Raw genomic sequence first — 1,153,433 nt, 5'->3', positions numbered from 1 at the left:
TTCCAGGCACAAAGAAGCTTCTGGTGACAAGAAAAGAAATCTCCAGGTCAGATGTATGAGTAAAGCTCAGGACTCTGATTTGGTCATTATGACTGGTTTAATTAATAAGTGCTATGGTTTATCAAGGCTGTGTCTTTTCATGGTTTTGTTACCCTTCACTTAACCTGATCCAAAGCTTATCTTTTTACTAGCTTTTCATGGACTCTGGGTAAAACTAAATTAACTAATCCAATTCAATCGATAAAGAACTTATCCCTCACTGGCATCATATACTTGCTTCCCTTGCTTTTCCCTTAGGAGATGCTCCTTTAAAGGCTTGATGAAGACACAACTTACAGTACATAACTTGTGGATATGCAGATTATCTATGTTTTCACAGCTTTCCCCCATATACATATTAAATGGTGCTTGCATGGTGTGGGCAGAGTTATGCTACTGACAACTTGTCTTTATAATGCTTCTATTTGGTGTAAGGAATCCAACCAATTTTATCAAAGCAAAAGCTGAAAAAAGCAGGCACTGGCTGCTAAACTAATCAACAGTAGTTTCCTTCCAACTTTCACTGACAAGTCATTTCCTGCCATGGTCATTATGTTGTTATTTGTACAGCAAAAGCTGCTTCACAGGAGAAGTAGAAGACACTGCTTCTTTTGCCCGGGTCAGTAGGTGATGGGAGGAGCCCACCTCAAACCCTTGGGGATGGACTCACATGAAGGGGCTTTGGGCAGGAATGTTTCCAGGGCTAGAAGAGAAATCAGGCTCTCATTTTCCAGCGATCCAAAATAGAAGAGTGATAAATAATACAGAGTAGACAAAAGAAATATTCCTTTGTAACAACATAATTGCACGATTCTCTAGTTTCACTGTGTGTTCAAATACATCCGTTCTTTCTCTACAGTAAAGCTGTGATTTAGCAGCCTTCCTGATTAGCCAATTGCTATACAGCAAGAGCTGTCTGATAATTACGTCAGTATTAGACTCCATCCTCTTCCTCTGCTAGCACTGAAGGCCACTGAAGTGGTTTTTCTCTCTGCTGCTACACCAGCTCTGTACCAGGGCACCCCAGGGCTCCTCTCCCAGCACTGCCTCCATGCATTTCTTCTTATTTATCAAAGAAAAGCTCCAGAGTCTTTCTGAACCTTACTTACATTAAAATAGTGTAGTAGGAATGATGTCAGTCTAATTTGTTCATTTACAATGACATTTACTGAATTGGGCCCTGTAGCTAATTTGGGAAATAGACAAAGTGTCACTTTAACCCCACTTGTCCTCTCCACTGCCCCAGAAATTCTTTCCTCCCTCAGCATGGAAGGGCAAGAAAACTCTGTCTTGGCTGCAGAACTGTAGAGTTTTGAAACTGAGCAAGAAAGAATCATACTGGGCAAAATGTGGGGCACTAGAGACTCCTGAGCTTCAGAAAAATACACTGTAAAGCGGGGAGTTGAAAACATTTGCAAACTGTCATGCACAGTACACGAAACCTATGGGGTAAGGTCACAGGCTTAAGCCCTGATTGCAAGATGCCAGCACCAAAGGTGTCATTGATGCAGCAGGATTGAGCCCCAGATTACTCCTGCGGAGTGCTTCCATTTGGGCCCTTGCTAAAACTCACCAGCTACTGCTCCCTCCCACGCAGAAGGTGACAAGAAGCCTTGGCTTTTTCATGCTCAGCCTTACTTGCCACACACCTACATCAACATGCTAGAGAAAGTTGCTACAGCAGCAATAGCTCACTACAAAATGAGACAAGTTTCCATGTACCTTTTTTTACCCCTAATGCTGTTTAAGCAGGACCCATTTCAGAACTCTTGGTCATTAATGCACCTGCATAGGTGACCTCATGATTTGAGACAGGTCCATGACAATTGGAGGTGAGCACAAAAAGGGGTCAAAAGGAGAAAGTTAACGGGTTCTTTGCTAGACATTGGACATTTTTTTTAAGTCTGCTAATGTATATCCATTAAATATTTTGTCTGCTTATTATTTTTGTGAGACTGAATAACCAATTCAGTTCTTGGGGTTTGTGATATTGTTCTCTTTGATTTCCTTTGTGCTACATACACACAGGCTTCTTGTACAAGTCTTCTATAGATTAGAAAACAATCCGTTGAAATGCCCATCAGGTAAAAATCATTAGAATTATCACTGGAAGGGGATAACCCCTGCTGCATATAGACATCAATTCCTTCCATTTTATTGCTATTTGATTTCAGTATATTCTCTGCTGATGTATCATCCCATACATATTTTCTTGCTAGTGGACAAAACACTGTGAGGAGAGAGGGTGAACTGGAGGTGTTCTGACAGTTACGTTAATGTCACTAAAACTGCAAATGTTAATATTGTTATTCAGCTCATTGAAAACAGTCTGGAATCTCACCAGTAATTATGATTTAGTGAAAAGAGGGTTTTAAAACAATACATTTTCTCTCTTTCTTTTCTCCATCTCCAGGGAAAACACTGTGTCTACGCCTGACTTTCCTGTCTATCTTTTTTTCATCATAGAAATTTGAGGGAGGACAACCCTATGTTGCTTTACTGTGTTTTTGGCTCAAGACAAATCTAGAAGAGGTACTAAAAATCTTGATCATTTCTTAACACAATGTGAGGATAAAACCTTCACAAAAGATTGTCACATTGGAGAAATGGAAACAGAGAAATAACTCTAAAAAATACAGTAGGAAAAAAATGTTGTAAGCAAAAGAAAACATACTCATAGCAAGTGGTTTTGCTGCATCATTTTCAGCATAAATCCATAAAGAATCTAAGGAAATTATGGATTTCTCTGCAGGCTCCAATGATAAAGAGCTCAAATCTCTCCACCACCTACACAGACTGCAAAAAAAGCTGACACAGAAAAAAACTAGAGCCAGAAAATGAGAAAAGTCACTCTTATTTTCTCAGATTCCCACCTGATAACCTTCCTGAAGGTCAGTCCATTCCCACATGAAGATCATTATTCAGCCTCTGCCACCAGACTTGTCCTTAAAAGCAGGATCATATTTATCACGAGTCTCTCATTAGTTTCTTGATTCGTAACTTAATGCTTTAAAATAAATGGTTGTGAGTATCATGTGTTAGCCAAAACGAGGCCTGGCAGACCAGTATCCAAAGAATGCTGCACCAATCAGCTGTGCTAACCGCTTCCACCAGCTTGCGGAAGTGCTTCAGCCGAACGCAATACGAAAAATACATTCTCTTTGCACTACTGCAAAAGGATTTCTAACAGCTCTTCCTGAACAGCTGAAGCTATTACTGTTCTTATGCCACCATCCCTTGATACAATGACAGAATGCTTCTCCATTTAGCAGCCACTTTTATTTGCTCTTCTCTGCTGTTTCCCCAACAAGTTATATCTTACTATAATTTTTTGATTTGTACCTTTCATTTTCCTTGTCCAGCCGTGCACCAAGAGGACTCCTCTATTCTAGTTTGAAAATTATAAATTTAAAAATTATAAATTTAAAATTATTAATTTTTCTAGTTGAAAATTATAATTCTTTCTTCTGCTGCTTGCCTTTCTACCATTTGATCCATTTTTTTTTGCTTTCTGAGTAAGCCATCTGACCCTTTCATACCTCCTCCATGCTTTTTTGCCTCATTCACCTCCTCCTCTTCTTTCTCAATTCCTTTCCTCTTACTTCATCTATGTGCTCTGGCTGCCCAGTTCCTCTGGGCAGCTGAAAATGTAAATTTTTTTTCCTAGAGACTGATAAAGCCCAGAAGCCAAAAACTTTGTTTAATCTTATTTTCAGTATGGATTCTATAAAATGGAGTTGGGCTTTCCACTTTACAGTGTACTGATGCAGTATTAGCAGCATTCCAGTTATGTGGTAAAGGACCAAAGGAATTAAAAGTCAAAGCAAAATTCAGATGCTTTAACTATTTTGCTAATTTAGATAATAGCTAAAATTATGTACAGATGTACACAGCACCTCCATTTACATTATGTATTGCTCTTTGCAACTCTCTGGTCTCTTTACATTAGCAATGCCAAAATAGACTGGTTAAAATTGACCAAAACAGGAGATGTTTATCCAAACTGGCAGGTTTTTGATGGTGGGCAGGGGTTTGACCAAGATGCACAATAAGAGAAAAGGAGTTGGGAATGTAACATTTGCCAGTGGCCTTTGTCACACAGCATGAACATGGGTCTTTTCTTTTTCCTGGAAACATCTGGACACATGCAGTAGTATGCTGCAGTCTCCTTCCTGATATAGAGGGATACAGATGTGGGGAGTGAGAAATCCACAGATGGCAGAAGAAAGGAGAGACTGAAGGGCAGGGAGAGGTTGCAAGTGTGAGGTAGATTCACAGAACTGGTGTGAATGTCATCTTTTACTCACAGCTTGTTCAATGAATCTCCTTCTTCCATGTCCCAGTGACCCTTCATTCTTTGATTCCAAACTTTCAAAGCCAAAAGCAAACATGTTTCCACACCAGCATGTCAGAGGCGCCATGCCTTTACCTGCTGTTGGCCTGTAGTTCCCATGGTGCCAATTTGACTTAAGAAAATGTGTATTTGATGAAGAGTTAAAAACATGGAGGCTTTTGATGGGATCAGTTGCTATTGCTGTAGCTGGCAACCCATCCCACAATACCTCTTCTTCCTCTTCTTCAGCAAGCATGGAAGTAGCTGCATGGTACATCCAAGGCTGGATAAATCAGTGTTCCTTCCCTGCTGCTGCAGCTTCTCTGCTGGATGCTGGCTGGGTCATGGAGAGAAGAGAGAGAAAACTGCCCTGGCTGCCTTCTGTTTCTGTTTGAAGCATGGAGTTTACAGGAGAACCAGAGTGGAGGAATGATTGATAGGATCCAAATGAACTGTGATGAACAGGCTTCTTCCTGCCACTCATGTAAGCCTAGGGGTCATGAAGTAAGAAAATCCAGCAACCAGGTCATAAATGTCCTTTTTCTTTTCCTGCCAAGTGTCAGAGCAGCAGGTGGCTGGAAAGGCTCAGAGGTCATTTAGGATGAGTGACAGCACACTTTGCTTCAGCCATGGCCACATGCCATTCCTGTGTCATCCCACCTGCACCAGAGAATTAGGGAATTAAAAATTTGCTGCCTGAAAGACATACCCTACTTAATTTTGCTGTCCTTGGATTGTCAGACTGGATGTGAAAAACCAAGATCAAACAAGGAACTTACAGTAAATAATTGATTTTGACCTCCCAGGCTTGATGAAAGATGTATCCTTGACATGAGAACACGAATATGTGAATTTCAAAACGTATTCAGCATTCAAACCCCTCCACCTGCCTAAGTACTGCACCCTGCTAAGGTCCAAGAACAGACAATATATGCATGGTTGGTGTGAAAGGCTATTGTTTCCCTTGGCTATGGATACAAATAGGGAAATTATAAATATTCATATCTCCCTCCCTACTTAAGGATATGATGATACAAAACCAGCAAGCTCCTCTTCATTGTCGTTCTCCCACATCTCTCACAGATTCCATTCTTTCCAAAAGACCAGATGCAAACACAGCCTGCTAGCTGACTGGGCTTTTGGCTTTTATTTTTGTGTTTGTCAAATAATCCTGGTGCTCCAACCCATGACGGACTGATCAGCCTCTCTTCTCTTCTCTTCTCTTCTCTCTCTTCTCTTCTCTTCTCTTCTCTTCTCTTCTCTTCTCTTCTCTTCTCTTCTCTTCTCTTCTCTTCTCTTCTCTTCTCTTCTCTTCTCTTCTCTTCTCTTCTCTTCTCTTCTCTTCTCTTCTCTTCTCTTCTCTTCTCTTCTCTTCTCTTCTCTTCTCTTCTCTTCTCTTCTCTTCTCTTCTCTTCTCTTCTCTTCTCTTCTCTCCTCTCCTCTCCTCTCCTCTCCTCTCCTCTCCTCTCCTCTTCTCTTCTCTTCTCTTCTCTTCTCTTCTCTTCTCTTCTCTTCTCTTCTCTTCTCTTCTCTTCTCTTCTCTTCTCTTCTCTTCTCTTCTCTTCTCTTCTCTTCTCTTCTCTTCTCTTCTCTTCTCTTCTCTTCTCTTCTCTTCTCTTCTCACCTTCTTATCAAAACATGGATTAAAGAAGGATGAACTACTAGGAGCAAACTGGGGGAGGAAGGAGTGCAGTCACATTTGTACATGCATAGTAACCTCCTGTGACTTGCTTCCATCAGTGGTGTCACCACTCAGCTCTCTCTGGATCCACTCATTAAGTTTAAGGATAAGATTATTATCTTTTGTTTTTATCATGAAATTGCCCAGGCTATGCTAAACCAAGAATTCTTCTCTCTTTTGATATTAACTAAATACTTTCCTATTAAACAAGGTCTATAAACTATTGTACATAGTAAGAAGTTATGGCAAAGAGTAATAGCATATAAATATGAATCACAACAAAAGTCACCTATTATTTAATCAAACCCCAATAAAATTTGTTTAATTTGTTAATTTGTTTAATGCTTTAATTCTCTCAAGGACTAAATATCTATATATGCAGTTTCTCCAACTGATTTCATTCATTCTGCACAAGCTTTACTTCTGCTGTTAGCAATCCACAGGAGAAATTTAATGTGCCCATGTTCTATTGCATTTGCACAAAATATCTTCAGAGGAGAAACAGAATTAAACATGACGGTTTTGTCATTATATTCTGACCTAGTACAACACACAAAATATGATTTAAAATTACCTGCCTGTTGAAGTTTAGATAGCAGTAAGTTTAAAAACAAATATGTATATCTAAATTAAAACAATTATGTGTATGAAGTCAGGTGAATATTATCAGAAGATTCTCAGATGGTTTCTGTGAATCCTGAAGGTGAGGAAGCCCAGAGATAGGTGTTCATTTCCCAGGTGCTATGGGGAGTCAATAGAAGAGATAAATGCAGTGTTCTGGTTTTCATTTATACCAAGCTCTTGTGCCCTTTTTTTAAAGCAGTGTTTTGCCAACCTGAAGAGCATGAAGTCCAATTGCTGCTGATGACAGTGTCTCTTGCAGATTGTTTACAAGTGTTAGAGACAATGTTCCCTGTGTCTTCTGTGCAGGGGGAAGAAGAAGCTGGTCTTCTACTTTTTTTTTTTTTTTTTTTTTTTTTTTTTTTTTTTTGGATGGAGGAATCTTGCTTTCTTTTGTATTCCTCCCACAGACTTTCCTACAAGGCAGCATGATCCAGCCCTCAGTAATTAAGATGCCCATCCTCTTCCCACAGTTTTTAAGTACAAAAGCCAGCCCTGACATCAACAAGAAAGAGAAAGTAATATTATTAGTGCTAATTGGTTAGTAACAAATCTCTCTGGGACATATGAAGCCTATTCACAACTTGAAACAGTTACACAGGGGAACACATAACTGAGCATAAGAACTTCATCAAGAATCCTCAGCAAGCCTGAACCAGCTCAGCACTGACTTCAGCTGGCTAACTCCAATATCCAGTTCACGCTTTGGTGAGCAACAATTTAGCAACACTATTTAGCTTTTTGCATCTGTGGAAGAAAAAGAACTGCTTGAAGGAAGAGTTTCACTTCCACAAGCAGCAGGCTAACTCCCTAGCATTTTCTGACCTTCAAAGATATTTCTAAATGCAATTTTAGACAAAAGCATCAGGAACAGAGAATGACTTTTTATGTAGAAATAAAATAACCATTTCTATTTCATTTGTAGACTAAAGTCACATAAACATACTGCCAACTTCTGCTGGAAGTTATTCAAGATTCACCTCCAGAAGTGTTTTTTTGGTTTTACTATTTTTGAGCTAACACTTTCCAAGTCCTATTTTGCCTATTAGTAATCCTATGGGAGATTATTATAACATCTTTTTTCCCCCCATTCATTTCACTCTTAATCACATTGAACAGTGAAAGTCAATTAATAAATTTCAAGACTGTGAATAGTTTTTTCAGTTTTATCCTCTGTGTGCAGAAACATAATCCAAACAATAAATCAAATCTATGTCTATCCCATGTCTCCTGAAGTGCCCACTAAGCTCACAACATGAGAGCATAGGTCACACTCCTCTCTGCAAGAGACCATGTGGGACAGGAAGCAAGACACCAGCACTGAACCTTGTAAAGGCAGGTCCACCATAACTCAAAAGCTGACAATTTTGGTGCAAGAAAAAGGCAAAAGAAATAGGAAATAAACTAGGGGAGATGATAACTACTAGACTCAGACTGGGGATTTGAGTTATGAGTGAAAGTGAGGAATCCAGTGGGAGACACTGAGCACAGAAACAACTTACTGCAAGTCAGGAAGCTTCTTTATGTATTCTGACACAGACACCAGGACCAAGGCCATCAGTTTCATCTCTGAGAGTGAAACTGAAAATGAAGCTGTGAATAAGTTATAAGCCCTGGAAATCAAATCAAAGAGAAGGAAAGGGAGCAAATCCAACATCTTGATAGAAGCCAAATAAGAAGGGGAAAAAAATACAATTTTTTATCAAAATTCAAGACAGTCTGTGGACATCAGATCATCCTCTGTATGACCAATATATTGGGTCACCTTAGCCTGATTCAACCCCAAGGAGCCCTGGTTTACCTGAGGCAAGGTATACAGAGCTCATAAGGCAGCCATGATATAACCATAACCACCATTGCAAAACATCAGAGATTAAAGACAATATTGGCAATTTAGGCTGTTGGACAAGGACAGAGAATGTAGCCTTAGAGAAGTTCTCATATATGGCTCCTTTATGTCTCACCATATGGAGAAGCACAGACACAACAGTTCAAACTTCCCTGGATCAAGCTGGGGTAATCCCTCAGAGGTAATCCACAATAACTTCTATTAGAAGAGGAAAAACTGTTTTCAAGTCTTTATATTTTCAGCCTTCTCTGCTGTGGGAGTCTCAAATTATGCTAACATATTCACTAGCAAGCAGAGTGAGACCACTGAATTAATTTCTCATAAGACAGAAAAGAGTCATAAGATATGAAAAGATCTCTAGTCACTTTCATTACCAGGCTGGGCAAAATAGTAGGCAGTGATTTTTACTTTTTAATTTTGTTTGTTTACATAAAAGAGATATGACACAGATCCTGAGAAATATTTTTTAATTATTTGCCCAAATATTTCAGGAAATATGATGAGCAGGATATCACTGAAGGATTTGCATGGCTGTTCCACAAGTGGGAGTAAAAATGATTGCTTGAGAGATTTAGCTGAGATACACTAAGATCAAAACCAGACTTTCCAGGTAAAGACTGTGATGGATCTGGATGAGAAAAATTGAAGCATAATTCCCATCCCATAAAACAGCTTAGGAGAACTGGGCTTAGAGGATAAATGCTTTTCTGTGACTAAGGTCTATTTTACTTCAATAATTGCTTTTCTCAGAGAAGATAATTAAGGTGAAGAAGATGATGATATCGATGACTTAATGCTCTTTGATTCTACTGAATAATTTAAGGTGAAGACAACACTTTGCCTTCAAGCCATTACTTGCATCCGTTGATGGAGTCCCAGTGCTAAGAAGACATATCTAACACATGATTATTTTCAGTCATTTCCTTATTGTTTCAAGGAGCATATAATGATACATTTTCAGGACTATTATGTGGTTTATACAGGAAATAATCACATGCCTACTATTAAATAAATATTACGTTCCCTAATAATTTCAAAAGTTTGAGGTTAAGGTCCAAAAGGAGTTAAAAAATATTTGGAGCTCTGATAAGCTCAGATTCAGAAAGCTCCCAGTGGCTAAACCAAGAATACAGGTCAGCTTCCTAGCTCAGGTAAATGTATTGATTAATAGGGACTTCTATGGATTTACATCAATTGTATAGGGCCCAGCTGAGACTCCATTTTAAATGGATGGTGGTATTTGGCCCAGGTCTTACGTAATTCCCTAAAAAGATAATCAAAGCTCATAATTTTCACAGGCAGAGAAGTCTGGTAGCTTTTTTTTTTCCCCAATACATCAGGGAATTTATCAAACCTACAAAAAAACAATTGAATAGTGTATATATATATATATGTATATGTGTATATATATATATATATATATATATATATATATATATATATGTAAATGTAAATTACATAACCAAGGCATGTTTATATATGTAAATTACATAACCAAGTGAGTCAGAATTCAGCAGTAATATACACAGCATAAAGAATAACTGGATTACTTAAGCTGTTGCTGAAAATTTTGAGGACTATCATGAAATTCAAGTTCAGCATTAGATGATAACACTCTGCTGTTGCAAAAAAGAAAAACATTGTACTAAGAAATATAAACAGGGGTAACATTTATAGACAGATGATGTAATCCTCCTGTTATTCTTAGCATTGGTAAGGTCTCAACTGAAGTGTTTTGTCCCATTTTGGGCATTATATTTCAAGAAAGATGCATGCCAGCTGAAGTTTTCAGACGAGAGTAACTAAAGATTTTGAAACACAACACATAGGCAGGATTGAGCAATTTCAGGATGTTTAGCACAGAAAATGGAGTAGCAACAATGACATAATAATTGCCTTCAAATCTTTAAAACACTACTGCAAAGAAGAAAGGGAAATTATGCTCTCCAAGTTCAGGAAGAATATAAAATAAAACAGTAGGTTTGAATCCATCCAGGAAGATTTAAGACAGGAGCAGGACAAACGTTTTCACAGTGAAGCATTGCAATAGATTGCTCAGGAGGATGGTAACTCTGAGTGCACAAGAGCCAACTGCTCCCTCAGTCGTAGGATGCCAGGAGCTGTGTCCAGTTCACAACTGGCAGGGCCCATCCCACTGCCCTGAGCAAGGAATCAGGGCAGGTCAGGAGAGGCAGCTCAAGGCAGCATTATCTAGAAAGTTCTGGTGGTGCAGCAGATCCAAGGCCAAGCCGAGAGCCAGCCAGCAGACTGGGATCAGGGAGGCACATGGCCAAGTAAGGTGTGGCTGTGGCTTGAGCCTGGTACCCTACGGCATTGCTGGGGCAGGGACTGACAGCCCTGGGCTGGGCTGAAATAAAAGTCTCTGGGCAAGGGCAGGCATGAGGGCTCTTCCAAGGATGGCTGGGCAGAACCATTAGGGCCACTGATGCCCTCAGGGCTGCAGGACACGGAATGCCACATGGAAAGGCTGGAGGTCTTCAAGATCAAGCTCCTGGCAGGATGGGCAGAGACATCTCTGATCCAGCCTTGGGGCAGAAGAAGAGACCAGGTGGCATCTAGGCTTGCCTTCTTTGCCTTCTTTGTTTTGACAGCTCAAGTGTGATGCCAGAGATCTGAAACTCTCTATTGCACAACTGCTGTGGCCCACAGTGATGTTCCCCAGACATCAAGAAGGATGCCTTGGACAGAATGAAAAGACATCACACCAGAGTTCTAAAGATCCTGAATCAAAAAGCAAGAGATATCTTCCTCACTTCTGGGGCAAATATGTTTAATTTATGATAACTTACATCCATAGGCTTCTTATTCTATTATTCCAGTAATAGTGTTAACACTGACTACATTTTTAGTTTGGATGATATGTCTGTAAATATTCTATATGTACAATATAAGTACAAGAGATGGTGAATACTGATCTATTAGCTGTTCCTATACAGTGGAAGGTAGATTATTTCTTCAGCTGTGCTTCCTCTGGTCCTGAAGATTTCTGGTTTTCATACTCAGATCACTTTCTCCCCCAAGTCATATCCCCAGTGCCAAAGAAAGAATATGTATGGCTAAATGTCCAGTAACAAATAAAAAATTATAGCCAGGCCACGCTTCTGTAAAATTAACATGCTTCCAGATGTTACAGAACTAGCCATTTTCTGCACTCACACTATTAATTTTATGCATTATAAAATTAACAGTGTATTTTTATGACTTATAATCATTTATGTGCTTCCACTTTATCTTCCCACTTTATTCATGGAGTATTTTTGCTATAATCTTTCTTAAATGTACCCAACAAATACATACTTTGGGCATCAAATTAGTCTCTGATGTCACTGATGCTCCCCACATATCACAGCACACCTTAAAAAGAAAAGCCTAGGTCAAGCCAAATTCAATTATTTTACGGAATAATATTGGATTACAGAAAATTTTTTCATCCTCTGAATTTTCCTGCGATGCCTTTCTAATTTGTGCTTATCCCCAGGTGGAAGGGAGAGATATATTGCCTGTAGCTGGACTGGCTCAAATGTAGGAGGCACTCAATCTGCCAGAAGACTTATCTGAGAGTGCAAGGAATATTGGACACTTTACTGAAAGAACTGAGTGGCTGAAGTGTTTAACCCTGGCATATAACCTGCTCAGAGTTGAAAGTTTATTCATACTTCCATGGAGTCCTGAGTGAATATACTTTATATTGTGATTTTGTGTTGATGTTTATGTTGAAAAAGGAGATCAAGGATTTAACCAGGTAACCACTAAAAGTCAGGAGGAAATCTTTTTTTAGGAATAAGGGAATTACTTTGACTATCTTCTTTCAAGAATCAATGAGGCAAGAATATTTGTAATAGCTTTTTTCTTTCCAGACGATTGACAACAAATTAGGCATTGGGGAAGACAGCTGGAGAGACAGGGACAAAGCTGCAGGCTTCATGTAACAGTTTGCTACAGCTGTTTCTGCAGGGCTGTGCCTTTGCTGTGAGTGTGATTACAAAAGATTTCCCTTGTTTCCAGCATCACTCAGCAGGCAGAACTGATTGCTGAACCAATATCCTGGTTCTGTCTTGCTATTCCTCACTCACTCTGATTTTGTATGACTAATGAAAAAGAGTGGAGCAAACTTCTTGTGTCAAAGGAAACATCAGCATCTTTCCACACTACCTCATATACAGGCAGTCTCTATCAAAGAAACCCAAGAACATGAGGGGAAGTCAGTACTACAACATGTGTTTTCAGTTACTAAGAAAACCAAAGGACAGGTAATGGGTTTGGATCTAATGGCAATTGATAGTCAATACATATGGAAAGCAAAATGCAGTCTTCTCACATATCCTCAAGAAACCAGAATTTAAAAGCTTATCACTTAATGCTGACAACACAGGAAATACAGTCATGGGTTTCACTAATGGATTCAGAAAAGTACCTACATCCTTCTCACAGCACTTAAATGTGTGATTTCTTCAATTCTTTCAACTATTCAATAGAGAGAGGAAAATTGATTTGTGAATTTCTGTTACCAGTGGAAAACAAGCAGGTTGCAGTGCTGATGTGACTAGTTAGAGGTATTGGTGTGATTGATTCACTGCTGATCTTAGGAAAGAATCTCTCACTCATCCAGTTTAGCACAGTTAGGTACACATTTACATATATTGTCCCATAGTTTCTATGTGGGAACATGAGGAGGATTAACAGAGCACTGGTTTTATATCAGTATAGCCAGCTTTTCTTCCAGCCAAAAACTTTAATTCAGATGAGGTTAGGCCTTGACATGGCAAGGCAAGAGATTACACTGAGCTAATCAAAAGTGGATGTGAAAAAAAAAAAAAAAAAAAGTAGAAGAAAAAGGTTTTTAATCAGAATCACAGAATCATTCAGCTTGGAAGGAGCCCCTGAGATCATCTGAATGGTCTGGTACAGCTCAAATGGAAGTTAAAGCTTCAAGCAGAAATTTGTGGTTAAAGCTCTGCTGGCTGTTTGTAACACAAATATATTATTTTTACGTCTCTTAGATATTGTAACTTTCTTATCTATGAATTTTCTCCTAAAACAATAAAAGTTACAGGATTTAACCTTGGTGGGACCAATTTCATTGACCTTTGACTTCAACACTCTTACTGCTAGTACTAGTTCCAAAACCTGCCTCATGGGAAATTTGAACAAATGCTCTAATCAGAGACAATTCTGTTCAGGTTTTTTATTTACTGTTCCTCTATTGCTTCATTTCTTTTCATAACTTAGAATGAATATCTGAGAAAATGAATATCTGAGATATTAATCTGCTGTTAGTTTGTTTTTCCCCTAAACTCATCCGATTCTAAATCTCCTCTTAAACTAGCATACTGTGAAAGTTGTCTATGTGGTTTTAAAGATCAGTTTGATGTCACAGTAGATTTTATATTTGGTAGAGCAATAAATAGTGCTTTAGGTAACAATTACTATTTTCACATTACTAATAAAACATTACTGTTGTCAGTGAGACTGACAAGATTGCCTGAAAAGACAAGTTATGGCAAAGATTTATGAAATACCAGTGGAATTCTCTTATTATTCCTTAACCCAAGATGTTCCTGGATTTATCGCATGGAAATTCCAATCTCTTTTAGGGCCAGCGCAGAGCGAATTTTCATGTGCCCGTGCCGCCATCTCGTGGAAGTCAAGCCTCTTGCACCAGTCCTGTGGCAGCACAGTGTCGCCTGCTGCCAGCGCCTGTCTGAGCACTCTGGGTGCGGCACCTTCATCAGCTCAGAAAGGCCATAACAGCTCGACTCTTACTGATGTCTCCTACAAGTCATAACAGCCTTCTGATCTCGTCCTGGTGACAGCTTCTCAGGATGAAGAGCAGTTAATGAGTTTTATATAAGATCCTTCACTTAAATGTGGGCAGACAGACCAAAGCCAAGTTATTTTCCCCCCCTCTATATTTATATAATATGAAGAAGAAATTCATCATTTATAGACACATTAATTCCAAAGAAAATAAAAATGTGGTGGCAGGCTTTGTGAACCACTGAGACCACAGGTCTCCCATGCATCACGTCCTTCTGTAGCTTTCACTATGCATAACTGAACTTGGAGTGAGACATTGAAAATCTAGTGTAGATAATTTTGAAGCCTCTTTTACAATTGCATCTCAGTTCTAGGGTCCATAATGTACCAAACTTAACCTCCTCGTTATATCTCTACCTATCCAACTGAAACATTCTCTATTAAACTTCTGCTTCCTCTAATCATATTTTACCATAGTCAAGACATCCCTTAAGCCTGACTTTGACAAAGAAAAAAGTCTGTTTTCTATGGGTTGCTTTCTTAGCTACATATTCATTGCTATTCACCTGCTCTTTTCTGTTGGCTCTATGTGGATTGAAGGATAGGTGGATAAACAAAAATCTGTTAATTTGCTTTCTGTTAGCCAAGTTGTAGCTTTATTCCCTAATTCTATACTTACAGGGACTTGGAGAACTACCAAAATAATCTCAAACAATAATGACTGGTATTATTCCCCTACTTGTCTTATAAAAAGTTCCTTATTTTGTGAAATGCTCCCTTGTTAAGACCACACAACTTTTTTGAAAGCTCAGAGAAAAGTTTAACATTAGTTTGTGCTGGTACTCAATCATGCTTAGGTTAGTATTTAATTACATCACTAGAACTTGTTAGTAGTGGTAGCAAGAGACTTTCAGACTTACACTGAGTGTGAACTTGCCTTGGTTTTCCTAGGTAGGTACTGGAAAAGACCCATTTTCTGATGAAACTTTGATTGATTGATTGATGGATGGATGGATGAGTGTCTTCTCTCACTTTTTTAGCTTCATTTTCTTCACTTTCTCTCCTTCCTGCAACAAAGGATCATTGTTTTACTTTATTTAAGAATTGCTCCCTCAAAGATCCCTGCTCCTCAAAAGCTTGTGTTCTGTGTGTATTTGTTCATCATTATTAAGCACATCAGTCTCGTACAGAGTTTTCTGTAAGACTCTGGTGTTTCAACTCACTCTGTAAATAATTTAGGGTAAGAACAAGCTTTTTCTTATTTTCAGTGATGCTTCATGCAGTATGGACAGCACCTCAAGCATTAAGATTGCAAATACAACCACATGTATGTTTTAATTATTCATCATTCAGGCAGTTCTTCCTTGGCTAATGAGTTGAGTCTTTTCTTCCACATATACTATGCTTTTATTTAGCTCACATTTGCCAGCTTTTTTTTCTTCTTTTCTGATTGAAATTAGCATATTATTTCTACACCAAATAGGGGTGAAACCTGGAAGATTGTCAGTTTTCTTTCACAAAGGCCTCAGCCATATCCAAAACCATATCCTAGAAGTGTTTGAGTAATGTTAGTTATCTGTCAAAGAGGAGGAAAAGATAAAAATGGTTTCATTAAATGGAATTAACTTTTCTCTCTGAAAGAGATCTTGATTACAAATATGACTAACAGTATAATATTACATATGAATGCAGCTCATGACTTTGAAGCATTTCAGTATGTTAGACAAAGAGGAATCTTTTTTTATTAATTCCATTTTACCATAACAGCCAGACAGATTCAGAGATATTCAGTGATTCCCCACACTGTTTCAGTAAAGAAAGCCAGTGTCAGAAAAAGCATCCATCTTCTGCTGGGTGAGTCTGTGCTCAGCATATTCACCCAAATCTGCTGCAAATCCTTGCAGTTCTACCATGAGTCTCATAACAGCTTGTCCTTGTCTTTAACAAGTGACAACCTGGAGCTCTGTGACCATGAGAATTTTAATTATTTATGCAATTTTTAATCCTTGTGGTTGCATTTGTCAAAATAATTTATAAGGCAATCTTGCCTGTAGTTTCAAAACAGTTCAGGTGGCAAGAATGGGCTCTGATTCTGTATTCATTTTCCTTCACATGAAAAAAATGAAGTGCTGGTTGATCTGTGTGTCTTCAAACCAAAGGATGGGATTGAGGGCGGATTGGGATTTTTACATTACCTGTTGCTAAACACCTTGGAATAATTCTTCCTTATTTAAATACTGCACCCAAGTCTATCAGTTGAGTAAGAATTAATCCATAAACTTCCAGAAACTACCTTAACAAGAAAGTATACCAATGGCTCTGGCTCTAATTTGGTAGTTGCCACACATCTTTTTGAGCTTTTTTCATCTTTCTCTTTTACCTTTCTAGTTTATATTCATTCCTTCAGCTGTTTTATTACAGCTTATAATGATCTTATAATTTTTAATCTTCCAATGAGAAGAATTGAAAAAGTCTCCAAATTCCTGCCAGAAAATCCTTCTCTTTTACTGTTTTGTTTGAGATTTTTCTTGACAGGATGATAAATATAGTCACAATATATTTTTAATTCAATTTTGTCACAGTTTCAGTGTAAATGTTAACATGGTAATAACAACGCAATTGACACATTGGGAGAGCAGAATATTGAATATTTATACACACTTCTGCTATAGTAGCCTTAATAGCATAGTAATGCAAACACATTTTCAGCCTGAGTAAATGTAATTGCTTCCAATTCAGTGTGTTCACAAGGTCTATTTCTTCAGCTAATAAAAGTAAGGAAATGCAGAATGCTGATATGCCAGTGATAAACATTGTGTGTGTTTGTGAGTGTGGAGCTTGAGGCACCACCCCTGATGATCCATGCACGCAGGTGTTCTCTGGGAATGCCACAGAAGGTTTAACAAGCTGGGAGCCAGCGTGCAGGACCAAGAACCAGAGGATACAGCCTGCACACCACGATCCAGCAGCTCCTTTCCCAGGTCAGCCTGCTTTACCTTTGTGCCCCTGTGGCACAGGCAGGCCCAAAAGGGCCAGGCAGGACAAGAGGACTGTTATGGATACATATTATAATATTGGCTTTTTGCAAATATTAAAATGGATTCTGTATGTGTGGTGTTAAAGCAACTTTGTTATAAAGATATAGTTTTTATTTCTGTTGTTGATTGAGCTTAGACATAGTAGTGAAATAGCTGATAAAAGTATGCTTGTGTTAAAATGCCTGCTTGAATGGATAATACCCAGTGAACACAGGGTGAGGGCACCAGCTACAAATAGGCCAACTATCAGCACTCACTGGCTGAAGACGGTGTTGGCTGGGGCCAAAACTGAAGGTGATGATAAAAAAGGACTAAAACCACAACCAAGGAATACACATATTCTAGAAAGGTGGATCCAAGGAGGAGATATGCTAAACAATTCTTGGAACATGTAAACTAGTCTGGGGGAAAGTTTACTATGCATAAAGACCTATGAATATGCAACAGGTTGATGTAAGGAAAAAGGTATTTAAGGGGCATCTCCGGAGATACCAGTGTGCTCTTGGCTGAGTGCCAAGACGCACCCAGCCATAATAATCTTTGCTTTATCGTTGTTTCCTATTGTCCTTTATTAAAACTTTTAAAATTTTCACAGGAGAGTGAACGTATTTTTCACAAGACAGAGCACAAGACAGAGCTGCGCCAGTGGTGATTCAGGTTGGACATGAGAAGGTATTTCTTCATTGAAAGGATGATTAGACATTGGAACGGGCTACCCAGGGATGTGGTAGAGCAGCGGACCCTGGAGGCGTTCAAGGAAAGGCTGGAGATGGCACTGAGTGCCAGGGTCTGGCTGACATGGTGGTGTTCGGTCACAGGCTGGACTCGATGAGCAGGGAGGTCTGTTCCAACCCGATTGATTCTGTGGCTCTGTGACGACTCACCTGCAGGACCCGGTTTTCCACTTATTTTTTGACTGCACGGAGCCCGCGTCCCGGCCGAACACCACGCTGACGAGCGCCGCGCTCTCCGCAGGGCCGCTCCCTCAGGGAGCGGCGGGGCGGGGCCGTCACGCACCGCCCCTCACGGCCCGCTTTAGCCCCGCCCTTTCCCCCTCTCGCCTCCCATTGGTCCGCTCCTTGCCCGCTCTCCGCCAATCCCCGGCCGCGCTGCCTGGCTCATCTCCTTCCCCTTCCCGCGCCTGCGGCCGCCGGCGCGCCGCGAGGCGGGGTCGTTAGCCCCGCCCCCGCGTTAGCCCCGCCCCCGCGCGGACGGACCGGGTGGTGATTGGCCGGTGCTGGCGGGGGCGGTGCAGGCGGGGGCGGGGCCGGGCCGGGCCATGGCCGCGCCGAGGACTGCGCGGCCCCGCAAGGTGCGTGAGGGCCGGGGGGAGCGGGCCGGGCGCGGTTCTCCTTCGGGGCCTCCTCGCAGAGCCCGAAGGTGCTCGGAGGGGGTGGGAGGGCGTCGGGGGATCCCCTCCGCCGTCCGCGTAACGACTCCTGCGCGAGGTCGGGCCTTCCGAGGCCGAGCCCGGCTTGCACTGCAGCCACCTGACGGTGGTCCTGAGGCGCTGCGTGCGGTGCTAGGCCAGTCTCTCTGCCCACGAGCTCCTAGAGTGGCTCCAGCCACAGAAGACAACGGCGATCAGTGGGGTCTGGAGCATCTCCCTGAAGAGGAAAGGCTGAAGGGGCTGTGTCTGTTCAGCCTCGAGAGGAGATGACTGGCAGCGGATATTACCAGTGTGTATGAATGGCTGAAGGGGGGTGTCGGAGGATGGAGCCCGGCTCTGCTCGGTGTGGCCGACCAATAGGACACGAAGCAGTGGGCAGAAACCAATACACAGGGAGTTCCACGTGAACACGAGGAAGAACAGGTTGTCCAGAGAGGATGTGGAGTCTCCCTCACTAGAGATGCTCAGGAGCAGGTCAGGATGCAGAGCTGTGCCATGAGCTCTGGGATGGCCCTGCTTGAGCCACTGTGTCCCTTCCAGCCTCACCCCTGCTGTGATTCTGTGACTGTGGTCCTGTGCTGTGTGCTCTGGCCATAGATGATTCTTAAAGTCCCCACAGTTCAGGTCTGTATTTCTCAAGCATGGTTTCCATTTGAAACACATTTGTACATCAGCTCTTGGAGGGTCCTTAAGTGAGTGGCTGTGTCTGTAGAATGCTGTGGAAATTAACAAAGAATCCTGCTGTCAAGGCATATTTTGTGAAATGAAACCCACAAGTCTCAGGCTCTACTGGTAGCAGTTGCACTCTTGGCTTGAGAGCTGTAACATCCCTTCAACTCTTCCACCTTGGCAAAAGTTCTTGGAATTGGTGGGCAATAGTAGTCTTCAAGTGTTGTGAAAATACTTTAAGAAAATCAAGGTGTATTTCTGTAATCAACAGGCTCTGTCTTCTGGAAGGCTGTCAGGAGCAACTAAACTAACAAATGGAAGAAATCAGTAAGTCCTTATTCATTAATACTGTTTTAAATTGAGTGTGTATGTGAGCATTTGGGAGCCTTATACTTGTCATACCTCATTTGAGCAAAAAGTCTTTATGTGTCTGTATAAAACATTTTGAACTGAAAGGTTGTAAGCAGCCTTGGACAGACAAGTACAAACTGAATAGAAATTTTGCATGTAAAAATACAGATTTCACTCTTCATGTTTTATTTATAAAAAGACTGAATTTATATAATTACTATCTGTAGAGAAGACTGTTGAGTGGAGACTGAATTCTACTTTTACATAAATTGTTATTATCTGCTTAACATGTTTGCTGCAGCCTTGCAAAGAAATAGAAAGTTATTTTGTTTCATGATGAAATTAATTTTCTTTTGCTTGCTATTATTGAATGAAAGTAAGTGTTTTTTTACTTTGTTTCCCATTAAGGAGGTGGTATAAACAGTGAATTTCCCTTTTTCAGGTTTGGCTTAAGGAAAGGATGTCATTCTGATGTAGAATTCTCTTCCACTGAATCTGCCAATCAGGTAATTAAATGGCTCTTTAACACAGCCATCCCTGTTATCTAAAGAGAAGGGAAATTGGAATACCTTGGGTAACAGAAGAAAGCCAGATTAATTTAGATCCTAATTAATTTGCATCTGAACCTGAAATTGCTCCTGCAAGGCAAGCAAGAGTGTCTGTACTGCATCTTGCAGATAGGAGCAAATGGGCTTTGTGTGCAGTGAGTTTGGCTCTGAGAGATCTCCTCAAGGCACAGGATACACTTTGCAAACACAAATAAGCTGCTTATGGACATGGGCTGGCTCTCACAAAAGAGCAGCTGCCCCTGTTAGGTTTTTGTGCTGGAAAGAAAGAGTAGCACTGTCAGTGCTGCAGTACTGGTTTTGTGTAGTCCTGAGCCAGTTTTCTTCAAAATACAAGTAGGCTGTATTGCTTAAATGTACATGGAAACAAGAATTAACCTAAAATGAAGCAAATGGACACGGGTGCAACAGCACAATTTATTTATTTTGCAGAATCTGTGTGTTTGCAAACTTCCATGTAATTGCAAAGTAGTACATGGGAAATTATATATTTTTTTGGTTATGAGTTGTTCTTTGTCAGGTGGCAGATCTCTCCTGTCACCTGAGTACACTCACCTCTAAAACATCATCTTGGTTTACTGAAAGAAAACAGTGCTACTCATTTACTCACTGCAGTGCTCTTTGTGCAGGTTGATACTATTCATAATGGACTTGACCATTGTGCAGCTTTACTGAAGAATATCTTACAAAAGGAAGCTACAGGTTGTATCTATTGAAAACACAATTTACATTTTTAGGTTTTGTAATACTCTCTTGATTTGTTTTGTTGACCACATTTTCTTTCAATTATTAGTAGGAAGAGAGACTGTCCATAAACAACCTGGGAAAACAACTACCTTTAAATTTACTTCCAAGCCTTTGCTTACCAAAGGAAATACTTCCAAGAAGAAAGGGTTAAAAAGAATCATTACTCCTGCCCCTGTCCAAAAAGAAATTGGTAAGTGGGCTTTCTTAGGCTTGATTTATTTTTTTTTTTTGTTCAAGCAACCTTGAAAGACTCCTCAACTTAGAGAGATTCAGCAAGGCTTCACATAATTGTTGCCATTTGTTACAGGTTGATCATGGGTTGGTTCCACAGAAGGATGTACCTTTTAGAAACCTTACTAAACAATTACTGAAATTCACAAGTGTTTAAACTTCAGGTACAAGGAAGAAAGTTGAGTGTGTTTACAAGTATCAACATCATCAGGTTTATCTGGTAGGAAGTGTGGAGGAGAATGATAGTACCCTTTCCCTATTTCTCTTGGACAGGGAGTATTGCAGTCCTTGGTCTCAGTTTAGGATCCACAGCTAGGAACTGGTCTGAAGTTCAGTGTCCAGCCATGCTTTTCTCAAAGAAGGATTTGTGGAAACAGGGAAGTGTGGCTAGAAATTACAAGACCTCAAATGGTTTAGTGGCTAAAGCACTGAATATAAAGGTAGATGGCATGCTGTCAGCTGACTTGCTCTCAGGGGAAATATTTAATTTATTATCATTTCTGCCTCTGTGCACCCTGTTTCTTCTGTGCAATTTCTAATCCAGTAGGTGAGTGGAGCCTATAGACAGGTGTGTAGCAGATTGCCCAATGGGAATTGTAGGAAGTGAGCATGTAGCTGATATCTTCCCAGCACTGTAAAATTACAGAATTTTAATTATACCTAAGCAGAGATTTCAAGAATTGTTTTAGAACTGGCCTTCTGTAGGATTAAGTCTCTGTGCTTCCTTCAAGGACAGCTGCCTGTCCAACGGGTTTACGTTGCTCTATCTGGAAGAAAAAATTGTTGGATTAATTTGCTGGTGAATCAAAATCTGACTGGTATCCTGGGCCATAGGATCTTTGTTTCTGTTTTCAAGGGAGCCTTCCAGAATCTGCCGGACAATACAGTGGGTTTGTGTAGATCAGGAAGACAGGCAACTTCAACTGGAGCTTTTTGTTCTTTCTTTTTCTACAGTGCCAATATCAAATAGAAAAGTTGCCTCATCTACCACACCTTCTACTGAGAAGGAACTTTCCAGTGCAGCACAGAATCAGATGGTTCAACCAATTCATATGCCTTGCAGTGAACACTCTCCAGGGTCATACCAGAAACTGTATGACCATGTGCAAACTCAGATGTCTCTGGTAACTGGCCAACCCCCACAGAAGAGTAATGAAATTCCTACTGTAACTCCTTCTCCTACCTCAAACCAGGGTCAGTGGACCTGTTAATGTAGAGTTGACTATTTAGCTGCATGAGTTTCGCCCACATTACCCTGATCTATAAGTGTTGTTTTCTTTTAGGATGTCAAAATGTTACAGCTTTGAATTATCAGTTACCTACCTCCACATCAGCACTATCCCTGCAGCATTCAGCTAACCCCTTATCCACTCAGTCAGTAAGTAAAAGTTTGTTTCTCACTATCAATAAACATTGAATTAGCACTGCCTACTTATTTATACATTTCCTTTTGTCAGTTTTCCTAATAATTTTCCTTTTAAAAAATTGTGTATTTCAAACAGTAGTGATGCACAGACAAAAAACTCCTATTCAAAACACATTTTATGTAGACACCAAAAAATTAAATTAAAGGCATTTCAGCTGGCTGCTTGCCTCTGCCTGGGGAATTCTGTAAAGGACAGCAAACGTCGAAAGTGCAGGAAATTATTGATTACTGTTAATTGCATTTTCAGTAATACACACTAGGATCATTAAGCAACTCCTGATAGAAGAACTCATATATCATATGGAGCTTTCCTTGCCAATGATCAAGGCAATTATTTCTTCAGACGTGCTGTATTATCTTAGAGCCACATGTTAAAATGCCTGTGTATTTCAGTATATAGTATATAGATAGAGGTGATGGAGAATACCAGCTGCCACCTCAGGAAATGTGGCAAAGGGCTTGAATCTACCTTGAATCTGTAAGACTGTAGATTTACCTGCCATCTGCAGGCAGTCCATGTGTAGCTAGTGGTGAACTTGGCTTTTAAAAAATTCAGCTACTTAAAATACTGAAAGGTAACAGTGTTGTCCTTTGTATTTCTTTTCTTCCCTGTTCTGCTTGGATTCAGGAAACTGCTGAGGGTTTTCATTACAGAACTGCTGTAAAAGATCTGTGCTTTAATGTTGCCAATAACATTAAAGGTAATCTAAATCTGATTTACATTTTAAGTGTTCCTTATTATACAGGAGTAGTTGTTATTATAATTAGCAAAGAATGAACAAGTCTACATTGAGTCAGACAAGGGTAGTCCTGTTTGGGGTTTTCCTCCTATAGATTTAAAAATCATGTTTATTTTTTATTTAATTAGAATATCTTTTATGCAGGGTGTTCCTGTAGATAGTGCCAATGAATGTGTGCCAAAGATGGGAGGACCTGTGGTTTGCCCAGTGGTTTCTGCTGCTCCTGCTCCTGCTGCACAAACACAGTCTGGAGCTGCTCTTCCTGGTGTGATCCCCTGTACAGCACCGGGAGCATCAACCCCTTCACTGCCTGCATTGGTCCCAACATCTTCTGCCAAAGAGATGGCCCCAGGCCAAGAGCAGCAGGTGAAAGAAGCAGATTTGATGCGGTGCTTACAAGCCCTGTTACAATCCCATGAAATGCTGAATGGCAGGACTGAACAGAGGTGCCATCATCACTGTCCAGCAAAACATGATGGCTCATGTGACACAGAGGAGGATACTCCTGAGGAGCACAGTGAGGACATGGTCAGTGAAGAAGATGAATTGAATGTACTAGACATGTCTCCAGTGAAAGATACAAGCTGTAAGGAAAGTTATGTGAAGAAAGCTCTAAAATCTAGAAAAGAAAGTCCAGAAGAAACAGCCCTTAAAGTTAGGACTGTAAAGTATCTTATGGGTGAGCTCAGAGCACTGGTAACAGATCAAGGTGAGGACATTTTCATTGTGCAGTAGAGTTATTGCATACAAATAACACAAGAGCTTGATTAAAGGAGTGAGCAACTTCAGTTTCTGGAAGTTGTAATTGTCAGATGATATGTGACATCTTACTGTGGTTTTTCACAACTGTAAAACCTTCAGGATTCACTCTGGATAAGTATTAAATTATTTTCATAATATTTTAATCTTATCATGACAGCAAGATAAAGATTGTTGCTATTCCATATACAGAGCTTTGCCCTGAGAAGGGTCCTGGTGTGGACAAATTGCAATAGCAGTCCCAACTAGGCTGGTTGGAAAGATGGTGGGTTGTGTTTTATTGAGGATGTAAAGCATAGCTTTCATATTCAAGCTGAACAATTGTAAATAAATATAGTTAAAGATAAAGTTTTCTTGGGGGAAAAAAACCCCAGATACTATTAAATCACTTTGCAGATTGCTTAATCACATGTAAAACTTTAGTTTTATTACAGATTTATAGATTTATGGAGTCTCTTTTTTCCCTCACTTCTTGCAGGTGACTCAGAAATGCTGAGGTTGATGAGTGAAGTAGAAGACTCCGTATCCTTGCTCCCAGCTGTGGTGGGAAGCAGGAATATCCAAGCTGAAATAGCTCTGGCTTTGCAGCCTCTGCGCAGTGAGAATGCCCAACTGCGCAGGTGGGGAGCTCCTCAGTGAGCCTGTGCTTACTGCAGGTGCACCTAAAGCATCTCTAACTGCTCTGGTTTAAATTGCCTTTGTTAAGGCTCTTCCCTTCTTGTCTGTGCAATATTTGTGAATTAGAAAGTGTGCTGGTAAGGCCATACACTTTAAAAAGCAATAATTAACACATAGCATGACTTTGGTATTTTGGTAGTATCAGTTACCTCATGATAGGACCTTTGATTGGGTAGGGTGAATGCATCACTCTGAAAACTGCCCTAACAAGATAGTTAGCCTGCTCATATTCTTTTTGTAGTTTATTCTCAAATGCAAAAGTGTCTCTCATTTCAGGAGGTTCTCACATAACTGGGTAGCATTTACGTCAGAAGAGGGTTACATACCAGGTATTTATCAGATACTTGGAAATATACCAGGTATTTATCAGATACTTGGAAAGGGTCTTCTGTGTTGAAGTACCAGAATGTAAGAAAAATATGTTATTAAGACTTCTTTGTATTTCTGAAATATTCCCTGACGTTTAATTCTCAAAAACAACTTCTCACCAAACTAATTTAAAGTGCAGTCCTTTTGATTGTATTCTATACTTCTGAATTTGTGCTTTTTCACAATTCATGTTTAGGAGACTAAGAATATTAAACCAGCAACTTAGGGAACAAGGAAGCAGTGAGAAAACATCTGGACAGAGCTGCAACTATGAATGTAAAGTACCAACAATGCTTGATAGGGGCATATTTGCTTGATGGGGGCATATTTGTTAAAGCTTTATTACCATAGATATTATTTTTTTTAATTTATATATCTGTTGTTTCATATGTCTGTATGTATTGTGGCCTTTAGCTGAACTAAGTGGGTCTAATGCTGGAACTGCATTTGCATGGACTATTGGGCCTTTTTAGACTCCACATACTAGGATTTGGCTCTTCAGCTGCCATGCAGGTTATTTTTTCTTATACACCTCTGAAAATGAAGATGACTGATTAAATAATTAAGAAGAAAGCTTGAGCTTTATCTTGTTGCAAAGAAAGCAACCCTTGTGTCTGTAACCAAAATTCATATTACCAAGATAATTTTAGAAGTTTGGTTTAGAAATTCAAGCTACCACACAAAACACTTTAACATGTTGTTTTACTTTTGGTAGTGGTTTCTTTGCAGTCCTTGAATATGATGCTCCAGAGTCAATTGAAAGAATCGCAGAAAGGCCTTGATTCACTGCAGGCTAAAAATGAAGAACTACTGAAAATAATAGAAAGTCAGAAAGAAGAAAATAAACACCTTGTAAAAGGTATTCAAGATAAAGAAGAAGAATTGCTAGAAAACAAACAGCATTATGATATTCATTCCACCAAGCTCAGGATTGGTGCGTGTTTTCAATTTGGTTATTCTTTGTTTAGCATTTTAAAAGTTAAAAAAAGTAATTATTTAAGTTCTTGTTGGCATTTCAGAAGTGGAAGAGGCATTAGGAACTGTGAAGAGCCTTCAGTTGAAGCTGGAAGCTTCAGAGAAAGAAAATAAGATTTTGGGCATAACATTACGTCAGCGTGATGCAGAAGTTAAGAGACTGAGGGAATTAACCAGGTACTATTGGCTAAGCCTTTTTTTGGCCTCCTGACATTATTTTTCTTTTTTAAAAATCTTTTTTAACCCTTGGGGTTTTTTCCATCCTGTGGATTATCGTAGTCTTAGTACCTTGGTGGTGGGAGGTCACATAAGCTAAACCTTCTTTTTGCAGTTAGTTTTATTACAATGCTGCTGTAATTTTGTTTTAAAACAGAGTTGTCATATTCTGTGACTTGAATTCTGTGATAAAGTAAAATACTATCTGCCATAACTTATGTGAAGTCTTAACTCCTAATAGCAGATCTACTAGACCTGTAAGGATCTATTAGCCAGTAAGAACTATTGCTGTGAATTTATTTTATCTTGCTCTTGTATGCTGAAAACAGTGGCAAGCTGGCAGATATAAATAGCCTTTTGCAGCTGCATAGTGGTGTGTATCTACAATTGCTTTGGATATGTTGTGCAGAGGAAACAAAACTGTTGTCTGTTATGTTTTTAGTTGGACTGACTGGAACAGTAGAATATTTTGAATAGACATTTCAAATTCTTCAGTGGAAGTTTAGATACTTCTATGCTGTGGTGACCACCAGGTGGTGGTAGAATGATGTCACATTACACGTGTGTGTGTGTGTGTGTGTATATGCTAAAGACAAAAGTATCGAAATGTTCATCTCTTTTGATGGACAGAGCAGTAAGTTAGAAGAATTATTTCTTTTATCACGTTTTTTTATTTAGATGTAATGGGAAGAATAATTCAGAAAACTTTTCTTAGTGATTTTGGTAACTGCTTCTATCTGCTTTGTAGCAGTTTCTTGGCATCAGTTTATTTCATCTTGTGCTGCTCAAAGCGGGTACACAAAGAGCAATCTGGAGAACTTCACTGGGTTGTGCTATTTTTGTTACTTTTTAGCCACAGTGAGCTGAAGAAGAATTCAAAAAACTTGGAATTGGTTCACATATAACAATATCTAGAAAGTGCATTGCAACTTTGCCACAGCTTGATAAATCTAAGTTTCTATAGAAAAAGTTTTTAGCTATTTATTTTTGGTGACTGATTTTGAATCTGTTTGGTTGATTTTACCCTAACAGAACCTTGCAGGGCAGCATGGCCAAGCTTCTGTCTGACCTCATGGGGAACAATGTTAGACCCAAACCTGAAAAAGCTCTCTCAAAGTCTCTTTTGGAAGACCATGAAAAGCAGATGCAATCTGAGCTGTTTCCTGGGAGTACTTCAGTAATAACTTACCTTAAGACATTAGAAATGGATCATGTTTTGATAGATACGGATCTTCAATTCTCAAACAAAGTTGGAGAAGTAGAAAAGCAAAATCTGTCCTATGAAAAGTTTGCTGCTGAAGGAAGTAAAATTAACAGTACATTCACAGAAGAACAAACATCAGCTCCCAGAGGACCACCAGCTCCATTGAAGCAAGATGCAGAAACAGGGAGTGATTCTGGAACTTTACTAGATGACCAAACCAAGCTGGATGAGACAATTTATATTCCACTGACTAGCAGTGCCTCTAAAAAACAGCAGCCAGTCTCTGGAAGAAATAGTGTTCTACCCCAGAGCAGAGGGGCTTGCCAGAGGCTGGATTACAACTGTGAGCTCCCAAGCTCTGTCCAGCAGTATGGATGTGAGGATCCAACTCTACTGGATAAATTAAATGCTGGGTACAATGTGAAAAGGACTGTGGAAAACATGCTTGACATTACAGGGGGTAAAGCGAAGACAGAAGGAGACAAAGTCCAAGTGAGACCAAGAGGCATTCCAAGTGGGGTTGCAAAAGATTTCATGGATAAACCAGACCAGCCTCAGCCTGGTCCATACCCCTGTGCATCGATGCCATTTCCAGCAGGGGTTTCTCAGAAATCAGGCAGTAAAGCAGCTGATTTTAGTTGCATTTCATTTGATGATTTCTCAGGGAGGTCTGACTGGAGCGCATCTTCTTTCTCAACATTTACTTCTCGAGATGAAGAGGACTTTAAAAATAGCTTAGCAGCCTTGGATGCCAACATAGCCAGATTACAAAGGACTCTGCAAAGTAACATTAGGAAACAATGAGTATGAGACAGCAAAATGGGCTACAGCTATTTGGATAAACTAAGTTTTTCTGAAGTATATTAAGTATGGTACTGATATGTATATTTGTATGTAACAGCTTGTTCCTAGCTGTCTCAATTATGGATAGAATTTGTTTCTCATTAGGCTGTGGTGCTGTTCCCCTTGATGTGTACAACTTGAAATAACTGGCTTTTTTATATAAAATAGAAATGGCTTTTTAAATTATTACTTATTTTATACTCATTACTTGCACAATTAAATGTACTCATTTACTTGTGGGTTTTTTCCTTCCCCAAAGAGCTGTTGTAAGGTTCTGCACATGAGCAAGAGTTCCACAGGTAGAGGCCAGAGAGGAGCACGTTAGAGAGCAGTTCTGCAGAAATGCTGAGAGTTACAGTTGCTAAGTCAGGATCATGCTATTCCAAAAATAAAGACAGCCATCAATATGGGATTTTTAGTGTATGATATATCCTGTGAAATACATGAAGCAATCCCTTTTCACTCACCACTGATAAAACTATTTTCTCTTTGGAGCATTGTACTTGAAGGAAAAAGTTGAAGAAGTGGAGAGTCCAGACAATGGCAAGAAAAGAATCATCCATTGCTTTCTACAGTTCTGTTATAGGGCTTTCTTTTACAAATATTTGCTTTTTATCTAAAGTAAAAGGGAATGTAGTACTAGTGGATAAACACAGAACAGAATGATGCTGAGGAACAGAAGCAGTAGAGCTGACACAAAGGAGACAAATGAGGCTTTAGCTGAAAAGCTGGCAAACCAGTACAGTTAGGAAAGCACCAGAATATACAGCCTGAGGAAGGCATGGAAATTCTGCAATTGTTGAGGTGTCAAACATCTCTTGGACGTTAATACAGAGAGTCTGACTGAATCACCCAAATTGGCTCTCACAGGAGTGGGAGTGAAGCAGGGAATGATTCCAGTCTGCTGTTCCCCCTGACAGGCTTTTCCACATCTCAGTCTCAAGAATAATGTAAGTTTAAGTTACAGGTAGAGGAAGGTACCATTGCTACCATTCTGTGCCTCTGTACCCTCAGCAGTGCTTCAGAGCTGTTTTTCAGGGAAAATACCTTTGCAAAAAGAACAGCAGTATAAAGACATGAGTTTAAGACTGCTTTTTCTGCAGAATTGCCTATTATTTTTTCCTAGAAAACACTGTTGCCAGTTCCTGGCACTCTTTTCTTGTATGTTTCCACGTAGGAGAAAAGTCCCTCATGGTTATCTGCTTGTGTGGACATATTTAAAGTTAGGATGCTGTCCATGCCTTGTGCTGGGGAGCAGCTCTGGTTATTTTAGTTACTGGTAACTGAGTCATACAAAGGTATGAAGAGAACACACACTACAGAAGATGCCAACTGGCACTCCTGCTTTGAAAAAGGAAAGTTAGACTAAATAGTGACTTCAGTAATTTAGAATGCTTTTAAGGCTTGGCCTGGATTTCTCACTATTCTCCACACTCATTGTGCTCAGACTCAAAATAAGGTTGATGGTATGAAAGTGAACAGGTTTTAATTATTTACAAGTAGTTTCAGTGTAGAAGCTAAGCAAGACTTAAACAATTATTATGGAGTGGGTTAAAGACAAGCTACAATAAATTCTAATCTTTAGAACTCACAAGAAACCTGAAAAAAGATGGGAAGAACATTCACTAGTAGACAACTCATTCAATTTTCTCCTTGCAGCCAAGACTTTCTCCATTTGAAGGAGGTTATTCCTCCTGGCCAAAGCTAATTGCAGCATGTTAAAGGCAGCTGTGGTGTCAGGATGCCCAAGCATGTTGCTCTTGTGTTGAGAGCATTTACATTCACTTTTACCTGTGGGGGAAGATGTTTCACCATCTTACTTGTTTTCTGTTTGCCTTTATGAAGTCAGTTTTATGAAAGCAGGAGATGACTACTGGAAAACACTCCCGGGCATGACATAGGAGCAGGTTGGAAATGTGTCCCCACTTCCAAGGAGGAGAAACTTAGAAGAAGAGACAGGAAGGAGGAGACTTTTTTTTTTAATAGTCCTTTGTTTTGTACTCCAATATGTCAATCAGAGCTATGGCAACTTAATGAAATATAAAATTTCCCATATATGGTTATTATGAACGTGCACTGTTATGTGTTCAGTAATAGCTGCTGTGAAACACCTCTTCTGTTGTATGGATTAACTTGAATAGCTCAAACTGCAACATCAGTGATCATGATTAGATATTATTTTTTAAATCTTCACTATGAGGCTGATGAGACACTGGAGGAGCTTTCCCCAAAAAGTTGTGGCTGCCCCATCCCTGGAATTGTTTGAGGCCAGGTTGAACAGGCTGTTCTAGGCTTTGAACAACCTGTGTAGGGGACCACATCCCTACACAGGTTGGTTGTTGAAGGGGGTTGAAACTAGAGGGTGTTTTCCCTCCCTTCCAGCCCAAAACATTCTATGATATGTAGCATCATCTAGGTTTTTCTTGTAAACACAGAAATTAGAAGAGTTTCATTTTAACAAATCATATTCTGTGAAGTTGACATCTGTGCCTTCCAGTGATGTGGAAAGAAAAGGAACTCTTAAAACATGTCATCAAGCTCTTTTCCCTTTATGAACCCTTTTTCTTGTGGAACATAGAAGAGATGGGGCAACACTCCAGAGTACCTGAGTTTAAGCCACATAAAATTCCCTGCTCTGCTTTCTTGAGCAATGAGTGCCTATAATGCAGTGTCCCATTCCAAGAACTGGGGAATGGTAATGGCTCCCTGCAAACACAAAGGATTGCTGTCTTACTACTGCATCCAATTCCATCAAAAACTTCATAAGGAGCAAAAGTTGCCTTATTTGCTGAAATAGAGCCAGTATTGCATCTGTGTTTGCTAAAAAGTTACCTGGGACACCAGTTGTGGCAACTGGCACCATCAAGTGGCAACATCATTCACTTACCTATGGAAGGGAGGTTTTAGACCTCAATATTTCACAAAATGTGTAACAAAAAAACCCAAACAAACCAGGGATTGCTGCTGTTACCTCAAGTACCTTTCTTAAGTCTCTGACTTAATGCAGGCATTCCTAACAAGGGTGATTTTTTCCTTAGAGGGGAAAGGAACATTTCCTTTGTTAGATCAGAGAAACAGACTAAGGCAAAAAAAAAAAAAAAAAAAAAAAAAAGAAAGTCATAGGTTTAGTCACATCAATCACATCAATGGTCCCCAAATAGTGTAGATGATTATTCAAGTTTGGTCAGCCAGGACAGGTCTGCACACCTGCCACAGCACCAGAGTTTATGAGATGAGAATATCAAGAAGATATGAAAATATCAAATCAGATTTCAGATATTAAAGTGGGTATGACAGATAATTCAGTCCAAATGCAGATTTACCTCTGAAGCATCCTAGGTAGATCAGACTACCCACACTAATTACCTGTTTCCAATTAAGCTCAGGCAGGCCATCTCAAGTGGATCTTCAAGATTAATGCAAATAGTGTTAGAGATAGTATCTGTCTTCCTGAAAATTCATGGAATTTCTTCTGTAATTTCCTTGCACAACAAAGTCCTACAGTCTGTTCTCCTTCAGCCAGCTGTAGGGATATTCTGGAGCGTTCAGTTACACGAGTCAGGGCTTTAGCCGGCAGAGCCTTAGGTACAGAGGTGTCAAGTAGGAGATGAGGTCTTATTGCTGAGCTCACTTTAACATCTGTTTTAAGGTGAAATTAAGAGTCATGGTCACTTTCATGACTATTCTTGCAATTTGAGCTGTAACCAGACAGGAGCCTGAAGAGAACAACTGTCCCCAGCCTTTGATTCCTATTGCAGTTGATCAGGTCTCTCTTCAGCATAAGCATAGGCTGAGGGTTTTTTTTCTGATAAATCTTTTTGGTAGAGAAGAAACTAGTTGCTTTAGTCTCCAGATTCTCTTAGTCTATGAAAATGGATTGTTTCTGTGTTCCTTAACAGTCTTGGGAAGTGTATTCACTATAGCTTTTTGCCTTTTACTGCAGTGAGGTAAGGGAAAGGTGATTCTCTGTAGGCAGTCCACACTGCTTTCCCTCTCAAGGCTTGCTGGAAATGCCACAGTTACATGGGGATCTTTTTCAGGAGTGAAGTTGTATGTGAGCAAGATGAATCAACCATGAAATTCAGATTTACACAGATCATGTGGTCTTACCTAAATGGATCATCAGTGAACAGTTTCACTATTTGAAGACCAAACACCAAGGTGAACTGAAAGCCCAATGCTTTCAGACTTCTTCTGTTTATCAGGGCACAGAATGGAGAGAATGTTATCAAAAGGTTCTCACTGTACTCCTGGCCCCACACAAGACTGGAGTCACAGTGCACAGGCATGGAACAATCCCCAGTCATGAAGTGACACCAGTAGTATTACAAGTTCAGAGGCAGGGACACATGCTGAAAATCTGCATTTTGCATTCACGGGAATATCCATTACTGAAGTTTTTACACTGTGTTCCAAAGACAGTGTAAAATCAGGGCTTCACTGACTGCAAACAGAGCAGCTTAAACTGCTCAACGTGTAGTGGCCATCTGTGTTACAGCTAACATCATGTGGTTTATAGGCTCTTTAGGCATTTGAATGTCTGAAGACCACTTAGAAGTATTATTTCTTTTAAAACTCCTGGTTTTGTCCAAGCCCATGATGAATTCTGGCTATTTCTCTGCTGCAATCATAAAGCCAAAACATATATTTTCTTACTGCCTCCTCCCAGATTCTATTCTGTATTTAGAAGCTAGCAGTGGTTTTGGACTTGCAATTATGATATTAAGCTAAGTGTAAAATATTTTTCTTGGCATAATCTAGAATATAAATAGCTTTATCATCAGTTTCTGGTTCTCTTTATTCCCGGGGGAATGCCAGTTCTCTTCCATAGTTAGTCTCAGTAGTAAGATCATTCCAATATCACCCTTGCTCCAGCACCCCCTTTCCAAGAAACACAAGCAAACCAGGGCCAAGTACTTAGCTCCACTCCTCAAGGCTTCAGACAGACAACACTGGGAAGATGTTCCTGTGTGTTCCCTGAACCTTCATCCCCCTTCCCTCCCAATCTGCAGAGATGCAGCAGTACACCATGACACTGAGCTCTCTCCAGCACAAGTCTTGTCTGCAACCAAAGTTTCATTTCCACTCAGAGAATTTTCAGTGTGGCATTTTATGTCCCACATAAGCCCCTGGGCAAGAACATGACATTCAAGGACTACTGATTTTCACCTTTCCTCTGTGACACCCAAACACTTGGGAATGTTGGCACCTTGCCCATCTTTTAAACCATGACCCTCAGTGTGAGAGAGCAGTGGAGCCACCCTGTAAGCACTGAAGCAAGAGTTTAAGTGACTCCTTTAATAGCAGTCATTGACTGAGGAACAACAGGCTCAGATCAGACTTTGAAGTGAGTTTTTTCAAAAGCACTCACTATTTTTATTTTAAAAACACTACCCATCATCAATCCAATTTGCTCAGGGTAAAATATACTGAGCAAATATAGGCATCTGCCTGTTCAAGCTTCCTACTTCTTCCCAGGAGCATTCCTGAGCAGGGTCCTGCAATCACTGCTGTGCTGTTGGGAAGCCTCTGAGAGTCACTAACAACTTTCCCTTTGCAAGTGGTAATCACACAAGTGGCAATCATGATGGCATCTGAGATAACAGTGACAGTGTGTGTACACACTGTGGAGTCACAACCCTTCCCATTCATACCCTGTGCTGGGTGAGCACTCATCAAACACTCCCTCACATGCCATCACTCTCTTTATTCCACTTTTGCTATCATAATCCAGCCCTAATCCTTACAAAAGGGTTAAGAGCATCCCCTGCTCCAAGAGCTGGGCTCAGAGCACAGTCACTGCAGCAGAGCTCTCTCTCCCAGCAGCTGGCTCTGGAAACAAGAGCAGGAATCATCTCCACAAAGCCACGGAGAAGACTCAGGCACCGTTCATTCCTGCAGGCTGCCTCAGTCTGTGCACGGCAGAGCTGCTGTTGTTGGTGCTGCTTAGGAAATATTCCAGGGAGTGTGTAATTGTTTATGCTCAGATTCTTTTATCAACGCTTAATTAACTGCAGTTACAACACATGTTCACCATTAATATTTTAGATTACTGAGATGTTTGCTAAATCTATTCCAATGGCCTTCTTGGAAACTTCCACCAAAGGTCCCAAAAGTGACAGGGTGTAGTCCTGTGCCTGCAGTACGTGGCCCCTTCTTGCTTTAGGGTCTTCAGGCATGATCGTGGGTGATATCTACATTTCATGCCCATGACACTATAAAAGGGGCCATTTCTAAAAGTTATCTGAAGCTGATTTTCCTCCTTTGTAAACAGCTCTGGGCATTTCTAAACCGCTGTTTTACTCGGCTACAACAAAAGCTGTTGTCATCCAGCCGTGCTGCAGAAAGTGGTTGCTTTGCATTTGGCCACATCTTCCAAATACACTATTTCATCAGTCATTTCATCCCACAGAAGCCACAATTAGAAACATTTTCCTCCTAAATTCCAGAAACAACTTCTAAAAGCCTAGAAATTTCCCCCCAGTTGGCTCCTTCAACTGGATCCCCTCTGCTGAAGTAACTGAGCAGCAACTTTTTCACCTTTTAAACAGGAACACACAAAATGCGCCCAAAGTCTGGTTTCCCTTTTACCGAGACCTGGGAGGACTGCAAATGAAAGTCATTTTAAAGTGCCTGGGTTTTACTCAAAGTCATTCAGGGCTCCAAAAATTAGAAAAGAACCCTTCTCCTTTTGAAGTTTACTTTACAGGCTTGAGACAAGATTCATTACTTGAGTCACAAGGCTTGTAATTGATCATTCTCAGCCCGTGCTCAGACAGCCTGGCGGTGTAGTATGCCAAGTCACCAGGGATTTCATGTTTGTGGGTTTGCAGGGTTTTAAAGAAGTTATTCTGGCAGTTTTAGGGGACATTAACTAGTTTTGTTGTTCCCATCCACCTCTTGTGAGTATTGACAATTGAGTCAAGGTTACAATTAATGTGTTCCTTCTGTGTGTTATTACACTGAATAACGCTGACAGACTGTGCTCTTTTCCTCTGGAGCAGTTTTGCATTTCTTGGTCTAATCTATGTGGTTTTATGCTTATATATTAAAGCCTTTCCCTTTCCTTCCTGCCATACTTCTTTCCTTGCAAATACCACGTTTTTTATGAGTCTGTTCCTATCTTCCTTCCAGTACAACCCTTACCAGCATAAGACTCTTCCTCAGTTATCCACTGGAGAAAACAAACTCTTACCATAATGGAGTCTGCATGTCTGTGGGTAGTTCATTATAAATCATAGCTCTAACTTCCAAGGACCCTCCAAGCCAAGTTCCCCAAAGAATGCTTGTAAAAGTCTATGTACTTGTAATCAGTCTAAGTACCTCAGCTCTGAGCCTGTGAAGGAAGCCTGCATCTCAGTTTTAGGATCAGGACCTATATTTGTTAGATTATTCAGTCTGATCACTATTTAACAGAGAAGCTAATAGCTGACAGAATGTGTTAGCTAAGCTTGTTAATTCTGGTCTTCCTACTCCATCCATAATTGATAATAAATTGCTATATTTTCATTTAAATTGCAATATTCTTTGCCCCCATTGTATTCCCATTTTCCCATTTTCTAATGAGGCTGGGCAAGAAATTGCTGTTGAACTTCTTGCTAAACTTCAGTTTTCAGCAGGATTTTTCATAAGCACTTTTCCCATATGTGATTATATTGTTTGCGTGGCAGTGGAATTCTGTCAGCAATCTCCTAGAAGAGCCTTGAATGTACCAGATACATTTGGAGGAAATCATGCTTTTGTCCTGTTCATTTTCCTTGCAAATAATTTCTATGTTTCAGTGAAAGCTTACAAGAAACCCTAGATATCTGAAGAAGGTGGAAGCAGTGACTGTGATAGCCCTGATCTCTCAGGAAATATTTCCATCAAATTCAGCTGAAGCTATCCTGGCTTTTCTCATTCACCACTGAGGTCTTTCTCTATTACCCCTGAGCTCTAATGCTGGACCTGCTGCTGGCATCATTACACTGGATGTGCAGTTCTCCTGAAGAGCTCAGACCACAGTGAAGTCTGTAAGTTTTGTGAGACACATGCAGCAAAAACTTGATTTGTTATATGACTTCTGGAGCTTTGTAGCTCTCCTGGTTAACTCTGATCATCTGGAGTCATTTAAGCATCAATGAGTGCTCTAAAGGTGCAAGGTAAAATACTGCTGGCCCGTCTTATTAGACAGACACATCTAGGAATAGCATTGCTTCCCTCATTTCTCAAGGAAAGGGCTTGGGCCCAGCTTATTACAGTGACAATGAATGGCAGTGAAGGTCAGACTGGGACTAAAACAGATGTGAGAGAGAAAGAAAGAGAGAAAGGGAGAGAGAGAGAGAGATGGAGAGAATCAAAGGAAATAGGGAGAAAAACTCTTTTGTAGATAAAAGAGGAAAAAACCTGTACAATGGACAGCAGCAGACACCAGGCTGGTGACACTGTCCATCTTTCCACTTCCAGGATGGTTGAGTCACTGGAACACCTGAAGGCCACCTTCACAGTTAGATGTCCTCACAATTTATATTCTATCACTTTCAGGCTTCTCCTCGCCACTTTTATTTCCAAAAATCAGTTGCTAGAATGCCTTTGTTTTCAGTTTAAGCATGCCTGGACCTACAAAGGATTCCAGTTAGCTCTAGCAGGCACAAGGTATGTTGTTTCTTTGGAAACATCAACTCTAATTAAAACAGCAGTGCAGACACAATGCCCTTGGGTGTCTCCAATCCAAGGCATATTTGGGATAATGGGAGATGGGATAATTTCTCATCAAAGTGTAAAGGTCATTCTGGGGACTAGTAGCATCACCTCCAGTTTGCTCAGCTGTAAATAAATTTCCTCAAAGTTTCAGTTGATATTCCATAGTTCAGTACTGACAGTCAAGCACTTGACATCCTTTGATACAATACACAATTTCACAGTCCTACTGTCCCTTCCTCATTACCCTCTCTCTAGACTGCACACATGCATAGACACATTAAAAGCAGGTGATTTTACATGCATTAAAATGCTAACATTTGCTAACATTCAGCTGTATTGAAGCCAAATTAATTCTGGACAAAACTGATACCTTGGACAAAGATTATGTGTACAGAGGAAAGGGGCTTTCCAACAGCCATTGTCCAGCCAAAAGCCTCAGGTAGAGGTGTGTCAGCAACAGTCAAGCTGTTTTCAAACTATAATGAAAGCATATCTTTTTTTTTTTGCTAAGGATTTGGTTTTAGATCATTTTGATTAATTGTTTTCAACTTATCCTTGCATTTGCCTTAATGAGATTATCTTATAGCCATAGTTCCATGAATAACTAGTTCATTCGTGTGCTCTGTTCTTTAGAAATAGCAAATTATTTGAAATGTTCTCAGAGAAAAAAGTCTTTCGCACTAGAAAAGCTGTTAGAGCTTTAATTACAAGTTTTATTGCAAATCATTTAGCACTCGAATGCCTGTACTGATGAATAGGAGTCTGATCTGAGTCCCAGACTCTAGCTCATTCTGTTAATTAATAATGGCCATTTTTTCTGTGCAATCAACATAATTATTTCTATTGTTATGAGGCTAAAAGGCTGCAAACTAGATTCTGTTTTAGAAGATGAGGGATATGTATAGAGAAAAAGTCCTGAAAGTCTAGTACAAATAGGCAAAGAATATGTAATATGTAATTAATTATTATTAGAATCTCTGTTTAAAAGCAGGGAGGTTGAGGTACAGAAAGCTGCCCAAATCAGATTACATTGTAAGACTGTGGTAAAGAAATTAAAATGTTTCTTGAGCACTGTTGCTGTACCTTTGATGTGACTAGGCTGCCTCTAATTTTCCATCTCCAGCTCACATGAGAGACACGGTTCTGTTCCTAATGAACCCACACTCTGGGATAAAAGCAATATGTGCAACATGCAAACATGTCAAACAGCTCCAGTCAAAAATTAAACTCTGGCAGGAAAACATATATAGGCTGAGGGGTTTTCTGTAGTTTATTCTGGGGGTGGATTTTTGAGTAATTTTTTGGTTGTTTGCAACCCCAGCCTCTTGGATGTTTAGGAAGTAATGAATGCAGTGTTCCAAGTGAAGTGAGCATGGTTTCCACCTTACATGTATGCAGAGAAAGACAGCTGGTAGGAAGCCTCTACTTTAAGGGGTAAAATTGCCACTGACTGCTTTTAATGTATATGAAAGCATTGGGAATTGGAATGTCTGGAGGCCAACACTTTCTATTCACATCTTCTCTTCTATACTTTTCACCCCTATCTGGAAAGTGTAGCTGATCAGCAAGGTTGTTCTTTCTGCTGAAACCCTCATCACTTCTGAGGTGGCCCATGAAGGTGCTAAATCAGCACCACCGGGGAGATAAGTCTGAGAAATAATCTGATTTAAGTAGACAAAATGTACCAGCAATAATTCGAGACTTTAAAAAACCTACAACCCACTCATAAAATTATCCAGGGATCTTTTGAAAGACACTTTTTGTGTAGGAGTTAATGAGTGTGGGAGGAGCATTGACTCTCATCTCTTGCAGCAAGCCTACTGATAAACAGACAGACATTACCATAATTCATCTGGATCTCACTTTTCAGGGCTTGGTTTTCTTCTTCTTTAATGTAGACATTTTGCAATACTCCAACAGAAACATCCATTCTGATGAAATGACACCAAAGATCTGGGGATGTAAGCAAGCTGTGGTTTGTACCTGTTTGAAAAGGGGGGGAAAGCTTGAAAACTTTGTTGGAAGAATCTGCTGGCTATATTTCTGTTCTACTTTGCTCCACATCTTTATTCTGGAGATCACCAAAAACATATCTGGCCTTTTAAGCTGTCACAGCTGTCAATCTTCAAATATTTCAAGCTCATTCAAAGGAACTGTTTTTGAAAATAATCAGAGTTGACATCTACATTGCAATGACATCATAGCCTGTTTTGGAGATCAGAGAGGCAAACTAGGCACCTTTTCCCAGATTAAGACTTGGAAAGATCTTAGTCCTCTGCATAATGACTAAATATTGCCTTCATGCTAAAGACAGTGACACACATATACCTGTGTATAGTTATACATGTTATAGTTTTACATATAGAGGCAAAAAAAACCTACAGCCACAACATAATTTTTAAAAGACTCTAATATTTTGTTAAACCTTATGGTGGAATAACAGAGCATTAGTCACAGTTTTCTATATCTAAAGCACTTCCAGGAACAAAATCCACCAAGTGCACACTTTCAGCAGAGTGGAGTCCTGGATCTCTCCACTGGATGTCTTAATGAATGCCAGCTACAAAACTCGGACCCAGAGCTGCCCTCCCTCCCAGCAAGCAGAGCTGGAGCAGCATCAAAGCTGGCTGCAGGCGTAGCAAATGTATGCACCTGCACTGAGTAATTACTGAGCCTAATGCCAGTATGGATTAGCTTCAGTGCTCTTGTGAGAAAAGTATGGATTAACTCACAGCACTCAGCTTATTACAGCTGTCTTACTGCACATCCAGTTTTTATGGGCACTTATAAAGCAATATCCATCCACATTCTCTTTTGATTTCTGATGATGGAGTCCTTCAGCTGTGACATTGGAGTGTACTTCAAAGCTACCCCTTTGTCTGCTTTTCTCCCTCTTTTTTTTTTTCCATTTCAAACTCAACATTAATTTTTAGGTTACTGCTCATGTCCTGCCACCACACATACACCTAATGTCTATTTCCAACTTTTATATGTAATTTCCTTTTTAGTGTCTTTGCACAAATTTCTTCCTCATCATCTGGAACTAGTGGGAAGACTGGATATCCATAAAAAAACAGTTTAGAGATTGCTTCTAAAAATCAAAATGGCTTTGACAACCAGTGCTGTCTGCAGTGGGTACCCATCTAATGAGAGCTCCATTTAGACACTCCTGACTTTTGATCAGTATTTTCCTCTTCTGGAATAAATCTGGAAACAGAAATGAACAGCTGCTACTTCTGTAGCCATTCTCTTGAGCTGTCCCTGAAACCACTTAAAATTATTCTTATTGTCAACTTGCAATTTCTTTTCTGTGAAAATGTAATAAAGATAAAAATAAATTTCAGCCCTAATGCCCTGTCTGTCCTGTGTATGCCTGTTTTGTCTAGACTGTGAGCAATGAGAACCAGACACCATCTGAAATGTTAATTTACTTTATTAAGGAAATGAGACTTATATGATCCTGGTATCTGTCTGTGTCCCTTTAATGGCTTTTGAACTCATTGCTTGATTTCAAGCTAATGTGACAGAAGCAGGGGGGGAATAAGATAATTGACCTGCTACAGGTTTCAAGAAAATTAGAAGTTGTATAGAAGAGAGCAAGCTGTAAATGCCCTGAAAGCCTGCAGGAATTCTCATGTAGGCTGAGATTATGCATACAGAAAAGATCTCTTACAAATTTTCCCTCTGCAGAGAAAAGAGATGCCAACTGTGATGTCTGCAGATTCTCTGCTGCAAGGAAGACAATCTATTTTTAAATTACACTTTTCCTAGCACAGGTGAAAGGAAAAGCATAACTGGTATTAAGAAACTGCCCTTGGAACTGTAATTCGTAGTGAGACTGCTAGAAGAGCTGCATTGTGAGTGAGTACAAGCAGATACAATGTATTTTACAATGAACATGTGGGATAAAACCAGGAAGTACAGAGAAAGATCCGAAGAGAATAAAAGGAGTTGGAGTTGCATTTCTTTTCAGTACTGTGTGTCTCTGGACTGGTACTCATTTTTGTGCTCTGTCATTTTAAACTGGAAAGTTCAGGGACATGCTGAAGTTATCCTGTGCTTAGCTCAAGGGTGAACATCAGACAGACTCAGCTACTTTCCATCTATTTTCCTTCTCCTTGGGGAGTCCTGTTCCTCCCTAGCAGAGAAGGGAGGCCTTGCTTTGGAGATAGAGGAGAAGGTCTAACTGTAGGAATGGAAATTTGGCTGTGTATAGGCTGATGGTATTGAGCCTCACTAGCAGCAGTTGCTGCTTTGGAAGTGGTCTAGAGAGGGAACGATTTTGTTTAGAGTATAGTTAATTCATTTTCTCTCCATAATGGAAACTGCTCACTTGAATGCTGCCCTACATCCTTTCTCCAAAGCACCCTGTGGATGCAACACCCCACTTGGAGCCAAGCACCTGGTCTGTAACCAGGTGCTTCATTCCATCAGGCACAAGAGGGCACTCTTAAATGGGGTCTCCTCTCTTCTACATGAGAAGTTGCCCGAAGGAATACGAGAGAATTTATCATATCTCCATGCCTGGGAGCTATGGCAAACAATTAAACTTGTTAAAGTCGTACTTTAGACCTGTCTCCTCTGGTGCTGTAAGATGCCAGCAGCACGGGGATGTATTCATTGTGTAAACTAATAAAGGACACAACCACTGTAATTTACCCATTACTTTGCAATCGCAAAAAAAGAACAAGAACTTGCCTCATTTCGTTCTCACTCTGCACCCAGATTCTAGGCATCTTTTAGCTTTCCTTGGTGAGGAGACGAAGGAGGGTATAGGGTATTTTTCTAAAAAACAAAATTTAACATTGCAGAAATTATTACTCTGTTTTTGGATGTTGTTTTGTTTTGCCTTTTTTTTTTTTTTCTTATAAGTGGTACCAGACAGGCAGTAGACAATACTGATTTAAAATATACTTTCTCAGCACAGGGCTAGATTATGGAACTCCCTGCCACAGGATACATTTGAGTCAGAGTCCTAGCATGACCTGAAAGAATCTGAATGTGCTCCTGGACACCAGCAAATGCTGAGTCTTCAAAAGGAACAGGCACCAGGATAGTGCTCCAGGCACAAGCTTTAACAGTGGAATATTTTAGGAAATAGGGTTCAGCCATGCTGCACTATGAAGAAAGAGCTGGGCAGCCTGACTGACAGAGTAACTTGGCACTGCTGAGGTGATGGCTGAGAGCCTAACAAATACTGATTTGGCATTCTCAGGCTTCTAAGGAATCAGATTTGTTCCCTACTTGGTAAAATTTCCCTTGTGCTGATGAAACTTCTTGTCTTGAAAGATCAAACAATTTCTGTATTTCAAGAAAAGAGAAGCCAGCAAAGTGAAGGACCAAAATATTATCTATTGTTTTTACATCTTATTATTACTATTCCACATTTTAAGCATCTGAAATGCTGTTTCTACCATGGCCCATGTGCCAAAGTTCTGAAATAGTTGCTCAGTTGTCCTGTGAGCAAATGGAGGCCTTCACACTTTGTTCTCCAAGTGCTTTCTCCTTCCTGGTTCCCAGTAGGTTAAGATGTGTATGAATAAAATACACAAATGTGTAACAAAAAAATGCTTTGGAGAAGGTTGTGTTTAGCAAAACAAATGGCCTGACTTGGCAGTTGGTCATTTGTACTGCAGGAGGCCTGTGGAGCCCCACTGGGTGAGGTATTTTCACAGGTCTATAAAAGAAAATACTTTGCTTTGGGGAACACCTTCTGCTCCCCTTGTGACACAGCCTAGAAGTGGAGTTGGACTGTGAATTGCCCCTTTTATCTGGAGTCAATGAGCTCAGCTAAGTGGCCTGATCTAACTTTGGTGTCCCAAAACCTTCCTGTAGATATTTTCTTACTTGATTTCTCCAAGAACTACATTGACACAAACAAGATTAACTCCTGGCTTCTGCTGGTTGTTGGTAGAGCTGAGAATTGCGTTTACTGCCTTTAGGAGTGCTATGATAGCCTCACTCTTCATGTGGATGATGCAGTTTACCATGTTTGAACAGGTAAATACCATTCACTATGTGAGGAAAGGTATGGTAAGAAGGCAGATCCTAGCTTAAAGTAAATAAACCTTCACCTTCCAGATAAAGAAAAGCTGGATCTTTTTCCAAGATTTTTTAAAGAAAAACTTGATCCTGCAACTGGAAGCTGGAGTTAAAAACAGAATATCAATGGGAATATCACAGGGGGAGGAGTCTGCAAGCTTCCAACCTACTCTCTGGGTTGGAGAACTGTGTGTCTATGGTAAGTGTTTGATCTACGTGCTTTTAAATGCCATGGTGGCAGAAGTGGATTTGAAGCATACGAAATGTTCTTGGTCTTCTGTAATTCTTGGTAGGTTGACAGAGCAGTTAATGAAAGGCTGTTTCAGCTGACCAGTTGGAATACAGATAGAGAATGTGCATGTGGTGAGGAGATCTGCATTCAATTACCCTCCTACCACAGACTGGCTGCAGACAAGACAGTTATTCTGTGCCTCAGTTCCCTAATTCTAAAACAATGAGCTTCCTTTGTCTGACTTGTCTACGTAGAGGGGATGCTTCTTGGGGCACTGATTGTCTCTTTAAATGTTTTTTTTTGCTTTACCAGTTAATACAAAGCAGCTCTGACTATCTGAGTACTACTGGAATTTTTCTGCTCCTAATCAGAAGTGATTGATTAGTAATTTTCTATCTCTGTGTTTAATTTTTGTTTTCTTTATCTAATATTGGCAAAAAATGGTTGGTTTTTTTTTTTCTTGAATAACAGTGTTATATTTGTTTTTTTGGAAAACTGTCTCACGTGATGTCTTTATTTCCCTTTTTCCCCACTCCATCACAATTTAAGAATGTCAGCAATGGTAGTCCAAACTGCCATACTAAGCCACACAGATAAATTTTTTTTAGACCAAGAAATTTTGTTCTAAACAAACACATAAAATTATCACTACAGAGCTGCTTCATTGCCAGTTATCCCCCTGTGCATAAAGCTAAATTGAAACTTTCAAAGCAGATTTGAGATGCCACTAGATCACTAGCCTAGGTGAATTATAATGCAGTCTCTTATGCATGTGTTTTATTCACGTTAAAAATATCACTTTGGCACAGAAGCCCCTTGGGCTGACTTAAAAATGTTTGACCAGATAACAAGGAGACGTAACAGTCATTGGAAGCATTTCCAACTTGGGATACTTAATTAGACCTTATGACTGAAAATTCTTGTGATCACTAGAAGATCAACATTCCAACATATTCCTGGTTATATTTATTAAGTATTTCCTTTTTTGGTCCTAAGTGTGAATGTTTGAAAAAATGTTAATACAACCCACTTGACTTCACTGGCACATTTTACAAAAGGAGGAGGAAAAAATGTGGAAGCCACTGAAAACTAAAGGGTTCTTGCTTTGGAGAAAAACAAAGTTCAAGCCAGTGCTACAGACTGGCTGGAACTCTTCCACAGTTTTAAAAGGAAAAGACCCTATTGAAGGCTCTTTTCACAAAACTCCTTTACTTCCTTTGAATAAAAGAGGAACCAAGCACACTTAGCAGTGTGTAAAACACATTTCTTTAAGAGAAGCCAGCTTTATCTTCAAGTCCCAGCTAGTTAATCTGCTCAAACTCATTTTTACCTTTAAGTCTGAGAAATCTGACACCACCACAGGGACTTAAAGCTTTTAGTCTGGTGGAATTTGCTGACAATACTTTCAGCTAGGGCACCAATAAAGACAGGTTGGTTTCTCTCATTAAATTTGGTAAAAATGAATGTTTTTCTCTTTCAGGGAAAAAAAAAATGAAGGGGACAAATATTCATTTTCTCTCTCCCTAGATCTGTAAACTCTCCCAGCTACATCATATCTTCAAGTACATGTGCCATAGATGAATGATGTGCAAATACACTTGTCTTGGAAGTGCCTGGGAAATCCTGCATTCCCCTCCTGGAGGGGAGCATTCTCCTCAATAAGTTGCATATTTTCACCTGCTCTGCAAGAGACTTCTGGCTATAAATCCAGAAGCCTGGGTATATCTGCAGCATAAATGGAGTTGGCTTCCAAAATATAGATAGTGAACTACTTGTGTGAAACTCCTGCTGTGGGAGGTTGGAAATTCCAAATGTGCACTGGAGCATGGTCAGGTATGTGCTGCATTCACAGGTAACTATAATATCTCTTGCATTTTTACTGTTTGTGTATGGGTTGATAACTGAACAGACTTTCCTGGCAAAAGATTTTAATTACAAATGCTACATTATTTTCCATAACTGTTGAAGTTACCTAATCTGAGTTTTGTCAAATAACAACAATTTTATTGTCATGAATTAGGCAAACTTCAAATATATCTCTCAATTTATCATGTTTACTTCTTGAAGGCAACAAATCTGTGTTACATAACACTTGCCAGACATTGTTTCTATCGCACTGTTCTTCACTTTCACTCCCAAGGGTTGGGGTATTTGCATTCTTTAGCTTTGCATTAAAAAGAGATAAAAAAAAAGAGAACAATAAAACAAGAATACCGTGCATCTCTGTAATTATGCTGTAGGCATGTAGCCATGACCAGTGCTTCTTTCTTTAGGCTAGAAATTGAGATTAGAGACTGAAGGTTGTAATAAAAGTAAATTATACTCTGTAGCTGGCTTGGCTGGTCTCTGTATGCATAGCAATGGGTACTAACTCCAGATGTAATAGAAGCTCTCCACTGTAGATTATTGAGAAAAATATAACTGTGCTTTGGTAGAAACAGTAATAGGTATATTTGCTAAATTTTCCCAGCCTCTGATTAATCTCAAACTCCCCCTGACAATTTGAACTTAGCTCTGCTGAAGTGAGAACTTTAGGACAAAAAGCTGTGTCTTCCCTGTTCACAGGCATGGCTCCCATTTCATGAAAAAGGACACAGTTAACTGCACAGTGCAGAGTGGGAAGATTTTCCTTCTGTTGATTGTCTTTACAGTAAACCATAAGAAGGTTTGTGTTGGATATTTGGAAAAGGTTTTTCACCCAGAGGGTGGCTGGGCACTGGAACAGGCTCCCTAAGGCAGTGGTCACAGCACCAGCCAAAGAAGTGTTTGGACAGTGCTCTCACTCATGGTGTGACTCTTGAGGTGTCCTGGGCAGGGCCAGGAGCTTTGAAGACCTGTAGGTCTCTTTCAGCTCAGGATGTTCTGTGGTTCTGTGATTGATTTGCAGGGTCAATCTGTTTCTCTGCGTCCATTTGCACATGAAAACCAATAACACCCTGCTGGCGGATTTCATTCAGCAACAGGCAGAAGTAGTTACTGGTTTTGATGCTGTAATCTATGAAAGTTGAAGTTCTCTGCCACCACTTGTGGCTTTAGAAAAATGAAGATGCAGAATATTTGTAGGCCAACCAAATATTTGGTCTGCTAGTCTGAACAGTCTGTTAGTTTGAAACACAAGTTGTGCAATTTAGTTGTGCTATTAAAATCAATCTAATTGCTAGATTTCCTTGTTTATTCACTAGCTTATCTTGTTCCAGCCTCTAAATACAAGAGGATAAAACAGCTGCTGAGTTTCCAAATCTGAAATTTCCCCAGCAGCCAAATGCTTACAGCCCTGTTGCCTCTTTCTATCAAACAAAGAAGTATAAAGGCTCAGATACCTGTAGAAGTCTCCAGAAAGGCATGAACTACCTGTGTGGTCTTTTGCTGGCACTTCTAATCCAGTTTTCTTTCTCCTGAACCAAGTAAACTGATTCTGGCCTAAATGTTGTATGTCAATATTAGTACTACTACTATTGTGTCTCTCTTGGCTTCCTCCGTCCTTACATACTCAATCTCTATTTGTAGCATGAAACTCACAGACTTTTAATGCTTTCTCTGTTCACAATCAGCAAAGACATAAGCAGGATGAGGATGATAATTTAGCCTGCCTGCAGATTTGGGAAGATATTATAGAGGCTCACTTTTTAGAAGATTATCTTCTAATCTCAAGAGGCTAGAAACTGCATTGCTTTTAAAATGAAAAAAAAACCAAAACAAGCTCTCGTGTCAGAAAGAAAAGAAAGAATGGGCTCTGGAAAATGGACAAATGTGCTCCTTCCCTATAAAGTTAATTCCTAAGTATCTTATTCTAGCAGTTTCCTTGCTTAATTAGGGGTCATATCAGGAACAAGCCCTAAACTTAAGCAATTTCTGGAACAAAAGTGTAAGTGAGAAGGCAGCACATATCAAAATACAATGGTGTTTAGGTACCTCCTGAACTTTATCCTGAAAAGAGCCTAAAGGATTTTACAGAAAGATTGCCACTGAAAGAATGAATGGGGAAGAAAGCACAAGGCAAAAGGAGAGGTTATCTTTACTCCCTCTATGCAGTGCTGCTCCTTGTTCTCCTAATCACCTGATAATCATCTGAACCCCGTAGTTCAGCTTCAGTAACTCACTTTTCCTAACACTTCAGCTGGGTAACTTCATCCTTCACTCATTTCCTGTGCCCTGCCCTACAGAAGCTATATAAGCTCTCTGAGGGTTTTTTCGATTACAGTCCACGGCTTGTAAGCTACAAAAATCTAAATGTAGGTCAAGATGAGTTGAAATCTTTTAAACACAGCCAGCCGCTGTTTCCTAAACAGTCCCTGGAGCAGCTGCATGGAGGATGTTTACAATTAAAAAACAACCCTCAAGCAGCCAGTTCAGAATGCACAGGATTACTGTAGCCAGCAACATTCATTAAATGTCATATCTGAACTTTCATTATCTTGAGCTTGATCAGATTTAAGGTCAGCATCTAAAGAAGTGGATCTGTTGACTTCCAGCATCCTAGAGGGCTCTTAGGACAAAGGCCCAACTAGAAGACAAATGGTCCCAAAAGGACTCTGGGGATGAACTGTGATTGGACTTTAAGTGTTATGTCATTCTGGTTTCTACTAGGATGGGAGATCCCTCACTTTATTTTTTCTTTTCCTTCTTGATGTGACTTGTGCAATTAAAAAACCCAACAAAAAACCCAGCAAAACAAAACAGGAAAAAAGATGAGCTCTGCTGAAAATGAGTCAATCCCTTGAAACCCAGCAGGGGCACCGTCTGCTCTCCTTATGGAGCTCAGTGGCTTTCATCACAATTCAAGTGTCTCCTACTCCTCCCTCTCAGCTGAAGGCAGATGTGGGTTCACTGGCAACACTGGGCCTTGTTCTTTGTGATTGTTTAAGGCCTGAGCAATCATTTTAAATTGAAAGCAGAGACGGCGATGCTATTACAAGATTGTCTAGAGCAGCAATTCCCAACTGGTAAGACATGAGAATATTTACAAGAAAAAGGTTTCATGAAGTCTAGACTAGAAATCAGCATAGAAAAGCATAGGCATCTTCTTAACAGTTAAAATATGTTGAGAAGAAAAGAAGGTGTTGGCAGTACAGTCTTCAGTCGGACCATGGAGAAGGTTGAAGCAAGCTTGTCCCTGGCTCTGTGTGGCTCTTTGGTTTTTGTGTATTTTCTGTAATCTAATGCCAAATAATCATTTATCTACAGAAAACAAGCGTTCATACAACAAGCATCTTGCTTTTAACAGCTCATGTGCTGATGGGTGTGTAGCTGTGGAACTCCGTGTGCATGCATTGCCATCTGAAATCCACTATAGACAGACAGTCATGCACGTCAGCAAAGATCAGGGATGGATTTAGGCTAAAGAGAAAAACATTTGGCAACCCAGAATTTGCCACAACCATGCAGTGAGAAGGAAAAAGGCAAGGAGTATCAGTTTGGCTGGATGTAACCAACAGGGAGAGAGGTTTAATGGAGCAAGTGAGGACTGAGGTACTCAGAACCTCTGACGATAAAATATGTTTTCTTTAGGATTCCCTTTTCAGTGATTCTGGTCAAATATATAAATAAGTCTCTATTAACCTATTTTCAAAGTCCCAGAGCCTTTAAAATAGCAAAAGCATCTTGTTCTCCTAAGAGTCAATCTAAAGAATTTAGGAAAAAGAAAACTAACACTGTCTCCTCCTGAAGAGTTAGCAGCAATTTCCCTCAGTGCACTCCCTTTGCACTGCACCCGAAAAAGTCAAAAGCGATGGCTATAACTTTTCATGGACTCATGCTAGTAACTGCTCTCATCCTTCACAGAAGCATCAGGAATGATGCACCAGGCAAAGGCAGCATCCTCACTGCCTCCATGTACAGCCTACTCGGGTTGCAGGACACATGCTCTATCAATGGCAGAAAAATTCACCTCAGAATCAAAATGGAAAACATTGAAGTCTCTGCAAATATAAAACTCTTGACATCACTGCAGCCAAGAACAGCTTTGTTGTGACTTGCTTATCTTGGCCCCATTTTTCTCAGTTAATGGCTGTTAACATGAAACAGTGAGGGGAGAGAAAGAATTGTAGCCTGGGCTGTGGTTTACTCCATCACCCTTAAAAGTATCTTAGTGCCTGGTGAGCAGACAGGTTTTCTACAGCTTGTATTTTTTCTGTAGCAGTTCAGAACCATGTATTAACACACCTAGCAGCAATCTGCAGCACAGAAGAACATTAGAGGACAGAAAAGAAAAGCTTAATCCATAGAACCTGGGCTTTTTGTATGTCTATCCCCATGTATATTTATGATCTGGCTGTAAATCCATTTCAAATAGGCAGTTGATTGGGTTTCTTAAATGTGCCAATGAAAAAAAAAAAAAAAGAGTAAAAAGGCTTTAAGTTCGCAATGTATGTGATTATACTATCTTTCTTCTTCAGGGTGTCCAGCCCCACATTATAAAACAGCAGTTCTAAGGTCTTATTGTTGAAGAGGATTCAATTTGTCCCCATCTCTCATTTGCTCATCCTTCTACACTACTTTAGCACTTAACACAATTAACTGTAAACGGTTTATTAAAATAAATCCCTTGCCCCAGATTTGGATGTCCCTAGGCAGATGTGCCAGAGCATGGGCCCTAGGCAGGCCCATGGGGGTGGGGGAGGCAGGGGCAGCCCTTAGGCCCTGAGAGAATGCCATGTACCTGGCATCGGGGCACTGTGTGGCAGGGCTGCAGCTCCATACACACCCCTACACTCCGCATACATACCCACATGCACCCCTAGGGCATCCTATCCCAGTGCCATGCAAACCTTCACATACATCCTCTGTGCTCTCCCCTATATGCAAGCCATTCAGTTCCTCCAGAACACACACACAGATCTCCCATATGTATTTCATTCCCATCCCATGCAAGCCCATAAGCACACTCCTCTACACTTCCCATACATGCAGCCCATACATACAAGGTCTATAACCCCCACATCCCCAGAGGCTCTGCAGCGCACAGCTCATATGGCACCCATGTGCATCCCTACACAATCCTCATACACCCGCACCCAGGTCTGGACACCCGCCAGCCGCAGCCGGCTCTGCTGGGCGAGCCGCGCTCCACAGCAGCTGGGCTGGACTGGGCTGGGCTGGGCTGGGCTGGGCTCGGGTCCTTTCACCGGCCCTGGCGCGCTCGGGGCTCCCCCTGGACCCCCGGCTGCTGCCGAGCGAGGCTACACCGGGAAGGAGCGAAGGGCAGCCGCGCCCACCGCAGGCGGTATCGCCGCTGGGCACCGCTTCCCCCGCGGGCTGCGCTTCTTCCCCCGCGGGCTCCGCTTCTTCCCCCGCGGGCTCCGCGCTTCCCCCGCTGCTGTTGTGCGCGGGGCAGCCGAGCCCAGCCCAGCCCAGCCCAGCCCGGCCGAGCCGAGCGGCAGGTGGGCTGCAGCCGGAGCCGCAGATCCAGGGCTGGGCAGCTCGGGGCGAGACGGCTCCGGCAGCGCTCCCCGGAGCCGTGGGGCTCTCCCTGCCGGCTGCGCCCCGGGACGCGGAGGGAAGCCCGTGGGCGGGCACGGGTGGGGGGTACCGCGGCATCCTCCGCAGGGGGAGGTGAAGTAGGCGGAGAAGGAGGAGGAGAAGGAGAAGAGGGAAACCTGCTTCTCCGGAGAGACGAGGTAGCGGCGCTGCAGTGAGCCAGCCCAGCGGCGCGGGCTGCGGGCACATGCCGGGCTTGGAGCACCGGAGTCGTGGGATTCCTGCGGGTGTCTCAGCCCAGCTCCCGTCCCTTCCCCGGCGAGAGCGTCAGCTGGGCTCCGGCAGGGAGGAGGGCTCACCTACGGCTCCCCTCCCGGAGTGCATCAATCCCAGAGCAAGCAAAACTGGTAGTAAGTACTTGTCATCTTTTATGTGTGATTTTTTGCAGTTTTATTGTTCTCTACCGGCAGGTAGCAAAGGATTTCTAAGATGAAGCATTTATAGGCTCGGCTGTAAGGATAATCTCTTTGGCTCTCTCTTGGCCTCCTGAGCCTTTCAAATATAGAGATGCATATGTGGGGGCACATATAGCAACATTCCTTCACTACATATCTACATCCTTAATGTTTCAGACAAAATGTATGTACTGGGACTTTTTTTTTTTTAACTTTGAGAACTTCTGCTGTTCTCAAAGTAATTTGTATCATGTTGCACAACATGCTTAGTCTCATAGAAGGATAAATCCTGGTGACACCACTTAAACATTCTGCATGAGGATGGGGGAAGGAGATGAATGTTTAAAATCATTAACTTGGCAGAGGCGGCAAAATCACTTCTCTGCAGGCCGCCTTCACGCTATAGAGCAATATGTTTTTGGGGATTCTTTGCCTTTTAATCCTCTTTCCTGTATGTGCACATCTGGACTCTGGCCTGGCACTGCTCCCTGCACTTAGGCTGGAAAGGAGTGGCATGACAGACTAGCAGGGGCTGGAGACAGGGGATCCTTCCCCCCTCTTACACTTTAAAGATACTTTTTGCTGTAGTCTTGTCTTCTGCAGAGTAAATCCACAGGAATACTCCTAGAGTCAGGAAGTGGAATCAAAAGTGTTTTGAAGGCTGCATTATTCTCCCTACAAAGCAAATGGCTGAGAGGATAAGTGCAAATACCTGATTCCACACCCTTCTTCTGAGGGGTTTCCAAGCCTTTGGAGGGGAGTGAGTGTGGAGTTACATGACATGCAGAAGGTGCGTTCCCCACTAAGACTCTACAAAATTATGCTACCTCTTTGTGGAGTGCTGGAAATGCCATTTCTGTCAGTGGAGCTGAAAGAGAAATAGTAATTTCTCTCTAATTTTAAATCCCTAAGAGAACTGCTATTTTTCTCCTGCTACTTCCTGCACACATCTTTATTTTATTTTATTCTGCTAATGACTTGCATTGTTATTTGCAGAATATGATATGTGTCTTCCTGTGCAACTCTGTGTTTGCTGGGATGTTTCTGGAGCTAGGTTCTAGGAGTGCATTTTAGGAGCCTTCTGGTTTTAAACCAAAATTATATTTACTAATAACTGAATAGTTCATTTTCATCTGGCACATATCCAGTATTTTCTGTTTCCTCAAGTGATACTATTCTTCTGTAGCTGGTCACCCTGTGCTCTGCAGTTCGTAACAAAGTGCTCCTGATAACACCTTTTCATAGTACACTAATGTTACACCCATCCTTAGCCTTTTACAAATGAATGCTACAGGACAAGTGTTTTAACTCCAAAAGTAACTGGAGTGATTTTGTTGTTTGTAGTAGGAGAATGTTTGCTACCAAGGACCAGCCACTAGAATGATAGGCAGGATTTCCTGTGCTGGTTTTGTGACCTATTACTGGCATTTAACCTTTCTAGATGGACAGAAGCAGAAAGGAAATGCCTGGTTTAATAAACATCACAACTAGAATTTTATATAAACGTGGGAGGCTCACACCAGTTAATGGCACTGACCCCATTTTTATTGGTATTGTAGGGAAGTCTGAAAAGGTCTGCTGCAAAGAAAGTTATAAATCAGATACTCTGCTGTTGCAAGCATGTGTCCATATCTTTAGTTGCCCTGCTACGTGGTGCAAAGGAGAATGAAGGAAATAATTCAGTCAAGTTCTGTTGGTTTGCTTGTATAATGCTGAAAGGGAATTTATAAAGTCTGAAATAAGCTGAGATTACATATTGCCATTGGCTTAGGTTAAATGTAAGAGACGCATCATTTTTCACCAGTTTTTGGTCTGTTTTGTGTTCTCTGTTCTCCCTGGCTCCTCCTTTAAGTTCATTAGGACTTCCTCTGGGCGATGATCCGATTTTTACAGTCAATCAAAATCCATACCAATATCCTTACGCAGGCCAAATACACTGTACTTAGAAACACTATAAACCAACAGCTACAAATCACTTTCAGAGCCCTCCTAAAACAAAATGCAGATGTAAATAGAGTTCAGAACTGCTCCAAATGCTGTGCCTTAAAGCTCTGGATGTCTAAATCCAGAAAATGTGCTCAGAAGCTCTATTTGAGAGCCGTGTAAGGAGATGGCTGAAGTTTCTGGTTAGACTCTGGAGAACTGCTAGCCACAGTCTGTGGTTGTTGGACTCTTCTGGGTAGTTTGAATTCAGGTCTGAGCATGGGCTGGAAGTGATCCTGGTTTTGCAGACAAACTCATCTCCTTTCATTCATAAACATGTAAAGTGCACAATAAAACATGCTGTGGTGGTTTGCTTTCACTGTGTTTAGAGCTGTACTCAATAGTTTTTCCAAACTTTATTCCACAGGTATGAGTTAGGAGTAAGGAAGGTAATTTTTTTCTTCCCTTTGCTGATTACACACTCTTCTCTCTTTGATGCTAAATTACTCTGGTTTTTTTATGACCTCCCATGGAAGGTTAGGTGAGCCTTTCTCTCATGGATCTAGAAACACCTTGCTGCACCTGTTGTAGTAGACTTTTTAAACTTTTCCTGGTGTAGTGGCATCCACTACACCAAACAGGATCTTAGCAAGCTTTGTACAGCTGCCTTCATCCCGCTGATGGGAATGCTTCCGTGATGTACATTAGGGCTATATATGTTGTTTGGATTTCAGCACTGGATTCAGAGAAGATATGATTAATCTATAATCATATAGAAAAGGATTCATCAGTGAAACCAGGTGGTTCCAGGTAGGATAGACTCTGGAGGGTTTTTTTAAAATTTAGCACAGCTTTAAATGTTATCCACGTTGTCTGTGTTTTACTTAAATCTGTGTCTTTTACAGTATGGGTTTTGCTGAAATCTGTGTCTTTTCTGAGCAATTGTACAGGGTCTGTGGAGTGTGCTAGAGCAAGGTCTGTCTCTAATAATGTTTTCATTAAGCCTCTCTACAGACAGAAGAGTAAACTAATTGCCAGACTAACATGTCATTTGGCTCTGTGAACAAGCTACTGAACACTAACTTATGAATGGAAATTTAAAAGGCTCATTAGCAACCTGCTACATGAAAGAAATGCCAAAGTGAAATGAAAATACATTATATTCCTGTTGTTGCTATTAAAGCTGATATAGAATTGCAGTTTAGTTTTTGTGGGAATCTTAACTAATTTAATAAACTATTTTTGCCTCTGAACTTTCAGCAGCTGCTCCTTCTATAAAAGCTAGGAATAACTGGTTCTGCTTTAGTAGGAATGAAAGGAGAATTGAGCTCTATAGAAATGAGGAGATTAGAGCTCCATGAGGCATATACCCATTTAATGCTGCTGGAAACCAAACCTGCTTGAATAATCTTAACTCTCACTTCTGGTGAGCAGAAATTCTAGGGGAAAAAGAAAAATTCCCTCAGTGACTTATTAACAAAGACTTTTCAGGTTTGCTGGGATTTATCATGTGAGCCTAATCTACCTTTTGTTCATCCAGTTGGCAGGCTTTAAGATTTAAAAGGGTCTGCAGAAACTCCTCCCCCAAACTCCTTATTTAATTAAAGAGGCTTGCTGCATTATTTACTTTAAAGTCTTCCATTTATGTGGGAACAATGAGATTGGGTTAACATATTGAAAAATATTTGTGAATGCTGCATTATAAGCAGGGAAAAGAAACAAACTTTGGCTACACCTTCGAATACACACTGACCTATATGGGCTCATGAGGATGACTGAAAGTGAGGCTAGACATATGTAAACGCTAAAGTATAAACACAGGTGTGTAGCTCTGCAACAAATTTGTCTGCCTCTGTAGGTGATTTAAAGGGCCTGGAGGAGAGTTGGTTTCATTTGCTTCTTTGAGAGTCATCGGATATGCAGATCAGGCTTTGCACATACCAGTAATTTTTATATTTTGCTTTGGTAGTTCATCAAAGACAGACTGGTAACTGTAGTTCTCTCACTAGCTCCCCCAGTTCCTTCTCCTCCCCCACTCCATTCATCCCTGTAGCTGTGAGCATCAAGTTGCAGATAAAACGACTTCTGAGAGAGCAATGGGATGCAGCTCTTGCCAGAGGCAATTAAGTGCTTAGGATTACAGTGTGCTTTACAAAGTGTGTTCTTGCTGAATCCCTTTCCTCTTCTGTTTGCTGGCACTAAGCAGTTTCTTGGCACTTACCTTTGTTATAACACGTCTGAGCATTGCTAAACTTCACTACAGCTGTCTAGCAAGCTGCAGTGTCTTCTGTTTTGAGGATAGTCTTTCTGGTGATTCTTTACTGGGAGTCAGCTTGACCTCATCACCTTTGCTGTAATTGGATTAAATTCACTCACTTGCCAAAAACACGACCAGCCGACAGCATATTAATTCTTCAGACTGAAGTGCTGTTTTGTATGCATAGGTTCCATGGTACCAAAGGCATTTTTAGGGCTTGTGATGCAGCCAGTGTCACAGGATGCAGAATTGTCACAGAGGGATGTTTTCAGTTATTTTCTTCATCAGAAAAGGGTTCAAACAGGCCACACATTCTGTGTGAAAGTAGAAGATCTAACCTGTGGGAGAAGAAATTATTTGCTCTGTTTGCCACTCCCGTGCATCTCTTGCACGGGTGCTTCTTGTGAAATGTGATAAACTGCTGAGAGTCCACAGACATCCTGGCTGAGGAAAGTGAGTGATGGTGTGTGCTGCTTTACACACTCACTGCAGTTTATTTCTAATTATTGCACAGCAGGTTAAGATCATTATTCTAAGTTGGTGTTTTACTGCTTTTTTTTCTGTTATTCTTCAGCAATCCTGTGATTGGAGGTATTTGCAGAGTGGCAGGATAATATCTGAAAAAAAGAAATTTACCCAAAAAGGATATTGGAACTGTGTAGTGAAGGATAATCTGATCACCAAGCCTTTCGTTTCACCCAGAGACCTTTTATATACTGTTTAAACCAGTGTAATCCAGCTTTCAGTGGGAACCACTGCTAAGCAGCAAAAATCACTATCCTGATTGTTAACCTCAGCAAAATGTTAAAGGATGAGTGAGTAATGGGGAGACCAAGGACCAAGTTGCAAATGCTCTTACAAAGAGGATTTGGAAGACACAGTGGTACCCAGTCTGGCACAGGCACTCTGAGATATTCCAAATAATGAAAGGATCCTAGTTTTAGCTTTTCTTATCTGCCTGGAAGTACTGCAAGTTTCCTGTTTGCTGCAGAGGCCTCTGAGCTGTGTTTTGCAGGCAGCATGGGCCAGAGGAACTAGAGCTCCCAGCCCTGTATTCCGAGCAGGGCATTGTTGCACTTGATTTCAAGGTGATGTTGCTTTCTCTAAATTCTATAAACTGATGAACATTTCCGGTGCAAAACAATAGGCAAACAAGGTGAGACAGGGCTGTGAGATTTTCCATATCTTATAAATGGCAGTCACAATTTAGTTTACTATGTGAATGTGCAGTGCAAATAGTAATCAGGATACCTGCTTTAATGCCCCATTATAAAATGCATGTAGTTGCTTCATATTTTTGGCAGTGTTGACTATTAAGAAGTTGCTTGTCTCCTAATGGAAGACACATATAATTCCATTAATTATTTATAATAGTGTAAGCAGTTTGTTAAATACTGAAGTAAAGGGTTTTTTCATTCACATGCCTTATGTAATTTAATTGGAAACAATGTAATTAAAAAAAAAAAATTAAAAAAACCTCAGTACCAAAATACTGACCATCTCTCCTGGACAAGGATTAAGTCTGATTTGGTGAAAAGAATAAAGTACGCAGGAATGTTCTGTAAGAAGCACTCACAAAGTCCAGGTCAGACTTTCTGTATGTTCTTACACTGTTGATTGTATGAAAAGGAAAGTTACAAACCAAAAGCAACAAGCAAGCTGTGTTTAAAATACACAGGAAAGATAAATTTGTCAAGAATGGCCTGCTTTATTTAGATTATTTACCTCAGACCTTTTAGGATCATAATCTTTCCTTTGGTGAAGAAGAAGATATTAAGTCAGTGCTTCATGTCTGAAAGCGTTACTGATTCATCACTAGTTCAAGCCCAGCCTGGTTTTGGAGGTGAGAAACCTCTTCTGTTCTGTGCAGTGTCAGTTTCCAGCAGAGCTGTTGTGGGTTAGGCTGGGGAGCCCTGCCTGCACAGGCTGCTGCTGCTGTTTCAGAGCTGACATTGTGGTCCTGGTGGCCTCGGGGGTGTAGCTTGGGCAGAGCCTGAGAGAGCATCGCAGAGGGAGCCCTGGCTTGGAAACAACAGCTGGTGTCTCACCCCCAACATCACAGCAGTGCAGTTCCTCTGACCTCAACAGAGTTGCAGCATTCATGGTTTTCAGTGACGTGGGAGCAAAACTGGCCCTATATTCTTTTAACTGGTCTATTTAGCAGCTCTTTTCCATATGCAGTCTCCATGCCAGTGACAGGAGCTTCCTGGAACTGACAGCAGACACAAAAGACCCTCTTCTCTAAACCACTGGACCTTAAGACTTTTGAAAGGATGTTACAACAAGCCCCATAATACACCATTGTCAGGCTCTCTCTGAAGAGGCCTGCAGTGGTATCATACCTCTAAGCTTTCCAGAGGGGGAGTGACGACCCCACATGGAAGAAAATACAAGAGTAATGGTTTGGGTGGCTATGAGGAATTTTATGGTACTACTTCCCCTGGCTGTAACTTGAAACCAGCTGGAGGCATTTAGTGCTAACTGAACTCTATATAAAGAGGCAGGCAAATATCTGAGCATGTATCCTGCAGGTTTTTTAAGAAAAGATCTTGGGTTGTGAGTCTGTGCATTCTGGCTGCCTCTTTCTCACAGACAGGGGAGTGGTGAAAGAAGGTTTGTTTTATTTTCTCCTACATTTCCCTTTCTTCTTCCTACTCATTTTCCTGTTCCTTTGCAGTACAGCAGTTTTTCATGTTGCTGTGAAAGTGTCTGTGCTTGTGAATAGAGTGAGCACATTTGAATGGAAGAGGCCATGGGTTTGGGAAGTTTTGAGCTGCAGCATTCCCAAGGGAGGGGCAGGATTTGCATTCCCTCCCTCAGCCCTGCTCAGGGATGTGCCTAAAGGTGTGTCTGTGGGATGGCAGTGGGTATCCAGGAGGGAATCCCCTCATGGTGAGGAGGCAGGAGCGGTGCTGTGCAGGCCTGACCTCCTGCCATGCCGGCTTCAAAGCACTTCCTGCCATTTTACCTCAGCCCCGGCCTGTGGGACCAAGGCTTTGCTGCAACCGATGGGGAATTTTGCTGAGGTTATATGCTGAAGTCAGCCTGAACATGGGCAGTACTTATTGATCAAATAATCCCATCTTGTGCAGAGTAAAAGTCAGTTTCATGTGTGTTTTCTTAAAATGCTTCTAAACTCAGTCAGCAGAAGCATTACTCCTTTGCTTTACCTGAAGCTGTGCCTTTATCAAGTTCACTTCAGATGACAATAAAGTGTTGAGTTCCCATTCAATCTATTTAGTTCTTCCCTGGTACAGAGCTCAGTTATATTCCTTTTCCAAGGTATTTCCAAGCTATAGCTGTGGATGTTGATGTGACCCTGCTTAGCCTGAGCAGAAGTGGGGGCTCACTTCCTGACTTGACCACAGTGACAGCCAGAAAATGAAGTTACAAAAGTTCAGGACTTGCAGACATCTCACCAGCAAGGACAGCTGGACGTGCTCAGATAGTTCTCCAGGTAAAATAGTGTGGGCCTTGTTCCATTCTCCATGTGTGCTATTGATCTTAAACTTTATGTAGGATCCTCTAACTGAAAATGCTTTACTACTTTTTGCTTTGTCTCAGAGGGCAAAAGTAAACATAAATGTGTAAATAAGTTTTAGCACTTGTTACATTGATTTTATATTATATTGTACTTTGCTGGACAACTGAGGTAACCTTTGAACTTGCTCATCAGTTCATAAGTGTTGCACATAAGCACTGCAGGATCCTGTGTTTGTTATATGCATATACACCTATAATACAGGTATTTTGTATTAGAAATGTGTGGCTATTGATATTGAAGTAGGGGACTGTAGTAACAAGCCTACTCACTAAATTGCAGAGAAGAAAAATGTGTGATGTTTCATGTCTGTTCATGCCTGTCATGATCTCTGTGCTGAGCTTTCCAGTGCTAGTTCCTTTCTAGCCGGTTTTCTTACAAGTGTAAGGTTTTGAGACAGATGGTGTCACAGACAGGAACAAGGGAACTAACCAACTTGGTTAGTTTATCTGTGTAGCATAGAAATTTTTCCCGAAGGGCCAAACAAAAATATTTTTTAAAACTGTATGAGTAACAAGATAATGAAATAAATTGAACATCAAAACAAAGGATTTGTTGTCTTGAAAACAAACTTGCTGTACTTGCATTTCTTGTGAGTTTTTTTTCTTTTGTCCAAGCTTATATTTCACTTACAAGACAGGAAATACAGCCTTGCTGATTGCATTTTTAGAGCTATAAATAACTTACTGTCTTCAAAGATGATATTAATTTAAAAAATGCTTCTAAAATGAAACCTTGATGAATTAAAAATTAAATTGGGTGGGTAAAATAACTACTTACTGTACTGTGTCTACAGATGTTAAAGGTGTTTTCAGGGGAAGGGTGTTATTAAGAGAAGTTCTGGTACCTGTAACTGGTCTAAATTATTTCATTTCATTTCCTTTGATGGTTGTATTCTGGTTGTCCCTGGTTGTCCCTGTCCCATTCTCACCCCTGTCATGAAGGGTAATGAATATGCTTGTTTCTATCACTTTGCTCTTTTGTTGGGAACATTGCTTATCCTCAGGAAGTAGTGTGATGTGTGCAACACTAAGTTGACCTAAAAAATGAATAACTTTAGAACTGCCTCAGTGTTCCAGTTAGCCCAGTATTGTGTCTGACAAGTTAACATGAGAACCTCCAACAGCTGTTTCTTGAGATCCATTTCTCTCCAACATCTCCAGTTTCCACAGTTCTTTTGTTAAGGATATTAGAGGATATGTACCTGTTTAGTCGTTTAAGTGTCTATTTATGGACCTGCTGACTAGAGTTTGTTTAATCCCTTTTTGAACCCACGAACATCCTTTGCCTTCAGAGTCTTGCGTGACAGCAAGTTCCAGAAGCTTGTAATCTGCTGGATAAAATGTCCTTTCTATTTAAATGAGTTGGTTGCAGCGAGTACTGCCTTGTTCTTGCAGGGTTGGGCAAACAATTGTGCATTTAGTAGCTCATGGGTTCTTTGTTATACCTGGTCATATCCACTACATATGCCTTCTTTCTGAACTGAGGACTCCCAGCCTTTTTAGTATCTCTGTTTCCATCTGGTTGCCCTTTTTGACAAGTTGGTAATGTCCTCCTTGGTATATGGAGAGCAGATCACAGTACTAAAGTTGTGGGAGCACTCAGGCTATGAGGAGTGGCAGAAATGACCTGCCTTCCTCTTTTTCTGAGGATTCCAATGATGTTGCTGTCTTTCTTTGACTGCTATTAAACACTGAACCAAGGCTTCAGAGAGCTGTCAGGGATGGCTCTGACTTCCAAGTAGGAATATTTAGAATTGATATTGCCTTGAGGAATTACTACACTAAAGCCTACTTGCCAATATTTTCCCTCAATCACTTAATTTTGTTATTGATAAAAATGCTGAGTAACACCAGTCCCAGCACTGATCCCAGGAACTGCATTGCTGATTCCTCTCCATCTTAAAAAGCCTGTGAAGCACTATTCTTTCTTATGTTCACTCTCCTACTTCAATGAATTCAGACTTGCCAGATTGTGGTTTCCAGGTTCCCTGCACAGCCCTTCCTGCAGCTGGAAGTTATGCAGGCAGAATCTGTGATTCTCAAGCACAGAGACTCTCTGTAGCTCTGGCTTACATACCTTGGCTAGTAGTCCTTAAATTAATATTTGAGTTTCTTCAGAACTTGTGTGAAAATTGTTTTGTCTCAGTGCTTTATTAACATCTAGCTTCTTTGTTCAGTCTGGTATTTCCTGATTTTACTTCAGATTGGTCTGGTTGCTCTACCAGATTTGCAACAGAGGGTGCATTGGATGTGGAAATCTCGCCAAAGATTTCATCAGTAAAGGCTGATGTAAAGAATTCACTGAGATTCTCTGCTACAACTGTATCATCCACATCTGTGCTTTATACACCTTTGTCATCCAGCAGCTGGACTGCTTTTCCTAGCTAGTTTCCTGTCCTTGATGTATTTCAAGAGCTGTTTACTAGCACAGTGATCTTTGTTTGCAGGCAATTTTTGGATTGTCTTTTAGCCTTTTTAATTTCCTGCTTACATTTTACTTGCCATGTTTTATGGGCTCCCCTGTCTTTACTTAAGCAATCCATTTTCTAAGAGCTAACCTATGCCCTGCAATACTCTCCTAACTCTCCCTGAGTCTTCCTGCTTTTTGAACTGCTCCTTTTGAATGTCCTTGTTTTTTTCTTTTTTCACATCCTTACATGATTCCCTTTCTTAAAATTAAATAACTGTACATAGGTTTTGTTTGGTGACCCTTACATCAGAGCTGTTCTTTGTCTTACTTAACAAGTAGCCTTTATAGCTTTCGCTGGTTTGGATGGTCCCTGTACTTAGAAGTTTCTTTTCCACTGGAGAACTGTATATGGATCTAGAAAAGTGATATTATATCATCCCTTTCTTTTGCACAGGGGCTAGTACTGAGTATTTCTAAACATCCTCATGGTGTACTAGCAGCTGTTAGTACTGCAATACTCTGTGGAAGCCATCTATCAAAACTGAAGGGCACAAACTGTATGAAACTGTCTGGTGCTAATGGAGCTGGATATGTTATTACCTTTTGCATGCATACAGTATGTGCAGTGGTGATGAAAACTTTGCACTCCTGAAATCCTGAACTAAATTGTATATAAAATTCAAAACCTATGCACTTGAAACATCCAACAGGAAGATAACCTTGCTTTTCCAGTTTTGCAGACATGAAAGAAAACCTGAAGGAGAACACTCTGTGGTTATATGAGAAGTCTCTGTGGATATGTTTACAAGAGCTCAAGTGTGTTTATATTCATTCCTGTGCAATTACTGGAGGATTTTCCTTATTCCATAAAGCATGAGTATGCATTTGAAGGAGCAGTACAGGTGTTTACTCTCTACAGTTGCACTTTGAAGGGCTGCTTGTACAGATGCAATCCAGCATTGAAACAGAATATGCAAACAAATTATTGCTGATTAATAGTGCTTGGCTAGTTGAAGCTAATATTAATGAATACCTAAGTAGGTGAATAAATGTAGGTACTGTCTTCTCTTTGCCCTGACCACAGGATTAAAGTGTTTGTGGTTTTTAATTTTTTTTTTCTTTTTACCACTAAGGCACACCCTGTCCCCTGCTAATTGCAGAATGCCTCGCGTTCTGTAAATGGAAACACCTAAATTTGCAGAGTTCATCTGTTTGAGCTTTTACTTAACCTGTGAGTGCTGGACCAATCTTGCTTCAAATATAGCTATGTGTCTATGCTTTGTTGAAACTTTTGGATTCAAGCCTACTACATTTCTCCCAGGACCAGAAAGCTGTTGGAAACGTCTATGCTGTCTCTGGGTGATGACTTTATTGATGAATTGCAGGAGTTCCCCATCCCATGATGAGCTAAATAATGAAGCAAAGTTCTATATTTCTATAGTTACTGCAAAAAAAGAAAAAAAAAGAAAGTGAAATTGTCCAGAGCAATTTCTTCATCAAAGCTGGCTGAAATAACATCTGTGGTGAAAACCTGTACCTCATCATTTCATTGTGACACATGCAAGGAAAATGAAACAGTTGCCTGTCATGGAGAGGAACTGATCTTCATGATACAGAAGACTTCTTACAGTCCTGTATCTGACTAACCCATTTTCTTGAGTGTTTTCTTATCAAGGGAAATTTCTATGGCTGTCAGGATCTTTTCTGGTCCTTGACTTCTGTTGAGGGCTATAGCTGTGGCATTGTTCTCACTGCTAGGCTTCAGAAGGATTTTCATTGTTATCTAGAGACCATCTTCTACTTTGCAGTTGGATTGATAGGTCTGCAGCCAGACTTCACTTGTCTGATATTTAAGTATCAATAATTTCAACAGGATAATAATTTTTTTCTCCCATACTTGAAATTTAATATTCGTTCTATTGGTTCATCTGGATTAATTAGCTAAAAAATATGTACTTAGTTAAGTGGCAAGCCAAAATAATAATTTCTTCCAAAATGAGATATTCAACTTCTGAAACTGACATTTACTCTGACTACTTATTATCCTTACCTGTTCTACTCTGTCTGCTGATCAAGAAGACTTTGAGGTGCTTATAAAGCAGACATGAAGCTACTACTAGCAACTTTTGGGAGTTTGTAGCCTGAAAAATTAACCCTTTTAACTTATTACATGTATTCCCTGCACCTTGCCCCTTCCAGATGACAGTTACTCACTTTCTTTCTTCTTCAAATGAGATCAACTGAATCAACTGTGGTTTGTAGGAAAACTGCCCTGCAAAGTTACAAATTTAATTGCAGGAGAAAGAGAAATACTTCTGGAAACAGAACAAAAACAAAAACAAACAAACAAAACAACAAAAAAAAAAGCTTACTAGATAAATGAAAAGTTTTGAACTGTCTCACAAATTTTGAATCTCAACTCGTGAAAACAAAACCTGAGTTTTGGTCTGGTATCAGAATTTGATACTGTTATTTTGAATAGTTCTGGTTAACTTGAACTCAGAACAAGGATTGACTGCTCTCTTTTGTATGCTGGAGTTACAAAGTGCAGCAATTAACTGGGAGTTATGTTATACCAGCTTGCTGTGCAAACACTGAGTGAGCCTTGTCACTGCCTCTAAAGAGTTTTGTCCAAGATGATGAACAGCTGCTTACTTCTAGTGCAGTGATATATCTACAGATCAGTAGATAGATAGATATGTATATAATTTTTCTAATGGGGAGCTGTACTGAACTGATAAAACTGAATATTTGTGATATATTTGTTACTTTAATCTCGGGATTTACTGTGCTTCTGCTTTTACTCTGCTGCATTTCAAAAGTGTGTGTCATTTCATTCATCTTGTACCATAATCAATGGTGTTGTTAAAACAGATATCTCAGAAAGTCATGTGGAGTGTTTTCTCATTTGGGAAAGATAGGAGACCAGAATCTCATGTAGCACCTCTTTTTTTGTATTACTATTTTTTCCTCCTGAGTTTTTTCCTTTCCTCATACTGTAGAAGAAAAGCATTTTCAACTTCAGATTTCTGCAGCTTCAGTTTCCAGCCCCTGGGTTTTGGTATGTCTCTGAGATAACTTTAGCATCTGGTACTGGTGGGTTTCCTCTGAAGGTACTGCTCTATGTGATAAGAAAGTTTGTAACCCTCTTAAACGGAACTTTGTATGGGTTTTGGCTATAATATGCATACATGTATATGTTTGTATTTTTTTAATCTATTTTTCCCAGTCTCCAAATCATTGTCATGCTCCACTTAATTTTCTCCAGACTTTTTCAATGTCCTTTTAAGGACAGGAGTGAGGTGGAAGACATTTTCCATTATGTGTTTGTGCGTCAAACTCAGAGGCCTTGCTCGAGCTTCGAAGTTCTCTAGAATGGTAAATTTAAACCAAACACTGGGGAACAAAATGCTAATGCTGTATGCTTTTTAAAGAAAAAAAAAAAAAAAAAAGAGGGGAAGATCTAACTAGGCCCTGGGGATCCATCTTCACTGTGCCTTATTACCACAGCTTTATCCTTTCCAGTTCCTAAAGATGCTGTCAGTATTGAACTCTAATGACCTGATTAATGCATTGGAGGGATGCCTATAGATTGTGGTATTGATATTATTTCCAGATGGCTTCCTGGCAGGCAGATTGGCAACAAGATGTCATCTTTGTGGTGATGAGGAGGAAGAGTGTGGATTTTTTACTTTTTGTTTTAATGGAGCTTGTCTCAGCAAATAAATACCAGTCATTGGGTCAGTTGGTCTGAAAAACAGTAGCCTTGTGGTAAGCTGAATTCTGTAGATTTATTGGAGTCTATAGAGTAATACAGGAAAAGGATATGATATCTATATTGCTTGCAGAGACTTAAGAGCCCTGTAATACCTGCTTCTCCTTCAGTCAGCAGGCAGATGTCTTTTGAAGCTGCATGTATCCTGTGCATGTGAAATCTCTGGGATAATCCCAGCCGTGTTTCTTGGGGAAAATACTGGATTTCACAGGATTAAATTCAGAGAATTGAGTTCAAGCAATGAAGCAGGCAGTCAGCAGCTGTTAAAAATTCCTGAAACACCACTGCTTAGAATTTTCTTCCTGTATTTTGTTCTTCAACCAGGCAGGACTGATCAGGCTCAATACAGATGAGAAAGGGTTAATTTAATTACTGACAATATCCAGTGGGTCAGACTGAATGAGCTGCTCCTTTGTGACAGCAGTGTAGTGTCCTACCCACTTTTCTGACCCACAAAGAAATTGCTTCTTTTTAGTGACAGTGTTTTGTGTGCATGATGGCCACATGTACAGCTGGTTCCATTTAACCCATGAGACTGACATGTGAAGTAGTTTCTTATTTTTATTGTTAAGGCAAAGATTAACCTCTAATCTCCTTTTTTTTTTTTTTTTTTTTACACGAGGATTTCTTCCATACATCAGTGTATATAAAGACTTGTTGGGTGAGGAATCAGCTGGGAGACTTGGAGTGTCACAGTGAATCTGCCTTTGGAGTCCTCTTAGTCCTAGAAAAATGTTTCACTTCCCTAAAGGGAAAAGAGATGGATTCAATAAACTGATAGTTTGCTTATTTTTTTGGTGTGATTTTCAAGCTGTGCTGTTTTACCATTTCTAACTCATTTTAAAACCAGTTCAACTGTCTGGAAGAGCTATTTTCTGTGCAAGCAGTATTGTTCATTTATTTTGTGCATCACAGCTTACGTAGAAATTTCTCTGAACTTTTTTCTTCCACCCTCATTGCATTCCTGTTTCACACTGTTTCCATATAAATGCCTGATACTACCTATGGACTTGCCAGGGCACAATTTTCTTCTTTCTTACCTGTTGATCTCTTTTAATGTTAGAGATTAAGGTGGAATGAGATGTGTTTTGATGACTTCGAGACCACACATGCCCCCAGTGGTTTGCACAGAAAGTGCTTTATGGAGGTGGACGCTGTAGCTCTAAATTGTTACTGCACTCACTTTGACATTCAGCTTAGGGAGAACGTTGTGCTGTTGAACTAGGGTTAGAAGAGAGGAAGATAATAAACTGCTACAGGAATAAAAGCCTTGGCCAGAGTTTCAGGCCTTAATAACAGTTTTTGGTGGGAGGAAGCTCTGAAATTGCAGTGATTCTGAGCCAGGCTGTGCTATAAATCTGAGATGCTGGAGACAACTTGCTCATAATGTTCTCTGAGATTTTTTTAGAGACAATGTGGTTCCTATTGCAATATGCATCCTCATTCTAAGAGGACTTGCAGCTGATTCTACTACTGCTGACATCAACAATGCTGCAAACCCTGTTTTTTTCTCTTAATCAGCAAATATTTTTTTCTCTTAGACCATGAAGTAGTGGGCTTCTGCACCCTACCTCTAGGCTGGTAGGGTGCAGGTAGCAAGGAGAGGCTCATGGTTTTAGCTAAGTTGCATTTCTCTACTTCATTTAAATTCCATTTGTACCTGTCCTTCATCAGCTTCACTCCCGAGTTCTACCTTGCTTCTTTTTACAGCCAGATCAGCAAAAACACCATAGGAGTTTGAAATGATGGATACAAGACACAACATGAGAAAGCCAACTCCCTCTGCCATAGCTCTAAACCAGCTAAATCCCTAACGTATGATTTGTGTCTTGTGTATATCTGGCCAAATGTTTCCATGCCATAATTAATGCCTGGTGATCAGTTTCTGGTGGAAGGATCAGTAAAGCTTTTGAGGAAAACCAATGTTCATTTTGCCACTTAAATTGTCTTTGAAAGATCCACAGCAGCCTGAAAAATACAGAAGCAACCCAACTCTTGCTCGAGTTTGGATTAAAAAATGGAATTAATGTGGACAGAAAATGCATATCAATGTCATTGGCTAGTTTCTTCTATAGGAGAATAAATTGGGTTCATTGCTATAGATGTTTGAAGGGGCAGGAAATGTCTTGGCTTGGTCCATCTAAACCAAGGAAATCTGAAATAGAGATTTATGTTCCAAGTGTAATTCTTCAAGTTGTGGGCAGGGAGGGAGAAAAGGAAGTGTATTCAGTGGTATGAGGCTAAAGGCAAATTGCCCAGATCTGCCCTCAGAAATGTAAGCACAACTCTCAGGAGTTTCAGAGAGAACTGCACGAAATGATGAGAGGATAATGTGGTACAAAGAAGTATCCAACTCCTGCATTATCCTTGTAATGAATGAGACCCAGGTGGGCCTGTCCAGCCTTATTTACAATGGCTATGCCTTACAACCTCTTTCATAGTCTGACAATTAGGTGAAATTAGGGTTCTTCATTTAGAGGGATTCTGCTCTGCCATATTGGAAGTGTTCTTCTGGTTTCTCACCTGGGTATGTTCACTGTTCATTTTGCACCTCTGACTGTTATGCCTCTGGTTATCCTATCCTCTCAGTATTCAGAATTATTTTAGTATTTTTCTGTTTGGTTTTGGTGGTTTGATATCAGTTAACAGCAGCTAGCAAGAGAGGGGCCCAAACTCAAAAGAGGGATGTTCATCATGAGAAACAGAATTAACCTGGAGGTTATGTACACATGGAAGTTAACCCAATTAGGTTGCAAAGATGCAGCTTTTGGTGTGGAACTGTTGCTCTCCAGAAGCACCTCTGACCTCTCACTGTGCTTCTTTGCTGTCTGTGCAGGAGGAGGTGGGAGCACTGATGATGTTATGCCCATGGTCCCTGGAAATGCCCTGGTTTTACCCAGTGAAAAGTTAGCTGTGCCAAAAAATTAAATTAGCACAATTCTTCCTAGTTCCTCATTTTATGTCTCAACTTTTAAGTTCCTGAAAATCAGCAGTGTGTTTAGTCCTCTCATTGGCTGTACCTCAAACTTGTTCCTCAGTAAACCAAAATTAGCTATACAAAATATTACTTAAAGTTAATTACTGTGATTTTTCATGTTTTACACCTCTCAAAAGCTTTTAGGTGGTATATTATGAAGATAGTAAAGAAAATAAATACTCATCTGCATATCAACACATGAAAGCAATTATAGTTTTCTATAAGGTTTCTAAAAGTTATTTCCATTTGAAAGATTAACTTGGCTCCAGTAGGTATGGCCTGTTAATTGTCCTGTCCTGCTTCCATCAGAGAGCTTGCTCAACAATTAAAGCCTAGAAATAATGCAGTTAAATTTATAAAGGGGAATGTTTGAGGCATGTCCTTTCTTCCAGTTTCACCTTTTAGTAAAGCATCATCACACACAGGTGCTTTGTCCGTCCCATGGAAGCCATAAGGAGGCTTTGAAGCTCATTTCCATAGTTAATGGCAATTGCCTCTATGTTTATACCAGTCCCTTTGGGAGCTGTGAGAGCCACAACATGTCTTAGGCTACTGTGTTGCTGTATCTTCTGCTTCCTCAGCTAGCCCAGATTACCTAAGGTAATAAAATAATAAAATAAAATTGGTTTATGACTCCCATGCATCTCTACACTGAAGTTTTGTGCAAACTAATAAAACTCCATCTCTCCTCACACTAGAAAGTATCAGAAAATTCCCTTAAAATGTCTCTTGGAGCATCACTTTAAATTACAGTTATGGGCCATATTAAAAACTCAAAAGGTAAATAATGCTTGTCTCCTGTCTACTTAGGTAGAGAACTATAGCATGAATTTCAGTTACTACTGCAGTGGCACTTGCAGGATTAACATTTGCTGGTTTGCAGAAGAATTGCTCTGGTTCTTGCCTGTGTGCCAGATTTGCATGCAGTGAGGTCAAACCCAGATTTGCCTTCTTTCATTTGCATAATGTAACATTGACGCTTCCCAGCTCCCCTCCTGTTCTCTGTTCCCCAAAAGTATTCTAATATTTGGAATTTGTAAACACAGGATTTTGGATTCTATATGCATCTGGAATTGATAAACTGTTGGTACTACAGAGATGTAACCCTTTATACCTCTAACCTAGGAATGCTCTAGAGAGAACTCACAGGCGCATCTGATGGCAGATTCTAAACAGCTAAAACCAAAATGAAAAAGTTGCTGTTGAATGAGAGGAATTTTCATTGAAAACTATGTACCCTGGGGGCAGGAGGGGGGAATAAAAACTGTAGAATCTGTTTGGCAATAAATGCAGCCATAATATTTTTGAGCCAGTAACTGAAGAGGTGTGAGTCAAATAAAGCCTGTCAGATGGCATTAGTGGGAGAGAGAACCTTTTGGAAGAGACACGATAGTGAAGGCAAAAAAAAAGCCACCAAGCAAAAACCTCACCCCTAACAGAATCTTGGATTAGTTGAGGTTCAGTGAATGGCTTTGTTAAAATCACAAGAAAAGAATTTAAATAGAGAAGGCTCGATAAGGTGCAGGGCATCAGAGATCTGTTTCCATAGTGACAATGTTCAAACAGAGGCCTAGAGGGACATGAATACCATTGCAGATGAGCTCCATAGAAGACACCCGTCTGCCAGTGGGGATACTCCTGTTGATTGTCTGAGGTTTTTCCCTATTAGTTAGATTTGGGGTAAAGGTGGTGAGGGGAAAACAAGGCTTAGACTAACTATTGACTTGACAGACTACTGCTTCCTCCCATCTCCTGACTGCTGCATTTTGCATGCCCTCTCCACATATTTTTACTTTTGTAAATTTACTGTCATAATTGTTAAAAATTGCATTCAAATGTTTAGAGAAAAGGACTGGACACCTCCAACCCTACTTGCCTACTGAAGCAAACACCACTTTACACCAGTGTGGGATTAAAGTATGCATGTTCCTTTATGTCTTTGCTTATTCTCCTTTGATAAATAGGTGCACTAATCTGAGCAAGCTCCTTGTGAGGGTAACATCGTGCATTTCGTGTTTTGTGTTGCCCACTGTCCTGATCATCCTGTATCCACTGGGAAATTTACCAAGCATCAGCATCACCTTGTTTTCCTAATTGATGTTTTTCCCTTTGAAAAGGAAGGTCAGGCTCTGGTTAGAAAAGAGCTGTTTCATGTAACCAATATTGTGCTGTTTGAGTTCTTCCTTCCATTTTTCTTTTCAAAATTGCTATTCTGTGTATTTTTTTTTAGTTAAGCATACTCTCCAAATAAGCACAAATGCCTTAAGCTATAGCTGTATAGAACAGATTTTAAGATTAAAAGCATACCAGTCATGTCTGTCTAAACCATGATACATTTTCTTGAAAAACCTATCTTTGACTAAAACTGCAGAAGTTCTTGGACTTGAACTTTTTTAGTAGGGGCTGAATCAACAGCGTAGCAAAAGGAATGTATGTAGAAAAATGGTAGGAAAAGCTTTTTGTTCATTGCTTAAAAGACTGAGGCAGTATGGAAGTGCTGATTTTTATGAGAATGGCCAGGTTAAGACAAATCTCACTCAGACATGAGCAGCTTGATACTTTGGATGGATCAGCTCATGCTTATCATAACCATGACTATTCTTAAAGTGTTTGAGACCATATGGAGTCACTGGAGTTGCATCTAGTCTGGATCTGGTCATTAACCTGTTTTCATCCAAGAACACAAATAGATTGAATTGGGAATGTTGTGCACTCTTGACCTTAAGAGTTAGGGAGAATTACCTAGGGAGGAGTTTTGGCTTTAGTGAGGTAAATGAATTAAATTTTTCCCCCAAATCAGTTAGTTGACCCAAAATTTTACCTTTAGTTGACCCAAAATTTTACCCTTTAAAGTAACTTGAATACGTATTGCAAAATACTAACTTTCTGTATGTTGATTCAATAGCTGCTTTATGAAGACACATCCCAAAGGTACTCAGAAGCAGAGGGAAGAAAAGCAAATAACAGTGAAAGTGCAGTGTCTTGGCATGAACACACTAACTTTACACATACTATTCTAGTTAGACTGTGTGTTTGTTTTGGTTAAGGAAACAGGCTAGTACAAATGTCCTGTAATGGCATATGGCAACGGATATATAACTTAGACTGTGATGATGACATTAAACTTGGAAAAGAATTCATTAAATTTGGATATTTTTGCAGGAAATAATTATGTTTTGTAATGAAATCCATTTTTACATATTCCATGGGGTGTTTTTTCTCTCAATCATAGCCTTTCTGAGCGCCAACAGAGCAGATAATACTCATTAAATTCTTCCCCTTTTCCACTCCTACATTAACTGGAGAAAAAAGTTTACATTGAAATTTCTTATTTTATTTCCTGGGAGGAATTGAGGGCTGTGAATCACAGCCACCAGGGCAAAAGTTATTTTTCTTCAAATAGCATGGAAGAAAATGTCAGTTTTAACTAAACTCTACTTTTAATGAAAGGTATTATTTTACTCTGTGCTATTGTATTTAATTTAAAATTCTGTAAATTAGTGGGAAACTGAAAATCTAACTCTTCAGTTTCACTATTTCCTTTTCAAAGAGATTTCATTGCTAAGGGTATCCTACTCAAGTGATGGATTTACAAAGGTTTCATATTTAGTCTTGCTACTGAGCTGTCAGTCAAATCACAGCCTACAATTACTTGAAGGAGAACTACAACTATGGAACACCCAAGCTTTTCCCAGTAGTGGCAGATGCAGAAATGAGGGGCAGTGTCCACAGGTTGCAGCTTGAGTGGTTCCTATTGAAACTTATGAGTGTAGTGCCCAGAAATGTTGTGGCACCTCTGTTGATGGTAGTTCTGCTTCAAGAAAGATTTTGGGTTAGAAATGTGTAGAGATCCTTTCCAGCTAACATTTACTGGGATTCAGCCATTATGTTAGCTGTTTATTGGTTTTTCTTCTTTCATCCTCATCCCTGAGTAAGGGAAAGACCTTTTACAGCATCTCACAAAAACTGGTGAACTCTGTTCTCTAGTTCATTGAGTCATAGAATGGTTTGAGTTAGAAGGTCCTTTAAAAGTCATCTCATTCCAAACCCCCTGCCAGGGCCAGGGACACCTTCAACAGGACCAGGTGGCTCAAAACTCCAGTTATCAGTTTATAAATGTGGACTGCTCATTTATTGGAAAGTTTCTGAAGCTGTCTCTACCATCTCAGTTCTGCACTATTCTGGATCTCAGCAAGTAATGGCATATTTTGATAATATTTTCATACATGTGGTTTTTTTTCTGATGTGACAATCTTTCTGTTCATGGAAATGATATTGTGCTACCTGTCTTATTCTCCTCAACAAAAAATTTCAGCAATTCAACCTAGAATATATTATTAAGACACCATGTAGAGAGAGACCTTTGAAAAGTTGCATCTTGGAATAAAGGAAGATATTAAAACTCCAGATTCTGGTCCTTTTGAATGTAATGTGATTTTATTTTCAGTCCTGATCCAGATCCCTCTGTGCTTGGGTGAATGCTAGAGTTATCAAAAAGGGAAGGGTGAGAATATGAGAACAGGGGGTAGGGAGACAGGAAGGAGGAGGTGAATGTTGTCATGGGTAACTGCTGGTACTTAAAGTGTGGATCCAAAATCCCTCAGGACTGAAGATCAGAAATGTGTTTGTGTTGCTTTTTAAGCACTAAGAAGAGACATAGCTCCTGGGATAAGGAGTTTGCACTTAGAAACACAAAGGTCCCATCCTTTTAGAAGTAAAAAAACGAGGAACTCTGTCCTGGAAAGATTAAGTACCTTAACAAAGGTCACTGTAGTTACCCCTTTTCACAGAAACTGATAGTGGCACAAGTCATGTATTCTGAGTCCAGGGCATTACTGCCAAGTCATGCTTTTCTTTCCCTAATGATTTCCAACAGTCTGGTCAACAAAACAGAGAGCTGGTTACCAGGGAGCCAGCAGAGCTCTTGCCTGTGCGATGGAGCGAGTGTGTGTGTGGATTTGCTGCTTAGGATAAAACCATAGTGCTACCCTCCAAGAGCCTCTAGAAGTATTTTTCTCTCACTTGCTGTCCAGGCAAGCAGCATTCCACCTGTGGATTTGGTACCTTAGAAGTTTCCTGAGCCAGTTGCTGTTTTGGAACCTGCTGTTGCATGTGCAGAACCTGGAAGCTCTCAGTGGGTGAGCAAAAAGCAATCTTTGCCAAGCACCCTTTGAAGTATATTTGGTTTTTAAGAGTGGATTAAAACTGGTCAATCTCTCTCAGTTAACACTGAATAACTAGGGAATTAGAAGCTTTCTTCTACTTCCAAAGGAATCTATATTAATTTTGCTTGTTCTGGTTATTCAAAATGAGAAAATTATTGGAAGTTCTATTGCAAGAGAGAAAAATCATAAAAGGCAGTGAATGATCTTGCAAAGCAAGTGTCCCACTGTAAAACCTGACAGCAGTGGGTTTTTTTTCCTTTGTGTGGGATTTATGTTCTCCCCTCCTGTCTGTAGTCTCCCCTTTAAGTAATATGGAAAATGTTGGTGCCAAAAAAAGCTAGATGAAATATTGATAAATGTGGGAATTGCTTAGAACAGAGGCAAATTAGAATACAGCTGGTTTTCATATTTTCTGTTAACTTGGGAGGTGTGTGTGTGAAGCATTGAGGCTACTGGTTTATATCCATATATCATGCTCTTGGAGAAGAGGGAAAAACAAGAGTGCTAAGGGTGAGAATCAAGCACACAGCTTTTCTTGAGGCTTCTCTTCATTATAGATCAACTTACAAGAAATGGAGGGAATGTTTTTGGCAGCTTTTTGTCCCTCTATATGTCAAATACCTTTGAGTTCTAGGGGATGATATGAGGCTAGTTCATGGTATGTTTTATTCCCAAACCAACTTTGAAAGACTTTATGGAAATGGAATGAATGTTTGCCTACATGTACAGCATTGCCGAGATGTGGTGCTGAGAATTGTGTCTGGGTTAATTCTAGACAGATTATCAGAAGGTATTGTAGTAATAAATACAACTAGGGATTTGATAACCTGCATGCAATATGTTAATGAAGCATGTAATTTAAATTCTTATATAGAGCAAGGGCGTTTGGCAATCCTATGGATAGCTCTTTCAAACTGTCAGTTCCAGGGATAGCCAAATAACAAAGTTCAGAATAAATCAGAAACCATTATTCTGGTATTTTCATAACATGTATCCGCAGCTCTGACTGTAACTCAGAAAGGCTTGATAGAACTGAGGATTCAGAGATGTGCAGAAGCCCCCTAGGTATGGAATGATAGCCATAGGACCAGAGGGTAAACTAGGACTCTCCAGTTTGAAAAAAAAAAAATCTCAGAGACCAAGGGTGTCATAAAACTAGAAATTATGTGGAGACGGTAAACAAGGAATAATCAGACATAGCTTCATTTGAATAAAGGGAGAAGTCAGTAAAACTCAGACAACAAGCTTAAAACAAATCGTCTTATATAAATATTTTAATTTTTTTTTTCTTTTAATAAAAGGCATGTGCAATCGATTGTGGAACTCACTACAATAAAATGTCAAGAAGGCCAAACTGGGTTCAGGAAGAAGTTAAATTAATAGAGGTTAAACCCAGGGACTATGAAACGTGATGGTGTGACTTCTTAAGTCCATAAACTGCTGACTGCCAAAGCCAGAAGGGTGTATTTGGGAAAGAATTGCTGTAAGCTTACTCTGGCTTTGTGTTCTTTCCCAAGGCAAGTGCTACTGATGGTCACTAGAGATATGATATGCATAAGAATGAGACATTGGGACATTTTTGTGGCTTGCTGTCCAACATCTCTGGCTGTCTGACTTCATTTACAGACATGATAGTTTGGTAACATTGCACTTAATGATCAAACTACATCCTATAATTTATTCTCTACTCCTTTCCTGTACATCAAGGCTCTCAGTAGCCCTGTCTGCCAGAACTTCATCCAGGAATTTCTCAGTTACCCATTCGGTGTGGCTCTATCTATTTAATCAGAACAATTTCTTCGTTAGATGCTGATCCCAATTCTGTTTTATCTCTTCTGTAGCATCTATACATTCACTTCTGTTTCACTTGCTGTTGCTTTAATCATCTTGGAAGCCTTTTCCATTTCTGTTTATTGAATTTATTTACTGTTGTTATCCAGGTACTTTAGCTGTTGCTTCCCTAACTGGGACCTATGCTTCTCTCCAGCTAACCTTTCTGATTGTCCACTTTGGGTTCTAAATACTCCTCCCCTGGAATAATGGGTGGGGGGAATTTCCTGCTTTTGTCATGGAAGGGATAGAAGTGTGGTGCTCTGGTTCATGTTTGTGAATTTGAAGGAAGTGATACTGTAAGCGGTTAGTTCTGTAAAGCTCCCTTGACTAGTGACAGACAATTGTATTTCACATGGGCAAAATGCCTTTGCGATGTGGCTGTTCTAGAGTTTGTTTGCTTAAATCTGTAACTGCCATGAGTGAATTCCAGATCAATGCCAGTGTTCCATTAGTGGTGTGTGAGCCAGTGTGGTAAAGCTGCAGGGCCATGCAGGTTTGTTAACCTCCGCAGTGCTGTGCTCAGAAAGTGTGTTTTTTTTGTTGCTGTCCCAGACTGGGAGTGGGAACTTGGAAGTTTCCCACTGCAGTCAATAGGAAACCAGCAAGTACTTAGGAATGAGAATTACTTTGCTTTCTGAGATCTGGCCCACTGCCTGTTTTTGTGGTTTGTGTCATAGTCCAGCTTTCACACTCCTCTGAGGGTGCAGAGGTGACAGCTTTCCTTGCTGGCCATGCACATTAAAATACAGCTCACATATGGTGTAAATGTATGCAACCCTAAGCAAGCCATTAGGGAGCAGAGAAAATTTTTGTGCCCTCCTAAGAAGGCTGTCTTGTAAAATGCTGTCCTGATGAAAACTGTAGGCAAACACAAGACTTTTAAACTAGTGAGACAGACTTTCCCTTCAAAAGAACTGGGTAAAATCTGGGGACTGGACAGATACCACAGTTATACTCTATTTTCTGTGAGTAAATGTCTAGCTTTGGGAGCTGTGGAGAGATGTTTGAAAGAGAGCAACAACTGCTACAGCCACCTGAGTTGGCAGGTAGCCTGAAACAAGAAGCCTTGAGGTGCTGAATTCCTCTCACCATTCAATGATAGGGCTTTAACAGTGAGCATTAACTGTTTTACTGTGCATCACAGCAGCTAGAAAAAGAGACGTGTGTAATGAGGATGAGAAGTATTCTGTTGGGCACTCTTAGGGTGAACTAAGCATTGGCTTCTGTGCAGCCCCAGTCTGCTCAATCAAACATTAGCTAGTGATGAGCAGCAGCAAACAGTGGGAAGTATGAAGTGAGTAAAAAATAGGAGAAACATAACATTTCATAACATTTAATTTTTGCCTGTGGAGGTCTCATGCTCACCAAATTATTTTCCATCCTTGGCAAGCACAAAGGTTTTGTCTACTTATTGGATTTGGGGTTGTTACCTGTCTGGTCTGCTGGAGAGAAGGCATACCCTTCCTACCTGGTAAAGAGAAGTTTGAGATAGGGTTGTGCCTGTGGTATTTTGTTACCAACAAAAGTAAAAAATAATTTCTATACTTCGTTTGGAGTAAAACTTTAATTTGAGAGGGACACTGCTGATGCTGTGTAACCTGACTCAGGAGTAATTGGCGTTCACATTAAAAATGGCTTTGTGCTCATCTGAGTTAGAAAACATGGAGGACATTTGCATTAAATTTATTAAAATAAACCATTAATGAAGTTAAGGAAATAATAAAATTATTTAAAAATTATTAATTAGTTAATAAAGTTTATTAAAATAAACTCTGAGAGGCTGAGATGCATCTAAAAATCTCCTTTCTCTTTCCCTGTGTCAAACATGGCTTAATTCCTCTAATTACAGATTGATATTGATATTTTTGAATTGCTGTTATGTTAAAGGATTTCAGTGTCCTAATTTGAGGAAGAGACTGATAGTCTCAAATTTCTTAAGTCTGGAGTGAGGTCAAGTGATATGAAAGTAGAAGAGGAAAGTAGTAAAGCTTTACAAGGCATTCAGCGTAGTTACTTTATCCATGAAGAAGAGCTCTCGGATTAACATGCAGGTCAGTTCTGCAGAAGCAAGGATAGACAGACATTGGAAACTGTCAACAATGTGGGAATGTTAATTCAAATATTTATGACTGGTTATAGCAAAATCCTCTTAGGCTGTGTCCTTCCTCCCTCCCTACTTTTACAAAAGCTTCTTGAAAGCAGATTCTCCTTGTCCAAATCTGTCAGGACATTAATGACATGGCAGATCTTTTCAAAGAGGCCTGAAAGCTCAAAAAGCAGATCTAGCCCAGAATACATCTGCTGGACAACATGAATTCTAGTCACTGGGCCTTCAATAGGACTCCAGTTATCCCAGGAAGTTTGAATCACTCCTGGGTTCATTATCCTGGGTGCTCACTGCCAAGCACTGGCCCTCTAGATAATTCTAGAGGTTTCTTCCAACCCAACAGGTCTGTTAACACAAATTCTACCTTTTGGTTACAAACTCAAACTCACAGTGAAACCAGGCAGTGCAGCTTTCCAGTGCACATGTAAAACTATGTGAAGATCACTTTAAAATCTGCCTGGTTTCACACTCTACCTTGAGTCATTCTTTTCCCCTGGGGTATCACATATACTTTCCAAATAAAGGGGCCAAATGCTGTGAAAATTTTGGAAACATTTACATTTTTTGACCTGTTCTATGTTCCACTTCTTCTTGTTTTTCTTAGGCTTTCTACAATTGATAATTCCCTTCAGTCTGTCCCATGTTCTTCTAATCAATTCCTGCCTAGATCTTTTTCCATTTGGCTGTTCTTGCAGACTTCTGATCTTGTTGCCACATTTTCATGACTTGTGTTATAAATTTTTTTAAAGGGTGGCCAATATTTCCCAAACTTTCCATATTCCAGTGTCTGAATCTGAGAGCTGAACCCCATAAGCTGATGCAGTGTCTGCTACTGCCCTAACAGATCCTGCTGATCTTGCAGAGCTAAATCTGTGCATCCCACCTCAGAGATGGCTGCACTCCAGGGCTGGGTGTAACAAGTCATATGTAAAACTACAATACCTGGAAAGCAGTTTGGGACAGAAAGGGCACATGAATGTGTCAGATATTAATGCTAGTGTTCCTGGAGGCCTCACTGTCCCCCTGTAAAACAGGTCCAGATATTGGCTTTGTTTCTCTGTGGCTGAATTCAGCCAAGAGCATTCCTATCCAACTTCTTAAGTGGCTTGAAAGCATTGAAATAAATTGCTTTAAACACTAATAAGTAATTTCTATTACTGAGAAGGGTGTATTCACTGCCAGCATGGTACTGGTGCTGAAAGTGGATTACATTAGCCTTTTGTTTGAAATCAATTGAGTTTACAACTCCACTTCAAAGCCTTTAGAGTTTTAAAATAGAGCCAGCAGAAACTGTTTAACAAGTCAATGCTGCCCTGTGATTTTCATTGTTCTAGCTTTAGTTGTGAGAGGGAAAGACTTCATTTTCCTCTACTTTCACTTCACCCAGGGAGTGTGGTGCACTACAATAAGCAGCCCATTCAGCTTTGCCTCACCGCTGTGTGCTAGGCTTTACCTAGGCACAGATGCCTCCCTTCACATGGCTCTGCAATTCCTCCTGCACAGTTTGAGTGTGTTCTCACTTTAAAGATTGATTTATTATTAGGTTGCACTGTCCTTATTGGATTGTTGCACTTTTCAAAACTTCACTTATGATGAAGAATCCCTTAAAAAGAGTTTATGGAAGAGGGGAGCCCTGTAGACTTCACACATTAACTTCTTATTTCTTTTGTATAAAGGACAGCACATTCTTTCAGTGATCTGGGGAAAACAAGAGCAAGCATTTAAAGCGTGTATGATACCCTAACATTCCAAATTCATAGACATTGTGTGTGTTCTTGTGAATCTAACAAACCAGGAAGCTATATTTAAACATCAAATACTTCTGAGGTGGGGAAACATTTTCTTTAAGACGGAGGCTTCTCTTTAACCTTCACACAATGAAGAGGCTTTTTTCAATAGAAGTAGACAGAAGGAGGAGCAGAGAGGGAGAGAGTGAGTACCATTGTTTCACCAAATGTTTGTCTTTGCTTTCTCATTTGTGACTTCAGCAGTGAGAGAGCTGAAGCAAGGTATATTTTACCCTAGTGAAAGGCTACATCAGTCTTGATCTGCTTTTTGAACCTTCCTTGATCTGTGTTGTTCCAGCTCAGGAGAAAACCTTCTGCATTTCTCAAGGCCCACTGATTTGGAAGAAGTTGAGATGAAACATAAAGTCTGTGGAAATAGAAATCATAGCTGATTCTGTAGGACTAATTATAATTTGTTTATATAGGACTGAGTATAATTTGTAGTTTGAGGAGAAAGTATAGGGACTGGGTTATGCAGTCTATCAAAAATGTGAAAGGTAATGAGGAGTAACATGAACTTTTGAAATTGAGCCTGAGGTATGTTGAGCATGGGGATTTTCCTTCTGTTCCACAGAAGAAACCCAGACAGTTCTGGATTCTCCCCATCTCTTTTCCCTTGAGCACAGGAGAAAGGGGAGACACAGACTCTTACTACTAAAAGACCTTTTAAATGCATTGAGATGCTTCCCATGCATGAAGTCACGTGAAGACTGAGGTACACAGGTGGCCTGCGTATGATTCCAGTAGAGTCTGAAGCAGAGTCTTCCACAGATTCTGGACACCTGTGTACTCCTGGATCCCCATTCCTTTGGGGTAAGTTAAGGCTGGTTTTGCACTTCCTTAGAAATTACCTCCTTCACATTATCCTGAATGAAATACTTTAGCTCTGACAGAGGTACTGTTTTCTAAAACAGTTTTACCAGAGAAGTTCTTACTCACTCCACCCCATTAACATCCTGTCTTCTTCAGAGGAAGGAAAAGAGACCTTGGTTGTCATGTTCTTACACGTGGTTTCTGTGGCATCTAACACAGACATGTAACAGCTCTGTTTGCTGCCAGGAAGATAAAAGAAAATAGAAGCAAAGTTAGAGTGGTCTGGCAGCACGAAGTGCTGAAGTTTTGAACAGCCCTGCGGCGTGGCATTTGCTGCTCAGGGCTTCCTTGTTCATATAGCAAATGGACAAAATACTGGTGATGGAGACAAACAGACCTCCATGTGTGTGGAAGTTGTAGATTATGGATAAAGCAGTGTCTCTCTTTGTAACTGTTGTTTTTATAAAGCTTGCGTACAAATCTGTTTCATCATTATTTCACAGTACTAGCGAAGTCAAGGGGCTTTAAATACCAAAAGTAAAGGTGGACTTGAAATTTTTACTCTGTTTTAGGGTGTGTAGAATTGATGATAAGACTGGAGATTGTGAGCAAAGGGTATTTATTTTTGCTTTTCCTGAAGAATTGTGCAAGGGAGCAAGGGGGGTGGGGTATGCGATAAACTCAGGCCTCGTGCTTAGATCTTAGAAAAACATGCTAATATCACAAAATGGCTTTGAATGAACAATAACTGATGTTTACAGATAGTTTCTTCTGTTGGAGTACAATTTGCATTCTAACACAAGCTCTTCATTATAATCACTGGCTTCCCTGTGCTGGTACAGAAAACACATCAGTGCCTTATGCTGCCAAGGACTGTGGTTTTTCAGAAGGAAGAAAAAGGCTTAATGCTATTTGTTCAACCCAGCCAGAGTTCTACTGTTTATAATCTGAAATATCATAAAATGTGTTTTCAATTACCTTGTGCATATTTTTAAAGAATTAAATTTCCATCAAAGGATTTTGTGAGCTGTTTGATCTCACTGTGTCTAAAGAGGCCAATCTGACTGGAGATAGTTTTGTCTGAGCACATACAGCACAATTGTAACAAATGTGCCCTTTGAGTGTCTGTGACTTTAAGAGAAATCAGGCAGTTTATTAGCGAGAGAAGAGGATGGTGGGGGTCTAATTTCCAGTGTTAGCTGTAAAATAAAGACTGGGTGTGCAAAGGGACTACGATTCTTTTTGTTATATGAATGACTTAAGCTTTTGTTTTCTTCTATGTTAATCTGGAATTCCATTTTCTTTAAGTGTTAGACACAGCCCTAACCTGCTACGAGAGAAAAAAAATGAAACAAAAATGTGGCATTTTTGTTGCACTGAAAAAAGACTGCTTGTGATGCCATTGTGCTTAGCTCTGTAAAAGCGCACAGATCCTTTTCACTGAATAAACTACAAATAAAAAGAAGAAAAAGTGAAAAATTATATAGATTCATATAGAAATAGTGTCAGCTATTCAATTCCCTACCAGCTGATTGTTCTGCCTGCTAAACCACGTTGTTTTTTCAGTGTCAGACTTTAAACAGGGTAATGATGGAATTCAGATTTCTGCTGCTCTTGCATGGAAACTGCATTCCCTGAACCAGAAAAGCAGGGTAGAATATTGGGAACCCACAGTTTTGCTTTCTGTGCTGATGCATCTTATGCAAAGAAACACCTGGAAAAATTAGCTTAGGTCTCAAGAGTGATAATTAGTCCAGTGGATTAGCATGTTCTTGTTGCTATTTTAGCTTTGAACTGGCCTGGATATGTCTGTAGAATACTGTACTGCCCTGATGAGACTTATGTGAGGTGTAAGAACACCTTTCCTGTGCTGGTAAAGTAGCTGGTATGTCTCTTTTATCAATGCAGCTATTTGGAAATAATTCACCCAGTCAAGCGTGTGTCACAGCTTTTGATCTCCTTTTCCACCATCCTTTATTTCTGGGAAAGCCTGACATGAAAGCAGAGTTTTTTCCTACACACCTTGATTCTCCCTGCCACTTACTGGACATCTTAAATCCAGGTCTTGTTTGGGCTGCACTGAAGACTGAGTAGCTCTTGATATTGCTCTTCTTATGTACCAATGTTTAATCCTCTTAGAAAGCTGTATCTGTCTGCATTTAAGTAATTAATGAAAACACTTACTACAGCAAGTTAAACTGAAATAAGATTGAGAACACTAAATTATATATGTGTGGTGGCTTTTTATCCACCTTGCTGGCATTGTAATTGTTCCTTAGGGAATACATGTGAAAACACAAATAGATGTCAGGTACAAAACAAGCAGTAGTAGGTAAAGCTTTGAAAAGACAAAGAGCCTTTCTTTGCAGGTGTCATCCATACTGAGGAGGAAAGAGAGAGCCAAACACTGTACAGCAGCAGCACAGTTGTATCTAAACAGAAAGGGTCCTGCTTTTCCAAGGTTTCCAGCTAGTGATAGATAGTAGAGGCAGTAATGAGATACAGCACTGCTTTCCATCTTACTCTGCCAATTCAGCTCCAACAGAGATGCCAAATAAGTTTCCATTTAGGAGTTTTGCAGTAGAAAACAGCTTTAGCAAAATCCCTTCTCCTTTTTCCCAGTGAAATAGTCTTTCCCATTTTATGATATTTGCTACCTGTCTGACTGTCAGCAGATGAAGCAATGGAAGATTTGTATGAATGATGTGTGGAAAATCCCTAACTCATTTACTTGCTTTTTCTTAGTATTTCTGGAAGAGAAAACAGTGACATCTCTAGGGATGGTTTTTCTATCAACTGTGCCTTCACTAATGGGATTAGCAGGCTAAAGGCTCCAAATAAATCCATCACTGGCATCAGTTGCATCAGAGGTGATGTTCATCTATTAATACATCAGTAAAAACCCAGCATTTGTTTCCAAGAGTCACTGGAAATTGATCAAATTCAATACTTATTTTTACTCATACTGTGTTTCAAATCAGCATTTCAATACAACACATACAAACCCATTACTGCCTCCTGACCTTTGTGTCTCCTGAAATCTTGTGGGAAATTCCCTCCTTTCAGAACCCTGACTGCAGCACACCATGTTCTGATTCTAGGTGAGTGCTGAATTCCAAGAACTTGTTGACAGAATATGTGCCTCACTGGGGCAGAGAATTGGTTTGTTTTGTTTTTTTTTTTTTCCTTCTTTCTTTGTTTTTATATTTGATTTTTAACCAATAATGTAAGGAGTGCTATGTGCTATGTGCTATTCTGGATCTTATTGCAAGACAGACTCATGTTTGGTAACAGTCACTTGTTAGATCATGTGTAGGGGAGTGGAATGTGGGTGACATAAAACAGGATGTTATATCTGAGAAAGCAGCTTTGGAAATGTGGGGAAATATTTTGGGGAAATGGTTTGATAAACAAGAAAATATGGTTTGGTTTTGTGATGCTGTAGGTAGGAGATCTGATTAAGCCCTAATGGACACGTAGAGAAGTGAAGGAAAAGTCGAGGAGAACAGAGGTGAGGATGTTAGTTTTGTAACACAGTGAAGATAATGATACACTTAGCATATCCACTTCTGGTAGCTACAATTCATGGAGGCTGGAATTGGAAATGATTCAGGAAAGAGAGAAAAGAATGATGCATTGTCTGGAATAATGCTGTGAAGACAGAGACTAAAGCTCAGTCCTTTTAATGTTTAAAAATGTTAAGAACATGACTCTGATTATAATTGCACCTACCTGGACAGACAGTTACTGATGGTAGAATTAGACCCAGAGGCAGGAAGCCAAAGGAGATTTTAATTTTAAGTAGAACTGAGATCCCAAAATGTTTAGCAACCTTAAAAAGCAATATGTCTTTAGAGACATGTTAGGATGACTAGAATGTATGACTAGGTATGTCATGGAAAAACTGGAGTAGCCAGCCAGCCTTAGGACAGAACAAGGACAAACCTTTGGAGCTTTAATCCCATTTCTGCAATTTTTGAGAATGTACTTTGGTCAAAAAAAAAAGTTATAAGTGAGGACAAGTGTGTGTGTCTGTTCAGGACATGCTCAAGTGCGAGATTGGTGTAGAAGCAGCAAGGAACACTTGGGGAAGTGTTAGTTTGCTGTGCAAAATAAAGAAACTTATGGAAAACTCAAGTTTAAAGAGTGATTCGGGTTATTTTGTCCACTGTAGTGGTGACCTTTAGAAACAATCATGGTAATTTGACTGAAGAGGGCCACAAAGAGCAGCTGGGTAGTATTACTGTAGGTGTGTCAAGCCACAGGAAGGACTGCTGTCTCCTGTCAGGGCTAGGGGAAAACTGGCAATCTTTTAAAATGCCTCACTTCTCAGCTCATACTCAAATTGAAACACAAAAGAGGAATAAACTGTCTATCCTCAGTCTGGCTGAGTCGTCAGCTACATAATCAAATGATAATGAAAACATGTATGGTGTGGAGAATGACTTGTTTTTTAGGAGTAATTTGAAATTGCTTAAAGTGAGTTGCCCCTATATCAGTTACAGGTAAAACTAAATAACATCTAATTATGAATGTGTAAATCTGAGTTTGACATAAAAAGCTGAAAAGCAATCAGGTTTTAGTAAGAAAATTATCAACAGTAACAGCCCAGTATTTCCACCACTGAGTGAAAAATTGTCCTGTGCTAGTGCTTTTCATGTCAATACATTCTTTTTTTTGAGAAATGTCAAAAGATTAATGAGACTGTTTATGCCAAAATCAACAAATCACCCTGGGTGAAAGCTGTAAACATTATCTTATTTGTTTTGGTTGGAAAAAGCCTTGGTTTCACTCAAACCCATAGAAATTGAGTAGTAGTGATTGGCACAGTGGAGAATCATTTAGTCTTATAGATTGCAGTGAGGAATATTTGTGGAAGAAGATGCATTGGAGTTCTTGGGTAGTCTAGGGAAGAGATCATCTTAAGAGAGGTGGCAAATTCTCTTCTATGGGTGCTCTGTTTGTTCTCCTCACTCTTCTTGTGGACTTCTTGTATGTCTCTTGGAAATATCCAGAGGCAAGGAGTAGTACAGCATGTTTTCAAAGTAGATTGTTTTTTTTTTTGCTAGATACCTCTCAGAGTAAAAGTATTTGTAGTTACTCAAAATCTCATGGGGACCAGAAAGGGTTCAGGTTTGTTTCTGTACTAGCAGTGTTATGTATTTTTGCCAGATTAATTAACATCTTTGATTAATTGAAATCCCAATTAAAGGGAACTTCATTATATTTTATGTGATTGTTCTTTCCTTCCCAGCCTGGTCTCCCTCCAAATACCCCTTCAGTGCAATAGAAAAAGAATGCAGACTCCCTTTAAGAGACTACATTGGGGGAGCTATAACTCTTCAAAAACTGGTGCAAGTCATTGTAATCCTTCCATTTCCCTCTCATGAATGTCTGTTTCTCAAGTGGATTTAGAAATCCCCAAAGAATTTCAGATAAACAGGATTATATTATGTATATGAGCACATACTCAATGAAAGGAGAAGCAATGAACAAGCATTAAACATGAAAAACATGAAAATTCTAGATTAAAAGATTTTTGGAAATTAGAGTAATCAGCTTTAAAACTACTGGAATGTCTGATGTTCTTTTCCTTCCTTTTATGATTAAAAATGAAATAAGACGTAGCTTTCTTCTGGTTAAAGATATGTCAGTGACTGCATTTTCACTTACTGTATTTTCCACTGTTCATGGGTGCCTGGACTTGTAAATAACATCTAGATAAAACTCTTGAAGACAGAAGATCCATTCCTGTAAATCATTAATTCTCTACATTTTGTATCTTGAATCCTTTAAAGGTCTATGAATTAAGCTTGTGATGAGTTTCCATTTTTGCTATTATTGGGTGATGGCATTGCAGGCATAAAAAAGAATATGAATAGAGATGGAGCAGCCAGAATTCACAAGAGCAGAAGAAGCCTAATTATTTTTTCTTTGGTTGGAGGTTCATTTCAGAGAAGTAAGTAAATTTTTTTCCAGAATTTAAAGTCATTAGGTTTTTATTTAGGGTTTCTTTTCCCCAAGTTTTGACACTAGTGAGAGGTCAGGAGGTGACAAAAACTGGTCATAGGCAGGTATTGCTTCCATTTTCTCTTCTTGCTCATGCTGTAATAATTTCATTGCAGAGCCAGTCTCTTGATCCACGTATGACAAAATGCAGATATTGTGATCCTCCATCAGCTGTAAAATCCTGGTTTCTTTGTAGTTTCATGTGTCTGGTTTGCATTGCAGTGATAAATATGCATTTTCAACAAGAAACAAAATAGCAATTGTACTGAGTAAAGGCAAGTCAAGATAGCTCCTGGAATTCAGAAGGAACTCAGTAGTTCAAGTTACATATCTCCTTTTCTGTCCCTACTGAGGAAAAACATAGGGTGTGCCAAGAACAGGCAATATCTGACCTGCAAAGGAGGTGCTTTGGTGCTGGGCTGTCAATAGTGGCTTAATTGTGTCCTTTTTTTGTGTATGTTTTTTTCCCCTCTTATTTTTATCTTTATTCCTGACATGTAGGTGTTTAGAGGAATACCGAAGTGTTTATAAGGTCCCTGTCTCATGTGCACGGTGCCTCATTAGGAGAGGAAGGTTAAAGGTGTAGTCTGGTGCTGATGGTGACACCTCCAGTTAACCACAGCAAGGTGCCAGCACTGCCTGTTGCCAAAAGACTTTGAGTCTTCAATAAAGAAAAGACACCAGTTTCCAGAATGTTGATTCAGTACCCTTATTAGAATAAAGTTCACCTGGCTGTTTTTAGGGTGCTGTTAGATGTTATTTTTTCTTTTGGTATCCTTTCCCAGTGGATGAGATTTTTCACTTTCTTACTCTGTAGCGGCTGATATGCAACCCTAACTAGGGTCTCTAAAGGAAGCAATCCAATTTAGAAAGCTGGCTTGAGCCTGGAATTTAAACCATTTGTTCAGATGGAAAATTAATATTATGAAGCTGATTTTAATTGTTTTCCTTTAAAACAGTGGAAGACATTCTTATGTGCTGGCTTTCCTTAATGATTTGTGCTAGTAAAGTGTGTAAAATAAATTATAATAGAGATATCTATCTCTCTATATCTATATCTATATCTATATCATCATCTATATCTATATATGTATTCCTGGCTTTCATACACATTAATTGAATGCTCTGCACTTGGCTCAGCTCAAGAGAAGCTCCACTGTGCCATGGATAATTCTCTTCTCAATGGGATCAGAATGAAAAAGCACACTACAGAGAACAAATGATAGTAGAAGTTACACTAGTGGGAAAACTGCTTGTCGTGAGAAACACGAACCTGCCCCTCGTTTTAAATTTCTTACTCAGTTTCCCTTAGAGAAAGGTTTGGGTTTTTAAGCAAATTATTCTCTGATACTACATGTGTAGTAGTATAAACAAGTTGTCTGTTTTCTTTATAGATGAGTAAGTTTGTCTCTAAAGTATTTTGAAAACACTAGAATCTTCTTCTGGTTAAATAATTTTTGATTGTTGAGTCTCTGGTGTAATGGTGAGCATATGGCCAAAATTATGATGTCCTTTGTTGCTAGAAAACATGTTTCCTTCTTAAACATAACTTATAAAGTGACCAGTGAGAGTAGAAAATGAAATGGAAAGAGACAAAAGGTAAACCCAAATAAAGGATTCTGTAAACAATTTGGGTTGGAGAGTTCAAGTTAACAGATGTCTTTCTGCAAGAGGCATTTTGAAGGGTGTATTTTTCCTAATGCTTTAACTAACAACAGATTTGCTTGATTATTTATTATATTTATTTGTAAACAATGCAAACCAGTGTCACCCTGTGGATGAACTGAGTAACTTGAAGCAGATGTCTCACTTAGCCATGTTTATGTGCCTGGATTTCAGTGGATGTCTGATCCTGAGCCCTAAACCTGTCAGCAATGCCCCACTCCGTGTTCCAATGACATTTCTCATGCCCTGTAGCTTTAGAACCAATCACTGCCATTGAAACATTTACTTTCCTCAATATTTGCTTAATTCAAATGAAAAGTACAGCACTTCTAGTCAGATGCCAATAATGTTACATCCAAGGACTTCACAGGACCATGCTTCTTCTGCCTGAAAGTTGTACTAAGATTTTTTTTATCCTTGTTCCATGATTATTGCTTCATTTCCATTTTGACCTAGATCTGCAAACTGTTATTACTTATGTAAGCAGACCCACTAAATTAATAAAAAGCCTTATGTAGATGCAAGGTTACAAATCTTGCAACAAAGTCCTTAAGGAAAGGAGCTGACATGAACTAGGACTAGGAATTAGGGACAAATGGCTGGTATTTTCAAACTGCTACATTCTATATGGTTTGCATCTATCTGTTTTGTGTACTTATCATTAACAGTACAAATCTCCCACTGATTCTTTTTTTCTTCCAAGATGTAAAATTATTTTTAAAAACTCTTCAGCAGTTTATAGCTAAAAGGCAGCTTAGCCATCTCCAAAGAATGGGGAAAGAAATAACTTTGCAACAGCACAGATAGCTTGAAAAGGCTAGAAAGCTGTAAGTAGACATTTATCTCTTTTTCATCGTTCACCTTTTTTTACCTGAAGCTACCTGTCTGTGAGGAGCTTGTTTTTAGTTTATTCTGAACACTGAAAGTACTACCTTTTTGGAACAGTAACAGACATCTATTAGTTATTTAAGTGATGTGTAAGTTTTTTTGCCTGTAACAAATCATTTAAGGCTCTTGTGATTTGGATGTTCCATGCAGAAGTCACAGCAGCTCTGCATAAGAGGGGTTAAAACATAGGCAACACTTCAGTCAAAAGAAAGTAGTAGTTAAAATACACATAGCATGGGGAAATCTGGCAAAAAGAAAGCCCACAAAAATCCTTTCCTACTCTCTGAGAGATTTATAAGGTACCACAGGATCTTCCCAAAGTAAATTTAAACTATTTTAAAAATGTAGCAAGATATCAGGAAAGTTATCATTAACAGTGTTTTAAACGTCTGGCAGGAAGATAAAGAACTTAAACATTTAAGAACAAAATCCAAATCCTCTGGTCCTGGAAAACAATTGCTATTTTAAAAACAAAACAAGCAGACTTGGGGAGGAGCATTTCATCAAATACTCTTCCAACAATGTCCAGTTCCTATGAGAATACTTTCCACTTTCCTGGATGGATGTGTTGCACAGAAGAATGAAATACTGTAACTGATAAAGTTTGCCAAAAAGCATGATCAATATTCTGTTAAATCAGGAGAACGTTCCCATTCATTTCAACAGCACTTGAATGGAAACTATCAACCTTACTTTAATTTGAGGCAGGTTGAATAGTAAAGCTAAGTATGAACTTGTTCATTACATGTCAAGTTTTGACCACTTGTTTTAAACTTGAAGCCCTTGTCAATATTGGGTCTGTTCTTTTACAGAGCTAAGGCCTGGCATATAATAAGAAAAATTCATATTTGTCTTGCTGCAAGAATGTAGAGAACAATTCAGGCCCTCATTATATGAGGACTTGCTTTCATGATTATTTTGATTCAAAAGTGCAACCATGTTAATCCTGGTGTTTTTTTCATTTTTAAACAGCTAATATTTCTAGATTAGTTCATTATTTCTTCTGGATAATGCAAAATACATGTGCTAGATCTGGGAAGGCTTTTTAAAATAGCTTAAACCAAGATTTTCTCTCCTATGGCAAGTGCTGTTGCTAAAATTAACACTTGCTTATTCCATAGGCCTGTCTCTGGTCTCATTAAAGACCTATCTGATAATTTACAGTAACTACAATTGTGTTTTGGTGCTTGTTTCCCATCTCTTCAAAGTCATCCTTTATCACACTAGCAATGCTTTATATAGAAAGTTTCTGTCATGGTTTAAGAGAAAATTAACTTTATCCCAGTCAAAACCAGGGCAGTACCTAAGCTTATAAAGCAAAAGAGTGGAGGTACATTTGGCACCTTTTCATAGCAGCATCTTGAAGATTGTTAGGGCATGACAATCCAGTGTGGCTTTAGTTCCTGTCCCCCTTCGATGTGAGAAGAGATAGCCCTGCTGCTCTCCCCGCATCTGTTTGGGTCCTGGCTGCCCCAAGGCAACAGAATATTGCTGAGTGTTGATACTTCCATTATTCCCTTCTTGCTTCCAAGTCTCTTTGATCATTGGATCCACATGGTTGATTGCAAGTGGAATTAATATCAATTTAAGCCTCCAGGCTCCTTCAATTCAGCATGTCTCGTCCTTCATATGTATTCAATATATTAAAGCCTCCTGTTGAACTGAAAACAAACACAGTGCATTTGTCTACTTAATTCATTTTACAAGCCTCTAAGATTCTCTGCTGCTGTGTCCCAGACAATGTACACCAAAAAAAAAAAAAATCTAGTAGAAGGCTAGCTTCAGTTGCATGCATGTGGCTTTGTGTGGCACAGCAGAAAAGCAGCCACTTGCTGAAATGGATCAGTAGGTTTTAAGCTGAAACTATTATTGTGACTGGAGCAGCAAGAATCTCTGCAGTTTTACCTATTCAGGCTCAGCATGGATCTGTTTTATCCTGTTTCTGCTTGATGTGGTTTTGCATTAAGCTTGGGTTTCAAATTCAGAGAAAGGCCAATATTGGAAGGAAAAACTTGTGATCAGGGATGGCAATGGTAACTGAAATGTTTGCCAGCTTCAGGAAACTGGCCTAAGTTTTAGACTTACTTCAGAAACTACTTCAGATTATGCAGTTGTGTTCTTTATTTGAGTTTTCTTCTAAGGATTTCCAATTGGGATATCAAAAAACCTGTAAAGGTTGGTTAACTTCTTATTTTCTTCTGGATGTCTCTTCATGCACAGCACAAATAAATCCAGACAGTGTCTGTCTTTTCTAGCACAAGAGCAACTACCTCCTTGTAATAAGTGGTTAATAATTGCTTTGGGTATCTCAAGACTTAGATAATTGTGCTGGGAAAAAATTGTTCTTGTCTGTTAAACCAACAAACCAATTCTTAATTGGAATTCTACTGCATCCTGTTATTTGTTCTTGCTGACATTCCCCATCAGAAACTTAGAAAATAGTGCAGTAGCAAGTCTTTTTGGTAGCTGTCCTGAGTGGAATTGTACTTTTTTTTTTTTTTTCCCCTCTGACTTCTCAAAAGAGAATTATTTTTCTCACGTGTTCATGAATTTCTGTGTGTTAAAAATACTGATGCTTTTCTGGACATACTTTGTAATATCTTTAGAATCCTAGGAAAGCTGTTCTCTTTGTCACCTGTGGGGTGAATCTTTCAGGTGTTTGCTGTAGAACCACACATAAGCAACAATGCTGGGAATCAAGTTCAGAAATCTGGAAGTTTGGATTCCCAATCCTTACTTCAAATTACTAGATTTTGTGTAGGATTTGCCAGGGTTACTCTGTTTAAAAGTTATCTATTAAAGCAATACAGGGATGCTTTTAAATCTCTCCACTATTTGAAAGCAGGACCATCTATTTGATCTAAAGTAGAAAACGCTCACCACCTGCCTCTGGTCTCAGATAACTGAGTCATTCCAAGTATGAGGCTGCTGCCTCAGGGGCAGAAATTGTCCATGGTCCTGTATACCTCACCAGGCAGATTCCTGGAGGCTGGTTTTTCCTGTCAGATAAGAAACAGAATAAATATTACAGAGTCATGGTGATTGCAGATCTTACAGAACTATAGTTCTTTAGTTCAAGATTAATGGGTTTACACTGAGCTGCCAAAACTTTTACAGAAAGATGTGCTACCAGACCCCTGGCTGGTGTAAGCTGGCTCACTTCTGTGGCCCTGTGAAAATAGACTGATTTAAACCAACTTAAATCCTAAGTCTATAACTTAAAACATTCTTTTCCCTTATGAAAACATAATAATAATCTTAAAAGCATTATTTTTGCTCAAAGGTTGGACCCCATGATCTTGGAAGTCTTTTCAAAACTTAATGATTCTATGTTGTTGGAGAAGGGATCCATGGCCACTGGAAAAAGGAGCCAAGTGGTTGTGCTTACAGGAAAAGTAGGAACAGTATTTGAGGAATAGGAGAAATCTTCCTGTGTTGTGATCTGTAATGTTACATAGCAGGAATTCCCCTGCAGACCTCTAACCTGCTATGCAAACAGGTCTCTGTGCTTTTCCTGCCACCTCAGCTTCCTGTGCTATGGATCTTAGAGGTACTTCCTGAGGGCTTGGAATTTGCTGATACTTGTCAAAACAGTGCTGTGGTGATTTGGAGTTGTTTAGTGATGCTATAACTAGTCTATATGTTCATACAGTCTTTTTAAAAATTATTTCTCTTTTATTTATTCCTCTGACTTCACAGTTAGATTACTCAGAACTTGATGTTTTAAAAAAAACTCATTTCACTCTGATGCCTTTAAATGTAGTTTAGTCCTCGTCTTTTTTTTTTTTTTTACATTGAAACAAATGAGTGTTTAAGTATTTTATTTCTCTTAATTAGTTTTTAAACAATAAGTTATTTTACATGTGGTTTTGGGGACACCTTTTAAATCTGAAGCCAATACATTCCATGATCAGCAGATTTGGATATGTATCATGAGGTGCAAATATTCCAGGAATTTCCTCAGCAAGATCAATGAACTTTTTGTTTGTGTTCCTTTGCAGTTTCAGTGAAATAATTTCTGTTCCCTATTTACAGGCTATGGATAGAAATCGTCTGTACAATTGTCTTTTCTTGGAAAAATACTGTTTTAATTATCTCCATGAGAGACCAAAATTTCCTTCTGTAACAGGCCAAACCACCTTTTTCTAGAATTGTGTCCATGCTGTGTCCGAAGGTGCACTGGGAAAAGCAGTTTTCTATCTTTCTCTCTTACCTGCTTATTACATTGTGATATTTTTTTGTCTAAAGGAGGATCTTAAGTGAATTCTGTAACAATTTCATAGGGTAAACTTCTGGTTGTTCCTGGTATAACATGATACAGGTTTTATTGATATTTTTTCAATCCTCCTCTCCAATATTTATAACATCCTTTGATATTTTTTGATCTCATCAATACTAATCAAGGATAATTTTCCCCATTTCCTTTTTTTCCAAATTAATTAAGGACCTCTTGTTCATGGACGCCTGGAACTGAGGTCTTCTGCTACATTTTAAACTGATAAATGAATCCCTGAGGCACATCTGGTTTGGAGCTTCTTTGCAGAGTTTAAAAGTGTACCCAGTTCTAAACTGGTTTTCAGAGCCTGTGGAGCTCTGTACAGAGCTCATAGAAGTCTCCTGGCAAGTGCTTGTACATGAAGAGCTTGCCTTGGACCTGGTTCCCTTTCCAGGCCTCACTGGAGGCATTGGCAGTCTTTCTACTGACTTCAGCAAAATTGAAGTGAGACAACATTGCTCTGCCTGTTGCTCACCTCTGCTGTACTGCTCACGGAATAAAACATATGGCCAAGGACAAAACACAGAATCCAGGTTCTGTCCTTTGTCCTCATGGCGGAAATTGGCTGTCAGAATAAATTCAACAGAGAGAGGTCAAATTTTAATCTCAAGGCTTTAATATGTTCATCTGCTAAGAAGTGTAAATATCTCAGTATTGAAGTGGGACCTAATTTAAGGGGAGTAAAGGGATGATCTTCTTAATCTGTCATTAAAGAAAAAAATCTCTGAAGGGAACTACATGCAAAGTGAACTGGAAAAAAAGGATGGCGACAACACAATCAATTTTTGTATAAGCATGAAGTGTACCACAGAGGTAATGGGATGTGAAGCACCAGCAGCATTTGAAAAAGTAGCTTTTTCCATATGTTCTTTTATTGAATCTTCTTTAATGCTGTATCTTAAAAAAAAAAAAAAAAGTGAAGAATGCATTTCTCTGTTTCTAATATCAACGTTGCACATTTTTATTCACATCTGTGTAAACACTTGGATAATTGGTGTCTTTCTGACCTGCTCACTTTCAGTATTGGCATGCAGAGCAGCTTTTGGGATCTCATATAAAGGAGAATTGCCCTAAACTGGCAAGTAGACAGATTGAGTGAGGCACTTGGGTAGGGAGAAATATAAAACACTTTGCAAACAACAAAGCCTAAAAAATGGGGAGGAGGGAGTTGTGGAGAATGACTCTTCAACAACCAACTTTGTGGATGAAATTGTCTAAAGGAGTTTGTATGAACCTCACTCATTCTTATTCTTGGATCATCTGTTTGTTCTTATGTGGGGAAGAGGAGGGGGAAAAAAAATGTCCTGAAGTTTCTTTAGTTAAAAATGTGGTATTAAAAAATTGAGCCATCATGACTCTGAGCCTACTGCCAGTGTATCTGAATATTGGTTGGTCTGCGGCAGCCTTCATCATATTTTTTTTCTTATTTTCTCTCTGCCTGTGTGACCATAATCCTGCCCCTCCCTGGCAACTTTTTGTGTCTTCCGAGTAGTCTCTCATCTCCTGTTGATTTTTTTTTTCCTTCTTAGTCTCTTCTTTTCTTTATTTTTAATCTCAATTATTACTTTTCTTCTCTGTTCCATAATTTCTAGGGATCATCTGTGCCTGGCAGTGTAATCACCTCCTACCTTTCCCTGCCTATGAGGGGAGCTGAGCCAGTTACTTGTTAGACAAGCTGATGTGACTTATGGGATCAAGTCTCTGTAAATCTTCACAAAAGCATCACAGTGCCACGTCTGGCTGAACTGCGGCCTTTTGGAAAGGGTTAGGAAAACATGGAGGACTTGATGGAAAGATTTCATTGTTCCTACCAATTTTTCCCTGCTAATAGAGTAAATATTGATATGCTCATTGAATAGATGCAGTGTGTAAAGATGGGGTAAGGACTGGATGGGGTCCAAATTTCATGAGAAGAGCCATCCTAATGAAGCTCCAAGCAGAAGGAGGAAAACAGGCTCTTTCTCCCAGCTGGAAGCAGGGCAGTCAGGACAGACCTGGATTTCAGACAGTCCAACCACATTCTTCTGTCCATACAAGCCTCATGGAAATGTGAAGAGACTTCAAACCACTCATTCACATTTTAATCTTCTTTTATTTGCACTTTTAAGTTGTTACCTTCAAGAACACCCATTGTGTGCTTTTGTAGAACATAGCTGAAGAAATGTGATGTGATCTAAGTAACTCACTGTAATTCTCCACTTTACAAATCCAGTAAAAAGTATGTAAAAGAACTTTTATATGCAGTGTGATGTTTGAATGTAACAGGGCAGTTTATGTTTGAAAGTGGAAACGTCATTAAAGGCATTAATATCTCTGCCTGCGTGTCCCACTGCAGTCTCAAATGAAAGCTGTTTCCACTTGTTATGAGAAATGGACATTTGGTTGAGATTTGAAAACTGATGCTTAAGTAAGATTAAACCAGATTCCTTCTGTCTCACTGCTTCTCCCTAAGCTCTGCAATGTTAATGATTTATAGATTGATATTGTTGACATTTTCATAGGCTGATTTTTTTTCACCTTATAGCAGTTGTTTTTTTCAGATTTATAGTGTTCTCTGCAGAGTAAGAGTTGTCTTACTGGCCCATATCCAGCATGTGAAAGTTCTATATTGTAGTTCAAATTTAACATCAACTGTTAGATGAATCACAGAGTCATGGGCTTGGAAGGGACTTGAGAAGGCCATCCAGTTTCTCCCATATCCAAGGCTTAATCAACTGTATGTGTCAGTCCTGACAGACATTTGTATGACTGCCAGCACTGAAGACTCCACAGACTCCTGGAGCAATCTCTTCCAGATCTTAAATTCTTAATTATTAAACTTTTTCCCATGTCTGAATTGTCCACGGTACAATTAAAAGCTTATGACTTCACACATATTTCCTATGAACATTGAGAATAAATTTGTCTTCATTTTCTTTGCAGCAAGCTTTTAATTGTTTGAAAATAATTACCACCTTAACTTCACCTAGCAGGGCCCTTATGGGGAATTATTCAGTTTAAGAATTTGTAAAAATGCTGACATTTTTGTTCAGTTTTTTCTGAAGTCTGAGATGGTTTAGACTTGAAATGTAGCAGGTAGCACTGGATGTGAAACCTTACTACCTGTGAGAAGAGAGACAGATGGCTTCAGTGTTAGGGGTTGCTCTTGTTTGGTTACATCATTGCTAAAATCTGGACAGTAGAGGTAAAATAGAAAAGAAATCCCCATCTTGAAGGATGCATGTAGGGGTTCACATTTCATCATCAGAAGAGGACTTAATCTTCTTGATCTCTGTTACTGCTCTCTTGGAATGACACTCTTAAAAGTTTCACTTCCGTTTGTCTATGAATACAAATGGGAAGAAGGTCACAGGAAGATGTTCTGTGTCAGGTGGGAAATGTGGGTGTTGTGGACCAGCCATTCTATCTGAGAGATACTGAATTATCCTGAAGTTTTCCCTGTCAAAAAATTTAGGAGCTGTCATTTTATAGCCCCATCTCACACCAAGGTTATAATTTTTGTGCAAGGTGATGTTTGTTTTACAGTGCCAAATACATTGTTCAGGATTGATGTATACCCAGTGATTGTTGGAGTAAGCTGGTTTGCATGCATGAAAAAAAACTTCTCTTTCCAGAAAAAATAAACTTGCAGGAGAGCTTAGGCTCTGGGTTTTCTGCTGACACTTAATGGGACTTCATAGAGTAGAAGGCAGCTCAGAATTTGGCCTTGTGCAGAGTATCTCAGCATGGAGGACCGGTGGCTCTTTCAAATGAAGAATTAATTCCTTTAGTATTAAGTATTTGCAATATAATTTGAAACTTAGTGGTGTTTATCCATGGCCCTGTCTATCTCTGGCTGAAGTCAACAGGTTTCTTTCCAATGTTACCCCAGGGTTCATACACCTCAGCCAGTAAAGTACACGTGTTCATTTTCCCAAATGGTTTAGAACTTGGCAGACTTGTGTCTGTCTTTGTTTTTTTGAGTTCTGGACATATTTGAAACTAAAGGATAAAGCAAAATTTAGAGGCTAAATATTCTGTGGTTTATGAACCACTAATCTTCCATTACTCACCTTTCATGCAGTTTTATGGCCTACTGGCTTGGAAATAGGCAAAGCAGTTGACCACCTGCAGCATCAGCATCAAGGAAAGTTAATGTGGTAATTCTTTGACATGTGGAACCTGAAAAAAAACCCAAACCAACAGAAAGTTCACTGTGATATGCTGATTTAGCATAACTTTCCACCATCTCTAAGACATTACAACAATAGGACTTTTACAGAAAAAAATGTTTATTGAAATCAAAGGGTAGGCAAACCTCTGAAAACTTGTCCCATGCTTATGTACACCAGAATAAAACTTGTTAGCTCTGCCAGAAGCTTTGCTGAAGCCTGCATTCAGCTAGAAGTACCATACCAAATAAACAGGAAATAAGACTTTACTTTCTTTTTAGAAGTCAAATTCTTTTTATCCTGCCCTTGGTTCTTTGAGATCTTGTTTTATATTTTATTTTACAGTCTCCCAGCTCTATTATCCTAGACTAAATTATTGAAGGACTGAATCATTCTTCTTCCTCAATACTTAGAGAATCAATATATAAAAAATTACATCTAAGGGGCTTGAATGGAAGGTGTTATTTAAATGCTAGCAAAGCAATATTGTTGGACTTCTGCATATTGAGTATGAAGAGCTGAATCCAGAGCTGTAGTTTTATCTTGCGTACTTGAAACTTTATGCTCCTATCAGCTTATATTGACAAGCTTCACATCCACTGACACTGAAAATTATTCTATACTTGCATGTTGCATTTTGAGATGGTTTCAAGAGGCCCTTTTCCAAATGTTTTATGCAAATCCTCTTAAATACATTTTCATCTGGGTTTCCCAGGTGTTTTGTGATGTTCAGTCACTGGTGACACACACAGAAATAGTGCAAATTCCATCTGCTGTGAGAAAGTGACCTGAAACAAGTACCTTCTAAGTGGTTTCCCTGCTGCTTGCATCAGTGTATGTCCTGAAAGGCAGCACGGTACTGGGAAAATTGTTTTCCTTCTGCAAAAACCAAGTTACTAGTCTATGTCCTGCTGCTCAATGATCAAGGTCATACCCCCACCCTGAAGTGTCCCTGAATTTTACGTGGTCTTTGTCACGTGCATGTTTCTATCATAAACATCAGCTTGTACCAGTTATTCTGTACTTGTCAAGCACAAGATACACAACACAAATTAAACGCAAAGGTTTATTGGTAAGATGAGGCCTGGTGCAATCTCTCTTCAGATATTCTAAGTGCATGCTCTGCATATCCTGAAAATCCTTCTTTAAGGACTGTGAAAGGTGTTACTAGAAGTTTGATTCTTTATGAGACCAGCTGTCAATGATTAAATTCAGATTGATATTTTTAGTCCAAACCTTCTCTAGACAAAGTGTTTGAGTTTCGGTATATATAGAGTACTGGAAATGATCCTTTAAAGGAAAACCAACAGAATTTTAGTGGCAGTGACCTGCTGCTTAGTACATTAAAAACATTTCTGGAGATCTTGCCTTTTTCTTTCTTTCCCCCCCCACCCCCCCTCCTTTTAAATGTTGCTTATAAACTAGAATTGTAGGAGGTTTTGAAGTGAGATTGAATTACTCTTCCCAGTGTTCTTCTATGGGAAGCCCCTTTGGAATCGGCAAGAACAAGCCCAGCTTGCATCCCATTTGCCATCTGGGTTTCCCTCTGGCTTCAATTTGCTGCTATAAAACAGTTCTTAGGTATGGATGCTGTACTGAACCTGCCCAGTACATGTCACATTTAGCTACTCATATTTCTTCCAAGATAATGACTGCAAAGAAGCTGTTTCTTGTGGTCTCTCTTGATTTACTGCTTCTTAATCTGATGTTTCAAATTAAGCCTGAGACTTCAAATGTCATTGCATTCTTTTAAGACATGTTCAGCTGCTTTATAATGGGTGTGCTCTTTCCTACAGTTTAATGCTCAGTGGTTATGGAATAATTGAATAATGTAGCATATCTGGTTTTAATCAGGATGATTCTATGTTATCAAAGGCACACATTTATTTCTCACTTTTCTTTGTATTTCTGCACCCTTCCTTGTACCTGAAATATCCTTTGCAGCTGCTTTATCAATACATCTTTACGGTGTAATTGTTCAAGGGCAAACATCAGGGCTCATGTTAGACATTCCATTGCAGCCACATGAACTACTGAGAGTAAGTTAGATATTTGTACAGATCCAGTGGTCCTGGTATCTTTATTTAGTACCCTAAATAGCACTGATAAATTGAGGAAAATTAGAGGACATTTACAACTGTTTGTAATTGGAAGAAAGTCATCATTGCTAGTGAATATCTCCTAGGCAGCACAGACTTGTATGGAGGGCATGATTTTTCTTTAAAAGAACATGGGTGATTTTTCATTTGTTTTATTATAGGATTTATAAAATGATGTTTGCTCCCATCCCTGTCCTTTAATAAACCTGGCTTTAAATAAATGTATGTCACTTAGCATCATCTTGATATATTCTTTTACATAAGATCAAGATGAAATTCCTCACCCTTCTATGTCATTGTACCATGGAAACCATTTCAGTTTAAAGTTCATGCTGCATTAGTTATGCAAATATAATAAAAGCAAAAAGTTTATTGATTAGACAGATCAGCTTCTTACATCACACTCCACTAAAAATAATTAAGTTCTCTGTCATGCAAGCTGTACAAAATATTTTAGTCTCTTTTAGATACTTATAATCTGAATATTGGTAATGAAGTTTGTTCTGAGTCATGCCAGATTAGCCACTTCTACATACAAGTTCTTCTACATAGCCACTGTTGTGATTTGCATATTCAACAAAAACTAATCAATAGAACATCACTTGGAAAAGTACATAAGAATAGTTGTACTTCTTGGATACACAAGACACAGAATAAAGGAAATCTGCCACAGAACACCTCTTATCTCTAGCACTGTAGGCCAAACTCCTAGAAGATATTGTACATTGCTACATTAAAAAAAAATGGCCTCACTTCATTTCAGAAAGCTCTTTCTATATTTCATAGCTCAAACCCTATCAGAATCTCACATGCAGCTACATGAGAGCTTGACAGTATTTCAGTATTTGAAGCATCCTGGAAAACTTTACTGTTTCAGAATGGAACATAGGGGCTGCAGTATTTTGTTAAAATGAGACCTGGAACTGTTTGAACCAGTTCTTTCCTTTTTCTGTGTATGGGCAAGATTTATACTAATGCAAAGCCTCATGGCTGAGGTGCTGAATGTGAAATTCAAGGCACTGAAATTATGGGATTTGAAGAATTTTCTTCTGGTAAAATCTGTGAAGTGATTGTCACAAATCAAATTGTGCCTTAGTTTGGAATATTTTTGCTGTCACTTTACTGAGTCTAAGCTTCAGCACAAATTGCCACTTGATCTGTAATTCCCATTTTGTGTGGGTCAGTTATGTAAAAGCATTGTGGGAACATACTCAAGGATTTTACACACATTTGCCAAAACTTTAGCTTGCAAAACTTTTGGATCATGGAGTTGTGCATGAAGATTTGGCATCTGATCCTGTTCCTACTGTGATGTCTAATAGTATCAAATTTTACTGGGAAAAGGATTGGACATTTAGGAGTCTGGGTTGAAAATTCCAAATTTTTTTTTTTTTTTTTTTTTTTGACCAAATCAGTTTTCTAGAAACCAGGTTTGTATAGAACAAGAAACATATATATGAGGTAACAGAGGAAGAAACCCTAGTCAAGTCAGTACTGATAGGAAATCTCGCTTACTCCTATAGTGTCAGGACACATTCAGGTTCTGCTTGACCACAGCATTTAGAAAGACCTACAAACAGCAAAGCACAGGCACAAGATCTGAACATCACAAAAAGAAGGATTTGTGGGCAGTATCCTATGATCCCCTCAAGAAAGAAAAAGACTAATTTCACTCGTATTAATATTGTTGCCAGTTCAAATTAGTCCTACTTGTAGCGTCATAATCTTGTTCCTATAGAGCCCAATTCCTGTTACAGTTCCTGTGTCTGAAGGAGAAGCTGCCCAGAACAGCATGGCCATGATTGGTGGCAATCCAAGTCCCCTACTTCTTATTCCAGCTTCCAGCCTCTTCCCCCCTGCTAAAACGTCACATGAATTCATCACCTTTGCTGATCTTCTATGGTTTATTGTTCTTTCTACATGCTGATTCTTGAGTATCAGTAGCTGACAGAAGACAGGATACTTCCTTGTGTGGTCTTGTAGGACAAGACTGAAAAGATGGGCACAGTCATGTGGCTGCAAAATTTCATGTCTGCAGTTCAGGGGAGAACGTGTTAAGTTATAGATTTGTGCAGAAATATGGTAACCACATGTCAGTCCTTGTGCATGTTAGACCTGTGGTAAAAAAAAAGAAGCTGTAAGAAAGGAAATAAACTGTATTGAGAAGGGGAAACACAAGCAGGTTTAGAATAGAAAAAAAACTTAATTTAAATGCTGAAGATTTTGAAGCATAATAGATAGCATTTACTCCCTGGCAGAAGTCTGAGTTCAGTGATCCGTGTAAGGGAATAAACTGTACCCAGTGTTTTAAAATACATGTTTTTTAAAAAAACACCCCCCCAACAGATTTTTTTTTTTTAAAAAGAAAGGTATAATGAGATCCAGCTTCCTGTAAGTTTATGGTAATTTTGTGCCTTTTGCTAGCTGTTCTATTTATGTGGTCCTTTACTGTAGCCTGGCTCCCACCCTCTAATATAGTTATCCTCACAGCACTTCTTTGTGTTAAGGAAGTACAATAATCCCCACTTTACAAATGGAGAGCCATGGCAAAAGAGAGGCTTAGTGACTCGCCTGAGGTCATGCAGGCAGCCCATTATGGAGCAGGGAATTCAACCTGCTCCCAAACAGCAGACAAATGCTCCAACCCCAGGGCTGTCTGTCCTTTAGCTCGTATTTTTAAAGCACTCAAAAGGTTGTATCCAGATTTCAGAGATGGTGCAGGGGTTATTGAATCCAGTCTGACTAAAAAAAACAGAATAGCTGGACCAAGTGAAAATGTGCTGCTTAGTGTAGAGTTGCAATATCAGTAAGTCAAATAAAGGTTTTTCCGCTGGCAGCTCTGGTTTCCTCTCACTTGCCTGAGCTTGCTCTCTCATACACACACACACAGGCACTCTCTGCAACTCATTTTTCTCCTGCCTCGGAAGAAGGACTTGGTGAAAGGAAATTGGTATAATTAAATGGTTATGTAGGAAGCTGATGGTAAGTATTTACTTTTCTAAAATAAGTGGAGGAGGAAAAAACCTATGAGATGGATTTCTTAGTGTTTGCTTTATTGGTTTTATTTTTGGGAGCAAAGTATTGAGTGACAGAGATTTGTTCCCAGCAGAAAATGCTTGAAACACATTAGTCTGCTTTGGTATTAGAAAGATTAGAGGGCACACTGTGAGAATTTGTAAGGATTTATGTGCTTTTTAGAGAGGATTAAGAATAAAAAAAAAAAAAAATCCAGATTAGAAATGCTGTCTAACCACATCACTACTCTACAGACCAACATTTGCATGGTGGTTTTCTTTTATGTTTTAATACCACAATGTTTGCATTGCTACTTCAGTTACAGTTGGTTTTGTTTAAAGACATAGTCAAGGTGTGCACAACATGTGAGATGAAATGTTAGGAGTTAATGTAGCATCCTTCAAAATCTTATTCAAGAGCAAGCTTGAAATACCTAAGAAAAATATTTTAAGGATATTCTTATTTTATAGAGTTGCTTAAATAAAAGAAGAAAAAATCAGGCACATTTCATAGCTTTTATGGGTGTGTTTTCTTCCTGTCTATCAAATTGTGAGCTTGAACAAAATTTGTTCTCTGGAATATTATTTTTTTTAAATATTTGGACATGGTAGTTCTGTAGTAACACCAGACTGTACAACATGGAATTAGTTATTTGTTTAGGAACAGAACTGTTAAACATCCTCTAAGCTGTAAACGGATACTTCCTAATTATTTACTAGAAGCATCCATAGTTAATTAAAGTCAGACTGCTAAATGTGGATAATTAGAGGCTTATGTTGCTAGAAAACTGCTTGTGCTGATTTGAGCTAGTATTTAATTTGTAAATACAATCCTTTTTAGACACTTTATTTAGAAAAAGCTTAAATCTTTGCAAGATGTTCTTATGAAAAAGACTAGCTATGTCTTTATTCTTTACAGTCTCACTATACTACACAACAATTTGTCCATAGTTTTTGGTACCCTACCAGCATGTAATAGAAGTGTAACTTGACCAGTAACAGTGGCTTTATTGTTCAGGGTTTCTTTTTTTTCTTTCTTTTTACTGCCTTTACACTGTTTCTTTCTTTCTTCTTTCTTTTTTTCTTTCATTTTATTTTGTGTAGAGCCTGGAGTTGGACTTTATCCACAGTATTTTTTGTCCAATGCATACCTGAGCCCAGTGATGCTTGGAGGATGAGTGGATGTTGAGTGTTGTGTGTTTTCCATCCAGCGGCTGTTTCAGGTACTTGGTGCCATATCCAGGTTTCTGTGGATTTCCATGTCACAGTCACCCTGTGACAGTAACAGCAGTGCATTGTACCTAAGTACAGACACTTGAGCATTTTGTCCCTACAGAAGTCCTGTGAGTACCTGTAATTTTCCCTCTATCTCTTTTCAGGCATTGCAATGGCACTGACCAAAGCAGAGTGCTCTTTGCATGGGTGAACATTGTTTGGGTTGGATTCTGGGGGTTGGCTGTTGGGTTTAGCTTTGTTTTCAATTTTACTTCCCTTACAACGTTATTTTTGAAACAACATTTAGGTGGCATATGCTTTCTCTGATGTTGTTTTGGTCATGTAAACACTCTGCAAAGTCAGTACAGATGTGTGGGGAAGGAGATGTTTTGTTACTGGCCTCTTATGGTTTGTATTGCAGCTTCACTGCAATTTAGATTGTGTGCCTCCTGACAAGAAGAGAATTTCATACCATCTACATTATACCTGGCACATTATTGACACTATTGCTGATCTGAAAATTTTATTGCAGGTTTTTAGTAGTGCACTGATTTGTTAATTAAGAGTTCAAAGTTAGGGAGACATTGCAAATGTTGGCATTTATAGGCTGTGGAAAAGTGCATATTAGGAGGAGAGAAGAACATGTGTGAAGAAGTACTGAAGATTGATTACTTAAAAAGTTTGGTCTTCATCTGTAAAGAAAAATAAATTTTAGAAATGTGCTGGCAGATATGGACTCAGTATGCAGCAGTTTACAGCTTTGTAGTTGATTGAAACTCCACTGGGGTAAATTGTGGTTTCAGCTGAGTGGAGAACTGGATTTGGAGCTTGTCCTTAATGAAAGAACAATTAGTTGAACAAATAATTCTTCCTCTTTTTCAGGGAAATGGTTGTTTATTGCAGTGACTATAGCTGTGAGAGACTTTCACTGTTTGTCCTTCAGGTACTAAGTACATTTGTTAGAAGAGAAGCAAGGCTTTGATTTCATGTTGTGTCTTTGGAAATGCAATCAGTTTCTTTCTTATTTAAATGATATTGTGATTTCATATCATTCTTTAAAGTACAAAGATTTTTTTTCTCTGTGTGTGTGTGTTTTAAAGAGGTGCTTATACTGGAAAGGGAGATTTATGCTGTGCTCTCAAGTAACTGTGTGTCAATACAGACATTCACTGCAAGTTTAACTTGTGGAAAGGAAGGCAGAATTTCTCAGTTTGAAGCTGTACATCATGGCTAAGGAAATCACCTTTATCCCATTTCTGTGTTGACCTCAGCTATTAAAATGCTAGAAACACTAGAGGATTTTCTGGGGGTTTTGATGTCAATATACAGAAATGCTAACAGAGCACTATGCCAGAAGAAATCTGATGTCCACGGCATCTGTGTTCTTATGAATGAGGAAGGAGATTCCAAGCACTATTTGAAAACCTGTGCATAATTTATCTGATACCTTGGAAGGATTTGCCTTCTAAACTGTAGTTCTTGACAAGTGCATGCAGTGAAACACAAAGCTCTGTGGCTCCCACACCTTAGACCAAAACACCTTCTGGAGGTGCCTCTTTCTCTCAGGTGGCTGTGAGGGAGGAAAAAACTCAGATGAAATATGTAACTTTTAGACTAGTATCTCCTGTGAGAAAAGCTGCCCTCTTAAACTGTTTTGGATAAACGTAGAGCAGGTGTTTCTGTTTGTTGATGAAACATGGCAGGTATGTTCTTTGGAAAACTAAATTCTCAGACTGGGTTTCCAGGTGCATATATGCGGCATTGGAGTGTAAATCCTGTTTGAAAGTGAATGAGTTTTCTGTTCCCCTACTCCCTAGATAACTGCAGGCTGTTCTAGAAAAAGTATGCTTCATACAGTCAAGAATTATGTGGCCTTAGTTTCATTGGTTTTTCTCTTGTTCAAATTGAAGTTTCACTGTTTAGTCAAGTATTGTTAATTGCAACTTTTACAGAATCAGATTAATAGATACACAGTCCCTCACAGATTGGTGTGTATGGCAGAGGATTAAGATCTGAAGTCTGGTATATTTCATTGGTTTAACATGACTTATTAGTGGCTTGAGTAATTTCTCAGGTTTTTTCTTTTTTAAACTTGTCTATTAAATAGGCATTTTACAGTGGGGCTTCTAATTTACATATAAAATTCAAGGAATTAGTACTAGGGTCACTTTTTTTCCCCTGAAAACCATGAAATTTTACTTTTTAAAGATACAATATTTTTTGTTTTTTCTTGGGAAATATGAACTGTTCAGCAGAAGAATTTCTTCTAAAGCAGAAAACTGTAAATAGTTCTCTAAAATGCCATTCTTGTAGCATTATGAAATTTGGTTTCCATGCTATTTTACTAGTTTATGTGCTGTAAGAAGGATTTGCAGTAAAGACTTTGAATTTCTGCAAAAGCATTTGTTCTGTACTAGCAGTACTTTGCAGGGAGATATCCAGATATTTCTTAAGATCTTGAAAGCTTGGTATGAAAAATCAGATTTTCCACATTCCCGCTTGCAACTTAAATCCAGTGCAAACAGAGGTCTCTTTATTTCATAAGTACTTGTTTAACACTGGCTCACTTTTGAGACTTACTGATTTTGTTGTATTCCAGGCCAGGAAAACCAAAGTCATACTATGAAAATATCCTCCTGAAATAAGTTATTTTAAAATACCTTTTAGTGCAGTTGTACAGGATGACTTCTTGGTTAAAGCTCTGGCCTGGGATTGAAAGTTCAAGCTGAGTTCACCTCAAGACTGTGACCCTGACCATAACTGTGGGCACAGGCACAATTCCTGGGTCACAGTTCTCTCCCAGAAAATAACAGCTGTCACCCTAGGCTGAAGATCTGGCTATGTACACAAGTACAGCACACGTACAGAACCTCTGCCCCTGGTCTGATTCCTAGTTGGTTCTGTCATAAAGGTAATTAAACATCATAATTTCTATACTACCACTTGTTTCTCTTTTGCAGTCCACATCATGGGGGATGTGAAACTGGTGACATCTACTCGAGTCTCCAAAACCTCCCTGACACTCAGCCCCCCTGTCCCTGCTGAAGCACCAGCATTTACTCTTCCTCCTCGGAACATCCGGGTGCAGCTGGGAGCCACCGCCAGGTTTGAGGGAAAGGTAAGAAACAGACAATGGAGAGCTTCTGCATTGGGTTTTGCCCTTTCCTGAAGCTGACCAGGGGGCTGCAAAGGTAGTGAAGTTGCCTCTGCAATATGGGACCTTTACTCAAGAAGAAGACACCAGTGTTTACCCTCCTGGGGAGGCAGGAACATTACAGGTCTGTTTCTGTGTAGAGGAGAGATTTGCAGAACCTGAGCATTGCAAAGTATAACCTCACTGAGCATGCAGGAAACTGAGTTATTATCAGTGAGAAACTGCTTCACAGGCTGTCTCTAGTCAGCATGTTCCCCTGCTGCAGTTCTGCATATTCTCCTACTTCACATTCACATCCCTGCACCCCAAATATCTGCCCATTCATGAAGCTTCACGTGTGACACAAATCTAACCCTGCTGCAGCATGTCCTTCCTAGCAGTCATGGTAGGAATCTGCAATGAGTGTTGTGATAGTTCTGTATCTGTTCTGCCTGCCATACACATTCTTAACTTGAAAGAAAAAAGAGCATTTTCAGAGGAAAGACTGATTGTTCAGGAAAACTTGTTAACTCAATGAGTTTAAAAGGCTGCATAGAAGGGTGTGTATCCCCCATTCCCCTCTTGTTTGGGATATTGAATTGTGCATCCTGGCACCCATATTTCTTAATGTGTCAATCCTGGTACATACTCATCCTTGTTCTAGCTGTCTTCCTTTCTCCTCCCTTAACCCAGCTCTTTTTCCTGGAGATGTGAGCTTTCCCTCCCAGTCCTTTCAGCTTCCTTTGGTTCGTGTCACGCTCCGATTGCACGCTGACAGCTGCACCATCAAACTGACCGCACTTTTAATCTTTGAAGTGGTGGGACTCATCTGACACAGGCAGGAAACTGCAACCCTACTGTAACAAAAGCAAGGGCTAGAAGGAATTTGGGAAATTCTTAACTTCTGAAACTCTAACTTAAACACAGGGCTGGTAGAGGGCATCTGATATTGATCTTATTTGTTTATCTAAGACCAGGCCAGGAACTGGGATTTTTCAACAGGAACTGTGTAGGAAAATAAGTTTTGGAGTATATTAATTTTGAAGTGCTGAAGCAAAACTCAGAAGTAGTTGTTAGATTTGACTTTTTGAAGAAGAGTTGGCATTTTTCATGCAAAGCAAATTTCAATAAAGTGCTTAAACCAAAGCAGTTTTTTACCAAACCTTCAAGATTTTTTTAAAAATTTGCTTACTTTTAGATGATTTAAGGCACCAGTCAGAAACACTTTGTGTGTATGACATTGGCAGTCCCCATGAGCACTTCTGTTCTTACTCTTTGTGTCTTATTTTCTTTTCTCCTCATTGTTTCACCTTGTTGCAAATGCAGTAGGAAAATGGCAGAGTGTTTCTACTTTCTCCATGTGACACCTGTGTACAATGCTGCTTTAATTCCAACTGGTTATTCCAGGCTACTCTGCAATAATAATTCAGTAAAATCAAAGTTGAAACATGTGCTAAGATTTGGTTTTACAGTTCTCATGTTTCCTAATTAAAAGCTCAAGTGGGATATTTCCAGGTTTTATTGCACTCTGCAGAATTTTTATTATTTAAGTAAAATGGAAACAATTGTAAAATATAATGACCTACAAGCTAGTGTGCCATCACTGCTTTGCATTTTTTTTATATCTGGTTTTAAAGTGTTAATTTTCCAGGGATACATATCCCCTTTTTAAGGCACTTTGAAGAGTGGAAGGGTAAAGTCTGAGGGTTTTTTTTAGTAGCTTGGAAAAAATACACAAATTCAATACTAATTAAACTGTCAAGTTTAATTTCCTTGAAGGCACAAAACTTTGATTGAAGTCCTGGCTTGGACTTACTTGATGAAAAATCTAAATATCTCTTCTGGCAGTTCAGTATATGAGCATGGCCAAAACCTTTAATTTTCCCTCTTTAAAATGGGGGTGACAGAATTAGTATTTTGTTTGTGCTCTTACTGTAGTAACAATGGCAAAGTGAGGGGGAACACAGCAGCCCCATTTGAAAGGTGCTGTGGCTGAACCGCTGCAGGAGCCTGCAGAGCTGTAAACATCTGGCTCCATCTTCAGCTGGGTAATACAGTATTGCTTCTTCTGCCACTTTAATATTTCAGAGGTTCAGAAGGACAGTTGACCTGTTCAGAAAAACTGGTTCAGAAGGACAATCTTAACAAAAACAATTTATTAAGATTTAGTAATTGAAGTTACTCAACATACTTAGGTTTTTCTATCCTGGAAAACCTATCTAGGCTACAGATGTTATGATATGTTGTTGCAGTATAAATATTAAACCAGACTCAGGCTAAAGAAAAAGAAGAAGTTTTTTAAATGGCTAGACAGGAGCTTTTCTTCAAAGAGTTTCTTTGCAGTGGAATTGATCTTATCAGAAAGAACAAATATTTTTAGAATCCAAGACAGGATATAAATCTGATATTGTGATGATCCTGTATTCTCATTAAGTGAACAAGGAAGAAAGGGCCCCAGAATTAAACTTTTTGGTTTTCTTTCCAGCGGCATTATTAGGTAAGTTGTGTGAAATGGCAATTCAAGATTAAAGAGAGTGCAGAAATTGAGAAATAGCCCATAAATGTAGGAAATTTGAGGTAGAAAGAAACTGGGGCTTCCTTTAATGGGATTTTTTTTTCCCCTGTTCCTTCAACTACTACCCTGATTTTCTTACTAAAATTTCAGGAAGTTTATTTATATCTGACTGCAGATCTCAGTTTTCCTGTGGCATCTCAGCACAGAAAGTTAAATCATCATCTTTCAAGAGTATGAGCATGGTTTTGGCTTGGAGCACAGAGTGGAAGCAGTAAGACAAAGTCAAGGTTACTTTCACCAGATACTCCCCAAAGATCTGCTGGATGGACATCTCAGTTGTTCATCAATAAATTGCTGAGGTGATTTTTAGGAAAACTACCCCAGGTAGTTGTGAAATTGTGTTGTATGTTCTCAGCCTTTTAGGACTGGATTGATAAGCTGTTCTTCAATGGCACATCATGTGTGAGGTGAGCAGCTCAAGGGCAGTGTGCCCTGTGTCAAGGCATTTTAGCTCATCTGTCAGAACCTCTAAGACACTCCTGGAAAAGAAGAGCAAGCCAAAATGTTACCAGGCTTTGTTTTAAGCTACTTGTTTCTCGATTGTATTGAACACTGATGTTAACTTGTGCATTTGATTGCAGCAAGCACTTCACCTGCCTTATTTACACATTTATAATTTTTGAGGATGGTATTGATGGTCATTAATTTTATAAGCCTAGAAAAATACTTGTGCTGTAACTCTGCATGAGAGGAACAGCCTAACATTCTACAGACCACAAACCCATTGCCTAAGGGTCAGGAAATAATTTTCCTCCTTGGACAAAGCATTGTACAGTTGGCAACAGAGCAGTATGGGTGGTTTTTCTGCTTCATGTGGGCCATCATATGTGGTCCATTGCCAAAAGCCAGATCTCAAACTACTAAATCTAGTCAGGTATTCTAAACCCAGGGAGCTAGACTTCATGTAGCTCATGGTTTGAGTAGATGTTGGGGTACTAAATTCAGGTTGGTGCCCATTGAGCAGTTACTGTTCCGCCCTTCCCCTTCCATCACCCTCCAGGTAAGGGAGCTGGATGGTAAATTTTAAGGCAAGCCAGGTCAAATCCTGCCCCTTTTAATGTGCTTTCTGGTTGTTCTCCTACCCACCCTGCTGTTGAATCTGTTTGAATCAGTTAAGTCCAATGACTTACAGTTGCTTTTGCTGCTGGTGGTTGCACAGGTACTGTTTAGAAAAACATGCCTGATGAAATGAATTGGGATCAGGCAGTAAAAAACAAGAGGCAATGGGAAGATCAGCAATGATTCTGCCATCTATTCTGGGATAGAGAGGAGACCCATTTCTCCAGTGTGTTAAGAGGTAAAGAGTAGGGAAACTCTACAAAAATGAAGACTGTGTTAAACACTCCCACCGCATTTATAAATTCTTTCAACTACCCGCTAACGTTAAAACTAATTTTAATCTTTTTTTTTTTTTTTTTTTACTGTGGCATGATTTATGTGCATAGCATGAGCTATGCATGGTAAAACCTCTGGTATCTTCCCTTAGATTCTTTCTCAAGGCAGCAGTGTGTGTGCCATTTCCAACCCTCAGTCAGCAGGCACTCCAGAAGAATGCCTTAATTACACCACATGCCTGGATTTCAGATGGCAGGATCTGAGAGGAGCCCATGTAATGACAGAGGATGATGACATGGCACAACATCCTTTGCTGTTGGCCTGAGATGTTTGCTGTTACAAAATGTACTGGGCAGCTCAATGCATGAAGCTGCCAGTGGCTTTGGATCTGCGCTTTCTGGAGGGATGCCTGTTCTGAGCCATATAAGGGAAGAAATTCAGGAGAGACCCATGTTTTCTTGGGAGACAGTTGTCTGATGGAAATGAGTGCTGTGAGAGGACTTATGCTGATCTGTGATACTCCCAGAAACCTTATATGAAACACTGAGGCGTGTTTTGAAGGGGAAAAAATTGAAAAAGTTCTCAACTTGACTGTGGATTTTAGTTGATCTTCCTTTCCACGTACCACTGGAGCATTCTTGGGAAAAAAGTGGTGCATTGAGAAGTTACTTAGACATTTTGTGTTAGGCAGACATTGAGGTATAGACAGCTGAAATAAAAGAAAAAAAACACAAACACAAAAATAAACACAAAGGGTGGCTGTGAGTAGCTTATTGCATGTTTTTTTCTATTTGGATCTTCTACTGCTGTGTCTTCTGTGGTGTAATCGACCTCCCATCATATTCACTTACCACATGCATGTTCTCATGAGTAATGCATGTATGGTTTTATTTGGGTTTATTTTACTCTAATACCCTTTATTGGCTTATGGAAACAGTGTCAGCTTTGCATGAGGCCAAAGTGAAAGTGGCTGCTCTGCTAGGAAGTGGTTAAGGTGGGATTCAGTCAAAAGCCCTTCCCCACACAGTGTCACCTACACCCAGAATTATTCAAACACACTTCTTCTCATCAACTGACACAAGCACCCATATGTTGACACCCATTTTCCTAGCCTTGCAAATGATACATCCTTTAGAAGAATTGTAGGTGTTCAAATTGCTGCTCAAGAAATTTCTAGGTTTTAGGCAGGAGTGGTGGCCCATGAGCCCCACTTCAGTCTCTCCACATCTGTCTCTCTGTCACCTGTGACCATCATAGCTATACTCAGGATTTAAGCATTCCTCGTGTAGTCTGTGTGCAGAGCATGTGATGATGCTCAATCCTGCTGGACTTGAAACACTGTCCCCTGCAACTGATCTATGTATGTACTGAGGCCACAGCCAATATTTCTGGATATTTGGCAGCAAAGTTTGGTCAGACCTTTTGCAGAGGTTTTTTTTTCAATCTGCCAGATGTTCAAAAATCCTAGACAATGCTGAATATTCTCAAACTCCACCCAGACAAAATTTCTACACAGGAAAGAGGCCATGACTGGGGAACACTGAACATACATATATATCTCTGTTCTGAGTTGTCTTTTCTCAGGGCTGGTTTTATTATTTTGTATAATTGAGCATGTGTTCAGTAACCCACCCACCTCCAAACTGTGGAAGAAATGTGCTGTTTGATCCTATCACATTTATTTTTCTATTTGCTTTCTGTCTCCTTTACCACTTTAATTGCTTATCTACCACCAGCTGGCGACAGGAGTTCTGCTCCATGCAGTACCAGAAAGATTGGCTCCCTATTTTTGATTGTTGTGGTAGGAACTGCTGTAATTAAAGGAATATAAAAAAATACAATAAGTATGATGATGATAATAATAGAAGTTTTTAAAAACTCTACAACTAATGTACATATGGAATTAAAGAGAATCTTGTATTATTTTCTGTAGTAACTACCCAAACCAGTGTTGTTTTAGCTGAAGCCAGACCACATATTTGTGCTGCTCTTGTTCTCCCTCCTTCCTTCCTTCCTTCCTTCCTTCCTTCCTTCCTTCCTTCCTTCCTTCCTTCCTTCCTTCCTTCCTTCCTTCCTTCCTTCCTTCCTTCCTTCCTTCCTTCCTTCCTTCCTTCCTTCCTTCCTTCCTTCCTTCCTTCCTTCCTTCCTTCCTTCCTTCCTTCCTTCCTTCCTTCCTTCCTTCCTTCCTTCCTTCCTTCCTTCCTTCCTTCCTTCCTTCCTTCCTTCCTTCCTTCCTTCCTTCCTTCCTTCCTTCCTTCCTTCCTTCCTTCCTTCCTTCCTTCCTTCCTTCCTTCCTTCCTTCCTTCCTTCCTTCCTTCCTTCCTTCCTTCCTTCCTTCCTTCCTTCCTTCCTTCCTTCCTTCCTTCCTTCCTTCCTTCCTTCCTTCCTTCCTTCCTTCCTTCCTTCCTTCCTTCCTTCCTTCCTTCCTTCCTTCCTTCCTTCCTTCCTTCCTTCCTTCCTTCCTTCCTTCCTTCCTTCCTTCCTTCCTTCCTTCCTTCCTTCCTTCCTTCCTTCCTTCCTTCCTTCCTTCCTTCCTTCCTTCCTTCCTTCCTTCCTTCCTTCCTTCCTTCCTTCCTTCCTTCCTTCCTTCCTTCCTTCCTTCCTTCCTTCCTTCCTTCCTTCCTTCCTTCCTTCCTTCCTTCCTTCCTTCCTTCCTTCCTTCCTTCCTTCCTTCCTTCCTTCCTTCCTTCCTTCCTTCCTCTCTTTCTTTTCATTTTCTTTAATGTATTTCTAAATATTTTGGATTTTTAGGTGGAAGCAATTAAAATCACATTACTGAATTAAAAGCTGAAGCAAAAGTCCGTGTGATTTCATTGCATCTACTTGCCCCCACTTTGCTTTGATGGAACCAGCAAACTGTTGACTGTGAGAAGTTTATTTTAGATATCTTTTCTTGTGACCACCCACTACTATATTGTTTGAAAGCATGGCTTTGTGTCAGCTAAAGAGGAAAAGAGTACCCATTTAAGAATTTATCCATAGGGATGTCCCTAGGGTTGATTTTGAGAAAATTTACTTAATTAGCAGGGATTTCTGGACTTGCTATTTTTCTATAGTAACTTAGTAGAAATTAAAAAAAAAATAAACCCAAATCCTAAATTATGTACTGACAAATTTGCTGAGGAAAAGGAGACATAAAATATTCATATGGTGGTGTAAAAGAGATTCAGTCTTTTTGAAAAATAAGGATGGACTAAATGCCATGACTAATCATAAAGTCCGCTCTTTAGGGTTGATAATATATTTGTATCTGAAAAAGAAGTAGCTCAAATCTAGCTATTTCCAAAGAGAAAAAACAGCTGATCAGCATATCCTAAATAGCTGAACACAGATATGCCCAGAGACCGAAACCATGTAGGTCAGAGTAGAACCAGTCATTATAATTCTTCTTGGGTTTTCTGTCCCATGATGGTTCATCATGAATCTCAGATTTCAACAATGTCTCATTAAGTTCTTCAGTTCTGCTTTTAATTTGAAAAATATCATCATCTTTTCCAGACAAGTCTCCCTTGCTCCTCTGGGTCAGTGCATAAGGCTTTGTTGTGGTTGATTCCACTGGCAATAAAACTCATCATGTAGCATTGTGTTTTCTTATTTAAATAAACGTTCTTAGTAGTACATGAAACATGACTGCAACGTAGCATTATGATGTTTTAAACTTGATTTTTTAGGGAATTGTGGCTTTGACTCTTATCACACTCATATTAGGTTTGAAAGTTAAAAAAGATCTAGTAACTGTAACAGAATTGAGAGTAGCTGACTTTCTTTTCCTTGTGCTGCAATAGCCTATAATGGTGTGAGAGGTATGAAAAGGGGGGCGAAATATTTTGGTTGATTTTTTTTTTTCTTCCAGAAATATGTCTTTAACTGGAAAGCTTTAAATTTTAGTTTTCTAGCTCACCCTAAAGGTAGGACAGAGTGTTTATCATCAGAGGTGCATTTGGCTAACTAGTAATATATTTGCTTTCTGCCATCATAAACGAGGTTTGAACTTCAGGCCCCTTGCATGCATCTGGCTGATGAAACCAGAAAGGTCAGGGAAGGGTTCAGTGCCATATGTAGCAATGAGAACCCCACATAAAATAGCAAAATATGCTTTTGACTGTCTGTAAGTGGGTCCTTGAGAATTTGCACCAAATGATTCCAGGTCACACTTTTTAATATAATTCTGATTTCTGTGGGAAAAGAGAGTAGTCATTAATAGACAGCAAACATTATGCATTCAGAATCTGCAGAAGGCCACATGTGGAGAAGGTTTATAATCAAAACACATCATTACTCATTGTGGTTTTGCTCAGTCCATGCTTACACTAGCACCTAGACTCCAAAGCTGAAAATTTCTGCTTTTGACATATTGTTTGGCTCTGTTCACTCATGGATATAGTATGAAGTTTGGAAACCTACTGGGCAAAACCAGACAAAATAATATTTTTCCATGTAAAATTTGGACTCCCCAATATCTAAATGCATGCTGAACAGAAAATTACATTGCTGTGAATTCAAGCCATTCATGAGGGGGAGAAACCTGTCTGTCTGACAGGGAGCAGCAAGGGCTGGCTGCTCCCCAAAGGAGTGTGAGCCAGGAGCCGAGGGGAGCCGTGCACGGGCTGTGCCATCACCAGCTGGCCACAGCCCTGCACTGGCCTGAGTCCTTCAGGCTCTGCTCCAGCAGGCACTGCCACGTGCTCTAACAGGGCTCTCGTGTGCCCAGACATGGCAAACTATGAAGCAGGGTCAGGATCCCAAAGGAGGAGACTGTCAGGAGCAAAAGTAGTCAAGGACAGGTTGTTCCTCTGTAGTTTCCAGTTCAGTTTTTAGCCTTCAGTCTGTAAGACATTATCTTGTCACTAGAGGATAATGGATCTCCAGCAGGGGTCTGAAATTGCATCCATTTTTCTACCTAAGCTTTCAGAGTTCATTGTTTAGTGTCTGGAGACAAACCTGCCTTGATCATGGTTCTTAAGCCAAAAGTCATCCCAGTTCATAATTCAGCATCCCATGTGAATGCACATCTCTAGGTTCTCCTCTTATGTTGGGGAAATAAGCTTTGGAATGGGAGTGATGTTGGGCTAGTGCTGAGGGAGCCACTGCTGCTCCTATTGCTGTCAGAGGTTACATGTCAAAGCTCTGCATTGGTTGGAGCCAGAAAATCAAGGCATTCCACTGACTGGTTGTCCCTGGGGTGACTAGTCCAGTATAAGGGCTTTGAATGACCTGCCTAAATATGTTGACTTTATTCTTCTAGGGAACCTAACAGGCAGGCTTTAAGTTAGGAGCTAAATCATATTTGACTTACAAGTTAGTAACTTGGCCTCTAGGCTAGCCATCCCACATTAAGGATATGTTGCAGTGAGATTCTAGAGACCTTACACCTTTCTCTTTTCAGAGGAGTTTTAGGAATAGACAGAGTGAAAACCTGGAAATTTTTCTTTTAAAAAAATAAATTTCTATGCTTTCTGATGGTGAAGATAGCTTTATTCTCTGTAAGTCAGTGCATTGTTGTAAATCTGTAGCCAGACAGAACAAAACAGTCTTTGTCTTCTGAAAATGCCGTGGCTAAAACTGGTACAGATTCAAAGTTAGCTTTGCAATTTTTTTATTGCTTAGATGGAAACCTTTGTAATTCATTTTAAGAATGAGGCAAAAATGGAAAAATAAGTTATCTTTTTCTGAGTTTTCCCTGCTTTTCTGCATATTTTTAGAAATACTATGGTAAATGTTACTCTATGGAGTATGCTATTTATTGTAAATACAACAGCTGAGCTTACTAAAACACTAATTAAAAGTCTTACTGTGTTCCAAGTGCAACTTTTCATTTAAAGATGACAATAATCTGCACATGGAGCCCAAAGAAAAGGGAGAGGCAAAGACTGACAAATTAAATAATTTTGCTCATGGTTATTTGCCTGTTGGCAGTGGCATATTGAACTTACTTCATCCAGCTCTGTGCTCTCTTAACTCACACTGAATGAGAATGGTAATTTTCCTCCAGCTGCATGGTAGAGTCAAATCATAACTGTGGCTTGAGAGTTTGCCATTCCTTCAGTATGTCCCATAACACACAAGCGAGCCTTTATTTATGGTTCATGTATTATTTAAATACTTTTTGCAAAGCTTAGAATATAAATGCAATGCACACTGTTTTGTAAAAGGTTTGTAAAAGCACCTGCACACACATGGCAGTATGAAATCTAACTTGCATCTCAAGCCTAATTCATTTACATCACACTCCCATACTGGCAAACAGTGAATAAAGAATTTTTCTATTCTGTGAACTTTTTGGAACAAGAGTTCAATATACTTAAGCTTGATTTTTTTTTTTTTTGTCTATATAAATTCGGTGTTCCTCTATAAAAGAATAACTCAGCAGTTTGTCTCTGCAGGGAGGCAAATATAAATATTTTGAAACAAAGTTATGCTAAAAGCCAAGGCACTGGAAGAAAAATTATTATAAAATCTTGGAAGTACATATTAAAGGACTATTGCAAATGGTATTGATTTCTGCTCATTTCATGGTACCACTTAAACAGCCTCATTCAACCGCAATCCTAGTGTTTGTCTGTAGTATTTAATACATACAAAGGCCAGAATAGAGCTGGATCCTTCTCTGATGGTCTTTCTAGCCAAAACAACAGAGGAAATAATCATTATTACCCCCTTGACATTTATGTGGGGTACCAAGGCATGGTGAGATTTATTGTCTTGTACAAGATGACTCAGAAACACAGACATACATGCCTGGATTCAGAGCTGAATGTCTGTCTTCCAGAGGTTCAATTCCCATCCAGTATCCTAGACATGAACCTATCCATTTGGGAGATTAACTTCTGATTTGGGAAGAGAAAATTAAGATGTACAATGGGTGCAAACATCACAGCTATCTAAGTGTCTCCTGCTGGATTCAGAGCATCACTTTCACAATGCCAGAGCTGGGTCTTCAGAGCCTTGACTAAAAGCTGGTTTGTTGGGATATGCAAATGAACAGAAGGTTTGTCTGCTTGGGAGACTATTGCATACCCATAGGTTTAATGGAAAACACAAGTTGGATTTGTTCAGACCTCTGAGTAGGAATGGAGCAACTACAGTTAAGTGGAGCTCTCTTGAAAGCATATGCAGAGTAAGCTTTTTTCCCACAACCTAAACAGCTACTTTTGAATGCATGTGTGTTTCTCTTACTATGATCACAGCAATTTTAGTTTTGAGAGAAAGCATTAGAAAGGAGAGGTGAGCCCACAAACTTTCTCTTAAACTCAGCATGTCTATAAATATTTATCCTGAATTGTTGAACTAGAAATTTATGGTCACAGCAATTTATACTTAGTATTTCAGTTAGTAGTTTGAGGTTTTTTTTTTCTTTTAAACTGTTGTTGCTCAGCCCTTGTTTTTTATATTTATTCTAAATGCACCCATTTGTGCATTGTACTATCTGAGTAACCTCTGCTAAGGTGTTATTAAAAGGGTATGTGTAAAGTTAGGAAAGCTTATCAATTTCACAGATTATTACAGGGTAAAAGAATCACTGACAGTTGCTAATGAGCAGTTGATGTTTTTCCATAGGGTTTTGTACAGAAGTCCTCATTATTTATGCCATAGCAGTAAGTTGCACATGGTGGAATAAATGGTACAATGGGAATTTCCAGTTGTTTAGGCTGTCTGATGTGTTCACATCTTCATGATCCAGCATTGCATTTTATATCTCTTCATAATCACATCACCTTTTAGGGAAGTTTGTAACAGATGACACTTCATGCCCAGTGCTTTCTCAGCCCTACCAAGAAGCACTAACAAAGCAGAACATGAAGCTGAGGAGAATTTTTATAGCTTCTCCAGAGCACAGTCTTTTCCAACAGTCTTTGTCACTATCAGCAGACAGTCATTAACTGTGCAGGCAACCCAGCAACAAAAAGTAGTTTCAGCATTTCCAATGGCCATGGCCAGACTCCTAAATTTTGGGAAATAAAATCTTGCTGCTTGGAAACTGATAAAGTTCATTTAAAGCATATAGTATTTGTTACCACCTTGCACTTCAGAAGTGGATTGCTGCCCTTAATTGCAAATTTCGTAGCTCTGAACATATTTTCCAGTGGCTGTGTTCTGGGCACAGAAAGAAAGCAATTTTTTCTCAATAAATTTCCATAGTAGGTCATGCCTGCAGTGTGCACTCATGTAAATTTGTAGAGATTCCTTATCTGTTGAGAGCATGCTAAGGACAGAATCCCCAAACTAGGAAAGTATGACGCTCCTTTGGTCAGTGGCATAGCTCCTACAGGAACATAGGGGCACTAGTATTCAGTGACATATGAGATAAATTCTTGCCCTATTAAGACAGAAACTTTGCACCAGTAGGTAAAAATGCAAACAAACAAACAAACAAAAAAAACCCTTTCAGTCTTCCAAAAAAAATATGCAACGGAGAAATTTTTTTTTGCAAGATTTATTGCAATAAATGGTGAACATTCTCTTGTGAAAGAAAAGAAACAGGGTGAATTGTCATCTTTAAAAAGTGACTGCCAATTCCAACCCCAGGTATTGCAGTTATGAAGGGATTGTTGTTATGAAAATAATTGATGGTGTTTAATTGTCCTGCTTTCCTGTGGTATCAGCAGTCTTTTGACCTGATGATATCCCAGTCTCAGGCTGTGGCTTAAAGCATCTGGATTCTGTGATGTGTTCTGTGAGATAAAACAGCTAAATGTTTACAGTTCTCCTTCTAAGTGGGGACACACACACATTTTGCTAATGACAGAGCAAAATGATGGTGTTCATTTCATCCTGTACTTGCTCAGGGAGCTTCCTCCTGCTTCTACTTTGTCTAAACAATAATTATCCACCTTTCTGAATTATTACTGAATAAAGGATGAATGAAGGATTGACAATTGAAAGTAAAAATCTTCAAGTCTTAAAAGCTCAGCTTTTTTTGATGAGAAGAGAGAAGAAAATTTCCCAACCTTTTATTTTTATTGTGTTAAACTGTTTTATGTTTCAGTCTTTCTTCTAGTGCTGCCACATAAAATTTATGAACAAAAGCAGTGGCAAACACCATAAATCAGGCTGTCCTGCTGAACTGGAAATTAATGAACCACTTCTGTTCTGACAGCTTTTCAAAACTCTGTTCTGATTCCTCAAAATCTTGTTTCCTGTAGCAAAGATTGCTGCTGCTCTGAAATGAATGCCAGTCCTATCAGGAAACTTCTGACATGCTCCTAAATTCACTGTTACTGACATAAAGCAGCTGCTTCATCTAGTAATGTTTGATAGACATCTTGACTCAGAATCACCAAAGAGGGAAACTAGGAGAGGGATAGGGAAAGAGACAAAACTTTAGGGACTTACTGGACTATGTGGAAAAATTAGCAAGAGCCTTATTTCCATTCCACAGCCACAGTTCTTTCCCTTTGAACTCCCTATATTTGTACTGCATAATAAATAAATGACCCTTTACCATAAATGACCCTTTACCATGCACATAGGTCAGCTATTTCTTAGCAATTTTTTAGCATTTTAAGCTATTCAGCACCTCATAAAATCTAACACTTTTTAAAAGTTGGACCATGGGGAGAAAGCTTTGTCTTTGCAGTTTGCCTTTTCTTTTCTAAGGAGAGACTTAGAAACAGGAAAAACTTTCATTAAAATTGATGAGAGTTTCACTCAAGAGAGGGCTGCAAAGTTTATCTTCACTGTTGTGTTGAGAGCTCTCGTACTTGCCCTTGCCTTTGGAATCTTTTTGGCCCATACTGTGTGGCAGTACTGAGATTATTGAGAGCTGACAGAGTAATTTCTTATCATGTTGCTCACATTTTCCTGTGGTGGTGGCTTTACTTCTCTTATTTGTAACTTTATTTTGTGTGGTTCTTATTTTATTGCCAAGGCTCTGGACTTATTCTGTCTGGATCCTCTTCACTGTTCACTCAACACTGTGCACTTTGGTATCTGAATGCAAGCACATTCAGTCATTGTTCATCTAAGAAGAGCAGTGGCCCCTCTGTGCTGCTTCTTTAGACTGCATTGATTCCTCCAATAGCAAATTTGTTGGCAAGGAAGAAGTATAGTCAGATTATTTCATCTAATGGCACAAACTATTGAAATCTAAGTTCCTTTAAGTGTGAGTTTGGCAAAGTCTGAGTGTCTCCATGTCTCAGATCCTCAGCTATGAAGTCAAAGTTACGCTTTCCCAAGTGACAGCTACCGCTACCTATTTTGGATGGGAATTATCTTCAGTTTCTACATAACTCAGTTTTCTGCACATTCCTACTTTGACAAAATGCCAGAATGTAACTACTTTATGGTCATCTTTGTGTGCCAGGATAGCATCTGGATGGCATTGGAGGAAATAGCCTAAGCTTTCTCCTAGACTTTATCCAAGGTTTGAATTGGCAGCCAGAGGAAGGCTTTTTAAAAATGGGAAAAATCAGACAATGACTAAATACAAATACAAACAGATTTAAAGATTAACAGATATTCAGTTATAATCCCACATTAAATTCAGAAAACTTGTACTTACAGAAAAAAAGGTCCAGGTGAACTCTATGGGTGGTTTGCATAAAACTCTCATCAAACACCTAATTGCTACAGGTCAGCTGGCTACAATGTGAGAAGAGTAAAATGACAGATGTTGCTGCTGGCAGAATGATTTATGAAAGCTGCATCAGAAAAGCTCTGCCAGTCTGAGACAGCAACAGCTGTGTGAAAATGCCCCCATTAATGTAGCAGAGGTTTACAGCCCCCAGTTCAGTTGCTGATTGATATCCCAGCTCCACAGATATGTTCCACTATACAGTGTGTTCCCTTATGTCCTCTTTACAGGAAAAGGTAGAATCCATCATGGCAGAGCTCTGTATTTCAGCTGACTGATGTTTCAGGTTATTTTGTGGTTGTATGAAGACTCCTGTAACAATATTACTTTAAAGCAATACAGTTAAATTTATTCTTTAAATTAAATAAAATCTGATTTAGGAAAAGCACCTGTACATGTGATTAATTCCAAAAGACATAAATAGGGCTTAAACTTCCTCTTAAGAGCTGCATAAATTGGGACTGATGTTTGAACTTGGATAAACTCAAGGCAGCTTGATACCCGGTGCTACTCTGAAATTCCACTTGAGTCTTTCAGAAAAAAATATAACAGAAATGGACTTGTTGAGGTGGTTATGGTACCTGTAGTGTAGTATAGCAGTGCTTTTTTCAAGCAGTTATACTCTAGTGACTGAGCACAAAACCAATACACTGTGCACCTCTGGGAGCTCTTGACACACTGAATTTTACAAAAAAAAAAAAAAAAAAAAAAAAGGGATCAAATGTAGAAGGCTAAGAAGACTAAAGAAGAAATTATGTGCAGCTGCTGTCTGCTTTTCAGTTAGCAGACCATGTCTTCCATGGATAGGTCATAAATTCTTCCCTGCTGAGCACCATAAAAACTGATTCCCCTAAAGACGTGTGGTAGTATGTGTAGTGTTCAGCACCTTTGCAATCTGTAAAAAGGGGCTGAATAGTGTGAAACTGAATGAACAGACTATGCACAACTATTTCAAGAGTCAAAACTAAAATTTTTGGGATGCCATCTGCAGAAGGATCTGGTGTTTGGTGCTTGGACTATAAAGTATCAAATGTCATTTGGCGCTGGTGAGTGCAAAGTAGAAAAATAAAACATGTCCTAGGTTTACAGAAAAACCATTGGTTTTTCTTGTATGTACAGTAGGTAATGTTTTGAAGTGAGCATGTTTGCTCCTACTCTGTATTCCATTTTTGCTTTAATGACACAACTGTGGATTCTAGACTGTTCTGCAGAAGAGGTAGGTTTTTCGCTTTGTTTGCAAAGTCATAGCTAAGTCTCCAAATATTTAACATTTTAATGTTTAACCTTGCCAGGCAAGTTCTCTGTTTTAGAAGCAAACTTTTAAAAGGGATAAACTATTCTTGAGATATGGTTTGTGTGTGTTTAAAGTCTCAGAAGGAGCTTAACAATGTATCATGTCCACTTGCCTTTATCAAGAACATCTGCTGTTCATTTGTTAAAGCAAACTGCAGCTTGAGCATAACACAAGTTTTGTTACAAGACTTAAAAAGAGGCACACTGGCCAGAACCATGTTTCCCACCTGCGCTAACAGTAAAAATTAAATCTAAATCAAAATATAGCACCTATTAGGTGGGCTGTAGTTTCAACATTCATGTTGTAGTCTCAACAGTTTTATAGTGCTTCTTTCCTAAGACTGAAATTAAGAGTTCACAGAAGTATGAAATATTAAAACAAGAAGCAGCTTTTTTCTCTAGTTTGAGAGAAACACATCTCTGTCTACATGGACAGAGTACATGTTATGGTGTAGCATCCTCTGCTAAGGTCCCTTCACAAGTCTTTTGTTCAAGGTCCAGGGTCAAAACCCATTGGTTCTTGATTGAAGTAAAATAGAGGGCTCTGGCCCTCTGGTGACTATGGGAAACACCTCTTTGTTTGTAGGACCTAGGATGAGCCACATCCACAGAACAGCTGCTAATGTTTGGATTGAATTTCTTGGGGCTGCATGAGAGTCTTCAATCATGTGACCTTCAGAAGAGTCCATCTAAAATGTAACTTGCAATAAAGGCAATAATATTCTATTTTTGCTGATACCTAGACAAGGAAGAACACTAGGAAGAAGAGGAACACTATCCAGTCGCTACCACATTTCAAGTGTGTTATTTTTTTCCTGTATCTTTACTTTTTTGATTATAATTACACTTGCAAAACGTCTCATGCTATTTAATGGCGTTTCTTCTGCTGCTTTCTTGATACAATCTGATGGCTTATTACTCTAAGTTCTGCAAAAAGTGCATGCAGTTTACTCCTCACTAGAAATGAGTATTTGCTCTGCCAAGTTTGCAGGGAGCAGAATAAAGATCAGATTTTGTCAGACATTCTGAGTAGTTTTCCACATCTCCCTTGACGTCTCCTTATGGTGACTTCTAAGCACCTGCCAAAAGCAGATGTTTGGAAGCTCTGCTAACATCTGACAACTCTAGCTGAGGCTATCCTCATTTTATTCCTTTGCAACTTCTGATCTCTATGGCCTTTTCTGAGATGTAGAACCCAGAAATTACTGTTTTCCTCCTGAAGGTAGGCATGGAACAGAGAATAGGCTACAAAGCCTTCTCAAGCTTTCCTCAATTTCTGGCATTCATTAATGTTAAGATAGGCAGGCAGCCACATAAGCAAAACACCTGCTGTTCCTTTAAAGGAGGTGACTGCTGACAGATATCATCTACCAGCCCACTGGCTAGTTTATTTTGAAAGTTTATTGCTTGCCCAGTCCACTGTGGATGTGGGAAATAATTTATTCTCTTCTGCATTACAGGTACCTATATGATTAGAAAACATTTTGCATTTCTCATTACTGCCATTTGTCATTTATGATTTGTTACCCAGGTCATCCACACTTTATTTTTGTGTCGTTTTACTGCTTCCAGACATTACAGTCTAACTATGAATGTGCTAACTACACTACCTGCATGTGAATAGATAACATTTCTGTCTTTCAAATGTATTCAAAATCTATTTTCTTTAGATGTATTGAATCACCCAAATAAAACTGACTCTTTCATTCAATGATTGAGAACTATAAACACATAGGTCTTAATTCTGGGCTTTGGGGAATTAAGGCAAAGGTAGTCTACAGAAATACCAGCACAACTGAACACTGTGTGCTGACAGAATCTGGATGTTTTAAAATTCTGATTTCATGGGAGCAAGATTGTCTCTTGAGAGGAATTTTAGTCATTAGTGAATTAATATTTCAGTATATGAAATCATCTCTATGAAGGGAGTTATTTTGAATAACAACTTCTTAAGAGTTGTAACATTGCCAGTCTTAGTACGATTTTTGATGTGCCTGTCTATATATGATGTAATCCAGAGAGATTTTGCAACCCAATAAATCCTTTTGATAGCTGTGCTCTTCCTAATCTCAATGCCTGTGTGACCTTAAACTGCAAAATGGGACATTTATCTAGTCCTTAATATCAAGCACTGAACACCTCAGCCAGTACAATGGATGTGGTGCTGGAATATGTCATGTAATGTTTGCCATAATTTCTAATAGTCTGTAGGTGTTACTGTCAAACTGAAAAATATTCAGTAACAGTACACACCCCCATCAATGTTTCACACTTACACTTCGGTTTATTGTAACTCATGACTGCTTCTTTTTGGGTGCTGTGTGTTTGTGCTCATTATTGACCTCACTGGAGCCAGAGGCCGTTATTAAAAAGCAGAATATAAATTTGAAGTTAAAAACATAAGCCAAAAGGGTTAAAAGCCATAAGCCCATTACCTTAAACTGATACTGCAACTATGTTTAAGTAGGCAAACCTATGTTTTTTGAAATTGATATATAAACAGCTCTTTTATGGAGCATAGGTAGAACCCAAGTTTTAGAAAATATTTCCTGTGCTTTTGAACAAGAAAAAGGATGACTAAATATATTTGGTGTTTGTGGTCACTGTCTGCCTTTCAGTTTGTGACAGTGGGGAATAGTTTGTAGGGGCACATTTTCTAATAATTCTGTCCTTTACTGTACACCTTCCATGGATTTTTTGTATTTTTTTATTTTCTTTGGGAAGCTAGCACCATCCCTTTTCAATAGCATTCTCTGAGACCCAGATGTGGAACAGCCTGAACTCTGGAGTTTCACACACCACAGGTTCTCTCTCAGCTCTTTCCCCTTGCTGTTGATGCACTGTTTTACCTTACCAGACTTTTCCAGGAAAGCTCTAAGCACTTGAATGGTCCAGACAAAAACTCAAAACTGGTGTTTGTGCTAATACAATGTTTATTTGCTGCTTGCAGTCAATTTTCCACTTGTTATTGTTGTAGAGCAGGTAAAGAGAAGCTGCAGCCTCGCTGGGACCGGCAATACTCACACAGGCCAAGTTGTAAATAAGGGTTATAGCATGCTGCTGCTGGGCATTAAATAAGCAGATAAATTTCTCTTTGCTGTGGATTTATTCAAGGCAGATGTTTTTAGTGAGCTCTGGAAAGGTTTGGAGGAATATAAAACCTGCTGCAGTTCTGGAATTGATCCATGAGGATCAAAATCTGGTAACCAGTGATTTGTTTAAGGGTCCCTGACACTTTTATGGCATGATCATGTTTTTCAGAGAGGGCTGGCTCAGTTTGAAACACATTCCAAACCCAAACCTGAAATAAATCCTTGCAACAGAACAATTCTGTAAACTTCTGCTTTCCCATTTTTTCATTTATGACAAAAAATTCAATAAAAAAAAAGAGTCATAGTTTGGGAAGGGAATGACTCAACCTTTTGAAAGGAAATGGAATGCTGATAGTCTGTGTTTGTAGCTTTTGGTGTGGCATTTCCTCAGGGTAGAGATGTGGATGAACACATTAATACAGACAGAGCAAGTACAAAACAAAGACAGAGAAGAAATGGAAAAATACTTAATGTAGCCTCAGCCATGTGATCCTGGAAGTACATACATAATGGTCTATCAGAGCTTGAAGGGTCAGCTAAAAATGGCCTTGTGTGGTCCAAGAGGGACTTAAGAATATTGTAAAACAAAATCGAAAAGGAAAACGGGTATTTCCCATTGTTTTGACCCCAATTGTTCCCTGTTACAAGTGATGGAAGGTTAATGCTTGAGGCCTTTGGAGCTGGGTTGAAGAATTCCATTAAATCACCAGAAGAAATTGTTATAAACTGGGAAAAAAAAAACCAGTAAATATATTAGGTGATGTGTAATTGATGACTTTCTTTTGCAGGCCAGAATCTCAGCAGCTGTAAACAGATGTGGCTAGATTGATGCTAGTAAAGAGGCTGTGATGTGAAGACAGAACCACTGAAAAGGTGCTTCTGTCTTCACATCAATTGAAGTGCTACTCTCCCATTTTACTGTACTGTAGGTACTTGATACATCAGTGTGAAAACAATTTTGCCTCAAATATTTTAAGTAAATCTTAATATCCAGTGAAGCAAAAATGAGAACAAGTAGCTCCGCTCTAATATACTCCCTGGCTTTGGGTAAATCACTTAATCTCTCTGTTGGTTTCTTAATCCAGAATGAAAACACAGGTATGAGGGCATTGACAAGTCAATAGTAAGAAAGAGTAATTTGGTGCGAGTCACTTTCTGTGGCAGTGAGCACATTATCAACTGGAGTTAGAGTATTGTAACAATCTCATATTGCTGTTACACAACTCCCTTTTTCTGAAAATGAAATGTGCTGAGAAAGATATTCCTTGGAGCCAGCACTCTGAGTAAGTACTAAATCAATATGCTGGAGTAGGGTGAGGGGTCTGGGATGAGAAGGAGCTGCTGTTGATCAGAAAATACTGGAAAAAGACATAAAGAGCTTTAGAAAAATGCTGTGTCATTTTTAAACAGAAGTCAGCCCCCCATTGTGCAGGATCCCACAATTTGTACTTCATGGAATATGGCTTTTGCTTAGTTAAAGATAGATTAAAAAAATTTTTGAGAAATTATACCAGAAGTGGAAAGTTTCTCCAGTTTATTCAGCATATTCAGCTTGTGGCAAATGTTAATGTCCTTAAATATTGAGTAAGTAGTGCCAGGGAGAAGAGGTCACCACATCACTGGCAAAATTAATTTGTCTGAACTGGTATCCCAATATTTAAAGGAAAGAGAAAAAATTCTGACAGCTGTAGGTTTAGCTGCAGCAGATGAGAAACCCAGCTGGAGTGAGGTGGAGCTGGATTAAAAATTAAAGGTTTTTAAAGAAGAAAGCCTAAAAATGGGTAAGGCTGGTTGGCTAAATATTGTCATTTGCAAAGTAAGTGCTGTGCAGTCAGAGAAAGAAGAGCTGAAATGAGAATTGGAAACTGAGAGGAGAATGCTGGGAGAAATTTGCCCAAACCACAACCAAGCCTTCTTCACTTCAAGACAGATCATCAATATTTTGCCCACCTGGAGGTTGAAGGGACTTCCTGCTCAGTTGCCAAATTTTGATATGTAGTTCAGAAGGCTACATTGCTTCTTTCCCAGTGAGCAAACACAGCCATGACTATTACTCATTCCAGCTCATCTTGATTCACTCAGTTTCTTCATGGCTTGTAGGCAAAGGATCAAAGAGTCAGGAGATGGAGAGCTGACATATCAGAGGGGGGATAGGAAAGGAGTACTGCAATCAGGAGTTGTTATGATGACTTGGCAAGCGAGCTAACAATTAACACATTCTAAAGTGACCCTCAAAGATGATGGCATTTCTCACAAAGCAGAGGAAGAACCTTTGCCTGAGTAGTTTTTTTTATTTGGTGGAAACTGGTGTATGTCTGCTTTCCCCATTTTTTTGCAAAAGAAAGTCACAGATCCTCATCAAGTTTCAAGAGCTCAATTGCAAATCGATAACTCAGTTCTCAGTTACACCAGCCGAGGATCTGCCTGTAAATCTGAAGGTATCATGAATGCCATAGGAGGCAGGGATATACCAGTGTGGTTGTTATTTAATGAGAAAAGGACTGGTTCATTTTGCTGAAATTTCTTCCTTTGGGTAGACCAGGAGTCTCTTTAAGTTGAGCTGAGTCACACACAAATGTGTGACTATATGTAGGTGCTTATAGTCCTCTCCTGCCATAACATGAGAATGACCCTTAATGATGCTTTCTCAAATTGCACCACCTTATCTTCTACTTCTAAAGATCAAGACAGAATTTGGTATGTGTCTGCATTTTTTGCCTGTATATTGTCAGGAGCTACTATGTCTCAGCACATTTGAAAACTAGATGGCTGAGTACAGATTTACATTATAAGCCAAATCCTTGGCAACCATGCTAAAAGTATTTGGTCCAACAGCCTTGCACTCTTGCACACTCAGAGGTGTAGTAGCATTACTGCCCTTTTTTTGAATTTTTGAGCAGTAGGGACCCAGGTCTCAGGATTTTTCATTGGCACTCTCACTATTTTTGCAGAGAAACCATTCTAGTAGGAAATTTTTCTGCATGAGTATCTATCTGCCTGACTTATGATTTTAAGTTTGGCTTATCCAAGAGTTTTTTGCATTTCATTATCTTCTGCCATTTGGCTTGCAAAGAGTATGTCTTTAACAGATATATTAAAGAATATGTGTCAAAAACTCTCCACTGCATTGCCAGATGTCCAACATTTCTTCCTGATATCATCATTTGTTAAGTTTACCTGCTTTCTCCACTCTCTCTCTCACATCTTACCAGGTCAGAGGCTACCCTGAGCCACAGATCACATGGTACAGAAATGGGCATCCCGTCCCAGAGGGAGACCATTACGTTGTGGACCGCAGCATCCGGGGCATGTTCAGCTTGGTCATCAAAGGTGTGCAGGAAGGTGATGGTGGCAAATACACCTGTGAGGCTGCAAATGATGGTGGGATTCGTCAAGTGACCGTGGAACTGACAGTGGAAGGTCAGAAGATTCTTAAACTGTTGTTTTGGTGATTATAGTTTAAGTAAAAGAGCAAGGTGTGCTAAACAGTCTGGTTAAAATCACAACACATCACTTTTCATTGATGCAAGAGTAAGGTTCATTTACTGCATTTCACAGGTTAAGACATTGTGCAGGGAGCTACATGTCTACAGTTAGATAAAGTGTGAGTTCTGTTTCAGGTGTGGGTGATGATGTGCAGGTAACAAAAGTCCTAGCTTTAAAGGCTTTGTTCTAAACTTTGTAATTTTCATGGAAAATTACCACTCAGGACAAAAACTGCGACGCTGCATGCCTGGTTGTAATTGCATGCTTAATGTCAGACAGGAAACAGCCAGGATCAAACCCAAGAATTTTTAAGAGCACATCTGCATATTAGATAGTTGCAAACTGCCAAATTTAAAATTTAAAGAGTGACACAAAGCCAGGGAAGGATTGAAATCAATTGTACTGCTTCTCCTCTTGCAATTTGGTCATATTAGAGACCTGTTGAATATCAAAACCTCTCAGGTCACAACTTTGTCTTGAATTCTTGAAGAAAAGAAAAAATCTGCAGCAGTCCTGAAACTGTCAGTATTTGGATTTATTCAGAGTCAAAAACTCTAATATACTCAGAGTACATACTGAAATATGCATAGATCTGACATGATTGCTACTGCCTTCTGTCACAAAAATTATGTGAATTATTCTTCCCCTTGTTTTAAGTTGTGACAGTCTTATGAGCGACAATTTACATGGAGGTGAAGGATTTTTTAGAAGTCATTTTCATATCAGTTTTTCTGACCTGGTTTTTGCTGCAGTTCAAAACAACTTTGGGGCAGTACCCAAAGACTTAATTTCTCTGACTGTAAGAATTATATGGTCTTTGTTCTAAAATCCCTTTATCCATCAAGATAGCAAAGCACAGGGGGTTTGGGGCTTTTTTTGTTTTCTGTTCTCCGCAAAGATAAGCACACATGGGGCTGCCTGCTGAAACGAGTCACCGAAACATGACCTAATCTCTCTATCTGCATGGCTGTCCTGTCTGACAGTGATGTGGACTCTCATAAGGCTCTAGAACAGGTGTTTTTCCCCGGCCCCACAGATGTGTGCTCGCTGCTGCTGCTGCTGCTGCGGGTGTCCCCGGCCGGGCTCTGTGTGCGGCAGATGGCGCTGGGCTCCTGCGGCATCTCCCTCCTGCCACGGCAGCGAGGGACCACTCCTGGGGCATCTGCAGCAAAGGTGCTTCGGGCTGGCACAGGACTGAAAACCCAGCCAAGTAAAAACCTATTCCGCAGTCTGAAAACCTCCTGCTATCTTAATTTGAAGTACTGGTGCACTGTAGAAATTAGACAGTGGTCATTCAAAAAAGTATTTTTTCATTAATAATCTTCAGCATTGTTACAACTGAGGCTGGGGATTAGACAGCAACTCTGCTAAAGCTTGGTTTTGAACTTGGAGAGCCTAACTTTGAACTACAGATGACATAACCTTATACTGCAGGTGTTGCATTCTGCCTTTTTATTTCTAACCTGGAGAAATGCAAATTTACATAGTCTTTGTTATCACTAATTCCCAAATTAGTGATAATTGACAAAACTTTGATAATTAGTGATAAAAATTGATAATTAGTGATAAAGTAATTGACAAAACTTTTGACTTCCTGTCTTTCTGTCTTATGCTTACAGGAAACTCCTTGATGAAATACAGCCTGCCATCCAGTGCCAAAACCTCTGGGTAAGCAGTCTGCTGGCTTGGATATTGTTTAACAGATACTTAAGTATATTTTGGTAGGAAAACAAGTAAAATTACTCTTTCTAAAAGTCTCCATTTACCCCAAGCAGAGTAGCTACTGTGAGAGCTGCTGGCTAAGCAGAGTGCTGAGGCAGTCAGGAAGATGCACAGCTACTGCTCCAGCACACTGACTGAGGAATTAATGTGGCTGAAAACAGAACATCCTGCTGATGCCTAAATATTGCACCCTCCTCTGCTGTAATTTTGCACCCTCTTCTCTGCTCTCTGATATTCAAGAATCCTTCTCCACAACTTCCATGAGCTGACAGTCTCTTTTTAAAGCCAGAGCAAATACTGCTTTAGGAGTCATCAGTAAGAAATAAAAACAAGTGAAATCAGCATTCTTGCACAAAGAATTTAAATATTTCCAAGCAACACAGTGGGTAAACTGTAGTCCAGAAGAAATAATTGTTCTGGTTTGAGTAACTTTACCAGGAACAGTTGATGGGGTGATGTAAGCTGGCACACAAAAGCCTACTTGTACTTTCTGCACTTCAGTAAGCATTTACAATTACGTGAATGTCACTGTCTTGAAAGCCTCAGGCCTAATTCTTCCAACAGTTGAATTAATTTCTTTATAAATAGTTTGAATTTAAGCAGAATTTTCTCTGACTTATATCTCTGGCACTGAGTCACTCTGGATGTAGGCAAAAATACATGTTCTGATTATGTTAGTGATTAAAATACAGACAGTTAAAACTGGAGTGTTTAATTTCATAATTGATATGAAAATTGTTTATTTTTTAATTTTAAAATTAACAGATTACAACACTGAAAATGGTAAGTAGAACTGAGTAATCAGGATACATGATTTTACATGATAAATTCTGTATTGCAAATTACCTACACACATACACACAGGATAAATAATCAAACAAGAAAGAACACTTCAGGTTGCTGTTAGGTTTTGTTGTATACTCAGACTTTAGAAAGCACTCTCCTAATCCATTGTATTGTATACAGCTAGAGTGATTGTCCTCACTTTTCATGCTCCTGTGTTTTCCTCCTATTGAATATTAATAATTCTATGGTAAGAGAAGGGAGAGGAATAAAAAAATTATACATTTTCATGTGTTCATATCTAGGAACCAGCCATAAAGCTCCAGGCCAGCTAGTAGTTGACTTTCTTTTAATTTGTTATGTGTACAGATATATAAATATAGACTCACCACCTAAAGATGGTTACTAAAAGACTTCTTTAGTACACATTTATTTTCTTCTTTAGTGGTAGTATGAGGGAGAAGATGTTAAAAGCTATCAGATATTTAATTATATGATAAAGTGCTTTTCATTTTAGCATGTTACAATCACCCTTCTCTCAATATTTTCTGGTCCTCTTACCCATGTAAATCCTTTCATTATGGTATCATCTCTTGCTTAGAAACCTGGAGCTGCCCATATGGCAACCACCATGTCTTGGCAGCACCTTGGACTGAGGCGATGGGGTCTCTGTTAGTATCTGACACCTGGTAGAAATGCTGAGGTACTGACACATCTTACTTGCATGTGGTAAAAGGCCATCTGGAAAAGAAGGCCTTAAAAATTGTTCCATTTGCTTGAAATTAAATGTTAAAAAAAAAAAAAGAGGAAAAGAAAAGAAATCACCATCTGCCATCTGCTAATGTGTCTTTGTTGTACCAAGGCTTCAGAGCAAAGAGTGAGTGTGTTCCCTTTGACATTAACAGACCTGAAGTTGCACCTTTTTGGTTTTTTTCATGCTATAATGCTGTTCGATGTTTTATGTTTTATGGTTGTGTAGCTGTTTACAGTTTTGGACTGCAGTCACTGATGCCAATTTAGTTTCATCCCACATGTCATTTCCCAGGTGTATCAGCCATGTAGGTAGAGCTGGGCATTTACACTTAACAGTAATTCACCTGGGACAGGCATACTTTGGTTTTCTGCCCTCTTCATATTTGCTTTAAAAACATTGTAGCAAATGAGGTTACAAATAAAAGTCTTCCCCAGACTAAAACTATTTACCAGGACATGTCAGAAATGTGCAAAACCAAGGTGCTGATTCATAAATCAGAAATTACTGTACCAATTGCACTCAAGAATGAAACAAATTACATTATAAAAACCTATGAACAGTAAACGAGTTTGCACAAATAAACTCCTAGGAGGCAACTGAAAACCAGAAAATGGGGAAAACTAAATGCATGCAGTGTTTCCTATCTTTTGGTTTTCCCAGCTCTGCTTATGAACAACTGAAATGGTCCCCAAGATCTGCTCTGTGTATGCCAGATGAGGGTGCATAACATAACACTGTTTAGTTGCATGTGGAATCAAGAGCAGTCATCACCAGCATTTCCATTTCTTCCATGGCCAAGAAAAATATCGTGCAACTACAGTCTAGTTTGCCGCCAGTGATATACCCTTGTTGGCAGACCACAGGTCTGAAATGCTTCCTGACATGTGCTCTAACCACAACAGCTTCCAGCTCTAACCACAACAGCTTCCAGCTCTTCTGTAAAACCAGAATGTCAATTGCCTTTGCAGGGCAAGACTTGCTGTTCCATCTGTGGAGCAGAGGCCAAGCATCTGGGGAGAAAGTCCACCCAAGTTTGCTACAAAACCCAGCAGAGTTGTTGTGCGTGAAGGCCAAACAGGCAAATTCTCATGTAAAATAACAGGACGACCTCAGCCTCAAGTAACTTGGTTTAAGGTATGATTTCCCCAAAAGCTTATGTTTTCCTTCTCTTTTGAAATTTTGTGACTTGAAAGGATGAAACGCACATTGAAGTCTTAGGTGTCTATGTCCCCTTTGGGCATACACAAGATTTCTAAACACATTTTCTTTCTTTGTAAGGAGAGAATTTTCAGGTGAAATTAGGTATTACACTGATTGGGCCATTTTTACTGAAACTGTCAGTATTTTAGAGAATTACAGTTACTTTCTTTGATTTGGAAGAGCAAATATTTGACTGCTCTGGTGGCATCCTGCTCCCCTCCACCCTTCTACAAGGTAATGCCTTATATAGCGAACAGAAAAAAACAGAACTCTTATCAATGCTTCTATTTTGTCTTGATATCTCCAGGTTGGGGCGGGGGGAAAGAAACAAAAAAAAAATCCTCAGAAAACTTCTCAGAGAACAAGGAAATGCTTCCAAGTCATTGTCTGCTTTATTCCAGACTATCCTTGTCTGTAATATAAGGATATCAGGCTACATCCCCAAACAGGCAGCCTCTTGCAGTAGAAGTGCTCCCTGACATCTCCTTCAGCTAGGGGCTCTATCTGGAGTCTGCCTCTCCTTCCAGGTCCATTCTGTGGGACCTGCTGGCTCTCTGGGACTCTGCAGTGCAGCTGCTCCACCACAGTCTGGTTCCTGTCCCACCAGGCTCACTCAGGTTTTCCAGCCATGCAGCTCCATGCAAAACAGGATTTGTCACTCAGTTCTCTTTGTTCAGGGCTGTATGCTAAATGGCAAGTAGGGAGTACCAATTCAGCAGTTTGCATCTACACTTTGGTACTTCTCCATACATTTTCTTTTGCAGTTTGCTGGAGGTTATATAAAATATTTTACTATTGATTGTTACCTTCTATATCATGGAAATTAACTTACATATCTGCTGGACCACATCTGGCTACTGTAGAACCAATAGATGACCACCTTCCTAACAGCATGGAAGCTTTATCAAGAAGTAAAATAGCACTTTTCAGAACTAATTATTAAACCTGTTTGTAAATATCTGACTCTGCTTATTATTGTCTGTATAATTTTCTTACTTGTTAAGTTGCAAGGAGCAGAAGCTTCTGTATCATTACCAACCCCTAGGTATGAACTAGCTTTTTAAAATTCCATTAGGACCTAAAGCACTCAGATAGCAATAAGTTGGTAGACTTCAAGAATGACAGTATCTGTAAATACTGTGATACTTCTCAAATGTTTACTGCCCAAGTAAAATAGTAGATTTGTAGGCTTTCCCTTCCTAAACTTACGATGGGAGAAGCTGTGGTATCTGATAGCAAGGCATTCATTCTTAATGGCTGATGCTGAGGCAAAAGCACTGATTTGCTCACAGATGAGGTATTGGTCAATTGCTTTGTAGAATTTAAAGGCAAGGATTGTCATTGTGATCATCTAGTTTGTGTAACAGAGCACAGAACTACACACATTTCTTCCTGCCTCAAAGCCATATCTTTGGATGTAACTTTGGAGGAATAGAGAACTACTCTCCAGATTGGAAGCTTTTGGTTAAAAGCATTTGACTTCCTGGAACAAACAGGAACATAAAACTGGTTTGAACCCACATACAATGAAAAGAATTTTTTCAAGGAATCTGGGTATAATAAACAGGGAAAGGCCAAAACCAAACTGAGATGAGTAGGTGGCAAAAGAGAGGAAGGAGGAAGCCTCCTGAAGATGTTAATTACAGAATTTTGGGCACAATTTATTCTTTTGTTTATACCATATGAGTATTATTCCTAGAAGGAATTTGGCTAAAGGATAGGAAAAAGGCAGTTTGACCTAATGTTTTACTAAAAAATTCTTGCTCCCCTTCTCTTGGCAATAGCTACTGTCTCATGGTGCCTTGTGATGTTTGCAGGGTGATATTCAGTTACAGCAAAATGAGCGGTTCAACATGTATGAGAGAACAGGCATCCAGTTCCTGGAGGTCCAAAATGTTCAGCTTGCTGATTCAGGAATCTACACGTGCACAGTGGTGAACAGCGCTGGGAAGGCGTCTGTGTCTGCAGAACTCACCGTTCAAGGTACAGCAAAGCGTTTGCAGGAGAGAGAAAAGGAGCCACAGATATTCTGTTAAAATGTCTCTGGTTGTGTTCTTGATGTTTACAAAAAACATTCGTTTCTTCTCATTTTCTTCTTCTTTCTTTCTCTCTCCCTCTGTTTGTTAAATGATGCTGTGATAGCTTGGAGCATGCTACGGCTGTAAAAATTGTGTTGGTTCAATGGAAAAAAAGGCAATCCAAGTGCTTTGTAACAGATTTCTTTAAAAATGCCTTTTCACTTCTACTGTGACTTTGACTTCTATGTTTTGAACATTAATTTGATTTTCAGCAAATGGAACCCAGCACTTGTCATTATAATCAGTAATTAATTTTGTATTTGTTGAGTACTAGCACCAGATGCACATTTATACCAACTCCCTTATGGGAGGCAAAATTCTATCCATATTTGTAGAACTAGGAAAGTAAAGTAAAAGAGCATAATTCTAAATTATGAGAGAGAAAAAAAACCTATCTTAATAAGATTAAAATTCAGTCTTCTCAATTCCCAACCCAACCTATTTCACTGCTTGTTAAGGCAACAAATATATTTGCCCAAGTAGAATGTTCTACTTCACACATGCATTATCATATACAGCTCATTTTGCAGTTTGATGCTTCTTAGGGTGCCTGTTGCATCAGCCTCAAAATCATACAGCCTTCAGCAAGCACACTAAAGAGGAAGTTCCTCAGTCAGTGGGTAAGCAGTCACTGGACCCAATTAAATAACTAAATCCACAGCTGCTGGCTTCAGCTGCAGTCATGAGCTCAATGGGTTACATATGCACCCAGCAGTGAGTTTTTGTTGCAAGACTTTTAGTTTCACATCAATGCTGTCATTCTGTAAGGTATCAAGAACATAAATAAGAAATGGATGTACTTTTGGGATGCTCAGAACCACAGCTGACCTTTCTACAAATTAAAGCTGTACTTTTTATCTGTAAGTTCCTATCTGATGAAGCCATTGTAGAAGCTTCTACAACAGTTTGCCTCTTCAACAGAGGTTGTACAAAAGGGCCTGTTTCTTTCAATAAGTCTTTTATCTAAACATAAAACTCCATTCCTAATTGCTCTCCCTGGAGTGGTGAGCTTTCTGTTCTGTAATGGCTACATCTGCCTTGAGAGATGATGCAGAACTGGGGTCACAAAGTCAGTTGTGGTATATGTTTGCTTCAGAGGCTGACCACATCTCTGAATAATCCATTCTTTCTTGGATTAGTGCAGGTCGGTAAAAAGGGCACTCTTTTGCAATGCTCTTGATTAATTGGATGATTCCATTTATCTAACCTCAATAAATAATACCTAATTCTTTCATTATCAATTAGATCAGGTTGCCAGAGTTGCTACAAGATGTTAGCAGACAATCAAGTGGCTCAGAAGTACTACATGTTCTTTCAAAGACATGTAATCTCATATATAGATATTTTCCTCCAATAGCTCTATGTTTTCCCTGAGTGGAAGGTGAAGAGGGAAGAAGAAATATTCTTTTAATAGACAGGGTTGCATGGAATTGTCTTGTCTGCAACCAGTAGTTACAAAGCTTCCTTTTCTGCATTTATCCAGTCTTTTCAGTTTTAATTTCTATATTTCTGTTACTGTTTGACAGGTTTATTGAAACAAGGTCAATGGGGTTTTTTCCCCTCTCTCATCTCAACTTTTGTTTGTGTGTAAATAGATTATTTTGGTCACTCTGAATGTCATAGCAAGTCCAAGCATTTAGATGTGAATTTTTGCTTACAAAACACAGTGGAGATGGGGATATTACCCATCACATGATTTTGTCTTTTCCCTGAGGCAGAGACTCTGAAAGCATTTTTATGAAGTGCTTGTTGATGACTTGAAAGATTTTTTATCTTGCAAATTAATTATTACATGTCATTCTACTGTAGTTTCTAGTCTCACAGCTGGCAACAGCATAGGTGCAGCTTTGATCTGACCAGGAGAAAACAAATTCCGTCCTGAAATCTTACTTAGGGGGTAATGGAGAGATGTGGTTCATATTTGACCTAGAATGGCATTTCTCGCCTCACAACTATTTATCTCGTGCTGCCCCCAAGAGAAACAAACATTGTCAAGGTTTTTGAGAACTCATGGAGGATTACAAATCAGGAGAGTGATTGTGGGTCAATATGTGCTCCGTTTTATTAATGCAGCTGATGAGTTTGCACCTTGGCAAATCAATATAACTCAGCCATGGTCCCAGATTTCCTGGTGGTGTTGCAAAGTGAAGAAATGTGATGCATTCGCTTTTGAGTTGTTCATGTTAATCATGATAATTCTTGCTACACAGCAAATGGGTTGTTAAACGTTTACAGGTGGGTCCAGGTTTTGGGAGGTTTTACTCCTGTTGACTTGGTTCTGTGTTTTAGCCAGATGACTGCTGCTGTTTCACTGTGAGCCTGCTCAGGTGTAGGACTGATCGATGGTTTGTCTTTCTCTGCCTCTAAAAACTCTACGGCATTACCATAAGATTTGATAAGCTGCTTCCCAATTGGAATCTCTTCCATACATCTCTCCCCCAACACAGAGCTTTTGAGGGTCCCTGAACCTTTAATTCTGCAGGGTTATGAGAATATGATGCAGCAATGTCTCAAAATGGACCAAGACCTCTTTGTGTTTCAGCTGAGCAGCTTCCTGTTGTCTGTATCAATTTCAGGTGTGGTGATAGTCAATCTTGACTTTAATGCATTGAAAATTTGAAGAGTGAAGGTTCTTAAGTATATTTTTTTCCTTAAAATCTTCCAAATTTTTGGAATTGTGCACAGTATTGTGTGTTTAATTTACCTCTTTCTTCTTTTATATTTCAGGTCCAGATAAGACCGATACATACACTCAGCCACCTTGGTATGTTTTTACTGGAGTATTTTCTCAATTTAATTGCAGTGCACTGATTTTGGCATTTACTGCATGTGCTTTCTTCACAAAGTGATACATTTTTGGGGGTTCAGTCTATATTTGAAAGTCAGAAAATGTTTACTTGGAATAAAATTCTCTCTTGCTGCCCGATTCAGCTGTCCTGGTAGACTCATAGGAAATAGTTGGTGGAACTGGTGGTAACATTATGAATTACAGAGTTCTGGTCTGGTTCAGAAAAGCAAAATTTAAAAAAAAACCAAGCTATGTGAGCAGAAATTGTATGCTGTACCAGAGGGTCTTCATTTTTGGAGTTAATGTTGAGTGCACCTTGTCAGTACTGAGCTGGTTGTTCTTACCACTAAACATGGTACGGCCATGGTCTTTGCTGCTGTCTGAAAACACATACAAAAGTATGGGGGTAAAGTAACAAGAAAGAAAAAAAATATTTAGGCCTTTATCAGGATTTTTAAAATTAAATCACAATCATATTTTTAATTATATTACAAAATTACTTTTCTTCATTAATGGAAAATGCAAGAATGAAAAGTTCAAGGCTGTCTGGGTAAGACACTTTCATGAAGGCCAGTTGCTTTTAGTCATTGGGATGTTTAAGCTGTTCTCACATGCCCTGGATGAGATTTCTGAATGGCATGCTCACACTGTCCTAACTGCAAAGTGGAATTGAAAATCCTGTGCTATTCTGTTTTTCAGATCTGTGTGATTTTTAGGAACATACTTGAAAGTAAGTTTAGTGTAAATGAAACTGTGCAGCACTGGAAGCAGAACTCCCCATGCATGTGGTTCTCCAGAGCAGTTCTGCATCCTCCATCATTTATTTACACACACACACACACAAAAATAGATGTTTTGTAAATTACAAAGTCTTACAGTTGTAACTGCAAATCTCAAACAGTACATCAAACTCTGGCTGAAGAAAAGTACCCCTGTAAATATCCCAAGTCTCCCCAAGAGAATAAATTAATGGCACCAAGTGTAGCAAAACAGGGCTGGGCTAGAAATTACTGCCCTTATTTCAGATGTGTTCCAATTCTGCCCTGGAGTAATTCTGTGTGAGTGTTAGATACAGACAATGCTCTACAGGTAACAGCTTAGGGATCAAGGCAGTCACCTTCAATGAAGGAGGCTTGGATTCAAGTCCCCATTTAGTCAGCTACTCTAGTGCTCCCAAAGTACTGAGCAGCAGATCAATCATAATTCTGAGAAACTCTTCCTAATAAATCCATAGCTGATATTGTTACATCCAGTCAAGTTTTTAAGGTGCCGACATCCCTTCTTCCTCCCCGAGACTTTGGTCTGGTTTCCTATCAGTCCTGTTTTCAAATTACCTGAATTACAAGACACCATACTTAGAATTAGTAAAATGACTTCACAATTTACATTTTCATTTCTATTTAGGGAACTATTTTATGTGACATTTTGAGCTATTTTATACATGACCTCAATTTATTAAAGCATCAAGTAGTATTACATCATGGTCATTCAGATCTCATGTAATTGCTTCCCATCTAAAGCAGTGCATGCAAGGTTAATGTCTGACTCACAAAACATGTTAGAACTTGAGCAGTGGACTTATATCCAGAAATTCCTGAGTTGCCATAGTGTCTGAGCCCTGATTTCATCTTCAAGTCTTTGACCCATCTTCTTGATCTGTGTGAAAGAATTTAAAGGTTAATCCATTCACCTTTTTGCTGAGGGCTTATATATTTATGTAATTACTGATAATTATAATAATGAATCTTTATACAGTGTCATGTATCTCCAAACTTCTCATTTTCCTTCAGCATGCCACCAAAACCAGCCACACTTGCTGTTAAAGCTGTTGACAATTCAGAATTCAAACAGGCAACAAGCAATGGGATTGCTAAAGAGCTGAAATCCAGCAGCACAGAACTCATGGCTGAAACCAAAGACAGGGTGCCAGCAAAGAAAGAGTCCTTTTACATCACCAGAGAAGCCAAAGAAAGTAAGCAAGGACAGGACCAAGAAACCAACACAGAACATAAAGAAGGAAAGAAGGGACCTCAGGTCTTGCAGAAAACTTCAAGCACCATCACACTACAATCTGTCAAACTGCAACCAGAACCAAAGGCAGAATCCCAGGCCCCTTCCATCAGACAGGGTGAAAACAGGAAAAGGGGTGTGCAGCTCCTGATGTCAGCTCAACAAACTCCACCTCCTACAGGGCACGGCATTCCCAGGACTAGAGAAGCAGAAAACAGGTCTGGAGCTCAGGGGGCTGTAATGGAGGAGAAGAGGGAGCCCCTGGGAATTCCCCCTCAGTTTGAGATCCATCCGCAGAGCCTGCAAGCATCAGAAGGCCAGGAGATTAAATTCAAGAGCAAAGGTAAAGGGATGAAAATTATTGGAGCCCCTGGGTTTAGTCAGAAAGGGTTTCCCTTTCTATGTGTAAAAGTGGAAAGCAATTCCTGCTTCTTTGAAGGTTGCTCTCCTCCTAAAGCCTTTTGGAAACAGATGCAGAATCCAGTGCTGTTTCCACAACACTTAGTGAAATGTTCAAACCAACCTATGCCATAGTGTCCATTTCCTCTGTCATCTGGGGTTTCCCCAGATGTAACCAATGCTGCTTCTTCTAGGAGGTAGCTTTAGACCCTCTTATATGAGGGTACAAGAGAGAAAATGGATGGCACACTTTTCCAGAACTGTAATTAGTGACACTGCCCTTGAGCCAAAAACAATCAGAGGAGAAAACACAATCAGTCACTTCATGTCCCTAGTGGCATCTATTTTTATGTCTCATATTTGGTCAGCATTATCTCAGTGCTTCCTAACAGCTGAAATGATAAAGTAAGAATTAGAAGGGAGGTTTAGGGTTTGCTCCACAGAATATGAATGGGTTTTAACCTCTTAGAAGAGTAATGAGAGTTGCATTTTGCTGAATCTGGGTAGTAGATTTGGAATACTTCTCTTTTTTTTTTTAATTGCAATTTGAAAAAATAATCTGGAAGCATTTTTCTGCTTTTTTTTAAATAACATTTACACTTCAAAGTGTTCACAGAAATGAGAAAGAAATTGTTTTTCTTTTCTTTTCAATTTCATTTCTTGATGAGCCTTGCCCCATGAGTACAGAATATAATTTCTATCACAAGTCCAGAGCGTTTGGAGTGGAGAAAAGATTCCAAAGATACTGGCACATTATGAACATTTTATTTTTCAGGTATATTACTAAGAACATGAATTGTTTTCTGTCAGAGTATTTCACACACTTTGAAACCTTTAACTAATTCATGACCCTGTTTGGTGGGGAAACACAGCCCCTATGACAGATAAACAGGGAAGCTTTCACTGAAGCCAGCGAATGCCTTTTTGTTTGGCTTTGGACCCAAAGCACAAACTCTTACATGGAAGGCAGGGTGTCTGCAGGGAAATCACAGTGGGACGTCCCTAATGCACTTTAGTAAGTAATCCAAGAAACTCTCCTGGGAATCCTCTCTGCAGATGGTGACCAGGGTTGCTTTCACTGGCCCTTCTCCCTGCTCATGCAGCCTCACCTCAGGCAGGCCCAGGACTGTATCAAGGTGACTTTTGAGTATCTCCAGGGCAGGGAAAGTCCACAACCTCTCTGGGCAACCTGTGCCAGTGCTGAGTAAAGAAGGGTTTGTGTTTGAACAGAACCTTCTCTGTTTCAGTTTCATATCCATTTTGTCTGTGATTTTTAGAACAACAGTTTTCAGCCAGAAACTTTTTTTCAGATATGGTTTTACATGTTACCAAGAATTTGTTATTTTAAGAGATGGACTGGCCAAGAAGTTTTAGAAGATCAGAAATATCAAACTTTCTGACAACAGTTTTGTCTATTGCCCATTAAGTTTTATAAAATTGTGTATGGGTAAAGTGTACCAAATTTATACTAAAATAAATAGTACTAAATAAATATATACTAAGTAATAATAATTATGAATACTTATTCATAAAAATCCAAATGTCTTATTGTCCAGTTTCAGGGAAGCCAAAACCAGATGTGGAGTGGTGCAAAGAAGGCCGACCTATTAAAGCTGGAGAAGATGTCCAAATATATGAGGAAGATGGAAATCATTGCCTATGGATAAAGAAAGCCTACTTGAGGGACAGTGGATCTTATAGCTGTACAGCAGTCAACCCCAAAGGCCAGACTTCCACCAGCTGGTTGTTAACTGTCAGAAGTAAGTTCTTGTGAGCCCATTTGCACTTTGGAAACTGTGGCTGGGCTTTTTTAAGATGGTGGTTAATACATAATTTTTATTTGACTTCTCAGTGCAGGTTAATTCTGATTCCTACCTCTGTGAATAAAGTGGTGTGTGAGAGCTGGCAAGCCACTTTCTGCATCAGTTTCCCTTCTGACATATTGTGGGTTTTGTTGTTTGTACAGCTAAAACCATCTCAATACATGGTTTGCACACAGGGAGGCCTATTCTCTACTCAGGTTTCCTGTTCATGCTTGTATTTAATACAGCCTGTCAGTGGGTTTATTGTTGTTCTGCATTTAGTTTTTCTGAAGTTGCTTAGCATTTCTGCACCCCAAATTTGAAATGTTTTTTGAGTACAAACCAATTCTGTGCAGTAGAGTGAATAAGAAGAAAGGGGAAGGAATGAGAATTATTATTTGCTAAATTCAAGAACATGTCCCAGTAACAAATTATTTTAAGCTTGCCAGCAGTGTCTTACTGATCTGATTGAAATTTTTGTTGGGTCTAGCAAATCCTGTCCTCAGTTTTCCTAATGTTTTCACCTGGTTTTAAGTTTTGTTCTGGATCCATGTTCATGCAATTTTTCTCTATTTACTGTGCCTGAAGTTAAACCAGGATACCCAAGATAATTTCTTTCTGTCTCATGAGAAACCTATAAACCGCATCCTTAAGCCACACTGTTTCTCACTGGGAGAGGGACTGGGAGAAGACAGACAAGAGGAGAGAATTGTCCATCCTCTTCTTTGTGCTGAGCTCTCTGCTAATATGCTAGTGATGGGCTGCAAATGATGGATTCTGGCGTAGGAAATCACCACCTAAAACAGAGCTTGAAGCCCAGCAATGCCTGCCTAGGAGATGAGAGAAGAATCCCTTCTTTATACCAGTCTGCTGCTCAAAATGGTTTCTATCCCCCAATAAAACATTTCACCATGGCTAGCCCAGCCATGTCATCTAAGCATACTTAGAAAAAGGCTCTAAGTGGTAAAGCTAATTTCATCAATTTCAGTTAAAGGAACTGTTTTCATTTTGCTTTTCAAGGGCCTAAAGTTGAAGAGGTTGCTCCTTGCTTTTCCAGTGTCTTGAAAGGATGCACTGTGAGCGAAGGGCAAGACTTTGTGCTGCAGTGCTCTGTGGGAGGGGTCCCTGTGCCCCACATCACATGGCTTCTCAATGGTAAGGAATCCCCTGCTCTGCAACACCTGCATGAACGCACTGACACCCCAAAGCGCGCTAAATCACCCAAATACAGCCCGCTGGAACACTTGAGGAAAACCCTTTACAGGAGCACCGAGCGCACGAAGGCGCTGCGAACAGGGGCTGTGCGGCCGCAGTTCTGCAAAGCGTCCAGCAGGGGGCGCTGGTGGCACGGCTGTGCCAGGTCAGTTACCTGGGCTGTGTCACACGGCTGTGCCAGGTCAGATACCTGGGCTGTGTCACACAGCTGTGCCAGGTCAGTTACCTGGGCTGTGTCACACGGCTGTGCCAGGTCAGATACCTGGGCTGTGTCACACGGCTGTGCCAGGTCAGATACCTGGGCTGTGTCACACGGCTGTGCCAGGTGAGTTACCTGGGCTGTGTCACACGGCTGTGCCAGGTCAGATACCTGGGCTGTGTCACACGGCTGTGCCAGGTCAGACACCTGGGCTGTGTCACACGGCTGTGCCAGGTGAGTTACCTGGGCTGTGTCACACGGCTGTGCCAGGTGAGTTACCTGGGCTGTGTCACACGGCTGTGCCAGGTCAGATACCTGGGCTGTGTCACACGGCTGTGCCAGGTCAGACACCTGGGCTGTGTCACACGGCTGTGCCAGGTGAGTTACCTGGGCTGTGTCACACGGCTGTGCCAGGTGAGTTACCTGGGCTGTGTCACACGGCTGTGCCAGGTCAGATACCTGGGCTGTGTCACACGGCTGTGCCAGGTCAGTTACCTGGGCTGTGTCACACAGCTGTGCCAGGTCAGTTACCTGGGCTGTGTCACACGGCTGTGCCAGGTCAGATACCTGGGCTGTGTCACATGGCTGTGCTGCTGCTGCTGGTGACATCCCTGTGCCAGGTCAGTTACCTGGGCTGTGCCACACAGCTGTGCCAGGTCAGATACCTGGGCTGTGCCACACGGCTGTGCCAGGTCAGATACCTGGGCTGTGTCACATGGCTGTGCTGCTGCTGCTGGTGACATCCCTGTGCCAGGTCAGTTACCTGGGCTGTGCCACACAGCTGTGCCAGGTCAGTTACCTGGGCTGTGCCACACAGCCCTTGCAGCGCTGTGACAAGTCTGTGCTGCTGCTGCTCTGTGCTGAATCCTGTGCTGCCCCCCTGCCTTTGGCAGGAGCTTCTGTTCCAAGCCTAACAGGTTGGCATCATGACCCTGCAGAGACAGTAAGCTCTAAGCAAAGTATCACCGAATAACAAAATATTCTGTGGTGGAAGTCCAACTCTTACATGAATGGCCCATGCCTGATTCCACCCTTCAATCAGCTGGGTAGGTCCTAATTAGTGTTAGCAGCTCTGTTCCTAGAGCTTGAAATCAAAGCTCTTCTGGTTTCTTCTCAACTAGAATATGTTCCTCAACATTCTAGCATTTGACTAAAGCTGACTAAAAAAAAAAAAAATATTTTTCACTTTTATCAGACTGTATAATCTCCTACCATGCACTGATTACACAGCTGAATAGTCAAGTTTCCTTAACTGCCTCCTAATATCAGTTAGACCCAAACATCCCTGTTTTGCTTCGATTCCAAATTATTTCAGTGTTCCAGGCACTACATGCTTTGGCTAAGAACTCTTTCCATTAAAAGCCAAATCTGTAAAACATTAGAAAGATTTATTAAGCCTTACTCTTGATCACCTCTTTTACTCCTGAAGTGCAATTGATTTTTTTTTTTTCAGACTCTCCAAGACTATCTATCTTTGTATGTGTGTGTGTGGTTATAAACAAAGAGTAGCATACTTTGTCATAAAGATGTTTGCTCCAGGATTATTTTAAAATTAATTATTTGCACATGATCTCTGTTTTCCTTTAGCTATTCAGAGTAAATGGATAACTGAAAAAGGTGGCAGGGCAAATGAATCACGACCTTGAGATTGGTATGTTCCCACAGCCTGGGCTGTTCCTCTTCCCAATAACTCCATGTCCAGAATAGAAAGGCCAGGGCTTTATTTACACCACAAAATATGTGAGTAAAGGTTCTGACACTCTCCCATTGGACATCATTTGTTTCTCTGTCTGAAGGCTATGCTGAAATTCCTTCTTTACAGATGTGAGTAGAATCTCTGTTTGGCTGGTCAAGAATTTTCCTGCAGCTCAGGAGCAACTCTGAGTCAGTCATTTCATGTTCATATTCCAAGGTACCCTTGCTCTTAGTGCTCCCTTAGACATTGACTGATGTAGTTACATTCAGTTATCTTCACATACAGAGCATCTTCCTGTCTCAGATGACTGACTTTGGGTTGATTTTCAAATGATTTACAGCTCATCAGGCACAGATATATGGTCTCCATTTATGTAGCTGTGTTCTACTCAGAACACTGTTGTCTCCTGAAAAACAAAGCCTAGAGATAAATAAGCCACATGTTTCTGTGATGCACTGTGCCCCCCTGCCTTTTTTCAGGTCGTTTATTTTATACTGACCTTTCTTCTCGCTGAATTCACGTCTGCTCCTGTTCGGGTGTAATCGTAATCATGTTCACATTGCATCCAAGCTTCTGACTGCAGTTGGCTCAATATCACAGTGTAGGTGGGGTTTTTTGTTTGTTAGCTGGATTTCAAACCATTAAGATTCTATGAGAGTCAGTGCATTTACGCTGCTCTTAAATCAAAAGACAGTGATGAGTCTGCGTAACAGAAGCACAAGAAACTCTCGTAATAATAAAAATTAGACCCATCATATATTACTCTGAAGACACAAGCACATGACTTTCATTCCAGGCTGCTGAAACATTTCACTGTAGTTTAATGCTTTTCTGTCTTGCGTAGGACTGTGAGATGTAGCTGTTTATATACCATTTTGATACAAACGTGAAAGGATTATAAACAGTTGTTTAATGTTGATAATTCCATGTACACTCCTAGGATTATTATTTTACTTAAGGATCAAACTGGCTGTTGTGATATCCACTTGAATGCAAACATTTCCTTCCTGTCTACCACCAAGCTAGATACTACAAACTCCTCATATTTATATCCCTGATCAAATAAAGGAGAAAGTTGTGAAATATTACTCCAAGCAGACATAACAGTGCTTTTGGCAAAATGACATGGTAGAGTCTTTCATCGTCTGGCCACATGAAGAAAACAGTATATTCACAGTATATAATTGGAGGCAGGCAGACCAATTCTGTTTTTAAAAAAAAGGTGTGTTAGCATCTGCTCTCCCTGTCTGCCATATAAAGCTTTTTATATTCACAACTGAACTCTACTGGGACAGAGAATAAAGCAATATGCTGTGAGCAATCCCACTACTGTTCAAAATACAGCACTTTTGCAGAACTCCACAGAAATAAAAATCACATGGAACAGGGTGTGTGAAGTTCACTAGAAAATACTGAATTCAAGTTGTCTTCTAACCAAACCAGAATTAATTTGAGCAGAATAGTGGGGAAAGAATGTACATCTTGGTGAAATAATGAATGCAAAGACCAAGTTATCAATCGTAAGAAACAGGAATAGAAGGCTGCTTTGAGAAACAAATAAGGAAAAAGAAAAGGAGAAAAAAAAAAAGAAAAAAAAAAAAAAGAAAAAAAAAAAAAAAAAAAAAGGAAGGCAACAACAGAACCTGCTCCCTTCCAGGCTGGCCATCCCTGGACACTGAACAGGCTGCATGGCGTCCAGTCTGCCTTCCCCAGTTTCCAAGGAATCCACACCACCTGAGAACTGAAATCCTTGCAACAGCTTGTACAATGTTACATCCAAGTACTACTTTAGATACCATGTACCAGCTGTGACTACATACCAATTCAAAATATTTTCCAAGCGTTAGACAGGTTGACCTCTCCTTCAGGTCAAGTGAGACAAAAAATAGATGATGTATACTCTGCATTGTCTGTAATTACTACTTACCATCTGTAAGGATGAGTAGTTTTTCCATATTCATAGAGAGTGCACAAATAAGAGCTACCTGACTGAACTATGAGTTTCATCCGAGCTCTTGCTCTTCTCTGCAAATCTACCATTAAAGCTTTTTTCCCAACTTTTTCAAGATGGTTCTTTTCTCCTTTTGTTCTCCCTCTACATTTTATTTGATTTTTTTTCTGAACTTTCCCTGAAAGTAAAATTCCTGTGTTTTAGTTCTGGCCTCACCAAAGCCTTACAAATAACTTTTTGGGTGTGTTCTCGGTGACAATACTTCAGTGTGTAACTCCAATTTACGTTATCTTTTTAAAATTCTTTCTAGTTAACTTCTTGTTCAATTGCAGGAATAAGGAGTGTATGATTGTTTTAACTTTTTATTCATATTGCTTTCTGTGTGGGTTTTCTTTCTTCTTAAGTTTAATTGAACCTCTTTCTGCTGAATTTAAGAACAATATGACCATGACTTTAGCATAACAATTCTCTGAGTAGTGTTTGGTTTTAGGATAGCTTTGTGATTTGTCCAGAAAGCTTTTAATAAATGGGCCAGGGGAAAATTTCCTTTCTTCAGGCATAACATGCCAAAAGAAAGGTATTTTTTGTTATTGTTCCTGCTGCCAAGCTGTCCTGAAGATTTGACTGTTCTGCCTCTGGAGAAGGGAACATTTCACTACTGGGAGAGTTGTTTTTATTACATCAAAATATAAAATAATGTGGACGTAACTTAGAATCTTGCTGCAGGTTATTCCTAAGTGCTTATGTGCTTGTGTTCTTTTCTGGAGTCTAATGAAAAGGCTGTTTTGTAAGTGAATTCACTATTTTTTGAATAATGCTAAAAAGTAGCCAGTTTTGTTGGGAGCTGAAGTGAAAAAGAGCCCTGGCTAAATTTGAGGATATGGTAAAGGAGTCCACATTTTGCTTTTCCATGCAGAACACTTACCCTGTTCGTCTGGTTACCTACAACAGAAATATAAAGGCTGCTTTTCATGGTGCAGCTTTTATCCTGGGTGTGTTTCTGATATGGCATCATAGCATCATTTGTCACCACTAACAGTTCCAATGTCAAAATGCCAGGCAAGGACCCTGTCAGGTGAGACATTCTGACTAGGAAAGCAGTCCAGTGCCCCTTGTCCTCTAACAGAAAGCTTTGTCTGCTTGGGCTTTAGCTCAGCCTGTACGTACTTGAATGTAGTGCTATTCCCACATGCAGAAACGCTGTGGTTTAGTGTAATAGTTCCAACAGTCTGTGTGTGACTGAGTGAAAATGAGCTCAGAGGAGCCAATAATAAGAATATGTGACCTGGGACAAAGGTTGGAGAGCTTTCATTCTAAAATTCTTCTGGGTAGTTGATTAAATATTCACCCCAACTTTTCATGCAATAGAAAATTTACTAACTTAACAGATGGCTTATAAGCAAAGGATGAAGATCATCTACCACATTTTATAATATATGCAAGTATTGGATGATGCTGATTTTGGCAGATGTTTGTATTTCAGAATGAAACTGTTTATGCATATAGATAGTGCACAGATAATAACTGCCTTCTGAGTTGGCTTCCTTTAAAAATCAGAGATGAGAGAAAAATCTGTCCCCTCATTTAATTTATCCTGCTCATAGTGCAGACCTGGTTCTTAAAAACCCCAGAGCTGTGTCCTTTAAAATTGTTTTGCAATGAAATAAATTTTGATCTTTTTTGACCCCAAACTCCTGAGCAACAGACATCTTCAGATCAGTCCTGCACAATTTCTCATCCTCTTCTCTTAGATGACCATGATTTCTATTTCCAGCATGATGTTTATGCACAGGTATAAGGCTGGCTTAAGTATTGCATACACTGGGAAAGCAACCAAAGATGAGTCAGTAGTGGAAACTATTTAATATTGGGAAAACAGATTGCAGAAGCATTTCAGAAAGTAAGGCTGAGACTCATGACAGTTCCTGAAACAATAGCAAGATAACTTTATGCCATCTATACTGATATTTAAGCATGTCAAACCAATTCAAGGAAGCAGTTTCTTAAAATGAACTTCTTTAGTAGTCACATCTCCATAAATGAGACTGCACCCTTCTGTTACTGGCCAGTAGTGTAGATTGACTGCTTCTGTAAGTCAGCTTCTTGGCTCCATTACAGATTTTACTGTCTCTCTTGGAATGTTTTCCACTACAAAAAAACCCTTGGAGGACTTTAAGTGCTTCTCCATGCCCAAGAGATTTTGCACATCTAGCTTTCTCTGCATTTTATCTAGTTTCTGCATTTTATCTAGTTTTCAAATTACAAGGTGGAGACCATGTCTAAAGCAAACACACAGTTCTGGTCTTATCCATCTCAAAGAGAATCCAAAATAACCTTTTATCCTTTTGCTGCTACTCAAGGCAGCATGCAGTGAATCTGGTGGTGAGCTTTGTCTGACAAACACTTTGTGCTTTGTGCTGGGGGTGCTGCTGGTTGTAGTCACTAGAGAGCAGTGGCTGTGCACAGAGTGGGATTTGGCTCTGTACTTTCATAGGCTGGCTGGTGTTAGGCATCCAGATTTCACTGAAAGCTGAAGTGCTTTGGAAATTTGTGGCTGATGTATTAAGTCAATTCTTTTCCTTTCTGTCTGCAGACCAGCCAATTCAATATGCCCATTCCAGTTTTGAAGACGGAGTTGCAAAACTGACTGTCCAAGATGCCCTACCAGAAGATGATGGAATCTATACTTGTCTGGCTGAAAACAACACAGGACAGGCATCTTGCAGTGCTCAGGTCACAGTCAAAGGTGAATATCTCAGACTATTGTAATTACTACAATCACACAATCTTTTTAAACAGAAATAACTTTGGATCCTTAACAGAGGTGATTGTAAGTGGATTCCATGTTTTTCCAAGCTTTTGTCAGCTGGGTACCTCTTCTTCCCATTACAGGTATGTGCAACTTAAGTGCTTAAGCACTGTGTAAACTAATAACCACGTTTCAGAAAAAGGAATTAGTGCTTTGACCTTCCCAAGGGCTTTGTGTACAGAGCAGTGAGGCTGTTCTGGAAAAGGTTTACCAGTGCAAGAAAGGACTGGGACAGCTGAAAGAGAAAAATACCTGCAGTACCACCAATATCAGCCCTCAGAGAATGTTACAGGGAGGAGGTAGATGCTACTCCTTTCTCCTGAAAGGCAGAGCAGAGACCAATGCCAGGGACTACAGTTTTGATAGCAAATGCCAATATTCTTGTTCTGTTACCAGGATTTATCAGATATAACTCTGAACAGGCATCTATCAGCTAACTTATAGATAACTCTAAATAAGTGGAATTTTGGTAGTGAAAGTACCAGAAGAACATTGTAGTAAGCAATTGAGGTGATCTGTTGTCTCAGAAATCTGGCAAAGAACTGATTTGACAGAATTGATTTGTTCATGAAAGCCATAATTCTGTACTAGAATGTCAACAAATACATTCTAAAAGACCAGAGTTCAAAATGAAGAGGTGACAGAATTCCATTGATAAATTCAACAGTGAGGTAGTATCCATCAATATCATGGTCTTTATTCTTTCAATCTCATCTGGCATCAGTCTATTCAGGTGTTTTGTTTCATGGCCTGGAGATTATCCCCTCCTGCCTCTCCCTCCCTCTACAAACAAGCCTGTATTTGGTATTTTTCACCTGCAAATGATTTTTCCCCAAAGTTATAAGAGTTTGTCACTGCCTGTCCAACAGACTGCTGAGTGACAGCTGCCAAGGGAACTATTCCTTTTGTTTATGACAAAATAATGCCTTCCCTAAATTTGTAAATTCAGTTTGGTGTAAAATGTACCCTGATCCCTGGGATTTCAAGATTTGTCTTTGTTCACCAGTGTTCTGGGGTATTTGTCTACAGCTCTTTAGTGCTATGCCTGCACCTATGCTGTATGACAAGGTTAAAATAAAAACAATAAATAAAAAAAGTCATCTGGTAAACCTATGAGTTAATTTCTTGATCACCAAATTGGAAATATAGTCATCCCCTCTCCACCCTCCCATCCTGAAAAATTACATGAAGTAAGAAAACATCAATTTAAAATAAACCTGAAATGAATCTTTTCTCAAAGTTATCATTTATGATTATCCTGATGCATTTCAACTGCATTAGCTAAAGGCCAGTGAAGAGTGGTCCACCTCAAGGAAGCTGTTTTTGACCTGAGGCTTTCTGTTCCTTGACTGGGACTCAGAAACCAAAGGGACGGTCCCCTCTTACAGAACATTTCTGAGTTATTTTAGGGCTGACAGGCAATGCTAACATGGGAGCTTTTCCTTGGGCTTGTGTGCTCTGCTGAGCTATTTCAGGCCATGGAGTCACTGTTGGATTCCTCTTGCACTTTACAGAGTCTGGGGCTGGAAGGCTGCATTGCCCCCATCATGGGGAGTTAGTTTCTCTCATCTGCATCCCGTTCTATTTTCTAGGAGTCATGGCGTAGGGAGGGGGAAGAATAAGAGCAGAATTAAGAACATACATGACAGGCTGTCAAACTACATGTTCAATATTTTTACAGTTTTAGCTATCCTGCCTTCTACCCTAAAACGTGTCCCTGTGGCCATGAGGATTACAGTAACTTTCCCCAAAACTCAGATCAATGTGGACTTTTCTGCCAAAAATAATACCAAATTTATAATCTAATTTCCAAATCTCTTATGTGTTTATGTATATTTTTCCATCAGAATCTCTACCAAAAGCTTCTTGCATTAGAGTTCTCTGAGTCTCTGAATGCTGCTACTAAGGTTTTTCTAATTGCTCAGCCTGTGCAAACAGATTACAACAGAAAATGGTTGTATGTGCAGAAAGGGAGAAAACTTAAAAAATCCTCTCCTGACCAAACACTGATTTTTGAAATAAAGTCTGTAAAATTATTCCTGAATTGTACCCCATCCTTACCTAGGTCCTTTTTGTCTCCAAGATGATTTAAGGATGTCAAGTTTGCTGCAGTGCTCAGTTTGTTCATTCATTATTAGAGAAATATTTTCCTTTTGTATGTGAGAAGTAAGCCATATTTAATCTAAGAACGAATGGATGTTCTTGGCATATAATCAGTATCAGACCAGTCTCAGAATCCAGCTTTTCCTTAACTTGCTTCTGTGGTCCTTGGACACATCTCTGTCGAGGTCTACATTTCACTTCATACTGCCATTTTTGGCTCTGCTATTCTACTGCAGCAAGGATCTCATGAAGGGATGTATGTATTCTGATCACTGGGGAAATTTTACCTGGAGTGAATGGCCTCTCTTAACAGTAAAATTCAATTTTATTTTTCTAAATGAAATTCAGCTCACACATAACTCAGAAAAGTTAGCAGCAAGGCTAGTGAATGTCAAACTGTTCAATTCACATCTGAATTGAATAGTACAAGATGATCCTTATCTACTAGTAGGTTACAGGTGTTATCTAACCACACACCATGTTTTCTAATCAACTTCTGTGCATTCTTTGCCTTTTTGATGGTCTATTACTTTGTTTTTGTGAAAGGAAGTTATTGTAGGAAACATTTTAAAGGTCCTTTGCCCAATAAAGGGTTACTGTTCTAAGTCCAGTTAAATACAAGAATGGGATTTTTTCCAGTAGTTTCAGCATGATTTGCATTGGGCCCTGGATAATTAGCTAAGCTAATTGTGGCATAACTTTCCTTCTAAGTCATCAGTCTCAGATTCATTTATGGTTGTCTTTTTCTTCCTTATTATTAAGCAGGATAAATTCTGTCTAGCACTGGGCAGCCTCAGTATTACTCCTTTTTTTTTGTATGGAAAACAGTGAAGGTACCTTAGTTGTTTGTAGGAGGCTTTTGGCACTGTATCAAAAAAAAAAGTCCCACATTTCATATGGATGCGATTTATATTGAAATGCAATGGTTTTAAAAAATTCAAATTCATCAGTCTTCTGCTTATTTAAAGTGAGAAATTACCATATTCAGATCACTTCAGATCTCTCTACTTAAGTAAGTGATCTGAAGGCTGAGAAAATTGGGGTAGATCCATTAGGTAGTGGAGAAACTAAGTTAATCAAGGTGAAGCTGATTTGGGCCTTGGAAAGGACTAAGCAGACAAGGTGAGCCCTGACAGCTGTCCTCCCTCTGTCAGCAATTTCTCAAAGCTGACACACAGGGTAGAGAGGAACTACAGAGACTGAGCAGAAAAAACAGCTTAACAAATGTCTTCACCATGAGAATTATTTCTAACTGAACCTCGCAGTGAGTGGGGTGCACTGGGTAAAAGTATGTAAGCCTGAGAGGTGAGAAACATGGTTCAGTGTTATTCAAACAATTATAGCTATTCCTGAACTGGTACCATTTGCTACTAAATGTAGGATGATTTTTTTATTATGCATTGTTTTCTACACAAAGGAAAATCAGAATTTGGGAGGCTTTGGAGCTGATGCACATTTTATTTTTAAAGTTTTTAAACAACATGTACATAACTGATTTGTTCCTGTTATTGTATGTCCAAGCTCTTGTATTTGGTGTTCATATTTTCACATTTCATATTACAATTTTCTTATTGTCCTATGATATGAAAATAGGTATACAAGCCATTTTGAAATACACCAGGCATCCTACTTAAAAAAAAAAGCAAACTAACCAGCTCAACACGAAAATCCAGGGTACATTTAGGTCACCTGAAATATATGGTGATTATACACTGAAGGGGATTGCAGATACTCAGGTTTATTTATGAATTTATTAATCAGGCTATGAATAAATTATAAAGTTATTTATTATGAATTTATTTATAATTTTTAATCAGGGTGATTGAATAGTTTAATCAGTTTTTGATGAATAGGAAACTGAGGTGAGGAAAAGTTAATTTACTCTGGATGTATATGTGTAGTGAGTTGGTGTTACTGTTTTGCTGAGGTTGTGACAATCAGAGTATAAAAGCAAGACGGATGGAGATGGTAACTGGTATGGTTGGAAGGCAAGGCCAGCTCCCAGGAATGGTGACAGTTCTCCAGGTCTGCCTCATTCCTGAGATAAGCCCTCTTATATGTGGTTGTCTGACAGTTAACTAATCACTGACAAGGAGTTATAGATCAGGTCCACCTGTACAAAAATGTGTCAAAGGGATATTTAATTACCTGACATTCACACCAGTGCCTGGGTGTGCTACACATGATTATGGACTGCAGGGAGAGTGGGAAGAGTGTGGGCTCTGTTGTGCCAAACCTCATCAATACTGCATGTGGGAAGCTTCTTTTATTTTGCAAACAGACTCTGCACATCAGAGGGGTAGGTGATTGCCTGGCCCAGTTTTCTCTAGGTATGGTATCAAGCTAGAGCACTTGCTGGGACTCCTAGGAGAATGTCCTCTGCCTTGCAGCTCTGCAGTAAATGACAAACAAAATACCTGACCCACTGCACACTCCTGGAGATGTCTGCAGCCTCCCTGCCCCAGGCAGCAGCACTGGCTCTTTCTAAGATGGAGCACATGAGGTGTGGGCAGCGAGAGCAGCAGGGCAGGCTGGCAGCCACGGTGTTTCTGTGGGCTCTAATGCCCTGCAGCCACACATTCCTGCTGATGCTTGTTTTCTGCACACTGCTGTTTTTTTGTTTGTTTGTTTCTTTTCTAATACAGGCCTAATACTAAGCAAACACTATTCAGCAGATAGTGCTGCTCCTGCTTATTAGCTCTTGACCTCATTTCTCTTTCCCTGCCAGCAGTGCATTTGCCTGGACTTACATCTGTTCCCCTTTCTCCCCCACCACTTTCTGTTCATGCTTTTTTTTCCCAGTGCAGCCTCCCCAGCATAAGTGTCTATGTTGGGAAGGCTGTAGCCCTTCCAAGCCGATTACTGTAGTCATTCATTGCTCACTGGACGAGCAGATTAAAGCCACCTGAAAGCCGGCCACAGTCCCTGCTGCAACCAGTTTATCAGAGCAGCAAAGGGAGATGCTGTCTGAAAAACCAGTTTGTTTTGTTCCTGTCACTCTCCCATCTGGTGTGAGTGGGACCATAAAATATAACCAGGTGGAAGAAAACCTCTCAGGTAGGAATCTTTTCCTTCAGTCATGAGAAATGCTCTCTTCAGGTCGTGGGTTGTTTTTCTTTCTGTCTCAGAATGACCCTTCTTAGACATTAATCGTTTAAAGAAGGTTATCACTGCAATAAGCAGCCTCTCTTTGGGAGGTCACAGCTCTGTTTCTCTGACATCCATATTTCTGATGAAGGTAAGCAAAGAACACGCTTACTTGCCAACACTCTGAAACGTTTGTGACAGCTTATCAAAGCCACTGCTTATTTGAAAGCATTTTGCTTTATTTCAAGCATAAGTGACTGGAGATGACTTTACAAAATATGCCAGTCTAGTCCTATTAAGTGTCCAAAAGCATTCCAGACCAGTAGCTGGGTGGAACCACTTGTCTGTGTAAGAATTGGTTTCAGAGCACTAAGTGAAAGGGAGAGGGGTTTTGTTACTGCATTGAAAAGTCAGAGGTAAACTGTCATAAGCGTCAAAAAAAAACCTCTGTTGCAAAACTTCCAAGAGTGCCCCAAAGATCTCAGTCCCGCACTCTGTATGGTTTATCAATAGATATAACCCTTCTAAGTTTGGGGTTATTTTTTTTTAAATTGCTTTCTTGCAGGATCTCAAGACCAAATGTGGAACAGAATGCCAGCTAGAAACCAAAACTGAAAGGCAAAAGGAAAATATGTGTGAAAGCTCTTAGTGATAGAAGATGTGCCATCAATGTAAAAAATACACTCTAAAGACAGTTTCTTATTATAAATAATTTCCATAAAAAGGGGAACCAAATTTGGATAAAAATGAGGGATGAGTGCATGCAGAATAAGAAAAATTTAAATGCCAGAAATTGCATTAGCATTTCTTATAAATGAAATTAAAAGGTGAGATGCTGACAGAAAAAAATAATTTAAAAGACAAGAAAGAAAATAAAAAACTTACCCTTAAATCAACTGTGACACATATTTAAATACTGTGAGCATTAAATTATTTTGTACTAGAATAACAGAAAACAGATGATTATTATAACAGTAGGGAACAGCCCTGCATTGGTCAAAGGGCAAACTGTCCCAGCTTGGATTGCCAAATTCTATATTGTTCTAAGTTTCAGCTGAAAACTGGAAGTCATCAAAATACATATAAAACCTGTTCACTGAATATATGCCTGCGTAATTTTGAAAGCAGGGGTGTGATGTTACCCCAAAGAATGTTTTCAAGAGCAGCTGCTGTGGATTAGCTAACGGGAACTCCAACAAGACTCTGGGTTTTTTTGGTTGGTTTTTTTTTTTTTTTTTTTTTTTTTCAGAGTAGTGTCTTGGTTCAAAATATTTTTAATATAAATTAATCAAGGAGAGAAAACTAACCACAAGCAATGCCATACTAGAGCTACCTTATCTTTTACGGACTTAAATGCCAAACAGGTTTTGATTTAGAATACCTTTCTAACACCAACTTATACCCAGAAATTCAATGTTGTTGTGTTTTTTTTCTTTTTTCCACTTTGTATTAGTCTAACATCAAATTTGGTTTCTTAGCTCTCAATCTGAGTCTTATTTGTCTTTGAGGGATTCCTTAACAGCATTCTTAGTACAGTGTCCTTTTGATTTCTCTCCCAAGAGAGGCGCTAAACTGTTTTAATATTACCACAGGATAACTAATTTTATTGCCAGTGTGGATTTGCCAGAGAAGGGAAAGACTGAAGGGGCTGTAATTCTTTAGATCAGTGGCATCTTCAGGGACACATGTGCTTTATGTGATTGCCTGTTCTTACTGTGCTTCCATTGCATTTCAGCTCATGCTGAAACTGCCCAGGTTTTTTCTAATGGAACTGGTATATCCATACATCACAACTCCCTGCTATTAAATTAAAATCTACCTGGGCAGTCACACAAGAATTGAGACTATACATGTGAATGTGAAATAGAACTGCCTCAGTAGAATGCATATTTTCACTGTGGAGCTGACCTGGCTTGATCTAGTGTATGTGAGGCACCTTTCCTGAAGTTCTCATTGTCAGACTGGTATCTAATGGTGGGGAATTTGTTAGCAGTGGACAGCAGAACTGCCTTATAAATGTATTTGGTAGGTATACAGGCTCTCAGGCCTTCCATGGAGATGCTGTCTGTGACAGTGACAAAAGAGCAATTACTTGATGTAAATAACTTGCAAACAGGGTAAGTCATTAATAAGGCAGACAGTTCTGAAGGCAAAAGCAAACACCACTTTGGCTGCAGAAGCTTCCAGTGAGACTGTCAGGGAGGAATTTGGTCTGCTAACTGCAAAGTGGTCTGCTATGAACCCAGACATCTATTTTGTATCTGACCCCTGCACTCTTCCTGGAGCTTTCTCCTGAGGAGGGGAAGCAGAGAGGGAGGTAGGGAGGTGCAGTTCTCTTCTCTCTGGAATCCAGCAATAGGACTCATGGGATGGTTGAAAGCTGTTGCAGAAGTTCTGGCTGGATATCAGGAATCATCTGTTGAGAGGGTGGTCAAACACTGGAATAGGCCTAGAGAGGTGATCAACGCCCCAAGCCTCTCAGGGTGTAAGGGGTATTTGGACAATGTCCCAGACAACAGGCTTTAGCTTTTGGTCTGCTCTGAACTGGTCAGGCAGCTGGACTAGATAATCCTTGTAGACCCCATTCACCTGAGACAGTCTATTCTATTCTGACTGTTCACCCACATCACGATTCTTCCTTGCACCAAAAGGTGCAGCCTTTTGATAGTGGGATTTCTGGGGTGCCATCTCAGTTGCACAGAATCATAGAATATGCTGAGTTGGAAGGGACCCATCAGGATCATCGAGCCCACTCCTGACCCTGCACAGGACACCCCAAGAATCCCACCATGTGCCTGAGAGCCTTGTCCAAATGAGGCTTTAACTCAGGCAGGCTTGGTGCTGTCACCAGCTCCCTGGGGAGCCTGTTCCACTGCTCCGCTGGAACAATTCAGTTTGTTGCAGAACAAACTGAGCTGGCAAAAGAGGTTAAAAGGCTGACCTGGTGGCATCCTCTACAGAGGAAAGACCCTGGAAAGAAGGAGCATACATGGAGCTGCAGGATAGGGCTGGAAGCCTAGCCAAGAGTAAAATAAAAATTTCCAGACAAGATAAAGTGGAACTTGGTCTCCTTTGTATATCCCCAACCACTCTGACTGGTACAGGCTTAGGGCATTGTCAGTCTTAGGTTAATAGTTTTTCTGTGTCATGCAAGGGCAGCATACAGACTTTAACTTGTCCCAGCTCTTAAATCTTATCTTCCATTTACAAAAAACAGACTATAACTGCAAAAAAAAAAAAAAAAAAAAAAAAAAAAAAGTGTAAATAACATTGCTAGGTCATTGAACATGTAGTTCTCATGACCTAAGTTTGCAAAATGCCATACTAACCTGAGATCTTTAATGAAGCAGAAATGTTCCTAGATGTCTCAGGAACATAAAGGCCTGATACATTTTTATGCCCTTATAAATCAAGTTTTGAATTTTCGAAAAACTCGCAGAAAATGTTGTGCCTCAGGCCTGAGGCAAAGACACTTTACAGAAAGACAAATGTGTGTCTTCATATAAATTTTCTGCCTCATAAAATCTCTTAACTTTATAGTTGTTAGCTTAAGATTTAGTAATGGCTGGATTTGTTTACACCAAAAACATTTGAGGATGTGAAACTCTCTTCAAGCTCGAGATCTGTGTGTGAACCCAAGTCTTGTTTTGAGAGGTTTTAGTGGAATCTGGTGCTTCTCTCTCTCTGAGCCTGCTCCCACAGAGCTTTTTGAGTTAAGCATTCTCCTCAGCTCAGTTGAGTTATTAGCCTGTGAGCCAGAATGGTCTTTAAACACCATAAATGGTAAATGTTGCCGAGGCAGCCCTTCCGCACGGCTCGGAGCAGGCATTAGTTGGCAGTCAACCTCACAATGCTGGCAAACAGATCCCTCCAGTATAATTAAAACTCTTGTAAGACTAAACATTGTGAGTTTTTGCAGTGTTCTGAACATAAGGCAGCAAACTCTCTATTCTTTGCATGTCCTTGACTTGTGACCAGTTGTAACCCTGGCCTTGGGCACTGAGCTGCTGCACTGGAGCTGTGTGTAAATGCAGTGCTATAGCTGACCCAGCTTGAGCTGGGGGCTAGAAAGGCCAGTCTCCAGAAGTTCCTTCCAAACTCAATTATTGTGTGATTCTGTGCAGTGCTCAGCAAGCTGAAGTCCTGATATTTCAACAGGAGATATCAGCATTCTGCAGCTCACATGAAAATGCCTTCAGTACATCAGGGTAGGCAAATGAACATGAAAATTTCCTAGGCTAGATGATGTCTCTGAGTACAGCCCAGGTAAAGCCCAGGTCTAGTCTTTGGAAACCTTCTTAAAGTTTGCATCCTCATATGGATATTCTTCTTCAATTTCAGCAGCAAATCTGGGAATGGCACAGTGCAATTATTGATTCTTTTTTTCCTTCTCTCAAGGATATAGATTTATCTGTGTCTTTTACCTGAGAATATAAATAGTTGGTTGCATAATTGCCATTAAACTGGTACAGGTGTATTGTGCAATTGACTTGTACTAGGTTAACTGTTCAGTGCAGCATGAATTTTCCCCTTTTCTATTAGATATGCACCTTCACCTCAATAACTCACCATTGCTTATCAATATAAATATGTTTACAAATATGCTCAAATTCTAAGTCCTGATCCAAGTCAAGGCTTTACAAAATTCAGGTTTATTTTGGTTTAGACCCGCAGCTAACATTAAAACTCCTCTTGCAATAACTTCCAGTCTGCAGATATGCAAGGACTGTTTAAAACCTGAATTGAGAAAATTGAAATAAAAGGAAAGCATTTTTTATCACCCTAAAATTCTAATAGTACAGGTTAATAAATACTCCAAATTTGTATATAGAGATTATCTTACTATTGATTACACAAATACTGGAACACAGATTAGTAGAAATAGTTTTACATCAAAGATAACATATCTTTTCCCATTGCCATCTGAATATGCCGAGAATCTGTAATTTTCCTAAGAAATTGAAAGAGTTTGAATTCTCCTTAATCTCTATGCATTTAATGCAGTAAGTGGCTTTTTTAAACATAGATTTAAGTGCTTATTAGAGTGCCTTTCTAATAAAAAATGAACCCTTGGAGGTAAGGGAATGTGATGGGAAAAGCCTATATTCCTTTTGCTTTGTAGAAAATATATATGGGTATAAAAAGTAACATTTACATGCTTTGCTTACTATTTCTGGTCTCTCGGGCTGTTTCCCACCGAGTTGTGCATCTTATTACTTACTGTAATATTAAAGCCTGAGGAAAGGCAAAAAACAGGAAACTTGTAAGTGGGATCATTGTGTTGGACTTTTAAATCTATCACCCTGTGTAACACCTTATCAAAAATCTGTTGAGATGACAGAGAGATCACTGTCCACCAGAAAGGCCCCAGCTGGGCTTACACATTGTGCCAAGCTCTGTGCAAAAGTTGTTCTCTGTCAGATGCCTGTCAGAAAATCTTACAATAGCTCTCTTCTGTATTATCTTACACGATTTGACCTGCATGAAACCAACAGCTGTGGTTGTAAAATGGTGGCAGCTTTTGTAAGCTGCAATAAAGTAAACTAGATGCGAGGTCTGAAAAGAAGTCATTGAAATGTATCTGTGTTTTATCAAGCCCATCTATGGGAGCAGTAGGTAGGGCTCTCTGATGTCCCCCATGAACTGCCTCGGCGTGATGCGGGGGGGAGGAAATTGAGTGCACCAGCAGAAGCTGATTGAGGAAAGGAAAGGGACAGAGAAAATTAACTGACAGAGAAATTTTTAGTTACTGTGTGTTGACTCTTACGTTCTTTGTTTTCATTACTAGAGATGAACCTACTCCTACATGAGAGCAGTAAGACTTAAGAGTGATGAGGGAGCTATTAAATGGCTATAGGTGATTAGAGAGCATTAACATAATAGACAGAGATCAGATCTCCTCTTTTTCCACATCCAGTTGAATAAGCTTGAGGATGCATAGATACATAATGAAGTCATGCCCTTATGCTAATGTCAAACAAAATTTCCCTTAGGTTCCAGATTTCCTTTCTGGTGCCAGATGTGCCGTATTTTTATTGTCCATAGTTTTGGCAGCAAAAATACCCTGCAGTGTTACGAAAGAGGATGTTGCAGCCAGAAGCAGAGTGACTTGCAGTATCTCAGATGGGAGCTTTGCCTCTGCCTTCTTCCTTTCCTCCTGTCCTTCTGCTTTGGGCTCTGAAGCCAGCACCCCCTGAGAGCATATGGATCTTGAACCCCAGCAGAGTTTATGTGCTCAAAGGGACTTTGTAGGAATGAGGGAAGGCAAGCACTAATCCTTGCCAGGACTTTCTGTGCAGTTTGTTACTTGTGTCCTGTTTTCAGTTCTGCTTCCCTACTATTTTCCTGATACAGGTCATGGATTTTGTTCCTGATGTATGAAACTAGCAAGCACCTAGCAGTGGCCAGGGAATGTGAACTTCTATGGTTGTTGTAAGGGGTTGCCACCCCTTTGCAAAGAGTTTCTAGTTTTTTGTGTATGGTTTTCCTTTCAATATTTTACTGTCAAAATAAAGCCAGGTGTTTTCAAAAGGAAGTAAAATCACACGGTATCTTTTCAACATAAATAGGAATAGGAGTTATTTGCTTAATCTCAAATGATCAGCATTCCATCTTTTCACTCCAAAATCAATTTTATTGCTGTTTTTCCAAACAAGACCTGTAAGGCTAAAATTGAAGTAACCCTTAGGAATATTATATGTAGATTACTGCTATTACTATGTAAAATTGCAAAATGTTAAAGCATTCATCAGACAAACACTGAGTCACTGCATAGTGCTATCATAAATAAACAACTAAAAGCATTTACAAGCTTTGGAAGAATTTAAAAATAGTTAACATTCAGGCTTTGTAATTTGGCCTCGGCATGATTGTATCAGTCCCTTCTGAGAAAATGCAACATTTTAGACTAAATAACAGAATTAAAATGGACTGTGTTGTCTTGTGTAAAACATCTGTGTGAAACTAAAGTTGTCCGTAGTAATTTCAATTTTTTCCAACTCTAGAAGTCCATAACATCAAATTCTAAGTAAAGGAAGATTATATTAAATGAGCCTCTATGGTTTCTTAATGAAATAGCATTTATGGGTTTGAACTAAAGTTTTTTTTAATTGTTTCTGCTACATCAAGAAATATTTGATGATTTTTGTGATATTCTGATTAAATTATTGGTACAAAATGCTACTGATTAACATATACACTTGTAAACAACTGTAGCATAAGATTTGCGATCCCCTTTAAAGCTATGTATTTTTAGAGTAGGGGGAAAGCTTTTGTTTTGAAGAAACTGTTCAAGTTGCCATGAAATCAGACTTATTAGCCATATATTTGCTGTATCCTTGATGACACACGTTTGGGTAAGAATACTGGTTGTTTTAGCCATGAGAGCTTCTAATTTTTGAGCTCTTATGTACAACAGATTTTTGTATCTGTTGGTAAAGAAATGTCTTCACTTGCCCTGTGCTCCAAAGAACAGCAGCAATACAAAGTGAGATGCTTTTACTCCTGCCTTACAACAGGAATTGAAAAATCAGGTTCTTCAGGGACTAAAGGACTAATCTTCAAGGACTAAATCAAAGTGTATATGCATTTTTATATGGTACATTTACAAGGATAGGAGTGTTTTCTGAAAGCTGCTTTTCTTTTCTGTCCCAGGACTAAGCCTTGAGTTTTCATTATTTCAGATGTAATGATCCATCTTAATGTTCTTCATGATTACACTCATTCCCTCCAATGAAATAGCTCTTCAGTCTCTCCAGTAACTTTTCTTGTACTCAAGCTCTATTCTTTAAAGTTTTTTACTACTCACATCCCACAGACTTCTATTTTTTTTATACTTTCCATCCTAAGTTTCTGTTTAAGCACAGAATTGGTCTTCACAGGAGGTCAGCAAAAACCTATGCAGTGCTTAAATTTAGTGTAAACACTATTATTTTTTTAAGATTTGTGCAGTGGTGAGGCCGGTTCTGACTCCCTTTATTTCAATTTGAAAGGTTCCCTTACAAAGAGTGAGCACTGGTCAGTAGCAATGGTGAGTTGATTTTCATCCTTTCAGTCCTACAGTTTGCTCTTTTTGGAGTAGATGCCTGCACCTGCAGTAAATCTTGATGTCCAATCTCATACCAGTGGGTCTCCTCACTACCATAGGATACATCTGCCTGAGATAACTTAAAAAATTGAGGCCTAAATTTTTTGGGTTTGTGATTCATATATGCAATTATTGTGAATTATTTGCTTGCTTCCATGTAATGTTTACACAGCTCTGTGCAAGAGGTGGTTTTATTCCAGTACATGAATCTTTTCTGTCTGCAGCATGCATTTTGGAGGAGTTAGCATTGCTGAAAAATTCCTTATGGGAAATGATTCTGCTCTGCTTATTCTGTCATTGCTCACACATTTCTTTTTAATAAGCTGAAGCTGTTATACTGTATTGTCTTCCTTGATTATAAAAATCCATTTAATAAGACAGCATGTAGAAGGCATGTGAGTCCAACAGAGCAAAGAGCCAGTTGTGAGAGATGTGGAGTGCTGCTAGGACTTAATTCTGTTTGTACCAGGGCTTTGGGAGAATTGCTGCTAGAACCACTATGAGCAAATTTGTTTCCTGGTCACTATCAAATTTCCTGGGAGTTGGTTCTGGATTTTTTTTTTACCTGTCCTCTGAAGACTTGAACTTTTCTCATCAGACAAAAGATCTGTTTCTTTGTTGGTCTAGAGCCACATCTCTGCTTTTATTTTTCTTTCCCTGCTTTCCTCTTCTTGTATATCTGCCTTCCAGATTTGCAGGGTTATCGGTTATTTCAAAAAATGATAACAAGAACATTTTTTTAAACATACTTTTCATTCATGTTTTTTTTTCCTATGCCTTTTCCTGTCTTACTATTTTATTGGTTTTTTTTTCCTTTTCTTCCTTTGTCTTCTTTTCTTTTTTTTTTTTTTTTTCATTATGTGGATTTCTTCTTTCCCCCACATTTTGTGAGACAAAGTTTCCCTTTGAGGGACTAAGGGATTTCCTGCAAGGCATTAGAGCAGTGAAGGTGCACGTGCGCAGCACTTGTTTGAAGCTGTTTCTCTGAGTGACCATTACAAACCAGAGGGCTATGGTGAACCACAGGAGTTTATTTCTCTAGATGAGTTTCCCCCAACGTCTTGGCTATTTTCTGTACAGCATTCGCCACTTCCAAGCAGGTGCTGTGGGATGCCCTAGGACTGATCAGTGTGGTCTGATGGTGAATCAGGCACTTCAGAGTTGTGCTTCCATAGCACCAATCCAAATGGGTCTCACTCAGGTCCCATATTTCCATTCTCACATGCATCAATGTCTCCCTGCTTAGTGCCAAGAAAAGTCCTGCAGCATGAGCCAGTGAGACAAGATTTTGGCTAGAAAAAGCTTTGCTAGAGAAGAGGAAAAGCTTCCCCTCCAGGCTGCCTCCGAATTTATGTTGAGTTCAAATTACCCCAGTACAAACTTGATTTTTAACCTCCAGGAGGTTCAGTGGGCTTTCTCAGTGAGTTGCTGTCTTTTTTTTCCTAATCGCTAATTTTATGAATTGTGGTTTTTCTCCAGCCTGGCACTTTCTGTCGCTGCAATACTATTTTGGATGTGCTTGATATTCCTTTGAAATTTTTGAAGGTAGGGATAGGCAAAATAAAAATATTTTCACATGTGGATAGAACGTAGGGGTTGCAGTTTTAAAGGCAAGACAAAAGAGGTCTGAACACAAGCTAAACCAAACAAAAAGTGTATCCAAGGGACTGCTAAACATTTATGACTTTTTACATTTGGTCATGATCACTGCTTGGGCTTCAGAAGTGCCTTTGCTCAGGTTTTTAGAGCAGGAGTAGACTTCCTGGTCTGCTGTACCACATAGATCACAGTCAAATGGTCTTGTTTCATAGCCTCTGAATGGCTGTGGCTACTGGAAGCAACATATCACAAATAGACTTAAGAGTAAATTATTTAATTCTAAATTCCCTCAGGATTTGATTGCACAGCCTCAAAAAAAATTTAAAAGCCTTAATCCAACAGTGTGTTTTGTGGTATATATTGATAACCTCAGGTTTCAGTCTTTCCCATCATCAATCAACTGCCAAATTCAAGTACAGGAGAGGAATGTGTTGAACGCAAACCTACTGGATATTGATCATCTAACAATCTAAATGGTAATTACTTACGGAGTTACAAATCCTGTACTGCAGTGAGCTTATATTTCTAACTCATCAATCACAGCAATGGCAACTTGTAACATCCCCTAGGGTTTTCAGATTAATTTAGCAGTGATTACAGGCACTGAATTTTTGATTACATGTTTTTCGGTTGCTTTGCTTTTTTTTTTCTGTTTTTTTTTTTTTTCACCTGAGCATGTGTACTTGGGGAAAAATGAGTGTAATTTCTCAGTGATACTCCCTGATATCTGTTAACAATGATTTAAGAGGATTCTCAGAAGGAGGACAGTTCCATTCCTATTTCTTGTCTTTCTGCTTGGAATAATGGCAAGGCAAAACAGCTATATTAGGTGGTTTCAGTTAATTTTGCCTTCTGAGAGCTGAAGCAAAACCACTGTCTCGACATCATGTTGAGCCTAAGGTCAGTTAAAGTTTGTAATGAAAATTCCAGTAAGGGACCCCTTTTGTTCTTTTTTTGACTTCACAGAAAAGAAGAGCAGCAAGAAGGCAGAGAGTGCACAGGCTGCAAAGTTAAACAAGACTTTTGCACCCATCTTCCTTCAAGGCCTGACTGATCTCAAAGTGATGGATGGAAGTCAAGTGATAATGACTGTGGAGGTATCAGGTGTGTAGCTGTAGAAAAGTATTACTTAAAAATTTTAAATCCTGCTGCAAAGTGTGTGTTTTTTTCCATATTTTTAGCAGATGTCTTTGCATTTGGAAACAATATTTCTAGGAACCAGTTTTTTAAAAGCTAGGTTGGTCTAATGTGATCTTGAGCATGGTTGAACATTGTCCATTGTTAACGTGTTCAGACCTGTAGAAGTGTTTCTTGACTGGAATGATAAAATGATATAAGTTTAATATGGCTCCTCTTGTTGAAGTGGACTTTTGTTGTGAACCAAAAAAGATTGAGTTCCTGTCAGCTGGGGTAAGATTAGTGCTGCAGAAAGAGTAGTCCTGGTATGAACTTTGGTATCACAAACTCTTAATAATTTGTGGTGTCTAGAACTCATTCTTCCTCTCTGTTGTATACACGCTTCCCTTATTCATTTGTGTTTTAATCATAATAAGACAGACTATTTCACATTACGCAGCATTGACAGAGTTAATAATAGAAATTGCTGAATATTTTGAAGATGAAATTGCAGAATAAGGTGGCAAAAAAGCCCAAACTTGTTCCTTTTCTTAATTTACATATGGTGGGGTTTGGTTATCTGGGGTCTCAGATTTTTGTTGCTTGCTTTTTTTTTAGCTAACCCATCTCCTGAAATTATCTGGCTGCATAATGGGAAAGAAATCCAGGAGACAGAAGATTTCCACTTTAAGAAGAAAGGCAATGAGTACAGTCTGTACATCCAGGAGGTGTTTCCTGAAGACACAGGCAAATACACCTGTGAAGCCTGGAATGAAGTAGGAGAAAGTCAAACACAGGCTACATTGACAGTTCAAGGTATAAAGTTCCTCTTCACCTTATAAAATGGTGAAAGAAAATTATTATTCTAATGTGCTGGAGGAATGTCTGTTTGAAATACATGAGTGTTTATAAGGTTTGTTGTGAAGGACACTTAAGCTCTCAGTCTCTGCATCTGAATTAAAAAGGATATTGAGCAGAAGCAGCTCTAAAAAAATCTTTTTACTCTGGAACATTATGTTACTATTTCAAAAATGCATTCCTGAGTCCTATTTCTAGGGACAGTGAAAAACTGCTAAATGCAGCTTTAGATTAGAACTATCAGGCTTACTTAACTATGGATTAAAGTAAACCTTTTAATATGTTTTTGTTTCTAATTGAAGTCCTTAGTATATGAAAAGGCTTTCTAGGAGCTAGGTATCCTGGCTTTAATGTTAGCATTGTAGTGGTAGAAGGTAAGGAGGACATGATTTCTGCAATCTGAGCTGCAAATAATTTGGCTTTAAATCTTCTCACATGATATTAACCCCACAGCAAAAACTCAAGTACCTACAAATTTCCTGTGACTGGGCACACAATACTTTTGTGACAGGGACTTCTTCTAGTATTACTGAATATTGACATTTCCTCATAGCCACTACTGAGAATTAGTGGAAATCACTGTGAGACTTTTATTATTTTTAATGTAGAATATCTTATCTGCAGTGTTTGAGAGAGCTGTTTTGTCTGTTGTGACTGTGTGCTTTGAATTCAGACTTTCCTCTCTCCTCCAGACCCCCCTGAGATCCAGCCTTGGGGTCAGTCTTCTATATTAAATGCAATTTTATGCAATTGTTAATGATGATTTATTGCATGAGCTCTCAACTGCACAGCAGTCATAGTACTGTTACTTACCCTTAAAGCTATTCCTACCCGTATTCTCTAAGGACAAATCTCCAGGATTCCTTTTAGGGCAGCTTTAAAGTCCCTTTGTTTTGCTCTTAATATAAGCTTGGATCGAGCCAGTAAAGTGCCAAGTAAATGATTAATTTTAGTATGAACACAAGTTACTTCCAAAATTAAAGTCTGACTTATTTTCAGATTAAAAACTTATACCATGCATGTTCAAAATAACTTTCCTTGCCTGTGATTGCTTTCCCTGAAATTAGTTAGCTCAGTGGTGACATTCAAGCTTGGCATTTTCTTCTGATTTGTAAACTGTGTTTGTAAACTACAGAACCTCAGGATGGTATTCAGCCCTGGTTCATTAGCAAACCAAGATCAGTGACAGCAGCTCCTGGGCAAAATGTCCTGATATCCTGTGCCATTGCTGGAGATCCTTTCCCCACTGTTCACTGGTTTAAAGATGGGAAGGAAATAATGCCAGGAGCAGCGTGTGAAATCCTGCAAAATGAAGACATCTTCACACTGGTCTTGAGGAATGTGCAGTCTCGTCATGCAGGGCAGTATGAAATTCAGCTCAGGTATGTTGGCTGTGAAAAAGAAGGTTGTTCCCTTTGACCAATTAGTTATATTCACCCTCAAGTTAAAATTCCCACTTGAAGAAGACAGGAATTCCATCCTATTCAAGTGGAACATTAGGGTACTAAAGGAACAGAATATTTCTGAGGGATAAAAAAGAACTAATAAAACTCCAAAAGAAGACAGAAAACACAAGTAGAGTCAGAAAAAAAAGGACAAAGCAGTATGGTTTCTTTTTGTGATCCTGTAAAACAAAGCTTTGTGGCAGCAATGTGGGAAGCAATTTCCAGCAAGGAAAACCACAATCAATGTCCTGAGTTTTGGAGCTATTGTTTATCATGTTTGGCATCTCTCTAGGTATTTGTAAGGATGCCTTTTTTCATGGGAACAAACTGCCTAGGGAGGGCAGTTACTCAAGATCCATACCTTTAAGGGGAAAAAGTGTTTCCTGGCCATGTTGAATCTTGTAAACAAGTTGTAGTCTCCTTTTGCTGACGTATCTTTGAAATGAGGCACCTTGATGCTTTGAACATCTTGTCATTCCTACAAAGTCTGGAAGAATTGTTTTGAATTTAATTTTATTTTATTCTGGTAGAATAACTGTGCTTTAAATGAAGAGTTAGATTTGCTGGCTCTTTACCTTGTAGAAAGTGCCATACCATTTTCCACCTGCAATGCTGAAGATTGCATATTTTATATGTGGTTGTAGAAAACATAGTGTAAAACCTTAAAGTGCTGTTATCATTCCATGATATTTACTGTGCACAGATTTACTTGGCTAGTGTTTGGGCCTTTCTTTATTAAAAATACTTCATCATCATGGACATTTGAGTCCATTACACTGGAAGAAAATTATTTGGTTTGCTCCACACACTCACTTTTTAGTCCAGGTGTACTAGTCTGAATTGTCCTTTGCCTAAATGCAAATAAATTACTCATATCTTCTTAATACAAGGAGGCAGGGAATTTCTTAATAAATTCAACCTGTTTAGCTTGTAAACAATAAGTTTAATTTTTTATAGTTATGTCTTTTTTTCCAACCAGTGTGGCTCAAATGATGGATATGTTAATGTCTCCTAGCTCGAAAGTATGTTTTCATGGACTATCATAGGTAGACACAAACTAACTTCAGTATATTTTAGTATTTAAAGTCAAATGAGGCATTCACTTTCTGATACACTCAGTATCTCTGGCAGGATTAGAAATGCCAGTTCAGGAGAGAGCAGAAACTGTGAGAGTTGCTACCGGCTGCTGGTACATTTCCACACTTCGGTGTGTGTGCCCTGGGCATGGGCATCTTCTCTTATGATATGCTGGTGGTTTCACTTGAACTGAAAGGAGAATGAGATATTTCAGCAAAACTTCAGGGATGGAAAAATGAAAGAGGACAAAGGAGAGCCAAGAGAGCTTTGTGGAGAGTTTTGTTGGGACTGATGTTGGAAGTCTACCGTATTGATCAGGTGTAGTTGGTGATCAATCAGGCCAAATTCACCACTACAGCCCTTTTTTCAAAGTGGAAGTCTGATATTACCATAACTCTAGAATGTACACTTAGAAAATAAATTATTTCAGACAATTAGTAGATGAGAGGAATTCTTTGGGGGAAGGAGAAAAAGTAAAGTTGTAGCTATAAAACCAGAAAGCAGATTACATGCTAGTTGCAGCTATTCCCTAGTCCTTTCACTGGAGAAATAACTGAGGATCCCACAAAGATCAGTGCATACATGCTGGCTTTTCCTAATCCATTATGAGTAATGCTGTGCTGCAGTTAGAACAAAGGGAATGCTGATACCTCATTTTACCCTGCTCTCATTTGTAAAATTCCAGTTCATGTTCAGAGAACAGGCAGTCATATGTTTTTAGGCACTGGTTGTGTACTGTGAGTAACAGAGAGGTAACAGCCTCAGGCATATCCAAGGAGCCAAAAGTCAACTGTGTAACTTCAAGTTTGTAATACAGTTGCAGTAATCTTCAGCACTAAGTAGTCTTGACTAAATAGCTGTTGAACTGGCTGCATTTGTCTTGAATACTTGATTAAGAATTGTTTATATATTCAGAAACTTTTTTAACAGTACCTGAGAGGAAGAGAGCTGTGTTTTGTGTATTTCTCTCAAAAACTCCGACAAAGTCCATTAAAAAATATGGAATAGCTGAGAAAACATAAGTCAATTCAGTAAAGAGTTTACCAAGTTGACAGTAGGCTATTTTTAAACATAATCATTTTAATTTCAAATAAAATGTGCAGCTCCTTTTCACATATTAATTTTAGAAGCAGGTTGCATAGCTGCTCTTAGGGAGGCACTCCTTCTCCAACTCTCTTAATTTAGTCCAGGCACAGTTTCCTACTAGTGTTAATTATTTTCCCATTTTCTTCTTCATTATTCTTAAGCTCTAAATTCTGTCCTAATACCTCCACAATTCTCCTTTTGTGTTGGCTGCTCACAAATTAAAACTCTGATCTTAAAAATGTGGGTTTAATAAAAGATCTGCTTGACTCTTGCTGGTTCTTTCTCCTTTAGTTCGAGTGAGCTGCCAAGAACGTGGAGCCCAGTGTGATCCTGGTGTGATCCATCCATGATTGCGTGTTGGCTTTCTGTCTTACCATCCCTCAGCATTATTTAGAATACATCTTTGCTTTGCCTTTTACTGTTTAACAGACTGCTAAGTCTGGCTTTTAGAAGAGTAGTCAATGTAGCCCCTCCTGGTCCTTTTTTTAAACCTACACAGGCCTATGATTCCTCTACAATTGTCCTAATAATGTTCCATTGAGGCTGTTATGTCTCAGGCTCAGAGGAATAGTTCTGCATAAATATTAAAAGAACAGATTTACCCACTTCTGCAGTTCATCTATTGAAATTTGGACATTTTACAGCCTGCAAAATGCTTAAAATGGAAAATAAAAATCCTTTTCCTTACTCATAAAAACAAAGATACCTATTTCCCCTCCTATCCTGTGCATCCTTCCAGTGATGCAGGCACTGTTATCCCAATATGACTTTTCTGTATTCCTTCAGTGTGTGCGTCATAAATGAAGAGGTAAACAAAAAAAAAATTGTGAGAACTGGACAGAGACTGTGCTTTTTGAGCAAAACCTTTATCTTTATAGCAATACAATCAACATGAGACACCTCAGAAATCGTGCTGCAGTTCCTTAAACAAATCATCTACTTTGTTATCCTTTGTCTTCTCAGACATTGTATTTTTCTTCTCCCACACTCCATCTTCCATAAAAGCTTGGTTAGTGTTGATTAGTATTGATTTAGATATTTTGATAATCTGCTTAAAATCAGGGGAAAAGATTCATTTTATAAATCAGTGATACTTTGAATACTCTGCAATTCAGGTTATATAAAAAGCACTCCTAAGATTACATATTACTAGACTAAACAGTAAATACAGCTCTGTCTTTCTGTAAAATTGAGTTTTCAAACCCTGTTTCCTCCTACTAATATATTGTCTATTTTTAGAGAAGAAAGTCTCTTTTTTGTTCCATCCTCCCACTTAGTGCTGTAAAATGCAAATAAAAATACTGTTCTTTCAGGTATAAAAAGCTTTTGGCAAAACCCTCAAGTGAGGTAAATCAATGCATCCTCTTTGAAGCCAGTAGAGCTGTTCTGCTTTATACCAGCTAGAGTTGTGATCCAGTGGATTAGTTGCTTTCTTTGGGGCTAAGGCTTCATGGAGTCTGGACTGTCTCCCCATTTAACTCACAGAAAAGTTGCAAAAACTCCTTCTGAGGATTTGCAGTTACCTGCACTGAAGCACCAGCTATAAGTAGGGATCAACTTCTTTGCCCCTTTCAGTTCATTCTTGAAAAAAAATGTCATTTACTCTGCAATATTTATTTTACACTTGGTAGGCTGGTAGGAAATTTCAGTATGTCCCCACAGTAAAATTACAACTGCTTTTTTTCCTGTTCCTCCAGGGAGTGCTTCCTAGGGACATGCAGACAATAAGTCTCATCTAAGGTTCAGTGAAAATATTTGAGTAGGTTCTGCCAAGAAACTAGTATTTCAAGATATTTTGAACATAAAAGCCATTCCAGGGAAAACTGATCCCACAATAGGACACAGAGCTATTTTTAAGATTGCCTCAGGCTTTGCAGCTGGGGTTTTATTTGTTTTTGGTGGGCTTTTTTATTAATATTCCTTGACATTTTAAAGATAAGTCCTGTGCATGAGCATTCTACAGAATAGTCCTGCAAAAGTCAACACTTCCAGGCAAAGCTACTAAGTGTAGGCTTTATCCATGTCTATCATTATTCCACAATAACAGAGCCACTAAGATCTGTCTGTGTCTAGGGTTTTGCTGACAAAATGCCAACACAGAGAATCTCAAGCTGCACAAGTAATGTTGTTATTGCCAAGATTCAAAACAGCAGAGATGTGAAAGACTTGAAGATGTGCCCATGTACTGCAAGGTTCTCTTTTTTCTAACTGCCCCTATCCATCTTTGCTTTGCCTAGATTCTGAAATTGCATAAATGTAAAAAATATTTACCGAGGTTCTGGAATTATTCTGGATTGAAATCGGTATCTAAATCACTCAATCCTTCTTCATTTTTCTTGGCTTGTTTCTCTTTTTCCATCCTGTGATCTCCAAGCTGGGTCGGTGTTTTTAACTTCACCTTTTTAGACTCTGTCACTGGATTCAGAAGACAAGAGTATGTTCTCCCTGCTCCTAAAATCATCAGTTTGATTTCACTGGGAGCAAACCTTACCCTGGGGAGACTACACTTTTGAACAGACACAGACTCAAGGTTTGTATCCAGTAGTCTGGTTTTCAGCCATTCACTTGAATCAGAAATCATAATTAAGATCAAAAAACTACCTTGCGAATAATTTTTCCATCTAGGTACTTGTATGTCCCACTGTTGCCATAATTTGTAAGTGCTTCCCAAGGTTTTAAAAATAGAAAGAACAAAATGCTCTCCTACTTTCTTACCCCCTCCTTTATTTTCCAAACCCTGTGAAAAATAGCTTACTTTAGAAGGATTTACTTTGCCTGCCTTATTTGCTTCTTCGCATATGCAAAGAATTTGCAGAGGGAAAGATGCCTTGCAGAAATGGGTCCTGCAGAAATGCTACCATTCTTCACAGTGGTCAGGACCACATGCAGTATCCCTGAATTCCTCTCCTGGGACACTGCTGTCTCTGTTACTTCAACCTCTCCCACTAGTGACACAATTCTTGTGGACAAATATTTTTGACAAACAGCCATGACAGAAGCTGAGCAGGGCTGCCTCAGCATTTAATGTACTCTGCAAATTGTCTATACTTCAGCATGCATGGCTTGTCCTTTGTCAGCTTTGGATTAGTTTTAATTCCTGAACAGGAAGGCTCTTCAGGTAAACCAACAGCCTGTAAAGCCCTGCAGCACTGGTGAATGAATGAGCAGTTCCAGAGTGTATCTGCTTTCCTTAAAAACTTGGGAGAAGCAGAGAAAAAAAAAAAAAACCTCGTGAGTTCCAATAGTGGCAAAAGGGGCCAGCTTGAAATGCATTATATGAAAACAACAGGTTTTCAGCAATGCTGCTACCCTACAATAATTTTATGCCAATCAGTATGTTGGGAGGAGGTGACGTGCTATACTTTTTATTTATCTTTCCATTTGTCGTAGCTTCTTTCTATTTCTCTTGCTTCCAAATGGAGGCCACACATATGAGTGAGTAAGAATGGCAGGTCTCCAGTGCAGGGCTGAGTTCAACACTCTCTGCATTGACTTGGATCCTCTCCCGCCCTTTGGACAGTTTCTGTTTGGTATTCAGATGTAATCTAGTTTTTTGTATTGAAGGAAACAAGGGTTGTGGCTTTCAGTGCTGTCCTCATGGATTGCCTTCAGTAGCAGTTTGTAGTGTACATATTCTGACTTACTGGATATCAAAGTGTTAAAAACATTCCTCTGGTTTCTTGTTGTTAATGGTCTTCAGATACGTTTCTATCAGCAGGGCCTTTACTTTACAATCCAGATACTTTGATCAAACCTACCAAATTCTTTATCATTTTAGTATTAGGCTGATCCACTGTTTCTTTTTCTGAAGAAATAGAAATCAAGGGAAATCTATCTGAGAAGGTGATGGCACTAATTGCTCTTATAAAGACAAAATTTTGTGCTGAATCTGTGATTCCGTTATCTATGTTAATTATCTTGCCTTCACTGCAAGTTAAAAATGGGTGAAATTATAGGGGTCTTTTCACCCAAACAGTACCATATCTAGGAAAGTTTTTCCATGTTCTTTTTCAAAACCAGGCCAGACAATATATTTATGGCAAGCTAACAGTCCTGAGTCCATGTTTTAAACTTCAGAGCTAAGTGGACTTGAAGGTGCTCTTATCTAGCAAGTTCAAAGCAGAACACAGCTGGGAAAACCTGCCTCTCTTGCTTTCCTCCCCTCCAACACATGTGTTTTGCTCATGTCCAGGAAATGTTTTTAGTAGCAAAAATTATTTTTGTTCAAAAAGGAGAAATAATCCAGGACTTTCGAGTCCATTTACAAGCTTCTACCTAAACTGGGAAGGACAGAAGTGTTTTCACTAATAAAAGGTATTTCTAGTCTTAATCAATTCAAGTCTGGTTTTTTAATAGCAGTCAGGGGAGTGGTGGCAATAGTTACACAACTGCTGCCCTGGGGGAGTTAAGTTTTGCTTTTGACATCTCCTGTGTTAAGCAGAGAAGAGATGTTTGGGGCTGGAAGAATGATATATGTCTGTGGGAGGGAGGGAGCTGCAGGGGAGCGGGGAGCACTTTAAATGAATTCTTTAATGGGAGCCCTTTCCAGAAGGCATCCATGGTATTCCTCTGCAAAAGGAAGAATAAGTACTCAGCACCATATATGGTGACACTTTTATGTTTTTTAATATAAACATGTACAGGCTGGAGCAATCTGTGTAGATGGGTTTTGCTGATTGGTTGAGCCAGAGGGGAGGGAAGGAAATGAGACCCTGTTTTTAATATCTTAACATTAGAAAACTTAAGAGCTTGGGTTTGAATAAATAAACAGTAGGCAGAGTTGGAAAGATTTTCAACTTTGTAAAATAGCCCTTTCCTCCGTCTTGATTTTCCAGCTTTTGTATTTATTTTCCTTTAGCTTGTTTGTTTGCAGCTGCTTCGTTCTGTAAATTGCTTTGATTTTTGTTCAGGGAGTATGTTGTTCCCAGTGCAGATAGCAACAGATCAGTAAAAGCTATTTGAGATAGCTTGTCTCCAAATATAAGGGGACCAAATCCACTCAGTCAATCCCCACAATGCTGGGCACAGAAAAGGGGAATGCCACACTGGGTGTGAGCTCCTTTAGTGCAACACACAATCACTTAGCTCAGGCAAGTTACAGAGGAAGAAACCCCTGTTTTTCTGATTTCATTTAAATATTTCAGGAACCGAGTTGGAGAATGCAGCTGCCAGGTGTCTCTGATGCTGCGGGAGAGTTCAGCTTCCACAGCAGAAATGCTCAGAGAGTGAGTATTTTTCCCAGGGACTTGCATGGGTGGGTTCTATTTTTTGCTCTGTTAATTCCCTGCCCTTACAGACCCAGGCTGGCTGCTGTTCAACCTAATCCCCAAATGTGACCTAACAAATTGTTTTCATCATACAAGCTAAGCATATTGTACCAAGCCAGAGTAGAAAAGATCTTTTTTGTTTGTGCCCTTATATGGCTCCTGAAGTCATCATTGATGCAATAAACTAATGGAGTATGCTCCTCTAATCAACCTCCCCTTCTATAAACACATTTTGTTCCTGCTCTGAGATTGTTCCCTGACATTTTTAAACCAGCCCCTTTCCTGGCTCTCTCTTTCTTTTCTTTTTCGGATCATAGTGGGAGGGAATCAGCCAGCTCTGGAGAGCAAAGAGATGGTGGAGATCATGGTAAACTAACATTTGGTAGAACAAGTGGCTTCAAAAAGAACTGCAGCGTAACCAGAGTAGCTGAGGAAGAGCAGGAGGACGTCCGAGGCGTGCTGAAGAGGCGAGTGGAAACTCGGGAGCACACAGAGGAGAGCCTGAGGCAGCAGGAAGCTGAACAACTTGATTTCCGTGATATTTTAGGCAAGAAAGTTAGCACCAAAAGTTTTTCTGAGGAGGAACTGAAAGAAATCCCAGCCGAGCAAATGGACTTCCGAGCAAACCTGCAGCGGCAGGTCAAACCCAAGACCTTGTCAGAGGAGGAGAGGAAAGTCCATGCTCCCCAGCAGGTGGACTTCCGCTCTGTGCTGGCCAAGAAGGGCACCCCAAAAACCCCATTGCCAGAGAAGGCACCACCTCCTAAACCTGCAGTTACAGATTTCAGGTCTGTGCTGGGCTCCAAGAAAAAGCCACCTGCGGAGAATGGCAGCGCTGGCACCCCCGCACCAAACGCTCGTGCCAACTCTGAAGCCCAGAATGCGACCCCCAATTCCCAAGCCCCTGTTGCCAAACCAGCAGTGAAAAAAGAGGAGAAGAATGACAGAAACTGTGAACGTGGGTGTGCAGTGGTGGATGGTGGAATAATTGGGAAAAAAGCTGAAAACAAAGCACCAGCAAGCAAACCACCAGCAAGCAAAGGAACAGCACCCTCCTTTATAGAGAAGCTTCAGGATGCTCAAGTAGCTGATGGTGAAAAATTGGTCTTACAATGTCGGATTTCCTCTGATCCCCCTGCAGCTGTCACCTGGACTCTAGACAGCAAAACCATCAAATCATCAAAGTCTATTGTCATCTCCCAAGAAGGTAAATTAATTGCATTACAAGCCAGCTGGATGGCACACTGTTATATCTGGCTCTTGATTAATAATATTTAGTTAATTAAAGGTAATGCAATATTTATTTAAGTCCTGTGCCAGTAACTGTTTCCAGATGCAGCTTTCTTGTTATTTCAGTGGAGTACATAAGTATTGTTTGACATTTCTTGCAGATTCCCCTTTAACAGCCTGCAGATGTAAATTTTATAAAGTTGAACTTCTTGCATTTTTAAATGCTGTTTACATTGCTAACGCTGTTTAAGGAGCTGGTACATGATGCTTATTTAAACTGAACTTTAAGGATTTAGAACACTGAAAACATAATAATAATATTGCTGGTTTACAAATTCTAATTAAATTCTTCTGTATGTTTAATATTTCAGGCTTTTTATTGCAATAAGAAACACAGAAGCAAAGAGGGGTTGTGTCATAGAAAGAAATTACTACAACTACAAGTTAAGATCAGAGTTGAGAACAGATTTCCAGTGTATTTAAAGCCCCACCACAGATGCTTCTGTTGCCATTACAAACACTGAAATATTTGAACTCCACTGGCTTGGTGACTTTTAACTAACTTCAAGACTGTATAGAATTTGGTGGAAGTCCTTAGAGGGAATACTTATTGTTTTAAAACTGAGTAATTCCCTTATATTTCACATTTTGGATGATAAAACCCACTAGACTGTTTTTTGCATGAAAGTTAATGTTGTATCTAGACAAAATATATTTTCCTTGGGACAAAAACAGGAAGGAAGTATAATTGATAGCGCCCACAACCTTCTTTACTTCATATGTGTTCCATAAAACACTGAGGGAATTATCTGAAGAATGGTACCCTCTAACACATTGTAGCAAAAAAGTTCATGTCCACAGTGAGAATTATAGCTTGACACAGGGGTCTGCACTCTTACTTTTGATTCTTCCTTCATTTAATTCAGTTTTTTTTAGTGTTACCAAATGAGAACCAAATTAATATGCAGAACAGTTCAGCACAACCAGTGAATCCTTGTGCAGTGCTCCAAGCAGAGTAACACAGGCATTCTCCTGAAGTGGGTGCAATCAGAAATTGCATTGTCTTCAGAGAGGATCTTGGATAACTTGAATATCTTGGGATATTCGAGTAGTGCTTCAAGGAGACAGCAAAGCCGATGGAGAAAGGCAAATGGTAGCAGGTGCATTGTGTCTGGCCTGTGTCTGAAGTAGCATCATGTGTTTTTTGAGGGGGGGTTGTGAGTACATGTTGATTTTTACCTAAGGGGACTGTATAGAATAAGTGTCATGTACATGAGAAAACACTGACTGGTAGAAATGCCATTCTTACCAGAAGGACTGACAGAATCAGTCAGTTTAGCTAGCCTTCTGCTGGAAACAAGATTTCAAGGCTTTTCCTGGAGTTGCTCAGAGTGGAAATGAAATTATGCATCCCAAAATTCCATGGCTCCTGTACATCAGACAGCACCTCTGTACCAAAGCTTCTGAGCTACGGTGGAGCCTCCTAAAGTCCCAAAGCTTTAGTGTTAGGTGCTGCACTGAAATAATTTGAGTAACTGACTATTGTAATCCCCCAACTCTTATTCACTCTCTAAAATGTTACTGTGGAACTGCAAATCGAGGGTAGCTGTTTACAGTGAAGTGATCCTGATGTCCAGAAGTGCTCAGCCACCTGTAAGAGCAGGGCAGGAGGCTTCTCCCATCCAGCTTGTCTGGGCTGGGTGACACCCCTGGTCACAACACTCCAGGGTGTCAGGCATTAACAGTGCTTTCCACTGAGGTCAGGATCAAAGCTCAGTCCTGCATAAGGAATCCACTGTTCCAGGTCAGCTTCTTGCAGGGGGTGAAGACACTGTCCTTATGTTCCACTTGTACCTGCACTGTTACATTGGAACCATGTTTAGTAGTCAAGGTTATCAGTATCTCAAAGTCAGGCTTTCTTCTGCACGTATTTGCAGAGGATCTTGGAAAGAAATGTTACACAGGGCTCAAAGTTTTGTCCTTTAATGGAAAGACAAGGAATGAGGATTAGAACTATTTTTTTAAACCTTATTACATACCCTCTGGTACACTGAGCGGGTGCATTGCATGATGGTCAGTTTTGTTTTTTTCCTGACAGTACCTGCTAGCTTTGGCTCTTGGAGAAGAATGTGTTGCTGTTCTCTCACTGTAAGATTCTTTCATGCCAACTGTTAAGTAATTAACTAGGTATGCATGATACTTTAAGTTCCAGATTTCATAGAGATTCAGTTTTCTCAGTTCCCCTAATTAGGAACACATACTTACTTGAGGGAACCAAGAGAGGAGAAGGAATAACAGACTAGAACTGAGAAATAGCAAATTAATTCAGTATCGGGAAATGTTGTTCAATAGGGAAACTCTATGGATTAGTCTCGCAGATAGTGTTTGGAGCAGCTTTAAACATAGAGAGCAACAATAGCACTGGATGCAGTACACAGCAGGCCAAAGGTGAAGTCCCAGTTTCCATCCTCTGCCCCAAAGACTGGAAATGCAACACTGTCACACCCACAGGTGTACTTCAGCAGCAGTGCCTTTGTCAAAGCTTGGAGCAGCATTTAATGGGCCCTGGAGGTAATGCCCTAGAGTCATCCTCACCTGAAAGAAGGTTGGTCTGTGGGGAAGAAGAGGAATTCAGAGCAAACAGACCTAGCTCACTTTAGTGGGTTTAGATCTTGCAAAGCCATTTTTTTATTTCTTTGCTATGACCTTGCTCCTCCTTGTGTTCAGCAACAAAATCCACTATGGAAGAGGATAGACTAGGTCTGTTCTTAGCCATTTCACTGCTTTTGTTCTGTTGTGATGTTTGCTGGTGACCATGGGGGTTTTTTCCAGATTCACCAGAGGTATTTCACAATAACTTACATGTTCTTAATGAGCTGGATACTGGAGAATTCCCTATCTAGAGTAAAGCATGTCCATCTGCTTCTCAGTACACTACGAGCCCACCTTAGTATGGAATACTGTCCCACAAACTGGTCAGTGTAAGTAATGCATGAACCCTCAGAATGCTATGTGTTTGTGTTTTGGAAAGTGAATTATTCCTCTCTGTCATTCCCAGAAGAGAGGGGGAAAAAAAGGCAAAAAGAGACAGAAGTTTGCTCATCTCCTGGTGCCAAATATATTGAGAAAATAAGAACATAAAATTCAGTTTCAGGAACATGTGATTAAACAGTGGCATATTTGGCCAGAAAGGTCAAACTTAGAAGTATACTTGTGTGTAAGATGTTCACAGGACAGGCAAACTATGTAAACACTATGTGTAGTCACTCACTGAAAATAACTTTCCTTGGCATATTTGTCCTAGCTGATATTGAGGCCCTTTACCAGTTAGAAACAATGCTGTTCACAGGTCTCCTCTGTGCTTGCAGAGTCTGACTGACACTAAATTGCCCACCCAGTGCAGTTTAGCCATTGGAGTGCAGGAGAAGGGAGAGTGTTATTCCTGCTTCTGTAGCATTGGAGAAGCCTGGGTACAAACACCAGCGTCAGAATAGTCTCTGACTGGTAAGGCCTTTGCCAAAAGAAAAGGTAAACCCTGTTCAAAAAATGGCCTTTATCTTCAGGCATATTTATGGAGCATTTGGACTGATTTCTGGTAGTTAATCTAGGGTTTGCAGTGTATTCCATTATTCCGGAGTTAAGTTATTTAGAAGTCAGAATCTGGGCAGCATTATTCTGAATGTCACAATCACACAATAGCTGATAGCATGTCATGTTCCTTCCATTTTACATTTCAACTATTTTCCATTTGAAATCATGAACATCAGTACACTTTTTCTTCCATTCCTTTTTTCACTTTCCCAAATAGTACTCTGTTAGTTGAATGGCATGATTCTTTGCTTAATGTATCATTTTTATGATGAAATGAGCTCTTGTGCTATTTTTCTGACATGGTGCAATTTTATTAATGGTTTGATTTGATATTTTTCTTCTTTTAAACCTGTCATAGTGCAATTATCTACATTCCTGAGATAGATATTAGTGTGCTTTTTGCCCATTAAAGATCAAAATAAGTGGTTGCTAACAATAAAAAAGAGGGTACTCATAAATTGGAGCATTATGCATTCATACGGTATGGGGTAGATGATGCATGGTTAAGAGGCACTTTAATGAGAGGCTTCTTTGCTTGAAGTTGTGGGGGGCTTTTTGTTTGGAAAAAAAGTTTTTAAGAAGGCTCTAGCAGACACTGCAGTGAAGTTAGACATATAAGGGTAATAATTTTCCTCACAGGGTGAACCCTTTAGAGCAGGACCCATTTTGTTTTACATGTGTATAGCACTGGCCTAGCAGTGCCCTGTGCTACTGTCCTGCTGTGTGACTCGCTCTTGGACAGAAAATCCACTGAGAAAGTTCTTGCATGGTTCCAAAAGTTGTTCTGTGAGATGGCAGTGAAAGGGTTTTGCACAGCATCCTTAGTAAACTGGCCAGCTGAGGTGTACGAGTGAATACGAGTCTAAACTCGCACATTTGCCATTTTTGAAGTCAGTTTGCTCAGCTTTTTTTGGATAGATTTAGTACTCTGTGACTATATAGATGAAAAAGGAACTTTCTAATACAGACTCAGGTGGCAGTGATGCTGTAGCTTAGGAAATGCCCTGAGTTTATATTGCTTTCTCTAAGCCAGCTTTTTTTTTCTTCCCAAATTTCTTGGCAGCATAGAGATTTGGTAATCTTATTAGCAATAATGCTTTAACAACTTTCTTGTGACTTAACTCCTAAATCTTCCTACCAGTCATGCAAGTCTACATCTGCCAGTCTAGCTAGGGTCTGCCGTGACTTTTTTGTTTTCTTTTTAATTAAATTTAAGCAAGAATTTGGTGTATAATTAACATGACTCTATGCACTGGTGAAAGTAGATGCATTTTGCACCCTACAAAAGCTTCTTCAGAAAATTTAAGATTGGGGAGATCATCTGAGCATCAGTTCTGACACAATACCATGTTTGTCACAGGCCACATTTCTCACTGTACTAGAGGATCTAAATCTACCCTCTTCCAGAAAATGCATGTAGTGTGGATTTAAATACAGCAAAAGAGAGATATTTCCTATAACCACTGACAATTTATTGCAATGTCTAACTATTCCAGTAAGAGTTTTGTTATTAAATCAAGAAACAAAACAATGCCTTATTTCTAATTTGACAGAAAGGCTTTGACTCTGTAACCAAGATAGCTTTCTCCCTTTTTTTTGAATCTTTACAAGTCAAGCCCTTACTAACTTGCTCTCCATTATGCACTTCATCCAGCCCTTGGAGGCTTGGGGTTGTTTTGGTTTGGTTCTCTTTCCAGTACCTCCTCTCCAATTGCTGTTTGTTAGTTCATCACCCTCTTTAGAAAAGAGGAAGCAGAATCATGTGTGGGTATCAGCATCAGTGAGGAGGAGATCACCTTCCTGTTGCTGCCCTTACTGGAGGTTATTGGTCCTCTTTCTGCCTCACAACGTTGGAACTCATGTCTGTCATTTCTCTATTAAGCCTTTAAACCTCCTGAATATACAGCATCCCTTGGTGCCATTGGTGCTTTTCTTTTCACTCTCTCAAGCTCCATTTTCTTTGAGTGAATGGGTCACAGCTTAATGAGTAAATGAGATTTTTTAGGAGGACTACCCTGCTATCTTTTCCCTTTCCAAGATTCTTTCTAGCATCTGTAAATTTATAAATGTTAATTTGCAAGTACTTACATGTCATAGATGAAAATATTTAATAACTTGGGTCCTAGACTGATCACAGAGGAAATCCACTAGAAACAGACTGAGTGATGATTTCCTATTGTCAGCTTCTTCAGGAGATCTTTATTTTGACAATACCTCCTCCTAAATCAATGTCATTAATATAGTTATGTAGCATTAATTACAAGCAGAATAATGTGATATATCACAAATATTTCAGTAAAGGTTAAAAAAATTACCTTTGCACAGATACATTTGCTGATTAAATGTCTAATGTTGTGAATCATGAAAGTAGGTTTCTTACATTAAAATTCTATCAATTATCAATAATTACATTTACATTTTTTCTTCTCTGAAATTCATGTGGTTTTTTTCACTGTTTTTTCTGTTGTCATTGTAACTGTAGTCAGTATTTTCCTGGTCAATCCACTTCTCATTTTTAAACATGACTGTGACACTAGCACACATTTGAACTCGCCCAGACAATTTGAGATTTATTAGAAAATTAGCTCTATAAGCCAGTGAATTACTTAAAAATTTATTATGTCTCTTAGGCACAATTTTTCACAGACCAGTGTTTATTAATATTGCCTAAATACTCCACAGTACTTTCTTATACCATGGGATACAAATGAGAAAGCCATAAACTTGAGTCTGCAGCATGGACAGGAATCAGGAGGTTGGCCAGCTAGATGCCAGTGTGGGGAAGGAGACTAAGGAGCTGTTTTTGAGGTTTGTGTATTTGTTTTATATCTGAGGTTGACTTTCTGTGGAGTTTCATGGAAAGAATGCAGAAGCCTAGAGATATTTTAAACTGTCTTGCACTATTTTTGAGTAAGTCAGAGAACCCTTTAATAGCTCAAAATTCAAGGGAAAGGCTCCGTGTATCTAAACCAGAGTCTCCAGTAAAGTGTCAGCCTCTGTGGCATTTAAGGTCTTTTCTAGATCTGCACCAGTCCCAAAGTCTAAGTTGTAGATTCCAGTATTCAGATTCCAGTATTCATGTCTATTCCAATCCTGCACTTTGTGACAATGTTTAAGGATCATCCATGGCCTGGTTCCTAAAAAAAATAGGCTTGGGGTGAAAAAATATATAGCAAGCGTTTTTAGCTGACTGGGATTTGTGAAGTGCCGGGATTCCAGAATACCCAACTGGAGTAACCAGTCTGGGCTTTCTAGCAGTTCTGAGAAAATAATCTTGTTTCAGGTCATGATGGGGTTTGCAGAGGAAATACCAAATACTTCATTGAAAGACATTTGGCCTTCTAGCCCCGGGAATTGACTGTAGCTCTAGATCACAGAGCATAGGAAAGGTTGGGAAGTTTCCTGTCGTTATGAAATCTCATCAAGTTTTGCCTGGGTTTCAGTGGTTTGGGTTTTTTTTTTCCTGGTTTTCTATGAAAATGAGGGTTTGACAGCCATGCTCCCTCTGCCTCCCCTTATACTCCTGATCCAACCTGGCCAAATCTTTCTGATCCATTGGCCAGTTTCATACCTAGTCCTAGTAGTCCACAGTTTCATGAATACTAGTGGCTGTATAAAGGAGAGTGACCCAAAGTATCTCATTTTCCCTTCACTCCTCCATTGAGGGCTACTACCATTGGATCTGGTGGTAGCAAGAAGCCCAGCAATCCCCATGTATTTTCCATGTGCTGTTCCTGGGGAGAAAGAAGAAGAGGAAAATAGGATGCAGGTCATTTCTTCCGGGAGGTGGGGGTTAGGAGGAAAAAGAATTTGGCACTTGAAAAAACCCAGATTTGCTTTGCCCTCTTTCTCACAAAATAACTTCATTAAATGAGTGTTGAGGAGTGACCCTGTGTCACATTAGTCTTCAGTGAGCAGAGGAAGGGCTTTTGAGCAGGCACAAAAGTCCTGCAGAAGCTAAAGTAAATTCTGCATTGTTCCAGTCCCTCAATGATTCAGTTACAGGCCAGACTTCTTTCCTGCAGTGAAGTGGCCAGTGGTCTCCTTCACATGTATGTGTCTTTCTTCCATAGTTTATAGGTTTTTGCAATAGCATCTTTAGGGTTCAATGTGCAATCTTTTCTAATCATGTTACATAGATTTATACAAATTCTTAGACTGGAAGTTATCTTTGGCTTGCTCTCCAAATGTCTCTTTAAACAGCAGAGACATGTGAATTTATATTTGCTAGATGCCAGCAAGAATACTTTTCTACTGTCTCTCCTCCATTTGGAATGGAACTGCAGCTCGTGACATTTTTGGCTTCAGCCTGACTCATGGAAAAGCGTTGCCTCAGGGAGGGCACGTGGATTTTCTTTTCACCCTGTGGTTGGCTGAGCACAGCCCATGTGAGTGAGGGGTCAGTGATCCTCTTCTGGGATAGTTTTCACATAATTTCTCAGGGGAAAATAGCCATTATTTAGAGCTGCTTGATTTTGTGGAGGATGAAAAAGAGGGGAAAAAAATAATTTTCTTCTAACGGATGTGTGTTTTTGGCAAACCAAATTTGCTGGAAACCATTTGAATGTTTTTTATAAGATTTTTCTTGAATAATGACATTCATGTTTAAAATGAGAGGAAGATCTGAATGCCAAGAGCATAATTGCCATGTCCAAACGGAGCTCATCTCCAAAGAGAACCAGTAAACTCACAAAGTTCCTCATATGGAGGGGAGTTCTTTTGCAGGTCCTTTTCATGGACCAGTATCACCTGTGCCTGTGCCATCTCCCACATCACAGGGGATACATTTAATGGGGAGCCTGGGGCTGAGCACTCTGGGAGGCTTCCAGTTAGCCCAGAGAGAAAGGTGCTGGGAAATTTCCTTACAGGGTAAACATCTGAAAAAAAATCATCTCCTCAATTCTTTAATTAGGAATGACTGTGAGAAAGGCAAATGGAGGAAAGGGGAAGGTTTTACTGCAGCTGAGGTAAGTGGAGGGTGGAGGTGTTCTGGACAGGCCAACAGCAATGGGCAGAAGTGCACAAGGCCTCAGGCTGTGTTTAGGAGACAGAGTCAGCTTTCCAATGAAGAAGGAGAAAGCAGTCTCACACTTCACCTTCACTTAATGAGGGATATTTGGAAGGGGAAAGTGTGGAGCATTTTAATTGGGGTTCACCCTGGGGAGGAAAGTACTTCATTGTTCCAGGCAATGCAAGTGAAAGTAAGGGACAAGGCTCTTCTTCCTCATCCCTCATCTACTGGGAAAAACTTCTAATTTGGTTCACAGAGTTTTAATTTTTAAGAGGAAATGTATTTCCCTTGGGTCATACCAAGCTTCTCTTGGTAGATAACAAGCTTATGTCGCATCCTGTGTCTGCAAACCCAATTAAGTCAAATTTTATGGTTTTGTTTGGAAAGAAATGAATTTGTTGGAGTGATAAATTTGATTGGACTTTCTAATGGATGTTTTACAGGCAGTTACTCATTAGGCAATTCAAGCAAGAAGAAAATGTCTTTCAGTTCCGTTTTTAAACTTAGGTACTAAGCTGAAGTTCTGCTCTTACACACGTGAATGCTAGAGACAAGGATGAATCAAAACTTTGACAATGGGCATTGGACAGTAACCCTCTTATTTACAGTCCTACACTATGAGCACTTTTGGAATAAAGTCACCCAAGTAAGGACTTCTGCTCTCTGCTGTAAGACAAAGAAGAGCAGCAGAGGTGCTGCTCTGGGTCTTCTCTACCTTTAGCAACCAGTTCAGGACTGCAGGACAACTTGGAGTATCCTAGGGAAAAGTAGCAAGATTCAATTTTTAATTTATTTAGCATTAATAAGGCTCCAATAAGGTTGAATTTTTAAGGACAGCTTTTTCTAGCAGAGAAGATCACCTGTAGTGAAGGACTGGCTCATTTGATGCCTTCTGCTCCTTACTAGCATCGAGGTTTTTGTGAGCTGCAGCCTAACTTGTGTTTGATTTCTCCCTCCTCTGTACAGGGACACTCTGCTCTCTGACCATTGAGAAGGCCATGCCTGAAGATGGGGGCGAGTACAAGTGCATAGCTGAGAACCCAGCAGGGAAAGCTGAATGTGCTTGCAAAGTGATGGTAGAAGGTGAGTACTGTGCTGGGTACAAGAAAACCCTTCCTTAGAACTTCCACCTTTCCAACTTATTTCCCAAGAATGACCTTTAGGAGCTACTTACACACACACACACACACACACAGAGAGAGAGAGAGAGAGAGAGAAAAGAACTCTACCCCCCTCCCTTCTGCACTTCTTGCTCAATAGGTAATTCAATATTTACCATAAAGGAGCATGAGCAGAGACACAGTACAGAACCAAAGGCTCTGGATGCTTTGTGGAATAATTTGTATTCTCCTGCTGCCCACTGTATTTCTAGAAGGTTTTTAGAGCAGTAAGCTGAACTTGTAAGATTTGTTTTTGAGCTGTGAGCATTCTTAGAGAGCCAGTGAGAATTCCCTGTGTGAGTCTGGGTGTCAGACTACCTCAGGACTGCGTGTGGCACATTTCTCACTCTACAACTCCCCAGTTCTTTGCATTCACAGATGTTTGGTCATTTGATTTTCTAGTGTAAGTGAGAAAAAATGAATTAGCAGCTCAACCACCCTTGTGTTCCATAGTCTTAGAACATGGACAATTTACAGACTGAGGTACTTGTTTTCAGCCATGGTTGTGCTGATGACACTCTACTCTTGTTAACTGGGCAAGGCCTTGGTGACATAGAGTTATAAAGCAGCTTTATAAGTAGCCAAATGTCCTCCTTATCAACTCACCTTCTGGTGAGCTTATTTTTGAATACTCTGATGCTTTCCATTGTGATCTAAAATGAGCACAAAACTAGACAACAAGCCTAATAACAGAACTTGGGTACTGAACCTTCACAGCTGTGTTGTGGTATTTGTGGCAGGAGGTCTAGAAAAGAATGCTATTATTTTTTTCCTAATGTTACATGACACAAGGTAAGAATGTGATTCTGTAACTCCTCACTAAAGTTCGGCCTTCATGTAACTGGAAAAGAAATTGATTAAATATTGATTGCAATTAAATATACCTGGACCTTCTGTGATACTATGGTCACAGTGTAATCTGTATTAGATATTTGATAAGGTATTTTTTATGGTTCTGTAATTTAAAGTAGTACACTTTATCAGTGCTGAAGTTCGAAGAACAGGCTTTAAGCAAAATCTAACTCCTCAAAACATCTTAACCACCACAGATCCAGAGTGTTGAAGGATCAGATCATCAAAAGCTTAGCATACAGTATTTCTCTAGAGCTGCCCTAGCAAATTTTAAATGTCTCAGTCACTTATGTGTTTTTCCTCTGTCTTCTGATCTCCTTCAAGTAGTTGCTTTTCTTCCTGACTCTCCCCTTAGCCTATTTCCCAGTTCAAGTTTCCTGATGGACAATGCATGCTCTAGGAGGCTGTGAGCTGCTGGCCTGGTGATGTGAATGACATTACCTCAGCTGTCTGGCTTTCTGTGGTGGTGGCAGCCACGGCTGTAGGAGCTCACTGCTCACATCATGCTGGGCACCAGGGTGACCACATTCCTTACGTCGATACCGGCTGCCTCCTCTGCCTTTTTCATCCTCCACTGGCATGCAGCTGAGAAGAGGTTTTTGATGAATGGCACCATAGCAAACTCCAGTTATTTAGGAAAGACGCCATTTGATATCCCATGTCTGAGACTGGCAGAGGGGATGACTGTTATTTTTAAATTAGAATTGTGATCTAAAACAAGAGTTCAGATTTCTCCCCTCTCCAGTCCCCTGTCAGATGCTGATTTTTAGACTGAGTAACCATAATCATTATATTTTGACATCAGGGACTCAAGATTGGAGGAATGTTTGACTTCAGTTGGCAAATCTGTAGAATCTGAGTGTCTGAACTCTCAGAACACAGCCTCCTGCTCTGAATTATTTACTAAGAGATTCTTGCTTCCTCTGTTAGGAAGGAAGCTTAGCTGAATTTTCACACACTGACACCTAGAAGGTGACTAAAGTAGCTGTTTCCATAACTTTTATGTCATCTTTTTCTCTGGTAGCTAACAGCTCTTTCCCTAACAAATACTCTGAAAGGTGAATATTTGAAAGCTGTAAAGTGATACAGCCATTGCTGAGATCATAATCTATAATCACACTCTTTCTTCCAAAGATAAAGGTCAGTATCAAACAATGTAGCAAGCACAGCTTGTTAGGATTGGCATTTTAGGTCACAGAATCCTAGAATAGTTTGTGTTGAAAGGGACCTTAAAGATCATTTTGTTCCAACCCCTACCATGGCCAGGGACTACTTCCCACAGATCAGGTTGCTCAAAGCCCCATCCAGCCTGGTCTTGAACACCCCCAGGGATGGGAAGTCCACAACCTCTTTGGGCAACCTGTGCCAGTGCCTCATGACTCTCACAGAAAAGAATTTCTTCCTAATATCTAATCTAAACTTTGCCTCCTTCAGCTTAAAGCCATTCCTGCTTGATGTGGCACTACAGATCCTTGTTGAGAAGTCCCTCCCCAGCTCTCTTGGAGCTGGTTTAGGTATTGGAAGGGGCTCTAAGGTCTCCCCAAAGCCCTCCTCTCTTCAGGCTGAACTGCCCCAGCTCTCTCAGCCTGTCTTCATAAGAGAGGTGCTCCAGCCCTGTGACCATGCTCAGCTTGGAATAACCTTAAAAAAAAGTTGGACCTTTTATTTATATCTCATGTGGGATACACATGGAAGACAGCTTTATTGACTCCTAGCTGTTGGTGTAGCCTGCAGTGATGAGCAGTTTCTGGATAAGAGCTGTGCAATTGTGAAAATAGTAGAATCCATCAAATTTCAGTCCTAACGTGTCCCTTTTGCTGTTTCTATTTAGGAATAAACAAACGGCCAAGAATATCTTCTTGGAAAGATTTAAACAGATGGAGGAAATGTTAGTCTTCAAAATGGGTTTATCTGAATTGATCACATAGACAATGGAGTAGAAGAATTACATGGCAAGAGATTCTTTTGAATGAAATGATGTTTTGATACAGCCTTGTGTCCCTTTTCTCTGCCTAACAGCTTTGTGCACATTGTATTTGGTCTGTTCAGCTAAAATACCTATCAGCTTAGATGGGACCTCTTGTCTAGCTGCTTATTTGGCTTGGGTTCTTAGTGCAGCTGCTTTTGTAGAGGGTTTTTCCCTCTCTGCTCCCTCTTCCTTTCAGAATGTGACAGCAGATCTCCAGCAAATCTTTGCAGAAAATTCTTCTTAAAAGCCTACAGGACAGCAATTTCCTCTAACTTTGCAGAAAGATCCAAAATAAACCTTTTATTAGACAGCTTTTTCATTTTTTGTTTTCAAATAGGATTTGTATTTTATTATTTGTTTTGATTGCAGATGCCTCAAAGACCTCAAAGCCTACTGAGAAGAAGACCAAGAAGCCTAAGACCACACTTCCCCCAGTGCTGCCAACAGAGAGTAAGTGACTGTGATTTGATTTGCTTTCTTTCCTGTGGAAACAAAAGAGTGCTTTGGGATTCTGTGGTCATTCCCTTCTGTTTGTAGACGTAGCATCAGAAGCCTGTGCTGTTTCTTTAGCCCTTGCACTTAAGTCATGTGAAATGAGTTTTTGCCATGTGGGGATTAGAAGTAAGAGCCCAAACTGTGATTTCAGACCTCACCCCTCTACTCTCTGTTTTTCATAATGATGCAATAAACTTGTGACACAGATTTATTTTTGGCTGCCTCTCAAAGAGCACAGAAATACTCAAATAGTTTGCTTCAATTTGTGCTGTGTCCTTTGTAGACAATATGAAGTTTTACTATTGGTAGGCAAAGCATCTTGACTGAAATGCCCTGTAGAATAATCTGTCCTTTTTTGGCATGACCATGGAAAATGGTTCTGTAAATTTTGCATTCTTTGTTTTAAGCCTAAATACTTAACTTGCTTCTAATGCTTTCTGAAATAATAAATTAGCTATAAATTCCCATGTTTGCTACTGAGCATACATGCATTTGGTTAAGAGGAAGCTTTAAATGCTGAAGACAGCACAATAATGTCACTTAAGGGATTCCTAACACCAGTAGTACTTATGAAAGTAAGGGGTATGACTATCTCTTAAATCAAAACTGGGTCTTGAAAATTGTTTATTTAAGATGTCCACCATCTTGAGTTCCTAAAAAGATGTAAATACATGGTTTGATGGAAACATGGAATATTTTACCCAGCTCTCCCAAAAAATAAAAAACAAATAAGCACTAATCTGGTCTTCCACTAAGAACATTTTCAGCAGCTTTCAGCAGGACTCAGAATAGTTTTATAGTGATTGATGATCACAGGTAATAATTGTGCTTCTGGAAATGTAACTTACATAAAACTATGCTCTGGGCTACAGCTATTTCTGAGTTGCTGGCTGAGCATTATAACTCTCTCTCCAGCTTCTCTTTGGGATGTGGGAAGAGTCACACTGACATGCTCCACCTCTGCACCAGACCTTCAAGTGTCATAAATAATAACAATTGAGAACAATGATTTTTTTTTATTGAACATAAATAGAAAAGAAAATTTTAAAGCCATTTAAATCTCCATGGGACAATGTTTTGAAATGTGTTTTCTATGCACACAGCACACACATTTCCTCTGATCCTCCCAGCAGTGTTATCAATTGCAGCTTTCCCAGGAGAAAGTGTGAGTTGGGAACTAAGTCTAAATATGGAGATATATGACCTGATCCACATCCTGCTTCTTTTGCTTCTGGTTTTAGTGGAAATTAAAATAGATAGGAAAACAAAAGTTACCAATTCTGGCTGCAGAAAGAAGGAAAAAGAAGGTTGAAATAATGGGGAATGCTTTTTCTACATGGCATATTATTTCAGTAGTTCACGTTCTTGAACTTCTCATAAGCTCTTTTTTTTTCCAAAATACCTTTAACATGTCTTTGCTGCTGCACAGTAAATATCAAGGTAACCAGAGAGAATGTTAGGAAACTGGGTTTTGAAAGAGTTTTTGGAAAAGCTTTGAAAAATACATATTTAATTTTTAAAGGATTTGGCTGCAGAGATTTCACAGGTGGTTTTTTAACATCTGAGTCTCTGAGGAGCGTGAGTGTTTGTTCTCAAATACGTTTTTATTTGTATGTTTGTCAGGGCAAAATATACAAAACAGATCCAATGGACTACACAGTTCCAATCTACACTGAAATTCTTATCAGATGTAGAGGCTGTAAAGCTCCTTACCTGAAAGAGAATAGACTTTACAAGTCAGATGTTTGTCTGTCTTTACTGTATATTTCTTGAAAAGAAGGGTAATAGAGAATAACTGTGAATTAAGGTGTCTCAGTCTAATAAGGAGGTATATTTTTACTCTGATCTTTTCTGGTCTTTTTTTGCCACATTGAGTTACCAACAGTCGTAAGGGCATGTAAAGTGTACAGATTGATACTGAAGAAAGAGAGAACAAAAATTCTTGATAATGTTATTAGAATTATTAATTAATAGATTCTGAATTTTGAGTAGTGAATTCAGTCACAGGAATATATACTGTATAGGATAGAGAGACTATATATTCTCTGTACTTATTAGAAATACTTTTCAGGGCAAAGATCCCCATTTTCTACATTCTGTAAAGTGCAAGTCAAATTTCATGGTTAGCAGCTATGTCATCCTTTTCTCCCTTCAGATAAATCACAAGCGATCCTTTTTTTTTTTTTGCTCTAGTAGAAACTTTCAGGAAAGTAATTAACTTAAGGTTTCTGAAAGCAAAGATCAATACATTTCTTTTTGTGGAAAAGAGTAAATTTTGTCAGTATATTAAACTGTAGAATTTGTCTCACTGTGAGCTGCTGACTAAGGTCATTTGGCTGCTCATTCTGACAATGTTATTTAATTACTGGGAGCTTGGGGTTTGTAAGCTACAGAAAACCAATAGTAAGCAGAATTTGGGGCATTGCTTCCTTTGATATGCAATACATACTGGATTCTGGTGTAGAATAAGAAGAACATCTAGAAGGAAGCTGTGTGTCACTCAGTGATTAACAGCATCTCTGAATGGATGCTTGCAGTGTTTACTGCAGAAAGATTGCTCCCATGCTGGCAAATTACAAAACTTACAATGTATTTCCTTTTGCTTAGAATTAATATTGTGTTACCAGAATTTAGTAATAATTATGCAACCCTCTAAGGATAAATAGAATAAATAATACTGTTTATGAGAATAAGAAACAGATTCACCTTTGAATCTGGGTGAAAAAAAAGGGAGAAGAGAGGAAGGGCATCTCTGGAACTGGTTCATTCTTTACTGACAGCACTGACTTGGGCTTTGTCACTTGGGTCTTTGCTCAGTGGATGTCAAATGTTACTGAGTTAGAATAATAGAGTGTTATGTTTCTTCTAAAAGAGGCAGTGGAAAATTGTACCCTTTCATTATTTATCATGCTGCAAACTGCATGCCATGCCAGAGCAATCAGTGGGTAATGTAAGGGTCCTCCTGGCTTGACACAGCCCTGTAGCAGAAGCACTAAGCCAAAAATTCTCACCACTTGAACATTTCTCTAGAAAGCTTTGAAACTGCCGTGAAGGGATTTAAGCATCCAGTTCCCTTTGAAATTAGAACTTATTTCAAATTAAGCTTAAAGGGAATTGCTTATTTCAATTACCAAAGCCACTTGCAAAATCTTCAGTGCCTATTAAATAAATTTTTTTGTCGCAACAGACTGTGGAAAAAATCAAAGTTCTGCTTGAGATTTTTAAGAGTAAATAAAGATTTGAAGTTTACAAATAAATATTCCTTTTTCAAAAAAAAATATTACTATTCCACACTTGCAAATATTTTGTTGTTCTTAAGCAGAGGACCAAAACAGAAGGAATTAGCCCAAGACAAGGTAGATTTGTTTGCAAGTCTAGAAACCCAGCTTTCTCAATCCTCAGTCTCAGGATTAGTTTGCATACAGCATTGGAAATACTATAGATTTTTTTTTAAGTGGCATCACAATAGTTTACATAAAACATGAGCTTTCCAAAAGGACTTTTTTCAAAGGCTTTTTTCAAGATCTGCTGATGAAAACGGAGTATTACAGCGGTTAGATTCTATTTTTTAAACTTCACTATGGCTGAGCCATGCAACATAACTTTGCTATAGTAGGAAGAAACGGTATCCCACTTATTGCTACTGAGAAAAAAAAAATACTTTAATGCTTTAGAAAATAATGCTCATAAATCTAAGCATTGGATTAAAGTGTTTGGAAAGAAATGCCCAATGTTTTTTGTAGGGCTGATTCACAGCACTATTTCCAGCAAATATTAAGAAATGGCAATTATCACCTGTCACAATCATTGTTATGAAAACCTGACAGGATATCCCAGATTCCCTTATCTGAGTAATACTTCTTAAATCCACTGTTCTCATATCCAGACCACATACCTTGAGGGGCTGACCCAGCATAGAGTTTGATTGCTGTATTCTCTTGCTGATGGTTATTAATAAATGTCACAACTGAAACAGTCCAGATCAAATCCTCCAGAAGGTTTCACTGTCAACTTCCCAGATCTGAATTTTTATCATTATTGGTTCTTGAATGGGAGGTTGAGCAGTGACATCTATGGAACAATGCACCATTAATGTAAATATGCTAAATGGGACCCTTATTATGTTAATATATTCTTTTCCATAGTAGGGAGATATTCTTGTCCATAGTAGGGAGAATTCTAAGTGTTAATCACCATGGAAAAATTATGAGTCAGTGGCCAAGTGATTGGCATGCAGTTCTATTATTTATTTTTCAATCTTGTCAGAGAATCCAAGTCTGCAAGCACCATTTTAAGAAAATGTTATTAAAGAATTAAGCTTCATGTGTCCAATTTAGTTAGTATATAATTAAATCAGTAAATGCTTCAAGTGTTTACTGATTTCATTATATATTCAAATTATTAATAATATTATTATATATTCAAAATCTGTTGATTTCTGTTCTATGAAAATAATATGAAATACGGCTTAGATGAATACAAAATGTTTCAAAACCTTCATTTCATGACAGATTGTTCTGTCCTAAGTGTAAAACTTGCCACTTTCTAAGGGAAGAACTCAATTACTAAGGAAGTTACTGTTCTGGTCAGAGATGTTCTTTTAATTGCAGAAGTGTGGGCACTGGGTAGCAGCTGTGATCTGTGGCTGCTGCTGACCTCTCTGGTGGCTGGGATGGTCTGAGATGCTCTTGAGGGTCAGTGAGGCTGTCCAAGCCAGTTCCCTCAGTCCCACTCATTTCCCAGAAGGCTCGTGCTGCTCTACTCCTGGCGGTTGTGAGATCCAAGACATTTTCTGCACAGTGAGTGCAAGTACTTAGTGTGTTGGAACGAGATGAATTACATTGTCACAGAAGCCTCTAACCAAACTTTTTATGGAAAAATTAATCTTTTTTTCCTAAGCTGAAAATTCTGCTCTTAGTACATGTAAATCAAATTGCCATTAGATATTTTTAAGACCTAAATAGGATTTCTCTGAAATGCTAAATTATGAAAGGTGTTGCCTTCATTCCTGGGGCTCAAGGGTCCAAGGGTGAGTAGCTGTACCACAAGGCCCGACAGCCAAGTTGGACTGAGGTAAAAAGGCAGTGCAAGATTTAACCTGGTGTCTCTGATGGTTGGTTGCTTCTATAGATGAAAAATAGATCTGTTACTGTACCTACAAACTGAGCAATGAAGAAACCCTAATTTGTTGTCCAAATCCCTTCTCCTGAGTGCCCAGTTCAGTACTGTTTCTCTAATGCTGGGCATGCATTTTGAATCTCTGCCAAGTTACTCTACAGTTCTCAGGTACTGACATTTTCTGGTTAATATTGGCACAGAACAGAGTTTTCCATGTGTATTTCATGGAGTCCATCCTACATATCTGTATGTTGACAGAAGAAGACAGAAATGTTTATTGACTATCTTACAGAGAGAAAAATTAATAGTTTTTGCAATGCGGCCTTGAACTGAAGAGGTGTCATGCTTCATTTATTTACATTTATTACTAGTCATTGGCTAGTAATTCCACATCTAAGGCATATAATAGAAGCATTAGGTTTCTTCTCTATAAAACAGGGACCTAAATCCAATGTCCAAAAGCATATAGCACCTAGCTTTTCCCACTGAAATCATTTGGAGCTCCTGAATGTCCAGATGACCTGGCAGTGTTTTCCTATGGAACAGACTGGGTATCAGGATAGTAACCTACCTTAGATTCCTGTCGCTACACACTTGGGCACAGCCTTTTAGTATCTAATTGTAAATGTTCTCCCAGCACATAAAAAAGGTGAAAATTAAACTTATACTTAAGAAACTAACCTTGCTGTCTTGCTCCCACCAGAGCTCTTAGAGCATTTTACATGGCCTGGGTTGTTTGTGAGCTCTGTTTGATACTGGATCTCTTCTGCACTGCTCAGATTTGCTTTAATTGTAGAATTTGCTCAAGAATGATGCTACTAAACTGCTATGGAATTGTTTATTCCTTCAGCTGAGTTGTTTTCAAACACTGAGTTATTTTCAGTGTACCCGATCATATTATTGAAGCTCTGAGTGCGCTGATATATCCTAGCTCTATCATGACTGCAAAAGTGAGTATTTCTTGGGTTTTATTTTTGTTTTCAGAAGGCAGAGAGTATATATTTCTCAATTAGAGGACAATCTCTGCATGATTTAGAAACTATATATGGGATGTTGCAACAAAATGACAGTTGTTTTTAATGAAAAAAATAAACTCTTTTAAAAACTGTTATGAAGCACGCAAACTCAAATAACCGACTTGCATGGAATTAAGTTTTCTAGTTTCTGCTTGTCATCAAATTTAACCCAGAGTTGCTTTCTGTTTTATTGTATTTAGATACTAAACAGTTATTTAGAAACATTATAAGAAATTTGCCCTCTGACATGCCATGAAGTGAAACTGTTTAAACTTTCAAACTTGATGCTTTCAAGCTTCTGAAAACTGTGTGTTCAGTGCATTGTGTTTGTAATTTTCTCTCTAGCAATTAGCACAGGTTCATGAATGTATGAATAAACTTTCTGCTACAATTGTAGCCATCATTTTTTTCCTGTTTCATCTTGTCTGTGCTAAAATCTGTAATGAGTTTTTGTACCATCAACTAGGTCTGTGACAGAAGCAAGGATAGAACAGAATAATTGACTACTTTGACCACAAGGCTGAATGTTTCATTTTTTTCCATACTTCTAGCTCTCTTTCATTTCATGCTTTCTGGCAATAGTGAAGGTTGACAGAGAACAGTCACTTTTGATTCAGACACAGATCTATCTACCCCCAGAAGGGTCTGAAGGAGGTCACACTGGGATTCATTTACATGGGGGAGAGAGACACCTCATGATCTCACATCCCACAAGCCCGAAGGATCCAAGTGAGATGGGGAAGAAGGAGCAGATACTTGAATCTGGACTTTCCATAAATTTTCCATAAATATTCTTCTTTCCATGCTGTCTGACACATTACAGACATGACTTCTTTTTTCAGTTTCTCTTGAACTCTGAAAATGCTGAAAAAACCCTAATTTAGTTCACGATGAAATCTTGACATGTTTTGCATGAGGGGAAAATGGTTTTCTATGTGCCTGTAGTATGAGCATATGTCATTAACACCACTTCTCTCCTGAGCTAAAATGAGGCTGTTCCACAAGCAGACAGAAGCAGGGATAGGTCTTGTTCTTTATGCTAATGGACTTAGGTATTAACTGTACTTGTTTACCAGGTGCTGAAATCCATCACTACAGAAGACATGCACATAATTTTAGGCATGTCCCTCGGGGAAGACAGTAGGAATTATGGATTGGTTGGAAATGCTATCTTAAGTACTGATGTTTTTTCAGATCCTAAGAGTTTTCCCTTCATGCTTTATGAAAGCGAGTTGTACAGAGAGCCATTTCAGGGGAGGGCTATTCCTATTTTTAGTAAAATTCCAAAAAAGGGAAGCAAAAAAGAAAGACAGAGGCTTCTGAGCATATCTGCTCTGACGACTGCACCATCAGGGAAAGGAAGAGCTCAACCAAAAGTCTGTCAGCCTGGATGGGTTTTTCCCCTTTTTGCTTTATGTCCCCCACTCAAAAACAAGCTCTGTAAGAGGCAAACCTGCCTTGTAATGCTTATGTTGTTTCTAGAAGGCAGATTATTTAATGGGGAAATATTGGCCCTTTCACTTCCAGGCTGATTTTCAGCATTGGGCTGTATCAATGTAAATTCCAAAAGAAAGAGAAAGCATCTTTAAGAAAAAAAAAATGCAGCAGAAGCAGACTTGAACTAACATTTCCAAAAGGCTCAAATATTTTAATGAAAACAATCATTTGACCTTGTCAACTTTGAGTAATCTTATTAGATTTTTTTTTACTAACTGTCTCCAGCAGCCTTTGAAAAAAAAAATAGTTACATTTCAAAGAGATGCATAAGATGAGCTGGTATTTTTATGGAAGATCTAAGAACAGTGGGATGTGCTCTATTAGGCAAAGAAGCCAGATACAGAGAGCCAGAGACCTGTCCTTGTACTCATCCCCTTCCACCCTGCCCCAGCCTTTCATTTCTGCTCAGGGATATTTGTGTCTGCAAAACAGGATATTCAGCCAGACCTTCCAGCAACCCTTGGCAATCTGCATGGTTTGATGAAGTCCAGTGACAGTCTGTATATCCTCAGTTAAGTGAATATAATGTCCTGGTGGATAAAAACTAAAATTTAAACCAAAAAAATTGTACCTACATATAAAAAGCAGTGCCCTAGCTGAATGTAGTGATGAGTTCATGTTCTCTGCTTTGCTGTATGGAAATCTTCACTGAGGTGAGAGTCTTTTAAACTGGCTTAAGCACAGTTCTTCCAGTCTGCATGCACCTTGCCTATTAACTAAGGTACTGCAGCTAATACACAATGTCAGTCAAGAGGTGATCTTTGAGTGAAAAGCATACTGGATTCAGGAATTTGCTTTTTTCTTTTTTTTTTTCTGAGAAATAGCAACAGTATCTGCAACCCAAGATGGCACTTGTCAAATGGTGCTTTTTCTTCATCCTGTTTGCTCTTTGTTCATATCAGGCTTAGTGGAGTGTGGAAGCAATCAAATTCCTGTCATTGTAGCTTGTATTAAAAGCCATTGCAGCCCTGAGAAGAGACCCAAGAGCTATTTCATTTCAGTTTAGAGAAAAGCAGGGAATCTGATGTCGAATAGAGCACGCGCACAAACAAAAATGTTTACATGTTTCTAAACCATGTAACTGAGTGAGTTTACATGGGGTTATGCATCTAATGAGTAAACGAATGGGTTATTTCCATTAATAGGGATGTTTAAGGGCAGATGAGAGGCCAGACTCTACTGTCTCTTCCAGCTGACACCTGATCATGTACATAGTTTCATCCTCATAATATGGCTCCAACCTGAAAGAAGAGTTTTAGCTCAGGGTGTGACCACATCAGGACAAAGAGGAAAGCTGCTCTGAAAACACCACTTGCTGCCTTTGCTTGCACAACTCGGGCAGGAAAGAGGATGAAGAAGTACATTTGCTGTCACCACAGCAGCCAGGGTACATGTCACTCTGTTGGTGGCCCAAAAAGTAATGTGTCCCTTTAATGAGTAGTTGTGCTCTTTGAAGGCCTCAGTTTAAAGAGAGTTAAGTCCTCCTGGAAGATGTGGCAGGACAGATACCTTGCTTACAGTCTGGTAGTCCATTAATACTGGGATAAACACCTCACAAGTACTCATCTAAACCTTTAACTAGTTCTGTTGGGCTGGCAGTTGTCAAAGAAAGACTTCTTTGGGAAATGTCCAACTATTCTTTTTTGTCTCAGCCATAAGTACTGTGAGAATGTTCTACTTCTCCATTTTTGTGTTTCTAGTTGCTACAAAATCGATCAATTCAGAGCATATAAAAGCCAAGCATACTTTTAGGGAAAATTACTAAAAAAATGGAAAGAAGGTGGAAAAAACTTTTCTGTATTAACTGCATAAAGTTCTTCAGAATGAACTGAATAAACACTCTTGTTGACAGCTAAGCCATTAGATATATTTAAAGTTTTTTGGTCTTTTCACATCCTATACACATCACCTGCTATCTCCCGTTACTCTAAAAATCAATCTGTCTGTTGTTTGAGCTATAGCATTAGACTCCCACAGTGGTTTTGCAACTCATGGCCCCTGAGTTTCATGGAGCATCACATGATGTGTTCCAGGGTATCATGCACAGCTTGTAGTTTGCTGCAACCAAAAGGCTTATAATCTAAAAACTGTTTTTATTGGTTTTGTGAAATCAGGGGGATATTTTGGTGCTCAGTGTCTTTCTAATTTGAAATAACTAAATGAAGAAAATAAAAGAATGGACAAAAAAATTCAAAACTTTTGCATTTGTTATGACTATCACTAGGCACCTCTGTATAGTCTGCCAGATACTCATAAGCACTTAGCACATGCTGCTTCTGTTGGAGGCAATAACATCTTAAAAGCCAGACTACTTCACTCATGCTGTCTAGATGAGCATAAGAAAATAAGAAATGTTTTTACACAGCAGAGGCCATTCTCTGACCAGGATGCTTAGAATAGCAGGCAAAAAGAGAGTGGTGTAAAAGGAATGAACTCCTTCACTTCTGGAATTCAGTGGTTTGAAGGCATCCAGACTGTTGCATTTAATAGCCACCATTACACATAACTCCTATGAATTTGTCCTTTTGAACCTGTTTGTGTTTCTGTATTGTAAAACATTGCATGTTTGTGAAGGTAGATTATGGGTGTTATATTTCACTTGGTGTTTCTCTTATGCCTGCTGTCTGGTAATTTAATTGGGTGGCCTCTAGTTCTTGTTTTGTGAAAAATAGTTAATAGTCATTTTCTATCTATGTCTTTTCTATTGTTCTTCTACTTACCCTGCACAATTTGTAGAACATTGTCTTCCAAAAATGTATGGATCCAGATTTCAAGTTCTAAGCCATATTTTTGTAGCTATGACATTTACTTTTGAGACTATAGCAAAAAGTTGTCCCTGCTTAAGGAAGAGGATGAGGCAGAGGGGTAGTGCTAATATTTTTGGTATATTGCTGTTTCTTTGCGAGCTCACAAGTGATATGAGATGCAACATGTGGTATTAACTACTCTACCTTTAACTGAGATCTTTCAGCATTGATTATGCTGGAAATCTGAGCAGAAATTCAGTGTGAGATGGGTCTTGGCCCCGTGTTTTCACCTGTTAAAGTGCTATAAACTGCAGTCTGTCACTGATGATGACAGATTGTGGGAGAAGTGTAGATTTCTTTGATTCTTTTAAAAGTTTCAGCTTCAACTGTGAATATTCTGAGGATCATCCAGGATAATAAAAGTGTTTTTTAAAGGTATTTTTAATTCTTTAGTTTAATATGCTAGAAGAACATTAAATTTTCAAGCTCCAATAAAGCGTTGCTATGGATGTTTGTGGTTAGTGTGGTACCTTGCAAAGCTCACCTTTGAATTCACGTGGTTTGTTGTTTGTTTTTAACTAGGTGAAGCAACAGTGAAGAAGAAACCAGCTCCAAAGACTCCTCCAAAAGCAGGTAATTTGTTGCATGTGTTACCCACATTTACCAGTGCAGCTGTTTGCCTACTAAGTTTGTTTGCGTATGTGATTAAATGGTAGGTAAGTCCAACTTGTTTACATTGTACTAAGAATTGAATTATGAGCATCCAAAGAAGTTACTCTCAGATGGACTGTAGCAAGATCCTACAAAGTGTCAGTAGTGTGTAACTTACGCCCTTTTGCATATCCACAACAAAACCTGGCTTTCTGTGAAAGAAATTTTTCTGTGTATCACAGAATCCTCTGAGTAGCTACCACAGAGAAGGTGATAAATTCTACTTTTCCTCATCACTGGCATTATGGTAACCTGTTTGTGTGTTTGCAATCTCTGAGGCAAAGCTATCTATATTTAAAGTTACAAGGAAATTTCCTCTGTAGGAGCCTCTTTTCAGAGTCTTAAAACTTCAACAGACTTTTAAACTGTTCAAGTTGCTTTCTATGCCAGATACCCACCTTAGCCTACTTTCCTTCAGATATTTTCAAAACAAAAACACTTCTAAAAGGTCAAGTCTAAAGCAGGGGGAACCCACTTTGTTTTCATTACTTTGAAAAGGAAAAGAAAGCACTTTTTTCATGCCCAGTAGCCCTGTGCTTTGTAAAGAATGTTACATTTGGCAGTGAGGTCATTGTAATATTAGAGAATGCCTCTTACCATTTCTGTCAGTATGTCCTCAAGTCTGCCCCCTTCAATACACACACACAAGAATAAATTTTTTATCATGCAGCTTTTATAAGCAACAGTATAGGTTTCAGCCTGGAGTTGTCCAGCCTATGATATTTCTGGCCTCTGTGCTTAGCAGCTATCAGGGGTCTGAGACTCAGCAGCACAGCTGAGAGCCAGGAAGGAGCACTGTTAGCAGGAGATGTTCTGCCATCTATTGATACTCAGGCAGTGAGAGGGAACAGAAGGAGGAATGCCTGATCCATGAACAGAGGGAAATGAATGGGACTGCAAGAAGCAGTCCCATTTAAAAGAAGCACTGTGATACACAAACAAAAAGATCCATCATTGCTCGTGGCAAAATTTATTGTGATGGAGAAACACATCAGTTTCCTTCCTTGTCTCTCATGATGTTTCTGTGCCACATAATGTTTATCTGGCTACTGAAGCCAGAATCCTCATAGGTAGATCTGGAGTCTTAAATTTTCTGGATTTTATTGATTACATCAGGGAGCAGGTTTGCAGACCCTCTCAGCACATCCAAATTGATAAGAAGGTAGCTGGAGCCATTCTTCAAAAATACAAAGTTCCAAAGAAAAAGAAGATTTTCTGAAAAACCCACAAAGTTTCATAAATTGTACATTTGGAATTGGTGGTACGTGCCAATGTTTTTGTCTTTTGGATGTCTCTACCTCCACCTTGCAAACTTTGATTGGGTAAATTGTTATTGCTTTACTCCCCTAGAATTAACAAATCCATGGAATATTTTTCATTGCAAGCCACAGGTAACTGCTAATCTGGATTTCAAATGCTGCTCTGAAACAGTTGAGCTGAGAAATGGATGTGTTTTGAATTTTAAGAAAACTTAGGGTCATTTAAAGGGTTATTTAATTTATGTTTTTTTTTCCCTTCAGCTGCTCCTCCTCAGATTACTCAGTTCCCAGAAGACAGAAAAGTCCGTGCAGGTGAATCAGTGGAATTACTTGCCAAGGTGGTAGGAACAGCACCCATAACTTGCACCTGGATGAAATTCCGTAAGCAGGTAACTTGTTTTCTGGTTTCTTTTAACAATCATTGAAAAAGCAGAGCTGAAAAGGAATACCAATTATCTCCCATTTTTCCATCTCCCTTCCTGAGGAACTGGCAAAGTCCATCTTGTTCCTGCAGATGTTTACCTCACCTCTACTGAAAACATTTCACTGATGAAGATTTCACAACCTCCATTAGCAAATTACTGCAGTGTTTATATAGCCATAGGGTTAGACTTTTTTTCCTAATGCCAAACCCAAATCTTCCTTGCTACAGTTCAGACCCTTTGTTGCCTGTCCCCTCCTGTAACAAATTATAATTTCTTTGTGAAAAGTCTTAGACCACAGATTAAAGGATAAGTGATGGGAAAGATACAGGTATCTGAAAAGTTGTTTGGTCTTTTCACATCCTATACACAGGGGCCATTTCTCTCCTTCGAAAATGACCTCTTCTTTGTTGATGCTGGGCCTAAAGTTATGTCAGAGGGACAAAATACCATATAAAAAAACTTGAGTGAATTGTCTTGCAACACAAATGTCACCATACAGGGCACAACAAAAATCCATGCCATCACTGCCCTCATTCCCTAGGTTTAAAGTTCCTTCTACTTGAATGAATATCTTTAAACTTTATCACATGTCCATAAAGGCAGTGTCTGAAGAGAGTTGCTTTAACAAAGCAATTTAAAATCACTTTAAATCAAATCACCCAATATGCAAATTCAGCCTGGAAGATGAAGTGTCACGTTAGGACAGAGCCAATATAAATATCTACTGTAGCTGCTGTTCTGTTTATTTCGTTCTGAACTTGTTATGCACTCTATAGAACACAAATAAAAACATCTTCTCCTAGAAAGAAGTTTAGACTCTAAATCCAGACATGTCAGCATTTAATTGAAAGAATTCAAAACAGTTTGTTAGTGCAAAGGGTATTCCAGAGTCCATCCTTGCTAACTCCAAATAACCTCTTACTTTAGGGGAGTTTTTTCCTGAATTCTTATATTTCCTTAAATTTCTTTAGCTTCAAGACTGGAGTTAACCACAGCTTTCCACAAAAAAATAGGTCTCAGGAGCTTCAGTGACATTCAGTGTTTGATTTTGCTAAGCTCTGTCTTAACATTTAGGTAAAATGTACCCCTCAACACTAAGTTTCTGGTTTGTGCAGAATTCTGAGTTCATTGTTGAATATAATAATCCTATTTACCTAGATTTTAAGGCCTTTTTTAGATGCACTATCTGTGTGATAACAGTAGCTAATATGTGATCATTAGCAGCTCCTAATGCCCATATCAGACCCATAACCTGTGATTCAAAATATTTTTCTCCTTTATAAAATGCTATTTTTACCATCTTTATACTTTCTTCTTTACTTATCCATTATGAGACAAAGTAAAGTATTGCAAAATCATAAATTAAAATGACAATTTTTTTTAAATTATTCATTCTGGTGAATAAGGTACAAAAGAAAAAAAAAAGTTCAAGAAGGTTACCAAACACTGTAGGAGGACAAGTGAGGGCAGCAGTCTCTCATTTATTACTTTAAAAGGGGAGCCACTTACGGTGTTCTGTGCTGCACCATAATTTTGCTTTATTTTTCACTTACACTTCACCACATATTGTTTTACACTTGGATTTCTTCCTTTTCTATAACTGTGGTTGATTTCAACTCTGTTCCATTCCTAGTCCTAAAAATGAAAACCAGCCAAGTGTTTTGACAATTTACTGGGAGTTATTTGTAGTTGTTATTTGAGCTGATCCAGTAAGTGGTGAGCTGTGATTTCAGCCCTGCTGCTGTTTGCTGCAGCTTCCTCTCTGTGTTTCTTCCTCACATTCCCTCAGGTGCAGGAGAGTCACAGTGGCCTCCCTCAGTGGCCTCTCTCAGTGGCCTCTCTATCTCTTTTGGTTATTCCAAAACAGTATCTTTTACTTGTAGAAAGGGAATGTCATGAATCTGTGACCCATACTGTTGTATGCCATGGCAGTGCAGTGGTGGGATTCTGGGACTTGCTGAGCAAAAGAGGGGAAAGCCTTGGAAAACCTCTTCATCAGCTGAATCCATCACTGAACACTGACAGCTGTTGAAGCTTCTTAACTACAACCAGAGGCTTTTTTTCAGGACCCCAGAGATCCAACCCATGTTCCCCACAACCAGTGCAGACCACTGAGCATCCTTTCAGGGCTGTCTCTCCATCCTTTCAGGGCTGTCTCTCCATCCTTTCAGGGCTGTCTCTGCATCCTTTCAAGGATTTCCCTGCATCCCTTCAGGGCTTTCTCTGTATTCTTTCTGGGCTTTCTCTGTATCCTTTCTGGGCTTTCTCTGAATAATGCAGATCTAGTTCTACTATCACCCCTTGACTAATTTTAATGAAGCAAAACATAAAAGACAGTTCAGAATCTCAGAAGTATGTTGGCAGGGTAGAACAACTTTCAGCAGAGTTTAACTCTACATAATCCCATTTGCTAACTTTCTATTTGAGTTATTGTAGGAAAATCTTTCTAAAGTTACTTTGGGGCAGATAGCAGTGCATGTGTTTTGTCTCAGTTGAGAAAAAGTCCTGTTCTTAAACTTTTGATTTCTTCTTCTCTGAATATATGGGACAAGATAAGGCAAACTAAATAGCCTTCATTTTTAATTAAATTCTGAGAATGGCTTGGAAGAGTCACTTATCTAAGAAGGAAGTGGTGGGAGGAAGAAGGGCATTGACATTATGTTGTTTGTTTCATAAGAACACAGTGTACAGCTTCTATAATTGCAGTATAGCATTATGAGGTTTTTAAAGAACTGCCATGTCTCAAGCTAATGCTGATTAAAATCTAAGTCACCTTGGCCATTTATGCTATGATAGCTCTGTTTCAATTAAAAACTAGTTTATAATATGCCTATAGTGTTCAGCAGAGATTTGGATTTTTGCTTCTCTAGAAAATTAAAATGCTATGGGAAAGCTCAATATGCTGCTCTTTGAATGTCTCTCTGTACAGCTGTAGTGTTGCATCTCCATTTTAACATTGTCTTCAATTGTTCAAACCCAAGAAACTGCTACCCTGGTTTGTGTGGAAGTACAGAATAAACTTGGTTAAAACAAGAGGGCAAAAGTCCCAGCTACAGATGGTCTGCACCTTGGGCCTCTGAGGGGAATGGCAAATGAACTAAGGCTAAACCCTTGTTCCACTGTGGTTTCTCTAAGATATGTGAGACCAAACTTTGTTCTTTTGACAGTTGCACAGTTTGCACTTACAGCCTGTCAAAAAGAAGTTAAAAAGTGACACTCCTGTTCCTTAGTGGGCTTCCCTGTGGCCTCTGCAGGACTGGAGCCATTATAATGTTCCACTGCTTTTCTAGATGATTTGTGTTGATTACACATTTACCAGCTGCATATACTCACTCCTGTAATAGAGTTATCTGCAGATAACACTCAATATAATAACATTGTATTGTGCTTTGAGCTCTTTCAGATACAAAGAGATCACATAATTTTTCTTTTAATTTGGCAGATTCAAGAAAATGAATATATTAAAATTGAGAATGCTGAAAACAGCAGCAAGCTAACAATATCATCAACAAAGCAGGAACACTGTGGATGTTACACCCTAGTTGTAGAGAACAAACTTGGCAGCAGACAAGCACAAGTCAACCTTACAGTTGTTGGTAAGTCCAAATTAATATTTTATGCTTAAAAAGAAATCCCCCCACAAGATAAAATCAGCTCATGTCTCCATTTTAAATTCCTACAATGGTCCATTGTTTCACAGGGACAGAAAGCAGTGAATAAAGACACTCTGTTTTGAATAGAAAACCCTTCATCTGTGGGCTTTTACACAGGTATCTTCAAGCTTCAAACAGCCTTGTCAGGTGACACTCCCAGGCCATCAGGTTTGTTGTAGCAGACTCTGGACAGCTGCACAGACATGCAGACAGTTGCAGTTTATTTGCAGATAAAACTGCAGCCTAGTGAGGATCAGCCAAAATCTAGATCTGTGACATCTGGCTCTGAAAGGGCTAATTGAACTCACCTTGGTGTGGATGCACAGCAAAGAGCTTCGGGGAAATCCAGGGAAGTTCTACAAGCCAAGACGTGATTTGGTAAAACGTCAGTCTGTGGGCTGGGTCTGCTTCTGGGCTCTTGTTACCTGTGGCCTGCAGAGGGGTTATCACATGAGGTGGTCCCCTGACAGCCACAAGGGTGTGAACAAGGCAAGAAATGTGGGTCTGAGGCCAAAGATGAATGTCTGACTCCAATGAAACCAATGGAAAAATACCTTTAACCCAAGCTGGACTGGAGATTCATTCCAGCAATCCTGAATAGCATACGAGGTTTAATGAGTACAATCACACTTTCAGGTACAATATCCACTGAAGCAGACTGAATGTGACTCAATTGCACGTTGCTCTACATATTGTCAGTAGAGGCTTCTTGATTATTTAAATTAATTCCTCTAATCGAGTCTGGATAACTGGATGAATGAGTATAAATATCAAGTGGATTCCAGCAACATGCCAGAGAATTCAAAAACAGAAGAAAATAGAATCAGTATTTTTCCCATGATGCATAGATAAATTGTACTACCCCTTCCAGCAGTGGGTTGTACAGGTCAGAAGTACAGCCAGGTTAAAAATGAACACCACTGGTCCTTGAATAAACATATACATTGGTGTGGGTATAGGTTTTGGCTGCAAAACCCCAACACAGCTGCTTAGCAGCTGGAGGAATGGCAGGAGATTAATTGCTCTTTATATTTCCCTCCTTTTCACTCTTTCCTAGGCAGCTGCTGCAGGCAGCTAATTGTAGCAGGTTATTGGGCAAGATGGACTTTTTTTAGCTGCACAAGGCTGACAATTCCTATTATCTTGTTACTGTGTGAGCCTTGACTCATTATTATATAAGTCACTGGTTTATATCCTTTGGAGTTAATTGGTTTGAAAGTCTTTGAATTCTATAACCTTATAAAGCTACATCTCAGCCTCCTGCTTTGCTCTTCCCTAAGAAATGTGCCAGAGAACCGTGGGATTCCCAGAGATGCTTTTGGGAGAGTTGGGTGAAGAATCCTTACAATGTGCAGGAGTTTGCCATGTGTTTTGGCTGATGACAAGCTCTCTGTTTCCAACTAAAAAGAATAAATTCCATCTTGTAACATTGCCAAGCTCTTCAGTGAGACATCTTGCTGATGTCAGCACTGCTGAAGGCATGACAAGGCCTCCTAGCTTGCTGCACATGCATTTTAAGGCCAGATTCTTCCATCTGGGCACTCAAAAATGTGGGAAAAGGGAGCAAAAATGCCTTCCTTCTAGCAAAGGGGTTATCTCATTCTGAGATAAAATCTTTCACACTGTTTGCACCTTTAAAGGTGTCAAATGTTCACTGAAGTTGGAAGGTACTTTTCTCTAAAGCCTGTCAGTTAAAATAGGGAAGCTTTGTTTCTCTGAATATGCAAAACCAGGGACTTCTGAGTCTGCCAAAGCTCATCCTTAGTCCTAAATTCCTGCCTGTCCATTCTCTCTGCTCCATCCCAAGTGCTGGGAAGAAACTTGCTCTCTCTGACCTGACCCCACTTTCATAACAAGCTCTGGTGGAGAAAGTCCTGATGCTAGAGATCAGCTCTGTTTGCCTCAGCCCTTTACAATAAGGCTCTAAATTCTGTGTGAGCAGCCTCCCTGTAAGGTTACTGAGAAAAGGCACATCCATGTGTGTGTGTTGTGTGCTCAAAACACTGCTGCCTGACCACACTGCACAACTGAGCCTTGAATGTGTTGAAACTACAAACACAGAACATTTGCTTTCTGGAAGAGTGTGTCTGAGCAGACCCAGAGCTGCGTTTCTTGATGGACTAGCTGACAGGCTTGGCTCTTCTGAATTTTAGCAGATCAAGGGCATTTGTTAAAATATCAAATGAAATATATATGGAAATAAAGATGTATTTATTTTATTATTATTACCTCTTTAATATTAACAATTATTACCTCTTTTAATTTATTATTACCTCTTATTACCATGTAGGTTTCAAAGTCTTCATGCTGATGGGCAAGTTTTTTATGTGAAAGACTCCAATAAACATTTCTCAAATTAAATTTGGACTGTAACACATGTCAAGGGGCAGGTTGCCCAGCAAAGTTGTGCAGTCTCCACTCCTGGAGGTATTCAAGTTCAGACTGGATAAGCATCTGAACAATCTGGTCTGATCTTATAGCTGATCCTGCTTTGAACAGAAGGTCTAAACACCTTCCTGAGGATTTTTAAGACCATCCTGGATCTTGGTTTTATACTTGCAGTTGAAAAGACCTTTCTTCAAAAAAAAAAAAAAATAACATTATTGACTTAATCTCTGATCAGAGAACAAAGGATTGAGCTTATCTGCCAGGATTCAAATCAGAAATGATCCTGCTATGATTTAAACTGAGTCCTCGATTGGAAACTTTGAGTACAGTTTGTAGAAATTATTTTTAATAATGAAATGACATTTAGGGAAACAAAGATACCCTGCAATCCTTTGAATTTAGCTCCCAAAGTCTTAAATTTAACTCTCAAACTCAGGCCTCAGCTACAGTCTTAATTAAACTGTGCAAGGGTTCTGACACCTAAAGCATTTAAATAATTTATGATTTGATGCAGTTTGGGCCATGGGAAAGGATGCTCTTGAAAGAAGCCCAACTTCGTTCTAAGGGGTTTTATTTCCTCTAATGAATATCGATGAACAAAATGTCCATCACATCCAGCCTCCAGTGTGAGCTGGGTGCAGTCCACACAGCAAATGCACTGATACATAAACAAGTCAGAGGAGCCTTTTTAAATAATGGTGTGGGGCTGAGCACACAGCACTCAGCCACAAGGACTGAGCCTTGTGATTCATTATGTAACCTTGTACCAGCACAATAATACTGGGAGACCTGCAAGTCTGTGAGACATCCAAGTTAAGCAGTATCTTCTTTTAAAGGGTTGACTGGTTTGACTGGTCCCAAAATGTCCATGTTGAGGCCTTCTCTATTGTTATGAGCAGCTCTCTTAAATAAGCAATTTCCTTAGCTGACTGATCTCTCTAGGGACATTTTGTAACATGTTTCTGTTCCAAAATCAAAACAGCCTGATGTGAGATTGAGCTAATGATTTATAGCAGACAGTGTGTCAGATTGGACTTGTGTTGCCAAAGCTGTTAAATGAGCCAATGATGAGCTTAGTGTAAAATATGACTTTTTAGGGAAGGTAGAGCCCTCAGTTTACAATGACAGCAAGGAATACTCATTCCTTTTGTACCATTTATTGGGTGTATTTGATATATTTATCAAAATTATGATTCTGAACATTTTAGCTGTGTGATAGCCCTGGGTCTTTAACCACCTTTGAGAAAGAAACTTGATTTTCCTACTGGCTAAAGCTGGGTATTATGACAGAGTCCAAAGAATAACACAGAATTCAACAAGGGTATCTGGCACTAGAGAAATGATCTATTCTGCAGCTATGTCAGAAACTTGCCACATGCTTTTGGACTTACTCCTTCATGTTTCCATGCCTACTATTCAGGGGCTTTTTGATGATCAATGTTTAGTGAATATTTGGATATTAGTGCTATCTTTTACTTTTTTAAAGACAGAAGTAGAAACACACATACTACCTAACTGGGGGCTGATTTTGACCAACCTTGTTTGTCTTTTATAAATCCTTTGGGATTTTTACTGTTCCTGATGTGGTATTTTGTGTATAGGTATCTGTATATACATACATATATCTATATATGTGTATGTATAGTACACACACACACACACATATCTAAGTATCATGGTGATTAGTAAGGTCTATGGTGGATACATGCAAAAGAATAAGAGTGATGTCATTAGACCTTGAGAGGCCTAAAGTTAAAAGCTGTGGTGTTTGTATTACTTTCAGCATTGGTGCATGAACTATGCTTTGCAGCCTTCTCTGCTGTTGGAAAGTGATAAACCAAGTACTCAAGGACACACACACATATTGCTCCATTCCATACTTGACTTGGGATGGAGAAGTTACTTTCTGTGAGGAAGGTGTTATTTCTCTGCCTTTAATACAATCTGTGTGAGCACAGTCTTTCCAAGCACAAATAAGAAAATACAAGTTTACTTGAGAACAAGGTCTGATCATCACTAACTCCAACAGTCATTGAATGTAATGGTAGGATCTTTAATTGCTGCTATGAAGGGCTTGGTTCTGGTTCCACAAGTCGCATATATGCAAGCTATATTAGCATTTGTTTTCTCCCCCAAAACTCTGTTACAAGGAAACGTGGTAGCAAACCCAGCAGTGCACAGTGACCCTTTCACCACTGTGAATGCATTGTGGGAGATCCTGAAAAGTCTGGCACAGTGCTCACCACTCAGACACAGAGGACCCAGTGGTCAGGGTTCTGTGCTCCCTCTCTGGAAAAGTTAAGTGCAGACATCTGGGAAGAAGACAGTGAAGCGAGACACCCATAGACATTTTGACATTGAATATTGCAGCTCAGAAGTGCAAATATGAATGATTCTGAAGTTCTTTTTTTGAAAATAATCAGATTATATCTTGCAGTATCCATGTGATTCCCTGTTTACAGTCAGGTCAAGAATGCAGTGAATTTCCTAAGAATATGTGGGTGGACTCGCTCTGTAACCTTCAACCTTTCAAATTCCTCTGGATTGCTGGAGTATTTTTGTCACTGGTTTTATGGTTAAAGGGCAACTACACTGGTGGTTAAGGAAGAGATGTCTTATGTTGCTGCTGTTGTAGTTCAAGAGTATAGTAACCTCCAGTGTCAGCTTCCCACTAATGCATAGTGGCTCTGCAGCCTGTACCAAAACTAAATTTTCACAGAAAGACAAAAATGTATAGAGGAAAAACCAGCTTACTCTGCTCTATGCATCAGTGCTGGCACACTAATCCAGGTTTATCCCTTGAATGGCCATGCAATTTCAATGACGTTTCTGTTAGGAGAAATTTCAGTAGAACTCCATGCATAGTTGCTTTTTCCTGATGCTTACCTTCAGCTTGTTTTTAAGGAAGAAAATAAATATCTTGACAATTGCAAAATGCCTATATTTTACCTAGTTACTCAAAAATTATTAATCACAACTCCTGCATACCAACACAGGGTTCCTAAGACCCAAACTCACTCCAGTGGAGACTAATCCACTGATAGTCCTACTGGGGAAACTCCTAAAATTTATTCTGCCTTTCAGTGGGCAGGTTTGGGAGCTCTAATTCAATCAGTTATCAAAGCAGATACCTAACGTGCAGCACATGAGTAATCCGAACAGCTTGTTGATTCAGGCTCAGGAGCAGATGGTTTAGAAAAAGGCTCCTGAGAATGCATTATATATTTGTTTGTTCCATTAGGCCTGTGGCAGAAGGAGATGTTCTTGTGCTGAGGGCATTTGCGTGGGAGTGGTGAGCTCTGGTTTCGTTCCCAGCTCCATTCTCCTGTGTGTCCTTGGGCAAGGTCATTTTACACTTCCATGTCTCAGTTACCCCAACAGCACAAAGCAATGCTCTGGGCCACCAGTATTTGTGAGCTACTTTATCCACAGGTCTCAAAAGGGCAGTTTTTAAATAACTTCATTTTCTGTCAGAGTTGTCAGGAGGAGCAATGTGGTGAGGGTATTGTGCAGTGCATTTTACAGGGGAGGTGTAAATTTCCAAATCTTTACCATGGGGTCCTTGCCTCTGCTGTTTTTTAGGAGAAAACTCGTGTTCATTTCAGTTTCTCTTGAGTTGTTTTGCAGGAAAATGCAGGCATTTTTAAATTTAACTTTATCCTAAACCTGTGGTACACTAACGTACAGGGTGCACATTAATTATAGGAGTTAAGGGGTAATATCTCTACTTGTAGCACTCCTCTCCCTTGGAAAAAGAGCTGCAGGGCATAGTTTTCCAAGCACAGCAGTGAGGTCTGCCATGACCCCGAGCCCTGTCAGCAATAGTGCCGAGTTCGGTTATGACCTTTTATGGTTTCGCTTTTCTCCTGCTGATGGATTTCAAATGAAAGCTTTGCCAGTGCTGTCGGCATGGACAGTGTTCAACTAGCTTTTGCAGCATATTAAATACCTTCCCTGGCTAAACAGCTTGTGGAATGGAATTAAATTGTTTCTTTCTGTTTGTTCTTTATCTGGCAGGCAAATATCACAATAGCTAATAATAGCATTATACAGTAATATGATAACTGGATTTAGAAAGAAAACAAACCAATTTTGAGAACAGATAAAGAAAACTACTTCAGAAACATTGCTTCAGTGCTGTCTCTGTTCATAAAAGAAAGGAAAAAAAGACTTTTCAGAGGCTGTGGTTATACTGTTCTCAGTTTTTAGAGGCTTTCTGCTGGAACAATATCTCTGCTTAAGAGCCAGGGCTGTGCAAGCTCTTAATGCACAGCAAACTCTATTGCCTTGCCTTGGCTCAGCCTGACCCTCATGGCAAGTAGCAGAACAATTTCCATTTCCCTGCACTCAGATAAGGAGATTGCTGCCTTTTTTGGTCTCTTGGAATGGTTCTTGTGTTCTGAGGGCTCTGTAAACTGAGCCATGTGGAGAAGGCAGTGAGGTCTAGATAGCACAGTCTCATGTCACGTGGGTGTCCTGGAGGAGCTGTGGGTTTGCCTCCACTACAGAGAGAAAGTCCCTTTGCTTATGGGAAGGAATTTTCACAGAAACACGGAATATTCTGAGTTGGAAGGGACCCACAAAGGATCATCGAGTCCAACCCTTAAGTGAATGTCCTGTACAAGGATTGAACCCACAACCGTGGTGTTATTAGCAACATGCTCTAGCCAATATACCACAGAAAGAAAAGGCAATCACATCAAGTCAAGTTTGTCTGATAAATAGCAATTATTTAAAGGCTGAGCATGCTTATGTTTTATGCTTCTCAGAGTGCACAAATACAAGTTAATTAAAGTTTACTTCAGGCTGTATATCAAAACCTGTTTACCAAAATATTTATCAGAATTTATCTGAGGAAGGAGTGCAGCTGAATTCAGTTTGAGAGTAAATAACAAGTGTGTGTTTCATTGCTGGTATGGTCTTAAAAGTGGCTTAAACATTACATGTGGGGCCAGCTCGTGACATTATCATTTGCCCTAAGGAATACATGCCACAAAGAATAAAATGGAATCTGACCTCATTGCTTTTGGGGTAGTGGTAATTTACACCTCCCTTTGTTGAGAAGCTGGGGGTTTTAATTTGTGCCTGGTTTGCTGGAGCACAAAGGGCTAAAAAGCAGTAGAGCCCTCCTTCACATCACCTCCAGTCTCCTCTTACTCCTCTCTGCTTGCCTTATGGCTCACAGCACACAGGAGTCGCTCCTGCTGCTTCCTCTGTGCTGCTGGTGTCAGCAACTCAATGCAGCCTCTGTGCTGCTCTGCAAACAGTCCCTGAGCCAGGTTTGAGGCCAAATTAGCTGCTCCTTTGCCTGCCACAAGGCCTTGGAAGCCAGCTTGGGGCAACCCTACTCATATTCCTAGAGAGATTCACGTGCAAAGGCATTGGCGTTTGTAGAATTCTGACCAGGTTCAACAGGACTGTGTGAATACAGCCATTCTGACCACAATCATCTAGAACATCATCAGTCTTGATTTAGGGGTTATGTACATGCTGTAAGGTAGCCAAGGCTGGAGTACCCCTAGTTTCATATGGTTAAGGTGGTGGCTTTCTTTTGTTGCATGTAACAGTGAAATTGAAGTTAGAGATCAATATTATGAATTAGTTCCTTCTCCTATAGAAATATGCACAAGTGCATTTTTGGATGTTCTGCCTTTGTTCTAGTTCACATATTGGATTGTAGCTATGGGTTGTTCCAGAAGAAGAACAACACACTTGTGATCCATTAAAGCCAATGTAAGGCCCTCATAATATAAGGCTAAGTATGAAAGATGATTGTGCATGTCAAAAACTGCACATGACATGCAGCAGAATATTGGAGACAGGCAGCTCAGGGACATGAATGGTATAGTAAACACTGAAACAGAAGGACAAAATAGAGAACTGTGCTTGTCTTCCACACCCCTCCTCAACTCATTGGATGTTTATATTGGAAGCACTTAATTGTGCTGATAGAGATTTCATATTCCAGAAGGGAATGTAGTTTGGCAAAATACTCTAGCTTTCAATAAGGACAGATGAATACAGAGTAACCTTTAAAATTCCCATAGAATAAACTATTGAGAAACAAAACAGACACATGGAGAGACCATCTGCAGATTCTCTGAATGTGCAGAGCTTTAGAATACCATCCAGTCTGATATTAAGTCATTTTTAAGCATGTTAAAATGGTACATATACATCTGTCATACTAAAAAAGAGCAAAGATTAAGCTTTCATTCCTGTTTAGGATCTCCCATAGCAGCTACTACAGTATTTATACACTGAACAGATCTGCAAGCAGCAGCACACGACAGACTTCAAACAGAGATGTGCATCTTTCTGGATCAGTAGAGTCCAGCCAAGGTTGCAGGTTTTCATCTCTGCCTATTGAGAAAAATGCCTTAGGAATCTAGAAATGTTCCCAAGGCTAGCAGATACTAGTCTAAAGCCATGTGGCATTTCCTTTGCCACTGCTATTCCCTTGGCCATGAATGTTTTCTCTGCAATGCTCACATACCTAAGCCTTGCTTCTGTAAACCATGCAGGCCAGAGGGACTCCAGTTGTCTAGGTGAGTCATGGAAAGAGAGCTTACTGAGGGAACTGAGGCCTAGGAAACTGATAAATCATGCCCAGAGTTTCATTTGGATACAGAAGTGTGTTGAAAGTCAGCAATGAGAGAGGGTATTTTCATGTCCTGCAGGGGAAGCAGGCTACCATGCTCTGCAAATACTGAAACATAGGCACACTTCCTCCGTATCAATTCAGTGCACAGCAGTAAAGCAACCTAACACTTTATTTTTAAAGCAACGTTCAGATTTCGCTGTGTGCATAGCAGATGTCAGAGAATCTGCACTGCTTTGACAAACTTCAGTAGATGCCACTGTAAGGTGGTGGACTACTGGCTTGGCTTTTTCTTCAAAGTATTTTCCTCCTGCTATCTGCAACTGCTCTGTTCTGTTTGGATTTAGAATAAATCAACTGTTACTTACTCAAGTTCTATCTGCATTTTGAGATGATGCAGTGATGGTTACATAGGAGGAAAACAAGACATAGGGCTGAATATTCCACTCCCGTAAAGATTTTGAGAAGGACAGAAAATCATTCCCAGCAAGGTCCGCATGGATTACAAGTTGTAGTGAAAAGAAGATGCTGTTGCTGCTGTCTGACTAAAATCACACAATCCATGTGTGCCATGCCAGCAGCTCTCTGATGGCTGCTATGGGTATGGTACAAACATGCTGATACTGCAAATGGTGTGGGCACTGAATCCTCACTTCTTGCAGCTCCAGTGAGGCTGGGACAGGACAAGTAGAGGGAAGAGGGGTGCTGCTGTTTGGGCACTAGGAGGTCAAGATTCAGTTCTCATCTTTGCTACAATCTCTCTTTCAAATCTTAGACAAATCATGTAAGTTCCCTGTGATTCAGTTCATTATATATCTACTCTATAAATTCATGATTGCTAATAGCCCCTTCCATTCTGCCAGAAAATGAGGTGAGTAAAATGTGACCACTAAGTAGGACAATAAGCTGCTCCAGAGGTTAAGGAGATCTGGTCTCTGACGTGTGTTCAACAAGAGATGTGCTGTATAATGATGACTCCTAGTGGAATGGTGGTTTTAGTGTTGCCAAAATGAACAAAGATAATTTTGATTCTGGCAGTCACTTTTTTTTCCACCTCGGGGTTCTCGTACTGAATGCAGTGGCATACTTGGTGTTCATCTCCCTTCCTCCCTCTCAGTCTTTTCCCTCATACTTGAACATTTCTATTTATATGTCTTCTAATATGTTTAAGTTGTGGAGAGAGATGTATTTTTCATCACAACTGAACTAAATTTTTTTTTCAGGGAAGTCATTAGACAATGAAACTTGCACTCTTCCAAATAGTGAACTGATACTTAACTATCTTGATCACATTAGACTGTCCTAATTTCCCTCCACAGGAGTCGGAGGAGAGGTTCCTCTGTCCAAGAACCAAAGGCATGTTTCTGACAAACTGTGGCTATTTCTGTCAGCTCAGTAATTTTCCTAGGAATGATAATTTGAGTATAGAGGGATATAGTCTGTCACAGTGAGGCTTTGATCAAAGTCTACAACAGCTTCCCCCAGCATTTGGATGTTTTTATTGCTGAGAAAGTGGCAGTATTTTTTGGCTGCTTTGTCAGCTCTGCCTTTCCTACAAAGAAAATAATAATATCCATTAGCAGCTTGAACAAGCAAAATGGGACAGGATTTTATCAGTCCTTGTTCAGTGGCATCTCACACTTTCTATCTTTTTTGTTTTCCTCTTCTCTCATTTATCCTATCCTTTGATTTCTCTTTCAACCTTTGGCCAGTAGTTCATCCACATCAACATCATCATTATTTTGTAGGTTTTGCTAGATTATTTCTGAGAGGATTATTTCCAGAGAAGCTATTTGTTCCCTTAAAAGTCTTTTGAAGTGCTTAAATTCCACAGTTATTTTCTAGCAATTTATTTTAAAAGTCATCATTTTTCTGTCTTAGAAGAACATAAATTTCAATAATTAATCATTAGACTAAATCTTGAAAAAGTCATATAACTGCAAGGCTGTTGCATTTTCTCAGGTGTTTGCATAGTTGGCTGCACATCTGCACACCAGGTTCTGGTGATACTGGTTCTACTCATCTAAATAAGGACTTCAGTAGCAATCTTCTAACTGAGGAAATACAGAAATTTCTATCTTCTGCTTCCTCAACAATTTCCAAAATGCATATAAGATTTAAAAAAAACCTCACTATTTAAATTATATATTCTAAATTGAACTTTGTCTTCCCACAAAGTGCACTAGACTTCCAAAACCTGCACATAGATGATGAATTTGTTCACTAAACTGTTGGCAGATAAACTTGTCACCCTTCAAGGCCTTGTTTCCATGCCAGCAAACTGGTTCTAGCATTTCTGCTACCCAGTTGTATTTGGATGAGTGGCACGTTCTGAGGCTGTGAAAGTGAGCAGTGGCCCTGAGGTGTGGAAGCAGATGAAGGGAGCTACGGAAGCACATCACAGCGATGGAACTGTTACAGGGGTGTTCCTCTGAGGAAGATCACCAGGGAGTGGTTTGCACCATTGTGGGAGATTGCAGGCAAAGCTGGGACTGGTTCTAGTCCCCGCAGTTTCTATAATGATAGCTGTGAAGCAGAGCGATGGAATGGAAAGAGAAGGGCCAGGAACACCCTGATGAAGTTGTGCCTCTGTTCCTCACGGTGTGCGTTGTGTGCGTTTCTGCAGATAAACCAGACCCACCTGCCGGGACTCCTTGTGCGTCAGACATACGGAGCTCCTCCCTCACGCTCTCGTGGTACGGCTCCTCCTACGACGGCGGCAGCGCCGTGCAGTCCTACACCGTGGAGATCTGGAACTCGGTGGACAACAAATGGACAGACCTCACCACCTGCCGCAGCACCTCCTTCAACGTGCAGGACCTGCAGGCTGACCGGGAGTACAAATTCCGCGTGCGAGCTGCTAACGTCTATGGCATCAGTGAGCCCAGCCAAGAGTCTGAGCTGGTAAAGGTTGGAGAGAAGGAAGAAGGTAAGTTCTTATGAGGAAAAAACCATCTCAATTCAGCTGAACTCTTTCTTAAGCATTCCTTAGCGAGGCCAGAGAGCTGCACATCTCCTTCCCACGTGTCTCTGTGGCTGTAACTGTGCTCAGGTCCTTCACAGACTTCATTTGGGGCTCTGAGCACATCAGTTTTGCATACTTGAAGTGTGGAAACTTGGCTTCAGGGATCCCAAATCCCTGCCTTGTGAAAGCAAGCACTAAATCTCATTCTGGCTTGCTGGTGAATGCTGGCTGATAGAATTCTGCAGTTCAGTGCACAGGTAATGGGAAATGAAACCTTTCACAGATGTTACACATTCAGTCCATGCCCAGTTGGAAAATGATGGTTGGTGCCTTACCTGAAATACGCCAGTGGATTCATTATACTTTATATTGGACACACCATGGAAAAACAAACCATAAACACTATCCCAGTTTTGCTTTTGGAAATAATGAATGTGCTTGCTGCTAGCCAAGCACAGAATATGCAACAGAAAATAAATTGGCACTCTGCAGCTAGCTGTATTTCCCATGCTTTCAATCCCAGCATGATAGTGTACCTCAGTCCTGTGTCCCCTAGTACACTCAGCCTGTGAATTCGAGGCTATCCTACTTAGCATGTTGGTTTTGCAACATTATGGATGCCCAAAATATTTTTTAGGGTTTTCAGTTAGAGTTGCATGTACTTTAAAAAATATTTTTCAATATTTTTTACATCTTAATTTTTGTTTAAGATCTTCTCAAAGGGCTAATAGGGAGAGTAGTAGAAATTATTCAGGAACTGTTACAAAACTTGAAACACACAAATATCAGCATTATTTTTCAAAACCAGAAAGTGAGCACATATTTTTGTACACACCTCCATCTAACTACTGTGCAAGGATGACTTTGATAGTCACCTTACCGAAAAGCCCAGACCAGGAATAACAAATGTTACCATTTTTCCTGTCTTTGAGGAGTGAACTGTGTGTTGTATCTCTCCTTCTTCGTTTATGTGTGCAAGGCTTTGGAGCTTGAAGTGTTCCACATAACCCTTGTGAAGTTATCTTTTATTGCTAAAGGAAGACAAAATGATAGCAAAGTGATTACAGCATCACACAACTGTGTAAGCCTCTCAAACAAAAGTAAATCGTACTTCTCTTCAAGTGCTAAATTGGATGCTGAGGAATTACTTCCCTCTATTTGCAAGATTTAAAACCAATCTAAATCAAGATGCACCTTCTCTTCAAAGTGGGGAAAATAACATTATGAGTAGCAATAAAATTGAAAGGAAGCTAGATGGTATTGGCTCTTCATAATAAAATTCCCTGTGTTTGAATTCCCCCTTTCTTTAGTTGCAGGACAAACACCTTCTAGGGTTGGAGACCTGACTCTTCTCTATGTTTTTCCTAGAGCAACCACTACCTATACTGGACCAAAGCAAACAAGTTATTTTTCCATTTAAGTCTGAGCATTTTCTTCCATAGATTTAGTACAAAACGCTAGAAATATGTGAGTCATTGTGATACACATAAAAAAAAAAATCAACAAAAAAGTTGTTCTGAGCAAAAAGAAAAGGTGTTCTGTTTGCAGGCAGGGGAGGTCGTCTTTGTGCTCTCCATTGTAGGGGTTATTGATTTCAATTCTTGGTATTGCAGATAGTGTGGAAAAAGAGCAACTTATCTAAAGTGTGATTTTTCAAGTGTGTGAATATAACTGGTGCTTTAATTAAAGGCAGTAGAAAATGCATGTGTTCAGCACCTGTCAAAGTCAGGACTTTAAGCTGCCATCTTTGTGAACACTTAGCTGAGTAACTTGGGATTTTCTAGGTTGCCAGGAACTCTGATTACTGATTTTCATACTGTGGTGGCCAGCCCATATTAGCAATGTCAGTATGATCTTAGTGAAGAAAGGCATGGCTAAATTTTCACAGTGCATTTAAAGAAAACTAAAATAAGGTTGTAAATCACAACAGATTAAAGCATGCATTGCCATGTTTGAGGAAAATTTGGTACTGTTGACTCACTTGCGAGAAGGTTTTAGCACAGCTGCTCAGCACTTACCAAGCTCAGATATGTATCACTTAGATAATTTAGGCTTCCACTGGTGGACCAAACTCTTTCTATTCTGTGGCTTCAATGCAGTGTCGCTGCAGAACTGGGCACTGACTTCTTGTCTGAGCAGTACTTGGCAGACATTGCCTACTGGCAGCCTGGCTGGGAGCAGCTCCCTTACACAGCCCTTAAAAGGGGAGGAAAATGTTATGTGCTCTGTGCAGGAGTGGTTTGTAGCTGAGGAAGGTCTGAGAAAAGCTACTCTGGGTGGGGAAGGCTCCCTTCCCTCCCTGCTCTTCCAGTAGATCTCTGCAAACCAGCTCATCTGTGCAGGAACATGCAAGAGTTGCAGCTCCAGAAAGAAGAGAGAGGAACGCTTTAGCAACAGACTTTATCCACTTGATTGGCTTTGCTACCACACACAGATACATCATTTTGTGTAGGATGTGAAAGGGTGATGCCTCAGACCAGATATCTGCTCCCCCTGCACCCTTTATTTCTGTTGTTTTCTTCTCATCCTCTGCATCTAACTCTGTGCTCTAAAGCACCTAACAGCACCCAGAGTGCTGCATTAATTTAATAACACAGATCTGCTGACACAGGGGGGATAAATCCCTTGGTTAGGCTTGCACTCCATGATGGCAAAGTGCAGCTTCAGCAGCTTCAGGAGAATTAACAGGTCACTATGTAACAAACAGCCTTTGCAGTTTCTCAAATCACTGGTCACAGCCACAGGTCTCAGGAGCAAGCCCAAGCAGTGCAAGTAAGGTATAACAACATGCCAGCTACAGCCCCTTTCCCCTCATACCCGCAGGGAAAAGCAGTGCTACAGGCAGTTCATGTACAGGAACATTAGAAATTAAAATCAGGACACTCAGGCCAGCTTTGACTTAGGTCACTGGGTTCACCTGTCTTTGAGTCTGCCTGCAGAACTGAGGCTCCCTTTGAACCTCAATGACTGCAGAATTCAGCCATGCTCAGGGGAATCACACTGTTCAGATTTTCTCAATCTTTTGAGTCTGAAAAGTTTGTCTGGATGCTTTGCAGGGAATCTTTTCATGTACATACTTGCCTAACTTTTGGCTTCACAATTCAAAAAAGGCACATCAAAGCAGAAAAAAAATTGTCATGGAACAAGAAGTGTTATTGATTTTAATATTTTTAATTTATTTTCTATTTCCCTGAGGCATTCTAAAGGTATTTCTGAGATTACTTTGAACTGTTGCAGTATGCTGATGTTTCTAGTAGGCAGGTATAATTGACAAGTACTGCAAACCACAGGAACATGATTTATTCAGAAATGCTGACTAGATTGTGACTGGATAGTCAATAGTGATGAAGAAGCAGTAAAGAGATTTCAATTATGAAGTTAATGCACAAACTCCCTGACGGCTTTTTGCTGCTTTGCCATAGGGTCTGTCAGTTGTCCATGTCACTGTGAATAATCTATGTCACTTTGAATATCTTATATAAGTGCAATATCCCATATAAAAAGTTATTCATGTATTTTTATTTCCATCACAGAACCTAAAGAGGATGAAGCGGAGCTATCTGACGATGGTAAGAAACGCATGTTTTAAACAGGAAAAAATGCAAGTCTGTGTTCTTCATTCACATTTTTTGGAGGTTTATAATCATGGTCCTTAATGCTTGTTTGTAGAGGGGAAAGAAACAGAGGTGGAATATCGGACGGTTACGATCAACACTGAACAGAAGGTGTCAGATGTCTATAACATCGAAGAAAGACTGGGATCGTAAGTACTGGGCTGTGTTTTTGAAGACACACAGTTTTCAATGCTACCAGCCAGTTATAAAGATCATGTGCATTTATTCTTTGACTGTCTTGCGCTTTCAACATCCCAGTTAGGCTCCTTTGTTGCAGTAAAAATAGTTTCCAATGTATTTTGGCTTCCACTCCATAAAGATCCTTTGCTCCTATTAGCTGATAATTTTAAGTAGGTACTACATGTATTTCTGGCAAATGGAGCCCACATATGAACAAAGCTAAAGGATTCATTCGTTTTTCAGTGTCCTAAAAGCTATCTGAAAAAAAAAAAAAAGGTACACATTGTGTACTTGCATTTCCATTATATCCATTAGTGGTAATAAGATTATCCTGCCCACGGCTGGAATCTCTGTTGACAGCGGCCATAATCCCAAGAGCATTAATACTATTGCTGAGAGAAGGTCAGTGATTAGCCTGGCTGTGTTTCTCAGGGCCCCAGCTCATGGTGGTGTGAACTGCAGGCCATGATAATCCTTCAGTGCTGAAGGCCAGGGGATCCTCTGTGCTGCCATGAACAAATCCTGAGAAGTGTAACACAGAGGTAGAATTGCACATTACAGCAAAGGGAAACAATAGTACTGAAGCCTTGAGCATTCAGATTCTGATTTCACCTAAATCCTGTACCTGAGATGTCCCATCTTCAGAGGTATATGACCTATAGAAAACTGTGTGCAGAAACACCTGAATTAAAGCCTGCTAGGAGTCCTAATTTTTGAACCCTCCTATATAAGAGTTGTTAACTGGAATGGCAGAATACCTCTAAACATGGTATTCATTCAAAAGTTCTTGCAGATCAGTATAGAATAATACTTGATACAAAGACATTTTAATTTCAGAATGGAATGGTTGTGCTGGAATATTTAGTAGATTGTTGTGCTGGTATATTTAGTAAATTGTTGCTATTTGTGGTGGCCCATATATTGCAAAAACATTTTATGGAAATAGTTCTATATTTTCAGGGGAAAATTTGGACAAGTCTTCAGGCTTGTTGAAAAGAAGAATGGAAAAGTTTGGGCAGGAAAATTTTTCAAAGCATATTCTGCTAAGGAAAAAGAAAACATAAGGGAAGAAATCAGCATCATGAACTGCCTACATCATCCAAAACTTGTCCAATGTGTAGATGCCTTTGAAGAAAAAGCCAACATCGTTATGGTTTTGGAAATGTAAGTATAAAGCACAGCACACTGACAAAGTTAATAATGTTGAAAATAGTTGTGTGTACAAAAGTAGCAACTTGCAGACACAGGACTGTCAAACCCTTCAGGATTTGCAAAGCCAGGATGGTTTTCAGATCTTGCAAGTTTTTCCAATTACTTATCCAACTTGTTTAAACTGTGTAAGTGAATCTGTGTTAATCTTTTAAAAATCAGTCAAAATCTGCTACAGTTGTTGTTGTCTAGTTTGCTTGTTTCTTAAAGTACATGTAGTGGGGTTTTGCAGCTTTACTCTTATTGCCCGCTTGGGAGAGGTGAGAACAAAGTTAACTGCATTTTGGACTTTCATTTAGAACCTAAAATGTGTTTAAGGAGGAGAACTTCTTTTACTTTGGGCAGTTCTAAACATGTGTTAACAGTTGTCACAAACAATAATGGCCAACATGAGCAATATTTGTATCATCCATAATGCACCTGCTTAGTGTGAATCCCATACTTGTGGCAGTACCAACTGGAAAGAAAATTAAATCCTGATCTCTGCTGATATTTTTCCTAAAAAGTTGCTTTAGTTACAGTTCTGCTGCCACATCAACTTCATGTGCTCTCTGATGAAAGGAGAAGCAGTTTTTTTGCTGGCTGAAAGTTCTAAGTAAGATATAGAATGTTTCAGGCAAAAGAGACTATATGTCTATTTTGCTTCCTTGGCACTTGCTTACATTATGTGCAAACTACTACTGCACTGGCATATTTCAGAGATGGGATTTTACAACCCTGGAACTTAAGTGCAGGAAGGTGTTTTTATTTTTAAATTGAGCAGTTGAGCAAACTGCCGATGGTAAGGGAAGGGAACCCTACTTAGCTTGGAGCTGAGAGCTGGCAGACCTAATGGAAAACAGGGAGATGTATAAAGAGTCTGGAATAGCATATGGCTTTACATTCCATTAGTTTCTCCCGACAGCAAAGGGGTTTTACTCTTTAAAAACGTAGAACACTGCAATCAAATTTGAAGTAGTTTTGTCACCCAGCCTCACTAGGATGTGGTTTTAGTTTGGGGTGAACACCTTTTCTGGTTTTTGAGCCTCCTGCCGATATTTCCATTGTGTTGAGCAGCAGAGAGCAGGTGTGGGCAGTGAGGTGCTCGTGTGGCACCTCATGTCAGGTGACCTGGTAGCCTCTCTACTCTCATGTTACCCAGCTGACACAATCCCAGCCCAGCAGCTGCACCTGTATTGATAAAAGAGCCTCCAAAGGATCATTTCTGTTGTAGCTATTAATATAATATTTCTTTGCATATCAAAGAAGCTGTGGGAAAGTTCTTACAATCCAAGCTGTTTCATTTCCATCAGGGTTTAAATGCATGGATTTCAAATAAATCAAGCTCACTTGCTATCAGTCTCCTTTAAATCAGATTTTAGCAGTGACTGGTACTTAGGAATTCCCCTTCTACTCAAACTGATGAGAAGTGCCCTTTGATTTTTCTTCCTATTATTTATTCTAAATTGTTCATTTTAATTTTATTCCCATACCTTTTCTGGAACCTTTTAAACTTCATACTCTCTGCTTTTAATATTTCTCATTACAGTATTTTATATGGTTTGATTTAATATTCAAAATAAAATCAGATTTTTTTATTATTACTTTTAAATTAAACACTATAATAATGTGCTCTTGCCTGGAAAGCTTTACATCTAGCATTTACTGGAAGTCAGAGGCAAATCTCAGGCATTTCCTTTTCAAATATTGGAACATATTGGTTCCACCATAAGAATCTCAGTGGAAAAAGTAAATCTGAAAATAGTAGCATGTTGTCACTTTAATTCAGCACTGGGGGCTAAGTGCCTCAAATTTTTATATACTTCAGATAGTCAGTTTATTTTGACATAGAACAGAAGGAGATTATTGTATTGCAAATTAAGATTATTGAGCAAAATGTCAGCACTAAGTTCTATCATTTGATGTGATTTAAGCTAGTACAAGTTAATTGGGTTTTTTCTTTTTTTCCTAAGGTAGATTTTTAAAAATGCAGTTGAGTATTTGCCTGGGCAAAGGTAGATTCTTCTCACTGTTCCTACTGGACCTTAGAGGAGTATTCTGTGATTCCACAGATAAGAATGTTTTCCTATATGACTCATGTAAAGAAGACTGAAAAGAGGAGAATCCAGAAAAAATAGAGATTTGGATTCTGAGCTAGTTGTGACTGAACAAAGCCAACTTCTCCTCTTGTGTATGTGTAGAACCTCATTCACATTGATTTTATTCAGCTTCTTAACCTGGCAAAAATTAATCTGAATTTGGCTCCTTATATGAATGCAAGAGTATTCATCCCATAAATTTATTGCAGTTTAATTTACCATTGCTACCAGACTGTAGAGAGCTCCCATAGTAAAAACAGCAGGCAGGTGTATTAACAGTGGTTTATTTACAAAAATATGCTAAAAAGTGGTGCTTGAGACAATGGTACAATTTCTGAAAAGTTTTCCCTTTAGGGATCCGAAAAGGGCGGCACTTTTATAGTACAAACAAGTCGTCACTATCTGCATTAAACAGTCAGAAACAACTGGTGCATTTTGGGATGAGGATGATTATCATTTGGATTTGCAGAGTACTCCACATAGAAACATTTTGCCTGCAGATGTTTTCATAAACACCCATACTGGTTAATGTCTTAGCAAAGCAACAACACACTAGATCCCCTGCATGTTTATTCAACAGGTCTGGCAATACTATTGCTTTATGTTACAAATGTGCTCTAATCCAACATAACCTCTCAGTTTGTCAAGCACATGCTCTTCTTACCATTTTCATATTCATAGGAAACCGCAATAGCATTTCTAATTACATATTTTCTGAAATTTTATAGCCAAAGCAAGAAATGCATCCAGAACTTCAGATGTTTTAAGTTCAGTTTGGTTCACGAGGGATATAATCATCTATCTGGCAACCTGCAAACGTGGCAAGGCCATCTTTCAGCTGCGTGTTTTCCTTCTGTAACTGCAATGTGCAATTGCATTTGGCAATAACCATGAATGCTGCAAAATATTAAACCATATAAAGACCATGGTGTGCTTAATTTCTAAAAGCAAAGCTCCTCTTCACTATGTGCTCCTTTCTTTATGGGTCATTCACCCGCAGTGTAAGAAAAACATATTTACCATCTTTGGATGCAAACAGATAAACCAGTTGAGTGATTCATCAAAATTTAAAAAAATAAATAAAATCAACAAAAAAAAATCCCAAAGAAACAAAACAAAACACAAACTCAAACAAAAACAGAATGAAAAAGCCTACCAAACCCAATAAGCCACAACTTAAATTATGCTTTATTAAATCTAGGTTAAAAATGTCCCACTTCAGTTGCACGAAGAGTTCAATCCAGGAGATGCTACCCTGGAAAGAACAATTATTTCACATCCTAAATTAGCATAAAAATGGAATTGACCTACAAGGAGTGTGATCAGGCCTCAGCTAAAAATACCAGCACAGAAAGTGTTGTGGGTTATATCCTTCTCCTGTCATAGCTGAGGAAGAAATTCCCTCTGAGCTCACTTGGGTCACTAATTTACCCTTTGAATTTTGCATTCCAGTTAACCATACCATCGTAATTCTTCTTCCTTCAGCCTTAGTCACCCTCAATCTCTCTTCTTCCTGAATTTTTGCTCATCTGCTTGCAGTTTTGTCATCTTTCCCTGGCACCCATATTTTTGTTTTATTTCTAAATTATGTTATATGCACTTGTGCACTGCTGGATCATAGGAGGGAAGGGAGAAGTGGAAGTGTTTGCTCAGAGTTGGGAGCAGTGTTACGAGCACGTGTCTGCAGGGTGGCAATCACAGAGCACACACTTCACTGTCAGCTGCAGGTGACACAATCCTAGAGACAGGATGTAAACCCCTCCTGCCTGGAATAGCAACATTGGGGTTTCACAGTCCTTATCTGCAACACAGATCCAGAACAGAAAACATCTATTGATTTATACCACACAAAGAGGGGGTTCTTCCCATGTGACCCTTGTGTCCATGGAAAATGCCATTTTAAAACACAGATTGCATCCTGAAGTGACTTCTGCAAGCTTGAATTCTCTGTATTGCTGTAAAAAGAAAGCCTGATTTTGCCCCAAATGAATATGTTACAGAAGTCTCTTATTCTGTCTTTCATAGGGTTTCTGGAGGAGAACTCTTTGAACGGATCATTGATGAAGACTTTGAACTGACAGAGAGAGAGTGCATTAAATACATGAAGCAGATTTCAGAAGGAGTTCAATACATTCATAAGCAGGGTATTGTCCACTTGGATTTGAAACCAGAAAATATTATGTGTGTCAACAAGACTGGTACCAGCATCAAACTCATTGACTTTGGTCTTGCAAGAAGATTAGGTAATGAATTCTCTGCCTGTTTCACCATCATGGGGGAAAGGGCAGGACAAGCAGTAATTCATGCTACCTATTATATAGAGAGTAAATGTTTCCTATAAATATTTCTGGTTTTAGGGAAAAATAAAAAAGGGGGAAAGAAGACATTCAAGAATGAGAGTAGGACACCTCATCTTCAAGAGGAGTTTACAGTGAGGTGTACAGAATCTACCTTTCTGTTTCCATAGCAGGGTATCCCTGTAGATTCCACCTAAAATACTAATGCTAAAAAATATTTACATTTGGTACCATAAAGCACTAGCTCTCTAACTAAATACTTCATGAATACTGCAAATCCTTGAAACTTTTTTAACAGCAGAAATTAAGGCTATGCTCTAGAAGCCTTTCAGATAATTACAGTAATTTTACATTTTTGTGTCACTTTTATCATTTCTTATCTTAAACAGCAGGATATTGTCATACATGTTAAACATAAGAGGAATTCTATAAAGAGCTGTGTAATAGCACTACTTTAAAATAATGCAACAAGGGGAAATTCCATTTGACAAGCCCTTCCTCTTCCTACACTGCTTTTTGGCTGCTTTCTATCATTCATTTTGGTCTAAGCTTCCAACATGATCTGCAGCTTGAAAGCCAAAGACCTTCAAAGGTTTCTGTCTTCATATTGTTCAGCTCTAAAAAGCAGCCCTTCAGTTGTATTTTCAGTGTTAAACAATACTAACATCCCACACTGATCTTTTTTTACCTTATATTTTCTTAAAGGAAATAAAAATCATTCTTGGAATTAGAAGCAAGAAAAATACTTTATGAACCTGTTACACTGGGAGAGCGGAGATTTGTGGCTCTCCTGATATTAATTCATTGGGGCAATTTATATGAATTCCTACTCTCTATATAACGGTGTCCACAGCTGGATTCTTACTTGAAATCTTTTGCCTTCCCTCTTTGAAAAAGTATTAATTTAAAAAAATTTAATATTTATTTAAAAGTAAATAATTATTTTTGAGAAAGTACAGGTGAAATACTACCCCCTACCTTTTGCTATCTGCCTAAATGCAGCTCATCCTACTTCTTTTGACACTTTAAATATCAGAGTACTGCATTATCAAGAATATAATTTAATAAAACAAACCAGGCATGGTCTGTTGGATGAATAAGGGAAAAGAAGTCTGCTTTGAAGAATTTTAGATGATGTTCTGCTCCAAAAATGTATTAAATGAATCTTGGTCACGTGGACACTAAGATGTTTATTTTATTTATTAAAAAAAGAGATCACTGCCATTTCTGTTCCTTCACCAATATAGAGCCAATAGTGTTCTGGGAACATGAATTGATTTAGTTCTTGTTCAGGAAACAGATGAACTGTTAACTAAGTTTCAGTGCTGGTATTTTTGTGTGAGAGGTGTGGGAAAGATTTCAGCCCATGATGTTCCAGCTGTCAGCCTGAAAACTGTACATTTACTGCTGCACTGAGTGGAATTCATCAATAAGAGATATAAAGTAAACACGGAATGGCCTTTTTACAGAAACTTCTTCAGCTACCTTTTTAACTTCAGACCACAGTTAAACCCACGTTTGGCAAACAGAAAATCCTATTTTCAGCAGCTTGTTCACATCCACCAGCTTTCCCACTTTTCTGTTAGTCTTGTGGCATCACAGTGCATGGCAAGGCTGACAGCAGCTTGTGAGCTGCTCCACTCATGCCATAGGTAGGAAATCTCTAAACTCCAGATAACTTCTTTCAGTGTAGAAGGATGAGAGCTGTGGGCACTAATGCTGATTCTGATTTTACATTCATCTGGCTTACTATGCTGCTAATTCTTGCCAGGTTCCATTGTAGGTATTTGCTATTCAGCAGCCTGCCATTCTGGGTAACTCCATCGTGGGTGGCACTCCCTAGGAAGAGAAAGGTCCCTTCCATTCCAAGCATAAGCACTGTTCTAATTGCAAAAAACAATTGTAACATTTCAGTTGAGATGATTTCCAAGACTAGAAAGCAACTTTTACTGTTTCATTTACTTACAAAAATAGCTAAAAACACTTCACTAATGCCAGTTGTCTATGTGGTGCACTGAGGGCACATTCCTCCTCCTTGTGTTCCTTCAAGCTTTGTGACTTTGAAATTGGCTGTCAAATTCACTTTGACATTGACAGATGTGGGATTGGAGCCCTCATCCTACAGAGCTGACCCTGACGGAGCAGAAACTGCTCAGCCAAGGGATTGCTGAAGGGAGCAGTGGCTGATTCTGCACTTCAGCTTCTGAGATTTAACTTTTTGTAACTAATACAAACTAGTGCCTCTAAATATTCAGTTTTTTGATCAGCTTTAAAGATATTAGGATCAGCTCCTTCTTCAGTCATCTTCTGCAGCTAATTAATTCCCTTACACTGTCAGGAAATACCAAAGCTGCAGTGGGATATTTTCCTGACCTTTTTTGGTGTGCTGAGGAACACATGTAGAAAATTGTTTAAGATAAACTTCTTGAGGAGAAAGAGAATGGTTTCTGAGAACTGTAAAGATATATTTTTTAATCAGTTGATTATATACAGTGTCAGCAACAGTTTCCAGCTAGTTTGTCAGCTTTCTGTCTGAACTAAGGGATATCCAAACACAGATCTTACTTGTGTACTAAGCTTGTAAACAACTGGGTAAAGACTTTGACATATTACTGCACAGAAAGGGTCTTTCTCTTTTCCTTTCTTTTTTCTTTTATACACAGAAAATGCTGTGTCCGTTGTTTCACACTGTATGCTTGCACTCAAATACCATGTTTTCAAAAAAAAACCCCACATTTCTCTGACCTGTGGGCAGCACAATTTATACACCAGCCTTTTGCATACACAGATGCTCATGATAGTTTACACTGTGCACAGAAAAGCCTCCAAACTTGGATGTGAAAATCTGGGCCTGAGATTTGGATGATCACGATGAAGCTTTTACAAAACAGGTTCATTGTGATAAATTTCAGGATTTTCTTTAAAGGATAGTTTGAAAAAAAATGTAAGTGTTGACTTTAAAATGAAGGCAGATGGGAAAATGGGATCTTAGGCTTCCTCTTGGCACTTCAAAAAGGAAGGTGATCTCTCACCTCTCATTGCCACTGTGGCGAACACATTGCCCTTCTTTTAGGCTAAGTTATTTTAGATGCCACGTTAGAAAAAATGTCATACATTTTGGAGTAAGAAAACTCTGGTTACGTGACTGTAGGGATATTATGGAATACTTTTTGAATGTGCTTTTTAAAGGACAGAGAGCAAGAGGGTCTTGATGTTGGTGAATTTGAATGGGAGGATCTGAGTAATTTCTTGCAGCTGCTGCCAGGCATCCTTCTCTCTGTTTCTGTCTCTAAAAATGGTGGGAGCAGGGAAAGCATGTGAAAATTAGGTTTCTGCAATTAATTTACTATAACCATACCTGAACAGAACAAAAAAGGGTGTCACAGCATTTAAAATGGGAAACTTGCACAACTGCAAGTGAGTTGTGGTGGTTGTGCTCAAAAGTTGCCTCAGGCATGGTGTTCAATCATTAGGCAGGTTATTAACCCCATAGATATTTCAGATTTCATTTGGTAAGTTGGGGATTTGGGTACCTCAAAAGAGCACTAGCTCAGGTGTTTTATTGCATTTCATGAAACGCCTTAAGAGCTTTCAATGGAGCTAAATTTGGGAGTGGAGTCTGTACTGGGATCAGTATTTATGTTGCAAAACTTGGTAAATTAAGTTCTGGTAAATAAAAATATTCTATTCAGATTCAGTGTTGTGGACAGGTTGCTTCTTTTGCAGACTCCTCAAAACTTTGATTTGCTGTTGTTTGAGGATTTTTTAGCTTTTCTCTTGATTGCAGAGCTGCAAGTCCCTGTATTCCTGGTAACCTTAACAGGAGCAGGACTGGAATGTGTTACATCTGTTTGCCTTCCCATCCATATCTGTTTTGTTTAGATGGTAATCTCTTTGGGAGAGCAGTGGCTCCTCACCAGGACATTCTACTGTGCCTAATCTGGCTGTTGCTCTTGCGAAAAAGATAGACCTAATGCAATGAATCTCTCTTAAGGCATAGACTGATGGTTCAGGCAGATGTGCAGACTGGACATGAGTTTCTCAATCTAAATCCAAGCCTGTTTCAAGTCAGACACAATTTATATTCTGACATTTTTATGTTTTTACAATACAATTCTATTATTGGGATGTGGGTTTTTTTTTCCCCCTGGTACCTAAAGTATTGCTTAGTTTTCTTTCTTCCTGACCTTGCTTTTTCTTTTCTTCTTCCCATCAAATTTAGAACAAGCACTGATAAAAATGAGCCCACTGAGATTTGCCTAAGAATTTCTAGCTTAATGACTCTGTGTTTCACACTATGCTAGAGGGTAGACATATCACTCACTTGCACACTGGCAGCATAATCTGGCAGCACTTGGTTATGAATAGGTTTTTTCTCTTACCTCCATCACTATATTTTCCAGCAGGGCAATACTGGTGGGTCAACACAAGAAGAATGTCAAGGTAGTTCACATGTCTCATGACTTCATTTTTTCAGTTCATATTGGAAGCCGTGGCTTCACTGTAGATCATTTTAAAAGCATCCACAGAGTGTTTAAGCAGAGCGAATCCAGAATACCTGTGCTACAGGCCAGCTGAATAGGAGTTTGGAGCAGCTGGCGACTGACAGCTGGTGATTTGTGCTTCCCCTTGACCACAGGTGTGCTTGTAGGCAGCCTGGTTTTGAGAGCATGCCCAAGTCCAGTTTTACCTATGAGGTAATGATCTGACTGGTGTACATCATCTGCTCCTTCTCTTTCACTGCTGGCCTCACGTCAAATTTAAGAGGCATTCAACCCACTATTGATTTTCTTTCCTGTTTACAGTAGAATAAAATGTGTTGGGTTGAAATAATTATTTACTGTTGCTATAATTTTAGCACTACTGGTTCTTTTTACCACAACATGCAGAGCCCCAAGCTTTGATAAATGTTCAATAATTTGTGAAAACTGTAGCTTCTTTCTGACACTGGAGTCCTGCAGTTCTCTTGTGCAACTGCTAAAGGGATGGAGGCTCAAATACATTTTACTTCAGGACATACAAATCTGAATTAAGTACTGATGGCTCTCCTTTTTTCATAGATTTGGTCTTGTGGAAGCTCCTTGCAATAGGAACCTTCTTATGTGCCTTATACAGTGCTGTGTGCTTGAGGGTGCTTAATAAATAATTCTTTATTGCTAGACATGTATCAGCTAAGGAGACAGCAATTCAGGCATTGTTTATTTCTTCTGATACAGATCTTTAACAAAATCACAAATATTAGGGCAGTAACTGGTTTTTTAAAATCTTCATGCAGCAGTTAATGGTTTTCTCTTTCATTCTTCACAGAAAATGCAGGCTCTCTGAAAGTTCTCTTTGGGACACCTGAGTTTGTGGCTCCAGAAGTTATAAACTATGAACCTATTGGATATGAAACAGATATGTGGAGTATAGGAGTTATCTGCTACATTTTGTGAGTACTTTTCTATTCTTAAATTCAGAAATCCTGACAGCTGCTGAACATACAAAATTTTCATCAACTTCTGACATTTTCAGGCCTTTTTTGTTGTAATTAGCAACTCCAGCATGTTTAATAAAACTTAGCTGTTCTCTGAAGGGTGCAATTGGTAAACTGCAGAACTGGCAGTTCCAGAAATTCAGCTATTTGGTTTTGTACCTCTTACATCATAAACCAGCAACGCTTCATCTCATTTAAAAAGACAATGTGACTGTTTTATTATTAACTTCAAACTATTTTTCCTTTCCTGATGTTAAAGAGAAATATTTGAGCATGCACTAATAACCATTCATTTCCATTATTTTATTCCATGAGAGAAAACTTTTGTGAAACTTTGGGGTCCCATGGGACACAATGAAGTATCCCAGCATTACCATATCTGTTCACAGTGCATTTTAATTTATTACCAAGCACAAGCCACTGTGTAAATACATTTTATAAGCAGCATGGATTAAGCCCGTGGAAACACTTTAAAAGATGGTTGGCTGCAGATCTTGGTTACATATTTGAGTATTAGATTTGATTTTTATATACTATTTGATACAGCATGCTTATAAACATCAGCGAATCTAGAGAAATGTATATGGAAATAGTATCTCCATGCCTAGACCAGCAAGTGGTTTTCTTCCAGCAGTGATTTTACACATTCAATGCCATATCAACAAGTGAAAAGAGAAGCTTAGTTTGGAGCATGGCTCCTTCTCCCTTGTTCCAGCTTCAGTAGTAAGTCAGTGGCAGACCTGCTTTGCATTGGTTCTTTTAAAGATTCCTCTCAATGCCTTTCTTCCTTTATTAAAGAGCAGCTCCCGCTCCTTGACCTGGCAATGCACAGTTGTTTGCCTCGCTTTTACTCAGTTTTTCTCTGCTCCTGCTTTTCTAATGAGCCTGCACTTGTTCATGCTCTTCTCATTCCTAAACCAAGCAACACTATTTCCTTACTTGGCCTATGCCAAAGCTACCACATCAACTCCCTCTTATTCCCAGCAAAGCCTCGGAATATTTCTGTTATCTTCAATTTCAGATGTGAAGTGTGCTCCACGCTTCAAGGTCACTTCGCTCTGACAGTTTATTTACAGGACTTCTATTTTCCATTCAGTCCCAAGCACTTCTTTCTAGATCTTGAAAGCTCCTTTGGAAGGTTCCGTAGCTGCAGTCAGGCAGCCCACCCAGGCAGCAGCGCGATGACAAATGCCCGCGGCTCCGGGGCTGGGAGCGGGCGGCGGTGCCGGCCCCGGGCATCCCTCGGTGCTGCAGCGCCGCCTGCAGCCCGCCCGGCCCCGCGGCCACCGCGCCGCACGTCTGGGGAGCTTCTCGTCCTTCGTTGTTATCAACGCCCCCGGCGAGTTTCCGTGTGCTCCCGGCCTGAGCAGCGAAGCACAAGTCGGGGCTGGCACCGAGCGTTCGGGAATGCAGCCAGGGCTGCCGCGCCGGGGCGGCGCTGCTGGGGAGCAGCGGCATCGGCTGAGACAAAGCGAAGAGAACAAGTGGGGAAAAAGGCGACCTGTCTTGCCAAAGACCAGTCTGCTTCTTTCCAGTTCCTCTGTGCCACGCAGGATATTTGGATGCTGCACCCTTCAGCTGATGGGTTTGGGTAGTGTTACACTCATTCAGCTGATCGGATATGCCTTGTGAAATATGTTATGAAATTACTTGTTTGCTAAGGTATATTTAAGATCATTTAACCCATCATGAGGGGAAATCTACATTACCCAAACACAATGAAAAATATTTCTTTTGATGCATTGCTATTGCCACAATTATAATTAGCAGTGATAATCAGTTTTTGCCTTTCTTGCTGTAAGAATAAAGTAATAGAAGTTAAGGAAGACCCATGAGTCATCACTTGGGCTTTACCTCTCCACCCCAGACTGCTCCCAATCTCTTAACTTTCTTACAGCCCAGCTATTTTCACAGACTCACAACTATGAGCCATTATCCAAAATGAACTATCACATCATCATTACAGAATGCAAATGAAAGTCAATAAGAACTGCATCTCTCTTCAGTTACAACTCTGCTTTCCCATTTTGATTGTAAGTTCAGAACTACCAAATCTTGAGCCTGAAGTGCTAGAAAGTGACTGCCATGGAAAGTGTTTCCATGATGTGTGCACAACAATGAATACAAACCGGCTTTAGCAGAGAGCTGCTAAAGTGATCTCTGTGAGTGAAGGGTCTTCCCTGCAGAGGAATAAATGGTTGGGATGCAATCTTTAGTAGAAAACAGGGTGACAGCACTCCTCCAAAACCCTGCAGCAAAACCTCTCCCCAGCCTTTTGCTGTGCAGATGTAAGAACAGATATTGCACTCCCTGCTGGGATACTGCATCTGTCTTCCTTATGGCAAGACTGACTTAATTCCATCCTACAGTTCATGGGTTCCCTTTCCACATTTCTAAACTACATATTAAATCCTTTTTATCTTCCTGGATAACTTATTCAGTCCTGTCTCTTCATCTCTCTCAGTTCTTCCTTAAATTTCCGTTTGTATTCTCCACCTCATGTTTTTTCTCTTCCACTTTTATCTTGTGCTCTGTCCTGTTCTGCATCACAGTACTGTTCTACATACTTAAGTTGATCTATTGCCTTTGAAATAACAGGCCACAAATATTATAACTTGTGTATATCATCTCCATTTATGCCTATTTCAGTGTTTCTTTCTGCATTTACAATAATCTTTATCTAATGAAGGTTAAACCTCCTGAATTCTTTCTACCTGTTTCTGTTCCATTTATTCTTCTGGGCATTGCTGAATTTGCGTGTTTTTTCTATTTCGAGTTCTTTTCTGATTATCAATTTGGATAGTCATTGTTTTACATATTTAGTAATCTGAAACAATTTCGAGTTTTTGTTTCAAACCAATTTTCAGTGTAAGGTTTCAGCACTGCATGGGTGTGCATTGAATGTGGGTTGCCCTTTTCCTTCTGGCACCAAAGAATCCAAGTAATTTCAGAGAGGAATTGTCTGTGGCTGATTCAAACCCCTGCTTGTGTTCCAATGGTTCTCCTTGCTTTATCAGTGCCAGGCTGTGTTTATCTTTTCAGCATAGTTGATCTCTGTCAATTAATTTTTTTAATATACTTTATCTTAGGTTGTGTTTTAATATCACATTTGATCTTGCTGTATACTCTCCTTTCAGCACCTTCCTAACAGCACACATCCTGATTCCTCAAACATTCCCTTTTATCCATTGTGTCGTTCATCTCTGCTGTTCCCCCTCCCTTGTTTGGCAGTTTGGGTTGCTTGAAAGATCTTTCAGCATCGTTCATCTTTTGGGTGTGCTGGCTTGGAACTTGGATAAAGCAAGGCTCCGCTAGCTTACACGATACACTGTGTCATGTTAAAAATGTATACCTCTTTATATTAAAGATGGGAGAGCACTCCTTGTTATTTTCTTAAACTAAGTTAGGAGGACTTTAATGTCAAACTGCACAACTCAAAAGAAAATGTTTTATTTGTTCAGTGGCACTGGCAAACTATGATTCCTCATTAATCCACTGCGCATGTGAAACGAGGAGAAGAACAGCAATAACACCCTTGCTTCAGCAATGAGCTCTTCTTCTACATAGGCTCAGTGGTGTGCTTCTTCCAGAGAGCACCAGTGCGAACTAAATGTCCCATGGATGTGTGTCCCTGACAAAGTATCCTCAGACTATTTATTTGCTGTAGTTCACTTGAAAAAGAATTAATTCTCTACATGATCTCAGGGTGCAGGTGTCATCATCACATGCTTGTTTGACATGCCCTGCACATGTTTATCAGAAGTGCCAGCAGTCCCAGGCAGTTGGAGCTGCAAGCACTGCTTGCAGAGGAACGTTCACAGTCTGACCCTTTGAGACAAGCAGCAAAGCCAACTTCCCTGGATTAGTGGCGGGCTTAATGCAAAGATTTCCAGTTGAAATGCTGTGATGTTTGCTACATAGGCAATGAATTTTGCATCCACATTAGACCCTTTTCATCGTAACATTTCTAAATCTGCACTCAGAGCTTTGTTAGAACAGACCAATAAATGTTAAGGAACTCCTAGAGGATAAAATATATTTCTTCTTTATTTAGAAGTGGAAACTGTGAAAGACTTTCTAAACAAATGGTTCTTAACGTGCCAGGAAGATGCCTGGTAAAGTAACTGGAAAAATGTTTTCAGTAAACAGCCTGCTGCTTGTCTAAGAGTAACTTCGCAGTGTAAGCTCAGAGTTAATTTTCTGGAGCAGTAGCTCATCTTTATCACTTCAGCATTCCAAAAAGAAATTGTTTCCATTATCTGTCAAAAGAGTTGCTGGACCATTATTACTTTAAATGGCTATTAAGAAACGAACAATCGAGACTTCAGTCAGTGAAATCTGTCCTAGAGATAAAAATTGCTGGCTATAATCTACACTAGTTGCTGGTTTTTGTTTTCTGACTATAGACAAGGATCTAGTTGTCCTTAGAAGTATTTCCACAACAAGGCAACTAATTCACAGTGTAAAACTGTAGGAGAGAGAGAAAATTATTTTAGCTTTGTAAATCTGCAACAGCACATTCAGAAATACGAAAATAGGTTCATTGAAATGTTTGAATGGGCACTGTTACACTGGTGTTCAGAAATGACAAAGTGAGTGGAGGCTTAACTGAGATCCACCTGGTTATTTACCAAATGCATGGGATCGAGCAATCCTACCATAGCATTTAAAATTTTATCAGATAATTCTGTTGTACAATTCTAAAATTAAAAAAAAAACCCAAAAACAAAAAACACACACACACAAAAACAAAAGCAACAACCAAATGTTTTTTTTTTTTTCTTCTCTAATCCTCTAATCTTTTAATTTATCCTCACCCTTCAAAAGCTATGTGGGACATGCAGCACAAGTGCTGCCTCTTACAGCACCATGAAGCAGTGGTGTTTCCACATGAAGCAACATCCCTGTACCTAAAGTAGGCTTTTTAGTATGCATATGATCTCTCACTACTGCAGCTTTAACCTCTGGAAAAAGGCCAAGATCTTGTCCAATGTAGTGCAAGAGCTGCACAGCACTATTTGTGGTAATACTGTGCAGAGGTCACCTCTGACATACTTCGATCAAGTATTGAAGGGAAATGGGATTGTTGTTGCTCCGGCTGCCCAAGTGTGGGCACGGAGCTTAAGTGGAAGCTTAACTGGATGAAGAGAAAATGTACATCCCCTCTTTTGACAATGAGCTAAAGGAATACTTCACAGACCTGTCATTGTATGAGCTGCTGCCTTGGCTGAGACTGTTGTTCTTACCACAAGGTAAAAACAAGACAAGCCAGCAGTCAGTATGTGGAACCCAAAATCAGAACTGTGGTCTGCACGAGATTTTTTCACTTGCTAAAACATAATGGAGAACACTGACATTGTCATAACTGAGCAAAAGTTCAGATGTTGGAGAGGAGGTGGGTTTAAGGCCCTGCAGGAATGCTTTGTGATTCCAGGACAGAGATTCCCATGCCTGCTGGATGGACCTGGCCATGAGGGCTGCAGGGTGTGCGGGCAGAGCCTCGCCTCGCGCTGCCCGCAGCTGTGCCAGCTCTGCAGTGCTGTCCTGTCAGGCACAAACCTTCTCTCCTCCAGTAAAGCAAGTGTCAAACACAGGGAACAGTCGTGCAAAAAAGGCTTCATGCGGGCATTTCTGGTACGTTCATCTTTCAGCTTTTGGTAACTTGTCCTGTTATATCTTCATAAATGGGTTTACGCCACCTTACCCATTTACAAAGTCAGGATTCACTGTTGCATTCGACTGCACTACATATAATGGAAAGTGAGACAGCAAATACATTCTGTTCTGATTTATCTTGTTCTGCCTGAGAATAAACAAACCTTTTATCTTCGGCTCATGTATTATTACTAAGAAGTTTCCGAAGTACACACATAAGATTCTAGAGTCTGCTGTACTGCACACAACTTCCAGAAATGGTAAAAGATTTAGTGTCTGCTCTGTGTGAGACTTCAAAGAGTGTGTTTCTGCTTTGCTTATAAAATAAAATGCTTAGGAACAAATCAGATTTTGAATGTAATAAGAGCCTAAAAAGAAGCAAAATAACTTTGAAGGAGATCATTCTAATATTATCAATCTAAAACTCACTTTATTTGACCCCAATCTTTTTTTAACCAGTCTGTTCAGTGATATTCACTGACACCATGATATTCATATAGTATTATTTCCATGTAGTATTTTCAGAACCCTAATAAGTTACAGTTATTTTTCTATATTTAAAAGAAAGGAGTAGTACTGGTTAACCCAATTGTACAGAGAAATCAAATAATGTCTGTAAAAATTCATGAAGAATAGGTTATTATGTAAATTGCATGCCAGGAGGACCTGGAAAAGTGAATAACTTGTAGTTCTAAGGAATAAGCAACCTTTCACCTCTAAGTTTTTACTGAAAGTGTGATATATACAGGTATACAGGCATCAAAAGTATCCAGATGCACAGTGTAATAAAGGATAATGCTCGACTGCAGAAAGAGACTGCAAAAATGACACCATGATGTTCTGTAATTGCCTTTCACTGGCAATTCATCAATTATATTGTATAAAAAGCCTTGGAAGCTCAACTTAGGTTATAGGAGAACATTATTTCCATTTCACGCATCATTGTGACAGATGGAGAACATAAAGACCAAATTACTTCTGCATGCATCTGCATAACTCCACAGCCTGCAGTGATGCAGCATTGCTTTATCTGTCTGTATAATTCAGGGTGGGTTTGTTTACAAAATAGCCTTGTGGATTTCATTATTTCATTATGCATCTTTCTTCTTGGGGTCTCTCTGAAGGAGTAATATGTACAAATGGAATAAAATGTACAACAACCCCCTTGGTTTGACAGTAAAGGCAACAAAATCACCCTGAAACTAGATGATCTCCGTAAGTCCCTTCCAACCCTAACAATTCTGTGATTCTGAGGAAATGTCACGGGGGAAAAAAGGATATTCCACTGAATTTGGTGCGAAAATCCAGTATTAGTTATGCAGAACTAAACAAGTCATTTAACAAACTACTTTGCTCCAATTTAATCTAATTCTAATTCTCCTCAAAAATGTCTTGGGAAAAGAAAAGGAAACTAGAAAAATGTGCCTTTCAGTTTTGCTGGCAAAATTCTAGTTTCCTTCCCATAGGACTCTCTGTAGTTTTGAGGCCTTTTTAATTTAATTTAGTTTTTAAAGCAATCTTTTATTTGTAAAGAACTGCAGAGCATGGGAGATGTCACACACGATTTTAACTTGCTCCTCTGGTAATTTGCAAATTGACATGGTTTGTTCTGTGTCTGTGTCTGTTCCGTCCCCAGGGTCAGCGGACTTTCTCCTTTCATGGGAGACAACGACAACGAAACCCTTGCCAATGTCACCTCAGCAACGTGGGACTTCGATGATGAGGCTTTCGATGAAATCTCTGACGATGCCAAGGACTTTATCAGCAATCTACTGAAGAAAGACATGAAGTAAAGCCTGGACTTGCTTGCTGCACTTTCTGTGTTTGCATTTAGCTGGAGTTGCTATTCGTGTTTCCCCCCGTGGATCTCCCCATGGCCGCAGCACCTCTGGCCATACTTTATAAGGAGCTGCGCGTGCCCGCCCGGCTCTGCGTGTGCAGCTCTTCATTTCACTCCCAGGGTGCAGGGGCTCAATGGAGCTTTTGCTTCAGTCGCCGGCTCTTTGTGCTCTTCCCCCCGCCTCGGGCGAGGTGCACCCGGGGCTTTTGTGTGGCCCCTCTGATCCCCACTCTTGCTGACACACATTCCTGCATGACACATTCTGTCCTGCTCTGAATGGGCTGCAGTTCTGCCTTGTGTCGCTTTTAAGTGCGTTACCTCTGAGTAGGCAGCTTCCCTATAAATGTAGAAATTGGGCAAGGAAAAAAAAAAATCAGTTGGAAACGCTGTTTGCAGAAGTGCCTGAACAAACCAAGGAAAGGAAACATTCTTCTTCCAATGAGCTTGCAAGTGGATGGATGGAGAACAGAGGCTTATTTAAATGAGCACCCTGAGCAAAGTGAAGAATAGGTGTGGCGAGAGATTTGCACATTTCTGTTCTGTTAGATGTTCAGGAGGCTATTAAGTGGTGGGATGGGGAAATCTCTGTAAGTGAAGGAAAGGACATCTGGGATAGGGTTCTGCCAGCATGAAGCAGCTGAATCACTCTGCTGTATGTGTTCCTTGCCTAAAGCATACAGCTTTTCCTGCTTTGTTTTATAATGTTTTATTAACACTTAAAATTGCACAGTTTTCTCTGAGAAAGATCTACAGAAATTGTGAAATTGAGTTTAAGAAGTTAGAATGGCTGGGAAAGCAAAACCATATGATCTTTGTTACTAAATTTAGGAAACAAAAATCAGCTCCCAGCAAAGAGAGCACAAAATAATGTTACAGCAGGTAGGTTCCTCTCTTGTTACTGGCAACACTGACTGGTCTTTTTGTACAAAAACAGGAGTCGCTTAAATTGTACTCAATGTCTTCAGCATCCCTGGCTGCAAAAAGACACCAAAAACATGGAAGCCAAAAAACTTTCCAAAGATAGGATGAAGAAATATATGGCCAGAAGAAAATGGCAGGTAATGAAGAGGATGTGGAATTGGGCTGGATATCCTAATGAGTCTCTTTATTTTTAATGTTTATGATTCTGGGGAACACATCACATCAGGGGGTTTCTGCTGCTGGTGAAAGCTTCGGCATGGCCAGGGTGGGAATGCAAGACAGCAGGTCTGGTTCCTGCAGCTGGGCAGTAGGAGGGTGCACAGCTACACATGGATTACACAGGATGATCCAGTTTCAGGCTACTGAAAGGCATGAGCTCACGTATAGTTTTTTCTACTCTTCTGGGGGTACGCTTCTTTCTCTTCCCTGCCCTCTCCATGCCACTGAGAACTGGAGGATTGTGTAATTCTTAACAAACCTGAACAGTTCATGTAAAACTTACCTGCCTGGCCTCCCTAAAGGTACCTAAATTTGTGACAGTTTCATTCCACTAAGCCAAGAGTTCTGTCTTGTTGGAACTTCCCCAGCTTCCCATTCATTCAGTCAGAGTTTTCTGTAACATATTCAGTCTCCCTATCTTCTTTTTTCCTAATGCTGAAACTGGAGTAGCAGGTCCATCTGTGCCACGCTGATAGCTACAGGAGTTGCTGTGTGAAAACCTGGGTCCTTTTGAGTAGCCTACAAAATACTACTTTGTGTAGGTCTACCTTATATTCCCTCTTACATTCTACTTGTTTCTTGAAAGCTCATGCAATACAAGTGTCTGTACTACAGCCTTCATAGTTTAAGCATATTTTAGTAGCCTGGTGGTTGATCCTGGGTCCTGTCAGAGGTCTGCTCCCATCATGCAGATGGTGCTTTCTCATTCATTGCATATCAGCTCGTTATCCATGTTGGATGAAATTCAGCCCAGCCCAGAAGGCTGTGGAGAAAGGCGTTCCCCACCAGAGTTCAGTTCCAGTTACACAGGACAGGGCTTCTCTGCTGGCCCTCCTCTCGCACAGTGCTTTTTATCCACAGCTAACAGAGACATTCATTTAGGTATGAGTTCATCAGGGGAAGTTTATATCTGCAACTAAATTTGGTAATTCAGTCCAGCCTGCTCTGTCTCTCCTCGAACAACTGAGCTATATATAAGCAGTTTGTCCACCAATTCCAGTGAGGTTTGCAGAGATCCCAGATAATTTGTCTGAAGCACGATTGTTGCAGAAAATCACATGCCTGTTGGATTGGATTGATCAGAAGCCTTTTCTGTTATGTCTTAGAAAACAGGCCATGCTGTCCGAGCAATAGGAAGACTGTCGTCCATGGCAATGATTTCTGGTATGAGTGGGAGGAAGGCCTCTGGGAGCTCACCTACAAGCCCTATAAATGCGGACAAAGCAGAGAATGAAGGTAAGGATTTTTTCTGACCCATATTTTCACCTGTCTCTGAATCAATCCTACTAAAACTTTTAGCAAATTGCTGAAGACTAATCAAGTTGGATATTACTGCGCCCTCTCTCTCTCTGTTTTTATCTTCCAATTTTTTAAAGAAATCTGTCAAAAATTCACTGTTCTTATATTGTTCTGCTTCTCAAAATGTCACAGTATAAGCACAGTAAACTCTTTTCTTTTTAAAGCCAAAGAATTAAGGCAGATTTGTCAGCTGCACTTTCTCTGAGTTTGGGAATGCATGTTTATACAAAGATGACAGTGATGTATTGCCTTCTTATGCAAGCAAGCAAGCAATAAAGTATTAACACTTGCTGTAACCATGGCACACACCCTGCATTAAACATGCTCCTCAGACAGGGCATTTAAGGAAATGTCTGCATTACTCCCATAGGTCCCCAGATGAAATGTGAATTAGTGGTGTGTAACAGAGGTGCAAATGTTTGACACTGCTGAAAATCAAGCCATTTTGACAAATCCACATAGACTGTGGGCCTGATACAAGTGGAACTCATTTATCCCTCGTTTGATTAGAAACAAGTTCAAGGGAAAAATACTGAGGATTTGTAGCATGGTGGCCTTGCACATCCATTTCTTTCTATTTATGGCCTGAATCCTTTTCCAGCTGCAAAAGACTGGCACTAAGCTAAGCAGCCAGTGTCCTCGCTGTCCCATTAGTCTGACAGAATTAAGTGAAATAAAAGGTGCTTTCATTACCATCTGGTAATTAAAAACTAAAATACATCTTTTGAGAACATGCCCTGTAAAATTGTTCACTACCTCTTTGCTCTCCTCCAGATGCTTTCCTTGAAGAAGTGGCTGAAGAAAAGCCCCACGTAAAGCCATATTTTACTAAAAAAATCCTTGACATGGAAGTTGTGGAAGGAAGTGCTGCTAGATTTGACTGCAAAATTGAAGGTACTTTGAATAAGTGTGTCTGTTTCTTTCTTTCCTTCCTCGTCAACTTTCTGCACTGGGTAATTGTTTTACTTTCTCAATTTTTATTTCTGTATTATTGTCGAGTTGGTGCCATTTTGCTTTACCAATATCTGCATGTCACAGCACAAATGTGTTGCAATAACAGAAATTATTTGGAGCTTGTTCTGTACTTGCCATAGAACAGAAGTCTCCAGGAGTCCACGTGTGAATCACTAATTTAGAATAGCAAGTGGGAACTGTCATTTGATTTTTGAGGGAACAGTAAGAGCAAGATGCAAAGTAGAAGCGTAAATTCCAATAGTATACTCTTAGAGAGTGCCAGCCAGACACCAAGAATTAGTAGGAGGTCAGTTGTCTGAAATGACAGACCAGTTTCATGTCACCTCAAGATAACTTTAAGCCATACATTTTATTAAAGGCAAACAAGTCCCTAACTGTATATGCATGAGAAGTAAAGATAATATTCTTGTGCTGGTCACATAAATCACATCTAGAAAATACTGTTCTGTTGTTTGGGGTTTTTTAACTCACGAGTTCAGGAAAGAAACCTCAGACTGGGATATGCAAAATACAAGTTTATGAGAAGACACGTAAGGAGCGTGGGCATGGTCAGCCCATGAGTCTAAAGGCCAAGACCACTGGCACTTCTCCTGCAATGAGATTGAACCTTGTGTATCTCAGCTGTGAATGGAAACTAGAAATTCAGAAAGAAGAACTGTGAAAACAAAATGGGTAGGGTCAGTACCATCCTGCATGTGTACAAGTAAATTTATAACCTTAAAATGAGGAAATTAAAGACTGCCTGATCAACCTTCTGCTTGTTTCTATGCTCCCAATCTTTCCCTGCCTGGATTTCCTATCTCACAGTGGAGATGTGAGGATGGATTATTATTGCTGATGGATGCTCAGCATGGGGGGTACATGCACAAGTACTGCACGGAATAAAACAGATGGATGTAGCATGGCTGATGTTCCAAACTTTGCAGTGTATTGCTGTAATGTTCACTGTGTATTAGGGATTCCTGCACTTTATTTCTGCTCAGTGGGGAGTTATCCTCCCCTCCCAGTCCAGAACTTGGCTGAGACCACAAACCTTCAATTTGTTACAGCAGCCAAGAGTACTGTATAAGGGATTGTTCTGCAGCAGGCATTGTACAGTGCTGCTCTGAGGCTTAGCAGAATCCTTTGCTTCACAAAAAGCTCTGAAACGCCTGTTGAGATGTACAATAAAAATGCTTTGCTTAGACTTCCTCACTTACCCTAACGAATACAGAAAAGGGGAGTGAAATGTACAGGAAAGGCTGACTTTTAAGGAGCAGATTAGGAGGAAGATTCAGAATAACCACAGCAAAGCAACCTGAGAAAGGTATTAAATTGTAAGCCCAAAACAGTTTACCCTTGAAAATCTCGGTGTTGGGAACTGTTGTCTCCGGAGAAGCTGCAATGTAACATGAGCCTCGGATGCACTGTCAGGAGTTCCCCGCTGGCTGATGGCTACAGCACGCAAAAAGCTCTCTGCAGGCACTGCCAAGGGACTGGAAGGAGGAATCCAGCCACTACCGCAGTGCTCACATGCAGTTTTTGCTATTCATAAAAAATAGTTACAGATAAATGTGAAGTAAAAAAGCCCCACATCATCTACTTTTATTTTCCATAGAAGTCAATGAAATATTTGTCAATCAACACATTGGCACATCCATACACAGGAATAAGAGCACAAGGTAATTAGTGCTGAGTTAATGCTTGTTTCTTGCAGTCACTGTTCTCTCTCCCCTCTTGCAGGCTATCCCGACCCTGAGGTGATGTGGTTCAAGGATGATCAGCCTGTCAAGGAGTCCCGTCACTTCCAGATAGATTATGACGAGGAAGGGAACTGTTCTTTGACTATTTCTGAAGTATGTGGGGACGATGATGCCAAATACACCTGCAAAGCTGTCAACAGCCTTGGGGAAGCCACGTGCACCGCAGAGCTCCTTGTGGAAACAATGGCAAAAGAAGGAGAGGGAGAGGGAGAAGAAGATGAAGAGGAGGAAGAATGAAACAAGGCTAAAAAAAAATATTTAAAGACTCTCCTTATAAGGCTCAGAAAACCAAGTTATCAAAAGCACCTTGTGTGAAATGTAGGTCTTTGGGGGGTTGTTATTTCAGCATGATCAGTTGATACCTGTCAGCTTTATGTATGGGCATTACTTCAAACCAGCAGGCTTTTTAAGTTGCTAGCATGATTGAATTGACTTTAAGCAAGCCATCAACTAAGTTGCCCAGACTACTTTTAAAATCAAATGTATGGAAACTAAGTTATATTCTGAACATCTTAAAGAAAAATAGTATATTTACTGAGCTCATGGCTCTTTACCATCACTTTTCTCAGCCAAAACCGCAGCTAAGTTGGCTCCCCGAGATCGACTTTAAAGGAATTGTTGGCCAGACATGCAGTGAATCTCTCCAGTCCTGAGGAACAGGCTGAGCTGTATCTTCTGTAAGGGAAGGTTTGACACAGCCAGCATTGGGATTTGTATGTTGGCATGGTTCATTTCTTGTTTGCTTTAAGCAGAATCTCACAGACCAAACTTCAAACATTTTCACTGCCTCTGACAGTGAGCCTTGTATTAGTGCCCTTGTATTTCTGGCAAGCATTAAACATCCAGGTGGTTTCCTGAGATACTCCTGATCTTGCTTTTAGCCAGCTGATCCCACTTTGTCATCTTTCCCTTATGGAGCCTGTCACTTAAGTGCAGTTACAGCTGCCTACTTAAGAAACAGACTGAAAACAAAGACTGAGAATATTTTCTGTGTTTCTGGTCAGTCTAATAAAGACTTATGATTCATATATATGCTGCTGTGAAAAAACAGGTTATTGCACAATCAGTGATTTCTCTGTCCATGTCTATGAATGGAATCCCAGGTTAGTTAAAATTTTACTTGCATTTATTTGGCAATTGCAAAACAGATTTCAACTGATGATAAGCTGGAAACTCCCACAGATTTTTTGAGTAGCCAAAAAGATAGTAGCCTGGATTACAAACTCCTCTCTTCTTAGCAATTTCCAAAGAATCTTAACCTATATAGGACCTGTTTCTACCTTATGAGCTTGACTGTCTTGTTTTTGTCTTGAACCTGTACCAGTAAGGCTGTTGCGTTTTTTAAAAACGCAGAAAAACAGAACAAAAAAATCCAAACCCCATTTTTTTCTCAGAAATGGTTAACACACTCGGACTTAGTAACTTTGCTTTCCTCTCACAGTATTGGCACTTTTTAATTTTTTTTGTTGTTGTTGTTCAGGGGTAATATCAGAGGCTGCAAGGTGATTATGCATAATCCAAAACCAGTGTGTCTTATATCTATGTATCATTCCAAAAGTGATTCTTTTTCTTTTCCACTTTTTGTGTGTAAAGTGCAACCATTTGCATTTCAAAAGTTACCTCTTTTAAAAAAAGACATTACCTTAAATCCTCACCATTAAGTAGTCAATGTACTTTAATACAGGTGTGTACATTATTAACAACCTTAGGTTGTTTGATATTACCTAGTTGTGTATGTGTTTCATATGATTTGCTCTTCTACATTCAAAGCTCAGCTAATGTGGGTGACACAACGGTTTGTAACTGCTTTACTCTTTGTTGCTAAGTTCAGATTGCCAGCATGTCTTTTCTTTTTGATTGATAAAAACCTCTTGTTATACTAAACACAGTATTGCCACAATTCCTTATACAGAAAGGTTTTGAATCTGATTTAGAGCATACAGAGCTTTCCTCACTTTTTTTTTTTTTTAATGTTTTAGGCAACAACGGGGTGTATTTTGTACCTTAATAAAAATATGCTAATGTTCTCCCTGTTTGTTAAACCATCAGAATTGCAAAGATGAGACCGCTACGGCTGTAGTTACTCACGGTTCCTAAATAAATACTACCACAAAGCACACTCCTCGTATGCTCTATTGCAGCGTCACCGCGTTCACCTTGGCCAAGCCTCTCCTCCTGCCCCTGAGAGCTGCTGGCCACATAAACCCCTGAGGTGGCAACAGTGGAGCCTCCCTGATGTCTGTGGTGCTGCTGCCCTTCTCCTGCCTGGCTGGTGCTGTGCAGAGGCTGCTCTGCCCCAGCACCACCAGCTACAGCCTGGGGCTGGCACTCGTGGCCTCGTGCTCTGCCACGTCTCCAGCGTCACCACAGGCCTCAGGGGGAACGTGCATGGGGCACCAGGGCGGCTCTGGGTTTGTTTCACCATTGGGAATTCCCATATGGCGGGGAAACATAGAGTTCTGAAAGACTGTGGGAGGAGGAGAGAAAAAAATCAGGGAAATCTCAATGGAGATATGGACTTACACCAATGTTTCTAGAAACTGTAAAGACAGAGATAAGGACAAATCTGCTTGCGCTGCCTTTATTCAGACTTCTGCTAACATGCAGCCCCCATCACCACAGGCCATGCAGGACCACACAGACTCTCCTTAAAGCAAACATTGTGCAAACACCCTGCTTGTAGCAACGTGCTTCTTGAGCAAATCCTCAGCCCTTTGAACAGCCATCTTTGCAAGGTGTGCCCCACTGTCTTGTGAATGTACCTGGCTGTGTTCAGTGACTGCTGGTTTCTTGCTGCAGGTGGGCACATGCCTGAAGCAGGAAAAGGTCTGGCTCTGCTGGGCTGCTCTGCGGGCACAGCAAGGACTGTATCAAAGCCCACTGACTCAGAATTGCTGCTCTTGCACAGATCTTCCCTTCCCTCTCCTCCTTCCCTTTTGTGTTCCCCAGGCTACAAACTGCCTATTTTTCTTTTGCCCCAAGGATACTCCAAGGAGTTTACCATCTCCCTCTAGCTTCCTATTAACATCCATTATAATCTGCAGGAAACAATGACCTCTACTTCCAAAATTATGTGACATGCATCTGATTCAGCTCTGAGCAATTGACTGCAAGCTGTATTTGACCTTGATTTTTTTTTGCTTTGTTTGAAGAATAGAATTCTATTTCCACTGAAGAAAGAAATTTTATGTACTTGAAACCCTGTCTCATTTTGCCAGCTGTGGTTTAATAAAAGGCATTACCTCTTTCTATAAACCTTGACTTGCTTGTATAATGTTTGCAGAAATCCACTCTTGTGGTGTCATAGGGCTGAAACCCCAATGGCAGAGGTTATGCAAGACACTGGTACTGCCCGAGGTGGACCACTTACTTATTGTATTTCTTTTGTATTACATTCAGTCTTCTCAAGAGAAGGGGCTGGCTGCTGTTTTTCACTAGTTGGGTTTCTGGATTTGCAGAAACTTAATTTACTTAATGACCGTCCTGTCCAACCTCCCAAGCATCCTGTGCACATTTCTTGTTGATGAGGAGACCTTTGCTAATTGCATGCATGGCATGCAGTCACTGGGTCCCTGCCTCCCTTTGCTGCAAGGAAAATAACACTGGATTGCACACCCCTGTCCTCTGCAGTGACTGGCAGACTTTGCAAACAGAGACCTTTTTTTTTACTTGGATACATGAATAATGAATGATTTGTTTATCTAAAATTTTTTTGTACGTTTATTGAAATATTTCACTAAAACATAGCTGTTTGGAAATGGAATTCTCATAAATCATCTTTGCCTTTTGAGCCCTATTGTCTGCAAGAGACATGCACATGAATTTCTAAGCCACGAAGATACTCACATGGAAGCAGAATTTTATGAGATGGGGAGTGAGGCTTATGCTGTTATTCTGCTCATAAAGGGACTGCACCACGACATGCATGGGAAATAAACCAAGAGATGTTTACTGGAGTGGAGAAGTAACTCCACGACGTGTTTACAATTTCTGTAGGGGAGAAAAAATAAAAATTCTTCTGTTGTGGCTGTTTAGAAAGGCAGTTCTGCCTGCCCTGATGAGAATGTTTGTTGCTGGGAAAGTAATGCTTTCCAGGCTTTTGCTCTTGTAGGGAGCTTCGGCAGGAAATGAGTTACAACTTCTCATTCATGCAGCATCACAGAACTGTTAGGGTGGGAAGAAACTCTGGAGATCATCCAGTCCAACCCCCTGTCAAGGCAGGGTCGCCTGAGCAGGTGACACAGGAACGTGTCTAGGTGGGTTTGAAATGTGTCCAGAGAGGGAGACTCCAGGACTTCGCTGGGCAGCCTGTTCAGTGCTCTGCCACCTCAGTGTAAAGAAGCTCTTCCTCACGTTGAGGTGAAACTTCTTGTGTTAGTTTATGGCCATTGCCCCCTGTCCTGTGGCTGGGACAAGCCACCGAAAAGTCTGGCACCATCCTCTTGACACCCGCCTTTAAGATATTTATGTGCATTAATGGAGACCACCCCTCAGTCTTCTCTCCTCTGAACTACATTATAACAGTGATGAAAACCTACGAGATATTCCATAAATATAGCGTAGAGACGCTAATAGCGTACCAACTAACGCTGTTAACGTCTCTAAGGACACGGCACACCTATTGCTCCCTGCAGAGGGAGATTTCTCCCTGCAGAGTGGCGTTTTGAACCAGCCCTAAGAGGCGAGCGATCAGGTCGCTGATCCCCAGCCGCGATGCCCCCGACCCCGGGACCGCCGCCGCGGGTGGGCCGAGGGGCGCGGGCGGTGCCGCGGCTGCGCGGAGCCGTCCCCGCCCGGCCCGCGGGAAGTCCCGCCCCGCGCCCGCCGAGCGCCGGCACCGGGCGGGGCGCGGGAGCCGCGAGATGGCGGCGGCCGGGAGCGGCGGGAGCCGGGCGGACAACGGCTACGGCGGGCAGCAGCCGCGGCGCAGGAAGGGCCCGGGCGCGCTGGCCACGGGCTACCTCGTTATCTACAACGTGGTGATGACGGCGGGGTAAGGACCGGGCGGGGCCGCTCGCGGGGCTCCCCGGCCGGGGCCGCCGCCGGGGCGCGGGGCTGCGCTCGGCCGGGCTGCGGCCGCGGGTGGGTCCGGCGGGGCAGCGAGGGCAGGGCCGGGCGGCTGCCCCGCGTTGCAGGGAGCGGGGCCGGGCCGAGAGCAGCGAGCGGCCTCTCCCGCCGCCGTGCCCGCGCTCTCGTCCGTCCCGAGACCATGCGGCTGCACCGCCCGGGTCCGGGTCCGGATGCGGGGCCGTGCCCCGTGCCCCCCGTGCTGTCGGTGGCCCTGCCTCTCTCGCACTTTGGATAACGCTAAAGCGCTCGGCCGAGCCCTCGCTCGCTGCTCCTCGTGCTGGAGAGGGGTTCCTGCGCGAACATGCTCAGCTGCCTTCCCGCTGTCCCGGCTCTCACCGTGCACTGTGGCCGCAATCCAGGCTGGGTGCCCGGGGGTCCCCCGAGCCTGTCCCTGGCGGATCCTGCCCAGCCTGTGCCAGGCCTCGGAGCTCCTGGCCCGGGTGACCCCTCAGCACTGCCCGGCCTGTCTGCCGTGCCCCTTCCAGAACGGGCTCTGCACAGCAGCACGAGTGCATGTTCGCTGGGAGCTGCCGTGCTTTAGCAGTGACACGTTAATTTGCGCTGCAGCGGTTCTCACATCCGAGTGGCTGTAGGTTACTTGCATCACCATGTCTGTGGTGTAGATTCCAGCAGATTTCACTAGAGAGGTGACCCTAAATACAGGGAATTTGTCCACAGCAGTAGTTCAAGGCAAAGATCTTGAGCCCTGGAAGATTTCTCCATAAACCCTTCAGCTGCTCTGTAATTTGAGGTTGGAAGCTGCTTTTGGGATAGGTGAGGTGCTGGACCAGCTTGGTGCTCTGCCCTTGCCCTGCGTGGCAGAATGCAGACTGGGGCCAAATGGTGCTTGCTCGGATGTGTTCTTAGGTGCAAAACTAAAAATAGTGACAACTGGGGATTCTCAAGAGAAAGGAGACATTTTTCTTTTTTTTTTTTTTTTTTTAATCAATTGTGGCTGTCGTATCTCATTAGCATCCAGATAAAAATAAAACCATCTTTTGAAAGACTGGGGATATTTGGGTGGGAGAAGAAAAGAGCCTTTAAAATGGATCCCAAATGAGCATATTTTCTGCTAGATAAACCATGGCAGGTGAGGAGTTGAGCAAACAGAGTAGTGTCATGTTTGGGGGGGAAGGTTATTGTAGAATTAATATAGATACAACTCACTTGAATAAGGCATGAAGATTCTTGTCTTTGCTGATGGCAGCTGATGCTATTTCAGCTTACAAGATATTTACACTTGTGTGGATCAGAGGTAGGGAAGCTGGGAGAGCTCAGTTCTTGTGAGGTGCTTGGTACACCCATTACCCAACAGTTGTGTTACTGTGAAATGTTACTGAGCTGCTTCATGGCTCCATAGGATATTTGCAGAGTATTTCACTCAGAGGGCAAGGATAATTACCCACCAGTTTGATTTAAGTAATCTGTTGTTTCAGAAATAATTAAATGAGTAATACAACGCATTGCAGGCAGTCAGGAGAGCTTTGCAGTTGTGTTGTGGTGTCCCTGCACAATGCTAACAAGTTCACCTCTGAACTCTTCTAAGAAATAAAAGCATTTCCCTGCTTATTTTGCTGCTCATATGCAATTCACTTGTGTTTATAAAAGATATAAAAAACCTGAGAGAGAAGCTGTGGTATAAATGGAAAGTTTTCTTTGTGGTCACGAACTTTTTGTCGTGGCATGCAAGCTCCTGAGCATGGGAAATTTCTATTGCTTCAGAAGAACAAATTAAAAAAAATTGAGCGCTGGAAACTCAGAAATAAATAGCATAAACCTCTCTTTAGCTTTCTGTTGTCATATAAATCTTGATCCCAGTGTTACCCATTTTCTTGATTTACACCAAACCTCTTAGAAAATTCCACTCTTGGGTGGGATATGACTTATGGTTCTTTAACATGAGCTGCTTTTTCTGGCCATGGTTGTGATTAGATGATCTGTGCAATTTGGGGAGTTACCATATGAGTTCTGTGATCATGGTCATATCTCTGTGTTGTCTCTCACTTCTCTTTTGGGGTAGGTCACCGAGGCCTCTCACTGATAATTCCTCTTCAAATGGCTGGGGAGTTGGCGCTTCCCCCGGACACTGCTGAAATTCCACAATGTACCAGGTTGAGCATGGAAAAAAGCTCAGTTTGTTTCTTATTATCGTGAAGCCTTTTAAAAAGGTATTTTTTCTGGAGTTGGTTGACAGAAGCTCAGTTGTTCAGATGAAAAGATCTAAAGATTGATACACAGCTGGTGGCACTGATTATTTACTGGCCCCATGTCAGTCAGAGTGCTCAGACTTAGTTTCTCCAACTCCACTGCCTTGGAAAGAGAATTGTGAAAAGAAAAAAATAAAAAATTCAAGGTGCCCAGGTGATGAAGTGATGCTCTAACAGCACATTCGGTTTTTTGGAAGTGGTTGGTTTGGTTTGGTTTACAAAAGGCTTATAAACTGAAGCACACAACATTGTTGTGCTGTAAATAGGTACTAAAGTAAATGTTCTAAAACCATCGTTGTCTTAACTATTAACTTTATTTAAAATAGATCAAGTAGCATAGCTACTGTATTTACTTTGCATTTATCTTGGCTTAGCTAAAGAAAACACAACTTACTCCAAAAATAATATATCTTATTTCTAGTTTTATGCTGTAGTGCATGTGGTGTATGGATTCCTACATAAAAAATCATACAATGTTTTTTACAAGAGCAAAACTGTACAAAAGGCTTGTGCACGTGTGGATCTCTGACTGGAGCTGCATACACTTACTATTTGGTTCATGTTTTGGGTGGGGTTTTTTTTTCTTAGAAACAGGACAACCATGGTACAAAAGGGGATAACCAGTACTGCAGTTGGTTCTCAGCTGTACTTGCTCGGGTTTTATTGCCTATGGTTCCAAGCATTAAGCTGCAGAAAGCTCTACATCTTGCTTCGTTTGTGTTCAGGCAGACTCTTTTCCCATCACAGTGTGAAGCTGTGTAGTCATGTTTGACCTGGCATGGGGAGCTCATTTCTGGAGGCAGAGATGCAGCATAGAAATTACTTTTTCTAAAAACTGTGCTTGACCAAAATCACTGAATAGTGCTGGGTGGGGAGATAGGGCATGCTGTGAGAGCTGAGTGTAAATGTTAGATAAACTGCTTTAAAAGGTGATTATGTTTCTTATTTTTAGTCAAGTGCTGTAACTGACTAGTACTTCTGGGTATAAGTAGCTGCTGGTGGTATAAACAATGAATTTTAAAAGGATTTCACTCAACAAGGTCGATGGTAATGTAATAGCTTTTGAATTTGCAAGGGTTTGTATTAATCAGTGTTGCTCAAAGAGTGTTCTGGGTTATGAGTTTCATTGTCCACGTCTTCAGTGAGTGGTTGTTGAGTGTCAAAGTACACTTCTCCCTTTCAGGTGCACTCACTGCATAGCTCTGCTGTATTCTCTTGCATAAATGTTACAGAACCGCAGTAAACTTTGCATAAGAAAATGCCTTTTTATGACCTGTGAGAGAGTCAAGGGAGTTAACCTAAGGACCTGAGCACAAAGCTTGTCTATCAAGTCTGACCAAATGAAAGTAAAAAACTCTGTGTGTGCAGTATTCATTTTTCTTTTTCTGGATTAATCAAAGAATGGTCATCGTCCAGTTTGGAGTTTACAGACAGGGTAGCAGTAATTTAATGAAGTGTAATTCCAGCTGGGCTATCAGGTGGAGTTCAGTGTGTAGGTCAGAGAAATGAGCTTTCATGAGACAGTGGTGCCTTTTGCTGCCCTTCTAAACTTCTTGCCAAGTTCCATTTTCAGCTGATATTCCTTGGTTTCACCTTCTCCTGTTCTATTTTGTCTAGTCCTAGAGGGTGAACAACTATTTAAGAATCATAGAAGCAGGATAGAGATACTAGAAGCTTCAGCACAAACTAGGTTCAGCTTTTAATTTTGTATGGATTCATGCTCTGATCTGTATCAAATGCTTTTTGAAGGATAGTAAATGGAATAGAAAGTACAGTCTTGTTGGAGTCTGTGATCTGGTACGAGGGTGGAGCTGAGCAAAAGGCTGGAGCTCCTCTGGGAGCTGTGATTTACCAGTCTCTGTTCAGGTGAGAATGGTTTGCAGGCACAGCCAAGAACTGGCATCTTGTGCAACTGGAGAAATTGCTCAATTCAGCAGTTTCTCAACAAACATGGAAGATCAGGAAAAACAGAGAAACTTGACAGATAAGAGTACAGTGTCAATCTGCTCTGATTTCCTATTCTAAAGAAGAAACAGTTGGTGTTACAAGGGGGAATCACTAATACTGTAGTGCTTACTGGTTTATTCTACACTGAAGTCCAAAGACAAAATGAATCTGATTTATTCTTTGTAAACAGCAATTACTTGGCAAATGTTTGTCCTTTGGTTTCACAAGATGGCTTTAACTGAAATAACTTGTCACTCTGAAAAAAGGGAGATCTTGTTTCTTTTTCCCATTTATCTTCCTCACTACCCCTGCTGTTCTTTGGTGCATGTCTTCCAGAAGTTAAGGCAGAAATTAATTAGCTTTCTTTCAATTCTGCTAGCAGATTTTGTTACAAACACAAACTTGGATGCCAGAGTTACTTATTGTTGAAAAATGTGAACTTCACTGTGTGTTCCAAACAATTATTACATTTGTATGTGCACATACTTTGCAATATCCAAGCTAATGTGATACTTGTAAGATTATAATATGATGTAAATAAAGGGAATTTCTTCATCATCCCTGTTACAAAACCACAGCTACACACCTTTTTTCCAAAGGATGAAAACTATTGCGTAGTCAGTGGGCTTGCTACATGTCTACACATTGAGATGAATTAGCAGAGACACTTGGTGATTTACACCAGGGATTTGGAGGAGGTAGAGGTAAAATTGGGTGGCATTCAGAGTAGTTGAGTGTAAGACAGCCAGGATGAGACTGTCAGTGAAAAGTTTGGGAGACCCTGTTAAGGATTCTTCTTGACCAACCAACCCCTTCTCCCCATGTTTGCCAAAAGCAATTGGAAACTAAAGTTAACTATAGATGCTATTTTCAAATGGAAAGTGTTTGACCAGGGTTGACCACTCACCTTGGGTTTGTGGCTTGGCATAGACTTGATTGAAGAATTTCTCATGCTGTGGGCAAGCACCAGCTCTGGACAACTGTGATAGTTAGTGAAAGCTTCATCATCCGGGATGAAAATTTTTTAGGTTTGTTTAAGTTACCTGAAGGAAAAATCAGCAGGGTTAACAGGTCATATTGTCCACATACAGTCACAGTTATATGGGCACTACTTACACAGGCTCAGATGTATTTATTAGTTAAAAAGGAAAACTGGGATGGGAATGGCCATGCTGCCTTCAAGGCTTTAGCAGGCTCAGTTTTGTTGAAGTTATTTATCTATAACAATTTCTCATATAATATATGCTACCAACTAAGCTGGATGACCTCTCATAATGTCTAGGGGTTTACTTGGAACTGAAATGTTAAAATCAATGCCTTCTGAATCTTGTTTATGTCATACTGCTCTAAGTTGGTAATAGGTCTCTGACTAGCTGTCAGGGGTTTTCTGCTTGAACTAAACAAAATGTGATGCCAATCTGCTATGAATACATTCCATAACTAATTAAACAGAGCTCACTTAAAAATAAATGGAGACATTAGAGATATTGGTACCATGTCAATGCTGAAAAACACTTTTTAAAAATGCATCATGTTTAACTTGGATGAATTTGTAGAAGATGCAAGTATTTAACATTTCCATTGTTGCAGAGTCAGCGTATTTCAGGACAGTTCTGCCTGTTGCTTTCTTGAGTATCGAAAGAGGGATTAAATGTTTCATTTTATTTATGTTTTGCTTAATGTCTCCTTTTTTGTCTCTTTCAGGTGGCTTGTTATTGCAGTTGGTCTAGTTCGGGCATATCTGGCTAAAGGCAGCTACCACAGCCTTTACTATTCAATAGAAAAGCCCCTGAAATTCTTCCAAACTGGAGCTTTGCTTGAGGTGGGTGTAGTCCTATTCCCTGGCCTTACTAATACTTGCATGAATGTGTTGTATTTCTTACATTTACTTTAATTCTACTTAACAGCTCACACAAAAGCTGAGTTTTCCTTTTAGCAAGAGGGAGTTTTACTGTCTGCTATTTAGCTTGGGCAGCAGAGCTAAATATTAATCTTAATCATTGAAATGCAAATACTGAATCTTAAGCGCTTGTAACAGAACTAAATGTGTGTCTGAATTGCTTAATTTGAAATGTTAATGATTTGAATTTTTCTTTTTGTTCTAGATTCTGCACTGTGCACTTGGTAAGCCTGCAAATTTTCTGTTTACTATTTTTATAGAAGACTGAACTTTTAGCAATATATTACCAAGAAAAATATTACAGTCTGTGAATTGCTGAATTTAATTCTTGCATAAATTACTATTTTTTGTTTGAAATACATTCCAGTTTTTTTACTCCCTAATTTGAGAAGTCACAAAACAGTAAAACAGTGCTTCAGCTCCTATCTGAATGTTCACTAGCCTCTTAAAGAGTAAGATGGTGTTGAGGTTCCTAAAGCTGCAACTACAAACTTGCTGTTTTTCATCATTGTCCAGACAGCCACATAATGGAGAGGTTATTGGATTGTAGGTTGATAGTGAGTTCTGTGGGATGTTTTAATAACCAAGTGAGGTGTTGGGAGAACCGGTGCTAGGAATGTGTCGGCAGAGGGCAGTCTGGTTCTGTCGTTGATGAAGTAGTTCTGACCCTCCTGAATCATCCAGCTGCTCTAAAAATGTCTTAAGAAGGCTGTTCGTAAACTGCACAGATCACCCCAGGAAATGAATGATCATATGCACCTCAAATTAATGTAAAGGCTTCTCAGAGTAAACTGTGTGTATCATCTATTTGCCTGTGCTGCCAAGGCAGTCCTTCCAATGCTATTTAATTTTACTAAATATCAATTACTATTTTTTACCAGAATAAACCATACTTTAAAAAAAAAAACTTGTCAAAAATTAATAGAAAAATGTGTCATTTTTAAGGTCTTACATAACAAGTGGCAAGAAGGCAAAGTTAAATCTTGGAACACTTGCAGATAAAATGCTGGTTTTACCATCCTAAATCCATAATGCTCTGCTATTTTCTTAACCTAAACTGGTGTGCAGACACCAGTGTTTACTGGTACTAAATCTAAGAATGTAAAAAATGCAATTGGTTTATCAGTTCCTCACACTTGGATGTCTATGTCCATCAAATCAGTGAGTAGCAGGAGAGATCCTGTGTTCCACCTTCCAGGCTGACGCAGAACAGCAAATAAGATGATTATGCAGCCTGCCTGTGTGTAAAATTAATCATTCTGGCTCAGTTGATTTGAGGTGTGGATCCATTTAGCCCATGTTATCCTTAGTAGCACAATTTAATATTAGAGAGAGCCATTAGGGGAAAGTGGCAACATTTTATGCTGTTTTTATTCTGCCTTTTTGCTTTCCCTAACAAAGCTCTTTTGCAAAAGATTGGTTTTGGTTTTTTATAACTGGCTGTGGATTAGATTTTTTCTGTTAATGGAAGTGTTTGTCAGCTAAATAAAGTGGGGGTTTTGCACAGCTGGGTGCACTGCTGCTGTCTGCTGCAGTCCTACTGACTGTAGCAAAAGTTTCTATGCAAGGAGAAACAGGAAATTTGCAGATTCCTTTGCCCCTGCTGAACTAATTGCTCTAACTAGAGCTGTAATTCTCTGTCAATAGAAGAGCTTTTGTGTGACAGATGGCTGTGTGTATCAGCATAACTTTTCTCTCCACATCTTTCCAGTAGAATCTGTAATGTTAGCATCTGTGAGGCAAGTCCTTCAAAATACAAAGACTGATAGGGGAGTGTCTCTGTGAAGCATGGTGGAGAACAGGACTTTTGACATACGGTAAAGTTTTTAAAAATGCAGAGCTCTACCTGGAAAGGAGATAACATATAGCCCAGAGATCAAGACAATGTGATAAAACTGAAGAGAACTATGTCTGTAGGATTTTCCTTTTTCCTCTCAAAGAAGCCAAAACATACCATTGAAAATAATTCAAGTGAAACTTGCTTTTGACTTTTCTTACTCTTTCTTCCCATTTAATTTTTCTCTTTGGCCTCTACATCTTTCAGAGGCTGTTGTGTTGCTTGTGGTTTGCATTAGCTTTACCAGCACTTTTCACTGTATCTTAGGAGCTACACCTGCTCTTTATCATTTAGATGTTTGAGGAAAATAAAACTTTGGGTTGCAAAGTTTAGAAATTTTATGTAATCTTGCAGTCTAAAACTATTCCTGTTCTGGCAGACCTGGCTGTGTAGGGTCCTTTTACTGACAGGTCAATTGGCACCTCAGAACTTGCTGGAAGAACCAGTGATATCTGCCTCCTTGAGAAAATCTTCAATGTGTTTCTGTACCTGCCAGTGCATCAGCTGTTCCCTGGGGTTTGTTTGTTGTGGGGTTAGATTTTTTGGCTGGTTGGCTGGTTTGGATTTTTTTCTGAGTTGCATTTCCAGGAAGATACTACAAACTTTCTCTCTATCAAAATATGGGCTAGATTGGTGTTTCTGAAAAATACTTTAGAATTTTTGATGGCTGTTTTTTTTTTTGGGATACACAGTGCAAAACATATTTATTATCTTTACATTTTAAATCACAGTAATGAAGAGTATCTTGGATATTTTAATCAAACAGGATTTATTTGAAAGACTGTATCCCAGAAGCTGTTTGATTGAAATTATCTGATTGAGCTGTTCTGTGTATTGAGGAATGTGCTGTAATTGCAACAAGATCAATTACATTTGTTTGCATTTTGATGCAGAAAGCCTTGTCAGGGGATTGCACTGCATTATGCAGTATAAACACACTGAAGGACTGACTTCATATTTTCAAATTAAAAAAAAAAAATGCTTTCCTTCCAGAAATTTCAAATAACTGGACTTTGGTATAGCTGTCTTTTATTTCCCCACCCCTACCTCCTGGTAGTCAGGAATATTTACTAATTGCAAAATATCTTCCAGGCATTGTTCCCTCTTCTGTTGTTCTGACTGCTTTCCAAGTAATGTCAAGGGTTTTCCTGACGTGGGCAGTAACACATAGTGTAAAAGAGGTAAGTCAGTCTACAAACTGATAGAAAAACTATTGACCCCTGCTGAAAAGCAAGTGTTGATTGCTGTCTTATTGTCCTTAAAATGTCTTCTGTTTGTATCCCAACATGTAGTTCATATGAATTTCTGTAGATCAAAAGAAATAAAAATAGATCTGATGTCATCTTTTGTTGACAGTCAAATGGAGCAAGGTTTGATTCTGTCCCTGTAAGACATCTACCTCCTGGACAGATTCTGCAGTCCTTACTGACAGTTAAACAGCTTCCAGTGTGTAATACAGAACACAGAATTTGGTATAGCCTTCTAGTGTTCATTTCACTAGTGCCATAATTAAAAGCAAAATCTTGTTGCCCTCCTGCATATGCAATTGACTTCCTGTGGCATCTGAAACTCCCCCTCAATTGTTTGTGCACAGAACTGCCTCTGTGCTCTCCATTGTCCCTCTCCAGGATAATCTTTCCTCTGTCCTTCATTCAATTTTCTTATATTCAAACATAGGTAATTTTTGGGGGCTGAATGTTTTTTCTCACTGCTCATCACACCAAATAGTGCTGTACTTGATGCAGATCTCTTTTGGAAGCCGTGTTTTTTGAAGATTATTCTTGACAGCTGTTTTAAAATCTAGACATGCTTTAATTGGTACAGGTGATTGACTTGTGTCATCTGAATCCTTGTAGTAGCCCAGATATGCTGCATCTCTGCTGTAACTTTAGCCAACTAATCTTACTGGCTTTCTTCTCATTAAAGAAAAGAATTAGTCTCAATACCAGTGTCAGCATGGGTGCCTGAAATAAGTGACAGTCATTTTATGCATAAGATTATTTGTGACTTGACATGGAGAATGTTTTAAGAAACTTGTCTTATTACAAAGTCTTGAGGGAAGCTGCTTTCTCTTCCTTCCTCCAAACCTGCTATCAGAGCATCCATGCACATGTAGAGTAACATAAGTCACTGTAGTTCCTAGCAATTAACAATTCTTTCTGGTATTGTGATGCTTGTTCATGTGAAGCTTTAGTTTCATGGTACTTAAAGTGGAGGAATGTTATTTTTCTCAATAAACATAAAACCTATTTTCTAATGGACTTCCGTGTTGGTGCAAATTAATGTACTCTGGTCTCTGTTAATTCACCAGAAAAAAGTACTAGGTTTTGAACAAAATAAAAAGCCATAATCTCAAGATGTTAGATTTTATATGTATAAAATACTTTAAAATAAATACTCTTGGAGTTGTGCTTGTTATCTATATGATACTGGGATATCTGGTGCTTCATAAAAAACAGTGATAATGTGTTTTTATGAATTGTCTCCTGGTTTTGAAGTAACCCAAATATTAAAGGTTAGAGTGGAAGGATTAGAATTATTTCATGTGTTGTCTGTTAGACATCAAAGAAAAACTTGTAATATGATTGTGGGTTAGGTTTTTTTGAAGCTTATGCCCACATTCTCACCAGAGAAAACCGACAAAATGGGAACAATGAGTATAGCCAAATATTTGCTATTTGACTTTTAACAAGGATTTTTTTCAACAATATTCCATGCAGATTTTTTTCCCCACACTTGTGTGTTCTTCTGGTTAAAATCTTGCAAGAGACTGTATTATGTGTTACTTTTTTAGTGTCTTAGAAAGTGGGTATACGAATGGCTTGGATGAGGAACCCTGTGATGAGTTTCTGACCTGTGACTTAGAGCAAATAAATCAAATAAGAGGCTGTATTCTGACCCCTCCCCTTGCCCCAACCAGGGATCCTGCAGGGTCACCTGGGGAGACGTATTGCAAGTGTCACAAGTGTTCTACTTTCTCTAAAGGGCTGTCTGCACAAGTGAGCTCCATGGTGAAGGCCAGGATTAAATTGTCACACAGCTTTATGGAACTTGTAAGCGATGCAGTTGCATGATGAGGTTCTTGTAAAATAAAATGCCGTTTTCCTCTTTAACTTTTTGAGTGAGACTTGTTCAGTATCTTGCTTTCCCAGACTGTTTTTGTATATAATACAGCTAAAAGAGGAAATGTATATTGCATCCCTTCTTCTGTCAGGATACACTTCTAGAAATGTGATGTGATTAGAAGCATGCTTCTTGCCACTAACACGTTTGTGCTTTTTGTGGACTTCAGTGCTGATGTGTTGTTAAACTCCATATGAAGTTATTCACAATAAGTGTTAAAGCATGGCAAATGTTAAAGCACTGCACACTGAGATTCTCCTCACCTGTCCTGTAGGAGCAGTTGTTGGTGTTGTGGAGGAGGGCCTGGCATGTCATCACTGCTGGCCATTACAACAGAAAGGAACCAGTTCAGTGAATTTTACTGTTTCCCTTGCAAAGGAGGGGAATGAGCAGCTTTGTGTGAAGGGCTGGGAGGATGTAGGCATAGAACAGAAAGTGCCCTTCAGCTCAAAAGATGTCTTCTTGAATTTGTGTGAGCAATGAGATCTTCTGGTGACATCATGGCAGGCCTTCATGGAGTTCCATTCTGATAGATAATTCTGCACCCAGTTTTGATGGGTAATTAAAAAATGGTGTCAGCAGGCAGTTATTGCTTATCCCATTGGGCTCAGTTACAGATGAATTGCAAATAAGTGTAATATATATTTAGAGGAACTTTCTAGAGCACACAGGCAAGAGATGCTGTGAAAACAACATTTACAGCACGTAGAGTTGTAATTGGGACTCTAGTATCTGCAGTTGGGAATTGATATCTTCAATCAGTAGTAAAGCATGCTTACTTAAAAGAGAGAAGAACATCTTAACTTACAATATTTAGGACTAAGCTGTAGGAAAAAGTCCATGCTGGAAGGGTCAGAACTCTGAATGGCTGACTCATCATTGCTTTACATCTATGTAAAATTAGAGCAATACCATACAACACAATAGTCTGTCAGGCTCTTTGTGCCTACTGTAATGTTTCCTTTTTTTTAATCCCTGAATTTTATGTTTTATTTTTTAATTACTGCACCAGAGAACCAGCTCTTTGGAGAGAGATGTGCTGTTCCAATATTTTCCATCATTACACTTGCATAGTACTGCTGGTTTTGCTCTTCTGCATTGGATTGCTTAATTATGTGTTTAGCTGAAATTTTCTGCAGATTTGTCAAACTGTTACTCTTAATGTAGAGAAATTTCCCTTTCCAATCTTAAGGAGAACATTAAAAACCTCGCAGGCTTTATTTTGTCAACTCCCATCTTTGCATCTTAAAAGATAGTGGTTTCTTTTATATTTTAGCCAACGTTGTCTGCTATTCACAGTATTTAAGAAAAGCTGAAATATATTCAGAAATATATTCATATATATATATAACCTCCTTGATGATATGTTGGCTTGAAACACATGACAAAAAATTATGCCTATTGTTTAATTGACCGCTATTAAGAGAGTTGAATAAATAAGGTGTAAATAAAGTTTTGACTTGTGTCTAAGACTTCCTTGAAAGACTGGCATGAAAAAAGTAGTGGAAGAAGAATTGAATTAGTGGTTTATTAAAGGTCTGCTGTGTATTTGCCCTATCTTCAGCCTGGAGGAGGAGTGATGCAGCATTAGCAGTGGCTAAAAGAGTAAGACTCAATAAATTATTTTTCCTTAGATAGGGGCACAAGTTATGAAGGCACAATCAGTGATTCTTTTAAGTGACCTAACAGGGTTGTGTGTTTCATAATGGTGTGAATTGTTTTAATAACTTCTAATACAAAGGAGAGGGGGGAGACCAGACCTTGAAGGCAGTGTTAGAGATGTCATGTGATAGAACTGGACTGTACCTGCTGTAATTTTCTACTTCCATGTATATGATTCACTGTTAGCGCCCCAGTTTCTTGTCCTTGCTCACATCCTTGGATGCTGCTTCAAGGTGCAAACTTTTGGGTTTTGACTTTACCATTTCCATAGCTAGGGAAAGAAGTGGGATTTAGAGCACCAGTTGAAGCCTGGGACTCACAGGTTTAGGTGAACTCATCACTAAGCTGCTACTCCCGATGTGGCCAGAAGATGCAGCTCTGGAGTGCTTGTCAAGCACATTCCTCCTTTGGAGCAGCAGCATCTGGGAAGTGTTGTTCACTTTTCTGTGTTGAGAACTAAGTCTTCCTTATAAAGCAGACCTCAAACAGGATTAGGAACCTGCAGCAATGTGTAAAAATAGATTTGGTCTCTTCTCTGAAAATCTTCAAGTAATTTTTGGATTTTGCTCTTTTATGATGATGTAAGGGAGATTAATCAGAATGTGGAAAAAAATAATAAGGTGCTTTTGCTGCAAAATACAGTGAAAGTGACCTGAAATGTTACATGCTGCAGAACATAGATTTACAGCACAATACAGATTAACAGCAGCTCTGCATTCCAGGATAGCTCAAAATTTCTGTATATTTTTTTTCTGGATTTTGCAGTCTGTAACAAAGCTTTTTCTGGGTAATTCCCTTGGGAAAAAAATTCTCTTTTTTTACCCAAAAGTATATGGTCATTCCCCTCCTATTAAGAAGTTTCTGATTGTCCACATATATATATATATATATTCTTGATCTTTTTTTTTTCCCTGTTGGTTTGTACTTTGTCCAAGATTAATAGAGTGCACCACCCACATCTCTGACCTCCTTTTCCCTTTATTCAAGAGTTGGAGGAAAAGAGAAAATGTGGGCTCAACCCTGTGGTTAAGGTCTTTTTGTTCCCACTGTCCACCTTGAATTTGGGCTCAAGGTGCTCATACAGCTGGGAATTCTGTTGAAGAGGGGAGGGAGGGAGAAGGCTGAATTAAAATCATGCCTGCTCCCTCAAGAGTTTGTCCTGTGGGTATGTGACTCCACATATACTTGAGATCCTTCAGGAACTTGAACCTCATAATGATGCTCCATAATCTAATAAATATAACTCTTCATTTAAAGTACATGCTTTTGAGGATTGACCTTATAAATATCACAGATAAAGGCAGTTTATTACAGAATGTTTTGAGCTTAAAAGGGACCTACAAGGATCCCTGAGTCCAGCTCCTAAATGATCCCATCCAGGGATCAAACCCACAACACTGGCATTATGAGCACCGTGCTCAGACCAGCTGAGCTGATCTCGGGGTTAAACTGTGGAGGAGTTACAGCTGCTTCACTCATGTGTGAGTGACATAAAAGCTCCAAGAGGTATAAAGCAGTGAAACATGATATTGCCTTGAATGTAACATTAGAGGAACCATGCTAGTTACAATAAGCAGAAAATGGAGCAAGGAACAGTGAATCAAGTCCATCAACCTTACCTGAGGTGAGACAATCTGAGCATGGTTCTTCTCCCAGCCTGAGATCTGGTATTAGCTGTTCTGCTGCTGCTCAAAAGTACGACCTAGTTTCTGACCAGAGAAAGGAAAACAGTGCTTCTGCTCAGAAGTATCATGAACTAGTATCAGAATATTAAGTCTTAACCAAGTATCAGGTGTTAGGCCATTCTTTCTGCAATAGGAGACAATTATAGGACAGAAATAGAAGCTGGTACTCTATAGGAATGGGAAGAGTTAAGAATTATACTCAGAATTTCAGGGGTTTCTTGTACCAGTTTACCTTGCACAGAATATGAGAGCTAAAGTTACCCAGTCATGAAGCAGAGCTATTCTTAAGCAACTAGAAAAATACAGAGCATGATAAGAAGGGTTTTTTACTGTTGTTACTAATGTTGCTTTTAAGCTCATTCTTGGAGTCTGTTCTCTAAAATGATGCAGTAAAGTAACCCACAGTAGTTGGATTTTTGAGAGGTTTCCTTGGGTCTGGTGAGTAACTGGTCATGCTGAAGCTCATACAAAGCCTTTTTTCCATTCTCACAGGTACAAAGTGAAGACAGTGTCCTCTTGTTTGTAGTGGCCTGGACAATCACCGAGATAATCCGTTACTCTTTTTACACGTTTAGCTTGTTAAACCATCTCCCTTATCTCATCAAATGGGCCAGGTCGGTAGCATCATAAAAATTACAGCCTTAAAGCACTGATCTGACAAGGATATTTATCTTGTAAAGTAGTTGCAGTGCAAAAAATTAGATTCTGCCTTCAGGTAATTGCCCCGTTTGCGAACATGACTGCCTAGCTTCTTTCCAGCAGATTTTTGTGTTACAAAAATCTATTGCATTGCAAGCTGAAAGAGTCATTTGTCTGAACTCCGTTCCATTTTCAAAATAATAGTTTGTCAGAAACTGGTATTTAACAGTAGGGGATGACAGTAAGTAAACTGACATTTAGCAGTAATTCTTGAATCCACTGATTGTCCTTGAAATAATATTTAAGTTCATTGATTAATATCAACTGTATTTGGCCCTGTTTTAAGTAGTAAAATGACTTCTACCAAAGAGTTCAGAACTCAAAATAATAAAGTGTATGTGTGGAGAATAGTTTTAAAGATAATTTGTAAATTCTCAGATAAAATGTTTAAATATTTCCAAACGATTGCTGATTTGAGTACTTACCTTGCAATAGTGTTCATACCTTGCCATGTTCCAATCAAATAAGATTAAGGAAAATAAATACTGAGTAGAGAATTCAAAATTTGAATATCTGTAATATCATTTAACAAATATTTTGTCAGAGTTTGTCATAACTTTTAATTCTTTCTGTGTTTTGTTCCAGGTACACTTTGTTTATAGTATTGTATCCAATGGGAGTCTCAGGTGAATTACTCACAATATATGCTGCATTACCCTTCGTCAGGCAGTCTGGCTTGTATTCCATTAGTTTACCTAACAAGTACAATTTTTCATTTGACTACTATACATTCCTGATCCTGGTCATGATCTCTTACATTCCAAGTAAGTATGAGTTTGTTAGGTTTCTTAGTATTAACAGCTGTACCTGGAAAAGCAAACAATTGTGGGATTAAAAACATAGAAGTAACCAATCTAGTCTCGTTTAATTTTTGCATGGTTCACAAAGGTTTCTCATGGAAATTTCAGCTTTTCCTGTTTGTATATGTATGTTTTCCACCCCCTCCTTTGTTGTTTTGCAAACATACTGTGTACCATAGTTTTAGAAATAAAAAGAGAAAAAGCTCTGGATAGAGAGAGATGAAAAAGGCACCGATGTGTATAAAATGCCTTAGAGTCTGAAAAAGTGACACTAGAATTACAAAAAAAAAAAAAAAATCAAACAAATCTGGAAATTTCTCTTGAAGGGCTTTTTCTGCCCTGCAGTCTGTTTTCTCTGTATTGTGTGCATGCAGTTATGGCAACTTTTGTCATCTGCTTCCATATTTAGAGTTAAATAAGGCATTTTGCATTTAATTAAAAATGTGATTGCTCTAGCAGAAAAATTAATAGTACCTGAAGCCTAAGAACAATATCAGTTCATCTCTTTAGAATGTAAAAGGCAATAGATAACTTAAGTAAAAGTGGATAAGCACATCCTCTAATAGAGATTTGACCATGTGACTGTGCATCTTGCAGGCCCCCCTTCACACTTTATTGACTCGAGTCTGTTTTCTCCTCAGTCTTCCCTCAGCTCTATTTCCACATGCTGCATCAGAGGCGAAAGGTACTCTCCCACACTGAAGAGCATAAGAAGTCGGAGTAATTCCAACTCTTTTTCAGAACTTTTCAAACATCAAAATGCTGCAGTTTTTCAATACCCAGCACATTTGTAAAGAGTATACCAAGATAAGTCAGAGGTAAAAGACCAATAATTTAGCAAGAATAACTAAAAATCTGATTTCAGTGAAATTCCAGGATGTCAAACATTGAAATAATTTTCAGCTTGCAGTGCTTCAGAAAACTTAAACTTTATATGGCTTGGCAGTTAACCTTTTCCTTAAATGATGTGCTAAATGGTTTTCATTTATTACTAAATGCCTGAAGGTTGCAGTATGAGTGATGAAGTTGTACCCACTAAATGCCTGAAATGGGATTATATTACTGATACCTCTTTTTTAAAGTGCTTGACTGCATGCCAGAAACTGTATGTATTGCTGTGAAAGCAAACAGTATGCTCTGGAATACTTCAGGATAATGTCAGAGACTTCAGTGGAGAATGTAATCTGGGCAAAGTATTTGAATTTAGAAAGGTAGGTTGTGTATTTAAAAGGTGATGGGAACAAGAATAAGAAACCAATTACGGAAAATGAGGGGAATGTGTTTTTTTAGGAATTTAAACAGTACAGTGTCTGACCAGAGTGTGCTCTCTGAAGATCTTGTTTAAGCTGATCACTCAAATGCTAATATTAATTCAGAGGCTGTAATTCTTATCTGAAACATCAAAACTGCGAAGTACTGCATCCCTGAATACTTTTTTACATATTAAAAAAAAATTAATACTAACTGTAATACTTTAGTGGTATCAGTAATGAATCTAAACAATATAAGAAGATAGTTCACCCAGAAATAGGAGCAGTTCTCCCTTTTTTACTATAAATTATCATCTCTAGTCATTGTCTGTGATACTCTTCTTTCAGTGCTGAGGACTACTTGGTCTACTGTGTTTGGGGGCCTTGTTCCTTAGCCTGACTTTTCTCAAGTGACTTAGGTCATCACCCTGGCACATCCAAGCAGGCAGTTCCAGGCACTCAACTTCTGAAGTGTTGCAAAGTCATAATCTGCTCCTTGCAGAGCAGATTCTCATGTGTTACATGCTGCTTTGCAGACTGGACAAGTCACCCTCATCTGTTCTTTGGAAAGAGTGGAAGACCACAAGAAGTTATATTCTCCTAGGTGCTTTCTCTGGGTTCTCAGGCTTAACCTTTCCTTGGGAAGGTAAAAGGAAAATGAAAGAGCTGAGAGAGCCTTGTGGTGAGATAGAAAGCACTAGTGCTGTGTGAGCTGTGCCCCAAGTCTAGAAGAAACTTCTGACTGGAGTAACAGGAATGAAAGGAACAGAAGGGAAATGAATGGATATCCAAGCAAAGACAAAAGGAAATGTAGGTTATGGCTTTGCTCTGTTAGGAATTGATGGCCAAATAGTCCTGTCTGCATCCAGTCAGAGTCACTAGACAAGACCATGTGGGCTTCTCTGGCTTCTCTTGTTACCTGATTTAGTGCACAGATGAGGTGTGACCACTCCCATGCTGCCTTGTGCTGTGCCTGCCAGCACCTCCCCTGGACATGGCCCAGTTATGTTTGACACATCCCAGCTCTTCCTAAACACAGCTGGGAAGTACTGAGGACACAGGCTCTCTGTTCTAGCAGTTGGGAAGCACTGGATTTACAGTTATTCAGATTTATACTTCTCAGAGTGATATTAAAAAAAATGCAACTTGGAATTTTCAGTAATTTTCTTTGGCTCTGTGAAAAGGACCGAATTTTCCTAACTCTCACTATATAGAGCCTTTCCTGTTCAACACAAACAGGATTATTATAAGCAGAGAAAGGGTAAGAGACAATAATATTCTTTGCTTCTATTTTCAACATTTTGGAGCCAATTATTGACCGAATTAAAAAACACAGGAGGTTGTAGCAAGTTGGGTGTTGGTCTTTTCTCACAGGTTACAAGCAATAGGACTAGAGGATACTGCCTCTTGTTGTGGCAAGGAAGGTCTAGATGGGATATTAGGAAAAATTTCTTTGTGGAAGGGATTGTCAAGCATTGGAACAAGCTGCCCAGGGAAGTGATAGAGTCACCATCCTTGAAGGTATTTAAAAGACCTGAAGATGTGGTGCTTAAGGACATGGTTTACTGGGATTTTGCAGTGTTAGGATAATGGTTGGACTCTATCTTAGGGGTCTTTTCCAACCCAAACAATTCTGTGATTCTATTACTATGGCTATATACAACCTCAAAATGGTTTTGGATTCAAAGATGCAACAATACAGTCCTTTCTGTATTAGGTTATGTGCTTTGTTGTAGTGATCTGAGAAATGTTACATTATTCTGAACTCATTGTTTGAACGTGTGAGCTTCCACCTCTGAACAAAACATGTCCTTTTGTTGTATTTGCTATTAAAGAAGTTAATGTCAATATTTCTGAAGGATGTCATCTAAAAGATCTGATTTCCTGATGTACTTAGGTTACTGGATATTGTCAATGCTCAGCTCCTGAACTTTTCTTAATTTGATTTCTGTGCCCAAGTAAAAGATTTGGCTTCAAATTTGTTGGTCCAATTTGGAGATAAAAAATGGCTGAGTAATACTCCTGCGTGAAACAAACTCCTGGCTCTGTTGATGAGAAAGATACAGTACAGATCTACAACAGATAGCACTGGCACCATGGAAAAGCAGAGCAAGCTGCCAGTAGGGAGAAAGCTTCTACAACTAACACCTTTGCTGAATAGGCTTCAATATGGAATATTTACTTTAATTGAAAGTATCAATTTCTGACAAAAATGCAAATAAACTATGGCATTTTAAAAGAAAATGGAGTTACTTTTCCTTTCAAAAAAAAAAGAAGCTGCTTTTACAGTAAGAATTCTTACCAGCAAAGCTGATTTATAAATTATATTCTGAAGTCTGAACATACAGTTACTATGTACAGAAATTCAGTGCTTCATGTTGCAGTGCTTTCTCAAGTTTATCTTCCATGGAAATCACTGGAAGGTGATCTTGAGAGAGAACCATAGTGTGATGCCCTAAAACTGTTTGGGTTGTTTCCTAATACTGATTTTGCTGACACACGTGAGGTTTCTTCTCCTCATAAAAGAGGTTTCCCCTCATCTGTCACTGAAATTGTCAAGTGGTTTCTGTGAACTCTGTAATAGAAGCTTTGATTGGTACTGTGTCACAAATGCAGAGGGGTTTATTTTCCCCACAGACTGTTTACTTGGCTTGCATGTTCTCCATCAGCCTTTCCAAACCAGCAGGCTCCCCCTGCTTTGGTGCTCTCTGTTGTGTGCACTGGTTCAGTTGACAGCACTTTTTGTTCTACCATGCCAGCTCTGAGTTAGTCACTACCCTCCAAAAGACCAAGGTTTTCACCAGTGGGTAGTTTACAACTGGAATTGTAGAAACATTCATATTTGTAAATTACAGTAAGAATGCAGGTTACAGTGCAGGTAAATTGTATTTTTTTCACAATGTGATGTTTTTATCAGAGGGTTTTTTTCTTTTCATTATGAAGGTTGGCATTTGTGTGGACCAATCTGCAGTGTCATTTTAAAACTTATCTTTCAGCTTAAAATTTTCATGAGTATACATCAAATCATATATTTTGATGTATATGTCAGTGAAACTTGGGTGAAAACTATATACAGTCATTTTTGTATTTTTTTCTATGTTGTGAAGAATAAAATTGTAATTTTATAAGTCTGATTCACTAAGATTATTATAAGTTAAATGTATTTTTTGTATATTTAGGAATCTGGTATTACCTGGAGCTCTGAAAGACTTAAGCATAGGTTTTTTATGCATGGTTGAAAGATATTTCAACTTGATAATGCAGTGAAATGGTTTGTATGCTAAAATACTAGTCCGTGTTGTTGCCTTGTGCAGTTGATTCTGTGCTCTGCCTGGATTTGGCCTACTGAACAGTGATACTAATTGCTATAATCCAAATAAAATAATTCTGAACAAAATACGTTGTATTGTTACTGTTTAAGAAACAAAAGCAGATACTTTACAAATGTGAGTTAGAGTTGTATTTTTATTCATTTGTATACAATTTTATTCATTTGTATACAATATCTTTGAATGTAGAAGTTCTTTTAGCATATGTAACTCTGGAGCTCAGACAAAAGAAATAAGAAATTTCATACTGTTACTAATGCTCTGCTTTTCACATTCAAAAGAAGTGCTCATAACAACACCTTAACTGGCTATGTCAACACTCAACTTCCTGAAGGATCCTCAATTGAGTGTGAGCTCTTTGTTCTCCTGCTGTTATCTGTACTCTGGATGCTGATGGTTTCCTTCAAAAACAAAATTGAGTATTATAAATATAGTGGAATGCTTAACTAATGCAACAGAATACTTCAGAGTTCATTTACTAAATATAATATGTCTGCTACCATGGCAACGTTTTTAGCATTTTTAACACTTCCTGAGAGAGATTTAAAAACTGTGTCTAGATGACATTAATGCTCATAAATAACAAGTTATAATCCTCTAATAGGAACTGAGTGGTAGCTGCAGAGTGAGTGCTATTATTCTAGGCATGTGCTTGTCATAAGATTGCACAAGTACAGTGATTTTTTGTTGACTGAGATGGGATAAAATGGTGTTGTCATGGCCAGCATCAGCACATGTCCTACGCATGATGGCTGTGACTTAGCACTGCTGTGTAATTAAAAACTCAGAAATGCGGTGCTGTGGAGAGGTGCTGAGCTCTGTTTGTGCCTTACAGGAATGATCACTGGCTATTTGTGTTTCCTCTCTGCATTTTGAAAACAGTGTGTGTGGAAACAATTTTAGTTCCCTAGGGTACAGTAAAAAGTCTGAAAAGCATAAGGATTCTGTGGTTGTCAGCAGGTTAATGTCACAATAATGTGTAAGGCTCATCTTAAAGCATTGGCAGTTCTTGATATAGGACTAGAGGAGAGATCTCTGCTGGGCTGCTGAATATAAAATAAAACGGTGTGAATATCTGTGTGATTCAGTTTCATGTGATGTGAACTGAGCATTTCTACAGTTGGGGGTGATTGATTCAAGCCACCCAACTGCCTGGAACTTCCATTCAGTATCAAGTAGCTTTTAAATTCTGCTTCCTGTCTCCTAAACAAATGCTCTTCCATACTTGTCAGAAGACTTACAGTAGTAAGATAATTAATAAAGCTTCTTAGGTGGTTTCTGAAGGCTGCCTTTGAAGTAGTTGCAATTGCAAATGTGGATTAAAAATTCGTAACTCTTAATAATCTTGATCACTAATTTCCAGAATAATATTTTCCTTTACAGATGTGCAAGATCCTAAAGCCCTTTTTATGGCTTTACAAGTTAGGCCATAAACACATAACAGATTATTGTTGTCAGAGGTTTGGTTTTTCTCTTTGATGTGCCACAGCTGCCTCTCTTTAGATTCAATTTATTCTGTGCAGTTTGGATATAGAAATTTTACATTACCTGGTACTACATGAGGATATTATTGGGAAATTCTATGGTGGAAGTTTTTGCAGAGGCTTATTCAGCTGAACTGTGAACAGTGAACTGCATTTTGTCCTGTGTTTTTGACTCCTGCTACAGACAGTCTGCACAGTCTTCTGTGAACTGTAACCACTTGCAGCAACTGTACATGAAAAACCTCAGTACTGACATTTTCTAGTTTGAACACCAGAACTTGCAGAATCGTAGCTCCTGTGTAATTACATTCAGCCTCTTGGGCAGGACAGTGGATGAGTCTCACTCTGCAGAGGTAATCTGAAAAATACATATAAAGGGATACAGGCGTTTCAGGTATCTTCTTTAATATCAGTTTTAAGTTGATGGCAATGTAAAGACCTGTACCTTGTTGTTTTCTGCACATAGCATGCCCACAAAAACCATCAGTTGTGGAGAGTAAATAGGAAGTGGAGGACCCTCTAATCAGCCTGGCAATAGATGGCTTTTATGAAATCAGTTTGCCATTTAAAGGTTTCTTTGGGTAAAATACATCCTCTTCATTTACTGGATAAGAAAAGATAATGAGTACTGGTCTCTACTTAATGACCATCAACAAAATGATGGGATGGAAGAGGAGAGGTACTGGAGGTTACAGAGCTCTCCTACTGTGTTTCCCAAAGAATATTTGGGCATTGACAAAACATGAAACTTTCTTCCTGTTCCCTTTGGAATCCAGTAGTAGTTGTTGTTCTTTGGGGCGAGGGTGGTGGTGTTTGGTTTTGGGAGGAATTTTTTGTTTGTTTATTAAGACAGAACAGCAGCACTTAATGGAGATGCTGCAATGTTTAGTCTAGTGTGCTGATGACATGAAGTTTGTTTTATTTTCCTCCAGGTGTTTATTACAAGACTATAAGGAACTGGATGCACTGAATTAGGTGTTTTGTTTTAGTCCATTCCTGTGTATAAACCTCTGCTGGGAAAGTTGCTGGTTTGAGAGTATCAAATGAGTTTCCTTACCCAGCTTTTTGGTGCAATTTAAATTAAGTAAGCCAAGCACTTTGTTAGCAAACTGGAACAGTGGAAAAAGCTGTCTTGCATCAGTGAGAAAATGGATGTAAAATTGAAATCAGCCATTGCTGGTTAGTTTACATAGTAAGACTGGATACTGTTACTTAATAACTAGTTACTAAGACATTTGATACTGTTACAGCCCTTTAGCGGAAGCAAACTCTGCAGTCTGAAAATTCTGAGTTATTCTTCAAAAGGTATTGTCAAGCCAGACTTGTGTGGAAACCTGCTCTGGGCTTACAGGTGTGTTCAGACAAGGGACAGGTGTCAGCATTCATGGGCTGCTGTGCTCCAGGTTCCTGCTGATGCATAACTGCAGATGAGGCCTCAGCATGCCAGATTTTGAAGAAATAAACTGCTGACAGAAAAGGTGTGAAGCTCCTACAGAAAGATGTAAAACTCCTACTGTTGTGCTCTGAGCTTTGTGCAGCCTCCAGGAGTCCACTCAGTACAGATATTTCAGTCCTGTTCACTGCTTTGCTGCTATCCAAAGGTGAGCAGGTAAATCTCTGCTACAGTTAACAAATGAGCTGCTCTGTTCACGTTCTGTGTCAAAAACTGGAATCCTTGGCTGGTTTTTTTTGTTGTTGTTGTTTGTTTGTTTTTTTTTTCTTAATGTCAGGATTATGTCAAATCCCTGGAATGACCACATGAATTACATGCATTGTGGTGAATTTCATGATGCAATCCTCCTGTATCGCACATGTGCACTTGGAGATCTGTAGCCCAGCTTTGCTTGGACTAAACAGCATGGGCATGCAGGATATTTTATTTCTACATTTGGGCTAAAATATGGGTGCTGCTGTGAAAAAAACTGATAAATGTGATTCAATAAGCACCTTGTCTTGCTAGGCTTCTTGTGTATCCCTAAAAAAACCCCAAAGTCAGTAATGAGTCAGATTGTTTTGGGTTGGGCTTTTTGTTTATTTTTAAAGTCACTGTGGTTTTGTGTTTTCACCATTTTCTCACTTTTGGTTCTATTCCTTTTGAATCATCAGATTATTGTGAGAGGGGTGGTGTGGAGCAAGAGAATTTGTAACAGCAGCTTGTTCAGTTTGAGTATTTAATGGCTCCAAGCTGGACTGTGTGATTATTTCTTGGTTTCAGAGGGCTGCTTTGGATAGTCTAACGTTCTGCATTTAATGCTTCCATGAATCTTGGAGTGCATGAAGACCTTGAAGAATGAAATGTGACACAGATGTTCTGAGGTCACTATCTAGTTGGTATTCCCCATTCAAAGTAAATAATGGAAATAAAGAATGCTAACGTTTGTCTACTGCACCTGTTGTAATAATAATAAAGTGAGAAATGTTTGTATACAAATTATGAGACTGCATGTGAAACCAGAATTTATGTGAACTTGTATGTTGAAGAAGTTTAGATCTGCCACAGTAGCTCTCTGCTGACTCCCTCATGCCTTCCTGAAGGTTCTTGAGGAGGTGAAATCATTTGAGTGATTTTGTGCAAGCAGTTTCTAAATCTTCCACATGTTTACTTCCATTTAGGTATTATTTTAACCAGATAAATACTTTTCCAAAAAGAGACATGGTTCGATTTTAATCCAAAATTTTATTAAGATATGATTGAAGGTACTGAATTAATTTTTGCCCAAATATCCCACCCACAAAAATTAAAATAAAATAAAATAAAATTAAACTAAATTAAATTAAATTAAATTAAATTTAAAAAAAGCTTTTATGATGGGGCAGGTAGAATTTGTGAAGGCTGGGCTAGACTGGAGGGTGCATCATTAGCCTTTCAGGATAAGGAAAAGGAAGTTTTCTCTGTTTTTCTACACAGTATTGGGATATTTGTTGATCTCTGAACAAAGTAAGTAAATATTCTCATTTTATATGGACTTCTATGCAAAGCACACTTACATTGATTAAGATCATAATTTGTACATAGCCATGTTGGGACTGAGATATAGAAGCTCCTCAATTTTACACTCATCCTTCAGAAAACGGCTGGCCTAAGTTGTGAAGGAAAAGGCAACTCCTATCTATCTCCTATCCTAAGTATGATTGCCTGATTTTTCTTGTAGTAAGTGCTAGGCATTTTTAAATTACTTCACGGCCATCCAGGGTATGCAGTTTTGCTTTCCTGCATAACTTTTTGGGTGAGATAAACATTGTATCTTGCTGCCATTTGTCATGAGGTTCCTGAATTCAAAGCGAGAGCTGGGGCTTGAAGAAGCTGCATGTTAGAAGGGCAGCTGTAGATAACCTGTCTGTATTATGGTCTCTATCCTTAATATTAAAATATCCTGCTTGTTGCCTTTGTTGTACTACTGTTCTATGTCATCCAGTAACATCATCAGCTGGAAGTGGGCATTAAAGATTTTTACTATCCATGTGGAATCTTATATCGTCTTTGTCATAGTCCTGTATGACCTCATTGTGTGAGGTACCCATTTAGTTGGTGCTACTCTTAGCTTCTGAGACACTTTTTAGCTTCTTAACACCCTTGTTGTTTTAACAAGTTACAGATTTTCTGCACAATCTCTTCCAAATGCTTCTTTACCCCCCTTTAAACTCAAACCTCATATTTATCTACCTGTTTCTAAAGTTACAAACTTCTGGTTGAAGACTTGTTTTCCTCTGTAGCAAGGACAAAACTTTTCCCCTCTGGCTGGTTTTTTTTTTTTTTTTTTTTTTTTTTTTAACACCCTCAAACTGATTAAGCATCAGTTCTTATGACATTACAGAAAAGCAAAACTGTATGTGATACAAAATGACATCGTGAAAAGAAACATGAACGATAGTTTAGAATTGAAAGAACCATTTCCCTGGTATCTCTGTATATAAACTTCCTGGAGAAGAGGCTGTAGCTTACTGTGACTGGAGTTCTGCCTAGGCTTCAGGCTTCCAGAGGCTTTCATGATGCAAAAGATAAGTAAGACTTCATTTAGTCCTAGTGGTGAAACATTAAAACCTTAAAATTACTTGGTCTGTTATCTGAGCATTGCTTTGTTGGTATCTAGAACAAAATGTAACAAGATGTGGATGTTGAATGTGCTTGGTTCTTATACATGCCTTCATAGTAATTTTCTGTGAAACAGACTTAATTTTAGGGTCACCAATTTTGTGGATCACCTTTCTCCTTTTACTTGCTTTTAGTGTGAAAAAGTGAGATCTTTTACTGCTGGCTTTGAGAGAAGAACTCCAAAACGGGACTTTGTGTACAAAACAAAGAGACCTGTCCCAGTTTACAGCTCACTGAAGAATTGTTTCACTGTCTTTATCCCTTGGGTTCAGGCACTGTTCAGCCAGAGTAACCAACCACACAATTCTTGAGTGTCGTTCTACTCAAGTAGAACAAAAGTAGTGTATGGATAGTGACAGTGTTGTATAATATCACAAGAAATGATAAATTCCATCTGAACGGCAGTGGTATTTATATATAAAAATGTCTCCTCGTGGGAAGCAAACTGTAAGTTCAGTTGTGATCAGCTGCAGGATGTAGCATCTATCAGGAAAGTGCCATGTAAGTGAGCCCCACTCTAATAGTTGTGTGTATTGTTTCAGGGAAAATCTTTGAATTCCTGGTAAGTAAAAGATGCTCTGTGGAGCATCTGAAAATTCAGCATATGGTTCTACAAACCACTGAAATGCACAAAGGCCTAAATTGCTGTAGTTTGTGGAGTTCCTTGCACGTGTAAAGGACACGTGAAGGGCTTCTGTTTGGAAGGTTATCCGCTTTGGCTTTTTTCCCCCAACTGTGTCCAGCAATATTACCTCTCTATAAACGTTGCTTATCTCTGTCCCTTGATAACCACAGCTTCAGCACTACTACTGCTAAGGACTGCTTGTGAGCAGGGATTTTCAATGTTTGATCAAACATCTAGACAATTACCAGTTTCAGCAACTTAAGCCAAGCAGTTATCTGATTTGACAGTTTGTTTTTAATAAAACATGATGCAGAACAACAAGCAATAATTATTCTTAGTACATATGATGCTTACCTTCAAAACACTGTAAATCATTAATTGGCTCACTTGCATTTGCAGAAAGAGTGAAAGGACATTGTGGAAGAGACTGGAGATTGAAACTTGTTGGGAACTGCTGTGGTGTCGTCATGCCTCACTCCCAGTTTAGGGAATATGCTATAAACGGTGTCACAGCGCTGTCGGTTGAAGGTGAGGGCTCTAGCTTAAATGCTTGAAAAAACAAGGTAAACCTACCTGCGTGTGTCTTTTACCCTTAATTTCTGCGGTAAGGTGGGTCCTTAACAGGTGCTGCTGTTGTCAGAGGGTTTTCTGGGGCTTGATTTTCCTCTGTCCGCCAGTTCGGGCACTGATGCTCTTGATGCTGCCGAGCGGGCGGCAGCTGGCCCGACTCGGGAGCCCGGAGGCAGCGCCGGGAGCCGGCAGCGCCGGGAGCCGGCCCCGCCTGCGCCGTGCCGTGCCGTGCCGTGCCGCCCGGGGAGCTCCGGGACGCGTCGCCGGGCGGCGCCGAAGGGGTTAAGGCGCCCCGCCCCGGGCGCGCGCATTGGCGGGGCGGCGGCGGCGGCGGCCAATGGCGGCGCGCGGCGGCGGGGCCGCGCCAATGGGGGCGGGCGGGGGCGGCGCGGCCGGCGCGCGGCTGAATGGGGAGCACAAAGCGCGGCCGGGACGCGCCGCCGCCGTCCCCGGGAGAGCCGCGCGCGGGGCCGCCGCTCCCGCCACCGCCGCAGCCCCGCTCCGGCACCGCCGCCCCGCCGGCAGCGCGGGGGAGGGGGCGCCGAGCCCCCGCCCCTGCTCCTTCTCGGGTTTTTTTGAATTTTTTTTTTCTTTCCCCTTACCACCCTTCCGATTTTTCAGATTCGCCGGTTTCTCCCCTCTCCCCCGGTGCCCGTGGGAGAAGCGCTGCGGCCGCCCGAAGGCGCCGCTACCGCGGCGTAGCGGGAGCGGTGGCCGGGTGTATGAGCGGCGCGGCTGCCGCCGGCCGTGCCTTACCGCCGGGGCTCCGCCGCTGGGAGGCGAGGCGAGCCGGGAGCGCCGCCGCAGCCCGGTCCGCCCCGGGCAGCCCTCCCGCCGCGCCCCTCGGGCAGGGGATGCTCCCGCCGCCGCCGGCTGCCGCATCCCTGCGAGCCTGAGCCTCCGCCCGCTCCGCGCCGACCGGCCCGCGGCGAAGCGCCCGCCCTGCGCCCGGCCCCGAGCGGCGGGGGCCGGGCCGGAGCGGTGCGGGCGCGCTGCGATGCGGCTCCCCCGCGGCGCCCCGAGCCCCTGCGGCCGCCGCGGCGCGGCTGAGGGCGAGCGGCCGTGAGCCGGGGGCATCCCGGTCCCCGCGGTGCTGAGCGCGCTCGGCAGTGTCGAAGTGCCGGGGCTAGCGATGGCACTGCCCTGAGCGTCCCGCCGGGGACACCCCGGCTTCTGGGGACGCCCGGCCGTTCCGGAGACTTTGGGGACGTTTGCGGGTTTTGCCTTTTTTCTTTCTCATATTTTTTTCTTTTTTTTTTTTTTCCCTATTTTTTTTTCTCCTTCTCCGCTGCCTTTTTGGGGTTTTCTCCCGGCGGCTCGTCCCCTGCGCCTGCCCGGCGGTCATCCCCTCGCCCGCGGCCCCGCTCCTCAGGGCATGTCCCGGTCCAACAGCGTCAGCCCCCCGGGCTTCGGCGGTCCCGCGCCCTGGGCAGGCACCGAGCAGCACCGCTCGGCCTGGGGCGAGGCGGAGGCCCGGGCCAATGGCTACTCCTACCCGCCGCCTCCCAACAGGTCCTCGGGCAAGAAGGCCTCCCGCATGTCGAGCAGGTGGAGGAGCGAGGAAGACTACGAGCCCCGGAACCGCGGGGAGAGCGGCTGCAGGATGATGAGCTTTAGGTCCAAATCCGCCTGGCAGGAGCACGGTGACGACAGCCGACGTCACCGGTCCCGCCACCCGCCCGGCAGTGATTCCCCCGCTGCCCCCAACAATGCCAGCCCCCGGCAGCTGGGGGAGCAGGGGGAGGTACGGCCCCGCTCTGTGGAGTTGGGGCTGGACGAGAAACGCATCAAGGCCAAGATTGAGGAGCTGGAGGAAGAGGACGGGGACGAGGGGGACTCCGAGGCGGCCTTCTCCATGGGCAGTTGTTGCAGTAGCCTGCTGCAAATCTTCAGGTCCAAGAAGTTCCAGTCTGAGAAACTGGAACGTCTCTATCAGCGCTACTTCTTTCGGCTAAACCAGAGCAGCCTCACCATGCTTATGGCCGTGCTGGTGCTGGTCTGTGTGGTCATGCTGATCTTCCATGCCGCGCACGGCCGCTATGAGGTATCCTATGTCGTGGTGCTCTCCCTGGCCATCGTGCTGATGGTGGTGCTGTGCATGGTGTGCAACCGCAACAACTTCCACCAGGACCACATGTGGCTGGCGTGCTACTCTGTCATCCTGGTGATCCTGGCAGTGCAAGTGGTAGGGGTTCTGCTGGTGTGGCCCAGGAGCGCCTCAGAGGGCATCTGGTGGACCGTCTTCTTTATCTACAGCATCTACACGCTGCTGCCGGTGCGGATGAGAGCTGCGGTCATCAGCGGGGTGGTGCTCTCCGCCATCCACCTGGCTGTCTCCCTCAAGATCAACGCGGAGGATAAGTTCCTCCTGAAGCAGGTAGGCAAGCCCTGAGTGATTTGGATGTGTGCTCAGCATTGAAGGGCAAGGGAAGTGGGTAGTCTGACTTCCATAGGCCTGCCTGATGCTGGAAGGTTGACAGGACTTTCAGCTGAACTCCTAGGTTACCTGCTGCTGGGTGGGATGGTGTGCAGTGTGGTGGCTAGCCTGTAATCTTGCTTTTTTTCGTTGCTGTGGTGTTCTCTCATCTCTGATCCATGTTAAGGCTCTAAACATACAAGAAGTGTGTCTTACTGGGTTCCCATGACGGCTGCTCCAGCACTGTCAGCCAGCCCTGCTAATGCCCTTCAGTTGTATTTAATGTAAACAGCCCTGTGCTAAGCACACCTGTGGAACGGTATCCAAGCATGCTGCTGTTTTACTGAGAAATGTGCAGAAAGTCTGGCTGGTTTTGTAAGGTAGAGGTTATCCTTGTGTGTCACTCCAGGTTCAGTGTTAGTGCAGAGCTTAGGCATCTTAGGAGAGAGCATGCTCCATAGGAATGTGGGGTAGGCTTTCAGTTTAGCAGGAAAGTGTTTTGCTCTGAGATGTGCTGGAAATCTCTATGGTGAAAAAGCCCAGAGTTCCTGTACAGGCAGGATAAAAAGTACAACAAAAAGTATAAATGCAGGTTGTTATTTAGCTGTGATATCATGTTTAACTGAAGCAGTTCAGTTCATGGGAACAATAAGACTATTATCAAATGCATTACAGTGCAATTTTTAATTACCATATCTGTATAAACAACAGCAGTACAAGGCGCCACTCTTCAAGTGAAGCAAGCAGCCTTGGGACTCGTGCTTTAAGCTTACCACACGTAAAGCATTGAAGCTATGAGGCAGTTGTCATCCCTCTGATGTGCAGGACTCTGAGCAAGGATGAGCCTGTCACAGAGTCAGCCCTGATACCTGTGTGTTACCAGGGATTGTTTATTAAAATCAGGTGTTTGGTTGTTTTACAGTCCTAATACATAATACAAAATAAAGCCTCGTGCTCCGTGCCTGCTTTGAGTCTTAGTTCTGGGTTGTTTTGAGTTCTGCCTATTGCAGTCGCAAGAAAAGTTGTAGGACTTAAAGAAAACCTCATCAGGGTGAGGCTGTCACTGTTTTGCTATACAAAATAGCCCATGAAATTACTCTCTTCTCCCTCCTGCCTGGTTAAGCCTACTTGGAGAGTTTCTGGCTTTGTTCTTAGTTTGTTACAGATACTTTTATAAACTGTACATGACATATTCTTCTTATGTTTGATATAAATGGCTTTTTGTGCATTTCCAGCAGACCATATACTGTGAGTGAGACAGTTGGTGTTTTTCTGCTTGACTTGAAAAAGTTTGCTAATGGCCTCAGCTCTTCTCCACTGGGGCTCTGGTCTTGCAAAGCCTCCTGTGTGCTTTTTGCTTTATAAACGGAGACTTGTCCTGTTGAAATCAGTGTGTTTGGAGACTGTATCCTTACATGGCAAGGCAAATCCCATCATGATTGCAGCTAGAAGATTTAGCACTCTGTTATGAGCAGAGTTCAGAGCGTACTAACAAATGAATAAAATATCCTGTTGGAAAATGTTGGTAACTGTATTTTTGTAGGAAGGAGCCTAAATTACAAAGGCCAAATGATTGACTCCCTCAGTAGAAAATTTGGAACAATTACAGCTCCCTCCTGTTCCAAATAGCAGGTTGTTTGTAAGAGGTTGGCTTGTGTATGAATGTCCACTTGTCAAAGGTAGAAGCATGGGCAGTAGGTGATGGTACAGTATGCACAGATCTGTGCATTGCACAGTTGCTTTTACTTTCATAGTAATGCTGGGGTTTTCATATGGTTTGGCAATAAATGTTCAGTTAATGAGGAATGTCCTAGGAGCACTTTTACTTTGTCTTCAAAGGCAGAGCATCTCTCCACATTGTTTATTTTTCCTACTAACACAGTCTCTATCTTGCTGTGGTCTACACTGGTGTAGCACGGGCTGAATTCAGTGGGGTTGTACAAGGCCAAGCATCAGATTCCTTACACGTTTGTGTATGAACACGAGCTGCTATCTCTGGCTGTCTGATAGAAAAATCTGTTCTGCTGAGCACATTGCCTTACAGCTTTTAACAGGCCTTCTGCACTGGGGCTGTATCTCGTTGCCGTGGAAATCAGTTGTGTTCAGCTCTGCCCCCCTAATGCACGCAAGCCCTATTTTCCTCCTTCAAACTACTAGAGGCAAAGGCGGGTGAAGACCAGATAAGTCAAGAAGAGTGAGTTAAAATGTTTTCTCTGACTTCACACTGGCAGTCACATCAGCCTGGGTTTTATGGAGCAGGAGTGGATGTGAGTGCCTTTGTGACCAGATGGTACTTTACATCCAGCAGTCACAGAAGAAAGGCTGGTTAGGATGTATATCACCTTTCCTCTCTTTTTCATGGCATTTTAAACTATAATACTTAAGCAAGTTTTACTTTGTTCGAGGTTTTTGCTTTTAATCCTCTCTGAATTGTTTCCAAACCAGGAGAAATCATACACTCTCGTTATGATCCACTGACATTTAAAGCAGGGTGACTCTTGTGTTGACTCCTGAGCACTTTTATAAGGCTCTGGAGCCTGTTAAAAACTCCTCTTTCTCGAGAGTGAAATTCTTGGTAGTAGGAAATTCTTTCCCTTTTGGGGGAAAGGCACTTATTGTATTCCCTAACTGAGGATGCATGAGTTTGTCTGAATTGTCTTCTCCTATCATTGCTGGATTTTTCTGTCCCCGAACCCTCTGGTCCAAGGCTATGCTAGTCAGACTTCACGGAAGGGTTAATGCAGTCTACTGTTTCTGAATCCATAACGCAACAGGAGTAAAAGTAATTGTCATTGTTGGGTCTTAACTGAGCTGCTTTTTAAAATAATTCTTCTGGAGTCATTGGATTTGGAAAGTAGGCTCTGACTTCTCTTTGCTACTTGGAGGAGTCTGTCTTTCAAAAGAGAAAACACCCCTGTCAAAAAGATGAGTATTGTTGGTACCTCTGTGAGTCTGATCAGCTAGAGGCAATTGACTTCTTGAATAGAGGTTTGATTAGAATAAAAAAGTGCTAATGATTGCATTATATTAAAAAGTTATCCACTGCTGAGGGAGGGGGGGAAAAAAGAAACCCTGTGTTTGGGAATTTACTTGTTTCCAAAGGCAGCATGCTGTTGGAAGCAGAACACAGTGAATAGGTGATGGTCCACCAGCTACAAATTCTTACTGCTCAAAAGAGGGTTTTTCATTTGTTCCTGTGATCAGCTAGCTCTAGAGGAACTGCTTTTGGATTTATTGGGGAGGGGATGACTGTATTTGTCTTCAGGTTTATGTTCTTGTGTTATCCTGGGACAGATTACAAATATGTTTCACTGCATGGAAGTGTGTAGTCTTCTCTCTGCGTGTAAGTGTATCTCTTTTCAGGCCAGCCTTTTCCGTGTGTTGGCTTTGATGCACTTTCAGGCTCTGAAAACACACTCGAACTCTAGAATTCACGTAAACATTACTTTCCATGTGAATGATGCTTTCTAATACTTAACTGAGAAAGAAGTGTACTTTTTATCAGTAATCTGCCTTGCATTCACAGCAGAGATAACAGTGAGATTGATTCTCAGTCCCATTGGAGTGAGCTGCCCAGCTGACCCACAGGCTTGTATGGGCACATGGGAAGAGGTTCAGCCTGTGGGTTGCAGATGCTTAACTGAAGTCATGTGAGGAGACCAGCTGCCCTCAGCGCAGATAGTCTTGAGTAAGCGCTGGCATTTTTGTAAGACTATGGGCTAAGGGACAGGGAATTTCACAAGTGAGTTTATTGGACTCTGAATCAGATTTAAAAAGGGATGGGAACTGTGTGTAGGAGTGAGTGGGGGACCAGGAGTAGGGGATAAGGATGCCGTATACAAACATCAAACAAGCCCGTGGACTGAGGTTAGATTTACTCCTGTTTTCCCATCCAAACCTGTTTTATTGTAACTTTCTGAGGTTCCTTGTTCAAGGATGCAGTTAAGTCTTTGTAGTTTATTAACTCAGTGTGAGTTGGGTGACTGTTAAGGTACCACGAAAAATAAATACCTTTTTCTTGGTGTTGTGTCAGTAACGTCATTGAAATAGAAACTGAAATGCACTCATCTCTTTTCTACCCAAATACTACTGCAAACCTCCTGCAAAGGATTTCTGATAGCAAAGTTCTGAACTACCTCAGCACATGTCTTTTGTTTGTCTCTCTGATTCAGGGCTCCTTCTTGCTCGACCCTTTTCCATGTCTCCATCATAACGTTACATTAGTACTGCTCATCCTTCACTTCTGAGAAGTGTGTATGTGTTGGCCTTGCTCTCTGTCAATGCATGTTAATGGTAAACGATTGATCTGTGCCTGCAGGGTGGTTCTCTTGAAAGTGTAGCATTTCAGTTTAACCATTTCTCAGAAGATGTTGGTATGAGAACCAGACTCTCTCCTCTTCATAAATAAACTCACTTCAGCAGGGCTAAAAACAATTTCTTACTGTAACAGTGAATTGACTTGAATCTTGTGGAGATCTCCCAGCACCTCATAAAGATGCTTTCCAGTTGGCAACTTGAATGGCATTCAACAAGAAGTTAGTCACACAGTAGGAGAAGCAGTACTGTAGGTTCCATCTCAGCCTCAGCATGCTTACTACATGTAAGTGATGACTGATTTAGAGACACATTCTCAGCAGTGTGTTAAGCAAGTCCTTGCATCGTGCTTTAATCATCCTCAAGCAGCATTTCTTTATTCATCAAGAAGGAGATATGAACTACTTGGAATGCAGATGGATCTGTGTGTCAGCTCTCCTATGGTTATGTGCTGCCTGTTTTACTTTTGTCCACCTGGAAAATAGATTTGAGTAATGTTTGTATAGGATGGGATTTTTAAGGTGCTCAGCCACATGGGACAGGTACTGGGTGCCTCAAACAGCGCTTAATGCCCTGCTCTGCATAAACATTGATATCAGTGGGGCTCTCATGCAGTAAGAAAAGCTCTAGTGCTGCTCACTACTGAAGAATCTGCCTGAGCAGAAGTTGCACTGAAGTTAGTGAAAATTGATTTCTGGTCTTCTGTTCAGAGGGAAAAATGGCAATTTGAAATATACAGTAACTGTTGCATTGCTAGTTGCCTCCCTAGGGTAATTCTGTAATAGAAGTAATTGAGTAAATCCCTGAGGTATTGTGTATCAATTTAGTCCTTTGTAAGAATATTGTCTTTATCTCTTGGGCATGCGTTGCTTGAGGTTTACAAAGGCGTATCTGTTTTTCTTATCTCCTAAATTACCCTATGATCCTGCCACCTCCTAATCTACCCCCTTGCTTTACCCGCCTTCCCCCCACCATGAATTAGTTTAATATTTCACTGTAATGTTCACCAGTATCAAAACCTGTTAGTGTGATAGAGTGCTGTGTGTCTAATTTCTCTGTGTTCCTGGATTCTTAATAGGTTTGTTGTCTTGATAAACTGATCCATTTGAATAATTTCTCTCAGCCTTGTGGTAGTAATCACACTTTTATAGCTGGCTTGGATCTTGGTGAATTCAAGACAAAACCTGATCAGGGTGATCGAGGCGCATAGCAAAAAGACTTGTCCTTCTAGGCACTTTTATGGCATGCTTGAAAAGGCAAGGGTGTGCTAGTTCTGGTTATTTCTGGAGAGGTGAAGATACTTCAGAGCAACATCGGGATTCATGAAGGTACTGGAGGCGGAGGGATAAATTTCCTTGCCCTAATGTTACAAAGAAGTCATTGACTTGTCCTTTGGTGTCCTGGGCATGATGGCTTAGTTTGATACCTGCTCTCTGTCAGAGACCAGTCCAAGGCAGGACATCTCATTTATGTGGTCTTTTGTGATTAACCTCATAGAGATGATTAATAATGGTGATTAATAAAATGCTGATTATCCTGGTGCTAAAGGCTCACTGGAACTGGTCGTGCCCTCCTGGAGCCTGAATGGCCCAGTGCTTCCTAAATGCCCTTTTGCTTTGAGTCCACTGTTGTGTGGGCAGTGCTGCCAAGGTCTGGGGTGGAAGAGGACTGGGACTCAGCCCAGCTGGAATGTGAACTTTGGGCACCAGGCTGTTCTCCAAATGCATTCAATTTGTGTCTGATTAGCTAATCTTTCAGTCATGTACCATGGCTCCCTCTCCGTCTTTTAAGAATAGTGGGACAATCGCTAACTTTTTAGCCATTGCAGTACTTGGAATAGTTACAGTCTTTTGGTAATTGCTGGTTTGGTCGTCATAGTTTAGTACTACTGGATATTTCTGTCATTTTCTAATAGAACTAAAAGAATTTTCCTTCTGTCCTGGTAGAAGATGCAATGAAAAATTCCCAGCAACACCTGAAGAACTGAGAGGTAAAACCCAAAATTATTTTGACGGCAGATTTTGTGCGTTTGGTGAAGTGATCCACCCTGTAGCCGGTAGTGGCTTCTGAGAACCCATGCTTTAAAAAGCTCCTGTCTTTTCTTCTTTTCCTTTCTGTCTCTCTCTTTTTTTTTTTCTTCTCTCACTTTACTTATTTTTAATTTTTTCTGTTATTTTTAAAAAATTTTCCATCTTCTCGGATTGTTTTTGGTTTCCTTTTATTTTTGTTTGTTTTGTTTTTTGTTTTGTTTGTTCATTATTTTTCCCTGTGCAGGTGGGTGTTTTGTTTGAGGAGGTAGAAGACAGAGCTCCTAGTTTTACTAGCCTTGGGCAAGGTTTGTTCTCCTATCTGCTCTATAGTATAGGGTTTACATGACACCTTGCACAGGTAATCTGTACCCAGAGGAGGTGGTGCTGAGGGAGCTGGAGTGCACCAGGGTCTCCCTCAAGCCCTCCCTCAAGCTGCTACATGATTTCATGATGTGCTACATGTTGGTTTTTTATGGCCCAGAGGGGTAGGACAGTGACAAAGTGTGTGCAAGGAATGTGAAGATTTACAGCTTCTGGGAAATGGGTGGAGTTCCTGTCTAACTGCTGTGACTTTTTCATCTCTTACAAGTCCTGTGTTTTGATGTGGGATATGCTTGGTGTTAGTTCCTTCCCTCCCTCTGAAGTCTAGTCTAGTGATCTGAACTTGTGATATCTTTCATCCATGGGATACTCTTTCTTCTTTTTGTTTTGACATTGGTGATACTTAAAAAAAAAAATATTTTTTTGTCTTTACCTGAGAGGTAGCCTGATGCTGCCAGAAACTTAATTTGATTCATTATTATGGAGTCCTTAGGCTAGGTAAAAACCCAAGGGGGAAATCTCATGTGAATGAAAAAACACAACCCCAAAGATATTAAAAAGGATAATCTAGTTATGTGAGGGGGTGTGGGAAACAGACAAGAATTTTAATATTTGTCTCCTGAACTCCTAAATCTTCTCACCTTATCGTAAGAAAGTTTGAAGTTTCTAGCAGTTAATAAGGTCACACATAAAATAGCTGTCAGGCCAAGACAAGACTCAAAATGTTTTTTAACACCTGCAACTGGACCACTCCCAGTGACACTCTCGGTGATGTTTTGTGATGGTGCTGACTCTTGTTGGTTTCATCACTGGCAGGTACAGGAATGGCAGCATTCAGCAGACCTGCAGTAGAATTTAGCATGAGATGGTCTCGTTCTGACACTCAGAGAAATGGACTGAACACATTTTAAAGCTCTGCCTTCTGCTTCCAGGCTTGCTCTTGAGCATTTGGGAAGCTCTGTCCCACCAGGAGCCTGGTGGGTAGACAAGCTTGTGAACTACTTCAGGCAGACACAGTTGGTTTTGCACCACAAAGATGATGTGTTTACACATGGTAGGACCCCACACAGTTGAAGAATTAATGGGCAGCATTGGCACTGCCAACAGTATTGCTTCTGGTGCCAGGCTGGCCTCACTAGTGCCTAGCAGGATTTTTGTTGCAGCACTCACTGTAGAATGTTTCATTGTTTTGTCAGGCTTTGTTCTGCAAATAAAATATCATTGTGTTCTTTTTTCTCCATATTTATATGTCACTAATGTAATTGCCATGTATCTTTATTCCCTTCCCCAGACATCAGGAACACAAATCATATTTGTGTATTTAAGATGTTATCAGGACTGTCTGTAGTTTGCATTGTATAGTCATCATTTGTGGCTTCTCCTACTTCATAGCAGGAGAAATAGCAGAAGAGAAGTATATTTCAAAGCATCCTCAATCCTGCCCTGATTTTGTTTATAATTCCTTTACCTAGACTGCTTCTTCTGCAGTTTGAGTGATGAGTTTCCAGATGAAATATTAAACTGCCTTTTCTTTTCATGAAAAGTTTTACACACCCATGTAATACCCTTCAAATTTTTTACTGTGAATTGGGTCTTTGTGGTATTGCCGTGTTTGGCTATCATCCTGTGTTTTCCTGGGAAACTTTGCTTTTGGGAGGTTGAGTTTTGGGAATTAAGGCTGCTCTTCAAATTCAGTATATACATTCCACTAGTATCAGAGCGCATCTTTGCAGACAGTAAACAAAGAACTGTGCTGATGCAACACAGAGAGAATAGAAATAAAAAAAGATTTGTGTTTTGTCTTTCTTTCCCCCCAGACATTAGAAATTGATCTCTCAAAGAGGCAACTTACGCAAACTGTTTATTCTTCAAATATGTTTGCAGCTTTTATAAGACATTCTGTCTCACTTCATAGTCAGAAGAAAAGGCTATGACATTGCTTGCAAGAATCTGTCATAAAATGTTGCTGATGCAAACAGTTCCCTGGCTGTATCTTCTCTTCCAGAAAAAGCCTTGCCTCCTTCCCTTAATTCCCTGCTCTAGACTAAATGCTTCAAGTACTGATCCCTCTGTCCCTCTCACTCTGCAAACTGAATTCTTAGAGCCAGTGATGTGGTAAGGGACTACTCAGATCAGTATTTCTAAAAACAGTAGTTTTCTGGTCAGCCCACAGATGACAGAGCTCCTCAGACATGCTTGCTGAGTGATAAACTCCTTCCATTTGCTGGGAGGTACCCAAAGGCAGCTTTCTCTCTGTATTCTTGCTTTTAACACGTGAGTATTTATACACACAAATGGGGGGACCAAAGGACATGTTATTAATGAAGAGGTTTCCATTTAAATGGGATTTCTCTTTTCTGGGCAGGTGGTTACTTGTAATCTCATAGGGAGAGGAAGAAATGCTCTGCAGTACTAAGGAAAGAGGAGGCTGTGCAGTGTGGTGGGATAATGTGTAATCACAGTGTCAGTCTCACTCATGCTGAAAGCTAAATGCAGTCTTGCAGGCCGTTGAACATGAAGTAGGTTACTAGTGTGGGAACTGCTGTTGAGTGGTGAACTCTCTGGATCTTAAGGCCAGGATGGACTTCTGAGTTCATTAACAGTACCCACTGAACAATTCTCCTACACTTTAAAATTTCTTCCATTCAATAAAAAAAAAAAAAGTTTAAGTGCTGAATTGCAAAGTATTTGTCAGTTGAAAAAATAATCTGCAGTGATTTCTGAACTGAAGGTGAACTGAACCAATTTTTTTCCTCTCTGCTTTTAGTAAGACAGGATTTTGATACCCTGTGATGGAAAGTATTGGGGATATTTCTCTGTTCAAGTTGATGGCATCTACTTAAATATAATACAGGTGGACATGTTAGTTGTGAAGGGGTTCTGACATCATGCCCAGTTTTTGTACTGGGTAATTACATTCCTGCCTTCTTAACTGATGTTGAGTATGGCATTTTTCTTTGCTCCATGTCTATTCTGGACTTTTTAGCAATACACCACCAAATAGATGCTGTGCATATGGGTTTACTATCATATCTGAGAAATTTGCAACGCTGTTGACAAGCCAAGAAAATGAGGGACTAGAGCTCAGGCTTATATCTTCTTAGTTGTGTTGGTGTGCTAGAACAAGTGCCATCCCCTTGATATGACAGATGTACTGATAACTTTTGAAAGGTACAAAACCAGAAATGATATGATTGAAGGATACTTCCAGAGCTCAGCTATGCCATCCTGCTGCACCAAGACAAGACCAAGTCAGCCTGAACCATTTGTGGCTGGTACTAGTCACAGACCCGTCTGGAAAAATCCCTCCTTTGTGTATGTTCTCTTGGGGGTCACAAAAGCACTGATGTGCTTTCTAGTGTGTTTGTTTTCGTGGTGTTTTCTTAAGCAAACCAGCAAGCACAGCCCAGGGTAGGAGCAGACAGTAAAGAAGAGCTGTCTGTGACTAGAGCTCTCTGGCTGCTCTCAGATGAAACTGGTGCTTAGTTTCCTTGTCTCACCTGGCTTTAGTTCCCACCCCACCCAGAGCCTACCGTTCTCTATTGTCACAAACAGTGCATTTGAACAACATCTGGCACAGCTGGGTCTCATTCCTGAGTGGGGCCCTTCTGAAAGCACTGCAGTACAAGCAGTAAGCTTGCAGGTTACACATTCTTTCTCAGGTGCATCTTTTGTGGTGCCTGGCCCCTCTCAGCTGTTAGGGTAGCTGTACTTAGGTACTGTACTCCTTAGAACCCCAGGGACTCTTAAAAGTGCATGCCTCTTGCACTGTGGTTGAAATGACTGTGAACACATACTTAAAGAAGTCTTTCCTGAAAATATTTTCATATCTCAAGAGAGAAAGTTAGGAAACTGCAATTTTGTTTTTGTTTGTTTTCCTTCTTCCCTAATGCAGGTATTGAGTATCTGGCTGTGTCAAGACACTGAAGGTTTGTCCAAGTAATGATGTCTAGGAAAGGTAACACTCTGTGGATTGATTAAACCACAATATAAAGCCCACTATACAGAAACTGTAGTCCACTGCTGAAACCACCTTACTTGTCTATTTTAGATGCAAATGGACCTAGTTAATTTAATTCACTTCCAGAGGGAATGCAAACTAAATGAAGTCATGCTTGTTAAAAGAAGTGTTCTCACAGGTTTAAATAATTTTCTTCAATTTATTTTGATGAACTTTTCTGAACAGACCAATCTTTACCATAATATCTTCAGGCTAAGACTGTAGCTTATGTAAGTGAGGAGTACTTTATACTATTAACTTAGTGCATTGCCCTTGTATATAATTTTCTTTTAGAGATAGTGTAACTCTGTGCTATGTGCCTTCCCCCTTGGCAAGGATTGGGGCTGGTTATGGTAGGGACAGAGTCAAGAGAGGAGATTATCTGTCATGTTTAGCCAGCTCTTGGCCCCATTTCCAAAGCTGCTTTTCAGGAGCCTGGTCATGAGTGTCCCCTCTATGGCTGTTTCTGTGCAAGGGGTGACTGCTCACAACTCATCCTTCCCAAAGAAATTATCTGCTTTCAGAGCATGACCTCTTGCTTGGGGCTGAGACCAAACCTCTTCATTGCCAATTCCTTAGCAGCTGTGACCAGGACAAAATACCGCATGTCTAAGATCCCAGGCTGCCACCTGGAATGCCACAGAAGTGACAGGTGATGCTCTTTAGAGTCTTTCCTGAGAGAAACCCCTTTGGTTTGCAGCAGCTCTCCTTCTGTTTAAGCCATTTGCAGTACTCCATACGCTATGAGGCAGTGCCTTGCTGCAACATGAGCATATCTTCTGCGTGTCAAACTTCATGGGGAGATGCTGTGACAGCTCCTTGCCTGCCAAACCTCCTGCTGAAGCTTATTGGAGAAATATTGTGCTCCCTTCAAATGGGTGGCATTGTAACATTGGCTTGCTCATTGAAACAGCATTTGGGTCTGGGCAGAGAAATGTAATGCTGATTTCCTTTAAGTAGAAGGGAAAAAAACTGAAGGGTGTCTTCTGCACAAGCAGTGGTCTTAGGCAGAGCTGCAATTTCCAGGACTGAGTCAACTCACTTTTGAATGTTAATGGCCACGATATTTACTTCTCCCTCTGCTATCCCCTGTCCCAATGAGATCTGAAAGGAATCTTACCTCTTTTTGAACCATACCCTAAATCGTTGTTGCCTTGTATAGTTTATATTTAACACAGCAAGAAATGAATTGGAATCTAAATGCCTCCTGCCTATCACCAAAAATACCTTTTTCCCTCTGACTGCTTGCAAAATGCCTTTAACTCCCCTCAGGGCTTTTCTGTATGAAGGGACAGCTGGTGTAGAACAATAGTGACTGATTTACACTGATCAATCCTCACATTACTGAGAGGCATCTCTCTTGTACTAGGCACCCTGCAGTGTATCACAGACTCGCTGGTGGAAGATGTGTCTGTAGTGTCTGTCTCTCTTCTGAGCCTGACTTCTCTGTAGGTCCTGGGAAAATAAAAAAACTGGGAAGAAATAACTTAAAAAAATTTAGTAGTGAGGGGCGCATTTCCTCTTCTTCACCATTGTGCCTGGTTTTCCAGGTTTTTTTAGTTGTGTGTGCTTCAGCAGCAATACCATTACTGCCAAACAGTCAAACTCAGTAACTGAAATGTTTTTTTGCAGCTCAACTCACCCAAAGCTAGTTTAGCCCATATATTTGGACCAAAACAGTCTGGGAGGTGCAAATGCACACCTGAGCAAGCAGTTTAGAGGGGTGGGTATCATCCAGTGAGAAAGGAGTGTTAATGAGCTAGGAGCAAATGCAGCTGAAGGATGTTAAGGACATCCTTCATGTTAACAAACTGATAGGGACATATGGTGCTTTCAGACTTTGCTGAAGGGAAGGACATAAACCCCTTTTTTGTAGAATCATGAAGTGGTTGCGTTGGAAGGGACTAAAGATCATCCATTTCCAACACCCCATGGACATCTACTAGACCAGGTTACTCAGACCCCCATCCATCCTGGCCTCAATACTCATAGGGATGGGGCATCCACAGCTTCTCTGGACAATCTGTTCCACTGTCTCACAGTTCTGTTTTTCCAGGAAACCCTTAACAAAACAGGAGAGAGGATGGCCAAGCATGATCTGTCCACCTGCTGCAGTCCTCCCTCCCTCTGCTTTTTCCTTGCTTTCACCTCCTCAGTGATGTAAACAGCCCCGGGAGAAGCCCCAGGCAATTTTCCTGCCACCAGTGTTTATTTTTCTGATGCACTTTACCTGTGCAGGTAAATAGGATGAGCCCTGACAGCCATCAGCTTTTACTGAGAGCAATCAAATAGTGTTGCTATTACTGACAAAAGAAAAGACAGTCACAGAAGGTGGCTGCAGGATGGATCTCCATTGCCCTGTCCTCCAGAGTGACAGCAGGGAATTACTTATTCCAGTGGCTCTTACTTTCTCTTACCTTGGTAAGAAGCCCCAACTTTGTTAATGTTTTGAATATCTCTGGTGGTCTGGTTAAAGTTTCCTTTTTTGGTCTCTACATAAGCTGCACTGGATAACTTTATGAAAAAACAAGACTGCACGGATTCCTTTTTTTTTTTTTTTTTTGGTACAAGTAGAATGTGTGGTGAGAGCATGATCCAACAAGTGTTACTTTGGAAGACTCACCTACTGCCTGGGATTCAAGTAGTGCCCAGTCCCTTGCACTTCATGTGAGGGCAATTAGTGCACGTGCATGGCAATTAGTGCTGCAAATGAAGTTGACACGGGTGTATTCTGCCTCTTTAATGGCTTGCTTTTCTCCTCTGCCAAAAGAGCAACCAAGCATTCTCAAAGGAACCTGCTGCCTCCTGATATTTAATTTGCTTCAGGCTTACATTGGCATCCTGCCTCTTTCTTCTGCTGCCGTGCCTGGCCCACCTGCCTGCTCTGCTACCAGTGCTGCAGAGGAAATGATCCCTATTTCTGGCAAAACAGGCCATGACTTGCCCATGTGCTGCAGTTGGGCCTCACACACATCCAGCACCATCTCTCCCTGATGTGCTTTGTCACTGCTGGTTTCTGACCTCCTTTCAGCAGAACATTGGACTGGTTTCTGATGGGCTGCTCTGAAAGTGGCAGCACCTGGCAAAGGAACCTGCTGGTGGGAAACTGCAGAGCAGTTCTTCTGTTATCCATCTTCTTGCACTAGATATCACAGTGATGAGGGCCTTCAAATATCTGTGATACCCAGTGTGTATTTGTGACCAGTGATGGCTCTGGAGTGTATGCTGGAGTATAGATGCACATGCACGTGCACATGTGTATAAGTCCCATATACATGAAGTGACATGATGTGATTCTTAACCAAAATTTAAATTGTTCCAGAATATTTTTTAAATGAAACTGAATAGGAAAAGTCTGGCAAAAATACTTGCAGTTGAATACTCAATGATTATAGGAAAAGTAAGGGATTAAAATACTGGAAGAGACCTACAAGTCACTGACAGCAGGAGGAGGGCATAGAAGTGCAGATGTAGCATGTTGAATCAATAATGAAGTTTTGGTGCAGGCCTTCCTGAATGGCTTTCCTCATTGCACCTTGTACCATCACACATCTAGGTTTGTTTTTGAATTCTTGAAAGGTCATATTTCTAGAGTGTCTCTTCATAGGAAGCTGGTAGTGGATTTATATTTTTGGGGTGGAATCTGGTTGTTTCCCCAGGAGCAGGACATGCATGCCCTGGATGGGAGTATGTAGTAACCAGCTTTGCTTAGAGTGGATGCTGTAGGCAAGGAAAAGTTCAGCATTAGTCTCTGTAAAACTGTCTTAGAGAACCCATCTACTGGAGATAACACACTGGGTTAATGGTGTTACTTTGGGAGCCTGTTTTATGCACCAGTGATTACTGAGACAGTTCAAATGTGGGTCAGTTTTTCTTTCTTTCTAAGTAGAATTTGCACAGAGTAACATACAAGCTGTTGCTTTCTAGAAAATGTGGGTCAAGTGCTGTTTTGCTGAGGAAATCAGGAGGTTTTTTACTTAGCTAGCATTAATACTCAAGTGCTTCCTTACTTCCTTGCACCAAGATCCTGGGCTGTTGTGCTGATGGATAACACACTTTCTGGAACAGAAGTGTGCATTGAGCCATGATTTTGTGTCACCAGGAGCACTGGCTCGTGTGATTCACAGAGGTGGATGGAGTTCATGAAGGATGTGTGAGCCCTGTCATCCCAGCTGCCTTCAAAGCAGCTGCAAAATCCATGAAAAGCAGCTGCCCCAGGAGTGCTGGTGACTTTTGGGAGGAGCAGAGGCAGACAGACAGAAACTGTGTGGGACAGGACTGCATGTGAAGTAATGAGCATGTGGAACAGACTGTGGTTGAGGAGGTTGTGGGGGGTGGAATATTAACCATGGTGAAAATAATCCTGGAGGAGCACATTTATCCATGCTGGTACTTTGCACATGTGTCATGATGGAATTTTCAAAGAAGGCCCTAAACAAAACAGCTTTATGGAAGAACAAAACAGCATTGTCAGAAATGGCCAAGGGAGCTCTTTCCATATCTGAACTGTGCTCTGAACTGGTTCATGTTCTGGGGCTGTTGCATACACAAATGTGTGTTAGCATCTGCCTTGAAGGTGCAGAGATGGGTGGCTGGGCTTTGTTTTCACTTAGCTGTGTTTTCTAAAAGTTACTTTTTTTTTTTTCTTTCTTTCTTTTTTTTTCTGTTTTCAGACCAGAACAGCTTGTCCTAAGGGAACAGTGTATGATATAGAAAGATAATATTTTCTTTTTTTTTTTTTTTTTGCACAGCTGTATTTGTGAGCATTCTCTTGCTTTGAGTCTGGGAGGCTGCATTATAGCCCTCTGCAGTGATCATGTGTCTAATCCAAGCTTTGGGGCTGGCTCAGCCCCTTGAGCCAGCAGAACCCCTCTCTGTGCTGGGGTGTCTGACGAGTGGGATGAAGACAATGGTCTGATCCTCCTGGATGAGTATGCACAGAGTTTGTCTGTCTTGATCATGGTGCCAGAAGAAAGTGGGTTGGGTTATGTTGTGCAGCATCTCATACTTGCCACAGTGAATTTATGGGACAGTTGGCTTGACCCATCTACCTTGCAGTACAAAAGGAATGGTTATGGCTTCCAGAGGTCCTTGGCATTCCTGCCTCAGTAATGAGGGAGCTTAGAAGAGCTCTGAGAAAGGAGTAAAACCTTCTTGTATCCTACAGGATTGGTTAAAATGTGAAATGAAGTTTTCAAAGCCATTCTTTCCAGTGGTGCCTTGGCTCTCAACATGGTATGCCTCAGGCATCTGAAAGTTCCCAAGTGGGTCTTGTAAATTTAGACATCTAAAATCTTCCTAAAGAACATTTTTCATTGACTAAACAGTGTGACTGCCTCCTCTTGCCTCTAGACATTTCTACAGAATAAATAATAAGCTTGTGGGCTTCTGTATTTCCTACTGTTCAGTCCAACTTTTGAATGTAGCTGCACTTGAACAGGCATGAGCTGCCTGACCACTCCTGCATACCACAGCATGCTGATTACTGATGTGATCTGCAGTGGAAATTGGTGTGGCAGAGCAGAGAGGGTTCTCACAGCACCTTTGACTAAACTCTGAACAGCAGACTTCTGCTAGGAATTAAAGAAAATACAGTAGACTTGGAGGCTTGGTGTCTTGTTTTGTTATTTGTGAGAATACAGCTTTAAATTTGAATGTGGGGGAGCAAAAGGGAAGAGGTTACTATTGACAATTGTGTGCTGGTCTGAGGAGGAAGGGCAGGGTCTGTGGTGTGCAGGTAAAGGGCAAGCACTGAGAGGTGCTAATGGCCTCCCTACAGCTGCCTTGCTGAGTTCTGTGCTTGCAGTCCTGCCTGCCTGTTTTCCTCTGTTCTCCACCCCTTCTGTGCCATCCATGGAAAGAGAAGGCAGTGGCAGCCCACTGTTGAGAAGTGAGATGTATTGGATAGTGGAGTTGGGTCTGTGGGACCCTGGGAAGGGTCAAATATCAAATGGAATGCAAAAGAGAGTGTGTATGTGTGAGGAGACAGTAAATACCTTGCTGAGATGGAGGAGGCTTGTGGGCCAGTATGGAAATGGCAAGGGCAACAGCCTGGGAGAGAAACCAGGAGGATTGGTAGGACAGTGCATGGAGCTGAGGAGAGACAGCTGTGAGATGTCATTTGGAGTTGTTATTTGCAGAGTAAACTTGTCTGTTCTTTTGAAAGCAATGATCAGTGGTATAATCTGGACTGGATCAAGCAATTTTAAAATTTTCTTCTCTCCCTTGAATAAAGGAAAACACTACAAAGAAGTTGCAATTAAAATGAATTGTGAAGTGTTATCTATTGCCTGCTGAGCAAAATCTTGTGAGCTAGCTGAATTAGCAGCCTGGTGGTGTTCTTGGTAGGATGCAGGGAAGTGCAGAGTCTTGGCTGTGGCACCAAAATGGGCCAAGTGTGGCCAAGACCTGCTGCTGTCTTGGAAGGAGGCTGTGAATTTATGGCAATAGGCTGAGTGGGTAAGATTGTTCAATACTGTATGAAGGAGGACTCAAAAAAGAGGGTGAAGGGAGGAGAGGACAAGGGGCTGAATGGAAGAAACACTCTGAAAATGAGACCCACAATGTCTTGTGACAGATCTTATATTGGGACTAACACAGAAATTTCCTGGCATGCATGTGCTTGTCCTTTTTTCACGTGTGACTTCTCCATAACAAACATCTCTCAGCTGGGACTGACAATGGAAAAATTGTAGGAAACTTTCACTAAACAACTTGGTGGTAGGGCTACCTCCTGTTTTGAGCTTTTCTGTTTTAAAGGAACCATCTGCTGTATAACTGTAAACACAGCAGACTGCTAGCAAGCTCAATCATCCAAGGGTCAGTATCCATCTAATGCACACTGCTGGCAGAGCCCGGTGCCCTGTCATTGTGCTGCTGCCACCACTCTTCTTCCAGGCTCCGAACCTGTGGAACTGGACAGAGTTAACTTTGCAGATCAAACCTTCCCACAGTGTGCTGGTGGTGTCCTCTTGCACATGCAGAATTACCAGGAGCAGGCAGACCCAGGAATGAGGGAAGCTGGAGTGTCACTTGAGCTGCAGTCACGCTGGATGTTACTGTGGCTCTGGGAGTGAGTCAGCCCAGCAGCTGAGCAGGTGTGCTGCGGTTTCTCTTTGCAGGGTGTTTCAGTGTCTAATCATGTCAGAAAACCTTCAGGAGGCAAAGCAGAGTACTCTGCAGAATACTTTCCCCTCTGCTTGCCCTTGCCCAGCAGCATAGATCTGTAGTTATGTGCAGAAGAGTTACTTGGAGGGCACTGAATCTTGTGTTAAAGCAAATCCCGACTGTGGGGTCTTGAGCTTTTGCATAGGGTAGGCTTCACACAGCTTTCTTCCCATGCTTTTATTGAAGTCATGTTTTACCTGTTGAGGCTTCTTGCAGAAGGAATAGGTGGAGGCTGCCAGGGCTAGATGGAGGGAAAGAGAGCTGCTGAGGATGAAGGAGTGACAACTTGGTTCACTAAGACAGGGAACTCTAGTGGAGTCTGTTGGAGGAAGTGCTGCTCAGGGATGTGCTTACCAGATGTGATTTTTCCTCAGCAGAAGAGAAATCTTCTGGCCTGGTTTAATGCACACCATGAACCTGGTGTGCATAGCCTGGTACAGCCACCAAAAGAAGCACTTGCTGTTGCAGAACAAATATTTTTGTGGCCTGTGGAGAACCAAATCTGGGAACTGACTGAATCTGAAATTACCTGAGGAAGGAGGAGAAGGGTAGTTTGAGATGATACAGGGGAAGACAGGATACATAACATGCTTGTTAGTGCTTGTGTGGGTGAAATTGTTTGAGTTCAGTGTGAGAGAAACTGGCCAGAACAGAGCTCTTGAAGTGGTAATATATGGTTTAATGCATCTAACTAATGGGATCTGACCTGGATTGCATCAGAGTAAAAGAGGAGAAAGCAGTTAACACTTCCTCTGTTAACAGGTAGGCCAGATCATAGGGCTTGAGGGGGTCCAAGTCATCACGCATGTCTTTCATTTAAGCCCTGCTCTCTAGCAACTAGTTTTAGTTTATCAATTTCATCTTTGTTAAACTGATGAGGAAATTAATGCATGTTTATAGAGTCCATGCCACAAGTGATATGAGGAGCAGCTGGTTAATGTTTAGTAAAGTCCTCCTGAAGATGAGGAGTGGTATACAAGTGTTGTTCTGACTGTACCATTACTCTTGAAAGAAAAATGCGATTTCAAAGAATGCTTGTGTCCCCTTCATACTTGTCCTTACAGTCACCTTAAATTATCTATACCTATATATTCACCCATTGCCTAGCTAATACAGAATTATCATGTAAAAAAATCATGTATCTCTACAACCTAAAGAGAGATGTATGTCAGGTGAATGAAGCCTGGAGAGAGCCAAGCTAAGAAGCATGCAGAGCAAAGTGACTCAGATGGCAGAATGCCCCAAAGGAAGCTTTCAACAAGGGTGATTCATTAGGAGTCAAAGAGTCCTTTTTCTTTTCCTGCTCTGCTATATTTACATTTTGAAATGTGTGCACATCTCATGGAAACAGCCTTCCTAGTTAAAGTGTTGTTCTAAATAGGAGAAGAGAAATTTTGTGCTTTATGTGTGATAGGCTGTGAGGCTTGGAATACAAGCAAAGCTTTCTTTTGGGGAGATACTTGCATGTAGTCTGTAAGGTGTTACTAAAATCTTGTGCTGTTAGCATTGCAGGGATTTGGGCTGTGATTTCAATCTGCCTAAAGAAGACACCCAAATCCCAGGCTTGGATTAGTGCAAAAAGGAGAGACCTTGAATTTGTCAGGTAATCCGCACTCATTCTGGCTTTCTCAGAGTGTGCTAAAGCATCATTATAGCTGTGAATCCGTTTGCATCAAGAAATCCCTCTGAAACCAGGGTAAATGTCTTTCCATGGGGATATGGATATATGTGTGAGCCACGTGAACTACTGACACCCCCTCTCTGGTCCTGAAGAAGAGTGTCTGTCCAGCAGCATCCAAGTGAGTGTGATTTCTGCGTGGCACTCCCAGCGGTGTGCTGTGTCATGATTGCAAGGCTCCTGCTGTTAATGTGTGAATTCGATGAGGTTTCCTGCATCGGTGTTGTGCTGGCAACAGCCGCCAGCTCCTGAATCAGTTAAAGCCAGGCACGGTGTGGGCAGACTGGTAGCTGTGATTTACAGGGCTCTGTTGGATTAGAAAGCCTGTTGTCTATCAACACATTGTCCAGGCAGCACAATAGGGCAAGGTAAGCCCTGGAAAAGCAAGGTCAAAGAGCTGACAATACCATATTGTGTTGTGTGACCCTGAGCAAGTGGTTTACATGCCTTGCTTCTGCTATTCTGAGTGAAACCAGAATAGTGCTTGCTTTTAGAAAAAATGCTTTATGTTCTGTGGGTGGAAAGCATTCATCTGAGTGTGAAGTATTTCTGTTATAGAAAGAGATAATCTCCCTTTCCGTAGTTCCCCCGTTCCCAGACCTGGTTTTCGGGGAGATCAGATGCACTGGTTCCTTTTGAAGATGAAAATCTCTTTGTAGGTGTTCTGTACTTCATTCATCATGATCCATCTGGAAATGCATTTTAGAACAATCCATTTTGTTTGTGGCTTTGGCTGGATTTGCATTCTCCAAATAGCAGAGTGTGGTTTGGGCTTAATATGGGATATATGGCCTCCTTGGCTTGGTTTCAGCACAGGTTGGGGAAAACTTCTCTTTAGATTTGTAAGGTACTAGAAAAATGCGAGGCATCTAGAAGCAGAAGCTGACATGGCTGCTCACTTACAAGCAGTCTATGTGGTATGATTTGGTGGTCTCAGGCAGCCAAAATAAAAAAAAAAAAAAAAAGGAGAGTGCCTTGTGGATGATCCCAGCAGATAAAAATGGTTTGTAGTGAAGGATCAGTTACTGATTCAGGTTGCTCCTTGAAGTGGTCTCCCATTCAATATTGGTACTGTGGACTGTCAGCCTTCACTGTTTTCTTGCTCCTGCTAGTTCATGACCTTTCTCCAAATTCATAAGCTGTGGCCCAGTCTGCCAGTCTATATGGAAATGGCTTATGTACCTGCCGGGTGTGCCAGCACCTTGTCTTTCTAGGCAACGTGGTGCCTAGAAGAATTGCAAGAATTTAAGCCTGTTAAGCCACAAACTCTCTTAGAAGGTTGGGGTTTTTTGCCCTTCACTAGACTGGACTAGATATTATTATTACCTCTCCACCTACCTCCCAGCTAGCTTTCCACTGAGTGTCTGCATTTTTAGATTCTGTCTGTCTGCGGTCCAGCCCCAAGACAGTTAATTTTAATAAATAAATAATGACAAAAATAGTCTCTGAGGACTTGGCAGGCAGCAGGCCAGGGAATCTGGGCAAGTTGCCAGCAGCTCTTCCACTTGAAATCTAATGTTAACTCAGACTGTGGTGCTCACATTGGTCTGTTCAGATTCTTTGGAAAGTGCCTTTGCCTTCCCCACCTCAGATGGAAACTGTGCCTGCTGCCCAGTGCCCAGGGCTTTGGTGGGAACATGGGACTCAGCCCAGCAGTGGGGGGGAACAGGCAGCTGGGGGCAAAATGCTACAGTGTCAGCACTCCCCTGAATGAAGGCTGGGGCATCAACTCGGGCAAAACTTTTCTAAGTGCCAAAACTGCAGAAAAGCCTCAGCTGGAGCATGTGGGTCGGCCACAAGATGCAAGGAAGGAGGAGGAAACCAGCCTCTGTGCATTCTGGCACTTGCAGTGCCAACTGCTCAGTCTGCTCTGATTTTTCAACCAATGCTGCAGTGGGCTCCATTTTAATCCCCAGGGTGACTTAATCATTGTGTGATGTCCCACACCAATCTACAAGTTATATCTTAGGATAGGAGCTGTGATAAAGCTCATGCCTTTATATTCCCATTTCCTATCATGTCATATATTCTCAGCATATGGTACCAGGACCTGAAAGAAACCCATCTGAATCCTGGGCAGACAGTTACCTCTATGAAGAATGTCTGGGAAAGTATGTATCCAAGAAAGTGCATGCCCTCTGGTGAGAATTAGCCTGCCAGCAGGTGGGAAGGTTAAGAGTAAAAGAGTTTAGTTTTCCCCCTTGAAGGAGAAGTGAAGGGGTTTGGAAGAGCAAAGCTGTTTGGACATACCAGAACACAGCAATCAGTACAGTTCTTGCACTATCATGCCTACAACAGAGAAGTCAAAAGTACAAATGCAAACTTGTGCCTTCTCAGCCAACCCTGCCAGAAACACTCCCCAAACCAGCCCTGCTTTTCTCAAGCTGGTTGAGAGCTATTTTAAACCCACCAAAACGTTCAGACTTGCTCCTCTGTAGGCATGTTCCTGAAAGAGTGTTCACAGTAGGAACGGGTGGCAACCAGGTTTAACTCTAGCTCCCACGGGCTTTAAAAATCCTCACTGTGGGATAATCAAACATCCCCAGATAAGCACACACCTGCTGCACTGGTGTGGGCATGGAAATTCCAGCAAAGGCTGGTTTGGAGCATGGTGTGTTTGTTTCACTGACAAGGCTGGGCACAGTATCTCTTTTTTCCCCCCTTAGCTTTATTTTCTGTGTTAATAATGTTTGGCCTAGAAAACTGGCAAGGTAGCAAAGATAAATGCACTTTCCAGATTTCCTATCGTGCAAGCCAGTCCCTGGGGATGTGTCTGTCAGTGGTCTCACCTGGAGCTGGGAGTGTAAAATAAAGCTGCTCGCAGCTGGGGGGTGGGTGGCCAGCAGACTGAAAAGGAGGAGAAGTATTCAAAGTGCTTCTGCCTCCAACACCAGGGACAGTCTCAGGTGATACTGGATAATGAGGGAGAGGGTATCCCTTTGAATATCTGAGATGTCTACTCCATTTTAGGTCATCTAGGGGTACACATTGTTTCTGAGGGAGGCAGCATGGTAAATTGGGAGCTACCATGACACCAACTCACTTGTCCAGGGCTCTGGCTGCAGGAATGAAGGATGAGGGCTTGCACAGCTATGATGGGTCAAAGGACCTGTAGAAGAGGGAGGGACACTGAGAACATCCATGGAAAACTGTGGTTCAGCACAGACTAGGATTACAGTTCTATTTATTTGTAGGTTTATTTTTTTCCCCTAACCATGCATTAGGAAACCCATCATGCCCACTTTCATTAATTCAGCCAGTTTTTATAAAAGCCTGCCAATCTATGGCAGTGAAGTCTGGGTGGACCTTCAGGGCTTGATCTTTCAAACGGAAATGAATCATCCTGAAGCAGGCTTTAGGATTCATCAATCTTAAGTAATGTGTGGGGAAAAGCTGGTAAGCAAAAGGCCTCTGGGGTGCCTGTACTGTCAGCTACCAGATTTAGGGAGGGAATTTGCTCTGGAAGTGCCATTCCTGTGAGGAGAAGATGCAGAGAGAAAATCAATGGCCTTAGCTGCATCCCTGGAGTCTTTCAATTTTTGGGAACTCCATGCCCCTTTGCAGGGTGATATAAAACAAGGGCTCTTTGTAAATGCTCTTCTAGAGGGAGAGTCCTCAGTTTCTATGACAAAACTGAAGTGACAGGACAGGGCTCTGTCTTTTCCCCTGGCACCAGATGTGCATACTACATCAGAGAAAAAGTGAGATGATCTTCAGGGTTTCAGCATAGTATCAATGGTATGAGAAAATTGCTAGCAGCAAGCCCAGACAGCTCAGAGCTCTGACTGTGTCTCATCTCAGGGAGTCCTTTTCCACAGTAAAACAGTCCTTCTTGCTCTGTACCATTATTGGGCTGATTTGTCTTATTTGTCATGGAAGTACATTAAGTTGAATAACTCTGGTCATGGCCTGTGACCCTGCATAACCTGGAAGGTAATGGATTTCCTTTGGTTTATCAGGCATCATAGAGGAAATAAGTAAATACCCATCCTCAGAAGACTGACGTACTTTTTGTAATTGTGTGCTGTAGCAGCTCACCTGGTATTAACGTGGACATAGGACAATCCTGCATTAAGATAGGCTGGTTCATCTCAGTTATTTAATACCTAAGTACTCAGATCCTGCTGTAGTGACTGCTAAACTTAATAGTTCATTGACTTTGGAGGGTCTGGGATAATGCTGATAATATCTACTTACAGCTTCTGTTCCCTGCATAGTTGGAATGAAATGCTTTGTGTAGGTGTGGGAAGAAGGGCTGGCTGAAATTTTATACCCAAATGTATAAGGCAGTTATGGAAGTGGGAATCATAGGAGTAGTTTTGCTGATTCTGTGAAGTCTATCTTATCTATAAGATACTCCTATTCTAGGAAAGGATGGAGAGAGCTCTGCCAGGTCAGCATAAGGGATGGTGACTCTGAGATCAGCAGACTGTCAAGTTGAAGACAAAGGAGGCAAAATAATTACATCTTGGCAAAAAAGTGTAATTAGGAAAGAAAAGCCATGGCTTAGATGGCTGAGCACCCCTCCCCCTGCCATGTATCCCAGCCCTTTTGGATGGTGCTCCTTGGCGATTTCCACAGAGCAGCCCCTACTTGAGTTATCTCTTTACAAGGAGACACTGTGAGAAGACAAAAAGTGAACAGCTTGTTCTGACTTAAGCTCCCCATGCTCAGGGAAGCACAGCTTGCAGCTCATGGCGGTGGTGAACAGCCAGTTAGTTCCTGGGATAACCCATCAAAACCAGTGCTGTGCTCTGGGGTCCTTTGCTGTTTCAGAAATGGTGGTGGTCAGCTACTTGTGCTGCTACCTTTACCAAGCCCCATTATTGCTGCCAAGAAACAAACTTCAAAGTCTTTGGCAAAGGCTTTTCAGCTGTGACCAACAGCAACTGTGCATTGCTACTGACAGATCCTGTGTTATTTTCTTGATGAAGTTGCAAACACTTTCTCTCTTGATTCAGATAGCTTTTTGTCCTACTTCTCTACTCTTTTTACCAACCTTCCATCCAAGAGATTGGTCAGTTCTTTCAGCCTCTGTCTCTTTGCCAAGTCATTGCTGCATACAGGGAGAAGGGATTGTGTTTGCTGTGTTCCATCACTATTTATTGTTGGTTTGTTTCTGACTGCATCCCTGTATCCGGATCTTTTTGGTTAGTGTTCACCCCCTCTGCTTTCATTGTCAATTTTCCCTGGTTGTGTCTTTCGTGTCCCAGTGTGTAATCCTGATACCTCTAGCCACCAACTTTTTGGATTCACCTCTCTTGACTCTCCCTCTCTCTCTCTCTCTCTCTCTCTCTCTATCTATCTATCTATCTAAACTATCTTCTAAATGTCCACAGGATTAGGGAAGACACTGGCGATTTCAGACAAATAGTTGTGGTTTGCAGGCCCAGAAGGAGAGCTGTGTCTTGCAGTGGACAGGAATATGGGATAAGACTCTGATTCCTGTGCTGGCTGTCACTAAACCTCTGATTTGCAGTGGATGCATCATTGCTGATGAATGTCTGATATGTAAAATGAGAAAAAATTGTAGAACACTTTTCCTACTAATAGTGAGTCCTACAGTATTTGGGAAAAGCATGTTTTATCTCATGGAATGTGGCAGCAGTGGTAATGGTCTTGTTAAGCTTAGAAAAGCAAGGACTTTGAAAAACATAAAATATTGGTGTCACGTAAAAGGCAGCTAGACTGCTGCAGCAGCTGAGCCTAGATCCTAGCACCAGATTCCTAAATTAATGATATTGTACTAGTGAAATAATCTCAGAGAGTTGCTGAGAATCTCTGAAGATGTGCTTGAATGTTGCAATTAAAGCTGTTTACCTTTCATTTACTTGTTTAAGTTGTGTGCAACATGAAAGAGCGTGTCTCTTACCTTTAGCTATGGGGTAATGTTTGAATGTTTTAAAATAAAATAGCTTTAAAAAATCATGTTGAGGTAAACAAAAGAAAGTTCCAGTAATCTATTGCTGGTTTCTCTCTGTGTCAAATTTGCTGTTGCTTTAAATTCAACTTGCCTCCCAAATTTTTGCATTTTTGGCTCTCTGTTAAATATTTCCATCTTCAGTTCATCTTTCCATTGTCAAATGAGTTGGGAAGTCCATGCTCCAAAGGAGTATGCTGCACAACATTTCCATCTTGTGCCAATGCTCATAATTGAATATTCGAGGTAGTGTTAGCTTTTCCAGAGAAATTAGATTAATTTTGGTAACCTAACCCTTGCATGGGAATTTCCTAAAAACACTTTTTTATAAGCATTGTCTGTGTTTGGTGAAGTTTAATGTACCTTCCCTCCAGCCTATTTGCTTTGCAAAGAACATGGAGGGAAATTGGATGAGGCTCTTCTGCCTATGGCCATAACATTGGCTGAGTACCTTCTCATTTTCCCTTTATTTTCCATTGTTCCACTTTATTTTCCAAATTTATTTTCCGTGTTTGTAATCAAGTAACAATATTGATGACTGAGGCACTGTTAATTTAAATTTAAATTACCCTTAAAGGGTAAATTAATTGAATAGTATTCTTAGATCCTCTGATAAGCAATGGAGTGGCAGGTTTCTGTAGAATGTGTGAAAGTCTTTTACCTTTAATTTCTTCACTGTTGGTGACTTACAGCTATTTCCCTTTCTGCTGTCAGGTGGTGTGGTTGGTGGTGATACATAAACATTGCATCGAAGGCTCAGGAGGCTACAGTCCTCCAAACCCATAATTGAGAACTAAATTTTAGCTGGCAGCACTTCATCTCTGTCAGTGGAAAGATAGGGAAGTACCTCTATTTCCTTCTGGTTTACAGGATGCCTTGTTCATTCTTAGCCATGCAGCAGAAAGTTAATAATAGACTACTTGATAGAGATTGTAGTATTCTGTGTAACTTTTACCTTCCATATCTCCTGTATTGGAAAAAAAAAAAAAAAAGAAAAGAAATTTGGAATTATATCTATCAGCATTGTTGTGTGACCTTTAATATAGCAATAGAAACATATACCAGGAAATAAATAAAGGCTAAGTTTGATCAGCCTAAAATAAATGGATGAGAGTCCCTGGTATCAGTATTGTTTCTGCAAATAAAAAGTATCAGACATCCAAAGAAACCTTTCCTATGTCTAATCTGGATATGTTTGTATAGGTTATAGGCAGATGTGAGGTTCCATCTGCAACTAATAAACTTGCAGAAAGCTTTACACAGACAAGACCTGTGCAGATGCTGTGCAACCTCTTCCACTCCCTTAAGCCAGTGCCTCTTGCACGGGCTGAAGAGCTGAACATCCATGGAGCTATTTCAGACTCACACAGCTGCATTATGCAAATGTGATCAAGTTCCCTCTTGAAACCATCAGGATCCTTTCCATTGCCTTTGTAGGAAGTTGGGTTACCCTGCAGAGCAGAATAGCTTCTGTTGACAGTTCCACCCTTCCCTGTTTTGGAGGTTCATCAGTTTTCCCAGAGGAGTGGTATGCTTAAATGGAGATGGAAATTTGGAACTCTGCTGAATACCGCAGGTGCCATTTCCCAATTTAGAGCTCCTGGGCTTGGCTCAGTCCCTAAATCATTGCACATGGATGGAAGTCCACCTCAACTGTCCATTCTATAATAATCTCCACCAAAGTAGGCTGACCTTTGGGACCTTCACCTAAAGCTAACTATTTGACAAGGTTTTTTTTCAGAAGAACAGCATTTATCAGTAATGAAGAACTGTGTACAGAAATGAATTTACAGGCTTTGGGTGTGACTAGTGTATTTTATTGCCTTTATGTTATAACTGAAAAATACTATTGTTGTGGATTGTGCCATTTTAACTACTAAGGTTAGCAATGGGAATATTTTAAATTATTAAAATAAATGAGAAAATTTGGGCTTAACAGAAGTATTCTTTATGGAAACCTCTCAATATCATATCAGAATCTGTCCTCAAAGCAAGGTATTCTAATACAGTTGCATTCTTTCAGGAAAAAGAGTGATGCAAAGGTGGAAGCTGGTTTTTGGCTCAAGATTAAATTGGATGAAAGTCTTGGGAACTCATGTGATTACACCCCAGAATGGAATCAGAAGCTCAAATGTAGGCAACACGGGCTCCTTCTACAAGGGAAGTTGCAGTACAATGCAGACAAGCAATAGCATGCTGAGAAGCAGTTTACAGAATTTTCTTATATTTAAATAAGTAATTAAGGGGATGCATTTAGGCCTTTGCCCCAGTGTGAATCCCTGTGAAGGGATTGGAAGCTACTGATAGTGGGCTTGTGTTTCCAAGCTCTTTTCTGTAGATTAAGTCAAGGCTGCTGAAGAGCCAAAGCAACATGAGGTTTCTTGGAATACTGACATTTCCTCTTCACTGACTTTTTGCAAGTGTTTCAGAATAGCTTCTTGTTTGTGTAAATGGTTTTGTACCAGGCACTTTTCCTCAAACTTTGCATGTTGATTATCTCTAATTACCAGGGAAACCAGCTAGGCTGCCATCATCCTAAGGTGTTCTAGATGAGCTCACGATAACTTGTGTACAAAACAGTATTTTCATCTTCTAATTCTGTTCCCTAGACAAACTCCCAAATGCATGCACAGAACTTCATGAACTCTTTGAGACAAATATTTTTAAACTTTCTCTGCTGAAGGAGAAGTAGTTCCTAAATATTATAGTTGGCAAATTGCTATTCTTCTGACAGCAAGATTAGGTGTGAATTTTCTGCAAGTACCTCATTGCAATCAGTTTGAGAAGTTTTATTTTTTTTCTTTAATAGATATGAAATTGGATGAATTGTATCTATCTATTTTGAATTGAAGTATTTAGAAAATTCTGGAAGTCTATGGTCGCATTAAAAGGGAAAGTTGCTTTTGGCTGTGATACATGTTAGGCTTGGCTTATACCTGGGATTTCTAGCAGCTGAGTATTTATTTTGAAGTATGATGATGGCTTATATCAACATGTCTCTTAGCTTGTATTCAGTTGTGTGACAGCATACAGTACTATTTACAAAGACTTGTGGTTTTATATGTAAATAAATGTTTTAAGTGTTCTCATGGCCATGCAGTTTCATCCATGCTAAGGAAGTTTCACTGTTTTCCATGAGTGGCTGAGCTAGATGTATACTATATCAGGATGTTAGCAAGGTTTTTGTTTCAGGCTGTTAGATTTTCAGAGTTTTTTGTTCAGGAGGAACTATGTGACTCTGTTACATTCAAACCTCTGGTGACCCTCTCATGTGATAAAAGAAGTGATTGATGAAACTGCCAGAAAATTGTTCGTCATGCCCTCAGGCTGACAACCTGTGCTCTGGGCATTGGAGCAGGGGTGCTTCTCTCAGTACTGGTAGGAGCCATTTTCTTAAAAGCCCTATTTTCTGTCAGGAGAAGGCCAGCTGGAACACTTAAAGAAGTGGCTGAAACCCCCTTCTTACTGTGTTAATTCTATTTGAGAGGTCATTGAGGTAACAGAATGATGGAAAGTATCAAACATAATGCCTGCCTTTTAAAAAAGGGGAGAGGGGAGTGGGAAGTACTGGGGAATTGTAGATCCATCAAGTTCCTGGAAAAATCTGAGAGAAATAATGGCAACGTGCAAGCAGCTGGGTCATAACACAGAGATGAGGAACAGCCAAAGTAGCTTTGCTGAGAACAAATGGCATCCAAACAGTCACATTTCCTTCTGCAAATGCAGTACAAAAAAATTATAATAATAGTGAAGTTCTGTGTCTTGTGAGTCAGCTTCTGATTCTATCTCATACAATATTCTTGGAAGTAAACAGTATCTAGGGTATATTTTCCCAGCTGGGGTCAAACAGAAGAGACAAAAATGATTGTCTATCCCAGCACAGTTGTAAAGGAGTCACTATTGAAGAATGCACTGGGTGAGATTCTGTAGGTATGGTTTTGGGGTTTTTGGGGTTTTTTTTATTTTTCTTTTTTTTTGTGTGTGTTTTTTGGTTTTTGGGTTTTGTTTTTTTTTTTTTTTGGGGGGGGGGGGGGCGGGGGGTTGTTTTTGGGTTTTTTTTTGGTTTTTTTTTGTTTTTCCTGGAACTGCTTCCACTCAGTGCTTAGCAGAAGAGATAGAGCTATCAAATGCATAGATGACCAAATCCCTGGAAGAACTGTAAGTCCATCAGTACTGGTGGTGAGACAGCAAACCTCTCCTTGAACCTGAGCTGTTTACTCTGGCCTCTATCTGTAAGGCTACAAATAAAATCCAAACTGGTTTTAGTCAGAGATGAATATCTGTTGATCTTGTCCCAGGAGTGGAGTGGAAATTTGAAGCTGAGGTTAGCCAGACCTGCTTTTTGATAAAAACTAAGGTGACCTGAAGGTTACAGAGCTTTTCAGTCACCCCATGGCTTCCCCATATCACCCCACCAGGCTGTAGTGTTTCTGTGACCCAGCAGACATCCCATGTCATGAAAAAAGGCACATTAAACAAGCCACCCCAACAGACACAGAAATAAAATTCAGGCACTGATTTGGTCCTTAAATTTTTTTGGTTTTTCTTTTGGTTGGGTTTTTTTGTGTATGTTTGTTTGTTTGTTTTTGCTTAGTTTTCTTTTAGTCTGCAGCTGGGCTGGACAAGCATGCCTTAGTTAAAGTGATATAAGCATCATTGCATGGGCTGTTGGAAGTAATTACCATTTACAGTCAGAGACAGTCACCCTTTCTGACAGTTTGATGCTTAAAGCCATAAATTCAGTAGGGACAGGAGAAACCAGTCAAATGCCATGTATTTCTTCACACCTTGTATGACAGGCTAGAAACAGCTCTTTGACATGCTGACTTTGTTAATTTCCTTCAGCATTTGGGGAAAGCTTGGAACAGCAAATATAGATGGGTAAATTAATTTTGTTCTAATTGCTTCCCCTCTAATTAGCATATTGGAAACAAGATGCTGAAAAAAATGCAAAACAACATGGATGTCTACATTCTTAAAGGATGTTCTTGGGATTGAGAGGACCAGCTTACCAATCAGGAGGTGGTATAAAGCATAAAATGTTAATCTGAATAGTTTTGTGATACTTTTGACTTGGCCTCCAAAGAAAATCACCCTCTTTCCTTTCTCTTCCCTTCTTCTTCATTGTAACTTTCCCTTCTTCTTCATTGTAACTTTCAATTAGCATATTGGAAACAAGATGCTGAAAAAAATGCAAAACAACATGGATGTCTACATTCTTAAAGGATGTTCTTGGGATTGAGAGGACCAGCTTACCAATCAGGAGGTGGTATAAAGCATAAAATGTTAATCTGAATAGTTTTGTGATACTTTTGACTTGGCCTCCAAAGAAAATCACCCTCTTTCCTTTCTCTTCCCTTCTTCTTCATTGTAACTTTCAAAGTGTTAGTAACTTCCATTATTTTGAACCAAATAGGACCCTGTTACAGTAGCAATTTCAGATAAAATATCATGTATTTAGGCAGGTGGAGGACAAGACACCTCATGCATTAGTGCCCATTCAGACAGACATTCACTGAAAGATTAACCTCTGCCATTTTGAATCCTCAGAGAAGAAAAAAGTTATAAATATCTCAACTGCAAAATAAAAGCTTTGTCAACAATTAAAGTAAATCTCAGCAAACCAGACAGTAAGTCCATGGGAAACTATATTTATTTCCCCTGTTGATGGGGAGATGGTGTGGGCTTAGGCTCTCCTTCCAGCATTTGCAGGGCTGGAACCTGAGAACCAGAACCTGGAACAGCTCTGCAACAACTCTGCAAGTACAGCCAGGCTCCCAGCAGGCAGTTTCCTGGCTCCTGAGGATTTGCAGAAAACCAGTGTCTGAAATGTGTTTATGACCTGGCTCTGCTCCTTTTCAGCCATATAGAAGGAAAAACAGCAGAAGTGGCAGACTCTCTGCAATGCTGATCAAATTCAGTTCTTTTTAACTGGACTTCCATGTGCTGCCTTCACTGCTGAATGCTTAAGCAGTAGTTGTATTTCTCAATGATTTAAATCGTGCTTTGGTTGTTTGTCTTGAATTTAGTGATGAAAATTGAGTAGGTCAGGGGCAGCTCAGCTCCTGTGTTAAAAATTAAATGTAAGCACTTTACTTTTTGTCTTGTACAATGCCCAGTACAGCAACTCCATCACCTGTGGGTAGGCCCCAGTCTTGCTGTTAGCATTGTCCCTAGAGACACTGTGTTAATAATATCTATGTTTTAGTGATAAAGTTACCTTTGAGGAAAACATTATGAAGATATTGGAGGGATTTTTACATGGATCACTTGTTTTCACAGTGTTTGTACTACCTGTTTAGTTGTTTGGTAGTTTTTTGTTTGTTTGTTTTCTGTCCAGACTATAAAAATTTGAGGGCAGGCTACTGCAGGTAATTTAAAGGTATTTCCCTGCACCCTTAATGTAGAATGCTCTACTGTTGTGTTAAAATTGTTCCCATTTCTGCTATGTATAAAAGGGGAAATCTTAGTGTGGTCTAGCCTAGGGATGTCCAGCAGTTGCTAACAAAGCTGAAAACTTTAGCTCTACTTTCCCTGTGGTCAAAGTCTGGCAGGTCACATCTTGGAGCACACATCTGTTAGGTATTCTGTGCTGAAGATCTTTGTCGCAAAACCCATGCATCTTTCCTGTTTGAGCTGAAAGATTTGGTTGGCCAAGTTTTACCTCTGGAATGGGCATTGCTAGATGGGGGCAGGACACAGTGGGTGTGCAACATCTTTTTTCCCTCCCTGCTGGCCAACCCAAGGACATTTTACAATTTATTTTGCCTTGGGCACCATAATCAAAAGCTCCCTTTCCTTCTCCCAGGGAAAGGCTGAGGTGAACTATGCAAAGGAGAAAAAGAACCAGCAGTAGAATGCCTTGCCTTTCTTTCCTTCATGCAGTTTTAGGTGATTGAATGTGTTGCTATTACCTAGAATGAAATAAGCTTTCAACTTTGCCATCTGTAGTTGTTCAGACTACATTTGCTGCAGCTGAAAGTTTCTTTTCCTCTGATGGCTGCTTGTGGGCTTAGACAACTTTTTAGCAGATAACAATTCACTGAAGACCAATGGCAATAAGGAAGCAAATTGTTTATGCTAAAGTCCAAAAAGCTGTGGACCATGACTTGTAGTGATAGAGGGAGAAAATAGAGCATTGGTGAAATGTGAGGGTGAACTTACTAGAGGGTGGTGACTGAACCAGAGGTGAGTTTAAAACTCCTGTTTACATATGAAGATGGTGACTGAGATAGAGAAGAAAGCAAATTTTATCCCTATTTCCTCAAAATCTTGCTAAATTGCTTCCCTAGCTATTCAAATTAAAATTTTGGGATATGTGTCATTGGAACAAAACCAGATACAGGGGAGGGGGCTGAAATACATAATTTTGTTGTTCTCCTGTATGTGGTGTCTTCATGTACCTGTTTGGTAATACAAACTGAGAGAATGAATATTGCAAAATTTAAGCTCTGCTTATGAAGTATGGAAAAACAGATCCCACTTTCTGGGGACAAGCAGAAGAAGAGCTAGCAGTGTTTCTATTAATCTACAAAGAGATCTTTCCTTTGTATTAAAGTGGCAAAAATGAGTAATTCATACTGATGCTGTCTTAACGATGCTGCCTTGGCACTCAGACCGTTTCATACTTCCAGTCAGTGGCAGAGCTGGAAACAGTCCATCATTTCTGGACTCGGTTGCATATTGCTGCTATTAGTGGCTGCTAGCTCCTCTTATTAAGGTTTCTAAATGTTGTGTTAGTGGAATCTTGATAAGTCATGCCTGAATTCCAGCCACACCAGTTATGCTGGAGCTTTCACATGTTTACTTAAAAATGTTTTCCTGAATGTCTCTTTCTTCACCTTGGATCACAAAGACTCACTTTTTTATTTCAGGAGGATTCAGACTACTCAGAGAGAGTGCAATGTGACTCTGCTAGTCAAGTAAAAGGTCTTTAATAGAGAATAAATCTGAGTTTCCCTCTGTTGTCACCATGGCATTCAGATCTTTCACATGTGGACAAAGTTTTCATCTCTTAAACTTTTTGCTTTGGAAAATAATTTAATTGACAAATGCTGCTTCTTTCAGGATGCTGAATTCCCACTTGTATTTAGGTCTTGTTTTTCTCTGGATAAGGAACCAGGAAATTCTCATAGGGAAGCTTTGAGCTTAAGCAGCTTTGATAGAAATAAGAATTGAGCCTTCATGTTTGAATGGTGATCATACAGATTCAGCTCTATGTAAAATCCTTCTGAAGCAGAAACTTTATTCCTTTAGCAGGAGTTTGTTTTCAAGCTGGAATGTAAATCCCACCTGGTAGAAAGGTGTATTTCTGGAGTGATAACTCATTGCCAACCTTGAATTTCTTTGGATGGGGTCCGCAAGCCTCCTGTCTCTAATGCACAGATGTGCTTTGTGTTTGAGGGCTCAGTTACCAGGAAATTCATTATTTCTCCCTATCTTGCATCCAGAGTTAAGTAATGTAAAGCAGGAAACAAAGTAGCTGAAAAAACCTCATTGAGGAGCTGTATTCTTTCACCTGCCAAAGCAACAAGAATTGGTAAATTGCATCTTGCTAAATAGTACTGATTTGGACTTAAGCTTATCCAAGGCATTTTGATGTGCAAAACAGAAATGGTTGAAGAATGCATATTAAGCAAGCTGGAAAAAAAGCAACCTTCCCCTTTGAAATAGATCTTATCATAAGATTAAAGTAGGGCAGGTAATTTCTTTCACCTTTTTCATTTCATGATTGACTTTTATGTCCTAATGAGCTCTCATTTTGTACGGGTGAGGAATCCAGTAACTGGAACCTCTGTGCTTCCCACATGGACAGACAGAAGCTCATCTGTGGTGCAGTGAGATAGGCACTCCTGTATGCACGGGTGCTTACACTTCCCTTTGAAATCCAGAAGAAACATCAGCTCTAGTCCTTGATTCAAGGTCAGTGAAAGTGTGATTAGTGTTTTATCCTTAAGTGCATCCATCTTTTCCATTAGTTTTTAGCTTTGATGGAAGCCTCAGCAAACTCTGCCTTTAAAATGACTCTTTTGTTCTATAAGCAAATGAAAGATATTTCTGGCTCTCATGTGGGGAATTAGTGGTGGTCTTAAGTTATAAAGTGTTCCACTATAATACGCTGTTGTTGCACATCAAACTGTCCATGTATTTTACACTTACTTCGTATAAAATTGTAGAATTGGATTTGTAATGCAGCACATCAGCTAAAGACCTTTCCTCACCCTTTGTGGGTCATCAGTTATTATGCTTTTTTTTAGGAATTCCTTGCTGTACTTTCAGAATGTTCTCTTGAACATTTCAAATGAGGACAGAACAATCTCCACCAGTCGGCTAAGCAGCGCTCTTTTTCCAAGGTCCCTTCTAATATCTTCCTGATAACAGCACTTTCTCTGCATTTGTGAGAAAAGGTCACAATGGTGGAAACTGTGTGTTTGTTCTCTTGTTTCTAAGCTGTGCTATTATTTCTTTCTTCTTGTTGCTGCTGACAAGATGGTTGCCAAGCCACTTTGTCATCACTCCTGCATCCTGACAGAACACAGGAGCTGTCCCAGATAACAGGAGAATATGTCCTTCCAGCAAAACCTGAGTGACTTTATCCTGTCCCAGATTTAAACAGACCTGACATATTCTGTCCCTATTTACAAACTGGATGCTTCAACAGGACTCTGTCACAGAAGTAGCTATGTTTCTCTAGCTAGAAAACAAATGTTTCATTTTGGAAAAAACAGAGCTTAATGCTGATGGCATATCAGTAATGAATCTTGGTAAGGAGCCCATGCTGTTTATTGCTATCTGTCTTAAACCTCTGATATTGCATTGTGCTGCATGTTGAAAGACAACAAACTAAACAGAAACTGTCTGCTGGGGCTGGTACACTGAATTCGAGCAATATAATTTTACATTAAACTGCATGCATAGTTGCTCTAATTGCGGGAGGAGAAGGAAGAACAAAGAGTGAATATAACAAACTACTGGCATCATTATCTTTTGTCTACATCCCTGTGCTACAGCCAGTTACATTAATGCAAATGGCAAGAGCCTCCTTTGATGCTCTTATCAGTCTGCCTGCAGTTCCTATGCCCTGATGACTCCCAGCAGTCCATCGAGAGGCATGCTCTGTGTGTAGCTTATCATTTGGTGAAGTCATGATATCCTTCACAGCCTCCTTCCTTCACGCATATACATTAGTAAAGTATATCTATTTTACTTACATGTGGATTCTGTGGATTTGCTGGTTTGGTGTTTATTTTTCACTTAATGCTCAGTGAAAAAGGCATTTCATAAACCTCCCTGTGTACCTCAATCAGGACGACACATCTGAGATGCTGCTTCCATGCTAAACAGCCATGCAGCATTACTGATGCTCTACCTGATGCTCTACCTGATGCTCCAGGTGATTTTATACTTTCTCAGTCTCTCAGAGATGCTGCCTCCTTATGTACAGTTTCCAATCTCAAAGTTATAATCTGCTTTTAATGACATGCTTGATCTTAGAGATTCATTTCTCTTGGAAACTATGGCAAGATGTGGTGTTTATCCTCAGTCATGAGGCTTACACTTATTTGCTTCTGCTACTACTAACAAGGGAGCAGCTGTCTCTGAGGGAAGACAGGCTTAAAAAGTCTGAAGAAAATCTAGGTTGGTTTTTTACAGAGAAATATCTAAGACTACCTTTTTGAATCACAAAGCATAACTCTTTTTCTCTAAAACTTGTCAAAATTCAACATCCAGTTGACTCAGGTTTCTAAAATAATTTCAGAATATTTTAGAGAGTATATAAAATAAGATTTTTACTGGCAAAATGATGAGATAAATATAAATTGAAGGAGAGGAGAGGGGAGAAAATAGTATTCAGTAATGCTTTTGCAGTGTTTTTTATCTTGCCATCTCTTCAAAGTAATGTAAAGATCCATAGCACTAGAAATGAGTGGAGAGAGCTGCCTTTAAAAGATGAAGACTCATCACATGCTAATTTATTGCCATCATTCATCAGAATTGCATTCTGCAGTCCTGATTTTTCAACAGCCTATGCTATTGCAATAACCACATCCGTAGGGAGGAGAGCTGGGTGAACCTAGATGCAGTTCCAGGCACTTCAGATGTTTAATGTTGCTTGGAATGATACCTCGCACTGAGCTCTCTCACATCCATGGAAGTGTTTTAACCATGGGGCTGTGATGTCATGTTTTCCTTCTGCTCCCATGGTGTTTGCTTTCTGACTGCATTTAGGGAGTGCCTTCATCTAGATCAGCCAGATAGTGCAGGAAGGTGGGTACCATAATTGTAAATGTTCTTTAACTCAGTAGGGCATCTTTCATTTTTCCTGGCTGAATAAACTGTTAATTAAAACTGAGCAGGGACAGCATGACCTCCTTCTTGCCTGACACATATGCCAAAGAAATCTTCAGAGTGAACCTCATGTTCAGTGCTCAGTTGGCATCTCTCACTCAGGGTCTCACATCCACCTCCATGAAGACATCCAATGCTCAGCCCTCATTCCAAGACCTGTATCCTAGGGAGAAATGGGGGTTTGGAGACATTCACTTACAAAACTAACAGTGGGACGTAGGTGACTCCCAGTTATGGCATGTGAGTCTGGAGCACCACTTTTGTGAAATATCCAGGTGTCCGTAAGTGACCGTGTTGGGAACCCAAACATTTGGTTCTGTACTTTAAATTGCCTGAGCTGGGCTAAGGGCTTATCAAATGTGCTGGTCCCCTCTAACATTAGAGAAGACAGATAAAGGAAACCCCTGCTAGTGATTACGTACTTGACTTGACTACTTTATGGTGTCAGTCCTGAGGGACTTGGAAATCATGTGAAATAACCTAATAATACTTAGCATTAGTTGGGGAGGATCAGAAGGGGCAGAAGCTGGCATGGCATTTCAGGAAGTTTGGGCTTCCAGGTATGAGTTTGCAGGTAACTCCAAGCATTCCACAGCAAACTGGCAGTGTGCAGCCTGAATATCAGTTCTCTCCCTCTGAATGTTTTAGCACCTTGGCTTGTTTGCATCCATGCCTGGGGGAAAACCTGCTCCATAGCAGAGCTGAGTCCTCTCTAGCAGTGGCGTGGGTGGTGTGAGCTAGTGAGTAAGTGACACCACAGAAAGATGACACCTTCCTGTACATGACATGGAAACTCTGGCTTCGTATTTCCGAACGGGCAGCAACAAGGGACCTGTTGTTTGTCTCAAAATCACCTGGAGAAAAGGAAGTTACTTTCATTATGATAAGTGTGCTTTAGAATCAACAATTGATTGTCTTCTACATTCAGATATTTTAAGTGGACTGTCCTGCTCCAGTCCTAAACTATCTTTATTTTGAGTTATCGAGTCTTGGTGGCTGCAATAAAGATATTACTTTTGGCTTACCTCTCTCTGTTACCAGTTGAGTTAGTGGATTGCTCTTAAAAACTGTGTTTTGCTGGGCAAAGAAATTCATTTTCTGCAGATATTAATTTGTCTGACTAAATGAAAACCTACTTAGTAAAAAAGCTACAGAGTTCCTTGGTAAAAGGTTAGGATAAATTAGGACTAGCCAAATGTCTGTGCATTTTGATAATATGGCTGTCTCCAAAAAGGCTTGATCTTTAGGGGCCGTTGTGTGAATATGTGATTTACTATTTCTACTACAAAATAAGGCCCTGTGTAATTAATTAATTGGCAGTGTTTGTGTATCAGAATGGTGTCCTTTAACTTTCCAAGGGGGATATTAAGACAAAGTCTTGGATAACGATTAATTGTGGGTAGGTCAAATACATCTTTTGGTAAGTACCGCATAGTGTCTGATGATAAGGAATCTGAAATTTAAAAAAGGGGACAACAAGGAGCGTTATTTCTGACCAACAACCAGAAGATGGATTGTTCTGTGTCTATGAAGTCTTTATTAAAGAGCCTGGAGTACTCCTGGAAATGTGATGGCAGACTTGGCTGTAGGGAAGCATCAGTGTTTTGCAGTGGAAAATGTTATGCTTGTATCTCAGTGGTACTGGGGTGAAGCTTGGAAGAAGGACGGGTGACGTGGCATTGCCCAGTAGCTGGCTGAGTGAAGGTCATGATTTCCCTCCGAGCAGTGCCAAAGAGCAGCTTTTCTTTTCATGTGCTGGGAACTGTGTGTCAAGGGCCAATGCTGCAAGTTCCTCTTCCAGAGGATTTTGCAACCCTCTGTTAGAGAACTGAAAGGCTGTTGTTCTTGGATAAGATTTCTTTTGTGACAAAGCAATTCCATGCAAGCTGAAGGTTGTTTTATCTGTCTAGTGGCAGATCCCAGAGTCTGCTGTCTGAAAGAAGCCACCAGCAAAGCTGCTTTGTTGGGCCTCAGGGAAACAAGCAGTAGACAGTGGTCTCTGTCTTCAGCAGATGAGCAGGTGAGTGGAAAAGGCACTTGCTAAGCCAGTAAGGAATTTGACTAGAATCAGACTGAGGGTCTTCTAAATACTTTGCTGTTGATTCACCTAAACAGGCTTTTCTTTTAGATAATGTACAAGGTGCTTGAGCCTTTGGTGTTTAGCTTGGTTATCTGCCTGGTGGAGTTAGTATCTTTCTGCATGTGGGTAATTTAGATGGCTCCTTGTGGGTGCTGAAGAACAGAAGTTACTCTGCAAAGCTGCCTCCCTAAAAGTAAGTTATATTTACTTGATGATTCAGAGCTTTACATGGCACTAAGAGCAAGTGACTTAGAATGGGCTTGGAAAATAATTCCCTTCTGCTGGATTGGAATGTGTCTGGCTAACTTAGAATGTTCATCTTGACATTAAAAGAGGAGTAACTCTACAGAGAAGAGAACGGATGCTTGGAAATGCAAAGGCGTTTTGAGCTTTTTCTGTTCTTTAGTAGGTCTGAGATCTGTATATACAGGCAAATGGCAACACTTGGCAAGCTTAAATGCACAGATCGCTGCATATTTTCTTTTTACCCTCCCTTTATGTGTACTATGCATTGTTTATATATGGCAACCACATCAGTGAGGAGCAAGCTCCATGAATTGTGTGCAGAAGATGTGATAATAAAGAGCCCAGACTGTCCATCAGACATCACTTATTTGGCTCTTTAACAGCCTTTCAGTGTTGGAGTATCTCTGTGCTAACCATGTGCTCAAAGTCTACTGATATCTGCTCCCTTTCCTTCCTTCCTTCCTTCCTTCCTTCCTTCCTTCCTTCCTTCCTTCCTTCCTTCCTTCCTTCCTTCCTTCCTTCCTTCCTTCCTTCCTTCCTTCCTTCCTTCCTTCCTTCCTTCCTTCCTTCCTTCCTTCCTTCCTTCCTTCCTTCCTTCCTTCCTTCCTTCCTTCCTTCCTTCCTTCCTTCCTTCCTTCCTTCCTTCCTTCCTTCCTTCCTTCCTTCCTTCCTTCCTTCCTTCCTTCCTTCCTTCCTTCCTTCCTTCCTTCCTTCCTTCCTTCCTTCCTTCCTTCCTTCCTTCCTTCCCCATTGCACTGCCATAATGTGATGCATCATGAAAAATGGATCACTGCAAATATTGCTGATACTCTTGCTTGAGACAGTGAAGGGCATATACTTTCTAGTGCTTGAGGTTTCTCTGTCATCTTATGCTCTGAAACAGAACTGGCACTAAATTGAGTGTTCATTTCATAATTTGTTGGGTTTAGCCTTGTTTCCATAGGAGACGAGCACGCAAGATGAAACTTCTGCATATATTTTCCTTCCTTCTTCTTTTCCGCTCCCTTTTTTAACCAATTGGCCAATCACAGCCAAATTTTACAGGCTGGTGGAAGTCTCAGGGATAACTGTGTTACTACAGATGAGCTTCTTCCTGTGAGCACTGAAAAATCTGCCCAGGGCAGAGCCTTTGCAACACGGTGCCAGCCATGGGAAGAGCTTTGCTGGAAGCTTGTGCTGTGAGGTATCACTGAGCTGGAGTTGCAGATTCTCAGGAAACCAGCTCCTTGATTTCAGGACTCAAGGAATTACATCTTCCATATCAACTGGCAGCAATACCTGTGTTTGTAGCTTGACTTATATTAGGATTGTGTTTATGTGCAGCGCTCTGTAGCGTGAGGACCTCCTGTTGGAGACTAAACTGGAAGCCAGTTAAGCCCAAGGCTGGGATCTCAGAAGGGCCTCCTGGGTATGTGTGTGCTGTCTCTGTCTCATTCAAACAAACAAATAAATCCTCCTTCAGTTGTTCTTACTGTTTAAAATCTCTAATTTTTGTTATGACATCTTTATTTTTTTTTTGCAAAATAGAAATACTGCTGAACAGTTTTTCAAAGCAGCAGCAATCCTACTTATACTCCTGGGCTTTACAGTCTCATCTCCATGATGCATAGCCTCCAAATGATTTTTTGTCCCATTTCTGCTCTTTGCCTGTCTTGATATTTTAAATAATTCCTCTGATCTTGAGGTTTTCAACCAGATATTTTCTCCTGATTTTTTTCTTTACTCTCTCTTTAATTACTTCAAGTACTTTGAGAGCTGTTTTCACTGCACTCTGCTTCAGGCCTAAAATGCTATGTAAAACTAAGACTTTGTGATGCAAAAGCTGGTTTCAGTGGCAGTGTCTGGAGGGATTTCTGTTTTAACAGTGTTGATAGTGCGCTGGGATGCTGGTGTGAGCAGCTCTAAGCCAGGGTTTAGTGTCTACCAAATACAGGATAGTTGGGTCTTTAATTAAAAATGCTGTTCATATTTACTAAGATCCAAGTTTATTTCTTTAGCCTTCCTTTCTTGTGTTTGTTTCACACTCACCACTGTGACACTGGGAAATCATAGAGACCTAAGCCCATCCTAGTGCATCACAGCCTCAATCCTCTCTTCTGCACTAGTAAGGAAAAAGCAGCATCTTCTTTCAGCTGATGAAATCCCAGTTCTTTTTTCAATCTCTGCTTCATCTTGGCTCACAGTGCACATTGATCAAATACATTTTAGTTTCTTTTTTTTTTCCATTCTGACTTCAGTTTCCTTATGTACTCTTCATGTGATCCACAGAACCATCTCAGGATGTCCTGGCTGCAATGGAATTAAACAGTTTCTGTAAAAATGAAAGCCTCAATAATAGGAAGGTGAATGATGACAGATGAAATTGAGATATCAGGATTGTCTTTTATTTGGGTCTTTGAAAAGCCTGGTCTGTATTAGGATTACTACTGTATTGAACACAGGCAAAGTTTCTCAATCTTGCTTTACTTTAAATGAGGTGAGATACCATTCTGCTACTCAGCTCAAGGTAAATCAAATTCCATGAACTTCACATTTTTAAGTTATCCCCACAGAGCAGTGAATGGGAGACCAGATTCTGAATAATCAAAACAGCCTTTCGTCTTCCTGCTTGGACACCACCAGCCTTGCACAGCCTTTTCCACAGCTTCCCCCGTTTTGTAAGGCTGTGCTGATCTCTGCTGATGGAGAATCAGAGTGTTTTGGACGAGTCATGTGGTCATGTTCTCCTCTTAGTCATAACAGGAGAACAGATGGGTTTCTTCCTTTGGGCCTCTCTGGCAAGCTCCCTTGCAAAGCTCAGTCTCACTTTCGCTCTGTCCCCCAGTTATATTCTTGTGTGTGCTCCACTGTAGCTCAGCAGAGATGTCCTGAAATCAGAGTGACAGAACTGGTGTTTCTGCCCAGGCATACAGAACTGTGCTTGAGTGTGCTTAACAAACTGTGGAAGTTGCTCAGCTTTGCATCACTGTACAAACATGAACCACTTCTGTCCCAGAAAAGAAAAAAAAATTCTTGAGATGCTTTTTCTCTGTCGTCCATTGGCAAGAAGCTGTGACTTGGGGAGGTTCTGTGATTCCTGTGTTTTTGTAGCAGAACAGCAGCAGGAGAAAGAAAAGCTAAGTCTTCTGGCTTGGAGTTTCTATCTTTGCTTAGCGGTGAGAGCTTGTCCTCACTTGAAGTTTTATCTTCGTGGTGCCTAGAGAACAGCCTTACATAAGGACCTATGTGCAATTTAGTCTTTGTCACACCTTGTTGGCTGCCTAGCTTCTTTTTCATGACTACTGTCTGCTCTTAGTTCACATGAAGGCATTTATTTCTCTGCTCTGCATCATTCTTCACCTCTTCTGAGCATACAGCTCAGCACAAGGTGCACAGTAAAGTGTTGTGTAGTGTATTTAAGCATAAGAAATTATCAAATGCAATGTTCTTAGGCTGAAAGAGCTGGATGTTTCTTCTCTACGTTTTTTTAATGACTATGTCTCTCGAAGTTTTAATGGGGAATTGGTTCCATATAACAATTACACTGACGTTTCAGAGGCATAAGGGCATGGTTTACTTAAAATGTCAACATCTAAAATACACTGATGTTCTGCTTTAGTTTTGGATGAGTATCACTGTGTTTCAGCTTTCAGGAATCATTTATTTTCATTTCACTGTCACTATGGCTGGCTTTCAGCCAGCTTTCACAATTTTGAAGGAATTATTAAGGACAACATTCTGAAGATAATAGCATTTATGAGATAAATTAATAATGATGTGGTATAAAGCTTGTATTGCAGATAGTTTAAGAGTAGTGCATTATTTGCTGGCAGAAAAATCACTTCAGTGTAGTGTATTCTGAATGACTGCTAATAAAAGGAATCTGCACCCCACTATGACATGTTTAGGCTTTAGAGGCTCTAAAGACTTCAAATTTTGGCTTTCTTTTCACGTAAAATTGGCTTTTGCTGCTTTGCATCCTGATGTAAATTTCAGATGTTGTTCTGACTGCAGGATGTTGATAGTGTAGAGGTTGTAGTCCTCACCTTCAGAAACATGAGAGCTGTCCATTTGACCTTCCACCAGCGGGTGTGACATGGGTGTGCTTAGTAAATGAGTGTAGAAAACAGGGGGGAAAATGGTTTTTATTCTGTAAAATGGGGATATTCTAGAAACCTCTATGACTTTGAATTGATAACATCAAACTGAGCATGTATGGGTTCCAGTGCAGGGAAAGAGAACCCTGTGTTGCCCTGGGCATGGCAGTGGAGGAGCCATAAGGACTCCATGTGAGAGGAGCTGTGCCTTCAGTCCCACCAGATCACCTCATTCCCTGTGTGTGCCAGTATCCAGCCTTGCTCAGGAGCCATCCCTTCCACAGTGAAGGGAATGTGCCTGTGGTTGATAACTTTTTGCATATCTGTACAAAAGGACATGGACTGAATTGCTGCAAACTCCCAGCTGGGAAAGCCCTGCAAAGAGTAAGTCATCATCCACCACACTTGTGTTCAGACTTACAGCTTTAACTCCTAAATAACACATTGTGTGAGCACCAGCTAATTTTTGCTTTAATCTGGGATGTTGTACTGATGAATTAGAGAATCTTCATGTGAAATAGTCAGTTTAGATTAAAGTGGGTCCTAAATGATAGTTAATTACCATTGTCCTCTCTAAGCCATCACAATAAGGGACTACCTGTGTGGTAAAAATGTGCCTTCTGTTTCCAGCTTGAATATCCTGTTTCTAAAATTCTGATGATTGGGATGCTTCAATGGAAAACATTCCAATCATATTCTGCCTTTAGCTGCATGACTCAAAGCTCTGTGGTATCAGTGCTCTTTTCTGCAGATGAATAATTGTCTCTCCATCTTGCTTTCATTGAGCTGTGGAAATGAGCTCCTTATGATCACTTCTCAAGATCAGATTATTCTCATAATTTTTCCTTGAAATCTTTTCAGACTTTGTCTTTTTTTTGTGCAGGCTGGACTTTAGAGTAGGAGGGGGCTTTGAGTAAAAGGTATGCCAGGACAGTCCTCCTACAGTCCAAGGCAACCAGGGGCCACTGGGCCAGATACAGGACCTAGACTTGCCCAAATTGTAGTTTATTGCATTGATGAACACAGGACTATTGTCAGTGTTGAGATCCTCAGCACAGAGAGGGGAATACTAAATTCCCAGGAAAGTTTGTATGATTTTTTGGTGGTTTTTGGTTTAGTTTTGGGTTTTTACTTGTTTGTTTTGGTGGGAAATTTGTTTGTTTGTTTGTATTTTTGTTTGATTTGGGTTTAGTTTAGTTGTTTTTTTTTTTCTTTTTAAAGAAATGTGGAATATGCCTTATTAGTTCAGCATACAAATGGGTGTAATGTTGTTTCTTCAGCTGACTGCAGGTTTCCAGACAGTACATGTTTCTCATGATGATAACAAGTTGATTGATTGAGATGTTGCAGCTTAGAGAACATGCTTGATTTCTAAGCAGCATTATCTCCACACCTTTTTCATGCAAAGTTCTGATTCACAGATCAAAACCTTGCTTGAGACAGGTCTTAAAAGGCATGGAACTGATCTTAGGGAATTTGTGGAACTGTTTTATATTAAGTTTATATGTAATTCTGAGCCCTATTTGAGAAGTAGAAAAAAAATGCTTATGAAAAAAATACTCTTCCATAGCTCTGTAGGTTTACTGAGGAATAAAATACAGTTTAATGTTAGTCTCTAGCATCTTGTCACAAATACACAGCTTGAAAAACCTCGTGTTAGGGTTTGGATTTTTTTCTATTTCTCTCCTCCTCCCTTCTCCTCTCTCTGCTGGCAGGTGGTCATTTGCCCTATGGTCTTTATCAAGTATGGAAATGTGTGGGTGATTTCATTTCCAAATGGATTCAGAAGAGAGCTTCCACCCACTCAGAAATGACAGTCACATGGTTTTATTAGCCTTCAATTTTCACAAACCTGCAACTCCTAGTGGCTTAGAGAATTGCTCTTTGAATCAGCAAGGCATTAGGATGCTTGGCTAACTAAGTGATTCGAGCAATTGAAGGTGTTTTTGTGCTTCTCCTTCCCCTCTCTGCTCTTTCCCTAAATAAAGGAGCAACTTATTCCACAACTGTATTCTAGGCTTTTAAAAATCTCTGTGGGGTAATAAGAGCCATTGCTGCCTTTTATGTGTGAAAATAACACAGCAAACAATTGATTCTAAATTAAAATTTGGAAAAATGAGTCAAATCCCTGTAGAAAAATAACATACGTCTGAAAATGCTTCTTTTGTAACAAGGTAATGTCAGATTTCAGAGTTCTGAGTCAACGAAATTGTCATTGAGTCAACAAAATGTGCCAGACAAATGTGTAGTTTTACTGCTTTTTGCCCTAATGTGATTTCAGATGCATTTTTTTAAATATCACCTCCTTCCCTCCTGCCTTTCATTCCAAGTGATCTGCCAGGCCTGCTAATTGAAATTAGTTTCCTAAAGTGCTGATATAATTTGTAAAGATGGTAATGTTCAGAAAGAGGAGACTCTGGCAACTCTTGCAACTCTGCTTCTTACTTTGACAGCTAGGAGAAAGGTGTTTTGTGTCAAGACTAGGTTAGTAGGATGTTGAACAGATGGTAAATGGCAGTGCATTTTTAGCAGTTCTGCAGATGAAGATCTAATACTGGTTTTACGGGTGAGGGGAGACAGAGACATGAACAAATGAAGCCCTGCAGCAACTCAAGGTTACAGTTGAGATTCCAGATCTGTCTTGTAGACTTTTGCTGACTGTATTTTTCAATACTTTTCCCCAAAGAAAATCTTTCTCTGAAGAGGGTAATCTTTTCCCTTCTGTCCATAGCAGCTTACTGTCTCCAGTTAAAAGAGTTGCTTAGAAATAAATTCATTACAACGGATAGTTTTCTGTGGTGGCAAAACACTGGGGAAAGCTCCTGGGCAGTTATGGAGATAAGCGTACCCCCAGACCATGGGGAACCACACAGCAGGGAGAGGTTAAGACTTTTTCAGTCCTGTGGAATTTCACTGGATCTCCAGGCTTCCTCTGTTTCACATTTCTGTATTCAGAAACTGCCACAATGAAAAATATGTTCCACAGGGAAGAAGAAAAATTAACTTTCTGGCAGTGAAATAGCATGCCTTTTGCTGCAGAATCTCACTGCTCTGAATTTAGAGATAGAAATACATGCCTTCATAATTGGCAAATACAAATCTGAACCCCTTCTTGTGGTATTTTTTAGATGTAGAAATAATCCTTTTATGGTCAAGCCTGTATTCATCTTCCAACAAAACATGGAAACCTTTCCAGATGTAAACACAGCCCTCTCAGCTTTGATGAGTACCCCACTTGCCATGGTTTTCTTGTAAGGCAGGGAGAGAGAAGACGGGCCACACAAGCCATGGGGAGTTGTGACTGCTCCCTTGGAGCCACAGTTAATACATAAGGATGTGAGGAGGCCAGGCAGCACCCACAGGTCAGCCAGTAGGAATGGAGAATTCAACTCAAATCCCTCCCAGGAGGGAGCTACTGGCCCTTGCTGGCAGGCCACTGCACTGTCCCTGGCTACGTTGCACGCCTGCTTAGAGCTCTTGGGACTGGCAAAGAGGGAAGTAGGTGCAGCTCTGCTGTCATGTGCTCCCGCAGACTCTCCTGAAGCCCCAGCATACGTAGTCTGCCGTTCCCTGCCTTCAGCTGGCACCTTGGGAGGTGCAGATGGGAGGTGTCATGATGGACAGGCTGCTCTCCTACCTGCTGCTGCTCCGTGGGTTCACGGCGCTTCTTTGCTCTCTTTTGCATTACTTGGATCTTCCAGCTGGTGTGAGAAGTTACAAAATCTGAGTTAAAGCTGATGAGGAATCGTTGCACTTCTTAATGAGTGGAGCCAGCCCCATTTGGGTGAAGAACTCTTTCTTGACCAGGGACACCTAGCAAGGCAGAGACTGGATAACCAAAGGAAAGCACCAAGTCAGCCTTGTGAGGCATTGAAGAGAAGCAATACCTTTCCTTTTTTAAAGCTTTTCTAAAGCAGTTTCTTCCAGGCTGGCTGTGTTCACCTCAGAGCGTGGCAAAGGATGCACAATGCTGTGTCTTGTTTCATACCTCAGTATTCTATGATATTGCACAAATCAATGCCAGTCCTTTCACCCTGACTGCACACAAAATAAAATAAGTCATGGTAGTATGCAGGTAGTTGCTGCATTGGTTGGTGCATTTCTTTCCCATCCATTATGCTGTTTCCTCAGGCAAAAAAGTGACACTCAAAAAGGGACCCATGACTTGAAGTACATACAGCTGTACAGGAGAAAGCTGGTTCAGGGCTGGACCTTAGCATGAGGCTTACAGAGGTCACTACAATGCCCTTGTGCCAGTTTATTAAAGTATTTGCTTCTCCAAAGTTCAGGCAGCTGAAATGAAAGCAAATGGTATGAAAGGAATAGGCTGTGTCCTGATGAAGAATAAAACTCCTCTTTCACCTCAGTTTTCTTTGAATGAAGAGTATCATTGCTTGCAGTTGCTAACCTGCAATGTTCTTCCAAATCACAATGGGAAGGGCAGCAATAAAGTTAAAATTATTAGCCATGTTTGTGCAATGTGTCACTGATGCTTCGTGACTATATTTTTGTGTGCATTTCTCTCAGATGATGGTAGGACTTCAATTATACAAATAACTGATATCCTAAAGCTATAAAACATGTGTTGCTGGTAATTCTGCTTATCAGCACAGGACAGTTATGCCTCGATTTATTACTTTAACTCAAGTTGTTTGGCAGCAATGCTGAACGATACTGTATGCACTTGCCAAGGTCTCCTAAATTATGAGTATCATAAAAAAAATCTTTTCAGTTATTGAGAAAAATAATTGGAAAATTAAAAGGTCAAAATTATGCTATGAAAAACCATGAACAAATTTTTTATCTGTTTCATGTGACAGGTCATCCTGATATTTGCTTATAAGCCATAAAACAGGACTGATCCTGTTTGGGGAATAATTCACTGTAGTCATTTTGGGAGAAGCTGGTGTCTCTCAGTCTTTTCATATGTTAAAGCTTTAAAGAAATCCAGTGGTGGTTATGGTACTGGGAACATATACTTCACCGTAATTCAGAATATAGAAAAGGGAGAATGATGGGTAGGAAGAAAAACTTCTGTTATCAAAGAATATGGAAGTATGTCTGTTTCTATAGGTTTTGTCGTAACATGTATAGATTGGTTAAAATCTCCTCTAAATTTTCTGCAGCACAGCCTTAAAAAGAATAGTTTGTAGAGAAAGACCCCTCTGAAGTACAGTTAGCTCCTATTGTTTCTTTTCAAAAGCTTAGGAATACAGTTCCTGCACGAATGCCTGGATGGTGCTGCGTTGGCTGTGATCGAAGGCTGTGGAATGGAATTTCTGGTGAACAGTGGAGGAGTTATTCCCACAGGAGAGTGGAGAAGTACTGCAGACTTCCCTGTGATGTTCAGCAGCATATTCTGCTGGAAGTTTTACTTCTCAGGAGAGAAGGTTGTAAGATCAAACCTGTAACTACTATGGCAGACAGGGAGTGCATTTGCCAGTTATGAAGACAATCTATTTCTACCTCTAAATTCAGTGTACAGGGAATGTACCTGAGTGTTCCTCTTAAAAATTATGTTGAAGTCATGAAGTTGAGTAGATTTGCTTAAAAGTGATGAAGATTTAGTTGCTATCATATAGACCATCAGTAGTGTTAAAATGACAACAATTCTGGGTACTGAGACAATGTTGAGGATAATATATCCATTTTGGGGGGTTGCTAAACTATAGCTGTGAACCTTTGGGAGTGTGTGTGCATGCAGCTGTACAGTGCTACAGTTAGAATATGTGGTACAGGGAACTCTCAAATACAATCTGCAATGATCTCTCCATGTTTTGTATGTTATTTGTCCACTGGTTTTCCTGTCTCCATCAGGTTTAGAGTTGTTGAAGTTTGTTTCTAGAGAGGTAAACCAAAACACACAACTTCTCATAATTTTTTTTCAATAAATGAACTGTCTTCCATGCTTGATCAGTCTTAGTCTAACTTCTTTTAGGTACCAAATCACCTGGTAGGATGGAAGTGACTGAAGTGATAATAGGTGAAGGGAGTAAGTTTTTATTGAATATGCTCTTTTAGCTGGAGAAGCAGAGAACTAAATCATTTGACAGTACTTCAGTGAAGTTTTATGTATTTGGTTTCCTATTAGTTTCTACTATGTTTAACTGAAAGCTAAAGATACTGATGAATCTGAAAGGACTGAATAAGTCCTGAGAACTTTCTTGGATCAGTTAGTCACTGTGTGTGTACACATGCCAATGTGTAAAGTTGTATTGGGCTATTTTTAACAAAATGAGTCAGGGAACCTGTTATCAGAGAAATGAGTACATTCAATGATTAAGCTTTGGTAGGTGAAAATACAGAGGAATATACTATTCCATAAGACTGCTTGTGCTGAGTGGGTTTTGTGTTGCTGTGATAGAGATAAGTGTCTTGTATCTGATTGATACAGATAGAAATACATATCTAAGTCTTATTTCATTTAAATATGTAAGATTCAGAAGGTGGAGAAGTTCAGCTTTCTCCTCTGGTGTTTCCTTTGATGTAAAATTCACATATAATAGAGAAATCTGACAATAATGTACTGATACAGAGAAAGCCTTATAATGGACACCTCTGTCTCACTTGGCAGTTTAGTCAATGCAGCAAGTCTTTTTTAGTTCCTATTTTTTGTTGGACTTTTTTGGTTGGTTGGTTGGTTTTGGTTTGCTTTTTGGGAATTGTTTTGCCAGTGTTCCACTGGGTCTGTATCTGTCATTTTCTACCTGGGGAAGTGTCTCAAAAGCTATTCCTAACATCGTGTTTACAAAGGCTCCCTTGGAGGCACAAGAGTGTTGGCAGCAGGAAAGCAAGCCAGAAACATGTCTGTTTCTGGAAACACAAAACCTGAGTGTCTGCCAGTGCACAAGCCCACTGGATTTATTGCTTAAGAAAGGAGGATCCTGAACAGGAACAAGCATCCAAGGAATGGCCTGGCACATTGTTACAAGGGAAGACACAAAGTCTCTTGGGTATAAATACAGTAGATTTATGTTCTTAACTGCAATACTGGACTTGGTGATTAAATTCTTTCCTCTTTTGCAAAGCTATTCTTTGAAGACTTTGGATGGAACAAAATTGTGTCCCTATATACTTCTTTTCTTGCTGCCATTTTTTTTTTTTTTTCATTAGGAGCCTCTCTTGTTTTCACCACCAAAGAAGTTAAGTGGGTTTGGTTTTTTTCTTGTTTACTTCCTTTTGTATTATCTGTGTCTGTAGTTTTGGGAATGAGGCTGAGCTAACTGAGCCTGTGTGGGTGAGGTGCAGCATTGAAGGATCCAATACAGAGCTGTCATTCTTATAAATAGTCCTGACTGCCCAAGCTTGATGGCTTTATAGCTTGATAGCTATAATGCTATGGCTTGATAGCTTATGGGGTGTGTCTGTGCAGACCAGTGTGGGTTCCCCAACATTTATCAGATTGATTTTCTGTCTTGCTGCCAAAACTCCTTTCTGGAAAGAGCTTTCCGAGTTTTTACCAGGAAAAAGTGTGAAGTTGTTGTTAACATTTTTATCGAAGCAGAGATATGCTGATGGAGGTGGAACACAGCAGGACTGAACATGGTTCTACAGCGCCGGAGAAATCTGTGGTGGTAGCTCTGCCACAGGCTCCTTCTGCCATTTTGGACAATTTGCACAAAAATCTTTACCTTTTCTGCTTATTTAGATAGTGAATCCTGCAGGCCATGAATATCTCATTGTAATGATATATTAGACAGGAAAAGTTCTTGATGTTGTATCTATGGAAAAATCTTTCAGAAACACTCATTTTTTACCCCATTCTGTTCCCACCAGAAGTCAATAAGGCCGTTGCCTCTTACCTATAAAAGGCTCAAGGGGAGTGAATTTTAAAACAAGATAGAAAGAGTCCTGATGGTTCACCTTGTGCCTGGAAGACAGCTCTGTGGTGATATACTGATGTGCTGGCATCCTTTTTATCCTCCCTTAATTTATCTGTTTTTACCCCACCCATCTAACTACAACTCGGACAGATATTCACTAGGTTACAAAAAATGTGGTTTTAAAGAAGTAATGCTGATTAGACAGTTCCCTAAATAGTACTTGCATTAGGAATAAAGTTTCTATAAAAGCTAACTGCTGTCATTTTAAAATGTTTTTCTTCCAGTGACAAACAACAGATTGCTTAAATTATTCCTAAATGCTTAAATTTATATCTAGTTATAACCTTTATTGATCTTCTGTGTTGCAAACTTATTATCTTATTTTCAGCAGGTGGGAGTACAAGTGCAGTGTGCAGCAGCATGTGCCTTGTGTGTAGTGGGTGTGCTACAGGAGCAAACAGAAAATCCTTGGTATTCATGAATGTGTATGTGTGTTTAAACATGGCAGAGATTAACAGGGAAAAGTATGTGTTTCTTTGGAAACTGCAATTTCTTCACACAATTTCTTCTTTAAAACAAAAATGAGGTGGAACAGGATGCTTTTTGGGGTGTGTGTGATAATCTAGTTTCTGATAGAGTTTTGACAGTGTTGCACAATTATCAGTTACAGCTATGCAAAGCTTTTTCCAGTTGGCAGCTGTGGTTGTAATTTATAATAATGACGACTTCTTAATGTTTGTGACTTGCATTGGACCAACCCCTCTGGCAAGTGAAGTTTAGCTCTATTTATGCAGCATGAGCAGCACAGGCAGGAGCAAAGAGGCCCATCTCCAGGTGTCTGCTCCTTGACCTGGAACAACGAGCCCTGCAGCTTCAGTTTCCACACCCACCCAGGTCTTGGCCAGCCATGCTAATAAGAATGGCAGTTATTTTTATGGACAAATTGCCAGGGAGAAATCTGTCACCAGACCAATGTCAGAGATTAGCTGTCTGAGCCGTGCTGCACAGAGGAATTGTACTGGGCGGTTCTGCTGCACGAGGCAGCCCTAAACCACTTGCTGGGCTTCGATATCCTTTTCCTATGTTGTGGGATCATTTTCTTTCAGAGGAAAATGTAGGGTAAACACACTTGAAGGAAAGTGCAAGACATTGTTTATTTTAAGAGTGTTGCCAGCAGTAATACAAGCCTATCCATTTCTCTTGACAAAATGCAGTCTCTCATGAGCTTAGTGGGTTTAAAGAACATATTGTGCTACACAAGGTATTAAAGGTTTCCATGGAAATATCAAAATGCAAAATACATTTGCTACCTTTTAAAAAGTTTTCTTGATGACCTTTGCCTATGAAACTTTTTGATTGGAAACATGGGGAGAAAAAGTTAAAAAGTAGGATTATTGGAGCTTCTGTAGCTCTCTGGGTTGTTAATTTGTAAGGGTGCAAATAACTGTTTGCTATATTGACCAAACTCTCATTTAATAGAACTCTGCGTATGCCTGTGGAGTTCAGCCAAACTCCTCCTTTGTATGTTTTTTCGTTAATCTGTGCTAAAAGCATCCTTTTCTGTGGATTGCACTGGGGCTGACAGCCAGTGTCCTGCTGTGCTATTTCATCTGCTGCTTGAATGATATCTTGATCCACAGAACAGTGTTTGTTATATGGTATAAGGGTCCTCAGCTCCTTCACTCAGCCACTGTTACATGAACTGGTTGCCCAGTGTTAAGATCACAGAAAGCTTAGGGATTGACTCAGAAGTGCTGATTCAAATCTTGCCGTGATACAAAAGGTACCCAGCTAATTTGGTAGGCTTGACTTCAAGTAAAGCTTTTAGATTTCCCTGATGAGCAGTGCACCACACAGTGAGGCTGGTCTCTGAAGAATTCATCCCTTGCTTCCCCACTTTCCTTTGCCTTTACTTTCCTGTAGCTGGTGAACAAATCTCTGTAACTTAATTTCTGTGTAGTGTAAGGATGATATGGGATGGTGACTGCAGGTGGGAAACAGCCAGATCCTGGGACCAGAATCCAAGGTGAGTGAGCTGTCTGCCACAAGAGTCTTCAAATGATACAGTGATTTGAAATTAAAACAAATTTAGTAAGTTTAAACTTTTGTTAGTACTGAAGCATCATGGCATTACTTTGATCCCTCTTGCCCACTAACCTCTGTTCTGTTAGTCATGTAGCCATAGATATTAAACTATAATTTACTTCAGTTAGACATGATTATTATTTTACAGTCCTGGAGTGTACAGTAAGATCCCGACCTGGGTAATGGCTTCTCTGCAAAACACTGATTCACATTTCACTTGTGAGTAGTGTTAAGGATCCTTGAAAATTAGGCCATATAACATCTAGCTAAATGTCTTATTTAGATATGGTCTTGCATATTATAAGACTTGTCTCTTACTCAGTCTATCTTGTGTCATGATGCTTTATCATCTAATTTTTGCAGAAGTGTTTCTAATCAAAAGTTTGCGTGGGCTGTGTGATGGGCAGGTCTCTGCTGACGGCAGGAGGGAGGGCGGGTGAGCGGGATTGCGCAGCAGCAGCAGCCGATAACACACCCGCTGTAAAACTGACCAGCTCTTTACATCAGCAGTGCCACAACCCCACCTCATGAAGATAGTGTGGGAACAAACAGTCCACTGCCCTGGAAAGCACTGGAGGGATGGGGAGTGATTACTGATGGCTTTAATCTGTGGGGAAGTCAAAATGAACACGGTGACAAAGCAGTTAATTTTGCCTGGGAAGCCACCAAAATAATGAACCCAGCAGGAGCAGCTCGGCCTTGCTGTACAGATGTTTCATACACCATGTGATAAAGAGACTGCTGGACTGCTCAAGGCAGGGGCCATACTTTGTCAGATGAAATGAATTGTCTGCTTCAAACTGGTGAGCTGTTGGAAGGTTCTTTAGCACAGACTCCTTTCTGAGACATGTTTAACTTCACAAGACAGAGCTAGCAGGAAATACATTAACAAGCAGGAAAAAATGCTGCTCAGGCCAACTCTTTACTATTTTTACCCAGTGATGAGTTCCAGAAAATGCTTAGGGAAAATGAACTTTGTCAAACTTAAGGAGCCCAGAGTAGAGTGGTTTGCCTCAAAGAATGATATGAGCTTGAAACAGCACTCTTCAAGGCTGCAGTTAAAGCAATACTCTCTGTTAACTGTGGTGATTGTGATTTTAAAGTATGGAAATGGAGGGCAAAGGTTAAGGGTGGATTCAAGCTCCATCATTATTATTCTATTCTTTCCAAGGGAAAGATAGTGGATTAAAATCCACTCCCAGAATTTCGCATTACCCCCTGTCCAAAACATCATCTGTTTACAAATGTATTGATATTGTGGTTTTCAGCTTCTGTGAGCTCCTGGGTTTTTAGCAGCTTTTCAGTCAGCTGTGCTTCTCATGGAAAGATCTTATGTACTGGTACTGCTGGCATAAGGAAATGAAAAAGTAAGAAGAAATGGTTATGAAGAAAGGGCAGACAAGTAAAAAAGGATATTTTAAGGTGGGGCAAGCAGAAACTAAACTTAGTCCAGAGAAATGGGGAAACTAGGGAAAAAGATGAGGAGGGGAGAGAGTTAGCTGAGGACCCAGTAAAAAGAAGTATCTTACTACTGGGTATAACTACCATAAATCTTGTAGTGTAATGTTCTGTATTCAAATTCACAAAATTGAGTAATGCCTTTTAAGCTTCTTTTAGTGTTCGTTCAAAGAAGTATTTCCTAAATAAATAACAGTGTAATTGACATATCTCCTTTAAAACCTCAAACTAGCAAGGAGGAATTTAACACTGCATTTCCCATTTTACTGAAAGATCCACCCTGCATTAAAATAAACAAAACAGTCAAGATTTCAGAGGTCTTCAGATTAATCTGTATTTCAGATTAATCTTCATTTTGATCTCTAATATCTTGAAGCACTTTTCTACCTTGGCAGAAACAATACTAATCCTACTATGGTGGCCTACAGAGTTGGTTGGAACTTCTAAATGTATAAAACCTTTAGAAGAGTGAATATTGTTTTTTGATATATGTTGCTTGCTATGTCAAGTTGCATTATTTATATTAGGAAGAACTACTTACAGTGATGTTCTGGGAATTAATTTCTTAGACACTAAAACAACTTGGAAGTCACAAATTCTAAAAACTCTGAAGTTTTTAAAAATAAATATTGTTCAGAAAAATTTATTAGAGCCTCACTCCATTTGGACCTTGGTCAGTTTTATATATCTTAAAGTAGATTGACTTAATGTATTCAGATATTAGGAATCTTGTAGCTGCTTGTCACTTTAAATGAACATGTAAAGTTAACCACCTTGGAAAAGTCCCACAGCTGAGACTTCTTATGGTTTCTCATGGGTCTGTGGTTTTAAAAGGAAACTTTAAAATGCTACCATTTTTTGACTGATCCATGCTGCTAAGGTCAGGCATCATCAATCAACTTTTGAACACTTGAAAAACCCCTCTATCTCCCTCAGTTTCTCTTTCCAGTTGTGTTTATGATCTTTGGAGATGAAAGCTGTGGTCTTAATATTGTTTAGAAATTGCTGTTTGACATCTTTGAGAAATTTGTTTGACTTTGAATAAGTTGCTGCTCTAGTGATATAATTAGCTACATCTATGCCCGAGTGGGCAAAGACCAATGATTATAAGTTGCATGTGTTTATCCTTCTCACTGGAGAACTGGAATGGTTTGATAGTCAGGGAAAATGTGTATTTGAAGTTTTAATAAATGACCATTTGTTTGAATAAAGGACATCTAAGAAAACGTTAGGGTTAGAAATCATTTATTGTATTTAGAAAAGATGCCACAGTATTTGAAGCAGACTCTGAGATCCATTTCTAATCCAAATTAAACCCTTAATACCAATCTTGTTAATTTCGAACCTTTCAGATGATCAAGATAGCAAAGATTCATAGACAGTCCATGACTCTAAAATAACTCAGGGATGGTAACAATTTTGGACAGGTAAACTTATTGAGCATATGTAAGCCCTGTTAAGGTCTCACTGGGATAGAAACTATCACTATTATGCTTCAAGGATGATTTCTAAACACCATGCTGTTGTCATTTGATTGCCTCAAGACCCTAACTGAAATCTAGGCTCTGAATCTTCACTGCCAACAACAAATTAAATTTAAATTTAGAGAGAAGGTGTGTGTGTGTGTGTATGTTCTGTCATTTTTACACTTGAAATAGAGGAGAGTGTGATCAGCAGTGGTAGCTGGAGTTGTAGGCAGAGCTGATATTCAGTAGTACATGCTCAGTGACCAGTCCAGTGCCTTATTTGTAGTGGGACTCTTTAATCCATTGGTGCTTGTGAAGTCCAGAGCCAGCTCAGTCCTGGTACACCTCTGAAGACCTTTTTCACAGTCTACTCCTCCTTTGTCAGAGCTGCTTCTTGTGGACACAGGAGAAGGTTTTGCTTGTATTTCTTTCCAGAAGGCAGATGCCAGCCACTGGTATGGTATAACAAAAACCTTGGTGACAGTGAAATGCATTCAGATGTGCCAGTTCTAGATGCCTGTCTAATGTATTTAGCTGTAACCTTTTTTGAATTTTTTCTTGTTCTGCTGAAGGTGCAACTTTCAAGTTCTGGTGATGACTAGTTTTGGTGCAGTACACTTGAAACCTGCTGATTTCAGGCTCTCCAAATTCTGTATTGACTCAGAATGAGAATTCAGCATCTGCTTGCCTCAGGAGACAAGATTTTTCTGGGACTGCTGTTATTTTTAACCACATTAACAAGTTTCTAGGCCAGAAAGGCTGTGGTTGTGTACATGCAGCTTACATACGTGTTGTCAGCTTTGCCTAGATAGGGATAGGTATGACTGTACTCCCTAATGCATAGTTACCAGCTTTTAACTGTAGCTTCATGTTGTTCTTTGAGTGGCAGACTGAATGAGCCTGAGTACTGCATGGTGTTTGTAAGTGCCATTTTGCTGCTCTTTTGGGTGAAATCCTTGCCCTTTGACACTCCTCCAATCTTAAACTGCTAGCAGGGACTGTAAATGCTCTAATTCCATGTGCAGCTGCAGCAGGATCCCTCCAGCATAAAAGCTTCAGAGGGCAGTGATTTTCTAGGCAGGGCTGATGTGATTAGACACATCTACAAGCCCTAATGCAGCACAGCCTCTGAGCAGTGCTGTGGCCCCAGGGGCATCCTCACACGATAACCATAACTCAGAAAGGCCCAAAGGTCAGAGCAGCCAAAAGAGCACAAGCGGGAGTGCCAACAGGTAACACAAAGTCTCTCTAGTTTGTCCTACCCTTAGGCTCTGAATTCTGAACTGCTCCTCTCTATGGATGCAGGATGAAATCTTGCCCTTATTTCACTCCCAGAATAATGCATAATGCTGCAAAATTACATCAATTTCTTTCTAAAGCTGTTGCAAAAACCTTATCAGTGGTAACAGATAGAAAGAACACCATTAAAAATTCATCCTGTGCACAGCAAAGCTGTGGTTCATCTTGTTTTAGCTGCTTAAAAGTAGCTTGTATGACTTATCACTGTTTCATTAACTTAGTGTTTAAGTACATGTGAGAATTTAAGATACTTTTCTCTGGCACAGGGTGGGGTTTTCCCCCTTTGAGAACTGGAATATTATTCATGTGATAAGCTGCAACAGATCTCTAATGAGAAAGATGAATACAGAACAGTTCATTAGTTTTCTTTAAGAGTATGATACTGTAGGTCTATGTTAATTTAGACTGGAACATGAGTTTTGAGGTCTGTGCAGAGGAGAATGTAACCAGTTTTGTACCTTTGTGTAGGGTATTCCTTTCAAAGGCAGCAGAGTGCAGGATCCAGCTATGCTGTAGCCGTATTTTTTGCTTCTCAGGTGTTAGTGGCATCCCCTGGAAAAGCTTCTCTAGTCACTGCATGTGTTGCTTCTTGGAAAGACCATTCCAGCTTTTGAGTAAAACAATCTTTTAATGTGCAAACAGTGATCAGATTTGGTATTAGGGACAGGTTCAAAGCCCTATAAAACACCCTATAAAACTTCAGATCTAAACAATGGGTTCAGAAGTGTCAGAAGTGTGTTTTTCCCCATGGGAGCCTATGACTGCCATTAAATAATAAAGGATAATGTTAGAGACCCACGGCTAATCTTGACAAAATGGGTTTTTTTCCTTCATGCTCTGTGAGCAATTTGAATGCCAATCCTTTCTCCTCTTTAAAAATTGTTTTCATTAGCATTTCCAAAATATACATTATGGGATAGCAATCTAGCTGTGATTTGATACAAAACTAAAATTACCACCGTCAGCAATAAACAGAGACACCATAAAAGGGAAACGAAGCAGCGCTGCATATTTGTGTAGGGGCAAGGTCAAACGTGAGAGACATCCCAGCCTCTCTGCTGAGGAGGAAGAGGTGATTGAAAGGGTGAGGGCCTGGGATTTCGTCAGGCTCCAGGGAATGTTTGGAGTGAAATAAAAAAGGCAAAATGTCAGCTTTGCATAAACGGGAGCATAACACAGGTGCGATGAATGGCCAGGGTGTTGTGTCAGAAAAACTAAATTGTTTGATTTCTAAAGGGGATAGCGTGACTTGTTGTACAGGGGAAAGGCCTGTGGGAAGCACAGAAACTTTGCCAGGGCTCATCTTTATTTTTTTCCATTCACTGACTCCCCGGGCAGGCCTTGTGATGCTGCTTTGCAGGGCGGGATGTGTGCAGTGTGCTCCGTGGATGGACAGTACCTTGGGCTGACACCCGATGGCACCACCTGAACCTGCAGTGCTGCAGCACTGGGAGGGGCTGGAGTTCATGGACAGCACTGGAAAGGGCTGGAGTTCATGGATAGCATTGCTCTGCCCATGCAGTTCTCCTCCCCTAGTCTCTCCTAGCCTTGAGACTAGGGCGTGCATCCTCAGGGAAGGCACAGCAGCAACCCCTGCAGCTCTCTAGTGCTACATTAGGGGCTGGACTGCACGTGCTGCTGCAGCATCCAAACACTTTAAAGGCAATATGCAGATTTTTTCCCAGCTGTGTGTTTGCCACCTTTGCCATGGAGGGTGTGGAAAGCATCTACGTGGACTCCATGTCCTGTTGTCCAAGGGAAGATGGGGTACCTGTTGCCCTACTGCTCCCAGATTTTCTCCTGTGATACCCAGAAAAAGCCTGGTGACAAGTAGCTGTGGATGGTGATGCTTCTCATTGCAACAAGCAGATTCTAAGAGCTGATATCTCTTCACAGCCAAAGTTTTGTGATACTTGACATTGAACTAATTTGAACTGGGGTTTAAAGAAATCTGTTCTGGCACAGGGAAGGGATGCTTTCCTTCATCTTGTTCTTTGCTGTACAACCACAGCAAGTTCTTCTGCAGGAAGCTGACCCAAGCAGTTATTGTACAATAAAGTACTTCGCAAGAGCAACATTTTATTTCATTTTCTGAAACTGGTGTTGCACTTTAAAACTTTGCCTCATTCCAGAATCAAGGTTTGCTGTAGATAAACCTTCTGAGGGAGAATAACCTTAGAAATACTGAAACTGGAATAACCAAAAAGACAAAAAGTCAAGCTGGGAACACAAATGAAACCGACTGGGAGAGTAGTGCCTGGCACTGGAAGCCTAGTGCTCGGTGGAGCATATTCCAGTTTCTGTGCATATTAGTTTGTACCAAGAAGTCTCTCAAGTGTTCTGTAACACAGTTACAGAGAGAGAGAGCAACAATAATTAATAGTGCAGTTCTGTCTCAGTCTGTGATAGGTTAAACTGATCGGTTAAACTCACCTTAAACTGCAATTTCATCTTTGTGTGAAGGTGTGTTTGCAGATCTTGCTCATTGGAGCCCTGTGGACACATTTCACAGAATCACAGCATGGGTAGGGTTGGAAGGGACCACACTGAGTCAAGCAGGGTCATTCCAGAACACATGGCACAGGATTGTGTCCAGACAGTTCTGGAATATCTCCAGTAAGGGAGACTCCACACCCTCTCTGGGCAATCTGTCCGGTGCTCTGTCAGCCACACAGTAAAGAAGTTCTATTCAGGTGGAACTTCCTGTGCACCAGTTTCTGCCCATTGCCTCTTGTCTTATTTCCACTTCTGTCTCTAGAATGTGTACTCACTGTTTATTTGCTCACTGGAAAGCTTGATGATCTTGGGACAGTGGATTTAAGGTCTTCCTTTTCAGAATAGGGAGTAAGAAAAATAATGAGAGAAGTGTAGATAAAATGGAATGCAAGAGATGTTTCCAGGTCATCTGTTTAAGGCTGATTGATTGTCAGTGCTCTTGAGAAATATGGCTACCTGAAGGCCTTTTTTTATTTATGGGCAACCTCATCACTGCATAGTTTGGAGCTTTACTATACTGCACCTGTCATCCACTCACCCACATCTCCTCCCACATGCAATTGCTGATACAAAATGGTTCTGTTACAGAGACCCAGATTGCATTGCAAACAAATAGGCTAAAATTACAATTCAGCGTGGTGCAGATGATTTGTAGGTACAGTGCAGTGGTCTGTCATTTCAAATGACTGAAACGTGTGTGTTGCCTGAGAGGATTTTAATCAGGGAGCCCCTAGGCACACCTTTACTGCCTGTAGGGACTGTGTGCACGCTGAGCTTTGTGACCCAAAAGGATGGGCCTGGGTTTCAGATGCCTGATCTGATTGCCCTTTTACCATCATAGGCAGAGTGTTGAGAAGAGGGCAGAATGGCACCCAAGCAGCTACACCTTTATCAGTGTAACTCACCTTTCACAGGAAGAACCCCATTGTCAGACTCTGCAAAGATTGTTTCTTATCCCCTAGGACATAGGCTGGAAAATGCATGGCAGCCAATCTGGCTTTGTCTGGCGTGCTCAGATGGTTTTGGGTGGGAGGATCTAACCCAAAGATGCATTACAGAGAGGTTAGAGACCGGGCTTTTCACTCACACACATGCTGCACGTTCCTGATGGGTTTCCAAGGTCAATAGATTAAGTTAACATATTTTTCAAAGACTAGAAGGAATTATGTATTGAAAATGTGTTCACTGTCAGTTGCAAACTCGAGATAGCCTAGGGGAGGCTTTAAAACTGCTCCTGCTTGTGATGGACTATGCAGGTTTATTTTGTAGACCTGTCAGTATCTTACATTAATTTGTTCTATCACAAATGATGCCAACAAAAGATAAAAAGTAGAACTTTGAGATTTTTGTTAAATGTGTCAATATTCAGGGGTCTGAAGAAGATAGTTATTGGTTCAGTTGTTTTCTTTCAATTGTTTTCTAGGTTAAATACATTTTTTTGTGCTCAACTAGTGTGCTATAGTAATAATTTATTAACTATACAGACAGTGAAGACAGGTGATTGATGCTGCCAGCTTCTGTTGGATGGCTTATAGACATCTGCACAAGATTTATGTTGTTAATGTCTTCCTAATGGGAATAGCTTTTCTTTAAACACTATAAAACTTTCTAATTAGGTTGTAAATAGGGCACTACATTTTGAATAATAGGAGTGTTAAACAAACCATAATATTTAAACCAGATTTTATTTCTGGCAATTACTCAGACTCTAAAGTTAAATTCCCCTTTATTAAATCACAGCAAGGGCCTATTGTTGCTAGTCTTTGTGTAAATATATACTTACCTGTAGTCAAGGAAAGATGGGCAGGAGAAACATGAAAAGAGTGAAATATTGTAGGGGCAGGGCTCATAGGGGACCCTTCTGAAAGAAATATTTCACTTCAGCAATAATAATCCTTGACGTTTGCACTGCTGCTTTGCACTGAATTGTCCTCATGTTATCAATTGTCCTTTTGTAGAATTAATTGCCCTTCTTCCCAGATGAAGGTGGCTTTACAAACAGAATAGCTTAATAACCCCAGTTCTTCCAGACCAGGTTTGGCAGCCTCAGTGTGTTGGCAACAGGTTTGCATCTGCTCCTGTCTTGGAGGAAGCTGGTGCACCACCAGTCCTTCTACCAGAGATCATAGTACCTCTGCTCCTTACATATCCTGTGGAACCTGCTCACATTGGAAATATGGAATGTTAGAAAGCAAAGATGGGACAGGGTGTAAAATGTACTGGTGGTTCCATAACACATTTGGAATACCTCCACTGTCTCTCTCTTAGAGGTCAGAAATACATTAATTGGGAGAAAGTCAAAGTGCACACTTCAGAGTCAATCTGCATTTCCTCCCCGCTCCTTAGGAAGGATGAAACGTCACAATTCATGGGATGTGGAATTTTTCCCAGTTGTGTCACGTACAAAGTATCAAGTGGGGTTAAGAAGGGAAAGCCTTTGTGCAATCATGTAATTCCACTTTTGCAGCTCTTCTTGGATCTCTGAGAAGCTGGTGTCCCTGATGTGCCCCTCCACACTCGTACAGAACCATGGAAGTGCACAAGTCTGTGGGTAGAAATGTGGGGAAGGGAACCTGACCCTTTCCAGGTTTATCTGATAGTAAATAGTGCCTTTGGAACACCTGTAGTTTCATCAGCTTTTTTCATCAGAAAAGGTTGTTCTTGAAAATAATTTCCAAACATATTTTTAAGACATCATATATCTGGAGGTAGGATTATCTACTTTAGGTAGAGTTAACTGATCTCAGCTTATTGTACATAAAAGTAGTCTAGCCCTTAAATAGAAATATATTTTTTAAAAAACAGGATAAAATATTGGAAAATTGAATAGGGCATCTTCAAGTAAAACATGTAGAAAATCTTCCTGTTTTAGAAAATAATGTTTTAGAATCTGGGTTGCCACAGGAGGAAAAAAAAGATAAACACTTCTTGGATTTTTTTTTTATTTGTTTGTTTATTTGGGGGGGGGTTGTTGGCTTGTTTGTTGTATCATGGAACTTTCACTGCAATCAACAAAAGTTTGCTTTAAAGTTGCCTTGTCAGAAATGCAGACTAGCTACGTCTCTTCAAACTATCTATAATTTTCTGTTATGTTTGTGGAAATACCAGCCAACTATTCCACCACGAGTTTTGCAACTCATTTAAATAAATACATACTTTGCTGTATCCTATGTGGGCTAAGCCAATGCTATTCTAACTGAGCAGTCCCTTTGCAAAATTTTGCACATTCACAACTCAGCACTTCTCGCTCCCGTAGGTAACACTGTCACAGACTTGCATGTCTAAACAGATGCTTGATTTTTCAGTGGAGTAAATACTTCATCTCTGTTTCAGACAGCTCTTACTTACTCTAATGCAGAATAATTTAGGGTTAATATTGCCTGTTTGGTTTGAGAATGAAGCAGTTGTTAAAATTAGGGCGAATAATTCATTTTTCAGAGTTCTAAAGGGTACATGTTAATATTGTGAAGCTGCAGCTGATGCTACTAAAGCCATTCATGTTAAGACAACAAATTGCCATTTGGCATGCTGAAAAATTAACCCAATTTACAGCATGGGTGAAGATGAACTCTCTCTGGTGAAAGCTATATTTAAACCACCAATGAGATAATTACATCTTGGCCTTGTAACACATCTTTTGTAGCACAGATGTGACTGCATTTTCTTTATAAGTGAATACATCTAACAACTTCTAAAAAAATGTGCTTGTTTTTCTAGATTTTGTGCATTTTTGCTGGGAAAGTCTGGAATATAAACAATGTAAAACATCCATGCATAATGTGTCAGCTAAGGATTAAGCTCCAAAATAGACAAAGCCAAGCCAGTGGATGCTGTTTGTACGTGACCAAAACTTTGTAAGAACTAGTGCAAGTCCTGTTTCAAAGAAGGATGAATATCTGTTGTGGATGCAGCATCTTATGAACACAGTTAATGACTGTACTAGTTAATCTAAAGGGAAGCTTTGTATTTTCATGTTTATTATTTTATAAATAATAAAAGTGACCCCATCACAGGGTCACTTCTCTTGTGATGATAAAAATAAGACCTATGATAGTTGAACGGGGGGGGGTTTAGCTTTATCTGTTTAAATCATCTGCAGGACCTTGCAGCAATTGCTACTCCTGTAATTGAGCTGAGCTTTCCTGAGCAAACAAATTGTCCACCAAAACAATGTCTTTGTGTTTCTAACAGAACTGGAACAAACACATCTCTTTTGTTCCCTTGTTTGTGCATGATTTGTGTAGAAGATGACAGTGCAGAGCAGGGGATGGCTTTCATCTGCTAAAATCTCTCCACTCACCAGGCTACAGGAAGATCCTGGAAGCCCCTACCACCCTGTACATCTTTTTGCCTCCCTGCTGCCCTGCCTTTCTCTAATTTGGGGGAAATTAGACAACCCAGGTGTGATGACTTGTGCCTTTTGAGAGTAGTGGGGAAGCATTTGGACCATGTGGCATGGTGTCACCAGGATAGGGTGAGCAGTCACTGGTGGTCACAGGATGAAAAAAAACTGAGAAGGGGTAGGACAGTTCCCCAAGGCAACTGAGGTTGTTTATTGTAATGAGTTTTTCTCTCACCTTTCTTTCCTCAAATCACTGGTCTCACAGCTGTTCTTCCCTGGGTGTTGATAAGCTTGATGGCTTCCACAAAGTCCTGAGCTTCTTCACCAAGAGGGGCTGTCACTGTGCTTGTAAAAAGGTTTTGTTCAAGCCTTGCCCCTTTCTGACACTTTCTTCTTTGGGTGAAACCAGCTGGTATTTACACCATCGATTTCTGTGTTTGTTGAGGAGAAGTTATAATTAACAGTCAGTTACAGAATTTAAGCAGGCTAAATAAACAGATCATCTTCCCATGCAAGTCCTGTTGGTTAAGCAACCTGAGCTGCAGTTGCAAGGAATAAAAGAAGGTGTTCTGTTCTTCTATAGTAGTATCCAGTCCTCCCTCCAATGTGCCAATCCAAGGTATTGGCACACTGCATACCTGCAAATGCAAAGGCACTATGCATACCTGCAAATGTGCCCCAGATCCTGTTGTTTAGTCAGTGCTTACAGGCAGTATTTGGGGAAGGGGGTTCGTGGCACGTCATGTATTTGCATTTACCAAATGTCAGCATCTAAGGCTTTCTGAGAGAGCTTGGGGTAGCTGTGATGCATTAAGATATTCTTAATCTCCACATGGTGCAACTACACAATAGTTCTTGTATCACACGTACCTAAGAAAAGATTGGATGTGGCACTCAGTGCCACGGTTTAGTTTAGTTGAGGTGTTAGGGCATGGGTTGGACTCAATGATCTTAAAGATCTCTTCCAAGTTAGTGGTCCTGTGATTCTGTAATGAAGTGCTGATTTGTTTTCCTTGTAAGTGACAGGTAAAATTAGACAAATTGTTACTTAGCTTCTTGAGCTCAAAAAGCAGAAATGAAAATGCTGGTTTTGAGATGGAGCTGATGAACTCATTCACTCAGGTTTGTCTAAGAAGAAAAACAGCTGAGAGGAGAGGTAAATTGCATTTTCTGTTTTGTTTTGAAGCTGTGTCTTTACCTTTAAATTGATCTGAATCTTAAAAAGAGATCTGGATATCTGAAGGTAATAATAATAATAATAATAATAATAATAATAATAATAATAAAGCAGTCAGTTTGTGAACTTCAACAAAAAAAACCCAACTGAGCAACCAAAAAAAATCCCCAAACAAGCAAAAAGAACATCTTAGGGTATGATTTTTGATTATTTGGTTACAGCTTTTTTCAAAAAAAGGAGACCTCTTTGATCCATGCAGCTCCATGCATATTGAGTAGCTGAATGTCCAGGGAGCTTATCTCCCAAACTTAAAATCAGAGGATACTGAATTTGGAAAAATAGTTGATTTCTCAGTTTTTTATTAAAGGAACAAACACAAGGGTGAAGTAACATGCCAAAAGTCACACCACAAGTTGGTGATGGAGCTGAGCACGTTACCCATTTGAGTGCTTTGATCACTGCTCCCTCTCAGCTCTGCAGGAGAGGAAAACACGTGCCTGTGGCTGATAGACTGAGCAGATCTCCTCCTTGTGCCTGTGCCACACTTTAGCAGAAGTGTGGTATTGAGGCTCGCTCCTCGTGCTGTGGTAACACCCCTGCTCCTCTCAGCCACAGTTCACTGACAATCATTTATGCAAAACTGAATTTTGCAGTGGTGTTGGCTCGTTATGGTCTCTCAGTTCTAGTCAGTGGTTGCAGGTTAGGGGGGGAATGAATGCCCTGTAGTATCTGTATGGCATTAGGAGTCTCCATGAAATACTGACTTCAGTTATGGGAAAAAGAAGACTTCTAAGGCTCCAAATGCTGGTTCTGAGACTTGCCATTCAGTGGGATGTTGGTGTAGCTTTACACTATGGGGAATGCTTTGCAGTTCCTGGCTGTCTACTTGTGGGAAATATGAGATCCGTGAACCTTCACTCAGATTGTCCACCCAAGCATGGGAACTGATCTAATAAATAGGGGTTAAATTATTACTAGTGGAGTGAGTTGCTGGATGGATTTGGTGGCTGGATACCGGAACTCTCCTTTGACCTCGTGGGTGCCACTTAACTGCTGTGTGCCCATAAAGTGGACATAATTGTTCTGTGCTCATAAAATGAGTGTCAGAGCTATCTCACAAGGCTAATTAATGTTGTTAAAGTGCTCTGAGGCCCAGAGATAAAAGGGGTCATAGACTATTGGTGTTAAATCCAACATCTATTTGTTGATAAAGTAACTTTCCTCAGTCATTGGATTCCTGCCCTATTGTCTAGGATCAGACTGATTCCTGCTTAATAATTTGAGTTTTGTAGGTCTGGAGACAGAGAGCTAATCAACTACATATCACTACAATTACTGATACGGAATCATCATTTTCTGTAAGGATTCCCCAAAATTGCTTCTTTTTAAGTTTGAATTGTCCATGCATTTCATTACCATTTGGCATGGAAAAGTTTTGGAAAAAGTTTCACTGTGATGAATAACTGGAAGCACAAGCACAAGCCATCTCTTGTATCTCACCACTTGACCTAATCACATGTGTGATGTACAGTCCTAAATGAACTGCATCCAGCATGCCATGGGTTACCTCTCCTCCCCACTTCCAACAGGCATTTCCAAGATTCCAGGTAAATCATGCTTGTTACAAATAGGGCTTGATGTGTGTTTAAAGCAGGAGGTTGTATGGATTTAAATACTTCACTGATTCTTGCTGTAATCTGTCACGGTCTCAGAGGAAGGTTGCTGCTCCCAAATGCCATAAATTTACCCTAGTTGTCTAGAGATTAAAAAAAATTATTCATATTCTTATGGTGATGGTCAGTTGAGAAAGTTTCAGGCTCTTTTGCAAGAACAAGCTTGGCATGTGTAAAAAAGCCCATCAAAGCTGCATTTCCTTAGCTAGCGTCCCTTGATTTCCTTTGGAGAAGCTGTGGTTGAGGTGGCCTTAGATTGACATCAGATGGTGAAAATATAGAACATTTCCCTTGAGCTTTTCCCTCACTTAGTGCATAGTTCTGGCCCTGTTGCACTTGTGCATCCCAGGCAGTACAGCACGGAGTCATTCTGTGCCTGTGTGTGCACGCATGCTTCTGTGCGCCTGTGCAAGAGGAGAGGGGGAACTGTTCAAAGCAGGGGTTGCTGTGGGGTGCTGGATTGCACTCATCATGGTAGATGGGAGATTATGGTACTGTGAGAAGATGTGTTCCCATGGTAACTGAGCTGTTTCACCCAGAGATGGAGTGGAAGCTGAAGCTGTGCCTTTCCTATGGTCCCTTACTACAAGTTTCTCATCCAGCGTTAAGGGCTCATTATGTTTGAATCACATTGGCCTGGATAAGAGATTTTTCAGCTCAAGGCAGAACCTGGTTTCTCTTAGCTGCAAAGATGCTGCAGGAAACCCCATTAAGCTTTGTAGGCATTGGGAATTTTAGCAATAGGACCATATTGACAGTGCAGCTGTGGGGTTCCAGTTCTCCCCTGCATGCACTCTGGGAAGTGCAGCCTCTGAGAATGAGCTCTACACCATTATCAGAGTGAGCATAGGGCATATATCTACCATCTAGAGAAAAGCTACAGCATTGTGTCAGAGTAGCATCTGCCTCTGGAGGTTGGGAGCTGATTGCCCCAACGCTCCCCTTTGCTCCTCTCAGAGAAGGGGAGTGTACAACCATCCCTTCATAGACCTTGCTCAGACCTTATACTCCAGGTAGAAGAACCAGAGAAGGTGGAGTAGGGGTTAAACTGTGCCTTTTATATCCAATTGCTCATTATTACAGCTTATTTTAGGGAGTTGCTTTAGAAGCCAACCACGTTAAGTCTTTTGAATGTGAATCTTGCATTTAAGAGCACCTTTAGAATTATATAATATTTTCCTTTGTTTAACATTTTTCTCTGTATGTACTTTTCCCCAAAATGTATTTTGTGGAAGGTATAAGAACAGGGCCCTCTCCAGCCGGAGTTTTGTGAGGAATGTCTAAAAGATAAGTGGAATGGACACTTTTCAAATATTGAAAACCCTTACAGAGTTGTAAAAGGTTTAGTGCAAATCGCTCTCGCTTCAAACCTGTCCACCTACCTGAATCTCATCTTCCCTGTTTTTTGAAAATGCAGAGGAGGAACAAATCTCACTTTGATAAAATTGCTTCACCTTGTTCCTTAAGCACCTGAATAACTCAGTATTCTAAAACTATGCTAGGGAAACATTAAAGCAGAAACAGACAGAGAACTCCAGAAGCTGACAGTGATTTGTATTGCTTCGTGCATGTGCATTTCTGCATAGCCCTGAATTATTGATTAGCTATTATTTCAGTAATTGATTTTTCTGCATATTTGCACTGCCCTTAGAGAAACCTGCAAGAAAACAATTGTCAATTTGTATTGTTGAGACAATCTAGCATGTCTTTAATGGCTTTTATGAGGTGATCCTGACCTTCTATGGCACTGCTGATCCATGGAAATTCATTGCACTGGATTTAGTTTATACTGATATATATGAGAGAAGATGGGGCCTTTCATTGCTTTGATACATTTCTCTTGCTCCAAGCAATAACTGTTGTGCATTTAGCAAGATGTTTTTCTGGTTTCAACACGGAAGCATTATTGTAGTGGCATAGAAACCTTTTGTCATGGACATGACATTTCATGCAGCAGTAGGTTTAGCTAAAGTGGCTTTTAAGTCATGTAGCAATGCCCAGATAAAAGAAAATCTAAAAGTATGAAGTATAGGTAATCACATTACTTCAAATAATTGGTCTTTGTAATATTTCTGTTAATTTGTGGTATAGGGAAGTAATTAAATTCGGATATTAATAAGCATCAGATTATCAAAGAAAAATTAGTCCATTTCAGAAGATCATTGAAACAGGTACACTGGCTCACAGAAAAGACCTTCTGTGCCTCAGACCAGAGCTCAGCCCTTCACTTTCTTTTCCCAAAGCGTCTGCTGCTGGCCAGTGTAGAGCAGTAGCAGCACCAGCATCAGCAGCAGTATTCTTTCCCAGCTTCTGGCAGCCAGCCATTTGGGTTCTGCTTCAGCCAGAGGTTGTATCTGCATCATTGTATTTAATAGCCCATGGTGGACCTTTCTTCCATGAATTTCTCTAATTGCTTTTCTTTTAATCCATTTATGCTTTTGGCTTTCAAAACATCCTGTGGCAGTAAGTTCCACAACTTAATTATGTAGTGTATAATAAAAAAAAAAATAAAATTGGCCCCTCTTGTTTTGAGCAAACTGTCCAACCATTTCATTTGGTGCCCCCTATTTCTTGCATCATGAGAACAGTTGTTCCTGCTCACTGTCTCTGTGCTATTCCTGATACTAGACCATAATCATGTTCTTCTCCACAGTGATTTCTCTTGCCGGCTGCAAAGTCCTCATTTGGGTAATCTCTTCTTGTAAAAAAGGCTGTTTTCTACTGTTTTCTGCTATTTATGTCTTCCTTCTCCCTGTCTTTTTCTAATTATCCCAAATCCATTTCAGAACAGCACCCGTTAATGAAGATGTGGGCAAAACTCAGTTTATATGCAGAGAGATGATGTTCTCTGTTTCTTCTGTAATCATCCCTGACACTGTTTTTCCTTTTTACCATCCCCAAGCATTCAATTTGGCACTTTTCAGAGAATTCCATGTTGTGGTTTCAAGATCTCTCTCCTGAGTATGAAAGGGTAACTTAGGTCACATAACTGTGTATGCAGAAACTCTCTGGGTTTTATTGATGTATAGCCCATTGCATTTAGTGACACTGTAATTCCCAGTATCCCACAGCAGCCTTCTTCCTTCCTGCTGTTTATAGTGCATATCTTTGCCTAATGGGTAGAACCGAGCAAATAATGTACGTGAAGATTTTTGCCTCGGTTGTTGCCTGCTTCAGTTGAATTGCAATTTCTTCAAATTCAGGTTTCTCCACTGCTTTACAAAGCAACACCAAGTGGTGAGGGGAAAATGAGCCATTTGCTCAAGCAAAAAACCACACTGATCTGTTTGTGCTTTTCCTGGGATCCAGGCTAACTCTGGAGTCTAACACAGCCCTGCACTGTGCAAGGTGTCTCTGCCTGCACAGAAACTGGCCCAAGAGGAAAGCTGTCTCTCAGTAGCACACTTCTCTCTGAGTGATAAAAATTGCAGTTAACAATACATTTCTAAAAATTAACATTTAAGGTTACGTGGTATATGTAGGGCCAGAGGATGACTGTGTAATTTCATTAATAAAGACATGAAAAGTGGTGAAGGCTTCTTCATGCTGTCCCTCGCAAAGACAAGGCAGGAAATGCCACCTGGGCAGGAAAAGAGGGGTGTGAGCAAAGGACAAAGGGTGCAGCAAGGGACCCTGCTTTCCTCCAGCTCCTTCCTTACCTCCTGGTGCACAGACATGACTCAGGTCAAGGCCTGCTTTGTTTCTGCAAAACCTTTCTCTCTCCTGTTTCTGTATGAGTGCTAAACCAATGCAAAACTAAACACAAAGGTAAAAATCCATTTTACTGGCATTTGACATGCTGAAAGGCACAGTATTTCTGGAAACAGAAAACTTGCGTGCTGTGACTGGCTGTTTGATGGAAAATGTAAAGCTGAATAGCTTGCTAAAAAATCCAAATAATCTATTTTCTCTGAAGCTCTGGCTTTCCAAGTAGCAAAGCAGTAACCAAATTTGGTTCCTCAGAGGCTTGCATGGTCATTAGGTATTTAGTATTGAGTAAATATTAACTTTCCTGGTCTGGTGGATTTGTGGTACTGTGTGTGATTACTGTGTTTCATTAAGAGGCATCTTTAAACATCTGTGTGATAAATAAGTGCAGCATTATGTCAACTTGTATCTATCATGTGAGTTCAGACACAACCAGAAAGGCAGTATTTCTTCTATAGCAAATGCACATTTTGAAGTTTTTTTCTTCCCCAGAGAAACAAGAAGACTTTTGTTCTCTGTAGCTCTGTGTTTATTGTCCTTCTGCTGCTTTACACTAGGGGATGAAAGTGGAGGCAGTGTTTTTAAAATTATTGTTGCTGTCTATTAATTCTTTTTTCACCTGCACCTATTATTATCCAGAAATAGAAGTTATCACTTCTTGGGTATGAGTAGAAGGTACAAGAGAGCCATTAAGTGCTATTGATATGAGGTGGCAGCAACTGCAGCTGGGCTTGCTCAGGAACCAAAATTAAAACTGCTGAATGCATAACTAGACCTGAGATAAGTCACAAAGGAAAGCAGGGAAAAAGTCAGTTAATAAATACAGTAGATGCAATATCTGGCAGAAAGCCTTCCCTTTTATATACCCACCCCCCATCATTCCCAGAGTATCCACTGAATATAAATTTAGAATCCCTGAACCTATTTATTGCCTGATTTTTGTGTGTGTAAGTTGATACTGAGAAAAGTGGGAATGCTTCCATTTCCAGGTTTCCAGGTTTTGGATTGCTGGAGGAGGAAGGGAGGGGCATGGTTAGGCATAACTGCACATGAGAACCAAAACAGTTTGCTGAACCCAAGAGTCTTTCAATAGCACATGAGCCAACTAATCCTTTGTGGTTATAGCTTGTATTGATCTCATTAATGGACCTCTAACAATGAAACTTCCCAGCTGCAGATGGTTTATAGACAAGTGGAGAATACACAAAAGAGATTTACCTTGTTGACTGGATTCTATTATATTCCAATGTACTACTATATATAAACACAGATGGATTTTTTTAAAATCCTGTAACCCTTGAACAACTAAACTGGACCTGACAAACTGGTAGAGGAATTTTTTTGTCTAGAAATGCTCTTGTTGGATTACTTCTGAATCATGAAAATTTCACAATAAAGCTGAGAAACTTTTAAAATCTACATTTATGAGGAATGGCACAGTTAACTTTTATTTCAGTCTCATAAATATTCTGCATAATGTTTCAATAACATAATAATGAGAAATGGAAAAGCATATGTTGAGAATAACTACAAGGAAAAAAAAAAGCAGCAACATTTTGTACTTCAATAAGTCTATATATAGAAAATGAGTCATTGCACCCACCTCTCAAAAGGAATGTGGCCACTTACTAGAATAGTGTTGCACCACTGTGTGATGGTGCAGGGCAGGTAACAATTTAAATGTGTCCCAGGCCACAGCTACAGTTTGGGGCAAAGAGATGACCTCCTGTCCTGTGCCTGCTCTGATAAGGAAAGTTTACCCTTTGTCAACAGAGCATGAGCTGCAAACTTCTGCAGAGGTTTCCTTTCCATTGCCCTGCAACATCAAAAGCTTCCCAATCTAAAGCTCAAAGTAGATATGCATTTCTTAAAACAAAAACCAGATGATGAAAGAAATTCTTCAGCTTTTGTTGACTGCTTTGTCTCTGATTGCTAGGCCAAGATTTAATTTTGCATGCTGCATTGACTGCCATGTATTTTCTCTGAGTTGAAGTAAATTAGAAAGTAGATAAAAATATTACCATTACAAACAGGTCAGATTTGCACCTCGTCATGCTGATGGAACTGTTGAGCACATTTTAATATCTGTGCTTTTCTAGTCTAGGGTAGATTTACAACTCTTAATCATTTTTCCAGATTAGGAAGAAAATAGAGTGATAGCATTAGAGTTAATGAGTGGACTCCTGAATTCAGTATGGGAGAAGGTCCTTCAGAAAGGCTATGGCAATCCTTCAGCTGTGAAGAAAGCTGTATTGGGCCCAAAGGTGATTAGCTGCTGCCCTGGGCCCTCCCACTTCCACAGGTTCCTGTGTATACTGTAACTCAACAAACACATGGAAAAGCATCTGTGGAGCATTGAAGGGAAAGTTAATGGGATGAAATGTGGCTGGGCTGTGGTGTGAGAGTGAGTGATGGTTGATTATTTCAATCCCAGTCATGGATTTGTAAGGAAGATTTCTGCCCAAATGAATTATGTGAAATTATTTGCAAAGCTGACATTTATTAGTAGCAGATCTAATTGGAACATCATGGGAGGACTGGAAATTTTTGCAGAAGAGGTTGAGTGGTTTTGTCAGTTGTATGTATGCCAGTGAAATTGCTGACACTTTAGGGATCCGAAACTAAATATGCTTAAACAATTGAAGCCCTGCTAGCGTGGCTGTATTTCTGTGAACAGTTTGTGAATGCCTGGAGCTTCACCCTGTTTTACTTGCGAGGTTTTTTCTAGTAAATGTGTGTACTACTAGAAACAAATCAGCATTAGTCCTGTCTGGAGTGCAGGTGCACACTGCCAGTGATTGGGGCTCACCTGGGTGCTGGGGATTTTCCTGTTACTTTTTAATGCCAAGAGTGGACATGCTTGAGGAGGAGGTGACCCTGCAGAGGGGGACTGTGGGGGGCTGAGGAAAGCAAAACTGGAAACCCCTCTGCCTTCTGAATTGCAGGGTACTAAAGGGCTTCGTTCTGAATTTCATATTTAAAAAGGCAAAGTCTGTTATTTATATTGGGGGAAAAAGCCCAACCCTGACTGGACAGAACACTGGGGGTTTTGGGTCTGAAGGAATGTGATTTTTGTACCTCAGGAAGGGCCTGGTTAACTTCCCTCACTGTGTCTGCTTGTTTTCTGTGTAAGGCTTGGTCTCCTGTGGGACATGAACCCCTCTGGTTCAGGGGGTTCCCTGCCCTCCCCTCTGGGCCAGGCCAGGGGGATGCAGTCCCCACAGTGCTGCTGAGGGGCACCTTCAGCCATACCCCTGCGTGTGGGCTGGGGGGAAGCAGGCCAGCTCCTGGAGCTCTTCCTCATAACCCGCACTCTCATTCCAGCAGATCTTAGAAACAACCTTTGACAGGCTTTTCTGTTTCTGTTTGTGATTTTCAGCCTGATTTTCCGAGCAAATCAGGCTGTGTGATCACACTGTCTGTGAATTCACCTCATTCCCTCAGCAGGACAGATTTAAACCAGCTTGCTGGTTCTCTACCATGTTTGACAATGCAGATGAGGTCTCAAAAGTGACTGAGGCTCCCAGAAACTGTGTAAAATAGCATCTGGGGAGAGGGAGGCAACCCACGTCCATGCCTGCTGAGGGTACAGGCAAGACTTGGGAGCAGAAGCAGCAGTTGGGTGCCCAGTGAGAAGGGGGTGGTGGCCCAGTGGCCACTGCTGTGAACCAGCCCTGGTCAGCCCTTCCTTGCCAGGGGGCAGGGCAATGGGTACTGCAATGAGAGCAGAAAGCGTGTAGGATGTGTTCAGTCCTTGTGTTCTGAATTTTGGCTGTGTCCCTTCCTTCTTCAGCTGACATGCTAAATGTCTGCACTCACTTGTGCTTTCCTTTTACACAGAGCTACTCAGGAGTTGAGTTTACTGAAAAAAACAGGGTTTGGCACTTAGGTCACCACGCGAGGCATGGCCTCAGAAGGGAAGGAAATGGTGGACAGTGGGATTTGGAATCCTGCTCAGCCACCTCAAGGCCTCTCCAGTTACAGTTTAATTCACATAATCAGAGCCTTTGAGGCAGGAAATGCATTGGAATGATGGAAAAGGCCACGATCCCAGCTAGCCTGTAACCAGCTTCTGTGTTCATGAGCTAAAAATCCTACTTGGTGCAGTGAGGTCCCTGTGTCACCTCACTGTCCCATTCCCTGCTGGCAGTAAGGGCATGGCCATAGCCCGAGGACACGAAGCCAACTTCTGCTGAGCATTGGAGAAACATGCCAGTGTTCTTGCTCTTAACCTGTTCCCATGACATCTGCTAGAAAATAAAGTGGTTTTCCCAGAGACATGAGACAGTCCTATAAAAGCCCCATTTGCAGCACAACTTCCAGTGGAGCCAGCATAAACCTCTCCTGCACATTCCTGGGAAACTGAAAGTGAAGTTGCCATTTGTAGTGTTGCCTGTGGCTCCCTTGGCACCGTGAGACTTTGTCCCTGTCAGTCTACATGTAGATGCATCCTCTGGGGGAGGGTGGATGTGTCCTGAAAATGCTGTGGAGACACAGAAGCAGGATACAATTATGAGGTGGGACCCCAGGTTTCTCAGCTTGCTCTGAGCACTGCAGAGCCACTTTGGCGCAGCTCTGTCTCCAGAATCACGCTGCCTTGTGCTGGGTAAGGGACATGGGACTTCTTGTGTCACTGTGGGGATGAGCCCTGACAGCCTGAGGGCGAGTGTCCTGACTTCAGAAGAGGGGGCAGGAGGGGGAAGCCAGTTTTGTAGGAGGTGCTTTCCAATTGTCAGTCTCAGAAACTTTTAGAAGCTGGTTTCCGCCGAATTCTCTCCAAATTGCAAAGACCTGGCAATTGTTTGTGACCAAAGGGATGGAAGGCCATCCATGAGCAGTGTTGCTAGCAAAACCCACTTTTCAAAGTTAAGAAAATACTCACTATGCAATGCTGTGTACTATGTGAGCCAGAGAGCAATATCTCTTCTTCAGCTAAATGTGGATTTTGGCAAAAATAAGCAATGTCTCATAAGTGAAGCGCATCACTGAAAATATATTAATCTAGGTTTTGTTCGTAGCTTCCCTTCTATTTTTGTTCCCTGATCTTAGGGAATATGCAGAAAAATTTCCGAAACAATAATTTATCTTTGAGACAAAAAGTAAAATAATTGTTAAAACAGAATTTTTACAACTAGTGAGCATATGCATCTCCCAGTTGTGTGGCTTGAAAGTTAAGTTCTGGCAGTCAAAAGCTGACAGACCTGGGGAAATGATGTTGTATTCTTCACTGGGGTATGCTTTTTTATACACAGTGTAAATATATTTACAGGATTTGTATTGAAACTAAACTGTTTAGGACTTCTCTGATATTAGACATGTGTAAACTGCTTGGAAGCCATTTGATGACAAAGCATTCATAAAAATTGTGTTATGAATTCAGCTTTTTCAGAGACACTGATTGATGGTAGAGTAAACCTGGTTTTAGGTCTTCTAATAATCTAGTATTGGGACCACCACAGTGCTGGTGATGTGATGCATATGCCATGTACTGCCTGTTTAAGGAAAGGTGACGTGGACTAATTTTGCCCTGGCAAGCTTTCTAGAGTAACTGCTGAGAGATGGCCCCAGTGGATCCCACAATGGCATTTATGGAGTCCAAGCCTAAGGTGCAAAAAATAATTTTCAGCTTCCTCTCCTGAGGGATTTTTATTACTGCAGATTTTAGTTTATGGAATGGCCTGAAACTGTTTATTGTAGGTATTCTTTGTTAGGGCTTCTTTCTTTAATGTTAATTTCCCTTCAGAGTATCTGCAGATGCGTTTGTTTATTGTGTGGGAATTGTGGGAATTTTGTAGTTCAAGGAACTATAGTGTGAGGGCACTTCTTCAAGATAATATTGTACTAGAGATAATGTAAAGGTATAGGTGGGTAGGAGCCACTGAACTGGGCTTCTTGTTGAGTTTTGTTTCTCTCCTTTGATAGGTGTTCCATTTACTGCTTGGATAAATTTAATTTTTTATTCTGCTGTTTTATAAGGTATATGCTTATAATTCCCATTTTTCTTTTTAACCAACCCACAAGCTGAAGAGCTTCCCCAGACAGCTTTGCTAAGCATTTGTGTTTCAGGACAACTATAGGAATATGCAGAGCTGCTGATGGCAATGGAAGTACACTTATGTTTGTAATAAGTATTATAACTGTAGATAAGGTAATAACTATTCTAACTGTAGAATAGTACAGTAAAAATCCAGGGATGTATCCAAAATAAGATACACATCTTAAGTCAGCCTGTAATTCAGAGTTTTTTCAGTTCATTGTGTTTCACAAGAATAGTCAGAAGAAAAGGAAAATAAAGCAGGTTTACTCAGAGCTTTAAGTTCTATCTGCATACAAACTAAACATGTTAAACTTTGCACACAGTCTGTATTCAGCAAGCTGGGTTGTAGCTGTGTGGCTTTATAGAAGAGTACTTACAATACATGGTTAGCATTAAACTTACCAAAGCCTCATTTATCTGGAATGTGTTCTTCTTTCCACACAAACAATCCTGAAGTTAAATTTCCCAAAATATTTTTGTTTGTATGCCTTACTAATGTCATGAGCAGCAAACTATTGGAGGGCTGCTTTTAAGTGCTTGCTTAAAAATACCTCTGTATCAGCCTCCCAATCTCACAGCAATTCTTACTGAGCCAGTTTCACTGTATCACTAGATCATGTTTCTCCAACATTTTAATGTGTATAACTACTATAAATGTTATGGCAGACAGCAACTTCCCCCCATACGGGAGGGGTTTTTTGAGCTATAATTAGAAACATTTACTAGTCCTGGGCAGAGGAAAGATGATCCCCGAGTCCTACAGGGCCTGCATGCAGGAGCTGGTGGTGTAAGCAGTATTGTTCTTTGCTCAGGTAGAAGAAGCCTCACCTGTGGAAGGTAATTTTATGGTAATAGTATAAAGCATAATGTCTGGCATAGATGTACTTCCTCCTGTTGTAGGAATCTGCCCCTGCAAAAAACACTTGTGATGTTTTTATTTTTAAAAAAAAGCAAGAGAGAAATTTGTTTTCAGTGGAGTAACATTTTTATCTTGGGAAGGGAAAGAAACTTTCATTTTTGAGTTCATTCACTGAAGACTGTGTCAGTAAATTTTTTTGTCCAGCAGATAATAATAAGCAGCACATCTCTGTCGAGAGAGCCTTTCTGCTTAGTTGTTCTAAACACCACCTCGATGGCACAGAAACTTTTGATTGCACTCATCATGCCAATTCTTTTCTTCACACCAGTGATGTCACTTCAGCAATGGTAAAGGAAATGTTTCCCCAGCTCCAGTAGTTGATTAAATGCAAGGGTCTGTGAGCTGCTGGCAACTTAGAGAAAGAGAATTTTGGTCCAGTCCATATCTAATATGGGTCACATATATTATCTCTCATTGCAAGCAGGATTTTGCTTGTTTTTCAAGTGAAGTAGTTAAGGTTCTAAGATGTGTCATTGTTGTCAAGAGCAGTGAATAGTGTTTGGGAGGGTTGGTTTAGCTGTGAAGGCTTTTTTCTCAGCCTTAAGAGCCAACTAGGAGGCTTTTCTGGGAGCAGTTCAGAGCACCCGTAGCACAGCTTCAGGCTTGAATCACTGTCCCAAAAAAAGCATATTCTTCTGAATCCTTTTGCAAAGTCAGTTCAGCTTTTCTAAAAGAACCAGAAGTTGTGAGACTAGCAGCTACCTGCAGGTGATGTCTGCTGCTTTGTTCTTTTATTCCCTTCCCCCCAGTATCAGCTCAGGTTTGTTCCTGAAGCCTTTGGGAATCAGAAATTTAATCTAACCCTGGAAGGGACTTCAAGAAACTTCACAGCTTCATTTTTCATGACTCACTCCCCTTTTTTGTGGCACAGCTGAATATCCCAAGATGTTCCAGAAAGCTGGTTTTTTTTATTCATAAGCATTTTTAGAGAACGCAGGGCAACAAGTATTCCTGGGACATGTTCCCATCCTCAACTGTCCATATTTAGGGAAAAATTCCCTAGAGTCTGACCGTAATAAACCTTCTCGTCTGCAAATAGAGCCAACTACTTGTCTGTTGCTCTGTAAATGTAATGAACGATTAATTGCTGTCTTTTTAAATAATGCTAAAATATATGAAGTTACTGTGGCCTCTCATTCCTTCTTCTTAAACTAATCCAGATCTTTCATCCTCTGCTTCTAATTATTCCCCAAAGCCTTCATTTTCTAGAGAGAATTGTAACATTTCACTTTCCCAATTTGCTGAGTGTTTAATGTTAATGGGAGATTCTTGAAGATGACTGGCAATGATTCACAGGTTTGTGTTTTTCTGATTAAATTCAGTATTGGATTTCACCAGAACTGCAGGCTTGACTGCACTTACCCTGTCTTACATTTTTTAGCTGCTTCCTTCTTTATTCTTGTTTGTGTTTTTGACTGATTTTTGGAATTGTGTGAAGTTTCTTGTGGCCATAGCTAAGCTCTTTTAGACATGGAAGCAATGAAAGCATGGATTATTTAATCTCTCTCAATCATTTATTCCTTCCTTCTGATATATTTATAGAATATTCCCTTTTCATCTTTCATGTGAATGCATGTACATGCATTGCTCTTGTGATGTGGGTTCTGATTTTGGGGCAATGGAGATTTCCTGTTATTTCACATTCATACTGAGCCACAAGAAGTTGTTTCTATGCTGGATTTTCAAAACTTGTGAATCTGAGCAGCTAATACCTTCTTGCCTACAGTCCTGCTTCTGTCCTTTCCCTCTGGCAGCTTTTCAGTGTTTTCTTTCTGAAGGTATTTCCCTGAATTTACTGAAGCCTTTCTAAGTCCCATTATCCTCATTTCATTGTTTTTATTCTTTGTCTGTACACTCAGAAAGTTTGTCACCTTTCCCTTCTGAACCCAGAGAAGTTTCTTCCCTGTAAACCAGAACTACATCAAATACACCTCTATTATAACTTCCTGCAGATTTGAAAAAGAGTTAATTCCATTATAAGTGAGTCTCCTTTAAATAAATTGTCATGTGTTTGAGATTCATATTATTTAAATGTAGATGTAGATCCCTAAAACCTTGGTGCAATCTTGGCAATATTTCTGGGTGATCTAGACAATGGTAAGTAACAGGTACCAGTAGGGCAGTTCATCTCATTAGAGGAAGAAATTTTGTTGGAGGTGGGATGGTCCAAGGGCAGGGACAGAAGAAGTGAAGAAAACAGTTTATGTGTCTCAAAGTTGCTTTTTCTGCTATGTCAGTTCAACAAAACATATTCCCTCAATTTACAAGCCTTGTTTTATCTTAGAGGATGGGCTTACTTCATCCCACCTCAGTAGAAGCCTGGTGTTTCTGGGTAGGTGGTTAAGGAGGCGGAAGATACGGATGTGCCCACTGATCCTGTGGTGTACCCCTGCAATACCTGAGAAGAAAATTCCTAGTGGACATCATGGCTGATTCCATTTGAGGAATTGCTTAAAGCAAAATAATTCATATAAACCACCAGAGTGAAAATATGGACAAAGCAACTTCTGCCACTGTCCAGACTAGGAAAATGGCCAATGTTTACCAACTGCTTTAGCTAAACTGTTTACCTAAAGTAGGAGCTAAGTGGTGTTTAAAACGTTAGCTAACACCTTTCCTGAACATGCCTCATCTGGTTTGTTTAGACAAGGCTCGCCAATATCTCCTTTCACTGGGAACGATTAGTCACAACCCAGAAAAACTGTTTGTCATGGATTTCTCAGGTTTGAGAGAGTGGAGACACAAACCTCAGCCCCACAAACTGGTGGATGGTGCTTGCAGTTACCCTCTTAGTCTTTCCATGCCAGTTGTGTGGGTTTTGCTTAAGTACAAATTGTGTTTTTTCATTGCTGGTTTGCAGCTGTTCTGAAGGGAAATCATGAAAGAGTGAAGTGCTCATAAAACTTACTTTAGAAAAGGCTCCATTAACAAGTAACTTATTTACAGTGATGGTTCTTTCAAGTCAGTGTCAGAAGTTGACTGAAATTTTCTCAAGTCAGTATCTACATGTAGTGAAGAACTCATCACCTTTTAGTCATCTCTTGCAGGACTTAAACTTTTAGTTGGCAACAGTACTGTAAATTTCGGTAGGAATGGGGAAAGTGGGAATGTTGTTTCCTAGGCCTCTACCTTCCCATCGTACAGGGATGCGGATGTGTTTGTGGATTGTTGATGACAATGTTTTAATGATTTGCTGAACATCCCAAGTCATGCCAAATCCAAATGCCTCTCCCTAAATTTTCCCTGCAGCTGCCTCAGTAGGATTATGCCTCCTTTTCATCCATCTTTCAGTAAGTGTATTGTGCAAGAGCATGTAAATATCTGTACTGAGAGGGCAGCTCAAACTGTGCACATGGTACTGTTTAGGCAACTCAGACAGATGGTGTGACTGTAGTTACAATGAAAACAATTCCTTCAACATGGGTGGAGGAAGGCTTCATGAATCTTTGGCTGTGTGGAAGCTCTAGCAGGATCTGAGCCCAGGTGCAGAGTAATTCCTCAGGGCTTTTGCTGGCAGAAAATTGCTTCATGACATTCCAAGTAGCTTGAGTCCTATAATAGTTCTCACTTCAGTAAAGGTGCAGGATGAAGGGGTAATGCTGGTTCAACTGCTTTTTGTTCTGATCCTTCCTATTGTTTGGCTTCCAAGAAGCATTTTTATTTACCCTTCTGCGAAAGAAAACATAAAACAATAGTGGGATTGGTTTTTCAGGGCTTCACATCCTCTGTTAGTCATTTACACTGCTGCAAAACACTTCCTGAGGTGCCAGACCCATCTTCTGCATTCTCATTCCCTCACGCACAGGTGGGGTGGTTGTAGAAAACAGAAAAGTAACCAAGGACCCCTTTTGGAAATAAGAACCAAAGCTCACCAAATCAGACTCTCCATATGCAGTGGACTGTGTGTGTTCCATCCATCCATCCATCCATTCATCCGTCCGTCCGTCCGTCCATCCCTCCCTTCCTGCCTCCCTCCCTCCCTGCCTGACTCATTCCCTTGCACTGGCTCATTATTCACCATTTGGCTGCATTCCTTTTAAAACAGCATCTTGGCAATGTGGGAAAAATACTGGGGTGAGAGGAAGCTGGGAGAAGGCACACACGGGGCGGGAAGGGCAGTAAATCTGTACTCAGCCTTTTACTTGAGAACTGTCCTTGCCATTTGTCTTCCTCTGGCAGGGTGCCTTTACTGCTCTCCCCACATCCTTCCAGCATGCAGAATCCTTCCTCCCCTTCCTGTCCTGGCCATGAAGGAGCACCATTCCCTGTCCCCTCAGCTGTTTTTTGCTGGAGCTCCAATGCAGGGACATGTGTGACAGACAGGACCTTGCTCAGGCGAGCAGCTGTTGCTAGGGATGGATGTGCCATGTAGTGCTGGTACAAAGGGTCAATTAGATAAGGGCCCTAAAGATAATTCCTGTAATATGGGATTTGGTGATTTGGAGTGGGGGAGACAGCAGTAAGAATTATGCAGCTGCTAGTCATCTGGCTTGTTTTGGGTTTTTTTAACCTTGCCCCAGAGAGATCACAGTTTCAAGCAGACAGGTGTTACCACCTTCAGGTATTAAAGACATGCTTAATCTCTATGGAGACATTTGCTTCACCTAATGAAATGTGCTGCAGAAATCAATTTTATTCTGCACCTATTGATCATGTCTGTTTTAGGGAGACAAATACAAGACAACCTTAATTAAGAGGATCTATCTCTTCTTTTAGCAGTGCTTTCCGGCAGGAAGCTTTCACATCTCATGTTGTACTTTCTGATAGAAAGTATCTCTACTATTTGTATCAAGATGAAATGGAAATCAAAAGCTTTCATTTCTATACCCTGGACTGATTTTATAAGAGCAAAGTAGTTTGTCTTTTTAAAGTGCCTAATTCAATTTATTCAGATTAACTGTACCACAGGAATTTGAAAATCAATAACTTTAGCTGCCAGGTGCGCTCTTTATTTATATATATCTTTTTTTTTAAGATTGTGAATGTGGATGACATCTGTCTTTTCTAAATTGAGCAGCTTCGTTATAAATAAATAAAAAGCATAGGACTGTTTTTTCTTTAGCATTTATGTTTGAGGATATTCTCCCTTAGATTCTTTCCTTCTCTTCCTGCCCATATTTCACACACAATGTATGCTGTTTGCAAACTAGTTTGCCTTTAGCAGAGTCCTCAAAGAGAGGAGCTCCAGGCAATCTAATGGGTATTGTGAGTGTTGTGGAGGGACATCTAACTCAACAGCTGCCCTATATATTAAATGAGATAGTGATGCCACTATGTAGAACATGCTCCTTTTGTGTCTGAGGTCTAAATGCCACTTAAAATACTGTGGTGAGGTTTCTGAGAGAGTTAGTTCTGGACACAGATTCTAGAAAGTGTTCACAGTCAAGTCTGTGAAGTGTTTGTGGCTGGTATCTGGCAGTGTTGTGTGGAGCTGGCTTGTTCAGCCAACACTGAGCAGTTTTTTGCAGGAAAGAGGGAAAAGATGGTAGTGTGATGGTTTTGTAGCAGGAATAGTGTTCTGCATCAAGTTTTCCCTGCCAAAGAAAAGCGCTTCTGAGTGGAGGAATGTTTTCTCACAAGGCTGCTGTGGAAAATGCACACAGGAATTATATTTAGGGAAATATTTGCTTTTGTGAGGGCAGTAGCATGAAAAGAGTTAAGCAGTGGCATTAGATAGCTCATGGTAACTCATCATGGTAGGGTGGCTCAGTATCAAGCAATGAACATACCAAACTCTTATCAGCAGGGAGCAGTCATAGTTCTCAGTCAGTATGTGCAGTATTTCTCACCATCCCAAAGCACACGTCATCCTCCTCAGGAGTGAGGCCTATTCCACTGCATAGCATGATAAATTTGGGCACAAACAAGTGTCCAAACGAAGTGTTGTGTGGCAAAACTGGCAAGACTACAAGAGGAACTTTGCTGTTCATTCCCTGAATCTCCAGGTGTAAAACAAGGAACACTGTGGTCTTGTCTGATAGCTCAGCATTAATAGGGTTTCCTGATTCCCTTGTTTCAAGCTTGTTTCCCTGGTTTAAGCTGGGTGCAGCATAGAAATCTCTGGCGCATGGTGCAGAATATCAGTAAGGTTAACTGGTCCTGACTGTGTTAGGGATGCTGAAGATGTAGCAGTCACTCTGTGCCTCGAAGTCTCTTAGATCCAATGAGTCTCTGTGTGGGTGGTGTTAATCCCAGAATGGTTTTGTAATAGCAGCGCATTCACCCAAGTTCTCTTAGTTGAAAACTCCTCTTTGTGCCTCAGCCCACCATGTCCCATCATGCAGAGAACATTAGGTCTCACAGTGAAATTTCTCCCTCCATTCTTTAAAAGTTTTGCTGCAGGTACTTCTCAGGTCAGGGTCAAAAGGACTTTTTTTACTTCTGAACTCAAGTTAGCTAAAGTAATTTCCTTTTATGGGAAAGCTATGTATGGCAGCTAGGGGAAAATGGGAGTTTAGCAAGTTGCTCTAAACAAAGGGAATAATTTAATTCTTCAGTCTTTTAATCCCCACCTTTTGTGAAGCTGATAACTCTGTTTTTAGAGAATAGTGCCTGAAATAATTACACATAAAAAGTGTCTACTCAAAGCAGTGTTTTTACTGAATCGACACTGAGAACTTCTTTGTGAACAATGATGGACTTACATAAGCTCATCTTTATTTACATGAAGTTCAATAAAATAAGCTATTTCAATCTATGGATATTTTCTTCCTCCTCCTTTCTAGGATATAAATTTGATTTCATTTGACTTTCTTAGACATTTTTTTGCCCCTATAAGGAAGTTCAGCATCTCACAGCAGTATGCTTTGCTTTGTTTTAGTTCTCTGCTGGGACTCTGAGTGAAATTTGGTGGTCTTTAGGTGCTACTCAAGAGTTCAACAATCTAGTTTGTTTATTTGTAGGAAAACAGTTGTTGCTGGACATCTGCTGCTTGTGGTACTTCATGCTAGAGTTAATACTGTTGCACTGCTCAGCCTGAATTAGTAATAAGTATAGTTTGACTTACATGACTTTGAGAGATGGGACTTATCCAGGGCCTTACTGAGAGTGGGATGAAACATTATGTGAAGATGGATTTCTGAGTCGTGCTATGATGGATATTGTGCAGCCAGCATGAAACCACTGCACTTCAGAGCTCTAGCCTTTCTTATTGTTGTTTTTCTACTCAGACACTTGCTTCTCACAAAAAACAAACTTTAATGATTCATTAATTTAATGATTCAGCCAGCCCCCGTTGGTTCAATTTAGCCTGCACAGATTAAAAATGGTTGTTCTGTTGGTCTCGGACAGACAGACTGCAGAGAAATGAGCTCTCCAGGATGATTAGCTCGAGAGAAGGGGACTCTCCAGGGCTTTTCTAATGAACTGAGAGCTCTTTTAGGGGCCTGCTGGTAAGATAGGAGTGCCTTCTGCTTTTCTGTCTCCTTCCTCCATCTTCCTGCTCATCACTGCATTACAAGTAAACCAAAAAAAAAGCCATGATTCATGCACAAAAGCTTTAGAACAATGTATTTTACAGCTGAAGACAGTGTTTGCTGTCCTTTGGGATACTGATACTTAGATTGTTTTCTGTCTGGCACTTTTCTGTTTTAAAGCTTGTCAGTCACACTAGTGTTTAATGACTTCTCAAAGGCCAGTTAACATCTACAGGATTTTGTGGGGTGTTTTTGTCCCAAGTATCTCTTTTCCAACCTTCACAGTGGATAGGATTTCTTTCTCTTTGAGGTCATTTAAATATGAGACCAATTTGTCCAACAACAGACTGAAAAATGGGACTTCTGGCACATGTTGAATATTCATTATTAAAATTGTATAATTGGAAATGTTAGATCTGTTTAAATACCAGGTTGTAGTCAATCTACCTGAATTTCCACTGGAATTTCCCTCAGAGATGGTGCTGTTCAATTCCTCCTCTCTGATGTCCTGTGAATGGTTGAGCTGCCTCAGCCTTTTCCAACAGGTTCATCCAATGGCACCAAGTTGAGTGTGTGTGACTGCATTTCAGAGAGCTGCAATTCCTGTACTGGTATCTCTGTAAAGCCTGGGGGATTAAGGCACTCTGCTGTTGTGAAATGTTTTCTTGGTTTTATTACTGCTGTGATAACATCTCACATTGCTTTTTCAGTGGCAGTATTGCACCCAAGAGGGCAACGGTTCGTGCATTAGGCTACTACAAATTAACACTACTTTTCCCTTTCTCTTTAAAGTGAGGAAGTAGCATCCCTTTTTAATAAACAGATGAATTTGAGGCAGAATTAAAATTCCTTCTGAAAGACAGTCAGAAAAGCTATTGCAGTGAGGTTTTAAGAACTCAACCTAGAAGGCAGTTTGTCATTGTGCATTCCACAGGATGGAAACCCTCTTTTTAAATTAATGAGGCTAGTTAAAATAATATTCACCCATACACAGCCTTAGGTATCAAGGGCTCGCTGTTAGTTCCAGCAAGGTAACGTTTGCTTACTACACGGAGGCTACAGGCTTAGCTTTCAAAGATCCTTTTCATTTCAAGGTGTGGGAATCTGCTGTGTGGTAGAAATTGAGGAGGAAAGGATTTTTCTCCTTATGTAGAATCTTTCTGTAGTTTGCTTGCGTTACACAGCACAAGTCAATTGGAAATTCATGGGACGAGTGTGTTTTGAATGCTGAGTATCCCATATTGAAAAAAGTGGTGAGGATTTAATAATTTTGATGTTGGCAGCCAAACATGTTATAACACCACTTAGTATGCAGTCACAAAGTAGAATTGCCTAAGTCATTTGACATTTGAACTCTGCTTACAGTGGAAATGTTATTACAAGTTCAGCTTCTTGAGTTCTTGTTTAATGGTTAAATAATATGAGCAGCATTTGATTGTTGTAATGTTGCATTGATTTTAAACCACAGGTTTACTCATATGGTAATGATTCAGTTGTCTTTTTAGGAAACTTAGCAGAAAGACTTTCTTCTTTGAGGGAAAACACCAGTTAGTGAGCATTTTCAGGGCATCTCCATGGCATTGTGTCTGAAAACAAAGCGTAGGAAGGAGCATATGGTATTACATCTGCAGAGTGTTTGACAGTAACCAGTCCTGGGTCTTTCAGAGGTCAATTTACAGAACTCAGAAGAAAGCAGTTACTCTGCCCAAGGAAGTTACTCTTCTGAAAGCCAATAGCTCTGAGGTTAACATAAACTCTAAAGTGTTATACATGTAACTCCATCACCACTTGCCATTTCTGAACTTCATTTCTGGACACCTCTATGATCAACTGTCCAGAGATGGGTCCAATTTTTCCTTGAACCTTGATCAGACTTTGGCTTCATTAGCATCGTTAGTATTTTTCAAGCTTTACTAAGGACCTGGGAAACTTTTGAATAACCCATTGGACTTTAGTTATGAAAGAGTAAAGGATTCTGATATCCATTCTGCTGGTATTTTGTGACAGCACATACTTCTGTCAGTCACTTTCTTACTTCAGGTGTGCAGTTCCAGTCTCCCATGTCATTTTGTGAGAACACATTTTCCTACCATGCCCTTAATCATTGTCATTTGTTTATAAATACTGGAAAGTTCTTTTTTCTTTTTTTAATGGAGGGAATACTTCAGCACACAGTCTTTAGATGAGAGTGAACCATTGGTTTAAACAAGTCTTTCCTACAACTTTATGGAAAGGGAACACTTGTCATTTGGAAGATGGACAGGTTTCCTTTTCCGTATCTCTGTTCTTAAGCCCTGCTGATATAAAATTCTCATTTTAGATATTCAGTGATTAAGTATGAAGGCCTCAGTGGAGTTCCATCAGAACCCAAATTGCAATCCTGCGATTGCTTTAAGCAGACAAATGATTTCTGTCCTATAAAGACTTCAGTGTCTGAAGTGATTAAATTGTAGCAGTGAACAAAGCCTGTATTAAAAATGATAAGATTAGGAAGATGAGCATTTTTTTCATTATATTTTGAAACTGGACATGAAACCAGCCTGAACATTTAAACTAATAGAGTCATTCTTACTTTGCATGTGTTTCATTGTTTCATATTTGTTATGTTTGTGTCATTGACTTTTGTAGTAACTCCATAATACGAGCACATTGTCACCAATGAAGCAGATGAAATGAAATTCCTTTTATATAATGTAATTAAGAAAATAAGCACATTGTAGGAAGAAGTTAGTATGTTGCTCTCTCTCTCATACAGCAGGAACTCGTCATCCATGCCAACCTCTTTTGGCAAAGCATGAGGGTGCTTTTTCTCTTCTTAAGCAAAAGACTGTTCTATTTGGTTTTTCTTTTGATTTTGTGTCAAAAAGTCTTATGTATATGATGATGTTCATAATTACTGCTATCTCACTGAAATGGGTAAGAGTTTTGGCCTCATTGGGAACACTGCTGAATCCCTTAGTTATACAAGCAGGAGTGCATTTTCCTCTTAATTAGAAAATAAGTGTTTCTCATAAATAAAATAATTTCAGTATTTATTCAATGTTTCATTCTCCTAGCATAAGCCAACTGAGATGTATAATCATGAGACATGTTAATTGACACACTGTATTTATTAAGAAACTGTGCCATTTAAAAAGTCATGCTCGTAAGATAGTAATTAAAAAAAGCAAGATGGAAGGCTTAAAGTGTCATTTTTGACCTGTCTCAATTATTATGTAGCATCTCTGGAGTTTGAGATTTCCCAGCTTCCCTAGCCAATCTGTTTCACTGCTTAATTATCTTCACATTTAGAAAGTTGTGTTTGTTCCTTAAAAAAAAAAGAAGAAAAGTAATGATGATAATCTACTTTTTTTTTTTTTTCTTTTTCCCACTATTAAGTTCTTGTCCTGGCTAACAGTGAAGAACAGAACAGATGATTTTCCTTGTTTTTGCAGTAGCCTTTCATATATTGAAATGTCAGTCTTTCAACTGCTCTACTTCTTACAGTATTACTTTAATCATCTGTGTTCTCCTGTTGGAGGAGAACGGCAGCATTGCTGTCTGTGTCATACAGACCAGAGTCCTACTTATATACCAGTACCAGAGTTTCTGTTGTTTTTTTTTAAATATTTGACTTCATTTCCTATCATGTGATGAAATATATGTCAACTGCATCAGGTAGCTTACAAAAAAGAGGTGAAGATGTTGGATTATGGTATATAAAGGGGGAATGAGTATTTTTGTAATTTAAATGCTGTTTTCCTAACATTACAGTTTTGCTGTAGTTCTTATAGGGAACACTGGTAAATATTTACCTTGTCTATTTCACAGAATCACAGACTGGGTAAGGTTTGAAGAGACAGCTGGAGGTCATCTAATCCAACCTCCCTGCTCAAGCAGGGTCCTCTGGAGCACGTTACTCTGGATGGTCTCCAGAAAGCTTTAGAGTATCTCCAGGGAAGGAGAGTCCTAATGATAGCTGCTTGTGGCCACTGAGATAAATCAAAGAAACCGCTCACCTCTTTGCAAACGGTTGATTTATCTTGTTTTCAGGAAAAATCCTTAATATTTTTTTTTAGTATTAATTCTGTATTACAACCAGAACTCGACTTAACAAGACTTAATAGGTCTTGTTCAAAGCAAATCAGATGAGGTTGAAATTAGAATGGGGACAATGGAGAAATAAAGAGTTGGAATAGAAGAAAGATAGTAGAAATTGTAGCAACTATGGTTTTTACCATTTATGTTGTATTTTATTGGTTTTGAATTGATTCACATTAATAATTACAAATTACTGTCTCACAGGGTCTTGTAGTATTGTGGTTTTCTTTATTTTTAATGTGGTTAAATGATTCTTTCAGCAATGATCTCTGGATTGTTTCCAGCATTAATCTGGATCTTGATTTTGTTGAGCATCAGAATATTTTTGCAATATCATTAGTATAATGGTATCTCAGAATTCCTCATGTTCTTGAGATGTGTTCAATTGGAATATGAAAATGCTGAAGGCACTACAGCCGGAGTTGATTGACTTGGAGAGAATGATAGAAACTTAAAGAGATCGACTGTAAAACTGCCTATCAGTGCTGCCACTGAAGACATGAGGAAACATAATTTTCATCTTTCCAACAACTTGTACCTTTGTCTCTATTGTCCTTGCAGCCTACAACTCTAAGGAATTCAGTGCAAAGACACCTGAGCTGACTGGCTGCAGTCAGGTTGAATGTCACTGACTAATGACCTCCTTAAATTAGCATTAGTGCAACCTAATAAACTCACCTTAAACTAGAGTTAATAAGACTTGGATGGCTTTGAACTATGCCATGCCAGACATGTTGCCTTGGGCCAGCAATAACTCATGTCTCTTTGCACTGCCTTGTTGTCATGTAAACTTGTCCACTGCCTCACAGATGTCCTAAAAAGTGAACAACTTAAGGTTTCTGTGTATGGCCATAAATTGAATATAACCCCCATAAATTTTTATTTGATGGCAAATCTAAAGGTGTGAAAAGAGAAGCTCTTGGGAGAGTTTGGCAGCATTGTTAAACTAATGCAATCTTGAACCTAGGGGACACAAGATGTATTCAGGTAAATCAACATTCCAGGCCCATGTGCAGGAACTCCATTTCTCCAAAGGGAATTTGCATGACTAGCACTCTGTTCTTTCACAGTTAATCATCTTCTTTTGTGACTCCCTAAGCATTTGCGCTCTGAAAGTGTCAAACCCACAATACTTCAGTTTCAGGTAGAAAAACTGCATAGAAAATTAGATTAGGAATAAAGTAGAGAAATAAATGAGAAAATTCAGACTAATGAAAGTTCTTGCTTATTGTTTTAATATTTGCAAACAGTGCTTCTGTATTAGACGTCACTAACCGTTTACCATAATGCAAATGTTCATCTTAATGCTAAAAAATATAAGAGGAGGAAAGCATAGTAGTTATAATAAATGCATAATTTTAAAAAATATGGTAGACTTCAAATTTCCAGTGAGGGTATTTCTTTACAACTTAATTTATTCCTTCTCCTATAAGAAATCTCTCAGAATAAAACTATTTCGGCATCTCTAATTTAATATTTGTTTCCTAGTGAAAAATTCTGCAAATTTGTGTTCAGATTGATAATCATGCAGATCTCATGATCTAAACTGAAAGCAACTGTAAAACGTTTTATCTTCAGTACATTTTGGACCACAGGTGACATGGAGAGGATTGAAATAGGACAAATGATATAGACATAATAGATTAAATATTAATTCTGTATTACAACCAGAACTCAAACAGAATTGGGCATGTGTTAAAGCTTCATAGAATTGCTTAGTTTCAGAGTTGTGGCCAAATGATGATCTGTACTATGTACTGGTGAATTAGTCAAAGAAATGGGTGTTTGGCTCATCTTTCATCTGAGACCAAATGTCTTACCAAGATCTGAACCTCTCAAGGAGCAGCTGCAGGACTGAGGATGCCTTGGTCTCTTGTGCAGCTCTGGGATGTGCGCAGAGCACACTGTGGTTAAGGACTAGGCTCAGAAGCTGAAGTAATGTGTCATGCAGTCACTTTGAAAGGGAAGGGCTTTTAGAACCCAGCAATCCAGGGCAATATGAAATGCATTGCCACTTAAACAGCAAAGCAAAAGCAGACAGAGACTCACTGTCCTTATTGTTGTACCCAGCTCAGAAATTAAAAGCTTCAGGGTATAACTGAAGATTTATTGGAGAAAATAATCCAAATCTACTAACATGCGTGAATTTAAAAGAGATGAGAGAAATAACCAGGCTGAAAAATGTGTGCCATCCTCAGAAGGAATAGCAGCTGTTGTTTGGATTACAATGAGAATTTTAAGGAGGTGTTTGCTTTTATCCCTGCTGCTATCTTTTGAAGTGGTGTGAGCCAGAGAAGTGACCAGCACAAACAGTGGTGGCCCACCCAAAGCCAACACTTGGGAATAAAGAAGATTAAAGGAGTTTTGTCAGGTTCTCACATTGTCTTGAAGTAGCATGTTGGAGAATGTGGTTTCCCTGGTATGGGAGAGAAGGGAAGACTGCTCTGTAACTTAGCCTAGCTTTTCGTTCCCAGGTCAGCCTAATGCCTGAGGTCACTGTCCAACAGAATTGTGGAACATTCAGCAGGATTTATTTTTCAGTGAAGAAATACTTCTCTGTATTTTAGCTCCTCACCAAATACTCATCCAGTTTAGCACCCCACTCATCCCCAGCTCCATCCATAGGATTCTTTTGCCAGGGAAGAGAGGAATTCAAAGGCCCATACTTTCTTTATGTTTTAGATATGTCCAGCTACTGGGAAGCTGAGTGAAGTTGTCATCACCCAGCTGGCCCTGATGCCAAAGGGCACAAAGTTTCCTTAAATGTTGGATTGCAAACATCATTGTTCTCTATTTTTCCGAAGCCAGTAATTGTATTACACGTGGGGAGTCCCCTAGGTCACAATATTCTGGTAAAATTACTCACTAACATTGTTATCCTCTTTGCTGAGTTCTGCAGCTTCTAATGGGTAGCATTAGTTTGAGCATCCTGCCAAGAAACAGCGAGTTTAGGAATACTTCTTTTTGTACAAAGTTCAGCATTTCATATTGTGGTGCATGGACTCTATGAATATAATTGGGAAAATGTAATGAAATATGGCAGGGAACTGTAGAGGTTAATGAAGACTGAAGAAGACTAGGGCAAAATGAGATGAATGGACATGGTGGTATAGGAAATGCATTTTTGTCACAGAACAAAGAGTAAAAAGACAGATTTGTGCACGTTGAGCAACTTTAAATTAACAGCCATTGTTCGTGGGTGGAAAAATATTTTTAGGAAAAAAATTATTTATTTCTGGAGCTTCCACTGTGGGAAGCTGAATGAGCATGTCAGCTCATTGTATTGTGGTGATCTAACAGAACATATGTCAGAAGAGGACAGCAAATAATATTTTCCATTACTATTAGTAGGCATTTTCTGTCACTAATTCCATTCTAGTAATGCTGCATCCTTGGTAGAAAAGTAATGAGGTCTGAACAAAATGATGCCTACCCAAGGTTTGGAACATATCCACCGGTAACTTCCCCCTTTTTTCTTTATAGAAAAGAACTCTGCTTCAGACCATGAATTATGGTGAGTGGTGGAGGTTAGGAAGAAGCTTCCTTCTGTGTGCAGTTTATAATCTAATTTTACTCTGAAGAGATTTCTGCTCTTCTACTTTATCTGTTACCATGCATGATCAATTACTGGATAATTACCACATCCATGATCAAACACTGCTCAGACTTGCACTGATTTTTGTATTGATTATATATGCTGATAATACAGGTTGTTTTATATCTGATACAACAAAAAAATCAAACTGCCTTTATTGGTGATCAGTTCTGTATAGGCTTTAGGTCCCAAATGGGATGAACTTGAATATTGAGGAGCAAACTAAACGGGGAAAAATTTAAAAATGGATGCTGCCATATTCTTGAAGCAAGAGTAAAAAACCCACAAATTTTGCATTCAATGCTGCAAACTTTTTGGCAATAAAGATATGTGTATGTCATTGTAGATACTGAAGATCCTAAGAATTTTAGAGAGAGAAACTGGGAAAGATATCAGAAGTCAATTAAAATAACTTGTTAAAGAAACGACACTGACTTGTAGTGGGAGTTTGTAGATAAATTGAAAAGGTAACAGAAGAGAATGGGCATAAGAATAACTGATATTGTGAAACAATTTTATCTCCACAAATTTGTTTGTTTGTTTATGTTGGGGGGACTGAGATGCCACTAACTGGTTCCTTACAGACCTTAATTTCTGTTCCACTGCAAGTGTGCAGTGAGGGATCAGGACTTTGCTGTAGTGAGCATTTTGCAAACTCCTAACAAGAGATTCCCATGTAGGCCATTCACTTAACATCTGGATTTGATGATCCTTGTGGGTCCCTTCTAACTGAGAATATTCTGTAACTTCTGTCAGAGAAGTTTTCTAGCCCATAGGAATGTAAGGGATGACTAGTAAGTAAATATTTGTTTTCTATCTGTGTTCTGAACCACTGAATTCATCTTAGTGTCACATTTTTCCAATTTCAGGATTTTATTGTAAACTCATAAAGCTGAGAGTTGTGCAGCAAAACTGAGAGTATGGATTATTTCCATTAAAACCTATGGAAATAAGAACTAGTTTATGAACCCTTCAAGTTCATTTTGTATCACACCATATTATACAGATGGGAACTTGGGCAAAGCAGAAAGAACTTTGAACTCTTTCATGTGTCAGCCCTTTTGTTTGTGCAGTGTTTAATTAAAGATATGGATTACCTGAAACTCCCCTGGACTGCAGGGTTCCAGCAGGAATGAAACTGCCCCAGATGACTTCACATGGAAAAATAAGATTAGGTACAAATAACATGGAGTTCCTTCCTGACATTTGTATGCAAACTTCACTTGCTAGCTGCCATTGAAATCCATCCAAGCTTGCATTGCATAGGACAGAGCAGAATCTTTCAGAAGAAGTACCACTAAATGATGTGGAAATCAGCCCTGGTTTTCCCCAGGTGTAATAGAAAATATGGTTCCTTGAGAAGACATGAAACATGGAGTAGCTTAATGAGCTTAGTCTGTTTTTAAAGATTCCTTGCAGCCCTTCAGCACAACATAGCCCCTTCCCACATGCATTTTTCCTTGAGGAGTGGCAGTGAAAAAGGCATGTCCAATTTCCACTTTTATAGAAATACAGCTCACCTTGTCATGATGCTTGGCCATCTAGTTATATTTTTTCATCCTCTGAAAGTAAGGCATGTTGCTTTCTTGCTTTTCTTGCCGCTTTTCTATGTAGGTAGAATTTTTCCTCTTCTTACACAGATTTGCACTGCACTTCTCTCTCCTGACTCTTAAGGGCCGTCTCAGTTCTGCCATCTTAGTATTGATGTCTTCCATAGATCACGAAAGTTTTAATTTCATGTGCTTTATGCTGGTTGTGAAGCTGCCCAATTTATCTGGGACAAGTGTCTCTCTTTTTGATGCTCATTTGTTGTTTTTTTTTTTTTTTAACTTTATCCATATATTGGCAGAGTTTGATTCAAATATTTGCTTCTACCTTTTTTCCAGCCTGCCTCAGTTCTAATCTTTCATTAAGTTTTTGCTTTAGTTCTGGGTGGGATGGATTTATGTGGAATAAATATTGACAATATTTTGACAGGTTGGCATATTACACTTCTTGTGTAAACATGATTATAATAATCTGTGGCCTGATTTAAACCAGTGTTTGAAGCTTAAGGATTGCAGATGAAAGTGAGTCATGGTGGTCTATTGTATGTAAACATAATAGAAGTTTGATTGATTTCCAAGATCAGTTAGGATTACTGGATTGGAAAGGGTTGCTATGGGGAAAGGAAGGTGATAACAAAAGCCAGCAGCTGGTTTCAGCCCAGGATGGCAGTGACATGTTCTCATCACACGAACAGTTCCATGCTCAGTGGGGTGTTTTTAAACCTTACCTTAGTCCTGCAATAGTGTAAACATTTGCTGGAGTTCTGCTTCAGCAGAGCAAGAAGCAATATTTGCTGGAGAAAAAAGGAGCATGGGGCAGGGGCACAGCAGCTATTCCTTGGCAAACCACAGCCGAGCTGGCTGGCTGGCTGATGTGCCTCCCAGCTTACCAGTCCACTCTTGTTTTTCCTTTCAGATGAATGATCTCTGGGGCAGCCAGGTTTCTGTGATCTCTCAGCAGGGGATATGTGGCTTTATGTGTGTGAGGTTTTATGCTTGCATTGGAAAATGCTGGCTTCACGTGCCTTCTCTCTCATTTTGGCCAAGTCCCTAGATTAGAAGTGTGTTCAGTAAATATTTAGTTCCAGATATCTTGCCAAAAGATTCCATGCTCTCTGACTGCTTCGGGGTTTGTTAGTGTGAATAAGTTTTTATTATTTCTTAGAGCTGACCTTGCAGAAGCAGAAAAAATTGATCTGAGCAATAATCAAAAACAAGAGGTGAACCACCAGCCAGTGAAGTTGTAACTGAATATAGCAAGTTGTAACTACAGTACAAGGATACAGGTGTACCCTATTATTTCCTGGGAACGAGCTGATGTTTGTGGAGGAGGTGTGAGCAATATCTCACCTGTCCCTGGTCAGTGGTTCTGCCTCTTGGTTCAGTTCTTGTTGGGTTACAGAACACGAGGTTCTGAAGTGTTACAAACTGGCTTTCTTCATCACACTGTGTCATTTAACTACCCACCTCATTGCAGTAATCCTGTTCTTTTTTTGCCTGCCTGAACATATTTACAAAGATAAAAATAGAGCAAGGGAAGAATAGCAGCTGCCAAGGCTGGGTTTGGGTTAAAGACCACCTAGGAATGGATTAAAGGTGAGTAACTGTTTTGCCTCAGGACAATACTGCTGAACAACAGGGGAGAGGGAGAGAAGAGGTGAAAGGAGCCTTGCTAAGGAAGATATATGGAGATGCAATGGTGTAATTGACATCTTTAAATACAAGCAAGTTTTAAGCATGCTGAAGTGGAGATAGGGAGAAAAATGAGTCAAGAATTTGTAAAAGGCAAATGATAGTACACTGAATTACAAGGAGTTTTAAGGAATGCTTTATTTTGGATTGCAAATACAGATGGATATCTGAGAAGAGAAATTCATCTGAGTGAACTTTTAGGATGGTCTTCTGGGTGATCTCTGTTGTGATGTTTATTGACAAAGAGAAACCTTGGCCTTAAACCCTGTTTTACAGATGCACACTTATTCTTACAGGTAGGGTCTTTGAGTTGATAGGTGTTACATCATCACATAGCTTTAATTTCAGCTCTGTGCTTAGCCCTCATCAATTGGAAATGACAGCAAAGGAGAAAGACCACAGTGCATGAGTCAGTCTGAGAATGACTAAGCTGCTGCTGGTGCAGCTGTGAAAGACAAGTACAACCCTGGGATGCATTTAGTGAAGTGCTCCCTATCCAAGGGGGGATCAGCAGTTCTGTTGCACACCGAATGAGACCCTGTGGAGTTAGGAATACAGCACACAGGTCTGGTTAGCCAGGCTTGAGAATTAATTTCCTGAAATTAGATGTATGGGACAAGGGGTTAGTAAAGGAATGGAGAGTTGCTCTCTCACACAGGGAAATTAAATAGCTTCTCCTTAATTACAAAAAAGTAACACTGAATATTTTAAAATATAGTTGTTTACCCTGTTTATTACCCCTGTATAAAAGAGATAACTAAGAGATAACCCCTGTATAAAGGAGATAACTAAGAGCAGGAGAAGACTGAGTTAAACCAGAGGAGAGTATTCAAACAAAAAATGTGTGGCTGCGAGTTAATTTGAGCTGAATATTGTGGTTTCTGTGCCTTCAAACAACATTATTTTAGAATAGCCCTTTCTCAAATATCTGCCCTTCAGCTAAAGTTCCTTGGTCCTTTAGTCACAAACAGAAATTTATACCAAAGTTGTCACAGTTGCACCCAGCTGGTCTGCAGCTGGAATCTGAAGAAAATTAGCAGAGATTAGATTCATATAGAGCACACATTACAATGCATTTCCAGCTGCTTCTTCCTTGTATGTATTCACTACACAAACAAATTCATCATCTGTCAGCATCATGACAGCTTGCTTGCTTGCACGTGTGCTCAGCGTGTTTAGGACTACTGCAGCTTTGGGGCAATCTTTTCAATTAGTGCATGCAACTACATTCAAATCTAACTTGGATTGTTTTAAGCCAGAGCCTTTGCTCTTGTTTGCCTTGCCGATAGGAGTGTTGCACCAGATAGAACAGGCACCCAACAGGAGTTCTTTCTGTCCTAGCTGGATGCATAGTGTTTATGATCAGTGAGAGATCGGCATAGTAGAGATAGAAAAAGTTAATTAGATTCAAAAGTCCCCTACATAAATCTGCAGGAGATTGCCTGCGACGCCATGGGCCCAGTTTCCAGTCATCTCTTTTGCATTCCCACAGTGCTGGAGTAGCAACATGGCTTAGCAGACCACTTTTAAAGGGAACACATGCTCTATGAAAACAGTACTATTGCCTTGACTGTTGGCAGCAATTCTCTTTCCTCCTACCCCTTTCCTTCAGTTATCTTCATTCTGATTTGGTACGTTGATGTTCTTTTAAAAATATGAGGAAAAAAAAAACCCAAACAAAACGAAAAAAAAAAAAAAAACCTAGAAAACATAGTCAATTCAAGTCTATTAGGTAATGTCGGAGTAACAGATTCCCCCTCCCCACCCCCCAGCTTTGTCTTTTTTAGTGCTGTTTTAGGTCAGGTTCTGTCATTTTACACCTGTCCAACCTTGTGAAAGGCCTCACTGGGGTTGTACAAGGACAAGCGTGGGTGGAACTCAGTGTTCAAAACCTTGTGTGGCTGTTGACAATGTGTGAGAAGGGAAGAGCCCTCTGCTTCCCAGACCCCAAATTAAGCCTGCAGGGCTGACAGCAAAGCAATTTTTGTAATGGTACATGGAGCTAATTTGTTATGAAATCAGAGAAGCAATAAATTTGGAAAAACCCCCATTCCAAGTTTAGAGTAGTCTGGAGGAAGATTACACTGTGAGCTCCACTGTGCTGCTGCTGACTTGCTGTTTTCTAGACTTGAGCAATGACAGAATATGATAGGTTCACCCCCTCTCATTTAGCCTTTCCTGAGCTGGGGAAATGCACTTTTCTCTACTACACCTTAAAACCAAGTGAATTCTTGTGGATATCTCCCCACCAGGTTCTCAGGTGTGCTGTTCATTCACAATACAGAGGTGCTTGTCAGTGCAAAATTGCTGTGACTTTTGAAGAAAGCAAGACTCAGCTGGCCAGACCCTGACATTCCTTGTTGCTGCTGCTCAGGGTGTCCTGCTCAGTGGAAAGGCTCTCCAGCCTCAACAGAGAGAAACAGGCTACATCTGCAAGATCTTTGCAGGCAGATGTCAGCCTGGCTGGGCCAGCTAGCATTTGTGTGTCTGTTTTCCAGGGTCCTGAGCTGCATTCAGGAGAGCCACTGCTGGCATTAGGGCACCCACACGGTTTTATTCCTGCCTGCATTATCTGTGGTACTCAGTAGTTCTGGCTGTGAATACACTGTAGGTGTACTCAACACACTCAGTACCCTTTGCAGATTAAAGGTAGTGAGGAAAAGTTGAGACTGGTGATAAGGCTGGCTTCAGGGCAGCAGTATAGGTTTTGTGTGTGTTCTGAATAGTAAGTACTTGAGTTTATAAGGCATCTCCCATGCCAAGCTTTTTCCATTAAGGCACCAGCCAGGAAGCCTTGGTCAAATGCAGGATTTCTGTGCTTTATTATTCATCAAGGCTCATGATTTTATTCAGCTCTATCATTGTTTCTGAATTCATGACCATAAAGAAACAGAAGTCCTGCAGATAGTGTAGGCTATGGGAAATTGCAGCACTGCTGAGATAACATAGTTGGTACCAGTACGTCCTGATCTCATGCTTTCCGAATTACTTATGTTAAAATAAACAAAACAAGAAAACTGTGCTGGCCTGGAAACCTTTAGGCATTCTTTCCTATTTTATGTTGGAAAGATTTAAAGAAAAAGGCATTGTCTGTTTCTTATTTTCACTGCTTCTTTTTTACAAATTGCTTTTAAATGGAACACAAGTAAAAAAGATTTTATTTGTTGGCATTTAACTATGTCATAGGAAAATACATCTCAGAGAGAGACAAGGATGGCCTGGAAGGAATAAATAATATTTCAGGTTGCTATTTGAAGATAGCCTTCATGGCTGCCTGTTGTGACTCAGCACATTGGTTGGGGCTTTGGGTGGCAGAGGGGATTCAACAGGTTGAGGTTTTAGAGGTAGGTGATAGGAAACAGCTGTTATTGATGCTGCTGCAAGTGCATTGATTTATTTTTTGTAGAAATTAAGAGATTACTCTGACCAGCTGAAGGCACTAAGATAGACTTTGTCCAAGGGACAGGACTGTGGGGTTAAATCATGAAGGGTAATTGCTCTGTGTATTCTGTGCCTTGCTGCAGCCTTTCCATGCTGCCACTGGCTGGCCACACTGTTTGTAATAAATGGTTATTAAGCTGCTCTCTGTAGGGCCAGGACTGGAGCTGCATTGTGCTAGAGGCTGTGGAGCTGCATAGTTACAATCTGTAAACTGTTCTCTGAGAGGCCTGGTTAAATATGAGAAGGGATATGAAACAAAAATAATCCACAACCAAGCTCTGGCACATAATGATATTAAGTGAGTAGCTGTGGGTTGTACAGTAGGTCTGCTGCAGAGGCGGAAGCTGGGCTGAAGTCTTCTATGCTGTCATTATGTGCTAAAAAAAAAAATAATTCTTTATTATTTTTGTTCTCACTTAACTACTCTAATTTATTCCATCAGGTCTTGTCCAGAGGATGGTGTAGATGCACGTGCAAGTGTGACTGGATTACAGCCTTTTCCCTCAACACTATTTGTTCTCAATCCTCTACCACCCCTATTACTGTAACTGAAAGATTGCAAGATTGCAAGATTCTTTTATATTACACTGGCACAAATTGGATGCATCCTCAAGCATGTTTAGTTTGAACTTAGGCTTTAGTGATTAGCATCTGCCTTTATGCAAGATACTTTTATATGAAGACTTGTATTCATTCTGGTTTGGGGTAAGGAATAGTTATGTGGTCGTTTTAAATGGACACTTTGAAGACATGAGTCAACACAGCTATTTGCTCCTCAGCTTTTGTTCTCTCCCTCATCTGTTTGATGGAGAATTGGAAATAAAAGAGGGGCTATTGTCTGAATTGATTCTTCTCTTCACAGACCCAGCAGTGGCCAAGGAGTTTTGGAGTAGCTGCATTATTTTTAAATATGCAGGGACAGGAAATTTTGAAGTGTAACTTTTATGTTTGTGCTTGTTGGGAACACCAAAATAAATTTAAAGCTTGGGCATGTTTTGTTCATGTGCAGTCTATACCAGAACATCAGCAGCATAAGCAAGGAACAAATCCTTCTTCAATGAACATGGTAGCCACAGGGCTTCCTCCCTTTCTTGTTATTTTTTTTCTTCCCTCCCTCTCCTCTCTATTAGATCTCTGTAGCTGAGCATGTGGACATGCCGGTAGAGCTTGGGCTGCAGTGCAGCAGTCCTGACAAGGCAGGCACTGGTGCTCAGGTTGGTTTTCAGAGGTGGAAGGACTGGCAGTGTCGACACAGCGCAGCGTGGCGGGTGCCTTGCCACCCTTTGCCTTTAGTTTTCTAAAGCTCCAGCTCACCTGGCCCCTGGCCTGTGGCTCCAGCTCAGGGGAGGGTTTAATGAGGCTAAATCAGGAACCAGGGCAAGCCATGCAAGCTGAATTCAGGGAGTCTCTGTGTGTGTGATGTGGATGGAGGAACTCTGTTTCTTTTGATGTGCTAAGCCATGGATTAAAGCTCTGCTGACTTAAACCCAGCGAGCTGTGATATCTGCACGCCAGAGAAGTCACTTTAAAAGGGGCTTTTTCAGGCTTGTTTTCTGCAAGTGCTCAACTTGATCAAGGCTGGTAGAACAAACTCTATTGAAGAGGGGACAGGGACATGAGAAATCCTTTGTAGAGAGCCATACGCAGTACTAGGGAGAGATGGTCCTCACTAGAGTGTATCAGAAGTATTTGTAAGGTTATGTCCTGCAACTGTGGGTTCTGTGCATTTACTTTACCTGCCCCCAGCTCTTGTCATACATGCAGGCAGCCATGCTGGAAACTGCCTCCCATTTTACTTTCATTGTTTCTTTCTTTTTTGTTGTTTTTTAAATTCATTTGAAGGTAAATAATCAAAACAGAATTCAGGGCCTCAAAAGCTGTAACTGCAGGAGTTGGCATTTAATGGCAGCTTTGCCTCTAGTCGTGGCATCAAGTTACTTTTGAAGCCTTTGAAGTCAACAGGGCTGGAGGGAGAAAGTGTTGTGTTGCTTCCTTAAAAAGAAACATGCTTCAGTTATATTTGCAGCTGGGATTTTAATGGCTGCGAATTAAAGCATGTTTTATTTGGCCTTTGTTTTTAGTGCACTTTTACCCCTTGGGGCACTTGAAGCCAAGGCACAGCTTGAGATGTAGCTGGCTGCAGCACATGAACAGAGCCATCATCAGCCTCCTCTTCTGCTTTTCTGCAGAGCTCGCTCTCAGGGTTTGTGTCCCCCACAAGAGCAGTGTCCCACGCCCCCCCAGTTTACTTGCCTGCCACCTCTTTGCAGGCACTGGGTCTCTGCTTACACAACAGCAAGGAGTTTGTGGCTGGCAGTGTGGCTTGGAGTGATCTGATGTAAACTTTTTGTATTGGCCCTGGAGACCTTAATTTCTAATCAGCTCCAATTAAATTACCATGAATCTGATAAAGGGAAAGAAGCGCAGTTCAAAATGGTGCAGAGAGGCACTTAATGTGATTTAATGTATGTCTACATAGTCTAACTGCTTATCTGCACTCCTGGCCTAAATACTTGTGCAAATCTGACCCATACCCTTTTTTTGACCATATTATCACTAAAAGGAGAGAAGGTAGATTATGTAGTTAATAGGTTACAGCTTGTTTCCCTGTCAATCCTTGGGGCATCAGCCATCCTGCTGGGTAGAAGGAAAGGTGCTTGGAGGATGGTGATGGGGGTGGCTGAGCAAAGAGCACTGCACTGATGGTTTAAGAGTCCTCTGACATGAGAACCTTTCCAGCTGTGCATTTGCTAGGCCCTGTGTGGTAGAATCTTTAGCAAACCACATCAAAATGGTGGCACAGGCACCAATAAATACTGAGCAGCACGGTTTTTTTGACCTTGCTTTATATTCTGCTCAATTATGAGTGTTGCTAGTTTTTGTGATTAGCAGGCCACATCAGCCGGCTCAGTCAACTCGAGCAACACAAAGATATGATAATTTTTTTTTAAATGTAATTGTGTGATAGAAAGTAGTGCTTTGCAGTGTTAGCTTTTTAAAGTATGGAAGCAGAGGACATAAGACACCTGTCCTAATAATAAAATAAAGAGGTTGTTGTATGTTTGACAGGTGACAAACAGCCCAGTTTAGACTGTCTTTCTAGAGGCTATATCAGCATTCCTTGATGAATTAATAGAATTATGCTGTTTTATCTGATGCATTGAAATTAAGCGATTATAATAATGATCATTCTGATCCATAACCCATGAATATTGAGGACAAAATACTTTGTGGTTTCAGTGAGGCCATGAAAAAGGGCTAGGGAGGTTCTTACATGTCCTCCACATACTTGCAGATGAAAAGCTGTCCCATGCAGAACAGAAATAATTCTTTGGTTCTTGTTATGAAGTTGTTGCTCTTTAGATCAGAGAGATTTTATTCCTCAGTATCTGAGATTTTTGCAGCTGTCAAGTGTTTCCAGCCCTTCATGAGTTACAAACTGGGGTCACTTTCCCTTCTCAGAACTCACATAGGATATGGCTATGGCAAATTCTGTAACATTTCTGACTTCAGGTGACACAACAAGAATGTTTTGCTTAGTCCTCCCTGTTTAGCTGTTGTCTCAGAGACTGAGACAAAGAATCTAGTGAATGCTTTTATTAAAGTATTGGGTAATCTGTTGCTTGAGAAATATGTATGCAAATCCTGGCTTTGCTGCTGCTTTTTGCTGTGACCTTGGACTAAATATTTGTTCTGTGTGTATGAGACACGAGGGTACTATCACTATCATTTTCAAGCATGGTATAAGAATAGACCTGTAAGTACTTGAGGGGTCATGGAGGCAGGAAATTTCATCAACCAAATGTTATCACCATGCTTGTACACCACTGTAAAGGAAAAAAAAAAAGTGAAGAGAGAAGATTTTTCTTGTGTCTCCTGCTATTCTTCTGCTATTCATCCTTCTATTTAATGCAGCACTGCCATGTGAGTCTACCCATCTGCTTGCATGGGGTACCTGAGTGGGAGGCTGCCCTATGGCTGGCTGTGTTTAGTTTTGGTTTTGCTGGGTTTTGTAGTTATCAGGACACAGGTGGGAAAACTTGGAGCATTAATTTTTTTCTGATTGTTACCATGCCTTCTGCCCATGCTTGGTCTCTGTAGTAGTTTTCCTTGTCAATTTTCTTTCTGAATAAGAGGAATAAGGAGTAGATCACTGTTTTATACGGCATTTCCCCTGCCTCCCCTTGCTTTCTGTGCCTAGGAGGTAGTGGCCTGCAGCAAATTCCCTGCAGCATCTGTGTTATTGCATACATATGCTTGTGACACTTTAATAGTAGCTGTCAGATAACATTAATGTATTGCTGCTACAAATAAATCAAGCAGGGCTACAAGCAAAGGAGTGAATGAGACAGGATGGTCTTGTCCATCACTATCAGACAAGGCCACCCTAAGACGGTCTGCTCACTTCACCAGTGAAATTGTTGCCTGTGTTAAGATGTGCTCAGTGGAGACACCCAGACCTTAGCCAGCAGCCCTCCTTTCTGTGAATACCCAAAGGGCTTGGTTTGTCATTTATTCAGAATAAAGAGAGGAAGCCTTCTGAAATGACCTGGAAGGCCCTCTTTTCTTGAGTCCTGAGGACAAACGTTTTTTTTGTGGGTCTGAACCTCACAGTTTCTGTCAGGTGACTCGGAGTGACTCCTGTGCTAAACTCGGTGGCAGCAGGGTGGTCAGGATGATCCTGGAGCCTGAAACCCCTGGCTGCCCTCCCAGCCCTCTTTCTAGGAAGGGTGTAGGTAGTGGAGCTGGTCACCAGAAGAAACAACTGAGTGAGGGAAAAGCAGTCACACTGAAATTCCTCCCACAAAATTATAGGTCTCATCTGTCAGTGTGCTACCACTTAAGGATCTCTGTTCTGTGGCTCTCTTTATACTTCATAGAAATTCATTAACTTAGTACTGCTTATAAAAGGCTCTTTATCTGATAGTGCAGATGTTTCCAAACTCAGGAGTGCAAACTGTGCCTGGAATACTGTCCTCCTCCTACTGTTTGTGGAGATCCTGGAATTATCTCTTGCATTTTAACGCTGTATTAGAAAATTGGCCAGCAGTAACTTGCTCACAGCTGAGATTGCAATATACTCACTGCACTGCCTCTGCAGACACACTGGGAGTACAGGTCTGGCATTTGAGAGCTGGCATAATGTGGATGGAAAACTACTGTGTTAGTTCTCCCACCTTAACTCTTGTTGATAGTTGTAATAGGTTGTGATAGACTACAAGGAAATATAAAATATACCAGACCACTGCCTAGTTCCTGAAAAGCATTAAAGTGTCACATTGAGTGACTCTGCGATTCAAATGTGTTCTTTGCAAGAAAGCTCAGAAAGTTTCAAGAAGATTTTTTTTAAAGAGAAAAACTTCTTGCAGAAGCATTTGCTTTTACTGTGTGAAGGTGGAAAATTATTCTTCAGGATCCAGCTGTAGAAAGGATCATCATTATTTTTTTAAAGTTATACATGATTGTCATGTTCCTAAAATTCTCTCCATGACAAGTCCTTTGTAGTTCCTTAAACTGGTGATGATTTTATTATGCTGAATTTGACAGGTTAATGATCAAGTAGGAAATTGTTTAACACTTGTTAGTGTTAGATATAGAAAGGATAGATTAACTCTATCCTTTCTATGTCTAAAATCAGAAACTAAATCTAGAGTTTGGTGGTAGGGCAGGGATTGCACCAGGTAAGCACCAAGAGGACTGGCTGAGATCAGTGCTCCCTCGTCCCCTTGCATACTTCATTTAGGATAGAAAAAGAAACATTAACCATGATGCTGAAGAGTCAATACCAAACTAATGAGCTCTTGGAGGAATATTGTGTGGGTTATTGTAGTGACACATTGGTCTAAAGTAGAATTTCTTGAAGTATCTTTCTCTGAAGTATTAGGATTGGAGTTTGGCTGTCTAGCAGAGGTAGCAGTACACGGTGGTTTGTGTGCTGGTTTGGAAACCTGAGCCTGTTTGAAGGGGACTGCTGTCCCTTTTTTATCCAGCCATTAGCTCCCTTGCTATGAAACCACTAAAAAACTTGAATGGAAACCTGTGTGGTATGGGCAGGCTCTGACAGTATGGTGAGGGAGGTAGCATGGACAGAAGTGCTGACATGTCACTAGTAATAATAAAAAGCAGTAAAGCAGTAAGAAGAGTAAAGGCATTTGGTCTAGGCTTTTGATTTGGAGAGCAAAAGTACCCACAGCTTGTTTTCAGTCCTCGTGCTCTGTGTATGTATTTTAATAACTTATGTTTTTCCTGTTTGAAGTGAGCAAGGCCCAGAGAACAAGCTGTTATTCTGGAATCCTTTAGTTCATTTATTCCCACTAGATTCCAGTGGGAAATAAAATCAACAGCCTCTCCTCTTCTGAACAGTGACCCTCACTGTGTTTGTTAATATCTTTCAGTGTCTGTCTCCAATGAAGCTCAGGATATAATTGCTCAACCAGAATATGCAGGGAAACAAGAACTAAGTTTTTTTTTGAGCATTTAAAAAAGTACATTAATTCCATTTGATATTGGGTGTCCAAAGTAAATCCTTTACTGTAGGGGCAGCTCATTTGTTTAAACTGCAATCCTGAGTTTTAGATCCTAAAAACACCTAATCAAAGCATCTTAATGAACTGGTGACAGCTATACACCTGAAAGATCTTTGAGTGTGTGGGCAGAAATGCCAAAAATTTATTTCCCTGTGGGACCAGGAGAAAAAGACAATTTTTAAAAATCTTCTGGTTGAATTTGCATGTGACTTTCCTATCACTTCATGCTGCTTAAATGGATTAGTGGCTGAGTACTGAAGCATAAGATCTAGAGAATATTTCTAATGTGCATACCTTGAATATGCCTAAGATCATTTTAAATCAGGTGTTGCAGAGTAATTAAAACTGGGTTCTGTAAGGTGTGTGAGAAAAGGAGCCAGTAGCCAAACAAAAGACAAGAAGGTCTGATCTACCAAAATAGACATGGAAAGGGATGTGGTATAATGATATCTGGTAAGTAAAAAGTCTCCTGGAAGTGCTAAAATTCTGTTTGAATCATAATCCTAGAGGTCTGGACTGTAAATCCACTTTCTGTATATTTTGCTAAATAGAGAAGGACTAGAATTATACTCAGGGGGACAGAAAACAGTGTAATTGAGGCCTAAAGATCAGAGCAGACTGTGGTGAAAGGGGGAATATATGACAAAGAGTTATTTTGAGAAATCTAGTAATTTCTTTAAAAGATAGCTCCCCCTGTGATAGTTGTAAAAAGTAGTGGGAATAGCTTCAGGGATTAAATAAATTCTCTGTGTCTGAATAAAATACCAGTGACAGCATCAATATTTTATGGGTCTTAGCACAAACTTCTTGACTACAGGAGGTGTAAGGTAACATGAAGAAATGTGTGTTTTCTGTTTAATGCAGCTGTTACAGACAGAGGAGGTAAAAAAGAGGGCTTGATGGAACTCCTGGTGAGTGAGATTGAAGTGTGTCTGGGCTGAAACAATTCTGTAGAGCTGGGGAAAGACTGAGATGCCATTGCATGGAGTTATTCACCTCCCCTGAGGGAATTGCACCTGCTGTTAATAAGATGATTTTCAATGTCAGGGATCTTCATCTGCTTCCAGACAGTTTAGGAATCAGTGAACTTGAGCACATTTTCCATCTGCATTCAGACCAAGGGCTGACTTTCTTCTCCCTGAAGTGGAAGCTGTTCCTGCCAGGTGTATCTTTTGTACCTTCAGTGTAGGGGCTGATGTTTGACACTCAAGCTGGCAGGAGCAGAGCTGAGGAGGCATGCTTGCAGACAGGCTCTTCATGATCCACTAAATTGTTTTACTGTTTAGTCAGTGTCAGCCACCTTGACTCCAATTCTGGAGTGGCTTTTATGACAATATGTAGGGCAGTGGACTTAGGACAATGAACAATTTTGGGTCTTTCTTTTCTCTACCTTTCCCCTCCTGCAAGAAATTGTGCTGCTCATGTTTCTTGAATTAAAGAAATACATGGGTAGTAAGCCAACTTATCTTCCTATTTCTGGTGTTTTCAATCTCTAATTCTCATTCTTCTTCTGTTAGGTAACTTCTAGCATTTTAATTCTTATTTGAAACTGATGTGTGCATAGTTGGATGATATCTGGCATCTGACCCATCCATAGCAGTAGGAAATGGTGGGGAAGGTAAATATTCTTCTTGGAGTCCAAGTCCTGGATATTGAGCTGTCTCATACATATATTGAAAGTCCAGTAAAATACAATGCCGATTTTCCAAGTAGTTTCTCTTTGAAAAGAACACAGCTTGTTCTGAAGTAATTAAACAGCCATTTTTAAGATAGTTCTTTGTGATCTGTGCAGTGCTGATAATCAGATATAGCAATATTGTAAAAGTGATATTTTAAGGACAAATGGAATCTCTGAAGTTGGGTACTCATGCTTGGAAATGTGACACACTGTCCACTGAGCTTTGCTTGAAACAGCTTGAAACTTGCCTGTGAGCTGATGAACATTATTCAGCATTTAGATATTTGCTGCTGCAGCCTCAATTCACTTCTGTGGTTCAAGGCAGTCTCAGGACAAAGACAGTGTTTAACACTTACATTCTCTGTGCAAGGGATGGCAACAGAGTCCATTTGGTCCTTTGCACACCTGCTGGTTGAAGGGACTATACATGTAGTTTATTATTCAGCAGAAGTTGGTTGTTTGGCAGTGGGAAAAAAATTAGTGGTTTGATTTCAGGTTCCATAGGAAGGAAATATGTAATCATTCCAAAAAGCTGTTTGAGCTTCTTTGTCCATAACTTACCACTCTTGGTCCTCTGTTCTGATCTCCATTTCTTTCTTCCATCCCATTTGGTGTGGGTTCTGCCCCTTCTGAGGTTTCACTACACTTTTCCTTCTCTCTGCCTTTTGTATGTGTGTGTGTTTTCCAGAACTGCACAGACTTTGTGAACTTTTCAGTTAAACATGAATGCAAGAAGAAAACTGGTAGATGATAACCACATGAGAAATTGTCAAGCAGGCTATGGTAATAACAAAAGCATCAGACAAACTTAGCAGTGGTCACTACTGCTTGTGGTGCCTGACGTCATGCCAACAGCTTAGCACCTGATTGCTGGACTAGCTGTGTTTATCAGTTGATTTCTGCTATAAATTTCCAAAATTGTTTCTTAAAAGGGAATAGTTTGCAGTTTTTTTGTTCATAGGCAGACAATGTTCTTCTGAGTCAGTTTATTTTGTGCTTGCTGTTCTCAAAGAGAAGTTGGCTTCTTTTAAAGACTGTCTTGTAGACCTCAGTGGATGCATCAAGTAGATGACAAAAATGACCCATTTAAGTCTTTTGGTTTAGTTTGTTATGTTTCTGTATTCTCGCACTTTCCATTGCATATCTGGATTTGTGATTTTTGCCATACTTTCACTTTTTCTTCTGTTTACTGTTATTTTACCAGCTCTGCAGGAGGATGCCAGTTATCACTGCTGTCAAGGACCACCTACTTCACATTTGAAGGGATAGCTCATATTTGCTTCACCAGAAAGTACAAAGAAGTGTGTGATGAAATAACATCGTAGAAATATAATTAATCATTTTCTCTACTTCTATCTGTCTTAAGTTGATACAGTTAAACTGATAAGAGTAAACAGCTGCTTCCAATATCTTTATCCTATCAAAATGGCTTAGGAGCTCCCTATTGGATTTAAACTGACTAATTCTATCACATTACAGTAGCATGGCAAAGAATTAGTTTAGGATTTCAAGCCACAGTCCTGGATCTGATCACACACTGAAACATTTCACACCACTTTTTTATTATTATCTCTTGCTTAATTCTTCATTTGTGTGGCTTTCATATCCTAGACATAAAGCCAAGAACTGTACCTGTTTTTCAGTAGACAGCAAAACCTCTCGGCTGTTTTTCCTCTTTAGGCAATTGTTTATCCAGTTATCTTCCATATTTGAAGTACTTTCCATAAACTCGTTTTGTTTTGAAGTGAACTAGTAAATCTGCACATGATACAAGGGCTGGTTTGTGAAAGGCTTACTAGACAAGGCCAAGTGCACAGGAGCTGTATTCTTGGGAATTAAAAATCTAATACCATGACTTAATATTTAAGCAGTGGTGCAAAAGATGATGATGACAGGGAAAGAAGATTGCGAGCTAATTTGTTTATTGTCAGTATTGTCCACTCCAGGAAAAATGTCTTTTTGGAATATATTAAGAGAAATATTGCATATAATATAAGAAAAGCAACTACTGCTATTCAGAGGACTTCAGGCTTCAATGGAATTGTGGTATCAATTTTTTTTTGTTATGACAATTTTTAAGAGGCAACTGGGAAATGAGCTCTATGGTCCAGGAGGTCTCTTAGGTCCTGTCTTGTTGTCATATTACAAAAAATTCTGAAAAATGTACTCCCTATTTTTTTCTATCTGTCTTCCTCATATTAGGTTGCTTTAAATAATTGTAATTTATTGTTTTTCAAAGTTCAATTCTGTGGTGTACAGTATCCTCTTGGGGAGGTTAGTATGATATTCAGTCTATTTTAGGTTCACCTCAGAAAACCTATTCAGCTGCATAATCTCTGGTAATGATCTTGGGGAGAATAAAAGTACATGCTCAATTACAGGCTCAAAATTTTCCACTAGCAGCAGAAATTTGGATTTAGTTTTTTTATATCCTACCCAATTCCCAGCCAACCCAACTTATTTCAATTGTCAGAATGCAAAGACTCTTCCAAACTGTACATCTCCAGGAAAGTGAGGTTAATTTGTTTACTTCTGTTAAACAGTGGAATTTTTACAGTATTGTAATGCCAGTATTTTCAGTATACTCATCTTACACATTTGACAGTAAGAAAAAGCAGGTTTAAGATCCTACCAAAATATCCTTTGCCTATAGCATATCTTGATACAAGAATCCAGCTTCCTGCCATTTCATAATGCTTACAGAAATGAATGGTGCAGTCATGTGGTATGGGGCTTGAATAATGTTTCCAATACATATGCCTTGAAAATTTAGCTTGAAATATTTTGCTTCAGATTCTGAAAGCAGTGTAAATTGTGACTTGCAGAGTATGCTGTGAAAAACTCACGTAGTAGTGAGTAACCAAATTGGTGATGCTATTGGAACAGAACGAGGTTCATCTTGGCTAATTTACAAGCAGTCATTTGGTTTGATCCTGGAATCGTGAGGCATTCGTGTGTGTGTCTGGGGACAGACAGAACTGGGGAGCTGAGGAGGAAGTGCAGGGTGAAAAAATAGGATTTGTTGTGTGAATGTGTGGCAGAATGAAAGACTCATGAAAAGTGCAGTAGTGCAGCTCCAAAGGCACAGATGAGAGGGGTTGTGTACAGTGAAATGGAGGCAGGCTAAATTATGTTATATTTTGTATTATAAACAGAGCCAGTCATAGCCAGTGTTGTTGGGTTGTCTTACACTTGTCTTCATAAGCAGTTCTGAAATGTCTTTTAGAGCTTCTCTAGAAAATCTTTATTATATTACTGTAGACCTTTGAAATTTGGTGTGACAAAGCTGAAGGCCAAGGAATGCGCCTTCAAGCTGATCATTGGGCTTGGTTAAAATTTGGTCAGAAATTTGCTTACTGAGTTTTTGTGTTGTTGAATCCAAATCTGTTTAGAGATCAGTATGCTCAGCTGCTGGAGCAGCCAGATATGATAACAAGTCTCAGATTTGTGTGCAGAAGTGAGCCCAGTTTACTGTAACAGCTGGCAAAACCGCACACAGCCTTCGAAGGAGAGGATGTGATCCAGCCAGGTCCCTCGCAGATTGACTTGGGTATTATATATCCAAGATACCCATTAGATATCCAAGATTAGATATTGTGGCTCTGCACAATCTTTGCAATCTGCTATGAACACTGCTCCTTCACCTCATCTCGTGCAAGCCACTGCTTCAGTTCAAGAGTTCAAACTTTGCTGGTGGTGCTTGGTAAGTTTTGTTTATTAAAAATATGTTGGGATAGGGTTGTTAATAGGAAGGAACAGAGATTGTGGGCAAGCTGCTCTGGCTTGATTTGAAATCCAGCAACAGAAGAAGAAAGGAGGTATTTTTTAAATCAAAACCAAAATACCCATCTGTATTCCATTCTTTCTCCAATTTTACATTTCTTCCCACACAAACAAACAAAACCAGTCTAACTCACCACCTCCCAAAACATGCATTCTAAATGCTTGGGAAATAGTATTTTTTATATCTTACAGACCATATTTAGGGCACTCATTTCTGCCTGCTGAGCAAGTGGAGAATGTTCCTTTTTCCCAGATAAATAAGACTTTCATGTAACTAGATAAATATTTTTGTTTTCCCAGTGACCTGGAGGTGACTCCTATGCTTAAATGACGATGGAAGATAAGGGATGTGATGCATTGCCTGTATCTGAGTCCAGGGCTCCCTGAAATATTCCCAGGAACACTAAGGACTAGGATTCACTGTGACAGGGGGAAGCAGAGTAGTGTTTGTCTTCATGATTTTGCCTATTTAGTTGTGTTTTTTTCTCCCAAAGCCACTGAATGCAACCACAGGCCTTGGGCACATGCTTCTCTGTGGAGTGTTTGCTGGCACTGTGTTGGGTGTTGGAAAGGCAGAGCTCCCCTGGACAGGAGGATGGGGAAGGGATGTGGTGGCAGCCATAGGGGTGACTGTGAAGAACTGGGATCCTGGGCTTCACAAGTCTCTTCTGCTGAGATCACATACTTGGTATGGCTGCCAGGCACAACCTATTCCAAAGGGGGGAAAAATGCAGAAAAGCAAAGTAAACATAATCTTGCTTCCACTATGGCTAAAAGCAGTTTATGTATTTGCTTGTTGAGTTAGTTGGTGTGTGTTAATGGACTTTCATGTGTGTTTCAGTGTAGCAGACTAATTTTAAGAGAGCCTGATAGAAAACATAGGCATTTGTCTTCTGTCCCTCACATCCCTTCCATCAGATAGAGAAGGAAATGGGATATAAATGATGAATAAAGCACATTTCTCGACTTTCCTCCTCGTTGATTGGAGCTCCCTTTAGCTTCAGAGACATTGTGCAGAATCTGGATAACCACACATCGTAATCCAGTTTCTATTCAATTACAATATTTTTCTATCAGCACCTATTGTATCTCCTTATCTTAACAGCTCCTTGTGTCTAGGGAGCATGGGGACAGGTGGGACTGGCATGAAAATAACTCAAATGTGGTTACAATCATTTGCAGAACAATTGATTTTGCTGGAATATCTGAGCTTTGCTTAATTTTCTTAGCTAAAATTATTGTCTAAATTGCCTAAGCTATCATGCATCTGGGAAATTTTTGTACAGTTGTCAAAATTATCTTGACATGTTTTTTATGGGAAGATGTTTATCCAATGACAGCTGTGAGTCATGCACAGAAAGTCTAGAAGCTTTCATCCACTTTCACATCCTCAAGGAGAAGTACCTAATATTTCAAGGCCCATTTCAAGGGCTTTTATTTTGGTAAGATTGTATTTGGTTGCTGGAGTCTTTGGCACCTCTGTGGATCAGAAATAAACATACATCCAGGGAGATGAATTCACTTGTGGTACAAATACATTTTTACTAGGGTCAGGTTAAGTGAGCTGGAGGGTTAAAATGTTAAAAACACTGCACAGTACTGCTCATGAGATGTGTTTCAATCCAGGACCTCCATTTCTATCATGTTGTTCCTTCTGGAGGCTGCCACAGCAGATTTGAAACAGGCCAAACTTGCAGCTTGTGCTCAGCAGGAGCATCTGGCTGGTGTTCCATCTCTTAAGATAAGAAGCCACTGGATTTCAAGGAGACAACCTGGTTGCAAAGACTTAGGTGGTAATTTAAATTAAAAAAAGCAGGGGCTGAATTGTCAGCAGGGGAAAGGAAAGGGGAAATGTCCCTGTTTTAGTGGAGGAAGCCTCCCCCTGAGTTGTTTCAGAGTGTCACTCTTGCATCCAAGGGCCACGGTGTTTCCCTGGAATGCCCATGCAGCTCTTGCCTGGCTTCATCTGAATCGCCATCGAGGATCCTTGCATGAAAACCAGTGCTGACTTGTAGCTTTTAAAGTATGTTAAGTGTGGGGATAAAGAAAAACTTTTTTTTGCCACAGAGATTTGTGCAGGACGGATGGCAGACCCAGGAATCTCCTTCCCTACTGTTTTATTGCTAGAGAAGGGCAGCATTCCCTCCCCCCAGGCTGTGCCACCATGCAAAGGATGCTTTTCTGGGATTGCGATAGAGTTCCAGGAAAACTTAGACACGCAAATATTTCTTTTAGCTGATGTTACACCAAGATTTGTTTAGGACAATATATTCTCTACTTTTTAATCTTATCAGTCAGTAATGAAAGAAAATGAAATCCCAGCAATATATTAATAAAACACTGTTAGGGAAGTAGAATTTATCCATAATCCATTTTATGTAAGAATTTTTCCTTTTGAGAAGCTTCATTTAAAAAAAAAAAAAAAAAAAAAACTGTATTGGTAATATTTTGTTCTTTAATAAAAGTAGGATTTAAAGGTATTAACGATAAAAAACCCCAAATCATAAATACTGTATTCTGCATGATGGTACAAATATTGTTGGGCAGGAATGCACAGAAGGTTTGCAGTTACAACAGTCAATGAATTTATATATAATAAGGTGTGAAGCATTACAATTAAGGATGCAACATCAAAGATTTTGATGCTGAAACAATTAAGGGAATTGAAAAATATAAATATCTTGATTTTTTGCTCTAGATTAGGGTTATAGTGTATTATGTCTCCACATGCAACTATGTATTTAAAAGGTAAATTAGATAATAATTCTTTTCATTCTAAAGGAAGAATGAACTTATGTGGGGCAAAATACTTGTTTGGCTTTCCTCTGCAAGAACAGCATCGCGTTTGAGAGATCCGTGTACATTGGGGCTGGAAAGGTGAGATGGTCACTGAAATGCCCAGAATGGATGGCATCAGATGAATGTTTTTATTGACTGCAGTTCTTGAACAGAGATATTCACAAGTGGCATGAGGGCTCTTTTAGTGTCTTCAGCCACAATACCACATGTCACTCTCAGCAAGTAACTTTATGCCAAATATAGAATCTAGTTGAAAGAGTGAAGTGGGCAGCTTTTGTTCCTTGTAGGCTCACCAAACAGAAGGAACATCAGAAGAGTTTCAGAAGTGTTTCTGCAGAGACATTTTTTGTTCTCACAATCATCTGAAGGGATTTAGTGCATATGTAGAACATCACTGTCTAATACTCTCTAAAGAGTTCTGCTACTTTGCAATAATTCAGCTGTGACTTAGGGAGGCATTTAAACTTGTGACACTGGCTTCAGCAGCACTGCTCTCGTGTCAGAGAAGCCTTTGGATGGTGGTGGCTGTAACTGGTTTTCTGTTCTGCTCAAGATCCAAGCAGTGGCTGCTGTACAGCAGCGGCAGAACAGAGGGAAGGCAGCACACAGCACCTTCAGAAAATTTGTTCTGAGGCTCTGGTGTATTGATGTAATCTTTGGATGTTGCAGTTATCTCTCAACACTCAGTAAAAGTACTTGCTATGTTTCAAATTGAAACCTCCTGATTTCTTTACTAGTACTCACACTGTTCTTTACTGGCCGAACACTGGGAGAAGACTGGGCGACTTTAACTGTTTCATTATCTTCCTAGCATAATGTACAAATTTTCACTATCTTGGTACTCTGCTGGCTGTAGCTCTGGGAAATGAAAGATGTTGTTGTATATACAACACAAATACATGAGTAATTTGATCTTGGAGCCAGCTGATGTTGTCTTTCATTTTAATTTTCATTATGCCTTTGGCTCTGTAGCTGCTCCAATTTTTTTATTAGACAGTAGTGTATGAAAAGGCAATAGAGGGTTAATTGCAGTTCAGGGAAAGTGTTTAAAAAACAGCACCAGCTATATCTTATAACAACAACACTTTCTCATAATGTTTGTGCTTTTTGTCTTTAGAATTTATCCATACTTCCAATTCATATTTTTGTTCTTGCATTGTTTACAGTAAGTATTTAAGATTTCATAATAATTTTTAAAGGTTAAAAAAGTAACTCTCAAAAGTAAAGATACTGTCTGTGTCTGACCCTGTAATTAATAATTAGACCACTTTGCCAATTCAGTATACAACCACTTTGAAATGCAGCTTAGAAAGTGAAGTGTTAGCTGCTTTTAATCTGGCTGGTACATAGATGAGCACTTCAACAAAAAATTTGCTACTGGCTGAGTATCATGAGAGTTAGAAAGCTGAGGCAGAGCAGTGTCACACTCTGGAAAGAAGGGGTACATAGTTTGGTGTTTGTTGTGGGTTGTTTTCTATGACTTTTAAATCTCCATATATGTGCTTTATTTCTCCATGTGACAGTTTTATTGCCTCACAGTAAAAGCTTCAAAAGTAATTGTTTTCAAAACAGAACCTTATGAAAATATCAAAACAATATTTTGATTTAAATGAAAAATAAATAGAAAAACAGAATACTGGTTAGTGATGTTGGAAACTAAAGGCAGTAGTCCAGTGCTGTGATCTTAGAACAGAAGCAACCCTGAGCCTATGCAACAGAAGGGGACCCAAGCAGAGTAATTTGGCAAAAAAAACAGAAGCTGTGACTTTTATAATAAGCAATGATATTGCAAGGAATATGGCCACCTTCTCATGTCAGTAGCCAGCCTTGTTTGCTCTGGCAGAGGTAGGGAACTAACTAAATTTATCTTGATGCTATTTCTCTTAAGCATGTTGTTGTCTCTTAATTACATATTGAATAGCATCTGGTGTTTGAAGAATTATCAAATAGAAACACAGCAGGGGGAAGTGTGGCAATATTGATGCAAGCTGATACTTTTTCTGCTGTGGTGGTCTGGAGGCTCTCTCCTGGCCACTGAGACATCCTGCTTCTTCCTCAGCCTGGCCTGAGGTGCCCAAAACATCAATTTTGTAACACTGGTGTCAGGCCAAATTTAGCTCTCGATTTTGATTTTGTAATACCAGGTTTTCATAACTCCTAGAACATGTGGAACTAAACAGTTTCCATCTCTTGTCTTTCTTCCCCTTCAGTCACCAGGGGAAAAAATTATTGAAAACAATTTCCTGCGGGAGATTCAACAAAGGCGTTGCAGTGCTCTGTTTGTGCGATGAAATCAAAGCGGGTGGAAACTGTTTTGTTGTCTGAGATTGAGGGATCTATTATTGCAATGGCACTAAGGAGCCACAGTGGTTTTTGAAAACCCCTCATAGTACATAGCTCTTCCTTAGGTACTGAATCACCTTTGAAGAGCTCTGCCTTGGTAACACCAGGAGAGCAGCATTTCTCTGCCTCACACAGGTCATGGAAGAGTAAACATGTTAGTTTATGAAATACTCACATGTGCCAATACTGCAGGCAGGTTTATTAGCTTACCTAGGAGTTACATGTAATTAAATGGTCTTTATAAACTATTGTATTCCAAAAGCAGAAAGGTAGGAATCTTCTTACTTTAAATCTCTAGTTAGGCAGGGGAAGGAAGTCAGCTACAAACCAGACAATTTTATCTTTCCATTGCCTTGAACAGCTCTTCAAGCACAAATTGTCTGAAATAGCTGCCATAATATGTTTTTGCTTTTCAGGCCATGGAGCTTAGGGAATCAGATTTTTAGTATCTACATCATCTCTTTCCTCCTGGGACTGAAGCTGGTTACCATAGCAAAATGGCAAGGAAGCTGATAAGCAAGTAGTACCATTTGGCAAACAGGATATAAATCTATTTTGTTAAGACAGAGGACTGTGAAAAAAAAGATTGCTCCTAGATTTTTTTTATTTTACTGTGTTTTAAAATGGTTGTGTAGAAAATTATTGTGAACAAATATTGAACAAAAATCTCTTGCTCACTAACAAGTGTGGCTGCAAATAAAAGGAGCTTCAGTTTTAAATCTCTGCAGATCTTTAATATTTTCACAGAAAAGTCACACAGTAACACAGATAATACAGAGTAATTTCACTCCTTATGTTTCAGGGTGTTGCAAGATGTCATACTGTGATTTAAATGAGCTCCTGCTAAACAGAATAAATACAGATACCTGTCCCCCCACTACTTAAAAATTACACTGCAATATAGTTTTTGTTCCAACTTGATGCAGCATGGTCATCTGAGTCTGTCTTGTAAATCAGTCTGTGAACTCCCTTGGGTTTGTGTAAAGTGATGTTAGTGAATGCTGAAAAGTTAAACTGCTTGGTGTTCCAAAAATGTTATCAGTAATGTCAGTTCTGATGGTGTTTTTTGTACTCCCTATCTCAGTGTCCAATATGAACCACGCACCCTGAGCAGCACAGCCTGGCTGTTTAAGGCATCATCACAGCAACTGTACCTTTGTGCGTGGACCCCACTGGGGAGACTTTTTATTGGCACAACACCAGTTTGTCCAGAAAGACATAAAAAGAACTTGTTTTCAGGACTGAGGTGTTCCTGTTTCTGCTGGATCTGTTCTTGATATGTTGCCTGGCATCTAAACCACCTGTTGTCTCCTGTTCTTGGTGCAAGACTTGAGTCCCTGTTTTGGGGAGATTTTCTGGGATTTGTGCTAGTGACTATAAGTGAAATGAAATCTCAGAGTCTTGGGATTAAAGCAGAAAACTGCTTATTTCCTTAAAACTTTCTTTGTTCTCAGTTTTATCCATTCAAAATATATCATACATGCTTATATAATTTTATATTCTCTGACAAATTTTCTAATCACTGCACAACTCCAATAGCGAGGATTTGGGAGTCTTGCTGTAATCTGGACATGCAAAAGATACTGCTTAGTTTTAACCCCTTTGAGCCCATATTAATCAGATTGAACTTGTAGAAGTTCTAGTCATTGGTAGAGAGTCTCAATCACCGCACCCATGGAGTCATAGTAAATCTAGGAAACCCCTATTTTGACACCCTTTTTATGGTGGGTTTTTTTGTTGTTTTTTTTTTTTTTTTTTTCAATAGAATAAGCACTGGCTGAAGGTTTTTTTATGCTAGGGGAGATTTTTCATCTTTAAAAATCATCATTATCACCAAAAAAAAAAATAGCATCAAATGTCCATTGGATGCAGCACTGGTTCGGGTTAACTGGGCAGGATTTGGGTGGGGGTTGACTGGTGTCTGATCAACTTGGGGGAGAGAGGTGGAGAACCTTGGATCTGGAAGGATCCAGCCAGGCTTAGAAAGAGCTGAGTGAGAATACAATTGTGAAGGGGATGTGTGAGTTTAGTATTGGGACTTATTTCATGTCCACGTGTGTAAGCTGCGAATTCATCACACCTCTGTGTGATCTGTGGGCTCTGCATGGAGGGACCCATCTGTAGGGGGTGAGAATAATTTCATCCTAGAAAACCTGTTGTCTGCAAATAGATCTAGATTGGTGACAGTCACCTGGGGGTGTCCATGACCTGCAGGTCCTTGTACTGTAGTGTGGCACACAAATGTGGGAACTCACTGCGGGGACATGGCCCAAAATGCAGCGCTGGATGCAGGAGTTTGGGAAGTTGGAGTGTTGCCATCTACTGGCAGCCAGCCACAGAGAGGAGTCCCTCCTCTGGCTGTAGTTGATGGTGTTGCCTTTTTTGAGCTGAAAGATGAGGTTTTTCTGCCTAAGTCCTGTTTCCAGTTGGAGTTGTCAATAAAAGAATTGTTGCTGTCCTTAGCATATGAACGTCATCAAACAGCTGGAGTAATACCAGTCAGATTTTTATGGAGAAGTTGTAACTCTTGGGATGTGAGTCCATGTTTGAGATGGGGGCAGCTCCTCTTTCCTTCACAGTGTCCAAGTTGGTTTGGGGAGTTCTGAGCATACCCTGTGAGCTCAGGGCTTGAGGGGTGTCCTGCAGCTCTCCTGCCATCCAGAGTGTCTCCATATTTTCAGGGAATGGGCTGGGCTGGAAACTGCTTTTTTTATTCTGCAAGTAAAAAATTAATAAAGGCAAAGGATATATTTGGGCTCATTAGGGAATAGAGGAAATATCTGTATTATTAAAAATCTTAGAGGTTTGACAGTCTTTTCCCCTGGAAAAGATGAGAGATGTTTCAAATAAGTCTGTCCTCAAAGGGTGGTCCAGTGCAGCTTGTGCAAGTCTCAAAAAGTCCTGTTGGGACTGGCCTCTCTTAAGGGAAATATTTACATTAAGACATCAGAACAGGCTTTGAGGATTTGCTTGAAACAAATACCAGCAGTGGGCATGAATATTTTTTTCCTTTTTATTAAAAAATAGTTGGGAAATAAAAGGTTGCAACACAAGCTTTCAGCAAAAGTTATGTGGCTGCTTCCTTACAAAACATAACACGCATGGGTAGAAGAGTGACATAGCTCTTCCTTCATGCTTGTCCAGCTGAAATACGCTTCAGAATTAGCAACTCATTTCTGTACTCATGCATAGAAATGTAAAAAACTTATGTTTTTATCTAGAAACATAAGATTTTGAGTTGGAACTAGATTATAAAAACTGCTCTGCATCCTTGAGAATACCAACACTTTACCTTCAGTATTTCAAGCACTATTTCAAAATAATGGTTAATGTACTTTTGAAATGCTTTTGAGCCAGATATGTAGGTACACAAACATGAAACTATCAGTGTTCCTCTGCCAGCTATCTCTGGGAGAGTTATAGGTGACTTCCAGTGATGGAGCAATGATGCACTTTTAGATTGATTTGTGTCTCAGTAGTTCCCAGATAATAGATAACCAAATGCAAGATTGCAGAATTATCAGTGGAATTGTACCTTTTAGTTGTGAAGTAGTACACAGTGGAAAGAACATATATTTGAGGTCATATATGGAAGTTTTATATCTCAAATACTAGAGGGGTAAAATACATTGAAATTAAGAGCCTGAGGTTTAAATATGTGTTGGTTTAAGGACTCATGGAAGGGGCTGGATTCTGGCTGGTGTTTTGTTACAGTTTTCCAAAGTGTAACCAAGTATTTCTCTCTCTCTCTCTTTTTTTTTTTTTTTTTTTTTTTTTTTTGCAGCTGGTCTCCAATGTTCTCATCTTCTCCTGTACAAACATTGTAGGCGTGTGTACCCACTACCCAGCAGAGGTGTCCCAAAGACAGGCTTTCCAAGAGACCAGGGAATGCATACAAGCCAGGCTGCATTCTCAAAGGGAAAACCAGCAGCAGGTAAGAGCAACAGTTGGAAATAAAACATGAAAACACTGAAACGGAATTAGCATGCAAATTGTTCCTGTAGGATGGCACTTGCAGGCTTCTTTCTTCATGAGTAATCCAGGCACAAATAGGTTGTTGTTAGAGGACAGGATTTTTAAAGATTTGAAAGAAAGCTCAGGGGTGTCGTTCTTGTCCAATACTCTGATGGACTTTTCCAGAGACAAGCAACATATCCAGTGGCATGTTCTCTGTGGATTAAAATTACACAGTTCACAAAGAGTCTGCAGAGTTTTTTTGCACCCGTCATTGCTGCCAAGTGTTAAATGCAGATGCAGCACACAGGCTTAGGACTGACCCTCTTTGTAAGGTCAAAGCCTGGCATGATTGTCAGCCAAGCCACTGCCAAAATGTAGCTGTAAGGCAGGCAAGAATTGGTCCACATAATGTAATGTTCCTTGATGCCTCCAAAGAAGGTCTTCTTCCCTCCTTTCCCGAAGGTTCCTACATGCTTACACATCTCTCTATATCTTATTGGCTTCAAATGAATTATGTTTGTTCAAAAAGTAAGATTCATCATCAACTTCATTGGTGTTTTGCTATAAAAAGCCCTCTTGCTGCCAACATACAGCTTAGTTGTCAGGGTGCTGAATGTATCTGCTCCCCTAATTCATTTGTGGGTTTTCTTGCAATGAATCTCTTGTGTCTCAGAATTAGACACAGAAGGTCTTTTGGGGCAGCTTAACTATTCCCTTGCTAACACACATCTCTGCCCTGCACTACATCTCAGAGTGGTCTGTTCAGTCCAATTTGAAATGAATCATGGAATGGGACTTCCATTTATCCCTTGGGAGATATCTCAGAGTCTGGTTGTGGGTTTGGGGAGAGGTCAGGGGAATTAATCAGCTGGGGAGTCTTTGCATCTCTGTGGCAACTCAGTTTCATTTTCCTTAACGTCTCAGCCCATCTGCATCTATGGATTTGTGTTTTGGCAGTGTTTCATGACGTACCCCTGGCTGACATAGCTGCTGTTCTATCCTTACTGTGAAATGACGTGTACACGTGCTTATTTGGTACTTTCTGTATGAAAACAAGATTCACACTCAAGACTCCTTTCTCCTTTGCAACGAATGTTGTCTCAGAAAGATGAAACGAGCAGCCACTCCTCCTTCTACACCTTGAAGTGGAGGAAAGGATTGAGCCAAGAGAATGTGCCATTTTACTCACTGATTACAGCTCTGTTCTCCCTGCTGAGAGGCTGCCTTAGCAGCATGGCTCAGATGCCAGTGCTGTGCTGGACTTGGGCACTTCTGTCTCAGAAGCAGCTCCCTGGAACAGTCCTGACAAACGCCCTATCTTGATGCTTTTTTCTTCTTCCCTTCCCCAGGAAGTACTATACAATACATAAGAAAGCCAGGACATCAGGAAAACGTGGGTCAAAGCCAGTCACTGCCAAGTGCTCTTCAGTCCCTGCAGCAGTAACTGCGGGTCCTGGCAGCTGGAGATTCCTAATGAGATTATTTGCTGCTGCAGCCTGCACTGACATTGATCTCCAGGTTCTGTTCAGATGACTCTATGCATAATGCATTGAGATAAGCACGAAGTGACAGCAGACACAAATAAGGGCAGCTCAGCCCACATGTCCAAACAGGGGTGGAGGAAAACACAACTGCACAGCCCAACACTGTTATTTATAGTTGCTTGTCTTTTTCTGGAGATCGATGACTCCTGTGTGCTGTTCTTGTTTAAAGGGAAGCAGATTTTCTCAGGCAAATGACCTTGTATTTTCCTTTATTAAGCATCTACCAGCACCCAAAATTAGCCTGAAAGTAAATAGAAAATCCAGAATATCCAATGCAGAAAAGAGATTACTTGCGATTTCATTACTTGAGATAACCGAGGGCAGAGCCATAACAGGAATCGCTGTTGTTTGCCCAGAACAAAATATTCTTGGATGAAAAATCAGGTGTTCTCCACATTGTGCAGGGAGAAAATAGCATTTCAGTAAGAGATGGGTTGTTGAGACTGAACTGTCTTAATTCTAGCATTGCATGTCTTCTGTCTTTGTAAAGTTGTTCTCTCCTTTTTTTCATCTCAGTGTCACTTTTGGTAAAATGTAAATGTTACTAAACCTGAGGAGAAATGGATAATCTTAAGATACTAAATATTCACAGGGATTTGAGGTCATCTTGGGAGAGGACTTCATAAATAGTTAAAAATTCTTTGCAGAGTCATTGTGGGAATGTGTGTGCCCATGCACAAATATATCCATGTGTACGTGTGTAAACACAGTAGATCTGTGTTGAACTCCTTCATCTATGTGCCTGTTTTAGAGACTAGTTCTCCTTGGGATGCAGTTGTTTAATGTATAATTCAGTGGAGCTGTACTTGCATGTTATTTTGAAGGGAGAATTATATATGGATTTGCTCTTGTATTTTTATCAGGTCAGAATGCTGCCTTGTTATACTTGTAATGCAGCAGTTCTGGTCATCTCACTGGTGCCTAATATGGGATTTTACAGCAAGGGCTGCAGCACTTTCTAGTTATTGTATCAAAATGAAAATTGGTCTCTAGTGGAGACCCTAATTTCTCTGCTCCATTTGAAATAAAACACAGGGATTTTGTTGTTCTGAAGGCCTTTTCATGTGGCTTACGCCTTACAAATGCACTTGTTATAGCCTTCTCCGGTTAGCTGCAGAGGTTATTTTCAGTGATTGTGATGACTCCAAGAAAACACAATAAAGATAATACTCAGCTCTGTAACACAGCTCAGCTTCCTAATTAGTAGCTGCATGAAGGGATGTTGTGCCACATGCATTTGTTTCACCTGATCAGCCTATCTTATTCCCTGATTATTAGTTCAGAGCAGCGTTAGTGCAGCTCCTGGAGATCTCAAGTGTCTTGAAAATATTGGTGACTTAATCTGGCAAGTGCCTGTGGTGTCAGGAAGCGTAGGGGTGGGGGCTCTCAAGTAAAAGCTACTCGGAAATGTAGGTGACAATCTCCTGGAATGCTCGTAACAGACACTCAGGCTCCTGTCTCTGTTTTGGAAGTGAGTAAACCCTCCGTGCTCATGCGCCCACAGGGAATGTTCCAAACCTGTGGGTGCCCCCGAACCTCCCGTAAAGCTTCCGAGTTATTTAGAGGATGTGTAAAATCACACATAAAATAGCAGCTTTCACACATTTGAGGATGCCTATTAGAATATGCAAATGACAACAGCGTATACAGCATTTACTCTGGAAAGCATACAAATGTGTTGTGCTTTTCCACTCAAGGAGTGCACCAATAGCTGATGGAAGCCTAAGGACATGTGCATGATTCATGAGCTGCTTTAAAAAAAAAAAGGATATGTAACTGTTAGCACCTGCGGTATGCTAGTGACGGTGACAGTACTTTAAAAAACAAGTGTCTTTTCATGGCTGCTGCAGTTTTAAGCAGAGATAGAAATCCCTCCAACACATCTTCTGTGGTATTACTATCCCTTCAAAGACTGAAGGCAGACTCAGTCTCTTTAAGGTGCACACTGATGGGGGAAAAAGAAATACTGGGCAGTGCTACAGACTGTAAAACGCCTCAGTGCATGCCGAGCACATTTTCAGTGAATTCATCTTCCTTTGGTTCCTCCAGGGTTCCTTTCTCTCCTTAGAGGAAGAAATAAATGGTGAACTTTCAGTTAGAACTAGGAATTAGAAACCAGAAATGTGCCTATAACTCATTATGGGCAAGTGGTTTGGTGACGTGAGTACTCGGGACAGGATTGCTGACCCCTCCGAGTCAGGCCTGTGTTTGAACCCTGCTGCTCCCTGTGTTGTTGAGAATTAATGAGCTGTTAGATAAGGCTGGAGACCTTCCTTTGCACCATCTTCTGTCTGTGTCATCAAGAAGGAAGGCCCTTTTCTTCCTCCTGCTCATTACAGGGAAAGAAAAATAAAGAAAAGAGTGGCACAAGCTTTTGGGATTCTTCAGCTATTCCAGAGCACTGCCTGCAGGTTGGACCAGACCACAGCAGAGCTGATCCCAAAGGAGATGCTCCCCACCTTCATGAGCCATAGCAAAAACCTTCTGAACTTCACAGGGTGTGACTGGGAATAGAATGAAGCTCTGGGCAGAATTCTCAGGTGTGATTCCTGATATACACAAATGCATCCCTGGGGCACAAATTACCTGCAGATTTAAATGCTATAATTTCTGTGTGAAATTGGCATCAAATTTAGAATAATAACAAGCACTTGTTTTTATGTGAGTTTTTAGGAAAATCACCAGAAAGTCATAATTTTATCAATTTTTGCATACTCTGTAGGAACAGCTTGCAAAATAATGTTACAAAAGTCACACAAAGCTATGATCAGTAAATGAAAGTGACAACTGAGGAGCAAGGAGAGCCACCAACTGTTGATGGTGTGTGGTTATTGAAAATACTCTTGTAGGTGAGTGGGTGGGTTTGCAGATCTTAATGCAATTGGGAACTAACAGCAGTTTAAAGTGAAGCAGAAGCACTTCTCATGCTGGTTTTATTGGGCATTTCTATGACATTTTAGCTGCTAAGAGCAGGTTTGTGCCTGCTGGGGGAATGTGCTTAGATAATTAGATAAGCAAGGAAAGAATTTTAAATAGTGCCCAAGGGTGTTGGGGTATCATTCCTCTGGTGTTAGGTGAAGGAAGACTTTGTGGTGGTGTGCAGAGACTGTGTGGGAGGCCAGACAATCTCATTTATCAGAGTCCTTCCAAGAACGGTGCATGGACATTCTTTGAGTTGCACAGTTCCTTCATTTGCGAGAATTAGCAACCACAAATTGTAAGCCCAGTGTCTGGAATGAAAAATAATACTTTTTCTTCTAAAACCATTGAATTCTTATTGTGGGGTTGGGAACAGAATTGCATATGACTGGTTAGGGGATCAGCTCCTGAGTTTATGGAGCCCATTTTGCTTGGTTGTGCTCATCTCTCACCAAACTGATGAGTCATTTCTCCCCAGTAAGGAACAAAGTGTGTTTGTTAACTGGGCAGCAGGTGTTTTAATTGGTTCATCTGTCTGACTCCACAGGAGCGTCTCCTGCTCTCTGTACTTCCTCGACATGTTGCCATGGAGATGAAAGCTGACATTAATGCCAAACAGGAAGACATGATGTTTCATAAGATCTACATCCAGAAGCATGACAATGTCAGGTAAGAACAGCAGCCTGTCTCCCAGCCATGGGGGTGGAGGGACCCTCCCAATGGCTGGCCCTGAACACCCAGGGATGAAGATGTCAGTGACACATAAGCCAAAATCAGTGTAAAGACTCTGAAGTGCTGCTAGCTGACTTTTGAAAGTTTGTTTATAAGATGGTCGGAGGATTGCCTCATCCTCCAAAATCAGTGTAAAGACTCTGAAGTGTCACTAGCTGACTTTTGAAAGTTTATTTATAAGATGGTAGGAGGATTGCCTCATTCAAACAATATCTTCCTTTGAGAAGTAACTTGAACTGATCTCTTTCCTTACATTTTCCTTTTCTTTTTCTTTATTTCTTTGCTGGAGTAAGTGTTGATGGTTTTGAGAAGGCGGTATATTGGGGGTCAGTTATTTCTGGACAATTACAAGCACCCCTCTGATAAGAGATGATGGAATGCAAGTTAAAAATTGGGAACACTTCCCACAGGGTGAATTGCAGAACCTGGCTAAGGTGTAGATTTTCTGGAGTGGTTTCTAGCAGTTTGGAATTACAAGCAGGGGGTCCATTAGTGACAGCCTTGACACCTGCTCAGTCATCCAGCAATGTGCTGCTCCTCAGTCTACCTGGATGAGGAAAAGACTTTGATATCTAGTCTCTGGCAAGTCATGCAAAATCAAACAACCTGTGCTGCTGGGGTAGTCCAGGCCCAGGAGCTTCTGAACATCTCCTGGCTCTCACTGTCCAGTTTCCCAGGGAAGAGACAATAAAGTAGTACTTCAGGGCTTGATAGCTTTATAGGCTGTGGTTGCAAAGTTTAACCTAATCTGAATGCATTTCACCTCTGCTGTTGTACCTGATCTCTTTGGAGATCACTTATGTCTCAGCTAAGCCAGGTCCTGGAACTGTGTAACAGCTCTGTCAGTCTATAAATGCTTCTTTTGAGACACAGGGACTGGGGACAGAGAGCTTCCCTTTTCCATCTCCCCTTACAAGAAGAGTTTTTTCCTGTGAACTTCTCATGTAGCCTTTCTCTCTCATGCAGCTTTAGTTACTGAATTATATTTTCTGATACTTTATGCTCAACAAATAAAAGTGAGTTTGTAACATACTGCACCCGCCAACAGCTGATGTGAAAAAATCCATATGAAATTATGATGCATTTGAAGACATTACCTTAGGATTGAGGGTAGATGGGAGAGGCAATGTACAAGCAGAAAATTGGGAGCTTGCTCAGTGTTGAATGTAGAGTCTTACATAAAACTCATTGAAATCAGGGAGAGTCTGTATGCTGGCTTGGATGGAATTCAGCCCTTCAGTTTTTTTGGTTGTGACTCAGTAAAGAGATAAAGATCCACTAGCAATACAATGGAGACAAAAACAGTATCAGAAATCAAAGCCAATAACAGTTCAGTGATGAAAAATAAAGGATATATGCATGGTGATGAAGGGGAGGGGAAGAGGCCATCCACAGTCCCCTCAGCAGGCTTTGTGCTACAGTAAATTTTGTGTCTTCACATTCATTTTTCCCTTAATGACACTGAGCTTGTTCAAGTAGGTGTGTAAATTTCTTGTGATAGATGCTGATTGTGAATTACTTTTTTCCATTACTCAAAGGTCAACATGACATTCAAACTAAGTGCAATTCACTAGCATACCATAAGACTATGGTATTTTAGTCTTCCACATCAATTTCCGTATGTCATTATTTTGCAGGTTTGGAAGTGGTTCAGTAGTCAAATCTTAGTAAAGTTGATTGTCTCTTCAGGATAATACTGATTTGAAATTTTAATTTCTGTGACTACATATACAAAAACTAAATAAACATTAATGAATGAAACTCAATGAACAATAATGAACTACATTTGCAAATGAAAAATTTTAAAGGGGGAATGGGAATCTGATGTAACATTTGTGACTGGAAAAAAATAGACCAAAGATAATAGCTTGTATGGAGACATGGAGAACTAAAAAGATGCCTGAAAAAGTGGCACATGGCTAAGAGTATAGAAAGAGAGAAGAGCTATGATTTTCAGCAATGGCTGTGAAGAAACATGAAAGGTGAAACACAAATACATAAATGGGTATGTGCACCAGTCAGTTCCTGATGGGTAGCTAACAGAACACTTACAAACATTTAATTTTCACTTCTTGCATATTTATTGAACAATACAGGCATTTATGTAATAATGTCACTTCTGCAGCTTAAGAGTCATTTTAACTTTATTCCTCTTGGTAATGAGTTTAGGAATCAGGCCCTTGCAGGTGCCAACCAGCTCCAGTGCAAAGGGACTCTAAGGTCTCAAAAGATCTTAAGAGCAAACAACTTAAATCATATCTTCCTCCAAGTGTGGGCTTTGTTGTCTGTGTCTATGAGGTCCTAAATCACAGCCCACTGAAATCGTGGAAAAGGCTGGGAAAGTGAGATAAGAAATACGAATAAAATAGTGTATATGCTGAGAGCAAATAGAAAATAACTCAGGAACATCTCATCTTCATGTACTTTAGGGAAATGAATAACTAAGTGCGAATATTGAAGAAAGGAAACATGATTTGGAACAAATGACTCATTTCACACCAGGAGTTCAGCACGGAGCCTTTGCTCTTGCCTGGGTGCACTGAAACCACCTCTAGTGGGAAGGGCTGTGGATGATTTTGAAGCATTTACATGCACACAGAAACACCGTGGAGGGGGGAGGTAGCATCTCAGGGATGCTGATTAATGAACTGGCTGAATAAAAGCAAGCAGGCTCTTTACTTTGTGCAGGGCAATGCTCAAGGGGAGGCTTTTGAGATGAGAACGCTCCAAGCAATTCTGTTTTGTGTTCGTCACTGCTCAAAAATGTCATAAGAGCTAAGTTTTTATGAAGTAAAGGTTATTGTGTCAAGGCAATTGAGAAGTATGTGAAGTCAGTGCAAGGGTGCTGTGCCCAGCCATTGAATCTGGCTTCCTGTTGATGATTTATCGGCAAGAGCATTTCCTCTGCAGTTCAGAGGAGTGGGAAGGTCTGTGTGTTTGCAAAGAGCTGTGGGTTTTCCTTCTCCATCAGCTCTATTCAGTGATTCTTTTCTCCCCCATTCTCCAAGATTGTGTATAAAGGCAGATTTTAAATGAAAGTATAATGGATGGGAATTTTTGTTAACTATTAATTTAAAAGTTTGATTGTCATCTTAAAGCTTGGAACCCGACATCTTGATTTTTACTGGATCTTCAGAGTGAGGTTGCTTTCCAAACCCACTGTCAACATGGAACTTACGAGGCTCTGGAGGTTTCCATCCAGATGTCTTTAACTTGGGTCCTTTGAACTCACGAGGCACCAGAGCACAGCCTTGTGCACTTAGCCTGGTTTGACATTTTGTGTGGGAGAAGTGGCTTACTAAATTCTCTTCCAGACAAGATTAAATATTTTAATTTTCAGGGATGATTGGGTCTGGGCTTTTGGGACCACCTCTAATTTTAATTAAAAACTAAACCCAAACCACTCTACCAGCAGAAAACATTAATCTAAAATTATGTGAAGTTAATGTGTGTAGGCTTTCTTTTCTAGTTTAAAAATGAAGTGTCCTTAACTTTACAGTTCTGCTTTTATATGATTAGTTTTAGATGCTAGGTTACATGGTTCAGGTTTTTTGGTGGGTTTTTTTTTGGTTTTTTTTTTTTTTTTTTTTTTTAAGAAATAGAGGTTACACACTTCTCTTTTTTTTCCTTTTCTGTTTGTTTAAGAAAAAAAGAAGTCAATTTAAACCTGTGTAGAAGAGATCATCCTCAAGTACCAGCAGAAAGTCTGTAAAGCATAGTCATGATCCTTCAATAAGGAGCAGTTCTGCTATGACATTGCTTACTGTGGTATGCTTCCCTTAGAGGGTGGGCTGTCTCTCCGTAAGGGAAAGATGATTTTTTTAAATGTAAATAACTGTGGTCCTTTTGACCTCAATGGGTAAGAGACAATCTTTTTTGAGCAAATCTTTTTATCTGGACTTCCTGCAAATGAGTTCATAATCTCCTGATTATTGTTATGGAAAGTAAAGTTCAGAGACTAATTTATCCACAATGAAAATATAATTTCCTGTAATTTTTGGCAGCAAAATTTGTTTCAGGATCATGTTCTTCTGAAAATTTTAGTGTGGTGACAAAACAAAGATGCAAATGTTTGAGGTTAATACACTCTTTTTCAATTCGCATGAACAGAACCTTTAAACAGAGAATGAAACATTTTCCTGTCCTGATTTATTGAATGAGAATTAACTTTGACAAATCCAGAACCTCAGAGCATGATTTGACCTTTCCCACATATGTGTGTGTGTTAAATATAAAGTCTATTGTCAAAAGCAATCAGGAAAGGAGTTCCCAAGACTATGCAAGTAATTTTGGGTAAACAACAAGGTGAATTATGTAACTAAATTTGTTCATGTTATCATGAATGAGATTATGTCTGATAGACAAGCCCTAAATTATGCATAGATAATTTTGTTTATCTATCATGCTTCCCAGACAGAATTTTAAGTGTTTTACATTACTGTTGCTATTTATAGTGTCTCACTGCAGTGATAATGGCTTTAATGTTATCTAGGTTTGGCCAAATATAGTAATCTCTGTGCTATAAAAGGAGGCTTGAAGTCCTCTGTGAATGGATAAAGGTTGGCTTTGTCATTGAAATTCCTTTAATGAACTGTTTCAAGAAGCTTATTTTAGGGCTGGCATCCAAATGCAGTAAAAGTGACAGTTTCCTCTCTTCACCCCTTCACATAATTCTTATGAATCATGTACTCAACAGCATTAACCTGCTTTCAGAGTTTCTTAAACTTCTTGTCAACTTGAACTAAACCATTTGCAGAAATGAAGCAGGACCATTTGCTTTCAGCTTTTTAAATGAAAAGCATTTGTAACTCGTCTTCTGATTTAATGACATTCTAACACCAAAAAGTTCTCCCCTTAAAAATTACCAAATGGTTGCACTTTGGCTGAGTGTCAGGGTATTCAGACCAGCTGTGTCAACTTAACCTCTTCACCTTTTAGGTGTGTGATGCCTAAGTAGTTGCTTATGATGTTTTTTAAATTTCCAAGTTGCAAAGTTCTATGGAATTGTGAACTATGATATTTGAGGAAAAATTCAACTAAGCAAACATCTTTTTCTTCCCTTCTCCCACTGTCCTCACACACAGGATTGGTGGTGAAGGACTTATGCTCCTTAATAAATAAAGTTACATTATGGCAGGTATAAATTTCAGACAGTTCTGGCAGGGATATTTTCAAATATTACACAGTCCCTCATCTCAGCCAAAGTTTGTGTAGCTTTAATTTCTGTGGAAGGCCTCATTGCCAGGAAAGGGCAGAAGCAGTAACTTTTTTTAATATTTACTGTATAATCCATCTTCCTCCTTGTCTTCTCTCCTTTCTGTGGGGTGGCAGAATGAAAATTGATGGTTTCTGTTTAAAAACAAGGAAGACAAGCATTAAGAAGGAGAAAGCCCAAGAGCCACTTTTACCCATGTTTTGCATCTTTGCTGCTGCTCTCTGTGCCAGTCCCTGAGCTCTGATTTCCTCCAAAGTGTGTTGATGGGTTGATTGGTTGTTTCTCAGAATCAAGGCTTGGCAAGACCTCTCCCTCCTTTTCTTTATTCGAAGCATGTGCCCACAAGCAGTAGAAAGTTATTTTTGCCTGTAGGTGGGGGGTAACTGTGGGTTTCATGTGAGTTTAGAGCATTTAATTGCTGTAACTTCTGGTTGAAGCTGTAGGATGAGAAAAGTGAGTAGGAGGGAAATGAGCCTGCCCACGTCTTTCCCCAAATTATAGCAGTGAATTTTACCTAAGCAGGAACTCTCTCTGTCAAGAGCCAGCTCTTGGGAGTTGCACCAATTCCTGGCAGATGTGAATCTTTGCTTTTTAATGTTGCAGATCTTTCCTTTTTCTTTCAAGTTAGCAATAAGTTTAGGAAGTGCAGAAGTAGGTTTCACCTGTGGATGAAGGTGAAATATTCTGCTCTTACCACCACTAATCACTTGTCTCTTCCTAATCAATCTGTTGTTTTTGAGAGGAGAAATCACTTGTCTTTTGGAGGTTGTCATTCATGCTAAAATTCACAAGTAAAGAAATTCACTTACTTTGCAGCCTTGATACGGCTGGAGTTGACCTCAAAGCTGTGCAATAAGTATGGGTGTTAATATTACAGGGGATGTTTCAACCCAGGATCACTGCCTCTCAATAATAAATGTATTGATGGTTCAGGCATGAAAACTTTAAAGCCAAAAAAGACAGCAGTTTTATATTTTTTAGAAAATCTACCTCTTTGTGCACTTCTTTGTGTGTGTGCACAGCAACGTTTAAGAACAAATACGTGCTAACTCATTTAAGTATTCATTTGCTCTGTGATCTTCCTCTTTGAACTGGGAATATATTGTGATCTTGGCCCCTGCTGGGAGCCTCTGGTGTCTTCAGGGCCGTGAGCAAGCCTTGTACCCTCTGCAGAACAAGGCAGATAAATAACTGGCTGCAAGGCACCCCGCTGCATGCACTCCCTGAACACGTGTGCTGGAATCAGGAGAACCTCCCAGCAGTGCAGCCTGCCAGGTGACTGCAGATCTGCAGCCAGCAGCAAGCCAGCAGCAATCAGGAAGGGCCTGTGATGTATAATTCACACCCTGCTATTCTGAGTGTACACAAGGGCCTGTGAAGTTCACAGGGTGATGGATTGAGGACTGTTAGATGTTTTAATGATGAAATACTGTGAAGAGTAATTTGGAGAGAATAATGAAGGTGCCTGTAGAAGTTTGCAGAGCAAAATTTTAACTCATCAAGGTTATTTGGATTCTCTTTTTTCTTCAGTAGTACTAAGAAGAAATTGATTTTTAAAAAAAATGTATGACTGCTGATTGGTCTGATAAAAACAAACATATCAAATTTATAGTTTAAAAAAAAGCATCAAATTGCACTTATTTAGCTGATTCTCTCCCAGTCCTCTGTATTCTGGAGTAACCTTGACAAGAAAAACAAAACTTTTTTGAAGTTTTTGTGAAGACCTGCTTTTACAGAGTTGCTTTTCTCCTGTAAAGTCTTCGTGAGATTTCAGTTGATGAACTGCTTTGTCATGTAGTTAACATGCAAAGTGGTTTTAAGAACACTGAGTTTATATAACATTTGAAGAGGTTTTTATTAAAATCATCATCCCACCTTTTTGCTTCCTCCCTAGATGATAATGACTGAAAAGCAAAAATTAGTTAAACTTTTTGTTCTGTAATGCAGGGAACTTTGCAAAACTATTTGAAGCTCTCTTACAGAAGCTATAAAACAGAGGCACAGTTCTGGATGGGGATGGATTAACTTCTCTTATACTATATTTATATCCCTCAACAATTGCTGCTAATTTGTGCATCTGTTCCTACTGGTGTATATATAATTTGGACAGTGGATAAATAATGAAGAAGAGACAAAAGCTGGAACCAATTAATGGAGAAGAGCTCTCGAGTGGTCTGGCATCCTGTGACTCAAGTTAGTACCACTGCTAACTTGAGTCTGTGTCCTCCAGTAAATGAAAGTCATAGTGTAGTTTCTAAACTTTCTCTTTTTTATTAACTTTATTTTATGCTAAGTGGTGAAAAAGTTGGGGAGAGGTTGTGCAGTCTGCAAAATTCTGTAAGTGGGGTTTTTGTAAGAAACCAAGTTAAGAACAGGTCACTTCAGAAACAGAACTGACAGAAATGAGGAGCACCAGAGGACTGCACAAAAGAGCAAAGGAGGCAAAACACCAAAGGTTTAATTAATTTCATCACACACATCCCATTAGCATGGCATTGCCCTTGTGGAATGATAGAAGTGCTCTTTTTTAGAAAACTGAGATTTTTCTGTGCCCATTTGTGTTTTTGTTACAAAGCCCAAGAAGGATGCACATACTTTTAAATTGTGGGAATAAGAATTTGTAAAACTGTGTAGATTCTGGGGACTTGGAAGTTTGCAGGTAGCTTTCAGAGATTGGAAAGTGTCTGTGTGATGCTGTTTAAAAAGCAACCAAAATATAGCACTATAGGTGTCATCTTCCTTGATACCATGACCAGCAGAGCTCTTTGTGGTTGCTGCCTGTGATTTTGGCAAATATTTGAGGCTCTCAAAGGCACTGAGAAAATCTAAGGACATTCTGGACCAGTAACCATGTCCGTTTTATGAATCAGCCTCTTAAACGGATGCCTTAAACATATAGGATTCAAAATCAACATTCAAAATCAACTTCCTCATCTGCAGTTCTATAGAATCGACCCCCAAGATGAAAAACCTGGCGTGCTATTTATAAATTTATTTATAAAACTGTTTATAAAACTTGGATCTGTGTGACCATCAGGAAAATATTCTCTCCTAGCCTCCTGTTGCACAGATCCCCCCAGTAAGTGGCATGCAGAAGGCTGGGTAACCAGGGCTTTGTTGAGTTGTAAGATCAGCTGTAAATACCTGTTTGTCCCAGCAGCAGCTGTGCAAAGCACCTGAAAGCACAACTTGCCCTCTCACATGAAGAGGAAGGTGCAGGTAGGAAGCAGTGGGGAATTTTCCCAGCAGAGTTACAGTAGTGTCAGACTGATCCACCAGTGTCAGCTCACTGTTTTGGGTTTTTTGATGGTGGTGTTTTGAGTAGGTTTTTTCATTTAAGCATGATCCTTTGCAGAGTGTGATCACACACTGGCTCCATTCCTGCTCACTGTGGGGAATGCTGCTAATAGAGGGTTACTAGGACAACCCTCCTTCTTCTCACAGCTACTTAATTTCTGTTATCTCCAAGGCCTGGCAGACCAGCAGTGCTGAATGAAGCAGCAATTCAGAAAAGTGCTTTGTAACTCCCTGGACCTTGAAGGAACTAAGAGAACTTGTGTCACAGAGCTGATGGGATATTAGTGGGGAGGAGAGGTAAGCAAAAAATACAGGGCAGACAGAAAAAAACTTGGAAAGAAAGGAGCAAATTTACCAATTTTTAGGATGTCTGGGGGGAAAAAAGAAAGGGCAATGGAAACCAAATGCAAGCAGGCGTAGATGTGGACAGTTATGTGCCATAGCAGTGCTGGTGGAGAGCCTCCATTCCCAGGAACATGCACACCAATGCACCACTGCTTTGTGCCTTGGCTGTTTCCAAAGAATGAGCTAATAAGAATCAATTTGTAGAACAAAACAAACAAAACTTTGGCTTCTGCTCAGGGGAACTTGAGCATTGCAGTTACAGATCAGGCTTCAACAAATGCCAAGAGCTGATCCATAAAAGTATAATTATTCTGTTTCATTTGGAACCTTTTGTTCTGGATTGCATTCAAAACTACTGTAAGCCCCTTTGTGAGATTAATTTTCTTTCCAAGCAAGAGAAAAAGAGGCCTTTTCATTTAGTAGTTCTACTTTGTTTCAATTAAAAATAAGAAAAACCCTCACATCCTTGCCTTTTTTCCCTACGATTCTTCCCTTCTGTAGAATAGTGGCCATCAGGTCACAGTTTAGGATGACAGGTCTCATGTAGAGACAAAGTTGTGTTACAGAGTGTAAATTCTAAGTGATATTCTGATCATACTATCCAGTATTCTTTATAATTTTCAGCTGCAAACTGAGTAAAATTTTGTTGTTGAAATTTGAAGTGATTACAAATTTCTTGCAAATCCCAGGGACATTGAAATTGCAGGTGTAGCTTACCTGCTGAACTGCTTTTCCTTGAAAGTATGCAGTGGGGGAAGAAGTAAACTGAAAATGGTATCTTGTCTGAAAAGCTAAAACCTGAGACAGGCAGTGAGTTCTTTAATTTGACTTGGTAGTGAGGTTTATCAGAGTTCAGAAATTCTTGGCTCCTATAGCAGAAATGTCCTGATGACCATGTCTTGAAAGGTCTGAGGAAGTGTGTCTAAGGAAGCAGCAGGGAGTGTGCACAACACACACACACACACACACACACACACAGAGTCTGTGCTGGGCATTCTCATGGGCACTGTCTGTACCTGCAGGGGAGCGAGCAGGGCATGGTTGGGCTGCTGGGCCAAAGGGGCATCTTTCTGTTCCTCACTAAAGTGGAAACTCAGAGAATTAATAATTCAGTTGGCATTCCATGTGGCAGAAAGTACAACTCAGAGGTAGTGAAGACCTGAAGAGGCACAGGTGATGAGGCACACCATGCTCATCGGGAGCCCACGTGCCAGGGTAGGTAATCTGAATTCAGTTTTCCCATGTACCAGAGGGCGTTTGAGGTCACGTCTCCTAGGAGAGGCCATAAATGAAGAAGGCATTCTCATTCTCTTTTGTTAATTCTGTTTCATTTTTCTATATAAAAGAATCAAACCCCAGAGCAGCAGCTTGAATCCCACTGTCCCATGTCACAGCGTGCACCACAATCAGCAGGGCAGAGTGGAGCACTCACTGTCTCTGCCTCTAATTATTCTGAGTATTTTATATGTAATGAGCAGCTGCAGAACAAGGTCCTGAGGGCACCCCTGTTCCCAATCCAAAATAGCCAGTTGTCCAGTTCAGGTTGGATTCAAGCAGAGGGAAAATTAGATCCATGTTTTCTCACATCTTGGGTGATGGGTCTCAGGAGATGGTTTTCTTGCTTTCAATTTTGCTCCATTTACTTATAAATAGCAAGGCATTTGCAAAATACTCTGGAATCGAGGATACAAATTTCTGTGTATGTTGCTGTACCTTAAAGATATGCCAGTTTTTTATGTCAGGCCAGTGGTGTTTTAGCTGGCAGGAATCTTGGCTCCCAGGTAAGATTTGGCTACAGTCATGTAGATGGCAGCATGCATGTGGGAGGGATTCTCTTTAATGCTGGACGCATACTGTTTCTTATTGTAGCTGCTGACTTAGTCTGAGCCCTGTCTGTGCCTCTTAATTCAAACAAACAAATAACAACCAAGTAAATAAATTAAACAACAGTCAAGTATTCCTGTAAGGTGCTATCACGACGCTCAGACTGAAGTGAAAAATTACTTGCCAGGGTTTCTAGCCCTGGTGGTCTTTGGTTAACCACAGCATGTCCTAGGTAGCCAGAAGGTGCAGAAGCCAAGAGGATCCTGGGGATGATTTGCATTTGGCTTTGGCTACTGTTAACTTATTTTCTGATTCTGTTTACAAGAATTCTGGTGACTGGATGTTGTTAGCAGGATTTTTTTCAGTTGCATAAGGATTGAGAAAAGAGTATCTGTCTGACTCTTCCACAGTGAATGGCTTTCAAGTTAAGCCATGGCTGCAGTTACTGTGCTCTAGCTGTGACACTATAAATAAAGTTATTAACAGCAATATGTAAATGGGTTTCTATTTTTGTTCCCTGTATTGTTTGCAAAATCTAGGGCAGTTATTCAGTAAGAATCATCTGCTATTTAGCACTGAGCCTACCAGCATTTAATGTTGTGTGGGCTGCTGCGCTTCCCCCCCTCTCCCCACTTGCTTTCTTTCTGTGCAGTGGCTATTAGAATCCAGCACTTTTGCAAGTTTGTTTATTGTGGTATTTCAGAAACAGAGGAGCTGTGCTAAGCATTTTCAGGCTTCCGGAGAGTGGCTTGGTGCCTAGGAATGGGGAATCATCTCCTGATATCTGAACTGCAGGAGCACTTAACCCAGCCATACAAGCACCAAATACCACAGCTGCACTTCGCCTTAGTGAGCATCTTTCAAGTTCCAGAGTGTTCAAAGACCTTTAGGGTTTGTGTTCCGTTTTCATGCTCCGTTTCCTTCCACTGCCCTCTGCACTGCTCCAGATCTGCCTGACAGCCCCTGGGCTCTGCTCACGCTGGGACCTTGTGCCACATCAGCTACAGCACAGAGCCCAGGGAGAACACAGATGTGTTGTTTGAGAAACATTTCACCACAGTCATGGCTACTCCTGTCTGGAGGAGCAAATCATTCTAATCCCTGTTAGAAACCTGAATGTGTCAGTGCTGGGGACAGGATCAGTGTGGCTGTTAACATGGATATTCTAAATGACATTTCACTTGAGGCAGTTTGTTCAAACTCCTTCCTTCTCTGTAAGTGAATTCAGCTCTGGATTCCCCAGATCCTCAGCAGGGAAAGTCCCAACCTGTCTGTCCTGTGACTCGTTAGCCACAATTTTATTGCCAGCTGTGTTAGATTTCACATGGGCATGTGTCCTCCCTGGCACTTAAATTCCATTCCATGCAGCTTTGTGAAAACCAAAACTGCTGCTACTGCGGTGGCATAGAAAGTAAACAGAAATTAGCTAGGCTGGTTTTGCATAGATGTAGAAAGCAACTTTCCTCTTATTTTTATGCTATGGGACACATTACCATATTATATGTTTTAAGTGGTCTCCAAGGTGGCTTTCTATGCTGTAGAAAAGGCCTCGTCAGATTCTACTGATTTTATTGATATTAGATCACTGGCAAACTAATAGCTGTTTGCAGGAGCTACATTTTGTAATAATATTTAGTGAATATTGAGAGTAGCAAGCAAATGGCTTAGTGAAATATCTTAATGCATTAACACAGAAATTAATTTTTCCAATGGAAAAGGCAAGAGAAAAGCCATTTCTTTATATGCAGATCTATTATGCTGTTGGTGGCAATTACAGTAATTCTCTTGAAATCAAGTTAAAATTATATGTCTGCTTCATTATGAGAAGAAACCACTGAGTGCAAAATCAGGGGATTTTAGGGGAAAGTTAGAGAGACTTACATATGCAGTGAGCAGACCTGTCTTCACCATGGCTCCTGCCCCAGCATGTCAGGAGCAGGGTTTGTGTGGATGTTTCCTGGGCTTAGGAGGCCAGGATTCATATTCCTGCTTTGCCAGGGTTTTCCCATGTCACCTTGAGCATCTTTCTGTGTTTTATGTATATACCATACTGCACTCTCTAGAAAATAGTGTGTTGTTGCTTTTCTAGCACCAGTGACATTTTAACAGTTGCTCTCTATGAAATCATGGAAATGTGCCAAGTATTGGAATATGAGATATGTTAGGGGCTGAAGAGGTGCATGGAATTTCATATTCCCTGTTCAAGGACCATCTTTGCATAGAAATCCTTATGCAGTAAGAACTGCCTTCTGAGGAGGAGTGGTTTTACTGCTGATACCAATTGTATAGAATGCCATTATATTTACCTTGTTTCTCCATGGAAGCTAGAGTTTTCTGTGTCACCAAAGGGAACCAAAGATAGTTATCAACCCAAGTGCCACTGGTCAATTCAGATGTGATGGTAGGTGACATCTTGAAAAGGGAAAAAACCCCTTAGTGTTAAATTATAGTTCTTATAAAGTTGGGAGACTATAGCTGTGAGTTGAGGGTATCTATTCATTACTGGTTCTTATCAGGTAAGGAAAACTAAAGCAGCATACAACAACCAGATAACAAGTTCAATTTCCTGCAGGATTTTTTCCTTTTCATTTGATTCTGACATTGCAGCCAATCTCCCTTGTCACTGAAAACATGAATGTGCTTTATTATTAAATTTATTATCAGGTTTGTTTATTAATCAAATAACATTGATTCCCTCAGTTAATGAACTGTACCATTTTCTTTGGGCAGCCATTTTAACTTTCAAAATACCTGACAAAGAATAATGTCTTCATTTTACAGTTCCTCTCCAATGATGTTCATTGGTGTTTCTCAGAAAAGTGACCATTATAAAGTGTGCACAGTTAAGTGTCTCTGAATACTCTGGGCCCATTTCTCTTTACAGTTTCATCAGTGTAATTTTAAAAACACAACTGCTCAACTACATTTTAAAGTATAGAAGTGAGGGGGCAGCAAGTCCACTCATGCTGAGTGTTCCAAAAAGGGCAGGAAGACTCATGTTCATGTTCTTCAGCACTGTTTTCCCACCAAATGGCCACTTTGTATTATTGATCTAATAAGCTACCCATGGAAATAGTGTACACAGAACACCACATCACTTGTTCCTTCTCAGCTGATCCGTTGGGAGTCTGTGTATTTTGCTACCTACCCACTTTGGGAGAGGCACAACTTCTCCTTAATGTTTTAAATTATGACATTTATATACTAATGTAATGTTTTCATTATGTAGTGACTTTCCAGAGGGAAAACCCTGACTTGCTGAAATGACAAAGTAAATAAATCCCAAAAGGAGAGGACACGGGGAAAGAGCAAAGAAGTAAGGTTGGATTGAAGTGATGGCTGCATGCAGAATCACTGCAGCTTTTTGGTCAGGGAGTACAAAAGCATCATTGTCAGCCTGAATATCCATGATACCAGAGAAGAACAGACTGAAGGCAGTTTTCACAGCTATGAAGAGCTCATTCTTTCTCCATCAAATACAAAGATCTGAGCAATATATAACAGAAAGCATCACAAACCTGATTAGAAGCAATTTCATCTCTATGCCATGTGCCTGAGCCAGGATATACTTGTGAAACTGTTAACTGTGACAAAATATATTACTCTCTTTGCCTTCTCTGACAACTGATGGATTGCTGGCACACAGTCTCTTTGCAACAGGTTTTCTTTTGCTTACATGCTTAAATTTTTAGTTGTTTCTCTTTCCTACTGTGCTGCTTCTATAGCTTCAGTCAATTTTGCAAGGTATTGTCTCAAAAAGAAGGCAGGAAGTAATAGTGCCTTCCTGCCCTGAACAGAATTACAACTGTGTTGGTCCCTTTTTTCAGAATTCTCTTAGCTCTGTTGCCCTACTTATTGGTTTACAGCAGGATTTTCATATCAGAGACTGTTCCAATCTCAGAAAACAAACTGCAGTAATGCTCAAAGGAAAAAGCACACCTGAAGTTTGAAAACCAGAATATGGCTTTTCCTTTCTGTTTTACATGCAGTTCTGGATTTCAGGCTGTCTTATGGAACAAAAGTGAATCTGGTATTTGGTGTGGGCTGGATTTAACTCCAGTTTGGACAGACCTACCAGCTCTTTTGCACTGGTCAGGCAGAGCTGGGTGGGTTTGGGCTTGCTCAGAGCCACAGCAAAGGCACATGGTTGGGGTCAGCACTGTGCATGGTTCCTTCCTGCAAAAGGCCCTATCATTCAGCTTTGCCCTCTTAAACTTCCTTGGAGATGGAATGGATTTGGCATCTTTTGCATTTACATGGATTTTTCCCCCTGACCAGAACAATTGGAAAAAAATTGGCATTCCCATCAGTCCCTTCTTAGATAAATGAAAAAAGTCTTAATAACACAAAGTCTTATTTAGAGTGGTTGGATCTCCTTTTTAGGTTTGACAGACAGAAGCATCTAATTCAGCTGGCAGTGATAGAGAATTAAAATTCCTTTCACTCATCTCAAAGCCATCTATAGTGTGTCACACCTATAGTTTGGCTGGTAGCTACTGCATATCTATTTTTATTTGGTTTTGCCTTCCTCAAGTAGCTTTTCTTCCCAAAAGACTATTTATTACTCCTGTTTCCAGTGAAAAATCAATCTGGTTAAATATAGTTTGCTGAAATAGGAAAATCTTGTAACTTAAAATGTTTAGAAGGAGAGGATAGCAAATTTCTAATACTTAAAATAAAAAAAGGAGTACTGATGTTGCCTAGCTATAGCTAAGTTCCAGTAACTGGGGATGCTACTCATGCTTGTAAACTACAAACCTAGGGAGGTCATGGAAAAACTTTTCTTTGCATGACTGGTGCATTTTCCCCTTCTGGTTAGTGATTTCAGGATCTAAATTTCTTCTCCTTTCCTGTGCTGTCAGTGAGGGACAGAGCACAGGCACTGAGGTGAGGAGCACTGACCATGATGGACAGTATGGTGCCATTTTTCTCAGCAGCTCCTGAGCATCAGCAGGGCCAGACCCTTTCCATAGGGCATTCCCAGCCCTGCTAATGCAGACAGACCTGCAGCCACAAATGTGGCATGTTTGTGCTGGAGATGTGCATCTCCCAGATCAGCCCCTCAGGCAGCTCTGACCTCCAGTAGCACTCACCTGAGAGCAAACATGGGAAAATCAAGTCAAAGCAGGGCTCTGCAGTTTGTGTCTTTGCAATGAGCCTGGCTGTCATCATGCAGTGGCTGTGGATGGCAGTCTGCACGTTGCCACCAGTGTCTCTCAGAGCCATCTGCACTCCTGCTTCTTTGTTGGTTTTTGCTGCCACCAGAGTCACTCAGTAGGGGTTTGCAGAGTGAAGTTTTCAAATATGTCATGTGAGTTTGGTTTACATTTTTGGTAACTTTGAAGAGGGACGGGAGGGAGGCTTTCTGCCTTTTGTTGTAAAGAAAAGGGTGAAAAGGCTCACAAAGAGTTCTGGTTTTGTAGGGGTTTTTTGTGTATTTCCTCCTACTTCATGTTTTTCTCTCTCTCACCAGTACTCCTTTGCTTATCACAACATTTGTGTACATTTGTGCCTTCTCACCCTCTTGAGCAAGTGGGAGCCAGCATGAATGACCTCAAGGTGGAACATGGTGCAAGACTGAGTCCTCCTTTCCAAGGGGGAGCTGTGCCAGCTCATGTGTCACAGCAGTCCTAGGGCTCATTTTAAACAATAGGTGATTTCCAATACTAAATGGATCTTCTGCAAAATGACCATATAAGTTTAGGATAGAACATGTATCTTTTTACTGTTTTGTTTGTTTTTTTCCCATGACTGTAGGAAAAGGAAAGATTTTAACCTCTGGTCTGTCTGATGTCCTGCTGTTCTGGAGAACATTTTTTGCATCGCTAAGGCTGTGTCTTTAGCCTGTCACACAGACATCCCAAGAGAGCAAGGCTGACATGCTGTTGAGACCTGAGATGGTCCATAAGCAGCTTGCTGGAGTGGTCCCTGAGCTGCCACTCAGCACAAGGATCTGTGTGGGCCCCTTCACCCTCCCTAGGTGGAATTTGCCCTTGTTCACATTAGCGCTGCTTTTCCCAGACATGCTGCCGCCTGGCCATGGTCGCTGTGGCACTGCTGTGAACTTGTCCTCAGCTTGTTTTGGTTTGTCCTTTTGTTGTTGCTGCTGTCAAATTCAGCAGGGAAAGAGCATGATGAGATGTTCTCAGTGTTTCTGGAAGCTGGAATCCTATTTTGTGCACAGGGTGAGTAGAAGACACAGAGGATCTCCATGCCATCCCATCCCCAAGTAGCTATAGCTAGGAAGGAGAGATTGGATATATCCTGATGTCTTGACTATTTCAGGAACTTCTAGATGAACTTAATACTATGTTTATGCCACTGGGGCTGGAAAATAATTCTGGGCCTACAGTGCATTTTAAACAGACATCCAAGTGCAAAAATTGACTCATTTACCAAAATGCTGAGGAGATGCTCCCTCCTTGGAGATATTCAAAAGACATCTGAACATGATCTTGGGTAACCATCTCTAGGTGGCCCTGCTTGAGCAGAGGGTTAGACAAGATGACCTCCAGAGGTCCCTTCCAACTTCACCGTTACTGTGGTTCTCTGAAAGCCTACTTTGGTGTAAAGAGCTTGACCCAGCCTTTTAAGTGAGAGTTTTGTTAGCTTCATCCTGGTCCATCCTTCTTCTTTGTTCTTCCTTTTTCACAGTATGACTCAATGACATGCAACACCAGTTGCAGTGGACGGTGTTGTAGCACCCTGAGACCCTGTCCTCACCCATTAGCTTAGTGAGACTGACAAGGGCAGACTGTGTCTAAAGTCAGTGGCATTCTTGTTACACCATTGCTCGTGAATGCTTGTTCCTAGTGGACAATGATTATTTTATCATGGCACATGAACTCTTTCTTCTCTTGTAGGTAGTGTTCATTGTGGTAAAATACCTTGGTTCAGATGCAGTCAAAAGCACTTTGCAGTTATTATAAGCCATTAAAGCTCACCGAGTCTGGGGTTTTGTTCTGTTTCCCATGCAGTGCCTGTGGCGTTTGGTTTCCAGCAACACATGGTGTTTATATTCATGACTGGCATTACCGTTGTGATGGTGATAGGGTTTGTGTTTCTTGCCTTGCTTGATTTATGTTGTGGCTGGCGTGCATGGCACGCACATGGCTTGAAATAGAACATGACTGGGTTTTTTTGTTTTTACATTACAAGCACTCATGATTTAATTTAGCATTTTGAATAATCCTGCATTCGCAGGGAAACTTGTGTCGTGTCCCTCCTTTAATAACTGTATTAGCTCCAGACGTTTAAGTCTGCATTGCAAAATCATTCCCTGTAGATGTGTGTGGTTTTTAAACGTCTTGTGGATTCCTGCTTCCCACCTTGTCCTTAGCTCTTCTTACTCCTTATGTTCTTTGCTTTCTGCCAAATCTCTCCCCTTCCTGCACACTTGCAAAGAAAGTGCTCCTTTGCCGTCTTTTGCCATCCCAAAGATCCTGTGATGCTTCTGCCTCAGGGTGCATCAGTAGTGCAAGGATCACCTGACTTACAGGAGATAGTTTTAAAGGACCTGCAGTGGTAGGACTCCAGGTGCAGTGGGATGGACCTGAGCTAGTCTCTGGGATGTTGCACTGAGGCTCCTGCTGGTTCCAGAGCTGCTTGTCCAGGTGTATGTTAACTGTTGTGTGAATGCATTACAGACCAAAAAAAATGGGAAAGCTGAACTTAGCAGGATGGGAATTTTCTCCTCTTGTCTCTGCATCCTGGCTGTGCCTCCCTCCATTTCAGCTCAGTCTGCCTTTGCAGTTCTGTGAAGCACTGTGCACAGAGCACCCAGACGTCCTGCTCATGGAGGCCTTGCAGTCCACTGTGTCCTGGTGGTTTTGGGAAGAGCCAAGCTCAGGCAGAGGCTGGCATTGCCATGGCAGCAGCAGCTGGAGCTGTGAGCCCAGCCTGCCCTGTGCTGCCCTTCAGACATGGTGGAATCCATAGGAGCCAGCAGCTATGGGTTGTTCAAGTCCCTGTATCTGCCTTTCCTGTTCCCCTGCCTGGGGCTTGGGTGAGACCAGGCAGGTGTCAGGCTGGTCCCTAAGCAGAGGGGAGGATGGCAGGATCCATCCATTAGGCTTTTTTCATCCTTTTTTCCTGTCAGTATCATGAGACACGTAGGGCAACAGGCACAAAACTGAGCTTGCCTTGTACAACTATGAAATCTTGAGCCAGTCCTTGCTGGAAATAGGAACTGAAATAGGAGCTTAGGAAAGTATTCACCTCTACCCTAAAACACAATTTGTGGTACTTTTCAACCAAAATAAAACAGAAAGAATTTAAAAATACATATAAAATTAATGATAACTCCTCTTTTCTTCCCTGTCTTTCCCAGAAATAAACCATTTTCTGTATTTTTTGAGGTCATACCCTAGTTACTGCTGGACAAAACCCAATCAGATGGTAAATCTGGAGACAGTGATGGAGTGGAAAATATATCAAGAACTCTGATACCATTACAACATTTTAATTACATGCTAAACTGGTTTTTCCACAAACCAATAGCCTCCCAGACGAAGGGACTGCAATTCAGGGCTGATAATAGCTGCTGATGTCCAGGCTGCAGATTGTGTGGTCAATCCCTTCTAATCTACTCCAGCTAACAGTACTGCTAAACCACTGCCTTACTTATCTCACAGTATTTTATAGCTATAATATTTATTTCCTTTAACCTTTTTTTGACCACTGTCATTTGCGCAGATTTTGGCACAAGGGAGGCCTGTTACTGGCATTGTCCTCCCACCAGCAAGGAAATGGCATGACCTCTGAAGACTGAGTTGGCATGAGTTGGGCCCCTCATCACAATCACCAACACCATGGTCCTTCAATAAAATCTTTTCATTGCTAAGGGTAGTCTGACATGTAAGACTGAAGTGTGGAGTAAGGAGTTAAAAGTAGTGGAATCTGTGTGTTTAATCTCTAAGGCTGCTAGTCTGGGTAAGATGCACTGGCAGGGTCTGGAGGTGCTTCAGACATCTCACTGTGTGTGTTGTCTGTGTAAGGACATAGATATAACAGGCTTCATTTTCAAATCACAGCTCTGACTAAACACAGGATGAGGATCATGTGCTGTTCTGTGATGGCTGCTGTAAGAGACATCTCTTTTTCTAGTAATTTCTGGGGTTTTGGGTATTTTACAGGGAGCAGGCTGAATTTAAGGGTTACAAGGGCTAATAACAGCAGGAACAGAAGTTCCTCAGTCCCCGTTCCTCCCTTGCAGGTCATTAGCAGGGCTGGGACTGAGAAACCTGGCTGGAGTCTGCTGCTGGAGTGTGTGGAGGGCACAGATTGGGCAGAGGAGTAAAATGTGATTTAGTGGCTTTCAGAGTACCCTGCTGAGAGCAGAGGACAGAGGCTTCAGGCTGGGTTCCAGTTGTCAAGGACTGTTTTCTCTGACTCTTGTGTCGTGTTCTTTCTCCAGTCAACTGGCATGAATGTGTGCCTGTCCTCTCCTCTTCAGTTCCCAGATACCTGCTCTGTCCTCTGCCATCTCACATGCAGTCCTTTCCATATCTTGATGAGGTTTTCCATTCCCTGCAGCCCATGTGTCCCAGAGAGTGTCTGCTAATAGCTCAGCAGCGTGGCTGTTTGGTGGCAGAGCAGGTCACACAGCTGGCTGGCTGTAATGCACTCAGGTGCTTGGTTAGCTAACACAAATCTGTGTGTAGAACAGCTCCATAGGGCTCTGCTGATCGCTTCATTTGTGTGCTTGAAATATTGCCACCATTTCACTTCTAGAAATGTCTGATCCATTTATCTAGCAGGATCGTAATGGGGAATGAAGGGAGCAACCTCAGTCATTTATCCACATTTATTAGGCATGAGGAGAAGGCTCAGGGCATCCCTGGGTAGTATTTTCAGATACACCCATTGATATCTGAATGTCAGAGCAGCAGCTGACATTGATTTCTCCTGTTCTAACACAAGGATATTGCAGAGTGTGAACATGTTCAAAAAGGAGCAATTTGCAATTTGCCCTGTATTGGAGGAGGAACGTGCTTTCAACAAGATATATTTTGTTACTGCCACTAGAACTGGAGACATTTCCCATTTGTACATTACATATTAGCACATACTTAAATTGCTTATGAGCAGTACAGACTTGTCTAAGCTTTCATTTGATTTCAAGTGTGTTTCTTCAGGAGGTTTACTTTTATTTGTAAATATGTGGAATCTTGATTTATTTTTGTGTGTTTTCTCAAGTGTTTAAAAATGGCAAAGTATATTTTGATTCAGACATCCCTGCATTTGTCTTGGTTTTTTCTTGTACATTTTAGCATCAGTGGGACTAACAAAGAAGTATTTAATGCAATATGTTTGGTTGGTGATTTATTGGAGTTGAAATGTAGAAGGAAAATATAAAAAGCATGCCAGAATTGAAATGTGTTTTGAGATTTTTGCAAAAAATGCTTGTGAAAATATTTTTGTTGGTTTTGCTTTGTGACTGAAGGCATTGCAGGGAATTCCAATTGAAAACATACCTCTGCAATTTGCCTAAAACATCTTGGAGTTTTATTTTACAAAGAAGAAACAATTCCAAAGTGGTTGTTATTTAGACTTTTAATTTCTTTTCCAAGTACATCTTGATGGCAATAATCAATTTCAAAGAACAAATCAACCACTGGATAAATGTTCCAATGTACAAGTAGAACTTAAGAATTTTCCATTTATATAAATGTGTGTGCATGTCTACATTTTATCTTGGATCTATATAGATAAAGTCTGCTGCTTGTTTTACTGAATAGTTTTAAATTTGCCATAATGGCTGGGTTTGATTGCAAGTCAGTATTTTCCATGTTGTAATTATCAATGAGACAGAATCTTTGTGCAATTTAACAAAAAACCACAACCCACTGTTGTCCTTGCAGCACAACATTAATATTGATTCACTGAAATCAGAGAGTCATTAATAATACTTGTGATTCAAATAATTGTGCTTTCAAAACAGTCCAGGCTGCTTTCACAGGGCTTTCCCAGTCCATCCTGGGTGGACCTGTGGTGTGATATCCTTATGTCACAGCTGGCCTCAGCTGGCAAGGTCTGCAATTGTCATTTGGCAGCACATTGGTCATTTTGGGCTTGCAGCCTTGCTGGGAGGAGCTCCTGGGTGCTGCAGGTGGGGTAGGGGCTGCATCATAGCATGCATTAGAGCTGCTCATCTCCTTGTTGCTGTAGGGCTGGGACACCCCACATTCCTTCCCATCCCAGATTTCTACTGTGGAATTTATACTTACACAAATATCAGCAACAAATTTTGTAACACTTTTTTTTTGTTTTTCCCTCTCTTTTCCCAAGCATCCTGTTTGCAGACATAGAGGGTTTCACCAGTCTGGCCTCCCAGTGCACTGCTCAGGAGCTGGTCATGACGCTGAACGAGCTCTTTGCCAGATTCGATAAACTTGCAGCTGTAAGTTTTCTATCATAAGTTTGTTTCCTCTTGTTTTTATTCTCTTGTTGCAAGAATGACATACTGTGCTGGTTCACTGAATTTCTTAAATATTCACTGCCCTAAAAGGCAAGCTATTGCAAGCATGAATATAAGCTGAATGCTTCTTTCTCCTTTATTATTCTTATTTTTTTTAAGGAGAACCACTGTTTACGGATCAAGATCCTGGGTGATTGCTATTACTGTGTGTCTGGGTTGCCAGAAGCAAGAGCTGACCATGCACACTGCTGTGTTGAAATGGGAATGGATATGATAGAGGCCATCTCGTAAGTACCATATTCGCCATAGAGAAGCTCAAAAAAAATGCAAGTAGCTTCTCTTTCCTGTTAGTTCTTCTTAACATTAGGAGCAAGGTAACCAAATCAGAGAACTCCGGCCAGCAAAAAGGGAAAACAGCTAGAACAAAAAACCAAAATGCCATTAAGGTTTGACAGCAGCAAAACAGACACTTGTGTCCATACAGTCATGTGGATATCAGAGCTCAGCCTCTTGGTGAGAAAGGCAAAGATTACTGTAATTAGTGGAAGTCTCATTCCCAAAGGAGGATTCCAGTGAATTGCAGAATTGTGAATTCAGAGGATTAATAATAACTTTATTAAATTTCAGGCATTATTCATTTATGTGTCTTTAAAACAGTTTTTTACTCACCTTAAAATTGCTCTGCTAAGGTCTGTCTTGTCTAGTTCAACAAATCCTCTTCTATGTGTCCCTATGCCAAAAGGGTCACATTCAAGGCTTTCTTACTTTAATTAAATTAATTATTGAAATAAAGCATGAAGTTGCTCTAGCACAGACTGGGACAGATTCGTGGTCTTTTTCCTTTATTTCCATTTACTTTCCCATCTCTATTTTTTTCTTTTAAAAGATGTGGCGAGTCTTTGCCTGCTCCTGAGGGCAGACTAGCAACCATATTAGTCCAGACCATTCCTGTCTTTAGAGAGTAACAAATTGGAGACCCATATCTAGTTTTATTATGTGGGGGATTACAGACAGTGTTGAATATTGTTTGCATTGTACATGTGCTTTCACAAGCCAGTCTTTCAGAATTTGGAGAAGGAAGAATTATTTGGCCATCCTGAGTGTATGCAAGTTTAAGTGAAAAGTTCAGTCAGTTTTGGATGGTAGCTGAGCTGACCTTGATATCTACATCATCCCTGCTGCACAGACTCTCCTGCTCTTTCCCTTCTCTTTTGTTTTTTATTTTCTGAAAGCATCTTCTGAAGGATTAGTGGTACCAACATAGAAGTAGAAGATTTCTCAGCAGTTCTCCACTTATTCCATGTAGTAAATTGATGGAGTTTCCTTTTCAGCTTGGTAAAATCTAGAGGTACCTCCTTGCTGAGCTTGGTACAGTACATCCTTAACCATTTGAATTTCTGCAAGGACATCAATACACCCCCAGAGTTTTCAACCTCATTTTCATAACACAAATACACACAGGGTGAAAAGCAGTGTTTTCACCCAGGAGACCCCATTCAAAGCACAACATGCAACAGCATTCCCTTGCTTTGTACACAGTGTACACTGTCAGGACTTTCTACCTTTTCTTTCCTGGTTTTAAACTCCATTGCCTTGCACCAGTCTCCTTTTGGGGTTTGCATGCAATGTGCAAAATAAGAGGAATTGCAAGTAACTAATTTCCAGTAGCCCTTGAAAGAATGCTATTTCTTCCACGTGAGATACAATTAAGTAGCAGGTGACAAAGGGTCTTGTCAAACACAAGAAGCAGCAACCCTTAGCCACCACCCCCACAGAATATTGTGTTCATTGCCCAGTTGTTGGTCTGATGAAATCCAGAGGTCTTCACGTGTTGCTGTGTAATTCCCCATAAGCTGAATAACACCAGGAAGTCTAGATTTCATTGATTAACTGCAACCCACCTTACTTGGAATAAACACAGAGCTGAGGTGCACTCAGTGTTTGTTTACAAATAGCTCTTCAGCAGCCTTTAAAAGTTGTTTCCCACTCACTGTATAATGAATGCATTTAACAGTCTTATCTCTTAATAAGTCTGGAAGGTGATTCTGTTCTCACTACCCCTGCTCTCCCTCTTCCTCCCTCCTCCCCTAAGCACCAAGATAAGAGGTTTCACAATTAAGGTAACCAATAGCTACTGAATATTTGATTGCAGGTAACAAATGACTACTGAACATTTGATTGCAGACTTCACCAACACTGGGCCCTGCCTGTAGGCTGATTTCATCTGTGTCTAATAACAGCAGGGAGTGTTGCCCCAAATAGGAAAGACTTCATGAAAATTGTATTCACTGTACCACTGGTATAAATGAGCTGAAAAAAAGGAAGGTAACAGAGGATATTTCATTTGTCTGTAAAGAATAACCAAACTTATTTGTTTTCTGCAAAGTCTGGACAAAGTCAGCTGGTTATCAATGACTCTACTGAGAAAAGTTCCTTGGTCTTTGTCAGTGACATGGCTTGGCAGGGGGTGCAGGAGGGGTTGTAGCACCCAGTGCAGGGAGGAACTGCAGCTTTGTTGTTTCTATCAGGTTTATGGGTGCAGCTATATTCTTATTATTCCAGCTCCTGTTCCTTTCTCGAGTGTTGTGGTTGGAGCTCTTTCAGTTCATAAGCCTGTAACACCTTACTCATATCAGCTTCCTGTCCTTGCTAGACAATCTCTGCTGCTTGTTAATAAAATAATGAATGCCACTTCAGTGAGTAGGTACTGAAGATAGGGATCATAAAGAGAAAGGAACTCAAAGAGGATAGGAGCTGTTTCAACAAAAAGTCATCTTGGACACTGTTAGGAATGAACTGGAGTCCAGAACTGGTCTATCTTTATTCATTCAATTTCATTAATAACTAAAGCATAAATATTAGGACTGTGTTGATGTTAGAGAGTTGGGAGGACTTAGCTATCCAGATGGTGTTACCTAGAAAGGAGTGGATGAACCTGAAAACTGAAGAGATTGAAATCTGATATAAAGTATAAAGGTATAAAGTATTTCCTTGCTGCAAGGAACTTACTACTCAAAGGAAGAGACAGTGGTATATGATGGAGGTGAATTTGCCTGTGAAGCATGGACATTCTGGGAATGATGTGATTGGCAATAATGAGAAGCAGAGTTGTTCTGAAGGCCTCATCAAGGCTTTTCCCTACCCACACTTCTAAATATATTTCTCATGTGAACAGCTCATGAAGTTAACTTTTGCCCTAAAGGGGAAAATCCACAAAGTATTCCAGCAGTCTTTTTGGGAGTAAGCAGAGCATCCAAAACCTCGTTACATTCAGAACTTGAGTATTTGTAGCTGCCTGTTTGGAGTGACTGCAATAGATTTGGTTCTCTGGTTTTACTGCTGTAAGGCCTGTTCAAGCTTTCCAGCTTCAGTGGGGTATTTCACACACATATCATATTTCATCTGTGGAAGAGTTGATGCTTGGTGCCATACAGACAAATTAAGATCTCTGAAATCATTTCCTTTTTCTCTTTGCAACATGCTATTATTCTTAATGAGGCCGAGTGCTGGCAGGTTATGTCCAGCTTTGGTATGGTAATCAGAGACCAGCACTTTAATCCTTTTACTGCCCCAGAGATAATTTTTTTATGAGTTCTCAACTTGATCCTGAGTTCAGTGTACATGGATTTACTCCAAGAGCTCCACGTTCTAATTGGGGCTCTTCTTGGCCAGCCTGGCCATCCAAGAGCAGTACAGCTCGTCCAGTTTTGTTCTGTTGTCCTGTTGATGTGGATGAGCTGTACCATGTGTATCTGTGAATAATTTATGGATCGTTACGGATTTTTGTGTGCTGCTGGCTGCAGCCATTCAGTTGTTAGTAATGGCCCTTCTCCCCCATGTCTCTTTTCAGGCTGGTCCGTGAGGTTACGGGCGTGAATGTCAACATGAGAGTCGGAATCCACAGTGGGAGAGTTCACTGCGGGGTCCTGGGCCTCAGGAAGTGGCAGTTTGATGTGTGGTCCAACGATGTCACATTAGCCAACCACATGGAAGCAGGGGGCAAAGCTGGGTAAGTTGCTTCATCCAAGTTGTTTTGTTTATCCATTAAACTCCCACACTGAATGTGTAAGAGTAGTGGCATGGCTAAATCAATTGGGGTTTTTGCTTGTTTGGTCCAGTACATGGAACCCATCCCTGACAGGACCTGGCTTTTTAGGTGAGCACTTTTCAGAGTCTACAAAACTTGCTTCTCTTTTGTCTCATCCAAGGCGCATCCACATAACAAAAGCAACCCTGAACTATCTCAATGGAGACTACGAGGTGGAGCTGGGCTTCGGAGGGGAGCGCAACGCTTATCTGAAAGAGCACAGCATTGAGACCTTCCTGATTGTGCGGTGCAGCCAGAAGAGGGTAAGACCAAACAAACTCTAATGCAGTCTTAGGTACCTTACATAACTTGATGTCTCTGACACACCGAAGTAGAGCCTTTATAGATGAGACACTGAGACATTCAGTGGCAAAAATTCCTGTTTCTCTCTCCTCTTCCTGAACTTTTATGTGCGTAGAAGGGAATAGCCACCATCTACAAAGGTGTCTGCATTGAGCTATTTCTAATTCTTTCAAAGAAATTGTCCTCGGTTGTTTTCAAAATCATGTTGAAAAATGTTGTTAATATAGATATGTATTTTGTAGAAGTACCTAAAGGCATAGATTAAAACCACAAAGATCTTTTCTCTGTTAGATTACAGAGGTGATTTTGTCTGCCTGCTCACCAGATGAATGAACATGAAGGTTAGAGCAGTTCCTATCATTGCTTTTCAGCCTCTCTTTCTGAAGATGAGAAAAACTGGTCCCCTGTAATGATCAATCATCATCGTGACAGTAAGATGAGATCATACCAACTATGACATGGGTCAGGCTGCACAAAATAAGGCTATGAGGGCATTACTGACTTGAACTTGAATCAAGTCAAACTCAAGTGGACATCAGCCAATAAATCTTCTTTTTGTGACACTGCCAATAGCAAATTATCACTAGTTTGTATTATTTTTAAAAATGGTAGACTGAAATACTAAGAAAATACCTTTTTTATCTAGTTGAGCATAGCCAATAATATTTCTGCTAGTAATTTTGCACTGTAGCCCCTATTTTGCTATTCACGGTGTGGGCAAGCATATACAGATTGGCCTCAATTGAGAATAATTTCATATGTTTCTGAATCTAAACCCAATTAAACCTTCCCACATCTATAAATGTGACTGCATGAGATTAAGTGAATTAGTGTTTGTGACATGTTGCAACAGCATGGTTGATTTGAATAACCAACACCTGTACAGAAAAACTTTGCTACCATTGCCTCATTTCCTGAGAGAATGAAAGCCTCAAATCTCCTTAATAGATATTGTGTAAAAAATTTCCAAGAAAATCCCTCATCATCTGCTAAAGAGAGAAGCTGATGTTTTGGTCTCTATCTGTTCATAAAATAAATCTCATTAACAATTGTCAATCTTCAAAAGAGGATTAGAACTTGCAGTGCAAGATTATTGTTCCTGAGCATCACTGCCTGTCAATGAGCCAGCTGATGTTTTAGGTATCTAAGTCACTTCCTCTTTGCTGGGCAGATTTAAGAATATAAGCCAAAATACCCTTGTGGTCAGATCCCATCTCCTGGAGTGGAGAGCCTATACTGTCTCTTAAATCATGCAGTGACCTGCCTGCATGTTCTTGTGGAGAAGCAAAAGTTTCTCTGGAGAGAAGATGAAGACATAAATCAGGATTCTGCTGCTTGCAAGTGTAGGCAAAAAACCTCAGAAACAGACACTTCAGAGTGCTTGGCACCTGACTTCATTTCTGAACACAGGATGTATTTTGAGTAGGAGATTGGACAGAGACTCATAAGAGATGTGGATTCCATTCCAGATTAAGTGGGAGGAACATCTATCTAATATTTTTGTTTCAGGAACTGAAAATAGCTTCTTCTTTGATTTTTTTTTTTATTTTTCCTTTTTAAAAATGCTATTAACTGGAATATAGTCAGTGCAGTTTTAGGAGTGGAAAAAGCTAAATTCTTCTCTCTCAGTCTTTAATAATATTGCTAGACCTGAAAATGTAGTCCATGTTTTCTGTCTGATATGCAGAAGAATTGCTTTCTATTAAAAGGGAACTAAATGCAAAGTTTTAAAATCCAGTCTTTTTGGATTTTTTCTCCTCATCTTTACCTCCAGATCTGCTTTCACCTTTCTGTTTGCCCTGTCCTGTGATTCTGTTGCCCTCATGGGTGAGCACTTGCCTGAGAAACATATAGAAAGATGAAATTAGCAGGTTCTGCCATAAAGGTCTGTTGAATCTTTTGCTGTGGTTTGTTTGCTCCCATTAGTGCTAACACTGGGCTGCTCTAAAAGCTGGGTTGCTCTGGTTGTCTGCTGCCTGCCAGCAATTGTATCCCCTCTCCCTCTCCTTTTTCTCCTGAGACAGACTCTTTTAATGTTTTCACACAACAAAGAAGAGACAAGCTCTCATATTTTCTTGCTCCTCAAAGGAAACCTTTACTTTTTGCAAAGTTGGATTATCTCAGTGTCTTCTGTTTATTCTGTGATGAACTAATGTGATTCCTGATACTGAAATGAAGTTTCTGTCTGTGATCTCTAAAGGAATGAGGCATTTTGTACACTTAAGTGTCTCAAGTTCCATTTCTACCATATTAGTCCTCAAATGTTGGGTGCTAATACTCCTTTTCTTTGTGTCTATCAAATACACCTCTGCTTCTCTTGTTAGCCAAATCCGTCATTGCTTACTTGCTGCCAGATGAGAAGAAAAAAATTCAACCAAATCTGCCCTGAGAGTAGTAACACAGTAACTCTGCTAGTAACTTTCATCCAGACTAATACTTCCGTATTCAACACTGTCTCTTGCATTAGAGACATTTGCACTAGAAACAAGCTCTTTTCCCAGCTTCATATTCCCCATCTGTTTTAGCCCTTACTCTCCAACACAGCACTCTGTCAAAGGCTCTATGGAAGAAGCAAAGCCAGTGAGAGCTACTGCATTTTTTTCTCTTTAGAAAAACTTGGATTCAAAGCTGTTAATCCAAACCTAGAATCTTCTGCTCTACAAGTTCTGTGTCGTGATAACTGACTAAATAGTTATTAAAAATATCTGTTACCAGAACTGACATGGAATTTGGCAGTTTTCCACAGATCTGGAATGGAGGTTGTCTTTCTGACTTCAGCACATCACACTTCAAGTTTTGCTTCCAGACATGGTTTTGTGGGACTTGGCAGTGCTGTATTTAATGATCTTAAATACATCCTAAATGATTCTATAATTCAATGTTTTCCATTTATAAACTTATGCTTATGAGCCTTCTTCCCTTTTGCCTCTACTGTAGCAGTAGTGATTACCTGGAAAAAAACAATCTGCTCTTTGTTCTACAGTAATGAAGAATTGTAAGTTTCTATTATCCTCACATAGTATAGGGTGATTTACACAGGGTAACTTCGATTCTTATCCAATTAATTTTCACAATCATTTGGATGTGTGTTTCTAATGGACTTAAAACATTAGCATGGTAGAAATACAGGAATTCTCCAAGGAGATCTTTGCCTTTCTTCCTTACTGGCTCCATTCTTTACCCAAAAGTCTGTATTTCCAGATAAACAGCAATTTATCAGCTAGAATTACTAAAACTGTTGCCCACATTTTAGTGATTCCCAAACTTAGCCCCTAGGCATTGCAATGGCCTGCAGAACAATGTATTTACCCTTCTACAGAGTGGTTTTGTTTTATCCATGTATTTTAGCTTACCCTGCAGACTGTAGCATTCCTATCACATATCTCTGGTCCTCCACCTTCACAACTTTTATATCTGCCCTTCTGAATCTTATTCAAAACATTTGTCCCAGTCATTATTGCTATCTCATCACTTCTCTGATATTCTTACAATACTCCATTTACTTATTCCCAGTTCTTGTGCTGCCCAAGTTTCTGTTGTCTGTACAGGAGCGTGTCACTCAGTGGTTGTTGCTCGCTTTCTGCTCTTCTCTGAGATCAGGTGCTGCACTAATTTGCAGAACCATCACAACTACTCTTCCCAGCACTTCAAAGCTTTAGTCTGAGAAGGGTGGAAAAGTGTGTGTTTGGAGGAGTGGGAAACAGACCTTAAGGGGAATAAGATTTTAACAGCACATAGTTTTACAGCTAGTTTTATCATCCTCAACATTGTCAGAAATCTAGGGGAATGCTTTGCTTTGGACACGAGTAGAAACAAAATGTGCCTGCAAACAGATGAGCAATACTGCTGACCAAACACACTGTGCTGAGTGCACAAAGTCTGCAAAGGGAAAAAATGTTTATTTTTTCTAATCTCTTTCAATGGATTACACTTGGGTGTTTCTTTTAACAATAGCAGGTACACACCAGTTTCAGAAAGGATTGTTGATGGTGGCCTTAAAACAGCTCAACAAAACTTTGGCTGTAACTCCTAGAAAAACAATTCTCATTCTTTTCTAAATAGCACCCTGGAATTCCGTCCAGCTGAAGAAACAAAATGGTCCTTTAAATGTTGAGCATGTGACTCTCCTAAAACACAATCAATCTAATGTGATGATTCCTCAATTTAACACATTTAATCAGACCTCAGCAGGGTTCCACTTATGTAGATTTATGAAGGCAGTGGTTTGGAGCATGCAACACTACCAGAAACATCATGCACATGTCAGAAGGACTTCAAGAAAATTTAAAGAATTATATGTAGCTAAATCTGATCGGGTTGATCCATAATCAGATTTCACTGTTGCACTGATAGTGATCAGTATGTTGGAAAATCCTACCAAACACACAATAAAGAAGTAACAGGCATTCTTGATTCAGTTGGTAAGTACAAGAAAACCCCAGCTCTTTCTGCAGTTCTGCTGTAGCATTACTGTAGCTCAGTGTGTGGGAACTGGTGGTGTGGTGAGAACACAATAAAACCCCTGGGAATCAGATTTACAGTCTGTTTGTGAGTCCAGATTTGAAAAGTTCCCACAACAGCTTTCTGGAGTTTAGCCACCTAAAATCTGAAAAACTCATTGCTGTCAGAAATTTTGCACCTTCTTCTCTTGTTGGTAGTGCCTGTAATGAGTAGGATTGAAAGGTATCACCATTTCTCTTTCTTTATTCTTCTTTTCCAGTTTTGTTATGCCTTAGTCAGCCTTGTGTGCAAGTTGTCCTTATGCTGTCACTTAGCCAGGAAGAAACAGAGAAGGCATCCTCAAATTTCCACAGAGGAGCCGTGACCCATCTAATGCTTCATTTTTAGAGTTTGTTATTTTCATCACCCACTGAACAAGTGATTTTGCAGAAAATAAATTATCTCAAGTTTTTAAAACAACAGGTTTTTATTTTTTCTTTAGTAAGTGTTGATTTTAGCAGCAAAGTCCTATTATTCAAGATGATATAGTAGCACATTATGTAATGTGGAAAAGCAGAAGTGCACTGTGCTTGTGTTTTAATCTGATTGGAAATATTGCTGAAACATCGTCCACAATCCAGTGGAAACTTCCTACAAGAGGTAGGGGGGAAATAATGCCAGAGTTCGTGAAGCCATGGAAAATTTATGGTGCCTGACCTCATGGTTAGAAACAATCTCAGAACTGCATGTTTACCCATTTTCCTGTTCTTACCTCAATCCAGATGTGCCATAAATATGTATGAGGTCATTAATTTCCTTCAAATTCATCAAGCAGTGCTTTAGACTCACTAGCACTTGCAGCAGGTGTGAGGATCACTCATGGGCTGAGAGGGGTAGTATGTCTTCATGGACTTTGGCATTAAAGCTTCTCTCAAATTCTAACCAAATTTACTAACTCATGGGGCAAAAACCTGCTGTATATCACTTTTATCATCTGTTGATGTAAAGGCATTTGTAAAGTAACCAAATAGATTTGTTTTTATGGGTCCTCAGCCTAGTTTCAACATCTGGGTTTTTTTATTCCATTTGGTTGAAAACCCTCCCCGTAGTTGGAATAAAATGTATTGACAGTGTCACTTCTGTTATTGAAAACAATATCTATTTGCTTGGAGATAATGAAACTGTCTTTTCTACCAGTTTTCTGGCATCACATCATAAAAGAAAGAAGCATAACTATGAAAAATATTGCATAACTGAAAAAAAGCCACAAAAAAGTATTACAAATGATGGCAAAGAGTATAAAGAGCAGCGAGTCTTAAAAAACAAAACCTCAAACCAATTCAAATCTGGACATCAAGATTTCATCACATTAATGTATTTTTAGAAACATTTAAAAGATGTCTCTCCTGGAGGTTATCCAGTGGCTCTGTCATGGTTGCTCATGTGAAACTCAGCTGGTGCCAAGTGCTGGAATTTTCAGGCTTTGCAGATGAACCAGTGGTGGGTTCAATGTGGGGAAGAGGCGATGTGGGAGGCACTTGCTATCCAGGGGGAGCACCTATGGCTCTCCCGACGGTCATCCTGCTCCCACAGGGCTTCCTCGTGAACCTGCACTTGGCATCCTGGCTGGGTGAAGGTCTTTGCTGGCACCCTGGAGCTGCAGGACCACTGCTGCTCGCTGTCACGGGGCCAGTTGGCAGTGGGGCACAGGGCTCCTGTCACAGGTGGCCCCATGTCCCCAGCCCGTGACCATGAAGCTGCAGCCCCACGTGCTCAGCAATGTTTGGTGCCCGTGTGGTGAGCTGTGGTCTCGAGGGAAATGTTGTCATTGTAGCTGTCTCTTCCTTGCAAGGAGAGAGGAGATGATTTCCCATGCTTGTCAATCAGGCAGCTTTCTCCAGCACTGAATTTCAGCAAGCCTTTTTAAATTTCTTTTTAAAAACCCTAATTTAAGGCAGCATAGCACTTGACATTTAACTCTGTGGTTACCATGGAGATAACACCAGGTATTTTGCAAACTCCTGAGAGGTACAAGTTACACTGAATAGTGGGGAATCAAAATAAATAGATATGGAATGCAGACTCCAGGCAAGAAAAGCAGCAGACCTACTTGTATTGTCAAATAACACTTGAACCAAAATTCTACAGTTGAAAGCAATGGAGGCTTTCTTTTTAAATCACTCATTTGTCTGGAAATCCAAAATTAACTGCTAAGTCTGTTTTCTTCTCTAATGTCATTGAAGCAGCAATTCTCTTTAAAAAGTTTAATCTCTCAAGTAATAAACAACAATCCATACTTTCTGCATTTTCAGTCTCTCCAGAGTTTTTGTTTTAAGCAAGTAGTTGCCACCGCTCTGCCTTCTGAGTCAGTACAGGTAAATCACACAATCCTCCCTGAGCCAGTCGGCAGTGCAGCCCTTGCTAGAGGGACTCCTGTCCACAGAACACATTCCATGTGGAAACCTGCCTGTCCTTTCGGCTAGGGACTATATTCAAAATAAGGAACTACTCTGCCTGTTGTTGAGCCTAGTTACATGTTGCACTTCTGTGCTCTTGAAACTGGCACTGAGCTGGAATGAAGCCTGTCTGACAGATCCTGTGCTAACCTCACAGTAAGCTCCCATTGCAGCCAAGAGGCAAAGCCTTGATAACAAAATCAAAGACTTTGTCCAAACTTCAGGAGAATTAGTGTCAATGTCAAATTGGAAGGTAGCATTAGAGTTGGGAAGACCATTTTATCACACTCTGCAATTGCATTACCCTTAATGTGAACACAGTTGTTTGCAAGAATTACGTGTTTTCCTTAGCACGTCTGGGAATATGCTTTTGCAAGTATGGAAAATTATTTGCTTGTGCCTATGGAGAAAGGTGTCCTGTATTCCCATAGCTTCAAGGAGCTTCAAGGCTCCTGTTCTTCAACCAAATCACTCTGTCTGTCCTTTCTCTTATGATGGAACCGTTCTTTTGCTTTTTGAGGACCCTCTGGGTAGTATCTCAGCTTGGAGCTGCAGTTTTCTATCTGAAATTATTCAGTTTGCTAATAAAGGAAATAGATGTCTCCATTTTTAAATGTTTCCCATGTTTACACAGGTTATGGTGTTTGCTCAGAACAAGTAAAGGATTAAAATTATGGGCACCACTTAAAGTGTTCTAAAAATAAGAGAAAGAGACTGGGACTGCTTCTGATCAGTGACTGCTTCATAGAGTTCAAGGTGCAAAGCCAGCTTTTGGAGTGAGAGATCAGAAGTGAGAGATGCTTGGAGAATGACTGCTGTGTCAATGTTTGAAAATTTATTATGCATTTCTCTCTGGTTTGTATTCCAGAAAGACGAGAAAGCCACGATAGCCAAGATGAACCGCCAGCGTGCCAATTCCATCAGCCATAACCCACCACACTGGGGCGTTGACCGGCCCTTCTACAACCACCTCGGAGGCCACCAGGTCTCCAAGGAGATGAAGAGAATGGTAATGCCTTGCTTTATGGACATTAATTTATTTTCTTCTTAATACGGTGTGATACATCCCTCCTGCTTTGTCTGAAGGTTTTTACAGCCCCCGAGGGCGTTTTCCAAATGGGGGTGGAAAATTTGACTTTGACTCCAGAAATAACAATAATCGGTACATCTGGAGGTGAGTGATTGTGAGATGAGGCACAAGGTTATTTGAGAGAGGAATGGAGGCTGAATGGCACAAAGAAAGCTCTTTTGTCTGACTTTTCCCACATTCTGAATACTCATCCAGGCTGTGTGAGAAGACGTGATTATGTGCAAAAACTGCTCCATAACCCATGCATTCAAGAGGCATCTGACACAAATTTCCATTAGCTCAGTACCTGCAGAGGTTTCTGGCTTGCATTGTCACAGGCAGGTGCTGTTCTCCTCTCTGTGTGCTCGTGGGGCCCCAGGGATGTCACTGCCATGTTTAATCCTGGAGAATACATCCTCGAGTACATGAATTAATTGGCCTAAGGTAGCAGGCATCTTCATTTCTTTTTTGTACCTTTCACAGTCTTTCTAAATTAAAATGAACAAGAGCTAATTACCAACTCAATTGCACTGAGGGGACTTTTATGGCTCATTTTACATAAAAGGTGTAGATGATATCTTTGTTTTCTGCAATAAAGATTAAGAAAATAGTTTATATTATAGTGGCTGTTTTTAATAATAATAGAAATATTTAGCACCTCTATAATTGCATGCATAATCAGATTGTTCTGTAACCTTATTTATGCTGTTTTGACCCTTCACGCACAGTCAAAAGTGTCTATTTGTTACTCGCTTTGTTGTCTATAGCCAAAGTTCTGCACCAGGTCACCAAAGCCTTTAAGTATTTAAAAAAATTTATGAACATGAGATTCAATCCCACAGTTTAAAAATTTGGGCATAGCTATAAGAAACTGCATACAGTATCTTTTAAAGGGGAATGCTGGCACATTTATTAATAGTTGGTGCTAATATTATTCAATCTTAATATTATTTTACAGTGCTAAACCAAATCTCTTAGTAATAGTAATGTTTCTTTCATTTCTCAGATCTCCAAATGAGGGCTTCTGACATGAGCATACAGATCAGTGGAACTATGCATTTTTTATGTGGGCTTTTCAATAGGGTGTGCTCAATAGGCATGACATTATTAGAAGAGACTAATCACACTAGCACATAATTATAATTATAAGTTTCTTTGAATAGCTTTTAAGGAGTTCTTGAAGCCTCTTGTTCAGAAACAAGGTGTATGCATGCCAAATGGTATTATGCTTCTTGGTGTTAATTACAGTTTGCCGTGTCTAGCTGGTTGTTCAGTTGGAAAAACATAATTATTTATTGAAATACCAAGCTGAGTCCTAAAAACTTCACTGCCCCTCACTTGTAGGAGGAAAGACTTACTTTTTTTTTCCTTATCTTGAGCCTTTCCCTGTAATGCTATTTACCTTCTTGAAAATTCAGCAGCTCAGAAAGTCTCTTTTACTCAATCTGCCTTTTGTATTAACTCTCTTTTGAGAAGCTGATGTTGTATGCATCAGGCTGTCTCTTGAAAACCCACTGAAACCTGATTCACAAGTATTATTTTCAGATAGACTTTTTGTTGTTCTTATGGGCTGTTTTTTTATAAAATCTGTTATTTACAGATTTACAGACCTGTTATGTTTGAGAGGCATTAGTGAAAATGCAAACATGCTCCCCATGGCCTCCCATTTTAATAGCTGCTGGATGGACATTTTAATGATTAAAACACAGGACCAATTTCTCCATCTCCTGTCTCAAGTCTGTGTTAACTTCTAATTTAAATATGCATTTTTTTTTGTACCACCCAGCTTTGCACAGTGCTTTGTAATCTGTAACACTGTCTTACATGTAGGCTGTGTGTGCTTTTAATGCATGCAGAGTGCGCACTGGCTGCAAAATGCCTGCTTGGAAATAGAAAATGCAGAGAGGCAGAAGGGGAGCAGAACTACAGAGGCTTTTATCAGTGCTCCTCTGGGATGACATATCATTGATCTTGGTAAGCAGCACCAGCTCTCAAATCTCCTGAAAATGTGCTCTTTGTTCCACATCACCCGCCTTTCCCCAGACCTTTTGAATGTTGTTGTACATAGTCTTTCTTCTTGGAAGCTGTGAACATGGGAGGTTGGATTAGTCAAAGTATTATGCCAAAGGTGGGCAATGCAACATTGCCTTTCTGTTCAAGACCTGGAGCTCCTTAGCTCTGTCATTGCAAGACAGGTATTTATAAGGGTAATTGTGAGATAGTCCTCAGGCAGGAGCCAGGTAATATTGCAGTGATGTGCAGTTCCATTATATTAATGTGTAGATATGAATACATTTGTGTGTAAGAAATAAAACAGAGGGTTATGAAGGGCCCTGGGTTTTGTCACAAATGTAAAACATTTTGCATTTTAAAGACAACCATATTTTCGGAAAAAAAAAAATAGACACAGTTTTTTTTGTGGCTCTACTTACAATTCCCTGAAAGAGAATATTGAAGTTCCCTGAATTGCATTTTTGGGAAGACACTGTTATATTTAATAGAAAACGGAATTATTTTGGCCATTTTTCTTTCCAGTGAATGCTGGCTCTGGTAGCTGTCTCTATTCTTAGGATATATTAGCAGTAGTCTGAGAGGAGATGCATTAGCATCAAATGTAGCCCTCCATTCCTTTTTTCCTCCTCCTCCTCCTCCTCTTTTGTCGCATCATTTCAATGTGCTGCCATGTCTGGGCACATCAGCAGTGCAGCTGGTGGAGTTTATATGGAATGGCAGCGTGGGCAGTGCATGGGGAGGCCTTTGGGCCCTGCTTCTCTCCATGTTGTGGCTTGGACCTTAACCTGCACCAGGTCCAGCAGATTTTCCACAGTTGAAGTTTTTCCCTTGTGCACACAGGAGTTTTTTCAAACACTTGCACATATGAATAAGATAAATTATCCTACATGTGTTCATGTGGTGGTAATCTAAAATGTCCTGGAAAAGAGGAGACACTTTCCAACTCCTACCCTGGCCAACTGGGGCCTGAATCAAGGGGTTGCAACTGTGTCAGCTCATCCCATCCAGCACTTTCCTTGTGCACTGGTCTTCTCTCCAGACCATCACAAATCCTTCTTTTTCCCTTCCCATTGCTTAGCAGTGGCCTTCCTTGGCCTGCAGAGCCTCCAGGGAGGCAGCAGCCCAGAGCCATCAATGTTGCACGCTGCTGATGCTGACCTCCATTAGCTGGTGAGGAGCCACAGCCCTGAACAGAGTGGTAAATGTGCAGAGGAAGGTCAGACCCAAATGCCCTGGGAGGGCCAAGAGCCCTGCCCTGAGCTGGCAGCCTCTGCTGGAGCCCTGCTCCTGGGAGCCCATGGTGCTGCAGGGGCCGGGGGCACAAGGCAGCTCGAGGGCTGCCCCACGGGCAGGGGAACCTGCACAGGATCAGCTTGTGGCTGTACACAGAGCAGGAACAGAGCCACAGTCTGGCAGAACAGCAGGGCTGCTTTCTGTTTTTATTGCTTTTTACAGCTTGTCTTCTCCTTTCCTAAACACAAGCAATCAGTCCAGCACCAGTGACTGTATCTCTCTGGAAATGGAGACTTTTGTGCTGCTCATTCGCCCAAGTCTCCATGCACCAGCCTTGTCCTCCCCACTGTCTCTCTAGTCCAGATTGTAATTACAAGAGGGTCAAAAATAAGTGGACTTAAAAGCATTTGAGATACAGGTATATTTATAGATATAACAATATTTATACACCACTGAGAAATACTTTGCTTTTCCCAGTATATATTTCAGAGTGCTTTTATAAATATTGATGAATTTTAGACTTCTGGAAATAATACTCATGTCTCAGTTTTCATCAGCAAAACAAAATTGCTATTAAAGAAAAACCAATTTGGGGATTGTAGTTGACTGTAAACTGAAAGAGGTTTGTTGTAAACAGCAATAAAAAGAGAAATGATGATACTTTCCAAAATTACAGGGCTGTTCTAGATGACAAATTATTTTCTTGCATCTTTTACTCTGCTCAACATTATTAAGTTTGTATCCAGAAAAGCACATCCAGTTTGGGATTACAATAATTTAGGAGATGTGGATGAATTAGAGATAATCTAGTGGACAAAATTACAAATTAGCACAATTTCAACAGTGTGTCCTCTGAAAGTGTAGAAATATTGTGTTTGCTCTAACCTATAAGGGAGAAGACTGATTAGAAATGAAAGTCTTCAAATACAGAAACGGTTTAAGGACAAAAAATAATGATAAATCATTCTCCATGACTGTAAAGAGCAGGTTTAAAAATAATAATACTAATTTGCTGAAAGGAAGGTCTAAGTTAAGAAAAAAAACCTAGATGCAAGGAACAGGCTGTATAAGAAGCTTGTGAAATCCCTGATTTTCCTGAAAAAATTCTAATTATTTTATTCAGGGCTTTTAAGTCTGGAGTGGCTTCACCAAATCCTTTGCAAATATTGAAAAAATAAGGTTAAAAAGAATCTATTAGGAGAATGTATAGGAAATAAATAATATATGAATAATATGAGACACATGTAAAGATTTTAGAAAGTTTCTGATCTAGGCTGCGTGGAGCTTCATGCCATCGATCTCACCCCTTTGTACAGGAGCCAGCTATGCTCCCAACATTGCTGACAGATACTTGTCTAGCCCTTGTTTAAAGACCTGAAAGGATGGAAAGTCTTGCTGGGCATTCTCTTCAACAGTTTTATGATTTTTCTTGATGTTTTACTTCACATGTCCTCACTTCAGTTTGAAACCGTGGTGCTGCATGAGCTATTCACAGTAGATAGAACAGATAGACAGTTTAATTTTCTCTCCTTTACAATTCTCTTCTCTGTGGTTGAAGGCGATTACCATGTCTCTGCACAGCCCTGATTCCCTCATCAAGTTTGTTCCCCAGTTGGTGCTTTCCAGCCTTGTGGTTGTTCTTGGCATTTCATTGGTGAGAGGGAGCGCCCTCGCTGAACCCAGCACTCATCCTGAGGTTTTATTAATCAGGGAATCACAGAATGGCCTGGGTTGAAAGGGACATAAAAAATCATCCCATTCCAACCCCCTGGTTGTAGAAAGGGACACCTTTCCCTAGACAACTTTCTCAGAGCTCCATCCAGATTGGCCTTAAACAATTCCAGGGAAGGGGCATCCAAAACTTTTCATGTTAGACATTAAATCACAAAATGTCCCTTCAATTCCCTGTACAACAGTACCATGTTGACATTCTCACATCAGGAGTGCTGCCCAGAATATGTTGGACTTTTTTGAGGTCTTATAACCAGACTTGACACAGCCGGATTCTGTCTGGCTTCCAAAAAAAAAAAAAAAAAGAAAGAAAAAAAGGCATTAATTGTGTCATGAGTTCTAATCATCTGTGGGAAGTCCTGCTGTTGGATCTTAAGGCTGCCACACAGCCATCCTCCTTGTTTTACATTGGCTGCTATGACAGCTTAGCTTGTTTCACTGGTGCATGCTTTGGGGAAGGTTTGCTTCAGAAGCAGGTACCTCTGAGTTACAATCAAATATGAGCAGAGTGGCTAATGGGATTACTGAGTGCCATGTAGATATCTGGCAGATTTCCTTTCATTTTGCAGCTGCTGAAAATGTTTAACATTAGGAAGTTTAGGAACAGAAAGAGGAAGCCCTGAAGATTGCAATGCTGGTTTCAGTCTGATCATGCTTCTGTCATGAGTCTGAGTACAGCTAATGAACCATTTAATTTGCAGTGAAATTGTGTATGAAGTTGATGTTAGTTACAAAGTAAAAATCAAGTAGAGATTATATATGTGTAGGAAATATTACTGCATGCAGATGTTAAAGATGTGAGACAAGATTATAAAAATGGATCCAGGATATGGCTGGCATGATAAAGAAAACAAGCTCTTTCAGGTAGGTGCTGCCTGATTCTTTGTGGTGCTGCTCAGAGCTCTGCACATCCTTCTACATGATATTTGATTGCTTGGTGTTTATTTTCTAATGAAACAACACTCATCTACCAGCAGGGTCATTCAATGATAAAATAATTCTTTGTCCTGTTCCCCCTGTTCTAAATCAAACAGTTCTTTACATTTTGCATTGTAAATATAGCTCATTTCCTCTCTTTATGTCTCCAAGTTGCCCTTACAATAGATCTTGGTACTTGGAAATCAAAACTGAGGTACAGGTGCCTCAGTGGAACAGATGCCATAGCTGGTTCTGTGCCAATTCTACCTCTTAAATATCAGAAACAATTAAAATTGAAAATAAAAGCTCCATAGGACAAATTTTCCTCAGTCAGCTCTGTCAAAGAGAATTGGATTTAAGAAGTCCATGAATTAGGCACTGAGGGTTCACCCTCCTTCGAAAGGTTTCATTTAACTGCAGGTCATCATTATCCTCTTTTCCAGCAATCATCTGCTAAATCTGGTAATTGCAACCCTGACGTCAGCAAAGCTGGACAGGGGCCCCCAGTGGAGCAGAATTTGACCCACTATTTTTTCACTGGTATTGTAGTAATCTAACTCGTAATCAAGCAGGGAGAAACTCTCAAAATCCTTTCTGCTGTAATCTCCACATATTGCTATAGATCTAGGAGGAAATTGTTAGTCTAGTCTGGGTTTTATAGAGCCAATTTGGTTTTGTTAGCTCTCAAACAGCAAGGGGAGGAATCCCATCCAGCAGTTATGCTGTGTAATTGCTTTGGTGCTCACCTGGAAAAAGGGTTTGCCTGATTCACGTGATCCATGGGATCTCATATAAATGAGTGGGAGGACAATGTACAGTGCCCAAATTGTCAGAGGCTTTACAGTGTTTTGTATCCTCATCTGCTAGCCTTCTATTCTAGTTGATCAGGAATTGCAATCATCCTTGATTACTTCTTTAAAAGAGGGATAAGAATCCCTCTTTTAAAGAACTAATCAATGCAACAGCAGATCTGCAGCTACTATTGAGAAATCTAGACAGAGTTTGATATTTGCTTGCAAGCCGTGCACTGATAATTTTTCCACCATTCAGTGCCCTTTTCTAGAATAAATTTTACTCATATGGGAAAGGTCATTTGATTGAGACAGTACTAAAATGTGTCAGACTGGTTTTGATTTGGACTAAATTTAGCCTGCAGAAATAAATATACAAGTCCCTTTTATTCACAGAAACACTTCCTCCAATGTTCATGGAAGCATTGCACAGGTGGATTTGTGGCACTTTCCAGAATGATTTCCAAAGCTTCCTCAAGCAGGCAATAAGGCAACGCTGACATTTGCCTTAATGTCAAAAGGCTGCAGGTCAGCAGGTTTGGCTCTGGGCTTCAGAGAGGGTGAGCAGCTCTGGCCAGCACCAGTGGGCAATTTCAATTAAGGCTGGTTAGGCTTGGATCCAGTCTGTCTGCATCTGATTAGAATGCTGACAGTAGTTTCTGGAGAAGTTTGTCGTGATTATCATTGTTTGGAGAGTAGACATGGAAGGGCAGAGATTATGGAGCCAGGAACTGATTCAGAGCATTTCTAGGACTGCTTATTTTTATGTCTGCTTTGCAAGTTTTAAAAACTGGTCACAAATGAGGCACAGAATCAGAAACCATTTCACTTGAAAATGTGACCTTTGGACTGGAGAAATTTGGATTCAGAGTTCACAGAAAACTGTGAGCAACCTGCACTTTGCAGAGGTGTGAGTTCAGAGCCAGAAGTTAATTAAAAGTGAGGTAAAGAAAGCCTATTTCAACCAAAGTAACCTCTTGTGATCCATAGATTTAAATCTGATGGCTCAGATTAATTCATGGCATTGGCCAGGTCTGGTCTGCTAGCTGAGGACTGTCTACAGAATCATTTTGAGTTGAAGAAAACAGAGGGTTTCATCATCTGTGACGAGTGCCATGGAATGAAAGTCTTTTTATCAAGTGAGGTGGGCTGCAGAAAAGGAGCACTTCAGCTTTCCTTTTCAGACCTCATTAGTCTGTGTTCCAGCTATAGCAGACACACTCATCATTTAATTTGTCTCATAAACTGGTTTTCTGCCAGTCTGTTGTTCTGCACTTTGATGCTTGTTAAATATCCTTCCTATCAGGCTTTATTCTTTCTGGACTCTGGAAACAGAAATTGTGTTATTTTTGGCTTGAGTGCTTTGAAGTCCTTCAGTTTTGTTTCTGCATTTACACCTGACAGCATCTATCTTCATAGCCTTGTCTTTTTGACCACAGGGACAAAGCAGAAGGGACAGCAGTGCTGAAAATAGATGTGAATAATTAGTTTTGTGGTAGAGCCAAAACAGGTTTGTTTTTAAGAACATCTACTCTCAGCCTGTCACTCTCCCTTTCTGTTTTCCATGGTCACTGTCTCTGGGAAGCACCTCTGCAAGTTTGCCTTAAGTCTTACAAAGCTCATTTTGTCCCTAAGTCCAAAGTTACTTCAATTTCTGCTTTAACATCATGTAAGTTCCATTTTGACTTTGTTCTTGGGATGAAAACAGGGCAAGAAAAATTAGGTTTTTTTGTCATTTTTGCTCTTAAGATTTTTGCTGGAATTGAGAATGAAGTTTTTAAGGGTAGAATTTATGCTTCCCACACAAATTGCCATTAAGAAGGTCATGAAGCTCATCAGCCCTTCTACTGCCTTATTTTTGGAGTTTAATGAAAAGTTAAAAGCATATGCAATCTATTCCACTTCTCTTTGCATATTTACGATATGTTAATAATTACAGACAATGTTCGTGAAGTTAGAATTATTATTTCTAATCGTTCTTGATTTGAAGTGTTATGGTGTAACAATCAGCTTGTCATGTCTTTGACAAACACTTTGTCATTCTATTTAAGGAATCAGTTTTAATCTTCAAAGAAAAGGGCTTAGTTAATTTAGAAGTCAAGCAGAGAGATGGCAGTCATATGAGCTTTTAGCACAATAGATATTCATAAAATATCCCCCATAAAGTAGTAAGCCTTGGGGCCAAAGGGACAGATGCAGTAATATAACAGTCCCTCTTTTCTTCCTCCTGCACATCTACTCCCACTGAGGATGTCAGTGTAGATTCTGAGTCACCTGACCTGCCATAAAACAATAAGGCTTTTCAAATAATCTCCTGTAGAAAAGACAAAAGAGCAGAGCCTTTAAAGGAGTTGATTCAGCTGAATTTGGGTTGTTCCTGAAGTCAAAGAGAGGACTGTCTTAGTCTCAGAGCAATTATTAAATGCTATTACCTTTGCTTTTGCAATCTGATGGCAGAGTAATACAGCTTCCCGAGGGAATGAGAAAAACACCAGTATCAGGGATATTTAAAATGAGACTGAATAAAATTTGCATGAGGTCCTATGTGCAGCAGTCCATTAGTACTGTGATAAGACCTATCTCATGCCTTATGATCCCTTCTAGAGAAAAGGAATTTTGGCCTGAACAAGGGCTACTTTATAATCAGGATTATGGAGCTATTCTTGAGCTCCTGCGAACTCCTATCTGCCCGATTCTTGTAGCCATCATCACTTTTGTCATTTTCATCCTGCTGACAATTCCCAACCTTTTCTTCATAGCTCCCTAGAAAACCACTGGTATTGTTTCAGCCTGCTGGGTACAAATCCATAAGCAGTCAAGAGGGGATTCATTTTCTTAACTCCAGGAATTGGTTGTTTCTCTTCCTATCCCTTTACACCCCCTCTCCTAAATGATAGGCTCCTCATAGGCACCTCATTTTTATCAGCTTTTTTTTTTTTTTCTGGGGAGCTCAGATTTCTGTATATGTTTGTGCAGAAATGCCAATTTTGATGTATCTCTGTGCAGCAGTACCCAAACAGGCTGAGCCCAGCCCCAGCCCAGCTGTCCAACCTCCAGTGGATGACATGAGGGGTGCTGGACAGTGCCTTTAGCCCCTTGTATTTCTCTTGAGTTTGGAAGTTTGGCTAGCAGATAATGAATAAGAATGAAGAAAAATCCATCTAGACCCTATTCCTGCAGGCTTGGTTGTGTGTTTATCCTGTGTGTAACACAGACCATTGCAACTGATGGGAGCAGCCTTACTCTGAGCCAAGGGCTTTAACTGGAGCAAAACATCGGACTCCTGGAAATACTAAACTATTTGCCAGCTGTGTAGAGGAAAAAAAAGACCAATGTCATTAGTGCTCAAGCCTTGTGCAAGGGGAAGGAAATAATTTGAAGTGCAGATTTTTCAATGAACTGAGCATGCTCACAAGAGTGGAGGAGGTGAGTGCACATCAACCAAAACCCAGGGGGAAATTTCCCTCCCAGCCCAAAGCAGGGTGGGCAGCATGACCCTGAGCACCTGATTGCCTCCTCTGCCTGAAAGGCTTCTTGGTGAGTGATTGGAACTTAGATGCTTTAGTGGAGAGGGAGGAAAATCTCTGGTCACAGATCCTAGAGGTGTGTTTGCTCTATATCCTGGCAGAGTCTTCCAGCGCAAATAAGAAAGATATCCTGTAATAAATGACCAAGTTTTAAGAAGCTGTGTTTAAGGATTTTTTTCCTAAAATAATCCCACAGACCTTTCTCTATAACAATTCCATCTTTGGCAATTTTGCTTGAAGAATCTCCAGTATGAAATGGGAGCGTTTGAAGTGAATCATTTAATTTGCTTAACTTAAACAGGTTCCTACAACATTTAATTTTCAACTGATTCTCTCTAATTAAAGTTCAAGTCACTCTTAAATATTTAGCCTTGTTAAATGAAGATCCAGGAAAGAAAATGTGATAGTCTTTTTCTTTTCTACTTTACTTGAAATATGTATTTTTTTGGTCTTTAGTTTTGAAGCACCAATTTAATTTGACTTACCAGCAAGAATAATTTCCAGAATTTCAAGCACAATTTAGTATTGTAAATTGAAAAGCTAGATCAATTAATTATCGTTTATTTTAGAAACTTTCCTTGTAACAGTTTTGTTGAGGGAGAGAAACAGGGCAGAATCAAACTCCATATGTATTAAGTGTTCACCCTTATAAATGGCCAGTTAAATATTATTCCACACTTGAAATATTGGGGAATTTTTTGGGGATGTGCTTGCTGAGGTGTTCTAGTAACTTGACCTGGTCAGCCTGTGTCCTCACACTTGTGCATCTCGAAGGCAGAAGTGTGAGTTCTGTGTTTAGTTTGAGGAATTCAGTGGGATGGATGGTTTCACAGGTGGTTGTGAAAATCAGACCATTTTAGGGGACTCTCCCACTGCAGTCAGTCATCCTGTTCCCAACTGGCTAAGCTTGAAAATGTGACCTTGATATCTATCTAATAAAGTACTGGCTGTTTTCTCATCCCTTCCCTCTGCTTATTTCTTGGCTGGTAGCTATTCATGCTCAGATGATTTTTTTTTTTTTTTCAGCCTAACTGACTATGACACCACACAAATTAGTGAGCAGTCTCCATGATTAATCAGTGAGCTTTCAGTTTTGGCACTGTGTTGTAGGATTACTTAGAGGATAAATAAATAAATCCGATATTTCTGACAACTGTAAAATAAGTAGGCAAAAGAAGAAGGAAAAACCACACAACACAAAGTTGAATGATCACTCTTTAACATGAAATCAGAAAGTACTTTTTTTTTGGCTTGGATAACTGGACATGCTAACTTTGAATCAACATTACTACTTCCTTCTTCCCAATGAATCTGCTGGTGGTTGTGACATGGGACTGAGAGAATTCCTTGATATGGATTTCTGATGGGTTAAGTTGAAGTGGCAGTTTTTGTTTAGGAGTGTGGTTTTAGTCTGAAACAGAGTATGTAAAAATGGGAATTGCTCTCTCAGTGAATCACAGTCCTGGCTGCTGACCTGAGTGACAGACCTCACTTTTTCCCTCTGGCAAAGCTGGTGTGTTGGCTTTTCTTCTGCCATGTGGCCACATTGCTAACTCACTTCAAGGGCAAAATCTGTTCTCATTTAGTATCTGGTCAATGTTGTTGTTTCTGATGGTTTTGGACAAGGCAGCTGTGGGAAGACTTTTGCACAAAGATGTTTGATTTTCCACAGTCAGGATGGATCTCAGTGTGCTGCCCCCAGAGCTGGTTGCTGCTGCAGGTCCAGCAGCTGGAATATCCTCACGTGCCCTGAGCAGTTTTGGCCTGAGGTCTCTGGGAGAAAAACAAAAGCAATTCTTCATATCTCCCAGCTACATTTGTTTTGTGTTTTGGAACACAGGGTACAAACTCTGTGCCTGAGTATTTGACCCTACTTGTCAAATATACAATTTTTCTTGACTACAGTTAAATTTAAGCCAAGATGTCAGAGGGCACATTTTGTTTCAGCCCATGCAAAATGGCAATTTTGATGTAATTTGGTCTGTTAGGTATGTTAATGCTAAACATAAGAACTTATGCCTCCATATAAAATTTTATCTAAGGCCTTCTAGCCATTAAAACTATGGATGAGTCATAAATACTTAATCAATTCAGGTGGTCCTGAAATAATTGTGACTATTTGGGCTATTGCAAATATTATAAGTAATTCCTGAAATCTTATTCAAGAAAGCATGTTCTGTGCGTGCATGTGATGAGGGGAGGAGCAGGGAGACCCCTGGGAGAGATGAAAACCAAAATGCATCCATTGCCCTTAGCTGAGCCTTGACATTAAGAGATGCAGCCTTGCTGAATACAGAGGTTGAGTTTTGTTTCAAGTAAAATACATCCGCAGCTATAGAATCAGTACATTTTCCATTGTATCATTTGTAATGGTGGCTGCTAAAAAGAAGACACCTGAAATAAAGTGTGCCAGCAGTCAGCTGAAACATTTCCTTTATCTGCACTTCCATGAATTTATATCTGAAGGAGTGTGTTTTTCCAAAGCTGCTCTGTCTGCCTGCTGGCAGGGCTGCACAAAATATTGTTGTGGGTGGGAAAAGCTGTCCATCCACACCTAACAAATGAGTGTCCTGAAAAGTCCCCTGTGAAATGCCGTTCCCGGGATGCTTTGTATTCTCAAGGTCAGCCTGTTTGCTCACCCTTGTGCCCTTTTCCTTTCTTTCAGGGTTTCGAGGACCCCAAGGACAAGTAAGCAAATTTACTTCTGTCATACATTGTTATGTTTACACATTTGGGATCTTTTTCTCATATTAAAAAAGGACAAAAATTGATGCCCGGAAGCCAAAAATAATGCTTGGACTCCCCAGAGGTTTGTCCTGGAGGGACAGCCGGTTGAAGGCACAGGATTGACTGATGTGCATTCAGAACAGCCACTGCCCTCAAAACATTTATTTGTTTGGTGGCTAACTTGCTTTTATAATTAAAATGCTTTCGCTGCACTTCCCCTTGCCCCAAATAATCTCCACTCTTTGAAAATAACCCAAGACAAAATCTTCCTCTAAAGTATATGTAAATGTTGGACATCTCCAATAGGAAAGGCTCATGTATGAATTGAAATGGCTGTATGGTTTCTGATTTTATTTTCATATATTTTATATTACTCATTATTGCATATTGCTTATTTCTACATATAAAAATCAACTCAGAAATGATAGCTTGTTTGAAAAACTAAATTCAAAGTTTCATGCTCTAAAATACAGCCGAATTTTAGCAGTGTTTTCATTTTTTTCCTGTAGAACTTTAGAGGAATGGTTAAAACAATTTAATGAGAGTGGTATTTTGAAATATTGTTGAAATATTGCCTTTGGAGGAAAAAACCCAAACACATTCACTTTTTAAATTCTACAACTGGATATAACAAAAGCATTTCCTGTATTGAAGGTGTTTAGAATAATTTCACATTCTGTCCAGCTGGATGGCATTAATTATAAGCTTGCTTAGAGCAAGTTAGGCAAGAGTAGAGGAGACTGATGCCTAAAATATGTTGCTGTTGCTCTTTGTCACGTTTCTCTTGCTGCTGGTCAAGGCTGAGTAGATTTCTGTGAGCTGGGACAGGTCAATGCTTCTGTGAGCTCTAGGCATCCAACTGTGGGAAAATTCACATTATGGTGATTGAGCACTGAGTGCAGATGCCTAAAAGGAAAAGGAAAGTGATAGGTTTGGACATAGCAATATTAAGAGTCATTCTCTCCTTCCCTTGCCCTTCCCTGCAAACTGGATTTTCATAACATTTAGCTCTGTGCACCCTGGGATGTTTCTCTGGGCCCACTGTTTCCTGTTGTATGGATGCTGGGAAATTCTGTTGGTGTTAGATATGCTTTGGGCAGAAAAGAGTTAACAGATTACAACAAAATAATTCATAGGAATACAGAAATTTTCAGTATCCCTCATGAAATAGTATTTTTTCTCATAGTTTCTGCAAGAAAACACAGAAATCAGCTGCCTCAATGCTGGTCCACAGCAGTCACCCAACAGCTGAGGAGCAGCATCTCCTCTGTTGCTCCAAGGACCATAATATCTGTTCTCCATCCTATAGTTTGAAAGGTTCCTTGGGCTGTTGCAGCCAATAGCTGAGCTCTCTTACTCAGTGTGGTTCCAGCTTATTATACAGATTTCAGGATTTTTGCATTTCTGTTCAGTACCAAAAGAAGTTACTACTTGCCCCTGATTCTCTTTATCCAGAAATCTGTTTAACTCAGGTACAAAGATTTGGCAAAAATAAATCTCTAGCAGAGTGTGTTCATGGTGAGAATGGTTAAAATTAGATACCTAAACCATGTCAAGTACTAAGGCAGTTCCTTCATGTGCAGAAATACTGAGGGTCAATATTTTCATCTGGCAGCAAAGGAAGACGTGGGCAGCACACATCCCTGAGAACAGGACCAAACCTTATGTGCATGAGTGCAGGTTTAGTTACTCAGCTTAAGCATGAAACATTTAAAATTATGGAATACATGTAGTTTTGGCAGTGGTCACACTCTGCATTGGCAGAAAGTAATTAAATCAGCAGCACATTTTTGGACCACTCTGAAGACAACATCCCTGGGTTAATTGGTAGTGTTCACATCTGCAAGCAGAGTGAAAAAGTTGCTACAAGCTCTTTTTGTGCTGTTCATGTCCCTTGACACAATTTTCTGTTGGCTACATTTGAAGAAATCTCAGCACTGCTTTTAGGATGTGTTTTTGGAAGTTTCACAGCAGCCTGAAATCCTCATTCCCTTCCCCCTCAACCATGCTATCAATATATCAAAAGGCATTTTGACATATGAATTTCATTAATCTATGGCAGTAACTCAGCTCTGACTTACAGGCACTGCCTCCAGGGCACTCCTTAGCACAGGGAACTTTTGTATGCCAATTTAAAATTACATTTATGCAAATGTACCCAAACTTGCTGTACTGTAATTTAGCTTGGGTACAATGGGCTGTGAAAGTCACCTGAACAGCTCAGGCTGTGCGAGGTGACTGAGCTTGCCTGCAGTCTGTGTGAGGGTGGCTGCCCACTGCCAATGTCCCAGCAAGGCAATTTAAAACCAGCAGGGGCATTTCTACACAGCCTGCAACCTTGGAGGTTACTTTAGTATTAGAAACACCCTGAGCAGTAAAAAAACCTATTACAAACTTGCAGGCAGCTGAGGCAGACACCAGGCAGCCAGGTTCTTCTCTTTGCATCCTCCTGAGTGGCGTTTTCAGACTGGAACTGGAAATTTGACTGCTCTTTGCCAAGATGCTGAGCTGCCTCCTCTGCTTCAGTTCCAGTGGAAAACGCATCGCGTCTCCATGTGTGGTATGGAATGGGGACGTGTGAGTGGCCCAGGTGTGTACATAACTCACAGGACCTTGGAAGACCTTCTGTAAATACAAAGCCTAATGATTTCCTTGCTCGTTTTTATGAGCCCAGAAGACGTTGCAAGGACTGAATGAAAAGAACAGCACCCCCTTGAATGCTCAAGCAGATGTACTTCCTCTGAGGAAGTAAATTGAATGTCCTGACCTTGTAGGGGAAAAAAACATTTTTATTTTCAAAGCTGATTATATGAATTTCTAGGAACTAAATAACTTCTAGAGCCCAAAAATAAAAAACTATTTCCTCTAACCCCTCTGAAATACTAAGGTTGGCTAAATTAGAGATTAGACCTTGTGACAAACTAGGCTTGTAACTGCTATATGGCCACTGGTGTGCTGTCATGACCCAGCTGAGGTGCAGGCACATTCAACTTGCTGGCTGGGTCAAGGAGTGGTAGAATGGAAAAGAGCAGATAGACCTAATTTAGTTTTCTCTTGCCAAGAGATGCATAGAAGAGTTGAGGTACAGAGGGCTTCTTAAAATCTGATCCAGTTTTGCAGAAAGCTTTGAAAGAGCCTTCCTTTTGGAAAGGGACCTTTAACTTTTAAAACAGAGTCACATTCTGGTTTGTGAGCTGCTTTCCAGCACAGCCTTACCTGTGGGAGCCTGCTGGCTGCAAGACAGAGTGCATTGTGTGCTCTGGTGCAGTACAAATGAAACCAGGGAAATAAAGCAGAGTAGCTTTTCATCGTGCATGTCAGACCCCAGGATTTTCCTCCGGAGTGCCCAAGCTGAGGGTCACACAGCAGAAGCCCAAAGTGCCACTGTGGGGTTTGCACACAGAAATAGTTATCTGCTGGAATATACCCCAGTGCAAGGGAGGGGCAATTTCAGTGGATAACTATTGGCAAACCCTGGGGATAACCTGGGCAATCATGCAAGCAAAGCAGAAAAACAGCGCCTCAGGATTGGCTTTTAATTTCTGCCTATAGCTCATCTGAGGGCAAGCCATTAAAGTGACAGCATCAAGTCATTAAAATACTGTTAGATTTTAAAAATAACTAGAATGTGGGAGGGTGTTTCAGGTTTCCTAATCCTCAGTGCAAAATGCCTCAGGACAATTAAGTTTAGAGTGTTATTTTTTTCTCAACAGTTTTTGAAAATCGGCTTCATTTTTCTGAAGCTATAGCAGAGATTCAGAAAAAAAGTGACACAAAAGATTATAATATTTTTCCACATATTTAGAAAGCAGAATCTAATTTGTATTTTTTTCTTCTGTTGCTTTTTTCTTTTGCAACCTTTCCTTAAGTAAAGGAAAATCTTGTAAACAGATCTTGTAAAAATCTTGTAAACAGATTTTTCTTTCTGTTTTGTGCTTTATACTCATAAGTAACTGTGTGAAGGGGAGTGAGTCAGGCCACTTTTTTTCCCCAAATGTTTGTTCTGTAAAGAATTTTTTTCTCAAGAAGGGAGACTTGTTGAAGTTTGTACATTTTCATAGTAATATTTACAGAAATTGTTATTAGAAAGCAAAAAATATGACTGGATGCATAAATCATTTTTTCAGTGCAGACACTAACAGCTACAACAGTACAGCAGTGCAGGGAAGAATAAGTCAGAGGACAAGGGGAAGGAGGCTACCAAGTGGTTTTAGATAATGAGAGGTGGAAATGAGACCTGAGTGCAAAGAAGCAGATGTAGTATAGAAAAAGGGCAAATAAATAGAAGCCTTGTAATAATAATGACTTGGGACTGGCAGTGAGCTCTAGAGCTGATACCACTCCCCTCTCTGCTCCCAGTCCCTTTCCCTGTTGAAGCTGTCATAGGCAAAATGCCATTAACCTCCAGCTCATTATACACTGCAATAACACACGGTGCAGAGGCAGAAATTATCTTGTGTCTTATGCTCCCTTTTCATGACATCCTCAGGAGCACCCAGGAGAGTATGAACCCAGAGGATGAAGTGGATGAGTTTCTGGGCCGGGCCATCGACGCCAGAAGCATCGATCGGTTACGCTCCGAGCACGTGCGCAAATTCCTCTTAACATTCAGGGAGCCTGACTTGGAGAAAAAGGTAACGCTGTCCAAAAACCAGTGCAGTGCATCAGGCAGGCTTGTTAGGAGTTTTAATTCTCCTGCAGAAGGTCAGGCTTTTATATCTAGGGTTTAAGCTGTGGTTTGGGTGCTGGAGGTCGGGTGGTGACCTTGAAAAATCCATGCTTCTTCATGGAAACCTTAATGTAACTTCTCCTAAAAAAACCACAGCCATCTGAAGGGAGCACTGTCCAGGAAAAAGAAGCCATTTCTATCAGACACATATGAATATGCAGTGATAAGCAGTAAAGGGAATCTAGAGTAAACCAGATTGTTTCTCTGACTTTGAGACTCCAAACCAAGATTGCAGTCACCCCTTATCTCCTTCAAATCACGGGAGAAGCCCACTTCAGCCTACCTAAGCTTTGAAACACCTCTGGAGGAACTTTTCCCTGCCCTATATCCCCACAAAGAGCCCCAGGTATTAATCAGGCTCATTGGGATGCAGTCTGTACTCTGGATATTTTTGGGAGCCCATTTTAAGCAAGAAATTGTTCTCTATCCCACAAATGTGAGAAAGGGGAATAACAGACCTAAAGCTCATGAGCAGTTGATTTCTTCCTGATTTGGTTTCAGATAGTGCTGTCAGGCAAAGATCATTTCCCTGACGATATAGTAGAGACTATCAGCTACCATCAGCTCTAGATGGCTGCAAAGTTAAATTTCCAAGTCTAAGTCTAGAGGTATCTGGATGACATTATTAAAGGTACCATAAGAAATGGTGGGTTTAATTGCACAAAGAAAGTAATCCTTTTTTTCTTTCTTTTTTTTTATTCAAGCACATAACCTTAGGATGCTTGAGTGGTCTTTGGGTTAAACTCATTATTCCATGGAAAACACTTCATAATAAGTTTGCACTAATTATTTTATAATTTTATTTAGAAACAGTCTTTCCTTGACAAGAATGACTACCTATTACAAAAGCAGAGCTTTTCAGGATTTACAGCTGTTCAATGAATCAGTGTGGGACTGGATAAAAGCTCGAGCATGTAATTTCCCCCCACTCCTCCTCTTCAATTTTATAGCTGAAAACTGCCAGGGAAATTAGCGGTTCACCTGTTCAGAGCACCTTTTATTTTGTGGTTCAAACACTGATACGGTCTGTGCTGAGAACTGAGCTTCAAGCTAAATAAAGCATCTTTGGGAATCGGGTGCAGCTCCCACGTGGCCGATACGTTGACAAGAAGTTGGAAGGAGTGACTGTGTGAAAACCACAGCAGCCTTGCACTGCCATTAGAACGAGTCAAGTCATCTGCATGAAATGCAAGGTGTTTTCATTAGCAGCGTTTGTCCCTCTTGGAGGAAACTTCCCATGCAAGAAGTTTAGGTCTGATGACAGTGACCTAGAATCTTGGTCCCAGTTAATCCATTTCTGTTCCTCTCGTGCAAGGGGCAGTTGGTGAATCCTCTCTTCACCCAGCTCTGTGGATTTCTTCCCTGGCCTTTGGGCCTGTTCAAGCCCTTGCAGATTGCCAGGGGAAAAGGGGAGTTGGGAATTTGTTTCCTACCAGCACTGCTTTCCAAGGACCTAGACAAAAAGCAAGTAAGAAGTTTTTGTGGACAGAAGGCAGCCAGCCAAACTTCCCACTAACATAATAACTGTGGTTTTTTGCAGTACTCCAAGCAGGTGGATGACAGGTTTGGAGCCTATGTGGCTTGTGCCTCCCTAGTCTTCCTCTTCATCTGCTTTGTTCAAATCATAATCGTGCCGCAGTGAGTACCCTTTCATCCCTTTGCTCCCATCTGCTCCCCTCCTCTATTCCAGCATACTTTTCTTTGTTTTTTCCTTGAAAATTCAGAACTCCAAGGGGAAGAGAAAAATCCTTGAATAATTCATGTTCAAGTGATGCACAGTGCTTATTGTTTTCACCCATTTCTAGTGCAGATTAAAACCTCCTCACTGGCATGTGAGGATTTCTGTTTTCCCAAAGTGATTTCTCTTATAATTTACCTCCATCTTAGGAAATTCAGTTCAGCACATTTATAAGCCTGTGGAAAACAAATATCACTGAGTAGGAAGGATTGCCTACCAAGGCATAGCACACACTCACAGCACAAGGCTGGACTGCCCTCTTATCTAAACACATTGGGACAGGGAGGTGAAAACTCATCACAGCCTCATTGCTCAGAGCACTGAGGTCTCAGGATCTGCTTAGCAAATGAGGATAATCTCTCATACATTTATTCTTCTGGGCTCAGAGCAGCTGGGCCAAGAGGAGAGGTAGAGAGGAGGTTGAGCTGGACATGTCTGAGCTTGAGGCTTGGTCCTGGTTTGAGGGTTGCAGTCATTTCTTTTCCTAGGCAAGAGTGGCATAAGCTCCTCAGGGCTGTGGGGCACAGTGCCCTTGGCCCACTGTATCTTTTCCAGCAGTGAGCTCTGCAGAAATGGGACTCCTCAAAGAGTTCTTTAAAAGTCACTTAAAATTACAGCATGTGGGTATTTCCTATGCTCTGGTTTAGTAGCAATAATACACCATTCACTGAGCAATGCTGTGTTGGAAATAAATTTGGAGTTAGTAATTTTTAAACTGAAGAACAAGATCACAGAAGCTCTGAAAATGCTCCAAATTTATCTTCCTTACAAGAAGACAAAAAATTGTCCCTAAAGAGAGCTCCAGCCCTATTTTATGCCATTACAACTGTTTTCTACATCTGTTCCCACCACAGATCTTTTTGGAGTAGAGATTGGTTTGTAGTGTTCAGATCAGATATTCAGAAGGTCACAGAAATAACACATAGTCTGATGTTTGTTGTTCACTCTCCCAGGCACAAGTGCTCACAGAAGGATTGAATCAGCAAAATAATATCAGGACAAATGCACTATGTAAACAGACAGGTCTGCTTTGGGAAACTGCAAGTGAAGCTGAAAGAGGTTCAAAATTGGAACTAGATAATTCCCAGCAATTCATGTAATGTTAATTACATCCAGAAATGTTCTCTGAGAGTAACTAATTTAACAGGGGCTTACACTTTGGACTTCTAAATACTGCTGTCATAACTTCACACCTGCAGAGGCCCTCTACCAGCCTTGTGTTTCTCATCAAACTCCCTAAGCAGCCACTATGCTGTCTCCATAAAACCCAGTTTAACATTTAAATGACAACTTGACAATTTCTCTTGTGTGTCAACCATATGGCTGCCTCCTTTGTATTATGCAGGAGCCAATCCCTTATGGCAGTGTGGTGTAAATGTTGTGCTGTTCAGACTCCTTCCATGCTGCCCATAAGAAGGGTGGTTGTTTATTTTTTTTTTTGTGTGTGTTTTTTTTTTGTGTGTGTGTGGTTTTTTTGTTTGTTTGGGGTTTTTTTGTTTTGGTTTGGTTTGGTTTGGTTTGTTTTTGTTTTTTTTCTGCAAGTTCTGAAGTGTCCTTAGTCAGCCTGGCCTGTCTGAAAGGTGATTTGGTTCAAGAATAAATAAAATCCTATATCTTAACTGTAGGTCAGATACACTTCCCTTCATTTTTGCTTTGTTTTTCCTTATATTTCAGTTGCATAGCTTTGGTCTTTTATTGAGCACCAGCTGAAACCACAGGTGTGGTGATGTGTCACCATCAGAACTTCATGAAAGACATACCATGGAATCCGAATTTGAAAACAGAGACAGAATGTCAGTGTCAATTTATTATGATAAAGAGGAATTACTCCTCTTTAGGAGTAATTCCTAAGGCTCAAAAAAGTGAAAAGGTTCAAACAGTGAATTAGCAAGTACAATTATCTTAGTAGTCATGAAAGAACACAGAGACCAGCTGGCTTTGGTGTTGTTGCCCTCAATGTCACATTGCAAGAATACTTCCTTTAGATTATGAACAAGGCTGACTCCTGGGAGGGGTCCCATCCTGTCACACTGAGACCAATCACTGGGAAATTGGTGTTGAATATCTTCGTGAGGAAAACAGATGAAAATTCACAGTACAAAGTTGGCCCTGGAATTCTCTTTGTACTGCAAAGTTGGGAGGAGCAGGAACCTCTCAACCTCTCAAGATGGCTGTTATCCCTGACTATCCTAATGCTGTGGTTGCTCACATCCCATGCACGACACAGAGCACAGAGAGTGGTGCTGCACAGACATTCCATGTGCAAGACAGGAAGTGATTCCCACTGAGATTATTCCCACCTAGCAGCACTCAGCCTGCCTTCCTTCCCAGGGGTGCCCTGCCCACAGCCAGCTGGGGGCTGACCTGCCACAACAAGTTGTTCTGTCACCTCCTCTAGTGCACGAAATGTTTTCCAGTCCCACCTCTGTCACCCCAGCAGGAAGGTGATTGCTGTAAAAGATGCAGCATTCTCTGTTCTGCAGCCTGTCTGAATAATTCTAAATAGGCCAGAGTATCTGTTGGTATTCAAGGCACCTTGTGTCTCCTACAGCTATCCTAATTGGAAAGCCTGTGCAGTGTGTCATAGCTTGTACAAATGTGCTCTGGAGAGCTGAGCCGTAGCTGTTCTATACAATGTGCTTTTAAAAACCAAAACAAAACCAACCAAACCTCTCCTTGATTTCAGCTCTACATTTATGCTGGGATTTTACCTGACCTGTTTCCTGATCCTGACCACAGTGGTGTTTGTTTCAGTCATTTACTCCTGTGTAAAGGTGAGTACTGTGGTTTCTTTGTAGTCCTCTGCCTAAGATAACCAGATCAGCAATCTGCTTCTTCAGCTAACAGAGGGTGTTTTGTTAGCCATCCTTTCCACACTGTGTGATAAGGGTTACAGAAAAAGCCTTTGATAAGGCAGAATGAATTGCAAACAGATGTTAGGGTTGGCATCTCTGTAGCTCAGCAAGAAGTAATCACTCTGTGGATCTGCATGTCTATTAACTCCCCTGCAGACACTCTCATATTGATATAAGAAGAGCACATTTTCCAATGTGGGACCAAACCCTGGCCATTCATTTCCTCCCTGTAAACTTCCTGCAGAGTCGCCTGTGTACTGGCCCTGCTGCATATGCGTGTTTGGGTAGGCAGATAATCAGAAGCAGAATATCATCAAGGAAAAATGTCCTGGTGGGAAGTAAAAGCCATAAACATATAGAATTTTATCAGCCTTTCTCACATGAGTGTGCAGAGCTTCCAACATTCACTGGGCTCTTTCTTGTAGCTAGCTTTGATCAGAAAAGAAATACTTTGTGTGAAGTCCAAAAACATATTAATTCTTCTTGTCAGCCTGTGGTAAATTGGCAGTGAGCACTGTGGGAAGGGTGCTGTGCTCATCCATTTCACTCAAAGGTGTTTCTTTTAAAAACATTGATGTGTTTCAGGTTTAGGGATCCTTCTAGTCTAGAAGTGTCTGAACATAGAACACGCTCAGATTGTGGTTCCTTAGCCCAAGCTCAGCTTTGTTCCTCAGTGCCTGGAATAAAATAGCTCAGTAGCATCATGTTTCCAGCAGAAGAAACAGTGGGATAATGGATAATGTCAAGCAGATGATTTGTCTCACTTTAATTATCTTCTCTGTGCCATTTTCAACAGTTGAATGTGGGTGCTCTTGACAGACTTGCACCTTACATGTCTTTTTGATTTTTTTAAAGTTAGATTTGGAAATTAAGCTTTGCCTTCTCATATAATAAGGGCTGCAGAGTGTTCCCGATGACAGAAGCTTCAACTTCTATTTGAAGTTAACTACTCACTCACAGGGTTTCCTTTGGCCTTATGACAATATTAAAGGGAGCCTAGTTTGTAAGTGCAGCATCCCATTGGTCTTGCTTGTTTACCAGCAATCAGAAGCAGAGTCAGAAATTACATTGCTGATAGGAAGGCTTGGGTGCCTTGAGCTGGGAAATGGTACCCATGGATGCCTGGTGGTACTTGGTGTGCCCATTGCACTTGAGGATGCTACTGAAAGTCATCCATTTGTAAACTGGTATCAGCAGTTAACGTGATTAGCAGTTAATTAACCACCAGTGTGACAAGATTTTGGTCATAGCCACAGTGAACTTGGGAATTTGGAGCCGAGCTGTGCTGCCTCCTCATGCTGCAGGTCTCTGGCAGCACCATCCCAGCACTCTGCCAGCCAAGCAAGGCCACTCCAAGTCACTGGTTCTGCCCCAGTGACTGCTGGGGCAGGCCTGGAGCTCTGGAGCACCCAAGCTGCCCGACTTGCCAGCAGCCAGATTCCAAGGCTCAGAGCTGTTTGTCACCCAGTGGCATTTACAGGCCACTTCCACATACTGACAGCAGCATACAATTCTTCTGTCATCATTCAAATCCTCTGGTTATGCTTTGGGCTTTTTGGTTAAAATTATTACTGATCTTAATTACTGGTTAATTTAAAAGGCACACAGGACTTTTCAGTCCCTGGGATGGTAGGAAGATTTCATTCTTGCTTTCTTTGTCTTGATCTTCCAAATTCCTGTAGAAAAGCTCTGTTCAGTGGTGCCTCCAACTGTTTCTAGGCTGGCTTTGTCTCGCTGCATAGGCTCTGGATGCACAAGACATCAGAGAGAATTCAGAATAACATCAGAATTTAATGGGATTTTCTGAAGCCTCTGACATTTCCAGCAGTGAGTTTTCATCCCCACAACATACTCATGTATAACATCCAGTGTGGCTTCTGTCCAGAGATTGCAAATACTGAAAATATTGGGCCTTCTAGCTCCAGTTCCTTTTTGATTACCCCTTCTTAGCGCTCCAAATTAGCCTCTGCTGACAACACCTGATTATGAGATGGCTTGTTTAGGGAACAGGTACTTCCAGCTCGTCAGCTCCATGTCTGATGGCAGCAGCTTCTAATAGCTGCAGCCCACTTCTGTCATCCAGAACAACATCTTGGTTTTTGAAGTCTTTGAGTTTTAAGCAATGAGTTTACCCAGCCCTTGGATAAGGGGTGTTATTATATTTCTGTATTCCATGTTGCTCCAGGAAACACTTTTACACACCTGCAGAACGAAGGCAGTTTTGCAGATCCTTCAGATGAAATCCCTGAAGACAGGGATGTCAGCATTGTTTGCTTTGATTCACACTCAGATGTGGGAGAGGAGAGCATGTGTTTTAAATACCAGTGGTTCATTCCACACAAAGTTGGAAAGCAGGTGTCCACCCCAGGACATCAGCATAAGCATAACTTTTGCCTGTTTGCTGTGCTGTTACATGATAAGTGTCTCTTTTTTCTTCCTCTTTCCAGCTTTCATGTGAGATCTCCCCTCCCTGTTTTGGCCTCTCCAGCTCTGGCTTTGACAGTGGCCAGCAGGCTCTTTCTGAACAGCTTGATCATGTTTTATTTTCTTTTGCTGTCATTATTATCTTCCACTATAAAATTCTCCATGGACTAGAAGTTGATGCTGGAACTGCCAGCACAGCCAGCTCGGCTTTCCAAGTTTCTTCAGCTGTAATAAACAAGAGAGTTCCAGTTCTTTGCTTTGATGCTCCATGAAGTCTTGGCCACTGTGAGGTGGTGTCCCTTCCCAGTAGAATCTAAGGTCATGGGAACCAGGGTCCCTTCTCAAATACTCTGCTGACAGACATCTGTTTTGCTACTAAGTTATCAAGTTTGTGGTTTTTTTTCTTAAAATCCTTTAACTTCTGGTATCTACACTGCTTTGTGGAATTCAACTTCTTGCATGGTTCTGGGAGAACACAGGAGAGAAAATTCAAGTTATCCTTTATGAGAAAATAAGCTCTTCTGTAGCTCTACATAGGTGTAGCTTGCCTATCACATTCTTTGCCTCCAAAATCTGGTCTAGATGCTCCTAAAGCATTTGGGGTTTTTGTCTCATTCAGGAAAATAAAACCCTCTTGAAACTGTACTTTTTAAATAACTAATAAATCACTGTGAAATAAGTTACAGAAATGGACTTGCAACATCAAGTTGCCTGGAGATGTTGTCTTTTACTGCAGAAGCATCTTAATGTACTTCAAAATGACTCAAAGGCTTTTATTACAAATTGAAAAATCAGACCTTAAAGACCTCATCTTACAACATAACAGCAATTATCTAAGCAGTTTTCCATACCCACACTAGATGTTAAGAAAACAAACAGAAGAAATATTTCTCTTCTGTCCTACATCAGCTGTTGTTCCAAAGAATTGACTTTATTTAGACTAATTGTGTCATGCAAATGACTGGAGGTTATGGATTATTTTCAGTGTGACATACTACTTGTTGGATCACTTTTTAAACTTGTACTTTCACCTGCACAGCAGTGCCTTTTCTTCACCTGCACTTACACATTTCAATTCAGATTAAACTGGAATCAACTGGACAATCCAATTTTCTTTTTTCCCATTGCGGTTATTTTTCTTTACATGGGGATTTCAAGAGTGCTAATGAGTGCCCTCACACTCGTGTGGCTCCCCAAACATGGATCTCAGCTGCCCAAATGGATCACATCCTTTCTCTCAGCCCCTTCTCAATACTGAAGATGCAGTCTGGGAGTTGCCATTTCATCAGATCCCTTTTCTTCACTCAGGCAAGATTTGAGTGTCACTTTGGACAGTACAAGCCAATGGGCCAACCAGCAGTGCTGCTTGGATTTTCACTGTATTGTAATTTCCTGATATTCTGCTTCTTTTACAAGGACAGAAGAGGTCTTATTTTTGTCTTTACAAAAATGGGAGGGAAAATAATCTTTTCTTTTTTTCTACTTTTGTGCTATACCCCGGCTTGTGGATGTTTTTATGGGAGAAGCACTGCATGAATAGAGCTGAATTGTCAGACCTGAGATAGGCTCTCCATGTCTATCATAGAAGTCCTTCAAGCTGCAGGTGTTCCTGGTCTCCACCTGCCTCTGTGGAATGGGGAGAGTGTGACTTATGTGACAGGGCCCCCACGAGTGCTCATGAGGCAGAGGTTCCTCAGATGCATGGCATGACTGTGTTGTTGCACTCTCAGCTGCAGCCCTGACCTCCTATGGGTTTTGGCATTTCTTTCTTCTTCAGGACTTTTTCCAGCTGTACTTGTTTACTGACCTAAAATTTTTCCTAGTTTGCAAAGTAATGAGAACCAAGATTAATACAAAGAAAACATGTTTTCATTAGAATTTAAGGGTCTTCCACTGATTGCTTTGCTTGATATCTCAGGCTTGGTTCAAAGTCAGGCTTTTTTGGGATTGTTGGCAGCAGGGGCTTGAGCCAAGATCCACAACAAAAAACTCGAAGTTTTATTTAGGTGCCTGATTTCCCAGAGATTACAGATGGAGGTTAGATCCCTGAATACCTTTGTGGAGCTTGGCCTTGAGGCCTAAACAAAGAGATGGCAGGAAAACCTGTTCTGCTCTAATCTAGTGAGAAAACTGTCTAAATACAGTACAGATTCTCCTTCTCCTTCCAAATCCTATAGGGGCCAGAGCAGAGGGAAGCCCCACTAGATTTTCCATAACCCTGTTCTAGTAGGGATCTGCTGGCTGACATCTGTGTGGAAGCAGCTGGACATGGTAGGGCAGATACATTTTGGTTTGTGGCTTATCAACAAAGCTAAGGATTTCTATGTCATCAGGGTTTATTTGTGAGAGAAAGTTGTTTTCCTTTGTTTTATAGTGGCTGCTACTGAGCCTGAAGGATTGCAGAAGCTTTCAGTGTATTTCAATCAATCCTCATTCAGTGCAAATAAGTTACAACCCCACTTTCCCCTTTTCTCCAGTCCCCCACAGAGCCTTGTCCTGTCCTTTCACCTGGAGCATATGCTGGTAGCAGGTGAAATCAACTCTTTCAAAACTCTTGCCACAGCCTCTCCCTGCCTCTGTAAAAAGTCCCCAGCTAATCAACGCCTTGGCCGCTCCAGCACTCGGTAATTACACTGCAGGGCTGCTGTGTGGGAAGCACAGCGCTGACAAAATGTTGCATATCTGAAGATGTAATAGTGAAGGATAAAAGGGAAAAGCAAGACTTTTAATAGAAACATTAGTCATAGTTAAATTGCAGTGCCATGGCGCTGTGCTGCTGTTTCTTTGTGTCTCTAAAAATACCCTCTAGTGGCTTGGTTATTCGTGCAGTGAGTAAGGGGAGGGAGAGCTGGGCTCTGGAAAAGGCTTTGGTAGTGCTGGGCAGAGCCCCTCTGTCCTGGCATGGTGGTGTGGAGGGGCAGGGCACTGTGGGAGGACAAACAGTGTACAGGAGTTTCCTGGCATTCCTGCTCCAGCCCTGAGCTCCCACTGGCACAGCGGTGGCACATGAAGGGACAGGGTAGCCTCGGCTGTCTCCTGGGCACTCTTGCAGCCAGCACAGTGCAGGGATGACCCAGGCTGGGAAGGGCAGGGTCAGCCTCTGCTCTGACACACAGACTGTTTCCCTCTGGAATGGATGCAGCACCTGCAGCGGGGCTCGCAGGGCTGCAGTCAGTAGCCATCAGCAGGGAGCTCCTGGCCCTGCCAGCAGGGATCACTGGGCCAGTCAGGCTCCCTACTGCCCTCAGCTGTGAGTATTTTTATCACTGTGAGTGCCAAAGCCCAGCTGGGCCAGCTGATCTCTGCAGAGGGTCTGACACATCACAGAGCTGGCCTGGGATGTTTGACAGTCTGTGTCTGAAATGGCACCGGAGCGTCCTACGATGGTGATCAAAGGGACATGACGTCTACTTTCATTTCTGTGTTTTTAGATTTTTGCTCCGGTAATTTCCAGGCTCAAGCTCCTGGCTATTTCAGTTACAGATGGCTTGTGGTTTGCTTCTCACGACAGGATGAACACAGCCCTGCAAGCCATGCTATCTGGGCTCGGGAGCCATCACTCCCATTAGGAAGGGCTAAGTAGATTTGCAGAGCCAGCTGGGCCTGCTGCCATGAGGCAGACACGTCTCTGCTTGCCCTTGTCCCAGAGCTGCCATCCCCCATCACCATCCTCCAGCCCCTGTGCAGCATCCACACAGACCCACACTGAAGGACGCAGGCAGCTCAAATGCAGGTTGTAATCTGTAAAACAAACAAGGATTTTATGTGTCTATTTGATTTTTTTTCTCTCATACAGCTTTTCCCAGTTCCTCTCCAGACTCTTTCTAAGAAGATTGTACAGTCTAGGACCAATAGTACCTTAGTTGGAGTCTTTGCCATTATCCTGGTTTTTCTGTCTGCCTTTGTCAACATGGTATGTCCATTATTTCCTTTTGATCCATTCAGTTCTGCACTGTTTTCTTACTGGTGCTCTGCAGCATTATGACCCTTAAAACCACTGAATTTAACATGATCCTGCCTAGGAGTGACAGCATTTGAGGTTGGTGCCCTTTGATTTTTGGGCACAGAAAAGAAATGGGAGAGCAGCAGCTCGATTCCTAGACCCCATTATATGCCTGGCACTGTTTTGTGCCTAGGTCCTTTTGTGATTCTTTAAATGCTTCTGCTCCAAGTACAGGAGCCCACCTGATGCGTATCCCTGTGGGAAGGGCTGGCACGAGGCTGATGTGTTATTTAACTCCCACCATACTGCGTGGGACATAAGTGTTCCTTGGGCTTGGTGCCAGCCCTGCACGGTGCTGCCTCCTGCTCCAAGTGCAGAGATCAGCTCATGGGCACGGTGATGACTCTGCTTTGAGTTGCACTTTTGGGACTGAGGTGGTCTGGCTGTGACTCCAAACACCACTGCTGAGTTTGGGCTCAGAGAGAGATGGGCTGTTCTCTGGGGTATGGATTTTGTTAATTAATATTTTAGGGGAGAAAAAGCATAGCTACTGCACGTGCAGTAAAACATAAGCTATGATTTCATGTTGTAAATTTTGCACATTGCTACAGCCATTTCCAAGGAGCTTTTAAACTGATATAAACTGTTCTGTTTTCTTCTCTTTGTCTATGCTGTGGAGCTTAATACCATCTTTGTTTTCCAGTTCATGTGCAGCACTGTGGATCTTGCCAGCTGCATGGCTGCTGAATACAACATCACTCCTGACCGGGTGGACATATGCCTTATCAGCAACCTGACTTCCAACTACAGCCTGGGCACCTGGCAGGGGTTCTGTGACAGTCCTTTGCCCAGCTGCAACTTTCCAGAGGTATTGCTTGAAAAAAATGGGTTTCAGAGGTCTGTCTGGAAAAAGGCTTTCAAACCTGTGTGATAAATCTCAGTGATTCTGAGGAAAGCAACGTTGTTCTTAACTGACATTACAGGACTGACACAAGCTACTACATGTAGACTTAAGTGTCTGAAGTTATTATCATGAATCCACTTTAATGTTTAAGTTCCTTCAGGGCTGAACAATTAGTAGGCTTTTCAAATACTTGGATCCTGCCCGTAGCAGGGGAAATGTCCCTCTCCATGAGGTCCTTAATGGCATGCAGAACTGCAAGTAATTTCAAAGGACTTTGTGAGTGTTCAGTTTTATCTAAAAATCAGTTCTCTGAAAATCAGTGTCTAGTTATAGATTTGATGCTTCCCTCTATTGTTTTATATCCTGATGAAAAACTTGCCTTATATATTCTTTCCCAAGGTATGGTAGGTCTGGCCTCATACAGGTCAGCAGTCCAGACAGTGGTCTGCTTCAATTTGCAATGCAACTCCTGTGTCTTCAGGATATCTCGTTTAGAAAAAATTAAAATGCTTCTAATGGGAAAAAGCCCAACCAAACCCACAACCCAAACCAGCCCAAATATGTTTTTCACATTGATAGCATACTGTACAAAAAAAAATCTCTTTTTGCGTAGTTATTCAACACCTTTCTCCAAGTTTTTAGGTCGTGGCTGTTACATGTGTTGTTTACTGGAAATTGAAAAGGAAAAACAACTCTGTCTAGGATGGAGGTAGAATTTATGTCAAGGTCATCTGGGTTTATGGGGACCTGACAGATTTATGGTGGATCTGTTACCATCCAGATGTCCAAGGTGCTACTGAAAGTCCTAGTATCCTACTGAACATATTTCCTTTCAACTTAACAGGAATATGGTCCCTATGTGATTCAGTGAGGTTTCTGAGACCACCATTACTGCACCTTTCAACCTTGCAGAGGCTTTAGTGTGCAGGGGCTTTCTGCAGAAAGACCCAGGAGCAGAATCTGGCACAGCGGAGATCTAGGAACAGTCTGTGCCCACCATGAATTTGTATGGGATGCTGGCCCAGGATAGAGAGGAATTTTAAGCAATGAGGAATAACCATTTTGCATACTAAAGTTGCTCTGGCAGCCTTTAGCCAGGTCCTTCTGTTCAGTGGGCTAAGAAGCAAGGAGTCCCTTGCCTGCACTCTGCAAGGCACACGTTGGATCTGCTACACCTGTTGCTACTGTTGTTCCCAGTGTCCACACAGGAGACAATGGAATGCTACTCCTCAGTCAAGACTGAGGAGTCACGTACAAGTTGTACAAGTTATTTTCTCTAATTTAATATATCAGACTATTAATAAATGAACTCAGAACATAAGCATATTTCTACTTCAACTAGGGCTTGCTTTTAACTGAAAGGATGGATTGCCTCAGGCACATGATATGGGTTTTTTGCCAGAAATAGGCCTGTCCAGACAGAGTGGAAGCAAATCTTCACAGATTTGATAGCAGGAAGGTGGTGAGCTGGATAACATGCCTCTCTTCATTTTGCATCCCTGCTGTCTTTCCCAGGAGCCATAAATGTCACCCGCAGTCTGCAGTCACACTGGGAAGCACTGGCATGCTGAACACTCAGCTCCCAGCAGGAGCTGCTGCTGCACCACCCAGGTGTGCCAGAGGTGCTGCACAGCCACACATGTGCACCTCTGCAGCTGCTGGCTGGGCAAATTATCATGGGGTGGGCATGGGACGTTTGTGCAGCCTGTACCTCGCTGATGGAACCAGTGTGTGACATTAGAGGGGACAATGCTTCCCCACTGGCCTCAGGTGGGCATCTGTCCAGGAGTGTGAATTGCCAATACCCTTGGTCCTGTGTGTTGTACAGATATGCAAATTTGAGCCTAGAATTTGACCTTTAAGCACGACTTAATCCAGCAGAACTGGTAATAACTGTGTCCAGGGAAAAGCTACATCACAACCCTGGGTGTCCAGCTGTGAGGCCTGTGCCTCTTGAGAGTGAAGCATATAATGCCTGGAGAAGAAGGCCACAGTTTTCCTCTTCATCCATTCAGTTCAAACTTCTGTAAAGTGGGAGGATTCCACAGGTAGCCCCAGGTTTATATGTTTGGTCAGCTCAACTACATAACTACCAATCCTTTTCTATCCCTGTGTTAATTTCCTTTGTTTTCAGTTTTGGTTTATCCAGCTGACATTCATCTCTCTTCTGGCTTTTTTCCCATTTTTGTCTTTATACAGTACTTTACCTACAGTGTCTTATTGAGTCTCCTGGCCTGCTCTGTGTTCCTTCAGATCAGCTGTATTGGAAAATTGATCCTTATGTTAATCATTGAATTTATATATGTTCTCATTGTGGAAGTGCCAGGAGTCAACCTTTTTGACAATGCAGATCTCCTGGTTACAGCCAACACCTAGTAAGTGCCTTTCACTTCTGAAATCTTCACCTGATTTCCTTCACACAGTGTTTCCAGTGTGGCATTAGGTGGATGGGAGTGCCAAGGCTGTGCTGCAAGCCAGGGAAGTGCATGCTGTGCTCTGCCTCTGAAGAGTAGGAGAATACAGTTCCCTTTAACATCTTTTTAATGTGGGACTTGACTAATGAACTATCTATTAATAACAAAATATAACTGGAACCAGAGTGGATCTGTATTTCCTTTTTTCCAGAAATGGGAAGTGTAGTTAGTCATTCTTAATTCTGGTATTACACTCTCAATATAGAAATGTCATTTCTCAAATAAGAAAAAAAAAAATCCTCCAACAAACTTGAGCTCACTCAGGGATGTGATATGAGCCACCACAATATATCAAACCCAGCTTGGGGTGGTGGAATGGTGGTGCTTGATGGTTGGCCAGTTGATTCCAGTTGCTTCCAGCACATATGTCATTGTTTGAAAAGCCAGTATCACAGCTGGCCTCAGCAGAATTCCCAGCACAAGGGTCTGGGCTCAGTGGGAATGGACAGTTGCCCTTTTACTTATGAAAGCTGGCTTGTCATCAGGTCACACATTAATTCTGGTGGCAGCTTCCTTCCCCTGCTGTGGTGGTTCCCCATCTCCTGCAGGGCCCCACACCAGGGAGAGAAGTTTGTCACATCCACAAGCCTGTCCTCCTCCATGAGTTTTGTTTCTTGTTGGGAATTGCTCTGTTGTGTTAACTCCTTGTTTTGATGCTTCCCCCTTGTAGGCAACAATTGTACTTAAATGTGAGTGAATCAAATTATGCCAGTTTAGGTGAACTATTTGTCAAGGCTGATAGCTGTGGTTGTTCCTGCCTTGGACAGGAGGGTGTTTGAGAAGATTCCCATGGCCCTTCCCAGTGTGTAATGAAATACCTCCTGTAGGTGCCCAGATTTCAGGATGGCCATTAACCATCAGCCCTTCAAGCCCGATGAATCTGGTTACTCCTCTCCTTCACATGACTATTCCATGATTTCAGCATTCCTATGTGCCCAGTAATAATTAGTGGATATACAGCTTTTGCTGGCATTGCCAGTTAATGGAAATGTAGCTTTTGCTACCATTGGCAATAATCACTTAAATTATTTTGTTAACTCAATTGAGTGAAATTAGGTAGGAAATCCTGTGGAGCTTTCTGTGGGGAGGTATAGGGAGAATGAGGTTTTCTTCCTTTTTTTTTTCAGATATTAGTTGTTCCATCAGCAGAAGCTATTTAGCATTTTCTAACACAATTAGTGAAATAGAAGCATTTTATATCTCAAATATAATTTCATTCTTGTAATTCAAGCACTAAGCGAAATTACAGCACTTGGAAGTGTAATTTACATCACTTCACAATCAGAATGTCAGTAATAAAGTCAGTAATAAAGTGGAGAAGGTTAGCATGTTTTCCCAGAAATAGCTTTCTGTGATGCTGTATTATCTCTCACTAAATGGGATTTGTGTGGTGGTTCAGCCCCAGCTGCAGCTCAGCCCCACACAGCCACTCACTCACTGCCCTGTGCTGGGATGGGGGAGAGAGTTGGAAGAGGAAAAGTGAGAAAACTCATGGGTTGAGATAAAGACAGTTTAAAGGGACAGAAAAGAGAGAAGCTAATAATAATAATAATAATAATTTAATTAGAGCAGACAAAACAAGTGATGCACAATACAGTTGCTCACCACTTGCCAACCAATGCCCAGCCAGTTCCTGAGCAGCAGCCCCAGGGCAAATTTCCCCCCAGTTCCCATACTGAGCATGATGCCATATGGTATGGAATATTCCTTTGGTCAGGTGGGGTCAGCTGTCATGGATGGATGTGTCCCCTCCCATCATCTTGTCTCCCTCCAGCCTGCTCACTGGGGTTGTTGAGGAGCTGAAAAGGCCTTGACTTAGTAAAAACACTGCTTAGCAACTAATACATCAGCATGTTATCAACATCATTCTCATACTTAATGCAAAACACACCACTGCACCAGCTAGGAAGAAATTTAACTCTATTCCAGTGGAATACAGGACAGTTTGTTTTGTCCAAAGAGCTCCATGGATGGCTATTTATTGCCCAGTGTCTGGAAGGCCATTTGTGTGAAATGGGAGCTCAGCATGTAGCACAGAGTTCAGAGCTGGACCTTATTGTCCAGCTGATACTAAAAAAAACAGAAAAGCCACCATGACCTCATACTACTTTAATTGGGTGCCCATTGTAGCTACATAATTAGTGTCTGCTCTGCAGCCACTATGGTACTCTGACTAATTAGAAGTGATGCAGATGTCACTTCACACTTCTGTGTACAAACCAGCCCAGCATGCAGGCAGCTGAAAGGCTGATTACAGCACGTTGGGAATTGCTAGACTTGGCTGCAGCCACACCAGCGTGTGACACATGGAGTGTGACTGGATGCACAGGGCTATCGTGTTACCTTTTTCCTCTGCAGAAGATAAAACTAATGCATTGCTTTAAAGATGTGATGGGCCAGTGTGATCTTCTAAACTGAGTTCCTGCACAGGGAAGCCCAGAGAGCTTTTCCCTGTGATTTGTTTATCAAAGCCATCATTTCTGTTCCAGCTGTCTGTCCTTGCAACTGTGGCTGGGAAAAGTGAGATGCTTTGGTCCTATGGGAGCTGTCTCTAAAATGAACTGCTTTTCCTGCTAAAAATGTGCACTTCACTTGAGCAGGAGTGTAGTTAGCAAGCTTCTCTCTGTGTTCCCTTCCAGTAATTAAAGAACCATCTGCTACTGGAAATGTCTGTTCCATGGGGGAACTACCTTCCAATGTGACACCCCTACTGCTTGCACTGGGCATCTTCGCTTACCCAGAGAGTTATTGTAAATACTGGGTTTGCTGCACTTCATGGTCTCTGATGAAGCTTTTAGAGCAAGAATAACCCACAGTGAGCTGCAGTCTCGGTACTAAGGGCTCAGGTCTGCCATGCTCCCATCATAAGAGAGAGTGATAAGGGAGGGCAGTCAGTCATCCTTGGCCAGGTGGTGATTTAGGGAAGCAGGGAAATCATACTCCATGTAGGAAGTGTCTCCAGCTAGATCCAGCCTTTCATGTGGGAGTCCCCAGGCTTTCCAAACCGTGTCTGTGTCCAAGCATACATGTTCAGTGCTGGAGCTAGCCAAGAGCCATGCAATAGATTGTGTGCAAGACAACAGTGGGCTGCAAAATCCATGTCAGAAGAAATTCCATGCTCAGAACTGCAGAAAATGTCTTGGAACAAACAAGGTTAGAGAGTCGCTATGGTTTTATTTTTTGATGTTATGCTCAGTTAGATTCCCTTGCCTATTTTGATTTTGATCATTTAGATGTCTGATTGTGTAGCAAGGTTCCCTCCAACCCCATAAAACTGTGGCCTGAAGCTCTCTAGAGAGCTGTCACATTCTCAGGCTAATATCACATTCGTAGCCTGCAAAGTTCTAATGGCATCAATGACACTACAGTAATTTAAACACTGATCTCTTTCCTTCCATTTAAATAGTGTTTTAAAAGATGCTTGTGCATGGTTCTCAGCCACCTAATACTCCACCCACACTGGAGAACAAAGCCAGCAGCATTAAGCAATCAATCAATCAGGAGCTCAGACAGCTCGGTTCTGTGCTTTCAGTGTCAAAAAGCACACCTTCCATCTCCCCCAGCAGCTCTGATAATACACGTGGGTACTTTGCAGAACTGTCAATAGTAATAGGAATGTGCTAAAGGGTTTTCTTCAGTGCCCTTGTGTGTGGTACCCAGAGCTGGGCACAAGCTGGCAGTGAGGAATGTGCAGAAGAAGGGAGCAGGATTGAGTTAAAGGAATTAAACGTATCTCCATGCCACAATAAAAGGAGAAGAAAAGAGCTATCTCTTACAAGATAAAAAAGCCCAAAGCTTTCTTTCTTAGGTCAAATTTTGTAGTCTGACCTAATGAAGTAGTGATCGATGCACAGGCATTTGCCAAGCATCCCACACTGACATTAAAATCCCAAATTATTCTCTCACTCTGAATACTTCTTTGATATTTTACCCACATTAGCTATGTCACACTATCACTCTGGAGTGTAGCTCAGAAGCCTTTTTTCTCCTCCCCCTCCCATCTTTTAGTAGTTTTCTGCTTCAAAAGAGCTGTAGCCCCACACAGTGTTAGAGGTGCCACACTGCAGAGGTGCTGTGCAATGATGTGCAGACGGGCGAGAGCTGCAGGGAGCCAAACACTCCACTGACCTTGTGTTTGTGCTTTTTTTTTCAGCGTGTCTGCAAATGATACATCCTCATGGTGAGTCACTTTGGCCTGAAATATATTATAGGTTTTTGTTGGCAGGTATTTTCTGTTCACAAGGTGCAATAGCAGCACATTGACTCAGCAGCAGTGTGTGGTGTTTGTGCATTGCTGTGAGCTGGTACAACAGAGTGCAGATGCCCTGAGTGGACTGAATGTTGCCCTTTTGTATGTATAGCTACTCTCAGAACATCTCTTTCCTGTGGGACTTATGTCAGCTCAGGGCTTATTTGTAATACAATTTAAAGGCTTTATCAAAGTATCTTCATACTGTATAACTCCGTAATTCATATTTAACAGTTTTTATTTGCCTGCTTGTCAGAGGAGGTGTGAATGTGCCTTAGTGCTATTTTCAGCTGACAGAGCACTACAAGACAAAGCCCATTAAGAAGTGACTAATTAGAGAAGCCATGAGTTAGAGCAGTTCCAGACTCAGGAGCCTGGGGAAGCTAGTGCAGACCACAGGATGAGAACAGTCTGAGGAGCTGTCAGCATTTCAGTGTTGTTACCCTTAGCATGTATGGCCATTCTCTGAAGAGTGCCCTTAATATCAATGACAACCCTTTCCAAGAAGCTGGATTACTTTTCCAAGTTCCAAGTCCTCCTTTAGAAGCTGGCACCCATGAGCCAGAGTCTCCAGCTTTTTGTAAAGGTTTGTCCCTTTACCAATGCAGGCTCTGAGGGGAAAGAAAATAAAAAAAGCCTGAGAGGCTGGTTAGCCTTGAAGTGGGAATTGTGGGGCATGGTGAGGCCGTGTTCTTCCAGTAACAGGGAAGTTGTGCTCTTTCCTTGGCTGCAGCCCCCCGGTGACGACACGAGTCGCGCTGAAGATTGTGACCCCTGTCATCATCACTGTCTTTGTCCTGGCACTGTACTTGCATGCCCAGCAAGTGGAATCCACTGCAAGGCTTGATTTCCTCTGGAAACTTCAGGTTAGTGGGTGTTGGCTGTGGGAGGATCACATGTGGTCTTTGGCATTAATATAAAATTACTGAGCTCTTCACCGTTGAGTTGAGAAGTGTGATAAAGTGCCTTTGAATTTAATCTGACTCTGGCTTATAACGGGGCATACTAATAATGCTCTGCTCTTCTTTGGTACTTTGCATACTCTGTGCATCTCATCCCAGTTATTCAGCCCCTTTTTTCCTTGTAAACGCACCTTGGATGCTCCCCATGGTAAAAGGTTACAGATCCAAAGGTTGAGATTAATGAATTTGGACAACTGAGCTGTTACTGCTGCAGGAACATGTAATACAATTTATAATTATAGGAAGCTCATATTCACTGCTGAATTGTTTCCGAGAGTTCAGTGAGCTTTAGTTTGCTGCGTTCAAGGGTGTGAAAGATTCACATTTGCATTTTCATTCAGTTTCCTGTTAAGCAGTGGGAACTGGCTCAATGTCCAGCCTTCATTAGCCCCCAGGCAGCAGTACTGGGTAACCAACACACTGTGGATAATGCCACGCTGTGCTCCTGTCCCTGGGTTCACTGTTCATGTTTTCACTACTTGTGCCCATGAGTGATGTTGGGGCCCTGTATGTGATTCCCAAGCAAGCAGGACAGGCCTGGGCTCTGGCCAACACTCATGGCAGGACTGCAGGTTTTATTTAGATTTTCTACCTTCTGGGTGGCAAGACATCATTCTAATTATAGGTCTCTGTGGTTTGAGTACAAGGCACTGAGGAAGCAGCAATTAATTAAAGCTCCTTGGGAAGCAGATAAACATTGTAATCCTCATTTATAAATGGTAAAACAATGGAAGGAGTGAGCTGAGTGGTTAACCAGTTCAGGGCTCAGAAATACAATGCTGGATTCTGGCATTATTCTCTGCCTGCTTTTCCATAGATGTGTGGATGAAGAGATGGAACATTTTCCACTGCAAAACACAAGTTTCAGCATCTCTCTGGCTGTGCTCTCCTTTGCGGTTTCCCCCGTTCTGTTTCTGCCCTCACTGAAAGTTAATTTTCAGCTTTTTTCCCCTCCCCAGAGCAGCTACCAAAAGAGTAAGTGCATCACTGTGTCTCCCCCTACACTAGGCCACCGAGGAGAAGGAGGAAATGGAGGAGCTGCAGGCCTACAACAGACGCCTCCTCCACAACATTCTGCCCAAGGACGTGGCAGCCCATTTCTTGGCGCAGGAGCGGCGCAACGATGAACTGTACTACCAGTCCTGCGAGTGCGTGGCTGTCATGTTCGCCTCCATAAGCAACTTCTCCGAGTTCTACGTGGAGCTGGAAGCCAACAATGAAGGGGTGGAGTGCCTGAGACTGCTCAATGAGATCATTGCTGATTTTGATGAAGTAAGTCACAGAAAATCTGGGTGAACAAAGTGAGCTGAATGCTTGAGTTTAGTTGGGCTTTGCCGAGCTCCTGAAGGAATCCATGGTTAATTTCTCCTTACTCTGGGAGTCTTCAGTTTTATTTTTTTCCCACACTGAAATCCCTTCTATTTCCTTGTCACTCCTTTGAATATCTAATCCCCTTTCTTCCTCTGTCTTCCTGGCTCTGCCCACTACTTCATAATGCTTGCAGCAAGGCGGGACACGTGGCATGGACATTACCAGCATCTGTGTGTTTGTCAAGGTTTATTTGCTTCTTTTGCTCTTGTGACACAGATAATAAGTGAAGACCAATTCCGGCAGCTGGAGAAGATCAAGACCATTGGCAGCACCTACATGGCTGCCTCAGGCCTCAACGACTCCACTTATGACAAGGAAGGGAAGACACACATCAAAGCTCTGGCGGATTTTGCCATGAGGTTAATGGACCAAATGAAATACATTAATGAGCATTCATTCAACAACTTCCAGATGAAGATAGGTAATGTCCTTATGCTCACAGGATTCCATGTAGGTAGTGGTCATTCTGAGGTGGGAATTTTATGGACAGTTAAAACCACAGATGTTACATTAGCTGTATAGTGATGTTGATTGTCTGGTGGCTGGTGACCACGTCGGCCTCTATGAAACATCACAGTAGTTTCTTTAGGTTATAGCAGCATCACTGAAGCTCCCAAGGGAATTGGAAGCAGTGTAAATCCTACCACAGCATGTTCTTACATGGTGGTTGACCTTGGGCTCGTTTTGCCCCTATGCTTCCAGCTCTGGCAGTCTTGGACATTAAATTGTCTTTCAAGTCAGGGAATAAAAAGTAACAGAAAAGAAAGAAGAAATTGGAATATGTCAGGTGTGGTGTTTGTTCTGGAAAGCTCTGGGCTGCTGCCTTGCAGACCCTCAGCATAGCAGCAGGTATATGCTGACTTCAAGTGAGCAGTTTGCTTGTTAGCCAGGTGACAAAGAAACTTTATGCCATTATCTGGCAATGGAAATAGCTCAGGATTGAGCAGATCCAGCCCGAGCTGCTAGTCAGTTGGGCATAATGGATCAAAGAAGCCAAATTTTAGTTTAACATTTCTCTCCCCACAGTTTGGCCATGTTGGGTATAGCACAGCTAGAACCAGTGAGCCTCAGGATGCATTTTTTACTGAAAAATAACCTGCCTCAAGCAAATGGATCTGAGCATATTTCTCCTCTTCTTCCAGGCCTCAATATTGGTCCTGTCGTAGCTGGGGTGATAGGAGCCCGCAAACCCCAGTATGACATCTGGGGCAACACAGTGAATGTAGCCAGCAGAATGGACAGCACAGGAGTGCCTGACAGGATTCAGGTAAGGCAATCCCTGGAAAATTTACACTGTCAGCCCTGTCTCACACATTTTGAAACTTAATTACAGTTGAAATTTTGGTTTCATTTTTCATTTATTCCATACATTTACCTAAACAGAACTGAAAGAAAAGCCACTTAGGGAATGTTGGTGGTACCAGCAAGTTTTGTCTTTTAGTCGTGACCAACATTACAACCTTTGTTTAGAAACTTGCACTTTAGTTCTGGGTGGAAGTGCTGAGCTGAGCTTCCTTCTCTGTGTGCCTCACTGGCACTGAGCACAGTCCTGCCTCATCCCTGCTCACATGTGCTGCTCAACTATGTGAGGTGTTTGTTTCATTTTCCAAGGGCCTGATTCAGCCATGTATTTCTGTAATTCACTTTGCTGCTCACTGTGCCATGTGTGGCGTCAGGCCAGCAAGGGTCCAGGCATCAGCAGGATGGGGATACACGACACAGAAAGGGGATTGTTTAAGGGGTTAATGGGACTTGTCTGATAATCACAATCTTGACCTTCAGATGTGCCCTTTCCAGTGAGTGGTTCAATTCCAGTGTCCTGCTTTTGCTGAGCCAATGTCCACAGTAACAGAATGCCATTCCTTGGGAAAAAACTGAAGGGTTATAAAAATAGAGCAGCTGATGTAAAGCTCAAGAGGGGCAGCCACGCTGTTTCCTTGCCTGTCAGATAACTGGATCAGTATTTATACAACACTCTTGAGATGGTCTGTAAAGCCACCTGAAAAAGGGTGAGAAATTACATTGTAATAAATAAATAACTCAGGAAATCTGGTCTTTAAACTTCTATTGTTCTGCAGCACAAGTGATTATTTTTGACTGGTATCTGCAGAGACAATTTGGATGCTGGCTAGAGTATTCCATTCGATCAGTTCTCTCCCATTGTCCACTGCCTTCTCCTTCATAAAAACAACCCCTGACTCCTAAGCTGTACATCCATTGTGTAACTTCTAGGTAATTTTTGAGGCTATTTTAGTAATTTTGACCTGTTTTCCTACTGCTACTCCAGTGATACAATGAACGCATCTGAGTAGACTGAACTGACTGGTGTGTTTTAAAAAATGTGACTAATTTGTTACACTTTATCCAGTGTCCTCCTTGAAAAATGCAGTTTCTCCCCAGTTGTGAATTGTGTGTGACATCTGTACTTTCTCAGGTCCTAATGGTTGTGTTTGTTCAGCAACTTGTGCCAGCCTTTCAGTTAGTGACTGGCGTGCAAACATTGATTGACTTAGAAACAAAACAGTTGATCCCATTTTATTTTGTCCATGGATTACTCCAAAAGCAGATGGAAAGACTGTGTGGAAGACAAGGCAAGTGCCTGTTTACTCTTCTTTATTCTGCAGGTAACCACAGACATGTACCAGGTTTTGGCAGCCAACAACTACCAGCTGGAGTATCGAGGGGTCATAAAGGTCAAAGGCAAAGGAGAAATGACCACCTACTTTCTAAATGAAGGGCCTCCAATTAGTTAGCACCGACTGCAGCGCCACACAAAGATGGATTTTGCATTACCCAGGATTGTGAATAGGAGAAAAATAATTTTTTTGTAGTGAAGCTGAACATGCGGCGCAGTTGAAATTTCACCCCATGACTTTAGAGCTGGTATCAGCAAATTCTTTGGCCACCCATCAAGAAAGGCAAGAGAAAGAAACCACCTTGGAATTGTTCCTGGCTGAGTGCTAAGCTGACCAAAGATGTGCACTACAGAGTTCACAGATAATACATGAATTCGGCATTTTTAAAAAGGCTGCTACCACAGGATGGCATAAGAAGCTATTTAAGTATTTATTGACACAACACAACATTTACTTGGTTGAAGGAATGTATGAATCACTACAAAGCATTATTTTGGAATGGATTTGCACTCCCATAATGTTTCCATCCCATACTGCCAGCTATTTGAAGTGTACCACTGTGCTTTTATTAGCTGTTTTGAATGGGCTTTCAAAACTGACACCCACTGTTGCAGCACACAAAAAGGCCTTTTAGAAGGGCATTGGTAATGTTTTAGTGTGAAAAGACATTATAGCCTTGCCCCCTCGTTTTCCTTCTTCTCCATGGCTAAATGACTGCTCTTCTGAGTGGGGCTGGCACACCTAATGAAGGGGAAGATCAGTATAAAAGAAGATGGCTTTACAACCATATTTATTAAAAAGTCGTCTGTGCTCTTCTTTGGTATCTATCAGTTTACATGGGAAAGACTAGATGTAAACAAGAGACACTTTGTGGGGGGAACTCCCCTGAAATTTGTTGTGGGTTTTTTTGTATTTTTTATTTTGTAATATTGAAAACATGGAGATCTAACAGATATACCAAATTCTATATTTTGTAAATTATATATAAATTAGAAGGCAGGCTGTCCACACCAAGGTGTGGGAGGAGGTGTATATAACCTGTAGACTTTTGTGTAATTTTTTTCTGTGTAATACTCTGAACACAGACTTGGCAGTTTTCAGATTATCACTATACAATCAACCAACAACAAACAGGTGAGTTTTCAGGCTGAATCAGATGCATTTTAAAATGAAAATCCAGAAAAATCTACAACCCCAAAGAAGAGGAAATACCCGCAGTAGTCACAGAATTGTTCCGTGCAGCGTTCCAGCGGAGGGTGGCGGCTTCCCAATGGAAACGGGACCTTTGAGTTTTAGCTACTGAGATGGTATCAAACATGTCAGAGAGAGCTCTAATCAAATCTTCTAACCCTTAACAAGAGCTCTTGTGAGAAAAGGAAAAAAAGCTCTTTGAACTTTCATTTTAAAAAATCATTTTTCATAGATGGTCTTAATAGAATCCTGCTGATCTGAGAGTTGTCTGACATTGTAACTGCCATGTGACATTACAAGGAACTATGTGCTGCAGCATTGAGTTTACTTTCATGTAGTAAGCACTTATTTAAACTGATTCACAGATTTTCAATTTTCAGGAATTAGGTGATCTTCAAAACAGATTATGATGGCAAGTGTGTATACGAGGTGGTTGACCTTAAAATAGTGCCATTGATACTGTGTTGGGCATATTTATCACTAGTGGGGGGGTTTCTGAATAGTTCACTGTTATCATTTATGTACCTTTTCTAACTATGAAAGAAAAATCCCTTGATATTTTATTAAAAAAAGAAAATTATTTTAAAAAAGCTATATTTTTTATATTCTATGAGGGGAAAGTTTTGATATTGAATTTGGCTAGCACTAAAAATTACTCCAATCTTTTGACATTTAATAAACTCCTTTTCCACTCTTCTCAGGGCAGAATTATTGTAGTGCTCACAGCATGATTGCACTATGGTGGTGGCGATTTCTCTTTCCTACTCGACAATGAGAATAAGTGAAAATCCATGGACCTGTCTTAATTAATTTGCTCTATTGCTAAGCATGACCCAAGCATTAAGCCATTTAAACATGAGCTTAAATGGCATCTCCCCCTTCCTTCTCCCTTCCACTAGGAAACATCTCTGAAAAGTATAGTATATTGACTTCTGTAAAACTGCCAAGTCTGCCCTTGTACTATACTTTTGCTCCTTTACATCTTTCCTGGTTTGCAAAATAAACTTAAGTTGCATCACGGTGTTATGCCTTTCTCCCCTCCTCCACCTTCCATCCCCTTTGTCCCTCACTGAGTTTCATTTCCTTCATGCCATACACTTGATTTTAGGTTTGCTTTCTGCTTTCCAAAAGTCTGCAGTCTTCTTAACTTTTGATTCACCTTATGAAGTTGTGTTGTCAATGAAATTTCAAGTCCCCAGTATCTCTAGCTGTGATTGTTGACAGTGTGTCATGATCATTTCAAGGGGTATTCACACACTCTTTACTCTGGATCTTGCAAAAATGGATACAGTTATGATTTCCCATGGAAATTGAAATCTATTTAAGTAATTTAACTATATTAAACACTGTTTCACTGGTAATGTGTCTCTGTTTTATTTTAGCTGCAGCTGGCTGGCGGGATGAGACTTAAGTTGTGTAGGAGATGCTGGATTTGCAAATAGAAACATCCAGGTCTTGTCTGGCACTGATGGATGCCCTGGTCCTTTGTGCTGCCTCATTATGGAGCCCCAAGGGCTTGGGTACCCAGCAAACATCCCCTGTGTCCTTCTTGTGCTCCCAACTGCCCCTGGAATCAGTCTCAGGGCAACTGACAAAATACACTGGCATAACTGAACAGCTGAAATTTGTGTGTGTCCTATTTAGAGAAAAGAGTTTGAATTTTCAAAAGCACATCACCTAACAAAGAATTCCCCAGGTACCTCAGTACTTGTCATCTCAAGGACACTGGAAGGAGACAGCAAGCACTGCTGCCAATGCAACATTCTCAATCTTTACATGTAAAAGTAAACACTACATGTGACTGTACCAATTAACAGGAGCCTCAGGTAGAGCTGAGAAACAAAACCCTGCAGCTTCCAGCTGACTTCTTTTAGTTGAGAAGACATTACACAGGCAGCTGAAAATCAAATGCCCTACAATGTTATAAGTTAGGAGGGATTTTATGAGTGTACTGAGAACACAGCTGCAGGAACAAAAAGCCATGAAGTATTTAAGGTATCAGTCTTTATGAATATTGGCTGAGAAATATTTAATACTTTCTGTGCTCTCCTAAATAATCATACAGCAGTTTAGGACATTGCCTGATGTAAGCAACTTTTTTAAACTATCTGGAGAAGGGCATTCCCCCAGGGAGGGAAGGCAGGAGTCTCCGATGCTGTGCCCTCTCATTTCAATTACTGTACGCAGACTGGCTGTATAGTTTTCCCCAAATGCATCTTTTTCCCACCCAAAAAGCATTTTGATGAGTTTTAAGGTGTTTAGCCACTTCTCCCCAACACAGATCTGGCTACATCAAGTATCTGCCTGCACTTAATAAAATGATACATTTGAGACACACTGAATTTCTTAGCTGTGTCCTGCACTGCAAGTATCTCCAGCCTGGCTGTTTATGTGTTACACAACAGCCACAGACACCAACACCTGGCCAAGAAATATGCCCAGAGGCAAATATTTTCATTCTGTTAAGTTTCCCAACTGCTCCTCAGGGCACCATCACTTCCAGACTGAAGTTTAGGAGTTGTCAGCGAGAGCAAGCTTGGGATGCTGCTGGGAAAAGGGCAGCTCAGCTGTTTTAAAGCTGAGAAAACTCAAGTTTCCCTGCTCTTGACCCACTTTGTCCTTGCAACTGAAGGAGCAAGTAGGCTCTGGGGAGGTGGGGGAAGACTGAGAAAATTGAATTTCAGGCTGGATGGGGGGCAGGAGCAGCAACATTTTCCTGCCATTTGGAGCCAGATAGTTTCCTGTAAAAAGCATAGTTATATATTTTCTGTCCCTGAGCACCTCTCAGTCCCTGCCTGCCCTGCACTTGCTTGCAGTGCAGGGGAGGTGGCTGCACTGCTGTGGCCAGCCCTGTCCCCTGGCTCCCCTGGGCCCGGAGGGGCGGCTGGGGCAGCATGGCACTGGCATTCCAATAAAAAGCTCCAGGGGACAGCAGCTGCACTCAGCTTCCCTGTAAGCAGCTGGCCCCAGAGATCTTTTAACAGAGAATTTCAGATGCAAATAACGATTGCCATCTACTGGAAATGGCATTATACACCTACCTTTGTAAGTCAGGCAAGCCTTTGGTCATTCCTTCCTGAAAGCAAATACAGTGACACCTCATTGAAAGATAAACACTCTATTGTGGATGTTGGATGAACCCATTCCAACCTTCAGGAGGTCTTTATAAATACAGCATGAAATGGGCTCTGCTTCTACCAAATCCCACAGAACAATCAAGCAACCATGAATGGCCATCTGCACTTCACACTAAAGTAAAGCCTGTTGTCCAAGATAGTAATCAGCTTTCCTAAATTCATCTTCCTAAGTCTGGTGACTCAAGTACCTGGTAAAATCAGCAGGGAAGCCCCTGCCTGACTGTTGAGTTTGTGTAAGCAAAAAGGAAATCCTGAGAATTTCCAATAAATTTTCACCTCCAACCTGGCCTGCTATATCTTGGTTCTGATCTCACACCAAGATGTCAGCAAGTTCTAATATTACAAACTCAAACATGCTAAGAAGCCATGTTTTTAGCACCTAGTAATACCACATAATGAAGAACAGTCACACTCATTAACTTTTCATTGTGAAATTGGATTTTTATCAGTGCTATAAAAACAGGCAAACAAAACTCCAACTGTTTTCTGTTACACTGGCAGTTGCATTTGTTCATTATACCTGCTAATCAGCAATTAGTTTAATGCCAGCATAACTGGAATGGAATAATGGCTCCAGATGCTATGACAAAGGAAGTTTTCATTCCTTAAAAATGGATCTTTGGGAATAGCAGGAAGGGACGGTGCCTCAGAGAAAACAAAATTCTCTGCCAACATATAAACCAAAGAAATGATGCAACAAAAAATTCTGTATGTGCAGAACAACCCGAGTTAAAATCTAAGCAATACTTAAGGCATTCATAGCAACTTCCCTGCCTATCAATGGAGGTCAAAAGACAGGTATAAGGGTACTTCTAGACACTATAAGCAAAATAAAACCTGGTTTTATACTTAAAAACATAATACCTCTATTTTTTAATCACTGATTTTAAATGGTAAAGGACTGCTCTTCACCTTTTCAGAATGGTTCACTGGACACTACTACAAGCAATTCTTGGTGCTAGTAAGGGCTGTTTGCCAGTCATGCTCATAAGCACCTTCTTCTTCCCTCTCTCAGTGGGGAGGGAAGAGAATTAACTGCAAAGCACCAACCCTGGAGCCTGCACACCAAGGGGTCTCCAAAGGCTTCACCTCAGACAGCAGTCTGGGACACACCACTTCCACTGCAGTTTCATTCTCTAATTCTTCTTGCTTCTAGTATGCACAATTTTCTTAACTAATACTCCATCTATTTAAAAAGAAAATAAGATATCCAGTTCCTATTTTCTTGGTCATAAAATCTGCACTAAACTTATTAAAAACATAACATTTTGGTATGAAATGCCCAACAAAATTTGCCTGGGCCAACATTTCACAGCACAGAAAAGTTTTGTCATTTCTTAAATCCAGCAACACAAGGGCATTGCAACCTCTTTGCCATTAAGGCTTGATTACAACTTGTAGATAAAAACTTACATCTATTTGTACATTATAAAACATCATAAATAACTGTCATAAAAAATAAGACTCCAGTGTAAGTGATGGTGGTGCTGTATGGTTGGCTGGAGTTTGCTGGTTGATTCACCAGCTTTAGGAGCATACAATTGTTCTCTCAACTAGATCACAGAGGTTTTATCCCAGCACAAAAACACCCAACCCATAAATCCAAAAGAATCAACACAATCCCTGTATTTCTTGTTTCAGCTAATCAGACTAATTTATTATTTTCCTGTCACCAGTTGTCTGTCTCAGGTTTGAGCTAGTTATTCATCCATTTCTGAAAGTAAGGAAGAACATATAAAAAGAACAGCATTCCAACAAGTACAAGTCACTCCATTTACTCACCAATCTGTTCTCTTTCAACCCTTCCAAACACATGAAGTGTGTGAGAAACCTGGTTAGTAGCAGCAGAACTTTTTGAATAATTACAAAAAATTAACCCTATCTACATACATCAATTTCAAAGAATAATTAAAAGAAAATAATAAATGAAAACACATTAAAGAACTTACAGCATAAGACAAAGCACCATGGGTGAAGCTGATCCCTAGAAACTGAGTTTCCAGGTTACATTTTAATTAAGAAAACATTCACATATATGTCAATGTGAAATAAAACATTCAAAAGTTTAATATCTTACATATGCCACATCTAGTTTGCTAATATGCAATAGCATTATTATTACTTATTTAGCCTATTCCCTACTGCCTCACAAAGGCAAAACTGACCTTGGAAGTGAAAAGCTTGCACAATATGCAGAACATACTTTACACATTCCTCCATTAATGTACAAGTGTGCTTCCACATTATCATCAGATAATGTGATCATGAAATACCGTAAGATAATTCCACATCAGATTATCTCCATAAATGTATGAATGAAGCTTTTTTTATGCCACCAGTCATATTCTACATACATTTCACTGCTTGGATATACTTCACTTTCCTCCTCTAGTCCCATATTCTTTTGTGTCCTTTTCAAGAAAATAAAAAAATAATTTAAAAAAGGTTCAACCACCAAGCGTAGAATGTCCACAGGCATCTTACATTGATTTATTAAAAAAAAAAGAAAAAAAAAAAAAAAAGCCCCAATCAGACAGCTTCTTCTTTTGGAGAACAGCTTTACATTCCTGAGAGTAACTACTGGAACAAGACTTGGTCTCACTGTTCCAGGACTTGTCAGACATTGTAATCAGGGGACTTTCCCTGCGCTTGTCGCAGTCGGATTTGTAAGGTAGAAAAAGCTCCCACAGTCACATGGAAGAAGAGCTGCCACAGGTTGCGCAGTTCATACAGGTACATGTTACACAGGCAGATCAGCCCAAAAGTCAGGAAGGACTTGACATTCCTCCAGCCTGTGTAGTACATAAATAGGTAACACTGTCAGGAAATAAAAAAGAAATCCAGTTACTTCATGGCAAATAACTTCTACTGAAGAAAAATTATCTGGTCATTGAAAAATTACAGCCCAAACCAAGGAAAAGTCTGAATCAAACATGGAAGAACAGTATCAATTCAGCAGTCATAGAAGGATGAAGAGTACCTGATATCAGTACAAGGTTACATTTGCCTTGCATTAAACCCTGAGAACAATTCATTCGTAATAATTAATTACAGCCTGCAATGAGTGGCCCATGACTAAAGACAGTGGATGTTCCTGGCAATCTCTGGTCAAAATAAACTCTGTTCTACTCAAGCAGAGGAGAAGGAACACAAGAGAAGTCTTCAAGAAAGCAATGGAAAGGACAGGCACAATACCAGGGCCCCAGAGCTCAGCACAAGGCAATCCCCCAGACTTGTCCCAGTGTCCTGCCAGGGGTGATGCTGAGGGTTTCCTGGCAGATGCAGAGGCCCACAACCACTGCCCTGCTTCAGCTGCTTCACATTTGGAGAGAGACACAACTGCTGTCCTGTAATTATACCACATTTTAGGCAATGTCTGCACACTGTCGTGGAACACAGTCTGTCAGGACTGCCCACAGTCCCCTACTCAGCCCTCTTCCTACTCTAACTGGAAATCTGTTCAAGTCTTTTGTCTCAGTTTTCATCTCTAAAAGAACACAGCTTTTACCCAGACATTATTTTTATTTCTTCTATTGTTTGAACCAGTCCCTTAACTGCTACAAAATCAGAAAATTCCTTTGCCCCTTCCCTGGATTCAGGTAATTCCTGCTGAAGGAAATTTTTTTCTGAGTTTTAAGGTAGATAATAATAGTACTTATGCTTACTTTCTCTTACAAATCTGTTCCCAGTGGATTTATAACTATGGTCACACAGATTTAACAACATCCATCATCAGATTATCTAAGTGTCATTTCTGTTCTTCCTGGGGATTTATCAGTCAAAAAAACTCCACTTAATTTTCTTTTCATTTTTCATGTTCCTCAAAAAAGGGCAACTGAACAATACAATTTATTGAGGTTACTTTATATTCTATTTGAACTCTACCACTTTGTTATAAAGCATGCATTTCCACTGCAAATGTGGCTGAGAGCAGCACAGCTACTTGCAGTGTCTGGATATCTAAATATTGTCAGAGAGGTGAGCACTGGCATTATCAGTAAGATTTGTATGTCCTTCCTCCAAAGGAAAGTAAAACTAGAGATTAATAATCTGCATGTTTCAGAATCTAGAGAGATGTATTCTGAACCTGCTTGGCCATTTTGAGCAGAGTAAATGCAACCTACTTGTGCTGACAACTTCACAAATCATATCTAAAAGAGCAATTAGTTGGTACTGGTATCTCAGCAATAAGAATTCAGATCATTTCCTAGTGTTGTCACTTCCACTGACAATGTATGAACAAGTGTGACTGCTTCCAAGATTAAAATAAGAGTCAGGATATGCTTCATCAAGATGATTAATAAAGGCTTGAAAACAGTAGTTTAAGAATGTTACTGTAACATGATGTCACATGACTGAATTTTACTGAAGAACTGTCTTAAATGAATTCTGAAGTGGATTTTTCATTGGTCTAGCTCTGAACTACTGGATGTGCCCCTTACAGAACAGATGAAAAGGCCAAAAACAGTCAGAAGGCCAAAACAATGCATCTTTAACAGCTTACTATACAAAGTACTGGTATGAAACTCCTGAGGGTTGTTTTTCTACTACTAAAGGGAAGTATTATCATGCAAGTGTTATACTGAGCATGCTTTTATGGAGAAGGCTCCTCTGTGCTACTTCAGAGAAGATTTTTTTTTTTTTTTTTTTTTTTTTTAATGAATGTTCAGAGATGACTGAAGGCTCAGATTCTGATACTTTGCACTTCTGGTACAACTGAGGCAGTTGTTGCTTTTTCTTCTTTATAAAAGACTAGAAACTATGAAGCAACATTAGACATGTCAGTGAGTCTAAAACTTCATATTATACTTAAGTCCTGTTCTTTTGCCTACACATCTGAGTTACAAATACTTCTTGGGAACTAGAGACACACTGCTGTGTAGTTATTAACTGAACAAGACAATACGGCACAATGGATGTCTGGTGGGTGAATGACAGTGAAATGTGCTGTCATACAACAGAGGGAATTAATGTCCTGAGCTCTTAACTGTAGCCAAAGAACATCAGACCATGCCAGAGAACCAACATCCCTCAATTCTGAAAACTGACCAATCACATATTACAGAAATTATACCAGAGGTGGGAAACAGAGTTTCAACAGATCTATTTTAAATATTAATAAAAAGCCTACATTCCAAGTTGCATGGAGTCTTTCTTTCAGACTTTCTTTAAAGCTCTGTTCAAGGCAAACAGTGGAAGAAAGATGTCTCAATGGACAGACATGAATACTTCATAAAGAATAAGGTTTCCAGTTGGGGAGAGGAGGGGGGAAAAGTGTATTTTTTTATACAAAAAAAGAATGGAGGAGCTCTACCTTATCTGATATGGAACAGACGATTGGCATGGAAAATTAACACCAATCTAAATTATTTAAGGCAGAAGTTGATAGAAAGTCAACAAGTGCTGGAGAACACAAGTCGCATTGGGACACTTTGCTAGAGATAAATTGTAGAGAATGAAGATTACAGATAACCTGGACAAAAAAAAAAAGACTGATAGAAAGGCATTTTCTTATATTATGTCTGACACAGTACTAAACAATGGCCCACAGAAACATGTAAAAACTGCATACTCCACAAGTCTAAGATTAAAAGTCAAAGTAATTATAATAGCAGCAACTAAGCATGAGAGACATAGACATAGGTTAATCTAACAGCAGTGTCACTGAATGACAGATGCCAGTGGGCACCTTGCTATAAATTATAAAGGAAAGTCAGATTCAGATGCAGAAATAGAAAACCGACAGAGATGAAAAGCAAGAAGTGTCAGGCAGAAAAACAGTGAAAAGTGGCCACAAGCTTTGAAAAGGAAGGAAATGCACATTAAAGTACCAAGTGAGGAAAATTCTGGGGTGCAGTGCTTAGGTATTACTGTATTTACTTCAAATCTGCCCAAAGGGAAGAAGTAGTTAGCTGTTTATTCAGATGGTTAACTCTATTTGAACTATGAAACTATTATTTCAAGAAAATAATATAACCTCCACTGCTTGTGACTTTAGAGATAATTGTCTTAAATGTCTTAATCATCCAGCTGGAGAAAAAACGCCAGCAAACAGAAGCTTTTTGTATTAATCTACTACTACAAGATAACTTATGATTAATGAAAAAAAAAAAAAAAACAGAGCAGAAAATATTTTTTTGTTATCACCCTATTCAAGTATCTGTGACATTTAAGAAAACATGATGACACTTATGCATGACTTGGTAATGTTTCTAAACTCTAGTGAATTATGCAAACAGAAGAACACACCTGGTACAAACAGGCTGCGGTTCCAAGAAAAAATGCAATAACATAGCTGAAATCTTCACCTTCATTCTGCAAGAATAAAGCAAAAAGCCATGTTTTACAATAAAACAAGTGAAATACCAGCCATTTACAGTATGAAAGTTATGAATTATTGCATGTTAAAATAGTTTCGCACAGGGACTTAAAGCAACTCCTTTACCACACTAAACTGACAATTAGGACTAATCAGTGCTTACTGATATGTCTGCAAAAAAATCATCATCTGGAGTCTGACCAAAATGTGCATTCATGACAAACAACTCTTGCCAAGATTTTCAAAAGCTTTAAAGATGTCCAGCTCTAACACGGGATATTTACCTTCTCCAGATGCCTTTGAAAATTCAAGTCTAAACACTGGTAACTACCTTTAACAACAACTTCATAGAATTATGCCTTCCTAAAGTTTCACAAAATGGAAATTATGTAACAGGAAAGGACCCAAACTGGCCACTAGGGTGGGGTAAAACTCTGCACAGAGAATAAGGAAGGCAGCTCTGTGCTCGTGCAGTGACAGCTAACAGCAGCAGAGGAATTTATCAGAGACTGAGAAAAGAGGGTTCTCTTGAAGGGAAGATGGAAAAATTTACTTGAAGTGACAGATTTTTCTACTATGTGTTTAAAAAACAAAACAAACCCTTTAACTTATTCAAACGAGTTGTTATAGTTCCTACAGAGCTGAGCAGAGTAAAATTTCCATGCTCAATGACTATTCTAACTGCATTTCTAGCAAACATCTGCAACCGCCAAAACCTTCCAAGTAATACAATGGACACTCATGCAAATGTTTGTCCTTGAGAGCAAATATCACTTGAGAAGATGGTGGTCCACCCACAAGGACAACTTGTGTCTGCTGAGAGTGCATTTCCATGTCCTGTGCTGACCAGGAAAACTTTGCATGTCTGCACACAAAAATTACATCCACAATGCAGTAACTTCTACCCAGTCTGTAAGTCTTTGCCCCAGTGTCACTGCACATTTGGTGGAGTATAGTTACAGATTGTAACAGAATTTTATTAATACCCAAATAAAACCACTGATTATGAAGCAAACAGTAATTCAGAGACACGATTTTGAATGACTTCTCAGAACTCGTTCCATTAATTGTGTTTTGGATTACTTCTCCCTAAACCTTGTGGATTTTTCCATAATAAAGTAAATTAAGAGAAATTTTAATGGATTTTTAGTGTGCCTCATTTGTCAGAAATTAAAATTATCTTCCATCTGTACTGCAATCTATTACCTCCAGATGCAATAACATAGACAATAAAATTAACTGGATGTCCTGTCATCACTTAAATAGATTAATCTAACATTTATGTTCTTCTTTAAAAATCAGCTGCAGAAAGGTAACAAAGTAAGTTTTAGCAACATCATGCTGACAAATCTGTTCAGTACTATTTGTACTATAGCATACTTCAAAATCATTCCTATAAACTGAGAGAATTGTGCATAACACAGAAAATCCTAATTAGAGATAGAGATGCAGGTTCACTTGGTCTTTCTTTAAAAAACAAAGAAAGACAACTCCGAAAGAAGGACCTGGCATAGAACATTTTCATTAATCTTGTTCATCTATCCACTAGTCTTCCCAAAATGCTGAGACTCAACAGTACTGTTTATTCAATCTTTACATATATCAATACTATGCAAGATAACTGGAACACAGGTATTCTTCTTTACCTTATTTCCCTAAAAAAAATCTATTAGGTATCAAAAAAATTGTAGTTGGCTGCTGAAAGGCCTAGAGACCAAGACTTACAAGGAGCAGCTGAGGAAATTGGGGCTGTTTAGCCTGGAGAAGAGGAGGCTTGGGAGAGAACTTACTGCTCTCTGCCACTACCTGAAACGAAATTGTAGCAAAGTGGGGTTTGGGCTCTTCTCCCAGGTAACAGTGGGTAAGATGAGAGGAAATGGCCTCATGTTGCATCAGGGGAAAAATTTCTTCACTGAAAGGGCTGTCAAGCTGCCCAGGGAAGTGGTTGAGTCATCATCCCTGAAGGAATTTAAAAGCCTTGTAGATGTGGCAGTTTGGAACATGGTTTAGTGAACTTAGCAGTGCTGGGTTATGGTTGGACTCAGGTCTTTTCCAACCTAAATGACTCTATGAAGTCCAGATATGTTTAAATAAAAATACCTACCAGCCAAGCAAGAGGATTACTATTTTCTCTCAGAAAACTTCCATGGGGTTTTTAGTTTCTATATCTATCACCACAATAACAGCCACTAAATTGTAAGGAAGTCTTTGTTCTTATTTTGTGGCAGCATACATGAACTTTCTGGGCATGCCTGCCAAGTACTACCAGCATATTCACCTGAATTGCTTGAAAGCATAAGCCATTATTAGTGACACTGTAGCACCTGTGGGAATACAACCAGCACAAGAAATGGAATAGAAAGAAACTGAAAGGCTACAGGGAGAGTCATAGGAGAGATTTTACAGAAAAAAAATGCGTTTGAGGGAGGTTGTTTGGTGAGGGGAGCTTAGAAGAAATTACTTGACAATTTTCTGACACTGATCCTTTCAATACACAATGAGAAAAAAGGTTTATTAAATACAGACAAAAAAGTACAAAAGTTCTCTAAAAAATGACTTTACAAAACCTGTTTAGATTCCCGCTCTGTGGACTTTTCAAAAAAAACTGACCAGATTTTCAGAGCTGCTCATCATTTCACTCAAGTGTTTTTAAATAGCATCTATAGAAATTAAACACCTCATACCCTGGCATAAATTTAGAAAACAGAACATTACGTTCACATCCTCACTGCTACCAAGGTACCAGGGAAGGAGTTGGCCACCCACCTTCCACTGCTGTTGAAACTCACAGCCTTGATGAATGAGGCAGCACACTCAAGGAGGATGCACCGATCACAAATAATACAGGTTTTGTAACAGAGGCCTGACCTCACAAACAGTACTTTTGAAATAACCTGGCACAACTTAGCTCATACAGAATCTTCTAAAACGAAAATTGTGGTTGCTATGATGCATAACTTCTAAATTTATAAACATGTACAATACCTGGATAAGGCTTTCTATGGCATGGAAGCCACGGATTAAATTCAAAGCTCCACATAACAGACTAAGCACAAATGAGACAATCCCTGGCAGAGTCACAGGTTCCAGACGTTGATTAGGAGCTGCAAAGCAGAGCCAAAGAAGATATCAAAGGTCAAAGCAATAGCTTCAGAAATTCAATAAAATAATAATCTCATTTGTCAGTGGTTTCTAGCTCAAGAGATCGCTGAAGCAAACCAGAAAATGTTATTTCTGTTTTCTAAAAAGACAAAACATTGTAAATGTTTTAGCACAAGGTTTAGCAAAAAGTAAACTTTCCTCCAGTTCACAGATGTAATTGTCTTGTTATATTTATTCTTTATCTCAATAGGTTCCATTTGTTCAGTATGGTACTGCTGGCTGCTCAAACATGCCAGGAAATCAAAAGTAAAAGATGCACTTTCTACTGAAATCTGTCCATAATCAGTAACCAGCTAATAAGTCACATACTTAAGAGCTTCTCTCACAACCTCCACTCTTCTTTAACACCAATGCATTAGTGAGATGTTGAGACTGATTTAGCTTGTTTGATGAACACTGAGGCAAAGCTATCACAGTCCCCTTCCTTAAAACACAGTGTGTGCTACCAAAGACACACATGAAGGGACAGCTCTGAAACTCAGCTGGCATCTACACCACAATCTTATATGGACCTTCCAGATTGAGCTTAGCTTCTTACAAGTAAAACACATTAAACTAAAACACTCCTTCTTTCCACGCATACCCGCTCGTTCAAGCTTATCTAGGGTCACAAATATGTAACAGTTATGTATGTTCCTCATTACTGTCCCTTTCCATAATGAGTAACAGAAAGCAAATGTGAAAAAAACAATGCAAAACTCTTAACAGTCTGGGCGACACTGGGATAACAATGGGACTACTGAGCTGTACTCAAATCATTCTGTTCAAATCAACCAAGTGTGAAGATGTGAACAATGAAGTTAATGAACTGTAACATTAATAGAGAAGGGGTGTCAATCCCGGTTGTTTGTATTGCACAGATGCAGGAAAAAGGTTTTTCAAACAGTTTATGAAGTTACAGAACCTAAAAAAGCCCCAACAAAGGCTATTTCACATTGATAAGCAGACAGGGCTGTCTAATTAAGAGTGTACAATAACACAAAAATACACAGGATGAGTTCAGTTAATTAATTTGTGCTGAATTTAATAGTGTATAATCAGTTGGGTTGTTTTTTTAAACAAAAGCAGAACCCATGTTTAACTTTGAGAACTCACTGCTTTTCTAACTGTAGGGTACATTACTCCTCAGCAATCACTCAGTTAAGGTTAGATAGGCTAGATGTGCTATTTGCATACCAAACCACTCTTTTTCAATGACTCCCAACTGGTTGTTTTGTTTTGGCTTTTTTTTAAACCATCTCATTTAGAGAGTGGAAAAAAGCTGAGGGTTTATGACTGGTTTTAGCCAATAGTAATTCATTCCATTAACTGGTGGATAAAATTAGTTCACTGCTCTCCACTTGCAGCTCTCCAGAAAACCTCCTTTTCCCCATGTATTGAGTAACTTAAAATCATTGTGTGCTAAAACAGCATTTAAAACACCTCTTTGAGAATCACTTGGAGGAAAGTAAAGAGTCTGGTCAGCTAAATCAACACAGTCTATGAAGGTTCACAAAACAGTAACTTCTCGATTGTTAAAATATTTATATATATATATATATAAATATATATATATATATAAAGGACATTATGTACCATTACTAATGTCATTAAACTCTCCAGGTCTTAACAAATTTTATTGTTACAATCAAAGCAACAAGAGTAATGTATATACAAAAAGATGAAGGCAAAACCAAAGAATGAAGAAGGAATGTCAGAGAAGGCAGGGTAAAGTACAATTGACTTCAAACTGGTACATCCATCAATCCTAGAAATAATACTAAGTGCCATATCAAAAATTCTCAGTTCAAATAAAGCACAAATTTTGTTTAATGTTTTTTTAATTTAATGTTGACATTTACATAAAAATTCAAAAATTTACATGGTATGAGAAACTACATTACTTGTAAGAAAGTTTATTTAAACCTAAAATGTAAAAAAAAAAAAAAAAAAAAGCACAGAGTATACCATCAAGCAAAAAGTAACTTTGATCTGACAATTGTTTCTTCACTGAAAAAAAGCTCAGAAAACAGTAATTTTATCCTAACGTGAAACATCACACATCAGCATGCTGTGACCTTATTTCTAATGCCTGCCAACACCTACATGTACCTTTGCAGGAAGATTCCCTCCATAATCTGCACTCTTTATGCTTCCCACATGCAGAATTTCCCCTATTCCTCACTGCACTGCACAACTCTGAGGGAAAAGGGCTGCTACTGCAAGCACTGCCAGCACAGCAGGCCTGGACTCCTCTCCCCGTTACACACCCAGTTACAGCGGGAGCAAGGGAGAGCCTGTGCTCCCCCCCACGGCTCAAGCTAGTGCCTCCAACTCTGCCATTCTGCACAACAAAACAAGATTTGCATCCACCTAACTTCCCACCTCTGTATGCTCTCCAACTTCATGTAACACAGTTCACTCCAGAAAGTCCTACTTTTAACAGTACAGCATATTCAGGAAATTCCACTAGGCAAAACATCTTTTTGTGAGAATCTTTTTGCTCTGTCCTTAGAGCAAAGGAGAAACTTGTAAGTCCAGCCAACTGAGTGGGCAGCAAACATCCAGATAAAGTTCTTTTCAAGGGTGGAGACAAGTGATGAGTGTAAAGAACTACAAAACCATTAGCAGACTTTCCAAAAAAGACACTGTTATTCAATAGCATCTAAAATGTGAAGAGCTGAAGAAGTAGCAAAGTGCCAGCTTCTCATAACGTACAGCCCTTTGATGGTGAGTTTCTACAGCAGCTCAAGGAAGGAAGTGAATAACTGAACAGAGATCTATGGAATTCAGAGGAAGAAGAAAGTTAAAAGCAACTGAAAAAGAAACAGAACAAAAATGACATGGAATGAAAAGGGGACAATAGAATTTCGTCCGTAAGAAATTGTGGAAAGGTAAGTAAAAAAAATAGACAATCACCTGCCAATTATTGTTGAATCTTCTTTTTTAGTTAAAAGGGAAATGGTCCCTATGTTTTTTAATTTAGGTCTATATTACCTTCCAACACTCTTACTCAAAAAAGTCATAAAACCCCCATCTCCCACTACATGGACAACTTTTAAAAAACAGCCAATTTTGACATAGGCTAAGCTCTCTCATGCTTATTGCTTTTTCCAATATTCATAGTTAACCAGCTGCCCCTTCTGCCACCATAACCCTTTCCACAAAGCAGGATTACACAAGAACATTAAGAGCAAACAACAATATAAGAATTAAAAGTGGCAAAAGAGTGGTATCACAGCATTACACACCTTTAAAAAGAGCCCACACATGTAAAAAGATGACAAAGCTATGTACAGTGCTGCTTGGATTATTCCACTCTTTTAAACCATTTGAATACCTTCACACTTTTCCTTTAATAATTTTCCTAACTCTAACTCCAATAGTGTTAAATTGCTAATACAGAGATTGTAAGCTATTTCTACACTGTCTCATAGCACCTGGAATTCACAGAATCAGGGCCCCAGAGTACAAACAGGGCACCCTACTGGTTTTGTTTGGTTTTCATCTTCCATAGAAAGCAGTCTTCAATCGTCTAGAGTAATCCTCATGAGTAAGTACATAATAAGGATAATATACTGGCAAAAAGATCCTATTAATATATACATATACATAAACTGCACAAAATCTCATTTATTACAACACTGCAGGATTGTTTAGATTTACAATTGTAATTCTATGATTTATGATTGCACCTGACACTGTAAAGTGAACAGCATCAGTGTGTGCCTGCTCAGGATAATTTATTGACAGAAGTACTTTTGGAAAAAAAAGAAAATATATTAAGATCAACACTTCCTTTCATTCTATTTATGATTTTACTTCACTAAACTTGGAGGATTGAAATCAGATGATGTCAGTATCACATGTGGAGCCCATGTATCAGCATAAGGATTTGGCATTTTGTTTCTGTCCTGCTGGGAAACATCTGAAGATGGGACTCAAACCCATTCAGAGGATTCACTTAATAGCACAAACCTTTAATGCAGCTCAACCCCACAATTCCACATTTACCTCCTACATGAAGTAAATTAAAGTTTAAAAAAATTAATGACTACTTAAATTAATTTGGCAGTTTTATACAAAATTGCAATTTTTAATGTTGTACATAAGGCACGTTTTAACGTTGTACATCAGGCACACATTTCAGAGAGTGCATCTTTTAGCCAGCACAGCTCTTTGGATTTTCACCATTGCAAAGGCTTCCTGAAGAGATGCTTCTCCCTCCAGCTGCTCTAACTCCTGACATTGCTCTCAGCTTATGTCAACACTGAGTCTTACTGGGCAGAAATATAAAAAAATTTCAGAAATTTTAAAAGGTCAAAAAATAAAAATTGTCTTCTTGTTAAGTGCTTATTTTCATTTACAGGGTTTTTTTTCTTCAATGAAGCAGGCTATTGAACAGAGCCATTTCTTCCTCTGAGTGCCTCAGGAAGGTGAACATTTGGAGCAAGAGACAAAACAGACACCTCATCTAAAATACGCATAAGGTCACAACAGCTTTATGTTTTAGAAACATGAAAAAAGCTTTTTTTTAAAGAAAAGAAAAATTGAATTTTGCTGCATCTGTCTCATTTAAGGATACAACAACAGAAGTCTGGAACTTACCTGCAGATATCTTACCAGTACCTTTATACTCCCCCACAGGCATATGAGAGAAGCCATTGGCTGAACCAAGTTCTGACACAGAAATTTGATATGGTGGTCTCAGTTTGATTTCAGTCTGCATATCAGCAAGATTCATCTTTGTTGACAAAGAACGTGTGTTGTTGTATCTCTGTTTGGTCCTCTGAATGAAATTATCTGTGCAAAATTTAAAATAAAGTATTTTTCTATGGACTTTGTTAATTACATAATCCAAGACCATGCAGCTTTTCAGTTCACAAACTGAAATATATTGTTTGAAATATTTGTATTTATCTTGGATTTTTAATGCTATTTCTGTTTTGTGCCTAATACATCATGGGTTATTTACTTCTGCAGTTAAAATAAATTAAGCTCTAAAAATATAAGTATGTAATAACTGAATAAACTAATGACTTTTCATTGCATGAGACTGAAAGCATTTCTAATACAATGGATTTACTGTACTTATTCTAATTTAGTAAATATCCTTATGAAAAAACTACGTTGTGGAAGAAAAAAAGTGTTCATAGAAATCTTCACAAGGAGGACAGTAATGTCACACAGAAATTGTCATTAACTGAATTATAGACAGGAATTAACCAACTGGAGTATCTTCCCCTGTGTATCTAAAATTGCAGTTCTCTTTGCTTTAATGTGTTTCATAAGAATATCTAATTACAGTAATTTCTAATATATAGTATTAAAGCAACATAAATTAATAGAATTCATAACAGCTGTTATCTGGTATATATGAGATGAGTTGCATTTGGAGTCTGAAGATTAAATGCTCCACTACATCATAAGAGAAGTAAAAATTTCTCCCTTTCATGTATTGAACAAGAGATAGTACAGCTAAGAGCTAACATGAAACTGCAATCTTTTACTTGAGAAATTTATGAAGCTCAATGACTTCACAGGTTAAGTATTTCAACAGGTATGAAGTCAAACAACTCCTGGTATTACTACCAGAAGATGAACTCCAGAGTTGCTCACACAAGGCTTAAACCAAAACCTACTGGAATGAACAGAAGGAAGTCTGGATAAAACTCTGGCAGCCTAATATAATGCCCCCAGAAGTATTTCTTTATGGACTCTAACAGCAGTTAAATCAGTTTCTAAATCCACCTGAAACAGAGCTACAAACTGCTTTGGACTATTTTTTTGCATGCATTAAGTTGTATCCACTTAAATTCTCATTTGTCTTAGTATGAGAATGAAGGGGAGAAAGGCAGATCCTTACCAAATTCTATAAAACAGTATGGTCTGATAGCAGTATTTGTCTTCATCATATTGTAGGTAGTGATGAACTCCTTCTGAAGCTCATCCAGGAAACAGAAAGCCAGAACATTGGGATAATTTTCGGTGCACAACATCATATAGCTTACTCCCAGAGAACTTATAAAGCTAGAATTGAGAAAACACATTCAAAATTTCAAATTTAAATTCAGTGAATTAACTGCTTTTCTAGTCTGATTTCATATTCTGTAACCAGAAAAACAAAACTTATCTGGGGTAGCAAAGGAATAAATGTTTACTGAAAAGCCCAACAGTATTCTAGAAGAAAAGCAAGTTACTTTTAGGCAATGTTTTACTTGAACACCATACTGTACAATCATATGAGAAGCTGTTTTACACGTATATGTATGTAGCTATCTGTGTGTGTGTGCACACATATACACACACTTGTGAAATAGAAAATAACAAAGCTTTTGGGATGCAGAAACACAGCAGGTTCATCCCATAACAGCTTTTCACTCATCTCAAATGTACAATATGTGATCTGGTGCAGCCCAAAAATGCAAAACCTTATCTTCAGATTTGGGGGACGGCTGTTGGCTCTTTCTAGAACATGGGAAGAAATAAAACTGTTCTGTAGAGTGCAGAATTAATAATTCTCCAAAGATAGCTGCAAGGACAATCGGAGATGGCACATATGAAATCAGAAAAGGATAGTTTGCAATATACATATTCTGTTGCATTTAGGCAATTCATTAGAATTTTGGTTTTCATGATAACATTCAAATTTCTTTAAAATCTTGCTGGATAACTTATAGTATTAAAAGCAATCAAAGACAAAAGCAGAAAAATCTACCGTGATTAAGCCTTATAGCTTATTCTTAAAAGTTTGTTTAAAGCTAATCAGTTAACAGGCCAACTGTAGCTAGCCTGTTAACGAAACTATTTAGTCCATCCTGGGCTTTAATGCAAGAAATGCTGGAAACTCACATATCCCTGTACGAGATGGAGAGGTCTTAGCACTTTCTAGGATCATTCAGGTGGTACACATTCCACCACTGTAACTTCTACATGGTTAACTAGGGGTTAAGATGAAATTACTCACCTCATTTAAAATATCTATATTAGAATCAGAATTTAGGGCAGTTAAAGTGCAAGTGAACTATAAACAATAAAGAATTTCTTCTAAATATCTAATCCAAACCTACCCTTTCATTCAGTGTAAAGCCACTCTTCCCATGATGTTGTCTTATGACTGTGCCATTATAAGGAAACTTTCATGAAAGTCTGAATAGGTTCAAATCTTTCTACAATTTCTCAGGTTTTAAATTTCTGATACATAAACAGTGCCAAGAATTAATCTTAGCTTGATTAAGCTGTACAGTTAACTTTTTCACTTACAGAGAGACACAATCTACATGTTGCAAATACTTAAATGAGATGCCTTACTTTATATTGTACTGTCCAGTTTTCAGAGTACATCTATCAGGAAGCTGAGAAAGTTTTTTAGAGAGCATTTTAAAATATTTTCTACATTCTTGCATTCCCGTGCTCTGGTCATAATCAGTAGATGCAGAAAGTGGGAGTCCATCCCTCACACGGACCACAGAGGCAGATAAAATCATAGACATTGCCAACAGAGTTAACAACAACCTGCAACAAAACACAAATCAGGAGGAATCAGAATGAAGGTGAAAGCAGAGACAACAGCACCAACTGTGATGAATTAAACTTCTCAAGCTGTACAGTGGATTCAGGCCTCAACTGGGACACAGTTAGGATTTTCAACTGTAACTCAGACTAGAGTCTTAATTGAACAGGACCTTCTAATCTACACGAGCCACAAAACAGTTCAAACCTTACACTAAATCAAAACATTCAAAAGTTTAGCAAGACAAGTATTAAAAGCATTACTTATCTGCTAAGCATCAGTACACAAATTTGCTCTCCTACAAGTGGGCGAACTGCTAGAATTTATATGAAGCCAAAAGCAAACACTTCCTCAGCTCTTAACACTGCTCTGCAGACTCCTACCATATACTACACCTATCACTTAAGACACTACGAAAAAATATTTTTGCCACCCTCAGATGATGCTACTCAAGTTCCATACAGTCACAAACTGCAAGAGGAAACATATTTCTGGATACAGCTGAAATATGCTTTTGTGTGTGATACTGACATGTTTACAGCACCTTTCAAACTATGACGTTAGGGGGCTTTACAAGCCTCAGAAGCTGAATGACTGCATTCTCACAAGTCAGAAACCCAAATTTTCCCCACTAAGACACTACCTCTTCATAAAAGAGAGGAAATAGCTATTTTTACCTGAACTCTCATCTTCTCTATTTCCCACTTCCCAAAGACTTTATATCCATGAGGAAACTTAATGAATAATCAACAATATTCAGGCTTTTCAAGGTTATTTACTCCTCAGAGAGAGACATATAATAATGTAAGCACTAAACATGTGTTGTCACTTTCAGCTTAGTAAATTCAGCTTCATCAGCAGTCAAACTTCAACCTCCTTTGAGATACATCACATTAGCTGAATATTCCAAATTAATACCCTCATATTTTACTTGCACAGCACATCAGACTCTCCCCAAAGCTGTAACAGCAGCAGAAGCCACTGTTGACTGCAGTCTGCTGAACACCTTGGGGCTTTTATCAGGTGCCCTTGTTATTTCAGCACTTCACTAGAGAATTCCCTCCTGAACAAAGTGCTTCCATCAGCTGGACACAAAAACAGAAAACAACCCAAACTCCAGGACTTCCTCTAGATCAGCTTGCTGGCATGAAGCATTCAAGAAACTAAACCCACAGTTCTAGAAACTTTTACCTATATCTGAGTTCATGCATGTGTTCCCAGAAGGACAATTCACATGGAATGTACACAGACTCATTTTCTTAACTATGCTGCTAACCATATAACCAAGGAGATAACCAAGCAGCTCAAGAGCACGACAAAACTGCAGAGGAGCTTTAAACTGTAAAGGTTCTTTGCCAATATCTCTACCACTCAGAACTCAATCCTGACAGGGACTTTTGGGAGCTGCATTAATATAAACAGAAGAGCAGTGATGCCACAGCAAAGTTTAAATAGCACTTCATTAACTTACTTGCACAAAATGTAATTTCATGGATCTGCATTTCCCCTGATGAAACAAATAACTTACTTAGCACCTAACATGAAGAAAGGAACGCAGCTCCATGTCCTGTTTCAGGAAAAGGCAGTGAATAGGACTGCACTGCAGGAGAAACCCAGAATCCCTCAGCCAGCTCGCAGAAGAAAAGATATGATTCTGTTCACTTTTTAAATTATCTTGATGGTTAAAGTTCATGTTGAGCTATCTGATGAGATAAGAAAAAACAAAAAAGTTAATAAATATATTTTCTGGGTAACAACGCACTTCAGCTCTTTTTTGTGAGGCCCTACATATTGGAAAGGCCTGAACATAGCCAAGGGAGGTTACTCAAAAGATAATCAAAGAAAAAGAAAACTAGGATAATAGAGTTATTAAAATGTTTCTGTGTTCCTTAAGTGAAGTTCAGGAAGTCCCATCACTTGAGGCATTTAAAATGGGAAAACACGTTATCCATCAGCACAGCACAGGAGTAACTGAGGTTTACACAACCTTTGACTCAACCCCATCGCTCCCCTCATCCACTACATTTGATTAATCCATCATCTCCTCTGCTCAGAACACTTCAGGAATGAAACACAGCACAACCACAGCTCTATTTTCAAAGCATTAAGATTTTCAATGTTCAATCTCATCATAGTTGCTTTGCTCCTACAACTGAAAACAAAGAACATAAATTCCACCAACAGCATGTATGCACAGACAACAGACAAAGCAAATGATAAAGACATGTTTAGAGATATTCTTTCAATTTTTATGTCTACTCTGTATGTAAATAAATATTTGCATAAATCTTGAACAAAACTTTGAGACTCCTACTTAGAGAAAAAAAGGCTCTATAACAGAAGATAAGCCTCTATTGAAACCTGCCAATTCTCTTCATATACAACAAAATCACGAAAGGTAGAAATTTTGCTGAGCTGAAGATCTTAACACCAGTTAGGTTTTGTTACCATCATCTTAAAAACCCACCCAGTGAAAATATGAACTTTTTTCTCAGCCTCCTAACAGCGGAATCAGAAAGCTATCTAAAAACCAAAGCTAATAAAAGAAAAATTACTTTGGCTGGAAGATTATACGTATGTCAAGAGATGTATAATATAGATACTGTAACAGAACATTCAGCATTACCTGATAATGTATTAACAAAGAAAAAAAGTTTACTAAATCTACTTTATCCACCTCTCAAAACAATACAGCTTTACACAAGGAGCCAAGTGGTAAATTTGATATGCACTTACATATTTAGAGATGGAAGAAAGATAAATATGCTTTTAGAGCTACCTCTAAATGTCTTTTTGAAACATCTATTCAAAGCTGCATTAAGTAATTCACCAAACTGTTACAAATTTCATACATTTTCCTCCAAAAATTCTGTATCCCTCAACCACCTGAAGATGACAAAAGACTGCACTTCCACTACAAATGGTCTATGAATCTCTTACATGTGCAAGGAAATGAACAGATTGGGTTCACTGTCTCATTCCATGACAGAACTGTGGAATACCAAATCAAACCAGCAGCTGTTTGGCTCACAGGTATCACAGAGGGTCCAAAACTTGTCACCAGCCAGTGGAACCCCTTGTCACAGGCTGCTGTCCATGCTACAATGTTATGTGAATTTAAGAGGCAACTGGAAAAGTTCACAGAAAAACTACCAGGGGTATTAAAAGCAAGTCAGAACCCTTTGCTCAGAGGGATTCTGACCCCCACACAAACACCAACAGGAAAAGTTTATCACAGAAGCAGCACTCCATGCTTGCACCATCCTTGCTCCCCGTAGCTAGTATTTACTTCTGCCCCATCGTTGTTGATTTCTCCTTCACAGCCCTCCCCATGAAATGAGAGAACTCATGGAAAAGAGGAGCATGGAGAAAGCTGGCCACAGAGAGTTAAGAGGCAGCAGGGTGGCTATTCCTCTGTTACTGCACCTTCCCAAGAGCTGTCCAATTCCTCATGCACATGTCAGCATCCCCTGTTTCACAACCAGCAATCAGCACATGTGCCTGGTTTCATCTCCTCCCATGAACGTGAGAAACCTCAGGTGACGGAAACCAGAGCCTGTTTCACTGTACTTGTTTTTTTGAAGCCATATTCAATTATCATGTTGTTTATTTCTGTGTTATGATGGTACCTGATCTGCAGCATCTAGAAAAGCCCTAGAAACACTTAAAACAGAAAATGGAGCATTCCAGCCTTTTGTAACAAATTCATCATCTAACTTGTGATCTGACAGTAAATTGTTTTAAACCTATCTGACATAGTCTTATAACACTTTTAACAAGTGTTTGAAAGTTACTTGTGACTATGATTTGTTCAGGATGCTTCACTTAAAAAAACCTCCAGCTTTCTCAAAATTCTGAGCAGAACTAGTGTAATGGCAAGCCTACCCTCCTGCACCTCATAACCTTCAGCCAATTTAATCACCACATTTCTTGTTGGGATGTCTGCCTCTCATAAAAACTTTCCATAATATATAAAACTGGGAAGTGTGTACAAGCTCCACTCCTGTCTGACACTGAATACAGATAAAATTTCTGTGCTTACTTCAAACATGTTGGACAATTTACTGTCCCCGCTTCTGAGGGTTGTGACAGCTGCGTTACACAGGAAGAAGCCTAATTTTTTCACACTATATCATACTTCAGAAATTCGTGTTACAAACTGGAGCACTACAGAAGGACACAACAAATAAAGCTACTTTGACATCAGCGGGTATGATAATACAAGGGAATAATCCTAAACCATCAGCCAATATAATCCTTTCCAAAAAGCCAGGGGGAAAGAGATCTCAGAGGCAGAATCAAGATTCACAGAATCAATGAGGTTGGAAAAGACCTCCGAGATCTTCGAGTCCAACCTGAGACTGGACACCACCACATCACCAGCCACCACTAAGTGCCACGTCCAGTCTTTCCTTAACAGGTGGCTCCAGGCACAGTGACTCCGTCACCTCCCTGGGATCCCAATCCAGTATATAATCACCCCTTCTGAAGAAATTCCTCCTAACGTCCAAACAATTCTGACAAACTAAGGGAAAGAACAAGTTCCATCCCAAAGTTTGGGAGCTTGACCCTTTCACCTAGCACCTACTTACGTGGCAGCTCCGACATGACCGTCTGCAGCCGCAGCAAAAGCGCTGACTCAGTGGTCACTGACTCAGGCGGATCCGCACCGCTCCAGGTCACAAAACTTCACACAACCTCCTGCAGAGCCTGGAGAACGGCCGAGACCCCTACACACAGCGAGCTCCTGCTACCGAGCGGCGCTTGCCAGGAGCCTGGAGCGGCCCTGCCTGCCTCCCGCACCCGCCCTGCCCGCGGCAGCGGCGCTGTCACTGCCGCCACCACCCCCCGAGACGGCGGCGGCGCCCCCGCGCTGACCACGGCTGAGGCGCGAACGCTGCCGGCCTTGAGGCTCCGCGGCCGGGCCTGGAGCCGGCAGGGGCGGGCAGGCGGAAGGGGACAGGAGTCGAGGCGAGGCCGCGGCGGGGCAGGGCAGAGCAGAGCAGAGCAGGGCAGGGCAGGGTCGGGCGGCGGCTCCGGCCGCGGCTCCCGCCCCGCCCGCGCCCCTCACGGCGCCGGCCCCGCGCGGGGCGCGCGAGCCGTACCTGGGCAGCGGGGCGGCGGCGCGCGGGTCCCGCCGGGCATTGTGGGAGCGGACACGTCCGCGCGCGCCGCAGCGCCCCCGCGCGTTGCGGCCGCGCCGCTGCGGGGCGGGGCCGCCCTGAGGGGGCTTCGGGCGCTCCCGGCGCCGCCGCCCTCAGGGCTCCCGGCGAGCCCCGCTGTCAGCCCGCGGAGCTTGGGCAGCTGCCCTGGAGGCTGCAGGGCGCGCCCGGGGCCGCTGTGTACGAAGGAGACGCCGCCCTTGCGTGGCGGGGATGCGACGGCCAGACTCCCGTGCCAGGCTCCCGGGCTTGGGTGTGTCTCACCGCCCGAGCGGCCGCAGCCGAGCACCGCCAGCGCTGTGTCGCACAGCCTCGTCTGAGGCTGAATTTATCATAAAATCAGATTGGAAAATATCTCCGGGATCATCGGGACCAACCTATTATGACCCAACACTATATCCTGTCAACCAGACCAGGGCACCGAGTGCACACCCAGTCTTTACTTAAACACCTCCAAGGATGGTGACTCCACCACATCCCTGGGCAGCCCAGTCCAATGTCAAATCACCCGCTGTGAAGAAGTGCTTCGTAATGACCAGTCTGAACCTCCCCTGGTGCATCTTACAATTGTCCTCTGGTCCTGTGCCCTGGGCGAAGAGCCCGAGCCCCGCCTGTGTGCAGCCTCCTCCCCGGGAGCTGTAGGGAGCGGTAAGGTCAGCCCCCCGCCTCCTCTCCTCCAGGACAATTCGCTCTGTTGTCAGCACAGCTGAGCTTTAGGAGCTGTGCTCTTTGGGTTCTCCCATGTAATAACTTCTGACAGCGGCTGGCTGGTGCCCACCAGGTTTAATGGATCACACGGCCCTTGGCGTGTGCCTGGCGCTGTGTGGATAACCAGGTGTGTTTGGGGTCCTCTGCTGGGGCAGCGAGCATGGCTGCTGGCACCTGTGTGATGGGGACAGAATAGCCACCAGCAAAAGTGCACTGAGATGAGACCAGATGCTAGGCTAAGCTCACTCATTTCCCAACAAATCAAGCGGGCATGTTTCAACAATAAATGACAATACAAAAGTGAAAGTTTGCAAAACTCATTAGTAACCCTAGAGTGAGGTTACTATTTTAAAACTTTTTTTACTGATACAAAGATAATTTTCTCCCTGTATCACTCTTTGACTTCACTGTTTTCATATCAAATCACACCATTTTAGTCTGTTGGCTCAAATCTGAAATGAAAGCAGTTTATTTCCTTGCTAACGCCTTTTAATTTCTCCTTCCATCTGTTACTACTTCACAATCCAAGTGCCTGTAGCACGGCAGTGTTGGGATAGAGGTAACACACCTCGCACTCTGGACTCCCAGGCTCTGCTGAGCTCTACTCAGGAGCAAGGTGATCAGGAAGATGGTGTTGGAGAAAATCAGTGCTCTCCAACCTCAACTCCTCCTTCTCCAAGCAATTTTATGTGGATACCTGTGGCACCCCTCGATATCAGAGGGGCATTGCCTCACTCCCTATTCCAGTGATCCAAGTGAGGAAAAACAATCTCTTGGATCTTAGAACGAGGAGTAAGTTGCTATTGCTGGAGATTAATTGCACCCTTTCAGCCTCTAGGCTTTCTTCTCTGTGCTTCAAGCAAAGCTCAGCCAAGCCAAGGGCTCAAGCTCCCTGAGTCAAGCAAGACCACAGCAAGGGATATAAGATTAATTGTGGCTCTGGGGCTGAGTAACAGAGAGGAAAACTGGCAAAAAGGGAAAAATTGTTTTTAGAGCAGAATCGAGACAGGAAAGTGGTGAAGAGGGGGATCAGAAGATGGGGAAGGCCATGGAGATGTGGGAGGGGAAGGAAGGAGCAGGTGAGCAGAGGAGCCACAGCAGGAGAGGTCACCTGCTTGGTGAGGTTGTCTTTCTCTGAACATAAAAGCTCAAGAAAAAGTGATGTCCTGGAGACCCTTTCCTGAGCATCCTTCTCTCAGTGAAAGCTGGCTGTTGGCAGGAACTGCCGAGGATGTGCACCATGAACAGATCTTGCTAAAGCCTCACAAGGGATGGAACATCTGTGTGTTTGAATACACAACTTGGCATCTGCAAGTCAGTATCTTGGCCTGTCAGGAAAAAACTGTTCCCAGTCAGGCTTTTGTAGAGTGGAGCATGGGAACATCTCAATCCTGACTGACTATGCAGAAGTAAAGCACATGTTCAGAAGATGATACATTAATCTGAATAATTTCCAGAGAGTCCTTATCCTGTATAAACAGAGTGCACAGTATTACAAGCTGCTGCACAGTTTAACAGCTTATGATAGCATCTACTATAATGCAGAGAACTAGTGATTACTTAATTAGAGGCTGTCTAAAGGTTTGTGATAAGTGCATACATGTGTAATTTTAATTTCTCTAGTTCTTCTGAACTGTTTATCTTTCAAACCTAAAATTCTCTTAACCTTTCGTAAATGTTTTAAAGAAAAAAGATAAGGATTTTTCATTTACATAAACAGGATTTCAAGTATTGTATACACATCTATTAGTTAAGATTCCTAGGGGGAAAAAAAACACATTATTCTTTATTTTCAGGTGAACCTGGCCCCAAGAGGTTAAATAAATCACACAAGGTCGCTTGAGGGAGGTAGTGGCAGAGTCAGAAATGAGGTTACAGCTCCAACCCTCCCAGCTCTCATGGTGAACTTAAATAATATCTGTTATTCGAGAATTTGCATGGCTAACAAGCCAGTTACACTTTAAAGTGCATCTTTTCCTTGTCCCATTGACTCCCCTAAGATGTGGAAGCAGTAAAACATTGGCAGAGGGTCAGCGTGCAGTGAATGCATTAGTGAAAGCTACAGCCAGAGATAAAACATTCATAAGAAGTAAATCCAGTGAGTGCAAAGGGAAGCCATAGTAGAGGAATGAGGTGTTTCAGAATGAGGAGGAGAGATGAGGAGACCGAGAGGTGTGGACGGTGTCAGAGGTTGAAGGGAGAGTGGGATGGGAAGGATGGGTGACAAAGGAGTGCCCACGGTGCCAAACCCCTCAGAAATGCCAATGAGGAGCCTCTACATGAGCAAAACAGAGAAGCCATCACTTGCCAAGTGTGTCATCAGCCAGCTGAAAGCAAAGCCCAGCAGCAAATGCTCAGAGATGAGTTAGGACAGGATTCATCTCACTGATGTTCAGTGATCTGGAAATTGCCCTCTGTGAAGGAGCTCTTTGTTGCTATTTCTCCTCAGTCACTGCAGGGAGCAGACATGTCCAGCTGCATTTATGCACCTTTGCTTTGGATGACTTAAGGTAGGGAAGACAAACCCTTAGGTTCTGTCCACTGGATTTAAACATGACTTTTAAATCAGTTTTCCCCAAGGAAAAACACCCAGCTTGAGGAGCTGGCAGTAGTTGTGATCATCAGTGATGGAGTCACAGGAGCAACACAAAAGGTTCTGAAAGGAAAATTCAGCTTTAGGGTTTTTTGCAGCAAATTAAACTGTGTAATATATCAGATTACTGATCCACTTCGTAACTGTTTTTATGGGGAAAATAAAAGCCTTCTCTGATTTAGACTAATTAAACCCAAAGCCTTCATATTGGTTTTTTTTTTTAACCCAAAAGGCAAAAAAAACCTCTCTTCTGTTTACTACACGTTTCTCATTTTATTGCTCCTTTCTCTGTACCATTTTTTTTTTCTTATATCTTCCTTAAAGTTTGGTGTTTGAAGCTGGAGGTATTATTCAAGCTGACGTTTTAGCTAAAAACCAGACTAACAACCATTAAAAAGCTTCCTGTTTCTTGGATAGTAATGTCAATTCCCAGGAAAAAAACAGGTATGGTGAATTAGTGAATTCAGGTGGAGTGCAGTCCAGCTGCATCACGAGGCCTTTGCACTCCGAATCAGGCTGCTGAAATCATGGCACTAGCTAAAAGCCCGTGACTTTCTAACAATTTCGCACTCTAAAAAATTGCATTTGATTTTAGAGGTTTTAGAGAAACCTGTGTCCATAATCGCAAGAGCAAGGATTATACTCACTGCAATGAACTGTTCTTGCTAACACAGCATCAGCAGAAGTGTGAGCAAGGTCATAAAAATCATCAGCAGAATATGCAGTTTATTTCCTTGCTTCTCTTTTTTAAAAACCTCGTCTGCTGATTCAGTCTTAAGGTTCTGTGCTGGGCCCAAAAGTTTCTTTCCTGGAACACTAGTATTTAACTCTCAAGGGCATTGCAAGACTGAAGCAACCTCGTAACGTCACAGAAAATCTCTCACTGGCAATAAATGCAGCTGTTAGAACAAAATACAGCGTTGTCCCAATGGCTCTTGTTGCAGCACAGCCCAGTATGATCTCCTGCATAAAGAACATCCCATTTCTGAAAAGTAATCTTCACACTGCATCTCAATTAGTTTGAAAAGCAACGTGTTGTTAATGTATTTTTATTTGCAGGGCCATAAGCATTATGGGCTTATGGGAATAACACGAGTGAGCTTTTCTGATGATCATGTCCCAAGCCGTTGCAGCAGTGATGGGCTCTCTTTGGGGCTTTTGTGCTTACTTTATTCCCTTTCTGGTAGAAGCAGCTGATCTGAAAAGCCACATGAATATACTCCTAGTACACATAATCCCTTTAGTTCCCTGCATGACTGTAATTGAACACATTGGCAGACTTTGTTTCTATTTAAATATTTTCATAGAAGGGAAAGTCATTCCAAGCTGATCACTTCATGAGGCCAAAAATTTCATTAGGAGCCATTTGAACAATTACAATAAATTAAAAAATCATTATTTGTCAGTACAGTTGTACCATAAACACTATCATTTATATTAAAAGAATTCTTAGTCCCTAATGAAATTTGTCTTTGTTTACAATAATCACCACAACAAATTTATTGAGTAAGAAAGAAAACACATATGGCTCTAATCCACAGTTAGGTTATTCTATTTGAAATTTAATTCAGAAGGATAGAAAGGTTTCTTAGGACTGAAGGGATTATAGGTACTGTAATATCTAATAACATTATAAGATGCAGGTGGTGGCTCACTGTAATATAGAAACTCACTAAGACACAGCATGGGCAGGACTTTCTGGATTATCAAATCCAGTCCCCAGGTAGGCAACTGGATCACATGGTCCATTTAATACATTTTGCAAGCTTCACGAAAAGCTAGGTATGTTTTCATCCCTATAACTTTTATACCCTCACTATGCAGGTGGATAAAGAACACTAATTGATAGTCTAAATTATTCATGGCCAATTTATACCTACTTGCTCATACATGCAGATGCTCTACCCTTAATATTCTCCCTACCTAATGTATTTACAGAAAGCAATCAAACCACATCTCACTCTTCAGCTGGTGGGCTGAACAAGGCACCTGTGCACCCTGTCCTTTCATGAAAGTTTCTCCAGTGTTCTCTTAGCAGCCCTTTGCTGTACCTATTTCATTAGGAACTCAGCTTACTTTAAAACAGTCAGAATAATGTGTTTTATTCCAAACAAAATCTTACTAGGGTCTTATTCAAGGATGTTCATACTTCCCTTGCTTTGCTAGAAATGTGTCTCCTACTGCATTATAGAGTTTCAGTTCATTTTCCATGCCCATGCTGCACATGAAACACGAAATCTTTCTGTGTTATTAGAGGTTTCCTGCAGAATTTTGTCTACCGCTACCTCCCTTACTACTTCTGTGGCTTTGCTTTTCAAGGATATTCACCTTGCTGTGTGATATTCTGAACTTTCTCTACACTGATGATACCTCCTAACTTGGTGACTTCAACGTATTTTTATGGTCAGACACCTCTGTTTTCCAAATAGGTCACTGATGAAAATAATAACAATCAGTCTTAAGACTCATCATTTAGGAGCTCTGAATAATTCCCTTTCAATACAGTTCAGCTTCTCATCTTCCAACACTGTGTCTGTCTTGCAGTTCCTCTATAAATCTCAGACTTCTCTATGCAGGAGATTTAAATTTATCATGGCTCCTCATCGGCTATTTTATTCAGGTCCAGACAGCCACATTTCCCTCTTTGTCTAGCTAATTAATTACTCTATCAAACAAACCTATCAAATTAGTTTGATATTATCTAGCCCTGGTAAATACCCATTCCATTTTATTCTGTTTTCCAGTGACTGTCATGACTTTTACAATGCTCTCCTCCCACATTATTTCCAAAAGCCTGACATAAAATATTACAAAACAAAATATATTGTGCTTTTTCAGTGAAAAATCCATGTTTTATTTGTCTTTGGTATAGATTAGTTATTTACAGCAATATACAATTTTGACTAGCAGGTAGTGTTGAGCAGCAGTTATAGATTGGTTGACTCTATATTCCCAGCAGAAATGTATACACAGTCTTTTTTATTCTAAATAGTGTTAGTATCACTTTTTAAAAGAATAGGAATAAAAATTTGGCAGGCTGGTCCAACTGAAACACAGCCCCCACATACAACAAGGTTTTTTCCTGAACAGCTTTATAGTTAACTGATACGTGTTGCAGAAAATCAGAGGACAACATGTACAGTGACTTGTATGGTGATCACAGGCACTGGGCGTGGCAGAAATACAGGTTTTGAAGAAACAGAGAAGAGTTGGGAAGGATTTGGCTGAGAGGTGCTGGATGATTGTTTCAGATAGAGATAAATTGCACAGAGTGTTGTCTTCTTTGTGCTTAATTTTAATTAAGTGGTGGGCAGTACACAAATGGAAAGAAGAGCTAGTAAGAAATGAAATCAAGACTTGAATTTCAAGTCCACTGCTGACCCACAGACTTTGTGTGTCCTTGGGCAAAATGCTTTATTGGGGTTTTTTTTCTGTCTCACTGCCTCATCTGTAAAACGGAGATAACACTACTTCTTTTTTCCCAACCTGACTATTTACATAATAAAAGCCTTTCCATGCATGACAGACTCTTATATATTTGTACAGCATCTAGAATAATGAGGACTTGAATCTTGGGACTACAACACAAACAATACACAACAATTAGGATTATGCATCCATCCAAAATATACCTAATGCACCTCATACTACAGTACCTTGCCAGAGAGACATGACTTTATCCCATGGTGAATTCTGTTTCTTTGATTTCTGTAGTCCCTCCTCTTATGCTGCTCTTTTGCCTAAGAAAAGCTTTGGCAGAGAGTTAAGTTTAAGGTGAGCAGTGACAATGCTTTTGTGGTGTACTGCAGGTGGAAGGCATGATGGACCCCAGAGTCCAAAGGGAATTGCATGGAACCAGGCAGCATTATGCAGCATCTCTGCATTCTGTGACAGCTCTCCTGTGGCCCCATTCACCTCCCACTGGATCAGGGAAAATCTGCCTTAAAGGATGCTTGTCCTTCTGTGAAAAGGAAAAAGAAAGAGCCTCTCATCCATATTGCCCCAGGGAGGACTGTGCACCCACTGCAGGTGAGACCAACACAGAGCTGTCTTCTTGGTAAGCAAACTCTAACAGCCTTGGAGAGGTCTCAGTACATTTGGGGATGCAGTAGGAAATGTTGGATGTATTCATCCTGCTCCATGCTTGTGGGGTGGGGTACAGTAAAAAGCATCCCCTTACCATCAACCTGGTGGCTACAGATCAGAGATTCATTATTGTGCTTCATATTTTCCTACTAAATGCTCTCTGAAGAGTTTATGCTCAGCTTGGAGAAAGACAGCGTCCCATGCCAGAACTTTGGGGAAGTGGGAAGCTTTTCCCCCCCAGCCTGTATGCCCAGAAGGTAATGCCAAAATATGTTGGAGGTCGGGCCGGGTTCACACTGTGATTTTTCTTCGTGCTGAGAGAAAATAAAACAGAGGGTGCTTGGCTGGCCTGAGCTGGTGTGTCCAGGCCCTGAGGCTGGGCTGGCTCTGCAGCTACTTGGCATGGAGAGGAGGAAAAACATGCATAAATTAGGAGCTCTCAAGGCTGCACTTGTATTGCAGCAGCAGACCAACCCCTCCGTGCTGACAGGTGACACTCTTTAGTGCTTCCCTTGTGCTGGCAGATGCACCACGATATTAATTACACTGTGCAGGATTGCCCTGCCTAAAACACATGGATGTCAAAAAAAACCAACTTCATCCCCTCCTTTTCTTAATGAGATTTTTACAAACAAAAAAGAACTAGAGAAGTGATGGTAACTGCATGATTAATAATACATAGTTGTAACTGATTAGTTTGGTTTCCAGTACTGCACAAGGAAGATGGCATTGTGCTGTGCCTATTGTCTTCTGGGAACTCAGGCTGGATACCAGATGTCTGTTACAAATGTTGGGCACCAAATTAAACACCCACACATCCTGAAAGGACCAGCAACACAACACGAAGAAGTATTCCTTTTGCCAGCAGTAAAATGACAAAGCAGAGGAGTGACAAATGCTCTAGATAAACCCAGAGCTCCAATTTAATGCATGGGATAAGGACCTCTTTTTCCAAATAAAGACTCCCAACTCTTGCAGTTTCTTACTTCTCCATAATTTAGCTGTGCACATATTTGGCATTTAGAGTGTGACGGATTTACACATTTGCTATCAAATGAGCTGCAAGAGCTAATCAGCTCACACAGAATTGCACATATTAATGAAGAAGGCTCTTCTGCATGCCTGCGATGTAGACACCCACTTAACTGGGGCACAAGAGACTAATTTGAAAAGATTTTGTTCACGTAGCTCTTTTCCTATGATGAATGCTTGCAGGGAATCATGCTGTAGAGAGGGAGCAAGCGGTATCTGCAAAATCTGGCTAAATGGTTCTCATTACTGAGTGATGGAAGAGCAGTAGGAAAGATAATTTATTAGTGGCTCAAAGCTAATGAGAATAATTAGCACTATTATGCTTTCTAAGCAAACACAGACTAACTGTTCCTTAAGGAGCACTGTCTCCCTGCAGCAGTGCGAGTGCTCTGGGCAGGAGGACATGACTTCCAGGGGCAGGAAGCTTACCAACCAAGGACCAGAACAGCTGTGTGGAAACACCCAGACATCCTATGGGCCTGCATTGCAGCTGTGATTTCCTAAATTTTGGGCTAACAGACCATCTTTTTTTCTATCTCAAAACCAACTACACTGGGCTGATGAACAGAGTTTACACTTCAGCTTAACTCCTCAGAAACCAGAGGTTGGAAATTGCTGCCTTGGATACTGAGATTTTTTTGCAATATTGCATCACACAGTACCTTTCAAAACCTTGCAAAAGCCAAGCCAGTCGACAGTGCTTTGCAGGAAGTATTTCAGCAGCATGGTCAGTCCCCAGGAATCCTGGCTGCCAGCAGAAAAAATGGCATTTGGCTTCATTTCCTCTGTAGACACCCAGGTATCCTCCTTCTTCACTCTGTAAATAAAAGCAGGATGTGCAGAGAAAACACAGCATCTTCTTATGACCAGTCAAAGAAACTAATGGGAAAAATTCTGGTTTCCAATCAGTTCCAGCACACAGCAGTAATGTACACAACCGGATTAGCCAAAGGGCTGCACTTCTGTGGTTCCCGCAGAGCCATGGAACGTTCAGGGATGCTGGGCTGCCAAAGGCAAAGGAAATGCCAGCGTTTGGCTACAGTGCTCAACACCTGCTGATAAGAGCTGATTTCCCCCCCCGCCCCTCTCAGTTTTCAGAATTTACTCCTGCAATCTCAGTGTTCCGTTACTGACCCAATCACACCAAAGTAAGCTATTAAATTAAAACAAGGCACACATGGGCAGCAGTCCCCACTCCCCCAAGTGAGTGTTGTTTGGAGCAAATAACTTGTTTCATAGTTTGCAAAATGCAGTTGGCAGGGGTTCAGTGTTGTTCTAGGAAATCCATTTAGGCTACATTTCTTTCTTGTAATATAGCACTATCAGGAATATGTAGAGTGATTCTGATTTTGATTTTTTAAAAGGCAAACAGACAAAACATTTGTAGGCTATGTCACCAAATCTTGACTTTTCTTTTGAAAAGCAGTTCACCTCTAAAATCAAAATCAGCCATAAAGCAATTCCATCTGAAACAAGACTCTCTGAAGCATTCTCTTAGAGCTTACTCATGATGGGAGTTTTATCTGCTTTTTTACTCCCTAATTAAATGCTGCAAGAACATAGACCTTACCTCTCTAATCTTTTTTCACCAGTAATATCAATCTATCTTTGTCGATGCCTATCAGAAGGATTTTAGCAAAATTTGGGGACTTAATTTGGTCTGAGTGGGAGTTTAGAAAAATTCCCAAGGCTTTTTCACCCAACTGGAACTATTTAGGAGGGGCATGGGGGTCAACGTGACTGTCAGATCCAAAATGCAATTTTACAGGGGGAGGAAAGAGGTAATGGAGATTTTTTAGGCTGCTTTTCTTGACTCAGATTGGAAAGCAAGTCTGTTCCAGTCTCTCTTGGAGGAGTTGCTCTGGTTTGAAAAAGTGAGGACACAGTTACTGGGTCAGAGATAGATGGATTACAACAGAGCCAAATCATCTTCTGAGGTCACAGGGGCTGGGATAGAAGCTTATGCTCATCTTGGGACTCCCAACTTGTGTTTGCCATATCCCACAGCCTTCACTCTCCTGGAAACTTTTCCCGCCTTTTCCCTCCTTTTGATGGATGAAACAAATCCAACATCTCAGGCTCTTTCATTAGATGGGAAAACCATTTCCTCTCCAGCTTCCAGTATGTACAAAATGCTTGGCCCTGCTGCCCTTCATCTCTTGGTCCAACCAGACAGCAGGACTAACACAGCCCTGTGGGCTATTTATATCTGGTTTAAGCCAACACTGGGGAACAAAATGATGCACAATCCTGGCTCAGCCTCTCTGTTGTGTACATGTTTTACCCTTCCTCGACAAGATTTAATCTGCTTAGGGTTAACTATGTAGCAGATGTCCAAGACCTTTGAATCACACCTTAAAAAGACTGAAAGACCAAACCCATAATTGCAAGAGCAGAATCTCTGATTCACTGCAAACCATTTGTTATCAGCAATTAAGTTTCTTGCTGATAAATGATTCATGACTTGAAAGCCCAGATTACTCACTTTTAACCATGGCAGAAATTCCTGTGTGATTATGAACGCCTGGGCTACGCATCTACTGCAACAGGCAGGGAAGTCTGAATGTGTGAAATGACCAACCATTTAAATACAGAAAATAAGAGCTCTTACATATATTTTTCATTCACAGTTTGTAAAAAATAACAACATATTTCAATTTCAACGTGACTGATGTGAATATAAACATGAACTGACTTTACTAACAAATATAAACACCAACTTTTGCTTTACCAGAGGCAACTGAACTAAAACAATGTGGCTGATATCCTGACCTGGCCTACTAATTAAAAAGGCTTGAAAGCAAAACTCTGAGCTCCTGGTACACTCTAGTTCACAGTAACTAAGGCTTTTGTCAGCCATTTGATGCAATAATTTATGGTGTTCAAAACTGCATTTTTCAAAAACCATTCAGACCATAAACCAGATGAGTCATGACCCTGTAACAGAAGGTAAATGATTCTCAAATATTTTATATTTGTGCATTAACACATGCACAGCACATTTTTTCTTTAGCCAAGAAAAAAATGAATGCCCAAGTCCAAGAAGTAACTGACAAAAGACTGAAGGGAAAAATGAGAATTCCTAATTTTATTGTGGTGTAACCAGCTGTAAGGAATTACTGGTCTGAAGCACAGTGTGCAATTGTCTTATCCTAAACATTTACTAAAGCCTATAATTCAGAATGATCCTGACTAGTGAAGTCACCATTGGCAAGCTATCATTTTTTTCTTTCTTATTCTTGAAAAAGTCTACATTTCTCACCAATTAGCACAAACATAGGCACAGCCTATGCACAGAAATGCTCAACATTTTCTGGAGGCTGTATTTCGTTAGTGCCTGTGCTTTGACTCTGAGATCAAAAGAGGCAGCAAGTTCTGGACTGATCATATTTGATAGTTTACTAAAAGCAGAAGAATTCCTGTTTGAAATCAAATGGCATCAATATGTATTGTTTCCTAAATGCAGGGTGGAGTGCCTGCTACTTATATGAAGATAGCTTGAAATAAAGAATTATCATGATCTTCTGCAAAAGTGCTATACACAACATAAGTAACTGTGCTAATTGAAAGGAAAAAAAAATCAGAGTAAGAGTCTTTATAAATAAAGCTACTTTTTTGCTATGATATTATGTACTATCAGGCAGCTGATTTTTTTGGGTGAAGAGGCTCATCAGGTGCCTAATATGAGAAGATACTTGGCACAGCTCCATGGCCATTCCAATTGATGTCATGGTTAACAAGCTGGCCACCATACAAGGCCAATCAGGCTACTGGTATTCCACAAAACTCACTAATGGCTTCAGCAGCGTAACGGTGCCAAACATACAGTGCCATTAATTGGGCAAGAGAGAGAAGGAAAAAACACCCAGGAAGGAGGCAAGATGCCATTCACCTCCTGGGCAGCCCCTCAGCACAGCCTGCAGATCCCAACTAGAAGAAAATGAGACGGGCAGACTGAGGAGCAAGAGGAACGTTTCAGACCCAGGTCCCAGCTCTCTGCTGTGAGAAGCTGTTTTTGCCCCCTGGAGTGCCAGGGCAGAGGAGTTTGACCCTCACCCAGCACACACCTGCAGTGCTGCCCAGCACTCCCAAGGCCACGGGGAGTGGGAACTCATCCCGTGTGCACCAGCTCTTCCTAAGCCACCACCAACTGTGGTCATTCACCCAGTGGGGAAGAAGCTGAACAAGGCTGATTAATGATAAAAATACTTGTCCTTTTTAAAATTTATTTTTAGTTTGAAGTGAATCACAACTTCCTGCCCCTCCCTCTCCCCTCCTACAAAGACAGAAGTACCTCCAGATCAACTTTTTTTTTGCTTAAGCATCAAAAGTGTAACACATTTCAGCTGCTGCTGATACAGATTTTACAGTGATGACTGTCAGAGAGAGATTGTTTGTGCAACTCCTTAAGAAGCAAAAAGGAAAAATCCCTCCTACAAACGCAGATAATTTTTGGAATGTAAACAGGTAATACACACAATTACTGCATTACCAGAAGTATTATGCATTTCTCAAAACAGTTGAACATAACACTTTACAACACATATTTGATATGACCCAATCATAACTTGAAGGAAAACTCTGTACCCTATAAGAATAACCATATACCCCTGTAAGATAGTCATTCCTGCCATAACTTACAGATACATTGACAGTATTGATACCAAAGAAGGACGGTTTAATCTGATTTACCCATGGTCTGCTAATTTTTAATGTGTGGCTTAGTTCACTCAATACACTTTATAAAGGTATGTAAACAATTCTGATTTAAAGACCAGAGAGGTTGAAATGAAATTAACAGATCTAGACTGGTCAGTGTTAATGTCTTCATTAAGTAAGATACCTTATTTATCCCTGAGCACCTTAAAATTGTTCCCCCCAAATCTCAGTCAAGAACACATAACTATTTCACAAGAATGAAAAACTTCATTTGAATAAATCTGTGTCTTATAAATCCACTTTTCCTGCACTGATTTTAACAAAACATAACAAAACAAACCCAAACCAAACCGTGTCCCCTCCCCTTTGTTTTTTACATGTACTGCAATAACGGAACAAAAATTTCACCCTAACAAACAACATCACCTACAGACACACTACAGACTACAAAAATATTGCATAGGAGTGTCAGTGGGCATAGTCTCCCAACATGAGAGAAAATGCTAAGTTTTCTTTAAAACATTATGGCAACATTCTAATTTATTTTCCTTTTAAAAATCAAGTGGTTTCACTTTATTTCAAAATTGTACAAAATGGCCATGGCTGTTTATAAAAAAAAGTCTCTATCTTGAGAATATGTGAAGTCTCAGGTGCATCAACAAAAGACCTGGAACCATTCACAGTGCAGCGGAAAGCTTCTTTTGAGGCAGAAACTACAATTCATCCTTCTTCTTTCCTACTCTTTCATGATCTCTTTCTCTCAGGGTTCGCATGAAAGTGGTGAATCCAGACTCCTGGTTTTGAAGGAAGAAAAATATGGGTCATATTTTTACCAACAAAGCAAAACAATGCATCAAGAACACTTTGAGCTTCTGTATCCCGGCAGAATATAAACTAAGGAGCAGTTGTTTACTCTCTGTACCCCAGGGCAGAATAGAAACTAGGGAGCAGTTACTGCTTCTGCATTGCCTCATTGTGCCATACTCTGGTCCAGTGCTGCTCCACTGCAAGGGGAAATATCCATGCACATCCCACATGTCAAACTTTGAAGAGATGGGACACAGAGAAAAAGTCCATAAAACTCACAGGACAAGGTAAAACCTGTCACTAGAAGTGCTATTGATGCCTTTTTGTTGAGAACACTCAAAAGACATTTTCAAGCTGCCTTTGTATGCTATTTGTGTCATTTTTAAAAGCAGTTACTGGATTGTTTGTTCATTATACACACATTTGCCACTCATCCTCTAATAGTTTTGATCACAATTTTTCTCCTTCTCCAAACATTCCAATGATTGAAATCACTTTTTTTTCAAGTCACCATTAAAATTATTATAAAAAATTTCAAACCTGGTTGTCTAGATGCCACCCTCTGTATTTCAACAACTTACGACTTAAGGCTGTTGAATGCCACTAGTTTCCTCTTCCAAGGAAAGCTGTGAACACAGTGCTCAGGCATTTCTGAAGGCTCAGATGGGTGTTGGAATACACTGTGTACTGATACCCCAACATTGAAGTTTTCTGGGCAAGTGACACTGCCCCCACCCAATCTGACCATTTTTGCATTTAAACAATCACAGGACACACCACTCAAAACTGGTGATGAAAAGGGAAAATACCAAAGGTAGAGAGCAACTAACAGAAGTTAAAGACTTAAAAGAATGTTGTGGAACAACAAAACAAAATAAACCTGAACCAAACCACAGGGCTGGTAAATTTTTAGAAGGCTGAACAACAAAAAGCTTTTCTAAAACTATTCACTATTCTTCCACTGAAAATAAATGACGTGACAAGCTTCAGCTGTTTGTCACCTGGAGACATCTGACAATCAGCAGCCCCCATGACAGGCACTGTGCTAAGCACTGCCTCCAGCATTACCATGATAAGAGATAACAAACCCCAATTCAACGCTGCACAAGCAGAAGACCATAGGGTCCCCAGAGAGGTGGAAAGGGAACAGAGCAGCCATCAGCATAGAGACTGGGCTGTTCCTGTTGGGTAATTTTTACCCAAGAAAGGGTTGGCTGCATATTTGTTAGGGGATTTGTTAGTCCACTTTCCAGCATATGGATAAATATCTCCTAACTTCCGTGGCCTCAGAGCACTCCTATATTGGATATAAATTCTTTTTATGAGCCACCACAGATCCTTCCTTTCATATATTGTTTCTCTAAGAATGGGTTAGAAATGCAAAAACTGCGGCTGAAATCCTACTTCAATTGTTGGATACTGCACCTACCTTTACTTTTAAGAAAAGATCCAGAATTGGAACTAAACACAGTATCCATAACAACGGCTGGATCAGCACCATAAAATGGTAATTACTGGAGTCCAAGTATACTGAAGAAAACTGGGAGGCAAAGCTCCATGAAGACTTCCCTAAGATCCTGACTAACAGAGAACCTAGGAACCTGGAGTTTTAATTCATGCTTCTATATAATTTTCTGAGCCCTAACAGCAGCAATAACTTTCAGGCAAGAATCTTTTTTTCAAAACCACTGCATGGCTCAAAGATCCCAGGTTTTTCTTGCAGACCCCAAGCAATCAATGGCTGCTGAGGAGTAACCTCCCTCTAGGAAGTTATGACAAAGGCGGCCCACAAATAATTGAATTGCTTCCTTATTTTCAGGCACTTTACAACCACTAAAGGCATTATGCCATTTCTGCCCCCATTTCTTGCACTCATAGCATATAATTAGCTGGCCACAGCAGGACAAAAGAATGAAACTTCAGCCCAGGGGTAGATGGCACAATTTGTCTTCCCATCCTGAGTGCCAGGAGTGAATCTGATTCAGGGCAATTAAGATACAAATGAGATATTTACTTTCCTCTAGTCTCCAAAGGACAGCTTTGTCCTGGCTATAAAACCAATGGTCTGTCACCATTTGGCAGCGTGGTGGATCTGTAACATGTTTGCAGTGTCCATGCGATCCAGAACTGACAGGAGTTAAGCCCTGTATTTTCTGGCATTTCTGCCAGCAGCACATGCAATAAACCCTTCCCTTTCACTCAGTCAAAATTCACTCACAGACTTCAGCTTAAAGAATAAAATATACAAAGAATATTACCAAATCTAATCCTTTTTCCTCTTCTCATGTTCCTAAAAATAGACCAAGAGTGTTCCTAATGCAGAGATGTACAGGGGTGTGGTACACTATGATTCATCCATGTAAGACAGCAACAGAGGCATGGTAAAAATTCACTCTGCAGTTTTCATTTGCAAGGCAGGACAGGCAGAGGAGACTTTGCTCCCTGTACCAGGTGATGACTCTTGCTTTCACTTACCCCTCGATCTCCAGTATATTTTTCCACAAATTTCCCGTAGTTGTAATAGTTGAAGGTGGGGTAACCATCGACCCCCTCCTGTTTACACAGGTCATGATTCTGTCCTTTGGCACAATCCACTGCAGCATAGGCGATCTGAAAACACAAGAGATCACACTGAGGCAGGAGAGAACAAAGCAAGAACCCATTTCATGGTGATGCTGCTGCAGCTTAGTCTTAGCACTGAGAGAGACCAAGTCTTCTGCCAAACATGCAATGGCTTCTGTAAGGGCTTAGCTGTGGAGGGAGAGCAGAGGATGCATGGTCATCACCTGGCTTGTGCAGCTGCATGGCACGTTCAATTCACAGAGCAGAAAATCACCTTCGCAGCCTTCCCACTGAGCTCTGCGTTAGACTCCAAACAGGAAATCCAGAGGATGGGTTAATAAAACCAAATCCAGGCACAGTGGTCACAGCTCTGTCATGCTGCAATATTTTTCTTCCACTTTGGTTTTAAGTGATGAACAGTGACAGTGGCTTTGGTGATGGTAACAACCCACCTAATCCAACCTCATTCCTGTGGCATTGCTAATGCTCGGAAAAGTTACCAAACATGGCTGGTCACTTATGTAGCCTATTCACAGATTAATGACTTCTACTCCAAATAGCTTTTCTAAAATCCATGCAGTTCTTCCAAGGGGATGGGTGAGAAGCCAGAGCATCATCTACCAAGCACTGCACATAGAGAAAAAGGTTGCTTGCTTACAATCTCAGCCTGGGTTTCTATTTCCTTTCCTGTCTTCCAGGACTGTACATTATATGCAGCCATTAGCAAAGTGGGCTTTAATTCCTTTTTAAACCTCTAGATGCTACTGTCACACAGACAAACCCTGAGCAGGAAAGAGCCTGCCACACTTTCAGCCTATTGACAGTGGAGCAACACCCTCAGTCCCTGCCTGCTTCCACACAGCAGGGTGAGGAAACACAGCCTCAGCCCCAGAGCAGTAGCTCCGAACATTCAAGTCCTGACTCTATGAAGTATTGAGGAGGGGCTGCCCTTAACAGTTCTGATGCTGAAACAAAATGTAATTCATAGGCTTCTACTCAAAGCAACTGAGCCCTGTACTGTGATTTCACCCTGACTGTTCCTGTGAGCAGCAGTTTGGGCTCTGAATGCAGGCTGTTCACATAAGCTCTGCCTTCACAGCCTGAGCCAGGCCCTGCTGAAGGGCAAGCACCTTAAAGTACAACCTGCATAAAGAAACCAAACAAATTAGAGGAATGACTTTTTGCAACCTTTTTGTGGGTTACAATTTATCAAGTGCTAATTTCATAGCAGACACATCCTAATTTGAAATTTCAGTTCCACAAGCCTCCTTCAAACAGCTGATCAAAAAGACCTTTTGCCTGCATGACTTTAGGGTTGCGGTTGAACTGTTCTTCCAAAATTAAAAGATCACTTAATATTCCACAAAGCCCTCCTGTTTCATGGTGACACTGTCAAAATGGGAAAACCTGATCTCATTATCCTAGTAGTAATTAAAGTGATTGGCAAAGCCAACTTCAGTTAATTTGCTTGTTTTGTTTTGGCTTTGAAAGCCTGACAAGACAATACTCAGTATGATCTCACTTGGTCTGTCTTCAAGTGGAAAGTACTAGATAAAGTGAACAGTGTTCTTACCTAAAATACCTGGTTTATGATTTTAAACATTAATAAGGCTATAACAGAAGCAGGACTCTTGAAAGCTGTTAAAAACATGTATGATCCTATTTTTTTGTTGTTGTTTTTGTAAAACACGAAGACTCATTACAGAAAGACACATTAAGGGACAATTTAAATGAAAGAGTAGGTATAATAAACTGTAAAAGAGTTTCATCTAAGTATTTCTGCCTCCCTGACCTCAGCAGCCAGCCAAAATTTAGAGCTCTGTTGGCTACTTCTGTGTAAAGAAAAGCTTAGAATGGAGAAAAACTTTTATTTGATGACACAGCATGAAATAGAAAGAATACTAGAAGTCCTGATTTCCTAAAAACTAGAAGAATAAATAAAATAATCTTTTTCCTCACTGCTCTAAATATCACACAGGGAGAGATTACAGCCAGAAAAAGGGGAAAGTATGCATGTGCTCATCCAGATCTTAGTAGCTGGTTTGAGACATCAAACTGTTGTGACTGAGGACCCATCTGTTCTCAGTGTCTTGGAGATTAAGAAAATTAGTTTTTAGTACACTGGAAGGAAGAGGGAAGAAGGAAAAGAAACTCTCTTTATCTGTACCTCTGGAAATATCAAAACTGGTACTGGCTGGAGCAAAGTGTCCAATTTCATTTACAAAAGGCTTTTGTGAGAACAGCCCCCAGTGAGGAGAGGGTGCAGTGCAGGAATGCAATGCTATAAGCCACTGGTAACCTCGTTCAGAACATCTTCACCTGTTGCCTCAGAACAGGTGACTGATGGATATTAAAGAGGTGGCTTCTGACAAAACGCTCAGTAGCACCCTTGAGACACAGCTCTCCTCTACAGCACATGGAGACCTAAGCTGGCCCATCTGTGCTTTAGTTGTGCACACAAAGATCCCAGTCTAAGTCTGTCCACAGCAGCCACGTGAGCCCAGTGCTGTGTCTAATCCAACAGGTCTAATGGCACATCTGGAATAGCAGCTGGGGGATATGTCCATGGTCTGTTCCCTCTCCAATGCTCCTAATGCTAGCTCCCACACAGCCCCACCACTGCAACCATCATTTTGAGCCCAGCTTCAGAACACACACATTTGGTTATTTTTACAGCCAGGGAGAGAAGAGGAACGACAATTTTCAAAAGCCTTGTAACTCATACAGACGTGAGCAAAATTTCATAGATGAACATCTAATTCCCAAGACTGTATCTGAGGCTGCATTCAATGCCTGCTGCCAACAGTGGCTGAGTAAGAGTACTTAGGAGAGCTTGAGTGATTACTTTAGAGTGGAAATGTTAAGGCAGCCTAAATATAGAGGTTGCTACCATCTCTGTGCACTCATTATCATAGCATCACAGTTCTAATTGTCTTGCCTGTCTCACAGCGGAAGATCAAATATAGTGCACTGAGAGAGGAGAAAAGTGATGCTGGAAAACACTTGTAGCAAAACACACTTCTGGACTGAGGACCAATTCTCATCTCTATTCCATCAACTCCAGACAGCTGAACTCTGAGACACACCAGAATTTCAGCAAATAGCACTGATGCCCTTTGCTTCTTTCTGTTTGTGTTTTCATGGACTGCGAATAATAGCTCCATTGCTGATAAAGGTGTGTCCTACCAGAAAGAATGCCTGCATGGCTCTACTGAAAGGCTGCATGTAAAAAGATACAGAATCCTGGCTCAAGTGAGCAGTGATACACTGTAGGGAAAGCTTCCCCTCATTCTCAACCCTCTTAGCAACAGTCAGCTTTTCTGCTTCACTAAAGAAAGAAATGGAGTCAGGAAAAATAACAACCCAAAAAAGCTCTCTCAAGATGGGGTTAAAGACTTCTGGAGAATATTCCCCTCAGAACTGATCCTCATACTGAACTACCAGCAACAAGTTACACAGAAGTGCACTGGAGAGCACAGGTTAGCAAGATCTACCTGCTCTGACCTGCAAACTCACTAAATTTGTTCAACCAGAAACTGCAGACATATTAAGCATAAGACATCTGTAGCAGGTGTCCAAGAGCCAAGACACTTGGCATCACGTCTCACAAAATCCCTCTCATCAAGAGGGAAAAACCCTCTAAAAACATGTGAGAGAAAGAAACTCTGCTAACACTGGTCTAACATTTATGTGTGTGTATGTCCATTATGGAAAAATCAAGTGAAACAGCTTTCAGAAGGCAAGATTGATTTTAGGGAGATTTTGATTGTTAGGGCTAAAATTTAATTTCTTGAACTTTCCTCTAACCAGAGGGGGAAATCTACTGAAAAAACATTTCAGGGAGAAAAAGCTCTAAGTGCTATATCTGCAACATGCACAAAACTCCATGGGATTATGGATTCTCTATAACCCAAAGCTCCGCTGCCTTAGATATTGACAATACATCATTATATACAAGTCCTTTCTCCAGAGCCAGTGCTGTTCAGGTCTATCACCAGCCTCTTCAGTAGCTGTAGCAGGAATAGAAATGTTATCAAATGAAAAGATAATCAATCAGAGACTGTGGACTCCAAAGGAAGTTTCTTGGAGCACATCCAACTTTCTTAATTTTACAAGTAGTTCCTCACAACTGGTATGCACTTTATAATAATTAACAGTATCAGGTGAGTATGTACAGTAATGCACAATAATGATAACAACAGCAACAGCAATAACCCGCCAAATAAGTATGCATCTCTTCATAGTCAGGATAGGTTAATATGAGTCTGGAAACATCTGGGACTGGAAAATACCTTCACTTGAAAAAGAAATCCCACAATATTTCATGGTTCTACCAAAAAACTGGGAGCTTAACTACAGAGTTGCAAACTTAACTCAGCATGGCAATAGACTGTGAGCAGTGTATGAGCAGCTCTGGAGAGCTCTGAGGAAATAGAGCATGGCATATTTTTCAGAAGAAGAGGACTGATCACAAAAGCTGAGCTGTTGCAAAACCCAGAACTTTCCATTTAGGTGTTTCAGTAGAAGTGGAGCTATGCCAAAAATACGACCACTGATCTCCAGGTGCTCCAACTGTAACAGAAGGGTGATGCCTTATTTTGTTACTAAGTGTCAGAAGGAAAAAGAAGTACTGGCAGTATAATCATACATTAGAAATCACAGATCCCTTCCAACAGAATTATGAAACAACTTTTTGCTCTAGAGGGATCTTACAGGTAAGAAACACAATTACATTCAACAGTTCAAAAAGATGCGTGACCTTCCAGGTAACTCCTCCTTTCTGTTCTTAAAAGCTTTCTTTTTAACAGTTTGCCTCCCAGTCACCACATGATGATATAGTAAAAATAACCCCCTGCAATCCTAGCTGCTCTCCTGTTAAAATATGTACTGCCACACACTGGTTTATTGATTCAAGAAAATAAATCTCTGCTAGAGCTAATATTGACTTTTGTTATGAAAATGGCAGTGAATAGCTAACTGAATATTGATTTGAGAGAGGAATTATATTTGATAAGCTTAAAAAAAGTAAAAACAAAGTTGCACCATGGAAATAAATGCTTCCAAACAACATTTTAAAAGTAGAATCAATTCCAGATGACAATTACCTGATTACTAGTAAAAAAGTCTGTTGTTGCCAAATGTCTTAAAAGCACCGATAAATAAGACAGATGTGCATTCTTCCCTATGATTACTCCATAGGTTTCTATTTGTATCACCTGTTCTGGATCCTAAGAGCAGTTAGGGACTGGTCTGCTAAAGCTTGCTGCAATTCAGCTACTGTTCTTGAAGTGAAAGGCTTTGCAAATGAGAGATTCATTACTGGTTGCCCTGATGTGGCATGGCATCATTACAGGGGGTGCAGTTATCAGCTGTTCTCAAAGCAGGCCTATTTGCAAAGGGGACATCCATTAGTACAATGTGATGTACAGTGCTAACATCACCATATTTAATGAGTCTAATTAAAAAGAAATTCAGCACATGCTTTTTAAGCAAACAGGGATCAAATTCCTTGCCAAACGAAAATATTATCTAATTTGGATAACTCTGTACAGTCATTTGGTTGGTATTATAATTTTAAACTGTGATTCAGAATACACATTGGGGACCTACCAGTTTCACTGCTGACTGACCCACTAACACCCCAGCTCACCCCAGTTGCTGCACCTTTTCCAGCAATTGCTGCCACAGCTGTTTCCGTGGGAATTCACTAGAACCCAGCTGTGGTGCTTTGATTTGGGTCAATGCATTTGTACAGGAACAGTCTCCTGTGAAAATGGGAAGATTGGTCAAAGAGCAGCCCCTTTGCAGGACTGCCAGAGATTTGTTACTGAGAGGCCTTGAAGAGTCAAGAGCTTTCCTTCAGCAAATCCAAAGTGGAACACCACAAATCAGTTCTTTCAAGCTGAGCTTTGGGCTCAGCCAAAAGGCAGAATGCAGATTTTTTAAAGATTTAGTTTTCAAGAGAGATTGTGAAGCAGTTACTGAACATGCCTTCCTGCTCTTCAGTCTGTTCAGCTAAGTGACAACCTTCACACTTGAATTTTCTGATGTTCACTGGTCACTGCCAGAACTTGAGCTGTGGGGCACTGGCCATAGGCTTTCCCCTGGCAGCTGTATGCTAAGGCCACAGTGCCCCAAGCTAAGAATGCTCCAGATGGCTTTTTTCCCCCACCTTTTTTTCCTTTTAAATAACTGAAACAATATGCTTACTGCCACTGGAGCAGCCTCTCCACTGATCTGGTCCTACTGGCACTGAATTTCTCCAGGAAGATGGAAAGACTGGAGGCTCTGGTTTGTGGGTCTCAGCCCAAGCTGTGTTTGCAGCAGCCACAGGGTTGCCCCAGGCCAGCGAGCAGGCTGGGGATTCTGGCTAAAACCACCAGCAGTGATGTGGCCAATGAGAGCTGACATTTGGGGCCAATGTTCCAAGCAGTGCATTTTTAAACTCCAACTCCAGCAGTGCAGATGATGAAAAAGTACAGAGCATTACACACAGCCCTGGGGGAGGGGGGCTTCGGTGCCAAAACTGAGACACGTATTTAACAGCTTCAAGCTCTGCTCATCTTCAAAATTCCAATGTAAAGACTCAAAGTCTCCCAAAGGACACCTTTTAAGATACCATCTATAATCAATTCAAGGCTGGAATGTTTTTGATTGTTCTTTGGCTTCTGCAGGATTAAATGTTTAATTAAAAGACCCTTATTTTAAGAAAGAAGATACAGTTTAAATGCAAAAATACTCTGTTAAGTGAAAAACCTTTCTCCAGGGAAAAAAAAAAAAGGACACTACTATAGAAATGAAGTAGTGAAAAGTATCTACTACTTAAAAAAAAATTAGTTATCTTGCCCTGTTTTTGAAAGAAAAAATATTTCTTTTCTCTTAAGCAGTGATTTTACCAAAGTTTGAAACCCTACAGAACTACAAATTAGTTTGAAGGCTCAGTCCAATTTGAAACATGGGAATATGACCTGTGATGCTTGTGGGAACAGCAGTGTGCCCTTCTAAAGTCTAAAACAGGTTTCTTTTCTTTTCCACAATGGCACAAACTGGCAGCAGGAAGCACCTTGGCAGGTTATAGCTGTACACAATTAAATAGAGGCTCCCAAAATAATCAATCCCTGGCACTTTCATAAGTCATTGGGGTGGAATAACACCATTCTCCCTAACTGCACACACCTCTTTAAAACTGTACCAGCCTTAATATTCCCTACTGGCTCTCCTGTTCCAACTCATTACATTTTATATTTCCCCACTTCAGCCATAAACTGAAGTCAAGAGTTGTACCGTCAATCACTGCTCTGCTCTTGGAGTCCTTTCATAACCTGCAGTCTGAAGGAAAAGCTTCCCAGGCCTGCATTTCCCACCATCACCCTGTCCAACTAACTGTGGCATGATTCAGATTGCTTGTTAATACATCCTGAGGCTCTAATAAGCAAGTTTCACATTGTTTGGAACATTTGTTTCACCTCCTCTGACTGAAATTTTAATGAGTTTCGGAAAGAGGCTTCATTTGGAACTACCAGAAAAGTGGGAAAACAAGGATACTTTCTCAGAGATCTTGGAAACAAAGAAGTAACCAAAAGGCATCTGAGCAAACTAATTTACAGCAGTATGAGAACTAAAAGCTGCATGCCTATGAATCTTCTGTGTGCCAGAGGGCAGAAGTGATGGACTCCTAATTTATGCAGTCAGTGATACAAGAATGATTTGTTTCTTATCAATCTGATGCATTCTCTGAGTTACAGAACAGATGAAAGGAAAAGAGAAAAATTGCAAAAAATTCTTCTGTTATGGGTCACAACTGTTACAAAATCACCTCTTCATTTAGAACATAGAATAGGATAAACTATTTCAGCTGGATGGGACCTACAAGGATTCTCTATTCCAGCTGCTTGACCAGTTCAGAGCTGACCAAAAGTTGAAGCCTGTTGTTAAGATGTTGTCCAAATGTCCCTTAAACACTGACAAGCTTGGGACATTAATCACCTCTCTAAGGAAGCTTGTTCCAGGAACTGATCACCCTCTTGTTGAAGAAGTGTCTCCTGCTGAACAGTCAGAACCTCCCCTGGCACAGCTTTGAATTATTCCCAAATGTCCTGTCACTGGATTCCAGGAAGAAGAGCTCAGCATCTCCCTCTCTGTTCCCCCTCCTGAGGAAGGTGTAGAGAGCAATTTCCGTATTAAATTACCAACTATTTTTCTTGCCACACCTAAACACAAAGCAATTGTGCAGGTGGAACAAATTCAGAGATCAGAATGAAATACGGTTCACTGAAAGATATCAAACCGTGAACCATATTCAGTGAACCACTGAAATATATCAAAGAGGTTCCTAGCTAGTTATCTGGTTAAATCCAGGGGCTCAAGTGTTTTCTGGGTTTTTTTAATCCTAGATCTCCATGTGCTCAGTGCAAAAGTGGTTCCGCTGATGCAAGGAAATTACCCAGTGTGATTCAGCCATTGGATGCATTTTCAAGGCTGAAGCATCAGGGTCCTAGAAGAGCATCCTGGGCTCAAGTCAGCCAATTTACAGAAATATATTGTATTTTGTGCTATGCAAGCAAGGATTAGTTAGTTATATGACTGAGGTCCTCACGACTATCACACAACTTGTGGTTTCTCTACATGCACCCCAAGAGCTGATAAAAGTTGAAGGGGATATATGAATTATCTTTATTTAATCCCTCAATGAGAAAGAATTGTGTTTCATACAAAGTAACTCTTATGCAAAGACTTAAACATAAAAGACAGCAAATTAGGGAAAACAGAACAACTCAATTTGACCATAAAAGATAAAACCCCTATGATGCAGATACATTTACAATTATGGAAAACATTCTTAAATATCACAGAAAAAATTAAGAGCAAGTTACCTTGCGATCTTCTTTAAAGACTTCAGCAGCAGTTGTGAAATGTGGAATGGCATTTTTACAGTGAGGACACCCTGTTTGACACAGGAAGAAAAAGACATCATAAACTTTAGTTGTAGGAAACTCAAGAGACATGGTGAGTCAGTGGAAAATCTGAATCAAAAATCATTCTGAACAGGAGCTCTCCAGTTCTGGAATGAGCAGGACAAAACATGTGTCAGCTACATGAAAGTAAGCACATGTTGAAGATCCCTGAGACTTCAAGGAGTTTACATGTACATTTACAGTTATGTGACATCCCATAATAGGGGCCAGTGTGCAGGAGACTTTTCTCCATCACCAGTCCCCTAGGGCACTTCCAGAGCACCAGCCACAGACAGACCATTGCCCTGCTCTGTACCTTCTGGTATTGCCAGGTAGGTTATTACTGCTGTTGCCACAGATACAAGATACATTTGAGCATGGGAATAAAGATAGCACAGCTGGGAACAGAAGGAGGCTGGGAGTTGGAAAGGAAATTGCTGGGAGCATTTATAAGTATTTGGAAATGGCCTGTGTTAAAGCCAAGCCATTGGGAACGTAAGGGAGAGGAAGGTCAGACATGTTTCATGGATGGAGGGCAAATGTCCAGTCCCAGGTTAGGATGACTGCTGCTGGCCTCCCTGGAGATCTTCCTGCTGTTCTCCACAACTGGGCAATCCCTGAAGAGTTTTACAGACACTGCACATGGGAACCTCAGAGCTTTGTATGGGAGACGGGCTGATACTTCTTTGTACCACTGCAGCACTGAACAAAAGGCCAGCTAATCCCTTGCTTACACTGATTTGACTCAAACATTTCAGAAGTCACAGAAGGGAAATTAGAACTGTTCTTTTGATTCAAGGTTCAGATATGAGTGCTCTTAATTCAGAAGCAATGTCTACAAATTATTGTCTATGAATAATCTAAACTCCTCTCAAAACATCATTACTATACTAAGTAAGGCTTTGAAATGCATATGTGTAATAAATTACTTTTTTACAAACGCAGCACAGAGGCTGATTCCAAGCAAAGACTCAAGACACTAATTTTTGCTTAGATGTACATTGGAAAAGGAATGAACACACTTCAGTCAAACCTGTGTAATGCTGGCAAAGGAGTTCATCTTGCTATTATTTCTGGGTAGGAACAGAAAAATCACAAATTAGTTGCTCACAAACACCAATTACAGCTTATGCTACTGTTGTTTACCAGTATTTTACATGATGAACAAGTGTCTGTGTTACTTTAAAATCAGGACTGAACAAACACCCTCTTAGGAGACTTGCAGCCACCCTCCTAAGCTACACTCAGTCTTTCAGCTGACAAGAAAAATAGTATCTGTGCATAAACACTGCACACCCCTTTCCACAAAGGAAAGACTGAACACCCCTTCCAGCTTCACCAAAATATCATTTCATGGCTTACATGTGCTGCTTTGAATTTTAGAGCATTTCTTTTTTCGGAATAGGATTCTGAAAGCACTGCAGTGACACACCTGTGTAAATACACTGAGAGTCTGTGCAGTAGCTAAGAATACCAGAAAGTCAAGGGGATGTTTCCTGGGAAACTGAGGCACTTCTGTAAATCCATCTTCAAACTCTTTATGCAGCACAATGGCAGCTATGTTTCAGTGGGAGATTGTGCAGTGTTCTACAGCTTGCAAGCTATTAACCTTGTTGAGTTGTTCAGCATTTGCCTGGAAGAAAATGGTCATGAAAGAAAAGGAGGAGGAGGAAGAAGAGAAGAAAGAGGAGGAGGAGGAGGAGTCAGCTAGGGTTTCAGGCTGCTCCAAGGTCCATCAGCCCACTTTGGTGACCCATTTTCTCTCTTAGCACTTGTCTGGCCTGTCTGCCTGATACTGAAGAGCCTGCAGGTCAAGCCTGCCTCTTAACAAATCTTGGATAATTTCCTGTACTGTGGGGGGATTGCCTCGGTTGACTTGTTAACACTGCTCTACACAAATAAATCAGAACTGGTGACGACATCTAAAAAGAATTTCAGAAACAAAAAATGGATAAAAATCAGGCACCTCTAAAACAGGAACACTTGTTCTTAACTACATGTTGCAGTTTTTCTGGAAAGCACTTCCAACTGTTACACTAAAACATAAATGCTCTTAAAAACTTAAACCTTTCAGGTTCCCTTTTTTGCTTATGATCTTGAGCTTGAAATTTAGGTTTCACCAAAGAACATCTTGTAAACCCTCAATAAAAGATATTTCAGGACAGTAAGGCCTCTCAAAGCCCTAGAGAAGTAGCAGGTAAGAGCTCTTCATGAGCCACATTCCGCAAGAAAATGAGAACACAAATAACAAGCATATTTTTCTACACAAAAATACCAAATCTGATACCAAATCAAGAGAATTTACCTTCATTTTCCCATCTGAAGCTCCATCCCTCCTCCCTTCACTTCTCCCTTGGCCCAACCTCCTTTCTTTACTGCACTGTGCTCACAAAACTAAAACACAACCATATGGCTTTTGGCAGAGCTGCCTCCAAGTCCAGTAGGCATTTTGTTAGCCTTGGACATCCATCCACGGAACAGATGTGAATGCTACACTGAATTCCCAAGGAGTTTCAAGGAGTCACTGAAAAAGGGGGAAGGAGCACATCATATGGAACAGCAGAACTTCATCTGTTACAACTTAGAAGGATTGCCAAATGCAGCAAACACTTGGAAGTCACCCAACCCAGTCATTCTATTTAAAGCACACATGCCAAAAAAAATAAAAGCAGAGGTTGATGTCTTCATTTTGACAGACGGAAAACTTGTTCTCCCCATTCCCTCTTCACACCCACTATCACACGTTTATTTTAAGTGTTAACACTATCTTCTAGATTCGAAAGTGCAAGGAAAGGAAATGTACTGAGCACAGTACATGAGCATAGGAAGTGTGCAGCCTCCTTACAAAGGAATTTTCAGATGGGCTGCAATGGAAAGAGATTAAACTGGTGGCATATGAAGGTGTGGGTAAAGTGTCAAGAACCAAAAGGTCCTGCCCCTTCTCAGTCACTATGGACTAAACAAGCTGGAAAATTCATTTTAGTTTAATAATTTGGATCCTATGGTAAGACTTCCTGCAAGGACAAGAAGTGGAGTTTTAACTGAGCAGCACTGAAAAGCAGCACTTCTGGGAGCAGAGCCTTCTAACACAGATGCAGGGCTTTGCTTTAACAATTTTCTTTTTTCATTTTTACAACAGTGTCAAATTTGATCTCAACAGGGTTAAGAGCAGACATGAACTTAACAGTAATTTCCTGTACCTGACTTGAGAAATGTGAAAAAACCTGCTCCTGAAACATCCAGCCTTTCCACAGGATCCCAGTACTGGCACTGAAAACCTCTAATCATTCCTGCACATCTCAAGATAACTCCATTTCCTACTGCAGAAACACAGTTGCATCACCTGGTAGGAAAAACAAGAGAACTTGACATCTCAGGCACGTACAGTAGCCTGTGCTGAGGCCATTCCTTGTTCAAGATCAGCAAACAATACAGCTTTAATAGAGCTCTAGTCAGGAACTCAGCTCTGTGCTCAGAATTTGGCTCTCTGGAGGATCTCCCATACAGTCCATGGTGGTATCTGCTCCCCCTGACCTGCTGGGGCACGAGGGCTGCCTGCTTAAATCACAGGTCCACAACACCTGCAGCTGAGGAGTTCTGAGGTTCTCTTTGCCCTTGTAATACAAATTTTTAAAAGTACACAAACCCAGTATTTTCTACAAGATTTTTCTCCACCATTCATGTTGTAAAAGTTGGTAGAAGGTATGGTGCAGTCACAGCAGGCACCATCACATTCCTCACCTTGAAAACCAAGTAGTTCTCGACTGAGCCAGTATATGAGAAATATGGTTTCTGTGGGAAAAATTCAAGAGAAATGGCTGATGAAGAGCAGACAAGGGAAATCAAGCAAGCAAGCAAGCAGGCTTCACTCAGAGCCATTATCACTGAGGGGAGAGGGAGTCAGATTAAATCTCCTCTAATTAGAGAGGCATTTAAAGGAAAGCTAGTGGGTCTTTAGGGAGATGAAGTGATGGAAAATATATAACCCAGCTTGTTTTCCATGGACTGGATTTACTGATAGCAGGAACAACCTCAAGGTACAGCACCTTCTCAGGGTATCTTTGAGGAAAGACCCAAGGAGCCAGCACTGGTCTGGGCACAGAAAGGGGCTGGAACTTCATTCTTGTGGAAACACTGCTTTGAGGACTGTGAAGAAGAACTGCAGGGTTGAGCTGGATGTGATTTCCAAAATGATGCCACAACACATTTGTTACATGACATAAAACAAAGATAGTACATGGATAATAGAAAAATTTAACTATGTGCTCACATCACCTTGTGAACTGATTTTTTGGTTTTTTAAACAAAAAGGAGACTAAGGAAAAGATAATATAAACCCATTTTTCAGGTACAGTAAGAATGCCACTAAATTGATATGATGTAGTAGCAATTTGATAAATTTTCAGACATAATAATACCCTGTGAAAACATTCTCTGTAATTGCAGGATCCCATGGGATGCAGAAGGGATACGAAGAGGGTTTCAAAGCAATGAAACAACCTAGTGAATAACTTCCATGTCTTTATTACATTCAAATGGAGAATTTTTCATTGAACAGCGCTTCTTTTTTTTAACCAATGAATTGTTTAGAGATGATAGTGAGTCACAAGTAAAACTTAAGAGATTCTTAAAACTTCAGTGTACAAAGGTATTAGGACCAGATGGCAATTCTAAAGACGTCTCAAGAGCAGTGCATGAAACAGATGCACCCTGTTGTACAACAGTCACCTCATTACATTTAAAATAAAATTGTGGCAAATTTGCAGAACTGCCTAAAGGAATCAAGTCCTCTTTCCAAAAACACAGGTTTCTACTTGTTTAAATATGAAAAAACATCCTTTAAGTTAAGTTACTTCATGCTTTGTTTAATTTGAAACTACAAAGCCCAGTGATATAATATAACCTCTCTACAGTTGAACAGTACAAGGTTAATTCAGTTTCCTTAGAAGAGTGAAAGCTGTATTAGCATAGCACATAGAAGAAAGGTGAAGCTGTTTTTTAATGAATATAAATCAAAAGCTAACAATTTGTACAAAATAGATAAAGGAAGCAAATGGACATCAAAGCAATACCTACAGTCAGCAGAGGTAATAATGATGTTTTAAGTATATAAGGGGCTTTCAATGTATTAGAAGCAAAAGAAATCCAAACAATGCTAGCAAATATAGCTTTGAAGGAAAATGATGGAGTTGTCAAAACGAACTTCACTGAATATACAAATTAAAATAGTAAGCAGATGTGGAGAGGGACTCTATGCCTGACACCTCTGAAGTGCTGTTTGCAGTTCTGGGCCCACAAATCACCAATGAGTTAAAAATGGAGGGGGTTCAAAAGACCCATAAGAAAAACAATAGAACTGAAAGACATGTCTCATGGCAAAGGGAATCAGGAAGCTCAGTGTGTCAACAGCTTAAATCCAAAGATTAAGAAGTGATAGAAACCAAGAAAAGTCAGTCTCTAAATTTCATTATCACGAGCTATTCAAGCTGGGTGCCAAAGGCTGAGTAAGCTCCAGAGCTGGTTGCGTGCTGAAACCAGTCAAATTTAGACAGAAATTCACATTCCCCATCACTAGTGATTTTTAGTCTGAAAGGAAATGGTTTTCTAAAAGAGATGCTTTCACACAGTGGCTCTCTACCTGGTCAGAAGCAGCTCTCCTTGCCTTGCATCGCTGAGCTGAGACTGCTACAGCAGTGACATGGTCTGGCTGTCCTCGTGTCACCATCTCTGAGCGGCCGGAGCTGCAGGAGGCCAGCACTGCTCATGGGTCAGGCAAGGACGACAGCCCCTGCCAACCCTAACCTGAGCATCCCAACTAGAGCACTACAGCAGCACAGACTGGGCATTTTGACTTCAGAAAGCACTACCTTATACCTTCTGCCCATCAGTAATACACAATGATTTATAACCCTACCCGTGTTGTTGCCGTGCGTGCTTTTAGCATCTCATATGTAATAAAATCTTGATAAATAAAGTAACAAAGTGGTGTGCATATATTTTACATGAGTTTTTTTTTTAAGTAGAGAGTTTAAACATGCACACATTTTAATGTAGATTGACTGACTTAAACTGTCAGTACTTTCATACCAAAGTTCTGGCCACCTTCTTAGAGGAGATCTGAAAGCCCAGTGATTTGTGAGACCGTGGCATTTGTGCTGTCTGTGCTCTACCCTCAGCATGAGAAAGGGCTCTGCTCCCCCCCAGCCCCCGGCTTCCTTTAGTACCTCTCAACGGGTGATCTCAAATGCTTTAACTAATATCAATTAATTATGCTTCAAATTGCCCCTAAGAGAGACAGGCATGATTATCCCCCTCTGTCATTACATCCAAGGTTAAATAGAGTCAGGAAGAGGTTAAGTGACTCACAAGGTTCACAATCCTGCCTGACAGGGAGCCAGGCTGCAAGGTGCTGACTCCATTTGTTCAGCTGTGAAACCATCAGGGCCTCAGAGGGCTCAGCACGTGGCAGGATGGAGCCCTCAGCGTGCAAAGTGCAGAGCAGAGAATGACTTTCCAATTCCCCATCTCTGCTTGAAATCATCACCGTTTAAATAACAGGGGTAGATAGTGCCCTCTGTTACTGGCTTTTAAATGACTGCAATTCTCAGCAAGTGCAAGCAGCAACTCTGCACAGCTATCAAAGCCAGCCCGGGAGCTTGTACACCACAGAGTCAAGCAAAACCTGTTTCCACTTCAAGAGTTCCAAGCGATTAACTAGAATTAAAACCAGAATATTACTTGGTCAATCAAGGAAAGACAGGCCACAGACAGTAATTGCACAGATAAGAGCTGAAAAAGGGTATACTGCTTAAACCAAAGCAATTCATGTGGCTGCAGGAGTTATTGAATCCACAGGCAGATTTGAGAAAGGCATTTGCAGATGTAAGTGAAAGCTTAATTCACTTTGTTTAACCAGTAGAGAACTGGAGGGCTTTTTTATTGCATATCTGGACCCAATGCTCACTTGATGACCTGACACCATAGAATAATCATATCTCTAAGACACAAGATATTAGCAATTGAAAGAGGGTGACATGTCCTGTGATTTGAAAAATGTTACGAGCTTTTCAGTTAAGCATCAGGTCAACCAAAGTTTGACTGACTACTCTTAACAACAGGCAAACTATTCCAAATTTCACAGCCTGCTGGTGGATTTTGTTGAGTTTTTCCCAAGATATCTGAACTCTGATTTTGTAACACCTTGGAGGTATACAAATGAGACAAAACATACAAAACCCAAATTATTGGGAAACCACAGTCATGAGATATGAACAATTGCAGCAGCAACAAAGTCATCAGAGCAGGTCAAATTGCAAAGTGAGGAGAGTAAAAAGACTCGGCACAAAATTCTCGGACTGTTTAATCCAGTACAAAAAGCAAGGATATGACTCACTGCAGTGAATTACAAATGACATGCCAACACTCAGCATTTGGCAACAAGCAACCCTTTGAGATGGAAGGCTATACAGCAAGTCACCTCTGGACAGAAAGGGTATAAAGGCCAACAGTTACACCCAGAACAAACCTGAGTGCCAGTTCCAGCAGACCTGCATTTTCCACTGTGTCACTGGCCTGTGTAGCTTGAACAAAGCTGGCAGCAGCAATTAACCAAGCAAGCATCAGCCCTGGTTAACTGCAAACAGTTATAGAGCAAATGAAATAATTTTGTTTGATATACCAGTGGACACCACTAAAAGAAGACATACTGCTGAGTTAGCAACAGCAGAGCATTGGAATTTCAACTGCACTGATGCTTAAAAGCAGCTCCTGTCAAGACACTGTTACACATCACCAAAAAAAGCATTTGTCTTATTGGAAATGGGTTTCATGACAGTGCACAAGGATAGGTGGCATATTCATAATCTCCTAATGTACCCATGGTGACACTGCACCAACATAGCTGTGTGTCTGTGAGGAGAGAATTTCACAGGGCAAAAGCATGCACTTCCCTCCTCTTCCCTTCTCCCAAGCTGGAGCTGTTTATACACAGGCAATATTCTGCACACCAAATCAAGCAGCTGTAACATTTTAGGGTTACAAAACAAGAGGAGCTGGATCACCCCAACAAATTTTAGTTTACTGTCACCACTCCACCACAGCTGCTGCGAGCACTTTGTGTCGGTTATGCACAATCTGGGGAAGGGCAGCTCAAACTGTTCTCTTGCTGCTAATTTTTCTCCTCCTCACAAACACTTGGGCTAAGAGCAGATCTGCCAGCCTGATTGCAGGGACCACTCTATAAATTCATCCTTTATCAAACCCAGCCTGTTAAGGGGCTCTGTGGCATCAGCACTATGTACACCAAAAGGAACACACATTTCAGGTAATGCACCTGAAACAAGAGCACCACTGATGCAGGAGAGGAAGCAGTTAGTGGCAGAGCTAACATCAAAATTCTGCAGTGCCAGCCCACACAGGACTTAAAGCCTCATTATCAGAGGGTCCAGACCTCGCCTCTGCCTCAGTCAACAACCAGAAAATCCTTCCTGCAAGGGTTTTTGCCTTGAAAGGGATTCTTTCTGTTCAGCATGTTTTAAATAATTTTTTGATAGCTTAAGCTTCATTTACAAACACGCACATTTTGTTCAGGCTCTCGGATACAGCTTCCTAATCAAAACTTAACAAGATGTGCTTGCAAGTGACAGGAGAACCTCTTGGTGAGAGCCAATCTGAGGCCACCGTGGGACACTAAATGCATCTGTGCTGCTGCTGCTTTGCTCCGCACATCTGAACTCATAACTCAATTGTCGAGTATGTTCTCCCCCTCTGCGCATACTGCACACTGAACAATGTCACCCAAGTCTGTTGAGTGACCCAGCAGTGACCCAGACTGCTCATCTCAGGCCCAGCAGCCACAGGCTGAGGCCTCACAGCCAATAGAATTTGCCATGTCTTCCTACCGCAGTGCAGCTTAACCAACACACAGCATTAACTCCCCAAAACTGCCAGTGCAAAGGCTGAGATATGGTGCAACCAGCTTGGGCCAAGCTTGCTCCAAAAAAATAGGAAGGATGTAAAGGAAACACTACAGCTTCCTTCAGAACAGCTTTTAGATGACAGCTAGGGTCCCAGGGTGGGAGGAGCACACTGCCCTCCTGGCTGTCAGCAGTAACAGCTAAAAGCCATGAGCACCCTCTGTGCTCACAGTGTGACCCACTCTGGCAAGGACTCTCACCAAGTGCTTTTTGTCATTGGATATTCCTTGATGCATAACTTGGACAGAAGAAACCAAGCAGTTTTTGTTGTGAAAACACAAGAGGAGGAGCAGACCAAGATACAGAGTAATTAAAATATTCAACAAATTTTGTGGGTAAAATGAATGCAGGTTTGCTTAGCTCTCAACATTTTATGGGCTCCTGATGAAACCCACAGGGATGGGCACAACTCATTTAGTCAGATCCCTGTCTGATTTCTTACTGCTGAGCAAAGTTCTACCTGATTTCCCACTTCCTTCTTAATGGTCGCCAGGAGTTGACAGCAATAATGTCAATATTCCTGCTTTACTCTCTTTGTTTTACACCAGAACAATACCCAGGTACTATCTCCCACAAACACCTTTGATCAACACACAGCCTTTTAATGGCTCCAAAAACATCCTAAAGTCTTCTGGGACTTTATCAGATGCAGCACAGATTAGGCACCTTTATTCACTTCTTCCAGCCCTGAAAGAAAAACCCCACAAAAAAGTTTAAGTGAAGAACCAAAAAGGCTGATGTCTCTATCTTCACATTCTCTTGCAGAAGTACAGCCACTTGCTACATCCAAAAATACTTCATGAAAACCATCCTCAGGATGGTTTGCTTCTGGGTGTTCTCTTGGTACTCCTGTGGGTCAGGCTTCACCAGAAAATAAGTTCTTCCAGCTGGTTAAATTAATTTCTAGTGAAGTGAAAGTTTCACTGCTGAACACAGAACCGGAAATCAGCTCCCAGCAAAGCATTTATTAAAAATATCCATTCTGCGAACCCTGTTGAGTTGCACAGATTGAGGCCATTTGGCAAGTCAGTAACATTGGCAACTGCCCTCCCATGAACCATTAAAAGGGAGAACTTTCCCCCAACTACTTCCCATTGCTGCTGAAAGTCTATTTTTTAGAAGTGCTTATTAACTCATGTTTTGACACTAAAAGCAGAAACTGATTGAATTTGGTAAGTGCTTACTCCTGCCATTTAAAGTGACTGATCTAAAAACAGAGTGCCCTCCCCCCCATCATTTGGACCTGCTAAAGACTGGTCTATTATATATAATTCCTTTCTGACACAGTTGATTCATTTGTTTGGAAGCAGCAATCTCAACCAAAAAATGACATTCTTGTAACTCAAAAGTGGACATTTTCTGTTTCTGCGCAAGAATTAGCAAGGGGTGTTATTAAGCCTTTCCTGTTTAGAGAAAATCAGAACTGGATGAGAAAGGGGAAAAACAACCTAAACCACAATCAACAAAACCAAACCCCAAACCAAATAAAAACCCACTGTGTATCTCAGACTTCAGTATAACTATTCCTAGAAATACAGCATTGCTGTGTTGGAAGGAACTTCTGAAGATCATTTAGTCTAACTCCCTTGCTCAAAACAGGGTCAACTACAGCAAGTTGCCCAGCACTGTCTCCAGCTGGGTTTTGAATATCTCCAAGGATGGAGTCTCTTGGGTCAACTTGTTCAAGTATACAACCACAACCACAGTAAAAAAACCACCACTTCCTCTAAATGGTTATGCAAACTTCCCTGTGTTTCAATTTGAGCCCTTTGCCTCTTGTCCTGTCCCTGGGCACTGCAGAGAAGAGTCTCACCTAGCTTCAATCATTCTTTCCCCCCCCCCTTAATTTGTTTGAGTAATGCAGCAAAAACATCTCCAACCACAAAGACATTATTTGCTGGAACTTTTGTTACCCTTTGTGATTCTGACAACTAATCACAACCAACTGCTTCTATTTTGCACAATTTTCAGTGCTACAGTAGTAGGAGGTTAAAATGTAATAAATTGTCAAAGTCAAATCTCAATTATCTGGAATAACGGAGTGGAGAGAGCACATAAAAGTAAAAATGCAGATAAAACACATCCAGATAAGCTATATGAACAGGGAGGACATAAGAGAAAGAAGAAAGAAAAGTCAGGGCACTGATCCCAGAAAAGGCACCGATGCAAAGGGGTCGGCCCAGGACACCTCCCTTTAGTGTTGCAAGTGTTGAACCAAGCTCTGGGTGTAGGGCACAGGCCTGCAGCCACTGCCCTCCTGACCCTGGCTGGCTCAGCACTGCAGTCTACCTGCTCTTGTCCATTTGGCTCACTTTGCAACACAGTCTGTAGCCCCCAAATCCTGATCATCCATGTACCAGGCTCCATGTGCACACCAAACCATACTTGGACTAGTTGTCTCCTCTGCCCATTTCTGGACAAAGCCAAACAGTTATAAAAGTAAACTGAAGTAGGCTGATGGAATCCAGTAGCCCAAGGACTGGATTATGAAAAAAATACAGACACAAATCCCATAAACTCTCCCCAAAAGCTTCTCAAATGCTGGTGCATCAATCCTACTGCTTTCGAATACTCCTCCAGCCCCTCACAGCAGTCCCCACACATACCTGAGGCTTCATGCTTCCCTTCTGTAGATGGTACCATGATCTTCCTCTGATTTTAGACATTTTGGACTTAAAGGTACATCAGTGGGATGACAATTACATCTTCACAAGAGCTGCACAAGGGTCCAGAGAAGAGCCGGGCCAGGTGCTGTACAGCACAGATGCCAGCAGCCTGCCCCAAGTCCTACCCCTGAGTAGTTCTAACACATGCCAGCCCACACTCCAGCCTGTGTGGCATGGTACAGACCTACCCAAAGGACATCTGGATGAAGATCTGGTCCCAGGTCATTATTGGCACAAGTAGCACTGGGTTTTCTGCAGCAGGCACTTTTTCCCAAGTCAGTATTGGGAACCTGCCCCTATTCCTGCCTCCTGCCCCAAATCAGTCATTGCAGCACACACAGATGCTGCCATGCAGGAAAGGGAACATGAAATCAAGATCTCCATGGTGTCAAGTCCACAGGAGTGGACTTTTTCTCTCAGTAATTTCTAGAGTCTTGATTCTGATTCTCAGTCCTTAAAATATTCCACAGCCATGAGGAATAACCTTTACGTTTATGCTTCTTCACCCATATTCCAGGAGACAGAGTAATGAGCTCTCTATCTTTTCCATGTGGATGTAGCAGTCTTCTCCTCCAGAGTTAAATCACTGTGAAGCACTGCTCAGTACCATTAAAGCCCTGCTCAGCTCAGCCCTGAGTTATCAGCACAGCAGCAGATTGGTGGCTCTCCTATACATATTAAGTAATTTGGACTGGAAGCTGCCACAGGAAAGCCAGATCTCATTTTAATTTGCATCTAAGATATATATCTGTGACCTTTGCCTAAAGGTTTGTCACTCTAGCTGAAAGCTTGACAAAGGTCAGAATACTCAACTTTCTGCTTTAAATTCTAATGACAGATGAGAGATACATTTCTTAGCATAAATATTTATATACAAACATACTTTATATATGCATGTATACACACCCCCCAATCCTAAAATATCTCAGCATATGTGTAAGTGTAACAAATACTGCCACAGAGTCACAAGTGAATGGAGTAGCATACTGTGAGTCTGCCCTGACCCAAGATGTGGATTTGAATAGAAAAAGAAAATTATTTGAGGTAATGGGACCTTGAAATTTTAGCAGTGTTCCTTCTGCAGTAAAATAAGCGAGTTAAGATTAATTGGCAATGTAAGCTTCAAGACATCTCAAGATAGACAAGATGGTAAACAAAAGCTAATCTATAGAGTTTAACAGAAAGCACATTATCACTGCACAAAAGCTTAAAAAATATAGTGATTTGAATCATTGTAATTATTCTACTGCATTAATGTTCATTTCATAGAAAATGAAGATTTAAAATACTTATCTGGTACTTTCCCCTGCACCCAACAAAGTGCTTTGTGCTTTGCTCACAGACACTTCCACATTTAGAGAGAACAAATCAGAAACTGAGCATGACCCACGTACTGACACCACAACAGCAACGCTGTCTTAGGAGTCACAGGAAGGCCAGATGGGGTTCCAGTTAACACCTCTCTGTCCTGTATATAGGTGGTCTCATGCAGCACTGTGTCAAAAACAGTGCAAAAATGTGTCTGAAGTGCAGCCTCAAAGGACCTAACAGTTTTACATCATGCAAGCCTTGTTTTTACAGCCTGCTCATACAGAAAGGGTCAGGCTCATCTTTACTCACCCCTCCTAAAGTAAGGCTGGAAGTCAAACGGCAAAAAATTAGCCCATCAGGAAAGTTCCCTCATGCTTTCAACCCTGGGTGTTGCACACTCATCATACATAGAGTCTTTGCTTTAAACGTGGCTTTAAAAAGGATCAAGAATCTAACTGTCTTAAAAAGATGCAGCTAAAAACCAAAAGTGAAATAAATCCCTCTTATGCAGAAAGTCACTAATCGGGTAAAGAGAACTCAAGAGACAGTGAACTCCTAAAGCTTACCATTTCATGGGCAATCATTTGATTTTAGAATTACATACAACTTGCTCTTAACCAGCTGAGGTCCATGAATCAGAAATTCCTGGCACATGGGCAATTTTTAGTCAATAGTTGGTGGGAACTGGACTGGAAAAGGGATTACGACCTCTTCCGTTTTCTTTTACAACCTTCCAGAAATCTCCCTCCTGAACTGCACCCCTGCTTTCTCCCACGTCCCTTCATATGAGCCCCAAAGCATTCATGTTTAATTCCCTAACAGAAAAGCAAAATAAGGGGCTGCCTGATTAAACATTAAGGACCTTTTTCTCTCTTTATGGAAAAAAACTTTGATTAAATGGGAACAATTTGGTAACTGTTTATCTGAAGGTTATCCATTAATTGCTGGCCATGTGATATGGAAGAATTTTTTTTGCATCTGGGGGGGGTTAGTCATGGTGCCATAAAGGCACATTAATAGTATCTAATATTAAATGCCTGGATTATCTTCTCCCTTTGATAAACCCCTCAAAAGCTAAGAACTTGTACCTCGTCTGCCTGTCTCTGGGACTGCACACGAAAACAGAAGAGGTCCCTCTCATTCACCTTATTTATAAAAGGCCTGATTCTAAACTTCTCTAGAAATGTTCTCAGGAGCTTCAAAAACAAAGTGATTATGTGATGCATGCAAAATAATCTGAGAGGAGGAAGCTATGTCCCTAGTCCCAGTGGAGACTTAAATGCAGATTTATTACAGACAAAATTTATTCCATCAAAATTTGTTCTCCACCTCGTGGACTGATTCCTCCTACACTATTATATTGATTTCACTATTGAAGTGCTGCATGAATGAATCAGGCTGTCCATGTCCACTGTGCTACTATAAAGGATCACATTTTGTTATATGGACCATAAAATGCAGCAGGGAAAAATAAATCTGTTCTGTTTTTGTATTGCTGCCTGCTTTGGTGTCTGCATTAAATAATATAACCATTATATACTGTTTTGTTTCAATTTATAAAGATACAAATGATGGTGCTAATGATTTTCCCATGCACTTATATTGAAAATCAGCTCTTTACCCTTAAAAGTCTCTGGACAGCAAGGGAATTAATTCAGGATTTCACAGTAAATGTAAGGCTTATAAAACCCATCCTCATACAGAGGTTATTTACTCACATGGTGCATAGAACATGACAAGAGTGTGCTTCTTCTTCTTCAAGGACTCCCTGAAATCTTCTCCAGCCAGGTGGATAACACTGGTCTGTTTTTCTTCCCATGCAGGCTCAGGTGGAGGTGGTGCTTCGGGACTAGAAAAGATAGACAATGAAATTGGTTTGAAAATGCTTCTGGAAGTAGATAAAGGGACAGCATTGTCCTGGTCAAAATTAGCACGAGGGAACTGATGAGAAAAATCCTTCAAGGTGCCTGTGCAATAGAAGGACATACTCGATATTTCCAACACCAGGCAACAGCAAAAAAGATGTAATTTCTGGAACTCAGATAATTCAAAATACAATTTAAAATAATTAAAATATAATTTAAGTGACTGTAGTCAGGCATATGAGTAGAAATGTCAAAAAAAGACTTCCTACATTGTATCAAACATCTGGGTGGAAAAAACATTGATACATACCACTGTATCATCCAGAGGCATGAACTGAGAAGAACAGCAAGCAGGTGGAATCTATATCAACACTGATATAGGACAGCATCTTCCATTCAAATATCCTTTTTGTACTCTTTATCACTATCATGCAAACTTCTGTAAAGAATTTCATGACCTTCTCTAGAATTCAGATATTAAAGCCAGGATGTAAAAATCAGCATTGTTCCACTTGGAATACTGGGGGTGACTGAACCAGAATATTTTACTTTGCTAAAGAGAATGTCAGGTTTCAATTATGACTGCACATACTGGCTGGATCAGAGCAATCCCGCACACCTAGAGCGTTTCTAACAAAAATTCTGCTATTCACTAACTCACAGACCTCTCTCAGACTCATTAAATTCATTCCTGCTGTATCTTAAATAGTGATTACTTTGTATAAAATCATCAGAATGGTGCCACGGTATAAAGACCTTCATATGTCACCTTGGTAATAAATTAGCTTTTCCGACTTTCCTGACACTTTGAATGACACCATTTTAAGTTGTATCAGGTACATAAAAACCAAGTGGAAAAAAACTCAATTTTTAAAGTCCTTCTCAAGGTCACTTGGTGGACATTCATTGTATTTCCACCATTACTGATTTTCCAGTTTTTAGAGAAAGAGCTAGATGTGTTTCAGAGAAAGAGTTACAAGAGTTACACTGTGTGTCCTTTAGCTGAATTCCTCCATGAACACACTTGTTGTGAGCTATCACTGATTACAGTTACAGAGGTGAGACTTTACTCTCACACAAAATTTTCCTGGAATACTACTGCAGCAAGTGCTAACAACCTAGTGTGGCAGCACAATCACCAGAGAGGAACCACAGCCAAAGCCTGCATGGCTGCAACCACCCACTGAGACAGGTCTCTGCAACCTGTACTTGTATCACCAGCCTGCACCCCTGAGGCATCCCCATTTCCCCCAGCTTCAATGCAGCTGTGTCAATTCTACCCCTGTCAGAAAACAAGGGTGTTATTCTACTGCATCTCTAGCTGGGAGAACATCCAGGAGCCAAGAGCAGGAGACAAGTTGTCTGGGCTTCACCTGTACTGCTGACTAGCTGAGGCTGCAGACAAAAGTCTTCAAGAGGCACAGCAGTATCCAGAAGAATTGAGAGGAGAAGAATTGAGAGGAGAGGGAGAGGGAGAGGAGACCAAAAAACTCCACACAAGCTCTTCTGCCACCAAATGAGAGGGGGAAAATAAAGACTACATTCCTCATGCCAACTGCAAGTAATAGTTAAATTATTAAAATATTCACAAAACTGGCAGGTTTTCTTCCCTTTGACTAATGCAGAAAATACATTAGGCTTACAGTACCTAAAGAAAATGCATATTTTATATACATATGCATACTTTTACATACATGCATATATAATGCATACTTAAAGAGAGAATTGTACTAGCAATTTATTTTGAAATGGAATTATTGTCGTAATTTTCATATCAAACTTAATTCTGCATATTTCAGCACACACCCAAGAAAAGTTGGTTAAGGCACTCAAAGGTGCTGGTTTTGTTGGTCTTACTGGCTTTCCTTCAGCCCCATGTGGGTGGAATTCTAGGCATTGGCTCTGAAATGTTGGAAAGAGAAAAGTACAACTGCAGAAATTCAGTTACTAACACTGGGATTTGCTGCTTTGTATAAAGAGGGAACAACAAATGTTCTATTTATTTTTCAGAGCCATTGCTATTCCTTCTCCAGGGAAAGGCTTAAGGTATATTTGAAAAATATTTATTTTGGGAAAGCAATACCAGGGCAGCTATGAAAAACCCCACAGCAAATAAAGGATTTGGTGTATTAGAGACCATAGTTAACATACATGTTTCTGTGGGTTTGAATACTGGAATTCAGTGTGATTTTGTCAGCAAAGGATTTAGGCAGTGTTGAAGCTCTGTTTAGTTCCTCATCAAAGCCATCTGCAGGAGTCACTAACCAGGAACCCAAATACTATCTTAAAACCCTCAAAACTTACTTTTGCAGCCAGTCAATGATTTTCTTCTTTGTTCTGAGGTGTGGCAGAGTGTATTTCTCCTCTCCATCCTTAAAGTACTTCAAAGTAGGAAACCCTGAGATGTGATATCTTTCTGCCAGAGCCTTGTTGATGGTAGCATCGACTGCTGCAAGGACACCCGGACTCTGAAACAGAGATCACCTCCTGCAAATCCCAGCCACATACACACACCCCTTCAGCAGGACACAGTGGGCTTGGGGGCAGTCACTCATGCTCTAGGTGCCTTTGCTGCCTCTAGGACAAGAGGACATAGTCTTAAGCTGTGCCAGGGGAGGCTTGGGCTGGATATGAGTAAGAATTTATTCACATAAAAGGTGATTACACATCGGAATGGGCTGCCCAGGGAGATGGTGGAGACACCATCCCTGGAGGTGTTTAAGGAAAGACTGGATGTGGCACTTGGTGCCATGGTCTAGTTGACATGGTGGATCTTGGTCATGGGTTGGACTTGATTCCAATGGTCTTTTCCAACCTGATTAATTTTGTGATTTTGTGCACAGACATACAGAAAGACACAAAGAATTGATGCAAAACCAGAAAGGGACATACTATGGACTAAATGTTACCAGAGTCTTACCTGTTCCACTCTCATTTCTGATGGATTGTCTTTATATAATTCACTTTATAATGCTTAAGAGCCATTCCCAGAAATTGCATTTCCTCCCACAAATCCCTGTTTCTCCCAGAAGAAACAAGCACCACTAAAGATAAGTTTACTTTAAGACAAATTCATCTTTCCCTAACTTGTGGGTATCTTTTCAATGGACCACCTTTAGACAACAGAAGAACATGCATTTGTAGAGTGTGATTCATTGGATCCTTGTTTTTCTCATCTCCTCCCTCTCCAACAGCAATAAAGGAACTTGAGATGTCTCCAGAGAAGATGCTTAAAGTACGGGGGAGACCAATTCTGCTTCTCCTCCTGCATGGCATACACAGCACAAGACTGAATCAATATCACTAATACTTCTATTATTGGCTCTCTCTTCTCCAACCATGCTGATGGAGCACTTATGATGAAGCTAATGGAGTGGCGCAACCATTAAAAACAGAGTATTTGAAACAGGGATCACCCCCTTTTGTTTTCTTCCAAATCTAATTCATAAATAAAAGCCTATGTTTTTTCACATTCAGCACCTTTAAGTAAGGGGAAAAAAATCCATTTTTGGATTTGATCGTATTATGTATAAGGCCTACAGTAGAATACATAAACATTTTTCGATTTTGTTTTCGTTCAAGACAGAATGTTCTTTCTCAGACTTTGGCAGGGCTCATGCATTAGCGATGAGACTGTACTTTGGAAGCACATTTTGAAGGGTCCTGTGGGAGGATGAGAACAGCTGAATTTGTTGTAGGGAGAAAAGTCACTTTTATTACTGTAGTTATTTATTACTGATTATTTGAAGGATATAATAAAGGAAATTAGCTTACATCACTGGTTACATGGAGAAACTCTGCAGCCTTCTCATACTCTGGCTTCATCTTCTTACAGTGCCCACACCCTGCCAAAAAAAAAAAAAAAAATACAATTAAGTTGTATACACCATGGTTATTCATTGACCCATTCAGCCATTATCAAAATCCAAAACCATGTAGTAAAGATTTACTAGAATTTTGTATGCATTTTACTTAATATATTTGTGAAGCCTTAGTATGATATAGGATTTTTTTCAAAATGGCCACAACAGTTTAAACAAAGAATTTAATCTATTAAAAATAATAATAATAATACACCCCCGCTTTCACACCCACACCTCTTTCCTTACAAAAAGTACTATAAACATTTGTCAAGCCCATTGCTTCTAGCATGCTCTTGGGCAGAGCACAACCTCACCCATTTCAGTTTCCAAATCTTTATCTGCTTTAAAAAGAAACAACACAGCTCCTCACATGACTTTGTGACTTTCAGTGGAGGCTTACACTAGCACAGCTTAATAGAGTGATATAATTTGAATTCAACTGCACTGATAATAAGCCCTGCTTTACAGTGCAGCATGTCCCTGTAGCAAGGATTTGCACTGATTTAATCACATCAGTGTAATTACACCACCACATATGTTCCCAACATAAGCAGGATCTGTAAAACCGAGATAATGGTGCTTTCTCGCTTGTGTGAAGTTCTCCAGAGATCTGCCTTTACTTCACTGCTAAGTGCTGACATTACAATAAAGTAAAATGAATGTATGAGTGAGAAAAGCAGACTTAGAATACATTATTTGGGTGTAAATTAAATTGCTTTCAGCTGGTGCAGTTGCTTGCAGGCAGGCTGAACTTTCAGGCTCAGGTGAGGGTCCTGCCACGATGTGAAGTTACACTTTGGCACCTTCAGTGCACTGCTGGGCCTCAGTGACAGCCCTTTCCGTGTCCCCAAGGGACTGGCACAACGGCAGCCCCTCCTGGGACAGTGCCCAGGGACACAAGGGCTGGGGTGAACACCCAGCACGTGAGGCCCAGGTCTGACTGGAGGTGCAGGCAGCTGGGACAAGGCGCTGGCACGGCCCCGGAGCGCTGCAATCCCCGTGCAGCGCCTTGCTGCACCTCTCCCTCTCCCCTGCAGCAGCAGCCAGCTCGCTTTCCTGAGCTGTTATTGTTGGAAGGGGCACTAGACAGCCCAGACTTTGCTGAGCTTTTGGAAGTTGGATCAGAAGATACGGCTAGAAATGTGTTTCAATGCCTGCCAGCAAAAGCTCACTCTGAGGTGTCCGGGTAACAAGGCTGGGGCTATTTTTACACCATTGTCCAAAAGAAAATAAACCAAAGACTCTAAACCTCAGTGCTGCTTTGTTTCCCTCGGATGGGATGATGGCTGAAGCCAGCAGACACAAACCTGGGCCTGAACTCAACCAGACAAGCATTTGTTATATATAGCATAAGTCAAAGAGTGTTTGCAGCCAAGAAGCAGTAAGACATCCAGGTATAAGTAATTTTACCAGAGCAAACTGAGCTTCAGCCACCACAGCACATCATGGAACACTTTCAGGGCATGTTTATGGAACATTTGAACAACAACTGCAAATCCCACATAAGAATTACAGCAAATACCAAAGCAGTTGATCTCAGACCAGCTCCTGTTCAAACACCAGCTACAGTCCATACCACTTAGTCATCTGCACAGAGACCACAGCACTAAAGAGCCCCATGCCATTCTTTTAAGCAAAAACCAGTAATGTGGTAGGAGCAGCAGAACAAGAGGAGCTCAGCTGGTGGAGAAAGCTTTGCTTTAATTTTACACCATGGTGTGAGAATGCTGGGAACCTGATGCAATAGCTTCACAGGAGAATTCAGGAAGAAGCTGGGACAGGCTGAGGAAGAATTACTGTCTCAGCACTGCTTATCTTGGTTAAAAGCACAAAAGAGGCTGGAAAATGATTTATTTGTCACCCACAGAAAACTTGCAGGCATATGGCTTTGTGTAAGGGGCTGACAGATCCCTCTGACACCTGCCCAGTTTGATTTATTTCTCCTTTTAGGAGCAGGGAACTTAATTCATTTTGTGCTCTTCCTCACTTTTAACCAAAAGGCATCTCAACTCCCAGTTCAGATACCTGGAAACCTCTCTGAATTAGGTAGCTTAAATTTGTACAAACAATTATTTTCTTCAGGGCTAACTTCATCTTGATGGGCTTTACACAGTGTGTCCCTTAGCCACAGCGAGGTTGATACTGTGCTCTAGCTACTGTATCCACATAATCTACACTATATTCCAATTATATTACAATCATTAATTAGATCTGATCAACCAAAGGCATTAAAGAACCAGAGTTTTCACAAAGCTATGCAGAGGGGAAAAAACCCAAACCAATAACACAAGCACATTTTGCCCAGGAAATGGAAATATATCCCAAGCATCTAAAGATCATGTAAGTCAAATTTTGGATCAAGATATCCAGACCATGAAATGTCACTGTTCAGGTTCTTTCATGAACATCACACAGACATAGCACTACTGACTGCCACAAAGCTAACTCACTCAGGCTTAAAATAAAGGGAAGCAACATCAGATCTTTAAAAGGCACTTATATGCAAACTGAAGTCTTCAAATCTTTATTTTGAATGTATGTTCTACCCCTGACAGAGGACAGCATGATGTATCAGCCTGGAAAAAAAGTCACAACATTAAACTGAACCTGAGAGAGAGACAACAAATTTTAAGAGCTTCTCCCACAATAAACAATGCTTTTCTGGCTGTCTTCATGAGAATTTTGCTATCATGAGCTACAGCCTGCTTTCACCTACCATTGCAGAAAATGGGAGAATTACATGAAAAAGGAATGAATTACAAGTCAGACCTACGAACTGCAGACCAATTAATGTCTCCTATGACTATTTATCCGATCTTTGAATAATCCTGTGAAGATTGCCATTAAATTTTTGAGGCAAATGAAAAGATATTTAAATGAATTCCAAGGTCACTGCCTCTCCTTTGATTGCTACAGCAGCAGCTTCATCCCTCTGTGCTAAGCTCCTCTAGTTTTAGGTGCTTTCTGTTCATGAAATGAGTGGGAAAAATAACAACAACCCTACAGGCCCAGATGCTCCTGTGTGCTGCTGGGACAATGGAAGGAGCCCACAGATCTGCAGTGGGCATCTGTGACAGATGTGCTCCTAGAAGATGCACTGTCCTGTCAATTGTTTACTGACATTAAAACTAAAAGTTCGATCCCAGGTGAGAAGAAAGGCTGCAGCCAATACAAGGATGTCTTGTGCCTACTCCAAGCACTGCCATCCTCTGAGCATGGCTGCTGGGAACACCCAAGGGTCTTGTAGGTGTCTATCCAAGAAGACTCCCACAGCCTCAGTCTTTTCTTGCAGAAGACAAGCAGCTGCTCTGGGGGTGCAAGACAGAGTTACCCTCCATCCAGCAGCAGATACCAGTCCAGATTCAGTGCCTGGTTCTGTTGACCAGTTCAGGACAGCTCCTCTGATCCCTAACACCTCATCTTGTTCCTCTTGCACAAAAGGAGCCCCAGGCTGCTAGGGCCAAGGCTCAGATAGAAAGAGCACACAGATAAGCAAAAAGGAAGTGTTACAAGACAGGGAAAAGAAGTCAAAACTTACAACAATCAGTGCTAGGACATCTGGTACGCACCCTTGCTAACCATTTTTAAAACAGATGTCTAAATGAAGCGAGAATTCTGCTTTCCCAGTTTATTTATAATTAATCTTCTCATTTGCACTGCGCAGATGGGCAGATCAGCAGCTCCTTCCTTCGGTGCAGTCACTGTCACACAGCTTAGCTCAGCTGCACCCCCAGACAATGGTGATCAAAGGTCCCCACGTCACCTCAGTGCAGACAAGTCACCTCCCTCCAGGATCCCACTGCAGGGCAGAGGACAACACTTGCTCAGCACTTTGTCCTCTGTAGAGTGTGACGATATGCAAATGTAGAGGCAAAGGCCAAGTGTGGACAGAGCAATGCTGAAGTGAAAGGGTGACCAGTACATGGACAAAGGAAAGCCTAACAAACATACCAAGCAACTCATTTTCCGAGGAAATATCTGTATTTGTTTATAGCAACCTGTTTGGCACCATGGCAAAGACTCACAACACAGTTGCTCCGAAGCTTTTCAGAAATGAACTAATACAAGTACTTGTACTGTTACAACCAAGTCTTACAGGCAGAAAACCAGTCAAGCAGCTCCAGCTAAGCTCCTGCAAATGCTGTCTTAGTGATGTCCCAAGAATATAAATCTCTGTTTCTCTCTGTCATTCACTATTTGCTTCTTTATGACTATATAAATAAACGCCATGCTTTTGGCCATGTCCTCCCATTTCAAGACAGCATTGTCTGAGGATCTGAAGTGTGCGTGACAAGCAAGAGATAAAAGACAACATCCAGGCAGTTGTGAAGAAGCAATTTCTGACATCAAGAACCCTAGAGGTAAACTAAATTGCAAATAAAGATTTTAAAGAATCATTATATTTCTGTCATCAACAGACTGCTCAAATAATGTTATCATGTACTAGCTATTTATTGTATAATGCCAGCTCTATATCCATCTATAGCTGCACACCAAAAATACCTCCATTAGCCTGATGAGAAAATGAATTTGAAGCACAAAACATGTCCTGCTTTCAGCAAGTGGGCCACTGGCAGTTCAGAATACACTCATAGAAGATTTACAGACAACTTCAAGAAAAGAAAAAGAAAAAAATCAAAAAAATCAAAATCAGAGGCACCTTTGCTCTCTAAACATTTAGCACTTGGGGATAACACCACTGGTTTCTCTATTCTTAATCCCAGAGGAGCAGTGACTCTGAAAACAGCAGAATAGCTAGTTCTTACAAGTTAACGTTGTTAACTTTGAACTCGCATCCCTACATAGAAAAGTAGGAGTATCCCTACGTGGAGCAGGGAAGACACAGTCCTTGCAGCCACAGCAAGGACACAAATCCCAGCCCTCTTATCACCCATGCAAGAACACAAATGTATTCTCTTCTGCCATGGAAGTCTGTAACATGCAAAGACTTCTTACGCATCATGTAAGAGAGGATCTCTCAGGTCTGACATGAGGCAGTTTAAAGTTCCTTCACCGGTGTAGGAGAGCATAAACTGCAACAGCTGCAGACTCCCTTGCATAATTTAGCCATCTGCATTGCAGACATCTGATAGAAAATCATCCACAAATTTGGTAGGGAGGGAGGATGACAAAAGCAGCTGTTTCTCCCCATAACCACAGGTATGAATTTAAAATTGTGTTAGTTGCATGTTCACTTAATAGTCACAATGGTCAAAGCAGTCAGGCCATGCCACGATCTCCACGCATTAAAAAAACCCAAACAAACAAACAAAAACCAAACCAAAACAAAAAAACAAACAAACAAAAAAAAAGAGAAAGGAATCACCTTAGGAAGGATCAGGAACTCAAAGAATTTTGCACAACCTTTTCCCTTTGGGTACTTACTCCCACCAAACCATTCATCTTGTCACCAGCAGCCCTGCACACCCAGGTAAAATTCCAGATACTTAAAGACAACGACGTTTCAAGACTTGATGCTTTCTCATAAGAGGCACATTGTCAAGATCTTTAACATGATATTGAATTCAAATTTCCAACAGCTAGAAATGTGTGCACACATACACAAACCCAGACACCCCACCCCCAACACTGTATTTTTCAAGGCAGGTTTGATTCCGCCAGGCATTACACTGCTTAGAGATCAGTGACAAGCAAACAGCTTTACGGCTTTACAAAAGACAAAGCCTATGAAAGGTCAGTCTGGAAAAGACTCTGAAGAACTAGAAATGCAGAATTAGAAGGAAAATACTCAAGCAGTTTGGATTATTGCAGTCAGCGCTGCTGCGGTCGCAGCCGAACGCGGCGGCTGCGTGGGCTGCACAGCTCATCCCAGAGCACTGCAGCGGCTCGGCCCCGCCATTGTCACCACCTCACTGGCACTGCCATGAACTCCGAGTGCAGGCAATCTGTGTGTGCAATGAGCTGTGCAAATTCAATCCCAGCATGGCCACACAGAAGAAAGTCTCTGCCTGCTTCCAGGAGCCCATCAGTGTGAAGTTGGGGCACAAAATTATTACAAATTGGTCACACTTTCTCCTGTCCATATGACTTGCTGAGGCAGTAGCGACCCAAACCCAGACACCATCTTGTCTTCTCTATGGTGGCATAATTTCTTCCCTCCCAGCACCACTGAAACTGCTCAGGAGAAGAGTCATAACAGTTTTAGACAGTTGTAGTATGAGATAAAACTATTCACTTATTTTTCAAAAAGATAGTCAGATGCATTACATAAATCAGATCAAACTGGGAAGAGAGCTTAACTAAACATATCCTCCAGGAACAGTCTGCATCCATGCCATATTCACAGCTCTGGCAGAAGGGCCACCTTTAGTCAGCAACAGCCCTTGGCAGGGGAAGGCTCAGCACATGGGGCAAACATGGGGTGGGTCCTGCAGGCTGCCTGCATGGGATTTAAAAGACAGCAGCTCTGGTGAACTGCACAACACGCATTTCTGCCTTTATTTCTGGTCACACTGGAGTATGTCTTCTTCTGACACAGGTTCAGGGGAAAGGGTGAATATTCTCCAAGGCTAACGTCAGCCAGAGGCTGCTGCCTCCCAGGGATTCCTGGGAGTCAGGCAGGAAGAGAGATTTCTGCTCCATCATGCCCTCAGTGTGCACTCTCTGCTTCTGAGCTCACAGGGGGCCGTGGCTGAACTGGAGTCCTGAAAGCAGCCTTTGAAAAAATATACCCCATCTGCACAGCATAGACTCCAGCACACACCCAGGAACAACCTCAAAGTTAATCATCATCTTTATGTAAAATAAACTAAAACAAAAAATCACATGGTTCCTTATTTTAATTCCAAAGGTAGTTTCAGCTTCTAGCTATTGGAGATTACACTGCACGTATATACTAAAACTGCATATACACACCCTCTCACTCAAGACTGTGGTGCAACTGGTAGAAATCAGTGTTGGGAGATGATGGTGCCTCCTACCATCCCTCTTGGGAGGGAAAAGAAGTGAAGGAAGGTGGATCAGCTGGCATTGGGAGATATGAATTACACTTCCTACACCAGCTCTGAGAAACATGGCCCTGAGTAGGTGTTGAAAATTAATCTTCCCCTATTGAAATGTGAGACAACAGCACGGTTGCCTTAAGGTGAAATTGTTGAGAGTTTATGAAAAATACCACCAGAAGGTTTCCTTCTCAATTAAGCCAGAATTACTTAACATCCTAAAAAGATTCCCCCCCCTTCTCCATTGCAAGGTGAACAACAAAATTTTACCGTGAGGAGGGAAGAGAAGTTGCACTGCTTTCCCTCACATTCTTACCCTACTATGGAAGACTCTATGCTTTGGATTTAGTAATGAAAATGCCAGAGAACACAGATGAGACGAAAGAGCTTTGAATGTTCAGCTCACAAACCCAGCAAAACCTGTGAATTATTTCCTAGGATGCAATTTGTGTAAGACATCAGCAAAATGGATGCCATGCAAAGAGATCTTCCTAAGAAAGGTACATCCCCATGAACTCAAGGTCATGGGGCAAGGGGGTTAAAAGGAAGGATGACATTGAATATCACTGTGAAGATATCTGGGAAAGTCAAGAATCAAGAGGAGATACAATGCAGAACGTACAGTTTTTGTCCAAAGTCACAGCAGGAGTGGTTACCAGCTGAGATCTATTCACCTATTTAGGAGAAGTGTGCTGGCATGGTTGCCAAGCACAAGCAGTCAGAAGCCCAGAAGATACAGCTCCACCATCAGCACAATGCTTCAGTGTCCAACCTGTGTATTAGTGTATTAGTAAGTCAGAAAAATGGCATCACTTGCCAACTCACTATCTGAAAGGGTGCAAGGAGCAGAGACAGGCAAGCAGGAGCAGACAGGCAGACTCTAGGTGTCTCTGTTCACTATTTGCCCTTTACATAAGTTCTCTACCTTTCACTGAAGTTGAAACCATAAAGTATTTAGGAAGATAAATCTGAGAATGAAAACTCCACTGGTAATGATTCAAGTAGCCAAGATACTATAAGGCACTTTCCAAATGAGAGCCCTGCACAGAATATTGAGCTTATCCAAGCAAGGAAATTAATTTATTTTAGAAAAAATAAACCTGGAGTCTAATTCTTAAAGCTAATTCCTACTGTTACCCCATCATTAGAGACCTAGAAAAATAAGTTGTTTCACTCCTATCAGAACTCACCACAAGAGCATTAAGGACTTATATGTACACTGGGGTGTACAAGCTTGCCAAGAGGACAGTCCTCCAATTCACACACTCAAATGTGGATTTTTAACAGCTAAAATTACCTGAGTCCTCTAAAACCTCTGAACACCTAAATAACCTACAACAAATACCCAGAGAATGAGGCCAGTCTCTCTTCAGCTGTCACCCCTCAGCTGCTCCTTGGTGCTCTGGCAGCTACTCCTATGTCACAGGCTGAGTCAGTCGGTAAGGACTCGTTAGGAGAGAGGGAAGGCAATAGTAATGTGAGAAATGAGGCAGCAAATCCCCAAAGAAACTAATGTTCCCTTCACACCACCTGCCACACATTCACATGAAGCTTTTATTCTGATTGGTATAGCCTTTGCAAATGTCTTCTTTAATAGAGAAAGTAATTGCTCCCAATTGGAGGTGAGCATACAGCAATGCATTTCGAACAAACCTCCCAAATTTCACAACCCCAAATATCCACATTTTGTCTCCTTTCCTTCTTCCTTTACTTCTACCCTGCATTCTGCTCAACACCCATGACTGCTACCCAAGTAAGTTATTCAATGTACACGCTGTGTCCCCAGAACAGCATCATGCCACAGAGCAAGTTGAGACCAGCCCAAAGGTAGAGCAGCCCAAAACACCCCACGTTTGCCACTGTCTCTGTTGTGACACTGAACCAGAGCAAGTCAAGGCTCCTCCCTTTTAGTCCTGGCATGAGCTGTAACCAGGTTGCAAGTCATCAGCTCCAGCCGCGATAACCTTGTCTGAGCTCTGTGCTCACCCAGTGGCAGATGGGGTTTCCTAAACTTGGGGGCCAAAAAACTGACATCTGCCATAAGCCAGGGAACACCAAAGGCAAAGTCCTACTTCCTTCACGCTAATCAAGACTGCAGAGCTCATACACCTTCTGTATCTCAATTCCTGCAATACTGGAGCAGCTTGCAGTCTGGCCATGGCTTGCTAGATAAAACGCCCACGCAAGGTGAAATGTTATCTCCACTTCACAGGTTGGAAACCAACAAGTATTTAGTGACTTGGGTCGTGACTGTACAAATCAAAGCAAAGCAAAGCAAAGAACTAAACTTTTACATCTCCAGGCCAAGGCTATCGCTTTTATCACTGGATCATCCTTTTTTATGACCATACCTTGCTCAAAGAGCACAAACTGCTTCAAAGAGACGATAATCCCATACGAACTGTGTGCTCCAGCACCAGAAGACTGACAAAAAAGAGACAGTGGTATCAGTCATTATTGTCTTCGCCCCTTCCATTAGGTATCCTATCAAGTTTTACTGCACAAGATAATTATCAGGATTCTTACACTCTTCACATTCCCATTTATATTAAGTACCACTAAAAACCCATATTGATTTTTATTTTTAGATCCTTGAGAAACATGAGTGGCATTGTCGTTAAAGGAAAAATCCATGTCAGGATCTTAATTTTCCTGGTTTGCTGCCTTTCCAAGAACTTCTATTTTAATGTGTGATTAAATCTCCCTGAAAATAATTTCTGTGATTAGTTTAATGAGACAGGTCACTGCACTGGCAGGTCACTTACGCTGAACTGTTTGCACTCCCTAAGATTTTTGGTGATATTCAAATATATGTAGTATCAAGCAACATCTTGCTGTAGACTTCCATGCTTTAAAATAATGAAGAAACCAGTCTAAGTGTCCCAGACCTCTTCTCTCTGAAATTAACACTCAGGACTTGCTCATCTCAGTGGAAGCAGATTCTGAAGCCAAGAATGCACCAATTTCTAACTGGTTTACGTGAAGTGTGTATCTGCTCCAGAAGCCTGCCAGGAATGTTCAGCTGAGAAGTACATACATACAGTGCACAGAAAGTTGGTACAATTTATGCTTGTAGAGGGAAGCATTTTATTATACATCCCATTAAAAATACACTAAGGCAACATTAAAATTAGGAGCCTATGGGACATAGAGAGTCAGGAAACACAATTCTGAAATTGAAGCACATCTTTTCTCTTCAACAACCTGTCCAGACTCCGAAACAGCAACATTCATCATCTGAGTGCCCTGACACAACAATTCAGTTTTCAGTGATGTGGGCACTGCAACAGCCCACCCTGACACCTGCACTGCTCCACCAAAATCCTACCAGAGACAGGCACTGCCTGTGACCCACAGAACAGTCCAGAAAGTTTGACTTGTTCAAGGCTTTCTCTAATTACTCTGAAACAAGGAGAACATATTCACAGGGTCTGGTGGCCCACAGCAAGCACCCTGACACACAAATGTCTCCTTGTGTAGCTTCCTATGGGCTAGTACATGCACCTGTATCATGGGAATATGGCATCTGACCAGATTCCAGATGTACAGCCTGCCTTACACACTACAAACTTCCAGTAATCCAGACCTGCACAGATGTACCAAAGCCAGCTTCCCAGCTACCCACTGTCTGCCTGTATCCCAGAGGCTCTACATCTGAAGGCAGATGCCAAAGGCTCTCTACATACCCACTGAAAACAACCAACATTTTATCCTGAAAATCACAAATGTCATGTATGACAGGAACAAATTAAAATAAAAGGATGTTTCCATCCACATTCTGTCCTGCTGCATGTTTGGATAACCCACAGACCTTTAACCTCTACTGGAATAACTGCGTTGGTTGACATTTAAAAAAAAAAAATCTTTGATTGGATCATGAATTAGCACGGAAAAACCTTATTTATTTATAAATAATATAATTTCTTTATTTATCACAGGCTGCCAATGTTAGGCTGCTGCTGACCTATGTTAGAAAGGCCATTTTTTTCAGGCTGCAGAGTAGATTATTCTTCAGCCTTTTCAACTCGTGGCCTTTCTGTTGATGCTGCCAACAGACATCCCAATTAGAGCTCACAGCAACACAGCTGCTTTCAGAAGGAACCAGTGGGGGTCTGAAAGGGAGACTTATTTATTTATAGTTATAAAACATGGTTTGAAAAAATAGATTAGATTCTGTGCACACATTTTGGTTCATATTTAAAGTGAGCAATGGATTCCTGCATCCCAATCTCATCACATTCAGCAGTAAGAAACAAAAACAAGGCCATGGAAACCAGTGATGGTGAGCTGGCAGGGAGAGAGCCAAGTTCACTACTTGGTTAGAAGCTGAGGCCTTCTTCTTGTACTGGGCTAATTGGTTGGGATTCTTAATAATGACTTCACAAAATCGCTTAAAACCTTGGGTTTAAACACACTGGGAGGGAGGAGGGAAGGAATGAAGGGTGTGAAAAGCTGTTTTTCCAAGCCAAATTGATAAAACCACTCCCTGTGCAATTAAAAACCTGAACAGCTGAATAGCTGAGGGAAAGCAGCAATTGCATAATTTATCGGGTTGGTTTATAATGGGAGAGAAAATAGCTGAGGACAGGAAAGGAATTTCATGGACATTTCAACAACACATGAAAACTGTCGTGCACTTGATCATTTCAAGGTTTATTTTTGCAGTCCCTTCCACTGGGAGGAAGCAAGCAAAGGTCTGTTAGGCTGCATTATCCCTGCTTTCCCTCTTTATCAATGGAGGGAAAACCACAACGGCTCCAATATCCTACTAAGGATATTGACTTTTTTCCTACTTTAAGCCCTGCAATCAGCTTATATAGTCTCTGAAGGAGCCCTATGAAGGGGACTGGGAAGAACACAGGTTTAACCTGAATTTAAGCTCACATACAAGGAAGAAATGTTGCAGGAAAACATTTTAATAGTTTAATCCTTTAAAAAGCAAATGCACGCTCACACTAACAGTACACTCAAAACACGTTTTTCTCCTCCGTTTGTTACCTCTGGCATCAGTACTGGACCATGAACTTTGCTCTGGCTGATGGGGTATGAAAGAGGGCAAAGCAGCCCCAAGCAAACATTAGGGGTGACTGACTACAACCACCAGCCAGCATCAGACTCCTCAGATCCATGCCTGCTGAAGGTACAATGGGAGGCTACAGCTCACAGTGGCACCAGAACATTATTTAACATCCTAAAATTCTGTATGGAGCTGCAAGAACAGGTATTCTTTAAAACATTAGCAGTGTCACTTGTGTTAACAAAACATAATGAAAAGTAACTCCAGCGCATGAACAGCAGACACTTTCAGAAAACATTTCTGAGTTGACTTGAATTTCAATCCTGGACTTTAAACACCTTTCAGTGGCATTTGAATTGACTTATCAGTGACCTGGTTGGGTTTATTTTGTGACTGAGATGTGATTTGGAGAAAAATGCTGAGGAAAATGTAGAAAGGATAAATGTGTAGGGGTTTAATTCCTACAAGAAAACACAGTCAGAAAGACTGCAATCCTCACTAATTTGGTAAATATTTTGGACAGAATTATTTTAAAAATTGCACTGGACTCAGCAAACAGTTTGATGAAGAAACTGAAAACACAAACAGGGCTTTTTTTTCATGATCAAGGGACTCAGGAGCATTTTAAGTCCCAGCAAGTCCCCATGACACTAAAGCCTTTAACAACACTTGACTGGCAGTATAAACCATATTTAGAGACATTCAGAACCCAGCTGTCATCTTGGGCATCTAAATAAATCGATCAGCTGTAGGCACAGATATCAAGAAGCACATACAGACATGGAGTCTTTATTCTCATTGCTAGCAGAAGCTTATCATAAGCAGCAATGGTGCCTTTAGTTATGTTATAATACAGAAATAACTTTGGTTGCTGCAATAAATCCTTTGTTATAAACTCAGAAATAGAGTCTATAGCATAACTGCTATCTCAAATTACCAAATACAATCAATCTGAGTAAAAATGCCAAATCTTTTGGGAGAGAGGGCCTTTTCTTTATTCTTTTGTACAGTGCACAAGAACCTAGTTTTTGGGTACAACAACACATTGAAAAAACACTTTAGATGTCTGCAAGACTCCAGTCTGGATATAACTGAACTCACTAAGCTCACCACCAGAAATTATGAAATTTCAGCAGAATACCAAAGTAAGGAGCACAACACTGCACACCCTTCACAGACGGCTGGGGAGGAGAGTGCCTTCAGAGCCTGACTGGCTGGGTCACTGTTTACCTATGCTAAATATTCCGATTTATTGAACATCCTCTTAAGGGCTTTACAAAGGAGTTTGAGAAGGTTAGAAATCCTGCTCTTGTCCCTAGTGACCTGTGAAATGAAAGCAGGATGAACTCATCCTGCCCACCCACACTCATCCATGTTGCTCAGGGCCTGCAGTAAAGACCTGCAGCAGCACATCTTCTGCTTAATGGTTGTGATAAATTACTGCACAAAAAGGATTGTGTCTCTGATCCCAAGAGATGCAAGTTGCATGCTGCAGACCTTCCCGATGTGGATAAAACACACACTAGCTGCTCTCCTTGAACTTAGTTATGCTAGGCAGCACTTAAAATGCTGCCATGTCCTTGGGCTAGTAAATGCAATTGATTGTAAATAATTACAGTGTGGTCCTCAGGGATGATCATCTGTAGCCACAGGCATGGAGACCCAACTGGCCACATCCATCACAGTGCCTAATGGTGCAGTTCACAGGTATTTACCTGGGATGTTTTTGGTTCAGCTCTATCTTTAGCACTGGGGGCAGGAGGCAGATAAAAAGCTGCCAATTCCCCACACATCTTTTCATACTACACTCTATTAATGCATTGGTAATCTGAATATGCAATTAAAGCATCACTGAAATAATTCTCTTCTAGTAAAACAGCTCCTCATGTATGTGTGATGGTTTGGGCTGGGATAGAGTTCATTTTCTTCACAGTAGCTGGCATTGAGCCATGAGTTGGATTTGTGCTGGGAACAGTGCTGATAACTCAGGGATGGTTTAGCTATTGATGAGCAGTGCTTACAGAATCCAGACCTCTTCTGCTCCTCACCCCATCCCACCACAAGGAGGCTGGGGGTGCACAGGAAGATGTCAGGGGAAACAGCCAGGATAGCTGACCCCAAATGACCACAAGGATATCCCAGACCATATGGTGTCATGCTCACCACATAGAACTGGGGAAAGAGGGAGGGGGGGACATTTGGAGTGATGAAGCTTGTCTTCCCAAGTTCAGCATTATGTGTGATAAAGCTCTGCTTTCCTGGGAATGGTCAAGCACCTGCCAGTCAAAGTGCAAATGCAAAGTAGTAAACAAATTCCTTGTTTTGGTTTGCCTGTACATGGCTTTTGCTTTTCTTATTAAACTACTTTTATCCCACAAACCCATGACTTTTTTTAGCTTTACCATTCAAATTCTCCCCGATCCCACCATGATGGAGCAGCTGTGTGGGGCTGAGCTGTGGCTGAGGCTAAACCACAACAGAGTGACTCCAAGTCACGTGTATGCTGCATGGTGACACAGGAGTTTAAGTACTTGCTAATTCCAGGCCAGTGCTGAAATCCCCTTGATTACTCTTAGTTACTCATCGTAGTATGTCCTGTGTTATGAGCTTATTTTATAGATGTTTCAACTTTTTCTTTTTATTAATACATTTTTAGAAAAAAACTTCCTCAGCCTGAGCTACCAAGGTTAAAATAAGACACTCACTGGTTTTACCACTTCTTTTACTGGAATTATTTATCTCCTAATATTCATAAGGTGACACCATTAGCACATTTAAGAAGTGCTAAGAGAAGAGCTTTTAATCATGGAGATAACTGTTTATGATAGTTGTCTGTCATTAATTAGTTTGCAAGTCTCATACTCCCTGCTGAGGATGCTCAAGAGAGGATTCTTACCAACACAGATCTTTTACACATGTACAAGCTGGATTCTGCACGTATTGCCATTACCACCTGAATGTAAATAAAATGCCCCAAATATTCGAGCTGCATTTAAAACTGAGCTGTTCTGGCAAGGAACACTCTTCATCCCAATTCTGAGCAGCTGGAAAATGTTATCAGAAGATTGTGACAGCCCAATTAAGGCATTTGATTTACTTTTAAAACAGCATTTGCCAAAGTACTGCTGTACCTTAGTGCAGAATGCCTCTTAATACAAAACATACCTGTCTGGAAGCACCACTGCTCTCAAAATAGGTAATGCAATATTGTTACTCCTAAAACTGTGTTACCTGTGTTCTTGAAAATACTAAAAAAACACTAAAAACTGAACAGAATCCTACTGAGACTTAAAACTAACTTGAACTTACTATAAAATTTTATTGCAGTTGTATGTATTCATCTATTTTTAATCTGGCTTCCTAAAGGAATAAGTTTTGCAGGGCCAGCTGTTGATTTCTTCCCCCTCTTCCTCCTCCTGAATATATGACCAGACTCCTTTGCCCATTTACAAACTCAAAAAAAGGCAAAGCTTTAAAGTACTAGTAAGTGTGAACACATTGAGAGATGGAGTAGACACCTCTCCCATGTCATTGTGCAGGGAGGGGGAAAGGAGGGAAATTTAGGAGCTCCATTTGTGCTCGGCAGCAGCTGCTCAGCAAGCGCACAGCTGCCGAGGAGCAGCAGCCCATGCTGCCACTTGCACACCGGGGTGCAGGGAAATCTGGGGAAGGAAGGATTTGGGTAACGAAGGGTAACTCCTGAGCAAAGCAGGCCTCATCAGTTCTGCTCCTTGTGTTTTGCGTTTCAGACCAGGCGCTCATCTCCGGTCCCACTTTCATTAGTACAAATAATCCAGGGAACACAGTGACAGAACAGCAGTCAGTCCCCTGCTTCAGTGGACCAAATTCTCAGACATTTCATCAGGCAGAGGAAATTCATTATGGTATGTTTTTCAAATGAGTCTTATGAGCAGACCTTCAAAAAAGGTATTTTGGAGCTAACTCCTGCTGGCTTAAAGGGAAGCAGGATTTCAGCCTCTGTGCCAAGACCCTCAGCTGTCAGCACACAGTCTGCCTCCAGAGTCCTAACCTTTAAATCTATGCACTTGAAAAGGAACATCTCACCCAAGTACTGCTGCCAGAACAGCAGCAAGAGGAGACAGAAGCTGTGTGTCACACAGTGTAGCAGATTCAAGCCTGAACTGTCCATCACAGATACAAACAACTGGAAGAACCAGGTATGTAGCTGAAACAAGTCACATCCACAGTGAACTAAGAGGTTAATGCACTCTTCTCTTCCACCCAACAGCATACAGGAGGGCAGTGTGGCTGGAAGAGCTTCCTGAAGGCAAACCACTGCATTTTATTTGTCAAGCTAAAGCCTCAAGTCATGGGAAAGATCAGTTCAATGCATTCTCAGCAGAACAATAAGCATTATCACCACCAACTCTGCATTAGTTATCAAAAGTCCTGGGGTCTTTCTAAACTTAGACCTAGTTTTGGCATAGTTCAGCACAATATATAATGACAATCACCCCTTACATTGCCAGAGAAACTGCAGCAGAGGAGTGAAAATGCTCAAAATGACATAGCAGCAGCCATAGACAAGAACCCAGGAGCTCAGGGTTCTCAAGTTGAGTTAGTTGTTCAATCAACCAGAGTTCTGCTTTGAAAGCAAACAATACCGAAGAGAAGTTGAAAATGGGAAACCATGCTGTAAAGTGACTATTTAAGCATCATTACACTCCTCAGTTATGTTTTGACTCAGCCTACAAAGTGTCCATCTTCCAGAGGCACATCTCCATCCTAAATGTGAAGTCAGCAACTTCAAAAACATTTCATGCCTTGTGTATTTAACAACCATCACAAAAAAGAAAAGCCTGGACTTTTGAGTTCATGGTTCTGTGAAACTTCCACGGAAAAACATCACTGATTTCGTTAGCAAGCATTTGGCTCAGAATACAGAAGAGAAAACAAACTCACATGGTGCATGGAACATCACTAGCACAGATGAATGATCTTTTATAAACTTGTCGAAGTCCTCATCAGTCAGGTGATAAACTACATTTTCTTCATCTGCCCAGGGGGTCTCTGGAGCCTGTGGCTGAGGTGCCTGTGGGCTACAAGACAAACAGACACAGCTTAAAGGCAGCTCTCTGATGCTAAGCAGTCATCTTGGCAAGTCAAACTGTAAGGAACCACTTTGTGCAGATGTTCACACATGTCTGACACACCAACCCTACTGAACAGCTTCCATAATTGTACCCATCCAGAACTCACAGGCACTGAAACACAGATAAAACTGGAGGAGGAACAAAAAATTTTGCAAGAAGCTCCTGAGGACAGATCAGCAATGGAAGGGGATGGAGTGAGGAGATAACCAGACTGCTTGGTTATTACATTATAGAAATCAAATGCATTTTCTATTACTCTTTTACCCTCCTCAGCAGGATGCTTCCTTTCTCACAGCATTCCCACTTTGTAGTTCACAGGAGTCATTGCAAATGAAAGAAAAAAGCAGTGAGCAGAAACAGCCAATTTAACCCGTCACCTTGGATACTGACAGCATGATTAGGGCCAGCAGAGAAAGGAGGAGCAGTGCTGGGACCATGAGCCAGCTACACACACCATTTCCCCAGGAATACATGGTTTTATCCTGAACAGAGCTTGTGAGCCAGGGAAGCATCGTTATGTCCTCACTCTGCAGTGGGCTTGTAGGCCTAACTCAGCAAAGATACTCAGCTGCATGCTTCACCTAAAGGCAAGTGATGTGTTCTACCAACATCACTATGATTGCTCCTGAGTTCAACTGTTCTTGATGGGTCAGAGCCACAGAGACTGCTCAAAGACACGGTGGCGAGTCTGGAAACAGAACCTAAGCTCCTCTGCAGCTCACCATCCCAATAAACAATTGGTTTTGGCTTTTATTAATGTACATTAAAAAGAGAATTTGGCAGCTGTGAACTAAACTTGTGCTAATTGACATTTTATTTATTAAAGCAGTCTTCACAGAAAAGACACCCAAACATACGAACATTGGGAGCCAGACTTTGAAGCTATTTTTGTCAGTTGCAGTAATGAGTTCCAAACCCCCCCAAATTTCCCAAATTCTTTGGCAAAGTACACACGTCTGGATGTGACCCCATCTCTGCTGAAAGCAGATTTACTATTTTTGATTAAAACTTATTATTGTGTTAGCTGCCTGGAACAAGGAATGGCAAACAGATGATAACCCATTTATCCTGCCTTACTCATTTCTAGGCTGAAAGCCTAGTTTGATAAAAAAAAGCAGTAGAGATGCACAGATTCAGATAGCAAATTCTGTTGATGTAAGCAATAGGTGTGATCCAAGAGTATTAAGCAATCCATGCAGAACTGTGATGCACACCTCTGCTGCTGCTTCTGTGATAAACAAACCAAGAAGCAAACATCAAAGTGAAAGGTCAGAGCTGCACCTGGCCAAGCAGCACGGAGAGAAATAATCTCCAGGTATCCTGGCAGGGTCAAGGCTTTCCAGCAAACACCATGACACTGGATTTGGGAGTTGGATTGAGTAGGCAGAGCAGGATGAACATGGACACAGTGCCTGCAAAGCACTGGGAGAACATGGTGTTCAGCAGGGCCTGGTGTGACCTATTTCAGTCAGGAATTAGTAAAACAGGGCACGGGATGTTTATTCAAATTTAAAATGCTGTGCATGCTAATGAGCCTACACAGGAGGTGGCAAGAAACACCTCAAGGCCTGGAGAAAGCAACAAGCAAAATTTAAAATGTCATTTAACACTGAGACAAGGCACACCCAACACCTGATTACAATGACAGAAGTCCAGAAGAGCTATCAAAAGCTAAATCAATTGAGAGCACAGGACAAGTTCTTGATTTAACAAAGTTGTTGATGCTAAGGAAGGGCCTGAGGGGAATCTAAAAAAACAGCAAGACAAACTAAGCAGCTATTGAAGGCAGCAAGAAGCTGCTGGGCTTGCCTACCACTCAGGCTGATAGAGCTGTGTATCAGATTTAACAAAAAAGTGGTATGTACAAAATAGCATCTCTACTGTGTTGGATTAAGGCTGAAGGCTGTATGAGGTTCACCTCTATAATTTCATGAAAACATCTGAATCTCCATAACACAGTAGCCAGTAGCTTATTATGAAGATAAGAAAGGTGAAGTATCTGTAAGACTGATACATTAGCACACTTCAGCATAAGAAAGTAGCACTTTTAATAAGTAGTAAAAAAAAAAAAAAAAAAAAAAAAAAAAAAAAAAAAAAAGAGGTGTTGGAGCCCTCCGAACTAGCAGTTCTTGTCCTGAGAGGAAAAAGCATGGACAATTATTTAAATAATTTTAACTTTTGTAAGTTATATCATGTTCTCCCCCACAAATGAGCCTAAGATCACCCACTTTCAACACTTTACCGGTAGTATTTAGAGGGGAAAAAAACAAGAAAAGGGGGAGAGAGCTGCTTTTCTGCAGAGTGTACTTATTGTCCACACATAATGGGCTATTTCATATGGCTGAATGTCTGCTGGATTTGCTTCCAAGACTCCACAAGGACAGGACATGTATGCACAGTAAAAAAATGCATTGGCTTTCCTTGCCATGGCCCTGCCATGCCCTGGTCCTCAGAGTAACATTTTGTACAAAAACAACCTTTCAATATTTTAATAGTATGCTATTCTGAAACACAGCCAGTGCACCCTACAGCTATCTCATTGCACTCCTTGGCTTTCCTAAAGCCCTTGCCACACCATTTTGACTACCTGTACTGCATATTCTTCAGAATAGTATAATATTATGTATGTATCATGTTTACCCAATATGCAGTTTTATTAATAATTTAATTGATTGTAATTTAAGCATCAATTACTGGCAAATTATAAGTACACATAACTACTCAATGTGGTTTCCTTAAAGGTTGTACCTATTACACAAAACAGGGGCACAAGGCTACTGCTCAGATCATCTTTTGGGCAACTAATAAGCATGCACTAAGTGAGGACAAACAGCTGTCTTTAGCTCTGGACTGCTGAAGTATCAGCCAAAGCCCACAGTGGCTTGTTAGCAGAGATTATCATTGGAAAGAGCTTGCAGCTGTTCTGCTTTCCTCCAGTAGCTGTGTTCACTTGCTGTCACAGCACTGATATAAAGGTACTGCATATTGCAGGGATTATCTGGATATTATGTGGGCAGACAGGGGGAAAAAATACCCCAAACAGCTAATGTTTCACATATGCACATATGGTAGCCAAGAGATAACCACATCCTTGCAAAACTGAAAAACGTAACAAAGTACAAATGATTAAGCCATATCCTTGCTCCAAGGGCTGATCATCTTCTTCGAGTTGCTGGAGTTACCATCTTGATCACTCACATTTGAAAACTTAATTGACTACACGAGGCTTAATTCCTCTGGCTGAATTCCTCCTCTTTGAGCTACTGGGCAGTACTTGCTTGCAGTGTTTGTAGCCCCTGATGCTAACAGGATGCTGCTCTCACTTCATTTGTGGGTTCCAAATCCTGAAGCACTCAACCTACTGCTGCTGGAGACCCTGGGCTACCTGCAACCATATGCACATCCCCAGCACAGCCCCACTGTACAGCAAAACGCATTTATTCTGAGCCAATTTTGCTAAGCTGTACTATTACAATAGTTTGCAACAGTCTGTTCCTTCCCATGGGTTTGTTTCCTTTCATTAGCTTAATTTCAGTATTATTTCCATGACTGCAGCAAACAAGGGAGGGTTACAAAGATGACACCACGCCCAAGAGCCTGGGCTCACTGCAAATGGGATCTCTCCACCACCAGATTATCTCAGCTCTCTCCAGCTGCTCCATCAGCTTCACTGACCACGTGGGGATTTGCACCAGTTGAAGAGCAGCTATACGCACACACTTTTCCTGTGTGTCTCTGAACTGCTAGTCCCATAGGCTCATTCAGCCCCCAAAATGTTTATGACTGCAAACAGCTCTCTTTAGGTAGAACAAGGTTTCTACACTTTCATGTCATGACAGCAAACACAGATGTTGTATAAGTGACTACCCATCCAAGGTGCCTTGATCTTCAGTTTGTCGCTGCAAGACACTTCAAAGGCTTCAGCTAAAGGCTGATCAACCAACAGGAACTGTACACTTGGTATATACATTTTTAATAACACAACAGAAGTCAAACCTTTTGCAAGGTATTAAGTTCAAGCACCCAAGATCACTGGAAATTTAAGCTGGCATTTTTAACCAAGCTGAGATCTGTGTCTCTGCATTTATTTTAGTCCACAGTCAGCCTCCTATGACAGACAAAATGCAATTGTGAAATGCAAGGCATGCATGCTAAAAACCAAACATTCGTCAATCTCTCTGTATGAGCTTAGCTGATCTCAGCAGGGTAGTTTTGTTTGCTCTTCTGAGCAGAAGGAAGGAGGGAGAGATGTCAGTTCCTAAACCATTACATTCTGTAAATAATGAAGAGTACATAAAAGGTGGAGTGCATGAAGTTCAATGCCTTACTGTTTCAGCCACTCTGCGATATCTGCTGCGGTAGCACCAAAGTTCTCAAAGTTGAACAGGAACTTTCCTTTCCTGTTAAAGCAACAAAACAAGGATCAGTCCTGGCCCTAAAAGATAAAAACACTCAAATTATACAAGAGTGCATGATTTCTAAAATAATTGCAAAACATAACCGACTCAAAATAGCAGATTGTAGGATATCCCCGGACATTGAATTCTTCTTTTATCCTTTCAAATTCAGCAGAGTAAACATTCATCCCCGCAAGAACCTGGAAAAACAGAGCATAATGTTACTGATTCTTACAATACAGCAGGAACATCACACCATTTGTTTGAAGATTTAAGTAAAACCTACTTCAATCTGGGCAGATTCTGATTTCATTCATATAGCTGTCAAGGAAGGGGCTCTCTCTAAAAGACACTGAAGTTTTTCTGATTTTGTGCAAGGGGAAAGAGAACAATACTTGAGTATAATCCAGAGAAAACACACAGCAGCTAGCATGTCACCTCCTCATTGCTCTGGAAGCATTTATGTTTCTTTTTATTCACCCACTAACAGAAATACCTCAAGGGAATTCTCTCAATTGCAGCACTTGTGCTCAGCTTTGCACATTTGGATTTTAAGCTACAACTAGATTTTTTCCTCCTCTGCAAGTAGAAAAAAAAAAAAAAAAAAGAGTTCTTAGTTCATATTCAAACATTAAACAGGACACCAGAAATTCTACCCTCAGCTCTCTAGTTTCCACTCCAGCAATAAACTTGTCTATGTCTAACCAACTTGTCAATGTCTAACCAACCACAAGCATTATCCCAGTTCAATAATGCACTTACTGAATGGCAAGGCGAAATCAGCATGACTTTGATGTGAAAATAAAACATGCCCTATTTCCATGAGCTCAGGAAATAGCACGTGGCATTTATATGCTCTAAATATGTTAACTTAGGTAGGGCAGCATATAATGAGTTAAGAATTAACCTTGTCCTACAGTCTTCAAAAGAGAGGCACAGAAGCACAGTAGCTTTTCAGACTAGCACATCAAACAAAAACTTTCTCCTCCCCACTCTTCAGCTCTATCCCAATCCATCCTCCATCTCAACAATCCTTGAGCTTCAGGTTCAGGGTTCCTGTGACTTATACTGTGCCCTGCGACTTATTCTGTGCCCTGTCCAAATGTCTTCCAAATATTTCTGACATGCAAATTGGAAGATGGGATTGATTCCAAGGTTTTGTGGGTGTGCAATTCACAGAGGCCATTCTGCTGTCAAACTTGGACCCAGCAAGTTGCTGAGATACCACTTCTTGATTAACTTAGTTTAATGGCATTGACGGCTTAAATAATTTTAGCAGCAGGGTCTTAATCCAACCCTCTCCTCTTTCCCTCTCCAAAACCAGGATTTTCTCCTTCCAGCTGAAATACCACATCAGAATTTAATACCATATTCCTGACTGCAGCAAACTACACAAACCAACCAAATGTGCTCAGAGCCAGCATGAAATAAATCTTAAAGCAGAAAATCCTCATTTGAAGGTCAACCGTTCCTAAGAATGTGCTGGAAAGTCACAAAAAGATACTTTGTTTTCTCTTCCCTATCCTAAGAAAGGATAAATTGAACAGAGGAGAGTACAGAAGTAAGGTTTATACTTGCTGGCCTAGTCTTTGAATTTTCCTCGTAGTTCAAACAACCAGACTGACTTAATTCATATGAGATTATCTAGACTCAATTCTCCTCTTTCCTTATCCTCCATGTCACCACCTAAAGGCAGGTAAATACAATAGATCAAGATACAATGGTTGCTTTATAAAGCAAGAACCAGTTTTCTTAACCAATTCCCTAATTAACACCAGCGTACCAGATTCCACTTTTGCTGTGAACTCTCAGAGGATTTCCTATGATTTAAATGGGCATTTCTGGCCATGTCAGACAATTTCACTGTGTCCATCTAATGGTGATTGATAAAAGTCAATAACTTGGATTCATTCTCGTGTTCATTATGTTATATGAAGCATATTTAGCAAAAACGGTTATTACAATAGGATTTGTTTTAATACAAGAGTAATAGGTTTAGCTGGCCAATAATCACAGAATTATGAAATATCAGGCTGACAGAGACCATCCAAACACACCTACTGCCCAAAGCCAGGGCCCTCCTGCCAGACGTTTGGCCAATTTGCTTTTAGCAAACGACTGAATGACCCCAACTTCAATTTAGGTCCATTACCTCTTGAAATAGCCATTGCAAAAACAAAGATCAGTTTATTCCTTTCACCTCTGCAGTGACGCTTCACATATTTCAACACTTATCTGCTCTCCAACAAGCTACCTAGGATCTAAACCAACTCTGAACCTTTCCTAGCTGCCCAAGTATTTGGAGTTTCTGACCGTTCCTGTTTAGTTGTGACACCCTACCCTGATTCTCAGTTTTCTTGATGGGATTGCTCCAAAACTGGTACCTTACAGCACAAAAAAAAAAGACAAGCACCAAAGGAGGAAAGCACTTAAGCATATTCTCAAGTTGGTCCTTACTGAGCAGAGCAGTCTGGCACAGTCACAAAGTTCATGGGCATTAGGGAGATGGTGAACGGTTTGCTAATATCCAATTCCTCCCTGATCTGGGGTGATAGTGACAGTCACTCACCAGAGCCCAGCCAACCCTCTAACCACAGGAATCTTTCCTGCCAAGGATAAAGAATATCCACTTCTAATTTGGAGCACTTTTTGCTTCTGCACTGGGTGCAATGGAATTGTAAGATATAACCATAATATAAACTAAATATGCCACCCTGCCTTCCTCTCAGTAACAGGACTGGGACAAGAAACAACCAGTCCCAAGGGAACACAGTGGCCAGTGACAGGTACAGTTCACCCTTTCACTTCTATGACCTCATCAATAGGCAATACTGTACTTAATTTTCCTGCTATATAACAGCAATAACCACTTTTGAGCCTGGCACATCCTGACAGCTAATGACAGGTCAGATTAAAAGGCCAAACCTTCAGCTCATCCAAACCACTCATAAACTTTGCAGCCAAGTCTGATCTGGAGGTCAACATCACTCTAAGGCACTTCATGAATAATTTATGATGGGTACAGCACAGTTAACTTTAGAAATGGCAAGCTGTGTACACATCCCACTCAGGAAGCTAATTGGTCATATTTTAACAAACAGACAATTTTTTTTGTGAAAAACATGGGTTGCAGTGGCACAACTGAACTTTCCTCTGATCTGATTCTGCACCACAACCCTCCACTGCAAAGAACTGTGTCCCAGCCCTGTCACTCAGCTGTGCAGGATCAGCCCGGATCTATAGAAACCATTTCCAAGTGAGGAAGGAAATACTCAAACCAGAATAGATCTAAATTATCTGGTCTGAATTTAATAAATGAGCTGCACATGAACAAGGAAGGGATAACTGCAGGAGGATAGAGTGCTGTGCAGCATGCCTTCTCTCTGGGACTGTCTCTATAGGTGATGGCTTTACCTTCCTAATCCCTCTCACCCCACAAGGTACTGCCATGCAGGGCAGGAGTGCCTTCCCAAAGGCTGCAGCACATGCTTCTCTGAGGGAAGATGGCCTTAGAATGCTGCCTGGCTCGACAAAAACAGTCTTGAAAATATCTTCTAAAGCTTGTGCCATGTCCTAAATAAATCTAACTCTCACTCATTCCAGCCCTAAGCAAACAAGGATTTAAAGAAAACACTTCTGAAAACAACTGGTTTGGAGAATGTTGGACAGTCTGACAGCACTAGGTGGTCACAAGAACAAATGGCCAGAGCTGCCCCAGCAATGAACTGCTGTGCTTCATCTTTTCCTCACAAGGAAACCTGTAAACACAGCAGTGAATGATCCACCAGGCAGAAACAGACCAAATCCTACTACAGCTGTGAAACAACAATCCTATTTCTTCATCCTTTATGTACTCCTGGCATCATATAAATCATACGTTAAGCACATTATAAAACCTTAACTAGACAGGTACCTTTGACTTGCTTACAGAGATCAATGCACCTTGTAACTACAAAGGGGTAACTAAATTACTGTGAATTCTGTACTTTAGAGTCAAAACTTACTTTTATATCAATGTGACATCATCTTTGACAGAGCTACAGTTAAACTGTAAGCTTCTACTAACGCTGAGTGGCTGGAGGGTGACCAGTAGCTTATGGGAGGGGGATTTCCCTCCCATAACACTGTGATTCTCCACTAAAAAAGTGGATTAATAGCTGCAACGAGAGCATCCATCCCTGACCTTTCTATGAAACATCAAGCCAAAAAGCTGATCAAACCAATTAAGGCAAACATTTCTTTTTTTACGAAAATGAGCTCAAAAGGCCTAAAAAAAATCACAAATGAGAGGCAAAACATAAATCTACATAGTGTCAGAGCCTGTATCTCCATGGAATAAACTGTAGTGGATATAAAGGGCAAGGGAGTTCGCATCTCATTCTCTAAAGTTTTAGAAGAATAAAAACCAAGAGAAAATCCTGAAGATATCTGGATCAGAGTAGTTTACTTCTATTTTATTTCAGCTAGCTTAAAAATGGATCATTTTGATTTTGATACATATTTGTCGACTTATAGACTTTAAAAAAAAAGTGTTAAAGTGATTTTTGAAATGTCATATAAATCTCATTGTCTCACTTACATATTTACCCTTGAGTTCTGTGGCTGCCTGCTGATAAGATGGCATCATTCTCTTACAAACACCACACCCTGATAAAAAATAAATTGTGTAAGTAATATGCCAACAACTCTATTCAACCTCTTCTACAGTATCTATCTTCCAAAGCATAGGAAGTAATATTTTATATTTAAAAAATTAAACAAAAATTCTTTATCTGCTTCACGAAATCATTATTAGGTTTCTAAGGATGTTACTTGTTACAAGCATCTGTTTTTGAACATTTTTCATGCTCTTCATTTTCATATTCATTTCTCATCCTAGTATGGAGAGAGTAAAACCATCTTATATTCCTCAGGCTCTGAGCTGAGCCCAGAGAATACAAGATGGAACACACATATCAAAAGTCAACAGAAGACGTCATAATTGTGAACTCAAAACAAAAAGCTCTGTGCATTTCTGGTCTTTGAAGGGACAGGGGGAGGTACTTCGGATTCATCCCAGCTTAACAAGGCTCTGAAATTAATTTGAGATGCATTTCCTAAACACATTACACAGCCATCAAGTGTTAAACAGTACTCTGTTAATTGAGCAGACATAGCTCAGAAGCAACAGCCCTTGTAAGATACAATAATGTGCTGTGGAAAAAGACAAAGGGTGAGTGAGGAAGACCACCAATGTGTAGTTGGAGTGTGCTGAGTGAGAGCTGCTTGATGATGCTCTGCAGTGCTAAGCAGATTAGCAGTAAATCACCTTGTAAGCAGCAGTTTCACCCCTGCCAAGTAAAATCTGTGCATGCAGATGGGAAGGGGCAGGAGTGCAGACAGCATGGAAGAAAGGTAGCTGGAGCCAAGCACTCCAGACACTTATTGTGGAAACTCTCAGTCCACCATGGGACAGTAGTCAACATTTCTGTTCAGCTTAACAGACAGAGTTTTGAAAATATCTTCCAGAAAGAAGGAACAGATTTTGCAGCCACTAGTTTAGGATCACATCAGCATGCCTGAAAAAGAACATCCTTTAATCTGATGAAGGAGAGTTCTTGTTTCCGTGGTCTTTCCATCTTTGATCTCTCCGTTCAAATTGACAATGAGGTTGTTAAATTAGTGCTGGTCAAAATGACAATTTCTTGGTGGGCACAGACCACACATTTAAGGCCCACTGAGGTCATGCAGCTTCATCCAAACCACTGGACAGACATCAAAATATGTGAGCTGGCAGATAGCATCTTCCGAATCCTCTATTTCTTCTCTCCTCAGGAGCCTCAGGCCCTTAAGTCCTGCAGCAGATTTCCCTATCTTCCCCTCTTCACTCTCTTACTGCCCCCTGAAGTACCTTCTAGGGCACAGGCACACACCAGCCTCCTCCATCTATCCATCACCCCATCATCCTCCTCTTCCCAGCTCTGCTCCCAAACCCATTTCAGTACACCCTCTCCTGTCCTCATACTTCTCGGTTATATTTTCAAGATGCTGCCAAGCCACATATACCCCTCAAGAGGCATAAAAGGGGAACCTAAAAAACTCATTTTCTTCTGTTCTTTCTTCTTGTACTTTTCCCAAAAGGGGCGCTTAATTAAATACAGATTAGTCTTTCCACTAGTTAACACCTACATTTTTAAAGCCTTGTTTTCAATCATGTTTATAAACAGCTCCTTCTTATTGCCAAATCCAGACAGTCTCCTGCAAGAGTCTTCTTTGACAGAGTTAACTAGAAATAAATCTGAATGCCTTCAAGTATACCTAATATTTCATCTTTAGTGCTGTCTGACTTTCTAATACAGGCACAAAAGTACAGTGAAAGGTCTGCAAATGGCAGGTAATATCTTCTGAGGAAAGCACGCCTTTGCTTTGAGTTGTTTTACCCAGACCAACCATTCCTGAAATATTAAAGTAACTACATCTATCTCTCTAGTTGCATTCATCTCCCTCTGCACCAGTACCTAATGAAAGAGCCCATTTCCTATCAATCTGCCTCAATTAATCTAAAGCCCCTGCTTCCAACAAAGCAGAGAAATAAGGCAGCTGTCTTCCCCACAGCCTCCCAGACAAAGCCTGTGATGTCCTCTCGTGCCAAAGACCTCCCTCACAAGTAACAAAAAGCTGAATTTCTGTTAGTGACCAGTCTTGATTTGCTGCTCCCAGTTATGAAAGGTAACACCTGTATGTAACCAATAATTTCAGCTGCCCAAAGCCCGTATTTTATTGCAACTGCTGGATGTATTCTGTCTCCGGTAAAAGGAGCAAGAAAAGAAAATTTGGACAACACCGATTCAGAAAGTCTTGTGTGTTAAATAAAAGATGAGGGAGTTACAAACTGAGAAATCAGAGGGGAAAAAACCTCACAAGTAGACTTCCTTCACAGCAGTTTGGAAAGCATCACAAGTATTACAGCACTGAAAACTAGCAGGTGTTTTGCCACTTCAAAGAAGAGAAATTGGAAGGAGGAGGGTTTCTGGGGGAATGGTTCAAAGAGAACGAAGGGTTAGATAAGGCACATTTCAGAAAGAGGCTCAGTTGTGGAAAACAATTACTCCTGACAGAGGTAAACTGTGAAAGCACCGTGCAGCCCAGCTCTCCCTGAAGGGACGATTTACAGCAGAGCAGCCGTATCATCTCCCGCTGATCCAAGGCTGCAGCTACTGGGAACAGCCACACACCATGCCAGGCCACACAGGACCTCTGCAGAGTCTGAAGGCACAGAGCCAAAAGTGATTTAATTTAAAGAAAAATCATCCTCTTTGTGATGCATCAAACTAAGTCTTAGGCAATTTTGGCCATCTTGGCCGTGCTCAGATGAGAATAAAAAGGCAGACTTGTGTTTCAGGCAGTAAGTACAACAGAAAATACACTGAGAAACACCAGATAATGGTGCCATGGGATACAACTTTTCAAGAGAATCAGACAGCAAATTGCTTCAACTTCCCTATCAGGGCACTGCTGGGAGGCTTTCCTAGTTTAGGTCACACATTTATTCTCTTCTCATGGCTTCCCTGCTTCCTGAACTGAGCAACATCTCAAGTGCAACACAATCTTGCTTAGAAGAGCTGGAAATCCTCTTACACAGCAGTCACCAGGAAACACAAAAAGGCAGCTGTAAATCTGCAACATCAAGGAACAATAGGCAAAGCAATGACAAGATAGCAGCAATACAAGGTCAAGGTCACAAAAAGAAATGGGGAGACAGAGTCTCCAAAGTGCTCTGCTCTTCCTGAAACCCCACTCACATTTGAGTTAGCCCTGCCCACGTGGGCAGGAACATGCAGGGTGCCTCTGGGATGGAGCAGGAACAATAGTCCTGCTCCTGACAACTGCACTGTTCCCTCTGCCTGCAGCACACAGAGTCTCTGTTCTGTGCAGCACAAATGTAGAAAGGACAACAGGTAACAAAATTATAGAAAGCGGCTGCTTAAAAGAACATTGAGCAAGAACCATCATCACAAGAGAAAGAGACAAGACCAGGATACAAGTGATGGACAACCAGGGAAAAACTGAGGACAAACAGGCAGAACAACACAAGGAGCTGAATGATAAAGGTGGCACAAGATGGTATTATTAGTAGCACAGGTGAAGCTTCTAGTCAGTCTTGGACATCTCTCAGCAGAGAAGGGGGAAAGAGGTGACAGGATATGCTGGTCTACTTACATGGGGCATAGAACATCATCAGTAGGGGCTTGTCTTCCTTCTTCAGAAGCCTTCTCAATTCCTAGTGAATGAGCCAAAGAAAATAAAAAACACACTTATACTCAATGACACTGTACTACAACTTTAAAAAATGAATGTATGTATTCATAGAACACAGGCTCATTTATCTGAGGGAAAAGGGCTCATCTTTCCTAACAGACAAGACTTTTTTTTTTTCCTTGTTCAATTTTAACTTGAAAGAAGATGACAAATTTTATTATACATTCAGCTATCTGCTGAATATCCTAGACGAGTATCTTCACTGTTAACATGTGGAAGTTCCATGGTTTAGCTCATTCTCTCTGCAGAATCTCTACCTGAAAAAACTCTTTCTTCACTGACACATCCAAAATCCATATTGCAATTCAAAAAGTCAGACTCAATAATAACAAAACAAGTTCAGTTCTCACACTATGAAACCTTGCCAAACCTATGAGATGCCATGTGAAAAGGATTTTTCAGTACCAGCATGATAGGAAAAACTAGATGAAGTTTTCAAATTGAATGCAACCCCTGGAAGCCTTATAATGGAGTACAGAGGGCGAACATTAAAAATTAATCTTCCTACAAAAACTGAATGTCACAATAACCATTTCTAATATTAAAAATGAAAGCCAGAAAATTGAAATAACCCTTTACAAAATACCAGCTAGAGTCCAATCAATTAAAGTTTAAAAAATCTATAGACTAGAAAACTAATATAAAAGACCAAGCTGATTATATCAGAAAAAACATAATGAGTAACTGTGGTGGCACTGGCTTTTTAAGGTAGTTTCATCACATTTGCTGCTTTCCCACTTAACACGGAGAGGACAGTTCCTGTACCAAGTTAAATCCCTCAAGATCTGGATCCCCTTTCCTCCTGCTTCACACTTCCTAACCTCAGGCACATGAGGGAACCCAAGGTTTATCGACAACCTGCAATTTGAAGAGCAGCATTCTACCTCCTACTTGCATTCTGCAGTGACTGCACCTTGCAAGCTGCTCCATTTCCCTGAGACAAAGAGGGCTGTGCCCCCACACCATCCACAAGCTCTGACACTTGCTGTGTAGCTGGCAAACTGAGGTCACAAGCACATGCAGGGCAGAGGAGGGCAAGAAACACAGGACATTACAGCCATCACAACTCACAAAATTTGTCAAATCACTTCGAAGAGGCTGGGTGCTTTAAACTTCCCTTCCAAAGAAACGAAATAATGGTGTTTCACTAAGAGTTAATACAAACATATGCACTCCATCCCATATATTTATGAAACAACAGAACATCTATCCAGCTAATGTACCTTTTCACTGTCAACATGCACAATATCTTTGGCTTCAGGATCTTCCTCCCACAGTGGAGCACCTTCTGGATCCTTGAGAAAGGCCACCATAGACTGTAAAAAACAGGGGGGAAAATCTTTTAGAGAAACACGAATAGAAATCATGAGACATCCAATCTCAAATCCATACTGTGATGTAAACCCCATCCAATTAGTGCCTTTGCTTTTCTGCTCATATATTCATCTGCTCTAATGCAGATTAGCACAAATCTCCTGTTGCAGAACCAAGTGAGCTGTGGGTGTGTACCTTCATCATAACAGGTATTCCAGCTTAGCCATTCCCACTCCCACTATAAAACTGGGGAAAACAGAGTGGAAGTGGACCAACACACAGAGAATAGCTTCAAGGATCCTTCAGAGAGGATGGTACTTTCAACAGTACTAGACCTTCCACAGAGAGTCCCTGAGTTAGCAGGAAAGACTTCTCTTTATACAGAGGTCAGGCTCCCATGCCCTTCACAGTATCTGAGTAACAGGACTAGCTGGAGGGCACATTGATACTTGCTGTGAGCAAAAGCAAATGAACACACAGATCAAACTGCTCATTTGGTCAAAGGAAGAATAATCCACCAACAGGCCCCTGTGTGACCCACCTACCTAAAAAATTCACTGAATGCAATTTCAAGTATGAGAATAAGAAGCAAATGTGGCAGAAGTGGAAAATACAAAACCCTAGGATTCTGCAGCTCCCACATTCAACAAACTGAGTACACCTGCACACACACTTTGTAACTGCTTTACCTGACTGACATGCAACCAAAAATCCCTTTCAGCAGATCACAGCTCTACTGTCTTTACCATAATGAAATATACTCTGACAGCTCTGACTTCAACCCCAGCCTGAAAGAAACTCCAGCCCTCCTAAATCAATGAGATTCTTTCCATGGATTCTGGCAGTCACACTACTCCCTGTTTCCAGCTGTATATGCAAACACAGGCTTGATCACTATTATCCTCAGATGTCTGTGCTCTAGGAGACATAATACCTGGTATTCCATGTTCATTCAGCACTCAGAATGCCCCACTGCTTTCTCTATGGCATTGCTCGTAGGTTTGTGTCCATTCCCATACAGGATCTCTGCCACACCAGTAACACAGTGAGCTCCCTGAGGAGCTTCCTTCAGTGTGAGTGTGAGTGGATGAAGCTGCCACAGCACTGAGCCATACTAACACACACCAAGACTACTCATCTAAAAGCCTCTCTCAGGAGCAGGCTGGCAGCACACCTGGTGACACGTCCCATCACTGGAACGGTCTCAGAGACATTTTTGCTGCCTGTTTGCCTTTCGTAGAGCTGCTGTGGTACAACATCTCAACAGAGAGGAGAGTTTAGCTCATTTTCCTTCCTCTCAGTTGGTACTGCAAGGCTTGGGAAGATTCAGAGCTTACAGCAGGATCCATTTATTGCATTTATGTTTCTGTCTGCTTGCACAGCTAATATTGAAAAGATTTGTCTTATCACAAGAGGCAGCATGTATCAGTCACCAGACAGCAACCAAAACATTTAATGTACAGAGTAAAAAGGATCTAATGGGGGAGGATGACAAACGCTTCCAGAAGAAATTTGTTTTACAGTGGCATTATCAGGGAAAGGAGATAGTTAGGAAAAAATATATAAAATCAAGTAATTTACAATGGACTTACAATACAAAAACCTGTAGACTTAGAGGCATTAACATCCCAAATGACATCCTAAGAAGACTAATAATACATGGGGGAAGGAAAGATAAGGACAAAACAGCAGAGATGTTCTACCTTTAGGACAGCTGCATCAAGTTCTGCTCACCCTCAGCATGCACAGACCTCAACTACACACTGGAGAGGAGAGAGAGGTGAACATTTTGAACAGCTAATGAGTGTAATTGACTCTGCTAGCTTCAAGAATTCCTGCATGCCAAATTCAGTCATGTAGAAAAAGATGTGGTTAGAGGATGGGGGATTAAAGAGATTTAATTCATCCAGCCTCTCCCTCTCAGCCAAGACAGAAAAAAATTAGATGTGTAATGTCTTCTGGCAGGAGCAAGGCAGTTGCCTTGCCCTCAATTCTTCATGCAGCAAAGAGAACTTCCTCTCTTGCTTTAAACAGGGAAGAACAACACCCAAACAAACCACAGCATTCTCTAATCACAGAAAGGCAGTGGTCCCCAGGCTGCTCTGTTAAAGGCCACAGCAAGGTCCAGGACACAGCAACCCTGGTGCTGCAGAACCAGCTCTGCTCCAGTCCTGCCGTGCTACGGTCAGGACCCGTTTTGACCCCATGGCATGGACAGAAGCACCATGGGCTGTAACCAGCTGTGCCAGCTTTGAGCCTTAAATCTCCATTCAGCAGCATACAGGACATGCTTCATCCAGCACATGCTGCTAAAACAAGCAAGTTTTAACAGGAAAGCTGATCCATAATCATATACATGGACCTAGGTTTTAACCTGAAAGAAAATAAACATATCCTTGTGCTTTTGATTCCTTTGAAGTAGCATGCAGTAAGGATGCTAATAACTAGACCTGCCTCAATTTCACAGATACACTCCTTACAACAGCCAACTTGAAAAGGATTCAGGGTTTAGGGCAGGACCAATCCCTTGCTAGTACTAAGCAGATTTGTACTTCAGTGAGTTCTCTCCATTTTAGAAGAAGGGCAAAGCTCTCTGTGTACTTTATACTCCAGAAAAGACTTCATGTAATAAACACAGCCTGGATACTGGCATTGTGGCTCTCTTGAGAATTAGACATCATGTGGCAAAAGCGACATGTGCACAGACACTCCAGGTAAGATCAAAGACTGACCTAAGCTTAGGTCTTCAACAGCAGATGACTACAGCTACTTGAGGAGAAGATAGACTAGTACTTATGGTTCTTATATAGCTTACACTGGCACATGTTCTCAATTTCTGGCAAAAAGAAATTAAGTTTATGGACTCTGCACCAGCTGTTGTATACAGACCTCTGTGCTTTCTAACTACCAATGGATCTATCTGTTATGACTATCTAAAACTGTTTTTCAGACTCCTCAGTTCTTGGCTTTCACAATGTGTAGCTACAAGTTCCAATTTTTTTTTTTAAACATTGCAGTTATTAGTTTCAAATCAACCATCCCAAAATGCCACTGTTTGCCCTCAAATTTGGAGAAAAAAGTAGTAATAGCTCCCTTTTTTAAGCTACTCACAATTACAGAAATATCAAATTCTATTGGAATTTCCTCCAGCTGTCCTTTTTAGTATTGTGAGAACCTAAGCCCTTCTGCAAAGAATTAGAAATAAATTTTTTAAACTATTCCTAGTAATTTTGCAACACTGAATTTTGTTCTCTTGCCTTCCATCTCCCTTTCTTAGTTACCCCAAATGGCTCAGATCATAACACAGGTCTCAGCAGCAGGAGGTTCTGACTGACAAGCAACTTCCCTCTACTGTGAACACTGAGCTATCCTTTACTCCTCATTTTTCTAACAGTGAAACCACAAGGGCATCTCTGCTAATTACATAAGGATTTAGTTACTTTAAGAAATGAAAAGCTTTTCTAAAAACCTGAGTACACTACCAGCTGGATCAGCCACATCTATGAAATTGCTGATTACTCCAGAAGAATCCTTTCACAGTTCTTCAGAGCTGTGTCTATCATTCTCCAAAATGTCATACACATATTAATATGTCTACTGGATATCTGGAAAGTAGATCCGAGTTTTATTGCCACAAGTTTGCTGAATGATATGAAACAAATCCTTTAATCTCCCTGTTCTTCAGTGTGTCCACCTGTCCATAAAATGAGTATGATACCATATGTAATTGTGTTGCTCTGCTGCTCTCTGTTTGTATGTACTGAGAGACTCCTGACAAATGCAGCTGAGAGAGAGAAACAAAGGTCACTGGCCCAACAGAAGAAAACAGGGAGAAGTAAAACAGAGGGAGAAATACAGAAAATATCCAGGTAGCTGTGAGCAACAGAACAAGCAAACAGCTGAATTATTTGATCACTGCTCAGATCTGATCCACTGCCCAACCTGTAAATCATTAGTGGCTGGTTTCACAGGGGCAGTTTAATTGAGAAAGACTCCATCCCCTAGAGTGAGGGAGCTTCAAAATCCCTCTTGCACCTCCAATGGAATCCCACACCCCTGTCCATGGGATGCTGCTTTCTACTTCCCAGCAGGCAGGGCAAAAGGGAAGGGTGAAATGCTCATCACAACACAGCTGAAGAAATAAACGATCTGGTTCCTGTTGTGCTATGATTGCCTCTCAGCCCAATGCTCCCTGGAGCACTGCAGGTGCTTTCCACTTGATCTGATCTGTAAGGAAGAGTCACAGCACTAATTCCTGGCTGCAGCACTTTATAGAGGGCAGGAGAGATGCATCATGTATTGTTCAAATCACCCAAATTTAGGCAACTAGGAAGTCTCCCTTAACCCATCACCCACCATGAAGGAAAAAAACAATCACCAGCTGCAATTCCTCACTAAGTACAGAAGCTGGTTTAGGCAGCTGCTGACTGGGCTGGGTATTTAACATTGCCCTTCCTAATGCCAGGCAAGATTTCTGCTGCAGGAGATGGGAAGATACACGGCCCTACCCTTCCCATCTCAGACAAATCCTGCATCACAGCCTCAAGTGAAGACTGAATGAATTCAAGTCAGGGCACACTTCCAAGACAGTCCCCCATCAGCTACTCTCCAATTCTGGCTGTAAAAGCAAGGTCCAGAGTAAGTGCACTTAGGAGCAGCCACTCTGGCAGACTTAGGTTCACAGAGCATCTCACAGAGGCTTTCCTCCATCCCAGGGCAATGCCCTGAGCAAGCCAGGAAGGGGAAGTACATGGAATTATATCAGCCTGGGGTGAATGTCACTAAGCCTTCAAAAGACCAATGACTGTGCAGAGCCCAGGTTTGCTGAGGAGGAAGAGAAACAGGAACTGGGCATCAGAGCTGGACAGAAGATTTCTGGAAGCCAAGTCATTGCCAGGCTCCTCATGTCAGGACACTCCCAGCACTTCAGCAAGGCTTTGCAAAGGAAAGCTGCACACTTCTGGCCTGCTCACTGTACTTTCAGTCCACCATTCCCACAATCATCTGGATTTACAAATTCGTATCATGCCTCATGCCTTCTCTCTTCCCTTGCCCCCAGAACATTGCCTTCCATTGCTTTATGTCAAGATTTACCAGAAAAGAAGAAAGGTTATTTTATACCTGATGCACTCAAAGCACTTTCATAGGAGCTGTGGTTCTACAATCTGATAAAAGATAAGGCCACGCAGCTCTCTTTAAAGTTTATAAACACACAATCTAAGAACCTCAGAGAACTCCTTATCAAAACACAGTATCAGCTAATACTTTGAGTTATACTACCACAAAGAGCACCTTGTAATCAAAACAAGAAAGTCCTGATTTGTTAGTAGCGTGCAAGTTATCTTACAATTTACCTTCCAGTTCAACATGGGGTCAATCTTTTAAATAATAAACAATTTTCCTGGATCTGTGGTTGATATACATGTATGCACACAAAAACCTTTAGGCCATTCTGACCACTGTTTATAAAGATTAATTCCCTCCCTTTCATGCCTTCAGCATGAAAAAATATCAAAACCAGTTTTTAATCCACAAATGCCTCACCCACATCTAGCAAAACCAAAAGAATAATAATGGAATATTTGAATTTACCTTCAATGTGACTGCTCTGTTATATGCAGTATGAAATGCACCGTCCCTGTTAAATGAGGAGTGGGGAATAGTGTTAACTTACAGTAACATTTCTGGAATTCATACAGCTGCTCTTCCTGACTTCTCACTAACCAGAATAACATCATCCTGCTGATGCCATAGAACTAAGCAGAATTTACAGTACAGTAGTTTAAGGGTGGGTGGGGTGGGGAGAATGAGAGGAAGGAAAAAGGGAGGGTGCAAACCCAGTGTAAAGAAAACAGTTTCCCAGTAAACAATTTCCTTCCTGACACTTTAACAAGATTATTTACTAAGGCATGATCTTTGGAGATGGAGATGCAGCTGCTTGGTGTACCTAACATTATTCCCACTCCTATTACTTTCAGGAAGAAAAATACCTTGCTGTCTCATAACACTTGCCTTTCTCCATTCATATTATGAAGGGCTATCTCAAGTCAGAAAGGCAGAGGGAGGTGAAGCAACTTGTCCAAGGCACATGCCAGCAGGCAAGTGACAGAATGCAAGAGAACTCAAATCTCAGGCATCCGCCCCCTGCACTGGGCAGTTTCAGTCCATTGGACAACTCTCCCTGACTAACTCACTCGTGCTGTTAGTGTTCTCTGTTCATCAGCAGAATAAATTTAACTCAACTTCTGTCATAACACATGCTTGCAAACTGAAGAAACAGCAATTAATTTCATAGGATAAAAAATTAGACATCTTAATGCTGCAGCAGCATGGGGCTGAAATAAGAATAAACACTCTTAATGGGGGCATCAACAATTATGAACTACAAATCCCAGCCCAGCACTCACTTATAATGGAGTAAATCCACTCCCATCTCCTTTGAATTAGGATCTACCTTCATCTTCTTGCATAATTTTCGGCTTTCAGTATCACTGCAAGAAACACATATTGGAAGAAAGGTTACCAAAAAAGAAAATCAAATGCATTAAGTCCTGAGAACTCGTTGCTGTGGTCAGCAATCATCAGCAATTAATCCAAACTAACAGTAATTTGGAAGCTGTTTAGCTAAGTTTGTGGGACAAGCATTGTGAAAAGCTCCATTAGTCAATTTAATTTCTCTGTTTGCTTGGTCAGGACACAGTGAACTGTGTTAAATTTACATTCCAAAGCCAAGCCCTAACCAGTAGAGAAGCAGCTTATTCCAGCATGTCCAAGAACTTCAGCAGACCTTCTGTCCATGGGATTAACATAAAATTTAAGAAGCCAAATTTCAGTAAGACCCTGCTACTGTTAGGGTGGTGGTCAAAGAGCATTGTTTGTTAAAAGATTCAAAAGGAAAGAGCAGGTCAGCTTTTACATTTGGCAGAAGATAATAGAAAGCCAAAAAAAACCCCATGTTCATTTGTCCAAATCCATATCACAAGTGTTTAGCTTCAAAAATGTCCTGCAGAAAACAAACACCAGTTGAAATTCTGGAGCCCCAAGCCCAGCAACCCCATTAATTCTAGGTATCAAAGATGTGTCCTGGAGCCACACCTGGAAAACAGAGGCAAAAACAGCTCTTAAAGAAAGAGGGAGGTATCAACAGACAGACCTGCTGGAGGTGGTCTTCAAATTGAACAAGACTGAATTCCAGCACCAGATCAGGTTTGAAGAAGAGAGAAGGGTTATGGGAAAGAACTGCAAATGCTTTTGTTTCAGTGGGCAAGTAAAGGGTCTTCATGGCCTAGCAGCTCTCCTAAACAGTGCAGGAGTGAAGCCTTAAGGAGACTTCAAGCTGAAGTGAATAAGAAGTTGGTCAAAGATCTGGGGAGATGAGCAAAACAGAAAAGAGGATGATTCACATTGACAAGGCTGTTCTCTGCACTGACAAACAGCAAGATTAAACAGCTCGGAAACTTGCTCCCAGCAGAGGACAACTTGTACCTTTTACGCAGATAAATCAATTTAGAAAATGAAACACTGAAAACCCATCAAGTTTAAACTCATTAGAGACAACAAGATGCAAGGCTTGCAAGAGTCCCACCAAATTAAGTGTGCTGCCAGCACTGGTGCTAATTCTCCAATTTTCTCCAGCTGCCTTTCTACAAATGTGAAGAACAACAAACACCAAGTTCACAGTGAGCTGCAAGTGAGAATGCACCTTAGTGGAAACTTCCCAAATGCCTCTGGAAAAAAAAGGAGGAATGTGTCAGGGACACATGCAGCAAAATCAGAATATTATGCTGAAGATAAGAAATGAGAATTTTAAGGAACTAACAAAGCACACAGCTACCACACCAGGAAGGAGCACTTGTAATCTCAATTGAACAGAAGTGTATTTATCTGAAGAGTCTTACTGAATTCATGTCAGTTTTGCATTTTAACATCACTGTAATCCATAAACACGGTCTTTGCTTCTCTGTGAGGCTGGAGATCTGAGCTTGAGAACTGAATAATGTGGACACTTGTAACACTTGTGTCTCCTTGTAACAAAACTAGACTATGGAACAAATGACCTGGATTTGGAGTTATGCCAAAACACCATGTTTGTCACATGGAGTTCATACAAAAAGCCTGCAGCGACATCAAACCCATGGGTCAGAAACATTCTGTCTTCTCTCCTGTGCAGTTCTCCAATGGTCCCTAAATGGGCTAAACCTAAATGACTCGAAGGCCAAGGAATCTCCAGAGAAGACACCACTTTCAGATCATCCTTTTGTTTTACCCTGTGCAGATTCAGAGGCACAGAGAAGTTCTTGTGGCCCTGCTGTAGCTGACTGCCAGGCAGTTAACTACAGTCAGCTCACACAACAGTCAACATTTGTAAATGCTCTTTTAGACACTCCCAAAAGTTTCCAGTGTGCAGGTATATCTGTGGCTATCTCAGCTTTGCCAAGACAAATGTTATGTGCTTGATGTGAACAAGTGTAATGCTGAAACCTCAGCAACAGGGTCTGTGAAACCCCAAGATGTGCAGACATCTGTTCTGGTCTAAGCAGAGGACTAAACCAGGTAGGAGAATCCTGTGCCTGTTCTACCACCTATGTGGTGCAACAACTAACCATGTGGGGAAGAAAGTGTACTTTTCCCTTATGTGTCATTTAGAGATCTGAATGGATACTAATATTCTGAAGGATTTATAGTGGAAAGAAGCTACAAAGCATTATTACTGATCTATACCTGTGAGTATGCAGCTAGCAACTCCTACCACTTCAACTCCTATCAATTCATTTTCTGTTTGCATGAGTTTCTATTAAAAAAAAAAAAAAAGAAAGGAAAGATAAGAATAGCTATTTCACTGGATCTAAGTGTGCCCTGCTTTCAGGATTTCTCCATTTGCCGAGATTCACACAGCTGCCTGAATGCACAGTCATTATCACAGGAAAGAAAGCAGCAGTTTGCTCCAGTATGTCTCCTACCATTTAGTGGGCAGATTCTCTGCACCACTGCATTGAGAATTAAGCCTATTTATGCAAGCTATCTGCACTGATGCACGGGAGAGAAGAGGAGCAAATTCCAAGAATAGGACACGTCTAAATATGTATCAGTAATTTTTTCATGCATCAATGCAGATTTTTGCACATGCCAGACCCACCAGCTCAGATGCTATGCTAACAATTATTTGGAAAAAGCAGAAAAGGAGATGTACAGAAATGGCAGAGATGGATCCCTCTGCTTTTCCTTCTGCCTTCACTTAGAGAGAGTGAAAGATAACCTGCAAAGAGCAACCTGCTCTGATATCACTTGGTAATGACCATTATTCTTAATAAGAGTAAATATCAACACAGATGCAGCCTGCTCTGAGATTTGTCTCTTTTGAATCTCAGCCAACAGCCTCTGAAGATGAGCTCCTCAGCTCTCACATGGGAGAGGGTAATTAGGACTCTAGTTCTTGCAATTTAATTATATCACTTGAAGAGGCAGTGTAAAAGTTTGTTATAATGACTAAAAGTAAAAAAAAAAAGCTATCAAAACAGGAAATAAAAGGAAAAAGAAAAAGAAAAAAAAAAAAACAAGAACAAAAACATCAAACCACAACCTAAGAAGCCAGAAACTACTCCCAAAATCAGCACTCTATCAACCCAAGCTAAGCCACGCCAGACAAAGGCACCAGGCTCAGGAAATACTGGCTTGAGGACAGGTCATTAATGTGTCCCCAGCAGCCATCCTTGGCTGCCTCTTGCCATTTCTGTCCAGAGCAATTTGAACCCTAGCTGGTCCCTGCTGTGTTACTGCTGAAGGGACCCTTGCAGGCAGTCCTACAATAATCCAGCATTATCTCCCTGGAAAACCATCCAGAACATCGACCTATTTGCAATACCACAAGGACCTAACCAGCAGCTGTCTATGTGGTAATAAGGTCAAACCTTAAGTGGCACAATGGCACAGCTTCCATCTACTCCCACAGGCATGCTCTCTACTCTTCCCCTTCCACAAAACCAAGCCACAGCTCCAAAATGTGCCTTTGCTGGAGAAGTGAAGACATATGACAGCTTGGTAAAAAGAAAAATACAATGAATGATCCAAGCTGACCTAAGCAAGAAGCATAAATAACAACAGAGGTAGCGTGCATTGCAAAGATCGCGTGCACGCTTCACCCCTCTCCATTCCCGTCCCCATCTCCTCCACCAGGACACATTTCTGTCATTGGGGGTTATGATGGGGCTGGCAGGAAGCCCAGCTGGAGCACTCCCTGTAAACCTCTGGGGTCCCTTGTCAGTGTTGGCATGCGTGAGTAATCCCTTAGCACAGGCAGCCAGCTGTTACCGGGGCAGGAGGGTGGCAAGGGACTCCTGAAGGAGATCTGGCCTCCTTTGGCTCACCACCAGTGCAGCCAGCTCCGGAAGGGGACGTGTCACAGCCATTCCATAGGAGTGGCACAAGATGCTCTGCCTGTCCAGGACTGCCCATAGATCTGGACACTCATGGCCATAAGGATGGAGAAGCAGAGAGAAATACTGATGGCAGCCCTCAGTGGTAGGAGGAGCAACAGAGAAAAAGGCTTTTGCAGCAATGTGTCAAGGTAATTTGGAGAGAGAAGGAACGGAAGACAAAAGCTAGACAGAAGGAACACAAAATAAGACCCAAGGGTTTTGCTACAGTTAAGTCCACATAGTTTCTAAATCTAAACCAAGTCCAAGATGGATGGATGCCAAGTAAAAAATGGTGCATGGAGGTGGAAGTGTAAAACCTCCTCCCTGGGGCAAATTCAAATATTGTCCAGTCAGGTCCCAAAGGAACATGGTAAGAGCAAACATCCTCAGCACCATTCTCTGTCCTCAGCACATATAACATCTTTTACAGCTTCCTAATTATTTCCCTTATTATGTAATGCTGCCAATTGACCTCTCATGAAGACAGGAAAACAGCCCCACAACCACATCACTGGAGAGGAAGGATTTGGAACAACTGTCAAATCCCCTCTTCAGCAATGACAAAAATGCCATCCCAAAACATTCATGTCTCCAGCTGCCAATGTAACAGCACAGTGTGCACATGCTGTGTGGCCACATCACTTCCATGCCACTGCCCTGGCATCCCTTAACACTTCTCAGTGCAGAGTGCACCCTGCTTTCTTTTTCACCCATACGTAGAGGGTTTCCAGGCACAAGAAAAGTAATTAATAAAAATGCTGACAGAACCAATTCAAGTAACCAGGTCAGTAAATGTGCCTGCACAAAAATTATCTCAGTCCTCTACCAGCATATGATGTAACCACATGCAACCCACAGACCTCACGATTTCTAAACAGGTTTTCTCTTTTATCTGTACACTTCACCATCTGAAACAGGGCTCAACAATCCAAGTAAATGATGCTTCAGCAGTCCCTTATATCACTGTTGTGCCTGTAGACTCTAATACAATGGAGGCTCTGTTGTATCTGTGACAGAACAAACACTGTCACTGTCCCAACAGCTGGAAGGGACAAAACTGAGCAGGTAAGGAGCAAGAGTAGGCTCCAAGAGCAAGGGAATACAGCAAAGCAGAAGCAAGACTGCCTATAAAGCAGGGCTCCCAACACTGGAAAAGCTTTGGAAGGTACCAGTCAAAGCTGTCATCTTGTTACCAGCATGTCCTCTCATTCTTGTCTCCATTGTTCAGGTGCTTTCATTCTTTTATGTTCTAGTAAAAACCATCACTCCAGTTATAACTTCAGGGAAGTTCAACTGCAATTTCAGTCCAGCTATCAGAAGTGAATTATCAAACAGGGTTTCCCAGCCCAATGCACAGCATCTGCAATACCCTCTGGCTACCTTCCATAGAATACACTCTCCACACAACAGACTGATGAGCATCCTGGGAAAGCATGGAGTTGAGATCCTGCCAAACAACTAATTGAGCTTGTGACCCCAAAAAAGCAGCAAAAGAAGTGTTAACAGCAAAAATTTCCTCAAGCCTCCAAAAAGTATGAAATACATTTGCACTTGCAAACCTAATCTGAAAGAGAAGTCATTAACAGTCACTCGTAGTTAGATGTGCTCCTATGAAGTTTTGAAATAAAAAAAGGAAATTCATTAGCCATTGTTGGGGACAATACAGGATTTTGACTTACTCTCTGTCTTATAAATTCCACCCTCCAACAAAGACTGCGTTGTGGGATCTATTTACAATATAGCAGTTTGTGTACTTTGCTGACTAAGCAAAACCAGATTGATTCTAGCAAAACTCTCCTCTTCTCAGACTGCAGGCCTGTCTCCCCATCATCCTCACTTCTCTCTCCCATTCCAGGCCAGCAGTTGCCACAACTACTGCTGCTAACAGTATGTCACATTTGTAAGGCTCCTCATATTCTGCAATGATCCCACACCTTCATGTAACACTCTCTTGAGTCTGATCTGAAATCAGAAATAAAAAAAAAATCCTAGGGAAAAAAATCCCTTCTCAAACCATCAAGCTAGCTTGCACTTCTCCAAAGAGCTGGATGGTAATGGCTTACACCTACTTGAACAGAAAATCCATACTTAGCCAACAGAGCAGAAAGGCACTTAGATACTCTGCTCCTGAGTGGGGTTTAAGGACCTGCAGGCACCAAAATAGGAACAGGACCAGGAGAAACGAATGCAGAAGTAATGACCACAGGAAGCTTAAACACAAGATTTGTCCTGAAAAAAAGAAATGTTTTGCACCCATTCTGGGTTCCTGATGGAAATTATCTTCTAGAACAAGTAACAAGAGCAACGGGTTTCCACAGCACAGAACAAATGAACCAGTCAAACAGTGCAGCACATGAAAAGCTTGAATCTTTTAAGGGATGGGGGAGCATGAAAGCCAAAACCAGAAAATGTACTGCTGGAAAGAATTAAAGATAAGGATTAGCAGATGAATGGGACAGTCTTGTGTGAATTTAGGACCTGATTTTACCCCCTAGAATGCAGCAAAAACCCCTACTTCAAGGGGGGATTGCAATCACCTTGCAGATGATTGCAGCCTTCTGCTCCAAACGCTCCCCTGGAACGTGCCAGGAATGCAAACAGAATAATCCATGTGCTGTGGAGACCCAGCACCACTTGTCACCCAATACAAACGACTCCCTGTGCCCATTAGTCAATTAGAGAGGCCAGAGATCTAGAGGAATAAGATTAAAAAGAAGTATTTTTTGAAAATTAAAACCCATGAGATTAATTCTTACTGCAAGCAAGAGCAAGCCAAAAAGCAGAAGGAAAACCAAGACAAAGAGGTAACACATATCATCATATCGTCAAGCTAAAACAATTAAGGGAGAAAATTATAAGCTCCAGCCTCTGCAGAAAGTCAAGAAGTTATAATGAACAGTACTTTCCAAGGAAATATAAATTAGCAAGAAGCACTTGGCAGCCCACATACCTGCAAAGAAATAAGGTAAACACATTCACAAGAGCTACCAAAGGCTTTGTTGGAACTTCTAAAATCACCAAACACTCAAATTCTCAAAAACTCAAAGCAGCAGCTTCCCTCATCCCACAACATTGCACAGGGAACACTGTCCTAACCTGGGACGCAAGATGATTATTACTCTGCCTTTCACAGGAAGAGTTCACAGGAATGTAAGAACCCCAAAATGCAGGTTTTCAACATGTCACCCATGGGCACAGGGATGCTGCAGCCCTTTGTACACCCATTTATGACCTTTAGTTGCACCATGGGCCTGGAGAGGATGGATGCTAGAGGATGTTTTAATTGAATTACTGGGTGCAGAAAAACAGAGGTGACTTCTTTTACATTAAATCTGAGCTTCCTTACTCTTCATTTTGGTCTGAAAAGCAGCAACGCTGAAGATTTGGTTAATGAGCAAGTCTAGGCAAAACCCACAGAATACTCAAGTTTAGGGTGAAACAGACATGAGCTCAGGCTCATACACCCAACCACTACTGTGGATTTAGGTAACTGCTCTGGGTTTCCGAATTAATGCAATACACCAGACTGAATGGGTTTAACTTAGGAACTGGGAGCTTACTTAAAAAAGGATTTTTTTTCAGATTCCTGCATGGTTGCTCTTATAGTAAAATAAAAAGGCTTTAATGTGAATGAGCATTAACCACACAGACAGGTTATGACACAGACAGGAGGAAGGCATCGAAAATCTATGCTGTAAATGCAGTTTGCCCTTATAAATGGCACTCACACAAGGACCACACTGGCAGTATAACTCACTTGCAAAGTGTTCCTGAGGGACACCTGCCTTACCTCCCCTGGACCAGCTGCAAACAGAGCCCCTGCTACCTCCCCCAGGCTGGCACTATGAGCCATCCTCTCCTGAGCTGCCCTTCACCTTCAAGGCTACTGTAGGAAAATGCAGAAATCCCAGACACCACAAATTGCTTGGATGGAAAGGGCTGTACCAGGGCAAGACCAGCATTCCTCCATTCTTTTTTCTCTCTCTATTAGGTCTGGACAGTTTTATTTGCATTTTCAAAGCTTTTTATCAGCTTTAAAATTCAGCTACAAGTACGAAAGATGAGTAGACTTATTCTCCTAAATAAATCCTACTTCTGAGTGGCTTTACAGGATGAAGGCAAAAAACTAGAGAGCAAAATTACTCTAACACCATCTGTACTGCCAGCCTTATTTCTGAAATTTCTCCCTGCTATGTCAAAGCATTAAAGACATTCATTTATGACTGTGTGGATAGGTAAAGCCTTTCTGTATCTAAGCATTAGGAAATTAGAAATTTGGGAAAACCACATCTAAAAGACAAAAAAACAGGGATATTAGGGAAAACCCCAGAAAAGACAAATACTCTATAGATTTGGCTCTCTTGTGAAGCAGCATGTGTAGGTTTGAATGTACTGCTTTGCCAGCCAAATTATGGTCTCACCTTTATGCTAAGTGTCATGGGACTGCTACAATAACAAGTAATTATTGGGGATGGGGACTACAAGAATGATGCACATGACACACAAAAGGGACTGTAAGAATGACACACAAAAGCAGAAAAAGTGGGATTAAAACCAAACAAAAATTAGTCAGTCATTTTAACCAGATGGCATTTCCTCTTCCTAGCAGTCTGATGTGCTAAAGCCAAGCACAAGCGCTATGACAGCAGATGGAAATCACACAGCTTTGTTTATGTTTGGGACCTACAGTAAAGGGAATCATGCAAGTTTGAGCAGAGAATAATTACCCAAAGCCAAAGAAATGTGTGTTTTTTTAAAAAATACCAATCCACAATTGGGCAGGAGTTATAGTCAATAAAAACATGAGACAATTTAATAACTGGAAAACCCAGGAGTGTTCCCTAAATCATATTCATGATGGAGAGAGCTATTTTCAACCTCTTCAAAGCTGCACCTGACCATAGAGTGCTTAATAACCTGCCAAACACATTTTCTTCTCATCGACAAAGCCATTTTATTTTATTTCCATGTCACCCAAACTAGTTACACTTTTCCAAGTAACATCAGTCCTTGGCCACATTGTTGTCTATCACAAAACTCACTTAACAAGGCTAGAGAATAACTTTGTAATGACTACTCTTCAAAACCACACCTCAGGACATCACAAACTGAGACTAGAGCTTCACCTGCTTTAAATACAAGCAGCAGCAACTTTGTCTTTCACTCAAAAGGTAATTCCATCTTACTGTGTTCCCAAGCACATCACTTTGTACCTTTTACTTGCCACCACAAGGATTCCACAGGAGTTTCTATTTTTAACAAAACTCCTCTTTTACTTGACCACATCAGTGCTTACCTCCAGTTTTACCAGGCCTTAAAAAAATTGAGGTTTTGTGAGATCAGGGGGATGCAGAGGTTCTGCAGCACAAACCCCAACCAGAGTTAGCAGCAGCCAGTCTCTGAGATAGAAAATATCACATCCTTTTGTGCTTTTTTGCAGATATCCTAAGTTTTCAACTCCCTACGATGCCCTTCAATCTTCCAAATTTCTATCAGCTTACAACTAAAAAAATAATTCAATAAATAGCACAACCTCCTGCTTTCTTACATGCCCATTCCAATTTCACCTGAATGCCCTAAAGAGCACCCATTCACACTGCTGTGGCATTTTTCCTTTCAAAGCTCTCCACACTCTTTATAAACATTGACTAATGAATCAGGCAATATTTACCCAGTTGCCTGGAAAACAAATACACCTTTTGTAACTGCACAAAGTAACAAGAAGTGACTCATTAGCAGAGTCAGGAACAGAAGCTGTGACTCCCAGCTGCTATTAACGTGGCATGTCCCCAGACACAAGCCCCAGAACACTTGCTCCCAAGGTGCCTGCTCCATCTCTCTGGAACCCTGAAGATTTAGCAACCTGCAATGTTGTGCTCCATCCCCAATACCATGCATCTCATCAGGCATAATTAGTTCTCTTGTCTCTCACACCACCATCCATTCAACGTCAAACGCCTCAGCAAAGACTTCCTAATTAAAACATGTAAAGGCTAAAATAAAACATATTTTTGTCACATCACTGCTGGGTCTTTCATTCACAATTGAAATAGCTTCACGTTTAAGCATGTACAGAGCCATGTATGCTATCTCAGCACACAGCAGCAAATGGTGACCACTTCAATGCTGGGAGCAATTCTCGAGCTGCCCCTTCATCTCTAGAAGGAGACATGGATCTGCAGGAACTGACTGAGCTCTCCTGAACGAGGACCTTATCTACAGTACCACATGCGGGGGGGTCACACTCCAGCATGGCACTCAGCACAAGTGAGCCCAGCTGTGCAGGAAAGACAGGCACGTGGCATTTCCAGCCCTACACTTCCCAAGCCCCAGCACCCTGGGGATCTCTGCTACCCTGCCTCCAAGTGACAAAGTGGCAACCTCCTCTACTCGACACTGTCTCAGCAAGAAACCAAGTACTTCCCCCACATCATGCTGAAAAACTAACTTCCCTCTCTCCCTGAGACCACTCGACCTGGAACTGAAGCTCAAAGCTAATCTCTGTCCTATACCACAGATACAGCAGAAGCCAAGGCCAAGGAGCACGGTTTCCATGCAGACCAGCATTCAGGAAGTCCTGAATGCCACACTTCCAGCCACAAACCTGCACACTCCCCTCCACCGCATTAAATACAGAACGTGCTGCTGAGACTTAGCAGTCCATACTGATCTCTGTCCATGCAGCAGAATGTTCTTGCGTTCTCTTGAAAACAAGGGGAAGGAGAATGACAAGTAACAAAAAAAAGCACCGTCAGTAAAGAAAAAGGAAAGAAAAGGCTGCTGTCATCGCCACGGGGAAGCAGAGGCACAAACCATAACGCTGCATGTATGCCAGCCCTGCCAACGCTTGGATCCGAAGGCAAAGAAGCCCAGTACAGTAGGATGTGAAGAGCAAAGCCAAAATTTCCCACTAAATATTGCTGCCAAACAAGACATTTCTTGTCAGTATTTGTAAAACAAATTGAGCCTGTGCTGTAAATATCCCTGCATCTGTGTGCTGTTTGTTTCGGCATGAAGACTTGCAAATAAGCCTCTCAGCATATTTGCTGCAGGAGAACGGCTTGAGCCACTCTGGTAGGACTCAGCTGTCCAGGCCGTACAACTGGCCCTCCACAACCTGGGGCAGACTGCACTACTGCAGCCTCTGGTATTGGCACTGCAGCAAGGTGGGCACTGTGGTGCAGCCACCTGTATACAATTTTTTAAAAAGCAATAAGCAAAGGAAAAAACATGAAAAAAAAATTGTTTAAAAGTTACCTCAACACTACTAGATTGATTTCAGAATGCTTCAAAAGCTTAACAAGCAAATCAACCACAAACTTGGTTTAGGCTCAAACTATTTCTTTAGGGTTTCTTTTTGCATCTACCAAGACCTCCTTTACCACAAGCCAGTCTTCCAACCCACCTAGCCCCATGAAACAAGTTTGCAGATCCTGTTATGGTATCCCTTAGCAGGAGTGATAGAAGAGCTAGAAGTCCATCTCTGAAAAATGCCCAGCTATTTTTTCCAGGTTCTTCCCAAACAAGACATGAAAGACAGCTCTGCTTTACCCTCAAAGAGAGAATTACACCTATTGCCATGTTACAACATCCTGGTCACTGCCTACCTCTCAGGAAGTGATAATCTGATTGCAGCATTACTGGTGTCAAAGAAAATTTTGGGAACCTACCAATCTATTCCCAGGTCTCCCAACCCTTTACAGCATGACTGTCACCACACTGCTTCACTGTCTAAGATTAACTCACCTTTCAGTATTTCCCCCTCATGGTGAGAGGAAAGGCACTGCAAGTACCAAGCTTCCTATGAAAAGTATTAAAGCATTGCATGGGAGAGACTTGAAAATACATTTCTTGCACGTAGCTTCCATAACAAAGTTTGGTCTAGATGTCAACATAAATCAGAGTATATTAGGGTTTGATTAATTGAAGTTTATTTTATAGCAAAACCAAACAGTACATTTCCCTCCCCATCACCATTACTTACAATCTCAGGAGTGGAGACTGACCTGTTGAACTAAGTGCCAAAACTTCCCTGGATTTCAAACTGAAGTCCTAAACACCAAATCTTTCCTTCTCCAACCCAGAACTAAAATAAATCCTGAACGGAGTTCTTGTTTAGTTGTATTACAGCAGCATTTTGAAGGGCCAGCTGAACAGCCTCATCATCCAGCATTTGTATATACCACATACACACACAGAGAGTAAACAGTAAGTCCCCCCAACACAGAGGTAGCCTAAAACAAAAGACACAAAAAGGTAGCAAGCAGTCCATAAAGAGAAACTAATTAGAAACTGAAGCCAAGAGGCTGGCTCAGTATCCTATTTGCTAGCCCTCATTGTTGACAACAGAAAACTACTTATCACTGCTTTTGTTAGAGATGAAGACTGGTTTTCATGGATTTCGGAGGTATGCCAGATCTCCTCATAACCTTCACCTTGTCAGAGTCAATACAATTTATCCACTGGCTTTTCAGCAGGTGGCAGGTGGTGCAGGCTTCACTGACCTCTGAGGAACAGCCCTGCTTTCTGCCAGCAGATGACTTGGAACTCAGTCCCCACCAGTTGGGCAGAGATGAAAGTGTGTGTGCACTTGGATGAGCCCAGCAGAATGCAAACAGAAGGCAGAGGACTCCACAGGAGAGATACCTGCCTGATGGCAGGGGGAGAGCAGGACAGGTTAATAATCACAAACCCAAATTTACTTCCAATTTACCAAAGACTTATTCTGGGTCACTGTTTGATGGATGAGGGTTAGTTTCAAAAGTGTAATTTTAAGGGAGCCACATGATGTGCAGAGCTGACTTACATTTGTGCACAGTGTACAGTCTGTTCATACCATGGCAATCCACCCAAACACACAGGTAGGCAGCAAGCTGCTCCTCTGCAGTGCAGGAAGGGGAACTTGCCACCTGCAGGCAAAGCTCTCAAAGTTGCAGAGGCACTACGATACACAAGCTAAAACCACAAGGAAACTGTTATTGAGTTGAACCACAGCAGAGATTTTCACATCTGCAAACCAGAAAGTACACACCTGTTCATTCCTCCCCCCACACACAACCACTTACAAAAAAAAGTTTCTTTGCCTTCACATTAAAAATTGCCAGAACTTATGCCAGCACAGAGGAAGGTCTTTAAAAGAAAGCACATTTTATTGAGAAACACAAATGGGTGGATGCTTCAAAACCAAGCAAATAGCTTACTGCTCACACAACATTTGCTGTCAGAGCAGAACTGCATTGCCCTCCAGCTGAGGCACAACGTGTGAGATTCCTCCTCCCCTGGCTTGTGGAAAAAAAGCTTGCACCCTGTGTGTCACCTATGAAAGGCAATGTTAGCCGGGGTCTCAGCTTCAGGCTGGAAAACATGGTATCAGAGAAGTAACAACAGCCATAAGGAAAAAAATTATTCCCCTTCACTCGTTCAAAGGAAGATAAGATGGTAAGATATAAAGCTTCCTATAGAAGAAACTACACAGAATTATGTGGGTCCACTTAAAGCCAAAAAGTTTCAGAGCCATCAAAAAAGCTAAGATAGCAATAAAAGCCAAAAGGGGAAAGGGAAAATAAGAAGGAAAAGAGCATGACACGTACCCACAGTCTATCCAGCTTATAGTACCTCGTCCTTTCACCTCCTGGGCCACACTGGACAGTAATCTGAGCGAGCTTTCAGCAGCAGTGGCTGGAAGACAAAATTAAACAATAAAACTAAATGAATTACCACTCTACATAAAACAACAAATTGTTGCATTTCTATGTGCCAAAGCACCCCAAGAACATGTTGTCTCATTTGAAGAAACCAGTGTAACAGGGATCAGTAAAATCTTCTGTAAACTAGAAGGAAAGCTGGCTGCAGGTGAAGCTGGGTTGCTCCTTCCCTCTACCCCTTAAACAATACACTGAAATTGGGATTTCCAGACACGCTCCCTGAGCTGCATTTACAGAGCTATACTGTGTCCTCTCCTACAGCTTCCATCCCAACACCGCCTTCTTCCCTGTGGCTGGGCATGAACCAATTTGCACCACAGCCTGCTAATTAGAGCAATTTCATTTAGGACTTTCATCAGCCGTAAGGGCAAGTCATTCAGCATCTCTGCCTCCCTAATTCTATCCCAGCCATACACAGAAAGTAACAGACTTTATCCTCATAATAACCCTGGGACATACCCAAACCAACATTCATGAGCACTACCCAGAAAAGGTCCTTCCAAGTACTGGCTGTATTAAAAATACCCAACAGAGACTTTTATAATGCTGTACCACATGTATAGGTTTTGCAAAACACTACCATTCCAAAAGAGTCTTATAAATGGTATTAAAAATAAACAGAAGAAAGAAAAATATAGCAGTAAAAATAAGTATTCATTCCCCAAAAAATCTAACAGGAACTGCTTCCTTCCTCAATAAACAGAAAATAGAAACCCAGAGCCTCTTCCAGATCTCCACAACTACTTCAAGTAACTGAATGTAAGAATGGCAATATCGGGACAGACAGAATGCTTCTGTAGACCAATATCTTGTCTCCAGCATTTGAGGAAGTGAGGGCCTGTAGATGTCAGAGTGGACAAGCAGAGCCAGCATGTAGGGATAGCCCATCAAATAATCCCTAAACCTTCACAATTTTTACCTCAACAATCTCCTGAGCCAGAAACAGCCTCTTTGTATTTGACAGATTTGCTTGGGCCTGATGCCATCAGAGACACCAACCCACACGTATCAGATCTCCAGAAACCCTCACACCCCAATACCCAGAACATGCAATTGCCCAGATGCCAGCCAACATCTCATCACAGCTGGGGGATGTATATATGGGATTGAAATTACACCTCCAAATTCCCATCTCTTTTTTCCCCCTCCCCTCTTTCTGGGTGACTGTTGGGCAAGAGATTTCTAATTGTGCAAGGATCACTGTTCCAGGAAGAAACATTAATTCCACAGTCAGCTCTGCATGCAATGCTTTAGACTGCTAAAACCAACCAATTAAATAACAAAAACAGAAAAAACGAAATCTCCATAACATGGCTTTTGAACAATGCCCATAGGGCAACATTTATTAGATGAGTGTCACAGCTGAAGTGTTCTGGTTATGCTGCTAAAAATGAAAGCAACCACCACTTAAAATATTAAGCGTAAAAAGAAAATTTTCCCTTTAAGAAGCTGAATAATACAGACGTCTTTTTATCTAAAGTGTTCCTTTCAAAAATCAAAAAGCATTAGAAACTCTTTTATGATTTTCACTTTGAACCTGTTACTACAAAACCATTTAGCCAAGTTCAAGTGCTCAAAGTTCTCCACTATAGCAAAACACAAGTATTTTAATAAAAATATAAGCCACGTATATAATTTTAACTGTTTCAGAATAAGCATATCTTTAGGAAATAAAGTTAATTACTCCAGCACCTGCATATCCTTGTCTGCAAAATTCTTTGATACTGGGGGGGCAGAGGGAGGAGGATATTTGTCTCCATATGCTGCTCCAATTTGATACACCATGAACCCAGAGCAATGCTATCATCACTGTGTTTAATTGACAGAAGACCTTTGCAACAGAAAAGGTCAGAAAAGGAGGACCCAAGACCCAAACAAGGTATTACCTTGTCCTGCCTGCCTACAGGAAAAAGAAGGAAGAAACAAAAACAATACAGCACGAAGGAAAATCATCTTAATTATATGTTTTACTTCTTGCTGTCCAATGACTTCCACATTCACAAAAGCATTGTGCACTTGTGTATAGAGTTTAAAGATAGTTTCTTGATTTTACATGGTGTTACACAAAACACCTCCCAAAAAAAAAAAAAAATAAGGCAAGAAAGGAGAAAAGGTACAGCAGGATCAGAACAGAGCAAAGGAAAAGCAAACAGTTTAGTAAACAGCCAGAAAGGTGAGCCTGAATGACAGAGGAAACAACAAAAAGATTCAAGGGGACAGGTGGCATAATGTGAAATGAGTCACTTTCCATCTTACACAACAGTTCTTTTTTTATTTTTATATTTTTTTAATTAAAGCTGAAAGACAACCATGGGACACTCAAAACTGTCAGAAGCAAAGATGGATTGATTTCAGTACTGTAACTATTCATTACGCCTTTCAGTGTCACCAGGAAATCAAAACTTGCAAACTACTGTGATAAACACACCAGAAAGCTCTTATTACAGGGAGCCAGTTCTGGAGACAAAGCCAGAACAAAGTACATTTCTGCCAATGTGACAGAGCAATTAGAAGGCTGAATTAAGATGACTCCAATCTTGAAACATCAGGACCCTCTGAATTAAAACAAAGGACACCAGTCCTGAAGAAGTCTTTGCAGTCATATAGAAACCTCTTGGTACACACCTTGCTGGGCATAAAGAGCTGTAGCATCAAAAAAAAAAAAAAAAAAAAAAAAAAAAAAAAAAAAAAAAAAAAAGACTTACCAGACTTGGAATAGAGCACTAGTACGTTATTCCGTGTCCTGAGAAGTTTCTTAAAATCCTTGTGATCACTTATTTTTTCTATGAGTGGAGACACCTTCAATGAGTACACGAATGCTGGCAAGAATGCCTAGGGAAACAGAGAGCCAAAAACATCAGTCACAGATACAGAGACAACCTGCTTTTGCAAATTGCCACCATGTTTTTTTATAATCTTGAGATATGCTGCCTTAAATAGGCTATCACATTGATTTGATCAGCAAAACCAAAAGAAAAAATGCCAGGCACGTGATTAATTGAAACTGGGTCAATACATTCCTAACAAGAACCCTTACATGGAAAAATGAACACAACATCCAGAAATACTGTTTTACTTAAGATACCACCCTCTTTAAAAGTTTGCTCCCAAATCAGATAATCAGATAACATTTCTTATGTAAATTTAATATACTTTACCAAGAGAAGCAGCAAATTGCCACTTTGAGAGCACTCTTGTCCCTACATCTCTGAATATGCTGCAAACTCAATCCAGTATTTTGATACCCTACAGAAGACAGCCATGAAGTTAAAATAACCCACACTGACAGGGAGCAGATGTAGGAAATGAGAACAGAAAATGCAAGTAATCCAGCATCCGCATTAGAGCACAACCCTCTCCCACCCACCCTTCCAAAGTGGAGCAGGGCTCGTGTTTCCCAGTGCCCACACCATGTCACACACACACAGCAGTGCCTTGTTCAGCTTCCACTGGTACCATGGAAGACACAGCATTTAATCTCTCTGCATCTCAGCTCTGGATCTATGCAAAAAAGTTTTTTTTTTTCCACTGCATCTTTTACTCTATTTAAATCACAACAGTTCCAGAGCAGAGTTTGATGGTCATGAAGTAAAACTCATATCAAATTATCACCATAACCTCAGCTGGGGCCTTTACTGCTTATTCTTACTGTAATATTCTTCAATAATAATAATATAATAATTATCTTATCCATCAGGCTATGCTGCTTCCCTTCTGCACTGTCCTGAATTTGCGCTAATGGAATGATTAAGGGAAGCTTAGCTGGAGAAATTATCTAGTTTCCATTCACCTTACAGTAAAACCTTAACACTTAATTGCTTGGCTAAAAGTTTTAACTCATTTGCCTAACACACACAAGAGGTTCAACATTTCCTTAATTACAGAACTGATTTTGATCGTGCCTTACTCCAACCAGGCTGTCCACAGTGGATGTGAAGAAACAAGAGGCAGTTCTTGCATCCGGTGTGTTACATCATGCAGCATTTAAAGAAGGGACTAAGCCAATGAAGTCAGAACACACAGCCCCAGGCACGCACTTCATTCAAATTCAGCTATTTCCAAGCACCACAGTCACTGCGGCTCAGAAACAAAACCTGCACCTACAAAGCAGACTCTATAAATGCCAGAAGTCTTTACATGTGGAAAAGAAAAGGGCAAAAGGGCATGAGGGGAATCCTGGGACACACCAGGTAATGGAGAGAAGCTGAGCAGAGATGGAGATCATCCTCAAAACAACGAGGATGTTTGAGAACTTAGAAGTTCTGAGAAAATACACCTATAACATAAAATCTAAGAGTGAACAAGTTTCCCCACTCTGCAGGCAGGAATCCCACCACTAGGCCCCGTGGGCCAGATGGTCAGACTGTGAGAAGGAAGTGAGCACATTTGCAAGTCAGCCTCTACCACAGCACACGTGTCCTTGATGCTTTAATTCAACCAAAGACTCACATTCTTCTAAACCCAGATGTCCAGGGCTCAACCTTCTTACTCAAGGCTGATGTATGTGTATCACTTCTGTATTTTCTGAGATGAATACATGGTGTTGCCAGTCAAAGCAGGCAAATATAGTCGGACTAAGTGAGGTGACACAGACATGAATAGTTCTGCCCAAAACCATCAATATTAGGGGCTGCATAGGAGAAATTAATCCAACATTATGGGCAGACCTTTTTAAAGCCAAGTATTTTTTATAAAAACTCTTCTCTTCACATCAATTTTTGTAACTATTCAAGTGTCTCAGTTTTATTTATGCCATGAGTTACAGAAGACAAAAAATAAACTTAACTGAAACTAAGGTTGAACACAGGGAAAAAGTGAAACTACAGGTTGCTTGTTTGGCTGAAAAAACTGGACTCAATTAAGGATACTCTAGTCTGTGAACTCTCTATCAAAAAGAAGCAATTAGACTAAAACGCTCCACAAAAGCCACTTTCAACATGATACCAAATGATACTATAAACTTTGTTTAAAGTGCTTACCAATAGCTCAGAAGAGGGGTGCTCGAATGAGATGATCTTTGAGCTCTCTTCCAACCCACACCATTTTATGGTTTTAAGTATAGGCATTCCATGTCTTTTCCAACTAGAAAGGCTGTTTTACCAATTTCAGGAATTTTCTCTCTCTTTATTTCTTTCTTTCCTTATAATGGCAGAGCTGTAAACCTTTTGAAAAATTGGATTCTGAAAACAATGACAGCTTTAACTAGTGCCTTGTCGGAGTTGCCACTAACAGAAAACCCGCTGTGCTGGTGGAACAGCAGGCACTTGGAGGGAGATGCATGTCACATATATCTACTGCTTCTCTGCCCAATTCCTCTCCAGGTATCAAATCAATACATGCTACTCATTTTCCTCCAGTTTTACTACAGTAGCTCTCTCTGTTCCAATGGTTTAGCCCAAAACCCACTGGGAAAGGCACTGTGCATACAAGCATACCAGTCAGCCCAGCTGAATAATCATCATCTCCCTTTAAGTAAGATTAATGTTGCAGCCTTTCCTGGTCATAAAACCCAAAAGGTCCAAGCCAAAGGCACCGAGTTGGAGAGAAATGCCCTGCCTGCACATCTAAGGCAGCACAGCAACACTGAGAGGTTATTGGCTGAGCAGAGAAATTCACCCAGCCCCGATTCCCGGTTGCACTACATGATATTTGCAAACTGATAGAATTAAGTAGTTCCACACTCCCCAGCTTTCTCCTGCTGAAATTAATCAATACCCTACCCAGGAATAAACAAGAGGTTGGTTTATGGTTAAACCTCCAGAAGAGCCTCTGCCTTCCCTACCAGCTCTGTTGAAGTCAAGGGATATCAAGGAGTCAGTTCTACCAGACGCCAGTCCCAAACACGGGGCTGCTCTGCTCTAGAGTCACAGTAGTGATGACTGTACCAGCAGCTACAGCCTCACCAGGGCTACAGCCACCAGTTCTGGCTGTAAAATGTAAAATTAAGAGGATGGGAAAAAAGAATTCTGTGGAAGCAGCTACCATCTTCCACAGAAAACCAAACTCATGCTCCTGAATAGCCCATAGGTAAAGCAGCAACAAAGATGCATGTCACAAATTTGCATGTGCTGAGCTATATTAATTTATTTGTAAGTCACAACTCAGGTAGATTTACTCCAGACATTTTGCAGGAGAGCTCATCAGCCAGGCACTGCCCAATCAAGCACATTGCTTCCTGTTTAAATCCAGGGCACAAGAGGAGATGAGCGCATATTAAAAAAGGAAGAGGTCAAGAAAGGTGACAGTCCCTCCTGGGCAGGAAGCTTCTTCTCATATGCGTCAGGAAGTGCTACATTCACACATATGGAAATCTATAAATAAGAAACAAGCTAAACTCTCTTGTCACTTGAGCATCCTAAAGCTTTAAAATCTATTCACAACCACCTCAGAAAAGTTAAGAAATGCTCCAAGTATTTTTCTCAAGAAGCTGCCCACCTCGATACCTGCTAAAGTAAAGGGCATAATAGAACCAACATGTGCAACATCTCTGCCACCCTTGCCAGTTATGGCAATGAGAAACTGCAACAAAACTGAGGGAATGTCTATTTTATTTTATGCTGTGTTTGCACAGCTGCCAATCATAAGAGGCCCTTATCCATGGCTGGCTCGGTGACACGACTGTCACCTGGTGTTCTCAGATGCAGGAAACTTTGGTGGAGACCTTCAAAAAAAGACAGACTACACATGGCAGACTATGAAATGCAAATCTCATAGCAATTCCAGGCTGCAGATTTTCCTCAGCTCAAGATCACAATCTGAATTTATTTTCACAGAATTTTTATGGCATAGGTCACACATCAGTCATGTGACTGTAGTGTCTGAGATGCATAAAAGACTCTCAAGTAAAACATAAGTGAATTCAAATCCTCAAGACAGTAAATTCAAAACTGCTGAGACACAGCTATTCAAGTACAAGGTACAAACCCCCCATGTGTTCTGTCTCTGTTCTTCAAAGTATATATTTAAATATATGATCTTGCAAGCTTGGTGGCAGAAGTCTGATCAGTCAAAAAGGTTTAATTTTCTTTTTTTCCCCCACTCTCTACTAATTCCTTGCAGAGCTGCCAAACATATGCATGTGTTAAAGAGCAGTAAACACTCCACAACCCCACTCCCTTAGAATTGGTACCCAAGGAAGATCTGAGCTTTCAGAAACCCAGAGGCAAAGAGTTACAGGCAAATAACTATTTGCTAATTATACTTCCAGGATTGACACTATTGAAAAATGTGGTCATCCCTCAGGCCATGTTTTCTCAAAATTATCAAGGATCTGAGAAAGCAGAGTCTATTTCTCAAGTTTTTACTCTTCTCTGAATCTCATTTTAAAATGAAAAAAGGGAATATCTTTCAAACAGCCACAAGAATGTATTTTCATATTTTACATTTATTATTCAAATTAAATGTGATAAATGCTTAACTACTGCTCCCACAGAACCCAGTTCAATTTATGAGTTGCTCCCCACAAAAGCTTCGTGACAGCGTGGTCTTTAGCTAAGGATAAGCAGCATATCTGGAGAATTACTTATGTATTTATTTTACATCAAGGGCAATGAAAACACACAGTTTTAAAAACAAGAAAATAGATCTTCCTTATTTAATCTTGATTTCTATCAGAAGATTAGCGTTGTACACTGGACAGAAAAACTATTCCCTATTTCTCCTATTTCCAGCTCAAGAGCTGGAAATATATACTTCCCTGGACACAAATAATGCGCAAAAAGTATAAATGAATATGCAGCTGAAACAGTGCTTAGGTGCCTAAATCCATATGTCAACATGCAGTTTTTATGCACACACTAACACATGTATAATTAGCAGCCAATTTGCACACTATTCATCAGGAATAACTGGGGGTGAGAACGGGCTCCAGCAAAACTGCTGCTTGGCAGGGACACAGCCTTACACTCGACCACAATTTGTAAACTCTACTTTTTCAGGAAGACATTAACTCGAATTTCTGCCTTAGCTTAGCCACCCACTGGTGTCATTCTCATTTTGGGACAACAGCACTCAACCCACTGTAAATATGATCAATCAGCAACCCTGTGCATATGAAACAGATTGTGTCTGACAAGGCATTTTTTAGGAGTCAAGTTGAAGAGGAAACCTGCCTCAAAATTCCAGGCAGTAATGGAGATGACTGAATTTTATTTCATTATTAATTTATTTAGGAGGGGAGTGGTTCACATTCCAAATAAGGGTCTCATCTGCCACATAAAAATGGGGCAGGGGGGTGGCTCAGGGGAAGAAATCCCAACAAGAACACAGAATCTCACTTTTCCTTTGCTACTCAGCTCCCAAAATGAGCCCTGTGATGGACTGTGCACTTCACTTCAGAAGGCTGACTTGAAGAGACACCTCTGTACTGTGGTGACAGAGGTTTGTAAATCTGCAGATCAGCTGGTGACACAGCCATGTCCCGTAGTGCAGACACTGTGCATGTAGTGACAATACCAGGTCTAAGTCACCTCCAGGCAAGCACAAGGGAGAAACTGACCCATTGCTTCCTTCTCCCCAATTCCTTCCCACTGAAAAATACAAGATGTTCAAATCAAAAGCCTTCTTGTTTACAAGAATCACAGTTTAACTGCAGATGTTTTATCTTCCTTGTTCATCATACAAACCACTCTTGACCTTGTGCAATAATTGCTTGCTTTTCACTCAGGAGCCCTCCCTCTGCTGCTATTTACATTTAGGGTTGTGCTGCTTTGATCACTGAGCCATTTGTAACAAATGCCTTCCGAGATGGATAGTGATAAGTAGGACAGTCCCCTTTTTTCGTTCATGATTAATATCTAAAATAACTGTAAAAACATTTTAATCAAATCAGATGGGAGGAGACAGGTTAGCTCTGTTACCCAAAGGTACCTCAAGGAAGTCTGGTAAAAAACTACTTTGTGGAGTGGGGAAGAGAAAGGGTAGTAGCTCTTGGGTCTCAGACTTCAGGGGTCACAGCTGAAGTGGCCCCTGCAGTAGTCTCTGTAATCCCACTGGAATCACAAAACCATCTTCTGCCAGTTGCCCCTGCAGGGGCTCACAAAATACAACCTGCTGACGACTCCCAGTACAAAAGCTGCTCAGTGATGTCTGTGACCAATCCAAAAAGCCACCAATAGGTCTGAGTAGGGAGCAGTGACTGCCACACCTACAGCAGCATGGGATGGCCAGGTGAGCAGGGCACCAGCACACACGCAGGAAAATCAACAACTTCTGCACTGCAAGACCAACAGCATTTGAAAACTGTGGGTTTGCCCAACAGACTTACATTTGCAGACATGCCCACTGGACACTTCCTGGGTTTTGTTCATTCCCACAAGTTCCATGGAAGAACACATTCTTACTGCATACATAATCCGTATCAGTTAACTCTCACCTCAAGCCATTCCAGAAATTAAAAAACAGAAGCACTATTGACATTTTGTTGTGGGGGGTCATATCTGCAAAGAGGTAGGTATCATATTTTCTTTTGTTTTCAAAGGAAGGCAAATTAAAATCCTGACAAAGAATGTCTTAGTACTCTCTAACTTAGACTGAAGAATGCTACAAATAAGACATTTCACTTAAGGTGGTGCTTGCTATGTTCACTTTCCAAATATAGAAGGCAGCAAAAAATACCATGGAGACGTCAAGATTTGACTAGACTCTACTGTTCATATTGTTCTTACACAGTGGGGTTTAAGCTACAGGCATAATAGTCTATACTAAAGGCTGTTCTTAAGGGTTCTGAGTAGCAAATTAATTGTATGGTTTATCACTGGGTTTCGAATGCTCTGTGAAGGAAAACCTGTGCAACTATTTACTAATTAACAACTGACTGTAATAGGGTCAATTACTAACGCTGACAAAGAACTTTCTCCATATTATGAATGTGAAGCTCTCTCTCTTCAAGCCAGGTACTGGCACCATACATATATTAAACAAGCTGTCGATGAAATAATATTTCAGATATCACTTCTGAACAAGCACATTTGACTACAGAAGGTAAGGGCATGAGCAAAGCATATGCCACATAATCCACCACCAAAATTTGGGTTTTCAAGAAGTTTACAGAAATACCACCTACTCAAGAAGCACGTAGGAGGTACTATAAAAAGAAGACAAAAACACTATTAATGGGATTTATAAGGAAGAGAGGGCAAAAGATAACACCTGAAAATCTCTAGCACTTTATATGGCATTTGTTATCTTCAAAGCATTGCACAAGTGTTAACTAATTAATCCTCACATTCTTCTGCCAGGTGATAGGAGACAAAGTTTCATTTTAATAGCTGGAGGAAGATTCACACAGAAAGTAAGTGATCTGCAAGAGGCTAAAGGAAGGCAGCACCAGAACAAACCAGCACACAGCTGATCCTAGAGCAGCACAACCACACAGTCATGGTGTGCCATATCTAGGAAAAGAGGGGAGGGGGAGAGAGAGTCTATTTGCAGTCACCCAGCAAACAGGCTACATGACTCTAAACCCAAAGACGACAGGGCATCATCAAGACAGCCACAAATTAAATTACCTTTTTTATGTGTGTTCTGCAAGCATGCAATTCACAGCACCCTCCACCAAGGCTACCAGCCACTCACAGCTGACACAGTGCCAGAACTAAAGACTTGCTTTGCTATCACAATTTTTTGCCATTCACAAGCTTGAAAAGGTGGCAGGAACAAGGTAAACAACAACTTACTTCCAAAGTGACCCTGCCTGCACCAAAAAATTTAAGGCAATGCTAGTTAGAGCAATGCAATTTGCAAACAGAGTTTTTCCATTCACAGACCTCCGGCCACAGCTCTCAAGAAATGCCTCCATTTTACTGAAACAGAGGAATTCAAGGAACTCCATCACAAAAAGGCAAAAGAAATGGTCAACAACAGAACAAGCACCTCTTCCATCACCAATTGCTCAGGACACCATGAACTCACCCCTGGGCAGAAACACCAGTTCTGATGACACACTTGCATCAACATCCCAGGGCCTCTGAGGTAAAAAGGTACTGTGGCACCAAATTCAATGGATTGAAAACAACCCTCCATAAGGCATGGAGTGGAGTAACGAAGCCAAGGTTTGATTTGGGAGGGGCATCTGAGGACACAGAGCATGAGTTTTACAAATCCATATTTTGAAGAGGGAAAGGACAAAATATGAATACAGCAGAGGGACAGCAACTAAGGAATTTGTCTTTGCAATACCCTCCCTTTGACTGCCAGAAAACACTGTCCAAAGAGGCTCCTGTGGTACAAACAATAACTGGATGGGAAGAGGCACTCCTGAATTCAAGCCCAATGCCACAATAGGAAACAGCAGCTGAGCAGTGCAGTGGTGAAGCACCCTGCCTGCAAACTCACCAGAGGCAAGCCACTGCTGCCATGCTGCAGGGCTACCTGCAGCACAGAGGGAATCATGGCCAAGCCCTCCCTGCAGGCCTGGATTCACAAGTCAGTGTCAGGGCTCACTAGTGCATTCCCGTGACCCTACTGGCAAGGATTAAGGAAGTACTTGAGGAGCTGGAAGCCGGAAATGTTCCTTTCAAGCCCTTCTTTGAAGGCACTGGGTTTGAGTGGCACCAGGTCACAAAGTCTGCTTCCCAACAGTGCTCAGTCAGCTGAACTCTTGACTCAGTTTCTCTGTCATTAAGGCAACACTCAGAAGACAAACTGATCTTTGCCACACTGGTATGAGATAATATTCATCCGTGTTTGCAAAGCAAACAGACCCAGATGCGTAATCCTGTTGGAAGCAGTGGCTGCCTTCTGCTAGGAAAGGCACAGCACCTGATGCATCAGAGGAAATGCTAATCCACCTTGGTGTGAAACTCCTTCCCAGTGCCTTGAACAGTAAATTCAGTCCTTTGAGCATGAAATACAGTCAACCACTTGATAAACCAAACAGGGAACCCACAACTTCCTCACAGCTCTCCAACTCATTCAAGAAAGAAAACTACCGCAGAGATCCCCCCCACCATCTTTTTCATGTGTGTGCGTCACACACCCACAGTGATGCTGAAGGTAACAAATTAACAGCTTACATTAGAAGACAGTGAAACCTTTTCTTCACCCAGCTTTGTAGGTTCCCTTTTATATACGTAGCCACCTCCAATTCTGGGTCAAAAAATGAGCCCTATTTTTCAGAAGTGCTATGCATGCACAACTCTAGCTGCTGTTCCAGGTGCACTGCAAGTAGTCAGCACTTCCAGAAAAACTAACAAACAAACAAAACAAAAACCAGGAGAGCAAAACACATTTGGGTACATGAAAAAGGACTGGCTGGAAGGAAAAAATGTTTCTCATTGACCTACCAAGCAGCTGGTGTTACCTTTAGTTTAACTTTACACACTGAGAACCGCCTGACTGAACAGCCTCGCATTGACTCAAAATAAATTAAAAGCAGGTTTTGCTATGTCACAGCTGTAAACCAGTTTTCAGTCCTCAAATACAGCAAGTTACGTATTTCAAGATGAAAAATCACACCTTCAAGTGCAAGATAATGCAAATTGGAAGAAATAATTTAAACTACTTGTACACAGCAAAGGGGAAAGAATTGGCTGAATCAACAGCTCAATGAAGACATCTGCTCAGCATGAAGCATCACAGAGCAAATAAACTGCTGTGGCAAATTAAGAAAGGTAAGAAATAATAATGTGGGTAAATTAAAATGGCTTTGTATAATTTCACTGACAACAGCAGGCCCCCTCTGCTCATCTCAAGGACACCAGCTCTGCAACACAAAAGGTCAAAGAGGGCAACCAGAACAATTAGGAACAACAGATTCATATGAAGAAAGATGGGGAAAATATCTTTTAATCTACAAAGAAAAATCACAGGAAAATATTTACATTAATATAAAATGAATGTTGCAGTAAGATAAGGTCTGACAGTCACAGTGGATATAGTAGGAAATACCAGAAATAACTCCATGTGCTTAGCTATTTTGAAGGGAGGGAAAATTCAGTCCACTTGTAACTCCACTTGGTCCACGGTATATGCTCAATCTGAGGAATGCACTGGCACAAGTATTACTGAGAAAACCACTGCGTATATTAAAGAGGAGCCACAGAGGGAAAAAATCCACACTAAGACCTCAACAGCATTTAGTGAGAGTTCAGCCTGACTTCAGTTTCACTTGAAATCAATAAAGTGCAGATAGCAGAGGTCTGTGATTCTAGATGAAGCTTAAAGCAAAAGTTCTTCAGAATGCACAGCATTTCTTCTCCCTCCTGAATGAGCTGAGAGCTATGGCCCTGCAAGGGGCAAAAGGCTACACCAGACAAGGCTGAATCTTTCTGTCCCACAAAGGCAATTCTAATATTAGCACAGAATAAGCATAGGGCAATTAGCAATTCCACACTTGATTGGTATGAACTAGGTAAGCACTCCACAGTCATGCATTTCCAAATACATTTCAGATCACTTGTGCATAAAAAGATTAACGTAATTTTTCATTAATTATTAGCTTCATTTGCCCAGGCAGAAGGATGAACTGTAGTTCATGATAATAAATGGAATAAAGTACTGTTTTAAAGCATGCCTTCATTAATCTTTTGAGCTATTTATGCTAAATTCCGTGGATTAAAAAAAAAAAAAAAAAAGAAAGAAAAAAAAATCAGACTTTAAAATATTTCTGGAAGTCTGGGAGCCTCCCTGAGGTAAGCAGCGCTCTACTCAGCGTAACGTCAATGAAGCACACCCCGACACTCGGGAGCGGAGCGGGATGGACAGCGCCACATGCGAGGGGCGCAGGGGCGGGGGTGCCCGGGGCGGGGGTGCCGCACACAGGTGCACAAAGCCGAGCGCGGCAGCTCCGCTGCAGCACAGCCGCCGCCGGGGGAAATCCCCTGGAAGCCCTCTGCCACCGCACCGCTTTTCACACGAAACTTGGGACCGAAGCGCCGCCGGTCGGAGCCCCCGGGGCCGGGGCAGCCGGGGGCCCCAGCCCGCAGCCGCTCGGGGAGCGCTTTCTCCGGGCGGTGCTTTGGGAAGCAGAAAGAAAGGGAAAGGGGAAGCAGGGGAGCAGCACACGGGCTGAGCGCCGGGAAGACACCCGGGAACAGCGCTGCCGGAGCCCGGCCATGCCGGGCTGTGCCGAGTCGAGCCCGCCCGCAGCGGCGGCGGGTGCGGGCGGCGGGGGAGCCGCCGCGCCCGGCCCCGGGGGCCCGTCCCGCTCCCAACTTTCGCCCAACTCCGCCGGCCGCGCCGCGCCCCCGCCCCGGCCCGGGGACGGGGGACACCCCGCGCCGCCCCCGCCACCCCCCGGCGCCACTCACCGCCAGGCCGAGCAGCAGCAGCGGGAGCGGCGGGAGCCGCCCGCGGCGCCGCGCAGCCCCCGCGCCCTCCCCCGGCGCTGCCATCCCGCCGCCGCGCCGGACCCGCTCCGGACCCGCCGCCGCTGCGGCTGCTGCCACGTCTGGCGGCGCAGGCGCGCTCCCCGCCACCGCCCGCCCGCGCCGCGGCATGACGGGGGCTGTAGTCCGGCCCGCGCCCGGGATGCTCATCCCCCGAGGGACGGTGCCGCTCCCGCAGCCATCCCGCGCAGGGAGATAAACGCCCAACCCCCACCGGAATGCTGCCCGAAATCCCCGTCCCGTTTGCTTCGGCAGAGGTTAAAAAGTTCCAGCTCTTCTCTCACGTCCCACTAGCCTCCCGTCCGGGGTTCTTTGTGCCTCCGCCTCTCTCCCGGAGTGTGCCTTGCTCCAAAGAGGCTTCTGGCACACAGCCTCTTTCGTGATGCTTGTTTGTCAGGGGTTTAAAAGCTTTAGCTGATCTTAGATCTGGAATAACAGGTGAATAAGGGAACAAAAAATAATGAAAGGGGAGAGAGAGTTAACTTGTAGAGAGGATTAGAAACTAGGACCTGTTGTCCTTGTAAGTTGTTCCCATTCATTAAATCCTAAAGGTGAACCTTGTTTATCCTCACACGTCGGCAATGATGCCAAAGTGCAAGTAAATAAATAAATACACCGAATCTGACCAGGATCAATTTGTGCAGCCTCCATTATAATCACAGTATTGGAATGGTTGCTGCATCCAGACGAACAAATCAGTCTATGCCCTGAGTCTGGCACATCCAGTGAGCTAGCTCTGCCTCGCAAGGACATCCCAGATGTCCTGCCAGTAATCTTCAGGTCAAGGCAGGTCAGCCACGTTATAATTGGCTTCCCACAAACAGAAGGGATCTTCACCTACCACCCAGTGACTCTATGAAATTCTTCCTTGGCTCAGAAACATCAAAGGAAAATCAAAGGCATCTTCGAGCCTGATCCTTACAGCTGACTGTCACCTGAGCATTAGACTAAGAGGCTGGCTGCAAGAGAGCAATTTGTAGATCCACACAGCTGACTGATCATTTCAAGTGGTGATGATGAAAACTGAATGACGTTGACATTAACAAGTTCCCTGGTGGAAATACAATTTTGCAAAGCAGAAATACACATAGAGAAAGTTATTACTATTAACATTTACACTTTTATGGCATCTTTTGCAGCAGAATCAGAGCACACTTTTTCAGTCACAGCTGGATAACCTTTAGCAAATCATTTCACAGTGCTATGCCTCGCTTCCCATCTGCAAAAGGCCTCGGTTAGCCTGCCTTAAAACAAGGTTAGCAATCCTCAGCTCCTGCTAAAATGCCAGTGAAACAACACATGAGGCACAGCCCTGAAGCCATCAGAAAGAGTTTGGGATTAGAAGGGATGGATGGCTGAAGGGAGACTTAGGGAAGGAAGAAGCATGAATCTTTTCACTTCACTGTTGAAGGACCTGTGAAGAAAACATCCTGTATGTCAAATATCTGTACCCCTAACGTATATGCTATCCACACTTCCTCCTCTCACCTGCAGTCCTTACTGACTGCACTGGGATGGACAGATGGACAGATGGGTGTGCTTCACTAGTTACCACCACTGCTGGTGCCAACTTCCCAGCCTGTGATAATCAGCCTGCTAGTAAAAGGGTCTGGATCTCCAGTTCAATTCCAGTTCAAATAAGCTATCAAAACTTCCAGGAACAGGTAACCTCTTCTAGGTGCTGTTCATCTTCAAATCCCCAGCCTACAGCTGAAAAGCTTCTGCATGCAACTACCCTGGCACATCCACACCTCTAATCTCAGCTGGATATCCAGATCCTCAAAGACTGCTTGAGTCCTCCTGTGACTCTTTTGTGTAGAAAAATGTTATATCTTCTGATGCTTCACATCACAGTTACCATTATCAGGCAATGTAAAAGTAACCTCAGTGTGGTAGAATTTTCTGTGTCGTGTCATAACCATACAGGATGTGCTACCATTGTGATAGGAAAGGATAAAATCATGGGAACATGGTTGTTTTGTCACAGCAGTACATTTTTATCATGATGGCAAGAGGAAACATTCTCAGGAAGAAAGAAAAAAAGAAGACAAGCTATTTCAAACTGAGCTTCTGAAAGGTTATATAAAAAATCCAGTTTGGGAAGCTGCAGTTTTTATATACAGGAGAATATAGAAAAGGTATCCATGTGGCAACCACAGCTTCTTTCATTCAGTTTGTCTCAATAATTTGTATTGACATGACAGGCACTGCCAAAACTTAAGAGACAAGATCATTGAGCATCTGTCGCAGGTCAAAATAATATATCAAGTGTCAGCTCTAGACAAGGCTTTACACAGTGGCAACTACTTAATCAATCCAGTCGTGCATTATTAATGAACTCATTGCAATTGTATCTCAGTGCACTGCTATCCAGTATCCCAAGTTTACCCTCTATCTGTTTGACATAAATATCATATGTTGCTTCCTTCTCTGTAATTGTAATATTTGTATATGGCACTGGGAAAGCATTCATTTATTCACCACTGAGAAGAAAACATTACTACCCTTGGATTGTAGATCAGAAAACAGTAGCAGAGAGATTATATTATTTGCTCAAGGCTATAAAACTAGACAGTTTCAGATCATGTTCATTTCCAAAGCCTGCACTGGATCTGCTAATCCTTACTTGACTATCTACATTCAAACACCTCTTTTACCAAGAATAAAATACAAAACTGGACTGACAGTAAGTATGTCTGTAAGGAATTACACCTTCCACATTTCCTCTATCTTTCTGCTTTTTTTGACAAGCTTTATTCTTTGTTCTCTTTTTAACCTGAACAAGTCTCTGTTGGCTTCTCACAAAAAGTAAAATGAGTCACCTTTACTACAAAAAGTGATAGCAGAGCAGACAGAAAAAGATACAAGTCAAATTTCAAGCCATACGGAATCCAGGGACAACACAGGCTCTGCTGGGACCCAAAACTGTATGTCATTTGCCCAGAATGGAAGCATGATTTGCTCACTGCCTTAACTACACAAAGTTCTCTTTCTTCCTTCCAGCAACCTCTCTTCCGTCTTTAGTTCAGCTTCAGCCAAGTGATTTTGATCTGCAGGCTTATCTCCTGTAAGTTTTGTGACATCTGTGTGTGGCACTGATTGCATCAGCTGAAAAGAGACATAGGAGCTGGTTGCCATCAACAGATTGATGGTATCATAGCCCTGGGCTCCTCATGACCTTCCTACAGCTCTTCAGCACATGATGAAAAGGAAGAGACAGGACCAACCCCTGTAGGACTTTACGTGGGAGTGGTCTCAGAGAAGAGGCACAGCTGTACATTGCTTTTCTCCAGCTGATGTCTGTCAGAGGGGAGAGCCTGAAGGCAGCTTTCCACTCCTGCAGACTCCTCAGCATCTGACAGCAGAGCTGCAGATGCAGCATATCCATACACATCAACTAGCAAGTTCCACAGAATACCATTAGCACACCATAATCAGGGATACAAAGGTGCAGCTGTTACATAAAGGATTGTTTCTTAGGCCACACATTCTAGTTTCATACTGTTGCATGAACTCTTTTTAACACTATTTTAAAATACATAATGAGTTTCAAGAGACTGCTGTTATTCAAGGTGTGACATATTTGTGCTTTTCACCAGGTTCGCTCACTGAGGTCAATGGGAATGGCATGGAGGCAAGTTGGGATGGAGTTTAGTTGGAATGCTTCAATAGCAGTGCTCTGTAATGGTGTTCTCTGCAGCACAGAACTCTGGGCCTCCATTTGCTACATCATATCCTTTTACATTTTGGAGACCTACAAGGCCTCTGGACTTTTTGTACAGACCTTGAACCGCACAAAGAAAAAATACACACATGCAGTGTGCTTTCATGGGAATTTTACTTTTGTACTTTATAGTTGTTGTTTCCTTCATTCTAGAATAAAAGTACTTTTGGACCACTGGTAGACAGATGCTCTTTATATATGAGAGGAAAAAAGCAGTCAGTACTGCAGGAATCAGTTAAAAGTTGAGCACAGATATTTTCCAAGTATTTCCTCCTAGATATTTTCCATTATAGTTTTTATTGCTTTCTCTAAGTCTGAGGTCTGCATGCCCCTTTACATTTAAGAGGCCCTACTGTTAAGAACACTGTCGTTTCTTTGACTGAGTCTCCAAAGCTGGATATAATGTGTTCCTGAGTAAAATAAAAACCTTCTACAGTACAGGCACCTTGCTGGCAGGTAGTTGATAATTTATGTCTCACAGTTACCTGCTGAGACAATGGTTAAACAAGATTAAAACAACCATTGGAGTCTAGCTGTTGTGCACTGACTGCCGCACTGCTGCATGTTCCCCAGGTACTGTGGCCAACAGTTTTCCAGTGATTTGCAGAAAATATTAAGCTTTAAAAAATATTTAGGCTGCTTTACCTTTACTGTATCATCAGGAAAGTATTGAACAATGAGCTTGTGAAGAGGGCAGAGAGCTGGATTCAATGCAGAGTCCAACCACAGGTCTCCTGCATGAGGATTTACATGTCATGTGATCTGTGGGGGCTGATGTCTCCACCTATAAATCAAAAATAGGTGCATGAGTAGAGTTTAGCTAATACCCCCTGGATGGTGATGACCTACATACTCTAGTAACAGGGGCCTGTCTGGTTATTTTTGAACAATATAGGTCGCTATTCTGCTGGCAAAATGTTTTGACTTCAATATGCAAGTTCACATAACAGGGCTGATTCTGCGATGTTCATCGGGGTAGCCTCACACCAACAGAGAAGGTGGGGCTTCTCTGCAAGTAGAGTTATTATGCCTCTGGTCTGGGTGCACAAAATATTAATCCAAATGAAGGACCAAATATAAAGATAGGACTATAAAAATAAAATCAAAATACTGTTTGGTGTAAAACAATGTTTGCACTACTGGCCTCAGTATTTAGTGGAGCTGTATCTATTCACCGTAGCTGTGCATCTGTCTTCATATTATGTACAAAAATGTATTAACATTCAACCATCAGCACATATTTACTGCAGACTATGTTCTACTAAAATATTTTTCATACATCTATCCTATGATAATATAACCAATATCCAATATATACATATTCAGTACTTTTCCCTCTCCATACATAGATAACTTTGTATCTACTTTTTTTACACATGTGTACACACACACATGCACACATATACATGGTATGTATTAGAGATGCCTTGTGTGGATTTACATGATTTTATATTAGTAAATATCCAGTCAATATTGGGTTTTCCCCTCCATTTTCAGGTTTCCTGGATTTAGTTTGTGTGATTAAATACTGCCTGTTTGAGCTTAAGATCAGCAGACTACATTAAGTGTATGACTAGGCAGTCAGCAGCTACAACATGTAATATGGCAAAGTTTAATGAGGCATTTCCCTCCTGCAAGACCTTGTCTCTGCAAAGACCACTACTCAGAGCCATGTGAAAGAATCTGTGCTGTGATGAAGCAAGCATGAAAAACTCCTCTAATCTTATGATCAAATCCCTTGGCTTTCTACAGCTGTGCACTCAGAGTAGCAATTTAGCAATCCTGTAAGGAATTTACTAGGTTCTTAGGATTTTCTCTATAAACCTTCTTCCTTCCCTGCATATTGCAGTAACTCATCTTTTAGAAGGAAAACACCACAGAGAATGCTGCATAGGAAGACAGATTGTAGAAGAAGCAGAGAAGCAAGCAGGAATAAGACCTTGATCCTAAACTCTTTGAATGTAATGGATTGACTTCAGCAGACTTTGGCTCAATCCCTATCTGTCAGGGAGGAAAGTCAGTAAAAAAAAGGAGGAAAACCAGCTGAGAATCAACAAAGAAACAAAAGAAGCAGAAAGAAAAAGTACTGAAGAGAAAAGGAAAAAAATAGAAAGTGTATAAGGTGGAGTGCCAAGGGAAAAAAGTCAGAGAAGAGTAATAGTGGACACCACTAAAACAGAAGTACAGAGGAGTGAGGAAAAAAAAAAGTGAATGATCTGTGAAATGGACTGTGCGGGACACTGATTTGCTCCTGTTTTTTAAGCTAGTTGCACATAGCACAACCTCATCACTGTGACTGAGACTGTCACTGTATTTGCCTGTTGATGTGCTTCCTGTCATGTCCTGTGCTCCAACTCCTCTGGGCACCAGGCCAGCACTTTGTAGAGAGCACCATGGCTCCCAAGCGTTCTCTGCCTCAAGATTTCCTGTGCATGGAGCAGCCTGGTGTGCACCTGGGTCTCCCCTTGGATATGGAGGCAAGCGCCTGCAGAAGTCAGTGGGAATGGAAGGAGCTCAGTGTCAGAATAATACACAGTCTTGCCTCTTGCTTCCACTGCAGCAATTAATAAATCATTTAACATAGATCTTATGAGCACAAGATTGTTTTGCAGGCCAAGAACAGAAGTTAGGAGATCTGAATTCTGTTTCAACGAATGTTGACTGTTGCCTGTCACAACAATTGTCAGTAAGCGTGTAAATTTTTTTTTCTCATTTTCTTCTCTTGAACTATGCATGTACCTGATTTGACTTTGGTTTTGACCTCTTGGGAGCTCACAGGCTGAAAAGTATTCCCAGAATCAGATCAGAACTCACATCAGTCTGTTGGAGATCAGGATAAGCAAGGAAACATGATCAGGAACCAGTGTGAAGGGCAGCTCTAAGAGAGACTGTAGAGGTGCAGGAAGGAATGGTGAGCAAAACTCATGAATACGTGAGGAGTCTGTGATTGCTTGAAGACATTGGGAACAGAGTCTATGACTGAATCATGGATTGCATGAGGAAAACACAACTGAATTTTCAAAACTGGTGGATGAAACTTAAGGTAACAAGACAGGAGCTAGGAGGACAGCAGAAGCTTTAGACACACCCTCCTCCAGAGCCATTAGATTCCCAGATTTCTGCTCTCAGTCAGTATGTGCCTCAGCACACTCTTATCTACAGATGGCAATTTGCTATTTCTATGAGTTAATTCTGATGTCTCAACAACCAGGATGGTGATGTGGAATTTTACTGCTGTTAAAGATAGAACATCACCTTTGAAATGGAAATGTTTTTTGTTTTGATTGCTTTAAAAAAAAAGAAGAAAAAAAAAGAAAAGGAGATCACATGCACACAAAACTCTGTTCAGAGGGAACAAAGTCACTCACTCAAAAAGTCAGGAGATGCTAGATAAAGAATGCTTGAAAAATCATAGTAACCTCCCTTGAACGCAGTTTCTGTAATGGGGTTTTTAATGACACAATTTTTTTTTCCTCACAGATTGCCTAAGCTGTTTGTTGCAATAGTTGGGAGATGTATAATTAAAGGCAGGAGATAACTGAAAGGAAAAAGATGGTCTTATCGTTAATGCAATGTGACCTCTGTAACATTGGGCAAATTGCTTAAATGAAAATTTCCTCACATTATCTCTAAATGTTCATATCTCTGTTCCTGAGTATCCAACTTGGTATCTGAACAGATTTGTAGAAATGCTGAGCACTCATAAGAGAAACTGAATTGAATAGGAGCAGTGCAGTGAGTACTTAATGCTCTCTACAGCTGGCTATTCTGAAAAAGGAGATCTTTCACTTCTAAACTACACTCAAAATAGGAAACTCAACCATATATTCCCTATCAATGAAGTGGAAAGACATCCTATTTTGTTCTACTATATAATGGAAAGACAAACTTATCACAGGCTCTTGAGCTCTTAAATGATAAACAACACACAGAGGTATAACTCACATCAAAAGGAAGTCTGAGAAGCATACAAGGAGGGAGGCAAGGGACACACATGGATCATGGAAGTTAAAATACGAAAAGCTATGCACCTACTGAACACCCTGTACACTGAAAAAGAAAAGGGATTGTGGGGAAAAAAGTATGGTCAAATATTAACAGATGCCTGTTTATCTAAGAAAATCATTTTAGAGGAAACAAGCAGTGACAAGACAAGAATGTGTTCAAAAACATTCTGTCAAGCCTATGCAAAAATGTGTTAAGGACCTATAAAACTGAGATAATGATACTTTTCCTTGCAAACAAAGTGCTTGGAGAACTGCTGGTGAAATCTGCTACAAAACTTAATGCATTTTTCTTTTCACGGGAGCTATAAGACCTTACCAAGTGACTCCAAGATAACTCAAAGGATGAATCTGAAGACAACTTTAGTCAGTGGAAAATTAGTTAATTTCAGGGGTTTTGGAGCAAAATCCATGAGCCATCAAACCCAGTTCAATTTTATGAAGTGTCTTGATGTCATGAACCGTACACCCTAGAGACAAAACCACGGAGCTGAGGTCATTAGGGTGATTATAAGCCAGGATCTGGGTTTGGTTTATTTTTTAAACAAGTTGTGTCTTGGCAGCAACCCAGAAAAAAAGCAATATACATAAAAACAATAAGAGAATGGATAGCATGGTCATAAAACAGCCTGAAGTCTGTGAAATATAAGAGGAGGACAGCACTGAGTCTCCAGAAAGGCATTGTCCAGCTGAACTAGTATAAAGCAATAGAACAAGGCTTAGCTGAGCCTGCTGGGGTCACCTCAAGCTTATATCCCCACACATGCTGCAGAAGGAACTTAGCTGAAAGGGACAGGGATTTTTCACTTTTGTCAGTTATCCAGCTGGGAAAGTGAGCACCTGCTCTTGTCAATGACAAGCAGCGAAGGGTAGCACTAAAAGTGCAAGGCAGTGCAGTGAATGGGATCTGAGAAATACAGGCTGACAGTGAAAAATGCTGCAGATTTGAAGTGCACCATAGTTCTCCAAGTTTATGAAAGCAGTACATCTGGGCAGCTCGCAGGGGAGACAATGACAGGACACGTGTCTGTGATGTTACTGTGGAAAGACAGAAAGTGCAAGATACTAGTCATCATTTAGAAATGGAGTCTTACTGCGATAGTGAAGAAAAGATAACTACATTACCCATTTTTGTCAAATTCCTGGGCCAATCCTGTTGCCGGATTTGCAGGTCCTGCTGTAAGTCAGCTGGACACACTGTTCCCAGTCAAAATACTCCTTAAGAGGCCAAGTACCCAAAAGCTTCTGCCTGTCACTGGCAAAAGATCCATTCCCCTGTGAATTCCCATGTGTAAGCTTTTATCTCACTTTCCATACGGCTTCTCTGAGCCCCACGGAAAGGGACTCCATGTCCTTTTCCTGTAAGTGCTGTAAGTAACAGGGAGTTACTGTCACTGCAGCTGGGCTGCAGCTCCTCTGTGTACGTGAGGGTTTGATGGACTAGGTGTGCAGAGTCTCCAGAAGTAAAGGGACACCAAGTATTTTCTTGAGTAGGTTATGCTTAAAGCCTGCTCTGAGGAGAGCATGAGCAATGAGGGATTCAGTGAATTTGAGTAAATGAAGAATTACCAAACACTTACATTCTTCTAGCAGGATTCAAGACGAGCTCTAAGGTATAAGCACTTTTATTCTGCTGTCATGTCTTTGGAAGAGGAATCCCCTTTTCTCTAGATAACATCTTGCACCATAGCATTCTCATCTGATTAGAAGACCTTCACATTGGTGTGTTGCAAGTAGTAATGGTAATATTTATTTTTCTTTTCCTCTTGATTCAGTCTTGACATGGTCAGAAAAAGACAGAAATAGAAATATTCAACTGTGTCATCTATGAATTCTTCCTTACCACGTTATCCTCCACCTTCCTTACCTTGCGTTTGTACCTTTCCCTGTCACATTAGTATCTGATTGGTTATGTATGCATAAATGCCAAACTTTTAAGTGGGAATGAACTTGCTTTTAATACTGTGTACTTAGAGGAGGATTTTAAGGGCAAGGACCTTTTCTTTAATTGGCACATAGATATAATGTAATTCTGTGATAAAGAACATAGATATATTTGGATGACATAAATCAAAACACTCAGTGTTTGTACCACAAGAGGGATGATATGCCTTATGCAATGGAAAATTATGACTCTCAAATCTTCTGGAATTACAAACCCACAGCTCTAATAAAAATCTTTTAGCTTTTTCCTGTTAATACTTAAATACTACAATACATGCAAGAAAGATACATATTGAGACTCAGCAAAATAAGTTAATTTTTCTGCATTGTCAATTCATGTTCCTTTCTTAAGGCGTGTTTTGTGGAAAAAGCACAGCTGACTTCTGATACAGTTCTGCTTTTGTAATTGGATTTACATACTGTAGTAAGATGCCCTTTTACATTTCCTTCTTTTCAAATCTGTTCATTGTTTTTCTCTTATCATGTTGACAATACTACCACAAGGCCTATTTGATTTATAATTGTATTTTGGCAGACAAATTTGTTAACATAAACATCACATTTATTTGCCCACATTGCTAGTAAAAAATATTTTAAATAATTTAAAAAATCCATTTGACCTTTCACTTTTGATGTGTTGTGGAGTTCTGAGGAATTTCACCAAGTTCATGAGTAAGACAGCTTTCTTCCTTTGGAGTGATTTTATGGTTTATGCAATAAGAAATGCAGGGAAAAATAAATGTTCTTTGTTTACAAACAACAACAGACTCCTATTCAAGTGTTGAACAACAGCTATTATTAATTATTTACATTTTTATAGCTCTGCAGAGACACCAGCATGGAGCATGGCTCTATTTCGTTAGCTGCTATACAAGCATAGATGAAAAAGATGATTGTGACTATTTCATATGCCCAGTATGCTAAGTTGCTTACGGTAACAATGATTTGTCTATAAAAAGCAGGAAAAGCCTAATTGTACTGCTAAAATAATTTGTGGTAAGGAAAAGGGAAACACAACTAGAAAGGAATGTGCTGCATTAACCTCACATCTGTTTACTTCTAATAGAGGGATCAGCTATTCAAACCTTCAGAAGGGCCATTAAAAAAACAAGACTGAAGAAGAATTAAGAGGGTCATGAAAGGAAAGTGAGACATTTTGTCATGGCTACTTCCTGCATCACCTGTGTGTTGAATTACACCAGAGCACTGCTGGAGCAGATCAGGTCTGGAGGAAGCTCTTGGTGACTCATGACTTTTGCCAGCTTTGGCCTAAACCCGAACAAGTGCTGAGTTCCTGCTCATTCAGTCATTGGATCACAGCATATCCTGAGCTGGAAGGGACCCACAAGGATCATCAAATCCAACTTCTGGCCCACAGGACATCCCAAGAGTCACACCATGTTCCTGAGAACATTGTCCAAACACTTGAGCTCTGCCAGGATTGGTGCTGTCACCACTGCCCTGGGGAGCTGTTCCAGTGCCCAACCACCTTCTGGGTGAAGAACTTTTTTCTGATATCCTGATATCCAAAACCTTCCTGGACACAGTTTCATACCATTCCCTCAGTTACTGTCACCAATCACCAGAGAGATCAGTGCCTGTCCTGTGGCTCTTTCTACTGGATCTTTTTTCTCTTCTATCTATTTCTTCTGTATCTTTCTCTTTTTAGCTTTTTTTTAAGTAAGGCTTTTGATTAGTCAGCCAGGATCTCAGGCCTTGTTGCTGGGACACAACATTAAGTAGCTGAGATCCCTGCATTCAAAACCCTGAATCGTGTTTAAATTTTTTAAACTGGACCTGAACACACTTTAGATTCACTCATCCTATCCTATTAAAAAAAAAAAAAAAAAAACCACCAAAAAAAAAAACCAAAAAAAAAAAAAAACCAGAAAAAAAACCCCAGTGATGCAGGAATCTACAATCTAGGAGCATTGCACTAATCTAAACTTATTAAAAGACTATTGTATATTCTAATTTTGGACCCAGAACAATTTAAAAGTGTTTCTGTTATTGATAAAACCAGCATCAGAAGGTGCTAATCCCTAAGAAGTTACAGGTTTAAAAGATGGATGTAGGAAATCTGTGGCATACTAGGACACTGAAGTCTGTAAAACTACAGGCTAGCATTATCATTACTGGATTACAGTAATGATTACATTGCCATTTCCAGTAGATTTGATTCATTATTGTTGCTTCATTTTCAGTAAAATGCCAGTTTCTGGGACAACCAACACAATATACTGGGTTCCACTGAATTCTCCAGAAACAACAGCCCCCTAGAAAGCCCCACTCCCTTCAGAATGCCTATTGAAGATGGGATTTGTGTGTCAGAAAAGAGTCAGGCATGCCTTTTTCTGTATGCCTGCTAAATGATGACATACTGTGCCAGAATCTAGAGAAGGCTGTTTTCTCCTACAGACTTTTTCTGAGAGAAAAATTGCTTCCTTTCTCTCTAAGAGAGTTGTTTCCATTAAGCTTTTGGAGAAGCAATCTCTGCTAGAAGGCATGATCATGATCATAAAGGCATCTCAGCACTGCAATTCATGTATGAGAATTGGAGGGAACAGCCCCTGTCGTTTAATCTGATTCACAGGGGCCTGAGAAAGAAGCAGGCAGAAGCAGTGTCTGTTCAATTTGTCAACAGGAAATCTGACCAAAAACTGTACACTTCTAGTCTGGTTTAGGTGAAGAGCTGAGCTTTTGATAGAACTGTTTTAATTAAAAATGCTTCTGGTCAATGGTGCTTGTTCTCTGCAGAAAAATGCAGCTGAAGCAGTGATAATAATCCTACTATTACAATTCTGTAACATTACTATGTCTTTCATATATTTACTTTGATTGCCTTACACTGTTCTTTTTAGGCTGTGTTATCCCTTTGTTGTGTTGTGGACTGCTGTGATGCACCATTTCCCTGTACAAATAAAGTGGAAGAGGAAGGCATGTTGATCTACTTATTTATTACAGCGATCCTAACCTACAATGAAGAATATAATTTTACAATACCTGGACTACAGTTCCCAGGAGGCAGAGCAGCTATGTTTAGGAATCAAAATAGTTTTCTTTTTTCCTGCCATTTTAGGCTATTCTGTATAAAACAAGGTCTCCTTAACTGCCCATTTTCCAGGCAGCCCTAACCAAGGATTCAGAATAACACAATAGAGGAGACCTACTTAAGGAAAAATGAAACCTAGAGTTTTTTTTCATATTTCTACATCTTCTAATGAGTTTATTTTCTTTTACGTGAGGTACTTAGGCTGATTCTTCAGAAAAATTGGAAGTTAATAATGATCAATCTACATTTACTCTGCACATAACTGTAGAGGTTATGATGCATGGCATAATTGCAGTGTACTGAATGTTTCCTTTCTACAGCTGGCTGTAGAGACTGTAATAGCCAGTTACTCATTTCTAGATGAAGGAGTTCCTCCTTCAGTTTAGGAATTTGTGCTTCTGCTGCTGAAATTTCTGAACTTGATCCTGACTGCTAGTTGTAGACAGCTGCATTTAATTATCATACAAACAACATTTGTTTATCATTCTCAATTCCAAACAACCCAAATACACCTGACAACAGTATTGTATCAAATAAAGCAAAGATGCTCTTGGAAAGGAAGTTTTCCTTAATGCCCTTCTTTACAGCTCATAATTTATCACATGCTTTAAGTGTTCTTGTTTCTTTGTTTCATTTCTCTTTCCCTCAAAGACAATAAAGAAACAGAAAAGACCCAAGGTTAGATCTGGCATAACTCCAACACCAGTTTGCCTCTTATTCACCAATTAATTATTTATCTATTTTCCTGAGAAAGACAAACAACATGCAAACAAAATCAGGATGTACTATGTGTATTTACAAGCAAGTGAAACACAACTAAGATAAAATAAAGAATTGAAAATTTAAATTATTCTTGAGGAAAAGACACCAGGGATGAAGTGAAATTTCATGAATGCATTCAAGTACTTTGGCCCAAATCCATGCCAGCTATTAATCCATAGCTCACAGATGAATTTGTTTCATTGTTACTTGAAAAGACAACAAAACCTGAACCAGATCTGTTACAATGAGCTGACAACCTCAGCACAGAGTACAGTGTAGTGGATTAGACCAGAGAAAAGACATTTAGCTAGAGAGCTGTTGCCAAAGAGTAAGGATGAGCTTGTAGCTGTGGCTTTAGTGATGACTGGGAAGTGCTGGATTCATGTCTTGTGACGTGAAAATCTCCCCCTCTCTGTGGGTCTGTTCCCTGAGTAAAATAAATCAATTGTTGCCATTCTGCCCCACGTAAACCTCCAGTGAAGATGTGATGTGCCACCATTTGAGACCATACTTGGGCTTTGGAGAGCAAAAGCCGTGCACCTCTTCTGCATGAAGGACAATCCCAGCATTCTCCCAGGTCCTCAGGCACTGCAGCCAACACACGGCTAAATTACTAAATTTTGAAGGGGGGGATGTAGACATGCTGTTGTCTGTGCTGGCCCACAGACAGGATGAGCAGACGTGGCCGGAGGTGCCTCACAACAAGAGGAGTCGCCCCTCAGGAGGAGTCGCCCCTCAGGCGGAGTCGCCCCTCAGGAGGAGTCGCCCCTCAGGAGGAGTCGCCCCTCAGGAGGAGTCGCCCCTCAGGAGGAGTCGCCTGAGGCAGCGCTGTCTGGCCGGAGGCACTGGTGCTGCTGGGGCTGCTCCCCTGGTGCTGCTCCCCTCACAGCCGTGCCCGGCATCCCCCTTCCCTCGGGGCCGCTGTGGTGCCCTGACGATGCCGGGTGTGCAGGGAGCCGGGTCCTGCTGCCAGCTCAGGAGCTCTCCGGTGGCTGGCACCCAGGAGGAGGTAAGGGTGGAGGCACGGCGTCTGTCACATTTGGGGTGATGGCAGATCATGGTGTTCAGAGCTCCACATGCTCATTTATAACTGGTTTAGAGAACCTATGAAAGGGTTTCCTGGATTTTTCGGGGGAAGCTTTAGACTGTCCCTCCTGAGTGTGGCAGGAGGTCTCCAGGCGGCCACCGGGTCCCTGTCACTGCTTGCCTGACCCAGAGGCGTTTTCATCACTTGTGAAAGGACAGAATGGTTTTGGGGAAGTGCTGCTGGAAGGTCTGAAGGGAGCCCTGGAGCCCAGAGGTGCTGAGGGCACTGGCCCTGCTTGGCAGAGTGGCCACAGGGAATGTCCCACTCAGGGCAGCAGTCAGCGCTGAGGGCGCTGCCAGGTGGCAGGGCCCAGCTGTTACTCACAGTAGGCTACCATGTTACTCATAGTAGGCTTCTCTGTGAATTCAGAACAAATATTTGGGGAGGGGAAGGAAAAGAGAAACTTTATTGTGCTGCTTCACAGGGAGCATGTGTCGGAGAGCCATAAGAACTGGCAGCTCCCTGGGTTCTGGAGGTGGCAGGACATCCCTTTCCAGGGATCAGAGCAGTGGGGGATGTGGGGCAGCTCCAGCTCCAGGCATGGAGTAGCTCCCTGGGCACAGGGATCAGCTCGATTGAACCCATGGATAGAGCTGTGGGGAGCTGGAGACCAGTGCTGTTGCATCCTCATGGGCAGGAACTGAGGACTCCAGGGCCGATCAGGGCATCCAGGTTTAAAAGTGCACTCAGGGCCCTGGCAATGGGCTGGAAGCTACTGCACAACTGAGTGAGAAATTAAATTAAACAGCAGAGAATTCCACAAAAGAGAGCATCTGATAAAAATAAGCACTTTTGCTGAGCATGGAACATACTGTCACAGGAAGCCACTGATGCCAATACCTTAAAAAGATTGAAGAGGGTTTGGTCAGTTATGTTATAGCAAGATTGCCCAGCTTTGGCATTATTTATGTCAGATTTCAGAGAGATTTTAAAACATGTGCTCCAGAGAAGTAGTAAATCTCTCAAGAGATTAACTTGAGATTTAAAGCAGGAAAAAAAGTACCAAATTATGTCACTGCCCTCTTAGACTACAATTAGAAAGGATTCTGATCTGAACAGATTGCCAAGTTGATAACATATGACAATTCCTATACTCTAGGCTGAGTGCAGTTGTGGCAAACAACAGGGGAAGTGAAAGTGACGTGATTTTGGATTTTGCAAGCCCTATGCCAACTTATCTGCTGACAATTGAAAGCTGACCTGAGCATCCTGCAATCAGTGAGGTTCCATCCTTCAGGAAGGAGGAATAACTGACAAAAATGTTATTGCTTCCACAAATTAATTTAGGTTTCCTACTTTTTTATCTGGTACATAGTGCTTTGTTTTCTCTCTCCTGCCCTCCCTTTTTATTTTTGTATGCATAGGAGACAGGAGTCCTCCATCACTTAGGTAATCTCTTGTATTTACAAAACCAATCCGGTCTTGTAACATTTCTGATGACACATGAAAAATAACCTCTGCATGTGCTAGTGTATCAGCACAGCAAACAATAAGCAGGACATGGAATCCTTTGGCAACTCACATATCAGTCTAGAAAAATTATAATATGGGAATGTGGGAAGAAGGGTGCCATTCGTACCAGCTGTCCTGCTGCCATTCCCAGTTTGGCAGTAATATGGGGTTCTTTAAAATATACAGACTACAAATTAACCTTAAAGAATTCCTGGGTGAGTCTTAAAGTGAAATTTGCATTAGTTGTATCAAGCTTTTCCCATAAAGTGTGAATCTGTGTAAAAGGTAATAAATTAGAAACATATTTCTTTATATACTTTAAACTCCACATAGCAAAATGCCCCAGCACTTTGGGAGCTATTGGAATCCTTTGCCTGCCACTAAAGTGCAGTCATTCCTTGGCTGCAAAACAGCAGTTTCTGCAAGATCCACTAATGAACAGTTTGAACATTGTGTGGGAAGAATATTATCTCTTGCTGAAACCACATGGCAAATATGAACAGTAATGCAAAAATTTTCTGATTTTTCAAATACTGTATAATCACAATCTGTACCTCAGATCTTTCATGGATTCTGTTTTTCTTTCCAGTGTCACAACCTTTTTCTCAATACTTTCTAACATACACTGGAGTTGCCATAAAAGTAGTTAAGAAAAATTAGAGTGACTATTGGCAACAATATGAAACTGAGCTTCCTTCAACAGGAGGTGTGCATCTGCTTTGCTGCACCCTGTCATTTAGCATTCTCTTGGCAGAAGTGTTTGGAATTTACACTTGTTACTGGGGACATTTTTTCTGTTGCATGCAGACATATAATTTTCTCTCAGTCAGGTGACTCTGTGTGTTGATTCTATCCTCTTGTTTGTTGCCCTCTTGTCTTCAGCAGCAGCTGAAAGTTTGCTCATAGCTGGATTTTTGCCCGAGATACCTGATACAGAAACAGCTCAAAGAAATATTCTGATTTCAGAGTCTAGCTGGTCAAAAAAAAAAACCCCAAAACCAAACCAAACAAACAAAAAACCAAACCCCAAACAAAACAAAACCACCAAGCTCCAGAACAAAGGGAAATAAAAAAAAAACACACACAAAAAAAACAACAACAAAAAACAAACAAACAAACAAAAAAAACAAAACAAAAAAAAAAAACAAAACAAAACAACAAAAAAAAAAACTGAAAAAGCTGTTGGAAATCTTAAATGAATTGACCTGAGCTCCAAGCAGCAGCAAAACAACACAGCCCTGAGACTGACAGATGCTTTACTACTCTGGCAGCAGTGGTCTTAGTAGACTGGAGTTTGAGAATTGCTGCATTTGCTGATTGCCTAGAAACTGAATTGCTAAATACTTGAACACCTATGCAAAGATCTTGCCTTGCTTCTTCTTGCTGTGCAGAGGAAGAATTAGGGATGGAACGAAGGTGAAAACCTGGATTAAATTGAATCTGAACTCTCATAAAATGTGTCTGGCTTTGTCAAAAGATGTGATTGTTCAGACCTAGCTTTCAAACTTGGGAGCTGAGAGAACCTAAATTCTAACACTGTTATTCAGGCTCATCAACTGATCACCTCTGAGTAAGTACTAGTGGGTGTAAAGCAGGACATGCAGTGAGGTAGAGGATGGCGTTTCAGTGCTGACCACTGCACCTCATGAACCCTCAGCACCATCATTTGTAGCAGTGTGGCACCAATTTCCAAAGCTTGTTTCAAATCGTGCAGTAGAAAATTATTGGTACTTAGGCTGGATAATCTTTTCCCTTGTTATGTCAGGAGCAAATGACAGTTTCAAGTGAGTTCTGCTGCTTCAGCTCAGCATCTGATGTGTTTGCTTACCTGATGCAGTATTCTTAGGCAGTGATTAATGACAGCTCTTGAGTCAGAGCCTGTAACTGTGATGTACATTAACAGGTAAGCCTACAAACAATAAAGGAAAAAGCTCCTGAGGGAGGTGAAGGTACTGACTGGCATCTCAGTCTGACTGCTTATATATTGGTCCCAATCAGACTGTTCAGAAGTTGCTACATTTCAACCAAAGCATCTTAAGGGTCTAAATATATTTATTCATTAGAATAAATGTTTATAGCCAAATCTGACCCATATAGAAACTGGTGGCTAATTACTCTGGTTTAATCAGACCCTGGCTGACAACTCATATTGGAATGCTACTTTTCTTCTGTGGCAAAATCAAAAGTGCCAGCAGTACAGTTCTATGTACAAGGAGATGCAGAAATGCCTGCAATGTTAAAAAAGATGGTGGAAAGCTCCCTGTTTGATACTCAGGGATGTACAAGTAAAAATACCAGGTATCATTATCCATTTAAGCACATGCCTATCTTTAAGCAAGTGCTTGAATATCACTGTCTTTCCCTGAACTTTAATGGGACTTTGGGCCTCTGTTCAAGGATAATCTATATTTGTGCTCCTAGTACACCTGAGATGGGCTTGCTTATGACTTTTTTGCTTTGCAGGATCAGAGTTTATAACCCTGTAAGTTGATTTCTATCCAGTCTGTTTAAATATTTCAAACACATACACAAAAATAAACCTAATCTTCTGCCAATATTCCACTTCTCTGGTCTCATGACATCCAGGAAACAAACCACTGATCTTTCCAATGATCTGACTTACAAATCTAGTTTTAGAAGGCACTGGCAGCTAATCATTCTGCAGCTGGAATACCTACATTACTACATCTCTGTTGCATGTGACTAGCTTGGAAAATGAAGTTAAACTTGTGCAATAGAAGTAATTTAATACATGATTTAGAACTTTAACCATCTTACTACAAATTAATTTGCATGCCTACAACCTTTTACTTGTATGAGTAACCTATGTATTGTGATGAGGAAAGAATATTATGAGCCTGTTGACTGTAGAAATGATTGTATCTTAGATCCATGATAATATTTACATGAAATGTAGCAGTTCCACTCATTGTTCAGGGCAGAACAGTTTCTATCTTTTGTCTTTTCTTCCTTCAATACCACTGCTGAATCTCACATTTTTGAAGAAAAGGAGAGCAGAGTCAAAGTTTGTATTACTATTTCATCATGTTACAATAATCTGAATATAATACATAGGCAATCTAATAATTGATTTCACTTAACCTGATTATATACCAAATCAAATCAGAGCTAAGATTTATATATGTCACTGATGTAATAACTGACCCCTGACAAGACTTGAGCACCTTTTATGGCTGGTGGAAAGGATACTTAGTATCTTATGGAACTGTATTTTGTGAGACACATTCATAGAAAACTTTAGGTTGGAAGGCACATCTGGAATTCTGTATTCCAAGCTTCTGCTCAAAGCAGGACTAGCTTCAAAATCTGATCAAATTGCTCCAAGCCTTGAGAAGTTTTGAAAATCTCCAAGGGTGATGACTGAACAGCCCCTTTGGGCCCCTGTTTCGGTGATGCACTAGTCCCACTGAGATGATTTTTTTCCCTTCCCAATTAGTATTTCCCTTGTTGCAGCTTGTGACTGTTGCTTTTTGTTCTTTTGCTGTGCACCTGGGAGAAAGGTCTATGTCTGTCTTCTCTAATGGATTAAGGTAGTGGAAGACTGTAGCTACATCCTGTCTTGGGCTTCTTGTCTACAGCCTAAGCAAGGCAGTGGCCTCTGCCTCTCTGTGTACCTCAGGTGCTGTGGTTCCCTTATCGCCTCAGCAGCCCTTCCCTGGAGTCTCTCCGGGCTGTGAGCAGCTGTTGTTGTGTGAGCCCCAAACTGCAGCTGTGGTGCTGTTTGCTCAGCCCTCAGGCTGGCCTGGCACATAGGGCATTTGTGACCCCAGTGCACAACTTCATTTGGCTTTGTTGAACCTCATGAGGTTCCTGCTAGCTTGCTTCTCTGGTTTGTTGAAGTCCGTTTGAATGGAAACCCTGCTCTCTCCAGTGTTCCACTCCTCCAGTTTGGGTGTCACTTGATGAGGTTGTGTTGTGTCTCAGCATCCAGGGCCATATGGCATAGCAGCAGAGTAACATATTGACTTAGTCAGCGAGTGATAATTTTCAGCTTATCTGGCAGGAATAGAATTCTTGATAGTTGTTGACCAGAATTCATGGAATATTTTTGGCCACTAGACTAGACTGAGTATACAATATACTTTGCAGTGTATGTTACACTAATTAAAATAGAGAGAGAGAGATTGTATTTGATTATACATATCCAAATATGTTTTAATCTAGTAAAGGTTTTTCTGATTAACAAATTGTAATCAGTAATATATCATTACATACACATAAAGGAAGCGGTTTGGATTATCTGAGTAGAATAACAGTGCACTGCTTAATACCTGTGACTCAATACCTGACTCAGTACCTGACCCTGTCTGTTCCAACCACCCTGATCTGTGTGGCTGCACCACGTACCTTCAGAAGGCACTATGAAGCTCTTGCTTGCTATTGTGTTGTGCTTTATAATTGAGATGCCATCACTACATGTTGTGATGGCCAAGCTGAAGGAAGGATGTGATGTTTTGTAGAAGAAGTTACAGTGTTTTTAATTATTGAAAATACAAAGCAGAAGGCTTCTGTCAGTGCACTAACCCACTGTGCTGCAATCATTTTCCTTTACTGACACTCCTGGTGAAGGGAAGCACGCACTCCGTTAGGAAGTGCAGCCTAATGTGACAGTGTGCTTGGCTTTCTGTTACTGCAAGGTTTGCAGTATGCCACAACCTCTTTGCTGAGGTACTGCAGGAAAAAAGGTGTCTATCTCTTCCAACATTTTCTCTAACAAAACCAGGTTACACACTATAGGAACATCCAGCCCAGCCTCTTCCTGGTTTACCAATGATAAAATACAAGGAATATTCATGTTTAACATATTACTTCTCAACCTAGGCCAAAGATTCTCCTTCATCACAGAACTTCTTCCACCACCCTTCTCTTTGTGTGGGTGAAAAACCACCTTGCGTCACTGAATCAAACAGTGAAAAGGGCAGAGAGGGCTTTCTGTGGGAGACTTCCAACTCTTCCCTAATGCAGGGCCCTCCATTGCACTGCCAAGTCTCAAAGGGGGACACTGCAGTTCAAGAGGGAACATGGCTGCAATAGGCTACATATCTCTGAAGTAGTAGGAAGAGTTTTTTGTGACATTTCAGGTTTGTTGTTGGGAAATGTCTCAACCTGTGAAATTGTCTATGAAATTGGAACCAAATTTTCCCAAAAATCATTGATTTGTCTGCATCAGTTCCAATGGGCCTATTTCTTAAGAGATGAAAGACTTGGTGACTTCATCACAACCACTGTAGGTGAAGCTACAATACAGTGTCTCCTCTAAGCCCTTATTTTCTATATCCATCTGAAAACCTGCAAAATGGAGGGCTGAAATCTAAACTAGTTGGTGTCTGCCTAAGGATAAAAATATGTGTTTGAAAGCATTTTATATTTTGATTGAGAAGATGAAAAAAGTTTAATTTAAAAATATTTTCTCCTAATATTTTAGTTTAAAAAGCCTTGCGGCCAAAGTGGGTTAGATTGGAAAGTCAATTTATTTTTATTTGAATTATAAGCATCTGAATATCACAGATTGAGTAGGTACAGTATGTTTTTTAGTTAAGTTCATTAAAAACATGCAAGTATGGAAGGCCACTGTATTAACTGAGCACTGTGAACTTCTTAAATCCTTAGAATGGCTTTCCAGATCATGAGTTTCAAATACTACAACAGAACTACAATCTGCAGAACAGATACTCAGTTTTATCAGCATGTTCACATTCCCATTACTCTGAGAATTTCATTTTCCAAACCAGATACTGCAAGTTGCATTATCAAGACATTGGTCATCACGTGGGCAAATGGAGGAGGAATATTAATACTTTCAAAACCTCCTCACATTTAGACTCAGAATTTTCAGCTTGCCAGACATGACAGTTCATTGAATAAGTGAGTCCCTGTAAAGCTTTTTAATTTAGCTTTTTAAAGAAAAATTAAAATAAAACAAGATACTGCTAAGGCTGTAATGGGAACTTGCAGTGTTGAGCTCATCTTTCAGCTGAATTGCCTAAGGTGGGATATGAAGTCAGTAGATAAGCTGTCAACAGTCCTGAATTCACTTTCCATTAAACGTGGTTTTTCTAGAGAGTGTTTAGTGAGATGTCTGATGTGCTAAACAACATGTCTTTAAATAAAGGTTAAGGCTAATTGTAAAGGTACCTGTACTTCCCAGAGGGGAAAAAAAATCCACTTGTATTTACCAAGGAAGTTTTCAGTCCCTCAGATAATATGTGTCTAGGAGCACCATAAAGGTGTTCAGTGCTAGGTTTTACACTTACAGTCTCAAGGCAAAAGTAATATCCAATAAACACAGTCACTAGGCTCAAAGCTTGAGTTAGAGGAGGGGAAAAACAAGTTTTGATGTAGTGTTAAACCTCCTAATGGTGTTGTTTAAAAACTAATTTTTCACTGCTGTTTTTTATTTGCCAACAAATAGGTGACTGCTAGGTGCTGTATATCTTACCTCAGTGTAGATGCCTACTGGGCAACAAGAAGTGTCTCAGTTTAAATTTCCCTTCCTACTAGTGTATCATTGTGTTAACACAACTTTTATGTTTCACAAGTCTTTGTCTGCAAAGAGGGAACTTTCTACTTTTGTGAGACTCAGTGGGAATACTCAGGCCTACCTGTATGAAGTGTGATGACATTTGCTGACTTTGTCATGTCGAGTGACATATGAAGATTGGCCCCTGGCATCAGGGGGGAAACAACTGTATAGCACTTGTCTGTAGGCTTCAGATGCAGTTCTCTGAAAATAAAGCAGTTGTCCCAATTTAAGCTCATTTCATTTCTTTCCAAAGAAGTTAAATACCATCACTCTGGTGACAGTATCAAGTCATCTCTATATATTATTCTATTTGTTCCATCACAGTGTCTTTTCTCCAGGGAGCTCATTTGTATTCTCTTGCATTAAGGTCATCTGACTTTCAGTTAGTGTCATGGATTTAAATTCGAGTTATCTTTAGTAAAAAATTAAAATGTTGCTGTCACCACCAGACTGAGGCCAGAAACCACAACTGTGGCTATTTAGCAATCTATTTTAAATTCAGGAAAAAAGCCATATACCTAAATATTTTATGGTTAGTTGCCATTTGGCTTCAGATCTAGATCTCAGTACTCAAGATAATGCTTACTATTGCTATTGCTGCATGCCATTTCTTCTGAGTATTTGCTGATACTGTGTTTAGAAATGTATTTTTTCTCTTTTGAGGAAACTTCATTAGAAGGGCATTTGGACTTCACTCGGGGTCAGGCATTTGAATCAGCAAAGAGATAGTCTGCTGCATGTATTTTGTTTGTTTTTTTTCATGGCAACTCTATTTCTTCCCTTGCAGTATGATGGGGAAGTAAAAACATGTAGTTGGTCAGTGTAGTGATTGTCTGAACATATGTGTCCAGCTCTGAATTCCAGCATAGTTTAAAATTTTTGCCAATGATATATGCACTGTCAGTCTGCATGAAATGGTCTGGGTATCTACAGCAGAATAATTTTCTAATGTGACTGCTACTAGTGTGAAGTCATGGTCCAGACATCAAGTGTGGGTCAGTGTTGTTCCCTAGCCTCCAAACAATGAGGCCAGGGTTGATATTCCTCTAGATCACCTTCTAAAACATCTACCACAAAAGCTGGTCTAAATGCCCAAAACAGCTTAAGCTCAAGCAGGTCCTTGCAGTCAGTTCAGTCACTAACAGACTGACCTGTGTGCAAATGTGGGCTAACAGACTGCTCTGGTTAGGCTGCAAAAATACCATTCTATCTGCAATTTGGGGGACTGTCTTTGGGTGACCCGACTCACAAAAAGCCCGGTTTGGTCTCTGCCCAGAGAGCTCTGTTCTACACTTGCAGGTCCTCGTCCTCACCAGAGCCCAGCTGTACCTGTTATCCTGCCTCCTTCTGCCCTGTAGCCCAAAGCGCTCCCATCCGAGTCCTGTCCCTCGTCCCTGCAGCATATTTCCGCTCTCTTGAACTCTCCCCCATCCCTCTCCGTGCTCTGCACCGCTGAGTTTGAAGGCAACAAAGGCGGCAGCCCCTTCTCCCAGAACGCCTGTGCGCCGCTGCTCTGGCTGGCCAGTCAGGCTGCTCACACGAGTGCTGCAGAGCCCACACGGGGTGCGGGCCCCTGGCTCACGGGGGTGCGGGCTCACGGGGTGCGGGCCCCTGGCTCACGGGGGTGCGGGCTCACGGGGTGCGGGCTCCCTGCTCACGGGGCGCCCCGCGGTCCGGCGGCCCCGCGCGGGCACCGGCGTGAGCGGGGCCGGCGCTCCGGGAGGCACCAGCAGCCCCTAGCGGTGACAGCCGCGCCGAGCGCCCGCTCCGCCACAGCCACAGCCACAGCCACAGCCACAGCCACAGCCACAGCCACAGCCGGCCGCTTCTCTTCCCCCGGCGGAAAGGGCGTTTCTCCAGCCGCGGTGGCTCTACACAGGGTTACAGTTCAACACCTCAACACAGTTGCTCTGCCAGCAACTGTGAGGAGTCTTACCATGACCTCGGCCTCCGCCAAGCCCGGAATAGGAACCTGGTACATCCTCTCCTTTGGAGACTGGAAACAAATTGTTTGATACAGATCACTTCACATGCGATACCCTGACTTTTCCCATGACATTTCTCTCTTTTTCATAGAATTGTAATTGTACCGCTTTGCGTCACAAGCCCTTTACTAAAAGGATTTGAGTAGTTTCACTGTCTGGCCTGTGATTTCCCAGATACCATGCTGTGTAAAGGCATTAAGGTGTCAGGACCTGACTGTCCATGGAAACATTACAAAACTTTTATTTATGTGCACGTTTTATTAGTAAGTCTTTGAGCAATGCATACACATACATGACCAACAGAACTGATCCCAGCCTAGTGGGGGAAACAGCAAAATAATAGCAGGAAAATGCTAGAAGATTTTAGGACAAATAATCTTTTCTTTAACAGAAAAGTACTATCCATTATATTTTTAAATGCTGACGGACATTTGTGTGGTCTTAAGCTATGTATTGTTCAACGCTCAGTGCTGCATCTTGAAGTCTTAGGATGAGGACAGGTTGATCTTTCTTCTGGAAATTGCATGTGTAATCGTGGCATTTAGTGGGGTGATCTGTCCCTGAGGCTTCTTAGATAACCAAGTGACTCACTCTACAGTAAAACTGAAAAAGAAGCACAGAGCACAACCCTCACTGTGTTCTGCTCTGTCCACCCAGGCTGTTGTACATCATTATTTAAAATTCAATTCACTAAATTGAAAGATATCATCCTGTATATTAAAGAAATGGAGGGACATTTGCTTACTATTCACATGTAAATTAAGACAATATTATAAGAAGATACTATTACAAAATAATAAAAAAAAATCAGCTAGAGTTTTTTTCAGTTTTAGGAAAGATGGGGGGGGAGGGAAGAGGCACAAATATGATGTCACTGTGATGGGGAAGTTTGCTCAGCACTTTCCAGACAATGCCTGACTCAAGTCTTCTTCCAGAGTTTGAGTTTTGAGCAGAATACATAGGTAAATTGCAATTGTTTTGTATCCTTTACCTGTTCTTTTCTTTCCAGTGTGAGTTTTAAAATGGAAGGCAGATAAAAAATGTTATGCATATAAATAATATATTGACTGCTTCACTCAAGGTATCAAAAATGCATTACTGCATGAGCAGATGTATTGATATAGTTCCTTGATTAAGGAAGAACTGAGAAATTATGAACAGGCAAACAATTACATGTTGTATAATCATCATCTCAGCAGATCTATGCAGTTACTTCTCTGAGATGCGAATTGGGAGCACACCCACTGCCACCACAATTGGCTGTCATAGCACTGATGAGCCATCATACAATTACACTGTTTTTATATAGCTATAACATACTGTCAACATGAATGACAGGATCAGTTTACAGAAGGGAAAAAACCCAGCCTCATTATGTATGCACACATACATATGCAACGGCATCAGTGCGGGCCATTCTATCTGGGGATTCAGCTGATAAATAACTGAGGCTCTTATCTGGCGGTTTTTAAATGTCACTAGACCAGGCCAGATGTGTTTTTATCCTTTGACTGTCGAGCTGCTTGTCCATCAGCAGGGTCCATCCTATGGCTTTTATGCGGTTGCCGCTAACGGCGTTCGGGCGCTGTGCATCACCGCGGGGACAGCGCGGCACATCAGCCGTCCCAAAACCACGTTTGATGCAGCCCCCCCGGCCTCGCAGCGATTCCCCGCGGGCGGCCCCCGGGCAGCGGTGAGGCCGCGGAGGGACAGCGCTGCTTCTCCCGTGCGCTCCACGCCGCGTACTCTCCTCGTCACGGATTTTCCGCCGCTGTCTGCGCTTCGGCGTGAGAAAACTGCCGCTTCCCTCCCCGGGTTCATCTCGACCCCATTAGCCTCCGGCAAACAAGGGGAAACATCGCGACGGGGAGACGCGACCACAGCCCCGGGCCCGAGTGAGGGGCTCAGTCACGGGCAGGGAACCGGGCTCCGCTCCGCGCTCGGTGCAAGCCCCGGCCGGGCGGCGTGTCCGGGCGGCCGCTGCCGCGGGGGCTGCAAGGCAGCCCGGAGCCCCGTGGCGCCACTCCGAGCCCCAGCGCAGCCGCTTCCCCGCGCCCCTCTCCCATCACAGCCACAGCAACGCAGCCGGCCCTGCCCCTTCCAGCGGGGAGGGAAGAGGCTGGATTTAAACACAAACATCGCTCCGCCGCTCGGCGGTCTATTTTCGCTCTTGTCTGGTGCCTCACCTCCACCCTCAGCCCTCCCCACACCGGCGGCACTTGAACCTGCCCGCCTGAAAAGTGTTCCATCACCCATCCCCGACCACCTCCGCTCCGGGCCAGCCCCGCCGGCCCCCCTCCGCAGGGTCCGGCCGGGGAGTGCCGCTGTACTCCACGGGATCCCCCACCAGCCCGGGGAAGCCGGCTGCGACCAGCGGGGAGGGCGGGGAGGGCGATTCGCTTGCTAGAGAAATGCCCTGTTGAACTTTGAATATATTAGTTGACATCAGTGCGAGTTGGGGCTGCCAGCCTCTAGCTCCCTCCTCCTTCCCTACCTCCTCCTCCTCCGCCTCCTTCTCCTCCTCCCCTCGGTCTCCGATGGAAAGAGTTGAAGCCGTGCTATTAGGAGCCGCTTGGAAGAGACAGCGGAGCGCCCGGGAGGACTTCGGTCCCAACTCCGGCCGCACCGCGGGGACGCTGCCCGCCGCCGCTCGCATGGCCCGAGGCGGCACTCCCTGAGCGCCGGGCTGGGCAGAGCCGCCGCTCCGCTCCCCTGCTCGCCCCGAGCCGAGCCCAGCCGCGCCGAGCCGAGCCGAGCCCAGCCGTGCCGCGGCTGCCCCCGCTCCTGCGGCAGCCGGAGCGCGATGTGCCGGTGAGCCCCGCACCGAGAGCCCGGCGGCCACCCCGTAAGCTCAGCGCGGCGGCGGCCCGGGGGGCGGGCGGCGGGACGGGCCGGGGGCGCGCAAACTTCCCAACTTGGCGGGGTCGGGGGGAGCGGGCGGCGCTGGGAAGGGGATCCGGGGAGGTGGGAACCCCCGGGCTGCTGCGTGTCTTCGCCGCCCCCTGTGCAGCGCTCGGTGATGGGGGCCGGGGGCAACCTGCGGGGTGTGGGGGTGTGTTTGTGCCCGGCGCTCGGCGCGCCGCCCCCCTGCCCGCCGGAGGGCCATCGGGGCTTATTTTTTGTCGCTGTGTTCGCAGTCCGGCAGCGTTGGAGAGCACGCTAGCTCGGAGGTGGCAGTGGAGGTGTTTTTTTTTTCCTCCTCTCCCCGTCACCTTCCCAGCTCTTCCTAAACCCGCTGAGGGAGGCTGTGGCGAGAGCGAAGGGGTGCAGTGGTGGGAAGCAGGATAGCCTAGACGAAGGGATATTAATGATTTTTGTTTTTCAGATGGTAATTTGTCTTTGTGGTAGGGGTGGCCCATTAAATTTCAGCTCACGTCCTGATGGAGATCAAAAGCGAAGGGGAGAGGGAGAGGGAAGCAGAGAGCCTTGTGCTGCTCCTTAGATCCGCGCATTGTTAGAAACTTACGGGGAGTGTATGGGGGGGGGTAGGATTTCCAGAAACAACCTTTGTCGATCCAACTCCAATATCCACACCAAAGTTGGAGAGCTGTATTTTCCAGCACTACCATCTGCTGCCCAGGAGCACGCTTACTGTTAAGCCTCAGAGGAAACAAACAAAAGGTGTGCTTGCCAAGTCGGTCCTGAACCTGTCTCTTCACGGGCTTTTAGGTGGAGCATTAAGTATCGAGGAGTATCTTATGTCCTCCGTTGGCTCAGTTTAGACTCTTTGATAATTTCCTGTCCTTAAAAAAAGGTCTCCAAACATGATAGGTGCCAGGTCCTGTGTTGTTGATTTTTTTTTTCCTGATTTATTTATCTGGTTTTGGTTGGAGTTTACAGTTTTTCCCCATTTCTTTTTTCTTCCAACTATTTATGTATGGATATATCGGTTAGGAACCATAGTAAAGTTCCTTATTTTGTTGTGTAAGTGCTCCCTCTCATTACAAAAAATACTTCTTTTTCTAAATTATAGTCTGAGCTGCAAGAGATTTGATGTCTTTGCCTCTGGATGGGTTCAGTGGTAGGCAAAGACCCCAGGCTGACTGTGGACAAAATAGAAACCAACTAAACTAGAAGTTGTAATGGGCTTTGATTCTTACTGCTGCCTGAGATCGGTAGAGATCCCAGGTGAGTGAAGGCAATGAGGAGGAGTGAGGGTAGCTGGAACAAACTACTCATACAGAAAAGTATTCTTGTGATTATACATGTGATTTGTAAGCACCCAATGTAGAAAACCGGTCATAACTGCAGACAAAGTAGCAATGGATAAGAAAAATTCTGCTGATATTTAACTGGATTTTTAACAGAGATTCAATTTTTAAGCAGACACTTGCATGTCTGTTTCTTTTCTTTCATCTTTTCTCCTTTTGTACTAAAACTTTTCTGTTTGGATTGGGTGATATGTAGATTCAGTACTAGGTAATAGTGGGGAATCTCTGTGTTTTATGTTATGCTTCTTGCATTTTCAGTGAAATCTAGGCAAGTTCTGGTTTTCTCTCTATCTTGTTTTCTTTCATTAAAGAGGCCAAGTTTTTGTCCTCCTCTGCCAGGGACATGCTAATCCTGAAGTCATGGGGGAGAGAGAGATCCCACCCTTCAGAATATAGATATTTGCTTTGTTCATACCCCCCAGCATGTTAGGCTGATGGAATTGGCAGTGGCTGCCCTCCGTGACCTCCCTCCCTTCCTGCAAAAAGCTGGGGCAACCAGGGAGGAGAAAATGTGCAAACTCCAGCAAGTGAAAAAGCACAACCTCAGAGGACAAAAGGCTTGAACAGAGAGATGTGGGGGATGAGATTCTGCACAGAAAATGACTTTTAGCAAACTGGCCTTGATCAGTTCACATCGACTGGCAACGATGGCATGAGGATGGGTTCACCAGGAATGTGGGTAATCCAAGAGAAGCTCGATACCAATGCTGCCATGGAATTGTAGTTGCTTTGCAGTAAGATTAAAAAAGTTCCCAGGCAAAATGGCTTTGGTCATCCACTGTGATTGCCCTTTATTCCCCAGGCCGACAGCTGACCTGGGGGAACATACCCCCAGACTATAAACTCTTCTTCTTACCTTGTAGTCTCTTGTAAAAGTGCTGCTTGACTTGGGCTGACACATGATAGGGACCCGTTAGAGGGAAGGTTCCTGGAGAGCAGGCACTCTGTGATATTAAACATGGCTCAGACAATAGATTTCTATTTTAGTCAGGACGAATTATCATGCGAACAGACATACTAGGGTTAAATAAGACCATCTGCATGAATATATCTTCCCGAAAACAAATAGATGCCGTGCAAAGTTTCAGTGTGCAGCCGGGGCTGTTGCCTTGCTGTTCGGCAAAAGGGGGCAGTATCCAACAGTGCCAGGGAGCGATCTGCCGCTGCCGTCTCCCTGTCTCGAGCGCTGGCTGGTACATGCTCTGTCAACTGGGATCTGGGAATTTAGGGTGTTATCTGGTAGCTCATATTCAGGTGATTCCTTGTAAAGACATCAGAGAGGTTAATTGCCTAAAATATGCAAGACCAAAGCTGTAATTGTTTTACTTTGTGGTTGCGTCACTTCCATATGCTGGTGAACGACTGGAAATTAAGGATAATGCTCTATGATTGCAAAGCTAGTTTTGTTCACATTTAGTAGGCTGACAGCAGTAACCTTATCCTGTTTTTACTGTACTGTTTTTAGGGAAAACATGGTGAAGCCCTAGCTTTGGAGTGCTGTTGGTATAAATGCCCTTCAAGGAATTACCATCACTGTTTTCCATTGTAAGAAAACCAAACAATTTCTTCTCTAAATTTAACTTTCTTTGAGAACTCATTTATTTCCAGCCTACAGAAATATATTGATCCATTTCATAAAATATTGGTTTCAGAATGCATTTAAAAGCCTTTTCACCTTTCATTTCTCTACATGCTTATATTATTAGATTAGCATTTCTTACTTCATTATTTCCTGGGAGCCATGGGCAGTTTTACAGAGGGTCTGTCGTTGGAAAGCCATGCACTGGACTCCAGCTTTGTCAGGTCTCCTAAGTGTTGCTCACTGCCTTCATGACAAGAGCTGCAGCAGCAGGGGCAGACTGGCCCCAAGAGAGGGGGCGTGCTGAGGAGTGGGAGTCACTCACTGTAATGTGAAGGTGTTCTACTGCTGGGGTAGTGCCGAGATTCAGAGTTTAGGTGCCATCCAGTGTGAAGTCTTCAACTGGATTGCCTTACTGCAGATCATCCCCACAAGATAATTTCTGGTATAAAGCTGAAAAAGGGAAATTTAATTACCTGCAGAGAGTGGTGGAGACAATTCAGAATGGTTCTCTAGGGGTAAAATTCATCACTGTTCATTGTGTAGCAGCTGTGTAAGTACCAAATCACACTGAAATCACGAAGTCAGTCTTAAGTGATGGACTTACCTTTAACAGACTGAATACTGTGAAGGTGAACTGCCACAATTTTGGGTTGGTTCCTTGTGATTTGGTCCAGGAGACAAACCGTGGTGTATTGCACTATCCCTGCTGTGCCTTGAAATGGGCCGTGTCCGAGCGTTGCTGCTTCTGAGGATCAAGGCGACAGCTCTTTGTTATTGTTCTGTTATTTAAGGAAACAAAAATCAACCCACTGAAGGCACTGTGTCAGATAGTTTTATTGTAGGAATTGTTTCTCTTTAAGACTCTTTTTTGCTTTTAGACTGCTGACTTTTCCAGTGTGCCCAGTATCAGTAGTCATCCCATCTCTGTCCATGGTGGCAATTTTCATTAGTTTCAGCAGGAACTGAGTGTGAGACTCTGACAGCTCTTTGAGCCTGCAAATGAGTGGACAGTGCTTTGCTTGCTGAAGATTATTCTTCAAGCGTAGTTAACCTCAGTATTTATTTCCCCACTGTTCTCATTGTTGTCCAAAAAAAATTTACTGCATGACAGCCATTATTTCTTACCCCAGGCTCAAACCAAATGAGTAAAGTGCTGCAGAGCTCTGACTGCACAACTGTGACTTTCAGCACGCAGAGTCTCCTTGACTACAGTGCTGCGACTCCCAAAGTTACCTCTGCTTCAGAACTCGTATAAAGCAAAATTTTTTGAGGTCTGCAAAAAATCACTCAAGGTGATTTTCTAAAGATGAGTATATCAGTAGTAATAGTCCAGAAGTATTACTGTTATCAAAAAATGTGTCTACAAACCAAATGGGTTTGTTTTGTTTCTAAATGTAATAACTCGGGGAGGTAATTTGCATGTGAAGGATGTTACCAAGTTACAAAGTATGACTCTGAATTGGTGTCAGGGCTATTCATGTGCTTATAATTAAACATGTACCAAAGCACTGTGCTGGTTAAGGACTGGTGTGTCTTTATTTACTTTTTAGTGAGCTCTACATGAGACAATAAGTAAACATGCTGATTACTAGTTTTAATCCCCAAATCAATTGTGAACACCTGTAGAGTTTATAAATCATATGTGTAATTTCATTTGTGTTCAGAAAGGGGTCATTTGTGGAGAGAGCACAAAATATTTTCTTCCCAGAAGCTGCTGTGAAGGAGCTTGATCTTACAAGGTGCTGCATGTTCTTCATTGTTGTTAATGCGTCTCTGGGAAACAGCACCCAGCACAGCCAGACCCTGATAAACACAAACTGCAGCAATGTCTGACCTCCGTGGCTTTGTTGAGCAGGCAAAATGCTTATGGGCTTGTTAGTCTAGATAACATACTCTCTATTAGGCTGTTGCTGCAAGTTAAATAAATTGCAGAGTGCCAGTTTCAAAGGTTTGACTTTATCCATGATGCAGCAACACGTGACCAGCTGGGACATAGCCACCTGCAGAAAAGAACCTCAGTCGTAAGTTTTATTTCTGCCAAATATTCTGCTGCACTCAAAAGCTTCATCATAACTTCAGACCAATTAGGCAAACCCATTCCGTAACTGGGACTATCATGTGAACATCTGGTGATGCAGAATGGATCCTCCAGTAGCCTTGAACCCTCTGTGCTATGGAGGATGTACCCTGATGCCAGATAGTCTTAGATGTTAAGCAGAGATGCCACCTGCAGTCCTGCAGAACAGCTCAGCTAAGTCCTGCATAGATGATCTCTAAGCCATTTGCAGTTTGAGAGTTTGTAGCTTTGGAAATTTGTGTATTTTGCAGATTGTTTGTGCCATAGTCTTCAAAAACTGTTAGCTTTTAAGGCAACCAGATGGCTTTAACAAAATATATTTGCTGGCACCTGGAACAGGTGGATCTGGAATCAATTTATGCAGTGTAATTTTTTCCACACCCCTTTTGGAATAATTTTATACCCTGGAGCCACCTAAGGTGCTTATTATATAGCCAATAGGGAACAGCTTCTGTCTGACTACATAAGATTTTACACATCTTTTATAGCTAATGCCTATATTGAAATGCAAAATTTAGTACTGGGAGTGCATGTGAATTCATGAAACTCCCTCGAGAAAATGTGGATGCATGTATCAGTGAATCAATTATGCTTCTCCACAGACAGAGAGTGCTTTTTTTTAGTGGTAACAAATGTCCTGTGTTGTGTTTGTCATTTTAAAAGCAATATTTTTCATTTCAAGTGCAAACCTTGTGCAAACCCTTGTGCAAACCTGTGTATCAGGTTACTGATGTAGAGTGAGAATGAAAAAAATAACTTCGAATTTATTTGAAAGGATAGCAGAATGAAAATTTCTTATGTGGTATGAAAGTGTCCTGACTCAGAGATCAAATTGGTGGTTCCAAAATATGGCTGTGATAGTTATGACTAGTTTTGTGGGAAAGAAGCAGATCCTGCCTGTTTTCTCAAAGTGCAGAAAACAAACTTCCATGAGACTTTGGCCACATCCTCATTCTTGCAGCAGATTCAGGGACAATGAGTTTACCCAGATGTGTGGATTCATAGTAACTTCAAAGCGGTTTTGAGTGGGTGCTGCGGAACCATCTGCACAACTCAGAGGTAGGATTAGGAACTAAATCTGGGAATACTTTGGCTCTTAAGGGAAGAGGAGTTTGACTACAGATGGCCTGTTGGGCAGGTTTAATTGCTTTGCTGTGTTCCTTGGCCACGTGGAAGTTGTTTAGCCTGCTGTTTCAGCTAAAGGTTGCTTATTTTTCTCCTGTGGTGCTGATTTACAGCACATCAAAGATAGGAGGAAAAAATAAGGCGAGAAAGGAAAGGGTAGGAAGTTTGCTCTGGATAACTCAGTTTCAGAGGATAATATAGTAAATTCAAGAATGCAGAAGGAGATGCTTTTGGGGCCTGTATATGTATAACACATGGAAGGAAAACTCGGCTAGGTCTCAGAAGTTTGTTAGAGTGATTACAGATCCCCCTGCCCTGCCTCATGTTCCTTTCTCTGCTCTCCCTTCCTGATTGAAGATTGTCTGCCAGGAGGAGATTTTCAAACACATGGTTTGGACAGGGCAATCAGTCTATATTTATAAAACACTTAATATTTCACTCTCTGACCTTTTTGGGGTCCATTCCACATATGAAGAGCATTTTCATTAGAAACACAAAGCTGAGACTCAGTTTCTGCCTGTGTCCAATGTGCTCCTCCAGTCCAAAAGAGCTTAGCTTTTAGTTGTAATTGCAGCTTGTAACCACCTACTTAAAATAAAAGACAACAGGGGGAAGAATATAATTAGTGGCTTGTGGTAGGATAAAGATACGTACTTGCTCAACATGAGCAAAATAGGAATATGCACGGTAACCATGTGCTGTTCTAATGCTGACAAAGGATGAGGTGAGGTAACACATAATATGAAAAATTTCACAGTTCCTGCTTTGTGAGGATGATCAAGTGATATAATAGTACAACTTAACCTTATTTCCATTTTAACATCCATACTCAGCAGTCAGAAGTAATAATCATCAGGGACAGAAAGTGAGGCATAAAAGGACTGTGGCCTGGAGAATTTTGTGCTCATCTGTTAAAGATATCATGAATAATGATGCAGATGAGTGCCAGGTAGGGTTGCCTGTGACTGAAATCTGTACAAATTAAACTTTGAGGTCTGTGAGAAGCTGGGCTTTTATTTGAAATGTTTCATCTCATTGCTTTCCTGCTTCAAAGCCCTAAACTTGTGTCTTACAAGATTATGCATTTATCTCCATGCTCAACATTGCCAGTACGTAACTTTATCATGCAAATCCTTTACACAACTAAACAGTTCAGTGTAAGTTAGTGTGACTGTGGTGCAAGAAAATAAGTATCCTGCTTGCATGTACACTATTGGTCCCAACATTTTCAGGATGAACTAGGGATTATTCCTGTATTTTGCATTTTCATATGCATACCAGACATGTATCTATACAGGTTGAAATAAAACAAAAACAAGTGATTAGCATCTTTAAAATTTAACATTTCCCCCCTTAACCAACAGAAATTGTTCCTGAGAGAGTAATTTACTAGATACATTCTGTATTTGTCTAGGACTATACATCAGTAATACAAACAATGATTTTGCTAACGCTATGTGCTCCCTCTAATGAGTCTTTGAAATATTAAACCAGCATATATTTGGAATGAGTTTTGCACACTTCCTTGTCTATGGTAGCTTTGCAAATCCAGGCTTCACTGTTTTGCCTCAGAGAATTATGAGTTTATTATACTCCTGGAATGCTAATACCACTTCATTTCCCCCCTAAATTTCTTCTTCATATTTATTTATTGATTATTCATTTGAGCACAGTTTCCCAGATAATGATGGTACTACTGAGAATAGCTGGTGTGAGTTAATTTTAAGAAGGCTGAAGTTACAATGCCATCCTTTTTTGCCAAGAATTTCTCTGCAAAGTTCATACACTAAGGCATCCAAAATGCTAAATTAGTTAAGATGACTGGATAAGATTACTGCCAGTGCTATATTTCATTCCTGGTTTCATCAAAACAAAGCACATCAAGGCTGACAAGTCTAAATTTAATTTTGCATTAAAAACTCATGGGCAGATTTGAGGGGAACGTGCTTTGTGCAAGCAGTCTTTGGTCATTTGGTTTTTATTCAAATGGAGTTCATTGACCTGTGAGAGAACACATGTGAACAGTGTTTGTAGCACTTTACCCTTTAGTTTGCATTTTACTTCTGATTCCTGGAGTTCTTCTCCATCTGGTCCCTCCTCCCAGCATGATGGACTCCAGAAAGGTGCTTCCAGTCATTTTTGTTGCCTTCCCTGAAAGCACAGAACTTCCTCGAGCCAATTCATGTTCAAGTTGGTCAATTGTTCTAAACAAACATTCAATTTTGATTTAAATATTTATGAAGGGAGAGAACATCCTTCAATTCTTGGTCAAGTGTTTAAAATTTAGCAAAACTTGCAATTATCTTGCCCCTTAGTTGCTAGGTTCTTGGTCCTGTTATACTCTTATCCAAAGAGGAAAGCATCCCATTTTCTTCCTGTGGAAGTATTTTGATCTGCAGTCAATTAATCTCTTAATTTTTTTCTGTGATATTTCAGTATGATACTGGATTTTCTAGTGTTTTTTCAATCTTTATTGCTTGATGGCTCTTCTCTGAACTTTCTAAGGATGCTACTGGCCAAAGAAGACAGAAGAACTGACAGCTACAAAGGTTTGGGAGAACTGAAACAGCAGAGGTTGTAGAGCAGAACTGAGCAGATAGACGGCAGGAGATAAGGACTGCAAAGTTGGAATGCAGAAGAAAAGGATAGTGGTGTAGGAATCTCTTGGCAGGAGGAGCCTGCTGTGTTACATGCCTACATGATGAGCTGGAGTGGCTGCAGTGGGTAAAGGCAACAGCAGGTTTTTACTGGCACAGGAGGATGGCTTGGAGCTGGCTGGTCATTGCAGCAGCAGTACTGCTTGTAAATCAGAGCAGTGTTGTATCAGGGGAACTCTCTGCAGGGAAATGTCAAAACATCTGTCTGCACTTTACCTGGGCATAACCAGATGCTCATTCAGGAGCACTGCAATGCAGGCAAGGTGAAAAGAGACACTTTAAGGTGAAAAGAGACACTTTAAACTAACTGAGGGCAGAGTTCAGGCAGAATTTCTGGTGAGGAAGATATTCCATTCTTGCAAGTGTAAGATCTGAGCCTGCAGAATCAGACTCACTTTTGCAATCTATACAAATTGGGTGTGTTACTAATTTCAGTAAAATGACCTGTGGATAGGAGTTTACTGGCCTGAGTTCTTGATTGCTAACACAAGACAAATGGTTAAATTATTTGTAAAAGTTATAGTAGTATCGGGTTGGCTTGCACTAACCTTAACTGTGATACCTGTGGTTAGAGAGGACTAGAATCTTCCCATAAGTACTACAGTTCTGTTTTTAGTTTGGAAAGATGTTATCATTTAATGAAAACCCTTTGTTTTCTGGCAGCCTACTCTACTATCCATTTACAAAGCTCTCAGAGGGCTTGGACGTCCATGAAAAGTTCAAGAGCCCAATTCTACTCACAGATAGATGAGTGCAGCCTCAGTGAAGAGCTGTGGTTGAGCTTGGCTGAGGTCTGTAATGCAAGCCCAAAAAATCAAAGACGAGTTTGTACCTATGGAAGCAGATTGCATAGGGATTATATTGGTCCGAAGGCACTCTCCTAAATGAGGCCTGCCAGATTATGCTGTTGCAAAATCCAGCCCCAAGAGAAACATTTTTAGTTTTAGTTAAAACAACAACATGAAACAACATGATCTCTATTTCTGCTGAATTTTAGGCTTCCACATGTTTGAGCATAAGATGCAGAAGTAATTGATTAGAAACAGAAGTAAAATAATGAGGCTTGCTTTTTTTTTTTTTTTTTCCTTTCCCAAACTGATTCAACTGAGGAAAAAACCCCCAAAACTTCTGAAAAGTTAACTTGAGATGAGTAAGACTTTCCTTCACAAATAGCCCAAATGAACTACTGAAGTGCTTCAGTGAAGTTATCACAACAGCCTTGAGCCAGCGTGATTATTTCCATGGCAGACTTCTATCTGATAGAAACAGGGGTTTAAATTAGTAGTTTAAAGAATTGGAATAATCTGATACATGTAGTTCTAATGCTGTAAGATATTTGTTGAAGAGACAAGAGCCTGACCCTGCAACAAGGGATATCAGTAGGAAGAGTTCCATTTTTGTAAGTTAAAATTTTATTTTTCATCTTAACCCCCCCCCAAAAGTTCATATTTTGCAGTTCTTATCCAATGAATATTTGGTTTTGAAACTGGCATACTACCTGAGTCAGAGCTGCAGGAGATTTTCAACCTGACAGTGCTTCTTTAAAATGCATTGGTATAATTTAGGCATCTCTTATTTGTTTTGAATAGTAGAGCTTACGTGTCTGTCACTCACAAAGACCTGATAGACATGATTAGAAAGCAGGAGATCAGGAAATGTGTGCTTACCACAGTCAGCTCTCCCCAGTGAAGAAATGAGTGGCTTGGTAGCATATTTACAATTAAGGTGTAACTGAAAGCTTTTTTAAAACTGTGCTTTGTAGACTGCATTGAAATAGTGTTTTCTATTATGACCAGTTTCTGGAACAGATTATGATGATTGTAGGAAGCACTTCAAAGCAGATTGATGTAGGAAGATCTTTCACCAAAAACTTCAGCTTCTCTGTAAAACAGAAATCTACAAATGTGTCTGCAATCTGTGTTGTTTCAGCTACAACAGCATTTATTTGATAGAAATGGTCTGCTCTTAATTTCCAAAGTACTACAAAGTTCTTTTTATTTTGCTGGCCCCTCCATTTCACAGTGGAGTTCAAAGGTTGTGTTTCCTTTTTCCCATATCCTTCTAAATTTCTGTTTGGTATTTTTTAAAGGCTAAGATTTAAAGATTATAATGAAATACTGAGCTGCATCTAAAAAGTCAGACACTAATTTAATATATTGGGGGCTAGACTTTCATAGAACTGACTGTAACACATTGTCTAGTCCATTCCCCCAGCTCAAACAGCATCAACCAAACCTCCACCATTTAGATAAATATATGCTCAGCTGAACTAAACCATGGTAGGAACTGGAAATGCCCTTAAAATGTAGTAATTTCTGAATTTTCACACACAAGGCTAGAGATATTCCATTTCATCAAGACTACTAAAAACTTTACTTGCAGGCTAAAGTCTCTATATTGAGAATTGAAGACTTCTGCTTACTAGCAAACAGAGGAGCAAATGTGAAAACCCATCTTTCTGGTTGGGATAAAACAAGGTGGTAACAGCACATGGAACTGTGGTGGGATGCCAGTAAATTCTTCTTGGTTTTCAAGGATGTTGAAAAGAGAGGAAGCTTGTGCAGAAAATGAAAGGCAGCTGTAAGAACAAAGACAAGAATCAATTAGAACTGTTTTGCTCCACTATATTTAGTAGCACAGGCAGAGGACAGGAAGAAGAATTTACAAAAACAGTCATCATTGTTATTTTGTGCCTTATCCAGCTGTAATATAACACACTCATTGCACTGTCCTTTATGAGTCTTAAGTGAACAAATTGATTTTTTTACTAGGGAAGAAAATGAGACAAAGAGAAGTCAAGTCTCTTGTCTAAGCTCATAGAAGGCAGCAGTGAAAGACAGTCCTGCAGCCACAAACATTTTTTCTTGTTTGACAGCAAAAATATGATGGATTCTTTTTATTAAAGAGGGACCTTGAAATTGTCCCTGTACATTCTGGGAAATTATTTTTTCCTATAAAGCAAGGCTGAATGCTGTTGAAGAATATATTATGAATACTTATGGTAAGTGTTAAAAATAAAGGTTTTTTTATCCTCAGTGTCATTAAATGAACAATTCTGACAATTCAGAACACAATTTATTTATAAAATGTGGTGAGTAAATGAAGTTATCTTATGCAGAGGACTTATTCTATTTATTTCTGAAGAAGTACAGATCACACTCAAATAGGCTTCTAAAGCAGATAACTCTACCATTTCTTTTCTCCAACATAGAAAATTAATAGCCAAGCACCAATTTTGTCTGTACTGTTAATGAGCATAAATTAATCTACTTAATATGTAGCATGCTTCTTGCACTTACACATAATTAAATAATATTTGTTCTTAGAAGCTATTCATCCTGTGTAAACCTTCTTCCTGAGTAAATATTTCTTTAATTACTAGAACAAATAGATTGTGGGATTTGGAGTCGATTATCACAGCATTTCTTTCCCTGATGTGTGCTTCAGGTGTGCACAGCAGAGAGTTGTGCTAAACACAGCAACCATCTTTTTTGCAATTTAAAAATAAATATGCCTTATGAATACTTCACAATTACAGAATCCTTCATTTGGGGATTACAAAGTGCTTTGCCATGCTTTGTGGCTATTATTTATTTCCATTTTTGGGAAGGATAAAGTGAAAGGGAGAGAGAGAGAGACTAGGGCCCATATGCAACATCCCCATGTTGTATTAATAGAGATAGCTGTACTCAAATGTATATGGTTGTATGCTACTGGTGTAGAACAGTAGAGGACATGGCTTTTCCTACAGGCTAATGAGGTACAGCCTCTATATTTGGATGTCTGGCAGAGCATTTCTGGTCTCAGGGGTCCTAAAAGCTCAAAGCAGATGGAAGTCATGGAGAGTTAGAGACACTAGGGATCTCAGAACCATGCCTCTCCGGCAGGGCACCTCACTGTCAGGTTTGGTGGCTAGGGTTCAATGGCTTATGACTGGGGTGTGCAGTCAGTGGCAGAGCTGGGAGAGAAGTGCAGGTGTCCAGTTTCCTGGACATGGTGTACCAGAACAGAACAATTTAGCCCCAAATGCATATCCTTGTCTTCACTGCACAACTTGTCTAGGAGGTTGGAAGCTCTATGTGAATAGTATGACAGCAAAGCCATGTGCCTGTCCTCAGTGCCTGTGTGCTTACCTCTAGGAAGGTGTGTGTATGTGTGGCTGTCACTGTCTCCCAGGATTTTTTTTATATTGAGACTGTATAGGAGTAATTCCCCAGAAGTCATGGGAGAAATATATTTCCTGTGGGAAGAGTGTTTAAGAGTTGTCAGCATCTTCATGTTTCTTAACTGCAGAGTAAGGAGTTTCTGATAGTGGAGGGTAGATTTTGAGCTCTGAACTTTCTCTTGCTGAGTTAATTAACCAGAGTTTAAAGCACTTCCTCTCCTGAGATGGAGTTTCTTATGAGGGAAAGAGAGGTAAGAGGCCATAGCCAAATGAGATCCCCAATTAAGGATGCAGGTGAACAAGGCTTGTAAATGACTGTCTTGAGTCTGAGCAGAAGACCATGTCTGCCAGTGAAATACTGGTATACCCTTAATGAAAAGGATGGGTTTACTGTGGAGTCAGCAGCCAAAACACCCTTTCTGTTGTTAGAGTGCAGCATGTCACATGTGCTGAGCCTCTTCCTGGCTTTTCTTCAGGATTGCCGGGATTGATGGGTTAAATTCATAAAACCATCATCACTCAGGCATGTACTTAAAAAAAGTCCTGTCTTCTGACAGTTGCTGTTTTCTTTTTTCCTCACAGGAGCTTTTAGATGTAGCTGAACCTGGTCAGATGATGGACTGTGAAGGAACAAATACATCACTTAAACAAAAACCTCTTTAGCATCTTTAGATTTAGAGTTTTATTTCTCTGTGCACATTAGCTCCGAAAGCTCACTATTTCTTCATGGCCCCTGAGGGCTCCAGTTTGACAGCAAAGGTGTCAAGTGCCCAAGTAAGCACCTGGATGTTGGTCGTGCTAATACAGCCTGTTCCTTTTCAGCTATCACAGGTGTGCTTACCTGTGCAGGGGTTGCATCTCCTACCTGAGGTGGAAGGGTAACTAAAAAGTAACTAAAATGTGGTGTAGTATAATCCTCTCAACCACAAGAAGATGCTGTGACTGTGCAATACAGTATCCACTCAGGGAGTTAACAGGAATTACCTATTGCAATTGAGATCTGCATCCTGGATTATTGGACAATAATTTCCTTTTTGCAGGAAGTTCTAATTGACACAGATGTCAGATGATACTGGGACAGGAAGTTGAGACCAGTTCCAGGACGATGTCTGATGAATGCTCTCTGCCTCAACTTTCCGTGAACGAGTACTAGAGTGCATTTAGTCTGTTTTGGTTTTTGAGATCAAAAATTCTTTGGGGATGAGAAGTTACTCTGTGGATAGCAACTTGTGCAGTGCCACTCATGTGGAACCTCTGCCTGACTCTAACTCACATAGCAGTGGAACTCCATCTGAAATCCAAGCACCTTGTGGTTTAAATGCTTTCTCTGTTTTTTTCAGATAGCAATCTTTTTAGCTCTTTGAGGCATTTAATGAAAATTGTTTTAACAGGATGGCAGCATCATAGAGAGCATTGTGTGTGTTTTCATACAGTGGGGGGTGCAACCATACAGTGCAGCTGGAGCTGGAGCATTTTACTGTGCTGTGACAGGTAGCATCGATTTTACAGTTAGGTGAGACTGATTTCAAATGTTCCCTTGTTGAGTTTATTGGCACCTACAACTAACAGTGTTAAAAGGTTAAATAGTATGTACGTTACACTGCACACAGCCCCAAAATTTGTTTAGAGAACAAAACAATAGTCTCTTGTGACTGGTCCCTTCACCCTACGAAATTTCTGTATGTGGATGTCTGTCCTCAATGAGGTTGTCTAAGAACACACGGTGTGATTGCTTAAATACAAACCTGGGAGCTGGTGAGTCTTAACTTCTAAGCTCATCTCTACCAGCAGCTCAATGCCTTGGGCAAACACTGGGAAGTCAGTATCAGGTTTCTCTGTTGAAGTAATAATGCTTAAGGAAAAAAAAAAAAAGAAGATAGACAACATTTTCTAGAGTTGTAAGAATTAATCAAAGATTGTTTTAGAAGATTACCTGAAAAGTGCTATCTATGTATTTTAATTTTTTTTAATCCCTGTATATTAGTTATATGCATAGGAAATAATAACTCTGAAGCACAGCTCCCATTTGGTGATTTCCATTTGAAATGACCTTTTCTTACATCAAAACAGCAGACAGGAGAGATATGTGTTATTAAAAACAATATTTTCTACTTCAAACTGGCAGCATTATCTCTGAAACCCGCCCGCTGGAGCAGTGCTTTCAGGAAAAGTAGATTCCCACCAGTTAGCTGCTGCTAACTCTTTAACTTAATTCCTCAAATTTTTTGCAGAACAGCTGGTATTAGCTGCCCTTACTTCCTTTGATGCAAGAAGTTTGCATTTCCAGTTCTTAGATTCCTCCACATCTGTGCTCCCAGTAGCAAGCAGTGATCAGCGGTGAGTCACTTTGACACATTGAGTGTCTAGTGTTGGCTTTGCTCCTAGTGACATGTGCCAGCCTGGGTGGAAAAAAAAAGAAATGAAAAAAAACATAGACCCTAAAGGCATGGTAACTTGAATTATTTCCCTTCACCTCTTCCTGAAGTGGAAATCCAGCTTGCATATGGAGTTCACGAACTGGAAACAAGCTGCTGACTCTGTGGCTGCTGTTGGCCACGAGCCTCCAAACCTCAGCATTCAAATTGAAAGCCAGACCTCTCTGGTGCATTAAGGCTCTCACGCTAGCTTTAATTGTTGAGCTTCCCTTCAGGACTAAAAGATTACTAAGGAGTTGCCAGAGCTCTCTTGTCTGTATTACATGTTCCTATGATTCCCTAGATAGCTTCACTTTGAAGTGGGCTGCAAATGAAGATGCTCCCCGTTCTCTCTTCTCCAAATGTACATCCAACAGCCACTGAAGTTTCCATCAGCTTGATTAGTTAGGCACCAGGTCTCACATGCTCTGAAATGAGGAGAGCAAGTTTTCTTCATAGACTACCCCTCTAAAAGTTACTCAAGGAGTTACTGTATTTGTTCCTCCTGAATTTAAAATCTATGGATTGGCCATGAACTTCCAGCTATGGACCTCTGCAAAGACCACTGACATAAAAGGCAGCGTGTCTTAAAATTCCTTCCATTGTCTTTGGGTTAGGCTGTCTTTTGAAGATCCTTGTCTTCTAATCTCAACCAAGTGTTCTTGAGGACTATGCATGTCTTTGCTGTTTCACAGTTTTTTCATTTCACTCCTTCATGCGTGCCCAGTTAACAGTTCCTCTCATTTGGAATGGCTTGTGGTCTGTAGAAGCAGGTTGGTTTTCATTACTGCATCTGACATAGATGGCTACCAAGATTGTATTTTAATAGAAGGTAGAATAGATCAATGTTGTACAATTGAAGTTGCAGCCAATAGCATATTTTACCTTTAAACTAGTGAGTCTACCAAAATCACTATTTTTTAAATTGGAACAGGGACTGTACATCTGTGCAGTACAGCTGGAATACACATTGTTAAGGGCAGGGTGTCCTCTCCAGGGCCTGGGTGTAGCACTTTATATGCTGTCCACCTGCGAGGGACTATTTTCACTTGGCTGCACTGAACTGTGGTCATGGTTGAAAATAAGCAGATTTGTTATTTAATACCTTTGGCAGTCTGACAGGTAGTTTTAGTAAAAAATCTAAAGCATGCTTGGTTGGCATCCTGTTCCCATCAGGAAGGACTCATGTAACAACAGATCCCTGTGCTTGTCTTCTTCTGCTAGGGGTGTTATACCTGCTAGAGAGAGAAGGAACTTCTAGGGTGTTGCTGTTTGTTGAAACCATTTTGAGAAGAATAATCACAGTCACTGCTTCTCAGAAAGAGCCTTTTGGCTCTGGCTGCCCTCTTTGGTCAGGGGTTTGAGGATAGTGTTTCTCAGCCTAGAGTTCCTGATGCAAGGAAGTGTTTCTGTGTTAGCTTCTCCTTAGAGGTTGTGAATCTGTACTGCTGAATGCAGGAGGGCAGGTCTCTGTGGTTTTTCTGTCAGAAATCCCCCCAAGAGCGAGAGCAAACTTCAGTTGAATTGCCTCTGTTACAGGCTCTTTAAATTATCTGGCTCTTTTGGGTGGAAATGGGCTGAGCTCCAACCTTTCTCATGCTGTTTGCCCTGTAACCTCTGTTCCTTTCCCAATTCCCTTCTGCATTGTCAGAAATGGGCAAGCCCCCATCTGCTACGGGCTGGGCTGCTGCTGACAGGATTGCTGCCTTTCCAGCAGGGCAAGGCCCTTCCCTCCCTCTGCCCAGTCCTTGCAGACTGCAGTGCTTGGATGTTATCCTTTGCTTTCATCCTCAGAACTGTACCAAATCCAGTGAATACAGCTGTTTGTGTTTCACCAGAAAGCCTCCCCACCTTTCTCGGGGCTGGTTGGGTTGGTAAGGGAACGAGAAATTTTCAGCCACTCCAACCTTGGGCTGAAGTACAGACTTTTAATGACATTTTCTCCTGAATGTTAACGTTAGCTGGTTATGAAGCCAAGAATGTGTCTCGTCTCTTCATGCCACTCGAACACTTTACTGAGGGTGAGGGCACGATTAGTCATTCAGCAGGCAAACATCTGGTGCTTTTGTGTGCCCTGCAGCTCTTCCTAGTCGGGAGGCCTCACCTCGGCCTGGCTAAGCCAGGAATGTGTTACCACAGGCATTTTAATTTTATGCTTTTAACCACCATCATACATGAGCAGGAAGGAAAACTTGTTTTCTCATGTGCTCTTTTTCAGTTCTGTATCGTTGTATTTCTAGATCCCAGCTCATTCTGGACAACAATTTGTCTCTCTAGCTATGTGTGATAGATAAGAAAAATAGGATTTTCAGAGAATTCCAAAGCCACTAGCTCTGTCCTTTCATGCAGAATAAGCATCAGAAAACTAGGGAGAATAAAAGATGTCCATATTCAATCTCTGCTCCTTTCATTTCCATGCTTGGCTTCTCTTCTGAATCCCAGAGTTACCCTTTGAACATGGCAATTCATGGCTGATAGTTGAATCATTGCAAAACCTCCTCCTTTTGTTTCTTTCCCCTGACATTGTTTCCTTCATCTCTGGTAACCTACACAGGCTTTTAATTCAAGAGTGACAAGAAGTTTCTTTGTTTTCCACAGATGGAGAAACTTCCTTTTCTAAATGTCTCTCCTTACTGTTTACTCTAGCACTTCCAGCTCTTAGCACACCTTTTTTCCATCTGTACATAAAGCTACTCACTTTGTCTTTTGCTTGTGTCATGTCATCTTCCAGGAGCTTTGTGAGATGTGCCTGGGCTCTTAATCTACCTAGTCTAGGGCTGATGCAAAGTGTGTTGAAGTTCGGAGCCTGAGCTGAAAGTGCATTACAGCTGCTAGGAATGCAGACAGTGTTTGTAGCCAGACCCCGGAACTGCTCCAGGTTATCTCAGTAGATCTTAATCACAACCTGTTTTCTTCATCCAGGTGTAACTCCCAGGCACACTCAGACTCAGAGAGATGAGGTGCAACTGCTCTGTTGTTTTGCAAAGTGCAAGGAGGTCTAGTTAAAGTGATCCTCACCATCATTTGGCAAGTAAAATCTCTGTGGTGAGAAGGCTTCACTGCATGATATTTCAGAAATTAAAAGGTGACAGTACAGCACATTGTACATTTTACTCTCTGTCTGTTGGGTAACATGCATTTATGGAGACCAGTAAGAATAGTGGGGGTCTGAACCTTTTAACCCAAAGAAGAATTATTAGTAAATCATAAACTAACTAGTATTGGAAAAGACTGACAGTCTATCCATTTTATCTCTTACTACTGTGAAATTGTTCCCTACAATGCATTATTTCCTGTTGGCTTTAAATAATTAAGCACCTATTGCTTCCCTGGGGAAGGCATATCATTGACCAGTAGTGAACTCTTAACAACCAGCCTAAACTTTCCTTAATTTTTACCCATTCCCCCAGTTAACTCTTTCAAGATTTTTACACTTTTCCAGTATTTGTAGCTGGCTCTGTTGCTACCATACTTTATGTGAGTGATCAGTAAGCTTCATTCTTATAAACTGCAGTTTAATACTACTACAAGTTTCACTATGGAGATGCACATCTTCCAGTGCCACCACTTAATGCTCAGCTCAAACTCCAGCATGTCCTTTGTTAAACCAACTTGCATCTTATGGGCTCTGCATAATCCTGTTGCTTCGGATACCTTTGAAAATGTGGCACTACAGGCTTGGAACAGCATGAGTGCATGGTGGGGAAAGCCACCAACTCCCTTTTTTGATATGTGAACATCTGCTTATTTCATTGCCCTAGGAAAGTGATTTTGCTTGATAAGTCAGGACAGCTTCTGAATGAAGGCTTGTGCATGATTAGTACAGATTGCTGTTACAAACTGTGTCTGGGTGTGTGTGTGTGTGTGTGTGTGCATGTGTGTGGGTGTGAGAGAGATACATGGGTGCAAATGTAATTGAGATACTTCAGTCCTTCCCAGCTCTGAGCTAGGGGTAATATCAATTGTGGGGACTGTTGTAAAACCTCACAAACCAAATACTAATCACTGTTGTATCAAAAGCGTGCCTTATCTTCAAGATAGGCTCAGCTACCACCAAATCCTAGAGAAACATTTCCTTTTGTCTTTGCCAGATCTGAATCTGTAAGGTTTCAGAGGAAATACTTCATTTTAGGCTGTCTTTGCCATCCTTCAGCCTGATGATTAGGCCACCATTTTATTTTATGTCAGCTCAATGACCAAGCTATCTGGAATTACATATCAACCCTTGTTTCATATATTGTATGATTCATTGTAATTTAAAAAGAATCCTTTATTGGAAGCCTGAAATTTTACTGGCAGTCAAAGATCCAGAAAATCCATTTAAAGGAAAAAGACTAGTAAAAGTAAGAGAGAATAAGAAGCATCACTGGCTGTGTCTTTTGGTGTAAATCACATTCATTTCATAAAAGTCTTGAACACATCTCTTAAACTTTAATACCAGAATTTCAAGCCCAGCAGTCAGTGGAGTTTTTAGCACCAGCCAGAGAGTGCTCATAGTTGGCAGGCAGATGGTTCTTTCCTCTCTTTTACATTCTTTTAACACACTATCACTGCCAGTTGGGCATTTGAAAGCCTCATTAATTTTCCTTGCTGTTTGGCAATAAGACCTTGCTTGTTCCTTGCTGTCTTCCATTACAGAAACCTGTAAAGTTTTCAGATTGCTCCTACCTGTTGTTTTGATGTGGGGCTGGATTATTTGCCTTGCTGAGGAACCAAGTGGTAGAGATGTTGAATGATGTAGAAACACATCTGGGATGTGGTGTCAAAAGCACAAGTGGTTAGAGTATAGAGAGGAGAACTTAGGCATGTGGATGCAAGGAGGGAATTAGAAATGAGAAAGAAAAGGATGTGCCAAGACAATATTTATGTTAGATCCAGCAAATTCAGAGAAAACTCTTTTCTCTGTTTAAATTATCTGTGCTTTGAGAGCTGTGGAATAACAGTGGTCTTTTTCTCTGCTTTCTGGTGAGGTTTCAGGTTTCTGTGAAGCTCTGGAAGTACACTTAGCTACAAAAAATACTAGTTTTGCTGAACTTCTTTTCTTCCCCCCCAACAGAGAAATGCTTTACAATGTAGCCATCTTTAATAAAATGAATCTGAGAAGTGACAGCATGGGGCTGCATGTTGAGTGGTTTCGAATGGGTCTATATCTCATTATCCAGGTTACAGGGTAGATTTTTGATTGCCTGCCCTGCAAACTCATTTTGAGACAGGTGTGTTAAAAATGCATGTGTCCTTGGTTACCTGGAGAGAGCAGAGGTTCTTTGTAGCTCAGAGTTAAGTTAAACTACTAAAGCCTGTATTATTCATCAAGACAAAATCATTTTCTGAATCTGGAAGAAAAGAAGCTGTCTTGTCTTTGAAAATCATTTATCTGGCCTTGATTTTCCTCAGGGCAGCAAGTAGAAGTCAAGTTTAAAACAGAGATTAAAACTCTTTTTCACTGGGATCAAGAAAAGTAAATTGCCAGCAGAACCACTTTTGATCAAATGAGTGTCTGCTGCAGGAATTGACTGTGCTGCCTGTGCAGCACAATGTTACAGTGTTCATCTGCTCTCCAGTCAGTTAGCACCGCTTCGTGCTCTCCTCTTGGTGTGCCTGGCAAATTGAGAGAGATGGATGTGTAAAAAAGGTTTTGTCTTTCTGATGTGGACTTCTTGAAGGTGGAGAGCTCACTGATAGATCAGCAGCAGTTGCATCTGTCAGCACAGTACAGAGAAACCAGAGGCGCTGGTGATTCGTGGTACCAGCACCTCTGCTGATCCCTCAGCAAACAAGCAGTGGCTTGTTCTGTCACGGCGTAAAGAGGACGTGACTGCCATTCTGCAGATCTCTGCCTGGGGTGGGATTGTCCGGGTTCTCACAAGTTGAGAAGAGTCAGATACAACCAGATCTTCAGTGCAGAACTGAGAGTGATAATTATTGTTCATGCGTTGAGTTCCTCTGCAGAAGAGTAGGATGTTGCTGGAGTCATTATCTTTAAGGGACAAAGTAATTCTGATAATCAGAACTGTCTTATCACGGTCAGTATCCATCCATTTCATACCTCAGCACTCTTTGCTTCTGAGTCCCTGAGTCCTGACAGGTGGTAAATTGGATCAATTTATATTCTTGGTGCCACGGTGAGATACAGAGGAGAATAAATCTCCAGAGAAATGTGTGCTCGGCTTGTGTGTGAGTAGGCACTAAGCAACATCACCAAGGGCACCAGGGCAGGCACAACTGAGGGGAATGTGTACGGCAAATAACAAAAGTATTTATTTTCTTGAGCTTTTACACCAAGAGAGAGGGGCTGTGCAGAAATTTCTCTATGCAAAGAATTAGGATTGATGAGTTTGGATAATCTGGATTCATATTTACTATTGACCTATCAACCAACACCTCTCTTTTAAATTACCTTCCTCAGACTTGTTACAAGTAAGATCACCAACCAGATTGTGACATACAGCAAAAAATTATGTGTATTTTTGCCCCCGATCTCTTTTAATCCTTGATGCCAGTGATAGTGTTATTATTTTTTTACTGATTCTCTCCTGCCGTACTGGTAGTTAGTAAGGTAAAATCAGAAGAGATGCAAGGAATACTTCTAGCCTCTTCTCCAAGAGGAAGCATTCCAGGTATTCCCTACAACAAGGAATGTTCAAGTATGGTGCATTTGAGTCTGCTTGTAATTCTCCATACCATTTCAACTGGTTATGGTATTCTTTCTCTTCTCTCCTAAAATATTTGTGCATTTGTATGATATACAGTTAAACAGGAACCTGTAACTGTATTGCTGGGCAGGATGGAATGTCTTCTAAGGATAGTTCACAAAATACTTAATCACTCTGAGCATGAGATAATTCTACCATGAACAGTATATATCCTGCCTTCTTAATAATTCTCAGACTTGTTTTCTTTTAATGGATTAAAGAAAATCTACTATTTTTCTTACTCTTTTGTAAGCTGTACTAGTTGTCACCCATATTTTTGCAATAGCATTTTGTTTGGCTGCTTTCTCTTCTTCATTATATACCAGAACTTAATTGAACTGAATGAGCTATACATGAACATGAAGTGGTGATTACTCAGCTCTGCTCGTGTTAATTCCCAAATATAATTTAACAATTTAAAAAAGTCTTAACTTCACTCAGTAGTTTTAGAGCATCAATCACAAAATTAATTAAAGCTTTTTAAATACGTCATGCAAATTATGCTTTACACCCCCAAATACATAAATCATATAGAATTTATAAGTGTCAGGGAAGGTTTATTGCTGCAGCTGCCTGCAGTACACTGGTGTGACTACTTACATCATAGCACCACAGTGTAATGAGCTACTCTTTGATGGCTGATTCTCTGCACAGTGGAGGCTGCCATCAAATGTGTTATAGTTGGAGTCGACGTAGAGTAAGATGTTATCACTCCAGCTGCTCATCTCCAAAACCTTGCTAGAGGTTATTTATTTTGGTTAACATGCTTCACTCATTTGCAATGAGCTAGAAGCACTCATGAAGTCAATTTTTTATGTTCATCTGACAAGTGGTAACATGTTACCACGAGATTTATTGTTGTTTCTTTATTGTCTAGGCATAGCTATTGCTTAGACTGTAGTTGTTGCATGTTTTATTTACCTTTTTATTAATACTCCTGTTGTTGAAGTCTCTTCTTCCTCAGCTGCTATTCCTCTCCAATCATTCTGCCCTCAAATCTTGTAATCTTCCCTTAAATTTTGGCCAGGTTGTTTTATTAGTCTTTAAGTAGGATGCCTTTTGAATCTATCAGGTAAGAAAAGACATAGGAAAGCTACAGTATAGTAAGAGTCCATCATTTTGTGATAAGCCTATGTATCGTGGGTCTTCTGTTCCTCACCAAGGCTTGGGAGTCTCAAGTACCCCACAGAGAAACAAGGCTGGGATGACATCTCCAGACTACTGGCCCGGCTCCCTGTTCTTTGTAGGTGGTATGTTGTTCAGTCCCAGCAAGACCCACTTTTAACAGTTGTCTTTTTCCCACTATTCTCACTGGAACATTATGAAAGAAACTCAGCCCTTTGGTAGCAAGAAATATTTTTGAAGGTATAACTTAATACTATTCAGAGACAGCTTATATAATTTCATTTCTCGTATGAACACCTCCTATTAACCTAAATAGCTATTTTATATTGATATATTTATAGTTAGTAATCTTTCCCCTCTCAACTTTTGTTTTCCTAAACCAGTCTAAGCTCATGAGATCCATAAAATGTCTGATAGCATGAGCAGTTTTTCTCTGGACCTACTCAAGTTTGAATTCCTCTGCTTTGGGTACAAGACAGAACTGTATTGAACAGCTCTATTAATGCTTTTTCACCTCTGCTAGAAAAATGTTTTTTAATACAATGATGTAGCTTCATTTGTCTTTGTAACAGCTATGCCCTGATAATGGCTCAGGTGGCTTGTGAATGCAGTTGTGAACCCAGGTCTTTATCTTTCTAGCCAGTTATATCCACAATATTCTTGCTGAGTTTTAAGTACCCTATCTTGCCCTTTGCTTTATTTAACTTCTTGATTCATACCTCACATGTCATGTATGATATCACTGTTCCCTGCTGTATCACTGCATTTTTTTGAACTGTGAATCAGCATCACCTTTCTTTAGAACACACTGCTGAATTAAGAGCATCTGAGATGTAGAACTGGGGCTGCAAGTTATACCACAGCTCTTGCTGAGTGCCTGCCTCATCTCAGAACTTAGTCTGTAAGGAAGCTACAGAAGTTGCAGTCAGAAAGTTTTCATCTTTCAGCTCATGGTAGCAGACAACTTAACTCTGAATGTCTTCAGTTAAATCCCCAACATACCTGTCATGTTGGTTTCCACAGTGTTGTAAGATCTTGTGCTGTGCTGGACTATTTCAGTGTGTGCACACTTCAAGGCATTCAGCATATGCTAAGACAAAGCTGCTTTGCTCAGGGTAGCTTTTCAGCAAGATACATTTCTAAATGTGCCCATGCAGAATTCTTTGCAGGACAGTAGCCTAAATCACTTTGATTGTAATACAGATGCAGTCTATGTCAGGCTGTGTAAGGGTATTTGTGTGTAGAATTTGTAGGTCACCTGCTGTGACCCAGTGTCATTCCATTAATGAAACTGGAGCAAGCATGATTTACTTCAAAGCAGTGGAACTCCATATGGACAAAATGTATGCCTGTATGGAGCTCTTCAATAATGTAGGATTTTATGCAATATTACTCAGTCTCCTAATCTAGACAAAGACTGGAAATTCCGCTTACTGGCAAAACTTGAAACTGGTCAAATTCTGTATTAAAATTGTCTGTTGCAGGATCCCACTGTCCTATTCAGTAATTCAAGTGAGGTTACACCAGGGGATGAGTCTGGCCAGTTAATTTACCCTTGATGACAGCAGTTGTGCCGCTGATCTACACAATTGGATTGTGTTTTGGCATTGGAGGGACTCCGGGGAATCTCACGTGATCTCTGCTGTGAAATTAATTTGATAATGCACCATTGTTTTTCCTGAGCTTGCTCATTCATTCCCTGCTGAAGCTAAGGCCCTCAGGATCGGATTCATCACGTTTAGAAACCAACTACAGCTTTCCATTTATAGGATGTCAAAATCCCTGTGTGGTCTTTCTCTTAGGGAAAAAACAAAGCACAGCACTGTGTGTAAAAGGAGGCCTGATGGAGGTTTCTGCCAGTGAGGGGCACATTATCATCCCTCAGGCTTTACAGTTTACTGGGAGCACTGTAATCCATAATCACTGCTCCATGAAAAACTGGCATCATTGAGTTTCCTTAGAGCTGATCGTGGGTGAATCTGCAGGTGCTCATTCATGAAGAAATTGATGCAATCCATTCTGATGAATGTGAATCCTGCCAGGTTCAGAGGGAAGCATCCAGTCCCTCCAGGCTGCTGTCTTTCTGTATCACGCCTGCAGATTTTAGCTGTGCCAGCTGGAGGCATTGGGCCAACTCCAGCCTTGGTGTAAATCCATTAACATCAGTGGAGTTGCCTCCACCTACACAGGGCTAACTTTGGCCCACTGTGGTTAAACTTCTGTCAGTATTTCCGCTAAGCCCTTTTCTTTATTCATGGGTTTAGAAGCTGGCTGTAAAAATGTGCTCCATGCTGACATTTGGCATACAGCATCGCCTCATCCTGGGAGTACAGAGTACAGATTTTCTCCTTCTGCAAAACAAAATAAAACAAATAGAATAGCCAAACCCCACTGAGGAATTTTAGTCTGATTTCCTGGATTAGAAATAAGTAGGAGTTTGTTTCAGACTTTTTCGTATTCACCTGTGTCTCTGGGGTGGATTTGTGTTAAAGATTATCATATGAATCTGTGTGTACATACAGAGAATCTGGCTTTTTTTCTCTCATCTGTGTGTGATGAGCACTTATATTGCCTGTTTTGGTAGTTGGGGTGCCATGACCCTTTTAGAAAATACAGTGTGTTGCTTAGGCCACTGCATCCATAAATCAGTGGCTTGTGCTAAACAGGGAGCTTCTTTGTGATTCAAGATCCCTTATCTAAATCACAGCAACTGCTTTCAACAAGCATAGCTCTGGTTTTTGTCTTCACACAGGGATTTGTGACTTGATGAATTTGTTTGTTACTTAAAGTAAGTGTTCATATAGGCTTTTATGGAGACAAATCACAGTTTTAGAGTTGCTTGAGAGTAACCCATAGTGGTTTTGCATGGCTCTCATTTGTTGGTGGCTGCTGGTGTAATGTACGCAAGCCACATGAGAATCTGTCATCAGTCTGAGTGAATGGGAGAAGTGTTCACTAAAAATGGGGGGCTTAAATGAGTCCGTTTTGCAGATGTTCATGCCAGGATTTCCTCAGTGATAGTTCTTCATCTAAGTTTTTTGGGGGGTTTTGTGGGGGTTTTTGTGGGGGTTTTTTTTGTGCAAATGTAAATGCTTTATGGACTACAATAAAATCAGCCTTAGAGCTGTTTGTAGACTAAAATGCGTTTGCAGTTCTGGTTAAGAGGAATTGGCTGGAGGGAGTTCAGATAAAAAGGGAACCTGCCTGGTGCTACTGCCAACACTGAGATAAGCTGTGAAGTGGGTGCAGTAGGGGTAAACTGATTTCTGCCCTCAGTTCTGTCCTGGATCCCGTATGGTTACAACAGATCACGCAAGGGTAATTAGGAAATCTACGTGTGGAAGGAGTGTGTCCATTAGAATATTTATCTATTTCACCAATGTATTTTGAAAGATAGTCATGTCCATGCGTTTTAAACAGCTGTACTGATTTAGGTTGTTACTGTCTCTCAGCTGTTCATTATCTGCTGCTCAGCTGACTGATCATGTAAGTATTCCTAATTTGTTTCAGTACAAAGTGAAGCAATTCATTTAATGAAGCTTTTAATGAAGCTGATAGCAAGAAGGGATGGCCAGATCTAAAAGCACAATTGTTTTCAGAAATAAAGATAGGGCAATAACTGCAACATTTGCAAAAGCCTTTGAAGGTGCAGAGGAAGAAGTGATGGTTTGGTTCATATTTTTAAAGATGTATCTTGCCCTATATCCGTAGGATATACTGTTTTTAAAACATTTTATGGCTTGCTTTCTTTCCCTTGTAACAAAATACAAGGTCCTGGAACATAGAGCCAAAGAAAACTGGGGAAAAAAATACGTTTTTGTAAAGTGCAGACTTATTGGAAATTAGACCCAGACATTACAGGAAAGCTGTAGAGGAGACTTAACAATACTCATATTCCTTATTGCAGCAGTGTTTACATGGCCAGTGATGGAAAAACCCCAGTGTTCACAAATGTTCTTTTTTAGACTAGAACCTTCACAGATTTATGCAGTGACTTGCCATTTTTTAGTTCATAAATCATCAGTCCTGGGGAAGCATATGTCCATGGACCTGTGGGCAGCAAGATTTTGTTTGGTTCTTTGTAATGGAAATATCACAGCCCATCTGCTTTTCCAGTTGTGGAGCTGTCCTAGTTGGTGTCTCACTGGCCGACCAGCTGCAGGGAGCACTAGACAGATACACATTTAGTAATAATGTACAGTATACAATCTAGTACATTTTCACACGCTCCTTTGATAACCCTTGTGCTTTAGTTTTCAGTGCTTCTGAGGTTGGGGAAATATCAGGCCCTGAGGATATTCTGGCCCTGCTTTTGAAGACTCTGAGCTTGAGGCAGCCAATGGAAGCTGTGTGGGCTCAGGACCTCTTAAAGCTAAGCCACAGGCTGCTCTGTGTTTGCTCATGCAAAATTAGTACCTCATCTGCAAGTAGTTCCACTTGCTTCAAAGCAATCCCCAGTCGAAGGAGGTGCTTTGCTGTTGGAGTGAGCCCTAGGGCCAGATGGCTGGAGTCACTGAATTAAAGAGGGGTGCCCAGGGATGCCTCAGCTCTTTTTGGAAGGGTCAGTCCAAGGATGTCTTGAATCCTGACAGGATATTTCTGCATGCTGCACACCCACACCAGATGAAGATTATGGTCAAGGGATGAACATACTCTGCTGCATGAAGACCTATTGTTACATTACATTTTTGTTTTCAAAATAGACTGTAATACACAATGTTGCCATTATGTTTTCCATACGTTTTTTGGTTTGGGTCAAAACCTCAAAGCTAGTTTGACTTTTATCTTTAATAAATTTCCCTTTCCAGCTCTGTGTTTTCTTCATTACTGTTTTTCCTCTGTACTCCTGGAATTATTTAAAATATTTGCACAGAAATAAAAACAAGTAGAACTGTTTCTACGAGTCCCCCTTGTAAAGAAAAGCTTGATATTGTTATAAATGTAGGATAAATAACCAGTTTAACTTTGAAAGCACTTTGTGATGCTCAGCATATCATAGAACATGTATATTTGTTAAAATAATGCAGCATTTTTCATAGCTGCTGGTTTTTACTGCTCTACCCTCTGAATGTCCTTCACTGAGTTTCTGACCATTTTGGTGCCCGAGCACATTAGAGTACCTGATGCATTAGAGTATAATGGATTTGTTTCTTTGCTTATTAAATAGATGACCCGGTTCAACCTGAAATTATGTCCAAAATGCAGGAATTACAGGTGATATTCTGTACCCTGAGTAATTCAGAAGGTCATCATAGCTTAATCTGTCTGTAAAATATAATAATTTGTCTAAACTTGTGCAAGTATTTTAAAGTATTGCAAGGTGCAAAGTAGTCTAAACAGAGTGAAGAGCCACCATTAGAGAGGAAATGAAAACAGCCTGGCTTGCTTGGCCCAGCAGAGCGGAGGTGGAAAGGTAATATAAGTGTTCATAAATATATCATGAGTATTAATACCAGGGAAGGAAAGAACGATTTAAGCTAAAATACTAGGCTGGCACAGGATTAGGTGTGTGTCCATTGGTTGTGAGTTCAGACTGGGAACTGTAATGTTCTGGCCACTAGAGAAGTGAGAGGCAGTTTTCTGTCACAGCTTCTGAAAGGGAGAGCGTGTTTAGTGGGGATCATAGTTGTTTATGAAAAAGATCAATCGTGTGGTTGTGTGCAAGAACAAGAGACTGGATGACCCAGCAGAGTTCAATAAAGGAGCACAAACAGCCAAACTTTTGTTATAGGCATTGAAGTGTCCGATTCAAACAAACCCCAGCAACACTGCAATTCAACTTGTCCTTAGCTTACCCCACTGCACATATTTCCATGACTTTGTAGAGCTGAGGTCTGGATATTATGTGTAAGATTTTACCTTTAAAATAAAACTTGACATTCTCATGATGGCCAGCAGACTGCATGATAGGAAAAGAAGTATGTTTTCCTGCTTGTCACTACTTTATTTAGACATGATCGGGTAGAATAAATCTCTTGAGTTATCCTCCATATGCAGTACTCTGTATCTTGAGTGAAGTTTAATGAGAAAGCAAGGTCACAGAACAATAATGGGAAATGGCTGTGTTCAGCTATGAAGAGAAAAAGATTGATCCAGTCAATAGCCATTCAAGTCGGAGGAAACCTTTACATTGATTTCAATGAAACTGGATCAGAGCCTCAGTGAGTAAATTACTGTCTGGTCTCAGCACCGTGTCTGTCTAGTATCGTGATATAACACAATTATATCTGTGAGGACATTTTGCTCAGTGTTTGTGCTGTAAGGCATTAGGAATAAAAGAAAATGTGATCCCAGCTGGAGCATTCTCCACACTGCAGAGGTCATTAATTTTTATCTGGAGCTGTGAAATGTAATTCAGAACTCCATAGAAAATGGACTTTGGCGTTTGTGAGCTCTTTTTTAGGAACAGTCGTTTTCCTTCTCAAAAAATGAAGCAGATAATCACTTTTCTTCAATCAGTAAGGAGAGCTCTGTACGTGAGTGGTTTCAATCAAATGAGGAATTTTCTTCCTTGGTGATTTAAACTACAGGTGAGTCCAAGCTGAAATGTTGGATCCTAAACCTATGACTCTGGGAGAGGTTTTTGGATTTCTACAGGTGTTTAGTTGACACTACCAGGGGAGTGGCTGTCTTAGCTTATTCTTGTTAGTCTAGCAAAAAAACCCTGAATCTGAAGTGAGAGCCACAGAGTGGTATTGTCATAGTTGCCCAAAATTGTTGTTACCTTTTCAACTGTAACACAGGCAGAAATCACATTGCCTAGTTAGAAGTCCATTTTTGAAATCCATTTTCCAGATGATAACCAGGATAACCAGGGCTGCAGCGAGGTCTGAAGGACTGAGCAGGGGTCAGTGGCAGAACCAGTACTGACCCTGGATTGTCTGTGTTGCAGTATTTAATTCTAGACTCCACCATTTAGGTCACTGAGCTGCATTTTAAATTTATAGCTTTCTCTAGCCTCAACAGGCTCCCATGTCTTCTGAGTGTGGAGGAAACAGCATTTTTAAGAAAAATCTTATTTCCTCTCATTAACCCTGAATGTTTTTAGAATGTGGTATGTTGGAGGCTTCCAATAGAAGTTCTTCTTCAACCTTTTGTATTATCAGATAACAGACCAAAGCCAAGCAAAGGAAAAGGATATGGCAAATTAAATTACATGGCAATTCTGAACATTTTAGGTATGCCATCCTTGTCTCCAGTTATGCAGACAAGATTGTCCCACATACATCGAACTATCAGGTTTTCAGGGATGGGACTCTCTCATTAGAACACTGTTTAGTGTGCCAGCGTTTTGTTTCTGAGCCAGACACAGAGAATACTTGAATCTGACTATTATGTTTGTCTGGGCAAAGAGACACCTCATGTAGTCTCTTTGGTAGCACTGCAAAGCCTCCACTTGGGATGCATACACTGAGGGTGGCTTAGCCTGCCCTCCCCCCCATGGGGTATGTATGGATCCTGGATGCATTTGCACGTGCTTACACCGAGCCGTTCTGGCAGTTTTTTATTTTGTACCATCACTGTTGATTTTCCAGGCCCCAAGAGGGATAGCTCCATGGGTGAAGGAAAGCTGATAGTCTTCCTGCTTTATAGCAGGTACTTGAATATATGTATTTAACCACTGCTGAGTCAGAGACATGAAAATTTTCAGTGTTGTGTGAGAAAATACTTTGAGCAGTGAGGATCATGGTCATGTAGTTGTCACATCTGTACTGGCTGCACATCTACAGAAAGCTCTCTTAATCCCTGAGAGCCATCTGCCATCCATTTGCTGGGGAGTGCTGGAACCTCTGTCCCAGTTGGTGAGCTCCTATTGAAGGTTCAATTTGTCAGTGCATCCTTCAGCTCACCAAGGGCCTGTGCTTGGAGAACAGGGCAGGCACAGTGTTGCACCCCAGCATGGGTGTGTGCTTCCCAAAGGTTTCCAGAGCTGTTTCCTGTTGTGTGATCCTGTGTGTCAGGCATATCCTCTGTGTTAATTGCTGGAGGAGAGGAAACAAGGAGTCTCCAAGTGCTAAAGTTAGAAGCACGTTCTCTCAAATTGCTCAGAAATGTAGAGGATGTTCCCACGGTACTGCTGCTTCTCATCTTCCACCCTCCTGAGACAGATCAGAAAATACAGAGCTGTCTTCACCATTTTCACTCTCTTTTCTCCAGCTTTTAAATGTCAAATCTATGTTCCCATATTGTCTTCAGGCTCCAGCTGTGTTGGTGTTACTGCCCTCTTAGGTCAGCTGCTCATCAGGTGGTGTGAATGCGCCCCACTGTTTTGGTGCAGATAAGCTGCAGTGGAGTATCTACTGTTTCATCTCAAGTTAAATGACCTTTCTGCTTCAGCTCTCTGTTTGTTTCTGAGGTATGGCTTTGCTGATCCCACTGCAATGGGAGCTTATGTTGAGTTCCTTGACTCCCTGACTCCTTTCCTGGAAAGCAGTAGCTCTGCAAGCAGTTCTTTAGCTTTCCAGGATGCATTCTTGTCTCTAGATGAATGATCTTCCCCCAACATTTGACTAAATTAACTGTAGTTTTTTGAATAGAACCAGAATATAAAGAAGTCTGGAGCACACTGTACATGCTTGGACTTTGAGTACCAATTGAATACATCCCTTATTAAATGCAGCTCCTACTTTCTTTGCATTCCTTACCTTGTCCCTTTTTTTGGCTTTGGTCACAATCTTTTCCTCAAGAACTGAGTGTATGATCAAATTCAAACAGTTAATACCTGTGGACCCAAGAGTTACTATTCCAGCTAAGAGTCCAGCTCCATGTTCCAGGATCCTCTTTGGCATAGCTTAGCTCTGCAAGTGTTCTCTCTTGTCACTCTTTGTCAGATGTCACTTGTCACCCCTATCACCTCAGGGCCATTGGGGTCAGACAGCTCACATGCTGTGAGGAGAGCAGAGCTCAAATGCTGCAGTGCTCAAGAGTGCACCTTTGAGATGGGCTGAAGCAAAACTGTCAGGGAAACAGAGATCTGGTAAATGTGCAGATTTGAGAGATGTCTGTCTCCCCTCTCCATATTGATGAGTTTAGCTTTAAATTCTGTAGCACCACTGTGACTGACATTTTCAGCAGTGCCACAACACTGTTGGTAAGGCAAGAATTTCTTTAGGAGCTGGACGTGAAGAGTTTTCCCTTCCCTAAACTGACATTGAGCATACCCGGCAGAGAGACCTCACAGGAGTCTCGCTGTTAATGCAACCAGAACTGGAACAGATAGGACATACGTGTGAATCAATTCCTGACTTCCCCATGCATGTCTTTATACTCTCCCATTTCAGCAGTGTGGTGGAAACAGATAGTATCCTGAAGCTTTTCCTTCTGCTTTAGCATAAAACACACAAGATACTGTAGAGATCAAATCAGAAATGCATATGAGCATATTTTATGCACACTCTAACTTGATCATCTCCCTAGGTAGGAGGCATTTAAAATTATCCCAGTACATTCAGAAGCACTAATGCAACAGTTAAAGGAGTTGATTGTAGCAGTTTCTTGAAAGGTTAAGTGTAGCTTAGTGTTTTTGGTGCTGGCCTAGGACTGGGGAGCTGAGGTTCTGTTTCTGACTCTGCTATCAGTTTTTCCTGTGCAGTTTCCCTGTTTGTATATAAAGACTTATCTCCTTCTGGAGAGCTTTAAAGCCAGATAAGGAATGTCATGGGAGAGTTGTAATAATAAAGAAATGGCTTGGTTCTAGAAAACAATCTGGAATTTTAAATTTTTGTACTACTATCTAAGCAGTCTCCTGTTCTTTCTTGCCTGAGGGGTCTCTGTTAGGAGTGGGTCTTCAGCCTATGGGAGGCTTTTCAAACAGGCAATGTAAGTCAGACCAAGCCCTGAACAGAGGGGCAAGTGTGCAGCTTGATAGACCCCAGGCCCTGTTGCAGTTAATAGGACACTGCTGCCATAAGCAGTTTGTGGGATGGATGGATGCCTAATTAAAGACTACAGGCAATAAGTGAGCATTGCAGTAGCAGAGAAATGGAGAGGTAACTGGAATAAATGGGAGTGGCTGAGCAGTCCAGATTGCTCACAACTGGATTCTGGTTTCACTTAGGAAAAAAAATCAGCTCTCTATGCATGCACTTCTGCTTCCATTTAAAACTAAAACTATTTTTTAAACCTATGTTTATCTTCAGAAACCTGTTTCTGCCTGTTTTCATTTAGTTTTTTAAATTACTAGTTTAACCCAGTAGGACTTACCATGGATTTTCTTAGGGGGAAGAAATGGATTCTGCAATTTCAAGCCAATAATGATCTGTCCGTGTATAACATGAAAGAAAGAAATGGAAGGAATTTTTTGACAAGGAACAGACGTCTCTGTAAACTAATCTATTCTAAGCCAACTGTGGAGAGATTTAGCTTTCTGGTGTTTCCCATGGAAGCATATTTAACTCGGTGCTGAGTAGTTTCAGGTCACTTGATGGGATGTAATTAGCAATAGGTAATGAACTGGTGAGCCCACTGCTGGTCTTGCCAGGGAAATGTTTAGGACTCTGCAAAACGTCCTTTGTACATCACATGCAATAATTGGATCTATTAAGACATTTCTCCTCAGCTCACAAGATGCATTTGATGCACATATACATGTGATGTGTATATGGGGCATGGTGCAGCCACAGGAGAATATGACCACATCAAAATTGGTGCTTCACTAACAATTCACTAAAAAAAACAAGGTTTTAAAAGCTGCCAGCACTATTCCCATGGATGGCCTAGAGAGGAGAAGCTGCCAGGGTAGGATGGGAAGCAGAGAACCTGGTGTAAAAAAGAGCTCTGTGTGTGTGGAGGGCAAAAAGTCTGAGGTAAGTGATACAAAACCCCTCTGTGAGTACTCAGGGATTGCCTGATCCTGCCCATCATTAGAGGGAGAAGCTCCGTGGGAGAGCAGATGTCTTCTCCAGATCTAGTCACTGGAGTTTGGAAAGGATCTCAGGGAAATCCGCTTTATACTCAAAAGCACATGTTTTCTGAAATGCATTCTGACTGTGCATGTTCAGCACTAGCAATAATTTAGGCCCCAATCCAATACCCACAGAAGTAATGGGTGTCTTTCCGTTAACTTCTTTTTAATAGACCAGGCCCATAAAGAGAAGACAAGCATATTTTTAAGAGCCTGCTAATCTGTGGAGCATGTGTTACTTTGAGTGAAATCCCCCAGCACACTGTGAATGGAACGTTTCCAAAAAAAAAAAAAAAAAAAAAAAAAAAAGAGTAAATATCCGTTTGTGGAAGCTAAGAAACTGCAATGGCTGAAAAAGGAAAGGTCAGCTGCATTCCAGTCTGAAAACTGACAATCTTCGTAATTATGAATGTGCTTTTTCCATGTGTGGGAATTGTGAAGATACCTCAATATTAATTTTATAGGGAAGAAATCAGCAAGCAATCCATCCAAACAAAACCCAAACCTCCTCACTTTACCTCAAAATAAATTGCATGGTTTTGTAACTTTATTTCATATTGTTTTCATAACTCTATTGTGTATTTATTTTTCTTTTTAAAGCAGAACAGCCTCTGAGTGTCTAGCCTGATTTTCTGTAAAACTTCAGAACATGGAATTTCATGTGTTAATTCTGGCATTTAATCCAATCATATATGACTGTGTTAGAACATACCTATAGTAGGGAGAAATTAAAACTTTTACACCTAAGAAATTGACAGTCTATGGCATCCCATGTTGAAGGAATAGGTAAAGAGTAAAATGTCTGCTTTTTCGAGTTTACTTGTCTAATTTCACCTTCTAGTGCTTTGATGTGCCAAATTAAAGAACTGCCTAGGACCAGATACTGTGCAGGTACTTACAGACTGTGATCAAATTTTCTCTTAACCTGCTCTTTGATAAGCTAACATGATTGAATTCTCTAAATCTCCCACAGAAAAATGTTTTCCAGACCATAAGTCATTCTTGGCCATTTGTTTGATACTGTTGCACCAGTGTAAAATTGAAGGCGTCCAGTGGAGAATCAAGCTCTGTGCTTCATTTATTTTGTAGAGGCTCCTGTTCTTTGAAAAATACTAGGCTTTAAAAACCTTCCAAAATGTGACCAGCTCTTTATTTTTGCCAAGGAAAAACTGACAGTTATCTAGAAGCATCTTCCCTTGTGTAAATTCACAATTTTAAGTATTTGCACACTGGCAAATGTTTCAGAGGGGCAGTTATGGTGAAGTAATATTCACTGAGCCTGTGGGGTGCTTGAAAACCTCTGAAAGAACCAGAAAATGTTATGGTTGGACCAGTGTGGTATGAAAGCAAATATGATGTTTTTATCAGCTAGGTAAGTGAATCATCTGTCTTGATGATCCTGTTGCTGATGAAATCAGAAGGGAGTCCTTCTCTGACTCCCATGGAAGGAAAAGAGTATCCAGCCACTGTCACCTCCTTGGAGGCTGTACCTGCTCAGTCCAGCCATCTCCATTCTGTGACAACTGCACTTCTTGGGAAGTCCAAGCACTAAAGTATTACTGTGCTATCAGTAAGTACTGAATTTTTGCTGAGATCTGGCTGCAGATTTTGCTGGCCCAGACAGAAAGAAGTCCCTTGATGTTTGATAAGTGTTCCAGTAAAGAAGGAAAGTTGCCTCTTGTTTGCAGTAGTACAGGATCAAAACTGACAGCCATCAAAACCATCAGAGCTTAGAAGTTCTCCTCTGTGTCATTCAGTAGACATAGCACTCTAAAGCCCTGTTTCTCTTCGTGTCTGCCTCTGACAGCAGGCAGCTGCAGATGCTCAGGGCAGAATCGATGCAGAATCACTGTACCAGTGTATAAAGAATTCATCCCTAGAAAGCCCTCCCTGCATCCAGGGGTGATGTCTTCTTTAGTGCTCCTACCCTAACCCTTTTTTAAGTTACACTGTTTGAGCTAATCTTCACCAGAAGATAAATCTACAGGATTTATCTATTTCCTAGCTCATGACAGTGTTAGATTTAGGAATACAGGTTTTTTCAACCCACCTGTAGAGATGGTGGTTAAAGTTTTAAGTCCTTTTTGTCTAAACTGTGCCATTTGGTGTATGGCTTGGAAGCTTATGTCTTCTAGATGAGGAGATGGATTGAGGGATTAAGGGATTAAGGTTTAGCCAAAGAAACATAATATGTGTCCTCACATATATATTTAAAAGTGGAAAGTAGGTTCTGAAAGGAAACTCAGATCCCTTATCTGACTCTAATTAAAGGCAAAAGTACAGTGTACGAAAGTTTGCTTTTTATTTCCTGGCTGTACAAAGAAATAATTCATGTGATGTTGGGGAAGTTATACCTGGTTGATAACCAAGTAAATGACAGCAAAAGCTAGCAGTGAACCTCCTTCTCCTATAGTCAGGTTCCCCAGAGGCTGTAGTTAAAAAACTTCCTGGGACTACAAGCAGTCAGTGAGAGCTGAATGCATTCAGGGTGTTCAGGGTGTTAAAACTTATATACCAAAAGCATAAGGAATTTGGTCAAGTATTTAAGATAAGGTATAATCATCTGTGCTCAAACAAGTTTAAATTCTTCCCCTGTAGGCAGGAAGCTGCAATGCATAACACGTACATGAACACTGTCAATATCCAGCTACTACAATTAGTACAACTGTAGCTGAAGTTGCATTGATCCTGAATGAAGAATTCCTGTTTATGGCTGGCAGAGGCAGCTTGCCTGCAAGATCCACTGGGGTTGGCACATTAAGCACTTGTCAGCCTAAATGCATGAACTTCAGCCTCTTTTGCTCTGCTTAGGTCTGCTTATATTTCAGATAAACCACCAGCAGTTTGATGTTTATAGTGGAATGCAATCTGAAAATCAATGTTCCCTTGTCTGCTTTTGCTATTGTGCTCCGTTGCTCTTTGTGGTGTTATGTTATTAAAATTACATCAGGTGTGTGGCTGTATTGTTTGATTTGGTAGTTGAAACACAGATAACACTTGGATTATTGGGTCAGACGTATTTATTATCTGTTCAGAGAGGCTGGATATCTGATGTGAATTTCTGGAAGTGTCTGAGTCAATTTTGCAAGACGAGGACAGCTTCCCCATCATTGGCTGCCGTGTGCAGACAATCCTCTGGCTGCCGCTTACCTTTCTGTTATCGTCTGCTCCACTGGAGTGTAATGAGCGTGTATATTGGAAATTGCTCGTTGTCTGTGTGGTGGGAGGCAAAAACCTGTAGATGGAATCCAGCATCCACTGATTTCCAGCCAGAGGAAGAAGGGAATGGATGCTTCTTGAACCTTTGTACATGCTGTGTGGGGCTGGCACTTGGCTTTGAGCTCAGACACTTCTGTCTGCACTTACTGAGGGTCAAGGGAGTGGCATGTGTTGATACAGGAGAATGGCTCCAGTGAGCAGGACAGTCATGAGCACTGAACAACTGGGTGTGTTACAATGACGTCCTGTGACACCTGTCTCACTGTTACCTTTCTGCCATGTCCACGCTGCACTCACTCAGTGTCTGCGGATGCAGCCACTCTCTCACTGGGTGTGTGCCTCGGGCCAGGTGGGGCAGCACCTCCCTCTGTTAGGCAGGAGCTCCAGCTGTGGGCAGCAGCAGATGGTTTGCCACGGAACACAGCTCACATCAGGCACAACAGCATTTCTCAGAAATGCCCAGGTGAGCCTGGGAGGTGCTTATTTAGCAATGCAGAGGCAGGTGACGACACCAGGGTGATGCTTTTTTGGGTTAATTAGTCTTCCTTGGAAGCAGGTTGCATCAGCTTGGCAGTGTGGTTACATTGCTCCCAGGTGCCAAACAGAAAGTGATTATGTTTCTCTCAAGGCTCAGCGTAGCTTGTCGAGAGCTGTCTTGGGTGTCTGCCCAGCAGTGCACTCCCGACGCCTACTCCTGGAGATGGCGGCAAGTTTAAACATCTTTGCACAGTGAAGAGAAGGGAATCATCCAAACCAGCTTCACAGTGTGTGGCTAGACTTGTGCAAAGGAGTCTCAGCCAGGATGAAAAATTTGGCCTCACTTTGGAAGCTGAGTAATGGAGAAGTACATGTGTGCTTGGTGGCCCAGTTTATAGGAGCCAACACATGAAAAATCCCCAGCCCCTTCCCTCTCTTCAGTCCTCAGTTCACAGGCAAAATCCTGCAGGTTCAGAGAGACTTCAAATGGTTGAATCCCTTACAAACTCACATTCAGCTACCTTTCCCGCCCCAAGAGCCAGCTCACTGCTCAGCCTTTTCTTTTAGGAAGATGCAGAGTTGTCCTGCACCTCAACTTCTTCACTCAGGTGCCTGCAAGCTGGAGAGGGGAGGAACAGTGCCTTCCAAGTGAGGAGGTGTACTTGGCCAGCAGCTGCTGAACTTCCCTATCAGGACCTGACACTAAACAGACATAAAACATTGAACCCAGGTTCACCTGAAGTCTTAAAAATACTTTACAAAGCTGTATGCATATTACTTACTAAAACAGATTGCACCTGGCCAGCCCTTGCAGCTGTACCTCAAAGGGATGTACACAGAGAGGAGGGAGGGCAAAAGGGAGCTGGGGAGAGATTTCTCATTAGATTGTTATCTAGGAGATGATGCTTGGCTCAGCAAGCCTGTTGCTCCCAATGTTATAGTTGAGAGTTTATTTTTTTGCTGCCACTGTAAATGGCTTCTGGCTCTTGAGTCTAACTTGTCAAATCTTCTCCCTAGGATCAGGTATAACCTTTGTCATACACTTATTTGGCTCTTCTCTGGCAAGATCCAGTTTGCAGGGCAGCTCTTTTTGTCTCAATCAGCTCAGCAGGAGGGACCTACCTTCTTATGGGTCCTGTTTATAGAGAGCTGTCAATATCAGCTGGGGTCAATCCATACTTCACACTCTTGTCCACCTGGGACTTTGAGGTCTCTCACATGCTTCCTTCAAGATTTTGTTTCCTTCTTAGTCAATTCCACCCTTGGGCCTGCATACAAATTTTTAATGATTCTTTCCTTCTCTGCTAGCTCAGTTCAGTTCTCCTCAAAACTAGTTTGGTAAAAACAACAAGCTCTTTGTATCTTGTGGTGTTACCACTTGCCTCTGGGCAGCTGCAGCTCTGACTGCCCCTGGGAGCTCTCTGTGTTGAAGGAGAAGCTCAGGCTGCCATATTCCTGTCTGCAGGTGCCAGTGGTACTAAAAAACAGAGGCTCACACATGTCTAGGGGAGCCCAGATGTTGCTCTCCCTCAGGAGAGGGAATAACTGGTGCTATCAGCCCAGTGCCTATTAGAGTGCCATACACCGCAGTGGATATTTCCATAAGCAGCATTGCCTGAATTCATTTTGATCTACCTTGGTTCTGGATTAAGCTTTTGCAGAGTCCCAGTTTTCTTTTTGTGAATTCAAATTTCCAAAGCAAAGGGAACACATGGAGTGGAAGATACTGCAGATGTCAGAGATTCAGGCTACAAAATTATAGGATAACTTATTTTTCTCAGTATGTGGTTCAGCAGCAACTAGGCATCCAGGTATTTAATTTTAAACTATTAACACATAACATGGATTTGCAGCTCTATTTTCAGTGCAAATATTTTATAAAATATTGAAATTTAACACAGCTCTATATTCCTTGTTACAGGATAGTTAAACCTATAATGGCAGTTTCTTTCTTTATCAAATCCTGTAGAATCCTATTAGCCGTTGAGCTATAAAATCCAATTGGCCTTTTTCCTGTAAGATCAGCTGAGAAGATGTGATATAAATTCAAAATATTAGCACAGACTTTAGCCTAGGGCAAACACTGTTCTCTGCAAGGATATAGGGCCTTCACCATACTTACACTAATATTTGTGACATACCCTTTACCCTCAGTTTGAGACTTTGCTTTCCCAATCAACAAACCTGTCAGCTTGAGACTTATTTGATGAAGCAGTGGAAGCATCCTGCTGTGAAAGTAAGCACAGCATTCAAGGGTCATTTGAAGTCCAGCTGACCAAGTCCTTTCTTTAAGACCACTTGAAGAGGGAAGGGAAATTGGAAAAAAAACTCTCTGAGGAGAAACAGAAAATTACACCAAAGGAGCAATTTGAATGAGAATATTATGTAGCTGCCCGAAGTGGTGGAAAAAGATGACCACACAAGGTTAATTGCATCTGCAAAGTCTTTTCACATTTAAAGAAGAAAAATGTTAAATCTTACACATTTTCTTGTTTGCCAAGTCCATTAGTAAGCTTCTTAAGCTGGCATTTAGTGCTGTGAACTCTTTCAGGCCATAATCATGTTACAGGTGTGGTCAGGGTGGCCCACCAGACACTTGTGTTGCCCGTGGGAGAGGGAAGAACCTGTGCTGTAACCACCATACTGAACAGGGGTTCAGAAATTGTTCTGCCACAGCTGGAACCAGTAAACATGGCTGGGGCTGGGTCCAAACCAGCAGAGCACTCAAAGAGCTCTGTGGCTGCAACCCCCATGGCCCTCAGACCGAGAAAGATCTCCTTACATGAAGGATTTGCTTGTAAAGGACCTCTGTGGAGACTGAGCATGTAATGAGATCTGGGGAGCTGGTGCAGATTGAGCAGAGCTTTTCAGCTTTGTCTCAGAGCTGGCCATGCAGGATCCATGTTGACTGACAGTAGTGAAGTGTCTTTATGATTTTCATTTTGCTGTTGTTGTTTTCTATTACCTGGGATATTCCAACTTCTTGTTACTTTGGATAGCAGCATGCAGAGGGTATATGTGATCTGTTTTTTTCACATAGCTAGAACATAGGAATTTAACACACACCTTAAAATTGGCATTCATTATACCAATAAAAACAGCAATTAACCTGCTACCCTTGTCTGAGGTTGACAAAACAAGGAATTAAAGTTGTTGCCCGGCAAAATCAGATCTTTTACTTTCTCTCAGAAATAGGAAAGTTTTAAAGGCAATTCACTTGAGATCATGAGAAAAACTAACCATCCAGGGGCTTGAACCAAGGAACTTGAAAACACATTAATGGCTTTATTGCTAAAAATCTTGTCTTTCCATTACATTAAGGTATAGATAAAATATGTAAAAAGAAACTTACATTGCCAAGCTTCTTGCTTAGTGAGTTTAGTAGCATAAACAAGCACCTCTACTTCATGCTGCAGGTGAGGTTTGGATTGTACACACCCAGTAGGAAGCAACTTGAGGGTCAGAGATGATTCTTGTGTGAGACTTCTTTGGCAGGATGTGAGTCAGCAACAGGTCTTGTCTAAAAGACATGACTGGAGGGGGTGAGTTGGGCCATTTTCAGTTACCAGCAGGACAGAAAACCCCACTTCTCAGTAGTGTGTAGTCACAGCCTCGGGCACGGTGTGGCCTTGCCAGGTCTTGTATAGGAAATTATATTTGAACAGGTCTGGTCCTAAAGAAAGACTCTTTAAAGGTGTTGGCAGATGATGACATGGATGAGAGAGTTGTTCCTGATGAATTGGTCAGGCATGGTGTCACTAGTCCCCCCCCAAAAGATATAAAATAAAGTTTCTGACATTTGAAATCATTAATTATCCTTTAGCATTTTTCAAAAGTGAAGAGGTCCTTGTTCCATTTTGCATGGTTATTTCATGGCAGATATAATAGAATAAGAATTCAGTAGGATTTTCTTCCCTGTACCGTTTAACAGCAAGTGTGTATTAAGCAGTGGCCACAGTGATCTCTAGCTCCAATACATCCTCTTTTTCATACACGAGGCCTGAATTAATTCAGTGTAGAATTGTGGCCATAGTGTATAAGACACCATTATATCCTTCCAAGGAAAGTACTGTAGAAATTCAAGATCAGTATTTTAAAACACCCTCCAGGTCTGGACTCCTGCCTTAAACTCTATCTGAAAATAAGCAGAAGTGCCAGACACTGCCTGTTTTGCCCTGCCGCTGGCCCCCTGCCTTCAGAGCAAATTAGGAACAAATGTGGAACTCACAGGCCTGCTTAAGCACTCCAGCAAGTTTAAAAGCAAACACGATGATAAAAAAATCAACAACCTTTTCATCGTTTTAACTCTCTCTGACTCGTTAGTAATGATGGAGATGTATTATGTAAAATAGAAATGTAATATATTTTCATTTCTTCATGATACTCTTTATAGTTAGTAAAGGAGTAATGGGGTAATTGAGGGGAACTATTCATATATTGTTGGAAGAGATGAACGAACTTTTTCCTCACTGATATCTCCTCCTGTGAGAGAAAACACATTCCTTCTCTTATGATATTGTGACTTGTGTCACGCTTCACTTCTGAGAGTGTTTGTTAATTGGCACCTCTCAGATGAGCCTGTCTGTCAAAATCACATGTAGAACCTCAATGCATAGTGTAACAAAATACTCCCAGTATTTGAAAGGAATCCAGATTTAATATCATATTCTATAAATAAAGACTCCTTGTTGATATGAGATTGATGTGATATGCCTTTAATCATAAAAATGAAAAGTCGTCTGTGCATTTTCTTTCTAATGTTGAAGCTTTCAGATCCCAGATCAAGACAGAACTTGGATCCACGAATAAGTGCCACTGAAATCAATGACTCCTAAACATATGCTGAATTTTAAGTAAATGCTTCTTAAATGCTTAAAAGTGAGGCCCCACCTTTCTTAAAATTCATTAGATTTCATTTTTAGACTTTATTGGTGCTCTAATTTCTGTGGATTTGGAAATGTCCCTAAAAATGGGGATAGACTATATAGTTTCCACAATACTGCTTTGGCCACCGTCCTGCAGCCACATCCAAAGAGTGCAAACTATTTTCATAGGAACAGAGATTTCCTGGATGCTATACAAATCTATAATCCCCTGTCTTCACTTGTAGCAAGCTAAACTTACATCCAAGAACAGATGATCATGCAACCAAGTTTGTGGAAAAAATCATTGACATTGGAGGAAGGGCTCTCTATTAGCATGTTGCATTTCCCAAGTGAATTACATTGTCTGGTCTCATGTCCTGTGTTCCATATTAGCAGCTCTGGAGGTTGCAGGTATGTTTGAACCTCTTGTTTAGTGATAATGACTGAAATAATTAAACACAGTGAATCTCAGCTAAAGCCTGTGGGGTCAGTGAAAAGGTCCTTACTGACTGGACTTTTGATAATACCCTTGTTTTCTGTTCAGATCAAACACTGAAGTAGGAACTGAGTTTATGAGAAAGTGTCCAGCACTTCATGCTGAATACAGGTGTGAGTTTGGAGTCCTTTTCCTGGGAGGTAGAGATCTGTGGATATTGCAAAGAGAAGTGCTTGTGTGTACAAACGTGGGAAGGCTGGAGAAGCATGTGGCTGAGCATAAAAATGAAGGATAAAGTGCTTTCCTTGCGCTGATGAGAGCGAACACACAGACAGAAATGCACACAGACAGAATGAGCCCTTTCATGCGGGGAGTGATGATTTACTGATGTGCTGACTGCATACCAAGAGCAGCTGTGACAGGAGCAAGGCTCTGCCCCGTGGGAGACTGGGGGCAGACACCCAAACACCTCAAGTCCTGTTTTCTTCCTTACACCAATATTGTTCCACTGACTGCATGAATTTACTGCTGACCTATACCAGTATGAGTGTTACGATTTAAACCCCTTCTTATCTTCTCTTCCCTCTGTTTCCAAGTTGGTGTAAAAGGCAGCAGTTTGCATGGCTGTCAGTATAATGTGCTTTGCTTAGGTGTGGTGGCCCAGATATGGGCCTATTTCCTTTAGTACTGATGATCACTTATGTTGCTGTAGACACCACTGGGTCCCATTCTGCTGGTTATTGCAGCGACTGAGGAAGAGGCAATCCCTTTGCCAGATCAAGGGCCTGAATCTGATTTCATGTCCTCCGTGACAGGTTAAATAGGTTGAAGTCAATGGAGTCTTGCAGGGTGAGAGGAAAACGGAGCATCCAGAGTGATGGATCTACCTACTTAAGGAGTTTTTATGGCTCCCAGAGCTGTGATGTTTGAATGCCTCACAAACTTAAAGACCACTCCTGTGAGAGATGGAAGCACTGTCATCTCTGCCTAACAGCTGGGGAACTGAGATACAGTGAGATGAAATACCTTGGCCAAGGTCACTGTGGAAATCTGTGACAGAGCAAGGTCTGCCAAATTAAACCTTGCCAGGTTTCAAGCTGGTATGTGGACAACTGGGCCAGCTTTCCTTGTGGCATGAGGTGAATGGGCTGTTCCTGCCTTCTGTCCCCCTCTGCCCCTTCTTCTCTTTCTTGAGTTGTGATGGTGGGAGCTGCCTACCTGCAGGCCATTGAAAAGGATCAGGCAAAGCGCAGCCTCTGAGATGCTCTCCACAGCACAGGTTGGCTGAGGTCCCCTGAGGTGCAGGCAGAGGATGGATTCCTGTTTCCCAGGAGTGTGGGAATCTGGGGTCAGCGCACCAGCAGCCTGCTCATTACCAGGGTCTGAACTGTAGCACCTTTCCCTCTCACATTTCTGTTATTTAGGGTGACTAATCATAATAACAAATTGATTAAGGTTAACTGGATAAAGTCATCTAAGTCATATTTACTGTTAAACTAACTGCCCAGGGAGGTGAATTAATGATCTTTACAGAAACCTTTTATGGTTATTTGACCACAAGGTGCGATCTGGTTTGATCTTTTATGCAACATAAATCAGTTTAATGGTTAAATCTGTGCAGCTAGCTGTTGAATTTAAATGAGGGCTTTTTAAATGAAGTATGATGCTTTTTCACACACAGAGGGACATTGAGCAGGTGTATATTGCAATTAAATGGGAAAACTTACAATTAGATAATGTTAAGTTTGTGACACTGGCTGACAGAAGCCCAGAGATTCATGGTGAAGGTCCATGATCAATCATTAATCCCTGCCACTGCGGAAGAAGTAAAATTGCAAATGGTTTCAGCTGAGGTCAAAGCAGTGTGGGAGAGTGATGAGAGTGATGCAGGTCGTGTAGCGGATGCCTGATATCAGCCATTCATTTCAATATCCTTGGGTTCAAATACTCTGTTGAGTTACAGATGGAAATTATTTGGTCTTCTGAGACAGCTCTCAGCCTTCTAGTATTTATGCTGTTTTGGTTAACACCCAGGAAGGTCTGGCAGAAGCCAAGGATCTGTTACAATAGGCAGCTACAAACATGTCCTGGGAGATGGCTTCAGATGGTTGCAGATTTTCCAGGATGGGAAAATGCTAAAAAGGCATTGGTAGCTCTCCCAGCCTTCCTGCACTTTAACACTGATTCTAAATTGCCTGATGTAGTCACAGCCTGTCCTCCCTCATTTAGACAGCAGCAATGTCTCTCCCAGGGGCTTGCTATTTAAATAGTGAATGCACTTTGGGAGGCAGAGGCTGACAGACCTGTGCCAGTGCACCCCAGGTCAACAACCCAGGTCTGAAAATGAAACCAGAGCTTCTGCCTGCTGGGTCTCCCATGAGTCCTGTTCTTCTCCCAGGGATGGAAAAAGGGATCAACTATTAGATAGGACAGCTTAGCCATGAGCTACTTCCCAGGGGATTTGCTGGACTTGAGAGCAGTCTGTTAGACACACCTGTTTGCTCAGGTGTTTCCTAAAGAAAGGGAGGAGTGTTTGGGATGTTGATTGAGCACTGGGAAAAAGCTGTTTGTATTTGGGAAGGCATGGAGAGGACTGAATGCTTCCTGTTTGACTTCTGTTCCGAGTGCTCCTATGTTAATGTTTTACTGGAGATATTAAAGAATAGGCAAACAGCTGAGATGGGTGGATGTAGGTGAAAGGATTCATAAATGCTCAGAGAGGGATTGTTCCAGGCAGAATAAGACACTTCTTTCCCATCCAAGTCAAAGTGGTTAATGGGGCATGGCCCTCCTAATCTTGTCTCCTTGTTGAGCAGATGGCAATTCCTTCGTTTTTCTTGTAGAGCTCGGTCTCATTAAGAGATTTGGCCAGGTCTTCCTGCACGTTCGCCCTCCCCGGTGTGATCAGGACAGGCAGCACAGCCATGTGTCCCCAATATTGAGCTGGGACTTGATCATCCAGTTACAGCCTTAATTCTTGTGTGTTCCCCATCCATGTCCCATCATGGAAAACAGATCTAGTAATGCAGAGTTCTATGTAAATACTGCTTTTAAGTATCTGGATGAAAATGACCGTGAAAGAGTTAAGCTCATAGCTGTGCCTTAAGTTTACTGCTTGAAGTAAGCACTTTCCATAAAAGATCTACCTGTGTGCAGGGTCAGAGTGTATCGTGGGCACTTCTTGGGTTACAGGTTTTTAGAACTGCCAGCCAGTTTGTTTTGTTCCTCTCTAGTGGTTTACCTGTGCTGAAGTTCTCTCCCAGTAAAGTTTTAACACTTACAGTAATCATTTACATCTTCAAAATGAGTTGACACAACAACTGAAGAGTTGTTAACAAAGAAATCAGTTTTGCCTTTTTGATTTTCAACTCACTTTCATAAAAACCCTACCTGATTATTGTAATAAATGCTGCTCATAGAACAAGGAAAGGAAAATTCTATGGATTTCTTTTTGCCTTCTTTTCCTGGTCAAAGTTGTGATTGACAAAGTTTTAATTCAGTTTTTTCTTTATTAACTGGTTTGAAACACAAAACAACAAGAAAAAGAAATTAGCTACATTCCCTCCAGCCTGCTTTTGCTGTGAATTTGCAGTATTGGAAATTGGAGGTGTTTGGATTCTAATGCTTTTACTTTTAGTTCATTACCTTTTTGTGTAGAACAAAATAAAAAGAATGTTACAAAAATTTGTGATTTTTTTGAGCCTTAAAAACAGAATGCAGAGGTTCAGGATAGTGCCTGAAACTGCTTCAGACATTTTGTATTGCATTAAAGTGCAAGTTGGTGCATTAAATCTCCCACCACTTTGGTGAGGTAAGTAAATATTATGATCCTATTTAACATATGCCTCAAGCCACATAAAAAACCAACTAGAGACTTGGCATCCTTGGAAGTAAATCATTAAAACTGCAGCTCATTAAATGAAGACTCAATTCAGTACAAAGAGAGGATGTTAGGACTGGAATTAGACAGGGTCATTGACCCATCTCCTGTCCACCAAACTGTGGTGTAATGACATAGTGACATACGAAAAACTGTACTGACAATTCTGATGGCGTTTCAGAATTATGATTGTTTCCCTATTTTTATATCAAAGCTCATAATTTCTGCTGTGCTTGGGCTTGTATAAAGGGTCATAACCAGCTTAGATCTGGCTGGCTTACACTCAGGGGGGTTCTTGCCTGGAGCCCTGGTACTGTATGAAGCTGGGTCTCAAAACAAAGTTTGAAATCTTGATTGGCTTCAAGTTCAGTCTATATCATGAAGAGCATAGGATTTCCACCAAAGTGCATAAGGAGGCTTGAATGCATGCAAAAAATTTTTGAAGCAGGAAGCAGGGCTGTTGTGGCAAGCTTGGAAAGTGGTTTTGTTTGGAAACAACCTATTTTCTGTAGAAAGGCAGTCTGAGGCTGGGCGGAGAATGTCAGATGCCAATTGCTTTGTTTCTTTACCACTTCACAGAGAAATTGGCTTATTTATTTTATTATCAGGACTTTCAGGATTCTGAAAATGAACATTATGATTGCCCTGTGCCAAGCCTGCACTTTATGTATATTTCAGGATGGAAATCAAATCAGAAATAATATAAATTTTATTTCATTTCCAGACTATTAAAGTTGGCTTGTTCGTGTCATTTTGATATGAAGTTTACATTTGAGAAACCTCCAGATATGGCAGCTAAATTCTTTCAGCAGAGAGAGTGAATAGTGGTCATCTGAAATATCTGGCCCTGACAAAAATTACTCAGGGTTGCATAGGTCAGTCTCTGCTCTGATTATATGACTTGATTTTCTTAATTTGATGTTTCAAGACTGATTTTAAAAATATGGTTGGCCTATTCTGCTGAAGAAGAGATGTAGTCACACATCAGCAGAGCCTTGCAATTTAGGAAGATCAAATGTATATTTCTTCTTTCTGTCCCATCTCTCAAGGAGGAAACCAAGAAGAAAAGGATTGTGTGGGCATCTTTCAAAACACTTGCAGAGTGTCAGCAGTTGCCTGCTTCTGTTGTGCTTTCAGGTTTGCCCTGGCAGAGTTGTCCAGTTAGAAATAAAAAATAGTGTTGGAGCCTGACTGTGGAACTCAAAGAAAGAGCTAGTTACTAAGCATTCAGCATTGCTCCCAATTAAAAGGGCTATAAAACACAAAGCAGATGTTCAGAGGGGATGCAGGCACTGTGAGAAGCAAAGCAAGTGAAGGTAAATCAGCTCTGCTTGCTCAAATGTCCACATCTGCACAACTCTGCCAGATATGCTGCAGAGAGGGAATGAGGAAGTGATCCAAACATTTCAGGAGCTGGACGCAGCTTGCAGCTGGGGGAAAAGAAATCTCTGGCTGTAGCATATCTTCATTAGTTGTCAAAAAACTTTGCCCACTTGACACTGCTGCTCCAAGTGCTCTGTTCTCACCTGGATATGCTGTAACTCTCATTTTCTGCTTGTGCTGCAGGAAGGGAACCAAGCAGCACTGCCACTTTCCCTGCTTCGCCCTTGAAAGGTGAAGCCACTCCATTAGAGGCAGAGAGGAAAGGCCTGTGTAAGGGCACTAGCACAGGACTTGGAGGATTCTGGTTTAATTCTTGCCTTTGCCACAGACTGCTGGTGTGACCCCAAACAACTTGGTTAATCTCCATGTCCTTTCAGTACTGCAGTTGTAGGGATAATCCTTCCCCAGCCTCTTCCTTCCCTGTTTTGCATATGAGCTGCTCGGGGCAATTGTGGTCTCAGCTTCTTTTGCCTAATGCAGTAATGGGACAGTAGGGCTCCATGGGTTGCAGGAAAAGTAGAACAAAAACCCAGGCCAGCCTGAGCTGATTCAGGCCTTGGACAGATGGAATCAGAGGGTGGAGAGCTGGTGCTTGCCAGATTTCTGAGAACTGTGCCCCATGGGTGTCTGCAGGAATGCCGCTCTGGGGAGAACTCTCACAGTTGTGCTGAATGTCTCTGTGTTGTGCTGGAGATGAGGACTCTGTGACACTGCAGTGCCACGTCAGCCACAAGGGATAATGAGGTGCTCTGCTGATAGGAGAAACTATGTGTGTGCTGGGCAAATTCCTGTGGGTCCAGATTCCAGAGCAGTTTCTAGGCAATAAAATTCTACTTGCAGTTTTTGTTTCATTTCCCAGGCCTGTGACTTGCTTTACTTACCTGAGGTTCACAGCACATCTGTTAAGGTTCAGAGGAGCCTAGAGGCTAAAATGGGATTTGTAACTCTGTAGGACAGACACCATTTGAGCTCAGCCTCATGCTGGAAACGACACCAAGAGACTGAGTTCTTACAGTGACAAGTCACTTCCAAGCTGGAACCTGAAACAGTTTGCCACAAGCCCCAGTGGCTGCATTTTAAATGGCCTCATGGTGCTAGGTCACCCTTACACATTGTACCTGTTACAACATCGTGAGGCTGTCAGTAACTCTCTGGTGAACCCTCCTGAAACAGAAGAGAGCTTTGCAGGGCAGCTGCTCCCCAAGACAAAGCAGACTACAGAGGGTAGGAGAAAACAAACAGCAGAGAGATGGCTGCTGGCCAGGTTTGATGATACAATTTTTAGGAAATTGTGAGGGTATAGAGAAGACTTCTGTTTTCCCTGACATGTTAATGATTCTTGTGGCTCCAAAGCATTTGAGTGGAGAGGCAGCATGAGAACCTCTATTCAGTTCTGCAGGAATAAATGGAAACCTTGTGATGCTGTGGGACAGCCCCAGCCCTCCTTTGCAGAGGAATCTGAGCAACAAACCAGAAGTGGCCCAAGCACATGTTGTGAGCCTGCAGACCCAGACCTACTGAAAAGCTCTTGAGCACGTTTTGAGTAAACTCAGAAGGGTTTGTGCATTTGATTTGGATCTGGCATTACTTCTGTCACAGCCTTGATTGGCAACATCCCTGCAGTGACTGGGACCCGAGCAGAGTGATTTACAAGGGAAGTTGCTATGTTAAATAAAAGTTACATAAGGAATATTTTACCCCCAGCTGCACACAGAAATGCCGCTGTAATGCCGTCAAGACACTGTGCTGACTTCAGAAACTGCCTGTGTGAAGTTCGAGTATCTTGTTTTTCTCCCCAGGCCTCATGGAGGGGCTTGGAGCTGTAGCTGTGCTCCTCTGCTGCCCATCCTCCCCTTGCAGCCAGCCGCAGCACGGGAGGCACGGGCATGCAGCCCTTGCAGTAAGGAGCCCTGCACCTCCCAGCACCAGTCATCCCCCACGCAGGGCAGTGTGGTTTGTAGGGGAATTACCCCATCTCGCCACACTTCTGGCTGCCTGGGTGCAAGTTGGCTCCAGCCTGGAGGCTGCAACTGGAGCCTTGGCATGGCACAGAGCTAAGTGCCTCCTCGGGACTTGTTAACAAACTTCCCTTTGATGCTCTTTGAAATACAGTTCTGTGGCTCCTGGTCTGCATCCAGAGAGCCCGGGGTGTGGGTAGACATGGTACGAGCGTGCACACCTGACCTGCAGGCGCGATCAGCAGCGTGCCAGAGCAAAGGCCTTGCGGGTCTGAAGGGCAGCTCTGCCACCGGGCTCGCTGGATTCTGACATCTGGCTGCCAGTCCCGCAAAGGACTGGAAGCGTGAGCCGGGAGCGTGAGCCGGGAGTGTGAGCTGGGAGTGTGAGCCGGGAGTGTGAGCTGGGAGCGTGAGCTGGGAGTGTGAGCCGGGAGAGTGAGCTGGGAGAGTGAGCCGGGAGCGTGAGCTGGGAGCGTGAGCTGGGAGCGTGAGCTGGGAGCGTGAGCCGGGAGCGTGAGCTGGGAGCGTGAGCTGGGAGCGTGAGCTGGGAGCGTGAGCCGGGAGTGTGAGCTGGGAGCGTGAGCCGGGAGTGTGAGCCGGGAGCGCAGCTGCCCTGTGCGGGAGTGGCTGAGCCTGGAGCAGTTTACAGCAGGCCCTTGTGCTGTTCCCTTCCTTGGGCCCCTTGCACTGTTTGCATGCTCATGACCCCCAGACCCTCTCCAGTGGGACTGCAAGCTATAACGTTTCAAATGAGAGAATGATGGCGGGGGGATAAAGAGGAGCAAGGGAAAGGCACCTAATACGATTTCAGAGAGCCCTCTGGCAGTCTGTCCGTGGGAGGCTGCCATGTATAATAAGGAAACGATTTGTCTGGGAATGATTCAGCATGTAAAATTCTCCCTCCCTGACCTCTTTCTAAGTCCCCAGCATGGGATTGCGGGAGGTTTCCAGCAGAGGAGAGCCGATAAGGCGCAATAGTTTTCATATGCTTGGAAGAGAGGTCAAAGTGTCCATGCTGAGGCAGCATTCTCACTGCCATGTGGGGCTGCGTGGAGCCCACATTTCACCTTTACTCCATGGAAGGAGGTGGATTTTGTCTTGCTTAGAGACACATTAACCATCAGGGAACTGTCCTTCCCAGCCAGCACTTGGGGCTGTCCTTCCCACAGCCTCTCCCTCTGCCCTGGGGACCATGGTGAGCAAAACCCCACCAGCAGCTGCAGAGTTCCTTCCCTGCTGATTTTCACGAGGCTGCCTCCACACTCTGAGCTGGCCCACTGGTATTTCACTGAGGTTTCCTTCCCTTTTGTGGGGGAACCACAAGGAGAGCTAGAGGCTGGAGCAGCTGCCCTGGGGGATCCTGGTACTAAGGGCTGGTTTTCAGCAGGGGAAGTTCCTGTGAATTTTTTGGAGCTTGCTCTAGATGTGAGGGTTGAGACATTCTTGCTTCTCAGGTTCTCTGAGAATTCTTTCTGTCCTGCACTATAAGCCTGATTTGCACAAATGATTACAAGACTGCTGTTTCTTGGCATTTGGATGGTATAGGTTGTCAGGCTCTCCCATCAAGAGGAGAAGAGGAGAGACAGCAAGAAAGTAAACTCAGCCACCCTGAGTTTGCAAATGCTGACTTTTAAAGTAGTAGCCACCTGTGTGTGCTTCTCTGTACCCTAATATGCACCCTGACATTTGCAATCTTCTTTCATTGAAATCTTTATTTTCTCTTGGGGTGGGATCTTCTTTTGCTGCTTGCTCTCTGCAGTAAGTTATACTAATTAAAAAAAGATATAGAGTGTGAGCAGATCAAAATGGGCAGCCTGAGGGGGCTGCGGGTCCCTGCCTGCTGCCACTGTCATGTGGGGAAGGAGCAGCTGTGCTTCTGAGTAGTTCCCTTCCAGAGCAGTGCAGCTGTGTCCAGACCTACCGTTGTTCCTTTCCTTTTCATTAGCTGTATGTAGAGATGGCCAAGATTCCTGACTCTACAAGTTCTGGGCAGTCCAAATTCTCCGTGTGGCTGAAGGCCATGACATACATACAGCACGCCTTGGGGAACTGGAGGGGGAGCTGAGCCTCGTTCAGAGATGGGAGAAGAGACAAGATCTGCAAAGGTGTGACCATCCCGCTGTGGGACGCGGCTGGACTGGGCATGCAAAGGGGTTTCAGGGTGAGAAATGACCTGCAGCACTGACTTATGCTTATACCTGCTGCACTGCTGGCAGTGTAACCGGCTCAGCCTGGGGGCTGGGTTTAAAATAGTTCTGAGTGTGCAGCTCAGAAGCTGCCTGTGGGCACCACAGGCTTAGTGAATTCACAGGGTACAAAGCCAAGGTGAATGAGGCACCCAGTGTTAGCCCACAGCAAGGCTGATGCTCAGCAGTGAGGGAGATGTCAGAAATTCAAACCAGGGTTTATGAATTCACCTTCTGAATGCTTGGCTCTCTGGGTCCATCAGAGATACCAGCATGGGCTGCAAGTGAGATAACTCTTTTCTCTGTTATTAGGTGATATCTATTAGTGGACACCTCCGTTTCTGTTCTGTTCCTGGTGGGGACATTTTGGCCAGAAGCAGTTTCCAATCTGGCAAGCACAGCAAAAATATTACAGGAAGGGAGAGAAGTCCAGATCCATTGAGGAAATATTTTTATTCTCTTTTTCTTGCTGGTTTGAAAATAGCCCCTAAGTAGGATATGTCAGCCAGGAACTGAATTGTTTCAAGTTCCCTCTTCATATGTATCAGCTAGTCCAACAAGTCCACTCTGGACTGCTGTCTCTTTTCTGATTTTGATGGGAATTTTAGGAAAATTAGCCTGGATTTGGATTCCTGCTTGAGCTGTGCATCTGCTGGGTCTGCCACGGGTAAAAATTGGCTGCTTTTTGGGATGAGTGCATGCAATAAGTGGTTCTTTGTGAATGTCTTCTCCCAGCTCCTAATATCCAGGGACTGGTGCTGAAATGGGTAGCATTTTGCAAAAGCTGTTGCCTCTCCCTGTCTACAGCTTGCTATCACAAAGCTGGATAGACTTGTTACCAGTATAAATACCTAGTCCCAGCTCTGTGTTTTGTACTTTCTCCTCATAGCTGCCAGTACAAATGTATTGCAGTCTGTCACAGCCAGGAGCAGAGGAAAACCAGGGAGTGTGGAGGAGATTTGGTGACCTTCTGTCAGTCATCATCTTCCTTGCTCTGCTGTTCACTTTTGCTGTGTAGAACAAATCACGTAACCTTTCTGTGTCTCAGTTCCTTCCCATATAATGAGGACAAATATTAATATGTCTCCTAGTGACAGGGGTGCGTTCATACTCACAAAGTGCTTTGGTAATCACAGGTATTCCGTCAGTGCCATGTATTGTTATCCAGCCATCTGCATGATCAGTGATCCTGACATGTGGCCACAGGGAGCTGGGTCTGTGTGGCACTGCGTGACCAGCTTCCTGCCGTGCCCAGGTGCTGAGTATGTGACAGCCAAGAAACGGTGGGTCTGATTGTGGCACCTGGGTCTGTGCTGCTGCTTTTCAGCCTGATGCATTGGTAGCCATGGAGCTGCTGTGCCAAGGACATTGTGTAGCTCCATGGGGAGAAAAGAGGATGCATAGATCCCTCTTTCTCTTCCCATCACCCAGTCCCAGCCTCTTGTCATCACTTGCTCTGTGGGCCCCTGTGAATTCTCTGGTGTTCAGCCATGGCTTGTGATGGGATGGTCAGCAAACCCATCTGCTCAGGCTCTGTGATCCTGCACCCTGGCAATGGTGGGGGGCTTCCTCAGCAGTAATTAACAATGTGCACTTCATTAGTACTTTCACCATGACTTTTCCAAGCAGTCTGTAAGTGTCACACCAATGCTTTCTTCATTACCTTTTCCCACGTCATTGTTGAAATAATTCTTTCAGACCTCTTCCCAGAGGAGCTACTGCTCATTCACTGATATATAGGGATTTCTTAAAGCTCGACTTTTTCTGGTTTTCATACCTGGGATATTGCTTGCTATCTTGCCCTGCCTTCCCTAGACATTTAACACTTTGCATTTCTTTTATAGTCCCTGTCTGATATTTACTCTCTGCATTTTGTCATCCCAGTCTTCTTTTTTAGCTTTCCCAGTCTCATTCTTTTCTACAGGAAAATGGAGTTTTGAGCATTCTTAAATCATCCTGTAAAGTTCTGCACAGCACAAATTCCCAGCAGCAGCGTCCTAGGTGCTGGTTAAAAATTATTCCCAAAAGCCTTTAATTCTTCTCTTTAAATATAGGTTTTGGTCCTTTCTGTAGAACATGGTGGTAGTGCTGCAGAAGCTCTTGGTTGCATTTATGTTGAGAAGCCCAGGAATCTTCCACATGGACATCTGTGCAACCACAAGGGAGATACTTTATTTTAATTCTCCTAAGAGCCTTACAGAAGGTAATCTTCACAAGAATCCAAGGAACTAGGGTCTTGCACAGGTGGAAAAGCTGGCACACAGATGCTTAACCAGGGTCACAGCAGGAAATCAAAAGCAGAACGGGGACTGGGATTTTTGCACTGCTGCCTCCAAACATGTTGTTGGAATGTCTTCAACAGGTTTTCTGCTGCCTCAGTGCATGTACACCATCTACCCTCTACCAAATGCAGGGGAAAACTGCCACCAGGCATGGACAGCTGACAGATTTTGAGCAGGAGGTCTGAGGTGCAGCTTTTGGAGAAGCATGGGTTTATGATGACACATGGTACATATTATGATATGTGACATGTAAGATACATTTTATGAAATGTCCCTTAGTTGACTAAAAAAAAATCAATTACTTGCATCCAAGATTCCTGCTTGAAAGGATTTCTGTCTAAAAATGGCCAAACAGCATAAAAGTTAATTGCTCTAACGTAGCAAGCCATTTGCCCTCACACCCCATTGTTGATCTGAGGAGTAGTGGCTTTGCACAGGGTGGGAAATCTGTATGGGTCATTTTTAGCACTGACTTGTCATGCTGTGTGCAAATTTATCTCGATGGGTTTTCCTGGGCTTTGCATCTTTGTTGTGGGGCAACACCCCCACAGTGCAGCAGCAAACAGGGACTGTCTCTGCCCTTGGCTGCAGGCAGTGAGTTACGCTCCCTCCCTGACACAGCTCTTCTCCCACCTCTGCTGCTCAGGGTATGTTGGGAGTATCTCGAGTGCTGCATTGCTCTGGCTGAACAGGCATTCCTTCTTGTTCCAGACGAGATCGGGGACTTGGGCTAGTCTGCTTTAGGTCACCCTGGCTATATCTGATTGTTACTGCAGTGTGTTGCTCTGACCTATCTGTGCACCAGTGGTCCCAAGCTGCTGGTTTGTACACAATAAGTTGGGATGCTGCTGCTTGCTGAATATTGTGTTTTGAATCTTGCTGCAGAGTGAGCAAACCAGAGTATAGATTATCTGATCAGATGGCATGTGGATTATTGCTTTTTAGTCATAAATAAAACAAAGCAGAGAAACTGAGATGTGATATAGAACAGGAATGCACAGCCAGTCTGGATGTTCGGCCTTTGCAGCTCAGGCCAGTACCTGCAGAACATAAAGGGTTAGTTATTCTTGCAGTAGCATGATTAGGTGCTATGAGCACTAATGATCCAAAAAGCTCAGTTTTAGCTTACGTGAGAATTGTATCCAACTTTTTCATGCCTGTTAACTTTGCAGACAGCAGAGTTCCAACAGGAGCCAGAGATCCAGGCAACTACATGAAAACTTACTGGAAATGCACGTAGTGTCTGACTAGACCTGTGGTCCACGGTGGGGAGTTAGACAAGGTGAAACTGTAAAAGGCTGTAATTGTACACAGGAGATGGCTGTGATTGCTTTGAATGTGGAGCCATTGTCAGGAACACACAGGGAAAAGCACAGCCTATTTGAGCACTCTTATCTCAAACTTCTGGCTAAGTGAAGTCAGGAAATGACTGGGGGGTGCTGTTGTTGTCTGTGCATTTTCACCCCTGGGATTTGAAGAAACTTGGGATTTTGTGCTGCCTTTGGCATGGCTGTGCTACCCTTTGCCAAGTTTCATTAATCAGCAGCCAGGGGTTACATGAAGGGTATAGTGTCTACCCGATGCGAATTCAAGGACCACAAGGAGAGGTTTCAGTAACGTTTGTTTAAAGGCATTTCAAGGTTTTTAAATTATTTTTGGCTCCTGAAACATAACCGCCATCCTTTAACTATTATCAATGGCATTAGAGCTTCACATAATAACAGCATGCTGGGATCCATGAGAGTGTCAGACTGGCTTGCTGTTATATGAAAAATGTCACATCTTGCAGCATCTCAGATCTTGATTTTTGTCTGGTTTTTAGCACTTTGGAATTTGATGCAGTCATATTATCAAAGGGGAAAATGTCTCAAATTAGATCCTGCTTTAAACAGATGCTTTGCAGTCTCAGATAAGTACAATTTGTAGACATTACTCAGACAAATTTAAATGTTGAAGGCAGCTACACTCACCAAATTGCTGGGATCCACCTAAACTGCTGAATTTTTACTCCAGATTCTCATTACCCTGTGAGGAGATCTCTTCCTTCTGAGGCATTCCCCTGGATTTGCTGTTATCCCTGTGTCTGGTGTCTTCTATGCTGAACAGCAGCACTATCCCCTTTGAGTCACTTACACATCACTGTTCCCAGTTGTGTGACAGTGTTGCACTTCATACATCTCTCTACGTGGACAGAAAGCCTTAATTATGGCACATTAAATGGAACAATATGTAGAGCCTGGGCTAAACTCTGGGATATTTTTAGTCTTTGTTTGCCTTGTCATGGCCCTTGCTGTATTTCTCTGGGAAACAGTTGCTGAGTAGCATCATTTAGCTTGTCCCACATAACTCCAGGCTCTTGGAAAACCAGTTTCCTGCCAGGCTTGAGACTTCTGGGATGGCTGTTTCCCAGTGGGAATGTGCCCATTTTAGCATATAAGACCTTATGCTTTATTAATGTTCTGATGAGTGTTTGGGGTGGAAAGGCAATCTCAGAATTAGTGTTGGTTTTGGGGGGAGTAAACCCCCAAGGTCATGAGTTTAAACCATGGCTAGGTTATGTGTAGCCAACATCTGCATCCCCAAGCTCCTTTTGCAGATCGCTGGATCACTGCTGTTGATGGTACCTGATGCACAGATACTCCCCTGGAAAGGGACAAGAAGCATTCCTGTGACTGGCAAATGAAAATGCTATAGTTGGGTGGAGGACAGGGAGCCAAATCAATGCCTCCCTGGAGAAGCAGTCACCTTAGTGTCGTGGTGGCTGACTGGGCTGGGCTGTCAGCTCGGGCAGCGTTCAGCTCCACATGCAGGCTGTGTGGGGAGAAAACCATGTCCTGGCTGGGGGTGTGGGACAGAGTCTGTCGTGAGGGGATGTCGGGAGATTTGGAAGAGTGACTTTGCAAGGCCAGGGTGGGATTACAGAGGACATTGAAGAGCTGGGATAACGGGGTGACTGAGCAGGGAAGCTAACCTGACCTGGATCCTATGGCAGCATGAGAATTGCTGCTTCCAAAATAGCTTGTCTGAAATGCTGGGGTACAAAATGAGGGCGCATGAACCTGGGGCAGAGAAGTGGCTCCAGTGTCTCTCAGGGCCCCTGTTTCACAGCAGAATAGGCAGAAGGGCAGATAAGCCTGGGCTGCCTCCAGCTCTGTGCAAAACCTCCCCTTTAGCTCAAACCTGAGGCTGATGGTCCTGCAGTGAGATCTCTGTCTCTAAGCTGTTGTGCTTAAGTGCGCACACATGTTCTGCTCTGCCCATTGCCTCAAGCAATGGAAACCTCTAGCAAATGGTTGAGGCAGCCATCTGGGGATGGTGATGTCTTAAACTACTGTAACATGATTTGCTAGGGCTCATCTGGTTCTTGAACCTATGGTATTTTCACCTTTGCAATCTCCTCTTTCTTACCCTGAGCACTAATAGCTTTTTTTTTTTTCCTTTTTTTTTTTTTTTTTTTTTTTTTTTACATTTTGGTGTAATTAAAATTTTGAGTAACAACATGGTTCCAGGAACTGCAGCTTTATGAAGAAGAGAAAGTTATGAGGGATCGTATAAAATCATGCTTTATTATATTGCATAAAATTAAATAACATCATACTTCAGAGAGAGAGAAGCACTTTTATTAGCTGAGAAAACACACATGAAATTTGAGTTTTACATGCAACAGCACACAGGGTGGGTAGCAGGACTGAGAGCAGAACAGACCATGTTTTAATACAGGGAGGAGAAAAAGACAGCAGCTGAAGATCCTGAATGTGGAATTCTTCCTCTGCTGGGCAAAAAAATTACATTAAGAATTAAAGCAATTTATTTTCTTCAGTATTTACACTTGCTTAGCAAAAGCAGACCTTTATATATTCTACTTTAAAACTAATTGTCCAGTTTTAAAACTTCTAAGAATCCAAGGAATGAATTTAAGACAGAGTTTTTTGAAGAAGACACTGCTAGTCCCAAATTGAACTAAAACTTAGATTAATCACAGTCTTCTGTGCAATAGAAGGCATTTGAGAATCCATCTAGTTCATGGGAAAGTGATCTTGGAAGAGCAACAAATAAATAATGTCAGCTTTTGACTCTTTTAGCCCTGGAGTTGTGGTGAGTTTGCAGGCAGGCACTTGGTTGCAGACAGGAATTTTCATTGCTGCAGTGAAGTAAATCACCATGAGGAGGAGGCCTCTTTGGCCCTGTCTGCATGGAGATATTTTCAGAGCTCTAATTCTCTGTGGGTGCCCCCTCCATCAGTGACAACGTAAATGAAAGCTGAATGGTAGACCTGCTCAAGAAGCCCGAAATACTGGCATCTTAAACCACCTTAGTTAAGGCAATACCAGAAATGCCAGCTTTATCTCTGCTGTGGTCTGCAGTGGGTTTTGGTTAATTCCCATTGGTATGGGTTGGATTTATCCCCAGGGCAGATTTTGTGAGGGAACAAAGGGTACTGAAGTGCCTTTCAATAGCATCATCTTGATGTGGCACTTGTAGGACAGTTCAGTTTGCCATTCATATGCACATATCTTTAGCAGTTCAAAGAGGCTGAATTAATGATGGGAAATAAAATAAATTTTGGAAAAAACATTGATTTTCATGATTATTAATTCAATGATCCTTAGAAACAAATGGTTTCTAAACCTTATGTTTGGGAAAGGTAATTTCTCTGAAATTAATGTGGCTGAATTTTGTTTGTTTGTTTTGCTTCTGTAGCCAGGCAAAACTGTGTCTTCCTCAGCCTCAGCTCACATTTCAGCCTTTCCTGGAGCTGTATCCTCTTCAGAGCTTGTGTTAATGAAATTTGTGAGAACTTACTTTTCCTGGGAGCCTCTACAGTTCTCTGCTCCGGATAAAAGCTGGTCCATGAGTTCTCAAGTTAGTAGGAAGAAGAGAAAGTCATACTGCACATTTGGTCTCATTTCCTTAGGAACCAGGAACAGCACTCATTTTTGCGTAACTATAGAAACCAGTGCTTTCAAGAAATGACCAGCCAGTGCAAGATTTGGGATAAAATTGAGCGTTGACAATGATGGTTTCTCCTGATGGGTCATCTTGCACAAGGGAATAAAAAGCCTGATTACCACAGAGACTGCTTGAGGAGACAGTCCAACCAGGCTGGATGTTGTTTTGTTCTGGTTGATTGCCATGGGCTCCACGAGGGCTCAGCATGACGCACCTGGGTTGTCATGTGAGGAGGGTAAGAGGGGGTTTGTTCTCTGTGCAATCATTGCCAGGTTGTTCAAGGAAAATATGGGGAATACAGCTTTTCTCAGCATTGCAGCTCCTGATGGAGAACCTTCTGCACCAACAGGCTCTTTCAGTTGCTCACTGATACAGCTACATGCACAGGCACCTGTAGCGAATGCTCCATCCTTGTGTGCTGTGTGGGCTCTGTCCCTACCCTCAGTACAAGACTAGCCATGTATACATGCTGAGATCCATTAAAATTAGTCCTTTTCCTCTAATGTTTGCAAAACTGGTGCTCTCATCACTGTCATCCCTGAAAGTCTATTATGGAACAGTTCCTAGGACTCACCTTCCGAGTAGTAGAAACCCCTGGAAAAGTACCACAGCCTTTGCTGCTGGCTGTAAAAACCTCTTCTCCTTCCTCAGCATATGTACTCAATCTGAACCTGTGAAATGCTGAAGAAACATCAGCTATAAACTCACTTCTCTGAAATACTTCCTTTTCCTCTTTTCATCTTCTCCCATCTGCTCTTTTCTTGTGCTTCTCTTCTTTTGGTGATGATAAAGACCCCCCATATTCATTATGTGGTTTTCCTCTCCCTCAGGCAGCCAGCGAAAAGTACAAATGGCATTTGATGTAAATCAGAGTAAGATTCTGCTAGGTTCCCCCTGCCCCCCTTTCCATGCTCTAGGCATCAGTATAATAAAGAAGAAGGCAATGATTGTTATTTAATTTACATTCTTTAAGGCAGATGCCTTTGACCTGTGAGGGATGGGAAGAGACTGGTGGATGTGGAAAAGTGTGAATGTCTTATGTCTGTTCTGAGGCTGATTTTTCATGTATTTAGGCAAAGACAGGAATGTACCCCCTGCCTTCCTTCTGCACATCATCCTCACCTGCCAAACTCTCCCTTGTTGCCTCTTTGTGGGCAGTGATTCACGGGCTCCCCAAGAACACGGCAGCTGCTGCTGATTCCGGTTCCAGGAATGGTGATGACAACTGCAGCGCTGCTCCCCCACCAGCTGAGACAGCTCCTGTAAATGGCCAGAGCAATCACTCAATGAAAGGAGATATCCTATGGCTGAGAGCTGTGCCAGTGATTTTCTTGTGCTACACACAAAAAAAAGCCAAACTAGAAGAGCTGGGTTGGCCTAACCTGTTCCTGTGCACAGGGCAGTAGAGTCTAATCCCCCACTGTGTTGTCCACAATATTTCCTCCTACACTGGCTCATTTCCCCATGATGGAGTGAAGGGAAGCAACAAGCTTGGTTCTGCCCCTTGTTTTCCCTGTAGGGTGGCTGCACACAGCCTGATGCTTAATGTTTCTTGCAGTGAAGTGGATACAGCTTTTCTCTGGCAAGACTGAGGGAACTGGAACTGCCTGTGCCACAATTTGTTCCTTGGATTCTACTCACTGGGAAAGCTGGTGCCAGCCTTTATCAGAGCACATGATGTCTTACAATCAAGATGTAAGTGATTGCACCATTAGGATTTTTTTCCAAGTAAAAAATGGCCCTCCAATGATGTAAAATATTTCATCCTTGATCCTACTGTCATGGTTGCATTGTACTGCTTCTGCTTCCCCAGCACATCTTCCATTTCATAGACAAAGCTCCACCAATTAATTCATTTACCATGTTTTCTATCTTTTAAATATTCCTTAAATTTCCACCACTGGGAAAACATTTAATTGCCCTAAGCCTGCAACATGGTTTTGAGTCTGGTTTGTTGAGGCTTTGAGGCCAGACAACTTTATTAACAACAGTGGCTTGCTTTGCGGATAAATCCTCCTTTTCAGAGAACATCTTTAGTAAAGAGTTTCACAGCTGATTATGGACACAAATAACTCATCAGAAAAAGTTACTGATACTCAGTGCTTGGCAAGCCCTGAGTCATTATCCAGTTAATGCTGTGGCACCGTGCATTTCCAGCTGTGTTGCAGTGGCATGCAGACCTCAGCAGCTGTTGCAGAGCTCATCAAATGGCTGTTGAGCATCATCCTTGATTTGTCATAAACCTAAAGGTTTCTCTGGGGACTGAATGTTATCACCTGCCACAGCCTCGCTACACTACAGTGATGCTCCGGCACTGTCGTTATCTTACATACACTGCTTGTTTGAATTCTTTCCCTCTCCCTTTTGCTTTCATTATTTTTCCTGTTTGCTGGGATAGTAAGGATCAGATTATTCATAGCCTTATGCTTCTTACTGACTTGCCCGAAAATGCAGTCTGGTGTATGCTTAGTGCTATCTGACTTCATGTCTTCCTCTCCAGATGAGTTTATATTTAAAAAAAAATATTTAGATGCCTAATAAAGAGGCTCAGAACATTTTGTGAACTGCTTAGGTACATTGTCCTTACAAAGAAGAATGGATTTTTAGGTGTAAGTTATGGTATGGACAAAAGCTGTTTTATGTAGGATTTTAATGTCTGCACTTATTCTGAATAGGACCAAACACAGACAATTTCAAAACTGGAAAGGAAATTCTGAGGTGAGGGAGGGAGGAAGCTTTGTATGGGGTTCACAGAAATGCTTTGTTTTAAGAAATGTTTATCTTCAGATGCATAATACAGAACATGCAGAAGCAAAACCTTATTTTGGAATGTTTTATGCTTCTCAAAGCTTTTCCATGTCTGATTTTCCCCTTTTCATAACTTTCCCAGTTTTCTTCACTTTTTCAACTTTCAGACACAATTTTAGCAGAACTAAGATACCACAAATTGTTTTGGCTCAAGGAAAAAAAGTTTATAAAGATTTTCTGACCACCTCAGCCTAACTGCTGCTGGAAACCCTATTTCAGTACTCTTGTGCTTCCTAGAGACTTGAAAAATCCATCCCATTTTCTGCTGCAAAAGGTGTTTTGCAGATGCAAGAGATCACAGTTAAGTTTCTGATCCTGGTGGCCAGATTGCTTGAACTCTCTGTGCTTCACAAATTTTGTGATATTATGTGAACAAAAATAAAGTAGTTTTTCTTTTTGGCTTCTATGATTGTCTCTGCAGGATCTGAATTATTGCAGTGCCAAATTTCAGAGCCAGCTTTTTAACTCAACCAACACCCCCTCAGTCTTTTAGTTTGGAAACACCTTGTTCAAGTCTCTGCTAAGTGGCCCTTATGTTTGTATGGAAACCTTATCAAAAGAGATGGAAGTCACTCCTGGCCACATCCCTTCATCCCTTCATCTCTCAGAAACACCTTGACAATAGTATTTCCCCCCCCCTTAAGTTGCACTGTAATTGCAAGAGATTTTCAGTGGTCACTTCCAGGGACACTCAAGTATTAGTCACAGGGGAAAGTATTTGTGTGCTTTCACAGAGAATTGTTAATTTTGTGACTGTACTTGCAAAACTAGCCCTTCACCATGACTGGGCTGTGAGTGCCCCTGTGATTGCTCTATAAATAGCCTGGGTGGACAGAGACCAAACAGAGCACTTAAGCAGTAAGGACTTTTCTGTTGGGCCTGCTGGCTTTGTGCAGCTTGTCATTGTCACTATCACAAACAGGCTGCAAAGAATATTTTCAGCTGCTTGAGATAAAATGGGCAGAGGTGGAGACTTTGTGTTGGCTCGGAACATTACATTGAGATGCTTTCAGGCCAGAAATGTTCTTTCTGCTGCCAGCCCCCTGAAGACTTCTTTGGCCTGAAGGCTCATGTGTTACAGCTTATATATTAGCCCAATAAAAGATTCACTATCTGCCTTGTCTTGCTATCAGTCCATCTCCTAAAAAATGTTGCTGTAGCTAATGGTGGCTCATACTTGATTTCTATCCAGGGTATTTTAAGGCTGCAAAACCATGTAGCAGGATAGGTGTCTGTCTCAGTGCTATCCTCTGCCTGTTATTATGTGTGTTTGTATTAATGACGAGATATCCTGCAGCATTAGTTGATTTAAATATTGAAAACAAATGTTCTCCTATTTCTCTGCCTTGGGGCTAGGAGTGATTATTCCAGCCTCTTCAGTGTACAGGAATCTGCATCTGTTGAGGTCTCTATTCTGCTGTGAGCCCAACATATGAACTCAGTTTGCAAATTCATCTGAGAAATGCTAAAATTGGCACCTAGCTCTGCAGGTACCTATACCAGTACTATCCCATGGTCGAAATCCAGCTTTGCTTTAGAAATGCAGTTTTTTTAGACTTGGCCACTTGGGTCAACATCCTTCTGTCTCTTTATTGTTTACATCTTGATGTTTCAGTATCACCAGGATACATTATTATGACCCTGGGATGCAAACAGTCCACTGCTGATGTTTTTTTTTAGTAACTTGGCAATGTTATCTAAAGCAAAGCAGACTCTTGAAATTGGGACATACTGCAATTCACAAGGACAATAAAAAGTATTTGTGGTACAGAGTATTTTGCACATTTGAAATCTCTGTTGTATCAATCTTAATCAGAAATGAGTGCCTGGAGCAAAAAAAATTGCTGTTTAATGTTTCTGATAAAAGTAACATTAAAAAAAATACATTTAGAAATGGTATAAGAGTTTCACACAGTAGCCTTAACAATGTTGATAATGTTGTTTATAAATATGTGGTTAGGGAGATATAAAATTGTAGATCATTGACTTGCTAAGTTATAATATCATTTTCTGAGCTATTTAGGTGTGTTGACTGAATGAATGTTTAGAATCCATGCAGCACATGTAGTAAAAATTTGCATGAAGACCATATTGATTTCAGGTGCAGGGGAAACATGTCAATGCAGAATAGATGAGCTGCTGGATTTATCTGTATTCTAAGTTGTGAGAATGCAGAATTTGCCCAAGGGACCTCTTCTAGTCCTAACGTGAGCTGGTGCAAGGCAGTGGGAGGCATTGCATATGAGGTGTATGAAACAACTGCAAGCTGCAGCTAATGGGTTTGGTCCCTGGCCTTTCCTGTATATCCCAACATGGCATTCCATGGTGGATTCCATCAAATAGCCTCATTTCTAGCCCTTCACACAAGGGAAGGCTGTTCCCACAACTACACTCAGAGAGGTAGAAGTAGATATTACTCTTCAGTCCACTCGTGACACAAGTCTAGTGCTGAGTCACCAGCACTTTTTGGTGGCTGCATGCTGGTTTTGGCATTTGGGGGCTGCAAAGTTGAGATACCAGCAGCTGGAGAAAGCACAGCCCTGGCAGAGCAGTGTGTCAAGGGAGAACCTACATGCTTAGTGAGTGGGCGGTGAAGCGACCTGGAGGAAAACAAGTATGGGGCACCTTGCTATCAGTTGCAGAGAAATAACAGGAATTGCAAAAAACTGATGCTCATGTGGTGATGTATCTTTTATAATGAAGTGCCTCAATTTGTCAAGATCATTTTGAACATTTTTTTTCTTCAAGCCAATGTCAAGATCTTTTTGTGTCCTCAATCTGGAGCTCATTAAGTGTATGACGCATGGAAAATTCTGTTTGTCTCTTAATAATGTAATACTGGGGAAAACAAATTCTTAACCCCATTTTCTGTTGGACACCTTCTTCACTCCACATTCAATTTATTTCATATATATGTGCGCTCAAACATTTGTAAATATGTCTCGCTGTGTCTCAGTGTGGGTTTGAAAGTTGCTCTGAGCAGAAATCTCACCTGAGCATTGAGAACAAAATACATAAGCCCAGAGCTTTGTCCACCTGAGATGGCCTGAGATGCAAACACCCCCTTAGTGCCAGTGTTACAGATGGGTATTTCTCTGGAGGGAGATAGTGAAGGATGCAGTGCATTTAGGAGTTTGTTGTTGTCTTGCTTCAAAGTGAGGAGAGAATCAATAATTTGTTAGGCTGTGAGCTGACGTCTTGTCTGAGTGCCAGCTCCGGTGTCCTCCAGGATAAGCTGCCAAAATGTCTGAGGGAGCAAAGCAGGATGTAAATTCCACAAGTCATTTTCCTGAAACTCTTATGTGGGAAACCTTTAGAAGCCTCTCAGTAAGGACAAAATCCTTCCAAGCTTAATGCTTGTTTGAGCAAAATTCCTTCTGAGGTCAGTAGACCTAATCCTGAACTCTTATCACTTGTTTACCTTGATGGGATTTGAGTGTGTTTGGGGGGAGCAGAAGGTCTTGGGACAGGGTGTGCTGGAAATGCTTTCCTGGGAAGCTGGAAGAAGCCTGCCAGGCTCTGCAGAAACGCATATTTGAAAGGAAGGCTTGCTTCAGTAAAAATCACCTTGGTTTCCCACTTTCTCAGCAGTGGTAGAAAGGGTAGGTGAGGATCCATCTTTTCTCTGAAGGCTGTTTGGTGTCTGTGGGTGGCCCAGCCCCTTCTCTCAGGGACAGTGCATCTCACAATTCCATGTGTGTGCTTCTAAAGTGGTTTGTATCTCAAGCTCTGAGTTTGCCATGTGGCTCTAGGGAAAGAACCTTGCAGGGGGCTCTGGAGCAGGTCCTGGCTCTGCTTGCCCCATGTGCTGTCATAGTGAAAGCCCATAAAAGGCCCCTTGTCCCTGCATTGCAAGTGACGGCGTGCCAACAGTGCCTTCAGCAGAGATTTCTCCTTCCTCTCCTTTTCCTCCCCTCTTTCTCCTTGCAAATTGAAATCTATCTCCTTTATAACGGACTCGGCCTTTATTAGCCAAAGATCATGCCTCTTTATTAACCTTTCAGTAAGGCTATATCAGCTGAGTGAAACACCATTCAGCAGGGCATATGGTATCATAAAAGTCACTGCTGGTGTCACACAGCTGTGTACAATTTTGTTTGGTTTGAGGCTTTTTGCTTTTCAGTAAAGAAATGGAAAACGTTCTTTTCTTCTTTTCTGCTTTCTGGTGAGTGACTTATAAACAGCCTGTGTGAAATTGGCTCTGGAAAATATAATCAGAAAAATATATAGGCTGTTGCATTGTTTTTCTGAATTCCAGGTCATGGTACAGGGGAGATTCTGTGGTAAACTTTCATTAAAAGTAAAGAAGGAACACTAAAAGCCCTGGTGCTGATCCAGGGAAAGTAAAACTTTGTCAAGACAAGTAACACTGGGCCATCTTGTACTTTATTCCCTGCTGCTTATCTAAAGCACATTACTTACATTCAATAGATTTCTACTTCTGGCAGTTTATAACTCCATGAGTTTAAGAGCCTTTGACTAATTACGAGGAGAGACATTTCTGCCATGCTGCCATAACCCTACTGGAAGAATAATTTTCAAGTGTTTTGTTCTTTGTGGGCATGTGAGGCCAAAATTACAAATAAATGTCTGTGTAACTATACATATATATTTATACTAACGTACATAATAAATATGTAGACATGTACATATATGCACACATACATAAATATGCAAATACACACACACACACACACACACACACACACACACATATGTGCTCAGATTATATCTATGTCCAAATCCATATTTGTTAAAAAAAAAAATGCTTGGAAGTGAACAGCTTCTTTGGTCAGAATGTAGGTACTGTTAGCAGTCTTCTAGGTGGGTCTCTGGTTGGGTTATAAGTTATTTGCAAGTTAATCATGGAAGAATTTCAAGAGGTTTGATCCTACAGGCGAAGAAGCACGTGTGACTGTGTGACTGCATGGGCATACATGCAGAAAGCAACTGGGAGGGATGTCTGTGCTTAACCTGAACACACAAATTTTATTACTTCTGTCCATTGATGCTGATTTGAAATATGAGAGGCTCAGCCTATTAAGGTAGCTCAGAAATGTCTTTCCAAAATGGAGTTTGGTCCAGGTCCAGAGAAAGACATACAGGAAAGGATCACAAGTGCAGAAATGACTGTGTCAAATTGCTCTTGAACAGTGAGAAGGTAAAATGCATATGCAAAACAGCAGAGTTATAAGAATGTGTAAATGAAGGGACAGGCAGCTCAGTTGAAACTCACAACTGCATTAACCTTACTGGTGTTGGATGCCTAACTCCACAATAAATCCACAATAAATAAACAACAAAATAAATCCCGCAGCCCAAGATTTAGGAAAAAATAAGAGTTCTTAACTTCATTCCTGTTTGACAGTATGAGCCAGAGCCTCCCATATCACTGTGAACCTGACTGCCAGCTCTCTCTGCCAAAGGCTTGGGCAGTACCAATGGGTTTTTAATTCCACGTAAGGTGTTTGTGGTGCCACCAGGGAAGTGTCTGCTCTGAATCAGCAAATCTATCCTGAGATGAGTGATGGAAAATGAAAGCAGTCGGGAAAAGAAGTATTTGTTGATGGAAGTTATCAAAACACCGCTCATTTTAGTGAAGGTTGAAAAACAGCCTTTTTGTGATAGGAGAATTAACAAATGTATCATTATGCTGTTGCTAAGATCACACCTGTACCATCATGCACCAAGATGCATCTCTTAATGTCAGAAACCAGTCTCCAAAGGAAGACTGCACCATTAAAGGAGATACAGAAGCAGGAATTAATTTAGCCAGTTTCATCTAGAGAAAGGCTTAATGGCAGGATGATCATCTTAAGGGTCATTTAATACCAGGAAAAGGAAATGATACATAACACAAGTAGTAGCACAAAGAACAGTGAATTCAATTTAATAAAGGGCAAACTCAAATTGGAAATGAGGCTAAACTTTTAGATGGTTAGGGGCCGGCAGAAAGGGAAATTGTTTGCTTAATGGGGTAGTTATGACAAACTAGGTAGAAATACTTTGTTTTCTGAAATAAGCAAGTGTGACATTCAGTCTTTCCTGCCTGATACAGTGGGTTCAACAGCAGAGTCCAGTGGTGTTTTGTCAGCCTTGTCCATCATGACCATTAGTTGCATTAATAATCCGTTTCAATAAAGGCACTACAGTAGCATTGTAGAATCCTTCTTGTTTCTCTAACACTGAAGAAAGAAATTGGATCTTTTGTTTCTTCATAATATGAAACAAAAACTTAAGTGTCCTGTGGTTGTACAGGTGATGGCGATTTACAGCCTCATGGCTTTTGTGTCTGGTCAGAACTGTGTTATAGAAAGGCTGGGGGGGACTCTTCATGGGGTTGCGAGGGCCTTGGGTGCTTTACTCTTCACTGTTTTGAGGACAGTGGACACCTCAGAGGTACCTGCTGGAAATCCTACTCTTGTATTCTGCTTCTACTGTTTCCTTAAGCAGAGCTGACCCCATGGCTGTTGTTACACAATGGGTGATCTTAATTCCCGACCTGCAGGGCTTGCTGCTCCAAATGGGCTCTTGGGCTCCTGCCTGCTTACAGCACGTTTTAGGAGCATGTCTGAAAACAGCTTTGTATCTGTGTTGCCAGGAAGGCTTTATGAAAAAGAGACTACAAATGTATACTGTCAGAACCTCATATATGAGTAAAAGTGAGCCAAATGTATTTCCAGTGCAAATTTACTGGAATTGGTGAACAGTGCAAGAGCTGATACTGATATTTAAATCAGTGAGTCTGATACAATAAAGACACATGATTAACAAAGCTGTTTATCTCTTTGTAGCAGAGATATACAGTTGATAGCTCTTGCTTTGTTTAAATATGTTGATAGGCACAAAGTACCTAATTGATGAGGGTTGCACAGCTAACAATTAATGATTGCCAACTGATGAGTTTTGCAATGTCTGAAAAATGAAAGGGTAACATTCAGTGTGTGGAAGTGGGTCCTGTTGTCCAAAACAGTTGATGATTACTGTGTTTAAGAAACAGAATTCTCATAAGGATTTGAGCTGCTCAAAATTTAATGCAGTTTTTTAGGACCTTGATAACCATCAGGAAATGAATGTAAAACTGTGATCTCATGTCATTTGGAAAATTAATGGAATAATCTGATGGGCAGAGCTTGCTAGGGATCTAACTGTACACTGGAAAATAAGTCTTTAGTCATTGGTCTCTGTCAACAGCAATGGAAGTGGAGAAGACAGTAGATTTTATTCTGTAATTATCTGAAATGAAAATGGGAGGTGTCCTAAAGAGAAATAGCGTATTGCTTTTAGCAAGGAAAATAGGTCAGCCTAAGTACTAGCACTAGTTGTTATATGCTACTATGGATGTGTGTGTTAGAGAGTTCTCTGGAAAATGAATTTGTTCCTGTAAAAACATTGCTCTATAGAGATCTTCTTTGAGCTTTGAGATTTTCATTGGAGAAGTGGAAAATTAGCAGTTTCCAGCTACCAGAAAGTTTCAGGTGGAAATCTCGTTGCTAATGTAGTTTCTTTCCCCAGTGCAAACACATAAATACTTGCAGGAAATCATCTGTCCTACTGTGGACATTATTTCCTCTGCAGTACAAATGAGTCCATTTTTGCAATCTGTCCTGTCTCTTGGTTCTGCAGCATCCCTTACTGGATGTATAAGTCACTTTAGCTGTGAACTCTCACTCCATTTGTGAGATATCAAGTTTTTGCTTCTAGGTTTCTGTTGCAATCAAAAGTTTGTATGTTGCTTGGAGGACTTGCCCTCCCAGTTGCTCTCAGATCTTTCCTACTAATTTTGGTGAAAATTAGTAATAAAGTGTTTGTGATGTTCTGTGGAAGCAATGGCAGCAGTTGCACTTGTAGTAAATGTCAAAGAAAGAAGCTGTAAAGGCTGAGGAAAGTAAATGCAAATTATCAGGCATCAGCACAAGAGATTTTGGTGCAGTAACTCAATTTTTTTGGCCAGGGATAGTCATAGATTTATTCCACCTCTCATATGAGGCACTGAAGCAGTTGAACAATAACCTATGAAAGTTATACTGGTGGTGTTCCAGGACTATAGGAAAAAGAATACTTCCATGATGTTTTGCCAAAATATTTTTTGGACCTATATAGCACATTTCAGATGTTTATCAACTACTGTGTAGCATGTACTGGACCCAGCTACGTAACTGATTCGAGCTTTAGTCTTTTATGCTGTGACGTTGAGTTGCTCCTTAAGGTGCAAATGCCAGGTGGTCTTCTCCTAGCAGATCCCATCTTTATCCCTACGTAAAATGGGCAATGCTTTGTGGGATGAGGGAAGTCTTTCCTGTGTTGTTAAACTAAGGACTTACTTAAAATATCTTCTATCCTTTAAATGGGTGTCAGTCACATTTTTTTGGTTAGATACCATAGACTAGTTCTTTGTCTGCTTTGGGTCTGCAGTTGAACAGAGTAGTTCATCACTGGGGGAAACAAATCTTTCTGTATAACTGTTTATAACTCTTCATTTTATCTGGGCTTGTCAGTGTCTGGCAGATTCTCCATCCTTTGTGCCATTCCTCTTCCGCTCACTAACACAGCCATCATTAGATCTGCATATGGTGGCAGGCTTGGGGATTTCATTACTTTTCTGAAGTTTCCTTCACACTTTCTTGGGTTTTCTTTGAAATTTATTTTCCTTATAGGTGAAAAAGGATGGGTTCTGCTCTGAATCTGGTGTTTGCTCTGTTCTGAGCACTTGTAATTACTACAGGACTGCACTGACCTGAAGTGGGGCTACAGCTGTGCTTAACATTTCTGCTTGGAAAAGCATTTATGAGATGCTGGCATGCGCATCTCATTTTGATAGGTTTACTTGTACTGTTTAGAACAATCTGAGGAGATTTATAATTGCTTGTTTTGCAATACAGACATAAAGAATTAAGTAAAGGCTTTATAAGTAATCTCCTTTTTCCTCTAGCCAATGAAGCACTGTCATGTTTTCATATATCAACTTATTTAGGGTCAAAGTTTGACTTCTCTCTGCATTTGATAGGCATATATAAGTGCTGCATCTGAGTAGTTCACAGAGGGATTTGGCACTTTGATTTTTAAATGCAGTGCCAAAAGTGTGGAGAGAAAAGTGTAGCTTGATTAGAATGGAGCCCATGCAATGACAGGAGGTACATTTTCAGCAAAAATTACTGTGAGAGGAGACAATGACTTAGGAAACCAATTGCAATTAAAATTGCTGTAACTGAGTTGATACTAGAGGCAGAAAACTGCTAGCTTTTGATATTTGCTAGCTAGGCAGAAACTGAGAAAATATGTGTTTTCTGAGACAGAGATATGGAGGAAAGATGGCTTATGTTTAAGGCTCTACACAGGGACTCAGAAAATTGACTTCAGTTCCTTTCCTGGCTGCCTCACAGGATGCTTCTGTAGTCTTGGGGACGATTACAAAGTTTTCACCATATGTTTATGCTGCATCTAGTGATCTGGAGCCCTCATTTTAGTTAGGTTTCATGAAATTCTAGCCTACCAAATAATATTTACTCACATGTGTACACCAGAAAGTAAAAATAAATGGTCTTTGGAAAAATTAAACTGATTCATGTTTATACTGAATAGGGATTCTGTGTCTTGGTCAGTGATGGAAGAAAAGTAGGCCCTTCAGAAATTAGGACATATCAGACCCAGACAATTTAAATGGTTTCAAAAATTTTTGTGAGGAGGGAAGAGGGAGAAGGGGAGGTGGTGCTTACCACAAAGTTTACGAGCTATTTTCCCAGGATCTTTGTCACATAACTCAGAAAAGAGGAAGGACGTGAAGTAGAGAGATCCTTCCTCAAAGAGGACCTTATAACACCATTATTTGTGTCAGTGAAATACAGACGCACTTCTTTTTTAATGAAGGAAAAATGTGCCTTTTTTTTAATATAGATAAATCATCCACAAACAAGCTTATGTGAAAATTAGAAGGAAGAAGTCCAAAGAGGCATGCCAGAGAAGGAAGTTTGCAGAGTCCAAGGGATTCAGGGAAGACTGCAGTGGGACTGTGTCTGAGAGGGAGTGTTTTCATCACCCATTCTTGACGGGTTTACCTTCTGGGTGACCTTGGACTTCTGCTGGGACGTTTGCCTTGGACTTGTCCTCTGGGCTGGTGAGTTAGTGATGGAATGACACATGTCTCTGTTGGGCTGAAACATGATATTTTCAGATGGCTCAGTGTGAGGGGTTTTGGTCTCTGATCATTCTGTCTCCTGCTCCAGTGATGAGAGGATATGTCAAGTAGTTAAAGCTCAAATCTGGGAGCTGGAAGACTTGGCCACTGTTCCTGAGGCTGCCACAGCCTATCTGTGATTTTGGAAAAGGCAAAGAATGACAGACATTAGATGCAGCATTTTCCAGTGGCTCAGTGACTTAACTCTGCTGTCATTAGACTCAGTGGGACTTTCTCTCTTGACTTTGTTGGGAACCTTATATTTCAGACTGTCTATAAAGCATGTATGTTCCTCTAATCATTTGGTTATAAAAGAAATGTGTGCCTGCTGCAGTGTAGGGAATTGATGCAACTTTTTAGCTGCTATATAAGGGGTGGGGAAATCATAGTTAACTAAAAAGGTGGGTCACTGCTGCAGGCCCTGGTTATATACTACTTCAAATCCAAAATAGTGTTGTTGTGTTTTGCCAGAGTTCATTGTTACACAAGAACCTATTACGTCTCAGTTACTCAGGACAGATAGATGTGATGTAGTATAAGCAGGGGAATGCTGAGTGGAAATTGATTAGTTTGGTCCTAAAATACATCCCACAAAAACTCAACAGATTTTCCACAGGAGCACTACAAGAACTATATATAGTTTGTGCTCATTTTGTGTTGTCTGAAACTAGGAAGAGTTTCCACTTTGGAAAGGTTGTAGTTTAAGTATGGAAAATGGAAAGGCATTTTTAAATTCCTTATTGAAAATAATTTTTTTTATTTTAACAGAAATAGAAAACGTTTTTCTTTGATTTTGAGGAACGATGGACCCAACACAGAATTTTCCAGAACAATTGATCTGGTCTGATCATGTTGATTTATTTCTCTTTGGTCTGTCTGGCAAAGACATATGGATCCAGAAAATGTTTTTCCAGGGGAAGTGTCAGTTTCAGTCCTGCAGACAGCTCCCAGGCTGGGAGTCCTCTGAAAGAGAGGAGATGTGAAGGAGGCTGCAGGAATCAATCAAGTGGTGCCATTAGCAGGCAACAGTCTGCAGAGACATGTTCAGAAAGCCCCAGAAATCCCAGATGCACTGTTCTTTTGCAGATTGCTATACTGAGCATAGACTTGGTCATCTCACAAGGGAGAATGGGATCATATGGCCTAACTCTGCTGCTGGACAAAAATACACATCCAGAGGGACAGAGTGCCACAGTGCCTAGAGAAAAAAGGAATAGTCATGTTCTCCTTATGTTCCAGAGGCTTGCTCGGGCAAGTCTCTCCTGTACCCTGGGCAGTGCAGGGGCAGAGGAATGTTATTTTATTGAAAACTGTTTGACTGCATATCAGGGATCCTAAAAGCCCTGTGAGTTTGATCTTAAAATTTGCTTGGACTTCCAGTACCTTGGTTTGTGTCATGGCTGTGTAGGCTGGGTGTCTCTGGCCTGTAAAAGCACTGGCCCTGTTGGCTGTTTTGCCCGTGTCCTGCAGCATGAGCTGGTGGGAACTGAGAGCAGCTGACAGGACCAGCAGCACAGGCGTGGTCCCCTCACATCTCTTCTTTGGAAGGCCTGGCAAAACCAAAAGACTGGGTGTGTCAATGTCAACAGATCAAGCTTTAATCAAAAAAGAGTCATGTTGGAGATTTCTTGGGCAGAGCTGCTCTCAGTATCCTGGGTCTGGCTAAGAAACAATTTGAAAGGTGAACTTGGCACAGTGGCTTTTACTTTGATCTGCCTTGCCCAGAGTGGTACATTCTGCACCAGAATGGTGCAGCTGTACTCTTTGGAGGAAGAATAGAAATTGTCTTTAACTAAAGGTGTTTGCAGTCATTTCCTGTTTCTCTTTGAATTCTTTTCATATTCATATTAATGGATTTAGTGCTAATGAGAACAATATGTTAAAAAGATCATCTGTCACCATCTCTTGGAGTAGCCAGAGGGGGGAGGGGAAATAACGAACAACAGCTCACTCTGAATTTTTGACTCATCTAATCGCCTAAATTAATCAGTGTTAAAGAAAAGTTGCAGCGTGGTGTGACTATCCAGGACACTCTGTCTGGCTCCATGACTTACCCTGCCTTGCCTGTGCATGTGGTGTGCTCTGATGTGGGATTATGCTCTGTCCTCAGGTGCCTGCCATAATTAACGCTGTGTAATCAGACTGAATTCAGGACTAATGTTGGCTATGACAGAAAACTATTTCCAATCAGCTGTAGGTCTAGTTTAGGCCTTTTAGGATCAAACTTCCATCTCCAATTTAAATCCACTGAAGGAAAGAGTTTATCTTTCACACCTCTTGAAAGTAGAACCTAGAGCTAAGTATTGTCTTGGAGCACTATCCCGGGCCCTGCCTCTGTGACCTTCCATGCATATGTACATGCTTTTAGTGACAGTCTTAAGTTAATAGTCATGGCTATGTGTGGAAAAGGCAGGAATGAAAATAATGCCTAACTTCAGGGTGTTCTTGCAAGCAATGAGGAATAGTGTCTGGGAGGAACCAGCTCCTAAGTTGGGGTTTCCCTCTTCCCCCAGCTGTCCCACTGGTTTGCTGTAAAATCCTTTGCAAATAATTCACCTTCTCTGGAGGCTCAGTTTAGCTTTTGTGCAGCAGGAACAATGATTCCTTTCAGCTCTGCATCCACAGTGGTGATTGCACAGGGCTAACGAGCAGTAATGCAGCCTTCAGGGAGCTGCAGTGCTGAAGCCACTCTAGTGAGTGTTTTGTGCTGGGAGAAGAATAGATCCTTAAAATATTTAATCAACAATCGCTGGGTATATATACCCCCACTTCTGGATTAAATACTCTTAGTGATTTAGGGCTCTATTACGTCTTTACCTCTTTTGTTTATCTCATGTTCTCATCAATCAGAGCTTCACTTTAGACCATGATAAAGCACTTTACTGGCTACAGTTGTCAGGAAATCTTCTGCATATTTTTAACCTTTTTAAAATAGTGATTCCATTTTCACTTTCTGAACTATCTTGGCTTTTTTTAAAGGGAAACAATAATGAATTTCCATACGGGTTATACCTTGTAAAAAGATTATCTCAATTTGCTCTTTTTAGAAACTTTTCAGAAGGGAAGGCACTGTCCCAATGCACAGAAGCAATTTTTCTTTTCAATGGATCCTGTGACTCAAATCTAAACCTTTGCTCTCAGAGGAACACTTTTCAAATGTTTACTTAATGCTTGATTCCTGATAGGCAGTCTGGAGAAAAAAACAGATGAGGTGTTACTCCTGAAAGTTATACTGCTTTATATTGTTTGAAAGGCAGAGATTGAACTGATTTGTCTAGCAGCTTGCCTTTTCTCAGCTGGGGGAAAAAGTTCCTTTGTAGCTCAGGCTTTTATCAACAGTCCAATAAAAGTGTTTTATATATATACATAAAAAATCATACAGCATATAAAGTCTTTTATCTTGATGGCTCCAAAGTAGTTGACAAATTTGTCAAGTAATTTGTCAGTTTCTTTCCTCAAAAGTGATCTCTTACTCCAGAAAGTTATCATGGAGGTATTTCTATAGGAGGTGAAATTATTCTTGCTACTGATAGCTTTGAAATAACAATCAGACTTGTAATGCATGCATTACAAAATTTTAATCTATGAATTTTAGAAATGTTTTCCTAGGCCTTTTTCCTAGCTGAAACAGGTTGTTGTGGAAGGGCAAAACCTGCATGAACTGATGGGGATGCCTGCTCCTCTGTGGTACTGCCAGACCCATCCCAGGCTTGGAGAGGAGCCTCTGGGCGAGAAGTGAGTTGTCTACAAGGGCCTCGTGAAGTTCCTCACAGCAATTTGCCCTTTACCTCACTAGTGACACCATGACCTTCCATGGCCACTATTCCATTATAAATCAGCAGTGTTTGCCTCTTCTGGAAGGGCTCTGGATACACATCCCACATGCACACACACTCTGCGTCCGTAAGGCTTCACCAGAGGATCCCTTGGCTCCTGAGCCTTTCCCCTGTGCAAGTTGTTGGCTACCTCCTGAGCAAACTGGTTGCAAGGTGGCTGAGGTTTGGTGAAGGGATCTGTGGCAGGAGTGTGTTAATGGACTCAATGCTATTTATTGGCTCCAGTGGATTTTGCTGCGCCCTTGGCATGTTCCTGCTTCCTGTATGAAACTTGGCTGAAGGAGCCAGAACTGCAAGACATCATCCCAGATTCCAGCTGGGATGCGTAACTTGGCTACATGACACTCTCCCCTCTTTACCCCCCTTAACTACTTCCCATGTTAAATAGTTTCTCAGGACTGAAAGGGGAAAGAGGAAATAATCTCCAGGCCAATGATTCTCATAAGTAGAAAAATTGCATAAATAAATTAGCAATGATTAATAGGAAGAAATTGTCACTTGTCTCACTTGCCTGGAAGCTGTAGCTTGTTGAAATGACAGTCTTGGTGTCAGGGGGTTGGGATGCAGAGAGTGAATGATGGGGGTAGGGATTTATTTTATAGATATTTTCAAATTGAAAAAAAAAAAAGTGTGATTTATTTTCCTTTGCTGCAGCTTGCTCCAAATTTTCAGTTTTACATTAATAGCTGTGGGAACAGCAGTTCTTACTGCCATATACTTTAGCTATTAACACTGTGTCTGGTTTGACAGTACATCTCTCAATTTATTTTTTTATTCCCTTGTGATCATAAAATATGTATCAGCCTTCCTTTCTAATCTCCTTTGGCATGTCCAGCTAGCTGTTTTGTATCTTTCCTCTGTTTGAATTTGATTTTCCTAGCAACATATACTTAATCAGAAAAAAGAAACTCTCTATTAAAAAGATTCAATTTTTAAAAAAATTGAAACTTGATTGAATTTGTATTTAATGCAATGATTTCTCAAGTAGCCACTAACAGCTTTCTACCCAAAATGTTTGCTTCACTGATATTTTAATTGCTGTAATAATCAGCATTCTGAGTACGAGGTCTTTCCTCTAGCTCAGTAAATCCATACTGGTTGAGTAAAGCATGTCTGTGATTTATGTGCAGATAAACAGCTTTGGATCCTATCCAATCACTTCATCAGTTTTAATTCGGCTGCCTAATCAGTAGCAAACAGAAGGATTGTTTTTTGCTGGTTTGGTTGCGTGAGGTTTTTTTTGTTTTTTTTTTTTTTTTGTTTTTGTTTTTGTTGTTGTTTGTTGTTTTGTTTGTTTTTTGTTTTTTTTTTTTTTTTTTTTTTTGTTTTTTTTTTGTTTTGTTTTTAACAGTTTTGGGGTTGTTAATACAGGGTTTGGCATGTTCTCCAGAATGGCACAAATAGCTCCCCATTTCTCATCATCTTTGAGTCAAAATCAGCTGTAACTTTCTGAAAGAGTTTATAAGAAGGGGATGAGATGCCAAGCTGTGCCTTTGGGCTTTCGCTGGTATCTAAGGAACCAGGCAGATATGCAGTCTGAACAGTGAGTCTGCTCTTATCTCATGGTTTATAAAGGATACCCCTCAGATGCCTGAGAAAAGTGGAAGAGCTCATACAGAAGCAGATTTTGTTTACTCTCTCTGTTTAGGGGTTGATGCCTTCAAAATCATTTCCACAGCAATTATTATATTGCAGTTGCTGTGTGTAACTATAGGCAAAGTGGCTTGGGAGGGTCCTAGGAGGTGCAGGGGGCACTGTGGGGTGCAGCTGTGCAGGAGTGGGACAGGAGAGCCCACTCCCCCCTTTGCACCCTCAGCCTTTTGCTCACTGCACAAGCCAGAGGGCTCCAGATTATTCCAAACTGAGGCTCTTTGAGATTAAGGCTCATGACCACAGTTCCTGACCTCGTTTTTGTCTACAATAACCTAAGCAAATGCCTGTTAAGGTTAAAACACTGCACCATTTACATTATCATCTATTAGTGCCATGTGTCAAGAGGTGAAGCATTCTCTGATATATAAGCAGCCTCTGAAGGATTACAGAGAGCTACCCCATTTTGGACATCAGATCTAGGGCAAGCAATACCATCTGTAATAACAAAGCTTACCTAAAGAGCTTAGAATGGTTTGAGTAGTAAACCATGGCTGTGTGCATATGAAGCTTGTCAGCTCTCCTGGCTGCTTCATTTCAGCATGTAACTGTGCCTGGCCACTCCATTTACAATGGAAAACTGCAAGACGTATTAGTAGCTCTTCCTCTGTATCAGTTTTTTTCCTGTTTCCTGTTTGCTATGCAAACAAGGAGCAGGCTTGGGAAAGCTGTGCTAGGCTGTGTGGGTACCATTGGAGTGTTTATGGGGCAGATTGACTGGGAAGGGGACACTGGCATTGCTACTGCCTCTTCCTGGGGGCTCACATCATAACCCAGTTGACACATGTCACCTTTTTTCCATGTCAGGTTAAACCCTCCCAGATCTGTGTGAAATTTCACTCTTACTGAGAATCTCAAGCAGAGCTGCTCCATTCAAACTTTTGGCTCAGCCTTAATTCCTTGCACACACCCATAGCTGTAGGACTTTAAATAGACTTTTGAATCATCATGAAATTCAGAGAATTAGGCTGGGCTGGAGGGAAGGGCAGGGCACTAGGTATGTGGCATTTTGGGATCAGTTCTCTGTGCAAATGTGGGTGTCCCAAGGGACTTTGGGTGAGGTGTGTAATCCATCTGCTGTGTTAGATTTTTTTATAGCTTGCAAAAGGGCAATAACAACTCGTTGCCTTTTACTGGCCCAGTAATAAAGAGAAGACATTTAGACACAGTGGTGGTTCTGGTACAGCTCCACCTCCACTAACAGCATGTACTGGGCTATGAAAAGCAATGCTCAAAGAGTTTTCAAGAATGATTTGGCAACGTGTGTGGAGGGGGAAGTTTGGCCATTATACTGTTATTTATATTATATTGCTTCTTTTTAATTGATGACAGCCTGTGGAGGGACTACCAGGCTTGGGATTCTCCTGGCTTTGACTTAGCACAATCTATAGCTTTGGTTCTCTTAAACCTAACAAGAGCTCTGAGCATTCCTGTTAAAATTGATGGAAAATGAACTTCAAGAGTCCTGAAAGATGAAGACTATCCCATCTGTCTTATCTTCTGCTTTAATGGAGAGATGAGAAAGGTTTCATGCTGTAACCCAGCAGGGAATTCAAATGTCTGAGAAGAAATTTCAGGAGATGGCTCAGTGTCTTGCAGATCAAAGGGTTCATTTAGGCAATCCTCGATTCTCTAGACAAATGGGAGCTATTATGTTTAGAGAGGCAGTGTGCAGGCCAGAATTCTTCTGCTGATGAAACCTAGAGTTTGTGCTATCCAGTGGCTTCTGTATAGGAAAGACTACCTGTCAGTCCTGGAGGTTTGAGCTAACAGATGGATCTTGTTTTCTCACAAGCTGGTGTTCTGGGCTTTGATCTGGCTCCTGGGATATCACCAAAGGAGCATTTCCACTGTCACCATTTTAAAGAAGCAGGAGCTGTCTGACAGTGAAGACTGAGTCCTTTTGGTGGGTGCTCTGTCACCCTTGAGTTCCTTTGGGTGTCCCACCTTCAGGATTCAGCCCTGGCAGAACAGCTGCAGAAATGTTCACATCTTCATCCCTTTCCTGTGATTTCTTTCATAAGGAAAAGACTGATAGAAGAAGGGGGAAATGTGAAGAGTCTGCATGCATGTTAGTCTTAATATGTTGAAAGAGGAGATTGTGAGAGCCTTTTCTGGGTTATGGAAATGTGATGAAGGAGGTTTCTTGAAGGAAACAATTGCTTCAGTCCTCTCAGTGAACTGTGTGACTGGCTCCTCTGTTTCTGCAGTTTGGTTTTTTTCAGATGGCGCTACATTTATCATGACTTTATAATGTTTTTTCATATTTTCCCTTTTTACCCTCCCTTTCCCTTTTCCCCTTTCACTTTTCCTGATTCATACTGTATAGAAGCCATTGTTCAAAAAATAATTACCAGGGTGGTGAGAAGTCTTCCTATGGCTAAAGCCTGATGGCCTGTCCCTGAGTGCAGCATCTTAACCTACAGAAGCCCTCTGGCATTATATAGAATTTTGTCAGATCAGATACTAGTTTCCCTGGAAAAGTATCTCTATTCCTTGTCTATGACGTAGTGTTAGCAGCATGTGCTCCTTCTCAGGAGCACAGTGAGGAAAAACCCATCTGATTTGTGAATGCTCAGACATTGCTCTAATGGAAGCCATGTAAATAACTAGATAAATTATTTCATTGAGTTTGTCTGTCGAGCATAATAGGTAGCAGGGTCAGAATCTCTTCACACTGATTAATTTCTTACTGGCTGAGTGGGATTTGTGCTCACAAGCCATTGTACAGAAATGTCCTCCACTTTCTGCTGTCTCTGTCTTTTCCCTGCCTACACTTTTAGCTCTTTGATCTCTTGCTGGTGAGCTCCAGGGAGCAGAGACTACCACGGCCAGTGTCTGCACTATGCAATGCAAAGACTTCAGGCACAGAGTAGGCTTTTTGGTGCTGCCATAACCAAAGGATAAATTAACATGAACTAATCTAGAATTTGTTAGAATTTGTCATAATTTTTGCCTTCTTACTTTCAGGAGACTGTTGTGGGGTTTGGATAAGACATAAGGGTGAAAACAGTGAGAAGAACCTTTCAGATGTGGGTTTCTTGAGCAAATTTGTTCCTTCTGAACTTTGCTTTTGGTGTTTCAAAGAGAGGACTTATGGCTCACAGCCAGTGTGCAGGCTCTCTGCCCTGCCATGCCTGCTGTGAGACTGGGGGCAAATTGTGTAGGCTGCACTCACACATCATCTGGCTGCAGCTCCTGCATTTACTTGAGCAGTTCAAATAATTCTGGACTAACCTGAGCAAATCTGTAGTTCAGCAGGGAGAATGGAAGGTGCAATGAACTCCAGCAGGAGTGAATGATGAGGCAGGGTGATGGATGGTGGGGACAGGAGTGTTCCCAAAGACAGCGTTGCAATGAGGAGTAAGATATGTGTTCACAGCCTACATTTCTCACTGGTGCAAATCTCCCACTTGGAAACTGGGGTAAGAGTGATTCCTTGTCTTTTCTGTGAGGATGAAGCATTTAGGATTATGGAAAGTTCAGAGAGGGCTGCAAAATTTCTCAGTCAGATTGATTATGTTAAAATATTTATTGTTTTCACAAGCATTTTCTGCTACCTAATCCATGGGATAAGATTTTTTGCAGAAAGCAAATAATTGCAGCTGAAGCTAGTTTTGAAGCAACTTTCCGCTAAGCATTAAGGAAAATCTTTACATTGCTTTGTGGTTAAACATAAATAATATTTTCATTACATTTGATTTCAAATAATGTCAAAATTCTCCCCTATCTGGTAGAAGATGTAGTTAGAAATATCCATTGAAGACTCGTTTTCTGGTGTTCCCACAGGTCACTTAAGATTCTCCCTGAAGCGTGACTTCGAATATGACACTTCAGTAATGCAGAAGCTGTAAGTAAATAATATCATGTTTGCAGCCCTTGTTTAAGAGCTGTGTTTACACTCTTTCCAGAGCTTTGCTAGAACTCATCTTTGCTAGAATCCGTCTACCTCACAACAAGCTTGCTGGGAAGTCACTGAGAGAAAACATGGTTTCAAAGTCAATCGTGCCATTTTCGATGCTTTGCTTTATTAGCTTCTTGTTTAATCTAAGAACTTCAGTAATGGTTGCCTAATCTGCAGGAAGAAAGCCTAAGACATCTGTCAGTATTGCAGGAAATGTTACAAGCAGACAAAAGTAAAAATATCTCATTAGCATCTATGAGCATTGAATAAAATGCAATGATACATTACCAAAAGCTGGCATGCCATTGGTTCCCAGGCACAGAACAAAGGCCAAGAACCTTCGTCTGCTCTTGATACTGATTAAAAAGGCCTACAAGAAGCTGAGCAAATGAACCCTAGAGGCTGAGGACCTGGTCAGGTATTTGTTGGCCTTTGGTAACTTGATGTCAGAGTTCAGTATCTCAGGAGTTTTATCACAGAAATATCTCACAGAGGTATAAGCAATCACAGAGAGTGCTTTTGGGCAATACCTGGTTGTGAATGCATGAAAAGGATACAGTTTCCTTTGCCTTCTCAACTTTTTCCATCTTTTTCTAAGGTGAATTAGGAAGGTGCTAATTTTGGTATCTCTTTTCTGAATTCTGCATTGTTTTTCCTAATCAATTCTCTCAGATCTCTTCAATCTCCATTTAATTCAGTCAGCCACTCAACATCCAAGCCTTTTGTAATAAAGAGAGTGCTAATTTTTCCATTTATTTCAATTGTCTTTAGTAAGGTGTTATCATATAACTCAATCATCCGGCATTGGAATTTGTAATTTAATCAATAAAGGAGGCCATTTTTCTCAAGAATACCAAGGAAGAAAGATCTTGAGGAAAATGCACAGTGAAAGGAAGGTGAAGAACAAAAACGGGTGATAGGAACTGTGGTTGGCATTTAATAGCTGCACACCTTGGTGGCTGTACTTGCCTGGCTAGTAGCAAGCAAAAGAGGTATCACTACTTTAGAATTAATGGATATAGTGATTTTGCCTGTGCACTCATCTTGCAAAATCTAGAGTGACAATCATGGATAATACTCATGTTGCTATGACAATCACCTTGCACCATCTCCAGGTGTTGGCAACTCCATGATGAGCAGTACTGTTCACACAAGCAGTTTGATACCAAGAGAGACACCAAGAAAGAAACTTTGCTGTGTGAGCTCCAGCCTTTCTGCTCACAGTAAAAGGTGGCTGTGGCCTGTGAACCTGCTCTGTCCCTGCCTCTGGCTTTGCTTGCAGGGCTTCTGCTGCTTCTGCTGGCAGGGTGAGGGAGTGGCTGTTCATTGCTAGCAGTGAGAACTGTTCTGATTTCCTGCCCTGGCCCATCTGAAAGTGCATCTCAGCAAGTTCTGCCGGAGGTGTGAATTTTGCCCCAGGGGTGAGGTTTTTTTGCATTCAGCCCCTGGAAGTCAACATGCCTTTTGCACACTGCCAAGCAGCTTTGAGCAAGGCCTGGTTGGGAGACTGAATGCCCTACTGGAGAAATGTGGGTACAGTTTGTGGTGATTGGGAGTGGGGCTGTGGCTGAGCCTCATCCCCAGTGGGTACAGCTGTGAAAAGTAGGTGAACAGCACTGACAGCAATGAGCCATGGAGTGCCCAGGTGCACTGACCAACCTCCAAAGGGAACAGAGAGCACAGAGGTGCACTGCATGAACAATGCGGGGTATAAAAGGTTGGGCTAAAGAACAAGATGGACCAGATGCTTGCAGCCTTCTGAAGGGACATGATGTTGCTCTGTATGGGTGAGTGCTTAAAGCCCTCTGAAACTGTATGGTGATACTCTATGTATTGTGGCTATCTCAACTGTGACATCTGCTGTGACAGAGAAGCACTTCTGCTGGGCCGTGGCTGGGAGTCTTTCCTTGGCCCTTGACTTCTCTGTGAGATTGCCTAGGCAGGTCTCAAATATCAGACCTCTGTAGAGTCAGCCGTGGTTTTGCTGATAAATTGCTTATAAGCATTATGGTCTCAACTTGGCAAAGTCTGCAAAACACAAGATGAAAGATATCAAAACTCTTCATTCAGAAAATGTTACAATTTAAAAGTACAGTAAATCATTTGGTGCTTAAGGCACATCACTGCTCCTTATGTCTCTCCCAAGGTCTGGTTGCTAGGGCTATAGACATATTTTCTGGAAATCAAACATTGAGCCAGCTATTGAAACACCCATCTTGTGGGATTTTTAGAACATGTCTTTTAGTTGAAGCAGGCATGTTAGAAAAAAAGACTTAATAATACAACATTTGGGGGAACTTTAAATATGTGGTGTGTGGCATTTGTCTTGAAGATTTTAGTACTCTCCTTGAGTGCTACTCCAGATTGAATAAACAAAAAATGTTTAGAGAAGTCTTCAGGTGCTTATTTTCAATCTGCATTGACAAACTTTTCCTGTGGTAAGCACAGGAGACTCAAGTGTAGAGCTCTACAGTAAATAATCTTACTTCCCCACCCCTTCCCTTCCCAACACCCTAAGCACTCCACAGTGAAAGCTGTCTCTTAATGGGGATAGGGTCTTACCTCAGAGTTTTAAGTAATGTGTTGGAAGGGGCTGCCCATGGAGGTGGTGGGGTCACCATCTCTGAAGTCATCCAGTCATTTCTTGAATGACCCTCAGTGGCCCTCAGTGCCATAGTCTGGTTGAAAAGTTGGAGGTCAGTCAAAGGTTGAACTCGATGATCTCAGAGGTCTTTTTCAACCTAAATGATTCTGTGAGTCTGTGAAATGAAATGGAGATGAAATTGCAACGGCTTGGTCCTATATTCTCAGCCACTCTTGAATTCAAGTCCTGCTCCTGTTTTGTACAGTTGTACCAGAAAGTTTTAGACAAGGAACGTGTGGAGTGTGCCCATCAGACAGCTCCAAAATCTACAGAACTGCAACTGGATGACAAATCACTCCCTCTGTCCTAGGAAAATATCATGGTAGCCTTTTCTTATATGAGCAATATGGTAAATATTGTTCATCTTTTTTTCATAAACCTGTGTTTGAGTCTATTCTCCAACCTGTCAGTGGTGCCAAAGATTACCAAACATGCACCCTATGATTGTTTATGATCCCTGGTTCCCTTCTTCTGCACTCCAAATTATGTCATCAAAGCTGGTGCTGTTTTGCTTGTTGTGTTTGGCCAAACATGAGAGCAGAGTTTCTCCCGAGGAGTAGCTTAATGTGCTGTGTTTGAAGATTGACTTTTGGAGCAATGACTCTTTGACTGGCCAAAGCAATCAGTGCTTTGCCCAGCCAGGCAGCCGTGGGAACCCAGCTCTAAAAAGCTTTCTGATGAGAGCTGTGGCTGAAGACATTTCTTGGGATTAATTTAGCACTCAAGAGCTCAGAGCTTTGTGGAACTGGAGCATCTTCAGAGGTAAGCAATGGCACATGCAGATTGCTGCTCGGTACTTCCTACAGTAATGACTTCCTCTTTTCACCTAAAAAAGAGAAAATTATGAATTATACTTCAGTCCTGCTTTATAGTGGTATTTTCCACAAAATCATGCCAGTGTAAAGTATGTCCAAAAATATTTACACAAATGTTCATTAATTTTTCTCCACTTGCTTTTGAGCTGCTAAAACATTTTGAAACACTTGGGTTTTTTTGGTTTTTTTTTTGGTTTTTTTTTGTTTTTTTTTGTTTTTTTTTTGTCCTGCTCCCAGCACCAAATCACCCATTTTAGCGATTCAATGCCAATCAGGAATTTGGGTGTAAAGAAAAGAAACACTGCAACCACGTTTAGCTCATCTCCTAAAGGATGTTGGGTTTTGCTCCAACTGATTTTGAATTCAACAGGCTGCAGAAGGACTGGGTGTCATTTAGCTATTAGAGATTTTTGTTTTCCTCATCATTGTGAAGTAGCATCATTAACACAGGCAAATTACCATGCCTCACTGTGCTATGTCCATGGTACATTAGAGGCCCTTTTCCATTGGTAAAGCTGAGTCCATTCTTCTGTAAAATCAGGGGCCCATTGGCAGTTCTTTGGCAAGTGAGACAGAGGGACTATTTAATGGGAAGAAGAGTGGTTTAATAAAGGGGAAGAAGTCGAACATGACAAGTGCAAGGAAAGATAGCAGAATGTTAGTTTATAAATCACTGCATAATTGGGCCAAAATATTAATCCATTTTCACAGGGCCAGGGAGAAAGAGGACAGCAGTTTTGGGGTAAATGAGTTACGTGATTTTTCCAAAGTGCATTTTGGAAAAGTCAAGCACTCTATCCATTTCTCTTCCCAATATGAGTGCTGTGATTTCAGGCTAATGGAAAATGGTTTGTATTGCTGAATTTTCTTTTTTGAAATGGTGTATTGGCTTTTGGTGAAGAAATTGGACTTATGCTTGAATATGCCTGGATTTTACAAATACATTTTTAGTTTAATAAGATGAAACCAATTAACCAGAAAAGCCATTGTGAATGGATTTTACAAGTACATAAAAATATATTGCTTTTTCTTGAAACATTTCATCACCCTTTCGAATGTTCCTTTTTCTTTCCTTTCTACCCCTGACAAAGCACTGTGATAATTTGTTCCCTCATGCCTTTTCCTGAAAACATTGATCTCTGGCCCTGATTGTGTTTTTATGGGGGGGATATTAGGCATGTGCCTAATTTATTTCTGACTTAGTGTTTATTTCTTTCTCCAGTATTGTTCAGTGTGTTTAACTTGTGGCCTGAGGAAAAACAGAGCACACAAACTATAAAAAATTTGCTCTGAAAAGGTTGGTTAAAGTGGCACAGGACCCAAGGGCTGATGAGTAATCTCTCAAAATTAATGCAACCACTGAAATGTTTGGCACAGCAGAGACACTCAAGAAAGCAGTAGCACCTGATGGTTACCCCTCTGGATCTCTGGGAGTGGACATGTCTTCTGAAAACTCTTCTGAGGTCCCTCATTGGGTCAGCTGTGCCTTGCAAGTGAGGGTAGGGACAGAGACCCAGAATCCTGCAGTGGTACAGAGGTCTGTGGAAATGAGTTCTGGTCTCTGCCTGCCTTTCTCTGAACAGGAATGCTCATTTAATCACCTACAGCAATATTTTACTTGGAAGAAATTTTAACATGAGGCCCCGCCAGCCTCATCTACCCCTAAATTTCCATCAACTCTGCCTGCAAAGAGGGTTGGGTAACACATAAGACATAGGCACATACTGAGGAGTTGTAGGATTTCTATTTCCATTACCTCAGCCTTCCCCATTCCCTCGTAGCCTTGCCTTCTGCTTAAAATGCAAAGGATATTAACTTCTATGAGCATGTGGGGCAGTAACCCCGGCAGGCACTGCCTTGGGATGACACGGTTTTCCCTGCTCTGATCAACTCTGTAAACTGAAGCATAGAGAGCCTGCTTTGATCTTAAATAACTTTGCTAGTTTGCTTTAGTTACCAGTTGATACAGAGATGACTTACACATGGTGCTTTGGGGTAAAATATTGAATGTTTGTCCAAGTACATGGCAATGACAAAATTAGCTGTTGCAAACAGACATCTCTGTTCCCATCAACTTTGCCCAATTTGTCAAGAAAACATCTATATCATCTAAAGAAAAACAAACACTAGATTTGGGTAACAGGAAAGGCTTTAATTCTTTTCTTCTGCAAACTTTGGGAGTGCCTGGCAGGACAGTGCCCTTTTTGCATCCCTGCTGTCATTTAGCAGTGGTTCTCACATTTTAAGAGTAAGTTTAGATATTTTACCAGCAGCCTGACATCATTACTAAGTCTCTGTGTGTTTACCATAGAACTGATGATCTAGTTGAAGGAAATTATTACATGTGAACTTTAAAGGAGATACCCTTTCAATGGGGTGTGAACTTCAGCACAAACCTAACAGTTGCTTAATGTCCTTCTGGATTTGTGAAACTGTCCCATGAGCCACACCAGTTGTGAATGATGCTGCCCTTCAAACAGCCAGGACAGCCCAACACCTCCTTCCAGTAGCTGTGGTATGACAGCATGTGCTAGTTTACATCCAAGCTCGTCCACTGCTTATTTAGTTCTCAGGTTTTTTTGGACTGTGTTGAATTCCTGGCCTGTCCTTCATATTAAAATGACCTTGTTCCTCCAGGGAAACCTCCCCTGATTCAAACAAATGGTACCAACACCACTTTGTGGGATCCAGTTTTCTCCTGCATTTGCTTTAAAGCTTCCCAGGAACCCTTGGCTACTTTGCACAAACTGTTAACTTGAGGGTAATAATTTTGTCTGGGTTTTGTCACAGAAATTCAATTAAGGAGGATTATGAACGCAGTTGTAGGCCTGTTTCATTTACAGTTGCAAATGAAACCCAGGCCACACACTGATTGTTTATATAGGAAAGGAGATGCTGTGTAGTTTTGAGTGGCTGAATTACCTGCCTGTTCCTTTGTGTGGCTTCACTTATTGTAGAAGGGAGGGGAGTGAGGCTTGCAAAAATTAATAAAAAAGTGATATAAAGGTGGGAAAAAAATCACCAAGGGAAAAACTACCCCCACTGCTTTTCCCTGGGAGGCACACATCCCTTCTACACATAATAAACTCCACAGGGAATTTCTTCCTCCTTAGAAAACACAGCCCAAAGGGCAGGAGTGGGTAGTCATTTATTTATTTATTTTTAGTAAACAAAGAGCAATATTCTGTTTTCGTGGCCTTGATTTGGCTCCAAGTCCTTGAGTCACTGGGGACAAGGCATAAGGTTTCACTTTTTTTTTCAGTTCTTATTTCTGGGCCATGGAAGCCAACATTTTATTCAATTTTTTTCTTCTCAAGTCTTTCTGCAAGCAGCTGAAGGAAAGGGGAGAGGAGGGGGAAGAGAAGAAAAGACACTTACTATATTGGAGCAAAATGATAGCTGCTGTAGAGGCTGGCTCCAGGTGAAGCAGCTTGTTTGGAGACAATTAAATAAGAAGGGAATTTGTTTATTTGGAAGATGCCTTTTTAAGTTATGAAGGGCAAAACTTGTTTTGATGTCCTCTGATTAAATGTCTGTGTTTGTAGAGGAGCAATATCGCTCAGCTTTGCTTTCCAACAACAAACTTGGGAAATACTTTGCACATATCAGGAGATATGTGGAGGGCACGGTACTTAGGTCACCCCTTCTTCCTTATGCAGGCTTTGTCCCACAGCTTTGGTCTCTGTCCTCTAACCTTTCACCTGGGAAATCCCACACTAATTTCCCCAGGGTGCTGCCTGCCTGAAGACATGAAGGATAAGGCTTAGCTCCCATATACTGATTTTTATTCATAAGGAGTTATCACCATTTTGCAGATGGGGAAGAGAGAGGAGCTCAAAGGTGGAATCAGCCCCAGCTGAGTCAAGACTGGGCACAGTCCCAGGCTGTTCCCTGTTTGAAGGGAGTGCTGAGGTGTCTGCTGAAGGACCTACCCAGTGATTACCCAGTACCTTTGATTAAAGCTCTCCCCAGGCATACTCTAACAACTTGCTTGCCTCTTGTTTTTTACCTTATTCCTGATCCTTCAATTCTAGGAGGGGTTATACTGTCCTTACTTGGTTTCAACTACACGCCTAAGAGGCTTACTGGATTCTTCAGCAGATGAGGGGAAATAAGCTCTTTAGTTTCTAGCTTTAGATCAGATACTGTTTCTGTACCTCTCTCTATACAGACTTGACACTGTTGAACACTGAAAGAAAAGTAGGCAGCTTATTAACTCTCAAAAACTTCAGCAAAATTCACTGTGATGCAGTGAAGTATGAACAATATCTTTTGCTTCACATCCAGGACAATTCATCCTGTGGTGAGGGGCTGTTACAGTATTTTATATTTCTCAGTTGTTTTGTGGTAGAGTTGTCTGATGTCAAACCAAACTTCTTGTTGAGGTAAAACCTGGATTAAAATAATAAAAGGCCTTATATAAAGGATGATCTGTCTCTTGCATTTTGGGCACCTTTTCTAGAGAAGTTAGGACAACTGAAATCAGCATCCTCAGCCGCTTTCAGTCCAGGTGAACATGGCTTTTTGGACAGTATTATCACTAGATGGATTTGAGTCTGAATAACCTTGCAGAAGTTATGGATTTATGCTGACACAAAAATAGTGGGGGAGAAAAAGGGGAGGATCAGTATTTCACGTAGCTATCAGATTGTTTTGTTACAACTGATTGGGACAGTCTTTCATAATACAGTTTTGTGTACTGGAGGAAAGAGATGAGCATCTCCAGAGGGTCACTCACTAGAAGGGCCTTCCCATGGGTGACAAGAGCTGACCTTTGGGACTGCTAATCTCTTCCTGCTGACATACCAAGGCCTTGCAGCTTAGCTTAGCTCAGGTGAATAAAGTAGGGTGAGATGAATCTCTGCCTACGTTTCACTCACATATTTTATATTTGGTAGAGCATATAGAAAGAGTTCCTTTTTTTAGCATCTTTCAATCTGTAGATAGTAGTTAGATCCTTAGCCAGCATAAATGAGTCAGTACTAAAGAGCTGAATTTAATGGAGTAACTTCTGCTTTGCTCCAGTTCAAGCAGTTTCAATCTCCATATAATTTTCTGGGGTCGTTTCAGTAGTACCTCTAAGCTTTATACCTAAACTTCAGCAAAAGGACAGAAAGAGGCTGCATGGTATGTAAAATACACGTGATTTCAGGTGGTACCTTATGATTTAGATAAAGCATTTTAGATTCATGACATCTGGCAGCATTGCTCTCTCAGAGTGTAGCAGAGAAATAATCCTTTCAAATCAGCTCTGTTGGAGAGTGAAACATTTTTCACCAGCCTAGTTTAAAAATCCTATCTGAGCCTTTCTCTCCGGCCAACTGGTTCAGCACAAACAAACAGTGCATACAGGATGTAGCTGTTTCAGCAGTTTCCCTGGAACTTGTTGTACATCTGAAATTATTTTCTAGCCTTTTTTTTTTTTTTTTTGAGCAGGTTTTATTTTACATAGAAGGTAAAATGTGTAGTTGAATCACAAAGCTAGATAAAGTATTGTGAGCCTGTGTTGGCCTGAAGTTCTTTTCATCCAAATAATGACTTTATCTGCTTATTATGGAAGAATTGAAAGAAGTGTGGGAAAGTAAGACCGAAACACACTCAGGATCCTATATTTGTGGGGGAGGCTGACCATAAATACGGGAATTAATAACCCACCAAAGCCACCTCATCTGAGCAGCGGCAGTAGGAACTGGTAGTGCAGAATGCACAGACTAATTCTGTTTCAGAGAAACTAAAATTAAATGTTTGTTACAGCTTTATGTCCATACACTTTCAGCAGGAGCCATTTTCATTCCTTTTAGGCAAACTCAGAAGAGGTTGAACATCTAACAGCCTTGAAGTACCCGGTCTGTGTGCCATATGTACACAGCACTAAGCCATGCCTGTGTTGTCAGCCTTCCTGAAAGGTGGAATCTGGCTGGTTGCTAGCAATCCATGTCCTTAGAGGCACTGGAGCAAAATGCTGATGTTGATCAGAAGGGGAAGGTCTGAAATTGTAAGCAAACAGAAAAGATCCATCATGCATTTTCACAGATGATAAAAGGCTGACAGTGGCAGTCTGCTTATCAAATAACTAGATTTATTGAAATAGCCTGTGCTCTCATTAAATAGTTTGCTTTTCATGTTTTTTGTTTTATTTCATCTTACTGAAGGTGTCTGGGTTTTTCTCCAAACCTACTATTGCTGCCATGGCAAACTGGCTAATTTAGACCATTTCTTGTGTTAATGCTTAAAAGCAGCATGGACTGCAGTGTTCTCTTCTCACTGATATTGCAGGACCTCAGGGCAAAGCCAGTCCCTGTCATGAAATCTGAGATTCCTGGAAATTAAATCAGAAAAAATAATACAATAATTATAAGTTTGTTCCTTGCAAGATAATAGTGCCAGTGATAGTGCTATGCATTTCATTTAGCATAAGCATAGTGCTGTCACCTATGCTTAAAAAATGGGGTAGAATTGATAATTTTCAATCAGTAGAGAGAAATGAAATACAGAAATGTTGCTAGCATGATATGAGATCCCTATGCTGAAAGGACCATTCCTTTCCTTACTCAGTGAGGTATCGCATTTTGTGTTTTTGTTCCTGGGGGAACGAGCTTCTGCTTTCCTCCTTTCCTGAAAACATTTGTAAGACGGGTAGTGGAATATTAATAATTGAAAATGCAAGTTGCAGCAATGCCATTTGCATAAGGATGTTTCTTGACCCATGGAGGATATTCACTGTTTGTTGGAGAAAATATCAACAGAGGAACTGTGGGAGGCTGATGGATCTAAAAGGCTACCTGGCAATAAATTTATTTCTCAAATGAATCCTAATGTGGTTCCCAAGACTGGAATTCTCTATTTGTAGCCTGCCCTTTTTCCTGGAAGATGTGATGCAATATCAAGAGATCAATATCCCCCAGTACTGGATGTGGTGCCAGTAAGCAGATATTTAACATGGAATAAAGGGGTTTTTAAACAAAGAACATGGAGAAAAGGCCTTCCTCCTGCAGGATTTGCTCATTGAAGTTTAACAGTCCCAGTGACCTTTGCTCAGAAAGTCCTTCTCCAAAAACATTTTGACAATGAACCGCATGGAACTCAGCAGCTGGGGTTAAGACTGGTTTGACTCTGCTGATATTTTAACCTGTAGTTCCAGGAATTGTGGTCTTCTGTTTGGACCTTTTGGGCTGTTGTTTGCTAAGCCGGATGCTTATGAGGCAGAGCCATCCTTCCGTGGTGTTTTGGATGTCAGTGGTACCCAAACATTCCTCATAAAGTGCGCACGCTGTTACGATTCGTGACTTTAACTCTCGGCATATTTATAAGCCTCATTTCCATTTCTTGTGGTCTCATTAATGGAGCAGCAATAATAAATTGAAATGTTAATGGGGGATCATTTCACCAACAGCAGAAAGTATTAATGAACTTGATACAATAGTTGAAAGGAAAATAACTTTTTAGTAGTGTAATTCTTTTTAACCATTGCCCCTGGTTCTCTCCTTCCAAACATGTGGAATTGGGACAGTTTCAAAGTAATGGAAATTATTTCATGCAGACAATCAGCTTCCTGGATATGCTACATGGGAGATGCACTGTTTGCAGAAATTCCAGTCAGGGCAACCATTCTGTAACTGAATCATGAGCAGACTTTGCTGTAGTCATGGTGGTAGCAATAGAAACCTGGAAAGCACCCTTTGTGTGAGTTAATGAACTTCATTAATGGAGACTGAAAACGTGGTCCTCCTTGTATGACATGGGCATTTCACATCCTGTTGTGAAGTGTTTGGGGGTAGTGTTAAGGTGTGGTCTCATAGGGGACCTCAATTCCTCAGCAGAAAAGGGAATTGTACCTTAGGGTCCCTTGGGAGCACTGTATCTCAGTTTTCCCACTGGTAAAGCTGAGGGCTTTGAGCTAATGGAAACAGCTGGATTTTAAGGCTTGGTCAGTTAGTATCTGTGGAGCGTTAGTGTCTCCTGAGGGAGAGAAGTTACACTGTGGGGCAATCCTGAGCTGGAAATAAACAGTACCAGACACCATGCAGCACCTTCCCCAGTGCCACGTTGTTGAAGACCTCTGTGCTGAAATTAGTTACAGCTGTAAAGACATTTCTATGTGCATGCTTAGAAGTTGAAGGCTAACATTTGTAATACATTTGATTTAAATTTGCATTGTGGCCTCTGGTACAGAGAATCTGTTTGATGCTTTTGCTGCTTAGTTCTAGAAAGTTTGTTCCCAGTGAGTTTTCATCTGAGTACATTCATTAATCCTTTTTGGACTTAGCTTACCCACAAATATAGAAGAAGCTTTGAAGTGGATTGGCAACTTTTCACCACCCTTCTTTCTTTTGATTTGTTAAATAGTAAGTTTAAAGGTACTAGAGTAAGTCAAGAATTGCATGCTTAAACTGTTAGTTTCCTGCAAGAAAAGAGATTGGAATTTAAATGTGCCATTCAAGCTAATCATCTCATAGTCAGGAGTTTACTGACCTAGAAACTTAATCTAGTCTTGTGAGTTCAAGTATCTGGAACTTTTTTTTAGAAAACAGAAAAAATATTATTTTCAAATGAGGCATGTGATTTGTCTAATTCTCAATTTTTTGTAGATACCATTAATTTGAAAATTACTTCTGTGAGCTGCTGTTATCTTGCTTCTGTGCAAGCAAACTGTGAGGCCTAGCCCCCTGAGCTAAGCAGAGGGTGACCAAGTGCATATGAAAATGGACAGATAAATGCCAATGCAGGCCCATTGAAACAGGACGAAAGGAAGGGGGGAAAAAAGATAAAAGGGAAGATCATCTGTCTAGCCTTATTGGCAAATGATCAGAAAAATGACTGAATGCATTATACTGCATTTTTTTCCTGCTTAGGGTTTGATAAAAAACTCACTAAAATAAGTGGGAAACTTTACATTATGTTCTTGATTTTGGGCTGGGACGCCTGATCAACACTTACTCTGTCTCCCTGCAACAAATTGCTAAGTGCCTCTAGCAAATAAAGATACTGTCAACAACCAGGACTATCAATACTACTTGGCACTGTCAAAGCAAACTCATCTGTTGTTGGCTAAAATGACTCCTCAACATGTAGACAGGAAACCACTTACTTTGAATATGGATATAACCCAGTCATGTGGCATGAAATCCCATATGTTCAATAAAGAGTCATTTTTAGATAGACAAGTGACCTTGAAACGCTTTTAACAATTTTCTGCATCATCACCTTTTACACTTCTTACTGTTCAGCTTTAGTTCAGTTGTATTTAATTTTTCCCCCAATTTTTTTATGTCTTATAAAGTTCAGTGTGTGCAGATTTGGTTTGGGAATGGAGGTGGAGCACAGCTGGTGGAGTGGAGGAGCAGGGAGTGAGATCTTTTTAAAGCAGCTAAACTTGTAACCAGAGAAGATACTGCATTTATAATGTTCCCATTCTTCTCAATACTTAACAAGAAAAATGATTGTGTGTGTGTGACGTGAATATTCAGCACAGAGCTTTGGTAGCTGACCGCTCTCTTTTCACAGCCATCCAACCGCACACACATTCCTAAGGGATTACCTCACTGCCAGCGCTCCTTAAAGTGTGGGATACGCCGAAGCCGAGCCACTGCAAAGCTCCTTTCTGTCTGCTGTGGGGCTGGTTTCAGGCAATGACCTTTAAAACCACAAATCTAACCCTATGTCTACCCCCAAAAAGATTTTTCATTTGTTAGCTAAATGGGAGAGATGCTGGCCATGGAAATAGGGTAGAGCCTGTAGGTTACATGTAGAAATTCCTTTCCAAGCTTTTCACTCCCCTTTGGCTTCAAACACTCAATAACTTTCCAGCCAGAGAATGTTTGTCCCTTCCTTCTCCCTCTCTTTTTTGGTGTTCTTCCCTTGTTTTGCATATTCTGACAGCACTGTTTACTTCAGCCTGCAGCTCCCACTGCTTTGTGTGCTTTCTCTGTCTCACAATTGCATAAATAAATCACTAAAGAAAATTTGCATTTGATGGGAATTTTTAGCTGATATTAAGTTTTATGGGTGGAATATAATATATGTGAGTTGGCTTAATTAAACTGAATTGTCATTTGTGACACGAAGATCTTTATCTGTACAAGACTATTTTTGCCTTTCATATTTTTTGCTATTAAACATGCCAGTGGATTTGAAAATCCAAGGATGACAGGTCTCAGAAAGTATCATCTCTCTTGTAGCAAAATATCTGCTTATGCCAAGTGAAGCAAATCAGCATCATCACAGAGCTGAACAGTTAATTTATGCCACAAATTTCTAAGTGCCAGGGGATGGAATCTGAGGCCCATATATGTTGTAGCACCCTCTAGTCGCCTTGCTGGTGACTTGCGTCACACTAGAGGAGAGATGGAGTGTGGCAAAATAGTTTAGATGAAGGGGAATTTGGCTAAAAGTTTGTCCAGGGTTTCTGTGCCCTGATATCCTACATAGGCTGGAAGTGGCTTCCTGCCCCTCCTGAGCAGCGGTGTGTGCCCCGGAGCACTGCTGCATTTGGCTTCTGTGATGCAAGGTGCTGGTGGGGCTGGCGGGTTGGCACAGCCCTCCCTGTGGACACACACTGCCCCTTCTGCCACATGGACTGGGGTATTAACACCTGCACAGCCGTGGAGAGCACACGGGAAATTCATCTCATCAGCTGCTGCAGCTTTGTTTCAGAGGCATGAGGAGCCAGCCTCCCAGCTCCCATGTTCACCCTGTTCTTAAATATCTGAATTGAAGGGAAGGGTGGAAATGCCATTTTACCCTGGTAATGCCATTTACACACACCCAACTACAGCATGTTTAATCCATCCCTCTGCCTGGGAACTTGGTCTGTCATATTTATCCTTCCATGAGAATCAGGAAAGGCGTGAGCCTTGTGCAGGATCCCCAGATCTGGCTTCATAAAGCATAGGTTCTTGGGAGGGCTCCATAGTTCTGAATTTTTGACTGTTTCTCTGGACCAAGGCTGGCAAAGTGTAGCTTGAGATTGTCACACTGATTAATACTAATAATATCAGTGCAGCTCCCCAAAGTGCATGAGGGACTGATTGAAGTACTCGTGCCAATATATTTATTTTTCAGGCTAAAGATTTCCACACTTGCACAATTCTTTGCTGTCATTTTCCATGCAAGGGGACTGTGTGCCCCTGAGACTGATACTGCATCTGCTCCTCTATGAAGACAAAGATAAACTGGTTCCTGGTGTGTTGTTCTTTTGCTTACTCTTCAGCATAAGAACAAGCAATAAGAATGCATTTTAGATGTTAATGAAATTAATGAAAGCCAGATCTCGGAAACAGCTGAGATTGTTGACTGTCTCAGGCAGATTTTTACTTCATTTCAATTACAGATGAGCCACAACCAAACCCCTGATTAGAATTGCTCCAAATTTTGGATCCACATCGCTCAGCTTTGCAGTTTTGACCAGTTTCCAGTGTTTAATTTTCTTCCTGTTTTATTTTTCCTTCTGGTTTTACTCCAGATTTTTTTAATGTTTTCATTTTGTTTCCATGAAAGATTGGCCTTATGAAGGACATGAGATGTGCTGCCATAAGTCCCACTGGGGCTGCAGAGGCATAATATAGTTTCAGGATGTGCCTGTACACGCTGGGAGGGCTCTCACTAAATTTGGGGTTAGAAGCATTTCTGTGTCATCTCAGCAGGCAGGTGCTTGCCCCTGCTGCTGTCCTGGTAGTTCAGTAAGGCACAGCCCCTGGGAAGTCCTAAATGGCAAATGGCTGTGACTCTTGAGAAGTCCCCAGCTGCAGAATTTACTGATGGTTTGTTACCATGCCTTCACCCAAAGCTCCAGACCACCCCATCGACAGTGCCATGTTTTCAGTCTGTACATCTATACATTCCATCGTGAATTTTTACTTGATTAAAAAAAACCAAAAAAAAAAAAAAAAAAAAAAAACAAAAAAAAAAACCAAAAAAACTCCTCCTGGAGAGAGTGTACTAATAATGAACAAATTCCTTTTTATGTCTCCTGGATATAAGGGACCCAAGCCTCTCCCTAGGGAGAGAGAATGGTCTGAGAAATCCAGTTAGAAACCTCTGAGGCAGCAAGCACACAGGAAAGACTGTTTTATTATCCTTTTTCTTTCATTGCTGTACTCAAATCCCAGGAACAGTGTTACTTTGGGTCCATAGATATTGTGCAGTGCATTTTTAGGGGAGGTTGAGAAGAACACCTGATCATAATGGTTTTAAAAACATTGATAAAAGAGGAAGAGGAAAAAATAATTTACTTTAAATGCTACAGTGCTTCATTTACACAATATAATAAAAAGCAAATTTTGTGATTCGAGTAATGATTGCAAGTTATTAAACTGGGCTTTAAAGGCTTCATAAATGAAAGCCTTTTAATAAATGATCAACATGGATGATAATGCTCTTGGAAATAGAGAGAATCTTTATTAAGCTTGACACATTTGTTCTCCACCCACCCACTTCTCTGTTGCTTTACTTGGTCCCTGGATCACTGTCACAAAAATGAGCCAGAGGGACAAAGTTTGAGTTGGGAAAGCACCACCTTCCATGGCTGCCAGGCCTGGAGAACATGACATCTTGGGAGGAGGCTGCAACACCATGGATTTGCTCTGGTCAGAGGAGGGTTTGTGGGGCAGCTGAAGGAGGTGGGAGCCAAATTCATCACCAGATGGCTTCCATCCATGTGTGTAAGAGAGCTCTCCTCTGCCAATTTTGAAAGATTGAGCACTCACTGAGACATGAAAGTTGCTCTCCCCAGGCACCTGTTCAGTTGGGAGTTTGGCATCTGGTGATGGGAGCAGGCATGGGGCTGAAGGGCAGAGCGGGGCTGGGCTCCATTAGGGCCTGATTCAGAGCACAGTAACATCAGTGGGTGCTTTCTCACTGCCTTGAAGGATCTGGCCTCAGCAGTGCCAGAAAGAGGAACTTCGGCAATCATTTCACCGTTTCTTTATGTTTTCAAGGGTCTGTTCTGACTGGCATCAGATTGAGACTTAGTGACCCCGAGGGGAGGTGGCAGAGGGAGAGGCAGAGCCGAGGCAGGGAGCAGACAATAGAGCCTTCCTTCCCTTGACCGATAATAAACCATGCTGGTGTAAGGAAAACTGTTCCTGCAGGTACTGCCTTTTGATTAGGTATCTGAGAGTCATAAAAAGCTTCCTGTCATGAGGGTGAGTGCATGAGACAGCCCTGCCTAACTACGGTTTTGGATAACTTAATTTTACCTGCTCAACTTGCCTCCTCGTAGAGTGGAATATTCTGCTGTATTTTGCCTAAATTATTAAAGACTGATGAGGTTTCCAACCTCGAAGTGACTGCATTTCAGTGATGGATGAGTTGATTCTTCCGTGGATATAGTAATCAAGGCATTTTTCAGCATCTTCGGCATGAAAGGCACAATATAAATGTGAACTATTATTTTGTGCCATGCAGCTGCTCAAATCTCAAATACATATTATGTCTCAGTAATATAGACAGTGTTTAAGACTGTTAAATTAAACTATTAAAGCCTATATAAAAAACAGAGATGACAGAGAGCAAATTAAAACTGAATTATCGTTAAATTGCTGTGCCAGTAGTTTTCAAACACATTCATAGTGACCTGGAAGAGAGCAGGGGGAGTGGAATGACATTCACACCTCCTAATTGGAGTCATTATCCATTCTTTGTTATCATGCTGCCCACAACAAGGGCATGGCTGGGACACCAGTGACTTGGGGGGGGGCACAAGGATGCCTGTGGGTCACAAGGGATGTTTTGAATGTCCTGCTATCTCTCTGATTTAAAGTCGGGACACGGCCAGGCAGTCACTCGTCAGATGGATAGTTTTTAAAGGCAATAAATGCCTGCAGGCTCTTTTCTGTGCTTGGTGACTGAGGCGGGGGGTTGGGAGAAGAGGGGGACGTGGTGCATGGCTGGGTTGTGCTCCTGAAAAATGTCGGTGACCCAAGGACATGTTGGTCCTTCCTCCCCTCTTCTCTTCCCTGCTAACAGCCCAGGCTCACTGAGGGCCTCGGTGGACCAGGGGTTTGTAATAAAATTTATGGGCTTTTCTGGAATGTCAGATAGAAAAGGAACTTTTAAAGTTACCTAAGTGATCTGACTGCCACAACATGAGTGCACCTGATAGTATGTTCTCAGGTACTTTGGTTCATTTCTATCCGGTTGCAAGTGATGAAATTTTCAGAACTTCCTTTGAAAGTTTGTCTCTGCTCCATTCTCTAATAAACACTCCACAGTGCATTTTCAAATTAAGATTTTGCCTTTGTTTTCGTCAAGTCATTACTCACGATGGTATCTCTGTGTACCTCAAAAAATCCGTTTCCATCCTCAATCTTTACAAGCTTGCAGGCATGTGGATATCTGTTTATTGTGAGTAACCTGATGCCAATCCATCAGTTTGCTTCTTGGAGGACTTTATGACAGCAGAAAGTGATTAATTTTCAAAGCAGACACAGCCCTTAACCTGCAGAAAAGGAAACAAACTTCCCCCCTCTCCTTTGCTGATTAAATCTGGAAATGAATGAATGATACCTGACTCAAATGTGTTTCCAAACTAGTTTTCATTAAATATATTTGGTCAGTGCTGATCATCAGAAGTGTCTTGAAGATTGGTCTATGCATGTATATGGTACTAAAGTCAGAATGAGCTTAGTGATCGATATTCATTCAACATCTTAATCTGCTCAACAGTATTAAATGGATTGCCCCAATGTCCTTGCAAAGCAGGGAAATAATGTTAACTCTTGAGCAGGAATATTAAAGTAGAGAGGATAAATGTGGTGTCCAAAATATTGCCAAGCAGCTCCTGACTTGTATCTTTGTGCCCATCATCCAGCTGTTTGTCATCATAAACCAAACTGTGGAAAATTCCCAAGGATGGCCAAGAAAATCCAAGACTGATAAAACTGAAGGAAGGAAGGAAGCATCTCAATGTGGCTACTGTATGTGCTACTGTATGTGCTATTATGTGCTACTGTATTCCTAGATCTCTCAACTACTTGTCTCCAGTGGCTAAGTTGTGACTAAACCCAAGTGCACACACGACCTTAGTTCTGAGTATAGTTTATTTGTTGTCTGGGTGTTTTAGTAGTTTTTGGGCTCCTCTGCAAATGGTGGGAACACTGATCTTTAGCCTTAAGTCCATTCCTTACTTCACTGTTAAAATATATTTCCTGTTTCCAGCATGGGACTGAGCCTCTGTTCATGAGAAATTGAACTCAAATATGCAAGTCATTTTACATACACCTCCAGTATAAAAATCATACTAATTTTATATACATATACAGTTAGCTCAGTAATGGCTAAAGATCTGTGTTCCTCCCTGGACTTACCATAGGAGATCTCTTCAATTTCCCTGCTGCAAAATGAGAGGGTAACAGTGTATTTAATTCAGTTATTTGAGGCCAAGACTGCTATGGGACATTTCTCTGTGGCTATGTCTTCTGGGGAGATTTGAATGAATGACCAAGAAGAATCTGAATCATCCAGTCATGCAAATTAAACCATTTCAATAATATGAGGGCTACTTTTCCTGATCCATAGTAATTGATGAGGCTCATTATATGTTAATATCACTCCTTTTTTTAAATCTTACATGTAATTTGCTACAGTGTTTCAATGTGAAGGTATAATTAAGATTCAGATGGCAATTTCATTCTAGACTGCTCTCTACAGTTGCTTTAATAAAAATTAGAGCTTGGGATGCTATTTTCTCTAGAGACAGAAAAAAATATTCATTTTGATACTTCAGATATAAATCCATCCATCCACTGCTGAATTTTCTAATTGTGAAAAAATGCAAAGTACCACCACTTCCAGGCAAGCACCGCTTCTCCTCCCCCTATGCACGGTTCAGTGCCCCTGCTGAAGTTCTTGTGTTCAGTGCAGCAGCCAGGACTCAGTTCCTAAATGTTCAGAAACTCTGACTTTCATGTCAGCCATGCCCAGATCCTCCATCTACATGTTAATGTTAATTACCAGTGCCCATGGTGCTCCTGGTACAGCAGCCAGCTACTCCAAGATCTGCACCACCAAGCTGCTGGGGGGGAAATCTGTATGTGAACCTTCATGAAATTTCATTGATTTTATTTTGCATATCAGGTGCTTTTGTGGGGCTCCAAGTGGGCCAAAAGCCTTTGCAGTGAGGGCAGGAGGGGCACATGTGTGTCTGTGCCCTTGCGGTGTGTCATTGCTTTGTGCTGAGCCTTGTCTTTACCAACAGGCTCTGGCTGTATGTGGGATTTCATGGCTGCCTACCAGCTGACTACACACATGAGTTTATGGTGGGGATGCAGCTCCCTGTTGACAGAAATGCTTTGGAATGTAGCATATGAAAAGAGCAAACCAAAATGTTTCTGTAATAGCATGTGAGGAAAGACAAATGTGGGTGTACATGAAAACATCCCAGCAAGCCTGCTGACATAGGCAGGGAGAGGAGGAGGTGGGAGTTTCTGTGCTTTTGTAAAGAGAGTAAAATAGTCACCACCTGGTAGTGGGAATTTCTGAAGTGGATGGCAAAATCTCATCTTTTTTTTTATAGTAACTGTTTTTTTGGAAGTGACTGTTTTGTTGCTGTTTTGTGTAGGCTGACATCAGGTGCTTTGTGAACCCTCTTCAGAGGTTTTCTTTGCTGGGTACTTGAGGAAAATGAGAGTCTGTGTGTCTGGAGCACAAACCTTGTGCTGGTCTGAGCTGGTGCCTGGCAAGGCACTTCTGCCAGAAGGGAGATGAGCATTTCACTGCACTCTCAGCATGAGTCCCCATGGGGTTCATGGATTGGAACATACAGAAATTATCCCACCAAAGCCATGCAGCCCATGGGGGTAGAAGAGGAGCAGAAGGGGAGAGGCTGCTGGTGGAGGGGGGCAAAACCCCACCTCTGCCTCAGTGCTGGAGGGGATGAGACAATGTACACTTACCTCACTCCTTTTCAGAGAGACAAGTGCTGGGCTGATTCTGTGAGAGTCAGAGTGACCATCATCCTCTACAGTGGGGAGCACCAAGCAAAATCACTGAGTGGCTTTCTGACTCAGTTTCCCCTCCTGTAAGTTGGAGGACATATTTCCCAAAGATGTGGTAAAGATAATTAGGGTTAAACTGACGCTGTGGTGTAAGGGACCATGTGAGTCCTTCGGAGAGAGAGCTTTCTATCTGACAGCTGCTTTAAAGATGTAAAAGGAAATGCAAAAATTTGGCTTCACTTTGCACCATGTAGAAAAGCAGGACGTGTGTTTCAAGGAAGGAATTTATGTCTAGTGTTCTAGTTCTGAAGGACTACAAGTGGTGTGGGTCCTCCTCTCCCTGGGTGTAACTGCAGCTCCTGCACCAGGCTTACACAAATGTGGGAAGCTGGAGTTGCCTGTCCATGCAGGTAGCTGCAGTGGGAGTGTGTTGTCTCTGTGCCATGTGTTGTACCATAATGTGAGTTTTGGAACCGAGCCTGTTTTTAATAAATTGTACCTTTCCTCAACTGCTTCCTGTCTAAATACTGTGTGTTAACCCAAAAATGAGCAACCATCACAGCAGCTGTCAGTGGATTTTTGTATGCTCTCAGCAAAGACCCTCTGAGGAATTTCCTTGTTAAACAGACGAGCTATCAAAAGCACCTTTTCCTGCCAAAAAGGGCAAAAAGCACAGAAAACTGAGTGAATGTTCAGTTTAATGAGATCAGGCCTTGGAAGGAGATCTCTCCTGACTTGTGCCTGCTGTGTGGAGAGCCAGAATAATATGTGAGAATCTTGAGCATATAAACCCTTTATCATCTTTGCTTTGACCCTTTCAGGACATACCAGTAGTTTTGATGTATTTCTGGTGGATGCTGTTGCTCCTGGAGCTGAGCTGGGCTGGGGGTGTTTGTAGAGCATCATGTACAGTGAGGTCTTGGCTACTCATGGACAAACGCTAATCAGGGAGGCTCAGGAGTATTGTTTCAGCCTTCAGTTGCATTTCAGACTTGATCTTGAGGAGGGAAATTACTGACCTCAATTGTAAGAAAACAAGTGAAGTTTATCACCAGGTCTGTCTGTAAATGAGTAAAACAGACCAGGACTCTCCAACCTGAAAAAGAGATGGACCAAGTGGACATGTGGTAGAGATCCAGCAGATAGGAGAGAATTTGGAAGCAGGCAAGGAGAGGGAAAGAGGAAGGATGTATCTTCAGACACCTAGAAGTCACTGTTTTGCTTGCTGTGTTGTTTTATGGCGAATTCCAAAGGAGCATTGGTTCAATATTGCTGCTGAATGGAAAGCTTTGAGAAAATCAGGATGAGTGTTACTATGGAGGAATTGACCTAGAAAGGTTATGGGACAAGGCTTGATCAAAGCAGTAGAAAGATAGAAAGTGGAATTTTGGAAAGAAAGAAGGAAAATTATCTGATTTGAAACAGAGGGTGATATTAAAGAGAAATTCTGTGTCTGAGAGGCAGACAAATTGATCACATGAATTAAGACCATTCATTTCAGTGGTAGTAGAGAAATGTGCTGTCTGCTTTTATTCTGTCTCAGCCTGGGTTTGGCCATTTTTTTTCTGAGTCACTGCTGCCATTCTATATGGAATTCAGGAAGGGCTCTATACTGAATCTAAGTCTTTCCATTATCTTATTTCTTTCCTAAGGGAGCAAGATTGATTCCCAATAAAGCAGCTGGTTGATTTTTAAGATTCTAGGACTTGCCTATTTTTTTGATCTTTTGGGTTTGCATTTAAGTGGTTACCTGCCCTGTCCCACCTCCAAACGACTTTCACCCAGTCTGTGGGCACGGACTGCAGCTTTGTGTCCAGGCTATCGCACGCTGCACCACTTCTCCAGGGATTCCCACCACAATGTCAGATATGAAAGCTAATGAAAAGTGTTGTTTCCCCTTTTCCTTCGGTGGTTTGGATTTTTATTCATTTTGTCCCTGCCTGTCAGGACTGAATGACTGGAAAGGAAGGGGAAGTCACTGAAGCTCTTTCTTCACAGACCCTGAGTGTGCTCTGCTTTATTCTCCCCATATTCCCAGGAGTAAATAACTAGTTTTTTCAAAATCTTGCATTTTCTTTATGCTTGTTTTTTACCCTTGTTGCCTTGACTTCTTCTTCTGGCACTGAGATCCTCCTCTTTGGGGCATTTCTTACTTTAGTGAGTAGAGTTGGCAGTAATGAACATTGGAGCATGGTCCAGGCCAACAGTGTAATACATACCTTGATGTTTCTTATTTATTTCTGATTAATGTTCACACACTAAACTCAGCCAGTTTCCAGGTTATAACATTTTTTTTCTCTGTTTCTGACCACTGTAAACTCTTCCTTTTGTGTAGAGGAGAAAACAATTTTTCCTCCTGCTTTTTAAAGGGATGCAGTAGCACTGAGGAGGCTGGATGAGGAAGCTGGCTGGTAATTTTGCATATTATGCACAGGGCAGAACAGGACAAAGTCTTTCCTCTAGAGTTACTTTGGTTGTGTAGCACCAGGCCCTTGCTTGTGAATGACGCAAATACCGTGCAGATGGAAAAGTGAACGTAGCTGTGTCTGGTATTGAGCATTATTTTTTAATACCTTCCTGAAGATAACTTTCATGCAGCAGGATGTTGGTTATTTGACAAACCATATCGTTCTTGTGGGTGGTACGTTCCCACAGGACTCCAGAAGTGTACTGGCACAACAATTAAGGGTGCATATTTTAAGCAGTGCTTTTTGACAGATGAGGATAAAACTGGCAGTCATTCCCTCACCGGTGTGCTGCCAGTGGCAGTATCCAATGTCACATGCTTTAGGGAAGCTGTGAGAGGTTACACAGTGCCATAAAGGAGTTTCCTCTGACTCACAGCCATCAGAGCTGGCTGGTGTACTGAAGCATGTTGATGTTGTGCATACAGGGATGTTAGGAGGGAGATGCTGATGTTACAGAGCAGAGCAGTGATGGAAGCAAAGGTAGCTGGACCAGTATGGCTTGGCCAAGTGTGTAGCCAGGGAAGGTCAGGATAAATTTAAATAGTGCAGTGGAAATGCTCAATTTTCATTACATTTATCACTTACAGTCCATACAGTTTAGTCCTTTCTTTCAACTGGAAAAATTAAGTAAATCACTTATTCAAGTCCATAGGCAAATATTACAATAATTTTTCTCAGAATTAAAATAAGCTTTGCTAATGAGTTCTTATGGTCTATCATGAAGCAGTGAAGACGTGTGAGCATCTGAATTACACAGAACTCAAATGAAAAATAGCTGTGCTTTTTTCCTCATTACTTAATTAACCACAATCTGCTTTCACATTTAGCTGCTTTTTTATATTTGAGTGACTGTGATTTTGCTCTTTCCTCATGTATTTGAGTCAGCAGAGTGATCACTCAGTTTTGATATAATGACCATGTAGGTGATTGGGGCCACTTGACTTCCTGTAATTTCTTAATTCCCACCTATGGAAGAGAGAATTAAGACAGAATTGATACAGACAACTTGGCTATAACATCTCAATGTATAGGATGTCAACATCAGCCTGAAATAGCCTTCCTGCAACTCAGACCTGAGCATTGCCAAGCCTGACATCAGCTTGCCTTGGGACTCTGCGCCATGTCATTCTAGCAGGTGGTTCCTAATAACAAAGGGAGATTAAATATCTCAAAGAATTCTACTCAGCTGTGTAAAATGTTATTAAAAAGAAGGTCCAAATTAGGTTTATGTGTTTTTTGCTCTCTGGCTGTGAAATGTCAGGGTGCTAGGCACTGCTGCTGATTTCGTAGGTGTGGGAGGCACAGACATAGTGTGGTGGTGAGACTGAACTGCAATTTTAAGGAGGCATTTGTTAGAGAAAAGCTTGTACAAGCTGCAGAATTGCAGCAAGTTTAGCCATGGTTATGTGGGCAAATCTGTTTTCATCCAACACTGTCAGCAGAGTGAAACGGAGTAGGACTCAGTTGTGGAGTACTTTGGCCAGTGGTGCAACAGCAATTTCCCACTTCTGCCCTCAGGGACAGGCAGACCTTGCTGCCCAGGCAGGCTCACAGGCACCACCATTCCACCTCTTGTCTTCTCAGGTAGAAATCACCTTGACTTTGTGGGCTTGGGTTTTTCTCGTGTTTTAAAGCTTCAGCACGTCTCCAGTTTCTGAATACAAAACAGTCCCCTGTAGAAAACTCCATCAGCACCGTGGCAATACAACGCCTGTTGCCCTCAGCATGGAACTCTTTTATTCTGGTCTTCTGAGAACTTTGCCATTCAGAGAATCTGCATCAATAAGGCAGCAGTAACGCAGAAGTCAGCCTGTGCTGAAGTGCCTGAATTTGGTGGCTAACCTGTGCTGATGTCTGTGTGTCTCAGCTCAGCTGCCTTCCCCTCCAGATGTAGCTAAATGAGACCTGGCCCACGTTTGTCTACACTGTGCTGCAGTCTTGCAGTTCCATTAGAGTCTGCAGCACCTGGTACAAAATTATGCTTAATAAAATTAAAAAGGCAATTTTCAAAAAATTATATGAAAAAGAAAGAACAGAGAAAGAAATTATAAGAACATACCTAGGTCAGCTGCATGAACAGTGTTTCACCATTCTAGGGAGAGAATAGCAGATCATTCTTTAATCAGCAATTCCAAGCTGCTGAATTCCTCTGGGATATCTGATTTATCCAAATATCCCATCTTACACTGAAATCAGACTCTTAATGTTACTTATACATTCTTCTTACAGCTGAAAATCCTAAATCATTTTAATATTTCATCTACTGTCTTCACCCCTTTGAATAAAAATAGTGGAAAGAGGATAGAGGGGTAAAGAAAAACACCAATGAGAAGTAGAATCAAATGTGACTGATGATACCTAATGTAGTTAAGTTAACAGATGTTAAGCACCTTTAACTGATTATATATTCTTCCAAAGGCTCGTCTCCCCTGACTCTCACAGCTGAGCTGTTTGGGTGTGTGTACAGCAAGTTGGTGCAAATCAGAAGCAAAACATTTCTCTGCAGACTTACAAGGAGCTTTTCAGTTAGACAGTGGTGGTATAAATGCCAGCCTGATCTGATCTATTAGTGCAGTTGAGTCTAACCTCTCTAGCCTCTTAAACATAGAAAAACAACAGCTCTTCAGTGGCTGTGAGGTTTCAATTACATTTGTACCCCAGAGGGACCAGCAGTGACCTGTTGCTGATGGATTTATGAGTATGTTATCTGACAAGAAGGTGGGTTTAAAAACAGTTGCTGCACCACGTGTTTAGTTATTACATTAAAGTACTTTCCTTGATTTGGATATCTCTATTTATCTCCTCTCATCAGGCTCAAGTAGTTCAGGGGATTCCCGCCACTGATACAAAGATTGTTTCCTCATTGATGTTCCAGAAATCAATATGAAAACAGAAGTAATTTTAGATACTAAAAAACATATACCAACATTTGAACCCCTAGCATGATGACAAAACTGCTTCAGATGTTTTCTTTTAACAGCTAAGATTATTTTCTCTGACTAATCTGAGCAAGAGTTATTTCAGATGTAAAAGGACACGTTAGATTTTTGTGAACACTTTTACATTTAAATCCTTAGAATAAACATTGTCTTACCCACATTATGTAATAAAAGAGCTTGGTTTACTTAGCTGGAAGACATAGATTATTTTTGTTGAAAGTTATGAATTGCTTTTGTTATTCCTTTGTAGCCTTTTATTCTCTTTTAGAGCTAACCATTAACAAGAGAATAATTAAATATTGATGAAAAATAAGACAAACATTTTAAAGGGGCTGAAAAATACATAATTGTCATGACTCTGAAAGTGTTTAAATTAAATAGTAATATTTCATCTTTCTTTAGTATGTCACAAACCTACATGTGTACATTCCAGCTCAAAGCAACTGTCCTGTGTAATGGTTTTGGTTTTACAGATGTATTCACCATTAGCCGATGTGTGAAGACTACTAAGCAGTTTTTAATTAACTTATGTTGAATGTTGCATAGCAGTACAACAAGCACTTGGAAGAACAAATCTTCATTCAGCTCAGATCAATGCATGTATGTAATTCAGTGCACGTGGACAGAAATATCCTGCAAAGACACCTTAACTCTGACCCAGGAGGCACTGCAGACAGCAGAAATCTATTTCAATAATTATTTCAGTAACAGGGATGACTAGAAATATATCCTCAGATATTTTTGCAAATACTAGTAAGTTGCCCATATCTATCTGCCTGCATTAAATGGAGTAAGTTACCTCTTGCAGAGCTAGGAGCTGAATCAGGTGTTCCAGCCGTGCTAGCCCCAATTCACATCCTCTTTGATCTTGTAATAACTTGGTGGAAGTGAACGGCTGTGGATTCTTCTGCAGGTATCTCTTCAGCAGACTCTAGTTGTGCGTTTTCAACTCTTTGGAGCCTGCCCACCAGGCAGTGTTAATGTGTTACTATGTGCTGTGAGTCTGAGTCTTTCCAGCAGCATTATGACTGTCCAGAAGAAGGTAGTATTGAAACTTTATAAGCTATTAGTTTAGTATGCCACTAAGAATTACCCTTTGGGAAGAAAAAAACCCCAATATTATTCACTGTGTAGCACTTTTGAAAACACTCCTGCTTTGTAATGCTTTTGTCTTGGCGATTTTCTTTTTTCTGTAGTGGACAACATGTGCTTGAGTGTGTGACAGTCTCAGCTGGTTCAGGTATGCCTGAGTGCCATCACCAAATTTCTTACAGTGGCTTGGGTGCCAATATCTAGCCTGAAGCAAGAGATAAAGAGATCACTGTTGGGGGGGGTGGGGGGCGGCTTTTTGACAAGAGCTCACCTGCAGCACAGCAGCAAGAGGAGATCTGCTCAGAAGAAATTAGATCACCATGAAAGACAATTGTGTGGACATTGTGTGTTGCACAGAAAGAAGCCTGACATAGTCAACAAATTTTCTGCATAGCCAAATTCTCTTAACAGTATGTGCACGGATCAGTCAGGAGCATGATATATCTACTTTCATAATTTGTCCTTATTCCTATTGCCTTTCAAGTGGTCACTAAGGTGCAAGGATAAGAAAATTTAAATGCGCGAATGGTCAGTATCAAGTGGCGTTTGCATAACTCACTACCTTGACAGAGCTCTGCAGCAGCAGCATTTCCAGTCCATTTTCTCCAGCTGATCTCTGCTTCTATACAAAACAAACCAGCTCATGGCAAACAGGAGTGTGTAACTTATCCATCCCTGAACCTCTCCAGCAACAGCCTCTTGCTGCATAAATCAATGGACTGTTTACGTGATGGGGCAGAGAATATGAAGTCAGGGATTTTCACTTCTCAGTGTGGTTCCTGTTTGAAACTTGTGTGATCTCCTGTTACTGCCAGGTTAGCAGCAATAAAGTATTTTACTGAGAATCTTTGGCAAGGAGGGGTTTTATTTTGTTCTTTTCCTGTCTGACAGATGGTTTTTGGTTGAAGTAGGGGTAGAAATTCCCCACAGCAGTTGCAGGGAGACTTGGCCACATCTACTGGCATTAATTATAATAATTGTCCTTTGTAATTAGCTGCATGCCAGAGACGGAGGCACAACGTCGCCTCTCTGCTGACTCTGATTGTTGGGTCCTTTTGTGGATTGCTCTCCCACAACTGGGAAACAGATTGTTTGGGCTGGAATTAGAGAGTTGTAGGTAGGCAGCAGCTGCTCTTGAAATGTTTTCTAATATGGTAGTTAGATGTGTGAGATCAAATTGATTTTGTTCATTTAGCAGCCTATTCAATGGAGGAGGAAGAAAAACATGAGCCCCTGTAACTGGTAATGCTCTGTTGTTATAGAGGCTCTGCCTAGATGATACTCGGGTGTATTTCAAACTCTGTCAATGATCAGTTCTGTTCCCCTGCAGGTAGGAAAAAAGGTAGAAAAAAGTTCTGTAGGTGCCTGCTCCTGGCAAAGAAACTCTCACCCATTGCATGTCATACTAGCCAATGCAGGTGGCATTGAGTTGACCTGAATTTGGTGTAAACTTTTATTCAGTGAAGTAGCACCACTGAAATTACACAGGGATTTTCTGCTTTCTGATTTAAACCTGGAGCTGATTTCACTGTCAAGACCCTCACATTTAATATATCAGGCTGTGTATGAAAAGCAGGGCTTTCATCCCAGCCTAATTAATGGTGAAGAACCCAGGCTTACACATTTATTTAGTAGGGTCTCCTGCTTTCTAGGTTACAATGCAGACAGTCTAAAGCTTCACAATTTTTCCTAAAAGGATTTCCCACTAGTGGGAACAAGGGACTTGGTATCTTTTTAACAGGAGTGATAATCTTCACTAGAAATGTGAGTGTTGGAGGTGGGTTACTGCAATAACTCACATAAGCCATGCAGATAGCCAGGCTGGGATGACAGGGCTTATACTACTAAAATTTCCTCTGAAACTTAGTCCTCTATATCATGCCAATCATATCAAGGTACAAAGGGCAGAAGTCTGCTAGCATTCTATACTGGTAGAACTGTAACATTCCCCATAGTGTACATACAGCACATTTGATAAATCTGCAGCAATGCTCTGACTCCCTGCAACCTGTTTCACCCTAAAACCTCAATGCATTTCACAAATTTAAGTAACTAAGATATTTTGGTAAAGTGAGCAGGGAATGTAAGCACCACATCACCAAAAAGCAAGTTAGTGTTCACAAAGGTTAGAAGAACCACCCAGACTGTGTTAGATTCAAATCCAGAGTTTTTGCTGAGCAGTCCTGCCCCTAAAATCAGACCTGGACCAGGCACTCGATCTGCTGATGTGGATGGTACATTTCTGCTCTTGTCAGTGGCCTTGGACTGAATACAGCTGTGCAATCTGGCTCCTAACATGTTGTGTACAAACAGGTGTTTCGTGTTCAGGGTATGGCATTGATGCAATATTGAAATGAAATCCGATTTGTGTCGCACAGCCCTGACAGTGCAGAAACTAAAGTGCTGCTGTAGTGAGTGAACAGGTAACCAACCATCCACAGGATGGATATTGTCCAGAGACACTCCTATGCAGTATGTTATGAAGCCTCAATGATAAAATGATTAACTTCTCAAAGCAAAACAAAGATATTCCACTTTATCTGGAGAAGGAATGCAGGGTGGCTGCCAACCCTGCACTGTGGGAAGAAATCTATGCTCTTCTTTTTTTGGCTCCATGCCAAGCCAAGGCTCACACCAGGGATGGCTCTAACTTTGCTCTGTTTAGTTTGGATATGTAGGAGCACAACAATACAGATTATTTTGGTGCCTAAATCAAAATTTTCAGAGAGTGACAAAATCTACATCTTCCTCCTGCATCAATTGCATCAGATGACTTCATCTTATGATATTGCATTGCATTATTAAAGCTAAACTTCAAGGGAGCAGGTGGCCCACTGATGTTATTTCACATCCCAAGCTGGCTGGCAAATCTGTCATCTTAACATCAAGTGAGAATAAATATCGGGGATTGCAGTCAAGGGCTTTCTTTCAAAAGCAGGGAGTTACTAATGATAATGGCTATTAAGTGTTAAATGTTTGCTTTTTTGCAAAGGAGTTGACTATGGTTTGTAGTAATTAGTGTAGAGAGGAAAAGGAGACAGCATTTTCTCTGAAGCCATTCAAAACCCAAACCATTTTTGGGAGAGTTGGGGCTATCTCTTCTCTAAATTCGAAGTGATGTGTCCATGTTGAGGATTCAAGGGTTATTTTTGCAGGCTTGACTGGAAGAGAAGGCATGGATCAGAGCAAGAAATTCTTACTTGTTGCCTGTCTGCATCCTGCATAGTTTAAATCATCTCCAAATTGAAAAGAGAAATTTAAGTAGAAAGAAAACCCATATCCAGCATTCTAAGTATTCAAGGGAAAAAAAAACCAACACCACAAACAACACAAGGGAAAGAATCTGCATCTCAATCTCATTGTTGCATTGAAGGAGATACACTGAATTTGCAGAATGGCTGCAGCAAGTTTTGAATAATAAATGAAAGGGGAAAATTGCTTCCCTGTGCGCAGAGAGAATGCCAACAGTTGTGCTGTTTGCTTGTGTGCTGCTTGCACAAATACACTGGCATCACTTGGGATCCATGAAGAAGAGTGTAGCAAGTCCAGAGTTCCTCAGTTTTCCCTCCTGCTCTGGCTCAGTCCTTAAGAAAGTTTAAAATTCCTTTTATTGCTTATAATCAATTTTTGTTGCTTATCTCTTCTTTTCTATTGGCAGCTGGCCAGTTAAAGGGAGGGAAAAGGAATGAGAAACGAAGAGGCCAAATAAGGAAACACAAGTCTAAATACTTTATAATGAAGGGTTTTTTTCTTTTTGAACTCAACCTTCTCTTTTTCAGTGTTATTGTGTATTTACTGTAGATGAGAAATCAGGATTAGCGGGCTTGGCAAAAGTCACTACCTTGAGTAGTTAATCTAGAGTACAAGTCTTTACTGGGAGTGGTTGAGCAAACTCAGGTTCTTTAGGCTGGATAAAAGGAGGCTTTGGGGAGACCTTGTTGCTCTCTATATACAACCTGAAAGGAAGCTGTGGTAAGGTGAGGGTGGGTCTCTTCTTGCAAGCTGCAAGTCTTAGGACAAGAGGCAAGAGCCTGAATTTGTGTCAGGGGATGTTTAGATTGGATATTGGGAAAAATTTCTTCTCTGGAAGGGTTGTCAAGCACTGGAACAGGCTGCCCAGGAAAGTGGTTGAGTCATCATCCCTAGAAGGGTTTAAAAGACCTGTAGATGTGGCACTTGGGGACATGGTTTAGTGGTGGCCTTGACAGTGCTGGGTAAATGGTTGGACTTGATGATCTTGGAGGTCTTTTCCAACCAAGATGATTCTATGATTCTGTAAATTTGATATGACAAGTCAGAATCTGTTCAAAGTAAGGTTGGTGCATCAATGCATCACAGATCAGACCTCCAGTTTTTTTTTTTTTCTTGATAATCTTCTGTTCATAAAATAAGACCTGGGCTGAGTTAGGTGGTGTCTTTATGGTGGGGTTGAGTAAGGTTTAGGACCAGCAAGACACCAGTCTTTTTCAGAAGGTTATTTGAACTAAGGCCTTTGGAAGAGAAGGGGAAAGAACACAAACCCATTACTTACTTAGCTTTCATTTGAATAAAAGAAGCTTTTAAATTTTTTAAAACAAGCTTTAAATCCTACACTCAAAATTTAAGCAGATGAGTGAATAGCAAAACATAGCTCAGAAATCTGTCCCTCACTGCCAGGAAAGCCTTTTGTCTGATGTGGCAAAAAAAACACAGACAATTAGTCATTTTTATGCTTTCAAAGCATTGGTTTGATGGTGCCAAACTTTTTCTGACAGATCTCATCTACTTCAGTTTTCTGCCACTCCAGTTTATGAGGTTTCTAGGGCAACTGTCATCTTCATAGTGAACCACCCAGGATTCATAGAAGGCTGCTTTTAGCAATCCAAGATTTCAGTAGTTCTCTTTTTAAAATCACATTACAGTATTATTTTCTATGAGCACAAGCAAATGATTTCTTGTTTTGGATTTTTGCAAGCCTGGTGGTTAGGAAGGCACCATTTTTCTCCTCTGTCAAGTGTCTTCTTGGCCATGAATATTGTTGTAAATCTCTTGAACTTTGTTGGGAGTAACATTAGCTCCATTGCTCTGGAAAAAATGTAGTTGTCTGAGCCTGGGAGCTTGGCTGATCTGAGGAAAAAGAGAGGTGAAGAAAAAGGCTTTGGAAATAAAGAGCTCTGAACTGGGACTGCAGAGAGGGGGAGTTTCTGCAGACTGTTCATGGAATTGCTTCTATCAAAGACTCAGTGCATCTGAGTAAGATGATACAGGATTATTTGTATTGGTAGTACCCAGTCCTAAAAGGACAGGAGCTCATTTCCTGGCTGAAAGAGATGGGAGCCTTTGCTCTGTAAGCCTACAGGCTGGGGGAATTCAATGGGATACTGTGGTTCTGGAATGCTTGCTCAACTATGTTTATTCTGTGAAATGGGAAAACCATTAATCATGCTACCTGGAAGAAATAAATAATCTGATTAGTCCGAAATTCTATTTTTCTAGGGGAAAATGTGTATACATGCTGTGATAATTAACTATGTTTGTCTCTAAAGTCAAGTCTCTGTTCTAAAACACTTTCTTGTGAAATGAGATCATTTTATCATTCCAGGTAAGATGGATTGATAGTGATAAGGAGACGTAAGGAAGCTGCACCACAGCTGGGTGCAGTCCAGACATGAGGCATGGAGTTCCACTGATGTATTCACAGAGACATTCTCCTGTGTGTTAATTTGTGTTCCAGTGGTGCCTGGGAGCTCTTTGATAGCACTTTTAGGCTGGATGTTGTGTATTTGAAAAGCATCTAGCATGTTGGTGGCAGCTATTGAGGAAGGAGTATTCTTCACTGCCCATTGGTATCATTCTTCCTGCACTGTGCAGAGGCAGCAGCCATACAGCATAGATCATTCAGGTCTCAGTTTCCAGGCCAGAATGTAACAAAGGGGCTTGCTGGCTCAAGAGCTTGCTAAGGATAAATGGGTACAATGCTTTTCACTAGACCTTCTCTATGAGGGGGTAGAGGGGCAAGGAAATGCAGTTTGCTATTGAAAATAATTGATAAAGTTGCTTGCTGTTCCAGCTGGAGCCTGTTTGCTGACACCATCCACCCCAGCCACTAATGCTTCCCACTTCCCTGATGAGTGGCCATTTTCTACTGCTGGCTTGGTGTAAGAATATCATGAATAGGATTTTTTATTTATTAGCTGTGTTAATGTGGCACACAGGAGCTGCATTACTTTGGGCACAGTACAAACACATTTATTTAGACTTGTGTAAAAATTACTAATGAGAGAAGATGGCTGGCCAAAGCTCTAGGCGTTCTGACATCTCTGAATAAAACAATGACATCCCAACAATGTTTAAAGTGATGATTCCAGCAGAAACTCAGCCAGCTGCTTCCAGAAACTCCTACAGAATAACATTAGCCTTCTGTAAATTCTCTAAAAACAGAAGAGTTCACAAATGTTAGGAGATGGTCTTTACCCCGAGGTATTTACAGTCCAGAGCCTCCATCCTTCAGAGAAGTGTCTACTTATTTGGTGCATCCAGTGAGAAGTGTTAATACTTGCCCTCTTTAAAATTGTGTATGGGTCTGGGTGGTCAAGACAGAAAGTAAAGGGGAGAATTAAGGAAAACTCTTACTTGCTTGCAAAGAAAGAAAAAATGGAGACTTAGGACTTGCCTGAGGCTACAGAGGGAGTCAGTGGCAGAACCCAGAATAGAAGCCAGATGTTCCAAGTCTGTAGCAATATGAATTAACAAGATTTTAACAGAGGGATGTTTTCCTTCAAAGTCTGTTTTCATCTTCCTTTTGAATTAATTATTTTATTTTATTTTATTTTATTTTATTTTATTTTATTTTATTTTTATATCTAAATGGTAGTGAGGGAGTTTTAAATAAAAATAATACACTGAGGAATCTGAGCTTTCTTGATAATCTCTTTCTTGAAAATCCTGGCATTTGCTAAGAGTCTGATCTACCATGAGCAAAAAGAGCTGCTCTGATGCTAATTCTTAGGTAGGAACCTCAAAGATTACAAGAGTCTATAAATATTTGCTTTATTTGCAGTGAAGAGTACAGGAAGTTCTGAGTTAGCCCAATTTAGGCTTCAATATAGGCTATTTATGTACTACCTCCTGGGACCACCTCTGATTACTGAAAGAATGACCTTATTGGAAACCAACAAGTAGTTCTGCAGTTAATTATAAAGGGTTCAGAGCCTGCTGCAGAACCCTAACAATGGCATTTTTGTGGATGATGTTATGTGTTTTTATTTAACCGTTCAAATCAGGAGAGCTTAAACAGATGGCACACACTTTCCTGCTCTCTGAGAACACCTAGAGAAAGACACTGATAATAACTGAGGGAGGCCAAGCCTAACAGGTCAGGAGAAATGGCAAAGCTCAGGCTGTCTGGCCTCACTAATTACCATCTGAAAGCAATAATGAACTGGTCAGTGGGGTCAGGAACAGGTGATGCTGTGTGGAGAGGGAGAAAGGGGGGTTTGTTTGTCTTCTGCATTTGGAAGAAGTGGTTTGGACATGTTGCCTCTTTTTTAATTTTACAATAACAATAGTGACTTAATGTAATCTAATTGTGGCTTTTGGAGAAAATCTGCTTTAGAACTTATCCAAAATAATTTCCTGAAGGAAAAAAAAATATATCACTACAGTTCAGGATAATGTCTGAAGAGAGAAATGTAAAAATCTGACTTACAGGGCAACAAGTTTATACATGGGATGATGCTCCTCAGGGGCATCATAGAAAATGATTATACCAGATTTTGTTCATCAAGGCAAAGCAAGCTAAATCAGATACAAGGCAAAGCCCTTAGGAGGAGGAGGAACGTATTCAATTTAGTGAGGCAACTGTGATAGTAATTAAAGCCCAGATGGAAACCTTTGAATGTGTCTGGCGTCTGTGTATCCGCTGTGTTTTTTCTGTTAACTTGACATTATAAAAGGAGCACTCAAAGAATAAAGAGATGGTGTTTGAAATTTCATCAGTCAAACACTGTCCCAAATTTGATTTATTGTAAACAATCTCCAAAATTTGCTTTGGGTATATATGATACAAAGCAGGGAGTTTTCTCAAGTGGCAATTCACAAAGAGAGAAATTGTACATTATTTCTAGATTTGTCTTTGCTGAAATGCAGTCAGGATTAATTACACCATTTGCCATCTCTACTGTGAACCCCTTGTATTTTGGACATATGGATAGAATTTTATTCTGCTGTTATATATTCTCTCTGAAGCAGAGTGCTATGCTGGTTACTTCAAAAGCACATATACGGCAAGATTTCAGTAAAATACCCTATACAGTTAAAAAAAAAAAAGTAAAAATCAGGAATTAAGAAGGGAATCATTGTCCTACTTTTTTTCCTACAATACACAAGCCAGGAGCAAAGGATGGTATTGTATGGAAACACTGCTAAAGGGTTAGCAAAACATGAGGAGTGATTTGCTATTCCTGTTGAACGGAGGGCTGGGGGTGGCTGTAACTCTACTGGGCTGTCGCACGCACGGGGAGCCTCAAGTGTCTCCTGCCTTGTGTTTGAGTCATTACTTTATCTGGAGCAGACAGACTGCTTGCAGTCCCAAATCCTCCAGCATATGCACTACTTGATGCCTAGTACAGGCATGTATGTGCTGCTGAGATTTACTACTGGCCCCTGAGTAACTGGAGAGCTGTAGCCCCTGCCCAAGTCTGCCCAGTTTGACAGGTCAGGCTCAGCATCCCAGGCTGGCCTCAAGAGCATGGAGGAAGAGCTTGGTGTTTGCAGCAAGGTAAATATAGAAAAAAATAAAGAGAGGAGAGGGAAGATGCTCCTCTTCAAGTGTGATAAATCACTTTTCCCCTTATCATCTGTAAACACATATTTAGGGACATTTGAAGCAGTCTGTTACTCCCTAGACAGTTTATTGGCATGTTGTGATGTTACAGTTCCAGGCAGAGCTGTAGTTAAATGTGTATAATTAGTGGCAATATTAATGGTCTTTAACGATACTAACTCCAGGCAGAGGTGTTTTCCCTTAGTTTTCATTACCTTTGTGCTGACAATGGCTTATATCCTTTGTACTAAATCAATGTTGCCAAAATCCTCCTGGTGGTTTTCACTTAAAGTATCTCCATGTGAGCACATTGCCCCCACATATACTGTCAGTCTTAATTATCTTTTTTTTTTTTTTTTTTTTTTTTTTTTTTTTTTTTTTGCACAGAAGTACACGGGGTGTCTTTTGCAGTCTATATCCTGAAATAACAACAAAAAATCCAATTTCTTAAAAATGAGGCTTGCTGTTAATGGAGAATTTTTGAAGAGCTCTGCTCCTAATCCACCTGCTCTGTGGCTTCTGAACTCCCTGCAAGTGGTTCACTGCTCATTGATGAGAAACCAAAACCCTGAGTCCCACAACTCATGAATTTGAGACAGATGAAATTTTCAGATCTAATTTTATTTTAATCTTTATTTTAACTCCAAATTTAATATTCCAGGGCCTCACAAGTGACTGTCTGTGGAAGGTGGTTTTTTTTTACATGAGCTAGGACAGTAACTATAACCTTGGAAAGGTTATAGGAAGTGGAAGTCTGGGTGGAGGGAAGTTATAGGAAGTGGAACTGGAGTCTCAGTGTTCATGGGCTCTGTGACCAGTCCTCCAGAAAGGGATGAGAAACTTGCAAGTTGATAGAAGACTTGCATTTAGTGCAAAAGAGGATCCTATTCCTGATCACCTTTTCAATCAGTTCTTCACTTCTCATCCTCTGACTTTGTTTAAAAACAAACTAATTGTAATTTATGAAAAAAGAAACAATGGCCTTTTTTTTTATTCCCTACAACCAACATCTTCTAGAGTTTATAAGACCACAGGTTATATTTATGGGTCTTATATTTCCAAAGGGGGTCTGTGATGCTTTTGTCTGCAATATCATTGCCACCATGGGACTGAGGTCTGAATCTTACATTAGTGTACATAAGAGGAGGCTCGAGAGATTTATAATGGGAAAATGCTGACAGCTCCATAATTTACTGCAAGGCTAACAGCAGCACTGTAGCTCCTGACAGCTCTAAACCCTGGTTCTGTGGGATGGTTTGTTTCTAATACACTCCCTTTGCTGGATCTTCCCCCACCCTCTCTCCGGATGAATGGACCTAGGCCTGTGAATATCTATATTGCTGTATTTTCCTTTGGTGTTTTAACAGCCTTTCACTTTTAGGACTTCCCATTGTTGAAATTTGTAAAAGATTTCAGGAACTTAACAGCAGAAAGGCTTTTTCATATAATTTGCCTTTTTTCTTCTTGTTCTTTCTTCAGCCTGGAGTATCTTACATATTCATTGTCACACCGGATACTCCAGCAGCAGCTTTACATTTTCAAGCCCTGGTACTTTGCTGTGTCCAAAAAATGGGTAGACACGGAACAATACCTACTTTTTAACTTATTTGAGTAGAATGCTGTGCATCTGCATAATGGTTTCACACAGAAAGTGCTTTATCTTCATGAGTTAGTGAGTCAGTTTAGGGGTATTCTATTGGCAAAAGCTTTCAGAGAAATTATGCATGGTAAATTAATGAAGGCCGTCTGAGGTATTATTGTGTGTGAATGCACATGCCATTAGAATCAATGGCTGGCTGAAAAAAGTTAACGGTCATTAAGGGGCTGTTAAAAAGGCCAGTGGACACAGATCTACTCTCTTGCAGGGCTCTGGTTGGGTTAGGTGAAGACAGAAATTGCTATTTGCCTCCAGGCCACAGGATAGCCCAGGCTTTGTGTTTTCCTGTCCCCATTTCTCTTGGCTCCTGTCAGTGGCAGATTTAAGAGAGACTGCAAGAGCCTGTCTTCTGAGGAGGTAGAGAACATCTTCCCAGCAGGTAAAGACCTTTGCATGACTTTTCCTTAGTTTACAAGTGGTTGGTAACAGAAAGTCCAAGCGGTTGAGCTTGAAATGGCTTAAAACTGTGTCTCAGTGGTGGTGTGAAATGGAACTCTTTAATGGAGGGCTTGTCAAAGAGAAGGTACTGTTGGTTTTGGTTGATGCCACCCTATCTGATGGTGAGTCTTTAAAATATTGCTCACTCGAATTGTGGGGTATTGGCTCCAATCAGACAAGAAGAAAAGAGCACTGCAGCAGATCTGACCATTAGCCATTGGTATGGGAAATGCTGAATGCCAGCTGGAGATTAGGCAACTGTGTGCCACTCCTGGCACAGCCAGGAATTTGTCATACACAGAGCATGAGTGACGCAAGCTGGTTTTCCTGGGCACCTGTATTCCCCTGGGCTGTTCCTTTCCCTTGAGCAACGTCAATTTTTTTCCCCTGCATTGTATTTTGAATGCAGTGATTCTGACTGAAATAAAATGCATGAAGAAAATTAATGATTTGATATCTTCTTGCTGCTGCCAAAAGAAATGTAAAAGAGTCTTTGATCTGGTGGCTTTAAAAAAGTGAGCTGGACCAGTTACTGATACTTACTGACCTAAGTAAGTGATGAAGCGACTGTGTCGAAGTTTAATTAGTCTTGATCAAGATACATTTTTAAGATTTAGAACTAGTGGCCTTTTGAAGAAGTAAGGCTTCTAGTTGTCATTTATGTCACAACATGTCCTTTTATCATACTTTCTGTGTCTCCAGCAGGAACAGTTTTTATTTTAAAGGAAAAGAGAAATGGTTCATTTGATGGGGATTAGCACAGACAAGCTTACTAATATTTGAAGGCAATTTCTCTGCCTTACCTTTTTCCCTATTTCATATCCCACAGAGATTACCTCAGACTGCCGTTGTTAGTCACTGTTATTTATATAAAGATATGTAATGCATTTGTGCTTGAGGGGTCGTCTGTAACGAGGTATGCAATTTCAGACTGTAGAGACTGGCAGGAATTACTGTGAAGAATTGCTTTCCAGTGACAGCTTTATCCTGCCTGTAATATGTCATTGCGTTTGACTCTCAATTAATCACGCAATAACAAAACATTGCGTCTGGCGACAATGGTGTGTCCATTAATATCGAGAGGTAAGACTCAGCTTTATGAACACAAATGCTGTCCCCTGCCCACTCGTGCACTTTAATCAGCAAGTCTCAGCCCAGAAGGAACATTTTTCTCTTCTCCTCTCCCCCATCACCCTCTATTGCCATCTATTAAGCTGCAATCCATAACGTCTCATGTCTCTGTAATGGTCTGATGGCGTGTGGTGTTAAATGATTGCATGAATTTGACTTTGTCTCGCTCCGCCTTGACCTTGGTGTCTTCAGTGGCTTCCCCTCTCTAGTTTTCAAATTGGGAGTGGGGAGTTGGAAGAGAAAATGGAAGAGTGACAGAATGGAGATACTACAAAGAAGGTTTCATGTTATTCTTTGAGGAGATGGGGGAGACAAGAGGTAAGAGGAACCATTGCTGGGAGACGAAAATGCAATGATTTGCAAATTTGCAGGAGAAGAGCTATCATGCTGTCGAGCATAACCTGCTCCACAGACTGAAGCCTGCCACGTGCACGACCTCATTGGTAAGCAGAGTGGAAACCTTGCAGTAATTCTTCCCCTTGCTTGTTCTGCCATTCATAATATGATTGCTAAGTAATATATCAATTTAAGTAAAATACTCAAATCTCGTGTTTTATAGCTGTATTTTTATCCTGAACAGAAACATAAAGAGGCACCTGGGTGTTCTGTGATTGGGCTACAAAGAAAGACACTCTGGTCCCAGCCACCAAGTATGAATCAATGTTATTCTGTCCAGCCAGGTTTAGACATAGATTCTCATTCCCTTGATAGCCTTAGTTTTTTTTTTTTTTTTTTTCCAATTGATTTATTTTGAGTTGGTATTGAGGTTTTACATCCTATGCAACATAAATAGGAAGTCTGGTAGTAATTAGTGTCAGTGCTTTTGGTTTTTTTTGCAAAGAAACCTAATTTTTAGAAAGTGCTTGGCAGGATAGTCTCAGAAGAACCTCCTGAGCATCCTCAGTGCTGGTTTACACCAGAGCATTGTCTTATTACATGCAACAGAGGAAATTAATTATTGTATCTCTTCCCATGGGTTAATACTGTTTGTGAATTTGTGACACATTTGACTGGTTGCATTGAAAAGTGCACACTGAAGGAGGCATTTGGATTTTGACAATGGTATGTTGGGTGCATTGCAGTACTTTCACTTTTTGTAAATAAAAAGCCTTTGGGATCCTTAGCAATAAAAAGGTTTGTAGCTCCTTGGGGAATTCTTCATGGTCTGGCTTGCTGAATCTCCCCATTGTCTCTGAATTATGAGCCAGACAATAAAAAAATACTTAATCCAGGGTTTATGTCAAACATGGTTATTTATGGATTAAATGCAGTATTATAACAGCACCATACAAAGTTCTTACTCCCTCTGGGCAATGTGACTTCTGCCAGTTAACAAGAGCATTGGTTTTGGTGCTTTAATTAAGTCTAACCCCATCTCCCCTGCTGTATGAGCAGTGGATCTGACAAGATGCTGAACTTGCTAAACTATATAAAATAAAAGCACCTGCCCTTACATGAAATTGAGGGCACTCAGTAGTGCAGAAGGTGTTCTCCTTGGTGATCCCTGGCAGATACAATCTAGCACAGCTTCATAAAGCCATTTGCTGCCAGGTGTAGGGCTGCATATTTGCATCAAGCTTTTACATCAGGTGAAAGCTGTTAGTTCATGTGTTAGCAGCCAAGCACACACAGGGGAGACCTCCAAGAAGGAGGGTTTGTAATCAATTTCTCATTCCCAAATTATTTTTCCAGGGTCCCCACAGTATGGTGTTTGAGTAACAGAATAATTTCCTAGCTATTAAGTGCCTGAAAATCAGCAGTAATTAACTTAGCACAAGTTCTTCTCTTCCTCTCCCTCCTCTTTGCTCAAAAAAACAAACAAACCCCCTTTCTCAGCAGAGGAAATGCAGATGGAAGCAGTCTCTTCTGCCTTAGTGCAGTCATGTACAGATTACATCTTTTTCCCCCTTTCAGTTCTGTGAATAACATAATTGCTTTGTTATCCCTCAGGGGATTTGTAATATTAACATTGGTTAATGACATTAATTCAAGTTTTTACCATTAATAAAATGGCATTGCTTAAAATTAAGCATTACATTTCAATTAGTAGTCCATCAAAGACTTTAATAGTCTGGAGCATTAAAGTGATATTTTTTTAAATTTCTTATTAATTTTTTATTGTATCATGCTAATTTCCAAAGAGTGATTGAAAGCCCAGCTGATCCAACGAACGGCCCTATCTGCCATGTTTCTTGAAGGAACTACTTTCTTTTATGACATTATGCAAAAAGGTCACATTTCCACAAAGCAGGAATCTGTTTCAGTCACCTCCTGAATTCATTATCATCCTTTTTACTTTTTAACATGAGGCACATGATATACAGGCACCCCAGGTGGACATGTTTAAATTAATCTAGTAATAATTGATTCAGAAGAGATTTGGAGGACAGAATTTGCATAAAAGCCATAATGAGAGCAACTCCTCCAAGGCCAGACTGAACAGCTAAGTCCCTGAATAACTTACATCTCCTAAACTAATTTGGTTATATATGCAGGATGAAGGTGTGGGGGCTGGAGCACCATGTGATTGGAATTCATTACAAATAATTCATCTTCTCTAGGAAGGCTGGCCTCAGACTGTATTAAAATTATATCATCTCCCAAATGCTTGCTCAGACCCTGCCTCTGGAAGATTATGATGAAGTTTCTGTCTGAGGGATTGTTTGGGTGTTTTAAAGTATTTCTGAGGTAAAGAGCTGACACCCCAGGGCTGGGGTGTCCTCTGGCAGGCTGCTTCTCCTGCCTGGTGAGAAAATATTCAGATACCAAATCTTGGCTGGACATCTGATGGTCAAAAGCATAAGTGCAGAGGAGGATCCCAGCTTTCAGTCTCAAATATTCTTCCCTTTTATTCCAGAATGAAATTTCTTAGCTAAGTTGTAGATCATTGGATTTGCATTAAATTCTGGATCACTGTGATGTCTTTGGGAATTTAGAGAGTCCTGCTACAGGATGAGGACTCTGTACTGTTTAGTTAAAGTAAATCTGCAGGAAGAGAAAATTACAACTGTTCAGTTCATTAAAAGAAAGCAGCCAAGGCCTTTTTGAAGGTCAGCTCTCCTGCTTGACTTTGCCTTTGCCTAAATACTCTTTTTGAGGAAAGCTCTAGAAAGATGTCTCCATGACCTAGCATAGTAATGCCTGTGTTCTGAGGCTGGTGAGCTTCAGTTAGCTAACACAGTACCATGCTCCTGGTATCCAAGAAGTTGCATAGCATGTGTGGAAGGAGGGGGAAATTCAGCTCTGTCTTTTCAGAAACTGTTGATCATCATATATTTTTCGTGGCAAAATTAATGTCACTGTTGTTTTTAGCAGATGAGAACTCAGTCCCATTTTGTTTATGCACAGCAGTCGGTAATAACCTGTCATTTGTGAGCTGTGTATGTTCTGCAGTGCTGCCCTGCAGCCAGAAGGATCTGGGAAGAGCAGCCCTGCTTTTCAGAGTCCCAAGTACAGTGCAAGAGCTGGGACACACCAAAGCAGCCCTGCTGCTCCAATGAGGGGAACACTTAACAGAGGTAAGGCACTCAACAGGTACCTGCTGTTGCAAGAAGTATGAGAAAAGCTGAGCATGGCAGGAGAAAAAAAGAGTCTGGCTGACAATTCTTGTTTTGTCTCTTCACATTTGAGGCATATGGAGGCTGGCTGAATGCTTTCTAGCCAAAGGTTTCTGTATGATAAATGATGCTGTGCTGTGCCAAGAAGACAATGCAGCAAAACATATTCTTGTTTCCAAACAGGCTGAAACTTGGAGTTTTGCTACAGGGATGGTTTATGATTCTTCTCCTAGAGTTACAGTTAAACCATGAATATGTGTTATGTGGCACTGGGTAATCACAAATCTTTGACAAAACAAACAAGCTCTGGTTTCTCTCTCCTGCATGGGCAAGCATTAAAAGTTCTTCTCATCCTGTTTCTCCATCACAGCAGTGGAGGAAGGAGCTGCTGGGAGGGATGAGTTGGGTTTGCAATGTGCAACAACTGCCTTTGACTCTGGCATGTGGGGCTGTGTCAGTGATGCAAGAGGATTTGTTGGATGGAGTAGAAGGAAGTGGGTGGCAGAAGCTGGAGGTAGTGTCAGAGGTTTTAACAGGAAAAACAAGCCTCTGGAAAAGGCCAGCCTATATGTTACGGCTGACTCTCAGGCAGGAGGTTTGTTGGTGTCATAATTTCATGGCTCGGTGTTTGTCTTCTGGACACTTGAATTGTGGGATTGCTTTAGGTCAGAGGAAAATTAAGTGGTTTGGTTTTCTGCTTTCTGTTGTTTTCCCAGCTCTGTGGACACAGGGGCACCACAGTAACTGTTACATAGTTTATCAGGATTGCCTATCTGCACGGCACAATCTGGGGACTGTACTTGTCACGGTGTTGAAGAGAGAAACTTTGTGAGTTACCAACCTGTATTAGGTTTAAGATAATTTGAAACTATTGTCACTAACTTCCTTACTAAACATTCCATGGAATGTCTGCAATAGACTCTATAATTAGAGCTGAATAAAAAATAGTGTCAGTAAAACAATGGTTAATACTTTAGTAAGTCAAAAAATTCAATAACACTTATGGTTTTCATATTAAACAGTGAGACAAAAGATAAGCCCATACCAAAAGCATTTTGAAGAGTCAGAAAGAATTAATTCCTCTTTCTGTTTATGTCTAAAACTGTCTGCAGATACTAGTGACTGAGTGACAAATCTGTGTCCTGCCTCAGTTTCCAGCATTGTAGCATCATAGGTGCAGTGGGGAGGTCTGTAAGCAGGAGCACCACATGTCTGGAAATCACTGCAAATAGAGGATTGTCTCCAGACTGTCAAGCACAAGAGGATGTTGGAATGACAGTGGCTGTGCAGTGTAGTCCTGGGGACTGTGGCTCTGCTAATTTGCCCATTTACAAACCAACTACATTGTGTAGGGGAGCAACTTGAAGAAAAGCTGCTGTGTTGGTGTTTCTGTAACAGCTACAGGCTCAAGGCATCAGTCTATGGGCTGAGAACCAAACCTCAAGCCAGAAAGAGCTCTTGCAGCCAGGTGACAATTTGCAGTAAGTGTGATACTTGCAGCACATAGCTGATCTGAATGTAAACAGCATGTCTGGTACCTTGGATTTACAGCCCCCATGCAGAGGATTCCAAATCACATGTTCAGTGAGAAAGGTGACTGCACTGCAAGGGGTGCTGAGCCTTGTGTATGCTTCCCTGCTGCAGGCAGGGCCTCTGGAATAGTTATTCCTGCTGTTGCTGCTGTCCCATGAGCCCTGGGGTGGCTCCTCTCTTGGACTGTGTACATTCTTCCTCTTTTTGGCTGAGCATCCAAAGACTTTGACTGGGAGTCAGGAGCTCCTGATTCTAAAGCTAGGCTCCAGTAAATGTTCTGTCTGAACTTGCAGTTGTGCTAAGTACCATAGCATCCATTACATTCTGCTGTTGTGTTAGGCTTTGCCTTCATCTCTGTGTTTCACAGATGGAACACATAAAAATAATTCCCTAGCCAGTCCAAGTCCAGGAATTACCAAAACTTTGGTAATTCTTTGACAAAACTTTGACATGTCTCAGAGAGGCCATTCTGTGAACAGTAAATAGCAGATATTTCCATCTCCCCTGTAGAGGCACTTTCTAGAAAACAGTGGCAGCATACCACCAGGGAGATAAATGAGTGTGAGCCTTCATCGCCAAATACAGTCTTTGAATAAACAGAAGGCTTCAGACTCCAAGGCACCTTTTCTCAAGTGCTAAATTCATACCCCAAACAAATGCTAACAAAGCCTCTCATGTCTTTATATTAAGTGTAGCCAGTAAAAAAAAAAGATCTAGAGCTCTTTGGGGAGCCTCTTGAAGCACTTGGGGACACACTCAATGTGTGGTCAGGTTAGCACTACTCAGAAGCAAGTCTGAGTGTCAGCAGAGCAGGTATTTATTTATGCCCACTGGATTTGGCAGGAGTCCAGAGGTACAGTATATTTGGTGCTGTTACACAGACTTTTATTGTTGAATCAGCTTTATTTAATGGAACCTCTCTATAATAGGGTCTTGTTTTGGAGGGCTTCCTGTACAGGTGAGGAAACAGTTCTGTTTCCAGGACTTTGTAGCAATGGACTGCCAGGTAGCCAGGTGGTGGCTGATGGTTTACTGAGGGCCTACACCAGTCCACAGAGAAGTGGCCTGACAACAACCAATTCATTTTATCCTAAACCATTATTAAGAGTTTTGTCTCTGTTACCTGTTTTGAATGAAAATATCCCATTGCGTTTTGTGGGCTTGGTTTCGGACCTTGACCAGTCTTGGGTGGCTTTGATCAGCAATCAGAAAGAGCCCTAGAAATAAAGTGCCCCCACTGTCAATTTTTTGTGGAATGTAGTCCTAAGAACATCAAAGTATAGACTATTACTATTCAGCTCCACTACAGGCTTCATGAGCCATGAACCAAACAGTATATTAGGGAAAACCAGTTTCTCCCTTGCAAAGAGTTACCTGAATTATTTATACAGATCTAGATAACAGAAGGGTTTCAATGAATTGACCTGTGTTGCAAAATCTCAATTGTTTTATTCCTGATATAAAACCTAGTGTGATACTGCCAGTGGTGCCCTGCAGACTCTCTGGGGCAGGAGCTGTGAGAGGGGTCAGCATGGAGCTCAAGCTTCTGCTCTGCCACAAGACAGCATATTGCCTGTACACACTTGGGATGCACCCTGCAGCTGAATTGCAGGAGGGGTTGAAGATAACCCTTGGATTATATGTATGGAAATGTGGGCTTGTCTTCCTGGGGTGTTGTGAGAGCGAGTTCAGTGTGAGACTCATAGATGATGTTGCAGTTGAGGCCATGGGAAGCCCTGAACAAGGTGGGTGCACATGAGCCTGGTGACAGCCAGAGCAAGACCTTTGGAATAGAAAATGCCATGAAATCCAAAGTGAGCTCACCGAATCTTCTGAAGACTGCAGGGTGATTTAATTAAAGCAAAACAAGATCTCTTCACAGATTCTCATCTCAGCCATAGTTTGACTATTTCCATAGATTTGCCTCACAAAGTAAATAAGTGAGGGAATCTCAGTATTCACAAATCCAGTCTAACAATGCATATGGGATTTGACCTCTGGACATGCAAGTGCAACATGCCATGTTTTGGCTGTAAGACAGATCCGTGTCCCCAGCACGGGCACAGCTGAGGGCTGAGTGTGTGCATGTGGCCAGGGGCAGAGGGAAAAGCTGTGCTTTTTCTTCGATAGTGTGGAATGGCCCTTGGAGCCAGTTGGGTGGGATGGATTCCAGCTGGAGAGGGAGGGAAGGGTGAGGAGCATCAGATGAATAAAGGACCATAGTTTTGTTGGCCTTGGAGCTCTGTTTTCTAGGGCAGAGTTGCTTGTGCCAGCCTGTCATAGCCACATTTCTGAGCTGTCTTTCTTTACAATGTTTATATTTATTTCCCTTATTCTTCCAGTACTTTTTTGAATACTTTAATGTCCACATCTTTCCATTGCTCCTCTTGCCTCTGCTGTCCCAGTCTAATGAAACCATAACTGTGGCAATCACAAAAGATCCTGAACAGAAGAATTAAAGCTTTTGCAGAAGGTTCCTTTTTTAGTCTTTTTTAAAGGCATGTCTTTCCTTTAAAATGAAAGATGAAGCATTTTCTTTTATCCTTTAACTTTACTGTCACATTTTATTAAGTCAAAATGATAGTTACAGTCAGAGGAAAGCAGGATATGAATTCCTGGTACAGCCATTTTTAAAGTGTGCTTTGTTTTAAAGCCCTGAAGATTGATTGAAGGTATTTTTCTTTTAGACACAGAGCTTTAGTCAAAAGGGGCCTGATCTGAGTTACCCTCTGTAAATCAGGATTAGTTCCTGTGAAATCAATGGAGTTGCAATGATACAATACGGGGTGAGATGGAAAAGACTCATGCCCTGACAATAAATAAGGGAGGGACTGTGGGCGATCCCCTGAACGCTGCCCTTGAGCCGGGGTGAAGCCACAAGGCAAAGCAGAATTATCCCGTCCCTCTTGGGCTGCCATGGAATGTCCTGGCTGGGAGGTGGGCAGGCAGAGTGGGTTTGTGCTGACACGGGCACTGAGGTTGCAAATCTCAGCTTTGGAGACGCTCTGAGTGTGCAGACCTCCTGCCCTTCCCAGATGGAACAGCTCTTTGCACATCCCCTGCCACTGCCACTACAGTCAGGGAGGGCCATGAGCTGAGAAAGCCTGATTTAAGAGACAAGAGGATGGTGGCAGAAGTGGTGGTCTATAAAATACCTGACTGTGGAGCAAATGTCACCAAATCCAGTGTAGCCTGAATTTATTGACCTTTTTCTGTCGGAGGGCTGTGGGGATTCACTGGGAATAGAAAAGGGGAGAAAGATGCCCCATCACTGGCCCTTGGGGCTTTGCAGAGGCTCAGAGGACAGGCTTTCATGAGGGACAAGACAGACAAACTTGGACATATAGTATTTTTGGACATTTTAATCTCTTTTTAATGTGTCTGCATTGGGCCAGGGAGAAGAATAGCTAAGGTGGTAAAGATGCATCAAGATGAGCAAATAAAGAATTGATGTGTCCTGTCTGAGATTTCAGTTTAACCAGGGATTTGAGCTCTTGTCTCTCATCTGCACTGAAACCTTGACAACTGATTTCTTGAGCCCTAAGCCATTCTGAGCAGACAGACTAATAAGAACAGCTCTTTTTATAGCATTTAACTGTATCTAAGTGGCTTAAGGCTAGGGCAAGTTCCAGCACTGCAAAGCACCACTACTCTGGGCTGTGCTTGGGACATGCAGCATTTTAGCAGTCTGGATGGGGACTGGCCCTAAGCACTGGTCATAGTCCAGGCTTCACAGTGAAAATCTGCAGCTTGGGCAAAATGGGAGGCTTGGATTTGGCCACCTCCAGTAAAATTAAAACATTTCATTTCATTAAAACACTTCGTAACTGCTGGACTCTCCCAGGCAGTTATGACCTTGCTCTTGGCACACAGCTGATCTGTGCTTGCACATGGCACTGCTTCATGTTAGGAGTGTGGGGTTCTCTTTGGAAATAAATTTGCAGCAGCTGGGAACTACCAAGTTAGAGTCTTAAAATACTGAGAAAAAGTGAACAAGGAAGCCTGGGAAAGGACAGATTGAAGAACTAAGATTTTTCAGTGTTATCCACTGTCTCAATATTGTTCAGCTCTAGGGCTCTGACTTCTGTTGCCCTTGATCAAGCTGGCATTTACCCACTGACTCTGACTCCAGTTAGACACCAGCTCAGGGCTGCATGTGACACTGATTTTCCTCAACTTTGCAGCACACAAATGCTCCACACATGTGATGAATGCAATTGGATGTAGAAGGTAGAGAACACAGTGAAGGATATGAGTTTTTAATAATGTTCCTTTTTCACCTTGGTTTGGTCATTTATTACTTTCCACTTCAAGTTCAAAACCATTATTTTCATGCACACTTTGGATTTCCCTATGACAATAAGGAAAAGAAGATGGAACTTTACCCCAAATACTGGTTACAGCTTTCTAAGGAGCACTGAAGTCTCTTGGACTGTAGTAAAATCTCCCAGGGAAAGTGGCAGAAATCCAGATACTTGGCACATTTTACAACTAGTCCAGACAAAACACTAGTAAATGTACTCTGCTTTGGCACAGAATAGGCTGTGGGATGTTATGAAGCTTCCCTGTATGCAACTTTTTATCATTTCACGACCATAATGAGTGTGAAACTTGAATTTACTCATCTATTGATTGCATGCCACACAGGGCTGTAGAGGAGCATAGGACCTTATCACTTGTCTTTAAGATTTTTTTTTCACCTAGCTTGAGATCATTGTTTGGATGATTAGTACATGAAAATGGCCATATTGGCCCAGACTAGAAGGCTGTCTAGTTTAGTACCTTCTTTCTAGGATTAGCCAGTAATGGCTGCACTGGGAGTAGTAGAGTGTGCATAAAGTGAGATTTCTATGACTGTCTTTTCCAGTTTCCAGTAAGGACATCTGACAGTGAAAAAGTCCTTTTGCTTTTCCCACAACAACCATCTCCTATCTATGGGAAGTTTGGCTTTGACTTTAAGTGTATCTGAAAGCTATACAAAATGCATCTCCCTGGCCTTCACATCTCTGTGCTGTGCTTCATTTCTGGATCTTTACTGGAAAAGAAAGGATCATTTAATCCAGTGGCCGAAAATATAATGTGAAGCTTCATCATCAATAATTTTTATTACAGTGTGGCTCGTACAACATGTCCATCATGTGAGGTGCCACAGTACTCAGTGGTATACACCCTGCAGTATGCTTGTGCTTAATGACTAAATGCTGGGCTGGTCTTAGCTTTAAATGATTTCACGTCTCTTCCTTCTGCCAGTCCCATTTCTTAATTTAACATTATATTTGCTATGTTTTTAAAAACAGTCACCCTCCATAGTAAAGTGCTGTAGAACCTCTTTTGGAGAGCTGGAAAGGGATTTTATATATCACTGCATAAAATCTGCATGTATATGGGGATGGAAAAAATGTGAAATGTTGTAATGTCTCACTCACACTGGTTGGGAAACCAAGTCCCCTAGAACTACCCCGAGCCCTGAATGCCAATGCTATTTTCAGTCAGAGGTATGGAGCTGCTGCTGAGGACGTGCAGAATGGATGCACTGGCAACTCATCTTTATGCATGTTTAAAATCACAGAGAAATACAGTTAAGAATAAAACACAGGATCCATTTTTCAAACCGTCTCCCATTTCTGGTGTAAGCAATCTCTTATTGCTCTTGTGATGCCTGAAGACCTTTAAAAGTTTCTTCCAACTCCTTAATGTCACAATATTGTCCTCTATATTGGAGTTTGCTCCATGCCACGAGCCTGTCAGTGTGCATCAGTGCCTCATATTACCTGCCATCAGTCTGCCCATTTCAGGTCACTGAAAGTGTTTTAGGGATGCCAAATAAAAATATAGATGTATCAGATACTGCAGGTGTTGACTGTTACTCTAACTTTATGAATTACACCTGCAGGAATTGAAAATCTCATTATGTGTGAATTTAATCAGAATCAGCTTTATCACTAGATAAAATTTAAAGGTAGGAGACTCTATTTGTCTGAAAACATGTGCTTGCAATAATTGAACAAAGTTACATAGGAAAATATACTATGCACATCAATAAGATTAAATTTGGCAATGCAGATTTTCTTAAGCTGCAGCATCATCTTGGGGAGTTTGTGGCATGGGCTAATTAATCCTCCATCCTCTGCTTCAGGCCTGGTAGCCCTGGGGGAATTTTTAGAGCTGTGCCTTTACTGATACTGTTGTTAAAAATGCTCACGTAGAAAAGACATGACTTTCCTGTCTCCTCACCTGAGAGTGAATGCTCCTCCTCTTAGCTGTGCCTCAGCTCTTGTGACTGGGAGCTATAGCATCCCATAATAATGAAGGCAATAGACTCTCTTCTCACCATCTTCCCCTTCAGATTATTCTAATTTTTTCTGTTACCTCAATTAGCACTTTCCTGGCAAGACCTTTATACAGGCTTGTTTTGTTTCAAGATATTTAAAGCAGCAGTGGTCAGATGTATGAGTCGCATGTTAGAACAGTTTTCATGGTGAGTGATGTTGGCCTTTCCTTAGCAATCTTTTGAATTTAGCATGGAATTTACTATGGACACATTATGAAATTGAGGGGGAGAGGTGTCCACACTGGGGGAAACATTTACACCTGGGATATTTGAAATTTCATGTTGTCAGTGCTAGCCATTGCACACCAGGTGATTTGTAAGGCGCACACCCCTAAGGGCACACAGAGATAACTGTTTAGGGAGCTGTGCACTTCCCTTCTTTATGGTTGTAAATTGGGGTGGGTTTTTTTGACTTCTTTGTTGTTGTTTTGGTTTGGTTTTTTTGGTGCTGTTTGTGGAATGTTACCTTTCATACTTAAGCACAAGTGGGGTTGGTAGGAAAAGGGAACTCCACCCTTCCCTGTGTTACATGCTCTGGATAAGCATTTGCCTTTCTGAGAGTGGAACCTTTCTGAAAGAGGAATTATTTGTATTTCAGGTATCCTCCGTGGGCCTATCTTGGAAGCTAGATCTGCAGCTGCCCTTCAGTCATGATTGTTTCAAGATTAAAGGCCATTTCCCTGTCATTGCCAAGCTTTTTTCTTCTTGCTTTTCATCTCTCAGCATCACAGAATGTACCTGAATACACTGAAGCTGAACATCAGCAATGTGTTAGGAAAGAACACCCCACAATTGCTTTTGAAGGTAAGAGCTTCTATTCCTGTTCCAGATTCCAATTGGATGATCCATTTAGGTTTAGTCTGTGCTGTTTTTCCTTACAACTCTGATCCACAGGCCAGGGGAAGTGGCCTGACGAATCATTTTCCCTTTGATGCTTTACAGTGTTTTAATTCTGAGGTTTCACAGCAGTCACTTAATTCAGGCTGTTTTGGGACTACTGGTCTAAGAATCTCAATTTTCTACTCTGTTAGAGGCTCCCTGTAATCTTGTGCCATGCTGAAACTGTGTTTCAGTTTCCTGTTCTCTAACTGGTTTCAGTAATGCCTCACCTGGCTTGCTGGAGCCAGACACTTAATAAGTGAAATGTGATGGAGAATTTGGACCTGCTTGAATGCAAGAGAAATTAGTTGATTTAAAATTGCAGGAGTGGCAGTGCTTTTGTTTGTAGCATTCCTGGTTTGGTTTGGTTTTGTTATGTATTTGTCACCTGGGCTAGTAGTTTTTCTGTCCTTCATCTGGGCATTTAAGTTGAATGTGAGAGGGGGCCTTTGTGTTGCAATGGACAATTCTTTTCCTGTTCTTTGGAAGCGTGGGATTCCTCTTGTCCATATCCACTCAGATTTTCCATGAATGTACATGTCATGTACTCCTCAGTTGTTGTCTGGATAATCTGTCCACTTACCCACACAACAGCTAGATCGTTCTATTGGTACCACTGTTATTTGAAAATTCACTCCAGACTAGTGTGTTCAACTTAGTGTGCCAGCATCAGCAGCTGCTGAGTGTCCTTGCTAAAAATGGTTTCCTCCGAAATGTTGGAATATCGATTTTGGTTCCCATTTAAGACTTTGCAATGCATCTCCAGTTACATTCTTTGCTAAAGGCAATTGAGTACCTTGCAATGTGTCTCTAGTTAGGTTCTTTGCTAAAGGCAATTTAGTTGTGGTTTTGTGACCTTTAAGATAGGGTTTCCAGGAAGAAGGTAGTCAAAGGCTTCCTTGCTGACCTTTCAGGGTTTCTAGAGCTTAACTATTGTTCACAGAGGAGGAAACTCTTGTCTCTTAATTTGGAAAGTTTAAGAGATTTCTTGTCTGTTTTCCATTATCCATGCCTTAAAGGTTTAAGTGGATTAAAATAAATTAGCAGAATCTTTAAGCCTACATGATACGGCACTGGCTCTAACCTTGGTCTGGTAAATAAACCTTGATTTTAATTGCTGAATAAATCTAACCATCTGTTTTAACTGGGAAGAGCCAAAAGGAGAAGCCCTTGCTGTTAAAAAACAGTGAAATTCAATTCAGTAGACAAAAAAAAAAAAAAAAAAAAAAAAGACTATTATAGGTATGGAAAAGAGAAAAAATTTTGTTCTCTCTATTAACCAGAAGCACCAAAATTTGAGTTTACAGAGAATGTGTCTGTGCAATCCTGCACTGAGGTAAATCATTCTGCAGGGAATATTAAAAGCCCCGATTCCTGAAATTGAGGAATTGGTGGGCATTTCTTGGCACTCAATATGAGTGCTACTCTGCAGAATTGATGGCTGTGTAAACACACTCATAATCTGCCAGTTTGCTTTGTTTTAATAAGGCATGAATATTTCACAGGAAAAAAAAATCTGCCCTCTTCTTTCACTGTTCTTGTTCCCTTCCTTTATTCAATGATAGAGGGCAAAAACTGGTGAGTTAATTAGAACCTGACAATTGTGCAAAAGAAAGAAAGATTGAAATTGCAGATTCATCAAGAAAATGACCCAGATTATCATTTGAGATTTTTAAACCTGAGTTAGATTCAGAGTTATGTTTTTTCATAGCACCTGTTTCCTTGTGATTGTTCATGATACAGTGTAATCTTGTATTTTCTGCTGCAAAGATCAGCTGGAAAATACACTGTAGGAATTAAATTAAAGGCACCTTTTGTCCACTGCACATAAGGTCTGGTGAAGAGAGCTCACATGTCCAAAACCACATCTCAGTTCATAATCTGATTTCTTTTAAAGCCATACCCTGTTCTGGTGCCAGCACACACAGGTTTAGGCTGCAGTGGTAGACAAGTAGAGGAATCTAATTTTTTTTGTGATGTTCCCAGATTGCTCTGAGGATGTCTGTGCTTAACAGAGTGGATCAGGGGCTTTCTGTGAGTCTCCAGATGCATCAAATCATGAATCACAGCCTGGTACACAATGGGAGTGTGTAATGACTGAAAGAGTGACCCCAGCAGAGCCCTTGTGATGCTCCTGCTGCCAGGGGAAAGGATTATGTTACACCAGCAATTTTCTGTGGATGGGCCACATTAATAATAAGGATTCTGACCATTCAGTCATACAGGGTACATTAATTTACTGTCAGAATGAACAGGCTAACAAAACAGTTTATGTTACAAAGGGGTTGAATAACTCCTTTTTCACAACCTTGCTAACCAGGCTTCCCATCACCAGACAAATGTGATGCCATACCATGTTTTGTGTTCTCTAGTCTTCAGTTCCCACTTTGCTTGTGCTCAGTCTCTTTTTATTATACTTTACCCCTAGATTATATTCATAACATCCAGTTGACTGGATAATACCCTTGTTGTAGAAGAGTAAAACTTCTTTCTGTCTATTTCCCCCTTATTTCCTGAGAAATTCTGTATTTTTATGTTATTATTGTATCTCATCCACACCAGCCAATCATCTGTTTGATTTGCTTTGTATCTCTTTGTCTTGCTATGAGAGTGGGTAAGAAAGGTAGAATCCAGTTCATGTCCTACTCATTTAAGCAGAAAGGAGATTATGGTATATAAAATACTTTTACTTTGTCTGTGTTCAGACCTGAAGAAATGCCTGTTTCTTTACAGACTCCATTCCCAAAATGATTTGTACCATTACATGTGACATAGAGAAAATGGCCTAGACAAGCTGAGGGGCATACATTCTGGTTCTAGATGTACATACTTTAAATGCTAAAGATAACATTTGCTCTGCCAGGAGAGATGTGGGCTGGGGAGGGGCTATGAGCTGAATGGTTAATCCTTGCAGCCTGCATGAAGATCCTGAGGGATACAACAGGAATTTTGTGCTGCAAGCACTATTCTTTGTGTTTGCACAATACCAAACTATCACAATGGTGCCCCAGTTTCCCTGGGGCTTATAAATGGTGCTCATTGTACAGTTCACCAGCAATAATAACATACCCAGTTTGGGCTTTTCATAATTAGATTGTTCTACTCTTTGCTTATAGGAAATCCAGTTAAAGTTTGATTTCCCTTGTTAGATCAATAAGAAAACGATCTTCAACTTCCCAGGAGGCTGTTTCTAGTGTCTTACTACCTATTTGACTGTTAGTGGGTAACTGCATTAAGGATATTGCATGCTTGTTTGTTTTTCAGTGAGTTGAGAATTTAGTGAAACAAGTCAAGCGTATTCTTAGTGCATCCCTTTTTATTTATACATGCATGTACACATGCATCTAAGTCCCATTTCACAAAACAGTTTGTCATCCCAGCACAGCTTTCCTGTGGTCTACTCTGGTAAGCCAAACACCAGAGAATTTGTTTCTACTTCTTGTCAATCATGTTCATATTTCTTGTTTTTTTCTGTATGGGTTTTACTCCCAATAGATCAGTGCCTGCAGTTGCAATTGGGCTCTGCCTGTGTCCTACTGTCCTGGTTGCCAGCAGTATACTTCACTGTTGTACAGCCCTTTCTTGGATATAAAGCACCTTTGCTATTCCTTAAAGACATTTGGAGCTCCTTTGTAATATACCTTTTGGGAAAATCAGCAACATCTTCCATGCCAATACATGCCAAAACAAACCAGTAAGGTTTGTTATTTCAAGAGCGAGGGCCATGAGGGACGTGCACTCATGTTTGTAATGGCTGCAGAGTGTTTAGCTTCATCTTGTTTACCAAGGAAGCTCTTAAAACTTTGCAAACGTATCTGTGCTGTGTGAATAATTTGGATGTTCACAACTTCACTGGAAATGAGTGTAGACAGGTTTCCACTTGCAGTTCCTTCCATTATTTATTTCTCATTAATTTAATCCATTAAATCAGGATGCTCAGAAAAAAGTATGATAACCTTCCAGGTTTTTCCTCTGTTCTGTCTCTCAGGGCTTTTTCCCCTGGGTCATAGTAGCTAGGGTAAGCTGGAAGAACATTATTGCAGCCTGTCTTCATCCATAAAAACACTTCAGCTGATCCCATATTGAGGCACAGGACACAGGTGGACTTGGTCAAATAGCTTAGATCTTCTCAGGACTGCAAATCTCATCTTTGCAGACTGTATCATCATGGCCGGTGTGAGTTCTCAATGTGTGGCATGTGATTCATTGTCTGATCTTTAATCTCTCCTAGATGCAGACAGGTTGCTCTGTCTGTTGCCTCAGGTTTTGAAAATTATTTCATTTGAGAGTGTTTAAATCTGGGGGTTTACTTCAGACTGTCTGTAATTATTACCTCCTACCAGATAAATGTGATTCAGTTGACTTGAATGTAGCTTGCTATGCATTTTCTCAATATTTTATTTCTTTGAACAACATTTTATTGAAATGCGTCCAGCTTCAAACACTGAATCCTGGGGGGAGCAGCTAAATGTTTTCTTGTATTGAAAGCAAAAGCAATTTTAACTTTGGGGGCTGAAGGATAATAAGGTATGATGTATTTGTTTAGAAAGTTCTTGACATTTCACAAGCACTCCCACTATTGTTGAATTGGTCACTAATACATTATTCCCTTTACTGTATACTGATGGGGGAAAAGCACATTAGCATTCATCAACTCCAAAGGCCAGCTGGAAAAGCCCCATAGGAAATTCTGGTCAAGATATACACTTTTATTGAGCAAGTACGATTTTGACAATCCAAACCAAAATTTCAGTTAACGAAGGATGAAATTGTGAGGTGAAGTGTTAGAAGTGTATCTAGGTAAGCATTAAGGGAAGGCACAATACATTATGGGAGAATTTTCTTCTAGCTCATACCCTTGCTGCTCTTGGTTCTCCATACAGGGAGTCCAAACATTAACTGATGATGGAGTTTCAACTGGAAACTGATGGCATGCTGTGGGTGCTTCAGAATATTTGACCTTCAGTTCATTTCAGTATGGATTTTTTTTCTCCATTAAGCAAGACTTGTAGCAATTTTCCTTTTAATCTTGAAAAACAGAACTGTGGCAAATGGAAACTAGAATTTTCTTCTTTAGATTTGATTTAGAAGTTGTTTGAAAATTATAACTGATGAAGCCATAAATATACAGTAGTTAGGGAAACAATATATTTTTCATTCCAAAATAATAGTTCTAATAATGGTAACAGTAATGATGCTAGTTCTTTAAGACTTCCTCATTAATGGTATCCAAGGCACTTCACAAAAAATACCAATGAGATTTGATTGAAAAAAAATACTCAGTGTGCTGTTTCTTGGGACCTCAGGAAGAAAGGGAGGGTTGGAAGAATACCCCTCATTCACAAAATGCTTTAGATGGAATGAATCATGACAAGCAGGAGAGGAGAGGAAGACTTTGCAGTGAAGCTTCAGGAAGTGAAGTGATCAAGTAACTTAACATATGGGAGTGAGGGAAGGTAAAACTTTAAAGAGGTACAACAACTCAAGTGAAGGAGCAGCCTGTGACCATGAGTGGTGGTGTTGATGAGAGGGGGCATCCTCAGCAGCAGGACTGAGTAAGGAGGAACAGGCACTCAGGTCACCATTCTGCATGGACCAAGGCCATGAAAAACTCATGTGAGCAACAGAGTAGCTGACCGATATTTTCCAGAGGTACCACTGGTGTAACTGAGGCTAACAGCAGCATGTGCGTGGTCCTGTCTTTGGCACAGGGGCTGGATCTGGGACATAGAGATGGGCAGCCTTTTTTTTGGCTCTCGGGCACACATCAGAGAAAGGGAACAGGGTGGAAATCTAAAGTGAAGTGCTTATCTTCTTTTTCTGTAGTTCAGTGCAAACAAAGACATCCCTTGGAGAGACCTCATTTTCAATTTCAAATCTTACTTAATATAGTTCCCTCACTGAACAAGTTTATGATACAGCAGTGGTACAGCAGACCTCATTTATTTAGCACATCTGCTTCTGGTGAGTGTTAACATATCACATTCTCCTAAAACCTTCCATTCAAGGATGGCATTATGCTTTGGTAAAGCTCACTTTAATACTAGCAATCTCATAAAAAATTGTCTTGGTTTATCATACATTCTTGTTTTATCATACTGTCTGTGGAAAGCCCACAGATAGTCTCAGCTCAGTCCGGTTCTGAACGTGTACTTTCCTTGAAGTCAGTGGGGTTGTTTATTGTTATCCAGTTTCCAATTTAAAACACTGATTCTTATGAGAACAGTCTAATTTCAAAACTCTTTCAGGAACTTACAGCCTGTGCTGTCCTTCATTGCTGTAACTGCCTCATGGTGGGAGCTTTGTCTGCAGAAGACAGGAGTCCTTGTAGGCCTGGCAGCTACACAGCACAAACTGTGCATTAAACTGGGCATCTCCAGTTCAGTCTTTGGTTAGCCAGCAAAGAGGATCACCTTCTGCTTCAGATGTTCACCACAATCAGACACTTCTGTTCTGTGGCAGATCTGGTTACCTGCAGGAAAATCAAAGAGAGTTTAGCCCTGCTTTCTCTGCCCTCTCCTACCTTCTCACTAGTGAAAATGGTTGTCCTGAATATTGCACCACCTCTGCTGGCACACGTGGCTGATTTAGACATGTAACTGTAAGGATAGTGAAAAAAAATTGCCTCCAAGTGTGGAGGAAGCAGACTGAAGGATCCTTGAATGATGAAAAAGGGGTGCTGGCTTTTTTTCCCCATCAGACTGCAGTGGTTGTAGAGGCCAGGATGCAGCTTGCTTTCTTGTCTGAAGAGAGGGATTATACTCATCAGAATGTCATAGGAAGCTGCAAGTGATGCATGAGCACTCACTTTATCTTTCTCAGTGAGGGAGATTGTGTGACAGCTGCAGGGCTTGTCTCAGTAAACAACAGATCACAATACTTAAACACTCTGCAACATCCTTAGGAGAACAAGAAGTCTTTGGGTTTGCTCACAGTGGGGCTGTGTGTGGCACTGCTCAGCCAAGTTTCACCAGATGGTGGTAAGGGTGCAGGGCTATAGCCACGTGACATTGTGCAGAGCTGTGTGAGGTGGCAGGCAAGGTTCTTGAGGTGGGGAGGAAGTGTAAGGGTGGTGTTGGTCCCAGCTGACAGCCAGCTAAGGAAAGCCAAATCTATTCTTTCCATAAAGTCCTGTGCTATGTAGACACATGCCTTTGGTCCTGTAAATCTCAGCTGGGGCAAATGGACATGCTTGTATCTCATGGACACACATCCATATCCACCACTCCTGCAGCACTGTGGCATCCCCTCTTGCTCTTTATTGGCCATGGCCAAGGAGAACCTGATATGGTGTATTTGAGTCACCCTGCCTAGAGGTATTTAACAGAAGAGTAGATGGGGGCCTTAGGGATGTAGGTCATTGGTGGACTTGGCAGTGCTGAGTTAATGGACTTGATGATCTTAGAGGTCTTTTCCAACCTAAATTATTTTATGTTAGTTGGTGATTGAGGTCTTGGTGGGCCTGAGCTATAGGAACCATGCTGAAGAGGGAAGAACCTCTCTTGAGTTACAGGATTTATTTCCCAATCCCCAGCCTGAGGCCTGGGGATTAACCAAGTGAAAGTCTCCTGGCTTCTGGAAGTCTCCCAGCTTTGCCCAGGTCAGGTCTGGATGGAACTTTTGCCCACTCTTCACCATGTGCAAATTAGGAATCCAAGTGAAACAGAGAGGGATGAGACTGACCTCTCTGATGGAACAGAACTGCTGCATACTGTAGAAATGTGCCAAATTTGGAACGTGAATTGCAGTCCTTCAAAATCCTTCCTTGAGGTGGCCCCAGGACAACTTACCAGCATACTGACCCATACTGGAACTGAGCACTAGTTCATGCTTATTATTTAGTGTTTGCTTTATCTGGGATTGAATCCCTGGGTTCTTCCTCATATATTGGTGTGTTTTGCCAGCTGCTCCATATTAATAATAAAAAAGTAAATAAACAATCAGTTATAATTGTACTTTTGCAAAAATTGCGTTTGGCTGAAGTTTTTTGTTCTTCATATTGAAACAATTTAGCAACATTTGTTTTGAAGAAACAATTAAAATTTAGGAAATAAAGAGTCAAAATGCTTGGTATGCAATACTTCATGCCTCCTGTACATCACGTGCATTACAGATAATTACGCCTTGATGCACCAGCCAGTATCCCTAAACCCATTTAGCAATTGGAACCACTGAGACATTAAATAGTTTCATGATTTGCTCAAGACAGAGAACTCCTTTGTCAGTGCTATTGGTCTCTTGGGACCATGCCTACATCTCCAGCTGTCACTTCTCTCTTGGGGTGGAAGAAGCTCAGCAAGATCAGTTCAGAGAGAAGCTGTAGACATTAAGGGAAGAGGCATAAAATCATCCAGATCTTTAAATGTTACTGTGTTTATTGTGATTCCTATGGCTCTGTGGAGGCAAGACCTGAGTCTTTGGTTTGCGGATTTTTTTTTCCTTCAGGATGATAAAAAACAGAACCTTTTCTTCTGTGCTGTTCTATTCCATGGTAGCTGAGGGATAGGACTATTCCTTCTTTTACAAGACCAAGAGAAAAAGACTTATTCTTTATTTTTCCAGTCTTCTCCTATCCACATATTCTAGGACAGTTTGGAGAGGGACATTAGCAACTCTTGCTTCTTGGATCTCATGGAAGAGGAATGGCTTACTGCAAGCTGCTATCACAGTGACTCACAGGCCACTCATGGGTTAGTTCATTGTTCTTTCATCTGAGAAGGGGTTTTGTAGTTGGTCAAGACAGGAAAAATTGTTTGAGTGGGCAGGAAATGAGGTAGAAACATATCTAGAGGGTGAAGACTGCTAGGAAAGAAAGCAGGAATGGGAGGAGAGGTGAATATGAGGTCAGAAGGGTAAACTGAATGAAACTATGAAACTGAGACAGCTGGAAGAACATATGAGTTGGGTTTAGGTATTGAGGGGAGAGAGAAGGAAACTGCTGGTTTGGTCCATTTTGTAGGAGGGCATGTATTCTGTCAACTGCCTTCTAAGTCCTCAGAGCTGTGAGTGGAGATCAGAGATTTGAGAAGACAATGACATTGGAAATTGCAGCAGTTGGGATGAGGACATATTTAGTGTACAATTAAAGATTTCAATGAATCAAGTTTAAAGAAAGAAAGAATATCAGCAATGAGGTGGAGGTGGTGATGGGAAGACAAGACAGCAGGGTGATATGTACGTGTAGGAGGACTTCTGGGGTAAAGCCAGATTGAGTTTTTGGCCTCATAAGTAAAGTTGAGCTCTGAGTGCTGACACATTTGTTTGCTCAGCTCTGCCCATGCAGCAAAAGATTTCTCCCTCCCTTGATAAATTTGCTAAATTGTGGAGTGGTTTTGCATTGTGGAGGCTACCCTTACAACTCAGCATGGAGTGGGAGTAAAAGTTAATGTCCAAAGTCTATTGCACTAACCTGTGGTGTGACCTGCAACTGAGAGCTAAAATTTGAAATGAAGCTGATATTAAAATATGATTCACTGTCAGTCCAATAATGTTGTAATTTCATTGTAACGTCTATGCATTCTTGGAAATGTCCACACTTGCAGCATTTGTGAAGACAGGTGATAGCATGGCTGGGTAATCATTAGCTTTCTCAGCTTTGGTTACAGCCTTGTTTGCCTTGTCTCTGATGGGTCTGGTCAGGGGCCCACACACAATGGAAACTGTGGCCTCAGTCTCAGCAGGCAACTCTCTACTTCATGGAAAATCTCTGAATACTGAGGATAATTGAAGAAGAGGATGGTCTGAGATGGTAGGTCTGATTCAGAAAAGGGGACATTTCATCAGTCTGTACCAAGAAGAGAGCCTGAGGCCTTTCCTTGTTTTACAATATGATTTGCATCTCTTGGTCATGGTTCAAATTCGATACTGAGAATCCTCCAGCCTAGTGGGTGGTCTGAAATAAAACGGAGTGGTTTAATCACTATACATCATCTGCCCTGTGCCAAGGCTGAAGCAAACCAAAAGGGGATATTGTACAAGTTACAGGAGCCATAGCTGTCATCTGAGCCTTGCCAGGAGTGCTCCAAGACTCACACACAGTAATTAAGCATGTCCTGAACTAGTAAGGTGAGTTAAGAGAACTTAGAAGAGACCATGCTGAGGTAGTAAAGGAAACATTCAATGTGTGCTCAAGTTAGCACTGCACAAAAGTAGGTCTGAGTATCTGCAGAACAGGTACTTCTTTATTGCCATTGAGTCTGACAGATCCAAAGTGCTGTGTGTGCTCTACTTCATTGCAAAACTTTTACCATTGAATCAGCCTGTTTTACAGAGCCTTACATAAGGTATGGGATTCAGGTTATCTCTTCTGGAATGGGGACCTTCTGAATTTATCTTTCATAAGGTCTTTTTATGATCTCTTTGAAGCTTTTCTGTGCAATTCTAGGATAGGAGCATGGTTAGTCTGTGCTCGTGGGTATACCCTCATTTTACACAAAGAATCCCTGGTCCTGATCAGTTTAGTTTCTTTTGCTTCAAAATCCTTGCTGAGAATTATTTTGCAAGAGCTGTTGTTGAATAGCACTGTGGGTAGCCATACTCCATGCACCTACAATGGCTTTGCACTTTCAAGGCATGGGCATTTAACCTCTCTGCTCTTGTGTGATGTGTGCTGGACACTCAAAGCTGTTGCAGCCTGCTGGGGATGGGAGCGACAAGTGGCTTAAGCGTGATGAAACAGTGAATGCTGTCCTTCAGACAGAGAAGCCTTAGCTCAGTGTTTGCATATTTCCTTCCTCCAAAACACACAGAGTAAGGGTGAGGTGGGGAGCAGTTGCTTTTGAGGAGATGAAGACTCAAGTATTACCAGAAGGTGGTAGAAGGTGATCCGGAAACCACCAAACTCAGTGGAAAACTGCCAATGATTTGGAAAGCTTCTGGATCAGGCCCTTAAACGCAGCTCCTGCAAATTGGCTTGCTGTCCTTTGTGCAGCTGAGTAATCCTGGTTCCAACCCTGTGTTCTCAGAAAGTCAGAGCAGAGCAGTGTGCTAGAAGCTGCAGGGACCACCCTCTGAAATGGCAGAGGGCCTCTTTTCACCTTGCCTTAGGCTTGCATAATAGCTGAGCACCACTGTGCCTGCAGACTTACATTTCCTTCAAAACTTTGTCTTCTTTGTAGCTGGATACCTGAGCCACCTTGAGCTGTAGAGGGACTCGCAGAGCTTTAGATGCTCTGACTCAGATATCTGGAGATGGATGGTGTTGGAAACTATTAAACTTTTGTTCATTGGTTTTCATGTGGAGGAGTGAGAGCGTGGCTCTTTAACCCCCTGGAAATGATTAGAGACGAGAAGCACAAAGGAGGCCTTGATGAACATTTTGCCCCTAAGCCATGTGGTTCCAAGTTTTCCGCCTCCTGCTGCCGACGTGCAAAGCCAGAGACTTGGTTTTTAATTTTTCATACTGTTTTTAAACAGATACTTTTGCAAATGTAAACATACCCCAGCACTGAAGGTTTCCAGCCAAATTAAAGAGTCAGCACTGGAAAAATCAGCCTTCAGAAGAAGGTCAAATACAAGCAATCTCTGGAGTTCATTGGGTCCATATGTGTAAACTTCAGCTAATATGGGGTGGACCTAGGGCAGCATTTACCTTGAAGTACCGAGTTAGTTTCAGAGTGAAGCTGAAAATGTTTTTAGGGATGCCTGTGGTCTGAGCAGTAGATTTGAATGTGTTGAATGAAAAAAGACCCATGTCCTGATTTTTGGTTGCAGTTGCATTCCCTCTTAACAGGAAGAAAAAAGTTTGGGTAGGAAAATGTGCCATTTGGCATTAATTCTGACAACTTGCATTTATACATTGTTATGTGGGACCATGCTGGGTTTAATAATCTCCAACTACATGCCTATAAAAGCTTAATTTTGCTATGAGGATGCATGCCTTTCAGCCTTTAATTTAATAACTGGGAAGGGTTTCTTTATAAGTTGTACCACCTGCAGTAGTAATAGAAATCAAGACACTGCCTGTTGTTTCTTGGGCTTGATTGGCATTTGAGCCAACTTGGAAAGATTCAAGCAAACTACTGCCTTTAATTTTTAAAAAATTATTTTTACCTGTAGTTTGTCAGAGCTTGCCATTAAAAGGAAGCACTGATGAGTGTACCTTTCTGAAGTGATGAGCTTTTGCTTAGAGCAGCAGATGAAGAAATATTCTTCCTGCCACTGCACTCTAATAGTGAGTTAGTTAGTAGGAAAGAGTCAGTAAAAGAGGAGGTAAAATGACAAGAGAAATTATGGCCTAAAAGCAGGATCCTTAAAAGGTATCATCATTATATAGCAATTCTCTAATCCTACCCCTATCACCAACAGAAATGCGAGATCTGCAGCACGTCAGCCAGCTAACCTGCCTGAAAGGTGTTATTGTTGCTGGTTCTGCTGCTTGGCTCAGAAATGTCTCTGCAGCTAAAGAGCTACAGAAAAAGAAGTCAGAGTCCCATTAGGAGAATGCCAGAGGTGAATCTGCAGTGCCTCCCTGGTGCTAGTACATCATTAAGGGTCCCAGAGGAGTGTAGGAGGATGCTTGAAGGTTAGAGGAGTTATTCCTTAACTCATGCCTTTTCATTGAAGAGCAGAGGAGGTACATGTGTTGTGTGTGGTTACATAGTGTGACAGGAATGCTGAGAAGGGCTGAAACCCTCCAGCCCCAGCAGCAAAGCTTTTATTATTGTGAGGATGGAGGTCTCACTGTCGGAGGGGCCCTGGCAGCGTCCAGTTAGGCAGGACATGGGGCCAGACCAGATGGTGTCCAGCTCTGTGGAGCTGGAGGACAGGGTCCTGTATTGGAAAGAGAGGCAGGCCATGTAAACTTCAGGGACTTTTTATATGTGTTTTCTTAAGGTTTCAATAACTTAAGGGCTTGATTGAGGTTCATCCATCCCTGGAGGGAGAAAGGACTTGAAATTGCTCAACAAATATCCCTACATCAAAGGTTTCAAACCATTGCACATCTGTAATCCTGTGAAGCATGCCAAGACACCACAGGCCTTAGTGAGATTCCTCATCAGTATTGTCCTCTCGCCCCTGTGGAAAGGGAAACTAATGCCTGCAACAAAGTGTTTAGACCTGACTGCCTTCAGTGAGACTTCTCAATTTATCTTTGGGGATATAAAATGGCAGTGGAACATGTTTTTTCCTGAGCTCTTTTGAACTGGTCTGAACTACATCATTATTGTTATGAGTCATCAGGTCACTGGCCTGAGCATTGGTATTCTGTTGGCATGAGACCAGAAGATATTACCTTCCATGCTGAGTCTCCTGGATCTTCAATGACCAGTCCTTGAATGAGGCAGGGCTACTTGTCAACAGGTCACAGAGGGATTACAGTCATACTGATTTGGTCTCATCTGTGCCTTGCTCCCTGAGTATTTGGTATTCTCCATGTATTTTACAGCCAGAGCATTAACAAAATAAATTCTCAAGAGAAGTCCTGAAATTCTGTGATCTGTAATATACACAAGGTCAAAGTTGGTGGTGGTATTGAAAGATGAGATGCTGTGAATGCCCTAGCATCTTGCCTGTGGGCACACTAAAATAGTAATTCACCTTTTTTCTTTTAAAACAGGTATATATATTTTTTTTTTTAACAACAGGACTTCCTGCCCTAGATTGCTCAGTTGATGTTAACAGATGTAACTTCTAGAAGAGCTTTGTCTCTTTGAGCAATGCATAGCCAGATCTATTGCTTTGCATGTAACCTCTGTGATTGCATTTTGGACAGTTGCCTAGATGGCCAAATCCAAGGCAGTTGATAAAGCCAGTCTCAAACCTGTGCCATTGCTCAGCCACAAAGATGCTGTGATGACACCCAACATCCCACCATCCAAAAATGAAGGAAGGATTTAGCTGATCGGCTGTGAAATGCTAGGTAAAGTGAAACATAGAAGAGAACCTAAGACCTGAAAGAGAAGGCAAAATCTGTCATTGAAGCAGCCAGGTCTTGAATGCAGATCACCAGTACTCTAACTTGGTTCTTCATTAGTTGGCACAACCTTCTCTTTCTGGCAGGCAGCAGTTTCCCTTTGGTTACCACAGAAGGCAAGGCTGGGGAATGTTATGGCAGGCAGCCTCATCCCTTTACACCCCTTAATCCTGACACTGAAGACGTTTCCTGAGTTTTAACTTAGTAAAATTGAGGTGCTGTTGTCTCTGAAACCAGTGCTGACACTCCATTGTGGATGTGAAAATAACTGCTGAGACAGCCTTGTGTTTATGTGTGGGTTTTTTGCACATTCTGCTGAGAATCAGAATAAATAGAAACCCTTTAAAGAGGTTATTAATTAGCCTTCCCCTGACAGATAACTCAGTAGGAAATCCATTAGTGGATGTCCAGGTGAACTCACTGCTTCTGGAGCAGCTTTACTGTTTTCTGCTTTCTCGTTTTCATTGCAGATCTGAAGCCCTGGGTGTCGAATTTCACCTATCCAGGTGTGCATGACTTTTCCCAGCTTGCACTGGATGCCAACAGGAACCAGCTCATTGTGGGAGCAAGGTAAAGATGATCTTTTGATCAGTGTAAGGTTGCTGCTCAAGCTCTTTCCCTGCAGGTTCTGGCTTCAGAGGAGAGTGTGTATTCAGCTTATGTGGCCAGTTTCTCCTTCGAAAAGAAAGCCATAATTTATGTAGAGCGATTTAGACATCCAGTATAATTGCAAAGAAGAGAAAATTACTAGAATTTAAAAGGGGAAAAAAAAAAGATGCAATCAAAATGACTGGTTAATGAAGCAGCATGCTGGCATCTCACTCAGTATTGTGAATGTTAGAAGAGCTACAGTTAATCATTCTGCATCGTCCCTCTGCCAGCACAGAATTTGACTTTATGGTTTATTTGCCATGGCAAGACTTTCGCTCAGAACCAGGTTCACCTACACACCTTTGTGTAAGTGATAGAGCCAAGGTGAATGGTTGCTTTCTTCTCTCTTAGAATCCACTTCAGAACCTCTTTGCTTCATCTGGCTAATGCAGTCAGATCCTCACCCAATGGGTTCTGGTGCAACTCTTTCTTCTGGCCTATTGTATATAATTATCATATCCTTTCCTTTATTTTTAAACATTATTTTTATTTAGGATGTCACAAGAGGAGGGGGGAAACACATAAGATAAGCACAGGCAAGGTCTTACAAATTTAGAGCTGCATTTGTAATGGGGAAAAGAGCTATACTTCAGTGAAATAATATACGTCAGAAGTGGTTGAATCATGAATCTCAACAGCAACTATTTTTTATTGCATAATAAACATATAAGACAAGCCCAAAAAGAAAAAAAAAAGATACTAAGCATGGTCTAACAAATCAGTTAAAGTAGAGAATATTGTGGTATATCAGTCTCTGCTATTAACAAAAGTGGAGGAAGAGTGCTTTCTTCCCAGTGTATTCAGCAGTAGAGGACAGGGACATGAGGAGCAGAGGTGGAAGAACTCATTGTGTGAGCAAGAGAAAAGAGCAAGATATGCAGCAGAAGGAGAGTTTTATGCTTCACAGAAACAAGTGAAGTGTGATTTTGTATACATTTTCTGCCTGTATATGTGCAGTAAATAATAACACTTACCTTCCTGTAGCTGTTCAAATTGCCAGAGGCCCTCCTGATTTTCATACAGAAACATTTTACTTTTCAAGCTGCAGCTTTACTTGTGCTAGGATCTTTAACCAGAAATTATTAATATTTATTACTTCAGAAGAGCATTGCTCTGGGAATGGCTGTGAGCAGTGCCTTCTGCCAGTCACTGCACAGGCACGGTGCTCTGAGGAATGTGTGGTTTGCATAATTGGGCTGCATGGCAGGTTTCCTCCATACAGTCCCCCACCCCTCCTCAAACCCCACAGCACGTCCTGAAGGGACTGTCTGCCTCCCTGAGAGTCTGTACGAGTGTGGTTAGACAGGGGTACAACATCACCACAAACAGGGGAGTGACAGCAAAGCTGGCTTCCCAGTGGAGGTACATTATATTGCAGGGAATGGCCTCGTGAGGAAGCAGTGACAAGTATTTATAGAATTTGCTTGGAAAAGTCAGCTTTCATGAAGCTCTACCCACCTGACTGGGAGACTGAAAGTTTCAGTGGTGCCACACAGTTGTGCTGAGCAGTGCAGGGTACATTTAATGAAGATGTCATTTCTCAGGGTGTTTTTTTTTTTCTTGGATACACATGCTTGGAGTGGAGAAAGTGGGGAGTGCTGAAACCGTTTCCTCATCTCAACTCCACCCTGTGGAAGGTGATGGGGAGAGATTCTTGGAAACGGGGTGTGGATGGGGTCCTTGGTGCAGCACGGCTCTGGATGCACTGAGCTCCTGGAGCTGTGCCTGAGAAATGGGAAGGGGAAGTAAAACATTTTCTGTTCCCTCCTTGCCTGATAAATCCACACCTTGTTCTGGACTATTTTTAGGGGTGATTTTTTGAGTCATTAGTTGCTCGTGCACCATCTGCTTGAATTTGCAAATGAAACAATACCTCAAAGAGATAGGAGCTGTCTCTATCCATCTCTGTAGGGTGTAATTTATGAAACCTAAATTTAAATGTTAACCACGTTTAAATGTGCTGCTGTAGATCATATTAGTAGTAATGCCAGCTATTCTGGGTTGTGGAAGGAGTTTGGGATCAGGGTGGCGTTTATAAGTACTCCCACTTCTCAATTTCCTGGTTAGCATAATTCTCTTAGATGATAGAGTTATAAATTATTTCAGACTACTTCTGTCTGTCTCTATTTAAAAGCAGCATGACCTCACCACAGCATCTCTTTGGCTTAGTTCGTCCTGTGTTTCAAAGCTTCATAGAAAATACTTCCTAGAAAACCCAGGGGTTCACAAGAGTTTTTGGTTTCAGGAATTGGACACAGTGTGACTGAAACTGTAAGAGGTATTGAGGGCGTGCCATGCAGACAGGGAACTGGAATAACATGAGCCTCGGATTTTTAAGCTTTATCCTTATCTAAGAGCCCTCCTTAAATGACTGGTGCTGTCTGAGAGTAAACCAGAGGAGTTTGATAACTCCACTGCACCAAACACCTGCCAAGTTAAAAACCCAGAAACAAAAGAATTAGTTTCAAAAGCCCACCATGGTTTCTAAGCAACTTATTTACTTGTCACATCATTTGTAAAATCCAAACACTTGAGAGAAAGGATATGAATAGTTTAGAACATTGTAAATTACACTACCCATATTATGAGTCACATTTCATTAAGTATAAAAACACACATTTCAAAAATTCATAACCTTCATTTTGACTCACAGTTCACATGTTTTGTTTTTGTTTTGGATATAGTGTTAGTGTTTTAATGTGCTGTTTTTCTTCTGTGAATGAGTGATTGTTTTGAAATATTTGCTGCTTTTTTCAGGGCTTACACACAAGTGATCACCATTTGAACTTACTTTAATGGGAGGAAAAACTATAATCTAGACCTCATTATTAGTGAGAAAAAAATTGAAAATATGGTCACAGTGATTTCACCTGTCTATTGGAGAAGCAGCACAGCTCTGCTGTGTCACTTGTGCTGTAGGCAGGATGCCCAGGCCCCAGGGAGTGTGAGTTTTGTGGAGGAGGGACATAGTATAGCTGTGACATTCCACCTCCTCAAGGAACCTTACTCCTTAAGACTGTCTCATTGCTGGCTGGGCACAGACAGAATCCAGTAAAGAAGTGAAAGACCCTGCTTGGAAGCAGGCCAAAAATCATACTTCAGAAGAGCTCCCTGGTGAGGACAACACAAAAGGTGTGAAGGAGGGTGGTTGAGACACCGTGTGACAATCTGGCACAACAGCAAGCTGAAGGGAAACAGCTTGGACAGCAGGAGGATGGCACCCAAACAAATGACTGTACAGAGAGTGACTGGGAAGTCCTAAGGGAAACATTTGACTTTTCCCAGAAGGAAACTGCAGGGGTGTGAGCTCGGGCCATAGCCTGATGGGGCTGTGGATGCGAGAGGCAGGGCTACAAAGGTCTGCCATTCACAGTGAGCAGAGGTATTACTGAGGAAAACCAGCCAGAAGTCATCATGGCCAGAAGCCCTCAGTTCTGCCTGCCAAGAGAGCTGTCAGCTCCATCAGGACATGGGAAAGGATCATCCCCCGTGGCTGTCACACAAGGAAGTGCAGCTCAGGAGCCCTTATCACAACTGGCTGTTACCAACAAGAGCCCAGATGTAGAGAGTAGGGAGCAAAAGCTGCATCAAGGACTCAGAATTGGCAAGTAAAGTGCACGTCATTATGGACTGCCAGACTTCTCAGCAATAAATGTAAAATTACTTAGCTGCAGGTGATGCAAGTCTTGATGCTGGACAGAGGTGATTTTCATACTCAATTTAGAGCTGATCTGAATGTGCCTGTTACTGCCAAGTAGATAGGTGCAAGGGAGGAGATCTCACACAGTCATAGGAAGGCTTGTGTTAGTAGGGACCTTAAAGATCATCTAGTTCCAGCCTTCCCACCATGGACAAATACGGCACCCACTAGATCAGGTTTCTCAAGGCCCCACTGAAGCTGGCCTTGAACACTTCCAGGGATGGAGCATCAATATGGTTAGTTTGGGAAGCAGGGAAGGTGCTGTATGAATTTTCAAGCGTTGTTTCAGGGGAAGCAGCCTAGGCACACCCTTTTTTGACTATTATGCTTCTGGCTGTATAAAAGCATTAAAAAAGGTCTGGATCATGCAGGCTTAGGAGCTGAAGGCTGTGTAGAATGACTGATATCCCAAAAGAGTTCCTTCAAGTTGCAGCTTACAGAAATATGGCAAATTGTAAATATATTCTAGGACCCTCAGCCAGAAGGTTTGGCACCCTGAGTTTATTGAAAGTCTCTGGTGTATGATAGATTAGTCTGTCAGGAACCAGGTTACATGCAGATTTGTGGCCGAACATAGACTCTTTCCTGCCTGTTTGGCAGAAAGCTCCAGAGCACTGCAGTAAAATGCTCAAAACCTGTGCCTGTCAGAAAATATCACTCTTACCCTTGGGCACCTTCAATCCTGTCCACATCTGGGCTGCCACTAAACCCTTAAGTCTCCATGGATAATGTCTAGGCAAAAAGCATTTTGCAAACCAGGAAATTCAGTGGCAGCAGTTGGGTAAGAGTAGTTCCACAGATCCACAGAGTATAAAATCTGTCAGCAATGCTTTCTATTGCTAAATGATCAGAGACCCTCACCAACATTTATTCTCACAGGGATTCAGTGAGGCAAGAAAGCACTAATAATTTCACACTATAGATGGGAATCCAAGGGCAAGCGGGATTAAGAGCCACCCTACCTTGTGAAAAGGCTGTGATGTTGTGGCACATAAATATGTAGCATATCTGAAAAGTAGTGCAGTACAGCATCTAACACAGCTACTCCTGCAGCGAGACTGCACTTTCTGAAGATACCAGTCAAGGTCTGCACAACCTCAGTCTGCACTTGACTAATGTGGACAGAGCCAAAGCTCTTCTCTGGGCTCAGAAAATCCATGGCAGAGGTGTAATTTGGACCCCTTACTCTTGTATTGGTATTTTAATCACTTGCTCTCAGCCTTGGCTCTCCAAAGAAGATGCAAAATGTTCATGAAAGCCTGTGAGTCCCATGCACTTACACTGGGAAAGTGTGGCTTCAGCATGGCCAGAAAAGTCAAGTCTCATATAGCACGGAGAGACTAAGATGCAAATAAGTCAACATTGGGCACAACTATATGGGCACAGCTAACAGTTACGTAGTCCAGAGGCTTGCCCTGAAACAGCCAGGAATGGTGTGCCATTTGTCCCTGTTAGCATCTGCCTAGAGGATTTTTCTCAATACTTTTCTGAAACAAATGGACTGAACCATTTCTGGTGGCTTTGCGCTATTTTTGCACAGTCTTACGCCAGCTTTACCCCCTGCTAAGTCACATTGGGCTGAGAAATTACCTTGTCAGTAGAGGTATTAATGAGGACATGAGCAAGCAAAGAGCATGATAATGTTTTTGATTATATAGGTAGTGCAGAGAAATGGAGAGAAACAAATGCTTTCCTTCTCACTGTGATTTTTCCTATCAGACAAAAGAATGCTCTAATTAAATTTGCATCCTTGTATCATAGACTGGAGAGGGGCAGATAACATGGTGATGTGAGGGGAAAAAAAACCAACCCAAATCAGTCTCTGAAATTAACAGAAATGGTTTTTTTTTTGAAGACATTGCTTGACCTGTGATGTAAAGAATGTGGTGAAGGTGAGAAAGCTGTGATTAGACCCTGCAGCTGGTTAAATCTATAATTGGAGTACACAGTTTCTTCACAAAGGGAACAAAAGTGTGATTTAAAGTGCAGGTTTTAACCTCTCTGGTTGAGCCTGAGATAGTTCAAAGGGACATTTTCCTCTCTGATACTCTGCCAGGTGAGGTCAGCTCAGCCCTTGTATAAAGTGTGGAGGGTGAAGCCTCACTAGGGTGTCTGTTTTTTACCTATAGGGTTTGCTTTCCTCTGCTGGTCTGCAACCAGTGTGAATCTATGCTGTCCCTGACTTATATCCCTTGGGGAGGAGGGGAAAAGGTGTGGAAAGAATGAAGGACAGTTTTTGTAATTATGGGATTCTGAGAGGTTTATAGCCTGGCCCAAATTTTGTTCAAAGTGGTTTTTGGTTTTTTCTTAGTTAAAATTTGTGCATTTTTTCAAGCAAAGAACATGAATTTTAGTTAACTCAGAGTAAATAAATAAAATAAAATGCTGTACTGTAACACTGTCAGGTTGTTGGAAGGGATCAATGTGCTGAAGAAGCTGCAGCTGTAGGAGGGCAAAGGGGCAGTTTTGCATGTTAATGTTGTACATGGAGAAGAGGGTGAGGCAGTGGCAATCTCTGGTCTGTCATCTTTGTCAGCGAGGAAAACAGCTGGTCCTTCAAATTGCCTGCAAAGCAGAACCATCCACCTCTCTGCAAGTGACCTCAGCACTGTTGTGGGGCTGAGCACTTCCACAGCCAGTGCCTGCACAGCCAGTGCTGTGTGAAAGGCAATCTTCATGCAGCACAGACTGATAGGAAGCATCTTTACACAGAAAATTGCAGGCCTCACTAGAAAAATATCTCATATTCCAGATAAAATGAAAATTGGTGATACCCTATCATGAAAGCAGCCACCCATGAGAGGCTCACTTGCTTTAGTAATGCACTGAGAATAATTAAGCTTGAAAATTGTATTTCTGAGGGTGGGATAGGTGCAAACACAAGGTCAGAATACTTTGGCAAAAGCCTTGGAGACTTGGACAGAATGTGTTTTACAGCATCACAGAATGGGGCTGCACAGCAATTTTCCTCTGCATTGCTGAGAATACTTTCTCTTGCTCTGGTTAAGGTAGAGATGTGTCAGTTTTATATGACACGACTCACCACAGTGGTTTGCATACCACTTTACATCCAGATGTTTAGGTGCTAAGCCTACTGTTCTGTGCCACTGCAAAAGTATAAAAACCCAGCAAAGAGAAGGGATTGTTGGGCAGTAACTTAATCTCACCAGCCAAGTCTATCAATATTTATATACAAGTCATGTTGAATGCATCCAGAGAACTGAGGATGTTTATCAGCCTAAGTAGGCAGGTGGGGAGGGTGCCAGGGAAGATTTGAACAATAATCAGTTCATCCGAAGAAGAGGAATTTTATGTTATGACTTACTGAAATGATGGGCAAATAAGAGAGCAAAGGTCTCTGTGTGTCTTGGGGCCATATCAAGGTGCTGTAAGTGCTCTGTGACTGCAGCTGGATAGGAGAGGAAGAGAGGAGCTGTCAGCCACATGTCAAAAAAGACTTGAGGTGGCATGTGGGGATAATATGTGATGGTCTGAGAGATGGAGTCACTCTTCCAGGAAAATAAGAACAAACCCACACATGCGCTTTGAAAATTTGTCTCAGTTCTCTGAGGTTTTAAAGAAACTCATCTAGTGAAAAAGAGGGAAGAAAATACAGCAAAACAAAACAAAAAAAGGAAACTGACCCTCATTTGACAAATATATTCAAACAATATTACAAAAAAAAAATCCCAATCCCCATTCTTGGAAGTGTCTCAGGAGCATAGCAAACACTGTAACCCCCAAAGATGTGGAATCACTTTGCAGTGAGGCTTTGCCTCTCCTGCCCTGCGGAAAGAGAAGGGCCAGAGACATCAGAGCCAGCTTGCTGTTCCCTTTGCAAGCTGATGGAAGAGGGAACAAAGCTGTCAATCCAAAGGCCCATCCCATTTCTGCTTCTCCTTTTCTCAGCAGCATCCATCCATCTAGATTTCTGCATATTGGCATAGCCCAAGTGTGCCTCAGCTTTTCTGTTCTCCTGCCTGCTCTGCAGCTGTGTCTGCCTCTTTTGACTCTTCCTAGAGTTGGCCCTGAATAAACAGCATCTAGAGGAGCATAGCTGTGCCATGTGCCCTGTTCCATTAAAACTGATGTAGTTCTCCACTGAATGCAATATAGAGGAATTTCATCCTTGTTTCCACAGAGAAGTACTAACTGGGCTTCAGTGCAACACAGAAACAGTAGCTGAGCCCCTGGCTTGATTTAGAAGCTGTTTAATACAAATGATATGCTGCCTGCAAAAGGATCCTCTTCTAAGAGGTTGTTTCTCTATCTCCAGCTGAATTTATAACTGAGAAAAGTTGCATTGGGAAAAGCAATGCTTCATACAGCAACTGCATCATATTACTGTCTGCCATTTAGTATGGTTCTCTGTTGTACATCTATTGATTTTTGAGGAAGAATGATGTATTGGACAAGTTTTTCTTCAATAGAAACAAAATTACTAGTGAATAAGGATCCAGCTTGTAGGGTAGCTGCTGGTCCTCCACCTTTTCTCCAGCAACTGTTTGCCAGATGCTTCAAATGAACCACTGGAGTAACATTGCAAACAGATTGCCACATCACACTCTGGACCAGGCATGTAATTAACTCCTTCTTAAAGCAAAGGCCAGAATGACCCTTCAGGAGCTGGGTTTCTTGGTATGGTTGGCTAGTTCCAAAATGTGGATAACCATCTGAAAAGTTCAGCCACAGCTGGACCTGCATAAAGGCACTGTGCATTAATCTAGCATAAGATTTGGTAGCCAAGAGCCCTGGGGTCTGATCTTGATTCCATCACTGGCTTGCTGTGTGCTTTGGAGAAGGTCATTTAACCTTTCTCTGGCTCATTTTCTCCATTAGTATAAGGGGGGGAATGATACTAACCAGCTCCTTGGGAGTCATGAAGCATGACTAAGCTGTGTTTGTCATGTAGTGTGCAAGTACAAAGTATATCTAAGGCCTCCAGCAGCAAAGATAGGAAGAGCTGACAGGAGTTGCTGGCTCCTAGCCTGAGGCTCAGCCCCAGCACGTGGCTTCCAGGAGTGCCAGAAGGGAGCATTAGTTGTCATATGCATAATTCTGTGTCTTGTTTCATATCACCCAAAGGACCCCGGTTCTGTTAATTATTTTTCTTATTATCTACTCTGTGACAGTTGTGAGACCCTCTTGCAGACCTGAACCCTGACTGCAGCACAGTCCCACCCTGAGGAGAGGAAGTGAGAGGGAAATGCAGATCTCTTCTTCCCAGCATCTAGTGATAGGATGCACTGGGATGGTTTGAAAGTGGGACGGAGAAGGTTCTGACTGGACATTAGAAGCATTTCTCTACTGAAACAGTCTATTTTATTTTGTTTTATTTACACAAGGAACCTCTTCCCAAAGCACCATGAGCCTATCTGAGGCTCTAGTACCTCACCCAGGCTACATGGTTGCATGACGGGAGCTGTGCAATATTAGTCCCCAAAAGGGACAGTAACTCCTCACTCAGTTCTCTTCAACTTTCCCTGTCCTGGTTTCAGTTGGAACAGAGTTAATTTTCTTCTTCATAGCTGGTACAGGGCTGTGGTTTGGATTCAATATAAGAATAATGTTGATAAGACACTGATGTTTTAGTTTTTGGTAAGCAGGGCTCATGCTAAGTCAAGGACTTTCCAGTTTCCCATGCTCTGCCAGGGAGTAGATGCACAAGAAGCCAGGAGGGTGGCCAGGATAGCTGGCCTGAACTAGCCAGAAGGATATTCCATACCCTGCCTGGAACATCATGCTTATGTACATTAACTGGAGCAGTTGGCCAGGAGGGGCCAATTGCTGCTGGGGGATGGGCTGGGCATCGGGCAGGGTGGAGTGAGCAATTTTATTGTGCAGCACCTGTGTTTCTTGGGCTTTATTCCTCTTTCTCATTATTGTTATTGTAACAACAACAACAATTGACGTTGTTTCAATTATTAAATAGTTCTTATCTCAGCCTGTGGGTTTTACCTTTTCCAATTCTCCTCCCAGTCCCACTGAGGAGGGTGGGAGTGAGTGAGTGGTTGCATGGTACTTAGTTGCTGGCTGGGGTTAAACCACAACATTCTCTCAATGTGCATTTTTTATGCATGATCAAACATTATTATCAGCTTCTGTTGGCTTTGTTTCTGCTTGCAGAGTAATTACCTAGAAAGAGAGGGAGCTTAAGACAGCCTGCTCCCTTAGGAGGAAGGGGGAACTGCTCACACCTACCATAAGGTGCAGGGAAGTAGCAACAAATGAGCAGGTGTAACATGTAGCAATAGAGACCAGCTGAGTTAAGGCAGCACATTGTTGGTTTCTGTGTGCACGTCCAAGTCCTGAGAGGTTCTGGTGGTGGTCAGCATGTGGGCTCTCATGGCTCCAAATTTGATAGCAGGGGTTATTCTGAAATATAGAGAGGTTTTCTTACCTGCTTGGTGTGTGAGGAGTTAGGAAATGTGAACAAGCCTCACTCATTTACATAGCAAAAAAAATTCTGAAGCTAGGACAGCCTTTTATTTATAAATGATCAGTCCATCAACTGCAGGGATGTTCCTCTTGATCTACCACAGCAGAACTGAAAAGCTGCTCTCTCTTAATTAGGAGGAAGCACCTTTTAATCAGCCAGTACAATGCTGACAGAAAAGAGGCACTGAGAAGGAGGCCTAAATGAGGGACTGAAGCACGTTGCAGTACTTATGGTTTCAGAGCTCCTAAGGTGAAGGGTTTCTGTTACTGTTCAGGCACTCATATTATGTGGTTTCCCAATGGAAAGGCTTAAATTTGTCTTGTATCTTTATTGTTCAGTGGCATTACAGCCCAAGTGCTCTGCCTTCAAAGTAAATTGTTTCAAGGCCAGGCAACGTGTGAACAAGTGCATGGGCACCATGTTACAAAGTTCACCCAACGTGCTATTGGCTACATGAAATAAATACTTAATAAGCAGATTTAACTTGGAAATGTCATGGCAAACAGATTTAAGTGGGTATAGTCTTCCACATCCTTTCCTGAATGACATCTCAGCTGCTCTCTTGCTGCTCTGGTTTTGTGGTACCAGGCACAGTGAGCACTTAATCATTTTACAAGCAGCCAAATACAAATTACTAAGCCAATTAACAAATACTTTAATGTAAAGGATTTCTGCTGCAGCTTGAGTCTCTTCATATACTCACAGGATAGAGCTCCCAGTTAAGAAAGTAATTCAACATCTACTCATGAGTGTAAATGACACTTCAGCATAGGTTTACATGCTGTGCCCCAACTTTGGATGCAAGTTATTCTCCTAACTAGGGCATTAACTAATGGTCCAGGAGATCTTCTCCTAGTTGTGTTGCAGATATGTTCTGTGATGTTGGCTAAATTGCTCAATCAGTGCTTTGAATTTAAATGAGAGTGATGTATCTTTTTCTTTCTTCTCTATATATTCAGATGGCAAATTCTTTAAGCCTAGGTTTTATAGAGCAGGACAGTCTTTACAGAAGCTAACTTTGTATATCTGAGCTGGGGAATAATAACCCACTGCAATCAGAGATGACAGAGAGGATCTGCCCTCAGGCTGTTTGAACAGGCATTGGCTGGGAATCAATCTCCAGAGGAACCATCATCAAGCCACTCTGTGTCTTAATGCAACAAAACCACAGCCTTGCCTGAAACTTCAGGGCATTACTGTTTAACATGGGCATTTTCAGAAAGGCACTGATTTTTATGAAAAATAAGGTTAGTTGTAATAATAATTAGTTTGAGGCATAATGTCATTTGCCCCAGAGTACTCAGAGGAGTGTAGTCACTTGCTCTGGAGATGGCTGAAATGCAGCTAAATCTGGGGTAAAACAAAGCTTGGCTTTAATACTGTGAAGTTGTGTGACCTTTTAGGACAGCAATTAAGAAGGTTGTCCTTTCCCTCCAAATTTGTGCACCAGCTTTTCATACAGAAGCAGGAGGACATTAGAATATCCTGGCTGCACCAGGCAATTGCTCTTCTGGCCTAGTCCAGTGGGTTCAATTTAGGGGAGAAAGGAATTAACGAACACTCACTTACAAGAGAAGATGGGAGGGAAAGAAAAAGACAGAAAAAAAAAGACCAAGAAGGTACCTTATGCATTCATGTGGAGATTTCAGTGTTCTTATATACTTCTTAATCATAGTCCTTCAGCTGCTCTAAATTATAGTTCAGTAAGGTATTAAACAGACATAACTTCAAACACAAGCAAGAAAAAAAAGACACAAATGGGGCAATTCTAGCTACAATAAACCATGCCTGTCATTCAGAGATCTTGCTCATTCTTGGACTGAAATTGCAGTTAAAATGCAATTAATAAAATGGCACTGTCTGATTCAGCAGATGTTTTCCTTTGGCATTTTTCTTCTGGTACAGATTTACAGAACAAGTATGGTTAAAAGAGCATGTTATTAATTAAGGATTAGTCAGTTCTTGCTGGGCAGGTCAGCTGGAGTCAGGAGGTGTCTGATAGCCTGGTTTGCCTACAAGTGTTTGTATTGCTGCTGGTAAGATGTGAGAAGGATCAAACAAACAAAAAGAAACTGCCAGTGCCTGTACAGACACCAGGTGAGGCAAGCTGATAAAAAACATGGGGAAGCCCTCCTTTCTGTCAGAAAGCCCGAAGGTCAGACTTAGAGAGCTAAGGTTAGTATAAAGCTTTTGGAAGATCATTGTGCTATTCACATCACTATGTTCCTGCCTGGTTCAGGTCTCAGCCACCCAAGTGGCTTTGTCCAGGTGCTAAACAGCAGTCACTGAGAGAATAGACTGGTTTTATTGAAATGGACACTATCCCTGTCTGCATCTGTTTTGGCTGAGTGGAATGAAAATTGTGTCCTTTGGATATGTCTCTTTCATTAAAGATATTTTAGTTGAATTTGAAAAAAAAAAAAAAAAACTAATATTAAAACTTATTACCTAGTCAAACTGTCCAGCTTTTTGCAAGCCTAGAACAAGGAGCTGAAATCTGCATTATAAGACTTCCAAAATCAATGCATTTAAATAGCATGCTTAACAACAGGAGAGAAACTTCAAGTCCCTAGTTATAAGAACTTTTTTCCTGAGGGTATTGTAAGATTGGAGGCCTTTCCCAGCAGAAGGCTTATTCCATGGTATCTCATGTCCTGGAATTGCATTAATATTTTGGTGAGTAGGTATGTGGTGTTCCAAGGCAGTGGTCAGATCTGTCACTGGATGAGAATTTAGTTTCATTTTGAAATTTTAGCTGTGTGTAGCTTAGTGCTTCTGGTCTCCTGCATGTACCTTTATCTAAGTCTGATGCTGATGCTGAAGAGTTAACATTTTTTTTTTGGGAAAGTATGCAGCCCTTTGAGACAGAATAGGGTTTCAGACTGTACAAAAGAACTGCTGGATCTTCAGTGACAGAACTAGAAGAAAGGATGGAGGTTTCCTCTGTGTGTGTGTCTGTATACTTCTCTGTGTAGTTACAGGAGGTATAATAATCACTGATATATTTTCTTCAGACATTGCTATTGGGTCTCATTCTTCTCTGGGTTGCCAGTTCCAGTGCCAGAATACAATGGTGGAAGTCAAGAGCAAATCAGTGCTATATCAGCTGAAGATTTGGTATCAGGAGTTTTACTTCCCAGGTTCCCCATCATCCTTGTCCCCATCCTTTATTAACAGACAGCAGTGCTTGAGAGCTTTTGCTTTATTTATAGAACTGGGACAAGTACACAGACAACCCTATGCTTATGACTTAGATGGTACACAAGTGATACATAACAGAAGAAGGAAAAATTGCTCAAGCCTTGTTGTAGTCATTGTGACCCAATATAAATCTCTCACTATCAAAGTTTGAATTACTTTTTTTGCCCGGTCAGGGTGTGCTGCTGTACTGACCCTACAGAAGGCTCTTCAGAAGAGTCCTTAATCACTGTAAGATTCCTTTTCATCACTATAGGATCTTTCCTCTGGGGTAACTGACCTAGGACTGGAAGTTGCATTTCCACTAGGTGGGGGAATGTCTATATACTGGCATTTCTAGAGCAGATGAACCCATATCATCAAAGCTGCACTTTCTGCCATTTGAACAGAGCCACTTCCAGAAGTATGGTTCCATTCACTTTGTATAATATAAATGTGTTTTCTCTGGGAGATTTTGATGTCAGTGATGTTGGAAAAGGATTACAGCTCTTTAGATCTTGTGACAGATAGGATGCAAAAATATGAAGTTAGATGTGACCAAAAGCCTCAAGCACACAATCTAGTCCATATTGCTTAATATGTCAGCTGATTCCTGGTAACTGCATTGTTTTAGCAAGCAAAAATATGAGATAAATCCTGTTAACTAAGCCTTATCTTTAGATGTTTAGGCAAATATGTGTTGCCTCCTATTTATGATGGAATATGAACATTCAGAAGGGTGACAGGAGCTCAGCTGATATGTGGTATCTCATACTACAGTGACTTCTGTCAGGAATTCCCTTGCTTTGCCTGTGAAGAGACAATGACAGAAGGATTGGGAATATCTGCAGTCACTGCCTTGATTTCCCTGCTGATTTTCTGTGCAGAGAGATTCCACTGAGAAGCTCTCTTCTCTTCCACGAAGTCCTGAATGGGAATTCCCACAAGAACAGGCTTGGGGAAGCATAGTAGGAAGTCAGCTCTGCTCCAGCTGGCTTCTGTCCAATCACAGTTTTCTCAGAATTCAGTGAAAAACATGACTGCAGCCCATACGGACCTCAGCTAAAGCCTGCTGAGAGTTTGCAAATGGCCCTTTGTGGCTGGGATTTCATTGTGGTTCTTCAGTATGGATTCTGGAATATTTAATACCAGGTCCTGCTCAGAACTTTGTTACCAGGTTCACTGAGATACTGATGAACAAGTCAGTGAACAGGCATAGGACTGCTTTTGTATTCTGTGGAGAGGAGTACAGGAAAACCTTTTGTTTGTAGACATGAATGACCAAAAACTATTACTTGCTTTAATAACTTTTCCCTTCCTACCTTGGTAGCCTAATAGTTTGTAATTTTTTTGCTTGTTCATGCAGGAACTACCTCTTCAGACTTAGTCTACACAACGTTTCTCTTATTCAGGTATGTTCACGTTTTACTCTCTTATTTTATTTGACTTGTTAATGAAAGTTCTGTAATATTTGATGTACATTTTCAGAAGCCTATATAGTGTAAATTTTCCCAAAGTGGTGGAGCAGGGAGAAGACAGAGTCAGAACCAAATGCTTATTCCCACTCCAGTGATAATGCTGGGGGAAGGGCTCTGCTACACTTGCCCACTTGGATGGTGCTGTCTGGTTTTGATTCTCAAATGTTTGGGTGGTAATGGCATCTGCCAAAAATCTGGCATCTTAAGGAAGAAAGCATGTAGTGTGACTGATACAGGCTTAAACACAACAAACAGTAGAAATCCTTGGCTTTCTTTAGAGATGTCAGCAACATACTAGAGAAGGTTTTACTATTCTCATCTATCCTCATTTCAGCCCTTGCAGGCCTTTGTGAACATGGATTGTTGAGGAGCTGTGTTTTTGCTGAATGCATTACTAAAACCATGATTGGACTTGCAAGCATTCAAGAGGCAAAAGGAGTTGAAAAATATGTTATCATTGCCTTTACCAACGTAAAAGACCTGAAGTTTGAAGGCACTTGAAAATATCCAGCATTATTAGGACTTTACTCTCACTGCACTGAATCTGGAATTGAAGAAAAAATTGTTAATGAAAACAGCAGCTGCTTATCTTTAAATAAATTAACACTTATGCTTTGACATACTTACCATCATCTATAGTTGTTGGATCACCAAAAAAGCATTCAGCATTTTTTTCAGACATACTGGGAGGCCTTGCTCCTGTACCTGACCACACAAAGAAGCCACTAGAGTGGTATTGCTGGCCATTCTGATGTGCACAAGCCTTTTGCCGTTAGTAAGAGTTACAAGTATAGCTGGAGAGAAGATGTTTAATGGTTGTAAAATGTATTGAATCTTCCTTTAAAAGGAAAACAAAGTCCAGAGTTACCAATGACGACAATAAAGAGTTAGAGAAGCTGCTAGTCCCGTTTGGCAGTGCCTTCCCTTTTGCAGAGCTGTATTAGCATGGCTGGAAGGTTTCCAGGGAGCACACAGGAGAGGGAAGTTCGTAGTCATGAGAGGTGTCACACCTTCTGCAATGCCTGCTATCCCACCGCCTGACACAGCCTCTGCTGCTTCTCAGGGATCCCCTTCCACAAAACCCAATTGTGAATCTCCCTCACACACTTCTGAAGCCAGGCTTGGCCCTCTTCAGTGCAGTGAGTTTCCTTTTCCACACTGCAGAACATGGGAAGTCTCCTTCTATGGCACTGGAGGCTGCTGTGGGATCTCCGGTTAACATAATGAGCTTAGCTCGCTCCTGCTTTCTGGGTGTATCCGGTTACTTTGCCAAGACTTTTTGCATGACAAAGAGAGCATGGAATTATGTTGACACACGTGTTGGGAATGATGGAAGTGATTGTTTCCCAACCTAATGGTTGCCTAAGTAGCTGCTTGGCTTGTCTCCATAAAGCTCATGATGCTTTTTAAAGGCACCACCTTCCCTTCACTGTTCATCATTTTAAAGGTCAGATCAGAAAGTGAGACAAGAAATGCAAGGAACTTGCATTTAGTTCTGCAGGGATGAGAGTGAACTTCAAGAAATAATCACAATATTAATTTGCATTTTGTATCTCCTCTTTGCTTGTAAATAAAATACAGCATGGATCTTGCCAGGCCCGAATTGGGATAACTTTTCATCTCAAGACTGTATTCTGATTCATTTCTGCTCATGCAACTTGATTGTCATCCTGCCAGTGGTGCTAAATCTGCTTCACAGTGCAGGTCGGTGCTGACAGATATCTGCTCCCTTGCATTTGTACTTCCACAAAGTGAGGGCAGATACATGAGGAGCACAGTCTATGGAGACATCAGGATATATTGGCTGTGGGACAAAGCCTGGCAGTGAGAGGAATGTACCCCTTTAAGCAAGGTTCGATCAAGTATAAAGCTGTTTTTCCTAAGTGCTCTTGTGCTGTATCCTGAGGCTGCACAGTTCCTGTGGGAAAGAGGTATGCCACGTGGTTTAGATAGGAAGTTACTGTCTTGGAATTGCAGTAAACTAAAAGACAAAATTTAGTATTAACTGGGAAGTTATTGATTAAGAATTGTTTAAAAAATACAGCATTACCCTACAGAAGGATTTTGATTTCAGCGGAGTGAAGGAAGAGAGGTCGATTTTGGGATGTGTCAGCTCTTGGGCCCCTTTACAATAAGGGGCCAATTCTTCTTCTTTCTTATCTCTCATCTGCTCTACCATGTGTTGATGTTTCCTCCTCACTTAGAATTTTCTTTTGGTTCTGCTGAGATTGTTTCTCCAAGGCACTAATCTTTTACATGAGAACTAGTAGGTGGAGTGGAGGAAAGAACTGAAGCAGAACAAGCTCATTTCCTGCTCCACAGAACCAAATGTCCCAACTTCTCAGATATTTTTCTTCCTCCTCTCTTTGTTTCCAAAATGTGTTTCAGAAATTTCATTTGGAACCTGTGAAGCTTTTCACCAAATGAATTTTAGTTGTGTGAGAACTTTTGTGGTGGTTAATACTTTTGTGAAAAACATTTTTGGCTGATCTTCAATATCCATAAGGAAGTTATGACCCAGATATTTTGGGGATCATTTGTGATTTTGTCTACCTCTTTTACTTGCCAGAACTGAAGCACGTTGTTAAAGAATTACTGAAAAACAGCATCTTGAGTTGGGGTATCCAAAAGCACTTGTTAATATTGGAAACTTTGGCATGTAGCATTCAAATTCTTGCAGCAGTCAAAAAGCACAGTTTTAAAATGGATACTCTTCCCTAAATCTTTAGCATCTCTTTTAAACAAAATCTCTGTTCCATGTGTATCTTTAAATGATTGTCTTATATGTATTGTAAACTCTCGTTACTAGACATTTTATAGAACACTTAAATGATGTGCACTTGGAGAGCATGCTGCTTAATTTATGCAGGGATCTGAAACAAGGCTAGCTCCTAATCTGCAGCTTTCATGGTGAGGCCAAAGAAAAGTCAGTTTTGTTCTGGAGCCGATAATTAATAGAGTAGGTGGAAGGGTCATTTTAAAAACATAAGCCTTTAAGCAAAATTTTTAAAATTCACAGTACTGATTGGGATTTCTTAGCAAGGAATGCTGTTCTGGGGTGTATGTTAAAAGCAGGCTATTTGGCTGGCATTTCATAAATCACAGTACAGTGCCTACCCCCTGCTCACTGTGATTTTACCTGGATTCTTAGTTCTCAATTAAACTGAGTAGGAAATTATTTTTGCAACCTTCTTGAGATACAAAGATTTCCAAGCTTTTTGCACTCAGATGAAAACAAACCTCTGACATTTTTCTAAAATCTGAAGGAGAATGAGATAGACATGTGGTCAATTGGCATGCAGATACTCTGGGTCAAGTTATTTTCTGAAGCATCAAAGGAGAGCATTTACATGTGGATTTCTCTCATCTCAAACAATTATCCTGTTTGTTTGGAGCATCCTTTTTCCCCTTCCCCCTTCCCTTCCTCTTTCCCTTTACATTTTCCTTTCCTCTTTCTTTTTTTCCTTTCCTTTTCCCGTCTCTATGGATCTAAACTGTCCTTATGGACTCTCATCTGGTAAGTGTAATAGAAAATGCTAGAATTTCATAAAATATTTTGGTTTCAATTGTTTGTTTTAATGGAAGATCTCTTATAAAAAAGTTTTTAAGCAGCCCTGTGAAGTTTGTGTGCTGGTATGTCAGGCTAGTAGTGTTTCAAGTATTTAAAATACTTCAAGAGTTTGTACTGTATTTTAACAGACTATGAAAGAATAAATAAGTGCAAGTGAAATAATAAATAAGTGAAAGAATAAATAATTGCAAAACTATTTGAAAGTCATAAGTTATTTCACCTAAGAAAGACAAAAAAAATGAGATCAAAATATATTTTAATTGACAATTTAATATTTTTTTCCTAAGGACAAAAATTTAAGCGTGGATTAAATGCAGAGAGAGAGAGAGTGAGTTCCCCAGTAGTCATAAACCTGAATTAAGAAGGATTGCCTGTGGAGTTCCACACTGTCCAGTACCAACTAGGTCTACAATTACACATCCACTGGTACTCCACTGCAAAACACAAAAATGCTACAGAACACATAACTTCATTTGCTTCTGAAATTTGACTCCACATTTCTAAATAAGATCCCCTATATTCATAGGGGCACTTTGGATAGTGCTAACCAGTCACTAGGGCAAAACCTGATGTACTTCTCAGTCCCACTGAAGCATAAGACTTAAAACCAAGCTTAAAATAATTTATCAATATACTGAGGCAGCATCAGCTCTTAAATCATGATCTGAACCTTACTGAAATAAATTTCTTTCTGCTGATATTGTTGGAGTTTTGGAATAAGCATTTTTTTCGAACCTGAAATAGAGACAAAACATTTCCACAGTGTCCTGTAGCAGATAAACTGCAGCCACCTACCCAATGCATTTCTGATAAGGATGGTTTTACTCCAGTTTTTCTTCCCTCGGTCTAAGAAGCAGCAACATCCCTGCTGCAGAGATGAAGCTCTTAAACTGCACAGCTGCTCTTGAAGACACACTTCCCTCCCTGCTACTCCCTGAAGGGATCTTTTAACTCTGTGGCATAATCACTGGTAAATCAACAGCATGTATCAACACACTGTAGTTAATAATAATAAAACTTGCCTATCAGTCGTCAATATGTCACATAGCAACAAATGGAACAGGTTTTGTCTTTTGCACTTTGAATCAAACCAAGCATTAAATGCATTATTTTCTACTTATTTAGGGCTCAGTAGTGCCACACTTATGTCTGCTGATGGGAAACATGCTCTGCAAGTGTATAGAAGTGTGAGGAGAGGTGGCAGAGTTTAACTTGGATTTTCTCTGTATAATTGAATAAAATATGATAAACAAAATCAACAGGGAACAGTGAGTAATATAGTTTACAGCACAAATTGTCACTCAAGTAATCTTTCCTGGTTAAAATACTTCACTGGGAAATATTAAGGATTCACAATATGTTCATAAAGCCCTGGCACTTATCAGAAAACTTGCAAGTGTTAGATAAATATTCCATCCCCAAGAGTTGCTGGATAGGCACCAGATTGGGCTTGGAGGGCCAAATTTGTGCTGCTGGCTCTGCCCATGGATGCCTGAAGTAAAGTTAATCTGCCCAGTTTGTCTGCCTGGTGTTGGCTGCAGCACTCCTCTGTACAGTGCTGTGGGGTTTGCCAGTAGAAGAGAGGTAAAAGTACTGTATTTCAGATTTCCTTGCAGAAACATCCTTGAGCCAGAGCTGTTCCTATTTTTCAAAGTATCCTTTTAAAGATCATGAGAAAATTAGGCATTGATAATTCAGTGCTAGCCCAGGGCTGGGCTGGCCCAACTTTGCTGAAGGTATTTATTTCTTCAATCTAGTTAGAATGTGAAGATTATCACCCAATTTAAAATCCAGTTTGGGAAGTAATTTTGGGAAAGAGTAGGAATACTTTGCCTATCTTTATGTACCATTGAGTTGCCTGACAGGAACTCTGTTTTGAAATGTTCAGGAATAAGCTTCACTTTCCAGAAGCAGTTTATTATTTGTTTCTTGCAGATTCCCAGATACGTGTTTGAATTATGCAGCACATATTTTTAGATATAATGTTTATTTCTTTATTTTCAGGCCAGTGCAGTTCCCTCATTTAAAAACATAATCAAAAGACCTCTACTAGAGCAGATGCAGTCTTTAATATGTGGCTCATAGCTGAGTCCTGGTTGTCACATATTTTATCAGTATGAAACATTTTTTATTAACAGATTAACATATAAATCTATTCATAAATCACCTTCCAAAGCTGCACCTAAAACCTCTCACTCTCAGCCCAGGGGTTTAAAGCTATTCCATAATAAAGCTTATATTGGCTGGAAAAACTTTCTGGTAAATTCAGCTATTTATTCTTATGGTTTCGGGTCCCCAAATAAAATCTGCTCCCTGAATATTCCCTTCCTTAAAACGACTGGTCAGGAGCTAGATTGCAGCTTTCAGGTGCAAGGTGTCCTTCCCAAGATTTATGTAAGAGAGAAATTTCTATGTGGAATGAGAGATGAGAGACAAAAATAATGCATGTCAGACTGGAGGTGACAATGTCTGAAGGCCACATCTCATCCTTCAAGCACACACTTCTCCAGCTCCTCACTGCAGAGAACTGTACTCTGTGATGGGCTCCAGCATCTGCTCTTGGGAACCAGAGTTCTGTTGATGTTATTCATCAGGTGAAATTCAAAGAGCAGAGAAAGCAAATCTCTTCTCACAGTCCATAGTGTTGAGTGATTTCTGAACACAACATCCCCTCTGTCTGAGAGAACCCAGCTCATGAGTCCATTTATAACCAGCAAAGCTTTTAAGCCCAGGTTTAGCTTTAAATAAATACCAGTTTTCTTTTGAGAATTCTCTGAGTTAAGAACATACTGCATGCTCTAGTGAGTAAAATTGTTTCAATATGCACATTCATAGGTCTGCTAAACTGGCTCAGAGTCTACTGTCTAGTCATGATCAATTTAATTGCTCTCTAAAGTGAGTATTTAGGCATAGTATAGGAAGTTCTTATATATATATTTACATATCTATTTTTATATATGTACCCATAGACAGGAGAATCATATACATAGGGTGTAGCCCCCCTATAGAGGAGGTCTAGGAGTTGTACCTGTTTGGATGTGTACTTTAAGCAGGGCAGCCTTCCTGGAGTCAGTGAAGGCCACAGAGCTGATTTGCATCCAGAGGAGACCTACCCTGTTCTGCTCACACAGTAAAGTGAAGTTTACATGATGGATGTCAGCTGTGGATTGCCAGCCTGCTTCCCTGGGTAATTTGTTAGTTGGCATTCTCTCCTTCCCAGCCTCACCTCACCTAGAAGCCAAAATTACTACAGGGGTTTTGGTCTTTGTCAGCAGACATTGTGAGCAGGATTTAGAAACTGAGAATTTAATTAGCTGCTGAAGTCACTTACTGATAACAGTAGCATATTGGACTCTTTATTTGATAAAACCCTGTCAGGCGTTTTATGTGTAGGGAATGAAGACTAATGCTCTTATTTCTTGCAACTTACAGTCAGGACCATTAGACACACTTTAAAAAGGGAAGAGAAAAAAATGAAAATCAAAAGAAAAATAAATTCCTTGGACTTCTCATTTCCTGACACCAATGTTGCTTCTTTATCATTGCAAAATATATTTTGGTTTGCATGTTTAGCCTTTTTTCTCTGTGGGCTGCTTCCCACTCCAGCAGCTCCAGGAGGCTTTGGGGGATCTCAATGTCCTTATGGCTGTCCCCTGCTCACTCATCTGTGGCTGCTGTCAACAAACCCAGCCCTGCAGATGTTCTGAGAGGCAAATCAGCCTCTTGTCATAGGCAACACCTTACCTAAGCCAACATTTATACAAAAGGAGATTTATACAAAAATATACTTTTAAAATTCTTATTACCTTATGTATGCGGGATATTTTGAAGGCACGGGAGTGGTTTATTCGCTAGCTGTACAGGCTGGCGTAGTGCAAGGCACAGATCGCATTCCCAAATCCAGGAAAGGCTGGATTTCCTGCCCCAGGTAAGGCTCCGTGACACGATCGTGGCTGGGGCCTCCAGCCCAGGATGGCTTTAATGCACACCTTGCCTAGGAGCAGTCGATGTGGAGCAGTGACCTATTGAGTTCCACACGCGAGCACAGCCAGCTCCTGCTGCACCCTGTCCTGGGGACCAGGGGATGGCTCCCGCGGTCTCCCCGCTCAGCAAAGCCGCCCACGGATCCCGCAGAGCTCCCGCACGCTGCTGAGCCGGCGCTGGGGCTGCCCTGCTCGGCTGAAGGGCTCCTCCAGACTGGGATGCGGCGTTCCGACCCACCCCTGGCGTGGGAGCTGAGCCACGTTTGCTGCGAAGTCAGAAATAAGAGGAGTCCTTGAAAAAACAAAGGAGCACATTGGGCATCTTACAAGATGAACAATGGAGTACGTGGGCCAATTACTGCAAAAAAAAGAGCAGTGGGTTGGCGCTTTTTAAAGATTGAGAATACAGAGGAATATCTACATTCTGTTCTCAAAGCAGAGCTTAAGCAAGATCTAAATGATTCATGTCCCTTGCACTGGCTCTCTGCACAGGATTAAGTTTGACCCTGTTAGCATCCAGTCATTTATAATGAGAGCATTAAAAAAATCACCATTTATTGATTTGCATCTCTCAAGGGCCCACATATGACTTCACATTTCCTCTAAAACCAACTATTGAGGTCTTTGCAAAAAAGAAAAGAAAAAATTTATAGTAAACACATTTCATATTACTGTATTTTTCCCTAGGTAAAGAATCCTGCTTTTCTCTGTTAGTAACAGTTTAGCTGATGTGTGTTTTACAGCTTCTTTTAAGCGCAGCAGTTCTGAATGACTAATAGGAGGGGATTACTGGAGCTATGGAGCAGTCACAGACGTGGCCTGCACAGCTGTTACCAGACACCCAGAGCTGGGGAGCTGAGATGGGAACAGTTTGCTCACCACTCCCACAGGATACTGATCCTGTCTCAGCATGGCAGGTGCAGCTGAATCCCCGAATCCTTTGAAATCCTCAAAGAGCTTTGGCCTCCAAGGTTTCACTGCCTTCCCCAGGCTGAACGCAAGGAGAGCCCAGCCCACACCCTAAGAGGACAGATGGCTAAATGGGCACAACCTTGACTATGCCTGTGAATCTCCAGCCACGCTGACTGGAGAAGGATGGGAAGTTTGCATCCTCAGAAACCTTTCTTCAGGGCTGGAGGAGGATCAGCAGCAAACCTTCTGATGAACAAGATCAGGCAATAGCTGCTGTGGGTTGCCTGCTACTGGGTGGGTAATGGGAAAGGAAGGGTGGGTTACACCACTGGAGGAGGATGAGGAAATGTGGCTGTGGGGCATAAATGAGTTGCTGGGTGCCACTGCAGCTTGAGCAGTTAATAGGAACAATTATCTTAAGTTATTCTACTGTCACTGAAATGCTTCTTTCATCTAGAAGATACCACACCATGGTTCTAGCTATCTATTACATTTTTATCAATAACACGACCAAGTAAGAGACTATTCTGAGACTGCAGAGACCAAGAGTGGTAAGGGGAAGGGCACATGCAGAAAAATGACATCTCTTTCTCCATTCTCTGTAAGGAGAGTTTGAATAGCATGGGCTGGCTGCTTCACTTGCAGACAGCTGTGAAGGGGTAAGGTGGTTTCCAGCTATCCCCAGTCTGAGCTTTCCTTTCTCCAGATGTGAAGCTGAGATAATGACACTTTGTCCTTTTGAAGTGCTCTGAAATATGTGTCATTCTGTTTAAGATCTAAATGTTATATGTGATTATATGCACTTGTAAATATAGAAAATTTGCTATAACTGTGAGCCTACAAAATTGTCATGTTCCACATCATAGTAGATGTAGTATTAAGCAGTTGTTATCTTCACCTCTTCTTTTTAGGTTAATAATTAGGCAATTCCAGCATGTCCATGTGTTTAAAATGGACCCCTTTTTCACTACTTGTTTTCTAAATATTTGGAATGAAAACCTTTAAATGTAAAAATAGAATAGTTGGGGTCTGCTAGGGGAAGAATGCTATACAAATGTATCCCTTCATATAAAAATACTTAGAATATGAATAAACCTGCAAATTTGTGTAAAAAAGAGAACAGCTTGGAAGGAATGTGGGGGAGGGTTAATAAAAATATGTTTTCATCAGAAACACTTTTCTGTCAAGAATTCTATACACTAATTATTGATTATTCACTTCAGACAGGAGACAAAGCAAGGTTTTGAGGTTTTAGAAAGAAAGTATTTTACTTCCTTATAAGTAAGGAAAAGGAGCTAACAGGGCTGCAGCCATTTGAATAGACTGCAAGGTTGCCCAGAGAGAAGTGATTTAAGCTTTATTAAGAATGTGAAAAAAAAAAAAATCCTAACTTAGCCTGGGAATATTAAGAGAAAAACTGCAATTGCTTAAGAGGAGAGAATTTTGATGCATGGGGCAGAAAGGAATGATCAATGGTTCATAAATATAATAGTGGTAAACACAGTGACAGGAGAAAAAAAATGTATGTGGCTAATATAATTGTTACAAATTTAGTAGCTTTTGCTGTGAGATCAGTTATTGAGGATTTAATAACAAGGCAAAAAAAAGAAAAAGAATTTTTTTTCAATAGAAGATAAATGTGAAAGCTTTGAAAACCACCAGAAAGGAGTTAGGAAGAAATACAAAGAACTATGCTGCATTAATCCTGTTGTAGAATAATTTTGTATTCCCTCATCTTAATTATAAGGCATATTCTTAAAACTCGTTTATGGAATCTTTGACCTTCATAGAGGTCAAATGCAAATGTGCTGGAGGGAAGGTGAGGGAAGAGCCAGGTGGAAGTGGGAATGTAAGGGCAGTACTCAAACTGAAGGAAATTATGAAATAAATCCTGGGTTGGCAGGAGAGTGCAGGCTGGAGAACAGAACAGAGGCTCTAGGAGGAAGGAATAAAAGACACTGCACCAGAGCCATCTTTGCAGGAGAAGGAGCAAATACATTCCTTGTTGAGATGAAGCTTGGCAGAGCTTACTACAGCATCAGGTGCTGACGTCTGGTGTTGGAAAAGAGGAGGCAGAAGCAAGGCAAACTGTGACAGACCAAGCAGGGAGTCTGAAGGCATCTGTTTCCCAGCCTTGGGGGGAAGAGGGTGGATCGATGCCGTGCACAGTGGTCAGGTTCTGGCAGGGGCTGTGTCCAGCTGGGTTGGGCAGTAAGGGGACAGTAGGGCTTAGAAACACTTGAAATTTTGGTGGTGGGACAGGAGTGGCAGAGAGCCATTTTTCCTAACACTGCCGTTCAGTTTTGATTTAAATTGTAGTGCACTTCCAATAAAAAAATAGACTTGAGGAATATAATTTTGATTCTTGATAAGTCAACCCCATTACTTTCCCCCCCCCAAACTGACTCCTTGTTCTTCTCGAGACAAGTATTTGATTTACACTGATCAAGTCTGGACTCAACCACTGCATATGTTGCTGGGGATGTGGTGGTATTTGAATTATGAAGCTTTTGATGTGAAGAAATTGAGAGATTCAGGTCCTTTTTGGCTTGTCATTTCCCCACTGACCACTGAAAAGTATTGCTGCATCTGGGCCTTCCAGAGTATTTAGGATTGGATGGATGTTGGCTTCAAACTTCATTGGAAATGCTGGGGAGAGGAGCTGGAGACAGGATACAGGGAATTCTGCACTTTTGGTTCTTCACTTTCTCTGTATTTAAGTGTTCCTTTCTCATGGAGCACAGATGGTCTTAGATTAAGGAAAATGCATGCCAGAACTGCAGGCTGGGCTCAGACTGGGAGTTAAGCTTGACATGAAATAAGCAGAAGGCTGTAATTAGCTTATCAAGAGCGTTAGGCACCTGGTAGAGGAAAGCAGAGATGTAATGCACAATGTAGCTGTAGAACAATAAAAAATCTATTTTATGAAACATTGAGGACTTTTCATTGCTGATTTTCTCTTCCCAGCCTGGTAATTTCTGGAAGGTCTTACTTATTCTTGCTTATTAGTGATCTGTCAAAAATGGCCTTTTTCTGACAGTTTGTGATGCTGAGCACCAAACCCCATAGAAGCCAGAGAGTCAAAAGGTCAAAATCTATGTGTATTGTCAACAAACCATCCTGGGAAGCTTACACCATGTGAACTTCCTGATTGTAAATATCTTTTGTCTCACTGGTCCATCTCCTTCTTTTTGCCTGTTTTTTCCAGCCACATGTTGGGTTTCACCTCTACCTCTGATTTAGGCCCACTGGGGCAGAATTGCCTTTTAATTTCCAGCAGAAATGCCTAGCAGCATGCAGCTGAGTAGTCCATGTACTTCTGCAGTTCATGTCAAAACCATAGTAGGAACAGGGTCTGGATCTTTTTTCTAGGTGTGCTAGAAAACAAATGGAAATTCTCACATACATCTGCTGAACTGAATAGGGAAAGTACAAAGACTGCTTTTTAGTTTAGGGTTTAGAATTTTTTGCCCATATTATTGAAGCCCAAAAATGATTAAATTAGGGAAGAGCAAGCGGGAGAGTCTGGTTTCACTTAAGTTCCTGTGGTTCAGGAAGGAGCTCTGTTTTCAGCCTGCCTTGCAAAACTTTCCCAATCTCTCTGGCTTGCACAAGACTGGCCTTGGTTCATTAAAGGAGTCTCAGAGCTTTTGTTTGGTCTCAATAATGCAGCTTTCACTTAATTAAAGATTTCCAGTGCCTTTTTTCCCCATTTTGATTGCACTACACTAAGCATAAGAGCACAACCAGAAAAGAATTTTGATAGGATAAAATAAATCACATGCACATTTATTTGTTTAATTGTGCACTGCCCTCTTTTTCTTTCCAAACCAAGGCAAGACTCAAACCATGTTCAGCCTCTTACACAATTTTAATGAGAATATATTGCAGTGTTTGTCATCTGAAATAGTATTAGCACCCCCCAATGCAATAGGTGTGATTTCCCTAAAGAAAAACAGGAGGCACGGAACAGTGAAAATGTCATCTTAGTTCTACATTAGTCTCTTTAATACTGCAGGAAGTGCTGATTTTGATTCCTGAATCTTAGCCTAATTGTTGTAAGACTCAGATCCAAATTGGATGGTTCCTCAAACTTATTTTAGCTTCTTCTCAAAGCAAACAAATAAATGCTGAACAAGTATATTCAATGATGTAACCTGGAGAGGAATAAAGAATGCAAGACTTCCCCACTTTAGAAAGCTGGTAATACACAGACATTTCACATGTGCTTCAGTGATTATATTTTTGGTTTCAAGCTTATATGGAAAGATTGTGTTTAATAGCTGGACTCTTAATGCAGGTGCACAAAATTGCACTCAATTGACTTTGTAGGATTTGTCCATAAGCAGAGGGGGAGGGAATGCAAAAAATGTATAGTGGAGAACCCTTAACATCTCTCCATAAGCAGTGAGCTTCAAAGAGTTACAATGGCAAGGAACCCCAGAGCAGAAAAATGAAGGAGAACAAAATCGCTTTGCTTGATGCAGAAATACAAAGGAGACTATAGCCATGGTAAATTGATTTTGTACTGAATATGGGCTGGCCCACTGGAGGGGGTTTTGAACCTCCTACTCCAGAAATCATTGTGCAAAACAGTAAGAGGAGGCTGCTTAGAAGTCTTGTCACATCTATCAGCAGAGGCCACAAAGAAGAAGGAGGGATTTGGTTCTGAATGGCGACTCTGCCAAAGAACATAAAGGGGTGGAGATGGACATCTTTTGGCGGTAGAGGAGCCTTGAAAGAAGAATTGCCTCCACTATATCAAGGGAAACCATTGCTGTGACTACATTTGTTGGCTCACTTTTTAGAAATAGCTTGTTGTACCTTGTTTGTATCAACTAAAGAAAAGAAACCCCAAAACAAAGCCTGCTCTTTTACAGAATAAACAGTGCTGGTGCTATGAGAAATTGTTCTATGTGATACCCACCTGGCCAGTGACAACTGCACCTGCCTGTGCATCAGCTGTACTTATATTTCTGACCTGTGCTTGACTGCAGTGAATTTTTTCTTTAATTATTTCCCCCTCTGTATATTTTAACCTCTTTATTTAGTTATTTTATTGATTTAACATATAATCTTATGTCTCTGTAATCTCCAGTACATTTTGTAAATGTTTGTTATCCTAAGCTGTAAACTGAATGTGACATGGCAAGAAACCAAATTCTACTGTGGCAGTTAATTACCCAGTGTGCTGAAAGTCTCATCTCAGTTTCTGTATGCTTTCAGTCTTCACTAAAAGGAAAAACATTGTCATCTTTCCCCAACATCCCCTCTGCTGTTCTCCAGTTCCAGATGTTGTCATTCACTCTAAACTGGCTATAGGTGAGAGCTTCAATGTCTTTTTTCACTATCACCCCAGTTTACTGAGACTGTCAATTTGTATTTGGCCCCATCCATGCTTTTTCATATTTAAAAGCAATAGCTTTCAAAAAAAGATAAGCATTTCCATATAGAACTTGCAACTAAATCATTGCACTGTTCATCACTTTCAAGCAAAAGGAAGTAGATCACCAGCTAAAAGAAATCATTGGCACAGACTGACATTTTTCTTTACATAGAATAATAAAAATACAAACACTAGATAGGGAAAACAGAAATGCACTGCCATCTTTATCTCTCTTCTTCAGAACTGTATCTTCCTTCCAAAGCATCATGTTGGTGTGTTCATCTAACATTGCTGTGTAAATATGAAACTGTCAAAGTTCAGCACACAGGCAGAGCAGAGTGCGCCCTCCTTTCTTTATCATTATGGACAGCTCTGCATCCCAGCATCTTTGTACCCATACGCTGATTCCCCTCTCTTTGGACCTATCCTTGTGGCATTGCATTAGTGCTTGTATTAACTGTAAGGATCTTCCACAAACTTTCTTATCACTGCCAATGAGAGGTTTAACCCACTCTGAATCAGCCCATTAAGCTGACATCTCTCTTGCCTTTAGTTAATGTGCATTCTCCTCTTGGTTTCTCCCACGTGTCCCCTTTGGGTCTCAGAAGAATCCCATCCCTGATATAATAAAACTCTTCTGGTTACAAAAACCTCACAATAAGTTATGTGGCTGGTGAGCTGCGACCTTTCCCTTTTGTGTGGTTGTGCTCTGTTGTCTTTCAGTGCTCTGCCATCCACTGCTACCTAATGCCCCATTTATTATTGTACTTTTCTTATAATGCATATTGACAAGGTCGTACCTACACGGGCTTGCACGGGGAGTCCTGGCCTGCAGTGGAGGCTCACAGGTCCTTTGAAAGCTGCAAACTGGGATGACAAAGTTCCATTATGTTAAAAAGCTCACATTCTCCTCTGTATGGGATTCAGCATCAAGTTACAAATGCTTTACAGAAGAGTTACTGAAAATACACTTAAAGCAGTGGCAAGACAATCTGCTTGCTTCAGATATGAATTTTAATTTGACAGCACCTAAGACTGAGCCAGCTGCTTCATTGCAACATGTTCTTTGTACACTAAAATTCCTGAAGAGCTGAAAAAAGCTGTAACCTGTGTATGACTGTTGTTTATCTTAGAAAACACCATTTTAGTTTTAGTACTTGGTATCAAATGTTCTTTACTAAATCTTTAGACAATCGTCTTTAATAATACTAGGACTTGTACAGTCCTTCCATTTGGGTACACTGTAGAAACTATGATCTGTTAAGCCTCACACAATGCTCCTTTCAGATAAGGGAATGCATAGTCTGGAGTTGTAAATTCCTACCTGACACTGCAGAGAGTGGGGAGTGGGGGGAGTGCAGATTTACAGACCTTTTGTTGTTTGATGGAATCTCCTGCAGGACAAATGGAAGTTAAAGGCACAAAACCTCAAATTTCTTTTTGTAGATGAGGCTGTGGCCATGCCCCAAGATGCTAGAAAGAAGAGGACAGGATGCCTGGAGTCTTGCCCATTGTTCAAATCTCTAACCCCACTCCTTCACCCACCATTGATTCAGTGGATGTATTTTGTGACACTAGCAAAAAAAAAGGCTGTCTAAGAACTCATTTGTGCTTGACAGGAAAGTTTTTAGTCTGCAAGAGAGCAAAGGTCAGTGCTCATCTCTGCCTCTGACATGCTCAGTGGCTTTTCCTAGTCAGTTGACCTCTCTGTGCATCTGGTTTTCCCTTCCTCCCATGTGCCTGTGTTTCCTGTTTAGACTGTAAGTGCTCTCAGGCAGAAATTCTCTCCCACAGCATGTTTGTATATTGCCTAGAAATAATGGGCTCACGATCTCAGTTCACTCCTCTACGTGCTTCTATAATACAAGTAAATAACAAGGGATTTTGAAGCTGTGAAAGAGAGAAAATCAGTAGCATTGACCACCAAAGAAGAATTCACATCAGCTAAGAACTTTCTCTGAAAGAATAACATTTGCAGTTGAGAGCCTTTAGGCACAGACACCCAACTGTGGTAGAGGAGCTTACCCACTTGCTGCAGGCTGTGCACAGGAGGAAAACTGTGAAGCATTTTACCTTGCATCTGAGATACAGGAGGACAATGAAGGGGGTGAGTGACTCATGGCTCAGCTGAGGTACAGGACCTCGTTTGGGCTGTGATAACTTGATCAAAAGAGCAAGAGCTCCCTTACCTGGAGTCTGGGGCCCTGTTCTGCCAGGTGTTAAAGTGGTGCTCTGTCCAGTTTTGCCTGGAAATATAACGTGAGGGGATAGACTACTCTAAATCAACAAGGCTTAAGAATGAAACCAAAGAAAACAAAGTCAGTCTTCTGAAAATGCTCTTCCCTGTTTACTGGTCGAATGCTGATTTGTGCAATAGGTGAACCAGGGCAGAGGAATGTACCTCAGACTATGCATTTCCCTTTGCAAGGATGTGATAACAGTCCATGAGACAGAGAATCGTGAATATCCAAAGGTGGTATTACTTGGAACTGAGAAACATCCATTCTTAAAATAAGCATATCCTTCTTTTGATGGATTATTGCATCCTTACTATGCCAGTATGAAGCATCCACTTCTTCTCTGGCATGAACAGAGTGAGCAATTGTGTTCAGCAGCCAATAAATGCCAGGCCAAGAGCAGTCCCTGTAAAGTGAGATGCTGACATTTGTTTGTAGAGAGAGGGTCTGATTCAGAGATTAAGGTTATAGGAACTGAAACCCACTGATGGATTTTTTCACTTGTTTGTTTGTTTGTTTGTGAACCTCCATCTTCCAGGTGTTATATTTGAGGTCTTACCCAGCTGATTTACTGTCCAGCCATTCCTGAAGAGCCGTTTCTGGGCCGGTCTGTTGTTAGGCACTAGGGTTTAAATAGAGCAAACAGCTTGAATTTTACCACATCTTGAAGGATCTGAGATCATTTAAGGGAAATCTATTAATAATTTGGTAACACACAATGCAATTCCCTTTATCCAAACCCCCTCCTCTCCCCACAATGAATTGACTGAATTCCATGATCATTCCTCATACCTGTCACTGCACGCAGCAGTGATCTGCAATTCGTATACTGCAGTGTGGAGCAGAACTAATTATTGAAGTTTGGCATTCTGTTCTTTTGGTATTAGTTGTCTTTTTATCAGACATGCTTATCACAGTTTTAATAAATTACCAGTGTTGAAACTTCAGAAATGGCCTCTAGGGCATTAAGCTACTGTGCTTTATTATAAGGAAGTTAGTTTTCAAAAAGTTATTATTTATGGAGCACTGTAAATGTTCCTTGTCCTCAAGAGACAAAAAACAATGCTTCAAAAAGGGAATTTAGCTTTACACTTTTAGACTAAAACAGCAAGTATTTATGGAGAAGTTCTGGAGGATTAAATAAGGAAGAAATCGCTGAAGTGTTGTAGGAATGTTTTCACTGTAAACATCACAGAAATGGAAGAACCTCTTCATGGATTTTCTGCATCTAGCCTATAGGACTTTGAAAGATTTTTTTTTTCTTCTAAATGTTGTAAGACCTGGCATTTATAAATTCCTTTTAAATGCTGCAGTATTTGCCCAGAGAAGGGTAGATCTACACTGCTGCTATGTTATGTAGACACTACAAAGTATGTAGAAATATAGGGAAACACCTGTGAAATGGATTTTCATTATCAGCAAGAACCTGTGGGTGATATTTCAGAGGTCTGAAATCTGTTCATCAGTATCGATGGGAAGATTGAGGCTGGCATCTTGTAAGGGAATGACTCTGCACCACAATTTAGTAAAGTCCCTAAGAATGTGATTAAGCTAAACTGGTCCAGTAGGGTGTGTAAATATGTGCTTTATTTACATTGAAGTTGACAGATTCTAAATGCAGGGCAGAAACATAGTCTTTCCACATTATTCTCTCTGTAGACTTGAAGAAAATCTTCCATACCTTGCTGTGAAATGAGCTGATAAAAAAAAAATTTGTGACTGTAAATAAGAGATGAAGAGATTTTTGGCCTGTATATGGAATATAGGAAGCAAGTTTTTGGGGTTTTTTTCCAGAGGAACATTTTTCTGAACATACTAGTGCTTTGTACAGTTACTGGAAAGGAAGATGTAAATAAATACACTGGGAAAAGAATAACTCTGCCAGCTCAGGTCTCTAGCGCACAATAGCTGTCACAGCACAGCACCTCCTGCCCTCCTTCCTCATGCATAACTCAGCAAAGGGTGATGTGACTGGCAGGCTCTGCTCGGGGTGCCCTCGCAGCACAAGCAGAGAACCAGAATCACCTCACATTCCGTGGGCAGGTTGAGAAATCTCCTGTGGGCATTGCAGAGGGTTGATGGAAGTGGAAACTCCTGCGTCAGCAATCCCTGCACACCTGAGCCTGGGACACAAGGTGCTGCTTTTGTTTCTGCATCTGCTGACAGTAGCAGAAACCTGAGGAACACAGTCCCTTCTAGAAAAAGCTGGCATCTCAAACAATCAGTACCTGATGTGGGGGGTGTTTGCTTGTTTGTTTTGTGGTGGTTTTGTTTGTTGAGTTTGTTATTTTTTTCTAGTAAGCTTGTACTTGAAGGATTTTTGTTTCCATTCAATCATATACAATGTGCATTCTGGTATCACACATTTTTCTCCTAATAGGAGAGAACAACATGGTTCTGGGTCTGTCTGCAGGCATGCAAGTGGTTTGCATGCAGCACTTGTTTCATGGAAGTGAAGTTGGTAACAGATGGATAAGTTTGTACTAAAACACCTTAGACAGGTCTAATTAACAATGTGTTTAATTGATAAATATGCATGTAACATATTCTCCTCCAATCTTAACTTTCCAGTTTAAAAGCAATGTTTTGGTTTTGCATTAAAATCTGCAACCTCTATTGTGCAAGTACAGTGCAGGGATTAGTGTGTACTTAATCTATAAATTCATATTGTGGTGTTGAAGTATAAATTGCTGACTTGAGTGTAAAAGCTGGTCCATAGAAGTCTAAGAAATTTTCACATTAACAGCTGAGGATGCACATAACTATTGATAACAGGACTTGCTAGTGACAGGCAGGTACTTTGGAAGCCAACGCCGGGATGTGCAGGTAATTAAATAAATGTATCTCGAAAGCTTCTCTCAGCAGTGCATGCTGAATAACTGATGTGACAGCACATGATGAGCTAGAATTCTAGAGCACTGCTGATCTGCAGTCAGAACTGGTAGCAAACTGTGATGCTTATAATTTATTGGAACAGACATTAACTCTTTCTTTCTGTGTCCGGATGTGACCTCTGAATATTCAGATATGCACTGAATAGGCTTAGTTATTGTGGCCCCTTCTGTTAATTTCTAGTTTGGCAATGTCACACCAGGTACATGTGATTGTGCACACGAATGCTTCTCTGTGATTGTCTCCTTCATGGGACTTCTAAAAATGCAGAAATAATACACTAACATGCAGTTTTAAAAATAATATTTGAGAAAATCTGCCTGCATAGAACTCAAGAAACAGAGATGTGAAGGACCAGCTGTCCTTGCAAATAGGCTGAAGGAAGGTGTGTTTATTTGCATTTTCAGTCCAGGGACAAAGTTGCTTGTCCTCTGGTTCTGTCTGCACAGGTGGCTGGACAGTCCTCTCTGTGGTTTGCATGGCTCATCTTGCACAGCAGCTGAAGCCCTGAGCTGTTCCCTTCACATGGCACATGAATCTGGGTACCCCCATCCTGCAAATGAGCCATGTGGTTATAGAGGAGGTCCTCAAAGTGGCTGGAAACATGGTTAGAAACTGCATTTCTTATGGAAATGCATGAGGGAAGAAATACTTGAGAATTTGTGAGGAGGTAGCATGGGAAGCTGGAGTGCTCTCTGTAAGGATGTAATGGGAGGAATTGCTGACACTGACAGCCTAAAAAGCTGTTTGCTTGGTTGCTTAAGCACATGGCTAGTACATATTGTCCTGTATTTGGATATAGCCCTGCTCCCAGGTTTGTCACGTTTTCATCCAGACTGTCTTCCACAACCCATGCCATGAAAATTGTTTTACTGCATATGGGTCCAGAGATGTGTACTGCTTTTGACTGACACATGTAGCAGGAGGTATAAAAATAATCCCAGATGTGTTTTCTGGAGCTGGGAAACTGAAATGTCTCAGACAACTGAGAAAATTAATCATAAATTCAGGATGATATCCCAACAGAGTGACCGAAAACATCTGGTGGATACAATTTGTACCTCATCCAAGTGTGCAGAGGCAGTTAAAGCAGTAAAAAAAAAAAAGAAAAAAAAAGAAAAAAAAATTTGGTTTATTGAGAGATGTGAGGAAAGGGGGGTGGGGAGAGGCAACTAAGCCATTTTTCAAGAACCTGGCTTTTGAGAAGCATTATGATCAGGTAAGGAGGACAAAGTACAAAGCATCTCTTACAGTGCTGTGGTGTTATGCAAGTGTTAAGTAGGTCTGTGCCTCCCTGATACATATATGGGTACACACAGATGCACCCCAGAGAGAGAGAGATCTTTCAGAAAGTTGTTCTGTCAAGTGTTCAGTAGTTTGATCCTGGGGCAAAATGGATCTAAGGCAGAGGAAGAACATATGTTCATCTGTGGAGAAGGGGCTTGGGTTGGATACACCAGTGAGAGGACACAGAACACCAGCATCCCACAGGGAGTTTGCAGAGAGTAGCCCAAGGCAACAGAGGTGACAGGGGTGGGACATTTTGACCTGAAAAGATAGCTGATCAGTCAAGTTGAGAAACCAAACAATACTGGAAAGGTCATGTAAAGCCCCAGGCTCAGAGGTCTGAGCCTAGCCAGATCCAAGCCACAGGCCATGGCCATAGATGTGTGTGGGCTCCTGGGAGTCCAGCACAAAGCCTGGTCTAGTCTGTAGGTCAGTGGACCTTGCAGTACAATTATTTAAGTGCACATTAGCTGCTTGGCTTTGCAATTATATTTTTATTATCGTCAAGATGTTCTGCTTTGCAGGGTCATGAATATTTTCTTTGAGTCACCAGAGGTCATTGGAGTTACTCAGCCCTCAAGCTAGCTCCCCCCTGTCCTGCCAAAGACATGTGTGGGACTTGTAAAACATGTTGCCATGTTTTACATGTTGCTCTGGCTTGCCATATTGCTTAATTATCCTCTTAGCTCTAATGAGATGCACCCTGACTAATGGTGTAGTCACAAACAACATGTTGCTATAATTTGGGCCATCACTAAGATCTTCTTTATCACTACTCATCAAGGTAGTGCTTCAGAAGGCTGAAGGGCAATGTGCCTAAAAAAAGAAAATATTTAGGCACATTAGAACATCGCTGGAGGAGAGCAGTGCTCTGACTAGAGCTACGTTTGCATAGCTCGAAGTTCATGCCTCGAAGTTCTGCGGTGCAGGTGTCTGGCAGGAAGAGCTGGGTGACTCCTGGGAGGCCAAATTCTTCTGTGTTGCACTGCTGCAATCCCAGATGACCCAGAGTATTTGCAGAGAAGCAGCATCGATTGCTGAAGCAACCAACAATTTTTGTTTTCATTTTCTCCTGTCAAGCACTGTTAAGGTAAACAGGGCTATATAATGGAAAGTTCTCTGTCTCTGGTTTTAAAATGGGAAAAAGGGCCTCACAATAAGTGATTTCTTTTCTGAATATATAGTTTTTTCTATTTTTTTTTAATTAAAATTGTCAAAACTTAATTGAAGGTACAAAGACACTGGATTTTAATGAGCATGGGCTAGAGTTGGGATTACAGATCATAACCTACTGTGCAGTTGTTTTGCCAATGTCAATACTCCTGGTAGTCAGCAGGCAAAATTCCTTGCTCTCCTGTGATGGCTTACAATGTGAGCTCTGTCATCCAGTGTCATTGCCTCTCAGGAGATTACTGAATGATCCTTTCCAGCAAGGACTTATCCCAGCTCTCACAAAAACACTTCTGAGGCACAAGCTTTTGGCCTCCACCCTGGATTGGACTGCAGTATATGGGAGATATTTTCCAAGTGGCTTCAAGGGAAAGGCCTGTGCTCCTCTCTTCTCTCACCAGATCTTTGCCTGTGTTCATGAAGTCTTTATTTCAAGTCAAATTGAATGGAATGCTCAGCTAATGGAGAGATGGAGTGGGGTTTTTTTGTTTTGTTTTGGTTTTTGTTTTGTTTTTTTTTTAATGACATAGAACTGTCCCTTCCCCTAATGTTGTATAATAATGCATTTCCTGGCTGGTTGCATTTCTTGTAGATCTCAATGAGTGTCTTCAAGGATCTGAGCTGGGAGTTGGAAAATTAATCTTCTCTTTTTAGTGATTTCCCAACTTTCTCCTGTAAAAAAATGGATTTATCATGTGTCAAGAGGACAAATTCTATGGCAGCCTTGGTTTTAAAAAACATATTGGCCGCAGTGAGAAGTTCAAGAAGAGTTCAGATCCGGACCGAACTTTGAAGCTATTTCCTTTGTTGGTAATGGACTGAGGAAAATAAAAATAAAGAAAAACTGGCTCTGTTAAGGGAGCTCTGGATCTTTATCTGTACTTTGTGAGCCTGGTCTTTCCCTATGTAGCAGAGCTGTTTTTCTGGTACTCAGAATGATGTATTATGTATAGTATGGATATTTATATGTATTTTCACCTCCAGCTAACAATACCTGCTTGAATTTGTTAGGACTATTTTTAAAAAGTGCTGAAGGGAGGAAAATTGAGGAGGGCATTGAATAGTTGGATATGTTACTAAATATTTTACATTTAAAAGTTCTCTCTAACACAACTTTTCTGGTCTTGACTCTTCTTGTGAAGGAAGGGGCCTCTTCATTCTGAAGCAGGCAGAGGTGACTGGGGACCCCACATGCTCTCAGCTTCCAGTCAATAGTGCCCTCAGCCCTAATGTGTTTTACTCTGCCTCAAGACCTGACACCACTTGTCTGGCATCACAAATCACCATCAGCCTTTCTCCCCTCTTCCCATCTCTCTGGGTTTCACCTGTCAGTTCCCAGTTTTGATCCAGCTTCATTCACTGCAGGGTTACTTAGAAAGTGATAATCTTGGAGGTAAATTTAAGAAAACCAACAGATTTGTGCAGAACTGCTGGACTTCACTGTAGGGAATTTTTCTTTTTGGCAATGAAAGCTGGGGGTTTATACAGTGCTATCCTCTTTAAAAAGAACGTGATGACTTGGTGTGTGGGGCTTATGTCATGGACCTTCCAGTTGAATGATGATCAGAAGTTATATTTACATGTAAATTAAAGTCTGTCCTCTGTGAACATTCCAGTTGCCACTGCCTCTGAACTTCTCATCTATTTATCATTTGTGTGCACTGTGAGCACAGTGGGAGTTAGATACATGTTTACTGTCACAATGCTGCTTTTAAATTGGGCTGTGTAAATTGGCTGGAGATGCTTGCTTTTGTTTTGGGAGTCTCCAGACATGGTGGTTGGTGGCATTCTTGTGTGACTTGTGCACTTTGGTTTTTCAGGCAACAGCATGGGGTTCAGATGAAGACACTAGGAGGTCCTGTCAAAGTAAAGGGAAAACAGAGGTAAGTTTTGCTTTGTTTCAATGATGCTATGGGTAAATATATTTGCAACATGTGAAATCCACACAGAGAATGTCTGACACCAGTTCGAGCTTGCAAATTTGCAGCAGTTTAACTGTACTGCCACATGGGTATAAGCATCACCAAGCAAGCGACTTCAAAGGCCCCCTGTCCAAGTTATTACACTTGCTCTGCATGAAATTCAAAGGTGATTTCACTGCTGGAGAGGACACAATTTGTGACACATCAGGGAGCGGAGTGGTGGCAAGCCATGGGTAGCATCCTGCAGAGGGGTGTGAGGCCAGGCAGGTCTCACAGCAGTGAGACCTGGTCCTCAGCCCAGGTCCTCAGCAGTGAGCCACTGGCATTCAGCCACATGGGATTCAATGTTTGCTTGCAGTTGGAGTTCATAGTTGTATAATTCCCTGGAAGGTGAGAATTGAGTCTGCTTGCACACTGCAATCTGTTCAGGTTGAATATCACAGAGCTGCTTGGGAGGCAGGTGCACTTGGTTAAACTGCACTTTGAACTAAGAATTGCTTGAACTTGCACATGCTGTCCCAGAAGTTTGGAGTTTGCAGGCATTTCTGATCCAGCCACGAGGCCTTTCCACCCTTCTTCTGAGAAGCTAAAATGAAGGCATCTATCTAAAAGCAGGATTTTTTTTTTTATTTTTCAAATGTGATACTCGTGCACTTCAAAAATCTTCAGTCCTCAACTGAGAGGGTGTCCATTGTTTTTAATACAACTCTGCAAAGAGGTTTCAGACCAAACCAGAGAAGCTGGGCAAAAGATAAGACAGAATAAGCATAATCTTTGCTTAGACACAGACAATCAAGCAGAGAGTGATTGTGTGGCTGGGCCAAAATGCTGGAATCTGCCACATTCCAGTTTGCTGCTTTAAGCTCAGTGCCTGTGTCCATCCGTGTCCATCTGATCTTCCATAGACAATATTATTTTTGTATAATAAAGTTCATGTGATTACTGTATAAACCTGTATGTACACACACAAAAAAAAAGCTAGCTTGGTTTTTGCCAGATAGGCAACAATTTGCTACATGTAGCTGTGGAGAACAGGAGTATGGGTATCCTAGAGCATCTGTTAGAGTTTTAAGTAGAAACTACATTATGCAGGAAATCAACATAGCGGCAAAATGGGTTGGGATGGGCAAACACCAAACACGGCCAGCAATGAGAAGAAGTAGGACAAAATTGAAAAACACCAAAATCCAAGACATGAGGAATTTTTGAATTTGTGGTCTTTGCACTTTAGATGTGCAAATAAATGTTTTCCTCTTTTCTTCCATTGTAAAGTCTGTGAGATTTCAGTTGTGTCCTGTTGTTAATGAAGAATTTGTGTTTATAACCTAGAAATATTTTGTCAACCCCTGGATAAAGCCATATATGTGACTGAACAAATTCTAGGGTAATTTCAATCTTTCTTTGTTACTGTTATGCCAAAAGTAAGCTACAGTTTGAGTATCTTCTCTGCTGCTTTCTCACACTGCAAAGGATTTGCAAAAAAATGTCATGAGCATAATGCTCTGAACAGTTGAGTTTATGCTGGTTGTGACACAGAGTTTGAAATCATTTGGTGGGTGCAGTGACCATGAGTGAAGTTTGGAGGAATGGTAGTCAAGCAGACTGTTAGGCACTTCTTGACATAAAATTAATGGCAAACAAAGGTGTTGACTAAGACTCTGTCAAGAAGACAAGAAGCTACAAAGGCAGAAGGATTCTGCAGTAGCTAAGTAAACACTGATCTCCCAGGTCTGTATCCACACTGCCCTGTGTGTCCACAGCTGAGTCCCCTATACATTCATTGTTAGTTATACTGCAGAGAAATGACTCAGCACCAGCTCAAAAAGATCAAGTTCAGTCTAGGCAGCTGATGAAGTGCTCTACTCCAGCTAAGTCCAGATCTGACCCAGGATCTCTGCCCTTGGCTGGGTAAATGCAGCAGGCGAGGACAGCACTATGGTGAACACTTCTGATTCTGCTGTGCAATCGTGGTACAAGGTGCAGAGCTCTGTCTGCCTCAAACTTGATTAATGGCAAGTTTCTACCCAGCACAGATGATTTGATGATAAATGTGTTATGGATTGTTAGCACTTAGATATGTGGTGATAGAGGCTAGAAATAAGGAGAACCTTTGGATCTTACATAAATTCACAGTGTAGTTTCCCAAAGTTATACGACTGTTACATTTTCCTTGCCCATTTAATAAAGTATGTATTTTAGGTGAAGCTTTCAAAACTGTCTCATGTATTAAAATGCCTTTTTTATTGTGCCTGTTAAGTATCCTTCCTGCTGCTTAGAAATTCTCTTCCTAAAATGCACAGAGCTGTACCCTAAGAAAAATAAGGAGCGCAAGAATAAAAGCCACAAAATGCACATCACAGAAGTGTAATTATTATGATGTAATAGTTACTTCCCATTTGAGTACCTATTGTCTATAGAAGAGGCAGATGAAAAATCTGGGTCTTAGATATGAGGTTGGAAGGTACCATTTTTTCTGACACCTCTGGCCATGAATTTCACTTGCTTGTTCCTAAACTGAGCTCTGTGCCCGAGTCCATCTGCTGTACCTTTTTGAAAAAGATGGAAAGTTTTGCACTGAGGGCCTGAAGAAAATGTGCTCCCTGTGCTTTGCTGGATTGTTCTAATGGCAAATTACTGGATTGTTCTAATGGCAAAATTCCCTGGTAACATGTACTTTATTTTTTATTTGGATCTGGCTTCAGTTTTGAGTTTCATTTGGTTTCATTTTGCCCTTCTCTGCTAGATTAAAGAGCCCTTTAGTTACCAATATTTATTTTTTACAGAGGCACTTATATGCTCTTTGCAATGCAGTACTTTGGCTTTTTGATAAAGTAAAAAGATGAGTTTTCCAAGCCTCTTTCTCTAAGTCATTTTTCTACTGCCCTTGAATACTTTTTGTCTGTTTTCTGCACACTCCAATTTTTTACCTGTATTCCCTTGTTAATCTCTCTAATGCCTAAGTGTGATTAAAACAGCCTTCCACCCTTCTCAGTTCATATACATGGCAGTTTTGTAAGCTCCTCTGCCACAGGAGATCATGCAGAATTGCCTGGCCACTGTGACCACTAAATCCTTCCACAGTTACTACTCTTGGGATGTAATCTCCATGCTTATACATAAAGCCCTTTTGTTCCTCTTTCTTTAATGTATAGTATCTTTAAAAAATGGAAGTTTTTGGTTAAGTCCAGCTCAGCAATCATCCTGGCATATCTCTCTCTCTCTCTCTCTCTCTCTCTCTCTCTCTATATATATATATATATATATGTATGTATGTATGTATGTATATATACACACGGTGAGGCATTGGCCTCACTGATAGTTGCAACTTTTACCATCTTTAGGTTAAATGTTTGTTAAGAAAAATGTTGATACTGAGCTAGTACTACCCCAGCTGGGGCTCCACTAGGACAGCAAGTTTATGAGTGATTTCACTTTGAGGATTTTTTTCCTCACAGTAATTTATCAGATTTTAATCACTTAGTGTACAAGTTCCTGAACCTGATTTTAAAATTAACTCTCTGCAATAGATCATGCAGTATTAAAACAAACACCTCAGAAACGTCTTTTTCATTGATGTTATTTTTTATCAACTAAAACATGTGATTTCCTCAAAGAAGTGTACATGCTTTGCTTGTCATGTCTCTGGAGAGCCATGCTGGCTTCCACCAGTAATCATTCTTTTTTTTTTTTTTTTTTTCAGCATTTATAAAGTGTAACATGATCAATATCTTTAAACTGTCCCCTGGAAAACATCCACATTACTGAGACAGTGCAGAGAACAAAGTCAGTGTTGTGTTGCCTTTCTTTGTGTCTTCCAAAATGAAATCATCCAGAGGTTGTAGTTAAAATGAATGATGGATAGAGCAGAAGGGGAAGAGATGTATTTAATTTCATTAGGAGTTGCTCAGTTCCTAGTTTGTAATTGGTTTGTCTCTTCATAACAGTTGCCATCGACCACATCTAAGGAATTTTGCCTAACATGGAAAATTGTGGCTTTTTCAACATTAGAACTTTGGTCTTTCTTTTGTCTAAGCATCAAATTATTTGTTAATGTTCCAAAAGCAGCACACCATCATTTTAAACTCTGTAAAGAAACCATTTGTGAAAATGACAGTGAAAAATGGCAGCTCTTCTGTTCTCCCCTAAGAGGTTTGTGTAGCCAGGAGCAAGATGATGTACTAATAACACTTCTGGAGCAAGAAGTGAGATTAATATCTGATAGGCATCCAGCTGGGTTTTCCCACTGCATTGCCAGTATAGCTCCTTCCTTTTTTTCATATGGTGTCCTGTTGCTGTGGATGCACAATGTTACAGGGAAATCCTAGCCCAAGGCTTCAGCCCAGTGGAATGGGATTGGTGCATGGAAATTGCTGAGCTAAAGGAGAAATGAGCTATTTCAGGCCTTCCAGTGGCTATGTGTCACACAGAGGATGCTTATCTGCTTATCTGGTGGAACTGGGAAACTCCACATCATTTAAGAATAATAGGCATCCAGGTAGGAGAGGCACCATGGAAATCCCTGGGGAAACAGAAATAGCTCGGAGGTCATCAATTATTTTTATCCCCTTTGTAACTGTTCCTAGAGACCTGAACCTACATTCCTATTACTTCTGCTAAGCTATCAATGCAGAATCAGCCCCCAAATAAATTTGATCAGAAATCTATTACAGAACATCTGGCTAGAAAAATCATTAGCAATTCTCTTTGCTATCTGTTCCACTCAGAGGAGAAGGGTAGTTTCGCTGGGGCCTTGGCTTAAACTGAGTAACAGACTTGCTTGTCCAAAGAAGTAAATACAGATATTTGAGAGTGTATCAATAGCAGTGCTCAAGAACCAAGCTGGGTCTTAATTATTTTTTAATAAATTGGTATAAACTGCAGCAGATAAAGTAAATGTTTGCTGCACTCTAAAATGTCACAGAAGGGGTAACTTGGAGTTCTGCTGGCTGATTCTCTGAACTCCAGGTTGTGCTCCAGGAGCCTGTGTTTCTCTACTGAGCATGGCAGACTGTCTCCAGGGAAAAAAAAAGCTCTTTTTCTCATACAGTGTACAACTGTAAAATATATCAGTATGTGATGAAATAGTGTTTAACCAATGATTAAAAAGGAAATCTCTGACAACACAGCTTGGGCAGTTTATTTAAACTAGAAATCCATTAAAGTAGTGCCTATAGATAGCTATGCTTTCAAAGAAAACTGCATCTGTACAATGAGATTAGGGTTTTTAACATTTTAGAACTCTGGTGTTAAGAGATGACAGAATAAACAACTAAGAAGCATCTACATCTGGTTTATTTGCAGCAACCTGAAACTTTTTGAATTTTACCTCAAATGGAAGCTGCAGAAGGTCAGCCCCTCCATTTGCTGATCTGTCCACATGAATGAAGACAGTAACAGGGCACCACTCTTGCTTCTCAGGTTTGAATTGTGCTCTCAAAACAACCTGATGTCTCTGTGAGCTAGAAAGAGACCTGGTCCTGTCCACAGTCATGGACATACAGCATTCACAGACAGTGCATGAAAAGTAATTTTAAATGCTACAAAAAATTAAATAAATGAGAGTAGGCTTAAAATTAGGAGGTGGCAGGAAGGGGCTTCAGTGCAGTTGATTCTGACTGTGAGATCCTGTGGCCTGTAGTGTTGAGCATTAGCAGTTATAACCTCTTTCTTTCTAGGAAAACAAGGGTCATTAGACTGGAGAAAAGTGATACCTTCTAAATGTATGGCCCTATATCAATAGAGGGATGAGTACCAGGTAATTTTGGGGAAGGAGTAAGAACCTCAAAGTATGTAACATGCAATTCATAGGAAAATCAGAAATATGCTTAATTCTTTGGCAGTGAGTCACAGATTTTTATCAGCTCTGCCATATATTTAATAATAATCCTAACTAATATAACTAAGTTTTTCTTATTAACCATATAAGTCTTCCTCCTTTATTTAAAACTTTAATCTGTTGATCCCTGTAATATCTTCTGGTGATGAGATTTGCAGACTGATCATACACAGATTTAACTGTCTGCTCCATAATGTGAGGGCAGGATCCAAATATTGTCTTGTCTGGACAGAGGTGGGTTCAAACTTGCCAAATTTTCTGCTTATATTACAGCCCATCTGATTTTTGCTTCCTGTGTGCCTAGAGTTTTCCAGCCACATGGAAGAAACTGCATTAAATAGCTCCTATTTTCTGTAGGGGCTTGTGAGATCATTTTACTAACAAGTTGCCTCAGCTATGACTTGCTGCAGAGAGCACTGTACTGAATGACTTTTCAGAGCAAATCCAAGCTGGTTTAAAGAACACAGAAAGGAGGCTGTTCCTTACTATTTATTTTGAGAATGGGGTAGTAAGAGGATCTAATTAAATTTCCCAGAAACTGTCTTGAGAAATACCCTGCAAGATGGAGCATTTAAGTGGTTTTGTTTCTTTGCTTTTGTTGGAGGCTTCATAGACTGATGTAACTGGCCATGGGTACAGCAATAAGAAACACGAGGTGAGCACTGTACTCTGCTTTGGGCCAGGCAGGTTGGAGAGATGTGGTCTGGTAGTTGGAACTTTGCGTGTGTCCTCTAACCCAGCGCATTTAGCACCTGCATTGTTTGGATTCCCCCAGCTGAGAGAGCAGGGCAGGCAATGTGCATCTGTTTCAGAACATTACTTTAAATGTCTAAATTGCTTTGAGACCAGTGCATGAAATGAGCATATTATCACTGCTCTTCCTCCAGGAGCATGGAGTGCTGCTACCATCATCAGTAAGGCAGGTCTAGGGAAAATGCCTGCTCAGTTAACTCATAGGAGCAACTACAGGTGGACATGGCCCACACCTAGCAGCATTATTTTTAAGCAGTAAAAATGGAGTAAAATTGTGCAACAGATTAATCACTGCCAGTAGTCTGCAGCACGTGACCTTCCACAGAAATTCTTTTTGTGTGCTATCTTCTCAGCTGGGAAGATTTTATAGACATTGAAGTTTCTTAATCTGTAATTCAACTCTGTGCAAATAAAGGAAATTCTCCAAATTAGGACTTTAGATTTTTTGCTGGACAGTGTTTTAGTTAGGAATACATTGTAGTATCTAGGCAGGAAAGGGTCCAGCAACTGGTCTTAGCTGTTTTAGGTCAGAAGCTGTGCTCAGACCTTGCACAAAACAGAGAATGGTGGCAGTGGAGGGGGAGCAGGTGGGTACTCTCTTGTGTGAAATTTGAGTACAGAACTGCATTCTAGGTTAGATGGCAAATCAGTCATATTCTGAAAACAACACTCTGTTGGGAGACGACCTAATACTTTTTTTTAACAGCATTTGTTCAAGAATTTTTAGTACTTTGCAATCAAATATATAGTGGTCCTAAAATTATGTGGGATTGAATAACTGTACTCTACAGAAAGTGGAATGACTTAACCCAGTCATGAAATGCAGACATCTCCAGGGCAGGAAGGAGCTGACAGGGCTCCCAGCACCATGCAGCAATGACAGGAGAGGGCAGAGAGGATGGCAAGCCCTTTGTCTTGTTAAAGGAAGCAATGAGACCACTATTCTCAATACACAGCAGGTGGGACAGCACTTCTCAAGGTCCTGTTTGATAGACTGATGCACAGCCACCATGACTGATCTGCTTCTGAAATAAAAAGGGTTGACCCAGCTATGAACCTAAGCTCTCATTTTTAGGTGCCGGCCATTGGATATCTGATTCCTGCTGCCCCTCAAGACTGGCAGCAGTGGTCTGTGGCACTCAGTAGCCTCTTCCCAGATTGGGCAAGTGCTCCTAGGCTGGCTCTGGAGTGGACTCTGTGCCATTCAAAAGCAAGGATCACATATCATGTCCATGCAGTTGCCATCTGTGGCTAACACTGGCAGGTTTCCTGTTGGATCCTTTCTGTACAGCAAATGAAATAAGATAGTGTGTAATCCAGCTAAGCAAGCTGGATTACATCCTTTCCAGATGATAGGGGGTGTTTTTACACTGCTGAGTCTTGCAAATGAAGTCTTCAGGGAAATGATCAACAGCATGGAGTGCTGTGAGACGGGAGAATGATTGCTGCTTACAGGAGGGAGAAGTGGTGTCTGCAGCTGTAGGCTCAACTTAGTGGCAAATGATGATCTATTGGAGGGAAGAAAGCAAAGCAGCCTGGGTAACCCAGCTGAGGTTGCTGTTTTTTAACAAGTTTCCTTTTCTTTTTATGGTATAACACAATAGAATTTCTTCCCTTGGAGCCCAGTGGGTGCCAGTCATTGCTCATATCCTCTCCTCTGAGGTGGCCCAGGGCCTGGGGCAGGCAGGCTGCTGCACATGGCTCATTGGGGCTCTTTGGGTGATCCTTGGGGCAGGTGGCTCTGCAGCTTCTTACACTGCCTCTGGGAATTGCATGCTAGTCTCTTACCTCCCTTTTCCTGTGTGTACTGTTAGAAAGCTCCTGATTTATATGGCCTCCTTCACCCCCACTACTTAACTCCAGGAGATGTTCAGTTAGCCTGATTTGCACTCCACAGGTCTCTGGATATGAGGCTGTGGGAAGAAAGAGAGACCATGGCTCTCTCTAACAACATGAAGATGATTTTCTGAACAAAAAGGCAACTGCAGCCTTGTGCTGCCACCCCAGCACAGCATGGGACAGCAGGACCCCCACACCTTTGGGGACTGGCATGTGGAGGGAGTTGCCTATTGGTACCAGCGAGTGGTTGAGCAACTGAGACTGAGAACTTGCTATTTCTCACTGGCCTGACCTGAAAGAAAAAATCCTTCTACTATGGAAAATCCTGAGCACACAATCCTCTGGGAGGCAGGAAATAACAGCCTGTTCAAGCATGAGATTCTCTGACCAGCCTGGTCTATTAAGGAGAAGTTCCTGCTGTTTTCCTGCTGGCATTGGTTTGAATTATAGTGCAGACAGACCTGCTGTCCTTCACTGGAGTTGGTGTCTGGGTAATGTTTTCAAAGCCGCAGCATTACTGGGAAAATAGGTCAGAAGTATCATTGTGGAAAGAGAGAAAAATTCTCCTTCAATCTAAGCAGAGCACAGAAAGAGGCACTTGTAGCTATGACAAAATTGACCTGATGGATAACATCCTACCCCAGGACTGTGCAGGGCTATGGTTAGAGAAATAACCAGCAAACTGGATATGCTCACCTAGACTGCTGGCTCCCTACAGCTGTGCACTGCTTGAAGCAACAAACCTCAGCCCAAGTTAGAGCTAAAGAAGGTGCATTCCTGCTGCAACACAGGTATTTTTAATGTAATAATATTTTCAAAAATCCTTTGTCTTGTGTCCCTATAGGAAGAGTGCCAGAACTATGTCCGAGTGCTGATTGTTTATGGCAAGAAGGTTTTTACCTGTGGTACCAACGCCTTTTCGCCAGTGTGTTCCAGTCGACAGGTCTGTTCTGCCTCTTCTACAGTGATGGAGAGGGTTGTATACATGATCTGGGGAAGGACAGTCATTTGTCAGGCTGTCATGGCTGCACAAAATATGTTCTATATGTAGCTGACTGAAATTATGTTGGTTTTCTTCTTTGGGCTGCTTTGGGGCAATGACTGTGTCTGCAGTTGGGGAACAAAAAGTTCATGTTATGGGTGAGTTTGGTCTGGACAAAGTGCTGCTCATGTAAACCTTGGGTATGGCACTGAAAATGGGGAATATAGACAAGCTTAGCTGTGAGTACCTCCTGAACTGAATACTTTAAAGTTTCTTTAAAATAAATGGCAAAACTCCCTTTGGGTTCAAGGGAGGCAGGAGCAGGTCCAGAGAAATGTTTATTTGTATGTTTTTTTTAAGGCAAATATGTATTCAGGAGGTGTCTATAGAAGATTAGAAACCTGTGCTTGCACCAGGAGCAGCTGATTACATCAAGTGGGTTTGGGCTTTATTGGCTGGGGAATCACCCTTTATACAAAGCAGTAGGATCAGTGAGGCTCAGACACCACTTCTTACATTGGCAAATGTTGGCTGTAAAGATTAATTTTCAGTCATCACTAAGATTATATTCTCCTAGCTACCTGATTTTTAAAAATCAGGGATTTGCTCATAGGTAATCATGGGCAAACCAAATTCTTTATACCATTAAGAAAGTCAGATGCTCTTTAAATTTTCTTCTCTCTCCTTTTAAATACAGGTAGGAAATCTCAGCAAAATCATTGACAGAATTAATGGAGTGGCTCGGTGCCCATACGACCCTCGGCATAACTCGACAGCTGTGATTACATCACGAGGAGAGCTCTATGCTGCAACTGTGATTGATTTTTCTGGACGGGATCCTGCTATTTACCGCAGCCTTGGAAATGTTCCCCCACTTAGGACAGCACAATACAACTCCAAATGGCTCAATGGTAAAGTCATGTGGGTCACATCTGAGCAAGAGATGTATTAAAGTCAGCTTGACAGGCTTGTAAATCTTTCTCTCTCTTTTCATATTGAGATCCAGAGTTATGATGGGAAACGGCTTCCGGAGCAATAATCAATGCAGCTTAGAAGACATTTAAAAAGAGCCTGGAATTATTTCAGAAAAGTTGATTTAGAATATAGAAAGTGGGTCTTACAGGCTACTTAACATATATATGGGTCTCTGTCTTGTGAGATGACCAAATACATCATTTTAACAAGAAAACCACTCAAAGATTTGAACAACTTAAAGCATCATATTGTTGACCCAGTTCTGCAGAGTGATAGGCACTCTTTACTTCCCCTGACTCAGCTGAAGATGCCTGGTTTCAGTGCAAGATCACTCCAAAATGAGAAATTTCATAGCACGTTATGTTCCATGTGAGTCCATGCTGGTGTGGATTTATAGTTATTAAAAAAAGCTCTTACCCCAGTGTGATAATACTGTGCATCAAGCCAGCTGTAGAATTTCAACCAGCAATCCCTGCACTGAGTCCACACCTTCCAACTGGGGCAAAGCACTTCTAGTCTGAGTAGACTGCAGTGATGGAGACCCCAATATTCCACCTATCTCCTTTTACCCAGGTAAATTGACCAAATATTTGAAATCTTTCTATTAGATTTCAGGACCTTTCAATTAAAGATAAGGGCAGTGGGACTGTGTATTCTCTGGAGCTTAATAAGTCTGAGCTAGGCTTCTGCAGGCATCCTGAAGTCAGTATGGAGACCTGGAATGTAAGGAAAAGGATGTCATCAGGAAAGACTGTGAATTAGGACCAAGAAGCATCATAGCCCATATACACTCATTGGAAACGTGACCCTCTTGTCTGTGCATGAATGCAAGATTCAGAAGGAAGCCACATTGGAACAGGGGAGTTTAAGGAAGACAAACAGTAACTGAATTTCTTGTATGTGACTAGAAAAACTAATGTGACTCTTGGATTTATAACCTTGTGCAGCATTGGTGACATTGGAGTAATTTTGTCCTGTTCTGGCCACTTTTCAACAAGAAACAGAAAACCTGAAGGTGATTCAGAGAAGAGCCATTCAGTGATTTGAAACTTGGAAAGCCTGCCTCACAGTGAGAGCCTTAAGGAGCTCAATTTATTTATCTTTCAGAAAAGGAGATAAAAGGTGTTTTGTTCATGATATGGAAGTACTTACATCAAGAGAAGATTTTGGAAAGGATAAAGTTCTTTAATCTAGCAGTCAAGTCATGACAAGAACCTGTGATTGGAAGCTGAAACCAGATAATGTCAAATGGGAAAAGAAGCACAGGCTGCAGCTGGGTCAGTCTTTAGTGATTTGAACAAGTCACTGAGGAAAGTGATGGATGTAAAGCCAGGTGACATTGTCCACTAATATCAGATCTTCTTCAAAAGATGTGGTCTAATTCTCCTGTTAGTTACAGGATCTGATGGTGGAATTACAGGGTGAAATTCTCTGGCTTGTGTTAGACAGAAGGTCAGATTGGAGTTCACAATGGTCCCTTTAAGGTTCATGGTTAGTTTGAAGGAGAAAGTTTGACAGGAGATGATTTGCAATGCCTTCCCCTCTGTACCATCATCTGCCTCCCAAACTTGCCTTGCAGCAGCAGTGGGCTGCCTTTCTCTGTTCTCCTTTCACTCCTGGGCTGCAGCTTTAAAGGAATCCTGTCCTTCCCTTTATTCTTCTTCCTTTGAGCACTACTCAGAAATGAACATTGTAAAAACACCCTGTAAAACCAACAGGTTTGTTTGTCTGGTCAAATATTATTCATTGGCCAAACTTTTCTTTTTACTGAAGAAACTTTTAGGATAAAAGACTGTACACATTAAAACTTTGTTATATCCCCAATTAAAATATTAATTACTAAACCTACTAAATTCAAGGTTCTTTTCAATTCTTGTGAAAATAATACCAAAAATGTTAGGAGAAAAAGCATTAAGGAGAGCACATTTCACTGCTGTCAGTCTCTGGCATGATTTTGTTTTATGGACATAAGATAATCTTTTGTGCCTAGAAACTGGAAAGGTTTGATGATAAAAGCCAGATGTGACAGTGCTGGGAGAGTAGCTTGAATGTTTCAGTGCAGCTGTCTGGGGAATCGGGCGGATGCACGCAGCATATTTAACACATCATAAGGTCCACTTCAAAAGTGAACAGGTGAAGCAGCCCAATGGGAAGGCTTTCTCTTGTAAAATGAGTATAGGTACAGAGAATAGTCATGCATATGCAAAGTGTTGAACTCTGCTTTCACTGAAATCAGTAGCAGCTTTGCCAATAAAGTGGAGAAACAATGGGGCCTTTCCAAGATCTGAAAAAAGGTACTAGAGCTATATCCTCATATATCATTATTCCCATCTACTGTTTTTATGTCCTCTGCTGACTCCAAGCTCCCTGTAGTCCCAACTTTGACAGGCTGCACAAATAGAGCTGGCAGTGCAATGCATTGAGCAAGTCAGTGAGCATAGATTGATTTCTGACCTATATAAATCTCTTCAAATGTTTGTTTTTCAGAGCCTAACTTTATTGCTGCCTATGACATCGGCTTGTTCACCTACTTCTTCTTCCGTGAGAACGCGGTGGAACATGACTGTGGGAAAACAGTGTATTCTCGTGTGGCAAGGGTTTGCAAAAATGATATTGGAGGGAGGTTTTTGCTGGAGGACACATGGACAACTTTCATGAAGGCCAGACTGAACTGCTCCCGTGCTGGAGAAATCCCTTTCTATTACAATGAATTGCAAAGCACCTTCTACCTTCCCGAGCAAGATCTGATCTATGGTGTCTTCACCACTAATGTGTAAGTTGCATTGGCTATACTGCCCTTCCTCTATCCCCAGCAGTCTGAGACTGACAAAGTATTGATTTCTTAGACAGTCTGAGCAATCATTTATGAAAGATCATTTGGCAAACATGAGAGAATAGATAGATCTGTGTTATCCATCATGACAACATACCCTTAAGACAGTGTTTTTAATCCATGGTTCACAGATTCCATAAAAGGTGACTGTGCAGTTTTAGGGTAACTTAATTTGATACAAACCTGAGCATTGATAGACTTCAGACTTTTTGTAGGGACAGTCCCACTTGTGTAGTTTAGAGAAATTATCTAAAAATGACCCAACAGAAACACATTAATTTCCAGCCAGGCTAATTGCCTGGACAATCTGACACATTTGTGTGAACACTTGAGCTGGCCCATGAGATGGACAGGTGCACACACTTGGGAGAGAAGGGCTGGAAGGAGAATGAGGCACATGGGATCACAACAGCCTAGATTGAAAACAACATCTATTGCAGTTGAACAACACTGTAATAGCAAGGTCATGAGGGCCACAAGGCATTTAGCATTTCCAAGGTGGGGTGGGGGGGCTTTACCTCTGCCAGACTGTTTGAGGTCCACAAATCAAAAGCAGCGATGGAACTCTGAGGGGAAGGTATGATTTCTGATACTTCATAATCACCTCTTCTTGGCTTGAAATTATTGAAATATTGAAAAAACTTGTAATTGGAATGATTTAGTGTAGCTGTGAAAGCAGAAGGAGAAGAGGAGTTAATTAAAAAATATATTAAAAAACTCGTATATTTTTAAGTCAGGAAAGCTCAAATAACGTTTTCTCTGACGCCTAAGGCTAGGACGATAAGTTTCAAGCTATAACCAGTCTGCATGGTATTGAGTTTCAATAATACATGTTCTCCAGGGAGATGTTAGCCTGACGTGTAAACTAGGGAATAAAAATCTGAGTAGTTACTCCATATGGCAAATGCTCAAAGTGCCTTCCTTGTGCTGGGCAGCCAACTTGTTTGGGGTTTTTGTGTGCAGTGCTGTCCAAAATGAATAAGGGCCTGTTGCCAGGGAGCCCACAGAAAACCAAAGCAGTGAAGCCCCACTGAAGTACAAACCCTCCTGTTTTAATGTGTCACCTGCTGGTGTGACAGGGCTTGAACTTCAGCCCTTGAAGTCACAAATCATCAGCCCCAACTTCTTGAGCTAAAGCGCTGTTGGGAGCCTCACTGTGAGTCAACAGAGCCTGAATGTTCTTCCCCCTCCGTAAATTCCAAGAAACAGGTACATGTTTGGCCACCTTCATCCCTCTTCCATGTTTTGTTTCTGTTCCACCATTGCCAATGTCAGTCAAAAGTGAGCCAGCAGAGAGGCAACTAGAAAAAATAAACATGATTGAGCACTGCACCTTGATTGTGGGCTAGGGGAAGATCTGTCCTCAGATTGAAAGGCACATGAGTCATTCTTTAAAAACATTTAGAGGGTATTAGCCAAACTTCCTGAACATTAAAAGGAAATCTGGCTACTGCTTTGGGCATTTGAGCTGACCCTTTTTTTTTTTTTTTTTTTGCAGTTGGAGAGGATTTCTGTGCCCATAGTGATAATGTTTTATCTATCCATTTTTCCATTCATCCAGCCAAGAATGGAAGTTGAAAATGAGAAAACTATTAATAACTGTATTGGTGACGTTTTTGGACAATCAAGGGGGAGCCATAGACTAGCTTTGGCTAGGACAGTTCTCTTCTGCTGTGTCCATCTCCTAAGTTTAATATGAGATGTGATGAGTGTTACCTGTCTCCTCAGGGTGCACTTGAGCATTCTTTGTACATCTGGGATGTAGGATCTCTCTTGTATCTTCTGAAGATAATATAATATGCAACATTTGTGTAATTGAAGAAATTAGTAATTGATAACAGCTGAAGTTAGATCAAATAGCATTTTGGGTCTACAACATAGTGTTCTTTTAAAAGTTCAAAGAGAAAATGTTCCAATTTGTCATCCAACTAGAGAAATAATGGTAATTATTCTTTTAACTTTCCCTGGGACTTATATCATGCTACATGAGCTCTGCATACCAAAGAGGGTTAATTTATGCACCAGTCTGAGTTTCTTTGTGATAAAATGCCAATGCAACACAAAACTATGATTTTTTTGTTGCTGTTGTTTACAGGTATTTTTTACTTTGGAAGGTTCATGTTTAATGAATTTAGGGTCATCTTATAACAAAGGGGAATTAGTGGTTGTGATAACACCCATGTATAGATTTATTGCTTCATGTTATGTTATACCCAGCTGAATCAGTGGGAAAGAGAACTTTTGGGGGAAGCTGCTGATGAAATATTTAAGATGTTTTTATTAAAATTTTCTGGGAGGCAATAGAGACAATGTTAAAACCTCTTTGAACTTAACCCATTCTTTAAACCAGCTAGTTAGTCACAGGAGGTAGGAGGTGGGAATAAAGGAAGTTGCACTTCACACCAAAACACAGCGGCCAGCTGCACCAGTTGATCTCACTGGCTTGAGACTGGGATCAAACTTTTCATAATGAGGGATGGGAAATGGGCCAGGCCACAGATGAAAAAGAAAATGGTCCACAGATTTAATGGAAAACCTCTTTCCTTTCTCCTTTCCAGCAAAGAGAAATTACTAAACTATGAAGTCCAGGGCCTTAAAAATATTCTTTTTTTTTTTTTTCTTCTAAGTATTTTCATTAGACTAGTGGAATTTTATTCTTTCTTTTCCTTTTTCATTTTCTCCCTCATTGTCTTTTTTTTCCTGTGTGCGCCTCAAGGCATTTACTTGTCATCCATCATTAGGTTTGTCTTAAAAGCTGCTGTCTGTGAGCATGCACTGCATCAGCAGTGTTCAGACAAAAGTGGAGAAAGGTTTGCCTGGCATTGCTTTGACATGTTCAAAGTGAGCTACTCCATCATTCTGGGGATGCAAGGGGCAGGGGGGAGCAGAGAATGGGAAGGCAAAGCAGGAAGTTCTTCCTGATGTTGTATTGCTAGGAAGAAATATGCTGTGAAAGAATCTGTTCTTCTGCTTTCCAGCCTGCAATGGTGAAGAAAGGCTTTTTTTGTGTGTGCAAGAGAGTGTAATTATTGGTTTAGTTAAAAAAAAAAAAACCAACAAAAAAGTGTTCTTTTCAGGGAATTCAAATTGCCTTAATTAGCAGAAAGATTCATACAGCAGGGCTTGGGTTATTTAAAAGGCACCGTGATGAATCAGTCTCTCATGCTGGCCCTATTTTTAGTTTTATTTTGATAACTTTTTTTTCTAAACCTTGTAGTTTTCCTAAAAAAAAAAAAAAAAAAAAAAATTGGGGAGGAGGGGAAGGAAGAACTGGGAGTCATCACTTATCAAATGTCCCTCTGAGGTCACCATCCAAGTGCCCTCCAATCCCCTTGAGGCAGGAGGAGATGAGCTGGCTCAGGACCCTGCAGAAATGGTCCTTCAGGACTGAAATGGAACAGCAAAGGCCAACTGATCTGTGTGCAGTGTGACTGGACAGCCCAGCGTCCTTAAAACACACTCCTTTCCAAAGAGTCCTTCCCACAGCAGCATTTCCCTCACCGTGCTGTGCCTCCCCTGGCTGAGCGTGCTTGAACGAGCTGCCCCAGACAGATCCTGTTCCCACCTGGGAACAGACAGAAGTGAACTGTGGTCATTGAAAACAGAGCTTTTCATGAATTAGCAAGACCTTTTTGCATGCTGAGCTGCTGTCAGAACCAGCTGATTTGTCACTGTCACCTTTTCCCTTCCACTGCATGTATATAAATATAATACTAGGTGATATATTTTATAGCTGAAGATTTCAGGAACCTGTAGAAACAGAATTTCACCTTGAGAAACAACAAGAGATTAAAAATTATCTTGTTCGTAAACAATAAAGGTAGATGGGTTGTGAAAAAAATAAAAGTAAAACCAGACACAAATAATCCATGCAAATTAAACTGTATTCACCTTCCTTGTGAGAACTGCTTCCATGGCCCTTAAATCTCTGACATTTTAAAACCAAACTTTAAATTCATCCTCAAAATTGTCACACAAGTCATCTACATTTTACAGTTTATTTATTTATTTATTTTTACTCCCTGTGATATTGGTATCACTGTACATCTACCTAGCAATTTACATGTATTTTATTTGAGTGGAGTTTGATGTCTGTTATGATGAAAATGTCAATGTTCTAATGATTAAATTGATTTTTTTTCCCCCTCCCCTTTTCCAGAAACAGCATAGCTGCCTCAGCAGTATGTGCCTTCAATCTGAGTGCCATTACTCAGGCATTTAATGGTCCCTTCCGCTACCAAGAAAACCCAAGATCAGCCTGGCTGCCAACATTAAACCCCATCCCCAATTTCCAGGTATTGCTGTTGCCCTTCAGTTTACTGCAGTCCCTTTGATGTTCTGTAACTTCAGTGCATTGATTTGTGTAGGGCTTATTTTTTTCAGGTAGACCCACGGTACAGATAAATTGTTTTTCTCCACATTTATGAGTGTTTTAGTCTGTGGAACTCCTTGCCAAAGAATTCATGGCAAAAATTGAATGGTTTAAGGAATAATAAGAATGTTCTGGGTTTTTTATAATAATGAATTCTTTAAATCTCTGTTGCGCTTATCACTGACACATATATTCTGAGGATGTGATTGTCACAAGAGGACATAAGGCATGTCCCTACTAGAAGTGGGAAGGACTGAAAGCTGAAGCTGGAAAAAGTCAAACTAGAATGGAGACAATCTATTTTTTTAAAACAAGAAAGGTAATTAACCACTGTGACTCTGCAAGGAAGTGATGAATTTTCCATCACTTGATAGGGCCCCTAAGGCTACCAGTGCTTCAGTGGAAGATGGATGACTTTCTAACACATGGTAGCTCAGCCAGAAGCCATGGACATATTGCCACAGTAACTGGTGGAAGGGGACACACAAGGATTGTCACATGGGTTCCTTCTCCTTTTAAATATCTTTGAGTTTATGGATGAGCAACTTTCCAGGATTATCAGTTAAAGCACTTTTGAAAATTATAAAACAGCTTCAGTTGCTTTTTCACCAGATCCAGTCAGTGTGGGGCAGAGTATGTGTATGACAGCCCCGACAAACCTGAGTCTTCTGAAGCATGAGCCCATTTCACAGCTCAGCCTCTTCCCAGGAGGGGAATCCTGGGGAGGATGGACTTGTCTTCATGTCCTTGCTTCCCCATGGCAAATCCTTTCAGCCTGATTTTCTTAATCTGGCTCTCCTTTATTATGGCAAATGTGCTGAGGCTGCCTGCAAGTGCCATCTGCCTCCAAACTGGTGATGTCAAGGACCTTCTAAAAAGAACTCTACAGTTGCCTGAAATCACAGCAAGAGCAGATGGGAGACAGGTCTCTGCTGCAGGCAGGAACAGCCTTGTCTTCCTGCTGAGGAACCTAATTTCTTCTCCTGCATTCCCTCTTGGCACCTGACTGAGGGCTCCTGCCCATACGAGGTGGGACAGGCTTGGCTTCTTGATCACCCTCTCAGCTTGCTGCACTCAAAACCAAGAAACAAAGCCCTGCTGAAGGTCTAGCCATGCCAAACATAGCCAGGTTTTTTTTTGTTGTTCTTCTTGGGTTTGTTTGTTTGTTTGTTTGTTTGTTTGTTTAATTTAAAGGGAATATTAAGGCAAATTGAGAATCAAGGACTTTCTGTCCCTTGCTAGGCTAACCCAGAAGGAATAGTAAAGGACTTTGGAAGGCATTTCCATGTAGAGAAAAGTATCAGATAAAATGTGGAGTGTAAAGATTGCAGCAGCAAGATGAAAGAAAAGGCTCAGAGGAAAATAAGGAAAGGAAAAAGAGGTATGTGGTAGACAAAAGGAAGATTGCAAAAAGAGATTAAGATGTTTTTCAAGTACAGAAGGAACAAGAGGTCAGTGAGGAGCCTTAAGGAGATGACAAGGGTAATTTAGTGACAGAAGAGGCAGATATTGCGAAAACATTAAATTAATTTTTGTGCCTCTGTGTTCACAAAGAAAGATGAGGGAAGCATGCCAGATTTTTTTTCTTTCAGAGAGGAAGGAGAAATACTGAAGGATGCAGAGGACCAGGACAGTACAGATAATCAGGAAATTAGAACAAAACAACATTAAACCAAATCAGAGGGATGCTGCATCAGCACATGAGCTGCCAATAGACCAAAAGAATTTTCTGTGACTTGCTGAGAACAGAAAACAAAACCAACAATGACATTCCTGCCACTGGGACTCCTTTTAGGTGATGCTCTAGAAGAGAAAGTGAATGGGGAGAAAAGTATCCAAAGGAAGACAGTGATGTGAACCAGAAGGAGCACGGGCTACAACAAAAGAGAGATCTAGGAACTCTTTAGAATGTGGGATGAGTCATGAACTAAAAAAAGACCATTGCAATAGAAAAAGCATTAAAACCCACCTGAGGACACATAAAAAACCCATTGATGTTTCCTTAGTCCAGCTATTCAGGAAGATGCTTAAATTGTTTAAAAAGTGACCATGTTCATAGGCTGTGAGAATTAACATAACTGTTCTCATAGTTCACACACCTCTAGAATATTGTAAAGCTTAGTACACCATCCATTGGAATCCATATTTACTGTGTGAATGTGTGTTAAATCCCTGACAACTCATTTTAGCATGTAGTAGGAGAAGGGCTGCATGGTGCTTCCAGGAAAGGCAGCGATACCACCAAGAGTTGCTGTGATGTGTATGGAGAGTGTGCACATAGGAAATTCGTACACTGCAGCTCAACTGCTGTAAATCAGCATCCTCATTCTCAGTATTCTGGCTTTTCTTCAAGGAAAGCCCGAACATTTGGATCCAAAATGAAGAAAAAGAAATGTGTGGGATTTTATTTCTAGTGAAATTGCTCAGGTGTGAGTTTCATTTAGTGACTAGTGAAGTTGTTCATAGTTTGAGTATGGGACTTGGCAGGATTTAGTTGTACCACTATCTCCCATAGTCTTGGGTATATAAATAACCAGTCACCCTGCTTCCTTTTGGAGTGATATATTTTCTGCTCTCCATGCATGATATTGTAGGGAAGAGTGAGATCCAGCCCCAGCAATTGACACGGACTAAAAAACTAGCACTGGCTTTTGAAAATACTGAGTTCTAGAGATTAATCTAAGATGGAAATTCAAGCCCTAAAATGCATTATCCACCTGGTAGGACTCACGCTGTTTAAAAGACACAAGATGAGCTCTTTTTCTCCCCGGTTCTTGCTGTACAAGGGAATTGAGTCCTGTTTCAGTGCCTCCCTTGGTGCTGGAGGATGGGTAGTCATGGCTTGATCTGCCATTTGCTGTCAGGAGAGAAGGTGTGGGGTGGGGGGAGCTTGTCGTTAATCTGCCTTGCTTCAGATGCAGCTGGGGGGGCCTGTCCAGACGGGAGCATATCAAAGAAAAGCAATATGGCAAGTATGGCTCTTTGATGCAAAACCAGTCCATTTTTAGGTTTTTTAAACTCCAGGTTTTGTTCATTGTACAGACTGAATTGCTAGGTAGTGTCCAAAGATTGCCTGAAATGTTTTAAGGATTTATCAACACAAAAACTTTCTCTCTACTGCTACCTTTAAATGTTTCTACAGCTAGTTTTAATTCTTTCTTTTTCTCCACGGGTTGTTGAAGACTTTTGCCCTTCTGCTGTGCTGGTTGAGGGTATTGCAATGGAATGAAACTCCACATTGCTGGTTAGTGGACCTAGGAGAAAAGTTTTCATAAAGTGGGCTACAGGCCAAATCTAGGCTAAGCACCTATGATCAGACTACATGCCTGATCCTGTGACCCTCACACAGACCCACCTCCCAGGAAATCAACAGGAGATGAGTTTCCATGCTGGGCTGGGGAGAAGATGCACTTTCTGAAATTCAATCTTCCGTATTTAGTGTGGGACACTGAACGATAAGAGCCCTAACGAGAACCTGACAGAGAGAGTCCTGCAGGACGCACAGCGCCTCTTCCTGATGAATGATGTGGTGCAGCCAGTGACTGTGGATCCCTATGTGACCCAGGACAGCATTCGATTTTCCAAACTGGTGGTTGATATTGTTCAAGGGAAGGATACTCTCTACCATGTCATGTATATTGGAACAGGTAAGAGCATGAGGGCTTCAAACAGTTCCTCCTGCTTGCTTGTAGACCTAGCAGCCCTGGGAGCCCAGTTGTGAACTCCTTACACAGTTGTCATTCAATATGATTTTGGTACAAAATCACATGGAAGTTGTTTGCCTGAGTAAATTAAAAGCAGGATGGAGGACTTGAGGCAGAGTCCCAAGTGATCAGACTATAAATCTCCATTGTGTTTAAAAAGAACAATAACATTTTTCTCTCTCTTATAAAAACATGTTTCAACTAATCAGGCTAATAAATAACAGTGGAGAAGAGCAGAGGTGGCTGGAATGCTCTGTGGTTGCATGCATGTCAGTTGCCTCTCAGTGCTATGACAGACCCGTCTCTGAATAAACAATAATAATGCATAACCTCCAGGCTTGCCCAGGGATTTAATTGTGTCTTTCTTTGCACTTTCATGGCCCTACTGGTGTATGGCTCCCAGTGCTTTTGGGAATGGGCATGCACTGAAGTTCGAGGCAGATAGGGAAACTAAGTGCTTTTTTTGTGGGAGCATAGCAAGCCAGTGGTAGAATTAAGTGTATGATTTAGTCTCTTGGTTTTGACTTCCATCCTCTAATCAGCAGAACATGTTGCCTCTTCAGAAAAGCACAGGTACCTTGGATAAGTGAAAATGCTGAAGAAGGACAAAGTGTTATAAATGGTTGTCTTAGCCCATAGTCATTCTAATGATAGAGGTTAAATTAAATAGTTTGATTAATCAGAGCATATGGCCAGCCTCATGGGTATAATGTTGTTATCCTCTATGGCAGAAGCTTTGACTTTAGAATAAGATGGATTGCTTCCATAAGTGTTCATTTAATCTCACATCTGAATGCAGAGTCATTGCCTTATTCTCAAGTTTAGGAGAATGGACCTTCAGAACTGTGTCATAATTTATCTAACTTTTACCACCACTTATTTCAAAAGTGATCATCTTGGTTTATTATTTATATGTTCTAGCAGCACTCCCAGTATGGGAACTCCATGAACATTGATTATGATGAGAAGATTGTTCTTAAATGGAAATACAACATAGTTCTGTCAATATGATATCTTGATATTTAAAGTGAGGAGTCCAAGCTACAAAGCCTTACAGAAAGTTGGAATACTTCCTGCCTTGTATCATTACTGTAGAAATGTCCAATGCCAAAACCTTAACTACTGACTCATGTTTGCTTATTGGCCCTGGTTGGTGGTGGCTGAAGAGTAAGATCTGCTGAAAATGTTTAAACCTGTGAAATGCTTCAGTAGAGGCAGCTCTGAACACAAACTCAGTCCTGAGACTAACTGAGCCCAAACTTCAGTCTTGTTCCACATGGTGGCCAACCCCAACATTATAAATTCCTGAGCTTTGGCACCAGTGCAGAAGTTACTGGAACAGAAAGATTAAGTTTCATGAACCATCCGGCTGAGAGAGCTCTTGGGGGTTTCAATGAAAAGTGGTGTGCATTAACCTCCCACAGCTTAGCAGATCGTTAAGTTGTTTAGGTAAGAGAACTGTGAGCGCAAACATGTATGTTTCTATGTAAGCACTCCTCATGCCATAACAGCCCCTTGTCAAGCTGGCTTCTTCCAGGAAGAGGATCAATTAGGTCTCTGATCCATGCAGTCATTATGGAGGCCTCAGAGATTTCCAGCAGGGCTGCTGCATCTGTTGTCATTTGTCATGGCATCAAATCACACTGATCTGCTCCATAAACCAATAGAAATACAGACTTGAGGCACCAGAAATGATTCTTGCCATCCTGGGGCACCTTGCTCTTTAACTCACTAGTAAGGGGACCAGACTCCTCTGCCTCAGTGCTCCAAAAGGGAAAAACTGCCAGGTACTCCCTGTCCAGATGGTTCACATCCTTCTGAATTCCCATTTAATGCATTCTCAGGTGGTTTCTGCTGAGGATTGTAACAATGTAGCTGGAGCTCTCTACCATGGGCAGAAGGTGACCCAGAACTAGGTTAAACCAATTCTGTAAGGATGACATTAATATTTCCCTCTTTAGGCAGGTATGAAATGAAGTCACTGCCTCCAAGATTTACTTGTGCCTTGTTTCTTGTTCTATTAGAGTATGGCACCATCTTGAAGGCCCTTTCTACCACCAACAGGAGTCTGAGGAGTTGTTATTTAGAGGAAATGCAGATCCTCCCTGATGGACAACAGGAAGCAATCAAGAGTCTCCAAATCCTACACAGCAACAGGTCACTCTTTGTGGGTCTAAATAATGGAGTGCTAAAAATTCCTTTGGAGAGATGCTCCATGTACAGAACAGAAGGGTAAGTAAATTTACAGCTCTAATATATCCCTGCTGAAGTGCATCTCCTGACAGATACATACATAAAAGAAGCAATGAGAATAAGCTTTTTTTTTTTTTTTTTTTTTTTTTTTGTAAATGTTAATTAGTCCTCTTCAGGAATTCAGGAATTAATCATATGTTTACCAAGTAAGGGTTTACAATATTTACTTCTGTTTTTGCTTTTTTTTAAAACATCATATTATAGTGTTGCTTTTATTAAGTCTGTGTGTTTTCCTGGTGGTTGTTATTGGTGGTATGGCTGAGGGTTTTTGAATTTGGGTTGCAGCCAGCCTTTCCTTGCTTATCAGAGTGATCACCTCTCAAACATAGGATTAGGCAGGGATGGGCTGTGTGGCAACTTGTTATTGCTTTTGGAAATCAATAGTTCATCTCAACTATGTGTGACACCTCTTACACCTGGACAGATTCTGTACCTTGATTGTACCTCATAAAGGGAGTAGGAAAAATTACATTTTCTAATTGCCTGCCTTGAGTCCAGAGCAGTCTTCCACACAGGACTGTAGAAGGTTTTTGTATCCAAATGGTGCCTCTCCACTTAAGCAGGTGAAAGTGTGATAGCAACTGTTTGAAACAGATGCTCAAGTAATCTCACTGGGTGCTGTGGGCATTTATTTGTTTCCATCTCTTGAAAATACTTTTCCTTCTCCTCTCATGCTTTTGCCTTGCTTCCCTCTGTGAGAGTTTTGTGTGAAACTGATGTCCTCTGTGCTAGACAAGAGGAAGGATTTTGTTAGCAACATTTAAACAGATTCCCTCTTCCATGGCCTACTGCAAGATGTCACTGTTCTCCTGCCAAAAAAAAACTGATATAGAAAATGTCACCATAACTTTATTTTTAACAAGTAGAGTTTATCTATCAGCTTGTCTAAATCCACGTATGTCTAAAACAGACGGACACAAAAGTGTTTAGCAAGAGAAAACCACAGCTGGAAAATGCCATCCTGTCCTCAGCCCTTAAAAGCAGAGATTTTAAAAGGTAGAACATAACAGCTGTCCTTTTCAGGCTGTCCTGTAGTCTCAGTCTGAGAATATTTATGTGTGTATACATATATATGATCCAGTTTCAAGAGAAATGAGTTCTTCCTTTCCTTTCCTAATCTTGAGTTCAGCTTTCCAGTAATTTATAGATGCTGTCCTATTTTCAGCCTGCCCAAGTACTTTGTATGACACTTCCATTAAAATTGAAATGTTGGAGGTTTGCTGAATTGCCTTAAAATGGGGCAAGCAAGAAAAAAGTGCCTGGAGAGCAGACAGGTGGATTATCTCACACGACCACCATATTTAGGTCCTGCAGGCTGCAGAGCAGCCTTGTATAAGTTTATCCCAGCAAAACAAAAACCAGTCCTCACAGAGGTTCCCTTGCCTGCTAGTGACCAAATGCAACCTCAGTTTTATGCACTATATGGCACTGAGTCCTGGCTGAAATTACTGCAAAGTTTGTGTACCAGCACTGGGTTTTCTTTGTAAAACAAACTTCCTGGAGGCAATTTTGAGTGAAACAAGAAAACAGCTCAGTTCTTCAGGGTTGGGAGACTCAAATTTTGCCTCCATTGACTAGTTTCATGACAGAAATCAGCAAAACCCAGCCACTGGGCAATAGCAAGGTATATGAGATAGGGTCTTCTGATGGCATGGTGGGGCGTGATGTGGGAGGCCAGAATTTGCTGAATTGGGGTGCTGACCATTTAGTGTTCTTGTGTACATTGCAAACCATCCTTTGCCCTGTCGGTGAGTCTTGTGGAAGGACTGTGCATTTGGAAAAAAGAAAGAAAAAATAAGAAAATGTAGGAAAGCCAAGAATTTCTATCATTTATTTATTTGTTTGAGAGAATGTTTATGATATTATTGCATTTTTGGCTAAGAGTTTTCTTTGCTTTTTTTGTTTGTTTTTGGGTTTTTGTTGTTGTTGTTTTGTTTTTTGGTTTTTTTGGGGTTTTTTTTGTCTAGGAAATTTTCAACTGCAATTTTTTCAGCTGCAAGTGTTGGAACCCTTCCTCCCCTTAGCATCCTGGCTATGTAGGTGATAAGTCAATTTGACCTCCTTTGTATTTCTTTTAATCCTGAACAGTATCAAGAAGGATATTTTAATTTCCTCCAGTGCATTCCACCTGGCACTTCTCCTGGGCTGTGATTTATTGCTTATTGTTGTGTCTATATTTAATACACGCCAATATTCAGCCACTATGGGAAGAAGGGCTCCCGCCCCTACAACACTTCCTGCTTACTTTTTTGTTGTGCTGTGACTTCGTGACTGGCCTCCTTGAAAAGCTCTGGTTTCATCAGCTTTTATAATATAATTGTTTTGGTGGGGCATCTCGGGAAGCTTGGAGGTGATGGAGAGAATTTGTGCCTCCCAGGCAGGAATACCACATTGTTTGTTGTAGGCTCTGCCTTCTGTTATCAGGAGACTTTTCAGCCTTTTAGACCCTGGGGGCTGATGTGGGTTTATGATTACTGATACAGAGCTGTTGCCTTCAACCTGCCTTCCTCCTCCTCTTCCCTGGAATAGGCAATCATATTGAGAGAAAATTGACCCTAGCATCGATCCTGACCAGCAATCCTTGCTGCTCTGCTGCTTTAAAACCCCGAGGCTTTCCACCAAGGCTCAGAATTGGGGCAGAGGGAAAAATAGCAGCAAAGGGAAGAGATAGAAAGGGATAAGGACTTCTGCCATCTCCTTTACTGTTTGTTTATTGACACGGCACCAATTTAATCTCTTAAATGGTGACCAGTAACTCAACTCCATGTCTTGATGTAGTGGGTGTCTGAGCAGTGTTTTGTGTGTGCCCACTGACCTGTCTCAGTCCGTCTTTTCAGAACAGCCACTCTTAGCAACAGGGCAACGGGAAGACATCTGTAATGTCAGCTGCCCAAATTTACAGGCTGGACTTGGCTGCAGGGACCTTCCCTTGCATGTGTGTGTTCCTGGTGTTTGTCTTTCCTGCTCTCTTGAGTGCTGCCATTCCCCGCTCACTGGAGACTCTTAGGAAGATGCCAACAAGCAAAACCTACAAGCCCTTTGAATTAGCAGAATGTTTTGAAGGTTGCTTTGCTGGGTGGTAGTTTGGCTGTGCTTGCTGCTGAATTTTGCATGGCTTTGAAATCTTTGTAACTTCCCTGCAATTTTCAAATGAGCTCCGATTTTTTTACTTCAAGTTGCCCCCAAGCTTTGGTGAGGAATATTTGAAGAACCAGTACCGCAGCCTTATCACTGACACTGCTGTATCTTTAGAATGTGCCTGAACAAAATCCTAAATATGAATTTCAGAGAGCTGATGACCTCAGATCTGCTGCATTATTTTCAAGTGGGATGTATCTATAAGGCATAATTTAGTAATTTTTTCAAAGGCTGGGATGCAGTTATTAATTTTTAGAATTGCAATCAGACAGATAGGAAAATGAAGCTGGTTGTAACAAGGAATAGTTTATGATCTCTTCCTGTTGACTCTTTGCAGCATCAGAATCATGGGCTTCTGAGCACATGGAAACCCTGAAGTGGGCCAAGGATTTTGATTGCACATTTAAATGAGGAAAAGAAAATGTCTGGAAATAAGACCAGACAGTCTCTTGAATACCCACCCCTTCTCCTCTCCCTGTCCTGTGCGTTAAAAATGAGCAGTTCATTTTTAACGCACTTAATTTTTATATTAATTCCTTCCTCTTTTTCCTCCCATAATTTTTTTCTGCATAAAACTTGCAGTTAACATGATGCAAGTTGAGTTTTGGATGTACAGCATGGTTCTGGGAGTAGTTTGGCTTGCCTGTGCTGTCCGTGCCGTGCTGTCGGCATCTCCCAGGGTGTGTCACTGCCACCTCAGGTTACCTTCATGCCAGTGCGGATCCTCCTGCTTCCAGAGCCAGGTCCTCTTGCACGCAGCTATGACATGCTCTTATCTGAACCCTGTCCGCTTTTTGACCCGATTGCCAGAATTTTCTCTTGAGTAATGGTGAGGTTTTGCCCTCTTGATTGGCCTAAATTCTTCCGCACATCCCCTCCAGCCATGGTACTTAATGCAAAGCTGGCAGAAATGACTCAGCTGACAAGGACCCTTATTTGCTGACTTGATATCTGTGAGAGAAGCACAGCTCACCTCTAAATAGCTCTGGGCCAGTGATCAGACAAACTAAGTGCACATAGGTGAGTAACACCTGAAATGGCTCCAGGGAGTTTTTAGAAGAAAAGGATCAGCAGCTACACTAAAGAAGCAGAGAGTTTTCTGCCCTCTTTGTCTCTCTCCAAAGTGGAACTGTAGCTCCAAGCACGATCAATGTACCACATCCACCTTTGAGGGGCTTGAGATATCACATGGAGGATTGCTTTGGAGTTTAATGTTATGTTCTTCCTTTTTTTAAAAGCCTTATATGATGCAAAATCCTCTGTAACAAAGGAGTGAAGCACTTGAATGTAGGATTCTAAAACCCGAATTACAGGATTACCATATTTCAGGACTAAAGCTATTGGGAATTTGTTTGGAGAAATAACATAGTCTGGGAAGAGGTATAAAAATTTTCCAGTTTGGGGGAAGGATTGAATTGAATACAGGCTGGAAATCCTCTGACTTCTTCATCAGAATGATGATAGTTCCTTGAAGGTCAAACAAGGAACTATTGTTGGGTAAAAAGAAAAATGTTTTAAAAGGTAGGGGAGGGAACAATAAGGACACTTGTTTAGTGGAGCCCAGCATTCAGCAGATTGCTGAGGCAACACTGATGGCCAGATTGTTCATCAAAGATCTTGAAAATCCAACACCCTTTTCTTAGCTGAGGCTGTTGAAAATCTGGCCCAGATTTTGTTTTGAAGATCTTCTGCCTGAGAGTTTAAAAAAATATTCAGCACATTGAATATCTGTTTAAAAATAGAGGCAAAAGGAAAGGTAACAGACTACAAAAATGTGATAAAGTTTAATCATGAATTTCCATCTGTTCTGGCTGATATGGCCTCTCCACAATTAAGGGAATTAGCTAATTATTGTATCACCAATAATGCTGAAAAGCTTTGGAAGACTTCATAGGCAGAAAGGAGAGTGCTCAGCCCAATGTTTTGTCATCCACAGTATCCAATAATACATCAGAATAAATCACTAAACATCTGGTTTGACATTCTGGTTGCATTTAAGAAAATAGCGAGACTCCCACTGACAGAGAATGAAGACATCAAACAGAACCATGATCACTAAAGCTCTTGGAAAGAATGAAGTTTGTAGATGAAATGGATCTGTGTTCTTTAAATAGAAGTACAAAATTATACCATTTTCTCTATCCTGACAACACATTTGCATCTGCTGTAGCAGGCAATTGCTCCCATTTTCTTTAATGTGGCTGTTTATATATGTAAAGTTAAGTGTATCCATACTATTTGCAGGATATGGACCTCTAAGGTTTGAAGGGATGGTAAGGTCTAAGGAACGTGGCTTTCAGACTAGCAGTCAAAGAGCTTCACTTGAATGGTCTGGGAAAGGGGCGTGTCTGAAATTGGAAATAAAAAGCAGACAAGGCTAAGCTGGGGCATGCTTCCTGTAAGATGCCAGAGAGATTGGTTTTCAGTTTCATCTTATTTGACATTATCTTTAATGACATGGAAGAAAGAAAATAGCATACTTTGTAGATGGCATTTGAGTATGAAGGAATCACAAATAACAGTGAGGAGAGAAACACAGTGCAGGGCCAGCAGGGAAAGCAGCAAGAGGCTGAGTTTGAGGAATAAGCCTGTGCTGAGATTTCTAGTGTGTGTGTTGCTGAAAAAGACAGAGGATACAAAATAGGAAGGGGCTCTGCCCCCAGCCAGAGGAATTATTACAGGTTTTCTCTTTTCTACTAAATGCTCAAACCAATGACATGTATTATATTAATTTTAAGCAGCCTGTACACTTTTAGGCTCCCACTTTTAGTTCTGAAGTCTGGAAATGACCCTGAGTGAACAGAAGGGGAATTAAGCAGTAGCTGGAGTCCAGAGTAATACAATTGCTGAAACAGACAAAGGTCACTTCAGGAGAAGCCAAATAAAATCAGCTGATTTCAGGACTCACTTCCTTTTGTCTCCTTCCTATCATGACTAGGTTGCCAATTCGTTTTGGGTTTGCCAGGAGGGAGGACACAGGTTGAACATGCCAGGGCTTTTGTTTGCTCCCTATTTTTAAAGCATCCTGCCAACAGGACTTAGGAACAGTTTAGTGTATGGATCCTTTTACCTCTAGGAGGTTGGCTCTAGGCCAGCTCAGATCAATGCTGTCTAAAAGTCATTACCAGCTGATGCCTGCTAGGTGGGCTGTGTGAAATTACTTTCAACACAGTGGCAACTGACAGGAAAGCATGTCGTTTTCTTGGAATATGTTATGTTAGGATGACATCAATGCTATTGTTATACAAACAAGATTAATAACTAAAGCTACCAGCAAGCCCCAGGGCAGATATCCATTGCATCTGTCAATTCTTGCCATTTGCTACTATTATGTCATAAGATTTGTATTCTAGGCAATGGTCACATTCAGTAACGTGGCTCCTGATGAAAGGGTCTGCAGTCTTACTGCTGCTGTGGCTGGTTTTCTTCTTGTCTCAAGCTTCAGGCAGAATTTGCAGGGTAGAACACAAATGTGTCCAATGTTAATACTGAATTAATGTATTGCTACAGATGCATCATTAACTTTTTATCAGGAGATGTGCTGTTTTACCTGTTTGGGGAAGAGGAAGTATCTGGAGTCAGAGCAAATTTGGTTTTGCTGGTTCTAGTTTAAAATTGAAGTACATATAAATACATAAAATATGTATGGGTTATAGAAAAATGTAATATTGTACAGTCTGGTATCTTCTATCAAAATACCAAGTATTGTAGAACTATTGGAATACTCCAGTCTGCAAGAGGTAAAGCTGGATTTCAGGAATATCCATTTACTTCAGTGGTGTTCTCTTGTTAAAAGGAGGAATGAACATTGTTTGATGGTGTTATTATAATTACATGGGAAGAAGCACTGGAGAATATGGAGCAGGACCATTTTGCCCCTTATACAGTGTTAAAATATCCCTGCATTAGAAGGCAGATGTGTTTGATCCTCAGCCTGTAATGGATGAGCTAATATTTATTTGACTTTTCCAAGATACATTAATCTACAAAGGCTCTATCCAGTTTAATCTGCATCTTGTTGAGCAGAAAATAATTACCCAGATCTTAACAAAATCCAACTTTCACAAAGGAGCTGCTTGAATATGGATTACTTTGTGCAGCCTAGGTGACAACTGTAGGCTATTTTCAAATTTCTTTATCACACTGCTTTCTAAGTTTTCTGCCTTTGCAATTTTCTTTCCCATCCTAAGTTCCCATTTTAGTGTAACTTGTGTTCTTAAATCATCAGCATGTTGCAGAGGCTACATAAAGCACCTGTCTGTATCTCATGTAGTGGATTTGCTCTTGCCTAAGCCACCCTTTGCCTGTCTCCACCCACACCACCAAACTACAGCAATTTGCACACCGAGGTCTCAGATCTGCAGCCACAGAGCAGGAGCACGGGAGCAGAGCACGTCTTAATGTGACAGCTGCCTCCAGACAGTGACTGACACAGGGCAGAGACAGGGAGTAACACTTGAGTGCACTGATTTGCCCAATCTGCCTTTCCAAAAGGATGCCTGGTCCCCTCTGCCTCTTCCCATATGGCAGCCCTGGGGAGCATGTTTTCTTAAGGCTCAAAAGCCTGCCGAGGCTTGGAAACGCTGGGTGCTTTGCAACCCAGACAAACATGCCCTGCATTCAGGAATTCCTTCTGGCTATTCCTTTCATTAGGACTTCAATAGTATCTGAGTTTTCTTGTGGATGAATGATCCTGTCACTGTAGTCAGAGACCCTCTGTACTTTTGTTTTTATTAGAGGTCAGTTTTGTTTGGCACAGTGACAAGAGTTTCTAAAAGTGTTCGTGAAGAAACACTCCTTTTTTTTTTTTTTACTAATCTGTTTTACTAATGTAAACATAAATCCAGATTTAATCAGAGATGGCATTAATCTTCATGTTTGAATAAAGGGAATGTTGTTGTATTTCACAGCTTTGAAAATAAAAATAAATTCCTATCCAATAAAGAAGTCACTGTTGCTAGAAGATGATGGAATGGGATGTCAGAAAGTAAGAAATTGAATAGTTGTGTAGCCTGTGCGAGGCCATAATCTATAAACCTCAATCGATTAAAGTGATATTGAAAATGGTAGGCCAGAAGGTGAACTCTAGCAAGAGTTTCCCTGATGTGGAAAAGAAAACGAGATAAAACTGCCTGAAAATCCTGTCTGTGCACTGCTTTTTTTTTAGTAAGTAATGTATTTGACTCATAAATGGACTTCAGTTTTGGAGGTTGCTTTACACCATGGCTTTAATTTATGCATTCAAAACAAATCATGTGCAGAGCAGCAATCACTGATGCTAAGCATGTGTGGGTGATAAATGACACATACACATTTCAGCTTCTCTGCCTCTGCATCCAATATCACATGCCAAAATACGAAACCTTGTCTGTCCAGATTAACATCAACTGCACCCCTCACAGTGGTGGTACCTGTGAGCAGCAGTATGCTCTTCCCAAGCACAGCCCTGCTCCACAAATAGCCCTGTGAATTCATTATGTAGTATGTGGCTACTGGTCTTCAGGAAAGGGCAGTAACATCTGGCATGGAATATGTTATATTCACCAACTGAGAAATGAAGCTGCTACTTGACCAGCATCTGACTAAAGCAGCTCAGTTCCACTTGGCTTCTCTTCTCATGGGGAAAGATAATGATTTTGTACAGATCACTAACTCATTTCTGCAGTTTGAATTTTTAAAGGTATCAAAATTAGAGGGATTGTTAGAATGTCTGGTGCTTTTTTTCCCTTTATAATCTTATTTTCTTAAACCACAATCATCCTTTTGATTCTTGGTCTTCTCATTTCATGCCGTCTGGCTTTAGGGAAGACAGAGGTCCACTCTTCCTTGCATGGGCTATTGAGGTTGTCAGTAATTATGATTCAGTTGGCTGGAAGTTAATATGGTTATTTGTTTAGTTCATCCCCTCTGCAGGTTGCTAGCAATGGGACAGTAAGCTAACCTTGTCAGGAAATGCCTGTCTGCCAAACACAGCCTCATGCTTACAACTAAGTCAGCTAAAACCCTTTATTGCTTGCAAAGAGCTGTTCCCTCACAGGTAACAATTCTAAGAGTGCAACAAACCAGTGTGGAATTGGAATTCTGAGATTTTATTCCCCAAAAGGGCAAGGGGCACTCCTGTGCTGCCCATGCTCCTGAGATGCTGAGCATGGATGAAGCTTGCTCAGTGCCTTGCAGGATCAGAGTTATAAATATTTGCACTGCACCAGTGGATGTGCCTCTGATGGACTGATTGGTGATGTCCATGGGGTCTAAAGAACCAGGTACAGAGACAGTTCTTGTGTCTCCCTGACAAACGGGACCTTTTCTGCAGGTACTAAGTTCATGAGCGAAAACACAGAACTGTCTCCTGGTGCAGTGAGGTTCTGTGAGCAAACAGTTTAGGAAGGAACTTCTCAGCCTTTGGGTCTAGAGCCCTGCCTCTGCACATCATCATGTCCTGCCATTCCATTCCTATTTGCTATTAGTCATAAAAAAGGAGTGATAAAAAGTTAAATGAAAGAGAGGAAATGAAAACTGGGAGAATAAGCACAACCTGGCAGATGAAAGGAGCAGAGTTCTTCATTGTAAATATTTTGAATGAGTTTTGTGGCTCTTGGTACAAAATGGCATTTTTATGTGTCTTCTGTCTGGTAGTAAGAATGGGAAAAGCTATAGTAATTCTTTCTTTCCTTTGGTCTGTCAAAGCCTTACCTTTTGGGTCTGGTTCCATTGATTTGATGATTCATTTTCAGTCTAAAGTTTTAACTTTCAGGGGAAAATGACCAAAAGATGAGGTTGTCTATACCCAGAACAAATTTCCCTATTGAAGTAGGAATTAAAAACTTTTTAAATACAGATGGTTAAGCTTTAATGAAGATTTTGAAAGAAAATGTCATTCAGGACATTACAAAAAAACGGATCTTGGGCAGCATCAGCATACTGGAAGCAGAAGCCTTTTTACAGCACATACCATTAGTGAAGGCTCAGCACACCAGGTGTCAAAGACCATATAAAAACTCTTTTGAGTCATAGGTAAGAGTTTCCATTGACTTTAGTGGGCTGTGGATAGTGTCCCTCTTGCAGTGTCTTAATCCTTTTTGTTATCCCAGATCACTGCTGTAGAATGTTTGCAACAGCCAACAACAGGGAGGCTTACAGCTCCCAGACAGCATACAGCAGGTGAGCTCTTATGAGCAAGATCTTATTTTCATGCAAATGACCTTAGTAAGTGAGAATGAGGAACTGGAGAAAAAAAAAACACCTTGAATAGGAGACACAAATGGAATTGTTTTTCAATTGAACTTTTCAGTGTATGCCTTTATGCCTCACACAAGGCATTTATTGTGAGGCAATGAATTAAAATTAATCACTATTGATAGTAATGCCCTATCAAAATAAATCCAACCTCTTAGATATCTGTCAGGAGGTTCCAAGTCCTCACTGAATGTGAAGTTACTAGCTGGCCAGAGGGAAACAGGGTATGGGCCATGTAATGTCATCATCATCATCTTACTTTTACAGGCATCCCACTTCGTAGGATTTCATTAACTTAATTTCATTAAGTCATTAGCAGTAAGAGAGTCAGTGTTAACCTGCTATGCTCAGGTAGTCTTCTGGGATAATGGGTTCTCTCTACCCCTGGGAATTGTGGTGTGAGACAGCAGAATAGTGTCTCATTAGTTCCTTGAGGCATTCCCAGCCTGCTACTGAGGAGCCTTAAGTGAAATGTTTCTTTTATGTACAATATAAAACCCAGGCAACTGAGCCAGTGGCAGAAGTCCCATTGCCTTTGAAACATTGGAATTTCATTGTTGAGGTAAAATCCTTTGTAACTTATTTCACAGTATTTACATACTGCCCTGCAAAACTGCAGGCCCTGTGGCCTCTGTGAGATTTTTCAGCGCTATCACAATACAAAATGGTATTTACACGTAAGCATTTCAATTTATTTTGTGTTATGAGCACAGGGAAACGCTGTGATATCTTTGCATTTTCTACACAATGGTGCCTGATCTACTTAGAATGACAGTGTACTTCTGAAACATTTTGATTTGGGTATGCATGTGTGCTTGCATATATTTGTCTTTTGGTATGTGTTTGTTGATGTGGTTTTATCTTTTAATGACATAAATAGGGATATATATATATATACTAAAGATACTGTAAGGATATAAATTAGGATGGCTTTTGAAGTGTTCACTAGAAGTATTTGTCAGAAATGTAATTTTCTTGCATTATGTACATTGTAATGCTTTTCCTGCTTAAAAAAGGGAAAAATGGGCTACATTTTGTGTAAGTAAATACATTTCTCCTCACCCCTGAATGTATCGCTGTTAACTGATAAAACAGGTTTCTCACCAGAGCTGAGGCAGATGAGTGTGCTCTGAGTCCTGAAGAGAGGCAGGCAGCATAGCTATTTTGTTTTTAGATTTCAAATGGTTTTGAGGGCCTTCCACGAGATGAGAAGAAGTCCCAGGCTGTGATGGTTATTAAATTACAGACTGTGTGTTTTGACAGCCCAGCAGAGCCCAGGCTGGGTATAGGAACTCATTATACCCCAGATGTAGAGCATGGGGCTGGCTGCAGCTCCCGGCCAACAGGTGCCATGCCAGGCATTTCCCAGTGCCCATCACCAGGCCCTGCCATCTCAGGCATTTCCCAGTGCCCATCACCAGGCCCTGCCATCTCAGGCATTTCCCAGTGCCCATCACCACGCCCTGCATGTCAGCATTTCCCAGTGCCCATCACCACGCCCTGCCATGCCAGGCATTTCCCAGTGCCCATCACCAGGCCCTGCCGTGCCAGGCATTTCCCAGTGCCCATCACCAGGCCCTGCCGTGCCAGGCATTTCCCAGTGCCCATCCGCAGGGCCCCTGGCGGCCGTGCAGCTGGGTTGCTGATGGCCCATCCGCTGGAGGTCATGGCAGTGGCAGGGGAGCGCAGGCCCTGATTCAGTGAGTGCTCTGTGAGGGATCCAGAGCTGGCCACTCCCGGCCAAGAGCAGCCCTTTTGCTCCGTGACATACATTATGGCACTGCCAGCAGAGTGGTCAGTGCCTAACTGGGCTATGCTGCAGCCTGCAGAGTGGCTGAGGGCTGCAGCACAGAACATATGGAGATTATTTCCTGAATTTATGCAGCACATGTTTTCCTATAAATTAAATTCAGAGAAAATGTGTATCATAATAGGGTGATGCTCGCAACAGCCTTCCCCGTTATGAATTACAATGACCTCTCTCAACTCGCTGGGTGCCCAGTGAAATGGCTTCATGCAATTGGGAACAATAGTGTATGTGGTGTCAGGGTCTGAGAGCCTAACCAAAAGGCTCTCTGAAGAAAAGCAGGGCCTTCCCTCCCCCGCTGCCTGCCTCTCCACTGCTTCTCTTTTTCTACCTTTTAGAAACTGCCCAGTTTCCTCCTGAGGTACCAAGCTGTCACAAGTGTGGGCCGATGCCCCAGGGTCGGCTCTGTACTGAACTGGGTGCTGCCCTTGCTGAGGGGCAGCTGCACAGCAAAGGCAGCTCTGGATGTGGCAGCAGCCCCACTTCGTGGGTGAGGGTGGTGCAGGGCAGGGGTCTTTAGCCAAAGTAATGAGCAAAGCAGCACATGTCCCTTCCGTGTCCTTGGACTGAGGATCCCAAGTTATTTTCTAGGTAAATATTTGATGTTCTGTTGGCTGAGGCTGGGGTAAAATCATCTTTGCCTTTTCTTTGGGCATGCTGAAGCAACTGAAGGAAAAATACAGTAGAGACAGTCATTGTAACCACTTGTAACAGAGGAAATGTAGGAGCAGAGCAAACTGGAAACTCATAATTAAAATATAAATGTGTCTGTGTAAGATATATATAAAGCAATGGGTACCACCCAAAACAATCCGGGGTTTGCTTTGGGACAAATCACTGTGGAGTCAGTACAGACTAATAGAGTGTTCTCAGCTGTGTGTGAGGGACTTGCTTTTTCATTTGCAGCTGATTACAGGCTAATAGGATTTCTAAGATTTCTGGGAGGGAACAGTTCATATCTCATTACATTTGGGGGGGGGGGGGGTTGATGTTTTGTTAATCATACTGATACCTTGCCTTAGAATACATTTTATTACTCTCATGTTTAGCTTCTCAAACTGAATCTTTCCCTTCAGTCCCTTGCTGCTGTCTAATTGGCAGTTTTCAAGTCATTTGGGATTTTTTGAAAGATCTTATCAGCCCTTTGTGTGATAGAAGAGAATGGATCATAGGGATTAAAAATAGAGTTGTGACTCTTTTTAGGTTTAGTCCTTTCTTTGTCTTTCAGTAATACATACATGATGTGGCTTGTACCTTTATATTTTCTTAATGAAAATTAACAATTTGAAAGCAACTCATGGGAATGACCAATACAGCTGAATTTTATTGGTACAGACTACTTCTGTGACTGATCTTCACTGTTTAGTGGCAGTAATAGCCCTGGATATTTTGTTTAGCAGCTCACATGTTGGGAGCACACACTTAGCCTGTAAATATGGATTCAGGAGTAAAATGAATACGGCAGTGTTCAAAGCAGCCAAAAGCTTAGAAATAATGTTCTGCTGTGACTTTTCCAAACTGACATCTTGATGCTGGGATTATAAATGAAACCATTGTTCCAGCAAAGACCAAAACTAATAGAAAGCCTTTATTATCAGTCCATTGGCTAATTCTGCTTGTCTAACCCCTTCAGATGGACACAGTGTCAGAAAACATCGTCACAGAGGTCGCTTTGTATGAGATTTGGCCTGCTGTGTGATTACATGGGGGCTCAAAGATATCTCAATGACAAGTGTTCTTTGACTAAAATTTGTAAAGTCATTTTCTTTCCCTAAGCCTTGGAGAAGAGTGAAGTGATTCGTAATCTACAGCTTCTATGAGTGATATTTGCTTTGTGTCCTATCACCCTCCTATTAATTTTTTCCCCTTTCCAAGCAGGTAAACCTCTGCTTAAAGAAATTGTTTCTTCTGCTGAGCCTCGGTGTGGTTGACAGCTGTCACATGCAAGGACTATACTTGAATACATGTATTTACAGCTAGACAGTCTTAAAGGACTTTAATCTTTTTGTCTTTGCACATGCAGGGAATGCCTGGGAGCCAGAGACCCTTACTGTGGCTGGGATAGCAAGCAGAAGCGATGCACCACCATTGAGGACAGCTCCAACATGAGCCTCTGGACCCAAAACATTACTGAGTGCCCAGTAAGTGAAAGGAGTGGAAACATTTTATATATACTAATGTGTGTATGTGTAGAAGAGAGAAGGGAAGAGAGGGGGTGTGGCAGCCTGAAGAGGTCTGGCTGTTCTAATCTGACTCCAGCAGACCTGAGACCAAATCTACATGATATTGCAAAGAGATGGCCTTTTTTCCTGGTCCTGGTCTCCAAGAGATGCATATAGAAAAGAAGTGTCTCTTCTTGAATCAGTTTGAGTTGAGTCTCCAGCTCCCTTCCCAGCCACCCACCCTTCCCTGATGACAATATCCAGTTCCTGGCTGTGATCCCCAGAAGCTGTCTGGCAGAGTATAATTCCTGCTGCTTGAACTGTACCTCCAAGATGGCTGGGAATGAAAAAACAGTCTTGTTAAATAAATTGAGGGTGGAGGAGAAATTGTCATTAATGCTCATTGTTATTATCTAATGTCAATTAGCATGTTAATACTGCTAAGTCCAGTAGATAGAGAGAGAGGAGGTGCTCTGTCTGGAGGTGCTGGGATGTTTATTCCCCTTATCTTCCTTACTCCGAAGATATTTTCCCAGGAAATATTACTCATTACTTCAATCCATTCTCAGCTTGGCAGGCTTGAGTTTTTCACTGCTGGATTCAGAGACTTGTGTGTTTATAACCCTCCTGTGTTGAACTGGGATGCAGTGCTTCTTGATTGCCCATGCTGTTATCTCATCCTGCTTAATGCCTGTGTCTGTTGATAGGTGTGTGAGGTGTTAATCCTCTAGTTTGAACATGTCTGCTGTGGTGCACACTAGGGAACAAACTACTCCAAGTCATTGTTTCAAGGTCATAAAAATCCAACACAGAATATTCAGGAGTTTGGCTATTCTTGGGGTACTAGTTTTACATTTGTTTTAACATTCCATTGTAGATTATTTTCTGTGTAGATGCTCCTGTTCTGTTACATATATCAGCCTTGTGCTCTTTGACTGACAGGCTGCCAAGCTGTTTAAAATCCACATGCAAGTGCTTCCTTTTTCTTTAACCCCTGCCACTCACTGGACCAAATTCACACTGACATGGAGTGGGATGGCTCATTTAAGCACCTGCATCAGCAATATCCAAGTATTTCCTTGTATTCAGTGCAGGACAAAGGCCATGGTCAACAGAAGCAGGGGTCTAGAACAGCATGTATAGATGAGCAGTGAAAGAGAAGGGAAATACAATGACCCAATGCCAAACTTCATTCCTGCAAAAGACCTGTCTGTGAGTTTAGTTGGATGAGTTACTCTCAAAAGAAGCCCTGGCTTTTTCCACCCTCCTTTTCTGGGCTGAGCACCAGGCGCTCAGCTGTGCTGGTACAGCTGTATGTGAGATCACAGTCAAGTGTGAAATGGTGTAGATTAAAAGCACCCCTCCCAAATAAACTTTTCCTAACCCAGCTAATGTCAGTGAGTTCTTCTGCAGCCTTACCCACAAACAGATGTCCTGGCACTGCTGAGAGACTGGCATTCAGCAACTTTTAAAGCCAGAACTGGCATATTATTGAATTATATCCTACATGGGCCAGGCATTTGTGTGAGTCAACCCCAACACTAACACAACTTGACTGCTGCTCTTGTGCAAACAGGCTTGTTCAGAGCTCATCTGAACATCTTTTTACAGCACGACATTGTGCCACAGATCCCCACTCTCCAGGCTTTAATATTAAGGGACTTTAGATAGAGGCTTAATCACTCAGTGTTAACATAATACATTGGGTAATGGTTACTGTATGGAATTACTAGATAACGTCCAGAATCTCCTAAGGGTTACTGAGGTTGCAATCTCAACCATTTTAGAAATGGTAGCACACAAATTCCACAAACTAAACTGCTCTTCCATGTCTGTGCCCATACTTTACTGGGGAGTCCTGATACAGGATTGTACCTGCTTTCTTGGAAGAAGGGAGTGAGGTGCACTTTTCTTTTAGAAAAACAGATGCATCCTATTTTGTGATATCTTACTGATGCCAACATAAGCCACCAGCAGGAAAGGTGGTGGCTTTAACTGATAAACTCCTAGCCAAGCTCATGGTGTCACTGTTGAAGGTGGTTGGCAAGTCAGGAATTGAGTATTCCCAGTAAAGTGTACCATCCTCCTTATCCTGAGCCAAACAATGATCTTCCTCCCAGGTTTTCATCCCAGTCCCACTTTGTGTTTCCAGCAAACCCCTATCATAGTCATATTGCATGTGTTCCATGCTACCTCATTTTCTTGCTATCACTGGCAGTTTCCCCACTCTGTTTTTGGGTGTCTTGTACCCTGCTGTCAATTTGTGTGGACTCAGCTGCTCAGAGCTGCAGTGCCCAGGCTGATCCTGCTCTGGCCCACACTGAAGCATCTCCAGTGCACAGAGGAGTCTTTGGGTGCTGGGATTAAAATCTATGAATCTCTGAAAAACTGAATTTTTTTTTTCAAGGGAATTGCAAAAAGGTGTTACAAGGACATAAAGTTCAGTTCCTTGCTCTGAACAAGTTCATTTCAAGGAAAATATTGCTACTTATGGACAGTCTTTGCCTCTAGATTTGATTTTATAAATGACTGAAACTTTGCAAGAATTTACAGCTTTCATCAAACAGCTAACATGGAATCTTCCAGATTAAGTAACTAAAGCTTGGCAAAATTATAAGCAGTTGATATCTGAATCCCAAGGTAAAGAATAGATGAATTGAAAGAACAAGGAGTTCTTCCAGTCTTACTTGTAATATCAGAATAAACATGGAAAATATCCTGGCAGCAGAGATTAGGAGTGGTTAGTCTGAATTTTTAGATCCTGCACTTGAGCTTTTAGATTCTACAAGGAAGAAAGAAAAAGATGAGGCCTTTGGTGTGAGTATGACAGTTTATAAAAGACAAGAATTCCAGAAATGGCAATATTGTCAGGTGAGAGAAGGACATTTGATCAGATGTGTTTTTAAAAATGTCCTCTCTGTCTGATGGGCACTGTGTAGGCTTCAAAGGATTTGCCTTGTAAAGGTATTCCTGAAAAAGATCAGTGCATATGGGGTTTTATCCCACTTCCTAAGTTTGCTCTTTTGAAGATATTTTTGTGGATTTAAAGATGGAATGATAATCCATATGTAATTTCTTAAGTATAAAATCTTCCCACACTCACAGTGTGACATGTTTATAAATTTCAGCATTTTGGTTATGGTTGCTTATTTGTTTAATTTTTGGGTTGTTTCCCAGTATCACTTATGAGCCAATGATTATTTACTAGCTTTTTTTTTTTAATTGATGCCACGGGCCATATCATCCCATTGATTTCTGAACAGAACTCCCTGCTGGAATCAGCAAGGCTTTTTGGCTCAAAAACGAATCGAAATGATCCAATACTTGGATTATGACTTTTGTAAGGCAGGAGGAAAATGGAGATAAAAATCTAGTATTAAATATCTCAAAGTACGTATTTTGACTCCCCCCTTCCAACTTCTAGAAACCCAACTGTATTGATTTTTAAACAATGTTTAAAACAGCAAATTCAACAACAACAACAAAGCTCAGTGATCTCCTCTGTGGGCATCTTGCCTTGAAACCTTCAGCCCAGAGCAAATTTTTACAACTACATGATAATCTATTGCAAACAAAGGCTTACAGCAGATGCCTGAAACCCCCAGCTGCAGCCTGAGGAGTGCAGTATAAAATCTAAATTGCTTCCATGCAACTGCTGCATATTTTTGATGCTGCTGTAGATGGGTGAGAGGGGAAGATGACAACCCACCAGAGGTACATTTGGAGTGTTTGATGTAGTGCCAATCTTGGAGAATAAGCACAGAGCAGCATGTTTCAGAGCATGAATGCTGGAAAGCACTTGTGCCATGGCTGTGGTTGGCTCCCTGCATGATTCCTGAGCAGGCTCACAGCCCCTCTGTGCCTCAGTTTACTTGTCTGTAAAGCAGGGACAATCATTCCCCCACTGGGGCAGCCCAGGGGACTGATCCTGCTGGCAGCAGAGCTCAGTGGAGCATGGCACAGTGGGGTTTGTCAGAGTAGCTGGCTCAGATGGGGCCAGGGCTGCTTGCCAGGAGCCCAGTCTCTTCCTTCCTTCACCCTTTGTTGCGTGCAACACTGAGGCCAAATCCAGTGTTGCCTTTGCCAGCAGCTTTACCAAAGCTGCTGAGCACCCCACCACCACATGGGTCACCCCACAGGCGTGAGCTGCTTGCAGGCAGCCACCATCTGTGCCATCTGCCTGCAAGGCCTGGCACTTTGGGATGGGGCATGGGGTGAGTAGCATGGAGGGAGCCAGCAGGGCAGAAGTGCATCATGGTGCTGTGCTGTTACAAGGGAGTAGCTGTACGCAGGCAGGGCCAGCACCAATCCCTTTCTGCATCATGTTTCTCAAGTCAGTAGCAGAGGGAATGACAGGACAGGGATATTCAGGGAAGCTTTCAAGACATGGTCTTGGGCTGGAGGATTTTCCAGTAGTGGTGGAGTGGGCACAAGAAGGCAGTAGTAGCCAGAAGGAATTCCAGGAGAAGCTAGTAGCACACAAACTCTCCAGACAGCCTTGGGGGCAAGGGCCCCAACAACCTGGTCTCCCAGTCCTCGGTTTAGGGCTCCCCTACAAGCACTGGTTAAAACAGGGCACAGGAGAGCAAGCTCTGACACCCTGTCTACTGGAGGGTTGTCACCAGCCCTGAAACACTTCTGTTTCTCATGCTCTTGGTCTGCCAGGACCACTGGATTTTTCCTTCACTACAGTGTGCAGGAAGCTGTCAAGTCCCAGCCTGTTCAGGGCTGTGCAGGCAGGAAGCAAAGGGCAAAGGGAACAGACAGCAGCATGCTCTGGTCTGTAAATTGCATTGAGATGAATTCGTGCTCTTTAGGTGACTATATGATCTTCAACGTTAATGCTAGTCATCATCATGTCCTTCACTTTTTGTTCTTCAGCCATTTAGGCTATGAATAAGTTTAGAAAGGGAAACAGTTCTTACTGCTGGTTTGGGCAGGGCCAAACTCAGTGAGGCCCCAGCCTCAGCTGGTCACTACGATTATATGAACACTAACTTGGAAAATACTTGGCAGGAAGCCCTGCAGAGGCTGGAATATGATGGAGTAGGGTCAGTCAGTACTGGCCGTGGTGTTGCTTGAAAGGCTGAATCTGTGCAGCATGGAACAGGGAGTGTGGTGGCTGTGTGGTGTGGCAGATGGATGTTGCTCCTGGTGTAGTGCTGGCTGGGTCGGCTCAGTGCCTGTGTGCACATGTTAGGTATGCAGGCTGGAATTTGGAGGGTAAATATTGATGTGGCATTGTCTGAAAACAGCTCTCTGTTTTGAATCCTGCTCGCAAGCACAGACAGCTCCCATCTAAGATGCATCCTAATCCCCCCGGCAGCTTTGTTTGGCATTTCTATTGTGGGCCTGTCTCCAGAAATATAAACTTGCTATTAATGACCTTTTTTTTCTCTTAAAATTAGGTGAAAAACCTGACAACAAATGGAAGATTGGGGCCTTGGTCCCCATGGCAACTGTGTGAGCATTCAGACGGGGACAGTACAGGCTCCTGTATGTGTAGGTCACGTTCATGTGACAGCCCTCGTCCTCGCTGTGGAGGTCGCAGCTGCGAAGGGGCCAGGATTGAGGTTGCAAATTGTTCAAGGTACCTCAGCGTCTTTGTGCTTCTCAAGGGAACAAGAATTGTGTGTGTCCACAGCTTAGCTCCTTCCTTGTGACCATGCCATTGTATCCCAGCCAACATGAGGTGTGTGAGGTCCAGCTTGAAGTCAGTGTAAAATGAAGAAACCCAAGGGCTCTGAGCGAAGGGCTCTCAGCCAAGGCTCTTGGAAGATGAGCACCCCAAGTTACTGTACACTACACTGTGCCTTGGTTGCCCTTAGCTGTACAGTGAGTCGTGACCCATCAGGAGGAGTTGAGTAAGGCAGAGGTAGTTGTCAGCCTGCTGAACAGCAGACTAAAAAATCAGTAAGCTCATAATTTTTCAGAGCTTGGGTTCCAAGGCCACTTTGCCAAAACCAAGCAGAGCTCCTTCAGAGCAACACTTGTAAGGACAGGGCTGAGTCTAGCACCAGGCAAGACTTGTTTGCCTCGTTCTGTGAGTCTGTGACCTGTCTGCAGCACAGCCTGGCTGCTGTGCAGGTGAGAGCAGCTCGTCATCCTCTGGCTCATCCTCTGGCAGCCAGCGGGTGCAGGAGGCAGCTGCTGGGACAGCACTGGGACAACACAGGCAGCTCAGCTGGGGCCAAAGCACTGCCTGCCCACAGGAGCCTGAAGCTCAGCTTTGGCAGTATGGAAGCTAAGTGCCCTCCTGTAGGGTGCCCAAACATAGCCATGGTATTTGTGTCCATGGTACCCCACCACCCTCAGACTACATCATGTCATGACTCAAGGGAAGATGATGCAGTAGTGTAAGCACTATTTAATCAGGGTGGGGGAAACAGGATTTTGGTAAATATTGGGTCATTACAGTTTTTATCTACTTTATCTTCTCCATAAACATTCATTCCATTAAGGACAGCTGCCTCTTGACTCATCCCTGGAGATCAGTGCTGGCCTTGGCACCAAAAATTCAGCAATACTCATGTTTTAATTGGCATTTCTCCTTCCAGTTATGGGCTGTGCTGCCCAAAAGGTGTGCAGTCATTCCTGCCCCTGTACTGCCACTGTGGGCTGAGCAAAGCCTTTCCCAGGCAGGCTTTTTCTGTCAGTGGCAAATGGAAAACATGCCAGTGAGATGGATTTCTCAGCACTGCTCTGATGGCAAAAGAGGCAGGAATAGCTTCTAGAGAAGGAGATGAAAAACAGATTATTCAATCTTAAGACATACGAAAACAGCATGGTTTGAAAAATAGGGACATCTGGTCATCTTACATCCGCTTCAGCCCTCAAATTTCCTTTAATTGACTTCATATGGCATTGAGATTTTTTCTGCAAAGAGGGAGTAGGATGTTTAAATATGAGTTCTATTAAAAAGCTGGAGATCTGAAAGTGGAAGGTGTCTTTATTTCTGTTAAAAATCCTGGAACACAAATAGATGTTGAGAATTGTTGCGGTTTTGAGAATTTCTTTAGTAGAAATTTCTTGCCCTTTTTGCAACAGTAACGGCAATCTTCCATTTGATTTTTTTTTCATGATTTTACATGTAATCATTCTTTCAGATTAAAGAGTGGGGAGGTAGTAGGTGGTTTAAAACATAGCAGAATAATATGGAATAGTAGGATTTTTATATGAGTGGATTTCTTGTTCTTTGACCTTGTTTAGGGTGGGAGAGGGGAAGGGAGAGAGGGAGAAGGATGAGAGAACAAGAAGAGGAGGGGGGAAAGATCTAACAGGGTTCTGAAATAAAGCTGCCAAGAACAGGCAAGAGTTGATAAAAAATACAAAAACTGTGAAGGGCGATGTGGGTTTTAACTTTCATCCTCTGCCCTGATTGGTGCTATGCCAGAAAAATATTTCTTGCCAGCAGTGTTATTAGTTCAGTAAATGCTTTGAAAATTAACATCTGTTTTCAAGCTTAGCTTTCAAGAGTCAGAGAGCACCTGAGTTGCTTTTTGACTAGATTTTTTAGAAAGGTTTTTCTTTATATAAAAACACACCCCAGAAAAGATATTTTTTGGCTTAAGGCACTGAAGTGTCAAGATTAGGCAGTTTTATAAGACAGAGCATTACCACTGGCTCCATATGAAATGAAACCTGCAGCACAGAATGGATGAGATATGGTTCCTCCTCTCCTGCTTCAAGGTCCAGTGCTGCCAAATCAGAGAAAGGTGAGCTTTAATAGATGCAAGATTTTAAAGATGAAAATGTTGACTTCTGTGTAAGCACACATTTAGACACCTGCACATGCTCGGCCTCTCACAGGAGCTTTGCCAATGTCTCCAGCGCTGAGGTGTGAACTAGGTGGTTTTACATCACACTGGCTTCAGGCTGTGTTACCACTGTTCAGCAGAGATGTGATCACTCATTAAACCATGAAACTTGATCCTGCCTCTGAGCTCTTAATTGCCTCTGGTTTCTACAGATTTAAGGTCACACTACAGTGACGTCTGCAGGCGGCCATGAAAGCTAGAAGCAATTATTGTTATTTTTTAATGAAATTTGAGATTTACACTTAATAGGATTCAATGCTGAAGGCTTTAGAAAAACACAAGATATTATGAGGTTTGTGATAAAAACATGGGAGCTGGCAGTGGTATTGCTGCAAAAGATTTAAAGCATCACTACCTATTGAAGTAGCAGAGAGTAGGTTTTTTACATCCTTCAGCACAACTGGCATTCATGATCCTCAAAACCTGAACTCTTTGTGCAAAAGGGTTCAGGACATACAACTTTGGGATAAGCCATTGGGTCAGAGGAGCAGGATTATGATACATGGGGAAGATGATGGGGAATTGCCAATGAAAATTACACTAACCACACTATTGCATAGTAAATCCTAGGAGACATTTTCAAAATCATTCAGCATTGGCTTAGTTGTCTTCTTTTCCAATTCTTAGAGGCTTCAAAGGGAGGAAAGTTAGACCACTGCTAAGCACTTTGGAAACTCCCTTTTAAAAAACTCCTCTGATACAAAGACTGGTTGCAATGAATAATCTATTCTTCCACGAGTTCAGCACTTCTCCCATACTCTGTTCTCTCTCACCCTTTTTTCTAGAAATGGCGCTTGGACACCGTGGTCTTCCTGGGCCCCATGCAGCACCTCCTGTGGGATCGGCTTCCAGGTCCGGCAGCGCTCCTGCAGCAATCCTGCTCCACGCTATGGGGGCAGGGTCTGCGTTGGACAGAGCAGGGAGGAAAGGTAAGGGTTGTCCATGATGGTGTGCGCTCATTCCTCTGGCTGTAGTGTTGGAAGTGGTGGCTGGGGAGGCAGATTGAGGCCATTGGGCTCAACACACAGAGCGGAAGCAGTCCCGGAGCCTGGGAGGGACGCAGCTGCATATGTGCATGGATACCCTCTTTCAGTGAGCCTGTGAACATCAGACACTTCGGAGCTGCCCTCACTCCCAAGCAGGACCCTTCAGACCTCTGCAAGTATTCCTGTCCCACACAGAGGGCTGATGTCCTCCCTGAAGGGAGAAGCTGTGCCTGCTGTTGGCACTATAGAATTTATGGACACAGTTACTCCATTCTGATCCATCCCTGGAGTGGCAGCTGAGTATGTGCAGCTCTCAATGCCAGTTGCACTATTTCCAAGTCTCTATTGTTTATGCTCATGCTCCAAAAGCAGTTTGAGGCAAAATACAGCTTAACTCACAGATTCAGGCTTGGGTTTTTGCAGGAAATGGTATCAAAAAACCATTTTTTCCCCCTCTAAACTATGAAAATTGCACACAAAATTACTAAAAACCTAATACTTTCTGAACCTACAGAGCCATCTGCAGTATAACCCTTCTTCAAGATTGGCCCCTCATGAAATACATACTTCAAGGCATCCCAACTTCTTTCCAGGCCTGACATTTCATTAAAGGCCACCACTACTTGGCAATAGGCTGTTGCTTGTCCCTTGAGTGGTCACTAAGACATATGTCTGTGTATTTCTCAGAATAAAAAGAGCAATTTATTTAACTTCCATGTTTCAAGATATTTTAATGTTTGGTTTGATTTGTGTCCATTCACAATGATCCTTTTTGGGTTTAAAGACTACCTCTGAGTCAGTTGCAGTTCTATATGATTAAATTTGAGAACAATATTGACTAAAAAGATGAAAAAAATTACAGTTAGTTTTGACACAGAACATGAAATAACATTCACTTAGGGCCTGTTTTTAGATGCATATAGGATCAAGTTGCGAAATCTAGCTTGTTAGGGCTGAGACAGCAGTAAAAGCCAGACAGGCATTCAGCATCTGCCATTAGTGACAGATCACTGTTGAGTTGTCCTCCCACCAGTCATCCCTTTTAAAATATTTGCTATTCATTCTCTCTTTGAAACACTTGGGCTTCAGTTTATGAGCTCTTTTGAGGACTCAGTGTTTGTGGAAAAGTTTTGAGACAGAGCACTTCAGAAAACCTGATCTCGATCATTTACTCCAACCATCTACTGAACTCAGCCTGATTAAGCACTCCCATTTGGTACAAAGGCTGCATTTCTCTCCATGGACAGAAATATTGCTAATCTGAGGTTGTGTCAGCCTCTGCTGGCTCTCTGTGCATGCATCAGTTGTGCCCAAATGCAGTGTGCAGTCTTGCGTCCCACACAGTTTCATCCCTTGGATGTGCTGACATGGAGTTTTTACACAATGCACTTTCTTCTTTCAGATTCTGTAATGAGAACAGTCCATGTCCATTACCGATTTTTTGGTCTTCATGGGGACCTTGGAATAAATGTAGCGTGAATTGTGGTGGAGGGATTCATTCAAGGCAGAGGTCCTGTGAAAATGGAAACACATGTCCAGGCTGTGCTGTGGTATGTATTATTTACTGACATTGCATGAGGGGCACCTATTGACAGTAGCATCAAGGAATGGGGTATTTAGCTTCTCTCTCCATTGTGGTTTTATTTCTCAAGCAAGAAGAAAATGCTGTCCTCAGTTTTTGCTGCAGAGGATGCTGAAATGTCCTTGAAAACAGAGGGGTGGCAGATTTAGGGACAGACTGGTGTACAGAGTTCTTCCTTAGGCCTCTGGAGGCTGATATCAAGTCCTTTACCTGAAAGTTCTAGACATGTTTTTTTTTTTCTGTCCCACTCCCAAGGATGATCCTGTTGAGTCAAGGAGGCCACACACACATCAAAAATGAGTTGCACAGTCACACTTGAGTAAACAACAGGTCCAACACCCCTTTTGCTCTCTTTACTTTCACATTCTTGTTCCAGCAGCTGTTTCATGCAGCCATTTTAATTGGTTTTGTGGGGCTTCATTTCTGTGTAAGCAGACTTGATCTGGAACCTCCCATTTCTTACCAAGATGTTTGGCATTTACACTAGAATAATGAAATCCTGAAGCATTACATTTCTTCCACTCTGCCAGAAGAGAGTTGTTTATTTAGTTAATTTAAATCAAGAACACAAATGTTTGTCACTGGATTTCCTCCCATTAGTAATGAGAATTGTAAAACCCTCAAATCTTCCCATTCCCAGCCAGCCAGAATGTTGTCTGTGCTCAAAGGCTGCTCTAGACCAAGGATGGCAAATGGTTCATAACCTTCACTAGAGAGTTTGAAAAGCCAACCAAACAAAAATAGCTGTAAAAAGATCTACTCTAAACCCATATTAAAAATAAAATCATAAACTTTCAAGGAATAAACCTTACTGACATTTTGTCCTCTTGAGGCTCCTCTAGGCTGACCTGAGAAGAGTATCTCAGGGTCAGAGCAGAAAACTTGTTTGTTATTATTATCTCTTGCCTGAATTATTCTCCTGCCGATAATGAACCAAGCTGTTGGAGCCCCACAGGACTTTGAGTCAGCAAAGAAACACAAACCTGAGGGAGACATAAAAATAGCAAGCACAGTTTACCCTTGAGATCCACCTATGTAGCACACTCCCTCCATAATCACCACATTTTGTGCCATGCCCAGCACTGACTTGTTCCTGTGAGGTCAGATAAGGTGGATGGGGATCGTGTGAGATCCAGAGAGTACCCTGTTATTTTCTGGAGTGTAAATAAGCCTCTGCCAGTTAGGCTGCTGCTGTTTAATAAGTAAGGAGGGAGTGGTTTTCCTTCTTGGCAGGAATACAAGACCTGCAACCCAGAGAGCTGCCCAGAGGTGCGCAGGAACACACCCTGGACCCCGTGGATGCCTGTCAACATCACCCAGAATGGTGCCCGCCAGGAGCAGCGCTTCCGCTACACGTGCCGGGCCCAGCTGTCAGACCCCCATGAGCTGCAGTTCGGGAGGAAGAAAACGGAGAGTCGCTTCTGCCCCAACGATGGCTCCGCAGTGTGTGACACTGACTGTACGTCCTGCCAGCTCGGAGGGACCGTGGGGCAGGCCTAGGTGTGGTGGTGGAAGGGGATGCTCTCAGAACAGCAAGCCCCTGACTATGGCTGCATAGTGTCGACATGTACGACTGGTGTCACTGCAGAGTGGCAGGGATGGGGAGAGCCCTGTGACACAGATATACAGTTGTGAGCTCTGTGCTTATGGCAGTGTGTAGATTTGTTCTTGCTTCTGTTAGGCTGCCCCAAAGACAACAGGCAAGTAATGAGGGTATAAAGAAGAGAAGAGCTGTTCTCAGGACAGTGTGTCTTTTCTTTCTCCCCTTGCGCACTGTCTCTCAGGTTGTTCCCTGCAGGACTGCTGTGATGCAAGGCAGCATCTTGAGGGCACAGCCTGGACTGCCACAATTTGCTGCCCAGGGAGGTGATTTAGCAAGGTTACCAGCAGACTCAGTTTGTATGCACAAAAATTTCTTTTTCTGTCTAGTTTAGCTGTAGCTCTGGGAAGAAAAAACCTCTTGCCAAGGGCTTTCAACAGAAACTATTCTGCAGAGCACATAGATCCTGATTTTATTCATGAGCTGAACCCCTTTTTAAAAGCCCAGTAAATGATTAATTTGTGTTCTTATGGTATCTTGTTTGTTTTCCTTGAAGCTCTTGTTGATGACCTCCTCAAGACTGGTAAGACCTCTGCACGGATTATCAATGGGGGCTGGTCCTTTTGGGGGGCCTGGTCTTCCTGCTCCAGGGACTGTGAGCTGGGCTTTAGGATCAGGAAGAGAACATGCACAAACCCTGAACCAAAAAACGGTGGCTTGCCCTGTGTGGGGTCAGCGATGGAGTACCAAGACTGCAATCCTCACCCCTGCCCAGGTAACCATGATCATCTTCCTGCATGAAATTCAGAGGTGTTTTCCTAAATCTTAATGGTAGAGCAACAACAACAACCATGAAATCAGTATTTCTAGGCTGCCTTTTTTTTTTTTTTAATTTGGGGGATTTTTCCTTATGTTTTTAAAGCTATTGTAAAGACCCACGTATGTTATATTTAGTGCTGACTTAGACTTCACCTCAGCTTAGAAGGTAACACAGCCACATCCTCTAGAGGAAGTAGTATGGTGGCTTGTAGCAGTCCTTTGCTTCAGGAAGGTTTGATGCTCCATCCGGTGGAGGGCATTATGGTGCATCTGCTCCCTGATGAGAAGGCAGACTTAATAAATGTGGCTTAATACTGTATAGAGATGCTTGATGTGGTGGTTCTTCTTGTGAACACTTATTTCTTCCCCCTCTCCTGCTTACGTATTGTTCTTGCGATGGGCATCTACTCTTGACATCAGTTACCATTTCCTGCACAGCCAGCAGGGAGTATTCTTGCCTGGTTTCCTGGTTTTCAAGTTTGTCCTCATGTTTATGTTGCACTCCTGGTCCAGAATAGTAGTAATAGACAACTGACTACTGTATTCTCTCTCACTGATCCTTCTCCTTGCTCTGTAATAACTGTCTAAAGTAAATTTAAGTGATCTTATACAAATTACCTTGCCTCTTTGCAGCTCCAGCAATTATCTACCTCTGGCAATATAGTTTGTGGCCTACACTTGAAAATGCTCTATTATAGTAGTACTATTACGATTCTAAAATTCCATACAAAGATAAAATTCAAATGCAGATATGATCAGAATGTGCAGCAAGAGTATAACAGGAGTGTCAAATATTGCACTCCATGGCCTATAAAAAGGAAATAACTCTAGCACTATAAAGGCAGCTATTAGTACTATTTTGGAAGCTCTCAGTGGCTTTTTCACTAATGTCTGTGCCCTTTTTCTGTGCTGTTTTCTCCCCTCGGACACTCTGATGTTTTACAATCTGTTCTGAGTGCATGATTACTATTTCTCTGTGTCTCCCTCCTTCCCTGCCTCACTCAATGTGTATACACAAATCCTGGGTTTATTTTGCTCTAAGTCATCAGGTTATTATCTTCTGAATTAGTGGCATGTGGACCTGCAAACCAGGCAGTTTAGTGGGTGGGGGGTGGAGGATTCAGGGGTCTTAAGTCCCTTCCTAGTTTTATTATTAACCTCTTATGGGGTTATGCTTAGATCATAGAGTGGTTTGGGTTGGAAGGGACCTTTAAAGGTCACCTAGTTCAATGCCCCTGCAATGAGTAGGGTCAATAAATAAAGCCTCTGAGTTGCTGTTTCCTGAGGGCTGGAACTAGAGGACTTGGGCCTCCCACAGAAAGGTGCCATATAAGCTCAACTTCGGTGCTACAGTGCTTTTTTCCCAAGTAAATCTGCTGTTGCTATGAGTTTCAAGAGACAACATAGTAGTCATTGTAGTAGTAGTAGTAATAATAATAATAATAATAATAATAATAATAATAATAATAATAACAACAGCAATGCTGTTTTATAAAAAGGAAAGGAATAGAATGGAGTAGAATATCTCAGTGAATATTAATGACTACAACAAAGAATAGTTTCTGGTTTTGGCACTTTATGACTCAGAGTCTTTTTCTGCATAGATTTCATTTTGCATCCACAGAGTGAAGTGGATTTGTACCTCTCTTGATGTGAAGTTCTTGTTGTCAGGCCCAAGTGCCCCAGGTGCAGGAAAACTGCTAGCTAGTGTGGGCAGAGTGGATGTGCAAGGTGAGACACTGGGGATCTCCACCTTTGTCACAGTGAGGGGAGTAACCAATGGCCTCTACCTGTCTGTGCTTGCTTTTCAATGTCCTCCAGTGAAAGGCTCGTGGTCTTGCTGGACTCCCTGGTCTCACTGCTCAGCCACCTGTGGGGGTGGGCACTACCAGCGCACACGGACCTGCACCAACCCAGCTCCGTCCAGCGGGGAGGACATCTGCATCGGGCTGCACACCGAGGAGGCCCTCTGCAACACGCACCCCTGCCAAGGTAGCCGCTTCTCATCCCTAATCCAGCTGGCTTCCATGCTGGTGGAAGCAAGGCACAGCTGCAAAATGTTTAAAATACAAATCAGAAACACCATCAGTTACAAGTTTTTTGATCATTTATTCGATGTCTGTTGAGCCAGGGGATAAGGAGACGTCCCAGCGTTAGCTGCAGTGAAACTCCTTTCTCTTTGCCTGTTCACTGGCCCTTGCTTTTGCATTCTGATGCCAGTCAAGCAAAATTTTGCTAATGGTTGATCCCTTTCAAGTAACAGAAAAAGCAGGAAGTTGGATCTTCAATGTGGAAGTTGACCTGACAAATAAAAGGAGTCATGAGGCAGCAATCTGCACAGCTGCTGAAGAACAGTCCTTCCTTTTTGTTTCACAGACAACAGATCAGCATTGTGCTACAACTCAGAGGACAGGGTTTAGATTTGTGCTGGTTTTGAACTACCTTTGTGTATTTCTGATCCAGTGCAGGCTGACTCCTGTCCTTAGGAACCTCAGCAAAACTCTGTGAGGTGCTCTAATTTGTGCTGGCTGCTTGAGGCATCTTTGGGAGGCCACATCAAAGCTTGGCGGTCCTGGTGCAACGTTGCCCCACCCTGCTTCTTGTATGTCTTTAACCAGAGAGCTGGTTGGCACAGACAACTTTGTTCTGTGCAGTGCTCCACCAAGGGTTAGTTTAGTCCACATTAAGAGAACTACAACCTGACAAGTGGAGTGTGATGCTTGCACTGAGAAAATTAAATCCACTAAGGACCCATGGAAAAGATGTGTGAGAGAGGCCCGGGCCAGGATCTAGGATCCTTCAGCATGGGAGAAGTCTGGTATCTACAAAGCATCCTTTTCCTTCTTGGTGACGCTGTTTGTGTGTTTTCCTGACCCTGGATTTCAGGTGGCTGGTCAGAGTGGTCAGAGTGGAGCCTGTGCAATGAAGAGGGCATCCAGTACCGCAGCCGCTACTGCGAGGTGCACAGCCCGGACTCTTCCCAGTGCGTCGGAAACAGCACCCAGTACCAGGAGTGCCTGTACAATGAAATTCCTGGTACGTACCATGTCATTCAGGAGGACAGGGTGAGCCAGTTTGGGAGAGAAGTTCGTGCCTGGACTGTCAAACTAGGCTGAGATTTTCTCTATTAAAAACTGGGCTTGGATGCTTCTAGAAAAATAAGGAAACTGATAAACATTATAAATTCCCTTGTGGCAGCACAGGATAAATGGCTTTCCCTTAAGCAGCTTAATATTTCTTTTAAAAAGAATTACCTTGATCCGTAACAAATAACTAGTATTGCTTCACCTGAATTGAAGCTTTTAAAACTGTATGATTTGTCTTAGGCTGGGTTATAAAAATTATCTCTGTTCTCAGTATGCATATGGACAACAGAAGGTCATTGATTTCAGGTATCCAAAAAGCATCCCAAAAGAGTGAAGAATTAAGGTGAGGCAGATGCAGAAAACTGGGGTGTGAAAGTGGGAGATTAATCTGGGGTCTGACAGAGCAACACTGTTGATGGACAGATGGTCATCAGCATAGTCCACCCTGTGCTTTCCGGAAATTGAATCTCTCAGGCAAATATCTGATATGGGTCTAGACTGAATAATGCCTTTCCACATGTTCTTTTTTTTGGATTACAGTGCACTGACATAAAAATATGAGATCTCTAGGCAATGGTATTCTTTTTCATGGTTTTTTCAGCTAACATCTTTTCCCTAAATTGAAGAAGCTAAAGAGTGATCAGGTAACAGTACTGAAATTATAAGATCTTTGGAGAGGTTGTGTTGCATGTGTTTCAAAACATGAGCTTATAATTCAATTTAGAGAGACTCTCAGCTTGCTGCAGAACATATAAGCACCTTCTTGTGTCGGAAACACAAAGGGTTTAATTATTTGAAGAAGTAAAGGGGTGGCAAAATGATAACTTTCTCCAATCTTCTTTTCTTTGTTTAGTGATCCTGCCAGCCTCCAGCATTGATGAGAGCACGAATTGTGGAGGTAGGTTACCACTAACTATATATCTTATTTTTATCTTAACCTGACTTTTTTTCTCCCTGTGCAGTATCAACCAAACCATTAATCTATACAGCTCATATCCCAGTGATAGCCTTAATTCCACTGGAGTCTTGCTGTCTGAGTCAGACTGGAGGAATGTATCACATGTCCACTTGTCAGGTCCAAGATTTTTATTTATTTGGAAGTTTGGGTTGGCCACTGAGGGTCATTAATTACCAGAGAGTAATTGCTTATGTCTCTCTACCTCCAGGGTAAATGGTTCAGGTGGAAGAAAGGGTTATTCCCCATTCACCATTGTAAGCCTCCAGCTGTTTGGAGGCAGGTGTTTTTAAATAACCTATAAAGATTTCAGTGAACAGGGTCTCTTAGACAGATCCTTTGCTGATATAGGACGAGATTAGAGGTTTATACTTGTCCTCCAAGTGCTTCCTTTCATTCAAGTTCTCACCTCTCACAGAAGGTGTGTCTCCTTTCTGCATGTAACCCAGAAAGGTCCAGCCATTAGTGTCACTTTTCCACTGCCCTGGGAGCCCCTATGATAAAAATGCAGACTGGAGAAAATGACAGGTTCCTTTAATATTATAAAATCCTAGTTTCACACTAATGGCCATGCCAATTCCTGCTAGCGTCACATCCCTGTTTTCTGAAATCTAGATGATCCTCAGGCTGCCAAAATCTCTTCTCCCTGTAGAGATCATGGCAAAAACAGGCATACCACTTGTGGCATGGAAATGTTTGCAACTGAAGGCAGTCAATGGAATTAAGATTTCAGCCCCTGCAAAGTAACATTTGCCTTCCTGCATCACTCCTTCTCCCTCAGAAGGTGCAATGGTTCTGCTTTGATTCCAGGACCCCTTGCTATAGCTTACACTCTACTGTTATGCACTGTACCCACATTTCCTTCTTTTTCCACCACCACTGTATTTGCTGTTGCTATCTACATTTTGCCATAGCTAATATTATTTATTGATGTTGTGTTCTACAGTATTTGGCAAAGAAGTCAATCAATAGAAATTCTGTTGATGCGTCTCAGAAAATCTATATTTTCAAAGTGATGAACCAAAAAGCTTCCCCTTGGGGACTCACATGCTGCAAACAAAATAATATTATTTTTCCCCCCTAAGATACAGCCAAAACTCATTTGAAAAATCAGATGGGTATTTCAGAGGTGAGACTGAAATAGGAGAGAGCTTTATGTTGTGACTTGCAAATGTGGCAGTGAAATGAAACATTCATTGTGATATAAGCAAAGCTAGGCAGGAGGAGAATGTGGCAGCATGTCATGTGGCTTTACTGAACACAGTTGCATATTCTGTGTTTTAGGTCTCATGAGTGATGCAAAACAGGCAGAAGTTTTTAGAAAGGAAAATTATTTTTTAAAAACTCTAGTGACATTTAGTAGAAAATTACAGTATTTCTGCTGGGTTTTTTGGACCGTCATCCAAAACAATAGAAAATGGTAATATTGCAATGGAATTTTATAATATGGTTTGAAAAATAAATGTAGCTCATGAGTCTAATAAATTCTGTATGGTCTGTACTGTAATTATGATGGAAGTGTATTACTTTGCTGTAGAACTCTATTGGTTTTGTTCTTTTTAAAATCAGAAGGATATTTTTTAACTAGAGATTAGACGAGAGCCATTGACTAATGGGCAGAATCTGCTATTTGAAAAGCATATCACTTAAAATGTAAGATGGCACCAAAAAACTGCACACCGTGATCAGACTAAGAATGAGCCTCATTTAAAGCCACTCTCTGAGTAGCCCCATTTCTCTGCACACAGTCAAGTCAACACAGCAGTCTGTCCAAATGAATTGGCTTTTTAAGTGTTACGGGAAATTTACCACTGCAGTCGCCACTGAGGTGATGTGAGTGACCCCTGGGACAGCTGCCCTGGGGCCAGCAGACAGGGGGTCCCCTCGGGCTCTCAGACCTCTGCCATTCCTGTTTGAAAGATGGCAGAGCAAAGGCAAAGAAAAGGCAGAAGCAGTTGAAGTAAAATAGCTGATTCTTTTCTGTATAGTCCCCCCTGCACACAGCAAAATACAATGGGGTCATAAAGTTTTGCCATCCCATAATGCCTCTGGTTGCTTTGATAACTTGGTGGCTCTAATGGTCGTTACTGTTGGTTCTATTGTCATAGATCTGGTGGTGGTGGGTTTTACTGTGGGGTGTGAGATTCAATGAGGTGAGGGAGGAATGAGGAGTGCTGTTTGACTTTGTCTTCCCCCACCAATCAGAGTGGTGAGTTAGGTACTTGCCAGTGTGTGGGATGCCCAGCTCCAGCTCCTTCCAGAGGTCAGTGCTGGCCTTGAAGGGTGCTGTTGCAATCCCACATGGAGAGATCTCTGCAGGAGGCTTTTATAGTCCAAGAGCTTTTCTCTTTGAAGTATTTGCACTGTAGCTACCCCGCCAGCACCTGCCTGCAACTGATTTCCTATCTCTGCAATTTGCAGAGAAAGCCAACAAAGAAGTGTTTTTCAAGCACTGCCCCCCTTTCCTTTGTCCACTTTATCTTTCCCATTCTCCAGAGGACCTCTATTTCACTGTTAGCACTACAAATACACCTCAGAGGTATCGAAGACACGACCAAGGCAATGCCATCCCATGAATAAGCAAGAATGCTGAGCACACTTGGATTACAAGGGGGAGGAATGTGTATCTCCCCCACCCCACACACAGCCCCATAGGCATTTTGGGCAGCTGACAAAAAGTGCTTTTCCCTCCCTTCCTTCCCCTTCAGAGAAACACTGAGCATTTTTATCCCCTTATTTCCATGACACGCACATGCTTTGGAATCCATTAATGTGCATTGTTTGTATGGCTCATTTCTTTAGCTGTCAGCTTAACATAATGTTTAGTTTCAATATCAATAGAGGGGAGAGAGGAGAGACAGGGAGGGAGCTTGGAGAAAACAATGCATGAACCTGTTAAACTGCACAAGGCAGAGCTGCAGTGGGGAGACCGATTTGCAGGGAGATTATGTCAGTTTATGTTAGAACAGCTTATTAATGTTGATCCTGAGATGTCACTGCTCTGATTTGTACCTGTGGTCTTGTCAGGGGAGGGAAAAGGGCTGTTCTTTAAAAATAGCATCTCTTGTCATTTCCCTTGCAGGTTTTAGTCTCATCCATCTGATTGCCACTGGGGTCTCCTGTTTCTTCGGCTCCAGCCTGTTAACGTTTGTGATTTACGTGTATTGCCAGCGCTGCCAGAGGCAGTCCCAAGAGTCCACTGTTATCCATCCAACCACTCCCAACCATCTCCATTACAAGGGCAACACAACCCCCAAGAATGAGAAGTATACCCCTATGGAGTTCAAGGTAGGGTACTTGAGGAGAAATACCACAAACAGCTTGATACTGCCTAAATAAATTCTGTATTCATGTCATGTTTGGAACTGGGTAGGTCTGTGTTTCTGTGCCCAGCTGATGGCATTATACATGGGGTTGAAAGGGCATTTAGCTGTGCTGTCACAAAGGGGTTAAAAAGCCTCATTACTGCAGTGGGATTTTGTTCTGTTTCACAATCCTGATGAATGCCAGTCTGGCAAGTACATACCAAGACACTCCAGCCCATTCTGACTATTGAATGTATACAAATTGTCCTCTAAAAAATCAGTAAGAGCTCAGTTCAGTGCATTGTTAGTGCATGGTAAGAGGAAATGGAGGGGAGGAAGAATAAAAATGGAAACTTCATTGCACAAATAGCTGGGAAAATGTGCAGTGGTCGGATGAGATTTTGGAAATTCTTTGGTGACTGCCAAATTGGAGTGAATGAGAAAGCAGAGAGGTTTTTGCCCCCCTCTATCAGTACTGGAAAGAAACTTACCCCAGGCAGCTGTGCAGAATTCAGTGACAGTAGCAGAGTGGGGAGCTGAAGCTTCAGGAGATGAGTGCTGAAGTGGCATGTGTTGTTGGCGTGTCGGCTTGCTAAAGTGAGCATCACCCACTATCAGAGCAGATGGGACCCAGGGTGCTGCAGACAATACCCTGAGACTGGATTGAGCATCAGCCTCCTGGTGAAGCATGGGATCAGAGCAGTGAGCAGTGGCATGGGTGGAGGGGCCTCATGTCACCACAGGAGGAACAGCCTGCCTAGGGTCACTTGAACAGTGTGGAGCATTATTTGGGACATGAACACAAGCCAGAAGGAAGCCCTGCAGCTGCTTGTTCCTTCCTACAGCTACGTGCTGTTGACATTTTGATTGTCTGCCTCTGCTGGTCTGGCCCAGCTTTCACTGAGACCCAACAATAAGATCAGTGGTGGGACTGTTGCCACAGTCTAAACTCCCTGAATTTTGAGGACTGTTTCTAAGTAGGAATTGTGTAATGCTGGGTACAGTACAGCATACATGGCTATGATACATGGCTATGATTTGCAGTGTGAATGCATATCAGAAATAAGAGCATGCATCAAATAATTTGAGAAGGGTCAGTGTTGTTTTGCTGTTTTAAAGGAAAACAGTTTGAGCTGGAGAATAACTGACCAGTGTGGTAATAAGAGTGTGGTGAAATGCTTGTTGGGCATTGCAGCCTCTCAGAGGATACTGATGCCTATAAATGCAGTCTCAAAATATATTTGCTAGCAAGCTTAAGGCTACAGTTGCATACAGTTTAATAAGAGTCCAGCATCATAATGCAAGTCAGCATAGATTTGTGGAAAGTAAATCATGTCAAGCAAATTGGATTCCTTTTTTAAATTAAATAAATATTGATTTAAATAGGAGGGAAGCAGCAGACATATCGGGATTTTCAGAGACTTTTAACAAAGTTTCACAGGCTGCATTATTCTACACACTCTGCATATGCAGGTTCAGTAATAAATTATTAAGACAGGTAAAGAACAGGGACTTGATCTTGGAAGCATCAAACTCCCAAGTAATCTTTTCAGCTATGGGAGCTGCTGTGGCAAAGTCAATAGGAAGACCCAGATTAAAAAGGCTTGCAGAAATAAAGAAATGAGCAAGACTATTCCCTTGTTTCTTAAATAGCAAACAATATAGAAAAGAGACAAATTTATTTTTGTGGCCAAAAGCAAGTAGTTAGAGGGCTGGATTTGTGTTAACATTTTCTTCATGATTTATACTGTGCTATCATGTGTTATCAGATGATGCTAAAATAGGCAGAATGGTTAAAATTTAGAAGGATGAGGTTGTTCACAGAACTATCTTGATCAATTGGGTAAATGGGTTATGAAATGCACTATGTCTATGTCAAGTGGTGCAGTGAAGTAGAAGTAATAACAAAGCTAAGCAAAGTTTAAAATAGCAGCAGATTAGTTAATGTGGTGTCAGGGGGGAGCTGACCTCTTTGATAGATCCATCTCTGCATACTTGATCTAGTGTATAGTAACAGTGAGCAGCTGTTAGAGTCTTCTTTCGAGGGACATAAAGAGCTTAGGCATTAGATCAAGGTTTGAAAAGTCTGGTTTATTTAAAGGAAGGCATTAGCTAACTGAGACTGTATGAGTTACTTTGGGGGGAGAAGGGACTTGGACACAAGGAGAGATAGACCAGATGGGGCTTATTTACAGAATGTTAGGAAGTGAAAGAGTTCAAGTGCATAAATCTGCAGTCATTGGACAGACCAAAGCTAAATGTTTAGGAGCAAGGGGCTACTTGCTGAGAAGAACTAAAGTCATACACTTGAGAGTGGTGAATGAGGCAAAGAGATTTACAGAAAGGGTAAAATCTATTTGTCAAGTGAAGCCTCCTTTTCTCCATTCGTGTTGAGTATTTCCTTCTGCTCACCTTCTCTATTGCCCCTCCTTTCCTAAGCTCTTGGCTGAAAATTTCTCATTTCATACTACAAATCTGCCACTCTTCAGTGTTCCCTTGAAGCATATAGCATTAATGAAGTAAAAGGAAAGGCTCGGTGTGCTCTGTGCTGTGTAATTACTTACGGAACTTGTTATTAGCCAGGTTTATATTTAGGAATAACTGACAGATTTTTTTTTAAGGGTTAGGAGGGAGATTTTTCATGCCTTCAAGGAGCATGTGTGGTTTTATAGTAATGCCACAGAATTAAAATGATGGAGAAGCTGAAATTCACCTTCCTGATAAGGAGGGTTGGACTGATCGTGGATATGGGCCTATCTGAATTTAAAATGTGTACATGTGAAAGAAAGTGGAAGCACCTAAGATTCCATATTCTAAACCCAAATAAGTTTCTATTCAGCAGATACCAAGAAAACCATCCTCAACATTTTTAATGAAACCAAAAGAATAATTGTAGGTTTTTATGTGTATGTCTGTGTGAAAGAGTTAATAAATCCAGGATTAGGGAAATAGAGGGTGTGTAGACTACTTTTCAGTAACAAAAAATGATAATACACAGTGACATGATGGTAGCAGAAGGCTGGCCATATGCACAAGTTTATTATTTTCCATTCTTTGATAATAATAAGCCTTCTGCAACCATCTTTAGTTTGAAATATCTCTGCTCTACAACCAGCAGGTGAACACTGTAGAAAGTTTGGCAGTGTTACATTCAAACGTACAGCACTGAATGCAAGCTCATAAATCAAGGTAAATTTTATATGAAGGCAGATTTTAATGAAGGAAGTGCTAGCTGATATGAGCCTTGTTGGCTATTTCAGCACAGCAGTGCAGTAATGTAGATCAGATGTAAATACCATACATAATGGTTGACCTATTGATCATGTAGCTGATGCTAACTTGCATAGGCAATGTTTTGCAGAAGCATGTTTTATTTTTGTTGGCTCCTTTTCCCTTCCTGTTCTGCTTTCTCAAGAATGATGTGAGGTTTATTATTAGCTATTTTAGCCAGGATGTCTTGAAAGATTTCATGCATATGCATTTACCAGCAACACGTTGATTTTGATTTGGTATTCAGAGATCGTAGGGGAGAGACCTTTTGGGTCACCTAATAAGCAGTTCATGTTTCATTAATTGGTTGAAGTTCAAACAACACTCTGACAATATTGAAGACTGTGCAGAACAAAAGCATAATGAAATAAAAATTATCTGCTCTTCACATTTTGTCATGACGGGTTACAGAATCACCTACAACCTTCCCAGTATTGCCACGCCAATTAAATAATAACTGACAATCAAAGCAGTGAGGAGATCCTCTTTTTAACATCTTGCTTCAGCTGTTCCATGCCTTGTGTGAGTCACTTACCGGAGCTGTGCTGATGGAAAGCCAGATGATGCTGCAGTAGAAGCAGGAGGATGTAGGGTCAAGACTGAGCCCTTGTGAATTAGGATCTCTTAGAACAGCCACACATGGAGAAAGGGTTTGGACTGAACTTCTTCCTATTGCTAAATTCTCTGCCAATAAAGAGAGCCAACATTTTATTCTACAAGGGATTTGGACAAAGGCGTCTGCATATTGGTCCAAATCCAAAATCCAGTGGCCTTTGGATCAGGCCAGATGGGATCAGTGAGAACTGTAAGTTTGCAGAATAGTTTTGATGATGATTCTGCAGATTTTCTTTGTTTGACTGTGCTGGACAGACCTCCCTCTGTCCTTCCTTCCTTCCACACAGCTTTAGTCATGAGTCATACAGTAAAACTCTCTGTACTGATGCTTCAAATAAGCTGAGGAAGCACCTGAGCATTGCATCTTCTCTGGCATCAGCACTGCTGTTGTAGGAACTAAGGGCCAAACACTGAAGCAAAACAGTCATTTATGTCAAGGATTAAATTTATTGTGGGAAAAGATGAGGTGAGAACTGAGTGAATGCAGGATATGTCAATGAAAGAGGGAAATTGTTTGATGTACTGCTTGATATCTAAATTTTCTAGGACATTAGAACAATACACATTAACTATAGTAGAACTGTGAGTCCTGCACTTGCCTCAAATTATACAGCAAATATAGATGCAGTTACCAGAAAATGGGGAGAATAATCAGTAGATCACTTGGACTATATAAATTAGAAGCTGCAACAAATATTTTCTAATGAAGTGAGAACAATGCTGTTGGGAAACAAATGACAGAGTGCAGAGCAGACACCCCCTGCGAAGGACTCCGGGCCCTGTGATCCACACTTCATTACTAATCCCAATTAATTCATGGCAATAAAATACTAACATGGAGAGCTGAGACACAGAAACCAATTCTGTCGTTGGAAGATGAATTCTTCTGAATAAAATAACATGCTGGATGTTTGGTGTGGTTTTCAACCTTGGAAAAAATTAGCAAAAAGAAGATTAGTTCACTTGGTTTGAGCATGGTGTAATAATACCAAGGTTATTCTGTATGGGCCATTCTCTTGAGAGATGGACAGGATGATTCTTGTGGGTTCCTTCCAGTTCAGAATATTCTGTGATTTTATTTTGTGGAAAAAAAAAAAAAAGAAAGAAAAAAAAAAAAAAAGTAGAGCTTAGGGTATAGGAAAGTGAATCTCTGTATGGATTTTAAATGTCTCTCTCTTGGTGATGGTCATTTTCATTGCTGCTGAAAATCACACCTTTTTTATAGAGAGGAGGCAGCTAGTGGTTTAAGTTAAAGCTATTAATGCTGCTGTCGAGTGCCCTAGAGGAATGTTTGTCAAAGTCAGCCTTGCTCTCTGAGGATGTTTGCTTCTCCATGGAAAACTTTGTGTTTCAGTGTCCTGCCACTTAATTTGATGTGTTGTTACTTCAACTAAAATTGGCTAACCCATTTCTTTTTTGTGATCACAGCACATACGTTGATAGCGCTGTGATATAAGCTTTTTTCTTTTCCCAGTGACCCTTTCACTTCATCTTCAAGCCCCAGGAAGTGGCTGTAAAGTTCACATATAAAGCAGTAGTTAATGATACCCAGCATTCTCAAGAAGTTATCAACAGTCTCCCTGAAGTATTTGCTTTACCTGCATGTCGTTAGCTGATGTAATCAGCTGGGGGAAAAAAGCCATATATATATAGATAGATACAGTAGATCAGATTGAAATATAAATTCTGTTCCCAGTGAATTGCATGTTTAACAAAGGCCATTTCCCTTGAACAAAGTGGCATTTAAGATTATTAAGTGCTTGAATGGTAGAGTACATATTTTTAGTACTTACCATGAGTATAGTATTATTTGAAATAGAATAGTAGGGGCAGGGGGTTGAATTGGCAAAGAAGCATTGTGCCCTTTCTTGTATGATCCTGCAGTTGCAAATATCACTTCAGGGGACTCTTGATTTGCATAATGCCTACTATGAAGGGAAAGCAAGAGAGCTTACTGATGGGGAAAAAAGGATTAAGTGGTGCGTCTCAGTCAAAATCTATTAGTGTCTTTTTTCCCTTTATATCATTGGCTCGAGTCAAATTGAGCAGTCAAGCATGCCTGGAGGTGTGGCTGTCCTGGGATGATTGTGCCCAGGGAGGGATGTGCCTCTCCTGGCGCTGTGCCCACCCCGTGGCAGCAGGGGCTCCGCGGGTTGCTGTGTGTGAGTCACAGATATCGCACTCGCGTAGATAATTTAAGAGCAGGGGAGATCGCCAGTTCAGATCGGAGTGTTACCTTGCTCCTCCTCCCTCTGGGATACTAAGCAGCTGCTCACAGCAGTCCCCTGATGGGAATTGAGTCTCTGTTCCATCTGTTTTTCATGCAAGCCCTTGCTGCTTCACAGGTGTTGCTGCTCCCTATAGAGTGGGAATCCTCACTGTTCCCTTTTCCCCACCATTTTTAAGAGAATCTGGCTTTTGAGATTATTTTTTGTTTTAAAGCCACGTTTAGAAGTTTTGACACTGTGGGTAGATGCTTCATAGTATCCTGTCATGATTTTCTATTTATTGACTCAGCCTTCTCTGCTCCTTCTTTACAACCAGGCATACCTCCTCTACAGCCAGGTTAGGGATATGGTCCATGCTCTGCCTTCTCACAGGCTACATCATCATGGATGCTCACATGAGCCTTTCTTTGGAGTAGTATTACTGCAGTTGTGATAATCTGTTTGTAGGCAGACAAGTTTTGGTTTGTTTTTAATTAGATCAATGAGTGTAGCTGGAAAATCTGGTAGGTTTCTGAACATGTGAGCTGCTGTTTCAGAACTGAAGACAGACAGATGTGTTCTAAAGCTTATCTGATTTTTCCAGCTACACTAATTGATCTAATGACTGATACTACCTTTTTCTTGCAATTTTCTCCTTTCCTAATTTCTCTGAGGTTGACATGTACATGCCTGCACCCACCCAGCTGTGCTGGAAGAACAATTAATTGAAGAACTACAGAAATGGGCATAACAAAATTGCACTGGACTTGCTGCTGCCTACTTACATGACTTCCCTCTACTGGTCAGCAGTGGAATATTTCAAATATACCCTTTCCTCATTTGCTAGAAGTTAATGGTTCTCCCTTGGTCCAGGTGCTTGGGGCGGTTCTCTCCTCTTTGTCGCCTCGAAGCTCTGGCTAGAAGTATCATGTGTATTAGCTGAACCAGGAAATCCTCGGTGCCACCAAGATGTGCAGGAGGAATTAATTATGTGTTTGCAGAAGACTTTAAAGGGAACCATGAAAGAGGCAGGGAGCTAAAGCAAAGGGAGAAGGTAATATTAGACAAACAATAAATATCAGAAAACATATAACCTTTGTGCTACACTTGGAGACGAGCTGCCTTGATATTCTTCTTGAACAGTTCCACTTGCAATTAATGGATTCTTAAGCAGAGTAATAAAGAAATTGAGCTACATGCATACAAAATAAAGATAGCTGTGTCAGTGTTCAGGACTAGAGCTCACTTTCCAGAGGGTTTGGCAGCTCTAAGTGAGGACAGATGAAATAATTGAGCTTTTTTTTTCTGGATCATGACCACCCAGTCCTGAAGAGTCATTGAGAGCTCAGGACTGCTCAGGATGCACTGGCTGCTGCCACAGCATGAGCTGCACAGGCTGGGGCAACACTACAGCCACAGCCACTTTCCCTGGATCATAATTTATATATACACGAGAGGGTTGGCATAGGGGAAGCAGGAGTTACTCTGCCTGCACTCCCATACTGGGAGGATGGAGGCAGAGTAAGCTGGAGGAATCCTTGTGAAGTCAGCTCTAATACCATCCTGAGATTTGGCACAAAGCATGTGAATAAAGGAAAGAACTGAAAATCTGTGGATGAAGGAATCTAGATGGACTGTATCCCACAGTCTCTGAGAACCAGCTAATGAACAACTCCAATTACCTATATAAATATCAAGGACCTTAGGCAAACCCCCAGTGCCATGAATTGCAAAGGTAATACAAAAGTGTTAGTGAGAAAGCAGGCCCATTTCTGCCCTGCTAATTGAGTCACTGTTAAGCTACAGAAGTAGCTTGAGTAAATTAGCTTGTGTAAATCTGGTGGGAAATGTCAGTTGGATTTGGGGATAAGACAGAACATCTATCCTGCTCCGTCTGTAAAATTTGCCAGTCAGGGCCACACTAGAGAGTGAAACCAGGAGAAACAAATGGGATTGACTCGACTATGCTTTCAGTTACAGCAATGGAAACTCATTGAAACAAATCTGTGTCAGTATTAACATGCAGGAAGATCTGAATTCATATTTGAGAGGCAACATATCACACACCCTGATGAAATGAAAGGTGGCTCAGCTGAGCTGACAGCTGAGCCAAGACCTAATGCTGAGCAGGGAGAAATCAAACATAATCACTTTTTGTACAGAGTTTGAGATGCAGATTCTCAGCTGGTTAAAAATGTAGCTTCACTCATCCATATATATAAAGAACAGAGGGTGGTATTGGTGTCTTAAATAATCTTGTGATGTATAAATAGAAATTGGCTTGGACAGGAAGGCTGCTGTAGAGATTGAAACCTGGCTAATGGACTGTGAACATCGGGCAATTGTTGATGGGAACAAACAGGGCTATGGGGAGGAGTTGTTTGGGACACTGCAAGCAGTAATGCAAGGTTTGGCTTTATTTAACGTCTTTATTAACGAGCTTGGTGAGAATGCAGTCAGTGTGTTAATTAAATGAGCAGAAGATATTAAACTGGGAGGTGTGTCAAAAAAACAGCCAGTGGTATAGGACTAATGGAAAATGACCTGAGGAGGTTACAAATTTAGAGAGGAAATAACAAGGTGAGAGGCAACATGGGGAGAAAACAAAGCAATCCTGAGGAAAATAATCAAAAAGCAGCTATTTAGAGGGTGGGAGAATTTGGAGAGCAGTACAACTATAATGGAGTAAGTAAGACTGAATGGAGTTAGCAGATGGCAAATGGGGCCCAGTTTTTACTCTTATTTTTATTTTTACTACTTCTTTTTTCACCACTGCAGTTACACCTTTGCAATTCTCAGTCTAAATGCAGCACTGTGGGCTGGCATGAGGCTGCACAACTTGTGCTGGTAATTCACCAGAACAAGCAGATCATCCAAAACCTCAAGGCTGCTTGCCGCAGTATGAGAGCATCGGGGCAGTGGGAGCTGTGCCCCAGACAGCCCCGGAGTAGTTACCATCAGCTGAAGCTCAGTAGAGCCCAGTGCTCCAAACCATCATCTGCACCCAGAGTGATTAATGTCAGTTTTAAAGGGCCATGATTATGCCTCTGGTGAATTTGTCTGAGTACTGGAGCATGTGCAGGGCCAGATGCTGTAGCTGAGGTGCTCTAGCCTCTCTAGTAACACTCTTGTGTGCGTGGGGCACCCAGGAAGGGCATTCACCAAGGAGTGCAGCAAGGAAACAGTTTACACCTTCCCACACAGCTGAGATCATGTCTGCTATATCCTGTGCACCAGCTATATTGAGAAGCAGTTGGGGCAGCCTTGAATTCCTCCTTTGTGTCTGGACACCACGTCATGGGTGTTGCCACCCCCAAATCATAGGCAAGCTGGGGCTAAATTGCAAGCTTTAGGCTAGACACCTGCACTTGCCAGTGGGAAGATTTCCATGACCTCCTCAGACTTCAGTTTCTAGTTCAGAAAAATACTTCAGTTTGCCTTTCTATTACATGCAGTTTGTTTTGCCATCTTACTCATGAGCTTGAAGTCAGAGATGTGCCAAAACATCCTTCTGACAATGGTCCTTTATGTTGCCAGCTCTGAAGGGTTTTATAAGTTTACAATGGCAGTAATATAACTTCACTCCCTCCTAAGTGCAAGGATAAAATAGCTATTTTCAAACAGCTATAAATAACTTCAGCTATTCGTTTTCTGATAATTGGATGTTAGTTCTATTGTCAACCTGAGCACATCTACAGATGCTGCCGTCATTTGGGGGTTGTTTAATTTATTTACCAATAACAGTGAACAAAGAATCTCCAGTCTAAAAATATGGTAAGCTTCCATCCAAAAAGAAAATGCAATCATAAGTTTAGTGTCCCAGTGGGATTTTTTGTATCTCTTTTTGAGATGAATAACCTTCTTATACAGAAAATAGGTTCCCCATCTGTACATCTACACTTCACTGTAAATCCTGCAAACAGCCTTATTGAATTCATCAGGAAAAAGCTCAGTACATAAACCCTGGCCACTACTTCCTTTGACTCCATGTAGGCAGAGCTTAAGAGGTTTTATAAAAGTATCAGGTGAGATAGTTTGTTTGGCATAAGACACTAAGCAAAGTAAAAACAGAAAGAGGAATCATTCAAGTCTTAAAAATCACTCCTAGCTTGGAGTAAATACATGGGTCTCATAAGGTCTTTCTGGCAACTTTCCATCTTTCCAGGGTTATTTGTAATTCTTAGCTCAAGAGGCACAGCAGTGTTGTGGCATCCAGTTGATCAGAAGAAAGGGAACATGTGGGTGGGCCAGACGTCATGTATTTTCTTGGTGTCAGTTATTGCCAAAAGAGGTTATTTTAGTTGTATGGTTTATTTTGTTGAAATGTAATTATTATGCTAATTATTCCCAAATTTACTGATTAATTATAATTCAGAGATCTCTGCCCTGGTACTTCCAGAGATGTATAAGCTTTAGGAAACGTTTCATAATATTAATATATTTCCACAGCCCTGAGTTATTTGGCTAATGTTCCAACAATGCAAAAAGTAACATCCTTTAACAAGAAGGCATGTCTAGCTCCATGAAACAGCTGATCTGCATCAAAAAGGCATTTTGCTCAATCTGATTTCACTGCAAGAAGCAAATGGTTTAAAAGGAGCACAAAAGAACTTCAGTGTTGGATCTCAGTTTCATTACATCATTGTACAATTCCCTTATCCCTCAATTTTCCTGGGGAATGAGGGGGCGTAATGGCCATCCCACTGTTGCCACAGGAGGTCTGTTGGATGCTGTTACAAGGAAAGATGGAAAGGTTGCCTCAATTCTTTTAGGAATATTTGTGTGACTGAGTTCAGCAGGAGTGTTGTCCTTGATTTCTGCAGTGGAAGGATGAGGGATGCACATGGGCTTCATTTGGATTTACTAAGAGGAATGGGTTGGCTACAAAGTTGCTGTCTGCTCCCTGGACCCTGATTTTAGACCTTCTCCTGTGGATGACCAAGGTTAGCAGTGATTGAAATTGTTACCCCTTCATGCCTATACTCATCCTGTGGTGAAGGAAAGGGGAAGTTTTTCTCTGTAGTCCTCTGTAGTACACTGTGACGTTCAACATTATAAACAAAATTCCAAGGTGGAAATTTAAAACTGTGCATCCCTGGCACAGGCAGCACATCTCTGATGAGCCATGGAAAGGTGTGCACTGCATTGTTCAGCCTCTTCAGAGGTTAAAGTGGTGGTAACCATAAACACTGAAAAAATTTGCTTGAAGCTACCCAGGGAAGGTCACCCAACCTTTTTTCTTTTTTACCTTTTTAAAGAGGAAAGTGTCATGGGTAGGAGGTAGAAGAAGTGAAATTACACCTGTTCACAGAGAAATAGTGGAGAAGGTGTGAGTTTGGGGGAAATTGTCCTTGCCCACTGACTCACTGGGATTCTGCTGCTGCATAGCTGGTGAAGATTAACCTACAAAACTCCTGGGAAACTTGCTGACTCCACAACCCCCAAAATAGAAAGATCTGGAGCTCAGAGAGAATGCTGAGCTCTGAAAAGCTGAGTGCTTTCTACATGAGCAGATTAAGGAAATCTTGCCATCATATGTTACCCTGTAGGAACTACATTCTTGCCCTAATTTTGGTATTAGTTGTATGAGTATCAGATACTTTTAGAAGTATCATTTTCACTTTAGCTTCTCAAATATATATGGACTTCCTTTTAATTGGAAGTCCATCTACTTTTTAAATCAAGTTTTGAAATTTTCATTACTTCATACTGGAAATTGAAACAGTTGATCTGTTTATGTGTGTAAGAAATGTTTACACAGCTTATACTTGCAGCTGTGGGATGGGAGTTGGGAGTAGTACTGGAAGTCCCATACTGTTATGTGTAAAGATGTTTTGGTACATCTGCGTGAATGTAAGCAAGTAGGTCAGTGGATAATGACTTAATGATTTGGAGCAGAGGCTGAATTTGGGGAAGTAGTGGCAAGGTCTTGCTGGAGAAAAATGAACAAATGGAAAATCTGAATGATGACGTAGGTTAAAAATATCAATGGAGAAAGCTGAACAGAGTTAAATGTATGCATATGGTACAATAGAATCATGTTTAACACACCCAGCACTCGGCTGTAACTGGGAGAAGTAGCCTGTGAGTGTATGTGAGTGCTCTGCCTGTGATGTGACCCTTCCCCTCACTCTCCTCCACTTCTAACCGCACACTTGCATGAGTGATCAGATTGTTCATACAATTCCATAAATATTGAAGTACTCAGGATTCTGTTGTGTGTGGCATGGACATGCAATTCATCGACAAGAAGACTGGACCTCTTGGTTAGTTGACAGATCACATATAAGGGAGCAAGCTGCTGCTCTTTTACAGTCTGTTAAAGCCATAACCATCATAGTCCATCTGAAAACATCCCTGCTTGACAAATCAGAGTTCCTGGGTCAGGGATTTTTTCAAATTATATTAGTTATATGCCAATGCAGCCTAAAGGCTGTGTAAGGTGGCATTTAAAGAAAGCAGTTAAGTTGGGCTTGCTTTTGAGTGATCCACTTGGCTGTGTTAGAGCATGCTGGTGGCTTTCCTTCTGCCAAGAGGCCCTTGAATTGAGGTTAGTGGTGAACAGACCAAAAGAAACAAATTATATCAGCTATGCCAGGATGTCATGGCTCATACTGTAAGGAAGGAAGCAGGTAAAATAAATGATTTTTAGTTGAATGGAGTACTTTTCCTAAGTGCACTCCATAGGTTTTCATATTACCTCAATCTGGCCTCACTTTTTATGTGGAATGTTATGCTTGCACAAATACCAGAAGCTTCTTTCTTCTCAAGGCAGGATAGGACCAAAATGATGGCCTGAAATGCATTTTGTCGGTGTTTGGAATACATTGTGTGTATGGCACAGAGATTGTGCCACAAGTAATTTGCAGCAGTAAGCATTGATCAGGCTTTTGGTTCTTTCTGCTTACTGAGCAGGCAGTTGTAAAAGGTTGTAGTTGCTGGCAAGGGCAGTCAGTAGTGTTTGATAAGGGAGGAAGCAGACAGTAAAAGGAAGGTAAAAGTAAGGTACAGGCTGAGTGTCAGGAAAAGTGTCATTGGAAGGGTCTGGAGGTGCTCAGACGACTGACACATCTATCACCCTGGAGGGTGCAGGACAGTGGTGCAGGAGGGCTCAGGTTGCAAAGGCAAGTCTCTTTTCCTTCCCTGAAACCTCTGGTGAGCACTAGTGCTGGCTGGGCTGCTTCAGTCAGCTTAGCTGCTGCAGCCACTGACAAGCCCCTGCAAAAGCACCAAAGGACTGTCCCTTCTAGGAGGACATGCTGGGTATTGTCTTCAGGAAGCACTTTTTGGCCCTGGTCAGACTGGGGACCTGGCTCAGGAGGGCTGAGAGGAAGAGACACTGGTAGGAGTTGGGCTGGGAGACAAGGTCTGGTCAGTGTTGGTTTTTGTGACAGGCTGTACTTGTGCTTTGGTGACAACTCTTGCCTTTCCTCTTGGAACTGATCAGATTGCTGTGGGAATCCATGGGTGGGTGCAGCAGGATGTTCCCATCCCACAGGAACTCCAGTGATTCAGACTATCAGGAGACTCTGACCTCAATGGCATAAGCCACACAGCGATGGGGAAATGCCTTCCAAAAGGAAAGTTACTGGCCATCTCTGTACCGTCACTGTGAAGAGCTGCGGGATGAGAGCAGGGGTTAAAATTCTGAGTAAAGCAGCACAGGAATTGACCCAAAGAGATTTAACTGCAACCTCTTCTCCTGCAGTGAATGCATGACTGTGTCTGTGTACATCTCTAAATTTCACTGCTGCTTAATTTCCCTTCTACAAAATATCAACCAATTTCCAGTGCCAAGAAACCTAATCATCTGTTTATTAAGATGAGACAGACAATAAGTTTGTGGGGGGGAAATGTTAAGGCAGTGCACATTGATCATGCTGATTTAGGACAGTAGTGCCATTGCAGCATTTCCAGAGACAAATTCTTTGTGGCTAATTGCATTATAAATTCCACTAAACCATTTTATGAGGTATTTCCCTAATATATAAGCCCTCCATCAAAAATAAAACCAAAAGGAGCAAATGACCAGTTGTGGTGTTTTTCCTAAGTATTGTATGAACATAAGAAGAGAGAAAAGGAAAAATGCAAATCATGTTAATTAATTGCTAAATCTGTTGTAATGGGCTAGTTTTAAATACTGTGGCACATGTTAAAACTCATACAGATTTTCCATCTCAAAGCCAAAGAAGTTGAGTCCTGAGGCCTTTGTCCTCATATCAAGATGATCCTGAGCTATTGTAGGTCAGGATTTTCATCTCACTAAGTTTCAGAGGTGGCAATCCTGTCATGTCATGAATCTTAACCAACCCAGACAAGGCCTGGATGCTGGACCAGCTTCAAGAGAGTCCGGATAAACTGTGGCAGTGGGACTCAGCCTCTTCATCTTCCTTCCTGCTGTGGCCATGGAGTTACGGTGCCGGCAGTGGATATCCCAGACTAGGAACAGCAGTAAGAAACAGCAGCCATCATGTACAGACAGTGTGAACACCTGTGGGGCTCACCAGAGAGCAACTCCCCCAAATACTTGGTGGTAGTACTTAGTAAAATGCCTTTTTACAGGGAATCTCAAACTTTGTTTTTCTCAAGCTGGGTCAGAAGACATGCAGGCACAGAGCAGTTAATTGGATTTCCCAAGGAAGCATAGCAAGCACTGGAGGACTGAGGCTGGCTTCCTTGTTTCCCAGACTCCAGCACAAAGCAGCAGACTGTTGGCCACACTACTTCAGTATTTCTTTGGAGGACTGGGAGCAAGGCATGACATTTCCTTTTTTACTTACATATTGAAGGGCACAAATTCTCATTTCTTGAAAATATTTGTCACTCAGAGCATGCCTATAAAAATTCTCTCCTTGGCTCCTAAAAGTGTTGTGCTATGGGATCAATTTAGGGACTCCAGACAGGGGTAGATTGCAGCCAGACCAGGAGAGGGCTGGGTCTCCTCCAGTTTTCATGTATGAGATATTTCAGGCAGTGCTGATTTCTGAAAAACTTATTTGGTGGTTCAGCAATTGGGAAATTTCTTTGCCAGAGTAGCTTTGTCACAGGAAAGCTTTTCCTCCTAACATCTTGTATGAAATTCGGAGTTGCAAGCTCCCAGGGTAGCTGTAGCTGCCAGTCTGCTGATTAGAAGAAAACATTTTCTTTTCTTCCTCCTCCTCTCCCCCTCCCCATGCAGTAAAATTACTTGATTACAAAGAAATAGGGAGATAAATGTATTGCCTGTGGTCTTGTCTTTGAGCCCAGGGTAGCCAATCCTTTCAGTGGCCACAGCCAGGATGTGGATAAATCCTGACTGTGCAGTGGGCACATGCACAGGGTGAGACCCTGCTCCCCATCTGTAGGGAACCCACTGGTGTCAGGTCACCCTGTTGCTGCTGGGGCTGGGGAGGACCAAGCCTTCCCCAGAAACTTCCATCTGCACCTGCCCTCAGGCAGAACAGAGATTTCTCACCTTGCTGATGGAGCCACTTTGCCTGAAGTTCAATGGGTCGAGTAAAGCTAAAGGAGCTGGGTAGTTCATGGATTCGAGCATTAGTTAATTAGTTCTCACCTTGCCCGGAGCTGGGTCAGGCATGAGGTGTTTGTCTCAAGGGGGAACTAAGGTGAAGTGGTTCATCACTGAAGGAGCATCAGATCATGCCAGAGCAACCATTAAGGGCCAGGACTAGCTGGCTCATTAGACCTCTCCATCTCTGCTCCTGATGGGAGAGATGCTCATACTCTCTTTAAATGTGTTGTTAATTAAATATTCCCTGAAGATAAGGATGCTGTAGCAGCATGCCTAGTGTTGACTCCCAGATCAAAGGAGTGAGTTCCCTGCACAACAGCCATTAAAGGTGCACCTTGGGGTGACATAGACCAGAGATAGGCATAAGAAATTTAAGCCAGGAGTTAGATGAAAAAACTGTGATAAAAGTATCTCAGACAAATTCACAGAAATCAGATGACTGTGAGGAAGGAGAAAGTTCCATAGCATTATTGCACACATACACACAGAGTGTGATTTTATCCTTGTACATACATAACAGCTGGCATAGCAATGGTCTTTAATCTGGGAAGAGGGGGACATCTGCTTGTTGGTGGGAAGAGGGGAGGGAGAAAAAAAAATTTCTAAATTATTCTGGTAAAACGGGCATTTGTCATTCTAATTTTTTATGTTATTGTTTCCGACAATTGTTACGTGGTTGTTAAATTTTTTAAAGTAATTTTAGATTTTCCAAAAGTGACCATGATTTGTTACTTATACTGTAGCTTACAGAAGTGACACACTTAATATCGGGGGGTCCAAACCTGGATATCTACCAATGGAGATGGAGATCAGGTAAATGCACACCTGCTCTTCCACAGAGGAAAAGCTGCCGTTTGGCACCTGGTTTGACAGGGAGCCACAGGCTGTCCCATGAGCATTTTGGACGAGGTTAGAACTGAGCGCTGCCGTTAATCGCCAACCTTCGTGTAGGCCCAGCATGGCTTTGTGTGACAATGGTGTTCAGACAACACGCCATCCACCAGGAGACTCCGTGTCCCTGGAGAAGGCTCTGGGTCCGTCCCCGGCAGTAGCTGAGTGCAGGGCCGCTGAGGGAGACCTGGCAGGAGCTGTGGTCCCCACGCCCAGCCCCGTAGCGAGCGCGAGGTGCCAGCTTGCTCTCCCAGCCGGAGGGAAGGTGGTGGTGGCTGCAGCAGAGTCCGTGCTGGAGAAGGCAGGTGAGAGGGAGGTGCCTGCAGGTAGAAAAGAGTAATTGTGTGGCACTGTGGCCACGCCTGTCATCTCCTCTTCTCTTTTACAGACACTTAACAAGAACAACTTGATACCAGACGACAGAACCAACTTCTATCCTCTGCAGCAAACCAATGTGTACACAACAACCTATTATCCCAGTACACTGAATAAATATGATTACAGGCCCGAGGCCTCCCCTGGAAGGACCTTTACCAACAGCTGATGATGGACAGATCCTATGGGACTGGATAACTTCCTATATGATTTTTTTTTATTGATTTTATGGACCAAATATCGGCCCAGCTTCTAGATGTAAATATTGTACAGTAGGGTCTTTTTTTTCCCCTTTGGTTAATTGTGTTTCTTGTAAACAGCACATCTCCTTACAAGGACAAAAATTCACATGGACCATCCTGCAGAGCTTTTGTGGATATTTGTCTGGAGATGGCTCGTCTACTGCAACTGTTTATGGCTGGAAGGTCAGCGTGCTGTCCAAGGCTGAGGTCGTCGAGGAAGGGGCTGTGTGCTGGGCTTGGTGGCCATTGAGCAGCCACACACAACACATGGGAGCACTCCAAGAAGGCAAGAGGTGGCCTCCTGGAGCAGGGCTGGATGCATCATTCCTGAGCCAGGACAACACTGGATGACACACAGCTCATGGGACAGGTCGAACAGGACTCCATCACGCCAACAACTTGAAGAACATTTTCTTTTCCCTTTTTTTTTTTTAATTTTTATTTTTGATTTTTTTATGTTTCTGAGAAAAAAAAAAGTAGTAACTTTCTAGGGTAGTGTTCCCTATATCTTCAACAGAATCTTTTCATATTACAGGAAATACTCTCTGCAGCCTTCTTTGGTAATAGGCAGTTCAGCTGATGAGAAACAACACACAAATGAAGTGCATTATCCAAAGAAGCTCTCCAGAATGTTTCCAGTCTTAATTAAAAGAAAATTATACAGGCAGTGAGACACTGAGAAAAGTATATGTTGGAATAACATTGGAGACATGAACTTGGAGTGCCTAACAAACGAAGATGTTTATATCACTAGAAAAAGAGATGTGATGATTGCCGCACAAGAGCCATGGGGTTTTTTTCTTTCTTCCTTTTTCTTTTTTTCCGAGACAGTATTAACTCTTTTTGTTCTAGCTTTGATCCTGATTGTGTCTGCCAGGAGAGGCAACTTTAGAGGCCATGCTCTTCTTGTGGGAAATCACCATGCTTTGGGCTAATATTTCCTCTTGTTTTATTACTGGGTTTTAGTTCATATACCTTCAAAAAATGAGTGATTCTGACTTTGCAGGGGGAAGATATTTTTTTAAGGAATGTTTCCATAGTCTGACATGACCCAGAAAGTCTGCTGCACATTCTTACAGCGTCTTCCACTCAGTACTCTATGAGATAGTAACACAACTGCGTAATGTGCGTTGTTTGCCAATATTTCTTTAATTTTTCTGAGAAAAAACAACCCAACAAACAAATGCTGCTGCAGCTATTGAAGTCAATTGGAGCGGTAGCATTATTAAACAGTATATCGAGCCTTGAAATGTAATTCTGTGTATGTGTGTGACTGTGTCTATGAGAACTGTATTAGTCTGATGCAGAAGCCATGTTGTCTACAACCAGATGTTTGTCTGACATAATTGTTTGGCAAAAAGGAAACTTATTGCTGGTGCTTAATGTAGAACTACATCCAGTGTGTTAGCAACGTGAACAAGTTCACCGCTGTTATCATTCAGTGTTTCTAAATATATATGATAAACTCCTGATGCTAAGTATTTTAGAATGTCGCAATACTGAGCATGAGATAAAAGTACACCCTGAAATACGCATGAGCACCACGTGGTCCTGAGCTTGGCTTTGTTGTCTGCACATTCCCCGAGCAGCGCCGTGCCAGTGCCTGGTCCCTGGCTCGGTCTGCTCCCAGCAGTCCTGTCTGTCCCCGCTTGGTTTCGGATTTTGCTGTGAGCCGACATCGGTTGTTTCTCAGTGCTGTTCCTTTGCAGTTGCTTGTTTGGAAGCCCTGCTTGGGCCGTGTACTCAGCTCTTTCACGTAGGCAGCTGGTAGGAAATGAAGAAAGCCTGTGCTACTTGTGACAAGTATATTGCTCTTCCTGCGAGGAAGGGCCAACGTGACTCTGCAAGCCTGTGTGTTACGGCGGTTTGACCAGAGGGCAAGTATACAATATCCTCCCATTTTTAAATTACTTTGTTTGACTTCAGTTCGCAGTGATTGAAAGCTGTAGGGATATTTGTAATAAAGTGGGGTTATTAGCACTGCCACAAGGACACCTTAGGCTCAGCAGTGCCCATCATTTTCAGCAGCTGCTTTTCTTATTTAGCAGCCCAAACTGTTTCTGCTCAGGAGAAATAGATGGGGCAGAGGGAGAGAGAGAGATGCCCTTAAATAGATTTTAAGCAGCAGAGTCAGGAGCTGATGCAGACCTAGAAGACTGTCTGAAGCACCTGCTGGAACTCTCCAAGCTGGCACAGTGGTCCAGCAGCCCTGAACCCTCAGCAGCACAGCCAGGCAAGAGCAGCTGGAGCAGAGCAAGATCACCAGGGAAGCAGGATAGCACTGGTGGCGGGCAGCCTTCAGGGAGGCTCTTCCCAGGCCCCTAAATACCATTTTAGGAGTGATGACTTTGTGCCTCGTGCCATAACGAGTTCACCTTGTCTCACTGAATTTCCACATGCCCCTCAGCAATGTTTAAAATCCTGACTTAATGTAGTTCTAACAAGTATGTAGCCCAAGGGTTGGAAATTATTACATTAGACTATCAGGATGGGATTTCCCAGCTTTAATTTATGTGATTCATGAGACAACACTGGTTCCCAAGATAATTTCAGCCATTGTAAAATCAAAGCCATCTCTGAGCTTCCCCATCAGAAGATTCTCTGTATTAACACACTCCACAATTACCATGCACGTGGCAAGATTGCAGCTGGAGTTTGAGGGAATCCAAGCAAGTCAAACCTTGCAATTATCTCAATCTTCTATTTTTCCTTTCTCTTTTCCCCTCTCCCCTTTTAAATTTTTTTCCCATTTTTGGCTTCACAGAATAACATGATGTAAACTGATTTCTTTTTTCGCAGAGTACCATATGAAATTATTTAAATGTTCAAGTCACCAAGATGGGTGATTACTACCATTGTGCTCAGGAGGTGGATATTTTGTAGGCTATTGGAGGGCAGATGCTATGAGGATGGTGCATGTGGTTATAGTTTCATCAAGACATTCCTTCTTATCAGCCATCCAAATGGATTCAGCCCTTTCTCATATAATTGGCAATCACAGCAAGGGACTGTAGTCTCCATTCAAGCAGAAAGCAGAATCCAGGAGAGAAGTGAAAAAAAGAAATCAGAACACTGTATTACTCAATTAATGTTTGCAGGGTAGTGCAGTTCTGTGAGGACGATGTTAATGCGGTGTGAGAGTTGCATTTTTTCTGAGCTTTCCAATGTGTGGCAGGTTAATGACATCATAAGCAGGGATTTTCTTGCAGTCCACATAATTTGGCACCTTGAGCATCAGGTCTATAATATCTGTAGAAGTTTGAGTTGCTCCTGCAGCTGGATGCTAAACTTGCTAAAATTTCCTATTCCTAACACTATCTTAAACGGGAGTAGAAATGCATTTCCTTTGGGAGCATTGCTTTTCAGAAAGTTCATTATGCTATATATATATTTTTTTTTCCCTTTATTTCTAAGGCAGAGAAAAGGAACCCTGAGTGGTTCCTCTATAGGTCTGGAGACACTGTGTCTCTGCAAACCCTTTGGATAGGATTCAGGTATACAGGACATGAAATATGGTGGAAATCTTACAGCCAAGTGTGTAGTGGAAACATCTGTAATTAGGCCATTCTCTCTTTTTCCATGGAAGTGGCTGCCTTTCTCCCAGCCGAGGGGGTGTGCCTGCTGCTGTTATCCAGGGGTGTTGTGCCCTTGCTGTCGGGTTTTCCTTGAGCAGTTGCCAGTAACTCACAGCTCACTGACAGGCAAACCACTTGAGGATCAAACCCTCACATAAGAGGTGCTGTTGCTCTAAAGGTGCACTTGAATGTTCAGCATATGAGCCAGGGCTGCTCTTAAATGTATGACCTGTACAGATACTATAGGAGAATAACATTTATTGTCTAACCACCACTGTTCCTGCTGCCTTATGTTCGGAAAATGAAGTGTTTGCTTTGAAATCAACAGAGAGCAGGAATGGAGCCCGTGTCTGATGCAAACAATTTGATGCCTCCAGTGATAATCTGCTGTTCAGCCCACCTAGAGAGAAAACTGCTGTCCATTGAGATTGATTTATTCTTTGTACCAAATGTAGTGGGGAGAGTTTTATATATATATATATAAAAATGTAAATGTAAAGTTTCTGTAACAACTTACTCTTCTTTTTGTAACAGTGTATACATCTATCAGTGGATAGATATGGTATATATTTATAATATATACACACACAATATATATATTTAGCAAAATGCCTGCAGAGGAAACTTAGAATAAGAAAGGCAGTGCTGGTATTCAAATTCCACAGGGACAAACTGAAGAAAAAACATTATAAAAATCTACTACCCTTTCCATTAGGTTTAAAAACACACTTTTGAAGTAAATGAAATATAATTTTTTAATTGAAAAATAAATTGATTTTTCTAGTTAGAAATGCTGATTCTCCCCTAAATCATTCTGGTTAAGAGATATTAAGAAAGAGATACTTGATGCTGTTTATATTTTCATAATAAGCCTCCTAAATTTCTCATGTGTATCACTCTATTGTTCTTGTAATTATAAGTAGGGAGTAATTTTGCAAAGAAAATTAAAATAGCAAGTAGGAGTAACAAGTCTTGTTCCATTAGAGCAAAAGACATCATCTGTTAGAATGGGAAAAATGTCATCTTCCATGTTAAAGAAGTCGGTAACTGCCTTCTGAGTTATTGATCAGCTTTGCAAGCCTTGCCTTACAGTCACACCAGGAGGTTTTATCTGAAATTTAGGAAAAGAAGCCCTGTGATCCCATGGCTTTTGTTTTTCAGAAGGGTCCAAAAAACCCACCAGGCCATGGAGGCACCTGGTGCCATGGGTGTCTCTGGAGCTTTCTGTGTCAGTGGCGAAGGCTCTGCACCCCTGAGCCAGCCCTCACACATGGCAGGGCACAGCACCCTCAGAGCTGTCTGGCATGGCAGAGAAATACCCAGTCAGTCAGGTCTGAAGGATTCATTCTTCTCCAACAAATCCCTTAAATGCCCTCATGACCAAGGCCTAAATTCCCAAGAGATGAATCTTTCCCTTAAGCTTTTTAGAAGGAAGCTTCAGGTGGCTTCAAGAGCAGTTTGGGGGTAGGTGAGAGAGCTTCCTGTCCAACTTTGTTTTGCCTGGTTGCCAGAGCCTCCAAAACTGGGCAGAAACCCTCTGGAGCTGGGTCCTTGTAGGACTTACCCCATCTCAGCTGTTCTGTCTGGAAATTCCTTCTTTAGAACCTTTGGGCAAAATTAATGTATGCATTAATCCTGGCTGGAGTAGCAAAACCAGCTACCCACTATTTACATAGCCACAAACATAAGTGCTCAACAGCATTCAGTGTAAGTTTGGGTCTTGAACCTGTTATATTTTCCATTCTGCCTCCAGCCTCAGCTGCAGACTCACCCCTGCTATTCAAGAGGATTCAGTGCTATAAGAGCAGCATTTGGCTTTCTGCAGGCCCCAGCCACAATTTGGTTTTAAACAAATCTGGTCATGAAAAGTATTAACACTGCACTCTGGTTCTGATGCCTCTGTCAGCAGGATGCTGCTGATTCTCAGGGCACGGAGTCAAGCAGAGGTCGGCGTGGATGGGCCATTAATAACTGGAGCAAAAATGTTACTAGTACCAAAATGTCAAACAATGTAAAAGCCAGCCAGCTGCACAGCAGTGTGCTTTCTTTCCACACCCCTCCTTAGACAACATCCAGACCTGGCCATACCTAAAAGCCATGTGCTTAATTAGGAGCATTCCCACAGAGGAAGCTTTAGGGAGGATGCATGGTATGTGAGATGGAAATTACAGGATTTAGCTTGTGGTTGAGGTGGGAGAGTGACAGATGCAATATTGGATCTTGGATACATGGGAAACAATTATGTGGACACAGAACGCTTGCCCCAAAACAATAAAACCTGGAGAGTATTATTGGACTCTGTTGTGAAGGCACATCACCTTTCCTATGCAATCGAACTTGATGGTACTTTAGCATAAAGGTGACCTAGACTATTATCACTGCCTTTAGACACTGTGAATTTTTTTTTTGGGTACTCTGTATTTTTATATATTGTACAATGTAAAGAATAATTCAGAAATAAAACAGACCAACCTGACAAGCCTGTGAGTTATTTCTCCTGCGTGGCCAATGCGTGGTGTGTCTAGGGCTCCTGACAGCGCTGGCAGGATGGGCCAGCAGGAACGAGGAGGAGCTTCCTCCTGACCTTTGTGGCCAGTGGCCATGAACATCCACTCAGCTGCCTGAGTGGGGATGGGGAATTGCAGCATCCATCCTTCCTCCCTGTCTGCACTTTGGCACATCCTGAGGCCCAGGCCTGGATTATATTTGTCACAAATTCTACTCTCTGTGGACACCAAATTGTTTTACTGATTGTAAGGCTCCCTTCCCCCCATCACAAGCTCCACGCCAACCATGAGGTGCCTTTTTAAAAAGGTATTTCTGAGTGAGATGCCCAGTGAGGTGAGGTAAATGTGAAATCCAGGGTACCAAATCCTTGTCCAGTCCTGCAGTAAAGCGTCTCCCTTGTGCTCCTCATCTCTCCACAGGTGACACCGAGCCCCCAAGGGCACAACTGCTCTCTGTGCCAAGCCAGCAAAAAGACATTAATCCTCTGCAGAGCCTTGCAGCTGTGTATGCTCAGCTGCAATGAAAGCCTGTCACTGCTGCTGCTGCTGCTGCTGCTCAAGCCCTACATATTGATGCAAAAAGTTATGAAAAGCTGAGGGACATATTTTGATTGAAGGATGATCGTAGCCTCGTGTTGAAGAACGTTATAGCTCTTGTTGCATTTATTAATCAAAGTAAAGACCATGAAAAGTGACAGAGTCAGGAACATTTTAGTTTATGTTCCGATACAGCTTAAGACTTATATTGAAGTTCCATACAGAAAATTACACCATAATGACATAAAAAATAGATTGGATTGCTAATAACCTGAAACGTGCTACACCTGCATACATAATACTTTAATCCTACTAAATCATAAGCTATCATTTGGGTGTTCTCATATTCTCAAGTGTGCATACAGGAATTTCTTTTCAATGCAGACCATTAAAAAGTAATTGAGAGGCACAAGATCAGTAAAAACAAACTTGCTGTGAATAAGATGGATTTTTTTTTACTCAGTTAGTTTGCACGATAACACAGGGAGGTCATTTTTGAACAGTTTGTTTTGCATCAAGACACCTCTGTATACAATTACAGCAAAGTACTACATTGGAACCAATTTCCAATTTCCCTTAAATCTGTCTACCACCACAACTTTTTTCCAGTTGCTAATTTGACTCATTAACATAACAGCTTCACTTGTAGTGTCAGTAAATTTTGTTCTCTAACCTTCACTGTGCATCCCAACTGTACTCTTTTCTCTCTTTAATTCTTAATTGTGTGGAAAACAGAGAAAGTTTCATTATCTTGTGGGTTCCCCATGAGGTGTGGGAGCACTCCTAGCAGCACAGGCAAAGCAGGGACCCAAGCCAGGCTGTGGAGCTGTCTGGGGGAACCACAGCAACAGCTGCAGCCCCACAGACCCCTCCAACCTGCCTTTGGTATTGCTCAGAGGTTTGGTATAAAAAATGCAGGAAAAGGAAAAAGCAGAAGCTTCCTCATGACTCGAGTCTGGTCTTGCTGTTTTGTCCCAGTTCCCTGCAAGAGGGGCTTTGGGGACATGCTGAGCCAGGTGCTGCAGTGACAAACCTGTCCCAGCCCTGTGCCTCCATATGAAGGCCATTTGCTGGTGTTTCCTTCTCTGTTAAGGGATGGAAATATCTGTGGCTGGTGGGGCACTTGCCTGGGCAAGGGCACTGCCAACACTCGGTGCTGCGGAGGGGAGGAGGGGCAGGGAGCTGCAGCCCAGCCCAGGTAACACCCGTGCTCATGAAAATGCTGGAGCAGGGACTCGGATGAACGAGTTGTAACCACCACAGAGCAGTTGAGCAGATGTGTTTGGTCACCCAGGCATTATCCAGAGCAAGTTAATTTCCTCCTCTGAACGGGCACCACGTTGTGCAGATAGCATGGAAATAAGAAATATCCTGCAGCCTGATTTTAGCAAAGCTGTTGACTCTCTCATACCTGAGCTTCGTTGTGCAGACACACTCCTTGGGAAGTAGGCAGGCTGCAGCAGCAAAAGAAGGTCTCAAGTGAATCCCCTACTGCCACACCCAGCACTGCTACTGGTGCCCAGCACCCCGACCAGTGCCCCCCTGGGCACCAGTGCCCCCAGTCCCCCATCACAATGTGATCACATGGCCTGGCTCTGACTCCTGAATTTCCCTCTGCCCACACAACCATTTCACTCCTCTCTGAGAGCCCACATGGTCATGCTGCTGTGACCAGGCAGGGGGACAGTCCCCAAGCTCAGCAACATTCCCTGTGTTGGCTGAAATCAGCTCAATGCAGCCATCCTGAAGAGATCAGCACAGAGCAAGCACCTCAGTGTGTGTGAGAGTGAACCCTCAACTGCAAAATCTCTGCTCCCCATGGTACCCCGTGTGCTTCCCCCTCGAGGGTACAGCCGAGGGACCACACGCTCAGTTACCAAAAGCTTTGGAGACTTGCTACAAACTCTTTTGCTAACATGCATTTTGACATGGTTTGTTTTGTCCATTCATAAAAAAAAAATCAAACAACACTGACAGAGTCATCATTGTACTTTCTGTTTAAAAAAAATGAGGTTCAAATTAATCAAGAAGGTGACAGAGTTCAGCTGTTCCCAAAGGAAAAAACCCAACCACATGCACACATCCCTGTCTTTGGTGAGATTTCAACCCTTCAAGCTGCTGGCAATATCTCCAAACTAAACTATTCTCCTCTGGGGTAAGGACTGAAGGTGATTTTGGTGTTGTGACAGAAATGTAAAGTTCTTGCCTCTTGGCAGCTGGGCAGACTGTCACCTTTTCATGCTTGCCCCAGTGTGATCACAGGCCAGGTTTATTTTGTGACCCAGAGTTTTATCACCCTTTTTTTGTTCCAACTGGCCTTATGTTGACACCTCACAGCAACTCAAATGTGTGTAAGGTCATCTCGTTTTCATTTTAAAACTACTAAGATGGCAAGAAAGCATTGTTGTGCTGCACACCAGCCACATCCATCTGTCAGCTCCATGGTGTGGATCTCTACAGAATGTGGAAGGTGCCACTCTTTGGGTCCTCATACCAGCTGAGGCAGATCTGGAATCCAGCAACCACTTAAAGCTCCTCCTGGTTGTGGGGGAGCTGTGGAAAGTGACTTATGGCTGAGCAGCTGTGCTGCAGCATTGTCACCCTTCAAAAGAACATCTCTGAAGATTTTCAAGGTCAAACTTCACAGTTTGTGAACTGGCAATTAGCTGGAAGCAAAAAGTAGTCCTGGCTTTCCATCACTGTGGAGATAGTGAGGTGTCTCTGAGAGTCAGTGTTAGCACTGACCACAGTGAACAGCAACAGGCTGTTGAGGTTCCATCCATCTAACCTTGCTGCATTCCTTCGTTTTTAAACCTCCCATAGTCATTTCCTTGCTGTCATGGAAATAATGGAGCCAGCAAAGGATTGCTCCCCTCTCAAGCGCAGGGTAATGAACAGCCATCAGAAACATTTGATATTTCCCTGATGTGAAGCATCAATGGCCACAGAGAAAACCGTACCCATTTTGGCAGTACTTAATTTACTGTCACGAGCAAGCGATCTGTACGGGAGAGCAGGCACAACGCTGATACACTTTTATTACCCTGCCAGGAGCCACATTATTGTTTTCTGTTTTCACATTTCTTAGCAACAGCATTTTTTTGTTCATAGGTTTCTTCCTAGGAGCTTGGCTGGAATTATTTTTATGTTGTCCCCAATTTACATGCTGACTTACATCAGCCTGTCCTCGAGCGAGAGCCTTGCTTTCTGCCTGAAAGCCTCCTGGCAATTACTGCTGTCTTCTGCTGATCCATCACTCCTTTGGCACTGGAGGAGACGAACCTCCTGCCTGGCAGAGCTGCCTGTCCTGGGGAGCAGCTCAGTCCCTGGCAGGCCCCACTGTGCCAGGAGCTGCTGGAGCCAAGGAGGGTCTGGAGCGAACAGGTACAAACTTGTACTCTGAGCATCACTTCTGCACGCCAGCCCACAGCCCCACACCCCACCCCAGCCAAAATAAAATCATCTCTAATACACTGAGTGTGCAAGGTGGGACAAGCTGGAGTGCTTGCCATAGGCTCAGGCCCATGCTGAAAACCTCTCTCAAAACATTTTTTTCTGCACACTGGAGGCAGTGAAGGCATTTCTGTGTGAGCTGTGCTGATCTAGTTCATACTTCTGCTTCTCATCCACTCACCACAAACCCTTCAGAGCCACCTTTTCCTTGCCCATCATCACCCTTTGCTCTTCCAGCACCAAAACCCAGCCATGAAGCCATAGCCACAATCCCAACCCTCAGCTCTGCAGTTTAGGGGAGCTTTGGGAGGAATTCCAGGTTCAGAGTACAGTGGGGGCAGTTCCTTGGCTGCTGGCATTTCCTCTGCCTGTGCTGGCCTGAGTCCCACCCCACTGTGCTCCCGTGGGGAGGCTGTGTCCCCTGCCCACTCCTTTTAGTGCCCAAGCCCAGGGCTTTCCGTGGCTGTTGGTCTGTGGCTGAGCAGGTGGATGGTCCAGCCCATCCTGGTGACACTGGCAGAGCTTCCCCAGCTTCCCCAGCCTGGGACCTGCCTGCAGATACAGAGCAAATGGAGCAAAGCAAGAAAGCTCCCAAAGAGAAACCTCACTGGGGCCATGGGAGCTGCAAAGCCTCCCGGGCTGTGGGGCCCTGCTCGATGCTTGTTTGACTCCTGAAGAGTTAAGGTGTTTTTTGCAGCCCTTAGCTGAGGATGACTTCAGTGGGTGGCTGGCCTGCACTGGGAGAGTGTGCTGCTCCTGGCAGCAGTGAGGAATCCTGGCATGCTGCACACTCTGGACCTTCCCCTCTGTTGGCTCAAACTCAAGTTGTGGCAAAAATAAAATAAAATAAAATAAAATAATAAAATAAAATAAAATAAAATAAAATAAAATAAAATAAAATAAAATAATCCCTGGTTAGAAATTTGTGTTCACATGGTGGTGGGTGCAGAGTAACATCAGTGGCATGTGTCAGGTAAAGGTGAATGCCTTGGGTCCCAAGCCCCTGCTGCGAGCCCCAGCCATGCTCCTGGAGCAGGTAAAGCCCTGCAGCTGCTCAGCTCTCATGACCCAGGATTGGAGGGTAAAGGCAGGTCCACCTGCCTTGGGGAGCTGCTGCTCATGTTTCCCAGCATCAGCGTCCTTGGTGTTTGGCTGCAGCCCAAAAGATGCCAAAACACACAGACCCAGCATTTGCAAGTGGCCCCAACCTTTTTCCCAGCCTCTGCTGGTCCCACAGCCATTAGACATGAAGCATCTGTGAGAGCTCACCCACATCTGGGCACATCTGGGCACAGCACCAAGAGCTTTCAACCAGCTGGCCCCAGCCCAGCTGCTCCCCCATGTGCAACTGCAGCACAGTCAAAGAAGGAGATGCCAGCACCCAGCACGCTCTCAGGAAAGACAGAATAAATGTCATTTATGTGCCAGGGAAAGAGCAGACTTCAACAACAGCAAAGATGAAACAGAAAATAGGAAAAAAAACCTGAGAAAGAACGAGCACAGGGACTTCATCAACACACAAAACTACATCAGGGCTCTGAGACAGATCCTCAGTTCTCATCCCCCTAAGGATGGAGATTTCTGTAACGCTGCAAAGATAAATACAACTGGGAACTGTATCATTAGAGGCGCTTTAAGCTCCCATATATAGCCTGGAAAGAGACTGTTACTAAGAATAGTGGGGCCCAGATATTCCACAACATGAGAGTTGACAGATTTCTTCCCAGCACTAATAGGATGTGAGGCTATTTTAAATTTGCCCTGATAAGTGGTCAGGCCATTCTTGAAGAGCTGGTCCTAGAAAATAAACATGGATCAAGAGATGCCAGGTTGGGACCACTTCAAGTAAATGCAGCATAAACACAAGGAAGGTTCTTACGAAGGGTCTCCTTTCTAAAAGCCCCAGCAGAGACAGTGATGATGGGAGCCAGCAAAATCAGCTGGCCTGTAGCATCCTGAGCCCTGAGCCTGGAGGAATCAGGGTGTGAAATCAGAGTGTGATGATGTGGTGGGGCTGCAGAGGGTGCCACCCCTGCCAGGCCCTTCCCCTCCCTCGCTCCCCTCCCTGCTGGAGCATACCAAGGGGTGCACCTGCAGTGCCAGACCACCACCCCAAAACCTCAGGAAAAGCCATGGAAATCTTTCATTGGCTGGGTTGGGAGATTGGATGAGGCTACACTCATTTAGACTAAACAACCTCCATTTCGTAGCAGTATCTGCAGTGGGTTTTAGCAGCATTATGGCAGAAATAAACTACTCCCTTGTGCTTTCTTGGAAGTGATGAACAGTGATGGCAGCAAACTGAGTAACCTCTTTAATGTGCAACAACCAGTACGTAAAATAACACGCACTTCATGGTCAGAGTCCAGTTTTAAATAGAAATTACACAGTGGATATGTTACATTGACAAGTATATAGTGGTTTCAACATTATTTTCTCAAAAATAAAAATACACCACATTGGGATATTGCATACAAAATGTAGAATTTGCCCTAAAATAAAATTCTATCAAATCACTTAAAAAATTACAAAAGTAAAATGCATATAAACTCCAGTAAAACTGAACAGTCTTACAAGTTGAGGATAGTTTACAAAGATGCTCTCCAACATGTAAACCCCTCTTCCTTTTCCATATGTTCATGCAGTTCAAAAAACCCCAACTCTTAGGTGTGTCCCATAATTAAAAGCTGTTTTTTATGACCTTATCAAGTACTTCTTTCTAAAATGCACAGCGGAAGACATTAAACATGGTAGGGAAAAAGAGATTTTAATCTAGCAAATATCATAAGCAGATAAAAGAAATATATCTGGAAAATGCATCATTGTCCCATGGGAGCAGGAGCTGATGGCAAACTGCCCATGGGGACACCCTGCAGCTCTGCTGGGCTGGCTCAGCCCAGGTGACAGCAGAAAGGTCAGAGCACACAGAAGAGCTGTGGGCAGGGAGGGGTCAGGGAACACAACTCTAGTTTATATTGCACATTCAGGGTGTCCCTGCTGGGGAGGGACATGGAGCATCCCCCTCCCCTGGCATGGGTGGGCCCCCCAAGCTCCAAGCAGCCCTTCCCCAAGCCCCCTGACATGTCCCACACAAACCTGCACATCCCCTCTGTGAAGAAAAACATGAGCTTGGGGTTGTTGTGGCTTTGACAAACATGTGGACTAAGGTTGGAGAAGTGGCCTCAGCCTGAAGGGAAAATCTTCCCGCAAAGAAAAGAGGTTTTGCTGCTGGTATTGTCTTCATGTAGCAATGCAAAGTGAGTGCAGTGAGTCTGTCCAGATGCAACAAAAGGATAAATCACATGGAGGAAGCCACTGGGGAGAGAGACCTTGCAGAGAAAAGCTGTTATTGCAGAGAGCAAGTCCCACCTGCCTTCCCTGCTGCACCTTGGAAAACCAGCACCTCTACACTGTGTGCCACCACCATAGCTGTCCCTGTCCCTGTGGCACAAATCTCATCACAAACAGAAAATTAAGGTCAAAAACTCATCCTTGAGGAAGGAAAAAATGAGGTTCTGAAACACCTGGGCTGAAGTAGACACCCCTCCTGTGCAAATAGCCCAAATGCCCAACATCCCCCCTCCTGGGCATGCTGGCTCAGCCCTTCCCTTCTCCCTCTGTGCTGCAGTCCCTGCCCTCCACCAGGGCTTGAAGCTTCCCACGGTGCTGCTGGGCCTGAGCAGTGAAGAAACAGTGCTGGGGCTGCAGGGGGTATAAATTGATCCAAAAACATTGCAATCCCAAGTAACTGGCAGCAGCCAGCACATCTGTGCAAATATTTGCTTTTGCTTGTCAAAACTTTGGACAGAGTTACATTTCTTCCTTTATTTATTAGTTTCATCTGTCTTGAAACACAAACTGCAAAAATTGTGAGCAGATTGACATCTTTTTCTGACTTCACCGTGGCTGTGCCTGCTCTGGGGCAATTCTCTGCCAGCTGAAGTGACACTCCTGGAGGAAGCAAGGCAGATATTCCTGTGCCACCCACAACCCACCTCGCAGCAGTCACGGCTGCAGGGAGGAGATGGAGTCTGTGTTGATGGTGATGATCCCCTCACGTGAAGCAGGGAACCTGGAGGCTGCCTGGCTGTCTCCCTGATGGAAAGGAGGCAGCAGCCACAAGGCAGCATTTCCTTCTTCTCCCCCCACAGCTGGAATGCTGGCACCCATGGAAAGTGACAAAGTTCTTGTGTGTTTTGGCAGGGTTGGCATCTGCCCTTGCACAACTGTGCATCCACACACACAGCTCCTTGCACACCCCACATCCCTGCTCTTGCCATGTGGTGCTTTAACAACCCTGAGAATGGCAGCACCAACATCAAATACCAAATCAATACCCAGAATTGGTGTAGGTTTCCACACGGTGTAGCAGTTGTCTTGCCAAATTATTACAATGGTCTGTACTTATAGTATAAAAGGAACCTCCTCAAAACTAATGAAACATAAAAATGCCTTTGTCAGAGATACTTACTAATTTGTAAGTGACCCAACAAAAGAAATGAACAATTAGAGCCCTGTTGTCACACCATTACAGAGCACTTATATCCACTGTGCAAACTGTGTAATTCCCATTCATATTTAAGTCACTCCTGACAATTAAATCACATTTCCCTTTCTTGTAACAGCCAATACATGCAAATCAATCAATGCAGCTTGTTTATGTTGCAGTGCAAGGCCATGCAGTCACTTGCTCAGTTTACTGTAGAACAAGCCCAGCATTAACATCCCTGTCACCACGAAATTTCAAATTGCATATGGACTTCATCAGTCCAATGGAATATTTTGGTGCTGAAATGTCCCCTGGAATTGGGCACTTCTTGTTACTCAATCCAACCTGTTGCTTTCCCCAAGTTACCATTACAAACACTGACAGAGTCTGGAGTTTTCAAGACATCTCATTCCCACTCCAAGATTCAAGACATCTCATTTCCACTCCTTTAAACTCTGTCAGATGGTTGGGAATAACTGTGATGCTGAATACCTGATACACAGGGTGCCCATCTGCTTGGCCTCTCCAGCTGTGGGAGCTAAAATCATAGGTTTCAGTCTGTTTGTAACAGATACCTGTTCATGGTATGTGCAGAATCCTTTGGGTCTGCACTTTATTCCAAATGGCATGATTTTCTAAAAAAAAGATCCTTATTCTTATGTACATTAAGTACATGGTCAGCCAACCTTTTCCTGTAAAATTGCTCTGGAAGCAAGGAAGCTCTTCTCCACACCTCCAGCTCAGGGGAGCAGGCAGTCCCAAGGGAGGGCAAAGGATGCCAGAGGAAATCATTGAATAACAGCAGTGACCAGACACAGGAACCAGTGCTGTAAGTGGAGCCTGCATTTTCTAATCCTGAGCCTCCCCATGAGCAGCATGGGAGCTTGCACAGCTCCAGAGCTCAGGAGAAGGAGAGCCAGCAGCACTGGAAGCTGAACCGAGGGTGTTACTGAGCCAAACAAACCTGAGGACAGCCTGTGTTTGCAATGAACCATTAGGAGAGAGTGATCACCATGGAGCAACCCTCCCAGCACTCCCAACACAAACCACAGCACCATTACCTGTGTTAGGGGCTCGGCACTGCTGGGGAACAGGTTCCTCAGGGCTGTGAACTTACAGGCCACAAAGAGAAGAATATTCCAGGGCTTCTCAGGGCGCCTTCCTCTGCTGGCAAGTCACAGGCCACGCAGCAGCCAATGCTCTCACTGGTCCAAGTCAGAGAGACTTCGAACTTTCATTATTAAAAAAACATTAACTGTTTTGAGCCTATTCTTCACTACTGCTAATTGCATCTGCACTGCTAAGGGCTCTCCCTGTGCTTCAAACTCAAACTTCCAATGAAGTGCAGGTAGCTTGGCAGCTTGGACTCTTGCTAAATCCAAACAAAGGTAGACCAAGCAGTAATGCCTATCCAAAAAATATTTCTATGGGTTGAGGTGTGTTACTGACATGAAATGGGTTGGTCCCCACAGATAGGAGCTGTGTGGAGCACAGATAGGGATAAAATGTTTTTCAGAGATCTCAGCAAGCACTTTTAAAATCCTCACCTCCATCCTGAGCCAGACTTGCTAATCTAATAAAATCCTAAGCCTGAACACTGTATGCTGTGGAATGCAGCCATGTCCTGCACAACTTCAAGTAATTTGGGAGCAATCCTTCGACTTTCAACATCAGAGTTGCTGAGAACTCAGGTTGAGCCCTGACTGCAGAGTGGTGCCTGTGAATCCCGTGCAGGTTTCCAGCAGGGCCTGGCTGGGCTGCCCAGCCCTGGAGAAGGGCCCTGCTTTAGTGCAGAGGCACTGATGGCTGTAACTCAGACCACGCTGCAGTGCCAGGCACACACAGGGCATGGGCTCTGCATGGCAAGGCTTTGGCAGTGAGGGGCTGCAGGGATGGTGTCCATGAGAAGCAGCTGAGAGCTTCCCTGTGAGTGACAGAGCCAACACCAGCCAGGCTCCAAATGGAGCACTGGCACTGGCCAAGGCTGAACCATCAGCCACGGTGATAACACCTCTGGATCACAGATTAAGAAGGGAAAGGAAGTTACTGCAAAGCTGCAGAGAGGAGTAACTCTGTAGGTACCCAGGTCAGTGCAGAGGGAGGGGCAGGAGCGGCTCCAGGCCCCAGAGCAGAGACTCCCCTGCAGCCTGTGGTGCAGACCACGGTGAGGCAGCTGTGCCCCTTCAGCCCATGAGGAGCAGAGACTCCCCTGCAGCCCATGGAGCAGAGATCCACCTGCAGCCTGTGAGAACCCCGTGCTGTGCAGCTGGACGCCCAAAGGAGGCTGTCTGCTGGAGCAGACGCCTGGCAGGACCTGTGGCACGATGGAGAGAGGAGCCCAGGCTGGAGCAGGTTTGCTGGCAGGATTGCTCCTGAAGCTCTCTGCCCACAATGGAGAAATTCGTGGAGCGTGGAGGATTGTCTCCCCTGGGAGGGACCCCATGCTGGAGCAGGGGAAGAATGTGAGGAGTCCTCAGGGGATGAGATGTGTGATGGTCTGACCACAGCCCCCTTTCCCTGTCCCCGTGTGCTGCTGAGGGGAGGGGGGAGAGAAAACCGAAAGTAAAGTTAAGCTTGGAAAGAAGGGAGGGATGGGGGAAAAGTGTTTTCAAGATTAGGTTTTATTTCTCATTATCCTACTGTGATATGACTGCTAGTAAACTAAACTAGTTTCCCCAAGTTGAGTCTGTCTTGCCCATGATGTTCACTGGTGAGTGACCTCTCCCTGTTCTTACCTCAACTCATGAGCTTTCCATTATATTTTCTCTCCCCTGCCCAGCTGAGGAGGGCAATGACAGAGTGGCTTTGGTGGGCATGTGGTGTGCACCCACAGTCAACCCACCACACAGAGAAACAGATACCAAAGCATCAGAGTCACACTGAGCCATTCACACTGACTCAGAAAAACAATCAACAGGGTTTAAAACAAGAGGGTCACTCTTCTCCCCTGACTACAGAAAGCCTGCATCTGGAAGCACTGACAAATATTTTGAATTGTTTGATGCCTTCTGGAACAGAGGAAGAATAGGTTATAGTCCGAATACTGTGTAAATTGCTTCACCATCTTAAAATAGTCAGGACAGTGAAAGAATTAGAAATCTCTGTCACTCAGGACAGTGCCTGAGCTGAGGAATTTTAATCTTTATATAGCTACAGTAAATTGCAGAAACAGAGCTCTGAAGAGCCATCCCAGCTTGCAGTTCTGCCATGACAATGCAACTCCAGACTCTTGGCAAACGATCCTTGGTTTCAGAAGACAATAGGTAGCAGCAGCTACTGGATACTGAAACTAATCCAGGCACTAAAACGTAGTAAAAAGAATCTGGACAGTTAACACCACTCATCTAAAAAGTAAGGGATGATGCCAGTGGATCTGAATGTGCTGGTTGGACTGATTTAATTTTCCCTATGCAGGTTAGCTCCACTACCACAAAGAGCCTGCTTCAAGACATGAAAGACTATTTAGAGCTGATACAGGTAATGAGCTAAATCCATTTTCAGTTACTACAGTAAGTACATCAATTGCTCTGAAAACATAAAACCAGGGAACAGCTTCTTTTATTTTACTGCACAGATACACTCCTGAGTTAAGTCTTAGAGGTGTATTCTTTCTGAAAAAGGAGAGCAGGCAGAAGGAACAGATCCATGTCTGAAAGGTAGTTCTGGGTTTATTTGAGTGAGCTTACCGTGTTGGTGTCGCCCCAGGGGCAAAGAAGAGCCCCACACAGGAGCAGAGGGTGCTTGATTCAACTTCTAGAGATGCAGAGCCTCCTCCAACACGTGCACCCACCCCCTGCCAGAGAACTGCCACGACAGGAAATCATTCCCTGCCAAGAATCCCTGTCGCAGACCATGCACAACGCATTCCCACTCACGGCAGTGACTGGCTTGGTTACAAACAAGGGCACATCACCTTCCCCAGACAGGACCACCTGGAGTAAACCTAGGGAAACACATACCCTTGCACAGCTTTTATATATATATATATATATATATATATATATATATATATATATATATATATATATATATATATGTATCTCTTATATATATAAGTTTTATTTGTGTATACATTGATATAAATAAGCACGCCCCCATACACACAAACACGTCCCCGTAACACAAAGCACAGAACACACACACACACACACACATACAGAAATATTTTAAATTATGCTGAACTGAAATCTAAGAATATAATTAAGAAATCATTAGCAGGTTTAAAAATTGAGTTAAAAAACTATTCAAAGTGTCTTTAATATTTATGTTCAAGTAAGGGCCAGAATGACCACAGATTAGTACTGATAAAAAGAGCTGGCATTAATGTCCCATATTATGCCAGAACTTGTGAGTTACTCATTGTCAAACTCATTGTCATTTCGCCATCTATGCACCTCCTCAACTAGAAAGGTTTTTTTAGGAAACAGTGATTTCTCTAGTCTTGGGTTACAAGCAATATTGTTTAGGCACCCTCAGTCATAAACTAATCCTAAAACCACACACACCTTAGAGTATCAGGAGAGAACTAGCAGGACTCAGACGTCCACACCCACAGTATTCAGTGGCACAAACAGTAAAAAAAGGCAGTACTGGAGATGGAGGATGGAAAGGTGACACAGTGGTGGCCTTTAGAACAGCAACATTTACCTAGAGTGACACTCCAGTACACCACAGATGCTCCATATTCAGGACATATGGAACCACGGTGACATTTCAGAAATGACTGTGGGTGCAGGTTGGGATTCAGTGGCAGCTAAAGCTATTCTTTACTTGTGCTCCAGGGTGGTAACAAACACTTCTAATAACACTGCAAGGATCATTTGGGATATTTAGTATGGCTAAAAACCCTGGTACCAGTGTCTTATATCAGAACCCACTTTATTAGAATGTAAATGTAGTGTACAAGCACCAAATCATTTTAGCTTAACTGTTTAATGAGCATTCAATATAAAAATTACTAGTTATTTTAAAGAGATCTTGAAAAGATTTTTGCTTTCTTATTTTTTTTCCTTTTGTTAAGATTATTCCCTATTTTCATTCTGATAGAAGACTCTGAAGTTTACTGGTACCCTGGTGTGTGTAACCGTGAGTCAGCACACAGGCACACGCACACACACAACATACACCTCACTGCTACATCAACAGCCTCTTCAACAGAGAGCCCCAGCCCTGCACAGGGACCTGGACAGCAGAGAGATTCTCTGTGCATTTTGGTGTCACCATCACCACTCCAGTTCCACATTTATGGCAAATCAAGATGGTCTTGAATGTAAGAACGACCCATCCCTCACCCTCTCTAAATAAAGCCATGATTAAGTCTTGAAATTTCTTTGTTTTTCTGCTGTTCAGCTGAGCAAATCCAGGCAGATGTGCAGACTGCAAAGCCGACTTCCAGTCTCTTCCGAGCCCTCACCAGTGCAGGGTGATCACACGGAGACGACAACGTCGAGATAGAGTCTGTCGTAGGACTCGCGGAAGCACAGGATGAGGAGCAGGCTGAGCAGACACGACCCTGGCAGGCACCAGTTGAACCAGGAAAACTCTGTAAAGCAGAACAGAGACCCAGCCTCAGTTATCAAACATGTTCTGTGTTTAAAGCGACCAAAACTTGGACTGATGGCAGGTTTGAAGGAAATCTCTGTGCTCTGACAAAATCCTGACAGCTCCCGACCGATCGATCAATCGATGGTGAGCCTTCTCCATAGACATCTTAAGTTATATATATTTATAACCAATGCCTCCAGCTAATGTAAATCCTCCTTATTCAACCTGCCAATGAAGAGAATGGGGGAAAAAAAAAATCTATCATTGCTAATGGAGAATAAACCACTTCCAAAGACTGTGCTCGTTAGTCCCTTGATTTCTATGGATTGAGAACTAAAATTAAAAGCATAGGAAGAAACTGGGTTTGATTTTGAATCAAACCTGCTACATTGTATAAGGAGGGAAAACCAATTCCTGAGAAGAAAGTTGTGCATAATAGGATCAATTAAAATTAAAAGTCATAGCAAAAAACAGGTCCTTGGAAGCCTCTTTTCAGCTGTTCGACATAACATACTGCTCTTAAAAGTCTGTGTTCTGTACTCAAGAAATCCTATCATCTGATATTTGACTAATAATTAGCAGTTTGATTCACATTTTTTTTCAAACAAGTACAACACAAATTTTTTTCTACATGTGTCAATTTACTAAAGAAGCATTCACTTAACTGGATAGTGTTTTACTATTTTTTTTTCAAATTTTCCATTATTATTATTACTATTATTATTTAATTTTACAGAATCTAAACTTTCCCTCCAGGTCTGAGTTAATCAAAATCAAGGCTTCATCAGTGCCACTTTCTTAAATCTGCAATTTATATTGCTGAAAAAAAAGCATGATTTATTTTAAACAAGGTGAAGGACAACAATCAGAAAGCTTGAAAAATCAACCTTCCAAAACCAGTAACTTTTAGCAACATTCTCCCTGATCCACCAAAAACCCTTATGAATTTGTTTAGGCAGAATTATTATTAAAACCATAGTAAAAATTTCCTAGGCTTGGAGAAGACTTATGTGATGCCAGAAGTCAACAGGCAAATCCTTTGCTATTATTTTCCTTACCACATTCCTCCTTAATTGGATTAAACCCATTTTAACTCAAATATCCTAAAAGATGAAATTTTACTTGGGAATACTTCATGTCTTTTTTGATCTAGAATTTGTGACAGCACTGGCGATGCAGGGAACGCATCAATCGTGTGAAGCCAAAGGTCAGTTTCCTTTTGTTTTTCCCGTGGATATCCCTGCAGAAAAGGCAAAGGAAACCTCATCCAGAGGCTGCAGCTTTGGGGCACAGCACTAGCAGCAAGCTTTAGGAAGATTTACATCCCCACTCTGCTAGCTGAACCAAAATCTTCAGTGCACTGGAAATCTTCCAGGGTTTGGGTCCTTCACAGCATTCGCAGTATCAGTGCAAGGAGAAAAAGAGAAATTGGAATGAAAACTACTGAAAGATTATTTGGCCTAAAAGGAAAGACCAAGGGAACAAGATGAATTTGACTGAGTTCTGATTTATCTGTAAGCTTCTTAAATGCCATTACAGGATGTATTTGAATCAAATGAAAGCAAATTATTAAGATCATTATCTACCGTCTAATGGATTTTTTTAATCAGAGGAGCCAATAGCACCCCTGGCACTGATCCCCCCCCCCGGTGACCACACACTCTCTCATACTTTCTATCAAAGAATGGATTTTCTTAAGCACAAATTACTTTATTTTCTTTCATTTTGAAGAAATAGGTAAAATATTTTAAATGTATGGGTATACCAGTTTCAGGTTTATTCTAACCTGCATTTACTGGTATCTCATAGGGAAAGAAATATGAAAGACAAAAAATGGTCTTGAATTTATTTCTGAGGGAATGAGTCCACTCTATTGTAATTCTTTCATCAGAAGTGAGACACCATATCCCCATCCTCATTTTTTATGTAATGCCAAACACTGAAAAAATTCTCTGAACATTCTGTGTCATTTTTCCAGCTCAGGTACAGATGTCAGAAACAACAGTATGTGTGAACAGAGTTCACACCAATTAATATCAAAAGTATACTTTAAAATGTATAGACTAGCTCTCACACCACCCAAGGCTAGTCCAGATGGCATTCAGATTTTACAATGATACAGTTCAGCATCAGTATAAAAAAAATTAAATAATTTCTCTCCGTTTGTGTTCACAGACCACAATTTGGAACAAGGTTGTCATCCTGCTTGCAATTTCCTAGCAGAAAGACAAACCATGTTGAAAATTTGTCCCAGGTTGAAACCTTGATAATTTATAACAGAATTCAATCTGAAATTTGTCACTCTCCCCTTAAGTTATAAAATACAACATCTTAAGAAGTAATAATATGTAAAAGCTCATATTTTCTAATGGTTTACAAATATTACACCATGAAGTAAATGTTTACCATAATGACAAAATACAAAGAAAAAATCTGCATCTTTGAAAACCATTAATAAAGACCATTTCCCTTTGAAAGCAAGCTGGGTTCTTATTTTACAGCTTAGAGTAATAATATGTATTATAGTCTACTAAACAGCAAGTTTTAAGTTATGATTATGAGTTAGAAGGAAGCAAATAATACTTGAGAGACGAGAAGGTCTGAATAAATTGACAAAAACATGAAGTGAAATCCTGTAGAGCTGGATTAGGCCACCCAAAGGAATGCCTGTTCTGTCTTTGGGCAGTGGCACCTCTGACCCACTGAACAGAACTGGCTTTATATGGGGCATTTCTGCTCTGCCCCTCCTGGGCAACACAGTTCTACCCAAGAGCATGAGATTGGGTGAGCTTTACTGTGGTGCTCAACACCCACAGGTACAAACATTATCAATGGTCACATTACCCAGGCCTTTATAAAATATGATGACAGTGTGTATCTTGGCGGTTTCTGGTTACAGCAAATTCAAGTAGAATTATCTTGCATCTAAGAAATTTCATTTTTATAAGCATGTATATAGAAAAGAATAATTAAAATTCTCCTTCCTTGCTGCCCTTGCTTGGATTCAAACATTTGGTTATTAACAGAAACTGTACGTGCAAATTCCTCCTTTTACTGACAAAGGTACGTCCTTAAGGAGTATTAAATTTTTCAAGTGGCTTATGTTACTTACCTGTATGGTAAAATGTGAGGAAAAACAAAAGCACTCCCATGAACACATTACTCAAAAAGGTGACAACTCCACAGCTTATTCCTTCTGGAACAGGGTAGACTGTCTCCACAAAGAGCTCAAAGAATATTGGTACGCTGCTGTTGAGGAATATACCCAGCAAAATGCAGGATGTGTACAGTGTAGCTATGACAGAAACAAAAATAGTTATTAATTTCATGCTGGTGTTTTCCCCTCCTATTCAGAGCTGCCAAGAATACTAATATTTGAATAACCAAAAAATGCATAATCTTATTTTTATCCTCTGTGTATCAAAAAGAACATAACATCCCACTAGCTTTAGGAAGAATGCATGTATTGATGTGTGAAAAAAAAAATCAGAAATACTGATTGATTTATTTATCTATTTATTTAAACAGAATCCATGAAGATACATTCAGTGATTTGGACTTCGCTTGTAAGTAAAACAAACAACAAAATTATGAATGCAAAGCCTCACCTACATTTTAATTTACCTCTGAAACAAACATAAAATTTGTCCTACGCACAATTAGGACAGGGAGCATTTAATGCACCAAATTGGAAATGGACATGGATTAACCTTTTGACTTATCTCTAAAGGTCAAAACTAATTTTGCTTCCATTTTACAAATAAATACTAATGATCTACCAGCTATCAAGACATTAGTATTCAGCACAGCCTGAGCTGCAACATGTTGAATCCCTTCTGGCTTCAAAAGGAAATGAAGGGCACCCAGCTCCTGACAGGAACGGGACAGATTTGATAATGCAGATTATTTGCTGCTGTACAACAAATTGTTTTTCTTGGACAAACCAACAGAAAAATGTGACATTTCTTCAGCAACCTCAGCTGTTTTGTTCTACTATTTCTGCCAAATACTTCACCATACTTAATACAGAACTTAATATACTTATATTATCACTTAATAAATTTATTATAGCTATTTCTGGACAAAAAAAAAACCCAAACCACAAAATTTCACAAAAATTTAGTATCTATTTAGAAATTGAAGTAAGGTTTTTTCTTAGTGCTGTCTTGGACAGAGATTTCCTGACTTGCAACCTCAATAACCCGAGGTTACTGACCAAGTAAAAAGAAGGAAATTATCAGAAGGCTTTAAATAATCAGAAAACTCTGGAATAATTTCTGAGGCTCCCACCAAAATACTATGAAAACCTAAAGAAAAAAAATTCAGATACAAAAGTGTTATGAAGTCAGAGGTAAATTATTTATAGTGTCTTTTCTCTGCAGTGAAAAGATTCTATGGTACAAAATCCTTAGATTTTTTTTTCATATGATTATATATATGTGTACATATTTCAGTTTAATTTACACTCTTTTGTCTTAGAAAGGGGAGAACAGAAACAGCTCTGCTTCATCTTTTGTTAAGCACTGCTCAAGCATTCAGCTTTTTAAAATATAAAAAAATCAGGGAAAAGAAATAAAGGGATTAAGAAGCAGAAAGTGCTATTTATTACATCCTCTATTTCATGTGGTTTGCTTCCAAAGCACAAGGGCATTTATTTTTCAACAGAGGACTTGTCTGGACAGGAAAAAGGAGGGAGAGCTGGCCCCACTTTTTTGAATATACCACAGTACTCTGAGCTCTTAAGAAAAACAAACAAACACATGCAAAACCAAACAAAACCAACCCCCTCAAAAAAACCATGGTAGCTTTTCCTACTCTTTTCCTACTCTTGAATTCTCCTGTCATAAACTGCAGAATAAATCAAATAAATAGATGCAAGATATGTCCAGGAGTTGTCAGAGAGGAAAGAAAAAATCCCATACAGAATTAGGATGTTCTTCCCAATGCACTCCTCTAGCTTACACTGAAGACCTGATTCCCTAGTTATAAGATCCATAGATTTTTGCTGCAAGTCCTCACCAGTATTTAAAGGTTCATGAGCCACTCTTTGAACTCCGATTTACTTCAAACACTGCTGTATATTGATCTAAATCTCTCTAACTGCTGTTGGGTGTAGCCAGAATATCCAATCACACTCAGTGGTTTGAAATTTTTGTATTGGCTTGAGAGACCAACACATAATAGAAATAGAAGAATCTCTTAAGACAAATGAACATTTGCCCCTTATTACTACACTCAGTTGAAGATGTCTATAGATAGACTTGTAATTTCTAAAGAACATTTTCAGAATCTCCCCCAAAGAAGAGAAGGTGGCACCCTGCTGTAATTCTGTATCAGAAACTCAAACAGTGGAAATAGTTGAGAAGCTGCTAAAAGCTACAACGGCACCATGGAAAGTGGAGCAGTGAACAGAGTGTCAGAAGCAACACCTCTGCAAGAAGGCTGAAACATCTTCCAGAAGGAGCAACAGCCAGGAAAGGGAAATCATGCCTCTGAACAGAGACAATGTCTAGACATATAATTTCCAGAAACATAGAGTCACTTGAGATGAAAGCAAAAATTAGCAGCCATTTAAAGACAGTAGGTGCCAAGGTTTCCATACAATGAGAAAAAGCTTTCAAACTAGATTTGCTAGTTTAAAATATGCCAGTTGAATTACATCATTGCTCAGCACTCACTGCAAGGTACTAAGATGATCAGACCACAGGTGAACAAGGGCAGTAACTCTGTACCTCAGGAACAACACCCTCAAAGTTCTTGTCTGGACACTCACAGGAACACACCCACTGGCACACTTCTCACACTGAGAGGAGCAGAGCAGCTTTAGCATCACCCTTTGGCTGCCCCAAGTATTGCCTGCCTTGTGTGTGCACACCAAGAACTGCCAGCTGAACACAACTCAGCACCTCAGCTGAGACCACAGGTAGTACTGATAAAGCAAGGTCTGTGTAGAGATAACATCTTTGGAATTAATAAGCAGAAATGTCACAGCAAAAGGACAGACTGAATATAGCATCCAGTAGATGCCAATTTAAGCTCTAACATCTAATGGAAATGATGGCTTTTAATTGGGAAACCACAAAAAGAAGCTCTGAAAATGAGGAAGATGTGCATATCTGAAAGCCTTCTTTAAAAGGCACATTTAAAAATGTTTTTTATCTCATGCATCTGTAAATCAGCCAGGATTATCCTGAATGCTATACAAATAAGCTTATTTCAGTAATTTAGCAACTGAGCCACAAATCCAACTGGTCAACTACACAGCAACTCAAAGATAAGATACACAGTTTTAGAAAAATAAGTCCCGGAAACAAGTAAAATCGGAGTTCAGAATGGTTTTTGTTTTTTATTTCACACACTAAAGAGCATATCTCATATTCCAGCTCATGGGTGACAGGACAGCAGGGAGATATTAACAGGGACCATTTGCCTTCCCTCACAGAGACCTTGTGCTGAACAAACACAAACAATTACCACAATTTTATACTGCAGAAGAACAGCTGCTCAAGTTACAGCAAATGTTCTTTCAATTAAGACAATCTTAATGACAGTCCTTGGAAATGAATATAAGTATCTGAAAGCACTGAGAAAAGGAAAAAAAAAAAAAAAAAAAAAAAGAGATGATTCACCAAGAAGCTAACATTATGTCCTAAAGAATAACAAGTAACCTGGATACATTGGAGAAGTGTGTCATGCTACTATTATAAAAAAAACAAACTTTTTCTTAGGAAAAGGAATTAATTAATTGCCTATGAAGTTATGTGCAAAGTTGTGTATCCAAGACAATGGCAGCTATGGACATCAACGATGGAACTGGGCTAGGTTTCTTAAACATGATATTAATTGAAATAGTTTAAAAGATGTTTGTGTGCATTAAGCAGCTATTTCTCAGGTTGACCACTGCAAAAAGATCAGCAAAGGCAAAATCCCATCCAAAGCACAGCTGTTTCAGAGAACTGGCAGGAGCTGCTGCAGCAGGAGGCTCAAGCCATGTTTCATCATGTCATTTTCATGCTTGAGGTATGAGGTAACCCTTGCTATTCCCTCAGCACTCATTCTGCTGGCTGGGAAGGAAGCAAGGAATAAAATGTGACTTGATAAAAACAATAGAGATGTTACCAGTTAGATGACTTGGGACTGATGGTGATACAGTGGCTTAGCAGAAAGAGGAGGAAAAGTGGCAAGATGGAAAGTTTCTGACTGGCTTATCTCCTACAGGCCTTGAGCTACTGGATGGCAAATACATGCCCATATCCCAGAAAAAGACTTTCTCTTCTCCCAGCCACAAGCTGTGGCAAAAGCTTTCTACCAATTTAAAAAAAAAAAGGTGTGTGTGGGGGGGAATTAGGAATTCAAACAGGGAAGTGATTTAAATGACAGCCTTCATTTAGTGTCCTCAGATGAGCTTGCAATGCAGCAGAAGGAGACTCAGCTATCTCTGACATACAAACAATTTCCTAGAATTTTCCAGGATGTTCTGCAACATGTTTAGCAATTTACTCTTAAATTATACCATCACTAAATGTATAACTACAGAGCCTGATCCAAACCCAAATGAAATTGATGGAAGGACCTCAACTGATGTGACTAGTTCTTATCAACCATTGGCACGTGTATGTTGGCTGATTTTTAACAAAGAATATGAAATATTACAATTTCTTAAAAAAAATAGCTTTCAGATAAATTTACACAAGAAATGCTGTCTCAAGTGCAAGCAAGTGGCACAGTATCGCCTTCCAAAGTCCTCTGCCAGAATCTCTTGAACTCTGTGCATTTTGTGACAGTTCTCTTCTGAGACACACTCAGCCAAAACTCACACAAATTTATAGATAAACAGGAGAGTAAATACAGTGGAATATATTCTCTTGGAAGCAGCACACAATTTATAGCAAAACCTATGGAGATCTAGGGCACTTTGTCAGTGCCCATTATAACTGTATTCCAAACATCAAAGTGAAAGGATAATGCCTCATGTGGATGCAGGCTTTGTTGACTTCAGTGCTTCAGTATCCCCATGACCAATCTGAACAATTCAAGTTAGTTCCTGCCAAAATCTAAAGTCCATTAAAGTAGAATGAAACCTCCCTATAATCTAACTCTTGCTACAGGCCATGGTAAGAAAAGTCATGGAAGAAGTAACCCTTAATTTTTCAATGAGAAATGTGACTCCCTTAAGGTAAGACAGTAAATTTTACTGTAATTCACTTATGGGAATGAAAAAACACAATAGAAGAAAGATGTCTCTGTAGTGCACATTTATAACATCAATATGTTTCATTGCCTGGATTTCCGTTCCAGCACACACTGATCAAATTGCTATCTCATGATATAGTTTTGAAAGCAACCAAAAATCTGATCAAATCTGATTTGTTCTACATTCTTCTCATGAGAAAAGCAAGTAGAACTTGCTTTGAAAGCAGAGCATTTGGTTTGGAGAACTAAGAAGTGAAAAAATTACTGAGTAAGCCTCATGAAATTAAAGAGGAGAGGGCTGGAAATTACACAATATTTGAGGTTTGCTACTGATGGATATTTAAAGTGCCTAGATTCATAGATATTCATCCCTGAAATGCTCTTCCCAAATTTCAAGCACTATACTATTAAACACTGTTTTTTAAAAGAAAATAACCCCCTAAATTAGTTCTTCTTTAAGCACTCTTCTATTTGTGAAGTTAAAGAAGCTGTCAGCAAAACAAAGGTCATTATTCCCATCTAATGAGTGAGAAAAGCACAGCAGGATTTGGGGTAATGATTTGCCCAAAGCCCTAAGCAGGTTAATGTTTTCAGGCCACTGTTTTATGCTCTGGGTTCCCCTGCCTTACACTTACCAAGCACATCTTGCATATAGTCAAGAAATTAAACTGAAATAATAAACCAATCAGTATTATATTATTAACACTTTCTTTTTCTGTGCTTTGTAGATGAGGACAGAGAGACAGATGTGTTTACAATGTTCAATCTGTTGAACCTGAAAATAAAAGTGTGGGCTGCTTAACCTAAATATAGTCATCAGCTTATGGAGTTGCCACTGTATTCAGTGTCTGCCATGCAGCACTAGAAAAGATTTTGTAAAGCAAACTTCTGCTGAATGTGCTCATAAATATTAGAATATTCTTGATATGCTACACTGAAAACATTCAATCTGAGCTGCAAGCAACTAGTGTTGCATATCAATTTTTGGAAAATGCCAGTATTTGTATCCAGAGATCCTACCAGCAATACAAAGCGGCAAGATACTGAAACTGGCAATACAATACCTTACGCAATTATTTTGGGTCAAAGTATCCCATTGTACATAAATTCACATAATGAAGTTCAGTACAAAGCAAACTAACAATGAACTTGGCAAAGAGAAACAGATCAGCAGCTGCACTGAGAATTCAATGGACAAAACTATTTTAATGCTCAATGTGTACATAAAATTGTCTTTGAAACTGAAATGCAAATAATATACATTAAAATTAAAACTTCTTAAAATAAAATTCAGGCTTGCTTAAAATCTAAATGAATTCCAGAATCAAGGTTTTTGGAGAGCTGTGATTAGCTGATGAGAGGTGTTTTAGACAGATGATATAGTAGCTGGCACTGTATCATTGTTGCCTTGCTTTCTTTTTTCCCCACACTGGCTATTATAGTTCATATATACAACCCTGAATACACTTTTTATAAAGTCTTTTGGAGTTACATTAAGAAGTCAGCAAATGACACAAAACTTGTCTTCCTCCATGGGAGGAGGAAAAATAGAGCATATTATGCAAATACACAGCAATGCAGGCATTACTCAACACAAACAATCCTAAACATTATAATTTAAAACCACAAATGTAGTTATTGATTTTTAATAACTGCATTAAAGGTCTTCAGTCTAAATAATTACATTTTGTAGGAAGTATCTTTAAATGATGTTGTGCCTATTTAAAAGGAATCAGGAGACTATTATACAAACAAGGTGAGGAAAATATATTTTGCTGTGACCATTTTTTCAAATACCTTCCCTCCCTCAATATTTAAACCAGACATTACTAAAACTGCTACAAAGAACACCAATTAAAAGAGGGGTTTGGTTTGCTTGTATTTTAAAAACAAATATTTAGAGATTTTTTTTCCTTTTTTTTAGGGTGAATAATTGGCCAAACTCTCTCATCTTTTTTATGCTTCCATAAAAACACATCCACCTACTGTTTGTTCTGAGCCCAGGTGGAGCTGGGGGACAAGCAGAGGGTTTTCAGACGAGGGAGATGTGCTTATGTCACCCAATATCCACATGCTAAAGGAAAAGACTGGGTTTGGACCTGGGAAAACCACTGTCAGGGTCTGCCTATAGATGCAAACTTTATTCATGGATCAAGCAGCTGTTAGGTGAGCAGCCAATGATGACGCCATCTAACCAGCCTTCATTTCTGTGCTGAAGCCTGCCTCAACACCTGGGCCAGTACAAAGCTTTGCTCCCACAAGGTGTCTTGTCTCCTCCCCAAAATGACTGTCCTGTCCTGTGGAAGAGCTGCCTTTTAACTGTACCAGCAATCCTTCAGGTCTTGTGGATATTTCAGCAATTCCCAGGTATTGCTGAACATGGCAACACCTGTGGCTTTGTAGGGCAAAGCCTGACTTGTTCAAGAGAACAACACTGGAGGCAGGCCAAGAGAGGAGGGGGAAGTCCCTCCCAAAATGGGAGCCACACGGTTGGAAGGGAAAACCTCTTTGGAAGATCAAATGTACACCCCCATGAATTTCCATGTCAGTTTTGAACCCTGCTTGCTCTGCCTCAGCATTTGAATAAGGCTGAAAGTGTGGACTGAGATCCATCACTGGCTCTGTAGCACTGCCAAGCCCAACACTTGTGCTCTTTGCCACAGGACACGAGGAAGTGGAGGAGGCTATGAACCTTCTGCCAACATCAAAACCTGCCTTGAATAACATAACCCCTGCTTTGCAGCAGGTGTCCAGTGTTGCCTGCAAAGTCGCTCTGGAATAAAAAGGATTTTATGGACCTTTTCTGGAAAAAAAAAAGAAAAAAAAAGAAAATAAAGAGGAAAAAAAGGGAACACTAGATGAAAAAAAAAGCAACCAAAATTTTTTAAAAAATATGAATGAGGGAAAAGCCCCACAATGATGTCTGCTTTTGTTGTGCACACCTTCAAGCTCTACAAAAAACACACAGAGAATAACTACTTGGCAGTCCACTGTCAACACTTGCCCACTGATATGCAGAGTGACTTCCACCTGTACCAGCTACCACTAATCACTTCCAAAAGCTGCCAGCCCACAGCCTGCATTTGACCTCCTAGATTTGTACTCTGATACACTCTACATCTCAAACTTTTAATTAAAAGGAGAAGAATAAAAAGAAGTTCATCCAAATCAATTCAAATGTAGCATTTCTCCCAATTACTGTGAATGCAGAGGTCATCATCATGTTGCATCATTACACTGAGGAATAATCTAGCATGAAGTCCTATAAATTAGCTTAAATAGCTTGTGTGTTTTCATCCATAACAGCATATTTCATAAAGATATAGCACTGCTTTTCTGTGTATCAGGAACTAAATTGAACAGGCACATTACATCTATTTTTTAAGAACTTTAATGAGAAGAGCTTGATACAAACCTTCCCCCACCGCATATCTATGAAATTTATACAGAAGAAAAAAGAGATCTTATTTTCTGGCTGCACATTAGGCTCTGATGCCTGAATGCACCATATTCCTGGCACTTCTATTCAAAACAAGCTTGTGTTTTAAAGAAAAGGGTTCAGTATTTACAGTGGCATATATAAGAAAAGCACTGACAGAAAAATCTGATCTATAATTACAACTTAATCTAAGGAATCATCCATTTTAAGAGAAATGGTAATAGCACAAAAAGTACAACCCAATCCCTGCATTTGAATCAAGGGATGCTAGTTTAGGACACTATATATCAAACCTCAAATACCCTACCTATTTTTATGTCCTGACAGTGGATGACCTTTCCAAAAACAACTCAGCACAATACAACTACATGGAATAAAAAATAAGAATTCCTATAGAACCTGTGTTGCATGCCGAAATCTTTACAAAAAAAAACAATAAAATAAAATCAGAGAGAGCTCCATCAGTTTTGTTTTGGAACATTGGTGAGTACGTACGTAATGACTTTCCCCTCTTGAAATGTTTCTGCTTCATTCTTATGCATAGACTTGAAGGGTCATTTATGTGTTTGGCTTGTTGCATCAATTCAGAGGATAGAGTTACTGTAAAAATTTACATTACTGCAGGCTTGTAGTGATGAAGCAGGCAAGCATGAGAAAAAAGCTTTTATTGCTTTTATTTTAGATTTGATGGAAATGTGTAGTCATTTAGTATGACAACAGCCATCATGAAATTTGATTTGTTTATTGATTAAATTATGTTTTATTTAAGCAGAATTTTTGAAAGCATTGAAATTTCACGATAAAGCACAAATTTGACCTATCCATCCAGATGGTGTTGCTCCTGAATTGATCATGTATTTCAATTTCCTGTACCCACTTTAGTTTATAGTTGTGACATTTGCAGTGCACCAAGGACACTTACTGAAACTCAAACTTAATTTGAATAAACCTGAAACTCAAACTTAATTTGAGTAAAACACGACATACTACTCTCCCCACCAAACTCTTTTATTAAAAATGGGCAAAAAAAAGTTTCATTTCTCCTAGAATATATAAATTGCTTGTAACAGAGATGGCCCTTCATTTAAAATGGATTTATAGAATTCTTCACTAAATAAATATATTTTTGAATATTGATGGCTTAGGTCTTACTGTAAGTTGCTACTCTGTTGAAGGTCTTGGAATCACAGGTGGATCAGTCCTTTGGTGCAGATAATAAGGTGAAGGACAGATTTTTAAGAACTAAGCAGTGCTAGCTTTCAACTAAGGGTACAGCTTGCTGGCAGCCCAACTAGACCTCTAAGCTTTTCCCCCACTCCTGCCAGCAGCTTTTTTTCCTGTCTTTTTGAGGTGCAGGCTGAGTTAATTTTGGGCTGGAAGAGTTCCCTGAACCTGCATGCAGGTGCAAAAAAGAGAGGACAGTACTGTGCAGGGACAGATTTAGATGGCTGAAAACACTGTGGGTCACCTTGGTTTGAAATGCACCATGTGTTTCTAATAACAAATGCAAGTTTCAAACCCTCAATTCCCAGACATGTCACTGTTTCTTATATGCAACACTACTCTCATTCATCTAATTTTTCTTGATTTATTTCTCACTTTGGTTAGTCCAAAGGACTCAAAACAGAAAAACACTTAGTCCCCAAATCAAATTTAAATGTGTATTCGGGGTTCCTGTTATTGGGTTTTCAAGTTTTTAATCTTTTTATTGAGTTATTCAAAGCAGTGAAGATATTTCAGGTTCAATAGACTTTCTAATAGACTTTCTAAACTTTTTTTTTTTTTTGGCTCAGTAAAACTACTATATTACTAAAAACACCAAACCAGGTTACAAGATATTGAAGACTGCAAAAATTTGCCTGCAATATCAATTATAAAGAATAGGAATTAAAATCATTGTCAATACCTGTGGTTAAAGGCAGATGAGTGACAGTAGTTAGACAGGTGAGAGTGAACCAGGTCGATGCTAATGTTGCTCCAGATAAAAGCAGAAGCAGTATGAACTTCAGCATGCCCCTGATAAAATCTGCAAATCTAAAATAAAAACATACATCAGAGCAGTACAAATGCCGATTCTCATATTATTTAAATATGATGCTTGACAATTAATTCAGTATATTATCATTAAACATTTTGGAGACAAAACAATTTAAAAGTAATTTCTCATTTTCAGAAATAGAAAAAAGGTATTTTTATAGAATGGTGATATTTCTAGCTGTCAAGATGAAGAGCCATGGATTTTTTAGTAACAACTATACCAGAACAATTCTCAAGCAATTCTCAAGGCATCAAATGAAAACACTGGAGGAGAGATTTTTTTTTCTTCTGCATTTGTTGGACACAGTATCTCACCACTACTTCCATCGCTGTTTTGTCAGCATTTGCCAGTCTCCCTTGGCAGACACAGAGCTCCATTAGCATATGAGGAGGCTGCCGCATTTCATTCAAGACACAGTTAAGTGTCAAGATTCATTCCTGTGGGAAATGGAAAAACTCCAAAAAAGTCCAAAGAATCCCTAGTTGAAGATGACAAGGAACAGCTTCTGAACCCTTGGATGCATTGGTGATGAAGCTCGTGGTGGCTTAGGCAAGGAAGGAACTCCTTACACAGGGGGTCACTCTGCCAGCAGCTGTTTTAGGTTAAAAAATTCCAGAAACCACAAGCTTGGTGCTGCTCCTCTTCTACACAGACCCTGCTGACAGACTGGGAGAGGATAGCCCCACAAGTCCTTGGGCAGTCTGGCTGTTATATAGAGAGAATTATTATATTTCTACCACCTGATAGTAGAATTGCTTTTTTCATCTTTTTTTTTCCTTTTTCTTTCAAGGAGACAGAATGCTTTTGAGCAGGCCTCATGTGGCATAATTGTCAGTGCAACTGCTCTTTTCAAAGGGGATGTCAACCTAACTACTGGGAAAGATATATTAGAAAAGGCAATGTCATTTATTCATGAGTAATTTTCTATAATCTCCTGCTTAGGAGATGTGATTTTGGGATGGACAGGTTAGGTAAGTATTTCTAAAGCATATCTTCTGCCCCTTTGACAGGCTCCTACCTTGATTAGGCTAATGGCAGCATAATCCACCTAGTTTGGTCCATGATGAAATTTGTCTGTCAGCTGCCTTCTCTGCCCTGACAAAGATCACTCTATAAGCAGATACCTTATAGCTTACTTGATAAAACAAGAAATGCTGCCAAAATTTTGAGAACTTCCAAATATAGCGTAAGAGATATAGGAGTAATGCACTCAAACACTCTCCGCTCCCCAAACCAACTTCTTTCCTTGTATTTTGATTCTCCCCATGCCTGAATTCCACACTGAATTTAGCAGTGAGTAATTCAATAAGCAGTAGTGGGAGATCAATGCTGCATATAATCTGAGAAGTTTATGACTGCAGTGTTCAAGTGGCTTATGCATTCATCTCCAATAGCCAGAGGTCAGCTGCTACTGCTGGGTTCTTTCCTGACAATCCAGTCGAGGAGTCGGGATTGCCTCACTGGTTTGCCAGTGAGTTTCTTTAATTATTCTTTGGGATCACTAGGGTCAAAATCAGCAATTTTAAAAGCTTTGCAGAAGCATCTCGAAGTGTAAACTTCCAGCTTATTCCACAGAGAGTCCCGCTTTGTCTGCTGGCAGACAACATCACTGTCCTTACAGGCAAGGGCAGTGACGTAGATCCTGTTTAATGAAACAGTGTGAGAAATATCAGCCTTCTGGGAGGGGCATTCACAGACTACAGGTCTGGGGGTGATCTCTACATCTCTTGGTCTCTATCCCACCACCAAGGATATGTGGGGATGGGAGGTTGATATGCATCTAATCCATTCATGACAGCTAAGTGGAGAAAATACCTACCTTTACCAAGCAGCTGCAACTCTTCCTGACACAAAGATCCCAGTTTGGGTAGCAGTGTGCTCCAAAGAGCTCTCAGATATCACAGAACTCCAAAAGGGTCAAATGTACCCCAAAATAAAGATTTATTCAGCTATTGGATTCAGCCAGCAATAGAAATAATAGAAAAAAAAGATGACATCATAACCTAGCCTTAACTTGGTAATTGAAATATTTCTGTTTCTTGTCTGGTTACAGGAGAATAAAGAAGACTGTAAATCTAGTCTACTCTTCATAATACTTTCTTCAATCAAAAAATATGAGAAATTACTTTTATCCTCAGACCCTGTACCTGATTTCAAACCTTTGTTCTGTATCCTTCTACATCTACATCATCTAGCATGTAAAGGATTGCCTGCAACTGCTACAAAAGTAGGCACAACAGGAGAGAGGGTGTGTACTTTGCCAGACACAGACCTCTGAGACTACCGCTGGTAACAGTCTCCAGCCTCCCAGCAGATCCAGCCCTAGGTTGTATCCTACAGTTAAAATCACAAACCTGCACTGCTGACAACAGTGTCTGTTGCTAAGGAAATTATCACCATGCCATAAAGTTTTAGCATTTTGACTACACTGCAGGTTAGAAGCAGGAACTGAAACTGAGCTGCAGAGGTCAAAACCTCAGAACTATCTATGATCTTTGGCAAATGCGGGGGGAAAAAAAAATAAAAAACTGAGAAAAGGGAATAGATTTATGTTTCCATGCAATTATATGAATGCTGCTCTTTGACACTGCTTTTCTTCAAACTAGTAGCATTTGAAAGCTGCCAGCAAAGGGTACAGCACCTACCAGCTGCCCAAAATAGGCCAGGCTTTTCAATGATAAAAATGCATCAAACACTTTAGCTAAACATGTAAGTTCATGGCTATCAGGACAGCAGTGGGTGGAGAGTAGAAGAATTTATGTATAATGCTGAGGGAAACTTGCAGGATTTTGAAAATTAGATAGATAAACAAATTTCCAAACTGGGCACTACTTTAAATACAGATGATTTAACACCTACTGTGATGTACAGGACCTAATGCTCCAGAGCAAGGCCCAGGTTGTTAAAAATTCTAAATTATAGAATCTGCATTGACAAAAATGAAAGGAGCAAATTCCTAAGATGCACCAATTTAGCTTTAACAAATTAGCAGAAAAAAAAAAAAAAGGAAAAAAAACCCTCCCCAAAACTAACAGCTCCTTGAGAGGTGGTTAAGGGAGAGAGCTGCTTGCTTGGCAAATCACAGTTCTGACACTGAAATATATCAACTTGTCAGCTTTGACAAGAATCATTACTTAATTTTCCTAATTACAACTTTCAGCAGATTACAGTCAGACTCGTCATTGATTCAACCCTACACAGATAAATGCTGAATAGGCCTAGGAAGGAGACTCATCCATCAGAAGTGACAAATCACCTCCTCCCTCCCTTTCTGTATGCAAACCCTCCCATCTGAACTGTGCATTGCCCAAGTTAGAAAGGCATATTTGGAGACAGACTGTTGGTATTTCTTAAATTTACTAAATGCTACAAAATACAGGTATTCAACAGGGTTTGAAGTCAATTTTGAAGCAGTTAAAAGGACTGCCTGCATTTCCTGAAACTTAACCCAGGCAATATATTAAATAATCTACCATAAGGACTGAGATTTGCATGTTGACAAGGAGTTTGCAGATTCTCTCCTAGTAAAGTGAGCTTCTGAGCTCTACTATTGAAATGTTGCAAATATACTGGAGATTAACTCATGATAAAAAATGTCAGTCTACCTGTTTCAACATGCAACCTCTGGCATCTGTGTCATTGGCAGCACTTGCTTTTAAACATCTATTCTCTTACAGAGAAAACATTGTATCTGAGCTTGGCAAATCAAAAAACTCTTTTTAGATGAAATCAGGGCATGAACTTTGTTTGGCTAGATGAAGTCCTTTGGCCTGCATCTGGAATGGATGGGAGAGAAGCACTTCTTTTCCCTAGGTCAGGAGTTTTTTCCTCTCCCAGCTGCAGTTGCTAGGCAGCCTGCAAAATATCAGGATGTGAAACCTCACATTTCTTTATGCATTGTGTACTCTGATGAAGCACAGCAAGTGAAAAAAACAGAGTTTCAAAAACAAAAAAAAAAAGAGAGTCCTAAAAAGATCACTCTCTCCATCCACAACACCATGACCGTGCAACAATTGCAAATATCTGCACGTGGAGTCTAAAGAGTGGACACAGAAAAGCCAGGACAATGCTCAGATATCCCAAAGCAAGGGGCACATGTAATTGGTTTTAATCACATAATAAACTCACTGCTCAAGTACCTCCTAAAAGACTTTTGCTCCCTCCCACCACCTCTTTTTACCTAAAGAGGACTTCAGTGAATGAGAAACAGCAGCCTTTTGGAAGGGCAATTCATTTCTTGCTGTTCCACTCCTAATGTCATCAGCATTTATGATGGCCAGAGACAGCTGTGTCTGGATTTACAAAAAGCATACAAACACCCATACTATAGCCCATAGGATACAGCAGAAAATAGTTAGGCTATGCAGGAATCCAGCAACCTGCCCAAAATGGGCCCAGACTAATTTTTCTGTGGAGGAACATAATGTTATTGTGGGTAGGCTGCCTGTGCTACATTCCCTATATCCCTTTGGGAAACAATATGCCCAAAAGTGTTAATGGAAGGAGACAGAAAAGAATTTCTTCAATGCTTTCCAAATGTGCTACAATGAGGTTCTCCCTCATACCAGGCAGCTGAATTCACGAGAGCTGTCTTCAAAAGCAGCATACAGGAAGCCATTGTCAGGAACAAGAATCTGACTTCCAAATTCAGGTATATGCTTGTGGAATTCTCATTCCTCAGCAACCACTAACATGGTACGAATTATTGCTTTACTAGAAATACATTATAACCCCAAAAGGAATTTTCCACTTCAAGTTTCTGAAAGATGAGAGAAAACAAGTTCTGTTCTTAAGAGAATAAACTAAATGACAATCACAGCTGAAGAAATGGAGAAAGGACCTGTAATTATTCCTACCTTGCCATTGCTATGCCAACAACACAACCTCCAACTATAGACCAAAATCCAATCCAGCCTGCATCCACCTGACAGGGAAAAAAAAACAAAACAAAATATAGAGAAATGTGTTAAAGCTTAGAAAATAAGATGATGTTACTTTCAAAACAATGTTGTGCTGGAGCTCCAAACTGCTAACACCAGCTCTCTAGAATAATCTGAAGTGCAAAGCTTTTTCTGGGAAATAAATTCACCACAAGAAAGTATGACTAAGTAGTCTATGCCCTAAATGTGACCTCTCTTTATGGAATCTGAGTAATGTCCTCTGGTTTTTTATAATACTCTATCAAAAGCTTAGAAATCATCTTCTCCCCACTTCATCTTTTCCACCATGCATACATTATTTTCTTTCACTGGACATGCAGCAGCCAACAATACTCCCATTTTTTTACCTACTTCTTCCTTTTTGTTAAAAGGCGTGTACAGTTCTGAAAACACTCACCACTGATGGAGAGTCAGCAGGGAGAGTTTTGACAGTTTGGGATGCCAAAGCTACAGTTCATTTTGTTTAAAGTTTCAGAGTAAAGTGGTCCATATGTATTAACAGCATGTTAAACATAAAAACCTGATAAAACTGCATGCTACCACAAAATAAAAACATGCTACTTACAAAAGAGCTGCTGATTATCAGTCAGGAGATACTTACCTGGCTTACATGAATGGGTGTTAATATCAAATCCAGAACACCAGACCAGCCAGAGAAAACACCCAGTGGTATTGCATAGGCCAAAGCAATCATCAAAAATCGGAAATTGCTGTGAAGACAAAAGGTTGCCATTAGCCTCAGCTTATATTAAAAATTGCACCAACATTAGCCAGGAGAGTAAATCACACCCTAGAATCTATATTCTGCCCATCAAGCAAAACAGCAAAGATCTGAAGGAGGAGTGGGCTAGGGAAAACAAGAAAGGTATCCAGCCATGCCACTGAATTCCTAGTGGCTGAAATGTTACCACCTTTGCACTGTGATAAAAGAAAAAGCCAGTCTCTCCACACAGTTCAAAGATTTCTGTAACATGCTGGGCTCATATGTTTCTCATTTCAGCAAGCAATTCTTCCATGCATTGGCATGGGCAACCTACTTAGCCTAAGTGTATGTTAGGAATGATAAGCACTAATTTAAGAGATTAAAAGCTTATCTCAAAAATAAAATCAGAGATTCATCCCTCTTGAACTGCACTTAAAAAATAAAATAAAAAAAAAAAAAACCCAAGCCTGTTCTAATTCTCTTTATTTTGGTGAAAGGCAAGGAAAGGTCTGGAAATGAGGCAGATACAGTTGCAACTGAACTGGTAAAATCCAGAGACAGATATAATACTGTACTCTAAATGGTCAACATATTTGCTTTTCCCCCCAATTTTTCAACCTTTAATATTCAGTGAAGGTGAAACAGTCAAAGCTGTATCATCATATTTAATGTATACAGCTAAACAGGAATTTAACCAAAAATTTCCCCCACTCACCATAACTGAAAGCAAATGCGAAATCCTTGCTAAGAGACATCCAAGTTTTCATCAAAAATGTTTCAAATGGAAAAGAAAATATACTTTGGAATAGTGATATTTTAAACTGAAAAGGTTTTACGGTGATTCCAAGGTCAGTCATCCCATGGGATACCTGTGTAACCCGAAACATGGCTCCCTCTGGTCTCAAACAATTTACATGAAATTGATTCTGATCAGTACCAGTTCCTTGGCAAGCAGTGGCAATTTGATAGCACACAGTTACAAAAGCCAAGAGGGAGAGAGAGATTCAATTACTCTCCAAAACATTTGCAAGTTTGCAGCTTACAGGGTTTTACTCCCTTAGATGCTCCACACACAACACAGCAGCCAGTGCTTTTTGCACTGTTCTTTTTCACACATCCTCTTCTTGAATAACACATTTCCATACCGTGAACATATCCTCCCCTTTCAATATCATTCATGTCAGATTTATCTTTTAATGCAAAGAAAAACAACACTCAAACTTTCAGCTCTTCTGTAAATTAGTTATATTTCTCTGAATGCGACTGTCTTCCTGACAACTTTTTTCCTTTTTTAAGAATGCCATACTCTTATCCTAGTCTATCTTGTATCACCTTGGCATTTGATGCTATTTAATACTATCCATGTGAAAGCCATTTCAACATTTGTCAAATAAAATAAAAGGGAATTTTGCATGGACCTCATAGAGCCATATTGTAGATTGCTAAGAGGAAACAAGTCTGAATGTAGTGTTCTGAAATAACATTTGCTGAATATTCAAAATCTTTGGCTACCTGGACCTCAACTTCATTAAAGAGCTACTTTTGAGGGAGAATTTTGTCCTTTACTTGATCAGCGTTTTCTGTGGTGTATTTGTTTTCTGTAACTCAAGCAACAAGGCAGACTGTGCTGTGGGATAGCTGCTCTGTGCCACATCCAACCCCTAGTACCAATCCTACAGTGACAGCTCTGCATGATGACAATCTCCAGGGACAGAGCCTGCTCCCTTGCCTAGTCTCCACAACAAGGCAAGTGACCAGGAGAAAGGGAGCCTGGCAGTGACAGAGATACTGATCACCAGGTGTCATTGTGCCCCCTTGCCCAGCAATACCTCGTGCTGGCTAAAGCCATTCCAAACACACATTTTCAGTAGCAGCTACACTTTTCATGGCTCCAGTCACTTGTGCACAGCCTTTGCAATTGCTCCACTGAAAGTAGAAAAATGTTCTGTCTGTCACACCATCAGCTGTTGAACCCACACTGTTTTCTATCCTATCAGCAATGACAGGATATCAGAATTAGCCTCTCTGTTAAACCATTCTGTTGGAATATGAATTGATTTTTTCTTCTGTTTCTTAGAAACCTAATGCCACTAGAATCTGTAAGACAGGCTGGTTCAGAGGGGAGCCCCATCAAAGTCAGTCATCGTTTTCAGAGTAACTTTGACAGTGCCTATTAACATCAAGCACATTCTGAGCAGTTTCCATTACTAGATGGTGTTGTTGATGAAAGTGTCATTAAAGCAATAATGACGCATAAAACCCCTGATACAAAATTTCAAAATTGCTTTCATAGTCCCTAGAAAATAGAAAAGCCTGGCTAGAGGTATCTTATTACTTCAAAACAAAAATCACAATGCATTTTTTAATGCATGTTTTAAGACTTATCAACCATTTACTTGTATTAGAATTTTTTTCCATTGAAGTTTGTGGAATATCCTGAACTGGGGAAATAAAAACAAGTCATATTTGCTTCAGCCAAGAAACTGAGATAGGGCACCACACATTTTCTAATGGAAATTCAAACTACACTTGTCACAGTGTGCGATAGACTGTTAAAAGATTTGGGCTTAGCTCCCAAACCATGACCAATCTGTTGTCTCCCACTGCAAGCTGAGAGAGTTGGTATCAGGAGATAAGCAGACATCAACTAATTGTTACAATCTGTCAGAAGGAAGAACCCTCCAAATCAGAAGGAAGAATCAAGTTCCTAAGAAAGTCCCCCAGAAAGGGCCCACAGGGGATGGCTGACCTCTGTTGATGGTGCAATAACTCTGCAAGAAGCAGCTCTTGTAGAAGACTGCCGAAGGACCTGACAGCACGAAGGAGTGTGGGAGTTGCAAGGACATGATAGATCCCCTTGGTGTCCAAGGAGAAAATGTCAGTGACTTCAATGGTAAAGTTATGCTATGTTGCTTTATTTTGAAGTAATAAAACTGCAGCCTGGTGGAGAAGACAGGGAAATTATGAACATCTCAGTTGTCATGTGTGTATCTGGTGCACTGCTGGGTCAGCCCACCAGCTCATACACATCCTGAATGCCTTACACACAGTTCTTACACCAAAGGGTAAGTCTACAATAAAAGGAAATAATGATTTCCTGGTACTCATCTGCTGGTTACCTTCAGTCTACACCACCAAGTCTAAAGAAAGATGAAGCCTAGATTAGGCAGGCAACAGAGCTTAGAAGCCTAATGAACCAGATGATGGATTTCTCTTGAAGTATGGCAGATACCATTTTCTTCTATAAAACTCCCTCGCATGACAGATTGTTACTGAACAGCTCCCCAAGATAAGTGGGTTTAATGATGAACTGTTGATTGTTTCATGTACAGAGGAATGAAGAAGTGCCTTTGATAAAGGGTAGCATGGAAGAATGCAAGACCCAAGGGAAGAGAGATATAATTATCTACCTGTCTACATTTTCAAAAAGCCCTCTTGGTTCTTGGAAACACTGTAAACTATACTCATTATTTAAAAGTCCAGTTTGTTTTCTTAAGTTTCATTGGTTATTGTTAACAGTAAGCCAGCTTTGCTGTTTACATCCTGACCTCACCAGTATCTCAAGGTCCACTGTTTACAACACTTTGAACATGGAATCTAATGGTTATAAAACTCCCAAATGGAGCACTGTCAACTAAAATTTTATATTTCACCTGCAAAGCCAGTTGCTGTTTGGATTTCTGTTCAACAGCAACATTTTTACAACACAACCCTCAGGCAGGGTCTAACGGCACATCAGCTTGGGTGCAGAACAGCATTATTGTGTGTGATAAGTGTCCTTAAGGGAACTGCTATTTTTTAATACCCTGAATAGGTCACTTAGCAGACTAACCAGCCAGCTGTACTCACACCTCCTGAGTGCCAGCCTGTTCCAGGATGAACACACAGGATTAAGCATCTTGCCAACTATTTACTCCCCCAAACGAAAAAAAAAAAGCCTCCAAAAACAAAAGAGAAGAAAACCCAGTGACAAGGGATGAGTTGTTTTCGCTGCCTCTAAATACAATTATTGAAAGTACAGCCCACAATAGGTCTGTAAGAACGAAATGTCTAAAGCTGCACAATTATCGAGCTTCAAGCAGCCCTTTATATGCAGATTCAGCTCCTACATGACTCAACAAACAATTACAGCAAGAGTCAGAAGCTTCCCAGTGAAGTCAGTCATATTCTGTACCAGGGAGCAGCTCTTCTTTGCCCCAGAGAGTTCCTCTGTGCAGTATCATCACAGGGCATGGGCCTTCAAATTATTCACCCTTAATATTACAGTTGCTTTAGCTGCTCCTCTGAGATCATATTTGCATTACACATGACACTGTACAACACTGGGGGAAGTGGGACTATGTGTTAGCAAAAGAACCCAAGAGGGAGAAGCTGCAATACTGTCACTTTCTTTATAACCTCTCTTTTTATTTAATCTAAAAATTCAAAGCAAGCTAGCTCACCTTTAAGCCTATCCAGAAACACACCTGAAGACATTTTTCTTATTCCCACTTCATATTTTAACGTACAATTAATGAGATTTAGTAAATCATATAACAGTTTTAGATAGCTCATTCATTGCTTCTATGGTTGGATGAAAGCAGCTGAATAATCCTTCAAAAGACAAGTAAACCCCAAATTCATTCCAATATAATAAGCACAGAAAAAAGTTACTTAGAAATTAGTTTTGCCCAGTGTTGTTCACTGTTTTCTCACTGGTCAGTTTTAACAATCTTGTATAACCTGATGTAACAGAAGCATTGCATAAGAAAAGCCATGCTAACAGGATGACTAAAGCACTGCTGGTGCTGAAGGACTGGCATGAAGAGTGGAGATATACACAGTGGTTAAAATTTAATGTCTGCTCTTTAGCAGTTAGCATCCTTTTATGTCTTGACATTAATATTTAATTTTATTTTGTTTAAAAGTACTACAAACCAACTTGTTTGCTGAATGAGAAGATTAAAGCACACTTGTTTTTATTTACTTAGGCACTGATCTGCTTTGAAGTGGAAACCCAATGAGGTCCTACCTTAAGAGTCTGCAAAAACTTCTCCTGTAGCTGAGCCGCTGGCTCGCTGCAGCCACACTGGGGGGGAATGGAGGGCGCGAGGGGAAGTAGGCCAACGCTGCAGAAAATATCAGGGAAACCATTCCAAATTCTAAACAAGAGGGCAAAGAAAAACAAAACCAAGAACAGATGTTAGCATTGAAAGACTTATTTCACTGCAGTGCTGTTATCAGTCAGCCTCTGAGACATAAATCCCATCACAAGCACTTGACTGCTCCTGACAACAGAATTCCATAACTTGAAGGAGGAATTCCTTTCTCCTTCCCCAAACAAGATTTCAAATTGAGATGGAGAATCAGTGAGACTGGCAGTCCATTCCAGCGATAGGTGCTGCAGAGAACAAGGGAACACACTGAAGCAAAAGGAAAGCTTTTGCTTTTTCTCTTCAGAGAGAACTGCAATATGAGGATTTGGCCACGTTTCCTTTCGATGGAAGTAACTCAGTGCAGGTAACAGCATGCTAGAGACTTGAAACAGATGGGACTGGGGAAGCCCCAGGGCATGGAATAACAATTATTCATTGCATAAGATGATGAAGGCAAACAAAAGGTCAAGCAAGGCAGCAGTTCCGGCACAAACAGTACTACATGGCAACAGACTATAAAGAGCAAAGTGCAGAAGCAGCCATGGCTCATGAATAGAAAAAGTACAGGTAAGAGGGGGAAAAAAGAAAGAATACAGCTGTTTGCGGATGCTCTGCTTGTTTAGCAGCAGGAATTCCAAATCTTTTAAAAATCTTTGAAAAATTTCACAGCACAGGGTTGGACCCGAGCTTGAAAAGTGACGAACACTTCACAGAAAACAGTAAGTCCCATGAGCAGACATTCTGAGGAGAAACAACTCTACCCACAGTCAGTCTAATTAATTTGTTTTACAGGCCTTTACAATGTATATCATGTTCTCCACAGTCCTCAATCTCAGTATTTCTCCTATCCCCTTTGAAAACAAGATTCTTTGCTGATAGAGAGAAAAATGTATAGCTGAAGTGTGTTATCTTAAAAGAACTTGTGATCTTATAACAAAGAAGTGTTCACTGACAGCACAAATAAATTCCAGCAGAGCTGGATACTCAATTGCCTTAATTTTCTCTTTTTTCTTCTCTTTTTTAATAAATCAATATGAACCTGGCACTTTGCCAGGTCTTCTGCTAAACTAGAATAAAATAAATTCAGGAAACTGAAAAGTAAATAACGCTCAGAGTCTAAATGGATCAGCTGGATATGGAGAAGGGAAACGAATGCTTCTATTTGGCATATGGGAAAAAATGCATATCGGGAGTGTGACAATGCCATTTTTCATCATCAAATACGAAAAGACTCATTTTGAATTAAGTGGTATCTCTTTTCCTGCTGTGGTGTAACTGCATGTTTCAAGGGCCAAGGGCACTTTAACTAGACCTTCTCACTCCTCTGCTCTTGAGAAAACAGATTAATTTCTACCTTTGTGCACACTGTTTTGCAGCCCATGAGCAGTGAATAAAGAAGTGGCGGTAACTGATCACCCCAGACCTAAGAAAGGGATGAGATGCTCTGTCACTACAGGATGATTCCACACAGCTCTTTAGTAAAAGATGCTTATCCCCCCTCCTGCCTCTAGTCTACATATAGGTTTACAGGCATACATATTACACACATTTTAATCACATATTAAAGGAAGGTTTAAGACTGCAGACAGGATAGCAAATCAAGAATGTGATCACACAATCCCATCAATTTTGTCCAAGGTCCTTAGTATTTAACTGTCATACTGCAATGCTATAAGGGGAAAGGCTAGGTTTTATTCTGAAGAATCACAAAAATATTTAAATCACAGAAGTATTTCATAACAGGTGCCCATCTGGGGTCTCATTTATGCACTGCCTCAAGATTTCTACCAGTCAAATTACTGTATTAGGAGCAGTATAGTAACCTTCTTTTTTTTTTTTTTAATTACTAAATTCAGCATGCTGTCCTTGTAGTACCTTCTTGCAACTCTTTAATGTTTCCCAGTGTTATACTTTGCAGGCTAACAAATTTGCCTAGACAGCTCTGCTCTGTGTGCAAATGAAAGGTGACGAATTCACTGTGGAAACAAAAGCATCTCCTCTGTTGAAGAATATGAGTTTTTAGTGCCATCTTAGCTTTGTATACAATACTTACACCTCTATCAAAAGTCCAGGTACTGCCAAACACATCTGATTTCTCACCTATTGAAATCCTTCCTCAATAGGAAACCCACACCCTTATTTTCATCATTTATTTTACCAGAGTAGAGGAAGAGGAATACAATCTAAAACTTTTCCTGGGCAGGTAAGTAGTGAGTGAAAGTAAGTAAAATCGAGAAGGTAAGAAATAGGTCAATGTGAGGGAGCTGCAGTCACAAGAGAGACTCTTCTTTAGAATCTGCCAGCTTCTCAAAAGTGCAATGGATGCTCTCAAACAGAGCAAAGCACATGAAATGGGGCAACTCATAAATTAGTGTGCAGAGACACAGATATGTACATATCAGTGTAATTGTTGAGGAGTGAAACTGGAATGCTTCACAAAAGCTGGGTACCACACCACAGTGACTTGTGACATGAGAGATGCTTGCATCTTAGCGTAGGAAGCAGGCACCCTGATGCTTGTGTAAACCCTGAAAGAAGGAAAGAGAAAGACGAAGAGGGAGGGAGGGAGGGAGGGAGGGAGGGAGGGAGGGAGGGAGGGAGGGAGGGAGGGAGGGAGGGAGGGAGGGAGGGAGGGAGGGAGGGAGGGAGGGAGGGAGGGAGGGAGGGAGGGAGGGAGGGAGGAAAAAAAAAAAAAAAAAGAGGTTCACAGAGCCACAAGCCTCCTTGATAACCAAGTATTTTTCCTTCAGACAGGCTACTCATAGCACAAAAACCTTTTCAGTCCCAGAAATCTTCCTCCCCACCTTGTTCTGTGGGAATATTCCAGGAGGCATTCCAGGACCTGTTACACACACACACACACTTTTTTTTTTTTTTTTTTAACAAATAATGATTTTACATTGATATTTAGGAAAGCACAAGGCTAGAAGCTCTGGCTGCAGTCCAGAATAATTCATTTCCTTACACAATTCAGGTAACATAATTCAATCCTGATTTGCTACATCCGTACTACTTGAGCTGTGAACCAGAATGTGCAGCAACACAGATGACACAGAAAGAGGCTGTGGCAATTCAGCTGAGCTCTGAGTCCGTGTTTGAGATAAAGGAACAGTAATTTATTAAAACACAGAAGAGACTGGAGTTAACAGAGCAATTTCAGAATGAGTTTATAAGCAATTGCTTCGTAATCATGTTTGAGCTTAAGTCCTTAGAAAATATGCACACCATTGGCACACTACTGATTCCAAGTTAACAATTCACATCATTACTGTCTTTTAAAAGACATCATCTAACTTTTGGAGGCTGCTTATTTAACGCTAGCTCACACAAAAGCAACAAGCTCATTAGAAATGCAGAATGCTTACCCTGTGAAACTGGTTTTCCCATAGTATCTGATAGAACAAGTCACACCAAACCTGACCACCTGACCACTTGCTGAAGAAGTGGAGAAGTGGGACATTTGGGTGCAGCTCCTTGTTCTCCTACATTCTGCAAAACCTTTACTACTGATCTGTGAAGTCAATTTGAGCCTAGTTTTCTGCACAGCTGTTTAAGGGGACAAATAGTACCCTACCAGACTTGCCAGGTATTTTTTGTCCCATGGGTGAACAGAGCTATCTGTTCATTATTACCCACCATGGAACAGCTGTCCTTCCACCTCTGGACCCCATGGGGCACAGAGAGCACAGGGAAGCAGTCAGAAGGAACCTTGTACCTTCAGCTCTCCAGGGAAACAGACAGAACACATCCCATGAGGGATTCAAAGCAGACTCCTCTTCGACAGTTCTTTGCAATTTTAAACCAGTTGGAGGTTTTCCATGATTACTGTGATTCACTGTAGGCCAGCAATGTTCACAAAGCAGCTCTCTGTCATTGTCTGAACTACAAGCTACAGGGTTTGCAGTTCCTGAAAATACACATCCCATAGGACACAAACACCAGCACAAAGAAACTATCTCTGTTCAAAGCACTTTCAAACACTAAGAGAGAAATACAGATGCGCCACAAAACACAATTCCTAGGAAGCTGAAGAGCTACTGTAGGATCATCATTTGCTGGGACCAGTGATCCCAAACAGGTCTACAAGGGTGTTCCCACACCCTTGCCAGCTCACAAAGGTAGAAAGAGCCACGCTGAGATGTGAGGCAGGCAAGACCTGAACCTTGGTGGCAACATCCATCCCTGTTTCTGAGAAAAATGCTTAGGAAAACCTCCTGAAAGAAAACAAAAGAGAAAGGGAATCTAATGGACTGCTGAAGGCAACATTTCTACTACGACCAGACTCAAAACAGTGGTTTCAAGAACAACACAGTATTTCCTTAGGCAGATGAATTCTTCCCTCTCCATGGAAAATCTGCAGAGGGAGAGCTAAAGCACTTCTCAAATTTCTAGGGTTTTCCTCCCCTTATCTACTGCTCCTCAGGACAAAACCTGACCTGCTTTCATTTTTCCTTCTTTCACACCAGACATTTTCATCTACCACAAGATTTTCAGAGCCTAACACCATATTTACTTGTGAAAAAGGCTTAGCCAAACCTGAATTTCCTTGTTGTTCCATTTGAGTCCAGTAAAAAGTAGCTCACTCAGAAATACTTGAAGTCATGATCCAAATTCTATTACACTTTCTTTAAAACAAACATTAAACTGGTCCTCACCCAACAGGAATATTAACTTGACAAATTTCCATAAGGATAATGTCCAGGAACAAATGATCACAACCAGCTAATTCAATCCACTAAACCTCCACATAAACTACAGAGTATATATATATTAGGACTTCTGGAACACTTACTCCTGGCTGGATTTCAGAGGATGCAATTATAAGAGGGGAAAACCCCTATCAGATGTGCAACTCTTAATGCTGTATCAATTTATATTCACTAAAAATTAGAATGTAGACACTTTAACCGCTTAACCAACTCTGTTTCCTTAAAGTTTGCTGCTAATTTTTCTAAGCGACAGGAAGAGGCATAGAAGCCATTGCAATAAAAAGAGCAAGGATAATAAATCCAAGTTTTATCAGGTGAATTTTAGATCAGTGATTTTTTACACTAAACTTCTGTCACTTCATTGAAATTGCTCACCAGTAAGAATTACGTGGTTTTAGCTAAAACCAAAATCTATTGTGTTTTAATTTCAATTTTCTGATTCTGCAGCTTCTGAAATACTAATTATCTAATCACATTTGAAAGGCACATGCAGGTCATACATTAAGGCTCAGTTAATGCAGAATTGAATTTCATGCTAAAAGACTATTGAATTTCTATCCTTACAGAAACAGTAAAAGAAACCCAACTTGTCATGGAAACATATTTTTAATGAAAATTCAATAGGCAAAAACCAGTTTTGAAGCTCAGGGAAACTCTAAGACATTTCTCCCAAGATCAGCCAATACAAACAACAGAATTACTTCTTTTCAAGTCAGTCTGTACAAAAGGCTATCTTCAAACTTTTCCTACACAAAAGGGAAAAAAAAAAAAATCAATCCTCCTGACTTCATTATTTTCTCTCCGCCAGAAGCTAGGTCCTGTGCAAACCAGCCACTAGAGGGTAGCGGCTCTCAAGCACCAAGCACACAGGCAAGCACGACCACTGTGGTTTTAGGCGTTGCGGTTGACCCACACCTGCATAGAGCACGGCCTCGATGCGGTCCTTGATGTGCTGGGCGCTGCCGAGGGCCAGCAGCTGAGCCGTGCCGTTGGGAGGCGGCACCACCAGCGGCCCCACCAGGAAGGCGGCGGCAGAGCCCAGGTAGTTGAGCAGCGAGGCGATGGCCGTGGCCGTGGCGCGCTCGTCCGGGGAGAACCACGTGGTGGAAAGGAAGGGAGCCGCGTTCATCACCGTGGGCCCCGCCAGCCCGTTCAGCAGCTGCCCGCCGTGGATCAGCCTGAAAGACAGAGCACAGCGCGGCCGGTTGCGTGAGAGCTGCTGGCTGCGGTTTGCTAATTAAAAAGGCACGTGAGGTACCGAGGGCTGGAGATGGAGCTGAGCACAAAGAAATGAAAGCCCTGTGCAAAAGGATATTCAGTACACTAAAAGAAACCAAATTAGATTGATTTAAAGAATCCGGAGCTACTCTGATCTCATTACCTCATATAAAAGGAGAAGCAAATGTTCTCTTCAAAGCAGAAAAGGGAATAAAAGGGACTTTCTTTGCAGGGAAAAGGTAACATGACAGGATATAAAAGTAGAAAAGGTGCAGAAAAGCTTTAAATTACAAACATGGGAAACCTGACCCTCCTGCCTGCATAAATCCCAACCGAAGATTTAAATTAGTTATGGCAAATCCAAAATTGAAACACTTCAGCAAAATACTCTGCATATTTTTTCACTGCATTATTTATTTTTATTTACACACTCAGACGAGCTCTATGTGCCTACAGATGAGAAGGCCGGGCTGTTAGGGTTTCCAAGAGAGTCATCTTCTCCAGCAATCTGGCCATTCTCAACACACTGCTGAAACAGCCAAGTAAACCCAGATTTTTCTCATTTTTCACACTCATCAGGATTTAACAGATAAGGCTGGTGACAGAACAGAGATAGTACTTCCAAGCAGTGAAGTCTCTGCAAAGTTTGGCTTAATATTAGTACAATGAACAAATACAGAAAGGACTTTTTGAAGGCTCTCCTACATGTGGAATTCAGTCAGGAATCTTCCACTTTGACTTTTCCAGAAAGTAATCAGCCATAGAACGCAAAACTCTTTTGGAATTTATATAAAATCTTCATGTCTAAAAACCAGCTAGAGAGTCACATGAGATATTGCAACCCTCCAAAGTAAATCTATTCATTGTGCAATAAAGTGGTGGCAGATGATATTTTCAAATGGGTGGTGTTTTTCTAACCATAGCAGGAACTCAGTGTTATTGCTGTAAGACTTGAGTTGTGAGACATAAAAAGCTACAGCCTGAAAATGGGGAAACATAAGCCAGCATTTAGGCATTGTTTCAAGCCACAAATGGCTGAATAACATACAGTGTAGCAGGAGTTTTTTAAAGCACACAAAGGAACACAATATGCAAAAGAAATGCCTACAGACTCTATTGAATTAACAAGATAGATTGCAATAGAAAGGAATAGACGCCACTGATTCTCAGTGGATTGGAAATTAATTTTTTAAACAAAATTTATAAAAAATATACAAAAAAGAAGCATTATTATGTATCATCTGAAGAAAACTCTTTCTGAGCTGGGACAGAAATAATATCCACTCTTACTTATAAGCAATTCACTGTTTCTGGAGGTTTTTTTAATCCTCACACAGAAATGACAGATTTCATTACAGGTGTTGGTGGTGTGCTTCAGATGGACATCACCAAGGCATGGTCAGGCCTTGTCAATGCTTGTTAAACTGTCACACACACTAAACCAAAATGAAATCGTTTTTAATAAAGAAAAAGTACTATATAAACAATGCTCTGGTATTTTTCTGGAGGACACATTACATCAATTCCCTATGGTTACTCTCCAGTGTACTTGGGACAAACCAAGGTATCCTTGTGCACTTTGGTATTTTCATTCTCCTTATCTCACTACAGTAAGTTATTCTCAAACTTCTAAAATGTTCCAGGATATTTGCAGAGCTATGGCACATCCCCAGAAACCATTGCATTTCAGTAGCAAGTGAGGTAACTACTGCAACATATAATGATTTTATTTTAGTATTTCCTCCTGCTCCAAAGTGAATTTAATGTTTAAATTATGTTCTTGCTACTGTATGTTTGGAAAACTGTGTCACCACAAAATAATCTTTATAGCTTTAGGTGTACTACCGCTTCTGTTCACTGACACCGCTCTGGTATTATTGTTTTAATTCAAATTACAATTGCCTCCTCTGTAGTCATCCTAAAGGCAAATAAAACTCAGTAAAATCAGAAAAGAGTACAATAGTTCTGCAGCATCTGTGGTCATGTAGGCACTTCATCTGACAGAAGAAGGAAAGTTTTGTAAAAAAAACCCTAAATAAACCATCAAAAAAAAGCCCCCAGTTTATATACTGTGAAGATTACACACACATGTTTTTACCACTTCAGATTTAGATTATGTCCATCATCTGAATAAAGCTCTATAACTGATCTTATACTCAAAGAGAGAAACAAATGTTAATTTTACTTTGCAGATCCCAAGGGAGAAAGTAGCAACTTAATCCAGAATTTTAATTCTATATTAGCTTTTTGTCTTTGTTGTTTTGGCTTTGTTGGTTTTTTTTTTTGGTTTTTTTTTTTTTTTTTTTTTTTTTTTGGTTTTTTTTTTTTTTTCCCCACAGGGTGAGCCAATTTTGCCTCTCTCAAGGTGTCTTTGGTTGGTGTTTTCTTGGCTGCTCTCTCTCCAGCCTTGTCCTGGCTGGTGTGCTCTGTTCACAGATTTGCATTTTTGGCATTTACTAAGCCTGACATTATCATCCAGGGTAGAGCATCTCTTATCTTCATATTGTTTAATTTCTCAACTCCAACATATTTGAGTTAATAAACACTATTTTCAGACTAAATTGCCATCAATATACAGACTACTACCTCAACAATCTCTGCATATGATAACAGCTTAAACCCTATTTTATCTCTTTTTCAATACTGGCTTGAATTAAGCTACTTTTTCCTGAGAAAAATATTATTTGCATGGTTCTTCTGCACATGCTTAACTCATTTCCCCAGAGAAGCAGGGATGAGAGATTCAAAATGCAATTCAGAGCATTTACTAAGCTGCTGCTCTGGAAGATGTATGTAGCAGCTGCTCCACCTGACAGAGAAATATGAACATAACAGTATTGGTGGCTTTTTGCTGTTTGTTACATCTTATCAGCACTGCACTAGATTTTGGTCTCTCAGCCTGTGAACTCGTACACCATCAGTGCTAAAAATTGCTCCAAGACCAAGAGAGGTTTGTTTCTGTTATCCCCGGATTTTCTTCTTGTTTCTGCTACTGAAAAGGTGCAAAGAGGAACTGCATTTTCCTCATCACTCTTCCAATTTCATTCTACACAACAAGTTTTCTCTTTCCTGAGGAAAGGGATGAAAAGATAACTTTAGCTCAGGATCTTACCCAGATGGAAAAACATTTTTCAGTCTCACTGCACTATCAAGTGTAATGTTCATCTGTTACTTTCCCAGCGCTGTTTTCAGATGTGTTATTTATCCAATCATCATTTAATTATTTTCATGTATCAAAAAGCAGAAAGCTATTGAGGTCAAATGATAGAAAATAACATGAGCAGAAGGCTTTTTAATCACAATAATGAAAGAGAAAATTGGAAAAAAGTTACACCAGAAATTCATTCTTAACTTACAAAATAATTGATGACTGTAGCTTAAAGCAAAATTGGGGAAGTAAACATCTATCTAAAATATTTTGTTTCTAACTGTCCAAGTGACCAGGTCAGGACTCATTTTGATATGTCAAGGTTTTTGCACATCTGACCTCACTGCTAATAAATTTATGTGCTCTGCCAGACTTGTAATTTGCAATTGAACATGAGCCCTTTATGAGCCCTTTTAAAGAAAAAAAAAAATTGAGGACTGATAGTAAATGGTAGTGTGAAATATCACATGGCAGAGCATCACAGTAATGAGTTAACTTACATATATACATTATGTATCTATCTAAGAAAATACACATATGGACACACACACATACTTTTGCACAAAACAAAGATCACATTTGTTCCTAAACTGGCCTCTGAACTGCAAAAATATAGTACAAGGGACAGTTCAAATACAGCAGTAGAAATTAGAGAAGAAAAACTCTTACTGTACTCTACTGTCACCTCTTACCCAATTTTTTTTATCAAGTCAAATTATAAATAACTTTAATTATGAAGTTTTCACTACTTCCTTGAGAAGACTTGATACTAGTACTGATCTGGAACTGACCTGGTTATACCTGCCTTACTCACTTCTTGCAGTCACTCTTGAAATATCCTAACAGGCAGCAACAAAGAAAGCCATGTAAGGCTATAAATGCTGGAATTACAATATCACTGAGCAAACTGGGTATGAAAAAAGTGAGATTACACAGGAAAAAGATTCTAGTGACTGATGATAATACCATACAGTTAAGATGGGAAAGCTTCCATTTACAGTCAGCTTTATTTTTCTTTTTCTCCTTGTACAAGTTGAAACTTTGCATGCATGGTCACAGTCACATCAGGTACTGGATTTATTAAGCTACTTAAAAGCTGTGTGGCACATAAGTAGTTTTTCTAGGTAAAAAATCCAGACATTTTGTGTTCCTACCACTGTGTATCTAATGCCTGGACTTTGGAGAATTTTAAATGAAAGAAGATCTCATTAGTTTCTGTTCTGGGAAAAAAAAAGGCAACTGGAATGAGAACTACTTACTCAAAAAATTACTTTTGATACAATGGATTTAAAACCCACAACACTAAAATAATATTCAAAGTTCAGTTCTAAGATATGTTAACTTTTTCTGGAAAGGCTAAGACTGGAGAAGTTGGATCAGTATTTTACCTGATTCACAGTGTGGAAAAAGCATTTTCACCTTTTCTTTGGCAGACAGCACAGTGAAGAGCAGGGCTGCCAACCCCAGGGTGTTGCTCTAACTCTCTAAACACAATGACCCCAGCCCAACTGGAAAATTCAATTCCTTTTCATCTTAGGAGGAAGTAAAGCTCGTTTCAAGAGCCCTGAGAAGAGGAGATTCTGGTGCAGGATTTTTCGTTAAACTTCTACCATGCTTTCCCCACTCACTGCCATGAGACTTGACCACTTAGTCACTTTTGAAACTTCTATGCAAATACAACAAAAATAAACTGCAAATAAGTTTTGCCACCGTTGGGCAAAGTGTGAGGAGCAACGAAGTCACAGAGAGTGCTTATTCTGCAGGAAGACAGGGCTACAGTGTGCCACTTACTGTGGAAAAGATTAGTACATGAGCTGCTGATCCTAACAATTACAGCAAAAAGCAATTCTGGATAAAGAAGTTGATGTTTTATAAAAATGGATGGCTAATATTTCTTTCACATGGCCTGACAATTTCATTCACTGAAACAAGTGGATTGCAAATTAGCTCCTGCTAATTTGGAAGACAAATAGGTTTATGTAGTGATTAGCTTATTGTGGGAACTCCTGGAAGCAAATGAAAGAGACCCTTCCTTGCACTGGAGGACTTCAGAGAACTTTGAAGTGCTATTGAACTTAATGTCACTACATGGCAACAAAGCAAGCAAATACCTCCTTACTCTAGAGTGTCCATACTGACGTGTGATGCAAACTGCTTGCCCAGGAAAAAGCACATGAAAAGCCATGGACTTTATATAAAGCCACATTATATATTAGGAGACTGATTATACCTCAGAGGGAACCAACATTAGTTTTGTCAAGAACCATTTCTGATTTTTCACAATCAAGCTACTAGAAGTGGACAGAGCTTTTCCTTTAAACTGACAAAAATAAATATAACAAAAGAACCTCCTAGTAAGAGGAACTTTTTCAGCCACTTATAGGGCAAAAAGAATTAGGGAGGTCAAATTCATGCTTTACTGCAATTCGCTGCTACAGAGTATGGCAAATGCAAATGATGTTTTGTTTTTACCCCAAAGAGAGAACACCAAGGCTCTATGTCTGGAAAAAGACTGGAAAGAAAAATACCTCCGGGTAAAGCAATGAATTCATCTATTAAAAATAACATTCTATAGATGAATTTCATGGAAATGTACTTCCTTTTGATATTTTCATTAAATGATATATTTATACTACAAAAGCTTTCTGTCTTCTGGATATTCATGGATTGAGGCCATTAGCATTTTTTAGCTTGTTTTTGATTCATGCGACCATTGATATGTGGAATAATTTAAATCTGTTTTTTCCCCCATCAGTAAGAAATATTATTACAAGCAGAAAGCCTGAGTCATTGTTTGCTACATTATCTCCAGAAATAGAATGAAAAAGAAAAGACAGAAACTTAGAAATGCACATTTAGCCATTTTCATCAGGAATTAGGCTCATGTTTTACCCCTGTATGAACCATGGCCTCTGACAGTCAGTCAGACCATTATGGGAGAGGACTTGGAAAGGACCACAGCATCTCCATCCCAGGCATTCCAGCCTCATGTCTCTTCTCCCACATTTAAAGAAAATAGCAAACACATTTACAATGGTCTAAAAGCTAGTGGGTTTTGAGATTAAATTTAAAGGACTGGAAAACCAGAGTTACTCCAAAACTTATTACTGAGAGCCTGCTGAGAAAGACAAGTGTTTGCAAGGAGAGGAAGCAGCAATCTCAGGCAAAGAGCCTGAGGTGTCCATCACACATCCTGACAGAGGAAAGGGATGAGGTGGGTGTACAGTGAGACCCTCCTGGCACTGTGGTGACAAATTCCCTTGCGTCCTCACACTGCGTTATTGTGCAGACATCACACCTGTCACACAGCTTGGGGGGGGGGAGGTTCTTCACTTTATCCAGGTTTGAAAGATAAGGGCACATAAAGTCAAAGCTGAGGGGCTTTTTTATTAAGTTCTGTTTTCTTGTTTTTCTTTTAAAACTAACCAACTCCACAAACCCATTACTAAAAGAAGAAATATTTAAAGCAACACTAATAGAGGACATGCTCATCAAATATGAACAGACCCAAAGTACACATTGTAAACATGAAGTAGGCAATTACATTATGGGCTAATGAGGCAAAACATACTGAAAAAAATTATCAGGGAAGTGCACCAGGACTGGCTGCTATTTGGGCTGCTGTGGGAGAAGGCTGATTAAGATTACTTAGAACAAAAGAGGTTCTAAGTAGGATTTTTTAGTAAAAGAGTAGGAGTGTACAGGTGATGCAGCAAATTAAGGAATGAGATAAACAAGACCTATTTTAATATTCCTGAATAATTTTTCTTAAGCGAAAGAGCAAGAGGATGTTTTGATTATAATGCAGCAACTTCAATATAAATTTGATTAATATGAATTCTTGAAGGACAGAAATTAGCCACCATAATATGAGTCACAAACTAAGCCAAAGAGCTCAGTATGACTGAAAAATAAAATTGTTCTACAGTTAAGGATACCACCTGCCATTATATGAGATGAAGCTAAATATCCCACAGAGAATATAAATTCTCTACCCTCCAAGAACAGGCTTGCACTAAGTGAGGCCTTGCAGAAGTGCTGCCCACTAAATACTGCTGCAATACCAAGCCCTTTCTGAGTTTATTTTAATGTACTCCAAGAATTTACACAGGGGCTGTAAATTACTAGGCACGCTGGTTGCAGGTGGATGACGCCCACAGTGCCATGGCCAAAGTCCAGGACAGGAGCAAAAGGAAAAGAGCCTTTATGACCAGAGCTGTCAAGCAATCTCCTTGTTCCACTAGGGCTGGTCCAGCTGAAGGAGAAACCCATTTGGCTGCCCCCCAAGCTGATCAGGAGCTGCTGGTGCATCTCAGGACACGTGGCAGAGCAGTGGCAGGAGGGACCACTGGGCTGCCAGAGGGACACTAAATCACCCCCCACTACCATCAACAAATAAGCAAAGCTGGAAAAAATCATAACCACTTAAGAACACAGGACCTCTAATCTAAAACAAATGCTTTGGAGCAGAGGTTAAAAAATAAACCCTGTATACAAGATGAAACTGGTGGAAGTAATAAAAACAAGATAAACTGTTACATTACAGAGGCATAAAAAATAAGTATCCCCCATGTGAACCTACTCATGAATGACCTGTTTCCTTTTTTCCTCACTTTCCTATTTTTCTGATGCCACAGATTAACCCAACTCAGCCTTCCCCCAGCACAGCAGCACAAATCAGCACCAAAAGCACCAGGCAATTGCTCAGTCTTAATGTTTTCCCCCTCCACTTGCTGAGCTACAGCACACAAACAGGTGTGTTTATTCATCTTTCTACTGCCAGACCCTCACTTTGGATTAAATCCTTTTTTCATTTCTCTTCCCCACTGAGGTAGGGAGCACAAAACATTCAGCACACTCTGTCTTTATTCCTTACAGGCTAATTTGTCTACCATCCTCTCCTAACAGGCTCTTCTTACTTCCTAGAACACTTTAATTCCTCTTCTCCACAGATGCTCCAATTTGGATTGTTTTGGGTTTTTTGAGCACAGAATTGTGTTCAGTATTACCAGAGAATATAGGAATCCTAGTATGCCTTTCCTTTACTGAAATAACCTCTTCCGAGATGCTACTTTGCATTTTTCATGCCTAAGAATGGTGGCTTATGGCAGCAATAAGATCAGAAAATAAAAAAAATTAGATGATCCCATTAATTTTTTAGGCTTTAAGCAACAGAAAAGGGGAAAATGTGGAATTATTAAAGGGTAAGTATAATAAGAGTAAAATACAAACTAGGTTGCAACTAGCTAATAGAAACAAAATGTACCAAAGATGTGCTAAGAGTGAATCTTCAAATATAGTAAAGGAAAGAGTTCACAACAATACATATATAAAAGAGAAATATTCAAAATCCTAAGAACTGGTAATATTAACAAAAAGACCCATTTACAGGATCTACCAGCTATTGGTGTGTCTTCTATAAATGACTGTGTAAACAACCTCTCTGTTTCCACTGTAATTCTCTGTGCTGTTTTGCTGGATTCCCAACAAACATTTTAATTGTACTTACTGCCAAGGAGCATCCTCTCACTGCCATGATTCAAGGTCCTCAATAACTACTTCTCTGTTGTGAAATCTAATGTGAAGGACTAACACTACCAGCCCACAGCATAAGAAGTTCTAATAAATTGCTTAATTAATGTGTTCAATACAAATGACAAATTGCGTTACATCCTTTACTTCCATGTCTTTAATTATCCTGCCTTTCAAAACATTTTAATAAGTCTTACATCACACAATCAGTCTTAAAAGACAAAGTTTTATGGCTATGGGCTGATTTCTTAATTTTATTTCCTTCTTTTACATGTTTCGGCTCATACAGCTTTTTGCCTAGATTTAAGACCTAAGATGTATGTAAATCTATTCCTAAACACAAAATACAAGGTAAATATGAATGCAATGTGGAGGGGAAAAGATAAACTCTGATTTAGTATATAAAAAAATGGCCTCCCAGTAATGTTAATGTTCAGGATAAAATAATCAAACCCTAAAAGAGTCCAGTGACAAGCAGGTGTCAGAGGGAAAGGACTGGACAAAATGCAGGCAAGAAAGCACTAGAGATATTCTGGTAACCTCCAGGGAAGGGAAGATTCAGGAAAGGTACAATTTGGTAACATATTTTTTCCTTTATGTTCTATATAATGTATATTAACTGTAAACATATAAACAGGTGTGGCAAATGGAGTTTTAATAACATTTTTAAAGGAATAATAAATTTGGGGTCAAATTTACAGTCATATATCTGGCACATTTGACAAACCCAGAAGCACGTGGTAGGTAAGAAAAATTCTTTTTAATGTCCTTGTATGATAGACTCATTAACCTCTTAGGTTTCTGGGCTGGGGAGGGAAACAGGTAAATGCATAAGTGTACATGAGAGGGACTTTATTAGTCCATGTAAAGGATGGATCCTCCATCTGACATGCAAGTTCACACTTCAACATTTTCACCATGTACTCCCACTTCGCCTGCATGGAATTTATGCAGTTCTGGCATGGATTTCCAGTACAATTTTAGGTCATACACTGGCAGAGAACAAAAATTCACCATAGAAAATTCACAGCCGCATCAAGAGACACAATGAAACGTGCAACTTGAATTTCCCCTCATATCCACAGGCATCAAATGTACTGAAAAGAGAGGTCAAGGTCAGTGTTTAAAACGCGACTCGGAGGACTGGGCATAGTCTTAGTCTGATATTACACATTACAACCAAAAGAATAATTATGGCCTAGAAAGGGGATTAAGAATACACTTGGATATTACAGGTCTGTTTGAGATAAGGAGCATAAAGCAGCCAGGATTAAATGCCAGTTTTAACAGTGATTTCCTTATGTCTATGCCTGCTCTGATATGTGGTGGGCTTTAGTAGCTCTCCTTAATGTTAATCACAGGAGCTTAAGGAGCAGAGACTGCTACGAAGTACAAAACCCCCAATCTAAGCCTTACAAACCTCATGAACATTTTTATAATTTTATGTATATTAACTCGGACAGAATTGTCCCATGGAAATCTTCACCATATTCCCACAGATTACTCTCAGACTGAAGGAACACGCAACAAAACACACAAAAGCATTTAAATAAATTCCAGTTACACTGGCTTCTGAGATGCTTCCAATTAGGTTGCATGTGATCTTGTCCCTCTGACAGGCTCTGTAACATTCAAATTGTTCTATTAACACACATACACATTCAGAATAAGTGCATAATTTGGTGCTCAGCCAGTTGTGGCCAACGCATCAGGCAATAATGCTCATCTCAAAAAAAAATTATTTTATTTCGTATCACACTTCAAATAATGGATGAAAACTGGCCTTAAGCCTTAACCCAAAAAACAATGGAAGTTACGTGGTTAGCATCACACAGTCTGGGTACAATTATTTACGAAGTCTTACAAAACTTAATTGAAAACCATTCTTTTGCTTCCCACAGTTGGCCATAATTAATTCTTGGTAGATTTTTTTCATCAAACTGTGCAAAGGATCAAGCTACTTCTTCATGTAGAGCTACAATTCTGGCAAATTTCTTTTTTGGGAGTAGGATAAATAGGCAAATATATCAGTTTCAGCTGGAGATGATACATATTCTCACAGCATGAATATATGAAATTATTAAACTTTTCCATCAGTATTCTGCCCATACTCTTTTTTCCCCTATATAGTTTTCAATAAATTTTAATATCATGTTTTATACATCTCACTCATCAGACTATGGAGTCCAAAGCCTTCTTTGTTCCTTGAATGTTTCTCCTTAGTTATGTGTTTCATTGTTTTCCTAGGCCTGCTTTCTGCAGCTACACTGGAAAATCTTATTTAAAGGTGGAAACTCTCCTTCCCACTCCCCAAATGATACCTCACATCCAAATCTCACCTGTGAATTTTCATCTTCCAAGGTATTTATAGTCTTCATCCTTGTTTTGGTAAAGCCTAGGGCAGCACATGTCTTCTGGTATACATCATAAATGAAAAGCTACATAACACACCACATTTCATGGCATTTAAGCTATGTATCCCATTTAAAAGCTATTGATATTTAACCCAAGACTAATGAGAATGAACAAACTGAATGTCGAGCACCCCTTGACATTTTAAGAAAATGTAAACCAAGGGTAAAATAAGGGCAGCTCTTCCTGGCCACCCAAACAGTACATTTTCCTCAAAAGGGTCACTGTGAAGGGTAGCACAGTATGGTTAGTTCAGCCTGCCCTGCTTACAGAGTCCTTGAAGACCCTGTCAAAATGGGCAACACTAGGCAACCAACATCATGAGCACCTTGAGTGCTTCCTTATATGCTCACTAAGCACCTAAGAACTGAAATTACATGATTTCATACCTGACACTCTGCTCTTAATTTACTTATCAAGGCTAGTTTTACAATTCATGTTTTTTACATTCTCAGTTCTCTCTCTGAACCTCTTTCTTTGTTTTATCTATGGTACCCAGTCATCAGCTTTCACACCAAACATTTTCTTTCTCAGCTTAAAAGGTTTCCAAGCTGATTTTCAGGTTAAACAATATGAAGGGGGAAAAAAAACACCAAAAACCAAAAACCCCAGACCCCTTGCTGAAGTAATACCAAGACTGCGTGGTAGAATTCAAGCTGACTAGAATTCAAGGGGGGAAAAAACCCAACCCACATAAAACATTTTATTTGTAAGATCTTTCCTTAGTGTTTACATATTATGCAAGCATAAGTAGCAAAGAACCAGCGCTGCTGCTTTTTCAAAGTAGCAGGAAAGAGTAGTAATGCCTACATACTCCCACCTCCTTCACACTAAGAGGCAAAAGAAGGTTAAGTGAACAAGTGATCCATGTTCCCTGGCTGTACAAAACGAGCACTACTGCTGTACTTACTGATGATTCCTAGATTCAGGATATGTTGATGGAACAATTCAATTGTTTGGTTTGTGGGATTTTTAGGAAGGAATCTGTTTCTATCACAAATTCATAAAGGGCATGTGTAGAGCAGACAATCACTTCACTGCAGAAGAAGTGCAAGGCTACTTTGTAACATGGACTGGAAGAGCCTACATGAAAAAAACCATTTTGCACAAATTCATCTGTCTCACGGCATGATCCCATACATTCAATATGAGAAAATGAACTAATTATTTAACATTTGCATACAAATTACTGATTTTTGGGGGTTGAGGCATGGCTCCCTGTGTGATCTTGGGCTAGTTTCTGAACGTTGCTAAATCTCTAGTTCTTTATTTGCAAAGCAGATTAATATTAGTTATGCAGGATGGGGTGAGATTAAATTAACTCAAGCTTGTAATGGGTTTTCTGATCTTCAGATACTATGGAGAAGAAGGACTAGAGAAATCCATTTAAGAAGCAAAGAAGCATGTAAACCCATGGCCACACAACAAACATTTGGTATATCAACTTCACACAGAAAATTTGTACTAACATTTCTTTGTAGTAGCAGCAAAAATTATATTAGCAGAAAGAATAAAATACGTCTATTAAAAATAACTAATTCACTTACTTTTTCCTAATTTCTAGGTCTGAAACTGGAACACATCTCAGGCCAGCTCCCAATACCATGAGGGATGATGTTAGTAACACTGTTACCCTCAGACCTAAGATGAAAAAATAATAGTATTTTATAAGTTAAATCAGTAGTGTTGCAAAAGAAACATTGCTTAAAAATATATATATATATATATTTACACGCAATTTCACAGAAATAACACATTTCTTTCAAATCTTAAGCACTTTGGTGCTGATATAAATTCCAGACACATTTTAAAATCCTGAGTTATTTTCTACACTTACACTCCAGAATTACAAAAGCTTACTCTTAGCATAGTAACACACAGGAGTGTATCCAAAATCTTTACAGACATTCTTGAAAGTGAAAAGTAGTAATAAAAGTATCATCAAAATGTACAATATTCCCTTTGGAATAAGAGGCATCGGGGAACATGCTCTACTGTGTTATCTGAAATCTAGGCAGATGCAAAGAAAAATCTGGACTTGTTCATTCTTCTCCAACCACTTAACGAGCACAGACACAGCACTGTTATTGTTTTCTTTCATAATGCAGATATGCATTTCATCCCAAAGAAACAACCATTTATTCAGGGGGAAAAAAAAGTGCGAGTATTTTTTTGCAGTCCTTGCAATTAGGGCAGATTTTTGCTGCTCTCAGCTGCAATTGTCAGAGGTTGTAAATATCGTACATTAGAAAAAAGCCACAATTGACTGATTCCTTGAATATGTTATTTCCTTATGCAATTTTCAACTCAGAAGTGCTTAGATTAGAAACAACCTTATCTTTGTGCTGCAATTCCTTTTGCCAGCAGTTTGTTTGCTGCTGTTAAGGTGTTTCCATCAGTAGCAGAGAACAGTGACAGCTGAGGGGCTTAAGCTCCAAAATCTTGCAGAACACCAAAATCATACTCACAATTAAAAAAACACAGAGAGAGTCTGCATCTCTGGAGTTGTACATTCCAAAACAATTTCACAGCAACAAATAGAAAATAAAGGGCTTCCATGTTATTAGTAGAATATAATAAAAACTATTAATGATGACAAACATGTAATACCGCTAACATTTAGGTAAAACTAGTAATTACCCAAAATACAGATGGTAAAAGAACCTGTCCTATGATAAGTCACCCATCAAACAAACAACTTTGATTCTTTGTAAAGCTGCCTATTTTCAGAGGAGGGCTCCCTCTGTTAGTGACTCCTGTAATCAGTACAATTCAAGCAATAATTGCATTAAATATTTTGTCTCCATGTATTTTACTAAAATGTGATTTTACTGGGTGAGACATAATTTTGCTCATAATTTTGTGACAGGTCTTAATGAACCTCACTCACGGGTATGCAACTCCTGGTGCTGGACGCTGCCCAAACCAAACCAAAGGCAAGTTCCTTTATCAACCAGCATAGCCCAAGACAACCCAAACAAAAATAAGTTAGCAAGTTAAGTTTTCTGAAATGGAAGTGAGACTTCCTTTGGTAAGGCTCAGTCATTAACACAAGGAATGCCAGCAGCAGTGATGTGACTCCAAAGGACACCTCACATCCCTGATGCCCTGAAGAAGTATCATCAGCCAAAAATATTTCTTTCCTGGTACGATTTCCCAATGCCTCCCCCAACTTAGTTGCTTGACTCTGTGCTCAACCAGCAAATGCTGCTGTTAAACTGGTCTTTTAAGTGTGTTCAGAGAGCCCTAAATAAATTCCCATTTAATATGGCTGTTCAAACCTTCATCATGGTCCTATGTTTGCTAGGCCACCACAAGTCTTCATGCAACATTTAACTCCACACTGCCTTACTGCCTGTGCTGTGCTGGGGCAATTGTGCATATCTGCATTGCATACATGATGCTTCTGCCTTTTCTTCTTGGAAATTAATCTTTGTTAGCACTGCTTTTGTGTAGAATGAAAATTTGTATGCAGTAAGGATTGGAATCTTATTGATGGAAAATTGAAATACAAATCTTTTATCTGAAAAATTTGAAGTTTTCCATTAGAAAATGCTATAGAAATTTTTCACGGAAGCTCTAGTAATATACTTATTTTCCATGTAAACTAGGTTCTTTTGAACTACATTTCACAGAACACAGTGCATTCTGCCTTTCAAGAGACACAAGGACAAGGACAACATGGACGGTGCTGCTCATGGGGCCATGCTTGAAATGCAAGCCAGGGGCAAGCCCAGGATATAGCTGTAAATGAGAAACAGAAATTTAAATTTAAATCACCACAAGACATAAAATGAGTGTTTCCATAAGAAAAACTCCTACTTGATTTCTAATTTTTAAGAAAATCCCTAAACCAAAATATATACAAACCAAGAAACTTTTAAATTAAATCTGCACAAAAATTTCCTTTAAAAAAACCCCAACATGCAATTTGGTAAAAAATTAATTAGATGCTGAAGCTTGCCTCCAGCTTTAAATTCAGGTCTATCTTTAATGTCAACCTCATATGTCAGTTAATTTTAAAGTAAAATTATCTATTAAAGCTTCACAAACATGTATGCCTGATCTCTTCATTATCTGAAGTCCTAATCTTGAATACTATTTGCTGTAAGGTATCCCTTTAAAATGTTTTGATTGCCCAGATTATTCTTTGTCCTTTTTTTCTGTTTCCACCTTAACATGTAAACACATCCCTGAAAATTCCTTTGGTTAATGCTGCACTTTGACACCAAAGTGAACAAAAGACTGTCAGACAAGCAGCATATTAGACATTTTCTTTGCTAATTACACAATATAGTCTTACTCTGTAAGCACCTCACCTTATTTTGCTTTACATTTTAACTCTTTCATCTTTGTCAGAAACTAGTCTTTTTATTTATTTCAGTATTTTTGTTTTGAATGCCGCAGTTGTTGCTACATTGAATTTGACATCTTGTATTACTCTAAAAGGTGCACCCCAGAGTGCTTAAGATAGCAACCATGCATCATGGGGACTATAAACCAAAGTAACCAACCAAGCTTGAAAAACAGCCTGTGAACCTTGCAGAAAATTATGTCTCTACTTTAAAAGATCTAAGTAATTCACTCAACCAAGAGATTTTGTGTAGATGTAATTAACTTCATTAATTCTACCCTGTAAATGCAAGCAGTAATTGGAGGGAGGGAGGAGGGTACAGCTTCTTAAAATCCATCATTCAGTTTCTACTCCTTTCTATCAGAGGTTTCTGACACATGGCTGGAAGGGGAAGAAATTCCTTTAAACAAGATTTTCTGCCAGTGGGTGAAGTTTTGTGTTCTTTGCACCTTGTCTCCTTAGCTGCTCCTTCCCATCCTCTTCTTGCAGGAGGTTTCTGGGCCCCACAGGCAGCAGTGGCTCTTGAGCAAACTATGGCCCTGTTCAGAACAGCCAAACTTCATTGACAGCAATGGAAAAGTCCAAGCTAGCAGCAGAAATTGAGTCAGTAATAAAAAGGATGTTTTAATTATCATTTATGAGTGTAACAGTCGATATTGTTCAACTGTTTAACCCTCCTGTGGCTCATAACACCATCTGCTTTATGACTTCAGCAGTCAATGCTGCATTTGCTGTTTCATATTTCTTTTTAAAACAACTGTGTCCAAGCTCAGACTTGTTACAGACTCAACAAACTCTCAAGCCACAATCACCCACAACCCACAGCCCAACACAAAGCACGAGCAGAACCCCACCATGCTGCAACGTGGGGGCAGCAGCAGCCAGTGGCACCCAGCTGCTCTTCAGCTCCCTCACAGCAACATCAAGCAAGGGCATCCAGGACGTGGGTGCTCATCCCCCACAACTCCTCCAGCATACCTTACTTTCAAGATGCTTTTCGAAGTATATGAAAAGAAAATGCATTCCCCCACACCCCACGTTACTGACTTGTAGCCCAATGAATGAATTATTATGCCCAGTTTAATAAGAAACTTAACAAACGATACTGTTGTCCTCATTCCAACAATTTATACATTAGTTTGTCATTTACCAGGAGAATGTGATTAACTGGTTCCTGAGCATCCCCCACCTGAGCCCAGCACAGCAGCTCCCTCAGTTCCCCACTACTGCTACAGAGCACTGCAAGCAGCCTCTTCTAGCTCAGAGCATCACACACATGGCACACATCGTTTGAGTCTGGTTTCCCCCCTACAATGAAGCATTCATCCTAGGGGAAATCCCAGTTGGATGGCAGAACAGACAAGTTTTCACCTTTCTCCTTTTTTTTTTTTTTTTTATAGAAATTTGGCCAGAGGAAAGGCTGCTGGATTCAGCCCTTCCCCTGGCATGGCAGCAGTGGTTTCCCTCATACAGCTCACACACCCTGCTCTTAGATGCAGTAACATTTGAGGGGCTTCCTAACCTCCCCTGCAGATACTAAAATCAGTTCTCACAAATACCAAGCACAGTAAGGCTCTGAGTAGAAACAAGTGACATCAGCCTCCTGCACTTTTTCACAGTTAAAGACCAGGCTGAAAGCACAAATTGTTCCTACTGACACTGAACTGAGAGCATTTGCTTGACTTCCCTATCATTTTGCCTAAAACATACCTAGCTAAGAGAAAACAGAATGTAAAAGTCTGTCTTGGTCCACACACACCAGGAAATTTAAAACTCACCAATTGCATTAGCTCTTTCAACAATTCACTGTTAATTGTGCTTTTCCTCCCAATTTAAAGCAAATTCAAAGAAGTTCTTGTTTTGCCCTTCTTTACAAAACAAACCACAGTTCCTGCATGTTTTCTTCTATGAAACTAACCTATAAAAAACAACTTTTACATTTAGGTTCAGTAAGTAAAGTACTGAATTCCAAGTCTTCCACATTTTTTCTCTGGACTTGGTATTGTTTTTATGTCTTGTTTAAATGCCCTCCTTACCGCTCAAGCATTATTTTTAAATGGGTTTCTTTGCTGGATACCAATTCTCTGTTTCATATGATGGGTCTGCTTTTCTCCCTTCTTAATATATCCCTATACATTTAGCTATAATTTTAAAAAGGCTTAATTAAACAGCTCCCTTCATCAAAGCACTGCACACACATGCCATCCTCCAGAAATCCTTGGATTTTTAATGTAACTCTAGCAAAAGCATACTAATAGCTGCAACATTTACTTTCATAACATCAATTATCTTTGTCATGATTAAAATAACAAAAAAATTTGCTTTCTATTAAACACAGTGAATAAAACTTTCACTGTGCCTGCTCTTTGCCAAATTGACTATAGCCATTAAGGAGGATAAGTGGCAATCCTCTTTCAGAAGAGGCATCCTTGCATCAAGCAATACAATTTTCAAAAGAAAAGAACCTTTTCATTGTTGTAAAAATATTTCATAGCTGAGATGTGATCCCAGTCTTTCTGCTAACACATGAAATAAACTTGAAAAGTCAGTATATTGGGCCTGCCTCAGATTCCACAAAGGCACTTGATTGCAGGGTGGCATAAATTATGTTTGGAAACTCAATGGAAAATAAACATATTCTCAAGAATATCATCAATAAAAACTAGGAACCAAATATAAACACTGCATGCAAGAGAGAACAACTACCATGTCATATGTAGCGAATCCAAAATTACAGATTCATGGATAATTCTGAGGTGGAATTGAGTTCAACTCAAGGATTGAGTCCAACTCTTAAGTGAATGGCCCATACAGTGATTGAGCCCACCACCATGGTGTTATCAGCACCATTAACAGCATGCTCTAATCCTAGTTTTAAGGCCAAGATATCACTGGTGCCTGTAATTGCTGCTTCTGTCATTGGGTGCTATTAAGCACAACCTGGACCTCCCTTTCTCCGCAAGTACTTGATGCTGATGCTTCTGTTATTGCCCCATTTCAAACCTCTCTTTTTAAAATAAACTGAAGCCAAGTGTTTCCATTCATTTTCCTGGCTTTATGTGGCACTGCCAAGACAGCATCCCGATTTCAACTGGAAAGATTTAGGACCTGAGTACTTTTTTTTTCTGATTGAAAATGCAGGTAACTCAAAACATTCTGCAAGACAGGTGAAAGCATCCTTCTGGCATCAAAATGTAAGAACCAAGCTCTACCATAACAGAACCTGTCTGAAATAAATTAAACCCAGAGCTACATTTCAATCCTCAGTCTTGTCTAGGGCACAAGAAAATCTTTTCCTCTACTAATCCACAACAAAGTCCAGTTCTACCTTTCAGTGGAGGGTTGCAGGGCAGATTCCACCTGACACTACTCCAACTTCTGTCTAACACAAACAGTTGGCAGATTAAGATACTTATATGAAATATGTACTAGAAATTTCTTGAAATATAGATGTAGGAGGTAATGCTTTTCAGAGGGGCAATTTCTCTTTATAGTATCTTACAGCTGTTGCAACCGAATCTGTCAGCAATTGCTGCCCAGTTAACAGCAAGGCTATCAGCAGGAGTTTGACATTTCTATTTAAATTGATTTACTTGCAAAATTTAAATCTGAGAAAGCAAACTCTGTACAGAAACACAACAAGTTGAAGTAAAATAGTTCCTGTGATTTGGACAAACTTTCTCCTGGGGGTCAGAATTTCAGCAGAGCCAACATCTCAGAAGTGTCATCACCACTGTGGGGGGAACCCACAGGAAAGTCCCTGCCAAATGAGGAAGACAGATGGGCGCCAACAACCAGATCTGACCCAAAGATAAAGTAATCTCTGCTGCTTGCACTTGTTGGACAGATGTAGCAAGGCTGTGTGCAAACTGAAAGCATGAGGGCCAATACACAAGCTTTCTTTTTTCCAGTGTACCTCTCAGGTGAAGAACATGCACTCTGCACAAACATCATCATGTGCATCCTTGTAAGGAGGGTATCCCTCCCAAATTCTGAGATTAGTTAAGAATTTTGTAAAAAAACACAGTATAGCTCAGAGACTCAAAGCACAAAATTTAGCCTGTCAAGTGTTTCACAGAGAGGACACTCATCATGAGGGAGATAACTGAACACATATAACCACTACAACAGATATGGAAGCTGACAGAACATAATTGTGAGAAACAAAACTGAACAGAATGCAATTGAGAGCTATTATGACAATGACATAACCACTCCACAATTCCTGAGCTGCTGCATTTTTTTTTTTATGTGTACCCCAGCTGTAAGGAAACCAAGACACTTAAGTACACACTTTAATTGCATGGCTTGCTTCTGGTTTGTATTGTAAATACTGTTCCTGTTTTTAAGTTATTTTTATTCTTCTCCACATACACCCCTCCCCAACATTCATTAAAGCATATTAAAGTCCTTATTTTTCTGTTTACTCTAGATACAAGAACTTGACTGCACCTGTTAGAAAGAGCAACAAGCTAGAACAACCATGTCAGGAGGCTGCAGGGTGCTTTTATCTCATTTGCATGGATGAAGCCAAGCCCATGTGAACAGTGGACCTATACTGTTTTTAACATGATTGCTATTAGGCAAGCACATAATCAATCTCCAAAAATACGTCAAGGAAAGTATCACTTAATTCTGCTGCTCTCTACTCCTCTACATTTAGTTATTACAGACTTAATGATGCAAATTCTTTATAGAGTTGGCTCCACTAGCACAGATTTAACGATGGCTGGTGACACACTACACATGTAAATACAAAGCAATATTTCAGATTTTGTGCAGCAATTTAAGAGTCTGGTACTGTAAATAAAGAAGTCCTGGTTTTAAGAACTGAACAGGCTTAATCTAAGCTTTTTGGATATACAATAAGGTAGCTTACAAGTAATGAAGCTTCCTTCCACATGGCAGTGAAGGATTTTGAAGCATCCTAACAGTTTAACATCAACAATAAGAAAAAAAGGCAAAATATGTAAATTAGCAATCTGCATTGCAAGTTTATACAAGTGCTGTAAATTCTATTCAGCAATCCAGAGGCTGACATTTTGCCTGAACAGATAAACAAAGTGCTGAGCTGAATGGTATTTGCCTGAAGATCAAAACGACGATTTTAGAATCAGTTTTAGACCCTTTATTAAAATGTCTCCTATTCTTTAATAACACATTTCCTGGTTTCAAAGGAGACCAATTATTGTAGCCAATTATTGTTATTACACATTTTACTGCAGAAAGCATCCCTTTTATCTGCAACTAATCCAAGTGCAATGAACCTTTCCTAATGCTTGCAGAGCATCTCTGAGAGAAGAGAGCACTGGCCTGGGGCAGCAGGACCTGCATCTCTCAACACGTTGTATGAAATTGTGCAGGCCACTTCCCTTCTGCTTCCCCTTTCTCTCTTTCCCCTGCCCTCTGCCTTGTTTATTCAGGCTATGAACACAGGGAAACAGGAGCCAGTCTCACCATTAGTATTAGAGAGTCTGTTAAATCAGGTTTTCTCTTCACCTGAGGTGAGAGCAGCGCTGGGATACAACAAAAGAGAGCTATTTAAGTACTTTCTAAATCTGTGACGTTAACAAACACTTGTATGAATTGTTCTTTCTTCTCTCACCACAGGTAGCTGCTTTCTACTCTCAACACCAGTATCTAATAAACTATGAAAATTTAGGTGAATCATTGAATCCATCTTTGCTATTTGATAAAATTAAATCTACATAATGGCATGTGCTAATGTGTACAAAGAGAGACATGCAGAGCAATTGACAAAAATGGCCAATAATGCAGCTGGGGGCTAAACCTCCTCAGTAACTCTGCAGCTAAAGAAAGGATGTCACTAACAAGTTGACAGGCAAGAAGCCTTCGCTCTAACTCTCCTGAATGAACACCAACAACTTAAGTGCTTAGAGCACCACACAAGGGGAGGGAAGCACTTTCTTTTCTCTTTCCACTCCTTTCAAGGACTCCCAATTGCAAAGCAAACTCAATTACCACACCACTAACTACAGAGCCTTATGTGTGCCAACAGAGAGCAAAACCAATCCCTCTTACACATATCTACCAGGGAAGGTGTTCTGTTGTTACCTTAATAGTACTTACTCACACCACTCAATGGCGCATGAAACTCTTCTTTTTAAGAAGTACAAAGGCATTTTGTTTTGCCTCAACAGAGTATCAAGAAGCAACCATGCAGCAAGGATTGGCAGCTACATTAAATACTGCCTAGTGCATCTGCTAAGCAGGACACTAAGTAGAAGGTTTCTTCTTTTTATTATCCCTGCTGCGAGTGGGGGAAATAAAGAGCTGCAAGAGCTTCCCTAATGTAATATCCATGCAGGTCTTGTGACTTATAGGAAAGGTCACTGAAGTGAGCTTTTGGATTTTCTCTGTGTGAACAGTTTCGGTGTTACTTGAACATTAAAATGCATCAGGCACTACTTAGGGTACATAGTTCATTCTAAAAGACATCTTTTAGATGCACTATAATGAGTCCTAAACCCATCATATTTTTTAAGGGTCCTGATCAATTCTTTAGGTTCATGTGATTAATTAAAATTATAACACCAACACCTTTCTCAAGTATTTAAAAGGGATGGCTCTCATCAACAGATAAAGAAGCAAAACTAAAAAGTTTCTAATTGTGGTTATACTTATGTCCTGTATTCCAGAAAAACACCAGCATTCTTTGCAAAAAGCAGAAGACCTCTCACTTTCAAAATACATCACTCCCTCTGGCTGAGTCACAGATCTCCAGCTCTAAAAACAGGAAAAATCTAAAAAACCCTCTCTACTAAAAATCTGCATGAGAAAGCTTAATTTACAGGTTTTGAGGAAGTTGGAGCATTGATCACAAGCTCCTGCAGCACAATTACAGCTACAGCACAGTTACAGAGCTGCAATAGCACAGGCATGTGAGAAGCATTAAAAAACCAAAGTTATGGCAGGAAGTGATGGAATAGCTCTGAATGTCACCACTAGGAGAAAGGCAAGGCAAACCCCAATTTCCCTGGCACTGGGAATATATTATTTATAATATATAATTTATAATATATAATCATATAATTGTAACTAAAAAACTTCTTAAAGAATTTTTGTGTGTGATTTTGATGTGATAACATCTTTGGTCTGCTCAGTTAAGGCAATACCACATTGTCAGTGGAAGAATTTAAATACTCTCCAAGAAAATTTGTCAAATAATGAAACAGGTGCCAAAATACATTTCTTCAATTTACTTCTGCTCTTTTCACCACTAACCATGGTTTTGCGAGCTTGGGTGTTTTTAAACAAGTATTTGATATACACCAAATATTTTTATTTGACAGTGTCAGACTACAGATTTTCACAACAGGGAAGCTTATTTCAGGACCTGTGTTAGGTATACACTGTTTTTTAAGTCTGAAAAGGCAAGCAAATACCCCTGTTTTACATGGCTCCTTTCCCCCAAACAATGCATTTCTTACCAGAAGTTAAAAAAGCACAGGTGAAAAATCAGCAATGCAGAAAATATCCAAATTTTATTAACGAGTAATGAATCTCATTGTTGTGTTTACTTCAGACTTGTTTTTCACTCCTAAAGCGTAACACGAAACTAACTCCTAAAAACAACATCTGCTGAAAATAATGAATAAAAATTATTTTGTTTATGCAGTTGTGCAATGCTTTTACTAGAATTCAGAAATTAGTAAAGTGCAGTAAGTTTAGCATTACCAAGTGAAAATGGTCTTTCTTTGTTCCTACTTAGTTTCCTTTGATAGAAAAAAATAAATCTCATTTAATTCTTTGAAGAAAAGCCTCAGTTTTCTTTAAAGGAAATAGATTCAGCTTTTGCAGAACAACAGCTGATCTACTCTTTTTCTCTTTAATAGAATCTGAACCAGTAGCTTGGGATTATAAATGCAGTGCAAACATGCAGCCAGCAAAACGAATGCAATACAACTTTCCTAAGTACTGTACTACTTCCATAATAAAAAACTATGAAAAAGCCCACAGGACTTTGATAATAGAGAAATTATGGTTGTCATTCACATTATAAAAGTTAGTACCAGCTACCTTTATGCAGCATGGATGCCACACTATTAAAAACTCTCGGAAAAAAGGGGACCAGCAAAATTTCAATGTTTTTAAAATGCAGCAAGGCGGTGCAAAACAAAAGAGTATTTTAGCACTTTTTGTCCCATTCCACAAGGGTTTCCAGAAGGAAGAGATACCAGCCAGAGTGGTTACATCCTCTTCTGCATCCCACTGGTGTCTCCATCACGAGGCCAGACATCCGTCACCACCAAAGCCACACAAGAAGGAAGAGCCACCCTCCTGTGCGTCAGCAGTGCCCAGAGAGTCCCGCAGGGAGCCACAGCAGGAGCTGTGGCCCACCACACCTCAGGGGAGGCAGGGCTGAAGGAAAGGCCAATTCACCCTCTGGCTGACAAAGGACAGTGCCAGGCAGAGTTCAGAGGTTTGGCTGTGAAGAGGCAAAACACTAGGACCTTGTTGGAGAGAAGAAAAAGCAAAAAGGTCAGTTGTGTCTCAAGAGATTCCCAGCTGCTGGTTTTAAAAGCACCTCTCAAGACAGTTCACAGAAGCCATGCTGCTGACCTACACTGCTGTGCAGGCATCTGCCCCCTCCCCGTTTGCTGCACTCCCATTTCCTACTGCCCCTCAGAGTATCCACTGCCCTGTGCTCCTACTCAGCTCGTTCCTCCACCTTTCCCGTTCCCAGCACTTCTTGCCCTCTGGCTCCAGATCTTATTTCTGCATCTGTGTCTCCCATATGTCACCCACTACCTTGCTCCACACTCTCCCCTTCTCTCCCTCTTCTCATCTGTCCACAAGGTTTTCTCACTCCTTTGAGCCCTTTGAGCTTCTTGCATCCAACCTCTCCTACTCCTCAACAACCAAGAGGAGTGGAGAACAGAGGAAAACAGGAGGACAAGATAAGCATACCACAAGAGAGTGAGGTAGGAAGTAGAGAAGAAGCAGTCAGATTAGAAGGAACTTGGGTCAAGAGAAGGTTATGAGGAGTAGTAAAAACATGTAAGCATACAACAAGGGAGGTATCAGTGCACCGCTGCCCTGGTATTACACCTTCTGTAGTCAACTTCTAAAAGCTACTGTTGATAAAGTATCTTCCTATCTGGACCTGTGTCCTCACCCAGTTCAGGGATGCTTCAGTGCTTTAACTCTGCTTGTGTTAGCAGCTGCATAAGAAAACCAAGAGATCATATTTTACACTGGTAAATTATTTCCCTATTCATCAATTTCCCAACATCAAGGTATATCAAGTTACATACAGAATCACAGAATCGTTAGAGTTGGAAAGGGCCTCTGGAGACCCTCTAGTCCAACCCCTCTGCCAAGGCTGAGGGTAACCCAGAGCAGGTTATACAGGATTTTGAGTGTCTCCAGTGAGGAGACTCCACAACTTCCCTAGACAGCATGTTCCAGTGCTCTGCCACCCACAACAAAGTTCTTCCTCATGTTGAGGTGGAACTCCTTGTGTTTTAGTTTGTGGACAACATCCCATGCTTGCTGTGCTTGTATGTGCAGCACACCAAAGCCCAAGAGCTTTGTTATCCCCAGATAACATGGCCATTACTATTGTCACATGAGCTATATGCAAATAGAATTATTTTACTTTCCACCATGGAAAAGTTCTTTCAAATCAAGCATGCACCCTCCTGACAGGCTTCACTACATGGTCTTTAAACAGCTGTCCCAGTACCCCTACACAGCTGCAAAGACCTGTTTGAAGAGTGCAAAGGGCACAGCAGCTGCATAGGAGAGCAGGATGAAGACACATGGAAAACAGAAGACATATGGAAACACAGCAGCAATCAGAGCTGGGGTGGAACCCCACCCAACAGAAAGACCTAGCTCCAGTAGAGGACATCTCTCTACAGCCACAACTGATGATTTTCAATTCAACCTGGCCCAGCAGGAGCTATGGGAAGCACTACTAAGAATCAAGCTAGCATTGCTATGATGAACCAGAGCAGCATCAAGTTAATACAATTCACCAGCTCATAATTTAAGCACTCTGTGTTGCTAATCACTGTGTATCAAGTGGTCTTTTGCAGCATGCTGTACTCCAAGGAGGGTGGGCCAATCAATTCTCTAATGATTCTCACTTCTGGAAACAATTGCACAAACACTCTGTGGACATTCATGTAGCCACAGTATATAAAATTTAGCAGCAAAAGCGAAGTTTGGTTCAGTCTTCCTTTTTCTTTTCTTCTGATGATACAGAGGGAAAGTATGTGTATACAAATATGCACACTAGCACTCATCAAAATAAATTTTGTAAAACCAAGCTGATCAAATACCTGCTCTAGAGGGATTTACCTATATTCAGCTCTCTAATTGCTTCTTTCATCTGTCCACATGAAAAGCAACACTTCATCTCATTTCTTCCAAGATTTGTTAGCATAGGAAAGTTAATCTCATTCACATGATTTGATAGGTGTCTATCAGTATCGCTTACAATATAATGAAATATGGACCATTAATAGCATGCAGTAGCTGTCTACAGCATGAGAGAGAGACTGCAGTAAAGCAGGTATTTTCCTTCAGACTTCTTTTGTATTTGGTTCAAGTGCCTCAACCACTTGCATTTTCACAAAATACATGCACCTTTCACTTCTTGAGTCAAGGCATTCTCCCCCAGCTCCTTCCTTAGCTGAAGCCCAAAGTTCACATTTAACTTTTATTCAATCCCAAAGAGCTTCTTGCTGCTCTTGCTGGAGTTAAAACCTTTGCCATCTGTAAAAGACATAGAGGTCATAATAGCCTGAAAAGCTTTTAAGGACTTTGCCCACTATGGCAAACTGTATAAAGAAGCAACTGCTCATCTGTGACCACCAAGCTCCCCATCCTACCCCTGCCCCTATGAATATGAGTATGAATTCCTGGAAATTTGGACAGTAAATTATGCCACCTGATGGGAGCTTGAGATAAGATAAAGGTGGTACTATTTTCCGATTATCTCAGACTAGGAAGAGAAAAACAAGCTGGGGGAGCACTGGTAATAAACACAAAGAATCTACACTGAAAGCCAACACAGCAACTGGGTTGAAAGTTCTGACTGGGTCCAGCAGGTGGAGGCCATAGCCCACCCATTTAAGTTGGGAAGCCCACCAACTCTAAAGAGAAAGACTGAATATGTGACTAATTAACATTGGAACAGAGGGAGTCATTTAACCAATAGAATAAAAGAACTGCGTAGCCAAATGAGCACTGATTCCTGTGTTTGCTAAAATGTATAAATGGTGAAAGTCTGGAGTGACCTCAGGACCCCCACCACTGAGAAGACAAGAAGAGGACCCACGGGATGTTGTCTGGATCTGTGGGTAGTGATACCTTACTACTTAATTTGTCACTCCCTTCCTCCCCTTCTTTTTCTTATTTCTATCTCTCTCTACCTCATATTTATGTTAAATAAAATCCCTACTGCGGACTTGGACATATGGTCTCATTTGCACCTTAATTTCGGCAGAGGCATCTCTCTAATAATAATAATTATTGGATCCTAACACCATAAATACTAAGTAAAATCAGTTGCTTATTATGAGGCTACTCTCTAATCTCTGTATCACACTTGCCTTTCTTACTTGCTCCTTTACCATTCTACTCACATTTTTGAATCTGTAAGTTTTCCCATGGTATTTCTTGTAGGCTGTACTAACCTACCAAAGTCAGAATGCCTAAAAACTTCTACTGTTGAAGTGTGTAAATCCTTTTGGCTTGATGTCACTAAGTTAAAATCTTACAGCCTTAGGCCAAGTCTTATCCCAGATGTTTTTAGCTGAGGCTCATGCGTGAACTTAGCACATGAATTATCAAATTAGTCACTATGAAATACTGGGCACTCATCTTGCAGTCATGAAACTGCAGATAAGAAAAGTCTGTTTCTGAGATCATGACAAAAAGGAGATGAAATGCATTTCTTTGCCAAAGGTAAAAATTCTCAGACTTTCAAGGTTCACAAGTCACCTCTTCTGTCCTTCTGTTAAGCACCTGTGGCATGACAGAACTATGAATACTTCCATCAAAAACTCCCATTTTCTCGTGAGTGCCACAGTGGAAATTATTTCACATAATCCATCTATATCAACAAAGGAACTTATCAGCAACTACACTTGCAGCAATTCTTCTATGTTATTAGTAACATGCTCCAATTTATACTTACATTGTTCAAAAGCCTAAATGACAGAGGACTCTGAAATGCCAAGCATAATGGAAACACTTAAGAAAATCTTCCCCACCTGTTGGATTCACTTGGCCATTCATGCTTTCAGCTTGTAGAACAACAACCTGTTTTCTCTCTGTATCCACTTTCACATCTCTCAAAATAAACACAAAGGCATTTCACAAGCACCTCCTAGACAAAAAACTCAGGAGAAAACAAGTTCACTTGGAGTCACCTCCCTTATGTCCCAGGGACCCTTTATGTGAGGTAGACGTATCCAAAGGTCCCCTGAAAGCAAAACTAGCATATGCACACAGCACCAAGTGACAATCCAGGAACTCCAAACATGAAAGCTGCCATGCACAGTTCTGTTTAGATATCATGTGTAGTTTATTTTATAGGGAGAACAGTTATTAAGAACATTTATATTAGTAAGGTCGGATTTAGTACTTGTACTCAATATTCATGACAATTTTGTCAGAATGCATTAAAGGATTTAATCTCAAAATTCCCAAGTGGAAGAGAAAGAACTATCAAATGTCTTCAGAGAAGGAAACCAAGATGCATGATTTAGGAGACAGCAATAAAATAGAGCGCTTGGTATTCAGGAAAGGAATAACTACTTTTACAAATAAAAACTTTCATGGTGTCAATGGACAAGCCAATCTTGATTAAAACCAGAATCTGATTATTGAAGTTTTCTCTCTACTTCATAATGTAATCACTAGAATAACATTGCTGCGTAAATTCAATTTGAGCAAAATAAAGTTACTAAGATTGTCTATGCAACCCACATAAGCATATATAATTTTATAAAAAAGGACCAAGAAATAGATTACATTCCACTTTTACAAGTAATATGTCTTATCTTCAAATTCAATATAAAATTGTTCACTGTATTCCAAAAATTAATGAAAAATATCACCATTCTATTCAATTTGTTTAATGTAAACTATCATAAAATATTTCATTCTTCATTGCCTCTTCTTGCTTATATGGGAACATAATGAAGACTGACATATATTGCTTCTAGGTCTCACTTTGTAACTAGGAGCTTAATAAAACCCCCTTGGTGAACCAGATCCAGAGAAGCATGTAAGCTTTTGATTTCAAGTTAGACATATAAACATCCTAACAGTCTTGTGTGGTTGTATTTACAGTTCTCAGGAAATGAAACACTCAAGGCACAAAATGTACATAAACACTCAAGCATCATGTGACAAATTGTAGCTAATTTTAATCATGTAAACAACAAGGGTCCATCCAATAGCACACTGAAGTAATTTCCCATTTAATTTCAGTCTTATTAAATCTCTAAAGATAATTAGAATTTAAACAAGGACTCTCTAATCCTATTGCTAAAGAAAATGCACCAAATAAGATACACGTAGCTCCATGGCACCCTCTATCTTTTCAGCTTTCTTCACTAAGAAACCAACCAAGACAACACCTCTAATCCTACACACAGAAAAGAGTTTTCAAATCCACCCAAAATGACACATACTCAAAAGTGACATATGGAAATATAATTCCTGATTTTCAACTTGCACCCATCCCAGAACAGGACTAAGAAACGTGACAGATGCCACCACTGTCCTTATACAGCACCCAGCCAAGGAACATGGAAACCCCCAGGGGTGCCCAAGGGCTGGCAGAATTCAGCCAGAGTAAATTGGGAGGCAGGAACAGGAACAGAGCTCATTCCCCAAAGAACTTTCAGCTGTGATATGTGAACCTCACTAGCATCTGAAAACAAATGTATTTTTGAGAACAAGAGCTCAGCAAAACCACAAAGTAGCTTTCAGTTTACACACTTTACAGAGACATGGGTTAAAAACAGGCTTCCTCCAGCACCTCAAAGACCCTTTAACACAGTGTTGAACACCCTTCAAAAAAAGTCTTCTCTGAGTCTGCTCAGATCTTCAAGTAAGATATTCTTTGTGAAGCCTTGTGAAGACCATCACTACCTTCCTGATGAAAAATCATCCTCATCTTCATAAAAAACATGATATCCCTATAGATCCATAGGAACACAGCCTTAAGTCAACCAAGACTTTTTGTCATGCTGCTTCTGGCAAGATCCCTTCTGGGTCATCCTCTGGGGAGGCGTACAGTTGCTAGAAGTATTCCTTGGGGAGCCAGAAGTGACACCATCTATACAGCTTTCCCAGTCCACGTATTCCTGCCATTCCCCAGTTGCCTAGCTTGGGCTGGCTGCAACCAGGCCTTCAGAATGAATCCAGGAGCTACCCTCAGCAGGCCAGAAGAAAAAGGTCACAAAGGTCAATAAACCTTTTGAGGTTAGAAAACCAAAAAAATTCTAATTCCTCCCTCCTAGAACCCTTCTGTACGGAACTGAAGAAAAAAGCTTATTTAGCACACATCTCACTAAAAATAAACACTGCTGTTGTCTCTTCTCAGAGGGCCCCACACTTCTCTGAGAAGCTATAATGGAACTGGATCACAGAATCCAAGAAATGCTTCTTGTAACTATTAACATGCCTATTCATGAATATTTATTCTTTCAACTTCCAATTAGTTAAGAAGCCAAAAAAAGAAGAAAAAAGTGACCAAACCTTTACAACCAGTACTGAAACAAGGAACAGGTGCACAAAATGCACAACAGAAGTCTGGTATGGATACAGATTTATGCTGTGAACTGTGTGCTGCAAATGAACTAAAAACAAAAAAGACCAATACTTCTGAACTTCTTCTGAAGCATCATAACAAAAATCAGATTAAGTGACAGCAGGCAGCTACTTATCAGTTAGATTTACCTCTGACTGTGAAGTATAGGACTATCTAACAGCACAATCTCCTCTCAGATTCTGACATGCCTCATCTACAGTGTCATACTTCTGATACTTGCCAGGTTTTACATGTTGACACTTCACAAATACATTTTTTCCTGACAGCTCCTTTACTAGCCAACTCCAGTGACAAATGATTGAAGTCAAAGAGTAAATGGTGTAACTTCTCCACAGTAAATCTGGTGTAACAGCAAGCAAGTGAAATACTACCCTTGCAAGATCAGATTCAACCAACTTTACAGCTTCAAAACAATAGAGTCAAGATCCTCCTGGAACACATGTACTCCAAAGAGCAGGTAACTCCCCACAACATGCCTCCAGTGGGAGTGTGCCCCATGCTGACTTGGGACTGAGTAGTTCTCTCTGCTCCATGATGAATGAACCAAGTGACAGGACTCCACCATCACTTCCAAAGTGAATAGCATCATATTCTCTGTGGGAATCACCCAGACTCAGAAAACAGCATGAAACAAATATCAGAAAGCAATCAGGGCCCTCATAAAATCTGCTGATCTGGAAAGAACTTGCTCCAGTGCCCGTATGTACTCCATACTCACACAGCCAAATGAGCTGAGATGCTCTGTTCAGGATACCTACCAGCATTTTCTCAATAAGGAAAGCAACAAACCAAGAGCAAAGGGGTTGCTCATATCTGCACCTCCAACAAACATGGGGATTAAAAAAACCCCAAACAAACAAATAAACAAACAAAAGCCATCCAAAGCAATCAGTTAAGGAAATGACACAAACACTTGTATACATACTCCCATCAAAACAACCTATACATGAAACCAAGAAATCCCACAACTACACTACTACTAATAATATAAAACAACAAAATACTAAAGGTTTTTTTTTTTCCCATTAATTGCTTCAAAACTTTTCCATTATAAATTTGCATTGCTTGGGATCAAGTTCATAGAAAATGCAGAAATAAAAATACAGCTCTCTAAGCACAAGTTCACATTTGCCTTTATTTCCTCCATGCCATGAGCAGTCTTCACTGTACAAACAAGAATAACTTGCTTTAATTTTAAGATCATTAACAACACTATTATATATCAGTCGAGACAGATATTGCCAACTTAAGTCTAAACTGCTTGAGAGAAGACTGGATGTACAGCCACCATGGACTCATTTCCAGAATGTACTTTCAGCCCAGTAAATTTTATTCCCTCAATGCCTCTTCAGTTTTAGGAAAAGTAATTCCAGTTTTGAAACAGGCCTTTAAATACAACTTTTCTCCCTGCCTGCTTTCACTTTCCCTTCCTCTTCCCCTTCCTTTCCCACAAATGAGCTATTAATTCCTAAATAAATGGAATAAGTAGCACTTAGGATCAGGAGCCACAAGGGTCCACTGCCTATCTCCTGTTTAGAGGTCTGTTTAAACAGGAATTAAAAGAAATCCCTTCAGTGGATTTAGGCCAAAAGCTGAAATCTGCAAACACAGATACTTGACCTCATTGGAATGCTCCCCTGGGTGACCACAGAGGAACCACGCAGACCCTGGAGTTCTCCAGAGACAAACACCATTTTTGTAAGTTTGCTACGAAGATGCAATAGCCTGAACACAAATTAGGAAACTCTCCCTTCTACTCCTCTTCGAAACACCAAAGCGCAACTTCTCTGTGTTCCCTGTCTTTGTATCTCCCTAGCACAATGAAAAGAAAACCACAGACTTCATGTCCAGCCTGCTTTTAAAAATGAAGAACTTCTTTGAAGATGCAATGGCCACCCTGAGCAATGGCATTACTTGATCGAAATATCAACACGTGTTTGTTTCAGAGCTGGTAACCAGAAATCACGACCATCTCCAGGTCAAACAGCCGGATGGCAATGCCGGACTGGAGCACACTCCTCCAGACCCACAACTCCCATGCGACGTCAGATGCCCTAATTCCGCTTAACTTAAGTATCGTCCTTGTGAATGGACTTTGATGTGTCTTCGTTTGGGCAGCGTACTGAAAACAGCAGTCATGATGCCTTTTAAGTATTAGTCATCCCTTTTTAAGGCCGAGGCCACTGGGCCCGAGTGTCCCCAGTCTGGCAGCGTCCCCTTCACCGGCCACAGGACCGCGGCGCCGGGGGACACGGCCACGGCGTCCCCGCCTGGCCCGGGGCAAGCCACAGGAGCGGGTCGGGGAGTCCCGAACCACCAGCCCCGCCGCCCCCGGCCCCGCTCACCCTTCTTGTCCATGAGCCACATGAAGAAGAAGCAGGGCGCGAAGCCGATGGGCCCCCAGAAGACGAGCAGGGCGATGTCCCAGCCGCTGAAGCCGAAGGCCAGGCGGGCCGAGTTCTGGATAGGGCCCCAGGTGTTCCACACGAGGCCCTGCGCGAAGCCCAGCAGCGAGAACAGCAGCAGCACCAGCCACCGCCGCCCGTACACGCGGCCCGACAGCGGCGGCAGCAGCCCCGCCGGGACCCCCGCCGGCCCCCGCGGCTGCGGCCGCGGCTGCTGCGGCGGCGGCGGCAGAAGGGGCCGCCGCTCCTCCGCGCTGCTCCAGCCCAAGCCCATCTGCGGGGGCGCTGCCGGGGGCCCGCAGGGGAGGAGGGGACGGGGCCGGGGGAAGGGACACCCACACTTCAGCCCCCGAGCGCGGCAGCGCTGCCCCGGCCCGGCACTGCCGCATGCGCGGTCGGGGAGGGCCGGCGGCCGCCTCCTTCCTCCGCCGGCGAGGGGAGGAGGGAAACGGCGCCGCGGAGGAAAGCCGGGCCCGCCGCCCGCGGGGAGGGAGCCGCGCCGGCGGGCAGCGGGGGCGTGCGGAACGGGGAGAGCACCGGGCCGTCACCCCGCGGGGAGCGGGGGAGAAGAGCCTGGGGCAGGAGCGCGGCGGCCCGCGGGCGCGGCCGCCCGGGTGTCACCGGCAGGGCCGAGGAGCTCCGGCCGTCACGCTGCCATCGGCTCCGCCCCGCCGCGACTCCCGGGCCGCGCTGCCCCTTCCGCCGCCGAAGGCGGTGCCGAGCGAGGCCCGCCCGAGCCGCTCCGCAGGCAGAGCCACCGGAGCATGGCCGGGGCGCAGAGCTGCCGTCCCCCCGCGCCGGGTAGGTGCCCCTCGGCCCGGCCCGCCCCGGACCCCAGCGCGGCGTGGCTCCAGGCCCGGGCCGAGGGCGGATATGGGGAGGGTGAAGCGGCGGCTGAAGCGAGGCCGTGACCGGACCCGCCGAGCCTCTCCATCAGCTCCTCCTCCGACGCGTCCCTTACGGCCGCGGGCCCCTCGCCGCAGTGTGGTACCTACGCGCAGGGAGGTGCTGCAGAAGGGCATCGGGTATCGATCCTCTTAAAGGGAGAAGGAAATCATGCTGCTGTGGTGGATACAAATCAACCGTGTTCCGAATTGAGAGGGGAAAAATAGCAGGGTTCAGATAGAACACGCACAGAAATCCATTTAAATATAATTCGTGTGAATATACCATCATGTGGGGAACACTATGCTCATTAGTATTATAATTTAAATAGATTGAAGTATATATTCATTAGATTAGGTTACGTGAGAATTTATCTGTATATCAACCATCTGTATTTGTCATAAAATTAATGGTTCATATGCTGCACAGTGCTTCATGTGCCCTAAAAAATTGAGTATTTCAGTGTGGCTTGATTAGGCATTCTGTCACAAAGTCTGGAAGTTGGCTTGATAAATGCCCATGTAATTAAATGAGGAGAGCTGAACGGTGGGATCCCCACAGACTGGTTTTATGTCTGGTGTCAGTGTCATAACTGTTGATGTGCTGGGCAGTGCACAGCTGAATTTTACACTTGGCCATCATCCCACAATTTTGCAGCCAAAACCTCAGACTCCCATGAAATTCTTCTCAGAACATAACAGACATCGCATTTTGTTTAGACCATGCAGCTCAGTTTCCTAGACTGAAAGTGCAACAAGGAAGTATATGCTGACTGAAATCAGCAGAACTATGATCGAAAGAAAATTGTATTTTGTCTACAAAAGTTCAGGAAATGCCCGAGGAAAAATAAAATTCACGGACAATTAAATAATGGGACATAAAGGAAACTCAGATTTGAGGCTGCTGTGTACAGCTGTAGTGACAAAAGTACACTAAAAAACATAGGGTGAGATTCAGACTTGCTCGTGACTGATATATATTCTGGTAGTGCTTTGGAGCTCCAAATAAGATTAATTACCCGTTTTACTAAGTCTTTTTCATCCATTACCACCTCAGCGTAGTTTAGCCTAAGCCAAAATGTTCTTTCAATTTAAAAAGGGCATGTTACTACTATAATTTAAGTGATTTGCTGGCATTCATCCAAAGACGAAGTGCTGCTATTTGCAGAAGTAAACAATGTGAAAAAGTACTTCTCTCTTTGAACATTTTTCAATTAACTGCAGTAATTGTGGAGGTTTCATGGTTCTAGTGGCAGGAAACCCATCCAGAAATAAGGCAAGTGGGGTTTTGTGGTGTCCTTTTTAACTGCAAAACTTGTCTCATGCCTCATATTATCTGCATGGTGAAATGAAAACTTGAATATAAGCAGGATAGCTCTTTGATAACTTATCCAAGACACTTCATCTTACGATGGGTTTCAAGATATTTTGACTCTTTCATGGGTCAACAGGAAAGAAAAATTTCTGAGAAACAGCAACAAACTAAAGGGGCTGTCAAAATAGGCTCAAAAATATTTAAGTGTATTTATTATTGACTTAATGATGATTTAAATAATTAATTTGAATTGCTTGATTTGAAATCGCTCCATCTTTTCATAGCTTCACAACCCATATGCGCATCTTTCAGTCATGGCCTGACCTTTTCTATCCCAGCTATTTAATTAACACAGTGTAATATTCCGTGTGAATTATTCTTGTTTGCAGGATATGGTATTGGTTAAATTTGTTAATGTAAAGGAGCAGTGTATTGTTGATAAACTGTTGGAAACCAAATTAGCTTTATCTTGCAGCTAGCTGATTGCATTATTTCACTCATGGGTATAATACTCCTCTAAATATGCTAATTTCACTCTTTTCTCCGTGTGGTGACATTTTTACTGTTCTCATTACTGACATTTGTAATATTTGAGGTGGGGAAATTTTTCTTGCTTTAACCTCATTATAATGTACCTAAAGAGATTTGAATATTATCAGATGAAATGCACATATATTCAGGCAAGCAGAAAGGTTATTTTCTCTCCTGGCCCATAATTTTCATGTCTACAGCAGGTCTTGCATGGACAGAATGACACCTAGATCCAAAACTGTGATACAGGTGCCCATGCAGGTACTAATTGCCTAAGCACAATAGTTTGTCCATTGTTAGGTGCCTTCATTTCCAACCTACAAGCTCTGTGGTGGTTGGGTGACCATATTCATGCCTGTCTGCCCATGTCTGACCTAAAACATTCAGGAATTCATCTTAGGAGGAGTTGGTCGCCTGGAGCTCTGATAGACTGGTGGTGACAGACAAAAATTACATGGCTGAGGCTGTTCTTGCTTCCAAATGCTCTTGCCATCCTGGCAGGCCTGGCAGATCTGCTTACAAGTTGGCACCTGCAGTGTGCCGATTTAAGATTGGCTTATTAATATAAACTGAGGCTTTGATGGGTTTGTTGCAGCCTTGAGGCATCTGGAGAGCCTAGTTCAGCTAAAACATATCGGTCATGTAATGGTTGTGCTCAGCAGTCCAGGAGAGCATCTCCCCTTGGGGCAACCCCCAGTTCCTAGCACATTAGGAAGTGCCATGTGCTCTTTCCTGTCACCACAGTTCTGACAGATTTGCTCTCCATGTGACATTCTTCAGAGATTCAATGAACATCAGCGTCTCCTTGGTTCTTACACCTCTCTCCCAGCCGCTCCTAACGTCATGTATACAATCTTGTCCTTTCTTCTATCATCTCATACCTTGCAATGTGACAAGCAGCAAGCCGTTGCATACCCTGTAAAGGTTTGAAGCTTTTTGGTACAAAATGGGCAGAACCTGAAATTAATTCAAAGATTGAAAAATAGTATTTTGCAGATTCTGAAAATTGCTTCCAGGATCTAAAAAAGGTTCTCTTTACCAGGGATTTCCCTCAATTTCCAAACTTCAGCTGGAATTGTGACAGTGCAGTTTCAGAGCTGCCATAAACACTGGTGTAGCAGGGATCTGTAATGGGTGAGTTCTTTTCACCCCATCTTGTAAAACACCTCTGAAGGTGAGCCTGTGAGGTGTGAGCAAATCCCGTTCTTCCTTCCTCACGTTTTGACATCGTTTCTATTCTGGTTGCTCAGAAACAGTTTGGTTGTAATCTGCTCTGTCTTGGGCTTGGTTTGGGCACCTTCCAATCTGTGTATTCATTCAGCATATTTCTTGCCTTTTTTATTGAGAAGTATGTAAATTCCAGCTCTAACATCATACAGTGATTTCCTGGTCCTTCAGTTTTACAGTGCTTCCTTTTTTCTAGTATCAAGAAGAAGCAAAAATTCAGACCAGACACATCTTTAGCTTATGAAGGCTGAACTGTTTTATTCTTAAATTCACACTTCAGTGTTTTCCAGTGGGGAATTCATTTATATCTTTTGATTGCAGCCTGTGTATATTCCCACTGCAGAGTGACCATTGTAGTGTAGATGATTCCAGGTTTGTGGTGAGTCAGAGCCCATTGTTAGATTCTCTAGGGAGAGGTGGGATAGCTCCTTATTCTTGTGGAGTCTACCTTTGTGGCTGGCTGATGAAAGACATGTCACTAGATTCCCTATACACCACACTGTAGATTCTTTACTGCAGCTCTCAAAAGGAATATGCAAAAGTCACATCTGACTTGGGCTTTGCGCACATTTAAAACATTCTGTGCTCCATTTCTGCTTGTTCTGCCATTCATCACCTTCTTAATGATGAACATGTAAGTGATGATTGTATCTTCTTTGAGGGGGAGGTAGAAGCTACATGATGTCTTTCATCAAGGCAATTTTGTTGGCTACTTCCCTACCTCACTTAGCCTTCAGGCTTCATGTCATAGACATTTTAGGGAGTTTATATTGGAACTCCAGTTTCAGCAGACTACTGCTCTTGTGTTGTCTCATTTTATTGAGGACCACCATGTGCAAGTAACCACAAATGACATCAGTGGAGATTTTTACACCCCCAAAATTATGTTAAGGAAACTCAGTTTCGAAGACTGATGGTTCCTCTCTTCCTGAAAACCTGAGAATTATGCAAATGAGCTGAGTCACAGGGATGGTGGAGGATGTTAGGCTTGAATTGGGAAATAGAGGGTAAAATTCTCCACCGTCTCCTTGCGCTAGGACTGCCTCAGTGCAGCTCTTGTCTCTGGTGCCAGCAAGGAGAGATAGTCATGGTGCTCTGGTACTGGTCTGTCCATTGTGTCTCTGGTGCATGTGTTTCTCATTTCTTATCAGACTGTGCCATTGTTCTCCTCTTGTCTTACATCCAAGCAGCATGGGGTAACTTAATTACCTCTCTTCTATAATTAACAATGTAGACATTAGGGAGTTTGTTTCTGTTGGTCTAGTCACGTTTAACTGTCATACAATAGGTATGCTGTGAGCTCAGCAAATGAGTTGTCTGAAGACCTGATTGTCTGGGTAGATGTTTGGGATCAAATCCATATTGAGGACATAAAGCTCACAAAATGTTATTTGTGTCTTTGAAAATGTGAACCTATCATGTAATTCCATATAGAAAGAAGAGGCTGAATGGATTATTTATTTGTCTGTGCTTTTCTCAACAGGGACATATATGAATAAAGTTTAAACTATTCTATGCTTTGTGATCACAGACACAATGAAATTCTTGGGAGTAGATACAGTAGCATGAGATTTTGGGTTCTGTAAGAGTATTTGAAAAAAGAGCAATGGTAAGGTAGTTTAGATGTCTTGGTATAAAAGTGCACTTTTAACCTTTAGCAGTTTTATTATTTTGCTAATGTTCAGGGTGTTATCTTAAAATTTTATGTAAAATTCATGCTTTTGAAGACCAGACATAAAATACATCATTCCTTCTAATACTAGTATTATATTAGACAATGCTGAGTAGAGTGATGTTAATGTTTAAAAAGAATATGAAAATACTGAAACTCTTCTACTGAAAGGAGTTTTCCCTATTTACTGATAGGTTGAAAAATACTGAGTTTTGGTAGATTTTGCATATTGCAAGAAACTTCCAAAATTCAAAGCAGCAGCACTGTCATAGTTTCTTGTATAATTAAAGGTCACCTTCAGTCTCCAGAAATGCAGATGCAACTAATTACAACTGCTGTAACTGAGGTCTGAGTAGAAACTTGGGCCTGCAGTCCTTGATCTTCTCTGATATTTAGTCTTGGTGTTTACAGATACAGAAACTTCACAGGCAGTTGTTATTTGAAAAAGAAAAGATAAAGGAAATCTCCGGAGGGAAAATGCTAAAGATACATTGACATCACTAGCAGCAGTTTGTTGTATTACAGAGTTGTGAAATATGAGCTTCTATGTAAAAAGGCTGTGCTTTTTCAGCTAAAAAGAGGAAGAAGAGTTTATGTTTAATAGTTATATTAAAAAACAGAACTAACATGAACATGTTAAGGTTGAAAATTAAATTAGAAAACCTTGGTAGTTCACATTTTTGTGGGCTGTTTTGGTCAAGTGTATTCTTGACATTATGTCAAAGCAATATTTTTACAGTCTATATGAACCCCAGGATTCAAAACATACACTGTTAACAGTTTTTCACCTACTAAACTCATGTTGCAGCATGAGAACTTTTATGAACAGAAATAGAAATTTGAAGCAAAGATTAACTTCTGCTTGTTTTAGCCATGCTGAAATAAGTGGAATGATGTAAACAATGGAATAATAGCCATGCCATTTCTTTAGTATTCCTATAATAATGGCAGTCCCCAAATCTAATACCCTTATTGTGTATTTCAGAAACTGTTCTTGAGGTTCACATGGTGAATCTCTTTCAAGTCTATAATTTATGTAATTCAAAAACTTCTTTTACTCTTTTCAAGTATAATTTAATTCTGACAATTAATTATACCTCTAATTGACTCAGTCATTAATCATAATTTGTATCCTGTGCATTATGATGGTGAACACGGTCATGTATACTACCATCATAACCCCTGTGAAGATCAAATTCAAAAGGCTCCATTGTATTAATTTCTACTTATTACAATAGCTTGTAGGAAAAAAAGCATGTATTTGGAGAATACTATTGACTGTTTACAATAGCTTATGGGAAAATAGTGTAAATGAGAAGATTTAGATTGTTTTGTTGCTGCCATTTTGAAATTCTTGTCAGTCAAGTTTGCAGGACTGAGCAAAAATAAAGTCCCAATTGGTTACAGTTTCTGACAGTGAATTTTATATGGTGTATTCATCTATTTAAGAGTAGTGCTTTCATACTTACTACTGACAAGGAATAGAAAAAGAAATACAAATAAACTTTGCTTATGATATGAACAAATTCTTTTTTTTTTCTTCAAAATACACACATTAACTTCCTGACATGCCAGTTCCCTTACCTTCAGTTATAATGTTACATTAGTATAGAATTTTGTATTAAATTTTCTGTTTATTGGGAAATGTCAGAAATGTGTATCAGTGCCAGTGGGCTACTAGGAACACAGGTTTGGCTACTGAATTTCCTCAGTAGCAGGTTTGTTTAATTTACACCCCGTAGACTAACAGGTGGAATTTTGGCAGCCTAGCTTAAGGAAGAATAGTCTTATCCTTTTATATCCTGGTGGAAGGTTTTGGTGAAAGACCACAGTCTTTTCCTTCAAGCATTTCTTCTACTGGTGGAGACCAGAGGAGCTGAGGTCATTCAGCATTCAGTTCATGAGCTGAAAACTGGCACGACTGCATTCTAAACCTGCACGGCAGGATGGAGGAGAGACGTCAGGCAGAAGCTGGCCAGGGGTTCAGGAAGAGCTTTCGAGGAAGAGCCTTAGGGGATTTAGGGCAAGAAATTCCTAAACGTGTGCTTGAGATGATGCACTGTCATTTAGAGCGGCGGGGGGAAGTCCCTCCAGAGCTGTGTTCTGGGCTCAGCCCCTGCCCCTCCCTAAGGAATCTGGCGGCAATTCCCATTGCTTTATCAGAAGGACAAGATGAGGTTTGGGCATGGCTCCCACTCCTATCTTACTTCACGTCTGAAGTCACTTCGACTTCCTGTAAGAAAAACTGTAAGATGCTCAGCCCTGCCACAGGAGCACTGGAAAGTGAGTCCAAATTCCTCATTCAGCCTCTTTCTTTTCTTCCTTTGGCTGCCCTCCTCTGCAGTAGCACACATGGAGAGGAGGAAGGCTGTGTTGGCTGCTGGCTGCCAGAGTGAGCTGCGGCTGCCAGCTTACAAGTGCAGACTGGTCTGTCCAGAGTCTCCATGCAACTACCACCTCTCCTTCAGTAACCAAAACATCTGCAAATCTGGGGTAGCTGCCTGCTGTGTGCGTTCACAGCATTAACATTCCCACAGTCAAAACTAATAGCAACAGCAATAGCTGGCTAGCAGGTAATACCTAGATGTTGGTGCAGCTTATCCTGAAAACTACACATGTATATTTAGAGGCATTCTGTTTGCCCAGGGGAGGCTGATTATAGTGCATAGTGTTGTAATCACATGCAGATTATTTAAAGTCGGTTTTTTAATTTACAGAGTTAATGTACTGTGAAACCATTAAGTCTGACCTCCAAACCAAGTCACTTATACTTGCTTTGGGGAGTTTGCTCATCTTCCCCCATACCTTCTCTTTTCCCACTCCTGGCTGTTGAATAGTTAAGATTCTGGAGGTTAGGTGATTTTTTTTATTCACCTGTCTGCTCTGTATTAATGTATTCAAAATGTAATTTTTTTCTTTTATTTTTTTTTTAATAAAATAAGTAAGGAAAAGGAAGCATTACAGATTTGCTGGAGAAACAATTTGATGATGCATGTACCAAATACATTACCAGGATTTCCTTGTACTCCCTATTTTAGAAAATAATTTTAATACCTCTCAATTAAATCTCATATTTAAGCAGCAGGGTGTTTTTGCAGAAGCCAACTGCCATGCACTAATGAACTCTTATAATTTGCTAAATTATTTTAAATGAATGACAGTACACTTAGCTTTTTAATGACTGTACATTTAACTTCTGAACAACTTTGATCAAGTCCACTTTTAGTTAGACTGCCTGCTGTGCTAAACTCTTAATTCCCAAACCCTACTCAGTTATTCAGAAAAATTGTTAATCAGAAACATTAAATTATTTTCTGCTTCAGAAGCACAAAGTCTACTGGAGAGTACTTGGCCAATTCATTACTTCTCTTTTACCTGCCCTCAGTGCTAAGTCTGGATGAGGCTTAATGTTTGACGGTACTTTGTGTAAAGACAACTGGAGAGTTTTCTTTTTTTAATTGGGAGATCTCTATTTTGCAAAGTGCTGCCTTTCTAAAGAACACCTATGTTTTTTGCCAATTATATAAGCTGCCACAGTTACAAAACTTGAGCTAAAACTTGGTTCATTTTTTTAGTTCCTGGTTGGATTCTGTACATGCCTTGGGTAAAGTCAAAACATGAGACAAATTATTCCTGCTTCCTTTTGTACTGTGAAGTTACACCATTTGTTGAGCCTGGTAGAAAGAACTAAGCTGAAGTATTCCTTTTCTCTTGTGGATCAGAGTACAGCTGAGAAAATGAAGACTCCCACAGAGCTTTTCTTTTTCAAGGGAATATGCATTTCTATTCTGTCCTGCTACCCAATCTCCCCTAGGAATTTGATATTTAATGCCTAAGATGTGCAATGGATATTTTTCTTCTTTGCTACACATTTTATTTGTTCCCCTTTAACTTGTGCACATCTGTATCCAAAGTGTATGTGCTTGTATATGCTACACAACCTCAGGTTTTCCCTTGAACTCAATTACCATCAATCTCAGTTTATAAAATACCAAGAAGCAATAGCCCAGTTTATAAGGTTTTTGTGAAACTATGATAACAATAACTGAGGAAATGATTATTTTAAACTATAATCCTTCTAATCTCTCTTTGGTTCTTCTATCTTCAGATATCTCTTTAAACTGCTTTTTCCTACTCCTACAGCATATGGTTCCATCAGAAACCTCTGTTGGTCTTGAGCAGAGTTCTAATTATCATAATATCTATTTGCTGTATATGATACATGATATACATGTATCATACAAGTATATGATATTTACCTTTTATCATGTGTCTTTTCTCTAGCAGGCACTTAGATATGCATGACAAGTGTTATAGGGAAAAAATTACATTTAGCTGACTCTGTTCTCACCAAGAAATATACAAAGGCGAATCAAGACACAGATCTAGCAAGAATCTGCATTTGTCTTTGCAAAAATCCGTAATGTGTATTTTTTAAGTCTTTACATTTTCTAAAATGTTTCAAATGACACTGTGCATTATATGTATTGTATGTGATTATCTATATCAGGAGAAGATATATACTTATCTAATGAAGATTTTAATACTTTTTGAAGATAGGAATTATTAGCATCTTAGTAAGACAGACTGTCCTCTTTCATGTTTTCTTGATTTTATAGAGAAATATGTTTACACCTGAACATGGTGACATGACAATCATTCAGTAGAGGAAAGGCTATTTAGCCTAATTGTGGTTTTTTGTTTGGCAGTGGCCTACTCTCCCAGTAGCTTCAGCTCTGAGCTTCCCACTGTGTGTGTATGCTCTGTGGTTAAAACCACACCTTGCAAAAGCATGATGTGCATGTGGAAATCACATTAGAAAGCCACACAGAATCAACAGTTGGCTTCAAAGAGCCTTCCTGTCTCTTCCAGTAAAATTTCTGCTTTTGTAGCATATCCCAGCTGTTGACTGAAGTTGCAGGATAAACCTGAAACTTTTGCAATAAAAGTCAGCTTTACAAAATCTTCCAAAAAGGTATCACCAGTTTCTTGCATTTAGTTGCGTTTACATCCTCTAAAATACTTAAATGTAGTGCCCTTAAAGCAAAAAAAAAAAAAAAAAAAAAACCTGAGTAGTTAAAAGGACAGACATGCAGTGATAAACATGGCCTAAACAGAAGTAATTTCATTTTTATGAGCTGGAAAATCTGAAAGGTAGGTAAGGCCTGCCAGCTCCCACATGGTGAAAGCCACCTCTGTACAATTTTATAATTGCACTGGTGAAAGACAGAAGTTTTATAAAACCCCTGAGTGTGTTCAGATCTGGACCGAGTCTTGCGTTAGCTCTTGAACAGAATCCCTGTGAAAAGCCATGCTGAGCTTTCACCTCTTGCCATGCCTCCAGCCAGCTCCTGGTGGCTGCACCAGCACGTGCCCTTGTGTCTGCAGATGGTCCTTCTGCCTTCCCTAGGTGTGCTAACCTATTCCTTGGAAAGCCCCAGAGCCTCCTCCCGGGGTAGGGAACACCATATGCTGAGACATACGGTCCCCGTGAGGCCTCCTTATGTCCTGCTTGTGTAAGTTGCTGGGGTGTGAGACTGAAGGCCAAGTGTCAGAGACATCTCTGTGTCACAGCAACACCATCCTGTCAAGTGTTGCTCTGCGTATGAGAGGAAATGTGGAAAACAAACCAAAATCCAAGCTCCCTCCTGTCTGCCTTAGGAAGGAGAAGCCATTTAAAATTTTTATGTTCCATGAAGATAAAATACCAGAGGTCTTTAGTTTTAAAGCTTCACAATGGAGTTTTCAGGAGTGAAAAGTGAGGGATTTGGTTTCCCTGGAAGTCTGTGGAATAAGAGACCCATTGACTCTAGGAAACCCCAGCCCCAATACCTCCCACTGAGTTTGTGTGAAGATAGCAGCTTAATTTAGAAAACATATAGCTGTGCATTTTTTCTAATTTTCTAATTTAGAAAAAATGCACAGCTATATGGGAGTATAAACCCTGTCGAAAGAAGAGGGACTCAGCAAAAGTTACCAACAAGATACAGCACACAGCATGCACAGGACACCTGTTATTCCCACTTCAGAATTCAAAGATTTATTTTGGATTTTTGTTGCATTTAAATTAATCCTGAAGAACTTTTCTCAGTGACATTGTTCCCAGTGGGTCATCTTGTGTTTCCCCTAGCTGGCTCCACAGGGTTGCCCCATGTGCCACTGGGTGGTTCTCTGCTATCTCTCACATATGGGGAGAAGTGACAGGCAAAATTAGCACCCAGCAATGAAGGAAATTTTCTTGGCCTGTATTTATTTAACTCATCATGTATGCCAGACCATCATTTGACCCCTAAATACAATGATTGAATTGGTTTGTTTGTTTTAAATAAACTGCTGGAAGTCAGGAGGAGCCACATGTATCAATTCATGTTAAATCTTAGCCATTATGCAGATACAAATTCTGGATGAGTTAACTTCAATTGAGGTTAAAATAATGAATGGATTTTTTTATGATCTGAAGCTGTAGTCCGCCTCTTCCGCTCTATGGAGATGTCATTCCTTTTAAAAAACTCCAGATTTTCCTTCTGAATATGTCCCTAAAGAAAAGTTGTTCTGAAAGTGCTGAGTTAATTCAAGATTGCCAGCATTTTAGCTTGACAGTTTCAGTGGGGCATATAGATCTCTAAACAGCAAAGGAATAAATGGAAATCTTGGGTTAGTTTACTTCTTGGATTGGCATAATTTTCTTCTTCTAAATTCTGTTGATGAAATTTTAAAACACTTCAAAAATACCTGCTGATTCGTTGTGCTACTGTTTCTCAGTTTAAAGAGAACACATGGAGAGCTGGTTTGCTACCTCTGACAATACACTACAATTTTGGAAAGAATCCCATGCAGAAAAACTGTTACTCATTATATTCATGTTCTCTAAACTCTGAACATTATTTACAAGTTTATTTTTTTGTTAGCCTATTCCTAAGCAGTTTGGCAACAGTGTTTTATTGCCTAAGATACAAGTGAAAATTCTAAACATGTGCCTATTTTTATTTTTTGCTTTATATTTTAAATGCTAATACGCCACTTTAAACTTTAATTTAGTTCTTCCAGTGTTTGCAGTACAACTTTGATTTTTAAAAAATCTACAAATGCAATAAAACAATCAGTTATAAACACAGGAGGTCTTAGTTCTTACTGTTTTCTGTCCCATGGAAGATGGTAGGTAACACTTCATTTATGATAAATCATCTCTCTCCATCTGTTTTTTTTTTTTTTCTTTCTTTACATAGATGAAGATGTCAAACCATTTACTCCTGAGAAAACCAAGGAAATTGTGATGTCTCTACAGCAACCTGCAGTCTTCTGTAACATGGTTGGCAACTGGCCAGCCCTGCACTGGAATGTCAAATACCTTTCTGCTGTGTTGGAGGGAAAGACAGTCCAGTTTAGGCTGGGCCTGAAGACGGTGGATTTAGGTGAGAATAAGGTGGACAGGCATTAATGTCACAAGTCTCTTTTCTAGGTCCTGCAATTATCTGCCTTTTCATTATAACTGTTCTCTCTCTAATGTATTGGTTTTCATTGCAGGCTTTGTTTTTAGGAATGGGATTTGCCCAGCAGTAGAACTCTCCCTTCTCTTTCTCATGCATTTATTCTTAGTAGGAGGTCTGGTGGGTAACACCAGCATTTAAGAACCAAGTCTCTCAGTTTTCCTTCCTTGCTTTGTAGTGTGTGGGTTTGGTCCTGCTCTTACCCATGATTAGATTGTTCAGGTGAGCTGAGCTTCCATATCCATAAGCCTCTGTTAAGGAATTAGCTAAATAGTTAGCCAGACTTGAGGTATTTATCTGTATGGTGGTAATTCTCACCTTCCTCCAGATGTTTTTAAGACTTAGGTGGTTTTCAGTACTTTAAGGTCCTGTGATGAAAGACATGATGGAAGTATAAAACATTAAGAAAATAATTTGACACCAGTGCAATAATTTCACTGCTAAACCTCCAGATTCACTCATACATCTTGGAACATGCCATGGGAGAAAGACAATTTTCCAACTTGATTTTAAATGCTACAATTTCATCTCTGTAGCCACACAGTAGTGTGTCCATGGACAGACTGAGTTTCATACCATGGAGGGAAGATAGAAGAAACATTTTCCATCTGCTATCTACTTGAAAGGTTCTGCACTGCTTTATCCCTGCCCTTTACATCCTTTGCCCTCCCAACAACATACCAAAATACAATTTGCCATGCACTTTCTCCCTTTTGCCTATAAAGTATCTTGACTACCTTTAGGATTTTTTTTTAACCCTTAGGCCAGAAAAATCCACTTTAAAAATATTTAACATGTCATGGTCTTTTAGACCCCACACAACTATTCTTTCTGTAGTCTTCTAACCTTTTTCAGTTGAACTTCCTCTTTCTTGGAATGTGGAGTCTGCACAAAGACTCCAGATGAGGGTCTGCCAGTTCCAGTGAAAGTGGTAGGATTACATCATGCTATCTTACTTAACACTGTGAAATTTGCTTTCTTCACAGCATCATGACCATGTTATTTCACGTTCCATTTTTGCAAGAGAAGTGATGAAACAGAAGTGTTAGAGGGAAAATGCTTGGTGTGTTAGGATTTCAAAGCATTTTACCAGCATGGATTAATGATTTCTATGCTGGGGGGGGAAACAGATATTATTTACTCACTTTCTGCAGATGGGAAAACTGAAGTGTAGAATTAAAACCTTGGTATACATCTTCGTAGAAGTATCTCTGTAGTTCAGTGAGGTACCACCTAATTCTTTCTCTAAGTGTGAAATGCATCCCATTGCCAATAGAGAAGGTGCAGCATATATATATATATATATGAATATATATATATATGATACTTTCCTTGTTACCTATATACTTTGTTGCCGTATACCTTGTTAATATATCTGAGTTGTAACATACAGGGCCTACCAGGTAAAAGAGTAGTTTTGGTCCTACTCTCCATTAATTAGTAGGCACTTTTTGAGAGCCAGATGGATGTTCCAGCTGGCAGAGTTTCTGATGGGACTGATGGAGTATTATGTAGCTAAGTCACAGATTGATGCCACCAGCTGAGTAGATAAGAGTTGTCACTTAACAATAACTTGTAGTCACTAGAGATAGAGAGTGGATTTAAATTGGAATTTATATCTTGAAGCATCTAACTGCATTTTGCTTTTTCCTAAAGGCATTTATCCCTTTGCAGCAATCAGTTTGTCTCCAGGATCCTCCATTATGTGGTAATGTTGGTTAGAATTGTCTTCAAGGAGATTGGTACAGCCTTCAGGGGTTATATTGTAACTGAATGAGACCTGTGATGCCATAAAAAATTTTCAATATAAGAATATATTAGTGAAGCCATTATCCAAGCCATCTCGGAGTCTGAAATAATGCAATACATTCCATGTGCCACTGTCATTTGGAAGGTGGTTGATCTCACTATTGCATGCTTAAAATTACTTTTAACGAGGGCCTCTCTTTCTTATTGTTCCTGCTAACTTTCCTAGGTGAAATGGAGCCAGTCATCTGCTCAGAGAGAGAACAGAATTTTTATTCTAGAGTACAACTAAAATTGCATTGATCTCTTTCTGGATATTCCTTCCACATTCACAAGAGGTTTATTGCTTTAAGACTAGGTGGGACCATTCCTACTATGGAGTTGGAAATGTAGAAGAAAAAATCCACTCTCCTGCTTAAAGGCACATTCTGGTGACACTCTGAAATGGCACCTTCAGAGTTTCTGAGGTTATTTAAGCCATGAGGTTCATCTGGAAAACTCAGAATTCATGGAGACCTCTTACTACAGCAACTCCTCATCTTTCTTTAGTGCCACATCTGCAGCCTGGATGGGTTTCCCAAGCTGAAGATTCCTTAATGTACAAAAGTGAGAATTGCAAATGGGGCAACTTGCTGGGAGTTGCAAGGATTTTATATTTGCTTTTCTTACTAGTTTGTAACTTCCTGAGGCATATCAATGTGGATGGCACATTTGAAACATGGAAAAATGTGAGAGCTAGCAGTATTATTTGTGTATATTATTTGTACCTAAGTGTGTGTTTGATAGTATTCTGTCTGATAGTATTCTGTCTGATTACACAAGTTGAACAGTTTGTATCCATAAGAAGGGGAAAAAAGAGAGTACCAGAGTTCATCACAAGTACAGTGAAGCTGCTATTAATCAGGAAATCCCTACCCATCTGGTTCCAGTCACACCAAAAGATTTATTTTTCTGATGTGGGATAAGGGATAGGCCAAAGCTTCAGAAGTTTTGCTTCTGACAGAGATGTGGCATTACAGCTGTTGTGTCTGATGGCTACCTGAGGACACCAGCACAAAGTAAGAAGAAAACTTACAGAGAACTGACTTCTGTATGCAGCCATTTCTTGCTTCGACCATTTTTGGTGGTTGCATACTAAAATGAATCAACAATGAGTTTACTGTGAAGAAGCTGGAGAGAACAAGAAGCTGTCATGCTGATCAGTTTCTGAGTCACAGGATCTCTGGAGGATGTTTCTCTTACTAATGCTGGACAGAGCTGATGCTGTCAGATGCGCAGTAGGATAGGAAAGGGCTGCAACTTGACCGTGTTGCCAAGAGGTTTTACCACTAAGGATGGCAAAAGAATTCAGGTCCCTGAGGTTTGATATAGAGGGAGACTGCAAAGGTGGCTGTAGAATGAGTAGCTGAATAGGAGGCTGAAAATACAGTACAAGTACTGTACACTGATTAAATGTTGCATAAAGCTGAGATCTGAAGTGGTTATTGGAGTTGGCCAGGTTTTTTTTGTTTGTGAGTATGCCTGTGCTTTTTTATAGTATGAAATGGCTATTCCTTGCTTGGATTATTTGTTTAATTCCCCAGCAGCTGTGAATAGGAGTTTGGTTTTCTTTAAAGAAATGGAGAAGATATTTCACTTGCATTCTTAATGGAGCTTTAGGTGTTTTCCAAGGCTATTGCACCTTTTTATTTTTTTCTATATTTTCCTTAGTACACATTGCAAACACACTGAGAAGAACAGATTTTGGCAACTGTCAGAACCAGACCTTAACTAAAACCCACTTTCCCCCTCTTTTCCCCTCTTCCTGTAGTATTAGGGGAAAGAGGAACACTGTTATGCCTTCAGGTACCATGTCATCAGACAGAACTGGCAGCCTACTTTAGACTTGCATGGCTTAATCTGCAATTTGTCAATTACAAAACACCCTCAGCTTTAAGTCATTAAGTATTAGCAAACTTGTTAATAATTTTCTTGCTTTCCGTTGCTCATTGCTAACATTTTTACCCATGTTGCAGCCTACAACCTACAAACCCATCTAAGCAAACTGTGTAGATTGCCCAAATATATTTTTTATTACTATTTATTTTTCCATAACCATCCACACCTTGGTACTGAATAAGGTGTAAATCAAACCAAGAACCCTGCCCTGAGGAGATTGTATTCTACAAGATAGTCTTGCCTTTCACAGTTGGATTTTTTTTAAATGAAACTCAGAATGAAATATGCTGAGAGGCAGAAAGAGCGTATTTCTTGCCTTTAAAACATTTGATTCTGAGTTGCCTTGGAAAATAGGCATGTCCTAAGCACTCTTTTTTCTCATGAAAGTAATACAGATACTGAGGCACCCTCAGTAGTGCTTGTATCTTTTGTCTAATCTTTCTGCCAGACCACCTTTTAGTAAAATGATAAACATTGCGTTAAAAACTGGGTATCAGGAGAGGGACTGCAACACAGATATGAGATCCAATACAGAGGGGTTTGGTTGTGATTTTGTGACTTGCAAGTGATTTATATGTCTTGTATGCAGTCCTTAGGTAGGGAGCCCATCCACTGACATTTTTAGTTAATGATTTGATAGTAGTGGGAAGGAAACCACTACCTATGCTACTACAATGGAAAATAATAGTGGTAAAGGTTTGTAAAAGCTGTGTGAGACTCTGTGAGAATTGCTGCAGTAACAAAATGAAAGTGGTAAAGAATGAAGAGCTGCTGCTGCACAGCAGTGAAAGGATCCCATTTCTGTGCAGCTCTGTGCAAGTTACACAAGATTTAATTGCAGCTCTTCATTGTCATTCATGCAGGCTGCAGTAATTTTTCCCCAGTAGTAGTTATAGTAAAGTAATATTTTTTTTAACACTGGATAAGTCTCTTTGAAGATGGCACAATTAGTGGCAGCAGGAAATGAAGATTTCTGATTAACTGCAATTAAAGTATACTGTGATGTGGGTTATCTTACAGACCTTCCAAGTGACCTGACCTTGAGCTGAAAGGCTGTATCATTCAGCCTGACCAAAGCATGCTGGGAGCAAAACCCTGCTGGTAAACACTTTTTGTGTCTGCCAAGGAACACTGCAATATGCTTTTGTCAGTCCCAAATGAAAAATAAGGGCACACAGCATTTTAGATAGATCATTGGCAGCACGCATACCTCACTTTCTATGCATGACCAAACTGGTTTGGTCATTGCTTTAGGGAAAGGGTAAGATGAACATGCCCATCTGCATAAATCTATGGAGGCAAAATAAAGGATACAGAAATATTTGATGTGCACATTTGCAACTCACACTTAGGAAGGGAGATGAAGCAAAGTTGTTTAGTGAATTTGGGTGTGTTATTGAGTTATTGTGCTGAAGAACAACACTAACTATTGCTCTGCTATTGTCAAGTTCAAGGTAACAGCCATTCAATTAAACCTTAATGAAAAAGCAATAGTCTCAGACTTTACTTATGAGTCTGGTCATTTTATTGACCATAGTCAAGCTACCTAGTCAGATTCGTATCTCATGTTGCATTTAACCAGAGCTGAGAGAAACTGTATTACTGGTTCTATGCTCAGTGCTCATGTAATATTTGATTTTTCTTTTGTTGCTCTAGTTCCCCAGTTTGAAACCAGTTGTAGCTACGTGGAAGCTACACTTGAGGAGTTTTTGGCTTGGAGTTGTGGGCAGCCTTCTTGTCTCTCTGGACCATTCAGTTGTTATGATTACTCCAAATACTGGGCTTATGCTGACTACAAGTACATTGCCAGGATATTTGAAGACAAGCCAGAAATTTTCCAGGTAAAACATTAATATTGTGTCTTCCTAATTGAACCATTGCAAATTATCTAATGTAGCTTCTGAAACTTCTACTGCTATCCCTCTCTGCTCCTTTGGCCACTTATTTTAAAATTCTGAAATAAAAGCTATTAGCTCTCAGGCTAACTGAAATCTGCCAAGTGGCAGCCATGAAAATTCTGGGTCTCATTACAAATTTAGAAACACCACCCCAGCTGACAAAAAAGAACTACCAGGCTGGCATCACTCTCCTTCCCATTTAGGCCACATCCATCTTACACCCAAATGGTGCCCAAATTAACAGCTCCACTCAGGAGGGAGGATTGATGGCATGTATTTCATTGTAGTAACAGGGCTGTAACATGGCTTTGCTCCATGTTTTGCCTTGTGGCTCATTTTCTTAAGTAGCTCAGCTCCTTTCCTTAATATAATTAGATTAACTGTTTGTGAGGAGGAGATTCTGTGGAGGCAGTAAAATACAGGAAGTAACCTGTCCATGGAAGTATGTAATTACCATACACAGTAGGACAACTACCCAAGGTATTTCCTTTTATTTTCTGTGTGCCTATCTCCTATTTAAATGTCTTGCTTCATCTACATTCCTGCTATTTCTCCTTGCAAATTCTAAGAGGGCAAAATTAAGGATAGCTATACAAAAGGTGTACTTCTTCAAAAGATATAAAGAAAGAGTAAGTAAAGCCTTACTCATTTCTATATTTTGGAAGGTGAAAATGGAATCATAATTCCCTGTAAAATCACTGTATCACTGGGGTGACAATGAGTATGTACTGATAAGCCACCTCAAATTAATTATTTCCTCAGAAAGAATTTCCCATGGTCCTCATATGTATTTTATTCTTTTGTGCCAGTAAAATTGGTGTTTTTCAGTGATCAGTCTTTTTTTAGACTTCTCAGACTTTCCATTGGGTCAGAAGGTAAGGATTGGGCACAGAGACTATCTTCCCTTTCTTTTCCCCTTCCCTTCCTGAGTACACTGAAACATAACCAGGATCACATAACCTTGGGCTGGTTCGTGTTGTCTGAACTAAACTGGGAGCTCCAGGGACGTTTGAGGCTTCCCCAGATTTTTGCATAACTCTCTCTGTGGTCCTGTCTTGGTCTTCTCTTTTTCTACCTCCACAGAGAGCATTTCCATGTGTCTTCCAGCACAAGCCAATAGCAGCTCAGAAGTCCTGAATATCCTACTGCTTCCTTCACATTTGAAGGAAACAACCATTGTTCTACCTTTCTCTTTCCCTTGCCCCCATTCAAGAGCAAAGCTGAGGCTCCAGGAGTTGCATTTCTGTGCAGGTGTCATGCCACAACCTGATCACCTGACCTAACACACAACAGATTATACTGCAGTTTTAGAATAGACACATGTAATGGTTGTGCCATGGATTTTTTTAAAAAGCAGAATCTGGGAAGGAAAGAATTGGTGGTGTTATGCAAGCAAATATGGTGTGTGTCATCTGCCATTTTCACAGGCATGGGAGAGAAATGCATCTATCAGTTCCACACTTATATGGCTTTTGAAACACTGCTGCACAATTTATAGCTGCCAAAGGAGTTCTTTGTAGAAATTCTCTTCCTTTCTTGTATGAATTTGATGAGAACTCCTTTTTTTTCTTCTAGATTTTATTTAGATTTACGTGAGGTTATTTGAAGGGGAAAAGAAGGCCAACTGCACTGTTATTTATAGTGATTAATAGGGCCATTTAGAAGTTGTTTGAAATTTAGATTGCACTGTTTATCATTTACAGTTGTGTGGGCTAAGGTAATGATTCCATTATTCTAATCTATGAGCAATATCTAGCATCTTACATTTTTTGTTCAGTTGATATTTCATTACAGAATTTGAGATATAAATCAGGAGCAAGATACATGCATGAAGTTTAAATAGAAATGAGACCTTTTAAAGTGACATACGGGTACAGATTAACTTCATTATAACCAGCAAATGAAATAAATATATATCACAAGTAATGTGCCATCTGTTATGGTTGGAACACCTTTTAGTGCATTTCTTCTTACTGTGGCTTTTTATTGTAGAAAAGGAACCCAGTGTGACAAGATTTCAGTAATACTACCAGTTCCTTTTCAGTTCATTGGTTAAAAACTATTTTACCCATAATCGCTTCAACTATTTACTACAGAAGGAGCATTTTCAAAAAAGTTCTTTTAAATCTAATATTGATTATGTGTGCTTTCTTTTCACTTAAATTGTAACAAAATATAAAAACTATTTAGGTGTGAGATTAAAGTGTAGAAATGGTGTTACGCTTAACTTTTTCACTGAAATTGTTGTATTGAATTTCAAATTTTATGCCTGCTGAAATCTATAGGAGCAACTTTTTCTTTTTGATCTTTTGCTGTCTTTGACAAATGTTTATATTACACTTCTGCATTTTTTTCAAATGGTGTCTTTAAAATCAATAACTCTGAAATTCAGAATCTTTAGCAACACCTAATTTTTGGGAAGGCTATCGCTCATTTTGAGGGTTTCCTGATGCAGAGTCGTGGTGAAGTCATCCTTATAATGTCTAGCTGCAGTTTTCTTCATCCATAGATCTTAAAAAAGGATAGTCATCCACTTGTCTTCAAGCAGCAAGCTTACATACTTAAATTAGGACTCCTAGATTCCTATTTTCTCTTTATAGGCAGCAGAAAGAGAGAGGCTTTTCCAAGGCTTGATTGAGAGTGCTTTGACTAGAGCAGGAGCCAAGATTAAATTAGGTTCCTAAAGTTAGGTGATGTGAATGACCCCAAAGTGCTTTACTGAAATGGAACAAATACCATTATCTTCCTTTTCAAGATGGGAAAAATAAAGCTCAGAGATGAAGTGATTTGCCCAAGACCCTCAGGAAGCCAGAAATTTAATCTCTGTTTCCTAAGGCTCAGTCTGGGGCTCCAGCCAAAAGGTGCCAGTATCTCTGGCCAGTATTCCTCAAGTGCTTTCCAATAAACAAATGATCAGGCCCTGCAGGTGGCAAGGGAGAGATGTAGATTCATGGGAAAGCTTTGTCCAAGCTACACAGAACCATTCTGCAAAACCCTTGGCTTGTCTGCAAAATATCTCACTGTGCCTCTTCCAAGTGTCAGCCCCAAGGGATTGTTTGTGGGAGGATCAATGGACTGGAAAGATCCAGCACTGTGTTCATAATATGTGTACACCTGTTCTGCCCTTTCTCACCCTGTCATCAAGTTGTTTTAAGTTCACTGCCTCTGCAGTTGCAAATATGTCAATTAAATAATAAGAAACTTAACCTGGCATAACACTGGGTCACAGATGGGGTAAAGTCTGTGTTCCCAGACTATGTGAAGAAAGCTGAAATAGGAGCAAGGAGAGAGCAAAAATTCCACATAGATTATCAATTGTTTGAAAAGAGAATAGGGATTTTTCTTTCATTCTTTCCTTTCATTATCTTTTTAAATGCCATATATAAGAATTTTTCTAAAAGCAATCCTGAGCTTGGGTGGATGGTTAAGGGTGGAGAAAGATAAAGAGTGTTTGAAAAGGAAAAGAAGCCCCATGTGGCCATGAGAATTTGGGCAGCCCTTCTGTAGAGCAAAGGAGTAACTTGAGTGATATGAAAGGTGGAGATGAGAATTTTGGAGGAAGGGGAACAGACTATGCATGCTCCAGAACCCAACCAAGGAAAAACAGGTGCAGTGGATAAAGAGTGATGAGCAGTGGAAGGAGAATACAGGAGACTCTCAGAACTAAGGATAGGATGTCAATCAGTTCAACAGCTTACATAAATAAACCTTTTTGTTGCTGTAGGATGTAAGGTGGTCTGACTTTGGTTTTCCTGGAAGAAGTGGAAAAGAGAGCACGCTGTGGATTGGTTCTGAAGGAGCAAACACTCCCTGCCATTTGGACTCCTACGGCTGCAACTTAGTGTTGCAAGTACAAGGAAGGTAACAAGTGCACATACATACAGGAAATACAGAGGAGAGTTATACTGTGCATAAAGTTAGTTTTGGACTCTTTTAGTATTAATTCTAGGTCCTAATTATTTCAGTTTTCTGCGTTCTCAATGACTGAAGAGCACCCTAACTGTTCTACAGTGGCAGAACTTCAGGGCATTCTGGAATTGACACAATTTTATTTTCTAGTTTGTATGTAATATGGTCCAATTATAAACACTTTAATCTTCCTAGTAGTTATGAATTCAGAAATTTGGAATTAGGAGATAAAAGAGTTAAAAATAAAAACTCCCCAAACAAAATAGAAATAAACTACTTTAGACTTTTACAATATTGTCTGTGCAAGAGCCTCTAATAGCCTGCTAGAATTAATTTAGAAGGGGACCATAAGGATGGGAGCAGCCAGCTGTGAGCAAAGTTGAAAGGGACATTTGAGGCTCCAAACTCATTTGGGAGCATGTGGCTGTTGCTGTATCTTTCTGCCTGTTTGCATGCTGTCTTTCTTTTTTTTTTTTTTACCATTCTTTTTTTTTCTCCTTTCCTTGCATATTGGCCTCAGGGTTGGTGGGTTTCTTTTGGTTTTTGGGTTGTTATCTATTATTGCTAGAATACTAATAGAGTAACAGAACAAGTTGCACACACTTTCTATGTTTGAGAGTATAGAGTGGAAGGAGAAATTTGCTAGGGGTTTTTCAATGGGATTAATTACTCTGTCATTTTGTAGAACGGTAAGATTGTGGTGGTGGTGTGATTAAGGTGCAGGATTGGAAGTCAGGTGTGTTGCCTTTTAGCTGGGCAGTGCCACATGCTGACTGGCTTTAAGGCAGTCAGCATGTGGCATGATAAGATGATAACAATGAATTTGTTATCATCTTATCCCTAAGAAGGGCAACTCTGTGTTTCATTCATGTTTGTAAACAGCCTTGAGGTCCTTGGGTGGATGTGCAGCAGAGAAACTCTAGAAGCCTCCCTCAGCATTGCTGAGCTGCAGCCAATCCTGATCCTTCAGATCACATCAGTAAGCATTGTGCACTGAAGTCCAGACACTTTAGTGTATTCAGGAGCCAGAAACCTCAATGAAAACCATGAGAATTAAATGCCATAATCTTCTGAGGATCCACTTAAATACTGGGTATACTAAATTAGTACAGTGATGCAGCAGACACAATAGCTGCCAAGCCTCTTTGATCTGTACCTTCGGATGCTGAACTCGAGCCAGAGTTCCAACATCATGCAGCAATTTTGTCCACCTTCCCAAGGCACTTCCTCCCCCTCAAGTAGACCAAAATCCTTGTTCCTCTCAGGGAAAGAAATCCAAAGCCCTTGCACAGGCTGAAAAGACAAAGTTGTTTTCTTCTTCAGAACAAAGCCTGTAAATAGATTGCAAACTTCCACAAGCTTGTGAATCCTGTGCTTCTTCAGAGCAGAAAGATTCCCTTTGGAGACTCACAAACAAGACAGGCTTTGTAACAGAATATAAGCTTATGCTAAACTTAAATAGATTTGCCTTTGCAGGAAAGCCAGGGACAGCTCCTTAGCCCTTTGTTGCTATCTTGAATTTCCTCCTTGCATCCCTTAGGCTTCTTAATTTTTTGCTTTATGATATTGCATTGCCGTGAGCCTGCAGGATTAACCCTGAGCCTCCTAACCTAGTCATTCTCTGCCCCCTCAGAGGATCTAGCTTGGAGGGCAAAATAAAGTTGCAATAAGGCTTGAGTTTCAGGAGAAGTGGTTTTGTGCTTGCATCCTGCAGTTGCTTTGGTAATTACTAAGAAACATCAGCAGCCTATGGCACTTGCATCTATGCTGGTCTCTGTAGTTCTGACTATCCTGCTATTCCTGTCTCTTCTGTTCTGTCCCTTTTGGTTTTGGTTGCTTTGCTCCCATTTCCAGGTCTGTGACTTAGAACTGACAACCAGAAGCAGTAGACAAAATTCAAGAAGTGAGTGCCAAGGGAAAGGACACAAAGAAAACCCTTCCTAGAGTCCAAAACAAAAGAGAAGAGCTAAACAAGCTCTCCAGCTGTGCTGTAAAGTGCTGCCTTTACTTTTCCATTGCTTAGTGCATTGATCATGTTGCACTGTTTGTCTGGCACCTTTTAAATGTAATAAATTTTCTTTGTGTATTCCTTCTGGTTATTTCTGTCACCTAAAGTGCTGCCATATAAAACTTCTATTTCTAAATACCATATGTACCTGCTAAGATATTTCATTTATAATGCCCATGAAACTGGCACCACCAGTTCTGGCATATTCTTTTTTTTTTTTCTCTTGAATCTGGTCTATGTAAGTGAAAGAGAGACATTAGCTCCTGAGGACAAAGTGTGGTCTCAGCTCTGCTTGGCCTTGGCACTGTGGTGCATTCATGTGCTTCTTTGGGCATGTAGAGAGCAACCTGGCACATGAGTGCCCTCATGAGCAGAACAACCCTGTCCTGCTCCACCTGGCATTTAGTCACACCAGTGAGTTCTTAAATGCACAACCAGCCACATTTTCATCATGTGGTACTGATAAAAGAAAAAAATACAGATGTTTAAGGATGCTTATGTCTATGGATATATCTGGTTTTTATTCATGACATCTTTGGCATGGGAACATCAAGGTGATTTTTACTAAGAATGGAGGGTTCACGACTAAGAGCCATGTAAGAACTGCAGCAAACAGAATATAATGTCTATACCCTTTTACTGTTGCCATCCTAAACACACAATGCCCTCCTTTCAAAACAAATACAGATTTTGAAAGCTTTTCATTCAGTGAACAAAAATACATTGTCTGTAACAAAACTATTTCCTCCAGTTTATGGAGCAATTTTTAATGCTCTGAGCATCTGTAAATGCTGCATGTAAAAAAGGAGGAAGAAGAAACCAGACGGGAGAGTTTTTTTAAATTTTATCTGCCTTTAAAAATGATTGGTGAGAAGCTGTAAATCTTCTCAGTTAAAAAATTAAAAAGTGGAATATTTTAAAAACACTTTCAGGAGACAGCCTGTAAGCACTGGCTGTGTTCTCACTGCGTAGGAGATTCACACAGCGAGGCAGATTTATGTTTTATTGAAAACCTTGCTACTGCCTTTAGTTCTTTACTGCAAGTGACATGCACTGAATATATTCTTATCTTCTCTCTATTTTCAGGAAGAGATGGCACCTCTTCCCACCTGGTGACACCAGTTTCCTTTATCCTACCAGAATCCCTTATGAGGAATCCAGCATATTCAGCAAAGTCAACATTGCCAACCCTGATCTGAAACACTTTCCCGAGTTTAGGAACTCAACAGCCCATGTTGTTACACTCAGTCCAGGACAGGTACCACTTACATACCAGCTTTACATTACTTAATATTCTATTTAACTGGCTAATTAAGGGCTAGGAAATCTTAACAAATTGACTGTGGAACTTTCCTCTTCTTTCACTCCACATTCATACCTTACAGATTTTCTCTCAGCACAGAAACTTTCTTCGCTGACAGTTATTTGCCTAGACTTTTTGGACAAAAACTGCAGACATTTGGAGAGCTATCACTCAGCTGCCTGATTCATAGATCAGAGTTCAATCAGCTGCCTGATTCCATACAACCACCTGTCTTGCAAGTACCTCAAATTTGTCTGCTTCATAACTTTCTTGAACTCTGACCTGTCTACTCCGACAGCAGTATGTTCCATAAAATGCATTTGGTTAATAAGTATATAGAGCTAGCAAAGGAACTCATATTTTGGTAGTGAACAGCCTTCACCTGTTGCTTTAATAAGTACTTTAATGATGATACTGGCATTTAGAGTGCACACCATTCACAGGTTTCATGGTGCTTTACAGGGCTGTGAGGATGTTTTTGATCCTGCTTTACTGAGATGGTTCAACTGTAAGTGCCTGGCTTACAGTCACACAGGCAGGCAGCAGCAGTGTGAGAGCAGGGCTCAGGACTCTTGATTCCCAGTCTCCTGCTGTAAATAGTGTCCTTCTTTATTTAATCAACAAGGTCTGTATTTGGAGTCTCAATTACCCTTTTTCATTTGTTCAGCCATGCATGTCCTGGTAAGGCACTGCTGTGCATCTCAAACTGTCAGGCCTTTCCAAAGGAATTTTGCAATGGTCATTGCTCAGAGAGTGGAGTTGCTGCTTCTAGAGCCCTTTTGCCCTTCTCCTACCAGATACTGTCACCTCTTTTGACCTGCCAGCTCAACAACTTGTATGAGCATTCCCCTGTCCCTAACTGGCAAACCCAGCTGCCTTCAACAATTTAAAGAGTGGATTTTTGCTAATTAAGTTAATTTTGAGGAGGCAGAGTGGGGCAGGATAGTAGCTTGCAACAAAAGGATGATACCCTTCAACTGGAAGTGTATGCTCTGCAGTTGGTACAGATGCAAATGGCGAATCTATGATCAGCCTTTACTGTTTGCACTACATTAGCTCATACTCATACTCCTAAAGCAAATCATTAGTTTCACAGTCAGCACTTTGTAAGGTTGCAGCAGTCAGTAATTTAAAGCACAAAGAACAAATTTTTACTATTGATAAAAATGCCACATCCATTCAGCACTGCGTTATCCCTGATCCCCAATACTATTTGAATTTATAATCTCCTTTGCAATGATCAAGTGTACTAGTGAACCTTTAATATGATCTTAATTTTAATTAGGCTTAAAGCAATTACAAATTAATCTTGCTAGGAATAAAAATCTTGAGCCAGCTCAGTAATACAATTTGTCTGCATTGCCATGAACGAGATACTGTTTGGATTTCTTGGGGGGAAAGTAATGTAGAAGCAGTGATGGAGCAGTGAGGTATTGCCTTCATCCCTTTTATCAGTGTGTTCTGGGTGGTGCTTGCCAGCATCTCATCCAGAAACTTTCAGGGCAGGTGGCTGGGAGCTGCTGCCATTTGATGGAGAGGAAAGGAATGACCTAGAAGAACTCCTTTATTAACAAGGGAGAGAATTCCTAAATAATGTCTTGATATGTGCTTAACAGTAGTTTTCACATAGAATTAGCCCAATTACTGCAGAATTTGTAGGCATCTTTATTTTGTGATAAAATGTAGCATCTCCACTCATTCCCAGAGGGTATGCAGAACATTTTGGATTATTGTAACAATAAAAGGCTGAAAAAATGAAGACAAAGGTGTTCTTAGGTATTCAGGAGAGCAGCTGCATAGAGAGTGAGCACAGCTTTGAAAGTCAAAAACTTAATGTGTCTAATGCCACCTTCTGGTCGATGTTTGCTACCAGCCATTTTTCTATACCCTTTCTGCCTGAAAGCAGAATTCCTTCATGTAACATTGTGCCAGTTCACAGAGTGTACTTCAGTTAGATCCTTTGTGCCCTTCCACTGTATTGTTCAGAGGTGAACCTCTATTATGAATTTTGGTGGCTGATTGAGACTTAAGGTTTTATAAAGTTTCATCCTGTACCTGACCACTGGCTGTCAGCTGCATTTCAACAGACATGACTTCTGGTTATACATTAGTGATCTGTTCTGAAACAAATTATGAAAACATTTAGATGTCAAGGTTACTCAAATAGGCAGCTGAGTAGTGGAAGGCCTTGCAGCAGTACATGACTATATCCTCTATATCCATGAAGTTACAAGCTCAAGTTGTGTCACACAAATGTAGGGGTTCCTTATAAATGTTTGGACCTGGTCACCTATGTGATGGTTGCAAAGCTGAGGATTAAGTATGGAGCAGCATTTCTAGTAAACCAAGATTCTTTTCTCAAATATACAAATACTCCCTAAAAGACCAGAAATGGGACAAAACACATATTTTCTTGTATCTTCTACCCATGCTCTGGGACAAGTGTTAAGGGAGTTGGGGATCTGTCACCCTCAGCTTAAATCCTATTCAGAACAGGTTTCCTATCTGCCATCAGTGGCACCTGGCACCTCAACAAGGTGGTTCATCCTTCTTGTCTAATACAATTACAGTCCTGCAGGAACATTCATCCCACCTTGTCCTTCAGCACAGTCTATAGAAGGAGCCTACATACATAGATGCTTAACTTTTTTGATGATTAAAAATAGGAGAGATGAATACCACCTGAAAAAGCTACAAAAACTGAGATGCTGTACAAGGATAAATCATTGATCATTCTTTCCTCTGCCCCACTTCTCACTGACTTCTGGCTTCCTTCCTGCTCTCTAATGTAATTGCTCTTAATCCATCTCCCTGTTAATCCATGTCCACATAACTAGACAATGGGAGAGAGACTACAAAGTGATCTGAGTTTATCTGAAGGTATGGAGAGCAAGCAGCTGCCACTCTGGGCTCCCGTGAGCAATCCCATTCCCCCTCTTGCCACCCCAGGCAGGTGCTGTCAGAGGCAGTGCTTGCCTGTCCTGGGCCTGGCCCTGTGCCCCAGTGCAGCCTGGAGCCAGAGGAGCTGCAGTGCAGGAGTGCAAGGCAGGACCTAACTGAGGTAGCCTCAGAGGCACATTGGGTGCCTCTTGAATACCTTCCCTCTCGCCTTGAAAAATATTGTCACTACATGGGGAAAAAACTATTTTAGAAAAAGATGAACATTACTGCTTGCTGGTTCTCACCATGGTCTGCTGCTCAGAAGCTCCCCTCCCCTGCTTCTGCTTTCCTGCTTTCTCAAAGTCTAAAGAAACACGTTTTTGCAGCCACAAATACTCAGTTCCTGTGTTTAGCTGCAGGATTTTCTCTTTGTGGGCTTCTGCTGTAGAATCTAACACACCATGGAATCCTACTCAGCAGCAGAGCTCCCAACAGTGCAGGCAAACCTCTGACTTCTAACCTAACCCTGAGCAAGAAGAAATCTTCATGAAGTTAGGGAGGGATTTCCCTGTGTGCTGCCTTTAAAGATGTTCTCTGCTGTGAGAACATCAGATTGGGCTTAAAGTGGGGAACAGCAGAACACACACTTCAGATAGCCAAGAAAAATATAATTGATACCTAAGAAAAGTGTTTTAGTAAGTCAAGAAATGCAGTAATTCAAAGGTAGTGTAATGTTCCAGCTCAAAGTATACAAAAGACTTTTTAAAAGGGGTTACAGTAGAAGAACCTACTTTTGTTGGGGAAGAATTTAAGTGATTTTACTAAAAGAGAATTCAGAGTTGGCCATACCAATAGTAGATGGTTGATAATTCTGTTCTGAGGAAGGAATAAAGAGTTTTCATGTGGGAGACTGCAGAGCTGGCCCCAAGTCACCCCACAGAGAAGGCAGACAGTCCAACCCAACTGCAAGACACCAGAACTATGATTTCCATCACAGAAGAAGCAGAAGAGTCCAGGAGCTGAATTTATGCTAGGATTGGTGATAAAAACACTGCTCAACTTGCAACCCATATGGAGAGCCCTATGAATGCCTCAATAACGAAAGGTCAAAACTGCAATTTCCTGACTCTGCTTCTCCACCTCTTCCCTGAGCTTCCCTCATTCTCTCACCCGGGTCACTATGGGAGAGAAGCCTGATGCAGCCCCACTCCCTCCTCTTCACTGTGCCTTTCCCCATGGCTGTGCCTGTATTCCTGACCCCAGTCGCCCTTGAAGCTCCGTTTCAGTGGATGGGAAGATACCAGGAGGGAGGAGGAGGCAGGATGAGAAGCACCTTCCAAGCACCAGGACAGCCAGGCACCAGCTGGGATGAGGCATAGGTTGGGGCAGCAGTGCTCACACAGAGTCCTCAGGTGGTGTTCCCACAGACTTGGCTATGCCTGCACCTACTTCATTTTATTTTTCATTGCCATGGTTGCAAACACTTCTGGGATTTCCTTGGGTCCCCCCGTGGCTCAGTGTCTTTATCTTCCCATCACACTGGTTTCATTTTGGGTGCATTTACCTAAATATCTTTTTCTAATGAGCAGAAATTTCTTGGTATAATATTTCACTTCAGGGTATGCTCTCTTTTTGAAGCAATTCCACCTTTGCCCTACCTTTGCACTGTATCAAGTTAATCATGTCCACTGAGAATTCAAACCTGCTCTGTTCTCTGTGCTGTACAAATCCTCAGCATTGCTCCACTTGCTCTCCCAACTGTTCCTTTGGTTTCTTTCCTCCCATTACAGCATCTCATTTTATCTTTTCTGGGACTTCTGTCCTACTTTAACTTCATTTGCTATATTTGGCTGTCACTAGCCTAAATATTAAAATTATCTGATTGGTTAGTGTTTAGATCAGTATCTTCTCAGCACGAATAAAGTTAGATAAGTTCTGTAGAAAGCAGGCTAGCACAAGATTATCTCTTAGCTTGGAGTAGTTCTGTCTTGCTATTGCACTTTACATTTTCCCTGTAAAATGTTTGCTGCATTTGTGTGTGTTGTTTCACTGTGGCTTACTTTCACATTTCCTATAGGAATGTAGCTAAATCTGTGTCCCATATTCATAAACATATGGAAGTCTGCTTTTTATAATTGTGAAATTGATCATTGGAGGCAGCGGTGGTGGTTTTTTGTTTGTTTTCATTTTGTTTAGTCTGTTTGCTTCTAATTTGAAAACCTAAAAGAATACTAGTTTGTAAATGTAGAAGAATCCTACCTTTCTTTTCTAGGTTGTTGGGATTTTTTGGTTTTGGGTTTGTTTTTTTTTTTTGGTCTTGTTAGTTCTGCTCTCTTGCCAGATGTATTTTTTTGTTTTAATTACCTTTTTCCATTTCTTCATCTTTATTAAAGTTTTAGTCCTTTTGGTTTTTGATAATTTCAATTGTCTTGTTGCTATAAATCCTAATTTTAACAAGCAAAGCTTGTTCAACAATAAAAGAGGGAGAGCAAGTGTCTTTATGGACCCTCTCTTGCCTATTTGAGTCACAGCTCTGTAGCTCTTGTATAAACTGCATCAGCAAACAGTGCCAGCTGCAGAAAGACACAACTTTGCAGTTATTACCTACTTAACCTGCTGGCAAGGGAAATCTGATTAGGCTCTAAAGGACCAAGTTCCTCCTCTTTGGTTTGAAAACACAGGACAAGTTGTGGGGATTGTATTTTCCTCGTGGCTGTACCTGCTCTCTCCAAAGTAATTCTGTTTCCATTTTGCACTGAGTCATGTGGAGCCAGCGCGTTCCATGCCTAATTTCCTTCTTGGTTTTCCAGGCAGCATCTCTTACTGAAAAATTTATACACTTCCCTTAATTTGTCTCCTGCTCGTGTTCCCTTGCTGCCTAGTCCCTCTGCACCAGCTCCCCAGTGTCTGCATGCCCTCCTGCAGCATGTGGAGCTCGCTGTTCTTCCCAAGGCTCACAAGAAGGATCCCCTGGGTGCACACAGCCGCTTACAGGAGCTCTGCTTTCTTCTGCTGCAACACAAACTTTGCCAGGGTTCATCATTACACCTGCTCACTTGGAGGACACCCAGCCTTTAGCAGAGTTCAGTGTAAGATCCCCTGTAGAGCAGATGAGCATTTGGGGAGGGGGAGAGGGGGTCTGTATGATTTTGCAGTCAGTGAAACTGGAAAACACTTCCTTACAGATAAATCCATTGCTGCTAATGCAACTGCACTGTTCATTTAAAGTGGATGTTTCCTTGATAAAAACAAAAGTCTGAAACTTGTTCAGCATAGAAAACATGTTTTGGCTGCAGTCTGTAGGGTTTCATACACTTATATGTCAGGACTAACTAGTGATATTTTTAAAATAGTGACCCTCCACTGACTGACTTCTGTTCTGTATGCTGTACTGGATTAAAGAATAATTTCCAAATGTTTTTGACCTTTGGAGAGCCAGTGCTTCTTTTTGTTTGACTTAAATTTAAGCCTGTGGAGAACATTTAGTCATCTGGCCCAAAAAATGAGACTGTTCCTAGTGTCCTGTAAGTGTTTGCAGGACTGGTGCCATTGTTTCCCCCACAGACATTTTCTCATTAGCTGTGTTTTGATACAATGAAGCACAGGGCTATCTGGGTAGCAGAACATTCTTCTAAGTAATTTGTGTCTACCAAGAGAAAGAACTGTCTGCAATTCAGACACAGATCATTGCTTCACTTTCCCCATTGTCAAGTATATATTTTTATCTGTCTCTGACCATTTTTATAACTTGTCAAAAAATATCTTTTATGCTTTCCTTGATAGCTCCATGTTACTCTAATGTTCAGTAATCTGCAAAGCTTGTCCTCTATCATCAAAACAACATCAGTGTCTTGTACCATAAAAATTATGGGTTGGAATCAATTTTATGTCACAGCTATCATCCTGATATTGTTGTAAAGCTCTGATCTAAACTAGATTGTCCCAGAAATCATGACATTTTCTTTTAAAAGCCTGTCTTCTAAAAGTGACAAATTTAATACTGGTGATTATTTACCAGAATTAAAGCTACGTTTTGTCACTTAGTCACCTAGATAAGCATAGAGATGCCTGCTTTTTGGGAAAACCAGCTGGCAGTTCTACAGGAACTGGGAAGTCTGCTCAGTTGGAGAGTCTACAAAAGAATTCCTGCTTGGCTGAGACTCTCTCTGAAGTCCTGATGTACTGCTGCACCACCTGTACCCCCTCTGTAGTGCTGGACTTTGCTTACCCTCAGCAATTAAAGGTTATAGTCCTGCTTGGGACTATATGGGAAGGAGTTTGGATAAAAGATAACAAAATGTCCATTTTTTACATGATAGTATTGATAGAGTGGGCATTTAAGTCTTGAGAAAAGGCTCTTTAAATGAGAGAAATAAATTTCACCTCTCACCTGTGTCCTTGCCTCAGTTCTGTCTCTACTTCCCACATCACCTAAATTTAAAAAGTGTGTCTTTCTTCAGGCTTCTGCTTATACCCTAATGCAGTGTCTCCAATTCCAGGTCCTGTTTGTTCCAAGGCACTGGTGGCACTATGTGGAATCCATTGATCCTGTGACTGTCAGCATAAACTCTTGGATTGAACTGGTATTTTCCTTTTAATGTCCTGGGGGTGTAAGTATTTCCAAGGGATTTCTGTCCCTTGCCTGCCAGGTTCAGTCTTACTTGGTGTGTTGTGTTCAGAGGCTGGGGAGGGAAGAGCCCTTATGGATAAATTTTTTTCCAGAAGAACCTTTCAAGGTTCCAGATCTGAAACCCCAGTTCAGCAGAAATCCCCTTTCAAGTTTACTTCAATCAGGTAAACAATTAAACACAAGCTAAATTTTCATGCCTAGTTTCTTAAGGGCCAGCCAGCTTTGTGCTGAATAGAGAGCAAAAAAACCAGTAACTTCACCTCAACAACAAGCTTGTGCAAAGCTAAATTAGAATTTAAATCAGATTAATGTGAATAGGAAGGGAGGAGAAGAGGATTTTTGAATTTTCATTCCTCTGTGATAGTTTTGATTTGGCTGAAGTTGGATTTCCTCATGTATTTAATTAATTTTCTTTTCCCTGGGCTTTGATTTCTCTTGCTCATGTTAACCAGTATACATGGGATGGTTCCAGGGAATGATAGAATCTTAGAATAGTTTGGGTTGGAAGGGACCTTTAAAGGTTGTCTAGTCCAATCACTCTACAAGAAACACGGACATCTTCCACTAGATCATCTCAATACTCCAGAAGGTTTTCTGATTTACTTTACTTTATTATTAATCCTAGGTTAATATTAAAAAAAAAAAAAAAAAAAGACCTTTTGAAATGGCCTGTGAAAGCTGCCGCACTAAAATACTCACTGCTTTTTTTTTTTTTTTCCTACTTCTAAAACCTATATTAGACTGGAAATCTGCACAGGAAAGAACACAGGTGTTCAGCTGCTGTTCCAAGACCACACGATGCATTTCTCATACCAACATCAAACCAAGCAGAGCAGAGGAACTCACTTGGGTATTTCCCTCATGGAGAAATTTTCGAGATGAAACTCGTGCATTTAGCAAGGACAGCAGGCCCACAGCCCAGACCAGGCTCTTACATAGCCCAAAGTGCACTCAGGCTCTTTCCAGTGCCAGAGAAAGCACCAATTATATTGCAGCCACTTAAGCCTGCCTTGAATTTGAGCCTTTGAGGTAATTCAGAGGAACTGGCTGTGTGCCCTGGGCTTAGGAATGCCCTGATGTCACCACACACACTTGTGCTCTAAGCTGGGCCTCACAAGTTGTCCCCCTCTGGAGGAGCAGGCTGTGATGGGATCAGCTTGGCTGGTAGCTCCCAGGTGCTGGGAGCCTGAGCATTTTTAGCTGTTCTTATGTGCTGCAAGGAAAAAAAAAAATGGAGCTAAACTCTACACCCTTTTCTGTCAAAAAGGTCTTGCAGCAGAAGTCACCAAGATCCTGTTTGGTGCCAGCAAGAGTCAGTGGCTGTGTGGTATCATAAGCAGAGGAGTGTTTGCTGGATCTTGCTGATACACGACACACACCCTCCCCAGATACCAGTACCTGCCATGAGCAGACGTGGCTGTTGCAGCCCAGGTGAAAGTTCCTTACAGAAATCACCCCTGCAGCTGATGATGCAGCATTGTTTGTTCGGTGTTGGGCACTCCATCTATAAAATAAATTCTGACATGGATTCTAAAAGACAATTCTGAGAACATTTGCATTACCAAACCAAGCAGTTCTTGCTTGCAGCTGTTACCAGCTGCTTTCATATTGACAGATGTGAATCACACCAACAATTACAGTCCCAGTGAAACCAGTAATTATATTGGCAAGAGTTTAGAGTAGAAATTTAATTTGTTTTCAGCTGGATATGAGCTACCCAAAAGTATTCCTTGCTTTCTAACATACTGTCATGCAATCAGTACAGCCCTGTTATTCAGCAGGCCAGGATGAATACCAAGAATGCAACACCTTAAATAATTTCCACATGTAGATACCAAACTCTGTATTTTGGGTTTTTTTTTTTTAATACAAGGCTATTAAAAAGCCTAGCATCCAAAGCCACAAAATGCCAAGAGCACTTTCCCCTGCTTCTATCTCAAATTCTGCTTAAGGTTCCAGGACAAATTGCTGCCTTCAGCCCTCGTACTAGCCAGATGTGTGGTTTGCTTGACAGGTTCCCTGGAGCCACAGTTAGACTGATCAGGGTTGTAGGTTGACCATTTTGCATCTTCCTCCCAAAATTAATACACCTAAGCATCTCAATTAAAGTAAATTCATGCATCCACTTCTAGATACTTGTCACTGAGATAACAAAACCACCATCCTGTCTGGAGAGTCTACCATTCCTTCCACATACAAGAAACTCAAATGGGAAAGAAAGCCAAGATCCTATAAAGTTTTTTTCTGCTATCCTAACCTAGCTAGTATCCAGCTGTCCAAGGAGGATCATGCAGGAAGTGAAGGCCTGAAACAAAGAGCCTGTTATTAAGTTAGTAAGTTAGTTTTTAGTTTTGCAGGACAGTTTTCAGAGCAAACATGCTTTTCCTTCTAGTGATGTTCAAAAGTGCAGTAGTTTGTCAGCTGCTGTTGCATGAAAAAATGTTTCCTAAATTTCCTTAAGATTCACTTCTGTGCTTGTGTAGCCCTTAGATAGCTGCTACGTTGCTATAACATCCTGTGTGTTTTAATTGCTTAAATTAGACTTAATATGTAGATATAAAAATGTGCCATGTACTTCTATGGCTCTTCTAGTCCTAAAGAGCTGTTTAAATGCACACATTAATTAAATGCTAATATTGCATTATAATTTCAAGCACCAGATTCAATTAACAAAACACTAATAAGGGAAAAGATTATATACACATACTATTTTTTTTGCAAATCCTTATTCAGATGAGCAGTCACACCAAAGCCTGTGCTGTCACCTGTTTGCATGCTGTACACAGGAAGAGAGTCTGAAACCTTCCACTGACTTCACATACTTGAGTGTGGCTTTCAAACTAAGGCCATCTATATTTTTCCTAAGATCTTTCAGCTTTCTGCAGAGACTCATGAGCTAATCTATCCCCTAAAACCTTCTGTTCTCTTGAGGCAGGATGCAGATCATGAAGCCCGTGTAGAAGAGGCAATAACTCGAATGCTGGTATGCGCCATAAAATCAGCAGAAAATCCCAGTGATGGAGATCTCTGGCTAAATCCTACAGAGGTAAGCCCTCTTACTGCTCCCATTATGGCAGCAATAACAAAGAATTACTGACATTTTGCTTAGCTCCCCCTGAGTCTTTATGCTGCTTTGAGAAAAAGAGTTTTAAGTTCCATCCCTTCATGTAGCAAAAGTAATTCATGGAAGATAATCACGCAAGGCTGAATTGAAACATGTCTCCTTTTAACTGAGTGTGTTCTGGGTGTTTTCTTAGGTTGAGGCAACGTCCCATGAAATCAATCTTCAGTACCTGAATAAAGCAGTGTCTGCATACCTCAAGTGCCAGGAGACAAGTGTGTCAGGGCAGGCACGTTCCAGCAGCACTGATGCAAAGCAGAGGACAAACGCCTCATGCAAGAGGAAGAGAAGGGAAGTTGGCTGTGAACCAGAGAGCTGCACATTACTTACCCAGGAATGTGACTTTCCAACACCCAAAGCAGAAGAGCTGCAGAAAATACCTTTTGGCCCTCATCTTATTCAGGTTTTACCACAGTCTCACAAAACCAGCGTGATGGGTACAGTTGCAGTTGAAAGTGACAGTGGAGATCTTCTCCATGAAAATGAAGGAGAACATTTTGGAAAATTACAGTGCAAGAGGAAGAGATTGCTAATGAATAATGACTGTGAGACAGCTGCACATCAAATGGATTCAGACTGCAGTCCATGCACCTCACAAACAGCCCTTTCTACCAATGACTTGTTAGACTGTCTGGTTAATCCTCGTGTCATCAGTTTAGTGGCTCAGCTGCTGTTGGAGAAAATGAGAGTGTGATGCTGGAGTGCTTTATCATTGCTGAAACAGAAATCAAACAGCAGAAGTGTGTTTAAGATCTGTAATAATTGAATGTTCCATTTCAAATAATTTTTAGGTACAGATAGACACAGTTAATGATTAAGTGCAGGTTGAAGTTGAGCTGAAAGAAGAATAGCTGGTTAGTGATGGCTGGGAAGAGAAAGGTGTATTCAGTCAGGGAGTTGCTCAATGTTATGAACAAGAGGGAGCACACACAGTCACACTGTGCAGGTGAGATCTTCACAGTTTTCTACAGCTCTGAGCTGAAAAACAAGTATGGCTTGATGATGGATAACAGAGGGAGTGCTGGGACATGGTCATAGCAAAGGGTGACCAAGGGTGGGAGTAGATGGATTGACTGACTGCAGACTGCAGTCCTTGACTACATTTAAAGTAAAATGGTCAATAAGCAATCAGTTGATTACATTAGAAATAATAAATTCAGGTAAGCCTAAACCTCAGCCAAGAGACACTGCACTCACTAATGCATCTACTTTTTCCCTTCCACTAAATAACTTCAGTTGTGTCACAAAGCTCTAGGCTGGAGTGAGATAAAAGCCCTTAGCAAGAAAGTAGTCTTTAGCTAGTTCAGAAACTCTTGAAGGTGGGAGATTAAGGGCCATTGGGAAGTTGCTGCTATTACTTATTTAAAGCCAGATGTGCACAGTCCCCTATCTAAGAAACAAAGCAACAAAACTATGACTTTTTACCTCTGTCCTTCTCTTTACCATAACAATCAAAATGTATTAATTCTTTTGTTTTGGTTGTAAATGCTTGCTGTACAAGATCATCCTTTCTTCAAAGGATAGTAATCCTTGGATTTGTTTTTGAAGGCTGGGTTGTTCTTCAATTGAAAAATTAGGGAACATGAAATATAGGCAAGAGCTTTGTTAACTCTGAAGCTATGCATGGAGGCTTGAACAAAACCTGGGAAAAAAGCTGCTGGCATCTTCCAGGATGCTCTCACCTCCTCTGATTTCTGTTTGTGGTGGCAACAGAGGCATTTTTCCTAACTGCAGTTTCAAGAGACAGCTTCAGTTCCTGTGAACCCTTTGCTTTTAAAATGTCTCTTTTCTTGTGTCTGGTAGAGACCAAGGAACCAGTTTCTATCATCAGCCTGTTCCCATGGCTGTAATCTTGCACCACCAGCCCTCCAGCTGGTGTTTCCATTGCTTGGTGTGTGTTCCCTGCTAAATACATGAAGCTAGTGCTGTTTTCACAAAGATCACCTTCCACTAATTTATAGCTGAAAAATCCTGATTGCAAAGGTGCTTTCTCTCCTTTTATTCAGATTGCATGTTGGCAGGGCCCTGATGAATTATGTTAAGGGCTTTAGATATGCACCAGTAGATCAGAAATTCAGGAAACCTTGCCATTTCAAAAATCTCCCCAAAAACCTAATACACTTGGAAGAGGATTAAGTTGAAAAGGCTCAAAGTTTCACATTTAACAAGCACAGAAACCTTACCCTGATGGAAACAGAGCTGTGTATGTAGTTTGCTGGAGACCCTGGCTTTGAAGAGTGGCTGTGAGTTAGCAGCAGAGGCCACGCGAGCTCCATCTCTGACCCACAAATGTGCAGTTTCCAGTGTCCTGCTCTGCCCTGGTAATTGGGCTCAGACCCTGATAACACCTGTATGATCCTCAAGGGCAAGATACAATTCTCAGCAATGTGAGAAAATCCACTGTTGTTTTTTCATGTTTCTACACCAAAGGGTCTCAGTGGGGTTGCACCTTTGCAACCAGACCAGAATTTAATAAACAATCCTGTGGATACAGTTCCTGTTTGTGTGATGGCACTGCTGCGACAAAGGGATTCAGTTAGGAATCACTTAGGAAACATCTTGGTCGCCCTGCTGCCTGTACTCATTCACCAGGCTCATAGGGAACAGTCTGTGGAACAGGGCAGAGCCATTTTGAGGCACAGGCACATCTCAGCAGAGCTGGCTTTAGCAAGACCCTGCTCATGTCCTACTGCTGGGCTTGCCTTTCCCAGGCTGACCAGAGGGGCTGGGACCAGCTGGAGAGCACTGCTGCTGGGAGCAGTTGCACTGGGAAGGAAGGGTTGCAAATGCCTCATTTTAATTCACTGAGCAAAAATAGTCTTGCAATAAAAAAGCTTTTATGTCTAGAACAGATAGAGGTGGGGGAGGAGAGGCACAGGCAGTGAAGTGGAGGAGGATGGCAGCATCATCTTCCAGTCCCCACAGTGAACTTCCTTAGCTTAAGCTTTCCTCCCAACACACAGATCATCTTAACATACCCCACGAAATCCACACTGAACATTTCATCCCTCTGTATTCCAAATGACTGTCTTTGGAAAGGCTCACTGAACATGTCAGGGGTCTCTGTAGGACTTGCCCTGACCACCTTCGGTGCCTGTGCCAGAGGACCCATCTCGGGCTCAGTGTAGGAGCAGCACTCTCCCAAGGCTGAGCTGTGTTCAGAGTCACATCCCTCACCACTCCAATCACACCCTCCCTGTCTGGGGACAGTCACAGTTTATGCCTGTCCAGGTGCAGCTCATGATTTAAGGGCCAGGCTGTGGCCAGAAGCCATTAAGCCAAGGGGACAGGGAGAAGAGCGAGTGAGGCTGTTTAGGATGCAAGGCAAAAGCACCAGAAGGACTTTGTGTCTCAGAGGTGCAATATAAAATCTCAGTCGTACACTTTGCACACAGGGGCAGAGAGAGAAATGACCACAAATTCAGCAAGTCACGTATGGCAAATGGCTTGTGCACCAGTAAGAGAAATTTATAGCTCTGACCCGATCACAGCATGCCGAACGCCACGATTCCTGACGCCGTTTCTAAATTCATGGCCACTGCGTGCAGAAGCTCAGACAAGTTTCTACATATTCATAGCGTTAAAAATAAATTATTCCTGATCTCGCTGGTGACAGCCTGTCTCCAAGAAGAGCAGGAACCCAGTGCTAGCCCTCTGCAACTGCTAATAGAAACTTTCTCCCCCAAGAAAGAGTTATTTCCCACTCACTGTCAGTTGAGATCATAGGCTGGAGCCATCACTAGGGTGGTCACAGTGGTGACATGCTTGTCATCTCTGCTTTAGCTGAGTGACAGTAAGAGATGGACGCTGCAGTGCCTGGTATTGAAGTGAAAGCCTTGCTCCAGCCCAGGGCCAGTCCAAGCAGTGGGATGGACCAGCACATTCATCTCCCCACACATATCCAGGCTGTTCTACTTGGCTGGTGGAGACCCTGCGTGTTCCCTGCCCCAATACCAGCTTTGCAGAGTGGCTCATGGGCCAGCTGGGCTATCTCTCCTGGACTGACTGGCATTGCTAGTTGCTGGTCCTGAGCACCACCCTCACTAAAAGGAATCTGCAGAAACCACACCCAAGTCCGACAGTCTCAGCTCTCAAGTGAGCAGGAAGGAAAACCCGAAATAGCAACATCTTCAGAGTTTCAGTCTTCTCTGGAAAACCTCCCCACGAAATTTCTGTGGGTACCACTGGGTTTCACAGTGCTACTGCCGCCGTTTGCCTCTCCCAGAACTGCTGTGGCACAGTTTTCTCAATGCCACAGAGCAGCTCAACTGCAGAGCCATGACATATGTTATCATTTAACATTAACCATAAATTGAGCTTTTAACTAACAAACATGGCATATTGAAGAGGCAGAGAGAATCCTTCCATGGTGCTAATTGCCCTTTAAAATACAAGTAGTGCTACAATTCAGTCTGTTTGCCAACTAGTAAGCTCCTTGCTGTGTTTCTCAGCTGCAAATGTGAACTGTTTGGTGTTTGGCATGAGCAGACTTCCACTCATGGGAGTTTCCTCCATGGGACATTTTCTGTGTGGCTGATGGGGAAAGACCTCTGCAAACAAGTGGCCTAATTTTACCATCTGGTTCATCCAGATGGGGGAGGAAAAGGATCCTAGATCTCCTGTACCATATTCTTCTGTCCTCCAGACACAGAGATCTGGCCCACAGCAAGATGGAGACACATTTTGCCACGCTGGCTGAAGGGGCAGTGGGATGATGGTGTCTCCGGTTAAAGAGCCACATGTTTCAGAGCTGTGTTTTTGGAGACATCCCAACAGGAAGCTCCCACTAAACATTAATTTCTCCATCTAATTAGTGGGGTTTGCCCACCTCAGTGGGGTGACTGGGAGCTGGAAGTTCTGGTCACCTTGGAACAGCTAGTTTGGGAGGACCATAGCCCCCAAGGGGGACTGTAGGGCAGTGGGGACAGAGGTGGCAAGTGCTGTGCAACAGTGGTGGGGAGAAGATTTTTGTGAGCCTCCCAGAGGCTCAGAGAACACAAGCAGAAACCCTGGAGCTCTCTGACCTCCCAGTGCCCCTGTACTGAGGGACCTGGGGAGCCCTGGAGCTGGTGAAAGTGTCTCACAAGCCAGAAGTGTTGCTTTGCAGCCAAATCTCACAGGCATCACAGCTCTCCTGGTCCTTGCATTTAATTACAGGGTCAGTGTCATGAAAAAGACTCGGCCAACTCCCTGCTCAGCACCTGTTACAGATTCTTAGTGAAACCTAGCTCTAGGTTTTGAGGGCACAGACTTCGCTGCTTCCAAAGCTCTGGTGGTATTGTCCCAGCAATGAGTTCTCATTCCTTGTGATGACCTATGAAAACCACTTTGTGAAGGTCTGGATCTTATACTTTCAGCACTGAAGAACTTTTAAACCCAATTTCACAGCAAAAGAGGTGGCCCCACATCTTTCCAGATCAGAAAGGTTGATTGTAAAACAGGCTTTCATCTCCCTGGCAGATATTTGAATCATGCAGAGTCACTCTATGTTGCATCACTGCCTCAGGGAGGGTATATGAACTTCAAGGGCAGGTAAAGAGTTAAAATTGTTCCTGAATTCCTCTCTCAGCCCAGCCATGTCCCCTCCTCCTGCTCCCCAGAGGCTGGGCCATGCCCATTGAAAGCACCAGGCAGTAAAACCCTTCCCTTCTGAGCAGTGCCAGGCTTGTCCTGTGCCCTGGTGGGACACATGAATCCAGCCCAATTAGCAGCAGCCCTAACAAAGCTGGCTGAAAACCCAATATTAAAATGAAAGATGGTGCTGTGTAAAAAGAAGGCAGAGCAAGTGAGGCTGTAACACAACTTACTGCTGTCCCCAGACGAGCCTCATGACTTATGAGGGACTCGGTGCCTCGCCTGCGTTTCAGCCTGTGCTTCCCCAGGGACATAATGTATTACCTCTGCATTTGCTTGGAGCTTTGGGGGTTTATCCAAAGGGAGTAGGATCTCTGCCCTGGTTAAGAACGGAGCTTTCTGCCACGGTGTGATAGCTCACTGCAACGTGGTTTATTCCTTGTTTGCTGCTGCTCCCTTGACTGAAAGCTGCAGCATTGCAAAGATCGATGCCACAGACTGCACCCCTGCTTTGGCCATGACTGGCATCTCTCCACATCCAGCAGCCCCATCTCCCACCCAGGGGTGCCCTGAGGACAGCCTTGCCTGGGTGAGCCTCCTCTCCGTCCTGCTGGGGACTTGATGGGATCAAAGGTCTCCCAATCACCAACGCATTTAACTCCAAGCATGTGAATAGACTCGATTGCCCCCAAGTTACATCCATGAGGAGCCTTGTGGGCAGATCAAGGCCAGAGCAAGGCCAGCTCGAGGATACAACACATCAACAGAAGCATCCGCAGCCCCATGACTGCTGTCCTGTGTCTGTCAACCATATTATTACCATTATTAACTCAAAAAGATGTTCAGAGGTCTATCAGAAGAAGCACTAGAATAGGAATCGGTGGAAGACAAGCCTGTCCTGGCTGGGGCACAAGAGCAAGGATGAGATGGCCATGCAGGTCTTTTCCACCCCTTCCTCTTCAGAGAGTCAATTAGCAAGGCATGGTAACAGTATTTGTGCAGTCACTGCTTGCGCTGATTACAATAAATTTTGTCCTGCATGTTAAAGTCAGAAACATCTCGCATCTGCCAAACAGCAATCAGGACCAATTAATGAAGATGTAATTTCCCCAGATGCTGCTATTAACATAATTCACCGTGTTCCTAGCAACATGAATATAATTAACCCACTTAACCACAACTCTCATCACTGCCACACCAGGCTGCCCTTGCCCTGTCCTCAGCCACATCCACTGGGCTGAGGGGCAGAGGCCCTCCCCATCCTCTCTCCTCAGGGGGGTGGGTTTGGGAGCCACAGATGTGCCCCCCAGCCCAGCAGTGCCAGAGGCTCTTCTGAGAGGCAGGACAGCACAAGAACCCTGACACCCAGCATGGTTTCCAAGCCTCAGCTGCACCTCTCCAGAGTGATGGGTGATGCTGCAGCAGACCTGCCCCAGCCCTGGGAACGGCGCACACCCGTGGGGGTCAAACACGGGGCAGAATTCAGCCAGTCCCTTAATGCAGGGTGCCCCCCCGCCCTTTCTCCCAGGCTGATGCCAGCATAATGATGTGCTCACACACAGCTCTGTCCTCACCACCACCCAGAGCACAACTCACTGTTGGGGAGCAGCAGGTCCAGCTGGGAATCCTCACCCACCGGGGCAGCCCTGCAGGGCTGGGACCAGTCTCCATGGACACCTCCACACACAGAGAGACATGAACAAGATCCAGAGCTCACCACAGTCCAGGAGATGGGAGCAAGCAGATTCCAGGTTGGAGAAATGGGATGATATAAGGCAAAGCCCTTCTGAAGAAAGGCTGAAGCCAGGACAGGAGGCCAGGTTGAGTTGCAAGAGGCTCCAGTGCCCATGGGAAGGTGTGTGTGTCCCAGCTGAGTCTGGGCAAGGCCATGAGGGCCCCCAGGTGCTCCTGTGATATCTGTGCTGGGGACAGTGATGCTCCTGCTGCTGATGGGGAAGGCCAGTGTCAGTGGGATTTTCTCCCCTGTTTGTCCTAACTCAGCTTTGCTGCTGCTTCTAAGGAGGAACTCAGGGTGAGGAAGAGGAGGAAATGAAGGTTCAGGTGTTCAGACCAAATGTCAGGGTTTATCCAGTGCTTTGGTCCTTGAAAAGTTGAGGCAGAAGTCTCATCCTGTGCCTGCATCCCAGTCTTGCTCTCACCTGATCCTTCAAATGATGGAAATGGCAACTGGAGATGCTCTTGGGAAGGACCAGGCCTCCTGCAGCCCCCTGGGCCGTGTTTTAGCAGAGAAGCATAATCACTGCCCACCTTCAGGGCTGACACAGGGTGCTGCAAGATGCTTTTGCCAGTCCTGATTGTTTACACAAAAATTATTTCAGTTTTCCCTGATTTTAGAGAACAGACATTTTCAAGTGGTCAAAATTGGTCAGTAGCAAGTTTCATCCACGTCAGAGTGTGCCCTGAAAGGACTTATCATCTGGGGATTTGGGCTGGGTTTTATTTCATCATTCCACATTTTCAGTGTAATTTCACTTCACTTAAAAAAAAAAAAAAAAAAAAAAAAAAACATGAGCAGCATTTTTGAAAAGCTCAAAACAGTTGGAAGGGCTTTTGTTTCCTGAGGGAAGAGCCCCTGGTTTCTCTCCCAGCCTTTTTTCCTGGTGAGAGAAGAAACAAGAAAGGGTATGTTAAAAATTAATGAATGCCTTTTTTTTTTTCCCACAAGTGTGGGGAGTTTTCAAATGAATTTAAACTATTCAGTTCATTCTTTTGATAGCTTTGGTCAATAGGGAGTTGATTTCCCAGCCAGCTCTGGGAACACCTTGAAACTTCTAAAATTTGGAGAAGCATTGACCAAATCCCATTTCCTAGTGTGAGGCCACTAGTGCTTTAAATAATTCATCTGGTTTCCTGCAGATTGATTTAACTCAAATCACCTGAAAATTCTAAGTGTAAAAATGTGGGTAATCTGCCGGGTCAGAAAAAGCAAGACATTTTAATGAAAGCATAGACCTCTCCAAACCAGTGAATAGTTTAACAATTACCTGAGATAATAACACGTAAAAAGATGCTGTGGACAAAGGTGAGATCATTCTTGTTAATTAAAGTGTCTGAGCCACAACACTCGTGCCTTATAGTGGATTTAAGCTGAAGCGTTGTAAAGCGATGATGGAACGGTCATTGCTTTCGTGTAATTAAGGGAGAATAGAGAATTAACAAGTGCTTCTGTGGAGGGCCGAGGGAACGCTGCCAGCTCCTCGGGCTCTGGAGGATGCTGTTTCGGGCTTTCCTGGGCGCGGCTGGGACAGCCAAGGGGCAGCAGGGGATGTGGGAGAGGGGCTGCCCCGGCCTGGGCGGCTGCTCCCCAGCCCGGCCATGAGAAGGGGCCGCTGCCTGCGGGTCCCACTGCTGTTCCCGCAGCCTCCTGCCTTCCACCTTCTCTGAAAGACGCAGCCGCCAAAGCGGGATCGCTGCCAGCGCCAGGGGCGCCCTGGGGACACATTTTAGGGCATTTTTGTGCGATGTGCTGCCCTCTCCCACCTTCTCCCCCGAGCGGGCGGACTGGACCCTGCCCAGAGCCCGGGGAGCCGCAGCCGCGCCGGGGAGTGAAGCGTTCATCGGGAAAGGGAGAGAGGAAGGCAGCGATGACTCCGTGCGGGGCCACTGGGGCACGGCCGGGGGGGAACCAGTTCTTCACACCCAGGGAGAGGTTACCAGAGCAGGGAGAGCCTTCCAGCACCCTGCTGCCAGCAGCTGGAGAGACCCGGGAGCAAGAGAGCCCCTGCTCACTGCTTCCCCATCCTAATTCCACTGCCCTTTGTATCGCTTTGTTAAGGGATGCAGTTTGGTCCCCAAACGCCAGAGTGGGGTAGAGACTCTGCGCTCCCCAAAGGAGGAACCTGGTTCCCCATCGTTGCCCTGCCTTCCTCTGGGCATTGGGCCCTGCCTGCTCCCACCACAGGGCACCCAAAACCATGCCAGCATGTCAGTGCAGGATGGTGCTGCAGAAGGATCCTGTCCCAGGAACACCAGCCCCACTGATGCACAGCACGTGCCAAGGTGGCTTTTTGAAAGTTTTCTTTTTTTTTTTCTTTTTTTTTTTTTTTTTTTGCCACAGTAATTCTTTTATTCCATCAGCTACAGAAAATCAATGTGTCTTTTCAGTTAGAAGCCCTGGCTTGAACCTTTCAGTTCCTTAAATCATCTTTGCGTGATTTAAGGGCAGGCAAAATCCCTCTCTGGTGCAAGGTGTGTGATGCCTTCCCCAGAGAAGCCCCACCACAGAAAGACAACGTGATGACACAAGATGCAAGAGGGGCTGAGACCTCATCCCCTGCCCTTTCACCCCCCTGACCCCACTGGCCCCTCAGCCACCCCACAGAGCCCATCCTGCCCCAGTCCAGGACAGTGGCTCTGTCAGGATTGGCTTCTCCACCTTCCTCGCACCTCTTAGCACCAGTGGGGGGGATCAGTGCTGGCAGGACCCCCAGCTCCCAGCAACTGAAACCACACAACACCCTCTTAACTTGCAAACACATGAGCTTGGGGGGAAAACAAGCACAGCAAATGGGTGCTGGGAGGCCAGGTCCAGCCCCACTGCTGGGAGCAGGAGTACCCACATACTAATCCAGCCAGATGTTATTAAAGCCTTGATCAAATTAAACATAGTGAGCTTTTAAGTTTTAAGTTACCCAGACTAAATTCTTCAGAGAGAATCTGCTAATTGACAGGTTACTTTTTAAAAATTTTGGCAGCTTGCTGGGTTAGAACGTCACATGCCCAGCCAGCAGCTGCTGGTGGGATGCCTTCAGGGTCCATGTGTTTCCCTAACGCTTCATGGACTTGGCTGACACAGCAGGAGGACATGAAGAACCCCAGGAAGAATTCTTTTAAATCCTGCTCTGAAGGCTTTTCCCTCCTTCCCGCTTTCAGATTCATTTATTTAATTTCCCCCACTGAAATAAAGACTAATGTTGCCGAGTTGGAAAGCATAGCTCTTTTGTTTCTCCTTGCAAGGAAAGAAAATAGCCTTGCTCCCTTTTAATGCTCATGCATGGAAAAATCTCCTGGCAAAATCTCCATTTATCAAGCCAGATTGAAGGGCACACAACAGAGGAGCTCATTGCCCTGCCCCTCTTACCTTGTACCTCTGTTTGTGCTCAGAATTGCTGTGATTAAGAAGATTGCTTTTGCTTTTAGGTGTCATGGGACAGAAAATTTACAGCAAGGGGAAGCAAGGACAGGGGTGCAGCTTTACATGGAAATCAGAGCATTTCCTAACAATTAAGAGAGAGGCACCAAGTTTGAGGCACCTAGTGATTTCCAGCATTGATCTGGTGTGTGTTCCTTGTCACCAAGGGGCACTGGGAAACTGCTGGGGATGGAGGGCTCAGGCTGGGTCTCTGCAGGTGCAAACACATCATTCACCAGCTGATCTTACCACAGGGAGCTGCTCCACCACATCAGCAACACAACAGGAATGCCTTCCACCAACCTCAACACAATCATTTAAACAATTATTTATAGAATTAATAGAGAAGTCAAATAATCCAAATGAATGATAACATTTTAAAGTAATTATTTGCTACAAATGAACACAAATTATTTTAATACATAATGCATTAACTTCAGCAGAAGGGAAATTCATCCTAATTAGAGGTGTGCTGGGGCTGTGGCACATCATGAGGGCAATTGGCTCTGGGACCTCCCTGAAACCCTTTATTGGCTATAAATCCATATTTTCCCTCCCATATAAACTCCTCATAGCTTTTACTTTTCAGTAGCACACATCCATGATGAGCTTTTCCTTTTTGTCCATCAATTGCTCCATTTTGTTCCATTTAATTCCACGGAAGGTGCAGTAATGGAGGGACATCGATGGATGAGCCCAGCCATCAGGCTCATCTGCTCTAAAGTAATTTTTCCTTGCACAGAAAATCTGTAGTGAACAACAAGAGCATTTTAATGCCAGCCTCACTCTGCCAGCAGCCAGATTTGCCAAAAAGGGGGATGAGGCATCCACAACGGTCCCAATGGCATGCTGCTCCAGACAGCTCAGATGGGTGCTGCTCCAAGCTCTCCCAACCAAACCCCATCATTTGGCCAACCATGCCTCCAATCCATCATCAGGGCAGATATTTTGTGGGCACAATTCAGTTTCTTCCACCTGATTCAATCACTGCATAATTAAATTACCTTCTCTGGCACCTATTTATTTGTACCAAGAGCACACACTTTCCATCTTTTATTTTTATCCTTCCAGGCAGCTGATGTTGGACGATGCAATCAGTGGTGACAGAAAGGTTCTGTTTCGATTAATGAGAGAGCAAAGTTCTGGGGGGAGGAGAGACAGAAAAGCCAGGACGGAGGAGGACTTGTGATAATTCAGGGTGATTATGGCTAATTGCCCTGTTTTGCTGCCAGTTGCAGTTTCTGAGGCAGAACTATTGGGCTGTGAAGGTCTGGAGATGTCCTTTGGACAGGCACAGGGAGGGTGAAATGGCTGCCCAGTTTTCCATGGGACTCACTGCAGTCCCACTGCTGCTCATGGAGTCCTGCCAGGATGCTTGGGGCAGGGCAGGCAAAGGGACAGGGACATGGCCCTGACAGACCAAGCCAGCAGGATGGAGGAAGAAGCTTGGTTTGATGTAGAAGCTCCATAAGGAGCCAATTGCCAGTGGTGATCCTTGGTGCATTGCCATGGCAGCGCACGGACAGACTAACACCAAACCCAGCCATGGCTTCTGCCAGCACATTTTTCCATGGAGAAAGCCAGAAACTGCCTGCCTGCCCACAGCATCTTTCCTGCTCCCCTCCTTCCAACATGCCTGGCTCACTCCCTGAAGTGTGGTGGCTTGTATCCCTCATAAACCCCAATGCTGGCTGCACCCCTTCCTTTGATGGACATGTTGGTTCTAAATTCCAGTGACACCTAATGGCAAATGAGTTCAGCTAAATGTTTCCTTTAGCTGTGTCAATGCTGCTGCAGTGTAACCATCTGGCTTTGCCTCTGGAGCCTGGCTGGTGTGGCCATGTTTGCTCTCCTCTAATCCTCCCCTCTCACCCTCTGTTGGCCCCATCTCCATCACCCTGTTTCACTCAGTGTCTCATTGAAGACTGGGGCAGTGAAATGCCATCTTGATGGACTTCAGGAGGAGCAAGATTGCACCAAACAGTTTATATTTTTGTTAAACAAGGCACATTGACTGCTCCAGCTTACACAGATCACCATTATCCTGGAGCTACACAAGCCTGGAACACCTGGATTGTGGACTCCCTTGACTGCCTGTTTCGCTAGTGGATGTGTGTGACATCCCCACACTCACATTAGCCTATTTTTCAAGGCATATGATTTGCCTTTGGAAATTCCCAATCCTTAGGAAAACAAAATGAGAAGAGCCTTGGCTCCTTCCCAAAAAAAGCACTGGATGTATGAAATGTTCCTTGAGTGTTGTGAGTTTGCCTTGCCCTTGTGTGGCTTAAATGTTGCACTAGGATCATGGAAATGGAGAGAGAGGTTTTTACAATTACCAGTTTTGCCTGTTTCTTATTAAGTTTCACCATCTCCATCGCCTCTCTGTCCAGGTGGGATCCTGCTGGTTAGGGGCCAACATCCCACCTACCCTTGGGTTTTTCCACCAGCCGCTGCTCGCTGCTGTTTCCCCAGCACCACTGCTCAGGCAGGACTCAGGGCACAAGGGGGATCTATGAGAGCATTTTTGGCCATCCCTGGGGGGGCTGGCCTGTGCCAGATGGATCAGGTGATGAGGTAGATAATGGTGCTAGGGAAGAACATGGAAACAAGCAGGGTTCCCACTCCCAGGTGTTCATGTGCATTTGTGTATCTGTAGAAAAATGTCAACACTACTGAAAGCAGTGAGGGTAAGGAAGGACTCTTTTCCAGTAGAAATAAATTATTTATTTCTGGGACCTAAAATTCTACCCATGCCTCACACCCTGTGGCAGCCATAGGAAGAGACCTGCCAAAGTCATCTTTGTGGAGAACAGAAGTTGGAAGTAATGGGAAGCTTTTATCCGGAGCAAAACCTTTGTCATAAAACTTCAGAAAACAAATTTCTTTTCAATGGATCCCCTGGAGCCTAAAAAATAAGTATCTGGGGATTCATGGAGTAGTAAAAGTCTATAAAAGTCTTTGAAGCAAATGGGCTATTGAGGAATTATGTGTGGAAATGAATGGCTGGATTCCTCTGCAAATCCCTTCATGGAGATGCCCTGACATAATGAAGATGCAGCAGATGCATTAGTAGAAATCATCTTTTTAATAACTGCTATACCTTATGGTTTTCCTAAAGTGAGGGTTTACCTGATGAAAAATCCACTTAAACATTTTTTCTAGAAAGGAGGCTGTCATCACTCAGTGGGAAGGAGCCAACTTGGTTCTCCCTGGGGTGGAGGATGCTTTACCTGTCTGTGCAATACAGAGGAGCAGTGAAAGCCTTCCTTTCTCCTGGCAAGAGGTAGGAAAAGATGAACTTGGGTCCACAGCTAAATTTATGATAGCAAAAGGCAAAGGGAAAAAAGAAATTCATGGCAATACAATGGTTCCTGGCGAGGGCAATGGCAGACACATCACTCACAGAGCACCTGACAGACACAAAATGCACTGGACAAACTCCTTGCTGTACCACAGGCTGAACTTGTCCCATGGAGGTGCCTGTGGCTCCCCCAGGACCTCCAGCCCTCAGAGCAACATCAGCACCCTCCCCACCACGCCACCACACACCAACCCTGTGTCCATGAGGTCCCCACGTGTGGCCCTTGTGCAGCTTTGCCACAGCGTTCGCCCACCCTGCAGGGAGTTTCCCAGACCCCCCAAAAAACCTGAGCTGAGTTAGTTTTACAGAAGTGCTGGGTTCTCTGTGGAAACAGAGCTCCCTGCTCTAATTATTATCGATTCTCTTTTTTCCAAGGAAATGCTGGGCCTCTCCACCCCCACCCCCCCCCCCCCGCCACCGCTGACTCCAGCGATCTCGCAGCGATTTTGGCTGAGCAAGCGTTTCTCTTCCAAATCTAAATATTTATGCTGCAGCTGTGTAAACAGTCCAGACTCAAATGGGGGGAATTTTTATGTCACAGAATTGCAGTGAGGGATCAAGACTGACCCATCATGTGGGTCTGACACCTTCTTATGCTGTTTATTGCACGTTGTTGCTGATGGGCTCAGCCCCCTTACCTCCCTTCTCCAGGTGCTTTACTCTGATTATTTATGTGGTGAATCCAGATGGATAGGAATTAGATGGTTGTTACTTTATGTTGTGTTGTCTATCCAGATGCCAAATGCACATCTGCTTGAATGCAGCAGTTTAAAATCATATGACATTACAAAGGAAAAAAACCCCACCACCAGGCTTTGCTAAAACTTGATGTCCATAACAGAGAAAAGTTACACAGTTATTCTTTAGTGTACATCCAGAGAATATGGTACTGATCAAGGCATGGCCCTCCACAGACTCTTCTCATGGAGAAATTATTTACTCAGCAGGGAACAAGCAGGAGTTTTGTGTACAAGAGCTGACCTGGAGGTTACACCATCCATAACTTGCTGCTCCAAAGCCAGGTGGGAGTGGGCACATGCCTGATAAGGCATGGATGTAATTGCAGCCCCCCTCCTCGATTTTGGCCGGGGTCTGCCTGTGCAGCAAATATGAGGTTTAGCTGTGTCCATGTGCAGTGTCCCTGTGGAGTCACTCACAGCTCTGACCAGCTGCCTGCAGACACCACTGATGCTGGGAGGCAGCCTGAGGAGATGAGAATTGCACAGGGTGAGCAGCCTCAGTTAAATACAGTTCCAAATAGATAAAACTAATAACTTTTTTCCTCTGGTCATAGCAGGAAAGGATGCAGCTTGCTTTCAGGCCCCTTCTCATGGGGTACAAGCAAAGCATCCCTAAACCTGCTTCAGTCCATTGTGGAGACACCAGAGGGTCACCAGGGAGGCAGCAGGGAAGGACCTCCAGGACCACATCCCAAACCCTCAGAGCAATGCTGTGCCTCCTGGGGCAAGTGCCTGCACAGCAGGGGCTCCAGGATACCTGACTTGGACAGCTGAGCAGGGAGGGGGATGCAAACACCCAGCAATGGAGTTTTCTAAATAACCACCTCATTCCCAGGTGGCAGTGTTCCTGCTGGCACCTTGCTTAGGCAAGGAATCAATTCCCCTATCCCGCTGTTTGGTGGCATGTCCAGGAGGCATGGCCAGGGGACACATGGCTCAGGACCCTGGGCTCACTGGGGCCATGTGAGTGCTGCCCTCCTGCTGTGGGGGTGACCCCACCAACCCCTGCAGGAGCTGCCCCAAGAGCAGGGGGCTCAGACTCAAGGCCTCAAAAGCAGTTTCTGCTCAGGTTTTGGTGATTTGAAGCCTCAGTCATACTGAGCAGTTCTTTGGCATACTCCAGCACCAGTCCCACACACGAGCTCAAGCCTTTTGACAAATTTCAAAATGAGACTCATGCTCCCAGTACTGGGCAGGAACAGAGCTCACATTTCAAGCTGGGGAGAGTTTGTCTGACACAATTAATATTAGGCAAACAATTTTTAATAGGGGAACATTTCCAGAAATACAGGATTTTTCTTTTCAGGCGCATAAGAAAAAACAGTGAGTGGGGGCTCAATTTCCTCCTGGTTCTCACCAGGGAGGTTACCACAGTTTGCAAAGTGCTGCTGGGGGAAGAAGGACTGAAACCAACTCCTTATGCTCTGCCACTTAATTAATTTTAGACACTTTACAGCAAAACATAATTTGGCCCAACTCCTACCAATGGGAAGACAGAGTGGTGAAAATGCCTGCCTCACCCAGCTCTGTTGCACACCCCAAACATGCTGCAGCTAGACATGGAAATTCTCCACCTGAATATTAAACAAGGAATGGAAGGTAATTCAAGCTTCCTAAAATTAAGGGTCTAAATCCAATTACATTTACAAGCTCTGTAATTAAATAATAAACCAAAATATTATGGTTTGCACTCTAAATGTGAATTCAAGAGCATATGTCTAAGATTACATTACAGCCCCTTATTTGTTTAGCCTGCTGCAGTCTCTGCTTGCAGGGAGGAAAAAATTGCACAGAGAGGAAAAAATTAAATCCCTGAGTCCCAGAGCCACAGCAGGTCCCTTCTGCTTTAGGTTGGGCAGGTTCAGTCAGGCTTTTCCTTCCAGAGCTGTCCATGTGCCTGTGGCAGCACATCTTTCTTCCTAGTGCCTGACCCCACCCCATGTCCTTCCTGCTCCTGCTGTAACCCTGTGCCAGAGCCTGTCCCCAGTGGGTGACCTGTCCCTGAGGTGACGCTGCTCTCTCTGCCCATCACAGGCTCTCGTGGGCCAAAACAAGGCACAGCCCTATGTGCTTGTCCCCACTCTGTGCCCTGTGCTGGCAGCAGCTCCTCTCTGCAGGGACATCCTGGGGCTCTGCCTCTCTGGCCATCTCTGCCCACCCTGCTTTTGAGGACAGGGACAGTGGCACAGCCACCACTTGTCTGCTCTTTTATTTGCAGTCTTGGCAAAGAAATGAAGGGAGCAGGAAGGGAAATAAAGCAGCAAGTGATGCTCAGCTGCTGTGCTTCACATTTCCCATGGTGACACCAACAAATCACAGCCTCTGTGCAGCACAGGCACTTCTGGGAAGAGAGAGGGGTTTGGGGAGCTTGCTCTGATGCAGAGGATTTTTAAATGGACTATTTCCTTTCTTTCCTCTTGGGGTGTCCTCTGTCTGCTCAGTACAAGCCATAGCTCCCTGCTGATATTGCCAAGAGTTCCAGCAGCCACTAAACAAGAGTTTGCAGCAGGGCCAGTGTGCAGAGGGCTTTGGGAACCTTCTCAGCTTTCTCTCTCTCTCTGGATTTTTCATTGAGGTGCACAGAGAGAAAGAAAGAGAAAACCATTTCTATTTCTGCTCCTTGTTTTTCTCATGTGGAATGAGCTTGGAGAATTGTTTACGTGGGGTGATTGCTTGATTGGATTCTGGTGAGGATTGTTTGGGCCTGATGGCCAATCCAATCCACCTGTGTCTGGACTCTCCGAACAGGGTCACAAGTTGTAAGTAGTTAGATATGATAGAGAAAGTAGGTATGTAGTGTTAGTATCTTCCTTTATATAGTATATTAATGTATATAGCATAGTTATAATAAAGAAATCATTCAGCCTTCTGAACTGATGTTGGACATCATAATTTCTTCCAATTGGGTTCACCTGCATTTTACAATACTCAGCCTCTTGCCCAGCATCTCACTGTCATCTGTTGCATTATAAATATTTAAAGGTGTTGTGCATGTGCATGGCCTGCTGCAGGCAGCACAGCAGGGAGGAAGCACCAGTTCACCCCAGTGCCAAGTTGGGACCAGTGGCACAGCTGTGTCTCATCATGTCCAGCAGTGGCTGTCACCCACCCACCTGGTTCCCTCCTCTCCACTCCCAATTGAAAGGTAATGTACCCAAAACCCTTATGTCCTCATGTGAGGGTCAGCTAAACTCATCTGTGACTCCTTCCCCTTTTTATTTCCTCTTTTACCCCACTGTGCTGCTGCAGCAGAATCAGCAGCTGCCACTTAGAGCCTCTCCATTTCCCTGCCTGTTTTAAGAGATCCAGGCGCCTTTAAATCCACATACATCAATTATTTCTGCCAAGTCTCCATCCCGTACAAAGGCACTCTGAGCAATGTAAATGGCACAAATAAAGTGTTTGATATTTAATGATCCCTTGCTGCATGGGGAGGGAGTGCTCTTGAACAGGAGGCGCTTTCTCAAGCCGGTGCAATGCAGAAGGACCCCTGTCTCTCGTGACTAATTGAGCCCTAATGGTTTTCCTTTATCATCCAAAATGAAAACAAAGGATTTAAAGGATGTTTTATTGTGGTACTGTGGGTCTTTCTATTCATTTGTTATTCCCCATATTAAAAGCTGTGCTTTGGCTTGTCCTTCTGAGCCCTCTTCTCCCCGATGTTGCTGCTGCTCTTGAAGTTCTGTCGCTTTTCCTCTGAGGACTGGAAAACAAACACAGCATGTCTGCTGCTCTTGCAGCCTCTGCCAGGAATGAAGGTGCCCAAACTGTCCCCATTAGCCACACTGTCCTTCAAAAGCTTGTGGATTTGGGTATTTCAAACAGCAGGGCATGAATTCTCAGGGCCACACATGCACCAGGAGGGAGGTGTGGGAGCATGGCTGACCCAAACACAGGGGGAGAGCTCCCGCGCAGCTTTCATGGGGTTGATGGAAACAGCAGAAAGGACCAAGGCAGAGCAAATCTTAAAGAAATGATGCTTCATTCCTTACAGCCAGGGGCAATTGTTTGGGATGAGCTGCTAGCTTGCCCTGCCTCCCTGGAAGAAAAGCCTGCTGGCCCCCTCCCTCACACACTTGTGCACCAACTGCAGGATGTATATTGAACAGGGAGAAGAAAGGGAAGGCTTGTTTTTGCCAGGAAAACACCCAGGGTGTGCATCACACACGCCTGCCTCTGTGCTGAGCCCAGAGTTCAAGCACAGGCACTGATGTAAAGGAAAGACATCAGGACAAGAGCAGGACTGAAGGGAATCTTGCAGCAGACTCATTCTGCAAATGGCAATAGCTCAAACCACTGCACAGCTCTTTCTGGACATTAGATGTAATTAAGGCTGGGCTATAAGTGCCATCTCCGCCCCACGACACATTTCCAAATTGCTGCTCCTCTGCAAAGCCACCTCCAGAGCTGTCCTTGGGATGTCAGCACTGGGGTTAATTGGAATCAACAGGAAAATTGGCCTCTGGAAGGAGAAGCAGGGATGCTGGCTGTGTGTGAGTGGTGGAACACAGCCATACTGCTGCCAGGGCCCCAGTGTCCCCCAAAGGGTAGCAGTGGGTGCTGCCCCCCATGAGATGGGTGCCTTCATGCCCAGCCCAACATTCACTCCAGATGCCTTTGCCCCAGATCCAGATGCAGCCAGACACCAGCATGGGAACCCCACAGGCCCACGCAGCCCACACTGTTCCCCTGTGCCTGTGGGCGGGGTGAGGGTGGATTTGGTTCTTCCAGCTGCCAGCCCTCCAGCTCTGGCACTGACACTGAGCTCAGTGCCGGGATGCTGGCAGGATCTCAGTGGGAAGAAAAGCCACCTCCCATCTCCCTCACCCTCGAGTAATGCATCAGCTCCATTGCAGGGTTGCAGAATCCTGTCATTTTTCTAAGTAGTCCTCATCCCCTCCAATGCCATTAATCACACTATTTCAATTAACAGACCTGAACCATTGAACAGACCTGTCCTGCACTAATGTGTTATTAATTGGGTCAGGTTGGATGGCAGCAATATCGAGTGCCAGGAGGCTCTGAGCTTTCATCTTCTAGTTTGGACTGGTTTCATTTATCTAATCACCTCCCCAGTGCCACAGGGGCCCTTTCACTTTTTCCCTCTCCACCCACCTTAAAGGTACTCAGATACACTTTCTGCATTGTCTGGTATCAACTACATACTGAAGAGAGTCATATCTAATTCACAGTACTCTCCCAAGAAAAATCAATGATTGTTTACATTACTATCCTACAATCTCTATTTTGAAGTAATTCATGGCAGAGCCAGCACTATTAATTTTATTAAGCCATTAATAGTGGGCAGATATTATTCTGCTCCATTGATCCTAAGTTGATGCAATTACCACTTACAAATCTTGCACCGTGTGGCTGAAAATTTCAATTCTGTGTGCAAGCTGAAGCTATACATTTAAAAACGTGCCAAAGCTAGATGAGATGCTGGTGGTGGAAACTGGGGAAAGCTGATTCAAAACAAATAAGGAACTGCCCAAATTTTGTAACTTCTTTTAAAGCTGAGGTACAGAAAACAGCCTAGAACTCAGCCATTCCCAAATGCCCCATGTCAAAGGGAGAGACAGACACTCTCCTCACACCTCCTGGGACCTAAGGTTCAGAGATAAGTCATCATCATGGATTATCAGTTAACTGAAACATCCTCTCATGTGAATGGCAAGTTTTACAGGTGAAACTATCTATCTATCTATCTAACTAGCTCTATCTGCAAAGAAAACATGTCAAAAGCCAGGACAGGCCCACGTCCATCTGAGTGTGCACTGCACTCTGTTTGCAGAGGATGAGTATCCCTCAGAGTTCTCAGATCTTATTTTCCTCTTCTCTATGTAAAAAAAAAAAATAATAGCAGAGCAGCATAGGGAAATGGAGAGAGACAAAAAGGTGCAAATCACCCAGGTCTCAAACATCCCCAGGAAATCCAACAGCACAGAGTGACCATCTAATCATGAGAGATGTGAGGGATCCTGCATCTAGGAAGATAAAGAGATTCCCCAGTGGTGATGCCCACCCTGTTGTGGAGATGCCATGTGGGCGCCCAGTGTGGCTCACAAGGCACAAACCCTCCTTTTAGCCATGAGAAATTAAAAACTGCAGTTTAAATCAGAAGTGAGGGCTCACCCTTAAGCAGCTTGGAAAAAGATTCACTCAACCACATCCTTTCTATCATGGGCAGAAATTCCCTTTGTGTATTTGTGAGTCAATAAATACCTGCCGCTCAAGGAATGGGATAAAAGAGAAAAAGGAAAGACACTCCCTGTCCCAGGATCCCGCACTCTAAATAGATGATGATGGATGGATGGATGGATGGATGGATGGATGGATGGATGGATGGATGGATGGATGGAAATAGTGGACAAGGGTGAACCAAGGAGGAGGCAGGAGCCATCCTGTCAGCCTGCAGTGCCAGCAGCCTCATTGTCAATGATAGTCAAAGGATTTGGAGGAAAACCATCAAATCTGCTGAGAGCCTCAGCAATGCAAAGAGGAGGGAATTGAGGCTCCAGGAGGCCTGGCTAATTGGGACCAGCAGCCTTTGGAGTACGTACTACTGGAGAGGGACCTTCCTTCCAGAGCTTCAGCCTGGACTAATTTTGAAGTGACAAACACATTTGTGTTTGGGATATACAGTTTGACTTGTGTGCTCTCTCTCAGTCAAATGTATTTTAAAACACCTTGAAACAACATATGAACTGTTCAGTGAAAACTAGGGACCTGAGGTTGTCAAACTTGTAGAAGTTCATAGCAGCATTAGACAGTGTAAATCACCTGGATTTGGAGAGTGACAGACACCAAGTTACATCAGCTGAGACTCTGGCCCAGAATCCACCCAGAGTAACATGGAAAGGTATCATAAAACTGCTGATTTCTGGGTCTGGTTAATGCTCTGGAGAGAGCAACTGATTTATAGGACTGACTTCAGTCAGTTAAAATGATTGTTCCACATTATAAACCAGCAGCCTTGTCTCCCATGCAAAGCAAATAAATGAAGAAATAAATTCTCTCCACAGCTTAAACATGGGAGGGTCCTGCATGGTCCTGCAGGAGCGTGTGTGCCAAGGGCTCAGTGGGCTGGGATGCAGGAGCAGGATCCATGCCATTCAGCTGGGATGCTCCTTGCTGCCCTTCTCCTGGTGCCAGCTCCAAGCAGACCCAGACAGTGAGATTCTCTGTGGATGGCAGCAGTGGAGCATCCCTGAACCTGGCTGGTCCCCTTGGCCAGGGTTAAGTGGGACACCAGCTTCCCCTCAGAGGGGTCCCTGGGGGACATAGGAGCAGGCACAGCAACCTCCCAAACCCAGTGTTTCTTACCCTGGTCACGAACAAAGCTGTTTGCAAGGTGGTGCTGAAATAGTTCAGATTCATGAGCAATTTTTTGCTATTGAAAGGAGTTATTTTTAGCATTTCCCATCTCTTGTACTCTTTAAACCATTTAAACCATACTTTTCTGGGGATTTTTAACCCTTTTGGAGAGTGGAAGACTGGGCTTAAAGCTTCCCTTTCCTGCAGGGACTGGGCTGTGAGCAGCAGGAGAGCAGGATCTGTTTGCTAGAGAGGTGTTGGGAGCACAGAGCACAGGCCAAACCTGCAAACAGCTCCCTCCAGGCAGACCAGATGCACATTAGCCTGAGTGCCTTTCCCAGTGCTTAACACCCTTCACCAGGGACTAAGTTCAAAGCAAATCCATCCCCTGCTTCTCCATGCAGACAGCTCGAAGTCCCTCGGAAACTGATAGAGTTTGGCTCATCAGCGTATCAGGATCTGTTTTATTTTATCTGTCTGCACAAGCCTGCATGCAGGGATAGATCAGATTAACATGACTGATGAAAAACATCCTCCTTTTTATCCCCTTTGACAGCAGCAACCCTTTATCAACAGTCTGAAGACAAAGTTTTCTCAGCCAAAAGTTTTCTGCCCTGAAGGTTTGTTGTTGTTTTTTTTCCAGCAGAAGTTTATTTTTGCTTCAAGAAAAATCAAAACATTTTGATGGAAGATTTTTCATCCATCCTTATGCATTAGATGTGGTGGCAGACAGGCTTGGCACATCAACATCTGCTCCTTCTCACTGGATTGAATTTAATATCTGGTGAAGGAGCACTAACCCTCCCTCAGAGCTCAGCAAGACAGTTGGAGAGAAGAAAACAGCCTCTCTTCTGAGGGTTTCCAACCACTTTTCCGCAGTGACCCTCTCACAATTTTATCCCCCTTTATTTAGCTAATTTCATAATGCCCTCCAGTGGGATTTTGGGGAGGACAATGTTATAAATTGCAGACCAGTGAATCTGCCACTCACTGCTGCTAATACACTGCATTTATCCTCACTGCCACAGAGGCTGTGGCAGCAAAAGGAGAGAAGAAAAATAATTACTTTTTGCTCAGCTTCTCACCAAATCCTCCCATCAGTCCTCTCATGTCTTTCTTGGCTGCCTCAGTGATTTGCTGTGCTCTGCAGTGCCCAGCTGGGTTCAGTGGTGCTGGTGTAATGGAGTGTGAGGATGGGGAAGCAGTTGGGCACCACGGGTACTGGGAGCCCCTCAGTGCCCAGCACAGCCTGGGCTGTCCAGATTGTGTGCACCAAGTCCCAAAAAACTGATATGTGAATGCCATTAGGAACTCCCAATCAAGACGTGGAGTTATTTCAGCCAGGAAGTCTTAACCCAAAAGCATCCCCAGTGAGGAGTGAGGGAGAAGAGAAGGGGTTTTCTCCAGAGGTGTTTTTAAACATTTCTCAGAAGTTACAGATGTTGAAGAGCCCAAGAGTCCTCCCAGAGAGGACTCAAACTCCACATTCCCATTCAGCAGTGTGGGTCAGCCAGTTGTTGAGCTAAAAGCAAAGATACTGAGTCATAAAATTAACTTAAAATTAACCCAATTTGCTGGTTGGGGCTGAGGTTCCCCAAAACATCAGCATCTTTGTGAGACCTGAAATTAGATGGGATATCAAAAGCCCTTACCTGGTGCATGTATTAAATTGAAGACAAATATTTTGACCAGCACCTAATGGGCCATCTTTCTGGTTTTCTTCAAGACCTGCAAGATCAAATGAAAGACAAACAGCAAGGGCCATTTTCTTCAGAGGAGTTGGTGGATGTGGGGGACCACTGGTGATGCAAAGTATCCCACTGAACTGTCCTGGCACTGCTATTGCTGGGGTGTCATGCACTGAAACCAACGTGCCATGTGAGAAATTTGATGCACTTCACACTGAAGTTGATGCATCACCTTTGGAATCAAATTTATCATCTCTTCCGTCACACTCCATATACTGGATCAGAGTCACCACCTACTGAATTAAAAACTGCACCTGCAGTTCACATCACACCATAAATCAGCCCAAAATGGAATTAAGTGCATTGTATGCTAAGAACTCATCCATCATGCCATAAATTAAACATGGAACAAGCCTCTTAGGCTGGATGTGCCCAGATATAAACTGCAGAGTCCACTGAGAAAAACATGACACCACTGAAGTCACTGAGGGCTTGGTCATTAATTTCAGTTAACTTTTTAATCTACTGCTCTGTACCAGATCTGTCTCTGCCCTGCACCAACCTGAACCTCAAGTACCCAGAAACTTCTTCTGTCAGTGGTTCTCCTGTTGAGCCATGCACATACCCCACTTGGAGGTTTAGGCAGGAGCCTGGAGGAATGCTCCTGCATGGGGAAAAGGCAGCAAGGGCTGAGAGGGCTGTGCAGCCCTTGCTGGCAGCCAGCACACACTGTGGGACACACACAGCACCTCTTGTCTTCAAAGGACCTGTTCCAATGAATGGCCAGGCTCAAAGCCCTTGTTGATGGAGGGGAGTGTCCTTCTCCTAAGCTGTCGGCAGAATTGCACAGGGCTGGGCCTGGCTACTGGGGCTGATGGATGCCTGACACACCCTTTGCAGTCTTTGGACTTCAAAGCAATAGGAGGGGGGAAAAAAAAAAAAGACTAAAACAGTCTCAGGAATACATATTTTGTCAGAGCATCCCAGGCAGTTCAGCCCTTGGCAGGTGTTGTTAGTCCTGTGTGACAAATGGGAACAGGAGCACAGAGTGGATGGGTACCAGCTGCTAAAGGCCAAAGCTGGAGACTGGGGCAAAGATAAGACTTCAAAAATTCTTATCTAAAACCAGGATACTATTTTCTCCTTTTTGTTATCTGTGTTAATTTTTGCTTTTCTGACAGCACTCTCGCAGTGCAGAAGCCCCCTGTGCCCTTCCAGTTCCTCAGGGAAAGGTGGAACAAACTTCCAGCTGAAGCACAATGCAGTCAGAGACATCCTTGGGTCCAAACCACAGTCTTTCCTCTTATTTTCATATTCATCTGGTCCTCTCAAAATCTGCTCAGGAGCAATTAAAGCCTGTCAGCTAGAAGCTGATGCAACTTCTATTTAATTAGCCCAGCAGCCAATAAAGATCTCATTCATCAAAATCTCATGGAAGGTATGGCTGTTGTGGGGGGGGAGGGGGAAGATTTGTCACTTCTTCCCTAGACCCAGATGGCAGTGGAGCATCGATCAGTGATCCGATCATGCACGGACTCCTGTGCAATCTGAGCAGACCAAGCAGCTGGCACACATCTGTCCAGAAAGCAGCAATGGCTGAAAACTGTGCAGGACTGTCCCAGGTGCCGTGGTGGCAAATCCTTCTGGAAGGTCAGTCTTCAGTTCATGACTAACCTGGGCAGTAAGTGGCCCTGGTGGGATGAGCAGCTTTGAAGGGCTTTTCTTCTTATGACCCATTTGGCTGCCCTACCCAGCAGCAGGAAATGGCAGAGGTGTGTAAGGAAGGCTGAACACCAGCAGGATGAATTCACAGAAGGATGAAAAAACATGGAGTCTCCCCAGAACTGTTGCCTTTGCCCTGAGAGGGGTTTAAGAGTTCCTCTCACTGTGCTGCCACTCTGAACCTAAACACATTAGGGATGGTAAAGCAGAAGAGAAATCAGTACCCACAGTAATGGATCACAGCAAAGTTTTGGGGAGCTCAGCATGTCAGAGAAAGACTTTAGGGTGACATCCTTTTGGCCTGAAAGCTTCTCCTTAAATTGGCTGTCAGGGTGGGTATCAAATATTTACCTGACCTTCTTCTGCAGGGTTGAGATTTTCCCAGAGACTGTGCAAGGTGGCCAGGAGGATGGGGGGAGCATAAATCTGTACCTGCAAGGTCACTGTGCTGGCTTTGTGTCATGAACAGGGGGGTTTCACCAGCTCAGACCTGCAGGAGCAGATCCTTGTGGGAATGACTTGCCAACACTCTTTGCAGCCTCACCATCACAATTCACTGAACTGAAAAAAAGTAAATCAGCTATCACAGGATAGTTCATACTTTACAAATACGAGTGATGGTATCTTTATAATTAATGATTATGAGAAAGTAGCTTAATAGTTTGTTTCCTTGTGAGTGGCTTGATTTGTAATACATGGCAATTGGCATAAGCAAAGCAGGTAATTGGAGCCAGTTTACCCTTGGTGTGTCCAGCTGGTAGCTGTGCTTCACAGACTTTCCTCAGAGCCTTAACCCCTGGGCAGAAAAAGGCTGCAGATGTAACCTCAGTGACAGTCATATTTCCAAACTGGGGGGTGTTTGGGGGTGGAATGATGGGCAGTTTCTTGCTGCTGCTCCACACATTTTACAAGTTGCTGTTGTCAGTGAATCTTCCCTGGCATTTGCAAGGAAAATGCCTGTGCTCAGCTCAGGGCCTTGAGCCACCCATCTCCTCAGGAGTTATTAACAGGAACATCATAGCTGGCACATTACTGTGATTGATGCTGTATCAATCAACTGGAAAAGTGTTAAGCAAGCCTTAAAAAGAAGTGAGATGAAGGCTTAAATACCAGGCTAAGATGTCCATATTATGGGATTATTCCAGGATTGAAAACACATGTGCAGAGATGCTGACATCCTCAGTTGTGCCCCTGTCCCTGACCCTGCTGCTCCATGCTGGCCAAACTGGTTCCACGGGAAGTCAGTAATGAGTGCTTGCATTGCAAATGACCGTATGCACTGTATGCTTATAAAAAAAAATAGAATAAGAAATACTCTCTATTAACACATTATTTCTAGCCAAGCATGTTTTTATTTGGTTTCATCAAGTCTGATTTGATTTGGTTTATCTTTGTTTAAGATTGATGTGATAAACTACACTCAAGCTTGCCAAGTCATTTTTGCTAGTGTGACATTTGGTATTTCAGAACTCAGGTGGGAGGCCTCCTCTTTTAAGCAGAGTCTCAGATTTTCTTGCATTAAAACAAAAAAAATTTGTGGCCGGGTCAGTTGTGGAGAAATTTAAGTGTGGCATTCAATTTGTCATACCCAAAAGGCAAAAAACCAAACACCTTCCACAAGAACAAAAACAACAACAAAACAACAAACAAACAACAACAAAAACTAAGCCAAAAAAAAAAAAAAAAAGGCAAAACGCCAAACAAAACAAAACTAACCCTCAAATGTGTTATCTTTTAATCATCTGTGATTTTCAAACACTATGCCCTTGGGGAACCCAACTCACAGATTTTGTGCCAACAATGAGTGATTTTTCTTAAGAACAAATTCACTTCTCATCTCCAAAGCCAGGCCCACACACCAGTGAATTCCTGTATTGTGCATGCAAAGCCCAAGATCAGAAACCACAGGGCAGGGATGGCCCAGTGCCCAGGACGTGCTCTGAAGGGGGTGCTTCACACATTCTTTCAGTCTCTATTCCAGTGCTGTGCTTTCTCCCAGAAGATGCCCCTGATTCCCCTGGGGAAGCATCAGGCTTTCCCAGGGGGTGTAGTACCTTCCTTGCTTCACCTGCAGCCATCCACAGCAGCAGCAACCTTCCCAGGCAGATGTTGGCCATCCCCCCTTTCTATGCCCTTCACCCCGGGCTCGGACCTGGAGCAGGTGGAGAAGAAGCTGCTGCAAAGCAGGGATGTATTTTATCACTCCCAGGACCTGGGCTCAATGTTTCCATGTGCTGCCTCCAGTGCTTTACAGAGAACCAAATCCAGCTTGTCCTTCTGGATCTCTCTTTTCCATGGAGGGTCAAGGTGGTCTCTTTGCTCCCCTGCTTGTGCTCAGAAAGGATTTTAAAACATTTACAGCCTGACTAGACCCAGCAAGCTAAGGGCTGGCAGAATAAAAATACTGCTTTTGTCAGCCCTTCATGTTAAGTGTCTATATTTAAAATTACTACATAAACTAAAAAATTATTAACAGGTCTAAGCACTTTACCAGGCAAATCCAATTTCTTCTTCGGAGAACTGGATGGAATAAAGCTAAAAAATTTGCTTTTAGGATGAGATTTAATTCAAAGTGTCAGTGTTAGTTCTCCTACTCTACTTGTAGGTTTAGAGAATAAACCTGTTTGCTAGCAAACAATCATCTTAAACAAGATTGTCATTAATCCCGAATTCAGCTGTCAAAAGGACTGAGACTGCAAACTAAGAAGGAACAAGGAAAACCTGGTAATTTGTTTGTTAAATATTTGTAAACTGTCATGTCAGTAATGGATAATAAGAAAATTTTGAGCCTCCAGACCTGATGCATAACACAGAGCTTTGCTGTATTGCACCTAAACTATTATCAATAGCACATTTATTATAATAATAGATGAAAAACAAGCTTCCTGGCTGAAAAACAAGATCAATTTGAGCTCAAGCTATTTGGACATGTTCTAAATGTTGTAATTAAAAGGCAGCATGAATGTTCCTTAAAAAAAAAAAAAAACTGAGAAAAATAGCCTTGCTGCAATTACATATGCCATCCAGCCCTGACTCAATAGCCTGACCCTGAGGGGAAAAAAAAAAAAAGAACAGGCAAAATTGTATTGGTGTCCAGTCAGACATCGCTCATCTCCAGGGCTTGCTGCAGAGCCTACGCTAACATGACTTTTCCTGTTGGGTCAGGACCCAGCCCAGCCTTGAAGATTTGATGCAGGGAGTCAGCCCTGGTTGCACCGAGCTCCCTGTGCTGGTCAGGATGTGATCACAGTCCAGCAAAGAAACCCAGCTGAGCTCAATCTTGCTGCAAAAGCAACTGCAGTTTATGGTGGGAAAAAAAAAAAACAAAACAAGCAACCATAAAAAGAGATAAAGAAGCCAGCTGTGTGGAAGGTTTCAGTCCTGGACCAAGTGCCTTGGGGACAGAAATGGTTGGAGTGGATTTCTCCCCAGCACCCTCCCGCAGTGTTACAGCACACATCAAAGCGGGAGTCGCACCTCCTGCAGCAATTAGAGACCCGCAGACACTTCCCAGGAGCTGCCTGTGCCCTGGAGAATTGGACTCTTCTTTTGTTCTGATAAAGAAGTGACTAGTGAGGTACAGCAATCTCCTGGTAGCTCTCTATATAATTGTGTTCTCTCGTGTCTTTTAATCATAAGTCCCGCGAGGCTCATAATACCACACGTGCACTCCAAATGGGCCCATCAGCTCGGTTTATCAAAGGGACTTAATTTAATCCTAGTCTTTGATGGAGACAGGAGCGGTCAAAGTCCACCCTAATGATTTTCTAAGTTTACTTATCTTGCAGATTTGGGGCATGAAGGGCACTTGGACTCCAAGTACAGCATTGTTAATGGGAAGCCATGAGGAGGAAGATAAAATTGGCAAGAGCTTGACAGTCTGGATCAAGAGAAATCACAGCAGAAACCTGGAAAAAGAGTGGAGACTGAAAAGGCAAAATAAATCCCATGATTGGTGTCACCACAAGCAACAACATGAGACTGGTAAAATAAATTGCTGGAGGCAATATTTACCTCTGAGTGCATATCACAGCTGTGAGAGACCCATCAAGGAGAGGCCAAGAGCAGAGAAATCCAAGCTAGGAATTACAGAGCCAGAGGAAAGCAGGCACAAAGTGCTGTGAATGGTGGAGCTGCTCTGACCTGGCAGCATCCCCTCCCAGACAGAGCAGGATGCAGTAAGCATGAAAAACACACCTTTGCATGAAAAAGTGCCTGCTCTTCCCTAAGCTTTAAAGAAGCTCAAATCTTTCAGAGTTGAGCATCTTTTAAAACCACTGGGATGACTTCTCTGCTCATTTTCAGCCCAACAGGTCAGTGGACCCCAGGAGGTGTAATACAGTGACACCAGCTAAAAAATGCTGAGCAAACTGAAGTAAAAACTCAAAGAAAGAAACCAAAATCCCTGGCTTCAAGGGATGCTGAACAAAGAACATTAGGACCAAAGACATCACAGATAAGGGTTTAATGGAAAAGCTAAAAGCCCAGCCTTCTCCTGAGAGAGTTGACAGGACAAGACTGGAGCAGTGTTTCACTCCCGAGCTGCAAGTGATGGATGTGAACACAGTGGGGGGAAAAAAAAGAATTAAAAAAAAAATGTTGCTAGACAAAACCCAGCTGGTTCTGAAGCTCTCAATGGCCTTTAATAGTTTTCAGCTCAAATGGAAGAGGGAACTCGGAGCCTGCATTACAGAAGCAAGGAGTGCTGTGGGCTGTGAGAAATGGAGCACAAGCCCTTTGGTTACAAGCAGCACATGCAAAAGGATGGTATAAGGAAGGAACAAAGAAATCCTCCAGTAGGGATGTAAAGGACTGTGCTGGCACCACTAGTGCAGAGGGATTCTTCATGGCACTATCAAAGTTTTGGTGGAAGATGGATAAAACATCTACCTGCAAACAGCCAAGGCCATTTATTTATTTTATACAGAGAGTGCAGGTGGTTCAGGACAACCTTTGGGGAGAAAATGTAAAGAAAAACAGTGCTATTAGCTCCGAAAGTAAATCCACAACCAGCAGACAGCAGAGGGTAAAGTGCAAACATTACCCAGGCTGGCTAACTCCACAAAAGGACTGACTGGTTAAAAACATGTCAAATCCTTGGTCTCATCAGGGAGGTGCTCTTTGGAGAGGTGGAGGACCTGAATCTGAGGAGAGCTTCCAGGAAGGTGCTTGTGGGTGGGCAGAGTGGGAAAGCCCAAACGTCCCCTTGCTCCAAGTGGTGAGCTGGGAGACTGCACAGCTCCTTGGCCATCCCTGAAATAACAGGGCGCTGATGATGCTGGCTGTGGTGAGAAAGGAGCAGTGCAAATTAAATAGACTCTATGGAAAGAGGGAACTGTCTTCTCTTTGCTCTGCAGATTTTGGGTTGTATAAAGTGTCAGGAAGCAAAGCTGGCACTGGCAGCCCATGACTGGCACACAGATGTGCTGGCCAGTGCTGGACCTGGGAGCTGCAGCCCCCAAGAGGCATCAGAGCATTCACTGAGCTCAGGGCACAGCAGGAGCTGGACTGCATGTGGGGAGCCACTGTGACTGACAGCAGTTTGTCTTTTTGAAAGACAGCAGCTCCTGGTGCCTGGTGGATTCCTGCTGGCCTGTCACACCTCTAACTTGGGCAGGAAAAATCCATATTGGCAACTTTGAGAGGTTTCTTTCTTCGGTGAGGACAGCATGAAGGCTGCTTGGGAAGTGTTTTGATGCACAGGTTAAACAGTGAAAGAGCCTGAACAAAGGTTCCCAGCAGCTCCAAGCAGACTTGGGTAGAGTCAGAGCTCCAAGTAAATTCACTTCCATTTGAAGAAACTTCATTTGTGAGTGGTACACAGAACAGCAAGATCTGGGAGATGCCAGTTATTACCCAACACCTGGTCACTGGGGATGGACAAGTAGACCAGGAAGGAGCAGAAAGTGCCCTGCCAGGATGCAGATTCAGAAGCTGAAGCCTGGCAGCACATGGTAATACACAGTGATAAGACAGGGCTCTCAGCAGAACATTGACACTGACTTTTAAAAGGCCAAGCCTGGAATGGCCACAGAGCCAGCCCTCCTGGCCAGCTGGCACTGGTGACAGAGGAGCTGCCCCTTTCCACCAGCTGCTGTTTCCATGCTGATGGCAGGTCTGTGATTGCAAAGGCAGCCCACTGACCACACACCATTGCTGAGATGGACACAGCCTGTGTGGCTTTCTCTCACTTCTGTGCAAGAGACTCTCAAACTGGCTGGCAGGGCAGGGCTGGGCCATAAATAATGTGTAAGCAGTCTGAGGCCACAGGCAGCACCAATGGATGCTCCAGGGCTGCTGACAGCAGTGTGTCAGTCCAGAAGTCCTGTGTCTTGACTTGGCACAGCACAAAGGCTGACTATGGGCAGATAACCAGGCACAGGATAGGTGGGAGGGAGATGCTGGACAACCCCTGTGCTCTGAACTGCTTTGCCTACAGAAGATGTGTCAGGGCATACAAAGCTGTGACAAAAAGCCAGAGGCAAAGCAGCCAGGGCAGATGCTGTTACCACCCAGACATTTGGCTCAGCGTGGTCTCTGCCCAGACACAGTTCTCCTGTGGGTCAGCAGCTTTTCTGGATGCAGGAAAGTGGGCAGCATTGTCCAGGACAGCTCCCAAACAAACACGCTGTTGCTGCCAGCAAAGAGGCTGCATGAGTGGAGGAATAAGCATGGTCCTGAGGGCTGGCAAAGTCATCAGAGAGAAGTGACTTGTGGGGAGGGAAGATCAGCATGTGGGACTGGGGGGGCTGACTGCTAGCAGAGGGAGTCATTTGGAGCTAACTTGGGAGTCTTCAACAAGAGGAGAACCAAGCTGCAGCTTGGAAGGGGTACATGGCAAGTCAGTTCTTTTCCTTACACACAAGGGTAGATGCAACAGGACAGGCAAAGCAGACTGTACAATGTATGCAATGACAAGAAATAATCTAAAGAGGGATGTTTGCTTGATTTGTGTATCTTCATCTTGGTTGCCAGTTGTCACATTGGTGGATTCCAGCTACAGCTCCTCATTGCTCTGACTGAATTGCTAAATTCAGGTTTACATTTTTACTCTCTGTAAGCATATTAAAATTTTAATTAAGCACTAAGTCAGTGGTTTAGCAGGTTTTTGAGACTTTAGCTATTTATCTTGTTGATTACAGTTCTCTCAGGTCCTTAGTTGTGGCCTAATTTTAGAGCAATTCTGACTGACTGAGCCCTGCAGTTTAACTGCTACAACTATTCATTAAAAATGAAGAGATCAGAGTTGATCAGCAGACTGTGGGAGCCTGCTGTGTGGCTGTTCTGCATCCTGACAGTCTTCTGATCTACAGGTACTGGAGCCAGGTTAATGCTGATCTGCTGGCAAAACACAGCATGAAAGCCTTTGAAAAGATGCATCAGCTCCTTGATACAAAGCTCAGTAGGAAACTGTTTCCTTCCTTGTTGTCCACGTGAGATGGTGAGGAAGGAGGGATTTTAAGCAAAGCAATTATTTTTTTTCATGCAATTTCCATTAGGCAACACGAGCCCTTCTCAAGGCAAAATGTTTGTGTCTCCCATTTTTGTCTCTCTGGGGAGCACTTTGCAGGAGATTAATGAGGGTCCCTGCTTTACAAAGCACATGGGAAGCTCCCTCAAGGAAGCAATGCCCCAGTTCATGTCTAGCCAGCTTCATGTGGAACTTCAGGGCTTTTTTTCTAAATTGCTGGAGAACTCTAAAGGCCCCACATCTACTTGTACATGAGAGGTTTATCACACACATGAGCATGAAAGACTAGCTATCAACAGCTAGTGAATCCAGCTATCAACATGCAAAATCCTGGCCAGATCTGTCAACATCTGGGACCGGATGCATCTCTTAAATGCTGTTTTAAAATTGTATCACAATAACGAATGTAGTGATAATGAAATGCAGACTCTGGTACCATCCAAAATTCAGCAGCTGTGGTATCTGCCATGGCGCTGATCTCCCAAGTTTAAGCAGTTTTTGCTAGAAAGTGGTTCTTGTAGCTCAGAAAAGAAATTCGTGCAGAGAGAGAAAAATGGAGATTATCCTTCTGTGTATGACTCTGGCTAAAACTTGTTAACCACCCCTAATTGTAGCTCTCCCTCCTGTGCTAATCACATCTGTAATGACATTCAGCTGTTTGCCCTGTCCCAACGGCTAAGCCAAGGTGGTGGCTCCCATGGATGGTGGGGACATTGCCAGGGTAAAGCCACCTCCTCCTCTGGTCAGTGCAGATCCACCAGTGCTGGTCTTCATGCTGGTTTTTTCAGTACTCTGGAATGCCAAAACCATTTTCAAACCATGGGTGACCATCTCCCCCAATGGCCCTTCACCACCAGCTAGGAGAGTGTTCATCTTAAACACCTGAATTCATCCACTGTTTAATCATCTGAGCTTTCCTCTTCTCTCATCTCATATTCTCTGCAATTAATTCAATGTAACTTCAGCTGTTCATTGAGGAATTGGGAAGACCTTGACCAAACAGCCCTTTGTTTCCTCCCTGCCCATCAGTCTGCAGCTTCCTTGCCTCAGGCCAAAGCCAAATGAAGTGAAAACCTTTTCTTTCACTCACTTACATTTCACTTTCACATTAAAACTCACACCTAGGTCATTGCCCAGCGAATCACAACTTCCACCAGGGCCAGCCCTGCCTCAGTCTACTTTGCCAGGCCCCATTTGGGTATCCAGAGAGGAACCAGCTCCTGACCTGGCCAGGCTCCTTCCTCCCAGTCAGTGGTGACAGCACACACCAGCTGCATCCAAGCTAGTCCCATGCAGCCCTCCCAGGGCTCATCTTCTGGAATTCTGGGATTGCAGTGAAAGGAAGATGGAAGAAAAGAGAGATGCAAGCCCCTTAAGCTGTACAGAGAACTTGCTACCTAAAGGCATTTGACTGCCTCAGAAAGAGGTAAATGTAAGGAACTGACAGCAATGTTGTTTTGCTCATTTTGAAATCTCATTTTTATGCTTATCTCATGGAAAATTGGAAATAACACTGGTCACACTTACAACCTGCTAAGTGGAAAAATCTTCCTCAGAAAGCACCTTTCAGAGAAACAGATAAACACACACATACTTACAGAGCAAAGCCAAACCCCTGCAATCTCCATGAAGGTTTGTGCCGCAACACATCTACAGCTCCCCACCACTTCATCCTTGTCCCTCAGCTAGAGAGGATAATTCCTCTAGGTCAGTTGGAGTGAGCTTTCCCTAATCTGTGCCAGGGAAAGTTTCACCAACAGCTGAGAATCTTCAGTGACAGGTGAAGCTGGACAGGCAGCAGGTTGCTATTTCTCTGTAGAGGTTCATTCAGCTTTACATAAACTGTGACTACTTTGGTTCCTCCCTGTGATCCTAAAGCAAAGAATTGTGAGGAATAAAGAATATTTTTCTAAAATTGGGTATAAAGAGCTGAGCATGGCCCCATCTCTGACCACATGGAAGAAAAACCCAGAGACTTCATTACTCCATGGAATCAAGTCTCAACCCTTTGATCCAGTCTTGAGTCCATCTGAAAGTGATGCAAGGCTTCCAAGGATGGAGTTGTGGCTCTAAAACTGGAGAAGTGCTATGCTGAATGTGCTATTTTTCCACCTTCTCCAGCAACAGAAGGGGCAGCTCATTGTTACAGCCCCCAGCCTGCTCCTGGCTGGTTGTGAGCATGCCAGTGGAAATCCCTCCAAAGTGCTAGTGCATTCCAAATAAATGGGTCCAATTTAGCAAAGCTACAACAGCAGCTGAAGCAGTGGGGAAGGATCATACCAGCAACCAAGCAGGCAGATCAGAGAAGGAAAAAGCTTCCAATAGGTGATGATGAGCAGGTGGGAAGAAATAACCGGTTCATCTCTGAGAGAAATGTGAACAGAGCCTTACAGTCCCCCAAGAAATTCCTGGTAGGGGCTGCAGGAGCAGGCCCCAGCCTCATGTTAGCATGGCCTTCCTGTTAATAATTTTCCCAACTGTGTATTGCAATTTTTCCTTCCCCCAGCATTATGGTGATGGTTTGGAACATGGAGATGTTTGGAAAGGGGCAATTTGGCATCAAGAGTCTAAAAAGCAGATACAGATGACATCCTAAATGTATCTTTTATGAGCTTGGAATGATTCCTTTAAATTAAGCTCAGAGTCTGTGACAGCTTCTGGTAGTGTCACCAATAAGGAAATAAAAAAAAATCAGGAGGTTCTCAAGCATATGTAGTCTTAGAGATCTGGATACCTTGCTTTCCCTCATGCAACTTTGAACTGCTTACCAATGCTTCCCAAGGAAAGTGCTTCAATAATTTCCATTTGTCTCTAAACCACATATGCCCTCGAACCCCAACATACTTTTAAATTCAAGGCTTATAAAAAATTAAATATTCCAATAATTCTAAATTATGTTTTTTCAGTGTTACTGGAGTCTGGCCATTCCTTCAGTTTGGGGATTTTTGTTTTGTTTGCACTGGGTGGAGGAAGAAATGCTTTCTATTAGTGCTTCAAATTGGAAGTTGGTCAAACAGCATCACAGCAGAGTGATTCAGCAGCCTCTGAGCCGATTCACAGTGTGTCATAAAATGGGATTAGGAAAATAACAGTGCTTGGAGGAGAAAGAACCCACACAAAGAAATCACAGCAGGAGAACAATACCAGAAAGAACAGAGGGGAATAATCCTCATTTGGCTTCTGAGAAGCAGGTTGGATGACCTAATTGGTGGCTTTCAATGTCCTTCATTCTGCATGGAGTTGCAGGGTTCAGCTGCCTGGATCCAGCCACCACAGCTTAATAAATGTCTCTGCATGGACTGAACCATCCCAAGTGCTCCTGCGTGCACATCTGCAGCCTCTTCTCATTTATCTGATGAGACCATGGTCCCCCTCTGGCACAACCCCCGATGCTACTTCACAGCAGGCAGGAGCTTATGCAGAACTAGTGGTGAAAGTCCATGCCCACTTAGGACAGGAAGCAGAGAGAGCAATCTTAGGCTGTGAGTTAAAACCAAAAAGCTGTGTTTTGTTAGTGTTACTCAAGAAGATACATACACACAGCACATCAAAGGAGCTGAGGTGTCAAACTAAGTGTATTTCCTAGCACTGTCCTGAACAGGAATTAAACATGTATTTTGTGATCTCCTGAATCCAAGTATCAGCGACCACCTATGGCCAATGCCAAATTTAAAATATATTCTCTGTGAACCTGAAGATCCTATTGACAACCTTGTTTTAAATTAGGCCAGACCTGTTACAACTGTGGCCTTGAAGTGACAGAGGAAGGCAGGACTCTCTCAGGAGTTCTACTAGATCAGCAGTGGTTGAATTACTCCTATGCAGAACATAAAATCACAGCTTCACACAATTGAGGAAAATCAGACAATTATATCACAATTCCAATGAAATTGCTATATCCAAAGTCTGGTAGAGACAGAAAAACAAGGAGGAAAAAGAAAAATCTCATATGCCATGGTCTCCCCTTGTAAACTAAAAAAATGATAAAGTGCATCCTTGTAAATAACTCACTGTGGGATGCCTGGAATTTTATAGAAACTACTGCAACTTGTCTCCCAGTGGGGAATAACTGAGGCATGAGATAAGAAATCAGCCATATCCTAACTTGCAGTGACAGGTGCTGTAAAAGGAAATGCCCAATAAAGCCTTAATGTATAGGAAGATGGCAAATAACTGTCTGGAATTCTGAAATAAGAAAGCATAAACCAATTCTCTAATCATGTCTAATCAAAGAACACCATCAGTTGCTAAAAACTTGTAGGGAAAAAAATGGGAGAGGTGGTAGCATGCTTGTCTTCGTCAGCAGTGTTTTGGGAATATTTTAGCCTGCAGAATTTAATTCCCTGTTATTACTTCTGAGCCTGAAGGTGAAAATCATAAATCACAACCATTCATAACATGCAATAATGGGATGAAATACTCATAAGGAGAGTTACATGATGAAATCCTCTGGGATTGTGTGTAACCCTTACAGTCCTTGATGATAGCATTAAAAATCCTTGTTGCTAACATCTATTCTTCCCTAATTCCTACAGTAGTTTTTCCTCTTTCTTCTCTCGTAACATTTCCAGATTTCTGTATCATATGGCATTCCTTCCACCCTTCCTCCCTGCTGCCCTAAATATACATTTAAGGCAAAATCACAGGAAAGCATTCCATGCTTAAAAAGGTGGGCAGGTTTTAAATTACACTGTAATTACTAATAAGGGCTTTTAATACCTGAGGAGCTTTCCCAGGGAGTTTTGCTCTGATTTCAGGACCCCCATTGTTTTTATAGAGGGCCATTTGGTCCCATTTATAAGGTGGTTACATTTTGAGTAACAAAGACTGCAATGCTCTAAAATAAAATAACACTGTCCCCACCCGTCTTTCACCTTCCCATAACTGGGTTGAAAAAAAAATCCCAACCCATGATGTGTTAGAGCTTTGTTTTCTGAGTAACAAGACCAATCATGTTTCCTCTGCTTGAGGTCTCTCTCTTCTCTTCCTTTTCTTCTAGGTCCTCTGGATCCACACTGACATAGAAATATCCCATGATGGAGAAAATAATGCACACAGCAAAGAGGAGAACAGTGAACAAGACAAATTCAGCCCACTAGGAAAGAAAAAAGAACAGCAGGTCAGGAGACCCTAGACTCTCAGTCTGGAGGATATCTCTGCACTTTCAAGTGCTTTTTAAAGAGCTGGGTGAAAATTATTTCTTAGTTTCCAAAATGGCTCACAAGATATAAACTTTCTCATCCTGTTTTTCTGGTAAATGCTTGTACACATAATGTAATTACAAATATGTGACACCTCTTGAAACAAAACAGTTAGATTGAGTTGGTTTCATTAAATCTTTTCTTACAAATCTGACTGGAACATATCCACCTGGGCTTTTTGCCTACAAGATTCTTTTGAGAGAGGTAGATTCATGCTGGCCAGAAATAAGACCCAGTTCACACCTTCATGGCATCATCCCAGAAGTTTCACTGTCTGAATTAAACTATCTCTGCTCCACAACCTCCCCCTGTAAGCCTGACATCTCAGGGATGCCACAGGCAGCCTGGCAGGATTCCCCAAGCGAGACCCTTGAGGAAGAACTGAGTGCCCACTGGTCTCATTTCTGGTGAGCACTCAACGTGTGGCTGCCACTGTGTCCAGGCTCCAGGTCCAGACACAGCCAGCTTGCCTAGAGCTGAGCTCCAGCAGAGTTACCAGCACTGGTCAGGTACTTCCAGTCCCTGTGAGGGCCAGGGAGGGCCAGTGCTCCCCAGGGGAGCACCACTGAGGGCCCCACAGAGCAGGGGCTGGGGGACAGCTCAGAGTGAGCTGCTGTCAGCTCAGGTGCAGGAGCCTGGGGCTGGGCAGAGAAGCTGTGCACCAGGACACGGCCATCCAGAAGCACCAGAAGCCTGTTGTAAAGCATGACCTCTGTTTTAAGAGCCAAACCATACCTGTGCCATTGGTGCAGCCTCAGCAACAATGAGCACAAAGGTATTCCCCACAGCCACGGTGAGCAGCCAGCCTGCCTGCAGCACCGACTTCATGCTGGCTGGAGACTGAAAAGAGGAGAAGGGCCTGATCAGTGGGAATCGTGCTGTGCCCTTCGGCCCTGCTTCACCCTCTGGAGTCCTGCCCAGTGTAGGTTCAGCCTCCTGGGCTCAGCCTAGGAGGAGATGGTGGAATTTCCTCTGTGTGGAGTGGTTAATCTCAACATCTGCATACAAGGAGCTTTCAAAACATGGACAGGAGGACACATGAAGAAGGAGGAGATGCTGTTGTTGCAGAGCTGAGTCCGGGTCATCCCCAACCTGCATCATCTGAAATGGTACCATCAGGATGTCCAAGGCGCCACACAAGCCCTGCAGCTTGGAGTCTGGTGCCATGTGGCTGTATACCTTTGGAAAAGAGACTGGATCTTGATGTTAAATTTCCTGCTGAGGACAAATTTTCCACATCCCATTACAGATCATCCCACTGCATTAATCATCCTCATTAATAAACATCTGCACCTTACTCCAGGGATAGATTTGAGCAGCTTCAGTAGCTGTTTGACCATGTAATGTCTCAGTCCTCTCTTCTCATCAACCTCCCCGGACAACAATCAAATCATCCCTTTGGAGGTTCATTACCCCTTGCTCCTTTGTTACAACCTTGCATGTTTAGAGTCCTTCAGTCTCTCAATTTAAAGCAAGTGCTAAGCCCTCATGCCTCTTGAGATACTTTGCCTTTTTATCACTGAAAAATACATAGCACAAAATACTTTACTAGGAGAAAACCCTGATATAAAAATATTCAGAGTTTTCCCATTAACTATCCAGTTCTGTTCTGTGTTCTCAGGCTTACCAGAAAAGGATATTTCCAAGTATCACCGAGAACAGGTACCTTCAGAATATGAATTAATTTAGCTTGAGGGCACCCAGCAAGCTGTGTTACAATCCCACTTTCAGCTGAAGGACAGATAACATTGTTAGTGTCATGTCAAAGAAAGTATGACAAGTCAATGACAGATGCAGAAATAAATCTTTAAGTCTAATTGTAAGGCCCTTATCTTTAAGTGGAGTACCTGAGAATAGGAGAAGGCCAGACCCGTAATGGAGAACATCACCTCCCCAGCAGATATCAATAAATATTGTGGTAACTGCCAGACCATATGGACATTGTTGGCTTTGATGTCTTCTGACTTCCACTTCTCAACAGCACCTCCAGAAATCTAGCAGGAAAATAAAGGCACACTGATTAGTTGCTGAAAGATCAGATCTTTCTTAGTCTGGACAACAGCAGCAAATTTACCAAAAAACAAAGTTTTAAGCAGAGGTTGAAAAAAGCTTTGCCTTTGAAGCAAACTATGGCTCTCAACCCTGCCATTTCCAAGCCTGTTGGGAATAGGGTGACTCCTGCTGGACAGAGCAGAGAGAGCAGGATGGAAGCATTCCAGCTCATTTAGGTACCACAAGAATTCCCTGAATTATTGCAACCAACAAGTTGTCTTCTGTAGTGGGGCTGGGAAAAGCCTGTGAGGTTCCAGTACAGAGCCTGTGACCTGCTGCTGTCCACAAGGTCAAAAAAGGATGAGAGGGTAAGCGCTCATTGAATCCATGTGGTCACCACTCCCATTTTATCAGCGCTGTACAACTTCCCTATGATATCATTGACACTCAAACAAGTTCAGCTCAGGAATGCCAAGAGTAGCAAAGACTGCTCCATATTAGATCTATTCAGATAGTTATGGTAGCTGTATTCCTAATTATTTTTTGTTTCTTTTCCCAGGTGTAATTAATACTGCCTGTGATGCACAGAGGCTCAGAGGCTGAGAGAGATTTGACTAGAAGCCAGGAAAACGCTAAATTGAAATTACTTCAGGCAGAAAACCCTGTGTTTAAGGAGAGTACTTGGGAAAATACAAGGGATGTTTACGAGATGTTCTTAATCACCAATCATTGCCAGGGAGGCAAATCAAGAGACTCTATTTCAGCAGGCTAAAAGGGGTGAGAGGAGTGCTGTGCATTGCTCCTTAGCCCATAAAGAAATGTCACAAGCACCATGCTGTAACTGCACACTGAAGAAGGCAGCATCCCCATGATTTAAGTTTCACAGTTCAGCTACATTAGCAGACTAATATATTGTATTCTTGGTTCTTCTGTATGGCACTCATGGCAGAGGAGCAGGGCTCAGTACAAATCACTGCAATAATTAAAAGTGATCTTGGCCTCAAGCAAACTAACTCTCTACAGAAGGCAGAAACCACAGAGAGAGAGGTGGAAAAACAGAGGATGAAAAATATTAAAGTACTAGCACAGGGTTCAGAAAGGCTGAGGCACAGAGCCACCCTGAGCAGCCAGAGCTACAGCAGGGACTCATGCAGATAGGACCACAAACTGGAATCCTTGGCACAGTGACATGGGACACATTTACCTCAGCTGGCCCTGTTACCAGAGGCTCTGGGGCAATTTTCTTAGTGTTATATTTTTAATGCAACTTCTCTATCTGGTTTCTCATCTGGTGAAAGAGGCTTGCAGCCATGGAAGAGGGGTCTGGCCAACATCACTTCAAGTGTGTGTGTTTTATGTACATAAATCTCTGCACTCACAGATGGCAGCATCTGCTTGTTCCCTCCAGGGCTGTACATCCCACTCCAGCTACTGGAATTGGAAAAAAAAAAGCCAGGTGCTTCACAGCTATATTTTTCCCCTGATGTATTTGGACTCTGCAGACATGAACAGCTCCCATTAATTGCCCAACAGGGAGAAGCTACTGCCAGGGAGTAGCTGACAACACTTTGCTCTGCTCATCACAACACAGCAGCCAAAGTCCCAGAGGGCAGCTTAGCAGTGTGTCCTGTCAGACCCAGTTTGTCTGTGTGCCTTTGTGGTGGAAAGGTTAAAATAGGAACAAAGCTGATCACGTTCATCTCCATGGCTCCAGCCAGTTGGACCAGGGTTGAAGCAGTGTGTCGGAGAGGTTGGCAGGCAGGGAAAGGAATCCATCCTCTCAGCAGTGCCCAGACCCCATCAGAGCTAGGCTATTCAGAAAACTATGCCTTGACTTTACACTAGGCTCCAAATTAGTTGTACAGACAGTGAGAGGAGGAAACAGATGTACAACCTCACCAACATCCTCCCTCAAGACTTTGTCCCTCTTCTCCCTATGCATAATCTACAAAATCTTGGAAGATCAGACTTTAGTTCAGTAAGCTAAATGTAAGGATAGAGCAGACTGTTTCTGCGATTTTTTGAGTGTGAGGCACCACCAGGTACAATATTTTAAAGACCACAAGCAGAGTCAGCTCTTGGCAGGTGGTAATAACGCTGTGCAGTGCTCTGGGTCAATGTTAACTGCCCAAGGATGGCATGAGACCAGCACAAACCACAGATCACATGTTTTTCTATGGAAGATTTCTATCAAGGAAAAGATTTTATTTCTTTTTAACCCGTGCAATCTGACATGATCACAGAGTAAGGTGGAACAAATACACACCTACCTTGCTTACATAGGTACCAAAACTTTTTACTATCCCTTTGATTACAGACTGTCTTCAGATGGCTACTGCCCAGGGATCAGAGAATGGACAAAGCAAGGGAGAGCCAACAACACAGGAACAAAAGCACTACCAGAGAGTAGAGCAGGAGTGTGCTACCATCATAGGAACACTTACATTAGTTATCACAATGGTGTATGAGGCACCAAAGTCAAGCAGCCCCAGCTCCAGGGGGAACTCTCCTGTTTCAGTTATGCATTTTCCATTATTATATCTAGATAAAAGGATGAAGGACAGTATTTCCCAGTTAGTTCCACAAACAAAGAACACAGAGCAGAGCTATCAAAGGTGCCCCTGAAATGGAGCAGGGAGGATGCAAGATGTAAAGATGCAGTAGCATTTACATCAGACAATCACTGGAGTTCTTACTATCTTATCCTTCCAGAAGTATTTAGTCACTGACTGGAATTTACCTAATGACCCAGGCCATTGCTAACATTTTTTAATGGTTTCTGTTTTTTCTTAGTGCTGATGTAATTTTTTTCTCCCCTTTAGGTCTATTTTCCTCCCAAATTTTGCTGCATTTCTTCCAGAAATGTAGGCCAGACAAGTAGTCAACAGGAACTCAGAGATGTGGACCCAGAAGCAACTTTGTTTCCTTTCAATAGAGCAAATTACCTTCATATTTGTTCTTCTGATTTTGGATGTGTGAGATGGCACAGAGGCTCAGCAGCATTGCCACAATGGCTGCGTCCTACTAAATTGCAGCAATAAATATTTTGGATGGAGCTGATGCAGAGAAAAGCCATGAAGCTTGTTTTGAAACATTGGAAATGCTAGAAATACCCCACAAGAGCCAACTCCAGTGCTGCCAAACCATGGCCATATGGAGCCCCTGTCTAACAAGCCCAGCCTGCAAAGCCATGTAATGCTACTTGATGTTACCAGCCCACATATAACACTTGGTAGCATGGAATATGAACTGGCCTTTCCCTGAGAGCACCCTAACACCAGGAGCTTGGGCCTGAGAGAATAACAAAATAAAGCAGGCACTAAATGGCAGAGGACATTTTACCACGTCCCACCTTACTCCACTGGCACAGGAATGGCCAATCTCTTCCCTCCAGGCCCCCACATAACATGAATAAAAACTTCTGCACACACATGAGTGGCCTGGAGCACCTGCTCTGCACTGCGTTGATAATCCTACTTTTTACAAACATCTGCCCCCCACAACCACATGCCAAGACAATAGCAATGCAGGTTTTGCTATTAGGCTGAAAAAAGTCTCTTTGTACCCAAGGAAATACCTCAGCAAGGACCTTCAGCTCAGGAAGAGAGACTTACATGTCCCTCTCCAGCACTGAGTACTCAGAAGCACTGTAGTTTTTCTGAACAGCAATGAACCTTTTGCTATCGATGGTGAGGTTGACATCTTGGCTCAAACCATTAATGAATCTGCAAAGAAACCGTATTTCATTTACCTGTCACACAGGGCAAAAGAAGCATAATTGCAGACACTGTAGAAGTTTGCATACTCTCTCAAAGCATTCTGTACTTCCATAAGTTTATGAGAGTCTCTTCTGCAAGTTACTAAAATATTTGTCTGATTCATTGCCTAGTTTTCCAATACAAGATTATTTCCCCTGTTGCATAATTTTACCCTCTTACTCTCTTTTCTTTGAAAAGTGACCCTCACTTTTTGTGGTCTAGAACCTCCTGGCAATCCAATCTCAGAGACCAACAAAGACTGCAGCAAATTCTGAGAAGGCCATAAAGATGATCAGAGGACTGGGGCACCTCTCCTGTGAAGACAGGGTGAGAGAGTTGGAGCTGTTCAGCCTGGAGAATAGGAAGCTCCAGGGAGACCTAAGAGCACCTTCCAGTATCTGAAGAGGTTCTACAAGAGAGCTGGAGAGGGACTTCTTACAAGGGTAGGGAGTTACAGGACAAGGGGGAATGCCTTTAAACTGAAAGAGGATAGGGTTAAATCTTGTTAGATCTTAGGAAGAATCTCTTCATTATGAAGGTGGTGAGGCACTGGAACAGGTTGCCCAACAAAGTTGTGCACGCCTCATCCCTGGAAATGTTCAAGGGCAGGTCAGATCAGGCTCTGAGCAACCTGGTCTAGTGGGAGGTGTCCCTGTCCATGGCAGGGGTGTTGGTACAAGGTGATCCCAAGGTCCCTTCCAACCCAGACCATTCTCCGACAGTATGGTGACTGTTCCATGGCTGTGTGAGTGGACAAAGTGTCAGCCTACCACAGGAAACTCTAAAGCTGTGCATCCTGATGAGCAGGTGCACCATGCTGGCAAAGAGTTTCTACCAGTGGCAAGGGGTTTTCTAGCACAATAAGATATCTTCATCAAAACTAAAACTTATACGGGAACAGTTTGTTAGGTGTTTTTTCATAGACAAAAGACACTTTCCTTCTGGCAATTCAAAAATTGATAGTAAAATGAAACTGTTTTCATTTGACCTATATTTTAAGATATTTTGGTTTTCAGTTCTTTAAATGGGGGTGAAATCCCCAAAGTTAGTTAAGTGCTTAACAAAAGTAAATTTTTAGTGCAAAAATATTTTCTTCCTAGTGAAACTTCTTTACAAATTCTTAAATGGAAAGTCTGGGGATTTTTTCAAAATTCTCCACAAGAAAATATAAAAAAAAAATCTCACTAAATAAAGTCTTCAAGGTGTTTAGTCAGTAGAAACCTTCACAAGTACAGGGCTATGAAGAGATACTGCTCTCCTACTTTGTCTATACAGGCTTTCAGATAAAGGAGTTGGACATTGTTTTTAAGGATTGTTTTGTTTGGTTGATTTTTTTGGGGGGGTTTTATTTTGTGGTGGGTTCATTTTGTTGTTTTGTTTTTTTTCTAATTACACCTTGCTGAAATACTCTTGAAAGTCTATCTGGAATCCTGTTTTTTTTTTTTTTTTTGGGGGGGGGGGGAGGGGGTTGGGGGTTTTGGGGTTTTTTTTGGGTTTTGTTTTGTTTTGGTTGTTTGTTTTGTTTTTTGGGGTTTTTTTGCAAGTTTGTGCCGAGCTGCGGGGGCTTTTAGCCTCTCAGCACGAAGCTCGGATAGCTGGTACATCTGAGGGTCCACCAGAAGAACGGGAGGGACACTCGGGCTGCTGAAATCCTGCTCGTTTATTGAAACGTCGCAGAAGGGGCAAACAGGGAGACCACGAAGCAGAAGGGAGGCAGGTTCCGAGAGCCCCGAGGGGCGGGGTGAGGATTCTTTTAACTGCGTAAGGGTAGGAGGGTTTAGCATACGAGGGAACAATTGGGAAAAGGCTAAAGGGAGGGGAGATATAAACATTAAACAGTGGGGAAAAGGGAAAGGAGTGTTCTTGGTGGAAGAACCAAAGGGAAAACGTGGAACAGAGAAGATTCTAGGCTAAGGGGCAGACTTGAACAGTAACTGACAGGACAGGGGGAGGGTACAATTCTCTTACAAAAGGGGGTGGGGAACTCATACAACTGCTGTTTCCCATGGCAACCCTAGACTGCCTTCCCCAACCCCTCCTCCTACAAGTTTGCATCTTCTGCACCTCAGCAGCCAGCACAAACCAGAACAGGAGTGTTTATGGACTAAATGGAGTAGCTCAAATTAGGAAGAGTGGACTAAGCAGAGCCCAATGGCCAGCTGAATTGTTGCTGCATCCAATTTAGTTGACACTTGTGCATGAGTTTGGGTGAATGTTATGGGTTGTCCAATTTGCAAAGGACATAGCAACAGCTCCTATCCAAATTGCTGCTTCCCTTTCATCAGTGAGATGAATTTGCCACTTTTCCAAGGAAGGAACTCTTTTATGTTGCCATCACAGCCCAGACTATCCCAGGCAGTGAGCAGCAATAGTTCTCAGCTCTGCATGGCATGTGTGGGAGGTGACACTCTGTCAAGCCTCCACAGCTGACACCCAAGTCTTGCATGAGAAGTGTGGACTAGATTCCAACCCGGGAACATCTGGGCTATGTTACATACAGATGCATTAGACAAAAGCACTTTCCCTCACCCAACCACCGCCAAATCCTCAAAAAAAGCCATTCCTACCTAACAGCTGCCAAACCATTTTCTGGCTTTGCTTCCAAGTCTGTAATCTAAAGAGAGGAAGAAAAAAAACATCAAACATATTTATTAATGCTGCCTTACAATGTGTAGCAGACAATAGTGTCTGCAGAGTTACACATGTGCTGCAAAGCCTGTGGAAATCGACTGGACTCTCACATAAGCTTTACATCAGGCCACAGCTGGGGAGCCCTGGTACAATGAAGCCAATGGCAAAATTTCATCTCCTCCAAGGGCTTAAGATGAGATCATACCTTTTCTCCTCATCTCTTCTGTAACAAAGGCTACTGAGTTTCAGCCAGTCACCCTTCTACTGAGGCATGTAACACTCCCCAAAAAAAGTATTTTTCTTGATATTGAGATAGCAAGAGAGCATTATCCACATTAGCATCTTTTAGTGACTAGTTACAATTAAACTTGAGTGCCTTACTCCTACAAAATCTACAAATGCCTAACTTTCAGGCCCCGATACTTGTCATATTCATAGACTTCACAGAAGCCTAAAGATGAGAGGAACTGCTAGGTTACTATACTGTTGATCATGCATCACTCATGCTTTCCTTGATCCTCAATCCTCAAGAGATTAAACTGTTGTAATGTGCAGGCAGAGAGCAGGAGAAACCAAGATGCTTGTGCTCACAAACAGATCTCTGCAATGGCCATCTGGATGGGCACACTGGGGAGTGAGAGACTCTCCTGGAGACCACAGCTAGAACAGCAGCTAGATAGATAATCAACATTCATTTGGAGAAACCTGTTTGGTGTATGACACTGAAAAAACACAGTTAAGACACAGCCCTGCCCTGGAGGTTGTCTGTCACAAAAAAAGAACACAAAGCAAAGCTCTTGGCTGGTAGAAATCCAGAGCTGTGCCATGTCCACTGAAGATGGCAGGGCAATTTCAACTTGCACTACCCACAAATGGAACCCAGTCAAGCCAAAAAGGACTTTAGAAACTGGCTCTCTCTCAAAATTTTCTGGCCCTTTCTCCACACTTTTTTCTCTGATGCAAAAACTCTGATGAGTTTCTGAGACCAAAGATCCAGAATTTCAGTATATCTATTAATGTCTATTGTACTTCAGAGTAATATGCTACCCACAAATAACATATGCCCTAAATAATAAATAGCCACAGTGAACAATAAATGTCAGAGCAATAAATAATAAACGGCAACATCACTTTTTTTTCCATGGCAGACACACGGGGATGAATACTCTAGTTCGTTGCAGACAGACCAGCCAAATTATTACTCGTTTTCACTGATGATCCCCAGAGCTCTCAAATTCATTTCCTGCCTACTCAACAGCCCACAAAGGAGAAGAAACCAATTTCAGATATGATCCTTCCAGGAAAGCACTCCCACCTGAGTGAGTGGGCCAAACCCAGCAGTGAGGGAGGTAACTTGGGGGTGAGCCCTGCAGCACAGCAGTGATGCTGGCACTGCTTTCCTTGGGTTGCAATGCTGGAAAAGTATCATTTACCATGCTGTCTTCCACATCTCCCTTATCTAGAGCTGTGAATGACAGGTCAATAGCATCACCCAACAGCACAGATGTTTCCCAGCACATGAGAGCCTCCCTGTGCCAGGGTGGGCATTAATTTAAGCACAGTCTAGACAGCTGGGGCAGCATAGATGTACTGGAGCTCTAAGATTGCTATGCTCCAAGCCTGTTGCAGGCTTTTGCTTCTTAAGGACTGGTTGAAAATCACAAGTATCCATTTCTTCAGGAAACAGCACACAGCTTTCAGGATCACAGAGAAACTTAACTTCGTGTGATACTGAGCTCCAGACTACAAACCATAAAGTTTGATCATCAGCAAAGAACCTTGATGCTATGACAAAATAAATTCTTCAAATTAATTTCAAAAAAGTTATATGGTTTCTACTATGTAATATTGAATGCATGCTGTGGCTACCCTGCAAGGTAAAATGCTCAGGAACTGCAAAGAGAATGGATCTTTTAGCATGAGGACAGATTCTGATGGCATTTACACACCTGCCACAATGTGCAATAACACCATCAATTTCAAGAGAGCTTCTTAGGATACAGCTACGCATAAAAGATATCAGAATCTGCCCTACACATCCCATATGCCCCTCTCTGATTGTTGCAGAAATACACAGAAGTCCAAATACAGCCAGCTTTGCTGCTGAGCCTGAAATGAGCTTAATTATTTATTCTGTTCAGCAAAACAAATGGGCCTTCTGTGCTTTTTCACTGAACACTTGCAATAACTAATTCCAGAATCATTCCTCTGATGCTTTTATTCCATGGCCAGCCCTGGAGCCTCTTTAACATCTTTGCTTTATAGAGCCATCTTTGGGGGAAAACCTCTGGCTCTGTTTCCCCAGCTTTCTCCAGCTCTGCTGCCTAGCAGGCATGACTCTGCTCTCCCACTGCAGCACTCAGTGGATTAAAGTGTGCCCAGAAACTCTCAGATGCCACAACACCTCTATTAATCAACCAGCAGAAATGTGTACAGATCCAGTGCCTCTAGCTAAGAAATGAAGTTTAGAGCATCTGAGAGCAATCAGACAGACATTGCAACTGAGCAAATGAATTAATGAGCCTATTACCCCATTGTAGCATCACAGCCATTGAATTAATACTGTATTTACACTTCACTCCCACACTCACTAAGCGGCTTGATAGGCTTCCTTCTGCCTCAAAAACAATTAAGCTGTATACTGATTTTTCCTTCACGGTGTAGTTAAAAGCAAGAGTCAATCCTTGATGTTGCAGGGTGAAGTTAAGGCTCTGTTGCTCTCCATTCAATATTAATTTTGAGTACTCAGCTGGGTTCTGTGGAAGAAAATAAACTTGGTTACACTTTCTTCAGATAAGAAAGGATTTGTATTTTCCTACCAGGTGTAACACTATCCCCTCTTTAAGGGAGACTGTAATCCTGTTATCCTTTATTCCTAATTACAGGTGAATGTAAGGTGCATCCTTTGCCAGGGAAACTCTTCTCCAAATGTTCCATTTCTGTTTCATATAACAGAGATATTATGCTTCATTTGTAAAGCTATTCCCATGCACTTGTGAGGTGATGGAGCAGAACAAGCTTTTGCATCTGTGGGCTATATTAGAAAATGCCTGAAAAAAACTCCATCCTTTCTTCAATGACATGCAAGTCAGGCCTTTCAGTCCCAAATATATGCTTACCTGAAAAGACTCCACAGGCTGCTGAAATAGGTCCTTGTCTTGGATTGTCACTTGAACAGGGTTCTTGGCCAAATTCAGGACCCGTATTAAACTTTCTTTTGGGACAAGTCGAGGCATATCGGTTTCCTAATTAAAGTAAAAGGCTTTAAGTGCCATCTGTATGCTTTATTAGCACTTTAATATCTCTTCATTTTTAGCCATAATAGTCTTCCTCTCTGTAATGACACTTTTCCATCCCTTCCTCAACAGAAGTTGCACTCAGAGAAAACTGAACATAAATCATTTTTAGGGAGGTTTCCTCATAGTAGCTCAATGACCAACCCATCATTCCTCCCAAAAATTGCTCATCACACCACTAAGTGTACAGACTACGCACCCACTGAGGAGGTAGAACAATGTCACAGCTTTCATTATACAGCTCCCTCGTGCCTGGATTTAACCAACTGCCACATCAGAATGGAAAATTTTGTGCTTAGCTTTCAAAAGCAGTGATCAGAATAATTATTTTCCACCACAGTCAGTGACTAGGGAAAGAATCAGACCAGAAGTTAAGTAGTTTTGAAAATCCCAGTCCAGCTTTATATCTGTAATCAGTGCTTTTACATTACTGGACACCTTGCTATCTCTACAGCTGACTGTATAGATATTATTCCTTGTTTTCTGAGAGAGGTAAGCTGATGCCTCCAGCACTAAGGTATCTCCTTCTGTCAGGAATCATTTCCTAGGAAGAGTACATCAATCAGTGTCAGCCTTGTACTACCTGCAGAGCTAATATTTTTTTTAACTTCTCTTTTTTTCTTGTTTTATTTTCAAGTAGCTGCCAGCAATACTGCAGAGCTATTTATTTTTCTTCTATCTTATCTGATAATTTGGGTATTGCAGGCAGGGCATTTTGAACCTAACTGGGTGTGGAGACACACTGCCAAAGAAGTCAGAATGAGCTGATTTCCCTGTATCCATATGCTGCTCTGGGCCAACAGGCCTGCTAATATTATCCAGCACATTCCATTACTGTAGCTTTTCAATTCTGCTACCCACAGACAAATGAAGGTGGACCATCTTATCTTCCTCTTTGTTAGATCCTAAAATGCCCTTTAGAGTAAAATTTTCATGCAAAGGCAGGGGGGAACCTCTAACTCCCCTTGCCTCTGCCCAGAGCACCCACAGCCAGAGCAGACTTTGGTGCTTGGCCAGAGATTCTGGTGGTGGCAATGAGAGCATTTCTTTGCTCACATAAAGAGATCAGAAAAAAGACCTGAACCCACACAGTCTCTTTTCAGTGGGAGGCTCGTTAGGGGATTCACCTGAGGAACCAGCAGATGTTAATCCAGGGCTGTGAGCCAGCCACTCTAACAGAATGTTTGAAGTATACATAGAAGCTTTAAAAATTAATCCTATAGTAACTTTTGTGAGACAAAGGTCAGCCAAAGTCTACACAATGCTGGTCATGAGCCAGAAACAAACAGTACAAATCTGCAGGAGCTAACATGGAATTTATAAGAGATGTGCTGCCATCCTCTCTGGGGATGCCTGGCAGTCCCTGATGCCTGTGTCAGCATTCACTTGCCTCCCCAGAGAAATAATGTGCCTTGTAAAAAAGCCATCCCCATCATAAAGCAGGAAAGTAATTAAATTTTAAAATTTTAAAACTATTAAATAAAAAAAAAACTGAAACCACCGTACACACATAAAAGACCCCAAACAGAAAAGTATAGGCAAGCTACAGCAAGAAATAGGAGAGAGAACAAACTACCTTTTGGAAATTAATCACTAGCATTAACTAGATGTCTGTCAAGCACTTTGACGATGGAAATCTAGAATATAGACCAATACAGATGACCAGCACAGCAAAACTGCAAAGACCAGAAAGAAAGACATAGGGACAAAGAGAGGGAAAAGTAGACAAGGTAAGAATTATCATCAGCAACTGGATCACTATGCTCAGTTGTAAAGAAAACATTACAAATTTTGATCAAGGAGCACAATGGCTTAAATGATTATCTACCAGACATCACTAATAACATCCCATTGAAAGAAAGTATTTCTGAGGAATGCCTTGTGCTTTACTTACATTTATTTTGACTTCTATAACAGCTGCAAGTCCAAATGCCAGCCCTGCAAGGATCATACCTGTTGCCATTTTCCTAATAGGTCTACGGAGCAAATGAAAGAGGTGCCATTAAGTAAAAAAAGTAATTTAAACTATAGAATACCATTCCTCAGAGCCAAAAATGTGCCAGAACCATGTAATAAACTGTCCAACAGGTGGCACTCAGGATGACAGGCTGTTTAAAATTGCCAATCTCTTAACTTAAAACTATTTTATTATTCTGCATGAGGCCAGAACTGAGGCAAATTAAAATTGATATGCCGTGAAAAGAAGTTCTTTCCTTGCAAGTTTCATATTATCTTTTTCCCAGCTCTTCTGGTGGGAATAGCTCGTGACATTATGTTAATCCATGATGTTGGAAGGAGCACCAGAAATTATGTATCTTCAAGTCCCTTTTGGGGAAGGCAAAAGAAAAGTAGCATTGTATTTAGCAGTGAGAATGAGAAATAGAAAAATGTGTAGTTTATGTCATCAATGTTTCTGACCATCTGGGGCATCATTCTGGATTATTTCTCATGCCAATACATTTACATTTCTAGAAAATAAAGAGCTTTCTTCTAAACTCAAGGCAAAGCTAGTGCAACTTTACCAGAATTACTGGTGAGAAAATCTGATATAAATCAGAATAATACATGTCCAGAACAGCAGATTCAAACTGAGTATTGAGTTGTTGAGATTTAAGACAAATCTGGTTCTAGATTCAGTGATCTCCGCTCTTTGTAATGGTCTTTAGTCCTGGCATTCAGTCTCGGTTGGTTCTTGAGTTTGTGCAGCTGGGTCATTACTCTGTGTCATCAGGCAGGAAGTTTTCTGCCAAGTCAAGGCACAGTCCAGGCCTTGGGCTCACAATGGTATCAGGGAGAAGCACAGCCTCTGATGTGTATCCTCCAAAAGGGGCACCATTGCAGGGCTGGACAATATTTTTGATGTGTCTTCAGGTGCAAGCAATTCAGCACAGTGGGAAAGGACATGAGGGTAAAGGGGAAGGCTTCTGAGGCATCTGCCACCCCCATTTCATGTGGTTTTGTCTGTCCATAGTTTGGATTAGGAACGTGCTTTTTAAGCCGATCACCCCACTCATTACCCTTTCCTATGCTATGGTTCACATGCAGAAGGGGTGCTGGGGCACAGAAACTTGTCTCCTTTCAGTTGAAATTCCACTGACAAAGGCACTCCAAGAGTGCACATAATGTACTTCCAGTGCTACAGGGCATCAGTCCACAGAGGCAGAATACAGATACTCTGAATTTAATTCACACAAATTGCATAAAGCAGGTCTCATAAGCAACCTGAGGTCTGTTCCTATTACACTGCACTTTTTGCTAGCATAGACTAAGGATAAAATGCTTGGCTTATATAGAAATCTCCTTATGCACTCACTGGTTCAGATCCTAGCCAGCATGTGACCATGAATTTGGTCTCACGGGGACTTTTCAGGGAGGGAATTATTTAGGCATGACCTGGGAAACAAGGTGGAAAGCATGTTGATCAAATTCAAAGTGAGACTACTCTATCTACTTTTAGAAAAATCTGTACAGAGCAGAATCCAACATCACTGAGTTTTACCCTCTGGCATTTCCATGAGCAAATGGGTCACTTCGTTCTGTGGAAGAGGGTGATGCTGCCTCTTGGGACTGAAGTATACTCAAACATTGGGAAAGGTGAATGGAAATTTGTGTTTCTCTTCTTTAAAAGGTATTCTGCACACTTACAGCAAAAGAAAAAGCACAGATGCATCTGCATTGTCCCCAAGTACTTACGTGAAATTCAATTTGCACATGTTTATCAGGGGGTAGAGCCCAAGGTCAAAAATTGGGATGAAGACAAGAATAAGAAGTGGGTTTAAGAACTGCAATACAAAAGAATGGGAGTTCAGTGGCTAGAAAGCAACTTTTAGTAATTAAACCTATAAAGCACTGTCCTCCAGAAATTATTCAATTACAGAAGAGACATGGACAAACACTTAAAACCTCCTTTTAAAATATAATCACAGTTTGCACTTAACAGCTTCTGCTATTTAGTTTTCACAGGCATGAATACATTTTGTTCATATCCTCCCATCCAAGAGGCAAGCGAGCATCACTGGCCCAGTTTCTCTGGGGAGAGAACTGAAACATGATGTTTTTAAAGAGTACAAACCCCACTGACAATAGAGACAGGTGACCTTTGGTGCTGTGGTGGGACCTTACAACGAATCAGCAACAATGGAAACATCTTGGGACTTCAGCAAAATCCCAGAGGAACAGGCACTATTCTGTGAGATTGGCAATTTCTCACACTTCAACACAACCAAGTAATCCCCCAGGAACAAAATTTCTCCTGATAGGAGCACAGCTTGTCTGCCAGCCAGAAGTGGCAAAGCAAGAAAATAGAGAGCAATGAAGAACAAGCAGGGAGAAGTGTTGTTTCAGTTCCAAAGGAAGATTTCAGGGAACAGAACAGCTTTGAATTTCTCCAGAGCTATTCACCATAAGAATTGTAATCAACTCTGACAGCATAGCACCATCTTGCTTTCATGTTTTCATCTACCCTGCAGAAAGGGAGGAACCAAACATATTTCAAGAACTATGTTCATCCCAGGACAGGAGCCTGTTAAAAGGAGATACAGGTGGTATTCTCTACATGCCAGCACTAGTTCAAGAACTACTGTGGTGGCATGTTACCCCACACCTCTGCACTGTTCTGCAGGGGTCAACTTCTGCATTAGGACATCCTTGGGGTCTTCTGAAGCCCAAGCTTGCAAAACAGCCTGTGAACAATAAGGCAGAGGCCACACCACAGCATCCAGCAGGAGCACTGCTATTACTTTGAAAAGGAGCAGAGAATGGCTACTGGTCCCATGAGAAAAATATAAATGAGAGAAAAGAAGAAGATACATTCTAAGGGTTATTTCCTACCCTGTAATATATTTTACCTGCATTTGGTCAGGTTGAAGGACATATATTCCCTGAAATAAAAAGATATTCCAAGTGATTCATAAACACTATAACATATCAGTGCATATGGTAAATAAGTAATCAGTCCCAGAGAGGCCTTTGCAGCCAAGGTGGTTTCTTCAAATGCTTTATGTTGGCTTTAGCAGCTGATATTGTGCTCTTGACACTTTTTGTCTAAGGACACTGTTTAATAAGATCATTTTGCAGAAGGAAGCTGCACTCAATCCTTGATATTTGGCAGCTGTGATCCAGCTCGTGACAGGTACTGAGGCTCATCTTTCAGGCTGGCTGAGCCATGAACCAGGTGAGTGGAGAAGGATGAGGGTGTTAGTGTCCAAGCTGGGAGGCAGGCTTAGAGCTTCTTCCCTCCCTGCTTCTATGATGTGAAAAGCCCCAACCCTATAAGTGAGTGTTCCCAAACTTCAGGACCTTGTGAACTCTGTTGGCATTTCTCCCAAGCTCCCAAAAGAATAATAAAAGACCATCCTTGAGCCAGTGGGCTGCACAAATACCTCTTTCCTCCCCCCATCTTCATCTAACAGGCTTTGGACAACTGCAGCTTCTTGGTTTGAGCCAAGAGTCCTCAAGGCTATAAGAGGTGCCTCACACTTGCATCACTATCCCAGCTCACACAAACAGGCAAGGTCAACAGGAATGGATGGATGGAGAGATCCCAGACTCCAAAAGGAACCATGGACCTGTCTCCAGGGAGGGACTGGTGGTTTTCTGAACTCCATTAAATGCTTTTCATTTGAAATTAAGATGAAGAAGACTGGGAGGGAAGGGGGTTTGCGGTGGCAGGGAGGAAGGGTGCAGGAGGGAAGAAATTAGGAAGGAAGTAACATATTTCCAAGAAAATGGTTGGGGTGGGGGGGGAGGTGTCTCCTGTCTGCCAGTCCTGTCCTGAGCTGAGTCTAGACTGGCTGTCTCTGCCCACAGCTGCCTCCTGGGAGAGTGAAAAAATACCAGGCAAATACCCCCTCCTGCTACTTTGCACACACTATAGAAATGTGCCTTTAGGAAATGAGCCTTCAAATACTTCATCTGACACTAAATCATTCCCTGTTTGACTCCAGACTTCCTAGCTGAACCCTCGTCCGCTGAACAGAAAGACAGTATTATGAACATGAACTCCAACAAGCCTAAGAGTGGCATCACTCTGATGTTGCAGTTAATTTTCACCTTCTTGAGGTGGGGCAGCTCATGAGGGGAGAGCAGAGGAGACTGAAACAAAAGCCAAGGAGCTATCCAAGTTGGTGTGACAAAATAAAAGCCTTGAATCTATCTTTCCTCACCTGGGAGAGTCCAGTAGTGACACCTGGTGATACTTAGCTCTCCTGCTAATGGATCACTAAGTGCATGTGAGCAAAACACCAGAAAACGAATGTTTTAGATATACATCACATAGACTGCATGGACTTTGTTCTGTCTTTCTGAGGTGGATAAATATTACCCAAGGTGTAGTGTTTTTCATGCCTCATTTAAACTAATTAAGCCTAATGATTATCACATATTGAGAGCCCAATTTTTAACAGGAGTGACATAGAAGGTCTCAAATTTGTGGCTTTAAGACAATTTTAAACTGGAAAATGGACATGTACAATCCTAGACTTTGATGTGAGCATCTGCAGGCAAGATCTAGATGGCCTGTTAAAACATATATGTCTGAAAAACAGCCCAGTGTGGGGACACCTTTGGGCAGATAGCTGATCTACATTTATCTGCTACTGTAGCCTGCACCATTTGCCATTCACACCTTTGAAGAACTTTATGGAACATAGCTAATTAATCCCTATCACATTTTTATCCTATACACAAGATTCCTGCTGGTTTTAAGAGACTCCATTAATGTATCACCAAGTGATCCAGTGCAGAAATGTACAACAGCACCTTAAAAGGGCTGAGTGACTTGTCTGTCTTCCATGGGGGCAGCAGGCTGAAAATCCTACCTGCCCTAGGTCACAGGGCCACTGGCTGCCAGCAAGTCAGCACCCCTGACCTTGCAGGCTGCTGATGGCTCCCCAGCCCTCACTTCTAGCTGAGATGAGCTGTGATGAACTGAACATGGCTGCATGAACAGAGCCTCTGGCTTCTAATCACCAAAAGTGAGACTCACCCAGATTCACCAAGCAGACGCTCTTAGTACTGCAAGACTCCGGTTAATAAGCAAGAGCAGGGATGTTACTACTAGTCTTACCAGCCCTGATGACATTAAGTACTTACAAAATCAGCATTCATTTTTGTGGCTTGCAAAGTCCACCTGGATCCCTAAAGAGAAAAAAGATGGCGGTGAAGCCTTCAAGATGTTCTATGGGGCTAGAAAACACGGGGACAGAGAAGATGACAGTGATGGAGGTCTTATTTCCCATCTATTCCTTCCCTTCCCTGTAACACCTGTCATTAGGCAGGGCACATTCTCCCCTTTTATTCTCCTGTGCCAGACACCTGGCAGGACTCTGAAGGGCTGACCAGCAGTGATGGTGGAAGGCCCTGGACACTTGGTAGGAGTGTGGCCCGCTATGTCCCCAGGATGCTTTGACATTACCCCAAAAGTACAGAGGTGCCAACCGAGGCTGGCAGGCAGAGCTGTACCCACAGTACTGTACCTGCTGATCAAACAGGGCCCAGAACATTGGCAGTGGTATGAAGAGGAAGAGAACACGAGTCACCATTTTAACCTCCCCAATCAGCTGTTTCTAAAAGGGAACAGGTAAAAAGGTAAGGTAGGGGTGTAAAGCCAACAGGTGATTCAAGCCACAAAGCATAAGTCCTATTTCTTTCTGCATGGCAGTTCTTCATTGCACTTCCTTGTGACATTGGATATGCTTGCATTTCTACATTTCAGTGCAGCACCTAAACTGTCCATTAAGGGTCAGGAGAGTACACATGTGGGAAGGGACAGGAAAATGCATGTGAGGAACAGTGTGGCCACACCAGACTTACTGTCTCCCCTGTCTGTCTGCCCATCTCCCCCTTCCCACTCCAAACCTACCAGGTAGAGCATCACTTACTGAGTATTTTTCTGAAGCCCAGTCCAGCCAGTGATCTCTCTTTGGAATCTCACGGGAGCGGTTTTTCAGCCGGTTTTTAAGAGCAAACTAGGGAGAAAAATGGGTGAGTAACTCACTCATGCCATACCTGCCCTTGTCACATTCCCAACTCAAGGCTACCTTCCCCATCTCTGAATATAAGTAATTCCAAAACATTGAGGGGGGTGGGTTGCTGGATACTTCTAAAATCTCAGATTGGATGCTTTATGATGAATTGTCTGCAGGGAAGTTTCTATGACACCATTGATTAAAGGTGTGATGGGGAAATGAATCATGGAATCACTGAATCTTAGAATATCCTGAGCTGGAAGAGACCCACAAGGGTCATTGAAGTCCAGCTCCTGGCCTGTTTATGCTGTGTGCTTCAGTCACTGAACACACTGAGCCACACTGTCAAAAAAAGTGGCAGACCTCACTTAGAAATCCTGTCTTTAAGATCCCGCCTGTTTCCCCAAGGTAAATTTGGCACTAGGATTGACCTAGATAAAGAGAAAACATCTGCTGTTAGCAACAGCTTCCTGAAATAGAAACATCATTATCTACCTAATAATAAGAGAGTATTTTTCACATAATGTATTCAGCTCACACACCATGAAAAACAATTTATAAGGCTCTAATGCAACTTCAGCAAGTGTCTCTTGCATTTACATGAACATGCTGAATGTCCATAATATGAATGTGTGCTATTACTGTCTGCTGAACTGATAAAGTTCAGAAAAAATATTCAACTGAAAAAAAATGGCGTAATATCTGATACTCTCTGAGTTTCTGAATTTTCCTTTCACTTCAGTTTCCACCAGCATCTGCCACTCATGGTTCTGCTATGTGGACATCAACTGAACAGTTCATGGAGCTAAGGGGAAATAATTGAAATGCTGAAAGAATAAACCAGTACCTAAACGTTTTTCTTATTCCTTACAGCTCATCAGCAAGAAATCCCATAGCAGCATAGAGAAGAACTCCAAAAGTCACCTCCCCTTTCCCTTTGCACCTTTTTGTCCTGCAACCTCAGACTCACACATGAAAAAGAAAATTACACACACTTACACCAATGCATTTGCACACTTCCAGCAAGACATTTCCTTGTGGTGGTGTTTTTCTGTACAGTCCACTTCCAGCAATGAACACAACTGAAAAAAAATATTATTATCCAAATGGGGATTCAAATGGCTAAAGCTCAATCCTGCACTGGCTTCTGGGAAGGATCCCCCACCCCTGTATTCAAAAGAAATGCTCTGCCCTCGGGGCACACAGGATAGCACTTCTAAGTAAATAAATATAAAAGAGTTCTTTAATGCCTACAGATGGAAGAAAATGCAACATCCTACAAGAGGCAGTGTGATCCCTAGAAAATCACTGTCGTAATATCTACTCTGGCACAACAGGCACATCCATATCTGATTCACTCTGGGAACTAAAACTTTGAAAATTCACTTTGTCTATACTTTTTGTAGACTAAACTTATAGTACAATCCACATTGAATTGCTGCACCTGATGTTGGAAATCAACCCTCACCCATTGGAAACCTGTGAGGATTAATCCAGATATAACACAGGCTCTGTGCACTTGCATTTTACACACATTTCAATGGAAACTGCCCAAAGATCCCTGCCTCACACAGAGACATTAACAGAAATTACCTCCATTTATGGTTTCCACAAAGGGATATACAATTTAAGATACTGTTTTATCTTGGGTTTCTCCATCAAAGCACAAAGAATATCAGAATGAGACTTCAAAATCCTGTCAGAGATTGAGTTATCTGATTATGTATCATTTATCCTGCTCTCTAAGAGTCTTCGAGGACACTGGAATTCCAAAGAGATTAGTAGGGAGAAGCGCCTTAAGCATGAAATCCATATACTAAGCATGAAATCCATATAATAATAATAATAATAACCTGAACTTTTAAAACTAACCCAATTGTCTGGGTCAGTCCACAGGCAGTGGAGAATAGCAGGTACTTCCATCCTAACACAGGAGGCCTGAGACACTGCAGGGAACTCACCTTTGCTTTTATCTGACTATGAAGACCTTTAGCATCCAGGTTCAACTTATAGAACTTAAGAAACCTCTGAAGTCAGTTTAGGTGAGTAGCACTTTGCATTTGTGCAAAGTCACCCAGAGTGGGTAGCTGCACTACCTCATTTTTAGCATCTCCCTGTGAAGATGTTGGTGCTTTTAAAAACGTGATTCATTAGGTTTGCTGAAATAACTTTTGGTGATGCCACTGACTCCTTTGCGAGCTGATGTTCCTGCATTAGGTTTAGCATTTGGAATTAAATGGTATCAATCTACCCCATCCTTCAGAAATCCTAGCAGCCCAGAAAATCTCACTCTAAATCTATCCTTGCTTTCCAACACAGGGAGAGAGCCAGTTGGGGCCGAAAGGGTATTTTCTCCAGTTCTGCATGCTACTCACATAGTCAAATATATCACTTCCCAGAGCATTTCAGCATGCTACAAAGAACAGAGAGCTGCTTTGCCAGGCAGGACGTGGAATCTGGCAGCAGGACACTAGCTAAAAACACATTTCCACCAATGCCCTCACTGAAACTGCAATATTTACATGTTCATTTTCCCCTGGGCAACTACTGCTCTGCTAGAAACATTCATCATAGCATGGAGTGTGCACAGAGTGTGGCCCTAAGCTGATAGGAACAGGCCGCAGGGGAAAATAGAACCTTCTTAGGCCTGTGACTATGCACTTTTTTGAAAATAATTGCTGCAACATTAGCTGTGGCCTGATGATATTTCTTCAGTTTCCTGATTCTTCTCCCTGATGGAAATTTGAGTGGAGACAGCAACATGCACATTCTCTGGGGGACTTTTCAAAATCTCAGATGCTGCAAAGAAATCACACAACTGCTTGGTCTCTCAGTGAAGGTAACAAGCTGAATGAGAAGTCACCCCATGCTGTGTCAAAAGCTCACACATGCAGTGTAATAAGGGAACTGCTCTTCTCAGCAGCTTGCAGCTGTGAAACTAAAGCTAATGGGGTGTCCTCTGTACTGGCTACCAAGGAGTAACATTAAAAATTGGGAGATTGTTGAATGTTTTATGAAGGTTGAAGAAGAAATCTTGACAAGTACATTAATGGGGCTAAGATGCAAGCGTTAAGAAGCACAGGGATTGTAGCTGTCTCCTGACACTTGGATAATAAGGATTTTTTTATTGCAACATAATAATAAGTTGTCACTGCAATTGTGGGAATTACTTCAGCCAAGCAAAGTAAGACAGCTCAGAACAAACTAACATCTCATCTAGCTCCTTCTGCAGCACACAGATTCAGCAGCAGAAGTCTGAGCCATTAAAGATGGCCCTGAGCTGCAGGAAGCCCGTGGAAAGGTTAGAAGTAGCATGTTAAGCTTTTCTTCTATAAGCTGGGGATCTCTAAGGACTGCTCAGACTGCAGTTCAAAGGCCATGTTTCCTCACAGGCAAAGCTTCAAGCCATCAGGAGAATCAGTTTGGTGCCTTCCTTTACATGAGAGCAAAGCAATTATACTCTGAAACATCCATCAGACTACCCCCTTAACAGTATCACAATAAAAGATTGAAGTAAAACCATGCTCTGCCCACCATCAATCAACTACTGATATTTATTGTTGTTCTGAACTGGGAATTGTTAGGTGACCTTGAACCCTTTCATTTCCCGTCACAGTATCCATCCAGAATTAGTGAATTTGTGCATTTTCTCATCTGTCCATCTATTGGACTCAAAAATGGTAGCTCCTATTACCACTATTTCCACTCACCAAGTGCCAACACCATCAGTGCCGCTGGGACACCAAAAGCCAGTGCATAGCAATCCTCTCCAAAACATTTCACATCTCCTGAAAAAGAAATAAAAGCAGCTTATTACATCTAGACTTATGTTACTGGGGCTTTTGATTTGATTCCCTAAATCAGTCACTTCCCCTGGTTTTAAATCTTCTTTGCTGGTGCTTGACACTGTGAATTGAATCTCCTTGAAACAGTTGTCCTCCCTTGATGAAGACAATTTGGAAGCAGGGTTAGTGTGTGCCAGCAAAAGCAGCTGATAATGGGATATTGATGCAAATGGTAGAAGGGAGGGGGCAGACAAATAGGTATAAAGAAGTACTAGGAACTGTAATTGGGGAAAAAAAGCACAACATTTAAAATAACCTGAAGCCATTCTGTATTTGACTAGATCTAAAGAACCAGGACTGTGCTGCATCAGTCCTGTGTGAAAAAACCTGAATCTGTTTTCATAGCGACCTACAGTGGACAAAGTGGAAGCCAATGCCTGCACTGCGTAAGTGGGAGCTCAGGATAAGCCCTAGAACTCCAGTTCCCTTTCCCACCACCACCAATCACACTAGGGGCAGCCTGCTTCAAATGTCAGGTCTTGCAGCAACCCATTAGGAAACCAGGTGTGTTACAGCATGGGTTGCATCAATCTGAGCTCAGAGTCACTGAAACCTGCGCCTCTTGGACCAGGTCAGTTCTTGCACCGTGGTCCGGCTGCAAACAGCAAACCAGCAATGGGCTCTGTGTTTGAATGCCAGGGGCTAGACATTACTGCATTCTTACATGGATAATGACAAAATGGCTAAAGTAAGCCAACAGTTAGCAGGAGACCAATCCATGAAGCCCTCAGCTGCTCCTGTTTGTTGTAGTTGGAAAATCCCAGCTGCACAGCTGTGTGAATGCATAGCATCTATTTACTTATTTTCAGCAAAACAGCTAAAATCCAATAAAGCTGAGAGCATGGGCTCTCTGGGCACACTGAACTTTTAACATGCCAAATGAGTTGGACTTCTCGACCTAAAAGTATATAATTCGTATTTGTACCAAATGACTACAAACTGCATTTCCTGCTCTTCCAAGAAAAGATTTCACACTTAGCAAAAATATGACTTTCTCCAGCTTCTCCAGTTCCATGTTGCAACTAGATTATACTGGCACATGATTTGATGCTCCAAGGGACTGGATTTTCATCTGCCCATTGACCACTTTAAGCAAAAACACCTCCCCAACTGAATGCTGACCCAGAGACACCAGAGAATGAGCAAGTAAGAGATACAGCATTTGTCTTTGTCCCTGTGCGTGGTGTAAACATGAGACAAGAGCCTGTTAAAATGACACTCCAAACAAACAGAGCTTTCTGGAAGCCATGGAATGGGATTTAAAAAATGGCAACTAAATGTGAAGACTACGTTGTCCCTGTCCCCATCACCTATGGCCTGCTCTGCCTCTGTGCCCATATTTAGAGTGTGCCAATCCCTTTGGCTTCGAAACCCTGCGATACAATGAAGTAAGTGCAGCAAGGCTCAGGGACTAAAAAGGGTTTTGCAAGCAGGCTGGAATATAAAGTAGGTCTTAAATGGGGCATAGGCCTGTGCTTTGTCTTCAAAGCTAGTTGCTCAGGGCAGCAATCTTGCAAGCAGACCCATGCAGACAAGCCTGAGTGCCAGGACAGAGCCCTCCAGAAGTCAGCAGCACCCCATGGGAGGGAGAAGGTAGGACTGTAAAACCAGCCTTGCTAAGTTTTTTCAGCCCTGATACTGCACAGGACAGCAGAGCTCATTTCCCATCCACAGTTTACCTGAAGCCAAGTCCTTTACTGGCGGTGGGGAATAGATGACCATATAGGTCCTTCCACCTTTCATGTTTTAATTCTGTAGTTCAAACTGGCTTTGAAATACTACCAGGAATATAATTTCTGTGAGTTGTCTGCCTGTATCATAAATCTGTTATGCTGCTACAGCAGGATTAACAAGGTGTAAATGCAATACACTGACCACTCCACAGATAATATAATTTCTGCCGTTCTGTTGTCCTAAGAGTCTAACTATGCACAGCAGAGTAGTTAGAAGGCAGCTAATTTATTGTTTTATTCTAAATTCACACTGACCTCTTAATACAGGAGTTACAAACGTGGAGATCAAACTTCCAGCATTAATGGATAAATAGAAGATGGAAAAAAACTTGCTTCTCTCTGAGGTCTAAAACAAGAGAAGACAATGTCAATGTCATGGCTAATACACAGTATTGGGCTTGCAAATTGAACACTATCAATTCTCTCGTTAGGAAGGCTGGGTAAATATTGACACAAAGTGCATAAAATGTTAAGCAAACAAGCTCGTGTTCAGGTGATAGTAAATGCTCACACAAATCAGCTCACTTTACTCGAGAAGTGCTTTGGGGCTTTTTGGCATTTCAGAAGAAAAGACGCTGCTTTGAGAGTGTTGTGAGACTGGAAGGAGGGGAAAGCATTTACTTATTCAGAACAAGTAGCATGATTCAGATCCTTTGTCAACAATTCAATCCAATTTGGCATGGTTTGACAAGCTCATAATTTCTTTCTGTGTCTGAGCTCTTTTTTTTTTCCCTCTCTTCTCCTGTGTAGAAAAAGGAACCTGTATATTTTAAGGAACTGGTAATCACAGCAGAGATGAAAGAGTGCCAGCAATTGTGAAGTATCCATCAAAGAGGAGACCATCAAGGTGAGGCCAATCAACCTCAAATTAATAGGGTAAATTAAATCTAGGGGAGCAAATTCAAGAGCCTGATGGAGGGATGAACTCTAAGAGAAAGAGTTTTGAATTTGACCTAAGCTGTAACATATTGTAGTTTATACAGTCAAAGAATTCATGCTGATCTTCTTTCTTCCTGCATAATTCATAATTTGGAAGGAATCAAGAATTTGATGCAGAGTTTGGTCCTTTGTGCAGAAGTAATATGTGCATGCAGTCTCTCCTTGCTTGTGGAAGGGACATACATACACAGTCACACGTGTGCTGTATACAGTGTTAATCTCCTCCCTGTGCCTGGCTGGGCCAGCAGAGAGGGGAAACAGAAGCAGGCTACCTGACCCACCCCATGCTTATGTGTATCAGCAGCTCTGGGACACCTGAGCTGATAAAGGCAGCGGAGAAAATTGCATCAGACATTGCATGGTGCCCAACAGAGAGCTTCTCAGGGCACCTTGAGCCTCATCTCTATGACCTGAGCATCATTTGAATGCAAAGCTTTAACTTAGCTGAGTGCTAGAAAACTCCTCAGGGACTGTTGTTCTGTCTCCTTTCCTTCTAACGTGTCCTGCTTCCATCTGCTCCCTGAGACAACAATATTCACAAGGCTAGAAAACTGGAGAAAGCGTGAAGAATTGCAGGCAGCTAAAAGAGGACAGCTGTAAAGTAATGAATCCTGAGCTCCAAAAATGTAACAGTACTTCCTGTAACTGATGGTGCAGCCAACAGGAAATATTGCTACTTCGTATGGCAAGAAGCCACTTATCACAGGGGATTACTGCAGGGAAGAAAGGGGGGCGGGAGACTATGAGAGGGCTTCTCTTTATGGCCCCTTGTAAAGGTCAGGGTGAGAGCCCCATCACCTCTCACTGCCACCCAGCAAGGAGTCTGGGGGTCTCCTTACTTGGATTAAGGGCTTTCTGCCTTGACCCAGCACAGTTAGGAAGACCCCATCAACTAAGCTTTTGGCTTTTACACAATTTTATTTCCTAGAGTGTTCAAGGCTGACCTATACATTCCTCTTAAATTACATATCCTAGACTAAAGGATTTGAAAGCCTTATAAAAATAATCTCAATGGCATGTTCTCATGGTTAACAGAAAACAGCAGTGGGTCTGACTACCTGTTATATTCCTTTCCTTGCTGGTGGTTTTGATAACCCTGTTTTGATAACAGAACTTTCTACTGCTTAACTAGTAAAATTATATTTTCTTTTTCATTCTACCTTTGTGACTAGTTATTTGTCATCATAGAGAAAACTAGAGAAATGAGCAGCCCCAGCAATCTTCCCCATTCCTGGATAGCCCTCACATGGCTTGTCGAGGGTGGTGCAGTAGAACCCTCACAGTCCTGCCCTCTTCTAGCCAAATTGTCACAGTATGTTTCTAACACTTCATATCTGAGCAAATCGGAATTTCTGAGAGCTGTGATAAACTCAAGCATGAGTTTATCGACATGATAAAGTCTACAGCAACAGTTACCAAAAAGAATGTGGTAGTAAGAGAAGAGGATAGCGACACATAAAGAATTTGGAGCATCTTATTTAACACATTTTCAGATTTTAGTGATGGAAAGAAAAATGGTCAGAGAGAAGCTGAAATAGCTACAAAAATAATGACCCAGCATCTCGCAAATTATACTGATTGGAATAAAGAATTTCCTCCCTATTGTCTTAAGCTTTAGAGCAGACATACATTAACAACAACATGATTTGGATTAGCTAATTTCAGAATAGGTACTGTACATGATAATCCTGATCTCCTTGGCAACCAGAAAATAATGAAACAAAGGAAAGCTATTTAGCACCAAAAACACCATACTGCACTGTTTGAAAGCAGCTTTGGTCCCTAATTAATATGTGCAGCAGCTTCACATTCATATAGCATATTTTAAATATAATTGTGTTCAGGCATTTTTAACTTGGACTTCTAATCCCACAGACAAAGGCATTTGGAAATCTCCTGCAGATAAAGCTGTTTTCCTTATTTGACCTCCCACCAAAACAGTGCCCATCACTGTCTGTGGTAGTACCATTCTCAAAGTGGTAGATCCAGGACTATTATGCTCCTGAACTACTTAAAAGAGAATCAGATTGATGTTGTGCATTTACCTCAAAACATAAACTTGTCTCTAGGAATAGCAGGGGTAATTTAGTTATTTATACACAGAACTACCTCATCCCAAGTTTTCAGACAAAACAAATAAACCTGTGCACTTAAGGACTCAGATTAAATTTATTGGTGTCCTGAAAATTAAGGGGGAATCAAATGCTTCATTTCATAGTGAATTTTTAAAACTTATTTCAGCCTACCTCGAGTGGAAGAAAATAAAACATAAGACCCCTCAAACAGCACTCCAGAGGAAAGAAATATTCTGGTTGGCCTCAAACCTTTCATTCCTTACAAAATCAAAACTTCTCATTCAAATTCTGATGACTTATTTGTTTCATCTGAAAGGCCAAGTAATTTCAAAATGGTAAAATAGAAAACTTTCTATTTTGAAAAGAACGTTTGAAAAAGAACGAATAGAGCAGAACACATTGTTCTTATCAGAATGCTTTTTACAGTTTTCTTTCTCTAAATTAGTTTTTCTTGAAGGTAGCACACAGGTGAATGTTTGAGCCTTTGTATTTGATAAATTTGTTGGAGAGATGTAGTCTGAATGCTGGAGAATGGGTACAGGCCCACACAACCACAGGCAGTTCAGGCTTTCTCTCTGCAGCTGCAGTTGTAAAGTTGGAATAATAATATATATGTGCCTGAGAGGGGTGCTGAGATTCATTAGCTGAAGTCTATAAAACACTCTGAAGATAAGTGTTACATATTATCATACTGTAATTAGGTGGTAATTAAAAGATGCTGGATAAACACTATTAATCATCAGTATTCACAGAAGTAGCACTTGTGTAAATGCTGCTGTTGGACCTCTTCGAATTCTTTTGGGACAACTATTGGTGCAGCAAGCCAGGACGCTCATGCACTGGGATGCATGCAGCTATCCCAGAGCATATGTGCTGTGCTGCCAGCCTGCTTTTGGTCAGAGTTGTGCCAGCGGGGGAGGCTGGTGACCACCAGAGTATTGCTGATCCCCTTTCTGACACATCCCCTAAAGCACCAGGTGCAACTGACAGCATGTAGACATGCCAGCAGGAGGATTTACTTTGGACAAGTGACCACGGAACATCCCATGTTTTGTTACTTCTTAGTAATCATAAGCTTCATCACTTCAGCATCACTCAGTTCATGTGCAGAAAGCACAACTCTTAGCAAAATTTTAAATTTAGCCTATATTATTTCATTACATGTTGACTTCATACTGGGGTATTGCAAAAGACAAGGAGAAAACTGCCCTACTGGGCTCCTTGTCCAAGGGGCCAACTCTTATCCAAATTTTCCAGCGACACACTGTTAGTCTAATGTCCTTCTTTAATGCCTCCATCGATGGGAATTTCCATCTCCCACAGGCACTATTATTTCCCAGTATTTCTCTAGATCTACTTCTGAAAAAAATTTCACACTGTTAGTCCTTAATAATCGTCCTTGAGTTTAAGCCTACTCACCACAGACCCCAACACTTATTTTCTTTTTTGTAGCAGTGGCCTTCTACATATTTGAGGACTTATGCCCTGCACACAACTTGGTGACTTGAATGCTTGTCATTGAGAAAATAGAAATTTTTATTTGTGTGTCAACACAAATCTATTTAACTTCAAGTCAATTGAAAAATTTAGCATTTTGCCTGAGGATTAGCACTTCCTGACCTGCTTTGCTTCCTTAAGCACTACCTTATCCCTGGTTTAGCCCCTGTTCTGAATAATGGGAGTTTGAGATTAGTGCAGATGAGGGGCTAAGCACTCATGACAGAGAATGAGGACACAAAGCACCTGGACTACAATTCTCAGGATACACAACACAAACACAGCTAAACAGAAGCATTTTCTCAAGTCTTCAGAACTTTCCATTCTGGAATATCCAGAAAACATTCTGGCATTACTTGCAAAAGACTAGAATTTCCTACAGTTCTTTCTGAACAACATCTGAGACATGGACTATGACTGATTTGAGGGAAAAGTCCCACCGAAGCATAGGCTGATGATACAGTCTTTTCTTTCATTTGCCATATTCCACTGCAGTGCATTATAATCACCCCTGTTAAGCTGATGCATGATATATACAGTTCCATGATATGCAAGACATGATTTTTCAACTACTCTGATGTCCAATTAACATTTAGATGATTTGATGCAATTATGACCTATCCTTTCCAGTATCAATCCTGTTCTGCTGACATTTTGCCTTCCTGAAGCATCAAGATACTCTCAAGTCTTATGCAAACCATCCTACCTCATGTCTTTTCCAGCAAACTGGCCCTTATTCTAGCACAACAGGATTTTGATCACATAAACATCCTCACAAAGTAAGCAGACACTGCAGATTTTAGGAAAGAAAAGAAGTCTTACATGTTCCTCTTCAAACTGGTCCCCACCAAATGCAGAGACACAGGGCTTGATACCTCCTGTTCCAAGGGCGATCAAAAACAGACCAACCATAGACAGGACCCTTTATATAAGAACAAAAATATCACCATTGCAAAACCTTTCCAGAGCTTATGAGAGCATTTTAGTGTCACCCAATTACAATTCCTTTGATAATGTTGTCTTTTGCACACGGGTAATGATGATGAGCTAGATAAACAAACAAATTAAATATCATAATAATTTGAAAAACAAATTAATTACCCTAATTTCTGCATTCCATACCAGTCAATTAACCAAACTGGTTTTGTCAGTTTCTTGTTATTCTGAGGTCAAATGGACATATAGGAGATCAAAGATCTGTGAAATTATTTTTACTTATATGACAACAAAAGCTGTCAGAGATCAATTGAGAAAAAGAAAAAGGGGAGTACTTTCTGCAGCCTTGTAGCCTGGGTAAGAGCAGACAAACTGTTCGAATTAGGCTCATTCTTGTGTGTTTTCTACTTCCCAGTGGTTTTCAAAATGCCATTGCTGGCCTGACAGGTCATGTCTCTAGGGAACAAGAGTATCAGGACTGACCAGGTCTGGGACAAAAGAAAACTGTTCTGTAAACAACATGTGTCCCTGCCTTCATGTGCATATTTTTTGAGCCATGACTACACAGACAAAACCAGCTTGGTGGTTTCAGAGACACTACTCTGACAAGCCTATCAGTTCAGGATCTAGAGGACTGTATCCTGTGGAAGAGACAGACCCTGTCATCAGAAATGTATTTCAGTTTTGTGTTCCCATGCACATGGGGGAACCTTGCTGAGCTGGGCAGCTGTGCTGATGAAATGAGGGAGGAAGGAGCCTGGTACAGGCAGTTGGATACAGGAGACCAAACCAGTAGCATGGTATAGCAGTGAGGGGTGGTTCCCAATGCCTGTGCCTAGAGTCTGTGTGGTGATTTCCAACTCCATCTGGCATGTTCACACACTAGATCCGCCCTTCTGCTCTTACTCGGACATTTCTAACCTTTCCCTGATGAAAGTAATCCATGCACAGCCCCCAAAATGCTGGTATGATGGAGATAAAACAAATTACAGATTTGATAAACTAACTACCATCACAACCTCTACAGCACTGTGGCTTCAAGGGCTACTTACACATGAACTGCCTGGTTGCCCAGGGATGGAATGGCACCGACTGACTTTATCAGATGGCCAACAACATACACAATGGAGAGGTAGATGATCGTCCTGTGAGGAAAGCAAAGAGCAGTGACTGAAGGTGCTGGGTGATGTACAATCTGAAAACAGTGCGCCCATGGGCCCTGATATGGCAGCTCTACTTGGCTGATACACAAGGAACTGGTTTGTTCTACCAGTGGTACAATGGGCAGCTGTAATTCCTTTGTGTCAACACTGAGTGCACTAGAAGGAATAGAAATGCAAATGGGTTCAGATTAAGGAGGGATAGCCCCTGCTGTATTTGTAGACATTACTGAGCAGAATAAATGAAAAGTGTTCCAGCCTTGTCACGCATGGAAGACTGCAAAGAGAAGAGCGCTATTCAGGTCCAACTCAGTTTCCAGATTACTAATAACTGGCATTTTGTAGGATGTGCATAAGTGAATCCCTTGACTGGAAGGGATGCCTAGAGACTGTTGCCCACATTCGACCCACCTAACCAACAAACCTGTATTAGGAGTGTGGTTTCCTCATCGTAAGTCTGTTTTGGGTCCCAAGTATCTCTGAAAGACTGAGCTCATCTATCTGCCTCCCATGTTTTGGTGAGGGAGAAGAAGAAATATGAGCAGGATGATCAGACTCTTGAGTGTATTCTATTCCTTCACCACCTTCTAGATTAAGAGAAATCTATGTATTCTTGTGCTGAAGACAAATACAGAGCTGAATCAAAGGACTTGTAAGGACAGAAACACCACAAGTCCTATGAGCTTTGAGCATGGAAGAGGTCCCTGATGCATTCAAACCCTGGCTGCAACAGCTAATTTAGCACTACATCAGATCATTCCTAAAAGCCCCTCTAATCTGTTATATTGGCCAAGGTCCAGCTACTACAGCAAAAGCCACTTCCCATTAAATTATAGGGATTACTCCAAGGAAAGTCTCTTGCCTAACACATGATCATCTGTATAAGGATTTACCTTCTCACAACATCATGCTGCAAGATAAACATCCTCAAAACTAATGAACATTGCTAGGTGACCTTAAATTATGAATTTAATAAAGCCCCACTGTTATTTTTTTCATTGAAAGGGACAAGAAAATGACTAAAACTGAGCACAGACAAAAAAGGACACTGATAGCTCCTTAAGAAATTTCTTCTGGATAGGCATATGGCAGCTGTTTATTTCCTATTGAGACTCTTCTGCCAGATAGGCTTAGAGAGAAAAGTTTCTCTCTAAGTTTCTCTTTTCTCTCCTAGAGAGAAAAGTTCAGCTGCACTTCATCACCCTGACAGCCAAGCAAACTCCTCAAACAATGAAAAAACAGTGCCAAGCAAAGAAAGTCCTATATCCAGCTGCTCATCATCACTCTAGGGCAGATGTTGGCTCCACAACTTATTATCAGAAGGGAAGACTGCCTAAGGACCCTTACTGAGGAAGCATCTACCTGGTTATGTGCTGATGGAGATGATTTCAGAGAACACAGGTTTCTCAGGCATAAAAGTCGGTGTGCTGATACATTACTTATGCTGTGAGAAGTGTAAGTAAGTACGTTACAGATAGTGACATTTCACCTGAATCTGAGATCTACATGATGACATTGCTTCCTCACTTGAATCATCTTCCTCACTTCCTCATCTTTGAATCCTTCTCAGAAGCAGACCTTAGCAAACTGAGGGTTAATTGCCGAACACCTCAGCTTCCTGAAGTCAGGTAGGGAAGGACAGTGGAGGAAAAGGGTTGTTGTAACATTTCATTTGTCCCAACTTGCTTGCCTATTGGCCTTTGGGTGTTAGACAAGCGCAGAAAAGCATGAGCAAACAGATCAGCTCTGTTAAAAGAGAGGAGCTGACCTTCAAGAGTGTGTCTTTGCTGCACTCTGAGCTGGCTCAAAACTGGGAGCAAACACAGCACTGTCCTTGCACAGGCTGCATGGTGTCAATGCATGCTGACTGAATTAGAGAGATGTCTTCACTTACTTGTATTTCCCCAGCCACGAGTCTGCCATGATGGCTCCAATGACAGGTGTGAAATAACACAGTGCGGAAAAGGCATGGTACACAGCAGTGGAGAGATTCTCATCCCAGTGGAAGAAACTTAAGAAATACAGTGTCAGGACAGCTAAAAGGAAACAAAAAAAGAATCATATCAGATAATTAATGTGTATATCAGCAGGTAAGCAGGATCATGGTGGCAAGAAAACTACTGATTTTTCTAGCAACTGAGCAGTGTGGTGGAAAGATTTGTGTTTCCAAACCTGTTCCTCATAATCTCTGACACAGGAGAAGCTGTGAGATATATGAGTATCTGACATCCTTTGCTCATAAACATTTATGTTTACCTGAAAAATGTATTTTCTAGCTTATCTTACCCTAACCTGTAGTTCTGTTTATGCACTTTTTCTTTTTGCAGATTAGGTGCCTGTAAGATTCAATTCCCAAGCACACTGATTGCACATCAACTATGAAAGACATCACACAGTAGAAAACCAGGTTTGATATAGAGAACTGTATAATAATTTAGACTAGAAGGTACATTTGGAGCCCTCTAGTCCCAACTTCTTCTCATCTTAGATATAGCAACAATGTTAAGATACACTGTTCATATGTGCATTCCAAAATATCAATTAACTTTGAAATACAGCTGATACTACACACAGCACAGCTCAGAAACACCAATGCAATTTGTGTAAAGACTTCAGGACAGGAAAGTCACAGACCACATACCTCGCATGCCATAGTAGGAGAAGCGCTCACAGAACTCGTTTACCACAATGAAGGCAATGCTCAGGGGGTAGTTGGAGCCACAGAGTTTCTGTGGAAGACAAGAATGTACCAACTGTCAAAGCCTTCACCCCAGCAACATATTCCCACAGTATCCAGGTGGTAGAGGAGTTCAGTCCAAAAATCAAGTGCCCACAGCTGCTTGACTGGCCTGTGAGCTGGACTCAAAGAAGAGAGTGGACCTCACAGTAGTCTTGCATTGATTAAGGCTCACCAGTGAATCAGCCCGGCTGACATGAGCCCAGTAAGGACTGCCATGGGGATTCGTGGGCAATCAGCAGCCCACCATGCTTGTAGCTCCAGGAACTCCACTGGAAGGGTGCTACTGACTCTTGATTGCAATGCTAAAACATCACTGAGACCAAAGCAACACTTTTGGATGCCTTTTCTTCTGCACTTCATATAAAGCTATCACCCTGCCCCAAAACTGCTCCCTCTTCTAGTACCAGACCTTGCCTCAGAAACTGGGAGACCCCAGGGATCTTCTGTCTGCTTCTGTGTAAAGCTGCTACCTCTCTCAATCTCTGCTCCTCACTTGTGCTGAGCTGTGCCACCACTCACTGAAGCAGAGCATCAGCCCTCTGTCTGGCACTCCCTCAGGCATGGCATCCATTTCATATTCCAAGATTACTGGCACAGCTATGGATAATTCAATTTATTAATCAGAATTTTTAAGTAAAGCCAGTGATGGGACTGTGAAACCTAAGTGTGGCCACTCTTTCTCTGAGCCTGGCTTTACTGCAGCTCACATCAGCACTTCCCAAGTGAAATACAATGCATTAAACAGATGAGTCTTGGCATGACCCTGTGTGGGCCTCTGTCCCTCTTGCTACCCCACCGTGGTCTGAGCTAAGCAGCTTTCAGATTCCAGCTGCTTAGTGGCTCCACTGCCTCACAACAGGAAAGCAGGTTTACACAGCACTGCCCAGCCTCTGCCAATTAGCAGGAGAGGGGCTGGCCATGGATTTGGTGAGGAATCTGGAGGGAGGGTGATATTAACAGATATAACTATACTTATAGATTTAAACAGCCATGGTATGGGCCAGTGAGATGAACTCTTCACATGCATTTCTGTGCCTCATGTCAGAAATAATGAATTCCTGTATTTCTTCCCAGAGTCCCAAATGCAAATACAGTACCAAAATAGATGTGTTTATTCAGGTTTATTTTACCACCAAGAGACCTAAGCTTATTTGGATTCCCAAAGCAATGGCATCGAGTTTAGAAGAGTATAGCTTAATGACGTTGTCTTCCTCAACATTATGAAAGGGTAAAAAAACAGACAGAAAATCAAAACTCCACAACTCCCACCTCTCCTCTACTTTCCATTACTTAATCCTCTAAAGACAAATATTTTTGTCCATTTTTATATATAACATATATATATATTTATATTTCGCATCAAAGGGCTGCCTTTTTATAAGAAACCATTAACCTTTTTGCTTTACTAGAGTAAATACATAATTATCCATTTCATGTATGATTTACTCTCAAACCATTGTGCTCAGCAACATGGCTTGTAAGAAAGAATGCGCTCCCTTGGAAACTGCACTGGGGCCTCCTGCTTTTAGACTAGCCTAAAAATGGTGGCATATATAAGCTGTAAATGTACAAACACACAACCATATGCACACACAGAATATTCTTCTCCAACAAATTTTTCATAATGGAAGAAAATCCATAAGAGGCAGATTATGTTTCATGTTTGTGCTGGGAGGCGTTTTATGAAATTAGAATTAAAATTGTACAACAGGGATTTTTTTCTTCATCTTCTTCCCAGACCTTACTATACATACTCATGGCATTTAATAAGGTGCACAGAGTGACTGTCCAAACCAAGTGGACAGGTGGCAGGAGCGCTGCTGCCTGAACTCAGCCCTCCACACCCAGTGCCTAAGTTCCACTGGATTTATTTGCACTGGTTTAAGGTGCAGTGACTCATTTCAGCCACTCCTGCTCTGGAACGGGCACCTCCTACAGACGAGCAGGAGCAAGGAGGGAAAGGAGAGCAGGGGGCAGTGACTTCCCAGCTAAACCTTCCCAAGTGCCTGAGCCACGACCTTGAGTAAGTGCTTACAAACATAGAGCAAGGACTTACAAGCAAGGGTACTTCCATCTGGCTTGTGTGTCATGAGATGGCATCAGCACGTGCAGAAACCCTCATGTATTCTCTCCACTGTATCACTGACCTGCCTGTGGCCTGCCTGGACATCCAAAAGTGGGAAGCTTTCATCCATGCGGAGAGCCAGATGCAGTTTGCTCGCTTTCACGGAGGAGGACCGTGCTCAGCAGACAGCCCCAGCAAAAGCAAAGAGGTTAAGCCTGGATTCATGAACACACAGATAGTCTGCAGTGCTTAGCTGCCACAGCAAACCTGGGATCTGTGGTATTATGGATCTCTTAAAGATACTGTGGAAGTTGACAGACTGTGTCTTCGGGAAAAAAAAAGTTCATTTAAACTACAGGAGACGTTTGTTTTCAGCTCTCCTTCTTGCTGACTAATGGCAAAACAGGATAAAGATTAATATTTCCCAGGAGCTCTGGATATCCAATAGTTAATGTCTGAACAGTAATTAAAATTGAGTTAAATAGTTGGTTTGCTAATGGCACGACTGTGAGTTTTAAGAGCAAGTATTACATATTATCCTGCAAGTCAAAGCAGCTGCAACATAAGCCAAATTCTTCCTGAATCCTATGCAGTGAACAGTTTTTAGGGGTCAAGCACTCAACAAGAATTAGCCTGAAAACCTGCACAAACATCAAAGCTGCAAGGCAGCAACACATTCACCTGAATCAGGCTGCAAATCAGAGGCAAAGATGCAAACCCAAGGCTCTGGCACTACAGTTGGGCTCTGTAACACTCACCAGTGGCCTGTCCTCAATCCCTATCCTTCCTTCTGCTTTTCATCATCTGGTACCTTTCCCTGGTGGGTTTCACCATACTAAACAGAGTTCAGCTCCCTCCCTCCTAAGCACAACAGCCCCATCCACTTCAGAGATCTAAGTTTTTTCCCACAAGGAAAGTAGTGTTCAGGAAAAAGGCAATAAATCCCTTACCCTTTTCCCCAAACATTCAGACAGTTTGTGTTCTCCCTTTAAGCTGCACTTTCTTAACTTAATCAGGTTAGTGGAGGGATTTTTGCCTTGAGTTGTTAAGGCTTATTTCAACCCTCTGCAAGAAAGGGTGTTTGTCTCTAGCCAGAGCACAACAGAGGCGAGAACAGAGAGATCTTGCAATGTTTAAAACAAGCTGAGCAGAAAGCAAAACAAAGCAAAGGAAACCAGCAGTAACACTTACCGGAGATTTTTTCTGAAGAGGGAAATCTCCTTTGGGGGGATCATCTCCTGCAGAAATAAAAGTGAACAAAGTTTCCTTGGATTCGTTTCTCTGAAAAGCGTTCATCTCCCCTCTCGCCTTGTCTCCCACCATGCTATGTGGCTGTGGTGAGTTGACTGGGAAGATTTCCAACCTCAGGCACGAAGTTTGATTCAGTTTGAGTTAACCCTAATTGAGCACATTTGTGCAGCCAGGGCAGAAAGGGGAGGGAGATGCTACCAGGAAAGACAACTCCAGAGTTCAAGAGGAGTCAGGGAACACAGCCTAAATCAGTCCCAGGTTGAGGCTGTCAGCACTTTGTGGCACAGACCTCCCCGTTGTCTGGCATGCCCCCAGCTATTTTATGTGCACCAGCCCAGCACGGTGCTGGATGCTGCACAGATGTGAGCTGAATAAATATCCCAGGTCCCAGATACACCTACTGCCTGTGGATTTAGGAGCAGAGTGTGTATCTCCCTCTCAGTGTGGTAATGACAGGTTTACTCTGCAGGGATCTCATTTCACTGGAAAGCTACACATTCCAAGACATAACTACTAAAATGTTCATCACTCCAAACCCTTGGACGCTGGATGTCACAGATGCCTGCACTGTGATAAATCATTTCTTTGCTACTGCAGGAGTGAAGTGACCCAGGGTTCATTCCCACATCAATTCCCTAGAATGACCTTGCCTTTTCCCATGGGACAGTTTAATCAAGTGGGCACAGCCAGCACCCAGAAGTAGCCCCAACACCTCTCTCTATTTTCTATTATCAAGAAGACCACTTTGGGGCTCCATATGTGACAAATACAGCTCATCTCTGCTGGGAGTCCCTGGATTCCCCCTGCAGCTACATGGGCTCAGCTCCCTGCAGGTACACTGTGGTCCCTCCTTCCAGGCCCTGCCCATGGCAATAGTGGAGCTTTTCATCTGCATTTTTCCAGTGCCAGTTGCAATTGCATAGCAAAACTCACAACCTTCCCATAAACTATCTTAGTGCTTGTGGCTCTGCTGTATCCTTAGTGCAGTGCAGAGGTTTTTTCTTCCTCTTACACTTGGCTTCTTTAAAAGGCAAATGTTAAAAAAAATTTCCCAAATATTTCTCCCTTCTCTTATCAGTAATGCACAGACCACACCCAGAATCCACAGCTGGTACAAGGAGTCTACATAAACTCATCCTTAGTGCAAGTACTGAGTTGCTGATAGTGCTTGGTTATCACAAGAACCAGGTTTGCAGCTGATAAACTAGGAAAGAGGCCTTTGGCCACACCACAGATCCTTAATCTGGCTTCAGTTATTGCTAACAAGACATGGAGAACACTTACACAAGGGAATCAGATGTGATGGACTGCACAGAGGAAGTATAATTACTATCCATCATGTACTCATTGCTTCCTCTGAAAATCCCAGAGATCCCATTTCACTCCTACTAACTGGGCAGCTAAACATGAGGTCAGCTGACTTGGAGGCCAAACTTAAGATGGTGCCAGAAAATTCTACCCCTTCTTTGTTCCTTTTTTCCTCTACAGCAGTAGCAAAACGAGAGTTTGGTATCTCCTCTGGTACTGCCACAAACCAGCTCCTGTCTTCAGCCCTCCCAGTGACCTGCACACATGCACAGCCTTGCTTTTCACCTGGGTGCAGCCTCCAGGGAGCTCAAGTTTATCAAGCCCATTCCATGGGCATGAGTGCTCAAAAGCAGACCCAGTGTTGGGGGCAGAACAGTTCACATGGATCCTGCCCCTACACACCAGGAGAGCACCTACTCCAGTCCTGCAAGTCTTCACCCCCTGCTAGAGGCAGCAGAAATATTTCTGAGCCCTCTGCTGGCATCTCATGCCCCTGGTATTTCTATACAGCTCCCAGTAGAAACCTGCTTTATTCTGCCATACACAGGCAAGCAGAGCAAACACAGCAGCAGAGTTACTAAAGGAATAATAAAAAAGGAAGACAGGAAAGGTTTCACCATCCCTTGCACATGCTCCCATGCTGCTGCAGTGTGATGCCTTAATATTTTCATCCTCCTGCAGCTATATTTCCTCTGTGTATATACAGCCCTGTGCGTCATATAAGCTAAATGATGATTTTTTTTTTTTAATACTAGCATGAAAAACCCTATCAGTCAGTAGGATTAACATACTACTTGTCTAATGCACTGCAGAGCTGTTTAGGCCACTAGCTGCCAGAAGGTCTTCTCAGACAGAAAGGAAGAAAAGGAATTCAAATGTCTGGCAATAAATGGTAACTTGTAACAAACAGCAAAAACAAATGTAAGAGAATAAATTTGCAAGCACCTCAGATACAAATACAGAATGGTACTTGATAGAAAGAGACCTGTGCGACTGGACTGAAAATCAGGAAGGAACTGTACCACAAATGGAAATAAGGTGGCATTTCTGAAGACAGGTATAGACAAACAGATCAAACACGGAGAGGTAGATGTGTGCCTGCAAAGCTAAGGCAGAAAATGAACTACAGCTAGCAAGGGGACATAAAAGGCAATAAGAAAAGGTGCTAGAAATGCTGTCAATATTGGAGAAAGGGGAAGGAAAATGAAAAGCTGTTATTTAAACCAGAAAACAATCATCCAGAGAAGCCAGGAAACGTATGTCCTTTTTGTTATTTTTACTAAAAAAATAAACTGCAACAAAGGTATGCAACACCTTTGAAATTAACTAGTGGGAGTATGTGTGAAATGAGACAAAAACTGCTTAAATAATATTTGGATATCTCAAATGTGCTCAGATCATCAGAGCCTGATGAAATTCACCTTCAAGTGCCGAATACCACATTGAGCCACTTCCCTTGTGAAGGGCAAAAGCAGAAAAAGCATCATCACTGCCTTTTAAAAAGCAGATTGTTCCTCCAGGAGTGTTCCTCCACAACGAGAGAGATACTTGATCAGATAATCCCTTCTAAGCACCAAAAGGAGAATATGGATTACAAACCAGCCATTTCAGATTGGAAAATATGCTCTCAAACCAGACTGTCTTATTCTTTGGTAAGTGGAGTAACAACTAGAGCAGCTCTGTATGTGATATATCCTAACTCTAGTGCCTCTGATCTCTCACAAGGTAATAGGGTCCATATGAAATGCTCATAATAGTGGACAATTGGGAAATCTCTCTAATAGTATCAATGATTTACCATCACATCAGGAAAGCATGAAACATGCAGGTCCTTAGCTTTTCCATTATCAAAGAAAGCTTCAGTACAGCCAGCATGCTGCTCATTTGTACTCGAAACCAGGGTGAAGAAGCCTGGGAGACAACTGGGTATGAACTCAAAATGGTGTTGCAAAATGGGAGAAACTATTTTATGACTCTGGAATGAAAACGATGAAATTTGGGAAAGAAGAATACCAAATGCCACTCCTTTCCATTGACAGGAATAACAGCCAGAGAGATGAACTATAATCCATTTTTGTTGAGGATAAGATGCGAGAAATCACTGAGTTTTTTCAGTAAAGAATATTTGGAGCTCCTTTTTCCAATTTCCCTGTCAGTGAGGACAGATGAGCATTGGAATAGAGATGGTGTGGCTTGGCCTGCAGGGTTCAGACAACCCCTGATGTCTGTTATATACGAATAGGTTAGGGACCACATAAATATCAGGTCCTCTCCCAGAGCAGGCATATAGATGAGGTGCCCTCCTGAGTTTCTGTGAAAATCTTGTGCCAAACAACTTCACCTGGTAAGCATGAAAGCAAGGACTGCTTTCTGTAAGATTTCCTCTTTTCTGAGTTATCCCTTATGCAACTGGGGAGTCTGTAGGATGATTCATGCTTACATGTTATATTCAGCTACCAGATGCCTTGCATAGCCAGAAGTTTCCATTAATACATTTTGCTATGACTTTCAGTTCATAATTTAATTTTTTTCTGGTTCCCAAATCCTCAGAAAGAGAATCTGCATTTTCATGTTGCTTTTACAATCTTCACATTCTCACTACTCCCTGCTGCAGTACTGTCCACATTAATCTGTTTATACTCAACTAACCTCTTCATTTTTACCTGCATTCATCTTGTGGTACAATTGCTTCCTAATTTTCAGCTCAGCCACACCTGTAGTTTAATAATGAGTCTTATTTTTAATTCATATACACCTGCCATACTTTTGTAGCCCTTTTACCTATATGTATTTCTCTCATCTTTCTCTGTTTCTGAGATAAGGTTTTAAGAAACTAGATGAATGTGCAGCAGCAACACTTTGGGCTTAATGACCAGACCCTGGAAGAATGTGATAACCTCTGGAGGTCTCTTCTGGCTTATTTTCTCCAATTCTTTGATCACAAGAAAGAGCAGGGTTTAACTGATTTATACAGATCAAGAGTGATTTCCATTGCCTGCAGACTTCTCCCAAACTTCAAAGTAATTTAAGAAAATTATGTATCAAATCATTTGAACAACCAGGAAAATATGCCAGAAGCCTTCAAACCCACATCTCTCCTCTATTCACCAGCCATTACAGACTTAAAATTGTGAAGCTATTTAGATCAATACCACTAACAATATTGAGTACCTAATTTGCATTTAAGACCCTGTCATCTGGTCACAAGTCAACCTGTAACAATCAAACTTCTCATCCCTCCTCGTGCCTTTTTGCCTTCAGTTTCTCCTACTATCAGCAAGAAGAAATTTTTAAAAACTTCCTCACCAGCTTGGGCTTCCTTTGCAGGCTGTGGTGTGCAGTCCCCCTCTGCCATTCCGTGCCTTGGACGTCCCCAGCTTCGTTGTGCCTGAAGATGAACCTCGTTAAGCAATCCCGGCTCTCTTTCACCCTGTTGTTAATGTTTCACTTCTCAACAGCAGTCCTTTGGCCACCACTAAAATAGTTAAACTTCCATTTATTTCTGATCTGAAGTCACCTCTCAAATGTCATAGGGAATCTGCCTTTCTTGAATACAGCCTCTGAGGCTGCATAGCACCTTTCATGGATGTTCACGATCAATCATTTCGCACTGCAGCTACACTATCTTTCAATAAAATTACTACTTCTGGTTGAGGAAAAGGACTGGCTCTGTAGCTAGACAGGATCTACAGCTGGCCATAAATCCAAATGTTTGACACTGTACACCAGTTACAGAGTTGGTCTTAACTATACATATCTTTCACTATCGTAGAATCACAGAACAGTTAGGGCTAGACCTTCAAAGTCCATCCATTCCATTCCAACACCTCTGCAATAAGCAGGGACATCTTCAACTACATCAGGTTGCTCAGAGCCCTGTCAAACCTGATTGTGAATGTTTCCGGGGATGGGGCATCTAGTGAGAAGATTACAGTTTTGAGAAAACACAGAGTTTCACCAACTTTTGACAGACTGGCTTCAGTTCCCAGTTCTTCACATATCACACAGGAAAGCAGATATAACATTGACAAGATGTTCCCCCAGACCCTTTTTCACCTTCAAGCCATGAGCTGCCTGAAGGAGAATCAATAATTTTTCTACTGGACTTCCACTCCTTTCTGCTTTCCCCCATAACTTCCTGTAAATTGCTGTGACTTTCTTTCAGAGAGGCTTTAGAGAAACTCTTCTGCAGGGGAAAACCCCAAATATTTTCTGCAGACATAGAAGTAGTTTAGAATGAGTTCAGCAGTAGACTAAAATGGGGTCTCCATCACCCAACATCATGGCTCTGAAGCCATATGCATCCTTCAGCTTTTTATTGCACTCTAGTCCCATCTGCTTCAAGGCCCCATATCTATCATCATCACCTCAAGATAAAGTCAAGGCTACAAACAGGCAGTCATTTCCTGATGAACTCTGCTATTAGCTGGACATAGGTGACCAGTGGAATTGGGCAAGAGGACTAGAAAGATGCACTAGTGAAACACTGAAAGACACCTGAATTTAAGAGTGAAAAGAAGCATACAACAATGCCTACAATGTGCAATAGTGAGAAGCCTAAGCTGATCACAATCAAACTCCAAAATGAAATGAGGAATAAATTCCTACATATGATGATTCATTTGATAGATCAACAAGGGATGCAAAGCCTGAAGTAAAATACGAAGAACAGCATGAACAACTCATAAAAAGATGATGGCAAATTGTGAGGGGCTTGTGAAAGGAGGATTGAAGCAAAACTTTAATAATGGCTAAAAAAGAGCAGGCTGTGCACAGAAGAGATATTAAAGAAAAGATAGATGGTAAGAAGAATTTAAATCTATAATGTAGGAAGTATGGCCAGCATCCAGGGAGTGTTATTCATATTATAAGAAGGTACAGCACAGATAAGTACAAAACACAGCATGGCAAAGCCAGCAGGGTGAGACTCTGGGCAAGCACTGTGAAAAACAAGCAGAAAAGACATATGAGCACTACAGGCCAGACAATGCAACAGAGAAGAAAAGCTGGAGGGAGAATAGTTGTTAGGAAAAATAAAAGGCTTCACTTGGTAATGCTTGTGGCTTGTATTAGAAGATTGGAGCAGGGAGAGATGAGGAACACATGAGGAAGGGCTTTTATTTCTGAACAATTATTTAAGAGGCTATCATAGCAAGGAAAAATTAGGATTTTTTTCTTCGTTGAAGGGAATGTTCAAGCAAAACACAGGGCATGAGAGAGCTGAGGCAGGAAATGAAGAAAACTCAGCACAAACAAAATACAACCATGAATTTAAATTACTTTCTAGGCTCTTAAGTTGAGAGTATCACAAAACCACTGAAAAAAAATGGAAGTTGGTTCCAGAATAAGACTTGTGGTCTTTCCAAACAGACCACTGATTAACAGCAAGTGAATACCAAGGAAAGCTATATATTGCACAGAAAATCAGGAATAATTTAACTATTCAAGCTGTCGCTAAGGAAATGGGCTATGGGACCTCTTGAATAATTTTCCAGCTATTTTCCCCACCACTTCTAAGATGTACTTGTTGCTATGGTATAAGGTACCATGCACTGACTGGTAGCACTGGTTTCAATAAGTTCAAGACATAGAGAAGATGTATATACCGGTGCTCCAGGCAATGGGAACATGTCCAGTCCCTGGGATGTTTCTATGTTCTGCCCTTCATGATAGTCCTTTGTTCCCTCTTTATAGAAATTTAAGGCATTTTAGCAATGCTGCCCACTGCTTAGAGATAGTTCCTAGTTGAAACAATAGCTATTTTTAGTGTTCACATAGGTATGTAAAGTCAGCAACAGAGACAGTGCTCTGGAAAAAAACGCAGAAAAGGAGAGCCAAGATAGGTGTGCAAGTACATGTGAGCTCCATTTCTAACTCAGTGTTGTTTGTCTCTCTTGGGTGCAAGTGATCAATTTTGACTGTCACAAGGTATGCTGGTCCCAGTGCCACACCTGTTGGTACCGAGATACCTGTCTGTGTCAGGCTCAACTCAGGCTCTCTGTTCAAAACTCCTGAATAACAGAGAGAGTCTGGAAACAGAAAAATCTAAACATTTACCCAGTCCACTTGCCTGGAGCTGAGGCTGGGTCATCCCCTTCCTGGTGTGACAAGATGGGAGGTGCTTCCCTGAAGCTGGAAGAAAGATGTATGTGGTGAGGCAGAACTTTGGAAAACATCTGAGGACCATTTGGTGTCCCAAGAACATTTTCTCCCTGGTGGTTTCAGAAGCAGAATCTCACATAGTGCCTTTCAGTAGCAGGTCTCAGGGCATCTCAGCAAGCAGATATCAGTACCTCCATTTCAAAAAGGAGCAAAAGAAGGAAGAAACATCCTGATGAAGGTAGACTCCTCTGAAACCTCTTGCATGCCAGCCTGGCAGTCTCTCCGTTAAGCTGCCCCGCCTGCAGTATTATCAGAACAACTGAGAAACAGCAACTGATTTATTGTGCCACAGGCTCTGAGAGACAGCTCAGCCACTGAAGACATCACAGTCTGCAGCAGCCTGGGTCTGGAGGAATGCTGAAAGACAGTTGTATCCAGTGTCTCAGCCACCCCGTGGGTGCATTGCCCTACTCTCCATGCTCACTTCCAGCCTCTGGGACAGATACTGCTGTGGGAATTTCTCTTTCTGCACTGATCTCTCAGCTGACCAGTAGCTCTCTTCTAGTGGTATGTCCTGCTCCCTCTCCCACCCTGCTCCTGAGTAAAATGCCGCTTTTACTGGCTTCAGTGAGGCAATTGGCGCTGAGAAACCAGAAATCCTATAACTACTCTATTCCTCACAGCCAGCTCACAGGGATGCCTGGAACTGGGAGGGGCATCTGTTGGGCAGTGAAGGAGGGGCTACAGGATGTGACAGCAGGACCCTGGGGTTTGGTTCTGACTGCGTTGCTTGTCAGGCTCTTGAGCACTTATTTCAAGTTTCCTAACCTTAACTGCACTGCCCATAAAACAAGCATCAAGCAGCATAATCTCCTGTACATCTGGGGCAAGTTGTTTCATTCATTAATCTGGCTACTAGACTAAGAAAATGTCAGAGAAGGCAGGAATTCCAGTTTTTCCAATTTTTTTTCCATATACCCACAGTAAACAGCCTGTTTGTTGTTCTCTGCAAGTTTTCCTGTGTCAGGAGACATAATGCACTGCACAATTTCAAATCTTTGCCATCTCTGAGAGGGTATTCTCACCATAACCCAGCACACAGCTGATTTTTTGGCTGTGGTTTAAGTCAGATTGCAATTGTGTAATCAGTATTTCATCAAGGCAAGCTGCCAGGGACAGAAAAGATGTAAATCCCAAAAAGTATATCTGTTCTGATGAAAAAAACCTTTCTTATCTAATCCACAGAGATCTCAGCTCTCTGACTGAGTGGCCCCTCCCAGATGCAAGCACTGACAGATATAATACGACCTTCTGCATTCGAGGGTCTGTCATTTCCACTGAGATGTTAATCAGATCCTCCCCACCCAGCTTCCTCTACCACCACACCAAGGGCCAGGCAGATTAGGGGCTCATCCAAGATTCATTAACTCTGGTTCCCTGCATTTTCATAACGAGCTTGCAGTGCCATCCATTCTTTTCAGCCTCCCCCTGCAGTGACCAGGGGGATCAATTTGCTAACACAGTGAGTGGGAGCAGCTCTCACCAGCTCCAGGGGAAAACAGACTCATGTGGGTTTTCCCTGCAACAGGTCCCAGAGGAACTGGCACAGAATTGGAGATATTTTTGCTTTTTTTAATGTTGATCTAACCATACAGAGTTTGGGTCTCCAGGGACCCTAACACTTTGTAGCACAATTCTTTTTGTTCTGGCCATCCTGTGTCCAGGGCAGTCTGTTCTCCACTGGCACTCATGACAAATCCCCTCAGAGTTTGGCAGGGATAAGGGTTATATTCTCATAGAAGGAAGAATTCATCTGTGACTCTTCATCTTTATGCTAACTCCCAAAAAAAAGGTCCTTTTTTCCTAGGAGATGAGTGACATCTGATCCACCTGACATCAGTGGGACCAGGAGTGCTCAGCCTTTCCTTGACACCACCCCAGAGCACATGTCTTCTTCTTGCACAACCATCTTTCTCCCAAATCTCCAGTCTCATTACCTTAACTGGAGCACATCTTCTGGCTGTGACTGAACACGGATTAGGCATTTGCTTTAATCCTCCTCCTCCTCTAACCCCAGCCTGTCTCCTTCCTCCTGGGATTTTGCATGGGGTTGTGCCCACCACACAACAGCTGAGTTCTGCATCACATACCTGCAAACACTCTGTGTGCTTCTCTTGTGCAAACAGCAGCCCTGAACAAAGAAATGGTTTTTCCACAGGCACACAGAAACCACTCTGGTTCTCCAGCTTGTGACCACCCAGAAGCCATAGAGCAGTGCTGAATGCACTGGGCAGCAGCATGGCATATACCCAAGCAGCAGGCAATGGTGTATATTAATGCATCCACTGCAGTCTCACTTGTGATGTGTGATAAGTGGGGATGGTGTTCCTACCCCAGCTGGTGCATAATGGTGCTGGGGATACACTGGTACAGGCTTTCCACCACTCCTTCCATCTCCTGTGCCCACAGCTATCTTTGCTGTCTGGCATTCAGTCTTTACATGTCTCCAAGTACTCCTTAGTAAATAGAGGAGACCACACTGTCAGAGAAATCCATTAGTGAGAACATTTAATAACTGATAAATCCATGCCAAAAAATGCAAACACCTCTTCCACAACCTCCAGCTACGCCTATGCTACATGAAAAGGTCTAGCCATGCCAGTCCTTTTAGATGCAGACAGCCACTTGAGTGAATTGAATACATTCAATTGACTTCAAAGAACCTTTGAGTGCTCAGCAACTTGCAAGAGATTTGTTTATAGAAATAATCACTTTCAGAAGAAAAGTGTACATGGCATTTTTTCCTCTATCTCCCATTCAGTTTTACCTCTAACAATAAATCACAAGAGACTCAACATGGAATGGCTTGGCATTGTATTCATCTAGAAATATTTCTTTCCTGTATAAACTCCGATTAATATTAATTCTCTCCAAGATAAAGGCAGCTAGAAATAATTTGAGGGCATAAATCCAGTTTTCAGCATTCCTGACACTTCCCATTGTTAACAAACAGATGATCTTATAATGGTAAAGTCAGAGGAATAATTCCTCTCTTATACAAGGTCTGATTGACTAGACATGACAGATGGTGTTTTTATTACTTTCTGTTCTAAAAGAGACCTCATCTAATGCAGTCCAAGCCGTGTTATGAGTCTTAACCTCTCAGATAAGCAAACCCTGTTTCATCAGGTTAATGGATCCTTACTTGATTCAGGAAGGCAATTTTCCTTAAAGTTATTCTAATCAAGTACTCAGAGCCCAAATTGTCCTGCCTGATTGACTGCCAGCAACAGGTAAATCTCTCTACTAAGAACCGTATTTATTTTCAAAGAGGGAAAGCAAGTTATTATCATTATTACAGAACCAATTCTATCCTGTATTCAGTGGCTTCTCCTATACTGGCTTTTACTGCAGTTGCAGAATTAAAGGCAAAAATATAGTTAATGGAGCCTTTCTCTCAATAGTTTTGCTAAATAACAGGCAGGGAAGGAAAATTAGAGAGGTGGCCTGCTGTCTATTGATACCCCCTCAATTAACTGCCCCTATGGCAATAACATCTGACCCTAATCAGCACCAAACTCTTCAAGCAGACTCACTCCAACCTGTCTTCCTGCATCAACCCTCAAATTGAGGGCTGCCAGCCGCAGTAGCTTTGCCACTAGGCTGAGAAGCGACAGAGGACTATCCGCTTTCTAAAAGAAAAGCTGTGAAGGAAAAGCAGTGCCTGAAGGATGCTCCCTGTAAGTCCCATCTCCTGTATGGCACTTGGCTGCACAGGTGGTTTGGTGGCACAGCTGCATGGGGGCACAGGGACAGCACACACGAGATAAGGATGGCAGTGCCCTGCTGCCTCACCTCTTTGCTGACTCCAGACACTCCAGGCAGAAGCCCTGCCAGCCGTGGGGCTGTCCAGGCTGCTTAAAGAAGCAGATGGGAGGCCTGACCTCTCCTACTCTCTTCCACCTACTGTAAGACTGGTCTAGCAACTGAGCCCATGGAGAAGAGCAATCACCTCAAGGCTGTGCAGAAAACACACACATTGAATTCTTGCATAGAAACAAGAACTGAGTCCACAACTCCTGAAAGATCATTCAGTCATTGCTTTTACTTCTCAACGCACATATCAGCTTTTCACACAGCCTCACAAGCAGAATTGGTAGCCCTGATGCCCCATCAGACATCCAATATTGGATTTCCACCTCCAGAAAATCTGACCCCAGGAACCTTAGCTGGAGTTTGCAGAGGAGGCAAAGTGAACTTCATAAAAAAAAAAAGGTTCCTTTGCAATTTTCAAGAAAGCTGTTCTCCTTACAGCTCTGCTGAAGTTACTGATGCCCAAAATGAAACAATCATTCTCAATAATTTTTATTTACCAGCTACCAGATTTTTAAGGGTTTTGTCATGCAGAGAATTGCATTGTTATATCAAGGTAGGCATCTTAAAAACAGTGATTATTCTGCAGGAATGATAAAGCTATGGATAGCAGGTGAAAATGCTGTGCTTGAATCAGAGACTCCCAGGCCAAAAATTCAGGAAGTATGGCTTGGCTCAGGCTCAAGGATCAGAAGTTCCCAAGCTTCCTCAAATGTCTCTGTTTCAGGTCCTGTCATGTAGCCTGTCACATTTAAAACACACAGCACACTTCAGGAGAGGCAGCCGTTTAAAACAGTGCTCTCCTTGAATATCATTGTGGGGTTGATTGCAGACACCTTTGGACTCAGTGCAATCACCACTGCTAATTGTTCAGATGGGAGATCAATAGAGAGGCATAACTTAAAAGCCTGTTACTTGTGGAGACAGCCTCAGGGGACAGCCCTGGAACTGTCCCCACAGTTAAACAATCCCAGAAGAAGTAGGCATCCATCCCTGTTAATTACTGCTGGGAAGTAAGGCATCAGAGCAGGAGGAGGAAAAGATGAGAGCTTGACTCTTACTAGGTCTCCTCTGCTACGCCAGTTTTGTAAATGAGCAGTGTATGGTGTAAAGAACTTGTCCCTGGGCCTGATGCAAACCCCCATAAATCAGGTGAATAGACCGTAAGTGAATTTCCCTCTCATCCAGTTGCCAGTGTCTAGGAACAACTGCTTTGGAACTGCAAAGTGGCTCCACAGCTATTGGATAAGCTGCCCCAGTAGGTTTCTCATGCCTTTATTGAGAGTTGGGTCAGACATCATTCACAGAAGTGTCTGTGATCAATGAACCCATGCTTTGCTAGTTCTCTGCTCAAGAACTTATTCACAGTTAATCCAAACCAGCTTCATTCATGAAACTGGCTGGAAATCTCATCAGAACAGGCTTTGCAGAGAGATTTCTGACACGTTTGCTTCAATCACCAGCTGAAAAGAGAGCAAAAGAGACTCCAACTTCCTCTGAGTATTTAGTCAGATCTGAAGATGGGTGATCAATTCATAAAAACTAATAGCAGCTTGCTCATTTTCCACCTTTTGCTTTTCTTTCCCCCTATGAACAGGGGTGTCTTTTCCTTAGGCTTTTTTTGTTGTTGTTTTTCAAAACAATTTGTCACACAGTTTCTGCAAACCATTTCAGGTACTTAACAGCATTAGTGATCTGCAATACAGGCACAACAGGACAGTAGGTTGCATTATACGCTTCCCAGATTTCCACCTGGATGAGCATACCTCTTAGAAACAGGTCTGCAATGCAGATTTGCACAACTCTCATTCTGAAGCTCTTGCATGGATATTTTGGACAATTGCCTCCAAACAGCCCACTCCCACCAACATTCCACACATGATGTCTGTCTGCTCCAGCACTCCCAGCCAGGGAACATGGAAAGAACAGGACCACAATCCAAACACGTTACTTACAGAAATCTCTGCGGAGAGTTTCACACAAAGGTGTCGGTGGAGTGTCCCCAGACAGAGGGATTTCCATGGAGAAAGCAGTGAAGTGATCCAGTGCAAAAGAAGAGGACTCTGACCTGTTTAAGCTTCAGGATGTGTCCGAGATAAATGCAGGGTATGAAGTTATTTCTTCTTGTACTCACAGCAGCACTTGTATTCCATGGTAACGTACAGAGAACAAATGGCAAAACAAACTCTTGGCCTCACAGGAACATTGTTCTCTTTGTTGTCCCTGGAGACTTTCAGTTAATCTTCATCTGTGGGTTTGGCCAGAGAAATGTACTGGTGAACCTTCCCTCTCTGATTTCTCTATGCAAACTTAAAACTTCTTGAGGATTCATTAACTCTTTACTTCATCATTTCATGTTTCAGGTAGTCTTTCGTATTTTCTGTACCACTCAGTGGCTTTGTGAATGCAGAGTTATTGGTGAGGTCCCTTCCCAACTTGCACATTTTCCAGAGCAGGGCTCAAGAATAAACAGCTGGTCATACAGAGAGGATAGACAGCTAGAACAGGTACACTGGACCTAGCTTGGCCAGACCTGGTCTCTCTCAGAGTTTCCTCCTTTTTTCACATTCCCTGTTGGGGAATGGAAAGCAACTCAAAGGGTTTAATATATTAAGCTAACTTATCAAAACTGATTAGTCAGCAGAATTGATGCCATATGCTTTCCAAGAGCTCATATTCAGCTTAATGCCTAAAACTAGATTTAGGCTTTGGTTATTGACAACTTCTCCAAAAAGCCAATCCTCCTGTGAATGCTGAACATTTCTCAGGCACCCCCAATTTCTACTCATTCAAGGATCACTTTGCCATTCAAGTCCAGGTTGCAGTGAAATAGGAGCAAGCCAGACAGGTAGACCCGTGTTCCTAAGGCAAAGTAACCTTGAATGTTTTAACTGAGAAAGAAAAGAAGTTTTCATTTGCTTCAGTCTTGCCTTCATAATCTACTGCAAAGCTGAAATTTGCTGCTCTGGAGAGCTGGCATGCAGAAGGACAGAGCCTGACACAGATGGAGGGCCTGACAGGACAGAGCCTGACAGAGCCTGACCGGCCATCCACCCAAACACCCCATGCCCCATCTCCACAGCACCCAAACATCACAAATGCACCAGAAACTTTCCCCTGGTTCAGGCCCAGAGCTCCAAAAAATACAATAATTTTAGTCCAAATTCTCAGGTTGCTGAACCATCTGTGGCATGTTAGTTGTGAAAGAAAGATGATTGATGAGCAGTGTACAGGTCATTTTAGAGGAGATAAACCAGACATTCAAGATGCTTGTGGCAGAATAATTCAGAGGACATGATAAAATGCCATTGCATTCCTTCAGATTAAAGGCCTGATTCTCCTCTCACCTAGGCTCTGCATTGCCTGTGAAGACAAACCTGTAGTAAAATGGCTTGATAAGGAAGAACCTCCTCCTTGAATGCTGACAGGACTGCACTGGAGTGAGGATATCTGGGTCACAGACCTCAGTAGCCTCTGGCTGCCCAGAGAACCCAGCTCATTCCCACAGTGAGGACCCTGCAAATCCTTGGAGTATGGGGGCTTCCAGGCTTCCCAGCATAGAGGCAAGAGCCTGGAAGCCCCAAACCAAGCTTGTTGTTTCCATTGCTGCGTCTGCCAAGGACTCCCAGACTTCTGCGGTCTTCTACACACCTAGACAGGTCCCAGTCTGATCATGCCATGTGAACAGCCCTTCAGACTGCAGTACAAGCATGCAAGCCTCATATGGCTGGGTCATGGATACAGAGCTCTCCCTCTGAGACAGCAGATAGAGGAAATGAGGTACATAAAGGCTGCAATTCAGGCACTAATGGCTATGAGGTCACCAAGGAGAAGAAAGAAGGGAAGCAAAACATCATGAAGGGAGCTCAATTTGCCATAAAAATCATAGACAGTAGTACAAAATCTTTATAAAAGATTCCTTCTGCCTCAGAGTTCATGCACAGGAAGAAATCTGTCAAGGCAAACATGCCCCAAGAAATGACCATCTGGGAAATGTTGAGGCAGTTCTGCCCAGTCCCCTCAGCACATTAATATGTCAGGTCAGTGAAAACAGGGCTGGACAACACTTCAGTTTATAAAAAGGTCAAGGCTATTTTCAACCAGCTGCATTTGGTATGTGGAGCAGCTTCAGCTCATCACATTTGTCTGCCCCTAATGCTCCATCCCTATGGGATTTCAGAATAGCTGCTTTGACCAGAAAGCAAATAAATGTGTATTTTTTAAAAGGGTTGTGCAGGAAACTTACCATGTGTAAGTCCAGAAAAAACAGAAGCCTGTAGAAAAATTGTGTCTGGTGGTTGCCACATAGAAATAAAAGCTGGGAATTAATCACAAGGGACAAGCAAGGAAGGAAGAAATTGCCATAACTGAGCCCGAAGAGAGTCTCCTCTCTGCAGTCTCACACTGCAGTGGGACTGAGGGTGAGAGGGATCCAGCTACAAGCCTGAGCAGCGAGTGTCAGACCAGGGATGCTGCCTCTTGACTTGTCTGGAGGCAGAATCACTGCCAGGTGCTCTCATGACTTTCTGTTGTACCCTGGTGCTACCCACAGCCAGGGAGACAAACAGGAACCAGCTCATCCTGCCCATCCCCATGTCAGTGAAAAAAAGAGGATTCAGTGCAGAAAATTGACACCTAGGAACAAACATCTTCCTCAAGCCCCTCATAGCACCAGGGTGGAAGATGGATCATTACTAATAAAAACAGAATGTTTTGCTTTCAAAATTATCTCAGGGAGTCAGCGTCTGCTGGAGCAAAAAGCCTATTTCATGAAAATTTAGCAGGGGAATAATTTAATGGAGCTCAGATAAAAAGCAGTCACCTGGAACCCAGATTTAGAAGAAATTGCCTTTTTTTTTTTCCCCAAATTACTGGTTTGGAGGTTAAATAAGGAATATTCATCTGATTTCACTTTTCTCACACATTTTCCCTGATGGGTGCACTAATGAACTCTAAACTGTACGGCAAAATGCTTTCAGTCCATCCCCACAACTCCCAAGGAGCAAATTCTTTACTAAAAAATAATGATTCTCTTTTTCGAAATTAGCATCTGCAAGTTTGGGGGCGACTTCAAACCCAGTAGAAAAAGAAGCAATTCCCTTTGCAATGATTAGGGCTTCCTCCTTCTCACAAAAATCCCAAGGGCTTCTTAACTTGACTGTCTTGATTAAAGAGGGACTTAGCTTTAATTGGGTAATTGCTGTGGTTTGTTACTCTTGGTTGCAGCAGATTTCCTCTGCTGTATCTTGGCCAGGCAGGGTTACTTCCCTTGCACCTCAGTTCAACCCTCCTCAGTGTAAACTGTTCAAACAATTACAGGTGTCACATGTCATCAAAATCCATATGAATATGTGCACATCCAGACAGTTTAATGTGCCAGCATCGTCCTGCCCAGCAGCAGGTCCTGCACACGATGACGTTGTAGTCAAGTAGCTACGAGACCTAGTAGGTGGGGAGACTTAGCTGAGGATAGAGCTCAGTAACATAGGTTTTCTTGAATCCCTTTAGAGGGATCTGGAATCAACTGCCAGTGGATGAGAAGCTAACATCTTTGCTTGCAGTTAAGACTGCAAAACCTCAGGATGTTCATCTCTGTTTGCTGCCTCATGCTCAAATGATCTCTAAGTGCTTTGTGAGGCTTCTTACACTGATTTCCTGACTCAAACCAAAGACAGAATTACCAGCATTTAAAAGTGAGCTAGAAGATAGGAAAGACTAGTTCCCAGGTTAACTTTATATCCAGTGGTAACCTCTTTGACACCATTTATCATACAGGAGATAAATTCCCTGAATTTGCTCCTCAAAAGCTCTTTCTAATCGAACCAAGCAGATTTACATTACACCAAACTGATTTTTTTTTAAGCAGAAAGTAGGCATTCACTTAAACTAGTGAAAAAATATGGGCTTGCAGGTAAAGAAATTGAAAAGGTTGTCTTTATATACGAAATCAGAAAGAGAATGAAATTTCAGCATTATTCAAATATCATTTCAAAGATTTTAGTTGGTCTAGATAAAAAATCTGCAAACACATCATAAAAGCTTTGAACAATTGAAACAAAACATGTCAAAAACATTTTGACTGACTCAAGTCATATTTTTCATGTTTTCATTCTTTTTTGAAATACAGGCAGTTTGCTCTGCCTCAGGATAGGAAGATTTTCTAAATCTCAGACATTCTGGTGAGGTGGAAATCTGCATCTTTAGGTCTCTAAGACTGTTAAATTTCCAGATCTTCTAGAAACTGACAACTACATTGCCAGTGTACATTCCTTCCACTTCTGCACTCACTAATGGAGCGCTGACCCAGACAAACCATGTGCAGTGAGGCAGGGTATTGCCAGTGGGTGACAACACTGGTTTACACTGCCTCAGCTGCCTCTTCAGTGAACACGGCTCATTTTCCAGTCAGCCAAGGTCAAGCTCTGGAGATGTGTTTGCTTTAGGGAAGGGCAGGAAAAAAAGAGTGGCTATTTCCCACCTGCATGGGCCAGATCTGCCCCACCTGTGCACCCCATGCAGCCCTGCCTCGCTGCAGTACACTCCCAGATACCTCAGCTATGTGCTGGCTGCCAGAGCCACTGAATCTGAAGACATGGGCTCCCAAAAAACTGTCTATGTCACAGATACTGTGACTCTGCTGGACACTGTAGATTCAGGTGGTTTTAAATGGGGAAGGAGCCCAACTCTTTCGAGCTGAAAGCTCAAAGGCAACCATACCAGGGCAGAGCCATTGCTTAAATTCTGCTCTATAGCATGCTGTTGGAGTACTTGGCCACTTGCCCTTTACAACAGATCCTAGTGGTACAGAGATTTGCCAGATGCTGGTCAGCCCCATTCATGCAGAACAGATGACTCTGGCCATGCCAATGAAAGCTGTGGCAGATGCATTGGGTGACTGCCTGAGGCAGTTGGTTTTCATGTGCAAGCCAGAGAGGGGCATCAGGTCTGCCCAAATGGCAGAATGGCCAAACATAGCTTAGATGGCACAGTAAGCAGCTCTTCTCTATCTGAGGCTGGATGGATGGTATGGAGAGAGGCAAGTCTGCATCACTTAACACCTTGCTTCACGACAAGTCACAAAGGGCTTTCTTAGGCAAGAGCCATTGAAGACACCAGGCTCCATGCCTGCTTACAGGCTAAGGAGAAACATTTGGGACCACTGGCTTGGACTGCACAGCTGTATCTGCCAGTAAAAGCTGTGTGTGCAGCACCTTCTGTTCTACTGTACTTTTGGCCCCTACCCGACCCTGGCAGGCAGCAAAGATGAAAGTAATTTGATGTGTGATGAACCAAGGTGAGCCAGAAATGGAAAGGCAAAAGAAAGCCAAAACCAAAACAAAGGATGGGCTTACACAAAGCACCAGAGCCAAGCACCTGCCCCAAAGGATATGATACAAAAGGTCAATCCTAGCACAGAGTTGTCCATGAAATAAATATTCTTTGGCTTCAGGGCATACAACAGAAGCTCAATGAACCTTTTGCTTCCAGCATGCATCTGGAGAGTGCTTGTCCTCTGAGTCACTCCAGAACCATGGTGATGGGCTATCAGCTGATAGACGGATTTGCCTCTCTGTTATTTGGTATGGGAAAGGTCACTGATCCAGAGATTCTCCTTCCCTGGTCTTTTTCCTTCCTGTCAGCTGTGGAAGTCTTCATGCTCATTCTAGCCCTGATAGCTAAGGTAATCTACCCTGCATTTCCCCACTGGAAACAAAGTACAGTTGCACTGTCTTTCAGCACCAATCCAGCAGCCCACCTAAAATGAGCTACTGATTCTATTTGACTTCCCAAGAAAAAAACAAGCAGATATCAAAGTCATGCCCATCTATCATTGACTGCAAAAAATAAAAGGTAAGAGTGTCTGGAGACACAGCTCTCCAGAACAAAGCAAACCAGACTGCTACACCCATCCTATAATTTCTAGGAGAACCATTTGACTAAGCAACTAAAGAAGGTGCAGGCTCTGCTCAAGGAATGGGTATCCATGCAAATTTTATCAGGCCTGAGGAGCCAGATCATAGTTGAATCCATACCTATTGGTTGAAAAGAGGCTGTTCCTATCATAGGATCTGAACTTGCTCTGTTAAGAACTAATTTATGAGGAATCTTGCATTCTGGCAAACATAAAAGGCTTAACATTTAAAATGTCTGAGAAGCCATCACAAAGCCATCTCTTGAAACACTCTCATGGCCCTTCAGGCAAGGAGCAGTCAACCCGAGCTGACTTAATGTCATCTTGCTCGTCATAAAACAAAAGAAAGGACCAGCGATAAAAAGGCCAACAATAACGTAATGCACGTCACCACTTTCAGTTAATGGTGCACTGAATCTGGCATCACCATTTCTCTCCTTTTGCTTGAAAATTGGAATGATAGCACTTTGCAACCAAAATTCATGAGTTTACAAAACAGCAGTCAGATGGGAGGAAAACACAGGACAGTGACTCCTGTCTGAGATGGGGCATCCTCAGGACCATGGCATTTTCTGCTGTGCAGCCATTCACACAGAACAGCTGTCCCTAGTCAGGCATGAGCAACACAGTGCATGGAGCATCCAAACTGAGTTAGAAGTGGTCTTGGCTCAAAAGAGGACAGCAAGGTACTATTCAGATATTAAAGGAGCAGAAAGGATCATAATTAGCATGTCTTTCTAGATATTCAAGTGAACAGATTCTCCTTGGAGCAAACAGGAATTACAGTCCTGATATAAGGAAAGGGGTAATTCTCAGATCAACCACAAGGATAAATCCATCCAGAGTTTCTACAGAGAGGCTTAATGGGCCTTTTGTGGCTGACCAAGGCTCCTTTGGCTGGACTTAAAAAACAGCAAAAACAAAAGCTCCACCTTGGAAGCAATGCAAGCGAGAGCAACCACCATGTTACTTGTCAGAGCCAGTGCAGCTGGGAAATAGTCATGTGGAGCAGCAAGCATGTCCTTGACAGGAGCACTCATGAAATTTTAGCCCAGAAATATCTCAGTGATTTATTTCAACTTTTTTAAGCAACATTGTCGAGACAATGGAAAAATAAAACTGACTGCCCTACATTTTTAGTACTGCTTGAGAGCATCCAACCCAGAGCAGCATTTGTCACTGTATCACTCACAAAGGCACAAAGCCACTTCCCTGGACTTCCTCACTTCTATACCTACAAGGCAGACCAGAGCTGAGGGATGAAGACAGGGCACATCTGAGGCAGCCTGGGTCTGATACAGGAGCAAGTCCTTAACCTCACACAATACAATTCCTCTTTCAGACACCATTCACCCACTGGTTGTGCCTCATACTGCAGAAATATTTCCCCAAAATTCTCCCTCCCAAACTCCCTAACACATCCATACAGAAAACACCCCACCAGATTTTGAACACCCCTCCTGTCAATTTTTTTTCTTTTTCAGCTGCCTGCCAGCCCCAGCAGAGCAGGGCTGCCCATTTGCAGAAATTCAGCACTCTAATCCACTAACCTTTTCAACATTGTACAGGATTGTCTATTTCTTATCACCATAACCTATTTTAAGTAATCTTCTAGATGTTCAGTTCATTCTTCTGCTTGCCTAAGGAAATATAAAAATTTACACCTATTGTAAAAGCATGAATAAAAGCTGATTGAGGAGAGTGGAGACAATAATGTGCCCATAATACTAACAAGCTCACTTGCACTGCATTTCTCTTTAAGGGAAGACTTGTCTGATTATCAACAGGGTTTTGATTTAGACTGCTGCTGAAATTATCACTGTAAAAGTAAACCCACTTTTATAGCATAAGTACAGAGAACAGTTATGTACTGTTTAAATGTTTATGTCTGTTGCAGGCGGTGATCAATCTCTTAATTATCAAGCCAAAAAGGGTTCTGTGGCAAAAGATCTATTTCGTGCTCTTGGGATATTTTTTGAAGAAGTTAAAATTTACAAATTAAAAATCAACAAACTTTTTTTTTTAGAATAGAAATCAGCAAAGTTGGTAACGGAATCAGGTTAAGAATACATGCCATTATTAGATCAGGCTGTTTGACAAAGCCAAGTGAGGGCAGTGCTCTAGAATGTAAGATTCACATTAACTTTCCAGTTCTGAGCAGACTTATCATGTGACTGCAGCTATCTTTTGGGTTTGGTGAATGTTTTTTGCACTGATATTGTGCAATTTTTCTAAATATAACAGTGAAAGTATGAACTACATGCCCTACTAAGGGTCAGTCACCTTCAGTGATGACTATATGCATTTTGGTTACTCTTTACACAGTTCTCTGGTAACCTGAAACTCAACATGTAGAACACAAGTTTTCTTTGGCAGCAGTATCACTCTCCTCACATTCATGCATGCCTAATCTCAATTCTCTAATGAACTACAAACAGCAAAGAAAGAAGACGTTTGTGTGCATTCTGCATGGGCTTTGCTGTGTACACTATACTAAGAAATAAACCAGGAAGAAAACATTTCATATAAGCAAGCAAAAGAGTGGATTGGATCTCCCAGTGTCCAGGTGCCATCAACTTCTGCTATGTTGAGACCATTAAAACTGGAAATGTATTTATAGATATTCTTCTTTTGGTTTCAGCAGGCTCAGTATCGATTCAGTCCTTGCTCAGTATTGCAACTGCTCAACAAGAACAGCAAGATCTGCTCTGGCCATTGTGAACACTGTGCCTTTGCAACTGTTTCTCCTTCAGCTAAAATCAGAGTGGCTGGAGTGTGGGCTTTTCAGCCCTACACAGCTCACAATCAGCTCAGCTGCAGCTCCTCTTCAGAGCTGCACTCTGGTCAGCAAGAACAGGGAGTTGGCAGCAGGACTAGAGGGCAACATGAAAAATACCAGTTAGAATTGCTTTTATGGATCATTTACAGAAAACACATTTAAAAATGAAAAGCACATTTAGCAGAAGAACATTTCATCAGTCACAAAGTCACTTGAATGCACTGACGAGGAGCACTTTGGAGAGCACTCAGGATCCAGCTCTTTTCAGTACAGCTTCATTATGAGATTGTATAGACTTGCTTTCCAGTTGGGTGGTGTTGCTGGGTAGGAGCATTGGTTTGAGTGACTGAAAACTCTGGTGGTGCAGGCTGGATGGGGAGGCTGCATGCTTGAAATGAGCATCACAGGAAATGCCTTTCAGACTGCCATTGTAGAGCAGATCTTCTCTGAGAGAAACTCATTGGCTAAAACATTTCCAAAAAGTGAGACCATGAAGATTAAATGACTGATCAGAGAGATTTCTAAAATAACTCCCTCACCAAAGTAACAGAACTACCAGCAGACAGACTGTATGAGAGAGAGAAAATCCTATAATTCAGCCTATTTCAGTACATGAGAGGTGACACACAAACGGAAAATCAGGTTGTTAAGGTACCTTAGTTTCAGTTCTCAGCTTTATCTCATCTTCCTGTCATGATCTTGGGCAAATGACTTGACTTCCCATAACTTTAGTGCCTCCGTTTTAGAATGGGGAAGATTCTGCAGCCTTGATTACTTGGCTTCTAAACAACTTGAGTGAGCATCTCTGTGGGGGTTTGTACAGTACCTAACACACACTCTTTGTGGCTGTTTTGAGAGGAAAAGCTGCATCCTTTATGTATTATTGTAAACACCACTAATTAATAATCAGTGGAAGTTTTCCATTGCATCTATACAGTTCAAGAGGGCTGTTCTCATTTCCAGGCCACAGAAACGAGTAGAACAGACTGAATTGCTCATGCCTTCTTCAAAGGACTTCAGCTGGGACATTGGCTGTCTGTAGGTTAAAGGTTTTCAGCAACCCTTCGAAAGCACTGGCATTGCCTGTGGAGTCTTCAGCCCAAACAAAAGAGCAAAGACCCTTCAGGTCTTTTGGGACTTAGAGCTAAAGCAATCTTTCTTTGAATTGAGGAAATCTTTAAAGAAGGGACTTCAGACCTATAGTGATAAAGGAAATAAAAAACATCTACACTGACAGCTCCAGTTAGGAGCAAACAGGCACAAAAGACTTTGAAAAACAACCAGCCTTTCATCTTCAATAGCAAGCTCAACAGCTCTGCACCAGCTGCTCTGTAAACAGTATAGCAAGGGAAAGAAAATCACTGGCAGCAAATGCATTAAACATGGCAATGTCTTCAGATGACATATTTTGTAAATTTCCTCCTTAAAAGTTATGCCATTTCTTAAATCTAAAGGATTAGCTGCTGTATAGCAGCAGAGACATTCTTCCAGGCAGCTGGGCAGCTTCATTACCCTTATCAAGTAGGCAGTTTGGCTAAGGTGGGATGTCAGGTGACTTGGGTTCATCTCCTGAGTCTGCTTTACATTTTCTGAGGGACCTTTAGCAAAGCACTTCATCTGTGGGACCTGTTTTCACCTGGAAAAGAAAAGGAATTATTCTTTGTCTTAAAGCAGTCAGTACTTTGTAACAATCATGTGCAACCTTTTATTGACTGTGGATCCATAAGAACTTTTTCAGGAGACAGGTACATACTGCTTGGAAAACTAAAATCTGAGTGATGTTTCCCTGCTCTGGACCACGGAGGAATAGCCCAGGAGCACCCAAACATGCATATCACAGGCTGAACTTATTCCGAAGTGTAAGCTCCTAATCATCAAATAAGGGAAACTTCAGCTTAGATTTGGTGTGGTTTAATTTAACTAAGTCATATCATGTTAAATATAAACCACTCTAAGTAACAGGTAAAAGTAAACACTGAGAATCACTATACAATATTTTGGATGCTGAAACAGGGAAACATGCTCAGCTTCTATGTAGATATATGGGGAGGGATTGCATCCTCCAATCAGTTTGGTTATTGGGATCTATTAACACTGAAGTATCACTTTCTCCAATTTCCAAATTCCTTTCTATTATGACAGCTATGTTAGAAATTAGGAAACACAGTTAAGAACACCTACCCATCATTTCTAATGCCTTTGGTAAGGTATGACAACACCTCTACCTTTCCACTTTCTCTTTATTCCAGAATCCATTGGGATTCAGGTCACTTAAACTTCCTAAGCCTCATTTTGCTAACAGAAGAATAACAATGCCAGACATTTCCAGAGTGCACCAAGGCTTAACAGTAACATGATATACTTAATACATCTGTACTGTTTAAAAACCACTACAGGTTCTTCAAGTAACTGACTGCCTTTGTGGGGAAGCAGCTGAAGATTGTTCCTGCAGCCAAGTTCACTCTACTGAACTGATGGTAACTCAGAGTCATAATCAACAGTGAACAAATCCTACTCAGAACCTGACACCCACTGCAGCTGAGCCCTAAAATGCCCCATTGTGTAGATCGCAGCCCCCACTCACCTGGCACTTGACAGTCCCATGAAAGGCACCTGACACTGCTTAGGGGGAAGTGTTCGTGGCTCCCATCTGTCCCTTGGTCTTTGCCAAGGTGTCATCCAAAGATTTCCACAGCAGGAAGCCTTAGCCAGCTCCTCCACTTCTGGCTAACTGGCTGTTGCTACACCAGATGCTTTCCCTTCCATCAAGCATGGATAGGTGACTCCTCAGGAACTGGCTTGAGAAGAGCGCAGCTGTCTCAGTGTGCTAAAATAGGCACTTAAATTTGTTCTCCCCACTTTGACCAGTGAAATAACACAGGCATCTGCTCTCTTTAATTTGCTGCCAAGCAGCCCCAGGGTTTCAGGAGACAGCATTTGGTGATGGCACTTGTAAGAATCCTGAACACTTGTCCAGCTGGTATCTGCACACTTACTAACCACTCCAGTGTGGGGAACAGCAACACTGCATCCCATATGTTCTCAGGTCTGCACCTCATGTCTTACAGCAGATAGCACTGGTGGCTCTAGCCTACATACAACACTTCAGAGCAAAGTCCTTTAGCAGCTGAGTTGCTATTCAATACCTGGGAGAGAGGAGCAGGCTTTGCTACCACTCAGTTCAGCATTAAAAATCTTATCTTCTTTCTTCAAAGGTGACTCATGCAGCAAGTAAAGCCTGTGGAAAGCCAGGGTTTTACACAGCCTGCTGTGGTGGGTCCTTAGGACTAGATGTGGAGAGCGTTCTTTAGCCAGAGACATGGCATCTTCAACAGGGGACCATGGAATGGCTGGTACAGAGCTAAGCTTAAAGAGCCCTGGTGCAGTTTGGACCTTGTGGGGATCCTCCTTCTTGTTTTAAGGGAACAGCATTAAGAGGTGTTGTCACGTGTCCAGAGACAGCCACTAGTTTAATGTCAAAGGCAAATATCCTCCTGCCTTAGTCTCAAAACCAACCTCCTTTCTTTCTCTGGTAGCAGCAGCCCCTCAGCAGTGACAGCCATAATGACACAAAACCCCCTTATCACCTCCTTCCTCCCCATGGTGTTACTATTCTGACATAAAAAGGGGAAATTGAGGCAGAGAGCAAGGTGGCAACTTGTCCATGGCTGCTCAGAGCATTGCAAACAGTCAGGAGGCTACATGAACTGCTGGTCTGTGGGCAGCATCTGTTTGCCTGCTGCAGCCTCAGGAAACCAAGGTCTGCAGATGGAAGGATGCTTCTTTCGGATATCTACATGATGTCTGAAGAATACCAGGATGACCAGACCGTGATCTGCAGCAGGGTTAAGGACCCTGTCAGTGCCTGGCTTTCCCATGGGCAGTCAGCAGGAACAGGTGTGCTCCCCATTGCCTCGGAAGCCCCTTCTCCCAGACAGGCAGAAGAAGGGGAGATATTTTCCTTGCTCCCCAGCCTGGCCTGCTTCTCACCACAGCACAACTGACCCCAATTCAAGCTGCTGACACTTATTTTCAGGGTGTTTCAGAGCTTCGTTATTTGTGAATGCCTTTTTGTGTAGTGCCATTGGCACTAGCACAGCCTGTTCCCAGCCTGTTCCAACAGCTCCCCGATGACTGAGGTGACAGGCTCCAAACAAGGCATGGGCTCTGAGCAGGTCCTCAATGGGGTCACTCAGAGACAGCAAGCATCCTGGTAGATCTTCCTCCTTTTTCCAGCTTTGCCTCCCTGTACACAGCCTTCCATTTCCGCTCTCCAAGAGCTCAGAGCTTGGTTAAAAATACACATACACATTTTTAAATCCCCAGCAGCAGGCTGGGTATTGACAAACTGCATGACACTGGGAGGAAAGCACCAGAAATGGCTTCTGGGACTGATTTGTGAGGATCAGATTAAAACAGACTAAACATCTATATCCCAACTAAGTAGTGGGACTGCCAGGCTCCAGGCAGGGATGTGATGGCTGCACACATCAGGGAGATAAATGCTACAAGGAAGAATCCACTATATCTGCAGTTACTGTGAGAATCCTATATTTAAGAAAAGAAGGCTTCTCCAGTGGGGTTGCTGCATAAACTGGCAGCCAAGGACCAGTACCTGAAATGCTCACTGCCCTCTCCACATCCTGCCTGTAGATGCTGCCAGGCTTAAATTAGGGAAGAGACCAAGGTACATCCTCAATCAACTTCTCAGCGCAGAGACCAGATAGTAAAATGGTGGGTTAGAAAAAGAAGAATAACTAAAAAAAAAACCCAGCATTACCAGGATACATGTGTGTCCACTTTGATCAACAGCCTGCCTCCAATTGCAGTCAAAGATGCTCAGGGAAAAGTGCATCAACAAGGCAAATGCCACAATCCCAAATGCTCCTCCAGCTCTTCCAGCTTCTGAATCTGTAGCTCAGGTGCTTCTGTTCCAGAGGAAATTAATGACAAAGAGAACCCCAGGTGGGAGACCAGAGCAGAGTAAAGTCTCCTGAGAGCTGAAAACCTGCAAAAGTGTGCCAGGTGAGTAGTGATGCTTGGGAAGAACACTGATCTCTGTGTAAAAGTAATTTTCAAAGGAAAACAGCTGTGACCTGTGTGACAAGCCTTAGTGAGCATCTCAGTCTCTACGACATGGCCGGTGTACAACATTTTTCTTAAAGACATTTCACATTTGAAATTTTATCAAAGCTTTAGGCAGCATGCTTTTCCTGTCCCATATAATTTGGAGAATTCCCTCTTGGTAAGCATGGCTGGGAACTCTAGCACTTGAGCCACTTTGCACAGTAACTCCTTTCTGCAGGGTCTCATCCAGGGGTGGTTCCAGCAAGCAGAGTCTGCATTTTGACAGGGTTGTTCTGCTCCTGCAGACCAACACACACCTAATCCAGCTCTGCTGCCTTTTTGTCAAACCCTTGCTGTATCTGCAGGCACAGCACTGCTGCCAGACCTCTATTTACAAGTCACACCTTCTTCACTGCCAGAAGGGGAATTACTTTTTTCCAACAACAATAAACACCATTTACTGAATACTGAATACAGTTATCAGTTAGCTAGCCTTGGCTGCTCAGGAATAGAGACAAGGAGCTTTCACACACACAAGTAGGAGGTCCAGTCCTGACTATGATGTTGAAAGGGTGCAAAGCTAAAAAGCATCCTCAGAAACATCCACAATCAGCTGAGCTTGTTTTTGCTGTCACAGGCTAAATTTCCCTATTTATGATATTCAGCATGAATGTCTTATTGTTCTATAAAGTGTGACATTTGAATTTCTCTATTATAATTTTACAAGTAGCCTCCTGTGTCAGTCAATGGAAAACTATTAAAAATAACTGCTTTAAATTCAGGCAAAAATAATACAGGCCAAAGCCTAAGAAAATAGCCTGTATCATTGCTATGATTACAAAAATTAGAGTTGCTATGATAACAAAAATTAGAGTTGTATAGCAAAATACTCCATGTTTTTAATTTTCCCTTGACAGTGTTAAAAAATTTATGCAGTTGTCCTACTGGACATGGGACATGGCTGAAGGGACACAGAAGTACCCAAAAGCAGCCCATAGCTTAATGTTCTAAAGCAGCATAAATCCAAAGAAGAAACTGCTACTTTCATTATCCTCAAATAACTGAGGGAGAAGAGCATTCAAGCACTACTGGACAGGCTGCAAAGTTTTCTTTTCCCACTCTAACATCCTCAGCTGCATAGTCAGAAGTGGGAAAGGGAAGACCACAAGGAACTGGATTAGTCATGGCCATGTTACTGTTGGGCTGTCACTCTCCATGGAATGACTTTTCAGTGCATTAGAGGCATTTCTGAATTAATGCTAGAGTTTTAACACCAAAGACTTTTACACACTCCGTTTCTTTGATTAAAAAATCCCAAGCCATAATGCCAAGGGAAAGAAACCTGGTGTTCTTTCTCCAGGCACTTCCTTTTTCTCCTGGCACTTCCTTGTTACTTCAGTTGCTTTTTGTTGTTTTTCACTTTCTTTACCACTGAACTTGTCCGTCCTGCACCTGGACTGGATTGAGCAGATCCATGCTGCAGTCAATCAAGTGAGTCACTCAACTAAAAAGGTAAATGGTTAAACCCACATTACAGGTCAGGAATGAGTAAATACTGCCCTGAAGGGTTTTGTATTTGGACACAGGTATTTGTTTTACTGGGAAGCTGCTTTAATTCATTATTCTCAGCTAAATAAACTAAAGAACACAAGCAAGCCACGGACATGCTGAAGTGCAGGAAATCTCCAGCACATAACAGAGTGGCCAGCACACAAAATCACAATAACTAATTCAAATGCTTAAGCATTGTCAGTTGAAAATAACTATATCATTACACTTTATTATTTAGAGGTCTTGGGTGCTCTAGTAAGACAATTAATTTAATCTGATCACTTCTCATGGGTAAAGCTTAGGCTCTGGACCAAGATGACGATGACAACCTTCATGACACGAGAGTAGAGTGTTTTATACCCTCCTCCATAAAACACCTCACAGGGCACAGACACAAGTCCTTCATCCAACACACAAGTTACAGACTAGTGTTGATCATCCCATGAAATGAGATGAGCAAATCATCCTCAGCCAAATCAGATCTCCTGATTGAAGGAAAGGATTTACCAGCTTTGTCCCTGCAGCCAAATGGCACATCTGAGATCATCCAGCCTGAACAGAATGAGCAGCTGCACTCTCCCATGACACCAGTTCAGTCAGGCTCTTCTCAGGTGAAAATCTGGGTTAATTTCAGGGGTCAACACCTGAGCTTGGGGCAGCAAACACTGCACAAGGCAGCTTACACACACAGTCTCCTGTGGCAGAGAAAACTTATTTCCTTTACCTGAACAGAAGGAATAAACCCCAACTATGGCCAGTAGATTTCATAGTCCATAATACACGAGATGGGCTGGAATGAGAAGTAAGGAACAGTCAGCTGGGAATGTTTGATTCTGGATCTTTTCTTAGCAAGGCCAGACACCAGCTGCTACGCCTCAAAGCTCTGGGTCTCTGTCCTGTCCCCAGTGGAGCAATGGGATTGTGTAAGCAGAGAGGACCAAGGAGTGGAGGACTCTGCTGAGCCTCAACACTTGTTTCTACAAATGGACCCATCACACGCTTCTGTACCATAAATCTCCCTTGTCAGTCACACCAAACCTCCCAGGAGGAGAAGCAGCCAGGCTGTGAACTACTGTCCAGCCTTCCCTCTCCCCATGAGTACCTGCACACCTGCAGGAATGAGGGATAGACACACTTAACCTTCCCAGAACTAGGCAGCAAAAATGTGATCTTTCCAATATGGATGAGTCACTTCCAACTGGGTTATTAAGTTATTACATTGTATTATTATATTAATGTCATTGCCATTTTCAGGAGAAGATAAACCTAATTTTAATCTGCTCTTAATTGAAAGCTTATCAAGAGATTGGCTCCATCCCTACACAGTCAGACAGCTTTTTTTTTCTTCTGCTTCCCTTCCCCCTCTCCATACACTGCACTCTATGCTGATGAAAAGAAACATCTCTATTCATTAGAGAAAAATCAGCTCGGAGTCGATCAGGCCTGTTAACCTACAGCCTGGGCTTTTATCACAGAGCAGACCTTTCCTCACACCAAAAAACTGTTGGGGGCTGCAGTTTGGCAGCCTGTTGCAGGGGAATTGCTGCTCATTTTTATGTTGAGGTACAGTTTCCATTAGAGGACATAAGAATATTAAAGATATTTGAGCAGCTCTAGAAGAGGGTTAAGTATATAATGCAAGTTGACTGTGCAGATTTTAATTACAGATTCCCCCAAAAATCCATAGAAACTCTGATTAAACTCCTAATTACTTTTAAAGAAGTGAATAAGCGGTCAATAAGATGAACAGCAGCCTCTCTTCTTTTTTTCTTTCTTCTTCTTCTGAGCAGGCTCTACAGTGATAGCAACTGCAGATGTATTATCACAGGCAAGTTAACAGAAGACCAAGGGGGAAACATTTCTCTAAAGACGCCTTCAAAAGAACTTTTTGCAACATCTTCAATACTAAGGCTGGCCCTGAAATCAATCAGGTCACGATAATTTACACTGGCAAAGGATGTGCCCGTTGCCTCCAGCTGTGACTTCATGGTGCAGGATTACATTGGCTTTTCCAGCAGAGCTTTGCCTCCCCACACAAGCAGTGCTGGCCTTCAGGGAGCTGTGGTGGGGTTTCATGCCTTGTCCAGGTTAGGGAGGCAATGCTCACAGAGATGTGGACCTTGTCCCAGGGGTCGGGACTTTACAAAGAGCCTTTCCAAACATGTCACATAACCACATTGAGCAGCTTCACTAATCCCTTCTCTGTCAGGCCATGGAGCTGGCAGCACATCTTCCCTGAGAGCAGCTGTCCAAGGTCATGACTCAGTCACAACTACTAACTCCACAGCTGAAGATGTGGCGCCTCTGTGCTAAGCAGAGCACCAGCTCCTGGCATACAGAAATACCCTTATTCCAAGGGGACTTCTTACTGGATGGGAAGAAACTTCTCAGCCTCAGACCTGTGGGCCATGTTTCAGCCCTTCCACCCAGGCCCAGCCCTGCAAAGTGGATGCACCTGATAGCCACATTCATTCTGAAAAACAAAAACTGTTTCCCAGCAAGACATTTTAATGCCTCCTCAGAACTTGCTCAAATCTGCTGGACTTGCAAAGAAACTTCTTTCTTCTGAGCTTAGCTGAGACCCACAGTAAACTACAACCCATGTTCCTCAGTCCCATGAGAATCATCCCTCTCTTTTATGGCAGTTTCTGGCTCTCACTTAGCCAGAGCTTTGTTCCAGCTGTGCCAGAGCAGGACAAGCCATGCTCACTTTCTCTGGGCACAACAGGGCTAAAAACAGTAAAAAAGAAATATCTCCCCTAAAGTAATTCAAATTCTGAAGGTGGGTGTACAGCAGGAAGACATGCTGTGCAAGCAGTAACTGTCCCCAAGGCATAGCCACGCTTCATCTTCCTGTCTTCTCTCCAAGCCATTATTGTTTATTTTGCTGTCTCCAATGCCCATAACTTTAACCCTGCGAATAACTTTCATTTCCCCATCACAGGAAGGAGATGAGAGTGCTTCTAGGGGAACAGCATCTGTGTCTGTGTGTGAAGACTCTCATTCTCTATCTGTATCACCACACCCTGCCTCTCACATAATTTTTTTTTACATTTTCCTTAGAGAAGACTCACCAAAATCCCTTCTTATACCAGTGCCAGATATTTTCTAGCTAATGGACATGTTTGTGAAGCAGCCCCCCAGCAGCTGAGGGGCAGTAACCACCAAACTCCTCACCCCTGCCCATAGTGCGAATGCATTTTATATTCCATGATGTGGCTGGAACTGTCCTCACTACATCTGACTGCCTAGGTCCCATATTTTTATCTTTCACAAGCCTTTCAGACTAGTCCCCAGATATGGAGAGACCATAACCAGAGGATCAGATTCCCTCTGGTAGATTTATTGGTTCAAGATGACTAAAGCCATATTGTGCTCTGCATACAGCACCTGGGAGATCAGGGCTCAGTGCAGGCTTGGAGCTCTCAAGGCTTTTGCCATAGAATTAATTCTGACAGAAGAAACATGACCAAAATTGTAAGGCTATAGGGCATGGACATTCATAGGCTAATTTGGTTTTTTTGGAAGAGAGCTTCAGTGGAGCCTTAAAGGGAAGAAAAATATCCTAATAGCACATTTGCATTAGAAAGAGAAGGAGATTTTGAGGTGCGTTGGAGAGTTCAGTCAATTCCTAAGCCTTGATCCAGGTGGATGGGAAGAAACAGAAAGAAGCTTGGGAATGGAAGGAGTAAAAGAGCTTGCTCTGCAGCCAAAGCTCTGCACTAAGGCATATGTGGCTTTCAGTGACAGTGTGAGAATTTACAGTATAATAAAGATATATATGGCCATTTGGAACAAGCTATTTCTAACATAAAATGACTCTGTATATTGATTGCCCCAGGAATTTGTACAGAACACTATTTCCAGACATATAACTGAGCATATTATTTACTCTCTATAAAAGCCAGATAAATGGCCAGGCTCCAGGAGGGTGTGAGGCAACAGCAGTTGTTCATTGACAGATGAATGGAAGGAGGTTTGAGCGAGACAGAGAACATCAGGATACTGGGAGCTATACCAACAGCTTTCACGAGTCACTGCAACAGGTGTATCTGCTTGTTCCTCAAAAAGGTGAGGCCACTTCAAGGCCCTCATGAGAAGGCAGGGGACCAACATACAGGAGAAACATCATTTCTCCTCTGCAGCAGCACTGAGAAATGAAGTCTAAGGCTAACAAGTCCAGAAGGTACAAGGGTCTGAACCAGAGCAGGCTCTTATACAGCAGCATACAAGCAATCGCTTGAGGTCCCCAGCCATGGATCTCCAGCTGGATCCCACAGTCACTTCAGGTGTGGGAGAGACAACAGCCAAAGCTCAGTCTCTGCCTCGCTTCCCATGAGCCCAAGGCCAGTGCCCTGAGACAAGTCCCCCTCAGTGCTGAGAGTTACTGACTCATTTCCAACTGGATGGAAATGCCTGAATGGCATTCTATGGAGTTCAGTTGACAGTTCCAGGTCCCACTTCCTCATCACGAGAGACCTCATAGTATACTGGTGTTCAAAGCAAAATGATGTTGTAGATTTCCTTGTCTCACAAGCAGATGACAAACTTTAAAGCATTTCCCAGGAAATTTCCCCAGCTGGGAATTTCCTTCCAAAGCAAACAGGAAGGAAGAGAGTCTGAAAATAGAGAGATATCTTTTAGCCTACCAGCAGATAAGCAAAAAGTAGGGCTATCCCAGAAATGGGGAATTCTGCAGTTTAGCCACTTTTGCAACTTTCTTTAGCATATTGACAGTTTTGCCTCAACTCCTAAAACAGGTGAACATGCAACACATTCTTGAGCATTCTCCTCCCCATCTCCTTGCCTTTCACACTCCATCACAATGTTATGTGTAGACAATACCAAGTCCAGATAGATCCCCTAAGCAGGGCCTGCATTTCCATTATTGTTAAGTGTCCAGATTGTTACAGCAGTTACATGGAGAGACCCAAAGGACGGCCCAGACAGGTGACAGGGCCTTGACTCATTATTTCAGCTCATCAGCAAGTTGCTCTAATAATGCAAATAAACTTTCATGAGTGTTAGGCTAGGAAAGGGTGGTAAAACTGGGTTTACATTCTTCAGCACAAAGCTGTGCCATCGCAGTAGCGAAGGGGACCGTGAATGCTGAATATTCTTGTACTCCTACTGCCACCTAAAGGAAATGCCTCAAAAATGTTCAGAAATATCCTGGAAAAAACATGTTCTGAAATATTCTGAAATAATGCAGGCTAGAGCGGGCTTTTAGCTGAAGAAGGATCCATTTGGGAAAAGGACTATTATAAGAAGGATATTTTTGTCTCATGGAATCAGCTACAGCGTGCTGGCAGATTTTCAACAGCCATGATGGCAAGTGGATAAGGTCAAGGAACTTCTGCTGTCCACAGAGGACTCCAGCTGTGACCATGCCGATGGCCATGGTCTAAGACCATACATGAGAGTTTTGTATATGGGAGCAATATCTCTCATTACATGAGCTGACCTAAAAAGAAAACCAAAACAGCTTTAGGATATTAAAAAATCGTCTTCAAATCATTTAGGGCTAAACAAAAACACCACCAGTTCTTGTTCAATGGATCCTCTGGAACAGTTTTCTTAAAGGCACCTGATTCCTCTGTTTGAATTCTTCCCATTATCCAGATGAGACACCAGGTTCTTTGGTGCCTTTGAAAAGAGGGTGAACCAGTCAGGCCAGCTTTAGAAACCTGACACCAGGTCTTCTTTGGGCCAGGTGTTCCTGATGTTGGCTGCCTAGGTAACTCACTTGGATTAACCCATTCCTTTTGGATTTGTTTACTAGAATTGGGTAAGTTCCAATGGTATTGGAGGTAGCTGGGCAAAGGGGAGATATCTAAAAGGAAATGTCCCCATACTGTGCACAAAATAGCAATAACTTTGTTCAAGCTTCTATGCTGACTAAATGCACAACGCCAGAATTTGTGTACAGTCAGCACTTGTGAGCCCAGGGAAATATTAAACTGCCTCGTAAACTGGAAGCCAAGTGGAAGTATTACTTAAATGCTCAAAAAGTACAGTTTGCTGCTGCAGATCAACAAATAGCTTTATTAAATAGAGGGAACATTACTACATGAGTTATGAAACTGGCTTTACAGCTTTAACTGTGGACTTCACATTTTAATAACCTTCTGTTTAAGGGACTAATGGAGCCTCTTTAGTTTTCCCCATGTATGGGCACAAGGGCACACGTCAAAAACACGTATCTGGTACTTGGAGTGTTTGAGTACAGAAATTTCATTGTCATGTATCAGAGGGCAGGAGCACTCCCCATGAACAGGATGGAACCTCCCCCTCAGGACATGGCAAAACCTCTTCAATCCAGGATGATTAAGTAGATGCTTCCAGGTATCTCCATAAGAAATGATATGTTTGTCAAGATCAAGCAGCAGTGCATAAGCTTCAGAGCAAGTACACTCCAATGAATCATTCCATTACATGAATATGTGGCAAACTTATTACCTTCCCTACGTATTTACTTTTTGGGATGAGTGAACACTGTGTTGTCCTTATTTCACAGTGAGTTAAGCTGAAATGCATATGCATCAAGCAATTTGCCCCAAACTATCACATTGTGATGCGTCATTTGATGAAAACTGCTGTTTCCTGGTTTTATTCAGGAAGCCGTTTGACTCCCAGCCTGTGACTAATGTCCTGCCTGAGCAGTCTTGTCAGGAGATGTGACTTCTACATATGCTTTCCGTCTCCACGTGTTCCACAGAAACTGTATCTACCCACTTTGGCTTAATATTTTCCCCATTTATCCTCACTAGGGAAATTTAGCTTCTCTTTAAAGTGGAAGAAGAAACTATGAATATGACCTTTTAATTAAATGTTCTGAAACTGATGAGGAATTGGGAATGGAAGACAATATGGATTATTTTGAAAGTGAGAATGAAAAAAAAATAATAATCCCTTCAAAAAGATCATCTCCTTGTGATGCCTGTCTTGCTTTACTCCCAGACTGTACCTCAGGTCCAAGATTCCTATGAATCCTCAAAACAAAGACAGCACAGAAATTATGGTGTGCCCTGCTCCAAGGCATAATGCAGCATTAACTCCACAGCCAGTTGTTCTCATGACTGATGTCAGAATATGCTTAATATCAGAAGATGGAAGCTAACAGGGAAATCAGAATTATGGGATTTTATTTTATCATTTAATTCCTCAACTGCTCAAACTGGAAAGTACTTTTTTTCCTTCAGTACTCCCTTGTGTTCTACAGAATAAAAGAATTCCCAGAGTCTTTAAGCACAGAGGCAGTCAGGTAACTCCCACTATGTATCTCTACAAGTGTGACCACAGGTGTGGGACACCTCTCATATACCTGTAGCTAAACAAAAGTGACACCTGTAGTCTAATCCAATGAGACCCACTCTTACTGAGAAAGTTCTTCTAATCATCAGAGGGAGACCAGGCCTTCTGGCAGGTAATTTACCTGCTCATCTCCAACCCTTTCCTTGGGAAGAGATGAAGTCTTCTCAGCCTGTCATTAGATGACTTACTGGGAGAGGAAAGGACCTCTGCCCCCAAAGATTCAGAAGGCTGTGTGCCAAGTCCTGCACAAATACAGGCATGGGAAACTAATCAGAATATTCCTCATTTCTGTTTTTGTCTCTTCCAGCAAGACAAAGAAAACATAAAGGTTAATAATCAATAATAGAAAATCAGACACATACCCCCTCTCTGAGACAGGAGAATGCATTTCATATTCTAATCAAACAAAATGTGTCCCTGTAGCCTTGGGGTATCATTTACTTCCCAGACAACTGAAATTAATTTTGCTTGTAACTTCTTATGAAACAGGGTCTCCAATACTCCATTTGACACACTGTGTTTGTACCTAAATCTATTAATTTTTGTAATGGTACCCAGGGAAAAAGGCAAAAAGGTTTCCATGGTATACTTTGGTTCTCAAAACAAAAGTATCCCGGAGATCTCTGCACCATTCTCCTCTCCAAAGCCAAAGCCCTCACTACCTCTTGCTGTTATGCCAGAATCATACATCCTCACTGTACTGTCCTTATGTATTATTTGGTTGTGGTCTCCCTCACTTTAATACAAGCTTTTTTGTTTCAAAGTTCCAGCGCCAAAGCAGAGCAATACTATGCACAGGACATACTGTGCAGATGCCAGCTCCTGTAGGGCCTTAAAAGCACATCTGTAGCTTTTGCACAGCAGGAAGATGAAGTTATACTGACATAGCTTTTTTGCCATTAAGGAAAAGATGTAATTGTTCCTCAGGATCTTTGCTTCTCTGAATAACCTCACAGAATTTCAGCTATCAGGTCCTTCCTTCAATGGAAAGCCACCCTGCTGGGTCACTTATTGTTACTGCCACAGACAAAAAGGCAAGATGGGAATTTGGGTGACAGGTCAAGGACATGGAGAGCACTTCATTTTATCTTGGCAATGTGAAGGAGAAAGGAGTTTTATTTTCACACTGTTAACATGTTGCCTGTAGAGATGTTCCCTTTCTGTGAGCAGTCCCAAGTCCATCTGAAGAACTGCACACACAATCAATGACGTCAAATATAAAAGGGACCATGAAGCAGAACAAACTAACACAAGGATCCATGCTTGCTTTGAGGGAGCCTGATCTACAGAACACCCTGGCATCCATTTCCATTAGTCATGAATTTCCTGAGTTCTTTCCAGCTTTAGTACAATACTGGAATACCCTTAGATTTTTTTTCTAACTTAGACACTTAAGTTTGAAAAGGGTCCATGTAGAGAGACAAGTGTTCATTTCCATATGCCTTACAGCACCCAGTCAAATCCACCCCTCTGCATCCACTGACCTGGCACTGGACTTTCTGCAGATATCAGCCTAAAAATGAGAGATAACAGCCCTCCTAGTACTGGCAAAGAAGTATCTTTCTTATCTGCAAGCAGAAGACACCTGCAGGCTAAGCTGCACTATAGTAAATGCCAAACAGGTCTAATAAGAGTCAAAGTTACTACTTGAAAAAACAATAGACCACAGAAAAGGAAAGGAACAGCAGGGCCTTTGGAGTATCCAGGGCAGACAGTTTGGAGGGCAGAGTTTGCTGGGCTCTCACATGCACAGGTTCATGGGGAGCTCTGTAAAATTACTATTTCACTTTTTGTGAACTCAGTGCTAATTACAAGAGTCTAGACTAGGAGCAAAACCCGAGGCATTAGAGGGCAATGTTTTTAGGCCAGAAGGTAAAAAGGAGTACAAGCAATAAAGAGAATTGTATTAAAGATATGAACTACCTGCAAGGGGACTAGAAGACCTATAAAAACAAGGCAAAGTGAGTTAGGAGGATTATTAAGGAACCAGAAAGAGATATTGAATACCAGACTTACAGAGAGGTTCCCAGGAAGCATAATGCACTATGGACAAGCCTGTACCAGAGAGAGAGTAAACAAGAAAATTACTCCAGTAAAAATGTTAGGGGTGAACTGGAGTCAGCAGGTGATGAAATGGGGGAATTTATGAAGTGATTTTTTTTCTTTCTGCCTCTTTGCAGTGAGGGAGAACCCAATGCCATGACAGAACAATATATCTGGGAGGGAGAGAAACAAATAAGTGCAGATAGCCACAAAAGTGGTGCTGGAAAATACAGGGCATTCACCATTGCCAGATACATGAAATACCCAGTTAAAAGAGAAAATGCACCTAAACAGCTGTGTGGGAAATGGAGATAACAGCCTAAATGGAGCATCAGATCTAAGGAAGCTAACAGTGCTAGCAAAGGAACACAGCGTATTAGCACAGCACTGAGATACCCAAGCAGGATCAGGGGAACCAGCAGGCAAGCAGAACCCTGACATCTCCAGGACTATGAGTTTGCTGCAGCTACCCTGTGAAGCCCCATTTCATGCAGAGCTCCAAGGCCATGTACACACCAGAAGAATGGCAGATCCAGAGCACAAAGGAATTTGGCAATCTGCTTGTAACAATACTTTGATGTAGTCCCAGACAAACAGGCAAAGTCTTATCCCCATACTTCATTATAATATTCAAGTATAAAAAAATGATGTGCTTCAGATATGATGTGCTTCAGATATGATGTGCTTCAGAAACCTTAAGCACGACAGCCTGAAGGCTCATGCCACAGCCTTTAGCTGGGACTTTGAGGACCTGTCATTAGCTCTACCCACGAGCCAGAGTAGACACTGGGCATTCACTGTACTTGGTTCTTTCCACTCAAACCAAGGAACAAGACTGTGAAGGAAGAAGAGGGGAAACTGAGACATAGTATTACAGAGGCTTGGCTTCATCCTTCACTAAAGAAGTCCATGGCACAAATGGCAATTCCTTATAAATCAGTAACAACTCCAGTCAAGCCAGTAGAATTACTAGACTTAAAAGGGAATCTAATCCATTTTATTGGATCTATTGACTTTAACATTAGCCCTCAAAAATCCCCATTTCAGATGGAAAGAAGATTTGCAAGGAAAACAGATAAAGTGCACAAAATAGCTATATTTCACCTCATCTTTAAACTACTGATGTGGGTGGTAAGCACAGGCATGGGGGAGTGATGATATTAAAACACCAGACTATTTGCAAACAAAACTCACCACCCCTGCTCTAACAAATGCTTCTGCATAGGGTGAGTTCTACAGAACAACACTGTCCTCATAAAAGTGTCCAGAAAGGAAGAAGTGCAAAAATTCTAAGGCCTGATCCTGACACACACACTTTATAGTTATCTCACGTAATGCTTGTATTCCCACAGACATACACACAAGATTTTTTCCTTAGAAACAAGGCATAACTGTTTTGCAGTAGTCCCATGAGTAGTCCCATGCTTACTAAAAGTAGGGAGTACACTTGCAGGTTTATGTGATCTGTTGGGAACAAATGCCCAATGCTGTCATTTCTGTTTGGTAGCTGCTTCACATCTCCTGACCCACAGTTAGCCCTTAATTAGTCCTTAACTAGTCATCTGTTGCAGTAATTAATAAGGTGAATTGTGACTCAGAAGACTTAATTTCCCTCCTGCTTCTTCTGTTGTGTCTATATGGATAGCAAATTCTTTATACTAAGGCTGGTATGGAGTGCATCCAGCTGCTCCTGGATTTCGTACCTATTTCCATGGCAGTGCAGTTCAGGCTCAGTTCTCCAGGACAAATGAATGTTTTAAATTATATTTCCCATAAGCATTAGCTCAAGGGACTGTATATGGCAAATTTACAACTCCTTCCATTTGTCTACAGAAAGATGAGGAGCATGACTGCTTGTAAATAACAGACTTGAGGATATAAATTGTCTCTCTGCTTCCATCCCTCTGTCCCAGAGACTCTGAAGCCAAAAACACACAGTTCATTACCACTTAGTTGTTATTTGGCTGAGTTTCAAATAGCATAAATGTACATCTTCATGTGACAGACGAGGATCAGCTCAGTCTTGTGCTGTGCATGGCAGCAGAGGTCATGGTGGCTGAAAGGAAGCCTTCACAGATTCTGCATGTGCCCGGGACAGCTCAAGACATCAACACAAGAGGGGAAAAGACAGCCTGAATGAAGTTATTGCCTTGTCTTTTCTTCTGAGCTCTGCAGAGCCAGGACCTTGTCCAAGGGATAACATGAAACCAGGGCACCACATAGAGATCACTGGTATCACAAGTCTGAGGGATCCAAAACAGCAAGACTCACATCCAGCTGTACCAAGGTTCCTATTCAATCACAGACATGACCTTCCCCTCCATTCCTCTTTTTGTGGTGACAGCTGTTCAAATTTTACCTCCTTCCCAAATGCACTGATGAGGCTTAGCACATTGATTTGTGCTGGGAAGAGGGCAGAGCAGACACCACCCCAAGTGCAAAGCAGTGTCTGGCAGGCACAGGTAACCAGCTGAGTGATGGGTGCTACAGGAACGTTCACAAGTAAATAATAAATCTGTCTGGGCTGTGATGCACATTGCACAGCAACTAATGCTTTCCTCTGCAGAGATGATGCTGAAGAACAGTGTCTGGCTGCATGCTCACCAGCGACCTGCTCCTGAACACAAGACAGCTGTGTGGGGCCCCACCATGCTACCCTGACTTTGAAGAATATTATAGTAGCTTTAAAGCTCTCAGATATTAAGAGATCATTACTCACTGTCTCCTGAAGCTGATGGAGTCCTTGCCCTACGTGTTCTCCATTTAACAAATGTCACTGTTTTACAACACGCTCCTCTGAGGAACAGAGGAATCTTTCAGTTCAAACAGAACCATGACAGATTTAAACAGCAAGGAGTGCTTTGCGCTTGCTTGGGAGCAAATCAGTTCTGCAGCCTCAGGTCAGGGCAACAAGCCCTGAGAAAAACTGCCCTAAGCAGAAGGGCTTTTGCTGGAAAACCCTGACCTCCCTTGCAGCCAGTTACAGGCTGCAGAGCAGTGAGGCTGAGGTGTGTCCAACATGATGCAGGAAGCCTGCAACAAATTTAGGGCTCATATATTACAGCTTCTGCTCAGCTGACCAGCACCATATGGGATGAGCTCTGGACAGATACTGCAGTCAAGCCTCTGAGGTTGGAGCTAAGAGGGATCTTCCCATCTGGGCAGCACTGGCTCAACCACACTGTTGTTTCTACTTCCATGCAGAGGGTGACTGAGCTGACCAGCTGATCATCATAATTTCTAGCAAATATGAATGTTTCCCCTATGCTAACACAGGAGAGAATATGAAATCCTACAAATTTAGTCAATAGTAATCACAAACCTACATACCAGTAACATTGCAAAGGACAATTAATAATTGTACTCCTGTTAACACAGCTAAGTAATTTCTTTAAAATCTAAGCTCCAGAAGGATGAAATGGCATAGAAAATCTACAGTATCATAAAGACTTCCATTCCAGTGCACAATGGATTTTAATACCATTATCTAAAGATAGTGTGTGTTCCTTTTCTTCTGAAATCATCCATTTCTCATCTATGGTTAATTACTTTACATGAGAGATGCTTAAAAATTATTTCCCCCATGTGGAAAACTTGGATGAAAATGAGAACATTCTGCTTTAGAATCAAAATCCTCAGTAGAAAACTTGGGCTTTTTTCTTTTTCCTCATCTGCTCACAGCACTGTATTAAAAGTTTTGAGTTTCAGTTTTCTGTAAGTATCAGCTTTTCAGGTTGTGTTTTTTTTTTTTCCCAAGGAAAGCAAATGCCCTCCATGATTTGCTGTTTTCTATTTCAAAACTAGAATTTTGTTGGCATTCGGTGTAACCATGCCTTGAGCTGGTCTTGGTGCTACCACAGCTGGCTAACATCCAAAAGAACTCAGAATTGCTGACAGACACTTTTGTTTTAGTGCTCTGGCAATGTGTCTTGCACCACTACCCTGGTTGTGCTCATTGGAATAAGCGCTCTGGAGGGAGATGAATTTGTAGAATCAGACTCAGGGACAATGGTACATAGTATTTTTTAACACATTTCCTTGTCCCCTCAGTATTGTGCCAGAGGCATTTTGGCAGTCCTCAGCACTGGTTTCTGGAGGCAGAGTGATTCTCTGCAACCACAGCAGGAACAGACTTTTCCACCTCTTACCCTGGAACCAAACAATCTTCCCCTGGGCCTTATCAGAGACACCCACTTGTGAAATGGTTGTGCAAAAGGGGCCTAAAAAGCAGGAGGAACTTGGATGCTATTCCAGCTCTAATGTAATAACAGAGGTGCTGCTCAGGAGTGATGTACTCTGTGTCCCTCAGTCCCTCCAAGATCCCAATTAATACGATTCCATTAACTTCAAAAGGTGTGCTAAGTAGTAATGCTCTGGGCCATTAATTTTGACAACGTCAGCATGCTCTTGCTGTGACATTTGCCTTAATTAGTATTATAATCCACTACTTTGACTGCAAGCTTCACAGGTAATAATTCACACCCAAGTCCCCTATAAACAGAATTCTGTGTGCTCTCTGCTGGAAACTGCACATGGTAAAAAAAGGCACAGGGGTACAGGATTTTAAATGTAAGAGAAAAGAAAAGAGGTTTAAAAGGTGTTGCCTGAGCTACTGTATCTCTTTGAGCCTCAGTTACCCCCTAGGGGTCTGTTCGGCTCCAAAACTGACCATTTATAATGTTCTTTGGAGATCCACCAAAAGCAACAGACTCAAGAAAGTGTCTCTGCATGGCTTTAGTCTGTAGCAAACTTTAGGCATCTTGTAAAATCTTTGTATGGGTTCGACTGAGCTCAAAAGGATTTGGTCTCTTGAAAATGAGAAGCAAGGTCCCCATCTACCATGCAAATAGCTCCTGAACTACTCAGACTGCTGCCAGAAATCCATATGACATGTGTGACTTTGGTTCTGCCTCAATGGGAACAAGGTGGTCCTTGGGGAGACAACATTTAGGGGGATATTTTCAGTTTAGAATGGGGCAAGTACATATGCCATAGGAGAACATATACCTGAAAGAGGAAAAATAGAAACTAGGCCAACTTTCCCATAATTTTTTTAGTTTCTGCTGTAATTTAAAACAAAAAGTTTCTTACAGAAAAAAAGTGATGATAAATGGTACCCAAGAACACCATTGTAATAAGAAATAGGTGAGAACCACTGACACACAAGGGAACAAGCAGCCAAGGCCTGTCCAGCCACCAGGCACCCATGTACACAGTCTTCACAATCATCTCCTGCAAAAGCAGCAGCCAGAACTCCCATCTTACTACAAAAACAATTTCCACAGGCAAAAGGATCAGGATACCTACCTTCACATAAGGATTTCCTTAGACATACGAGCTTAGCTCACTTTCCCCCATAACTCCCAAACCTTGAGAAGTACTAAGTACTGAAAACAGTCAGCAAAGCCAATACCAGTATAGGCAGCATTTTCTGAATGAGCCAACTGGAAGAAACTTCTGAGAGAAAGAGCTGATGATGCCTTGTAACATCCAAGCTCTTGAGACAGATACAGTTTGGCCAAAAGTCTTTGAAGGGCAAGTCTCCCAGAACATGCAGTGTTGCTAAAGGGCCAGATCTCAAGCAAGGCATGCTGGCAGGGTATCTGCACAAGAGGACCATGATGCCAGTGGATATGGGCCAAACAGTCATAGAGAAAGGTGTAGGCTGATGGAAGGACATGGATATTGAGTAAAGATAGGAAACTTAAACAAAAGTTTAAGTTCAAAGACAGCCTGTTAAGGATTGACTCCAGAAAGTGACAGAGGTTGGGATGCACAGTGTGTCTCCTAAATGCTCTCTCATCCTCCACCCAGACACCACAGATGTTCCTGGTAACAATCCCTCTTTTAGCTAAATGAGATAACATGGATGGCTGAGAAATGCCAAAAATGTTGTTCCCAGATCACTAATTCCTTGTTTTTCCCGCTAAGACTGCCAAGAAGAGAGGCACTGGCTGCCAGTTAGAGTTTCTGAAGGCAACACTACTTCAGAAAGAATTCAGATGAGACCAAACAACTCATTTCCCCCCAGGATTGCATTTCCATCACCAGGGAGGAAAATGTAATCTAACTCTGCAGGCCTTTGATGCTGAAGTCTGAGGATCCCAGTTTGAGCTCTATCAGACTCATGTAAATCAAGGCCTGCTTGTGCCACAGAGTCAGTGACATTTCACTGCTGCAGTATTAATAAGGCCCCAGATATCACCTTCCCTGATGTGCATACAGAAAGGAGATGGAACATACCTTGATTAAATTCACTGACATTTTCTTTACACGTGAGACTAGGCCAATTGCTAAAAGAAAGGAAGAAAAACTCTTGATGCCAAAGAGGAGGTCTGTGCTGGTGAACAACCTGCAGCAGGTCTTCCCCATACTAGACCAGTGAAATTTCTCTGGATGAGAGGTTAAGAGAAATGATTAATAACATCAGTCCCCATCTCCCACCTCTTTGCCACAACACCTGGATTTCACATTACCAGTACAGTCTCCTGCCTTCCCTCCAGCTTCATGACCTATGAATGACATGGAGGGAACACAGCAATGCTTGGAATCTGGCCCAGCAATCCTGCACTTCCCCTCCCATAGCACAAACTCCAGCATGTGAGCTCATCGCTCATGGGGTGTTTGGACTGGGGCAGCATCCATCCCACCAGACTGACACCCCCACACACACCAGCATCCTTCCTTCTTCCCACCAGGACTCTGACAGCCTCAGTGATTCTGGTCATTCTCCAGCTCTCTGCTAGAAACGGACTGAGGAACAGACCAGAAAAAAACACTTACTTGAACCACAGCAAGTGTTATGTTTTGATGAAGCATGATGGGTTTTGCAACCACCAAGGGATCAGTCATAAACATCCATTCCCACTAATGCAGTCATGAGCAGTTACTCTCAGTGGATCTGAAAAGCAATACAAGACATAGGCCATCAGCAGGTTAAATGAAAAATAAGCAAAAGGCATGGGCACAATCCAAATTATTGCTCCAATCCCACTGTGCTCAATGCTAGAAACAGCTCAAACAGAGGTTCAAGTCACAGGATTTCCAAACAGCTCCCTGACCCCTCACACTTTAGGAAGGTTGAGACTGTCTTCTGTGGGTTGACTTTTAGTGCCATTTTTTTTTTCTCAGGGGCTGGTCCAAGTCTGTGGACTGTGCAGCCTGCAAAATCCAAAAATCTGCTAAAAACCACTTTACTCTCCTTCTAAGTGGCAGGCCCATTTCCCAGTAGGGCAGGCCAATTAATGCCATCATGCTTAAACAGAAACAGTTGTGCAGCTTTGTTAAACTTCTCCTTCTACCATCTTCTGCTTGGGAGCAGAGAAAAGTGGAAGCATATGAGGAGAATTGGCTCACCTCATTTAATGTGGGACTACATCACCAGTGGGTCAGATCTCTCATGGCTGATTAGAAAAACCTGCAGCAAATATCTATCCAAACTCAATAACAGCTCCTGGTCAAAACCACCCATAAGTCTCAGGAACCTCAGCCTGGATTATGATGAAGATGACAAAGGCCCAACTACACAATTTCTCACATCCTTCTGGAAAAATCCTATCTGCTGAGAAGAGAGTCACTAAAAAGAAGTGCCACTTGTTTCAGACTCACATAGCCATCTCTGGAAGATGTAAGCTCTCATATAAATTAGTCACTATAAAACAGAGAATCCAACAATAGGGAAAAAAAAAAAAGCAAGGAGGAAGTAATACAAGAGGTTTTTCTTGGTTCATGACTGGAACAGCTACTGTCATTTAAATTTTATTAGGAAAGATTAAAAGGAGCCTTGGAGTGAAGCTGCTGTGATGAAGTGGTCCCAGGGTCTCTATAACCATGATTGGCACCATACTGATGTGTCAGCCTGACAAAATTATGATAGTTATTGCACTGGCCCTAAAACAGTCCTGAGGCAAAATAATAAAAAATGGGGAAGAAACCTTCAGAATGCAGGAAAACTCAATCCACCTGGGCACAGAGACAGACATTTGCCTCAGCTTTATGAGTTTTTTGGAGGTGACATAAAGTAGACAGTCAATACTGCTAAATCTGTACATGGATGATTCTTCTCATAAATATCTTTGTATTCCAGCCTGTAAGTGAGGTTTGGTGTATGGCTAGTCCACACCTGCCCTCCCCTACAGAAGCAGAGACCCTAGGACACAGGAGAAACAGGATGAAGAGCTTCTCATTTGTTCATAGCAGTGCCTGCCTTGCCCATCCTGGCTGTTTCTGGCCCTGCAAACAGGCTCTGTGAGGCAGACTTAGCACTTGCTAAGTTGGACCTCTGGTTTTACACCCATCTTCATCCTCAGCCACAGGAAAGGAACAACAACAAAGGGTCCTTGGGATGGTGCCATCACTCTGAACTGCTCCGGAGAGAGCAGTCACTCAGAAGTCACAAATGCCTGTCTCCACACTGCCAGCCCTCCCTGTGCAGGTGCAAATATCTCAATTTCTGCAGGCTGCTGCCTTTGAAACTTCTGCCAGCCCTCCAGATGCCTCTTGACACACACAACTACTCGCTGACTGCGTTATACCACACACCCAAGTGCTATCTCCAGCCTCAAGAGACACTGCCTGCACAAGCACAGCTAACAAACAGAAGCATAATGAGCCCCTCTCACCACCTGAAGCTGAAGGTGAGATCCCTTTTTAATAACAGGGTATTTGGAAGGATTTATAAGCTCTGGTTGTTTCAATACACAAATGACAGCATCAATCAGAGACAGACAGCAGAGAAGGAAAGCAATATACCTGTTAGGTGAGGGGAATGCTGATAATAAGGCACAGGCAGCCATGCTGGGACTGCCAGGTGCTGAGGTTTTTGCCTGAACCCTCCTACCTGGCAAGAGGCGTGGAGCTAGCAGTAAAAGAGAAATTGCATTCTGTATCCCAAGCAGGTTTGGCTTGTATTTTAGGTCAGACTGAGTCCCTTTAGTTCCATCCCTTCCTGTCTCAGGGACTGTCTACAAGCTGCTTACACAAAGCCACAGGCCAAAGAGGAGGCTTCTTTGAGGTCTTTTTGCACATCACAGTCCCTCACTGCTGCAGACGTGGTAGATGCAGAGTGCAGACCACTGCTAACTGAAATCCCTGTGAGTCCTCTGCTCATTTATAGGCCAAACACACCAGGTAAAATCGATTTCTTGTTCAGAGGTTAGAAAACCAGAGGAAGTCAAGTTGCAGTAACTGCGTTCCTTAAAGACACCTTGAGGAAAGAACAGCACTTAAAGGCAACCAAAGGTGGGCAAGCAGATGTTGCAGTACGAACAACATGAACTACACTGCACATGAACTCAGAGAGTTTGAGGCACTAAGTGATCTACCAGTGGAGTCAGCTGGCAACCCACAGTATATCTGCATTGGTCCATCACCCCTTCTGTCCCTGCACATGGGAGGAGAATAGCTGTAGTACCAGTGAGGGAGGTATTGTACAAGAACAAGGCAGATGGTGCTCTGAAACAGGGCACTAGGTTGGAGAGACTGTTTGTTTCCACAGTGTTTGATCTGCAAAGCCAAAGCAGAAAGGGAGCCTGCCCATCCAGTGGGGTTATTTTAATTCAGATTCACCCAAAGAGACTTTTTAATTTGAAGAGGTCAGGGGTTCAGCTTGCTCTGTGCTCACCTGGTTATTTCACAGATAATATCTAATACAGTTTAAAAGGAAACTTATGTGCACATATTTTCAAAGATTTCTAGCAAGCCTTCTAGGCAATGTTCCCAATTTAGAATTTATCTGGAAACTAGAGAAACCTGCTGAGTTGGAGTTTAATTGTCCTATTCCATTAGATACTGCACAGATATGAACACACTGCACAGTAAATCCTGCATTTCACTCCTGTGGCTGTTCTAGTGAAACAAGTATTGGGTAGAAAATGGGTTACCAACCCAAGAGAGATTTTTGCAACTTTGAAAAATCCCATTTTAAAATAAAAACAAAGCCTCTCAAATATTTTCTGAAAGAAATGCATGTGTACCCCAGTGGTGAAGGGCTATCAGCTGGAAAAGGGTGAGACTTTTCAAGTCCAGGCTGACTTTTCAGCAGGTCTCCTTCAAGCAGGCTACTGGGCATGCCACCATCTTTGCTGCTGGAGCTTCTTCACACTGCATAAACATCACAGCTTCAACCAGTGACTTGAACCCAGCTCCTTCAGGGCTATTGAATACTTCTCTTCAACAAAGTGGAACTGTTTCAATAGGATTAATCAATAAAAACTTGACCCAAAAAACCCAGCTTGGTACACAAAGTTGGAATACATTAATCCAAACTCACATCCAGCATTCTCTCTCAACTCCTGCTGTCCTGTTAACTCCTGTGCTCTGTACTGCAATAGAGCATGCAATAATTTCTCTCTACGTCCTTGATCCAAGTAGAGTTTAATCAAAACCACCCCCCTTTTGAGAAATATATTTTGAGAAGTATCCTTTGCAAGAAGCTTGAACAAAATTATTTCATCAAAATATTTTCAGCTATTTCAAGTACAACAGCTCAAAACTATTTTTTGCATTGTGCCTACACTGCAATTTAGAAAATCAATAGGAAATCTTTGCCTTTGTCACTAGCTACAGTGAGAACCTTTGCCATGCAGACACTCCCTTCTTTTCATGTGCTTTTAACAACACTTCTGCCTTCAGTTTCTCTTTGCACCCAGACACTCTGCAGATACACTCAAGAGCCAAGTCAGCATTTCATTCATGGGACAGATGAGGCAGAATAAAAAGAAGGTTGAAAATACACCTGTCTTCCAGAAGGGAAACCTGAAGTCTGTCATTCTGCAGGGCAAACTGAGCAACTAACAAAGACCCTGGCTTTCCTCTGGTGACAGCCCCGGTGAATTACAGCTCCAGGAAACCAGCTGGGATGCAGATGCACACTGTGAGCACTTGGGCTCACAGAGCAAACTGCCAAATGGCAGGGGACGGAGAACGTTCCCTGTGCTCTGCAAACAGTAGCTGACATTGCTTCCAAATCCCCGCTCCAGCGTTCCAGAATAGAGCCTGCCCCGCACCTCCCGTGTGGCAGCACACACCTTGCCAGGGCTGACGGCTGGGGTTTAGCTTTGCTTTCAGTGCCACTGCCTGGCCAGCCCGGGGACTGGCGTGTGCTCCGTGAGCCTCGCGTCTGCCCACTGCAGCAGCGGCGTCACTCACGGGCTGTCCTTGCAGAGCTCACCCCGAGTCACTGCTGCATCAGGGACACCCAGGATGCTATCCAGCACGTAGGAGAGAATGCTTCTTCATTGGCATCCACATTTGATGGCTAAGCCAGGCTTTTAAGATGATGTTATACATGTCTTCCAGATTGCTCCTGACCCTTACTAATCAAGTTCTTACAGAAGGACCCCTCAATTTCCCCATCAGCACATTGAAACATAAACAACTATAGTCACCAAGCCAAGTCCCTCAGTTCTAAGGAAAAAAAAAACAAAAACAAAAAAAAAAAAAAAAACCAAAAAAAAAAACAAAAAAAAAACAAAAAAAAACAAAAAAAAAACAAAAAAAACCAAAAAAAAAAAAAAAAAAAAAAAAACAACAAAAAACACCAGTGCTTCCCAACATAAAGACCTCACAGTCACCACCAAATCTTGGAGCATAGCTGCAGCAATTTTTCCGTCATCCTCCAAGACTTTTAGGGCTCATTACCAAACTAACAGATAGATAGGATTTGTCTGTTAGGAGCTTTTCCCCATAAGACAATCTATCTGCAGTTCAAACAGATTAGAACACAGCAGGGACACAACACAACTGAAAACACCTTGAGTCTGGCACTGTTTGCCTCAGAAAGCAGGGCTCCCTCCCAGTGTCCTGGAGTTACACAAAGCTGTGTGTCAGAGGTATGTAGAGGATGATGCTGAGCACTTCCTCCTCAATGAGGAAAGGAAGGCAGCCCCTTCTGGGGGCTCGCTCCCTATCCTAAAGCCCATCTGCAGAATACAGTCAACAGTTTCAAACAGTTCTTTAGAAATTGCTATCATTCCACTGCTCTTCACTGAGGTGCAAGCCAAATTCTTCCTGCAGGTGGGAGCAGCATAAAACTGTAACTCTACAATAAGAAAAGTGTCAGGGAGTCCTCTCATCAGTTCAAGTTTATCAGGATGAGGACACAGAGGATTGAATGATGAATGATTGAATGATGGCTGAGAAAAAAAATATTATCATAATCCATATATTAGTCTGACAGTTTAAGACTTTTTTTCAGGCTCTTTCAGTCAATTCTGAGCCCTTCCATCCTCCAGGCCACACTACAGGTCCCATTTTCCTTTCCTAGAAATTGCAGTGATTTAAACAAACATCACTTTCACAAAATGTGTCACATTTTCTTCTGAGGCTATCAGAAAAACCCTTCCTTGAAAAAGTTCTCCATCTTAATTTTTGCCCAAAACAATTCACTGAACTCAACCCAGACTCACAAATAATTTTATTTTGCAAAACTGTATTTTTCAGTGAATTCATATTCCTCAGAAGGTGTTTCCCCCTATGCTAATCACCTCCACCACTTTCTTCTTTGATGCAGTAAGTAATAAAAGACAACTGAACAAGAACAAAACACTCCTTTACTGCTACGCAAGTGATTCAACATCCAATTTTTCATGTCAGAAACAGGCTTCTCAGACTTTCAGAGACATGAAGTTATTCCAGAGAGAAGAAATTACTTGCCTACAGTCACACCAAGCCAATGGCAAGGCAAAAGTTATCCCTTGCATTGCAACTCTGCTTAACCACAAAACACCCTAGAGAGGAAGAAATTTATTTCTACAGTTTCCTGTTTTTCAACAGAAGCACCACCACAGGGGTTCCTGCCAGGAATAGTCACCAGCAGAAATGCTCTCTGGTGCCTAAAAGCACCAGATACAACAACTGCATTGTGCAAGATGTCATCCCCTCACCTAGTGAG

General features: G+C 41.3%; 10 protein-coding genes and 1 long non-coding RNA gene across 29 annotated transcripts; 6 read left to right on the top strand and 5 right to left on the bottom strand.

Moving 5' to 3' along the window:
- Nucleotides 1-18,543: 18,543 nt before the first annotated feature.
- Nucleotides 18,544-29,595, top strand: CCDC14 (coiled-coil domain containing 14). Of its 3 annotated transcripts, none has more exons than XM_053948179.1 (13): nucleotides 18,544-18,651; nucleotides 19,670-19,725; nucleotides 20,192-20,255; nucleotides 20,945-21,017; nucleotides 21,112-21,252; nucleotides 22,248-22,487; nucleotides 22,577-22,671; nucleotides 23,604-24,168; nucleotides 24,697-24,838; nucleotides 25,462-25,541; nucleotides 25,981-26,199; nucleotides 26,285-26,417; nucleotides 27,489-29,595. In XM_053948179.1, the coding sequence occupies exons 1-13, from the start codon at nucleotides 18,619-18,621 to the stop codon at nucleotides 28,462-28,464; spliced, it is 2,817 nt and encodes a 938-aa protein (XP_053804154.1). In that variant the 5' UTR covers nucleotides 18,544-18,618; the 3' UTR covers nucleotides 28,465-29,595. The 3 variants fall into 3 exon arrangements, with proteins under 3 accessions (XP_053804154.1, XP_053804153.1, XP_053804155.1); XM_053948178.1 differs by having other exon boundaries at nucleotides 21,109-21,252; XM_053948180.1 differs by lacking the exon at nucleotides 18,544-18,651 and adding an exon at nucleotides 19,303-19,353 and having other exon boundaries at nucleotides 21,109-21,252.
- A 21,527-nt stretch (nucleotides 29,596-51,122) lies between these two features.
- Nucleotides 51,123-248,166, top strand: MYLK (myosin light chain kinase). Of its 2 annotated transcripts, XM_053947695.1 has the most exons (32): nucleotides 51,123-51,285; nucleotides 106,198-106,355; nucleotides 128,451-128,658; nucleotides 130,344-130,392; nucleotides 132,952-133,117; nucleotides 135,001-135,166; nucleotides 137,989-138,025; nucleotides 139,840-140,402; nucleotides 142,015-142,218; nucleotides 143,281-143,415; nucleotides 149,915-150,067; nucleotides 165,972-166,109; nucleotides 166,740-166,937; nucleotides 168,115-168,361; nucleotides 175,732-175,812; nucleotides 176,172-177,061; nucleotides 186,653-186,769; nucleotides 190,037-190,117; nucleotides 201,123-201,173; nucleotides 202,772-202,899; nucleotides 206,378-206,531; nucleotides 218,204-218,506; nucleotides 222,076-222,111; nucleotides 222,212-222,305; nucleotides 223,297-223,500; nucleotides 227,649-227,866; nucleotides 233,228-233,351; nucleotides 240,688-240,840; nucleotides 241,826-241,949; nucleotides 243,138-243,267; nucleotides 244,105-244,224; nucleotides 246,028-248,166. In XM_053947695.1, the coding sequence occupies exons 1-32, from the start codon at nucleotides 51,123-51,125 to the stop codon at nucleotides 246,282-246,284; spliced, it is 5,850 nt and encodes a 1,949-aa protein (XP_053803670.1). In that variant the 3' UTR covers nucleotides 246,285-248,166. The 2 variants fall into 2 exon arrangements, with proteins under 2 accessions (XP_053803670.1, XP_053803671.1); XM_053947696.1 differs by lacking the exons at nucleotides 51,123-51,285; nucleotides 106,198-106,355; nucleotides 128,451-128,658; nucleotides 130,344-130,392; nucleotides 132,952-133,117 and adding an exon at nucleotides 138,749-138,779 and having other exon boundaries at nucleotides 135,152-135,166.
- A 2,743-nt stretch (nucleotides 248,167-250,909) lies between these two features.
- HACD2 (3-hydroxyacyl-CoA dehydratase 2) lies at nucleotides 250,910-278,285 on the top strand. 2 transcript variants are annotated; one of them, XR_008431842.1, is made up of 8 exons: nucleotides 250,910-251,040; nucleotides 256,976-257,093; nucleotides 257,377-257,395; nucleotides 260,101-260,189; nucleotides 265,971-266,092; nucleotides 266,763-266,941; nucleotides 267,619-267,795; nucleotides 278,158-278,285. XR_008431842.1 is itself a non-coding variant. In XM_053947783.1 (7 exons), the coding sequence occupies exons 1-7, from the start codon at nucleotides 250,910-250,912 to the stop codon at nucleotides 267,699-267,701; spliced, it is 741 nt and encodes a 246-aa protein (XP_053803758.1). In that variant the 3' UTR covers nucleotides 267,702-270,075. The 2 variants fall into 2 exon arrangements, 1 of the variants encoding a protein (XP_053803758.1); XM_053947783.1 differs by lacking the exon at nucleotides 278,158-278,285 and having other exon boundaries at nucleotides 267,619-270,075.
- Nucleotides 271,729-278,557, bottom strand: LOC128790741 (uncharacterized). Its single transcript, XR_008431843.1, has 3 exons — nucleotides 278,332-278,557; nucleotides 273,295-273,398; nucleotides 271,729-271,957 (listed from the first exon to the last, which is right to left on the bottom strand). It is a non-coding gene; the product is annotated as an uncharacterized LOC128790741 (long non-coding RNA).
- Nucleotides 278,558-278,835: 278 nt separating this feature from the next.
- On the top strand, nucleotides 278,836-484,692 carry ADCY5 (adenylate cyclase 5). Its single transcript, XM_053947976.1, has 22 exons — nucleotides 278,836-278,897; nucleotides 279,701-280,705; nucleotides 401,093-401,242; nucleotides 406,276-406,397; nucleotides 428,431-428,542; nucleotides 428,720-428,847; nucleotides 432,411-432,569; nucleotides 432,769-432,910; nucleotides 440,715-440,855; nucleotides 453,794-453,816; nucleotides 458,345-458,489; nucleotides 460,125-460,222; nucleotides 463,009-463,096; nucleotides 469,398-469,514; nucleotides 470,248-470,412; nucleotides 472,648-472,823; nucleotides 477,076-477,102; nucleotides 477,905-478,037; nucleotides 479,142-479,405; nucleotides 479,721-479,925; nucleotides 480,647-480,771; nucleotides 482,129-484,692. The coding sequence occupies exons 2-22, from the start codon at nucleotides 279,704-279,706 to the stop codon at nucleotides 482,255-482,257; spliced, it is 3,651 nt and encodes a 1,216-aa protein (XP_053803951.1). The 5' UTR covers nucleotides 278,836-278,897; nucleotides 279,701-279,703; the 3' UTR covers nucleotides 482,258-484,692.
- A 3,404-nt stretch (nucleotides 484,693-488,096) lies between these two features.
- Nucleotides 488,097-508,630, bottom strand: SEC22A (SEC22 homolog A, vesicle trafficking protein). Of its 6 annotated transcripts, none has more exons than XM_053947722.1 (8): nucleotides 508,547-508,630; nucleotides 504,970-505,144; nucleotides 503,240-503,443; nucleotides 501,795-501,958; nucleotides 500,537-500,731; nucleotides 495,773-495,891; nucleotides 492,718-492,783; nucleotides 488,097-489,285 (listed from the first exon to the last, which is right to left on the bottom strand). In XM_053947722.1, exons 2-8 carry the CDS (start codon nucleotides 504,981-504,983, stop codon nucleotides 489,085-489,087), a joined length of 963 nt encoding a protein of 320 aa, XP_053803697.1. In that variant the 5' UTR covers nucleotides 504,984-505,144; nucleotides 508,547-508,630; the 3' UTR covers nucleotides 488,097-489,084. The 6 variants fall into 6 exon arrangements, with proteins under 6 accessions (XP_053803697.1, XP_053803698.1, XP_053803696.1 ...); XM_053947723.1 differs by lacking the exon at nucleotides 508,547-508,630 and adding an exon at nucleotides 508,034-508,510 and having other exon boundaries at nucleotides 500,558-500,731; XM_053947721.1 differs by lacking the exon at nucleotides 508,547-508,630 and adding an exon at nucleotides 508,030-508,508.
- Nucleotides 508,631-519,620: 10,990 nt separating this feature from the next.
- Nucleotides 519,621-618,238, bottom strand: PDIA5 (protein disulfide isomerase family A member 5). Its single transcript, XM_053948181.1, has 17 exons — nucleotides 618,155-618,238; nucleotides 606,611-606,737; nucleotides 603,792-603,879; nucleotides 590,194-590,277; nucleotides 589,379-589,424; nucleotides 583,696-583,788; nucleotides 582,374-582,434; nucleotides 578,754-578,821; nucleotides 574,283-574,374; nucleotides 574,106-574,177; nucleotides 569,587-569,723; nucleotides 552,596-552,666; nucleotides 551,126-551,289; nucleotides 548,675-548,805; nucleotides 533,924-533,994; nucleotides 524,964-525,098; nucleotides 519,621-522,475 (listed from the first exon to the last, which is right to left on the bottom strand). Exons 1-17 carry the CDS (start codon nucleotides 618,236-618,238, stop codon nucleotides 522,395-522,397), a joined length of 1,605 nt encoding a protein of 534 aa, XP_053804156.1. The 3' UTR covers nucleotides 519,621-522,394.
- A 14,347-nt stretch (nucleotides 618,239-632,585) lies between these two features.
- On the top strand, nucleotides 632,586-910,764 carry SEMA5B (semaphorin 5B). Of its 6 annotated transcripts, none has more exons than XM_053947847.1 (23): nucleotides 632,586-632,727; nucleotides 727,631-727,691; nucleotides 778,686-778,891; nucleotides 793,352-793,451; nucleotides 808,215-808,260; nucleotides 831,585-831,647; nucleotides 840,959-841,057; nucleotides 841,794-842,007; nucleotides 844,559-844,844; nucleotides 849,064-849,199; nucleotides 852,716-852,923; nucleotides 855,005-855,212; nucleotides 869,438-869,555; nucleotides 874,985-875,166; nucleotides 878,179-878,322; nucleotides 879,782-879,929; nucleotides 881,195-881,420; nucleotides 882,058-882,276; nucleotides 884,142-884,312; nucleotides 885,207-885,356; nucleotides 886,260-886,304; nucleotides 889,444-889,649; nucleotides 906,549-910,764. In XM_053947847.1, the coding sequence occupies exons 3-23, from the start codon at nucleotides 778,738-778,740 to the stop codon at nucleotides 906,702-906,704; spliced, it is 3,279 nt and encodes a 1,092-aa protein (XP_053803822.1). In that variant the 5' UTR covers nucleotides 632,586-632,727; nucleotides 727,631-727,691; nucleotides 778,686-778,737; the 3' UTR covers nucleotides 906,705-910,764. The 6 variants fall into 6 exon arrangements, with proteins under 6 accessions (XP_053803822.1, XP_053803823.1, XP_053803825.1 ...); XM_053947848.1 differs by lacking the exon at nucleotides 632,586-632,727 and adding an exon at nucleotides 645,374-645,631; XM_053947850.1 differs by lacking the exons at nucleotides 632,586-632,727; nucleotides 727,631-727,691 and adding exons at nucleotides 765,290-765,476; nucleotides 906,013-906,082 and having other exon boundaries at nucleotides 906,549-906,626.
- Nucleotides 910,765-919,140: 8,376 nt separating this feature from the next.
- Nucleotides 919,141-990,515, bottom strand: SLC49A4 (solute carrier family 49 member 4). The gene is made up of 9 exons (XM_053947251.1): nucleotides 989,870-990,515; nucleotides 969,897-969,990; nucleotides 956,955-957,217; nucleotides 951,207-951,336; nucleotides 946,094-946,202; nucleotides 945,409-945,476; nucleotides 940,421-940,548; nucleotides 929,995-930,177; nucleotides 919,141-926,880 (listed from the first exon to the last, which is right to left on the bottom strand). The coding sequence occupies exons 1-9, from the start codon at nucleotides 990,201-990,203 to the stop codon at nucleotides 926,765-926,767; spliced, it is 1,425 nt and encodes a 474-aa protein (XP_053803226.1). The 5' UTR covers nucleotides 990,204-990,515; the 3' UTR covers nucleotides 919,141-926,764.
- Nucleotides 990,516-990,651: 136 nt separating this feature from the next.
- Nucleotides 990,652-1,028,969, top strand: HSPBAP1 (HSPB1 associated protein 1). Its single transcript, XM_053947249.1, has 8 exons — nucleotides 990,652-990,730; nucleotides 1,002,785-1,002,970; nucleotides 1,008,386-1,008,570; nucleotides 1,012,352-1,012,488; nucleotides 1,015,631-1,015,802; nucleotides 1,023,227-1,023,310; nucleotides 1,026,293-1,026,403; nucleotides 1,026,615-1,028,969. Exons 1-8 carry the CDS (start codon nucleotides 990,694-990,696, stop codon nucleotides 1,027,170-1,027,172), a joined length of 1,470 nt encoding a protein of 489 aa, XP_053803224.1. The 5' UTR covers nucleotides 990,652-990,693; the 3' UTR covers nucleotides 1,027,173-1,028,969.
- A 15,747-nt stretch (nucleotides 1,028,970-1,044,716) lies between these two features.
- SLC15A2 (solute carrier family 15 member 2) lies at nucleotides 1,044,717-1,102,773 on the bottom strand. 5 transcript variants are annotated; one of them, XM_053947787.1, is made up of 22 exons: nucleotides 1,102,533-1,102,773; nucleotides 1,099,178-1,099,265; nucleotides 1,098,431-1,098,572; nucleotides 1,096,429-1,096,521; nucleotides 1,095,263-1,095,362; nucleotides 1,090,185-1,090,275; nucleotides 1,088,062-1,088,139; nucleotides 1,085,351-1,085,433; nucleotides 1,084,265-1,084,351; nucleotides 1,083,860-1,083,949; nucleotides 1,083,477-1,083,521; nucleotides 1,081,232-1,081,264; nucleotides 1,080,078-1,080,166; nucleotides 1,078,279-1,078,360; nucleotides 1,076,208-1,076,333; nucleotides 1,075,680-1,075,844; nucleotides 1,073,025-1,073,071; nucleotides 1,070,314-1,070,424; nucleotides 1,069,144-1,069,240; nucleotides 1,066,555-1,066,701; nucleotides 1,050,278-1,050,353; nucleotides 1,044,717-1,045,011 (listed from the first exon to the last, which is right to left on the bottom strand). In XM_053947787.1, the coding sequence occupies exons 1-21, from the start codon at nucleotides 1,102,662-1,102,664 to the stop codon at nucleotides 1,050,321-1,050,323; spliced, it is 1,959 nt and encodes a 652-aa protein (XP_053803762.1). In that variant the 5' UTR covers nucleotides 1,102,665-1,102,773; the 3' UTR covers nucleotides 1,044,717-1,045,011; nucleotides 1,050,278-1,050,320. The 5 variants fall into 5 exon arrangements, with proteins under 5 accessions (XP_053803762.1, XP_053803760.1, XP_053803761.1 ...); XM_053947785.1 differs by lacking the exons at nucleotides 1,044,717-1,045,011; nucleotides 1,050,278-1,050,353 and adding exons at nucleotides 1,053,365-1,064,601; nucleotides 1,065,443-1,065,547; XM_053947786.1 differs by lacking the exons at nucleotides 1,044,717-1,045,011; nucleotides 1,050,278-1,050,353; nucleotides 1,102,533-1,102,773 and adding exons at nucleotides 1,053,365-1,064,601; nucleotides 1,065,443-1,065,547; nucleotides 1,101,424-1,101,494.
- Between the last annotated feature and the right edge of the window lie 50,660 nt (nucleotides 1,102,774-1,153,433).

The sequence above is a fragment of the Vidua chalybeata genome, chromosome 7 (assembly GCF_026979565.1).
Source record: "Vidua chalybeata isolate OUT-0048 chromosome 7, bVidCha1 merged haplotype, whole genome shotgun sequence".
Taxonomy (NCBI): Eukaryota; Metazoa; Chordata; class Aves; order Passeriformes; family Viduidae; genus Vidua; species Vidua chalybeata.
Note: the sequence above shows the minus strand (reverse complement) of the source record. Positions and strands in the feature narration are given on the sequence as shown.

Coding starts and splice junctions, on each gene's coding strand:
- CCDC14 (XM_053948178.1), top strand. CDS start 18,619: ATGGCCGCGCCGAGGACTGCGCGGCCCCGCAAG. Junction 19,726..20,191: donor CTAACAAATGGAAGAAATCA/GTAAGTCCTTAT, acceptor TCCCTTTTTCAG/GTTTGGCTTAAGGAAAGGAT. Junction 24,839..25,461: donor GAGAATGCCCAACTGCGCAG/GTGGGGAGCTCC, acceptor ATTCATGTTTAG/GAGACTAAGAATATTAAACC.
- MYLK (XM_053947695.1), top strand. CDS start 51,123: ATGCCGGGCTTGGAGCACCGGAGTCGTGGGATTCCTGCGGGTGTCTCA. Junction 143,416..149,914: donor CATCACATGGCTTCTCAATG/GTAAGGAATCCC, acceptor TTCTGTCTGCAG/ACCAGCCAATTCAATATGCC. Junction 206,532..218,203: donor AGTCAACCTTACAGTTGTTG/GTAAGTCCAAAT, acceptor GCGTTTCTGCAG/ATAAACCAGACCCACCTGCC.
- HACD2 (XM_053947783.1), top strand. CDS start 250,910: ATGGCGGCGGCCGGGAGCGGCGGGAGCCGGGCGGACAACGGCTACGGC. Junction 260,190..265,970: donor TAACACATAGTGTAAAAGAG/GTAAGTCAGTCT, acceptor CCATTCTCACAG/GTACAAAGTGAAGACAGTGT. Junction 266,942..267,618: donor CATGATCTCTTACATTCCAA/GTAAGTATGAGT, acceptor TTTTCTCCTCAG/TCTTCCCTCAGCTCTATTTC.
- ADCY5 (XM_053947976.1), top strand. CDS start 279,704: ATGTCCCGGTCCAACAGCGTCAGCCCCCCGGGCTTCGGCGGTCCCGCG. Junction 472,824..477,075: donor CTGGTTACAGCCAACACCTA/GTAAGTGCCTTT, acceptor TTTTTTTTTCAG/CGTGTCTGCAAATGATACAT. Junction 479,926..480,646: donor CAACTTCCAGATGAAGATAG/GTAATGTCCTTA, acceptor CTCTTCTTCCAG/GCCTCAATATTGGTCCTGTC.
- SEC22A (XM_053947722.1), bottom strand. Junction 501,959..503,239: donor ACTGGACAGTACAATATAAA/GTAAGGCATCTC, acceptor TCTCAATTCTAG/CTTTATAAGTTCTCTGGGAG. Junction 492,784..495,772: donor CCATAGAAAGCCTTATCCAG/GTATTGTACATG, acceptor TTATTCTTGCAG/AATGAAGGTGAAGATTTCAG.
- PDIA5 (XM_053948181.1), bottom strand. CDS start 618,238: ATGGCAGCGCCGGGGGAGGGCGCGGGGGCTGCGCGGCGCCGCGGGCGG. Junction 606,738..618,154: donor TGCTGCTGCTCGGCCTGGCG/GTGAGTGGCGCC, acceptor CTGTTTCCCTAG/GCATTCTTGCCAGCATTCGT. Junction 583,789..589,378: donor ACAGAGCAGTCACATTGAAG/GTAAATTCAAAT, acceptor TGTTTTTTACAG/TCTATGGTGGCCTTTCTCAA.
- SEMA5B (XM_053947847.1), top strand. CDS start 778,738: ATGATTGTTTCAAGATTAAAGGCCATTTCCCTGTCATTGCCAAGCTTT. Junction 778,892..793,351: donor CCCCACAATTGCTTTTGAAG/GTAAGAGCTTCT, acceptor TTTTCATTGCAG/ATCTGAAGCCCTGGGTGTCG. Junction 889,650..906,548: donor ATACCCCTATGGAGTTCAAG/GTAGGGTACTTG, acceptor TCTCTTTTACAG/ACACTTAACAAGAACAACTT.
- SLC49A4 (XM_053947251.1), bottom strand. CDS start 990,203: ATGGGCTTGGGCTGGAGCAGCGCGGAGGAGCGGCGGCCCCTTCTGCCG. Junction 957,218..969,896: donor GACCTAGAAATTAGGAAAAA/GTAAGTGAATTA, acceptor TCTGTCTTTCAG/GCTGATCCACGGCGGGCAGC. Junction 951,337..956,954: donor CGAGGCCGTGCTCTATGCAG/GTGTGGGTCAAC, acceptor CCTCTTGTTTAG/AATTTGGAATGGTTTCCCTG.
- HSPBAP1 (XM_053947249.1), top strand. CDS start 990,694: ATGGCCGGGGCGCAGAGCTGCCGTCCCCCCGCGCCGG. Junction 1,002,971..1,008,385: donor CCTGAAGACGGTGGATTTAG/GTGAGAATAAGG, acceptor TTGTTGCTCTAG/TTCCCCAGTTTGAAACCAGT. Junction 1,008,571..1,012,351: donor ACAAGCCAGAAATTTTCCAG/GTAAAACATTAA, acceptor TTGTTGCTGTAG/GATGTAAGGTGGTCTGACTT.
- SLC15A2 (XM_053947785.1), bottom strand. CDS start 1,102,664: ATGGTGGGAGACAAGGCGAGAGGGGAGATGAACGCTTTTCAGAGAAAC. Junction 1,080,167..1,081,231: donor TTCAACCTGACCAAATGCAG/GTAAAATATATT, acceptor TTTGTATTGCAG/TTCTTAAACCCACTTCTTAT. Junction 1,078,361..1,080,077: donor ATGTGCAAATTGAATTTCAC/GTAAGTACTTGG, acceptor TTTGCTCCGTAG/ACCTATTAGGAAAATGGCAA.